The sequence below is a fragment of the Schistocerca serialis genome, chromosome 3, assembly GCF_023864345.2.
Source record: "Schistocerca serialis cubense isolate TAMUIC-IGC-003099 chromosome 3, iqSchSeri2.2, whole genome shotgun sequence".
NCBI lineage: Eukaryota > Metazoa > Arthropoda > Insecta > Orthoptera > Acrididae > Schistocerca > Schistocerca serialis.
The window spans coordinates 446,304,799-447,458,231 of NC_064640.1; the positions used below are offsets into that span (position 1 = coordinate 446,304,799).

Sequence of the window (1,153,433 nt, forward strand, 5' to 3'; positions counted from 1 at the left end):
TTTCCTTCCCACACACTTGTAAGGACATCTAGTGTAACAGAGTGAATTGTGTCTGTGGTTCTCTGTTTTAAATTATAGATGTCATTGATATATTCTCTGTACACAAATTGCTTCACATAACCCCAAAAGTAAAAGTCTGATGGTGTTAGGTCCAGGGATCTTGGTGGCCATGACTTAAAACCACCCCTTCCTGTCCACCACAGGGGAAATTGTGTATCCAGAAACTTGCGAACCGTGTTCGTGTAGTGTGGAGAGGAGTGTTGTCTTGTTTAAGAGGACTCTTTGTGGAAATTGTGGAATTACAGGGTATTTGTTTGATGTCATAGGCTGCTCTGCAAAGAAAAACAGGCCCTTAACTACTTCATATGTCAGGACGCACCACACATCCACCTTAGAGGTGTTACGTTTATACACAATGTGGGCATGAGGAATTTCAGAAGCCCATATTTTGATGTTACAGTGATGAACATGACCACAGCCGTGGAATGTGGCCTCATCGCTAAACACAATCTTCCTCATAAATTGTTCTTAAACTTAACTGTAACAAACTCGAATCATTTTGGTCTATCAGTCCGTTTGATAGTATGCAATAATTGCAATCTGCAACCCGAAAAACAAATATGTTAATTCAAAACCTTATGAACAGCAGTCTTTTTTAGGCTTAAGCCTCAAGCGCGCACGCACCAATTTTTGGTGCTCCTTAGGTAGCTGTGGCATATAGCTTCTTCAGACTTGTCTCTTACCGAAGGCCCTTTAAGTGCATATCCTACCAATTAATGTTACTTCTATGTGGTGGCTCTTCACTGTACATGTGATGATATTCAGATTGAACACTGCACACATATTCAAATTTAGCAAGCTGCAAAAGACAGTGAACTTTCCTTTGCACCATCCACACCTCAACTGATGTGGCCTGATGTGCTCCTGCTACATGGTTTGTCGTGTTGTCATCACCTTGCCTGCGCACACCATTTAACTTCATTACATAAACTCTTTGCAATGCTGTCCAGTGTAGCGAAAGCTTCAACCTTTCATTTCATTTATGTTAGCCACAACCAGCACTCCTAACTGCACTATGACTTTACAGACACACTGTATAATCAAATCATCTTCATTATCAACACAGCCCTCCTCTTCCACAGTTAAGTTATAGTTGGTACCAATGATTGTGATGAGGAAATTGTCAATCCTCCTGCCACATAAAAGCTCACTGATATTTTCTCTGTTCTCTCGCATAAATCCAGTTCTGCCTCAAAGAGAACCAGATACAGTTTGTCTGTACTGTATTTGTAGATACCTCAGTTTCTTTTCCATGTCATTTCTGCTGTTAAGCACAGCAGCGATTTACTGCATCGAGTCCTGTTTTAACTTGGATTTTTTATAATTTGCACTTCACACACTCCACAGGTACTCTTCTCACAGTGTGTTTGATTTTGACAACATATGTTTGAAGTTACCAAGCTGTACGAGACAACACAATTACTATAGTCTGTTGCATGAAGTAAGTCGTAAAATAAACAAACACTAGTGCCACACAGTGGTATTTAGTGGCTGCAGGCCAGAAACAGTGTTATGCTTGAAACTCTGTATAAATGTGGCTTAACTGAAGAGTGAATGAAATTAACATTTCTGGTGCAAGTTATTCAGGTTACAGTTTCTGAAACAAAGTAAGTGTTCTGGTTGTTGATCAACTATTCTACAGAAGTGTCTGTATAACATTACTGGATGATCACATATTGCATGCCTGACAACTTTTCATGATGGTGTGTGTATTCAGATCACCCAGTTTTCTGCATTTGTGATAAAATTAGTGAGATATACCATTTTTCCTTTAATAGGTAAAATTGTATACATCTAATGCAGTGTGTAAGTGATCAGGTATGGAATTGGACTTTCTACTGCTAAATGATGGTAAAAAATTTTGTAGACACCTGATACATGTGTGGACAGAGGCAGATGTAATCTGGACTTCTCAATCATTTTTCCAAGTTATTTATTTGTACTAATCACTTGAATATATAGCCACGGAGGCCAAAATCAACTGATTTTTTGTAAACACAGACATTTCTCTATAATTAAACCCTAATAAAGGAAAGATAAAGTCACTTCATAATTTTATGCAGGCTGTGGATCCCAGTTCCAAGAAATTATTTGTAGTAAAGTTGCTGTCTCTGAGTTTCCATTACAAACATTCTCTTTCCAATTTTGTTGTCAGTTAAACAATCAGACTCATACCCAAAATTGTTAGTTGTGTTTTCAGGGAAACTGTAGTAGGTATTTGTAAGTAAACCTGGAAAAATGATGAGAACTGGTTTTACAGATCTACCATTTTACACGTCCAGAATTGCTCCATACCTTTAATGTGTGTTGGTGAAAGCTCATAAAGAACATTCACTTGCAGGACTGACCATCTGAGATTTTGACTGGAGCATGTAAATTGTGTATTGTGCTTTTATATAAAACATATATGAAAGAGAGGCTGTATCTTTATATGATTAATGTAAGCTGTATAACTCTGATATTGCCCCTGTTAATCTTTAGGCACAAAGTACAAAATAACTGAGGTTATAAATTTTTCAAAATTTGTGAATGTTGCTACTTTGTGTGCATTTAGATTTGCCAGTTTACTGTGTCATACTCTGTAAATTTTACTGTACAATATGTATAATATATTGTTATTTTTCTGTGTGTTAGAAGTTTTTGTATTTTCATGTCATTCTATGTGTGTGTGTGTATATATATATAAGTATTAAACTGTTGTAAAAGATCTGAGATAATTTTCTTATTAGTGTTAAAGGGCATCATAAGTGAAGAAAAAATTCTTTTCTGTTTCCATCAACATTTTGTTTAATAGAAAACAAATGTTGGAGAAACAAATCAAGCAGTTGAAATGGGAACATTACATGTTTTCCAACAAAACCTTAATCTTTTGATTAATTTGTGTTCTATTATTACATCTGTGAAAACATAGTCTGACAATTCCCTCATATGTAGCAGTCTTTTCCTCAGCTCCCATTATGTGAAATATTTTACTGTATTTACAGAAGAAAAAATTGATATGTGTTGATCAGTTCTTATTCAGGAAATGATAAATGTACAAATGAGTCACATTATAGTTCTTTAGAGACAAATTCAGCTAACACGGTGCTTTGTCAACTTCATCCATGCACATGAAATTTTAAGATGCATGATATTAATGGATGCAACAGAAAATCTGAAATTAGCATTTTGGCAGCTGTGTAACAGAAATGTATTTCATGTCCCACTGAGCTGTTGTACTGGTCAGATACAGTAAAACTATGACACTACAAGAGAAAAAATTAAAATGAATCAACTAGCTCATGTGTATATTGTAGAACCTGGACATACTTATATGATTGGCACAAGTAACAATCAGACAGCGGCATTCTTTTTTCATCAGAGAGAGATAATGAACTTACAACCACCAATCTGTGTGTACAGTGTAGTCTCCATATTTGTGGCTCTTCACCCTGTACGCAGGCTGAACATGTTTATGATGTATGTTTTACAATATGTAGTTTAATAGTGAGTGTTCCTTTTTTTCACTTATAACAATACTCAGTCTCTTAAGTATTTTAGTATGGGCACAAAGACAAGTGCCTGTGACTGTATCATCAACATGTTCACTTGTCCTTGCTCATATCCTTTTGTATCATCTAAGTAGGTGTTGTTTGTAGTTAGGAATCTTATGTACTGTTACCTCCAGCTAACCATCATTTAACATAGTTTGTACATTTTATTCCCACATTGCTGTATGTGTAATCCTTGGGGTTTGAGAAAAGGGTGCATACTCTTCACATTACTCCCAGGTTCTCACAGTTCCATGCAACGAATCGGCAGGGGTCCTGCTCCTAACTGAAATTTGAATATAGTGCTGTTTTGTATAAACATCCACTTACACACATTTGAGGGGAAGGTACCTGTTTTCATATCTTTTACTGCAATGTAACTGTACCTAAAGGCTAATTCACTCGAGAAAACTATGAAGTTACAGAACAGAATTGCTGGTGAGCACTTACCTTCAGGAGGCGAAATTTCAGTACTGTCAATAGGCACACATGAAAATATCTGGCACTATCCTCTTTTCCAGAATGAATAGTTCCTTCTTCACCAGAGTAGGGAGGAGGGGAGGGGAGTGCTGGGGAGGGGGGGGGGGGGAATTAAAAAAGCAGCCAACGCCAGCCTATCGCTGTCTCCCATATTGGAAGGAACTACTAGTTCCGAAAGCTAGGATGTTGTTGTGTATTTTTATATGGGCCTAATGGCAGTACTGAAATTTCATCTCCTGAATGTACATACTGCCAGCAACTATGTCTCATTATTTTATAATGTAATTATTTGGTGCACCATTGAATACAAGTGATCTTGACTTCAACATATTGAGTGCAATATAAATAGAAATCGCATCATCAAGCAGATTTGAGAGCTTACCTTACTAGACCACATTCAGGAAACTCGTGGACCATATGTATACAGGACAAACCTTTAAAAAAAAAAAATTAGAGGGGGGCGGGGGGGGGGGGGGCACTGCTTACCCTGCCTGCATGTTTGTGTGGCATGTCACCCATCAAACATATCTGGGACATGGTTGGCAGCTTGGTCATTACAATCCTCCAGCAACCATTGTTGACACTTTCTAGACATGCATACAAACTACATGATGGGAGAATCCTCAGGAACATATCAAGTTTCTTTAGTTTCGTGCCATAACATTTAATGTATTGTTAGTTTGTTCCATATGTAATAGGAGGTTCATTTCAGTTATATTACGCTTTTTTGTGATGCAATTTTACAGAGGTTATTATATTTATTTTTGTTTCATTGGACCTGTGTGTCAGTGACACATGATCATAGACACACCAATAGACAACCAAAACTTTTTAATCTTTGACTGGGGAAGCCACATACTTTTCATAGGAATCATCCCAGAATTTGCCATAAGAAAACCTAAACCTGGATGAACAGCCAGAGATCTGAATTGTCATTCTCCAGAATTCCAATCAAGTGTGTTAACTATTGCACTGTGTTGTTTGTTGTGCTATTCAGTTCGAAACTGGTTCGATGCAGTTTCCCATGCTACTCTATTCTGTGCAAGCCTCTTCTTCTCCAAATAACTACTGCAATCTGCATCTTTGTGAACCTGATAACTATATGCATCTCTTGTTTTACCTCCACACTTCTGTCCGGCACTAAACTGGTGACACCACTGATGATGTCTCAAAAGGTGTCCTATCAACTGATCCCTTATTTTAGTCAAGTTGTGCACACAAATTTCTTTTCTCCTCAGTTCCAATCAGTATCTCTTCATTAGTTACATGATCTACCCATCTGATTTTCAGGATTCTTCTGTAGTACCACATTTCAAAAGCTTCTGTTTTCTTCTTGTCTGAACTGTTTGTCTTCCACATTTCACTTCCGAACAACTGGTGCACTCTTGACAAATACTGTCAGAAAAGACTTCCTAATGCTTAAATCTATATTGTGTGTTAACAAATTCTCTTTTTCGGAAAAGCTTTTGTTGCCATTGCCAGTCTGTATTTTATATCCTTTCTACTTTGCCCGTCATAAGTCATTTTGCAGCCAAAATGGAACTCATTTACTACTTTAAGTGTCTAGTTTCCTAACCTAATTCTCTCAGCATCACCTGATTTAATTTGACTGCATTCCAGTACCATTGTTTTGTTTTTGTTGATCATCATCTTATATCCTCTTTCCAATACATTGTTCATTCCATTCAGCTTCTCTTCCAGTTCCTTTCTGCCTTTGAGAGAATTGCATTGTCACCGGCAAACTTTAAAGTTTTTATTGCTTTTACCTGAACTTTCTTTCTCAAAATTTTTTCCTGCACTTTCTTTACTTGCTGTTCAGTGTTCAGATCGAATGACATTGGGGATAGGCTGCAACCCTGCCTTACTCCCTTCTTAACCCTCCATCCCTTTCATGCTCCTTGACTCTCAGAACTGCTGTTACCCCCTGTATTTTACCCCTCCTACCCTCAGAATTTCAAACAATTTATTCCAGCCAACATTGTCAAAAACTTCCTCTAAATGTGGGTTTGCCCTTATTTAACCTATCGTCAAAGAGAAGTCACAGGGTCAGTACTGCCTCACGTGTTCCTGCATTTCTTCATAATCTCAACTGCTATTTGTGTGTAAAATCTTTGTAGAAGATCCTTTAAAGTTGTGGAACAATCACCACAAACTTTTGTGTGGGGAGTTCATATATTCTGTTATAAGTGATCCTAGGCAGGTAGCATATTACCTCCCATAATACAAGGGAGGCACTTTCATAGGATTTTTTGATTTTTAAAAGGCACTTAACAATGGAAATTGGTGCAAGCTGTTCAAAATCTTCACAGAAACAAGTATATGCTTTATAGAAAGATGAGCAATGCACAGTGTGCACAAAAATTAAGAGGGAACAATCATAGTTGAAGACCAAGGTAGGAGCACTTGCATTAAAGTAGAGGAGTAAGGCAAGCATACAGTATTTGTCCTCTCCTAGTTACCCTTACATCAAAGAAGCAATGAAAGAAATAAAAGAAAGGTTCATAAGTAGGCTTAAAATTCATGGTACAACAACATTGATGATAAGATATGCTGATGACAGTTCTGTCCTTAGTGAAGTGAGTCAGAATTACAGAACCTGTTGAACAGGATGAACTCACTGCAAGGCTCAGGATATGAATTTATAGTAAGCCAAAAGTACTGAGGAGCAGCAGAAATGAGATTAGTGACAAACTTAACATCAAACTGGAGATGATTTAGTAGACAAAGTGATGCAATTCTGCTACCTTGGAAGCAAAATAATACATGTAAGACAAAGCAAGCATGATAAAAGAAAGAGACTAGCTCGGGCAGAGACAGTATTGCATGTAAAAAGAAATCAATCAGGTCAGACATAAGCTTTAATTTTGCAAATTTCTGAGAATAAACTTTTGGAGCACGGTATTCCATGAAGTGAATCAGGGGCTGTGGAAAAGCCAGAAAAGAAGAGAATATAAGTGTTTGAGATTTTGTGTTACAGAAAGGGGCTGAAACATTAAGTGGACTGAAAAGAAATGAGTTGGTTCTCTGCAGAACAGGTAGAGAAAGAACCACTTGGAATGCTCATTAAGGGTGGGATGTGAGGATAGGATTGATGCTAAGACATCAGGAAATAATTCCCATAGAGGGCAAAAATTACAGACAAAGACTGAGATAGGAATAATTACAATACATGAGAGCACTGAGTGTAAATGCTACTAAGATATAAGGTACAAGAACAAGATTATCTAATAGATGTTTGTCCCACTTTGTGTGGCTTGGTGTCACTGAACATATACTCGTCCCATGAGAACATTTGTTGATGGCTACACAGCAAGGGTAATACTCAATTGACTTTGTATGGTCTGACTTTGCCCTGGCTTCAAAGAACTGAAAAAAAACAAGTCTCAAAATAAGATAAATGTTTCATCCAAAGTGTTTTAGTGTAAACCTGTTTTGATTGTTGCTGCTGTTGACTGTTGCTAAATGTGCTTGTGGATTCATCACTTGCATACCTAAATGTGTATAACTTCCTATGAGCAAGTTCTACAGTTACCCTATGTCCAGGATCATAAATGCCACTACTTTTGCTTTATCATAATATGTAGTGTCTGGAAATATTTCAGAGCCAGTCTCATTTGAACAATCTACACTTCTTTTAATACAGTGGGAGACAAGTTTAAATCACAAATTAATGATTCTGTTCGTCTGTCTCTCAGTCTGCAGGTGCCATTATTTGAACGACAATAATAATTTTACCTCCTGCAATTATTTTGCTACTATTGTTATAAAACTTTAATTAGAGCTAAAAGGAAAGACCACACACACACACACACACACACACACACACACACACACACACACACACACGCTATTCACTTTGACTTTTTATGGCTAGATTAAGGGCTTCCTGCCAGATATAACTTATAACAAGTCCTTGATAAGATTAAATCACGTGATGTAGAGGCAATTTTGAGAGTACTCCAGAGCAGTGTTGTAGGGACATTGCTGGTTGTACTTTGGTGGATAATGTTCAAAGCTCTGTGAGGTTAATGCATAATGCTGTTGTATATAGGAAGCTCACAACACAAGAAAACTAGCAAAATGCAGGAAGGCTCGCAGTGATCAACAGTTGCTGCAGGGACTAGCAGTTGACCTCTTTATGTAAATAAATATAGCATGTTATACATAAATAGGTGTAAAGACCTGTTGTTATTCGACTACATGGTTGAGGACTAAACATGGTAAACAGTAACAAACACAAAAAATGTGGAAGTGACGTGGAGGAACTCGGATTCAAAACTATTTCTAGGAGAACCAGATGCATGGCTGATTAATTTTAAGGAAATTTGATTAACCCTTGAAAGAAAGAGATAGGTGACAAAACCCCTGAATCCAGAGAGTTATTGCTCACCAGTCTGGGACTGTTGCCTGATATGATTAGTTAGAGAGATAGGATTAATTCCAAAAGCATGCTTTCCAAGATGTGTCACGAAACAAATTACTTCCTCACACATGCAAACTGGCCATCACGAGAAAAACTGAAGAATTTTGAGCTTATATGGGTGCCTAGCAGCAGTCATTTTTCCTGCCCACTACTTGCCATAGGAACTGGAAAGGTGATAAATCATATTGGTACCAGTAGTGCCCTCCTTCATAAACCGAAAGGTGATTTGAAAATTATAAATGTAGATTGTATCAGATAGTATTAATACAACTAGTAGCCTCTTCCAGAAATAGTGACATACAGGATTATGAGTTAATAAATGTTTTATTGTTTTGCTTCTTTATACATTTATGAAATTGTATTTTTAGGTACTAATGATGGATCATTCCATGGTGTGTATGGACAGCAGTTTGTTATTAACAGAGTCATGACTGACTTTTCATGAACATGATGTGACCTGAAAATGCTTTCATTCTGAAACAGAGGAAAAAACAGAACAATATCCTAATAATAGGGGTATTTAGTGTAAGTACTTTAAACTATAATAAGCTGCCTATTAAGAGAAAGGGGTGTTTTAGTAATTAGGTTAATAATAATAACAAGAATGCGGAAGTGTTCCTAGAATGCGACCATGTCCGTTTACAAGAAACTGGCATAGTTCATTAAAACATGCATCTCTCATTACCCTCATCTTTGGGACTATTTCATTTCCATATAAAAAATGTCCTAATTTATACATTTTTTCCATGATTTTTTTTACATAATCTCCAAAGAATTCAACAAAATGTCTTTAATTTAGACACATTGTGCATTGGTGACACTCATATTGTGCATCAGTACTGGAACATAATGTATATCACACGTCCAAAAGACACTTTTGTACAGAATGATGTCGTTTCCAGCTGTACCTCTGTATTGTGTTTGCACACTTCATAGTCTTTCAGCTTTCTTTAACTGGTTGGAAGTGCATTGACTATCTCACCTGCTCTTCTCTTTCCACTGTGTCATCAAGTAGTTGCTATTGTCTTAGAATAATTGTTATCACTTAATTCTTCTTTGCAAGAAAGTATATTCCATGATGATGTCTCACCAACTCCTGCAAAGAAACTACATGCTGCTGAGCTTTCTCTTCTTATTTCTCCACAAACCTCTGACACAGTAATTACGCTGAACCACAGTGATGACTGAAAGTAGTGAAAACTTATTTTTCTTTGTTAACATAATTGTCTGTGTCAGTTATCATCTTATTTCCCCTTCAATCTTTTACTTGTTTTAATCTGTCTCTTATCATAGAGACTTCAATTTCCATTGCATACTAAAGCTCAAGCTGTGCAGTGTGGTTGCAGCATTCTCCTTGAATCACAACATTAAACTTACAAGTACTGTTAATGTAACTGAAACCTGTTCTTGATCATTAACTGCCTCACTTAGGAAACACACATCCCATTGACTTGCTTTCCAAGTTCTTTGTTTTATTACTTTTATTAATCATTCATGATATTGAAAAATTTGCTTTTTCATTCTTTGCCCATTATATTTCTATTATATGTGTACTTTTGCTAATATCTGTAGCTTACCAAGACTTCTCATTTCGTCTACTCTTGGTCAGTTTGTGAATATTTAAAATGCCATATGCTGTTCCTGGCAGCTCTCTAAAAATAAAATGCTTCAATTACCAGGCTTCCTTTTATTTTAAAACCAATTTCTTTTTGGATTTGTTGCTGTAGCACTTAATGCTGCACTAACCTGTTTTGGAAATTCCTTGCCAAGTTTGCATGTGAGCTGCTTGTAGCTGCCATGAAAGTTTCAATTGCAAGTTCCTCACACTACCATGTACTTCCAAAGCCACTTCTTTCTTAAATACACAAACATTATCTCATAACATGCACAAGTACTTTAACTTAACGATCATAATAATAGCTGAATTGTAAAATAAATATTGAATATTTTTATTAGTTCTTGCTGAATTGTCGAGATGGAACGATCGCACACTAGCGTGAGGATGAATAAACACAGGTATCGGCAACTGTACTGAGGTCATCAAAATAAGTGATAGTGCCATTGGTGTTTCTTCCTTCAATCAGTAGGTAAGAGATATCCCTAAATACATACATTTTTGTGAATTTTAAGGAGGAATGACAGAAATTTGCAGGCAGCGAGAGTGATTTCACCTTTTCAGAGTTTGAATTTTACATACTTTAATCAAGGAATCTGGTCTTTATATTGTAAAGGCTATTACAAACCTGTTTCTATAATAAAATATCGTGCCACTTACATCTGTTGCACTACATCTTATCAAATCTGATAAGTAAAGTACAAGGGTTGGGGATAGAGTCCAGTATCAAATACGTACAAGAGAATAATACACACACAATTGTTCTCCCAGAGTAGTTCATGACTTATTTTGTTAACACAGAACAAAAGGTTCGCATTTAACATAAGCCGAATTTCACATCCAGTCAATAAGAATATCAACTTTTGAAACCACCTGAACAAATTGTGCTGTACCGCGCAATTCTCAAACATGAAAGGAAACACTTTTTCGATTTCGTTTGCTAGTAAAACGCTAGGGCATGCGTCAAACAAAGTGTTAATGCATATAGAGCCATATTTCGTGTCATTCAAACAACATACGTTTGTTGTAGTATCAATGTACCACTATCTTTACTCATCTTTTCAAAAATTACCACATTTTTTGCGGTCTTGCAATTTGTTATTATTATTTCGTTTTATGGCAGTGTTCGCCTCCACTAATTGATGCATTTCAGTGAAGTAGATGTGTTGTTAACAGTTTCTCTAAAATTGTATTAATGGTAGGCAAAAAACACGACAAAAAAATCGTAGGACGTGCGGCACATGTGTATCATCACTGTTCCAACTAAATAAACTGAATTTCAAGTTTAGTTACTGTTCTGCGTCAAACGCTACTAACTAATGAACCTGCTGAAATATACCGGACGTATTATCACGATGAGCGCTTTTGAAAAGCTATATCTAAATAGTTCGTTCACATTAATAAATTATCTTCGCACACGTACGACTTCCTGAGTGACTTGTCGTTGCAATGTTATATCGGAATAGACGGTACGACCACGGAACAGACGGCCGTGCAGATTGACTACCTTCGACACAGTGTGGCCAATACGCGAAGACTAAATGTTATGCCTGTAATGTTAACAAGTACGAATTGAATTTTTTTAGGAGTTCTGAATAACAGACTACTTTTCGATGATTAATGAATTCAAATAGGAACAACTGTACGGATATATTGTTCTCTAATGGTATATGTCATATTGTGATTTTGAATGTAAGCAAGTTATGTTGGCAACACTATCAAATAATAGAAGCAGCAGCAGTCAGGAGTTTGGTAATTGCAGTTTACGTGAAAGGATGGCTTAAGAGCGTTTGTACGCGGAGTGCCAAGCTTTTGGTCGCCTGTTGTTAAAGCCGATGGGCAGTTGCTGGTGACACACTCCTTACATTTGTGTGGGTAAGTATTTCCTGTTACTGTTGTGTTTAAAATTGAAGAAAAGGCATTCTAGGGTTCTGCTGAAGCCGAGATTCTTGAAGTGTTGTTAGCCGGCTTGAAAGTTTTCTTCATTTATGCCATACATGGACTGACACACTATTTCGAAACAATAACCTTTCATTGTCTGATATTTTCTTTACGTTGAAATTTCGTGTAACCGACTATAAAATAAAAAAAAAAGTTATACATGTTAATTGCTGGTTTCAGTTGGTCCAGTTAAAATTTTTGTTAGTTTCACGTTAGATGCATTTTCGATTAATCGTAATGATCTGGATCGAGTCATTTTTCCATTCACATTAATCATTCATATGCAAATAGGGCTACATGCTGACAATTTAAATTTTTATTTTTCACATTTAACTTACCCTAGGGTAAGTGATCAAAAATTTTAGTGGTAGTATTTCTGTGCTAAAGACAACCTTAATGAGAAATAATTAATGTCATGTTTTTTTTCTGGTACTGCAATTATGCACAACATTGTCCCTTCTGAATGGTAGTGGGTTATCTACAACATATTTCATAAGAAAATAAATATACCCGGAAACAGTAGTCAAAATGTTTTAATCCTTAAACAGATGGCTACAAGATGGACGTGGCTGAGCACCACATATTATCCATAAATCACCTTTTTGAGTACCTGAATTTCTGCTTTGAGTTACCCAACTTAACGCCACATTAATTCGTGTCGGCGTCGTTCCTTCTAGTCTTTATCCTTATCCAGTATTCTTTGATTCTTAAATTTTGCAATCTAATTCGTCCTTCTGCCCATGATGATTTTGTCTTGGGTCTGATTCTGTCGTGGAAACTTGTGACAACTTGAATTTTTTATTTGAAAATCTTCCTGTTGTAAATCTCTGTTTCCTGTATTCCCATTTGTTCCAGATCCCTTTTTACCTCGTGGATCCATTGTACTTTGCTTCTTGTGTTCGTAAGAAACCGTTATTTGAGGTGTCAACCCCAACCCCCGCCCCATTCTAAGATTGTGCCCGAAAAACGTGATTCCTCTTGTTTTCCTGATGGCATCCGAGATTATCTCTATCTGGATGCACAGTTCTTGGTTCGCTCGCCTTCTGTATTGACCGTCTCCTGCCCTCGAGACCCCAATATCCTCCTGAAAATCCTTCGCTCCATAAGTTACAGTCTCATAAGTACCCCAGTCCTTACAAGTTTCAGAATTCGTGCTGAATATAAAGGTCAGGGCGGACCACTGTCGGGCAATGTCTCAGTTTTGCGTTGATCGAAATATTCTTCTTACTGTAGACGATCATAGTTAGTTTGCATATTGAATTTTTTTTTGGTTATTCGTGTTCCCAATGCTTCTTTTTCTGTCAGACCAGGTTCTGTCCATTCCGACAGGTATATCTCTCCTAGGGCCAGCCTTAGGCGTGTGCAAACGGTGCAACCGCACAGGGTACCGCGCAAAAAATTAGAAGGTAATTTGAAAACTGTCTTCTGTAAGTTTTTATTACTGATAAATTGAAAAAATAATGTTTCTGAAACCACTTTTAATGTAATGTAATTCAATTATATACCCACTGTGACACGACTTTGGCCACTGGAGTAAGTCTCAGAAAATTACGAGTCCATCGGAGTGGAGGAACCAGAGGCTATGTTACAGATGCTCTATAGTAATATCTGTTGTGAACATATGACTAATGCTCATGTCTAAATTAAGAGGTACGCGATTCATTGTTTCTCGGCGCCTCTCCGCCCCCTTCTACTCACTGTTGTGGCTAACAATCGGGCATTACATTCTTCCGTCAGCAGGTGTTTCACACAGAATGATTTGTTCATTGTAGTCAGTTTAAACGTACGGTACTTCCCCAGTTCACACTGTTTCACGTCTGGTGTGTGCACACTGTGTGAAGATACAGTGTATTTGCCTGTCCGTTGAAGTTCAAAGTGCCATGTCGTGACAGGGACATATTTAGAAAATACGATTCAGGTGCTCAAAAGTTCAAGAAAAAGATACAAAATGAAAAATTTTTGAACTCACGAGAAGGCGCTTTCGAAAAATTTCTTCGAGCAGAAACGCCAGACAGTGAGGCTAAAGTGTGCTTATAGAACGATGGCACCAACAGCAGCCACTCATCATGTGGTGCTTTAGACACAAGTGAACATGAAGCACTGGAATGCGGACTGCCTGCTATCCCACATTCAGGTAGGTCTAGTAGCAGCAGTTGTGAAGTATATACAAATTCAGACCCATGCATCTGGCCTAATATGTTAACATCATCCATGATAAACGAAATTGTACAGAAAGGCCCTACTAAAATTTTAAATTTTTAGTATCCCTAAGTGAAAACAGAAGAAAATTTTCAACTCATTTTTACGTAAGAACTTTACCAAATGGAGAAAAAGACATCGTAAATGTCTTTTATATTCGAAATCTACCGACAAAGTTTGTTTTGTTGTAAATTTATGGATCTCCTTCAACAAGCTGTCAACTGGAAAAAGAGAAGGAACATTGACGTCAGGTTCAAAAAAGAATTATACTCACCGTCAGCTACCTAGCTCAACGTAATGTGGCCGTATGGGGAACCAGCGACAATCTCTGTCAAGAAAATAATAGTAATTTTCTTGGTTTGATCGAAATAACAGCAGAATTTGACCCTGCTTTGCAGGAACATTTAAGTCAGGTAAAAGCTCAAAAAATTCATGGCCATTATCTTGGGAAAAACATTCAAAATGAACACACAAATTTGTTTGTCAACAAAGTAAAAAACGCCATTGTTTATTTTGTAAAAGAAAGTAAATATTTTTCTGTCATGCTTGATTGTACTCCTGATAACAGTGAACAAATTATATTGGTTGTTTGGTTGGTAAATGTATCAGAAAACGCAGTGACTGTAGAAGAGCATTTCCTCGACTTTCAAAACGTCACTTCCACAGTAGAAAGTTTGACAAATCCTTTTGTCGAGACTACATCAACTAGGACTCTATATTCATGATTGCAGATGCCAAAATTACGATAATGAAGCAAATACGAAAGGTTATCGAAGTCATGTTCAAGACAGAACCCTAAAGTGCAATCCAATAGCATTTTATATGCCATGTGCCAGCCACAGTCTTAACCTTGGTTATCAGACGCGACAAAATTTACAGCAAAAGTACAAATTTTTTTTTGTGTAATTCAAAGAATATACATTGTTTTCAGAGCATCGACTCAGAGATAGGAAATCTTATTGAACAGGGTACCTACCAACTTTAACAATGAAGAAGCTTTCAGATACTCGATGGGGAGTGTCAAAGCTATAAGGTGCCAGACAAGACAAGTCAGAGACGCCCTTTTTGAGGTGAGCAACAGCACTATTGAATCGAAAACAAAGAGCGAAGTACACACACTTGCTGTGAACGAAGAAAGCTTCGAATTAATTGTAGACTTTGTGATATGGTATGATCTCTTTGCCGTTAACGCATCAAGAAAAAGGAAAACATGGACGTGAAAGTAGCAACTAAATCCCTCGAAAGTCTCGTGAAATTTGTTGAGAAATTCCGCGAAAAAGGTTTTGTTAATGCAGATCAGCGAAAGAGATAGCTGGAAGTTTACAGACTGAACCAAAATTTGGAGAAAAGAGGATTGACAAAAAGGCAAAGCAATTTGATTATGAAGGTGACGACATGGTTTGCAGAACTCAACTTTCTTAGGAGCAATACAAAATCGATTTTTTCTACCCTCTCGTTGACACAGTGTTAAAAAGTCTGAAAACAACTCTTATGTTAATACTGAAATACTTGAATGATATTGGAACCCATTGCCCAACATTTATATTGCCTACAGATTTTGTTAACTGTGCCAGCGACTGTCGCCTCCGCTAAAACTAGCTGTTCACGTTTAAAGCTTATGAAGAATTATTTCAGAAGCAGCATCTCACAAGAATGTCTGTCTTCTCTTGCCATGCTGTCAGTGGAACACGACGTGGTTTCAAAATTGAATTCTGAAGATATTATTGATGGACTTGCTTGTCAGAAAGCAAGGAAAAGATGGTTCGTGTAAAATGCGTAAAGCAGAAAACCCTTAGTGTTTATAACATAAAACCCATTTAATTTGGAGTAAATGTAGAACACAGTCAAGTGATGAAAACATTTAAGTGTATATCCTGAACAAAACTTGAGAACCTTAAAGAATTTTGAATTTCATTAAATTGGAAGAAATCCCATAGCTAATTACTTCTAATTATTAACATTTTAGTAATTACCAAGCCTGTTCAGAGTCCTTCTCTGATTAATTATTTTCCTATCACAACAGTAGGTCTGCTGTTACAACAGTCTCCTGAGATATTGGTAGTATGTCAGTGACGAAACTTTGAATTGTTTTGAAAATGACGAATATCACCTGTGTTAAAAGAGGGATGCGGGGGATGCTCGCGCGCAAGTTTTGCACATGGATCCGCGCCAGCCGAGGCCGGCCCTCGTCTGCCTTCGGAATTTCCCCTCCTATTGTCATCCATCTAAGAGTTTACTTAAGGTTTGTCATGTATCGTGTCTTCTCGATAGAGATATGTAGGCCTGCCTTAGCGGCTTGACTTTGTAGTTGTGTGATTTGATTAACTGTCTCTTCTAATAATTCAGACAATATGTCGACATCGTCTGCGAATGTCAGACCGTCTACCCGAATTCCTTTTTTCTTGTTCTCCAGTCGTATTTCTTCCACTCATTTCCTTTCTCATCGCCATTTCTGATCATTATCAAGTACCGGTACACAGTTACAGAGCAAAGGGGAGAGCCCGCACTCCCTGTGTGACTCCGGTTTCGCATTTTCACGAAATTTTCTTAAACCTCAAACCCCGAATTATTGACGCTCTTGGTGACAGGGTTTTATTTCCTTTACTGCCAAGCCAATTCATTTTACTGCATCCAGGACAGAAACTGACCGTGCAAGAGCAAACGCTTTCGGCTTCCTCAACACTAAGAATAAGAGATTGCATCAGTAATCGCCTAACCCCGTGGTCCATGAGTTGTGTGAGGCTGGTTGAACCTGTAGGGAACCAAGCCAATTTCACGTTTAATAACTTTACTTTCGGGTGGCAGGTTGCATTGTCTAGGAAAAGGAGAACTTGGCGATTTCCTTTTTCCATTTTTGCATTGAAAGAGCCGAGGCATTCTTTCATAAGACCACTCACCATCCACGCCTTTTTATTGCTTCGCCATGTGACTAGAAGCTTACTGACGTCTATGTTTTTGAAACAGTGTGGTTTTGCCGCTGTTCCAATCACCAGTGGCTTCTCCATTTCACCTAATGTTTCCACGCAGCAGTACAGGGAGTCCTTCCATGGACGTTTCTCCGCCGGTGCACTTTTCACTTCTAATTGCTAGCGATTTTTAAGGCAGCGCGCAATGAAACAGTCCCGTTTCATCGGCATTGAGCACGTCTTTCGGACCATAATTCACCATTGAGTTGGACAGTATTGTCTTCCATTCTGTTGCTACACTTTCCTGCACATCCTTAGCTTCCCCGCACACTTCATTCCACACGATGTTGTGCCTAGCTTTGAAACTGTCCAGCCATCCTGTGGATGCCTTAAACTCCGTAATTCCAAGCTCTTTAGCGTCTTTTAGAAGTAGTTTCATGCCCGCGCACATAGAATCATCCCACACTTTTTCGTTAATTTATTCATTTCCAGTCTTCTTCGGCTTTCTTTTAATCTGCCCGTTCCCTTTCGTCCATTCGCCCCGAATCTTATCCTTGTTTCTTAAAGTCTCATAAATTTCTGTTTTACCGCACTTGAAACGCAACATTATTTTGCGCACAGAGAGTTTGTCTTTCTCACTCGCCTCGATTACATTAATCTTTTCGTTAAGTGTTAACGGCACATACCGTTTGCTCGACGTCATGTTACTGTATCTCATAAAGTGCTACTAGTCAACTGAAACTAGTAGAAAATAATGACCCTGCCGGGTAAAACCATTGTTTAACGCAACAATACCCACCTCTTTCACTGCGCACATTAGAGCAGAATGTTGGCAGATGCGCAGCAGTGTTACTGTATGCGTCGGCGTACGTCAATAATGAGGAAAACGAGAAAGCCGACAAACAGAGCGCTGACGAACGAACCGTTTCCTTTGATGTACTGTACCGACACTGAGCATAACTTATCGTTGTTGCACAGAGCGGCGCGGTTTTTGGGTCCACACCAGCAGCGCCGCGCTGCGCTGGACCTTTTTCTTGGTTTTTGCGCAGAACAGAGGTGTTAAAAGTAACGTCCTTGTAGAGTCGTGAATAACTAATGAACTGAGGCTCTTTTCCGCATTATGCAATGAATTACTAAGTATGTTCTAAGATGTGCTTTCCGTTTCCGCGTTAGGCACGTTCCGTCTTATACACAAAAAAAAATTAATAAATAAATCAGCATATAAAAGTGCACTGAATGCGTCGAGACTGAAATACTTGTACGGTTTGGGCAGATTTCCGAATCATACACGTGCCGATTTGAGCAAGTTTTACTGTCTTAATATATAACATATATAACCCCCAGCGGCTTGCTCTTATACCGTGTGTAGTTTCTATGACTGTTGCTGGCAACGATGTATAACAACCATTATTCACTTATGCTGAGTAACTCTGTGTGTGTGTGTGTGTGTGTGTGTGTGTGTGTGTGTGTGTGTGTGTGTGTGTGAGATATATATATATATCTCGTTGTTTTGTGATGTCAAAAGCGAAACGTGAGTGTTCTTCCTATGACGGATACATAGAAATATGGCCTTTCAAATATATTTACGAGGTGCGGCTAGAAAAAAACCGGACTGATGCTGGAAAAAACATTTATTTACAATTATTTACAATTTCATGTTATCTCCTTCAATGTACTCTCCTCCTCGGTCTCTACACCGCTCCATACGAATTTTCCACTGTTCATAGCAATGCTGCAGATCATTTTCGGTAAGTCCATACATTACTTCCGTCGCTTTTTCTTTTACTGCTTCAACAGTCTCAAATCTAGTTCCTTTCAAAGCTGACTTGACTTTAGGGAAAAGAAAAGTCACAGGGGGCCAAATCAGGTGAGTAGGGTGGATGATCTAAGATGGAAATGTTGTGTTTTGCCAAAAACGTCTTCACTGACAACGCACTGTGAGCTGGGGCATTGTCTTGGTGAAGGATCCATGACTTTTTTCTCCACAAATCGTTCCATTTTCTCCGTACTCGCTCACGTAGGGTAGCCAGGACGCTAATGTAGTAATTCTGATTCACTGTTTGTCCCTCTGGTACCCAATCAATGTGCACAATCCCTTTGATGTCAAAAAAAACAATCATCATTGCCTTGAATTTCGATTTTGACATTCGTGCTTTTTTTTTATCGTGGAGAACCAGGAGTTTTCCAATGCATCGATTTTGTAAGAAGGTGGGATCACTTTCAATGTTTTCCAGGCTGTCAGAACAAATCATTCTTCGGCGTTCCTTCTGTTCAATTGTGAGACACTTTGGAACCATTTTTGAACACACTTTGTTCATGTTGAAACTTTCATGAAGAATCTGCCTAACACTTTCCTTGTCAACTCCTGTTAACTCAGACACTGCTCTGATTGTTAAACGGCGATCTTGTCGAACAAGTTTACCGATTTTTTCAATGTTTGCATCAGTTTTTGCTGACAATGGTCTGCCAGTGCGAGTGTCATCACTGGTGTCTTCGCGGCCATCTTTAAATCGTTTAAACCACTCAAACACTTGTGTTCGCGATAAACAATCATCGCCGTACACTTGTTGTAACATTACAAACGTTTCACTTGCAGATTTTCCTAGTTTGAAACAAAATTTGATGTTAACACGCTGTTCTTTCTGTACACTCAACATTTTCCGACGCACAGACAAAACGTCAACTACTTAAAACAGACGCCACGGGCAGACTGAGTGCAGGAGGCAGATGAAACTCGAGCAGTAGGCGGAGCGAGAGTCACGTGACAGGCCACGCGACTTTCAGCCTTATTGCATTCGTTTTATTGTTTCACCAGTACTCGTCCGGTTTTTTTCTAGCCACACCTCGTATAATGATAGGTAGTGACGCATAGATCAATTTTTCCAGGCGTTTGAAGACCGTCCTTATCCTCTTCTTATGATTGGATTACTGTGGATTTTCTCCCGATTTTGGTACCAACATTTATGGCAACCCTAGATCTATCTTATGTCGATTTGCTGACCTTATGTCCAGTCAGTAAGCAGTAATTACTTCCTCTACTTGACAAATGCTCGATTGTAATATAAACTAATACCGCACAACTGTAAAACTCCAGCGCCGTTCATTCTGCGATAACACTCGGAAGTAATGTGAGAAAAGACACTTGTGTGCAAAACAAAACTTGAGGACGAAAGTGACTTGCGTATGACGTGTCACTGACAGGTAACATAACTCGATGGAACTTGGACAGTACATAGAAGAAACTGCTGCAGTTTAGTACACAAGGTAACTGAAAGAAATCTGCAATGAGACGAGCAGAAATAACACCTCCATCAAAGACAATAATTACACTGAAGTCACCGCAATTCACGTTGGTCCGCTGGACATTACGTAAGGCGGGACATAGTTGTTAATAGGTTGTGTGATAAGAACGGCTGGCACTGAAAGCTGTGCAACGTGCTCCCATGCTAGCCACAAAAGGGATAGAGAGTTGTTTGTTGTGGTAGGGCGTTCCATTGCTCCACCCCTGTGTTTGACCGCTCCTGGATGGTCGTAGATGCATCTGCACGTGCTGCAATACGTCTCCCCAACAAATCCCACTTGTGCTTGACAGGATTTAAGCTGGGGGAACGTTCAGATTAGTAAATTCGCCGAACATCGTATTGTTCCAAGAGCTGCTTCACCTGCACTGTTCGATGCGGTCGCGCACTTTCATCCATAAGAATGAGGTAAGGGCCGAATGCGCCTCTGAAAAGACGCGCTTGGGAAAGGAGTACAGTGTCACAACAAAGTTTACCGGTAAGCGCGCCGTCTTCAAAAAGTTCCCACCTCTCTCTATATGGGGGTACGTTAATAGGCGCGGGAACATTGTCCAACATGATCGTTTTGATGGTCCGGGTGTTATGGTGTGCGGAGGCATAATGTTGCATGGGCGTACTGACCTCCAAATCTTTGTCATGTCCAAGGTACCATCATGAATCGTGGTCACTACAATGTAGTTATTGTCTTGGAATAAAAGTGTCATTTCTGTTCGTCTCGCTGCGTATTTCTTTCAGTTACCTTCTTTACTTCACTGCAGCAGTTCTTTCTATGTATGGTCCAAGTTTCATAGAGCTATGTATGTTACTTGACGGTGAAATTTCATACAAAAGTTACTTTTGTCCTTAGGCTGCACACACTAGTGTGTGTTAATCTTGGTTTTCATTGCTGTACGTGTCTGATACTATCATAGCTTCTTATTTGGGTTGATTACATGTTATGTAGGTATATGTCACGTGTTTAATAATTGTCGTTCACCACTCGCAGTGAATGAAAGAATTATTACCTTTATTTTATGGAAGCTTGGGCAAACATTTTTGCTGGAAATAATGCCTTGTACAGGCGACCACTTGTGCGTCGTTGATAACCATCATGACTGCATGGGGCGACAAAAATATGGAAACCCCACGAGAAATAGTTGCTTGAACATAAATGCAGGGCCGGCCGAGGTGGCCACGCGCTTAAAGGCGCTACAGTCTGGAACCGCGAGGCCGCTAAGGTCGAATCCTGCCTCGGGCATGGATGTGTGTGATGTCCTTAGGTTAGTTAGGTTTAAGTAGTTCTGAGTTCTAGGGGACTGATGACCTTAGAAGTTAAGTCCCATAGTGCTCGGAGCCATTTGAACCATAAATGCAGGTGCTAGACAGACCTGCGGTTTGCACTGTCGTATTTGACCACAGCCGGCACTTGCGCTATGTTCTCAGTACTTTGCAAGTGTCAGTCGGGGTCAGAACTGTGATCTGTGTAGTTGTGAGTGCATGCATTATGTCGGAGCTACGTGGACACGAATGTGGGCAAATACGAGCGTTGGAACTTAATAGTGGCAACCATTTATTTACAGCTCGTTCAAAGTAGATACGTGTTCAAAGTTTTACTGACCTTCAAAGTAGTAACCAGCATTGTGTATAACCCGTTGCCAGCGATGTGGAAGTCGTAGGATTCTCTTAGCAGTTCCAGTTGTACGAAACAGACCTGCGCATTATAGCGCCGTAGGGAGACAACGAAACCAATTAAAGACCATCAGCTAAGTACAAACTACACACATCAAAAAAAGTTTTGCATCGCCCCAGTTCCCAGAACTCCTGAAGATAAATGTTGACTGTGAATATTGTATCACAGACATAGTCCCTTTGACTGTTCAGAGACGTTACTAAACCCACCCAAAGATGTAAACAACCATGCATGAGCAGCGCGTATTAGACGGAGGAGGTCCGACTGCCGATCAGTTCCAGTTATTTCACCAGGAAGGAGGCACACGTCTTATGTTGTCTATAGTTCAACCATGCCTAGACGGTCAGTACCGCGGGTCGATCGCTTCCGCTTTGTTACTTTGTGCTTGGAAGAGCTCTCAACAAGGGAAGTGTCCAGGCGTCTCGAAGTGAACGAAAGCGATGTTGTTCGGACGTGGAGGAGATACAGAGAGACAGGAACTGTCGATGACATGCCTCGCTTAGGCCGCCCAAGGGCTACTACTGCATTGGATGTTCGCTACCTAGGGATTATGGCTCGGAGGAACCCTAACAGCAATGCCACCATGTTGAATAATGCTTTTCGTGCAGCCACACGACGTCGTGTTATGACAAAAACTGTGCGCAATAGGCTGCATGATGCGCTACTTCACTCCCGACGTCCAAGGCGAGGTACATCTTTGCAAGCACGACACCATGCAGCGCGGTACAGATGGGACCAACAACATGCCGAATGGACCGCTTAGGATTGGCAGCACGTTCTCTTCATCGATGAGTGTCGCATGTGCCTTCAACCAGACAATCGTCGGAGAAGTGTTTTAAGGCAACCCGATCAGGCTGAACGCCTTAGACACACTGCCCAATGAGTGCAGCGAGGTGGAGGTTGCCTGCTGTTTTGGGGGTGACATTATGTGGGGCTGACGTACGCCGCTGGTGGTCATGGAAGGCGCCGTAACGGCTGTGTGAAATGTGAATGCCATCCTCCGGCCGATAGTGCAACCATATCGGCAGCATATTGGCGAGGCATTCGTCTTCATGGACGACAGTTCGCGCCCCCTTCGTGCACATCTTCTGAGTGACTTGTTTCAGGATAACGACATTGCTCGACTAGAGTGGCCAGCATGTTCTCCAGATGTGAATCCTATCGAACATGCGTGGGACAGATTGAAAAGGGCTGTTTATGGACCACATGACCCACTAACCACTCTGAGGGATCTACGCCGAATCGCCGTTGAGGAGTGCGGCAATCTGGATCAACAGTGCCTTGATGAACACGTGGATAGTATGGCACGACGAATACAGGCATGCATCAATGTAAGAGGACGTGCTACTGGGTATTAGAGGTACCGGTGTGTACAGCAGTCTCGACCACTACATGTGCAGGTCTCGCGGTATGGTGGTACAACATGCGATGTGTGGTTTTCATGAGCAATGAAAAGGGCGCAAATTATGTTTATGTTGATCTCTATTCCAGTTTTCTGTACAGATTCCGGAGCTCTCGGAACCGAGGTGATGCAAAATTTTTCTTCATTTTTGTTGACGATTGAGGTGGTGTCATCGACCTATAAAGCCTAAAGGGCGTACTGCAATGACACTGACAAATTTCAAGAATATTAGGCAATTTTGCAGTAAAAATTGATGAGCTAGTCTCTAATCTGTCATTTTTTCCCTTCCTTTACGCTAAGACCACCCTTCTAAATGGACGTTCCTGCCTCCACACTTGTTAGATGAATGCGCTGACCAAACGCCAGAAGTTACTTAACAGAGACCGGCAGTAGGTGCAGTTAGGTTATGAGCTTGCTGCTGGCGCGTTTTACTTCGACTGAACTGTGTCGTGGTATTTTCATGTTTGCATGCAGAGAATGTTCAAGAACACACTAAATTGTTGTTAGTTTCTCTAGTAAATTCGCTATTGAGGTGAAGCCAAAATCTGAACAAGGATATGTCTTTTAGTCTTACAATAGGGAAAAAATTCCTTTTGTATGTGTTGTTAACGCTGAACGACTGGTACCAACTTAGGCTGCAGTCAAAGTGGCACCGATATCGGTGGATTCCGCTGACGACCGGTGTAGGCCAAAGTCGGCCGATCTTTTCAGATCAGTAAGTGCGTGGTCACACTGTAGCCGATCTCGTGGCCCGAACGTACAGACTTCGGAACATAATCGGTGAAATTGAAATCAGTTTTTGTCCTGTCACATCCACGGACGTTCCCATAGAGGAAATACGGAATGTGAAAATCTGATAAGTTTAGTCCAAGAAAGAGTGAGTTTGCAGCGTCCTAAGGATGAAAACTCCATTATCAGGATATAGCTTGGACTCTATAGATTGAAATAGCAGGTTTATTGGAAACAACAAGTAAGCAAAATATTTATTAGAAATTTAAGCGTAAATTATAAAAATAATTTCAAGTGAGAAGGGTGGCGTGTCCAGTGCTTATAGTTACTATAGTGGAACTTTTTTGGACTGTGGTAGACTGACATTAATTGTTTGCAAATTATTATTACTGCTTACTAGCGTTTTATCCCAACGGTGTGGTGACTGTTATATGAAGTGGTTAGAAAATGTTGTGTACGGTATGTATGTCCACTTTTCATTTATTGTGTGTTCAGAGTAGCTCATGCTAAACTTTATGCTTGTCTTTCACATGCATGTTGAACGACGATCATTTAAGGTTAATTGACGTATGTCTGCACAACTTCAAATAAATAGAGCGAGACAATGTGTTTATCTTACTTTTCAAGGTCACCTGAAATCGTCTCGAGTATGTAACAGAACGTTTCTCCCATCAGTTCATATATTCGTAAAACTTATGTGATTATTCCCTTATAACTGAGGACAGTTTGAGCAGCACTCGCCACGTTCCTTTCGAGGCAGGTATAGCTTATTCACATCCATTCGACGTCTTTTTAATAGCAAAAGCCTTAATGCAGCACTCGCCTCCAAGCAGAGCGCCGCGGTATCCATCCCACCCTGGGAGGTTAAATCTGACCTACTTCATGTACAGGATAAATTCAAACCTAACCTCCTTGACCCCAGCAAAAACTGGAGGAGATCGGATGCACTGTGACCACACTGTTGCCCGATGTCATCAGGCGACTGACGACCGTTGCTGGTGCCACTGTAAGCGCAGCCTTAGGTAGAGCGGTGGTTAGACACTGGACTTGCATTCGGGAGGACAAGTATTCAGTTCTCTCGTCCGGCCAACCAGGTTTGTTTTCCGTGGCTGCCCTAAATCACCATATGATGCAAACGTGGTTCCTTTGAAAAGGGCCGGCCGCGGTGACCGAGCGGTTCTAGGCGCTTCTGTCCGGAACCGCGCGATTGCCACAGTCGCATGTTCGAGTCCTGCCTCGGGCATGGATGTGTATGATGTCCTTAGGTTAGTTAGGTTTAAGTAGTTCTAAGTTCTAGGGGACTGATGACCTCAGGTGTTAAGTCCCATAGTGCTCAGAGCCATTTGAACCTTTGAAAAGGACTTTGCCGATTTACTTCTCCAGTCTGAGCGTGTTCTCCCTTTCTAATGACGTCCTCGCGGACAGAACTCTAAGCCCTCCGTTTTGTACGTATAGTGGCATCTCTGAGATTTAATGGGAAAGTGTTACAACTGAAGATCCATATGGGAAAAACACCCACTTAAGATAATCGTCGAAGAAAATCGAATCAAACAGGCGTTATTTGATAAATAATATCGAATATATAGAAAAGAGCTCAGTTAATTGAATTAAATACCTTACTTCTTGAATGTAAAGCTTTCCTCAAGTCGAACTATGCTATGGTTAAAGCGAAGCTATATACATAAACAGAACCGTATAGCTCAAGACCCCAGTGACTAGCGACACAGGCCGGCCGGAGTGGCCGAGCGGTTAAAGGCGCTACAGTCTGGAACCGCACGACCGCTACGGTCGCAGGTTCGAATCCTGCCTCGGGCATGGATGTGTGTGATGTCCTTAGGTTAGTTAGGTTTAAGTAGTTCTAAGTTCTAGGGGACTTATGACCACAGCAGTTGAGTCCCATAGTGCTCAGAGCCATTTGAACCATTTGTACTAGCGACACAATTGGTAATTGTAGTATAGCACGGGACTGCATGTGAACAGAAATGTCCACAACTGAATCGCTACCGTCTCCAAAATTCGTTATACACTCCTGGAAATTGAAATAAGAACACCGTGAATTCATTGTCCCAGGAAGGGGAAACTTTATTGACACATTCCTGGGGTCAGATACATCACATGATCACACTGACAGAACCACTGGCACATAGACACAGGCAACAGAGCATGCACAATGTCGGCACTAGTACAGTGTATATCCACCTTTCGCAGCAATGCAGGCTGCTATTCTCCCATGGAGACGATCGTAGAGATGCTGGATGTAGTCCTGTGGAACGGCTTGCCATGCCATTTCCACCTGGCGCCTCAGTTGGACCAGCGTTCGTGCTGGACGTGCAGACCGCGTGAGACGACGCTTCATCCAGTCCCAAACATGCTCAATGGGGGACAGATCCGGAGATCTTGCTGGCCAGGGTAGTTGACTTACACCTTCTAGAGCACGTTGGGTGGCACGGGTTACATGCGGACGTGCATTGTCCTGTTGGAACAGCAAGTTCCCTTGCCGGTCTAGGAATGGTAGAACGATGGGTTCGATGACGGTTTGGATGTACCGTGCACTATTCAGTGTCCCCTCGACGATCACCAGTGGTGTACGGCCAGTGTAGGAGATCGCTCCCCACACCATGATGCCGGGTGTTGGCCCTGTGTGCCTCGGTCGTATGCAGTCCTGATTGTGGCGCTCACCTGCTCGGCGCCAAACACGCATACGACCATCATTGGCACCAAGGCAGAAGCGACTCTCATCGCTGAAGACGACACGTCTCCATTCGTCCCTCCATTCACGCCTGTCGCGACACCACTAGAGGCGGGCTGCACGATGTTGGGGCGTGAGCGGAAGACGGCCTAACGGTGTGCGGGACCGTAGCCCAGCTTCATGGAGACGGTTGCGAATGGTCCTCACCGATACCCCAGGAGCAACAGTGTCCCTAATTTGCTGGGAAGTGGCGGTGCGGTCCCCTACGGCACTGCGTAGGATCCTACGGTCTTGGCGTGCATCCGTGCGTCGCTGCGGTCCGGTCCCAGGTCGACGGGCACGTGCACCTTCCGCCGACCACTGGCGACAACATCGATGTACTGTGGAGACCTCACGCCCCACGTGTTGAGCAATTCGGCGGTACGTCCACCCGGCCTCCCGCATGCCCACTATACGCCCTCGCTCAAAGTCCGTCAACTGCACATACGGTTCACGTCCACGCTGTCGCGGCATGCTGCCAGTGTTAAAGACTGCGATGGAGCTCCGTATGCCACGGCAAACTGGCTGACACTGACGGCGGCGGTGCACAAATGCTGCGCAGCTAGCGCCATTCGACGGCCAACACCGCGGTTCCTGGTGTGTCCGCTGTGCCGTGCGTGTGATCATTGCTTGTACAGCCCTCTCGCAGTGTCCGGAGCAAGTATGGTGGGTCTGACACACCGGTGTCAATGTGTTCTTTTTTCCATTTCCAGGAGTGTAGTTTGGCTCTTTCTGTGAAATCAGTTGCGCTGCCACTGATGACAGCTGTGTAACGTGTCAGGAGATAGCTATTGGCGGAAATTTCGGAGTGGTTACTAGAGAATAAGATCTTCTTTCATCTCCGTGGCTGCGGGTGACTTCTACTTTGAAACGTGAACTGGCTACGTTCATTGAGGAAATAAATGTCCAAGATCCAAGCCTTGAGAAGTGAATAGCTTTTTGGTAGAGACAAAAATATTAATAGCAGTGGTTCAAATGGTTCAAATGGCTCTGAGCACTATGGGACTTAACATATGTGGTCATCAGTCCCCTAGAACTTAGAACTACTTAAACCTAACTAACCTAAGGACATCACACACATCCATGCCCGAGGCAGGATTCGAACCTGCGACCGTAGCAGTCGCGCGGTTCCGGACTGAGCGCCTAGAACCGCGAGACCACCGCGGCCGGCAATAGCAGTGGTCATGGAGTCATGTTCAGGTGTATTTATAGTAAAAAGTGGGATATCCCATGTTTCATGTTTAATATTCATATTCCTTAGCCTGTACATTTAAAAAGTAATTGACTGTACTCTACGGGACAGTAATCTGGTGCTCCCAAAAATAAAATCTATAATGCTGTACTAAATTTCTTCTCAAGAAGGAAAACAGTCTCTTGAAGGAGACGCAATAACGGTTTCCAGTACACACTTTCTTTCTTTCTTTAAAACGGTGTTACCTTAAAATTGGTCATGTACTCTCAACACAATTCACATTTTTTCACAAACGATATCTTGTATACTAAGAGAATAGGTAGATTTCTGAAAGACGTTCTTCGCTGTAGAATATAGTCGACTGATGACGTAGATACGACGGTGTGGAGTATCTTCTCAGAAATGTAACAGGCTCAAATAAATTTCTAGCTTTCTTTAAATGTGGGTAAGTGCTGCTGGATAATGTCCTTAACAAAGAGAACGACACTGATACTATCGTGTTAAAGATTAGTGGTAAACTTACGGGAGCTGTCACGTCGTTTTAATACGGGGGAGAGGGGTGTTATTACTACAAATCGATCTGAAATTGAAAAAGCGCTTGAAACACGTAGAAGTGAAAGTAAGTATAACAGTAGCATCACATTATCAGTATTAAAATGGCTGTATGGGCACGTTCCGAAACCCAATAAATTAAAAACAAAAAAGTAAATGGTGGCTAACCTTTTACAAGACGCTAGTGCTCTCAGTTGTGTAGCAGTGCCCCAGCATTTTCAGATCCTACCTAATAGACCTAACAGCAGATGTGGAGAGAATTACTCAGATCCTGTCTGTGTACAATCGACCTCGTCGCTCAGGATTGAACATACCAGATGCAAGCCCAAAAGTCAGATTCCAGTGTATGACGCTGGATAACTTTCGTATTTCTTTCTGAAATGCTATGGTCTCTTCTGTTCGATGTCAGAAAATGTCTTATTGTTTCTTCCGTACCAATCCGTCTCTAATAGCCTTGTTGACGAACCGTTAAATCTTTGTGTTTGCGTGTTTTAGAAGCAAGACACCGAATCTTACGACTCCCCTTAAATCGATAACGACCATTGGGGTTATTTTCTCTTCTTAATCAATACGCCAGTGTCTTCTATATCCATTAGTAACCGTCAAATACGCCCGTGCTCCTCAATGTTAACTTCCGACTTACGCAATGATGTTTAAAAATGTGATGTATGTACTTCGACAAGTTTCACGTCCTAGTCCTTCAGGTGAACTTCCAAGTGATTCTTCTACCTTAGTTTCGGTGCAAACCAAGAATTTCTTCTTACCTTCAGTTCCTTAGGATATGACTTTCCGAGAATTAGGAGTTTGAAGAGATTCGCTGTGGCCTTGTACACTGTCCGATCAAAAGTATACGGACGCTTGTTAGTGGACATTAACATGGGGTGTGTGTACTCTTGAATGCTTCTAGGGGCACTTCCAGTGCGGTGTAGGAATGTCTGTGGAAGAATTACAGCTTATTTTTCCTCGCGAGCCGAAACCAGAAGAGGTGGTGATGGACGCTGGCGCCTGGCGCGAAGTGGACGTTCTAACTCATCCCAAACGTGAGGTGTTGTACTGGGTTCAGATCTGGACTTTGGGTAGGCCAGTCTATTTCAGGAATGTTACTGCCCACAAACTGTTGCCTCACAGATACTGATTTATGACAGGTTGCATTGTCATGCTGATACAATCACTAATCGTCTCTCAACTGTTCTTCTACTGTGTGCAGTACACAGTACTGTAAAATATGCTGAAATCCTTCTGCAATTAACGTTTTCTTCAGCGCTAGAAGGGGACCACACCCTAACCACGAGAAAGACCGCCATACCATAATGTCACTTCCTCCATACTTCACACCTAGCGCAGCACATGGCAGTTAAGGTTCTCCAGGCAGTCGCAAAACCCAAACCCTTCCATTGGATTGCCGTGGGGTACAGTGTCATTCGTCGCTCCAAAACACTCGTTTGTCATCCACTGTTCAGTAGCTTTCATTTTTACCCCACCTCAACCGTTGCCTAACATAGTTGAAATGTGCGGCTCATGAGGACAGCTCGACCATTGTACCCCATTCTTTCTGACTCCCTACGCACAGCCATTGTGCTAGCTGGACTGCTGGTAGCACTTTGGAACCTACGAGTGATTCCTTCCACTGAATTCATGAACTTTTATACAATCACCCTCTCCAATGCTCGGCGGTCCCTGTCCGTCAGTACATGAGGTCTGCCTGGTCTTGGTTTAGTTGTGACTGTTCCGTCGTGTTTTTGCTTCAAAGTTGCATCACCAACACTCGACCTGGTTAGCATTAAAAGGGCTGAAATGTCTCTGATGGAGTTTCTCTGCTGACAACACAATACAGGGCTATTACAAATGATTGAAGCGATTTCATAAATTCACTGTAGCTCCATTCATTGACATATGGTCACGACCCACTACAGACACGTAGAAAAACTCATAAAGTTTTGTTCGGCTGAAGCCGCACTTCAGGTTTCTACCGCCAGAGCGCTCGAGAGCGCAGTGAGACAAAATGGCGACAGGAGCCGAGAAAGCGTATGTCGTGCTTGAAATGCACTCACATCAGTCAGTCATAACAGTGCAACGACATTTCAGGACGAAGTTCAACAAAGATCCACCAACTGCTAACTCCATTCGGCGATGGTATGCGCAGTTTAAAGCTTCTGGATGCCTCTGTAAGGGGAAATCAACGGGTCGGCCTGCAGTGAGCGAAGAAACGGTTGAACGCGTGCAGGCAAGTTTCTCGCGTAGCCCGCGGAAGTCGACGAATAAAGCAAGCAGGGAGCTAAACGTACCGCAGCCGACGGTTTGGAAAATCTTACGGAAAAGGCTGAAGCAGAAGCCTTACCGTTTACAATTGCTAAAAGCCCTGACACCCGGTGACAAAGTGAAACGCTTTGAATTTTCGGCGCGGTTGCAACAGCTCATGGAAGAGGATGCGTTCAGTGCGAAACTTGTTTTCAGTGATGAAGCAGCATTTTTTCTTAATGGTGAAGTGAACAGACACAATGTGAGAATCTGGGCGGTAGAGAATCCTCACGCATTTGTGCAGCAAATTCTCAATTCACCAAAAGTTAACGTGTTTTGTGCAATCTCACGGTTTAAAGTTTTCGGCCCCTTTTTCTTCTGCGAAAAAAACGTTACAGGACACGTGTATCTGGACATGCTGGAAAATTGGCTCATGCCACAACTGGAGACCGACAGCGCCGACTTCATCTTTCAACAGGATGGTGCTCCACCGCACTTCCATCATGATGTTCGGCATTTCTTAAACAGGAGATTGGAAAACCGATGGATCGGTCGTGGTGGAGATCATGATCAGCAATTCATGTCATGGCCTCCACGCTCTCCCGACTTAACCCCATGCGATTTCTTTCTGTGGGGTTATGTGAAAGATTCAGTGTTTAAACTTCCTCTACCAAGAAACGTGCCAGAACTGCGAGCTCGCATCAACGATGCTTTCGAACTCATTGATGGAGACATGCTGCGCCGAGTGTGGGAGGAACTTGATTATCGGCTTGATGTCTGCCGAATCACTAAAGGGGCACATATCGAACATTTGTGAATGCCTAAAAAAACTTTTTGAGTTTTTGTATGTGTGTGCAAAGCATTGTGAAAATATCTCAAATAATAAAGTTATTGTAGAGCTGTGAAATCGCTTCAATCATTTGTAATAACCCTGTACTTTCAGCTTTCTTTACAATTGCGGGTCCGCCCCTCCTGAAATCTAGTCGTCATTTCCAGATTGCATACGGATGTCCGGATGTTGTTGAACAGATAGTGTAAATCTCTTTTAACCCCAAGAATGTTAGACACCTCACACGCTAACGTGAAGGAGAACGTTTAAGTAAACTTACAGAACCAAGTTAGATTGGAGATATCTACCAACTACCCGAAGTCGGTTCTGTATCCTCGTTCTAGTTTCATGTTACAATACAAGCGTGTTTTTATAATTATAGACACGAATGCAGACCTGCAATAAGAAGTTAGCTGTGAGATGAATTGTGTACCAATTCATTGCGAACATTAAACCTATAGCTACGTCAGACAATAAGCTACATAGTCACACGCATATGGACATCGTGAATAATGTACAGATGCAAAAACTTACCAACCATTGCGCCATAGCTATAAACAGCTTAGAAATCCAGTTGTAGAAAATAAAGAGAAGACAAACAGTAGATAGAAAAATACGCGAACCAGTTGCAGATCCAGAGACACTTACGACGAATGATCGTCTAGACATTATCAGGAGCTTACCTGCGTTATGGCTGATTGCAGATGGGCGTCAGATGAGAGACAAAAGTACCACACAAACAATAGGTTCAATAGAAAACCACCGCTTGAACTCTACACTTATGAAGAGTACAGGACTGGGGGCCGAACCGCACAATAACCCTGGGTTTGGTGTGGGGCGGCGGTGGGATGAGTGGACTGCTGTAGCCTGTTGTGGGATTGTGTACCACTGCGGGCTACGGCGGACACGAAGCCTCTCCGTCATTTCTAGGTCTCCAGTTCCCTACAATACAATACAATACAATGGTAAGTTTCATTCCACTGATTGCGAGAACGCTCACGAATAGACACTTAGGGTTGCGCAATAACATACTTCAGGTGTATTTTTGTGCCATGTATCACGATGAGAATAACTGTCAATGTATTATAATATATGCTTATTTCATTATTAATCACACCTCCTGATGTTTCACTTCAAAATAAGGCAAAGAAAGGCATTCCAGTTATCAGAATGTTATCAGACACGCCGAAAAATTATCGACTGAAAAAAAAGCCACGACCAAGGATCTAATATGTACTAGCGGTTTGGTAGGCTAATACCTTGACTGTTCGACCAGCGACTTCGCTCTGCTGGGCACATTGAATGACTGGCTCTCAAGCTCTCTCTCTTTCCAAGTATTAATCTCGACTTCTGGGGTCTGCTGGTTAATCGGATGTGGCATTTTAATTTTAAGGGGTGGCTGGATGCCCTTCCTGTTCAAAAAACAAATGTGTGTGTAATCTTATGGGACTTAACTGCCAAGGTTATCAGTACATAAGCTTACACACTACTTAACCTAAATTATCTTAAGGACAAACACACACAACCATACCCGAGGGAGGACTCGAACCTCCGCCGGGACCAGCTGCACAGTCCCTGACTGCAGCGCCTTAGAACGCTCGGCTAATCCGCCCTCCCTGTCACCAGGCTGTACCCCCTGGGAAGGAATTAGTGTACCCCAACTGTCTGCATCTAGTGTAATCCATGGAATAGTGCGAATTTGTTCAGATGCCTGCGAGCCGTGTAACTGAGGCGGAACGCGAGGACCAGCCTGGCATTCACGTATCAGGATGTGGAAAACCGCCCAAAAACCACATCCAGGCTGGCCGGCACACCGGCCTTCGTCGTTAATCCGCTGGGAGGATTCGATCTGGGGCCGCCGCGGCTACCCGAGTCCAGGAAGCAGCGCGTTAGAGCTCTCGGCTACCCTGGCGGGTGATGACAGGCACTGAAGCTACAGCTTTGAAACACAAAAACGTTCGTAACTACTACATTATTAATGTCTGACCCCATATAAAATTAATCAAAACCATTTTTTTAGGCGATCTTTTCATGTATAGCACTGAAAATGTGATTTTACGTCATCAACTTTGATTTTGATTTTTTAAAAAACTAGAGAGTGTGTAGCAAAATGCCGAAATACGTGTGTCTTCATTTTCAGTATAGAACGTCCTTGCAAAACTTGATCAAAATCAGTGATCTACATGTCAGACCCACCCCTTGTCAGTGCAAACACTTATTTAGATCTGTATGTAAGAAAGGTAGGCCGTATCTTCCTACTATTTCGTGTAGATTAGCTGCCCAAGTGGCTTTTTATTGCATTATTTTAACACAGTGTTGAACACCGAGTAAATTTTCAACTGCCAAGATCGCTAAAATCATTTATTCATATAGATGACCGGTTCTGGCAATTCTCTGTTGCTATCTTCGGCCCTCTAAAAGAGGGGACCGAAAATGCTACGTTACAGCGACTGACATAACAGCACATAAGTATACCCAGTTCAGTCCCATCTTTTGCAGATCCGAAGATGGCAACAGAGAATTGCCGAAACAGCTAATCTATATGAATAAATGATTTTAGCCATGCTGGCAGTTGAAAAGTTATTCAGTGTTCATAATACTACATATCGCCCCAAGCTGACGATGTCAGAAGTCTTAACAAACTGAGCACCAGGATATTGATACAGCTTTCACAAAGACCACGCCAAGTGCACAAGACGAGAAGCTCTACTATTATGCAAGGCATTTGACACTGCTGACCTGGACATCTTACTTTTATATATAAATCTTACTTTTAGATATAAATTAGATCATTAAATTTTTTAGACAGCCACCTGAAGGTCACATATGGAATAGATGGTTCAACTTCGTGTTAGTGGAAACGTGTATTGTGGAGTCGCACTGGACCCATTGTTTTCTTTGTGTTGTGTTAGAGATATTTCATATGCTTTGCCATAAAGAGGGTGACCTAAATCTGTATGGTCAAAATTATACAGATAGCAGCGGATAGACAGAACAGGGATTTTGGCGTAGACCTGAGAAGAAGAAGGAACTAGTGGTCATAAGTTGATATTTAGATTTTTATTACCATAGATAATCTTACAGTAACAGCTTAAGCTCATAGGAACAGTTCGAAGTGACGCTGGCGGACGTAATGTATACATCACAGCGGTACATAACACTTGATCTTACTCTCTCAAATGTCCATGTTGTCCATTGTACAATGTTGCAGGCAAATAAGGTCTTATCGACCAGTTGATCTTCAGTTTCTACTGCGGTTTCGTTACTGGTGATGTGCGGCTAGCGTGGCGTATGAATTTCCATCTCTCCAGACATAATTTTGAAGCGTAAGTTCGGAAGCACTAACGTTTGGGCTATCCGTTCTGCTTCCCCCCCCCCCTTCCCTCCTCCCCCTCCCCCCGGGAGGGGGGGGGGGCGTGGGACGATGGGCACTGAATCTGTGTAACGTGTGACTTTACCTTAATGTAACTGTAATGCTTTCAGCCCTGTGGTTTCTGTTGTTAGTGCAACATGAAACTAACTGTTCGCTCTGTGATATTATTTTGCTTTGTCCACCGCTACACATAGTATGGGACAGGTCCATTATTAATTACTGTTGTCGCCTTATTACTGTTGTTTGGCGACGTAAATGTTACTTTATGGAGACTGATACAGAACTTGTTACTTCAAAACTTGAGGTTTTATGTCAGTTGCAATATGATTTATTGACTTATTTTTTTGCAGCTTGGTTATGCTTGAAAGAGGATCAAAGGGGTTAATCTTGCAAAGGAAGCTAATGATGCACAAATCATTGTTGTTTTTGCCTGTCGTGAGCATGCATGGAAAATGGCTGAAGGACGGTGAAACCACGAGTAGGCAACAAGGTGTGAAACGCTCACGCCTCATCACAGAGCATGGAGATCGGAGACTAGCCCACTCCTTAAAGCAAGGTAGTCGACGATCTGTGGCAGATCCTAGAACAGAGTACAATGCTATTGCAGACACAAGTGTTTCTGGAGCACACCTTTCAGCGAACATTGTTGAACATGGAGCTCCGCAGCAGACGACCTCTAACGTATCAATAACATCGCCAACTAAGCTTCCGTGGGCACCAGATCATCGAGATTGGACTGTGTAACGATAGACATGTGTCATCTGGTCGGATGAATAACATTTCTTGTTACACCACGGCGATGGTCGTATCCTGATACGCTGTCATCCAGACGAACGGCTACTCGAAACATGACACCCCCCTCCCGCCACGGGCGCAGGCCGGTGGGAGCAGTATTATGCTATAGGGGACATTCATTTGCTCTTCCATGGTACCTGTGTTAGTAAACAAAGGCATCATGGCAGCTGTGGACTACGTGAATATTATTGCAGAACATCTTGCAACCCTTCGTGCTTGATGTTTTCCCCGTCATTGTTGTCAACTTCCAGCAGGATAACTTCTGTCCGTGTCACAAGTCAAGCCAGGATCGTGCAGCAGTTGTTTGAGGACCATGATAGTGAATTCATGCTGATGTCTTGGCCACCTAATTCGCCTGCTCGTAGCCCGATGGGACACATCTGGGACGCTATCAGGTGCCAACTCTGCGCCAACAAACCACGCGTCCGTAATTTAAGCGAGTTGTGTTAGTTGTATGTAGACATATGGCGCCATAAACCTCCAGGAACCTACAAAGGGCTTCTGAAATCCATGTCACGTAGAGTCGCTACAGTATTACGTTCCATCGGTGGACCAAAACGCTACTAAGCAGGTGGTCCTAATGTGACGCTCTCGCTCTGCTAAACAAACTCACGATGATTTTTATAAAAGACATATTTACGCCAGTGACTGTAACACTTTCTTTATTTCACGATTGCAATTTCGGCCTTAGGCCATTATCAAGTGCAGCTGAAAAATACAGAATGTTTGTAAATTATTTAACAAAATCGTTGTGTATCTTGATATTCGGCCGATTACACAAAATGAACAATGCAATTGCGTAAGCATGTTACTTCCTTTTTTGTGGGTTTAAGCCATGTCAGTTTAAACAAGTATAAAACGTTAATTAAACTCACGATGAGTCTCGCGTATCTTCTCTGCCTCTTTAGTCCAAGGTGGTAAATATTTGTAGCGACCGAGCAGTGGTGAGAAAAATAAACCAGTCGAACTTTTCTTATCCTTCAGTTCTCTGCATAATTAAACGATGGAAGCAACAGATTCACGCTACAGTTTTTCAGAGACCGGTTTCTAAAATTAATCTGCGTGCCGTTTTCGAAAATTTTATCTTTCTTCCGATTTTAAGTTATTCGAGACACACTGACAGTGTCGTATTGACTGTTCTGGCCTGTTAGAACCCTATTTTATGTAACAAATTAACAATGCCTCGTCTCTATTGACGTTATAGCCCATATCTTGTTAAAAAGTTCTGGTCGGACAGTGCATGCTATTTTGAGTTCTTCCTCAAATATTAGGCTGCACCATTTCGAAACATAGCAGCATTATCGACAGGTAAAAAGTAAAAGAAATCATAGTTCTTCACTAGACACCTTTCCTACGGCGAAAGGTACGCCATTGTCTTTTTTTTTCGCTATGCTCCAATACACAGTGCTAATGAAATTAGTCTTCTGCTGTTGGCAATACAGTCACTAAGGGAGGGGGGCGAGGTTTAGGGGGGGGGGGTTACACAACGAAACAATTTCACAATATAGTTTTTGCAATAGGTAATGTGACAGTCACCGGATGTAACTTGTGAATCTAATGAACGCCGTTCGAAGTATCAAGACCACTAGAAAATCTGTCAGAGTACAACGCCAAATTTCTTCTTGCGCCGGGAGGTACATATTCTCTGGACGCATTATCGAAATATGAGTCAGCGAGCGACTCATGGTGCATTACTGGCAAATGCTATTCAGCGTAATGGCTCTAGAGTTGCAGGAAATTTGTAACAACTAGGAAACTGTTGAAATGAAATGTCGTGTGGCTAGGGCCTCCCGTCGGGTAGACCGTTCGCCTGGTGCAGGTCTTTCGAATTGACGCCACTTCGGCGACCTGCGCGTCGATGGAGATGAAATGATGATGATTAGGACAACACAACACCCAGTCCCTGAGCGGAGAAAATCTCCGACCCAGCCGGGAATCGAACCCGGGCCCTTAGGATTGACAGTCTGTCACGCTGACCACTCAGCTACCGGGGGCGGACGGAAACTGTTTATAGTTGTGATTCCAGTGCAACGGACCAAACTGTTCACATAACTCACCTGGGCAGCTGTGATAGTCTTGCTTCTAAAAGAATTAGTCGTGAAAGGAAAGAGAGAGAAAATGTTTTATATCGTCAGCTGGTATCGCCACCATTTGCGGTCGGAATGATTGAAAACTGTGTCAGATGGTAACCAAGTAATACTTTATCTCACAGTTTGTAAAAACAGTACTTGGTGAAGACCTGATGCTGCTTTCAATCATTCTGGTGACGGCCGATAGTAGCCCGTTATAAAAGAAATTGTATGAGTGTGTCAAAGAATATGTTAATTGAACAATTTCTATGGCCACAACAAAATGTCATATATATGGAGACAGAAAAGAGGGGGAGGAAATACTGGCAAGGTATCACAAGTTCGTAATGAAAGATTAAAAATATATCTTCCCATGGCTTTAGTACGAATACTGCTGTACAACTACGCCTTAACAGACATAAATTGTGTATGATTTTACAAACGACTTTGAAAATATGTGTGTTGAATTTCTTGTAGTGATAAGTGCGTCAGTTGTAGCTAGATTGAAGCTCGTCTATCCACTATTAACCATTTGTAAATGTTATTTCATCTCTAGCATGTGTATTTTACTTGTACAGTACATTTTTACGTAGCGAACTTCGAGAAACTGTTGGTATGGAGTGTCTTTCCAGCGTGTAACAGTACCATGTTCGAACAGATAATATCCTACCATGATGATTCGGTTGGTAGTGACCGAACGACTTTTGATGACACGTAGCCTACTAAGGAATTCCAATTGGTTATGCCTTCTCTGCGGGTTTAGATGAAACCAACAATACTACGCGGAAGGCGTAAGACTGAGTGATATTTTTGTGTTATGTGTCAGCAGTGCTTTCGCAATTGGATGTCTTCTAGCCGGCTGTAATGCTCTTGACTTCCTCATAGTGACAAATACGGGGAATTCCCAACGTAGACAAGGCTACTAGCTTGTATCAAAATGTTAATCACGATGCTAACTCTGCAGCATTTCCTTGGTGAATGTCTTCTCTGATATTTGCAAGAATTCATTCTTTAAGATAAAGGCGACTTATCTAGATTAAGCTTATCCATGGCCAGTTGGTTTCATATCACTCATTTTTACAGAATATGTATACATACACACGTTATCCACACATTCGTTATGCATGCATATTCTGTAAAAATGAGTGATGTGGTACCAACTGATCATTACAGTCGAAGCAGGCAGATGGATACTATCAACATACGGCCCATACTATCGCAATCCAGCATTATTCTTGAAATAGCTATGTAACTTCTTAAACACCATCTGAAGATTAGCCTAAAACGGTTCGAAGACCGGTTCATGGAATGAATAAATAGCTGTTTCAAAACGTTGACTGGTTGCAGTTTTACGTACTTACATTTACATTTTGTAGTTTCCTGATACAAAAAATTTTTCATAAAATATTCCTTTCCTTCTTCAGATGCCCATGTTTAGTAATTTTTTTATTTATAATTGCTGTTTTCGCTCATTATTTCTACAAGAAGACTGCAATTAGTGATAAAGATGAGTCTTATTGTTTATATTATCCTCTCGCGAAAACGTTTATTTATGAAATATTGTCTTTGTCTGTTGATACAGTGCATGATTATTATACTTGTTTTGTGGGGCGCTGAACTGCGCACTTCATCTTCATCGATAATATTCTGCAAATCACATTCATTGAACCACATTCACAATAATTCTCTATTATGCCAATCTCGAACAGCGCGCGGAAAAAACGAACACCTATTTCTTTCCGCGCGAGCTCTGATTTCCCCCGTTTTATTGCGACGATCATTTCTCCCTATGTTGATAGGCGTCGACAAAATATTTTCGCATGCGGAGTAGAAAGTTGGTGATTGAAATATCGTGAAAAGATTCCGCCGCAACGAAAAACACCTTTGGTTTAATGATGCCCAACGCAAAGCCAGTATCATATCAGTTACACTCTCTCCCATATTTCGCGATAATACAAAATGTGCCCCCGTACAAATTCCCAATCGTTTCACTGTCCAGTCTCGCCACTTTTCTCGATGATGATGAAATAATGAGAACATCCATTTCTCGAGGACAGAAAATCCCTGAGCCTGTCGGGAATCGAACCTGTGATTCAGAGGCAGCAACGCTAGGCATTAGACCACGAGCTGTAGATTGTTGCCACAATGGAACTAGACATTTCAATTACAGTATTGGTACACCACTGTTTCTAATACTTCCAGCGGAATGAAGACTGTTACATAACACTCAAAACACTGTAGTATTGGGGCAACGTTTGTATGAGCACATTCTGCATTGTTGCCAGATGTATCCAAGATGGCAGCGATGACGTCATCCAAGATGGCGTCGTGTAGACTTGGCAACAGTGCATGACATCGTCCAAGGTGGCAGACATGACGTCATTCAAGATGGCGGCTTTTGGCAGGAAAGTGCCCCTCCCCTGTTACAGAAAAAGTTCATATTCCAGCAGGATAATGTATCGCACCACACTTATCTCTATCAACCTAAGAAAATAGCGGGAAGATAGGTCACTTGGGCTACCTCCACTAACCTAAGTCACCCGACCGCCACCTCCTCCTATGAACTGGCACCAAGTTTGAATTTTGGCAGTAAAGAAAGGTCACCTGCAGTTTCGCTACTAACCTAAGAAAATTGTGGGAAACAAAGCTCACCTCCACTAACCTAAGTCACCCTACTGCCACCTCTTCCTAGGGGTCTGTGGGAAAAGGACTCAGTCTGCACTAGGCCGATGGAGATATGAGTGAGTGTACTATATTTATTTTGGAGCAATTTATTTTGGGATGGAGTGTGGTGTCACCGCCAGACACCACACTTGCTAGGTGGTAGTTTTAAATCGGCCGCGGTCCATTAGTACATGTCGGACCCGCGTGTCGCCACTGTGTGATCGCAGACCGAGCTCCACCACAAGGCAGGTCTTGAGATACGGAATAGCACTCGCCCCAGTTGTACGGACGACGTAGCTAGCGATGCAAACTGACGAAGCCTCGCTCCTTTGCCGAGCAGATAGTTAGAAAAGCCTTCAGCTAAGTCCATGGCTACGACCTAGCAAGGCGCCATTAGCCTTACATAGCAATTGATACTTATCGTATAAAGCATGTCTCATCAAGAACGATGTATACAACACGGATGGATTAAAGTTAAGTATTCCAAAAGCTATGTACTTTTCTTTATAGCATTCATTACGTATCCTGTTTCAGACCTCACGCCATCCTTAGTGTGTTTTAGCGTGCATTGTGGTTCCCTCAAATCACACTGTGTCGGCACTTCTGTCGACACATCATGGAGTATATTTATACAGTGACACAGAACACACGCTCCGACATGCCCCACAGCATACACACCTTCAAACTACTACTACATAACTCATGTATGCTCTACACATGCACTTGCTAATTGTAAACTGTCAAAAATAACTCATGGCACAGCCTACAGACATGCAAATCACTCGTAAATAATGCAATACATTAACAACCAGGGAGCCAAACAACTCTGAAATTGTCAAAATAATAATCCATCTAAAAGACTCTGCAAACATGCTTGCTAATTGTGAACTATCAAAATCATGCACCAGTCTTTATTTAAACAATTACAGACAGCACCACCATCCAGTGTGTTCGCCAGGATGTCTGGACTCCAACTGAATTAGTACACACTACCACCAGCAGAGGGCGCTGTCGTCTGTGATGTCATCTGATGAGGCAACTACCATTATTCAAGATGGCAGCATACATTGTGTTCACCACAAGGCCTAGTACATATTGACACGATGACTTTTCGCCAATGCCACGTCCACCTGGACTGGAAGGAAATAGTTAAAATCTCCACAACGATCCTCAACTGACCGCCACGTCCCTTACCAACCAATGTTGTCAAGCTAACATTTACTAAAGTGTATTGAGGTGCACAGCGTATGACGTAACCCATGATGGTGGTGGTAAATGGCGGGAAAACGACTCTGCCTGTGCTGAACATGAACAGATCGTTCAATAGTAATCCACCCACAATTCAAACGGAACTTGTGGGCGCCGCTGCCCCCCCCCCCCCACCCCCCACAGACGTCCGTTTGGGTCCCGCATGCATGAGGCGGTGGCGTCCCCATCATACTTGATACATCTGAGAAATACTTTACCAAATACGTGATCACCTAGGCGCCTTTGATGACGCGATCGTACAGGTTTGAAGACCTATTTTCAAAGCGCAGACACTCCAAGGTGGTCCGCGCACACATGCACGCTCGCGAAAACACCCTTAACCATAAGAGCATTCTCCTTGTTTGGATATAGATCACTGTCTAAGCACAGAGGGGGGTGATCGTCGCAAGCGCATGCAACAATGTTCTCAACCTTATACTGACATCACATGACTATGTAAAAATAAGAACCGAGTCGACCTCGCCGAAATTCTATATTGTTCCGAAATGCTTAACGCTCACTTTCTTGATGTCTCAGCTTGTATGGATGGAAATTCTTGCCCTAACAGAATCTGTTTACGAAAATAGCGTATAATAACATCAAATGCAGTCTTCCTCTTGGACCTAATGAGGTACCCCCTCAATCACGTGTTACCATTCCTGCTTTCAACACACACAAACGTACCCTTCGCTATGTAGAGGCTCCTATATCCCAGCACAAAGGATGTCAATGAATTATGATTGGCTCTTATCGAATTTACCCGCCGAATAACTGATGCCATCGGTATCGAAGCACCATCCATCTTTTCTTTCTTTTTGCAGACAGGACTTTCAGTGGTAAAATTATTTTTCACAGGTCGCTAAACTGCACATGCAAAGTTGTCTACACATCGTCAAATACACATAAGGCTCACAAGAATATTGGAAGTCAGGAACATATTTACCAGTCTAACTACAATTAAATATTATTACCATTGCCGCAACAGTCTGACACCGTTCGATGTACACGTAATTTATACTCTTGACAGTTGTCCTTCTTGATACCAATCAATGTAAATGTAATCTCTCCTCTTGACGGTTGTGCTTCTGGAACGAATCTCAGTATCTATAGGACACATTATTACCCACATAAAAAATCTCTCATGGTTATCCATGTGCTGTATCTATACATCCTTCACGATAGGACACGCAGTCATCCTCTCTAGTCATGCCACAACATAAAGCCTAGTAACTTTACAATGCAATATATACACATTTTACACAACATAAGCCACAGTAACTTTACAATACAATATATACAAATTTTACACAAACAGTGCAGTTATCTTTTAAATCTGTACAGCTCACGAAAAAAATTATGCTATACTTACACTCATACTGGTTATGTCACAATGCTCCTCAGTCCTAGGGAAGCACTGTCAGTCTTCCCTTTCTTTCCACAGACATTCAGTGGCAGTAAACTAGTTTCCACTGATTACCATATTACACCGATAACTAAAACTCGCAAAGTGCCACACATCTCGTCAAATACGGAAACACTCGTAGCAATTACACTGTTCTTCCACTGAGGACAGGAGCTTTAATATTAGAGGGTGAAACCCTGCAAATCACATTCATTGAACCACATTCACAATAATTCTCTATTATGCCAATCTCGAACAGCGCGCGGAAAAAACGAACACCTATTTCTTTCCGCGCGAGCTCTGATTTCCCCCGTTTTATTGCGACGATCATTTCTCCCTATGTTGATAGGCGTCGACAAAATATTTTCGCATGCGGAGTAGAAAGTTGGTGATTGAAATATCGTGAAAAGATTCCGCCGCAACGAAAAACACCTTTGGTTTAATGATGCCCAACGCAAAGCCAGTATCATATCAGTTACACTCTCTCCCATATTTCGCGATAATACAAAATGTGCCCCCGTACAAATTCCCAATCGTTTCACTGTCCAGTCTCGCCACTTTTCTCGATGATGATGAAATAATGAGAACATCCATTTCTCGAGGACAGAAAATCCCTGAGCCTGTCGGGAATCGAACCTGTGATTCAGAGGCAGCAACGCTAGGCATTAGACCACGAGCTGTAGATTGTTGCCACAATGGAACTAGACATTTCAATTACAGTATTGGTACACCACTGTTTCTAATACTTCCAGCGGAATGAAGACTGTTACATAACACTCAAAACACTGTAGTATTGGGGCAACGTTTGTATGAGCACATTCTGCATTGTTGCCAGATGTATCCAAGATGGCAGCGATGACGTCATCCAAGATGGCGTCGTGTAGACTTGGCAACAGTGCATGACATCGTCCAAGGTGGCAGACATGACGTCATTCAAGATGGCGGCTTTTGGCAGGAAAGTGCCCCTCCCCTGTTACAGAAAAAGTTCATATTCCAGCAGGATAATGTATCGCACCACACTTATCTCTATCAACCTAAGAAAATAGCGGGAAGATAGGTCACTTGGGCTACCTCCACTAACCTAAGTCACCCGACCGCCACCTCCTCCTATGAACTGGCACCAAGTTTGAATTTTGGCAGTAAAGAAAGGTCACCTGCAGTTTCGCTACTAACCTAAGAAAATTGTGGGAAACAAAGCTCACCTCCACTAACCTAAGTCACCCTACTGCCACCTCTTCCTAGGGGTCTGTGGGAAAAGGACTCAGTCTGCACTAGGCCGATGGAGATATGAGTGAGTGTACTATATTTATTTTGGAGCAATTTATTTTGGGATGGAGTGTGGTGTCACCGCCAGACACCACACTTGCTAGGTGGTAGTTTTAAATCGGCCGCGGTCCATTAGTACATGTCGGACCCGCGTGTCGCCACTGTGTGATCGCAGACCGAGCTCCACCACAAGGCAGGTCTTGAGATACGGAATAGCACTCGCCCCAGTTGTACGGACGACGTAGCTAGCGATGCAAACTGACGAAGCCTCGCTCCTTTGCCGAGCAGATAGTTAGAAAAGCCTTCAGCTAAGTCCATGGCTACGACCTAGCAAGGCGCCATTAGCCTTACATAGCAATTGATACTTATCGTATAAAGCATGTCTCATCAAGAACGATGTATACAACACGGATGGATTAAAGTTAAGTATTCCAAAAGCTATGTACTTTTCTTTATAGCATTCATTACGTATCCTGTTTCAGACCTCACGCCATCCTTAGTGTGTTTTAGCGTGCATTGTGGTTCCCTCAAATCACACTGTGTCGGCACTTCTGTCGACACATCATGGAGTATATTTATACAGTGACACAGAACACACGCTCCGACATGCCCCACAGCATACACACCTTCAAACTACTACTACATAACTCATGTATGCTCTACACATGCACTTGCTAATTGTAAACTGTCAAAAATAACTCATGGCACAGCCTACAGACATGCAAATCACTCGTAAATAATGCAATACATTAACAACCAGGGAGCCAAACAACTCTGAAATTGTCAAAATAATAATCCATCTAAAAGACTCTGCAAACATGCTTGCTAATTGTGAACTATCAAAATCATGCACCAGTCTTTATTTAAACAATTACAGACAGCACCACCATCCAGTGTGTTCGCCAGGATGTCTGGACTCCAACTGAATTAGTACACACTACCACCAGCAGAGGGCGCTGTCGTCTGTGATGTCATCTGATGAGGCAACTACCATTATTCAAGATGGCAGCATACATTGTGTTCACCACAAGGCCTAGTACATATTGACACGATGACTTTTCGCCAATGCCACGTCCACCTGGACTGGAAGGAAATAGTTAAAATCTCCACAACGATCCTCAACTGACCGCCACGTCCCTTACCAACCAATGTTGTCAAGCTAACATTTACTAAAGTGTATTGAGGTGCACAGCGTATGACGTAACCCATGATGGTGGTGGTAAATGGCGGGAAAACGACTCTGCCTGTGCTGAACATGAACAGATCGTTCAATAGTAATCCACCCACAATTCAAACGGAACTTGTGGGCGCCGCTGCCCCCCCCCCCCCCACCCCCCACAGACGTCCGTTTGGGTCCCGCATGCATGAGGCGGTGGCGTCCCCATCATACTTGATACATCTGAGAAATACTTTACCAAATACGTGATCACCTAGGCGCCTTTGATGACGCGATCGTACAGGTTTGAAGACCTATTTTCAAAGCGCAGACACTCCAAGGTGGTCCGCGCACACATGCACGCTCGCGAAAACACCCTTAACCATAAGAGCATTCTCCTTGTTTGGATATAGATCACTGTCTAAGCACAGAGGGGGGTGATCGTCGCAAGCGCATGCAACAATGTTCTCAACCTTATACTGACATCACATGACTATGTAAAAATAAGAACCGAGTCGACCTCGCCGAAATTCTATATTGTTCCGAAATGCTTAACGCTCACTTTCTTGATGTCTCAGCTTGTATGGATGGAAATTCTTGCCCTAACAGAATCTGTTTACGAAAATAGCGTATAATAACATCAAATGCAGTCTTCCTCTTGGACCTAATGAGGTACCCCCTCAATCACGTGTTACCATTCCTGCTTTCAACACACACAAACGTACCCTTCGCTATGTAGAGGCTCCTATATCCCAGCACAAAGGATGTCAATGAATTATGATTGGCTCTTATCGAATTTACCCGCCGAATAACTGATGCCATCGGTATCGAAGCACCATCCATCTTTTCTTTCTTTTTGCAGACAGGACTTTCAGTGGTAAAATTATTTTTCACAGGTCGCTAAACTGCACATGCAAAGTTGTCTACACATCGTCAAATACACATAAGGCTCACAAGAATATTGGAAGTCAGGAACATATTTACCAGTCTAACTACAATTAAATATTATTACCATTGCCGCAACAGTCTGACACCGTTCGATGTACACGTAATTTATACTCTTGACAGTTGTCCTTCTTGATACCAATCAATGTAAATGTAATCTCTCCTCTTGACGGTTGTGCTTCTGGAACGAATCTCAGTATCTATAGGACACATTATTACCCACATAAAAAATCTCTCATGGTTATCCATGTGCTGTATCTATACATCCTTCACGATAGGACACGCAGTCATCCTCTCTAGTCATGCCACAACATAAAGCCTAGTAACTTTACAATGCAATATATACACATTTTACACAACATAAGCCACAGTAACTTTACAATACAATATATACAAATTTTACACAAACAGTGCAGTTATCTTTTAAATCTGTACAGCTCACGAAAAAAATTATGCTATACTTACACTCATACTGGTTATGTCACAATGCTCCTCAGTCCTAGGGAAGCACTGTCAGTCTTCCCTTTCTTTCCACAGACATTCAGTGGCAGTAAACTAGTTTCCACTGATTACCATATTACACCGATAACTAAAACTCGCAAAGTGCCACACATCTCGTCAAATACGGAAACACTCGTAGCAATTACACTGTTCTTCCACTGAGGACAGGAGCTTTAATATTAGAGGGTGAAACCAATCCCCTTCCCAGCAATATATCACCGCATACTGTGTCGATGTAGTAGACATACAACATACTTTATCACTGTACTTACAACTAAATGTTACGATAACAGCCTCAGTTGAAAGATGTTCAACAATGAGCGAAGTATTGGAAATACACCCTGCTGTCGGTAGTGGCTCTGGAAATAGAGATATGACTACCTTTCTTATGACTTGACATACTCTTCCCTTTGCTATCACAGTACTCCAAGTCAAATACATACCCTCCATACGACTGGCATAGTCATTTCGTTTCCACAAACACATACTTTATAAAGCCTGATGCTCAAATGCGAACATATCACACATTCCCTACTACTACTAAGCATAATACTTCGTCAGTAACCGATTGCCTGCGATATAAAATAATACTGACCGAAAATCAACAATGGATGTACATGTTTCTTAGGTTTTTCATGCGAGTCCCACCACCATGTCGTAGAAAGAGAGACGTAATCAGTGAGATGTTAAAGAAAAAACCGATCGCAGCAACTACTGCATGTTAATGTCACAGGCGGTCTTGGTTCTACAGGTGCCCACAACCATCCACGTTAAAAGCTATACCCGTTTTACGAATTGAGGTACGACATTACCTCTGAATGAGGTGGTTTTTTTCTGGATAGATACCGTGATGGTGGTTGTAGGAATGCATATTACCAGCCCATGATGCAACCTCATGATAAAATTAACCCATTTGGAAAGTGATTCAGCTAAGGAATTTGGTATGTAAGCTGTATTTGCGACTCCTCCACACCAACCCAATTAGATAATTCTTCTTCTTCTTCGCAGATGGATCACTTAGGACCAGGCGTAATCAACATTTGTTGACCTTCCTTTCCGTCCAGTATTCCTTCATAAGCAACAAATGGGCTAGCTTTCGTTGAGTAGACCACATATGTCAGTTAGTTTTTCTCTCTTCTTCCTCAAAACCCGTGTGTTTGTGATTTTTCTGATTTCATTTCTGTCATGTAGTTTTGGAGACCGTAATTCTCTCAGGTCTTTTTCCATCTGTTTGTGCCAGTTTGGTGTTGTAATTTTGTTCTTTAAAACAATATATACTATACAAATACTATAGATCATTCTATAGTATTTGTAACTCATTCTGTCTCGATACCATATCAGAGGTTCTGCAATATATCCACAGAGTTACAGGCGATGACTGAGAAGGAACACAAACAGTAGTAGTAGATGATGTGCTGATTGAGGATGTAAGAAGAAAAATGTACATTAGCTTATCATACCTCTAGTGTTACGCTATTCGCTAGAAATGATGTCAGTCATTTGGAATCAGGTCTCTCCATTCAAGCACATACCTGCATCAGATCACACTCACAAGTGAATCACATTTCTGGTACTCCAATATCTCGAAACGAGTCAGCTTTCCCGAACCTAGCTGCTACAGTAAAATTCCAACATGGTTTTGGTCACCCCCTACGCATCTTGCAACTGCTCCCATTTCTACAGCTTCGCCAATGTGATCGTTCTAATTTAAGTTGGAAGTGAGCAGAAGTAGATGAAAGACATATCCTCCACCTTCTGCAACCCGTGTAGAAACAGAATGACCTAAGTTAATGCAACAGGAGCATGTTTTGACCATTCGATGAAAATGCGCGCAATGTGGTACGTCCCCAAACTCGATACAAGTACTACTGATCCGCGTCCATTCAAATCATTCAGCCCAACATGCTATCATCGTTATTCTCTACCCCCCAACATAGAAAAATTACGAACTATAAAAGCTCATCCCATTTAGAAATCACCTAGGCACCGATGCCAACGCAATGACGCCAAGCTGCTGTGGGCCTCCAGTGCGGAGATGGAGATTCCGCATTGCTTCCCAGAATAGTGTAGCGTGCAGCCATTCAAGCATTCCTAACGGTATACGTCGTCCCTTACCGAATTTACACCTCAAACTGCTGCTTCTACTGCCACCTATTTAATGTACATGCACCGCAGAGGCCACTTTAAACTTTGATCAACTATACTCAAGGCGAATGATCGTATCCCACAGACTCGCAAGAGACGCTCGCTCTGGTCCTAGTTCAAACACTGTTTTCTAACTTCACTTTTGTACAATGCCAAACATTTCGTTTTTCTGCCATGACTTCGAGGCCAGTGTCAAGTTTTAAACTGATATTATCAAGTTCTGATCCACGGCAAAGTGGAGAAGGGGTGGTTTAGCTATGATACTGAAATTGGGAAAACATGCTGTCACATCACTGGCCGGTGTTGAAGTTACTGTAAAATTGTTCGCACTATCAACTGTGATGCTTATTATTAGATTACATCAATGTACTTTCCATCCTATCCGTGCACTGGTTACCACATAATGGGGTAAAAAAGTTTTGGTGGATGGACAGCAACTTCCGGGGTGGATAGCACTGAAACACTGATCGCGTACATGAGTGCAATATGAGGAATCAGTCTAAAGGCAACACAGAGTCATCAGCTATTCCGTCAGTGTGAGAGACGAGTCTAAATGTAGAGCTCATGATTCACCTTTGGACTGTAGTTTGGAGACCTACGCCAACACGGCAAAACTAGAAACTAGACGTTGCATCGTGTAAATCATATTCCTATGGTGGATAGCATAACACACCACATATCGGTTGATTTTAAATAAAAGACAATTACAACATAAGAAAACTGGAAGAGTTTTGCCGTGTTGGCGCAGGTCTCCAAACTACATTCCAAAGGTGAATCATGAGCTCTACATTTAGACTCGTCTCTCACACTGACGGAATAGCTGATGACTCTGTGTTGCCTTTAGACTGATTCCTCATATTGCACTCATGTACGCGATCAGTGTTTCAGTGCTATCCACGCCGGAAGTTGCTGTCCATCCACCAAAACTTTTTACCACATTATGTGGTAACCAGTGCACGGATGGGATGGAAAATACATTGATGTACTCTAATAATAAGCATCACAGTTGATAGTGCGAACAATTTTCCAGTAACTTCAACACCGGCCAGTGATGTGACAGCATGTTTTCCCAATTTCAGTATCATAGCTAAACCACCCCTTCTCCACTTTGCGAGTATCAGTGCGAACATGGATAGGTGACTGTGCAGTACATCCATTCAGTGTTAATTCTCAAACACATAAATCATCAAAGTATACCAGACAGCGCTCCACATATTTCCATCACCTCGAGCATAGTGTTTAATTTACGGTCTCTCTCTCTCTCTCTCTGTGTATGGGAGTCACAGAGCATTCTCGCTGTCTTAGGGTGAAATTACAGAGTTAAAGACTCTTCTCACATTGTCACTGACCAACCCGCCATGCAACACCGTTAGCAAATTAATGTACAACCAACAAGAAGAAGACTGCTACACTCCACCTGTCGTGAATGAATGGGGTTTTCTGTGTCCTCACCCATCTCGAGATGCGTCCATGTCGAGGAGCTTAGCACTCCTTATCGATGTATAGTAACAGATTTCAAAGTACCGTGATGTAATAGCAGACAGTTAAGAAGGTCAAGGAACGACTGATTTTTATAAGTGATTGAACTCCAGACGGATGGAGTTCGACGCATTTTTAAGTAAATCAACTAAGCTATCAACTCTTAAAGTATTGTTCTGGAGTCTAGGATCGGTACCTGGAAGGTACTGGTAAGAGAGAACGCACTCCTAAGGCTATAACGTTTTGCACTTAAAACGGGCCTATAATGTTAGATCACCTGCGTTTATGACCTACCAGGCGTATGGAATGTAGCGTTGTTAATATTCCTTTGTGAGAAATATATTTCAAGCGCATGACATACATCCTCCTTCCACCTTTCTCTACGAGAAACTATGTTATCGAACCACAAAACACTTGCTCTGCGTGATATAGCACAATATAGCATTCCGGAGACGTATAGTGTCCACTGTTCACATCTGAACACTGTTCAGAAATTATACGATGCCTGCATCAGACCTGTATAAAATGATCATTAATAGCGGGCGATCCATCCTACAAGGAAACAAATAAACGCATAGCAGCAGCGTCCGACATGTGAAAATTACGCCTTCTATCACTAACTCTGTAAACAGCACATCTGTCAGGCAAATGTGTACACAGGGATTGCAACGCCTCACAAGCTCCTACTGCTAACTTAGTTATGACACTGAAGTCTCCATTTTACACCCAACATGCGATAGGGGGGATGGAATACATCACATAAATAAAAGTTTGTTTAGAGGAATATGTCAAGTTTCATCACACATGAGATAGAAGTCCTCTGATTACCAACAGGTTTACCGTTAATGATCGCAAGTAGACAGTGCTTTAAACTGCATACAGAACACGTCGCTGTATACGAGTAGAACGCAGGCTATGTCACGCGACTGATGCATCCGGACAGAACACTGGAAAGAAATTGACCTCCAGCAACTTCTTCTGTAGAATGAATCAGTCAACCATTAAATTGTACCTCATTACAGCTCTATCTCAATCGATCACTGACTGTCAGACTGTTGCGGCAATGGTAATAATATTTAATTGTAGTTAGACTGGTAAATATGTTCCTGACTTACAATATTCTTGTGAGCCTAATATGTATTTGACGATGTGTAGACAACTTTGCATGTGCAGTTTAGCGACCTGTGAAAAATAATTTTACCCCTGAAAGTCCCGTCTGCAAAAAGAAAGAAAAGATGGATGGTGCTTCGATACCGGCGGCATCAGTAATTCGGCGGGTAAATTCGATAAGAGACAATCATAATGCTCGATTCATTGACATCTTTCGTGTTGGGATATAGGAGCCTCTACATAGCGGAGGGAACGTTTGTGTGTGTTGAAAACAGCAACGGTAACACGTGATCGAGGGGGGTACCTTGTTAGGTCCACAAGGAAGACTGCATTTGATGTTATTATGCGCTGTTTTCGTAAACAGATTCTGTTAGGGCAAGAATTTCCGTCCATACAAGCTGAGACATCAAGAAAGCGAGCGTAAAACATTTCTGGGACACTATAGAATTTCGCGAGGTCGACTCGGTTCTTATTTTTGCATAGTCTTGTGACGTCAGTATAAGGTTGAGAACATTGTTACATGCGCTTGCGACGATCACCCCCGTCTGTGCTTAGACAGTGATCTATTTCCAAACAAAGATAATGCTCTTACGATGAAATGATGGTGTTTTTGCATGCGTGCACGCGCGTGCGGGCCACCTTGGAGCGTCTGCGCTGTGAAAATAGGTCTTCGATACCATACAGTCGCGTCAGCAAAGGTCCCTAGGTGATCACGTATTTGGAGAGGAATTTCTCAGATGTGTCAAGTACGATGGGGATGCTGCCGCCTCATGCGTGCGGGACCCAAACGGACGTCTATGAGGCAGCTGATGGCTGCGTCAATTCGTGAGGAGTGCCCAGCCGCGGCCGGAGCGTGGTCGTGGCTGGGGGTACTGCGTTGCCCTCGTGTTCCGTTTGAATCGTGGGCAGATTAGCATTGCACGATCTGTAACGTCAGTGTGAGTGCATGGGCTTGATGCTGTGATGTCAATAGCGTTTTGGACGTGTCCCGTTAGAATAGCGATAGAGTGAAAGTGGTTGAACAGATGTTGTCAGGGGCGACAGCGCCCTCTGGTGCCGGTACTGTGTACTAGGTCAGTTGGAGCCTAAATCTCATGATGCAGACACTGCCTGCAAAATAAAAACTCACGTTCAGCACAGGCAGAGTCGTTTTCCCGCCATTTACCACCACCATCTTGGGTTACGTCATACGCTGTGCACCTCAATACACTTTAGTACATGTTAGTACACGTTAGCTTGTCAACATGGGTTGGTAAGGGACGTGGCGGTCAGTTGAGGATCGTAGTGGAGATTTTAACTATTTCCTTCCAAGTCCAGGTGGACATGGCATTGGCGGAAGGTACTAGGCCTTGTGGTGAACACAAAGTATGCCGCCATCTTGAATAATGGTAGTTGCCTCATACGGACGACAGCGCCCTCTGCTGGTGGTAGTGTTTACTAATTCAGTTGGAGTCCACAGACCTCCTGGCGAACACACTGGATGGTGGTGCTGTCTATAATTGTTTAAATAAAGACTGGTGCATGATTTTGATAGTTCACAATTAGCAAGCATGTTTGCAGAATCTTTCAGATGGATTGTTATTTTGACAATTTCGGAGTTGTTTGGCTCCCTGGATGTAAATGTATTGCATTATTTACGAGTGGTTTGCATGTCTGTAGGCTGTTCAATGAGTTATTTTTGACAGTTTACAATTAGCAAGTGCATGTGTACAGCATACATGAGTTATGTAGTAATAATTTGCAGGTGTGTATGCTGTGGGGCATGTCAGTGTGTGTGTTCTGTATCACTGTATAAATATACTCCATCCCTAAATAAATTGCTCCAAAATAAATATAGTACACTCATTCATGTCTCCATCAGCCTAGTGCAGACTGAGTCCTTTTCCCACAGACCCCTAGGAAGATGTGGCAGTAGGGTGACTTAGGTTAGTGGAGGTGAGCTTTGTTCCGCAATTTTCTTAGGTTGGTAGCGAAACCCCAAGTGACCTTTCTTTACTGCCAAAATTCAAACTTGGCACCAGTTCCTAGGAGGAGGTGGCGGTCGGGTGACTTAGGTTAGTGGAGGTAGCTCAAGTGACCTATCTTTCCGCGATTTTCTTAGGTTAATATAGATAACTGTGGTGTGATGCATTATCCTGTTGGAATTTGAACTTTGCGCCATTTTTCTGGGGGAGGGAGGGGAGGGAAGGTGGGTGTGGCACTTTCCCATCAAAAGCCGCCATTTTGGGTAACGGTACTTGCGTCATCAGTGACGTCATGGGCGCCATCTTGGATGACATCATGCGCTTTTGGCAAGTCTATATGCCGCCATTTTAGATGCCGTCATCGTCGCCATCTTGGGCACATCTGGAAAAAATGCAGAGTGTGGTCATATGAACGTTGCACCAGTGCTCACAGTATGGCATGTAAATGAGTAGAAGCAACAGAAACTTTAAATACCTCTTTGTTTATACCGGGGGAACTACACTAATCGTACCAGTCTTTAAAACGAAGTTATGTCTCGTAAAATTTGGTTTAGTAAAATATGTACGAACGAACTTACTGGCAAATCTCAAAATGTGGAAAATGTTTTGGAAACAGGATGAAACGAGATGTGTTTTGGAATGTCAAATAGGAAGATTGTATCGTTGAATTGAGTTCTAAAAATTGCACCTCATTTATCTGGAAAAAATTTTGGTATGTTGTACCTATTCGATGACGTTTTCGAAAAATATTCGTTATACTGATGAGCTAAGCAAAATTTAAGGAAAGGACAATCAGTAGCATTATCCAAGTGCTTAAAAACTGCTGAAGTTGGACGAACATCTAGCTGATTTTCCCTTGGTGGATGGCATATTTGTAGTTTTTGTCGGCTGTGGAGTGGGACCAGACAAAACTTTCTCTTTATAGTTTTTGACGCCTCAAAGACACAGTATGTCGATAGAGTACTTAGACAAAGAAAGATGCCAGTCGCTGGGCACTGCAGACTTAATTCGGTAGTACACAAGGTGAACGAAAAATTAAAATTCTTTACTTAATCGTTGCTCTGTTTGTCAACACAAGCGAGATTTTTTGACGTCATTATGGAACTGGTAGAATACGACAAAAACTTCAGGACAAAGAGTTTTATGGTATTATTCGACGACAATAATTTTGTCATCTTCCCATTTGAAATTCTGTCGTTGATTTCTTTTCCTCTACTTTCGAGTACCAAGCGAGTTACCGATCACTTCGTCCTTAAACGTTTAAAACACATTTACCGGGAAAGACAGGTTGACTCAGTTTTCTAGTAATAGGGTTGGTACTGTACGTCTGTGACACTAAATGTGTTATTGAATAAGAGTGTTGAATTTCATGTATCAGTCGGTAAAGTTGTATGAGACATCACTTTTAGTCGACACCAGAGGGTGTCTTATAAGGAAGTTAAGCATATCTGAGATGTATTCCAGCAAGGAGAAGTTCGTCCACATGTTACTCTGTACTGAACAGACCTGAAGTATTGTTAATCGCCGACTTCGTCACCACACTTTTCCAGTAACTATTACAGCTGCACTTTGGATTCGGAAAAATTGTCTAGAATACCATTCTTTAGGTATACGCTCAGATAATATACCAGTTGATGCCAGTGCGTGTAGACGCTCATACTGCTTCGCCAAATAATGTTTTTGGCCATATAATGTTGTTCATATGGTCTATAAATTTAATCGTCTCTCAGTTTCCGTAACGAGTCTTCCATTGTATGGAAGAGGCGAAGTGTTTAGGACGCTGGACTGATATTCAAGAGGAGCAGGGTTCAAATGCCCATCCGGCCAAGCTGATTCAAGCTTTCTCACCTTTTCCCTGTATTATTTCGAGTGGATGTGGGGATGGCTCTTTCAGAATAATCCTGCTACCGACTTCCTCCGCATTCCTTTATCTGAACTGCGCTCCGTCTGACCTCAAATTTGACTCAGCGTTCAACTATAACAATCTACCCCTTGCCCTAATTGGGCAGTACAGATCTTATTGTGATAGATAATAAGTTCCCTTTGAAGCATGGCATTTGATTGTGAGGGAAGAAATTGTAACTCATCATTTACGAGCCGGTAGGGGCGGATTTTCACAGTATATGTACATTATCAATTGTACTATAGTGCTGACTAGCGAAAAGACTAAATCTTGTTTGAAGGCTGTTTTCCCATTGTCAAATACTATATGGGCTGTATCAGCATTTTACTTCCTTCGATGAAACCAAACATTACCCACCTAGTTAGAGTATGTAGTATCTACTTCAAGTATTGAATTTTACCCGCAACGTTCTCTCACAGCTACATGCTCTCGGCTTGCGTGCCCCCATTCGCTGAAACCTTTTTTGTACGTAATATAGCAGTAACCTTGCTGTCGGTATCTGTCAGATATAATCTTGAGCGGTCACGAAAAAACACTGTGTGGTTCCACGTCATCCATGCTCTCAAAATCGAAATATAGTAGGTTTTTAAAACGTATTTTATTTAATCTCTACAGAACAGAAGATATGTGGGTAATAAAAACGTTTTGTCACCGCCCTATAAATACGCATGACGAAATTCTGTATAGAGACAATGCCATAAACTCATCAGTTGCTCTAGGTATCGTAACGCATTCGAGTGAAGCATTAACTACGTCAATGAAAACTATATGCAAAGTTCTTTTATTTTTTCTTTAGCGATGTTTTTTTCTAGCAGTGTTTCAGACAGTTATTCCGGAATAACGACCATAGGATCCCATTTAAGAACTGTAGAGAATGAGTCGTAGAGCAATAGGACTGCACTGTGACAGTTATGTTCGCCGTACAAAATGGTTCGAATGGCTCTGAGCACTATGGGACTCAACTTCTGAGGTCATTAGTCCCCTAGAACTTAGAACTAGTTAAACCTAACTAATCTAAGGACACCACACACATCCATGCCCGAGCCAGGATTCGAACCTGCGACCGTAGCGGTCTCGCGGTTCCAGACTCCGGGCCTAGAACCGCACGGCCACTTCGGCCGGCGTTCGCTGGACATTTAGAGAAGCTGGGGAATAGGTAATGCACACACTTACGGCTGAGAAAATTTTGACTGAAAACCGTCCATATCTTGGGCAATATGGCATTCTCCATGCAGGTTAGAAAGGTAGAAAGTTTCCATTAATGAAATTATCAAACGTCAACTGGGTTGGACAAAAATATGGAAACACCGTGAGAACTGCATGCCTCGTATATAAATGCAGATGTAAGCCAAGTCTGCAGACTACGCTGTTGCATTTGACCGCTAACAGCACCTGAGCCATGTCCCCTATGCGTGGCAAGTCTCAGTCGTGCTCAGAACAGTATTCTGTGTAGTTGTGAGTGCATTACTTCTGAGCGAAGTGAATTCGAACATGGGCAAATTGTTGGTGCTCGCGTGGTGGGTTCTTCCGTAACCAAGGCAGCCGAAATGTCTGCTGTTTCAAGAGGCACAGTATCGAAGATTAATATTGCATAGAGGAAAAGCGGAAAACATTGTCCGCTAAGTGAAAATGCGGTCGAAAATGTGTACTGGGAGACTGTAACGGACGGTCGTTGATTTGGATTGTGACGAAATATAACAGCGTCACAGCTACAAAAGTCACTGCAGAACTTGAATGCCGCACACGCGAACCGTGTCAGGACCAAAACAAGACGAAGGGAGCTCCAAAAGCAGGTCGAGCTACTCATCAATGATGCAAATGCCCGTAACAGGAAAACGTGGTGCCGAAGCCATAAAACCCGGACTATGGAGCAATGGAGGATAGGAATTTGATCGGATGAGTCTTGTTTCATCTGTTTTCAACTTTTGGCCGTGTTCGTCCCAAGATTGAAACATGGCGGGAGTTCGATGGTGACATGGGCAGCCATATCGTGGTATTCCATGGGCCCCATGGGTGTTCCGCAAGGTCGCATTACTGTCAGGGATTATGTGATGATTTTGGCTGTTCAGGACCATCCCATGCTGCAACATTTGTTCCCCTATTTTCCAGGACTGGTTTTGTGAGCGTGATCCTGAATTGGCACATCTCCCCTGGTCACCGCAGTCACCATATTTCGATATTATTGAGCATTTGTAGCCTACTTTGGAGAGAATGGTGCGTGGTCGTTATCCATCGCTATCCACCTTCTTCAACGTTATCTGAACTTGTCACAATTTTGCAGGAAGAATAGAATAATATGCCATCGAAAACGATACAAAACCTGTATTTATGCATCCTGAGTGAGACGACTGGAAGTTGTTTTTTAATGCGAATGGGTTTCGTGCATCGTATTAGGCAAGGTAATGCGTTGTGTTTTTGCTATTTCCATATTTCTGTCCAATCCTATACATTGTTGAGTGGTACTTAGGTAAATAAATTAGTGAAATCAAAGTGAACTAGAAATTAGAATATAAACGAAAAACTTGGTTTAGTTTAGAGAGTTACATACTGGCATTCAGCGGGCAGAACAGAAGAGACAATGACCGTGAAGTCAGCAAGTTCAGCATAAGCGGGCGCTGTCGATTCAGCCATCAGGGCATCGCCCGACCGGCTCACGTGTTTCTCAGTTGTCGCATGTGAGCAAAGGCCCTCGCCTACATTCCAAGAGCCAATGACCGACGTTAAGAAGATTCTTCGAGAAGCTTTTCAACGTGACAGAAGAGGCAATGGCCGTGGAGTCGTTCACCTCCAGTGAACTGAAGTGAATAAATACGCGAGACGCGGTGGGCCCGACAGATGAAGACAGATGAAGACGGATGAAGACGGGGACGGGGACGGAGATGAAGACGAGAGACGAAGGAAGAAAAGAAGAGCAGCAGTAGTTTTCAGTCAGTTTCGGTGCTGAAGACCGTCATGCAAGAAGAGACTGCTTCATGCACAGACGCACCAAGTCCGCCGCTGTAATGGAATAGCAAGCAGCAGCCGCGGCGCCAGAAGACAGAAGTTAAAAGGTATTTGAAGTCTGGTTTTTACATACCCGGGTGACTCGTGAGGACGGGAAGGAGATGGCCTCACATCAGTAGTCACCTGTGAGCTGGGATGAAGAGCTGACAGCCGAAGACTGGCAAGCGGGAGTCCGTGGTTCGAGTCCGCCACACTGGCCTTCTCCCGCCGCACCGCTCCGCTGGCCGACGCAGAACACACGCGGCCGCTTAGAGAAGAGAAACACTGGGACGCCGCACCCAGGGTATCATCCGATGCACGATTTCGCTCGCAATAATTAAACGGGCCACCTCGCGCTGCGCGTCTCCAGTCAACTGGGCGAGACGGCGACACGAGATACACACCGCTACGCGTAATCAGACGCCGCCGCCGCCGCCGCTGCCCAGCAGAAGACTTCACAAACGACACAGCTGCCGCTCTCCGAACCAGAACATCCCGTAAGATACAGTTGTACAAATCTTCAATAAAAGTTATCTTATGTAAAAATGATGTTTCATTCGACCTCATACCCGAGCCAAGGGAGAACCCACCCCGCCCACATGTTGTTAAGAAAGAAAAGTTAATTTATTTAATATTTTCACCCTGACAGAATGCTTTAGAATGCTCATCCTAACAATTGACAGCATCAAAAGAGAAAACCCAGTTACAGTGAGTGACAGAAGTGTCACATGTAGTAACACAACTGTTACATTTGGGTGTCGGAAGCTGTTTTAGTTGTTACAGTTGGTGTCAGAGAAAAAACCCTCGGCTCAATATGAGGTGTGAATGACAGTCACTAAAGGTCCACAGTTAGTATTTTTTAATGTGTGAAGGGATAGAGGTTTGCATAGCAGTCGTAATATTTTCTTTATTTAGAAGTGTATTTTCTCTCATGATTTTAAGAGTTTGTCGGAAATATTTAAACATCTTTTAAATTCAGTATAGGAAGATTGTGTAACTAATAGTTTGTAAAATGATGACACGAAATCGTACGAAGTCAGAGTCAGCACCACAAGCGGTTTCTACTGAGGAAGCTATTCAGAGCTTAGTTAATCAAATAGCACAGCTTAAAAATGATAATAATGCATTATTTAAGCAGTTGTGTGAGGTTAGGCAAACCAGTTCAATCCCTCCCACCCTAGATTCCTCAGCAGCAGCCTTAGTAACTCGTTTTTCGGGTAAACCTGGCGAGGACATAACAGCCTTTTTTGATGATTTAGTAGCAGCTTCAAAGTTAGGATCATGGTCAGATGAACAGCTCTTACAAATGACAAAGTTAAGATTGACAGGAGAGGCTAAAGCACACGTCTTATACCATGAAGAATTACGGAATGCTCCGACATTTGAGGAATTGAAGAAAGGATTGCTTAAACGGTTTCAAAAACAGAACAGCTGTAGATTTTATAGGGAAAAATTACACACTATGACTCAGAGGCAAAACGAGTCGTTAGATAGCTTTGTAGATAGGATTAGAAAAGTTAATATTAACACCTATCAGTTGACAACTAGTGATGAAGCAAATAAAGTTATTTTACAAGAGGCAGAAGATAGAGCTCTGGATACATTTTTACGTGGGTTACCTCCTGAAACGTCCCGTCGTGTCAGGGCAGAGTTTCCTAAAAATTTAGCAGAAGCTGTATCTGTGGCGACGGCTTTCGAAGAAATAGACGTTGCCACCAGATACAAGGAGAAGCGAAATATAGTTTCAGCAGGAGTACGATGTTTTAGGTGCGATCGACACGGACATATAGCAAAAAACTGCAGACAACCTCAATGCACTAATTGTCAAAGAGTAGGTCACACATTCAAGGAATGCAGGTCTAAGAAAGTTTTTGGAAATAGAAATCAGTTAAACTCAAACGGGAATGTCGGAGCCGCCGCCAGGCGTTCCCAATAAAATTTCATGCCATTAAGGCGAATGTGAAGGCGGAATGCTGGTTATCTGCTACCATACAGGATAAAAAGGCAAGGATACTGGTGGCTACAGGCGCAAACGTATCAATAGTAAGCAATGAATGTATTGGAGAAAAGAAATATGACCCTCCAAGGTATAGATTGAATGGAGTAGGAGGAGGTACAGTTAAGTCATTAGGATGTACATCATTGATTTTCTATATTCACGGTGTACAATTTCAAGAAGATGTAGAAGTGGTAACAAAGGTAACTGACGGGTACGACGCGATCCTAGGGTTGGATTTCCTGAATAAACATCACGCTAAATTCGACCTCAGACAGCAAACTGTAGAACTTAGCGGAATAGTGTTTCGGCTAGGTGACACCGCTGCAAAGGGCCCTCTGCCGCAAGATTTCCCTAACCGGAAGGCGAAATCAACTATACTGCGTGCAACGTCCTTGAAGGTTGATTCGCTGGATCAGATACCATCTGGCTCAGGAAAACTTCTCTGGATGACCGTTGACCACGAAGTACCTACAGATACAGTGTGTCTAATAGAGCCTTTAGAGGAAAATGAGGAATTAGATGCATCACATTGTTTTGTACGTAGGAGTGTTGTACGGGTTCAAGACGTTGAGGGAGAAAGAAAAGTACCGGTACATATTGACAATTTCGGAGTGGAGGACAAAGAGTTGCATAAGGGAATATTAGTGGCTACAGTCAGTACTTTTGAAGAAGAAGATTTCATTTGGTCAGATATTACTGATGGTCAGAAACCAGACGCCTATAAAACCGCATTGCGCCAGAAGATTGAGCATTTGAAAGGAAAGGATAGAGACACGATAGAAGCAGTTTTAGTTGAGTTCCAAGATTTATTTAATGCAGAAGGTCCATTGCCAGCAACAGACATCACACAGCATAGGATCCCAACAGGAAATAGCCCCCCAGTTTATAGGAAGCCTTATAGAGTTCCGCATCACTTACAGCCAGTACTGGATGAATTTATAGAACAGCATCTAAAAGATGGAATTATAGAATATTCTGATTCGCCTTATAATTCAAATATTGTAATTATTCCAAAGAAGTCTCCCGACGGTACGAAACGATATAGATTTTGTTGTGACTACAGACACCTTAACAAACAAACTATCTCAGATGTTTATCCTCTTCCAAACATTACAGATATCATTGACAGTTTGGGTAACAGTAAATACTTTTCAACAATCGATCTACGTAGTGGATATCATCAATTGGAAGTTGCTCCTGAAGATAGGCATAAAACAGCATTTTCTATCCCTGGAGGCCACTGGCAATTTAAAAGAATGCCTTTCAGTTTGAAAAATGCACCAGCAACTTTTGAAAGACTACTCGATGGAGTATTGCGAGGACTCAAAACTCAGCAATGTTGTGTATATCTAGACGATATTATTGTATTCTCCAGAGACATTAATGAACATGCTGTGCGTCTGCGTAATGTTTTTCAGAGACTTAGAAAAGCTAAATTAACATTAAATATGGAAAAATGTACTTTTGCATTGACAGAGGTTACATACCTAGGGCTTGTCATTAGTGAAAAAGGAATTAAAACAGATCCTCGATTAATTTCGGCAGTTAAGGACTTCCCAACACCACAACGCGTTAAGGAGGTACAAAGTTTCATTGGTCTCGCATCGTATTACCGAAAATATGTTCAAAATTTTGCTGAAATTGCCCGACCCTTAACCCAATTATTGAAAAAGGGTGCAAAATTTCATTGGTCTGAAGATTGTGAATCAGCATTTCAAACCCTTAAAGATAAGTTAACACACAGTCCTGTATTAGCCTACCCAGATTATAATAAAGAATTTATTTTATCCTGTGACGCAAGTGGTCATTCAGTAGGAGTTGTTTTGAGTCAGAATATTAATGGCGCGGAACACCCCATAGCCTATGCTTCGAGACAACTAACAACGGCAGAAAGAAATTATTCCACAACGGAGAAAGAATTGTTAAGTGTTATTTATGGTATCAAATACTTTAAATGCTACTTGTATGGTAGGAAATTCAAGGTCATTACAGACCACGCAGCTTTAAAATGGTTGCTTGGATTAAAGGATCCATCTAGTCGTCTTACCCGTTGGGCCCTATGTCTTTCCGAAATGGATTTCGAAGTTATCCATAAACCAGGCAAAAAACACACGAATGCAGATTGCCTAAGTCGGAAAATAGCACTTTTGGAAGCAACAGGCCGAGATACTGAGGACTGGAGAAAGGCACAAGATGAGGATACAGAATGCAAAAAATACGCAACTCAAAAACAATTTTGCTTTGAAGGTGGGTATTATGCCGTAAAACAAAACTTGGACCGCGAATTGTTGTTCCCCAACACCTTAGACAAGAAATAATGGCAGAGGCCCACGATCATATCCTTGCAGGACACGGTGGACAGCGGACAACCGAAAGACGAGTAGCAGAGCGATTTTGGTGGCAAACCAGAAAGCAGGATGTTGCGCAGTACGTTCGTAATTGCATTGCGTGCGCACAACGAGCTGATCTTTCTCGTTCAAAAATACTCTTACAGAGGCTCCCCGAGGCTTCATGTCCATTTCATATCTGCGGATTGGATCTCTACGGGCCATTTCATAAAACACCTGCTGGTAATAAGTATGTCCTTACAATTATAGATCACTTTTCACGCTGTCTAGCTATGGTGAGTCTCCCAGATCAGCAAGCAAATACAGTTGCCCAAGCTTTGGTTAACAACTGGATACTTAAATTTGGCGTACCTGAAGCTATTATCACAGATCAGGGATCTAATTTTATGTCTGAATTAATGAAACAGCTATGCCACTTATTAAAAATACGCAAATTACGCACAACTCCGTTACACCCTCAGTGCAACGGGCGCACAGAAAGAGTTCATCGGACAATTGGCAAGATGCTTAGTTATTATATTAACGAACAACATTCTAATTGGGATACGTATTTACCAATAATCGTGTCGGTATACAACGCCAAAACGCATGAAGCAACTGGCATGTCACCTTATGAAGTGGCCTATGGGAGAAAAATGCCGTCCCCTTTTGATGTAATCAGGCAGAAAAACGGAAAAGTCGGAGAGACAGTAAGAGATTTCAGTCGAATGATGAAGGATGTATGGAAAAAGGTTCAAAAATCTAATACAAAGGCTTTGGAACGACAGGAAAGATTCGGTAATACCCAAGCTAAATATCCAAATTACAAAATCGGTCAGTGGGTTATGCTTTCAACTCCTTACATAGCGAAAGGAAAAACGAAGAAATTTGTAACAAACTACAGAGGTCCTTATCAAATTATTGAGATCACGTCACCAGTCAACGTTAAATTGCAACTGCCCACCCGAACTACCATTGTCCATGCAAGTCGTTTAAAACCTTTTAAGGGCGCTCCAGATGTAATTCCTTCAACAATAGTGTCTGCTTTTCCGAAGGGTGGAGGAAGTTCCCGAAAAGGAAAAAGAGTGGCCACGCCAGCACAACATACTGACACGGCACCATACAATCTTCGACCAAGAGTGCGAATGTCCTAGTTGAATCTTAGTAGACTTTAATATACAAATGTAAATAATTAATAAATGATAATGGTTTATTTTTTAAGAAAAAAAAAGTTGAACGTAGAAATATGTAGATCTTGTAGTTAACAATGTATTTCCTATTTTCTTTATTGTTGTTTTTACTAGGTTCGTAGGTCCATAACCATGTTGTTTGCTTTTTTCAGAAAGCGCCATGCAAGCATTTCCTACACAAAACCTATCTTACCTCAATGACTCCCTTGACAGTTCCCTTCTGAAGTCATAAACTCACAGCAAGGCAAAATTGATGCCAATGTTATGATGCGACATGTCTTACAATTAAAAGGTGAACAAAACTAAAATTATAATGCTAGGAACGGGTATATCTGTAACCTTTGTGTTGGTGTTTCTGCTTTGTACAGTTTTCTTTTATTTAAGACGAAAAAATAAGCCAAATAATAATATACCACTTCATCAAATCCCTGTTAACTGGATACCACACTCTTAACTGGTGTACTTCAGCAGTTACCTTTGAGCATTAGTGTATTAATTTTGTTTATTGTACTTCATTCTTTATTAAACAGTCTCTTGTTAACATAAACAGTACTGTAGAATAGATATTCTTGCATTAGTATAGGGTAGATTAAACAGTTGTTGCTCTGTAATTTTCTAAGTGCAAAATCTATTTTTTGTTTATTCATTGTCATCAAGATTTGTTACACTTATTACAACCATTTATGTAAGAACTATGTGATTCCTGACCGTACAGTGCTTTTGTAAAGTGATAAAGTATTTTCCACATACTTAATGTGAAGCGTGTGTGATCTTCTAAGTCGAGAGTTTTCAGTGCTTGTGCTTTTTCCGTGTGAAGAGTGGAGGAATGTTGAGTGGTAAATTCGAGGGCGAATTTCTCCGAAGGGTGGAGGAATGTTGAGTGGTACTTAGGTAAATAAATTAGTGAAATCAAAGTGAACTAGAAATTAGAATATAAATGAAAAACTTGGTTTAGTTTAGAGAGTTACATACTGGCATTCAGCGGGCAGAACAGAAGAGACAATGACCGTGAAGTCAGCAAGTTCCACATAAGCGGGTGCTGTCGATTCAGCCGTCAGGGCATCGCCCGACCGGCTCACGTGTTTCTCAGTTGTCGCATGTGAGCAAAGGCCCTCGCCTACATTCCAAGAGCCAATGACCGACGTTAAGAAGATTCTTCGAGAAGCTTTTCAACGTGACAGAAGAGGCAATGGCCGTGGAGTCGTTCACCTCCAGTGAACTGAAGTGAATAAATACGCGAGACGCGGTGGGCCCGACAGATGAAGACAGATGAAGACGGATGAAGACGGGGACGGAGATGAAGACGAGAGACGAAGGAAGAAAAGAAGAGCAGCAGTAGTTTTCAGTCAGTTTCGGTGCTGAAGACCGTCATGCAAGAAGAGACTGCTTCATGCACAGACGCACCAAGTCCGCCGCTGTAATGGAATAGCAAGCAGCAGCCGCGGCGCCAGAAGACAGAAGTTAAAAGGTATTTGAAATCTGGTTTTTACATACCCGGGTGACTCGTGAGGACGGGAAGGAGACGGCCTCACATCAGTAGTCACCTGTGAGCTGGGATGAAGAGCTGACAGCCGAAGACTGGCAAGCGGGAGTCCGTGGTTCGAGTCCGCCACACTGGCCTTCTCCCGCCGCACCGCTCCGTTGGCCGACGCAGAACACACGCGGCCGCTTAGAGAAGAGAAACACTGGGACGCCGCACCCAGGGTATCATCCGATGCACGATTTCGCTCGCAATAATTAAACGGGCCACCTCGCGCTGCGCGTCTCCAGTCAACTGGGCGAGACGGCGACACGAGATACACACCGCTACGCGTAATCAGACGCCGCCGCCGCCGCCGCTGCCGCAGCAGAAGACTTCACAAACGACACAGCTGCCGCTCTCCGAACCAGAACATCCCGTAAGATACAGTTGTACAAATCTTCAATAAAAGTTATCTTATGTAAAAATGATGTTTCATTCGACCTCATACCCGAGCCAAGGGAGAACCCACCCCGCCCACATGTTGTTAAGAAAGAAAAGTTAATTTATTTAGTATTTTCACCCTGACAGAATGCTTTAGAATGCTCATCCTGACAATTGACAGCATCAAAAGAGAAAACCCAGTTACATTGAGTGACAGAAGTGTCACATGTAGTAACACAACTGTTACATTTGGGTGTCAGAAGCTGTTTTAATTGTTACAACATATGGCGCAGGAGACTTCTAGCTTTCTTCAGAGGAAAAACAAAACAAAAGAAAGTTTCCTTTTTCCTCTTCGTTAAATTAAGCTGCACTAGTAATTTCATTCGAGGATGTATGAGAAAACTCGGCAGTTACACCAAAGTCTAAACTTCGATTTTTTTTATGTGCCAGTTTGCTGTTCGTATAAAATGTGTATTGTGTATTCTCAAGTGTCTCTATCTGTGCTATTATTATTTGTTGTTCCATCAATCAGTTGTCCACGATAAACTACGAAGCTTCCTCACGAACATGTTAAAACTATTATAGCATATGAAGGTAAGCATTTTTTTTTTTCTTTTGTGGTTTGATCGTCTTGCTAAGAACCGATGTAAAATGAAATTAATATTCAATTACAAGTAGATACGCATAATTACAGACTCGAACACGTATCAAGGCACTCATTCAGATGTTGTCACGGAGTAGAAGATACTTTTTGGAACTTTCGTATGTCTGTGATAGTGTTGGAGAGCAACATTCTGTGTGACAAATTTGCGATTGCGCGGCTGCAGAATATTCTGGAACGGATTGCTTGCGGCGACCGCTGGGAACGGAGAGTCGGTAGCGTTTACTTTAGATATTGCCTCCGATTAACTGCCGGTCACTATCACCCCACTCTTGTCACGTCGCCAAGGTCACGCAGCTGTTTAAGCTTCAGGCTAACATGCGTAAAGATCGCCAGAAGATGGAAGCAACAAGGAAAACTCGTTTGAAGTTAGCGATCTGCAGCTTTTGGGAAACCGTGGAATTCCCGATTTCAGAAATCCACTGATGAGCCACATCTCACCATGAAACAGAATGCCGCCTGGTGGCGTTGCGAGCACGTGCCGTGGTAGGAAAAGTATATAAGTGGTGCAGAGACGAATGGGGAATCACTTTAGCGATGATACGGGCTGTAAATGGGGCGATCCACTGACATAAGCCACGTTGATAAAGGCAGATGCCTAGAAAGGAGCTTCTCTGGGTGCTTGTCGGCGGTCGCTTGTTGCTGTCGTGAGTATCTATGGAATGTTGTTGAAGGACGGTGAAACCACAAGTAGGCGACAAGGACGCTACTGGGCGCCACCTCCGCGCCCACAAACCATCGGCCAGTAATTCATGGGAATTATAGGACCTGTGCGTAGACATTTGATGCCACATACCTTCGGAAACCTGCCAAAGACTTGTTGAATCCATGTCACGCAGATCAGCTGCTGTGCTGCGTTCCGTAAGTGGACCAATAAGCTATTAATGTATTGACTTATCAGCGTAAGTTGGGAGAGGGTTCAGAGTGGAATGCTGAATGCTTGGAAGTGCACCATTCAGTAATTATGGAGACGAAGAACTGCAAGCACATTTTAATTTCTAAGGAATTTGTACATTGGGTAATTTCAAGTACAGTAAACTAAAGTGATTTTCAGAAAGGAGATGTAAGTTTAAAATTTTAGTAAATAGGCTACCAAATACATCACTTCCAAACTTGGGTTCAGATAGTTTGAGTTTTGAAAGCAGTTGCAGTCAACAGTACACATCGGCCGTGTGTTTATCCTTTATGCAGACAATTAAGACCATGACTGACTTTTCGAATTAGCGTCAGAGTTCAGCAGAATATCGAATAGACAGTCAGTACTAACTTCTTTTAAATGGATCAACGTTTTTTTTTCTCGTGGTTCAAGTGAATCGTCACAATGCTAGCATTTGAATAGGAGATAATCTTTCCTTAGTCGATTGACAGTGATTGGACTTGAATTTTAACGTTATGCACAGCTTTTGTAACCAGAATTATTGATATTTGTTTTAAAAGGAGTAACAGACTTGATTTGATATTTGGTCGTGATACAAAACTATTTGTTTCCCAACGACAGTTGGAATTGGGTTACTTTTATTTTGGCACAAAGAAGTTACCTGCATCACTGCTGTTTCTAACTAGACGCACTAAAAGATAATGTTCGTCTTCAGTTTCCTCGCAGATCACATAAACCGATCTGCCCTATATTCATGCATCTGCTTTTTAGAAAGAATCTTTGTTTCATGTACGCCTATTACTACTCATCTTCTAAATCTGAAGCTTTGCAGTTTTAATGCTGCGAATTAAGTAAGGTGATAAGTTGCTTCGCATGTCTCGAGGAACTGACCACCGTTTTCCTCCCGTCGCTCATTCTGAACGCATCTAACTTTGAACCCTTACGTCCCAACTGATGCAATTTAGAATATAAATTTGAAATCTGTTTCTGGTTAGAAAAGTCTGCATTGTACTTCGCCCAGATTTGGTCGTATAAGTTTACATGGCTCCTGCAATAAGAAGCGTCATTTTGTGTACTACAGTTTTGTAGCCACGCGGTGTGAGGCGTCTTGTCACGGTCTGCGCGGCAACCCCCGTCGGAGGTTCTAGTCCTCCCTCGGGCATGTGTGTGTGTGTGTGTGTGTGTTTGTGTGTGTGTGTGTGTGGGGGGGGGGTCCTTAGCGTAAGTTAGTTAAGTTAGATTAAATAGTGTGTAAGCTTAGGGAGCGATGACCTCAGCAGCTTGGCCCCATAAGACCTTACCACGAATTTCCAATTTTCCAGTTTACAGGCTTGCGGCGAGGTAGCTCAGCAACCAGTCGTCAGGTGCACAACAAAACATAAATTGGTTCCAGCTGCTGCGACCGACTGATTTTTCTCGTGCGAAGTTTTATTCTAGATTTTGAAGTAGCAACTGATAGGATATAACATTACACAGGCAGTGTAGTAATACCGACTGTGGTCGTGTATTGAGTATCGCGTATTGGCATCGCGTGAGCTATAATCTGGCGGTTCTGCAAATGAGTTCAAGAAATATGTATGTGGTTTCTGGCCACTGTTGCATTAAATTATGTGGTGAAGCAGAAAACATGTTGCCACAGTTCGTCATTCAAGGGTAAAAGTAGAAACACTTAACATACAACGGAGCAAGACTGACTCTCTCTCTCTCTCTCTCTCTCTCTCTCTCTCTCTCTCTAATCTTCTACAGAACATAGGCAAGCACGTGAAATAATATTCTCTTACACCGTTTTCAGTTTTCGTCCTTATTTTCCAGTGCCGATCGAATAGAGTATAATGTAATGATGAGCTTGAATAGATGTATTTGCGGGCTGTTAATATGGATTAAAATCTGAACCATAGACCTATCCCTGCTGTTTTCTTTCTGTCCAAGAGGGAATCCGCTTCTCTGTCACGTTGTAAACAATCTCTTCTCCTTCATTTCTATTTCTGTTTCCCTTCCATCTCATCTGATAATGTTACATCATTATTTCTTGCTCTTCCTATCATCAGGCAACTTCTTCTCCACATTACTTCCTTCTGTATTGTTGTCACAAGTTCGTGATACAAGTCATTACGCAAATTCGATATGAACGTAATGCGGAAATTGCTTAATGAGACTTATACTATTAAATTCCACATACGCATTACAATATATGTTCATTTTCTTCTTCTTCCTATTATTATTATTATTATTATTATTATTATTATTATTATTATTTTATATTGTTCGTGTACTATGCAAACTGCCGTGGTAACTCTATAGGGATGTGTGGCTAGAAGTAACATAATGCCCGAAGACCCCAGTCTTGCCAGGTGAAATAAATGCACAAATAAATAAATAAAGAGTGGCAGAAATTCAAGTTATGGCTTACAAACTGATCCTGAGGAAGGATGCGATGTCAGTAACCGACCTTGAATGGTCATTGTGGGCGTGACCAGAGTTATATTCAGAATAAGATATATTGCCTCAGAAGCGCTCCAGTATCTTATCTGCTGCAGATAATACACTTCTTGTCGATAGATAGCACAGTACACACACAGTGCCATAGTGTCTACAGAGGTGTAGGTCAGTCGTGGCAGAGTCCCGTCTCTCGTTTGTGTACGAAGACAACCATCAGGTCTCACTGATGTATTTGAGCTATTGTTATTAGAGGACTCGATGATGGGCTGTAATCCAATAAACATATTTCATGACGAGAACCCTAAGTTTAACGCTTTGCTACACGAAGTATGTCTTTGACGGGTGAATTCCAGGTAAGTGGGTTACATTTGAATAATACCTACAAATGTGAAGCTTTTGGAGCCGATGAAAATATTATTATTTTGAAAGTTGCAAAAGTATAACACCTAACGTTTATCACACTAAATAAAAGTGTGGCTGCCATGCCGAAACATTAACTTCGAATTTTGCATTGGTTTTTTTAAAATGAACCAGATGAATGTCGAGATGATCCTGACGCAGTGGTCAGTTTCTTCTGCAGTCCTTACCAGTTTTTGAGATGTGCTTCATTTCTGGCGGTACCGTACACAATAATTCATTTATGCACCAATGAGCTTATTGAATTGATTGTACCCGTAAATGGCTTTGAAAGTATTAGTGCCCGCATCTCGTGGTCGTGCGGTGGCGTTCTCGCTTCCCACGCCCGGGTTCCCGGGTTCGATTCCCGGCGGGGTCAGGGATTTTCTCTGCCTCGTGATGGCTGGGTGTTGTGAGCTGTCCTTAGGTTAGTTAGGTTTAATTAGTTCTAAGTTCTAGGCGACTGATGACCTCAGCAGTTGAGTCGCATAGTGCTCAGAGCCATTTGAACCATTTTTTTGAAAGTATTAGTGAGATGTAGTATGTAAGCATGGGTGGATGTGTTTCATTTCTTCAGAAGATTATTTCCTTCTGCTGGTTTTTATTTCTATTCATTAATATATTTAGTACCTGCCTTTGAAGATTAAACAACGCTACACTGTGATTCATCGATAATTGTAAGGGAAAGTTAAGGTTGATAGAAACAACTCGATTTTGTTAAAAACACTTACTTATTATCGGTGCAAAATACCTGCATACAATGCAGCAGGAGTTCCGCAACCCCTGCCTCAGGACTATACTATGCAAATAGTAGTACAAATAACGTACAATGTGAATAAAATTTATAATATTCGCCATTCCAGCGGTATGGAGGCGGACACGGAGAGTGGCAGCGATATTTTGTGTACGGCTCAATAATTCCATCTTCGACAGCTGCAGGCCTAGTGATCGCGGAAAACACGTCACGTGGGGATGGCCGTTGGCTGTCTACTGTAAATAAATACCGGGCATGGGAGCAAGCAGTTCGTGTTTCGTTACTGAACCCATAATTACGCTGACTCTCGAATACCGCTATTACCTCGCTTTCTGGACCTGGCCTTTGACTTCTGTTGGATTGTGTAGTGTTGTGTAAGACAAATCTGTGTGTCGTTCATCTGTTCTGAATCGGGCTCACGTTACTAGTAATCGTAACATTCGCTGTGTGTTGCGTTTCCGGTTGTCGACGTAGCGTCGACTTGTTTTCCATACGCTGTGTGGTTTACGGCAGTGGCCTGTATAGTTTAGTGACAGGCTAATGCATGGAGTTCAGTTTCTAGCCGACAGATGGCTCTTAATGTATTCTAAACTTCAACTTAGTAAACCATCAATATGTGGTTCGTGGTGTTGATGACGCTGGTTTACAGAAGCTTGTTGATAGTGTTTTCAATTGCGATAACGAAGTGAGTGATTCAGATTCTGAGTAACTGCAAGCATTAGTTCAGAGTGAATCTAGTTACGAAAGCAGCGATGGAAGCGACGATAGTGATGACCGTACACTGACTCCTTCAGCACGTATTCGTATTACGACGCACTCTAAGCAGAGTGAAAGAGAAATCAAGAAATGATAATAACTGTTATCTTTCCATTCAGTGTTTACGCTGGAGTTCGTGAAGATTTATTGAATAAATATAAATCACAGCCAGCATTTAAACTTTTTTTGTTTAAGATTATATAGGGCCATTGTTCGAACTTATTCCTGATGAGAACAACGCTTTGCGCGAAAAAAAAAAAACAGTTGAACAATAAAGTCCGAAAGAATAAAAGAGAACGATAAGTGGATTGAAACTACACCCGATGAGCCTAGGACATATTTTCCATTAGTTATTGTGATATCACAAGTGCGAAAATCTAGAATTTAATTATAATGGAGGAAAAACGGGTATTTGGAGACACCTGTTTTTAGTTAAAGAGGAGAAAGATTCACCCTTACTTAACGTTTTTTTTTTTTTTGGCATTTCATGAATGATGAAAAATAAGATCAACATGATAAACTGAAAAATTTGATCAGTCATTGAGCATTTTTTCAAATTTGTCATTTCTGCTCTCCGTACTAGGACGTTACTCTAGACTTAAGTGTAGTGGAATTCGGAGACTGTCTTGCATGTGTTGAATGCAATGTATCTAAATGTACAAGATTTGGTATAAAATACTAAAAAATTCGTGAGTCTAGGACTGGCTGCTGTCTTATGTATCGCTTGAGCCTTGTCCCGCAGTTACGCAGGGCCAGCCATCGTTAATCGGATTTGGCATGTTAATGTTTAAGGGGTGGCTGGATGCGCGCGTTTATGGAATATCGTCTCAGTTATGTGACTGGATTTGTGATTGCCTGTAAGAGAGATCACAGTTCGTAGTAATTGACGGAAAGTCATCGAGTAAAACAGAAGTGATTTCTGGCGTTCCCCAAGGTAGTGTTATAGGCCCTTTGCTGTTCCTTATGTATATGAACGATTAGGGAGGCAATCTGAGCAGCCGTCTTAGGTTGTTTGCAGATGACGCTGTCGTTCATCGACTAATAAGCTCATCAGAAGATCAAAACAAATTGCAAAGCGATTAAGAAAAAATATCTGAATGGTGCGAAAATTGGCAGTTGAAAAATGGTTAAAATGGCTCTGAGCACTATGGGACTTAACATCTGAGGTCATCAGACCCCTAGAACTTAGAACTAATAAAACCTAACTAACCTAAGGACATCACACGCATCCATGCCCGAGGTAGGATTCGAACCTGCGATCGTAGCGGTCGCGCGTCTCCAGACTGTAGCGCCTGGAACCGCTCAGCCACTCCGGCCGGCTGGCAGTTGACCCCAAATGACGAAAAGTGTGAGGTCATCCTCACGAGTGCTAAAAGGAATTCGCTAAACTTCCTTTATACGATAAATCAGTCTAATCTAAAAGCCGTAAATTCAACTAAATACTAGGTATAACAATTACGAACAACTTAAATTGGAAGGAACACACAGAAAACGTTGTGGGGAAGGCTAACCAAAGACTGCGTTTTATTGGCAGGACACTAAGAAAATGTAATAGATGTACTCAGGAGACTGCCTACATTACGCTTGTCCGTCCGCTTTTAGAATACTGCTGCACAGTGTGGGATCCTTACCAGATAGGACTGACGGAGTACATCGAAAAAGTTCAAATAAGGGCAGTACTTTTAGTATTATCGGGAAATATGGGAGAGAGTGCCACAGAAATGATACAGGATTTGGGCTGGACATCATTAAAAGAAAGGTGTTTTTCCCTGCGACGGAATCTTCTCACGAAATTCCAATCAACAATTTTCTCCTCCGAATGCGAAAATATTTTGTTGACCCCGACTTACATAGGGAGAAACGGTCACCACGATAAAATAAGGGAAATCAGAGCTCGTACGGAAAGATATAGGTGTTCGTTCTTTCCGCGCTATACGAGACTGGAATAATAGAGAATTGTGAAGGTGGTTCGATGAACCCACTGCCAGGCACTTAAATGTGATTTGCAGAGTATCGATGTAGATGTAGAAGTAGAACAAAATTGAAACATGTAGACCATCAGAGATGGTCCTGTTAACATTAGCCGGCCGGAGTGGCCGCGCGGTTCTAGGCGCTACAGTCTGGCACCGCGCGACCGCTACGGTCGCAGGTTCGAATCCTGCCACGGGCATGGATGTGTGTGATGTCCTTAGGTTAGTTAGGTTTAAGTAGTTCTAAGTTCTAGGGGACTGATGACCACAGATGTTAAGTCCCATAGTGCTCAGAGCCATTTGAACCATTTTCTTAACATTATGCGATAACAAAGACACTTGTTTTCTGTGTACTAAACATGTCTCTGTTGACATGATGGGAATAGACAAACTAAGAAAAAAGGAAAGTCAATCATCCGGAGAAGAGGCAATAATACCTGAATGTGCCGTTGAGTATCAGAAGGGAATGGCTACCGTAAACCTTCCGTTCTAGATGACTGCTCTCCTTCCAATCGTTCGACGCAGAGTGAAGGAGTGTAGAAAGATTTTTCATCTTCCTTATACGTGTTTTCAACTCCTTCATTGTGTATCACAGTGGAAAGATAAAACCCGGTACGCTGACTACAGGACCAACGCTGCACAGCAGCTGCTAGAGTGTGCACAGCTATCTAAGTACTCTGTTCACGAGCGACCATCAACGAGTACCAGCCCTATGAGACTTCAGGGAAAAAAAAAAAACAAAAAAAAAAAAAAACATGGGCTCATTTGCGAACTGAAAAAAAATTGCATAAATGTGGGTTGTGTGTTACTCAAGAGGAGAAATAAGTAAATGTGCTTGGCAATGTAAACAGAATGGTGTTGCTCTATATTTAGAAGACTGTTTTGAGGCCTACCGTACCCAACAATCATACTAGCTGATACGTATTAAATCTGATTTCATAGCAACCAGCAGTGTTTTTAAATACGAGTTTACTGGCTTAACTTTTCACAGGCAGGTGACATGGCCTCTTCTCGTTTAATATGGACATTGTACTGGTTGTGGTGTGTAGTTTATATTATATTAGACGTGCTTTCTGAATGTTATACATTCAGATCTCAAAATTATGGAGTTGTATGGATCAAATATTCAGCTGTAATCACGGCAATAATATTTTAACGAAGAGGAATATGGTAATATTGTGACATGTGAAAGTAAGGACGCAACGTACACCGGGAAAAATGCAATGAGCTTTGACTGGCCCTTATCGTGTGTGGAGTCCGTCCACCGATTTCATACAGAAGATCAATTTGGAGTGTGATGCCCTCGCGTAACACATGATGCACAACGGCTCCCCATGCAGTGCACCTGTTCTAGCAGCGTTGATTGCAGTTACGCCTACCACTGATGAATATTATAAATTGTCCATGGCGGCAGTGTTACAGCTCCAATGCTTCGGCCTAGAGCCCCTACCCATTTCCAATCTGTTCACGTCCGGGGGTTCTCTATACAGGCGATGTCATCACGTTGCAGGTACTCGACAACTCAATCTGGACCCACGTCAAGACGCACCACGAAACAGGCGCAAATAGTTTTGTAGGACGAATCCCTGTATGCCACAGGAGACACATGCAGTGGCGTATGTGCACGTAACATGCCGTCCCAAACGAGGAAACTGCCGACGCAATACCTGTTTCTTTCCATAATACTGAAAGGGTTGTAACGTGTTCTACGTGCGTGCCAGCAGACTAGACAGGAAGAATGCCTTACAAGGGGAGGCCGCCAATTGTGAAATTCAGATTCGATTCATACTGCGCATAATAAAAGCTCATGGCCAGAGGTGTAATGTGGCAAAGCACCAAGATGCACTTCTCAGCCGTTGTCGAGAAAATCGACAGTTAAAAGAAACCGTTGCGGTGAAATACTATCTACAGCAAACAAATTTCTCCAGCGTTGTGGCGCAGCGCTAAGCGCTCGGGTTCGTAATCCAAAGGTCGCCGGATCGAATCTCGCGCCATGCATTTTTTTTTTTGTAATTAGTTTTTTGTAATTCAAGCTCTCCCGTCCGCACTGATTTTCGACGATGTTATAAGTTGCGCTAGGGACCGCATCTACTTTCTTTCGAAGTTAGCAGGCAACTACGCTAGTTATGCGGCGGCTCGTTTCGGCCCATTCAACGTCTGTTCTTCAAGTGTAACGAGCGAGTAACGGAGTTTATATTTCATACCTGCCACAGCAAATTTGTGTTCGTGGGGGTCTCTATTCTAATTCGAACGTTTGACTTACGCTATACGTATTCCTTTCGGAATATCGTTTCTACGTCTGCCGTTAACTATACGTGGTTAACATTACGATGACAATTAATAACATTTGTGAAATACAACTTTGTTTACGGAAAACATAATGATGTTCGAAGTCGCCAGTTTTTCCACGACAAACGACTTTCAACAACTTATTATGTGCATAATTGTTGCAACTGATTGCCGGGAATTATATATATATATATATATATATATATATATATATATATATATATATATATATTTGAATTATAAAAAACAAATACTAAAAAAAAAAGTTGCATCGCGCGAGATTCGATCCGGCGACCTTCGGATTACGAACCCGAGCGCTTACCGCTGCACCACGACGCTGTAGAAAGTTGTTAATCGTAAGAGTACTTCACCGCAACGGTTTCTTTTAACTGTCGATTTTCTCGACAACGATTGAGAAGTGCTTCTTGGTGCTTTGCCACATTACACATCTGGCCATGAGCTTTTATGACGCGCAGTATGAATCGAATCTGAATTTCACAATTGGCGGCCTCCCCTTGTTAGTAGGCTAAACTGCGCCTCACCTGTGAATATGGCACCACCCCACTGTTTGTGGGCCCGTACAGTGGGGAGACACCATGTCTGCCGTGCAACGCGGTGCTTTTCATGTGAGGATTTGCATCATTCGGGTTGTCGAAGGTGACCTCACGCATTCTGGCAAGGGTTACAGTATGTGATCCAGCAGCAGCCGAGAGATCTCTAGTAGTTTCTTGTACTAGCAGGCACTTAATAATGATATTGGCATTGGGTAGTGACACGTGGCCGACCTTGCTCATATTGCCGTTGAATGTTTGCCCCCTCCTCTCCCTCGTTGGAAATGTATCCACTGCCCAGAAATGTCTCAACGAGCGATATTCAACTCTCTCCCTCCTCCTCCCTCCCCCGCCCGTCCTTGGGCTTACTGTGGCCGGTTACTAATCTGCCAGTGATCCGTCACGCGTGACGTCGAATTGTGTTCTCTGTGTCAGGTTACTTATCCAACACATGCACACTCTGAGCGAAGATCCACACATGACAAAGTCAGAATCATGTATCTTAGATCTCTGTCGACGCGGAGAATCGCAGCCGTAATAAGCTTTCTCGTACTGGCGTGCCATGTCCGTCCTGCCCCACCCAGTTTAGGCCGAACACTGTCACAATGTGTTTTCGTGGATCTAGACGAGACTTAACTTGCGGACATGCGTGTGGAATGGAGAGGAACAGGGATCCGACAGTGAGTTTATCTTTTCATTCCCACAATGAACGTGGACTAATAAAACTACTTAAAGCGGAGGGAGAATATTGTTTCGTAACATTCATAGTTCGTGCTCAGAATATATGTCACCAAATAACTGGTTCACTAGTCGTTCTCAAAATCACAGCGCCAGACAAAACTTCACTGCATTTGCATCATTTATATGCGATATTTCTTGTGCATGTGAGAGTTTTTGCTTTTTTACTATTGGTCTTTAAGATCTTTAGTGTTCTGTTAGACCATTGATGCCGAAACGTTGTCATTAACCCGATAACACTGTAATGTTTACGAATTAAGTTAAGAGTACGGTTACTCACATTTCCTGGCTCTTGTACTGAAGTGACTGTGGTTTATTGCTGCAACGTGCATACAAATAACAGGACGATTCCTAGCTCATAAAATAAATGCGGGGTGAACCCGAACTTCTCCCGCAAAATTTCGGAGGTTCGGGATATTTTCCAAGTATTTTGGTAACAGCCTAAAAATGCTCGTTTCGAAGCACAAAATATGCGAATATGCTACGGTTTATTTAAAAGATTGGCTGAAAAGTGGGATACCAGCTGCCTCATTCTACCTTCCTCAGCACCGTTAAAAATTTTCCCAAATATTTTGGCATTTGAACATATTCCTCCCTTTTTTAAACACGCAACTTGCCTCAGACTCCCACAAGCTCCTCTAACTGTAACTCACTGACACTCACAAGTCCATCCCTGTAAGTCGCTTATATACATCCACTCCCTGTTCACCTTTCTCACCCACTCATTCAGCCGAACTCATTGCCATTATCTCTTAGTGTCTCTGTCATTGTCTCCTGTGTCACAGCCACAGTCCTCTTCGTTCTGTCCTACTACTACAGTCTCCTCTTACTTTCGCTGTATCCCTCTTGCTCTCTCTTACTTCCAATATCTCATTCCTTCCTTCCTTCCTACTGCTGCTGTCGCTTCTCACTGTTACTATCTCGCTCTTCCTCGTTGTCATTGTCATATACTCTTCCCCCTGTGGGCCGGGTGTAAGAATAGACCCGAGGTATTCCTGCCTGTCGTAAGAGGCGACTAAAAGGAGTCTCACACGTTTCGGCATTTGTGTGTTGGTCCCCTGTAAGGTTTGACCTCCATTTTTCAAAATTTTCCAGAAGAGCGAGCCAATTGGGGAAGGGCGCCTTACATGGTGCATTGTGTCCATCGTGCATTGAGATCTTTAGCCCACTTTTTCATCATCGCATTGCAGCCCCACCCATTCTCCATCTCTTGGGCGAGTACACCTTCCTGGGTGCGTTTTTCACCATGCACTATGCAGTGTCACTTTCTGTGCCGACGATGACCATGGACTTCTTTGTACCTCATATCCAGCACGGTAGCCAGTCCGTTGCGGTGAGGCCGCCATGTACCCTCTTGGTTGTAGCCCCTTGACAACACAGGGATCGCTCTGCTGATGCCTGCGCCGTTAACTCCCCACGTATGTCAAGGACTAGATGCCCGTCACCCTGGGGCATCGAGACTCCCGGCAATGGCCATCTTGCCAGGTGGCCTTTGCTGTGGCTGGGGGGCGCCCGTGAGGAGGGCCCCTGGTCGGAGTGGGTGGCATCAGGGAGGATGACACGCCATGAAGCGTAATACTTCATCTCTTGCTGGTGGTCCGCCGCCAGCAGACTCTAAGCGGGCAAAATCTAACTTTAATGCTAAGAAATATGACCCCAAGTCGTTCCCCTCCCTGGCCACACCATGGGAGGAATGCCAGGCTAAGGATGGCACTGAAGCTTATTCGCCGTGGTACCTCATATGTACGAGAGTTGATGGGGAATCTTTCATGTCCACGAAGTCTCAGTTTTTTGTGGAGATGTGGTAGACAAGTTTGGGGAGGTGAAGGGCTTGCGCAAAATGCGCTCTGGGTCAGTTTTGATAAAAACAGAATCCTCTGCCCAGTCACAGGCATTACTCGCTTGTGACAAGCTGGGGCATGTTTCTGTTACCATCACGTCTCATAAGAGCTTGAATATGGTCCAGGGTATTATATTCCACAGCGACCTTCCTTTGCAGTCTGACGACGAACTGCGCGCCAATTTAGAGCGGCAAGGTGTTCATTTCGTACGGCGCGTCCATCGGGGTCCAAGGGATAACCAGGTTGCCACTGGTGCCTTCATCTTGGCCTTTGAGGGTGACACATTGCCCAGGAAGATCAAGGTGATGGTCTACTGCTGTGACGTCAAGCCATATGTCCCTCCCCTGATGCGGTACTTTAAGTGATGGAAGTTTGGCCATATGTCTTCCCGCTGTACTTCCAGCCCCACCTGTCGATGTTGTGGACGTCCATCACATTCCAATACTCCATGTGCCCCGTCTCCCATCTGTGTCAGCTGTGGAGAGCATAATTCACCTTGCTCGCCAGACTGCAGAATTTTACACAAAGACAGAAAAATTATGGAATATGAGACTCTGGACCGACTGACCTACACTGAGGCTAAGAGGAAATTTGAGCCTCTACATCCTGTGGCTATGACCTCATACACGGCCCCTAAGAGAACAGTTGTCGCCCCATCAGTTCCTCGAATTCCTGACCCCTTGATGGTGGGGGACACTTCCCTTCCTGTTGCTCCCGCACCACCTACTTTGGGAGCAACACCACCTCCTCCCCCCCAACCATCGGGGATTTCAGTCCCCACTTCTGGGCCAGAGAAGCGTAAGGCTTCTTCGGCTCCTCTCGCTAGAAAGGGTCCCTTGGGTCACTCCCTTCCCAGGATTCTGCTAGTGGGAAAGATGACACCCGCTAGCAGCTGAAGAATGCAAAAGCAGCTGGTTGTAGGGCTTCAGCCTCATCCTCATTCCCAGAGACTTATTCATTGAAGTCCTCCCAGCCAGGGAAATCCAAGGAACAGCGCGAGAAATCGAAAAAAAGACCCCTAAGAACAAGGAAATTGCGGTGGCACCCACACCACTGCTACCTACAAGCTCTGCATCTGAGGATGGGGTGGAGATTCTGGCGTCCGCTGAGGACATGGATCTCGCCGGACCCTCAGACACAATGGATATAGACTGCTCAGGCAAAAAGTCGGTGGTAGCAGGTGACCCTGAGGCATAAACTGCCTCATTGAATGTTCCATGCCTTCCCAGTCTCAAGAAGATGTCATCCTCCAGTGGAAATGCGGCGGTTTTTTCCACCACCTGGCTGAGCTACGGCAACTGTTAAACTTTACACCTGCTTTCTGCATTGCCCTCCAGGAAACCTGTTTCCCAGCAATGCGGACCCCTGTCCTCCGCAGCTATAAGAGATGTTACAGGAACTGTAGCGACTATAATAGTGTGTCAGGTAGAGTTTGCGTTTATGCTCTACACTCAGTCTGTAGTGAACCTGTGCTCCTTCAAACCCCTTTTGAAGCTGTGGCTGTCAGAATGTGAACGACACAGGAAATAACTGCCTGCAGTGTATATCTGCCTCCAGATGGTGTAGCACCCCTGAATGTATTGGCTGCACTGATTGATCAATTCCCTAAACCTTTCCTACTTTTGGGAGGTTTTAACGCCCATAACGCTTTGTAGGGTGACACCGTGCTTACTGGCCGAGACAGAGATGTCAAAACTTTACTGTCTCAGTTCAGCCTCTGCCTCTTAAATACAGGGGCCGCCACACATTTCAGTGTGGCTCAAGGTAGTTACTAGGCCATTGATTTATCAATTTGCAGCCCAGGACTTCTCCCATCTATCCACTGGAGAGCACATGACGACCTGTATGATAGTGACCACTTCCCCGTCTTCCTGTCACTGCCCCGGCGTCAGGCCCACAGACGCCTGCCCAGATGGGCTTTAAACAAGGCGGACTGGGAAACTTTCACCTCTGATGTCACTGCTGACTCTGTCCCACATGGTAACATCGATGTGATGGTTGAACAGGTGACTACCACAATCGTTTCTGCGGCAGAAAACGCAATCCCTCGCTCTTTAGGCTGCCCCCGGCGAAAGACAGTCCCTTGGTGGTCGCCGGAAGTCGCTGAGGCAATTATAGTGCGTCGGCGAGCTCTACAGTGACATAAGCGACACCCTTCCTTATAGCATCTGATAGCCTTAAAGCGGCTCCGTGCCCGGGTATGCCAGCTTATAAAACGACGGAAACAGGAGTGGACGAAGATCAGACGTCTTTTTGGGTACCAGACCCCAACAGGTGTCCCTGGCGTTACCATGAATGGCGTGCTATGTACCGACGCAAATGCGATTGCCGAGCACTTTGCTGAGCACTATGCTCGAGCCCCTGCGTCGGAGAACTACCTCTCAGCCTTTCGCACCCACGAACGGCGGGTGGAAGAGAAAGTCCTCTCGTTCACTACACGCCACAGTGAACCCTATAACGCCCCATTTACGGAGTGGGAGCTCCTCAGTGCACTTGCACATTGTCCCAACACAGCTCCTAGGTCCGATCGGATCCACAGTCAGAGGATTAAACGTCTCTCGTCTCACTACAAGCACCATCTCGTCGTCATCTTCAACCAGATCTGATGCGATGGCGTCTTTCCATCGCAATGGCGAGAGAGCACCATTGTTCCGGTGCTCAAACCCGGCAAAAACCCACTTTATGTGAATAGTTATCGGCCCATCAGCCTCATCAACGTTGTTTGTAAGCTGCTGGAACGTGTGGTGTGTTGGCGGTTGGGTTGGGTCCTGGAGTCACGCGGCCTACTGGCTGCATGTCAGGGCGGCTTCCGCCAGGGGCGCTCTACCACTGATAATCTTGTGCCCCTCTAGTTTGCCATCCGAACAGCCTTTTCTAGACGCCAACACCTTGTTGCCGTCTTCTTTGATCTACGCAAAGCGTGTGACACCACCTGGCGATATCATATCCTTGCCACATTATACGGGTGAGGTCTCCAAGGCCCGCTCCCGATTTTTATCCAGAATTTCCTTTCGCTCCCATAGTTCCCCCCATATCCAGGAGAATGGGGTCCTGCAGGGCTCTGTATTGAGTGTATCACTATTTTTAACGGCCATTAACGGTCTAGCAGCAGCTGTAGGGCTGTCCGTCTCACCCTCTCTGTATGCAGACGGCTTCTGCATTTCATACTGCTGCACCAGCTCTGGTGTTGCTGAGAGGCGCCTACAGGGAGCCATCCACAAGGCACAGTCATGGGCTCTCGCCCACGGCTTCCAGATTTCGGCCGCTAAGTCGTGTGTCTTGCACTTCTGTCGGCGTTGTACCATTCATCCAGAACCAGCACTTTACCTTAATGACGATCCACTCACTGCAGTGGAGACATATCGATTCTTAGGACTGGTTTTCAATGCCCGATTGACTTGGTTACCTCACCTTCGTCAGCTTAAGGGGAAGTGCTGGCAACACCTCAATGCCGTCCGCTGCCTGAGCAACACCAACTGGGGTATCTTTCGCTCTATGCTGCTGCAGCTCTACAGAGCCCTTGTTCAATCCCGCCTTGACTATGGGAGTGTGGTTTATGGTTCGGCAGCGCCCTCAGCGTTGTTTTTTCTCGACCCAGTGCACCACTGTGGCGTTCGTCTAGCGACGGGAGATTTTAGAACGAGTCTGGTGACCAGTGTCCTGGAGTAGGCCAGATTCCCTCCATTGCAGATCCGACGTGCACAACTACTGGCCAGTTACGTTGCACACATTCGTAGTTCTCCTGAGCATCCGAATTACCGTCTCCTTTTTCCACCAGCGGCAGCTCATCGGCGGCCCAGGTCAGGGCTAACGATTGCGGTTCACGTGCGATCCCTTCTGTCTGAACTGGAGTCGTTCCCTTTACCACCTCCCATCCAGCTCCATCCGTATACACCACCATGGTGTACACCTAGGCCGCAGATTCGTCTGGATCTTTCGCATGACCCTAAGGACTCAGTTACTCCTGCCACTCTCTGCTGTCACTTCCTCTCGGTTCTTGACGTGTTACGGGGCTCTGAAGTGGTTTACACCGACGGCTCGATGGCTAATGGTCATGTTGGCTTCGCCTTCGTCCACAGAGGCCATTTTGGACAGCATTTCTTGCCCAATGGCTGCAGTGTATTCACTTCAGAGCTGGTAGCCATCGCTCGTGCAGTTCATTATATCGTTTCTTCTTTGTACTGACTCCTTGAGCAGGCTACAAGCTATCGACCAGTGCTACCCTCGCTATCCTTTGGTAGCATCCATGCAGGAGTCCATCTATGCCCTTGACCGGTCCCGTCGTTCAGTGGTGTTTGTGTGGACCCCAGGACACGTCAGCATTCCAGGCAACGAACTTGCCGACAGGCTGGCCAAACAGGCTACGCGGAAACCGCTTCTGGAGGTGGGCATTTCTGAACCTGACCTGCGTTCTGACTTACGCCATAGGGTTTTTCGGCTTTGTGAGACGGAATGGTATAACAGTACACACAACAAACTGTGTGTCATTAAGGAAACTACGAATGTGTGGAAGACATTCATGCGGGCCTCTCTCAGGGAATCAATTGTCCTCTGCCGGCTCCGCATTGGCCACGCTTGGGCGCCCCACAGTTACCTCCTGCGCCGCGGAGACCTGCCTGAGTGTCGGTGCGGCGCCCGGTTGACAGTGGACCATATTCTGGTGCAATGTCCCACTTTGACTGCCCAGCGATGGAATCTTGGGTTACCGGACTCGTTGCCGCTAATTTTATCTGTCAACGCCTCATCGGCTGATTTAGTTTTACGTTTTATTCGTGAGGGTGGGTTTTATCATTTGATCTAAGTTTTAGCGCGTGTCCATTGTCCCTCTGTGTCCTCCACCCTAATGCTTCTAGGGTGGAGATTTTAATGCGTTGCAGAGTGGCTGGCTTCTCCTTTTTCATTCTCATGGTCAGCCAGCCATGGTAATCAGCTTTGTTGTTTTAATCTCTTCATGCAGTTTCTTGCGTTTCTGTGGTTTTCTTGTCCACTTCTGTCCATTTACATGTTAGTTGCCCTTCATCATTCTTGTGATTTTTTCCTTTCATTCCGTTTTGAGTTGTCAGTCTCGTTTGTTTTATTCTCACACTTGTGGCATTGTTTTATTCGGAACAAGGGACTGATGACCTCGTAGTTTGGTCACTTTCCCCCCTCTTATAATCCAACCAACCAATCATATATTCTGTCTCTCATTATCACTGGCTCTCACCCATTTCTAATTTCTCTTTCTCTTTATTCCTTCCCTCTGGTATTGTCTCCTTCACTCTTTTCCTAGCACTGTTCTATCACTGTCAACCATGTTCCCCTGCCACTGTGTCCCTCTCTTTCTCTCAGATTTCTATTGCCTCATTTGTAACAAAACTACTGTTCTCTGTGTTTCTGTATTTCCGTTTCTGCGGTAGCTGCCACCATCTTCTTCTCTCTCAGCATAAAAAAGGCGAAGATGTTCGCTTACCAACATTTTTGGGAAAATTTTTAAAGGTGCCGAGGAAGGTGGAATGAGGCATCTGGTACCCCTCTTCGGTGCGAGTCTTTTAAACAAACAGCAACATATTCTCATTTCTTGTGCTCCCTTCTTTTCCCGTTGCCACAGGGCGTATGACTCAAATGAAAAGAAATGTGGAAGTCAGTAAAATTTAGATAGTTGACATATGTGAAATTGAAATGACGCAAACTTTATTTTACACCTCAGACCGGATTTTACGTGGAAAAAAAAAGAGGGAGAGAGAGAGAGAGAGAGAGAGAGAGAGAGAGAGAGAGAGAGAGAGAGAGAGGGGGGGGGGGGGGGGAGAAAAAATGGCTGTAAGCACTATGGAACTTAACAGCTGAGGTTATCAGTCCCCTAGACTTAGAACTACTTAAACCTAACTAACCTAAGGAGATCACACACATCCATGCCCGAGGCAGGATTCGAACCTGCGACCGTAACAGCCGCGTGGTTCCAGACTGAAGCGCGCAGAACTGCTCGGCCACTGCGGCCGGCGGGGAGGGGGGGTAGAGGAGAGGAGATACCTTACAATGTTTTTTCTCCGTCTCTCGTATTCGCCTCACACTGGATTTTACGTGCATATTGTACGTGTACTAGTAGGGTAATTTTGAACCTCTATACCTCCGAAACGGATAAAGATATGAAGAAAAGTTTCAAGGTTGTTAGAGATCGGCGTCTTAGGAATACATAGTAACAATTACAGCCAATTAATGTGCATAGCCGTCTCGGAATCCGCTGGTGGCTTGTGGTACCTATAAACACAAGTTGCTAGGATATTTCTAGATAAAGGATAAAGATTTTTGTAAACGGGGATGTGGTTCTTCTAGATAAATGCCTAGAGTATATACCTTCAAAATTTGAGCAATTTGCTGTTGTTACGTATTTAGTATTTAGATTTCGCCTTATACCGGATTTTACGTGTAGAAGTAGGATAACTTGGGACCTCGGTAACTTGTAAACGGATTAAGATATCAAGAAAATTTTCAAGATTGTTCGAGATCGGTATCTTCGGAACAAATCTTAAAAATTTCAGATGTGTTGTGCATAGTGGCCTTGGAATTCTCGGCTGGGTTTTTGTTCACTGGTAACGGTGAAAATACAGTAAAAAATCCAGTTTTGTGGGGCTTTCCGAGGAACCGGCCATGAACTAATGGTGCCTCCATTAAGTCCCATCAAGCCAACCGTAGACCACACCAAATACGAAAAGAACCAACGGATTTGTTCCGTTTGACTAAGCCGGAGGAATTGTGTAATATTCATACTTTGACCCTGTACTGTAGGATAGTGACACTAAGGCACAAATGGCTATCCAGAACACCTGACTCTACCTTTTTATTACCAATAGAACTCGAGGTAGGTCAGGAAAGCACGGGACACATACCATCTTGCGTTATCTTATTGGGAAAATAACGTCAAGTGTATCTCGAAGATGAGATACAATCGCCGGCCTTAACACGTCGGAAACATTACTGCCGCCGTCCAAATTACTGGCTATGCGAACCAGAAGAGGTAGTGTTGCGTACCCAATAGCGAGCAGCACCATAATGCCAGGTGTTGGGTCCGTACAAAGAAGAAGAATCCCACCTGAAAACGTTCGCACTACTCAGGGCCTCCACATACGGATACGTCCGTCCTGATGCTGTTCATAAAATCAGGAATGTCTAGTGTCAGTGTGAATAATTGTGTTGCTGGAAACAAGCCCATTTCATGACTCGAGGTCCATAACGTCGTTGTACGAAGCTGTGCGGCTAAGCGAACAGTATGTCTGTCCTCTCAGGTGTTAGTCGTATGGGGCCGCTGAAACTCTTCGTGGTGTCAGGTATGGCCCTCTTGAATCCGTGGATACCACATTCACGTGATAGTCGCAATATCCCGACCATGCTAGTAGCAATATCACGGAACGATAAACCTCAGTCTCGATGGACTACGATCCTGCCGCTGTCTAATTGCGACACGTGTCTTCTGACAAGACTCATAACACAATCTTCTCACGAGCAAACAACAGTTAAGAAAGATTTCTGATTGAGAAACTGGCTGCGTAATCTCTCCATGTATACGGAATGTGGATGGCACTATTCGTACCTAGTTTATGCGGTTGCGCTGAAATGTTAATCGTTTGCATACTCGAGCATGTTGTACACTCGAGCATGTTGTACAGCTCGTTCTAATTTTACTTTAGTTGTACGCCGCTTTGATCACGCTGCAGTTTTAATGGCCAGCGGTGTATCTGGTACAGTGGAAAGTATCCTCTGCCGCGCACCTAACAGGAGTTTGCAGAGTTTGGATCTTGCCGTAGACGAAATAGGCCCAGTGAACACGGCGTCTAGAAGATAGCGTCAGAGCGGAGTGGCGTCCGGTAGGAAGATGAGTTGCGGCGGCTGTGATGAATCGCGTACCGGCGAGTGAGAGCTGGTGCGGTGGGGCAGGTTTTGCGTGCGCGGCTGCGCGCGCCACGGACACACGGAGGCCGGTCGTGACTGCCGTCGCCGCTGATATTCCGGCAGCTCACATTCTGGCTCCGGTGAAAGGCGCTCGGCGCCGGCCCTACCCTACCCTGTCTCCTCTCCCCTCCTCCTAACTCTTGCATGCGGGAAATGCGCTACTTCCGCCGCAACGCTGTTCACTCGATCTGGAAAAAGAATGCTCGTGTTAAGTAGCACCATCCGCAGTTTTCTCTGTCTCCTCGTATTCGCATTATTACAGATGCACTTAACGTAAATTGCCCTCGTTTTTAACGTAAATTGCCCTCGTCCGGTGATGATAGTCTTACGATTATAATTATTTTTTCCAACTAAGTTTCTGGGAGTTTCAAGTCATTACCGTCGCTTTCCAGATTGTAATCGTCGCCGTCAGGCCACTAATGTTCCGATTCCGTAGTCGTTCACAGCCTCGCAGCTTGCCAGCAGCTACATTTCGCATTTCCCGCTTATTAGCAAGCGCCGGACCGCTGTTCGGGAGGAGGGGGTCGGTATTAGCAGATACAAATTGAGGACATCAGATTGCTTGAAAACTTCTAAGAAACTACAGTGACAAATGAGGAGATCGTAAATCGTGAGTTCCGCGGAATGTGATGCGTATCAGAAGGAAATTTTAACTGAGATGCCAAACACAGGGAGAGATAAGTGACTTGGGTGTGCATCTCTAGCGACGGCGCGTACCACATCGAGCCAGGTGGCGCTATGATTAATCCCATTGGGTAGAAGCGGGATTCGGATCACCGTCTGACCATACTGATCGAGATTTTCGGTGGTTCCCCTAAACCGATTAAGGGAAATGCTGCGACGTTCCTATGACAAGTACTCGGCCGATGCCCTCATCAATTCTAGTTTGCCCTGACCGTGTGCTCCGTCTCCAGTGACTCTTCATCGACGGGCGTTGAACACTAATCTTCCGTCTTCCCATTCGCGTTCCACGTCATGTTAAAAACTGGGTAGATAAGGATCAATGTTCGAGATAGCCTCCACAGTAGTGTTTCTTTTTATTGGCTACAGAGAGAGGTTTTAATTTCGTGAGTTGATACTCTAGTACCTATGAGTTTATTTATCGATTCTCATTTTTGTTTTGAAGTTAAGCTTCTCAAGTTGTCTTTGAGTTAACTCAATTGTATTTTTCAACTGAGATTATAATTTGTTGGTCAGTTCTACTATATCGTTTCAGCATACCGCACGTATTACTAATTCTGAGTATGCTGACACGGCAAAAGGTGCCCATAATTGAAGTTCCAGTTTCAAAACGCTGTAGAAAGAGAACCTCTGCTCACAATGACGTTAAATTTGAACGGCGTATTATTGACACAGGGGAAGTGTCATGGAACAGAAATTTAAAAAAATTAAACGAATTTACCAATAGATGGCGCTGTAAGCGCATGGTCGGCGAGAAATGACAGATGAATCCCATTACGCCGGCCATAGTTTGAGTTGCACATTACACCATCCGTATTATTCAATGTGCATGATTGCACAAGTTTGGCAGTCAACAGTTGTAGCACTGTTAGGTAAAACCGTCCATCACTGCAAGGTCGTACCACATTGGATAGGAAAAATGGGGTTTTACCTGTCCTGAGGCCAGAAACCGCATAAAAAACAAAATGACATAGGTTTTTAATTGTCCTGGTGCGACAATCACATAAAAATCGAAAGGACATTGGTTTCTAACAGTCGTGAGTCAGGCGGTGCAAGACATGATCGATATGCTGTCCAGTTTTCTGCCACAAGGGGGAATCGAGAAACATCATTTTCCACGACACATCGAAGTGTGTCGGGGGTCACTTTCAGAATTTATTGCGCAATGCAGGTCTTCAGTTAAGCTACGTCCGTTACTGGAGCGCTGATCACAGCGTCTTTCAGATAACTCCAAAGTCAGAGGTCATGCGGACTAAGATCAGGTGAACTGGACGGCCAGACTGTAGGGAAATTATCACACATAATTCTAGTATTTCCGAAATGGCTCTCCAGCAGGCGCTTCACTAACTGTGCAATGTACTTAGGAGCGCCACCTTGCATCCTACCCATACACTATACGCCGTTCAAGGGTTAGAATGACGTTGGTGCGCAAAAGACTCTCATAGCGTTTGCCAGTGACGGTACAGGTAACATGACACACGGGACTCCTCGAAAAAATACGGCCCTATGATAAACGATGCTGTCGACCCGCACCATACAGTCAGTTTTACAGTCTGAAGTGCTACCGGTTGATGTGTGTGCGGGTTTTCTATTGCCCATATTTCTGCAACTCTGAGTATTGATATGTCAATGGAAACGGAAATGGGCTTCGTCTGTCCCCAGGAAGTTCCATGGCCATTCATTGTCCACGCGAGCAAGAAGAACGTTCGTCTTGCTGACAGGTCAGCAGGAAGCAACTCCTGAACGTGGGTAATATTGTAAGGATACCAACGCTGGATGTTTCTTAGGATTTTATTTGCACCGTGCTCGCAGGCGTGTCCAGCGTTCGGGCAGTTCCAAGTGCGCTGCATGTTTGCACACCAGCACCCGACCCCACCTGCAATGCTGTGGCCAGATCTTCGACAGATGTCAGATCAATTGCTTTCCTCTCTCTGCCACATAGCACTTCAGAGGAACCTGTCTTTTTGAATTTTATTATCATTTTCTCCATACCTTTAGCAGACATCAGACTAATGACTTTTTCATACCCTTGAGTGTTCGAAATGTCAGTAGGGGTACTGGCTCACAGGCACCGTTCTTGTAAAAGAGATTTACCACTACCGCGCGATGCTTCATGGAGACAGTGATGCCGAGCATCTCGGACACAAACTGAGGAACAGCCCTGTGCCGCGCGTCGGTTGATGTGCATATTCTGATGCTTGTAGCGCCATCTATTAGTCAGATTTTCGTTGGTTTTTTTTTTTCAATGCGTTTCCTCCTGCGTCAACACATGCTGTTCAAAATTTAAGTCATTCTAAGCAGTGGTTCTCTTTCTACAGCGTTTTGAAACTGGAACTTCAGTTATGGACACAATGTGTTTGTGTATCGGTTTTGTAATGGAAACGCTACTGCTGCCTGTGAATAACACGGCAGATGATTTCCTAACGGCAGGGTACCATGCATATAAGTATTTTCTCCTGCTTTCACTAAATTGGGCGAGTATGGCAGTGCCTAACAGTCATATCTCACCTGAACGTGTAAATGAAGTGTGTGGGTGAAGTAGGAAACATTATTCAGCTCTTAGAACGAAGTCGTTCTACAAGCACACTCAGAATTTCTACATGTGTCGGTGTTCCACCTACAAGAATGTGGCGGACATTACTTATGAGAGGCTTCTAGCCGTATCATATACCGCAAATCAAACATCTTAGTGAAGGAGATGAAGCTACACGATTGGAATTTGGTCGTTGGCTAATTTCAGATGGCCGAGTAATCCTGTTAATACTGTTTACTGTTGAAACCGCTTTCCGTCGTGACGGTGTCAATAAAATTCGTAACTCACACTGATAGTCTGGGGAAAACCCACGTGCTTTTTGTGGAGACACATTATCAAGACTAATTTCCTGTAAATGTGTGGTGCGGTATGATGGCCGCTCATGATTGGGCCTGTTGTGTTGCTACATCGTCTTACAGGGGCCCCTTTATATAGACTTCCTTATAAACGAGATTCCAGTGTTACTGAAAGAGGTGACTTTGGCTACAAGGATGGATATGATGTTCTGGCATGTCAGGCCCCTGCTCATTCTAGCCATGTAAACCTAACAGTCCCCGGAAGATGGATCGGCAGACATGGTCAAGTTTCGTGGCGTCCAGGGGCCCTCGGACCTTACTTCTTTAGCGTTGTGCCTGTGGGTATAGTTGAAAAGCGAAGTTTACAAAGAAAAAGTATATACAAGAGACGACTTGATCGTTCTTATTATGAGTGGTGCTGCCCTCATAAAAGAACCTATGACGACCTCAGAAGAGTTACACGTGGTGTTGTCAAGAAAATTCGGAAGTACAGTACATTGAAGACGGAGGTGCAGATGAACACGAAATATATTTTTACTGATTACATTTGACTTATTTATTTTATTTATTTATTTATTTATTTATTGTTCCGTGGGACCAAATTAAGGATAAATCTCCATGGTCATGGAACGAGTCAATACATGAAATTATAACACGATAGTAGAAACAGATAAAATGAAAGATAAAAAACATATTCAGGCGACAAGTCGTAAGTTTAAATAAAGAAAATCAACAATGTAACACTGGAATTTGCTTAATTTTTTAGCTCTTCCAGGAGCTCCTCGACAGAATAGAAGGAGTGAGCCATGAGGAAACTCTTCAGTTTAGACTTAAAAGACTTTGGGCTACTGCTAAGATTTTTGAGGTCTTGTGGTAGCTTATTGAAAATGGATGCAGCAGAATACTGCACTCCTTTCTGCACAAGAGTCGAGGAAGTGCACTCCACATACAGATTTGATTTCTGCCTAGTATTAGCTGAGTGAAAGCTGCTAACTCTTGGGAATAGGCTAATATTGCTAACAACAAACGACATTAAAGAAAATATATACTGTGAGGGCAATGTCAGAATTCCATGAGTATTGAATAGGGGTCGACAAGAGGTTCTCGAACTAACACCACATATAGCTCGAACAGCCCGTTTTTGAGTCAAAAATACCCTTTTTGAATCAGAAGAATTACCCCAAAAAATAATACCATACGACATAAGCGTATGAAAATATGCGAAGTAGACTAATTTTCGTGTTGAACTGTCACTTATTTCAGATACTGTTCTAATGGTAAATAAAGCAGCATTTAGTTTCTGAACAAGATCCTGGACATGGGCTTTCCACAACAGCGTATTATCTATCCGAACGCCTAGGAAATTGAACTGTTCCGTCTCGCTTATAATATGCCCATTCTGTCTGATCAAAATATCGGTTCTCGTTGAATTGTGAGTTAGAAACTGCAAAAACTGAGTCTTACTGTGATTTAGCATCAAATTGTTTTCCACAAGCCACGAACGTATTTCATGAACTACATTATTTGATACTGTTTCAGTGTTACACACAAGATCCTTCACTACCAAGCTGGTGTCATCAGCAAACAGAAATATTTTTGAATCACCTGTAATACTAGAAGGCATATCATTTATACAGGGTGTTACAGAAAGGTAAGGCCAAACTTTCAGGAAACATTCCTCGCACACAAGGAAAGAAAATATGTTATGTGGACATGTGTCCGGAAACGCTTACTTTCCATGTTAGAGCTCATTTTATTACTTCTCTTCAGATCACATTAATCATGGAATGGAAACACACAGCAACAGAAAGTACCAGCGTGACTTCAAACACTTTGTTACAGGAAATGTTCAAAATGTCCTCCGTTAGCGAGGATACATGTATCCACCCTCCGTCGCATGGAATCCCTGATGCGCTGATGTAGCCCTGGAGAATGGCGTATTGTATCACAGCCGTCCACAATACGAGCACGAAGAGTCTCTACATTTGGTACCGGGGTTGCGTAGACAAGAGCTTTCAAATGCCCCCCTAAATGAAAGTCAAGAGGGTTGAGGTCAGGAGAGCGTGGAGGCCATGGAATTGGCCCGCCTCTACCAATCCATCGGTCACCGAATCTGTTGTTGAGAAGCGTACGAACACTTCGACTGAAATGTGCAGGAGCTCCATTGTGCATGAACCACATGTTGTGTCGTACTTGTAAAGGCACATGTTCTAGCAGCACAGGTCGAGTATCCCACATGAAATCATGATAACGTGCTCCATTGAGCGTAGGTGGAAGAACATGGGGCCCAATCAAGACATCACCAACAATCCCTTCCCAAACGTTCACAGAAAATCTGTGTTGATGACGTGATTGCACAATTGCGTGCGGATTCTCGTCAGCCCACACATGTTGATTGTGAAAATTTACAATTTGATCACGTTGGAATGAAGCCTCATCCGTAAAGAGAACATTTGCACTGAAATGAGGATTGACACATTGTTGGATGAACCATTCGCAGAAGTGTACCCGTGGAGGCCAATCAGCTGCTGATAGTGCCTGCAGGTGTCCTCGTCCTTCTAGGTCTTCCCCAGTCGCGAGTCATAGGCTGGAATGTTCCGTGCTCCCTAAGACACCGATCAATTGCTTCGAACGTCTTCTTGTCGGGACACCTTCGTTCTGGGAATCTGTCTCGATACAAACGTACCGCGCCACGTCTATTTCCCCGTGCTAATCTATACATCAAATGGGCATCTGCCAACTCCGCATTTGTAAACATTACGCTGACTGCAAAACCACGTTCGTGATGAACACTAACCTGTTGATGCTACGTACTAATGTGCTTGATGCTAGTACTATAGAGCAATGAGTCGCATGTCAACACATGCACCGAAGTCAACATTACCTTCCTTCAATAGGGGCAACTGACGGTGAATCGAGGAAGTACAGTACATACTGACGAAACTAAAATGAGCTCTAACATGGAAATTAAGCGTTTCCGGACACATGTCCACATAACATCTTTTCTTTATTTATGTGTGAGGAGTGTTTCCCGAAAGTTTGGCCGTACCTTTTTGTAACATCCTGTATAAATAAGAAACAGCAGTGGCCCCAGCACCGACCCTTAGGGAACGCCACACTTAACAGTGCCCCATTGCGACTGAACATCACTACCACTCTCAATATTGCGGAGAATTACCTTTTGCTTTCTGTTCTTAAAGTAAGAGTTAATTTAAAACCGTGTGTGTTTTAGCAGTATAATGTAATTCCCAGAAATAATATACGTACTTGTTTGAAATAATATTACAGAAAGGTTTAGGAATCAGCAAGTGAAACTAATAGAGGCCGACATAGCTATTATCACCACCTATCATCTAGACAAGATAGCTTTAGCAGGACTCATAGTTCATGTAAACCTCCTGTGATTAAAGTGGCCCATGTATTCCGTGCATGTCGTATAACACAGTGCGAAGGCATACCTACTCGTGCTACGTTCGCACCTCTCACGCTAACAGCGGGTAGCCCCTACGCACGGTTTCAGCTGCTCGCAGGTGGTGCGCAGGCAGCTATTGAATAATTCATCTGTTTGTGAAACAAGTTTCCGTTCTGCAGTTTGAAAGGAGTTTAGCATTATTTAATCACAATCGTGTAGCTCTCCTCCAGCAGGCTGTAACGCTGTAGTGAAATTTATGAACGTTGGAATCTGTAGCATCTCTCTATTCGCTGATGAATAGTGATTGCAAGATCTTGTCGGATGTATCTGGATCGCTGCAGTTGGCGGCTCAAAGCAACGTATCATAGTAATTTGATTCACTATCCTGAATACTTAGCCAGTAACCAGAAAAGGAGAGTGGCCAATATCGCTCGCTTGGTTTGACGCATATCTAGAACCTGCAGTGCGCACTAATGGTCCGTTTCTCGCTCCTTGGTAATCTGCCAGCACTTTACTGAGCTGACAGATTATCAGAGTTCTAGTATCTTTTACGAACGCATATTTCACACTTCCATACATTATGAAGAGTATGTACTGTGCGGAATATGGTGGGCCTTCCTAAAGCACGTCTCTCTACATTCGTGAATGTAACTGGACTGACTGACAAATGTCAGACGTCCAGTAAGTGGAATCAAATGGACGTTCATTAAGGGGTGGATGACCGGGCTTCGCTGATAATTTTTCGAATCCTTGTGCCCTTACGACAGCAAGAACTCAAAGAAAGAAGAATTAAAATAGAGAGAATTTCCAACTACAAACTACAGTTGAGCGCTTGCGCGCACCCGCCTCCCTCCCCTCCCCCCCCCCCCCCACCGCCCCCCCTCCGTCACACACACACACACACACACACACACACACACACACACACACACACACACAGAGATATGAGAGCGCGCAATATCAGCTGCCCCCCCCCCCCCCCGGACTCTCACTCAACACTCAATCGTGCAATAAAGCAGAGAATTTCAAAATAGTAAGTTGAGTTAAGATGAGTTCAGATGTAGTGAGAATTAGTGAAGATCGGTGGCAGGAAAAACAGGACGTCTGGCCTGGTCGGTGCAGGCTTATCAACACAATATCAGACAAAGATACTTCATAATTGGCCCTAACAGTAAATAAGAAAAAATGAAACGTCTTTAAGTTACTATGAATACATAGTGAACCCATATAGTAACCAAGACAGACGTAAAAGCACCACCCAGTACGGAAGTATAGGTTTATACGCTAAACAGCTAATGACGAAGAAACTGAAAGAATGCATGATGAGGTATAGGAAATTTTTCAGATAGTTAAGGGAGGTAAAAGTTAATTGTAATGGGTGAATGGAATTCTATTGTAGAAAAAGGAAGACAAGAAAAAATAGTAGGAGAATTTGGACCGGAGGAAGGAATGAAAGATGGAGCCGCCTGCTAGAATTTTGCACAGAGCATGATTTAATGATTGGTAACACTTGGCTTAAGAATCATGTAAGAGGGCTGTGTACGTACAAGGTTTCACATTGTTATATAATGTTAAAACAGAGATTTCGTCAGCAGATTTTAACTGTAAGACATTTCCAGAGGCAGATGGGGATTCTGATCATAATTTATTCGTTATGAACTGCAGATTAAAACTGAAGAAATAACAGAACGGTGGGAATTAAAGGAGAAGGGACCTTCATAAACTGAAAGAAACATGGTTTATTGAGATTTTCAAAGTGAGCTTTACGTTCTGATTGACAAACGGAGGGAAGGAATACAGTAGAATGAAGCTCTCTGACGGGAATACAGACTTCTAAAAATGAAATTGGCAGGAAATGAAAAAAGGCTGAGCACGAACGGCTGGATGACAAATACAAGGCTGTAGAAAGATGCAAGATCATAGGAAACATAAATGTCACCTATAAAAAAAATTAGACACATTTAGAGAAAAGAGAAGCAGCTGTATGAATATCAAGAGCTCAGATGGCAAAACTGCACTAACCAAAGATGGGAAAGCTGAAAGATAGAAGAAATATTTATAGAGGATCTATAAAGGGGAAACAAAACTTGAGGAGAGTATTGTGGAAAGAAACGGGGAAGTAGGTGAATATGAGATACGAGATATCATACCGCGAGAAGACTTTGACAAAGCTCAGAGAGACCTCAGTGGAAAGAAAGTCCCTGGAGTAGACGACATTGCCTTACAAGTATTGAGATCCTTCCGAGAGACAACGATGACTAAACTATTCCATCTGGTGGGCTAGATAATGAGACAGGCGGAATAACCCCAGAATTCCAGAGAAATGCAATAATTCCAATTCCAAAAAGACAGGAGTTGACATGTGAATAGTATCGAATCATCAGTTTAATAAGCCATAGTTGCAAAATCTTAACAGAAATTATTTACATACCGGTAGAATCTGACCTCGGAAAATCATTGTGGGTTCAGGAGAAATGTAGGAACACTTGAGGCAGTACTTTGCCTTACGTCGTATCTTAGAAAAGAGCTTGAAGAAAGGCAAACGTACGTTTGTAGCATTTGTAGATTTAGAAAAAACTGTCGACACTGTTGACTAGACTGTGGTCTTCGGGGTTGTGAAGGTAGCAGATGTGAAATACGGGGGCGAAAGACTATTTACAACTTGTGCAGAAACCAGATGGCAGTTATAAGAGTCGAGGAGCATGAAAGGGAAGCAGTGTTTGAGAAGGGAATGAGACAGAGTTGTACTCTGTCCTCCATATTGTTCAATCTGTACATTGATCAAGCAGTTAAGGAAATCAAGAAGAAATTTGGAAAGGGAATTGAAGTTCAGAGAGAAGAAATAAATTCTTTGCGTTTGCCGATGACATTGTAATTCTGTCGGAGGCGGTAAAGGACTTGGGGGAGGAGGAGGAGGAGGAGGAGGAGGAGGAGGAGAAGCAGAAGAAGAAGAAGAAGAAGAAGAATATTAGTAATGTTTAACGTCCTGTCGACAACGAGGTCATTAGAGACGGAGCACAAGCTCGGTTTGGGGAAGGATAGAGAAGGGAATCGGCAGTGCTCCTTCGAAGGAAGCGTCCCGGCATTTGCCTTGACCGATTTACGAAAATCACTGGAAACCTAAATCAGGATGGCCGGACACCGGTTTGAAAGGACTACGAAGAGCAGTGGAACGGAATGGGTAGTATCTTGAAAAGAGGTTGTGTGGTGAACAACAGAAGAGTAAAGTCGGCCGCTGTGGCCGAGCGGTTCTAGGCGCTTCAGTCCGGAACCGCGCAGGTGCTACGGTCGCAGGTTCGAATCCTGCCTCGGGCATGGATGTGTGTGATGTCCTTAGGTTAGTTAGGTTTAAGTAGTTCTAAGCTAGGGGACTTATGACCACAGCAGTTGAGTCCCATAGTGCTCAGAGCCAAGAATGCTAAAGATAACGTGGATTGATCGAGTGACTAATGAGGTACTGCATCGAATTGGAGAAAAAAAAAATTGTAGCACAGTTTGAATATTAGAAAGGATCAGTTGGTAGGACACATCCTGTGGTATAATGAAATAGTCGATTTGGTCATGGAGGCAAGTGTGGGAGGTAAACATTGTAGAAGGAGACTTAGGCATGAATAAAATAAGTTGATTCAAGTGGATGTAGATTACAGTAGCTACTTAGAGGTAGAGAGCCTTGCACATGATAGATTAACGTGGAGAGCTGCATCGAACCAGTCTTCGGACTGGCTCTGAGTACTATGGGACTTAACTTCTGAGGTCATCAGTCCCCTAGAACTTAAACCTAACTAACCTAAAGACATCACACACATCCATGCCCGAGCCAGGATTCGAACCTGCGACCGCAGCGGTCGCGCAGTTCCAGACTGAAGCGCCTAGAACCGCTCGGCCACCCTGGCCGGCACTCGGTTTCTTATGACCTCTCGATCGGGTGTGACGTTCAGTCACATTCTTCCCTGTTTTTACCTCGCGTCAGAAAGTGAAAAGAATCAGCACTGTCAATAGATCGAGAATCTTCAGAAATACTTTTTAGTTATGTTTAAGGGACGTGCTTGAACAACTTCTCTCTGTAAGATGTAGACTGAAAGTCACTTTCATTGTTGTCTTCTCAAAAAATGGTGAAAGTTATTTTTTGATAGAGTAAAGGAAAGAAATGGTAATTCTTCAGTGGAATAAATTTAAATTTGTTAAGAATAATGTAATTAACAGATATAATGCTTAAATAAACAGTCATTGTTCTAAATGATACAAACATTACTCATGACTACACGAAAACAACTGAAATGAGAATGAAGTTTGTAAGGTAGGAGATGTACTGACGGAAGTGAAGATGTGAGTGCCAGTCGTGAATCGTATTTGGATAGCTCAGTCGGCAGAGTACTTGCCCTCGAAAGGCAGAGGTACCTAAGTTCGAGTCCCGATCCAGCACGCAGTTTTAATCCACCAGAAAGTGTCAAATCAGCTTAAACTGCGCTGTAGAGTGAAAATTCATTCTGGAAACTTAAATGAGAACTCAAAAGAAAAACAAACTTACACAGTGGTCCGTTCATAAACACGTCGAATATGATTTGTGCAACACCATTTCGTTACACATATAATCAAACAAATATGAACTTGTAATTTATACAGTCTTTAAAATAATTTAACACCTGATGTTTGTTAGTCGTGTGGTATGGAAGGAAGAAAACGAAGAAGTCTATGACTGTGGAATAAGGAAACAAGTTCTTTTTTATCCGTTTCATTTGAAGAACTTAGACAGGACCACAGGACTGGAAGACATCGACTAAGGCGAAGAAACAGTATTAGAGCAGTAAGAGTTCTTGCAAAAAATTGATTCTATTTTAGGTTTCGCCGTCACGATTAATTCTTTTCAGTGATTTTCAGTGATTTTTACGAAAAATACGCAGATATGCCAGGCTAATGTCAGTATGTTGTTGCACAGCAAACGGGTCATCTCTTTGTAGATAAAAATCCTCAGTGAGTTGGTGTTACTAAAGCACACTGTATGATACCACTTACACAGTGTATATAATTGCGCCGATTTCAGAAGAAAGAAAGTGGAACATTCCTCTAATCATTCCAACCAACATGATATGGTTGGTTGATAAACGTCATGTCAACCGGAGTTAACGTACTGCATCGCATAATGGCTTTGAAATAAGACAACTTTAAATTTCAGGATCTTCATATACACTCCTGGAAATGGAAAAAAGAACACATTGATACCGGTGTGTCAGACCCACCATACTTGCTCCGGACACTGCGAGAGGGCTGTACAAGCAATGATCACACGCACGGCACAGCGGACACACCAGGAACCGCGGTGTTGGCCGTCGAATGGCGCTAGCTGCGCAGCATTTGTGCACCGCCGCCGTCAGTGTCAGCCAGTTTGCCGTGGCATACGAAGCTCCATCGCAGTCTTTAACACTGGTAGCATGTCGCGACAGCGTGGACGTGAACCGTATGTGCAGTTGACGGACTTTGAGCGAGGACGTATAGTGGGCATGCGGGAGGCCGGGTGGACGTACCGCCGAATTGCTCAACACGTGGGGCGTGAGGTCTCCACAGTACATCGATGTTGTCGCCAGTGGTCGGCGGAAGGTGCACGTGCCCGTCGACCTGGGACCGGACCGCAGCGACGCACGGATGCACGCCAAGACCGTAGGATCCTACGCAGTGCCGTAGGGGACCGCACCGCCACTTCCCAGCAAATTAGGGACACTGTTGCTCCTGGGGTATCGGCGAGGACCATTCGCAACCGTCTCCATGAAGCTGGGCTACGGTCCCGCACACCGTTAGGCCGTCTTCCGCTCACGCCCCAACATCGTGCAGCCCGCCTCCAGTGGTGTCGCGACAGGCGTGAATGGAGGGACGAATGGAGACGTGTCGTCTTCAGCGATGAGAGTCGCTTCTGCCTTGGTGCCAATGATGGTCGTATGCGTGTTTGGCGCCATGCAGGTGAGCGCCACAATCAGGACTGCATACGACCGAGGCACACAGGGCCAACACCCGGCATCATGGTGTGGGGAGCGATCTCCTACACCGGCCGTACACCACTGGTGATCGTCGAGGGGACACTGAATAGTGCACGGTACATCCAAATCGTCATCGAACCCATCGTTCTACCATTCCTAGACCGGCAAGGGAACTTGCTGTTCCAACAGGACAATGCACGTCCGCATGTATCCCGTGCCACCCAACGTGCTCTAGAAAGTGTAAGTCAACTGCCCTGGCCAGCAAGATCTCCGGATCTGTCCCCCATTGAGCATGTTTGGGACTGGATGAAGCGTCGTCTCACGCGGTCTGCACGTCCAGCACGAACGCTGGTCCAACTGAGGCGCCAGGTGGAAATGGCATGGCAAGCCGTTCCACAGGACTACATCCAGCATCTCTACGATCGTCTCCATGGGAGAATAGCAGCCTGCATTGCTGCGAAAGGTGGATATACACTGTACTAGTGCCGACATTGTGCATGCTCTGTTGCCTGTGTCTATGTGCCTGTGGTTCTGTCAATGTGATCATGTGATGTATCTGACCCCAGGAATGTGTCAATAAAGTTTCCCCTTCCTGGGACAATGAATTCACGGTGTTCTTATTTCAATTTCCAGGAGTGTATAATATGCAGCTAAGTTATTAAGGACCGTCTGAGACCCGGCGTTGCCCGGGTATATATTTATTTCGGTTCCATTAGCCCGTCTACTGGGCCCTGCTCTCTCTGTCCATCTGCTCCTTCTCCGTCTTTCCATCTCCTATGCCCACTACTCCTCTTAGTCCGACTCCTCCTGCCCCTCTCTCTTTTCCTCGCTCCCTTTATTTCCTTGTCTTAGTATGTAACAAGCACAGCTGTGGGGATGTTCGTCACTTAACAGAAAGAAGCACGTGGCTGTCACGTGCCCAACAATAGCCTCTGTGTGTCAAAGGCAAAGTAGCGGGCAATGAGCCCACATCGCGACATATGTATGGCGTATATGTAGTACGTACACAGGCGTAACGCCGATGTATACGCCATATTTATATGATTGTGTGTTTTGATAGAGTTGAAAATAAAGTATTGATGAAATACTTCCTCATAGATATTTCCTGCAAATCTTACTGCTGCTTCTTGCTTGGTGGGAGACTAAATATACATTTCAAAAAGGGTGTGCAGTTCCAGCAAATGCAACACGTGATGGACCCAATCAGGTAATGCATCTTCTTACCATACTGTTTCATAGTCATTGTTTGTTGGACAGTATTCCTCCTGTCTAAAGTCATATGCTTCTCTGTTGCCATACCTGTCCATTCTAGATGCAGAAAGCTGTGAGCACATATCTCTGATACATGTTCACAACAAACAGAGTAGTTAGTCGTCTTTGTTCAAAGCAAGCGTCTCATCAATTGAACAATGAGACCTGGACTTACGGACAGACAGTGAAGAAATGACGGCGCTTGCGCAAGCGAATTATAAAAATTAAAATTTCTCGAAGGGTGAGGGGACGAATTTGGACGCTTTTGTTCCCCTGGGGACCCCTTCGCACTTTCGCAAAAACGCGTAATGCCATTGGTGACAAGGGGGAAGTGTGAGGGAGAGGGAACTCTGGGGATAATGTAATTGCCCGAGTGTTGGATGCTGGCGTCAGCGATCTTTGGGATCGTACCTGCAGTACCCTCTGCTGATCACTATTAAGATTTATCGAGACTGATAAAAGTTGTAGACACTGGGTAAAGGTTGTTTCTACTAGACTGAAGAGAATCGCAGTAATCTACATCTGACCAATAGAGCTGGTTTTCGAACGTCTTCTGAATACTTCCATCTTTCCGAAATAATATCAAAACTCACAGATTACACGTTCAGGACTGAGGTACAATAAAAGATACTAACGATTTATATGTAAACTGCCTGACAAAAAATGTAAACCCAGGAGCGGTGTTGGATGTCAGTGTGACTTAGTACAAACGGTTCAAATGGCTCTAAGCACTATGGGACTTACCATCTGAGGTGATCAGTCCCCTAGACTTAGAACTACTTAAACCTAACCATCCTAAGGACATCAAACACATCCTTGCCCGTGGCAGGATTCGAACCTGCGACCGTAGCAGTCGCATGGTTCCGGACTGAAGCGCCTAGAACCGCTCGACCACAGTGGCCGGCCGACTTCGTACACATAAATACCATCGTCGGATATGCCAATGATTAGAGCCGCAATTCTCTGTAACGGGTAGAACGGTCATAGCAGTGGATTAGTGTTGTTACCAGGCCTGGTAGGGAATATAAGGAGCGTGAGCAGCGTCAGATGCTGAGTGATCTCTGTCGTGGACTCGCGTGAGACAGCGGTATCAACACCTAACGGTAACAGAACGGAGCCTCAATGTGGTTCTCCATTTGGTCAGTTATTGGAATTTTGCAATGCCTGGATTTTCACGCATTCGGATGTGTCAGTGGCCCGACGTAAGAATTGCATGACAACGAGGAGGCAGGCACACTCGTTGTCAAGATTCCGGTCGACAGTATCTAGATCGCCGTATTATGCACGAAGCTCAGCTAACCCCTACACATCTGCGCCTGCCATCCGAAAACAAATGATGGTCTCCCTGCAACATTGTTTGGCTTCCTGCACCACTGATCGGAGAATGTCAGCAGCTAAATTAGGGTATTACCGTCCCATCCGAAGGCTGTCATTAACATCACAACAGACATGGCTGTGTTTGAAGTGCTGCATTGACCGAGCAGCATGGACTGCTGATGAATGGCGTCGCATTGTGTTCAGCGATAAATCGCGGTTCTGCACTACTCCGGGTGGCCACCGTCGGAGAGTATGGCGGCTACCTGGGGGAGGTCCCATCCTTCCAAGGTTTTGAAAAGGCACAGCGGTGCTAATCCTGGCGTCATAGTGTGGGAAGCCATCAGTATGACTTCAGGTCACAGTTGTATGTTAACTGGGGACCGAGAAACGATGGAGAGGCTCCGTCCCCGCAGCAGCCACAGTGGTCCACAACCCCACGACGTCTATCGCATTCACTTCACCCCTCCGCCGCCCCACACCGAACCACTCTTTCAGGGTTATTTTGCGGTTTGGCCCTCGGTGGACCCCTCTAGGGAACGTGTCACACCAGACGAGTGTAACCTCTATGTTTGCATGGGAGAGTAATGGTGCTGTACGCGTACGTGGAGAACTTGTTGGCGCAGCAATCGCCGACATAGTGTAGCTGAGGCGGAATAAGGGGGACCAGTCCGCATTCACCGAGGCAGATGGAAAACCGCCTAAAAACCATCCGCAGACTGACCAGCTAACCGGACCTCGACACAAATCCGCCGGGCGGATTCGTGCCGGGGACCAGGCACTCCTTCCCGCTCCGGAAAGCCGTGCGTTAGACCGCTCGGCTAACTGGGCGGGCCTGCAGGTCACAGTTGGTAGTGATTGAAAGAACTATAACTGCTCAAAGGTGCGTCAAGGACATCCTGCGCCCTAATGAGTTATCTCTCATGCGACAGTGCCACTTTTCAGCTGGACAATGCTCTTACACACATGGTACGTGTCTCTGTGACCTATCTGAGTGATTTTGAAGTACTCCCGAGGCCAGCAAGACCTCCTAGGCCGGTCTCCGATAGAACATGTGTGGGAACGGCTCGGATGTCAACTCCGTCCCAATGTCACTATGCAGGATATCAAGGACGTGTTTCAACAGTAGTGGGCCAGCTTGCCTCAGGGTAGAAGACAAACGACTTTTTGACACCCTTCCCATCCGAATCACTGCATAAATCCAGGTTCGGGGGAGAGAGAGGGGGGGGGGGGAATTACAACGTCGTATGAGTAAGTGTTGGGCTTATACTACCAAGTTCTTCGTAAATTTGACTCGCTTTTGTAATCACTGAAATTACATTTCATTTCCTGCTCTCCTTCAGGGTGCTCCATTTCTACACTCCTGGAAATTGAAATAAGAACACCGTGAATTCATTGTCCCAGGAAGGGGAAACTTTATTGACACATTCCTGGGGTCAGATACATCACATGATCACACTGACAGAACCACAGGCACATAGACACAGGCAACAGAGCATGCACAATGTCGGCACTAGTACAGTGTATATCCACCTTTCGCAGCAATGCAGGCTGCTATTCTCCCATGGAGACGATCGTAGAGATGCTGGATGTAGTCCTGTGGAACGGCTTGCCATGCCATTTCCACCTGGCGCCTCAGTTGGACCAGCGTTCGTGCTGGACGTGCAGACCGCGTGAGACGACGCTTCATCCAGTCCCAAACATGCTCAATGGGGGACAGATCCGGAGATCTTGCTGGCCAGGGTAGTTGACTTACACTTTCTAGAGCACGTTGGGTGGCACGGGATACATGCGGACGTGCATTGTCCTGTTGGAACAGCAAGTTCCCTTGCCGGTCTAGGAATGGTAGAACGATGGGTTCGATGACGGTTTGGATGTACCGTGCACTATTCAGTGTCCCCTCGACGATCACCAGTGGTGTACGGCCAGTGTAGGAGATCGCTCCCCACACCATGATGCCGGGTGTTGGCCCTGTGTGCCTCGGTCGTATGCAGTCCTGATTGTGGCGCTCAGCTGCACGGCGCCAAACACGCATGCGACCATCATTGGCACCAAGGCAGAAGCGACTCTCATCGCTGAAGACGACACGTCTCCATTCGTCCCTCCATTCACGCCTGTCGCGACACCACTGGAGGCGGGCTGCACGATGTTGGGGCGTGAGCGGAAGACGGCCTAACGGTGTGCGGGACCGTAGCCCAGCTTCATGGAGACGGTTGCGAATGGTCCTCGCCGATACCCCAGGAGCAACAGTGTCCCTAATTTGCTGGGAAGTGGCGGTGCGGTCCCCTACGGCACTGCGTAGGATCCTACGGTCTTGGCGTGCATCCGTGCGTCGCTGCGGTCCGGCCCCAGGTCGACGGGCACGTGCACCTTCCGCCGACCACTGGCGACAACATTGATGTACTGTGGAGACCTCACGCCCCACGTGTTGAGCAATTCGGCGGTACGTCCACCCGGCCTCCCGCATGCCCACTATACGCCCTCGCTCAAAGTCCGTCAACTGCACATACGGTTCACGTCCACGCTGTCGCGGCATGCTACCAGTGTTAAAGACTGCGATGGAGCTCCGTATGCCACGGCAAACTGGCTGACACTGACGGCGGCGGTGCACAAATACTGCGCAGCTAGCGCCATTCGACGGCCAACACCGCGGTTCCTGGTGTGTCCGCTGTGCCGTGCGTGTGATCATTGCTTGTACAGCCCTCTCGCAGTGTCCGGAGCAAGTATGGTGGGTCTGACACACCGGTATCAATGTGTTCTTTTTTCTATTTCCAGGAGTGTATTTCAGACAGTGGCTACTGTTAGCGACGGACCACTACACAACAAAAAGGTGCAGAGATTTGAGGATAATAGCTACTCATTCTGAAAAGAAAATCGCAAAAGGTAATAAATTTTCATTTAATAAGCATAAACACATGGATCCCACCGTTATAATCAATACGCTGATCCCCTGGCGAGTGAAGTGTATGTAAAATTGTCTGCGTTCGATATTTTTCGAACATAGTTAACTTGCGCATGCTCAGAAGTTGCGCGTTAGGTTGGACAGAAGTAAAAGGTAATAAATTCAAGATCGTTAAGACTGTTGTAATCTATTTAGTTAAAAAATTTCTTACATTTGATTAATAAAATAAAGTTACTTAGAGCAAAACTGAGAGTACGATGAAGTTAAGAGGAATACCAGTTCGCCATCCGCTGAGAGAGAGATGCCCATAGTCATTTTTTGGGGAGATGTGGAGAGAAGAGGGGATAGCATTCCTGAAACGTCCAAGTTTATAAACTGTAGGCGTATCTCCGTGGTTCAAGTGTGTCGTGAGTGGTTTAATGGAGTCATTGTGGAAATCGTCACGGTAGAACCGAAAGCTGCCCAACTAAAACCAGAACCGCTGGGCCACCTCGGCCGGCTTTACTCCATAACCTGAACTGAAGTGACGAGAGGACGAGATATCCTTTGCAGTCTCCTAAAAATTCCAAGATATTTTCTGTGACCATTTTTTTTCAATTCTAAACGTCTCGCAGCTTCCATTGGACGAGGATTTCAAGGAAGAGCACTTCAGAATCATTTCTGGTGCATCCGTAGGAAATGATATGTTCTTCGTTGGAAATCTTGAGCGTTCTACTATGAGGTTGAAGGTGAACATTGCCGGCCGCTGTGGCCGAGTGGTTCTAGGCGCTTCAGTCCGGAACTGCACTGCTGCTAAGATCGCAGGTTCGAATCCTGCCTCGGGCATGGATGTGTCTGATGTCTTTAGGTTAGTTAGGTTTAAGTAGTTCTAAGTCGAGGGTACTGATGACCTCAGACGTTAAGTCCCATAGTGCTTAGAACCATTTGAACTATTTGAAGGTGAACATTGCCGGTACTATCCTATGTCAAATCTGTACCATACACACACAGCTTTACAGTACTCCTGATTTTAGTAGTGATGTAATATATTTTACACTGAGGTGACGAAAGTCATCGGATAGCAATATGCATATATACAGATGGCGATAATATCGCGTACATACGGTATAAAAGGGCAGTACATTGGCGGAGCTGTCTGTAATTTGTATTCAGGTGATTGATGTGAATAGCTTTCGACAAGAATATGGTCGCATGACGGGAATTAACAGACTTTGAACGCTGAATGGTAGTTGGAACTAGACGCATGAGACAATCCATTTCGGAATTAGGTAATTCAATATACCGAGATCCACAGCGTCAAGAGTGTGCCGAAAATACCGAATTTCAGGCATTATCTCTCACCACGGCCAACGCAGGGGCCGACAGCCTTCACTTAACGATCGAAACCAGCGCCGTTTGTGCAGAGTTGTCAGTGCTAACAGACAAGCAACGCTGCGTGAAAAACCGCTGAAATGAATGTGGGACATACGACGAACGTATCCATTAGGATAGTGCGGCGAAAGTTTGCGTTAAGTTTCTATGGCAGCAGACGACATACGCGAGTGCCTTTGCTAACAGCACGACATCGTGCGCAGCCCATCTCCTGGGCTCGTGACCATATATGTTGGATTGTAGGCGACTGGAAAATCGTGACCTGGTCAGAAAAGTCCCAATTTCAGTCGTAAGAGCTGATGGTAGGGTTCGAGTTTGGCGCAAACGACAAAAAGCCATGGACCCATGTTATCCGCAAGGCACTGTGCATCCTGGTTATGGCTCCATAATGGCGTGTGCTGTGTTTACATGGATTGGACTGGGTCTTCTGGCCCAAATGAACCGATCATTGACTGGAAATTGATACGTTCGGCTACTCGGAGACCGTTTGCAGCCATTTATTTACTTCATGTTCCCAAACAACGGTGGAATTGTCACTGGGCTACAACTGTTCACGATTGGTTTAGAGAACATTCTGGAGAATTCGAGCGAATGATTTGGCCACCGTGATCGCCTGACATGAGAGTAGTAATTATGGACTGCTATAGAGGCACATGGCTGAATGTTTCTGCAGGGGACTTCCAACGACTTGATGAGTTCATGTCACGTGTGTGTTGCTGCACTACGCCAAGATAAAGGAGGTCCGACACGGTATTAGTAGGTATCCTTTAAATTTGGTCACCTCATTGTATTTTTGTTTGCTCATGTAGGCTCTCTCAGATCCACACCTGTTAAAACGTGGTAAAACGTTTTCGCCGGCTGAAGTGGCCGTGCGGTTAAAGGCGCTGCAGTCTGGAACCGCAAGACCGCTATGGTCGCAGATTCGAATCCTGCCTCGGGCATGGATGTTTGTGATGTTCTTAGGTTAGTTAGGTTTAACTAGTTCTAAGTTCTAGGGGACTAATGACCTCAGCAGTTGAGTCCCATAGTGCTCAGAGCCATTTGAACCAAAACGTTTTCCTGCAAAACAGACTTTGTTACCCAGATCATTTGCGTTACTTAATTCATATTGGTGGGTGTCATTAAGTTCTCCATCTTTTATTCAGTTCCAGTTTTGCGTCGTTGTCTCCCGTATCAATCAACAATTACGTCTTCTCCGAAGTTTGTGCTTCTGTGATGTCGATTTCCACTTCCTCTGAACTTCTGGTGCGAGGGTGCGCATGGAGACTTCTATGAAAAACTATTAATTTGAGTATAATATACGTATGTCTCTCGCAGTTCTTACTTAACAAGGCAGCATCAATATGTGTGGTTGCATCTTCATAGTTTTGGCGGTCGATGTGACTTTATGGAGGTGCTTTACCATGATGTCTTCTCAGTCGTGCTTTACTGTTGCCCAGATGCCCAAGTATTTCAGAATTCTGCCTGTCGTGATTATTATATTGTACGTTAATGCTCCTATTTCTCTATTCTTTCTGTTCGGATTGTTGCCCTCTCCAGATTGCCTGAGGCAGAGCAATGTGTAGTCAATATAAGAGTCTGACCATTCCGATTACCACATAGTTTTATCGACGGTAAGAACTTCAGGGTGATGTGTGCCATTAAGAAGCGCTACGGAAGATGATTTTGAATGCAGCTCGATGTATAGAGGTTAAACTGTGTATCGATTCCCGTGGTACTTGTCGTGGTACTGGTTTTCCTTTCCGTATAAGTTTTTATATAGAGGGAGACGATGATGCAGCTTTAGCTAGTCGTGTTTCCGCATCCGGCACATATGCGACGTTGTGTCAACTACCTGTATACCAGGCACGATTAGCCGATACGGCTTTCGCATACAGAAGACCGCTGGCGGTATCTTGTTTCACATGGCTTCCCTCGGCAGTGGCATACGGCTTCGTGATGGATACGGCCACACTCGCGTTTTGCTAGCGTAGCGGCGACGTTTTTCAGCCGCGAGAAGAGCCTACTGACTAAGTGGCGCACTCGCGCCCTGTAGGAATTGGTGAGACAGGTGACGGCTTCGATTGCCCAAATGTCACCAAGCAATCATGTTCTTACTCTTGTCACTGTAATGTGAAAACATTACATAGTATTTCTTGGTAGCTGCAGTCAGATTACAGATTATCAGTTAATTTCGTCTTTCTTGGGAAATTTTATCGATTGCCAACACAATTTAACAGCCTCAATGTCAGCGATTATAAGTGCAGTGATTCATTGCTTTTCAAATCGTAGTCCAGTTCTCAATTGCAACTACCCTTAACGTTGAAAAATAGCAAGCGGACTAATCGTTTTGTGATCGTTATGTTCGTATTTTGTGACACTAAGCGAGAAAAGTTCATCTTTGTAAGCTTGAGTGCTTCTTTTCTACTAGTGTATGTACGTGGAAAAACAGGTACCTTTTATTGTCCATTCATATATCGAATCTCTAGGTTGTCATCGTGTATTCGGTTGCCACCTTAGTACTGTTGCAAAAATGTAGGATTAGCGTTAGGCGTCCCATGAACATGGAGCTATGGAGCTTACAGCGTCAAAACCCTAGTTAGGTCGAATAAATATGAGGGAACGAAATAGGGTGAACTTTATGGGGATACCTTACGGGCATTGACCTGAAGTGGCTTATGGAAGGCAAAGGAAACGTACTTAGGGTGAACACTGCTTCTGCTGAAGAAGAGTGCTATGTTTTAAGGACTACGGCGCCGACTGGGGAAGCGGAAGAGCGTTCTCCTGCGTTAGTGAGTAGGTAAGGAGGCGGCGTGGGAAGTGGTAGTGCATGCGGTCAAGCAGGCGGCTCAACTTCCGTGGCCGGATGTTGGGATTAAGTATTGCCTCTCGTGGACACGCTTCTCGCGCCGCGCGCTGTGCGCAGCTGTTGCTCAGTCGCCGACAAGGAAGCAGCGCAGAGAAATTTGTTTTACGAAACTCTAGGGTCAGCCTAGTGGAACGTGTACGCCGCGTCGTTTCAGTTCTGGATTCTCAAGACTACGTTGCAAGTGGCTGTGTTGAAAAAATCGACCATTGCAAGTGGCAGACAATTTACGTTCCAGTAATTTACATTTTGTGGTGCTTATTGTTTCTAATTCGATTGCATCTTACCACCAGCGCCTACAAATGGTTCGTCCACGCATTGCGTTCCTGGCATTATCTTGGCTTTCAAGTCTGCATAGAATATTGATGATGGTTGCAGATAATACTCTAACTGCAACTTTGCTTGATGGTAAGTCATCGAGCAGTTAACAGGTACGCAGCGTGGAGACTCGACGCGCAGAAAGGATGCCGCTAAAATTGTCGTGGGTGTAAGATAAAGGCCAAAATTAGCGAAAAAAATTTCAACTTGCCAAACGTTTTCTATTGTTATGACAATTACTGATTTTAATAAACGCGTACAGATGGCATCATTGAGCAGGAAAGTAAAGGCAGTAGGCAGCCATACGAGATGTGGCTATAAAATAAAGGGACTATTGCTGTTAAACATTTTATTTCAAAAACATTAGCATTTAGCTATTGTCGTCCTCAATATGCCCTTCTCTTCTATTCCTACAATGCTCCATGCGAATTTTTCATTGATGGAAACACTGCTGGAAATTTTCCTATGTGAGCTCCTTGATGACGCGTGCCGCTTTTCCTTTCACTGCTTCAGTGGACTGAAATCTTGTTCCATTTAGTGCAGATTTGACCTTGCAGAATGGATAAGTCAGATGGTGCTAGGTCAGACGAATAAGGTGTGTGGTCCAGCAGTGGGATTCTGTACATCGTTAGAAACCTCTTCACAGACAATGCGATATGAGCCGGTGTGTTGTCTTGATGCAGAACCCATGCCTTGTTCTTCCACAATTCGGATCTTTTTTAAAAATTTTTCTCGGAGTTGAGCAAGAACCTCAATGTAATAGTGTTGATTAATAGTTTGACCTTTAGGAACCCAATGAAGATACACAATTCCATGAATATCGAAAAACACAGTCATCATCGCTTTGAATCTTAATTTGCTCATTCGACCTTTTTTCGCTGCCAGTGAAGCTGGGCCCTTACAGTCCATGAATTGGCGCTTAGTTTCTGGATCATAAGTGAAAAACCATGATTCGTCATATGTTATCACTCTTTCCACGAAATTAGGATTGGTATTCAAGGTGTCTGTACAAACATTATCAAGAGGTTCTTTTTGTTCGATCACGAGACTTTTCGCCACCAGTTTCGCACTCGCTTTACTCGTGTTAAATTGCTTATACCAAGTTTACCTAAGGTATTCTTTGTCAGTTCCTACAGTTTCAGCAAGCTGTCGAATACTTAGTCGACGGTCAGATCGAATCAGATTCCCTACATTTTTCATATATTCATCCTTTTTTGATGTTGAAAAACGTCCCGGGCGTCGGTCATCTTCGTCTTCTCGGCGATGTTGGAAATGCTTGAACCACTCAAAAACTCGCGTTCGTGTTAAATAGTCTTCGCTATACACTCCTTTGAGTAAAAGACAGATTCCACTAGCAGTTTTTCCAAATTTCACGTGAAACTTCATGACAATTCGTTGCTCCAATATTACACTTGGCAAAACAAAATAACAACTCTTACTAACAGCTCTTACACAAACGAAGGCCTCGGCCACACTTATTTTTCTAAGACACCAGAGATGCCGCATTCGACTGAGAAGACTTCACGCTTCACAGCTATTGGTCGTTAATCTTTGGCGAATGCTTGCTTACTCTGTGAAAGCATCAGTCCCATTATTTTATAGCCACATCTCGTATTTTTTCGCTGCGCCTTAACTACACTTCAGCTTTCCAAAAATCACATGGTTCTACGTCTAGACAGCATACTCGTATTTAGCGCAGAAAACGAGCTAGGCGGCGTGGTTAAGACTCTGGTGTCACATAAGGGGGCAGCAGGATTGAAATTCAGATTTAGATTTTCTGTGACTTCCCTAAATTTATTAAAGAGAATCCTGGGTGAATCTTTTGAAAAAGACACAGCCGATCTCTGTTCTCGCTCAATCCTAGAATTGCACCAATCCTAAATGATGATGTCATCGGTGTGTTAAAACTGGTCATATTTCCTTCTTAACTTATAATCTGGCCTCAGGATAAAGAAGTCAAGGAGTGAAGTGATACAAAGGAAAATGGTGCCACACTAACCACTCTGTTAAGGACGACACAGCAGACGAAGTGAAAACTCATTGCTGTCTAGGAAGCAACATTAAGCAAGACAACCGACGTTTGACAGCGGAAGCAGATTGATGTGGGGAAGAAAACTGTTTGGCAGGGAAGGGCTCCATAGGAATCGGATATGGATGTTGAAGATGGTACTGAAAATGTGCGTGTGGAACACAGCATCGGAGTGAAATGCGGACCGTGGGGAAAACATGAGGAGGAAGGAGATAAAATGAGAAAGGGTGAGAAGTGAACAAATTGTAAGATAAAGTGGATAGTATAAAAAAGGTTGGAAATAAACCTATCAGAGATACTTACGAGAATAGTGGACAGGTTAGTGGAGCATCGACGTATTAATTCAGACCTACTTTTGGCGGAAAACTGGACGGTCAGACAAACATAACAATCTGCAAGACATGTAACTGGAGATGCTCAGTTATGCAGAGGTTAAAAGATAAACACAAAATAAACAACATAGAAGACGGAATCCAAAACAAGTCAAAAGAAAGACTGAAAAAGTGTTGAGTTGGTGGATTATGTGGCGTCGGCGTCTCATTAGAGATGACACGACTCAGTGGTGATGGTTGTCCGAGTCGGTATGACGTGGAACGGCGTCCGTCGCTCACGACAACGCCACCCCGCCACCCTGTAACTAGTAAGAAAACACAAACTCCTCGCGTGGTTTGGTCATATTTCAGATACCGTCTTTCGTGATTAATGTCAATATTCGATAGAACAGCGCATCAGAATGTGTAAGCCGCTCTTGCTTCTTCTTTTTATTATGCACTAGATAATGGATGTTGGATATTAATAATATAAAGTCTTGAATCTTCAGTTCATCACCCAAGTCGTTTGGCGTGTCGTCGTCGAGCCCCGCGATGTAGGCGCCAAATAATGTGGCGTCTGCGTCTCCTTAGAGTTGACACGACTCGGCGGTGATGGTTGTTCCAGTCGGTATGACGTGGAACGGCGTCCGTCGCTCACGACAACGCCACCCTGTAACTAGTAGAAAAACACAAACTCGTCGCGTAGCTTGCTCATATTTCAGATACCGTCTTTCGTGATTAATGTCAATATTTCGATAGAGCAGCGCGTGAGAATGTGTAAGCCGCTCTTGATTCTTCATTTTATTATGCTCCATTAGATAATGGATGTTGAATATTAATAATATGAAGTCTCGAATCTCAATCCATCACCCAAGTCGTGACCACATAATGGAATTGCGAGGATGTTAAGTTGATAAATTGTTATTCCATCGTCAAAACGTCGCTATGTCGCGTGTTCAGTAACTGCGTAATTCCAGAGATAACATATACTTAAGCAATGTTCAGAATGCATCGTAATCTTGGGACAAATCTATGACTGTTCACTGTTAAATAGTCATGAATACACTTTTCACTTCATAATATTCCAATAATCAATTAATTTTCACTAATACATCTGATAATGTGTATTCAATTATGTAGGCGACACGAAGAATTAAAGTTTGAATCCAATTTTATTGTTCCTTGTAACTAATTGTCCCTACGCTGAGCACACACACCGATTTCTCACTCAGTGAACTGTTTCCGTTTGCATCAGTAATCCTGTCGTTGACGACAACTGACAACTCGGCGCAATTGTACGTTCTTCGTATTGGCGTTTGTATGTTACCTACTCGAGACTAATAATTGTTTTTCTGTCGGCGATCTTTGTTTTTCAGTGTCCTTCAATGTTCGTGCTTATTCAGTATCACGAAGGCTAAGTCCCATCACACGATTTAACTTTGTCGCGAATCACCGTATCCCGTTATCTTGCTAACAGTAAAGATGACTTTACTTTAGTATGACTTCTCAATAATGCTTCAGTCTATATCGCAAAACTTTCGATTACGTTAAAACAATCTGTTAGCGCTTACATGCATGCTACGATCGCAACAGTACTAGAGAGCGACTAGATAGCAACTGAAGCTAACATTTCCATTTCCGAGTTACATTGTAGTCACACCGAACTTCCTTTTCGATGCGGCTACAACTCTCTTCTATGGTAAATGTTATCTTTTGCCAGTTTACCATCTGGGCTTTAACGTTCGTTATTAATTATTTTGCAATTCTTTCTTTGATGTTTTTGTTGCGCATCCTATCATATTCTTTCATTCAGTCTCTAATTCATGATAAATATTATTATTCACATGACATCGTGCATTCCTGTTGATCAAATTATCACAAGTGTAAAATTTGTCGTCACTAGCTGACGCCACTGTCAGGGTGACTAATTTTCTTACTTCTTTTACAACAAAGGGTTGTTTATTAGGGTTTCTATAATTGGGGTGTTACAGTTGGCATGAATTTCATGTTGAGGTGTTATCCACGAAAAATCATATTGACCTCTTTCAGTGAAACACACCTCCAGCCATAAGAAAGAAACAGTGTTCTGTCACTTGTGTGCTTCTGAGAAGCCAATTTTTCTTGCTGTGGCGTATTTGACGGCACGGAAAGGCGAAGCCGGTAAGTTACACTGAAGGACCAAATGAACTGGTACACCTGCCTTATATCGTGTAGGGCCCCCACAAGCACGCAGAAGTGCGGCAGCACGACGTGTCGTGGACTCGACTAATGTCTGAAGTAGTTCTGGAGGGATTGACACCATGAATCCTGCAGGGCTGTCCATATATCCGTAAGAGTACGATCGGGTGGAGACCTCTTCTGAATAGCACGTTGCAGGGCATCCCAGATATGCTCAATAATGTTCATGTATGGGGAGGTTTGTGGCCAGCAGAAGTGTTTAAACTCAGAAGAGTGTTCCCTGAGACACTCTGCAGCAATTATGGACTTGTTGGGTGTCGCATTGTCCTGCTAGAATTGCCCAAGTCCGTTGGAATGCAGGTGATCAGACAGTTTGCTGACGTACGTGTCACCTGTCAGAGTCGTATCTAGATGTATCAGGGGTCCAACATCAATCCAACTGCACACGTCCCACACCATTACAGAACCTCCACCTGCTTTAACCGTCACCTGCTGACTAGCAGGTTCCATGGATTCGTGAGGTTGTCTTCATTCCCGTACCTGTCCATCTGCTCGCTATAATTTGAAATGAGACTCACCCGACCAGGCAACTTGTTTCCAGTCATCAACAGACCATTGTCGGTGTTGACGGGCCTAGGTGAGTCGTAGAGCTATGTGTTGTGCAGTCATCAAGGGTACATGAGTGCGGTGCGTCGTCGGCTCCAAAAGCCCATATCGATGATGTTTCGTTGAACGGTTTGCACGCTGACACTTGTTGATGGCCCGGCGTTGAAATGTGCAACAATTTGCGGAAGGCTTGCGCTTCTGTCACATTGAACGATCCTCTTCAGTCGTCGTTTGTCCCGTTCTTGCAGGATCTTTTTCCGGCCGCAGCGATGTCGAAGATTTGATGTTTTACCGGATTCCTGATATTCACGGAACACTTGCGAAATGGTCGTACGGGAAAATCCGCACTTCATCGCTACCTCGGAGATGCTGTGTCCCACCCCTCGTGCGGCGACTATATCACCACGTTCAAACTCACTTTAATCTTGATAACGTGATATTGTAGCAGCAGTAACCGATCTAACAGGTGCGCCAGATACTTGTCTTATATCGGCGTTGCCGGGCGCAGCGCCGTATTCTGCCTGTTTACATATTTGAATACGCGTGCCTATACCGGTTTGTTTGCTGCTTCAGTGTATATTCAGTTCACACAAAAAATATAATCACAGACATTAGGGGAACTGTGCAAAGTAAGTGTGATTTGTGAGAGTGCTGTATCTCAGAAGATCGAGAGAACAAAAAAATGGCTCTGAGCACTATGGGACTAGAGCCGGCCGCGGTGGCCGAGCGGTTCTAGGCGCTTCAGTCTGGAACCACGCGGCTGCTACGGTCGCAGGTTCGAATCCTGCCTCGGGCATGGATCTGTGTGATGTCCTTAGGTTAGTTAGGTTTAAGTAGTTCTAAGTCTAGGGGACTGATGCCCTCAGATGTTAAGTCCCATAGTGCTTAGAGCCATTTGAACCATTTGTAGCGCCTAGAACCGCTCGGCCACCCTGGCAGGCTCGAGAGAACATTCCATCTGCATGCTTCAGAGGACAGTTGCTCGATAATGACTACCACGTACTTCAGGATACTCGAATAGCTAATGAATTGTGAGGAGGAGGGCGGGGCAGGGAGGAGGTTAAGTACAGATGGCAGTTCAAAAAAATGGCTCTGAGCACTATGGGACTTAATATCAGTCCCCTAGAACTTAGAACTTCTTAAACCTAACTAACCTAAGGACATCACACACATCCATGCCCGAGGCAGGATTCGAACCTGCGACCGTTGCAGTCGCGCGGTTCCGGACTGCGTGCCTAGAACCGCTAGACCACCGCGGCGGCCAGGTGAAACAATCAATCGTTGGAAGCCTTAGGAATTTTCTTTTTATATGTTCATAGAATGCTAGTGATTGTTCTTGGTTGCAACATCGTTTTCCGTACTAGCTATGTGTTGGTAATCGCCCATAAATCGAAAAATCATTATCATCTTCAAAGAAAGACAAGTGCTATAGTGCTATTCTTCTAGAGAGGAGCTTTAGAAAGCAACAGAGTACTCCTTTCTTCTGTATGGAGATGGATTTTCAAGAGTAGGATACTAGAGCTATCGTATAGATTGATCTATATGAGTGACATCTTACCTAGATGTTGAAGAATGCCGGCCGAGGGGTTCTAGGCGCTACAGTCTGGAACCGCGCGACCGCTACGGTCGCCGGTTCGAATCCTGCCTCGGGCATGGATGTGTGTAATGTCCTTAGGTTAGTTAGGTTTAAGAAGTTCTAAGTTCTTGGGGACTGATGACCTCAGAAGTTAAGTCGCATAGTGCTCAGAGCCATTTGTTGAAGAATAAGGTAACGAATGCCCTAATTTATTCTAGAATTTGACGTCATAAATTTCAACGATTTCGCGTAACTAGTCCCTTTCGAGCGTCACCTGTGTCAATTTCTTGGTGTTGTTTTCTTTGCTACCAGTGTATCTGTAAGTGAAGGTAATTCAGGCCTGGGGATTCTACTATGTGGAATACGATAAGTTTGTAAATGGGTAGATTATTCAAGTCGACTATACTCCAATGAGATGTTTGTAGCAATAATGAGAAATGTATACGTACTCGGGAAAACTGGCCGTCTACGATATTGGTAAGATTATTCGCCGAAGTTGGGTAAAATGATAATTGCTGCAAACATCTTTTCTTTGCTTTTGCCACATCGAAAGTTTCAAAATATGCAGTGTGTATATTCACATTATATTAATTTGATTAAAAGTGTGTAACTGTTTTCACATTTGATTTACCTCTCTAGCGTCTTTAGTATTAATGGAACAGCTACACAAACAGTAACTAATCATTCTACATGCAACGTAACAGGGAGTAACTTCTGTGTTCTCTGTAAAGCTTTAAATGCCGTAATTTTTGCTTTTTAATGGTACAATCCCTTGATGATGCTCGAACTAAAGTAAAGTAATACGACAAGAAGCTTCAGTACGGAATAAAACAGTTGTAAGATAAAACAGTTGCCGAAAGCCAGCCGGAGGTAACGCTACCCTCACAGAATAAATGAGATAAGCGAAGAGGAGATTAGTGTTTAAGGTCCCGTTGATAACGAGGGCATTAGAGACGGAGTTCAAGCTCGGATTATGGAAGGATGAGGAAGGAAGTAGGCCATTCTCTGTCAAAGGAACAATCCCGGCATTTGTCGGAAGCGATTTAGGGAAATCACGGAAAACCTAGGTCAGGACGGCCGGACGCCGGTTTGAACCGTCGTCCTCCCGAATGCGAGTCGAGTTTGCTAATCACTGCGCCACCTCGCTCGGTAATGAGATAAAAAAAAAGCCTTCTAACATGTAGGGGGAACGTGACGAATGAGATGTAAGAACTTTTCTACTAAATATCCCATTTCATGTAACAGCAGAGATGATGTTAACTCAAGCACACCCGTTATTTGGCTAGCTCACATTGCATCTCCATGCATTTGATCTGGGCAGGGGTGAACCTCCTTTGTTTGTACGTCGTCTCCTTTCGATAAGATTATGGCTGATGCACATGAAGGAAGTGCATATATTTGCACCCCTTATTCGCTGTCTGTAGTATGCTGTGCACCATCGCCGACATATGGGAAGTGAAAAATAGACTGAGGGGACCACTTCTCCGAGGGTGGGTGTTAGCAGGGGGTTCAAGTCCCTCTCATGTTGCCACTCAGCATTGTCAATGTCCAGAACTAGTTATTCACTGTCCTGATTGCTTGGCCTGCAAACACCATGTGGGACACAATTTTCCATTTTGTGTATGCTGAATGATAGGAGCAGAATGTATGTATTCGAACAATTCCCCGATCCTATGATACTTACTCTAATGTGAGTAGATACTCACCTCCCTGCTGTCAATCTCGCTGTCTTCTCTGTGTAGCTTTCTATGCAGCTCCTCATGAGAGCTTGTACTCGAAAGACACTTAGCTCTGAATACATGAAAAGCGAATGTAAATGTTCCCAGTGCCATTAGGGATGTTTCCTTCAGCATTTTCTAGTATTTTAACCAACGCATTCTCCATGGTCTTTATTGCTTGTTTGACCTTTGTACTTCTCATGTCCACTACAAAGAAATACTACTCAAAATGCGTTATAATAACGCAAAATATTTTTAGATCTACTCTTATCAGATCCGTTCTAGAGTTTATTCTTCCATCAAAGACGATCTTTTGAAACAATATCAGCAAGTTTGATATCAGAAAGTCTTTCAGTGTACCTTACCAAGTCAGGCCTTATACTATACTAGATAAAAGATCGTTCTCGCGAACGGCCGCCAACTATTTCGACTTGTAACTCTTGATTCAGAGTCATTGTTTTAATCTGATGTTTTTGAGTTTCTCCATAATAGAAAGTTTGTATCGTCATCGAAACAAATGTGTATATAAAAGCTGTCTTTTTCCGATCCGCTACTGATATCTTAAAGCAGTGCCTTTCAGCATCCCAGAGGTGGTGTATCTGCACACAGCTCGGCACATTTCTCAGTCTTTCTTCCAATACTGTTATGATAATGTCGTCTGAAAGGCATGTAATTTGAAGCAGTGTTTAAAACAAGAAATTTTGATGGTATCGACGTCAGAAGTACAGGAATTGGACAAAAATGTGCACACAACGCATTACCCTGCCTAATACGGTGTAGGGAAATCATTGGCATTCAAAACAGCTTCCAGTCGTCTCGTTATGGGTAAATAGAGGTTCTGTATGGCTTTTTAGGGCATCTTGCACCATTATTCAGGTGACGATGATAGAGGTGGACAGCGATCACGTATCCTTTTACCAAAGTAGACCACAAAAGCTTAATAATATTGAGATCTGGTGATTATGGTCGCCAGGGGACATGTGACAATTCATCTTTGTGCCCACAAAACCTGTCGTGGACGATGCGAGCTATGTGAACAGGAGCCTGTCGGCTTGGAATACAGCATCACCATTGTGGAACAAACATTGTGCCAGGGGATGGACTTGATCAGCCTAAAGGGTCACATGATCCTTGGCAGTAATGCGATCTTGTAGAGTAACCATGGTGCCAAAGGAATACTTCGATGTAGTTGTCCAAATCACCCTCGAACCCCCGTCATGTTTCTAAACTCGGTCAGAAGTTAGATGCAGTGGGAAACAAGACTCATCTGACCAAATGGCATTCTTCCATTGCTTCATAGTCCAGGTTCTATGGCTTCGCCACCACGTTTTCCTGACAACGCGCATTTGCATCAGTGATGAGGGGTTCAAATGGCTCTGGGCACTATGGGACTTAACATCTGAAGTCATCAGTCCCGTAGAACTTAGAACTACTTAAACCTAACAAACCTAAGGACATCACACACATCCATGCCCGAGGCAGGATTCGAACCTGCGACCGTAGCGGTCGCGCGGTTCCAGACTGTAGCACCTAGAACCGCTCGACCACTCCGGCCGGCTGATGAGTGGTATTGGAATTACAGCTAGCCCTGCAATTCCCAGCTTATGGAGCTCCCTTGGTGTTGTTTTCATGCTGATGGGATGCGCAAGTGCGACATTCAGTTCTGCAGTGACTTTTGCACCTGTCTTCTCTTTCGGCGCAATCCTCCTCAGTGTTTGTCCGCCACGATAACTCGACACACACTTTCGTCCGCGATGTGACTTAGCGGATGATGTTTTTCCGCTTTCCCTGTATGCCGTATAAATCGTCGATACGGTTCCTCTTGAAACACCAAATATTTAGGCTGCCTTCGTTACGGAGACACCCACCATACGAACACCAACTATTTGACCACGTTCAAATTCACTAGCTCCGATATAATGGATTCATAACTACACAGAACACTGTTCTGAACACGACTGAGAACATAGTATAGGTGTCGAAAAAATGGTTTAAATGGCTTTAAGCACTATGGGACTTAACATCTGAGGTTATCAGTCCCCCCTGCTTAAACTTAACTAACCTAAGGACATCACACACATCCATGCCCGAGGCGGGATTCGAAACTGCGACCGCAGCAGCAGCGCGGTTCCGGACTGAAGCGCCTAGAACCGCTCGGCCACAGCAGCCGGCGTATAGGTGTCGTTCGTGGTCAAATACAACAGCGCCACGTGCAGTCTTGACTATCGTGAGCATTAAGTTCAAGCAAGCGTTTCTCGCGGTATTTACATATTTTTGTCCAGCCCTAGTAAACACGTTTTTTTTCTGCTGAGTTCAACCATTAACTCCTATTACTAACAGTGACACTCCATAAAATGGATACGCTGGATGTAGGTATTAAATTCAATGCTTTCGCAGGTGTATGTGCTTCAGTAGTTCTGTGTGAAAGTCCAGACGCAGGCACTGCGGAACCGTTTCAGGCGCAAAACTGAAACTTACTTTGAAGTTCCTGTACAGCCAGCTCGTAACTTATCTGGTAAACAGAGGGAATGGTAACTGGTCACCTCAGTAAACTGTAGCTGTAGTGGGGCACCCACGTACAGACCCATGCACACTAGCATATCCTTAAAAAGCCTGAATGGTTCCGTAAGTGAAAGCCAGTAGAGGTATGATGTAGATGTTTTGATTTCCGTGAGCCGGTAAACGTCATCAGCTGTTTACCTACCCTCTCATTGTATCACATACAGCTTTGTTTTTCCTACAGTTGGTTCTGTTAGCTCGTGTCAAGGCAGTGCCGACCATTAACGGTCAAATCTTTTATCGGCCGTTAGCCATCTTTAATACCGTTTTCCGTCACAGTTCGCCGTCAAGGGCAGCGTGCACCTTACCTGATACATTCAGCTGAGAATCCGCTAGCGGCTTATGTTGTATCCTGCAAGAGTACATTGACACAGTGCCGATACTTAATTCAGAGGATTTCGACTGTTTCGCTGTCAACCTATGTTGATACCGTTTGTTAATATTGGGAAGGCTGTTCTGTTCCATGTGATTTACTACCCATACGTAACAGATCAGAAAGGATTTTTGTCTGGAGGAGACGGAGTTAGTTTTTCACACACAGAACATTTATATGGAACTGTGTGTGTGTGTGTGTGTGTGTGTGTGTGTGTGTGTGTGTGTGTGTGTGATCTGCTCGACAGTGTATAACGAAGAAAACAAAAAGAGAAATAAATATGTTTACACTAGAAAAACGGTAGAATGTAGGAGAAACGAGACCTATTGATAAAGCATTGCTTTAAGAGTTAGATACATTTCTTACAAGTTCTTTTTGTATTTTTAAAGTTTCTGTAGCGACCTTGTAACTGCTATTATAGGAATCTGCCCGTTTCGCAGAACATTCGTTATTGACTTTCTCTTTTCATCTTAGCATATGTAGAAGTGCTTCCAACCACTGACGTAAAACTAATGTTGGTTTTGACAAGGATCAGACCTTCAAGTGAATAGTGAAACTAAATCTTTCGAGCGAGAAATGCGTTAATACACTCCTGGAAATGGAAAAAAGAACACATTGACACCGGTGTGTCAGACCCACCATACTTGCTCCGGACACTGCGGGAGGGCTGTACAAGCAATGATCACACGCACGGCACAGCGGACACACCAGGAACCGCGGTGTTGGCCGTCGAATGGCGCTAGCTGCGCAGCATTTGTGCACCGCCGCCGTCAGTGTCAGCCAGTTTGCCGTGGCATACGGAGCTCCATCGCAGTCTTTAACACTGGTAGCATGCCGCGACAGCGTGGACGTGAACCGTATGTGCAGTTGACGGCCTTTGAGCGAGGGTGTATGGTGGGCATGCGGGAGGCCGGGTGGACGTACCGTCGAATTGCTCAACACGTGGGGCGTGAGGTCTCCACAGTACATCGATGTTGTCGCCAGTGGTCGGCGGAAGGTGCACGTGCTCGTCGACCTGGGACCGGACCGCAGCGACGCACGGATGCACGCCAAGACCGTAGGATCCTACGCAGTGCCGTAGGGGACCGCACCGCCACTTCCCAGCAAATTAGGGACACTGTTGCTCCTGGGCTATCGGCGAGGACCATTCGCAACCGTCTCCATGAAGCTGGGCTACGGTCCCGCACACCGTTAGGCCGTCTTCCGCTCACGCCCCAACATCGTGCAGCCCGCCTCCAGTGGTGTCGCGACAGGCGTGAATGGAGGGACGAATGGAGACGTGTCGTCTTCAGCGATGAGAGTCGCTTCTGCCTTGGTGCCAATGATGGTCGTATGCGTGTTTGGCGCCGTGCAGGTGAGCGCCACAATCAGGACTGCATACGACCGAGGCACACAGGGCCAACACCCGGCATCATGGTGTGGGGAGCGATCTCCTACACTGGCCGTACACCACTGGTGATCGTCGAGGGGACACTGAATAGTGCACGGTACATCCAAACCGTCATCGAACCCATCGTTCTACCATTCCTAGACCGGCAAGGGAACTTGCTGTTCCAACAGGACAATGCACGTCCGCATGTATCCCGTGCCACCCAACGTGCTCTAGAAGGTGTAAGTCAACTGCCCTGGCCAGCAAGATCTCCGGATCTGTCCCCCATTGAGCATGTTTGGGACTGGATGAAGCGTCGTCTCACGCGGTCTGCACGTCCAGCACGAACGCTGGTCCAACTGAGGCGCCAGGTGGAAATGGCATGGCAAGCCGTTCCACAGGACTACATCCAGCATCTCTACGATCGTCTCCATGGGAGAATAGCAGCCTGCATTGCTGCGAAAGGTGGATATACACTGTACTAGTGCCGACATTGTGCATGCTCTGTTGCCTGTGTCTATGTGCCTGTGGTTCTGTCAGTGTGATCATGTGATGTATCTGACCCCAGGAATGTGTCAATAAAGTTTCCCCTTCCTGGGACAATGAATTCACGGTGTTCTTATTTCAATTTCCAGGAGTGTAGATGACACTACTTCGTGATAATATCCATTTATTACACCACACGTAGAAAGTGAAAATTTAAGTCTCTTCAGCGTTTCTGCACCTTTTTCTTGCCATAACTATCTTTTTTCCTCCAAGTAATAAATTAAGTTCGTAACTGATAGACAATTTGAAGTTGAATGTGTGCTTTATAATCTCCTCAGGCCCTTAATATTTCCTCACATTGTGTTCCATGAACCGTATTGTAGGAGACAATGTCATAATTGTCAACACAGTAGCTCTGTCGCAAGATGCATTTAAAAGTGTTGCACAGTACTTATCGAGCTTACGTGCATCCGTGCATTCTACATTTTTGCATTATGAAATCTAAGTCAAATTTTGGTATGCAAATGTTGTACATACCGTTGAAGGATGTCATCCTTGTACACTGCAGCTGTCACAATACCACTATGAAACACCTGCAGTGGCTTGCGTCTTCCTAACATTATGCAGTCTCCCACAACGTCGTGATTATAACGTGCTCTAGAGGCACTCTAGGTGAGCGCACGGCGAAAATCATTGTCAACGTTAAACCAGAACTCAGCCGGAAAGAGTGCTGGTGACGTGTGCCTCGATCCACTCTCGATGGACAAGGCCACAACAGACGCCAAGCTACGCTGTGGCTTAGTGGGAGGGGAGAATGAATCTGATGAGCTACCATGTGTACAGAGCCACTTCTGAACGCTGGCAATAAAAATTCTGACGGGAGCCATATGACTCAGCGACAGCCGCAAGGTCTCTAGCCGGGATTGGTTCTGTTCTAGCAGCGCATAATCAGGCACTTGCACTTAGATAACGATCTTGGCATTGGGTTTTAATACATGATCGAGCTTAACCGTACTGCCTTGGAATGTTTCCGTATTCCCGGGATCTTCACGAAAAATGCGAAAGGACGCTACAAGAGACATTTAACTGCCGGCCAACTCCGCATCGACTGTGGCTGGCCGCTAATCTTTCAACAATGCGGCCAACTGTAATGCCATCCATACGTATTCCATGTGTAATTCTATTTCCTTACTATGCGAATAGTGTTCCAAATGCACACAACACGCAGTCAGAATCATTGTACACAAGATCTCGACCCACACGGATTGTAACACACGCATTACAGGGTCTGATGCTGCTCTGACATGTAGTCACGTCTTTCCGTATTGTATTGCAACAGTTTAGTCCGCATAATGCCGCCATGATGCAAGTGTTTTTCGTAGATTGAGAAAATCATTTATTTTTTGGACGTGACTGTACTAAGATACTAGGTGGTGATGCGTTTGTCGGATGGGAACGTTAAACTGTCTTCCCCCCTTCGATGTTCTAAAGTTGACTACATGTCGCTGGGTTTCACCCTCTCCCAGTCGTTCTGTGTCCATATCCGTTTATAGCAGCTTGCAGTTCCCAAGTCATCCCCTAACGAATCTGGACCAGTGATTCGATTGCACTTCACGTCACATCATACATTCACCTTTGAGCTACCCTAGAGAAATTAAAGTTTTAATTGTGTGTTCTCAGAGCCTCAGATTCTTTCATTATGGGTACGTAGCTTCCTTGAAACACGGAAAATTACCTTACCACTAAAACTAGGTTGGCGAGCGTGTCATTCTCCGATATTCGTTTCAGCATCTCCACCGCTAACCTTTTTTTTTTCCAATTTGCGCTTTTCATCTGGCTGTAGTGCATATGAACTGCAACAGTTACAGGCGTACAATCATACGGTGTTCTGTAGGACCTTATGGACTGTGGGTCGTAGTATCTGTAACAGTCTGTAAGCAGCACGAGTGGGTTTTATAGGACAGCGGACTGTTACCGTTGTACGGTCATTTCGTGCATTAGCCAATACTGAAAAAGTCATCATGAATTTCTTGTGCTTTCCACGTACTGACGGCCGTGATTTTGGTTTACTTCCGTACTTAGTCCTATTGTTCCCCTGAATGTGTGAGTCAGTAAGATTTCATTAGGATATCTCATGTTTCATTGAAACTGTTTAGTAATCTTGGGGATTTTCTGTTTGTCTTCCATAATTTTTCCTAAAGCAACGAGGTGAATGCAGGAGTTGCTCCACTGAAAAGGTTTCGACCAATTACTATCCGTTCTCACCATTCATTTGTAACATTGCTCCCCCTAGCCTTTTCATTTTAACAGTGTGGCATTCTCAAAATAGTGATTGTATCTATCTACAAATGACTGATTCGCTCATTGTTTTATTCCCGTTAATAGTGCTTATCTAACGGTGAATATGTGACGCTAAAATGTTTCGCCCTTCAGAAATTTGTAGCCGGTGGCTGATTCTGTCTCGTTCATCTTTATAAACAGTTTATCATTCGCACACAGATCGCAACTAAAGACAAACGGCGTGTATTCCTTGAAACAACGTTTTCGTGGTGGCAGTGCGAAATGATATTTGCATCGCAGTGTTAGGATTCATCAGCGGAGCTTACGTTTCGTGTGAACTATCGTACATTCAAGAACACATTCAAGAACACTAGCCGGATGGATTCTAATGAAAGGCAACGAGCAGAGGGCGTGACTAAAAAATCACGTGCAAGATTCATGTATAATCCCGGCGACTTCGTTAGACTACTGTGCGAAATTGATAACAACGTCTGATGTTAATTATCTGCATTACACGAGACCTTGCCGTATTGAACTCCACCGGGTGGCTCAGTTCCAGATCGCGTGTCGAGCTGCTAAGCGTGCGAGGTAGCAATGAATTGTGCGTTGCACGGAAAAAGAAAGTAACCTTGAACGCATTCCACATCGACCGTCTTGCTCGATGCAGTTCAACTGCGGAACTTCGTAGTGCCACGTCATTACGGAAAAGGGCCACTGAATTATTCGTTTTGTTCACTGTTGTTGCAAAGGTTCACATACGTCAAGGTAAACAGAGCAGTTAAGCCTACTGAAGAGATCGCAAGGCAGATTACTGAGACCATTCTGCGGCAGGCTGTAGAAACTAGTGAATGTGGTGGTCCATTCTTTCAGTGCAGGGTACTGTGCCAATTTTGCATCTACATGGAATCCCATCTCCATTTATTACTATGATTTTCTGTTCGTTTGGTCGTGTCTGGAAGTATCAACTATGGAATCTTTCGCATGTCAGTTATAAAGTTTGTGTGTTTGCTGTCTGTATAAGGCTTTTTATCTGGCCCTGCAGAATTTAATAACAGTCTTGCTTTACAGAAATTACTGTGTACAGAACTATTTTTTCGGACTATGTAGTAAAATACTTGTATGTATCTTTCCCATCCACTTGAATTATGGACAGATTGCTGCTTCTCACTATAAAGTTAAGAAAATTGGAAATTTGTGGTAAGTTCCTATGGGACCAAACTGCTGAGGTCATCGGTCCCTATGCTTACACACTACTTAATCTAACTTAAACTTACTTAAGCTGACAAGTGCCCATAATTGTTAGCACATAAAGGTATATGTGTCTTTCCTTTGTTACTATCAATATTGTTTGCACAATGTTGGCGTAATGCTGCTGTTTGGCATGCTGTATGTTTATGTCTTTCTAAACGATCCCTAATTTGTAGAATATGTAAGTTGTTCTTGAGGGCATGGATATTTTTTTCGCATTTTTGTAGTAGTTTTCCAGTCCAATCCAGAAGTGGGACACGCAGCTGGTAGGTGATTAACTTTTGACTGCACGAAATCATGCCTGTGGTTTAACATTAACAGTACTGTGTGGTTCAGGTAGTCAAATACTTAGCGCATGCTATGACTGCCGCGGTAATGGGCACGGATGTTGGCGATCTGCCGCTCATCTTGCAAGTGAGGAAGTACGTTTGAGAACGAACTCTGACCATGGTCATATGCACTGCACCGTTGTCGTGGCAGTCGGTTGTCTTTTCTTCTTAGACGAACTATTGTGTAGTCTCCGCGCGAAATCACTTTCCAGTCAGACGAAACGAACGACCCACCCCACTGCATTAATTGAATACCGTAATTATGAATGAGCTCGTACTTGATGTCATTAATTTGTTCGTACGGCCGGGTTCAGCACAAATTTCTCGACGTTTCTCGTAGTTAGTTAGTGTCATGTTCCATGGATCATTTGTACGATTAATCATAATGAAATGGAACGAGTCATTTTAAATTCACATTACACATTCATATGTAAATATGACTATATTGCTGACCACTTATAAGGTTTTTTTTTTTTAAGATAGATGTGAATTAGGAGTAGTCTGAGAGAAATTTTTTCAGTTTATTTTCAAATTTAACTTTATCTATCAAACAATTTATATTATTTGGAAAGTGATCAGTAATCTTGGTGACAGCGTTGACCAATCTTCTAGTACTGTAGTTACGGGCGTCATAGTTTCTTTTGAAATGTACTGAGTTGTTTACAAAACATTTCATGAGGGAATAAATACTCTGTGAAGCAGTAGTCAAAGTGCCTAACTTCTTAAACAGATGTCTACAAGATGGTGGTTGGTGAGCACCACATATTATTCTTACATCAAGTTTTTGAGCAATGAAGACTTTATTAAAGATGAGTTTCCCAAAAACATTATTAAATATGATGTTACTGAGGTAAAATAGGTAAAATATTTTAATTTACTGACTGTGTCTCCCCAAGATTTTCAATCATTCTAAGTACATACGTGTCTGAACTAAGTTGTTCTAAGCTTTCCAAAATGTGTTTCCTCAGTTAAATCCTCATCAATATGGACCTCTAAAAATTTGAAAGTTTCCTCGCAAGTTATAATTTTCTTACCATCAGTCACGCTTATCATTGGTGTGGTACTTGTTGTTGCGTAGAACTGAAAGTATTGTGTCTTTTTGAAATAGAGAGTGAAACCAGTTGCTATTTTCCTATTTAATGCTTGTAAAATTTGGCGAGTAAAGGTGTACATGGCTTTCTCAGTTGAGCAAGTCTTCTAAGACCCAAACTGTGATTTCCTGAGAATATTATTGTTTGGTTGGGATATTGTTCTAGAACACACCTCCCCCCCTCCCCCCCCCCAAAAAAAAAAAATATGGAAAATAATTCCAATAGTGAAACGGATCGATAGTTACTGACATCTCTCCTGTCACCTTTCTTATGTAGGATCTTAACAATGAATGGCATGTTTCAATCTGTCTTTGAAGATGCTCAGAATTAGTGATGGATTACATATTTCAGTATTTCCCATCATCCGCCATCTTGATGGTGTTATGCAGTCAGTCACTGATGATGTCATGTGTGCACGTGATAGACAGATGTGTAACCGTCAGGATCGCATGACAACCGTAAAGGTCAAAGTAAACCAGGTAGTAGGTCGACATACTGCTGACTCCTAGCAAATTTTCTGCACTGTTTCTGTTTTTGCTGTGCCTGTGCAACATAACTCGTTTTGTTTTCTTCATTCTGTTATTGTTTTTATTTATCTTACTGAATTTTCTTATTTCTTTACATCCTGTCTTTGAAATTTCCGAATATTTTTATTTAGTTAAGTTCCTATTGTCCTGTTTGCTTGAAACTCTTGTTTTCTCTTTAATATTTGCCTTTTTTCATTTGAGATTTTCTTTACCTTTGTTCCTGAATAATTTTTTGGCGGGAAACTTCCAAATTTTTAGGGGTCCACATTGATGAGAATTTAAACCGAAAAAACACATTTTACTGTTTGCACAAGTGCATTTATTAAATAATTGACACTTTCTTTTGTGTCTGTATAATATTAATTTCCTGAGATGTTGAACTTGTTGCTTAATTTAATCTGGATTTTCACGCAGGCCTTCTATAAATCTCATAATGTAAACTGTTGATTTCTTGCGTGATCTGTTGTTTTCTTTGTAGCAATGTATCTTTTTTTGTTCTGCATCTTGCGAGTTTGTAATCCTTTGCAGTTCCAAAGGGGTTTATGACCGTCACATCTTGATATAATCCCACGTATCTGGTATGTTACATTTTTAATCCAACAGTATGAATTCTCACACGAACTCGCAACATGATACACATGTAAGTAGAAAGTAGTACTGATAATGGTATCTAGAGAGCTCTTGAGTGTCACATGTCGAATTCGAGTCCGTTGGTATCAGCATCTCAAAGCCCGCGGCGCGACTCGTTGCTTAATCTAAAATCGCGATGACAAACTGTAGCCTCGAATGTGCGTGGTATTTTTTTCTGTTGTAGATATGTTTGTCAATAGTTACTCAGCAAATACTTCCCATAAACGAGCATTTCACAGACATAGTGTGGTGTACTGCCTGCGTTATCAACCTCATGGCTGAATTTACGGTCGTGTCAGGTCGCTTGTCATGTGCATTTTACCGACACATTTCAAACAGAAACTAGAATCATTAGATTCAGGCAGCGAATTCGCAGGGGAACTGTGGCTCATGTTAAAGCTGTAGTCGCCCAATCTGTGGAAAAATATATATCCGGGATAATAACTTAAGATGATAGGAATTTCCCTCGCTGTATAAACAGTATCAGGAAGCTTCTTAAGAAACAGTGCCTTCTGCAGAATAGCGAGATGCTAATTGAAACTCGCCAGGCTATCCGAAGGACAACGCGAGAAGCCTTCTGTAATTATCATAACAGAACATCACCAAGAGACCTGTCTATCAATAATAAAATGTGTTGACTCTATATTAAGGCTCGTCACACAAAAATCTATTTCCAGACGCGTATGGACGAGAACGGAACCGAAATAGAAAATAGCAGAAGAAAAGCGAAAATACTGAATTCTGTTTTAAAATGTTCCTTCAAAAAGGCAAATCATTGAATGATAGTATCATGCAATAGCCGTGCCGCTGTGCTGCTAGCAGTCTTGGAAAGCAGCTTAAATTGACAAAACAAAATAACGACCCAGGGTCCAAAACAGTCCCTGTCGAGTTCTACAGAGAAGTTCGGAGTGAATTATCTCCGCTGTTGACCATAATTTACCGTAGCTCCCTTGTGCAGGCATATATTCTCTAATTGGAAAAAGAGGACTGGCCATACACACCTAGAATGAAGTAGAACTGATTCACACAGCTGTAGTCCTGTATCATTCAGTCTATTTGTAGCCGAATACTGAAATATCTTGTGATTTCAAAATTTACGACGTATCTAGGAAAACAAACTTTTCCGTGGAAATCAGCATGGGTTTCGAAAATATCAATCATACGAAACTTGACCTTATTTTACGCACATGATGTTCCCATTGCGATGGATACGGGAAACAATGTTAATTCGGCGTTTGTAGACTACTGAAAAACGTATGATTCAGTGTCACATTGAGGCTTCCGAAAATAAAATATATACCTATCCAATATCTAACCAGGTTTGCGACTAGATAGAAAATTTCCCGGCAGGCGGAACGCAGAGTCATCTGCAGAGCCTGAAGTAATATCTTGTATATTCCAGCACAGTGTAAGAGAACCGTTGCTGTTCAAATTACACATGAACGACTTAGCGAATATTAATGGTTCAAATGGCTCTGAGCACTATGGGACTTAACATCTGAGGTCATCAGTCTCCTAGAACTTAGAACTACTTAAACCTAACTAACCTAAGGACATCACACACATTCATAACCGAGGTAGGATTCGATCCTCCGACCATAGCGGTCGCGCGGTTCCAGACTGAAGCGCCTAGAACCGCTCGGCCACAACGGCCGGCCGAATATTAATAAGTTCAGTTTCAGACTTTTCGCAGATGATACAGTTACCTACGAGAAAATTTAGTTTCTTAAAAATTGCAGTTATATCCAGCTAGATCTCGACAAAGTAACAGCCTTCTGGATAGCACAACACCGAATAGTGCGCTTCACGAAACGCAAAAGTGTAGTATCCTAGGACTATAGCGTAAATGAATCAGAACTAGAGTTAGTCATATCCCAAAAATGTTCCGGAGTAACAACGTGTGTAGATATCACGTGAAACTACCACAGAGGCTTAATTGTAATGAAAGCTAATGACTGACTACAATTCACTCGTTCGATGCTGGCCTCACAACAGTGTGTCTATTAAACACAGAGCACTTGTGCGGGCCATCCTTAAGTAATGTTGATGTGTATGGGAACCAAATTAAGTCAGGTTAATAGAGGACATCGAGCATATGCAAAGAAGGGAGATGTGAGTGGTCACAAGCTTGTTTGAATGCCGAGAAACTGTAACGGAAGTATAGAAAAATGTTAACTAGCACACACTCGAAGAAAGACATCGTACGTCTCGCAAGAAACTGCGTATAAACTTTGAAGAACCGTTTATCAGGACACAAACCATGAATATTTTTCAGCCCCCTACGTAACGATCCCGTAAAGACTGCGAAGATAAATTAAGGCAAACGGCAACACGCACAGGGGCGTACAGACAGTCCCCGTACCCGTACTCCATCCATGAATGGAACAGGAAGAAGACTCAGTATTGGGTAAGTAAAAAAGTACCCTCTGTTATGCACTCCAGTGATAGATGATAGATAAATACGTAGGCAAGTGTATGTGCGTGTGCGTGTCCGTGTGCGCGTGCTGTTGACACGTACTAACCGTATTATTATAATAATAATTATTTATTTATTTTCTGTGGCTTGATGAGGATGATGCAGTACCCCCCGGGCGGACAACCAAAAACCCTAGCAATCAATGTCAAGCGTAAGAGCCAGAGCTGGAGCAACATGTCATTGACTTGCTCAATCTGTGAAGCTCTTTCTCTTGAATAAATCACCCAGTTTTTCTGAAATTGTAATCATTTGTTTGTCTGCACATGTACATCACATCTACCGACCTCCATCCGCGTCTTTTTTTTTGTCTTAGAGTGTGTTTGAAAAGTGAGTACTGTACCAACGGTATATTTGTTCATTCTCATTAATTTTAGATATCTTTTCGTGCGTGTATTTGATGGTAATTAAAATTTTATTTTCAATTTTAAATGTGCTTATCTTGGGGAAGCGACAAATAAACGTTCCCAAACGCGTAACGAAACTTCGGCACTAAAGGAACTCGTGAAGAAAGGGTAAGATAGTTTGCTATTGTGCTTTTTTCTGTTGGAAGAGCAGCTAGGGACCGTCACCTCGGCTGTGGAGGGCGTGTGCACAAATAACCCTTCTCATGAATTCGTTTGTCTGTAGCTTCCTTACATTGAGATAGTTGGGGGAGGGGCCGTAACGGAATTCGTGGAACGCACTCACGTGGATAACCGAACCTTGTGACACACCTGTCGGTATCCGTGATTACCATTCATCAGTACTTTGGAAGGTAGGAGATGAGGTACTGGCGGAAGTGAAGTTGTGAGGACGGGGCGTTGAGTCGTGCTTGGGAGCTCAGATGGTAGAGCACTTGCCCGCGAAAGGCAAAGGACCCGAGTACAAGTTTCGGTCCTGCACACAGTTTAAATCTGCCACGAAGTTTCATTCATCAGTAGTTTAAGCATATGATATGGGGAGTATGAGGTGTTGCAGACACAACGAAACAAACGTGCCAAATTTAAACAGACGCAAAATCCCCAAATTTGGCGATATTTTACAGAAGTTGGAAATTTAGCGCGGACTGCAGTGCGATTCAATGCGAGATGGGTATAACAGTTTCCACAACGAAACTTTGTCTCGAAACCTGTCAGAAAATCCAAAGAGATTCTTGTCTTACGTGAAGTATGTTAGTGGCAAGAAACAATCCATGCCTTCTCTGCGCGATAGCAATGGAGATACTATCGAAGACAGTGCTGCCAAAGCAGAGTTACTAGATACAGCCTTCCCAATTGCCTTCACAAAAGAAGACGAAGTAAATATTCCAGTATTCGAATCTAGAACTGCTGCCCATATCATTAACATCCATATGCAGCACGATTCTGGAACATATATTGTGATCGAACATTATGAATTACCTCGAAGAAAACGGTCTATTGACACACAGTCAACGTGGGTTTAGAAAACATCGTTCTTCTGAAACACAACTAGCTCTTTATTCGCATGAAGTGTTGAGTGCTACTGACAAGGTATTTCAGATCGATTCCGTATTTCTGGGTTTCCGGATGGCTTCTGACACTATACGACATAAGCGGCTTGTAGTGAAATTGCTTGCTTATGGCTTCGTGACTTCCTGTCAGAAAAGTCACAGTTCATAGTAACTGACGGAAAGTCATCGAGTAAAACAAGTGATTTCTGGCGTTCCCCAAGGTAGTATTATAGGCTCTTTGCTGTTCCTCATCTATATAAACGGTTTGGGAGACAATCCGAGCAGCCGTCTTAGGTTGTTTGCAGATTACGCTGTCGTTTATCGACTAATAAAGTCATCAGAAGATCAAAACAAAGTGTAAAACGATTCAGAAAAGATATCTGAATGTTGGGAAAATTGGCAGTTAACCCTAAATAACGAAAAGTGTGAAGTCATCCTCATGAGTGCTAAATGGAATTCTCTAAACTTCGGTTACACCATAAATCAGTCGAATCTGAAGGCCGTAAATTCAACTGAATACCTAGGAATTACAATTACGAACAACTTAAATTGGAGGGAACACATAGAAACTGTTGTGGGGAAGGCTAACCAAAGACTGCGTTTTATTGGCAGAACACTTAGAAAATGTAACAGATGTACTAAGGAGACTGCCTACCCTACGCTTGTCCGTCCTCTTCACGGTGTGGGATCCTTCCCAGATAAGACAGTCGGAGTACGTCTAAAAACTTCAAAGAAGGGCAGCACGTTTTGTACTATGGCGAAATATGAGAGAGAGAGTGTCATTGAAATGATACAGGATTTGGGCTGGACATCATTAAAAGAAAGGCGTTTTTCGTTGCGACGGAATCTTCTCACGAAATTCCAGTCACCTACTTTCTCCTCCGAATGCGAAAATACACTCCTGGAAATTGAAATAAGAACACCGTGAATTCATTGTCCCAGGAAGGGGAAACTTTATTGACACATTCCTGGGGTCAGATACATCACATGATCACACTGACAGAATCACAGGCACATAGACACAGGCAACAGAGCATGCACAATGTCGGCACTAGTACAGTGTATATCCACCTTTCGCAGCAATGCAGGCTGCTATTCTCCCATGGAGACGATCGTAGAGATGCTGGATGTAGTCCTGTGGAACGGCTTGCCATGCCATTTCCACCTGGCGCCTCAGTTGGACCAGCGTTCGTGCTGGACGTGCAGACCGCGTGAGACGACGCTTCATCCAGTCCCAAACATGCTCAATGGGGGACAGATCCGGAGATCTTGCTGGCCAGGGTAGTTGACTTACACCTTCTAGAGCACGTTGGGTGGCACGGGATACATGCGGACGTGCATTGTCCTGTTGGAACAGCAAGTTCCCTTGCCGGTCTAGGAATGGTAGAACGATGGGTTCGATGACGGTTTGGATGTACCGTGCACTATTCAGTGTCCCCTCGACGATCACCAGTGGTGTACGGCCAGTGTAGGAGATCGCTCCCCACACCATGATGCCGGGTGTTGGCCCTGTGTGCCTCGGTCGTATGCAGTCCTGATTGTGGCGCTCACCTGCACGGCGCCAAACACGCATACGACCATCATTGGCACCAAGGCAGAAGCGACTCTCATCGCTGAAGACGACACGTCTCCATTCGTCCCTCCATTCACGCCTGTCGCGACACCACTGGAGGCGGGCTGCACGATGTTGGGACGTGAGCGGAAGACGGCCTAACGGTGTGCGGGACCGTAGCCCAGCTTCATGGAGACGGTTGCGAATGGTCCTCGCCGATACCCCAGGAGCAACAGTGTCCCTAATTTGCTGGGAAATGGCGGTGCGGTCCCCTACGGCACTGCGTAGGATCCTACGGTCTTGGCGTGCATCCGTGCGTCGCTGCGGTCCGGTCCCAGGTCGACGAGCACGTGCACCTTCCGCCGACCACTGGCGACAACATCGATGTACTGTGGAGACCTCACGCCCCACGTGTTGAGCAATTCGGCGGTACGTCCACCCGGCCTCCCGCATGCCCACTATACGCCCTCGCTCAAAGTCCGTAAACTGCACATACGGTTCACGTCCACGCTGTCGCGGCATGCTACCAGTGTTAAAGACTGCGATGGAGCTCCGTATGCCACGGCAAACTGGCTGACACTGACGGCGGCGGTGCACAAATGCTGCGCAGCTAGCGCCATTCGACGGCCAACACCGCGGTTCCTGGTGTGTCCGCTGTGCCGTGCGTGTGATCACTGCTTGTACAGCCCTCTCGCAGTGTCCGGAGCAAGTATGGTGGGTCTGACACACCGGTGTCAATGTGTTCTTTTTTCCATTTCCAGGAGTGTATTTTGTTGACACCGACCTACATACGGAGAAACGATCACCATGTAAGTGTTCGTTCTTCCCGCGAGCTATACGAGATTGGAATAATACAGAATTGTGACGGTGGTTCGATGAACCCTCTGCCAGGCACTTAAATGTGATTTGCAGAGTATCCATGTAGATGTAGAAGTACCTGCAGTGTAATTTTAATTAATTTTTCGTTTTAATGATTTTAGCTGCTTTATTTGATCTAAAAGCACATTACCGACAAATGGTGCTGTAACTTAAGCGATAAATGTGTGGGTAAAAAGAAGGAAAGAAAATGGTGGTTGCTCGAGGTGGAACCTGTCCAAAAACAAATTTTATTTGTGAGCAAACACGGACACAAGAGTGAGCTTCAGCCTCTCGATCGGTTTAATTCGATACAAGTTAGAACCTTGATCTCCCTTGATGCATACATCCAGTGCAGCCACAATCTGCAATTAACCAAATTGAAGATGGTAATCCAGTAAATTCGGAACATGAGCATTACATGACATAGAAATAACAATTCGTTCAATACACATCTCAGGATTTCAAAAAAATGGTTCAAATGGCTCTGAGCACTATGGGACTTAACTTCTGAGGTCATCAGTCCCGTAGAACTTAGAACTACTTAAACCTAACTAACCTAAGGACGTCACACACGTCCATGCCCTTGGCAGGATTCTAACCTGCGACCGTAGTGGTCACGCGGTTCCAGACTGTAGCGCCTAGAACCGCTCGGCCACCACGGCCGGCTCTCAGGATTTATAACAAACTAAGGTAATTTATTGACTATACGTCATGTAACTCAGTTGCTCAAGTCACTCTGGTCAATTTCTCATTAATACAATAATCATCTTGTATGAAATATAACTGACGTTTCTAACAAGTATCGGAAAGAGTAAGGAAAGAACTGCAAATGAAACTGCTGGAACGTGGGTATGGTGAAGCACGTTTTAATTATAACGATCTGAAACTCATGTCATTTGGCTCCCCATAATTGTCGTTAATTTGGCACCCATCCCGATTTGAAAAGGAAGGAGAATCATCTGTGGCTATGTACAAATTCACATGAAAGTGAAGTTTTGATTGTGCAGTAGTGTGTGCACCGTGTAGAAACTTCCTGCCAAATGAAAACTGTTTGCCGGATCGGGACTCGATCCCCGAACCTTGGCTTTCGTGGGCAATGCTCTTACCGAATAGGCAATCCAGAGGCGACTCACCACAGAGCCTTACTTCCGCCAGTGTGAGCACTGACTCCGAAAGGCAAGATTTCCAGGTGTGAGTTCTGGTCCGGGGCAGTATTTTAATCTGCATCAACTTTTACGTACACTGACGTGACAAAAGTCGTGCGATAGCGATATGTACGTATACAGATGGCGGTAGTGTCGCGTACACGAGGTATAAAAGGGCAGTGCATTGGCGGAACAATCTCTCATTTGTACTCAGGCGATTCATAAGGAAAGGTTTCCGACGTGATTCTGGCCACATAATGGGAATTAAGACTGTGGACGCGGAACGGTAGTTGGAGCTAGACGCATGGAACATTCCATTTCGGAAATCGTTAGGTAATTCAATATTACGAGATCCACAGCATCAAGAATGTGCCGAGAATAACGAATTTCAGGAACTACCTCTCACCACGGACAACGCAGCGTCCGACAGCTTTCACTTAACGACTGAGACCAGCACCGTCTGCGTAGAGTTGTCAGTACTAACAGTCAAGCAACACTGCTTGAAATAACCGCGGAAATAAATGTGGGCCGTACGACGAACGTATCTGTTAGGACAGTGAGGCGAAATTTTGCGTTAATGGGTTGTGGCAGCAGACGACAGGCGCGAGTGCGTTTGCTAACAGCACGACATCTTGCGCAGCGCATCTCTTGGGTTCGCGACCATATACTTTGGACCCTGGACGACTGGAAAATCGTGGCCTGGTCAGAAAAGTCCCGATTTCAGTTGTAAGAGCTGATGGTAGGGCTCGGGTGTGGCGCAGACCAGACAAAGTCGTGGACCCAAGTTCTCAACGAGGCACTATACAAGCTAGTGGTGGCTCCATAATGGTATGGGTCCAACTGAACCGATCATTGATTGGAAATGGTTACGTTCGGGTACTTGGAGACTATTTGCGGTCATTCATGGATTTCGTGTTCCCGAACAACGATAGAATTTGTATGGATGACAGTACGCCATGTCACTGTGCCACGACTGGTTTGAAGAACATTCTGAACAATTCGAGCGAATGGTTTGTCTACCCAGATCACCTGATGTGAATTCCATCTAACATTTATGGGACATAATCGAGAAGGTCAGTTCGTGCACAAAATCTTGCAACCGCAACACTTTCGCAGTTATGGACGGCTATAGAGGTAGCATGGCTGAATACTTCTGCAGAGGACTTCCAACAACTTGTTGAGTCCATGCCACGTCGAGTTGCTGCACTACGCCGTGCAAACGGTGGTCCGACACGATATTGGGCGGTATGCTGTGACTTTAGCCACCTCAGTGTATTAACACCGTATGTTGTAACAATTCCTGCCATTACTAAACCAAATATACTGTTGCTACTTAATTTGGGAGAAGTAGAGTTCAAATATCCATGTAACAATCCTGATATACGTAATCCGTGGTTTTGCTTCGTCACTGCAGGTGAATGTCAGGGTGTTCGCTTCGACAAGGCCACGGATGATTTCTTTCCGTTTCTTTATCTATTCTGATCTTGTCCATCGTCCCCAAATTCCTTAATACGTGTGCCATTTAATTCAGATCTCGCTTCTTTTTTTATGTTGATGTTTCCGTGTTTAAGCTAAATGTCTTAGAACTTAAATATTCCGTTCATTATATAAGAACGAATTTTTTGAGCTAAGTATTATTTTGAGCTTTGTGGTCATCAGTTTTGTTGCAAGGAGAGGTCGACGTTAAGCTGCCATTTTAGTATGAATAAGTGAATTTATCGTGGAAAGCGTGTGCAAGCTTCCTCGTGTGGTGGAAGTGCAACACGTTGTAGAAACTTTCCCCGCTAGATGCCAAACATCAGTAATTTTTTCCTTTCACCCTCAGTGGCTTCTTGCTTTGACGTAGATTTATGAGAAGAAAGTATCCTCCAGAAATAGGTAAGGAATCGTCCTTTGCGACCGTGAACATCATCTTCGTAACGTGATGAGCGTATTTTTAACAATGCACACTTGAAGTTTTACAGTTTTCGTGCCCTGAAATGTGACTTTTGTGTGAACGCTCGTTGATAACATTGTAATTTGTTTGTCAAATTTTGCTGGTCGGAAGCAAAGCCAAGATAAAATATGCAGTTAGCTGAAGCCTGCTTTAAATGATAGTGAAGTTGATTACACTGATCACGAAAGGCATGCGTTCAGGTTTCTGTCCTGATGGTGCACACATTTATAATATACCACGAGCGACCATCAACACGAATATTCCTCTGTGACTGATAAACAGGAAGTTTTGAAGTTCCTCTTAAAAACTCATAGGGTTGATAGAGGGCGCTGGTAGAAATATTTTGAATAAGAACCCATTTCTTGAAACGTTTCATGTTCGTTGCATAGGAAATTACGTATGACACAATGTATTCTCCTCTCTTTCGTCTGTTGTATGAATGACTAATAGCAGGTGACCGTGAATGTGATAAGACTCACTTATAAACAAGTACCTAATACGAACAATACCAAACGCTAGCACATTATGACGTAGATATGAAAGGTAGGAGACGAGATACTGGCAGAAGTAAAGCTGTGAGTACCGAGCGTGAATCGTGCTTCGGTAGCTCTGTTGGTAGAGCACTTGCCCGCGAAAGGCAAAGGTCCCGAGTTCGAGTCTCGGTCGGGCACACAGTTTTAATCTGCCAGGAAGTTTCATATCAGCGCACACTCCGCCGCAGAGTGAAAATCTCATTCTAGAAGTGATTTCTGGCGTTCCTCAAGGTAGTGTTATAGGCTCTTTGCTGTTCCTTATCTGTGTAAACGATTTGGGAGACAATCTTAGCAGCCCTCTTAGGCTGTTTGCAGATGATGCTGTCGTTTATCGACTAATAAAGTCATCAGAAGGTCAAAACAAATTGCAAAACGATTTAGAAAAGATATCTGATTGGTGCGAAAATTGGCAGTTGACCCTAAATAACGAAAATTGTGAGGTAATCCACATGAGTGCTAAAAGTAATCCGTTAAACTTTGGTTACATGATAAATCAGTCAACTCTAAAGGCCGTAAATTCAACTGAATACCTAGAAATTACAATTACGAACAACTTAAATTTGGGGGGGGGGGGAGGGGGGGACACATAGAAAATGTTGTTGGCGAGGCTAACCAAAGACTGCGTTTTATTGGCAGGACACTTATAAAATGTAACAGATCTAGTAAGGAGACTGCCTACTCTACGTTTCTCCGTCCTCTTTTAGAATACTGCTGCGCGGTGTGGGATTCTTACCAGATAGGATTGACGGAGTACATCGGAAAGAAGGGCAGCACGTTCTGTATTTTCGCAAAATAGGGGAGGGGGTGTCACTGAAATGATACAGGATTTAGGGTGGACATCATTAAAACAAAGGCGTTTTTCGTTGCGGCGGAATCTTCTCATGAAACTCCAATCACCAACTTTCTCCTCCGAATGCGAAAATATTTTGTTGACACCGACCAACATAGGGAGCAGCGATAACCATGATAAAATAAGGGAAATCAGAGCTCTTATGGGAAGATATAGGTGCTCGTTCTTTCTGCACGTTATAAGAGATTGGAATAATAGAGAATTGTGAAGGCGGTTCGATGAACCTTCTGCCAGGCACTTAAATGTGATTTGCAGAGTATCCATGTAGATGTAGATGAAGTAGGCCATCAGTGGAAGAAGAGACAGTGTGTGGCGCGTGAGAACTCTAATTTTCGTGAAACTTCCTGGCAGATTAAAACTGTGTGCCGGACCGAGACTCGAACTTGGGACCTTTGCCTTTCGCGGGCAAGTACTCTACCAACTGAGCTACCCAAGCACGACTCACACGCCGTCCTCACAGCTTTACTTCTGCCAGTACCTCGTCTCCTACCTTCCAAACGTTACAGAAGCTCTCCTTTCGTGTTTATCTTAGTGATAGGAGTTGCCACCAGATTACTTAGTTTGTTACATCAGTAGCAATTACTAGATGCACTGTTAGAATCGCTCTTTCACCCTGATACGCGGGAAAATGAAATACATTGTCTTACGCGTTTGTTCCTGTAGTAAGGAAACGGTACATTCCCCGACATGAGTTAAGTAATAATCTACCCGACGCCTACATACCAATTGAGTTTGTAAAGGATATTTCGAAATACTCTGTATTTATAACTAATACTAAAATAAATGTTAGTTGCCAGTATTAGGTTTCGGTGTGTGAAGCTATTAATGATACGCAACTAGCGTAAATATTTGCATTCCATCTAAAAGAGCTACAAAACTACTCACTAGAAGAATGAGTCTATGTAGATGAAACAACTGCTTTTGTCATTACTATTATTCTGTAAGATAACAGAGTTTATTGTTGTCCTGTTTCTATTGTTCTGTATATTAATTACGAAATAATTTATTGTTGTCCTATTTCTATTGTACTTTGTATTAATCACGAAAGAAAATAAATATTTAAGAATTCATGGCTGTCGCATATAATATGAATTTGAAGCAGTTACTCTTCAGTTCCAGCCACATCCCAGTTTTCAGATGAAGTGAACATCTGAGAAACAAGAACCCTAGTTTCAAGCTAGATCAGTTTCCGAAACTGGCTGTCTACAGCTTTACACGTAGAAAAACACTTATCTTTTCGCGAACTTTCTGTTAATTTTTTTAAATTAGCGACTCTTTTCGCATAATTTTGTGGTCACGACAATGGATTATGTGGGGCAATGTATGCCGCAACTACTCCGACCGTTGGGTAACTGAGATATATGTGTTTACATTAGTTCCATGAAATATCTTTAAAACGCTTGAGAGCGTTTTATGTTCATGGCGACTTGTTTTTATTGCTTACTAAATCATCTCATAATATATGGCACTGCACTGTCGAATTAAACGTAACCGGTTGCTAAAAGACAGATGTTTCCAATGGCAAGACCAATGGCAAGACCAACATCGAAATGCCCGCATCTCGTGGTCGTGTGATAGCGTTCTCGCTTCCCACGCCCGGGTTCCCGGGTTCGATTCCCGGCGGGGTCAGGGATTTTCTCTGCCTCGTGATGGCTGGGTGTTGTGTGCTGTCCTTAGGTTAGTTAGGTTTAAGTCGTTCTAATTTCTAGGGGACTTATGACCACAGCAGTTGAGTCCCTTAGTACTCAGAGCCATTTGAACCATTTGAACATCGAAATGTTTCATTTGCTCCTTTGTACATGTCTTCACTATGAACAATAATGTACGAGTAATGGCGTTAGAAAATTGCGTGGCATTTCGCATAAGGAATGTCGTATAATGTTCGTAAACTGTTGCATCGGTACGCTTATGATGCCACTGGTAGTTCTTGGCAAAATTAGCTACCGGAGCACATGCAAAGGAGGTATTTGTTGCGACTGTATATTTAGGTGTGACTTGCTTACATGAGCAAGGAGTAACATGGAAAAATAATTACTTGACTTCAATATTGTAATGGCTGTTGTGACCACAGAATTAGTATTAATAATAGTAAACGTCCGGGATTCCATTACGTTATTGTTTGTTATGCGGCGAACAACACTCGATAATGACACAAAGTTCATATTTTGCTATTAATGTGGCTAGCATAGTGTCATAACCGTATATCATATGTAATTCTGTTCATGGCTTGGAATAAGACTCTGTTTTCAAATGAAACATAACTTCCTTCTTCGCTTTACAACATAAACAGACTTCAGAGAACTGCAGATGAAAAAATGTCCCTTCACTACCAGTTAATTACTTAGTCGTTCAATAATTGATATAAATGCAGTACTGCTAAATCCCTCGTCATGATGTAACTCCAATCTTTTGTGATGAAGGTACTAGTGGTCTCGGCAAATAAAAATCTAAAAATTGCTCAGTAGCATTCGGAAGTCCTTTAAACAATACCTTAGTAATATGGAAATTTGGAGCAGATTTAAGAGGAAAAGGTCCAATCAGAAATCAGTTGTGTCAGTGTTACTATTGTTGCAGTCGTTTAAAAAAGAGAAAATGCTATGGGAAGTAGCAATCAGGAATATAAATTAATAAGTGGACCAGCAAGATATTCAGACACATGTCCTCGGACCGATGTTATCATGTATGCCTTGTAGCTCGACATACAAATTTCGTGTATATGAGAAGAGGCTTGTCATTGAAATGACTTGCCGGCCTGCTTCTACAGAACGTTGCCCTTAAATGGCTTGGCAGCTGTTTTCTCAGAGAGCTTGTTAACGTGGCAAGCTGGTCTCTTGAGCTGCAGTAATGCCGCCATGCTTTCTGCTGGGCACCACACCCACAGCTTTCTCTCGCTTAAAGGTTGCGAGCCCTAATCGAATGCAATGGAAATGATCGGCGGCTTTCGATCACATGCCGTGTCGACGTGGTATGAGCTACTTGTAACATCTGATTTTAGTTAGAACCTTTCGCTCAGATATTCAATCCTTAGTTCTAATGTTGAATTGAAATTTTGTTATTTAATTTTTTTCAGTTTCCATCGTTGCACAAATATTGTTAGAAATTTGTCTCAGCAAGATATAAACTGTGTCAGATTTTGTGCTGAAATAACCCTCAAAGCAAATCATTTATCCTTTATTAAAGTCTTCATTCTGACTTTCCCTTTTGGGAGACTACTCACTGTCACAAGCAGTTGGAGACGCCAATTTCACCTTCCGGAAGCAATACGTGTATCGTTTGCGGGAGAGAACATCGATTGTGGTCAGCGCTTTCCCTTTGATCTATTATTGCCCATCGGAAACAACTTCCGGGAAAGATCATTTTGCATGGATTTCCTATTGTTGAATACAAGATTGTCTTGATTACTTCCCGAGTTAGTCGAAAAGGACACTGTCTCCTGTAGGAGTGTGAACATGGCCTTACATGTTCTGACATGCTTGGAAGTCAGATCATTACTACAGTCCTGTGCCTCTTAGTTGTTTCTTCTCTATTAGTGACCAAGATCAGTACTAAAATAGCCGATAAAGGTATAAATTTAGTATCTCTATGAAGAGATTAAATACTACAATAATATTTTACGATATAGCTAGCAATGACTGAAATAAACTGTATACAGTTGTCACGAACCATTTGCGTTACTTTTTGTCCTGTTTCCTGTTGATGATAGAGGAGACGACTCAGGAAGCCTTGGTCTCATCAAGCGTACTTGGATTTGTTTTCCGCGAATGTAGTGAAATTTTCATTATAATGGATGACTTTCAGGCAATGTGCTGAGCTGAAACACTCAAGGTGAAAAAAAAAATCTTCGTTTCTTCTGACGTAGTTAATTCACTTGGCAACAGTATGTGTGTCCTAAAATTCTAAATCTGCCGACTGAAACGATTTATCAAACCGTACAGCAGTGTTTCAATAAAGATTTATTGATTTTCATGACCGAAGGTTCCTCCAGCGAAGAGGGCTTCGTGCAAGCATTCAGTCACTAAGATTTTCCCTGATACTAAAGCAGACTTCACCATCACAGCTTTGACACTGTACGTATATATTTAGTAACGCGAAGTGAAATCAATAAAAAAAAATTAAAAATTATCGAGTTGCATAGACCTTCGGAAAGTACTTTCCGCAATACATCTATGATTATCTACTCATTGAGACTATTAGACAATGCTGTATGTTCGTTTCCGTAAAAAATAAAGTTCAATAAAAAAATGTTCAAATGTGTGTGAAATCTTATGAGACGTAACTGCTAAGGTCATCAGTCCCTAAGCTTACACACTACTTAAGCTAAATTATCTTAAGGACAAACACACACACCCATGCCCGAGGGAGGACTCGAACCTTCGCCGGGACCAGACGCACAGTCCATGACTGCAGCGCACAGACCGCTCGGCTAATCCCGCGCGGCAAAGTTTAATAGCTCCAGCCAAATGAAACCTTTTTGTAATAAAAATTTCGTGTGACTGTCTACGTTGTTCCTTTTTAAAACGTCCCTTGGAAGGCCTGTTTTTTTTCCAAAATACACTGTGTAGAAGAAGTTCATGTGATACGTACCTTAAGTTGCAACGACCCAGCAAGTGGATTTCCGAGAAATTTTGGCATTCTGGTTGCAACATCTAATCCATCTCCATAGCACTTTCGTAGAGTTGCAGGATCGTACAGGATCGTATGCATACTCTTCAGCCACCTCGTAAATTCTCGATTAAATTCATAGGGGGCGAAGGGGACGAATAGGTTATTGTCTGAAATTCCTCGGAATATTCATACGATTGGAAATTCCTTGTAGTATAAAGATTATAATCGTAAGACCATCTCTTATATCTCATCATGAAGAAATTTTATTTAACCACTTCATTAATCGTGACACATAGAGTGGTTGGAAAAAAAATATGGAAACTCCCCGAGAAATGCGTACTTGAACATAAATACAGATGCTAGCCAAGCCTGCAGGTTGCGTTGTTGTATTTGACAACGAACAGCATCTGTGCAGTGTCCGCAATACGTTAAAAGTGTCAGTCATGGTCAGAACAGTGTTCTGTGTAGTTGTGAGTCCATCATGTCGGAGCAAAGTAACTTCGAACGTGGGCAAATTGTTGGTGCTCGTATGGTGGGTGCTTCCGTAACCTTGGTAGCCGAAATGTTTGGTGTTTCAAGAGGCATCGTATCGACGGCTTATAGCGCATGCGGGGAAAGCGGAAAAAACGTCATCCGCTAAGTTACAACGCGGGTGAAAGTGTGTGTCGAGTGATCGTGACTGACGGTCATCGAAGACTGTGGAGAAAAATAAGAGGACGGTAGCTGCAAAAGTCGCCGCAGAGCTAAATGTCGCACTCGCGAACCCGATCAACACTAGAACAACGCGAAGGGAGAAGCATAAGCAGGGAATTGCAAGGCGAGGTGTAGTACCGAAACCATTCATCAGTGATGCCGTAATAGGAAATCGTGGTGCGTGGTTTCGAAACCATAAAACCTGTACTATGGAGGAATGGAAGAAAGTAATTTGGTCGGATGTGTCTTGTTTCACACTGTTTGCAACTTCGGGCCAAGTATGGAAACATAGCAGGTGTTCGGTGATGATTTGGGCTGTCATATCGTGGTACTGCATGGGCCCATGGTTACTCTGCAAGGTCGCATTACTGCCTAGGATTATGTGACCATTTTGGCTGCTACTATGCTTGCTCGCCAGTGGTGATGCTGAGTTCCAAGAGGACAGGGCCCCTATTCACACGGTCGCATCGTTCAGAACTGGTTTTGTAATCGAACGGATGAATTGTCGCATGTCTCCTGTCAACCATTGTCACAAAATATCGATATTATTGAGCGTTTGTGGTCTGCTTTGGAGAGAAGGGTGTGTGATCGTTATTCACCTCCGACATAGTTACCTGAACCTGCCACTAATTTGCAGTAAGAATGGTGTAAGACTCCCGTCAATACCGTACAGAACCTCTATTTATTCGTTCCGAAACGATTGGAAGCAGTTTGGAATACCAACAAGTTTCCTACACCATGTTAGGTATCGTAATGTGTTGTGTTTATGGTGTTTCCATATTTTTTTCTACCCCCTGTACGTTGCAATACACCGAAGAGCTGCATTAAGCGTCCGTAACGTAGTCGAATAGTTTCTCATAATTTTTTGGAATCATGAGATAGATACAAAAAGAGGAATGAACTTAATTTATGCAATGGCACAACACCCCACACAGGTAAGGAACTCGGAACATCCGAATCGGCTGTCAGCTCGAAACAACTATTGCCATTATTCGTACAGTCAAGCAAGATCTGTACGATGTGACCAAGTGGTCACTTAATGAGACGTTGGCTCATACTCGATGGGCTTACCAGGAATAGTCCCAACAGATTTCTGTGTATCATGGAAACTAAAATCATCATTTCACTGTCCTGACAAATGTACGTCTCGTAGTTCCAACATTAAGAAGTGATGAAACGTTAACTAGAACGGCGTGTTGAAGTTTTCCGAGAATTCATACTAGTCTGTCCATTCGCGTTTTATTAAATGATGTACCCATTTGCTGGCTACTCCTCACCCTCACTTTGAATTAGGACCCATTGGAGTTTTCCTCTGTCCTGAACGGATACATATCCCCAAATGGCGAAGAAATTATATTTTCCCTACTTCTGTGCACCCCACAAATACCGTGAACTAGTATTTCTTACTTCATGATAATAGAAGCTAACTCGTATATATTGTTGGCGATTTTTTTTAAAAAATATTTGTGTTGGGGGAAGGTGGGGGGGATGTATTTTTGACATAACTTAAAACAAGATTAGTGACGTAATCTATTTCAACCATTAAAATAAATTTTGCTTTTCTGGTCCATATAGGTCTCTTGTATCAAATGTATTTCCGTCAGTGCTTGGAAATGTTTCCGGGAAATTTATCTTGATTCTTCAGAGAGTCGGAAGTCAGAAATATTGTAGTCAGCGAAGTAAGCAAGGACGCTTTGAAAATATGAGACTTTCTTTATTAATATGAGTTGTAGCTAGGGAAACAACATCGCTGCTACAAAGTTTCACGAGCAGTTTGATTTCTGTTATGGCACGTTGATTTGCTTTCTTAGAACCTGTTTAGCCATTTAGCAGCACCACCGACTTCTGACACAAGTGTTGGCTATTAAGTCTGCCATGCTGCAGTAGCTCGTCCGTCAACTGCGCGCCATATGTGCTACGGGGACTGTGCTTCAGTTATTCCACTAGGGACATAAAGCTGCTGCGTAGTAACCATTCACGGTGCACCTAGAGTTTACAGTAATAAGTTAACATTAGTCGGTTCTTAGCCTTCTACAGTATCCCCTTTTCCGTCCATCTATTAAAGTGCCACTTTTTTCAGCTCTCCATTTACTCATCGATCGTTTCAAACAAATTCCTTTTCAGTGAGTATTCTTTGCTATATAAAAATACATCTTCACTAGCACACCACCGTAGGATTTTATATAATAGATCACTTTTATGTTTATTTAATATCACTATGAAACCAGTTAGTGGGCATCCAATGAATTGTTTCCGTGCCAGTCCGTTTTCTTGGTAACGAGTATTTCTTGTCTTGCAGAATTCATGTGCACGTCACTGTCTGTCTATTTACGCTGAGAGAGATCATGAAACATTTTCGAATATCGGTTTCTTCTGACAACTTCCTAAATTGTGATTCTTTCGTTCATGGAAACAGGCGAATTTTTGTACGAACATGACCATCACACTTCAGAAAGTTGTCAAAACAAACGGATATTCGAAAATATGTTTCATGATCCCTCTTTGCGTAAAGCCGGTCTCAGTGGCCGAGCGGTTCTAGGCGCTTCAGTCTGGAACCGCGCGACCGCTACGGTCGCAGGTTCGAATCCTGCCTCGGGCATGGTTGTGTGTGATGTCCTTAGATTAGTTATGTTTAAGTAGTTCTAAGTTCTAGGGGACTGATGACCTCAGATGTTAAGTCCCATAATGCTCAGAGCCATTTGAACCGTTTTTCTTTGCGTAAATAGACAAATACAGTGACGTGCACACCAATTCAGCAAAAACCACAAATACTCGTTACCAAGAAAATGGTCTGGTGCAGGAACAGTTCATTGGGTGTCCACTAACGGATTTCATAGTGATAGTTCATAAACATGAAAATTATCTGTAATGTAAAATCTGACGGTGGTATGCTGATGAAGATGTTTCGTAGAAATTAAACGAAAAGTGCTTCAAGCATACTAACAAAAACATGCAATTGTTTCATTTTGATTAGTTTTCTTAGTTAATACCAATCTAAAAAAGTAATTAGTAAATGAGGGCGAATCGACTTACATAGACTGCTGAACCAAACCATTATGACCACTGCCCACCGCGAGGTTGGTTGTCGCCTGGTAGCGTTGCGAGAATGTGATATGGTGAGGAAAGTCATTCTAGCGACAACACGGCCCGCGAATGGGGATATCTGCTGACATAAGCGACATTGACAAAGGTGATACTATTATTACATAGAGCCTGTGAACGAGTGTCGGAAACGGCATAGCTGGTCGGATGTTCACTTGCTACTGTAGTGAACGTCTATGGAAAGTGGTAGAACGCTAGTGAAACTACCACTGGGCGGTAAGTGGTTGGACATCCACGACTCTTGACAGAACGTGGGATTTGGAGGCTTCATGCTCTGTAAAGCAGGATAGGTGGCGATCAGTGGTATCACTGCCGCAAGAGCACAATGTTGGTGTACGCGTGTTTCGGAGCACGCTGTTCATCGTACATTGTTGAACATGGGACTCCGCAGCAGACTACCCCGACGTGTTCACGTGTTGGTCCAGCGACATCGTGAATTACGATTGCAGTGGTCAGGGAATCGTAGAGATTGGACCGTGGATCAATGGATACGTGTCGCCTCGTCGAATGAATCACGGTTTTGCTACAACAAGTCGATGGTCGTCTCCACAAATGCCGTCATCTACGCGAACGGCGGTTTGAAATGTGCGCCGCGCCAAGGAGCAGGCTGGTGGGACCGGTGTTATACGAGGTGCATTCAAGTTCTAAGGCCTCCGATTTTTTTTCTCCGTACTGGAAACAGATAGAAACATGCACATTGTTTTAAAATGAGGCCGCGTTCATTGTCAATACGTCCCAGAGATGGCAGCACCGTACGGCAGATGGAATTTTACCGCCAGCGGCGAGAATGATAACTGTTTTAAATACTTAAAATGGCGACGTTTTCCTTACTTGAACAGCGTGCAATCATTCGTTTTCTGAATTTGCATGGTGTGAAACCAATTGAAATTCATCGACAGTTGAAGGAGACATGTGGTTATGGATGTGTCGAAAGTGCATTCGTGGGTGCGACAGTTTAATGAAGGCAGAACATCGTGTGACAACAAACCGAAACAACCTCGGGCTCGCACAAGCCGGTCTGACGACATGATCGAGAAAGTGGAGAGAATTGTTTTGGGGGATCGCCGAATGACTGTTGAACAGATCGCCTCCAGAGTTGGCATTTCTGTGGGTTCTGTGCACAAAATCCTGCATGACGACCTGAAAATGCGAAAAGTGTCATCCAGGTGGGTGCCACGAATGCTGACGGACCACCACATGGCTGCCCGTGCGGCATGTTGCCAAGCACTGTTGACGCGCAACGACAGCATTAATGGGACTTTCTTTTAGTCGGTTGTGACAATGGATGAGACGTGGATGCCATTTTTCAATCCAGAAACAAAGCGCCAGTCAGCTCAGTGGAAGCACACAGATTCACCGCCACCAAAAAAATTTCGGGTAACCGCCAGTGCTGAAAAAATGACGGTGTCCATGTTCTGGGACAGCGAGGGCGTAATCCTTACCCATTGCGTTCCAAAGGGCACTAGGTAACAGGTGCATCCTACGAAAATGTTTTGAAGAACAAATTCCTTCCTGCACTGCAACAAAAACGTCCGGGAAGGGCTGCGCGTGTGATGTTTCACCAAGACAACGCACCCGCACATCGAGCTAACGTTACGCAACAGTTTCTTCGTGATAACAACTTTGAAGTGATTCCTCATGCTCCCTACTCACCTGACCTGGCTCCTAGTGACTTTTGGCTTTTTCCAACAATGAAAGACACTCTCCGTGGCCGCACATTCACCAGCCGTGCTGCTATTGCCTCAGCGATTTTCCAGTGGTCAAAACAGACTCCTAAAGAAGCCTTCGCCGCTGCCATGGAATCATGGCGTCAGCGTTGTGAAAAATGTGTACGTCTGCAGGGCGATTACGTCCAGAAGTAATGCCAGTTTCATCGATTTCGGGTGAGTAGTTAATTAGAAAAAAAAAATCGGAGGCCTTAGAACTTGAATGCACCTCGTACTGTGGGATACATTCTGCTGCGATCGCGTGGAACCTGTGGTAGTAATCGAGGACACACTGACAGCTGTGGACCACCTGCACCGCTTCATGCTTGATGTCTTCCCCGCCGGCGATGTCATCTTGCAGCAGGATGATTGTCCGTATCTCACAGCCAGAACCTTGCCAGAGTGGTTTGAGGATCATGATAGTGTACCCACGTTGATGTCTTGGTCATGAAATTCGCTTGATGTGGATCCAATGGAACACATTTGGGTCACTATCAAGCGTCAGCACCGGATACACAAATCAGAGGCCCGCTGTCGAATGAAATCACACGACTTGTGCGTGGACACCTGGTACAACATATATTCTCAAACACACCAACAAACAGTTGAATCCATGAAAAGCATAGTCGGTGACTATTGCGTTTCAAAGATGGACCAACAATTTATTACGCAGGTTGTCATAATGTTTTGGCTCGTCAGTGTAAATTTGGAAGGAAGATAACGTATATCCTGTGTACGTTTATTTATGAAGATGGGAACAGCTGTTTATAGTTTTGTGTAGTTAATAAATGAAGTTGACAACGGCAGTCACCACCACTACCAACAACACCGACAACAACAACAACAACAACAACAACAACGCCGGCAGGTGTGGTCGAGCGGTTCTTGGCGCTTCAGTCTGGAACCGCGCTACCGCTACGGTCGCAGGCTCGAATCCTGCCTCGGGCATGGATGTGTGTGATGTCCTTAGGTTAGTTAGGTTTAAGTAGTTCTAAGTTCTAGGGGACTGGTGACCTCAGATGTGAAGTCCCATAGTGCTCAGAGCCATTTGAACAACAACAACAATATTATTTCAACACAGTATAACCGCCTTAGCGCTTGCACCTTACGTCGAAATAGCATTATACAGAAAAGGGTGGAGGGTAATGGTGAAAGTAGTTGATCTTGTCAGAGCAGACATTTTGTTGTAAGGTCACGTCCAAGGAGATGAATGAGAGCCTAATGGTACGGGAGCGCTGCTTTCTGGTCACGTTCCAGGACAGCTACGCCGTTGTCTAAACGTCTGATGCGATAATATCAGTGTGAGCGGTTCGCTCCCCGCCAGCTGCGGTCTTTTGTGCTGAGTGAAGTTACCTTCATTCACTTTTACAGGTCGTGCCCACTGCACAGCGGGGGCGTGAGACTTGTTTTAGATGCGAGAATGCCGTAACCTTTCTCCTTGCAGGTTAGCTGCAGTGAACTGTGATGATGTGTGCAGGTGGAGGGACGGAGATGGAATTGACTGGAGTCGAGAACCTGTGACGATTGCACGCTGTAAGAACTGCGAGGCCTCGCTGTGGCGCAAGCAGACACGTTAAGCAGCGGGTAGAACTTAAATCATTTAACAATCACACACGTGTGGCTATCAACATTTGAAATCCACTGTCAAGGTTTTGAACAATACACCGATGGTACGGCACGACTTCTTGTATCCCCGCAATAACCCCAAACGGAACTTATTACAAGTCGTGAACAGCTGTCTTATTAGAGTTTTCCATGACTTTTTAGCTATTTTGTTTCACTTGTGTCACTGCTTTCCACCACATTGTGTACTGATGAAGCCTCAGTTTTTCTTTTGCATAACGAAAAACTCGTGTAGAAAATTTCTCTTCTTGTGGAATTGTGCCTCTGCATTCCGCTCCCAAATCTCATGAAGATCCTTCACCTCTTTAGTCACTGTCCTTCTTTCGTTAGAAGTAATGTGATAAGACATCATAAACTATTAAGAGCTGATAGTAACTGATGCGAAACTTCGTGGCAAATTAAAACTGTGTAGCTTACCGAGAGTCGAACCCGAGACCTTCGACGTTAGCTGGCAAGTGCTCTACCGACTGAGCTATCGAAGCACGACTCAGGACTCCCCTTCAAAGCTCCACTTTTTGCTAGCATCTCATCTGCTACCTTGAGAACTTCACATTTCTCCTGCATATCTTGTGGGACTAGCACCCCTGCAAGAGAAGAAGTTTCGAAGATAGTGCATGCATACATGGTCGGCCGTGTCATATTAACGAAAAGCTTGCATCAAGTATGATAGTTATGGCACTCTTTCGTGACCCATGTGTATATAAATTGTAACTGCCGTATCAGGATAAAAGTAAACCCTGGTATAATCACGAAATGAAAGCAAAGTTTTGTGATTGATAGTAATTAAAATGAATAATATCAAACTATAGTTGTTAATCAAAATACAGGGTGATTGAAAAAGAATACCACAACTTTAGGAATTTAAAACTCTGCAACGACGAAAGGCAGAGCTAAGCACTATCTGTCGGCGAATTAAGGGAGCTATAAAGTTTCATTTAGTTGTACATTTGTTCGCTTGAGGCGCTGTTGACTAGGCGTCAGCGTCAGTTGATGCTAAGATGGCGACCGCTCAACAGAAAGCTTTTTGTGTTATTGAGTACGGCAGAAGTGAATCGACGACAGTTGTTCAGCGTGCATTTCGAACGAAGTATGGTGTTAAACCTCCTGATAGGTGGTGTATTAAACGTTGGTATAAACAGTTTACAGAGAATGGGTGTTTGTGCAAAGGGAAAAGTTCTGGACGGCCGAGAACGAGTGATGAAAATGTAGCACGCATCCAGCAAGCATTTGTTCGCAGCCCAGGAAAATCGACTCGCAGAGCTAGCAGAGAGCTGCAAATTCCACAATCAACTGTATGGAGAGTCCTACGAAAAAGGTTAGTTATGAAACCTTATCGTCTGAAATTGGTTCAAGCACTGTCTGCAGCTGATAAGATTAAACGAATCGATTTCTGTGATTTTATCCTTGCTCAAATGGAAACAGATGAATCTTTCGTTTCAAAGATTGTGTTTAGTGATGAAGCAACTTTCCACACTAACGGGAAAGTCAACCGTCACAATGTCTGTATATGGGGCACTGAGAATCCGCGGGAAACAACTCAGCATGAACGTGACTCGCCTAAGGTGAACGTTTTCTGTGCCATTTCAGCCAATAAAGTTTTTGGTCCCTTTTTCTTCGAAGGTGCTACCGTAACTGGACTACAGTATCTGGAGATGTTAGAGAATTGGCTGTTCCCTCAGCTCGAACAAGAAGCACAATAATTCATATTTCAGCAGGATGGAGCGCCACCACATTGGCACTTATCTGTCCGAAACTACCTGAACGTCAACTACCCGAGGCGATGGATCGGCCGCCAGGCAGCCCGTGACAGAGCACTTCATCACTGGCCACCAAGAAGCCCTGATCTTACCCCCTGCGATTTTTTCTTATGGGGTATGTTAAGGATATGGTGTTTCGGCCACCTCTCCCAGCCACCATTGATGATTTGAAACGAGAAATAACAGCAGCTATCCAAACTGTTACGCCTGATATGCTACAGAGAGTGTGGAACGAGTTGGAGTATCGGGTTGATATTGCTTGAGTGTCTGGTGGGGGCCATATTGAACATCTCTGAACTTGTTTTTGAGTGAAAAAAACCTTTTTAAATACTCTTTGTAATGATGTATAACAGAAGGTTATATTATGTTTCTTTCATTAAATACACATTTTTAAAGTTGTGGTATTCTTTTTGAATCGCCCTGTATAATCCGACAAAATGCTACAGAGTACTGGTTCATACTAGTAATATTTTGACACTAGAACAGCAGTTTTATAATAAGAATTCTTTTAATATTTTAACACCTTAAAACTTTCTTTGATCTGTGTTCTACATTGACGTACGACTTCCTCTATGCTGGAACTGCCGAATATGACCCTTACGATCTATTCAAAACATGCTTTTGGCAATGACCCAAGTCATTAACTCACATTAGTGATTATAGCAGAGGAGTAAATATGGTTACACAGTTTGGAAGCATGACTGAGTACAGGTAAAACTCGCTTTGCAGGTTTCCACTTTCGTTCATTCTAAGAACTCGGTGAACTATCCAGATATGTGCAGGGCAGACTGTACAATGACACTAACCAGCAAATACAAGTTTCTCCGGAAGGTCACACTAATAACTTGGTAAGTGAAGTTACAGTGCGGCCTCCAGCATGTGACCAGATGTGAGGAAATGCAGATGCCAACCAAAAACGCGAAGAACTACAAGTAATCACTTATTTACGTCAAAAACAAACGTGAACTCTTTTATAATCTACAAATATCACATAGCTTGATCTGCCAGAACATTATGACAATCGACCTGTTATCGAAGTAAACCCGTCCAAGCGACAGGAGCGTCATATTGCGAGAAGTGACTGTTAGTCAAGACACACACGCATGCAGTATCAATGAGTTTGCTGTCCGTTTGTAGAATGGGGTAGGCGCGTATCTATCTGAGTTTGACCGAGGGCAGACTGTGATGGCCTGGAGGCTCGGCACGAGCATTTCGGAAACTGCACGACTTGTCGGGTGTTCGAGGAGTGCTGTGGTGAGTGTCTTCAGCACGTGGCGAAACCAAGCGAACCACGTCCAGACGTCATGTGGTTGGGCAGCCACTCCTCATCACACATATTGAGCCGGCCGCGGTGGTCTCGTGGTTCTAGGCGCGCAGTCCGGAACCGTGCGACTGCTACGGTCGCAGGTTCGAATCCTGCCTCGGGCATGGATGTGTGTGATGTCCTTAGGTTAGTTAGGTTTAAGTAGTTCTAAGTTCTAGGGGACTGATGACCACAGCAGTTGAGTCCCATAGTGCTCAGAGCCATTTGAACACATATTGAACGTCGTAGGCTGGGCAAAGTGGTAAAACAGGACAGGCGGCGACTCCTCATTGCAGATACCGGACGTCGTAGGCTGGGCAGAATGGTAAAACAGGACAGGCGGCGAACTGTGGCGGAACTAACATCAGACTTTAATGCTGGGAAGAGTACAAGAGTGTCTGAACACACAGTGCACTGAAAACTCTTAAGGATGGGCCTCCGCAGCCGACGACCCATGTATATGCCAATGTTAACACCACGACATCAGCAACTACGACTGAAATGGGCACGTGACCATCAGCACTACTTGACGTTGGCGCAGTAACAGAGCGTTCCATGGTCTGATGAATCCTGATACCTTCATCATGCCGATGAGAGGGCGCAAATCCGTCGTCTTCCAGGGGAAGAGCTCTATGACACCTGTACTGCGGGATGGATGCAAGCTCGAGGCGGATCTGTTATGCTCTGGGGAGCATTCACTTGGGCATCCATTTCTCCAGTTGAGCTCGTGCAAGGCGCCATGACGGCCAAGGAGTATTGTACGCTGGTTGCAGACCACGTACACCCCTTCATTACGATAATGTTTCCCGGCGTGAGTGGCATTTTTAACAAGATAATGCGCCATGTCACAAGGCCAGGAGTGTGAGTGAGTGATTCGAGGAACACAATGGCGAGTTCCAGTTGATGTGCTGGCCTTCCAACTGCCAGATCTGAACCCGGTCCAACACATCTGGGATGGGACTGAAAGTGGCGTCAGAGCTCATCGCCACGCTCCCTGGAATTTACGGGAATGAAGTGACTTGGGTGTGCAGATGTGGTGCCAACTCCCTCCAGCGACCTACCAAGACCTCATTACTTCCATTCCACTGTTATCCGTGCCAAAGATGAAAATACCGGCTATTAGGTAGGTGGTCATAATGTTCTGACTGATCAGTGTATCAAAACAAAACTGTATCATTCTGGATTCCACTGAAGATGACTTAAAGTACAAGGCGAAACGCGTCTGTAAGAATTAAAATACATTTCAGCAAGAAAAGGCTGTTTCTACTTACAAAACGAATATTTCTGTGCTCGCTGTGTATATTTTCTTCTCGTCCATTCGTAGTAGAATATACATAAAGAGCCACTTCAGAATACACTGAGATCGATGTACGTCAAGTGTATTGACATTAAAACTTCACTGTGTGCATTTCAGTCTGCTTTCCATTGTAATCGGTACGTTGCACCTTGCTTAGTTTTTTACTGGTGGTGTCACTGTCGTACATCTTGTTTAGTCGTCGCAAATTTTCGTCAAGTGAAGAAATCTCTAGCATTACGGTATTTTCAGAGTGCAATTGACATGTAGACAGTGCAGCTTGAGGTCATATTCCTGCCATCTACCTAAGGGACTCCCCAAAAACAAGCAACCACGTTACGTCGTTCTTTGCCAAACAAATATTTTAACATCTCTGAGACGCCACCAATATAATTCACAGAAATAAACTGAAAATGTATTCCTTTTGAATGTCCCGCTCTATTATTCAGTATCCAATATTTAAATATACTATCAATAGTCCGAAATGGTTTTCACCGTTGTATTTTTCTCGCTGAGTTCGTCTCTAAATTATCAGGTTGGAAACACAGGTTGTCGCAGGAAGAATGATCAGTATTTGGGGGGAACGCTCATATGAAACCAAATACCTCATATGTACGTAAGCCCTATCCCCAATGATTTCCGAGATAAAACTCAGTTAACGTACATTTGTTCTTGGGCTAGTGAAGCGTACGTGTGTGTCTTACCCTAATCGATGGATTGGTGGTGGTGGTAGTACAAACTGGCAACCAAGATCACCATACCTTACGCCTTAGAAATTTGCTTATTGGGTTGTATGAAGTCTGAGGTGTACAAACGAAAGGTGAATACGAGAGATGAACGGTTTGGCCGCATCAAGGACGCTGCTGTCCTCGTTAGGGAACGTGCAAAGGCACTACCCGACAAGCAGCGTAATATGTTCTCCCAAGAGAGCAAAAATGCATTGAAGTTGACGATGGGATATTCTAATACTTCTGTGAACTGTCAAACTGATGTAATATGACGTGTACGCTAATGCATGGGGGTGAATGAGTTAAAAATACGCGTTTTTGAGTCGATGCTTCGCAAAATGCATGCTGTAATGTTTACTAAGCGTTTTACATGTTTAAACCTGACGGTGTGTTTAATAACACAGAGAATAAATAATAATTTACATTAAATGTGTCCTACATCGGAAACCATTCGGAATAAGGAATATGGTCATGTGTAGTTTTTTGCTTCAAATGATCGTTCCTGTCATATCCCTAAATGTTGATTATTCCTCCTTGGACTCCCTGTATATTTTATTACAATATGCCCTTTCGGAAGCCATTTATCAAGTGTGGTATATAACATGTTGGAAACGAATTTGTGTGTGTTCACCATTGTGTGATACCGCGATTAAATTTGCTGAAAACCTAATTAACAAAGTATCGCAAATGCACCTCATGATTGGGAATTTGCTGTGTAACGGGTTGCTTGCCGATACAGTTTCTTGTGGTCACAAAAATGCGTCGGTGCACACGCGCGCTGTGGCTCTCATTGTTCTGCTAATACGATACGCTGCCGGCCTGCCTCTCTAACATGGCGTCCAAGTCAGACGGCCTTTTTACTGGCCGGTGCCCATTTATAGGGCCGCCACCGTATTTTCGTCTCATTCATTCTCGTCGGCTCCCTCGTTTTTTGTTAGACGCCCCGTGGGGCGACCGCGTTTGTACAGCTCGCGTCTTTTACGAAGGTCTGGTGCAGTACATGTCTTCAGATACCGACGTTGAGGCAGTAGAGGTTTTTGTTACGGTCATGTGCATCGATGTTCTTCAGCTATTCCGTATCCCCCTTCCCCATAGCATTAAGCTATGTGGTGTTACCAGCTGAATACTTCTTCCATTATAAAAGGAAAACAATATTCCTTGGCGGTGCTCGGTGGAAATTAGCTGCTTTGGGTAATTTGTGAATAAACTGCGAGGGCCGGCCGCTATGTCCGAGCGGTTCTAGGCGCTTCAGTTCGGAGCCGCGCTGCTGCTGCGGTCGCAGGTTCGAATCCTGCCTCGGGCATGGATGTGTGTGATGTCTTTAGGTTAGTTAGGTTTAAGTAGTTCTTAGGGGACTGATGATCTCAGATGTTAAGTCCAATACTGCTCAGAGCCATTTGAACGATTTGAAACTGCGAGGAAGAGAGTAAAGAATCGAAATCGTTGATTGTCACATCATCTTTTATTCCTAAAAGCCGATATATTACGAGCTATTTTCCAATTCAAAAATGCAAGTCGTATTTTGCAAGCAGTAGCAGCATTGTTCTGCTGATGACGACCCAGGGCAAATACGTTACCTACATATACGTTGCTTGTATTTATCTTTCTCCTACCTACACTGTCTTATCAGAAGGTATCCAACCACCACGCACCCCCCCCCCCCCCCCCTTGTGTGATGCGGAATTGACCACTAGATTTCACGAGAGTCCAGTGTAAAAGGAGGCACGGAGTGTTGTCAGTAGAGAAGCATTAAGAGCACAATGGATTGGTCGGGACAGCTCAGTGTCTTCGGAAGTCACCTGAGCAACAAACCCATCAGGGACATTTCAACGCTTCTAAATCTGCTCAAGTCTACCGTTAGCGATGTGATTGTAAAGTGGAAACACAAGGAACAATCACAGCTAAACTAAGACCAGACAGGCCTCTTGTGCTGACAGATAGGAACCGTCGAGCATTGCGGAGAGTGGCTGTAAAAAATTGCATGAAATCCTCGGAATGAATCACTCGAGAGTTCCAAAATGCACAATGACTGTGCGCAGGGAGTTAAAAAGAATGGGGTACAATAGTCGAGTAGCTCCTCCCAAGCCACACATTTATGTAGTCAGTGCTAAGCGACGGTTGAGGTGGTTTAAAGAGAAACGTCACTGATCAGTAGATAAATGGAAACCAGTGATTTGGAGTGACGAATAATCCTATACTGCGAGGGGATCCGATGGAAGGGTTTGGGTTTGGCGAATGCGTGGAGAACGTTACCTACCATGCCAACAGTAAAGTAATTTGGAGGCGGTGTTACGGTATGTGGGTTTTGTTCTGGGTTAGGATGTGATCCTCATCTTGAACTGAAGAAAATGCTAAATGCGGAAAGATACGAACACATTTTACAGCACTGTATATTATGTAAAGTAGAAGAATAGTTCGGAGTATCACCATGACAATGCACCCTGTCGTAAAACACCATCTGTGAGGCAATGGTTTGTGGACAGTAACGTATCTGAAATGGAAAGGTCTATCCAGAGTCCTGACGTGAACACAGTGGAACACGTTTGGGATGAGTTAGAACGTCGACTACACTCCAGACCCCAGCGTCCAGCATAACACTACCTTTTCTAATTTCAGCACTTGAGGAAGAATGGGCTACTATTCCTCCAAAGACATTAAAACGCCTGGTTGAAAGTTTTCCCAGCAGAGTTCAAGTCGTCGTCATGGCGAAGCGTGGACGCACCCGATACTACTGTCCGCTAGTGTGTGTGGTGATACTTTTGATCAGATAGTGTATATATGTCTCCCATATTTGTAACGGTACAGTGTGAAGTATAGCCTTGTACCAATTTCAGGCGTAATGTTTATGTTGTGAATCGCTACGGCACTGAAAGAAAGAAAACAAAAGAGAAAAGCTTCATGTCAGCTGCCATATACTTTTGGAAATCACAACTGCCACACTGTTACTGTCTGTTCGATGGACAATACTCCTATGTTATATTCTCTCAGCACAAGATGGTGCTTACAACTACTGCAATGTGTTAAGAGCTTCCTACTGCCAATTCGTTCTACCCGGCAGATCAGTCTTAATAATGAGAAGAATGCTCTGTCATGAGTGTATGTAACGGTTTCTGTCTTGGTGAATTATCTGTAAATCCGCATTGATGTGGCAACTGTGGCAACCTTCAAAGTTAATCCCACTTGCGTAAATAGGGAAAAATTTATTTCAAGCAAGTGAGCTGCTGCCCCGGTGATATCAGGTGCCTTTACTGGAAGCTCATTTCTGCCCATAGTAGCCAGGTACATTACAACAAGTAACCAAGAAAGAATGAGGCAAAGGCTGCATTACTTCATAAGTAGCATAACAAATTTCGACTCACATTCTTCTGAATATTTTTAAAACTTTTTTAAAAAAAAAAAAAAAGATTCAGTCTTTCTCTAGTGTATTTGACTCACTCATGATTTGCCATGTTTTTCGCACGGAATATACAATGCCATTTCGTGTATATGATAACAGTATGTTTAAATTTCTGGACGCACGGTATTTACGTGTTTCCGAACACTACTGCATGCGAGGCATTTCGATCGCTGTCGTTCGCTGTGGATGTGGGGCGGTGGTTGGGGAGGAGGAGGCGATGTAATACCGTAATTACAAACTCACATATTATTCACTGGTAAATGAAACCCGGTAGTGAAGGGATTATATTGTTGAACACTCATAAACGTTCAAAAGAAACTTTACACCATGCTTATGTCCTGCATAATTGGAATTTTTTTGATTTGGGTAACCTATTTCTCGAGACACTTTTGACCACAGGAAATCATACGTACAGCCACCGGTATAATGGCGGTAAAAGTAATTTTAAAGACCCACAAAATTTTAGCTGCAGGGACGGGTCGTGAATCGTGTCTGGATTGCTCAGTTGGTAAGAGCATTTCCCTCGACAGACAAAGTTCCGATTTCGAGAGCCGCTCTGGCACATTTGCCGGTAGGTCTCAAAACATGGCACATTCCGCTGCAGAGTGAAAGATTTATTCTAGAATCGAGTATTCCTTATCATTAGTTGTGTATTTTTCGTTTCTGCCTACTCGGGTCACTATTATCCCCAGTGTTATAATATGCTGCTCTTTTACAGGTTTCCAACCATTTCATGGATAATGTATGACATTCTGGTCACTTGATTTTTTTGCTCGTTTGTTTTCTTCACACACTACAGATCGTCTTTACTATTTACTGCTTTATAAATTGAAACTTTTTCACGTGACGTCCGTTTTACATAACCAACGTCCCTCGTAAAAAGAATCGAAAGACGAGAGAATGTTGTGTCTTATTGATGTCGGTTTGATCGCGGGCGAGGACGATTTTTGTCATGACACCTGTACCTTGTTTTAGCACCTGCTTGTTTCAAAAACATTTCTTAAACAAAACGCCATTGTAGAAAGTGAATAATAGCACCTACTTCGCTTTAGTTCTTTTTTCTATCTGTTACAGTATGTGTGCTTTCTAACTGTTGTAAGACAGGAATCGTAAATAAACTCGTTTGTAATTTCCGTCCTACAATTGACCAGATATGTTTGAGACAATGTTTCTCAGTTTGGAAATGTCATAATGTTTATTAGATTGGAGAACCATTGGTTGTAGGTGGTTGGTTTCTGTCTGTCTGAGTTTTTTCCTGACTTATACTTGACCGAAACCGTTCCGGCGTAGCTGTCATGCCTCGACAACGCAGGCTCGCTGCGAAGCGTGATCTTCGTGCTGGTCAGCCATCTGTGTGCGCAACGTCGCGGAACATCTGCAGTGCTGGCTGGTGTCCTTTACTTCGTCGGTAAAACGAGATGACTGGGCAAGCCCAGTGGTATCTCTAGTTTTCGCTTGTTTCATAGCAATCCGGATAAGCCACAGGTGTGTCGTTGTTTGTGTCGATGTAGAGAATGAAAGAAATAAATAACGTCATTAGACGAAGATGATACTCTTATTCAGCGACTTAGTATTCGATGTCCCTAAACACTGTTACCTATATCAGTTTCATTGGCCGAAGTATTGTTAGTGGAAAATTTAATGTCAAAAAAAGAAGGACTTGGGGGGGGGGGGGGGGTGCAGAATTATACATTGATACCTGTCGGTATACAGTAACCTTAGCTCTTTAACCTGCGAAATACGGAAGTGAACCAGACCCGTACGGAAATCGGACACCGGATTGACGGCCATTGGTGTTTAGCACTGAGCAGATTGTGTGTGTGATTTTTTAGGCGATTCCCCACACTTGTTGAATAGAATTCCAGGATGGTTCCTTTACACCACCTCCTCTCTCAACACACAAATGGACGAAAAACGAAGATATTCAAATCAGAGTATTAAAGTATCATGAGCCAGTGATGTAATCAGTATTTACTCACATGTATTAAAGCAATATTCTGCACTCAGAAAGAGTATTCAGTCATCAAAAGAAGTGCCACGTCTACTATTTGGCGATCAAAGGTATTTCAGGTGCAAACCGTACGAAGTGAAGCGACGCCTGAAATAAAGTATCAACGATGCAAAATTACTTCTTTAGATAAGTTATTTGATGTTTCTTCAACCTGAAGTAGTTGCACTGTTGGTGATCAATCAGTCGCGTCAGTTACAGTTGTATGTAGCGAATTAATATTCTCAGTGTTACTTGTTGAGATAACATGGATTTTGATTTAAAATGTTGATTTTGAATCTTTTTAATCGACGTAGAGTGTTTAGAACGTCTTACGGAGGTTGCGTCTTCGGAGCCTATCAGTCCTCTAGTAAATGTGCGTTCAATAGAATAAACAGGATGTTACAAATACGAGCGTAGGACCAAACTGTAAAGATGGTAGAAGATCCTAATTTTATTACTTTGAGTTAAGGAAGTAGCGGTCAGAAATTGTTTATTTTATGCTGACATCAACACCTTGCATCTTAGAGCAACAACTTACGCTAATAGCAACTGTTCGTAAGTGCTAACCGTAAGTTTCAATGCATGCATTACAACGCCGCATAATTTTACTCCACACACTCTCTCAATATCTCTGTTGTATTAGGAGAAGCTCTTTCTGATTTTATCAGCAGTATTAATCCGGAAAGTCTACATTCGCACATGGCATTTGTCTGTTGTGCAAAGAGGCAGACAGAAAAGTCCTAACAGACGAATCCCCTTCACCTTATTTTGGAGTTCCATACATCGACGACTTCATGTAGCCCCACAAGAAAAAATAAATAGGGTTGAAGTCCGCTCCACAAGAAAAATACGTAGGCGTGAAGCTCGCGGTCATCGAATCCAGCGGTGAGAATATCTGTTGTTCAATTGTTCATGAACATTTTGTCGAAATGTGGCAGTGCACCACCTTATTGAAGTCATGTCCTCACGCGGAGGAGGTGTGCATACTCCAACAACCGTGCCAGCACATACCAAATTAACACTAGGTAGCGTTAACCATTTAAGTGAGGTTACAGCAAATAAGTTCCAATTAGTTGATCTTCAATAATTCCAGCCCGACGTTGTAGAAGACATACCAGTAAATAATTAATTTTCCAGAAACAGGTTGTAAACTACAGGAAGCTGTCCATAGTTGAGAAGAGAGGTTCCAGAGTTGTAACATCTAGTGAAAAATGAATGTATATGATAGACGTTTTATTAACATACTTAGAAGTGGTACACGATGCGTGCACATGATCTGGAGACGATCATAGAGTTGCCGGAGCTCATCTTGGAGAGGAGTGTCCCACGCTACTTAATCAACATCTATGTATACTTCTCAAGCCACATTGTGTGTAGTCGCATAGGGTACTTTATGTACCGCTGTCCCTTACCTCCTTTCGTGTTCCAGTGGCGAATTGTGTGCGTGAAGAACGGTTGTGGTAGTAAGCTCTCGTGGGAATTCGAATTTCTGTAATTTTACCTTCAGAGTACTTTCGAGAAATAGACGTAGGAGGAAGCAATAATATACTGGCTGACTTGTGTGGAGGAACATACGCTCTCAGAATTGTAACATTAAACCACACCGTGGTGCACAACGCCTCCCTGGTAACATCTGAAACCGCAGTTGGATGAACATATCCGTGACGCTTTCGCACGTAGTAAACGAACCTGTGGCGAAACACGGTGCTCCTCTTTAGATCTTTTCCATTTCCTATCTGGTACTGGTCCCAGACTGATGAATACATTTAAATACCGGACGAACGACGGCTTTGTATGCTACCCCCATCGTGTGTGTACTACACTTCCTGAAGATTCTTAATACGAATCTGAGTCTGGCATCTGCCACTCATGAGATTTGCTTAATGTGACTGTTCCACTTTAAATCACTCTGTACGCATACTCCCAGATATTTAGTGCATGTGATTGCTTCCAGTGATTGTTCAGAAATCGTATAACCATACAGTAACAGGTCTTGCTGCCTATTTATTCACAGTACATTACATATGTTTATGAGGAGGATCGACTGGCAATCCCTGTGGTAAGAGTCGATCTTCTGCCGGTATTCCAGTCCTGCGCTACAATTTTCTAGCGTTGCGGTTTTTTTGTATACAACATCATGGAGCTTCCGACGTTATCCACTTGGTCATTTATATACAATGATGAACCAAAACATTTCAGTAGATTTCCAAAGTTATGTGGCACCTGATGTCAACACATAGGTCACGCAATTCCCGCAAGTTACGAACCAGCGGTTTGTGGGCGCATTTTTGGCACCCGGTAACCTCCCAATGTGTTCTATGGAATTTTGTAGCCAAGACCTCAGTAGGAGCTCTATGCCATGCTCCTGAAACCTCTGTAGCATGATCCTTGCCTTGTGACACGGACAGTATGTTATCCTGCTGGAAGATTTTTGTCATGGTGCCTTCGATTAGTACCTCAGGTCCCATGGTAGAAGTCCAAGTAAATGTTCGCCGTAGCATAACACTGCCCATACCGACCTGCGTTCGTGACGCGGTGCGTTTCCAGCAACCGTGCGTCTGCATGGCGGCTTATCCGGACACGATCATCGACCGAGGTAACAAGAAATGTGATTCATCGAGGTAACAAGAAAGATAATTCATCAGACCTGATGACACAGTTCTCTTGATATCCAGTGCAATCTCGATGCGCAGAGGCCCACAAAAGCTTAATTGACGATGTCGTTGGGCCAACATGGGAGTACGTTAGCAGTTGTCTGTTGCGGAGCCCCCCTGTTCAACACTGTGCGCTAAACGGTGTGCTGCAAGGCACCTGTGCTTGCACCAGAATTTTGCTCTGTCGTCAGGTCTGCTACAGATCTCTGCCTGTCCTGCTTTAGAGCGGGCAAGCCGCTGATTTCGACGTTCGTAGTGAGGCGTATATGTCCAACAACTTGTCGCCTAGTTGTTGGTTCGCCGTCCTTCAACTACTTTCCATAGATGCCCGTGACAGTAACACACGAACAGCGTATCAGCTTCGTAGTCTCCGGGGCGTCAGGCCACAGCAGTCTTCCCTGTGTCAGATTCGGTATTTGCGGCCCATATTCTAGCTAGAATGTTTCCTGATTCTTTTCTGCTCCTCTTTGTATTCTTTTCTTGTCGCATCACATGCCCACAACAACACTAGGTGGTATTCAGTCACATGATGGGCAGTAGTCATAATGTTTTGGCTCGTCGGTGTATATCGTCAACAGTAATGGTCCCGTAACACTTCGTTGGGGTACGCCCGAAGTTCAAGAAAGATTCCTGTCGATTAAGTGTGACAAGCTATGTTCTGTTTTGCTAGGAAGTGTTTTATATAAGCGGCAGTCAAAAAGTTTCCGTGCATATATGCAATTTAGTGCTACTCCGATGCGGGTATGTAAGCACCGACATGTAGGCAAGGGATTAGTGTGGCATTCGTGTCTTTCCAACTTGCCTACGGTAAATGCGGAAGTGTGAACTATAGCGACGTTATTACCAAATGCTTCCAAACAGGACCACTGACCTTCCGTTCTTTTTTTGGCTGCCAAAGGACAGGTAGCGTTAGCATCCATCGGAGGCTGAAGAATGAGTATGGGGCAGAATGTCTGTCGGAAACCATCGTTGTGCAAAACTGGGACAAGGGGTCCTGCTGCTTCATGGTAACGCACGTCCCCGTATCTGAAATGTCGCAACGCAGAAGTTAAGCCAATTCAAATGGGAGACATTCGAGCACCCGCCCTATCGTCCTGATCTCTCCCCACGCGATGATCACTCTTTTGGTCCTTTTAAAAAGGTCTTGAAGGGTCGACGATTTCTGTCAAAAGATTATGTGCAGTGCGCAGTTACGGACTTTTCCACGCATCAGGACACGGTGTTTTATCAAAGTAGCGTCTTCAACCTGGTGCGTTGGTTGGATGATTGCTCACGGCGATTTTGCCTGATTGGCATATCGATTATGGACTGTACAACCTTCGAACCGATACTTTTATGATCGCTCCCTTATATTTTGTTCATATGGAAGAGTGCAAATCTGTATCGAACACCTTCTACCTGTTATATAATATGTTCAGGAGAAGTTGCTGCTAATATATACCAGACCAGACTACATTCCACTGAGTTTCACACTTGCTCAGAGTCATGTATGCTAGCCTTCGAAGTTGCTGAACATCAAGGAAAGCACTTTGGGTGCGCTAGAATGTGTGCACGGGCACTGTCCTGGGGGAATAGCACATATCTCTGACGTCGTAGGACGTCAAGAGAATGTACTACAGGATTCTCTTGACGCACCCTCCAGTGTTCCGTTTTCCCTCAACTCGGTCGTTCTAGATTATGGTACCCCACACGACCGGAGTGCGTCCTTTATGTCCCAGCCTCATACACATCGGTAGTTGCTACTCCCTTGGAGACACCACGCTTGAAAACGTCAAGATACAATCTGCTCTCATTATTAAATACAACGTCGCGCCGTTTATCCCAGTTAGGTCTTCGCTTGACCATCGAAGGTGGACTCCACAATTGCGAGGCGCCGGAGGAAACCTGGAGAGTGACATCCTTCGTAGCTTGCAACAAATTGCACCTGACTGGTATAGTTGAGACTGTGTTTGCGACAATGGTTCTAGAGCCTTTTTTACACGATGAACGAAAGTGTTCAAGAAAGATTATAGTCTACTGAAGCGCTCCAAGCGTACTATTCCCGTACAAGATCTTGTCGCAGCGTGTTTAAATAATAAACGCAAACACAGCGTACCGCTAATAGCATAACAGTGCCGAAGTCGTGATATCACATTAGCGTATCATTAATTATCTATGAAATTTACAAAGATTTAAAAACTTCCGTGAAAGTCTTTACGAAAAGTGCACTATACTCACTTGCTCATAAAATTCCTTGTGATAAAGAAACGACCATAAGCAGAAACACAACTCAATACGGTAAGTGCACCAGAAAGCAATATTGTAGACTCAGCACTCATCTGACGTGACCGCAGCAGATAGCTAGTAGCTCGCGCATGTGCAGTGAGATCACTAGTACCGAATTTAGAATTGGCCCTATTTATTTCTCCTTAGAATTACGGCGCGTCGCTACTAACGCGATCATAATAGTGAGCCTGTTCACACCATTGACGGCCGCCATTCACGAAACTGGCTGCCAATCGATTACAAAATCGTTCCTCTTGCAAAACTGATATAAGATGCGCTGTTGTCAACCATGCGAGGAGCAATGCTTGCTCGTCTGATGCTCCAGTCTTAGCTTGAATCTATATGCAGTTGCCGTCCGGAATCGGAACAACCTTCGTTAGGGCGTTGCACAAACACTGATACCTGACACTTATCGTCAAAGCGTTCGGAAGTTCTTTCGGCAAATCCGTGGTAGGACCATTCATACTCCCACAATATAACTTCAATGAAATTCAATTGACGCTTGTCCAATTTATCCACTCATGTTTACTAACACAGTACGATGCTCAAATGAAGTTATAATTTTAACATTTTCATACTCCTACTCCGTCAACTGCAAAGCGCTGTGAGTCATTGCGGTTACTACCTTGTATTAGTTCCCCATCCAGATGTGACTTCTCTACGACACCTGTTGGATATTGTAAGGTGTCAAGCAAATCCAACACCTTCCATGAAAACCTTGACATGATAAGCAAATCCAGTAGTATGCCACATAGCTCCGAATAAATCGTGACATTAAAATGGCTCTGAGCACCATGGGACTTAACATCTATGGTCATCAGTCCCCTAGAACCTAGAACTAATTAAACCTAATTAACCTAAGGACATCACACAACACCCAGTGATCACGAGGCAGAGAAAATCCCAGACCCTGCCGGGAATCGAACCCGGGAACCCGGGTGCGGGAAGCGAGAACGCTACCTCACGACCACGAGCTGCGGACACGTGACATTAAATTAACCAAAGTAATACGAGTAACGAGTGAGCAAACGGAGTACCACAGACTAACACAAGAATGCCTAAATGCATGTCATACCTTCCCACCGTGAGACAGACGCAGTTCCGAGGGGAGAAACGAGAACAGAAGCCGAGAGCAGAACCGTGTGAAGCTGAAGGCCCTACGATAAGGGACGGACACCCACGTCGCCAGCTAACCGCTAGGACCACCCCCCAGCCCATGTTAAAAGCTAGAGCCCTCCAGAAGAACAGTATAGATCTTACGATAACAAAAAAAGGTCCACCCCAGCCTGCAAGTTTTAGCGTGAGACTTTTTCGCGTCTCTGTTACGTAAGGACCACCCCCAGCCCATGTTAAAAGATAGAGCCCTCCAGAAGAACAGTATAGATCTTACGATAACACTAAAAGGACCACACCAGCTGCAAGTTTTAGCGTGAGACGTTTTCGCGTCTCTGTTACGTTGCAAACTTTGAAAACATTGCCCCACCACGAAAAGTATAACGTTTCTCATTGGATAGACAGAATTTTTGTAGGCGGAGCTTAAGGTTAACATTGAGACCCTGATTGGTCAGATGAAAACACAGCCAGATAGTTTTTTTTAAAACCAACTTCGGTAAATTGTAGTAAGGAGAAGTTAGGAGAGAGTTGCTTCCGAGACGGCGAGGTGAGCGGAGCTGTGCTGTCCGCCGCCCCCTGACGAACACCGACAAGGTAATGAACGCACGCGATGCCGCATAACAGCGCATAAAGCTTCACTCAGAACTGCAGAAGTCTCATCTGTTACACCCCCTTTTTGCGTAATACTAGTGTCGATCGTCAATTAAAGCTCATGGTGTTCACATTTGCCACTTGAAGTAAAAATCTGAAACGCGATGATTTTTCTGTTATATAGTTATTGAGAAGCCACATCAGCCACTGTAATTTACGACAAGTTAGATGAGTAATTAAAGATAATTGAGGGTCACTGTAGACCATTTTGATAGTTTTCTCTTTTGTGAAACTTAATTTAAACCTAGATTATAGATGTGATATGGCATAGGTCATCCTTCGATCCATTGTAGAACTTGGAAACCCGTTCAGGGAATATTCGTTCACATTTTTGTTGAACGCAGTTGGTTTTTACCATCCTGTATTAAAACATTTCCTTTTATCAATAGTGCAATTTATAAACAATGTTTTGTGAGTAGAATAAAATTTCCAATGGTAAACTTAACTGCTTTTTCGAGGTTATTTTACCAGCTAACTAAAAATAGGAAAGCCTTGAACCCCTTCCACTAAATTTAGTTGGTATTAAGATTCTTTTACAGGGAGTGCAGTGGAGCTGACGTTGAAATCATTAAGTATTTGGTTATATCATCGCTAGTCTCACTGAACTCTTCTGAATTCTACATGTCATGTGTGGTCTGACGTCTCCTTACCAGCCACAGGTCCCAGGTTCAAACTAGTCAATTCCCTAAAAAACACGCTCAGAGCGTCGTTGCGCGAAAGTGATAGGAAGACACGATATAGAACAACAGACACCACGCAGAATGTTAGAATATATGTCCCATTGTTCACAGATATCTTAAGAATTGTTTTCCGAAATCAGTCATTATGAACATATCAACGGTATGTTATACAATACCGCTTTCAATTGCTTCATAGATCCGTGCAGAAAGAAAGTGGCTGCACTGTGTTAGCGATTGCATTTTAGGATTACTGGAAGAACTGATGTCAAAGTGCTCGTGTTTTTGAAGACGCGAACATTGTTTTTACCTTAGGGAACATAGCTAGGTTTAACTGCGTTCATGTGTGGCAAATTTGTGGTTGCTGTGCTGGAACCTGGTCAGCACCGTTGGTCCTCTATAACCGCAATCTGCATGCACACTTCAGCTACCACTGGTGCACATGAGGGTTGCGAGGAAGACACGAACTTTTTTTTTTTTTTAATCAATGAAAATTCGGATAAATGGATGCTGAAGCGGAACGCTCGTTACCGTGCAGCATCTGGAACATGAGTCGAACTCAGTGGTATATTTTACTTCAACAAGCCTAGTTAGACGTTTCTTCTATGTTCTTACCTCTAACAGAATGACTGAGAAACTCCCAGCGCGGAAGGCGCCCGAAAACCAAATCATCTGCCAAGTATATATTCTTGAGATGAATTACAGTGTTAGTGTTTTTCGTTTTAGTTTTAATAACGATCTCTGTTCTCGAAAGCAACCGGTTTTTGACAGTGAGCCGGCAGCGTCATGTGGGCACATGGGGAGATACACATTGATTAGCAGCAAAAGTGCAGGGTTGCGCAGAAAATTAAATGGCGATGAAAGCAGTTTAAAAAATGCTGTAGATGGATGTACATAATGGCAGAAGCAACCTCAGTAAAGTATTATTCTACATCTCAGTGTACGAAGTATGTTTATATTTATTGCGGGCTGGTTGAATAGATATTACACACTCTGCTCCTGGTACTCATTTGCACCTTCATGAATCGCTTGTAGCGCTTGTATTAATTATTATTATTATCATTATCGAATAATGCACAGATCTAGTTTTTTATTGGTACTGTAGGAAAAAATCTATAATATCTATCTGGCGTAACACATGAACAAGTGAGAGAGAAACAACGAATCCTGTACTGACTGATTGTAAAATCATCTTTTTGCAATGTCTGTAATACTGACTACATTTATTTGGCCGTAGCGAGTTGTAAATTTACTTCCCAAATGAGCTACTGTATATACATCATAATCTTCGCTACTACATAACCTTTAAACGATTTCATGTAGCTAAGCAATATCTCAGAAAATACGATAATATGTAATTTAAACACTTCTAAATGCCGCTTTAGCATAAATAACAGCTATCTGAGCACTTGGCAACTCTGCTAGAAGAAAAATTCACAAATCAGTCATTTTTGGTATTTAGCCTTTTCTAGACGATCGTTTGCAGAAACTTCTCTGGCCTCGTTGTGAAGGAGACGCGTTTTCATGAATCATGCAGTTACACCGCTATTCTCCAGTGATAGGTTTTACATTTATCCTCTTCCAGACACATTCTGTTAAAGACCTCACAGAATGTACACGATATACAGGGTGAGTCACCTAACATTACCGCTGGATATATTTCGTAAACCACATCAAATATTGACGAATCGATTCCACCGACCGAACGTGAGGAGAGGGGCTAGTGTAATTGGTTAATACAAACCATAAAAAATGCACGGAAGTATGTTTTTTAACACAAACCTACGTTTTTTTAAATGGAACCCCGTTAGTTTTGTTAGCACATCTGAACATATAAACAAATACGTAATCAGTGCCGTTTGTTGCGTTGTAAAATGTTAATTACATCCGAAGATATTGTAACCTAAAGTTGTCGCGTGAGTAACACTCCTCCGCTGTTCGATCGTGTGTATCGGAGAGCACCGAATTACGTAGGGATCCAAAGGGAACGGTGATGGACCTTAGGTACAGAAGAGACTGGAACAGCACATTACGTCCACATGCTAATACCTTTTTATTGGTCTTTTTCACTGACGCACATGTACATTACCATGAGGGGTGAGGTACATGTACACACGTGGTTTCCGTTTTCAATTACGGAGTGGAATAGAGTGTGTCCCGACATGTCAGGCCAATAGATGTTCAATGTGGTGGCCATCATTTGCTGCACACAATTGCAATCTCTGGCGTAATGAATATCGTACACGCCGCAGTACATCTGGTGTTATGTCGCCGCAGGCTGCCACAATACGCTGTTTCATATCCTCTGGGGTTGTAGGCACATCACGGTACACATTCTCCTTTAACGTACCCCACAGAAAGAAGTCCAGAGGTGTAAGATCAGGAGAACGGGCTGGCCAATTTATGCGTCCTCCACGTCCTATGAATCGCCCGTCGAACATCCTGTCAAGAGTCAGCCTAGTGTTAATTGCGGAATGTGCAGGTGCACCATCATGCTGATGCCACATACGTCGACGCGTTTCCAGTGGGACATTTTCGAACAACGTTGGCAGATCATTCTGTAGAAACGCGATGTATGTTGCAGCTGTTTGGGCCCCTGGAGTGAAGTGAGGACCAGTGAGGTGGTCGCCAATGATTCCACACCATACATTTACTGTCCACGGTCGCTGTCGCTCTACCTGTCTGAGCCAGCGAGGATTGTCCACGGACCAGTAATGCATGTTCCGTAGATTCACTGCCCCGTGGTTTGTGAAACCCGCTTCATCGGTAAACAGGTAGAACTGCAACGCATTCTCTGTTAATGCCTTGACAGAATTGCACTGGATGATTAAAGTCATCACCATGTAATTGCTGATGTAGCGACACATGAAACGGGTGAAAGTAGTGACGATGCAGTATGCGCATGACACTACTTTGACTCAGTCCACCGGCTCTCGCAATGTCCCGTGTACTCATATGTGCGTCAACTTTAGGTTACAATATCTCCGGATGTAATTAACATTTTTAAATGCAACAAACGGCACTGATTACGTATTTGTTTATATGTTCAGATGTGCTAACAAAACTAACGTGGTTCCATTTTAAAAAACATAGGTTTGTGTTAAAAAACATACTTCCGTACATTTTTGTATGATTCGTATTAAACAATTACATTAGCCCCTCTCCTCACGTTCGGTCTGTGGAATCGGTTCGTCAGTATTTGATGTGGTTTACGAAATATATCCAGCGGTAACGTTAGGTGACTCACCCTGTATACTGATATACGCGGAACATACACTCCTGGAAACTGAAATAAGAACACCGTGAATTCATTGTCCCAGGAAGGGGAAACTTTATTGACACATTCCTGGGGTCAGATACATCACATGATCACACTGACAGACCCACAGGCACATAGACACAGGCAACAGAGCATGCACAATGTCGGCACTAGTACAGTGTATATCCACCTTTCGCAGCAATGCAGGCTGCTATTCTCCCATGGAGACGATCGTAGAGATGCTGGATGTAGTCCTGTGGAACAGCTTGCCATGCCATTTCCACCTGGCGCCTCAGTTGGACCAGCGTTCGTGCTGGACGTGCAGACCGCGTGAGACGACGCTTCATCCAGTCCCAAACATGCTCAATGGGGGACAGATCCGGAGATCTTGCTGGCCAGGGTAGTTGACTTACACCTTCTAGAGCACGTTGGGTGGCACGGGATACATGCGGACGTGCAGTTCCTGTTGGAACAGCAAGTTCCCTTGCCGGTCTAGGAATGGTAGAACGATGGGTTCGATGACGGTTTGGATGTACCGTGCACTATTCAGTGTCCCCTCGACGATCACCAGTGGTGTACGGCCAGTGTAGGAGATCGCTCCCCACACCATGATGCCGGGTGTTGGCCCTGTGTGCCTCGGTCGTATGCAGTCCTGATTGTGGCGCTCACCTGCACGGCGCCAAACACGCATACGACCATCATTGGCACCAAGGCAGAAGCGACTCTCATCGCTGAAGACGACACGTCTCCATTCGTCCCTCCATTCACGCCTGTCGCGACACCACTGGAGGCGGGCTGCACGATGTTGGAGCGTGAGCGGAAGACGGCCTAACGGTGTGCGGGACCGTAGCCCAGCTTCATGGAGACGGTTGCGAATGGTCCTCGCCGATAGCCCAGGAGCAACAGTGTCCCTAATTTGCTGGGAAGTGGCGGTGCGGTCCCCTACGGAACTGCGTAGGATCCTACGGTCTTGGCGTGCATCCGTGCGTCGCTGTGGTCCGGTCCCAGGTCGACGGGCACGTGCACCTTCCGCCGACCACTGGCGACAACATCGATGTACTGTGGAGACCTCACGCCCCACGTGTTGAGCAATTCGGCGGTACGTCCACCCGGCCTCCCGCATGCCCACTATACGCCCTCGCTCAAAGTCCGTCAACTGCACATACGGTTCACGTCCACGCTGTCGCGGCATGCTACCAGTGTTAAAGACTGCGATGGAGCTCCGTATGCCACGGCAAACTGGCTGACACTGACGGCGGCGGTGCACAAATGCTGCGCAGCTAGCGCCATTCGACGGCCAACACCGCGGTTCCTGGTGTGTCCGCTGTGCCGTGCGTGTGATCATTGCTTGTACAGCCCTCCCGCAGTGTCCGGAGCAAGTATGGTGGGTCTGACACACCGGTGTCAATGTGTTCTTTTTTCCATTTCCAGGAGTGTATGTACATGTTGCAGACAACTGAAGTACAGATCAAGCGTCTAAAATCTGAATAACAACTGACTGACTAAACCTGCAAATGACACGCTTTCAATCGTTATATAGTTTTAGTGTTTGGTGCCCGAAATTTCTGGAAATTTATATTTTTCTAATTACAGTACTCACCTACCTGAAAAATTAATTTTTACAGAATTATGTTCTTTTAGAATCTACAATTTTGTTGCTGTAAAACAGTGATAGGCCTATCAATTTTTAATTTGATTTCAGTTTTAGTTCTGAAATTAGTGGATTATGAAACTTACACTTTTTTTCGAGGCTAAAGCTCTTCTGTCCGTGTTTGCTCACAAATAGTTTTATTTTTGAGGAGGGATCTGCCTTGAGCAAAACACAAATTTTATCTTTTCTTTTATTTCCAAGACATGTTTCGCTGAAGTTATAGCATCATCAGTGCGCTCTCATTATGTTTTTTGTTACCACATACTGTGGTTTTCCTAGATTTTTATTTTTTTTCTTGCAGTTGTTTTCTTTCACAGGTCGTCATTTTTTCTGGCTTTCTCATTATCTTCAATGTGAATACCTGCACTAAATAACTGTCACTGTCACCGTTTACGATCTGCAGAAAGCTGTCCGCATTTTGTTTCCGTAATTTTTAAACAGTGACAGTGAAATTTGGTTAGAGTAGATCTTCACCACAACATGTGCTAACAAGAAAGGTAATAAAAGCCCTTGATTATGCTGAAATTTTAAGCGATACAAGTTTGGGAATAAAACAAAAGACAAAAATTGGATTTTTCTCCAAGAACAAATCTTATACTCCTTTGGTTAATTATTGTTTTTTTGTAATTATTCCTCAAATAATTTTTTTGACAAAACCAACCATCGGAAATAGATGTCTTAACTAATTAAGTATAAACTGAGATGAAAAACATTTTGTGAAGTATGACATACGAACAAAATGTGCTGCGAGTTTCAAATGAAGTTTTTATTTCGTCTGACAATTATGTATCAAATTGTGAATTTAATGACTGGTATCGTACACTTCATAAACTGAATGTAGCTTATCCCTTGATGCTTTATAGAGTGATGATTGCGGCGTTGTAATATTCGGGGGCCAGTTTTCATATAGATACGAACTGTTTTGCGGAACATAAATGCAACAATGTGTATTGACAAACTGTACATCAAGAGAATCTCAGAAATATACATAGTGCACAAGTAATGCTGTGAAACAGATGATTAGTGATAACGAACTTACACTCAAATAATCTCTACAGTCATACACGGAGTGCTAATGATGGTTACGAACATGAGCCGTTATAACTGCTAGCTGAATAACTTTTGTCATCGGTGTAATTGTTTCAGAACGTTTCCTCAAACGTCATTACTTCAGCTGTTCTTTGCTGTCGGTAAACTCGCTGGAGAACATTTTTCATCGTTATGGTAGACTCAAGCACAATTTGCTTGAGTGCAGCGATCGGAGAAGCCTGTTTGGGGGACCAGGAACCAGCCAGTATATCAGATATCGTTTGCTTGCTACTGCAAACAGACTGGTAATTTGACTTTGTGGCCACCGCGTATCTATTACGTTGTTAACACTACTATGTTCTGCCAGAAGCACAGAGCCGTGAGTAGCATTTTATCTAGAGGAATACTGTAACTTTCAACTTGTGATTTTTACATTAACTTCCAGCTGCTATGTTCGATACTGACGATACGTTGGTTCTTTGAATGTACCTGAACATAGGGCTCTTGCCCGTCAACAAACAGTGACATGTATAAGGGCGGTAGACGTTGTTTATTGCCTTTAATTTTGAGTCGTACCAACTTTGGAACTTTATGGATAAATTGTGGGACATTAAACGTGAAAGCTTGTGTGCCTGTTGTTGTTATTATTACTGTTATTCCTCCAATAGTGAGCTTGGTTTAAATAAACTCTGGAAACCGTGTATTTCCTTTTCTCCTCGGTCAGAGCAGCAGTATTTTCATGGCCAGTACTTGCCATGGATATCAAATTCCCGTATTACCGCCGCAGACAAGGTGGTCTGCCTTTGACCTCCTTCGGCCTTGTATTCGTACCGAGCGAGGTGGTGCAGAGATTAGCACACTGGAATTGCAATCAGGAGGACGACGGTTCAAATCCACGTCCGGCCATCCAGATTTAGGTTTCCGTGATTTCCCTAAATCGCTCCAGGAAAATGCCTGGATAGTTAATCTGAAAAAGGCACGGCCGATATGATTCCCCATCATTGAAAAACAATCAGAGGTAGTGCTCCATCTCTAATGATTTCGATGTTGACGGGACGTTAAGCCCTAATCTTCCTTCCTAGATTCCCAGTGTTCCTAAACATCATTCACCCGTCCTTGTATGCGTAAACAACATTCGCCAGCCCTGTCTCCAAATCTGTGCATCTAGAATAGATTCCACATGCCTCCATGCATCTAGAGAAGGTAAATTGTGGGTAAATTTAGGATGGAAATTCAGATTAGAACCTGGGATCTGTCGCTGCTGCCAGACACCATACCGTCACCCAACAGGATGTGCTAGATGATGTCATTGGGGTGATACTGAACACTTCATAAAAGGTCGGAAGAAGGAAATAGCAGTCACCTTCTGTGGCTAGTTATAGAGGATACCCTCATTGTCGCCAACGCTCATTGTCTAAGTGTCGGACTGATTTAGACGTTTATTCAGAGGTTGCTCGGTTTAAATGTTCTGACAAGATGACATTGGTCAGTTTTCAGTGTTGGCTTACTTCTCGTCTTGCAACAGGTATGGTGCATACGACCTTGTGACCGATAACGTTATCGAACGCAAGACAGTGTCACTTCAAGTACCCTTGTTATCCGTGGCGGTAACTGAGTTGCCCTAGGCTGAAAGTAAATGTCTGTATTGTCTGGAACGACTGAAGCACAGTCACTGGGAACCAGCAGCAGTGGAAGTAGAGTGGCTAAATGCAGCGCACACATTTTTTCAGTGTTCACAGTTCTTCAAGCCTTCCAGTCTACCGTACCAAATTTTATTTTTACAGCACTGCTTTTACTTATTTGACAATCTCAGAAACCGTGTTAATTTTTATTAAATTGATGTTCATACTGTTCAGTCATAACATGACGTTGATTATACGCAACGTATGAGACAGTGCCTGTGGAGTTGACCCAACCGACCAATGTCGTGCCTTCGAAAGAACGTGCTGTGATAAGATCACTAGCAGTAAACTTTCTGTCTGTATAACGCTGGTGCACATTTTGTGAATTATGTGCAAAACTTTGATTATTGGAGATTGTGATAAGCCGGAGGAGCATCAGAAGAAGTGCTGGCAGATAGTTACGGAGTAATGTGTTGCACTTTCTTACGACCTGATCATTGAGGTGACGCCACAGGAAGCGTTGAGAAGCCACTATGACCCATGGCCGCTCAACCGCCTCCCAAAGCTATCGGAGATGGGGCGTAACTGGATCCTGAATTAGGGTCGGCGATATAACATCCTGAGAATTGCTGTGGGACTGGTGCGTGTCCTTCGCGCATCTACCTTAACCAATCGCATGATGCTATTTTGTATACGTCTGTATGGCAACGGCACAAAGTTGCCACAGCTGTATATACAACTATTGTTTTCGCTGCAGCTTTTTGAACTTTGCGGTTGAAAGCTAGCAACAAGCCAGATGCCAGGAGTCATCAAGAGCTCAAATGGAAAACCAGTTCTAAGCAAAGAAGGGAAAGCAGAAAGGTGGAAGGAGTATATACAGGGGGTTGGGTTGTTTTGGGGAAGGAGACCAGACAGCGAGGTCACGGGTCTCATCGGATTAGGGAAGGACGGGGAAGGAAGTCGGCCGTGCCCTTTGAAAGGAACCATCCCGGTATTTGCCTGGAGCGATTTACGGAAATCACGGAAAACCTAAATCAGGATGGCCGGACGCGGGATTGAACCGTCGTCCTCCTGAATGCGAGTCCAGTGTTTAACCACTGCACCACCTCGCTCGGTACAGTATACAGGGTTTATACAAGGGCGATGTACTTGAGGGCAATATTATGAAATGGAAGAGGACGTAGATGAAGATGAAATGGGAGATATGATATTGCGTGAAGAGTCTGACAGAGCACTGAAAGACCTAAGTGGAAACAAGGCCCCGGGAGTAGACAACATCCCTTTAGAGCTACTAACAGCCTTGGGAGAGCCAGCCGTGACAAAACTCTTCCATCTGGTGTGCAAGATGTATGAGAAAGGCGAAATACCTTCAGACTTCAAGAAGAATATAATAATTCCAATCCCAAAGAAAGCAGGTGTTGATAGGTGTGAAAATCAGTTTAATAAGTCACAGCTGCAAAATACTAACACGAATTCTTTACAGTCGAATGGAAAAACTGGTAGAAGCCGACCTCGTGGAAGATCAGTTTGGATTCCGTAGAAATGTTGGAACACGTGAGGCAATACTGACCCTACGACTTTCTTAAAAGATGGGTTAACTAAAGGCAAATATACGATACTAGAATTTGTAGACTTAGAGAGAGCTTTCGACAAGTTGACTGGAATACTCTCTTTCAAATTATGAAGGTGGCAGGGGTGAAATACAAGGAGCGAAAGACTATCTACAATTTGTACAGAAACCAGACGGCAGTTAGAGGAGTCGAGGGGCATGAAAGAGAAGCATTGGTTGGGGAGGGAGTGAGACAGAGTTGTAGCATATATATCCGATGTTATTCAATCTGCATACTGAGCAAGCAGTAAAGGAAACAAAAGAAAAATGTGGAGTAGGAATTAAAGTCCATGGAGAAGAAATAAAAACTTTGAGGTTTGTGGACGACATTGTAATTCTCTCAGAGACAGCAAAGAACCTGGAAGAGCAGCTGAACGGAATGGACAGTGTCTTGAAAGGAGGATATAAGATGAACATCAACAAAAGCAAAGCGAGGGTAATTGAACGTAGTCGAATTAAATCAGGTGATGCCGTGGGAATTAAATTAGCAAATGAGAAAGTCAAAGCAGTAGATGAGTTTTTGTATTGGGGTAGCAAAATAACCGATGATGCTCAAAGTAGAGAGGATATAAAATGTAGACTGGCAATGGCAACGAAAGCGTTTCTGAAGAAGAGAGATCTATTAACATATACACTCCTGGAAATTGAAATAAGAACACCGTGAATTCATTGTCCCAGGAAGGGGAAACTTTATTGACACATTCCTGGGGTCAGATACATCACATGATCACACTGACAGAACCACAGGCACATAGACACAGGCAACAGAGCATGCACAATGTCGGCACTAGTACAGTGTATATCCACCTTTCGCAGCAATGCAGGCTGCTATTCTCCCATGGAGACGATCGTAGAGATGCTGGATGTAGTCCTGTGGAACGGCTTGCCATGCCATTTCCACCTGGCGCCTCAGTTGGACCAGCGTTCGTGCTGGACGTGCAGACCGCGTGAGACGACGCTTCATCCACTCCCAAACATGCTCAATGGGGGACAGATCCGGAGATCTTGCTGGCCAGGGTAGTTGACTTACACCTTCTAGAGCACGTTGGGTGGCACGGGATACATGCGGACGTGCATTGCCCTGTTGGAACAGCAAGTTCCCTTGCCGGTCTAGGAATGGTAGAACGATGGGTTCGATGACGGTTTGGATGTACCGTGCACTATTCAGTGTCCCCTCGACGATCACCAGTGGTGTACGGCCAGTGTAGGAGATCGCTCCCCACACCATGATGCCGGGTGTTGGCCCTGTGTGCCTCGGTCGTATGCAGTCCTGATTGTGGCGCTCACCTGCACGGCGCCAAACACGCATACGACCATCATTGGCACCAAGGCAGAAGCGACTCTCATCGCTGAAGACGACACGTCTCCATTCGTCCCTCCATTCACGCCTGTCGCGACACCACTGGAGGCGGGCTGCACGATGTTGGGGCGTGAGCGGAAGACGGCCTAACGGTGTGCGGGACCGTAGCCCAGCTTCATGGAGACGGTTGCGAATGGTCCTCGCCGATAGCCCAGGAGCAACAGTGTCCCTAATTTGCTGGGAACTGGCGGTGCGGTCCCCTACGGCACTGCGTAGGATCCTACGGTCTTGGCGTGCATCCGTGCGTCGCTGCGGTCCGGTCCCAGGTCGACGGGCACGTGCACCTTCCGCCGACCACTGGCGACAACATCGATGTACTGTGGAGACCTCACGCCCCACGTGTTGAGCAATTCGGCGGTACTCCACCCGGCCTCCCGCATGCCCACTATACGCCCTCGCTCAAAGTCCGTCAACTGCACATACGGTTCACGTCCACGCTGTCGCGGCATGCTACCAGTGTTAAAGACTGCGATGGAGCTCCGTATGCCACGGCAAACTGGCTGACACTGACGGCGGCAGTGCACAAATGCTGCGCAGCTAGCGCCATTCGACGGCCAACACCGCGGTTCCTGGTGTGTCCGCTGTGCCGTGCGTGTGATCATTGCTTGTACAGCCCTCTCGCAGTGTCCGGAGCAAGTATGGTGGGTCTGACACACCGGTGTCAATGTGTTCTTTTTTCCATTTCCAGGAGTGTAGTATAGATTTAAGTGTCGGGAAGTCGTTTCTGAAAGAATTTGTATGGAGTGTAGCCATGTATGGAAGTGAAACATGGACGATAAATAGTTTGGACAGGAAGAGAATAGAATGTGGTGCTACAGAAGAATGATGAAGATTAGATGGGTAGATCATATAACTAATGAGGAGGTACTGAATAGAATTGGAGAGGAGTTTGTGGCACAACTTGACTAGAAGAAGGGATCTGTTGGTAGGGCATATTCTGAGACATCAAGGGATCACCAATTTAGTATTGGAGGGCAGCGTGGAGAGTAAAAATCGTAGGGGGAGACCAATAGATGAATACACTAAGCAGATTCAGAAGGATGTAGGTTGCAGTAGGTACTGGGAGATGAAGAAGCTTGCACAGGATAGAGTAGCATGGAGAGCTGCATCAGACCAGTCTCTGGACTGAAGACGACAACAAGGACAACAATTGATAGTTACTACTTGAATGAGTGAAAACACTTGAGTTTATATTGCTCGTTAATTTTTGACTAAGTTGTCAGTAAACTGCAGTGTGTCAGATCGAAACTGGCTGTGACTGAATTTTCATCCTCTTCGGCATAATCTCAGGCAAAAGCTTTCCAGCACGTTTAATGAACAGTACCCGACATTTGTACAGCGTATGACGTGTATAACGTAGCAGGATGCTGCATATTGCACTCATCTACAAATTAGGCTGTGGGGTGTAAGAGTGCGTGACGAGCGGGAGATTGAGTAGAGTGCAGGGGCCACGAGATAGGCCGCTCCCACCCACCAGATCAATACTACGAGCCGAGTCTGCACCCACACTTTCTCCATCGCCGCACCAGTCTGCCCTACAGGTTGGCAAGCGCCAACCGCATGCTACGGCTGCTATAGCATTTTACCTTGACGAATAGCGCTCCACACTTTCCAAACCATCTTAGAGTAGACCAGATGTGGTTTAAATTCAGAGTGTAGTATCGAGGCAGTTGAGTGATTTATACCAAATAAATTAAAAAGAGACGGAACTGACCTCTCCCCCCAGCCCCTCCCCCTCGCCCCCATAGTGCACAAAACACGTCAGAATACTGTTGCAGAAATGAGCAAAAAAAGCATACCAAATTTAGAAGAACCAAAATCTCCAAGATTGGTGACGTTTTACAAATGCTCGAAATGTAGCGCGGAGTGTTACTAAGCACGGTTTCCCGAAATACCTCCACCAAAGAAGTAATGGTAAATATTCCATGATTCGAGTTAAGAATTGCTGCCAACCTGAGTAACTTTGAAGTAGATATCCTCGGAGTAGCTGAGCAACTCGACAACTCGAATCAATTAATAAAAGCAAGTCACCTGGTCCGGATTGTATACCAGTTAGTTTCCTTTCAGAGTGTTGTTGTTGTTGTTGTTGTTGTTGTTGTTGTTGTGGTTTTCAGTCCGAAGAGGGGTATGATGCAGCTCCTCATGAACTAACTTACGCTAAGGACAAAACACACACACACACACACACACACACACACACACACACACACACATGCCCGAAGGACGACTCGAACCTCCGGCGGGAGGGGTCGCGCAGTCCGTGACAGGACGTCTCAAACCGCGCGGCCATCCTTCTGAATCTGCTTGCTGCATTCATCTCTTGGTCTCCCTCTACGATTTTTACCCCACACGCTTCCCTCTAGTACTAAGTTGGTGATCCCTTGATGCATCAGAACGTGTCCTACGAGCCGGTCCCTTCTATTAGTCGGATTGTGCCACAATTTCCTCTTCTCCCCAATTCTATTCAGTACCTTCTCATTAGTTACGCGATCTATCCATTTAATCTTCAGCATTATTCCGTAGCATCACATCTCGGAAGCTTCTATTCTCTTCTTGTCTAAACTATTTATCGTCCATTTCATTTCCATACATGGCTACACTCCATACAAATACTTTCAGAAATGGCTTCCTGACACTTGAACCTATACTCGACGTTAACAAATTTCTCTTCTTGAGAAACGCTTTTTTGGCCATTGTCAGTCTATGTTTTACATCCTCCCTAGTTCAACCATCATCAGTTATTTTTATTCCCAAATAGCAAAACACTTTTTTTTTTTTACTTCAAGTGTCTCAGTTCCTAATCTAATTCCCTCAGCATCACCTGATTTAATTCTAGTACATTCCATTATGCTCGTTTTGCTTTTGTTGTTGTTCATCTTATATCCTCCATTCACGATACTAACCATTCCATTCAGCTACGCTTCCAAGTTATTTGCTGTCTGTCAAAATTGCAATGTCGTCAGCAAACCTCAAAGTATTTATTTCTTCTCCCTGGACTTTAATTCCGACTCCAAATTTTTCTTTTGTTTCCTTTACCGTTTGCTCAATATACAGATTGAATAACATCGGGGACAGGCTACAACCCTGTCTCACTCCCTTCTCAACCACTGTTTCCCTTTGATGCCCCTCCACTCTTATGAGTACCATCTGGTTTCGGTACAAATTGTTAATACCCTTTTGCTCCCTGCATTCTACCCTTGCCATCTTTAGAATTTGAAAGAGATTATTCCAGTCAACATTGTCAAAAGCAACAGTATCAGAAATTGAATCCGCCTTGATGCAAAACAATTTGTTATTTTTTTTTAAATCTAAAACATACAAAAAATAGCAGAGTTATACAAACACAGTAACACATTATTACTTTTTTACTGTTGGTGTTTTGAAATATAGTTTCGTATGGATACTTTCATACTAACTTCTTTGTTATATATTATGGCATGTTTTTAAGAATTATTCTCGCTGTTTGCGGCATATTTTCTGTGCTTTTTCCTGTTGCCCCTTTCTCTCAGCGTACATCATGTCATCTGCAACTGTGTGAGCGGCTGTTAGTAAGCAAATACTAAAAGGTGGACTTAGTATGGGGCAATATACACTTGGGGCTGCGGTAGTGTTGTGGAATCCAGTTTTGGTGGACTGGGCTGCTAATTAGTTATTATTGTACTCACGTTCGTTAGACGGCATGTAGGTGATTCTGTACACAGAAAAACAAAGCTTTCGCACTTTGTTTATGATCAAGAACATTACACCATCTTGCTGTTCTCTTGTGTCGCGAGAGGTGTATCGCATGTTGCGAGAAGGCAATGATAACTGTAGCGGGAATTACGACAACTACTGTTCCATATCTATTTATCTGTGTGTGATGGGGAAGTGGTTCTTTTGCGTGTGTGTGCTTTCTGTTATGTGCCCTTGGTCAGTTCTCTCAGAGCGATAAAGAGTGTTTTGTTGCAAAGTGTTGTGTTTCCGTTTATTACATTTTTCCCTTCCACTATGCCGTCCAACGAACGTGAGTACACAAATAACTAATTAACAGCTCAATTCACACCAAAACTGGATTCCACAACACTACCGTAACCCCAAGTGCCTATTGCTGACATACTAAGTTCACCTTGCAGTATTTGTTTACTAACAGCCGCTCACACAGTTGCAGATGACATGATGTACGCTGAGAATAAACAGCAACAACGAAAAGCACAGAAAATATGCCGCATACAGCGAGAATACTTCCAAAAAAACATGCCATAACATACAATAAAGAAGGTAGTATGAAAGTATCCATAGAAAACTGTATTTCAAAAAACGAACAGCAAAAATGTAGTAATATGTTATTGTGTTTGAATAACTATGCCATTTTCTGCATGTTTTAGATTTAAAGAAGCCCACTGCTGATGGTGATATTTGTCGCCGAACCTAATGTGGAAAAATAAATAAGTAAACAAATAACAAGGTGTTTTGCATCAAGGCGGACTCAGTTTCTGATATTGTTGTTTTCTATGCAAACACGGACCAAATGGAAGAGTTCCAAGATAAGGTTATTGTCAAAAGCTTTCTCTAAGTCTACAAACGCTATAAATGTAGGTTTGCGTTTCCTTAACCTGTCTTCCTTGAGAAGTCGTAGGGGCAGTATTGCCTCACGTGTTCCTACATTTCCCCGGAATCCAAACTGCTCTCAAAAAATGTTTCAAATGGCTCTGAGCACTATGGGACTTAACTTCTTTGGTCATCAGTCCCCTAGAACTTAGAACTAGTTAAACCTAACCAACCTAAGGACATCACACACATCCATGCCCGAGGCAGGATTCGAACCTGCGATGTAGCGGTCGCGCGGTTCCAGACTGTAGCGCCTAGAACCGCATGGCCACTACGGCCGGCAACTGCTCTCCTCCGAGGTTGGCTTCTACGAGTTTTTCCATTCTATTTTAAATGATTCGTGTTAGTATTTTCCAGCCGTTACTTATTAAACTGATTGTTCGATAATTTTCACACTTGTCAGCGCCTGCTTTATTTGGAACTGGGATTTTATATTCTTCTTGAAGTCTGAGGGTATTCCGCCTGTCTCATACATCTTGCTCACCAGATGGTAGAGTTTTGTCATGGCTGGCTCTCACAAGACTATCAGTAGCTATAATGGAATGTTGTCTACTCCTGGTACCTTTTTTTTTTTTACTTAGGTCTTTCAGCGCTATGTTAAATTCTTCACGCAGTATCATATCTCCCACCTCATCTTCATCTACGTCCTCTTCCATCTCCATAATAGTGCCCACAAGTACATCGCCCTTGTATAGATCCTCTATATAGTGCTTCCATCTTCCTGATTTCTCTTCTTTGCTTAGGACTGGTTTTCCATCTGAGCTCTTGCTATTCATACTGGTGGCTCTCTTTTCTCCAAAGGTCTCCCTAATTTTCCCGTAGGCGACATCTACACAATGTGATCGAAAGTATCCGGACACCCCCAAAAACATACGTTTTTTATATTAGGTGCATTGTGCTGCCACCTACTGCCAGGTACTCAACATCAGCGACCACAGCACTCATTAGACATGAGAGAGCAGAATGGGGCGTTCCGCGGAACTCGGGGATTTCGAACGTGGTCAGGTGATTGGGTGTCACTTGTGTCATACGTCTGCACGCGAGATTTCCACACTCCTAAGCATCCCTAGGTCCACTGTTTCCGATGTGATAGTGAAGCGGAAACGTGAAATGACAAGTACAGCACAAAAACGTACAGGACGACCACGTCTGTTGGCTGACAGAGACCGCCGACAGTTGCAGAGGGTCGTAATGTGTGATAGGCACATGTCTATCCAGACCATCGCACAGGAATTCTAAACTTCATAAGGATCCACTGCAAGTACTATGACATTTAGGCGGGAGGTGAGAAAACTTGGCTTTCATGGTCGAGCGGCTGCTCATAAGCCACACATCACGCCAATAAATGCCGAACGACTCCTCCCTTGGCGTAAGGAGCGTAAGTAAACATTGGACGTGGAAAAACTTTGTGTGGAGTGACGAAGCACGGTACACGATCCAATGGCAGAGTGGGTATGGCGAATGTCCGGTGAACGTCATCTGCCAGCGTTTGTAGTGCCAACAGTGAAATTCGGAGGTGGTGGTGTTATGGTGTGGTCGTGTTTTTCATGGAGGAGGCTTGCACCCTTTGTTGTTTTGCACGGAACTATCACAGCCCAGGCCTACATTGATATTTTAAGCCCCTTCTTACTTCCCAATGTTGAAGAGTAATTCGGCGATAGCGATTGCGTCTTTCAACACGGTCGAGTACGTGTTCATAATGCACGGCCTGTGGCGGAGTGGTTACATGACAATAACTTCCCTGTAATGGACTGGCCTGCACAGAGTCTTGACCTGAATCCTATAGAATACCTTTGGGATGTTTCGGAACGCCGACTTCGTGCCAGACGTCACCGACCGACATCGATACCTCTCTTCAGTGCAGCACTCCGTGAAGAATGCGCTGTCATTCCCCAAGAAACCTTCCAACCCCTGACTGAACGTATGCCTGCGGGAGTAGAAGCTGTCATCAAGACTAAGGGTGGGCCAACACCATACTGAATTCCTGCATTACTGATGGTGGGCGCCACGAACTTGTAAGTTATTTTCAGGCAGGTGTCCGGATACTTTTGATCACATAGTGTGCCTTATCCCTAGTGACATATGCTTCTACATCCTTACATTTGTCCTTTAGCCATTCGTGCATAGCTATTTTGCACTTCTTCCTGTCAGTATCATTTTGTAGACGTTTGTATTCCCTTTCGCCTACTTCATTTATTACATTTTTATATTTTCTCCTTTCATCGATTAATTTCAGTATCTCCTGTGTTACCCAAGGAATTCTACTAGCCCTCGTCTTTTTACCTACTTGATCCTCTGCTGTCTTAAAAAAATGGTTCAAATTGCTCTGAGCACTATGGGACTTAACATCTGAGGTCATCAGTCCCCTAGAACTTAGAGCTACTTAAACCTAACTAACCTAAGGACATCACACACATCCATACCCGAGGCAGGATTCGAACCTGCGACCGTAGCTGTCGCGCGGTTCCAGACTGAAGCGCCTAGAATCGCTCGGCAACTCCGGCCGGCCCTGCTGCCTTCACTATTTCATCTCTCAAAGCCACCCATTCTTCTGCTACTGTAGTCCTTTCCCCTGTTCTTGTCAATGGTTCCCTAATGCTCCTCCTGAAATCCTCTACAACATCTGGTTCTTTCAGTTTTCCCAGGTCCCATCTCCTTAAAGTCCTCCCTTTTTACATTTCCTTCTGTTTTAATCTGCTGTCCATAACCAATAAATTGTGGTCAGAGTCCACGTCTGCCGTTGGAAATGTCTTACAATTTAAAATGTGGATTCTAAATCTGTCGAACTATTATACAATCCGTCTGAAACCTTCCGGTGTCTACATTTCTCTTCCACGTATACAACCTTCTCTCATCATTCTTAAACCAAGTATGATTAAATTATGCTCTGTGCAAAATTCTACCAGGCGGCTCCCTCTTTCATCCCTTCCCCCCAGTCCATATTCACCTACCACTTTTCCTTCTCTTCCTTTTCCTACCATCGAATTCCAGTTCCTCATGATTTTTAAATTTTCGGCTCCCTTAACTATCTGAATAATTTCTTTTATCTCGTTGTACATTTCCTCAATCTCCTCCTCATCTCCGGAGCTTGTCCGCATATAAACTTGTTTGTGGTGGGTGTGGGCTTCGTGTCAATCTCGTCTACAATAATGCGTCCACTATGCCGTTCATAGTAGCTTATCCGCGTTCCTATTTTTTTACCCATTATTAAACCTACTCCTATTTGATTTTGTATTTATAACCCTGTATCCACCTGACCAGAAGTCCTGTTCCTCCTACCACCGAACGTCACTAATTCCCACTATATCTAACTATAACCTAGCCAATTCCATTTTTAAGTTTTCTAACCTACCTGACATACCACGCTGCGATTAAGGGATCTTGACATTCCACGGTCACATCCGTAGAACGCCAGTTTCGTTTCTACTGATAACGACGCCCTCCTGAGTAGTCCCCGTCCGGAGATCCGAATGGGGGACTATTTTACCTCCGGAATATTTTACCCATCATCATTTAACAATGTAGTAGAGCTGCAGGACCTCGGGAGAAATTACGATTGTATTTCCTCCTTGCTTTCTGCCATTTACAGTACCAGCACAACAAGGCCGTTTTGGTTGATATTACAAGGCCAGATCAGTCAGTCATACAGACTGTTCCCCGTGTAACTACTGGAAAGGATGCTGCCCCTCTTCAGGATGATTATGATGGTGATGGTGGTGATGATGATGATGATGATGATGATTGGCTTGTGGCGCACTCAGCTGCGCGGTCATCAGCGCCCGTACCAAGTCCCAGTTTTTACACAGTCCATTTTTTCACAATTCCATCTACTCACTGTCACACATGATCATGATGATGATGATGCTGATGATGAAGACAACACAAACACCCAGTCCCTGGGCAGAGAAATTCCCAACCCGGCTGGGAATCGAACCCGGGACCCCGTAATCCAGAGGCAGCAACGCTAGCCACTAGACCACGAGCTGCGGACCCCTCTTCAGGAACCACACGTTTGTCTGGCCTCTCAACAGATACCCCTCCGTTGTGGTTGCACCGACGCTACGGCTGTCTGTATCGCTGAGGCTCGCAAGCCTCCCCACCATCGTCAAGATTCATGGTTCATTGGGGGAGGGGGGGGGGGGCTTTCAGAGTATGCTTATACTATAGCTCCATACCTAAGAATCACATACCACCTCTCGATCGAAGAAAGGTCAGTACTTAGAAACTGGAAAGTTGCACAGATCATACCGATACTTAAGAAAGGAAATAGGAGTTATCCTCTAAATTACAGTACCAAATCACTGACATTGGTTTCCAGTAGTGTTTTGCACCATATACTGTGTTCTAACATTATGAACTACCTCGAAGAAAACCTAGTTAGCACGGAATCAGAAAACATCGTTCTTGTGAGAACGAGTAGCTCTTCATTCACACGGAGTAATGGATGCTATCGACACGAGATCTCAACTTGATTCCATATTTCTAGATTTCCAGTGTGCATTTGACACTGTTCTGCACAAACGAATTCTAATCATATTATGTGCCATGGAGAAACGTCTCAGTTGTGCGACTGGATTGGTAATTTGCTGTCATAAAGATAACAGATCGTAGTAATCGACAGAAAGTCATCGAGTAAAACAGAAATGATATCTGGCTTTCCCTAGGGATGTGTTACAGCTCCTCTGCAGTGTCTAATATACACTACTGGCCATTAAAATTGCTACACCACAAAGATGACGTGCTACAGACGCGAAATTTAACCGACAGGAAGAAGATGCTGTGATGTGCAAATTATTAGCTTCTCAAAGCATTCACACACGGTTGACGCCGGTAGTGACACCTACAACGTGCTGACATGAGGAAAGTTTCCAACCGATTTCTCATACACAAACAGCAGTTGACCGGCGTTGCATGGTGAAACATTGTTGTGATGCCTCGTGTAAGGAGGAGAAATGCGTACCATCACGCTTCCGACTTTGATAAAGGTCGGATTGTAGCCTATCGCGATTGCGGTTTATCGTATCGCGACATTGCTGCTCGCGTTGGGCGAGATCCAATGACTGTTAGCAGAATATGGAATCGGTGGGTTCAGGAGGGTAATACGGAACGCCGTGCTAGATCCCAACGGCCTCGTATCACTAGCAGTCGAGATGACAGGCATCTTATCCGCGTGGCTGTAACGGATCGTGCAGCCACGTCTCGATCCCTGAGTCAACAGATGGGGACGTTTGCAAGACAACAACCATCTGTACGAACACTTCGACGACGTTTGCAGCAGCATGGACCAGCTCGGAGACCATGGCTGTTACCCTTGACGCTGCATCACAGACAGGAGTGCCTGTGATGGTGTACTCAACGACGAATCTGGGTGCACGAATGCAAAACGTCATTTTTTCGGATGAATCCAGGTTCTGTTTACAGCATCATGATGGTCGCATCCGTGTTTGGCGTCATCTCGGTGAACGCACATTGGAAGCGTGTATTCGTCATCGCCATACTGGCGTATCACCCGGTGTGATGGTATGGGGTGCCATTGGTTACACGTCTCGGTCACCTCTTGTTCACATTGACGGCACTTTGAAGAGTGGACGTTACATTTCAGATGTGTTACAACCCGTGGCTCTACCCTTCATTCGATCCCTGCGAAACCCTACATTTCAGCAGGATAACGCACGACCGCATGTTGCAGGTCCTGTACGGGCCCATCTGGATACAGAAAATGTTCGACTGCTGCCCTGGCCAGCACATTCTCCAGATCTCTCACCAATTGAAAACGTCTGGTCAATGGCGGCCGAGCAACTGGCTCGTCACAATACGCCGGTGACTACTCTTGATGAACTGTGGTATCGTGTTGAAGCTGCATGGGCAGCTGTACCTGTACACGCCATCCAAGCTCTGTTTGATTCAATGCCCAGGTGTATCAAGGCCGTTATTACGGCCAGAGGTGGCTGTTCTGGGTCCTGATTTCTCAGGATCTATGCACCCAAATTGCGTGAAAATGTAATCACATGTCAGTTCTAGGATAATATATTTGTCCAATGAATACTCGTTTATCATCTGCATTTCTTCTTGGTGTAGCGATTTTAATGGCCAGTAGTATATATATAAAAGATTTAGGAGGCACTCTGAGCAGTCCTCTTAGATTGTTCGCACATTATGCTGTCATTTACTGTTTAGTAAAGTCACTAGAAGAAAAAAAAATTGCAAAATGATTTAGACAAGATAAGAGTATACTGCGAAATATGGCAACTGTCTCCACATAATGAATAGTGTGAGGTTGGGTCACATGGGTACTAAAAGTAAGCCATTAAGCTTCGGTTACACGATAAATGAAACAAATCTAAAGACCGTCAATTCAACTAAATACCTAAGGGTTGCAATCACGAACAACATTAATTGGAACGATCACATAGGTAATGTGTTGGCAGAACACTTAGAACATGTGACGGGTCCACTAAAGAGTCAGCCTACAGTACGCTTGCCCGTCCTCTTTCGGAGTGTTGCTGCGCTGTATGAGATCCTTACCAGATAGGATTGACGGGGACATCGAAAAAGTTCAAAGTAGACCAGCTCGTTTTGTATTACCTCGAAATAGGGGAGAGAGTGTCACGAGTATGATATGCAAGTTGGAGAGGCAGTTATTAAAACAAAGGCGCTTTTCATTACGGTGAGATCTTGTCACGAAATTTCAGTCACCAAGTTCCTCATTCGAATGCGAAAATATTTTGTTGGCGCCAGCCTATATAGGGAGAAATGATCTCACAACAAAACAAGATAAATCAGAGCTCCCACTTAAGATTTAAGTGTTCGTTTTTCCCGCGTGCTATTCCAGAGTGGAACGGTAGAGAAATGGTGTGAAGGTAGTTCGATGAACCCTCTGCCAAGCACGTAAGTGTGAATTGCAGAGTAGTCATGTAGATGTAGGTGTCTTGAATATAGTATCCGGTGCAGAACCATGGCTACATCTATTTCTGCATTGCCCATAAGAATGATGATCATAATTTTGATATACTTTGCATTAACAAAGAGAGTCAATGGCTGTTAGCTGCGACTTCGAAAATTTTTGTTCAATATTTTATTTGAGCCTTTAGTTATTCGTCGTTTTCTGCGGTGATCGCTTGAAAATTCATGTCAGGAGCACTTGTATGTTATTATGTTATTTAGAAGTAAAGGCCCAAACAATTTCCCATCTCACAACAACCACTTGTTTTTATTTCTTTATCAGTAGTGACAAGATGTCACTATTTAAAAGACATTTGCTTTGACTTAATATAACGTATGTCTGCCTTGATTAGTCTCTCAGTTTACTTCTAATTGCTAACGCTGTCACCGTCGAGATGAAACTCTTACTTGCAATAGCTGCAAGATGTGTACAAATACGATATTGATTCTGCACTGTACCGCAATTTGTGTTAAGTTGTATTCGTCACATATATTTTAAATCAGTACTAGTAAAAACAACTGTGTAACTTGCTTACCTGCGATGATTGTATGATGATGATTGTGGGGACGACCGAGGGGACAGTACATATAGTCAACTTAAACAAAACTGTTCAAATTGTGTAAGTAATTAGTTAAATAAAATTTTTATTGCGACTGGAAGCTTTTACATATTCTTAAATGTGTATATACTACTGCAGTATAACCTGACTCGCAACCGATTATTAACAAAATGTTTGACTTCGTTTGATTATTTTTCACCATTACTGTTTAACGCTGAGCAAAAGTAACGTTTTCATAGCGCCGCACATTTGAATTATGCAGATGACAGTGGATAAGTGTCAGACTGCAAATCCAAAGATCCGAAATTCGTTATTCAGTTGTTTCTATAATTTATTCTGTCGGTAATCGGTTTTTTTTTACCTCTGGCAACTATCTGTATCTGTGATTGAGGACCGCTTTATCTTACTGAAATTTTTGTGATATTCGTGTGAAAAATGTTGAATAATGACGTTGGCGAGTAACTGTTTATTATTTTTGCTTTCCTTTTCGAAGAGTGTGAGTAGGTAATACAGAAGCTTTGCCGCTTCCATGTAGCCGATTCAAAAGGATTTATTACCTTCACTGCTTATTTAGTAAAAGTCATCTAGCTTTTTCACTGCGTGTATTTCTGTTCACTGTAGAACAAGTATCTGAGTTCCTGAATCGCAATACATGTCGATGTTGTTACACAATAAAGGAAACATTACTAAATGTATCATAATTTAAAAATACGCGTAGTTCATTCGCATGGGTAATCAGTTTGAAGCCTCACACCACGCTCTGCTATTAACTGATCTCGCGTTTTAGTACGCAAGCAAATAAAACGCGTTCGCAACACAGGGAAGTTTTTTGTTCAATATAACGCGTTCCTAAATGGCCAAGTATTCATAGAAATTCACTCGAAAGGAACTGGTACGGTGCTGTTCCAGCGTCGGTTGTGCTGAAAGCCCTCTTTGTTATGCGTCTGGGAACGTTATCTTAAACTGATAGTATTGGTGCTCAGTCTGAACTAGGACTATGCAGAAATCTTTCTTCGTCCAGCCATTAAATGAGAATACTGTTTTAACACAGCGCTGGGGCTGTATTCTTATTGGTTGCAGATAATCTTATCACAGTCAGTGGCAGTGTAGCCCTTATCTGCATCCAACCAAACACCTGAGATCGCTGGGCGCGTACACTTAGGCTTACGGTATTGTGGAAGGGTAACGCGCTCTGGCCTCAGTATGTATGTAGCGTTCGCGTGTAGCATGCGTCCATTGCGAATATCTGCTTTAGGAATTCCCAGTAGTAACTGGAAGTTTGTATTGGAGAAACAGATGGACTTTCTTAATCGATGATAGTATAAACGTTAGTGTCTCATGGTGAAAAGTCGTCTAACAAGCGTGACACCCTTAATTCTTTTACTGGTTTTTATCAGATGTCTTTGCTTCGGTGGCCACAAGTGCACATAATGGACATTCGGACCGAGGTATTTATATTACTAGCCATACTTGGAATGAACTTCTTATATATTACAGTATATCGTTTAGATCTGTTAGAAACATTGTACATGTACTATCCCTGATAAGCTGCACAGATTGTTCGACGGTGCGTGGTCGTGAACGCGCGCGCTTGAATGCCTGTGTCAGCTACGTTGCTGCACGGAACTAAAAGTATCTTGGAGAGTTAACAAGTTTTTGGAGAGTTACCAAGTTCTGTGCATAAAATCTTCTAGATTGTTCGGCCGCATCATGAATCTGTTAAATTCTACTGTCATATTGGAGAAATTGAATGGGGACATGACGCTGCCTAACAACTTAGAAGGTTTTACCTTCAAGGACATCGGCTACGAAAACCCAGTGAGTTACACAATTTGCATGTTTGTTTGTGTATACATTTTTCGCGTCTGTTATATAATTACATTAACGAAAAAAATCGCAATGACAAAAAGTAATTAATGTACAGTATTGAAATTTTGGGTCTACATTTGTCTAGGTAACGTATGTAAGTGTTTAACATTTCACGATCACATGTTAATGTAAGGGCGAGATAAGCCATTGCAAATGTGAAATGCTGGTTCATTATAACCGGTGTAAATGCCAGAATGTTGAATTCAAGTATGCAAACGTGTTCCATTGTCTTGTACAGGTTCCGGACATAAGTTTGTGGGATGGAGCTCCAAGCCTGTTGCTCTTAGTCGGTCAATACAGGGACGTTTGATGCTGTTTGTAGATGACGTTGGAAATGTCCGATGATGTCCCATATGTGCTCGATTGGAGACAGATCTGGTGATCGAGCAGCCCAAGGCAACATGTCTATACTCTGTAGAGCAAGTTGGGTTACAACAGCGATGTGTGGGCGATTGTTATTTTGTTGGAGAACACTCCCTGGAATGCTGTTCATGAATGGCAGCATAACAGGTCGAATCATCAGACTGACGTACAGATTTGTAGTCAGGACGCATGAGATAACACGAGAATGCTCCTCCTGTCATACGAAATCGCATCCCAGACCATAACTCCAGATCTGGCACGCAGAGAGGCTGCTTGCAGGCCCTCAAATTGGCCGCCTCTAACTAACACACGGCCATCACTGGCACTTAGGCAGAACCAGCTTTCGTCAGGAAACACAACAGATCTCCACCCTGCCCTCAATTGAGCTTACGCTTGACACCACTGAAGTTGCAAATGGTGGGGTTTTGGGGTCAGTGGAATGCACGCTACAGGACGTCTGGCTCGGAGCTGTCCGTGAAGTAACAGATTCGCAACAGTTCGTTGTATCACTGTGGTGCCAACTACTGCTCAAATTGCTGCTGCAGATGCAGTACGATGCGCCAGAGCCATACGCCGATCACGATGGTCTTCTCTCTTGGTAGTGCCATGTGGCTTTCTGGAGCCCGGTCTTCTTGTAACCGTTCATTCTCGTGACCACCGCTGCCAGCAGTCACGTACAGTCTCTTCATTCCTGCTAAGTCTTTCTGCAGTATCGCAGAAGGAACATCCAGCTCCTCTTAACTCTATTACGTGATCTCCTTTAAACTTAGTGAAGTGTTGGTAATGACGTCTTTGTCACCTTGAAGACTTTCTTGACTATCATCAACTCACCACTTCCAATCTCAAAGGTAACTAATGCTCACGACCGTTACAGCTTGTATTTAAAGCAAACCTGACTTTCATTCTCATCGTGGCGCTACTAGCGCCACTTTGAGCGACTGGCGCGAAATTTTAAGACATAATCTTTCAGACACAGAAACATGCCTACCAACTTTCGTTTATGTGCCCAACTCCTTCGTGGTGTTGCGATTCTTTTTCCATCAGTGTGTATATTCGTTATTAACACGCATATGTGTTTTTGATAACTGCAGAAAAGCCGTTTTTTTTTAATTATAATCCAAGGGACAGTTTGGAGATTTGTGTGAATGGTTCAAATGGCTCTGAGCACTATGGGACTTAACTGTTGAGGTCATCAGTCCCCTAGAACTGAGAACTAATTAAACCTAACTAACCTAAGGACATCACACACAGCCATGCCCGAGGCAGGATTCGAACCTGCGACCGCAGCGGGCGCGGTTCCAGACTGTAGCGCCTAGAACCGCTCGGCCACTCCTGCCGGCTTGTGTGAATGTTCTGCGTCTAACGAAGTAAGTAATTTTGACGCACCGGATTGAGTGAAGTGACCACATCTGTGCTGAGTGAAAGCAGTTACACTGAAGAACCAAAGAAACTTGTGCACCTGCCTAATATCGTGCAGGGCCCCCTGGAGCACGCAGAAGTGCCGCAACACGACGTGGCATGGGCACGACGAATGTCAGAAATAGTGCTGGAGGGAACTGACACCAAGAATCCTACAGGGCTGACCATAAATTCGTAAGAGTGCGAAGGGGTGGAGGTCTCTTCTGAACAGCACCTTGCAAGGCACATAGTAGGCCTTCAGCTACGAAAGCCGATATTGATGTTGTTTCGTTGAATTGTTCGTACGCTGGCGCTTGTTGATGGCCCAGCATTGAAAACTGTAGCAATTTGCAGAAGGGTTGCACTTCTGTCACGTAGAACGATTCTCTTCAGTCGTCGATGGTCCCGTTCTTGCGCGATCTTTTTTCGGCCGCAGCAATGTCGGAGATTTGATGTTTTACCGAATTCCTGATATTCATGGTACACTCGTGAAATTGTCGCACGGGAAAATCCCCACTTCATCTCTACCTCGGAGATGCGCCATACGCTTGTTATCTTGTATAGGTGTTGCCGACCGCAGCGCCATATTCTGTCTTTTTACATATCTTTGTTTTTGAATATGCATGCCTGTACCAGTTTCTTTGGCACTTCAGTGTATTACGATTGTGGTGGAAGACGTACTGTTCCTGCCCTCTCATTCCCCACGTTATGCAGACATAACAGCACAGCAGGGATTAGTTTATGTAAATTGCATCTTTCTCACATCCTGTTTCTATTGGGTAAGGAAACCGCGCTAAGAAAGGCGTCGATCACAAATGAAAACGGTCTTAACTACAAACGGTGCTAAATTACTCTGAAGATACACTTTTGTATTAGTATTTGACGCAGAAAATTATTAGCGGGGAGACCTTTGCAATATTTACGAGGGTTTAAAACAATAAGTTGCACTTTATAGTCGCAGGGCAAGCATCTGTTCTTGACTACTGCACTACAGTTCAGAGTGCCACACATATATGACAAAATTTCTAAACCTAGTCACCAATACTCCGTAACAATAGTAAGAAGTTCTACGTTGGTCGTGGAGCCATTCGAGAACTGGTTTGCGAACGTACCCCCCCCCCCCCCCCCTTTCCCCAGATGTTCTTGAACTTGTCCAAAAGATGGAAATCACATCATGCAAGATCTGGACTTCCCGATTATCATCACCCAAGTCTGTGCGGCCTAGGTCAAATTGTTGACACCATTTCACGAAGGTTCGGCGCAAAATTGCAGTTGGTCCATAAACCGCCAGATTTTCAGGGTGTATCTGTGTGCAACTCAAATGTTGTACTCACAAGGATCGAGCTGTCCAAAGTTGGAGTATGTTTCTAGTCGCCACGCCACTTTACTCGGACACTGTGAAGCATCTGTAACGCTGTCTGCAGGGAACCCGAAACATGCACTCTCTTCTGACAGTGCACCACTAGTGTTACGCAATGGTCTTAGCTTGGGACGACAGTTATGTACATAGAGAACAAGAGCAGTCTTATCACACTTGCCTGGGGACTGTTGATGATACTCTTTTCTTTGGTGAACAGTCGCCATCTAGAACAATGTACAGGGTTCTGTTACTTAAAATGTCTTCGAGGTATTCACGTATCGGAGAGTCTATTCTGTATGCTCGGACCTTTGTTAACATTCTGCAGGGGAGCACTGCTTTACCCTCAAGAATCATACTGTGCCACGTACTTCCACTATGGGGTACGTTTCCGTTTGCCGCGCCATTTCAGCCGCGCATTGTGATGCACCTATTACCCGTACCGCAACAGAACTGTGCCTGCAGGACAACCCGAACATGTACTCTATTCCGACAATACGCCACTCTTGTTGCTTAGCGGTCTTAGTATAGGACATGTGTAACTTACTTTCTGGTGGTACATTGGTCGTTATTTCGTGGTGAGGATTCTCGAGTACGTTTCTATTACTCGTGTTACATAAATTATTGTGAAATGTACACAAGCAGGCTAAATGGAGGCTGCGACGAAAGTTAACAATTCATTCTTTGGCTCTCTATCACATTATTCTTTTCTCGTACCCTGTACAAATTGATACGTCACACACCCTGGAAACAATCGATTTTTCCTTTAATATTCTGTGACGTCTTAAGATGATAATGTTCATCGCAGTTCCATTCTGTTGTATCCAATGGAGACACACCTCTGCATCACGAAGAGCTGCGTGCCCTATCAACACTTTTTGTGTGGTCGTTTGAACTTGTATTTGCGCTTTTGTTCCGAGCTTAATCTTGGATTTGCACGAATCACGTGTTCAAGAAACAGCATCAGTGCTGGGAATCCTTTGAATTTACGCCCTATTAGAAGTGAAGAGTGGAGGGAGATAGTAAGGAATCGGAAATTAAAAAGAACCATATAAAGTATAGTAGCCGGAAAGCGCACTCATTGTGATAAAAAGTATTCTGTAGGATGTGCTTTCCCACGCTACATTCAAGGATGTCATATTATCTCACCTTTCCCCCCACTGTGAAATTTGTGTGCTACAAGGGAATACTAAAATCATACTTATCCTATGTCTTCTGAAAATTGATTGCTTTTTATAAACCGTCGGAAATTACACTCGTGATTAAGTACTTAAGCATCATGACACGCCGTATGAAACTACAAGGAATCTCTGTAAAAGATCACATTCTAATTTCATTTTACATAAGATGACCTTGTGCCCGAACTATGAAGCAGAGAGGAAAAATTCCGTTACTACCATAGAGCTTGCTAAACGGATATGAAACGGAGAGTTTAATTTCACTACCTTTAAACCAGACACTTCTTTTAAAATAGTACTGATTAATCTCTAAATCTGACCACCATAATTTAAAATGTTTATTATTTTCCGACATGATCACAATTATCCTTACAGATGATATGTTTCCCCCGTCTCTAACGGCCATTTTCAAGTCCAGTTGCTGCACACTAGCATCTGTAGATGGCCATTTGAGATGTTGGAAACCGGTCATGTGTAAGGACAATTGTGATTGTGTTGGAAAATCAGAAAAAAACGTTTTAACTTATTCGATGAGGTTTCCGAATTGCAGCCGGATCATGTTGACTACTTGCCCCAATATTTAGACTGGCCATCGTCCAGCTATGTTCGGGTGAGTGTGGCGGATACTCGCAACATGTCAACATGATCCGGCAGCAATCCCGAAACCTCATCGAATATTCTGTACGCCAAGAAAACACCAAGAATAACATTTCAACTATTTTAGTAATCGCGGTCGTCTTCAGACGATACAAAGACGTCGTAATTGTCATTAAAGTGTCACATGCAATTCCGCAGCTTTCACTAATGTGGCCTCTCAGACTTAGTCCATGCAGATGTATTACAAATGTAACGAACAGAAAGGCAAACCATGTGACGAATATGATCTATATATCTCGAATGTTCACTGTCTTTATCCTGTCAGTAATCTGTCATGAGAAGATGCAAGGGTAGTTCATGTGCACACTGTTGCTGGTGCGTTTCCAGCGCGGAACTGGTAAGCTTTTGTTAAGGATTAGAAATGTAACTCTTTCCACTGTTTGAGTAAGAGATCGCCTTACGCTAAGTATAATGGTGCGAAGGATACGTGTCGAGTGAATGAGTTTTAACTATAGTGGCGTGTGCGCAGTGTTGAACTGAGATGCTGTTTTGGATATGCAAGGTCGGTGTGTTTTAGGCGCCGGGCGTTGGGCAGGGATCCACGACACCGGAAATCAGACAACTACGCAGCGGAAACCCCAGTACCGAACAGAATCGGTCCTGCCGATGGTGGGTGGTTAGGGGAGGGAGCTTGTGTTAGGGGGAGCAGGAAGACTGACAGAGCGTCCCCAGGCAATATAGTGCTGCTCAGGGCGGCAGCGCCACAACAGTAGCAGGTTACTTCACATCATTTGTTGAGTTTCATAAGGCTAAAACAAACCAATTGTTTCTTTGTAAAACTGTTACTACGATAACTGTTTAGCATAGGTTTTGTATTTCGAACATGTTTTCATGTAATCAGTTGTAATGCTGGAAAAACCTGTGCTATTAACATTTTAAAACAGCCGTAAGGAAACGATATTTTAATTGCATTATATTTTAAACGCCGAGGTGAACTGATTTCTATGTTTGAACAAACTTTCGGGGAGAATCTGTTTTTTTATCATCAGAATCATTTCCTGCCAGTGAAGATTTAGGCCGGTTGGAAATTCCCACGCTTTAGCTTACCCTTTTCTGCTCTGTTCTCATATACGGTGATTATGAAGCTTACTATCGAACTTAACCTACAAGGCACAGGGTATGCTGCTTCTTATGCATGAAGAAAGAGAGGGTGCGTCTGTCTGAAGGCGAAATTCGAATACCAGTAAAGTGAAGCAGACTCTCGGCCGCAGAATAATACTTCAGAAAAGTAGCTACAGTATATATATTCATAATCCTATCTTGTAGATTGAACAGCCCGTATGTTCCTGGTGGTTGCACGATTATTTGTAATTATGAATGATGTCGACGTCAGTCGTTCTTCAGCTAGACCGGGCGGCGGAGCGACATAGTGTCGGTCTAATCTGTTGTTTGATGCTAAGGCAGCGAAGTGGCAATTGATGGCGAACCTCGAGTATCACGACTTCATTGAACTGCCTTTTTATTTTGTAACTGTAAGAAATATAGTGCTGCCACTTATTGACGTTTTCCATATTATGCAAAAATCATGATATTCGAGAGGCATTCCATACTGATTTACAAATTTTCCCATCGTTTGTGGTGTTCCATTTGACTCATCTTTACAACCTCAAGTATGTAGTACTTTGGTGTAGCTGTAGGTGGCAGGACTATCGCTAGAAGTGTAAACCCTGCAGTGTGCTGCCCATTTACCCGGTTGCTGTCATTATGTGAGCGGACAACATGAAGTGTGACTATAGAGGACGGCGTGGCTTCTGTGGAAGGAAGATGTGGGGTATAAACACTGCGGATATTCACTCGCGATTGGTGGGAGAGTGTAGAGAGCGTGCACCGTCACAAAAAGTACTCTAGCAATGCCTTTCTCCATACGAGTCGGAAAATCACGGCTTCGATGGCTAAATTGGAGTCCGAGGCAATGACACACCCACTATTTTCTCCCAACTTGGCCCTTCTAATTTCTGTAGGCCCTCCTCGAACTATGTTTTTATAGTCTGTCGCATCCACCGCAGGACAGCAACTCGCAGTTCTTGGAAGTCTACGGAAAGATGTCCGCGCAGAGGTGTTTCATCATAGCCTCGAATAGGTGGTAATCAGGAGAATACAGTGGGTTTGGCAGCGCCTGGAAACCCACTTCATTTATGGCAATCATGATTTTCCCACCTTGCTACAATGACGTACGTTAGCGGTGAAGGTTCACATGACCACCGGCTACCAGTTTTATACCGTCTACATCGCATCAAAGCTACCAGTGTTTTCTTTCAGGGGAGTTTGGTGCAGCCAGCTTACGTCCTCACTGGTACGTATTGCGTATCGCTCGTAATTACTTTGCCATGATTAAGCGATGCGTACAGAAACACACTGGTCGTCTAGGAGTAGGACAGTGAGGGGGGAAATAGCTTTTACGAAGTATGCCTTCACTAAACACCATATGGTGACTTGCGGTTTATGTACATGGAGAAGCGTGTTGATGTTGGAGCCGAAGACTGTATAGTGAGGTCGCTGAAGTCGCTTCACTGAGAAGTTTTGAAGTCGTTGCCCAGCGTGGAGCGCCCGAGTGGAGCGCGCGACTCACATGCAGAGTGCGTGGGCTTCTGTTCCGATAGCGGCGCTAGGCTACGCGGTGCGCTTTGCTGGTCGGCATCTCCGGTTGCGGAGGCTGGCTCGCAATGTGAGCTGTGGTAACTCGAGAGCACGCACCCGCACGCGACACTTCCCTCTCGCAGTGCGCTGCCCTTCCTCTTCGCCGGAGGCTGCACCTTCCTGTTTGCCGACAGTGCAAGAGTTCCGAAGGTGCCGCTGCACGACTTCTTGGCTTCCTTAGGAGTTCTTGGCGGGCAGTTGTCATACCATTGCAAACCATCACGGTTTCAGGACAGAACTGTGTACAGTTTCTTAACTAATCACAGACACACTCACCCATTAGGGTATTTGATGGTAAGTAACTTAATATGTGACCTTACTTCTCGATGAAAATATCATGAAAAGTGTATTTTCGTTTGACACAATACAAATACCAATAACTTTTTGAATCTAAATATCGACGTTGTAGATGATTAGCGAACAAAAGATATCAGTTTAAACTGACTTTGTCTCATATTTTATTCGCTAAGCCCATTTTCGTACGCTATATAGCAGCAACTGTTACCCCGTTGACACTTCATACAACATTACTAATGTGGCTTCAAAGCTAAACTGGTTCACTGCCACACGAGTTGTCCAAAGTTTTAGGATTAGAATGTGCTGAGTTCTCTTGTCACTTTCGCCATTCGTAATGGCATCTAGCGTAGTCGTCATTACTGATCAAACCAACTTATCTAGGAAATCTGTGTAGGTTAGAAGTGCTGCTTTGGTGTCACTTATCAGATCCATGTCTTGTTATAGTTGGTAAGTGACTGCATTTCACATTTTGACGCTACCCAATTGTACACCATGCTCACAGTCTGAAAAAAAAAAAAAAAAAAAGGCTGCGCCTGATGATTGCATTGCCCACCCCAACTCTCTCTCTCTCTCTCTCTCTCTCTCTCTCTCTCTCTCTCTCTCTCTCTCTCTCTCTCGACTTCTTCACTGTATTTGTGTGCACCCACCTGTTCCATTCCATTCAGTCCCTTTGTTCAGAGCAGGCACGAAGTTAATAGACGCCGCGGTGAGCGTACGTGTCTCAGTGGAGGAAGTGAATCCTCGTCGCACTGTACGCCCCAAAACTAAATGTGCGACAGCAGGCGCCACAGTCCTGCAGGTGAACAGTTGCGTATAGAAACTCCTACTGGCTCGTCGCTTTTCTGTGTCACTTAAGATGACTTTCACATACATGAAGTTTTTTCTCAATGTGAAAGGTGCCAAGTCTCGCCTTTGGTAGGTTTCCATGCCGAATTACAAGTTCCTTCGTAACTGACTGGGTAAGCTGCTTCTCTGTATGGAGAAAGGCAAAGATACATCACCGCCAGCAGTGCCATGAGCGCGAAACCACTCAGGCCGCCAAACAACCCTGAATATTTATTAACGATACTGCGTTAGTTACAGTGTGGTTGATCAATTTTTTATTGCTATAGAGGTGCCATACTGTCGTTTCCGTACCCATTTTCAAGATGTGTTTCTAGACTAATTTTCTGTGCGCTGTCTGAATGTGTCACTTCACGTCTAATAATGTAATAGCGGCAGAGAGCTAAAACGCTGGATTCGCAATGAAGAGGAGCGCAGTTCTTGGTTTATGTCGACGCTGACTTATTTCCCGTCGTTGGCATAATCGCATTAAGGCAAGTAGCGGAATGGTGCTTCACCTAAAGCGACGGCAATATCCTTCCCAGGTTGTTGTCTGATCCGAGCTAATCCATGTCTGATAACTTCGTTGCTGACAGAAGACAACGTAAAGAAAAGAAAAAAAGTAACGCCGTTGTGGCTCAGAGCGAGAGAAACACAGTGAGGAGTGAATTCATAAGTGAACGGATCTACCCAAACACCTCGTCCATCGGGCTGTTATTGGAAGGCTGCGACTTATTAGGTAATGCACAAATAAAAACAATTTTCTGACTGTTAATGTTGAAAAAAAATTAGCACTTTTCGTTTAAATTAACAATTGCAGTGGAGAAAATAGCTATGATGATATATTGCAGTTGTATTCTACTTCGCCAGTGCTTACTTTAGAAAAACGTCCACAGATGAATCGCCATTGTCGTAATTCGTTAGTGCCTGGAGGTTGATAAATATCTGGCAGCCCTCTTCGTTTTTTTTAAGTTTTTTCATGCCGAAAATAGTCTCTACACCTCCTACCTACCCCTCCCCCTCCCTCTGCGGGTCTGGGGGTTAGAATAGACCCGAGGTATCCCTACCTGTCGTAAGAGGCGACTGAAAGGAGTCTCCAACTTTTCGGCCCTGTAAGTTCAGGACCCATTTTATGGTTTGGCCTGCCACTTTCCAAATTCTACAGAAGTGCGGGCCATATGGGGAAGGACGCCTTACGAGATGCATGAGTTATCCTTATTTTCGATCTCCTGAACCTCTTGTCATGGCGTTGCATCTCCACCTGCAATTCAACCATTTGCGTGAGGACACTTCCTAGGGTATGCCATCTTCTTCCATTGTCTCCTGTCCTCTTTCGCCCCCATGATAGTACTGGATTTCTCTGCGCCCAATATCCAGCACGTTAGCCAGTCTGTTGTGGTGGGGCCGTCGTGAAACCAATTGGCGGTAGCCCCCTGACAACACAGGGATCGCACTGCTGATGCCTGAGCTGTAAACTCCCCACGTATGCCAAGGCGTAGATGCAAGTCTCCCTGGGGCATCAGGACTCCCGGCTACGGCCATCATGCCAGGTGGCCTTTGCTGTGGCTGGGTGGTGCCCGTGGGGAGAGCCCCTGATCGGAGTGGGTGTCATCAGTGCGGATGACCTGCAATGAAGCGAACTAAGTCATCTCTTGATGGTGACTGTACAGTGCCAGCAGTCTTTAAGAAGAACAAGATAGAGTACAATGCTGACAGATATGACCCTAAATCGTTTCCCTCCCTTGCTACACCATGGGAGGAACGTACGGCTGGGAAAAGAAGAATGCCATATTCGCCTCGGTATTTAGTCTGTAGCAGAATGGACGAGGACTCCTTTCTACCTACGAAGCCTCAGTTTTGTGTTGAACGTCTTGAGGATACGTTTGAGGAAGTGACAGCGCTGTCCAAAATGAGAAGCGGTGCAGTCTTGATTCAAACAGCATCCCCAGCCCAACCCCGGGCGTTACTCGCTTGTGACCGGCTGGGTGATATTCCTGTTTCTGTCACTTCCCATAGAAGCCTCAACATGGTGCAGGGGATTATTTTCCATCGCGACCTCTTTGTGCAGTCTGACGACGAGCTTCGCGCCAATCTGGAAAGGGGGGCGGGGTTCCATTTCATCCGGTGTGTTTACAAGGGACCCAAAGACAACAGGGTTGCTACTGGTGCCTTCATCTTGGCCTTTGAGGGTGATTAATTGCCTGAAAAGGTCAAGGTTATGGTACACCGCTATGTCGTTAAACCATACGTCCCTTTCCCTATGCGGTGATTTAAGTGCTGGAAATTCTGGCACATGCCCGCTGCACTTCCAGCACCACATTTCCAGACTGTGGACGCCCCCTGCATCCAGATACTCCATGTGCGCCTCCTCCCACTTGTATCAACTGTCGAGAGCAGCACTCCCCCTGCTCGCCAGACTGCACAGTACTCCAACAGGATAGGAAAATCATGGAGTACAAGACCATGGACCAGTTGACTTACCAAGGGGCTAAACGTAAATTTAAATTACACCCCGTTTAGTTGACGTACACATATGCTGCAATTACATTACCATCGCCATCACAAGTACCAGTCGTATCACACTCTGTGCCACGAACAGTGGGCCCTCTGGCCCTCCAGAATACATCTGTCCCCTTGGTAGTAGGGAGAAAATCTCCTTCCGTTGGTCCCGAAGTAGGTACTTCGGGAGCAAGCCCTCCTCCCACAAACGCAGGGAACATCAGTCCCCTCTCCCCAACCGGAGAAGCAACAGCCTCCTCCGGCTCCTCTCGTGCAGAAGGGATCCCTTTGGACCCTCTGTCCCAAGGTCTCCACTAATGCCACAACGGAGACTCACCAGTGGCTAAACGAACCAAAAGCTGCAGGACGAAGTGCTTCACGGTCTTCCTCCGTGCCTGAAGCTACTTTGGAGAAGTCCTCCCAGCAAGCCCTTAACGAGAAGCGAGAGGGCAAGCAAACAAAGAAGTCTGCTAAGAAAAAGGACCCTCCAGTGCTCCCAGTACCACCACTCCCTACCAGTTCTGCACCTGAGGATGAGGTGGAGATCTTAGCGTCCCCTGAGGACCCAGATCTCACTGATGCCTCGTCCACAATAGGAATGGACGCAAATACTCAATCGGTGGCAGCAGGTGACCCTGAGGTGTAACCTGCCTCCTTGTTTGCTTCATGCCTTCCCAGCCTCACGATAACGTCACCCTCCAGTGGAATTGCTGCGGTTTTTTCCACCATCTGGCTGAGCTACAGCAATTGATAAGCTTTACACCTCCTTTCTGCATTGCCCTCCAGGAAACCTGGTTCCCAGCAATGCAGACCCCTGCCCTCCACAGCTATAGGGGACATTACAAGAACTATAGCGACTACAATAGTGTGTCAGGTGCAGTGTGTCTATGTCCTGAACTTAGTATTCGGTGAACTGTGCCCCTTCAAACCCCTCTTGAAGCTGTGGCTGTCAGGATAAGGACGACACAGGAAATAACTGTCTGCAACGTATGTCTTCCTCCAGATGGTGGAGTATCCCTGAACGCATCGGCTGTACTGATTCATCAACTCCCTAAACCTTTCCTCCTTTTGGGAGATTTTAACTCTCATAACCCCTTGTGGGGTGGCACCGTGCTTATTGGCTGAGGTAGAGATGTCGAAACTTTCCTGTCTCAACTCGACCTCTGCCTCTTAAATACCGGGGCCCCCACACATTGAAATGTGGCTCATGGCACGTACTCGGCCATTTATTTATCCCTCTGCATCCCAGAACTTCTCCCATCTGCCCACTGGAGAGCCCACGATGACTTGCGTGGTAGTGACCACTTTCCCATCTTCCTGTAACTCCCCTAACGCCATTCCTCCGGACGTCCACCAAGATGGGCTTTAAACAAGGCAGACTGGGAAGCTTTCACCTCTGCTGTCACTATTGAATCTCCCCCACACGGTACTATCGATATGGTAGTTGAGCGGGTCATTAGAACGATCGTTTCTGCGGCGGAAAACACGATCCCCTTGTTCTTTAGGCTGCCGCCAGTCTGGACGAAGATCAGACGTGTTTGTGGGTACCAGACCCCAACAGGTGTCACTGGAATTAACATCAACAGCGTGGTATCTACCGACGCAAACGCAATTGCCGAGCACTTTGCTGAGCACTATGCTCGAGCCTCCGCGTCGGAGAATTATCCCCCAGCATTTCGCACCCTCAGACGGCAGGTGGAAAGGAAAGCCCTCTCGTTCACTGAACGTCACAGTGAACCCTGTAATGCTCCATTTACGGAGTGGGAGCTCCTCAGCGTCCTTGCACATTGCCCCCACACAGCTCCTGGGCCAGATGGGATCCACAGTCAGATGATCAAACATCTCTGGTCCGACTACATCTCCTCGACATCTTCAACCGGATCTGGTGCGATGGCGTCTTTCCTTCGCAATGGTGAGAGAGCACCATCATTCCAGTGCTCAAAACCGGCAAATACCTGCTTGATGTGGATAGTTATCGCCCCACCAGCCTCACCAACGTTCTTTGTAAGCCGTTAGAACGGAGGTTGGGTTGGGTCCTGGAGTCACGTGACCTACTGGTTCCATGCTAGCGCTGTTTCCGCCAGGTTCGCTCTACCATTGATAATCTAGTTTCCCTCGAGTCTGCCATCCGAACAGCCTTTTCCTGACGCCAACACCTGGTTGCCGTCGTTTTTTATTTGCGAAAAGCTTACGACACGACCTGGCGACATCATATCCTTGCCACATTATATGAGTGGGGTCTCCGGGGCCCGTTCCCTATTTTTATCCAGAATTTCCTATCGCTCCGTACTTTCCGTCTCCAAGTTGGTGCCTCCCATAGTTCCCCCCCCATATCCAGGGGTCTGTATTGAGTGGATCTCTATTTTTAGTGGCCATTAACGGTTTAGTGGCCATTAACGGTCTAGCAGCAGCTGTCAGACCGTCCGTCTCACCTTCTCTGTATGTAGACGACTTCTGCATTTCGTACTGCTGCTCCAGTACAGGTGTTGCTGAGCGGCGCCTGCAGGGTGCCATCCCCAAGGCGCAGTCATTGGTTGTAGCCCACGGATTCCAGTTTTCAGCCCCAAAGATGTGTGTCATGCCCTTCTGTCGGCGTCGTACCGTTCATCCGGAACCAGAACTTTAACTTAATGACGATCCACTTGCTGTAGGGGAGACATATCGATTCTCAGGACTGGTTTTCGACGCTCGATTGACTTGGCTTCCTCACCTTCGTCAGCTTCAGCGGAAGTGCTGGCAGCAACTCAATGCCCTCCGCTGCATGAGCAACACCTACTGGGGTGCAGATCGCTCTACGCTGCTGCAGCTCTACAGAGCCCTTGTTCAATCCTGCGTTGACTGTGCAAGTCTGGTTTATGCTTCGGCGGCGCCCTCAGCTTTGTGTTTATTCGACCCAGTACACAACTGTGGCGTTAGACTGGCAACAGGAGCCTTTAGGACGAGACCGGTGACCAGTGTCCTGGTTGAGGCCCCCTCCATTAAAGGTTAGGCGTACACAACTGCTCCCCAGTTACGTTGCACACATTCGTAGTTCTCCTGAGCATCCGAATTACATTATCCTTTTCCCAACCACACGGTTCATCTCCCGCATCGGAGGCCCAGGTCAGGGCTTACGATTGCGGTTCACGTCCGATTTCTTCTGTGTGAAGTGGACACCTTGCCTTTACCACCTATACTGTAGGTCCATTCACGTACACCTCCATTGTGTACACCTAGACCGAAGGTTCGCCTGGACGTTTCACATGGTCCTAGGGACTCCGTTAATCCCGCGGCTCTCTGCTGTCACTTCCTTTCGATTCTTGCCATGTATTGGGACCATGAAGTGGTTTACACTGACGGCTCGATGGCTAATGGTCACTTTGGCTTCGCGTATGTTCATGGAGGACATATTAAACAGCACTCCTTGCCAAATGGTTGCAGTGTTTTCACTGCAGAGCTGGCGGCCATTTCTCGTGCTCTTGAGCGCGTCCGCTCATGCTGTTGCAAGTCGTTTCTTCTCTGTACTGACTCCTTGAGCAGCATACAACCTACAAGTTGCCGACCAGTGCTACCCCAGCCATTCTTTGGTAGCGATCATCCAGGAGTCATCTATGCCCTGGAACGGTCCAGTTGTTCTGTGGTGTTTGTGTATACCCCAGGCCACGTCGGAATCCCAGGAAATGAACTTGCCGACAGGCTGGCCAAACAGGCTACACGGAAATTGCTTCTGGAGATCGGCATCCCCGTAACTGACCTGCAATCATTATTACGCTGCAAGGTTTTTTAGCTTTTGGAGACGGAATGGCGTAATCTCAGTACGCACAACAAACTGCATGCCATTAAGGAGACTACGAATGTGTGGAAGTCCTCCATGCGGGCCTCTCGCAGGGACTTTGTGGTTCTCTGCTGGCTCCGCATTGGCCATACGTGGTTAACACATGGCTATCTCTTCCGTTGCGAGGACCCACCTCGATGTCACTGTGGCTCACATATGACTGTCGTGCACATCTTCCTAGACTGCCCACTTTTAGCCCCTCTGCGGCGGACTTTTAACCTTCCCAGCACCCTACCTATGGTGTTGGGTGAAATGCCTCAACAGCAGATTTAGCTTTATGTTTATTCGTGAGGTTTTTTTTATTGTACCACCTAAGGGTGAGCATTTAGCCTCCTCTCCGAAACCGCCACCCTCCCTCCGTTTTAACTCTGTCGTACTTTCTTTGCGCATGTTTGTCTTGGTGGTCGTCTTTTCACTGCATATGTTCATCTCGCCATGTCTTTTTGGGGAGGATATTTTAATGTGTTGCAGAGTGGCTGGCTCATCCTGTTTTATTGTTGTGGCCAGCCACCCCTGACCATCCGCTCTATGGTTTTAATACCTTCTACTTTCCCTTGTGGTGTGTTTTCCCCGCTGTTTGTTCGTTCCATTCGTTTTCTTTTTAGGTGTTGTTCCCCATTCCTTTTCCCCCTTTTACTTTCTCAGACGTACTTTAGGTGTTTCTGTACCTTGAGCCTTGCTTCCCTCAGGAAAAAGGGATTGATTACCCTATAGTTTGGTCTCTTATACCCCAAACCAATGAAACTCTCTTTCTCTCTCTTTGTGTGTGTGTGTGTGTGTGTGTGTGTGTGTGTGTGTGTGTGTGTGTGTGTCTTCACAATAATAAATACAAAGTAAGATTTCACATTTTCAAACATGAACTGCAGTAATATGTTCAACTGCAACCACTAATTTGTTACAGGCAAGCAGACGTTGTCCTTTATTTGTAAGGGAATTACTACGTTGTTTGGCCGGCCGGTGTGGCCGTGCGGTTCTAGGCGCTTCAGTCTGGAACCGCGTGACCGCTACGGTCGCAGGTTCGAATCCTGCCTCGGGCATGGATGTGTGTGGTGTTCTTAGGTTAGTTAGGCTTAAGTAGTTCTACGTTCTAGGGGACTAATGACCACAGATGTTAAGTCCCATAATGCTCAGAGCCATTTGAACCATTTGAACTACGTTGTTTTCAGTTTAGTTTGTCAAACAGTACGGTTTTGAAAGGAGATTAGAAGAGGTGTCAGATGTTTCCATGACATGGCGTAAACTTTAATGGAAGCAGATGCACATCATCGCGTGTGATATACAGATATTGCGTATGGATCAGTAAGAGAGTTGAGAACTTTCAACAGTTTCTTCATTTCCTTACCGCCAATTGACAATGAATTACTTAGTTTTCAGGTCACAATTTCACCTCATGCTCACGAAACTTCTGCGCTCATTCTTGTACGACCGTTTGTTCTTTCACTTGGATCGTCGGATGGCAATGAAGGGTGGAAGTAATTGGAAAGTTCGGGACGGAGATATTTACTGTCAAGGACGGAGGCTGCGAGTTGGTCTTACATTACTGGCCAGCCGAAGTAAATATGTAGACCGTCTGGAGCTGGCGGGCAGGCCCGTAATCGGTTAGAATGTAGGTCCGCTCGCGCTCACGTACCTGTTCCGAGGCGAGAGTCAGCTGCTGGCGCGGTATCGGTGCCGGCGCAGCCGTTTGAACTTTGCAGCGAAAATGCCAGACGCAGCACATGGATACACAGGAAGCAGGAACTTCCTGCGCCGAGCAGTGTGTGTTCCTTCAGGTCGAACTTCAACAGATTCCTCGGGTGCTTTAAAAACCCTATGTTTTTTTTTATAATGTGATGCGGCAAGATAATGATAAGAGTATTCTAGAAGGTTTAATGTTACCCGAGATGGTAGTAACTGACAGCTCGCTATGAAGTAACTTAGCGTCTGAGAACAGATGGTCGCTTGATGTCTAAGTTGATTATTTGGATGAACTTTTTTGGCACTAAAGCTCAGGTACTGTCTGAAAAATCATGAATAATATTCTTTAAACGAGGCAACACTGACTTCAGGAATACGGATTTCTTCGAGCTTGTTGCAGCTGAAGGTGTTGGTTCCTTGCTAGGAGCTCATTTATTGCATGATTGAATAGGAGCTGTACAATGTGATGTCGCATGTCTGAAAAGATACGCAGCACTAGTGAACATAGTTTCACTGGAGAACGCTAACCCCTAAATTAGTTAATGAAACATAAAAGTAACTTTTTTTTAAAAAAGTTCTTTGGCTATTACGAGAATTCGTTTTCTTTGAAAATTCTAAGTGTAACCCTTTGTTCTAGTAGTGGCCTTGTAGATACATTAGTTGAATTACAACACATATAGAGGTCTATAAGTTGCTATTCTTCCTAGGAACTATTCTCGAATGGAACGAGAGAAGTGTGTAAAAGCACAGAGCAATGAAAAGTTTCCTTGGAAGGAGGGGAGGGGGCCGGCCGTAGTGGCCGAGCGCTTCTAGGCGCTACAGTCTGGAACCGCGCGACCGGTACGGTCGCAGGTTAGAGTCCTACCTCGGACATGGATGTGTGTGATGTCCTTAGGTTAGTTAGGTTTACGTTTTAGGGGACTAATGACCTCAGAAGTTAAGTCCTATAGTGCTCAGAGCCATTTGAACCATTTTTTGAGGGGAGGGGGTATAAGTCATAGTAACTGACAGAGATATAAGAATAGATAATTTATTGTCCGGATAGGTGAAAGAAACGAACTCAAAGAACATAGAAAACGTTTCACATGTAACAAAAAGCGCAGCATAATTAGACTGTATACTGTCGAAATGCTGTGTAGGTTCCTATACCCATAAGTACCATGCTACCCGAGTGCTATTCAAGAAACACATACTGTCAGCCTCCTGCAGCCTATTATGAGACTTGATGAATGATTGATTGTAACTCAAGTACGTTCATTTGATGGATTATACAATACAATAGCTTGAAAAATGTAACAAAAATGAAAACAACATTTGAATCCGTTCAACGGCAGCCATTGTGTCAGAATGTAATCGTTCAGATAATTTTATTTGTAACAACAACAGAAGTAAGCTATAGACGGATGTGGACAGTACGCTATTACATTAGATAATTTTTATTTTGAAGACGAAATATTCATCGGGAATAGTAACCGTGGTCGACAAGGCATACCGCAAAACTGATGTATCGTCGATGATTTCGGTGGGCATCTCTCTTTTTGCCATATCGACACATGGTCGACATATTAGTTTTCAGATTTGGCATTGTTAATGTTACTGGGTGGCCAGATGCCCTTCCTGTCGCCACCACTTTACCCCGGGACCGAATTTGCCCTTCGCCCCCTCCAGATGTTTGCCTCTAGTGTTACCCATCTGAAACTGTGCGAACGCTTTCGAAACATTTGCAAATCGTGTAACTGAGGCGGGCCGTGGGAAGGTGGGTCGTGGGTATCAGCCTGGTATTTACTTCGTTGGATGTGGGAAACTGCCTAAAAACTACATCCAGGCTGACCGGCTCGTCTTCCCGTCCTAGAAGCGGTGTACTGACACGCGCGGCTATTCGGGCGGGTTAGTAATTTGTCGGCTTGGCGCTAACAAAGAAGAGCAATAGAGTCGTGAGTAATGAACAATTTACGCGTGTGATTAGCAGAATTCGGAAGCTGGTGGAAAAATCTGAAGGTGTCCCTCAGTGTCGCGATCGAAGAGTGTAAAAATCCTTATATTTCTTTGACCACGCTAATAAAACCCAAAAAGTTTCGTCAGCGTTGAATACGAGATTTATAAACATCGTCATATAACAGTCAGTAAGACTTCTTTCTCGCAGAAAAGAAACTCCTGAGTGGTCTGCCGGCTTCTGATAGAATACTTATCCACAAGCGACCCAGAATGGATGTGATTTAGAATGGTGAATGTAGACAGCCACTATCGGTTGTCCTATTTGTGTTCGCTGTACCTGCGTCCAGCTTTCAAGGTGATAGGATCAGTGAACGTCCGATGTTTGTCAGCGCCTTTTCCTCCCGCTTCCGATAGTAGAGCAATGTAATGGGAGAAAGTAAGACCATAGGTCGTCTGCGAGAGTTGTTGTTTCATCTCAACGCAATTTAGTCTCGGTTTCTGTTCTAACACCTAGTAGTAGTAGCGACATTTAAAAAGTAGGTCCGGGTGCGACTTTAGCAACATTTCACGCATATCTGACCTGTAACACCTCCATACTATTTAGACAGTGCATACCAAAATCGAGGTATGCATTGGGGAGCATTCTTAGATTTGCGTCGTTTTTTCTCGTTTTCACATTAAATTAAAGACTCTAATGCTGTTATTTCGCATAGTAATTGTTGTGCACTTTAGCCCGAAGACTAGTTTGATGCAGCTCTCCACACTGGTCTATTCTGTGCGAACCTCTCCATCTCTGCATAACTTCCGCAGCCTACATCCGTTTCAACCTGCTTTCTGTAGTCAATCCTTGTCCTTCCCCCCCCCCCCCCCCAAACTTCCGCCTACATCTACATCGATACTTTGCACATGAAATGTAAGTGCCTGGCAGAGGGTTCATCGAACCACCTTCACAATTCTCTATTATTCCAATCTCGTATAGCGCGCGGAAATAACGATCATTTATATCTTCCCGTACGAGCTCTGATTTCACTTATTTTATCGTGGTGATCGTTTCTCCCTATGTAGGTCGGTGTCAACAAAATATATTCGCATTCGGAGGAGAAAGTTGGTGATTAGAATTTCGTGAGAAGATTCCGTCGCAACGAAAAACGCCTTTCTTTTAATGGTGCCCAGCCCAAATCCTGCATCATATCTGTGGCACTCTCTCCCATATTTCGCGATAATACAAAACGTGCTGCCCTTCTTTGAACTTTTTCGATGTACTCCGTCAGTCCTATCTAGGAAGGATCCCACACCGCGCAGCAGTATTCTAAAAGAGGACGGACAAGCGTAGTGTAGGCAGTCTCCTTAGTAGATCTGTTACATTTTCTGAATGTCCTGCCAATAAAACGCAGTCTTCGGTTAGCCTTCCCCACAACATTTTCTATATGTTCCTTCCAATTTAAGTTGTCCGTAATTGTTGTACCGAGGTATTTAGTTGAATTTACGGCTTTTAGATTAGATTGATTTATCGTGTAACCGAAGTTTAACGAATTCCTTTTAGCACTCATGTGGGTGACTTCACACTTTTTGTTATTTAGGGTCAACTGCCAATTTTCGCACCATTCAGATATCTTTCCTAAATCGTTTTGCAATTTGTTTTGATCTTCTGACGACTTACTTAGTCGGTAAACGACAGCGTCATCTGCAAACAACCTAAGACGGCTGCTCAGATTGTCTCCCAAACCGTTTATATAGATAAGGAAGAGCAAAGGGCCTATAACACTACCTTGGGGAATGCCAGAAATCACTTCTGTTTTACTCGATGACTTTTTGTCAGTTACTACGAACTGTGACCTCTCTTATATGAAATCACAAATAGTCACGTAACTGAGACGATATTCCATAAGCACGCAATTTCAGTACAAGCCGCTTGTGTGGTACAGTGTGATAAGCCTTCCGGAAATCCAGGAATAGGGAATCGATCTGAAATCCCTTGTCAATAGCACTCAACACTTCATGTGAATAAACAGCTAGTTTTGTTTCACAGGAACAATGTTTTCTAAACCCATGTTGACTGTGTGTCAATAGACAGTTTTTTTTCGAGGTAATGCATAACGTTTGAACACAATATACACTCCTGGAAATGGAAAAAAGAACACATTGACACCGGTGTGTCAGACCCACCATACTTGCTCCGGACACTGCGAGAGGGCTGTACAAGCAATGATCACACGCACGGCACAGCGGACACACGAGGAACCGCGGTGTTGGCCGTCGAATGGCGCTAGCTGCGCAGCATTTGTGCACCGCCGCCGTCAGTGTCAGCCAGTTTGCCGTGGCATACGGAGCTCCATCGCAGTCTTTAACACTGGTAGCATGCCGCGACAGCGTGGACGTGAACCGTATGTGCAGTTGACGGACTTTGATCGAGGGCGTATAGTGGGCATGCGGGAGGCCGGGTGGACGTACCGCCGAATTGCTCAACACGTGGGGCGTGAGGTCTCCACAGTACATTGATGTTGTCGCCAGTGGTCGGCGGAAGGTGCACGTGCCCGTCGACCTGGGACCGGACCACAGCGACGCACGGATGCACGCCAAGACCGTAGGATCCTACGCAGTGCCGTAGGGGACCGCACCGCCACTTCCCAGCAAATTAGGGACACTGTTGTTCCTGGGGTATCGGCGAGGACCATTCGCAACCGTCTCCATGAAGCTGGGCTACGGTCCCGCACACCATTAGGCCGTCTTCCGCTCACGCTTCCGCAGCCCGCCTCCAGTGGTGTCGCGACAGGCGTGAATGGAGGGACGAATGGAGACGTGTCGTCTTCAGCGATGAGAGTCGCTTCTGCCTTGGTGCCAATGATGGTCGTATGCGTGTTTGGCGCCGTGCAGGTGAGCGCCACAATCAGGACTGCATACGACCGAGGCACACAGGGCCAACACCCGGCATCATGGTGTGGGGAGCGATCTCCTACACTGGCCGTACACCACTGGTGATCGTCGAGGGGACACTGAATAGTGCACGGTACATCCAAACCGTCATCGAACCCATCGTTCTACCATTCCTAGACCGGCAAGGGAACTTGCTGTTCCAACAGGACAATGCACGTCCGCATGTATCCCGTGCCACCCAACGTGCTCTAGAAGGTGTAAATCAACTACCCTGGCCAGCAAGATCCCCGGATCTGTCCCCCATTGAGCATGTTTGGGACTGGATGTAGCGTCGTCTCACGCGGTCTGCACGTCCAGCACGAACGCTGGTCCAACTGAGGCGCCAGGTGGAAATGGCATGGCAAGCCGTTCCACAGGACTACATCCAGCATCTCTACGATCGTCTCCATGGGAGAATAGCAGCCTGCATTGCTGCGAAAGGTGGATATACACTGTACTAGTGCCGACATTGTGCATGCTCTGTTGCCTGTGTCTATGTGCCTGTGGTTCTGTCAGTGTGATCATGTGATGTATCTGACCCCAGGAATGTGTCAATAAAGTTTCCCCTTCCTGGGACAATTAATTCACGGTGTTCTTATTTCAATTTCCAGGAGTGTATGTTCCAAAATCCTGCAGCATATCGACGTTAACGATACTTTAGTGGATTACTCCTACTACCTTTCTTGTATATTGGTGTGACCTGTGCAACTTTCCAGTCTTTGTTTACGGATCTTTAGTCGAGCGAATGGTTGTATATGATTGTTAAGTATGGAGGTAATGCATCAGCGTACTCCGAAAGAAACCTAATTGCTATACAGTCTGGATCAGAAGACTTGCTTTTATTAAGTGATTTAAGTTGTTTCACTACTCCGAGGATATTTACTTCTACGTTACTCGTGCTAGCAGCCGTTCTCGATTTGGGTTCTGGAATATTTACTTCGTCGTCTTTTGTGAAGGCATTTCGGAAAGCTGTGTTTAGTAACCCTGCTTTGGCAGCACTGTCTTCGATAGTATCTCCATTGCTATCGCGTAGAGAAGGCATTGATTGTTTTTTGCCGCTAACATACTTCACATACGACCAGAATTTCTTAGGATTTTCTGCCAGGTTTCGAGACAAAGTTTTGTTGTGGGAACTGTGACAAGTATCTTGCATTGAAGTCCATTACAAAACTGACGATTCTCTGGTGCCATAGGATTTCTCCTATCAACCGACCACCGCTTTAGTTAATTTGTGCCATAAATTTCGTTCCTCCCCATTTCCGTTCAACACCTCCTCAGTAGTTATTCGATCTACACATCTAATCTTCAACATTAGCCTACAGCACCACCTTTCAAAATCTTCTGTTCTATTCTTGTCTGCACTGTTTATCGTCGCTGTTTGGCATTCAAAGACCCCTGATAAGGCTTCTTAGCACTTACATTTACTCTGGCGGAAAAAATCGCAACACCGAAAAATAATGAACGTCGAGTAACGAGATTTCGGGAATACGTATGTCTAGGTAACATATTTAAATGATTAACATTGCAAAATCACAGGTTAATATAAGCGTGAGGTAAGTCATTGCAAATGTGAAATGCTGATACATTAATAACCGGTGTAACCGCCAGAATGTTGAATGCAAGCATGCAGACGTGCATGCATTGCGTTGTACAAGCGCCGGATGTCAGTTTGTGGGATGGAGTTCCATACGTGTTGCGCTTGGTCGGTCAGTACCGGGACGGTTAATGCTGCATGTGGATGACGCTGGAGTTGTCACCCGATGGTATGCCATATGTGTTCGACTGAATACAGATCTGGTGAGAGAGCAAGCCAAGGCAACAGGTCGACACTCTGTACAGCATGTTGGGTTATAACAGTGGTGTCCTGTTGGATAACACCCCCTGCAATGTTGTTCATGAATGGCAGCCCAACAGGTCGAACTACCCAATTGACGTACAGATTTGCAGTCAGGGTGCGTGAGATAACCACGAGAGTGCTCCCGCTGTCATACGAAATAGTACCCCAGACCATAACTCCAGGTGTAGGTCCAGCGTGTCTAACATGGAAACAGGTTGGTTGCAGGCTCACAGTTGGCCTCGTTGTAATCCACACGAACCGAGGCAGGACCAGCTTTCATCAGAAAACACAACAGACCTCCACGCTTCCGTTCTATGAACTCTTGTTTGACACCACTGAAGTCGCAAATGGCGGTGGTTTGGGGTCAATGAAATTTACGGTACGGAGCGTCTGACTGGGAGCTGTCCATGAAGTAACCGATTTGTAACAGTTCGTTGCGTGACTGTGGTGCCAACTACTGCTCAGATTGCTGCTGAAGATACAGTACGATGCACCAGAGCTATAGGCCGAACACGTTCCAGTAATCATGTATATTCCTGCCAAGTCCTTCTGCGATAGGTTCTCATAGCCTTATAACACGACCTCGTTCAAACATGGTGAAGTGTTGATCATGGCGTCTGTGTCGTCTTAAAAACATCAGCTCATCCCATCCAATCTGAAAGCTAACTAACGCTGACGACCGTTATAGTGCGTATTTAAACCAAACATGATTTGCATCCTATAGTGGCGCTACTGACGCCACTCTTATACATCTTGGGCGAATTTTGAACGGACGTGATCTTCCAGATGTAGAAACACGCCTGTCAACTTTCGTTTATATCGTCCAACTCCTTGCTGTTGCGATTTTTTTCCGTCAGTGTAAATTCGATGTTAACAAACTTCTGTTCTTCAGAAATGCTTCTCTCACTATTGACAGTCTTCAAATTTGCTTCCCAAGTAGCAGAACTCATCTATTACTTTTAATGCCTCAGTTCGTAATCCAGTTCCCTAAGCATCTCCTCCTTTAATTCGAATACACGCATTATTCTTGTTTTACTTTTTTGGCTTCTGTCATGTAACCTCTTTTCAACACAGTATCCATTCCGTGCATCTGATCTTCCATATCTTTTGCGTATCTGACGGAATTACATAGTTATCGGCAAACCTATAAGATTTCATTCATCTCCCTGAACTTCAGTTCCCTTAAAAATTTCTCCTTTTTCCGTCACTGTTCTCTCAGTGTATAGATTAAATAACGCTGAATATAGACCACAACCCAGTCTCATTGCCTTCTTAAATTCTGCCTACCTTACATGTCTCAAATCCGCATCCGCCGTCCAGTTTTCCCTAAATCGCTCCAGGTAAATGTCGGGATGGTTCCTGGCGCGACCGTTTTTTTCCCCATCCTTACAACAGTCCGAGCTTGTGCTCCGTCCCTAATGACGTCAATGTCGACAGGACGTTAACCTGTAATCTTCCTTCCTTTACGTCTCATGTCCTTCAATTCATATAACTGCTGTCTGGTTTCCTTACAAGTTGTAGGCAACCTTTCGCTCCCTGTAATTTATCGCTGTTACTGTCAGAGTTTCAAAGAATGTACTACAGTCACCACGGTAAAAGTTTTGTCTAAACCTATAGTTGCTCTAAACGAAGGTTTGCCTTTCGTCAGATTATCTTCTAAGACAACTCGTGGGGTAAATATTGCCTCGCGTGTTCATATATACGTCCGCAGCTCGTGGTCGTGCGGTAGCGTTCTCGCTTCCCGCGCCCGGGTTCCCGGGTTCGATACCCGGAGGGGTCAGGGATTTTCTCTGCCTCGTGTTGTGTGATGTCCTTAGGTTTAAGTAGTTCTAAGTTCTAGGGGACTGATGACCATAGATGTTAAGTCCCATAGTGCTCAGAGCCATTTGTTCATATATTTTTCCGGAACCCAAAATGATCATCAACCAAAAATGATCTTCTCCGAGGTCGGCTTTACCAGGTTTTCCATTCGTCTGCAAATAATTCGTGTCAGTATTTTACAAGTATGACTTATGCAACTAATAAGTGCTGGTATTAACACTTGACAGCACCTCCTTTCTTTTTAATTGGAATTATTAAATGCTTCGTAAAGTCCGTCGTTATTTCGCCTGTTTCGTATACATTACTTACGAGGTGGAAAAGTTCTGTCGCGGTATGTTCTCCAGTGGATCTTCACAATTCTGAGGCAATGCCGCCTACTTCAGATGCTTGTTTAGCTTCCAGTGTTGTGCCAAATTATTCTTGCAATATCATCTCTCGCATCTCATCTTCATCTACTTGCTCATCCCTTTCCAAGAATTGCCTCGAAGTTCGTTTCCTTTGTTTCTGCCTTCTTTACATTCCACCTTTAAAGAAACTGCGGAAAGGTAGGAAATTAAGAAGATGGTATCTAACAAGTTGCAGTGTGAGTTGGTATAACAGCACAGCGGCTTTCTGTGTTAACTTATTTATCTTTCATTACTTGAAAGGAATATTGCTTCGCGCATCTGTTTGGCCGCACCTTTGTGTACGTACTAAGCGACTTTTCGAATTGGTTAAGATACTGGATTCATATTTGTGGGGAGCACCTTTCAGATCTCCCTCTGGCATTACAGATATAAGTTTCCTTAACTCACTTCTGGTGAATGCCGTATCGTTGTTTCAAGACCCTGACGGTAAACCCTAATCAAAGCGGTTATCGCGAATGGGTATCTTCCTTTGTATATATAACTTACAAGAACTTCGCAACTGTTATAACGAAAGATCATTTGATGAATAGTACCGATTCTGGGGACCTGTCAGATGATGAGAGAACAAAACAGAACAGGTTCAAGCGTTTATTCCTATAAGAATAAGGTAAACCTTCCACGACGTCATACAACATCAGTGTTGTACGCAATGAGGAGGGGTGTTACCTTGCACATCACCTCAGAATCAAAGTTTTAATTCTTCATATTGCGATCATCATCTTTCAAAACTGCCAGTAATCTACTCCTCTGTTACCGCTACGGCAATCAGCAGGCCAACTCTAGAAGGCAATCGTGAAACTGGGAATTCCCCTACCCACAAGTGTCACGAATCTTGCTCGACAGCCAAAAATGTGTATCCACATCGCAAGAGACGGACATTGTTCTCTAAATTCCAAGATGTGAGGAAACCGAGCCACAGCAACCACATTACTAGGTAGACTCCACAAGAGCACATGAGCCACATGATTCCACAAGATGAAACTGCCTGCATTCATTTATATAATTAGTTAGTTGTGCACCGTCTTAATGTCTTGCCGTATTAGCAATTTGCTTCCATTGCTGAGCCACATAAAACTTGTTGTTGTTGTTGTGCTCTTCAGTCCTGAGGCTGGTTTGATGCAGCTCTCCATGCTACTCTATCCTGTGCAAGCTTCTTCATCTCCCAGTACCTACTGCAACCTACATCCTTCTGAATCTGCTTGGTGTATTCATCTCTTGGTCTCCCTCTACGATTTTTACCCTCCACGCTGCCCTTCAATACTAAATTGGTGATCGCTTGATGCCTCAGAACACGTCCCACCAACCGATCCCTTCTTCTAGTCAAGTTGTGCCACAAACTTCTCTTCTACCCAATCCTATTCAACACCACCTCATTAGTTATGTGATCTACCCATCTAATCTTCAGCATTCTTCTGTAGCACCACATTTCGAAAGCTTCTATTCTCTTCTTGTCTAAACTATTTATCGTCCATGTTTCACTTCCATACATGGCTACACTCCATACAAATACTTTGAGAAACGACTTCCTGACACTTAAATCTATACTCGATGTTAACAAATTTCTCTTCTTCAGAAACGCGTTCCTTGCCATTGCCAGTCTACATTTTATATCCTCTCTACTTCGACCATCAGCAGTTATTTTGCTCCCCAAATAGCAAAACTCCTTTGCTATTTTAAGTGTCTCGTTTCCTAATATAATACCCTCAGCATCACCCGGCTTAATTCGACTACATTTCATTATCCTCGTTTTGCTTTTGTTGATATTCATTTTATATCCTCCTTTCAAGACACTATCCATTCCGCTCAACTGCTCTTCCAAGTCCTTTGCTGTCTCTGACAGAATTACAATGTCATCGGCGAACCTCAAAGTTTTTATTTCTCCTCCATGGATTTTAATACCTACTCCGAATTTTTCTTTTGTTTCCTTTACTGCTTGGTCAATATACAGATTGAATAACATCGGGGATAGGCTACAACCCTGTCTCACTCCCTTCCCAACCACTGCTTCCCTTTCATGCCCCTCAACTCTTACAGCTGCCATCTGGTTTCTGTACAAATTGTAAATAGCCTTTCGCTCCCTGTATTTTACCCGTGCCACCTTCAGAATTTGAATGAAAGTATTCCAGTCAACATTGTCAAAAGCTTTCTCTAAGTCTACAAATGCCAGAAACGTAGGTTTGCCTTTCCTTAATCTAGCTTCTAAGATAAGTCGTAGGGTCAGTATTGCCTCACGTGTTCCAATATTTCTACGGAATCCAAACTGATCTTCCCCTAGGTCAGCTTCTACTAGTTCTTCCATTCGTCTGTAAAGAATTCGCGTTAGTATTTTGCAGCCGTGACTTATTAAACTGATAGTTCGGTAATTTTCACATCTGTCAACACCTGCTTTCTTTGGGATTGGAATTATTATATTCTTCTTGAAGTCTGAGGGTATTTCGCCTGTTTCATACATCTTGCTCACCAGATGGTAGAGTTTTGTCAGGACTGGCTCTCCCAAGGCCATCAGTAGTTCTAATGGAATGTTGTCTACTCCCGGTGCCTTGTTTCGACTCAGGTCTTTCAGTGCTCTGTCAAACTCTTCACGCAGTATCATATCCCCCATTTCATCTTCATCTACATCCGCTTTCATTTCCATAATATTGTCCTCAAGTACATCGCCCTTGTATAGACCCTCTATATACTCCTTCTACCTTTCTGCTTTCCCCTCTTTGCTTAGAACTGGGTTTCCATCTGAGCTCTTAATATTCATACAAGTGGTTCTCTTTTCTCCAAAGCTCCCTTTAATTTTCCTGTAGGCAGTATCTATCTTACCCCTCAAGAGATAAGCCTCTACAGCCTTACATTTATCCTCCAGCCATCCCTGCTTAGCCATTTTGCACTTCCTGTCGATCTCATTTTTGAGACGTTTGTATTCCTTTTTGCCTGCTTCATTTACTGCATTTTTATATTTTCTCCTTTCATCAATTAAATTCGATATTTCTTGTGTTACCCAAGGATTTCTACCAGCCCTCGTCTTTTTACCTACTTGATCCTCTGCTGCCATCACTATTTCATCCCTGAAAGCTACCCATTCTTCTACTGTATTTCTTTCCCCCATTCCTGCCATTTGTTCCCTTACGCTCTCCCTGAAACTCTGTACAACCTCTGGTTTAGTCAGTTTATCCAGATCCCATCTCCTTAATTCCCACCTTTTTGCAGTTTCTTCAGTTTTAATCTACAGTTCATAACCAATAGACTGTGGTCAGAGTCCACATCTGCCCCTGGAAATGTCTTACAATTTAAAACCTGGTTCCTAAATCTCTGCCTTACCATTATATAATCTATCTGAAATCTGTCAGTATCTCCAGGTTTCTTCCATGTATACAACCTTCTTTTATGATTCTTGAACCAAGTGTTAGCTATGATTAAGTTGTGCTCTGTGTAAAATTCTACCAGGCGGCTTCCTCTTTCATTTCTTAGCCCCAATCCATATTCACCTACTACGTTTCCTTCTCTCCCTTTTCCTACTACCGAATTCCAGTCACCCATGACTATTAAATTTTCGTCTCCCTTCACTATCTGAATAATTTCTTTTATTTCGTCATACATTTCTTCAACTTCTTCGTCATCTGCAGAGCTATTTGGCATATAAACTTGTACTACTGTAGTAGGCGTGGGCTTCGTGTCTATCTTGGCCACAATAATGCGTTCACTATGCTGTTTGTAGTAGCTTACCCGCATTCCTATTTTTTTATTCATTATTAAACCTACTCCTGCATTACCACTATTAGACTTTGTATTTATAACCCTGTATTCGCCTGACCAAAAGTCTTGTTCCTCTTGCCACCGAACTTCACTAATTCCCACTATATCTGACTTTAACCTATCCATTTCCCTTTTTAAATTTTCTAACCTACCTGCCCGATTAAGGGATCTGACATTCCACACTCCGATCCGTAGAACGCCAGTTTTCTTTCTCCTGATAACGACGTCCTCTTGAATAGTCCCCGCCCGGAGATCCGAATGGGGGACTATTTTACCTCCGGAATATTTTACCCAAGAGGACGCCATCATCATTAATCATACAGTAAAGCTGCATGCCCTCGGGAAAAATTACGGCTGTAGTTTTCCCTTGCTTTCAACCGTTCGCAGTACCAGCACAGCAAGGCTGTTTTGGTTAGTGTTACAAGGCCAGATCAGTCAATCATCCAGACTGTTGCCACTGCAACTACTGAAAAGGCTGCTGCCCCTCTTCAGGAACCACGCGTTTGTCTGGCCTCTCAACAGATACCCCTCCGTTGTGGTTGCACCTACGGTATGGCTATCTGTATCGCTGAGGCACGCAAGCCTCTCCACCAACGGCAATGTCCATGGTTCATTGGGGGAGGGGGGGACATAAAACTTATCACAAGTGAAATACGAATATCGGTTTATGTTATTTGTAGAGATAATACGTATCACCCCGTAAAGCGAACTGGTCACCTGGCGAGGGAGGCAGCACCGTCGTGTTTACGCCCGAGAAGCAGTGTGGGGAGGCAATAACAGTGTACACTCCTGTACTCTTACAAGTGGAGCTCCGTTACGCGCTACTTCTCTGTACGCACCACTAAACCAAGTGAACATTTAGCACAAGAACAGAAACAGGTCGTACAGTACTCTTATATTTCACAGGGGTTGCTCACGACGTTTAGCTGGCAGTATCTGTAAAACTACGTTTCCCAAAGGTATTGCTATCTTCCACAACTGTCTCTATTCCATCGCCTGTTGCTTCAGTCACGGAACTCTTTGTTCGAATCTATGCCGTCTGATTTTAATATATTTTCGGTTTCTTTGGTCGTCAGAGTATCTTTCCTCCAGTAGTCATCACGCGCTTTTCTGGGCGTGATACACCGCCTTTCAAGTCTTCGAATGCCACAACAGTGAAACTAAAAGTAGGAGTAGACTGACCGCTTAGTGTAGCGGCTAGCGTTTTTGGTTAGTAATGCCAAAGTCCCGAGTTCGATTGCTGATGACCACCTCAAAGTTTTTCTCTGGTAGAAGAGTCTAGAAGGAGGTCCAGTCAGCCTTGTTAGTCCAACTTCAAGCTGCTGGATTATAAAGACAGCGAAATTGACGCATAAGTCGCCGAGGTAGCGTTACGTCAGTTTTGTGGTTTAAAAAGCGAGATGCTTTACATATTGCGATTACGGGTTTTATTCTAAGCAACATTCCAGACCAGTTATGTAGGATTTAGGTCTAGATAGTATGGGAGGAGGAGGAAGGGAAGAATTTTCTTGTAAATTTTTGTAAAGAGGAGAATGTTCGTGTTCCTCAATTAACATCAAAAGTTCGGCATTCCTTGTCTCAATGTACTTTTATTAGTTTTTTCTGTCCACTTTTATATGATAATCCCAAGTATTCATGTTGTAGTCATAGAGCAGGAATAAAAACGAAGCTTCACATTCACAGTAATCAAACGTTGCTTGGCATTTTTGTTTGACAGTACTCTTCGCATATTGTGACTTTGGATCTTTCATTCGACTGATGACCTAAGATGTTAAGTCCCATAGTGCTCAGAGCCATTTGATCTTTCATTCACAGTGTAGTGTGTATGAATCCACCTTTCGTCTCAATAAACCAGTGGCCGCTTTAATTGTGATGCTTCATATTTCGCAAAAAAAGAGTCTCTTCTTGCAAATGTGTTCTCTCTTCCGCACATGACGACTCGTTCATTCCGGCACCTTTGAAGATTAAATCCCGTACATGGAACAGTTTACCTCAGTATCTTCGCTAGCCTGTAAGTCCAGTTCTCTGCGACAAAAGCTGTAAGGTTTTTCCAAAGATGATACTTCCTGTATTATTCGTAATATAACAAACTGCTGTCTAATAACACATTTATCTATATCATTAATGAAATATTTGTTATGTGCATTTTACTTATTCCGTCCATGGGCAAATACTTGAATCTTGCTCCATTCGGCATCGTGTCCCTCATTCCGTAATGTGAATACCATTGTCGTGATTTTGCTTGTAATCAGGTCATCATAGCTTCCGTTGCCTTCTCTGTTGGCACTGTCACGCGATTCTCGCTGTCATTGTTAGTAAAATTAATGGCGTTAACAGAAAGTTGTCGCGGCTTCCTGCGAAGGTATTTTCCATGATCGCTTTTCCAGACACTTTACCCGCTGACACTGCGAGGTAAAACCGCGCGCTGCTTTGACTTGGAATGTGACTGTACCTAGTCACGTGACCAAGTTACTTTCCGCTCAACCGGGTAACCAGTTCACCTTGTCGAGTAATAATTAGGAAAGAGTGAAGTATATCGAGACTTCACTGTATACGTAGCAAATAGATATGTAATTTCTAAACATATTAGATAACAGTGTCTTGGGTAAATAGCTGGGCAGCTAGATGCCAGATAAATATATTAGGTTGGTGCATAAGTTCGTAGCGTTTTTGCTTTGCATCTTGGTATTCCGGTTGCTTTGGGTTTGTTTATCGATTATTATTTTTTATTTATAGTTCACATTCGCTATTTGAATTTATACATGGTCATTTTGTCATTTGAAGATAGATAGTGGAGCTGTGGACGCTAGAAAATGAAGCACCAAGTTGATAAATCGGAACATTTCCTACATTTTCTTCTGTTTGAGTTCAATTGAGGGGTGGCAGCAGCGTAGGCAGCCAGAAACATTTGCGCCGTGTATTAGGATTGACATTGGTGACTCTCCACGTTCAGGAGGACCTTCAGGGTTTGATAAAGATCGTTTAAACGTATTAGTCCGCAATGATCCGCGTCAGTGTACTCGATAACTGGCAAAAATGATGAATTGTGATCATTCCACCATTGTGCAACATTTTCATGCGACAGAGAAGGTTCAAAACTCGGGCGTTTGGGGTCCACATGCTCTAAGACAAAATCACAAATCAAAATTGCTCTGAGCACTATGGGACTTAACTTCGGAGGTCATCAGTCCCCCGGAACTTAGAACTACGTAAACCCAACTAACCTAAGGACATCACACACATCCATACCCAAGGCAGGATTCGAACCTGCGACCGTAGCGGTCGCGCGGTTCCATACTGTAGCGCCTAGAACCGCTCTGTCACTCCGGCCGGCGACAAAATCACAAAAATTAGCGGTTGGTCATATGTGCATCTCTGCTTGCTCGTCATTTGGCTCGTGAACAACACCGACTAATCATTACTGGTGACGAGGAATGGTAACACAAGGAAAACAAAGGAATGGTTAAATCCAAACAAAGCAGCTGCTCCCCGTATAAAGACCTGCTCGCATCCACAAAAGATAATCTTATACATCTGGTAGAACAGCGACGATGTGGTGTACTACGAATTGCTTCCCCTATTTGTAACCCTTAATCCTGATATTTGTCAACAAATGAAACGTCTTGCAGACGCAGTCAAAGAACAATGACCTGGAAGACTGACGCCCACCTTCTGTTACACTCACAAGAGACACTGTGTCCACCTGATATTGCGCCCTCAGATTTTCACCTTTTCCGCTCTCTATTGAACGCACTTCAAGGACTTCCTTTCTGGATGAAAATGTGCTCTGAACATGGCCCGACGAGTTCTTTGCATCAAAACCACGTGATTTCTACAGTCGCCGAATCTAAAAGTTACCCCAGCGTTCGCAGACTATTATAAATAGTGAAGGAAAATATGTTATTGGCGACTAAAGGCTCTATTATGTGTATCTGTTGTGTTTATTAAACTTATGGAAAAACTCTACGAACTTATGCACCAACCCAGTAATAAAAAAAATGTTTTATCCAGGGGAGGAAAACGTGAACATTCTTACACATTTTTGTGATGGGGTGCATTTGTACATTAATATTGTCTTCTCGCTAGGAAAAAAATCTGCTTCAATGGAGAAAGCGATTGAATTCTCTTACTCGGAGCCAACGGTATTTTGCTTAATCCAATATCCAGAATGCGCTATAGGAGCTTCCGTGTCTGCCACTTCCGTGCTGAAGTTACTTCGTATAAGGTGGCAGGGGACGACGTTTCGTTCTTGCAGGGTATAATTGATTCCTTTCTAGCCAGGGATGGCGGAACAGGCGCGATAGTGGCTGAAATTAAAATGCGAAATCAGCTCGCCTGATATATCAGGTCGTTGGCAGTGCACTTTCACCGTAGAGGGGGCGGCGCGGCTGCGGCGGCTGGCGCGCGGCTGCGGCGGCTGCAGCTTCCGGGCGCGCTCCAAGGACACCTGTTCATTCACGAGGCGCTCCATTGAACGTGCCTACGCTCGTCTGCCGCCACCGCCACCTCCGTCGCTGTTGTTCCCCTGCTGCCTCCGGTCACAGAGTTCGCGGAAACGCCGCTCCCGGCGCAGCCTGGCGCGTTTCCCAGGACCGCCAAGCCGTCCCAGTTCTGAAGAATAGATTTCGTGAAGCAGCACAGGAGCAAGCGGTTCTTCGCCACTTGTCCTTAGTAACTTTTTTTAAGGACATGAAAAGATGGGGTGTGAGTGTCGCTTCGTCCCAGACAGGCGCGGATCCCAGTTCCAGTTTATTTGGTAGTGGGACTGAAAGTCCTAAGTAGAAACAAGGTGCCTGGAGTGGTCAAAAATCACAAAACTATTCTACTTAGTATGTGAGATACATGAGAGCTCTCTCCCTCTCCCTCTCCCTCTCCCTCTCCCTCTCCTCCCTCCCTCCCTCCCTCCCTCCCTCCCTCCCTCCCTCTCACCCCTCTTCGCCCCTCTTCTTAAAATAGGTTGCTATCACTCACACTTTTAATGTGGTACAGATGCTTGCAGTTATAATAACAATAATATATATATATATATATATATATATATATATATATATATAGAGCGGAAGGCTATTTACAATTTGTACAGAAAGCAGATGGCAGTTATAAGAGTCAAGGGGTATGAAAGGGAAGCAGTGGTTGGGAAGGGAGAGACAGTGTTGTAGCCTATCCCCGATGTTATTCAATCTGTATATTGAGCAAGCAATAAAGGAATCAAAAGAAAAGTTCGGAGTAGGTATTAAAATCCGTGGAGAAGAAATAAAAACTTTGAGGTTCGCCGATGACATTGTAATTCTGTCAGAAACAGCAAAGGACTTGGAAGAGCAGTTGAGCGGAATGGACAGTGTCTTGAAAGGAGGGTATAAGATGAACATCAACAAAAGCAAAACGAGGATAATGGAATGTAGTCGAATTAAGTCGGGTGATACTGAGGGAATTAGATTAGGAAATGACACGCTTAAAGTAGTAAAGGAGTTTTGCTATTTGGGGAGCAGAATAACTGATGATGGTCGAAGTAGAGAGGATATAAAATCTAGACTGGCAATGACAAGGAAAGCGTTTCTTAAGAAGAGAAATTTGTTAACATCGAGTATTGATTTAAGTGTCAGGAAGTCGTTTCTCAAAGTATTGGTATGGAGTGTAGCCATGTATGGAAGTGAAACGTGGACGATAAATAGCTTAGACAAGAAGAGAATAGAAGCTTTCGAAATGTGGTGCTACAGAAGAATGCTGAAGATTAGATGGGTTGATCACATAACTAATGAGGAGGTATTGAATAGAATTGGGGAGAAGAGGAGCTTGTGGCACAACTTGACTAGAAGAAGGGAATGGTGGTAGGACATGTTCTGAGACATCGAGGGATCACCAATTTAGTGTTGGAGGGCAGCGTGGAGGGTAAAAATCGTAGAGGGAGACCAAGAGATGAATACACTAAACAGATTCAGAAGGATGTAGGTTGCAGTAGGTACTGGGAGATGAAGAAGTTGCACAGGACAGAGTAGCATGGAGAGCTGCATCAAACCAGTCTCAGGACTGAAGACCACAACAGCAACAACATATATATAAATTTTTTAATGTAGTAATTTGTTTACTGCGTGCTTATTTCATCCCTCTAGCACAACTTCGAATAAAGTTCAGTTCAGATTTTAAAAGCATTCGTCTGAAATATGAATACATGTCATACAATTAATAAAAGAATTTCGATAGCAACAAACTATCACAACTTTGACATCATCACAGCATTGAAGTATGCATTCACCTTTATCGATTGTGATCACGGGTATGCGGGCTATAGCTGTGCGAGCTTGAATTTGATGTTTTTTTTTTTTTTTTACAGGCAAGTATAGTCAGCGAGGGAATGGGGCCTTTACCTGGTTGGAATGTCCTCCAAAGGCTACTGGACACAAGCTTACCCACGTGGGCAAGAAACTGAAAAGTATCCTGTGTTATACATAGTAATTTCTTACAATTCCTTGCAATTTTTGAGACTCAGCAGTGCCCCCTCACCCCGCACCCGACCCCTACCCTCTGTGACAAAAACTTAACAATATTGGATGATGATGGGAGCATTGTGACGCGATCTTAGAGTGTGTGAATCCGTTCATAAATTTCAGGTAGCTTGATTCTTACCAGACACTGAGCTCACCAGACAAAATTTAGTCATCTCTTTAAAGGACCACAATGGCCGCTTTAGAGCGGTATAGATAGCGTAGAACTGATACCAAGTGGTCACATGTATCTCCAACGCTATCATATATCATGGAAGCAAAGTGGTGTGTATGTGCCTATCGGTTGTATGGAATCAGCGCAGGAAGATGAATCGGCGTGGAGAAGTGACAAAATGCCAGAAAGGAGCTGTCGTGATTGGACTTGTCCATGACCACCCTGTGAATGAAGTTGTTCGACTCTATGGTATATCAATCTGTCCAACGTGTCTAGAAGGAATGGTGTACCACTCGCAGCCATATAACACGGTGAAGGAAGATCCTTATGGATAGGGTCCGAGACGAGTGTTGCAAGTTGCAAACGGCAGTCGGTTTAAAGCCGACAGGAATAGCTGCTGTTAATGAATACAGGTCAGTCTCAACCAGTTTCCGAGCGAAAATTACGAAGGGATTTGCGTGCGGCGGACATTTGGAATCTGGTACCTCGCAAAAGGCATTTGCTGACAGCAGCACATAATGCGTGGTCTTGAATTGCCCATAAAACTAGGCAGCAGCTGACTGGAAGCGTGTCGTCTGCTCCAATGAGTCGCGATTTTCTCTCTTCCCAAATTATGCTAGGTGTCGAATGCGCCAATGGTGTTGGGGAATTTAACCCACAGTGTTTAGAGGGTGCAGTTCAGGCCCCAGGTGGTCCAAAGAACTTTATGGGGTGTTTTTCGCACCATAATCTGGGATCACATATTCCATAGAAAGGTCTCAGACTATTTGGAATAGTTAGCGAAAGCCGGCCGCCGTGGCCGAGCGGTTCTAGGCGCTTCAGTCCGGAACCACGCTGCTGCTACGGTCGCGGGTTCGACTCATGCGTCGGGTATGGATGTGTGTGATGTCCTTAGGTTAGTTAGGTTTAAGTAGTTCTAAGTCTAGGGGACTGATGACCTCAGATGTTAAGTCCCATAGTGCTTAAGAGCCATTTGAAGTTAGCGAATCGTAGCAGTCAACATTGCTGCAATTAGTTATCTCTACAGAATCTGATCATCAATGAACAGCTTCAGCTGGATATGGTGTACCCTAAGAAGGTTTGCTCGTACGTAATATCAGTAAGCGGATAGAAATCATCTATTCACTCAGTGGCCATACTGGCACCGAAACAAAAGATGACAGAGAGAAGCTTAAAATAATGAATTCGGTCTTCCGAAACTTTCATCGTGGAAGACCGCAGTACGGCCTCTCCTTCAAATCGTCACACGAATGCCAAAATGGAACATAATGAGATAAGTGATCGCAAAATAGCATAACAACCCACAATCGCTTAACAGTGCAATGGCGTCTGGACCAGGCGAGATACCTGTAAGATTCTACAGAGATTATGCAGTTCATCGTTTGTCGCTGGAGCAACGAAGGCTACGTGGCGTGTGGAAAAAATCCCAGATCATTCTTGTTTTCGAATAGGGTGGTAAGACAGGTACACATAATTATTATTGCAGAATTATGGAACATGTTTTTGTAGTGTTGGCAGAAGTGCCAACACTGTGTTGCTAGAGGAGGCCGAAATGCACGCGTTTAATTACACGCTGACTGGCGTGAGGTCTGGAACAGTTAAGGGAATTAATAGTAGCAAATAAAGTACGTAGTTGATATAATACTTAACTTTAATCCACAGTTGTAGAACATCGCTCTTGATGATACATGCTTCACATAATAAATATCAATTGAATACGGCGCCTTGCTAGGTCGTAGCAAATGTAGCTGAAGGCTATGCTAACTATCGTCTCGGCAAATGAGAGCGTATTTGTCAGTGAACCATTGCTATGAACGTCGGCTGTACAACTGGGATGAGTGCTAGTACGTCTCTCTAGACCTGCCGTGTGGTGGCGCTCGGTCTGCGATCACTGACAGTGGCGACACGCGGGTCCGACGTATACTAATGGACCGCGGCCGATTTAAAGGCTACCACCTAGCAAGTGTGGTGTCTGGCGGTGACACCACAGTTTTGTGCTCAGATATTATGACATTTTTGAAGAAAGAAAATCTCCTCTTTAAAAATCAACTTGGATTCTGCAAACAGAGAGCTTGCGAAACTCGGCTTGCTCTGCTCTTCCATGAAATCGACATCGCTGTAGACATCGGTGCTCAAGTTGACTCCATGTTTCTCGATTCCAGGAAACATTTTAAACTGTCCCGCACTGCCGTTTAGTGCAAAGGTTACGAGTTTATCAAGTATTGGACCAGATTTATGCCTGGATTCGAGACTTCCTCGCAGATAGAACTCAACAGAACAAAATCGACAGATATGAAGGTAATTCCGGGAGTACCGCAAGTAAGTATGATAGGACCGTTATTGTTCACAATATGCGTAAATGATATAGTGGGTAATATAGGAAGCTCCATGAGACTGTTGGCAGATGATACAGTTGTCTGTAAGAAGGCAGCAACATCAGAAGACTGTAGTGAACTGCACAAGGACCTCCTGAGAATTAATAAATGGTGCGGGAACTGGCAGGTGACACCAGGCGTAAGTACTGTAACATATTGCGCATACATAGAAGAAATCCCTTATTGTAGAGTTACTGAGGTTCATAGGAATAATCTTAAGGAAATGTACGAGGGCTTGCAGAAAAGTAATACCTCCGTATATTGTATGTGAATACTCTTAAAGCTTTTTAAATAAAACTAACGTTATTAACATTCTGCATCTTTATTCTTCATGTGTACATATTTACGGTCCTCTGCCGCTAGAGGACTGCGAATTGTAGAATGTAGCATGGCGGTGTGTGATGTGACTATGTCGGCGCGTGAGAAGCCCTCAGAGAAATGAAAGGACGAATTCGAAGAGTTAACTCACACATAGGGAATATTCTCCTTCAGCTTGACCATGCCAAACGACACACGAGAGCTGCGACATCTGCAACAATCCGACACCTTGGAGTCATTGTTATAGATCATTCTCCATACTGTTCCGACTTGTCCCCATCCGATTTTCATCTGTTTCCAAAACTTAAAGAACATCTTCGAGGACACCACTTTGACAGTGATGAGGCGGTGGATACAGACGTGATGATGCGGCTCCATCAACAAAGTCAAGCATTCTACAGTGAGGCATCAACAAACTGGTCTCTCGTTGGGAGAAATGTGGTCGTCACCGGAGATGCTGTGTTGAGAAGTAAATATGTAGACATGAAGACTAAAGATGTGAAACATTAGTAAAGTTTGTTACCGATTCTTGAGTGCTGCCTGTCAGTGCGGCACCCTTGCAAGGTTGGACTAATAGAAGAGATAGACAAGGTCCAACGAAGAGTGGCGCGTTTCATAACGGGATGGTTCAGTTGGCGAGAGAGCGTTATGGAGAGGCTCAACAAACTCCAGTGGAAGATGTTATAAGAGAGGTTTACTATTGAAATTTCGAGAGTAAATTCCGGAATGGGTCGGCCAACATAAATGCGAGAAATTAGAGCTAATACGGAGATTTAGCGACAGTTAATTCTTCCCACGCGCTATTCGCGCATGGAACATGGACGAGGGGATCAGATAGTGGTAGAAGAAGTAGCCTCCGCTACACGCTGTCAGGTCGCTTGCGTAGCATAGATGTAGATCAAGAAACTTGTGAAACCCCTTCCTGACCGTACTGAGGCAGTTATCAAGATTAGTGTCTATATTACACGGTATCAGGCTGTTGTCTGCTGGGAGTATCTAATTTTAGGACCAGTGTGCTTATTTTGGTATATTTTCTAGGCCATCAGTTGATATTCAACCGAGCTAGATGCACCCATTAATCATCTGTTGGACTAAGTAGCTGAAAGAGGCCGACCATTGAAAATGAAGATAATTTTTAACGTTTTTTGGAGCTTTAAATAGAGGTAATTGCTGTCAGTCGTGCACCTGACATATCCAAGTGCAGACCCTACCGTCACGTGGCTTAACTGGATTACTTGACAAGCAGCTACTATCGCGTTCATGTGCGTACTCTTATAAGCATTGCAAGCCATGATACGAAATACGTTGACAGACATATGCGATGTCTGACCCTAACGGGCTATTCAGTACCAAGCGGGCGCCACGTCATCCTATGCTGAGGGCGTCATTCTGAGGGACTTGGTGTCAGCACACAGCTCTCCGAGCAATTGAGTCATGCTGTTAATGCAATTAAAGTAATTGCCATTCAGAAGAAAAGAGGCGGTGCCAATAATAAGGGCTACTGCATCTGATTCAACGTAGTGAATTCATAACATTCGGAATAAAGGATGCCAGATTGATGCTTTATATGTCTATCGTTACATCGACTGCAATTCTCCGTTATTATTCTTACAAACAACTAGTTTAAACGGTAAGCTCTTTTTCACAAGTATTTCCTGAAATGAGACAAGTGACATTCTGATATATGAACGTTCAATATGGCATTTCCATAAGTAACTGTTACTACGGAAGGTATTGTCACACAATATACATCTCTTTTATTGTATTAACACGATTTTATTTCTTTGTTGTTTTCATTGTTAATGTTCATGTTGGTAGTCTTCTGCCCGATCCCTGCATAAGCTGCAACCTGCATTCGCTTGAACTTGCTTATTTAAGTCAATCTTTAAGGTTCGTGTACGTAGGGCATATCTTAAACGACAATTATTTGGCCGCTATAGCGTTCCCGACAACATTGCTGCAATGTGACTGCAATTGACGGCAGTTTTACGGTATGGCCGTGCAGTGTTGCTGATGTTGCAAGTAGTTGACGACGTTGCAAGTAGTTGACGACGTATTGCTGAGGGATTTTGGCCTTGCCCACCAAGGGTGGAGAATATTCCGTACTGAAGGGCAAACTTTATCTCTGACCTTGTCTGTAAATGCTTCCCTCTCGCTCTCACATTTGTTTCCTACTTCTCTCACCGACAACGCTGCAGTTATGTGTCTGGAGGGAAACAATATCGTTTCGCTTCTGTTCGAAAGTTGGGGTGCAGCAATGGAGAAGAGGGCACATGAGAGAATTATGAATTTCATGTATGCAATTCTGGATCGCATTCTGAATAGGGACAGTTCGCAAGATAATGCCGAGAAAATCGGAATCGCGCATCATTTTGTTGTGACCTTTATCTCTAAGTTGGTGAACAAAAAGAAAATAAAAATAAAAATTGTATTCTTATTTCAAACTAACGTTAATGAAATCCTTTAGTACTTCTACCAAATCATTGCATATTTGTGCCAAAAGGCTTATTGATGAGTAGTGCACTTCAAAGAGGTACAGTCAACTTCTGTATCAACCGCTAGCAGTTAAAACCGTGGGTGATCGCTAAACGGATTGTAACTGGTATTGATTTCACATATTTCTATTGGTTTTTAGCTATTCTTCGTCCGACTGCTTGTACGAGATATTCGAAATCTTGTTTCGGCGTTCTGGTAAAACTCTGGAAAAGATATGTATCCAGCATCAGTTAACGAGTTAAATTTTCTAAAGCATTCCTTTTGGTTAAAAAAGAGCGCATCCACAAAGCCCGATTTCTCTTTTTCTTTCTATCTTTATTCCTCGTGGAATGTAACAGCAGTAGAGCCGCACTCACTTTCACTAGCCTGCGTTCGTCCATTTCGTGACAATAATGTATCCCCTTGTAAATACTTCTGGCCCGGAAATGTACAGCTGCAAACATTGCTGGCCGGTAGCGTAGTAGTACATGTGGCTGAAGTGTTGCTGGACAGCATTGTCTGGGTATATTATCGGCATTATGCAATTTTTACGACCCTTTAGTCTTGCTTTACAATTATTACCTTTCTCACTTACTTCCATGCCTTAGAAGCGTCCTGCCTTCGGATGTGTCAGATAAACCGATTCCTTCTTTTAGTCAAGTTGTGTCATTATTTTTTTCTCCCAAATTGAATTTATTATCTCTTCATTAGCTACCGAATCTTCCTCTCTAATCTTAATCATTCTTCTGTGGCACCAATTTTTAAAAGCTTCTATCCTTTTCTTTTATGCATTGTTTATTGTCCACGCTTCGCGTCCGTCCAATGTTACTCTCTAGACAGACACGTTTAGAAAATACGTCCTAACACTTAAATTTGGATTAGATGTTCAAATTTTGTCCTTTTCTTTAGAAACGCCAGTTAGCATTTTATACCTTCTGTGCTTCGACAATTGGCAGTTTGTTGCCCAAATAACGAAACGCATGTATTACTTTTAGTGTCTGATTTGCTAACCTAATTCCTTCAGCGTCACGTGATTTAATAAAACTACGTCACATTTCCGTTGTTTTACTGTCGTTCGTATTCGTCTTATAACTTATTTTGAAGATACTATCCATTCGATTCAACTGATCTTCCAATTCCATTTCTGCCTCTGACCACGTTACAATGTCATCGGCAAACCATTAAGCTTTTATTTTGGCTCCCCGAGCTGTTAATTCTCTTCCCAAACTTCTCTAAGGTTTCGTTTAGCCCTTGTTCAATTTACAGATTGAATAACATCAGAGATAGGCGACAACGCTGTTTCACTTCCGTCTTCAGTAACCTAATATTGAAAATAGCATCGAGCTTTTCTGCTGTAATAATTTCAGTAGCAACATGTAGATCAGTTTAGAGAGATGTGTGGCTGTTGTTGGCCGATACTTGCTTCATTTGACGGTGAAACATAAAATTTCTTATTATCGGCTAGAACGCAAATATACAAAGAGCGAAGAGTTATTATTGTTAAAATCTGTAGCATTCTCGGCAGAAAACAATTCTATTGTCACAACTGACTAAGATGGCGATATCACTATAGAAAATGATTGTGGGCGTACTTACAGCGAAATTTCGTGAACTATAAAGAAAAAATGGGCATATTAGTCTTTTTGTAACAAATTGGGAGGGATTTTAGTGATGCTTTATTCGAATAGTGTTTAAAAGCAGTCTATTTGTAACAGTGCAAGGTAAATTCTCTACGCTTCAACAGTACTTCAGTATACCTATTTTGTAACCCCGTCTCGAGTACGTCCGTAGCTCGTGGTCGTGCGGTAGCGTTCTCGCTTCCCGCGCCCGGTTTCCCGCGGTCGATTCCCGGCGGGGTCAGGGATTTTCTCTGCCTCGTGATGACTGGGTGTTGAGTGCTGTCCTTAGGCTAGTTAGGTTTAAGTAGTTCTAAGTTCTAGGGGACTGATGACCATAGATGTTAAGTCCCACAGTGCTCATAGCCATTTGAACCTTCTCGAGTATAAACAAGACGATGCCGACACACTGTCGGCAACACATTAGAGTTTGTCTATTCCGAAAATAAGTTCAAATGGCTCTGAGCACTGTGGGACTTAACTTTTGAGGTCATCAGTCCCCTAGAACTTAGAACTACTTAAACCTAACTAACCTAAGGACATCACACACATCCATGCCCGAGGCAGGATTTGAACCTGCGACCGTAGCGGTCGCGCGGTTCCAGACTGTAGCGCCCGAAAATAAGTGCCTCATGTGAATGCAACATACAGAGCGGTGCAACACTCTGTTTTACTCGTTGGCTATGCTAAGTTTTTTGGTTTGGCAAAGAGTATTCCCCATTCTCATTTACCTTATTGAATCCCTTTCTGAATGCACGAATTACGAAAATGCTATAGACTTACGCCTTCACACATGAGAGATTTTGGGAGCAGTCCTCAATAAACCACCTGGCATACTTAAATGGGTTCGTCTGACATTAATGCCCAGTCACAACAATCACAAAATTTTGCTGGAAGCACGTACCTAATGCTTGATCTGTCTGGCAATGAAAGTCATATCTCACGTCATCTCAGATGATTCCATGCGGAACGTGTTTTTCATCGATTCGAAAGAGACTGCAACCTGCTAAATGTGATCTGGTTCCGTGCGCGTGCGTGTACCGAATGATCCTATAATCCTCTTTAAGGCATGTTATGCTTGGAGTTTCGATGGCAAGAGTCTAATAGCCGCTGTGCACGCGCTGTACTGTGGTTTCCTTCGGCGACGGCTATTCATCGTCCTGACCGCAACCTCTCGTAAAGCGGAAGTCGCGGCTTCGAGTACCGCCTTTGGCGTGGGCGAGGACATGGCTTTTAAATGTGCCGTTACAGCTACGGAATTCAACGTATGTTGGTTGTAGGATGAAATAATGTTTGATATTTTAAGATGTTTACCATAGATGCCAAGGTGCGATCTAGAATCCACACTGGAAAAAGAAAAACATTACGACTTCAGAGAAGATATTAACGTTTCTCATCGATATTATTCAAGGTCAATAACGTTAACATGATCCAGTAGGGAGAGAGCGGAGTGGGGGGGGGGGGGGGGCATTTGACCGCGACCTTCACTTGATGAAATACAGGATGTATGCATATCTATGGGATAAGTTAGGACTAGCTCCACAATATTATGCTATAGGCAAGAGAGAGAATAATATACTAACCGAGAAATACCGAACACACAGGTGAATCATTTGAAATAAACTGAAAAGGACACACATCCCTTTTTATATAATTAAACTATACGAGATAAAGTGCACGCACCTACAGGGGCGGACAAAAATATGGAAGCACCACAAGCCCAACGTATTACCATGTTTTATAATGTGTTGAAAACCGTTGGCATTCAAAGCAGCTTCTGGTCGCCTCAGAATGGATAAATACTGGTCCTATATGGTTTTCAAATAACTCTTATACCATTCTTCCTGCAAAACAGTGGCAAGTTCAGACATCGATGCTGGAGGTGGGTAACGATCACTCATCCTTCTCTCCAAATAAAACCACATACGCTTAGTAACACTGAAATCTGGTGAGTGTAGTGGCAACGGAAGATGCGACAATTCACCCTCGTGCTCATAAAAGCATACCTGGTGAAGATGAACTGTGTGAAGAGGGGCCCTGGCGTCTTTGAACACAGCATCACCACTCGGGAACAAACATTGCATCATGGGATGGAGCTGATCAACCAAAACGGTCACATAATTCTTGGCACTAATGCGACCTTGCAGAGTGACCATGGGCCCATGAAATACCACGATATGACTGTCCAAATCATCACCGAACCGCCGCCATGTTTCACTCATGGGATACAAACTCACCCAGATGTTGGAAGCAGTGTGAAGCACGGCTCAACCGACCAAATGATTTTCTTCCACTGCTCCAAAGTCCATTTTTTATGACTTCGGCACCACGTTTTCCTGTTACTGGCATTTGCATCAGTGATGTATGGTTATGGAGTCCAAACTCGCTCTGCAATTCCCTGCGTATGGAGCTCCTTTCGTGTTGATTTGATGCATAATGGGTTCGCGAATGCGACATTCAGCACTGCAGTGATTTTTGCAGCTGTCGTCCTCTTTATTTTTCGTCACAACACTCTTCAGTGACCCTCTGTCACGATCCGTTACCACACACTTTCGTCCGCGATGTGGCTTAGCGGATGGTGTTTTTCCACTTTTTTTGTATGGGATATAAATCTTCGATATGATGCCTCTTAAAACACCAAGCACTTCGGCTGCCGTGGTTACGGAAGCACTCACCTTACGAGCATCAACAATTTGCCGTCGTTCGAATGCACTTACCTCAGAAATACACTTTCGTGAGTACGACTGACACTTGCGACATGTAGAGGACATTGCACAGGCGTCATTCGTGGTCAAATACAACAGCGCAACCTGCAGGCTTGGCTAGCATCTGCATTTATGTTCAAGCATGCATTTCTCGTGGTGTTCCCATATTTTTGTCCGACCAATGTAATTTTACACACTCAGCATGCCTTCAGAAGGAAATCATTAAAATCCTTCGGTAAACTAAAAAAAAAAAAAAAATCAGAAACCATCCACCACAAATCTTACATATTTCCTTATTGTCTATGCGATCATCGGCATATTACTCATGTCTCGAGACAGCTGAAAATTTGTTTTTGGGCGGATTTCGCACCCAGATTTTCTGTTTATCGTAACCATTCTCCTTGGCCATCCGATCACGCCCCAGGACCGACCCAGACATCATGCCAATCGTTTGAAATGTCAACGCGCGATATGCAGGATATGTGCGTTCGATTAAAGGAAATTAGATCATGAAATATGCATCATAGCTAATTCATGTACAATATTTGTCAAATTAAAGCTTTTATTGTGAAAATGCTTCTCTTTTCCTATCATTGAAGGATATGTTCCTGCTATTGAATCTGTGTATATCATTTAAATATTATTATTTTCCGGATCTCAGCATATAAACGATGTGGTGTCAGTAGATTACTCCACAACGCACGTTAAAGAAATCTATCATTTCCTCATTTTTTATGTAAATTACTTGTACGTTGTCCGTGTAGTGTTGCAGATTGATAACTTGTGTGTCGGCTGAGAAATTAGTAAGCTCAAATAAGTTAAATGTCTTTATCCATTACAGGCATTGGTTAATTTGATCAAAGGGCACAGTGTGCTCCAGGCTTTACCGTGAGCTCCATTTTTACGCATACGCACAATTTTGGACCTACCTGATCCTGTGTGATGCCATAAGAAACAAACCAGACACATTAAAACAGCACGGCTGCAGTGCTTGTGACTACAGGATATTGCGAAGAGCTTTATGTTGATTCGGAAAAAGTTCCTAACACGTAGTGTGAATAAAGTGTGAGCATCACATTTAGGCAGAAGAAGGAAATACAGAAACAGTGAGATGAGCTTAATATTCGTCTTAGTACGCACCCTGAAATTAGAGGTTTTAACACCAGGGCTAGAAAGGTACTTTAGTATTGAACAGATGGAAGGTTCATATAGGTTACTTCCAGCATTGTAATAAAATAACACTAGTGTCACATTTCGCCATTATATGATTGTGAACGACGAGTTTTATCATAAATGTGAAAGAGAGCAACTCCAGGAAATTACGTATGAGACTCTATTTTACTGCGTCGATGATATAAGAATAATTCATTGAGAGAGGACATGGATTTTTTTAATGTTCACTGCCGCCAGTAAGTATACTGAAAGCAGCTGTTAGTTTATTTTATTGAAAGGCTTCTCTTTGATTTTTTTGGAAATTATGGACGTATCTGACGCAGAAGTTACTTTAAAATACGTCAGTGCTTCTATTGCAATGTAATTAAAGTATACTGGGATTGTAAACTTTCTTTTGAAGGCTAGGATAAAAAGCTGCTAGACATGAATGTATTTCATGTTCCCCGTCTAAGGTGTTAGAGTATTCAGTGGATCTGACATACTTGGTGACTTTTCCGCGACATTATTTTTTATTTTACTTGTGAATTCACACACGTGTTCAGTTTACTTGGCCATAATGTTACCTCCACGCTCGCAACTTTCGATCAGCTGTGTTAGGTTATACTTAATGCCTCATCTTTAATGACGTTACTGTCGCCATGAGGTAGAACCCCCTCCCTGAAAATAAATAGCAGATTTTTTTTTTAAGGAATGATGCTTGTGACATACATTTAATATGTTTGTAACTCGAATGCTTGCATAAATAAGTTTATAACTGCAAGGGAAACTAATGTTTTGATGTTTATGATCAAAAGTTTAAGGTCGTGCTTGTCAGGAGAAAGTTCGCGCCTGTCGAGCACAGTTAATTCCTGCTTAAGGCCCACGCCGTCAGACACCTTCTTGTCTGACAGGTAACCATTAGGCATTTCTAAACGGACTGTGTTCATCGTGCACGTTACGTGAAGGAAGTGAATTCAGTTGCTCTGTATCGCATCTTACTCCACTGGCTTTGCTGCATGCCCTGTAGCTTTTCACTTAACATGTGCAGTAATGTCATTAAAAACGGGACCAGTTGCTGCATTTTCTGAATGCTCTGGAAGAAACCGGCCACAGGTCCGTGGAACCACGCCAGCATTAGCATGGAAATTGCAGTGGGAGCTGTGCAATTCCGTGGCGAAGCGCACAGGATTTCTAGCTTTATTTTTGCTTTTCATGAGTCATTAACTGTGACATCGAAATGGAAGAATTGAAGATAGAGAACAGCTAGACGACATTTTTTAAAGTTATTTGATGAATAAAACAAGGCAAGAGTTGAAGTTTTTCCGGAATTGTGTGTATAATATGGGAATTATATTATCCATGTCGACTTGAAAACTCCGCGGCGCTATAGAAAAATAACTGTGAAATAGAAATAAACACTGCATCAGCCACAATATCGCCGAATGAAGGATTTATTTCTCCGTAACGAATTTGAGACCTAAGACCGTCTTGAAATGATGACTTGCAAGTTTAAATCTTTCTTATGATTAGGCCTGTTTTGTCTAATACTACAAATTGCTTTGTATTCGCTGTTTTGACCTGTGAGTAAAACGTGATCTCTTTCTCCTAATGAGAAATGTGTAATATCGCATAGAAAAGTATTCTGAAGAAATAGGTATGTTTTAAACTTACCTACGCATATTACAGATTACAGTTTTTGGTCGCGTTTTTGTATCTGTACGTTAAGTCTAATCTCGGGACTACTGTAAAAATTTTGGTACAGTTTGCATTAATAGATAGACCGATTCACGAGGGAGATTTGTGTATATTATTTTTTAGTGCTATGCCGGACAATTCTTCCGGCGATAGATACTCAGTGCTACCCGTGCGTAGTCGGGGTGGGTCGCAAGTTATAGATAAATAAATTGTTTTTTTGAATTGTGACTGTTTACAATGTTCTTTTTTCTCTTCTCACCCCCCCCCCCCCCCGCCCCCCAATCCATGAGGTGAAAAAAGACTGTAGAGCCAAAACCAGTATATGGGATAAAGAGTGTCGTATCTTGCTGTTAAAACACGCTATTGTTTGACTACAAAAGGGATCATTGTTAAGAAGTATAAAATACGACGTAGTATTCTCAGAATCATATGTTGCTCGTTTTAACTTAGACAATGATGTGTAGTAAAAAACCTGGCATTGTAACATTAGAGAAAGAGACATAGTTTCTTAGCGTTGGATGATTAATGTAACAAACACCTGCGTTTTAATTTGCTATTAGAACCTAAGAAGAGGTGGTTGCACTTCGGTACGTCGACCTATCGACGTCACATCATTGAGACGCGTCAGGCGACAGGGTGTAGTCGCGTCTGCCGACCTGATATGCAGCTACGAGAGCTGGTCACGCACAGGAAGCTCGCGTGCTGCATCCAGCGGATACTGCTTCCATAACCGGTCCTCATTATTGCTTTTGCTTCCTCTGTCTCGTTTCGCCACGGCCAACAACTCTCGCTAGTATTTAAAACAAAGAACTTGACGCCTGTCTGCAGTCGATATAAACTTCTTCTATTATGGGTGCTTTTGTTAAAGCGTCTACTGACGTACTTATGAAAATGAATATTTCTCAACGAGCAGTGGACAGACGTATATTGAGAGCTGGTAGAAATTAAAAAAAGACACACAAATACGTTGATAGCAGGCTGAACTGGAAGCCTTAATTGGGACCTCAATGAAAATGTAATGGAGTTTGGTAGGACTAGTAGCCAGCGGAATGGTTAACAAAAGGACCAAGGCAGATCATTACCGTGTTCTAAGAGTTAAAGAAAAGCATTCCAGAGATAAAAAAAGATCGAGATCACGACGTAATGCAAGACGGTAAATGGTATTAGAAAACATCCAGGAGCAGCGAGGATGCAGCTGAAATGAAGTGAATTGGTATTATTGTTATTACATGTTGACGGTCTCTTTCAGGACGTTAAACTCTGTATGTTACATAGGTAGGGTCTTAACGAGGTATTTAAATGTCTATGAAAAACTCGTGAGCCAGTAACGCTGTTACATAAAACTATAATTATGGACATCGCAATTGGCCGGCCGAAGTGGCCGTGCGGTTAAAGGCGCTGCAGTCTAGAACCGCAAGACCGCTACGGTCGCAGGTTCGAATCCTGCCTCGGGCATGGATGTTTGTGATGTCCTTAGGTTAGTTAGGTTTAACTAGTTCTAAGTTCTAGGGGAATAATGACCTCAGCAGTTGAGTCCCATAGTGCTCAGAGCCATTTGAACCATTTTTTTGACATCGCAACATCAGAATCTGTTTAGAGAGAAAAAAATGCTTTCTCCTTTGATTGTGTGTTGCACTGGAATTGTATTGTTGCCTAACCAAATCGACCTTCAGGGTCTAAAATATAATTTTTCACTCCATAACGATATTATTATGTCTGTGGAAGGTGATTCACCGAAAACTGTGAAGACGGAAGTATATCATCTATCTCATTTAAAGTTTTTATGATGTAATATGCGCTTAGTTTCACATCTCTACAAAACGTATTACAGGCACGAAATACTTTGTCAAGCTCTCACGATTTCCGAGTACTGAATTAGATAAGCATTAGTTGTACTCCTGAGGGGTATTGTTTACCAGACTCCATCGGTCCAGGTGAACATTTCATTAGTACCAAGCCCTGAATAACACGGCTGAGCTATTTTTCGAATAAGTGGGCCCTATGTGTAACCGATCAGCAACATCTTTGGCCAAAGATCATGCAGAAGCGGTTTCTGACTCGATATGAATTGGGCCAGATCATTCAAGGTGCCATGTAATGCGGTCGGGATTCCTATCTTTGTAGTTCAGCGCCAACCTTGTTTAAGGAGACCAAAATTGCCGGTGGTAAACAAAGGTAATGACCTAATCATTTTGGCCGTTCCCTTTTTCTAAGGACATCAATATCTGTGGTACATTAAACTGTATGTCTCCCCTCTCCCCTACCACCCTCTCCTCCTCCCCCTACCCTCCCCCCCTCCCCTATCCTCCTCTCCCCCCCCCCCCCCCCCCCTTGTCGTTCACCCTGTATGGCGCTCACGCACATTGGAACAGATGTGCCATCTTCGTGAGCTTCAGCTAGCCAGAACGAACTTCAGTTCAGGGTCAAGTCAATGCTGTACAACACTTATACACACCCCCACACAAGTGACGTCGTTGAATGGTGAAAGTAGATAAAGTCATTTCTATAAGGAACTTTATATATTGCGCCAGCACTCAATAAGCACTCCGAAATTTCACTGTGAAATTTCTAAGCTATCTTGTCGTTCCCTAGTGTTTAGAAATTTCGTGACCTAACGAATTTTATATTAATTCGACCTTCTTTAGCCCTTCACTATTTGCATCAAAGACGTTGCCGTACGCCCCATACGAGCAGCAGAGTCGCTGTAGAGATGTCCCCGGCGCGTAAATCTTCGCGTCTTGTGTCGACAAGGCCAAATGATGCCCTATAAAAATTCGTCCCACTGCGAGTTACATCAACTGTTGTCTTCCGTCTCAAGCTGCCGTCTGTTCCCACAGTGTTGTTCGCGGGGTAACAGGAACCCAGTCATTAGCTTTTATAAACGTTGGACAAAAATAAGGAAACACCGCGAAAAATCCATGCTTGAACATAAATGCAGATGCAAGCCAAACCTGCAGGTTGGGCTGTTGTATTAGCCACGAGCGGCACCTGTGCAATGTCTTCAATACGTTGCAAGCGTCAGTCGTGCTCAGAAAAGTGTTTGTGTAGTTGTGAGTGCATTATGTCGAAGCTAAGCGACTTAGTACGTGAGCAATGTGTTGGTGCTCATGGTAAGTATTTCCGTAACCAAGGCAGCCGAAGTGTTTGGTTTTTCAAGAGGCGCTTATTGAAGATTTATACTGCAGACAAGGAAGGCAGGAAAACCTCACCTGCTAAGTCAGAAAGCGGAAGAAAGTGTGTGTTGAGCGCTCGTGACGAACGGTCGTTAACGAGGATTGTGACGTAGAATAAGAGGACGACAGCTGAAAAAAATCACTGCAGAGCTGAATATTGTCAGCAACAAAACAACACGAAAAGAGCTACATAAGTAGGGAATTGCAGGGCAAGCAGGAATTCCGAAACCACACCGTAATACAAATTCCCTAACAAGAAAATGTGGTGCCAAAGCCATAAAATCTGGACTAAAAAGCAAAGGAAGAATGTCATTTGGTCGGATCAGTGTTGTGTCACACTGTTTCCAATTTCTGGTTTTGCGTCCCTTGAGTGAAACATTGCGGGTGTTCGGTGGTGGTATTCCATGACTCACATGGTTACTCTGCGGGGACACATTACTGCCGAAGATTAATACGATCTCATGGAGTAGTGTTTGTATCCCAATGGTGATGCTGTGTTCCAAAACGACAGGGCCCCTGTTCACACAGCACGCATTGTCTGGGACTGATTTTGTGAGCACGAGGATGAGTTTTCCCATCTCCCCTGGCTGCCAAAGTCACCAGGTCTCGATATTGTTGACATCATTGTTACCTGAACTTGCCACTAATTTGCAGGAAAAATGGTATAAGATTCCCTTGAAAACCAAAGAGGAATTGTATTTATCCATTCCGAGATGAGTGGAAACTGTTTTGAATGTCAACCGTTTTGCTACACCGTATTAGTCATGGTAATAAGTTGTGTTTGCAGTGTTTCCATACTTTCGTTCATTCTGTGCACTTCTCATTTCTGATAGCAGTCCATTTCTCTTCGGATTCACGTAAATTTCATAATATGACGATTCTTTCGTGATACTGAAATTTTCACAAACATATATATATATATATATATATATATATATATATATATATATATATATATATATATATATACACATTCCATTCGCCCACCTTCTTATGTAAAGATTCAGTCCGCAAGTACAGTTCGTTCAGCTTCTATGACATGAAAAAGGCGTGTAGAAAAAGTGCTTAAAGGAAGCAGCACAATGTGACACCACACACGTCCAGAATGGCTAAAGAGTGGCTCCAGGAAAACTCTTCTGAGTTTAAACACTTCCGCTGGCAACCAGACTCCCCAGACATGAACATTGTTGAGCATATCTGGGATGCCTTACAACGTGCTGTTCCGAAGAGATTTCCATCCCTCGTACTCCTACGGATTTGTGGACAGCCATGCAGGAGTCATGGTGTCAGTTCCCTCCAGCACTACTTCAGACATTAGTTAAGTCCATGCCACGTAGTGTTGCGGCACTTCTGTGTGCTCGCGGGGGCCTTACACGATATTAGGCAGGTGTACCAGTTTCTTTGGCTCTTCAGTGTATATTACACTGAATACGCTGCGGAATTTGCCCCTTTCCTTGTTCACATATGTATCAAGAATCTCTTCAGCTGTTCCATGTGACTGGAGGAAAGCACAGAGAACTTCTTCTTGCAAAATGAGAAATAGAAAGAATGCACATAATTAACGAGCAATTTCGCTGACATCAGTTTGTGGCATGATCCTAGAGCACATACACAGCTCAGAAATTACGAATTTGCTGGAGAAAAAAGATTCTCTCAGAGAATCAACACAGATTCAGGATAAAACATTGGTGTGAGAAATACTGCTTGCTTTAGTCACACGCAAGTGAAGTAGTTTGCTTATATCTTCCCAGATCTCCGAAAGGCGTTCGTCATCGTACCACATCCTCGAATAAGAACACATACTATCATACGGACTATCTTCGCAGATGGGCTATTGGCTGGACGAATATTTGGGAACCCAATACGCTGTGCTGACCGGCGAATGTTCAACAGAACCGAAAGTAACATGTGGTGTGCGCCAAAGAAGCGTAACAGTATCTCTAATGTTATTGATATACGTAAACAAAAATGGTTCAAATGGCTCTGAGCACTATGGGACTCAACTGCTGTGGTCATAAGTCCCCTAGAACTTAGAACTACTTAAACCTAACTAACCTAAGGACATCACACACATCCATGCCCGAGGCAGGATTCGAACCTGCGACCGTAGCGGTCGTGCGGTTCCAGACTGTAGCGCCTTTAACCGCTCGGCGATATACGTAAACGATTGATCAGATAGGCGGTATTAAATAGCTCTACCTACAGAAAAGTAACATCGTTGGGCGAGCGTAAGGAAATGCAGAAAGACTTGGTAGAAATTTGTTCAAATAGTTCAAATGGCTCTGAGCACTATGGGACTTAACTTCTGATGTCATCAGTCCCCTAGAACTTAGAACTACTTAAACCTAACCAACCTGAGGACATCACACACATCCATGCCCGAGACAGGATTCGAACCTGCGACCGTAGCGATCGCGCGGTTCCAGACAGTAGCGCCTAGAACTGCTCGGCCACCTCGGCCGACTAGAAATTTGTCCGTGGTGTATTAAAATACAGCTCTCTTGAAATGTGGACCTTGCCGTCGTGCGCCCATACAAACATGTCCGCGTCTATGGCCATGAAATGTGGATAAATGCAAGTGAATATCTTTAACAACGTGAAAGAACACGATAAGATGCGATAATAAGATTGACAGCGGACGTCTGGAGCACTTCACAGCTTTGGATGTGCAGGATCAGTATTAAGAAGTGATATGAAATTGGGTGATCACCTAAAATGTGTAATAGGGAAGTGTTCTGTTAGACTTAGATGTATTGGAAGGTTTCTGAAAAAGTGTAGTGCATTTGTAATGGGAATCGTGTGCAAGACGCTAGTGTGACAAATTCTTGAGTATTGTCCCAGCGTTTGGAGTCCGTATCAAGTAGGCATGGCTACATGACGACCTGCTAGGATCGTAACAGTTCGGTATAGCTCATATGATAGTGTAATACTGACGCTTGGTGAACTTGAAAGGAGTCTACAGAAGAAAAGTAATATAGCTCTCGCGAAACCATGTTGGTTAAACCTAGAGAACCGTTGTTAGAGGGTGGCCGTGTGAACGTTCTGCGCCCATCGCATGTCTCGTGTGTAGATCATGAGAATAAGATAAGAGAGATACGGCGCATACGGAGGAACATAGAGTGTCAAGTTTCCCTCGCCCATAAAATACGATAGAAAATTCCTAATATTCACACGAAGTGCCCTCAGAAACGCACTGTATAGTGGCTTGCTGTTTATATGTAGGTAGTACAGAATTTTCTCAGCAAACACCGCGTCATATTTTTTTTTATTATGCGTGTAATTCTAAATTAAAGAAATATATATAGCATTTGACGAAGGTCTTGATTTCCTAGACGCTTCGTATGGTGGTTCACTATTATTTGTAACGGACGGTTACGCCGAACCAGGTGGTGAAATGCTAAAAAAACTGGATTCTTATTCGGGAGCAGCGGAATTTGAATCCCCGTTGAGCCGTCCTAATTTTGGAATTGAGAGTGACCCATTACTTCAACTCATAATCGTGTTGGTGACTGTTGTATACATCTGTCTTCGGTGAGAAAATTCAGTACTATTTCCAACCCAAAAGACCACGCTCGGTGCTATTATTCTAAAAACCCTTTCACCATGTAAAAGAGTAGCATGATAATTTCTGTGGAATATTGGTGACTTACAAAACGGTTTACATTAGTAGCAGCAAGTATAAGTATTCGTACCCACTGACTAGGCGTTGTTGAGTTTTTGGTTCGTGCGTCGGCCGTCATTTCCCGTTATCTGTGATGCTGTTCCACAAGTTCCTAGACTGCGTATCTGAAGCCGCCTGAAGAAAGAAAGAAGCGACGTGCCAGACGCGTGCCGGCTGGCGCGGAAAATGGCAACACTGAAACTCAGGGACCGACGGAGCGCGCAGGGAAGCGCTGCTCCCGCTGGGAGCACACTCCTCGCCACCCCGCCCTGCGTCCCATGGCTCGGTGCATTCCAGGCAGTTCATCACACATTCCTACTCTCTGCCAACGCAAGCGCTCCTATTCTTCCGTCTCGTAGCCCTTTCTGCCAGCCGTCACAAGAAACGCAACGTATCCAGGTCGCGGTCCGGGCAGAGCCTAAAAGATGCGGTGACAGCTTTTCGACCGAACACTGTTCTCCTATTTACTTACGTGGTCAGTAAAACTATACCGTTTGTGAAATCCTTTATCTCACCCTCAGTGGCGATATGTACATACAATGCGAAAACACAGACTTCCAAATTGTAAGTGAAAACGGTTACTGCGTACGCAAATGTGTAAACGGGGAACAGATTAAATATGGCAACGTCACTGCAATAAAGGTATCTATAGCCACAAAGCATCAGCTACAAGAGCGCGGTCAATTTTAAAGAAATGACAATTTTCGAATTCTTTTGCCTTTTTGTATCCTACAGTTATCCTACAGTCACAGTGTTTCCCACATCCATATGGTCAGTATGTTCTGAGAACTTTTCATTTCTGCTCAACTCCGTAATGAGCAAAGTGTGAACTCTCCTGCAACTACGAGTAACTGTTCAAAGCTATGAAGCATGTAATTCGTTTACAAATTTACATCAAGCCGCATTTCTGGCAGTATATTATGAAATATTATTAAGTTTATTTTCTCTTACCGACAGTTATATATACCAGATGAAATATATATTGCCAGGCCTTCAGTCATGCAGATGAGTATTCGTTATAACCAGACAGCTGTTAGAGAACCTTATTTTTATTTTATTTTTTCTTCCCCTCCAAGTTGCACCTGTTCAATGACTGGTACTCTCTTTTCTGATAGTTCCTATGCTCACAGATATAAATATTTCGGTTCTCATTTGTTTACTCAACTGACACTTCATTTTTGTAACTATTTGTAATTGTTTACCTCTTGTCTCCTGGACATGATATTACTATGCACATTTTGCGTTTTCTTTCGGTTAGCACTGAAAGAGCTTTTCTTGCTTTCGCCGACAATTCCTTTCTTTGTTGCTTAGTGTAAGAAGATGAATTGTAGTAAATAAGAAATGTTGGCGGAACACGTCTTTCAGACATAGTCCTTGTCGTACTTGGATGATGTACTGACCTTGTATGGGGTGTTACGTACCAGTTTGTGTATACAAGACTTCATCAGTACAGGAAAGCTTCCGTCTCTAGTGAACTTACTGTTCATTCGAACGTCACATTGTTGAGCTGGGCACACCACACTCGTGTCGTTCAGTCACAGAAATAGCATAATTATAAAAAAAAAAAAAAACCTGTCTGCTCGCGGCGTCCATTTGATTTAAAGCAGAGTCGAGAGATCCCAGGCATCTTAATTTTGGTGTTCTGTTTTTCCATTTTGAACAATTTCAACTTCTGCTAATTAGTGAGTTGGGGAGTACAAATGTAGATGGATATTTAATAGGTTATTTTAGCAAGGGCGCAGGTGATTTTTCAAACGTTGTCGGAACCTGATACTTCTGTAATGACCACTGTCAGTACTGGAGCACTTATTTCCTCCGTCAGACTCCTTTTCCTTCACGGTGCTGAGTTAGGACATTCTTTGGTTGTTGTTTCGACTATGAGCCTCGACTTCATAGAGAGCTTGAGAGTTTCACTGGGGAAATACTGATTTATGTAAGATTAATTTTTTGTCTGTTAAAGGTGATCGCGTTTTTTTGTGGTTTTGTTCTCACTAAAGGCGAAGTGAGTGAACAGTACTCCAGCGGGAGTGAGAATGTTGGCGTGACCCAAGCTCGAAAGTCTAAATCAATGATAGACATATTCTTATTGAGAAACCTTTGATTTTTAAACCAATCAGCAGCAGAAATGTCCTCCATTTCACAAAAAGGAACATTGGGCGTTTGGGTTGCAGCTCTAGCGGGGTGCTTACATCAGTTGTTGTTCTCGAAATAGATATCACGGGAAAACAACAGGTGTACATGCGTTTCTGTGCTTATATAATTTAAAAGTTGTACCTTAATATTTATACACGCTTGCAAAGGAACTAGATCATACATCTGATGACATAGGTTGACAAACAGGTGTTGCGAGTGGCATGTGGACGTGGGTGTGCTGTTATCGCAAGCGATGCGGAGCGGCAGATTCAAAGAGCGCGCCCATGCCATGGGAATAGTTACGCGGTCAAGCACAGAGGGCAGGTCGAGCAGCGGCCGGTGGTGGATTGGCAGAAACCTGCAGTCGTCGCCGTCGCATTGCCGCGACTGCGTGTGCTGTGTAGGCGTGGCTTTGTCGCCGCAGCGACACCTGCTTTGCACTTACTTTTGCTGTTTGTGTCGCTTTTCCTAATAAGTGTTCCGCATCTTCACTTCAGTCTTCCATGTGCTTTCGGAAATCCTTCCGCTTCAAAAGATGTTTTCCGAACTTTCTAACCGGTGTGTGTTGTGACTAAGGTGCTACCCTGCATATTGTATGTGAGGTCAAGGAATTATCCTAAACAGGAGAAAAGCAGCAATGAAGACAAGAGCTGTGTTTGCAGTCTCTCACTATTGGAAGCAGGATATGTTAGCTGTAACAAGCCACATGCAGAAAGGTAAGTTCTTCAACTTAAGCCGTGTCTGTTTGCCAGATGTGTTCATCTAAACAATGATGCAATGTAATCCAGTCTCTAGGTTCTATTGTGAAAGACGCAGCCTTAGTTAATTTACATAATTTGCACTGGTGTTTCAGTGAGACTTCTTATGAGCACCTTTCAAAACCATGATGTCTGACGAACTAAAGTGAAAATTGGTAGGTTTGTGATTGTGTTTTTTGTGGGGGTGCGTATTGAGCTAAGTCCTTAGCTTGGCTCGACAGATAAAATATTACATGAAACCATAAACGTTGTGAAACAACAAAAAACTAGGAAGCTTTCTGAAGAGAGAATGCTAAAGAAAAATGTTGGATGAGAAATATAAAACTCCCCTTGGTGAAATACGCCAAAGAAAAATGAAAGGAAGGACGACCGTTGGTGTAGATGCTGGAATAGAAACACCGTGAACTGTTTTCGTGGTGATTTTGTGTATGCCGTGATAAATGAAAGGACCATTTTTATTTCCGAAAGAACATTGTTGTTCGGGATTATTTTTCTTGGTCAGATATTTGCTTGTAAAGACTCAGCAGTTATTGCTTACGAAAGATACAACATCTTTGTCGTTACTCACCATTAATTGGAGGCCGTAGTCGAGTTTACAACCATAATTTTATATTAACCATCACAAATTAGATTAAAAAAAAGAATATATATTTAATTGATGCTTTTCATGAATTTATTGTATTGGAAATACATGCTGCTAAATTAACAAGTTCTTAAAATATTCTACAACATATAGTATACACTGTAGTGGTTTTGTGTAAGATCTATACCCAATGTTGTCGCAAAGGCGGTCACCAACCTCCCAGACGCAGGGCAGGATGTCCTCCAAATAGCATGCATAAAGTTTGCCGTTTAGGCAAGAGCTGCAGTGTCGCTGTCACCGCAAACCCATCTTAGACATGCATCTAATGTTTCATAATTCTCAATTTAGTTTACAAAATTTTGTGGTTCTTGAAAGCATTACTACAGTTTCTGTGTGTAAATGTGAAAGGTATTAGGCATCATCATCATCACCCAACCACGCGCGCACACACACACACACACACACACACACACATACACACACACACACACAGAGAGAGAGAGAGAGAGAGAGAGAGAGAGAGAGAGAGAGAGAGATCAGTTCTGATTGAAATTAATACCAATTAGTTTCCTAATATTATTTTTTTTTTTTTTCAGGTGAGTACAAAACCACCGGAATCCTTCCGCTGAAGTAGTTTGGTGAGTGCAGTGTTAATAGCTATTCATACAACTGAGATAGTGGGTGATTGTTAATACCACGTTCGACATTCGTATCAGAATAGTATTCTAATGTGGTTGTAATGTTAAATGTTCATTTATGCAGTGTGAACTAATTTTGTGCTGTAGGCCCTACCTCATGTTAACGAATAACATAAAAAGCTTCGGTGGGCTATTTCATAACTAAATATCGAAGGTACGTGTTCATCTGAAGACGCGAAATGAACTTCTATAACTTGTTTTCTTACGTTTTGACAATTGCGTTTTGTATCATTTATTGTTATGAGTTTATTCACGCAGCAATTATATTTTGAGGTCGCTAATGACTCCTGTGGGCGCGCGGAAATATTTTAAACCTGAGTTCTGGATCAATGCCCGAATGCTCCCTGATATTTATTTATAACAAAAGCAATAGTTCCCGCACCTTCACATATTCATGTTACTGTATGGAAGTTAGTTGATAGATATGTAATGGCACACGCACTCTATGAATCTGTCTAGTAACCCACGCGTAGCACTAAAAAGAGGTTCCTCTTGTCAGGGACCAAAACAAAAAATTAATCACTGGAATGGTTTTATTCTTAGCAGATAGTACACAAATACTTCCCATCATTTGCTTTAATTATTATGGCGATTTTTAAACGGTTTTTAAAGTACTCTGTTGGTAAAAGAAGGCAGAGAAATGGCGTGTCTTTTGGAGTGTAAAACGTACGCAAAATTTGGACCAATTTTACAAATGTCAAAGTAAACGGTGAAGGAGTGTTGCGAATAGGCCGACCGGAGTGGCCGTGCGGTTCTAGGCGCTACAGTCTGGAACCGCGTGGCCGCTACGGTCGCAGGTTCGAATCCTGCCTCGGGCATGGGTGTGTGTGATGTCCTTAGGTTAGTTAGGTTTAAGTAGTTCTAAGTTCTAGGGGACTGATGACCACAGATGTTAAGTCCCATATTGCTCAGAGCCATTCGAGTCATTTGTTGCGAATACAGAGCACCCGATAAAATTAAAGGCTGTAAGAAATCGTATCAGTACCTTAATTTACTATGAATATAAAATTCAGAATTGAAATTTTAAACCATGCAAGACGAAGGCATATTCAAAATGGCTCTGAGCACTATGCGACTTAACTTCTGAGGTCATCAGTCGCCTAGAACTTAGAACTAATTAAACCTAACTAACTTAAGGACATCACAGACATCCATGCCCGAGGCAGGATTCGAACCTGCGACCGTAGCGGTCGCTCGGTTCCAGACTACAGCGCCTAGAACCGCACGGCCACTCCGGCCGGCGAAGGCATATTCCTTTCTATCATTATATTCAAGCAAAAGTAATCCCAAACTTCATTTCGCGTTATAGGCAGTTCTTTGGGTGGTCAACAAGAGAGATAGGTTGGTTGGCTGAAGACTTGGATATTGACATCCCGATGCAGTGCTGAATATACATAAGTGTTCTTCATTGGCTCATTGTGTAGTCACGTTACAGATGCAGTCAAGCACATGAAGCGACAAAAGCGCCAAAGATCCATCTCAGTTTTATTTTTATCTATTCCTCCTCCTTGTTGCCGAATAGACGCCTAAGGACGTGGGAAACCATTCCAAGAGATGTGATAGCCAGAACTCCAAAGATTTTTTTTGCGTTTATAAAAGGTCAGTAGAGCAAATGTTAATGTAGCCTTAATACAAAAAACAAAAGTAATGACCCTGGGAAGAAATAGAAAGATAAACATAATGCTGAATGGAGAAGTATTAGAACATTTGAAAGCTGTAAGTACCTCGGAAGCAAGATACAAATCGACTGGAAGAGCAGCACAGAAATTAAAACCATATTAGCACTGGCAAAAAAGGCATTTTATAAGAAACGGAGAATTTTTTTCCGCCGATTTATGGACATAGGTTTAAGGAAAAGGCTAATAAAATGTTTTGTATGGAGCTTCCTCTATGGTGCTGAAATGTGGACACTGCGGCTGGAGAGAGAGAGAAAAAAAAAAAAGCTTGGAAGCTTTGGGAATGATGACATGGCGGAGGATGAAAGGAACTAACTTGGATGCGAGTGAAACATAAGGAGGTTCTGACAGGAGTGGGAGAGCAAAGACAATTACTGTATATAATAAAAAGAAAGAAACTAAACTGGATTGGACATATATTAAGAAAGAAGGTGGCGCGTTTAAAAACTGCCTTAGAAGGGTATGTAGAAGGAAGGAGGCGGCAAGGAAGGAACAGATTTCATGTCCTGGATGATGTGATGGAGGTCAGCACGTACACGAGCACTAAGAACCACCTGCTAATATAGCACAAAATATGATGATGGTGAAGGTAGTGGTAGTGGTCATGTATTTGCATATAAAACAGTGATGTTATGTGATTAATTTGGTTTAAGATACAATTTTACCTGTGCGTCTTACAGTACACATTCTGTAAATCAGAATTACCACGAAGATATAAAGTTTTTAGCAATCATATACGAATAATCCAGAATTTGCAGTTGCAACGTTTTGACAGACAGTGTCTCTCGTATTCGTAAAACTATAACAATGTCTGAACCCCTTTTTGCATTGTCAAAATACATATCTCACTGGTTCTAAAGTGTCTAAAGCGACTTTCTGCGGACTCATTGTTTAAGAAGTGGGTGTATCCCAAAAAACTGAGACGGACTTAATTTGGTTCCCCAACAAGCAATGTAATTGTGTAATAACACAATAGGAGAAGTTGACCTTCATGAACAGAAATTGAGCTGCTCGGTCTTGGACAGGAAGACAAGAACAATGAGATAGGTATTCAAGCTTCTGAAGAGATTAGTACTGTAAGTGTAGATTGTTAAAATAAGGGAATCATAGAAAGATTTCTTTGCTTGTTTGCGCATAGCACTTACAGTAAAGAATAATAACTGCAGATAAAAACACTGGAGTTAGAAGAAATCAGTTGATAAAGCGTTGCTGAAAGTGAGAGACGCTCATCGTCTCTAGGTACGAGAAGAAAGGGTGCAGCGCATGAAAATAAGGAAGAAACTAGAGATAGAGCTTCATGCATTGTCTGCCACTTGGTTCCGTGTGAAGAATCATGGCCGCATTTTATAGTCGACGATGCTATTTTGTCTTCTTTGATTTTGAAGTAATTGTGTGAAATTAAAATATAATGACTGTTACATTCGTTAATGTTGAGATTGCTTGTAATTTTCAAAGTATGTCAAGAGTTCATCTACAGTTCGACATACGTTCGCATTCATAAAAATGGAAACTGTAAAAATTAGTACAAGAAGGAGGGAGCAACAGGACAACCACCACAAGTAAAACGGTCGTCATACCAAATGCTGACTTCAGTACCGTAGTGCTTAATTAGCACGTATTGTTGATATATCCTTGCCTTCTTTCGACCTAACCGCCTCACGCTGCCAGTTACTGGGGCATTGAGAAACAAAGATTTTAACGTGGAATTCAAACTACAGATCAGCTTAATATTCGTCACACACGCCAAAGATTTTCATACGTGACAAAAGCGGTCAGTGACAGAAATTGTCCTGGTACCGACTGTAAATGGTATTAATAGGCTGACAGCCACCGAACCACAATGTGTACTGGTGATGACGGCTAGAACGAGGAAGCCTGCTGATCAACTGAGAACCTTGAGCTCGCGTGGGACAGGAGACAGCAACGAGGAGATTCATACTACTGCTTAATTGTACGTGATAATGGTGCTCAGTAATGTTTAATTTCTAATGACTGTATTATTCACTGACTGAACAAAAATTACGGTATTAATTTTGGAATAGCTTTATTTACAAAGAGGGTTGGTGGAATATCCTTAACAAAAATGTTATCCTTGATATAAAACGAACAAGGACAAAGATCTTTTTATAATTCTATCATCCGCCGGAATTAAAGGTACCGACCGATGCCTGCATATAATGTCCTGTGTGCGTCGGAGAGTACTTCGTACCAATATTAGAAATTTCTTGTCGTATTCCTTGAGCCAGGGGAAAATAAATGCTGTTTATATGCCTCTGTACGCGTCTTATTCCCTCTCACATTATTGTCATGACAGTGTGGAACTTTTCGTTGGGGCACAGCGTTGCGCGTACAAATCAACGCTATATATATATATATATATATATATATATATATATATATATATATATATATATATATATATATATATATATATAACTTTCCAATGGACCCGAACTGCGCGTGCTTTTAACCATTATGCTTTGTTGCAGTTGAGGAAAACCCCACAGGTTCCCAGGTCAAGAACCGGCTGGCCGTTGTGCCAACTCTCGATTGCCACTTCACTCAATTTGCTGTCACTTTTTGTACCTCTGGCGATTTAGTGCGTGACTGGTCACCTCTAGACTGCCTTACATCTACGTTGTAGGAAATAAATCTGCAGCGCGTTCGCGTTCTATTTGTGTCTGTCTACTAGTGCTCTTACTGCTATGACGAAGGAAAAACTGAACCAGGCTTGTGACGCATTTGTATGCATTCGTCGTTATAAATGACATTTCGATGACCCTGAACCCATTTTTATTTTGCTTATAACGAATTTTTAAAATTAGGTCTATTATTATGATACTGTCCCAAATAGGGGAAGCTAGATTTCGGACCTCTCAAAGCACTTGGTACTTGAGCTCCTTAGTTCGTCTCTTGATGTAGACTATCAGTTTTGTGGTTGACTAAAACTTCCAGAGGGCACTCGTCCGATTGTTCTCCATCTTTGTTAGCACACTACTCTCTCTACTGCATACTTTCGTTTTATTAGCGCTGGTGTCCTATATACCGAATATGTACAACAAGGTCATGGTCCGAAAATTGCTTACTCACCACTTTCAACTTCAGTAGAATGCGTCCTTCATTTTTCACAATCCATCGATAAGCACGGCAAGATAGTAATAAACATATATGCCTGACAAAGCTTTCAAACAATTGTCAGTGCAAAAAAAAGAAAAAAAAACGCTTTTCCGATAGAGGAGAAGCCGTGCGATTGGGATGTACTGAGGGCGGTGGACGGAGCGTGTAGCATTTCAGCGACCACCTGTTGCCGCATCTCGCTAGCCACATGTGGTCTGCCAAGATGGGTCACTGTGTGCGGTCCTCGGCACAAAGCCGCTCTCTCGTTCAGTGTTCGCACCTTCACGAGGATTCTCAGGGAACAAGGCACATGTTTCATATGCCTAGCGTTTTCATTGACATATTCTTTACTGTTTTATCGGCCATCCGTTTTATGTTGAAATGGAGAGTAATGGTCGTCAGGTATGGTGGGTAGTAAATTGTTCTGTGTCAAAGGTGCCCATAACATTGAAAGTGGGGAATACAGTGCTCTCATGCACTCACCTCATTTCCGATTAGAACCAGGTTATCGCCAAAGGGCAATATTAGATTATGGTAACTGACCGAATGCTGCGTTACATTCGGTGTGCATTGGGTGTAATCCTCATTAGCCCAGGGTCGGAATTACAGAGGCAGTAGAGGAGTATGCGTGCTGTTGAACGCCCTAAATCCAACATAATCTTCCTCGTCAGAGGATTCTGAACTGAGTGATGCCACTATTCGACGATATAGGCAGAACTGGGTGATACATGGCCGAAAACAGCGTCAGGAAGGAAGCGGTCGACCTGAAGAGACGATAGAACGTGAGGACCGAGCAATCGTCAGAGGGGCACTCAGAGCCCCGAGTTCATCATTATCATCGATTCGACGTGCAGATGGTGCTTCAATAACCACAAGAACCATTGAGACGTGTCTGGAGACGCCCTAGACAGCGGTGGCATTCCAGCCTGACTGTCCCCCACCACATTGCCCCGAAAACCAGGAGTGATGATCTGGGGCGCCATTCCATTTAATAGCAGGGCCCCTTTGACTGTTACCCGCGGCACCGTTACAGCACAGCGGTACGTCGACGATATTGTATGCCCCGTTTTGTTGCTCTTCACAAAGCCATCCTGGGCTTACATTTCAGCAAGATAATGCCCATTCGCATGCTGCATGAGTTGCTACTGTTTCTGTTCGTACCTGCCAAATCCTACCTTGGCCAACAAGGTCGCCGGATCTCTCCTCAAGTGAGAACGTGTGGAGCATTATGGGCAGGGCCCACCGATCAACTTGGGATTTTGGCGATCTAACGCCCCAGTTGAACAGAATTTGGCACGATAGCCCTCAGGTGGACAGCCAACAACTCTGTCAATTCCACGCCGAATAACTGCTTGCATAAGGGCCAGAGTTGGACCAACGCGTTATTGACTTGCTCAGTTTGTGTAGCTCTTTCTCTTGAATAAATCATAGATTTTTTTTCTGTTCCTTTATCTGTACAAGTACACCACATCTACCAATTTCCGTTCCATTCGGATAATTTCTTCGTGGTACGCCTTTCAGGCTGTACTAAGTTTTCACTTGGCAGTGCTTGTAGGACTCGTGTTTCTTAACTGCTTAAATTTTATAACAACCAAACTGCCTGCTGCTTTGACATTTGGTGGCTCTAACCTGAATGATAGTGTGCAGTCGTATGTGAGGCATCTCCGTAGCAGATGCCGTCAACGCCCTTTTACACGATGGCGTTCGATTCGGAGGTACCTGGTCAGAATCGTGGTGCCCTGCAAATGGAAAAGAGATGCTAGCACCAAGTTCATGATTACCAGACTTCGCGCCGGTGTGTCGTAGAGTAGTGTTACGTGACACTCTTGGTATGTGCGTGACAGATGAGAACGCTTAAGCTCGGCGGTTCCTTTGGTGGTATCAGAGAGGACAAGGTTGTGCCGGCGCTGGATTTCATCTTCCTCCTCCTTTATACACAACAACACAGATACAACTCTACAGTATACAAACAAACGTCATAATCATCCACGTGGCACAAATTCACTCTGAACACTTCTTAATTGATCGGAGAAAAACATTGGCAAACGACCTTCACTAAGACCTTGCCCAAGACGGCAAAACGGAAGGCCCGCATCTGTCCCCAACACTAATACCTTGACTTCTGGATTACCTTTGACCTCTCTATAATTCTGTCCCTAACGTTTTACTACATCATGTATACGTGCTGTGCAGTGATAGTTAACGATGAGAATTCTACGTATTGGGCTACAGATTGGCTGCAGGTAATCACCAACACGTCCTGGTACTAAGGTGAGGGATTTACAGAACGCTACCGGAAATGGATTGCAGCCTAGCATTTGAGGAATTGTGCTACACAGTAACAGCTATTCTCACGTAAAAGTCACATGTTTATTATGTATATTAAACCGTTAAAGAAGCTAGTCGTAGAAATGTCACTAATGGAGAACAGGGTGGCCTAAAAATGTGTACACTATTTAATTGCTCATAACTTCGAAATTACGTGACGGAAACATCTCATTTTCCATTAAAGTGTAGGTTAAAATTACTGAAATCAGTGTAGGTGTTCAAAGTGGTCACCATAAACATCCATTCACAGCCTTCCCGCTGAACTGCTGCTCGAACTACAGATTGCAACGTGTCCAGTTGGATATTTGTACAGGGATGTTCGATGCCCTCTCGAAGTTCATCCAATGTGCATGGTTTTTGTCGATAAACGACATCCTTTAGTATTCTCCATAGATAAGTCAAGCTTCTCTAGGTGCATCTCACCTGTAGTTGTGACATCAAAGGAGGACGGCCCAATCAAACCCCTATAAGATATCCGACACGTCACGTTCACGCCCGGTAAATGTAATAAGATTTCTTTGTTTCCATTAACTGTTTTCGAGGTTTTTCAGGCCCATCTTCAGATAAGGCACGAAAACTAGTTAGTGGTGACTTGTGGTAGCTATCTATATCTCTATTTCACTTGATATTTAATATTATTTACAGAGCTGTACAGTAACCGTGATGGATAAGCGTAATTAAGTTAGTGGAGTTATTCCTGCCGGCCGCTGTGGCCGTGCGGTTCTAGGCACTTCAGTCCGGAACCGCGTGACTGCTACGGTCGCAGGTTCGAATCCTGCCTCGGGCATGGATGTGTGTGATGTCCTTAGGTTAGTTACGTTTAAGTAGTTCTAAGTTCTAGGGGACTGATGACCTCAGATGTTGATTCCCATAGTGCTCAGAGCCATTTGAACCATTTGAAGTTATTCCTGACTACAATAAGAGCAGAAAAAGACGGCCTGTTGCCGCTGCGGTAGCTTGCCATTGACAGGAATTAGCTAACTGTGTGCTTATAAGAGCCCGGAATAAGGAAAGCTTGAATAAATTAATCATGTTGATAGAGGTTGCTCAAAAAGCGTATTGTGCTGTTGTAGCAGTAGGAATGGAAATGGCTGGGGGTTTGATTACGAAGTAAAGGCCCGAGATAGATTCGTCTAGAAATGCAGCTGATGTTTTGCCAGAACATAGTCCGTGTGATATATATTTGGTATAAAGTAATTAACTCCGCAACCAGTCGAAGAGGACTACACGATGCCGACCTGCTGTCGTATCATTCTCTGCAATATGGCTTCATTTGGATGCGGTATGGAGGGCTGTAGAATAAGCACACTACTCTCCCGACCGCTGCCAGCTTTCCTTAGTGCTGCTACTCAGTTGGTCCCACAATACATACTTGATGGAAATAATTATACATTGAAGTGCGTAATGCACACCAAACACTTCAGTCTGGAACTGCGATGTGTGTCGTGGTAGTTGCTGCATATGTAAGGAAACCAAATAATATATCAAATTAAATAATGTAAGATGTTGTAGAAGACTACACATACGTAATCGGACGGTCTGTGGTGTGGATTACTAATCTGTTAATACAAAGTGCTTCAACATCCAGATTCTTTTGTTAATTGAGATGGACTTCAGTTTAAACGATGTGAAACCTGTAAGAGGAATCTAGTTACCAATTTTAAAATTAGTCAGTGTTAAAAATGGGTTTTGAAATCTGTTAAAAGTAAGTAGTGTTGTTACTTAATTTCATGAAAGTTTAAATATTAAATGTCATATGAACGGTTTACTAGCAAAAGCCATAAGGGGCACGTAAACAAGGTTAAAAAAATAGACTGAAAGCTGCTTGAGAGGAAGGTTTTTTGAATACCGATAAGATATGAGACGTTACGGCTATTGACCAAAAGGTTGTAACTTTTTGTGGAGAGCTGGTGCACCAGTAGTACAGAGCAGTAACGTACATAAATGCTGTTAAAATTGTAAAAATAAACTCGTTAATGTAACGTCGTTTCCATTAGAGGGAGACAAAATCCGTACAGGGCAGACGAAGCTGAAGATGTTCACATGTTCTGGGACTAGTGTGCCGAGCTACCTGTCAAAGCGCCATTGTTTCTTTCAGTTGCAGGAACGCACTCTGTAGGAATACATTTCGGTATGATGCGGGGCGACATTTTATGTTAACGCTTAATGGACCACTGATTACGACTTTGCAGTGCCATGAAGAGTTAACGTGTGTGATAACACCATCCACAAAAATTTAAATTTCGTGGGGTTTCCAGCACGTTACAGGCCACTTCGGCTTGCGCGAAAATGTAGCTACTTATGTTTTATCCAACATATTCTTATTTAGCGCCACGAGGCATAGTGCACCTCGGTCCACACGTTTCGATCACAGAAAAATATCCATTCACAGGACTCGACACATCCGCCACAGTAGCCAGCAATGTAAACTACTAGACCACGAAGCCGACGATCGTAAACTAGAAAACAGTCTACTTAGTGTCACACTTAATACAAAGCTTTAACTTCCCAGCTCATTAGGTTCTCGCGGAAGATAGACATGAGTGCCTTTTTGTTGCCTTGTTATAATTTGGACAACATGCCGATATGGAAAACCTTAGGATAAAACTGACACATGATGTGCCGAGTAACACAGCTCGATGAAACTTGGGCAGTATAGTGCAGAAAGTAGCTGAAAGAAATACTTCGTGATAAGAACAGAAGTGACGCTTTCATCCGAAAACAATAATTAGCTTTAGTTATCGCGAATCATGATGGTCCCCTGGACGTCACAAACCACAGAACATGGTTCCCTAACGGTGTATGATAACAATGGACAGCAATGCATGTCCACAATGTTCTCCCGTGCTGGCCACATGGTTAGGAAGGAGGTCTTGTTGTAGGGTGTTCCATTCCTTCAGCAGCGCGCTTGACAACTGCTGAATGTATTGAAGCATGTCCACATACACCAAGGACCGCCCCCCCCCCCCCCCCCCCCCAACGCGTTCTACTCGTGCACGATGGACGCACAGAATACCCTCTCGTTCTAAGAAGTCCACTCCACTTGCGCATTTTGATGTGGTCGCGCACTGTCATTCATAAAAATGAAGTCAGGGTCCATTGCACTCCTGTAAAGACCCACATGGGAAGGAGTACCGTGTAACAATAACTTTGATTGGTGAGTGTACCATGTTCAAAGACTTGGAGGTCAGTACGCCCATGCAACATTATGCTTTCCCATATCATAACACCTAGCTCACCAAAACGATCATGTTCGACGATGTTCCTGGGTGCATTAGGTGTTCCTACCTGTCGGACCGAGCGAGGTGGCGCAGTGGTTAGACACTGGACTCGCATTCGGGAGGACGACGGTTCAATCCTGCGTCCGGCCATCCTGATTTAGGTTTTCCGTGATTTCCCTAAATCGCTCCAGGCAAATGCCGGGATGGTTCCTTTCAAAGGGCACGGCCGACTTCCTTCCCCGTCCTCCCCTAATCCGATGAGACCGATGACCTCGCTGTCTGGTCTCCTTCCCCAAACCAACCAACCAACCTACCTGTCGTCATGTTATAATGTCAACGAAACACAACGTACTGGTCGTCGGGCAAAGAGACCACCCCCTCATGCAGTCGCCGTGCCATTATGGAGCGTGAGATTCCGTGCGTTGCGTTCCTCTTCAATGTGGATGCAGTTGCACCGGCTGTTTGACGAGGGCCCCTTCTTGCCTGTTGCACAACGCAGCGGTGATCTGCTGCTGTAGTAGACCGTGGTCTACTCTCCTTCGAGCAGCAGTGCCTGCGGTTCAGTGTGTTCCCCATACATAAAAAAAAAATCCTGTGAGCAGTACCAAACTCATGGGCTCCACTCCCCACACTTCGTCTTCTTCCAGTTTCCCAATGATTCTTCCTCGTATGACATTATCCATATGTTATCTCCGGGTCATGTTGTAATGAAGAATGCCACCGCACTGCACCGTAACTGCTCACTGATTGATACACACTGCCCTTTCCCGTTCCTTCAACTGCCTCGCGTTACGAGAGCTGCTCAACGTGGCACTATAGTCACGCTGAGCTCACGCCATGTATTGTTCAACTTTCTTGCACGGCTGGGAGACCTCTGGCAAAATGTCCCTCACTTTATTTCCACTGAGTAGTTAACGTTACGTTACTTTAGCTATCTCGTCCGTAAGTTTTGCAGAGCATTGAATATACATTAAAGAAAGACCAATGCTGGAGGAGTTGACATGAAAATGAATGTGTACCAGAGTTGCGTGTTGTCTTCCTTCCTTTTTTTCTCTTTTTTGTTTTTTTTTTTAGTCACTGGACATAGTTATTGGGGAGTTGCCTAAATTGTAACTCTTTTACTCTTTTCAGATTTTATTCATTATAGCCTAAGGAATAAATTACGTACAAAATTATTTAAACAATGCCATCCTCAACTGCAGACTGTTGTTCTTGGCGTCTGATTTGAAAATTGAAAATTCTGAGAAAAATAAATACACTGAATGTAATTTTCTAAACGTCTGCAAGTGGTACGAATTAGGAATCTGGTTTCCCAAGTTGTATCAGTTGGTGCATAAATTGTTCCACCTTTATGAACTATGTCCCTAGGATTAAAGAAATGTACTAGTCTAAGTTTAATGAAATGTTCCACATTTTAGTTCTTACACGATTATTTCCAAGCATAGCAGTATAATTTGTTCCCTCCGTTCCCTACCTCTGCAAACGTTGTATGAACCCACATTTTGCGTTTCATGTATTTGATCATTTCTTCCATTCGATCTTCCTTACAGAACTCCCTATACCAGTCCTCAGTTTTACGAGTGAGTTTCTGTGGTGGCCCCCCCCGCAGAGTCACCAAAACACTTCATTTTGACAGTTGGAGCTGTAGTTTTAGATTTCTTCTCCTTTGCTTCGATTTGCCTTAAAAAGCAGCAGCGTGGACAGCTCCTCAGCTCACAGATCCCTTGGTTACGCCTTACAAGTTTTTTTTTAGCTGTCGCCATTTCCCTCAGATTCGGCGATAATTCTTGCGTGGACACCTTCAGCCCACATTTTGCCTGCCATGGCTTCCTCTGTGTCGAAATTATGGGGCAATCCGTTTCTTTCTGCAATGTCCATGCAAGTTTCTGTAACGTTTGACTCGCTTAAACCGAACATCTCGTCAGATGTAAAAACATGCCCTTCATATTAGTTTTCGACTTCGTTGGAAAATTCTCTACTGCGGCCAAAAATTTTTAATGTCCCAGTTTGAATTTTCGTTTTTATTTTCAGCATGCCCCTTAGTTGCTGGTTTACGCACATTTTATATGCATGCACATTCATTTAATGCATGATTTCCATTTAGATATACTGTTGCATCGAAAAGCAACTGATCTGTGTTCCACTTTCCATAGCGCCTTTCTGTTGCCGTACTGTAATACAAAATAATTATTTAATTGATAAGTTAGGATAAAGAACACAGTAGAAAATTCACCATATCATTTCTAAACATTATGTTGCACTAATAATGCTGAACGCCTTTTTTAAACTTGATATAAGGGCAAGTTTGTCAAATTTTTACCGGTACATTATCGGAAACGTCGCCAGTTTCTTTTTATCAATTTCCTGCAAACGAGCCACAACGAATACGCTACTAAGATTATTCCATGTGTATTCGCGCATGACTGAAATTTTATGTTGCCACTTGTCTTATAACAGTAATTCTTTTCGCCACGTACACAAAGAGTTAGACGAAAACCACAACACAGCCGGCCGGAGTGGTCGAGCGGTTCTAGGCGCTACAGTCCGGAACCGCATGACCGCTACGGTCGCAGGTTCGAATCCTGCCTCGGGCATGGATGTGTGTGTTGTCCTTAGGTTAGTTAGGTTTAAGTAGTTCTGAGTTCTGGGGGACTGATGACCTCAGAAGTTAAGTCCCATAGTACTCAGAGCCATTTGAACCATTTTTGAAAACCACAACAAAATCAACACTGTCTTCTGAAGATCTGTCCCTCAGAACACACACACACACACACACACACACACACACACACACACACACACACACCATAACTGACAGTATGGCTTCAAGAAGCACGTAGTCCATTCTGACCTCACTAAATGTCGGTTAGTACAAGAGGTGTCAATTTGATAGCAGCGGTACAAATTAGGAGCCGGTACAATGTGGACAACTATCTCTTACAAACTGAAACACACAGCGAACCTCTGACAGCAGCACTACAAATCCGACTCTTGTGAAGTAGGAGACTTTATTTTATCTGTTTTTAAGCCTGGTGTTATTCTTACGTTCAGTTAATTTTATATTTCTCATGGCGTATGCAAAATCACATTTTGGTCGCTCAGGATTAACTTTATGTTACAATGTTCCACAGTCCCAATGACAGAGGTGGTGCACTTAAAAACAAAAATGGCTCTGAGCACTATGGGACTCAACTGCTGAGGTCATAAGTCCCCTAGAACTTAGAACTACTTAAACCTAACTAACCTAAGGACAACACACACATCCATGCCCGAGGCAGGATTCGAACCTGCGACCGTAGCGGTCGCGCGGTTCCAGACTGTAGCGCCAGAACCGCTCGGCCACCAGCGGCCGGCGCACTTAACAACAGATACACATCTCACATCCTACACAATATCTTGCGCGCGTATCTATGATTAATATTAGTGGTATCCAATAATTAGTGGTCAGTTTCAACTAATCGCCGCTTGATCACCAGTTATTGTGGCCCGGTCTTCGGGGTATTTGTGGAATATCTTGTTGGAAGCGGTTATCGTCAGCGATACAAATCAGAGCAACCGATGGTATCACCGTATATATACGTACTGCCCACGGTGTCCGTTTCAATCTTAATATTATTTCGAGTGCAACATATACCTGTGCAGCAAGAAATTCTGCCATGAAACAGAGTACCCCTTAGAAGGAAACATTTTAAGCAGTGTATACAGAATTCGCTGTCTAAAGATGCGCTTCGGCCTACTATTTATCGCGACCACGCGGGTAAGAACACTATTACGTCTTTTCACCGTCTATGATCCTCTCATCAGTTGCGACCGGATACACATAGGTCATTGCTGAGAGTATGCTTTTTCCCCACTGCAGGTGCTTCACATTCCGAAACATACTTTGCAGACCTAGGACCGCGAGTATGATTGATTTGCTTTATCCATACGATAAACTAGAAAGTAGACAGTTAAGTCCCGACTGGTACTTACAAATTTCTTTTTCTAAACTAGCATACCAGTGGCGGCATATTAACCTCAGGAGAAAAAAAAAATCAATCGGGCACACAGTTTTAATCTGCCAGGAAGTTTCAAAAATCAATTAGTGCGTAGAAATATCACACGAAACTGCCAATTGTGGCTAACAGAGTCGCAAAATTTAGTTGTCTGGCTCAGTTACTTATTTGTACCTTCAAAAAACCTATTCCAGAACAACTTACGCCGGATGTCACCGTTTCTTGCTTGCCATTTTCCATTGATTCTTGTCCATCTAGTCTCCATATTACAGATATACACTCCGAGTAGCTTCAACTAAATCCCGTTTCAATGTTCTTGCTCTGCCTCTTTTTCCTCTTCCTGGAAGCATCAAATGCCACACTCATTTCAGCCATCTTGGACCAGCCACCCTTTCAAAATACCCACACCAATGTAGCCTTTTTGTTTCAGTTGTGTGTATAACAGTTCTTTCAACCTCCATTTTCCTCTTTATTTCCTCAGTTCTTATGTGATCCACTCTTGATGTTCCGCTACTCCTCCAGTAGTTCATTTCCAGTCTAAGAAGTCTCTATCTCCTTTACTAATTTACCAGGTTTCTGACCCATACGTTGCAACGCTTCCCACAGGTGTATGGTATATTACTTTAGTGGTTTTGTTTGTTATTTTTAGTAGTTATTAAAATGCAAATAAAAATACACTGAACTGACTGTAGAGGAAGGTATTCGAATTCCAGTTTGGCGATCGAGATTTGGGTTTTCCTCAATTTCGAAAGCTGACTGCTGAAACGGTATCATAGGAAGCAACATAGAGTTCCTTCCTCATCATTTTCCAAGCTGAGCGTGTGCTCAGTCTCGAATCACGTCAACATCGCAATGTATTAAACTCTTAATCTTCCTCCTACCATCTCTTCCTCTCCTAAATTTGTGTCTTTCGAAAAATTACTTTGCCAGAGAGAGAGAGAGAGAGAGAGAGAGAGAGAGAGAGAGAGAGAGAGCGCTATTCTTTCTTCAATTTTTCTGTGGTCATTAAAATTTTCTGCGTGATGAGTGGTTGACGATATTCTTTGTCATTCTTCGTGTAATCCGTAAAATCCTCTACCTCTGTGACGGTTTGTATATGGTCAGTGATAAACTATCATGTTCACGTATCGTAGTTCCGTTAGAGCACATTCCTTACATAAAGTGAATCTTTCGTACGTTTCGATAAACATCACTACTCTTCTGAACCAGTTTCACTCTTTCATTACTGAAGAAAGAATGGTTAATATTTCATTGCTCATGCGAGCATTTGGGAAGCTTCTAATGACCTTGATATCGACATGTCATTAACATCGGAAGTACCAGTAATGTGAAGGTAAAGGAAGAGATGCCGGGTTACAGCACTGAAATAATGCACTGACCTCCACGCTCTTCGTGAGATAATGATAGGTTACGAGCCGGCACTCCTCAGTGGGTGGGAAGTAAATGAGAGAGACTGTACTTGGGTCTCAGAGTGCATTCGGACAGCGTGTACCCTCATATTAACTACAGGACGCTATTGAATAACGAGTAATATGAATAACATTGTACAGTTGCCGTACTCAAAGAAGATTGTTACACGTACCCGACAACCGAAAGTTTTTATCTGATTTGATTGTCACGATCAGCAGTTTAATTGGGTGTAGAGCAGAGCACTATCGTACGTAACGATTGTTGAAAGAGTTATGGATATAGCATCGTGAATGTTACACGAGACAGGGTACTAGTAACGTGAAAAGTGATCTGATCTTAAACAGAATGTCACTTTACATTGGTCAGCCTCGGAGGTTCATGGCGACCGTAATATACTACTGGCCATTAAAATTGCTACACCAAGAAGAAATGCAGATGATAAACGGGTATTCATTGGACAAATATATTATACTAGAACTGACATGTGATTACATTTTCACGCAATTTGGGTGCATAGATCCTGAGAAATCATTACCCAGAACCACCACCTCTGGCCGTAATAACGGCCTTGATACGCCTGGGCACTGAGACAAACAGAGCTTGGATGGCGTGTACAGGTACAGCTGCCCATGCAGCTTCAACACGATACCACAGTTTATCAAGAGTAGTGACTGGCGCATTGTGACGAGCCAGTTGCTCGGCCACCATTGACCAGACGTTTTCAATTGGTGAGAGATCTGGAGAATGTGCTGGCCAGGGCAGCAGTCGAACATTTTCTGTATCCAGAAGGGCCCATACAGGACCTGCAACATGCGGTCGTGCATTATCCTGCTGAAATGTAGGGTTTCGCAGGGATCGAATGAAGGGTAGAGCCACGGGTCGTAACACATCTGAAATGTAGCGTCCACTCTTCAAAGTGCCGTCAATGCGAACAAGAGGTGACAGAGATGTGTAACCAATGGCACCCCATACCATCACGCCGGTCGCTAGTATGGCGATGACGAATACACGCTTCCAATGTGCGTTCACCGCAATGTCGCCAAACACGGATGCGACCATCATGATGCTGTAAACAGAACCTGGATTCATCCGAAAAGTGACGTTTTGCCATTCGTGCACCCAGGTTCGTCGTTGAGTACACCATCGCAGGCGCTCCTGTCTGTGATGCAGCGTTAAGGGTAACAGCCATGGACTCCGACCTGATAGCCCATGCTGCTGAAAACGTACGCGAACTGTTCGTGCAGATGGTTGTTGTCTTGCAAACGTCCCCATCTGTTGACTCAGGGATCGAGACGTGGCTGCACGATCCGTTACAGCCACGCGGATAAGATGCCTGTCATCTCGACTGCTAGTGATACGAGGCCTTTGGGATCTAGCACGGCGTTCCGTATTACCCTCCTGAACCCACCGATTCCATATTCTGCTAACAGTCATTGGATCTCGACCAACGCGAGCAGCAATGTCGCGATACGATAAACCGCAATCGCGATAGGCTACAATCTGACATTTATCAAAGTCGGAAACTTGATGGTACGCATTTCTCCTCCTTACACGAGGCATCACAACAACGTTTCACCAGGCAACGCCGGTCAACTGCTGTTTATGTATGAGAAATCGGTTGGAAACTTTCCTCATGTCAGCACGTTGAAGGTGTCGCCACCGGCGCCAGTGTGAATGCTCTGAAAAACTAATCATTTGTATATCACAGCATCTTCTTCCTGTCGGTTAAATTCCGCGTCTGTAGCACGTCATCTTCGTGGTGTAGCAATTTCAATGGCCAGTAGTGTATGTAAACTTATTAAAGCAGTTTGCATTATGTAAACAGAGGCTCCCAGTTCCGTCCTATAAATAAGAGGACATACTTGAAGATACAGTTAAATACATTGGAATACAACGATGTAGGTCTTGTTCTTACCCGTGTTTTAGGAGTTGAGAGGACAGTTTTTGCAAGACTGGGAAGTTCGATAACGGTAATAAACCGCCACCCATTATGAAGTGTGGTGAACACGAAGGTCAGCACTGCTTCTCACCTTTGACGCAAAGGTGGGAAGAGTAATCTTCACAAATGGAACCGAGGACCCAGCTGTGATAAGTTTCCCGAGGAATCTTGCCAAACGTGGCATGGATTCCAAATCCAGGGAACGCCCTCCCAACAGCATTTGCGTTATACTATTTCCTTTTAGCATGCGCTCCACCATCTGGCTGCACTTGCTCTTGGGCGACCTTGGTATGGTGTGAGACCACCTCCTGTGTTGCTCCTAAGCGAATTTATAGTTTTGCGACACTGTGTGACATTTGCTACGTTGTGCTTTTAATGAGCAGCTTCCTCTAGTGTTCTACATTAGACTGCCGGCCTTTGTGGCCGAGCGGTTCTAGGTGCTTCAGTCTGGAACCGCGCGACGGGTACGGTCGCAGGTTCGAATCCTGCCTCGGGCATGGATGTGTGTGATGTCCTTAGGTTAGTTAGGTTTAAGTAGTTCTGAGTTCTAGGGGAATGATGACCTCAGATGTTAAGTCCTATAGTGCTCAGAGCCATTTGAATCTACGTTAGACTACTCGTGCTAGATTCCGCGATTGACAGTGGCACTTCGGCACCACACTGTCGTTACTGGTATTGCAGGGAACTGTAGGGCTGAAAGAGGATTACTGAAGATCTGCAATACGTGAGCAGTGTCGTCGTGTTTAGTCAAATGATTTGTCTCTTGGTGACCTTACAGGCCTCTGTTCTCCCTACGGTAATACTAAGCTGCTGACCACGAAGGTGTCGCACTCGATTGTCTCGTCTCCTCCCGCCGGGTGCATCATAACGTCTGTAGACATTCACTAATCGTTTCGACACGTGTAGATAGTACCTCTTAACAGTCGTAATATTGTTCCGCACTTCAGCCATTCTACATGGGATAGAGTGCTGTGTTTCATTTCAAAGAAAATTATCATTCATGAAAGTCCAAAAGGTAATGTTCAAATGTGTGTGTGAATTCCTAAGGGACCAAAGTGCTGAGGTCATCGGTTCATGGACTTACACACTACTTACACTAACTTACGCTAAGGACAACGCACACACCCATGCCCGAGGGAGGACTCGAACTTCCGGCGGGAAGGGCCGCGTTATTCGTGACGTGGCGTCTCTAACCGCGCGGCTGTCCAAAAGAAATTTAGGCCTTAGCTAAAATGAAATTCTCATTTCTGTGAACAATTCCAGCTCACATTATGTATAACATCTCAAAATACTTCCTCACTGTTTATCATTTGTTTTGCCTGGTATCCTGGAACGAGTTATGACTACTTTGTTCGAGCATATAATGAGAATATTTGCCTTGCCTCGAGAAATTGGCAGTTGTCAATTTAATGCCGTGCATCAGACCGAATATTTGTTGGTTGAATAAGCTACCGCAATCTTTCCCAGTTTCGTCGCTATGGATAAGGCATGTGACTTCTGTTACATCATTTAATTAGATTTTCGAATTAGCGCTGTCAAGGAAGACACAGCAGTTTCTTTCTCCGTAGACGTCGATGTTTTTTATTTTTATTTTACACGTCTAGTTCCGTAGGACCAAATTGAGGAGCTAATCTCCAAAGTCAAGGAACGTGTCAGTGCATGTAATTACAATGTAAAAGTAATAACAGATAAAATAAAATGTTTATGAATCCAAAAATAGCCATAAGGTTAAGTAAACGCAAACAATATAACATAGGAATCAGCTTAATTTTTCAAGGAACTCCTCGACAGAATTGGAGGAGTGACCCATGAGGAAACTCTTCAGTTTCGATTTGAAAGCGCGTGGATTACTGCTAAGATTTTTGAATTCTTGTGGTAGCTTATTGAAAATGGATGCAGTAGTGTACTGCACATCTTTCTGCACAAAAGTCAAGGAAGTGCGATACAAATACAGATTGAATTTCTGCCTAGTATTAACTGAGTGAAAGCTGCTAATTCTTGGGAGTAAGCTGATATTGTTAACAAGAAACGACAGTAAAGAATATATATATATATATATATATATATATATATATATATATATATATTGAGAGCTCATTGTTAGAATACCCAGACTAGTGAACAGAGGTCGACAAGAGTTTCACGAACACCACGGCCGCGTGGAGTGACCGCGCGGTTTGGGGCGCCATGTCACGGACTGCGCGGCCCCTCCCGCCGGAGGTTCGAGTCCTCCCTCGGGTGTGTGTGTGTGTGTGTGTGTGTGTGTGTGTGTGTGTGTGTGTGTGTGTGTTGTCCATAGCATAGCTTAGTTTAAGTAGTGTGTAAGTCTAGGGACCGATGACCTAAGCAGTTTGGTCCCTTAGGATTTCTACACGAACATTTGAACTTACATCGCTTATTGCTCTAACTGTCCAATGAAAATAAGCAGACTAATTTTCGTGTCGAACGATCACTTACCCGTTGGAATAGTAAAAATGGCAGCATTAAATCTTTGAGCAAGATCCTGAACATGGAATTTCCATGACAGTTTACTGTCTATCTGAACACGTAGACAATTGAACTGTTCAGTTTCACTAATCATATGCCCATTCTGTGAAATTAAAACTTCGAGTTTTGTTGAATCGTGTATTAGAAACTGTAAAAACTGAGTCGGTAACGAAACAGACTGGAAACAAAACTGAGGGGCATTGTACCAATTGGGACGACAGTTGGGGAGGCTGTTGGCTTAGTGTCAGTGTGAATAATCTGGACCGCCCAGTATCTCTTCCTTGACATCACTATTGCTTCCTTTTCTTTTTTTTTCCAGCACGTGCAATAGGTTAATTTTTTTTCTTTTTTTTTTACGTCAAAATGGTTGTGTGCTATAGTTTTGCCACTCCTGCATTTACTCAAAGTCCTCTCTCCGTGTGCTGGCAGCAGTTCTGTCATGATCACTTGACAATTTCCTTCGTTCCACATGCATTTATGTTGCTTCCTGTTTAAATGTTACGAGCACCTTACTCAGATAAATACAGTTTTTTTATTTACTTTGTTTTCGTTTGGAACTGCATTAATTTCAGAGATCTGTCATGTACTACGTGTATTCATATGAATTATAAGCACTAATTGACTTATCGTTAAACGTTATTCTGACGTTCACTTTGTTTATTAATTTGACTTAGTCCAATTGTTTCCTGTTGGCAGAGTGATAACATAAACTACCTTCGTTCCGCTAATCACAAGAAGTCGACTTTATGTATATCCTACGGTAATTATTGAGCACAAACACGCACTGTTACTGTTTGTCTTGTAAGTATCTTTATTTTGTTTCTTTATAGCTAACCACTATCAAACTCAGCTATTCTCGAAGCTTGGTACGAATCGGTCCGTGCCTACCACAATATTTTCTTCTTTTCATCGAATTGTAATTGTCTCATTATAGTGATCGTCTTGGCTTTTGCGACCAGTGGGAAAGTAGCACATTGTGAAGCTGATAACCGCGGGCAGAGTGGCTACCGCGGAGTCTGCGCGGTGCGGCGCTTCCTGCGGCAGTAATTGCCCGTGGCACTGCAGCTGATGGTCGCGGGTGAGCGAGCGGTCGGAAGGAGACCGGATGTCGGCAGCTGCGCCAGCTAGCCCGTCCGCCTACCCGCTTCGCCTTGGAATTACAGCGCGGCCAGAGGTTACCTAACTGTAAGAAAGGGAGAGTGAGATAATTGCAGATTCACCCCTACGCCTACCACAGAATAGCTGGTTCTTGATAGCGAGGTTACTGCTCTCAGTGTGGCGGCCTGACCTCATAATTCTTCATGAGGGAGACACAGAAGAAAGATGGAAACCGGTTTCGGATTTAACAGTTCAGTGTCATGATTCAGTGACTCGTGACATTAGAGACCTGCATATTTTCAACGTCATTTCTGGGGAGATTCAGGTTTCTACTTTTTAGGGTCTTTCAAAATCAAGACCAAGAAATAAAATACAAGTTTCTAACCAAATGACTCCAAAGTTTTAGCGGTATGTTAGTTTATTGAAGTAAACCCGAACGAGAACAATTTTATTCTACTCACGGTATGATCTCTGAAAGGTGAGCATATTTGTGTAACACATTTTTGTTATCTATGCTAGGTTGTGGTGCTAGGAAGATAAAACTAAAGAGATTCGAACCCTCACGGAGGCATAGCGGCAATCACACATCTCGTGAATTGTTCGCGACTGGAAGATGAAAGGGGAGGGGAGTGACTATGGTAACAAAGTACACCCCGCCACACACACCAAGGTGGCTTGCGGAGCTTGGGTGTGGAGGAATTACCTATGACGAAAAGTTTACCGTTAATCGGCTTGTTGAGTATAGGTGTAGATACGAACTGCGTTGTCTGAATCGAATGGAGAACACCCTAACCCAATTGGGCCTTCCAGAATACCGGGAGGAGGAGGATTTAGGTCGAAGCAGGTGGAGACAACTTGGATATGTAGCATGTGTTATTCAGGAACTGCAGGCTATGGGCGACGACCTTGTTCTGGAATGTGGCTGCTTCAGTGGCACCAAAACGTAGCTCGATTGGCAGTCGTGGTACCTGCGCGCTCATACGTCTTCCGCTTGTTGCCAGGAAAAGCCTATGTGAATAGTCATCTTTCCAACGTGCTAGCCAGGATAAATTCGATTTTAGGCAATACGATGGAGAACTTCGTATTGTAACTGAGATTCTAGCTAGCAAGTTAATAAAAATCGTCTTGTGGTAATATTCGCTCTCCTGTTATATACTATGCGAATGCAGACTGATATGACAAAAGTCATGGGATACCTCTTAATATCGTGTCGAACTTCCTTGGGTCCGGCGTGGTGGAGCAGTTCGATGTGGCATGAATTTAACAAGTCACTGGATGCCCTCCGCAGAAATACTGGGTCATGCTGCCTCTATAACTATCCATACTTGCGAAGGTGGTGTCGGTGCAGGATTTTTTGCTCGAACTGACCTTTTGATTATGTCCTATGGGATCATACGTCAGACCAAATCAGGGGGCCAAATCACTCGCTCGAATTGTCCAGAATATTCTTCAAACCAATCAGGAACATGAAGTAAAATAATGGCCGCAAAGGTCTCCAAGTAGCCGAACATATGCATTTCCAGTTAATGATCGGTTCAGTTGGACCAGAGGAACCAGTCCATGTAAACACAGCCCATTCCATTATGGAGTCATCACCAACTTGGCAATGCCTTGTTGATAACTTGAGTCCATGGCTTCTTGGGGTCTGTGCCACACTCGAACCCTACAATCAGCTCTTATCATCTGAAATAGGGAGACATCTGACCAGCCCACGGTTTTTCAGTCGTCTAGGCCTAGGGTCCAACCGATATGGTCACGAGCCCAGGACAGGCGCTGCACACGATGTCGTGCTGTTAGCAAATGTATTCGCGTATGTCGTCTCCTGCAATAGCCCTTTAACACCATATTTCGCCACACTATCCTAACGGATACGTTCGTCGCACGTCCTAAATTGATTTCTGCGGTTGTTTCTCTTAGTGTTGCTTGTCTGTTAGGACTGACAGCTGTACGCAAACGACGCTACTCTGTCGTCAACTGAAGGCTGTCGGCCACTGCTCTTTCCGTGGTGAAAGGTAATTTGGTATTCGCGGCACACTCTCGACACTGTGGATCACAGAAACTTGAATTCCCTAACGATTTCCGAAGTGGAATATCCCATGCGTCTAGCTCCAACTACCATTCCGCGTTCAAAGTCGGTCAGTTCCCGTCTTGTGGCCATAATCACGTCGCAAACGGTTCCACGCGAATCACGTGAACACAAATGACAGGTGAGCCAATACACTGCCCATCTTGTTCTTGAGTACGCGATACTACCGCCATCTGTATATGTGCATATCGCTATCGCATGGATTCTGTCACCTCAACGTATAAGCATTGAGAATAATCCACATTGTACAAAACTAATTGGAAATGTCTTGGATGGGATGGGAGAAAATACAGTGAATATTTGATAAAGTAGCAATTGAAAAGGATAACAGTATGAATAACATTAAACAGAAACGTATGTTGGGTTGGCATTACATTTCATGAGTCAAAATGGGAGATTACACTATGACTAACAGAGAGAAAATTGTCCAAGCATTCTAGGATTTCTGTAAATATTTGTGTAGTGCAAGAGGTGGATAAAAAAGACAATCAGTGGGTGTTGAACATAATGATCAGAAAGGCAGTATTGAGTCGCCGGGAGATACGTGAGCTTGTTTGTTTATTTCACAAACAGGACACGCTATAAATCACGTATCTAGCTGTATAGAAGGCTCATCTGTTCATAAAAAGAAAATAAATGACTTTCCGGAAGCAGTGGCACTTACGGTGTATAGTCATTCGAGCTACGAAAAAACTAAAGGCGCCTGGTGGTGGTGATTCAGTAGAAATGGTTAAATATAGAGACGAAGTAATACAAACCAAACTTTAAATTTCTGCAGAGCGGTTAACTAAAACTGAAGCAGTGCTGTAACTACTGTACTTCTTAAGAAATGGGACAGGCAAAATATAATAAAAATGAACTATTGACCTGTCAGCCTGGTACAAGGTATTCGCCTAAATTCTCAATGCCGCATAGAAGCAGAGATTTTAATGAACCAAAGAGACGAACTCACATATAAAAAAGGATATAGCGCAATGAACTATTTGCAAGTCATGACTGAAATCAGGGAAGAGACAATTGAGTATGAATTATCACTTGTTTGGGGATCGTAGATGGGGGAGGTTCAACAAAATGTCTGTTAATAATCCTTGAGAAACAGGACATTCCTGCTTCGAAATATGTTACATACTGGAGAATCCGTAAGTCATTTCTGCAACAACTTCCGTTAAATCTCATCAGGATAATGGGAAATTTAGAATTAAAAGGAAAGGATATTTCGTTTCTCAAAAGTTCAAAAGTATTGTCAGTATACCTAGCGAAAGCTTTTGAACCCGCAGTATCTGCATTTTCCTGGCGATACTGTATTTTTGCTTTTAATGATGATAAACTTCAAGAAAAAATGGAAGACTTTGAGCAATTAAGAAATTATTAAACCATAACAGTGAAGTTATAAAACCTGTTGGTGAGATTCCCATTTAGAGCAGTTTAAGACAATCAATGTCTGGTCCGCATAAAAGTAAGAGAAAAATGTCATGCAGTGTGTGTGGTAAGCTAAATCCGGTTCTCACAACGAAGCTTCCAGCACGTGTGAAAGTTGACAGTCCGTATGTATTACGGTATCAAATTTAACTTACGGTAGTGAGTCATGGTATTAGAATGGGTGAAGCATTCAAAAACTGATGGCTGTTTGACGAGCAATTGAGGGATGCATGTTGAGAATTCTTTACGTGACAGGAAAAATAAAGAACGGAAAGGAACAGGACTGGATTGAATGGTGTAATTATGAACGTGTAATTACTGAAACTGAAGTTGTGAATGTGTGAATGGATGGTCCATGGATTAACGAACTTCTTTACAGGATTTCAAGAGGTAAGAAGTGACCGAGACGACGGCATAATGGCATCAAAGCCTTAGGACCTAAAGTGATCAAAATGAAAACTGCAGTGCATGGGAAAGTCTAGGTACGGTCTTTATCCAGTGGAACATGTCAAATAACTGCTGCCGTTGCTGCTAGACGACGACAACGACGATGATGATATGATAGTCGAACTACCATATGTAAAACTGTCAACCCTTAGATGGTTATGAACACACGTATGCTTTGTTGCCACGGCCCTGTTGGAGGTGGCATGACCTTGCTTTCGTCCGATATGAAAACAAGCTCGCTCAACTTTTAATACAGGACTCTGCAGTTTAACGTGAAGTTAAAGCCACAATTCAAATTGTCATGGACCGTGCTCAGAGGCGATCTCACGTTAATCTCAGAAAAAAGAAAAAAAAAAAGGAATTCGTAAACCGGCCAGAGACTGATCCCGAACCTTTGGATTCGTAGCTTGAGACACGCAGACCTTAAACCTGCACTATTTGTTCGTGAGAACATTTAAACGTAAGTTTCAGTCGCAATCAAGCATCGAGATTCCTAACTACATTCACATCAGCTCATCGATTATACTACCACTACACCCATATTCGCATTGCTGTTGACAGTCTTGAGTATGTTTTCGTAGGCTGTTGCTACTCACACATACAGATAACAACTTGTAACTTGAAAAATGCTGGGAACGACTGCTCCACGAGTTGAAATCTGTAATGGCCCTGTATTTACTTGCATATGAACACTAATTTTATAAATTTCCATGTTTCTTACCAGGGTGGCGCATTCTGTCCATACAGATCAGTTTTACGTGTACCAGTTATCGGTAACATAACTGATTTAAGCTGATTTTACCCATTTGCATGTTTCCATGTTTGTTCTTCACATTTCGTTTTTAATTGTTGGTTGTTGAGTCCCCATTTGTCGTTGCAGTTCATCCGTATACCAGAAAGCTCTGTCATAAAAAATCTTTCAGTGGGAAATATTAGCATCCTATGATCATAAAAACTACCAAAAACAGTTATCGGCACTATAAATATCATTGTACACTGTTGGCTGGTGAAAAGAATTGGAACTTTACTCGTTATAAGTTCATTACTAAAAGTAATACGGGATTAATCATAACAGACGAGGAAGGTGATAAAGATTGCCTCAGCATCACCTTATCTTGAGGATTCTTAGTCGACACTGAGAACCTGTGAGGAACACTATCTGGTAAATGTTGCACTCTAGGCTGATTTTATTCGAGTGAGGCAATCAGGAGAGCGAACATTAGTTTGGTTACTACAGTCTTTATTGGTTCGGTCCAGTAGGAAGTGATTCAGCTTGTAGCTTCTAATCTGTGTATCGCCATTTCCAGGGAGACTTGAGGCGTCTCTAGAGTTTAACGGAAAGTTTTAATCACGCTGTAGCATCGCATTATTCACACGAAGCGTTGCCAAGAGTGAAACACTTAAGTGCCTGGTTCCTAAACATAGTTCCGTGTTGACTGTTTTTCTACCATTTCAAGTTGTATTGCTTTCGTCTTTTCCAAGTTATTTTCTCATTGATTCCATTTATTCCTTTTTAGATAAAGGAACTCAGCCTGCAACGTTTCGGGAGAGTTAAGACTTCCTTCGTTTTCGAACTGCAATAATTAGCGTTCCCGTTCTATCAACATATGATTATACTGTAATCTGCAGGATACGGATTGGTTGAAGCTGCTAGACCTCTCGAATGGTTTCGTAGATTTAAACTTACTACACTGTTGTTTAGAGAGTGTGGACATTTTACTTGTCACCGATTCGTCAGTTATCGAGCTGTGTGCTGCATCTCGCTTCTGCACGAACGCTAAATGTGGTGCATTTTTGTCATTGGCATCACCGAATCTTTAGAATGATGCAGTCCACTAAAAGCGTTGGTCGCGCTTTTGTTTTTCCTTGCTCTCACACTTACGGGCGTGCGTTCCTGTTCACTGGCTGTAAGAAGGCTGCCATCAAAAGCGGTGTCAGAGTCGGCGTCGGGAGTGTTACGTCACGACGCGTGTCGCTGTCTGGCGGACCGCCGACCGTTAGGCGAGCCCGCGCGGGAAAAGTGCGCGCCAACCGGTCTGAACGCCTTGCGTTTGCTTCTGCAGATTTAAGGCCACCTGTAGTAAGAGTTTAAACTGCGCTCCACGCTGCATTCAACCTGCTTTCTTCGCGGATGTCGATTGGAGACTACCTACTTCTCGGTCAAACGAGTTTCCTGCATGGTGTCGTTACTTATGTGGCTCAGCTTCTGAATGTGACAGCACGCGTATGTATAGTCCGGCCTGTGCCAATGTTGAATTTTCACTCAGATTTATTTCCCGGTGGAAGGGACAGGGGTTCAGGTAAACCGTACCTTTTAACACTTGAATAACTGGAAAGAGGAGGTTGACGCCAGTGAATGACGATACCGCTAATGGCATCTGACATCATTGTTCATTTAGGTGGAGGATATGATTTACGCTCAAGCAGCTGAGGGGGCACAAGTAATCATTTGCAGCATGGGGCGCGGTCGTATGGAAACAAACTGGTCGTATTTGATAATCGATTCACTGTCATCCGTCAGGAGCCACTTGGGATCTGCTTTTATTGATGGGCGTCTGATGACATAACAAGAGTAGATGGGTGAATAAATCCGTTCAAGTATGACTGTCAGGCTGTATCTGTCTGACAGGAAGAGAGAATGGATTGAGACGTTGCGCCTCAGTGGTGACGGTGATGGGCTGCACAGGGAACACACGACATACATGCGCTCAAGTCGGCCAGGAAGCACTGATAAACGCATTGACTAAAAGATCATCATGACCACCGAGTGAACGAACGGCGACCGCCAATTTAGTCACTAAAAAAAAAAAAAAAAAAAACAAACAATCTTCAGGAGGTCAGATAGAGCTCAGTAAAAAAAAAATGGTTCAAATGGCTCTAAGCACTATGGGACTTAACATCGATGGTCATCAGTTCCCTAGAACTTAGAACTACTTAAACCTAACTAACCTAAGGACATCACACACATCCATGCCCGAGGCAGGATTCGAACCTGCGACCGAGAGCTCAGTAAAGAGTACGACTCGGCGGAAGAATAAATGAAAAAACGTAAAACAGTTAGTATCCTTCACACATCGGGGGAAACAGAATCTCCAGTATGTTTAAAAGCGACAGAGAATGCAATATCAGCAGTCTTTCGCGCGTTCATCAAGCACGCCGGCTAATGAATGCTGTCCGTCGCAAAGATTGTATCTAGTGGTTTCCGGAGGAAGTTAAATGGAGAAGTTAATTTAAGGCTACGCTTAGCTGCAGTTAGAAGTTTTAGGGGAAGGTGACGTACTGTTAATATCAGTAGATACGCAGTTTAAGTATATACTCAATTTCGTGTTCGTCCAAGCTACTCAGCAAACACAGCTAGTATATTATGGTACTGAAGACAACTATTAGCTGCATATTTGGATGTTGTTAGGGTTAAATTAGGGCACTCTTTTTATCAGTGATGTCGCCAATAGCGTGCTTAATCATGGTTTGATTACCTCGAAGCATTGATGTTTTGGGCGGATGACGCGCATTCACAAGCGACGAAGTTAAAACAGCACCGTGTGCACGGTTATACCCTCTGCACAAACTTCCTCGATCTGTGGACCACAGCGCGTGTGAGACATACCGGGAAGGCCTGACCTCCAGCACGACCCCGACCCCGATAACAACCACCGTGCAGCTACGCCAAGGTACCCAGCGCACAGTACCGTACCTTAAATAGACGCCTCCTTTACGACACATTACATGCCACATGCGTTTATGTGTGAGCATGCCAACTGGTGATGGTCGTTGTGTGGTTATGTGCTCTGTGCGTGTTTTATCTTTCCTGAAGTACTGTGTCTCATTTCATGTTGTGGTCAATATCACATACAGTAATTTGTTTTCAACCAATTTACACCAACGTATGTGGTACGTCGTGTATGTTACGTAACGTTTTAACAGTCTATATATTATGAGTCAGAAATATTTGACTCTGTGAGGGCAAAGCACTTGCCCCAACACATCTATTAGTCGAAATAGTTACTGAAAAGGAAAATGTGCAAGCAGTACGGGTGCCCTCGCATATATTCTGTACTCCTGGAAATTTTATCAAGTGGGCCGTAACGGTCACGGAATCGTTGTGAGCGGGTGAGGTCGCTAGGTTATCACGAACTGTCAGGAGATATGAGCGTGGCATCGACCTCCTGAACTAGAAAGGCTTTTACGTATTCACGGGTCGCTAAAAAGAACGGTTCCGTGGAGGTACTCGTCGAGATTGTGCTGTTTTGCTGACGAAGACAGAAAAGGATATACTGACGATCTTAAACATTGTTTTCTTTTATACCATCGTATTCATTTCCTATTTTACTGATTTTTCTCAAGACGTCGTGTCTTAAAAAGATGCAAAAAAGTTCCTTTAAATTCTTCAAAGCATGCTGTTCGTATCGCTCTGGTCAACGTTTCAATAAAAGATTCTACAAATTGCAAGGGAACATCAGTCTGTTTTTATGGGTGATTCTTATTGCGATCAGGTGTATAGAGAGGTAGAAAATGTGACAATGAAAGTACTACGTGCTATTTTGTATGCATTTCCACTGTCCAGTTGGCAACTTCCTATTATGTATTTATGCTGGAAGCCATTAGTGTGGTGCGAACCGAACAACTTGACGTATGCGTAACTTATTACACTGTGCCGAATACACTATGTGATCAAAAGTATCCGGACACCCTCAAAAACATACGTTTTTCATGTAAGGTGCATTGTACTGCCACCTACTGCCAGCTCTCCGGTGATCCAGCCCCGCAGTGCCCTTGTGGTCAGGCATTAACCGTGCGCCATGTTTTATTGTCGTGTCCCCGTTTTAGTCAATTTCGTGTTATCCTGTCCCTGCCATCTACTTTACCGGATGTTTTAGCTGCTCGTATTCTGCGTTTTATAACTTTAACTGGCTTGTCCAAAGACATTTAACCTTTTTACTTATTTTATCTGCATCTTTGTCAGGTACTTCTGGTGTCCCCCCATCCCCTTGAGTTTTAGCAGATTCCATGTGTTCTAACACCAGTGACTGGGCGCTAATGACCTCAGCAGTTGAGCGCCCTTAAACCCTACCAAAAAAAAAAAAAAACCTACTGCCAGGTACTCCATATCAGTGACCTCAGTAGGCATTACACATCGTGAGAGAGCAGAATAGGGCGCTCCGCAGGACTGACGGATTTCGAACGTGGTCGGGTGATTGGGTGTCACGTGTGTCATATGTCTATACGTGAGATTTCCACACTCCCAAACATCCGTAGGTCCACTGTTTCCGATGTGATAGTGAAGTGGAAAGGTGGAGGGACATTTACAGCACAAAAGCGTACAGGCCGACCCCGTCTGTTGACTGACAGAGACCGCCGATAGTTGAAGAGGGTCGTAATGTGTAATAGGCACACATTTGTCGAGACCATCATAAATTCCAAACTGCATCAGGATCCACTGCAAGTACCATGACAGTTAGGCAGGAGGTGAGAAAACTTGGATTTCATTGTCGAGCGGCTGCTCATAAGCGACACATCACCCCCAATAAATGCTGAACGACGCCTCGCTTGGCGTAAGGAGCGTAAGTAAACATTGGACGATGTAACAGTGGAAAAACTTTGTGTGGAGTGACGAAGCACGGTATACGATCCGATGGCAGAGTGGGTATGGCGAATGTCCGGTGAACGACATCTGCCAGCGTGTGTAGTGCCAACAGTAAAATTTGGAGGCGGTGGTGTTATAGTGTGGTCGTGTTTTTCAAAAAAATGGCTCTGAGAACTATGGGACTCAACTGCTGTGGTCATAAGTCCCCTAGAACTTAGAACTACTTAAACCTAACTAACCTAAGGACATCACACACAGCCATGCCCGAGGCAGGATTCGAACCTGCGACCGTAGCGGTCGTGCGGTTCCAGACTGTAGCGCCTTTAACCGCTTGGCCACTCCGGCCGGCTCGTGTTTTTCATGGAGGGGCTTGCACCCGTTGTTGTTTTGTTTGGCACTATCACAGCACAGGCCTACATTGATGTTATAAGCACCTTCTTGCTTCCCACTGTTGAAGAGAGTTTCGGGGATAGCGATTGCATTTTTCAACACGGTCGAGTACGTGTTCATAATGCACGGCCTGTGGCGGAGTGGTTACATGACAATAACTTCCCTGTAATGGACTGGCCTGCACAGAGTCTTGACCTGAATCCTATAGAATACCTTTGGGATGTTTTGGAACGCCGACTTCGTGCCAGGCTTCACCGACCGACGTTGATACCTCCCTTCAGTGTAGCACTCCGTGAAGAATGGGCTGCCAGTCCCCAGGAAACCTTTTAGCGCCTGATTGAACGTATGCCTGCGATAGTGGAAGCTTTCATCAAGGCTAAGAGTGGGCCAACACCATATTGAATTTCAGCATTACCGATGGAGGTCGCCACGAACTAGTAAGTAATTTTCAGTCAGGTGTCCGGATTCTTTTGATCACATAGTGCGTATCGGAATGTATTCTACATCTCTGTCGCCTATTTGAGTGACTCAGAGTGGAAGTATGAATAAATTCTGAATATTTTGAAATGCATAGTATATCTGAGGAACTGCTGAGCGTTACTTTGGCGTTCTACGTAGTGGAATTGGCGTTTCCACACGAGGAAAACTTCAACTCTACCGAATAAGGTTTGCGGTCTGTTCTTTGTAATAACAGCATCAATTGTAGAGTTGTCTGTGGAATTCAGAATTCACGTGGCGTGAAGACATGTCCGCAGCTGGAGAGTCAGAGGTGCAACTAAATTTCCATAGTAAACGACGAGTTGTTTGCTGTGTTCACACCTACGTTTGCGTGAGACGTACGCAGGGAAGGGGCCAGTCAAGGCCGCAGTGGGAACGGAAGTGGCTGGCTGCCCGGGGCCACCTCACCGTTTTCCAGGGTTTCTTTCTGTGGTTGCTGTGAAACGGGCCAGAAGGCGTGTATTTAACAGCTTGTTCGGAGTAATGGATTTTACGTTGCAAGTTGTAGCGAGGTCATTAAACGACCCGTTAAGCCCAGTTTATAAGACGATTGTGCTTAAGAAAACTAAAATCTGTCAAATTTATACGCTATGGAAATGTCGAGAAATTCCCCTACTTTGCGGGGAGCGATTTACGTATCAGTCGAAAATAAGTTCGAAATGTCGAAAAATTTATGTATTTTACAATATCCTGTAATATAAATACACAATATTATGAGTTCGTGAACTTCATACTGTTTTATTGTGATATATCTTGTCCGCAGCTCGTGGTCGTGCGGTAGCGTTCTCGCTTCCCACGCCCGGGTTTCCGGGATCGATTCCCGGCGGGGTCAGAGATTTTCTCTGCCTCGTGATGACTGGGTGTTGTGTGCTGTCCTTAGGTTAGTTAGGTTTAAGTAGTTCTAAGTTCTAGGGGACTGATGACCATAGATGTTAAGTCCCATAGTGCTCAGAGCCATTTGTGATATATCTTCTAATTTGTAATTTATGGTTATATAATACCTGAAAATTTTTTGTTGGCTGGGTGGGGGAGTCTTACGAAAAACTGTGTGAAAGTCAAATTTATCATGTAATCTTTCCCGAGAATTATGCAAATATGTGAGATAGCCGACTATTTTTTTACATAGAAAATAATTTATTTTCATTAACCTAAACAGTGACCTATATAACTAGGAACTGTCGTTGCACGATATGATGAATTGTACTACATTTCAGTGAAGCTCCCTATGGTGGCGGAGAAACGCAGATCTAATTGAACCTTTAGTTGAATTAATGAGAGTACAAAAATAGAAAAAGCTGTAAATATTCCCTCGCGGGATGCAATTTCTTGCCCATTTCTCAGCCAGGCCGCGTGAGTTTGGACGCAGTGTTGAATTGGCCTTGTGTTCATGAATCTGCTGTCGCTGGATATTCCAACCAGCGACTGTGAATGAAATGTGCGTTCGCCGCCCCCCCCTCCCCCCCCCCCTCCAATACACACACACGGATGAGGAGAGAAAAGCTACCTAGTTTCTCGCTTTATATTTGTCGCTGTTATTCTAAATGGATCCTTCGATGGCGTTAAGTTGGCGGGCTCCGAGATTAATGGGGGTGTCAAGTTGTTCTAGTGGCGTGTTTCTGTAGCCGGTGAAAGACTGAACTATTCTTCACTCTCACCAAATGTATACGATGCTGACTTCAGGCTCATTGGCCAGATGGCCGTTAACAGCACAGATGTTTGAACTAATTATGACAGAATCAGCAACGGTCCTCATTCTGCTTTTTTTTCTGGGATACTCATGGAGCTACAAGGCACGTATTGTATTGAGTATCCTGCTCGCTTGGGTTTTCCTGGTTTCTTTGCCTCTGTTGCTCTAGAGGTAAAGGCAAGCATCTTGCTCAGCGTACAGCAGACTATCAGTTTTCGCAGCCGTTGATGAACTGTAGACTGATACCCAAACTCAGAATTAAATAACAGTCCTTTTCAAATTGCCGTAATTAGGTCAAAACTCGTCTTGGTTAGATAATGGAATTTGAGCGAGGATCTTTCGCTGGAATCAATATAATCATAAATATTGGTGTAAAGTATCGACATAGCACCTATTGGTGCTCTTGAAAATCGCATAGTCGCAAACATAGTTTTGTCATGTATAACATGTCGAAGGAAATTTACGACTGCATGAGTTCAGTATCCTTAAACCTGATTTTTTTCTGTCAAACTGATATCTACATTGAGAATAACATCTTGAGATGAGAAGAATTATTATATTGTGTGACAAATATCTTCAGACTGCTTCCTGTAACGATGTTAATGGACACTAAAACCCCTCACCCCCTCCTCTCTTCCAGGCAAATGCCGGGATGGTTCCTTTGAAAGGGCACGGCCGACTTCCTTCCCTAATCCGACGAGACCGATGACCTCGCAGTTTGGTCTCTTCCTCCAAACAACCCAACCCCCCTTCCCTCTCTCTCTCTCTCTCTCTCTCTCTCTCTCTCTCTCTCTCTCTCTGTGTGTGTGTGTGTGTCTGTGTGTGTGTGTGTGTGTGTGTGTGTGTGTGTGTAGATGGAGACACTTGTTTTAAGAAATGCATAACAGAGTGTAATGTAAGTAAATGTTGCATGGAATGCAGAGTGGGAGTTCTCAGAGGACAGAGAAGTATAAGTAGAGCTGCATGCTTCACACGAGCCCGTAGCTATTCCGCAAGCAGTACAGTTTCTCACGTCCCATGAAGGCTCAGTTCCTGTTAACTGTAGGATTACGCAGCAATTAGGGAACTGTGAGCCCGGAGCGACACGGAGATTACAGGTGCACTCGTTCGCACAGAGGCTGGCCGTAACCGTTACCACTCACTGAAGCAGCAAAGTCCAGGTTCCCACAGAGCGCCACTGCAGCTGTCAGCAGCGCTGCCGCTGTGGCCAGGCCTTTTATTATTGTTTGCCGTGTGGCACGTATCTCCGGGGACAGAGGTGGACAAAGGCCTAATTTCTCTGCATACAGCACGCTGGAATATTCCTGTCTGCCTGAACGACTGAATGACCTGTAAGCAATCCTATGAGAAAACAACGGATGACGTACCGAGCGTAGAGCGATGCTGTTAACTTGTTGCATAATGCCGACATTCTTTAAAGGCACTGTTTTGTCAAACTGCTAATTTTCAGTAAATGGTACCATCTTCCACAATGCGAAAATTGTTTCTAATGACGGTTATATTTTTATTTAAGGCAACGTATGAAAATGAAACATAAACATATACCATCTGCCAGGAAGTTTCATATCAGCAAAAATGGTTCAAATGGCTCTGAGCACTATGGGACTCAACTTCTGAGGTCATTAGTCCCCTAGAACTTAGAACTAATTAAACCTAACTAACCTAAGGACATCACACACGTCCATGCCCGAGGCAGGATTCGAACCTGCGACCGTAGCGGTCTCGCGGTTCCAGACTGCAGCGCCTAGAACCGCACGGCCACTTCGGCCGGCTTCATATCAGCGCACACTCCGTTGCAGAGTGAAAATCTCATTCTGGAAACATCCCCCAGGCTGTGGCTAAGCCATGTCTCCGCAATATCCTTTCTTTCAGGAGTGCTAGTTCTGCAAGGTTCGCAGGAGAGCTTCTGTTAAGTTTGGAAGGTAGGAGACGAAGTACTGGCAGAAGTAAAGTTGTGAGGACGGGGCGTGAGTCGTGCTTGGGTAGCTCAGTTGGTAGAGCATTTGCCCGCGAAAGGCAAAGGTCCCGAGTTCGAGTCTCGGTCCGGCACACAGTTTTAATCTGCCAGGAAGTTTCATATACCTATAATATTGTTTCTATTTTCGTATAGATTATTAGACAGCGCTGAAAATATATCTATAATTTCGTTTCTTTCGTATACGTTTCGTAGAAAGTGAAACTGTCCTCAACCGGAAGATTGGGTTGAACACAGCAGTGCCCTTGCCTTCACCCTACCTTAGAATTATTTACTAGTCAATTATGAGCGTCCCTACAGTTTAACGTCGAATACGAACCACGATGCAACTCCGCATTTACACACAAAAATCGTTGCCAGAGGTGAAAGAAGTGAAAAGTGAGAGGATAAAAATATCCCCGAAGCGACTGGTGGTCGAATCCCGGACCACTGGATGTGCACTCGAGCCGTTACCCATTGACGGCTCCTAGAATGAATATTAAATGTGATCTACCTCGGTGAACGGCATACACGCCAATCACTGGTTGTGTCCGGTACAATTTTAAAAATCAAACAGGCCTACTGTTCAGTTGGTGCTCTAAGAAACTGTGTTAAGAGCATCGTATAGTGCAACTTAATCACTTCAATACCTTTGTGTGTCCTGTGTTACATTTTCGTCTTGTTTATTTGTTTCAGTATACTGCGGATGTAAAATTTGTTTTGTGTCCGAATCTGTCATTTGTTAAGCGTGTGCAACTTCTTGCCAGGGTACGACTTTAGTTTAAAGTATACTCTGAATTGTCAAAACAAACTGTAATTTGTGCTCAGAAGACTGTTCGATACATAGGGTTGGATACATGTCACGCACTTCTTATGCAGGTTTAAGGAAACTATTCAGGAAGCCAAAAATGAATGATAAATGGATGTGAGTAGTGTGCTCTAGATCGTAGCAGTGTGTTTTAGGAAGGACAAAGATTCTGTGGCAGCGATAGTGAGGATCACATCAGACGGCGTGCTGTTGACTGATTTTAAATTACAACCACAGGCTAGACGTAGAGTACATTGCAAACCATTAAGAGCCAGGTGACTTTGAGGCATTAAATGTTTTGTAATGCATGCGTATTCGTGTTGACAACAGGATGTTGTTTCTGCGAACTCTTGCTTCAGTTGCTACTACAATAATAGTCACAACCGCTTTAGAAGATGTGATGGCGTCATTTTCCAGGGTGCACCTTCAGACATATTTGCATTACTTCATTTACTTTCGCTACGTCTCTGCTAACTCTCGCGATCTGTGCCCGCTGGGCAACGTAGAGCGTTAACTGAATGCTTTCCAGGCGGATAAGTAGCCACGCACGTTTAAGTACGCACAATAGATTAACGTCGTTTAGTGTGGCGCGCCCGCCATTGTGGTTGTTAGACTACTGCACGCTGGTTTGGGCGATTGATGGAATGGGATCTAATTTGAAGATAGGATTCACAATGTACTGTTTTTAGAATTATACACGAAGATTTCCCAAGTGAGTTTACCGATCATAGATTCTGACGAGTTTGGTTTCAGAATGTGCAGCAGATGTACGAACCGTCAAAACCTACGATGAGTGAAACTGAAACGAAGATGGGTAGTAGGCGTAATCCACCGAACTACATACCTATATCATTGACGTCGGTTTGCAGTAGGGTTTTGGAGCATATATTGTATTCAAACATTATGAATCACCTCGAAAGGAACGATCTATTGATACGTAATCAGCATGGTTTCAGAAAATATCGTTCTTGTGCAACGCAGCTAGCTCTTTATTCGCACGAAGTAATGGCCGCTATCGACAGGGGATCTCAAGTTGATTCCGTATTTCTAGATTTCCGGAAAGCTTTTGACACCGTTCCTCACAAGCGACTTCTAATCAAGCTGCCGGCCTGTGAGGTATCGTCTCAGTTTTGCGACTGGATTCGTGATTGCCTGTCAGGAAGGTCGCAGTTAGTAGTAATAAGACGGCAAATCATCGAGTAAAATTCAAGGGAAATTACAATGAAATGAACACCCTTAGCTGCTTACAGGCGTTGACATAAGTCAACGGGGACAGATGAAAATGTGTGCCCCGACCGGGACTCGAACCCGGGATTTCCTGCTTACATGGCAGACGCTCTAACCATCTGAGCCGCTGAGGACACAGAGGATAGGGCGACTGCAGAGATTTATCTCTGGCACGCCTCTCGCGAAACCCACATTCTCAACGTATTGTCCCGCACTACATTCGTAGTGCCCCCGCCCATTATACTCATTACTCGCGGCGCGTTGCCGTGTAAGTAGGAGATCCCGGGTTCGAGTCCCGGTCGGGGCACACATTTTCATATGTCCCCGTTGACGTATGTCAACGCCTGTAAGCAGCTAAGGGTGTTCATTTCATTGTAATTTCATTCTAATGAGCTGCTTGGTCACCGATGGTATCTGTTCTTTCGGACATACCATCTTAGTAAATAAAATTGAAGTGGTATCAGGTGTTCCCTAGGGAAGTGTCATGGGACCTCTGCTGTTCCTGATGTATATAAATGACCTGGGTGACAATCTGAGCAGTTCTCTTAGGTTGTTCGCAGATGATGCTGTAATTTACCGTCTAGTAAGGTCATCCGAAGACCAGTATCAGTTGCAAAGCGATTTAGAAAAGATTGCTGTCTGGTGTGGCAGGTGGCAGTTGACGCTAAATAACAAAAAGTGTGATGTGATCCACATGAGTTCCAAAATAAATCCGTTGGAATTAGATCACTCGATAAATAGTACAGTTCTCAAGGCTGCCAATTCAACTAAGTACCTGGGTGTTAAAATTACGAACAACTTCAGTTGGAAAGAACACATAGATAATATTGTGGGGAAGGCGAGCCAAAGGTTGCGTTTCATTGGCAGGACACTTAGAAGATGCAACAAGTCCACTAAAGAGACAGCTTACACTACACTCGTTCGTCCTCTGTTAGAATATTGCTTCGCGGTGTCGGATTCTACCAGGTGGGATTGACGGAGGACATCGAAAGGGTGCAAAAAAGGGCAGTTCGTTTTGTATTATCACGTAATAGGGGAGAGAGTGTGGCAGACGCGAATTGGGATGGAAGTCATTAAAGCAAAGACGTTTTTCGTCGCGGCGAGATCTATTTACGAAACTGCAGTCACCAACTTTCTCTTCCGAATGCGAGAATATTTTGTTGAGCCCAACCTACATAGGTAGGAATGATCATCAAAATAAAATAGGAGAAATGAGAGCTCGAACAGAAAGGTTTAGGTGTTCGTTTTTCCCACTCGCTGTTCGGGACTGGAATGGTAGAGAGATAGTATGATTGTGGTTCGATGAACCCTCTGACAAGCACCTCAATGTGAATGGAAATAGCAGAAAATGATTTAGCAACATTTAGTGTTCCAAAAGATGTTCTTGAGTGGACTTCCGATAGAAACTGACAAGTGGTTTTGGTATGCATAGTAAGACAGACATTGCGAAATCGACATAGACACCCCAGGACTGCGTTACACGGCTTCCATTGTCGTGTCTATTATATTGATTTTTGAAATCATTGCAAGTTTGTATTTTGTTTCAATTATTACAGGAAGCGCAAGGTAGAATTTCATCGATATCAACGTAAGTATCAAAGTGCTCTTGTACACTAGGACTACGACTATGGTGGTCTTCGAGGATTATCTTTACGCGTTACTGTGAAGTTGATATTTGGCTCGAAATGGCTTTATGGCCGCATCTTCTCTCTCGTAGACGACGAAAATCGAAGTGTACTCAGTTAACAATAGCTTCGCATCGAGATGACTGCTCAAGAAAACCACGGCCTATTTCTTCTCCCACCCGTGTTCAATCTGTGCAAATGCTCGGATTGCGGAATAGCTAAGCGGAGTTGAAATTTCTTGCTGTCGGATACAAAAAGGTAAACTGAATATTGTATCCATAAGTGATGGATAAAAAAAACCAAGACTTCCGAATTAAAATTAAGCAAAATAAATCGCAGTCAGACTCAATAATGTCAGATTTACGATTGTCTGTGACTGTAATTATCTATGACATGCTAACAGTGGTTCATTTTTCTAGGTTAGGTGTTTGAATACCGTAAGTCTGTTTGAAATTAGTGAGCGTCTCATCCACCTTCCCTTTTCATTTGCAGCTAGCATCAAAAGACGCGCTTCCTTGACCTCTTCTTCGCGTCTTACGTGAAAGGAAAGCTTTCTCCGGACCGTAACCCACAATACCTTTTTCGGAGACTAGTTTTTCTTTCCTGCTGCGTTCATCGGTTGTCAGTGCGTAACGGAAAAAGGACGTGACCAGCTTTGTCAAGAGGTGTGTTTACGTGGTATCCTCTTGGGCGAAGTGCTTAAGTGCACACGCAACCGTGTACTACACGGCTTGTGTAAATCTCTTTTATTGAAGTTTTATGGGTTCTATTTATAGTAGCAATTACCTTTAACTACTAAGCTAACGACCAGATACGAGTACATGTAATAAATCGTTATACGAAGGATAGTCGAAGCACAAATTTGTTCGTTTTTGAGAAACAGGTAAATAGAACATGAAAACCACAAAGGAATGGTTTTTCTCGATCATTTTGCACGGAATGCTGCGATTTCAGTTGAATAGGTTCACTTGAACCTATTGCTAAAAACCATTATTACAACTTACATTACCGATTTCGGTTCAAGGCCGTCTTTGTATGTCTTGACGCCTGCATTATTTTGCGAAGTACAAGGAATTTACTTTTCGCCCACACCAAATGACGCTTTCAGTGGTGTTTGCTCTGTACCAATGCCGTTAGCTTTCTATCGCTTGAAGTATTTGTGCACACACGTCACCACTGTAACCATCACAGGTTTTTGTATTTAAATAGAAAGCTAAGTTGTGGGCAGTTAATGACAGTGGTTCCAGTTGTTTTAGTTTTAGTTCAATAGGGTCAGTGCGTTCATATTGTCAGTCCTTGTCATACCGACGTGCCAGCTAAAGGAGGTTTTGTTGTTATTTGCTATGTACTTGGATCTCACAACCCTCCACCGACACTCTGTAAATTAGTAATCCATTTATCAGAATACGAGGATTTCATATTATGTACGTGAGTGTCTGTCGATAATTGTAATACATTTACTATTCGAGGTTTCTTCAACGTATGATCTATTTTGCGTTCTGCTCCATATTCCTACATAAGCTCTTCCACAAAAAAATGAATATCATAGAAAGATTCGGCACACACAGAAAGAGACTGACTGGGAAAAGAGTTCATTTGTGGCCAAGGGCGCCCGTACAGTAGTTTGCAAGGAGTGGGGGCTGCATACCAAGGGGTATGGGGCATTTTTAATATTTCGGAAGACGAAGCAATTTGTAAGTAGCCATAAAAAGGTCCATCTCCGACCCTGCTGAAAACCTACATAATACCGACTTTTAAATAAATTTCTTGAAAGAAATTAACTTAAAACACTATTAGAGTTTGGGGGCGGAGGCGTCGGCGGAGGCGGCGGCCGCCGCCGCCCTTGCCCCGGGCATGGACGCCCTTCCTTGCAGCTCAAAATTAGCATAATTTCCTGCCTTGTAATGCTACAGATATATTATTGATGAGTCCGTTGTGGCTGAGATTAGGGGACTAAGTCGATGACGTTAAATTTGTTTGCACACGGCCAGCGCTAGTAACTCTGACCAGAAAAGTAGGTTGACGCAAGACGTGGTATGAGTCTTTCGGGAAACAATAAAAAACGCTTTACTCGTAGCTAGTCATTTTTATTACGTGCTTAGAATGGAATCAGCCAACTCAAAAACCTACTAGAGTTCAAAACTGGGTCGAATCAAGACGCGAGCCTAGACCCTTGCCTTTCTCAGGTAGTTCTCTTAAGCATCATTCGTACTGGAGAGAAACTGTAGACTCTTTTTGCTTCACTTCCTCGTATTACCCTTTCTTCGAGTAATGCTAGTCCAGCAAGGGTTGCAGGAGAACTTCTGTGAAGTTATTTCAGTTGTGTAATACTGGTTGAATGTGTTGAGGCGGATCGTTATTCGTTCCTGGATAGCTCAGTCGGTAAAGGCATTACATGGGAAAGCCGGGATTGTAAGTTTGTGTCACAGTTCGGTACACAGTTTAAGTTTGCCAGGAAGTTTCACAATAGCGTACTCTCCGATGCAACAGACAGCTTCCTTTGTATAACGAAGTTGGTAGAGGTTCGTAAATTTCCTTCTGTAAGTCTGGATTTACGTCTAATCTAATCCATTACGCAATGTCCAGTCACATTACTTTGACAACATGTCAGAAACCTGAATAACTACCTTTTCATCTTGGACAGCTGCGAGGCGTGCAGGAAGTGTGTCATTGTGCTTCTGGAAGGTACTGACAGGAGTTACGCTTACTCCAGTGCCGTGGCCAGCTGCGCTAGGTTTCTCGGTTTAAGGATTCATGGCGCGAACAGTCCGATAACAGATTCTTGGTAGGGGTTAAATCCGGCGAGTCTGAGGGTCAGTGGAGTACGATAAACTCATCCTGGTTCCCTTCGAACCACGCACGCGCACTGCGAGCTGCGACACGTTGCATTGTCCTGCTGGTAGATACCATCGTGCCGAGGATAAACAAACTGCATGTAAGGATGGAAATGGTCCTCAAGGATAGATAGATACTTGTGTTGATACATTGTGCTTCCAGAATGACGAGGTCACCCAGGAAATGCCACGAGAATATTCCCCAGACCATAACGGTTCCTCCTCCGGCCTGAACCCCTCGCTTTCTCGTCGTACACATCAACGGGCAGCTATCTGATGGAACATAAAACGTGATTCATCTGAAGTGGCCGTCTGTCGTCACTCATTGGACGTTCAGCTCAGATAGTGGAGACCAAAGTCCAGCATTCATTGTCGAACAGCAGTCAGTATGGGTGCATGAACAAGGCGCCTGCTGCAGAGGCCCATACGCAGCCACGTTCGCTGAACGGTGGCTGAGAAGACACTGTTGGTAGCCCCTTGGTTCATCTGGATGATCAGTTGCTCAACAGTTGCACGTCTATTCACTCGTACACATCTCCGCAACCGTCGTTTACCCCTGTCATATACGGCTCGTGGTGCCCACAATTGTCTCAGTGCCGGTTTTGGATAGCGCCATTTCGCTATGCACGGTATGCTTCAACCACGGCGGAACGCGAACAGTTTTGGAAATGCTTCCACTCTTGGCGCGAAAGCCAGTGATCAAGCCCTTTTGGACGTCAGATAAGTCGCATCGTTTCCGCGTTACAATGACTGCACTGTTTTCCACGTCCCAATGACTCGTTTTATATGCCCTCCACTGCCAGCGCTGCTACCAGCCGTCTGTGAGAAGTTATTGTCCGTTAACATCGAAAATAGCCGGTGGTTACATTAATGTTATTGAGCCGTTTAGATAAAATTTTGTCATTGTACATCTGGACTATGGCAATAACCAAATAGGGCAATAAACTATTACATCTGTTTCTAATAATGATTAGCAAATTATTTTGTTGTATTAGATAATTTGTTAACATTATGAAGGTTCACATTTACGAAAAAGTTTGCTGTTTTGTTTAGTGTACCGGTTTACGCTCTCGCCGGAAACCCCAAAAGTAACTTTCAACTGTGTTTCATTTGTAACATATGCGCATTGTACTCCACGTTATAGCTTTTAGCTACGTGGTTTCACCGTCTCAAAGAATAAATAGTCACGCTTTCACCTTCATAAGACAGTCACTGACTCGAGTGACAATGACTGAAATGTTCTCAGCTAAAACATCTGAAAAAGATGTGTTGTGTTGTCGGATGCACGCTCGAAAAATGAATAATTCGAACTTCAGTACTTCATGACGCATACTACATACAGTTTCCACCATATGTTTCTTAAATGACAATGTCATAGCAGTATACATAGTAATCGCATACGACTGTCCCTTTCTCAACGTGAAAGAGAAGTATCAGGTTTTGCCTCTGGCTACATGAGAGATTTACGAGAGCACTGCCTATTCCCACCGCCGCTCTCCTTCATTTCCCAACTTTTGGACCTTCCCCCACACGACAAATGCGATTACTATAGCAAAACTCGGCAGTGGACTATGGGCAAACCGTCGCGGTACAAGTATAGTGTCTCTGGCTTTATCGGCATACGAGTATATTGGCACCGACTAGGGAGACTTTCCACCCTGAAATCAGGAAATCGCTCGCGTATCTGTTACGCCCAGTGTGCAGCATCGCAGAAAACGTAGTTCTCACACCAAGCGAGGTGAGGCAATGATTGATCCTGTAGGGGAGGAGCGGGGTTCAAATTACCGTCCAACCATCCAGATTAAGATTTTCTGTGACTTCTATCAATCAGTCGAGGCGAATACTGTGTTGACTCCTCCAACAAGATCGCTGTCACTTTACTTCTCCATCCTTGACCAACCGAACATGTGCTACTTTTCTTCTTTCTTGCTATCGTTCATCTTCGACTTCGTTATTATTGCTACTCTTCGACGGATGAAACAGATTGGCGACCGAGCCCGTGTGGAATCTCGGTACCATGTTGCTCAGTATTACGCATATTGAAATTGATTTAGCCCTGTCGCAGGTAAGAGCTTTATGTCCGCACTCCTGACTCAGCAATTACAATGATCATGAGCTGTATACTGCATTTGATTTCCATGCAGTCGCCGGCAAACATGAGTGTTTTCTTCCAACAGAATAGTTGTGGAATGTTGTGCAGAGCAGCGGCCAATAGAATGGAGAAAGCTGGCTTTTACGAAACGCAGGACGCTCCTCCCTCGCAGGTGGATGGAGCGGCTGAGACCCAGATCTGGCAGTCACTCGGCCGCGGTCTCCCAATGCAAATGAGGCGCTCCGGCCCGATCACATGACCCACCTTACCGAATGACAGGAACCGGTTGCGGTCTCATTGCTACCCGATACCAGCGCTGCTCATTGGGCGCAGCACACGCGCTTTTCGTCCACTTACCTTTGTAATGCTCACGACTCTGCCGTCCTGCACGCAGTAATACAGTCTCGGCTGAAAGTGACTAGAGACTTTTCGCACTGCCAAAATGAAATACTTCATTTGTGTGGCTTTAACGTCCTTAGTTCCTTCACAATTGTTAAAGGCTTTCCAAAACCGTCTTTGCAGTTACAAAAAAAATAAATAAATAAATAAATAAATAAATAAAAATAAAAAAAATAAAAAATGCACTTTTATTTTACTACACGTATTTTGATTTATTCATTTCAAACGTCGCTGGTAGCATGTGTGTCTAATTTTCGTTTACATCTGGAAGTGTCCTTTGCATGTAAATTTTCCAGGTATTCCTACTTTTGGCACTGATCTTCGTCGTCTGTATGCACACATTTGTCTGTAGACATCCTTTTAGCCAGGGGAACGTAACGAAACATTAGTTGTTCAATATTTTGTCGTGTTTCACACCAAAGAAAGCGTAGTGCTGCAAGCCAAAGTGAAATCAGGTCAAAACGTCTGTGCCAAACGCAGGAATGCCTGAAAAAATACACGCAGAGGACACTTCAATGTGTAAGGGTAGATCAAAAATGCTTACACTGACGACGTTTTAAATTAATAAAACGTAACGCGCGTAGTAATATAAATACCCTTTTTAGTAGCTACAAAGACGGATTTGAAATATCTTCAATAACCAAAATGAACTCTTACATCTACGCACCTATGATGACCGAAGTAATTTTAAACAATTATTTACTTGTTTCAAATGACCATTTGCTGTAGTTTTTAAATGAAAATAGTAAAACATTTTCTACTGCTTTTTATTCCAGACAACCTTAAGGATGTTACTTTTATACATGAGGTCAAATACATTCAGGGTTCTCTATCCCGCATTAAATATGAAATTACTAATGAAATGTTATTGTCATCAGGAAACAGGGTATACGTGACACTACTTGTAACTTCAGAAACTTATTTAAGTAACCACGCTTTTGGAAGTTGATTTCAAATTCTTGTCTGCTATCCTCATCTATACTTGTCGTGGTTCTTTTGGGAAGGCTAATCATTTGAAACTTGCACGCAGATTAAAACTGTGTACCGGACTGGGACTTGAATCGGGAGACTCGCGTTTCGAGTGTAATGCTCTTACCGTCTAAGCTCTTCAGGCACGACTCACGACGTGCCATCACATCTTCACTTCTGCCACTACCTCTCTGCTGCGTTCCAAACTTCACAGAAGCTCCCGTGCGTACGATGTAGCGTAGCATTCCTGGCAAAAAAAAAGAGACCATTGCTCGCTAAGGTCAAAGTTCCTGGTTCGAGTCCTGGCCTAGTACGCAGTTTTAATCTGCCATAAAGTTTCAAAACAGCGTACGCTCAGCTGCAAAATGAAATATTCATTCTGGGAGTAACTGATTTATTACTGCATTTGACAGTAACTTGGGAAGTCATCTCGCAATTTCCTGGTGCGATGAGTACGCTTCACGTCCCTGGAAATCCATTTTACACTGTTTAAGTTATTTTGAGGCCTGATTAACCAGAACTAACTACACCTCCTTAGACTGAAGTTTACTCTTGCAAATTATCTCCAAAGCATAAAACTAAACGAATTATTAACAATAACAGATTTCTTGTTGCATAAACTCTTTATCTGGGAATTTCAAGATTGTCAGTTGATCCAGTTTTACAAAGTGAGAAGTTATGTTTTGAACACACACACTATAAAATAATACATTGCACAGTATACGAGTAATTACATTAAGAGCATTCCAATACGCCACTTGTTGATGATTTCCTTTATAACTGATTTGGAACAGTACTTCCATTCACCTTAGTTATTTCGAAAACACGTTCTGTACTTCATATTGTTAGTATATATCGAAAGTTTTGATGAAGACGAGATACACACACAGATTCGAATATCTGTTTTGACATGACCATCTTAGAACCCCTCTGAATCCTATAACAGAGCATGGGAGGATAAAAATGACCCCCCCCCCCCCCCAAATTGCTTTAGTGAAATTTTTGTTCTACCGTAAGAATTTTTTAGACGGTATATAGTTGGGACTGGAATGGCCTGAAAGTAAAGCTTTACATTGCATATAATTAGGTTCTACAGTTTTGCGAATGCTGATGGGTAAATATTTGTTTTGCTTTCCATTGTGTTTACGAATCTTTCCTGCGTATGTATAAGAACAGCTTCCCATGATAAGGGTTTTTCTTCGCTTCGTATTTATCGTGTTTGTATCAGTGTTCCATCTGCAACTTGAAAACCAGGTATTAAATAAGCGATAAAAGGCGCCTATTTTATGACAGTTGTGTTGAATCTCTCTGAGGAATGTGAAATAATACTTCGAAACTCACGATCAAGGCTGTTGTCACGCGACTACTTTAAGTGCTACCACTAGTCATGATGTACATGTTCTTCCTTCAGCACTTAGATAACTTTAAATTACTCTGATGGTTTCATTAAACATACTTCAAACTACGTCTACATGGCTAAGACGCAAATTCCACTTAACGCCTAATAGTGCATTCATCGCACACCCCTACACAATAATTCTGGTATTCCAGTCGCGAACAGCGCTCCGAAAAAACGAACACCTATGTCTTTCCGTGCGAGCTCTGATTTCCCTTCCTTTGTTATGATGATCGTCTCTCCTATGTAGGTCAGCGTCAACAAAATATTTTCGCATTCGGAGGAGACAGTTTGTGATTGAAATTTCGTGACAAGAACCCGCCAGAAACGGCTGTGTTTTAATGATGTCCATCCCAATCATTTATCACATCCATGACACTCTCTCCCAAATTTCGTGATAATACGAAACGAACTGCCCTTCTTTGAACTTTCTCGATGTACTCCGTTAATCCTATCTGATAGTAGTACAGGCGCCCTCTCTAGCAGATCTGTTGCATCCTCTGAGCGTTCCGGCAATTAAATGGAATCTTTGGTTCGCCTTCCCCACAACATTTTCTGTGTGTCCTTTCTGTTTAATTTGTTCGTAATTGTAATTCCTAGGTATTCAGGTGAATTTACGGCCTTTAGATTTGACTGATTTATCGTGTAACCGAAGTTTAACGGTTTCCTTTTAGCACTCATGTGGATGACCTAACACTTTCCGTTATGTAGACTCAATTGCCAATTTTCGTACCAAACAAATATGGTTCATGGTGTGGGTTCCTGTAGTCATGTCCTAGTTCCTGAACCACGGGCAACGTATGAGTGGCCAAGTAAGTGGTCCCGACAGTCGGGATACCAGTTACTTTGGAATAAGGCTGGGCATCTCGGACATATTCTGAGTCGTGGCCACCTTTGTGCTCATACGGCAAAGACTACCAAATCCACCGGTTAGTCCCTCAGCCGTTAGGGGTAAAACCCAATGGGACTCGGGGCAAGTAAGGCTAGCAACCTGCTTCCCTGGTACTTTAAATATGATGCTGGCAACAATCAGAGCAAAATGCCTCGGACCTTTGGAGGTGACGGAGTCCCACCTCTAAGTGACAAACCAGGGACTCCTAAGATACGACTTGGCAAACAAATGGTAATGAGATGGGGAGCTATTAATATCAATGGGGGCTACTCTGGGAAGAAGGTAGAGCTGGCAGAGGCTGCAAGTAAGATGGGGCTGGACGTTTTAGCTGTTAGTGACATTCGGGTAAGGGGGTGAGAAAGAAGAGGTAGTGGGAGAATACAAGGTCTACCTGTCAGGAGTCAAAGCAGGAATAGCACAATGGGGGGTAGGGCTTTACATCAGGAAAGAAATGGAACCCAGCGTAGTTGCAATAAGGTACGTAAACGAACGACTGATGTGGATAGATTTGACAGTGTCTAGCAAGAAAATTAGGATTGTGTCAGTATATTCGCATTGTGAAGGGACAGATCAAGATAAGATGGATAGTTTTTATGAGGCACTCAGTGATGTAATTGTTAGAGTAAAGGACAAGGACAGTGTTCTGGTCATGGGTGATTTTAACGCCAGGATTGGAAATCGAACAGAAGGGTATGAAAAGGTTATGGGTAAATTTGGAGAGGATATGGAGGCCAACAGGAACGGGAAACAACTCTTGGATTTCTGTGCCAGTATGGGCTTAGTAATCACAAACTCCTTTTTTAAACATAAGAACATTCACCGGTATACTTGGGAAGGCAGGGGAACCAGATCTGTCATTGACTATATAGTAACAGATCAGGAATTCAGGAAGGCTGTGAGGGACACACGTGTATTCAGGGGATTCTTTGATGACACTGATCATTATTTAATCTGCAGTGAAATTGGGATTGTGAGGCCGAAAGTGCAGGAGGTCAGGTCCATATGTAGGAGGATAAGAGTGGAGAAACTTCAGGATAAGGAAATCAGGCACAAGTACATAACAGCGATCTCAGAAAGGTACCAGTTAGTTGAATGTAGTCAATTACAGTCATTGGAAAAGGAATGGACAAGGTACAGGGACACAGTACTAGAAGTGGCTAAAGAATGTCTTGGAACAGTAGTGTGTAAAAGTAGGATGAGGCAAACAGCTTGGTGGAATTACACAGTCAAGACAGCCTGTAAAAGGAAAAAGAAGGCGTATCAAAAATGGCTACATACCAGAACCCAGGTAGACAGAGAAAGTTATGTTGAAGAAAGAAACAAAGCCAAACAGATAATTGCAGCATCCAAGAAGAAATCGTGGGAAGACTTTGGGAACAGGTTGGAGACTATGGGTCAAGCTGCTGGAAAACCATTCTGGAGTGTAATTAGCAGTCTTCGAAAGGGAGGTAAGAAGGAAATGACAAGTATTTTGGACAGGTCAGGAAAACTGCTGGTGAATGCTGTGGATGCCTTGGGCAGATGGAAGGAATATTTTGATGAGTTGCTCAATGTAGGTGAAAATGCGATCAGTAATATTTCAGATTTCGAGGTAGAATGGGATAGGAATGATGATGGAAATAGGATCACATTTGAGGAAGTGGAAAAAATGGTCAATAGATTGCAGTGCAATAAAGCGGCTGGGGTGGATGAAATTAAGTCGGAACTCATCAAATACAGTGGAATGTCAGGTCTTAAATGGCTACACAGGATAATTGAAATGGCCTGGGAGTCGGGACGGGTTCCATCAGACTGGACAAAAGCAGTAATCACACCAATCTTTAAACATGGAAACAGAAAAGATTGTAACAACTACAGAGGTATCTCTTTAATCAGCGTTGTGGGTAAAATCTTCTCAGGTATTGTTGAAAGGAAAGTGCGAGTATTAGTTGAGGACCAATTGGATGAAAATCAGTGTGGGTTTAGGCCTCTTAGAGGTTGTCAGGACCAGATCTTTAGCTTACGGCAAATAATGGAGAAGTGTTATGAGTGGAACAGGGAATTGTATCTATGCTTTATAGATCTAGAAAAGGCATATGACCGGGTTCCTAGGAGGAAGTTATTCTCTGTTCTACAAGATTATGGAATAGGAGGCAAACTTTTGCAAGCAATTAAAGGTCTTTACATGGATAGTCAGGCAGCAGTTAGAGTTGACGGTAAATTGAGTTCATGGTTCAGAGTAGTTTCAGGGGTAAGACAAGGCTGCAACCTGTCTCCACTGTTGTTCATATTATTTATGGATCATATGTTGAAAACAATAGACTGGCTGGGTGAGATTAAGATATGTGAACACAAAAAAGCAGTCTTGCATATGCGGATGACTTAGTTGTGATGGCAGATTCGATTGAAAGTTTGCAAAGTAATATTTCAGAGCTAGATCAGAAATGTAAGGACTATGGTATGAAGATTAGCATCTCCAAAACGAAAGTAATGTCAGTGGGAAAGAAATATAAACGGATTGAGTGCCAAATAGGAGGAACAAAGTTAGAACAGGTGGACGGTTTCACGTACTTAGGATGCATATTCTCACAGGATGGCAACATAGTGAAAGAACTGGAAGCGAGGTGTAGCAAAGCTAATGAAGTGAGCGCTCAGCTACGATCTACTCTCTTCTGCAAGAAGGAAGTCAGTACCAAGACTAAGCTATCTGTGCACCGTTCAATCTTTCGACCAACTTTGTTGTATGGGAGCGAAACCTGGGTGGATTCAGGTTACCTTATCAACAAGGTTGAGGTTACGGATATGAAAGTAGCTAGGATGATTGCAGGTACTAGTAGATGGGAACAATGGCAGGAGGGTGTTCACAATGAGGAAATCAAAGAAAAACTGTAAATGAACTCAGTCAGGGCGAACAGGCTTAGATGGTGGGGTCATGTTACACGCATGGGAGAAGCAAGGTTACCCAAGAGACTCATGGATTCAGCAGTAGAGGGTAGGAGGAGTCGGGGCAGACCGAGGAGAAGATACCTGGATTCGGTTAAGAATGATTTTGAAGTAATAGGTTTAACATCAGTAGAGGCACCAATGTTAGCACTGAATAGGGGATCATGGAGGAACTGTATAAGGGGGGCTATGCTCCAGACTGAACGCTGAAAGGCATAATCAGTCTTAAATGATGATGATGATGATGATGATGATGATGATGATGAACAAATATCTTACCTGAACCGTTTTGCAATTGGTTTTGATCTTCTGATGACTTTACTAGACAATAAACAACAGGATCATTTGCAAACAACGTACGACGGCTGCTCAGATTGTCTCCTGAATCTTTTATATAAATACGGAACAGCAGAGCGCCTGTAACACTACCTTGGGGAACGCCAGAAATCACTTCTGTTTTACTCGATGACTTTCCGTCAATTACTACGAACTGTAGCCTCACTGACAGGGAATCACTAATCCGGTCGCATAACTGACACGATATTCCAAGAGCAACTGATTTCAAGCTGCTTGTGAGGTACGGTGTCAAAAGCCTTCTGGAAATCTAGAAATACGGAGTCAATTTGAAATCCCATGTCGATAGCACTCAACACTTCATGTGAGTAAAGAGCTAGTTGTGTTTCACAAGAACGATGTTTTCTACGTCCGTGTTGACTGTGTGTCAGTAGACCTTTTCTTTCCGGTAATTCATAACGTTCGAACTCAGTCAATGTTCCAAAATTCTGCTGCATATCGACGTTAATGATATGGGCCTGTAATTTAGTGGATTACCCCTACTACCTTTCTTGAATATCTGTGTGATCTGTGTAACTTTCCAGTCTTTGCGTACGGTTCTTTCGTCTAGCGAGCGTTTGTATATGATGGTTAAGTATGGTGCTATTGCATTAACATACCCTGAAGGGAACTCAATTCGTATACTGTCTGGACCTGAAGACTTGCATTTATTAAGTGATTTAAGATGCTTCACTACTCCGAGGATACCTGCATCAAAGTTACTCATGTTGGCAGCTAGTCTTGATTCGAATTCTGGAATATTTACTTCGTCTTCTACAACAACCCTATGTTCACTAAGCCCTGTGCGTTTACTATTGAAGTGAGCTCATGAACGAACTGCTAGTTATAATTTTCAGAGAATGCGTTTAGCACAATTTCGGATTGTGTTTTATGCTTAACTCCGGACTTTATATATATTTTCGCCAACATATTGAAGGTAAATTGAAGTCACTTCCGACTATAATTGTGCGAGTCGATACGTGTTTTGAAATTAAAGTTTTCTTCGAACCTTTCAGCAATTGCATCATTTGAGTTGGGAGATCAGTAAAAGGATCCAATTATTATTTTATTGTGGTTGCGAAGAATGAACTCTACCCTCACGAACTATCTACTTCAATTTCGCTACAAAATAAACTACTTCTAACAGCAACAAATACACCACTGCGAACTATATTTAGCCTATCCTTTTAAGAATTTGAGCATCAGTGCTTTCTAATAGCACTTGGAGCTCTGGTACTTCCGCATCACAGATAGGAAAATTTACAACTCACTTCACAGTGTATTCCTGCGTTTCCTTGATTTATTTTTAACTGATTAATGCCGAGTGTTGCGAAGTCGCATCATACGAATGCTGTGCTAATAATTGGAAGGTTAACTGTTTTTGAATACCAGTGCCGGTAGGGTCCTGATTTTATATGAAGCTACCAACGGTTCTACACGTGCTGCATTCTCCTGAGTGTTTGGGGTACCTCTAAAGCGCATTTTTTTATCTTTCATCTAGAAATTTATTCAGATTTTAAGGGGTTAAAGAAAAGCAGCATTTGTGCTTCAGATCCTCCGCGAATTTTTTTCTAGCATGATTAGCACGATACGTTTTCGCATAATAACGAAGAGTTTAGTCACAGTGACGTCTGTTTTATATTCGTGATATAACTGTACATTATTGTTCGCACTGAAAAGGCCCATCGTATTCATTTGTTAAATATTTTTTCAGTTGTGAAAATACTTCCACAAGGACGCTACTTTCTGAAAAACTGTAGATTTGTTTAGGACTCAATGTAGCACCATAATTTGTTGTAATTTTGTAAAATGCTGTTTTGCTGCGCACAGCGTAGATAGGAGTGTTCTGTAGCCCCAAAGCAGTTGTTGCCAAGCTGTGTCACGAAATCTTTGGGTTCTTCTAAAAGATGGCAATGATTCCTTGGAAAAATATTATAAATTAATTTCAAGAAGTGTTGCATTTATAATTGATTTTTCGCTTTGGTCATTTGGTCATCAATAACCGTATGGAGGGAAACTAATTATTCGTGATAGCACTGTATCCCTCGAGTCGGTGTATCATTGTTTCCTGTGCAAACAAAAGGTTACAACAGAGAATTTTTACAGCAGCGAGGTTTTAGAATTAGTTCGCAGCTAATTGCAATAGCTGTAATAACTGTAAGTTCCAACCACGGGTAGACCGAGCGAGGTGGCGCAGTGGTTACACACTGGACTCGCATTCGGAAGGACGACGGTTCAATCCCGCGTCCGGCCATCCTGATTTAGGTTTTCCGTGATTTCCCTAAATCACTCCAGGCAAATGCCGGGATGGTTCCTCTGAAAGGGCACGGCCGACTTTCTTCCCCATCCTTCCCTAATCCGATGAGACCGATGACCACGCTGTCTGGTCTCCTTCCCCAAACAAACCAACCATCCAACCAATCCAACCACGGGTAGTTATCCACAGTGTCGGGTGACACCGTAATGGAACATACTGGCAGCGGAATGCTAACAGTAAGCGACACGGTCCCTATTTGGAGAAGCAGAGAATGTGAAACTGTTAGCTGAAGCGTGTCCACAAATCTCAGTCGGAAGAGTACTGTCCATGAAAGCTAGCTGTCCGGTTCGAGTCTCGATCAGGTACGCGATTTCATCTTAACCACAAAAAATTCTGAATACGCTGAATACTTAGTTGAATAGAGAGGCATTTTATCCTACATGAAATACTGCCAGTCCCTCTGTTATTCTTCCTCTGCATCTGCTGCACCTACTACCTAGATGAATTAGATGGTAAACTCCCTCTGCAGTTAATTGTGGGGTCCTTACTGAGAAGTTATGACCTGTCCTGTTCTTACGTTTTGGTGCATCACAAAACTTTGCTGTTGTATTTCAGCTTTTAGACCTTTAACGATCAATTTTATTAATGGCTAATAAGTAATTCCGCGTGAAATCAAATATAACCGAAGCTTCTTGTTTTAAATAGTCATTAGATAATAATAAGTTCTTGTAATTACATTTGCAGACTTTATAACCTCATAACTGAAATTCGTCGGCACTGTTCATAGCTCTTCTTAAAATATGAATGTGGATAGTTGTTTTCATCTAATTTGTTTACTCTTTATTTTCTCTCTATGACTCCAGTGTACTGGACAAGTTTCCGCATTTTGCACTGTTTTAACGTTGATTGTGTGTGGAGGACAACACGCGTCAGTTGCGTTTCACATGTTTCGTGCAAACACCTTTTGATCTTTTACAGCGTGAAATTTTTACTCTACGTAGCTCCGCCTATTAAGTATTCTGCGTTTACTTGTCACACTGCTGCTTTGTTTAGAATATCTGGTGAACGTTTGTAGGTACTGCACTGTTTACTGTCTGGATAGTTTACCCTGCCGACATAAAGGCTAGAAAATTGTAAATTATTATTTTTGCTTCAGTCATACAAGACATCTCTCTCCTGTTTGTTTTATTTTTCACGTTCCTCCAATATTATTTCAACATCATTTCATGACGTTCTGTTTTTCTTTCATCCAGCAGTTTCAGTCCTTTTGTTACTCCTTTTAGTTTGCAATCGCAGTTCTCACACTTCCGTCGAGTTCTCGTTCCTGCTGTTTCGTTGTTTGTACTATATGGCTCCAGGTCTTTTTTTGATACTCTCAATACCAACTTGTCAGTTTCTTTACGCAGAACTACTTACAGATGTCTTTCCGTATCCAACTGTCGTCTGCTTTTGGATTACAATTTTATATAATTTATTGGCTTCAGGCTAGTCAAGCCTGGCAGGCATCAGCTCAATGTTGCCATCCATGGGGAGACACTACTCACGCCTACTGTAGTGTCTTCGTCTTTTCAGTGTTTACTCTAGTACTGCTTCTGTCCATCTCACGTCATATTTTCACACAATATGTTCTGTCCATTTCCATTTTAGAGCCTTTACCCTTTCCCAAATATCCTGAACTCCTTTGTCTTCACTTCTTTCCCGATCTTCCTTAGTGAAACTTGGGAGCTACCTTTCCACAGTACTGTGTGCTTTTTCAAGTTCTCTTCTGAAAATCTTGTTTAAAATCCAAGATTCACAGCTATATGATAGTCCGGGAAGAACACACAAATCGAAAATAACCATTTTTATGTTGGTTTGCGAATGTTTCGATGGAAAATTTCAAGCTTTTGGTCGCCTTCGATGTTCCTTCCTGTCCCAGGTAAACATAAAATTAACATTTTTAGACAGTTGTTCAGTATTATTTATCTTACAGTTTCCCACTTGTTGAGCATCATATTTGTTTTGGAGAGATTTTTCTTGAGGCTTGCTTTTTCGCTTCTATGTGATAAATCGTTCATAGAGGATTGAAACTCTTACCACACTTTTGACAAGGACTACCCACGTCTTTAAAGTTAGTGAGTTTTCCAGTTTATTCAAATTTCCCATTATTTCTGAATAATTTTGGACATAACTGTCTCAAGTACTGCTATAAATAGTTCGATTGGTACAGGGTCACACAGCTGTACTCTTCCATCGTGTGGTTTCTTCTGCTTACAGTATCCATCGAGATGTGATAGATGTTACATAATATGTTTATGCATCTGCTTTCCACACCTTATCCGGTCAGTGCTTGTATGTTTATGTACACTATGTGATAATAAATATCTGGACACCCTAAAAACATACGTTTTTCATATTAGGTGCATTGTACTGCCACATACTGCCAGGTACTCCATATCAGCGACCTCAGTAGTCATTAGACATCGTGAGAGAGCAGAATGGGGCGCTCTGCGGAATTCACGGATTTCGAACGTGGTCAGGTGATTGGGTGTCACTTGTGTCATACGTCTGTACGCGAGATTTCCACGCACCTGAACATCTCCAGGTGCACTGTTTCCGATGTGATAGTAAAGTGGAAACGTGAAGGGACACATACAGCTCAAAAGCGTACAGGCCGATGTTGTCTGTTGACTGACAGAGACCGCAGACAGTTGAGGAGGGTCGTAATGTGTAATAGGCACACATTTGTCCAGACCATCATAAATTCCAAACTGCATCAGGATCCACTGCAAGTACCATGACAGTTAGGCGGGAGGTGAGAAAACTTGGATTTCATTGTCGAGCGGCTGCTCATAAGCGACACATCACCCCCAATAAATGCCGAACGACGCCTCGCTTGGCTTAAGGAGCGTAAGTAAACATGGGACGATGTAACAGTGGAAAAACTTTGTGTGGAGTGACGAAGCACGGTACACGATCCGATGGCAGAGTGGGTATGGCGAATGTCCGGTGAACGACATCTGCCAGCGTGTGTAGTGCCAACAGTAAAATTCGGAGGCAGTGGTGTTATAGTGTGGTCGTATTTTTCATGGAGGGGGCTTGCACCCGTTGTTGTTTTGCGTGACACTATCACAGCACAGACCTGCACTGATGTTGTAAGCACCTTCTTGCTTCCCACTGTTGAAGAGCATTTCGTGGATGGTGATTGCATTTTTCAGCACGATCGAGCACCTGTTCACAATACATGGCCTGTGGTGGAGTGGTCTCACGACAATAACTTCCCTGTGATGGACTGGCCTGCACAGAGTCCTGATCTAAATCCTGTAGAATACCTTTGGGATGTTTTGGAACGCCGACTTCGTGCCAGGCTTCACCGACCGACGTCGATACCTCCCTTCAGTGTAGCACTCCGTGAAGAATGGGCTGCCAGTCCCCAAGAAACCTTCCAGCACCTGATTGAACGTATGCCTGCGAGAGTGGAAGCTGTCATCAAGGCTAGGAGTGGGCCAACATCATACTGAGTTCCAGCATTGCCGATGGAGGGCGCCACGAACTTGTAAGTCACTTTCAGTCAGGTGTCCGGATACCTTTGATCACATAGTGTATTTTCCCTCCATTTCTTTAATTTATGTTACAATAATTAGGCGAGACATATGTTGGAGGAAGTAATGTGTTTTTGATTCATTTTGGAACGTGGGCTCTCTCAGTTTTGTGAGTAAGGATCGGTGCGATGCACATCATTTCTTTTTCTTCTTCACTGCTCTCTCTCTCTCTCTCTCTCTCTCTCTCGGTCTCTGTCTCTTTCTCTTTATCCGCTGTTAATCCAACTTGATAAGGATCTGCAACCTGCAAACAATTCCCAGGAGTTGTTCAAACGAGGATTTTGTAAGAGTGAGTGCATTACAGTTCCGTAGGATTCTTACCAAAGCTATGCCTTCCTTTAAAGTAGATATTTGTGGTCGTTGTCATTTAAACTGCTTGTGGCAGATACTCTCAGGAACCGGACAGTTGTAAATGATTTCAGTGAATGATCGCCGATCTCGTAGTCAAACGATATTTTGATCTTTTCATCATTTTAATCGAATTGAGTTACATTTATTTACGTTGAGGGTGGGCTGCCAAGACATGGATAATTTGGAAGTCTCTAAGTGTTTCGTAATGATTTACTAACAATATCATCTCCCTGTAGGCAGCTGGTCTGCAAACAGTTTCATTTATTGGTGCAAAATTAATACTATTTGTTGTGTCTAGGAAACCTGCCCACTCGGTTCGCTAGACAAACAATCAAACAACTCGTATTAATGAGTTTTATTACAATAATAAAATTACAATAATTAACTTTGGGAATTACACAGATTTGTCGCTAGCAATGGGCGACACACGATATAATCAGTCTTTGCAGTGACTGCTGATCTCTAACTGACGAAAGTCTGTCCTGAACTGCTATCGAAGAGCCTAACGTTGACGATGCTACCGAAGTCGCTAATCTTGAAGCTGCTAGTGAAGTGGGCCGCACCAGTCGGGCGCCGCACTTGTTTCCTCTTCACATACTGGCCGCTGCTGTGTCGTTGTCGTCCTGGAAGTGAGGTCGGTCAGTCTCCGATTGGCTGACTTCTTCTCACAACCTTCTCTTCCCTGTCGTTCCCGACTGGCGTACTGCCGCTTGACTTTGCGGCGTGACACTATTTATTCCTATTTTCTTTCTATGTCCAGTCAGCTGTAGTATGTTGTTGTGGTCTTCAGTTTTGAGACTGGTTCGATGCAGCTCTCCATGGTACTCCATCCTGTGCAAGCTGCTTCATCTCCCAGTACGTACTGCAGCCTACATCCTTCTGAATCTGCTTAGTGTATTCATCTCTTGGTCTCCCTCTACGATTTTTACCCTCCACGCTGCCCTCCAATACTAAATTGGTGATCCCTTGATGCCTCCAGCTATAGTATATAAGGCACTATGTGTTTTAGTTTTTGTGAAGTGCACAGTTTTACATTTCTGAACATTTAAAGCAAGTTGCCAATCTTTGCACAACTTTGATATTGTATGCTACGAAAATTGTGAATTGACCCTAAGTAATGGAAAAATGAGAGGTCATCCAAACGAGTGCTAAAAGGAAACCGTTAAACTTCGGTTTCACTATAAATCAGTCAAATCCAAACGCCGTAAATTCACCTAAATACCTAGGAATTACAATTAAGAACAAATTAAATTGGAAAGAACACACAGAAAATGTTGTGGGGAAGGCGAACCAAAGACTCCATTTTATTGCCAGAACACTCAGAAGATCTACTAGAGAGTATGCCTACACTAAACTTGTGCGTCCCTCTGCAAGTTGTTGGATCGTTACCAGGTAGGATTCACGGCGTACATCGAGATAGTTCAAAGAAGGGCAGCACATTTTGTACTATCGAGAAATATGTGGGAGAGTGTCATGGACGTGATAAATTATTTGGGGTGGACATCATTAAAGCAAAGGCCTTTCTGGCGGGATCTTGTCACGAAATTTCAATCACAGCCTTTCTCCTCCGAATGCGAAAATATTTTGTTGATGCTGACCTACATAGGGAGAGACGATCATCATAATAAAATAAGAGAAATCCGAGCTCGCACGGAAAGATATGTGTTCGTTTTCTCCACGCTGTTCGAGAATGGAATAACAGAATTATTGTGTAGATGGTTCGATGAACCCTCTGCCAGGCACTTGACTGTGATTTTCAGAGTAGCGATGAAGATATTGAAGTGTCATAGTCAGACTGGATATTTGTACATGTAGATAACTGCATCATTGCTTTACAGTTTAATTGCATTCGATTTCCAAGCTTTAAGGCTGCATCGTCAGTAACACAGTGTGGGAATCGAAATGCAGTACATCTGAAAGTGTATCATCTGAACATATGACCACTCATCCATCCATCAAAAAGCATGAAAACGTCTCCATCTCTTCCATCACAATGGAAGTAGTAAGAAAAGTTAGATTTCATTTTCCTAGAAACTGAACAACGTGTAGTCGAGAAGAGTCTTTGATCAGTCTATCGTATATGAAGTCCGGGGATATCTGCCATCAGACAAGTCCACATCATCCGCGCACCGGTATCATTTGCTGTAATACCGCTGACGAGCCATTAGGCTTAGTATTGAGGTACCGAGATCACAACGGACGTCGAATCCAAAAACAATGTGACAACATTAAGGATTTGTGGTATTTGTTAATAATGTAAACTTTCAGCATTCAGAATGAATTTATTCTGGACCAATAGCAGAAAACTGTGATTCTGGTTGTCCACAGTCAGGTATAGTCCAGATCGTCTCAAATTTGCATTAAAGGACTCAGCACATAACTTCATCAAAAAATACTAACAGTAGGTAGAACTGTCCAGCTGCTTATGGAACGAAAACTTGATTGCTTGTGTTTGTATTCTCTCGAAATCTTTGTAGGAGTTTGATGCAGTATGCCGAAAAATTGTTTAAAAATTCCATCAGTATACTTCTGTCTTTTCGAAAATAAAGACTACAAATTGCGTCTCGTATGGTATTTTAATATCTAGTATCCTAATTGCGGTATATTTCCACGAACTCTTTCTCATCACGAAGAAAATATCCGCACTTCGTTTTGTATGTTATCCATTGTGTTGCACTAATGGACAGAGAAAGGCATTGCGTCGAAATGATCGGTATCTTCTCGGATTAAGAAATTAAAAACAGAAAAGCAACTGTAACATAAGAAAAAATACATAAATTATTAAAATATGTCGGGTTGACTGTACAAACGTGTTTCTTACAGTAATTGCTGGCGAATAAGTAAATTAGTTGATACCTCGACAACAGCAGAAGTAATTGTTATAAAATGTTAACCGCAGAGAATGTAACAAATAATTCATCTCAGTGTGCTGGACGTTTATCAAATAAGGACAAGTATTTTGTGCGTAGTTTCACATTGAACTACAGACAAAGAATTATTTTTCCCATGTTTGTATGTCATTAAATGGCGATGCAACTGATTTCATAAAATCGAGAAATATGAAGGGAATTTCACAGTGTTCCTGTGTTCCTGCATAAGCGAGGAGCAAAGAGCGACAAGACTCCACAACTTGCGCATTGCAGTAGTCTATTTCGGCCGCGCATTCCGCTTACAGCTCAAACTTCATGTTACACGAGACTACCCACTGTTGCTGTCGGCGTGTGTTTCACAAGTTCTCATACGATTTCTCATTCTCCACAAATAAATTAGAGTCTCAATATCTTCCCACCGCTGATCGATACAAATCAGAACCTTGGTGTATCAGGTGATGATCTACGCGAGAAAAACATGTCTAGATCTTGGTCTTCAACGTCTAGTTAAATGATTAAGTAGTTTTCATTTTGTAGCTAATAAGTCCAATAGAGAAGAAAACCGATGGGTCTTGACTTCTAGTTCATGGAAATGTGCGGTTCTCGAAATATTTTTTTCTTATGTATGATTCACTCCGTATAAGTTGTATACAAAAAAGTCAAATAGCAGGCTTCTAACAATAAACTTCACTGATTAACAAACTGGATTTAGAAAAGGAAGATCAGCAACATACAATACACTTACCCTACAGTAAGTAAGAGAGGAAGCTAATGATTCACCACAAAAAGACATACACTTTACTAAAGCTTTTGATATTTTAAACATAAATACAGTTTGGAGAAAAATGGAAAATAATGACTTAACGTCTACGAAGAAAACAAAAGCTGATGACATACAGGTACAGTTACAGTATGCACAATTCTTTTTAATATTTAGTAAACGAAATTATCCAGAATTGGAAGCAACGTATACACAAATTTGTCAAATATATCAGGGCAGTATTCAACATGTTTTAATTTATGTAGATGATGGCTTAGTAGTAAGAGAAAAAAACGACTGTTAACACATATTGCCCCACTTTAAACATGTACAGGGTGTTTCAAAAATGACCGGTATATTTGAAACGGCAATAAAAACTAAACGAGCAGCGATAGAAATACACAGTTTGTTGCAATATGCTTGGGACAACAGTACATTTTCAGGCAGACAAACTTTCGAAATTACAGTAGTTACAATTTTCAACAACAGATGGCGCTGCGGTCTGGGAAACTCTATAGTACGATATTTTCCACATATCCACCATGCGTAGCAATAATATGGCGTAGTCTCTGAATGAAATTACCCGAAACCTTTGACAACGTGTCTGGCGGAATGGCTTCACAAGCAGATGAGATTTACTGCTTCAGCTGTTCAATTGTTACTGGATTCTGGCGGTACACTTGGTCTTTCAAGTGTCCCCACAGAAAGAAGTCACAGGGGTTCATGTCAGGCGAATAGGGAGGCCAATCCACGCCGCCTCCTGTATGTTTCGGATAGCCCAAAGCAATCACACGATCATCGAAATATTCATTCAGGAAATTAAAGACGTCGGCCGTGCGATGTGGCCGGGCACCATCTTGCATAAACCACGAGGTGTTCGCAGTGTCGTCTAAGGCAGTTTGTACCGCCACAAATTCACGAAGAATGTCCAGATAGCGTGATGCAGTAATCGTTTCGGATCTGAAAAATGGGCCAATGATTCCTTTGGAAGAAATGACGGCCCAGACCAGTACTTTTTGAGGATGCAGGGACGATGGGACTGCAACATGGGGCTTTTCGGTTCCCCATATGCGCCAGTTCTGTTTATTGACGAAGCCGTCCAGGTAAAAATAAGCTTCGTCAGTAAACCAAATGCTGCCCACATGCATATCGCCGTCATCAATCCTGTGCACTATATTGTTAGCGAATGTCTCTCGTGCAGCAATGGTAGCGGCGCTGAGGGGCTGCCGCGTTTGAATTTTGTATGGATAGAGGTGTAAACTCTGGCGCATGAGACGATACGTGGACGTTGGCGTCATTTGGACCGCAGCTGCAACACGGCGAACGGAAACCCGAGGCCGCTGTTGGATCACCTGCTGCATTAGCTGCGCGTTGCCCTCTGTGGTTGCCGTACGCGGTCGCCCTACCTTTCCAGCATGTTCATCCGTCACGTTCCCAGTCCGTTGAAATTTTTCAAACAGATCCTTTATTTTATCGCTTTTCGGTCCTTTGGTTACATTAAACCTCCGTTGAAAACTTCGTCTTGTTGCAACAACACTGTGTTCTAGGCGGTGGAATTCCAACACCAGAAAAATCCTCTGTTCTAAGGAATAAACCATGTTGTCTACAGCACACTTGCACGTTGTGAACAGCACACGCTTACAGCAGAAAGACGACGTACAGAATGGCGCACCCACAGACTGCATTGTCTTCTATATCTTTCACATAACTTGCAGCGCCATCTGTTGTTGAAAATTGTAACTACTGTAATTCCGAAAGTTTGTCCGCCTGAAAATGTACTGTTGTCCCAAGCATATTGCAACAAACGGTGTATTTGTATCGCTGCTCGTTTAGTTTTTATTGCCGTTTCAATTATACCAGTCATTTTTGAAACACCCTGTATGTAGAAAATACAACGTTGTGATTTGTAGCAGCTGCCTTCAAGTAACGGTTTTCCGGCTCAGTGCTCCGAGTCTGACAAACATTACTGTGGACAACATGATTTGGCGAAAGTATCATCCTTAAAGTGTTTCGGTTGCCAAACTGGCCAAGAGAATAATAAAGAATGACAAATTGATCTGGCCAGATCTGAAAGCGTGTAACACGAAAAAATCAGCCGAGATATAAAAGTAAAATATCGTAAAACTTTGGTTCTTGTATCACTTCTTCTTGGAAGCAATTGCTGGGTGCCGACAAAAAGAACTTACGGAAAATACCGACGTGCATAAATTAAATTTCTGATAAAAACGGGAGATGACTAAAGGACTAGGTAAGATACGAAACATTGGTACAATCACCGTAAGTAGAATCAAACTAATGTAGAATCATTTGAAACCACGATACAAACACATAATATGAATTTGGAGCCAGAAGAAGATAGTTAAGTCTTTTCCTTCATTGCTGCTGAATACCATTTCTACCATGTCGTCGCTTGGACGTAACTGTGTGTGAACCAAAGCATTTCTTTTTCTAGGCGAACGCGTCAGAGTTGAGACGCCACAGCGTTTTTTTCTTTTCTTTTTTTCTTTTAAATTTGGTATAAGCATATTCGTTTGCGGTAAAGGTATTCGGACATTGTGCCCTCTGGTGATATCGAACAATTTGAAAATCGCTTATATAACATCACTGTAGGCTTGTTTTTCGGTTTGGAGCTAGAGGGAGCATTACTGTTAGAACGGAGACATTTATTTGTTTATTTACCATACGACAGTATAACGCAACCGCAATCATATATAAGTTAATGATTCAATTAATACACACATCAAAAAAAGTTTAGCATCACCTCGGTTCCGAGAGTTCCGGAAAACAGGAATGCAGATCAACATAAACATCATTTCCGCCCTTTTTATTGCTCATGAAAACCACACATCGTATTTGTACCACTTTACAGCGAGACCTTCAGAGATGATGGTCCAGATTGCTGTACGCACCGGTACTTCTAATACGCAGCAGCACGTCATCTTGCATTGCTGCATACCTGTATTCGTCGTGGCATACTATCCACAAGTTCATCGAAGCACTGTTGGTCCAGATTGCCCCACTCCTCAACGGCGATTCGGCGTAGAAGCCTCAGAGTGGTTGGTGGGTCACGTCGTCCATAAACAGCCCTTTTCAATCTATACCGGGCATGCTCGATAGGGTTCATGTCTGGAGAACATGCTGGTCACTCTAGTCGAGCGATTTCGTTATCCTGAAGGAAGTCATTCACAAGATGTGCACACGATGGGGGACGAATTGTCGTCCATGGAGACGAATGCCTTGCCAATATGCTGCCAATGTGGTTGCACTATCGGTCGGAGGATGGTATTTACGTATTGTACAGGCGTTACGGCGCCCTCCATGACCACCAGCGGCGTACGTCGGCCCCACATAATGCGACCCCAAAACAGCAGAGAACTTCCACCTTGCTGCACTCGCAGGACAGTGTGTCTAACACGTCTCCGATGATTGTCTGGTTAAAGGCTTATGCGACACTCATCGGTGAAGAGAACGTGATGCGAATCCCGAGCGGTCGAGTCTGCATGTTGTTGGGCCCATCTGTACCTCGCTGCATGGTGTCGTGGTTGCAAAGATGGATCTCGCTGTGGACGTCGGGAGTTAAGTTGCGCATCATGCAGCCTATTGCGCACAGTTTGAGTCGTAACAGGACGTCCTGTGGCTGCACGAAAGACATTATTCAACATGGTGGCGTTGTTGTCAGGGTTCCTCCGATCCATAATCCGTAGGTAGCGGTTATCCACTGCAGTAGTAGCCCTTTGGTGGCCTGAGCGAGGCATGTAATTGACAGTTCCTGTCTCTCTGTATCTCCACCATATCCGAACAACATTGCTTTGGTTCACTCCGAGACGCCAGGACACTTCCCTTGTTGAGAGCACTTCCTGGCACAAAGTAACAATGCGGACGCAATCGAACCGCGGTATTGACCGTTTAGGCATGGTTGAACTACAGACAACACGAGCCGTGTACCTCGTTCCTGGTGGATTGACTAGAACTGATCGGGTGTCAGACCCCCTATGTCTAATAGGCGCTGCTCATGCATGGATGTTTACATCTTTGGGCGGGTTTAGTGACATCTCTGAACATTTAAAGGGACTGTATCTGTGATATAATATCCACAGTTAACTTCTATCTTCAGGAGTTCTGGTAACCGAGGGTGATGCAAAACTTTTTTGATGTGTGTATTTTATAAAATAAAATACTGTAAAATGCAACACAATATAAATAAGGCCATTATTTGCTGTGGCATGTTTGAGGCTCCATCAGAGCTGCGCGTCCAAGGAGTGCAGTCAGCCCAGTGTAGGACAGGGTCGCATTGACGATAAATTTTAAAAGGACCTGTTTGCTTACTTAAACGACACTCCTGGGCAATGTGCTCGATTGTTGGATCAACGATTCTACAATCAGTGGGCTGTCGTTCATTCCCCGCTTATATAAGTGTCAGTGAAATGAAAACGACATAGATAAAAAAAGTAAATAAACTGTTTATTATTTCAAAAATAATCGCCATAACGCTTACTACATTTAGGCTGCAGTGAGACAAGACGGTGATTGCATTCACGGAAAAATGTTTGTAGCTGTCTATGGAACCATGATTGTACCCCGGAATGCACCTTTTCGTCCGAATCAAATCGACGACCACAAATGTCTCCCTTCAGAGCTCCAAACATATGGAAATAGCATGGAGAGAGATTAGGACTGTATGGAGGATGTGTAATGGCTTCCCATCGTAACTTCCGCAGCGTAGTCGAAACAACCTTGGCAACATGTGGGCGATTATTATCCTGCAACAGAATGATGCCATCCGTCAACAGTTCTGGGCTTTTGGACTTAATGGCGCGCTTCAACATTTGCAAAGTGTCCACGTACCGCTGTGCGATAATTGTGGCGCTGTGTTAAAGGAAGTCAGTGAGCAGCGGGCTCTTGCAGTCAAAGAAAGGTCATCGTGACTACCCCGGAGCTGGTGTGCCTCTTGTTTGGAATACACCGTTTCTCACAAGACAAGAGAACTTTAAACAAATTCTATTCCTATGGAGTATCGCTTCAGCTGTGCGATTCGATATTTACATTCAGAAGGTAACAGCGCGTAGTAATCGCCGGAAAACAGAGTAAAACTGAAATGATATCCGGCGTTCCTCAAGGAAGTATTTAGACCCTCTGCTGTTTCTTATCTACATAAACGATGTCGGAGATAATGTGAGCAGCTCTGTTAGATTGTTTGCAGATTATGCTGTGCTGAAAGTGGCAGATTATGATGTGCGAAAAGTGGCAGTTGTCTCTCAATAAGGACAAATGTGATGTCATTCATATGAGCACAAAAAGAAATCCGTTAAATTTCGGTTGCTCGATAAGTCACTCAAGTCTAAAGGCTGTAAGTTCAACTAAATATAAGGGGATGACAATTACGAAGAACTTAAATTGGAACGATCACATAGATAATGTTTTGGGGAAAGTAAACGAAAGCCTATGTTTTATTGGCGGAGCACTTAGAAGATGTAACATGTCTACTAAAATTACTGCATACAGTACGCTTGTTCGTCCTCTACTCAAATATTGTTGTGCTGTATGGGACCCTTACCACATAGGATTGACGGAGGACATAGAAAAGTTCAAAGGAGGACAGCTCATTCTGTACTATCGCAAAATAGGGGAGAGGGCATCAGATATGATAAGCGAGTTCGGATGGGTGTCATTAAAACAAACACTTTTTCATTACGGCGAGGTCTTTACACGAAACTTCAATCACCAACTTTCTCCGCGAAATGTGAAAATATTTTACTGTCTCGAACGTACATAGGGAGAAATGATCATCATAATAAAATAAGAGAAAGCAGAGCTTACACAGAAAGATTTAGCTGTTCATTTTTCCCACGCGCTGTGAGAGTGTGCAAGGGTAAGGAAACAGACTGAAGGTGCTTCTAAGAAACCTCTCCTAGGCACTTTTGTGTGAATTGCATAGTATTCACGTAGATGTACGAGTAGATGTACGCTGCAGAAGTTTCGCTGGGAAGCCGTTGCACATCCTCCGTACAGTTCCTATCTCTCACCATGTGATGTCCATATTTTTGGAGCCCTGAAGAAAGACATTCGTGGCCGTTGATTTGCTTCGGACGAAGAGGTGCGCGCCTGGATAGACTCATGGTTCCATAGGCAACCGCAAACATTTTTCCATGATGGCATTTATCATCTTGCCTCACGATTGGAATAAATATATTAACAGTTATGGCGATTGTTTTTGAAATAATAAACAGTTTATTGAATTTTTCCGTCTGTCTTGGTTTTCATTGTGCAATACATCGTTCCTTTTGCATGGCCTGTCCTAGATCAGTTTAGGATGGTCCAGGTATCCTTCTTCAGATCAAATTCTGGTAGAGCAACCGTTGGGTTTACTATACTATGTTTGCATATTGATGCTACGTTACATTTTTAACACCAGTCAACTATATTCTGGAAGCTGTGTTCGGTGACTGCAGCCCATAAGTTGTTCGGAGATTTAACACTGTTTCACCGAGAGTTATTTAGCATCTCGTGGATTGAGAGGTCCTCTAGGTGGTATTGATGTTGTAGCCCTTAGTCGTATCCGTCTGTCTTTATTCTGAAATATTCTGGGGGATGTAATATTACTGATCGTATGCAGTGAAAAAAATGATGCGGGTTTCGTAGTACCCGTGATTATGCAGTCGTCCTGGTAAACATCAATCTTCCTGGTGTGGGCATTCCGCTGCCATACAGGGGCATAGTACTCAGCCACTGGATATACCATAATGAAAGCCACATTGTGCGGGGTGGATGCATCAGGTTCCAATGAAGTCCCAACAAGTTGTGTTGTGATGTTATTATGAAGCTTGACTTTCTGACTCATATTTTTCAGGTGATACTTACAGGTAGGCAAACTATCTAGTGTAATGCCGTGGCATTTAGGGTAGAATTTCCCTCACACTATTGGAAAAAGCTAATGCTCAGCTGTTGGTTGGCTATTCGGTTGTTGAAGTGGAACGCGCAAACTTCTATGTTAGATGGATTTGGGCAGAGTCTCCTCTATTTATAATATCGATTCAGTGTTTCTAAGTCTCTGGAAAGAATAACTTCTCTTTGTAGTGTTTTAGTTTGGGTAGCTATTGTGAAGTCGTCCGCAGTTGTTTCTGGTACGTCACTGGTGTACCAGTCGGTACAGATTGTTCTGGAAGTCCATTTTTTATGGTGAATGGTGTGCTTGTTTTATGTTCGGAGACTAGTAGTAAAGGGACGTTACAGGTGAATGCTTTCCGGACAGTGGAAGACCCTATAGCAGCAGCCTGCTAGCGCAACTGCCGCTGTTATTTGGCCTTCGTCAACAACAGGTGCTCATCACGCCAAATGCAGGTGAAGACATCGCGGGTATACTTGAGCAACAACTTATCTCAACGGAAACACAATATAATCTTAAAACTGTGCGAAATATTCTGCGTGCGAGACTAATTCCTGCCACTGTAGACTTCTAAATAAGTGCACTGTAGGTCTATTGTGAGTAGCTCAAATTCAGACCAGTTCCTTATAGTTAAACCAGCCACGTTGGGTGAAAGGAAAAAGAAAAATGTTCGCAGGTTAAATGGTTCCATGTGTCGTTTAGCCCTGATGCAGACGTGGTAGATAATTCCATTGTGACTGCATTAAATGTTGTAGCCGCTCGCTTGTGTGCGCGTGGGCAGTTTTCCCACGCTCACCTGGCCGATACCGGAGCGTGCCTGAGAAACGCCCTAAATGGTCTGATTGGAAAGTGTAGCGGTGTGACCTTTCTTACAATACCTATCAGTGCAGCGTAGTGAAAGCTTCGCTAGTTCACCTAGCTTTATGGCATCCGCCAGAAACTTCACCATTGTTTACCAAATCCTTAAGTCGAGTCTTATCATAAAAATATAGTGTAACCATAATGCGAAGCTACGGAGTGAAGTAAACGAGATTGAAGACAAGTGTGCTGCCGAGGTGAAAGGTGCATAGAACCAAGTGTTGGATGCCGTGTTTTCTTTATTCTTTTTTAATCTGCTTGACATACGGTATGACTAATTTGATTTGTTAGTTGAATGAAACGGCTTACAATTACTGCTGGAAAAATTGAGCAGCATGTTGCATAGTATTACAAAATTTCATCGCAGATATGGAGAGAGAACCAATTCGACCGCTATTCGGGTGGTACTGGGTTCAAATTGAAATATGATTTAGGCTTAAGGTGGTTTTTCGTAAATCACATAAGCGGGTGACAGAGTGGATCTTTCAGAAAAGAGTATTCTTTACACATACTAGTTGCTGGTGAACTGGGTTTCAGTCTGTAGTGAAAATGCGGATTACTGGAGTAAAAAGATCCCTCATAGACACAAGGTCGCCTGATGAAACGATCACAGGGCTGTTTTTGGCTGCGATTGTTTTTATTTCTGTTATACATATGGTAGGCTGGTTCCGAAATGATGGTCCTTGCCAATTTCTGTTTTAAATCACCGCGATATAACAATGAACATTCATAAATAAGTCTTTGTCTCCTGCGCCGAAGAGCACTTTGGCATTCAAATTTAATTTGCGTGTTCCCTTTGATCGATACACTGTATCAATGTCTGAGCACCTCCATAATATGCTGAGTACCGGTTCTGTCTTAGGTGAATTGCTAAACAGAGTTATGTATTAACCATAGAATAGAAGCCCCACCGGCAGCTCTTCTTCCCCACCTCCTGAGCGTAATATGTACCTTTCTCTTACAGAATAGCGGCTTTCATGTAATTTCGTTGATCACTGTCGGTCACGGACTTCTGAAGCGCTTACCTGGTACTTGTGTGCTTTAAATATTAGCGTAATACTACAGAAGCGGGTAATGAATATGTGTCGACTCAATGTTTCATTTCATTCAGTTAAGTAAGCAAATTAACTGGGTTTGGACTCTAGCAGTCCGTTATTTCCTGAACTGTACCCACCATACTACTGATTGTTAGTCTGTCGCTATGATCATGGTAAAAGTGGGGTTCGTTGCTGTTAGAGCAACGACAGTATAGCTTATACATGGGATTCTAATTTCAATAAATTTCAGCGAAGCACAACTCATCGCGTACATATACGTTCTGTAGTGAATAATCATAGAGCAGAATTAGTCTCTGAATTTTATTCAGATGTGTCGCTTTCGCAACTAGAAATCATAACTAGTACTAACAGCCGAGATTAGAAACTGTACTTACAGGTGGGTGTTAACTAGTTGTAGTAGAGAAGCATCACTATCAAGAAAAGTGGTGTTATTTGTAATTCGTGGGAGGCAAGAATTAGAAACCAGCGCGGCCTCGGTACAGTGCGGCTGCATGGGGTGTTCCATAAATTGCTTGATCTATTGAGTTCTGAGAAGCTTTTCGTATATGTAATGGTAAATGGGGATTATTCCATCAGCAACGATTTCTTGGATAAAACGTTTTTCCAATTTTTCCGTGTACTGTTTTGCAAATAAGATGCGTTAAACTTTGACACATCGCTATCCAAAAGAAGTAAACTTTTGAAATCGAAAGTCCTCGTCCAGTGTGCACTAATGTTCGGTGGCTAATAAGATCGCGACGTCTACGGGAAGTTAAATTCGTTAATTCCATAGTTGCCATACTTGCGTATGTGTCGGGCCCATTTATTGACTCTTGTTGCTTGCAAAAGCGCTTAACATCGCCTGTGTGAGGCGCTTAGAGATATAGTTGCATTAGTTGCTGCAGTTCGGTTTTCGTTTAGCACTGTCTGTACATGTTAGATATTTCACTTATTAGCCGTTCTAAAATTTAATTTGTACCTTGTTTCATGCTGCCAACGCCAAATTGCAATGCTGTGCAACACTAAACTGTCAGTGTGCAGCTTGCCTTTGCAGTTGAGCTGTTGTACTGCTGAGAGGTCGGTATTTTTCTTTGTAGCTGTTGACTTTTAAGTTATCAGGATACAGTGACAGCTTTACACTAGCCTACCGGACTACCAGTCCTGTTGGCGTCGATTTTTTCGAAAATAACATATGTTACTCGCTGGTGCCCCTTAATAAAATTAGCCAACGCTTCAAACTAAAACAACGTTAAGTCGTTGAATAATATGCCATGTATGGTTTCTTGTTGTACTATCTTATCGTATTATGGATGAATATTTCTAATTCCTCTATGATCGTGATATACATACTACTACGTTTTATGATTTTATGGAGGGCTACGTTATCGTGTATTGTAAATAGGACTGCTTCTTTAACATGTTCCACTACTGGAGATAAGCTGTGTATCTTGACCCTGTAACAGTCCGGTATGAAGTCCTGAAATTTCTGTCCATTTGGCCTGTATAAAACGTTATGCACTGGCTGCATGTGATTTTATGGAAGCCCGCAGCTATATGGTGTTGCCTTAACTTTTACACTTGCATTTCTCAACACCTTTACAAAATTTCGGGCATTACATCAAGGTATGTCATTGTAACTGCTCGATTGGTTCTGGATGCGAGTGTAGTTTGCACATGTTCATTTAGTTTACTTTTTTTTTTATCTAATGGCAGTGTCGTAATCAGTGAAGGGTTATATCCACTGTTTATTTAAGTATTTTTTATCTCTGTTTCTTACCGAGCGAGGTGGCGCAGTGGTTAGACACTGGACTCGCATTCGGGAGTACGACGGTTCAATCCCGCGTCCGGCCATCCTGATTTAGGTTTTCCGTGATTTCCCTAAATCACTCCAGGCAAATGCCGGGATGGTTCCTCTGAAAGGGCACGGCCGACTTCCTTCCCCATCCTTCCCTAATCCGATGAGACCGATGACCACGCTGTCTGATCTCCTTCCCCAAAACAACCAACCAACCATCTCTGTTTCTTGGCGGAGATTTATTTTTGGGAGGAAATCTGTGGTTTCTGATTAACAGTGACCGGTATACTGCTTTCTTACGAGTGCTGGGTGTGTAGATCGGTTCGGGACAGTGGCATCTGTGCTAGTAGGTTTCCTGTAAATGTTACGAGATCTGGTGTTTCTGTATGGATACCGTCCTGTCAAGGAGAAGTTCGGTGTTATTCTGTTTATTCTCATTTGATTTGAATATTTTATGCAGACTACTGAATCCATTAAAAAATATTACTCCATGAACTGTTTTGCCATCAAGTGCTGTGGACGTATCTGAGAGCAGTGAGGTTCAGGATATCAGTCCCTACACAACTGCAGTGTCCGGCAAAAAGTCCTCCCGTATTTCAAAAAGTAGTTACCAACCAACAAAGATACAGAGAAAATACTTTTATATATGAACAACAAATACTGTGCCATTTTACATTAACTGGTTTATACAGTTTGTACACTTGAGCCCTTAAGTGTTACCAAAGAAAAAAATTACAAGGTGATAAATCGGGCGACAGTGGCCACCAGGCGATGTCTCCTCGTGAAAAGAGAAGGCGTTCAGAAAACATATCTCAAAATTTCTAGAGGATGTCGAGAGGTGTGAATTGTGGTTCCGTCTTGTTGGAACAAGACCTCTCTCTTCGTGGTCCCCAACAACCTATCAACCTATTTTAACTTACGTAGGGGGAAGGTCTCAGTCATGTGATACTAGTGATTTGAACTAACCTTTAACGTTACCCCGTATTCTTCGAAAAAATACGGACCCTCACACCAAATTCAGCACGGCACACCATACTTTCTCATGATGGCTGTGAAGTGGTCGTTGGCGAAGTTACTGACGGTTTTCTGCTGCCCAGTAGCGGAAATTTTGTTCATTTACAGTACCTGAAAAGCGGATGGGCCTCTTCAGAAGTAGTAAACACTGCGCCCAGGGGAATGTTCTGAAGAATTTCCTCACACACATCTCTGCGAGTTTCAAAATCTCGCTCATTTACGACTATGGCAGTCATAATTTTTTATGGGTGCTTGTGAAGATCTCTGTGCAGGATTCTTCTTAAGCCGTCGGCACACGGGCCTTGCTTTTGCACGTCAGCATTGAGCGTGTCGAGTTCAACGTGGTGCAGAACGCTCGGGAACGATGAGACTAGTGCATACGGCACGTAGACCCAGCGTGGTATACGCGACTGCAACGCGCTCCAACGGCAGTTGCCGGTTGTATTTGGCTCGTAAATTACACTGTTTACAAGTGGACGGGTGTAAAATCCCTGTATTAACTCTGTTAAAACGTCCGTTTCCTCCCTTGTCCAACTGCTAGTCAGGTTGTTATGTCTGTAATATAGGGTGAACCCGGAATAGACGGCCATGCGAGAGAGTAGTAGTTCTTCCACGATTCGCCATACGGTGCTGGCAGCCCATTTGGTAGTTAGTAGAGTGAGCGATTGTTGATGCTCCGGATGACTCTTTATTTCAATTAAAAGTAAGTAATTTCCGTACTTTTAGTTTTCAGTATACCATTTAATTATGTATCATAAGTATCTCATAACATTTCGATTTAAACCTAACTTTGGCTGTGAGTAGCGACGGAAATTTGAGTTCAAATGGCTCTGAGCACTATGGGACTTAACACCTGCGGTCATCAGTCCCCTAGAACTTAGAACTACTTAAACCTAACTAACCTAAGGACATCATGCCCGAGGCAGGATTCGAACCTGCGACCGTAGCAGTCGCGCGGTTCCGGACTGAGCGCCTTAGAACCGCGAGACCACCGCGGCCGGCAATTTCGGAGTTGTTCAGGTGTAGAGGTGTTCAGGTTTTGTTTGAGTTTGCGTCGACCATATTTGATATTTCCTACATGCACATTGGATCAAAACGGACTGTTTGACTAAAACTATATTCATAGTGATACGATTACTTTTTTGTGCAGTACGAACGTGCAAAGAAAAGGCATTACAGTATGAGACAGTCTAAAGGGCTATACCTCTTTTCCCAAAAATAAATAAAAATATGACGTATCAGACTTCATTGTTATAGAAAGAGGCGACATTTTAAAAATTCCTTAATTTTCTTTTCGTTATTCATAGTACCCACAAATCAACATCATCTTTAGTTTTCATAAGCATTGCATTCGGCAAAATTATTGTACGCACAATTTGGCAAATAGTGGTAAAAAAGAGGTGTTGCAAGAGGTGCTTTAATGCACAAAGTTTGATGAAAACTAGTCACAAAACAGCTGTTACTTGTATTAACATTCTCATATTATACTTCGTCCGCTGCTCGTGGTCTCGCGGTAGCGTTCTCGCTTCCCGAGCACGGGGTCCCGGGTTCGATTCCCGGCGAGGTCAGGGATTTTTCCTGCGTCGAGATGGCTGGGTGTTGTTGTGTCGTCTTCATCATCATCATCATCATTATTCATCCTCATTCGTAGTCGGAGGAAGGCAATGGCAAACCACCTCCACTAGGACCTTGCCTAGTACGGCGGTGCGGGTCTCCCGCATCGTTCCCCTACGCTCCGTCACTGAGTATGGGACTTCATCATCATCATATTATACTTCATAGATAAAAATATTTTGCTAGCGCAGAGTATATCTTTCAGAATTGTGTTTATTCTACAAAGTGATTTTGTTCTTATTTAAACTGAAGATTTAGCCAGAGCAACGTTCTAGACTGCAACTTTCTTCCAAGTGCGCTCGTTGATAATTCTGCGTTTTCCAAGCCAAACTGTATATGATGCTAAAAGCAGTATATCAGCAGGTAGTAACTTCAATATGATATAGTTCTACCTCCCTTTATTTAGATTTCATCTGAGGCAAGTCGTCATAAACATCCCAACACTGTTAATTACTTGTTCACGTTAAAATCTGTGGCATGGCCTGCCAAGATTTTGTACAGGTGGAAAGAATCTACTTAACGTTGTCAGTTGCTAAACCTGTGAAAGTTTCAGGTGGTGATACCGACACAACAGATTTTTAGACGATTTCGCATTCTTTCGGTTCGGAGTGGCGGTAAGAGCAGTTACAATACGAATGGTGTGCCCCGTCCTTCCATACAGCCAGGCAGGGAACAAAGACGTTAATATCTCGCGTGTTTCGCAGGTTCATATGGGAAAACGCGTTGCTGCCGGTGTGGCAGGTGAATCAACGAGCGTGGAGTTGAGTCATCCGTAAGCCGCTTACGTCACTCGCAGCCCTCAGAAACGCTGCTGCCCATGCGTCGATGTCGCGCCGGTAACTCAGGCATTTCCGTTACACGGTAGTTGCTACAGACATTTTCCGCGAAATTCTATGTAGTGTCTTTATAAGATGAGTGAAATTGCTGTTGTATGGACCTAAAAGAGAAAAATTAACTTCAGAATATAAGGCAGACTACATTTTACAAGGCATGGGCGGAAGGGAAGGAGGGATTGGACATAAACTCACGCTTTATGGGTAGGTTTTACAACCACGGGCGGGGCAAATGCATCTCATATTCTTCAGGGTTGCACGCAAGCTAGCCACAGGAGACCGAAGTGTAATAGCAGCTATTGCACAGGCCTCTGGTAACGGTGTAGCTTTGCTGCTTCGCGAAGAGTGGTTTGAGTCCCGTACTGGATATGGATGCGAATATTCCGTTTTTATGTTTAAATTGACAGACATGCTTTCACATGTGTACTGGACGGCGTACTCCTGAACTGGGTTCTGAAAATGCGTTAGTCTAACTTGTAAACTGCGCTGGAACCTCGTGTGTTGGAATCGTGCAAAATGGAGAACGCTCAGAGGCCAATTAATAATAAAAATCAGTTGGTGCCGAAGGATACCCAACGGGTTGAGTCAGTTAGTTTTTCAAAAAGACAGTGAGAGGTGGGACCTGTAGATTCGCGCGCATTTGTTCGTGTGAGTCTATAATTAGAAAAAAAAGAAAGTTATGTAACTAATTTTTTCTTCGATTTACCTCTGGGCCAAAGATGATAACTTCACACAATCTGGAACCAGTGCTGCTAAAGTGGAGACATATTGCAGTAGTTACAGTGAGTTGGCTGAGTTGTAACTTTAGTGCTGGTGTTCATCTCCTAAGAGAACAGGGTAGTATCGAAATAGTTGTCGCAAGTTAACTGGTGACTTAACACCGCTTCCAATACTGATGTCAGTTAATCAGTCATAGAGTGACAGTATATTAAGCCTGAAATATATTATCAGCCAACAAAATCATGCGTTTCTGTTTAACCCTTCATAAGATTTGTGCATAACAACAGCAAATAGTGAAAATACACTGACGGAAAAGAAATTGCAGCACCTAGAAGAAGTTGTGCGACATAACCGAAAGTTGGTACCCATGTTTCTACGTCTGAAAGAAGATGTCTTCTAAATTTTGCGCCAGTCGCTTAAGAGTGGCGCTAGTAGTGCCGCTATGAGAATGCAAACCAGTTGTGCTTCAAATACACCCTGTAACGGTCGTGAGTGTTAGTTGCCTTTGACACTGGACGTGGTGAGTTGATGTTGGTCAGGAATGCCTTTAAGGCGACAAAGATGCCATTATCAACACCTCACTGAGTTTGAACGAGGTCGTGTAAGAGGGCTCTCAGAACCTGGATGCTCTTTCTGCGATACTGCAGAAAGATTTAGCAGGTACATGATCGCTGGTAGCGGTGGTTACGAGAATGTAGGTTCGCAAGAAGACCGCTATGTGGACGGCCATGTGGCACTGCCGCGACCACCGTGTTCGGCGTATGGCTCTGGCACATCGTACTGCATCTGCAACAGCCATTTGAGCAGCTATTGACACCACAACGATGCAACAAACTGTTACAAAACAGTTACTTCAAGGACAGTTCCAAGCCAGACACCCTGTAGCGTGCATTCCACTGACCGCAAACGACCGTAATTGGCGATTTCAGTGGTGTCAAGCAAGAGCTCATTCGAGGGCAAGGTGGAGGTCTGTTGGATTTTCTGATTAAATCTGGTACTGCCTCGGTGCCAGTGGTGGCTGTGTGGTGTTTAGGAAAAGGCCAATTGAGGGCCTGCAACCAACTTGTCTCCGTCTTAGACACACTGGACCTTCACCTGGAGCTATGCTCTGGGGTGCGATTGTGTATGACAGCAGGAGCACTGTCGTGGTTATCTCACGCTCCCTGACTGCAAGTTTGTACATCAATCTGCTGATTCGAACTGTTGTGCTGCCATCTATGAGTAGGATTCCAGAGGCCCACATAGCACTGTTGTTACCCAACATGCTTTACAAAGTGTCGACATGTTACCTTGGCCTGCTCTATCAACAGATATTCTTCCAATCGAGCACATATGGAACATCATCGGACAACTCTAGCGTCATCCATAAACAGCATTAGACGTCCCTGCACTGACGGACCAAGTGCAACAGGCATGGAATTCCAGCCCACAAACTGACATCCATCACCTGTACAACACAATGCATGCACGTCTGCATGCTTGCGTTCAAAATTCTGTCGGTTACACCGGTTATTAATGTAACAGAAATTCACATCTCGCACTTACATTAAACATCTGATCGTACGATGTTAATCACTTCCATAGGTTAACTAGACAAATGCATTCCCGAAATTTCATTACTCTGCATTAATTCTTTTCTGATGTTGCGGTTTTTTTCCGTCAGTGTATATCAAAATACGCCATATTATAGACAAAGGAAAACGTACCAAAATATAACCCACCAACACAAATTGTCACTTATTGCTACATTTTGGTACGTTTTTCCACGTGGTGTTTCTGGGCTGTAACATTGCATTTATTGGTAAATTTTCTTTCGATGCTGTTCTTATGCCACACATAGGATGAAGCAGTTGCACCTAAACGCATAATGTCAGGTGATTGATTAGCAAAGAATTTTGGCTGTCAAGACAAAGATAACTTACCATTAGCGCTGTATAATGGTCGTGAATCTCTTAAGACTGTCAAAAGTAACTACAGGGTTATTGCAAATGATTGAAGCGATTTCACAGCTCTACAATAACTTTATTATTTGAGATATTTTCACAATGCTTTGCACACACATACAAAAACTCAAAAAGTTTTTTTAGGCATTCACAAATGTTCGATATATGCCCCTTTAGTGATTCGGCAGACATCAAGCCGATAATCAAGTTCCTCCCACACTCGGCGCAGCATGTCCCCATCAATGATTTCGAAACGGTAAGGCTTCTGCTTTAGCCTTTTCCGTATGATTTTCCAAATCGTCGGCTGTGGTATTTTTAGCTCCCTGCTTGCTTTATTCGTCGACTTCCGCGGGCTACGCGTGAAACTTGCCCGCACGCGTTCAACCGTTTCTTCGCTCACTGCAGGCCGACCCGGTGATTTCCCCTTACAGAGGCATCCAGAAGCTTTAAACTGCGCATACCATCGCCGAATGGAGTTAGCAGTTGGTGGATCTTTGTTGAACTTCGTCCTGAAGTGTCGTTGCACTGTTATGACTGATGTGAGTGCATTTCAAGCACGACATACGCTTTCTCGTCTCCTGTAGCCATTTTGTCTCACAGCGCTCTGGCGGCAGAAACCTGAAGTGCGGCTTCAGCCGGACAAAACTTTGAGTTTTTCTACGTATCTGTAGTGTGTCGTGACCATATGTCAATGAATGGAGCTACAGTGAATTTATGAAATCGCTGCAATCATTTGTAATAGCCCTGTATACAGGCTTGAAACAATGGTGTTTTGCTTACTTACTGCTTAATGTTAATAATTTTGGGCATTTGTCAAGTGGAGTTACTTTGTTTTCAAACACTGGACGAATACAAATTCGGGAGCAGCTGGTTCAAATGCCGGCGGAGCTATAGTGACTAGTGTTTCCTTCAATCACCGAAAATTTCAGAGACTGGTGCCGATATCATCTATTAATGAGTCCACCATAGGTTCCTTCCCCCCATCGTTGTTGAATTGAGCTAACCCTCCACATCCAGTAGCCTTAGTCGAAGCAACATTGAACACAACAAAGGTGGAGGTATCTCACATGGAGAATGCGTTCAAGCTTAAAGATGGACATAATCTAACGTACGAAGGAGGTTATTGGGAAAAATACACAAATACAGTTCGGAGTAAATAGCTGCGAAGTGCTCAATGTGCTGGGAAAGGTGCTAATTGTGATACGCGGTGTGTGGGGTTTGATGCGACTGTGCAGCGTGGGGCCCTGGGCCCGGGGCGTGCCGCACGCAGCAGTTACCTCCGCGACCCTCGGACAGGTAACGCCCCGCCCGCGCCCCGATCGATTACGCTACACAGGCCCCGCCATTTCCTGCCTCAGCCTTACCAGAGGCTGTGTTACCAGCACAAGGTTGACTCACCAATTTTGTCACAATCTGGCCTAATTAGACCGCATTCTTATCGTATTCTACATCCATATCTATATTCCACCCAATGGTGTATTGCGGCGGGTACTTTGTATACCGTCCCGGCCGGGTTGGGGATTTTCTCCGCCCGGGGACTGGGTGTTTGTGTTGTTCTCATTATTTCACCCTCATTCATGAAAGTGGCGAGATTGGACTGAGTAAAGATTGGGAATTTGTACGGGCGCTGATAACCGCGCAGTTGAGCGCCCAACAAACCAATCATCATCATCATCATCATCATCATTATCATTAACGGGAAGAAATATTGTTGGGCATGCTTCCGTGTGAGCTTAAAATTCTTGTGATTTTACCGCTACGGTTTTTTCGAAAAATAAAGGGAGGAGGAAGCAACATAGTGTTTTTACACTCCTAGGAACGTACACTCTCGGAATTTTAACCATAATGCATTTTTGCTTCACTTGCAGCGTCCGCCACTGGAGTTCGCTCAGTATGTACGAGACGGATACGCGTTCAGTAAATGAACCTGTAATGAAGTGCAGTGCTATTCTTTGAATCTTCTCTATTTCCTCTATCAATCGTATCGGTTTCAGATCCCAGACTAGCGATCAGTAGTCAAGTATTGGTCAAAAGAGGGCTCTGTAAGCTATCTTCTTTGTGAGTGGACTGAATTTCCTGAAGATTTTTCCAGTGACTCTGTCTGGCATCTGCCTTATTTGCGATTAGTTTATTGGTCGTTCCACTTCACATCACTCCTTGCGCATGCTCTTCGATATTTTATGGATGTGATTGCTTCCAGTGATTGTTCTGCAATTCTGTAATCCTAACAGTTCCTTCTTCCTGTTTGTGCGCAATGTGTTACACTTGTTTATGTTCAAGGTGAATTTGCCAGTCACTGCACTTAACGTCGATCTGCTGAAAGTCTTTCGTCATTTCGCAACAATTTTTTAGCAGTGCGACATGTTAGTATATAATAGCATCATCCGCGAAAAGTCTCATGGAACTTCCGTTATCCACTAGGTGATTTAAATACACTGAGGTGACAATACGGTGTTGGGTCTCCTTTTGCCTGCTGTAGTGCAGCAACTCGACGTGGCATGGACTCAGTACGTCGTTGGAAGTTCCCTGCAAAAATAGTGAGCTATGATGTCACTATAGCCGTCCATAACTGCGAAAGTGTTGTCGGTGCAGGACATCATGCACGAAATAACCCTTTGATTATGTTCCATAAATGTTCGATGGGGTTATGTTGGGCGATCTGGATGGCCAAGTTATTCCCTAAAACTGTCCAGAATGTTCTCCAAACCAATCGCGAACAACTGTGACCCAGTGACATGGCGCATTTTGTCATCCATAAAAAGTACATTGTCAATTGGAAATAAGAAGTAAATGAATGGCTGCAAACGGTCTCCAAGTAGCCGAACATAACCATTTCCTGTCAATTATCGGTTTAGTTGGACCAGAGGACCCAGTCCATTCTATGTAAACACAGCCCACATCATTATGGAACCACCACCTGATTTTACAGTGCCTTGTTCACAGCTTGGGTCCCTGGCTTCGTGGGATCTGCGCCACACTCGAACTCTACCATCAGCTCTTACCAACTTAAATCGGCACTCATCTGACCAGGCCAGGGTTTTCCAGTCGTCTAGGGTCCAGCCGATATGGTCACGAGCCCTGGAGAGGCGCTGCAGGCGATGTAGTGCTGTTAGCAAAGACACTCGCGTCTGTGTTCTGCTGCCATAGCCCATTAACGAAAACTTTTGCCGCACTATCTCAGCGGATACATTCGTCGTATGTCGTACATTGATTTCTGCGGTAATTTCACTTAGTGTTTCTTGCCTGTTAGCACTGAAAACTCTAAGGAAACGCCGCTGCTCTCGGTCGTTATGTGAAGCCGTCGGTCACTGTGTTGTCGGTGTTGAGAGGTAATGCCTGAAATGTGGTATTTTCGGTACACTCTTGACACCATCGACCGCGAAATATTGAACTCCTAGCGATTTCCGGAACGAAATGTCCCATGCGTCTGCGCTCCAACTTCCATTCAGCGTTCTCAAAGTCTGCTAATTCCTGTCGTGCTGCCATAATCACTTCGGAAACCTTTTCACATGAATCACCTGAGTACAAATGACAGCTCCATCAATGAACTGCCCTTTAATACATCGTGTACGCGAGAAACCACCATCTGTATTATGTGCATATCTCTGGCCCATGAGTCTTGTCATCTCCGTGTATCTTGTGAAAAGTAATTGACCTATATCATTCCCTTGAGATACGCCCGAAGTTACTTTTACATCTGAAGATATCCCTACGTTCAAAATGACGCGCTGTGTTCTGTTGCAAGAAACTCTTCAGTCCACTCATGCAGCTGGTATTCCGCACACTCGTATTTTGTTCATTAGGCGACAGAGCGGAATTCTATCGAACGCCTTCCGCAAGTCAAGGAACACAGCATCAATCTGGCAGCCGGCATCTACTACGTTCAGGGTCTCGCGGACGAGCAGAGCGAACTGGATTTATATGATCGATTTTTTTCCGAACCCATGTTGATTCCTATAGAGGGTATTTTCGATCTCCACAAATGTCGTAATACTTCAGCATAAAAAATGGTCCAGAATTCAACAACAGGCCGACAGATATCAGATATATAGGCCTATAGTACTGTGCATTTGTTCTACGATCCTTCTTCGAAACGGGAATCATCTGCGCTTTTACAATCGTTAGAAGCTTTTCGCCCCCTCCAGCTACCTGCGGAATACTGCTGCTTGGAGACTAGCAAGTTCTTTCTCATACTCTGTGTAGAATCATATTGGTATCTCGTTATGTCCAGTGACCTTATCCTCTGTTGAGCGGTTAGAGTTGCTTTTCTATCCCATGAGCACTTACTTCGATGTTTGTCATTTTGACGTTTGTGCAACGAAGGAACTGCACTGCGATCTTCCTCATTTAAAGAGTTTTGGAAAAATATGTTGAGTTTTTCGGCCTTCTCTGTGTCATCCTTCGTTTCGATGCTATTATGACCGTGATATCTGGAGAGCTGGCATCGATCTGTGTACTGATTTAACATAAGACCAAAACTACTTAGTCCGTAGATAGAATTTTACTTCAAAATTCGTTGGACGCTTCACGCATGGCTCTCCTTTCCCTAATTTTGGCTTATTGCAGTTTTTGTTTGTTAGTGAGGTTTTCGCTAAGTTTAAATTTTCAGTGAAGTTCTGCTTTCGAAAGTATCTTTCTAACACGGCTGTCTAGCCACGGCAGTTCTGTCCCATTCCTCACAACTTACATGTCTAATGCGTGTTGTACAATACTCTTGAACTTCGTCTGTTGATACTCACCATTGTCAGTTTTGGAGATCAACTTTCCATATACCTCTCAGGTACTCCGAAATCTGTTTCTTGTCGCTCTTTCTAAGCAAAAATATCTTCCTGCCTTTGTTTTTATTCATATTTACAACCGAAAAGAGAGAGAAGTTGAGGTGTCTGATAATAAAAACATGTTGTCTGGGCGATGTCAAACATTAAAAGCTTTATCAAGTAGATTCGAGGCCGGCCGGGGTGGCCGAGCGGTTCTAGGCGCTAAAGTCTGGAACCGCGCGACCGCTACGGTTGCAGGCTCGAATCCTGCCTCGGGCATGGATGTGTGTGATATTCTTAGATTAGTTAGATTTAAGTAGTTCTAAGTTCTAGGGGACTGATGACTTCAGAAGTTAAGTCCCATAATGGTCAGAGCCATTTGAACCAAGTAAATTCAAGGCAGGAAAACATAAGTTGTTGTAGACCGCAGTTTGTATAATTTATTCCTGTTTCAGTACATTGTTTAATTATGTTTATGTCATTGCAACACTGAAGTCATAAATCTCATGAAGGAGTCAGATACTGACTTTAAGTGCACAGTTATCTGCATATGACTATGGAGACAGGTTAAGAACTGAAAATGACAATGGAGAGTTCCCATTCCAGCCAGCGACACATTCACCTGACCGAGCAAAGCAATTGGGAAAATAATATAAAATTATGAAGAAAATAGATTAAATTGTACTTGTTTTGAGAGTTAATATATAGGCAAAGTATTGCCTGGTGTAACTATGATTTTTTAGAAAGACTGAAAACGAAAACATACTTTTGCATTTCACTTCTCATAAGATAACGAATAATTGTCTTCGGGTCTCCAGAAACATGTAAACTGCGTGGAGAGAGACCGGAACTGTATGCAAGATTTGCGAAACGTCTGCAGCGTACTCGAAACAACCTTGGCAATTTTTGTGCTTAAGTTTTGCTCCAACATTTATACAACTTCGTAATTAATTTAGTTCAGCACAATGAATGTATTTCAGCACAATGAAACATGTAAGTAAAAAATGTGGCAGAGTGGTAAAGTGCCAGATTACGCAGTCCAAGGTCTCGAGTTCGGTCGCTAGTCGTCCTAGGACTTTTGTCTGTGATGTCATTTCTTTCGCCTATGTCACTGTTAATGTGGAAACTACCGAGTTGCACCGTGGTTGGGGTCCATGTTGGACTTTAGGTTCCTTTGTAACTGGCTGGCTGAGTGCGTTCGAAGGTCAAAGGAAGGAATGGTCACACCACCTCCAATAGGAACATGCCTTGTATAGGTATGTAGTGTTCAAACCAACCTTCGGGTTGATAACAGTTGTGTCTTTATATTGCCTTATTTATGTTTTATTACATGTTATGTGGATAATCTATAGATAAACCGCATGGGAACGCTGCATGATCAATGACTCCATAACAACCAATGGGAGCCAAACAGGAAAATTTGACTTGTTTGGTACTGAATCTAGTCGCTGTAAATTGACTAAGTGTCCATCCCCGTAAATGTATTGTGTAGTAATTGTTCTTACGTTTCATTATTGTGCGTAATGATTGATAGTTCATGTGAGTCTGTATATATATGTACTTCACACAATTGTTTTTCACGCATTCCAAAACAAATATAAAATGGAATAAATCTTTATGTGAAAATGTGTCACATCAAGTGAACCACTTGTACTAAACACTGGTGTGTGTGTGTGTGTGTGTGTGTGTGTGTGTGTGTGTGTGTGTGTGTGTAGGGAGGTGAGAGAGAGGCGGGGGGAGGGACGGAGATATATTACTTGACAATTAGTTCTACCATTTCGGTTATGGTTGTTTCAATATACGTAGTAACCCATACGCACAGACATCGTAGCAAATCGTTCATAAGCAAGAGGGAGAAAAACCACCTGTGGATAACGGCAGTAGTCTCCTGAACGCGTCATTAAATCAAATTGTAACAATTTTCTTCTCTTTGGTAGTTGCACGCAATCGTGAAAGCACGTTCGCACCGCTGTCCACGCGATCGATTCCTATGCGACACACGGAATCCCGCTACGTCAAAGGAACTCTTAATTACCGGACCTGGATGAACTTTCTACACTGCCGTATTAATGATAAATTTTTTGCTAAGGGTCGCCAGCTCGGTTTTACTTGCGAGACTAGGTACAGTAGTCACATCTCTGACAAAACTATCACTGCCGTGCAGCCTTACGGACAAAACTCAAGTATTGGTACAACGAACGTTTTTGTATATGTGTGTGTGTGTGTGTGTGTGTGTGTGTGTTTGTGTGTGTGTGTGTGTGAGAGAGAGAGAGAGAGAGAGAGAGAGAGAGAGAGAGAGAGAGAGAGACTGTAGTCAGAACGAGGGCACTTCATCGCGATCAGATCGCGTATGCCGTACAGGGTTGCCAACTATCATTCAATGAAAATAGGGTAACAGTCTCGCAAGAAGGCTAGAAATAGCGAAATTATAATTTATGTGTTTAATACATAAAAATGTTGTTGTTGTAGTTGTTATGGTCTTCAGTCCAGAGACTGGTTGGATGTAGCTCTCCATGCTAGTCTATCCTGTGCAAGCTTCTTCATCTCCCAGTACCTACTGCAACCAACATCCTTCTGAATCTGTTTAGTGTATTCATCTCTTGGTCTGCCTTTACGATTTTTACCCTCCACGCTGCCCTCCAATACTAAATTGGTGATCCCTTGATGTCTCAGAATATGCTCTACCAACCGATCCCTTCTTCTAGTCAAGTTGTGCCACAAACTTCTCTTCTACCCAGTCCTATTCAACACCACCTCATTAGTTATGTGATCTACCCATCTAATCTTCAGCATTCTTTGTAGCACTACATTTCGAAAGCTTCTATTCTCTTCTTGTGTAAACTATTTATCGTCCACGTTTCACTTCCATACATGGCTACACTCAGTACAAATACTTTCAGGAACGACTACCTGACACTTAAATCTATACTCGCAGCGTCACCCGATTTAATTCGACTACAGTCCATTATCCTCGTTTTGCTTTTGTTGATGTTCATCTTATATCCTTCTTTCAAGACACTTTTCATTCCGTTCAGTTGCTCTTCCAGGTTCTTTGCTGTCTGTGACAGAATTACAATGTCATTGGCGAACCTCAAAGTTTTTATTTCTTCTCCGTGGATTTTAATTCCTACTCCGAATTATTCTTTTGATTCCTTTACTGCTGGCTCAATATACAGATTGAATAACATCGGGGATAGGCTACAACTCTGTCTCACTCCCTTCCCAACCACTGCTTCCCTTTCATACCCCTCTACTCTTATAACTGCGCCGGCCGATGTGGTTCTAGGCGCTTTAGTCTGGAACCGCGCGACCGCATTTTGCTCAAACCCATAGTTAACAGCAAACCAGTAATAGGTTGTTGTTTCACTGTTTTTCATGTTTCTTTGACTCATATCAGCATTAGTTGGTGGAGTGCTTCAGAATTATGTGGAACCCTGTTTTGAGGCTCCTGATCCAGGTTCTTTGGGAAATTAACGCATCTGTCCCTTACGTTTCGTTTTCGTCATTGGACACAATGGAGACTTGTAGTTCATTTTTTACAATGAGCCAAGATATGGGGAGCGATCAATATAATTATCAGTGCTGCTGCTGAGGGGATTAATTTTAGCAGTGAGATTAATTATTCTGCCACCTATGGTCGGAACTAAATTGGCCAAACTGTGTAACAACTTGGTGGGATCCATGGTCTTGGATTCAAATTTTTTTTCAGTCACAGTAGTCTGCATATAGTATTGGTGCACCTTATTAGCTGGATCGTTTCACATATTATACAGAATTTCTGTAGTAAAGCACTGTGCCTTGTCGTGGGCTGATTCAGAATGCAATGTTAGTTCTGCATACTGTTCTAAAATTCTACTAACAACAGGTTTTTGGAATGTTTCGTGGATCACGTTCATCTTTTTCACAATTAATTGTGTTGTATATGTGCCTATATTCTAAGCTGTACTTAGAAGAAAACGAGAACTATTCATGTATTTCAAGAAAATTGGTGAATGACAGACGCGACGCATGGAAACAATAAAATTGTTTTCAAATTATTTTTTCATCTGAATATATACCCCATTGTTAACAGTGCACATCGCGCCGGCATTGTTTGTTCCGAGCCCCTGCACTTTTTAGGAGTGTTTGAATTCAGCAAAAGTTGTTTCATTGTTAAAAATATGGATGCAGCGTCATATTTTTCTAGCTCAACAGTAGCAAAAAACATGGACACTATTTCGTTCATTTGTGTGCTGTAATATCGCACCGCAACTGCTAATAATTTGGAAACTGGAATGTCGGTTGACTGACCTTCTGTTTGCCTACATCTCTCATTAATAAAACATTGAAGTGTGGGGCGAGTGTATGCACAATTATTTCCGTACATTTTGTTCCATACAGATAAAGATCGACTGTTTTGCTGCCACTCAAAGAAAATGCGTTATTCCATAACTGTTGACATATGATCAGTGCTCATTATTGCGGAATGTATTGCAAGGCACAGTGCAGTGCTAATCCAGCTTGAATCATTTTCCTACCCGTGGTTTCATCCTTTCTTTTAAGCGTGACTTCAGTTTGACGTTTGCTACTGAATGGAACAGATACTGAAATGTGTCTTTAAATGAGGTTTTAAATCGTATAATTTTGCCCTTATTTGTACTTCGAAAAAAAGCAAAATGCGTTAGTTGTGTCTGTTGTAACTGGTTGTATGTACACCAACGTATTCTCCGACTCCATTCTGTAAGTTTGTGTACAGTGATCAGCCATAACATTATAACCACCGATTTGTCATCCATATAAACCCATCCAGGCGATAGCAGCGTCATCTGTCGAGGAATGACTGTTAGTCACACACACACACACACACACACACACACACACACACACACACACACACACACAGACAGACAGACAGACAGAGACGGGGCCGGGGGCGGGGGCGGGGACGGGGGCGGGGGGGACGGGGGGGGGGACGGGGGGGACGGGGGGGACAGAGAGGGTGCATTTAGTATCAGTGATAGTGCTGTCCGTATGTAGAAGACGGAAGGTGCGCGATCTATCTAAGTTTGACCGAGGTCAGATTGTGATGATTCGGAAGCTAGACAAGAGCATTTCGGAAACTGCACGACTTGTCAGGTGTCCGAGGAAGGCTGTGGTGAGTGTCTTCAACACATGGCGAAACCAAGATGAAACCACGTCCAAATGTCGTGGAGTTGAGCGGCCACCCCTCATTAAAGATGTTGACCGTCGTAGGTAGGGCAGACTGGTAAAACAGGCAGAGTAAAAGTGTTTCTGAACACACTGTGCATCGAGCACTCCTAATGATGTGCTTCCGCAGCCGACGACCCATGCATGTGCCAATGCTAACACCACGACATCAGCAACTACGACTAAAATGGACACGTGACCATCGACACTGGACGTTGGCGCAGTGGCAGAGCGTTGCATGGTCTGACGATGCCCGATACCTTCATCATCATGCCGATGGGAGGGCGCGAATCAATCGTCTTCAAGGGGAACAGCTCCTTGACACCTGTACCGCGGGACGGAGACAAGCTGGCGGCGGCTCCATTATGCTCTGGGGAACATTGACGTGTTTCCATGGGTCCAGTGGAGCTCATGCAAGGCACCATGACGGCCAAGAAGTATCGCACACTGGCTGCAGCCCACGTAAAGCCATTCATGACGATCGTATTTCCCGATGGCAGTGGCCTTTTTCAACAAGATAATGCGCCATGTAACAAGGCCAGGAGTGTGATGGAGTGGTTCGGGGAACACAGTGGCGAGTTCCAATAAATGCTCTTGCTCTTCAAGCTCCCCAGATCTCAACCCAATGGAACACATGTGGAATGTCATTGAACGTGATATCAGAGCTCATTGCTCACCTCCCTGGAATTTACGGGAGTTAGGCGTCTCGTGTGTGCAGATGTGGTGTCAACTCCTTCGAACGACCTACTAAGGCTTCATTACTTCCATCCCACGACGCGTCGCCGCTGTTATCCGTGCCAAAGGTGGACATACCGACTGTTAGTTAAGTGGTCATAATGTTCTGGCTGATCAGTGTATATTGTGGTTTAGGCATGATGGGATAATTAACTGTCAAAATTAGAAAGTACACTATAGTTTTCCATCACTCACTGCTCACACACGCTATAAACGAGAAATTTCAACAACACCGTTGTAACTTTTATTGCAATTCCAAGCTGATAGTTGTGGCTTCTGGCTTTCTACTGGCAGGGGAATCTCCAGGTTAGATGTCATATTATACAGGGGATAAGACGGTGTGTATTATGATGTCATTGCATGGGTATGCACGTGCAGGGATGTTCAGTGTTAACACACGACCAATGTTTTGTTTGTGTACTATCATTTAGGAAAAGGGACATAAAAACAAATACATACATAATAAAATGCGAAGTTGTATTACTTTTGCGTTTTTATTGTGAAAATTATTCAATAATAAAAATGGCTAGATTATATCAGTAATGACGAGGAATGCTAGGAGTGGCTTTTTTGAAAGACAATAACTAATTGCTACTTCAAAAAGGCTACATCTAGTCACAAAATGGCTAAGTTGGCAACACTGCTGCCAGATGCATGGGGCATTCTATTCCCGAGATCGTGAAGGTACAAGGCTTTTTACGTGTCACCGTGCTAATGGGAGAGTCAGCTGTCGGTGACAGAAGCATGTTGATGATAGGTGTCGCTGTCAGCTATCTTGAATTGTAAATGAGGATACACGGGCTACTACAGCAAGTAACTCGTCTAAGTAGCACTTGATTACCAACCACTCCTGAGTAGCCGAACCATCCAGGGTCACCACTTCGCTATGGGGCGTAGAATCACAGCTTTACAGTTTTACCTTTTCTCCACAAGCGATATTAATACATATCAGTGGCCACAGGCTGCTTTTCTGAATCGCATTTGCATTATACAATTCACGACACTAAATGTCTTGATCTGTGAACTTAGTCCCTCTGAAATCCATAGTTCAAAGATTAATAATAGCGACTAACATAGTTATCTATGTACTACGGCGCATCCCTACCCAAACGAAGACCTTCGCAAACAGAATATATTTTTAAAGTCAAATGAAATCGGTTTTTCCTTGACAACGCCTACAATACTGTAGAGACGAATTGTCGACTACAAATGCATGTGTTCGATGCAGTTATTGTTCCGCGTATCAAAGCGCCCAAACATCTTTATTTTGGAGGCATATGCTACAGAAGCTATTTTTTCAGCGAGACAGAGCCCCCAGGTTACCTAGAAATTCGTATGTACAAATAGTTTGTGGTTTGGTAACTGAAATTAATTCACCTGAGGGGGAGCTACATTCCTCCGCAGCGTGTAGTGGAGAGATTGGCAAAGATAATTCGTTACATTTGTGTGTTTCAACGGATACTAAAATATATTTACTGTTGCTAGAAACCTTATATTGTTGAATGCGGGATTGCATTTCATTGTTCGTTTCTGACGCAAACTTTTGCTTCTAACATTTCCATTTGCTGTTGCTATCCTTTTTTTTATTTCAAAAGAGGTTAAATTTGTGAGTGTAATAATTTTAATGTGGTAGTTATTATCACAAAAGAATCTAGTTTCTGCTCTTTCGTCATTTTAGGATTTTATTATTGATTGAAAATGTAAATAATTGTATCTCTGTTATGCTGTAAGACAACAGTTACAACTAGGTAGGTATTTCATTTTCAAAATTCTAACAGGCAGATCAAGTAGTGGATGTACAATTAAAAAACACTTATTACTGAAGAAGACGTTAGACATAACCTCTCTTAGTAAAATATGTTGGAGTTGGTTATCCTGTTTTTTTGGGCAAGGAATCAGCGGAGCGGTCGGTCATTTGATTGCCATTTGTTGTCGGTACTCAAAAGAGCGTCACTGCGTTGAGGTATACTGGGTGAGTGTTCTAGTGAGGATTTGTCGGTGTGTTGGGCGCTCCAAGAGTGCTGGCGGAGCACCGCGGCACTGGCGCCAAATTCCCGGCACTTTCTTCGTCTGTGGGCACGTACCGTGGCCGAGACCAGCATAACGTACAGCCGCGGGCGGTTGCGAACAGGTCGTGCGCAGCGGCCAGCAGCTGCTCTGCATACGGATTCACTTTAGCTGCCTCTGCTGGCGCGCCATCTGCGAGCCACCAGAGGAAGACAAGCGGATGCTGGCGGGTCACACTGCTCAGTTATGGATGACTTGTATTATCATTTTGCTCTTGTGTATTGTTCTCGATCCTGCGTTACCACTACTTTCAGTAACAACGGCTGCCTCAAACAATTCACGTGAACACACAATTTGGAAAGAATGTAATATTGAATATTTCTCTCACTTACGGTATATTTCATTTACATCCTTACTTCATGCAAACCACTAACAGTGGGTGGCAGAGGGCACATGTTATTGTGCCATTTTCTCTACTCCATTCACAGTTATAGCGCCCGAAAAATGAATTAATATATTGCATACAGGCAGATAAGCAGGCAATTTTATGTCCCATTAAGATCATCACACATCACTCCGAGAGTGATATATATGTAATGCTCTTAAAAATTTTCGTAGATTGTGCCGAAAAACAGGTCCATAGACGCATTTAATCCCACGAAAATGTGTTTAATTTTTTATCCTAATAATGTGTGACAATTCATAATTTTGCGGCGTTTTTCTCATTCTCCCCCGCCATATCTACGAGGCTGTGAGCATTCACTCTGTCTATTGTATATGCCTGATGTTCTCAGTTAATTCAGTCTGATCTGAATCTCCCACAGTAGATAATTACTAGCGTCAATCGCACCACTTTATTTTATGTAATCTCATATACCACCCGCAGTTTCCTGGTATACCATCGATGGTTCAACACCTTTCCTTTAGCTGCAACTAGAACCTAAGTGACCGTTAAGCTAGATAGGATGACTGATTCCAATCGTAATTTATTCCCATAGCTAATTCTTCCTTAAGTATCCATGTCATCAGTAATCATCACAGCTTCGTTTTAAATGCGAAATTTTTAGCCGCTGCAGTAGCTTCGAAGGTAAACGTTCCTTTTAATAAATGAAACTGATCACTGTTCACAAAATTTGTGATAATTCAGAGAATTGAGACTGATATGCCGTATTCATTTCTCATATTCATCCGACACTGTTAGTGGTAAATGTATTTTATGGAACATAATGCCTCAACATGTTTCATAATTTTCCGTATTCTTATATCTACAGCTACAGTGTAAGGTAGCTAGTTGGTCAGTAGACTTTTCGCCGTACGCACATTACCGCGTGTTCTTGAGCAACCAGCAGTTTCCGCGCCGATGTTGTTGCACCTTCTGTACGCAAATGATTTCGCCGATAAACTATGAATAACTATGCGTACCTTAAGAAATAAGATTCACCAGCATGTGCACGCACATGCAAAAGGTCAGGCAGTAGTGAAAACAGCGACTTTCGGCAGATCCTATACTAATGATTCACATATCTCGTAGTCTATGCAGTGACTTGACGGATATGACTCCTGTTGCGCGAATAAGCTCGCACTCAGGTTACACGTCAGCATACGGCGTCGAACGCCGATGCGTGCGTTCTCCTTGTGCGCCAGTGGGAGCCGCCCTACCGGTAGCGAGAACAATGCTTGGGCTCTTCTTGCAACGTCTGCGCTAAAGCTGTTGTCAGGTCCTGCGGTACGTGAGCTGTATGCTGTATACTCCCGTCACGCGACTCAATAACTGTACAGCAGCGTCTGGCGACGCCTTTCCACTCGGACGGTCACATGGCTGCCTTCCCACCGTACATCCATTACGGTGGGTGGGATTCCGATCTAAGGGAATTGTATGGCATATACTCTGAAAAAAATCATTAAGATACCATTTCATCCTGTGACCTGCAGAACGAATTTAGAGTACTTGCCGACTGTGCAAAGCTCAAAATTCTCAGTATCTTTGCCCAGACATGTTTTACGACATCCGTGTTATCATCAGAGATTACCTACTGTAGTAATTAAAATACATAACAAAAGTATTTGATGCGTTCTTGTGTGTTGTGTGTTATCCTATTTGTCAGTGTTATTCCCTTCATGCACATATTCCACACGTGTAAACAGCGTGCACAAAAACACTCCATGTGACATTTGTTAATGGCACTCAAAATTACTAAGCAGCTGCTTTCATAAAACATAAAATATTGTGTTTAATGAATGTTAGTGCTTAACAGAAGTAAGTGCTATTGACGAAGTATATGTGCAGATTTTCTGCCAGTTTTTATTAGAGCAACATAAGCAGGAAGGGAGTAACGTGGACGTAAACCACGACAGTGCAACTAAACGGAAACTGATGTCGTACAAATCAAATAATCTAATCAAAATATGTAATGGAAGCAACGACCACTGACAACAATGGAAATGTCCGAAAACATATTTGAACAAGGAAATTAAGAAGAGTTTCGTATTTTGCAAAACACAAACTGACTTCATACGTAAAGCTGTTTTTTAAACTTATTTCAGTGTTCCAGCATCTCCGTGACGGCCTCCCATGGATCAGACAAACCTGTTATCATCCGTACTGCTGTTCTTTGTACACTTTTAATGTCCACTGTTGTTCTGTTTGGTACGGGTGCCACACATGTAACATTCTAGGATGGGCCGCACGAATGTGGACTGATGGCATTTTCCTAGTATTCTGCCAGTGAACCGAAGTCTGCCATGTGCTTCACCTACGACTAAGCTTGTGTGGTCCTTCCACTTCATATCCCTAAAAATTGCCACACGTACTTATTTGTATGAGTTGACCGGTTCCAGTTGTGGCTCATTGACACTTCGACACTTTAGGCTAAGGATACTACGTTTTATCGTTTTTTGAAGTGCACAATTTTACATTTCTGGACATTATAATTAAGTTGACAATCTTTATACTAACTTGAAATCTTACAAAGATGTGGCTGAACATCTGTGCGTCTTTCAGACAGTACTTCACTATAGATACTTGCATCATCGGCGAGAAGTCTAAGTACACTCCTGGAAATTGAAATAAGAACACCGTGAATTCATTGTCCCAGGAAGGGGAAATTTTATTGATACATTCCTGGGGTCAGATACATCACATGATCAAACTGACAGAACCACAGGCACATAGACACAGGCAACAGAGCATGCACAATGTCGGCACTAGTACAGTGTATATCCACTTTTCGCAGCAATGCAGGCTGCTATTCTCCCATGGAGACGATCGTAGAGATGCTGGATGTAGTCCTGTGGAACGGCTTGCCATGCCATTTCCACCTGGCACCTCAGTTGGACCAGCGTTCGTGCTGGACGTGCAGACCGCGTGAGACGACGCTTCATCCAGTCCCAAACATGCTCAATGGGGGACAGATCCGGAGATCTTGCTGGCCAGGGTAGTTGACTTACACCTTCTAGAGCACGTTGGGTGGCACGGGATACATGCGGACGTGCATTGTCCTGTTGGAACAGCAAGTTCCCTTGCCGGTCTAGGAATGGTAGAACGATGGGTTCGATGACGGTTTGGATGTACCGTGCACTATTCTGTGTCCCCTCGACGATCACCAGTGGTGTACGGCCAGTGTAGGAGATCGCTCCCCACACCATGATGCCGAGTGTTGGCGCTGTGTGCATCGGTCGTATGAAGTCCTGATTGTGGCGCTCACCTGCACGGCGCCAAACACGCATACGACCATCATTGGCACCAAGGCAGAAGCGACTCTCATCGCTGAAGACGACACGTCTCCATTCGTCCCTCCATTCACGCCTGTCGCGACACCACTGGAGGCGGGCTGCACGATGTTGGGGCGTGAGCGGAAGACGGCCTAACGGTGTGCGGGACCGTAGCCCAGCTTCATGGAGACGGTTGCGAATGGTCCTCGCCGATACCCCAGGAGCAACAGTGTCCCTAATTTGCTGGGAAGTGGCGGTGCGGTCCCCTACGGCACTGCGTAGGATCCTACGGTCTTGGCGTGCATCCGTGCGTCGCTGCGGTCCGGTCCCAGGTCGACGGGCACGTGCACCTTCCGCCGACCGCTGGCGACAACATCGATGTACTGTGAAGACCTCACGCCCCACGTGTTGAGCAATTCGGCGGTACGTCCACTCGGCCTCCCGCATGCCCACTATACGCCCTCGCTCAAAGTCCGTCAACTACATATACGGTTCACGTCCACGCTGTCACGGCATGCTACCAGTGTTAAAGACTGCGATGGAGCTCCGTATGCCACGGCAAACTGGCTGACACTGACGGCGGCGGTGCACAAATGCTGCGCAGCTAGCGCCATTCGACGGCCAACACCGCGGTTCCTGGTGTGTCCGCTGTGCCGTGCGTGTGATCATTGCTTGTACAGCCCTCTCGCAGTGTCCGGAGCAAGTATGGTGGGTCTGACACACCGGTGTCAATGTGTTCTTTTTTCCATTTCCAGGAGTGTATTTATATTGTCAGCAAGAGCGTCTACGTCTGCAGCTACACCAATACTCCGCAAGCCACCTAACGGTGTGTGACGGAGGGTACATCTGGTATCACTAACTGGTCCTATCTACCCTTTTCTATTCACGAATGGCGCTTGGGAAGAGTGATTATTGGTAAGCCTCTGTATTGGCTTTAATTTCTCGGATTTTCTCGTCGTGGTCACTGCGCGAGATGTACGTGGTAGGCGGTAATAGGTTGTCCGACTCTTCGCGGTAAGTACTCTGGAAATTTCTACAGTAAACCTCTCTGAGATACATAACTCCTCTCTTGTAGCGTCTGCCACTGGAGGTTGTTGAGCGTCTCTGTAACGCTCTCGCGCCGACTAAACGATCCCGTGATGAAACGTTCCCCTCTTCGTTAGATCTTCCCTCTATCTTCTAAAACAGTCCTGCCAAGTAAGGATCCCATATTGATGAACGATACTCAAGAATCGCTCGAACAACCGCCTTGTGCCCTTGTCAGCCACTTTATTTGTGGATGAGTTACATTTCCTTAATATTCTTTCTATTAAGAGCGTCTACTTTTCCTCCTATTTGTTTTATGTGGTCATTTCACCTAAGATCGCTCTGGATAGTTAGTCTTAGATATTTTCGGTATTTGTTTCCAGCAATATATCATCAGTAGTGTAGTTGTACAGTAACGGATCTCTTTTCCTGTGTATGCGCAGTGTGTTACATTTATTTATGTTCAGGGTTAAGTGCCAGAGACTGCACGATACATCAATCTTCTGTAGGTAATTTTGCAAATCGACGTTGTCTTCTGGGTTTGCTACATTCGTACAGGCAACCGCATCATCTGCGAACAGCCAGAAAGAGCTTCCGACCTTTTCAACTGGATCATTTAAATACATTGTACACAGTAACGGCCCTACACATCTCTTTGAGTGTCCCGGAAAATACCTTTAGCTCTTTCTATTTTTTTCTGTTAAGAGCCGACGTGTTGAGTTCTGCTTTGCAGAATCCATATTGATTTTTATAGAGGAGCTCTCCATTCTTCAAAAACGTCATAATTCTTGAGCATAAAACATGTTCCATAATTCTGCAACAGATTGATGTTAACGATGTAGTCCTATAATTATGTGCATCTGTCTTACGACGCTTCTTGAAAACGGGAATGACCTGCGCTTATACAGTATACAATCTGATATGGATAGGGTATAGCTCATAGAGAAATGTAACAGAGATGCTCGGGAAAGTTGGAGTATAGACAACGTAGTTTCGCGAAGTCCTCTTAAATTTAGAGAACCATGTTCGTGGAAGTCTGTGCGAAAATTCCGCTAAATTAATAGAACACATGGTGTAGGGATCCCAAGAATAATAAATTAGAAATAAGGCAAGAGGTTAGAGAATTTGTACGGAGTATCTTCCGCCATGGTCCGTGTAGTGGCTTGCAGAATATGTATCTAGATGCTGCTGTCTATCTTGTTTTTTTTAATATTTCCTTACGACACTTAATGTGCATTTCTTTTTCGGCGGTGCTTCGTGCTTGTGAAATATAGGTTGCCCCATGGTTCCATGTTAATTATTTACCTAGTAACTAGCTGCGTGAGCGTTTACTTAGAATGAAGCCGGTAAGGGTAAGGCACCTCTAATACAACGATTCGTATCAAGCCATTGGTCTAAGCAGTTTTCGGCGAGTGAAACGAGAATCTGCAGTCTCACCTGCATATGTGCTGTGAACAAGTAATTCGTAGGGTATTCACAGTTATCAGAAATAATTTCCTGACGTATACCTTTATTATATTTACAACATTATCAGTCTATTAGAAACAGTGTTCATTAACGCTTTATTTTCCACTTAGTGTTTAGACATTGCTTTGGCGGTTTCTTCGCTGGGCACCCGACTAAGCTAGGAGAGTGTAGCTGCACATGTTAAATGTTTTTTAAGGGCACTAAACGATAAATTACAAAAGGACCCAGCCATTCAGGTTTTGTGGATTGCTCTCACGCGCGTTTGTGTGGATGGGTGGATGGGTGGAGAGGAGCGTCTGGGAGAAAGAGTATATACTGTATGGTCCTCAGATGGTAACAATGAGTTTGAGCACTGCAAAGGACCAAAACACCAATATACAAGTGAAGCTTCTTGTGGCAGATAGTGATCCTTTTGGTCTGCCACAGGAACTTACTATCACAAAAGTGTAAAAAAAAGAGATTTTTATCACTTTATATGTAGGTATCTGCATCCACAAGGCGGAAGTACACACCAGTAACTGCCGTCCTCTTCTATGTTCCATTCGCGGATGTTACCTGGTAAGAAAGGCTTTGGGTAGCTTTCTGTATGAGCTCAAATTTCTCGTGGCTAATGCGAGAGATGAGTGTGGGTGGAAGCAGTGAATTTCTTGACTTGTTTTGAAACGTGAGCTCTTGGAATTTTGTAAGGATCCCGGCGATGGACGACGGTTTACTTGTGATGTCTCCCACTGCAGTTTGTTGAGCCTTTCTGTGACACCTTCAGACCGACTAAACAAAACCGCGACAAATCGTGCAGTCCTTTTTTGAATGTTCTCTTGCACTCCTGTTATTCAACTTCGTAAGAATCACAGCCCGAAGAACAGTACTCAAGAATTGGTGGAACGATGGTTTTGTAGGCGACCTCTTTAGTGCAGGAATCGTACATCGTAAGGATTCTTCCGAAAAATCTCTAAGGCCTCTTTACCTTTTCCTCGGCAGCATTTATGTGGTCGTGCTCCTGAAATCGCTCCGAACTGAAACTCCTGGATATCTCATGGCTGTGATAGATTCCAGTGACTAATCACGTGGTTCATAGTCAAAACCCATCGGATAATTTCGTCTGTACAAGTCCAATAAATTCTATTTATTTATGTTTTTGAGTCAGCTGCCAGTCTTTGCACCACCCGTTGATTTGTAGATGTTTGTTTCAGTATAAGTTTCTAACGAGGTAACCTCCCTGGACACAGTGCGTCGTCTGTGAAGAGACTCATAGGGCTATAGACGGTATTCGTCAAATCGTTTATATAATGAGGTTATGAATGTTCGAAACAAGAATAAAAAGTTACCAGAGAGATACAGGAATTGTACCTGCCAAAAAATAATGGCATTGACTCTGTAATCTCAATGTTTCAAGAGATTATTATTGTTTTTGTCCAGTATTTGATACAGTCCAAAACGTAGAGTAACACGGAGGAAGTACGTCGTTTGCTTAAAACTAGCAATGATCAGTTGGTAATCCACAAAACTACAGTAATATACTTTGCATTGACTTTGTAGCGCTTTGGGGAGAAAAATACTTGTCACTCAAACCCAGCATGTGATTTTGGACGGCTAATGTTCAACAAAAGCGAAACTAGCAGTGACTGCACACCAAGGAAGAGTAATAGGTGCACTAATTTTTACTCTGGAAAACAAACGATTTGTCAGTTGGTCTCCGTGGCACCTTCAGATTATACGCTTTTGATGCTGTTGTCTACGGGAAATTATCTTCGCTGGATGATTGTAAGAAAATGCGCAACGATATAAATATTATTTCCTTTAGAGAGAGAGAGAGAGAGAGAGAGAGAGAGAGAGAGAGAGAGAGAGAGAAACCTGAGTATTATTCGACTACAACATACGTGCTAAAATTGCGAATTCTGCCACATCGTTCTAATATTTAGAAGTAATACTATGAAGCGAAATGTAATGAGTCAAATACGTGAATCAGTTGTTGCAAATTTCACTTTGGAATATAATTTTTCACAAATTAACCTTTATCATAGAAAGCAACGAATACAAGAAGAAATTGCCAAAAAGTAAACAATCAATTGTTTTAAGGAGATGATTTCAAAAAAATTTTCAAATGGCTCTGAGCACTATGGGACTCAACATCTTAGGTCATAAGTCCCCTAGAACTTAGAACTACTTAAACCTAACTAACCTAAGGACATCACACACACCCATGCCCGAGGCAGGATTCGAACCTGCGACCGTAGCAGCCCCGCGGTTCCGGACTGCAGCGCCAGACCCGCACGGCCATCGCGGCCGGCAGATGATTTCATTTTGGAACCATTAACACGTACAGTTTTCAATCATCCATTATTTTATGTGATTTATTTGAAAGCAAATTCGCCTCTTCCGTAGATAGAATCCCACATCTTGAAACTTCCATGAATACACAATGCCTAAAAGAAATTGTAGTCCTAAACAACAACAAAATGAATCGAAAATCTGATAAATTTTTCATTAAAACTACATACTATGCCAGTGGTATCATTTCGAAACTATCATAAAAGAAGTAGTAAAAACACAGATTTACGTTACAATAACTTTAGATGTACTTACATTTACTGCCAATGATCTCCCTCAATATGACCATTATAAAACGACCGCGCATCATAATCTCCTACAATCACGTAGAACAATCGCTGCGCCATTTATTACTTTCAACGCTGTAAGTGACTGCTCCAATGCACTACTTTCGTAGAAGTACCTCGGTGTATCACGTGTACCACAAGATGTGTGTGTCTTTGAACAGCATTGATGGTTTCATGCTAACGTCACCGGTATTTGAAAAGGAATGGTGGCTTCAGGCAGAAACCACTGGTAATCAAAGGGTTAATCACTGCTTCACAATACATTTATTCACTATGAAACTGGTTGCCAATAAGCTATTTGAGGTGTAGAGTTAGAGATGTTCATAAATATAACATTAGTAGGAAAATGGGCTGTGTTGCATTCCAGTGTATCTAACTTCAGCACGGAAAGGGCTGCGCGCATACATACTTGTCTATCTATCTACGGAAATAAAATGTCGAACCGTATTTTAGAATGCAGATACCTAGAGGCGTAGAGGAAATCTCGAGTAGAAAAACTCAGTTACAAACTGCAAATAGGCAAATGTACCCGTATGGCCAAATGCTGGCTAAGAAGTACGTTTCGTTCAGTTGACTCGTTTCACATGATAATGTATATTGTGAATGAGATTTATGAGTTACCTCACAAGCACGCAGCTACAACACAATGTATTCATGCCCATACGATTCCAGTAACATTCTGCGCCCACATCCTACAAAGGAACGTTGTTGTCTCATTCCCCTGTTGTTGGATAATCTGTAATTTCAGCGAAGTGATGCTTTCCATAACACGGCAAACAGCAAATAAAAACACCGAAAAAGATTCAAACGTTCTTTCAGAATTGTAAGTTGCTGTACTATGGCATTTTTTTAAATTGCAGCAAACAGAAGTGTAACTACCGCAGCACTATGGAAAACAAGCACATTTCATCGGTTTGTTGGTAAAACCGTTATCATCTCATGCATCAACGTCGAATGTAAATTCAAAGTAGCAAGAATCTGAAATAATTAAAAAATGTAAACACAGTGTCTCTTTTGTCTGTGGGTGCAGGAGTTCAATGGGATAATAATAAATTCCATCCGGTACGTTGTCCCAAAATGTCCGTCATTTCTCCCTGCGACCTTTACCACCATCAGAAATACACTACCGGAAGAAAATTAATACATCTGGAAAGATGACGTCGACTTTGATCCGATGACGGCATGTATCACCTGGGGGATAGTAGATACGGTTTCAACGTCGTCCACCTACAATAGCGTAGTGGCGTAGCTACCAGAGCGCCGTCTGTGTCTACCCTTTAACAGGGAATGCTCACAGCCAGAAGGCTCACTATGGTGCAAACGTGTGAACTAAGCAGGCAAACCATGCTACGGAGACGCACTCGTGCTTTCCACAGCCAGCTGAGCGAGTTTGAAAGGGGTCACATTGTAGCCTTCCGAGTGGCAGAATGGTCCTTTTGGAGAATTGCCACACAAGTTGACCTTGCTGCGTCAGTTGTGGTCACGTGAATATTCTTCCACCTGCAGACGATGTTCTGGACGTCCACGCAGCATAGACGAGCGCCAGGATCTTCGTATTGTAAGGGCAGCAGTAGTAGGTAATAGTACAGCTGCCACAGCTCAGATAACAGGGCTTGTGAGCCTAGACGTTTCACCACTGTTGCAAATCGGTTGTTAGCAGTGTGACTACGGATACGCACAACTCTAACCTGTCTTCCACTCGCGCTACAGCATCGACGCGTACGGCTCAGTCGTCAGCGGATCGCTTAGAAGATGGAATGGTGCGTCGTGGTTTTCAGTGATGAAAGCAGATTCTGCTTTCAAGCAGGTGATGGTCGTTTGCGCGTACGATGTAGACTCGGCGAGTGTTTTCTCGTAGAGTGCATTCGTCCAAATCATACTGGCCCCACCCCCGGGCCTTTTGGTGTGGGGTGCGGTAAGTTTCGACTCTCGTTGACCTTTGGTGTTTCTGGTGAGGAAGCTAAGCAGCGCTCGGTGCGTGCAGAATGTTGTTAGACCGTTCCTTTGCTGTTCTTGCAACAGGAAGGTGATGTGTTGTTCCAATAGGGTAATGCTCACCCACACATTGCCCATGAATCTCAACGTGCTGTGCAAGAAGTGCAGCAACTTCCCTAGCCAGCACGATCCCCTGACTTGTCTCTAGTCGAGCACGTGTGGGTTATGATGGGAGGAGAAGTGACTTGTGCGACTTGTCAACCAACAACTCTTACAGAAGTACGTGAACAGGTTGAAAACATGTGGAATAACATATCCCAGCACATTATGCCAATGTGTACGATCGACTGGATGCTAGAGTCGTCAGCGCCTGCAATGCCGTCTATGGAGGCTACACCACATACTAATATGGGTGTATGAGCATGGATCGATACCCGTTTGAGCATGGATCGATACCTGGCACCTCAGAACCGCTTTGAGCTATTGACCTGTAAATGTAATCATTTCATGTATCTAATATGGACTGCTCCAATAATAAATCTTGAGCGAATTGGAAACCTCTAAAAAGCTGTATAATTTTTTTTCGACGAGTGAAGTTTCGATAAACTAAATGTCACTAAGATTAGATGTTATTTAGAAAACTAACCTCTAACGCATTTGGACTGTCAGTGGCAAAATGTAGTGGGTGTTACTGCTACCATAAATAAGATGACGAAACGTGGTATACAATGAATCGTAGCCATGTTACAAGAGCGTAAATATTTTTGGATACTCTGTCGGCCAGACCTTGCGTAGCGATAATGCTAGCTTTTCGGAAGCTCCTAAAGAAGACGCGGTGAAGCCTTAGAAATGAATGTGGCAAACAGGGGTATCGGCGGTAGGCTATTAGCGACTCACACTCTAATGGAACTACTAACTTCAGCTTTTAGCCGTGAAGCCAGCCAGGCGTGTTTCCGCGCATGCGCACACGGATTCCTTGGTTACTGGAGCCTACACACGCACGTGGAAGGTTGTGAAATCAGTGGTGGGACTGATTTGTCAGCTATTCCGTTGCTGCGGTTTGGATGAGGGGGCTGGTAGAACGTAGTTGACGCAGAATCAATTAACTACGGTAAAAGAACAGGTACTGTCGATATATGGATGGTTGTTGTTAAGATCTATGAAGTCGTTGCCGACTCAAGCTGGCGTGATTAATGGTGTCTTCCCTGACATTTCTGAACGATGTGTCGTTCCCCAGTTCTTCAAAATATGTCATCTATCCACGTCCTTGTTTTACCTCTTCGCCTTTGATACTGAATTCTTAAAAAAGATATGAAATGCTAATGTATGGTACTGTACAGTGGTCATGCTATGAGAGCTGAAGTACTCGGAAGAACAACTTGTCGAAGAATGCTATTACAGTCCAGTGTCTCTCGGACGAGCTGGTGGGACGTTCAGTCTGATTGACTGTGATCCTTCCCGTACACTGACAGCCGCTGCGTGCAAAGCGCTTGAGTAGTAGTAAGATCCGCCTGACAGATGCCCGCTAACCACAAAGGACATAGAATTTTTTTATCTCGTAATGAATATTTTTCGATGGTGAAAATGGCACACATAAGTAATTGATCCTTTAACATAACCAGAGCTGACATCACATATTCAGACGTGTTCAATAACGCGAAACATTCTCCTGAGTTTACTTCAGCTTCATTATTTGATTGCAAAGGTTGACTGCGACCGGACAAAAACGGTACTGGTCCGCAGTCTAAAGATATCTTTCGGTTTATTAATAGGTACCCAATTGCTCAAGAAAAAGGCACACAATAGTTCATTCATGCTAAACCCTTGTGAACTACGTAATATTTAGTGATAATCATTGTAGTGAAAACAGAATAGAAACTTTCCTTACTCACTGATGTAGCTGCTTAACGTAAAAGAAATATAAAAAGCATTTAGAGCGAAAAAATAGAAAATATATTAACTTGGCATTCCAAATAAAGGACCAGTCCAAGCTAACTAATGTTGATGATCTTCCATTCATTGTATCAGATACAGGAATCCCCAGTAAGATACTTCGAGAAACTCACTCTATAATAGGTCTCAAACAAAGCCTCTCGTGTTCCTCCAGAACTCAGAAAATCCCAGCCGGATTGTGCGCATCTTTATACAATGCAGTTGTACCACAGTAAACTAACGTTACTTCATGTAGTGTTTATCGGGAATGCATTTGTTACTTCTAATACTAGAACATCTGTTTTATCAGTACTTATCTACACTAATCATAATGCTTTTGAATGACTTAATCGTTACTATATTTCTTTCATTGTATTGCTATTACAAACGACGAAATTTTGTGCGTTTAATTTCTTGGCTGTATTGGCCCCGAAATGGACATCATGAAAATATGATACACTGACTAATAATAATAATAATAATAATAATAATCCCCGTGGAGGCCCGGGAAAAGAATAGGCCTCCGGTATGTTCTGCCAGTCGTAAAAGGCGACGAAAAGAACAAACCACTAATAGGGCTAACCCCCCTTTTAGTGTGATTAGTTGGTTCAGGACAGAACTAAAGAAGCCTCGGACAAGCGCCGTCATGGTCGGGGACGACGCTTGAACCCTATGCCCGCCCACAATGGTAACGACACTGCTAGCCAACTTGAAAATGATTTAAATCCAAATAGAGGTGTTTTGCAGGATATGCTTCCTGCAACCACCCTAGAAGGAAAACAAAGACAGAGGGTGAGATGGTCAGATGAAGTTAATCGACACCTCATGTTCTGTTATTACCAAGCAACAAACCTAGGAACCAACACAACTGGATACAGATCACAAGTATACACAACATTTATTACCAGATCTACATCTACATTTACATTTATACTCCGCAAGCCACCCAACGGTGTGTGGCGGAGGGCACTTTACATGCCACTGTCATTACCTCCCTTTCCTGTTCCAGTCGCGTATGGTTCGCGGGAAGAACGACTGTCTGAAAGCCTCCGTGCGCGCTCTAATCTCTCTAATTTTACATTCGTGATCTCCTCGGGAGGTATAAGTAGGGGGAAGCAATATATTCGATACCTCATCCAGAAACGCACCCTCTCGAAACCTGGCGAGCAAGCTACACCGCGATGCAGAGCGCCTCTCTTGCAGAGTCTGCCACTTGAGTTTATTAAACATCTCCGTAACGCTATCACGGTTACCAAATAACCCGGTGACGAAACGCGCCGCTCTTCTTTGGATCTCCTCCGTCAACCCGACCTGGTACGGATCCCACACTGATGAGCAATACTCAAGTGTAGGTCGAACGAGTGTTTTGTAAGCCACCTCCTTTGTTGATGGACTACATTTTCTAAGCACTCTCCCAATGAATCTCAACCTGGTACCCGCCTTACCAACAATTAATTTTATATGATCATTCCACTTCAAATCGTTCCGCACGCATACTCCCAGATATTTTACAGAAGTAACTGCTACCAGTGTTTGTTCCGCTATCACATAATCATACAATAAAGGATCCTTCTTTCTATGTATTCGCAATACATTACATTTGTCTATGTTAAGGGTCAGTTGCCACTCCCTGCACCAAGTGCCTATCCGCTGCAGATCTTCCTGCATTTCGCTACAATTTTCTAATCCTGCAACTTCTCTGTATACTACAGCATCATCCGCGAAAAGCCGCATGGAACTTCCGACACTATCTACTAGGTCATTTATATATATTGTGAAAAGCAATGGTCCCATAACACTCCCCTGTGGCACGCCAGAGGTTACTTTAACGTCTGTAGACGTCTCTCCATTGATAACAACATGCTGTGTTCTGTTTGCTAAAAACTCTTCAATCCAGCCACACAGCTGGTCTGATATTCCGTAGGCTCTTACTTTATCAGGCGACAGTGCGGAACTGTATCGAACGCCTTCCGGAAGTCAAGAAAAATAGCATCTACCTGGGAGCCTGTATCTAATATTTTCTGGGTCTCATGAACAAATAAAGCGAGTTGGGTCTCACACGATCGCTGTTTCCGGAATCCATGTTGATTCCTACATAGTAGATTCTGGGTTTCCAAAAACGACACGATACTCGAGCAAAAAACATGTTCTAAAATTCTACAACAGATCGACGTCAGAGATATAGGTCTATAGTTTTGCGCATCTGCTCGACGACCCTTCTTGAAGACTGGGACTATCTGTGCTCTTTTCCAATCATTTGGAACCCTCCATTCCTCTAGAGACTTGCGGTACACGGCTGTTAGAAGTGGGGCAAGTTCTTTCGCGTACTCTGTGTAGAATCGAATTGGTATCCCGTCAGGTCCAGTGGACTTTCCTCTATTGAGTGATTCCAGTTGCTTTTCTATTCCTTGGACACTTATTTCGATGTCAGCCATTTTTTCGTTTGTGCGAGGATTTAGAGAAGGAACTGCAGTGCGGTCTTCCTCTGTGAAACAGCTTTGGAAAAAGGTGTTTAGTATTTCAGCTTTACGCGTGTCATCCTCTGTTTCAATGCCATCATCATCCCGTAGTGTCTGGATATGCTGTTTCGAGCCACTTACTGATTTAACGTAAGACCAGAACTTCCTAGGATTTTCTGTCAAGTCGGTACATAGAATTTTACTTTCGAATTCACTGAACGCTTCACGCATAGCTCTCCTTACGCTAACTTTGACATCGTTTGGCTTCTGTTTGTCTGAGAGGTTTTGGCTGCGTTTAAACTTGGAGTGGAGCTCTCTTTGCTTTCGCAGTAGTTTCCTAACTTTGTTGTTGTACCACGGTGGGTTTTTCCCGTCCCTCACAGTTTTACTCGGCACGTACCTGTCTAAAACGCATTTTACGAATGCCTTGAACTTTTTCCATAAACACTCAACATTGTCAGTGTTGTCAGTGTCGGAACAGAAATTTTCGTTTTGATCTGTTAGGTAGTCTGAAATCTGCCTTCTATTACTCTTGCTAAACAGATAAACCTTCCTCCCTTTTTTTATATTCCTATTAACTTCCATATTCAGGGATGCTGCAACGGCTTTATGATCACTGATTCCCTGTTCTGTACATACAGAGTCGAAAAGTTCGGGTCTGTTTGTTATCAGTAGGTCCAAGATGTTATCTCCACGAGTCGGTTCTCTCTTTAATTGCTCGAGGTAATTTTCGGATAGTGCACTCAGTATAATGTCACTCGATGCTCTGTCCCTACCACCCGTCCTAAACATCTGAGTGTCCCAGTCTATATCTGGTAAATTGAAATCTCCACCTAAGACTATAACATGCTGAGAAAATTTATGTGAAATGTATTCCAAATTTTCTCTCAGTTGTTCTGCCACTAATGCTGCTGAGTCGGGAGGTCGGTAAAACGAGCCAATTATTAACCTAGTTCGGTTGTTGAGTGTAACCTCCACCCATAATAATTCACAGGAACTATCCACTTCTACTTCACTACAGGATAAACTACTACTAACAGCGACGAACACTCCACCACCGGTTGCATGCAATCTATCCTTTCTAAACACCGTCTGTACCTTTGTAAAAATTTCGGCAGAATTTATCTCTGGCTTAAGCCAGCTTTCTGTACCTATGACGATTTCAGCTTCGGTGCTTTCTATCAGCGCTTGAAGTTCTGGTACTTTACCAACGCAGCTTCGACAGTTGACAATTACAATACCGATTGCTGCTTGGTCCCCGCATGTCCTGACTTTGCCCCGCACCCGTTGAGGCTGTTGCCCTTTCTGCACTTGCCCAAGGCCATCTAACCTAAAAAACCGCCCAGCCCACGCCACACAACCCCTGCTACCCGTGTAGCCGCTTGTTGCGTGTAGTGGACTCCTGACCTATCCAGCGGAACCCGAAACCCCACCACCCAGAATTAAAATTTTTAACAGAACAACGACTAGCTGATCAGATGCGTGTAATAATAAAAAATAACAGGGTACCCCAGTCAGAATTAGAAAACATCAAACATTAAGTACAACAAATACTGGAACAAAATAATGTGCAATCAGAAGAAGAAGAAAATACAGTAATGGACTCAAACATCCCAGAGCAAACAAACAAAGAACAACACGCACCAATTAAACAATCAGAGGAAAACGAAATCTTAAGACAGCCACCAGAACAAGCACAAAATAACTCGAAGTAACACACATGTTAGATATAGAAGAAAAATTTCAGCTGACATATATAGAATACAAAGACACAAATACAGACATTAGACCATTCTTGTATAGACCGCCAAATAACCCACAAGTCGAAATAACAATAAAAACTGTCAACACAATCATACACAACAAAATAAATGAAAACACAACTATGGAAGAGTTACAACTACTTTTTTATATAGGAGCACTCACTACACTAAATATACACACTAGGCAGAGATCAGAACCAACCAACACACAGAACAAAACCCACAAAACCAGCATGGCAACACAGGCTACAGATCAGAATAGAAAAACTGAGAAAAGACACCGGACAGCTAACACAATTTATAAGAAATGAAATGTCAGAAAAAAAACGAAAAAGGTTAGGTAAAATCTCACAACAAGAAGTGATACAGCAATTAGATGAAAAGAAGCAGAAATTACAAGCATTGGCCAAACGACTTAGAAGATACAAAAAAGTGAAAATAGAAGGAAACAAAACCAAGCATTCAACACAAACCAAAAGAAATTTTACCAGACAATAGATAACACACACATTAAAATAGACAATCCACCAAACATAACAGTCATGGAACACTTCTGGAGCAACATATGGTCAAACCCGGTACAACATAACAGGCATGCACGGTGGATACAAGCAGAAACAAACACATACAAGATGATACCACAAATGCCTGAAGTAATAATTTTGCAACATGAAGTCACCCAAGCAATTAATTCTACTCACCATTGGAAAGCCCCTGGAAAAGACAAAATAGCAAATTTCTGGCTAAAGAAGTTCACCTCAACACATTCACATCTAACTAACTTATTTAACAGTTACATTGCAGACCCATACACATTCCCTGATACACTTACACGTGGAATAACTTATCTGAAACCTAAAGATCGAGCAGACGCAGCAAACCCAGCTAAATATCGCCCCATAACATGCCTACCAACAATATACAAAATATTAACTTCGGTCATTACACAGAAATTAATGACACATACAACACAGAACAAAATTATAAATGAAGAACAAAAAGCCTGTTGCAAAGGAGCACGAGGGTGTAAAGAGCAACTGGTAATAGATGCAGAGGTGACATATCAAGCTAAAACTAAACAAAGGTCGCTACACTACGCATACATCGATTACCAAAAAGCTTTTGATAGTGTACCCCACTCATGGTTACTACAAATATTGGAAATAAACAAAGTAGATCCTAAATTGATACAGTTCCTAAACATAGTAATGAAAAATTGGAAAACCACACTTAATATCCAAACAAATTCAAATAATATCACATCACAGCCAATACAGATTAAGCGTGGAATATACCAAGGAGACTCATTAAGTCCTTTCTGGTTCTGTCTTGCTCTGAACCCACTATCCAACATGCTAAATAATACAAATTATGGATACAATATTACTGGAACATACCCACACAAAATCACACATTTGCTATACATGGATGATCTAAAACTACTGGCAGCAACAAATCAACAACTCAACCAATTACTAAAGATAACAGAAGTATTCAGCAATGATATAAATATGGCTTTTGGAACAGACAAATGTAAGGAAAATAGCATAGTCAAGGGAAAACACACTAAACAGGAAGATTATGTATTGCATAACCACAGCGACTGCATAGAAGCGATGGAAAAAACAGATGCCCATAAATATCTAGGATACAGACAAAAAATAGGAATAGATAATACAAATATTAAAGAAGAACTAAAAGAAAAATATAAACAAAGACTAACAAAAATACTGAAAACAGAACTGACAGCAAGAAACAAGACAAAAGCTATAAATACTTATGCTATACCAATATTGACCTACTCATTTGGAGTAGTGAAATGGAGTAACACAGACCTAGAAGCACTCAATACACTTACACGATCACAATGCCGGAAATATGGAATACATCACATACATTCAGCAACAGAAAGATTCACATTAAGCAGAAAGGAAGGAGGAAGGGGATTTATCGACATAAAAAACCTACATTATGGACAGGTAGACAATTTAAGAAAGTTCTTTCTAGAACGAGCAGAAACTAGCAAAATACACAAATCAATCACTCATATAAATGCATCGGCTAGACCACTGCAATTTCATAACCACTTCTACAACCCTTTAGATCACATAACATCAACAGATACGAAGAAAGTAAATTGGAAAAAGAAAACACTACATGGCAAGCAGCAGTATCATCTTACACAGCCACACATCGATCAAGACGCATCCAACACATGGCTAAGAAAAGGCAATATATACAGTGAGACGGAAGGATTCACGATTGCAATACAGGATCAAACAATAAACACCAAATACTACAGCAAGCATATTATTAAAGATCCCAATACCACAACAGATAAATGCAGACTTTGCAACCAACAAATAGAAACAGTAGATCACATCACAAGCGGGTGTACAATACTAGCAAATACAGAATACCACAGAAGACATGACAATGTAGCAAAAATAATACATCAACTGCTTGCCTAACAACATAAACTTATAAAACAAGACGTTCCCACATACAAGTATGCACCACAAAATGTACTGGAGAATGATGAATACAAATTATACTGGAACAGAACCATTATAACAGATAAAACACCACCACATAACAACCCTGACATCATACTCACCAATAAAAAGAAGAAATTAACAACACTAATCGAAATATCCATACCCAATACAACAAATATACAAAAGAAAACAGGAGAAAAAATTGAAAAATACGTCCAACTGGCTGAGGAAGTCAAGGACATGTGGCATCAGGATAAAGTTGACATTATACCAATTATACTATCAACTACAGGAGTCATACCACACAATATCCACCAGTACATCAGTGCAATACAGCTACATCCAAACTTATATATACAACTACAGAAATCCGTAATTATTGATACATGTTCAATTACCCGAAAGTTCCTAAATGCAATGTAACATATACCGTACAGTTAAAAGGAAGTCACGCTTGATCAAGGTCCGCGTCACCTTCCATTTTTAACCAGACACAACGTCTGAGGCAGGAAAAAGAAATAATAATAGTAGTAGTAGTAGTAGTAGTAGTAGTAGTTAGTGTAAATTCTATTTTCAGTATTTTTACTAGAAAGAAATAATAATAGCGATGCTGTGGGCTGTAAAAGCAACTGTTTTGAACAGGCGTTATAGTGAATGTCAGTAGACTAGACAAAAGTGGGAGGAAATAAAACGTATTGAGCTCGGCCGTGATAAGTGCAAAATCCTCCATTTATCACAGAGGAGAATTACAATTGAGTGTCACTGTGTGTTTATGGCGATGAATATTTTACAAAGTTCTTACCTTGGTAAGATTTAAATAGAAAGTACAGGTAGGGTAGCTAAAGCCCCTGGTACCATCCCATTCGAGAGAAATGGGTTATGTGCCAACAACGGAATTCCGGCTCTCTTTTTCTGTCTTACCTATGAAAACAACGCAAACACGACAATTGTAAGTCCGTACGCACTCATCAGTCACATCTAACCTTAAGACACAACTCTCACTCTTCATGAAGAAAAGGTGCCATTGTGCACGATAAAATAAAATATTTTCAGTCGGGCTGCTGAACCTATGCCTCGGGGACTCCCAGCCAACAGTTTCCAGTACTTTAAATTTTTCGGTTTTTCAGCGTTAAAGAAAAAAGTGCTGAATGTCAGACACATGTTAAAGGTATTGATAGCTGTTAATTTCTTTATTTTGTTGAGGACAATACGTTTACACTTACACAGCAGATATCCACACACTTTCGATTACCCGATGTTATTCCTGCTAATGACAGGACTAACAACGAGAATGTTTTTAAAAACACGCCACTTCACTGCCAGTCGCAGTATTCAGATAATGTTATACACTGGTGTCCAAAATTAAAACAACAAACGGAAATTTTGCAAGGTTGCGTTTATTTTGCCAAAAAACAATATAAACGGGTGATAGTAAAGTAGAAACAATGTAAGGAATACAGAACATAAAAAATTCAACATGCATAATGGTAGACAAAAAGTTCATTTTTTCCAACGTAACGGATTCGCACACACATTCCGACAACTGGTTAATTGTGCTCAGTATGGGATGTGACCACCTCTGGCGTCAGTACAGGCCTGACAGCGACGGGGCATGCTGTGAATGATGTCATAAATCTCATGTTGAGGCAATAACGCCCGTTCTTTACGCAGAGCTGCTGGTCAGATACCAATTGACGTGCAGTACTAAGGCGGTACCGTCGCGCCCTTAAACCAAATAAGGGTCCTCTCTTTCTGACGTCACACGTGGTCGGCCCTGCTTTGGTCTTCGAGATACAGTTTCGGTCTCTATAAACTGTCGCCACATCCGAGAAACAACAAAACAACAGAACGATGCATATTACGCCATCGCGCCACGTCAGTTTGCAGCTGTCATACTTTCATTCTTCCTATGGTCCTCCACCTCAGAGAGTCCGGTAGGCGTCTTCTCTGTGCCATGCTGCACCGTCTGTGACTCTTTGCACGACGATTGTGGATGTGGGACTACCAAGCACACACTATCCCGTTCGATAAGTGCCCTGACGTCCTCGTTGGCGTGGTGGTCCGTTGACGGGAATGCCATCTTCTGTGCACAACACGATCGTACGGACGTATGTTGTCAGTTTGTACGATTTTATTGTGAATTAGACAGAGGACGGGGAAATAGCGGTTTGTTGCTTTAATTTTGGACACCAGTGTATTTTGCCACTATATTTAGTCAGAGGAGGTCATTTGATAACCTTCTGTGGTAGAAGTATAAAGATTATTTTCCTCCAACTGAATGAATTGTTGAAAGCAACTGTGTCTCATGTAAAGTATCTTGAGACCAGCATTTAAAAACTTGTTTGCTTGAGATTCTTTAAGTACATTGTAACCGAGCCCATAAAAATTAAAGATGATAGGAGTGAATTTGATACAACAATGATAACACTGGCATCGTCGTCACAAGGTTAGCAGTTTTTCAGTAAATTTCCAAAACCGATCAAGATGAATCTTTAAAAATACTTAAAGCATATTTGTACTTATTCTAAAGGCATATGAAGAAACTGTCCTAGATAGTTTCATTTTAAAATAAGAAAATTACATATTGTTTCTCAACGTGTCTGAGAAAATAGTGTGAAAATGTGTTACACTGTTGGAAAGTGTAACTGAAGACTGAAGGATCGTCATATGGGCATATTCCGCTATGTTGTACAGAGAGGAGTTCAGTGCTACGGTGACGTCTCGACTTCAGTTTTTAGACTGCTCATCACCACGTACGCTCGTATGAATCCCAAATATTGCGTCCCATTTAAGCGACGATTTTTCAGTGTAGTGCAATTGCGAGTCAGCGATTATGCAGTCTTTTTTCAAGTTAGATGATAGGATGAATGAAGCTGAAATACTTTTTAATTATGTTGGTGGCTGGACCGTGTATATAACGCGATATGTTGTGGTATAATGTGCGAGCGAATCGGTTTTTTGTGTTAAAGCCATGCATAAAGTAATATTTTGATGTTACTTGTCACACCAACAGCAGTATAACGTTCACAGCTTTGTTTTATACTCCTTAAATTAACAGCGCAAACCTGTAATATGATTGATATGGGCTTTCGGAACCGAAGTCCCACGCGTGTACCCTTGAAAACTGCACGACACAAAGCTGGGCCCGTCAACACCGACATTGGACTGTTGATGTCTGGAAACATGTTGCCTGGTCGGACGAGTGTCGTTTCAAATTGTATCGAGCGGATGGACGTGTAGGGGTATGGAGATAGCCTCATGAATCCATAGACCCTGCATGTCAGCTGGTGGAAGCTCTGTAATGGTGTGGGGCGTCTGCAGTTGGAGTGATATGGGACCCCGGATACGTCTAGGTACGACACAGACAAGTGACACGTACGTAAACGTCCTGTCTGATCACCTGCATCCATTCATGTTCATTGTGCATTCCGGCGGACTTGGGCAATTCGAACAGGACAATGCGACACCCGACACGTCCAGAACTGCTTCAGAGTGGCTCCAGGAATACTCTTCTGAGTTTAAACACTTAAGCTGGCCACCAAATTTCCCAGACATGAACATTATTGAGTGAATCTGGGACGCCTTGCAACGTGCTGTTCCGAAGAGATCTCCACCACCTCGTACTCTTACGGATTTATGGACAGCACTGCAGGATTCATGGTGCCAATTCCCTCCAGCACTATTTCAGACATTAGTCGAGTCCATGTCACGTCGTGTTGTGGCAATTCTGCGTGCTCGCGGAGGACTTACGCGATGTTAGGCGGGTGTACCAGTTTCTTTGGCTCGCCAGTGGAAGACTGACTACATAGTTTCATTTTTATAATGTTAGGTAGATGGAAATCATCAAAATAAACATTGCTGCTTGCCATGATCGCACTTACTGGCAGAAGAATTTTTTTTTTTTGTTTCACTCAGAAAATGCATCTGAGTATGTTAACTGAAAATAAATTTGCCCTCTTCTCTCACTCGGGGTTTCATTCACCAAAACTAAAATTTAATACGTACAGTGACTGAACATAAATAGCTGAACTACACCTGACGTCTTTGTGAAGCTTGGCCAACGTATTGTCTGTGCTTCAAATACAATTTTAACTTCACTGTGCAGCAAACGAAAATGTTCAAAAATAGTTTATTCCTTTCATTAATAAACTGCGATATTATCTCACCATGTGATAAGGTTTACGTGTGTGCAACCTAAAATGCATCTTCCGCGTGGGCCTCGCAGGATAGACAGAGGCGTGTGCTCAAATGTCGTGCGACATTCCAGTTGCAAAAAAACGAAAAAAAATATAGCGATGGGAGGCTTAGAACCGGGGAAATTTTTTCTGATTTTAAAAAAGTTTTACTTGTGGACGAAAGTTTCGTTGGGTGTGTTACCAACGTTTACCAAACTCCCTTAATGATATTAAATTGCGTTTTAGTGAAAGTCGACCTTTTTGCTAGGTTTACGTGTTGTTAAGAACGTTTTTTTTTTTTTTGTGTGTTGACTGGGCGTCATTCACTAATATGAGAGATAGTGTGTTAATGTGCTTGCCACTGTTTACGTTTTGGTAATGTGTGAATTAGAGGATTTGAAGCCTTTACCCTCTTGTTGAAGTGTAGGGGTTTTGGAAAAAATGCTGATGCAATACAAGTATGTCGGCTATCGGCGTTTTATTTGTTGGTGGTTAACCTCGAATGCTGCCCTTGACGCTTGGACGCTATGTGAGATAAGGGTGAGCGCAGTTTGCCTTTGTTGTGGGAGACCAGGCGCCTGTGGCTGTCTTTTGTGTTGCCCATGCACTGCTCATAAAACGTATTCGCGTTCTCGCCGTCGTTACGCGCTATCTCGGTTTTACGGTCGCACGCAGTTCCTGCTGACAGCACTGTACGCAGCCGGTTACCTCAGTGTGCTGTTGCAACATTTCACCAAAGGCGTTTCCTTGTGCGGGAATATCCATTGACGATAGATTGTGAAACGAACAGAACTGATAATTGGCTTTATAAAATTGAACATGCCGTGACCGACTGTGTTCCATTGGATTATATAAAGGTTGTAATGTGTGCTTTTCACATTAAACGCAGTTGATTCGAACCATATAATTCTGCAAGGCACAATGCAGATTATGACAGGCAACAGGTGAATTAATCGTGGTCGTGGTTGTTCTGCTGGAACCAGTGTCTCGTTACGGGTGACTCTATAGCGAATTTAGCAAGGAACTGTGACATATTGTGGGATAAGACTAACTTGGGTTCCTCAAGCAATCTTTTTTTTTTCTTCGTCGTAGTTGTGTTAGCCATGAAATCCAGTGACTTATAGGGAGAGCTTAGAAACTAATTCCAACTGTCTAGGTGTATTGTTAAACGCCATGAAGGTCGACGGTCTCTGTTGTGTAATTTTTTTAGTTTGACGTTTCTGCCAATTTAAATACGAAAGTTCTTCTCGCAGGTGCCCATTTAGTCCCACGGACGTTTCATTCCGCGTAATTGTGACAGCGAGAAAACTGCAGATAATATGCATAATCTTTGCTGAGACTTAAATTCACATAATCAGGGCTGATAAGGGCTGTGAAACGGCAACTTTGACTGTTAATGTGGGAACTGTAATTACCACAGATTTCTATGTTAGCCTCAATATTAGAACAGTGAGCGTTAGCAGTGAAAAGTCAGTCTGCATCACGGCCGAAACTTGAGTTTCCTGGCCACGGTTGAAAATGCTCTGAAGTGGCTGATAACACATTTTTTTGTATATAAAAGTAAGAGAGATACTGCAGAACCGAATGGTCATACCATTTCAGAATTTTGTCAACGGCTGTAACTGTGTCCTTTCCAGCTACAATCTGAGAAGTGCTTTATGTATGGTCTGAGAGGTTGACGCGCACTAAGCACCAGAAATTAATGAAACATCAGTTGCAGGACAGCTCTGTCCTGATCACCTGCGCTGTATTCCAAAAACACACAATTAAAGTACAACTGTTAACATACTGCAACAGAAACATGACAATTACATATTACTATATTACGTAAAAATTCGGAGTACTCCTGTACCGTATGCATCACTTTCGTCTCTCTCAAAAGAAAAAAAAAAAGCTTGTAAGTAATATGTCACACGAAGTGAAAGAATGAAGTTATTTAGCGGCCAATAAAATCAACAAACCAACAACCGTTCTGTTCATTAGGGAGTAAATGATACAGCTCTCAAATAATCGCTGGAAACGCTACTTTGAATTGCAGTTTTGTAATATTAGGAACCCACTTTGTTGCAGAGTTCAGACACGTGTTTTATTAGCTGTTCTCATTGAAACTTTGACGACTTAAGAAACAATGATGACGTAGCTTTCATGTTGTGCAAAACTGAGCAGAAACAAGATTTTAGAACGGCTGCGTATTACCTCAAATGAAAATGTTTTTTTCTTCCTTGCTGATAGGACTAGAAGTTTAGAATTAATTATTCCGAAATATCGTAGCAATTTCGGTACTATTTTGCAAAAAAAGTAACTGGAGGTTTGATTGTAGCTTGAACAACTAGCTACTTTCTTCACGTCGACATTTTTTGTGTTAACGTTTCTGCTTAAAAGAAATTACTATTTCAATTACTGCTGTTATCAACAAGTCACAAAGCTTACGGACAAGAGCCGCCATTATAAGATATGTGGGCTGATGAAGAGTTGGCGAAAATGTTCAAATCTCACGAAGCTTGCACGTACGTTCAGTCAGGGTAACTTTTTACGTCAGGATATCTTTATACCACTTATCGCGTTTGCTTCATATGACTGCAGCTCCACCTACTTACATTATTTTGTAGTAAGAGTAACAGTTTTATTAGCTCTGTGATTTCTAGTTAGTATTTCAGTTGTCTTTCCTACTTTCTGCAAGCTGTTAGGCTTGTGATTATCCTTTAATTGCGTTGGCTGTGAAGAGAGCTACTGGCTGCAGTGATTTATGTTGAACAAGGTCAGGTCGACACAAATATCGTGATATTTCAAAGTAAACCTTCAGTTCTAACCGATTTTGTTTGTTTTCACTTTTTATTAATATCTGATTTCCTTTAGGCCTGATCAAAATTTACCCGACGCATTAGATACAGGAAACACTTTGTTTTCTAAGACTAGTTTAAAATTATCTGAATGACAATGTAACTTTGTACTAGTATTAAAGCTGAAATTTTATTCTAATAGGGCATAGTTAGTGTACGTTTTTACTTTTCCAAACACTAAGTAACTAAAGACGTAAAACATTTCAACGTCTGTTATGATGTGTAATTTTTGAGTGTCCAGTATTTTAAAAAAATTGTATGAAATGGTATAAAGTGGTACAAAGTTACCCAGATTGACTGTACTGGAAGGAACTACAGATTGCCGTATCCATTAAGGAGGAAGTCGTGCCGCGCTTTCTTCCTTCTCTCTAAGAGACGGGCACAGTTTCGTGTCGAATTGATTCAGGAAGATCTCCTTTCCCTCACAGAGCAGGTTATCTTACGCGATTTGGTCCCTCTGGCGGCTGTCCGCCCTGTTATTATGTCTCAAGTCGTCGTAGTTCCTGCTTCGAAGAAGCATAGACCGTAAATTTATTCTCCGTTGAGAAAAATGTTAGAGAAATCAAAGCGTACGTCTTGCATTACAACCGATGACATGGCTTCCAAAAGTTCTTAGAATGCAAGGATTGAGTTAGTCAGCATTTAGCATAGCCACTGACATTCGTTCGACTTTCAAATGTCGAGAAATTAACTCAAGAAGAAACGGCACTCATTAAACGAGCATTACATTTCGTTCTGGTAGAGGATTCAAGTAAATACCGTTTTTTTTTTTTTTTTGGTAGATAGCTTTTCACATGAAGAATAATACACACAAAATGAAGATTCAGTTATGCTAGTATATCTATGTTTTCAGTTACAAGACTGGTTTATCTTGTATAAGTCTTCTCTATCTCTCTCTCTCTCTCTCTCTCTCTCTCTCTCTCTCTCTCTCTCTCTCTCTCACACACACACACACACACACACACACACACCTCTCTATCATCAAATTAACTATCCCTCTTTTCGCTCAGATTTCATTCAGTACCTCTCCATTAGCTATCTGACGTTCCCATCTAATCTTCAGGATTCTTCTGTAGCACGAAATTTCAAAAGGTTCTGTTCTCGTTAGTGATGTATACAGGATGTTTATTTTAACTTGGAACTACTAAATAGCTTGAAAAATACGCATCGTATGAAGCAAATGTCCCAGATGAAAAGTTGGTATTTTCAAAGGTGACATCTGTCTGTGCTAAAACTGGCCACCACCTAACTCCATCACAATCTATCGGGGGCCAACTGTTTGTCAAATCGGAACCCCTTTTTTTTATTGCAAATTCGGATTCTACGCCAAGAAACACTCCTAGGATTTATCTGAAACCATTTTCTTTCCATTCGTGGTAGAAGGAGCTGTAATCGGCACGAGAGTTACGGTCGTTTGACGGAAGAACGCACCGAAATCAGTCACCCCGATGGTGTGGGGACTCTCCGAAATCAGCCATGAAGGGAACAGGAAACTACGTTACGTTAAATGTAGCTTATTTGTCAGACTTTTAACTGCCTGAACGTATAAATTTTACTGTACAATCTGATTTACAATACTAAATTAAAATTTTAACGATGATACAACAGTTTAGAATAACAGGTTAACATTTTTATCGAAAATGTTAAGTAGAATCAGATGACTAAGTTCTTAATTGCAAAAAATGTAGAAACTGAGTTTTGTTGATTACAGCGTCATTTATCACGAATGGAAAGAAAATTCGTGGTAACCCCTCTTTAGTTTTTCGTGTACCATGCGTATTTTTTAGGTATTTAGTTGTTCCATGTCAAATCAAACGCCCTGTATATTATAGATGTGGCAGCAGTCAGACGCAGTTGTTATGATTAACTGGAAGCACTTCCATAACGTACCTAGTTTAGGGTCTCCTTGTTCTCTGAGTATTTCGTGACATACACATTCGTAAAACGCCATTTTGGGCTGGGTTGTAGTACCTGCATAGTAACGTGTTCCCATCTGTTTCAGGAGTCTGAAGAGAACTCTGAAGACTCGGACCAAAACGCCAGACCCAGCAAAACAAAGTGAGTATATAGAATATGCAGCTAATGTCTCAAAAATATTAGCTCCATAATTAGAACACAGTATAATTGGGCACATTTTATTGCTTTCGCTTCCGCTGGACAGCTTTGGCGATAAACGTAGTGCTTGAGGCGAGCACGCGCAGATTTGATGATGAGCTTAGCGTTGTGAAGCGACAACACATCATGCCACAGTTAATGTCTCTTGGAGTAAAGCGTTTTATAATTAATCCAGAAACCCTCGCTTTTGTATTGCATACGCTAATGTTCAGATCCTTATACTTTTTGTTTCTGAGTATAGCTCGTTCGGGTACACTTCATGCTTTCTATTATGTTGAGTATAATTTGATAGTCGCATTCACTGCACTGTTGTCATGAAGAGACTAACTAAGGATGCAGCCATCGTTTGAATATTCGGCGGTACATTGTTAATGCTTTTTTGCGTTGGACAGACAGTGCAATTTCGGCCCTGTCTAGTTACCTGCCTGTTATTGCACGATATGTTTTGGAACGGTGACGCTTGTGTTACGGCCGGTGGTAGCTGTTGAATCTGTAACCGCCTAACAATAAACGCATTTGCTATGAGAACCCCGTTATACCGCCCTTGCTCTACTGACTGTAGCATACGGCGTGGAACGTAATTTGTCCCTTCCCACCGGATGGTAGCGTTAATTAGAGCTCCCTTGAAATAGCTGCAACTTTTTTCCCATACTTAAGTGCTTGCAGTTTTAAGACCGAACATTAGCGCTCGTTCTTCTTTGTCAAGAACCGTTATGGTTTATTGGTGCAGTCCTCAGCTATTATATGAAAATAAGTCGTGATTATCTGAAGTACAAACTACTATGGTCGGATATTTAGCAATGGCTGTTCTTCTTGAATAACAGGTAGGAAAAAAATCTGTTAATTATACTGCAAGAAATCCAGATGCCACTGTATGTTTGGAAAGAAACTTGAGAAATGGAACATTAAAGCGCAAGACCAATTAACCCTGTTAAGCCTATTTTGGGATAACTCTAAACAGTGTACATTGATGAGCCAAAATATGACGATAGCTAATACCGCGTTGGTCCACATTCCGAACGCAATACAGCAGCGATCCTACCTGGCATGAATCTAACAGGTTCGCGGTTGATTTCCGGAGGTATGTGGCACCAAATGTTTATGTAAAGATCGCACAATTGTCATAAATTGTGGGCCGGTGGTTAATGGGTGGGGAGCTGGTGCCAGATAGCATCCCACATACGTTCAATCGGGTTGAGACCAGGCGTATTTGGTGGTCAAGACATCACTGTCAGCTCACTATCATTCTCCTCAAACTTCTCTAGCACGATGTCAAATTAAACACCTTTCAGCCGTCTAGTTCCAAACCTTATTTTACTTGGAAACCTGTTTCAGCGTTTTACTACGCCATTTTCAGGCCCTTGACCGTTGTGTACGAAGATTCTACCTCGGCTGTGATGAGAACAGGGGCCAGCAATACTGGTATTAGTAGGACGGCAGATGATGGTTGAAGTTATCGCTATAGCAAAAACCTACTAATACCAGTATTGCTGGCCCCTGTTTTTATCACAACCGAGGTAGAATCTTCCTACACGTCAGTCAGGGGCGTGAAGATTGCGTAGTAAAACGCTGAAACTGATTGCCAAATAAAATAAGGTTGGAAACTTGGAAGGAAGGCTTAAAGGTGTTTAATTTGACATCCTTTATCGAACAGACGAGTCCCGCAACTATCTCTAAACAGATGGATATGCATGAGACTCTAGCACGATTCTGGCCCTATAAAATGGGCTGGGATGATGCATTCGCCGCCGGGGAAGACATCAAGATGAAGGGACGCAGGTGACCCATGATAATACATCGTCTGCAGCTGCCTTGGTGCCGTAGATTACTGCCACAGGTCCCATGGAAGCCCGGGTGGATGTCCCCCATAGCATAATACTGCCCCAGCAGCCTGCCTCCATGGCATGGTGCGTGTTTCGAGCATCCCTTCGCCTCGATGACGGTATATCTGTAAAAGAACATTGACCTGGTGTAACAAGAAACGTGAATCATCGACTACGCGACACGTTTCCATCGATCCATAGTCGAATCTCGATTTTCCCTTGCACATTGCAGGCGTGATTAACGATGTCGTTGGATCTACAGGGTAACAAGTAGGGATCATGTTGAGCAAGGTGTATTGAGTGGTGTGCTCCAGTGTACTTGTGTTTGCACCAGCGTTGTACTCTGCTGTCGTATCTGCCACTGGTTGCCGCTTACCATGTTTTTCAGAGCGGAAAATCCTCCGACGTGCAAGACCCCTGATGAGGCGTGAACGTCCAACACCTTGTCATCTCTTCGTGATTTTTCCGTTCTTCAATCACATTCCATAGATGTTCACGACTGTAGCACATCAACAGCCGACCACCTTCGCCGTTTCCGAGATCTTCGTTCCCAGGCGCAGGGGCTTAACAATCTGCTCTTTGTCAGTGTCGCTTTGCCATTGTATTTCGGTAGTTTCCCTCGTATCGTCGCTAAAAATTGTTCCCTTTTCGTTTCTGCTTCAGTTGTACTCTTTCCTTAATGTGAAATGTATCCGCAACGCCTCCAGGCGTCATTCAATCTCCCGGTTGGCAGTGGTCATAATGTTTCGGCTCAGCAGTGTAAGTCTAACCTGGTGCAGCATTTAGATGCCTCGTCTGGGCCAGTTGTCGAATGTGAAGCACGCTCCCGTGGTTTGGGAATTAGTAATTACAGACGTAAAACCTTTAGTTACATGTTGTCTCTGAAACAGCCGCTAAAAACAATAAAAACGGAGGGGGTATAGACGACGAAAATTCTATGTGGTGGTGGTAAATTCCTCCCTCAGCGATTTCTAAAGGCTACTATCAATGTAGATTGAAACATCTGTTGTATTGCTAATCCGCCCTTGTCTTCAATTTTCTTCTTTTATTATTATTATTATTATTATTAGGTTGTAACTCACACTTAAACTGTGTTGAAATAAGACCCCTTTCGCACACAGACTTTGCCTGTAAATAACCGTGTACTTTACTGTCCTTTATTTGTGGGTGAAATTTAGTGAAAACTTGATTATTACTTAAAAAAGTAATATCAAAAGTAAAGTAACTACGACCATTTAGTCTTCGAGTATAAGAAGGTAAATAGCCTTCGCGCTGGAGTGTTAGCATAGCACACGGATCTACAGTAGTTCGCGTCTGTAAACTTCCACGTCCAAGGCACATGCCCACAAATACATTTTATCACGTAACTAAAAATTTCAAATGCCAAAGCTGCAGCCTTGACAGCGCCTGGTAAAATAATTCCCAGCCAAATCACTGAAGCACATGCCGTTTTTTCAAAATTTGAATACAAACTTCACTGTGGGGAGGCACTTTATCTTTATAGCACACCTCGGTTTGTTCGATTTATTTATAGCTATGCCCCTTAATAGTGGCCTCATGTAAAAAAATTAAGCCTTTGCTTGCCAGTGGTGTTTGTGCGTAACCTAGTTTACCAGTGGTTTGATGGCGGAACCAAGAAGTTTGCTGGTAATTACTGACATCTAACGGCCAACTGTAGCTCATGCTTTTGTCCTCCGCTGCCTAAAAGCTGTTCCTTGTTTGTGATTATACAGTCCAGTGAAATTCAATTTTTACTGATTCGTTGATGTGTTGAAAGTCACTTCTTATGCCGCAAGTATTTGTCAGTAAAATAAACGTGTGTAGTGTCAGTCTGTAAACACTGGCAAGTAATTAGTCATCTCCTCGTCCCAGCGTGTTGAAGACCTGACAGGTGTCATGTTACATTAACTACTAGATGAATTAACAAGTAATCAGAAGTACGTAACCTCAGGCAGTGACAATGAAAGTGACAGGGTGGTACTGTATAATGTAGCATTTTCTTGATGAAGCTCAAGTCAATGACAAAATAATCGTCAGCGAAGTTAATGCAGAAGATAGAATGAGTCTGTAAGATAGTTGCTGCCATTGCAGGGCATCAACGTGTTCGCCAACGACGGACGACAGCATAAACAGTGCACATAAGCTGCTACAAACGATACATGCCTAAAGCCAAACTTGTAAATGAATCAATGTAAATGCCTGCAAATGGAACATTAAGGTGTGCATTATGTAGCATAGTGTGACACCCATATCATTCGAAATGGAAATGTCAAACATGTTGTGTTAGACTATACAAGAATAATAACTGTTTTGCGCCGCGCATAGTGGCGGCGCAATTTTTGAGGCTCCCGCCGGAGGTTCGAGCCCTCCCTCGGGCGGGCGTGTGTGTGTTGTTCTAATCACAAGTTAGTTTAAGTATTGTGTAAGTCTAGGGACCGATGACCTCAGTAGTTTGGTCCCTTAGGAATTCACACACATTTAGTGTTCTGCAGTGTACAAAAAATGTGAACAATACCTGATCCACCAGTAGTTTTGTTGTGAAACCACAAACAACAAAAATCTTTTAAGAATTTTTTCGCGAGATACTCTTATTAAGATAATCAGACATGTATTTGAATATACCTATGCTAAGAAAATAGTAATTCTAGTAATGCTTCAAGCAGTGGGCACTTAAAATAGGTAAGATAATTCACCCTGACTTCGCTATTCTTGTGTGCACAGCTTCAAACTTTTTCGGCGATGAAAAATAGCCGCGTTTCCCAACTTGTATTTGCTATTTGGACTTGGGCTCATAATGTCACTGGTGTCCTTACCACTGACAATACGGTAAAGTAATACATGTCTTCCCTCTCGATTCTGCTGCTTTTGTTAAATGTTATATATGAAGTAGTGCCATACTTTAAAGTTTAAACCCTTCAAAACATATTTCTTCCGTTTTAGTTACTTGGTTCCCATTTTTCCTGTGAAAATTCACCAATTGTAAAAAAAATTAGAAACCTGTTTTGGACTTGGACCACCTTGCAGTGTGTGTGTGTGTGTGTGTGTGTGTGTGTGTGTGTGTGTGTGTGTGTGCGCGCGCGCGCATACACACACGTGTCCATTTCAGCACAGTTTATTGAGATCAAACAGCATCGACCGGAAGTAATCGTCAGGCTCTGATGTGTTCCTTGTCACGCAGTACTCCTTTTTTGTCGAAAAGCGATCTAACCTATCCTTTCTGTTTTATTCGCCTATTCTTCTGGCATAACTGTCGTACATACAGTCTTGAATTCAGTGCAGCAAACTCTATGTTCGTGGACGAGTAATTACTGTGCTTTTTCTTACAAGTCAGCATCTGTAGCAAACAGCATTTTTAAGAGTTACGGGTTTACGCGTCTAACTCATTTTAGTTTGAAAGCACTTAGTGATAATATTGCGTAACGTTTGGTGGTCGATCTGATCCATCATCCAGGTATTTTCCACTGAGGTGTTACATCACCTATACGGTTGGAAATGCGGTATCGGTTAACTGTCACCACACACTGGTAGCAGATTTCACAGGAACCAGAGAAACTGTGATACGATTACGTAAAGTATCTTGACGTTGCACGCCAGCCGTAAAATGACACTTAAAGTCCACGGCAACTTGAAGATTTCCATCTATTCTTAAGTAAAGGTTACACATTTTGATTCCGTCTCGATGAACATCGGTTCATCAGTGAACACAGTGTGTGCAATAAACCGACCATTATCAGCTTTTGTCTTACGCAGGGTGTTCCCTCAATGGTGATTGGAAGTATCAGGGTTGAAGGAAAAGCGAAAACATATTGAGACGCAGAACGCTAATATGAATCGAGTGAACATGGGAAAATTTCATTTTTACCTTTTATCTATGGAAGCATAACATGCCCGCAAGTTCTGTCGCGTTCATTCGAACAACGCCGTACGAACAGTGTCACGGAGTGCGTGAATCCTTATCAGGGCATCCTCTTACATTGCTACGTGACTCGTGCACGGATTTTTCACACGTCATCAGAAGAAACCAAGTAGTGTCAGATCTGATCAAGTAGCTGGGCAGCTTCCAGGGTACGCTGGACACGGCTGTTCACATACAACAGTCGTTCCCAAGCTTTCTTAGACCATTACCCTTGAGTGCAGACAGACATTAGCTAGTACCCCCGCCCTTCCCTCCCCCCGTTACCTGTTGTCCCCTCCCCCACATTATCACCAACTTTAGCACCTAACTAAACTGTAGAATGAAAGATTTTTCTCGGAATGCTTTTATTTTTAAAATGATGGGAGAGGATTGATACTTACTGTGTGTGTGTGTGTGTGTGTGTGTGTGTGTGTGTGTGTGTGTGTGTGTGTGTGTGTGTGTGTGTTTGCAAAATAAATGACGAAGGATTTCGTGGTGTATCGCAAGTGCCACCCACAACTTCTCCCCAGAAAAGAAAGCTAAGTATCCACAGTGAGGGTACGCAATTGTTACGAAACATGCTTCCCCTGCAGTACTCCTCTCCATTGAGACACTTGTTTGACCTGAACGCTGCAACACCATTTAAAATCAAACAAGTTCAGATATGTGCACTACACTTAGTGTTCGTAAATCATTTCATTGCTGCACTCCTTACTTGTGAACTGGCAGAAACTGGACGACTTCAGGCTGTTAATGCTTTGTGTCTAACCACTATAACAACGAGAAAACAACAACAATAATACTAATAATAATAATAATAATAATGCTGTGTACAGCACTATAGTAGCCCTTATGTAGTCACTGCTGTGTCGTGTTGTCAATTAATTCACTTATCTGTTTCGAAGCGAGTAATGAAGCAGTTCCTGGACTACTGCAGGTACTACCTCCAACTTGGAGAAGACATTTTCTAGAGATATTTAGCGTTTGTTACGTATATGTCTCACTTTTATCATCAGCGATGCACGGGACAAAGCGCAACATACGTGTGCGGTCGGTGTACTGTGTGAGAAACATGTAACCTCTATCGCATTAATGCTACTAATTGAGAAAAAGTAATTATTGATAACTTATGTAATCAGTATTAGAGTCTTATAAAACTGTAATGATCTTGTGAAAATAATTTAGTTTCGTGACTGAAACACAATCGAATTGTTTAGTCTTTGCCCATTAGAAAATTTCATTTTACGCCTCAGGGGGCTATCACCCCCAGGTTGGGAACCGCTGACGTACAAGATGCACGAAGTAAGCTGTGGCTCCATTATGTTGGAACCACATTCGCGCACGAAGATAAAATGGGCTACCTTCTAGCAATATGGATAGTACCTCTTCCAACTACAGTGTACACAGATCCAAATAAGCGGCGAGTAAGCAGATGCGGGCGCATTAACCAGTCATTAGCAGTGGCCGCTCACGAGTTCACTGCAAATTTCCGTTGATAACTAGTCACAACTATAGCGTAGGAATTCTCAGCAGTACGTACGTGATTATTGCGACTACTGAAAATTCCGTCTCTGCCGAAACAGGCCTTATCCCAGAGAGATAAGTACGGACGAAAGTGAGGATGAGCCATATAGCGCTGTAGCACTCATTGTCTCAACACGACGCGAGGTCCGAAGACAACACGAATTGAAGCTTGTACTTGTAAATAATAAGGTTGGGCTTCTGTTCGTACATTTTATTACCTACAATACCGTAGCCTAGTCAAAGAAGACCAAAAATGTTGAATAGGGGGGGAAATCTTTTAGTTGCAAATTTCTGTACAGTGGTAGGAAGGAGTGTCATAAACAACCTACTGAAAATACCCACCGGTGGGAGGTAACCATGGGGTTGGGGGCACTTAGAGGTCACATTTTTATGCTTACCTTGAATAACTGCAAAGACGGCGGCTTGTAGCGAAAATGTTTGCCAGCACAAAATTAAACTACATTAAATTTTTTACAGAAAAGTTCCTGTTCATTTTTTCTCTAGGACTCATAGTTTCAACAGTTGAAGGGATGGAAAAATCGCAACATTAAAATTAGTGTTTTAATGGTGTAAAGAGACTGTTTACTGTTACATGAAGAGGGTTAAGAACAAATATTAAATCGTGTTATGTGCGTGTAACAGGGTGAAGAGGCGGCTGTGGGTGGAGAGTAGAAGCGCAGAGAAACGTAGGTCGCCGGATTGGATTGCAGTCATGCAATTCCCTCCTTTGTAGTTCTACAAACGGAGGCAGATGATTCCCCGCTCTGTCAACCCTAGTACGTCACAAGAAGCAACTACTGGGTGTTTTACAAAGTTACATAGACTTTCCGCAGTGCGCCGACATGCCAGTGGGGTGTTTATCTTCTGCAAAGTGCGTTAACACTAAATGGAATACAGATACGGGTTACAATAATACTAAGGCAAGAAACGCATACGTACAGGATCTACGTAAACCTCTGCGCGCTGTTTTACATTGCTAGAAGGGAAATTGATTTTACTCATGCTTTACGGCAGCTGTAGTGTTCTTTCGGGAAAGGAAGATTCCCCACCACCATTAGCGGTGCTTGGTTTTCAGTTTATACATAGACGCATCTCTCTCCAGCATCTGTTGTCCAGTTCTCTTATGTGAGTAGACAAAATAACTTCATGCAGCTCAGGTATGTTATTTTCAGGTTACTGAACACATACTTGCAGTTGTTAAGTGAGTTATTATGTAGAAAAGTTCAGCAACTGCAACTGTCTGTCACACTAAAGAGCCTGTCGGAAATGTTACAGGCTGTCAGTGTGTGACAATGTCGATCCCATTGCTACTACTATCACTGGCTGGAACAGTTTTCACCGCATGAGGTATATCGTATTCATCACCGCAGCCTCAGCTCTGTCAACTTCTGAAGATGCTCAGAGGCCTAAATTGTGTACCTCTCCAACAGAAATAGGTCACCTACGTGTTGTGGAACAAGATATTTCAACATAAGTCAATCAATTCATTATAGCAGGTTACTGTTCTAGACTTAGACATGATCAGTCCCATTCCATCACACATATTCACACCCACTTTTCAAAATAAACTGTGGATGTTTGGTAAGTGGCTCCACTCGGTGCAGCCCCGTCTGCAAGTGCCAGCAATTCATGAACGGAAGAGATTTATGCATTCTGTCAGTGACATAAACAATGGTGAGAGAAATGCATTAACATTCTGCTCATTCATTAATCTACCACCAAGTGACTACAACACAGTTACATGGCTTTACAATACGCTGTTAACGGCATACAACAGGAAGGTGCCACAATTTCCAATCCAGTGCCTTTCCCACCAGCACTACGAAGGGCCATAACAACTTCACATCTAAAAATAATACATTTCTCAGTCACTTTTTTTCAGTTTTTAGTGCGAAGATGTCATTGACCTTCGTAGTGTAGGTCTGCAATTTTGCAGACAATCACGTCCAGACCGATGGCATCAGTGCACATGTCACGCCGTCTGCAGTGCAATAATGGACTTTCCTGTTGGTCGGATTTGCCTACTTTACGTTGTTAGCAAGTATCAACATTAATAATTGAGGTAGACGTCTTACAAACAACGATTCATAAGTTTTTGTACATATTTGCCATTCCCCATCTCCCTGAAAGTTTATCACGATACCAAAAACCTTGGCCACCACTCTGGTGCTTAAAAGACCCAGTTTCTTCTAAGATTCTACACGCTGCAATAAATTTATTCCAGTTAGGAGACACCTGTTGCGAAATTTCTGTAGGTACAGTCATTTAGCTTCCGAGCACTACATATTGCTGCATTGTACATGCAGATTATTTGATCAGTGGTGCTCAATCTTTGACAACCAGTCCTGATCGAAATCAGTCGATAAACTTCAACCACGGATACACAGCAATTCAGTCTATACTGTTTTCAAGGTAGCACCGTCAGTCACGATGTGGCAGGCAGTTATTTACTCTGGAACGTAAGCACTTAGAAATACGTGTCTCACAAGTATTGCTCAAGCAAGACCTCATGCCACCTGAAATTTTCTTTGGTTCCATGTCTCAAAATAATTAGTTTCGGTTCTCTACAGTCTATATAATTTTATCCCTAGAGGTTTCGGACACGCTCTAGAGATCCCAACAACTGACATTAAAGCCTCTGTGATGAAATGAATGCCATCTGGCGTCACGTTGCTTCCGCTGTGCAGCGTTCTTCGACGAAGTTCCGAGGCTGATTTTATTCCTGTCCTATAAGCGACGTCAGCTTGAACTAACAACTGTACATAACAGAAGTGCACTCCAGTAGTCAGATGTGAGCAGATAGTAGTGGACGTTCGCCCGTGGTGTGTGAATGTTGTTGTGGCACAAATCGCAATGGAGCAACACCTCTAAATCAGGTGATCAAGAAATTCTCCAGAAAGTATGTGCAAAGTTCGTCTCGTACACCTTGACTGCCGAACAAGAAACAACGATGCGCAGACGCCTGCCGCGATTTAATTGAATGGGGAAACGCGGACAGTTATTCTTTTCCGAAAAAAGTCGTCATGGATGACGAGACTCGGTGTTAGCAGTACGAACCTACAACAAAACAACTTACAGAAATTCACATGAAGGGTCAGCGTTTCGATGACATAACCAACATTCAAGCCAGTGTGACATTAGAGCTGAACAACATCGCAAAGAAGGCATTTTCTGACAGCTGACATTGTTATATGAAAGTTCTGTGCAATTTACTCAAGTGGGGGGAGGCTACGTTTAACAACTGAAGCATTAAAATCACCATGTTGAGGTTTTTTTATCAAGTCTCGAAACGTTTTGGACTGGCGGCGTATTGTAATATTTACACACGTCACAGGTACTTATCGATAACATCCCTGCTTTATGATCGCAGTACCTGTTAAAGTTGACATTGCTGATGTACTCTGCAGTAACTAATTGTTACAGTACACACACAGTACACTAAAATCTCACACTGACACACCGTGAAATATGCGACATACTTGTGTGACTGATGGGGGAGAGAAAAAGACCCCGAATTATTGTCTCCTTTCCTCCAAGAGAAATTGGCGCAAGGAAACACGTTACCTTTATAGGATACAATTAAAAATGGAGTATTTATATCAAGTGTCCTTTCGGAAGCATCTGCAGCATTACTTAACAGAATGTGGCGCCTTCCGATTCTGTGGTTTTCTACCTGCAAAGGAGTGAAGTGGGCAAACAGATTTCGAAAGCCGTACATATAATTGCAAAATCTCAAAGACTGCAAACGAAGAGTATGATCTGTGGGTGATTTTTGGTAAGTATAAATTGAATTACACAGGATGAAATTAGCTTCAGGCGCTATTACGTCAACGATAAACGTAACTCACATCCATAACGCTACGGAAATCCACATACAGTCGTTTTGGCATATTTTCAACGTAACACACTGCTAAACGGATGTTTTGGGGTAATCGACAGTATGTTAATTTGCACTGTTGTCTTATCGAATAGTCTTTCACAGTGACAGAGTAGATCAACATGAGTTGTCTTTTCTTATTAGAAAGGTATCTTCTTGCACATTCTGTTTGGCAAGTAACGTATCTATATATACAGGTATATGATTACTCTGCAGTTCACACTTAATTGTCTTGGAGAGGTTCATCGAACCACCTTCAGACTATTTCTCTATCGTTCCACTCTCGGAACAGCGCACAGGAAAACCGAATACTTAAATCTTTACGTGCGAGCTCTGATTTCTCTTTGTTTTGTTACGATGATCGTTTATTCTTCTGTGGATGGACATCAACAAAATATTTTAGCATCCAGAGGAGAAAGTTGTCTAGAAATTTCGTGAAAAGACCTTGCCGCAACGAAAAACGCATTTGTTTTAATGATTGCCATACCAACTTCCGTATCATACCTGTGACACTTTCTAACTTGTATCGCGATAATATAAAACTAACTGGCCTGCTTTGAAATTCTTCGGTGTCCTCCGCCAATCCTATATGGTAAACATCTCATATACCGCGCAGCGATAATAGAGCTGAGGGAGGGACAAGCGTGATATAGGAATCTCTTTAACAGATTCGTCGTATCTTCTAAGTGTTCTGCCAACACGTCATCCAGATTTAAAATTTCATGTGCAATAAAATCGAAGTTAGTGATCTAATTTCAGAACATGTAATTCAGTCTGTTTTCCATTATTCGTTAATTTCGCACAAATGAATTGAATTGTTTATATAACATTCAAACAGCTGTAGTCTTTGTAATTCAGAATCACACTCCTATGAAATATATAGCTCTAAATCATTTATGTCATTACTTTCTGGTATACACGGTGTGTCTAAAAGGTTCTTTGGATGGGGCAATAAAACAAAAGTCAGAAGCATCAAATAAAATATTTTGTTTTGAGTAGTCTTCATTGTCATAGTATACATAATGCAGCGTTTCTAGTGCTGTTGTAAACTGTCAGCGGAGGTTTCTTCTGGAAAGTTTCAAGCATTGACAGCATGCGTCCTCGAATGTCCGTTTTGCAAAATGTCTACCATCCAGAATTCTCTTGAGTCGGAGAAACACACACACACACACACACACACACACACACACACACACACACACACACAAAAGTCTGCACGTTCCCGATGTAGAGAATAACCCGTCAGTTAAAAAAGTTTCCAGACTGGATTAATAAAATTATAGAAAAGTGTGCCCAGGAGTCAACATGTGTGCACAAACTTTGCACACACTTTTCTCTTCTTCAAAGCATTCCGGAGAATGTCTTGAAACGCTTGATGTAGAGATGTTCAGTTCATTGCTTCCCGTCCAATACTTAATACTGCCTGCTAGCAACACACTGGTCGAATGTACGACTGTTGTTGACAGGTTTTATTTCAAGCTGACAGTTACTGCAATGTCGTCGCTTGTGCGTCATAAATGAAATCCGTCTCGGAACTTTTTCGACAGGCTGTTTACAATGGATATCATGGATCGTGGTGTGCGGAAGGGCACGGTCGTGCAGCAGACACCATTTCCCAGTCCCATACAACTCTGGCAGTACATACCGGATATGTAGGATCAACCGTCTCAAAACAGCGTCGTCAGATTAAGTATTCACAGTGTGCTGTTGATGTTAGGAAATCTGTTTAACGTAGTCTCGATCCTCGACTTGTATAGGCGTCTCTTTTTGGGAACGTTAACGCGCTGATGAACACCATACCATTGACTGTCACTTGGACTCCGAATCAAATTGGAAGCACCGTGTCTCATCCCTGTTGTTGTTGGTCACTCTTGTCACTGAAATATGACGAGCATATGGCAATGCGAATGGAAACTACCAATCAATTTTTTCGCCTTAAATCGGGTTCAGACCTACCACTTCTTTATATAGTTATGAATCCTCTTTTTTGTCTTTTTCTTGTCCTTGTCCCGTGTCTACACGGGATGTCATGTTAATATGGATCTGGTGATGTTGGTGGCAGTGTGTGGCCGGATTCGACGGGAAGGGCCACTCCGCCATTCTGGGAAGGAATTTGTGTACCTCATCTGTCTGCGGCTAGTCTTACCTCATGGGAAACCTTGAGAACGTTTTTCGAAATGTTTGCGAATCGTTTGAAGTGGGGCGTGGTTACGAGCTCGGTAATCACTTAGTCGGATGTGGGCAACTGCCTAAAAAGCGCACCCGGGCTGGCCAGCGCACCAGTCCTCGTCGTTAGTGCGAAGAATGAATACGATCCGGGGCCAGTACGCATCCCTGAAACCCGGAAATGGCGTGCTAACGCTCACGGCTGTCCGGGGGAAGGGTGGAGGGGGGGGGGGGGGAGGATGTCGGATATCTTTCTGAGCGATCGTGTTAAAACTGCTAATAATAACTTTCATCTCCTGTAACGATCTCACAATCTCAGAGTCGCCAGATTGGTACCACATGTTCGATGTTATGCTTGACGATGGTCGACCGCATTATGGCATAGTATTTACAGTCCTTTGCGCTAACATTTGAAGCAGTCGTTGCACATTTTATGCTCATAGCTTGCGTTATGTTCATTTGCAGCAATACAAAAGCGTCTCTCTCGCCGATACGCTTATGCGTTGCATTGTACCAAGACATGACTGTTTACATGCACTACTTTTTGATGACTGCTGTAAACAAATATGCTTCAGCTTAAGTGTGTGCGCACACTAGCTGGCGCTAAGCGGCATCTCACCCAATGCGCATGTAAGTGTTGTTGATAAATTTCGCCATGTGTGTATCCCTCCATCCTCCAAAGCTTTTGCATAACATCTCGTTTTTACCAATCGTTGTGAAACACCGTCTTTTGAATCGATGAGCGTCTCATACGTCGAGACGGTGGAATCGTAAGATAGATACCGGACTCTTGTTACGGAGAACGGCGGTTCAGATCTTCTTCCATTCATCCAGATGCGAATTTTGTTTATTTTTGCTAACATCTCTTAAACAAAATGCCGGATTGGTTCCTTTGAAAACGATACTATTGCGTTCTGCCCCGTCTTTTCATAATCCTAGCTTGTGATCCATCGCTAATGACTTCGTCATCAACGGGACGTTAAACCTTAATCTCCCAGCCTTCCTTTCAAACGTTGAGAAATGAAGACTTTGAATCTACAAAGGATCTTCTACTTAAACGACATGAAACTCTAATCTATACAACTTCACTAACTTCACCTGGATGAGAACGTATTTTCTGGAGTGTACAAACGGTTGTCGGTAGTATGCTAGGAGCTGTCACTAATTTTAAATTACTTGGGTAAATTACAGGTGAAACTGAGAGACTAACCGCCATTATATGGTACTCTGTCCATAGAAATAAATATTACGTTCTTGGATTCTCGTCACGGCGCCCTTATTTTATTCTAGGCTTCCACTACTATTGGTTGTACGCGATCTAGTATGACTATACGAAACTGTTTGAGCTAATCATGTTTCATAATGCGAGAACAGAATGACTGGACTTAGAAACCTGTCCTATAAGAGGCAGAAGACTGTTAATGGAGGTCAAAACATACGGAGTAAGTTCTCACATATAAGAGTAGCTCGAAGACTTCTTAGTAATAGACACCAATACGTTGTCCTCGACGGCGAGGTTCATTGCAGACAAGGTTATCGTGAGCAGTGCCTCGGGACAGTGTGACCCGACTACTCACGTTCTCCAGATGAATTTAATACCGAGCGAGGTGGCGCAGTGGTTAGCACTCTGGACTCGCACTCAAAAATGGCTCTGAGCACTTTGGGACTTAACTTCTGAGGTCATCAGTCCCCTAGAACTTAGAACTACTTAAACCTAACGAATATATCGACATCACACACATCCATGCCCGAGGCAGGATTCGAACCTGCGACCGTAGTGGTCGCGCGGTTCCAGACTGTAGCGCCCAGAACCGCTCGGCCACCCCGGCCGGCGACTCGCACTCTGGAGGACGACCATCCTGATTTAGGTTTCAGGCAAAAGCCAGGATGGTTCCTTTGAGAGGGCACGGCCGACTTTCTTCCCTAATCCGATGGGACCGATGACCTCGCTGTTTAGCCCCCTCCCCCAAATCGACCAATTGATTGATCTCTATATATCTATATGAACCATTTAACGGATAATGTGAGCAGCAATCTGCGATTGTTTGCTAATGACGCTGTTGTGTGCGGGAAATCATCGCCGTTAAATGCAAGATTGCTTGGACAGAATTCCTATCAGGTTTGATGACTAGCAGCTTCCTCTCAATATAGAAAAATATAAGTTAATGCAGATTAGTAGGCGAAACAATTCTGCAGTATTCGAATAGAATATTAGTGGTGTGCTACATGACAGTCACGTCGGTTAAATATGTAGCGTTAACGGTGCGAAGTGATAAGAAATGGAAAAAGAACGTAAGGTCGTTAATAGGAAAAGCCAATAGTCGAATTCCGTTTTTTGGGATAGTTAGAGGAAACTGTATGTCATCTATGAATGAGGTCGCGTGCAGAACACTAGTGCGCGCCCATTCTTGAGGACAGTTAGAGTGTTCGGCATCCTCACTAGGTCGGATGAAAGTAAAACTAGAAGCAGTTCAGTGGCGTGCTGCTAGATTTGTTACCGGTATGTTCGATCAGCACGCGAATGTTGCAGAAATGCTCCGTGAACTCAACTGGTGGGGGGGGGGGGGCGGAAAGACGATGTTCATTTCGCGAAACACTATTGAGAAATATAGGTCTGCAAGTTGCAGCCGGCCGGAGTGGCCGAGCGGTTCTAGGCGCTACAGTGTGGAACTGCGCGACCGCTACGTCGCAGGTTCGAATCCTGCCTCGGGCATGGATGTGTGTGATGTACTTAGGTTGGTTAGGTTTAAGTAGTTCTAAGTTCTAGGGGACTGATGACCACAGCAGTTAAGTCCCATAGTGCTCAGAGCCATTTGAACCATTTGGAAGTTGCAATTAATTTTTAAAATGATTTTGTGGTGCCCTCAGCTGACTTTTTCTTTATTTGATGTAAGATTTTTCAAGTATTTAAAACAGAAGCATTATATATTGGATGCATTAGTATCACTTATGAATTTAACATAAGAACTAGTCTTTTCTCGAGATGTACTAGGAGGATTATAACTTAATTTATAGATGATACTTTCATGGTACAATAGGCCATGTACGTCTTCGCTCCTAAGACTGCGTGTAAATGTCATAAAATAAGTTGGACGCTAAGAGCTTTGCGACAACTCCTCTGAAGTAACATGCTCTTAAAATTACGAAAAACTATTCCCCATTTATTTTAAAATTATATGCGGTAATAGGAGCAAAGTAGTACACGGCATAGTATACATTAACGTGTCCTCTATAACGTAAGTTATAATCCTCCTATTATATCTCGAGATATGACTTGTTCTTATGTTAAATTAATAAGTGATACTAATGCATCCATTGTATAAAGCTTCCGGTTTAGTTACCTGAAAATGGCCCAAGGTCGAAATTGTACAATCGTACACCAAATAAAGAAAATGCCGGCTGAAGGCATTGCAACATTATTTAGAAAACTGCTGAGGAAATTTTGGAGAATTGGCATTTGCAGCTGACTGCAGAACGATTCTGCTGCTGACACTGTAAATTTCGCGTAATGACAGCCAAGACAAGGCGAGAGAAATTAAAGACTCGTGTGGAAGCAGATAGATACTCGTTTTTCTCTCACTCCATTTGCAAGTGGAACAGGAAAAAGATTGCCTAGTGATGGTATGAGGTTCCCCCCGCCATGCACTGTGTGGTGGGTTACAGTGTGTATGTAGATAAAGGTGTAAATGTAGCAGCTTCTGCACAAAAACTCCCCAGTTTGATGCCGAAATAGAATAAATCTTGATATGAAACTTAACTTTCCGCTTCGAAACACGTGATGTAGATGAAACACGTGTCAACTAACGACATGGTTGGAGACGGTGGCTGTTCTTTGAATTAAGTTGTTGGTGGTGTACAGCAACCAGCCACAAATAGGTTTTGTGTTGCTTTATTGCCGGCCGGAGTGGCCGAGCGGTTCTAGGCGCTACAGTCTGGAACCGCGCGACCGCTACGGTCGCAGGTTCGAATCCTGCCTCGGGCATGGATGTGTGTGTTGTCCTTAGGTTAGTTAGGTTTAAGTAGTTCTAAGTTCTAGGGGACTGATGACCTCCGAAGTTAAGTCCCATAGTGCTCAGAGCCATTTTTTGGTGTTGCTTTATTCGAAAAGTACCGTTACCGGTTTCGAACTTACGTAGTTCAACATCAGTCAAAGTTGTTGGTGGTGTACAGCAACCAGCCACAAATAGGTTTTGTGTTGCTTTATTGCCGGCCGGAGTGGCCGAGCGGTTCTAGGCGCTACAGTCTGGAACCGCGCGACCGCTACGGTCGCAGGTTCGAATCCTGCCTCGGGCATGGATGTGTGTGTTGTCCTTAGGTTAGTTAGGTTTAAGTAGTTCTAAGTTCTAGGGGACTGATGACCTCCGAAGTTAAGTCCCATAGTGCTCAGAGCCATTTTTTGGTGTTGCTTTATTCGAAAAGTACCGTTACCGGTTTCGAACTTACGTAGTTCAACATCAGTCAGCTTTCATGCTTTCGTCAAAACAAGTGATACATTGGTTTAAAGGTGGATTTCCCTAGGACAAACAATAATTCAGTTACAAACGTGCAACAAAGATGGTTGCGCAACAGATTTGTGTCAGAACGCAACTTATGTGATATGATATGTCCATGTTGCGCATTGGTTTTGGCAGTTTTCTTCGAACGAAATATATTCGCAAAGATGTTCGTATTTTCGCCGTCATATACGTTAGTTTGCATTAAAAAACAGTTTCGTTTGATCAAAAAACGAATTTCCAGCGTGCACCGCATATCTTGTTTCACGACATACGCAAACAAATAGTGTGTTTACGAATTACGTGAGTGTCAAAGATGCTGCGATACAGTGATAGAAAGATATCACTTCTCTGGGAAAGAAAGCATAAATTACTGTTTTCTTAAATTGAGAAAGTATTTTACATTAAATGTAGAACATTTAATACAGAGAAGTAACGACAAATAAACGGAATTTTTTTGATTTACAGCTTTATTAATTAATTTTATACAACGACTGATAAATAAATGACGACAAGAAACTATATGAAATCCTTATTTGCTATTTGAACAGTGATGGTGATAATACATCAAAATCTATTAACGTTTATTGGCATGTGTAATACTGAGGAATTGCAGGCACATAAAATATTAAAAGATTAATTACCTGATCTGCAGACAGATGCGCAAACATTATTATATTTTAGTGTGGGAAGTATGGTCTGAAAGTTTTTCAGGAAAGGAGTGTTAGTCAACTCAGTGTGCCCATATTATCCATATTATTAGGGAATCTGTGTGTGTGTGTGTGTGTGTGTGTGTGTGTGTGTGTGTGTGTGTGTGTGTGTGTGTCTGTATCTTTCATCTAACAGATTCATAGCGGCTTCATTTTCTGCTGAATGTATTTTCCTGTTGCTTTCAGTTTTTCTCACTGAAAGGTTTTCTTCTGCTATGTGGGCAGCAAATGTAGTTTTTTTTTTTTTTCAAATTTCCAAGTCTTATGGCATCAAGGTGTATTTCGTGCAGCTCGAAACGTCTGCATGCCCGTCCAATGTAGAATTATGGTCACGAATCACGTTGGATTCTGTATATTCCTGACTTACTGCCTGGGCCCTTGGAAAGATTTACATCATAGATCACTTCTTACTGTAATTTACTATTAGTAGAGAAGTTGATTTTAATATTCCTCTTTTTAAATAAGTATGCAATTTGGGGTGATAGTGGGCCTATGTGTGTGATAACCGTATAACCAAATCTAGGTTCCGCGGGAGGCTGATGTGTTTTGGATTGAATGTTGTGTGAATTGCTGTTCTTCGGAGCACTGATATTTGTTTTTTATTTTGTTGTGGAGTTTGTCAAAGAGAGTCATAACCATTATTATGAGTAACTGTTTGAATTACATTGATTTCATTTTGTTTATCTGGGTGACTCGAAGGTACTTTTTGAATTCGGTATACCATGGATCTGAAATGTGACATTTTGTGTTGACTAGGATGACATCAGGAACTGTCAGTGCTGACATTTGGTGCTGGTGGATTTTTTTGTAGATGAATAAATGATGTTAACAATTTTAAGATTGAGAAAATTAGTGCTCTTACTTGTTTCATGCTCAACTATGAATTTGATTTTTATGCATTTTGCTGAGATTTGCTGTCAGTGCATCACTTTTGCTGTTTGTATCATAAAAAAGCATCGTTGTAACATCAACATAACTTTTGCAGTATATTATTTTGTTTGTGATGATTAGTTGAAGTGTTTTTTGTTCTATATGGTTGTTGTAAATGTCAGCCAAGCTACTTCCCATTGCCAAGCCATCATGTTGTTCGTAAAACTTGTTGAAGGTAAAATAATTGTACTCCACGATAGGTGTGTGTATTTCTGTGCGTTCACAGATCTCTGCATTACTAATTTTCTTACACCTAAGCAGATATTTTCTTATAATGTTAATAGTATCTTTCACAGGGATGTTCGCATATAGATCGACTATGTCCAGTGATGCCGTCGATTGGCAGCCACACAAACACTCTAATGCATGGTGTAAGGATGTAGAAGATGTAGAAAAGCATTTCCCTGTTGAATATAAAGCGCCGACCACTGACTGAATTCTTGTCAGATTTTACACTCTAATACGTTGTAGAAGTAATTCCTTCCAGTTTTTTGCTAATATGACACAACTTTCTCCCTGCGGATAGGCATAAATTACAGTAAAAGACAATTTCTCCGGTATGTAAAAAGAGTAATAAGTTAAATATAATAAGCACACTCTTGCTGGACGCTTCCAGAACATACACCGATCGTGGATGTAATGAACTACTTAGTACAATAGCTAATAACAAAATACACTGAAGAGCCAAAGAAACTGGTACTAATATCGTGTAGGGCCCCCGCGAGCACGCAGAAGTACCACAACAGGACGTGCGTGGACTCGACTAATGTCTGAAATAGTGCTGGAGAGAATTGACGCCAAGAATCCTGAAAGGCTGTCCAATAAATCCGTAAGAGTACGAGGTGGTGGAGATCTCTACGGAACAGCACGTTGCAAGGTATCCCAGATATGCTCAATAATGTTCATGTCTTGGAAGCTTGATAGTCAGCGGAAGTGTTTAAACTCGGAAGACAATTCCTGGAGCCACTCTGTAGCAATTCTGGACGTGTGGTGTGTCGCATTGTCCTGTTCGAATTGGCCGGCCGGAGTGGCCGAGCGGTTAAAGGCGCTACAGTCTGGAACCGCACGACCGCTACAGTCGCAGATTCGAATCCTGCCTCGGGCATGGATGTGTGTGATGTCCTTAGGTTAGTTAGGTTTAAGTAGTTCTAAGTTCTAGGGGACTTACGACCACAGCAGTTGAGTCCCATAGTGCTCAGAGCCATTTTTTTTCCTGTTCGAATTGCCCAAGTCCGCCGGAATGCACAATGAACATGAATGGATGCAGGTCATCAGACACGAAGCTTACGTATGTGCCACTTCCCAGAGTCGTACCTAGATGTATCAGGGAGCCCATATCACTCAAACTACATACGCCCCACGCCATTACAGAGCTTCCACCAGCTTGAACAGTGTCCTGCTGACATGCAGGGTCCATGGATTCGTGAGGTTGTCTCAATACTCGTACACGTCCATCCGCTAAGATATAATTTGAAACGACACTCGTCCGACCATGCAACATGTTTCCAGACATCAACAGTCCAATGTCGGTGTTGACGGGCCCCGCTTGTGTCGTGCAGTCATCAGGGGTACACGAGTGGGCCCATGTCGATGATGTTTCGTTCAATGATTCGCACGCTGACATTTGTTGATGGCCTAGCGTTGAAATCTGCTGCGAAAGGGTTGCACTTCTATCACGTTGAACGATTCTATTCAGTCGTCGTTGGTCCCGTTGTTGCAGGATATTTTTCCGGCTGCAGCGATAACTGAAATTTGATGTTTTATCGGATTCCTGATATTCACGGTACACTCGTGAAATGGTCGTACGGGAAAATCCCCTCTTCATCGTTACCTCGGAGATGCTTTGTTCCATGGCTCGTGCGCCGACAACAACACTTCGAAACTCACTTAAATCTTGATAACCTGCCATTGTTGCAGCAGTAACCGATCTGACAACTGCGCCAGACACTTTTTGTCTACATATCTCTGTATCTGAATACGCATGACTATATCAGTTTCTTTGGTGCTTCAGTGTGTAACAAAGTTTGATGTATCACTCATGTTAAACGTAGCTCACTCTTTGCATACAAATTATTTCCCAGTTTATGGCCTACGACAAAGAGGGAGAAGTCTTACTTCTGTATTTCTGAAAGGCATCATTCACCGTACCACACAATCGACTGTTAAAGTACAAGCATACAAAGTACTTCCATTAGAATGCAATAGGCTCAGATGTTTTTATTAATATAATTTATGGTGGTCAACAAGTGTTAATCATAAAAAAGGTAACGTCGAGGCGAGGGATGAAAATAAACTATCCGTCAGTATGCCGTCAGAATCGATTCGGCCTCAGATAATGATCTTATCACCTCTGGTATGAGGTTACATGCTTGGGATTCTTGGTGACTTTCCCTTCCCCAAGGAATCACCGGAAATTGATTAAGGGTTCCAGAGTAAATTATATGGTAGTTCGAGCGTAGACGCATGGGACCTTCCATTTCGGATATAGCTAGGTAATTCAATATTCCGCGAACCCCAGAAGAGTGTACCGAGAATACCATATTTCAGGCGTTACCTCTCCCCACGGACGACACAGTGGTCTGCGGCCTTCACTTAACGATCTAGAGTTGCCATAGAGTTGTCACTGCTAGAAGACAAGTAACACTGCGTGAAATAACCGCAGAAATCAATGTGGGAAGTACGACGGACGTAACCGTTAGGACAGTGCGGCAAAATCTTGCGTTAATGTGTCATAGCAGCAGATGACCGTCGCGAGTGCCTTTGCTAACAGCACATCGCCAGCTGCGCCTTTCCTGGGCTCGTGACCATATCGGTTGGACCATGGTCAGACGAGTCCAGATTTCAGTTGGTAAGAGCTGATGGGTGGGGTACAGTGTGGCGCAGACCCCACGAAGCTATGGACTCAAGTTGTCAGCAAAGCACTGCTCAAGCTGGTGGTGACTCCATAATGATGTGGGCTGTACCTACGTGGAATGGACTGGGTCCTGTGGTCCAACTGAACCGATCATTGACTGGAAATGGATATGTTCGGATGTTTGGAGACCATGTGTAGCCGTTGATGGACTTTGTTCCCAAACGATGATGGAATTTTTATGGATGACAGTGCGCTATCTCACCGAGCAACAATTGCCTGCGATTGGCTTGAAGAACATTCCGAACAATGTGAGTGAATACTTTGGCAACCCAGATCGTCTGAATAAATCCCATCCAACATTTATGGTACATAATCAAGAGGTCAGTTCGAGTACAAAATCCTGCACTGGCAAGTCCTAGCAATTATGGGTGGTTATAGAGGCAGCATGGCTTAATATTTCTGCAGGGGATTTCCAACGACTTGTTGAGCGCATGCCACGTCGAATTGCTGCAACAACGCAGGGCAAAAGGAGACCCAACACGATATTAACAGGTATCCCATGACTTTCGTTACCTAAGTACCGCCTCCTCCCCCGATCTCTCTCCACGTCCTCGTCCCTCCTCTCTCTTTGTCCATCCCCTCCTCCCCACTGTGTCCAAACCCCCTCCCCCGTACATTTGCTCTTCCACCTTCTCGCTGACCTTGTTTATTATTGTAGCCAACAAAATCTTCATTGGGTACTGAAGTAGCTTAAAATAAATGGGTAAATCGTGTGGGATCATTTCTGTACGGGTTACGAGAGACCTCGAGACATCTCCTGCTGTTAGACCCGTCAGGATAGTAGCTTCAGCGGCAGTATTTCGCATTAAACTGCAAACGGTGGGATTACAACGTTTCAGATGATTCAGATTTCGTAGTAGTCTTCTGTTCATAAGCCATAAATGCAACTTCCCTGTTTTCTTTTAAAACAGAGTGTGAGGCAGAAACCAAAACAGCACGTAGTTGGGTATACAATCTTTTTCAAAATTTAATGCAAGGAGAAAGAATGTTTATGGGAGAAACGATTTGTCTTATGGTTTAAATGCCCTGATATCATAATTAAACGAAGCCGCTCAGTATTGCACAGCTGCGCTGTATGGGTCATCTCCAGACACTTCTTCGGCCTGGTACCTCATTGCCTGGAGTAGAATTGTCTTCAGTGATTAGACCCACTTCGAATTGAACTCCGATGACAAGCGAAGACGTGTCTGGAGACGCCCTGGATAGCGGTTGGATACTAACCTGACTGTCCACCGCCATACGACCCGAAAACAGGGAGTGACGGTCTGGGATGCCATTTCATTCCATAGCAGGACCCTTTTGGTTGTCATCCACGGCACTCTTACAGCACAGCGGTACTTCGACAATACTGCGTGTCCCGGTTTTTGCACTTCATGGCAAGCCATTCTGGACTGATATTTCAGCAAGACAATGCCTGCCCGCGGACGGTGAGAGATTCTACTCAAACTCTTCATGCTTGCCGAACCCTGCCTTGGGCAGCAAGATTGCTGGGTCTCTCCCCAATGAGAACATCTGCAGCATTATAGGCAGGGCCCTCCCAAGTAGCTCGGGATTCTGATGATCTAACGCGTCTATTGGACAGAATTTGGGACGATTTCCCGTACGAGGACATCGAGCAACTCTTGTAAATCGATGCCGTGCTGAATAACTGCTTGCGTATGGGCCAGAGGGGACCAAAGCATTAGTGATATGCTCAGTTTGTGAAGCTGTTTCTCTTGAATAAATCATCCTCTTTTACTGTAACTGTAATCATTTGATTGTCTGTACATGTACGTCTTTACAGATTTCCATCCCATTTTTAAAACTCCATCGTAGAGTATCGTTTTTTGTTTTAGAGTATATCCACTATGTGATAAAAAGTATCCGGACACCCTCCAAAAACATACGTTTTCCATATTAGGTGAATTGTGCTGCCACCTTCTGCCAGGTACTCCATATCAGCGACCTCAGTAGTCATTAGACATCGTGAGAGAGCAGAATGGGGCGCTCCGCGGAACTACGGACTGCGAACGTGGTTAGGTGATTGGGTATCACTTGTCATACATCTGTATGCGAGATTTCCACACTCCTAAACATCCCTAGGTCCACCGTTTCCGATGTGATAGTGAAGTTGAAACGTGAAGGAACACGTACAGCACAAAAGCATACTGGCCGATTTCGTCTGTTGACTGACTGAGACCGCCGACAGTTGAAGATGGTCGTAATGTGTAGTAGGCAGACATCTATCCAGACCATCACACAGGAATTCCAAACTGCATCAGGATCCACTGCAAGCACTATGACAGTTTGGCAGGAGGGGAGAAAACTTGGATTTCGTGGTCGAGCTGCGTCTCATAAGCCACACATCACGCTGGTAAATACCAAACGACGCCTCGCTTAGTGTAAGGAGTGTAAACATTTGACAACTGAACAGTGGGAAAACGTTGCGTGGAGGGACGAATCACGGTACACAATGTGGCGATCCGATGGCAGGGTGTGGGTATGGCGAATGCCAACAGTAAAATTCGGAGGCGGCGGTCTTATGGTGTGGTCGTGTTTTTCATGGAGAGAGCTTTCCCCGTTGTTGTTTTGCGTGCACTATCACAGCACAGGCCTACATTGATGTTTTAAGCCCCTTCTTGGTTCCCACTGTTGAAGAGCAGTTCGGGGATGGCGATTGCATTTTTCTACACGATCGAGCACCTGTTCATAATGCACGGCCTGTGTCGGAGTGGTTGCACGACAATAACAACCCTGCAATGGACTGGCCTGCACAGAGTCCTGACCTGAATCCTATAGAATACCTTGGGAAATTTTGGAACGCCGACTTCGTGCCAGGCCTCACCGACCGACATCGATACCCCTCCTCATTGCAGCACTCCGTGAAGATTGGGCTGCTGTTCCTCAAGAAAGCTTCCAGCACCTGATTGAACGTATAGCTGCGAGAGTGGAAGCTGTCAAGGCCTAAGGGTCGGCCAACACCGTATTGTCATTAATTTTCGGCCAGGTGTCCGGGTACTTTTGTTCACATAGTGTACACGTAAGACGTAACACCCTTTTTATTTCATGAACGATTTCAGGTATGGAAATGAGGTTTTCGGCTGTACGCGAAAAGGTTCATGTTTTTCGATGTGTGATAGCTAGTCTTAACTCTTGAGTTTTTTTTTTAATAGAATGATATACTTTTCTTAACGTTTTCCGAAAACGATTGAAGAGAGGGGTGCAGTGATATAACGTCTGGGAATGTTGAGGTCGAAACTCTTCGCAAAAGAATCCGAGAAATATGCTAAAATTGGAAAGCATTGTTGCAGAGTTAGCTATAGCGGTTTAAACGCCGCCATGCAGAGCTCTTATGCGAGCCTGCGTCGTTGTTCGCAGCAAGACAGGCCTACGCTTCTAAGATGAAGTGTAGTTTCCTGTAGAACATCGAAACTGGGCCAGCTTTGATTTTGTGTTCAAATGGTTCAAATGACTCTGAGCACTATGGGACCTAACTTCTGAGGTCATCAGTCCCCTAGAACTTAGAACTACTTAAACCTAAGGACATCACACACATCCATGCCCGAGGCAGGATTAGAACCTGCGACCGTAGCGGTCACGCGGTTCCAGACTGAAGCGCCTAGAAACGCACGGCCACATCGGCCGGCCTGATTTTGTGTAACTACGGCAAATGCTAGCTTCTGGCGCGTCAGATGGGACTTAGGAAAACCATTTGAAGTGTGTGTACGTTTCCAGGTTTTTGTGGGAATAACTACCATTCAGTCAGGCGGTTGTCCATTCAAACCATTCCCTTTGCTGCTTACTTGTCAATGCCGAAACAAAGAAACTGGTCATTCATGCTTGATAAAGATGAACAGCCCTATTCAAGGGAAAAAGGAAACTACCGTATTAACTTTCTTAGATACGAAAAAAGAGGTACTTGACCTGTCTTTGCTTGGAGACGCCTGAATGCTTGTTAAAGTAAACCATCTGCTGTCTGACAAATGTGTTTATAAATACTACTCTGAACTGTAGGTAGACAGAATAAACTTCAAATAAGCTAAACACTTTATTCAGAATAACTGTCGACATGTCACCCACAAGATAAATACTATTCTTAGCGATATCTAGTTTTGTCCTCGACATAAGTATGTACACAAATTGCTTACCATCGACTGCAAATAACATTTGCCGTCGCCGTTCGAGACATAGATGAACATATGAATGTACACTGGATGATGTGCTTTGGAGATTCGACAGCATATCGTGTCTGGCGTAGTTGAGGAGGAGGAGGAGTGGGTGGGTGGGTGGGTGGGTGAGGAGGAGGCGGTTTCATGATAGACTGCGTCTTTCAGGGCTCCCCTTGGAAATAGATCAACAGGGGTCAAGTCAAGAGACATGGCGAGCCATTGTACTGCCGCATTCCGTCTAATCAAACGGTCAGACTTTTCAGTGGTATTTGCATTGCAACACGGGAAGAGTGATGTGAGCAGCCTTCATGTTAGAACCACATACACTGTCGCTTATCCAGTGGTACCTTTTCTAGAACAGATAGTGTGTTCGTGAGAAAGTGTGCATGCGTATTTCCATTTAACATTCCTGGGATGAAGTAAAGTCCCACGGTGGAATTTTCTGAGATGTCGCACCATAGGTTTACGCTTCACGGTCGTCGTCGTTATTGTACCTAACAAAGCCAGCGTGGATTTTCACCTGCCCAGTGGTTCATGTCACATAAATTTACATTACTTGGGTTCAGATACGTTTCTTCGTCGGTAAAGAGCACACGTTGGAAAAAATGTAGTGTCCTCTCCCAAGCAATGCAGAGCAAACCAACAAAATTCTCGACGGTTTTCGAAATCACGTTCTCAGAGTGCCTGACGTAGTGTTAGATGACAAGGGTGGAGTTTTAAGGCGATGCAAAGGTGCGAATAACACTCCCCTGGCTGATTCCACATGGCTTTGCAATACATCGTCTGCCACCATTCGACGTCTAAAGGTAGCCTGTCTGTCTTCTCCTTATTGGTGTACATGTTTGCATGCAAGGAATTTTGAGGCAGAAATGCTAGTTCTGCAGTGTAGACCAACAAACAGTCGAAAGGCTTGATACGACGAAGTAGTCCGGTATGTGCGAGTTTGCAATGCAGTAGCCGTTTCTGGCCAACTTGCCTTCCAGTTGTACAATATTTCTCAGATTCTTTTCTAAAGAAACAACATTAACAAGCGATATACAAGATGGATACAAGAGTTAAGACTATTCATCACATACGGAAATACATGCCGCTTAGCGTACTATAATTTGTCGGAAACCTCGTTTCGATATCTGGATCCGTTCGCGAAATAAGGGTGTGTTACGTCTTTGCTAGCAACTTTTGCCTATTTTGTACATTATTATTATTATTATTATTATTATTATTATTATTATTATTATTTCTTTCTTGTCTCAGACGTTATGTCTGGTTAAAAATGGAAGGTGACGCGGACCTTGATCAAGCGTGACTTCCTTTTAACTGTACGGTATATGTTACATTGCATTTAGGAACTTTCGGGATTGAACAAGTGTCAATAATTACAGATTTCTGTAGTTGTATATATAAGTTTGGATGTAGCTGTATTGCATTGATGTATTGGTGGATATTGTGTGGTATGACTCCTGTAGTTGATAGTATAATTGGTATAATGTCAACTTTATCCTGATGCCACATGTCCTTGACTTCCTCAGCCGGTTGGATGTATTTTTCAATTTTTTCTCCTGTTTTCTTTTGTATATTTGTTGTATTGGGTATGGATATTTCGATTAGTTGTGTGAATTTCTTCTTTTTATTGATGAGTATGATGTCAGGTTTGTTATGTGGTGTTGTTTTATCTGTTATAATGGTTCTGTTCCAGTATAATTTGTATTCATCGTTCTCCAGTACATTTTGTGGTGCATACTTGTATGTGGGAACATGTTGTTTTATAAGTTTATGTTGTTAGGCAAGCTGTTGATGTATTATTTTTGCTACATTGTCATGTCTTCTGGGGTATTCTGTATTTGCTAGTATTGTACATCCGCTTGTGATGTGATCTACTGTTTCTATTTGTTGTTTGCAAAGTTTTTTATTATTATATATAAGTTTATTATTATTATTATTATTATTATTATTATTACTACTACTGCTGCTGCTGGGGCGCACCCAGCCTCGTGATGCCAATTGAGGAGCTACTCGACCTAATAGTAGCGGCTACGGTCAAGAATACCATCATAACGACCGGGAGAGCGGTGTGCTGACCCCACGCCCCTCCTATCCGCATCCTCCACGGAGGATGACACGGCGGTCGGATGGTCCTGGTAGGCCACTCGTGGCTTGAAGACAGATAGGAGTACTACTATTATTATTATTATTCTCGATTATTCCCCCTCAGGAGAGTGTGTAAACTGAAGCTAATCACAGATTCACTTCTTTTCTTTTTCTCCCAAAACCTCTTAAGTCACTAACTTTTTCCTTCCTTTCGTGTCTCCATTTTTCCTGTTGTTTGTACCCTTGATATTTGTTCAACTTTCTTGTTTTTGGTTTTACTTCTGACCTGACTCTGTCCTAAATTTCGTCTTCTTAAATTATCAGTTGTTGCAGATCACCATGTGTTCTTTTGTCCATGTGTTCTTTTGTCCATGTGTTCTTTTGTCCATGTGTTCTTTTGTCCATGTGTTCTTTTGTCCATGTGTTCTTTTGTCCATGTGTTCTTTTGTCCATGTGTTCTTTTGTCCATGTGTTCTTTTGTCCATGTGTTCTTTTGTCCATGTGTTCTTTTGTCCATGTGTTCTTTTGTCCATGTGTTCTTTTGTCCATGTGTTCTTTTGCCCATGTGTTCTTTTGCCCATGTGTTCTTTTGCCCATGTGTTCTTTTGCCCATGTGTTCTTTTGCCCATGTGTTCTTTTGCCCATGTGTTCTTTTGCCCATGTGTTCTTTTGCCCATGTGTTCTTTTGCCCATGTGTTCTTTTGCCCATGTGTTCTTTTGCCCATGTGTTCTTTTGCCCATGTGTTCTTTTGCCCATGTGTTCTTTTGCCCATGTGTTCTTTTGCCCATGTGTTCTTTTGCCCATGTGTTCTTTTGCCCATGTGTTCTTTTGCCCATGTGTTCTTTTGCCCATGTGTTCTTTTGCCCATGTGTTCTTTTGCCCATGTGTTCTTTTGCCCATTTGGCCTTTTGCCCATTTGGCCTTTAATTTGCTTGTTTTAACGATGTTAAAAAAATTTCTTAAGAGTCTCTTTTCATCTGTCCTGCATAGGTGTCCATAAAACTGTACATATTTTTTCCTAAGTTTATTTGTGATATCTGTGTATTTGCAGAGTTCCTTTGTAGGTCGTGTGACCCAAGTTCCGTCTCGGAGAACAGCGCCATAGATTTTTGTAAGAATTTTTTGTTCTTGTTTTTCTATGTTATGAATTTTTGTCATCGCTCCAATAACTGTGGTTTCTGCCACATGCAAGGCTTCCGGTGAAACAACTGTGTTGTAGTGCCGTAGTTTTGCTTTACGAGATATTGCTGTTTTGTTGTGATGATTCAGTGTCAGTTTGTAAGCCTTTTGCAGTTTGAATATTCTTTCTGTGTTGGAAATTGTATTCAGTCTTGAGGGTTGGATGGTTTCTCCTAAGTACTGAAAGTGAGTGACCTGTGAAATTTTTCCATAATGTGTTTTTAGTGAAAGTGCCCAGTTGATTTTGTGTCCACATACTGATTTTTTTCGTAGGAAATTTGGAGTCCGGTTTTACAGGAGATTTCGTGTAGCACTATTTGGCTTCATCTGTGTTGCTTGTTAAGATAGCCGGGTCATCAGCAAAGACCAGGCATTTCACAGTGACTGTCTTTCCTTTCTGTTTTCCAGCCTGGATACCTTCGACATGGTTTTCCCATTTTTTGGTTATTTTTTCCAATACAATTTTGAACAAGAGTGGCAGTAAGCCGCCTCGTGCGTGAGTTTCGAATGAGTTTGAGATTTCTCCCATGAATTTCACTTTTGAGATGGTTTCTGATAAAGTTAACTGGATGATGGCAGTGGTCTTTCTATCGACTCCTAATTCTTCTACGCTGTTAGAAAGCTTTTGCGTGTCAACAGAATCGTAAGCTTTTTTTTGAAATCCACAAATGTGACTGTAGTGTTGCGGCATATCTGACATGTAGTATGATTCTGAGGTTCCAGATCTGTTCAGTAGAGGATCTCCCTTACCTGAATACCGCCTGATAATCGCCAATCTGTGGGTCCGCTTACGGTCAAGTCGGTTCAGCAAAGCTTTGGAGAGGATTTTATAAGTTACTGTAAGAAGTGAGATGCCTCTGTAATTGTTCGGACCCGTTTTGTCTCCTTTCTTGTGGAGTGGGTGTATCGAGGCGCTCTTTCATTCTTTTGGGATATTATCTGTTTTCCAGACACATTATTCTGTGAACTTTTGGTGTCACGTTTTTGTGGTTCAATTTTCATAATTTTGCGATAATTACAGCTTCACCAGGTGCTATACTGTTTTTTTATGATTTGATTATTTTCAGTATTTCTCCGTGTGAAGGTGGAAGCAACTCAGAGTTTGGTGCTGGTTTTACAAATCGGAATTATTCATGTATATTACGAATCGGAGTTCATACCGGGTGTCTTTCCTATGGTTCGTCAGGCGCATTTTCTCTGGTGTTTCGGCAGATACTCGCAATTCAGTTTTCGCAATGTGTAGCTGGCGTCAGGCGAAACAAGTTCCGCTCATTACGTCTTTCATGCGTCGCCCAGCGTCGGTTTGTTCACCGTTACAAACCAAATTATTTTCGAAATGAAATTTTACGTGCTCATTAGACAGATCGGTCCCAGATTACTCTAATGCGATATTCATTTTACCGACATGTATTAACAAAGCCAGTAAAAATGAGGAATAACGAGTACTCCATCAGCGACAGCACGGCTGTCTCGCACTGACTGTTACCGCCATGCAGAAGCGTGCTGCTCAGTCGCTGCTGGAGTGTGTAACGGAACATATTAAAGGCTTTACTTTACCGAAGTATGCGATACCCTCCAAATTCAACCAGTTTAACGAGTATTTATGATTATAGAAAAGTTATTGTGTATGTTAACAATGATTGCATAACATGTCTCCATAAACAGTCAACCCATTAAATTATACTGAATAACTGACACACACAAAAGTTAATATCACTTGATCACTGATACAGCAAATGTCATCATGTAAAAACACTAAGTTCATCTTAAATAATTAATATGAAGTACGAAAAATAGTGGCCAACTTAGGTATTTTGGATCTCCTTAAATAAAAATCACCCAGTGAAACCTATTTGTTCACTAGGAGCGTTTTCACTCAATATTCACGTAATCAATCCTATTTTAGACGAAAACCAATGTAATTCTTAATAATTCATGTTATTTACTTATTTATGCAAATTAGAGAAGTCAATTGACAAACTTCTAAAAAACGGCCTTTTTGTAACAAAGAATTATTCTGTCAAGTCAACAAATCTGTCTGTCATTTTAATAACATGTTAAATTATGTCACTCGATGCAAATTAATAACTTTTCTGCACAAATTATGATAACGGATGTACATGTGACTTATAAACTATATCTCTTTTTAGTAGTTCTTTGACAATGTTATAAATACCAGCAGCAAGAAGGGTCGGGGGCGCAGTCGGAATGTCACTTTGGTAAAGTGTGTTTGTGTGTTATTGTTTGAGGTGGATAAACAATGCAAAGAACATGTAAAGGAAGTACTACTTTGTGTTGTCATGGTCTTTGGTGGACAGTGGAATTAAGATGGCCACCAGAGTAATAAATATTTGAAGTTTACATATTTGTTGGTTTCGCTCGTTCTTTATCATCAAAAGCACATAAACACGGGACCTTATGTTTTTAACCCTAGACAACCAGATTTAGACCCAGCATCAGCATCGAGACACAGCAGCGATCCAACAAGTAGCAGCGTTTACCACAACACAATGCATTTTAATGGTGCCAACCTAACATCAAGTGCTAACAAGCTCCGTAAATGGGAGTGAAATAGTGCGATTATAGCAATTAGCAATATATACGACTAGGCGACCATTAAAAGTGCCAGCTACCCCTCGTGTTTTACTGTTCCCGTTAACACTTATCGGTAAAATGAATATCGTTACTAGACTACTCTGGTAGCGCTCTATCTAATGGACACGTAAAATTGTGATTTAATAACAACATTGTTTGTTACGGGAAACAAACCGACGCTGTCCATCGACGCTGGTCGTCGCATGAAAGACGTGTTGAACAGTATTTGTTTGGGCTTAGTCCAGTTATACGTTGAAAAAACAAAATTGCAAATACTTGCTGAAACACAAGAGAAAATGTGCCTGACAACTCTTACGAGGGACACCCTGTGTGATACATATACAGGCAGGATGTTCGGAAATTCCCATAACACATTTCTAGTACTTTTAGAGGGGAGTGAGTACATAGAATTTTGAATAGGGACCCATTTCTGGAAACGTAATGTTTCCGTTCTACCATGGTTTCGGTTCAGGTGTTTAACTCGTCCACCTCTGGTTGAGGAATTGAATTGGGCGTGAGGCAGTGCAATTATTAGGTAAAACACATTTGTTTTTATTAACACTTAAACATTTCGTGTGTACATTATTCCAAAACAAAACGGAACCAAGCATACTGTATTGGTGACGCATAGGCACTGGATAGGTCTTGCAGCAAGGCGGACGTTAAGGGATATCAAGTGACCATTTGACGTAGTAAAAGTTATCCTGTCTATTGTACTGTGTACCAGGACAAGCAACTCTGAGACTTTTTTTCTTTCCCTAGCGATGATTATATTAGAATTTTTTCTGTAATTCGTATACAAACCTTACAGCAATCTTGCATATACTAATAATATTGAAGGACATATTTGTTTTTATATTGTATTTACGCCTCTTCACGCCATTTGGAAGTGCTGTCTGGCTGAAAAGGCCGGCCGGAGTGGTCGTGTGCCGCCTCACTAGCATAAATCAGTACGCGATTGGTTAAACGTTATACAACCACTGGATTGGTCACAAGGGGCCGGATGATAGAGCTTGTTTTGCATGACCAGTTCACAAACGATATGACGCCATGCGATTTTCACACACATTGATCAAGGTTTGGGAAGAACTCACCTGTCGACTCGATGTGTGACGAATGGCGCTCAAACGAGTAAGAAAAACGGAGTTGCTCTTACATTTGATGTATTATGTAAGTTGAATGTAATAAATACTACAAAGCCTTAAAACCGGTGTATTTATTTTGAAACACCCCGTATTTGACAAAGTGTCACAAACCTTATACGAAGCAACAGACAAGAACAACCATATGGGACCATCAGAAAGGACACACAAGGAGCACGACAATATAACACAGGGAATGACACAGTGGCCTAAGCAGACACAAACAGTGATATACAGATCCAGACTTAAGATAATATTAAGAGCAGCACAGTGGCTGCTTTGTCCTACATAAAGTTCTCAAAACTTGTTACAAGTAGTAACAGTTAACAGATAGGAAAGCACGTATTATTTTACGATAGTAAAGAGTTGCCGATCTAGAGCTAGGATCACGTCATCTGAAGACAAGAGGGACAATGTCGCTGAGGTCCTCGCCCTCGGATGGTGAGTAGTAAAAGATCGGGCGGTGACTGCCCAAGAGCGAGAGGCTCAAAGTCTTTCTGGGGTTCTCCCTCTTTGACCGCATCGGTGGTGCCATTCAGTGAATGTAAATTCTTTCCTGTCTTGCTGTTTTCATACCTTCTTCATACATAAGTCGTTAATTTTAGTAATTTCGCTTTCCTAATTAGATTTAACTTTACATATGTTTAAAACTGCAGCATTGTTCAAACTTTGCTAGAAGAATATCATATTATGCACGTGCACAATTTAATATTGCAAAAACACATGTCTTAGTCACTAGGTGGTACGTTTTTTGTTAGTAGTAGCAAATGAAATTTAAAAAAAAAATGAACTCCCATTTCAGTACTATGCTCTACTTAATTTCATTTCGCTACCATGGTATTCAGAGGCGTTTACGGATGGCGTACAATTATCCCCAATGAAGATTTTTCTAATTCTCATGAATGGAATTGTTGGAAAAAATTTGGAAATTTGTGGTAAGTTCCTGCGGGACCAAAGTGCTGAGGTCATCGGTCCCTAGGCTTACACACTACTTAATCTAACTTAAACTATCTTACTCTAAGCACAACACACACCCATGCCCGAGGGAGGACTCGAGCCTCCGACGGGGGGAGCCGCGCGAACCGTGGCAAGGCGCCTAAGAGTCCGCGGCTTCCCCCACGCGGCAAGGAATTGTTGGAACAGGTCATATGCAGAAAACATTTACTATATTGTTATCATTTGTTTCGCTCTCGTCATAAAGGTGACACTGAAATCTCCTCTTACGTAGTCTGATTACTAGTGGTGGTAACAGAATAACTGTTTTCGTGGAGTCGTATACTTTCTTTCGCTTGCTGTTTCATTGATAGTTAAGACAATTTCCTCTATAATATGCAGTTGTAGGCAACTTGAGAATTCACTTTGCCAAGTCATAGACTTGAATGCAGATTTTCTGGGACAAATTTTTTTTAAGCCAGCCGCTGTTACGGGGAAACTGATTCCCGTACTGAATTCAATGTAGGAAGCAGTTACTTGTTGTTAATAGCGTCAGATTATGTTTGTGGAATAAGTAACCATCCCGGGCAAACTTATCGTTTAGACTGTGATGACCTATTTGCTAAAATTTATTTCTCTTCCTGGAACCTGGAACTTACCTTACACGGGCAGAACACCCCATTAGGGAGCACAGAAAATGTGATTCTGGCGCACATTTTCACAATTCCCCAGAAAAATTACAAAATTATAGTCTTCCGCTAAGGTGAACCAATCAGATAGTTTTGATGGAGAACTGTGACGGAATTCCTTATTGGACGGTAAATTGGTAGTACGTTGCTAAATGACACGTAGCGAATTCAGGACACACAGTGATACATTTATCTCAGGGAATTTGGTAGTGCCGCGGCTAATTTGTTCTGAATCATTGTTACTGGACAGATATCTCCCACAGATCAGCTTAAACGAATTATCTCAGTTACTTATTGCACTGCAAAGTGTAAGGTCTTTGTTAGCCATTTTTAGGATTGCGAGTCAAGAATCTCCACTGTAATTGGTGCGTTTTAAAACTAGTCTCGCATTACGATGCTTTGAGAGTTGGTTAGGATGTGGCTAAAGACCGTCTACATTAGGTAAAACAAACTGAAACGGATACGTCCATGTCATCTAAAATAGAAATATTCCTTAGTACGAGGTTTGCTGCCTACATCTCGTAAACCGATGCTCATGCTAACGGATAGTAAAGCCGAAACATCACTTCGCAGGCCCACTCTGTCTGATGAAATGCGTAACTTAGGGCTTTCTGCATATTCATACACAAGAACCTCTTCACTGATGAAAAGGCGGCTGACTCCAGCGAGTCACTAACAAATTAAATGAAAATCTTCTCATTTTTCCTTGGCGCTGGGTTAGTCCTGCCCAGTTGTGCCTGTTTATTTAAAATAAAAGGCGTGTCGCATAGATAGAAAAGCAAGATGATCCTATCAAACGTGAACCTTTTGCATCTGCATTAAAATGATAAAAGACAACACAATATAAATCTTAGATCATAAAGTTCCCTCCAGTTTCAGACAACTGAAAAAGCCTTGACTGTCCATAGATCTTTGTGCCTGCACATCGTACAAAAAATTTTACAATTTAGTAATTTAGTAAATTTAGTAACATCTAGCTAGGATAGTTTCATATTTACTTTTATTCTGTACTCTTCACAGGAAAACGCTTTCTGGATAAGATCATGTTTAAATTGTGCGGTGCTTATCGACATCAGTTTGGTGCGTTTTAAAGGATTAGTTGCCAACTGTCGGAGAGGGACGTACTCAGATTGCTTGGCTCTTGCGAAATCTTAACGGCTGCGGTGGTAGAGCGAGAGCAGCACCTCGCTGGCCTTCCATTTTCTCCCATGCGCTAACAGCAGGTCCCCGAACTCAACTAGGTGACGCAGCGCTGAGACGCTCGTTTTATGTTCTGCAGAAGCTGGTCTCACTCCCTTCACCTACAGTAATTCTCAAACTCCAAGTTCCCATTAGATCAGAACGCGCGGAAATCATCCTTTGACAAGACGTCAACATTTCGAGAAGCAAACAATAAAACGGTACAAGAGCGTGTTAAATGAACATACCACTAATAGTAGTTGCGTTTCAAGTATAGGAAAAATTGACTTCCCCAAACATGGATCTCGCCGTAGGGAGGTGGTGGCTTGCGTGTCACAACTGTACAACATCGCAGGACCATCTGTGACGTATGAGTCCTGAAGACAGGCAGCAGCTTTCCAGAAGTTGGAGGAGTGGACTTTAACTTTAGTCTACATGGCCTTCCTGTGCTGGTACTTCAAACGGCTGAAAGCAAAGGGAAACTAAAACTATTATTTTCACAAGTCCATGCAGCTCTATTGTGTGGTTACATGATAATGGCATCCTATCGGGTAAAATATTCCAGAGGTAAAATAGTCCCAGTTCAGATCTCGTGGCGAGAACTACTCAGAGGTATGTCGCCATCAAGGAAAACAAAACTGGCATTCTAAGGGTCGAAGTATGGAATTTTAGATCACTTCATCGGGTAGGTGGGCTAGAGAATCTAAAAAGGGAAATTGATAGGTTGAAATTAGATGCAGTTGAAAGTAGTGAAGTTCATTGGCAGGATGAACAGGACTTTGAGTCAGGTGAGTACAGGGTTATAAATACAAAATTATATAGGGACAATGCAAGACTAGGTCTAATAATGAATAAGAAAATATAAATTTGGATAGGTGCAGTGAACGCATTATCGTAAAGAGAAGGGGGAGAACGCCAGATGCACCACAGTAGGAGAAGTAAGTATGCCTACAAGTTCCTCAGAGGGAGGAGATTGAAGTCATGTACGACGATATAAAATAAATTGCTCAGTTCGTTATGGAAAGTGAAAATTTGTGGTGAGGGATTAAAATCTGATAGCAGGAAAAGAAAGCTAAGGAAAAAAAAAATTATTAGTAGTTGGACTGGGGAAAAGGGTGATAGGAGAACCCATCTGGTAGACTTTTACACATAGCACTATTTAATCAGTGCTAATACTTCGTTAAAGATTCATGAAGGAAGGCTGTATACGTGGGTGATGGATGTTAACCAGACTTCAAATTGCAAACAAATTCCAAGGGCAGATGATAGCTCCAGCCATAATTAGTCGGTTATAAACAGCAGATTAAAACTGAAGAATCTGTCGAAAAGCCGGCCGAAGTGGCCGTGTGGTTAAAGGCGCTGCAGTCTGGAACCGCAAGACCGCTACGGTCGCAGGTTCGAATCCTGCCTCGGGCATGGATGTTTGTGATGTCCTTAGGTTAGTTAGGTTTAACTAGTTCTAAGTTCTAGGGGACTAATGACCTCAGCAGTTGAGTCCCATAGTGCTCAGAGCCATTTGAGCCAATCTGTCGAAAGATAAGAAATTAAGTAGATAGACGTAGAGAAACTGAAAGAACTAGAGGTTACCGATAGTGTCAAAAGGAGCTTTAGGCTAAGATTGACTTAAACAGTTTGAAGGAATGCAGTAGAAAACGAATGGGTAGCTTTGATAGATGGTGTAATAAAAACAGAGGAAGAAATAGACGAAAGACGAGGCTCAGTAGACATCGGTGGATAACATAGGAGATAAGTAATTGACGAAAGTAGAAAAATATAATAGTGTAGCAATCCAAGCAGGCAGACGGGGGATACAGACGTCTAAAAGTGAGATTAATGGGAAGTAAAAAATTGTAGTGTTGTAGAAGCACACATGGATATTTAAATGGTATATAATCAAATGGTATGTATAATCAACATAGAGAGGATATCTATGCGTTACCAAATGTTCCGGGTGGCAGCGACAAGCAGCGCTGGCCGCCATATTCTGTAACGTCGGCACAGTAGTTTACCTAGATGGATGCAACATAACGACTTATATAAACATTATAAACCTCTTTGATGCAACAGAAGCTTTGTTTTGTGATGGAAATCTCACGTAAAACGTTTTTTCTGAATCATAAATCGTGCCCTATGGTGTTTCAAAGCGACAGGAAGGGTCTGAAGGAATTATCGAACGTCAATAGGGGAGAGGAATTTCTTATTAAGTTTCTATTTTGATGTATTCAGAATTCGAGACAGAGGCGGAGTTTATTTACTGGGTTTCATCACCTAATGGTTTCCTCTGAAAATTGGAAATTTGTGGTAAGGACTATGGGACCAAACTGCTGAGGTCATCGGTCCCTGGGCTTACACACTACTTAATCTAACTTAACCTAACTTACGCTAAGGACAACACACACACACTTGCCCAAGGGAGGACTCGAACCTCCGACGGGGGGAGCCGCGCGAATCATGACAAGCGCCTTAAACCGCGCGGCTACGGTTTCCTCTGCATTTCGAGAAGAATCTTATTAGTCTACTCTGAAAAGCTGACATTATCGGTACTTCACTTGCAGGTTGTCCACCTCCTGGTAGCTGAGTGGTCAGAGCGACGGAATGTCATACCTAACGGCCCGGGTTCGATTTCCGTCTAGGTCTGAGATTTTCTCCGCTCAGGGACTGGGTGTCGTGTTGTGTTCTTATCATCCTTCCATCCCCATCGACACGCAAGTCGCCGAAATGGCGTCAATTCGAAAGACTTGCACCAGGCGAACGGTCTATCCGACGGGAGGCCCTAGCCACACGGCATTTCCATTTTAATTGCAGGTTACATCACTTATGCAAAACTAAATCAGTTGAGGACAGAGGAAAAAAGATAAGACATACGTACACGAAGTTAACATTGTTTAAAGGGCAGTGATGGGCATTTATTGTTAACTGGTCTACTTAATGTCGAAATATATCCTCAGCTACATTTTATTCTCAGATAACTGTAGGCCTAGATGAAAGAGCACTATTTATTATTAAACTTGTTAGTTACTGTATTTCAAAACGTGTTTTATTTCCTTTCTCTTTATTCCTGTTAGCTTAGATTGTCGCTAGAGATTTGTTTGGTAGCTGCCGGCCGGTGTGGCCGAGCGGTTGTAGGCGCTTCAGTCTGGAACCTCGCGACCGCTACGGTCGCAGGTTCGAATCCTGCCTCGGGCATGGATGTGTTATGTCCTTAGGTTGGTTAGCTTGAAGTAGTTCTAAGATTTAGGGGACTGATGACCTCAGATGTTAAGTCCCATAATGCTCAGAGCCATTGGAACAATTTGTTTGGTAGCTCAATGCACAGCGTACAACGATATGTTTCACTCTTATTTCATCCATTATCAAATTATCCTTGAAAGCCGGCCACTGTAAAATCAATGGTTTTGCTCGTTGAACAGTAATAATGGCATTTCTACAATGACATCACATACGTGGGCAGATGGAATGGACGAAACCTTAGACGACGAAGAAATGTGCGAAGTTCAGGTAAACACACCCAAGAGGCACAACAAAGTTTCCAGAAAAGGTCAGACAAGTGGAGTCAAAACAACGGTGTCAGACCGGTCGACAGCAAGGGAACAGTTTTCAGACATGTGTTAACTTGGAGAAATTTAGTGTAACTGAAAGAAACATGAAAGCTAATAAGAGCGGCGCATTATGAACCGCTTTTAGTCGTATAGAATAGCGACTCTGAACATCAACAACATAAGTAGTTTTTAAAATTGCGTAGGTTGAATCGCTAAAGAAGGGCTCGTCGACAATCAAGTGGAAATCTTGTCAAACTGCGGAGGTATGGCTGTCACAATCCACAACACCAAGGTTATCAACATTTACGCACCATTTGGCAGAAATAAAAGACGCAACAGAACCTAGTTATAAAAAAAGAGGAGGGGGGGGGGAGAAAGAGAGATCATTCTCCTCTTCGGAGTGCACCAAGACAATTTTAGCTAAAGATTGTACCTGTGTCTTAAATGCTAAAGATAAAAAACCCCATTTTCACACATCACCAGAATTAGGTTACTTAATCAGGGAGATGGGCTTAACTGACACATGGGAGTTTAAGAACGAGAATGCGCCTAGTTTTAAATTTATCATGAATATTTCTGCACGTCGGCAAGACAGAATTCAGGTATCTAACAACTTGAAGAACCGACCTGAACAAAGTGAAGAATCGGCCATCAGGTTTAAGAAACACGTAGCGTGTATACATACATTCGGTAAGGATAAAAAAAAAAAAACGATCGAGAAAGAGGAACGTGGAAACTGAGTGTTTACAAGATGAGAAATGCCACTTGCAATGTAGACGAATATGGGAAGAATGTGAACGGAAATTAACATGAATAATTCTGAAGTAACCTGGTGGCTCAAATGTCCCTGGCCCAGAATACGACAAATTTTGATGAACTGCTCTCGGAAATAAAAGGTTCTGGTAGAGTATGTGAAGATCCAGAAAATAAAATCTAAAATTTTGGCGCTGAAGCGTAAACCGTCAGATGGATATAAAATGTAATGTGAACCGGACGCGGTGTAATATGAAGGGCCAGGTTGGGTATAATGAATCGTCCGTTACCACATTCTACTAGCTAAATAGATCCCAGATTTTGCACACTTCCGAAACGTAGATTACATAATTTCTTTCTCTAAGTAATGAGCACTATAAAATCGTCAATAATTGTAAAAGTCTGTAGTATGTTTAGCTGACAGTCAGGTTCGAAATTAAGTTGTAATCGAACACTTGTATTCACTTTCTATTTCACGTTTTACTATCAGTAACTAACTACAGAATTTAGTTATACTTCAGAAGAGTAAGATGTATAAAACTTTGTAACAAGAGGATTGCTGGAATTAGCCAGATAATTATCTATTTTATGTATTGTTAAACGATTTGTAAAAACCAGTTTTCACGCAAGAAGCTTACATTTCACTATAGAGAGCATAATGTAACAATTGGTAGATGCTTTTGTAATCAGTTGATGAATGTTAAGAAACATAGTCAGTAATCGTAACATTTCCGATTGTTGAAATGTATAAAAAGCGGCAGCCATTGTTGTTTTACAGACATCAAAATTTGGTTAGGGCGCATGTCATTGAAACTCGTATTTTTATCGTATCTTGCCAAAGCTTTGTGATTACATATTTTGATCTTTGTAAAGAAGTGATACTAATAAACGGCAGAAGAAGTTAATCGCAAGCCTGATGCCATCTACATTATTTAGAGAAACTATTCCAACTATTGATTAATCAGCCCAACGGTCTGCAGATAAATACCCCAGATCTTTGTGGAGAACAACACTAAAAATCAGATGAGTATTTGCAATTTCATCTTAAATGTTAATTCTGCTTCGTTAAGATTAACTACTTCGTGACACACACACACACACACACACACACACACACACACACACTCTCGTCAGAAAGGGGGGCGGGGAATTGTTACGTGGCTTGCTAATTTTAAAATTTGGAATCAGTTACTAGCCATACCACAGCGGAATACTGTACACCACCAAGAAAACTTTCTATCTCGTCATATCTGAAAGGAAAAGCGCACTAAGAGAAATATCGGCGGAAGTTAAAAAAGAAAGTCAGAACACTACTCAGCACAAAGCATGAAATAAAGGAAGGCATCTGCAATCACTTCACTGACTTGATGTCCAGTGGATCTGTTGACAACAGCGCACGGGAAGACCCCTTACGGCAGGTTCGGTCACGGCGTGCCAGACGAATGCCACCTAAGCGATTTATAGGTGGTGTTGGCCAGGCGCGGGCACAGTGTGCGGGCCGGCCAAGACTCGGCCTGTCTCAGCTTTGCTCGTTCCTCCCCGGAAATACTCCGTACAGTGCGACATTTCATCCAGCATAACTGTGCAGCATTTTTCAGTCGGCAAGATTCCCTTTAGCGCGGCAGTATCGTGGTGTCGGCGCAGTTTACCCTTCACTATTTGTTCGTCGTATGACGGACGTTCACACGTTCAGTGACTGACTCCACAAAATGAGACAATCTGGCAATCTTTCGTCATAAACCTTTAAAAATGAATGTGAATAACAGAAGAGAGGGTTGAGAATCCTCAATATCCATTATGCAGTTACATAATTGACGTGTACTGCAAATCTGCTATGAAACGTCATTATAAGAACATGTAGAAATAATTAAGACTTACCTGACAATGAAAGAGCAAAAAATTACCACGAGCGACACACGGGGTTGTTCTGTACATCAAGCTAAATTTGCAGGTATGGAACACGTGAACAAATTGAATTGAATATCAGATATCGCACGCATTATTCAACCGGTGAACTGAAAGAGTATGTAGAATTAATATGTTACTGCTCAGTACGTTTGTGAAGTCAAGGGGCATGTCTGAAACGATTTTTCGATTTAAAGCCCGCTGTTGTTGAATTTACGAAGGAAAAAGTGTGTAAGAATGAAAATCAGAACATCCGGAATGGATTGCAGTCCCCACATTTTGAGTGGACTTGACTGCACACTGCCCATCGTGAGACAGTGCAAGGTGAGAAACAACTAATTTCTGATTTGATGCGGATGAATTTAAACAGAAAATCGCTTTGTAGAAAGAACAAATTCTGACAAAAAACACAGTCCAGTTCCCTAAGCTAACAGGCGTTACGGAAAACGTGAAGTTTGAAGAATCTATTGTGGCTTGAAATAATTATAGCAATTGTTGTTTTTGAGGACACTATCAGTCTTACATGTCTTCCAACTGGTTTCGAGACGGTTTGCCGCTTCAGTTGAAAGCGCCGCTTTGCATGTGCGGATGTAACTAAATGATTTTTAAAGTAATTTCCCGTTTTAAAGACAAATCGCTTATGATAATACTGTCCAGGACGTCTATATTGTTCTCCTCAGGGAGAGTTTGTGTGTCTGTAATGGGTTTGGAAACTACTTCCATCGGAATATGTTACTGAAGGCCTTTTTTTCGATTATGAGACATAACAGGCACTGTTACGTAGGAAACTTAATGCGATAATCTGTGAACTGTCTCCGTTTTTCTGTCTGTATGGCGACACTTTGTACCAGATAAAAATTGTATTATGTCTTCAGCGTGCCAAAAGTAATTAAGTAATACTGAAAACTTATTGCGTTTGTTTATGTTATTGAGAAATACGAACCCAAGACGTATGCTGTACGACTGCATTGCCATTTAAAACCGAGCTGGATAGCGCAGTGGTGAATACACTGGACTCGCTCGCATTCGGGAGGATGACTGTTCAAACCCACGTCCGGCCATCCAGATTTCCCTAAGTCGCTCCACGCAAATGCCAGGATGGTTCCTTTGAAAGAGCACGGCCGATTTCCGTCCCCATCTTTGACACAATCCGAACTTGTGCTCCGTCTCTAATGACATCAATGTCGACGGGTTGTTAAACCCAATCTTCCTTCCTTTCATCCCACTTAAATACGGCGCGTTCGCCGTTTACTGCTCTTCCCCCTCTGCCCGCTCAGACAACATGGCGTGGCGGCAGGGGAAATTTTCAGTCTCACTTGACGCTGTGGCACACCGGCTGGGGAATGGAGCGTGCGCCGAATTCTTTGTCACCCCTGCTTTAAACAATCTTCAAAGAAAAGTAAGCAATACCGACTCAGAAAATCCCACGCTGGAGGTCGACAAAGACGACTTGGAAACTGCAGCAGCACACAGTCATAAAAATAAATTGTCGGATCCTGATGGTATACCGGCAGAGTTTTATCAAATTTTCCAAGAGCAAATGAAGACTAAATTGTTGTGCACATTCAGTGAACTAGTGATCCTTGTCGCAGAAATACCAGATATCTTCGCGGAAGGAATTGTTGTTTCAGTATACAAAAACCCAAACAGTGATTCATCCAAAACCTAAGACCCATAGCATTGCTTAATAGCGATTATAAGATAGTGGCTCGCTTACTAATTCAAAGGCTCAAGACAGTAATGCAACTAGTAACCAGCACTTAGCAAACGAGCGTGGGCAAGAACAGATCGATTGCACAGATCGTGTGTGATTGTAGAGAGATAATAGCCAAAGTTTTTTCAATTTAATACCCAGAATATTTAGAAAAAATTAATCCAGAATAGTAATAACGGTCAGCAAAATAACAATTGATTGCGACAGTTCAGTAAGAAAAGGCTGCTCAATGCATATCGCGTTGTTCGCCATCGCATTATAACCTGTATTAGCCACTCTGGACCAACAGCTAAGAGGACTAAAAATAAATGCTCAAAATGTGTGTAGGGCATACGTCGATGACATGGGTCTCGTAGTTACGAATAGCAATGACGTAGTAGTCATTGGCTAGTACAAACTGGCGTCAGGAACAAAGCTAAATAAATCTAAATCAGATATTATGAATATCGGATGTGGAATAGCTATGCAAAATCCAGGGTGTCTAAAGCTGGTCTCCCACATGAAAATATTAGGTATCGACTACGAATCCAGCGCAACGCACACCACCGCCTCCAGTTGCAAAAAGTCCTCGCAAGCATATGAGTAACTCTTGAAGAGCACGGTATTGGCAACTCGATGAACTTCAGAGGACCTCACTGCCAGATACCGTATGTCGTTTCAGACATCACCTATTTCTCAAGACACTTCTAGTAGAATTGCGTCGGCCTTAGGCCACTTCGTGACTCGTGGCACCATCTTCTAAGTTAAATTTGATACTCCAATTCTCCTTGAACAAAACAGTCAGTATCAAGTTCAAATCTTTATACGTATATACAATGTATAAACTATGGAAGGTATCAACCAGCATCTCAGTTACTAAGTGAAATTACTCCTATGTGAAACCACCTATAAACTTGCGACACGACCGGATTTCACCATTTCAAGCATTTTCTTAACCGAATTCAGTTAAATACAAACATTCCGTCGAAGACTATGACCAAGGCAAAATAAATATATCTTTAACGACAGAAAATAAAAGTACTCGTACAAACGCGATCGAACAAAAATTTCCAGCCTACGACTGCGAGCCTATTAGGAAAAATATCAGTTTTCGGGATCTGCCATTAAACGTGAAGGCGACACGGTACAAAGTAGTTAACGGGAAAGTTCGGACCAACTCCAGACCCTATAATAACCTCGTAGCAGGTAACCCATATGTGTATTTTGTAAATTATTCGACAACGAAGAACACAGATAAGTAGCCATCCAAGATGCTCACAAGTTTATCCTTATCAACTGATGAGTAGCCGCGCGGGATTAGCCGAGCGGTCTGGGGCGCTGCAGTCATGGACTATGCGGCTGGTCCTGGCGGAGGTTCGAGTCCTCCCTCGGGCGTGTGTGTGTGTGTGTGTGTGTGTGTGTGTGTGTGTGTGTGTGTGTGTGTGTGTGTGTGTGTGACTGATTGCAACATATTATTTACAAACCGACTGTACTGTGCTGCATGCAGCGAGAATGTTGTTGTATGAGTTCCGTGGAAGATTTGAAAACGGAGTGAAAAGGTTCAAAACTAAACGTAACTGAAATTTCACAAAGTGTCCGGGAGAAGCTAGCGAGTATCTAACCGCAAGACGCAATGCTGCGAACTGGATTAAAGGACCGGCAACGTACTGTATACTGGCAGAAGAAAGTAAAAGCGGGGAGGGCTTTTGGCTGTATATCACTACACAGCATCACAGCTTAACTAGCACTAAAGTATTTATGGAAAAGTTTGCAACTCCTTAAAACTTAGGATTACGTAACAAAAAATTGACTAAATGGAAAAGACTTTGAAGAAAGGAAGTAATGGAACAAAAATCCGATGTCTCTATGGATAGCGAACATTCAATACAATATACGAGTGAAAGAAAATAACAGTTTTCGGATAACATTTTTTATAGGGAAGAAAAGACAAAAAGGAGAAACAAAAGAAAATAACCGAAAAAGCAAATTAAGGGTAGAAACTCTCATGAAGTGAGGGCACTTGACACAGTAGATCGTGATCAGCCCGTCGGATGGGGACGTTAAACTCGGCAGCTGCTTTGGTGCTATTCGAGAGGAGTAGGCTGTGCGCCGACACCAGGTTTCACCCTCTCCCTTTCCTTCATCAGTAACAACATTACACCGTGCACGCACCCGTCAGTCATCCCTACGACACAGTTACGCATTTGGCACTCCATAACAGGTCGGTGGAAGGCAACGACAAACCACCTTTATCAGGACGTAGCCAAGAGCGGCATTGAACTATTCCTGCGTCTGTTCAAATGGTTCAAATGGCTCTGAGCACTATGCGACTTAACATGTGAGGTCATCAGTCCCCTAGAACTTAGAACTACTTAAACCTAACTAACCCAAGGACATCACACACATCCATGCCCTAGGCAGGATTCGCACCTGCGACCGTAGCGGTCGCGCGGTTCCAGACTGAAGCGCCTAGAACCGCTCGGCCACACCGGCCGGCTGCGTCTGTTCCCCTACGCTCATTTTATACGTTGGGACGAGTTTGACTGTTAGACGCACTATTCGTTCATAAACCATAAAAATAGACAAAACCTCGTGTGCTTCAAAATATAATAATCTCCAGAGAATGAAATTTTATATGAACTGCCCATGTATTCTATATGCTTATCATACGCTTTCTTCCTTAAGTCCACATCCTCTCTGGTAAGCAGAAGTGTGAAGGAAAACATATTAATATTTTCGGTAACTGCTATTTTAGAATACATTTCACGAAAGTTCACTCTTTTCTCTGACCATTGACGTACCCGTAAGACCTTACAGACTTACATTCGCTATAAGAAGCACTTTCGTGTCGTTCCTGGTACTAATTTAATGGGTGTTGGTTGTAGTTGTAGGTTATTTCTAGTGACTTGACCGGAGACAATGATGATAAAAGAAAACATGTTAAGCGTAACAAATAACTGTTCCCAGAATTAATCTTTGTCTGTATTGATTATGCGTTGTGTTGAAACTTGCTGAGGAAGTGTCAGAGAGGTGCTGGCTGCTGGCAGAAGTGCAACTGTGAGGACGGATCGTGAGTCGCGCCTAGATAGCTCAGCCAGTAAGGGCATTGGCCCGAAAGGTAAGGTTGCAGATTCCGAATCACGGCCCGGCACACGGTTCCTATCTGTCAGGAAATTTAAAATAACTAACTTAATGTTAAGCGTAACAAATAACTGTTCCCAGAATAAATGCGCGGATTCTGAACTTATCGAAGGTAGTACGAAAAACTGCTGCGGTTCGTATTATACGCTAATAAGAGTAAATAATAATAATAATAAGAATAATAATATATTCAGATGTGTGTGAAATCTTACGGGACTTAACTGCCAAGGTCATCAGTCCCTAAGCTTACACACTACTTAACCTAAATTATCCTAAGGACAAACACACACACCCATGCCCGAGGGAGAATAATAATAATAATAATAAGACGAAGTGAAATTTTCTGTAACGAATTCCTTAGTGCTGTTTGAGGTTAATGCTCCCATAAAGTCTTTTATAAAGAACGTTTCTTTTTTGTGTTGCTTCGAGAGCTGTTTATTGTATTGTGATGATTGTGTTGTAACGAAGGAAGGGAAATTATTGATTACAAACTGCGCCTTTCATCGAGTTCAAAAATATACTCTTTGCTTTTCATACTATTTATTCTTCATCGTGGAGTAATATATAGTCAACTGTAATTCTGTTGAAACACTTGGACGATGCGTCGGTTAAACGTGCCGTTTGACGCAAATGGCTCGGCGCAGAACGTTTCACTAGATAACTTGCTCATAGGAGGAAGGCTCCAAGGGGGCAACTTTTTTCTTGTAGAGTAGTGCGTCGCGACAGGGGTACGAGGAAGTAGCTACACTGCATTCATTCCTGTAAAAGTGAAAGTGATACCCTTTAATGTTTCTCTAGATCGCTCGCTTACTTCAGTCTTGACATACGTGAAGCCATGTTGCGGAATCTTTGTTGTATACGTCGAACAGATTACCGGTAGAACCTGATTATGTGGCTAAGGTGTTAATCGAAGTGGAGCGTGATTTACGAATAACATATTCAGTGACTTAACGTGGTTGCTGCTATTGTTGTTTCAGGAAAGCTTTCCTTGGTAATGCAATTTGGCATTTTATATTCTCAGTCAGTTATTCTGTGGTGCAAAAAACAAAACTCATCTGACGGTTAACATCTCATTTTGTTATCCAAGCCCCTCCCCCCCCCCCCCCCCCAACCTTCCATCACCACTTGGTTTAATTCATACAACACACTACTCTGCTACCCTTGTTTTACTTGTATCTACATTATAACTCCTGTTCGAGGTGCTAGCCATTCCAGTCAAATGATATCTGCCTGACTCAACAACAATGTCGTGGACAAACCACAGTTTTTCATATTTCATCTTCCTGCTTTTCAGTTTCTTTTCCAACTTGTTCTTAAGTTTTCCAGTTCAATGAATATATCGACTAACATTTTCTACTCCTTTGAATGCTAGGATTTGAAACATATCTGTTAAAGATATGCATTATGCTAGATGGAACGTTACTGTCGAATAAAATTCTCTCTCTCTCATTGCCGTTAATTAATAATAGTTTGTTTAGGATTAGAAAAGCTGAACAGTCTATTTCTTATTATTTTGTGCGCAATCACTCCGTCACATTACGAATGCATAGTTTGTTCTGTGTTTTGCCTTTCTTTAGTACTTTTCCAAATTTGTTTAGAGTTATACGATTATAAACACTTTAAAAGATTTATGCCTGATGGTAATATTGCACCCGTTTTTAGTGTATATTAGTGTGAGTAATGCAGTGAGAGACAGTTCTTACGTTGCGCTTGATAATGAAAGCAAAACTGAAGGAAAAAAAGCAAGATACACTCATATGATTTGTCGATTTAGAAAAAGCGCTCGACAGTGTGAAGTGGTAGGAGGTGTTCCAAATTCTAACCAAAATAGGAGTAAGCTGTAGGAAAAGAATTGTGATATACAATGTGTACAAGAACCAAGAGGGAACAATAAGATTGGGAGTCCAAGAACTAAGTTTTCGGATTAATAAGGGTGTAAGACTGGGTTGCAGTCTTTCGCCCCTACTATTCAATCTTTACGTAGAAGAAGGAATAACTGAAATACAAGAAAGGTTAAAGAGTGGGATAGAAAGTCAGGGTGAAAGGATATTGTAACACTTTTCGCATGGTATCGATTCCTGCACTTCATAATCAAATTGGTCACTGAGCAACAAATCCGGTCAGACTTGGAATTGGTAACTTCAGTTGACATTTTTTCGCTATGTTGTAAAGATTAACCACTCTTAACTGCAATAATAACGTTCTCAATAATGACATTTACTTACTAACGTAAAACACAAATTAATCTTTCCAAGTTAGTGACATTTGATGATGAGCCCCTCCCGCCGGAGGTTCGACTTCTGCCGCGCGCGCGTGTGTGTGTTGTTCTTAGCATAAGTTAGTTTAAGTAATGTGTAAATCTAGGGACCGATGATCTCAGCAGTTTGGTCCCTTAGGAAATCACACACATTTGAACATTTTGATGACGAGCCAAAATTTCTTCGATGATTGAAACTACGTAATCATGCAATACTAGTCAACAGGAAAGCATAATGGACCCAATCTAGTCTATTATAAACCATGACTCGTTATTAACCTTCAAAGCATGAAAGCAACATCGAAGTTCAAGAAGCACATAAATCACGAAATTTCACATTACGTAAATTATATACCTTTTCTGAAATTTGTATCTCACTAGGAAGCTCAGACGATGGAGAATGTGGAAAAACACTCACTCCTCATCAAATTTCCTAGATTGAGGATTATTCAACGCAAGTAAGAATTATACTGCGTCGTAAACAACATACCCAAAACACAACTGATACACTTCCATGTCATTTGTAAAACTCACTTTTCTACAGTCAAATAAATTAAATAACACGAGAAACACCACATGTTTTAGACAGGTATAATAAAATTGTAATGATGACCAGGTCGCTCAGAATGTTACACGCTAGTGAAATTATACATTTTTTTTTTTCAAAAAAGAGCTCGTAAAATTGTATCTCCATATTTAAGGGGACCCGGAGGTGCCTATGCTGCCCATGTTAAAATCACTAAGTTTGAGGAACATTTATGAATAAACTACCAAATAGAAAAATTTGAATTTTTTTTACATATAGAGTGGTTTAGTATTGCAGTTATGACAGAGGTATTTTGGAGTATCTTTTCTAGTTTCCTTCCAATTATTTTTTTATTAATGACCCAAATTTTTTTACAAATAATTGCTTTATAATTAAACTGAAATGAAACTACTGAACATATTGCCAAATGGCTGTGTTACAATGTAAGTTTGACCACTAGGAGTGCTGTATAAAAATTTCATCTCTCTAGCTTGAGTGGTTTTGAGAAAATGTTCATTATATTCGAAAAATTCTAATTTACGGGAAATGGCTGTCAAAGTTTCTCAATACATTCCTGCACTATAGGATGGATTATCAGGTTCTTCTTCTTCATCCTCCAAAAGCTTCCTCTTCTGTCTTCTTTTCTGGCCTGTTGTTCCATCATACTTCATATGCCTTTCTCTTTCTGCTCCTCTTATCCTTTCTCTGTCAATATTTCTTAGTGCTCGTACAGTGTTCACCCCAGCTGTAAATCCTAATGCCTTCAGAACTTCACACTTCACACTGTTCCCTTGGTTGTAGGTTGCTATTGCATCATAAATGCCAAAGTGCAGTGTTTTTATGCTTACAAACACACTTTTAGGAATCACTTTCCAAATCAAATTGTTTACGCCATCATTAGGATTCTGCGTCTTTCCCTGTAGACATTTGAGTAACAATTCTGGCTGTGCTAAGTCATGAAAAATCGGTTTTATTGCATTTATCACAGCTGCTGGCAAACCATGTTTGTGATGATAGTCCTTTTTTGCATTATATTTGCACCAGGAATCTTTTGGGCACAGGCTGTGTTTGAGGGTATTCATTGGAAGAGGCAGTATGAAGGAACAATGCCCACACTGCTTTTCGCATGTCACTAACATTACTAGTATTTTGCCTTATAGCATACCCATAGTATCTCTGTAGACGTTCAATCACCTCATCAGTAAGCCTGCCTCTCCCTCCTATTGTCTTTCCATCACTGAGCTTACTTGAACCCAAAGTTTGTTTGAGCCTTCGAAGCCGTGCTCCCATACGCTTTTGCACATGCCCAATGCATTCCAACTTTTCAACTACAAATTCATTTCCAAATGGTTTCAGTTCCTCTATAGTCTTGAAACATTTGGAGTCACCATCCCCAAGGTAGTATTTGTACCTAACGTTGTATCTGGGAACTGAACGTTCAAAAATTTGTTTCACTCCATCCACTTCCATTGCTCCACTTGATCCACTAAAATTTGCCTCACAGGTTCCACTGTGCTCTCCTTTGATTTTATTTTTGCACCTACAATATTTTGATAATATTGCAACATCTATCACTTTTGCACTATCACCACAAGTAGCAGTTACAACCCCTTTCAGGTATTTATGACCCCTCTTTTGCCAGGAACCATCTAATGCCACTACCAAATCCCTAGAACCACCGTTCATTTCTACAGATTTCTCCACTGCTTCCTTCATGGTTTTCAAAGCCACATCTTCAACAGAGGATCCTACCAGTTCACAGTAGTACCCAAATTTGCTTGGAGGCGATGGCAAGTTCATAATACCACAAAACAGTTTACCAGCAGCAGACCCTTTTCCAATGGATGGAAGACCATACACAAGTCGACCATTCACATCAAACACTCTAGATCGTCCATTTTCATCAAAGTGAATTGTAGAAAGTCACTTGATACTTGCAACATGCACAGATTATCTTCATCTCACAAGCTAAACCAAAGTGCTTTGTTATCTCTAGTCCCACTCCTACACTTGAACACATTTTGCACAGAACACTTTCTTTCAGTACAGAAGATAATAATCCAATATTCAGTACTTCGTTAATATCATCACTGTCACTAACATATTCACAAAATCTGTCACTTCCACCAGTCAGCTTCTTGCTAGAAGATGTCACAGGGCTATGGCCGGCCATGTGTTGCTTAGCAGAAGAACGCACTGTTTCAGTAATTGTAGTATCGCAACTTGGTATTAATGTTAATTTTCTTTTCCCTACGTTCTTCCTCTTCTTATATACACGGTTACTAAAACGTGGCATCGTAACCAGAACAACGCTTAATACAAGAAGTATAATACTATCAACAACAGGCGCAACACTGAACTACAGGGCTATTACAAATGATTGAAGCGATTTCATAAGTTCACAGTAGCTCCATTCATTGACATATGGTCACGACACACTACAGATACGTAGAAAAACTCATAAAGTTTTGTTCGGCTGAAGCCGCACTTCAGGTTTCAGCCGCCAGAGCGCTCGAGAGCGCAGTGAGACAAAATGGCGACAGGAGCCGAGAAAGCGTATGGTTATGCTTGAAATGCACTCACATCTTTCAGACATAACAGTGCAACGACACTTCAGGACGAAGTTCAACAAAGATCCACCAACTGCTAACTCCATTCGGCGATGGTATGCGCAGTTTAAAGCCTCTGAATGCCTCTGTAAGGGGAAATCAACGGGTCGGCCTGCAGTGAGCGAAGAAACGGTTGAACGCGTGCGGGCAAGTTTCACGCGTAGCCCGCGGAAGTCGACGAATAAAGCAAGCAGGGAGCTAAACGTACCACAGCCCACGGTTTGGAAAATCTTACGGAAAAGGCTAAAGCAGAAGCCTTACCGTTTACAATTGCTACAAGCCCTGACACCCGATGACAAAGTCAAACGCTTTGAATTTTCGGCGCGGTTGCAACAGCTCATGGAAGAGGATGCGTTCAGTGCGAAACTTGTTTTCAGTGATGAAGCAACATTTTTTCTTAATGGTGAAGTGAACAGACACAATGTGCGAATCTGGGCGGTAGAGAATCCTAACGCATTCGTGCAGCAAATTCGCAATTCAACAAAAGTTAATGTGTTTTGTGCAATCTCACGGTTTAAAGTTTACGGCCCCTTTTTCTTCTGCGAAAAAAAAAAAAACGTTACAGGACACGTGTATCTGGGCATGCTGGAAAATTGGCTCATGCCACAACTGGAGACCGACAGCGCCGACTTCATCTTTCAACAGGATGGTGCTCCACCGCACTACCATCATGATGTTCGGCATTTCTTAAACAGGAGATTGGAAAACCGATGGATCGGTCGTGGTGGAGATCATGATCAGCAATTCATGTCATGGCCTCCACGCTCTCCCGACTTAACCCCATGTGATTTCTTTCTGTGGGGTTATGTGAAAGATTCAGTGTTTAAACCTCCTCTACCAAGAAACGTGCCAGAACTGCGAGCTCGCATCAACGATACTTTCGAACTCATTGATGGGGACATGCTGCGCCGAGTGGGGGAGGAACTTGATTGTCGGCTTGATGTCTGCCGAATCACTAAAGGGGCACATATCGAACATTTGTGAATGCCTAAAAAACTTTTTGAGTTTTTGTATGTGTGTGCAAAGCATTGTGAAAATATCTCAAATAATAAAGTTATTGTAGAGCTGTGAAATCGCTTCAATCATTTCTAATAACCCTGTAATTCGAAACGGTAAACAGCATAGAGACGATGTTCCGCGCTCTTAGCGCTTAATTTGTCACAGAAAACAATGTAGCCAACCCTTGCACACTCGCTGTATTCGTAACATAAGGCGCTGTATGCGTAACAGGCCGAGAAAATCCCAAGCTGTTCCCCAGGAAGTCACGAGAGGGCGTTTGATGCATTCAGCGGCCGCCCATTTCCTCTGCAGGCGTGGGGGAAAATGGTAATAACTCCACTTCTAGGGCGAGTAGAACAATAATTCAAAGTTTACATTAAAGAGGAATGTTCCAGTTAATTTTCGGTAGCAAAAAAAAATCGTAATTTTTTGGATTTGACCACCTCCGGCTCCCCTGAAGCACCGAGATTGTAACGTCTGATTTATTTAAAAGATACACCAATATCTGTACTAATTTTTACGCCTGTATGGAATTGTGGTAAACACATATATCTGAAATCAGTATTGTAATTGATAATTTGAAATTGGACGTGCTTCAAAGCCCTCAAGCATTTCTAGGCAAACGTGACTTGAACTGTGTACATGATAGATAGCAGGCGTATGTGTAACTGGTTCAGTAAACCTGCTATTGCGCAACACTGATGGAAGTGATCCAGCATATAAGCTTTGTAGTTATCAAGCTACAAGCTACTAAATATCGATGTCTTCCACCATAAAAACGTATTTACTTAATTAAAAGGCAACAGAGACAATTACGTAAGGAAGCTGCGCGAAACTGTAGAATCTGGGAACAAAGTGCAAATGGAAGAAAACAAAGCAACAGAAGATAAGTACTAGCCGCTTGAAGAAGCAGCGGATTTCGTTGTGCACATCTCATGACCTATGATCGCACCTACGACTTCTAACGAAGAGCGCTGAATACAGCTTACAATATCAATGATAAGGTTCGCTAATGACATTGCTATCGTGAAAATGAAGACTAACAGTATCTGTTGAATGGAGTGAACAGTACAATGAGTATAGAATATGGATCGAGAGTAAACCAGAAAAGACAAAAGTAATTAGAATTTGAGAGATGAGAATAACGAGAATCTTAACATCAGAATTGATCAGGAAGTAGACGAAGTTAAGGAATTCTGCTACCTAAGAAGCAAAATAAACCTTGATGGACGAAGCAAGGATAACATAAAAAGGTGACTAGCACAGACAAAGAGGGTATTTCTGCCCAAGAGAAGTCTACTGGGGTCGAACATAAGCCTTAAGTTGAGGAAGAGATTTATGAGAATGTAGATTTGGAGCACAGCGTTGTATGGTATTGAAGAGTTTGAGATGTGACGATACATAAAAATACTGAAAATCAGGTGGACTGAAATAGGATACAGAATGAGTAGGTTCTCCACAGGATCGGCAAAGACAGAAACACCTGGAAAACACTGACAAGAAGAATGGTCAAGATGATCGGACATCTGTTAAGGCATCAAAGATTAACCTCTATGGTACCAGAGGGAACTGCGGACCGCAACAAACCAGTCAGAAGAATGATGATGACAAAATGCATTGGATATTTCAGTTAAGTTTCAAACTTCAACTAACAACGCTGATAACAGTCCTGAAAATGGAAGTTTTAAGAGACAGTCTGCATGGAATTAAAGACTAATATTACTAAAGACCACAGAGTACCTTGTAAGTTCAGACAATCAGCACAAATTCAGAACAAACCCCACGTGTGGAACAGAGCTCGGTTTTTCGTGCGCAAAATCTTTCAGCAGTAAAAGTCATGTGAACAGGTACATTTTCTCTTCCTATAGTTGCGAAAGGTGTCGATCCATAACCATGACACAATCATAAGAAGTATCTTCGTAGATATGCGACTGGCTATACAAAGTTTTGACCAATAAAAACCCGTAGGTTATGCCGGACGACGAATGTTCAACAGAATCGCCAAGGAAACATAATTGGACACCTTTTGTTCTCGATATACATAAACAGTTCATCAGATAGGATCTCCAGCACTGTCAAGTGGGTTCGCTGACGATGCTGTTACCTACAGGAAAGTCTCGTCGTTGGACGATAGTAAGTAAATGCAGAAAGGTTTGAACAAAATTCGTATTTGTTGTAATGAGTATAGGCTCTCTTTAAATGTGGGTAGGTGCAAGATAATGTCCGTAAGAAAGAGAACGAACTCGATAGTAGCAGATTACAAGATTAGTGGCGAACATATGGAGGATCACATCGTTTAAATATCTGGGGCAGTTGTAACAAACTGGGTGAAATAGGATCAACACCTTAAGACAGTATGAGGGAAGGCGAATAGAAGACTTAAGACTAGTCGAAAGAATTCTTGAAAAGTGAAATGCATCCTTAAAATAAATCCCATACTGAACACTAGTCCGACAATCTATTATCGGAAAGTAATGCTTCGGAGCTTGTAGTCCTCATCGAGTAGGCTCGTCTGCAGCCATAGACAGAATTCAGAGACGCGCTGGCGTAACAGTTCGCTATAGCACGTATACAAGTGTAACTGAGATTCTGGGGGAACTTAAATAGGAAGCTTTAGAAGTAAGGCGATGTTTTTCTGCGAAAACCCTTTGGGTAAAGGTAGAGAACCTACATTCGAGGAAGACTTTGTGATCATACTGCTGCACCCTCTCTCTCGTAGGATTCATGAAAATAAGTTAAGACAGCCGAGGGCGAGTAAAGAGGCGTATACACTGAGGTGACGCAAGTGATGGGGTAGCGATATGTACATATACAAATGGCGGTAGTATCGCGTGCACAAGGTATAAAAAGGCAGTGCATTGGCGGAGCTGTCATTTGTACTCCGGTAATTCATGTGAAAAGGTGTCCGACGTAATTATGGTCGTAGGATGGAAATTAACAGACTTTGAATGCGGAATAGTAGTTGAATCTAGACGCATGGGATATTCCATTTCGAAAATTGTTAGGGAGTTCAGTATTTCGAGATCCACAGCATCAATACTTTGCCGAGAATACCGAATTTCAGGCAATACCTGTCAACGAACAATGCAGCGGCCGACAGCCTTCACTTAACTTCCTACGGCAGCGCCATTAGCGTAGAGTTGTCACTGCTAACAGACAAGCAACACTGCGTGAAATAATCGCAGAAATCAATGTGGGACGTACGACGATCATATCCGTTAGGACACTCTGGCGAAATATCGCGTTAATGGGCTGTGGTACCATACGATCGACGCGAGTGCCTTTGTTAACAGCACGTCATCGCCTGCAGTGCCTCTCCTGGGCTCGTGACCATATCGGTTGGAGCCTAGACGACTGGAGAACCGTAGTCTGTTCAGATGAGTCCCGATTTCTGTTGGTAAGAGCTGATGCAAGGGTTCGAATGTGGCGCAACACCACGAAAAGGCTCTGTGCACGCTGGTGGTGGCTCCATAATGGTGCGGGCTGTGTTTGCATGGAATGGACCGGGACCTCTAATCCACTTGAACCGATCATTGACAGAAAATGGTTATGTTCAGCTACTTGGAGACCATTTTTAGGCATTGGTTTACTTCTTGTTCCAAACAACGATGGAATTTTTATGGATGAAAATGCGGCATGTGTCCGGGCCACAACTGTTCGCGGTTGGCCGTCATGGTTAATTCCGAAGACCCTAATGTTGGCAAACATTGGCGGTTGTTCGGTAGTAGATATCATTACAACGGTAAAAATGCAGTCTTTCAGCTGAGGAGCCAAAGTAAAAATCCATGTACGTACATTGTGATTATCTTTGCCGCTATTTACCCAAATCACTCCGAACGAATACAGTGGAAATGCCTTCAGTAAAGACAACTACTTGGTTCCGCTGTTCTTTTCGATGGAGTAGTTCGCTTTCTATGCTGATGTAATAGGTTTTTTTCTGAAGCTAGTATAGTCGGCCAGAGTGGCCAAGCGGTTAAAGGCGCTACAGTCTGGAACCGCGCGACTGCTACGGTCGCAGGTTCGAATCCTGCCTCGGGCATGGATGTGTGTGATGTCCTTAGGTTAGTTAGGTTTAAGTAGTTCTAAGTTCTAGGGGACTGATGACCATAGAAGTTAAGTCCCATAGTGCTCAGAGCCATTTGAACCATTTGAATCTGAAGCAAGTATAAAGAAAAGCAGTTTCCGTTATTACAAGACTAAGACTAGCATGTATCTTGTGAAGTACTTTCCATTGTTTTGAGGAAGGAGGAGTCTTTCTCTTTTAGAGAAGTGAGAGTGCTATACTACGAAGGGAGGAACTGTAGACTTACGACGAAGAAAGAATTTGTGAAACACTAGTGTCGATCTGTGATGTAGTTAGCTTAAGATGTTCGATGATCCTCAAAACTTATAACAATAGTAGCACATTTTCCCTAATGATGACGCACCTTACTGGAAGATTATTTCGTTTTGGATATGTATGTTGGCGGGACGTAAACACTTGCCGAAACAGACTAGACGAGTGTCGAGATATCAGATTGAAGGCAAATATGTTAAATTACCGACTATCGCTGTGCTAAATGTATGTTCAGCAACAATTCAATTTAAGGAAAATGTTCCATCCAAGACGTAAAGGGTATCTAACCCAAGATTTACTTGTTATCTTACAGAGTGCTCAATTTGCAAACGTGTGACTGAGAATGAAATGACAAAAATGTACTTCGCACTTTTATATCCTAACATATAGACTGCCACCTGCTACTAACAGTCTTTAGTGCCGATTTACTGGTAATACTGTTCTCATAAATTACTTCTGGCAAGCGACATGACAGCTGAAAGCGTAATTAAAGCTTTCGCAATACGACAAACGACTCCACAAGGCAACGGTGTAATTTCTTTTCGTGCTTCTTAATGCAGACGGTGTGTTAGTGAAAAGACTGACAGTATTAGGTGGCACAGATAACGAAAAAGATTTTACGTCTGGGCTAATATAGTAATCTAGCATTTGTGTATAGATCTTTTAGTGTGTTGTGCATTCACAAGCGCAGCACCCACTTTGTCGACTATATACGCCATTTGCAGCATTCCAGGCTTACGTTATCATTAGAAGCGACTATTCTGGGCTGCAAGGCGAGTCAGTGCCAGCCTTGAAACGTTCTGTTCCCTTCCGCAGCGACAGCAGTTGGCGCTCCCATGCCGCTACTCACGTGGCGCAGAAACTCGCCGTGTAGTCGCTTCTTCCAGCCGTAGCACTGCCGCTTGCTTCATGTTCGCACAGTTTTTATATATCTAGTATACTGCACACTGTATTAGCTCGTGTCGGCTAAATTCTGCAGAAGCTAATGAATCCAGGTTCCGGTTGGTTTAAGCTGAAGGACGGGCACAAGCGGCTTAGATGGAGAAAGCTGCTGTATCATGTCAGGTTTTAATGTACACAGCAGAATGCAACTGCTGCAGAACAGCGCCTTAAAGTGTGCAACTAATTTGTTTCAGTGGTCGCCGCAGCCGTCATCGGAACCACCGCCATGTTGAACGAGTAGCGGCGCGGCGCTGTCGTTCCGACACTGCCATAACAACTAGCAAGATGCCCACAGGTACGCATGCATGCCTTTCTGCTCGGTGTATCTATTCGTGTGGTCGCTTGCTTCTGTCTTTTCCGTATCCCACACTTCAGCAGATATTTTAATGAAAACATGTACTCATTTGCTAAAGCAGTTTGATGCTCATTCTTTGCAAATGTAGATAGTTGTTTAATGGTAAATAATGTGCATCAAATGAACTTAACTCGTTTAATGGCTTATTTTAATACTGGTTACTGCGTTTCCGTCGCGAGCTCGCCATTATGATATTTTTTTGCTAGTTTCATATTGTATCCTATGCCGTATATGGAGCCAAAACGAGTAAACTGTCGCTCTTCTAGGGAAAGAATTCGTGCTTATCACTTTCGAAATTATTTCCTCGTCTGATAGATAATTTTAATGAATATTTAAGTTTGTGTATGTTAAATGCTCGATTTAGAAAAGTACAGAAAAGTCATCATTTTGAGTAATCTATCCAGATAACACTCGTTTCTGCCTTCAATTTTCAGTTGGCAGCTTTGAAGGGCACCGAATGCTGAATCATGAAATGATGTTGTGTTATATGTAATTTAGGCTGCGTATCATTTCCAAGGACTCGTACATTGGCACTTTTTTACCATTAAATTAGTTCCTGCAAATTCGGTCATATTTCAAGTACTAACTTAAAAGCTCAAGCCTCATACGCCTGATAGTACTTGTTAGGAAAACAGAGGTGTTATCCGTTATTTATTTATTTACTTTTTGTTTGGTTGGTTCGATGGAATCGTAGGAGCCAAAGCTGCGTGGTAATGGAACGAATAAATACATAGTTCACAGAATGCTGATAAGCAAAATTAAAAAATATGAAATTAGTAAAACTCGAAAATGTGATGGTGTACACGAATAAATAACACAGTACAGACAAGTTGTCAATTACTCTGAAGAACTACTCTAAATCATAGGAGAAGCGTGCCACAAGGTAACCTTTCAACTTTTATTTGAAAACTTTGGGTTCATTACTCAAGTTTTCTCAGCTCTGCTATAAGTCAGTTGAAAATGAAACCTACTGAGCAGTGTACACCTTTCTGCATAGTGCTTAAGGGGAAGTGTTATCCAAGTACGGATCGTTTTTCTGTGTAGTGTTCAGTGAATGAACGTCACAGTTTCTTCAAAATGAGTCAACGTTGTCAACAACAAAACCCCATGTAACTTCCTAGCGGATTAGAACTGTGTGCTGGATCGGGTCTCGAACCTGGGATCTTTTGCGGGCAAGTGGTCTGCTGACCGAGCTATTAAAGAACTACTGACGACCTACCCTCCCAAATTGTCTCGGACTTTCCAAACTTCGCAGAAGTTCACCAGCACATCTTGCTGGACTGGCAAACCAGGAAGAAAGGATACTGCGGAGCCACGGCATAGCCTGCATTCACAGTGGCACCAGAGGTCGCCCGATAATATCGGCCGTGAGCTTGGTCACGGTGCGTCCGATCTCCGTCAGTCTGTGGAGGGGTCAACGAGGTTAGATTAGAATCTGTCCTATTTATGAAGTGCTTTAGTGCGAAGTATCCTGTTAAAAAGAGGCCGAATGCGAGTAAATAAGCTATATCTGTATCGAAAAGACGTGGCCGAGTGCTGTACCCTCCGTCATCTGTGCCTGGAATTACAAGTTCCACGAATATGTGACATTAAGGAAAAAACGCCACTCCACAAAAGTTAAAAACGCTTTAACTTTGTGATACCACTTTCTTTCTCCTGTCTCCGATTTGCGTTAGGAGGAGCCGCTACCTGTCAATCTAACATGCCATACTTCATGTTTTTCATATTAAACGTGTATATTACGAAAATATGTGATTTTAGTGATACATAATGTTAAGGATCTCTCCCAAACATGTTCTTTCGAATAAGGTTTATTATGCTACATTGATAGGATGTGCCACTTCGATGTGTGAAGGTTTTGTCAATGAGGTTGTAAGCACACCATGGTTAAGTTACGTAGTAAAAGTAGATGCTGTTTCTATTATATGGTGCACGGATAAAATTTGCATGTGAGTAAGCAAGTATTATTTAATTAATGAAAGGTAGATTTGTGGTTTCACAGCAGCTCGCTTTATTGTAAATATGATGAAAATTAATGCAGTACTGGCAGTATATTCAGACTCTAATATTAGAAACTTCAATGTTCTTTAAACATTTGCTCAGTGGATTTGAGAAAGGAAGTAACAACGTTTCTTATGGCAGTATTATTTCAGATTGAGTGTAGCTTTTAATAAAGAAAATCATTGTATTTTTAGTGCACGTACCCAAATCTTAGCTCCAAAATTCGGTATAGAATAAATTTAACGTATCGTAGTATCTGAGGTGCAAGAGTGAAGGCATTAGCTTTTAAATTAGTCTTTAGGACGTCGTAAATAGCATCCAACATATTATAGAAAAACTGTGAAGTTGTACTTTTCAGATAGTGGTATGGACTTTAATATTGGAAAGATGCAATCGCTAGATGTCAAATACCGAAATGTCATGTCTAGTGTTACTGGGATCAGAACTGCTTCTTTAAGGTGAATATCGTATAATTTCATAGTGCTCGAATAACACCGCTAAAAGTATACGAAATTAGCTTTCGTTATCGGGAAGTGTTTCACGTATGAGTCTTCGGCTTTACGTACTCAAGATGATTAATAGTGACTTGAAAAGGAAGATCACAAAAACAATGTTTTGCTGAATGTATTTGAAGTCTTTGATTGCCATTTAGCATACGTATGAAAGATAAACAAAGTTTAGAATAAGACACTCAGAAGACGTGATGCACTAAAAAGTGGAAACACACTGCACCACATTTGCAAACCCATTCTTGTACAGAATCGCCAGCCTTCTGACATAAAACGCCAGTAAGAAGTAATAATAAATTGTAGACAACTAATGTCCACCTACCATAACCCAGAAAAGATCCACTGCAGTAACTTTAGGCATATGGTACGTCATCCTTCTCACTTGAACAAATTATTTTTTGAGGTTTAATTTACGCATAGAATTTCCGATAAAGGGTTTGCCTCCTACTTGTGATCTCCAATAAAACCTGCGATTTCAGTCCATAGATTCTGAGCTATATTCCGGTTATGATAGTTTTATCATCAGGATGCCACAAACTCACTCTTTCTTGGAATTAGCAGTTTCTCACAGCCCATATGTGAGAACGTTGGTCGATTTGATCGACGAAAACAAACTGATTTGAATTGTACCGAATCTCGTCCGAAGTCAATACGTCTGGGCGATGGGGTCGGCTACAGTGTGACCGCGTTCATAGTGGCGTTCTGATTTGATGTCGGTCGTCGGCGGATCCACGGATGTCGGTGCCACTGTGGCCGCAGTCTTAGCCACAGCCAGGGGGATTGTTTTCAGAATCTATTTACACCCAGCAGCGGAGTGTGTGCTGATTTCCGGTTCTGGACACTGTTCCGACTTGCCAGGGAATAAATCCCATGATCGAGTATATGTACGGGGATATCTGAACTAGAATTCTGAGGCACCTGAGCAAAGCCCTATCCGAAGCCTGCGAACTGACACCGCAGATCTGCCGCCGAAGTATAATACAGTCTTGAGGAAGAGCCAACAGAATCGACATCAGTGGGATATTTGGGAAACGTAGAGGCGAATAATATATGAGAGATGGGGCTGCAGTGCGGTAGTCAGTTGACGCTGTGGCGCCTCCCCACTCCACGCCCCCCCCCCCCCCCTCCTTCCCCCCACACACGTGTGTGCATGGCTTCCGAGATATGCGCCTTCTGGCCCGGACTGGCAGGTGCGTGCTGCTTTCCTACGTGCTTTCCTGCGCAGCGCCTCAGCGCGGGATTCGGAATGCTGTCGCCTGAGCGACGGGTTTCCCGCCACGCAACACTGGCACGCAACGATGGCACATGACGCTACACAGAGTCGCTGCCTGCAACCAATCTTCCTAAAGGTGCGTCCACGCGATGTCTCTCTTTTTTTTTTTTATCAACTTTGGGCATGCGCTTAAATTTCCAACAGCGCAAGCACGCATGCGTATTTGTGCATATAGAATTTCTTTTATTTGAGGGCGAGCGTAAAATTGAATTGCTCACCTATTCGGTGGGAATCTCTAGGGCTGCTTAGCGGACGACAGCCAGCTGGAGTTCATGTGTGTTCTGTTGTTTAGTGTGTTGAGTTTACGCATCAAAGCGATTTGTGTGTAATAATGTCTGTTGACTTCGAAGGACGCACGCTGAAATTTACATATGATTACAGACTAATACGAGTAATATGGAATGCCGCTTCAAAAATAATACAGATACAAATTTGATACCCTAGAGTCAGGTATTAAATGAAGACTCCGATCATATTACTGTAAAGAATGTCAGTCTCGAAGTAGGAAAACACAGAAGCAGCCTACAAATTTATGAACAGTGCGTATGAAACCTGTGGAGGAACATTCATTAATAGCACAACAGTTGCGGAACCTGATATCTGAACAAAAGAAAAGAAGGGTTTGGTGAAGCCCCTCAACAAACCACTAGAAATGGAAATAAAGAACATTGATGAAGCAAAAGATTGGAAAACACGACCTCCATTGAAATTGATTCTGGGGTCTAAGACATTTCCGAATCTTTCGAGTCCGAGGAAGTTTTATATATATGTGTGTGTCTATTTTGACTGAAGTTTTGTAAACAGCTTTTTATAAAATAAAATTAAATTAAATGACGTACTGAACGTCAAATTAACCTTTGCATAACGACTAAGAACCTCCCTTAATATTTTCTCCGTTTCATGAATAATCACTGAAATTTTCTGATTTGAAATGTGAAATAAATAGCTCAAAGTAGTATGTAAGTCGGTGGTTGCCAGCCTTATCACATGCAGTTTCCCAAGAAGAAGATCGAAAATCTCTCTGTGACCTCCTCCTGAAATTTGCAAACAGAATATTGCCGCCAATTTGTGTTTCTATGCCTGTGTTATTTATGTACTGTCTTACCCATAATTGCTTTAGTGTTTTCTTCTTCTGTCGCCTTTCATCTCAATAAATGCAGCACAAATTTCCGAGCGCCTGGAAATTCAATTCATAGTTCGCTTTTTTTAAATTACTCTTCCTGCTCTGAGATTAACAGGTCAAGGGGTTGCCCTTTCATCTGCACGTTCAGCGATTTCAGTTTTATAACGATCGTCCAATCTGACCATAACTCGATAATTCGTTCAAGTGTTTCATAAGAAGTCTCCTTCGCGAACGATCTGCTGTTCAACAATTTCTAATAAACTTACGGCTAACCAGTGTAGCAAACATGGGCTCTAAATTCATACCTTAAGAGCTGTGAGCATTTTTCAGTCTTCGATATTGTGAAACGAATCTCATTTACTGCAAACTCTTTGCTTTCCATATTTTGAGAGGTGGTAGTATGGACAAAAAAAAAAAAAAAAAAAAAAAAGATAGAAAGAGAAAAAAGGTCCAGTAGCATAGGCTATGAAGTGCAAACGTTGAGAGCTATGAGCACATTTTTCAGTAGAAGAGAGATGTTTCACACTAGCGAAGATGAAAAAGTGCTCATAGCTCTTAAGTTATGCATTTTAGAGCCCATGTTTACTAGAATTTATTTGCTTCGAATGATCGTTCCTGTCATGACCATGAACACTGATCGTTCATTCAGGGACAACCTGTATATTTTTAGTACCATCAGAATTTCCGCTGTTCGTGACACGACTTAAAGGTCGATCCCTCCGATCGTCAAATTTATTTGCTTTTAGAGAAATGAACACATTAACATTTTCCCCAGAACTGCTGGAGATAATTGGTAATCGCTTCGCCATTTCAATTATAGTCGAGATCTGGCAAATCCGACTCCATAATATTTTCTTCGATCGTCACCATTTAGCGGATTGTAGATAATTGCATAATGAACTTCCTGGAATAAAATTTGTATGCTGCCCTGGAAGTTTTCTGTTCTGATAAATTTTTCACTTCTTTCGCTGATACTAGCAGTATGTTGGCTGTACCAATCCTCGTGCAGTGATTTAGGACTTCCCTCCCCCACCTGTCGCTTTCAAGGTCATACCTTTCCTCTCCTATCGCCCCTTTCCCTGTGTAGGCCACCTGTGCTGTGTTCATTTAGGATCTAGTTATTTTTACTATAATTTATGACCCAATATGTTTGCCACAATCAAACATAGTTGCCTAAGATAAGTCTGGCACTATGATATCAAACCCATTGTAAAACCAGCAGGAAATTAAAACACTCTAGGTGAGATAGATTGCATATTGCATGGTCTGTTTATTTAGGAACGTTTTTGGATCCCTGTTGACCTGTGTAGTAACTTAAACGAAGCAGTTGACACGAGACACCGCCAGCGCTGTGGCCTGAAATTAAAAAAGTAAGATATTTGTTTGTTAAAAACGGTTTCTGACTTTTATAGCATTATAATTTTTAATCATTTTTTATCATGAAGAGCACCTTTTTTACATACATAAAACAAATGTAGTTGTTGTAAGGAGCTTGCACTAGCATCAGACAACATTACCAGGAATGTTTTCAGAGATCGTCATTCAAACACACATGAAGACTATCGTAGATGCAAAACTTCCAGTTTTTTAAACAGTTACCGTTGCATGTGCATGGGACAGGAACGTTTGTTTACCTAAACAAATACCACTCTGGACCCCCTACTGCTCCACCGGCCAAGTAACAGGATGCACGCGCTACTTCCTCAAAGCATTTGCGTAGCGTGTAGGGTCGAACCAGCATCCCCGTTGAACGTTGTCAGAGTAGGCTAAACCCAACAACACTTATAATGTACTACGCTGTTTACCGTTGCCTGCGTGACCGCTTGCGCCTCTCGTGCAAAGGCCGATAGCAGCTGCAAGGCAAGTGCTGACAGATGCTGCGGCTGCTGCCGTCAGTCAAATCACCGCGCTGTGGTATGCTGTGACCCTCATCCAACACCACGGAAACCACCACAGCCGACGTGATTAGATCTGACACAGCTATCCCACGTGCAGTACGAGCGTGGAATGGTCGATGTTGCTGATATTGATTGCTGCCCTTGGGCAGTGCACGTGCAAGAACTTGCTCCCCTTTCAGTTGCTTGCAGTGCACTGTGTGATCTACATTTTGCATACATAATCTGATCAAACGTAACAGGACACCTACCAGTGGGCATAAATACGAGGTGTGTCTGCCGGTCGAAACGCATACCATATTTAAAAAGGAAATAGTGACTAGAAGTAAAAAAGTTTATATATAAGTGGGATTTGCGTACATTTGTCTGGTACATAGCTCCGCCTGAGAGTTTTGTCGTGGGTAGTTCCTGACATCCACACGTTATTCCAGGGCTGGTTTCTCATCTCTGCATTTCGAATGAAGTTGTGTACATTCCAATTGTTTTGTTTCCAAAGAAGTGTAGTGTAATATTCTCAATGATTATTTTGGAATCATAAGACGATACGACAGTACCATTCCATGAGATAGAAAGCCGTCTCAACACCAGCGCGACAGTGACTGTGTAAGTCGCTAAAACTACGTACAAAATTCACAGCCACGCGAGATTTCCTGTTGCAACTCTATAAACATGATGCACACACCGACAGGCAGCGATAAAAGAGAGGGAAAAGAAAGGCTGTAGCGAACACACACACACACACACACACACACACACACACACACACACACACACACACACACACACACATATAGAGAACGATGCAGAATGCTGAACAAAACTTATTCATTGTCCAGTTGCGGTACGTAACATGGGTAACAAAAGCACGGTGTGTACGACCGGGGTATTTTGTACCGCTATAATGATAATCACAGCCACACAAACATGCGAGAATTCCTTTAACATACACTTTGCAACAATTAGGAAGTAAACAAATTCATTGAGGGAGTAGCGCGTGCATCGTGTTAGTGTTACGAAATACCCCCCACCCCCAATACAGGAACTATTGACTGACTGGCAAACTATCTCCCAGACAGTGCATTTATTCCAAAAATACATACATTATGGAGTTTTGGGCCATTGATCTATGTGCTGTACTGTGTAACACATTTAAAAATGCCTGCTGCAGAACGCATGTTCCGTAGAAGTGTGAAAGTAGAAACCACTCGTACTTAATTGTTTGTTTATGGAGTATTGTCACCCTATTACTGATTCCTCTGCACAAAAAGGGGGGGGGGACGCTGAATTGCTGAAGGTTTTTTTAAGTAATAAATCTGCCACTACTATGTAGTGTGTATTTAAAAAAAAGTAAACTGTGGCTTACAGCATAAAAAACTTATTTTATGAACAAGTCCATTACTAACATTTCATTCCTAAGATGAAACTTCTGCTACCTCTGTTATTTAACTCCCATCCCCATTCCATTTGCAAATGGTGCTTGGAATGAATGAATGACTGACTGACTGACTGACTGACTGACTGTCTGTAAACCCCCACATTTGCTCTAATTCTTGGATTTGTCAATGTGATCATTTCATGAGATGTGTGTAAGAGGAAATGTAATGTTGCACAACTCTTCCAGGAATGTACTACTGTTGCATGTAGTAATTCCACTTTAGGTCATTCCGAATGGTTATTTCCAGGTATTTTAAAACTGTGACTGTTTCTAGTGATTCGTCATCAATAGTGTTATCATACAGTACTGGATTTCTGTGCTTATTTAAGGGCACTGCGTTACATTAACTTACATTCAGTGTCAACTACCAATCTGTGTACCAATCATCAAATCTCCAAATGTCTTCTGGCAGTTTTCTACAGTCTTCTGGCAGAGGTATGCTCTTATAGACAACTGCATTATTTGTGACCAGCCTCTTAGAGCTTCCAGGATAATCCATTAGATCATTTATAATGGTGGAGGTGCTTTGCAAGTATGCCACAACCAATCACATGACATGTTGTTATCAGTAGTGACAATGTGCAATCCATGTTTTCTTCTTCTGCTATAGAGTAAATAAGTCACAACAGTAGTACCACATGTGTTTTGTCCTTGAAATAATATGTATTTTAAAACATAATATTACAGAAAATTTTGTCTGACCCAAGTTTAATTTTTTTTATTTGTGATCATAAATCCGTAATTATACTTGTGTATTACAATAATAACCTGCAATAGTTTTGTAGACATACTGTTATTCTCTGCTTCAGAACATGTACTTATGGAAGAAATTTAGCACTTACTACACCAGGAGTTCTGTGAGTTTATACCCATTTAAGACACTTATTCCTCTTTGTATTTATTCCAGGATTTGAAAACTCTGCACTGAAGATGAGCTTCTCCCTTTCTTCACTGCAGCCCTCTAGTGGTAATCTAGAAGGCACAGAGCATGTGAAGATGAGGGCAGAAAGACCCTATAACAGCCTAACAAAGAAATCTAGGTAATACCCTTGTCTTATACTGAAATAATTCCAAATTCTAATTCTTCATCAGGTCATAAAATGTGTGTAAAGGATAATGTGTATCTGTACCAGAATGTCTGTCTGGAGGAAACAGTAATTGCAGCCAACATGAATTGGCTTTTTTTCCTTTTTCCCCCTTTAAAAAAATGCAGTTTGTTGTATGAAATAAATACTCAGAAGTTTTTCACTTATATCAGTCTTTTGTGTAATTGTAACTGTGATTAATTCAGAAAATGATCAGATATGTAACTAAACGCATGTAGTGCATGTAGTAGTTTAGTAATGGAGAGAGAGAGAGAGAGAGAGAGAGAGAGAGAGAGTGTGTGTAATTAAATGTAATTTGTATCAATATTTTCTCATTTTAACAGCTCATATTGTTCACATTTGGTTCCAGAGCTTTGTGAGGATAATAAAACTGTGATCCGATCATTTCTGCACTGCTCTGTAATATTTTCCCCATGTCTGAGTTTGGACTTAGGACATTCTCAAGTGATTTATTTAAATTATCACATGTTAAATAGAAATAAAAACTTATCTCCATAAAATTAACGTACAGTATAGTAAAGTACCGCTCTTGGAGTGCAAGACACAGTAACACACCATAAATAAAATGTGGAATCATAGTTAAATTGAGAATTTCTTCTAGAATTTTGAATGTGATTGTAATCTGTGGTATACTAGTATAGAAAATGGATGTTGGCTTGTTATAGGCCGTTTGAGAAATACACAACAGATAACAACCTGTAGTGTTCTTAGTCATAGTATTTAGGGGCTCCACTGGAAGTTGACTGAATTCTATGTGCAAAACTGTGAAGTGCAACATCCCTTCTGCTGAGAGAACCTAAAACTTATTGTGGGGTTCAAGTTGGTAGAATGAACTGACTATTCTGTACACTGAACTGTTTGCTATTGAAGATATTCACCCACAAAATGTGTGATCAGTCATTGTGATCTTGTGTGGCAGAATGGTCACATACTGGTTTAGCATAAGGATATAGTGTGCCGAGGAAGTTGTCTCTACAGGTCTGTGCAGTGACAGTTTCATGTGGAGAGATAGAGTTCAGCACATCACCTTATAAATACACTACACCAAACATGGAGACTATTTTGTCAATAAGCACTCTTTGTATGGATTATGAGAAACTCTTCTCTCCAAACAAATATATATCTTGTATCACTCTGCATTCTGGAATTCATTTGGGAAGAGAGAAACATCTAAGCAGTCTGCTGTTGAATCTTTGTACAATAGTGATGCATCAGTCAACAACTGCATACTTTTGCATCAAATAAATTTACATTTTGTGAGGAAAATGAAGAAGAAATGGTTCTTCATTGTCAAACTTTAAGAAAAGTTGCAATGTTGATCAACTGTACATTATTTTGCTGTTAAATATGACTGGTTTCAATTATTTACATTTCAGATTGCAGATATCTCCGAGACTGCATCAGACAAAATATTTTGTGGGACAGTACGTTGGCTGCTTCATTAGTGTCTGCTTTTGCATGGTTTATCTGCACATACACTGGTTTCCATAAATTTGGTGTGAATTCGAAACAAGGATTACTTTAGGAAACAACTGACATGAAATTTGAATATACTGTAATAACCAAATGCAAATTAGCAACATTGCAATCACATTTTGCCATCTGTACATAGCAGAAAACTTCATGTCATACTAACATTTTGCATACATTACCCAGGTATCTCCTTTTTCATGACTGTGACAAGATCAGATAATAGTTCAGGTAGTGATGTAGGGCAGTTGCTTGAGTTGATAAACTAATAAGAAAATAATGATTATTTTCTTCAAATGAAGACAACGAAATCATTTATTTGACACAAATTATTTAAGTGTGCTTCTACTAGTTTAGTTCCAGAAAAATATTTGAAGAATGAGATTTTCACTCTGCAGCAGAGTGGGCACTGATATGAAACTTCCTGGTGGATTAAAATTATGTGCCGGACCGAAACTGGAACTCTCTACATTTGCAAAGGTTTCGAGTTCAAGTCTCGGTCCGACACACAGTTTTAATCTGCCAGGAAGTTTCAAAATATTTTAATATAATATACTCTTGTTCCAGGAATTCACTTCACTTTTGAAAAATCCCAACTGCTAGATGACCGACTTGTGAGTTGTATAGATCATTTGATTGGAAATATCATTTATGTGGTTAATTATTTAATTTTATGACAGTGGTGTAAAAAAATTCAGTTTTGAAGGTTATGCATATGACTATTTATTGGTCATATAATTTTATTGAGTACAAACTGCTCTAATCAGTTCCGTAGACCTGTGAATGTGTTTTGGCTTAGATTCAGTGGGTACAGGGAATAACAGAATAAGCCTTATGAAACTAAAAAGAAATGGGCACTGTGAAATAAAAACAAGACATTGACAAAAATAAAGGTAGTCTGTTTGAAAATCTTTGAACATCTGTGAAATCAAACTTTATTGCTGGGTAACATTCAGTATAGTTTTCCTCTACCCTGTACATCTCCTTAGCATGCTATCCTCAAGGAAGTCAAGATTTTGATGCTCAGGACTACCCTATTTTTTGACGGCACCTGTACTGAGACCATTTATTATGTGAGAAGGGTTCCTGTGAAGATAAAAAGCAAGTTTCAGCTGTCCACAGGAATGCTCAATAGAGTTCATGTTTGCAGGTTTGTAAACATTTCCATTAGGTTGATTCCTGCCTTCTGGAGTAAGATATTCATGAGATGGGCTCTGTGCACTCATGCATTTTTGTTGTGAAAGATGAACTCTTCACTGAATTGGTGACTGAAGGACTGGACCCTGCTTATATTGCACAGAACTTGAGTTGCTGTCAATAGAGACGAACAGCGTCTAACTTACTTATGTAACAGTGACCCAAAACGTGACTAATCCACGTTCCTGCTGAACATGTGGGGCTGGATGGCTAAACTCTGCATTGGTATCTGGCCTCCTTCATTACCTTGAAGATACCAAGGTGTCAGACCAATCCTGCACTTATTGAGAGAACTCGACACCTTTGGTCCAGGTACCATTTCACAGTTTCATGTATTTCATTGACAAGCTCATTTTCGCAACATGATGGTGGTGGGATGTCTTGGTCTCCCTCTGCAATTCTTAACCCCACACTTGTCTCCATTACCAGATTAACAATTCGAATGTGTCCTATCAATCAGTCCCTTCTTTTAGTCAAATTTGTTACAAATATCTTTTTTGGCACAGTTCTAGTCAATATTTCATCATCAGTCAAGATCAATCCATCAAATCTTCAGCATTCTTCTGTAGTACGACATTTAAAAATCATCAACTCTCTTCTTGTCTGAACTGCGTGTCACCCGTGTACCACTTCCATTCGAGGCTACTCTTCAGACAAATAACCTCAGAGTAGACTCCCTAACACTTTAATTTAAATTTGATGTTAACAAATCTCTCTTTTTCAGGAATGCTCTTCTTACTGTAGACAATCCACAGTTTATATCCTCTTTACTTTTGCCATCAGTTATTTTGCTACCAAAATAGAAAAACTCATGTACTACTTTTAATGTCTTGTTCCCTAATTAAGGCCGACCCACGCATTTTTGTGCGTAGCCGGTGACGGGGTAACGCGTAATTCCCCGCCCCGGGTAGACAGGTAGGACACGTACGTACCCCCTGGTAACGGCCAGGCCCAGGGAGCGGTGATTACCCGAGCTGATACCTTCCGAAAGTGCCGATTGGTCCCTCCGTCCGTTTGTCGGGAGGTGTGACCTGAGGTGTGAACAATCACCTAAGGCGGGAATGCCCTCAGAGAGGGCCCCCACAAGGAAGGAGCGCGCCATCGGAGACGCCGGTAATCATGGGGGATTCTTCCGCAATGGTTTCCTCACCTGTTGTTTCTCGGTCTGACGAAGGTCACGACTTCTCCACGGTCAACCCTTTCATTATTCAGAAAGGTGTCGACGCAATTGCAGGTCCTGTAAAATCTTGTTCCAGATTACGGAATGGCACCTTGTTGTTAGAAACAGTCAGTGCCCTCCAGGCACAAAAATTGCTGCGTACTTCACTGCTCCACACCTTTCCTGTCCGGGTTGAAGCGCACCGCACTTTAAATTCCTCGCGTCGAGTCGTTTATACACGCTCCCTCGATGGATTGTCCGACGAAGAAATTCAGCACTACCTGTCTGACCAGGGCGTAACGGCTGTTCATAGAGTTATGAAAAGGGTTGACACGAACATCATTCCAACCCGCACTGTCTTCTTGACATTTGACGAAGTTCAACTCCCATCGAAAATCAAAGCAGGCTATGAGATAATTTTCGTTCGCCCTTATGTCCCAAACCCTACGCGTTGCTATCGGTGTCAGCGGTTCAATCACACCAGCCAGTCCTGTTCCAATCCTGTCAAATGTGTTACGTGTGGCAAGGATGCCCATGAGGGTGCTTGTCCACCTTCATCCCCTCGCTGCATCAACTATATGGGTGACCACGCTGCTTCCTCTCGAGATTGCCCCGTTTTTAAAGACGGAAAGCTCGTCCAGGAAATCAGAGTGAAGGAAAAGGTGTCGACCTTTGCTGCTCGAAAATTATTCGCCAGTCGAAAGCACACCGTGCCTCAAACAGGAAAATACAGCACTGTCCTTGCTTCTCCTCGGCCAACAAAGGAGGCGGCCACGCAGACTTGCGACCTCACCTTTAGTGCCCCGGTCGTCAGATCGGCCAGCGCAAAGATCGCCCGTTCAACCTCACCACTTTCGCCTGCCCACTCTATGGCTCACCCTTCATCGGGTTCTGCTAAATCTCGAGCCCAAAAGTCAGACACCAAGACTTCGAAAAAAAGAGCATACTCGTGAAGATTTTTTACGTACCCCAACTTCACAACCATCGGTTCCTCCTTCATCTAAACATCATATTTCCAAGAAGGCTACAAAGAAACCCAGTTCCTCTCCTTCTCCGCCAAGGCGTGTCTCATCTACAGCACCACCTGGCGGAAATCGCCCTCGGCCGTCTTCTGTGTCGCCGAGGCGCACTGCTGGCGGCCGATCAACCGGCCGATCGCTGGTGTCAGGAGCTGCTCATGAACAACCTATGGATCAAGATCTTCTGCCTTCGGCTGAATGCCATTCCATGCTGTCGGTCGCAAGCTCTGAGCAGTCGTTGAGTTGACGGCAACCTTGGTCACATTTCTCCATTTTCTGTTCACCCTATGTCCATTATACACTGGAATATCCGCGGCATCCGAGCCAATTGGGATGAATTGTCGATCCTCTTACGATCCTACTCGCCGGTCATCTTCTGTCTTCAGGAAACAAAGCTGCGTCCCCATTTTCAGTCCGTCCGATTTGATCTCCCCTCTGTTGAAGGCACTCCAGCCCATGGAGGACTCAATTCTTCTCCATGATACTCTCCATTATCACCCAATCCACTTAAACACTTTCTTCCAAGCTGTCACTGTCCGTCTTTCACTTTCTGGATATACCTTTTCTCTTTGTACTGTATACATTCCATCGTCGACACCAATGGCACGAGCTGATCTCCTTCATCTTCTTGGTCAGCTTCCACTCCCCTATTTGCTGGTTGGGGACTTCAATGCCCACCACCCGCTTTGGGGATCTCCACATCCTTGTCCACGTGGCTCACTATTGCTAGACGTCTTCCACCAAGCGGATCTAGTTTGCCTCAACACTGGGGTCCCTACATTTTTGTCTGCCTCCACGACAAATTTCTCTCATTTGGACCTTTCGGTCGGTACTGTTCCGCTAGCTCGGCGCTTCGAATGGTTCGCCCTTGATGATACACACTCGAGTGACCACTTTCCATGTGTCCTTAGACTGCAGCCTCAACTGCCGTATATGCGCCCGCGACGCTGGAAGTTTCCCCAAGCCGATTGGACACTTTTTTCGTCTCTAGCGACATTCGATGACCGTCACTTTCCCAGCGTCGACGATGAGGTCACACATATTACCGACGTTATTCTTACAGCTGCGGAACGTTCAATACCACGCACCTCCGAATTGCCCCGGCGCCCCCCAGTTCCTTGGTGGAACGAGGCGTGCCGTGACGCAATGCGTGAGCGGCGACGTGCTCTTCGCGTTTTCCACCACCATCCTACTTTGGCCAACTGTATCCGCTATAAGCAGTTCCGTGCGCGATGCCGTCGCGTCATCCGCGATAGCAAGAAGGCAAGCTGGAAATTCTTTATTAGCTCATTTAACACCTTCACTCCCTCCTCGGAAGTTTGGAGTCGGCTTCGACGGTTATCAGGCGCGCCTAGTTTCTCCCCGGTCTCTGGGCTCACTGTCGCCCATGATACATTAGTGTCCGACGTTTCCTATCTTTCGGCTCGCTGTCTGCGATCCCTCAACACCCTCCGTGTCCTGTCAACCTTCCGTTTTCGCAGGTCGCTAAATTCTTGGGTCTTATGTTTGACAGGAAACTGTGCTGGTCCTCCCACGTTTCCTATCTTTCGGCTCGCTGTCTGCGATCCCTCAACACCGTCCGTGTCCTGAATGGTACCTCCTGGGGAGCGGACCGAGTGGTCCTTCTCCGCCTCTATCGCGCCTTAGTGCGCTCGAAATTGGACTATGGAGGCATAGTCTACTCTGCTCGGCCGTCTATTCTTCGGCGTCTCGACTCTATCCACCACCGTGGATTACGTTTAGTGTCTGGAGCTTTTTACACCAGCCCTGTGGAAAGCCTTTATGCTGAGACTGCTGAACTTCCGCTGTCCAATCGGCGAGCAGTCCTTCTGAGTCGTTATTCTAGCCATCTGTCTTCCATGCCTGCTAATCCAGCCCATGACATTTTTCTCGACGCCTCCTTTGATGTAGGGTATGCAGGCCGCCCCTCCTCCCTACTACCACCGGGAGTCCGCTTCCGTCAACTGCTCCATTCTCTTTCCTTCCGCTTTCCTAAAACCTTCTTGACAACTTGGGGTACAGCACCGCCTTGGCTCCGTCCCCGGATCTGCCTGCTCCGTGACCTTTGTCAGTTTCCCAAGGATGGTACCCCTTCACTTGTTTATCGTCGGGCATTTTCTGCTCTATGTGCACAAGTGAAGGAAGCCACACTTATTTACACTGATGGCTCAAAAACATCGTTTGGTGTAGGGAGTGGCTATATTGTTGGCGACACCCCAAATCAATTTCGGCTTCCCGACCCGTGTTCGGTTTATACTGCGGAGCTTTACGCTGTTCTCCAGGCTGTCCAATACATCCGCCGCCATCAGCGGATACAGTATGTTATCTGTTCAGATTCTCTCAGCTCTCTCCTCTTTACCCTGTCCACCATCTCTCTGGTCCACCGGATTGAGGACTGTCTGCACTTGCTCCACCTGGGGGGCGTCTCGGTGGCGTTCCTCTGGCTCCCGGGACACGTTGGTATCTGTGGAAATGAGGCGGCCGATATAGCGGCCAAGGCTGCAGTCTCTCTCTTCTTCGGCCAGCTATTCAATCGATTCCCTTCGCCGATTTACGGAGCGTTTTATGTCGTCGTGTTGTTCCTTTATGGCACGCACATTGGTCGACACTTCCCCACAATAACTTGCGGGACGTGAAAGCTCTTCCATGGCTTGGACCTCGTCCTCCCGAACGCGTCGTCGGGAGGAGGTAATTTTAACTAGACTCCGGATAGGGCACTGTCTTTTTAGCCATCGACATGTTTTAAGCGGCGCTTCTCCACCACTCTGTCCCCACTGCTCTCAGCTGTGGACGGTAAGGCACCTTTTAATTGAGTGCCCCTATTTTACTCCGTTACGCGCCTGTCTACAGCTGTCGTCTGATATATCGTCAATTTCAGCAGATGACACGCGCTCGGCCGATCGCGTTCTCGAGTTTATTAGTGCCAGTGAAATGACGTCAGTCATTTGAAGCTTTTTTGGGGACAACCAACCCCTTTCTGTAGTGGATGTTTAAGCCTTCCTTCTGCTTTTAGTTTCTCCAATTTTTTGAGTTTCGTTCCCATTGCTGCTGGTTTCCATTTTCGGTTTTTTACTGTTTCATAAGTCACGGACCGGGCGCTAATGACCATAGCAGTTTTGCGCCCTAAAAAACCAAAACAAAAAATGTTCCCTAATTCCCTCAGTGTCGCCTGGCTTAATTTAACTACATTCCATCATCCTTGTTTTACTTATGTTGATTTTCATTATATAACATCTTTTCAATGCATTCTGTTCAACTGCTCTTAAAAAACTGCAAGCCTCAAAGTTTTTATTTCTTTTCCCTGAGCTTAACTCCTTAAGAACATTTATCTTTGGTTTCCTTCAATGCTTTGTCAATGTAAAGATTGAATAACATTGAGGATAGGCTACAACGCTGTCTCACTCCCTTTTCAGCCACTCTGTACCTTCAATGTCCTTTGACACTTACAACTGCAGCCTGGCTTGTGTATGTAAATAGCCTTTTGCTCTCTGTATATTATCCCTGTTACCTTAATTTCAGAGAGTATATTCCAGTGAACATTGTCAAAGGTTTTCTCTAAACCTACAAATGCTGTTTATGTAGGTGTACTTTTTCCAGTGTTGGCTCACATGTTCCTACATGTTTCTTGCATAAAAACTGATCTTCCCTGAGGTCGGTATCTACCAGTTCTTCCCTTCTTCTGTAAATAAGTTATGTTAGTATTATGTAACTATGACTTATTAAACTGTGAGTCACCTGTCATCTGTCTTCTTAAGAATTGGAATGATTACATTGTTCTTGAAGTCAGAAGGTATTTCGTTGGTCTCATACGTCGTGCACGCCAAATGAAATAGTTTTGTCATGTTATGTTTTCCCAAGGATCTCATAATTCTGAGAGAATGTTGTCCACTCCAGGTGCCTTATTTCAACGTAGAACTTGCAGTGCCAGCCAAATGCTTTTTGTTGTATCATATCTCCCATCTCATCACCATCTACTTCCTCGGTAAGTTAATTTCCTTTTTTTTTTAGCCCTTCTATATATTCCTACCACCTTTCAGGTTTTCCTTCTTTACATAGTCCCAGCTTCTCATATTGAGCTCTTGAGTCTTCCCGGTGCTTCTCTTTTTTCAAAAGGTATTTTTAATTTTCCTGTGGGTAACATCTATCTTTCCCCTTTGTTATGCATGCTTCTATGGCCTTACATTTGTCATTTAGACATTCTTGTGTAGTCAATTTGCATATGCTGTCAGCTTCATTTTTAGATACCTAGATTCCCATATGCCAGCTTCATTTGATGTATTTTTATATTTTCTTCACCCAGCAGTCAAAATCGGTGTCCTGTCCTGGGTTTATCCATTGGTTTCAGGTAGGCCTTGTCTTATTACCTATTTGATGCTCTGCTGCTTTCACTTTCATCCCTTAAAACTAGTGAGTCATAATGTATTCTATTCCTTTCCCAGATTTGAATCAATTGTTGCCTAATGCTTCTAATGGTTTAAAAACCTCTGCCTTACCAATATATTATCTATCTGAAACCTTAAAGTGTCTGCAGGTCACTTCTAGATTTAAAACCATCTTACATGATTCTTTAGTAAGCATTAGTAATGCTAGTGTCGTCGTAACTGCCGCCTGCTTCACATCTGCTGTGCAGCAAGCTACGTAAATTTAAGTATTAACTGTGTTTTTCTTACTTGTCACTTCTTTTTCTGTGTGTTGTTGCTTTTAGGAAGCTTTAATTTTTGAGTACTAGTAGTAGTGTTCCATAGATTTCGTGTTTGTTTTGAATACAGTCCAGAGACAGTTAGTGCTTATTTTCGTTGTTTCCAACAAGAATTGTCTAGTAACCACAGTTTAGTCAGCTATCAGCCGCCTTTAGTGAATTAGCAATCTAGTTAAAAGTTGATTACTTAATTCTCTACAGTAAATTGTTGATTTATTAGGATGGATAGGATGTGCGACTGCTGTGTATGGACGCAGGAGGAGCTGGCCACTGTTCGCGAACAGCTGAACGTGCTGATGACCGCGATCAGCCATCTTTAGGCTGCTGCCTTGGAGTGTAGCAGCAGAGGGGAGTCTGGTGTGTCGCATGGTACACCCCAAGTGTTACATGCTTCACTGATGGTCCCTGCTGTCGAGACATCTTCGTGGGTACCGGGCGCGGTTGGGCCACCCTCTTCCCAAGGGGAGTGGCAGGTTCAACGACGTTCATGCCTCATGAGGTGGAGGGTCAATGTGGAGGCTGGTCGTTTGGCATTGCCCGCTCTGCCTGTGGGTGGACATGTGGCTGCTCCTTCAGCAAGGTCCGAGCAGGCACACAGGGGGAGGGGTTTATTAGTGATTGGGAGCTCCAATGTTAGGCGGGTGATGGAGACCCTTGGGAAAGTAGCGGAAAGGTCGGGGAAGAAGGCCGGTGTTCACTCTGTCTGCTTGCCAAGGGGTCTCATCCGAGATGTGGAGGAGGCCCTGCCAGCGACAATAGAGAGCACTGGGTGCACTTGACTGCAAATTGTTGCTCATGTCGGCACCATTGACTCCTGCCGTCTGGGTTCAGAGGTCATCCTCAGTTCATACAGGTGGTTAGCAGAGTTGGTGAAGGCAGAAAGCCTCGCTCGCGGGGTGGAATCAGAGCTAACTAATTGTAGTGTTGTTCCCAGAACCAATTGCGGTCCTCTGGTTTGGAGCCGAGTGGAAGGCTTAAACCAGGGGCTCAGACGATTCTGCGGTGGTCTGGGGTGCAAATTTCTGGATCTCCGTTATCGGGTGGAGAAATATAGGGTCTCCCTGTATAGGTCAGGCATGAACTACACGCAGGAAGTGGCTACAAGGGTAGCGGATTTCGTGTGGAGTGCACATGTTGGTTTTTTAGGTTAGAGAATTCCCTCCCTAGGTGCGACAAGACGCCTCCTGAGATGCGACAAGGTAAGCAGTAGGCAAAACGCAACAGGGAATGACAATATTAATGTGGTAATAGTAAACTGCAGGAGGATCTATAGAAAGGTCCCAGAAACTGCTCTCATTAATAAGCGCTCACAATGCCCACATAGTACTAGGCACGGGAAATTGGCTGAAACCAGATGTAAACCGTAATGAAATTCTAAACTCAGCTTGCAATGTATGCCATAGAGACAGGGGGAGGCGGTTTTACAGCAATAAAAAGTGCAATAGTATCAAAGGAAATTGACAGAGATCCGCAATGTGAAATAATTCGGGTGAAGGTCTTGGTTAAAGCAGACTGAAACATGGTAATTGGATGTCTCTATAGGCCCCCTGGCTCAGGAGCTGTTGTGGCAGAATGCCTGAAGGAAAATTTGGAAAATATTTTGAGTAGATTTCCCAACCATGTTTTAGTTTTGGGTGGAGATATTAATTTACCAGATATAGACTGGGAGACTCAAATGTTTATAACGGGTGACAGGGACAAAGAATCCAGTGAAATTTTTTTAAGTGCATTATCTGAAAACTACCTTGAGCAGTTAAACAGAGAACTGACTCGAGGTGATAACATATTAGACCTTCTGGTGACAAACAGACCCAAACTATTTGAAACAGTTAACACAGAACAGGGAATCAGTGATCATAGAGCAGTTACAGCATCGATGATTTCAGCTGTAAATAGAAATATTAAAAAAGGTAGGAAGATTTTTCTGTTTAGCAAAAGTGACAAAAAGCAGATTTCAGAGTACTTGATGGTTCAACACAAAAGTTTTATTTCAAGTACAGATAGTGTTGAGGATCAGTGGACAAAGTTCAAAACCATCACACAATATGCATTAGATGAGTATGTGCCAAGCAAGATCGTAAGAGTTGGAAAAGAGCCACCATGTTACAACAACAGAGTTAGAAAACTGCTACGGAAGCAAAGGGAACTTCACAGCAAACATAAACATAGCCAAAGCCTTGCAGACAAACAAAAATTACATGAAGCAAAATGTAGTGTGAGGAGGAGGGCTATGCGAGAGGCGTTCAATGAATTCGAAAGTAAAGTTCTGTGTACAGACTTGGCAGAAAATCCTAAGAAATTTTGGTCTTATGTCAAAGCTGTAGGTGGATCAAAACAAAATGTCCAGACACTCTGTGACCAAAATGGTACTGAAACATAGGATGACAGACTACAGGCCGAAATACTAAATGTATTTTTGTAAAGCTGCAGTTCCTTCTCTAGATTGTCGCATAGATGACAAAATGGTAGATATCAAAATAGATGACAGAGGGATAGAAAAACAATTAAACTTGCTCGAAAGAGGAAAGGTCACTGGACCTGATGGGATACCAGTTCGATTTTACATAGAGTACGTGAAGGAACTTGCCCCCCATCTTGCAGCGGTGTACCGTAGGTCTCTAGAAGAGTGTAGCGTTCCAAGATATTGGAAAAGGGCACAGGTCATCCCTGTTTTCAAGAAGGGACGTCGAACAGATGTGCAGAACTATAGACCTATATCTCTAACATCGATCAGTTGTAGAATTTTGGAACACATATTATGTTCGAGTGTAATGACTCTTCTGGAGACTAGGAATCAGCATGGGTTTCCCAGCTCGTGCTATTTGTCCACGAGACTCAGAGGGGCACAGACACGGGTTCTCAGGTAGATGCCATGTTTCTTGACTTCCGCGAGACGTTTGATACAGTTCCCCACAGTCGTTTAATGAACAAAGTAAGAGCATATGGACTATCAAACCAATTGTGTGATTGGATTGAAGAGTTCCTAGATAACAGAATGCAGCATGTCATTCTCAATGGAGAGAAGTCTTCCAAAGTAAGAGTGATTTCAGGTGTGCAGCAGGGGAGTGTCGTAGGACCGTTGCTATTCACAATATACATAAATGACCTTGTGGATAACATCAGAAGTTCACTGAGGCTTCTTGCGGATGATGCTGTAGTGTATCGAGAGATTGTAACAATCGAAAATTGTACTGAAATGCAGGAGGATCTGCAACAAATTGACGCATGGTGCAGGGAATGGCAATTGAATCTCAATGTAGACAAGTGTAATGTGCTGTGAATACGTAGTAAGAAAGATCCTTTATCATTTTGCTACAATATAGCAAGTCAGCAACTGGAAGCAGTTAATTCCATAAATTGTCTGGGAGTAGGCATTAGGAGTGATCTAAAATGGAATGACCATATAAAATTAATCGTCGGTAAAGCAGATGCCAGACTGAGATTCATTGGAAGAATCCTAAAGAAATGCAGTTCGAAAACAAAGGAAGTAGGTTACAGTACACTTGTTTGCCCACTGCTTGAATACTGCTCACTGGTGTGGGATCCATACCAGATAGGGTTGTTAGAAGAGATAGAGAAGATCCAACGGAGAGCAGCGTGCTTCATTACAGGATCGTTTAGTAATCGCGAAAGTGTTGCGGATATGATAGATAGACTCAAGTGGAAGACTCTGCAAGAGAGACGGTCAGAAGCTTGGTACGGGCTTTTGTTGAAGTTTCGAGAACATACTTTCACCGAGGAGTCAAGCAGTATATTGCTCCCTCCTACATATATGTCGCGAAGGGACCATGAGGATAAAATCAGAGAGATTAGAGCCCACACAGAGGCATACCGACAGTCTTTCTTTCCACGAACAATACGAGACTGGAATAGAAGGGAGAACCAATAGAGGTACTCAAGGTACCCTCCGCCACACACCATCAGGTGGCTTGCAGAGTATGGATGTAGATTAGCAATGATTAAATTATGCTCTGTGCAAATTTCTACCAGACGGCGTCCACTTTAATTTGTTTCACCCTGACCACATTCTCCTATTAGGTTCCCTTCTCTTCATTTTTGTGCTGTAGAATTCCGCTATCTCACACAAATTTTTGCCTTCGGTAACTACCTCAATAATTTCTTTTATGTCATAATACACTCTTTCAATCTCCTTATAATTTGTAGAACTGTTTGGCATATAAACTTGTAAAACTGTGATGGATGTTGCCTTCATGTCTATCTTGAAAACAATAAGTCATTCACTGTGTTGTTCTTAATAGTCCTCACACACTAAGATTTTCTTATTTATTACTGGACCTACTCCTACTTTATCCCTACTTGATTTTGTATTTGTAACTCTGTACTTGCCTGACCAGATTTCCTGTCCCTCCTACCACCGTGTTTTGCCAGTTCTCACCATATTTAATTTTGAAGTGTTCATTTCCCTTTTTAAATATCCTAGCATACATACTCAATTAAGGGATCTGACTTCCATGCTTTGACCCATAGAATGCCAGTTTTGTTTACATCACACTGAGTAGTCCTCGCCTGGTGATGTGAATGAGGGGCTGGCTGGCTATCTTACCTCAAAAATATTTTACTCAACGGGATGCCATCATCATCGTATAATCATATGGCAGAGCTGCAAATCCTTGGGAAAATTAACAGCTGCAGTTTCCCCTTGCTTTCAAGCATTTGCAGCACCAGCACAAGAAGTTGATGTTACAAGTCCAGGACAGTCAATCATCTGGGCTGTTGCCCTGCAACTATTGAAAAAGGGTGCTTCCCTCTTCAGCAACCATAGATTAGTCAAGTCTCTCCATAGATACCCCTCCACTGTTGTTTTTTTACCTTAAGTATCCCTGTCTGTATTGATGAGGCACCAAGCCACCCCACCTTGGCAAAGTCCATGGTTCGTGTAATAACATTAAACTTTTATGCTCAATTTTGTAGTTACAAGCACAGGTGGTGATTATGTTTATAATATTTAAAATTAATGTTAGTGATAACAGTATATATCTGCTGTCAGTTCAATGCAAGGAGATTGTCTTTGCCAATAAATATACATTATGAAACTACTGCTAATTTCTGAGAATAAAATATAACTTTGTGTCATTTATTTATTAATTTTTTTAAATTACTTTCAGAAGAGATCCTGAGCAAGAATCGTGGAGGCACTCCTGGGGAAGTCGTGAAGTAAACAAAGATGAATTCTGGGCAGCTTTACAACACAACTATGACTACATTATGGACAACAACCTCATTGACAGTTGTAAAGTATGCAAGAGTGATAATGTGGAACACTTATGGAAATAGAGACTATAAAATATTTTATCATTTATTATTCATAAGCTACATTTATTATGACTGACCTTCAAGAAAATGTGTCTGATTTATAAAAATAAAAACTTTGATAGTTCAAAGATTTTATACATAGTGAGTTTGTAGAAACTTTTAATAATGTATACATAATTAATTGGCATTGAGGAAATACTATATTCCATTAGTGTGAAATACTTATTTAAAGAGGGTTGAAGTTATATGTTGTAGAAGCCCAGGGTACTTCTTGAAGCAAAATATTGGCATCTATAATTGATATACATGTCATTGCTGCAGGCGTTTTGCATTTAAATAAACCTTGAAGATACCTCTTATAAGTAAGAAACAAGGTCATTTTCTTGTGTACAATATAGTCACAAGCAGAAGATGACAAGATAGAAATAGTATATTGAAGGTATTGAACATTTAACTGACAAAGGAATATCACAAACAACTGCAAGTCATCAGCCCTAGCACTCGATTCTGTGTGAATGGGCCATAATTCTGATAATATACCCTTATGTCCATCGGAATGTACAGCTTTCAAACATTTGCAAACACATGTTGTCAGTTGCTGTGTCCCATTGCAGCCACCTAATACCCAAGGGTGAAGTACTGTACAGTGGAGTAAGAGGTCCATTTTCATAATGTTGGTCAACCAGCTACCAATAGTGCTTCATTTACTGTGCCAAATTGCGCAGCTTTCTACCCTCTACTTCGAAGACTTTTGTGCTGTGATACAAAAATGCAGGGTAAATTAATGAAATGAATGAGTGTGTCATGAAAGAAGTAGCAGAACACTGTTTAATTGTTATCTTTGCTGTTGTACATTATTTTCTTTGGACTGGAAAGTTGACATTGCTGAAGTGATGTAAATTGGCAGGAGCTGTGCTATTCTTCAATGTGAGTGGCACAATTAAGTTGTAAATAAAAAATCATTAAATGCAATTCATAACAATTCTTCAGTTGCTTAAGTTTCTTCATTTTGATTTTGAGGCATGTATTGTTAAAATGACAATGAATTTACACGAGGTTGACATAATATGTACTCTTTCCATGTGCTCTAGAACAAGATTCCAAAACATGTTTGGCAGATATGACCCTCTTTCTTCTACTCTTCCTTCGCCTTCATCATCCCGTGTATAGGAGTGTGCTGGTTGTCGCTCTGATACACAGTATTTTGTGCTCGGGCTGTAGTTAGGTGGAGTAGTGAGAGTTAACCAGTGTGCACAAACTGTTGAATGCTGCACATTCAGAAGGTCATAACCACATACTATCAGAATTATGGCCGAAATTTTTGTGCGGGATTGATTTCTGGGGCTAATAGCCTGCTAGAGTACTTTTTGCTCCTTAGAATATGAGGTCAATTTGGTGGTTTCCTCATCAGTGTGGAAACTGAGATAAAAATCTAATATTCATGGAGACTGGAACACTTTAATAAAAGAAAGAATAGGAGAAAGAATTATGGGAGGATATGGATTCAGAAGTAGGCATGAGGAAGGTGGAGGACACTTTGAGATCTTCAGTTAAATTCTGCTAGTACATAACAGATATGCTGTTCGACAACAAGGGAATGGGGTATACATGAAAACACCTGGAAATGTGGGAAGGTACTGCTTGGATACACTGTCGCGAGAAAGATTCTGAAATCTGATGTTTGATTCTAAGGCATACCCTGGAACAGATATAGACTCAAATCCCAAGTTAATGGTGATGAATAGTAGGCTGACTTATAAGAGAATCATCAAGAAGAATTGATGTGTAAATGAGTATTACACTGGAGTATTGAGGAATGATGATGTGTGTTTGAAGTTCTCTTGAGGTTGTAGGTATTGTGATGTTGTACACCACATTAGGCAGCTCAGTTGAAAAGGAATGGCCATTCATCAATAAAGGCAATCAAAGAGGCTGGAAAAATATAAACTGATGAGTCAGAACATTTTTGACCACTGTCCACCATGACATTGGATGCCACCAGGTGGCCTTGTGGCAACGTGACGTTGTAACAAAAGTATGTAAGGTAAGCAGACTTGGACAAGGGATCATCCTAGCGAAGATATGGGTTGTAAATGAGGAAATTCATTGGGATAAATGACTTCGACAAAGGGCAGATTATTATTACACAGAGCATCTGAAAAAGTATCTCAAAAATGGCAAAGCTGGTCGAATGTTCTTGTGCTACTGTCATGAGTATCTACAGAAAAAGGCAGAAGGACAGTGAAACTACCACTAAGTGCCAAATGGCTGGATGTCCACAACTCTCCACAGAACATAGGGTTTGGAGGCTTGTTCTATTCTGTAAAGTAGGAGAGAAGGTGATCCATGGTACCTCTGCTGAAAGAGCACAGTGCTGGGTGCACGCACACTATTCGTCATAAATTGTTGAACTTGGAGCTCTGCTGCAGACCACCCTTACATGTTCAAGTGTTGACACAACTACATTGTCAATTACAATAGCAGTGGGCATGGGGCCATCAGAATTCGACCGTTGATCAATGGAAATGTGTTGGTTCTTTGGATGAATCACATTTTTTGCCACACTATGTCGATGGTCGTTTCCATAACCGGTGGTAGTAATTGAAGATACGCTGACAGCTGCAAACCACCTGCGTCCCTTCATGCTTGATGTTCCTGATGGTGCTGTCATCTTTGAGCAGTATAATTGTCCTTATATTGGAGCCTGAACCATGCTACAGTGACTTAAGGAACATTATAGTAAACTCAGATTGATGTCTCAGAGACCAAATTCAGCTGATGTAAATCATCTGAAACCCACCTGGGTCACTATCGGGTGCCATCACTGTGTATGCAGATCAGCAGTTCATTACTTACATGAATTATGTGACCTGTGTGTAGACATCTAGTGCCATGTACCTCCACAAACCTACCAACAAACTGTCAGATCCCTGATACGCTGAGTCAGTGATGTATTTCATTCCAAATATGGACAAACAAGCTATTGAGAAGGTGGTTACAATGTTTTGGCTCCTCATTGTAGGTACAAGGAAGATGATTGCAAAGAACAATTGGGTAACAATAAATAATTCAGTTAATCAATGAAAGAAGAAAATGCTAGATTCTTAAGTAGGAGAGAGGTACACACAAATTTGGGTTACTGAAAAATGAAATAAACAGGAAGTGCAGGGAGGCTAAAGTGACATGACTTCTGGAAAAAATGTCAAGAAATCAAAAAGGAACTGTCGCTGGAAGAACAGACTCAGCATATAGAAAAGTCAAAACAACTTTTGATGAAATTAAAATAAAGGATGCCAACTTTGTGAGTGCAGAAACAGTTCTACTGTTAACGGTAGAGGATATTGCTGATATGTGGCAAGAGTAAACTGAGGTCATCTATGAGAGGATGGAGCTGTTTGCTGACATGGTGGAAGAAGAAATGAGGGGAAACCATTGTTAAGGTTGAAAGAGCTTTCGTTGATTTGCAAGCAAATAAGGTAGAAAGTATAGATAACACTCTTGTGAAATTTCTAAAATTGTTGGGGCAGAGGCAAACAAATCATCATGTTGGTATGTAGATTCTATGAGAAAGGATATTTACCATTAGACTTTCAGAAGAATATAGCCCATCAACTACACAATCCTGAAGATCTGAAAAGCAGAAAAATGTGAAAACTGCTGAACAATTTGTATGACGGTTCATGCATGCAAGTTATTGATAATAATAATATACGTAGGAAAGGGAAAGAAAACTGAGGATCTCTGAGATAATTGTCAGTTGCGCTTTAGGAAAGATGAAGGCATGACATAGACAATTCTGATTTTGTATGTCATAATGGAAGCAAGAGTCAAGAAAAATTAAGACACACTCATAGGATTTGTCAACCCAGAGAAAGTATTTGACAGTGTGAAATGGTGCAAGACATTTGAGGTTCTCAGGAAATACGTATTAGCCATAGAGAAAGAAGGGTATTATGAAATACTTACAGATACGAGACAGGTTAGTAAGAATGGGAGACAAAGAAAGATACACTTGGTTTGAGAAGGGCATAGATCAAGGATGTGTCCTTTCTCATCCACTGATCAACCTGTACATCAAAGAAGCAACAATGGAAATATGAGACTGATTCAGGAGTGGGATTAAAATTCTGGGTGAAAGAACATAGATGATTCTGTTGTCTGCCTTTGGTATCTGCATCCATGCTCACAGAGTTCGTGTTGATATAGCATCTTGCACCTCCCATTTTTGTGACATTTTATAGTAGTATCACCTTCAGTGCCATCTGAAAGACATCACATATATTTTGTATTTTCCTTGTTCAGCAATTGGAAATTGGTAGCGATTGTGTTTGTTGTATGTGGATGCGATGTGAGTTGGCCACTGTCTGGCAACAGAGTATGTTTAGTGTTCTTCCCCTCCCTCTTGAACCTTTCTGTAAAGACAGTGTTGAATTACCTATGTAAGAGAGAAATGTCATCCACATTACAGTGGAAGCTGAAAGCTGTGCTGGATGTGGTTGGCGGTCTTCTGGCTGCTGCTCTAAACTGCAGCTGTGTGTGTGCATCAATGGTAAAAGCCGTGACACCTTTGGTACCATTATAGTCCCCTCAAAATGTTGATGTCATTGTTTCTTCACTTGTGGAACAGCTTATGGATTTTTCATCTCTTAAGGCTGAGTTCCAGGCAGTGATAGATTCATACAACTCTGATTTGTGCAAGATGGATGTGGAAACCGGTCACACAAGCTGTCCCTTTCTGCCTGAGCAATAGTTACAAGGTGCTGACCAGTGCTGATAACACATTTGAACCAGTACAGGACACCTCTTCTGTTAGTGACCAATTTTCCAATCGAACCCAGACAAGTGCAGAGCTTAGATGTGTTGGTCGTAGGAGCTCTGACATTAGGTGGGTAATGGAGCACCTTAGGATAATATAACAAAGTCCGGGAAAGAAGGCCAGTTTGCACTTGGTTTGCTCTATGGGAGGTCTTGTCAGAGATACAGCTGTTGAATGCACTGGGTTCTGACAACATTCTCATTTCCCTTGAACAGATGTCTGAATTGGTGAAGACAGTTAGCCTAGCACATCAGATGGGAATATGGCTAGCTATTTGCAACGTTATACCCAGAGTCAATTGCCCATCATGGTCCTTTAATTTGGAGCCAAGTGGAGGGTCTAAACCAGAGGCTCAGATGATTCTGCATTAATCCCACATGTGAATTTCATGACATCTGCTATTGGGTGGAGAAATGTAGGACCACCCTCAGTAAGGAAGGCCTGCCCTACACAAAGAAAGTGGATACTCTGCCAACATAGTAGTTTTAGTGTTCTTCCTCTCTCTCTTGAACCCTTCTGTAAGAACAGTGTTGAATTACCTATGTAAGAGAGAAATGGTTCAAATGGCTCTGAGCACTATGGGACTTAATTTCTAAGGTCATCAGTCCCCTAGAACTTAGAACTACTTAAACCTAACTAACCTAAGGACATCACACACATCCATGCCCGAGACAGGATTCGAACCTGCGACCGTAGCGGCCGCACGGTTCCAGACTGTAGCGCCTTTAACCGCTTGGCCACCACGGCCGGCAGAAAGAAATGTCATCCATGTTACTCTCAGAGGAGAACTTATGCCTTTGCACACCAGGCACAGAATATTAATGTTGTATAAGTAAACTGCAGGAAGATTCGTTGTAAGAACCCAGAATTAGTCTCACTTATTATACTTATTCATGGCCACATAGTATTAGGAACAGTTGACAAAAACCAGAAGTGAATATTAATGAAACACTAAATTCATATTGAAATACATATTGCGAGGGTTAGGGCAGATGCCAGTGGTGTGGCATGTTTATTTCCACAAAGAATTTGATAATATCTAGTGAGTTGAAATAATCTGTTTGAAGGTAAGCATTACAAAGATGGGTCAGATGTAGTAATTCCATGCTTTTATAGATGGCATGCTTCAGCAGCCACATGGACATACGGCTTTAGAGGAAACTTGGAGAACATTGTAACTAAGTATTCTGATCTTACCATTGTAATAGAGGAGACTTCAGTTTGCCAGCTGTGGAATGGGAGAGTCGTGCAATTAAAACTGGTGCCAAGGACAGGGATTTGTTTGAGATTGTTCTGTCCATCTTGTCTGAAAATTACTTCAAGCAGATAGATAGAGAACTGACACATGAGGGCAACCTCTGTAACCAACAGATTTGAACTTTTGGAATAGGTTATGGCAGGGAAATATTCTTGGTTATGAAAAGTGACACAACACAAATTTCCCCCAGGGAGGGCTCATATCTCTCTTGTGAGTGTGCACGTGGATAACATAGAGCCCATGGCCCGTGCAGCACTACTTCCTTTCCACGTTGCAAGTCTGTCCTTCTACCATTCTTTTCTCTCCCCTCTGCCTTTCCACTGGATAGTCTTTATGGTGTCAACCATGCTAGAATTTGGTTTGCTTTTGGATACTAGTTAAAAAAATACTTACTTTTTCCCTCTCTCTTCTGGCAGTTTATACAATGTTTGACCTTCACTACATAGTCCACATCATTAGGTTTGACCTACCATTCCTCTTCCAAATTTTACGGAAGTATGGATCATGCAGGGAAGGTCTCCAATGTGGTGTACATTTCATCTTTTGGGCCTTTCTATATTTGCACCCTTCCTTTTTGGCCATCCGATTGTGGGGCGGTCATCAGGTACCTGCATGGTAGTAGCCCCATGACCCTGCAGGGATCACATTATTGCTGCTTGCACTGCTCTGAACTCTGTCTGTAGTTAACACAATCCACTCAATATGAATTTGAGGCTGAGGCAGTTCATGTGAGGATCTTTCTGGATTTTACCCTCCGCCACACACCGTTGGGTGGCTTGCGGAGTATAAATGTAGATATAGATGTAATGTGCATCTCCCTCCTAATGGTGAGGTGTGTGAGAATTTATTGTCTGCACTGATCTCTCAAATCCCTCCATTCTTCCTCTTCTTAGTTATTTCAGTGCCCACAACCCTTTGTGGGGTAGAACTGTGACCATTGGCCATAGTAAAGCTATTGAAACTTTATTCACAGAACTCAATCTTTGTCTCTTCAGTGTTGATGTCCCAACAAATTACAGTGTTGCAAATGGGTCTTATTCGGTCACTGATTTCATTTGCAGTCCTCCCCTCCATCATTTGAGAGTTCATGCTAATCTGTGTGACAGTGATCATTTTCCAATCATTCTGTCCCTAAGCATCACTCCTCTGGACAAACACCCATATGCACTCTCAGCAGTGCTATCTGGGATGCTGTCGCCTCTACTGTCATCCTTAGCACCCCACCACATGGAGGCATAGATGCAGTCGTCAAGAGCACAACTATAGCCATTCTATTGGCAGCAGATTTAGTGATTGCCTATTCCTTGGGATCCCCCAATCGGCAGACAGTACCATGGTGGTTTTCAGGAATTGCTGTGGCAAATATAGATTGCAGACAGGCTCTCCAACACCATAAGTGATGTCCATCGATGGAACACCTCATTGCATTAAAGTGGCGCCATTCCTGGATCCAACACCTAATACAAGACAAGAAACAAGAATGCTGGGAATCATATGTTACTACCGTGCGACAGTGTAGACCTCCATCACAGGTTTGGGCTGAATGCCATGTGGCCCGAGCTGCTGGAGTTGGCGGTCATGTGTGCAAGAGTTGTGCTTGCTTGTGAATGAATGGTGGTGTTTCTCTTTTTCTGATGAAGGCTGTGACCAAAAGCTTGCATATAAGTGTATTTTAATTGTGCCTGTCTGCAACTTAGCATGTTATCATTATGGTAAGTAGCAATGTATATTTTCCTACAGTGTTGTTATTCCTACCTGGAGTTTCCATTGTGTAAGAGATCTATTACTGTTAATTTGTACTGTTGGCAAAAAACTCTGGAAGCAGTAACAACCATAGAGTACCTAGCAGTAATTTCCTGGAGTGGTCTAAAGTGGAATGACCACAGAAAACTAACTGTACAAGAATTAGATGCCAGACTGACATGGATTGGAAGAATCTGAAGGAAATTTAAGGAAGAGCCTTAGTAAACATTGGTTAGACCGGTTCTGTAGTACTGTTCATCATTCTGGAACCCTTACTAGATTGGATTAATGAAAGAGATAGTGAAGATCAAATGAAAAGTGGCACATTATGTCATGGGATCATTTAACAAGTGCGAGAGTACTATGGAGATAATAAACAGACTCGGCTGCTAGAGGCTACAAGAGAGAAGCTATGTATCATGGAGAGATTTACTGCCGAAATTCCAAGGGTGTATATTTGGAGGATAGTCTGATTGATTGATTGATTGATTGATTGATTGATTGATTGATTGATTGATTGATTGATTGATAGATTGATTTGGTGGAAGAGACCAAACAGTGAGGTCATCGGTGTTGTTGGATTAGGGAAGGATGGGGAAGGAAGTCGGCTGTGCCCTATGAAAGGAACCATGCCAGCATTTGCCTGAAGTTATTTAGGGAAATCATGGAAAACCTAAATCAGGATGGCCGGACACGGGATTGAACTGTTATGCTCCTGAATACGAGCCCTGTGTGCTAACCACTGCACCACCTCGCTTGGTGACTGGTCAGATGATATATTACTTACTCTCAAGTATGTCTTGTAAAATGACCATGGTGAGAAAGTCATTAAAATTAGAGCTCATATATAGGGTTATTGTGTTTCTTCTTCTTCTTCTTCTTCTTCTTCTTCTTCTTCCCGTGCATCTTTCACAAATGGAACAGGGAAGCAGGTAAATGATGATTGTATTAGATGTACCCTCAGCCACACTCCATAAGATGGCTCATGCAGTGTAGATGCAGATGCAGATATTCTGATGGCATTTCATCCCCAATTAAAGTGAGTGTGAGTTACAGGACATGTTGAATGGAATGAACAAGCTAATGAGCACAAAATATGGACTGAGAGTAAATGAGAGAAAGATGAAAAGTAATAAGAAACAGCAGGAAGGAGGTAAGCGATAAACTTAACATTGATGTTGGAGACTGTGTAATAGATAAAGGGGAGGAATTCTGCTACCTTGGAAGCAAAATAATGCATGACGGACAAAGCAAGGAGGATATAAGAAGCAGATCAACAATGGTGAAGAGGCCGGCACTTTTCACTAAAAGAAACCTACTAATGTCAAATGCAGGCCTCAAGTTGAAGAAGAAATTACTGAAGATGTACATGTGGAGCACAACGTTCTATGTTACTGAGTCATGAACTGTTGGAAAGTCAGGAAGGAAGTTACTTTTCCTGATAAGGGAAGTATCTTCATTAAGATATCAGATACAAACCAACAGAAAAGTAAACTATTGAGTGCTTTGTTAATGTAAATGGATTATCACTTTACTTCAGGTACAATGCAGCACATACAATTGTGTGTGAGACAGCATGTAAATAGGACTTTCCTTTGTTACCAATATCAAACATGTACAGGAAAGCTGGAACATCACATTATAGTGTAATGTTTGCAGTACTCTACCCTTGAGTTCCTTTGTTGCTGTGTGATAGTGAATCAGTGCTGTGTGATAGTGAAAGTTATCTCTGCACATTCGAGCAGACATAAAAAAAATTAAAAGTCTGACTGTTAGTAACTTAAGTATTATGCCTTACACATCTAAGCAGACACAAAGTAAGGCGAGTGTAAAACAAACTTGAGATGCTAATGAGTTACATGTGTTAATTGCCTGTCAATGTGTTATTAGTTTTGAATCTATGGCACGAAAAAATTAAGTATGTGCTGGATATACATTTTTTCCTTCATTATTGATTTTTCCAAAGCTCTTATTTTACTCAAACATAATGTGATGTATTATGGTACATAATAACTCTATTTTGCTTCTTAATCTGCTAATTCGTTGTTTTAGGAGGCAAGTGGAGAGCTTTCATGGGACGACCAGGATGTGGCACCTGCTTTGACATGGAGTTTCAATGAGTTTATAAATCAGTTCTCTGAAATCTATTCTTGGCTTAATAGTATTCAAGAGGCTGTTTATGGCAAGGAAGACAGTGTTATGGATCAGAATCTCAGAACTGTGAGTGTCCGCTGAAAATTGTTGATTTTCGTAATGTAGAGTCACTTTCTTGAAGTAGCTCAGAAGATTGACAGGGACAGTTCAAGAGAGAAAGCTATAGAATAAATGCACAAAACAGTGCCACCTGTAGACAGACAGATCAGTTACTCCATACTTAACCAAAGAAAACGATAATTTAGTATATGCTCTCAAAAGCATAAATTTTGATTGTCTATGCAGAGGTGTAAATAATTTATTGTACGAGAAATTTAACTTCAAACACAAGGTGAAATCATACCTACTTCACAACTACTCCTCTTCAGTAGAAGACTTCCCAATGACCATGACAGTAAAAAAAAAAAAAAAAATGACGTTTAGGCTTACACAGGAGTCAGTGATGGACAATATTTCTTCTCATATACCATCGATAAATGTCGATAATGATAAAAAAAAATAAATAAATAAATAAATAAAAGTGAAAAAATTAATCTGGAACATTGTGTCTGGGGGGCCTATGGAGTAAAGTTTTAGATTTGTTGTCTGGCTGAGTTCAGTGCAGTTACTTACAAATTAGTGTAGGAGAATAGCAAAGTCCATCAAGTTAACATAATTTTCCATAATATTCACACTCTTGCACATTACGATATCGGTATTTTTGTTTGAAAGAGAGATTGAAATTTGAAACTTCATACCAAAATATGTCGGTGCACAGCCAACCCATTGTGTTAATTTTTTTTCACAGTTGTACATCATAAATATTTTATTAGTAAGCATCTTGTTCTGTTGTTATCAGTTTTGAACGATAGTAATTTTGATTGTAAATAACAATTCTGCCATCATCAACATTATACAATATAATTTGAGATTATCTGTGGAATGTCATTCACAGAGTCATTTGGAAGAGATGCGACGCAATTGTTACCGCCGTAAAGTGTTCAATGACCAAGCACGGAAACTACTTTCAAGGTATCCTGATGTGAGAGATGAAGTATCGTGGAGAGTTGCTCATTTGAATACTAAATGGGACATGTTGGAACAGGCTATTTCTCCATGCAAAAACAAATCTGATAAAATGGATCAATATGCAAGTAAGTCAAATCTCTAGTACCATTCTGAAAAATAATTCATAACATTCTGGTGATACTTTCTGTTATACTGTATTGTGTTTCACATTGGTGCTACAGATGGATTTATCAGATGATCATGCCCTGTTATTAACTGAAATTAATATTTACTTCTGATTTAGTGATGCTAAGGCTTATAGCAGCTCGTTCAAAGCAGATGACTACAAATTCTGCCAACGTTAATGTTTTATTTGACATGACTTTATAATGTTTGATTGTACAGACAATGCACAATTACATTCTGTATAATATTGATAGCACATTTTAATATGAACTAGTGATCTGTGCCAGCTTCTTGCGGGTAGCACTAAGAATCTACAGGTGGACCACTTGTCTGGTGTAGTGGGAATAAATTATTTACATAAGCCTTCTTCATGAATCTGCCTATTGGTGAAAGCCATGTCAAAATCGCTACAGTAGTTCCTGATATTAGTCTTCACATACAGACAGAAAAATGTGATGGGAGCCTTTAATTTAGCAATTTGTACTGATGGAGTATATTTGTATGGTCTCCAAACTGCTTTTCAGAATCCTCTGCTAACAGTCCACTGAACTTCCAGTTCGTCTGCAAACTTAATTACTCGTAGATTATTCAAATTGTATATATTATTAGTAATATCAGTAGTAATATTAGTAGTAATATATTAGTAACATACTTAATATAAACTGCACAATAAACACTGAAAATTTGGAGAGGCTCATACTGTAAAAGGAGAAAACCTATTTCCAGAAACAGGTAATTGAAAATTACTCCCATTATACAGAATCGGTCTCAAAAATTGTGGATAATAACACCCGACTTACACTCTCTCATGAGTGATATAAAGCTATTTGTTCACTTAAGATGGCAAAGAAGACTTCACTTGTTCGAAGAATACTTTTTGTGTGTCACATAAGCAAAAACTGATCCTGAGAGATTAGTTTGTTGTTGCGAGAGTGTGGCAGAAAAATGTTACAATGTTGGATACCAATAAAACAGCACAATCAGTCTACAAAGGATATTGCGTACAAAACACTATTGTGATCCACCATGAAATATTGGTCAATTGTGTAGGATGTGTGCCGAATAGGACTAGTGGGGGCTATTGAATGTATACAAACCAGGGCAGCACAAAGGGTCACATGTTTGTTTGACCCATATGAGAATGTCAAAGGTGATAAAGAAACTGAACTGGCAGATACTTGAAGATAGATATGAAGTATTCAGAGAAAGCTTGCTTACAAAGTTCCAAGAACCAGATTTAAATGAGGAATAGAAGAATATACTAAAACCATGTGAATGGAACGGGAAGAAACCATACTAAGTGACAATATTCATTTCATTGTGGTTTGCAGAGTATTGATGCAGATGTAGGCAAATGAAGTGCAGGTAGAAGGGAAGAAGCAAAACTGAAGAACATAAGATAAATGAAAACAGACTTCATTGTTGTGAACAGGAATGGTAGGAAAAAAATGATTGAAAGAAATACTTTATCACATGGCAATGAGGTGAGAAAAAATATGTGTGTGTGTGTGTGTGTGTGTGTGTGTGTGTGTGTTTTAGAACCTTATCTTGTGTATCAAGATGCTATGAAATGCAAACTGTTCCTGTGTTCCATGATAAATTCATACACAGATTCTGTGGCTGCAGCTAAAATAAAAGATAGGTAAGGGGGAATCCCTGGTGAGAAAGAGGATACATAATACATGACAGGAACTGAACTTCGGGTCTTTTAGAATCACTCAGCGGGATCATGACACAGTACACATAGTACTAACTGACTGGATGAAACAACTATCAAAGATTCCTCAGACTGCAAAGTATGATCAGCTCAAAGGATAAATACCATAAGAAGATACACCATGACAAAAGACCATGTTGAATCTCAGGGAAAAGAGTAAGGATGATGTACCATGTTTGGTGTTAGAGAAGGGCTGCTCCTGTAACAGGTGTCATTAGTGAAGTAGATCAGGTGATACCAAAGTTTTTCAGCAATGGTGCAAAATAAATTAAGCTAGTCACCTGCTGCATTCTTTCTCAGGCTCCATCCATGAAGTTCAATAAAGCCTCAGGAGAAAGAAATGCTCTCCAAAACTTGTGGCAAGACAATATCTTCACTTTATTTGACAACAAGGAGAACACCAGTGCCATTCAATCAATTACAGTGGCCAAACATATAAACTGATTAATGATTATGCATTGCAGCCATTAGGTAATGGCACAAATGACACGTTAACAGTTTTATCACATGTGATGCCGACACACACATTTGTACTCAGACTGCAAAAGCCTGTGCTCTTATAGTAAAGATGTCTGTTTACTAAGCTGATAAAGGTTGGTTACTTTATGAACTTACCAAGCAAGGTAGCATCATGGTTAGCACACTGGTCTCGCATTTGGAAGGATGATGATTTAAAACTGCAGCCGGTCCTCCTGATTTATGTTTTCTGTGATTTCCCTAAATTGCTCTCTCTCTCTCTCTCTCTCTCTCTCTCTCTCTCTCTCTCTCTCTCTCTCTCTCACACACACACACACATCACACACACACACACACACATCACACACACACACACACACACACACACACAGGATAAAAGTAGAGAGAGTGAAGGGCTGTTAATGCAATAATACAATAGGGCAAGATAGTTGCAGGAGAACACACAGGAAGGTGGAAGGGGAGTAGACACAAGTAATGTACAGGGAATGGTGGGTATTAATAGCTGGGATGATGGCATGTGCTGGAGGAACATTTTATGCTTGAATAATTAAATGGAGCTTCTGTTGGAGGGGTGGGGACTGTCAAAGTAGCATGAATAGTGCCACAGTTGTTGAAATCACTATGTTGTGCTGTGCAAATGTGATGTAACTGTGTTATAGTTTGCCTCTGGATGTGGTTTAGTGGTTGGTAGGCATAGATATTTCTTTATAGTAGTTCATTGAACAGGTGTTTTGACTACACTGACAAACTGCAATAGTTGTTTTAGGGTAAGAGGTGCCTGTCACAGGTCTGAAGCAGGTAGTGGTGGGTGGTTGTCAGGATTAAATATTCCTCATTTTCCTCCTGGTACACCTCTGTAACTCAGTGGTCAGACTGCTGCTAGGCAGAGGATTTGGGTTTGATTCCCAATACTGCAAGAGCTTTTCCTTGGTGGAAAGACTGGAACAGGTTGCACTCAACCTTGTGATGCCAATTAAGGAGCTACATGAGTGAGAGGTAGCAACTCCAAGGTCAAGAAAGCTGACAACTGTTGTGAGAGTGGTCTGTTGAACCCATGTCCCTCCATAGCACATCCAGATGAAACCATTAGCAGTGGATAACATGGCAGCCAGTTGATCTTTCTCTCTGAATTTTATTCAACCCTTTTCCCTCCTCATTTGAAACTCTCGAGTTCCCTTTAGAGAAGTGTCTGGGTAAGTGTCCCTTGTCGCTAATCCCATCATGCTGCTTGTGCTCTTTTTCTTCTCAAAATATTGTTGTTTTGTTATTAGGTTCAACAGTTATTTTTCAACCAGATCATCATATACATATCTTTTATCTTTTTGTGCAGCAAATGAAATGATTATTTCAAATCGCATAACATTTTCCACAGTATGTTTATTGAGGTAACTAGAGGAAACAACACACATGGAATGAAATGTGTCATGATCAGAAGCATTTTGACATCTGTGGTTGACTGAGCGAGGTGGTGCAGTGGTTAGCACACTGGACTCGCATTCGGGAGGACGACGGTTCAATCCCGTCTCCGGCCATCCTGATTTAGGTTTTCCATGATTTCCCTAAATCGTTTCAGGCAAATGCCAGGATGGTTCCTTTGAAAGGGCATGGCCGATTTCCTTCCCGATCCTTCCCTAACCCGAGCTTGCACTCCGTCTCTAATGACCTCGTTGTCGACGGGACGTTAAACACTAACCACCACCACCACCACCGCATCTGTGGTTGGAGTAACTTTACCAGATTGTTATTGTAGTTACTGTAGTGGTTATGAATATCGGTTGTAAAATGTTTTCGTTATCCATTTTCAGTTAGCAATGTGGGAAGGATATGGTGCAGATTTCCTTAGCACCAGGCAGCTGATTTTACTCTTCTGTCTTGCAGGCAGTAAATATGACACAGCTAATGGTACTAAGTCCGTCATAAAGAGAGAACTAATTGTGTTGTGTGGCACTCTTTGGTAGAAATAGGAAATGTGCCTGCATTGAATTTCACCTTGCCTTCTACAGTCCTCATCACTGATACGGCATACATAATCTTGCCTTTCACAGGTCTTCATCAAGGTTGTCTGCATTAAGGAGCTGCACATTATGCTTGCCAGCATCCACAGTTCTTGAAAGTGTTTGCAAGTACACAAGTGTAAGGAAAATAATCGAAAATTCAGGCCCCTCTACAGTTAATTCAAATGTAACTATACTGTTAGTACAAGCAGGAAGACCCTGCCATAATTTCTTCAATTCAAAAAGAGTTGGTTAAATTTAATGGAATGGAATTGTTTGTTACGAGCTACATGGGATGAGCAAACAAATGAAATCTTCAAATATCCTAAAGACCTAATGAAGAAAAAGCAAATCTCCATTTTTTGGAAACAGCAGCAGTTGTGCTCCTTAGAAAGGCAAATAGAGCAGTAATGTAAGCTACAAATAAGTTTGTTGATCAATATAAAATCTAAAAATTGATTAAGAGAAAATCAGTAGCATTCATTGGCTGGAAGATTGGATTGGCTGGGTATTGTCTCTTTTTAATTATAAATGTTGTCCTTAACTCTGTCTGAAATTTTACACATTTATGTGACCCAATAAAAACTGCAAGCTACAGTCATGCCACAGATACCACTACCTGACAATATGCTTGTTGGAGCATATATGATTTTACTAACAGTTAAGAAACTTTTTCATTTTGATGTAACTTTACTATTTGATTCTCATTGATTTGTGTAACATTTCCATAGTTCAGAAAAGCTGGTGATGGAAAGAATGATCCAAATGACATAGATCGTGAAGCAGCCGAAAGCAATGATTGCAGCAGAGGTAGTATACCACATGGCTGCTTTCACAGGTGGCCCTGCCTCTGATGGGGTAGGCTGAACCTGTGACTGCAGTTGAGTAGGAAGTGCTGGGATGGTGGATTGGGCAGGTATTGCACTTTTGTCTTCCATGGGGTATGCTCCATGTGGCAAGGGATTTGGATTAGGAGTGGCATAGGGATGGAATAAGTTGTTTAGGTCAAGTGAGTGAGTGAGGGAGTACCACGTTAGGAGGGGTGGCAGTGATCATGGATATATGATGTCACTTATATCAGGATGTGATGGTAGATAATCAAAGCCCTGGTGAAGGGTATAGCTCAGTTGTTCCAGTCCAGGATGATAATGGGTGATGGGGTGGGCACTGTTTGGCAACTGGTTGTTGGGGTGGTGGGAGGGTTAGGGCTTTGTGAGAATATGTCACAAAAAACGTCTTATCTGACTAGGTTTGGGTGGTAGTGCCTGTCTGTGAAGACCCTCACGAGACTTAAAGAATACTGGGCAAGAGAGTTCTTGTCACTGCAGGTATGCCATCTATTGGTGGCAAGGCTGAGTGAGAGAGATTTTCTGGTTTTGTAAAGGATGAAAACTATCAAAATGCAGGTACTGTTGGGTTTAGTGGGTTTAATGTGGACAGAGGTGCAGATGAAGCCATTGGAGAGATGTAGGTGAACATCTAGGAGGGTGGCACATTGTCTTGAGGAGAACCCTGATTGTATGTTTCATAAGGTGGGAACAGTGGAGAAGCTGCCAATGAGACCGTTGAGGAGACATCTACATCACAATTATTTTGCTTTACCTTATTGCCATTTTCAAGAAATAGGGTCATGTTTAGCATGTCGGAAGTCGAAAATGTGATGTCAGAAAATGGGATTTCAAGGATGTGGTAACAGAGATGTTTCTTAATTCACATTCAGCAGCCACGCGGGATTAGCTGAGCGGTCTAAGGCACTGCAGTCATGGACTGTGTGGCTGGTCCCGGCGGAGGTTCGAGTCCTCCCTCGGGCATGGGTGTGTTTGTTTGTCCTTAGGATAATTTAGGTTAAGTAGTGTGTAAGCTTAGGAACTGATGACCTTAGCAGTTAAGTCTCATAAGATTTCACACACATTTGAACATTTTGAACAAATTCAGCAAATGTGTGTGCTGTGAATACAGGGCCTGTAATGATTTGGAGGGTATTGTAGGGAGTGAAACTTGCTCACATGCCTTTTTCTGCTGGTACAGCCACTCGGATCAGTCGGTTTTACATTTTGTATGGAATTTGTGGCACAGTTTCTTCATCAAAATGTTGATGATGGTGCCTTCTGCACTTTAACATGGTATTTTTTACATGCATACCATTTATTTTAATTTTGAATATAACTACAAAAGCCCATTTGCAATTGCTGTTTGACCTCACTAACAAAAGTTTTCCAGGGACTCGTGGCCTCAAATGGCATGCAATCATCACCTGCAATACACAGTTCCGCCTACACACACAATTGTAGCTTATGTAACTGCTTGAATTATTACTCTTTGCTAAGCACAGCAACATCTAGTTCCAACATAATGGAGTACTAGCATATTTCAGTGTTGGTACACAACACACTCAAGAGCTAAATTTCGGGGAACATGTCCATTTACCTATTTGTGTGCATAGCAGTTGTGTGGTTTATGTTACTTCAGATGCTGGATGGATTGCCTGAAACAATGATGCATGTCACAACATGAAATAGAATACTGTCATGCTGAACACACTTGTTGTTGTGAAAGTATCAAGTACGTAATGAGGCTTAGGGTGGTCTGGTCAAGGCCAGTTGTAAATTTATTTGAATATACCTTCAATTAAATGTGATTTTTGTACAGCTGATGTTAGTCATTCAGAGAAGCTTCCAGGAACTTCATACATGTCATTAATAAACAACAGCCTAGAAGAAAATATATTGCTTGATAATCAGTTATGTGTGTTACTTCACAAAATCATTCCACATCTGTCAAGGTGGTATTCCATTATCCCAACCAACCTACAAAATATTTTAGTCAATCATTATTCCACTCCTGCCACCAACCCCTTGCCGCATTAGTACTATATGTGTAAAAGATAGAAATGCAAGAAATGTCCCACACATCCACCCAGAAAATGTTATCTTATTCAGTCCTGTTATTAGGATGTACTACACCTCAGAGACATGGCTGTGTCTGAAAGCTAGCTGTGACATATGTTAATTCATCTGTTACTACTGCTTCACAAATAACTCGTGCTTCTTGGACAACCCTTCCCCCCCCCCTCCCCCCCCCCCCCCCCCCACACACACACACAGTTTTCATGAGCTGCACAGGTGGGCCCACTGTCTCCACCTTATCTTTCAATCCTTTGTGCCCCATGGCCTCACTCTCTTATAGTCCCTGTGTCACAACCACATTGTCCCATCCTATTTCCTTCATCTTCAGTCCAATTCTTACTCCTCACTGTTCCACTCTGCTTCCCATACTTTGGTTCGGTCTATAAGTCTGTGATCTTCATTCTTCTCTGAGTGGTTGCCCTCTACTAGCCTTGTTGGCACCAAGGTGAGTTACAGTTACCTTCCACTGCCCTTTACAGCTCCTTTCCCTCACCACTTCCCTGTTGGCATCATCAGTTTCTCACAAAATATCTCCCCTTTCAGGTTGGAGTGATTGAGCTATGTAGTAATGTGTATATAGTCTGTGTGGTCAACAGGCTGGTAAAACTTAATGTTTCTTCTTCAAAAATAATGTTTACAGTGGTTCTTCTTCAAAGATAAATAAAGGTTGAAGATATGCTTGGACCTGACCCTCACTTTTATTCTCACACCCACTTGGTGAGAAGAAACAGGAAACCTCCAAAAAAATAAGGAAGACTGGATAAGATCGTAAAAGAAGACTGGATAAGATCATAAAACTTCTAACATACAAAAAGTAAAATGTCCACTGACTTTCTTGTTGCTGATGGTATAACACATCATAATAACCTGATGCAGGAAAGCCATAGTTTACAGAGATGACCTGTAACTAAAAAATTTTTGCATACTTTATTTTATTATTATTTACATATTTTACACCCACATTGGAACACTTTATTCAGTCCATATATATTTAAGTATTAATACTCTTCTGCTCCCAAAACTTCTTCATCCTTTCCGACCTGGCTGCCCTTTCTTAATCAGTTATGGTGTATTTTTTTTGCATGTAAGTGTCTTTAGTTTAAGTCTCGTGTCACCGTGTTTCAATATCTTCTTCTCTTCTCTGCCATCAATTTGTTGCATTGTCAAGCCTAACTTGTCTAAATCCTCTTGAACTTCTTTAAACCAGTTGTTCTCGGTCTTACGTAAGGAGAAGTAGGTGAAGAGTTGTTTCAGTAGCCTGGTTTCTGGTAGTCTGGAAATGTGGTAGAAAAAAGCAACCCTCCTTTTTCGCATTGAGTCAGTTATTGACTCAGTTTCTTGGTATACAACTTCGTTAGGTAATAGTTGCCACTGTCACTCTACTTGGTATTTTTTGTTTATAATTGTACTAAGGATTCTTCTATCTGCCTTCTGTAGTTTGTCTGTGGTTGAGAACTGCTTCAATGGTTATATAGAGAACAGTCACCGACAATGCGACAATCTTCCAAAGAGGAAGACCCATGAGCCTTAACCCATAAGTGAATATTACAATCAGAATTAATCTTAACACGTCTACGACAAGTCAAAGATAAACTCCCATGTGGCATTAGATAAGAACCCTCACCAGAGATAATAATCTCAGAAACAGGGATAGTACGGTAAGCCAAAATTTCACGGGTTTCAAAGGATTCCAAACCAGCTCTCCCTGCACTGTTACATGCAACAAAAGCAACAGTAATCCAACCATTACCAAGGCTGGAAGAAGTGGAACTTTTCATTAGAGAAAAATTAAATCTCGCGCCACAAAACAAGGTAGGCCCATTTAAAAGTACAAATTGAGCAGTTTTAGATACTCCCCTAACAACATTCTTCCCCTTACCTGTAGATGCAGCAGCACCAAGTGTGCCGTCCACATTTACAAGTGATTTGTATACGAGCAATCGTCGGCGATGCGTGTGTGTATATATTACTTAGCTCCGAGCGGGCTATAATCAAGTTTTTGCAGAGTCACTTCCGGTTTTCGAGATGAACAGTGTTTCACTAGCATAGGTTGCTTCAGGTTTAATAGTAAAGTGGTAGTGTCTGAGTTTTGCATTTATTGAGACACATTTCTTCTTGTATGTTGGCCAGGTGATTTGTTGCGCTTGTTTCAGTTTAGTTTCTAGTTTGAATCCCAACTTATAACCTCCCCAAGATATTTGAATTTATTACTTTATTATAATTATGATTGTTTTTTATAAACCTGTTGTATGTCTTTTCTTGCCTTTGATTATATTTGTCTCTTCTCAGACTTCATTCCTGATGTCCCTTCTGTCATACTTTCTTACCTCCGCTGTCATTCCGTCTTTGTTTTTATTACTGATATTGTTGTCACTCTCTTCCATTATTTCTCCACAGGTTTCTACTACCCCCTTCTTAACAGTAGCTCCTTATCACATTATAGTTCTGATCTGTATTTTGGCTGTGCCCTTTTACACAAACTCTGCTCTCTCTACGCCAATTTTGGCTTTTCGTTTTGTGTTGTGGTACAGATGATTTTTATTGTTATCCTACTCTTTCATTTGTATCTTAATTTGGATGCTTTATGTTCTTGTTGGAAGTGACAGACCTCTGTGCATGTTTATTAAGTTCTGATGTGTGGGGCCCAGCACTTACGTAGTAGCTACAGTTTTCTGTTGTAATGTTGCTAGGTGTAAAAATTTGACTTATGGAGTGTGTTTCATATTGACTGCCAGTTGACTTTGGTCATGATTAATATTTGTAGTTAATCTCTGACATGGACACATTTTTTTACTTATGCTACTGAGTTATGTATTCAGAACCAGAATACAATCTGATAACGGTGACCACCTAGTAAGGTAATACAAGATAATACATATTCAGTGAGCATGAAGATTTCCAATGCCAGACTCGAAGTTTGCTGAATTTAGCAATTTACTGTTTGAGGTCTTTGGGGTACGGGGAATGTTCACATACAATATGGCAGTGAACCAAATAGGTAGTTCCTCTTAGTAGGCAAAACTGTGCTGTTGGGATCCACTCTCTTATTTCTAATTTATAAAGCACTGAAGCATTTCTTATGTATAGTTTCTCCTCTTAACTTGTATTCTCTTGGTTTTTACAAATGAACTCAATTAGAATAGTTTTAATGTGACAACTGCCTCTAGATTTTTTTTATAATGTTGGAACTAGGCCTATAAGATAAAAATAATTTGTGGAGTACATATTTTTCTTTCTCACAGTTTTATGCTGTGACATATATTTTAATTTTTTAATCCTCTCCCTTTGTAAGTACAGTTCTCAATAGGTTTATTGCATGCCTCTTTTTTTTTATCTTCATTGTTGAACACTTACAAGTACAGAGGGAGCATTCAGTGACTCGCTTGTTATATTCTCTAAAGAAAGTCTAGCACCTAACATACATAGAAGTAGAAAATGAACCTCAACCATAGAATATTTGTTGCTGTACAAAGTAGCCAGCTTGCATTTTTTGCAGTGTGTGTGGTCACACTGTGTAATCTCTAACTGCATACATGCTCCAACTAACCTAACACATTGAAAGTTAAGTATCTAACTTACATAGTTCTGCTGGACTGCTATCTAAGACATATATTAAATGCAATCTCGAATCTGAATTTGACAGACTCCAATGATCATTCGTAAATAGTGTCTTGCTATTAGGGTGACAATGGCTGATCAATGTTTGCTGGAACTTTAGCATGGAAGAACTAATGAAGCACAAGCGGATACATAAATATGGAACTGTAGGAACTGACTGAGTGCGATGGTGCGCTCACATTTATCCTCGACCAGTGGAGTAATCTTGCATGTGTGATATTGTTGGTGAAAACAAAATAGTAGTTCCAGGTTTCAGTGTTCCCTTTGGGGGCTGATGGAACTATTGGTAGGTGGGTGGATCTGACACCTTGAAGATTTCCTGATGGAAGCAAAAACAGGTTTCAGATTATGATTGTCATCTAGACAGTGACTGCTTGATACTTCGCGGCACGAGGTATGAAGAGAGCATGCTTAGTGGCACTGCCTGGTGCTGTTTTTGTGTACTGTATGGCTGCATGCACAGCATTATTCCCCTTGGGAGAGGAAACTGGTGAAACTGGCTTTATTAGTTTCACGCTTCCTCACTTGGTGATGTGTAAATATAGAGGGTACACATGTGGCACCTTCCAGCATTTGCCTGTGGCACCTGGGGAAACCACATCTGAGGTATCATGTCCCCATCCATCTGGTTGTCCCTGGTAGTCTGCAGCATGTCCCTGCTGCTGGAGATGAATTCAGGAGCAGCTGCTGGCTGCATCTGTAGGTCTCCCATATGACTGGCTATGTAGAAGTTTCCTGATTCTAAAAACTGAAAAAGAACAGCCTAAGAGTTCCACTTATATGTGCATGAGCATGTTATGGCATTTTCTGGCTATTATGGCATGTTTTGACATGATGTCGACATTACATTGGAAACATGGCATTACTGAGTTGACTGAGTTGCTGTACAACATTGCCTGTTACCTAATTTTTGTTGCTGTGCTCATACATGGTAGTGGGTATGAATCATTTACTTTAAAAAGTACTGTCTTGATTGGTATTGGAGATTAGGCTGTGGATGCATGAGTGACTTTAAAGTTGACATTAAAGTGCAATTTGGACTCTCGTATAGTTTCTCAACTGGAGATATTGCATCATGTGGAGTGGCTCTGTACTGAGAGAGAAAAATCAATAAGGCATTGTCACTACTGCATTGCTAAACAACCAGTCATGTGAGACTCAAAAGTTCATACAAATCTTTCTGAAAGTCCGTTGGCTTCAGGAATAAATGGTGTAGTTTTGAAGTGTGAAATACCATTTCTTTTGCAAAAAAAGTTTTAACTCCTGATGTGAAAACTGAGTGCCATTGTCTGTGACAATTGCTTTTGGTAATCCTTTAGTGGAGAAGGTACTTGACAAAGCCTCAGACCTTTTGATGTACATAATCTGTTACAGTTGAACCACGTATGGAAATTTGGAAAATGCATTGGTGACGATTATCCAATAGTTTCCTAAAAATGGTCGTGCAAAATCAGTGTTTAGACATGACCAGGGCTCAGATGTTTGTGGTCACAATAAATATTGTAGAGGGAGAACTGACTGGTATATTTGACATAAGTGGCATTTAGCCAGCATCATGTCTATGTCTTTATCTATATTTTTCCAGTAGCAGTACGCACTGGTAATGGGTTGGGCACATGCTGTGCCCCCAATGGCAGTGATGTAGCATTTGAAGTACTTTGAATTTTAGCACCTGTGCAATACCCACTTTCGTTGTTCCCTATTGTGAATGATATTACGTAAATTGAAGCTAGAGGGGGGGGGGGGGGGGTGATAGAAAGGAAAGTGAAGCGAAGCGAAGGGAAGGAACTGATGATATCAGCTGCATTGCGATTTTATGTGAATCAGTGGCAATGAGTGAAATTTTGTGCTGGCTGGGATTCAGACCTTGGATCTCATACTTACTCGGCAGTTGCATTAACTACTGGACCACCCAGATACAATTTTAATCACAAATGCATAGACTATCTCGGCATGCCCCTCTTAGTCCCACCACTACTCTGCAGTCCCCATCCATGTTCTCCATGCTTGCTAATTTTAGATTGCTGCTGGAGATTGAAGATAAATGTGCATCTGCACTGGTGGTTATGGATTCATAGCCCATTGAGGCACATCAGTTATATGAATGCCAAAAGAACAGACATCATGCATTCACATATGATTGTGAATGAACCAGAATGACACTTCTGTAAACTGCAGTTCTGATAGGTCAGTGTGAGTGAATTTCAAGTTGATAAATTAACTTCCTATTGAAATGCCACTACATCTGAAAGTACTGTTTTACTTTTGATAAAACTAGGTCCTTTTCCAGAAGCTGTGCAATTAAATTAGAATTCAATGGGAAGTTTTCAACAGTGTCTTGACTGATTAAATCTATAGAAAAACATACATCTGCAGAAGAATCAAATATTTTGTCATATCCTATTGTCTGTCCTGAAAGCAAAGCTGCTTTTGTTTCTTCAGCTACTGACCTGAAAATTATTTTGTGGTTGTAATTTCACAGAAGTAGCACTCAGCGGTGCAATCATTCAGAGTTTTGTGAATAGGTACTATTATTCGATCCAATGTAGCCACCAAGGCTTGTGATCCATAAGGAAAGTGAATTTACCACTACAGAATATCCACTGCACCTTCGACATGTTTACTGTGTAAAAGCTTAACTGTAGGCCTGATCCTGTTTGGTTTTGCATTTGCACTACATGGCATAATAAAGGCATTGCATTGTGCTGTTAAAGCCTTGACAAGGGGCATTTTCCTGATGGAATATTTTATGTCTGGCACCCTATGTACTCATCACTACCAAATATCGGCCAGTCCAAAGATACTTAAATAAAGGTGAAGCACATCATTGGGAAATAATAAAAAATTTTAACACTGCAACCAAGACTGGTTGTTTCTTCATATGTGTCGACATTACATTGGAAACATGGCATTACTGAGTTGACTGAGTTGCTGTACAACATTGCCTGTTACCTAATTTTTGTTGCTGTGCTCATACATGGTAATGGGTATGAATCATTTACTTTAAAAAGTACTGTTTTGATTGGTATTGGAGATTAGGCTGTGGATGCATGAGTGACTTTAAAGTTGACATTAAAGTGCAATTTGGACTCTCGTATAGTTTCTCAACTGGAGATATTGCATCATGTGGAGTGGCTCTGTACTGAGAGAGAAAAATCAATAAGGCATTGTCACTACTGCATTGCTAAACAACCAGTCATGTGAGACTCAAAAGTTCTGAGCCACTGTCAGTGTTTTTGATGGGAAAGCCATGCTCTCGATGCAAGAAAATGGCACCGATAATGTATTCTGATGCATCTGCTGTGATTGTCAACATTTTGTTTGGGTCATACCTTCTAAGACATTTGGCATGTAACAAACTTCGTTTTAATTTTTTTAAACTTCCCTGATAGTTTGTGTGTCTTAATGTGGCACATACTTGTTTGATGTCTTTAGGAGGAAGAAAATTGTTAGTTGATTATATATGTTTTGACATTGGCCTGATGCTGGGTTTTGGCAAGATGTGCCCTAAGTATTGTGCTTCACACTGGAAGAAGATGCACTTGATTCTGAATTATGTGACACTGCATCTAGAGTTTTTCCTGAGACAGTGATGTTGTCCAGGTAGTTTGCTAAAGTTGGAGCTGGAGAGAATTGGTTCTCCTAAATATCGCTGGAATGAACTACTGCTTTGTGCCCTTTGTTGTTACAATAATTACAGTTTGCATGTCAAAAGAAACAACTGTCTTGTTTAATTAATTCCACAGAATGCACAAGATTTTAATTTTGCATTAGTGACCTCTTCTATGGAATGGTGATTCTGTCACAGGCTTTGCATGCCCTGTGATTTCTTCATATGGATTCATTGCTTACTTGGCTGGGCAGGGTGATGGTGCATCATAAACATGTCAGCATTGTCACACTGTATCATGTCTGCTAATGCTTGCATCTGTTCACAGGCCGAAATTAATGGCTGACAGTGTTTAACTAAGCAGGTCTTTCTTTAATTTACTGTCTGGTGATTGCGTGATTAGCATATCTCAAATTGGAGAATATGCCTAAGACTTTTTACAGTTGTAATTTTTGCACGAAATTTACAGTGTCTAGTTAAGCCCTGTGTTTATGCAATCTGCTCTTTATTGCCTTGATTTAGTTTCTTGAAACAGTGAAAAAATTTTCTGGTTGTGGCAGCTTTTACTTCTTTCAAAATTTGCTGCTAATTTATACTTAATTTCTGAATAGGAAAGAGTAATAGGGTCAATTTTGTGAAACAACTTTTGTGTTACTTTAAAAATTGCTGGTCCTATGTTAGCAATTGGAAAAGCTTTGTGCTCAATATCGCCCGATATCTTGGGTGGGAGGAAATGTTTTTGCAGTCAGTATGTAGTTGGGCCAGACTACCAAAGCCAGCAAGAGTGGTGGCCTATTTAATCTACAGAGTTCTGTTTGGGCTGCTATCTATGGCATGTATTAAGTTCAGTCTTGAATCTGAACTTCACTAGACCCTTGGCATTGAACTGTCCAACAACTGCTTGTAAATAGACTGGAACTGTAGCAACTGATAAACTGCAACTGGATCTTCAATTCTGGATCTGTAGGAACTGGAAGAATGTCTGATGCAGCCACATTTATCCATGATACGTGGAATAATCTAGCATCCGAGGTTTCACTGGTGAAAACAGAAGAGTAATTCCAGGTTTTGGCACCCTCTGCAGCAGCTGACAGAACTAGCTGTGGATGGATCTGATGTTTTGTAGGTTTCATGGTGAAAGCAGAAATGGGTTCTAGATTGTGAGTGCTGTCTAGGTGGTGATTACTCAGAACTTTGAGGTGCCAGGCATGAAGAGTATCTGCTTGGTGGTGCCAGTGCTGTTACTGTGCAGCATGTGGTTAAGTACACAGGATTCACCAAAATATCTCTCTATCTCCTCCATATTGTTGTATTCTTGTGCACAGGATTCTAAGTCACAATATGTTCACTTTGTAGTGTTCACTGCAATTGATTTAATGAAAGTAATTTTAATGTATCTACATCTACTCCATAGTCTGCAAGCCACCATACAGTGGTTTGTGGAGGATACCCTTTACCACTGCGAGTAATTTTCTTTCTGTTCCACTCAAAGGTACAGCGAGGGGGAAAATGACTATTTACATGCCCTCATTTGAGCCGTAATTTCTCCTATCGTCTCTTTGTGATCCTTGTGGGAAATGTATGATGGCAGCAGTAGAATTGTTCTGCAGTCAGCTTCAAATGCTGGCTGTCTAAGGTTTCTCAATATTGTTTTTCAAAAAGAACATCACCTTCCCTGTTGGGATGCCCATTTGAATTCCTGAAGCTTCTCCGTAACGCTTGCATGTTGTTTGAACCTGCTGGTAACAAATCTAGCAGCCCGCCTCTGCTTCAATATCTCCTTTAATCTGACCTGTTGCAGATCCCAAACACTCAACCAGTACTCAAGAATAGGTCACACTTGTTATGTATGAGGTGGAACTATCGGCCGCATGGAAAAAGGGTGACCTGGCTGAGTCACAAAATTTGACTCTTAGTCCGATCACGATGTGTGGCCATTAATTGCATGTGTTGAACACGTAGGCTGATGTGAGGATCAATGAACTATACTTTATGGGATGTATCTGTAACATCTTAGGTGATTAGAAAGTTAGTAGACAGGAATTCAATTGAATACTTAGCTTTAATTCAGCATCAGCAGTGAACGTCGATCTTGACTTTGTACAATAATATTTACAAGTGCAGTTATAGACTCAAATACGAATACTTCTTTACAATTCTGATTGCTTCACACATATAGAGCAGTTGTCAATGCTGAAGCTGTATGTGGCGCCTGGCTAGGCCGTAGCTACTGACTTAGCTGAAGCCTGTGCTAACTAGCATCTTTGCAAATGAGATCTGTGAAGCTATAACAGGTGAACCATTCCTATTAAAGTTGGCTGTAGAACTGGCCAGTGCGCTACCTTGTCTCGTAAGACCAGCCGAGTGGCGGTGCTTGGTCTGCTAACACCGACAGTGACAACTCGCGGGTCCGATGTGTACTGACGGACCGCGGCCAATTTGAAACCTATTACCTAGCAAGTGTGGTGCCTTGCGGTGACACCACAGCGCTAGCATCCTATACATGGTCTCTTTTATAAATGAACCATACTTCCCCAAAATTCTCCCAATAGAATGAAGTTGACCATTCATCTTCCCTACCACAGTTCTCACATGCTCATTCCATTTCATACCACTTTGTGACGTTGCAGCTTGATATTTAAGCTGTGTGACTATGTCAGGCAGGACACTACTAATGCTGTATCCAGACATAATGGGTTTGTTTTACCTACTCATCCATATTAACTTAAATTTTTCTACATTTTATTGCTAGGTGCCATTCATCGCGTCAACTACAAATTGTGTCCAAGTCAACCTGTATTCTCCTATGGCCACTCAACAGTGACACCTTCTCATACACTACAGCATCATCAGCAAACAATCGCAGATGGCTGCCTGTCCTGTCCACCAGATCATTTATGTATACAGAAAATAATAGCAATCCTGTCACACTTCCCTGGAGCTTTGCTGATGATACCCAACTCTCTGAGGAACATTCGCCATTGAGGACGTCATATTGAGTACTGTTACTTACAAAGCCTTCAAACCACTCACATATGTGGAAACCTATTCCATATGCCCATACCTTCATTAAGTCTGCAGTGGTAACCGGGTCGGATTGTTTCTGGAAATCTAGAAATATGGAATCTGCCTATGGACATTCATCCATAATTCACAGTACATTATTGAGAAAGGGGAAAACTGAGTTTTTCAGAATCAGTGCTTCCTCTTGTTCAGTGTTGACAGCTGTCACCAGTACTTCGTATTTCTGCTGGTTATTCATATCAAAAGGGGTAGACCTACAGTAAAGTCACACCTATACACTCAAATTTAAACCATTACATATGCTTCATGGGTAAAGTGTTTGTGATTGCATTATGTTCTTTGAAATACTTCATAATCCTGAGCAGAAACATCTAAGTATCACAGAAGTGACAATTCAAAACCAGGATGCATGAAACAATTTAAGAGGTGTTTTTTTTCTTGTACTTTGATACTATTAACTGGTGCAATACAGGAGGGCAAGATGAAAATTTCTCAGCCTGATACATAGATGATGGTAATATTATTAATGAAAGTTTGTTTTTGGTTAATGATTACCTTCAGAAGCAGCAACTCCCAGCAGAACTGATTGAAGTTAATAAGAATATATAGCAGGAACCATAGCTTCCATAACCAGAGGTTCATCCTCCTGGAAACACAAAAGAATTATTTTGGGGGAGGTTGAATAAGATGATTTGGAAGGGAAGGGTGGTAACTTCTCGAGACCCTACATTGTGTTAACTGCAGTTTGGGTGATGGGCAGAGGTTCTAGTTATTCCAGTGAAATTGTGATTTATAGTGGAAAGCGTAGCTTTGTAGAACTTTTTTGACAAGCTTTCTGTATGTGTTTGAGGGTACTGAATCTGAATTTTTCAAGTCCCACCAAAATTTCAGCCTGAAAATGGGTAAAAAATAGAAGAAACCCTAAATATGGGACTTTTTTGGTGGTTTTTAGATTATAACTTGGAAACGACACAATTTTTGGCAAAGTTAACTATTTATGGAAATAAAGAGGATAAAATTTCCCACAAAAAGATCGCAATGACTTTTCTGATCAGACCAACTGTATGACATTGAAGTTGGTGTAATTTTGGGTGTCTCCTCCAAAACCCAACTCATCCCTCAGTACACTATGATGATCTTTCAAACAGCAAACTGAAAGCTTTCATCACTCCTACAATTAAAAGCTATTCAAGCAACTTATGTAACTTACATAATAATTATGCCATATTTGGTAATTAAATAATAATAATAATAATAATAATAATAATATATCTGTGATATCATAATTTTAAGGAAATTTCAAAGAAGTTTCATCTGCTTTGCATGTTGTGCACCCCTACACTCATCTCTACTCGATTGGTCAGCAAAGAGAGAATATGTTTGGGTGTGGTACGCGTAAGTAAGATAATAATGACTACTTTCATTTCATACCAGATAGTTGGTAAATAATTAGAATTGAAACCAGTGTGCAGTGTTTGTTACAATAATGAGGTCATTAGATTACACATGCTTCCTCCTGTACTTTCAACACAGCTTATTCTAAGTCTTACAAATTGACTTGGCTGACGTTCTCGCGAACTGTATTGCAGTTGGTGCACAGCTTCAAGCAGTGAAGGCCTGTTTTTGAGCAGCTACAAGGGCAGCCATGACACTCTGTTTTGTATTTGCATGCAATACAGGTCAGAATGTCAGATGCTGGTGACTGGAGCATAGTGATTGGAACCAGGGGAGCTTGTTCAACCCTTTTCCTTGGAATTTTTATTTTTGTCCAGCCATTGTTGCACTTGGTGGTACACTCGTAGCATCCTCAGTTGGTAGCAGAGAAGCGATGTTGGCAGTTGTTTTGAACGTTGGTTTGACATAGGTTCTCTATCTGAGGTGGTTCATAGACCCTCTGCTCACACCACTGTAGGACTTGACGAATCGTTTACCACATGCCACTACGGCCTCTTTGTCTGCATTTGGATCTGTAAACATTTGTATGTCCTGTTGAAATTCAGTGTTTTTCTTCAATTTAATGTTGCATCTCACTTTGTTTTGATTCTAAAGAGCAGAACTAGTGTCACAGCCACTGACTGCATGGAAAAACAGGATATTCTCTCGAAAGGGGTGGCCAATTCCCTAAGGAGTGTAAAACTGTGTAGGTTTTCCTTCTCCCCCATTTTTCCTGTAGTACATTATTTTGTTAATTGAGGCCTGTTAGAATGCAAGAAGTCCCATGTCTTCCTCAATTACTACGATAGTTGAATGTGTGGGAGCCAAAGATAGCACTGTGTTGATAATCAAGGTATCAGCATCTTCCACGGCTTGCTTCGAAGCTGTACCTTCTTTTGCCAATGTGACCATTAACATTGATATTAAGTGGCCCTTGTTCTTTGAATTGGAGAGGAGTTTCTCCTGAGTGACAGTTATTACCATCGTTTTGTTGAAGATTATTTCTATGGAGTTGTTGCAGAGGGAGCTTCTTGCTCACGTGTTGTCCTTGGTGCTGATGCTCAGCTTGTCAGTGTTATCATCAAACACTACAACAGATGTCAAATTGTACTTCAGTTGAATGAAGGAAACATAGCTTTCACAGATATCTGAAAATGACTGCCCACTGTACCAAACAACTTGATGCAGCGGGTGTCCCCCAACAGAAGGGAAAGGTTATTGCCATCTTACAAACATCTTACCCCTCCAGTACAGCAAGTATCAACTACCACCCACTGCAATAACATTGTGACATTGCTGCAAGATGGAATTTGGCAATGGATGTGCAAAAAATTATACAAATGTGTGGTGGTGAGGGTCCTGAGATTGCCTGTCACCTCAGCTTTGAAATCGCACCGACATCAGTACATGCTACACATCGTATGGTGGGTCTGACAAAAAACATCACTGAGACCTATGCTGTGGGAAATATTACCCTCTTTATTTTCGTAAATAGTCAATGTCGCCAAAAATTGCATTGTTTTTGAGTTCCGAGCTAAATATACAAAGTAAGTCCCATTTTTATCATGGTTTTGACCCATTTCAGGGTTGAAATTTTTGTGAAACTAAAAATTCGGATTTAGCACCTTGAAAAACAGACAGAAAGCTTGTAAAATAAACTTCTACTGAACTTTCACTTGACCTTTCTGAATACCATTTGACTGGACTAAGAAGGGAGTGGGAGAAAGTAAGCCCAGCTTCCACAAATACTGCCACAGGTTGGTGAACTGTGTAGGGGGGTGGGGGGAGTACAAGTCACACCTGCCTCTCTCAGTGCAGACATCTTAAACTGGCTTCATGGTTCAGCAAAAGCAGAAATCATGCATGGAGATAAAAATTGCTTAAAAGTTGTTCATTATCAAAACAGAAATCATCTTACATATTATTATGCTCAATAAAGATCATAACTACAACAATTATATATACTTACCACAACGAAAGGAAGCAATATAAAACAGAATGAAGTACAAAACAGTAACTCAGCAGATGACAGTAGCTACCTCACAAAGTACTGTCAAGTTGGTAACGTTGTCTACAACCAAAAAGAAATTACTGCCGGCTGAGCCTCCTGACTTCTGTAAGTTCAGGACTGGGGAGCCGAGTGGCCAGCTTACAGTTGACAAATGTCTGGTTCTGAAATATAGAAGTACTGTTAACTATTTTTAAGTGTTTCTGTTGGCATTAAAAGTTGCACCTGTTGGAGTTTGGTATCAGTCAGCTCATATATCTCCTTAAGTGTAATAATTTTCTGAATAGGTTTACCTCATCAAAAAAATATTTTTGGTGTGTTAGATCATATTGAAATATTCTATACATGAATCATCAGCTTATGTCAAACATTCTGTGTCAAATCTCACATTTCTCAGGAGAATTAAAAAACAATGTATTTCTTTTTGTACATAACTTATTTGTATCCAGAAAATGAGAAAATATTCTGTTACCAGGGAATTCTGCTGCTCACCTCACCACTGCAAAAAATGAGACAAAATAAATAATTTATTAAGAACATTCTAGGTGCCATACCAGGGAATTGGCTGGTTCTGAGTGACAATAAGGGAGTGTTCATTTAAAGTGCCACTAATACTTGAGCACTACATTTTATTTCTGATAGTCTGAGTAGAGAAATACAGCAGTGATGTTTTAACTAGTAGAACTGTAGTCAACAAAGACCATTTCTCATATCTTTCCATTTTTTTACAAGAGAATAACAAAATTAATTTCAAAGAAAAATGCTTCAGTGTGGATTTCTGTTTCTTGGATAACTCTGTTCTTGGTATCAGATGTTACAAAGATTACTGTAAAACTCCCTGTGCTGTTGAGGAAAAATGGCAACATTTTCAACATTTTTTTTTTTTTTTTTTTTTTTTTTTCAACTGATAAACATGATGGATCTTTCAGATGATGTATAGCATCGCAGACATCAGCCATCGTCTTTCCTCTTTTGATACATTGACGTTTTTCCATTATTCTGTTTTAGAGCAAGAGTTTTAATACACAAAGAGTTTTGCATCGCCCCAGTTTCCAGAACTCCTGAAGATAGACATTGACAGTGGATATTGTATCAGAGACACAGTCCCTATGATTGCTCAGAGATGTCACGAAACCTGCCCAAAGATGTAAACAACCATGCATGAGCAGTGCCTACTATACTGAGGAGGGTCCGACGGCTGATCAGTTCCAGTCATTCCACCAGGAAGGAGGTACATGGCTTGTGTTGCCTGTAGTTCAACCATGCCTAGACAGTCAATACTGCGATTTGATCGCGTCCACATTGTTACTTTCTGCCAGGAAGGGCTCTCAACAAGGAAAGTGTCCACGTGTCTCAGAGTGAACTAAAGCGATGTTGTTTGAACATGGAGGAAATACAGACAGACAGAAACTGTCAATGACATGCCTCACTCGGCTGCCCAAGGGCTACTACTGCAGTGGATGACGGCTACCTATGGATTATGGCTCGGAGGAAACCTGGCAGCGATGCCACCATGTTGAATAATGCTTTTTGTGCAGCCACAGAACGTCGTGTTACGACTCAGACTGTGTGCAATAGGCTGGATTATGCGCAACTTCACTCCCGACGTCCGTGGTGAGGTCCATCTTTGCAACCATGACACTATACAGATTGGTCCAACAACATTCCAAATGGACTACTCAGGATTGGCATCACGTTCCCTTCACCAATGAGTGTTGCATATGCCTTCAACCAGACAATTGTTGGGGACGTGTTTGAAGGCAGCCCAGTCAGGCTGAACACCTTATACACACTGTCCAGCGAGTGCAGCAAGGTGGAAGTTTCCTGCTGTTTCGGGGTGGCATTTTGTGGGCTCGACGTACGCTGCTGGTGGTCATGGAAGGTGCTGTTGACGGCTGTACAGTGCCTGAATGCTATCCTCCGACCGATAGTGCAACCATATTGGCAGCATATTGGTGAGGCATTCATCTTCATGGATGACAATTTGCACCCCCTTCGTGCACATCTTTTGAATGGCTTCCTTCAGGATAATGACATTGCTTGACTAGAGTGCCCAGCATGTTTTCCAGACATGAACCCTATCAAACATACATGGGATGGATTGTAAAAGGGCTGTTTATGGATGGCGTGACCCACCAACCACTCTGAGGGATCTACACCAAATCTCTGTTGAGGAGTGTGACAGTCTGGACCAACAGTGCCTTGATGAACTTGTTGATAGTATGCCACGACAAATACAGGCATACATCAACGCAAGAGGAAGTGCTACTGGGTATTAGAGGTACTGGTGTGTACAGCGATCTGGACAGCTACCTCTGAAGGTACAACATGCAATGTGTGGTTTTCATGAGCAATAAAAAGGACGGAAATGATGTTTATATTGACCTCTGTGCCAGTTTTCTATACAGGTTCCAGAACTCCCTGAAACGAGGTGATGCAAAACTTTACTTGCTGTGTGTAGCTGTTTGAGATGGATGAGTATGAGATACTTAGTTTGTACTGCATTTTGAGATCTTGCATGCCTCCAGTGACAACAATGTTTCAGCAGCATCTTTAAAATTAAAGATGTCTGTTGTATGTATTGGGATTACATACAACGGCTTCATAGCTTTAACTGACTCAACAATCAAGTGTAAATCTTGTCTGCCAAAGACCTTGCTTATGTTTCTCTGTAATTGCTAATCTTCCCTTTATTACAAAGATGTTTTATTGATACAGCAGAAGTTTACATGTACTCTGCTGACCACGCAAACTGTACTTCACCTAAATGGATGATACTGTGATGCATGGCACTTGCAGCTGTAGAGGGAAGCACTGTTTGATACAAAGACCATGCACCCTCTAGTAATTAATGTTTGAAACATTTTCTCCATGATTTGGCAATTGGAATGAGTCTAGGAACATGCAACAGAGTACCATGAACACAATAGCATTGAAATCAAGTATATTGAAGAAATGACACACAGAAAATTTGACATTGTCACTCATAATTTGTTATTTTAGTGTATGAAAGGGATCAAAATATCTATTTGCAACCCATCTGGTTAATTATTGTAGTTCCTAATAACCAAATAGTCTGCCTCTGTAGCTCAGTGATCTGGCTGCTTTGTGGAGGATCCGGGTTTGATTCCCAGTACTGCCAGGGATTTTTTATTTTTTTTATTTTGTGGATGACTGAAATGGGATGTACTCAGCATTCTGATGCTGATTGAAGAGCTACTTGAGTGAAAAGTAGCAGCTGCAATATCAAGAAAGCAGACAGTGGCTAGGAGAGAAAAGAGAAGCGTGCTGTCCTCACACCCCTCCATACTACATCCTGTGATGCCATCAGCAGAGGATGACATGGTGGTCAATCAGTCCTGGTTGGCCTATTAGGGCTGGAATGCTGAGCTTTGCTTTCACTAATGTCCAAATTATTGTTGTGCTGTGTACGTGATCTTCTAATACTTTCAAAGCACAAAATATTAGACTCACTTAGACAATGAATTGCAATCATAGAAGAATTACGGGCAAAGTTGAAGCAGATTCTAAATCTTGCTCTGGAGTGCCTAGTAAGAGGATTAAGGATGGAAAATACTGACTGTAGTTTAACAGCAAAATTTGGAAAATGGTGAGGAAGAAAAGGCTGTTGTACTCTCAGTTCAAAAGAACACACAAATGATGACAGGCAAAGGTTAGTAGAGATTTGTGCATCTGTGAAAACATGTACCATCTGAGAAAATCCTTGGCCTACATAAAATTGCTAATTGGGTCTAAGGTTTCCATCCAGTCACTCATTTACCAGTCTGCTGTGGCAGCTGAAAATAGCAAAATGAAAACAGAAGTCTGCATTTAAGAAATTGTTCATGCAGGAGAATTGTACAAACATACTGTTCTTTGACCATTGCAAAGAGTCCTGTATGGATGATAAAGTGATAAGCATCCCTGGCACAGAGAAGCAACTAAAAGAGTTGAAAACAAGTAAGTCACCAGGTCCATATGCAATCCCAATTACAAAGAGCACTCTGTGGCATTGGCCCCTTGCTTAGCTTGCATTTATCATGGATCTCTTGCCCAGTGCAAAGTTCCAAGTGACTGGAAAAAAGCATAGGTGACTCCTATGTATGAGAAGGGTAAAAGAACGGGCCTGCAAAATTACAGACATTGGTTTGCTACAGAATTCCAAAACATATTTGAAGTTTGAATGTAATGAATTTCCTAGAGACCGAAAAGCTTATGTCCATGAATCAGCATGGTTTTAGATAACATCACTCATGTGAACCTCAGCTTGCCCTTTTCTTACGTGATAAGCTATAAAATAGGGATGAAGGTCAACGGGCAGATTCCATATTCATAGATTTCCGCAGAGCATTAGACACTGTACCCCTCTGCAGACTGTTACTGAAGGTATAAACATATGGAATAGGTCTGATATATGTGGATGGCTTGAAGACTTCTTAAGTCTCAATGGCGAGTGTTCATCAGAGACTAAGGTATTGTCAAGAGTGCCCCAGGGAAGTGTGATAGAACAGCTATTGTTTTCTGTATACATAAATGAGCTGGTGGACAGGATGAGCAGCAGTCTGCAATTGCTTGCTGATGATGCCTTGGTATACATGAAGTTGTCCAAGGTGAGTGACTGTAAGATGATAAAAGATAACATAGAGAAAATTTCTAATTGGTGTGATGAATTGCAGCTGGCTCAAAATGTAGAAAAATGTAAGTTAATGAGCGTGAGTACGAAAAACAACCTGTAATGCTCAGATACAACATTTGTAGTCTCCTGCTTGACACAATCATATCGTTTAAATACATGGGTGGAACACTGCTATGGCTACAAAGTGCTTGGTGCACTATACTGCAAAGCATTATGTAAAGGAAAGAGCGTGTGAGAATTGTGGTGGGGAAGGCGAATGGTCGACTTCAGTGTTGTGGGAGAATTTTACGAAAGTGTGGTTCATCTGTAAAGAATACCACATATAGGACACTAGTGCAACCTGTTCTTGAGCGATGCTCAAGTGTTTGGGATCCACACCAGGGCAGATTAAAGGAGACATCAAAACAGAGACAGGCTGCTGAAGTTATTACCAACAGGTTTGAACAACACACAAGTGTTACAGAAATGCTTCGAGAACTGAAATGAGTATCCCTGGATGAAAGGAAATGTTCTTTTTGAAGAATACTTAAGAGAAAATTTAGAGCACTGGCATTTGAAGCAGACTGCAAAAAAAATCTCCTGCCACCAACGTACATTTTGTGTAAGAACCATGAAGATCAGATACGAGAAAATAAGATTAATATGGAGGCATATAGGCAGTCATTTTTCCCTCACTTGATCTCTGAGTGGAACAGGAAAGGAAAAAATTATTATTATTATTATTATTATTATTAGTAGTAGTAGTAGTAGTAGTAGTAGTAGTAGTAGTAGTAGTAGTACTATAGGATACCATCTGTCACACACCATATGGTGGCTTTCAGAGTCTGCATGTAGCTGTAGATGTATGTAAGTCTTATGTATACAGTACCAGCTAAACTGTTCAGTAGGATTGTTGTTTCCAAAAATTATTCATTCTGCCTGTATAGAGTTGGATATCTTGTTTCATTCGTTCTGCAATATAAAGTTGTAGTGCCACACGAGTGAAAAAACTAAAAGGGGAGGGGGGGATAGTAATGTTCTCACTAAAGGACACAGACACTAAAATGTTCAAATTTTTAATAGGCGAAATTAGCCTCACCAGAATCCTATAAAATTCAGCTGGAGTTTGTATTGAGCGTGTTGCAGCTGAATTTAATGCTGTTTTCTTCTGTCTTCCAGGAAATTGTCAAATTTTAAACAGAGTGAAAGCTTGCTGCTGCGGCTAGTTTGTAGTTTCTTTCATATCACTTGCATCTGTCCCATGTGACTAACCTATCACATCACTATCCAAGGAGAACTTAACATTGTATTGAGCTATGCTATGAATTTCAAAATCTCAAGCACATTTGACCATGAGTATTGTGTGTATCGTCTCACTCGTGTCCATTCTTATTGGAATAAAATTCAATTTACAGTTTGTGACACTGTTTGGAAGTCGAAAGCACGCACGAAATAAGGACCATTACTAACAGTTCAGTGAATCTGTATTGGCTTCATTTGACAAAGATGTCAGTGAAAAAATCTGTAAAATCAATTTTTATTGAGCATGTATTTATGCCATAGTGAAAGTTCCACCCTTGTGGTTCTAGATTATAATTGAAATCATCAAGGCTAGTGAAACATCATAAGTGTAGTTTCCAAAAGTCTTCTATGCTGTCCATTCCTAATGGGTTTCCTTTTCATTCTATCGTTTGTAATGCACACAGATAAAATCACAAAAAAGTGATACATGTAAACCAAACACAAACAATTGGTGTGGTGGTGTTAAAATATATGTTATTAATGGTTTTTAGTTATACAGTGCATGCCAAATAAAGCCAGGTGCAAAAAGACAAGCAATTTTGAAATGAATAGGTGGAAAACACTTGCAACTGCAGTACAAGTATGATTCTGAGTCTGTATGCCTATGAAGAATAAACAGTAAAGTCACCAGGATACATGAAAAGATAATTAAGTAATAGTTGCTGAATATCCTGTAAAATAAAAGGCAAAAAAATACTGGGAGCAGTTTTTTTTTAGAGTAAGTGACTATACAAGGTGTTCCAGGAGGAATGGTCAATGTTTAGGGATATGACAGGAATGATCATTTGAAGCAAAAATTTGTAGTAAGCACTGACTTTAAAATGCATATATTAAGATCTATGAACACTTGTTCAATTAAAGATATATTTCACAGTACTGAAAAGGACATAGCACTCATGGCTTGTAAAGTACGCATTTTGGAGCCCATGTATACTGGACTTTTTTGCTTCATATGGTTCTTCCTGTCACATCCCCGAATACTGACCATCCTCCCGTTCACTACACTACCTGACAGAAAAGGTCAAACACCCAGGAGAGGAGCAAACAAAATTAAACTTTACGGGTTGGGAGGATATGTGATTGTATTGCAGTGATTACAGTATTTAGTCAAATTTACAAAGAACTTCAGTATGAACCTCCTTGCAGGATGATGTTGCACTCCCTCTGCCCTGGATGCATGCAGTGATTCAGTTGAAGCTATTGTATCCTCTCCTCCTACAAGTTGACCCACAACTGTTGTAACTGGCCCTTGGTATCCTAAATACTATTACTGGGACAGAGTTGACATCTGAGCTTGTCCCACACACAATCTATCAGGAAAGTTTTGTGGATCCTGCTGGTAATGGGAGTACGTCAACACCATACAGATAGTTCATAGGGACACACTTCATATGTGAATGAGCATTGTCCTACTGAAAAATGGCACCATGATGCTGTTGCATGAGAGGTATCACAGGATGTTCGTGATGTACTGTTGTGACTTAAGAATTCGATTACTCACTATGAGCCATGACCTGATGTCATACCTGATGGCTCCTCACATCATGCTGTGCCTCTCCAAAACATTGGAAGAATGGGACCTCTCCTCATTTCTCTACCATACTCACCAACAGTGGCCATTGGGATAGTGCACAACCACAACTCAACACACTGTGACACCATTCATCAACAGTCCATGCTTCCCAATCATGGACCACTCCAGGTACAGCCGTATGTGTGATGGTGTTAATGGCAGCCTACACATGGCCCAGTAATTTCGTAGTCCGGTTGCTGCTAGTCTCCAACTTACTATATGGTATGAGATGGACTGTGAAAGGGAGTCCATTACTTGTTCTTCTATAACAGTTGCAAATATTATGGGGCTACAAAGTGCTTGGTGCACTATACTGCAATCCTCCCATATAGTGGTCATACATAGTTAACTGGGACCATGATTGAGAGTATAGCACCCTCATGTTCTCATGCAATCCAACATCTGGCCAATATCACCTCCAAATGCTCAACAATTCCCAATGCGGCATTATTTGACCAGATGGCAAAATGGAGACCCACAATGAGGCCCCATTCAAACTGTTGCCAGGTACTCATAACACTGTCTCATGAACCCAAGACATCTCTGTCATTTACAGTGATCAGACAGCATCCATGCCCTCATATACCATACCAGGCCTGGTGACAACACTGAACATGGACAACATTACAGCACTTTGGTGGCTGTTCTACATGCACACACACACACTCTCTCTCTCTCTCTCTCTCTCTCTCTCTCTCTCTCTCTCTCTCTCTCTCTCTCTGTGTGTGTGTGTGTGTGTGTGTGTGTGTGTGTGTGTGTGTGTGTGTGTGTGTGTGTGTGCGCGCGCGCACCTCTTTTAATGCAGCACTCTTATAAACACAATTTATCGTTAAAAGAATTTATATAAGATATCATATAAGCTATATCTTTGTCATTTCCTTGAAATTTAAAATTTAGCTGATGGAGTTTTTTTGCTAGGTTAGTTAAGACAGCAAAATTCATAAGCCAGTGAGGATCTTCAATATAAGCTAACAGACTATGCTCTTCTTGTCTGTGCAAAAACAGTTTGGTAGCTGATAAGAGATTGTGAAGATGCTGAAGAGCTTTTCCCTTATTGAGCCAACACTCTTCAGTATGGAGAAGTAAATCTCCATATTACAGTTCCAGTTCACCTGTCCAATCTTTGAAAAATCTTATTTCAAGAGAGTGAGACCTAGTTTTGTTGAATATCTTGACAACAGTGTTGATAGTTTCATTCAAATTTTAAAACTTTCCACACAGAGATTGCTAGTGTAAAATTCAATGATAAATTAAAAACTGTGGAAAACTTGCACCTTTCTGGCACTGAGGAAGGAAAATGTTTTTTTAGAACCTCATAAGCTGGAATTCCATCTGTGGTAATGCTTACAAGCTTGTGGATAGGTATTTTATCAGGCAGGCTGAGTTGCATCGTAGCAAAATATAACATATGCTCATCTTATATGATCTTCTTCCTTGACAGTAAAGTTATTAAAAATTGCCTTTACAAAAACTGGCAACTCAACAGTGCCTGTTGCTTCATTGGACTCAGCTAACTGCTTTGATAAATAACAACACTAATCCAAGTCTGTTTTCAATTGAGAAATAGCAATATTAGACGTTGTTTCATCTCTTCTTGTGACAGTTCTTGATGAAAGTTGGAGGGATATGATGGCAGCCGCTATTTCAGACTTGGTTTTAAAATGCTGAAAAAACTCGACAGCAGCTTCTCGAAATGCTTTTTTTACAAATTCGCCATTCACTATTGTTTTCGCCAACACATTTGAAACACTATAAGCAGCAAGAGTGACAGCAAAACTTTCATCTAGTGGCTTTTTGAACAGATTTTGCTAAAACTTAAAAATCAGTTAAGTTTCTTGATTTTCTTTTCTCAGGAAAAGGAAAGTCAGCATTCACACGCAGGTGCACAGTTTTGAAATGTGTGTCTATGTATGTCTTTTTCACAAGTGCAATATTAGCTTGACACAATAAACAAATGCATGTGCCATTTCTCCCTGTATAAGGCAAATATAAAACACAAAATCCACTTTTGACAGCTTTAATACACTGTAGTATAGTAATATTGTATCGTTGCAAAGCAACGATCAGGCAAGGGCACTGTATACCATTTCCACTCAATGTACCTTGCTAGAGTGAAGGACTTTAATCATGACACATATGTAGTTTTAAACTGCAGCTTAAGTGATAACACTGCACAATTGAGTGTGTCTGTTATTTGAGACTGATTTAATTGTGGACCAGTACAAACAGAATACAAAGAAGTTACTATCAGTTGACCACAGTATAGCAGATTACAGGAGTCATCTTAGTGCAATGTTTTTCATATATAAGAGAGAATAATAGCCCATAAAAAATAAAGCAACTGACAGAAAAGTTAAATATGTTGCTACCACAGTAGTGCAACAATTGTTGCAGTGAAATATGTGAAGTCCAAATGCCCAGCTCGTCAGGATGATACAAAGTGCAGTTGTGACAAAACAGCAGAATATCTAACTACAATGTACATCCAAGAGTTGTGCTAACAAGCTAAGTACCATTATTTCCATTTGAATAAAGCACCTGAAATTCCAAATGACTAATAAGCATAGATTTCAGGGACTGGTTATGGAGTGCTGTTGTTGCATTGACTGTTGGACATACTGTCATTGTCACAGCATTAACAAGTGTGATGAGATGTCAAGTTGTAACACTGTTTTTTGTGTCTGATAGTTTCACTACACCATTAGTGTCAGAGCAGACCACAGGACAATATTAATACACTCCTACTTCATCCAATATATGTTTTGGAATTGTCAGTGATCTGTTGACAAGGTTTTAGAGATGACATTTTTGCTTGTTTCTTTTAAGTCACACTTTGCTAATTTCTGATAATGTCCTTGAATAAGAGTATACACAGAAAAAATAATGAAAATCAGCCATAAAACTGAGCACACTTAAGGTATTGATATAACATAATTAAAGTGTTTGCACATGAAGATACAATTGAGATAAATGACTATTTTAGTCAGTTTTCAAAATATTTGATGTGACTTTGACACCATACTGGCCTGAAGAGGACACACACTACAGCTGGTAGCAAAATTGTTGCTCATGTCAGCACGAATGACGCCTGCTGTTCAGGCTCGGAGGGTACCTGTTGTTTTTAGATGGCTGCCTGAATTAGTGTTAACCATGTGGGGAGTAACCATACAGAACCAATTGGGGTATCTGGTTAGGAGCTAAGAGGTGGTCTTTAACCTTCAGCTCAGAAGATTTTGCAGGAATCTGAGATGCATATTTCTTAACCTCCACTGTTGAGTGGGGAATTTTAGGGCTCCCCTCAATAGGTTAGCCATGCAATATGAAAAGGAAGTGACTACTAGGATAGCAGAGGACGTATGAGGTGAGTATGGGGAATTATTAGTTCAGGAGAACCCTCTGTAGGATTGTTAACAAATTTTATACCATATTTGGAGAAAGTAGAAGATCAGTTCATTAACAAATGTCGATATGATATCAGTTAACTCGAAGAGTGTATATGACTGAATATTAGTCTTTATGTAGTAATAGGTTGTAATTTCCACATAATATGTGAACAAAAGGATACTTGGAACCAGAGATAAGTAGCAGAGAGATTTTAAATTCTGAGTGGAATGCATGCATAATTATAGGCTGGATTACAGTGGTGATGGTATACTCGAGCCAGACAAGGGTTACATACGCTGCTTTAGAAAGAAACAAAGACAAAGCAGACATATGAAGGACTGTGGCTTGTGCACCCCGTCTAGTGAGGCTATTGTAGATTCTGAATGCAAAATAATCAGGTTGAAGGTAAGCTTCAAAGGTGGATGGAACTTAGTAATCAGATAGTCTTATAGACCACTTGACCCAGGTGCTGTAAGTAAAACAGGCCCCAGGCTCTAAAAATATTTTTTAGAAAATTAGAGAACTGACTTTTGAATACAACATTGTAGATCTCTCCCCTTGTAACTAACAGATCAAAACTTTTTAATTCATTTAATGTAGAGGAAAGTATCACTGACCATAAAACTTTTAAAGAATCAATTTAATTATTTGTTCTTTTCCATGACATCATAGAATGAGAACAATAAAATTATTGTGTAACATTATAACTCACAGTATTAAAACAAACTTCATTAACATAACTGAGCAAACTCATTAAAAATATTAATTAATAATTTAATATGTCAGGTGATAATGAAAATGCTGTTCACAGAGATTTTCATGTGTTCAGATTCCAGAATTGGTCCAGAAAGCAGCTGCCTCATTAGCTTGTTATTTGCTGTAACCAAGTTGTCTTAAGGTGCACAGTTCATCCAACTTTCTGCAGATTAGCAATTGGGGTGGATCTTGCAGTTTGTCACATTCAAAGAGTTCATCACTACACATTTAGCCTCATTACTCCAAATTTGGTTTAGTTCAGAATATGCCCACTATTATACGATTCAGGACATTCCATGTCGTATAAGGGAGTTCGAAACACCATCCCCCCCTAGAAAATTCCTCGTGCTCTGTGGTTGTTCAATTATTTATCAGTCTTCTGACTGGTTTGATGTGGCCCGCCACAAATTCCTTTCCTGTATCAACCTTTTCATCTCAGAGTAGCAGCTGCAACCTATGTTGTCAACTATTTGCTGGATATACAGGGTGTTACAAAAAGTTACGGCCAAACTTTCAGGAAACATGCCTCACACACAAGAAAAGAAAATATGTTATGTGGACATGTGTCCGGAAACGCTTACTTTCCATGTTAGAGCTCATTTTATTACTTCTCTTCAAATCACATTAATCGTGGAATGGAAACACACAGCAACAGAACGTACCAGCATGACTTCAAACACTTTGTTACAGGAAATGTTCAAAATGTCCTCCGTTAGTGAGGATACATGCATCCACCCTCCGTCGCATGGAATCCCTGATGCGCTGATGCAGCCCTGGAGAATGGCGTATTGTATCACAGCCGTCCACAATATGAGCACGAAGAGTCTCTACATTTGGTACCGGGGTTGCGTAGACAAGAGCCTTCAAATGCCCCCATAAATGAAAGTCAAGAGGGTTGAGGTCAGGAGAGAGTGGAGGCCATGGAATTGGTCCGCCTCTACCAATCCATCAGTCACCGAATCTGTTGTTGAGAAGCGTGCGAACACTTCGACTGAAATGTGCAGGAGCTCCATCATGCATGAACCACATGTTGTGTCGTACTTGTAAAGGCACATGTTCTAGCAGCACAGGTAGAGTATCCCGTATGAAATCATGATAATGTGCTCCATTTAGCATAGGTGGAAGAACATGGGGCCCAATCAAGACATCACCAACAATGCCTGCCCAAATGTTTGCAGAAAATCTGTGTTGATGACGTGATTGCACAATTGCGTGCAGATTCTCGTCAGCCCACACGTGTTGATTGTGAAAATTTACAATTTGGTCGCATTGGAATGAAGCCTCATCCGTAAAGAGAACATTTGCACTGAAATGAGGATTGACACATTGTTGGATGAACCATTCGCAGAAGTGTACCCGTGGAGGCCAATCAACTGCTGATAGTGCCTGCACATGCTGTACATGGTACGGAAACACTGGTTCTCCCGTAGCACTCTCCATACAGTGAAGTGGTCAACGTTACCTTGTACAGCAGCAATTTCTCTGACGCTGACATTAGGGTTATCGTCAACTGCACGAAGAATTGCCTCATCCATTGCAGGTGTCCTCATCGTTCTAGGTCTTCCCCAGTCACGAGTCATAGGCTGGAATGTTCCGTGCTCCCTAAGACTCCGATCAATTGCTTTGAACGACTTCCTGTCGGGACACCTTCATTCTGGGAATCTGTCTCGATACAAATGTACCACGCCACGGCTATTTCCCCGTGCTAATCCATACATCAAATGGGCATCTGCCAACTCCGCATTTGTAAACATTGCACTGACTGCAAAACCACATTCGTGATGAACACTAACCTGTTGATGCTACGTACTGATGTGCTTGATGCTAGTACTGTAGAGCATTCAGTCGCATGTCAACACAAGCACCGAAGTCAACATTACCTTCCTTCAATTGGGCCAACTGGCGGTGAATCGAGGAAGTACAGTACATAGTGACGAAACTAAAATGAGCACTAACATGGAAATTAAGCGTTTCCGGACCCATGTCCACATAACATCTTTTCTTTATTTGTGTGTGAGGAATGTTTCCTGAAAGTCTGGCCGTACCTTTTTGTAACACCCTGTATTCCAGTCTCTGTCTTCCTCTACAGTTTTTACCCTCTACAGTTCCCTCTAGTACCATGCAAGTTATTCCCTGATGTCTTAACAGATTTCCTGTCATCCTGCCCCTTCTTCTTGTCAGTCTTTTCCACATATTCCTTCCCCTCACCAATTCTGCAGAGAACCACCTCATTCCTTACCTTATTGGTCTACCTAATTTTCAACATTCTTCTGTAGCACCGCATCTCAAAGGCTTTGATTTTCTCCTGTACCAATTTTCCCACAGTCTATGTCTCACTACCATACAGTGCTGTGCTCCAAAGGTACATTGTTCCCTCAAATTAAGACCTATGTTTGATACTAGCAGACCTCTTATGGCCAGGAATGCCATATTTGCCAATGCTGGTCTGCTTTTTTTGTGTCCTCCATGCTCGGTCTGTTGTGGGTAATTTTTCTACCTAGGTAGCAGATTTTCTTAACTTCAGCTACTTTGTGATCCCCAGTTCTGATGTTAAGTCTCTCACTGTTCTCATTTCTGCTCCTTCTCATTATTTTCATCTTTTTTTGATTTACTCTCAATCCGTATTTTGTATTCATTAGACTGTTCATTCTGTTAAACACGTCCTGTACTACTTCTTCACTTTCACTAAGGATAGCAGTGTCATCGGTGAATCTTATCATTGATTTCCTTTCACCCTGAATTTTAATCCCACTCTTGAAAGTTTGTTTATTTTCCTCATTGCTTCTTCTACATGTAGGTTGAACAGTAGAGGTGAAAGACTACATCCCTGCCTTACACCCATTTTAATCTGAGAACTTAATTCTTGGTCTCCCACTCTTATTGTTCTCTCTTAGTTCTTGTACGCATTGTATAGTACATGTCTTTCCCTACAGCTTACCACAATTTCTCTCAGAATTACAAACATCTTGCACCATTTTAAATTGTCAAATGCCTTTTGCAGGTCAACAAGTCCAATGACCATGTTTCAAATTGTATTCAGTCTTGCTTCCTTTATCAGCTAAGTGTCAGACCTGCCTCTCTGGTGCATTTACCTTTCTGAAAGCCAAACTGATTGTCATTTAATGGATTCTCAGTTTTCCTTTTCATTCTTCTGTTTAGAATTGTTTAGTAGCTGATAACAAAATTACTTTTGTTAATTATAAAAAGCTTTTTCTTGATTTCAGTCTCACTGGCTTTGTTATTATGGCCAAATGTAGGGTGTGTGGCATCTGTGTTTTGCTTTTGTTTTTCAGCATCTGCAGCTGTTCTTGTCCTTACTTTCGGGGAAGCTGTATCTATAACCTGATAGATCTAATTTACAGGGATAGGGCAAAGACATCCTGTAATGATATGTCCTGTCTCATTCAGGACAACATCTACTTATTCTGCATAAGCAGAGCTTTGCCTGATGGAGACTGCATATTTTATAGCAGAAAAGCACAAAGACAAAGCGGACATTTATGAGGGACTGTCTATTGTGCTCATCGTCTGCAAGTGACTAATTTGACTCCCAGATATTTCAAATTAGTGCAGTGTGAGAGGCAATATCCATTCTATGTTAAATTAAGTTCTCTCTTTGACTTTATGATGTGCAAATGGAAAGCCAAAACTTGTGTTCAATTTTTTATGTTTCTAGTGTTGGCCTTTAGATGATTATAATTGAAATAAATAGCTAAGTTCCTGTGTGCTGCCATTAGTTTCTTTTCTGCCCCCTTCAAAAGTTGTGTCCTGAATGGTGATGGCTGTATCATCTGCATAGATAAGGGAATGAGTGTCCAGTTCAATTGGCTGGTCATTGGCATATATGTTAAACAGCAATGGGTTGAGAACATTTCCTTACAGAAGGCCATTTTTCTGCATCCACTATCAACTCCTTTTTGTTGGCAGGGATAACAAAGAATTGCCTATTTTATAATAAGCACTGGATTAATTGTGCCATTCTGTAAGCCTTCATTGTGTTTTTTACTTTTGTTGTCAATTATGACTGACTGTATACTTTTGTTATCAGTTTCTTATGATTGATTATATTATATGCTGCTTTGAGATCTGTGTTAAGCCTCGCCTGTGATCCACTTTCATTCATAGAAATCTTCTGTATGGTGCATGAGGTTCAGGATTTGACCTTAGCAGGACTTGCTGGAATGGAAGCGTGCTTGTTCTGTAATAATCACTTGATCCGCATATATCAACGTGCATTAAGAAACAGTCTAATACTTTATAAAGTTGACATAAAAAAGAGGTGGGCCTGAAGCTTTTTTGATCTGTTGTGTCCTATCCAGGCCTTGGCATTGCAGTAATTTCACTCTCCTCCAAATCATAGGGATTTGCATTTTAAGAATGCATTTGTTCATCATAGGTAGTAACCTTTCTCAATTTAAGAATCCAGACATTTTCATTTGCTCAGGATGCAGGTCATCAAGTCCTGCAGCTTTACTTTCAACACTGACTCAATAATATCATCCAGTTCCTTAATTGTAAAAGGGATCCTGAAATGGTTTTCCTCATTGGTGTATCAAAGGATCAATTACAACACATGTTAAAATGACTAAGAAAGGAAAGAAAATATTTCTGCTTAGCGTATGTGATAGAAAGCAGATTGCATATTGTTAGTGTGGTCAGCACCAATCATTTATATCTGTGGATGGCAGTGTGGTGTATAAATCAATAAAATTCTCTTAATATTGTACAATATGCTGTTGACGAGATTGTTCACAAAAAGGAGTTAGTGGATGGGAAAGACCTGCTGTAATTCAGTAGCCATCTTGGAAAATAAAAGAGCTTCATCACATGTGTAAGGGATGTCTTGTTAACTAAACAAAAGCTGGGTGGAACTGAAATGAGTGTTAACTTGCACCCTTAATGATAACACTGTTCAACCTTCTTTAAGGTTTCTCTTTGAATCTGCACACAAATGTGAAATGGCAGATATGGTGGTAAATAATCATGGAATAGAAAATAAATTAACATAACTCAATTGAAAGAAGGCAATTGTACCAAGTGGGGCTCACATTCAGTTCAGTATAGTTTATGTGAAGGAACTTACTCCATTTGTGAACCACGAAGCTTTCCAGTTGATTGGAAAAAGGCACAGGTCATTCACATTATCAAGAAGGGGCATTGGCAGATGCATATAATTTTCAGTCTATATTGTTGGCATCAAACTATTGTAGAATTATGGAACATTTTATGCTCTCATATTATGACCTCTTTGGATAACAAAAACTTCCTTTGTAGGAATCAATGTGAATTCTACAGACTGTGATATTTTGGTATACAACTCACGCTGAGGTGACAGGGCTCAGACTGTTGCTGTATTTCTGACTTCTGGAATATTGTCAAATCACGAGGCTTACCAACAGCAATATCCTGCATGCACCACATGAATGTAGGAAGTACAAAGGGGGAAATGTAGTGATATCTAAAATACTCCCCATAACTCATCCGAAGGTGGCTTGCAGAATTGAAATAGGAATGCAGAGTCCATTATGTCGGGGTCTCTACACTTAAATCAATTATGATTATGTCCTACTACTCATACAGATGATACTGAATGTACTGAACAAATAGTTTAATCAATAAACACAATAATGGCAGGGCTGATGTCCAACCTGGTGGTTATTTTTGACAATTTAGACAAGTAATGATTTAATTATCAGTTTGTACAGACATGGAAAGTACGATAAACACACACAATTAAAGTTGTGTGAACTAAAATGGTTTGCAATTTTATCAGGTATTTGTGTAAAATATTTGTGATTATGGAGAGATAATTGTCATCTAATGATGGAATGCTGGACATTATGGGTTGATAGTGTGTAAAGTAAGGAGTCAATGCTGGCAGATGCATTTTGAGTGGATGCTGCATGTAGGGGGGGGGGGGGGGACACCTGGCTATATATATATGTATATATATATATATATATATATATATATATATATATATATATGTATATATATATGTATATATATATATATATATATATATATATATATATATATATATATATATATATATATATATAAAATTTTCTTTGCTGAATATCTTGTACACTAACACTACCTGTTTGCCCCCAAAATTATCTGCACTTTAGTGTTGATTGTATTTACTTTTTCCTTGGCATGTTTTAATGTTTACGCTGTAAAAACAGGAAATAGGATTTTCTTCATTCTATTAATTCTGAGGGAGCTTGTGTTGTGATGAAAAATGTTTACATGCTTTTCAGTCTTAGTTTATATATCTTCTTGCCCATATTGAAAATGCTAAAATTGCCTTAGTCACAATGACTTCATGGTGTCACTTTGTTGTAGCAACTGAACTGGCCTGTGAACTTTATATAGTTATGGGTCTCTGTATGTGATTGTTATGCTCATTCAACTTTTTTGTTTATGACTGCCAAGCTATAATTTGGATTGAGAAAGCAAATTATAAATCTTAATACTTAGGCTAATGTTTCAGAAATATTGGAAACTTGTTTCCTGAGTTTTGAATTACTGTTAGAGAGGATTTGAAATTCATCTGTTTGTTACTGGTACACTGGTCTGTTTTATATCCAGTTTCAGCCATTGGACAATGTTCCAATGTTTATTTCTTAATGATTTCACACTTCTATCATGACTGAAGAGATTATGAATGTGGGCAACTCGGAACACTAGACTAATGAAAGCTATTGTTTTATACTGAAAGAAATTGACATAGGAAAGAATATTACAAAATGCTGAAAAACGTGTATTATAAAATAGGATTTTGGTAATAAAAGATTATGTGATACCAAGCTGATTAATTTCTGACCAAAATCGGACAGGAAAATACAGGATGGAATACTACAGTATGAAACAGAATAAACTGCTGCTCACCACATAGAGCAGGCATTGAGTGGCAGAGAGGCCCCTTGAAGGAAGACTGTTTGATGCTATCAATCTAGTGTGTTTAGCCTATATCTGATGAAGGTAGCTGATGATGTCAAGCAGTCTTCTTTCAATGTGCTTGTCTAACACTCAACACCAACTCTATGTGTTGAGCAGCAATCTATTCTGATTTGTAATGTTAAATAATTACTGAGTAGTATTTTATATTTTCTCTCTCTCTCTTCCCCATCTCCTTACTTGTTTTAAATGCTAAGCAGGCAAATAAAATTATGTGACAATCGTATTAACGATTGAATACTTAGTTGTTGAACAGAAAAATAAATACTTTCACTTTCTTCATTCAGGTGTGGAACATGAGGTAAAGTGCTTGCGTAAGTGGGTTCGAGAAATGGAAGGTCATTTGGAACCGCTTGACTTCAGAGTTGTACAAAGGTGGTCCCACCTAGAAATTGAAGAGAAGGCACGCCAGCTGTCGGTAAGTGCTGTGTTTTGCATGTATGTCTCTGAAATAATTTTTTATTTCGCATAAGCCTGATACAATGTTCAGATAAATGTGGATTCAGAACTGTGTGGATGCTGAACTGTTTTTAAAGTAAAATAATTGAAACAATATTACTTCAGTGCCTCCTTTTAATGTGAGGATAATGTCAAACAAACTGACATATTGCCTAGTAGTTAAACTACCAGAGATTCCTGTATTCTCCATAAACGTAAAGGTAATTTGCAGTGGAATAGTGTGCATTAAAGGGGCACAAATATGTCATTGTTGCTTTGCATGCATAGGTATTACTTTAAAATACCCTACATGTGAGCCCTGGGTGGTGTTAAGCAAGCAACATCATTGACTGCTAGACAATCTTTTTGATCTCCTAGCACAAAACATCACTATGGCTCATAATGTCAACAACAGTTCTTTTAAGGACCAAGGACCTATATGTTTTGGAACCAGTACTAGAATTTTACAGATTAACATAGAGCGTATAAGCAGATCTAAATGCCTATATTTATCAAAAGTGCCTGCAAAATAATGTTGACGTGATCGCTATCCAAGAAACACCTGTAAATGATAAAGACCGACTTTAGACAAGAAGTAAAATACCAGGATACGATCTCCTTGGCGCAATATACCATCCACCCTAGGAGATTGCCACATGCGTATGCACCACAATAGAGAATGATTTCTTAATCTCAAAAGGAACTTCTAACGATATCCACAGAGTTGTTATAAAAAATGGAGATTTACATATTACAAACTTCTACAAATCTCCAGCAGTCCAGTGGCCACTTCAGGTCCTTCAGACACAACCCCACCCAGCTATTTACATGGGTGATTTCAACAGCCATCATGAGCAATGGAAGTACAACTCCAATAATCTCATGGAAGAGCTATAATTTCATGGGCTGAAACACAATCTCACCCTTATTTTTGATGCCAAGGACTGATCTACATTTAGGCCAGTTGCGTGGAGGAAAGAGCACAATTGTGACCTATATGTTTTGTATCTTCAGACGATAACCTCCAACCCCTAGCATCCAAATGCAGAGTTCTGTCTAACTTCCCACACAGTCAGCACCGGCCAGTAATAATGGAAGCTGTCCTGCATATCCCACTAGTAAATTCTATTCCTCTCCCACACTGGAACTTTCAGAAAACAAACTGGTCAGACTTCTTTAAAAACCTTGGTAAGATCTTGGGATGGATTCCTCCCCCTGAACAGTAACTACAGATAATTTGTGGGTGCAGTATTAAGCATAGCAAGAAAGTTTATTCCCAGAGAATACCAGGAGTAGTACATTTGTGGATGGTCTGAGGTCAGTGAGAAATTTTCTTGAGGACTTTAGCAAACAAACTGTTGCATGGTCTTGATGCCATGTGCTACCAGAAATGGCTGCACACTGATGAAAAACTTGATGTCAATCAATTGAGCAGTAAAACCTGGCCTCTGTTATGTAATTTGGTAGGTGGAAATCAAACAAAATGCAACAATCACCTCATAAGACTGAATACAGTTGATGCATGCGTCATCTCAACATCTAAATCATCAGTTTCCTGACCTTGTGTCATACAAGTGAAATGAGAACCATGATGGCAGAATCTTGACATCATACCCATATTCAATGGCTTTTCAAGGCATTAAATCACATAAATCTCCAGGTTTTTTTTGTACACACCTGGAATTTTTTCTGCGTGATGGCAAACATGCTAAAACATGAGGAATCCAGTTTTTCTCCAACATTTGCAAACAGGATCCATTCCATGACTTTCGAAACAGACGAAGATCATTGATTTCTTAAAACTAGGTAAATGCAACAGCATCCTATTGCCCTTCAGAGTATAATGTACAAATTACTTCAGAGGCTACTGTATAAGAGAATACTTATCGAGATACTTCAAAAGATCCCTGTTAAACATGCTGGATTCTGATTAAACTGTAGTTGTATGGATAAAGTACATTGACTGACAACCTACATAGAAGCTGGATTCGAGGAACAACTAAAGACTTCTGCTGTATTTATTGATCTGTCTGCAGCTTGTGATGCTGTGTGGAGGCATGGTGTTGTCCATCAGTTGTTCTATGTAGAATGAGATTTTCACTCTGCAGCGGAGTGTGCGCTGATATGAAACTTCCTGGCAGATTAAAACTGTGTGCCCGACCGAGACTCGAACTCGGGACCTTTGCCTTTCGCGGGCAAGTGCTCTACCAACTGAGCTACCGAAGCACGACTCACGCCCAGTACTCACAGCTTCGTAGAGCACTTCCCCGCGAAAGGCAAAGGTCCCGAGTTCGAGTCTCGGTCGGGCACACAGTTTTAATCTGCCAGGAAGTTTCATATCAGCCCACACTCCGCTGCAGAGTGAAAATCTCATTCTGGAAACATCCCCCAGGCTGTGGCTAAGCCATGTCTCCGCAATATCCTTTCTTTCAGGAGTGCTAGTTCTGCTAGGTTCGCAGGAGAGCTTCTGTAAAGTTTGGAAGGTAGGAGACGAGGTACTGGCAGAAGTAAAGCTGTGAGTACCGGGCGTGAGTCGTGCTTCGGTAGCTCGTTGGTAGAGCACTTGCCCGCGAAAGGCAAAGGTCCCGAGTTCGAGTCTCGGTCGGGCACACAGTTTTAATCTGCCAGGAAGTTTCAGTTGTTCTATGTAATACCCTGCAGAAGAATAGCACAACTTCTCAACAATGTGTTGATTGACAGAGTGTTTAAAGTAATTACAGGCAATACCGTAGTTAGCAGAAGACCCTAAAAAATGGCATACCTATAGGCTCAAATATAGTGCTGCTACTATTTAGCTTTTACACTGAAGCACCAAAGAAACTTGCGTAGGCACGCATATTCAAATACATTGATATATAAACAGGCAGAATGTGGTGCTGTGGTCAGCAACACCTTAATAAGACAACAAGTGTCTGGCGTAGTTGTTAGATCAGTTACTGCTGCTACAATGGCAGGTTATCAAGATCTAAGTGAGTTTGAATGGGGTGTTATAGTCGGCGCACGAGTGGTGGGACACAGCATCTCAGGGTTAACAATGAAGTGGGGATTATCCTGTATGACCATTCCACAAGTGTACCATGAAAATCAGGAATCCGATAAAACATCAAATCTCTGACATAGCTGCAGCTGAAAAAAGATCCTGCAAGAACGGGACCAATGACAACTGAAGAGAGTTGTTCATTGTGACAGAAGTGCAACCCTATCACAAATTGCTGCATATCTCAATGGTGGGCCATCAACAAGTGTCATTGCGTGAATCATCCAATGAAACACCATGAATATGGGCTTTTGGAGCCTAAGGGACATTCGTGTACCTTGATGACTGCATGACACACAGCTTTATGCCTCACCTGTGACCATCATCACTGACAAGCTGTTACTGACTGGAAATATGTTGCCTGTTTGGATGAGTCTAGTTTCGAATTGTATTGAGTGGATGGACATGTACGGGTATGGAGACAACTTCATGAATCCATGGACCCTGCGTGCCACCAGGGGACTGTTCAAGATGATGGATGTTCTGTAATGGTATGGAGTGTGCGCAGTTGGAGTGATATGGGACCCCCGATATGTCTAGATATGACTGTGACAGGTGGCACATACGTAAGCATCCTGTCTAATCATCTGCATCCATTCATGTCCATTGTGCATTCCAATGGACTTAGGCAATTCCAGAAAGACAGTGCAATATCCCACATGTCCAGAATTGCTACAGAGTGGCCCCAGGAGCACTCTTCTGAGTTTAAACACTTCCACTGGCTATCAAGCTCCTCAGACATGGACATTATTGAGCATATCTGGGATGCCTTGCAAAGTGCTGTTCAGAAGAGATCTCCACCCCTTCATACTCTTGCAGATTTATGGACAGCCCTGCAGGATTCATGGTGTCAATTCCCTCCAGCACTACTTCAGACATTGGTTGGGTCCATGCCATGTCATGTTGCAGCATTTCTGCGTGCTCGCGGGTGCCCTACACGATATTAAGGCAGGTGTACTAGTTTCTTTGGCTCCTCAGTGTATATTGAAGATACGCTGGCCACTCAGTCCAGGAAATTTGGTTGTGCCTCACTGAAGACATATTAACAAAAGACTGAAGTGTAATGGGACAATATTTTTGTAAACGGGGAACCTCAGCTAAACCCTAATAAAACTGAATCCACTTGGCTTCCATCTGAGCAACACCCTAGCCAACCTTGAACTAGATATACTTTTCGAAGGTAATTGCCTGGTCCATAATTAATATCTGTAGTACCTTGGAGTTTTACTTGGCAGAAAGCTGTCATGTAAACAACATCTAGCAAAGACAGAGCTAAATTGATGTCGAGAAATGCCAAAAATTATTTGATACAACATGGGGTCCTGCAGCTTTGACTTTATGATCATGTGCTCCTGGCCCTGTCTACTCAGCAGCAGACTATTACAGCCTGGTCTGGATAAACAGCAGCCACATGAGACTGATAGATATGCAACTAAATCAAACAATGCAGATTGTTACTGACACAATCGTGTCCACTCCAGTATTCTGGCTACCTGCTGTGAGCCACATTCAATCACCTAACCTGGAAAGAAATAATATCCTTCTGAAGGAACTTAAGAAAATGTGCGAGAACCAGCAGCTGCCAATTAAGGAGGACTTTCTGCACCAGGTGCCCCCTCTCAGAACTGTAAGGAACCTGGTAGGCTATAACTTCAATCTCCATGAAACTCGGATGGAAGAATGCCATAAAATACTCTGCCAGTCTTCCATAGCTTTCTTGAAGCCAACAACAAACCATGGGAACTTCATCAGCCCTGGAGGACATGAAGTACGCTCAGAATATCCTAACTAACCATTTCGGATGCGGTGACCTTCTGTACAGATATGGAAAGACTATCAGTGCAGAGTGCACCTGTGGCTTCCCAAAAAAGACTGTCAGACATTTTGTCGATGAGTGTCTTCAAAATTTGGACCCTGGATACCATCTGTAGTTCTTGGACACTTCGTCTAATGTAATAAATAATATGTCTAAGTTTGTGAATTGTGTACGTATTTTATTTGTATTTCAGAAGTGATGTGTAATTGCCATATGATGATTAATAATAATATAATAATCCCCCGTGGAGGCCCGGGAAAAGAATAAGCCTCCGGTATGTTCTGCCAGTCGTAAAAGCCGACGAAAAGAACAAACCACTAATAGGGCTAACCCCCCTTTTAATTAGTTGGTTCAGGACAGAACTAAAGAAGCCTCAGACAAGCGCCGTCATGGTCGGGGACGACGCTTGAACCCTATGCCCGCCCACAATGGTAACGACACTGCTAGCCAATTGGAAAATCATTCAAATCCAAATAGAGGTGTTTTGCAGGATATGCTTCCTGCAACCACCCTAGAAGGAAAACAAAGACAGAGGATGAGATGGTCAGATGAAGTTAATCGACACCTCATGTTCTGTTATTACCAAGCAACAAACCTAGGAACCAACACAACTGGATACCGATCACAAGTATACACAACATTTATTACCAGATACCCAGAATTAAAATTTTTAACAGAACAACGACTAGCTGATCAGATCTGTGTAATAATCAAAAATAACAGGATACCCCAGTCAGAATTAGAAAACATCAAACAAGTACAACAGATACTGGAACAAAATAATGTGCAATCAGAAGAAGAAGAAAATACAGTAATGGACTCAAACATCCCAGAGCAAACAAACAAAGAACAACACCCATCAATTAAACAATCAGAAGAAAATGAAATCTTAAGACAGCCACCAGAACAAGCACAAGTAGAACACGAAGTAACACACATGTTAGATATAGAAGAAAAATTTCAGCTGGTATTTATAGAATACAAAGACACAAATACAGACATTAGACCATTCTTGCATAGACCGCCAAATAACCCACAAGTCGAAACAACAATAAAAACTATCAACACAATCATACACAACAAAATAAATGAAAACACAACTATGGAAGAGTTACAACTACTTGTTTATATAGGAGCACTCACTACACTAAATATACACGCTAGGCAGAGATCAGAACCAACCAACACACAGAAAAAACCCACAAAACCAGCATGGCAACACAGGCTACAGATCAGAATAGAAAAACTGAGAAAAGACACCGGACAGCTAACACAATTTATAAGAAATGAAATGTCAGAAGAAAAACGAAAAAGGTTAGGTAAAATCTCACAACAAGAAGTGATACAGCAATTAGATGAAAAGAAGCAGAAATTACAAGCATTGGCCAAACGACTTAGAAGATACAAAAAAAGTGAAAATAGAAGGAAACAAAACCAAACATTCAACACAAACCAAAAGAAATTTTACCAGACAATAGATAACACGCACATTAAAATAGACAATCCACCAAACATAACAGACATGGAACACTTCTGGAGCAACATATGGTCAAACCCGGTACAACATAACAGGCATGCACGGTGGATACAAGCAGAAACAGACACATACAAGATGATACCACAAATGCCTGAAGTGATAATTTTGCAACATGAGGTCACCCAAGCAATTAATTCTACTCACCATTGGAAAGCCCCTGGAAAAGATAAAATAGCAAATTTCTTGCTAAAGAAGTTCACCTCAACACATTCACATCTAACTAAATTACTTAACAGTTACACTGCAGACCCATACACATTCCCTGATACACTTACACATGGAATAACTTATCTGAAACCTAAAGATCGAGCAGACGCAGCAAACCCAGCTAAATATCGCCCCATAACATGCCTACCAACAATATACAAAATATTAACTTTGGTCATTACACAGAAATTAATGACACATACAACACAGAACAAAATTATAAATGAAGAACAAAAAGGCTGTTGCAAAGGAGCACGAGGCTGTAAAGAGCAACTGATAATAGATGCAGAGGTGACATATCGCTACACTACGAATACATTGATTACCAAAAAGCTTTTGATAGTGTACCCCACTCATGGTTACTACAAATATTGGAAATATACAAAGTAGATCCTAAATTGATACAGTTCCTAAACATAGTAATGAAAAATTGGAAAACCACACTTAATATCCAAACAAATTCAAATAATATCACATCACAGCCAATACAGATTAAGCGTGGAATATACCAAGGAGACTCATTAAGTCCTTTCTGGTTCAGTCTTGCTCTGAACCCACTATCCAACATGCTAGATACTACAAATTATGGATACAATATTACTGGAACATACCCACAAAAAATCACACATTTCCTATACATGGATGATCTAAAACTACTGGCAGCAACAAATGAACAACTCAACCAATTACTAAAGATAACAGAAGTAGTCAGCAATGATATAAATATGGCTTTTGGAACAGACAAATGTAAGAAAAATAGCATAGTCAAGGGAAAAGACACTAAACAAGAAGATTACATATTGGATAACCACTTCGACTGCATAGAAGCGATGGAAAAAACAGATGCCTATAAACATCTAGGATACAGACAAAAAATAGGAATAGATAATACAAATATTAAAGAAGAACTAAAAGAAAAATATAGACAAAGACTAACAAAAATACTGAAAACAGAATTGACAGCAAGAAACAAGACAAAAGCTATAAATACTTATGCTATACCAATATTGACCTACTCATTTGGAGTAGTGAAATGGAGTAACACAGACCTAGAAGCACTCAATACAATTACACAATCACAATGCCACAAATATAGACTACTTCACATACATTCAGCAACAGAAAGATTCACATTAAGCAGAAAGGAGGGAGGAACGGGATTTATCGACATAAAAAACCTACATTATGGACAGGTAGACAATTTAAGAAAGTTCTTTCTAGAACGAGCAGAAACTAGCAAAATGCACAAATCAATCACTCATATAAATACATCGGCTACACCACTGCAATTTCATAACCACTTCTACAACCCTTTAGATCATATAACATCAACAGATACGAAGAAAGTAAATTGGAAAAAGAAAACACTACATGGCAAGCACCAGTATCATCTTACACAGCCACACATCGATCAAGACGCATCCAACACATGGCTAAGAAAAGGCAATATATACAGTGAGACGGAAGGATTCACGATTGCAATACATGATCAAACAATAAACACCAGATATTACAGTAAGCATATTATTAAAGATCCCAATACCACAACAGATAAATGCAGACTTTGCAAACAACAAATAGAAACAGTAGATCACATCACAAGCGGATGTACAATACTAGCAAATACAGAATACCACAGAAGACATGACAATGTAGCAAAAATAATACATCAACAGCTTGCCTAACAACATAAACTTATAAAACAAGACGTTCCCACATACAAGTATGCACCACAAAATGTACTGGAGAATGATGAATACAAATTATACTGGAACAGAACCATTATAACAGATAAAACACCACCACATAACAACCCTGACATCATACTCACCAATAAAAAGAAGAAATTAACACAACTAATCAATATATCCATACCCAATACAACAAATATACAATAGAAAACAGGAGAAAAAGTTGAAAAATACATCCAACTGGCTGAGGAAGTCAAGGACATGTGGCATCAGGATAAAGTTGACATTATAGCAATTATACTTTCAACTACAGGAGTCATACCACACAATATCCACCTGTACATCAATGCAATGCAATACAGCTACATCCAAACTTATGTATACAACTACAGAAATCCGTAATTATTGATACATGTTCAATTACCCGAAAGTTCCTAAATGCAATATAACATATACCGTACAGTTAAAAGGAAGTGACGCTTGATCAAGGTCCGCGTCACTTTCCACTTTTAACCAGACTTAACGTCTGAGAAAGTAAAGAAATGAGAATAATAATAATAAGAAGACGATGATGATGATGATGTGCACAAATGATACTTACACTTTTAGTTATGTATTATTGTCAACTGTATTCAGTTTCTACACTTGTTGCTGGATAATGACAAAACTTTTGTGATGTTAAATGTTCTTCTGTACTGTACATGGAAGGATCTAGTGATCAATAGTCCACTATCAGTGAACTAGGTCAAAGAGAGAGATGGAATGAAAATTATACACAATTGTTTTAAATTTTGGCACAAGTACACCTACCATTATATATTTTTGCTAGAATACTGCTTTCATGCTCTGTACACACAGAGTACGAGGGTAATCCAAGAAGTAAGGTCTACAATTTTGTAAAAGTACAGAACTCTGTTTGTGTGGCAGTTGGTCACACTGTTATGAAGAGTGCTTCACGCGCTGTGTGTAAACACGCGAACGCTGCGCTGAGGCCGTTGAGAATAGAGCTCCCATTGGATGTTACCGCCAAGTGCGAATTGTGTGCAGTTATTTGGTTTTTGAATGCAAAGGTCACTGCGCCGATTGAAATCCATCGCCAATTGACGGAAGTGCATGCATGCATGGATATCAAAAATGTTCGTAAGTGGTGTAGAGTGTTAGCAGCTGGTTGGACCGAAATTCATGACGAACAAAGGAGCGGGAGACTGTCAATTGTTGGTCGACTTAATGCCCACTGGGACCTTAATTAACGCTGACAGGTACTGTGAGACTCTGAAAAAAGTCGAACGGGCAATTCAGAACTGGAGAAGAGGAATGTTGAGCAAGGGCGTTCACATTCTCCATGACAACGCTCTTTGACACATCGCTTGGCAAACCGTTGCTCTCCTGCAACAGTTTCAGTGTGACTTAATCACCCACCCACCCACCCTATAGTCCTGACTTGGTGCCCACTGACTACCACCTGTTCCCTAAGTTAAAAGAACATTTGGCTGGAACACGATTCAGCTCCGACAACGAGGTGAAAGAAGATGTTTGTAACTTCCTGAACAGCATGGTGGCGAGCTGGAATGCAATGGCATACAAAAACTGCCCAGCGTCTCCAAAAATGCATCAACAGAAACGGTGATTACGTCGAAAAATAGCTAAATGTTTAGCTGTAAACTGATGTAAACCATTGTAGAAATAAACAGGTCTACGTATTTATAAAAAAAATAGGAGACCTTACTTTTGGGATTACCTGCATACATTTAGTTTTCAAGATGTGTATGTCCACAGTCAAACTTAAACTACCATACTTTTTGAACAATATAAAAATGCATTTTGAATAAAAAGTCTCTCCATAACAATATCATGGGAAACACACAAGGTCTTGAGGTTACATCTGTTTTTCATGAATTTATATCATCTTCCATTTGAGCACTACACCAATCATAGGTTAAAGAAAATTTCTTGACCAGTGTGTAACTAGATTTGAGACTCACATAATGCAGGATGTCATTCTGGACAACTTGTCATTCATATACATTGTTTTAATGGTTGTAAGTGCACATATTTTTATATGTGGTACCCTAATATGTTCAAAAATCAGTGTGTCGGTTGTTTTTTCTCTACTCAAACAGTATTCCCACAAACGCATCACATAATTTACTACCTGATGTTTTCTGCACAGTCATAACTGTATACCTGTCAATATAAACTAACCATTTTGCAGCCATTCCTCAACACCTGGTCTGTTGCTCAGAGGAAGATAAGCCTTAATGGTTTGCTCTTGCCACATGTACTCTGAGATAATAACCAACCTGAAAACATATTTCTCCCAGTAGCTATAATTATTATGCTGCAAAAGAAGTAAATATTGATTTAATGTTGCTCAGTACGCAATCCTCAGTAGAAATATTTGCACTTACAGTCATTACACCCTGTATGTGAAAGACTTGGAGTATTTCTCATGGAAACAACATATTGCCAGTAGCACTGAAAATACATTTAGCAATTTTGGAGATCATATTAGTCGTTACCTCATAACTTTCAAAGATAGGGTTATCTATTATGAAGTGTAAGTGGAAAAAAACAAGAAACTTCGCAATTATCCAGTCATATCTTGAAAACTTTTGAGCTTCCTGCAGAGGTTGAGAGCTGGATGTAATCATAGGCAAAAATTTAATATTGAGCTTGTTACTTAGTGTGAAGAGAGAGAGAGAGAGAGAGAGAGAGAGAGAGTGAGTAATATTTGATATTAGAATGATAAGACAGAGTTGAAGTTACTACTCTACAATGACTTGAAATTTACAGATGTACACGGGGCATTCTAAACTGAATTCCAGGCGTACTTAGCCATTCAAAAATGGTACAAATTCTTTGTGTGTGTGTGTGTGTGTGTGTGTGTGTGTGTGTGTGTGTGTGTGTGTGTGTAGTACTGCTACTATAGAATGCCGAAAGACGTAAGTGCTCATAATAAGCAGCAGCGCAGCACAATGTGACAAGCAGTTGCCCTGAGTCACATGTTGAGTACAATGAATAATGATTATCTCTGCATTAAACTGTGTGGCCATTTTAGGAAGTGGCATTAATGTGGTATTATACAATTCATTGTCACAAAGATTCTCAAACAGTGTTGACATATGGGAAACAACTAGTCAGGTTTCTGAGATGTATGAAAGTTGCACTTAACCTTGGAGGTAAAAATCACTGCCCACGGCATTATTATGACATGGGATCCAGTCAGGGAAGAAGGACAAGTGAAGAAAGACAAAACTGTTGGATATACATGACACTATAACATAGTGTACGTGTGAAGTTGAGGGTATGCGGTTCATGGACAGCCTCACTGTATACGAGGTTGTATTCTGATAACTCTTTCTTTGCAAAATTAAAGAGGATTTAAGTGAAAATAGACTGCACAAGATGATAAGGTGTCAAGCTGCGATCGACCCTCCATGACAGTGGCATTAGTAAGAAGGATGCCAGGGAGACTACATCAGTCACACTTACAAGCTCATTACAGTATTCAACTTTTATTAGGATGGTTCCATTGAAATCTGTATGATCAAAATTGTTGTAATTGAGATTTCAATTGAAGCTCTTTATCAGAACTATGTTTTCAGAAAATATGGCAGTTCTGAAGTGTGTGTAGCAGTTAATATTCTAGATTACCACATTTCGAGGCATTTTTAATTTTTGTAAATTTTTTGGGGCTTGGCTTACCTTCCTTTATCATTTTGAGCATTACAACACAAATGCAGCAAGTTTAGGAACATGGACAGCATTTCAGTGGTTCATTCGCATTACATGCACTAAATTCTTATGTTTTAACATTTTTGAGACTGAGGAGTTCAGCATATAACTTCCATGTTCTTGACTAGTCTTCTTTGTATATGTGTTATATTTATTACACATACTTTCTATTTTGAGGAAGATGAAAAATAATTTCAGAAGTCTGCAACAATGTAAGGTAAGTTTCAATTAAAACATTTCCAAGTCCTTACTCAGTCTTCTCAAAACCACAACAAAGAATTAATAAGTAACATTTATCTATTTATAGCTGGATTGCTATGGAAATCAATTCACAAATAATTCTGATGATAAGCAGTTGGTGTGTGCACTGTGTAAACGTAGTGAGAATATTTGATATGATTGGAGAGGAACAAAACAGTACAGTGCCCAGTCATTTAAAGATTTTTGGGATATTAATTTTCTTCCACATACCTGAAAAAGAATTTCATACTGAAAAATCCATAGGTCAGCTTTGCTACACTGTGGCTAGTTCGTCAGACCAAAATGTATTTTTAAAGTGAATGTTCATAAAAACAAAATATTTCCCTGCCATGATCTCCTGTGGTGCAACACATGTTGCTCTCACAGATCTTCATGTTCATATTCATGCCATCACACGAACTGCAACATTTGTGGCACTCTGCTTTAGAAAATGGTAGAGATGGATCACTTTTGTTGCTGCTGTTAAGCAGCTGGAGTTGTGTTGACAGCTCGACAGGAAGCCCAGCTGGACGCAACACCTGGATGCAGTGGACCAGAGCAACCTTGCTACGATATGCCCATAGCTAGGTGAAAGGGATTTGTGGCAGTGAAACGCACATTTTTGTTATAATCGTGATTGTACGTTCATGAGCCTCATTCATTTTAATGAGATTTAAGGCCAGTACAAAAAAGAGACGACTCGCGGCAATTATTAAAATAACGACGTAAATAAAGAAAGTGAAAGCTGGCGCATGTATCATCTCGCGCTCTTCTTTTTCGTGTCTGCTGTGGACTGCCCGAGAAAGTGAACGCTGGCCACGTGCTCTGAGCCGACGGGAGGAGCAGTTCCTTTTACGTCCTGTCTCCTGCACCGGCCTATTAATACAGCTGCGTGTTACAACACCGGGTTGCTGCGTGAGTTCCCGCAGAAGTTTTATTACTTGCGAAATGTCAGTGGCATTGGCAACGAGATTGTGGGCCGCGATAAAGCAGCGCCGGCGGCGGCTGGCTAGCATGGACGGCTCGCGCTGTTTGTTTATTTGAGTGATGGCTGAGCCCCACGGCGCGACGGGAGGCGCTGGTGACGAGCGATGGGCGGGCAGATGCGGTGCACAGGAAGCTGTAGGAATGCGCGCGCAAACAAGCCCGCTAAGCAGATTATGAGCGCCCTGCTAATTGTTCGTCCTTCTGGTTGCTAGCCGCCGGTGGCACCACCTGTGTCGGTCGCCGAGCTCGGTGCAGTGCAGTTCAGTGAAAGCGTACCAATGGCGTTCTGAGTTAAGGAGATTTCAGTATTAGTATTTGACTCGGTGGGTAAATGCCGCACTACAAATCTAAAGGTGCGCTCTGCGTTCCCCAGCTGCTCCTAGGAAATTGTTTTTTGGACTCGTAAACCTCCGACAATGCTTCGTTAATGGGGAAAAACGCTAAGTTGCATCGTCGTTCAGATTACACGTTAAACTATCGGTCCCGCTGTAACTAGCCGGGTGAGTCAGATCGGAGGTCGTAGGAAAACAGTAGCATACTACGTCCAAGCCAGCCTTTTCGTTGACAACAGCTTCATTTGCTCATCTGTATTAGAAAGGAAAGGGGTACAGTTATCGATTACTGCGCCTATCTCTAATAGTGCCATGACCGGATCCTGTGGGCTGAATAGGGACACAGTTGACTAATAAGGAGAGGAAGGCTCATTTTCTCAATAGTCGCGTAATGGAGCCCAAGTTGATGCTGTGTTTCTTCACTCCCAGAAAGCTTGCGATACAGTTCTGTATTGTCGCCACTGGATTGAAGACGCCCTGGAAAACAGAGCTTACTTCATCATCAATAGGATGACTTCATCAGAAGCAAAAATAGTGTCGGGCGTACCGCAAGGAATTATAACAACTTGGTACACAATGGTGTACTGTAATTCTTTGAGACTGTTGAAGGACGGCGCAGTTGTACACAGGAATGTTGCAAAATGCAGGAAGGCCTGTCTACAGATGGTAACTGAGTTAAAAGATTGGCACCGGCATTTGACAGTCATACAACGAAACGAGAAGTAATTCATGTAAACTACAAAGAGACTTCATATCTACTGACTACACCTGTGTGTATCTACTACTGGTATCGGTCACAGCGGAAAAGTCTAAGCGTATTCTTCCAGAAAGATTATGGAGAATGACCTTACAAAACTCATTGCCAGGAACGCAGATGCCGGACGGACAGTCATTCGAAGAATTATGACAGAGGATAGTTAATGCACGAAAGAGCTACCAAGTGAGGTGGTGCAGTGGTTGACATTAGACTCGCACTCTGGAAGATGGCGGTTCAAATCCTCGTCTGGCTATCTTGATGTCGAGTTACTGTAGTTTCCTTAAACTGTTCTGACAGATGTCGGGATAATTCCTTCGAGGAGGTTGCGATGGATTTCCTTCCCCAATCTGAGCTTGTGCTCCATCTGCAGTAGCCTCGTCTTCAACTCGGTGTTACGAAACCATCGTCCAGCCTATTCTTGAGAACTTCCACCAGTCCAGATCCGTAATAAAGTTATGTTACCGGGAAAGATAGAAAAGATACAGAGGAGAGCCGCAGGATACGCCGTGGTTTAATTTAGTTAACGCCAATTACTGACCTTACAAGCAAGACATTGTACATCATAAAAAGATCGTTATGAGAATGCCGCAAGCACACTTTAAAGTCAGAAATATTAGTTACTGCCACGTACATGTTTCATGACGACGATGAAGTTTGCAATCAGAGATGCAAGCTAATCTTCTGCTCAAAATCCGAGAATGGATTAGGAAGGTCGTAAACTTTAGATACTGGCATACAGTACCTTTCTCCACGTACTGAACAGTGGCTTGCACGGTACAGATGAAAAAGTAAAGTTAACGCACTGTAATTCGAAATAGACTTATAGGATGCCGTATTGCCTTCGTGGTTCTTGAAACGGCCACCAGTAATTAAGTCAGCTCTAGAATTTGTGCGATATTCGACATGCTGCTATGGAACATTGATAGATCTGTTGAAAAGCCGTACTCTACTTTAGCTTCAAGCCATATTCTCATTGAAATAACATATTTGAAATCGAGGTACAGGTGTTTGGCATTGCACGACGGATTAAACGAAAACATTGAAACAATTCAGAGGCGTGATGCTAGACTTGTTACCGGTGGGTTCGATTAACAAGCGAGTATGACGGGGGTGTGCCGTGAACTCAAATTGGAATCTTTGGAGGAAAGACGACGATCTTTTCGTGAAACATTATTGAGAAAATTTAAAGAACTGTCATTTGAAGTAGACTGCAGAACGATTTTAGTGCCGCCAAAGTACACTGATCATCATAAAGAGAGCTGCACCTAGTACCCGACCGATCCACTGCAAACTGGGTGGGCATGTTGCACACTGTCAGCTATGCTAATGATTGCTTTTGCACGGTCGGCCACGCAAGCGAGGAGCGTGAGTGGAGTCGTGATGATGTGCACATAGGTTGATAAAGAGGGCCCCCCAAAAGGCGGTGCCGGCCAGTAAGACAGCAGGTAGCGTCACTAGAACATCACCTGCACTTTCACTGTGCTCAGGTGACAAGTACAGCAGCGGGTTGCCCAGCTAGACGAGTCTGAGAGGGGCCGCATCATGGGGCTGCAGGAGATTGAGTGGTCCTATCGACATATTGTGGGCGTCACTGGTCGTACGGACACCACCCTTGCCCATTGTTAGCGGCAATGGATACAAGAAGGCACACATGGACGACATGCAGGATCTGGAAGTGCGATACGACCACAATTAGGGATGGCCGACGGATTGTCCACCATCTACATCTACATCTACATCTATACTCCGCGAGCCACCTTACGGTGTGTGGCGGAGGGTACTTATTGTACCACTATCTGATCCCCCCTTCCCTGTTCCATTCACGAATTGTGCGTGGGAAGAACGACTGCTTGTAAGTCTCCGTATTTGCTCTAATTTCTCGGATCTTTTCGTTGTGATCATTACGCGAGATATATGTGGGCGGTAGTAATATGTTGCCCATCTCTTCCCGGAATGTGCTCTCTCGTAATTTCGATAATAAACCTCTCCGTATTGCGTAACGCCTTTCTTGAAGTGTCCGCCACTGGAGCTTGTTCAGCATCTCCGTAACGCTCTCGCGCTGACTAAATGTCCCCATGACGAATCGCGCTGCTTTTCGCTGGATCATGTCTATCTCTTCTATTAATCCAACCTGGTAAGGGTCCCATACTGATGAGCAATACTCAAGAATCGGACGAACAAGCGTTTTGTAAGCTACTTCTTTCGTTGATGAGTCACATTTTCTTAGAATTCTTCCTATGAATCTCAACCTGGCGCCTGCTTTTCCCACTATTTGTTGTATGTGATCATTCCACTTCAGATCGCTCCGGATAGTAACTCCTAAGTATTTTACGGTCGTTACCGCTTCCAATGATTTACCACCTATGGCATAATCGTACTGGAATGGATTTCTGCCCCTATGTATGCGCATTATATTACATTTATCTACGTTTAGGGAAAGCTGCCAGCTGTCGCACCATGCATTAATCCTCTGCAGGTCCTCCTGGAGTACGTACGAGTCTTCTGATGTTGCTACTTTCTTGTAGACAACCGTGTCATCTGCAAATAGCCTCACGGAGCTACCGATGTTGTCAACTAAGTCATTTATGTATATTGTAAACAATAAAGGTCCTATCACGCTTCCCTGCGGTACTCCCGAAATTACCTCTACATCTGCAGATTTTGAACCGTTAAGAATGACATGTTGTGTTCTTTCTTCTAGGAAATCCTGAATCCAATCACAAACCTGGTCCGATATTCCGTAAGCTCGTATTTTTTTCATTAAACGTAAGTGCGGAACCGTATCAAATGCCTTCCTGAAGTCCAGGAATACGGCATCAATCTGCTCGCCAGTGTCTACGGCACTGTGAATTTCTTGGGAAAATAGGGCGAGCTGAGTTTCACATGATCTCTGTTTGCGGAATCCATGTTGGTTATGATGAAGGAGATTTGTATTATCTAAGAACGTCATAATACGAGAACACAAAACATGTTCCATTATTATACAACAGATTGACGTAAGCGAAATAGGCCTATAATTATTCGCATCTGATTTATGACCCTTCTTGAAAATGGGAACGACCTGCGCTTTCTTCCAGTCGCTAGGTACTTTACGTTCTTCCAGCGATCTACGATAAATTGCTGATAGAAAGGGGGCAAGTTCTTTAGCATAATCACTGTAGAATCTTAAGGGTATCTCGTCTGGTCCGGATGCTTTTCCGCTACTAAGTGATAGCAGTTGTTTTTCAATTCCGATATCGTTTATTTCAATATTTTCCATTTTGGCGTCCGTACGACGGCTGAAGTCAGGGACCGTGTTACGATTTTCCGCAGTGAAACAGTTTCGGAACACTGAATTCAGTATTTCTGCCTTTCTTCGGTCGTCCTCTGTTTCGGTGCCATCGTGGTCAACGAGTGACTGAATAGTGAACAGAACTGAATAGTGAACAGAACTGAATAGTGAACAGAACTGAATAGTGAACAGAACTGAATAGTGAACAGAACTGAATAGTGAACAGAACTGAATAGTGAACAGAACTGAATAGTGAACAGAACTGAATAGTGAACAGATCCATCGGCAACTATAGGGCCCATGCATCGGGCTGACCTGCCTTTTCTGCGACATCCCTTAAGTGCTAGTACCATCGGCAGGCGGTTGCATGACACAGGGCTTGCAGCACGTTGGCCTTTACAATGCCTTCCACACGCATCCTCGCAGCGTCATGCCCTGTTCGCCTGGTGTCAGCAATGGCGGGCATGGGGTCCTGCAGACTGGCGGCGGGTCATCTTTAGTGACGAGTCCCGCTTCTGCCTTGTAGGTGATGATTACAGGGTCCATGTCTAGAGGCGCCGTGGAGAGCGCCACGAAGAGCGGTTTGTCGTCGCCCGTCAAAAGCCCCGCCAACCTGGTGTGTTAGTGTGGGAGCGATATTATGTGGTGCTTGTTCACCGTTAGTGTTCCTAAAGAGCTCCGTGACAGCCGCACGGTACGTGGAGGTGGTCTTGCAACCGTTGGCGATGCCATTCACGAACGCCCATCCATGCCTTGTTTGAGAAGAACAATGCTCGTCTTCATACCGCTGCCACATCCCGAGCATGCCTTGCAGCTATGGAGACTCTGCCATGGCCAGCCGCATCACCTGATCTCTCCACGATTGAGAATGTGTAGGGTGCCATGGAACATGCAATCAGGACTTCGTCTCCACCTACCGATATGTGAGAACTGCGCAGCATGGGACGGAGTATCACAGGACTACATGCGACACCTGTACAACACTATGCCGAGACATCTGGGCGCTTGTATTCACAACCACGAGGGCCCAACGCCATACTAACACGTACATTTTATGAGTGCGTGGTGCAATAAATGTTGCCTCTTCAAAGTTGAAAGTTTAATCATTTCATATGTATGGTACCATCTTTCTGCCTGCCAACAATGAAATCCGCATTGTCCTTCTAAATACGGCACTTTTTACGACGATCAGTGTATATTTTACCTAAGGACCACGAAGAGGGGTTAGCTGTCTTACTGAGACATGTAGACAGTCGTTTTTCCCTCGCTGTATTTGCGTGTGGAACAGGAAAAAAATTGGTGCAAGGTACTCTCAGTGCGGTGGCTTGCGGAGTATGTATGTAAATGTAGATCCCGAACGGCGTTATTGGATACAACAGGTAACCACCATGTGGGAATAAATCTGACAGTGCCATTAATGGTCATTATAGTCTAATAGAGACGTACATACATATTAGTGGTATGCGCGTTGCTTTCCCGTGCTTGGTCACAATATTAAACAGCTGAGTACACAAGTGAAATTGCAGCATTGCCTAGCGTATCTGCATTGGCTCCTCAGCTGCTTCTGGCTATTTTTTCGGGTAGATTTACTCTTGACTCAAGCTCCTTTAACAAATACGTGCAGCGCTGCTTAAATGACAGTGTCCGATCGATGGGGACACCCAGATACTTCTGGATCTATGTATGATAAACTTCGACCCCCGTCAAATAACATGTGTAATTTCCTGCTTGCCTCTTTATTAAGAACATCAAACGCTGTTACTTCTGTTTTACTTAAGTTTGGTGGGAGTCTCTGTTTGCAAAAGTACTCATTGAGTTTCGTGAGGTTGCTTGAGAGCGTACTTTCACAGTACTTGATGTCTATTCTGACATTGATGACAGATCATCTGCATACTCGATTTCATTAGCTGGAATGCCGTGGACGTACAATTTTAAATAGTACGTGAGCCAGGACTCATCCTTGAGGTAGACCATTGTTTGGGGTTCTGCATCTGCAAATTTTTCAATTAAAAAAAAAAAAACAACTGAAAACCTTCAGTCATACAGCATGTTATTGAGTAAACTTGCTAGCTACCGATATGGAATTAGTCAAAAACCAGGAGTATCAACCCTTCTCTCCATACTGTATCGTAAGCTGCCGTCAGATCGACGAAAGATGTAGCCGCTTTGAGGTCTCTTAGAAATCGGGAGTTAACCAGCCAATGTTATGAGCTTGATGGGAGCAACCCTGATTTTTTTAAAGCCACCGTGATCGGCTGGGATTAGTCTATCGATTGCCTTTTGGATGCGATTGAGAATTAGCTTCTCCAGTAATTTGTGTGTTATGCTGAGAGTAGGAATATAGGCTGATAGTCGCTGTACTAGTTTGTTCTTTGCTTGGCTTCAAAACTGCGAATTTCGTAAACATCTTTGGTAGTATTCAGGTTTGTGATATTTGCTTCAATTCTAGGAGCCGTTGTTTCATCTTGGGCCTGCAGGTTTAAGTAACTCCGGACACACTCCACCAAGTTCAGCATTGTATTTGTCTTTCGAAAGCCCAGGACTACAGTGGTTTCATGTACATCAGAGTCACGTGCATACTGAGGGTGAGGCTCAAACAAGATGTCTTTGCGTGTAACTGTTTTTTCATGGTTTGTGTTATCCACGGTTGGCATGCGTAAAATTCAATCCAGCTGTGGTCTTCTGCAATTTCTCTCTTCTGTTCTAATTGAGAAACTCCAATAGATTTTCAGATGTTATGCCACTGTCTGATTGCTGATATTGTGTGTACAATTCGTCACATTCTTGCGTCCATCCAGGTACATACAAATGTTGAAATCCACATGTGTCAACTTATTGGACAGTAGATTTTACAGCATACATGAATCTCTCACAATTGTGAGGGAGTGGAGAGATCCACTGGATGATGTTATCAGCTCCCTTCTCAGACTGATCCCAATCTGCACGTTAAAAGTTCACCGAGGTTGCGGGACGGAGGCAAGTGGAATGTTTATACTACACTGGATGATGAGTGGTCTATGTTGGCTGCGTGGGAATGACTTGCCAATTTTCCTTTATGTCATACTTTCGTTGCTGGACGTTGGTGACGACAGTATGCAGAGATCAGGAGCGTAATACTTTCGCCATCTGCCACAATTGAACATTCCTGGTGTTTAGCGTTGTAGATTAAGTGCAGATTGTTCACTTCCATCCAGTGCCTGAGAGCGGATCGATTTTCGTCTTCTACCGCATCTTGCCACTCACGGATAGGGCTGTTTAAATCCCCAACAAGCATTACGGGTTGAGTGAAAGCTCTTATTTGGAAGGGGCGGGGGTAGCACGCTCACTGAGCTTTGTAGGTGTTAACTACCGTGACTTTGGCAAACTCAGCTGCTAAGACAAATATATCTGCTTATCTGTTCTCATGAATTACTTTAAAATCCGTATGTTGTGACTAGACATATGTAGCTACTGCATAACGCTCATATTAAGTTCCCAGCAAATTCTTCCAAATAAGTGCTGCTGCACAGTAACAGAGAATATGCAATGAAACACAGTTGCTTGTAGTCCTCCTCAGGTCCAATTAGACACCGGGTACAACTCGATTAACACCGGTTACGGCCTACGAATGTGCCGTATAAACATTGAGACGATAGGAGCGCCGAACAGCCAATATCTCTCGCACCGTATTCTGGAAAATAGCGTACATGTAATAGCAAAACAGGAGACCCATTTTAAGGACAGTGCTGATCCATATACGAGAGGAAAGAAAATACCTTGATAAGACACAACGGTTATAATGTTTGGCGTTCTTGGCTACAGAAATGCGTTTCCGCGTGTATAGGATTATTTTCTGTTGAGTATTGCACCACTACGTCGTCCAAGAAAATTTGCCAGCTGTTTCCAAGTAATCGTTAAACGCATTACTGGACTCGTTTCCTCGCAGACACTGTTGAAACTGCTATTTAGTATCAGCCAATATGCTCTTGTAATGTTGCTTATAGCGTGCTATAAACTGTTGTTCTCAACAAAGTCGTCATGCACTAAACTACTCTCACAGTTCGACACTTTGGACCATGGTCCGACGGAAAACAAGAAGTCCCGTCTGCGCGTAGTTTTGTCACAGTGCCGGCCGACATCCTTTAATCCAAGAGTGTGCTGCTCTTACGTAGGGGAGTGACTCCCTGGTATCTCCTGTCTGATGGTTATTCGAAGACCTGTGCCTCGTATTTGGCTACACTCCAGTGCTACAAGATTACCATCTTACAGTTAATGGTTGCCGGTACGTTATTCGTGGCGTTCAAGTAGTGGGACATGGCAACACAGTCTCTCGCATTCCGCCATTCATGCTACCTTACAAGGACATTGTCCATTCTTTGTATTGTCTGTTCTAATTGGGCATTATGGCATTATATGAGACTAAAAGTATTTCATCTGCTGTTTGTGGCAGTTTCCCAGGTGTCAGGTCTCCCGTATCCTACACGTGGGAAGTTCATAAGTGGTGGTGTAAATTAATAGTTTTAATATATCGCCTGAATCCATCTGTTAAAAGTATAATGTATCCTAAAGGCCCACCGCCTTCTGCGTTTTAAGTTACTCACAAAATTAGTTTTTTGAAAGCACGAAAGTTACGTACATGTAAAACCTCTCGTGGGACGTGTATGTTAGAATCGCAGCTGCGAGGTGTCATGTTCGTCGTAATTGTATTAAATCTATGAAAAGGTCAAAGAAATTCCTTAGGAGAATGAAAAGGCAGAATGCAGGTGTTTCTTTCCCAGGTGATAAAGACGTTAAGTGATTTGACACTTCACTTAACAACTCAGCTAACAGAAATACGACGACCATAGCATATGTAGACTTGTGTAGTCAGCAATTGACAATGGATTACAATTATTGTGATATTATTATATGACTATATGGTCACAGATTATTTTCAGTACAACTAGTCCTTCGACGTTTTTCCTTTTCAGATTCTCGTTTGATTAGAAAGCAATGACAACGCCCCATTCCTGGAGCACCACTGCGAAACCCCATGCTTTTGTTGTAAGAGATTAGGCATCTTATTAAATAAGATATGGTTGTGAGATTTAGCATGTTAGCCATCTGAGAATCTTCAGTGATTGTTGGATTGTCTGCTGGTATTCTTACTGACATGGATATTTGGACCATCTTCCGATTCAAAACGTTTCATTTTCAGAAAGGGAAGATACTTTGATTAATCAGAAGATGTGTGTAAAACTTGTCTCAGAGCATAGCAAATCACATGAAAGAATGATTTTGTCACAGACTTTCCAACTGATGATTTTTGCACTTTTTTTCTGTTTCTCGGTTTCTGTCTGTCTGTTTTTCTTTATTTCGCTCGACCCACGTAACCTGAGGCGTTTTCCTAACAATATGTCAGTGCGTACTCTTTCTCCAGGCTCCTTCAACCGTAACGTGCTGCGATACCGTGTCAGCCGTCAAGAATAAAGGGGCGGCGCTGCACATCGTTGCTTTCGCCCCCTATCCGGTAGTTTCGTTACGGCACTTAAATGGCCAACATCAGTTGTAGCAAAATGAAGTGTGGGCAGGCAGATAGTCGGGTTCTTTGTGCCAACGTAAGTTAGCTAGCGCTCTCTCTCTCTCTCTCTCTCTCTCTCTCTCTCTCTCTCTCTCTCTCTCTCTCTCTCTCGCACACCGACGCAAGAAAAAGTACCACTGGCCATTCATAATGCTCTTCATGGTCGTGTAACAGTAAAAGAGCGCACATCATTTGTTGCAAATTTCAGGTTTCTAGAAATCTTCATTGCCCTTTATTCCCATTTTTGGATTCTAAAAGCAATATTTTCGAGTAAAGGCATATATTTTCACATCTCTATAAAATGTTTGTGTGCAGTCTTCTTCGTACTGATAGTGCCCCATTACATTACACTACACTTCAGTCATAATCTGTACAGTATTCCCTAAGAAAATATGTAGCGAGTGTTTACTTATTTCCAATGCTTATAAGTGAATTAACTGATGGTTTGTTACACGAAAAAAGCGTTGTTCTAATAAACTGTCTCTTCTTAATGTGCTTGCTTTCAGTGCAACAAAGGAAATAACTGCCGGATTCGTTGCAGTTGCAGAAAATCAGAACATATTGTTTCGTTCCAGAATGAGTTTAATTATTGTTACGAATGATGAAGCAGTCTTAATTCTGGCTTAGAAAATATAAGGGCAGTCAAATTGAAATTAGACAGGAAAAAAGTAAGTAAACTGTTTATTACTTCAAAGGTAATCGCCATAACTGTTAATACATGTATCCCCCTGTGAGACAAGGCCAATGCCTTCATGTTTGCTGTTCCCTACGGAACGATAATTGTACGCGGTCGTGCACTGCTTAATTCGAAACAAATCGGCGGCAACAAATGTCTTTCTTCAGGCCTCCAAAAAGAAGATAGTCGAAAGAGGGGAGGGGGGGGGGAGGGGCTGCATGGAGGATGCGTAAGGACTTCCCAGCGAAACTTTTGCAGCCTGATCGAAACACCCTTGGCAACAAGTGGGCGGGCATTATCCTACAACAGAATATTGCCATCTATCAACATTCTTGGGCGTTAGGAGTCGGGGCGTTTCAACTAACGCACAGTGCTACGAAGGAACTTCGCAAAAATTACTCCCTAGTTCGATCACTAGTAGTCAGAAGTATGGACGCTCACAGAAGATAACAAAAACGCTCAAAGAATCCCTGAGGAAAAAGTTATACCTAAAATTTATGGTTCAATAAGGGTGGAAGAAGACTGGAGGGTACGCTATAGCTCCGAACTACAAGCATTATTACAAGGAAGATATGATGTAAAATATGTCAAATGACAACGGATACGATGACTAGGATATTTGGAGAGATTGGCGGAGAATAGAACAGAAACAGAGAATGATGATAGGTATGATCCATGATGCTAGACGGAAAGGGAGACCTAGAGGAAGATGGATTGATGATGTAATAGATCTCAACAGCATGTCAGTCCGACGGCGAAAAAGAGCTGCAAAAAACCGAGAAGTTTGGAGGAAATAATTCAGGAAGCAAAGGCTCGCCAATGGCTGTAGCGCTGAAGAAGAAGAAGAAGAAGATGATGATTTGTGCTGTCGATTTCCTTCGGACGAAGAGGTAGAGATGAAAAAAAACCGACAGGCTAAAACCGATACCGGTATTTTATTTCTGAATAACCGATATTTTTCAGTATTTGTGTGGTCTGTTAGAACAGTTGCTTTTTGTTACTGACAGCCGGGTAAAAAACCGAAATATCAGTTAGCCACATTGTCAGTGCTAAAAGTTTTGGTTTTTAAATAAACCTTTTTAAAAAAACTCGTAATTTTTATTCGTAAAATTTCCATTGCTTTAAATATCAGATTATCACAGAAAATGGGAAAAGCGTTGAGTGCTATTTTCAGTGGCGTGGCGTATTGGATGGTAGGCGTGTACATGCAGTGTGCGAGACTTGCCGTATCTGGTCTCTATGGTAGTTTCTCTCTGTTGCCGTTGGGCATTATTTGTATTACTGAATCGCACCATCCCTACGCAGGAAGTATTTAACGAAGTGCAGTATCAATGAAGTACAATGTTCCATTTGTTTTAAAAGATTAAGAACCTGAGGAGCCACAACAAACTTACGACATTATGTGAAGAGAAAACTTAAAAAATCATTCATAGTTTACAGTATAAATAGAAAGTAGGTAATCTGTTGCCTGTGTCTACATAGTATGCCTTTATCTGCTCGCAGCCTATGAAGACGGACAGACTAACATGAAAAACAGTGTTTTCATCCTTCAGCACTGACTATTAGTAATGCGCGAATAGTGGTATGATCCTCGATAACACGAGTTCACTGTTGGTCTTTTGTATTAGTATTCAGCCACTTACCACTTTCAGAGAAAAGAAGTGAATGGTGGACGGCCAATTTTTTTTTTATTTCCCTATTTAATTTAATATTTTGATCCGATGTATTTTGTCACTGAGGGAGTAAAAATTTTTCAGTCTTTGTTCGATTTCAACTTCAATTACAGGCAATAATAGAAATAAAAAAACGTAAAATCAGTATTTCAGAAACTGTGTTTTTTGAGCCGTTTTGACATTCAGGTTAAACTGTCGCTGAAAGAAAGAAATATAACTGAAAACTGGTTGTTTCAGCGATAACCGCCATCCATACGAAGAGGTGCACGCCTGGGTACAATCATGGTTTGTAGGCAGCTGCAAACATTTCTCACAGTGGAATAAATGTACTAACAGTTCCGGCAATTGCTTTTGAAATAATGAACAGTTTACTTACTTCATTTTGCATCTGTCTCGTTTTCACTTGATTGCCACTTATATGTCGCGCGAGCATACAACATGCCGTCGTGATGCTTCATAATAATTCAGCTGTATGACGGAACACCTAAAGGAGATACGGATGTATTAAGATCTCTTTGATCGGTAATTTTGCTCTGCAAAAGCTAATGGTCGTAAGAATGAAAGTGACACAAGTAACGCTCGCGAGTTATTAGCTCGTAGGTTTCAATGTAATGAGAGGAAGCAGTTAAGTAACGATAGTTTTCTCCAATTCACGTTTGACATTAGACGATGTTCGGTAGAGATCGGTGCGTGTGTAGTGTCTTGTGAACGGTTCTTTCCTGCTGATAGCGTTCATCAGTACATTATTTTACAGAAGTGTTAGTTTTCTAAAAATGTATTGCAAATTAAGACTACTGTTTATACATTTATTGATGCTGCAATTTAAGGCATGACAAACAGTTTCTGACTTCGATAACATGTGAATTGATCAAGTAAAGTTTATATATAAATGCGGCACCTCAGTATCCAGTAGACAATATTGTATGATGAAAAGCTGTTGGACTTTCGTGGTCATGCCGTCAGCGACAACGTTAGAGGCCACCGAACGAAACTATCACACAGAATCGGAAAGAGTAATTTTGAGTCGGACGAAGGGGAATTTGAGCAAAGAATACCAGAGTATGTTATAATGGAACAATTATGATGTTAGAGTGATTAATATTATTTTCTTCCTACATATCACCAACCCAAACGTTAGGATGTATAAAATGCGTCGTAGTAATATCTGACTTAGCCTCAGATTGTTTGTGTTTTGGCGAATGTTAATAACATTCTTGTTATGAAATGTCAGACGATACAAGGATGTAGCGACGTGGACGCGGGGCGAACTAAAGCGAAAGAAAATGGCTTATGGTGCGTTGCTTTTGAAATAATGAATAGTTTACTTACTTCATTTTGCATCTGTCTCGTTTTCACTTGTTACCCCCTTATATGTCGCGCGGGCATACAACATGCCGTCGTGATGCTTCATAATAATTCAGCTGTAATGAGTTCTAAGAGGAATCACTACTGACGGAACACCTAAAGGAGATACGGATGTATTAAGATCTCTTTGATCGGTAATTTTGCTCTGCAAAAGCTACCATGTTACCATGTAGAAGACGTAAGAGATCTTGTGAAAAGTACTCTTGGTGTGGAGAAATTTTCTTCATGCTCACGTCACGCCAAGCCACTCCGTGGCTTCGATCGCTGTAAATCGCGACAAGTGAATAAGAATTTGAAGGGCGGAACACTTTTTTGTAAAGTTTGGTGTAGGTATCTGCCAACAGTAAAACGTCTGTTCGACATCTATGGGAAAGAGCCATGGTGAATAGTGTATTATCAAAGTCGCTTTGTTTCTTCTCTTAACAAGTCGTGGGTTGGGGCATCGTTAATGGAGTGGCATACGGAATGGATAAGTGTGTTGTTCTCCGATGAATCGCGATGCGACGGCAATTACACTCTCTTTATTCACAGCATTAACTGCCTAATTTCAGTTAACTTCATCGGCAAGTGCACATAATTGAGTGTAGCGTCCGGTTCAGTGTTACTTCATTCTTGAAAAAATATTTGTTCCAGCTGTGCGTTGCTTCTTCAGGCTCAATCTAAATAATCCTACAGATACTCGATTGTCTAGCGGCTGTGGAGATAATTGTAAAACATATCATCTGTAGTACAGCAGCCAAACATCAAAAATTTTTCTCATGTGCTACGGATCGTTCTCGTGCCGGAAACAGAGTTCGAAGCGCGAGACGCGTTTTGGCAAGTACGTTATATATACTGAGGTGATTAAAGTCAATGGGACAGCGATATGCACATCCAGATGGCGGTAGTATCGCGTACGCAAGGTAAAAGCATAAAAGGGCAGTGCATTGGCGGAGCTGTCATTAGGTGATTCATGTGAAAAGATGTCTGATGTGATTGTAGCCGCACGACGGGAATTAAGAATTTAAATCCGAAATGGCAGTCGGAACCAGACGTATTGGGCATTCCATTTCGGAAATCGTTAGCGAGCTCAGTATTCAGAGATCCACTGTGTGAAAAGTATGCCGAGAATACCAAAGCGTTACCTCTCACCTCGAAGTGGCTGACGACCTTCACTTAACGACTGGGACCAGCAGCATTTACGTAGAGTTGTCAGTGCTAACAGACAAGCAACACTGCGTGAAATAACCGCAAAAGTCACAGTGGGAGGTACGACGAACGTGAAGGTTAGGACAGTGCGGCGAAATTTAGCGTTAGTAGGCTATGGCAGCAGGCGACCGACACGAGTATTTTTGCTAACATCACGACATCACCTGCAGCGCGTCTCCTGGGCTCGTGACCAAATCGGTTGGACCCCAGAAGACTGGAAAACCGTGGTTTGGTCAGATGAGCCCCGATTTCAGTTTGTAAGAGCTGGTGGTAGGGCTCGCGTGTGGCGCAGACCCTACGAAGCCATGGACCCTGGTTGTCAGCAAGACACTTTACAGGCTGGTGGTGTTCCATAATGGTGTGGGCTGTGTTTATATGTAATGGACTGGGTCCTCTCGTCCAACTGAAGCTATTATTGACTGGAAATGGTTATGTTCTGGTACTTGGACACCATTGGCAGTCATTCATGGAGTTCGTGTTCTCAAACAGTGATGCATTTTTTATGGACGACAGTGTGCCATGTCACCGGGTCAAAATTGTTCGCTATTGGTTTGAAGAACATTCTGGACAATTCGACCTAATGATTTGACCTCCCAGATCGCTCGACACGGGACATAATCGAGAGGGCATTTAGTGCACAACATCCTGCTCGGAAAAAACACTTCCAGAATTATGGACGGCTGTAGAGACAGCATTTGTGCAGATTACCTCCAACGACTTGTTGAGTCCACGCCACGTCGAGTTGCTGCACTATGCCGGGCAAAAGGAGGTCCGAGGCCGTATTAGGAGATGTCCCACGACGTTTGTCACCTCAGTGTATATACATTTCGGAACAGGAAGTATTCGTGGTACCTTTCATTTACTTTTATTCACACCTCTCAGTGCTCTGAACCCTGACTTCGCGGTAGGTTCGGTGTTCTTCCACATAATCGGAGAAGTTCAGCTCGCTGTCTGTTGATGACCATCTTTACTGTTGTTCAGAATCAGTCATACAGACAGTCGAAAGCTTTTTCCTTGCCCGTTAAGACGCAATATAATCTTCATATGAATCTCTTCCTCCTTCGTTTTTTAATTTTTTTTCACTGCACTTCTCTTCTTCTATAAGAAGTAGTCAATTGAAAACGAGACTGATGGAAGAAAGTAAGTAAACTGTGTACTATTTAAAACATAATCATCCTAACCGTTAATAAATTTATATCATTGAGAGACAAGACTGTCAGTGCTTCGTGGAAAAATGTTTGCGTTTGCCTATGGGACCAGGATTGTACCCAGGCATGCACATCTTCGTCCGAAGCAAATCGACCGTCACGAATGTCGTTCTTCAGGGTTCCAAAAGTATGCAAGTTGCATGGGGAGCGTTCGAAACTGTATGAAGGATGTTTAAGGGCTTCCTAGCGAAACTTACGCAGCGTAGTCGAAACAACAATGGCAAAATGTAGGCGGGCATTTTGTTGGCTGTTTGTTTCTACTGCGCTGCAGAAGTTTCGTACACTCCCGATCTCTCCCCATGCGACTTCCATATTTTTGGAGACCTGAAGAAAGAAATTCGTGGTCGTAGATTGGCTTCGGACAAAGATCTGCAAGCCTGGGTGCAATCATGGTTCCGTAGGCAACGGCAAACATTTTTCCATGACGGCGATGCCCATCTTGTCTCACAGTGGGATAAGTACACTGGTATCCAAAATTAAAGCAACAAATGGAAATTTTTACGAGATTACGTTTGCCACAAAATAGTACAGACAGCGGATATTAAAGCAGAAACAATGCAAAGAATACGTAACGTAAACAGCTGCTATATGTGTAAAGTTAAGACAAATATGTTCTTCGTTTTTTCCAGCTTAACGAATTTGCGCAAACAGTTCGACAACTGGTTAATGTGCTCAGCATTGGGTGTGACCACCTCTGGCAGCAATACATGCCTGACAACGACGGGAAATGCTGTGAATGATGTCATGAGTCTCATCTTGAGGCAATAAAACCCATTTTTCCTGCAAAGCTGCTTGTAAGTCTTGGAGAATGGTTGATGGATGCATATGTAATACAACCCGTCTCCCTAGTGCATCCCCGACACGCCCTATGGGATTGAAATCGGGAGAGCGAGCAGCCACCCCATGCGTGCAATATCTTCCGTTTCCAAGAAACATCACCTGTGGTCTATGAGGTCCAGCATTGTCGTCCATCAGTACGATGTATGGACCTACAGGACACCGCAACAACCGCACATGAGGTCCCAAGATATCGTCACGATACCTGACAGCAGTTAAACCTTGCTGATTCACCCATACAGTTTCATGAATGGGTGTTAAGAATGATCAACATAATCACTGCCCACGCCATTAGGAGTCCGCCCCCGGTATCTGAGTGGTCAGCGTGACAGAATGTCAATCCTAAGGGCCCGGGTTCGATTCCCGGCTGGGTCGGAGATTTTCTCCGCTCAGGGTCTGGGTGTTGTGTTGTCCTAACCATCATTATTTCATCCCCATCGACTCACAAGTCGCCGAAGTGTCGTCAAATTGAAAGACTTGCACCCGGCGAACGGTCTAGCCGACGGGAGGCCCTAGTCACACGACATTTACATTTACGCCATTAGGAATGATCCTCGATATCGGTCTCTGTCCACAGTTTTTGGATCCTGACATTGCGTTCCCCGTTGCCTCCAGATGCGAATCCGTCGAGAATCACTGTCCAGACCAAAGCGGGACTCATCTGTGAAAAGAACACTTGGCCACTGTTCGACCGTCCAGGTGGCATGTTGACAACTGGACTACAAGTTCTCTACTGTGAAGAAGCGTCAGAGGTTCACACAGAGCAGGTCTGAGTCTATAAACGCCACTCTGCCGAAGCTTTCCGTACACCTTTTGTCTCGGTACGACACCCCCAGTGGATGCTGCGAGGTCAGATGCCAGTTGTAGTGCAGTACTAAGGCGATACGATCATGTCCTTACAGCCAAATAACGGTCCTCCCTTTCTGATGTTACACGTGGTCGGTCCTGCTCTGGTCTTCGGGATACAGTTTCGCTCTCTACAAACTGTCGCCAAATCTGAGAAACTACAGAGCAATTCACATTGAGCCATCGGGCCACATCAGTTTGCGACTGTCCTGCTTCCATTCTTCCTATGGCCCTCCACCGCAGTGCGTCTGGTAGGCGTCTTCTCTGTGCCATACTGTACCGTCTGTAACTGTCCACAGCGATTGTGGATGTTGGTCTATACGTCAACCACTACCCCGTATGATGGGTACCCTGTCGTCGTAGTTGGCGTGGTTGTCCGTTGACTGGAATGCCATCCTCCGTACAGAACACGATCGTGCGGACATCTGTTAACAGTTTGTATGATTATATCGTGAATTAGAGTTAGGGCGGGGAAATCGCGGTTTGTTCTCTTAATTTTGGACATCAGTGTATATTAACAGTTATGGTGATTACTTTTGAAATAATGAAGAGTCTACCTTCTTTTTCCCGTCTGTTTCGTTTCCGTATGACTGTCCTTGTACATACGATCTCGCGCGCGCGCGCGTGTGTGTGTGTGTGTGTGTGTGTGTGTGTGTGTGTGTGTGTGTGTGTGTGTGTGTGTGTGTGTGTGTGTGTGCGCGTGCGGGGGGGGGGGGGGTGTCAAGATAGGCATACTTTTCAGTTAGTTACGTTCCATGAATACATAAAGCACATAGCTCCAATCGTTGTGTTGTGAGTTTAAGCAAATAATCACATCATTTACTAAAGCACGGTACGTTCCATGCATAAGGCTCCTCTGTACGAACAACATTCAGGTTTCTGTAAGTTTACATTATTTTGAAAGCTGTTTATCCATCTAATGCTTTGTTTTATGCTTGTTTACTTGTTGTTGTTGTTGTTGTCTTCAGTCCTGAGACTGGTTTGATGCAGCTCTCCATGCTACTCTATCCTGTGCAAGCTGCTTCATCTCCCAGTACTTACTGCGACTTACATCCTTCTGAATCTGCTTAGTGTATTCATCTCTTGGTCTCCCTCTACGATTTTTACCCTCCACGCTGCCCTCCAATGCTAACTTTGTGATCCCTTGATGTCTCAAAACATGTCCTACCAACCGGTCCCTTCTTCTTGTCAAGTTGTGCCACAAACTCCTCTTCTCCCCAATTCTATTCAATACCTCCTCATTAGCTATGTGATCTACCCATCTAATCTTCAGCATTCTTCTGTAGCACCACATTTCAAAAGCTTCTATTCTCTTCTTGTCCAAACTATTTATCGTCCATGTTTCACTTCCATACATGGCTACACTCCATACAAATACTTTCAGAAACGACTTCCTGACACTTAAATCTATACTCGATGTTAACAAATTTCTCTTCTTCACAAACGCTTTCCTTGCCATTGCCAGTCTACATTTTGTATCCTCTCTACTTCGACCATCATCAGTTATTTTGCTTCCCAAATAGCAAAACTCCTTTACTACTTTAAGCGTCTCATTTCCTAATCTAATTCCCTCAGCATCACCCGACTTAATTAGACTACATTCCATTATCCTCGTTTTGCTTTTGTTGATGTTCATCTTATACCCTCCTTTCAAGACACTGTCCATTCCGTTCAACTGCTCTTCCAAGTCCTTTGCTGTCTCTGACAGAATTACAATGTCATCGGCGAACCTCAAAGTTTTTATTTCTTCTCCCTGGACTTTAATACCCATTCCGAATATTTCTTTTGTTTCCTTTACTGCTTGCTCAATATACAGATTGAATAACATCGGGGACATGCTACAACCCTGTCTCACTCCCTTCCCAACCGCTGCTTCCCTTTCATGCCCCTCGACTCATATAACTGCCATCTGGTTTCTGTACAAATTGTAAATAGCCTTTCGCTCCCTGTATTTTACCCCTGACACCTTCAGAATTTGAAAGAGAGTATTCCAGTCAACACTGTCAAAAGCTTTCTCTAAGTCTACAAATGCTAGAAATGTAGGTTTGCCTTTACTTAATCTATTTTCTAAGATAAGTCGTAGGGTCAGTATTGCCTCACGTGTTCCAACATTTCTGCGGAATCCAAACTGACCTTCGTCGAGGTCGGCTTCTACCAGTTTTTCCATTCGTCTGTAAAGAATACGCGTTAGTATTTTGCAGCTGTGACTTATTAAACTGATAGTTCGGTAATTTTCACATCTGTCAACACCTGCTTTCTTTGGGATTGGAATTATTATATTCTTCTTGAAGTCTGACGGTATTTCGCCTGTCTCATACATCTTGCTCACCAGACGGTAGAGTTTTGTCGGGACTGGCTCTCCCAAGGCCGTCAGTAGTTCCAATGGCATGTTGTCTACTCCCGGGGCCTTGTTTCAACTCAGGTCTTTCAGTGCTCTGTCAAACTCTTCACGAAGTATCGTATCTCCCATTTCATCTTCTTCTACATCCTCTTCCATTTCCATAATATTGCCCTCAAGTGGCCGGCCGAAGTGGCCGTGCGGTTAAAGGCGCTGCAGTCTGGAACCGCAAGACTGCTACGGTCGCAGGTTCGAATCCTGCCTCGGGCATGGATGTTTGTGATGTCCTTAGGTTAGTTAGGTTTAACTAGTTCTAAGTTCTAGGGGACTAATGACCTCAGCAGTTGAGTCCCATAGTGCTCAGAGCCATTTGAACCATTTTGCCCTCAAGTACATCGCCCTTGTATAGACCCTCTATATACTCCTTCCATCTTTCTGCTTTCCATTCTTTGCTTAGAACTGGGTTTCCATCTGAGCTCTTGATATTTATACAAGTGGCTCTCTTTTGTCCAAAGGTCTCTTTAATTTTCCTGTAGGCAGTAACTGTCTTACTCCTAGTGATATATGCCTCTACCTCCTTACATTTGTCCTCTAGCCATCCTTGCTTAACCACTTTGCACTTCCTGTCGATCTTATTTTTGAGACGTTTGTATTCCTTTTCGCCTGCTTCATTAACTGAATTTTTATATTTTCTCCTTTCATCAATTAAATTCAATATCTCTTCTGTTACCCAAGGATTTCTACTAGCCCTCGTCTTTTTACCTACTTGATCCTCTGCTGCCTTCACTACTTCATCCCTCAGAGCTACCCATTCTTCTTCTACTGTATTTCTTTCCCCCATTTCTGTCAATTGTTCCCTTATGCTCTCTCTGAAACTCTGTACAACCTCTGGTTTAGTCAGTTTATCCAGTTCCCATGTCCTTAAATTCCCACCTTTTTGCAGTTTCTTCAGTTTTAATCTACAGTTCATAACCAATAGATTGTGGTCAGAGTCCACATCTGCCCCTGGAAATGTCTTACAATTTAAAACCTGGTTCCTAAATCTCTGTCTTACCATTATATAATCTATCTGATACCTTCTAGTATCTCCAGGATTCTCCCACGTATACAACCTTCTTTTATGATTCTTGAACCAAGTGTTAGCTATAATTAAGTTATGCTCTGTGCAAAATTCTACCAGACGGCTTCCTCTTTCATTTCTCTCCCCCAATCCATATTCACTCACTATGTTTCCTTCTCTCCCTTTTCCTACTCTCGAATTCCAGTCACCCATGACTATTAAATTTTCGTCTCCCTTCACTACCTGAATAATTTCTTTTATCTCATCATACATTTCATCAATTTCTTCATCATCTGCAGAGCTAGTTGGCATATAAACTTATCTAATTATTGTGTCGTCAACTTCCGACCAATCAGTTTTATTTTCTCAACCGCCAACTTGAGGATCTTACCATCCGTTCTGGGGCGCCCAATATACAGAATTGTCTCTGGAACATTTCATCTACTGTCGAACGCTACCTATTCGCAAGGATAAATTACAGTAATTATGTTATCATTTCAAGACAACCTCTGCTAGCGAGGTAAGGACATCAGTTTCAGTACGCAAGTCAGTGTAAGCCTTTGTCACACACTCAATATGTCCAGGGTCAAATAGAAGCTATCCATAAATGTTCCGTTGAATGATAAACACGTGCAGTCAACGTTGTTGCACCTAGACAATAAGCTGGTTTTATCCCCCCCCCCCGCCACACACACACACACACACACACACACACACACACACACACACACACACACACACACACACACATACACATACACATACACACACACACACACACACACACACACATTGCGTTTGGACAACTACGCATTGCAAAGACAGCGTCATTTGCTTGGATCACAAGCGAGTTGCTGTTTAAATAAGCTTTTAAGCGCTTTAGCAGACCTTTCTGAATGTACTGAAGACTCTACTAGATTACTAGCGCGTAATGTGACTCGCATTCGGGAAGAATAGATTTCAAATGTCATTCCCAGTCAGAATTAATGTTCCCGTAGTTTCCCCAAATAGGAAAAAGAATCGCGGTGGTTTCTCCGAAAAGGCCGTAATTTATTTCCTTGCCGAATGTTGCGAGCCTGTGTTTCCTTTCTGACAAGGTCATCAGCAGGATGTTTAAGCCTGATCTTTCCTGCTTTGTCAAATTAGTGTGGCTGAACATATCCTAAATGGTTAAGATACATGAAATATCCTCCGTACAATGTGTATGGTGGGTTGTAGAGTACATACATATCTATACATACAGAAGAAATTAGTAATGTACAGTACAGGAAAACCCTCGGCAGTGATCGCAGTGCGTGTTACAGGTTCTTAAAATGTACTTCAGTTTGTACAAACAGCCCAGCTACCGAATATTGGTAGAGTGGCAAGAACGTGACCCAGATCCCGTTTCCTGTTTGGTTTAATGCAGGGGCAGACAACGGAAACCAACAGTCGGCCTTTAGAGAAAGCGTACGCATTAACTGAGAAGTTACACGTTTAGCAGTGCTCTTTACGACTTGCTGCTCACCCGTTTCCTTGCCTCCGGCGTTAGAACGCACTGTACGGGGGTGGGGCAATTTCAGGTCAGAAACTTTATAACACAAAGAGCCTGACTTTCATTCACTAATGGTTAGCTGTATGTTGGTTAAAACTACGTAGTCTTTATTGCTGAAAAATGATAATTTTAATCGTTTTACCGAGCCACTCTTCACGTTGAGACATAGGAGACAATTTTGCTAATGAAATGAGGAGTGATGTTATGTGAAGAAGATATCTCCAAAAGTTGAGGAGTAATGGAGTGTAATAGTAAGAGAATGTGTTGATATTCTGGAGTACCTGGCTTCGTTTCACGTTCCAGTGAAGTGCCAGTATATTTTAAGTATAAATTTCTGAGCAATTATCGGTATCATTTATTAATAGCTGGGATTAGTGATCTTATGTTGGCGTATTATTGGATTTAACACTTGTCGCATGCACAGAAGGACAGGAAGATAAGTTCTATAGAATTACTGCGAGGCATTTAGGACACAGGAAGAATAGCTATTTGGAGTATTTTTTATAGTGGAAACTGTATATGAGTCACGTAGTAGTTTTATGGCAGCTGTCACTGGAGACGGGTTGTCCTGTGCGAATGCTGCACTATGTGATCAAAAGTATCCGGACACCCCCAAAAATATACGTTTTTCTGCTGCCACCTACTACCAGGTATTCCATATCAGCGACCTCAGTAGTCATTGGACATCGTGAGAGAACAGACTGGAGCGCTCCGCGGAACTCATGGACTTCGAACGTGGTTAGGTGATTGGGTATCACTTGTCATACATCTGTATGCGAGATTTCCACACTCCTAAACATCCCTAGGTCCACTGTTTCCGATGTGATAGAGAAGTGGAAACGTGAAGGGACACGTACAGCCCGACCTCGTCTGTTGACTGACAGAGACCGTGGGCAGTTGAAGAGGATCGTAATGTGTAACAGGCAGACACCTATACAGACAATCATACAGGAATTCCAAACTGCTTCAGGATCCACTGCAAGTACTATGACAGTTAGGCGGGGGGTGAGAAAACTTGGATTGCATGGTCGAGCTGCTGCTCATAAGCCACACATCACACCGGTAAATGCCAAACGACGCCTCGCTTGGTGTAAGGAGCGTAAACATTGGGCGATTGAACAGTGGAAAAACGTTGTGTTGAGTGACGAAGCACGGTACACGATCCGATGGCAGGGTGTGGATATGGCGAATGCTCGGTGTACGTCATCTGCCAGCGTGTGTAGTGCCAACAGTACGATTCGGAGGCGGTGGTGTTGTGTTTTTCATGGAGGGGGCTTGCACCCCTTGTTGTTTTGCATGGCACTATCACAGCACAGGCTTACATTGATGTTTGAAGCACCTTCTTGGTTCCCATTGTTGAAGAGCAGTTCGGGGATAACGACTGCATCTTTCAACACGATCGAGCACCTGTTCATAATGCACGGCCTGTGGCGGAGTGGTTATACAACAGTAACATCCCTGCAATGGACTGGTCTGCACAGAGTCCTGACCTGAATCCTATAGAACACATTTGAGATGTTTTGGAGCGCCGACTTCGTGCCAGACCTCACCGACTGACATCGATACTTCTCCTCAGTGCAGCACTCCGTGAAGAATGGACTGCCATTCCCCAAGGAAGCTTCCAGCACCTGATTTAACGTATGCCTACGAGAGTGGAAGCTGTCATCAAGGCTAAGGGTGGGCCAACACCATATTGAATTCCAGCAGTACCGATGGAGAGCGCCACTAACTAGTAAGTCATTTTCAGCCGGGTGTCCGGATACTTTTGATCGCAAAGTGTAGATTCCGTACGCCAAATGGCGTAAATATTTGGCATTTTCTTGCACAATACATAATGGCGGTGGAGGTGGGGGGGGGGGGGGAGATCCAAGATCGAGGAAAGCTGATTTTAGTGTTAAGTGTCGCAAAATACACTCCTGGAAATGGAAAAAAGAACACATTGACACCGGTGTGTCAGACACACCATACTTGCTCCGGACACTGCGAGAGGGCTGTACAAGCAATGATCACACGCACGGCACAGCGGACACACCAGGAACCGCGGTGTTGGCCGTCGAACGGCGCTAGCTGCGCAGCATTTGTGCACCGCCGCCGTCAGTGTCAGCCAGTTTGCCATGGCATACGGAGCTCCATCGCAGTCTTTAACACTGGTAGCATGCCGCGACAGCGTGGACGTGAACCGTATGTGCAGTTGACGGACTTTGAGCGAGGGCGTAAAGTGGGCATGCGGGAGGCCGGGTGGACGTACCGCCGAATTGCTCAACACGTGGGGCGTGAGGTCTCCAGAGTACATCGATGTTGTCGCTAGTGGTCGGTGGAAGGTGCACGTGCCCGTCGACCTGAGACCGGACCGCAGCGACGCACGGATGCACGCCAAGACCGTAGGATCCTACGCAGTGCCGTAGGGGACCGCACCGCCACTTCCCAGCAAATTAGGGACACTGTTGCTCCTGGGGTATCGGCGAGGACCATTCGGAACCGTCTCCATGAAGCTGGGCTACGGTCCCGCATACCGTTAGGCCGTCTTCCGCTCACGCCCCAACATCGTGCAGCCCGCCTCCAGTGGTGTCGCGACAGGCGTGAATGGAGGGACGAATGGAGGCGTGTCGTCTTCAGCGATGAGAGTCGCTTCTGCCTTGGTGCCAATGATGGTCGTATGCGTGTTTGGCGCCTTGCAGGTGAGCGCCACAATCAGGACTGCATACGACCGAGGCACACAGGGCCAACACCCGGCATCATGGTGTGGGAGCGATCTCCTACACTGGCCGTACACCACTGGTGATCGTCGAGGGGACACTGAATAGTGCACGGTACATCCAAACCGTCATCGAACCCATCGTTCTACCATTCCTAGAACGGCAAGGGAACTTGCTGTTCCAACAGGACAATGCACGTCCGCCTGTATCCCGTGCCACCCAACGTGCTCTAGAAGGTGTAAGTCAACTACCCTGGCCAGCAAGATCTCCGGATCTGTCCCCCATTGAGCATGTTTGGAACTGGGTGAAGCGTCGTCTCACGCGGTCTGCACGTCCAGCACGAACGCTGGTCCAACTGAGGCGCCAGGTGGAAATGGCATGGCAAGCCGTTCCACAGGACTACATCCAGCATCTCTACGGTCGTCTCCATGGGAGAATAGCAGCCTGCATTGCTGCGAAAGGTGGATATACACTGTACTAGTGAGGACATTGTGCATGCTCTGTTGCCTGTGTCTATGTGCCTGTGGTTCTGTCAATGTGATCATGTGATGTATCTGACCCCAGGAATGTGTCAATAAAGTTTCCCCTTCCTGGGACAATGAATTCATGGTGTTCTTATTTCAATTTCCAGGAGTGTATTTCTCATATCGTCATATTTTTGAAAACATCTTACCATTTGATAAATTTGACGACATAAATCACCCTCTGTCGCATGTAGCTCTGTAATTTCTGGCCGAGAGAGTTTGGGGAGGGAGGGGCTGTTATTTTATCTGTACTCACTCTATAACTGTAAATACGTGAAGTTTGTAACATTTTCCGGAACAGTAAACACATTTCGCAAGATATGAGATTTTGTAGTGAGGAAATCCACAGTGTGAGGAATTACACCGCATATTCGTTGAGCCCTGAATGGTTTAGATTGACTGGGCAATGAACATATTGACGATGTCATAAATACAGGACATTACACTAACTATTGGGAAACATCAAATGAAATAATTGACATCTTCGTTCCTCTTCGAGTGGTTATAACTTTCTTATCGCTTTTCATGTGATATTGATTACACGCAGTACCTCCACGTTATCTTTATATTACTTTCACCATAAATATTTTCTCCGATATTTGGTGTCTCTTTTCGGAAGATCCTCCGTAATTTGTTGTTCACTTCAGAGCGTATTCTGAAATCTGAGAAAACTGTGTCGCGCATTACGGAATGTTAAGGTGTTTGTTTCGTCTTATCATTCAGAGGGATAAAATAATTTTGTTAGTGAAGCTGGTTGCTACAGTTGGCATGACAGTAGCCAAACTCTTTTGGAGATTCACCTGCCTGAAAATGTGGAAGGTTCCGCCCAGAAACTCGTACAGCTTTAGTTAGGAGATTCGCATTTCCGTCGTTCGTTAACCCCCACGCGTCATAAGCCTTAACTTCACAGAAGAGACCCCATTCGCTGTGACCGAATGGAAAGCCAGCTGTTAAGGAGACGTGCAGGTATTAACGCGGCTGGCACTGCGAATCCTGCTGCGGAGAATAAAGCTCTGCCTTTGATGCAATCTTGCCTATTGTAGCCGAAGTACTGTGCGAACCTTTGACTCCCGATTAGCGTATCACTCTCACGGGAAAGCCGCCTTGAGGTTAACTTGCTGAAAGCTTTCCCGGTTTTTACGACCCCCAGCCCCCTCAACGACGCACGTAGAAAGTGTTGGCTCATGTTTATGACGACCAGTGTCACTCGACTAGGAAGCTCGATAAAAACGTCAGAAGTATGTCGTAGATTGTTGAACGTGTCACAAAGAAAGAAACGGTTTCGTATCGTCGGTAGCGTCAGAGGTATCCTTTAATGAATTTCGCATTTAACTGACAAGCATGGGATCTGTATATGGAAGTGTTGCAGATTCTGAATTTGTTGAAATACCGGGAAATCTTCTGAATTTAGAAGAGAGCTGCGACCAAAACTACCGTACATCAACATCCATTGTCAACGGCGACCCAGCTGTTTGCAGTAGGCACTACATTTACATTGACGTTCCAAGTGCACTGCTTGTCTGTTTTATATCGTGCTCAGTATTTACTCGCGACCTACCCCGGCTTTGCATGCTCAGCACAAAGTATCCACGGCCAGACGGCTTGGCTGGCGTAGAGGTATTGTAGTATATACACAAACCTTCCTCGTAATTCAGTCTATCTTCACATACAGACAGATAAACGTTGCAGATTAATTTCGTAATGAGTATTGGTGGGCCAATCAATTTGGATACTGTTTTCAATCAGTTTGTAATTATTATGGTGATCGCGACCTAATATACTATGAATATTGCTCATGGACTTGAAACCCGAAAGGAAGAAGCTTGACTACAGAGGTAATGCGCAAAGAATTGATTTATTAGACATGTCTATTTGTAGCCGATAATCTACTCAAGAAACATGACAGAGTCCCAGCCCTCCCCCCCCCCCCCCCCCCTACACACACACACACACACACACACACACACACACACACACACACACACACACACACACACACACACACAGATTGCTGAGCATAACGAAATTTTACTTATTGCGCGCATGCAGTATAGTATTATAGTATGAAGAATACGTGATTGAATTTGTAGATAATATAGACGTATACAGGGTGGAAAATATGGTACACACAGCTGTCACCTCTGGCAACAACAATGGCTCCAACCCGACTGGGCATCCTGTTGAAATGAGGTAGAATGACTCATAGGTTGCATCATTTTATGCTATTATTATTATTATTATTATTATTATTATTATTATTATTATGGTACAGAGTTAATCAATCGTACTGATTGACAAGTGGTGACGTGCCAGACTCTCGGCAACGCACAATAAAATGCTTTCAATGGGTGTGAGATTTGGGGAAGGCGCTGACCAAGATAACAGCAGCAAACACTCTGTGTTACGGTTCAGTCAGGGGAGCAAGACGACATGTGGTCTTCCGTTATATTGCTGAAAGATAACGTTACACAGAACTGGAAGTTAAAGTATAGTCACCGGTTCCAATAAGTCAGAAATGTAATGGCTGCTGCCAAAATTACGGGTTACGTGAACCATAGGTGATCCAGTTGAGTATGCAAGGCAACCTAGTAACACAACGCGAGGTGGTGGGTCCGCATGACGACGAAGAATGCAATGGGACAACGGTCGTTCTTCTTGGAATTTCCACTCACGAATATATCCATCGTAATACTGAACGCATAACCGGGACTCGTCTAAAAAGACTACGTGGTGCCACTCCTTTGTCCTGTGTTGGCGTTGGGCGCTCCACTATCAGAGCGCCTACCTCTGATGCTGCATCAAGCGAAGCCGAAACACGGGTTGCATGCTGACTACTTGTGCTGTCTCAAGAATCTTCGCACTGTCTGTGCACACATTGGTCTTGCTGCAAACAAGCCCATTTCTTCTCTAAAAATACATGACGTGCCTGTTTGATCCTGCAAAGGCGAGTGAACAGTAGGCCTTCTGTCATGCCGGCACTGGTCATATGGAATCGTTGAGATCCTACATAGCATTGGGTATGGGCCCCCAGAAGCCATCTATCCTATATTATCATTACAGTCGTGGGATCCCGACTAATGCGAGCAGAAATATCGTTGAACGGTAAACTGCTGTCTCAATAGGACACTGTTAACTTTATACATGTGCAGGTACACGTTTCTCCTTCGTACAGAAGGCATAACACAGTCTTTTCGCAAACAACCAACATACATACGCGATTCCTGAGTGAGAAACACAATGCTTAATTTTTCCCTGTAGACAGAATGTGTATGGCGTTATTTGTAGCTACTTTGCTAATCATCTGCATATCCAAACATGTAGAACATTTCATAAAGATTTGACGATTGTGTCAAGTTTGCACGGTGGTGCCGTTTTAATGGGCAGTAGTAATACATACAGAGTTCGAAGAAATTAAAACTCAATGAGAAGACCCATTTCGTATTCTAGTGCTTCAGATTTTTAATTCGCTTTTAGAAAATCTGATTTAGGTTTCCTGTATCTTAGGTGAAAATGGTAGCTGCCCAAAACTCATGGTTTCAGCAGCGCATTCTGTGAGAAACCTTGAAGTCTAAATTTCTGGTTAGTATAAAAACTTCGTTACTGTGAAATATTCTTCTCCAGAAATGCTGACCGAGCACCTAAAAACTTTGATGAGGAAACTAAATTTTTGAAGACAGTCATCAGAATAATATTTTTCGAACGGTCGACTGCTTCCAGACTCTGACAGTCTCCATGCAGATCACAATTTGATGCTTTTCCTAGGAACGACGTCACTTTTGTTTACCTTAAAAACAGAATGGATGAAGGTGACGTTCGTGGTACAAACTTATTATTTATGAAAATTTTCCACGCTCCTGTTTCTATCGTCCACATGTGCTGTCAAACTTTTACTCTGTCTTTGTCGTTTATTACTATACTGGCATACTAAACATAATTGTTTTGCTTCTGGGAGGCATTAGAATACAGAAATTATTATTATCGCAGTACTGTTTATTACCTATTGGCAAGCATTGCAGAATTATCATGTAGCTCCTTTTCTAAGTGGCTTTCTATTTCATTTCAAGGAGACATACTTAATTCGCTTAAGGCAAATGCTGGTACGATTCCTTCAAAAAGGACATGGTCCACCACATCTATCAGCCCCTCGTGTATCTCATGCACTCACCTCAGAACTGTACCCATGTTCCTTCTCCTTACCCTCACCGTTTACGAGCCACCTCCTCGCCCTCGCCGTTGGGCTGCTCCCCATCCCTCCACGACCTCTGCCTTTGGATTCTCTACCATCCGTCGCTGTTTGAATTCTCGTATCCAATACCCCCCCCCCCCCCCCCCGCCTCTCCTCTCTCCCACTTGCCGTCAGGCCCTTGCGTTACCTCCCACAAACTTGCCATCAGGACCTTTGCGTCAGTCCTTGTAAGCTTGCCATCAGGTCCCCATGTCACCCCACCTAACTTGGTGTGAAGTCCCCGTTTCACTAACCTCCTCTGAATTGCCTTCAGGCTCCCGTTTAACACACTCCCTCTCTAAATTGCCGTCAGCCCCCCCCCCCCCTTTCTTCCCATCGTCAGCCCTGTGCCATTCGACGCCAGGCTCCCGCGTTTCCCATATCCCACGTGACATCATGCCCCATTGCTTCCCACATCCCACTAGTCATCATTCCCTTTTACCTCCCCCTCGTCTCATCTCTTCTAATTGCCTTCATGCCCCCTTTCGCGTCCCCCTTGTTTAGTCTCATCTCTTCTGCTCGCCATCATGCTGCTTTCGCCTCCCACTAGTGGCATCTCTCCAACCCAGCATCACCCCCTTTCGACTTCAACATCGCATCCCCCCATCCCAGTCTTCCAGTTCTCTCTTTCACTTACGTTATTATGTAACTCTGATATCCTTCCTCGTGCACTTTATCATCTGTAGTCTGTCGTGAAAGAGAAGTTAGCTTGTTAGATAACTCCGAGGAATTTTTAAACTGTTTAAAAAAGTCGTATGATTACAGATGTAACTCTGCTGACGTGTTGGAAGTGAAGCATTCATTTATAGCAATTTTACTGCCCCATTTCCTTGTTACCTTAATAACTACATTCTTCACAGGGTCAGTGCAACATGTCTTTCTTTTTTGCGCGTACTTACACAATTTTTGTGCATTACTTAATTATACAGTGTACAGCAATGCTTACTGGCCTTTAAATTGAGCTGAAGCAATATTATTCCCAGTTGATATTTTGTGTTCCAGTTTGAATGATACTCATAGATAAGAAAAACACACACATGCGTCGTGAAATAGATCGAATTGGTATCAGTTGCTCACTTGAATGTTTCGCATGAATTTTGGTGTGTAACAAAGTTATATAAAAGATGTTTTATGGGTTCGGTTGAAAAGCAGGACGTAGTTGTTAAGTTAACTATAACCGTTGCTAATAGATTGACATACAAATTGATCCAAATATGGTATATCCGATTAAGTATATCATGATTGTGGTTCCCTAATTTGCTGGGAAACAGTGCACGCCCTCAAACTGTAGGGAACCTCCCCACCGTGGACGCGGCGACTTTAAGAAGTTGCGCATTGTACTGGAGAGTCTGACAAGTAGGAAAAAAAACTACATACCGGTTTTGTTAGCTTGCCTGTGCCTCTCCTTCCCCTGCTCCCAAAAAGTGGGCGAGTCGCAGTTAGCGGAGGGGCGGTAGTGCTGCCACGAATTGGTTTCGCTGTTAGTGCTAGAGAATCTGGCCGCCCGCTTCGGGGCATTGCCCTGCCGGCCGCGGCTCGCGTCCCCGCACTGCTGCACGCCTCCGATACACCCGCGCCCTCTCTAATTATTGTGTCGCAGATATGCATGCAATACTATGCGTCCACTGCGTGACGTACGTTATGATGATTCGTTCTCTCGGTTGAAGCTCCTGAACAATAAAAACAGTAGTTAACTTTGCGAGTTGTTTAAAGCATTACACTGTTAATCGGTTCCTTCTAAACACTCGAGATACTTTCACGTGTTTGGCTGTGCGATTTTGTGCTGAACAACATTTGCTGGTCGTCCACGGCAACAGAAGGCACCACTTAGCATGAAGTTCTCAATGATCCTACAGTGATGATCGGATGTCAGTTACAGTCCGTAACCTTAAAGCTCCTCCTATGAGGATTACAGGTAACTCTTGGTGCCACATCAACATCGTGCACGCGGTGACGAAGTTCCAGATCAGTTAGATGGGAATTTCGGAAGCAACCAATTATAGCTGCCGTCAGTGATCTCGCCAACATTCACTTGACGTGTTTGTAGGAAAAGCGGAAAATGTAAATCAAGATCTCTGAACCGGGACTTAAATGCGGCTTTTGCAGAACAAGAATGCATAAAAATAAAACAATGTACACGAAAGGCATCACTCATAGTGGATCAGTGCAAACTGTATTTGTGACCTGCTATTCCGCACTTAGATGGCTACCATAGTCATCACTACTTAGATTTTCTCAAAATTTACGTGCAGAAATTTATCATTATACCACCAAATCAGCCGCAGTTTCATCATTGTTACCACTACTCAAAGTGCCTCTTAATGTTTTTAGGTATCTGTAACAGAATGTCGTTCGAAAAAATATTTTAAGTGGAAGCAAGGCAACTTGCAAGTGAGACACTGGCAGATTTGATGTTCAGCAACTGCTCAGTACCCAAGCATTTTCAGTTTTGACACAGACAGTAAGTTTTTTACCTACCTGGAATACACACACAGAAATGTTTATCAGTTAAATCACCTCAAGATAGACAAAATTGCCAGACGATAAATCAAGAGTTAAGAAATAGAATCAAATCAGACAGGAACAAGATTCGGGAACAGAAATGCATTCAGATAGAGAATTCAATAGGGTGGACGACAAATTAGAGAAGTGTGGAGGACAATTACATGTATGAAAAAACACAGTGAACAAAGCAGTAGAAAACTTCATTTCTTTAACAAAATGGAAAAGTGTTATACAGATCAAATTGACGACACACGCTAGTACATACGAGGAAGAAGGTAAGATTGTAGAAACTGTTCGAAATATGACCACTACGATAAAAGTCGATAGTGAAGTAGCTACAATGAAGAATGGCCGACCACCTGCTCGTGGGAACGTTGCTGTAGAATTATTGAAAGCTAGAGGACGTCATTTGACGAAAAGAATAATGCACCGTATAAAGAACTGCTGTCAGCGGACTGAAATTCCATCGTAGTGGAGAGGCTCATACATTCTTTCTATTTTCAAGGAGAGAAATACTCGTAGAAAAGGCACAGAGACATTAGTGTGAAATGTAAGATGAGTTGCTTTTTTGGCAGAATCATGGATGAGCAAAATTAGGCAAAATATTGTCCGCCATATTGCGGAAGACCAGAGTGAATTTGGAGAGACTGGATCCTGTACAGATAATCTCTTTATTTTTCAGCTGCTAATGGAGAAATTTATAGCAGTAGGAAAACAGTTGGGCCAATGGCCTCGCCGCAGTGGTAACACCGGTTCCCGAAGTTAAGCGCTGTCTGGCTTGGCGATCACTTGGATGGCTGACTGCACTGCCTCTGTGAAGCCAATTCAGGAGATGATTGATTAAGAAACAGCGGCGACGGTCATGAAAACTGTCAGCAGTCGGGAGAGCGGTGTGCTGACGGCATGCTCCTCCATATCAGCACCCAGTAACTCCTATGGGCTGAGCATGTCACAGCGATCGCTCGGTACCTTTGGGCCTTCAAGACGTGTCCCGACAGAATTACTTAGGAAAGGAGTTACTCATTGCCTTCGTAGATAAGCAGAATCGTATGACACGATTCATGGAACAAAACTGTGGGAGACTCTGAAAGATATAGATATGAATGATGATCTTTTACGGATCATTGTTTACATCTACGGAGACAATAGGTATAGATTAAAACAGGGTCAGAGTTACCAGAAACTGTTAATCTCAGAAAATGGCTGAGACAACGAAGCAGTATGTCACCCATTTTTAGTTTATGCGTAGAAGTGGCTCTCTGAAGATAGAATATTAGCTGTGGAAGAATTGAAATCATTTTAATGATGTACGGAGGTTTTCATTAAGTTTCGCTGATGATGAAGGAATTAGAGCTCGAGATGAATACGATCTTGAGTTTATGATACGACGTTTATATCAGGATCATGACAAATGGAGATTGCAGATGAGTCTAACAAAAACCAAATATGCAATAGTGAATGGTAACACTAAATTTGAAGTACACATCAGTGACAGAGTAGTAATGAGACAGACAGGAAAATTTAAATATCTGGGTGTACATATTGACAAGACGACTGGGTGCTACAGACATAAAATATAAAAAAGCAGAAAGCTAACAAAGAAAAGAGTGGGTTGATAGCTGAATCTGCCCAATGCTACGGATGAGAACTATGGATTTAAATGCTCACCTTGAAAGAAGGCTAATAGCTGTGAAAATGAACTATTTCAGTGGAGCGCCAGAATTTAAACTATCGAGGAGATAAATAACGATGAAGTAAGACCTAGAATGAGGTCAACCGAAACAGTGATAGGATTGAAAGAAAATCATAAAAGTGCTATGCAAATTTATTGAGAATTCTAGATGATCGGTAGCCAGAGAGAATTTTTGAGTGAAACCACCTGGCAGGCAGAAACGCATCAGACCAAGATGTTCCTGAAAAGACAATACACTGAGGTGACAAAACTCATGGGATATCAATACGCACATACACAGATGGCGGTAGCATGGTGCACACTAGGTATAAGAGGGCAGTTCAAAATGGTTCAAATGGGTCTGAGCACTATGGGACTTAACTGCTGTGGTCATCAGTCCCCTAGAACTTAGAACTACTTAAACCTAACTAACCTAAGGACAATACACACATGCATGCCCGAGGCAGGATTCGAACCTGCGACCGTAGCGGTCGCGCTGCTCCAGACTGTAGCGCCTAGAACCGCTCGGCCACCCCGGCCGGCAAGTGGGCAGTGCATTGGAAGAACTGTCATTTGCACTCAGGTGATTCACGTGAAAAAGTTTTGCGACGGGATTATGTCCACACGACGGGCATTAACAGACTTTGAGCACAGAGTGGTAATTGGAGCTGGACGCATGGGACATTCCATTTCGGAAACCGTTAGGGAATTCAATAGTCTGAGATCCACAGTGTCAAAAGTGTGTCGGTAATACCAAATTTCAGACATTACCCCTCACCACGGACAACGCAGTAGCCGACGGGCTTCACTTAACGACCGATAGCAGTGGCGTTTGCATAGAGTTGTCAGTGCTAACAGACAAGCAACACTGTTTGAAATAACCGCAAAAATCACTGTGGGACGTACGACGAACGTAAACGTTAGGACAGTGCGGCGAAATTTGGAGTTAATGGGCTATGTCAGAAGACGACCGACGCGAAATTTTTGCTAACAGCACATCACATCACATCACGACATCACATCTCCTGGGCTCGTGACCATATCGGTTGGATCCCAGACGACTGGAAAAGCGTGGCCTGGTCAGATGAGCCCCAATTTCAGTTGGTAAGAGCTGATGGTAGGGCTCGAGTGTGGTGCAGACCCTACGAAGCCATGGCCCCTGGTTGTCCGAGTGTGATGCAGACCCAGTTTGTCATCAAGACACTTTACAAGGTGGTGGTGCTCTATAATGGTGTGGGCTCTGTTTACATGTAATGGCCTGGGTCCTCTGGTCCAACTGAAGCCATTATTGATTGGGAATGGTTATGTTCTGGTACTTGGACGCCATTGGCAGTCATTCATGGAGTTCGTGTTCTCAAACAATGATGCATTTTTTATGGACGACAGTGTGCCATGTCACTGGGTCACAATTGTTCGCGACTGGTTTGAAGAATATTCTGGACAATTCGACCTAATGATTTGACCACTAAGATAGTCCAAAATAAATTCCATCGAACATTTATGGGTCATAACTGAGAGGTCAATTGGTGCACACAATCCTGCACGGACATCATTTTCGGAATTATGGACGGCTGTAGAGGCAGCACGGCTCAATATTTGTGCAGAGGACTTCCAACGACTTCGTGTGTCCATGCCACATCGAGTTGCCACACTACACCGATCAGGTGCTGGTCCGACACAATGTTAGGAGGAATCCCATGACTTGTCGTCTCCGTGTATATAGAAATAATAGAGCACCACAGGGAGGATGCCTCGAATAGAAAGGCTTGGCAGAAGATAGCAAAAACAGCACAATGTTATCAATTAATCTGTGTATTAATTAATCTTGTGTTAATAAGATAAAAGTGTTGGAAAAGGTAACAATGGCGTTAAGTACGCTGTCTAATCAATAATGTGCTTATAAAGATGTCATCTGTTGTGCTCACCTACGATATTTCACTAAAACTTAAACAAAGAAGTGGCAGAGTGGGATAAAGTGAGAATTCAGATGGGCTGGTACTCTTGTATGGGCAGAATCAGAAATAGTAGCACCAGAATCGTGATTGTATTTTGGTGCATTTGGCACAGAGGTGAGAAATATGTAGTGAATTATTATTGCGACTAATGATATAATTATACACTGTTTGTTTACGCCCAGTGTCACTAATGATTGTGATTAAACAGGGACATAGTGTTCGGTCCTTAAGAAGAAACTTCGCTACCCTCTTACCTGGAGTTTTTTCTGGGCTACAGTCTAGTAGCACGCCCCCAGTCTGAAATATACTTGTGGGAAATAGGGTTAGACACAAGTGTAAGTTACCGTATAGTTCCGCCTTTCATCCTGAATACGGCGACGACACATCATGACCATTACTCCACGAGACAGCTGTAGCATTGGGAGCCATCTTGATGCAGGCCAGCTCAACCAATGCCATAACTCAGGGGCGTTAATCAGAGTTGGGCTTAGGGCGCTAATGTGCGTCCCTTGAAGTCCATCGACTGCACAGCAAACCATTCCAATACAGAGGCCGGTAGGTCTGTGCGCCGTCTCGGTTCAAGCACCAGTAACCCGTGTATTGTCGTAGGCGAACGAATGGATGGCCATGATTAAATAGTAGGTTCATAAATCGTTCGTCGTGGAGAGATAATGAATGGAACATGTATTAGGGGCTCCATTTCTTCACATGTAAACGTCCTTGACACGAACAAACGTCTCCACTAAAACTTACGGCAAAGGCGATGTTTTCTGTACTTCGAGCGTCCAATGCTGAAACCCGTGCTAACTTTTGTCTTGTGACGTGTTGCAGGTGGATTATGCGTATTGAGTGGTAGCTGTATCTATCCCATTGTGAGGTGGTGGTTCCTTATGTTGTGGTTGGTGATGGGACATCTTTGTTAAGCATTGAATCGGCGAATAACTGTACTACATTCTGCAATAAAACAACCTCCTTCATCAATACATTGTTGCTCACGGCAGTTAATGCTGGTGTAAGAGGTTTCATTCAAATCTACATACTAGCGTTACACCCTTGGCACGGCGGCTTGATGAAAGCCCAGTGATAGTTTACGGCATACGCGTCGGCCTCCGTACAGTGCCTCCAAGACCACAAAGATGATGTGCCCAATTTTTTGGACACCCATGATATCGCTGCGATGAAACGCGACGATATCATTCGTCTTGTCAATTTTGCTGCTGGCTAAAGCTCCGTGGGCCAGTAACACCTGTTACGTTACACGCAGAAGTTTTCCATTTCCTCGTGGCTGCAGGAGAGTCACCACTCCTACACAGTACTATAACTAACTTGTTCGTGATTGCACCTCTCTCTCTCTCTCTCTCTCTCTCTCTCTCTCTCTCTCTCTCTCTCTCTCTCTCTCTCTCTCTAACCTGGATGGTTTGACGATAAATCCGTGTGTTGATATATTCTCAAGCTATTAACAATACAATGACATTGCCATTCATACCTGAAGAGAATCAAAACGTAATATGAGCTATTAGAACTGTTGGTGGTGGAAGTCCTACTACTTTCATCGTTCCCTCGGTGCATGTTTGACTGGCGACCATTGCAAAATATCGGTTACTTAGGCATTTGTGATTCTGTTTCTGCATCGGTAGAACAACCTGTAACACCTAAATGCGTAACAGTGAGCGCTTAGAGATTTATCTGAAAACTCTTGCTTTTCTTTCAACGTTTAATTGTAAATTTATGGTGGATGAATATTGACCTCTTCACTGCCGCATGTTGATCAGTTTACAATAAAGCAAATGAAACATAGGTGGTATCGCCATGTGTGTCTGTGCGTGGAACTTCCGTAGACTCAAGACTAATTTTTGAGGAAAATTGGAGCCAACAACTGTGTTGCAGGCATCCCTTACACAAGAAATATCTGCTTCACTAGCATTGGAATGTTGACAGTTATGCATATAGGTATCACAGGTTGTTCTTCAGATGAAGAGATAAAATCACTAATGCCGAAGTAAGTGCTATTTATCATGATCGATAATCAAAAAGTACTGTTGATAGTAGCATTGCTAATTCGCAACACAAAGTGGCTGTGATAGCGTAATTAGTTAAGAAGTTAACACGTTAAGTTTTTCACATATTTAACCTTTATCTTATTTAGCAACGAATACAAGAAGGAACTGGCAAACAGTGAAGTTAGTTGTTTTAAGGAGATGGTTTCACTCTGGAACCACTGGGACAGTTTTCAACCACCTATCATTTCATGTGATATATTTGAAAGCAAATTCGCATTTTTCCTAGGCAAAATCCCACATCTCGAAACATCCATGAATTCATAACGTCTAAAACAAATTACAATCCTAAATAATAAACAAAATAGTCTAAAATTTATTAAATTTTGTGTCACATATACCTACTGTCTCAGTGGTTTCATTTCGATTATGCTCATAAAAGCAGTAGTGCAAACCCATATTGACGTTACAATAACTTAGAAATAAATACTTTCACTTTCACTGATCTCAGTATAGCCACTAAAAAAACCGCATGTCACAATCTCCTACAATCACGAAGCTATGAGTGACTGCTAAAATTAGCTGTATTCGTACAAGTACCTCATTGTACCATTAGAAATCTGTCTTGCAATAGCATCGGTGGTTTCATGGGAAAGGTTTCAGTACTTCAAAGAAATATAAAAGATGTTGGTTTCAGGAAGAAACCACTGAGCCTCAAAGGGTTAAATTCACGGATTCATCATGGGATCAGTAAACAAGGTCTTCATGCCTATTCTTCGAAGCCAAATGCCGGAAAAATTTAAATCGTTATCAGTAGTCATAATTTTGTCAATTTCTTCAGATAAAGATCCTCCAAAATGAGCAACGCGTCCGTAATACATTTCTTTCCAAATACACGTGGCGCTAAACATTTAATTTTTCGCGTGTCTTATTTGATGATTTTGCGTGCGCTCCGATGTAGCAGTAACGGCAGATATTAAAAGATCTCTTCGTCATAGTGGTAGGATATCCCTGAATAATATTTTGAGAACAGTAGCTAATTTGTTCGACATATTGCAACAGCATTCGTATTTGTTAAGTTCGCGTATTGAGATTCATACTTGCACTTGATAGTTGAGATCAAAATGCATTCGGAGGGAAAAAGTGTAACGTTGACCAACAGAAAATTATTTAGGGCTCTTCTCCCAACACACAGTTCACAACTTACATGCAGGGTGCAAGATACCATATAAATCAGTCGTTACGTATCCGCGCGATGGCAAATCTAAGTATAACACGAATTGGATGTCCACGCCAACTGCCAAGTTACTGTCTGTTACGTTGTGTGGTCGATGTGATACGCCCAGAACGAAGACAGTTGTAGAATTCCTCCGCAGTATAAAACTTGAAAAGAAATCCTTCGTTTCTGTTAACATCAGTACCGATAGCATTTTAAACGTCGTAGTCAACATTACCGTGTATTGTTCGCATATTCTGCTATTTTTCTCGAATCCGTTTCGTAAATGTAACAAATTTTACTCTCCAAGATTCTTGGAGAGTCGAAAAAGGTGTAAATAATATTTTCAATTGCAATACGTAGCACTGTGGGAAGATCAAATATGGTCAATAAAAAATCCTAAGAAATGTGAGGTTTTTGATCTCTTGAAACTGTTAGAAATGCAGTGTACCGAAATTCGCACTCCCCAGCCTTTTGGGCTAGGTACGCCCTAGTGAAGGTTGCAGCAACACGGTCGAAATGCCTGTCATTTTAGCTTTTTAAGTGTCTCCTAGCATGACGCGGCAGTGCATCTAGAGGATCTACGCCGGCTTCGAAAGCCTACATGTAAAATAAAAGTTGACTTTTGTAATAGTTGCACAGTAATGCACGTCTGTGACGAAAAATGATGTAGACGTATTCTTATATATTGCCTCCTTTACGAGAGAGAGAGAGAGAGAGAGAGAGAGAGAGAGAGAGAGAGAGAGAGAGGGGGGGGGGAGATGCAATTAGTTCAAGTGAAGCATGGAAATCATTCGACTTAACCATGATTTTATTTGTTGTATGTCTGTCTCGTTTTCAGGGTGGTTAATCAGCTCATCCAACTAAAAAATTAAAGTAAACTCTGCATTTTGATTGTATACCTCATACTTGAACTTAAACTATGTATTACTAGAGGTGCAAGTAACGCTAAATGAGTAAAAGTCCTATTTTATGGCAAACATAAGATGGATAGCAAAAATATTCAGCTAAGTGAAATTGTTATATTGAAAGTATATTCCTGATGGTGTATATTCTTTCATGACACACTTAGTCTTCAGAATACCTTTGTATTACAATAACGTTGCTCGTTTTCGAAGACCTTGGTCCCCAGAACTTACTTGTTATGCTGAGCCATTGTCAAAGACAATTTCAATTCCTGAGACACTGGATGTATACTAAAACACCATGTTAGAAAACAATACACTTTCATGTCCTTCCGTTTTATTTGTAAATGTGAGGGTGTAATAAGGTCACATCGGCTCATTTGGGCAACGGCATTTGCGGAACTCAGCCTTTCATTTGTTTGACGAGCGACGTGTTTCAGAAGCGCTGAAATAAACATTTCTCTTAGTAATTGACGTCCTGCACTCGTTGCTTTCATAGATGAAAAGCACTGATTATTTTTCCTGCTGCCGTCTTGTACGTTACGCATCACTTATTTACCAAGTGTCAGAATGAATTTGAGTGTACATGATTCTCGGGATATCTTGTCTGGCGTAGTGAAACTTAACTTTTCCTCCCATGTTCCTTTCTAACTGAAGTATTTACATGTTAGAGCAACATTCACTAGGAAACGAAGTGTAAGCACAGTTGCAACGAGTGCCGCGACCTGCTGTCTCAGAGAGGAGAGGCTTACTATACGAGGAAACACAGACAACAGTCTGGACCCAGAGTGAACTTTTCTGACAGATGAAAGTGGTAGTTAACTTTAATGCTATGCCGTTTGGTGAAACAGCGAAACAAGTCTCAGTGCGAACTCACACTTGGTGCCTTTCCCTCGCTGCCCTTTACGTGCTTGTCTCTTTCTTCCCTTTCATAGTTCCTGATCTTTTGTAATGGAGTTGTGTGATTTAGAGCCGCACCAGCTGTTCTTCGTATTTTAACGAACCGTTACTGTAGGGCCAACAGAACAAATACTTACTATGTGTGCTCGCTTTTACTTACAATGACAACTTAAGAGCATCGTTAATTTCAAGAGATACGTACATTTTTATTTTGAAAATTACTCTTTTCTGTAAATGTAATGTTACAGATAATGTTCCTTGACGGTTTCCCCAACTGAAAATGCGTAGTATGTAGATGGGCATGAAACATAAACATCCTACAGACTGAATTACGTATCTCAGTTGTTCATCCGCAGTATGTAACTGACCATCATCCAGCTGGCATCTCCATGGGCCTACTGTCAAGTACATTACTTATCATGAAAGAGTTGGATGCATATTCCTAACAGCAGCACATTAAATTCCTCCCCAGCCCGCTCGATTGTGTACATCGTACGTTACATAGATTATACCAAACAAGGTGAAGTACGACTTAGAGGAGGGCAGTATTCCTTAAGCTTAACATCTTCTGAAAATAATGAGTGCAAGGCCGAATCAAACTAACAATCTAGCATAACAAATATGGACTTAACGAAATTTAGACCCGTCCCTAAATTTCCTTCAAACTCTTTATGTTCGGTGAGTGCTGTTTCTCCACCTGATTGAAAAAAGTCCCTCTTATTTGAGTTGATCCACAAATGTATTTAACAGAAAACATTTTACGGAACAGTTTTATTTTAGTTATTCGGCATTTACGTCGTGAGGTACTAAGTTTTGTGATTGTGACTGGAAGAGTTGAGAAAAGTCTGTCGGAGGGATGGAGAGGGAGAGGGAGAGAGAGAGAGAGAGAGAGAGAGAGAGAGAGAGAGAGAGAGTGTGTAATTGAAAATGTAAATAGCCGTACGGAGACACGACCTTATGCTGCAGTCCATTGAGCTGCGTTTGAACCCAGCGGCTAAAATAATTCCAAAGCTCCAGGACGAATGTATGAAGATACTTTTCGTTAGACGTCAACAGTATTAAGTAGGGACACACATACTAGTATAACAGCTGACGACTCTATAGGTGAAATTGCCGGTTTGCAGCCATTACCTCGTCATCACAGAGGACGGCCTGACGAGAGGTGGTCGGTGATGTGTAGAGAAGAGGGCGGTAAATACGAGTATTATTGTCACCGGGCTATAACTCCGCTGTGCAGCGTACCTCTTGTGGAATAGTGAAAGGGGCTGAAGTTATTCAGTCAAATATTGGACATAACATACATTTTACCGAGCGAGATGGCGCAGTGATTTGCACACTGGACTCGCATTCGGGAGGGCGACGGTTCAATCCCGCGCCCGGCCAACCTGATTTAGGTTTTCCGTGATTTCCCTAAATCGCTCCAGGCAAATACTGGGATGGTTCCTTTGAAAGGGCACGGCCGATTTCTTTCCCCGTCCATCCCTAATCCGATGAGACCGATGACCACGCTGTGTGGTCTCTTCCCCCAAACAACCCAACCCAACATACATTTTTTTTCTATTGCGGACAGTACAGGTAATGTAACGGATGATGATAAACAGAAGGCCGAAATTCTAAACCTAGCTTTCAAGAACTCGTTTACGGTAGAGGACTGCAGCACCATTCCACCGTTCAATCATCGAACAAACGCAAGGATGGCTGACATAGTGTTTAGTGTATCTAGGATTGTAAAACAGTTAAGATCCTTAGACGCCAGGAAGGCATCTGGCCCAGACGGTATCCCCGTAAGATTTTATGTTGACTATGCTACAAATATAGCACAATTCTTATCCATCATCTATCAGAGGTCATTGGAACAGCGCAAAGTTCCACGAGACTGGAAGAAGGCCCAGGCCATAGCAATGTATAAAAAGGGTAGAAAATCGGATGCACATAATTACCGACCAATTTCGCTGGAATCGATTTATTGTAGAATCATGAAACATATTTTGTGTTCAGACATTATGACCTTTCTAGACTCTGAGAAGGTCATCTGCAGAAACCAGCACGGTTCTAGGAAACAGCGGTCATGCGAGACACAGCTGGCCCTCTTTGTGCATGATATACAACAGGCTCTAGATACCGGCTCCCAGGTTGATGCCATATTCCTCGACTTTCGAAAGGCGTTCGACTCAGTTCCGTACTGTCGCTTGCTCCAAAAAGCGCGACCTTACGGTCTATCCGATGACATATGCGGTTGGATAGAAAGTTTTCTGACAGAGAGCAGTATGTCGTCCTGGATGGGGTAACTTCAACAGAAACAAGCGTAACATTAGGTGTGCCCCAGGGGAGCGTAGTAGGTCCGTTGCTTTTTACGATTTACGTAATCGATCTGGTTGATGGTATTGACAGCGGCCTTAGACTGTTTGCCGATGATGCTGCAGTCGACAGGAAAGTAGTATCACACGAAAGTTGTGAACAAATCAATGACGATTTGCAGAAAATAAATGCGTGGTGTAATGATTGGCAGTTATCTCTAAATATTAATAATTGTAACCTACTGCGTATAACAAGGCGAAAATCCCCATTAATGTATGTGTACAAAATAAATGATCAGTCTTTGGAAGCAGTAACATCCGTCAAGTACCTGGGTGTGACTATTGAAAATGATCTCAAATAGAACTATCAGATTGCACAAGTAACTGGTAAGGCGAACTCTCGATTGCGGTTTTTGGTAGAATCCTGAAGCGATGCCGTCCTTCAACAAAGGAAACTGCTTACAATACTTCAGTTCGTCCAGTCTTAGAGTATTGTTCGTCTGTACAGGACCCTTACCAGTTGGGTCTGATTCAGTAGATTGAGAAGGTCCAAAGAAGAGCGGCATGATTCGTGACTGGTACATTTAGCCATCGCGAGAGCGCTACAAATCTCATAGAAAGTTTGAAGTGGGACACACTTGCAGATAGGCGACGCGCTAAACAGAAGGGCCTGCTCACTAAATTCCAAAATCCGATCTTCCCCGAGGATGTAGAGCATGTATTATTACTACCAGCTTTCATATCGCGCAATGATCACCATTCAGAGATAAAGGAAATTAGAGCTGCTCGTACTGAGGCGCTCAGACAGTCGTCTTAAAATTCCTTTTGCATGCCTTGTCCAAAAAAGTTGTGTATGATCAGCGATGTGCGAATATTGGATAGAAATGGGAGTGGATAGATTAAAGTCAACAGTAAAACAATTTCATGCTGCAAATGTAATAACTGAATATTAGCAGCGTATACTTAAAAACGCAACGAATCAAAGAATCCAATTCAGTTACCTCAGTACTAGTTGAGTTACAAGTGATACTACCTGTATAATGTTTGGGCTGTTTTTTTGTGAGACGACGTCAGCGTCATACCAAGTGTGCTAAACTAAAATGTATTCGGTGACGCACTGACCAACGCAACTTGGGTGTGAGTGAGGTGAATTTCACTCTCTGCTGTTAGCTGACATGTCGCCCGTGTGAGAAGCCGGTTGCCGTGAGAAGCCTTCCCACGCCGCAACTTGCTCGTCCTGGAGGTCGCCGTGAGCGGCTGGCTCTGTTCAGCACGCCGCAGCTCACTCCACCGCAGAACGTAAACTCCTCACCTAATGGAAGACGCCCCACAGAAGACGCTGAGTGCTACGAGGGTCGGGTTCTGGTCCACATTAAAGGGGAGCACTTTTGAGACAGGAAATAGTGCGTGAAGCACAGTTTCGTATCGGTTGGCAAAGCTTTTACCAGTATCGGCAAATCGGCATATTTTGGTTGCGGTCTCTTTATTTGCGAAATTATGCCATTATCAGAATTGTAATTTTGTGCTCCTGTTCTCAATATTGTTTAGATTTAGTGATAGTATCTTGGGAATGGCTAGAGTAATTTATAATGTTACTACTGCTTAAGAGCAATTGACAAATACACTCATTATTAGAGGAGTGGGGAGTAAAAGTGAAACAATACTAATCTTTCACTAGATTTTTTTCCAAGTTTGATCGTTCGCGAGTTGTATTTTGTAAAGGATAACCGTAAACACCCGCGGGATATTAAAGTAATTGAATACAGATATTATTACGCTTTGATCATAGTTACTGCAAAGTTACAACTGATACTGCGCAACAAAACTTCAGCTGATTTTATTTCCTTTTGTGACGACCGTGTGCTGAGGCCAGATTAACCGTAGAGTATTACACACTTATCATATCAGTGTCTTCATACCCGCACAAAATTAAATTTAACAATTTATTATCTTTATTTCTACCGAATAACTAGTATCGTGAAAGTAAGTCTCGACTAGTGTTAATCGTTCTGCTTAAAAGTTTTATCACGTGTAACATGGATCCCTGTTTGCAATAATTTGTTCGCCAAGGGCCACCTCCTTCTGCCTTCCCCAAAAAAGTCTTAATTGGTCTGCGAAAACCCCTGATGTTAATTGAACTGGAATTAGCATTCATATTTCACAGGAGCATTCAAATTATGAAATCCTGTAGGATGTCGATACACTCTTGCGGTACCTAATTTTAGGTGGCGGTCGAAGGTAAGTTCAGCATGTTTCATACATGTTACCGCCTGTTTATTTACTTTGTTCTAATACCGCCTAGCTGACTATCTTCGGTTCACTTTAGTTAGCAATTCAGCCGTCAGTTTGCCCACCGAATGAAGTGACCCCGGAATTAAGGCACCGGACTCACAGTAGGAAGGAACGGGCTCAGACCTCTGTGTGGCCATTTAATTTCATGTTTTCAGTGTCGCTCAATACGACTTTTGTGTATAGTTGCTTTGAAAAAGCATAAAACTAATTTCCTTTCATATCTTTGTCCAAGACAAGCTTGTTGTCCGTCTGAAGTAACCACCTCGTCGACGAAAGCTGAAGCCCTTACCTTTCCTTCTTCCTTCCTTCAATTTGCATTATTCAAACAATACTAAAGAATCAGTGAAGACCATTGAGAGTCTGATGATTGTGTCTCATTTCTCCAACACGTGAAGTAGTAGGTTTCAAGTGTGGTTTTCTGTCTGCTCTAATTTTCTATCATTTGGTTGTAGCTCGATGAGTTTGTCTGGTTTTACGGATTAACGATATATGACACTTGATACACTTCCGTCAGGATTCTTATTTGCGTTTAAAAAGCGGTAATCGTTATTAGTGGTGGCAGGGCATCGAAATAATTACTAGCGGTATCAGTCGAACTCAGAATGGTGAATTATACTCTGTCAGAATTACTTTTGAAGTGTCGGCTATGAAGAAGAAAGTAAGTGTAACGCGGGATGCACGGCACGTATAACCTATTATCACGGTGTCTCTAAGCCATTGAAACACTCCGTCGTTGCCAGATGTTCACTCCCACAATTACAGTACATCCCCAGTGCAATAATCATCAGTTTCAGGTAACATTCTGTACTGTGTAATGGTTCGTGGAGCTCAGTGATTTTGCCAGTCAACATTCAGCAACATCACTCTTTGTAGTACGAACACTCTTCCTAATGAAAACCTGAAATGTCGGTTACATTGCTTGCAATGTTATTGCGTAGTTATTGAAACAGTATTTATTGTTATTTCTATTTTTCTCTCACTCCTCAGGTATGTTTGAAATAAATATTTCTCAGCTTGATTAATTATCAAGAAATTAACGTCACACTCAAGCTTATAGAAATTAGCAGGCTCACTAGAAAAAGTAACTAGCAACGCGTTTCTCGTAATGAAATCGAACACACACCTCCGCATTTCCTGCACGCGCGGACGGAGCATTATGCGTCGTATGTTATCCAAATTACTTCGCATTGGGGATCTCTGATAGAATTCTGGTTTGAAGCAGACGTAAATATGGTTTAGCCTTTAGGATTTGTGAGGAAACTGTATGCCTCTAAATTCAGTAACGGTAAATTTTCCGTCAAAGGCCTATTGATTATTCGGTAACGTCGTCAAAAATGGATTTTTCGTAGACTCTGGTATACCGCCTTAAAAGTTTATTACGTGTTGTAACATTAAAATGGAAAAAAAGAATCTTCTAGCTCACAGTAACAGCAATTCATATTTTTACATAGAAGAGAGTAAGAGTTCGAACGAGTTGTATAAAATATGTTCCATGCCGGACGTGGCGATTCTGCTCCGTACTTTCAAGGGCCCCCGGTGAAATGTCAGTCTGAAAAAAAAGTAAAGATTACTATTTTTAACGTACAAGTACGACCTTTCTTCGTGCAGCAAGTTTGTTGCTGAATATGGTCGTTCAACGAGTAGAATGTTGGAAGCTAGAGCCGCTTTACGCTTGCTTAATGCGTTAACGAACATTCTAGAGAAGTCGGTCGTTAGGTAACTGCAGGACTGCTTCTGGACCAACGGCGCAGACACGTGACAAAAAAGCAAAAATAAGTGGAGCAAAGATTAAATTATTCACACACCTGTAGCGTGCACATAACCATCGTCTCCTCTTTTCGAGTGTACATCTGACTATTTCATCATATACGGATTTCGCAGACACATGGATAATGCCACTCACTTGGAGTATTTGTACTCGATCATAGAAAATAAGACGCTAGCAAACATACTACATACTTAATCCTGTCTATTTTCAGGGAAATAGGTGTGGACGGGTTCGTCACAAGAGCTTAAAACTTTCTCAAGCGATACCGTAAAGACCGATTCACGCTGGACGTCAACGGAAAGGGAAGTTACAGTCAAACGGTGGTGTGTTCAAACTAGACGGAACACCAACACAATTTCACTTCGCTGAGCCCTCTGCCGAACGGTGAAAGTGAGATTATGAGACACGAAAAAGTTGGAATATGGTATAAGAATTAAGAACTAGCTATGATTGTTTGTTAATGGGCAAAGCCAGATTCGTAACTGTTATACTTGACAAAGTTTGTCTGGTAAGCTGCTGAGAAATGAAACAATAGGAAAAAGAGTCGTATATACGTGTCAAGACATCGACAGTCGTTTCATAGAGAAAATGTATACGTAAAAAACACATCAAATAATATGTAGAGGTCAATACATAGTTTCAAGGGCCCCCGGTGAAATGTCAGTCTGAAAAAAATAGTAAAGATTACTATTTTTTAACGTACAAGTACGACGTTTTACCTTATCCATTGCATTTTTGCTTCCAAGAACCAAATAACGTCAAAGACATTGTTGTTTTACGTTAAATGAGCTGACTTTCCACTGTTAAAAAAGTTATTTAAAGAACTTTGTTTCGTCAGTTTACTTTCTTACTTACCTACAGTGCAACAGAGGTTTGTAAAACGTAAACTGTTTTTCGCTTCTTTTGTGGAAGCAAGCTAGTTCTAATGACACTTTTGAACTACGGTCACTTTGTAGTGGAAAGACATCAGGACCAGATGAGATACTTGTAAGATTCTACAGATATTATGCGAAAGAACTTGTTCCCTTTCTAGCAGCAATTCATCGTAGCTCGTTGGAGCAACGAAGGGTACCTAGCGACTGGAAAAAAGCGCAGGTCGTTCCCGTTTTCAAGAGGGATTGTAGGATACATACACATAATTATAGGCGTATATCTTTGACGTCAATCTGTTGCAGAATTAGGAAACATGTTTTATATTCATATATTATGACGTTTTTTGAGAACGTAAATCTCCATTATTAAAAATTAACATGGATTCCGCAAACAGAGATATTGCGATACTCAGCCCGCACTATTCCTCCCTGAGATCCACAGTGCTGTAGACATCGGCGGTCAGGCTGATGGAGTGTTCATCGAATTCAGGAAGTATCGGAGCGGGTTTGCTACTGTATTCAAGACTTCATTGCAGATAGAACTTAGCATGTCGTTCTTAACGGAACGAAATCGACAGAAATAAAGGTAATGTCGGCTGTACCCCGAGGGAGTATGATAGGACCATTACTGTTTACAGAGATCAACCAGAACATTACGACCACCTACCTAATAACCGGTATGTCCACTTCGGCACGGATAACGGCGGCGACGCATCGTGGCATGTAAAAAGTGGCCGTGGTAGGTTACTGGGGCGAATTGGCACCGCATCTGCACACCTAAGTCACCTAATTCCCGTAAATTCCGGGGAGAGGGGCGATAAGCTCTGATGCCATGTTCAATTACATCCCAGATGTGTTCGATTGGGTTCAAATCTGGCGAGATGGGCGCCAGCACATCAGTTGGGACTCGCCGCTGTGTTCCTCGAACCACTCCATCACACTCCTGCCCTTGTGGCATGGCGCATTATCTTTTTGAAAAGCCACTGCTGTTGGGAAACATGATCGTCGTGAAGGGATGAACGTGGTCTGCAACAAGTGTACGATACCCCTTCGGTGTCATGGTGCCTAGCATGAGCCGCACTGGATCCGTGGATGCCCATGTGAATGTTCCCCGGAGCATAATGGAGCCACCGCCAGCTTGTTTGAGTCCCGCAGTGCAGGCGGCAAGGAGCTGTCCACCCCTGGAGGACGACGGATTCGCGCCCTTCCATCGGCATGATGAAGAAGGTATCGGGATTCATCAGACCATGGAACACTCTGCCACTGCGCCAACGTCCAGTGCTAATGGCCACGTGTCCATTTCAGTCGCAGTTGCCCATGTAGTGGGGTTAACGTGGCACATGCATGGGTCGTCTGCTACGGAGGCCCACCGTTAGGAGCATTCGGTGCACTGTGTGTTCAGACACACTTGTACTCTGCCCAGCATTAAAGTCTGATGTTTTTTACCAGTCTGCACAGCTTACGACGTCCGACATCTGTAACGAGGGGTGGCCGCCCGTGCCCACGACGTCTGGATGTAGTACTTCCTCGGTTTCGCCACTTGTTGAACTCACTGCAGCACGCCTCGAACACCCGAAAAGTCGTGCAGTTTCCGAAATGCTCGTACCGACCCTCGGGGCCATCATCATCTGCCCTCGGTCAAACTCAGATAGATCGTGAGCCTTTCCTATTCTACACAGGGACAACACGTTGACTGATACTACAAACACCGTCCATGTACATGACTAGCAGTCATTCCTCGCCAGGTGACACTGCTATCACCCTGACTGGCTTATACCGAAAGTGGGCCGGTGGTTATAATGTTCTGGCTGATCAGTGAATATAAATGCTCTAGTAGAATGCGTTGGAAGCCCCTTAGGGCTGTCCGCAGATGATGCGGTTGGATAAATGAGGTAGCAATGCCAGAAGAAAGTATCGATTTGCAGAAGGACCTACAGAGGATTGATAAATGGTACAGGTTCTGGCAGTTACCCCTGAACATAAATAAATGCAACTCTCTTTACCATAGGCTCAACATGACCAGCATGTGTTGTTCGAGAAATGTCGAAACTTAGTCCATTTCATTCCTCACACGAATCAACAGGTCCCTATTTATTGAATCGACAGCTTCAACAATTCGACTTCTCAGATCTTGAAGAGTAGGTGTCATAGATGGGGCAAAGACTTTGTCTTTAATGTACCCCCACACGAAAAAAATCGCAAGGTGTGAGGCCTGGTGACCTGTGAGGCCAAAAATAATGAACAGTATCTAATGTTCACGTCTTCTTCAGTCCAGCAATGTGGGATGGTGTTATTAAGACAGCGCCGCTGCTCAAAGTGAAAGTAAAGTTGGGCGCCGTCATGCATAAAAATTAAATCATTGGAATCTTCGTGAAGTTCAGGGAACAAGTAATTTTGCAGCATGTCCAGGTATGCCATACCTGTCACATTTTCCTCCGCAAAAAAGGTCTATAAACTTTGTGAACAGGAACGGCATAAAACACGCCCAGTTTCGGTGAGTCTGTTTCATGTTCGACGACGACGCCAGGATTTTGTGACCTCGAAATTCTTAAATTATGGAAGTTTACTTTACCCGTTAGATGAAGCGTCTATTCGTCAGAAGGCGAGACGTTAGGAAAAAGTGTCCTGTGTGATATCGTGAAGAACTGAAAAGCGAAATTCGTACCTTCTCGTGTTGTCGCCGGGACAGAGTTGCTGTAGTAACTGCAATTTGTAAGACTTCATATGCAGGCGTCGTTTCAGAACAATCTACACCTTTTTTAGAGGAAGTTTTAAGTTAATGACCTGTTCGTCTTCTGGACTTCCGAGGGCTCCATGTGAACGCATCTCGGATACGCTCGACATTTTCATCAGATGTGCGTGGGCGACCAGTGTCTTCCCTTTGGCATAAAAAATTCTTGGAAGTTGGTTGCTTATGCAGTCATAAAACTGCATGTGCAGAAGCGGCTACTTGCCGAATGTACGACGGAATGCACGTTGCATTTGAACAATGGACTTACTTCGCAAATTCCAACACACAAAGTGATTCCTCTTGTGGTGTAGCCGCCATGTTACTATTAACAAACAGCCGCACAGATATGTCAAAACTCTGAATCTTCCTCTATCCAGTGACACACGCAGTGTGTTTCTGTCTTTTATAGTTCCTCTATAATAACTGTTGTTTCATTTTGAATCACCTTGTACAGTCACACTATTGATTAAAATTTCTGGAAACTGTTAACTTTGCAAAATATCTAGGGTATCTATCTGGAGCGACCTTGAGTGTTATGACCACAAAAACAAACAGCGGGAAAAGCAGATGCGATACCGAGATTCATTGGAAGAATCTTAATGAAATGTAATTCATCCACTATAGAAGTGGCTTACAAGGTGCTCGTTATACCTATTCTCGCATACTATTCATCAATCTAGGACACTTACCAGGTACGACTGATGAAAGAGCGGCGAGTTTGGTCACGAGATCGGTTAGTCGGCGCGACAGCGTTACAGAGACGACGAACAAACTCCAGTAGCGGCCGCTATTCGAGAGGCGTTGTGCACCACGGAGATGTTTACTATTGAAAATTAGAGGAGTAGCCTACTTTCCAGGAAGAGTCATACAACATATTGCTTCTTCCCACATACGTTTCGCGAAGAAAAAAAAAAGTTCAAATGTGTGCGAAATCTTATGGGACTTAACTGCTGTCCGCAGCTCGTGGTCGTGTGGTAGCGTTCTCGCTTCCCGCGCCCGGGTTCCCGGGTTCGATTCCCGGCGGGGTCAGGGATTTTCTCTGTCTCGTGATGACTGGGTGTTGTGTGATGTCCTTAGGTTAGTTAGGTTTAAGTAGTTCTAAGTTCTAGGGGACTGATGACCATAGATGTTAAGTCCCATAGTGCTCAGAGCCATTTGAACCATTTGAACTTAACTGCTAAGGTCATCGGTCCGTAAGCTCACACACTACTTAACCTAAATTATCCTAAGGACAAACACACACACACCCATGCCCGAGGGAGGATTCGAACCTTCGCCGGGACCAGCCGCACAGTCCATGACTGCAGCGCCCATACCGCTCGGCTAGTCCCGCGCGGCCCCTTTTCGCGAAGAGCTTATGTGAAGTTTGAAAGGTAGGAGACGAGGTAGTGGCAGAATTGAAACTGTGAGGACGGGTCGTGAGTCGTGCTTGGGTAGCTCAGTCGGTGGAGCACTTGCCCGCGAAATGCAAAAGTCCCGATTTCGAGTCTCGGTCTGGCACACTGTTTAAATCTGTCAGGAAGTTTCAGGTAAGGGGAATCAGTTGGTGATACCAGAAGAACTCTCTTCCACACACCGTCAGGTAGCTCTTGGAGCACTGCTGTAGATGCTGCAGTGTGTCGCGAAAATGAAGTAAACAATAAAATAAAGAGTAAGAAGTCACAAAAGCGCGAAATCCGCTACTATAACATGACTGAGCGCTGAGAGAATACGTTAACTTCCGGTGTTGGGAGCGACTCAGCAAAGCTCGTGTGCATGCCACATGTGAGATACTTTGTGGTATGCTTCGACGTTACGTTCCGTTACGTCCCGTCAAGTGTGGCTCGACCTTAATGGGATGAAGATGTAGGGATGGGATGGGCCTTGTCAAATACCGCGTAATACATTGTGTATTCGAGCGTTCTTTTAACTTTGGGTAAAGAGCGGCTCTTTCATATGCTTCCTGAGTGCACTTTTCCAGAACGAAAGACTCGTTTGTGTTGGGTGTGTTGAAGCAGTAAGATTATTGCTTTAACGATGACTTTGTGGTGCGGTGAGGTGTAAGGCGGTGTGACATAGGCTGTGCATCTTAGTCAGGTGTCAGATGAGCAGCACTTTCTCGCTGGGCCGACACGTAGTCCGCCGTAAAGAGTGCAGCTGGAAAGTACGTGTGAAACCTCGCCGCTTATTCTTGCTCACGCCCGCTGTGGCTCGTGAATTTCCCGTCGCAATGAGCTTTTGTTGCAGCATGTCTCTCCGTAGAATGTGGAAGTGTGCAGGTGGGTGTTGCTTTCACATCCAAGCGAGGCCCAGCTCCTTCCCCTACTTCTAAATGGATAGTCTGCAAACCGCACCTAAGTGCCTGGCAGAGGGTCCTCCTCAAAACACACTGGAAAGAAATGGTGTAATTTTAGTTACGGTCACGTGATCGAGACACATTACCATATTGTAAAGAAAAGATTTCACCCACCCAGCCGAACTTATAGGAACAGTAGAATAACAGAAAAGGGAAAAGAACGATTTTCTTATCCTTATTTAGACTTTAGTATAGCGTGTATTTAAGGGGGAGGGGACTACATTTAATTAACTATGATGTAGAGACACGCAGTCCACTTGGTAAACCTGTGTCTCGAATAACCGTCATTGCCGTATGTATTCATATTTTCCTGTGAAACTTAATACAGTCCATTTTATTCGTGAATCTGAATGAAATTTTTCCTGACGCAGGGTACAATGCTCATCTGTCATTTCATTATCACTTGTCACTCAGAAGACCCCCCCCCCCCCTGCGGGTCCGGGGATTAGAATAGGCCCGAGGTATTCCTGCCTGTCGTAAGAGGCGACTAAAAGGAGTCCCTCCCCCTCAAGGGGGTAGTTACCGCCTGCGTCCGGAGACGGACGGTTCCACGACCTCTATTTGCGGTCATTTTGCTGTTTCATTTCTCGTTTCTTCCTTCCTTCCTTTGGTTTGCTCTTCTCCATCTCACTGTCTTCCTTACTCTTTCCCTTGTCTTCTTCTCCTTGCCTTCTCATTGCCTTCTTCTCCTTGCCTTCTCTGGTCTCCGCCTCGTCGTTTGAGACAGTCTGTCCTCTCTCTCCCCCTCTCTCTCTTCTTTTTCCTCTTCTTCCTTCCTCCCTGTGCGCGCCTGAAGGCCGACCCACGCGTTCGCACGCGTAGCCGGTGACGGGGTAACGCGTAATTCCCCGCCCTGGGTAGACCAGTAAGGCACGCACGTACCCCCTGGTAAAGGCCAGGCCCAGGGAGGGGTGATTGCCTGAGCTGATACCTTCTGAACATGCCGATTGGTTCCTCCGTCTGTTTCTCGGGAGGTGTGACCTGAGGTGTAAACGTTCACCTAAGGCGGGAGTGCCCTCTGAGAGGGTCCCCACAAGGAAGGAGCGCGCCATCGGAGACGCTGGCAATCATGGGGGATTCCTCCGCAATGGATTTCTCTCCATCTCTCTCGACTTCTGCCCAAAAACGGAAACTTGACCAGCCACCAGTGACAAAAGTACTACCGCCTGCCCCACAGTTCCTCGTCGTTTCTCGATCTGAGGACGGAAAGGATTTTTCCTCTGTCAACCCTTTCGTTATCCAGAAGGGCGTAGATGCCATAGCCGGATCTGTCAAGTCGTGTACCAGGTTGCGTAATGGTACCTTGTTACTAAAAACTGAGAGCGCCTTTCAGGCACAAAAACTGCTTCGGGCCACACTCCTGTATACGTTCCCTGTCCGGGTGGAGGCTCACCGCACTTTGAATTCGTCTCGTGGTGTGGTCTATACTCGATCACTTGACGGATTGACTGACGAGGAGATTCAGTCTTTCCTCGCTGAGCAGGGCGTGACGGCTGTCCATAGGGTCATGAAAAAGGTCAACAATGACCTTGTACCGAGCTGGACACTTTTCTTGACCTCTGACAGTGTTCAGCTGCCGTCGCGTATCAAAGCGGGCTACGAGGTTATTTCTGTTCGCCCCAATGTCCCGACACCTACGCGTTGCTACCAGTGTCAGCGTTTTAATCACACTCGCCAGTCTTGTTCCAATGCGGCTAAATGTGTCACTTGTGGCAGGGGTGCCCATGAGGGTGACTGTCCACCTCCATCTCCTCGTTGTGTGAACTGTCGGGGTGCCCATGCAGCGTCCTCCCGCGACTGTCCCATCTACAAGGAAGAACGCTGTATCCAAGAAATTCGGGTCAAAGAGAAAGTGTCCACCTCGGCTGCTCGCAAGCTATTTGCTAGTAGGAAGCCCGCACTGCTCCCAGCGGGAAAGTACAGTACTGTCCTCGCCTCTCCTCGGACTACCAGGGAGGTGGCGACGCAGACATGCGATCTGACCTTCGGCACCACGGTCGTCCGTTCGGCCAGTGCTAAGATCGCGCGGTCGACGTCTCCTCTTCCTCCCGTCACCCCTCCAACACAAGCACCTTCATCAGCTTCTGCCAAGACGAAGACACAGAAATCAGATGCACGGGCCTTCAAGAAGGAACCGTCCCGTGCAGACTTCCTACGTACCTAGCACTCCCAGCCGTCGACCAGTACTTCCACTAAAAGACCTTCCAAGAAGGCTCATAGGAAGCACAGTTCTCCTTCTCCTCCACGGCGCATTTCTTCTCCTGCGCCACCCAGCGGTTGCCGCCCCAGGCCGTCATCCGTTTCGCCTGGCCGCACCGCTGGTAGCCGAACATCTGGCCGTCCACCGGCGGAGGAAGCTCCTCCTCCCGGCCATCTTAACGAGATGGCCGATGAACCTATAGAACCAATGGACGATGACTGTCCGCCTACTGATAGCGGCGGCAGTACTCGCTCGAAGCCAGGCCCTCAGCGGCCTTCGAGGTGACCACTTTTTTCATCTTCCTTTTCTTCTCACGATGGCACTTATTCACTGGAATATTCGCAGCATTCGCTCCAACAGAGAGGACTTGAAGTTGCTGCTCCGCTTGCACCGTCCGCTCGTTGTAGCCCTCCAGGAAACGAAGCTCCGCCCATGCGATCACATTGCCTTGGCACACTACACCTCTGTGCGTTTTGACCTACCCCTTGTGGTAGGTATTCCGGCTCATTGAGGGGTTATGTTGCTGGTCCGGGATGATATTTACTACGATCCCATCACATTGCACACCGGCCTGCAGGCAGTTGCCGTCAGAATTACTTTCCCCACTTTTACATTTTCTATTTGTACCGTTTACACTCCATCGTCGTCTGCCGTTACCAGGGCAGACATGATTCAACTTATTGCTCAGCTACCTGCACCATTTTTGTTACCTGGAGACTTCAATGCCCACCATCCCCTTTGGGGCTCTCCAGCATCCTGCCCGAGGGGCTCCCTGTTAGCAGACCTTTTCAACCAGCTCAATCTTGTCTGCCTCAATACTGGCGCCCCTACTTTTCTTTCGGACACATCTCACACCTATTCCCGTTTAGACCTCTCTATATGTACTACCCAACTTGCACGCCGGTTTGAGTGGTATGCCCTTTCTGATACATATTCGAGCGACCACTTCCCGTGTGTCATCCATCTCCTGCATCATACCCCCTCTCCGTGCTCAGCTAGTTGGAACATCTCCAAAGCCGACTGGGGGCTGTTCTCTTCCGGGGCGACCTTTCAGGATCAAACCTTCACAAGCTGCGATAGTCAGGTCGCACAGCCGGCCGAAGTGGCCGTGCGGTTAAAGGCGCTGCAGTCTGGAACCGCAAGACCGCTACGGTCGCAGGTTCGAATCCTGCCTCGGGCATGGATGTTTGTGATGTCCTTAGGTTAGTTAGGTTTAACTAGTTCTAAGTTCTAGGGGACTGATGACCTCAGCAGTTGAGTCCCATAGTGCTCAGAGCCATTTTCAGGTCGCACACCTCACGGAAGTCATTCTCACTGCTGCTGAATATTCCATCCCTCACACCGCTTCTTCTCCACGTCGCGTACCGGTCCCCTGGTGGACCGCAGCATGTAGAGACGCTTTACGTGCTCGTCGACGTGCTTTACGCACCTTTAAACGCCACCCTACAGTGGCGCATTGTATCACTTATAAACGATTACGTGCGCAGTGCCGTCGTATTATTAAAGAAAGCAAGAAAGCCAGCTGGGCTGCTTTCACAAGCACCTTCAACAGTTTTACTGCTTCTTCTGTTATCTGTGGTAGCCTGCTCCGTCTATCTGGCACTAATGTCCACTCACCAGTTTCTGGCTTGACGATCGCGAATGACGTCCTTGTGGCCCCTGAGGATATCTCCATTGCCTTCGGCCGCTTTTTCGCAGAGGTTTCGAGCTCCGCTCATTACTACCCTGCCTTCTTCCCCCGAAAACAGGCAGAGGAGGCTAGGCCACCTAACTTCCGCTCCTCGAATCGTGAAAGTTATAATGCCCCTTTCACCATGCGGGAAATCGAAAATGCACTTGCTCGGTCACGGTCCTCCGCTCCAGGGCCTGATTCTATTCATATTCAGATGCTGAAGAACCTTTCTCCTGCGGGTAAAGGTTTCCTTCTTCGTACTTATAATCGCATCTGGATTGAGGGACATGTTCCCGCATGCTGGCGCGAGTCTATTGTTGTACCGATTCCTAAGCCGGGGAAGGACAAGCACTTGCCTTCCAGTTGTCGACCCATCTCGCTTACCAGCGGTGTCTGTAAGGTGATGGAGCGAATGGTTAACTCTCGTTTGGTTTGGCTGCTCGAATCTCGGCGCCTACTTACCAATGTACAATGTGGATTTCGTAGGCGCCGCTCTGCTGTTGACCATCTGGTTACCTTGTCAACCTTCGTTATGAATAACTTCTTGCGGAAGCGACCGACCGCGGCTGTGTTCTTTGATTTGGAGAAGGCTTACGACACCTGTTGGAGGGCGGGCATTCTCCGCACCATGCATACATGGGGCCTTCGCGGTCGCCTCCCTCTTTTTATTCGTTCCTTTTTAATGGATCGACAGTTCAGGGTACGTGTGGGTTCTGTCCTGTCGGACACCTTTCGCCAGGAGAATGGGGTGCCACAGGGCTCAGTTTTGAGCGTCGCTCTCTTCGCCATAGCGATCAATCCAATAATGGATTGCCTCCCAGCTGATGTATCAGGCTCCCTTTTCGTGGACGATTTTACCATCTATTGCAGCGCGCAGCGTACATGTTTCCTGGAGCGCTGTCTTCAGCGTTCTCTTGACCATCTTTACTCCTGGAGTGTCGCCAATGGCTTCCGTTTTTCTGCCGAGAAGACGGTCTGTATTAACTTCTGGCGCTACAAAGAGTTTCTCCCACCGTCCTTACGACTCGGTCCCGTTGCTCTCCCATTCGTGGAGACAACAAAATTTTTAGGTCTTACATTTGACAGGAAACTTAGCTGGTCTCCACATGTGTCTTATTTGGCTGCCCGTTGTACCCGTTCACTAAATGTCCTCCGTGTTCTCAGTGGTATGTCGTGGGGAGCGGATCGAACCGTCCTACTTCGCCTATATCGGTCGATCGTCCGCTCAAAGCTGGATTATGGGAGCTTCGTATACTCCTCTGCACGGCCGTCCATCTTACGCCGCCTCAACTCCATACAACATCGGTGTTTACGTCTTGCGATCGGAGCATTTTATACTAGTCCCGTCGAGAGTCTTCATGCTGAAGCCGGTGAATTGCCACTGCCCTACCAGCGCGATATACTGCTTTGTCGGTACGCCTGTCGGCTACTGTCAATGCCCGACCACCCGTCTTATCGTTCCTTTTTTGACGACTCCCTCGATCGTCAATACGGGTTGTATGTCTCTGCCCTGCTTCCCCCTGGAGTTCGCTTTCGTCGCCTCCTTCAACACCTTGATTTTTCACTCCCTGCAACCCTTAGAGTGGGCGAGAGCCACACGCCACCTTGGCTCCAGGCTCAGGTTCGCGTTCACCTTGACCTCAGCTCGCTCCCAAAGGAGGTTACCCCCGGTTCGGTATACCGCTCCCGTTTTGTCGAACTTCGTTCGAAGTTCATTAATATGACCTTCATTTATACAGATGGCTCTAAGACCAATGACGGGGTCGGTTGTTCTTTTATTGTCGGGGCACAAAGTTTCAAATGCCGGCTCCATGGCCATTGTTCAGTCTTCACAGCTGAGCTCTTTGCCCTCTACCAGGCTGTTCTTTACATCTGCCGCCACCGACATTCTCCTTATGTCATCTGCTCTGATTCCCTGAGCGCCATCCAGAGCCTCAGTGATCCGTATCCGGTTCACCCTTTCGTGCACTGGATCCAACGCTTTCTTCAGCAGCTGGTGGACGACGGTTCTCCGGTTAGCTTTATGTGGGTTCCTGGCCATGTCGGTATCCCTGGGAATGAAGCTGCAGATGCCGCGGCCAAGGCTGCGGTCCTCCAGCCTCGGACAGCTTTTTGTTGTGTCCCTTCATCAGATTGTAGCAGGGTCATTTGTCGGCGCATTTTATCGCTGTGGCATGCCGATTGGGCTGCACTTACGAACAACAAGCTTCGGGCCTTGAAACCTCTTCCCGCGGCTTGGACGTCCTCCTCACGCCCCTCTCGGCGGGAGGAGTTAGTTTTGGCCCGGTTACGAATTGGACACTGCCGGTTCAGCCATCGCCATCTGCTGACGGCTGCGCCGGCGCCGTTCTACCCATGTGGGCACTTGCTGACGGTCCGCCACATTTTAACATCCTGTCCGGATTTTACTACACTGCGTCTTGATCTTGGCCTGCCATGTACTCTCGATGCCATTTTAGCGGATGACCCAAGAGCAGCTGCTCGCGTTCTTCGTTTTATCAAATTGACCAACCTGTCTAAGGACATTTAATTATGCTGTTTTTTTTTTAATCGTATGCCTGTCGATCTTTTATCGTGTTTTCCCTTTTAGTTGCTGTTTTAAACTTGTGCCTCGCGGTGCATTCCTAACGTAGTCTGGGCGCTAATGACCGTTGAAGTTGTGCGCCCTAAAACCACAAAAAAAAAACCTCAGAAGACCATGAGCACGAGTGTAAAATAAGTAAAATTTGAGCATAAAATTTTCTTTCCCGTGAAATACGCCTTGAGGACTTACTTCTCTTCGTCTTTAAGATCAACAGGGACAGCATTTTAATCAATACAGGCAGGTCTTTGTAGCGAATTACGGTTTCTGCCTTTATATCCATCCAAACAGTGCTGTAGTAAACTTTCAAAATCCACCGTGCATTTAAGTTTTATTGCCCGACTAGATGAACTGAGTCAACGAATCTTCTAAGGGGTTAATTTTCAGTTCTTGACAATGCCCTCTGTTAGTATTTTTGTGCACAAACTACATTTGTTAGTTCGTTATACAACTTAGTTCATTTGATGCAGAATTTTATTCGAATGATGTTCTTTTTCACATATCACGACCTTATTATTCAGAAAATCTTATGGTGGTGTATTTCTTTGCGTTAGATGCCATTCCGTAGTTGACTTTCCAAACTGATAGAAAAAAACTAGACGTACACGCCCTTTCCGCTAGTTCTTTTTAAGAAATTGTTTCTTTGTCATCATTGGGTGTGTGTAATACATTTGCATTGTCTTGTCTACAGTGTGTTTAGCATGGTAATTTAAGGTTATATTGTGTTGTTTTTCCGTCCTTAAATAAAGCGAATAATCTTTTGTGTATTCACTTTTTATTACTGTAATTACGCTCTTGCTTCCTTATCCCAATTAGATTTTCGCCGTGTAAATAAACACCGCCTTTTCTTACTGCAATGTATTTTATTTCTTACAAAAGGAATATTTCCGAGCTTGCTGCGGATGAAGGCCGCGCAAACGAAATTGTTACATTAGGTTTTTTTTTTGTGAATGTCACTAATTCGAACACTTACTCTTCTCTGGTCGTATGTGTCATAAATAAGTAACTGTATCTCTGGTTGTTAACCGTATTATAATGTGATTTGCACTTATTCATGAAGGAACGGTGGTTTTCTGGCCACACCTTCGTTAACTGTTTGTTGGTCTTACTATAGGCCCTCCAAAGTCTATAAAAATAGTCATTTTATTCCTTTTGTATTTTATCTTACGGCTTACCGACTTCGCTATAGCTACGTAAGGAAACTGTCGTGTTATGGTTGTTTCTTTATAGCATTAAATGACTACGAAAACAATGATGACAAACGGAGTTCGCGGCTTAATTTTTCCTCTAAGACATTGAGCTCATACCTTAGAAATGTGGTTTAGACTCCGGTTAGTCACGTAGTTTCGTTGAGTTCCGAAGTACTTAATGATTGTTGCTGCTTTTTCCTACCACTGTTATTCATTCTTCAAAGTGAGTCACGAGCTTCCTGTATAGTTTTTGTTTTTCTTCATTCACTACTGATGAAATCGCAGGTAGTAGGAAAATAATCTTTGCCTCCTATTCAAATGGTTGACGGATATGAAACTAAATGACGGAAGTATCAGATCGATATGTGCCTGTGAGTATTGGGTCAACATTCGCACAATGCGCTCCCTCCCTCCCTCCCTCCCTCCCCACACATACCACGCACAGTTATCGTTTTAGTGATCAATTAAAAAATTTTCTTGAGTGCTATCAGTATGTGACTAACGTATTGGTATTAGCATAACTGTGTGCAGCTCAGTATGTCACAGCGCTGTGGCAGTACGAAACTGTTAGTAAATATTTTTTGTAAAGAAAATTTAATTATTACATCTATATTCAGAAATTAAGAAGCTTTTCCTTTTTGGATAATAGTACAAAAAATTTGTTATTTTTAACTAATTCATACTTTTGTAATTGTTAATGGCTGAAATGTGTAATTTTTTAAGGCTTAACAGTGAAGTTGTTGATGGCTAAAGTGTGGATCCTCATTGAAGGCAAAAAATGCATACATACATACAACATTGCTGACTCGATGGCAATAAAGCAGACCTGTGATATAGTGCACTGTGCTGCTGCTTGTACGACTGTGAATGTACGTAAGGCGCGCGCCTAGCGAGGCGCGCTAATTCTCGCTGGCGTTGTCGTGCCTTCTGCTTGGTTGGTCGCAAGTGGCTGTCTGGCCTTCAACACTAGTTTCCTTAATACGTGGTCCTGCACGCTGCCTTCACGCCAACACTGCGCGCAACCGCCACACTGCCGACTGACCTTCGTTTTACTGGTAATACGTAAGAGATTGGCGGAAAGCTGGACAGAGTTTATTCTGGAAGATATGGAAAATCGGTGAAATAAGCAGCAGACATTTTTCCAAATATTTGTACGTTGAATAGGTGTGATCGGTATATGAATAAAACATTTAATCGCTGACAAAAATTCAAAGTGTGAAGAGTTTAAGAAACGTTATTTTATAATAACTGCAGTTGAGCACTGTGCATACAAATTATTTCAGTTAGTGAAATTTAATATCCATCTGCAATTTTAACTAGCAATTTCCAAGGCTAGTTTCTGGTTTTGGCCACTCTTCAGTTGGCTTTCTGAAAAGTTGCAAGTCTAAGACACTGTCAGGCTGCCTCGTACATCGTAGCTTGAATCTCAGACTGGCAAACCTGATTTAGTTGATGTATAGCTGCCCAAGCCTGGGTTTTGAACAGATTAAGGGACAAATTTTTACGACGTTGTTGCCATTCGAAGAGGTATATGTTGTTCTACACCACCGTTCGTCAAACTGCGGCCCGAATCAGGTATTCGTTAGGCCCGCGGTCCTCACAATCAGACGTATTTCATAATATTATGCACCTAGCAACTGACAGCCGAATACAAAAAAGTCACCTAACGGTTAAGAGCTTCTTAAGAATGAAGTTTTAATGCTCAGTAGCAAGGAAAAAAGTACAGATATATTTTAAAATGTGCGTAATCTTTATTCACGTCCGTCAATTCGGCCGTGATCTACGCAAAGTTGACCGCTTACTTCAGTGCGGTGGGGTTAAGTAGCACGGCGACTGCGGGGTCAGACACTGGTGGGACATCCGACTGGTTTCAACAACTGCGTGACCAGTTGACTTTTTTTCATTCAGAGAGTTTTTTTTCAGTCGATTGTAACAAGCGAATGAAACTAAGCTCTGCGGCCATGTCAGCTACGCAAATGTTTTTCATTCATTCTCCGGGCATCACTGATTTCCATTTCAGACTTTTTAGCCTTTTAGGTTGTAAGTGAACTGTGGCTAGGGTTGACAAGTTTTTAAGAGACCAATATCATACTTTATTTACTTTATTTGAAGGAGAGGAGCATAAAAAGTGTGTTTCTGAAAACGAAGTAATTTCAAAATTTATGAAACTTCATGGCAGATTAAAACTGTGTGCCCGACCGAGACTCGAACTCGGGACCTTTACCTTTCGCGGGCAAGTGCTCTACCATCTGAGCTACCGAAGCACGTCTCACGTCCGGTACTCACAGCTTTACGTCTGCCAGTATCTCGTCTCCTACCTTCCAAAGTGAGTACCGGGCGTGAGTCGTGCTTCGGTAGCTCAGATGGTAGAGCACTTGCCCGCGAAAGGCAAAGGTCCCGAGTTCGAGTCTCGGTCGGGCACACAGTTTTAATCTGCCAGGAAGTTTCATATCAGCGCACACTCCGCTGCAGAGTGAAAATCTCATTCTGGCTTCAAAATTTATGTTTTTATTTAGTTACACACAAATTTTTTGTACTTCTGGCATTAAATATGGCTTTGTTGTCTTTTAAAGGTTAATAACTAGCACTACATTACAAATTTATGTTTAAATTAATGATAAATTACTTTTTTATTTAAATTTGTTGAGGTTCTCTCTCTCTCTCTCTCTCTCTCTCTCTCTCTCTCTCTATCTATCTATCTATCTATCTATCTATCCATCTATGGTGGTTTGCACACGTCACTGATAATTCTCTTTCGGTAAATGCTGAGATGACATCAACAGAAAGCATGTGAAAATTAGTTTTTTAAAATTATTTAGTGACCTAATCACTTTCTTAAGCATTGCTGTCACTTACCGGATATATTTTTTCGCCAATTTTAGTATTTACTTCGAATTTATTTAAATAACGTAGATTCAGAATATGAATCATCCTTGCAGATACTATATATTTATTTGAATTTATCTTGAGGATCGCTTTTTATACAGTCATATCATTTCTCCATTCCCATGTCAATGTCGAAGCGACATCCGAGTGAATCGATTGTTTTCATTCGGTTGCTGTCATAGACTGGTTTCACTCGGAAGAAAGAGTCAGTAACTCAACCAATACGTAAAACTACAAAGAAATCGATTGTTTTCCTTCAATTGTTCCCGCGAGTACAAGACTGTAGTTTTCCTAACCAGTGACAAACGAAAATACTTACACAGTAATATTTTAAGACATAGTTAATTTTTCTTGTGGTTGGTCAATTCCGCCATGAGAAGTAAAGTTGACCTCGTGCATCAGTGGCATAGGAGCATATCTACACCTACATAGATACTCTGCAAATCAGTGCCACATTTAAGTGCCTGGCAGAGGGTTCATTGAACCACCTTCAGATTTCTCTATTATGCCAATCTCGTATAGCGCGCGGAAAGAACCAACACCTATGTCTTTCCGTACGAGCTTTGATTTCCCTTATTTTATCGTGTTGATCGTTTATCCCTATGTAGTTTCTCCCCTCTAAATTTCAAGCTTCTGTAAAAGATCGCTATTCTTGGGGATTTTCCGTCTGTTTAAATTTGGCATAATTGTTTAGATGTTTCTGCAACACTATTCTGACCCTTTTGTGTACCAAGGAGGATCAGCTCAGTCGTTTTTTAATTTATTTGGTATAAATCTCTCAATTGCTGCCGATACTATTTCTTTGAATTCAAGCCACATCTGGCCTACACTTATATTATTAATTTGGAAGGAGTGGAGATTGTCTCTCAGGAAGGCGTCAAGGGAATTTTTATCTGCTTTTTTTGAATAGGTATATTTTTCGTTTATTTTTGGAAGATTTGGGGGTTACAATATTCAGTCTCGCTACGACAACTCTGTGTTCACTAATCCTTGTATCCGTTTTGATGCTCATTATTAACTCAGGATTATTTTTTGCTGAGAAGTCAATTGTAGAGACGGTCATAAAGTATTTTACGTTTTTGCAGTAAGGGATATGAAATTAAATAAAGGCTGTTGAACTACAACGCAATGAGTAGAAGAAAAATTACTGTCAGAACGTTTAGTAAACATATGTGATCGTGTCTCATGTTGCTTTTTGCATTGAAATATAAGTACAGTTAATCAGCTGATCTTGCACCCGCACAGACAACAAATGACTTCGTCAGGAATTTACAGTGTCACGCCTTTATAGCTGCTGAGGGTGGCAGCAGTCTGAAACTAAGAACAGTCGATACGAAGTGTTCCGAACTGTGCCGACTTTCAACAGTCAGTACTGGGGACCCGGTGGCTAGCTTATCACGTCCTTAATATAGCTAGTCTATTGGGGGCTCATAACATACTAATTTATGTAGATTACCAATTAATAATATGATTGTTACATATGCGGACCTAGGTGCCGCTCCACAATGTTAGTGTTGTTTCTTGAGCAAAAAAGTTTAACGACCACTGTCCTACACAGTCACGTTTCTTTCAGGCTTCAAAAATGTCAACTGCGCTCAGAACAGTTCTTCAGCCTTTGAAACCACTATCGAGGGTTGTGGCGCAGTGGTTAGCACATTAGACTCGCATTCGGGGTGTAGGGTTCAACCCTCGTCCGGTCACCCTGCTTTAGAATTTCAGTGGTTTCGTAAATCTATCAGGTCGAATGTTGGCATGTGTTATTGGAAGGAACATTGCGATTTTCTGCTCCATCCTTGCGTTACTTGAACTTAGTCTCCGTGTTTAATGACCACGCCGTCGATTGGACGTTAAACCCAAACCTCATGCCTTGTTTTCCCCAGTCGAAAACACGCGTTGAACATTACCTTGTAACTGTCGCTCGCAGTTGAGGATATCCATCCTCCCAAACTTTTATCACTTCCTCCTCCTTAAGAAATAGATTTTTTAGCTGATTACGCATTTCCTGAAACGTGGGACATGTTTATAGCGACAACGGGTGTGTTATGTCCTTCACTTTGCCACTCGTAGAGCCACCTAGCTCTGCATCGTGCAAAACTGGTAGGGGTCAACATGTAGGCTGCTTCTTGTCGGGAACTGTCGTAAGTACTGAGTGTACCTAACTGCTATATCTGGTCCCTTTGTTAAGGGCGAGCAGGTAGCATGGAGACTACAGCGAGCGGACGTATATCTCAGCCAGGCAAGCACCGCAGTGAGCGGAATGCCTAGGATTTACGAGAATGAATGTATTTGAGTCAAATAATATTGTGTTGTTGTAATTCATGTGAGCGGAAATAAGGAGAGGGCAGTGAGGAGTCCTCTCACAGTATACTCTCATAAGGTAAATGTACTACTGCAGAACCAGAGACCAGCAAGTGGTTCAAAATGGTTCAAATGGCTCTGAGCGCTATGGGACTTAACTTCTAAGGTCATCAGTCCCCTAGAACTTAGAACTACTTAAACCTAACTAACCTAAGGACATCACACACATCCATGCCCGAGGCAGGATTCGAACCTGCGACCGTAACGGTCGCGCGGCTTCAGACTGTAGTGCCTAGAACCGCTCGGCCATCTTGGAACAGACGGATTCGAGATTCGTCTGTCTTTCAGTGTACCACATGACAATACGTCACCATTAGTTTTTCTGCTCCAGCATAATATAGGGAATTAATTGTAAAGTAATTGTACCTGTTGGTGGATTTTTACGCAGCATAAATGGGTTTAATGAAATTATCTGAACCACTGTTTCACCAAGATTCATTGTAAATCAATTGATGCTTACTCTTCTTTCTAGCCCCGAGACATCTATTGACACTGAACTACCAAAAGTTAAGGCAGAACTGGTTAGAGGTGCTAGAGCTCTTATTCACAGTGCTTGTGTGGAGAGATCTAAACATGTACAAAAGTAGATTTGTGATTTGCGGCCTCACATATAAAAATTTCGATGTAGATCTTGGTTCTAAGCCTATTCGCCAACTGTAATGGTTCGTTGAATGTGAGGGAACAGAGGAGTGGAAAGAAATAAGAATAAAAGAGGTCATACGTTGTGTGCCAGGCCAGTAGCTGCGCGTCCGCACCATCTTTGTCCTCCATTCGTGATATGCTCAAACGAATTCCGCAATATTTACCTGTTCAGTACACGAAATTAGCAACTTGACGAAAATTGCCCTTCATTTTCTCTTGGCCAGTGTAGATCAGTAATTTGCTGTAATGCGTTGCTTGACATAGATTGAAATACACTCAAAAAAAGACGCACCGCAAAGGAATTATCCGAATGGGAAGGAGATCGGTAGATAGGATGCACGTGTACAAAGAAGTCATTTACAATTTCAGAAAAATATGTCTTCTCTCAAAGGCTGACATCTGTGTATGTTGCTCACGGGACTGTCTGTCAGGCATAGTTACCGACCAACTGAATGCAAGGAATGAACTTGGCAAAGACTTTATGCCCTGCTATCGAGATGTTACTTGTTTACTATCCTTTCCAGCTGTGTGGTGAAATTGCACTGCAGCGGCTCACAGTATTTACAATTTTGTATTTTTCGTCGATGGCTGTATCAATATCGGTTTGTGACCAATTTACATAACTCGTTCGTCGTGGGTTTTATTTTTTTAGTTATTTCCTTTTGTATATGTATGTGCTCGTCTACCTAAAGAGCATACTACATAATTCGAGTAGGGGAATTACTCGACTCTTCCTCGAACTTCTCTGAAGTAAGGATTTCGTGCCCGCCCTTCACGAGTGTACAGTTTGGATATACTGCAGTCGTACACGCTGCTCATGTGATGGATTCTGAATAAAGTGTGCAGTTAATTCGTTTTTTAAGTTGTAACCAATAATACACTCATCGGCCAGAACATTATGACCACCTGCTTAATAGCCGGTATGTCCATCTCTGGTACGGATAAGAGCGGCGATGCGTCATGGCATGGAAGCAATGAGGCCTTAGAAGGTCGCTGGAGGGAGTTGGTTCAACATCTGCACCCAAGTTACCTAATTCGCGTACATTAAGGGGAGGGGAGCGATGAGCTCTGACGCCACGTTCAATCACATCCCAGATGGGTTCGATCGGGTTCAGAATTGTCGAGTTGGGGGGGGGGGGGGGTACATCAATTGGAACTCGGGATTGTGTTTCTCGAACCATTCCATCACACTCCTGGCCTTGTGACATGGCACATTATCTTGTTGGAAAAGGCCAGTGCCGTCGGGAAACATGATCGTCATGAAAGAGTGGGCGTGATCTGCAACCAGTGTACGATACACCTTCGGCGTCATGGTGCCTTGCACGAGGTCCACTGGATCCATGAATGCCCATGTGAATGTTCCCCAGAGCATACTGAGCCACAGCCAGCTTGTTTCCGTCCAGAAATACAGGTGCAAGGAGCTATTCTTCTGAAAGACCACAGATTCGCGCCCTTCCATCGGCATGATGAAGAAGGTATCGGGATTCATCAGACCATGGAACACTCTGCCACTGTGCCAACGTCCAGTGATGATGGCTACGTGTCCATTTCAGTCGCAGTTGCCGATGTAGTGGTGTTAACATTGGCATATGCATGGGTCGTCGGCTGCGGAGGCTCATCGTTAGGAGCGTTCGGTGCACTTCGTTGAGACACTCTTCTATTTTGCCCAGCATTAAAGTCTGATGTTAGTTACGCCACAGTTCGCCCCCTGTCCTGTATTACCAGTCTGCACAGCCTACGACGTCCGTCATCTGTAAGGAGGGGTGTCCGCCCAACCCCACGACGCCTGGACGTGGTATTACCTTGGTTTGGCCACGTGTTGAAGACACTCACCGCAGCAATCTTAGAACACCCAAAAATTCGTACAGTTTCCGAAATGCTCGTGCTGACCCTCTGGGCCATCATCATCTGCCCTCGGTCAAATTCAGATAGATCGTGAGCCTTTCACATTCTACACACGGACAACACGTACTACAAGCGCCGTGCATGAATCTGACTAGTAATCATTCCTCGCAAGGTGAAGCTGCTGTCGTCCGGACGAATTTATGTCGATAGTAGATCGGTGGTCGTAATGTTCTTGGTGATCAGTGTATTTGCATGACTTCGTAATGTGGTTAATAGATTTTACGAGTAATAGAGCTTTGGCAGATTCTATTCACTATTTAGTGAGTATTCAGACAATACGATTCTTTAACATTTAACCTAAACTGAATTAAATGTGTACTCAATGAGACGGTTGATGTGAACACTACAGTGGCTTACTAGGCATGGGAGGTGGTTTGCCTTTGTCTTCTTCTGACTTTTTGAACGTTGCTCTCTCCAGTTGTAGGGCGACCTATAGTTCAACATGGATTCCAATCCACAGCGCTACTTGGCGGTTTTAACACGCGCACGCGCGCGCACACACAAACATTATCAGCGTTTGTATGAAGGTCCTAGTGACTGTCATATCCTAGGCGCGACTGAAGGTCGAACTCCCGGCCTTTTGTCTTGTAGTCTTGACTCTTACCCATTTAGTCACACAACTATAAGTTCATACTCAATAAACTTCTCATCGAATGAATATTAAACAGTAAGCGTAGTATATTTTTTCTGATTCGATATGAATTATTGCCGTACAAGGAAACTATCAATTTTATACGTGTAGGGGAGCAATGTTCATAGCATTTGTGCTAGTAGGCAGTATGACCTGCTTCAAACACATTTCGTGAGTGCAAAAACGGTAGGTTGAGAATAGAACGAAAATTATACAGAATTTGAGAATATTTCTTGTGAAGTTGCTGCCGTCCGCAGCTGCTTAGAATGCTTTTAAAAATAGGAAACAAAAATCATTTTCTGCGTTATCTCTCGTGGGATGATGATAACCCTAATGCGTCTGTCATACTAGCATCGTTATAACGGATTAGTGTTTGCTTTCGCGTAGGCAGGCATCTTTTCGTAACTTTCACACAAAGCTGTCGAAGGACGTATTGATAAATGGAAAGGGCATGAAGCTTGTGGTTCAGTGAGCATAGGCGTTGCTGTCGTTATTGCGTGAAAGTTAAGACGTAACGAATCGACTTGAGATAAAGATGTAGTGAAACTCCCGGCTCACGGCTTTGCGAGAGTACGTTGATATACTGTAAATAAGACAACCCTCTCTAACTGAAAGGGAATAGTCAAAAGGTAGAAACCGTACTTGGGTTTAGTGTCTTGCTATCCTGATTCATGTTTTCCTTGGTTTCATTAAGTTGAGTTGATGGGTGCCGTGAGATATCTCCATTGTTATCTAGAATGTAAGACTAGCGGAGACTCGTTTTTACGAAGAGTGGAGGATGCTGAAGCATTTCTCTCAGCCACTCTCCTGGATGTTCGACGAACTTCAGTGGTGCAGCATAATTAAAAGGAAAAGTGGCCAAATTCGTCAGAGCATCCAATGAAGGCGAGTAATGGTTAAGATCCGCAGGCAGGCGCGTACTTCTGTGTCTGGCAGGTTGAATGTCATGTCGTCTTTTCCATTCCGCTCTGTTTGTAGGCTCTGAATATTATATAGTGAATATATGAGGTTCTGTCCGTAAATTTCAAACGACAAATCCGAAGGTTCAGAGCTCGATCTCAAGGAGTCCTACGATTTTTCTGACACGCTTTTGTCACCCCTGGCTCTGATTTGTTAATGTGCAAAATGCCAATTTTCACTGAGGTCTGCAGTGCGCAGTGAACTGTAGGTACACCCAATAACTGACTTGGTCAGCAAGTTCAAAGAGCGGAGGGAGGCAAAGCATTTCACCTACTGTGACAAATAAAGCATGAAACGTTTTCGTTGTGTGCGGTCCTTACCGTGTCAGACTTTTCCGTCCGTTTCTCTGCGAACTTTGAATCTAAAATTCTCACTAGTGGAAGTGCACCGGAAAATGAAGCTGTAAGGGAGTTAATTAAAAATTCACAAGTACATGCTATTTATGGGCAGTTTGTCTCCACAACATTTATAATTTTGATGATGGCAGATTCTGTTCACTATTTTGCTCGCCCACCACAGTCATTACATTAACACAGTTTTCGAAAAATCTGATAATATCCTTACGCGGTACAGTTCACATTAGGCTTTCATCACCTAGACTACTAACACAGTATCCCGGAACCCGGTACCAGTTGCAGGTTGCCCATCTAATAGCTTCCAGGTACAAAATGGTTCAAACGGCTCTGAGCACTATGCGACTTAACTTCTGACGTAATCAGTCGCCTAGAACTTAGAACTAATTAAACCTAACTAACCTAAGGACATCACACACATCCATGCCCGAGGCAGGATTCGAACCTGCGACCGTAGCGGTCGCTCGGTTCCAGACTGTAGCGCCTAGAACCGCACGGCCCTTCCAGGTGCAACAAAAGTTTGATTTTCAGTATTTCACGTAATTATTGACCGTAATTAAAAACATAAAATGCTGTCATAATCTACTTACAAAGAGTTATACTCTTATTTTAAAAGTTTCGCACAATAAGACAAGTATTACAGTTAGAAACTTTGCTTATCTTGAGGTAGCGTTGCTGACGGCGCGCCAGTACCCGGACATCATTCATCCAGTATTTGAGAACGAGAGCACTTAGCGACTTACAACAAGCCTTAAGCATAATTCCAAACCTTTTCTAAACTTTTTCTCGCTTATGTGCTTAACGTCAAATATTTAATACATCAACTCATTTGTAATCAGATGTTTGAAGCTTTTCTATAGATGAGAGTTCGTTTCTTTTAAGAATCGGGGTTTACTGGTTACCACTAACATAGTCCTTCCTCTCACCAGTTCAGTCCTACTCCCCGCTCTCAGGTCACGTCCAGCTGTTTACAGTTTCGCCTTTTGGCGGTAAAGAGTCACTTCATGATTTTTAGTAATTTTCAGGAGAATGGTACATTAATTAATTATACGAAAGAGAGATTTCAGATACATTATATAGTGATAAAACGGAGATTTAGGAATCAGGTTGTAAATTGTAAGACATTTCCAGGTGCAGATGTTGACTCTGACCACAATTTATTGGTTATGAACTATAGATTAAAACGGAAGAAACTGCAAAAAGGTAGGAATTTAAGGAGATGGGGCCTGAATAAACTGAAAGAACCAGAGGTTGTAGAGTGTTTCAGAGAGAGCCTTAGGGAACGATTGACAGACACAGGGGAAAGGACTGCAGTAGCAGAAGAATGGGTAGCTTTGAGAGATGAAATAGTGAAGGCAGCAGAGGATCAAGTAGGTAAAAAGACGAGGGCTAGTAGAAATCCTTGGGTAACAGAAGAGATATTGAATTTAATTGATGAAAGGAGAAAATATAAAAATTCAGCTAATGAAGCAGGCGAAAAGGAATACAAACGTCTCAAAAATAAGATCAACAGGAAGTGCAAAGTGGTTAAGCAAGGATGGCTAGAGGACAAATGTAAGGAGGTAGAGGCATATATCACTAGGAGTAAGACAGTTACTGCCTACAGGAAAATTCAAGAGACCTTTGGAGAAAAGAGAACCACCAGTATGAATATCAAGAGCTCAGATGGAAAACCAGTCCTAAGCAAAGAAAGGAAAGCGGAGAGTGGAAGGAGTATATAGAGGGTCTATACAAGGGCGATGTATTTGAGGGCAATATCATGGAAATGGAAGACGACGTAGAAGAAGATGAAATGGAGGATACGATACTGCGTGAAGAGTTTGACAGAGCACTGAAAGACCTGAGTCGAAACAAGGCCCCGGGAGTAGACAACATGCCATTGGAACTACTGACGGCCTTGGGAGAGCCAGTCCTGACAAAACTCTACCATCTGGTGAGCAAGATGTATGAGACAGGCGAAATACCGTCAGACTTCAAGAAGAATATAATAATTCCAATCCCAAAGAAAGCAGGTGTTGACAGATGTGAAAATTACCGAACTGTCAGTTTAATACGTCATAGGTGCAAAATACTAACGCGTATTCTTTACAGACGAATGGAAAAACTGGTAGAAGCCGACCTCGACGAAGGTCAGTTTGGATTCCGCAGAAATGTTGGAACACGTGAGGCAATACTGACCCTACGACTTATCTTAGAAAATAGATTAAGGAAAGGCAAACCTACATTTCTAGCATTTGTAGACTTAGAGAAAGCTTTTGACAGTGTTGACTGGAATACTCTCTTTCAAATTCTGAAGGTGGCAGGGGTAAAATACAGGGAGCGAAAGGCTATTTACAATTTGTACAGAAACCAGATGGCAGTTATAAGAGTCGAGGGGCATGAAAGGGAAGCAGCGGTTGGGAAGGGAGTGAGACAGGGTTGTAGCATGTCCCCGATGTTATTCAATCTGTATATTGAGCAAGCAGTAAAGGAAACAAAAGAAAAATTCGGAGTGGGTATTAAAGTCCAGGGAGAAGAAATAAAAACTTTGAGGTTCGCCGATGACATTGTAATTCTGTCAGAGACAGCAAAGGACTTGGAAGAGCAGTTGAACGGAATGGACAGTGTCTTGAAAGGAGGATATAAGATGAACATCAACAAAAGCAAAACGAGGATAATGGAATGTAGTCTAATTAAGTCGGGTGACGCTGAGGGAATTATATTAGGAAATGAGACGCTTAAAGTAGTAAAGGAGTTTTGCTATTTGGGAAGCAAAATAACTGATGATGGTCGAAGTGGAGAGGCTATAAACTATAGACTGGCAATGGCAAGGAAAGCGTTTGTGAAGAAGAGAAATTTGTTAACATCGAGTATAGATTTAAGTGTCAGGAAGTCTTTCCTGAAAGTACTCGTGTTTGTATGGCGTGTAGCCGTGTATGGAAGTAAAACATGGACGATAAATAGTTTAGACAAGAAGAGAATAGAAGCTTTCGAGATGTGGTGCTACGGAAGAATGCTGAAGATTAGATGGATAGATCGCGTAACTAATGAGGAGATACTGATAGAATTGGGGAGCAGAGGAAACTGTGGCACAACCTAAGAGAAGAGACCGGTTGGTAGGACCCGTTCTGATGCTTCAAGGGATCACCAATTTAGTACTGGAGGAAATCGTGGAGGGTAAAAATCGTAGAGGAAGACCAAGAGATGAATACACTAAGCAGATTGAGAAGGATGTAGGTTGCAGTAGTTACTCGGAGATGAAGTAGTTCGCACAGGATAGAGTAGCATGGAGAGCTACATCAAACCAGTCTATGGATTAACAACAACAACAACAACACGAAAGAGAGAAATTATGAAGGTGATCAGCCCGGATATCCAGGACCATTTGCTTAATGTACCCAAAGTTTTGTTTGCTGGGGTTTTACAGAAAAACAAGGCACTACTTTTTGGTATTGTAATATACAATAACTTCATGTTCAACAAAAATGCTTAGGCTTTTAAGTGACAAAAACTTTTAAATTACGGAAATTTTTGCTACATCAAGCATTCTGTCGGAATCACGCACTTGGTCTACAATACTAACTATGTTGTAAGTTCTTAGGTTTCAGTTTGGACACACATATTCCTGCATGGTAATGAAATTATATCGTCTTCAAATCTCGATATCACCCGTATTATTAACTTAAAGTGAAAACAGTTACCCAAAGTGTCACTTGATGGAGACAATGTATCTGTAATAATAAGAATATAAAATCCTTGACCAAATGTAAAAGCAGATAACTTCGTGTACTTTTATGGTGCAATCACGATTTGATATTTGTAATAATGAGATAATCAGGGTTGTGACTGTAGCATGTTAAATGGTTGGATCGAACATGGTTCGTTTGAAGTACTGTTGTGATCAAAGCAATCTCGAGGATGAGGACAGCTATAACTTTTAATAAACTGAAATATAGACAAATTACGTTATGTTTTAGTTACTTTGAAGAGATCGCAATATCCACAGTATGATAAAAAGCAACGTCAGAAGGCGTTCCTCGGTGGAACGCTGAAAGCTGTATAGTACAGAGACCATACTGGAAATCTGTTACGTATTTTTAGTGTCAGTGCAGGCGAGTTTTGTTTTGTTTCGTGTTACAACCAGCTATAATCGCACTGTGTGTTTCACGTGGTACCTGTTTTTTAAAATGAGTTAACGTGACTTGCACTATGTAGAAGGGAGACCTAATATTAAATTACGTTTCTGTTGGTGTTGTAATACAGATTAGAGACGCAATAAAATAAAAGTTACAACCGAAATTGTGTAAACATGGGGCTGGTGAAGTGGTGTTTGGAAGTTACCAGCTTAAAAGACTTGTTAGTTAGTAATTCGTATACCAGGATGACTCTTGGAATAATCCGTGGTGATGTTTCTTCTCACGTCTTTCGGAGTTTAACCGCATCCCGCGTATAATGACCCACCTATCGACTCCTGTAAACACGCTGTGGAGGTGATATGGTGTGTCGTTGCTGTGATATGCAGAGTGTCGTCTAGGCGCTGCACAAAAGATGTTGCGACGTCGCGAAAACCACAGCAAGCTCTCCCGCGTTGTGATGCCGTAGGTGAACTAAAAGCGTCGACCAGGAGTAAACCAACACGGCCCGCAGTGTCAGCACCGGGCACGTGTGTACGCTTCTGGTGCGCTTCCAGCACGTCTGCGACTTATTGGTAACCACGATAGACTTACTTTTTCCCTTCCTTACGCAAACATTGGTTAACATAAAACTTCCCTAAAGCTCCTTGTAAGTTGATGGGCCATACAATTCTTTTTTCATCACATATTATGAATCTTTAATTGAAAATATTGTTGGTTAAACGTTTAGTATCTGGCTATTCTGCAGCGTATTACGAAAAAAGGAAGGAAGATCGTTTTAACTTTTTATCGGCAACGAGATCATTAGAGGAGAAGGAAATCGGCCGCGTACTTTCAAAAGAATCATCCTGGCATTTGCCTTAAGTGATTTTGGGACATCACAGAAAACCTAAATCAGGATCGGCAAATGCGGATTTGAACCCTTGTCTTCCCGAATGCGACGCGCGGCTTCCCCCGTCGGAGGTTCGAATCCTCCTTCGGGAATGCGAGTGTGTGTTGTCCTTAGCGTAAATTAGTTAAAAGTTAGATTAAATAGTGTGTAAGCCTAGGAACCGATGACCTCAGCAGTTTGGTCCCATAAGAACTTCCCACAAATTTCGAATTTTCCCGGATGCGAGCTCAGTGCACAAACCAGCGTGCTACCTAGCTCGGTCAGCGTAAGCTGTACAGCATGCTGGTAACGATTACTTTTGGAACGTCCGCTGTAGGCTGGAACTATATGATTGGCTGGAACTGTATGATTTAATTACGTTGTTCTCGTCTAATACTCAGGACATTTAAAGTATATGGTGTGTGTGTGTGTGTGTGTGTGTGTGTGTGTGTGTGTGTGTGTGTGTGTGTGTGTGTGTGTGTGTCAGTCAGTCAGTCAGTCTCTTTATTTATTATAGATGCATAACACTGTTGTTGACACGAGACAGACTGTACAGTTTCCATACATCGTCATCGAGTTTGTAAATGGCGATAGCGAAAGAATTATCAGTGTTATGTATATATTACAGTCAAAGCGTGCGGTTTCACTCGAGCTCCATTACTGTGGGCACAGATTTTGTCATCTTTTATCCCGGAGGTTTTTGTGAGTAACTGAGCAATTCATTTTTCGAATGTTGCTTCCTGAGAATGATATGGAGTCGAGTCAGAACTTAAGATCTTTCGCACCTGCGCCTTTGTGAAATCGCCTACGTACACCCATAATTGTCTATACTTCATGTACTTAATCTGTGCTGTTTCAAATCTTCATACTCTCAACACACATTGTAAACTGAATGTCGACCATCCTTACCAGCACTGAAAGAGAGGGACTTAATGGCTGTGTAAGTCTGTCGGTTACACTGGTATAAAGAATTAGGCTTTGTATTTAATTCTGTGCAACTCTGTAAAGTTGAAATGGCGAAAGCTTAGAATTTCCGTTCGGTACGTGTAGGAAACAAACTAATGTAATGTATTGGTTTATTGAAGAAATGGCAAAAAAAAGGCACATCTTCTGAGGACATTGTTACATACGAGTGACTTCGATTCCAATGGGGGCGACCATTGAGTTTTGGTGAAGGAGGCCTTTGGTCAGGGTGCAGATACTGAATGTGTGGATTCAAGAGACAACTGCGGAGCCGTTTGAAAAACGCGCTAGTGGGGGCGGCTGGAGGCGCGACGCGCGCGCCATCTGTGGAGGCGCTGTGAAGCTTCCGTGTGAGCGTGGCGGCTGGCGGTGGTCTCAGTCGGCATTCTAACACTGGTCGGAGAGGCTCGCCGTGCCTTCTGCTTCTGCCTTAGCTGCTCTGCTGCTTCTAGTGACTTAGCTGTTCTCTGTGTAGGCTGCAGTTTAGTGCATTTCCCGTAGCGCTTTCTCTGCGTCCTGTTTTCTGTGCCTCCGGGGACGTCGGTACAACCGTTGCATTTGGCGCGGGAAATTTACCGGCCGGTGAAGCCAGTTTTTCAGTCTTTCCTTTTTCGCTCGAGATTTTTTTCTGAACGACCTGCGCGGGATTCTAGTGTAACCTTGCTTTGAGGTAAGTAGCGGCGCTTTCTTATCACTTTGTACCCTGTTGTTTAAGGACAGATTTAAATCTGCATTGATTATCAACTTTTATAACGTATATTGAGCGTGCATTGACTACTTTTGGCGATGCGAAAGGTGGAAAGAGACAGTACCTGTCGTTAGTTGCCGTCAATTTCAGTGATGTTGATGCGGTACCAGCCAACTACAGTCACGGAATTGGCCTGTTGTTGCAACCGTTTTACAACAGATACTTGTGAAAAGACTCGGTTGCGCTGTGGAAAAAGGTGTATTTGCTGGTCCGCAGCAGCTGATCGCCGGCGTGTCAGCGCGCCAGGCCGACCTCAGAATTCCCCGTAACGCGCCGCTTGTTCAACAGGTTGAGCGGCGCGCATTGTCCCCCGGTATGTCGCTTTTTGTTCGCAGTTCGGACATTTGAGAACAAATTGTTCAAGACTTTGATTTGTGCACAAACTGCAATAATTGCAACAATAAAGACTGTCAACTGGTCGGGGACAACTAGAATTTCCAGTAATCGATGTCAATTTCAAACTTGTTACTTTGCATCGAATGTATCGTTTGTGATCTTTTTCTAGTTACATTCCAAGATTTCGTAGAACTTTAAGTGAATCGAAGATAGAACTTCCGTATCTTACACAGGCAATCCACGTTTTCTGAGGTAAGCCGTATACCGTTTAAAAATAAAAGAATTAAATATGACAATAAGGAGAAACAGAATATCAACCACAGTCAGACAGACAGCATGTGAAATTAACAGGCTTTTACCAGCGACACAGTCTAAATGTTTGTGTACGTGCACAAGGACTTGGCGGATGTAACAGAAAGGCAGTCATTGGAAAAAATACACCATTGACCCGTATCGCCACGCCCACCACTTGTCAGCCGGCAACTGACGTTTCAGCGCGTTCCGGACGCTTACGTAAGCAACGAACAAGATTGATATTAACGCGACCGGACCTGGTACAAATAAAAAGGCTGCTACAGCAGCTACCTAGAGCGATGACGTGCACTGACAGTAGCATGGAACGTTATGTGGCAGCATTAATCGAAACGTCACTTTCTCTAGTTATCAGTCGGAATTGCGTTATTGTTCAAATGGATTTGGCATCAAGAACGTGTTGGTGGTGGTGTAGCGACAGTCGCAGAGTTTACTTTATGCTGGTCACTTGTCAAGAACTCAACGTTGTTTATTACTTTCGCAGTTCCACGTATCAGCTTGCCGTCGTAGAGCAATCGTCTGCTCGTGCGACGTAATCGCAATAGGTTTTAACGTTTGTGTGTCCGTTAAATCGTATAGAACATATATTTTTGTGTTAAAAGCGAGGTTTGTTGTGTAGCCAGATTGTGGCCCGGCACCGCTCGAAGTCCGACAAAGGGACACGCGAGAGGGTATGCGGTCACGTGGTGGCGCGCCTCCATCCCAACCCATCCCCTGCCCTGCAGTCTTGACGGCAAGAGCCGCTTCAAGCAGCCATTTTGCAGGTGTTCGCGAACCAAGCAGCAGGTGTTCCTCAGTGTCTTCGGCCTGACCCGGTACTGGATTTGGGAGGAACGACTGTTCCATTCTTGTCTGCTTGTCAGCGGTCTGGCTGCACTGTATCGCTGCAAACGTCCATTTTGAAAAAAAAAAAAAAAACTGTTTAGTCGCTTACATTCTGCTCGAGTTGGTAAAATTTTGTTACAGTGCAGTGTAAACTCACGGAGTGTACTCATCGGTACCTGATGTTGTAGCTACATCGTTATAATAGTGATTGCCGCGGCGTCGATGTCTGTAAATGGTATATATATCACATGTAAGACGATGTATATTAGTGTATGATTTGCTCATGTTCATATTCAGTGTATGCTCCTGACAGTATGACTGCCTTTCATCAGCGCTACGTGGCGTACTGGTGCAGCTGTCCTTAACGTTTCCCCGTTAAGGCTGTGTAATTTCTTTTTTTCCTCCCTGTTTGTGTCTTTCTACATTTTATTGACTCTCGCTTTTCGCGGAGTACAACTGTCGCTAATTTTATGACACAAAATTTATAATCTGAGACTGACCTACTCAGTTTCTCCAGGAATAAAAGCCTGAGCTATAGTTTTCCTTGCAGCTTACATGAAGAGTTGTTAATTTTAGGTGACCACTTGCAATATTTTAAACAGCGGAACCTTGGGCCGCATTGTCATACCAGCTTTCGTAACTATAAGTCACTACAGGTGGATTACACACATATTGCAGACATTGTTAGACAATATTCCATACAGACATCGCTGTCGACCGGACAGAGGATTTTTCATGAACCTGGAACGGTATTTTTTACGCTGCACTGCCCCTGCTAAAAGTTCTCTACCTAGACGTGATATGCAATGGTGTGACAGCTACATGCATATGTTTTGCCTCCTTTCTTTCATCTAACTGTTTTCATTGTATATCAGTGCAGTTGCTCGAGGAGACGCTTCGGGGATTGTGCATGCCTCGTTAGGGATCATTGTGCCACGAAGTTCCTTCCTGCCCTGCACTAAAAGCTTTGTGTAGAAGTTAACTGTTTATTTGATGATTAAGAAAACTAGCGGTTTGGATGATACATTCATTCGTAGCACCACTAATATTTATGACAATATGACTACAGGTTGTGGGTATAGTTTTTACCCGTGATACTGATCCAGCCATTCACTCTAAGACTTGCACGGAAACGTTCTCCTACATATGCTTTATGACGCCGACAAGCTGTTACGTCGGCTGACGGGAATTCACGCGATAATGGAGCAAGAAACCAGCAAAATGGAATACTGAGTGTGATGAAAAACATCCATGCACCCAAAGTCAGCCCATGGTGTGTGACTGAGAACATCGTCCACCACTACTGTGTACCTTTTCTCTTCCATATACAAACAGTCTACGGGAAGCCCGACTGGCGGTTGATCTTTACATATACAGGCTTATCTGTGTTTGCCGATATTTCGTACAATATATGTCTGAGGACGAAATAAATTCTGTGACTCTGGAACGTTCACTTTCGGAATCCTCCTGCGAGCGTCGCCGTGATGCACAACGCCCTTTTTTTTTTTTTTTTTTTTCTTGCTTCTGCCACTGGGGTTGGTGAACTATCTCTTTGACGCTGTTTCGCAGACTATACCTTTCACGCTCTGCAGCTGACAGAATGAGTGCTTAAGATAACGCGCAGCTCCCCTTAAAATTTTCGCCCATGTAATGCCATCTGATCAGTGTTCCCGCCTAACGTTTGGTACTCAACAATTAGCCAAATGGGTGTTCTGCAAAATTCCTGCTTCATGTATGAATGATATTTTCCAAAAGATTCTCTTAATAACTACTGCTATGAACGATAGCTCAATAGTAAATCTTGTCGCGTTGCTAGATTGTTCCTGATTATGCTTTTCAAGCAGGGAGCTGAAAACTTCAGTAGTTGTTCTGAATTATGCCTTGGGACGGTGTAGATGGCCAGTGGTGTTGGTTTAAATGACGAAGGCATGCTAAAAATAAACAGCTATTTGCCTTGGAAACCACGAGACACTTCCCTGCCAGCCAGCGCTGGAAGCATTAATGATCTAAATTGGCCACAATGAGTCAGTGTTGTTGAACTCTGCTCGCTCAAGGACTTCAGGATCGCCTTCTGTGCGTCTCACGAATACTATTCTTCGGCGTTAAAACTTTATCTTTGAGTTAAAACTTGTTTATGTAAGTTGCTTTGCGCACAATATCTGTGAACTGGAAATGCGAAACAAACTGCCAAAAAACAATAGGTTTTAACTCAGTATGAGTTTTACTGAACTAAATGGACGAAGCCATTGGTACCAGGTAGTTCGGCTATCACAGTTAAGGCATCCTGTTTCCTCTCCATATATTTTGCGACGGTGTAGTATGATTCGTGTGTAACGAAAGTCGTCTAGAAACGCGGAGTTCCTCTTTACCTGCAGAGAAAGCCACAGCGTATGTCATTGAACTTGTAGTCCAGTAATTAGGTCTCTTGGACATTTAACTTACCACATTATTTGACGTCAGACTGCATGAACCAGGTCTTTTTCTCTACAAAACTGAGAGTTCTTGTATAATGGCAAAGATATTCTGCGTTTTCGAACTGACCGTATCCAAATAGGTCCTTGAAAATGCAAATGCTATTATTCACACATTCATGTGACAAATGAATAACGGCATTGTGCAGGCCTTTCTGGCTGATGTCGTTTCGATGGCATGAATGTAGGTTGTCTTAAAAGTAGTTTCTTAGTGCAGGGGACAGTCATATCTCTGTATAAAGTGGAGTGTCTTGGTAATGTAGGATAAGAATAGGCGAGAGGAAGGAAGAAGATAAAGCTGTGCCGGCCCATACCTTATCCCAATCTATCATCTCCCAAGTGCATAAGGTCCAAATCTTCCATCTGAAGGAAGAAGCCAACGGTAGAGTCACATGTCCTCGCCCGATGAGAGACTGCAGATAGTTTTGAATGAGAACCCAGTGGATTGGCACACAGTTTGGTGACCGGAATTTCGCCAGCAAACTACTGGCGACGTAAATATCTTCCACCTGCTAAGTTACGACCCGAATGCCTCCGAATCGAATGACACCACACTGCGGTGCTTTAGCGAAGTCGGTTTCTGAGGCAAGTGAGGCTAGTGATGATTGATAGCATATGACGAAAAATGCATGCGTATCAATATAGATGATGTAGTATGAGAGTTCACAGTTAGCAACATTTGCTCATAAGAAGTGAAAAGTGCGCCGCGCGGGGTAGCCGTGCGGTTTGGGGCGCCTTGCCGTGGTTCGCGCGGCTTCCCCCGTCGGAGGTTCGACTCCTTGCTCGGGCATGAGGGTGTGTGTTGTCCTTAGCGTAAGTTAGTTTAGGTTCGATTAAGTAGTGTGTAAGACTAGTGGCGGAAGACCTCAGCAGTTTGGTCCCATAGAACTTACCACAAAAATTAAGTGATAAGTGTTAAAAATCCTTCTCTTGACGTTTTATCTTATACACTGTGTTGTGGAGCAGACAGTCATATGTCATGTAACTCCAGCAAGAAATAATGATGAGAGTTTGTGTTACAAAATAATGCACATTCCGCTATACGTGATAGTATGCGTATAACTGTGTGTGTGTGTGTGTGTGTGTGTGTGTGTGTGTGTGTGTGTGTGTGTGTGGCGCACAGAGGAAGTGAAGGTATCTTAAAAGAAGCGCGCGCGCGCCCACACACACACACACACACACACACACACACACACACACACACACACACAAAAGTGCAATTAGAGAGCATACATCTTGAAATACACTACTAGCCATTAAAACTGCTACACCACGAAGATGTCGTGCTACAGACGAGAAATTTAACCGACAGGAAGAGGATGCTGTGATATGCAAATGATTAGCTTTTCAGAGCATTCACACAAGGTTGGCGCCGGTGGCGACACCTACAACGTGCTGACACGAGGGAAGTTTCCAACCGATTTCTCATACACAAACAGCAGCTGACCGGCGTTGCCTGGTGAAACGTTGTTGTGATGCCTCGTGTAAGGAGGAGAAATGTGTAACATCACGTTTCCGACTTTGATAAAGGTCGGATTGTAGCCTATCGCGATTGCGCTTTATCGGATCGCGACATTGCTGATTGCGTTGGTCGCGATCCAATGACTGTTAACAGAATATGGAATCGGTGGGTGCAGGAGGGTAATACAGAACGCGGTGCTGGATTCCAACGGCCTCGTACCACTAGCAGTCGAGATGACAGGCATCCAATCCGCATGGCTGTAACGGATCGTGCAGCCACGTCTCGATCCCTGAGTCAACAGATGGGGACGTTTGCAAGACGACAACCATCTGCACGAACAGTTTGAAGACGTTTGTAGCAGCATGGACTATCAGCTCGGACACCATGGCTGCGGTTACCCTTGACGCTGCATCACAGACAGGAGCGCCTGCGATGGTGTACTCAACGACGAACCTGGGTGCACGAATGGCAAAACGTCATTTTTTCGGATGAATACAGGTTCTGTTTACAGCATCATGATGGTCGCATCCGTGTTTGGCGACATCGCGGTGAGCGCACATTGGACGCGTGTATTCGTCATCGCCATACTGGCGTATCACCTGGCGTGATGGTATGGGGTGCCATTGGTTACACGCCTCGGTCACCTCTTGTTCGCATTGACGGCACTTTGAACAGTGAACGTTACATTTCAGATGTGTTACGACCCGTGGCTCTACCCTTCATTCGATCCCTGCGAAACCCTACATTTCAGCAGGATAACGCACGACCGCATGTTGCAGGTCCTGTACGGGCCTTTCTGGATACAGAAAATGTTCGACTGCTGCCCTGGCCAGCACATTCTCCAAATCTCTCACCAATTGAAAACGTCTGCTCAATGGTGGCCGAGCAACTGGCTCGTCACAATACGCCAGTCACTACTCTTGATGAACTGTGGTATCGTGTTGAAGCTGCATGGGCAGCTGTACCTGTACACGCCATCCAAGCTCTGTTTGACTCAATGCCCAGGCGTATCAAGGCCGTTATTACGGCCAGAGGTGGTTGTTCTGGGTACTGATTTCTCAGGATCTATGCACCCAAATTGCGTGAAAAGGTAATCACATGTCAGTTCTAGTATAATATATTTGTCCAATGAATACCCGTTTATCATCTGCATTTCTTCTTGTTGTAGCAATTTTAATGGCCAGTAGTGTAGAAACACACTTGGCGTTGTCAGTTAATTAAAAGCACACAACATGAACGCCTAGGAGCTCAGAAACTTAACTGTATTGTCAAAGGTATGAAGAGCCACTATACAAGAAGTAGATGCAAATGTCACACTGGCATTAGTACACAAACATAGCCAATGGATGCAATGTATAGAAGACATCTTGAAGGAAAAGACATGTGATCACCTCAAAGAGAACTTAATTGTTCATGTGAGGCGCAAACATACGAAAAATAACAACACAGACAATAACCAAAGTAAAGTACTAGAAAATGGTTAAAGAGCAAAGCTGTCAAAAATATGGATAGGGAGCGAAGGTTTGATACCATGTAGCTCGTCTTTTTATTCTCAACTTCTGGTCACAAGTGCCTCAACTTTCGAAGAGCGTGTGGATAGTCACACGGCCAGCGAGACAACGTTATATGAACGCTACATCGCCATAGTCCAAATTAACAGTCGTTGCGTCTGCAGTGCACCCGACAGGGGTTGAACTTGGAAAACTGAAATACTGAGAGAAAATAATATATTAGAATTAAAAATGGTCTTCATAGGCCTGTAAGTACTCTAAAAGACGGAGGAGGATTGATCACTCTCCAAGCACAAGAGAAATACACGGATCAGAATTAAAATAGTTTCATGGTTATACCAAATTCACCTAACAACTATTTATTCTTTATCTGAGACACTGTTACGTATATACAGCCCACAACTCGTGGTCTAGTGGCTAGCGTTGCTGCCTCTGGATCAAGGGGTCCCGGGTTCGATTCCTGGCCGGGTTGGGGTTTTTTCTGCCTGGGGACTGGATGTTTGTGTTGTCTTCATCATCATCATCATCATCATCATTTGCGACAGTGGCTGGATTGGACTGTGAAATAATAGGGACTTTGTACGGGCGCTGATGACCGCGCAGTTGAGTGCCTCCACAAACCAAACATAACTGCTACGTATTCATGTGTTCCGCACATTCAAAAGTAACTAGATGATGGGATTTCTCTTTGTTAAATTCAATACTCATGACTTTTGCGGTAAACGGACCAAGACACTGACCCGCTTTCTAAAGGTCAGATTTCTTTTGTAGAACTTCGTGCTGTGTCGGTCCGTGTTAATTGTGGGCCGGGCGGAAAGCTGTGATCAACGGAATGTTGCGAAATTTTTAATTGCACACTTTCGGTCTCAGGAAGCGTACGTTTTGCTGGACCTTGATGTGTCACAATTGCGAAATGACTTGTAACGTACTGTATATCCTATTACTTGGTGTATGTGTACTCTTGAAAGATGGAATTCAGCTTAGTGATTTTCGTAGGTAAACGTTATTGCTGCCATACTGTGATAAGACACTCAATCACGGCAATCCTGCGTATCTAGAACATTGTAGACACGAGAGAGGGCGATGGCTTTTGAATTAGCGAAAGTAGCTGTTGCTGGGATTTATTTTTGGACATGCGGCGCCCAAGTGGTTTTAATGAAATTATAGTTGCGGATAATTACACGTAGGTAGTAACGCATTTGGTCTGGTCGTCCCACTGACATGTTCGTGGTAAGATGATGTCAGCCACAATTCGAAGGTGATTAGTAGCATACGAGTTTCGCAAGTCTGTCATCGTATTTAGCATCTTACATAGTAATTGCATCACGCGCTCTCTAAGCCACCTCCTACATCATTAACGAAAGAAATAATGTAGAAAGCTCTATCAGATTGCTTTATAATAACATGTAATATCGTAGACGGGAACTTGACCTAAAATTGTACGGTTAGTATCTTCACTTACGGCCTAAACATAACGAATCACTAAGTATCGAATCTCGCTTGTACGCATAGTTGTCGGCGAATTTGAAAACTACTTATTTCAGTTATTTTGGAGGAACAGCGTCATAAATAGCTCAACGTTGCGTTGGCGTCGAAACCATCCAGTAAGAGTAGGTCTTTTATAAAATATACCCCTTTTCATATGTATACATTTATGCACAAAAAAAATCCAGGCAGCGTGTACACATAAATTGCCCGTAAGTAAAGCTACCGTGAACTTTAAAAAGTGAAACTGAATTTCCGTTGTTTTAATCCTAAAACAGAAAATCCCAGGTCAGTTATATTCACAGAATTAGTCACTTGCATGAAAACTACGATAAAACAAAAAAATTCGCGAAACCACTAATTTTATCCAAACATTTCATAGCAACGTACTGTACTATTATTTACTTCGTTACTTACCTTCTGCTGCAGTTTCCCATTGCTGTCTGTATGTTCCGTATGTTCTAAGTTAAGGTATTATACTATATAAAAAAGCCCCACCGGAAGTTAGAGATGCATATAAAAAAATACTTACTTGCTGTAGCGCAGAATTAAATTCTAAAAAGTATCACAAGAATACGGTTTCGACTTAACATTGTTCGATTCCGTGTATGAAAATTTATAGCGAACTGTAAACGGAACTTACAGCATTTATTTGGAAGGGTGCAAAGGTAATAAAAGAAAATGTACAGTAAAATAAAATAAATAAGTCGAATTCGCAGTACACTCGGTAATATACGTTCTGTTAAAAACCATGTTTACCACGGCCACTGAAAAATTGAACCACAATCAAAAACAAATCGAAATAGGGATATAATGCCAAAAAGCGGCATTAATTAAAGGTATTTTTTCACAGAACAAGGAAGTATCCACTTATATACATTGTAAAATAGCATCAAAATGTAAAAAAAAAAAAAAAGCCAGAGCGACCATGTAAGTAATCGAGCATGTGCATTGCTTGAACGAAATTCATACGTATTATGCTGAAAATTCGGTCTCTCGTTGTCAAATACAGAGCGTGAGCTCCTGTGGACAAGATGGGGAGTAAAATAGTCAGTGTCCTCCTTGAAGGATCCCCAGTGATATTCTTCTTCAGAGATCTTTAGGAAAACAATGCAAAAAAAAAAACATGTATCTGGATGGTCAGCCCGGAATTTCGACACAGCACCACTGAAAAAATTTCACCGCCTCACTCGATGTTGTTATACTGACTCACTATTTCTCGGTCAGTAAATGTTCCGTAATTTTCCTCCTCTTGGACTCGCACTTCGTTTCCACAGTTCCTTCTACGATCGGCTAGTTAATCTGTTACTCTCACTTCCTTTGTCCTTCAGTGAGATTGAGATTGGTGGTAAATGGCCATTGTTTGCTGCTGCTGCTATGACGCTGAGTGCCCCACGGTATTGATTAGACACAGTTGTACGTACGCACGTAACGGTTCTAACACATTTTGTGTAATTCAGAAAATGGAGTTTGAGCGTGAGAATCAGCTCTAAGCCGCAGTGAGTTAATAAAAGCTACCAGATTTTCATTCAGCGATCAGTCGACTGCAGCTCTGGTTGTTGGAGAGGGAAGAGAGAAGGGTGCTGAATATCCAACAGTTACCACTGTCCCGCGTCTCACGAGATTTCTGTTCATTAAATCTATCTTCTGACGTGAATATACCGAGAAATCGGAGCTCTTAGGAGTGCGGGTAAGCTTTTTGATGGGATTTTTTGCTAAGGGCCTGTTCCACGAAGAGGTGTATTTTTGCAGGGAAGGCTGACAAGGCGAGGGTATGTCCTGTTTGGTATTGGGGTCACCGCCGTAAAACATAAAGCGGCAGCCGCGTCTGCCGGCTGCTTGCCGCCTCCGCCTCCGTTTTCTTGTATGCCACTGTTCCAGCGCCGTGCTTCCAGCCAGCGCTAAACCCTACTCACGTACTCGTGCACTGCTGCGGTTCACCTGCAAATCCTGCTGCTCTTAATGTAATCAACACTGAGTAAGAAAGATCTGTGTTCAACAGACGACGTTGACGGCAGATCAACACGTCACTACAATGATCTCAAACATAATCACGGGTCAGAACGTTTCTAGAAATTTAGTGGGGATGTGGGAAAGAAAGTGTGCCCAACTTAAACGCCTGAAAGGTACCTCAGGAACTTAGCGCGAGTCTGCGGATTCGTATGTCATAACACCCCCCCCCCCCCTTAAACAAAAGGAAAATGCAAAAGCATTCATGTTTTCATGTTCATCATCTCCCAGATTTCACAGCAAACTTTCGGAGATAGAATAGTATGAAAACTAAGTGACTTGGAAATGAGAGGCTGATCTTTTATGTTGTGAAAAGTATGACATAACTTGTAGGACCCTTATGAGAAAAGGGAGACCGGGTTATCAGTGTCTAGTGCTTGAAATTAGGTAAAAATACTCGGCAACGCTGACTGATGAATTTTCAGCAGCTATATTGCTAATGACCTCCGACCCTTCCCCCACGTTGGAAGCATTTCAGCACTAGCCATTTGAGAATGTAGAAGGTGTTTGCGCGAAGTGCTGGATTTGTTTGCATGCAGGCGCGTGAGCACATCGACACGTTTGCACAGCTGGAGCTATTGGCGGAATGAGTGGAGGGGTAGCACGGCAGTCGGGGGAGGGTCGTGGGCTCGTGCCTGGCAGCTGCAGGAAGCTTCCGGGGCTTCCAGCGGTAAACGCCGTACCGGAGGAGGGGGCGGTTTCCTGCTGCCGGTCCTCGGCAGATGGTCCGGTAATCGCTGTTAGCCCCAGCCCAGCTGTAGCGGCCGTGTTTTACAGTGTCACACTGTCGTCACGTCGTGGGAGCGCGGGGGACCACATGCTGTTGCCATGGCTACTAGGCGTTCCCTGATGTAAAAGCGTTGTTAATCATCCTGTGATTCTTGAGTTTCTCCCGGCGTATTTTATAATCAAAATATCCACGGGTGTACTGCCGGTCTACAGTGTCCAACGGGCACAATATTTCGGCGATCATACATGTCGCCATCATCAGGTGAACTGACGGACTGAGCTCCTGTGGACGTGCCGGCACGGAGATCGGTACGCTATGGCTGCTCAGAGGGAACTGGGTTCGGTCGCGGCTGCGGCACGTTCACAGGAGCTCAGTCCGTCCGTCAGCTTCGAATTGTAGTCTAATATTCATCCACTTAACAGTCAACCCGCACTGATTTTAAAATAAAGGAACTGTCAAATATATGTCAGCATTACTAATTCTTAGTTTTTCTAAGCACTTGCAACTTATTCAACTGTTCATCTTCCATTAATAATGCATCGTGAGAAACGTCGTCGTACTTGTTAGATTTCAAATTGCAAGTTAAAGGCGTTAGGTTAGTCTCTATGTGTATCCATGATAAATGCTATTACTTGTGAATTAGTCAACCCTTAGGCATTCGGACGTTATCGCTTTTTTTCATATACACCCTAAGAAGAAAATCATTTTGAACGGATAACGGATGTCACTATCACTTGAAGATGTGGACAATCTCTAGGTTGTGACGGTGAATGAACGTAAGCCGTCTCAAATAAACGCTTTATGCAAACACTTTACAATAATGCTACTAATGCTCCTTCACAAGTACAGGATAGTACTTCTGTTGTTGGAAGAATTATTCTGAATTTGAGTTTAAGACTCGGTCTTTGTTCGAGCAATATGGTTACATCCAACATAATACGCCTAATACTTGACGCGGACTGTGCTATGAACATCAGTTTCAAAATGGGTTGCTGAAAAAGTTAAACGACTGTTGTTGTCTTAGGATAACTTCAAAAGCTGAGATAGCCCTTCAAGCATGTTTTACGAATTACTTTTTGACAGCAAAAGGGATGAAGTTCGAGCAATCGATTACCACAAAGCTGCTACTTCTTACATACAGAGTATTTAATCGTCCCCCTTACCCCTGCATCCCTCCCCCACCTTGACCCCCACCTCACCCACAATACCAGAGGCTCATATCCTACTTGTAGTAATTACAAAAAAAGAGAAGTTATAAAAAATTGCGTGCTCAGGATTTGTGATCAGTGACGCGAATTCATTTGCACGTGAACTATAATAAAAGTCTGTTGACGGTGTCCCTTAGAATCTAAGTGGAAGTTAACGCGTGTGAAAGAGCTCATCATAAAATGATTGCGTTCTGGTGGTGTCACGCTATTCTGTAATCAGTCACGGAACATTGTCGCATAACTAATAACACTTCACCTTCTGTGGGCAGAACATTTTTTCGTTCTGTATACAACCTCTTGCTTATTATTTCTGTGTTGGTCTGCAGTAGTATTAATGACACATAGAATATACTACATTGGAGTGCCGAAGAAACTGGTAGAGGCATGCGTATTCAAATACAGACATAAGTTAACAGGCAGAATACGGCGCTGCGGTCGGCAACGGGTATATAAGACGACAGTTGTCTGGCGCAGTTGTTCGATCGGTTACAGCTGCTGCAGAGGCAGATTATCAAGATTTAATCGAGTTTGAACGTGGTGTTATAGTCGGCGCACTAGCGGATGGGACACATCTCAGAGGTAGCGATAAAGTGGGGATTTTCCCGTACGACCATTTCAAAAATGGATCAAATGGCTCTGAGCACTATGGGACTATGGTCAACAGTCCCCTAGAACTTAGTACTACTTAAACCTAACTAACCTAAGGACATCACACACATCCATGCCCGAGGCAGGATTCGAACCTGCGACCGTAGCAGCCGCGCGGTTCCGGACTGCGCGCCTAGAACCGCTAGACCACCGCGGCCGGCACGACCATTTCACGAGTGTACTGTGAATATCAGGAATACGGCAAAACATCAAATCTCCGACATCGCTGCTGCCGGAAAAAGACCCTGCAAGAACGGGACCAGCGAAGACTGAAGAGAAACGTTCGACGTGACAGAAGTGCAACCCTTCCACAAATTGCAGCAGATTTCAATGCTGGGCCATCAAAGAGTTTCAGCGTGTGAACCATTGAACGAAACATCATCGATATGGGCTTTCGCGGCCGAAGGCCCACTCGTATCCTTGATGACTGCACGACACAAAGCTTTACTCCTCGCCTGGGCCGTCAACACCGTCATTGGATTGTGAATGACTGGAAACATGTTGCCTGATGTCGTTTCAAATTGTATCGAGCGGATGGAGGTGTTCGGGTATGGAGAGAACCTCTTGAATCCATGGACCCTGCATGTCAGCAAGGGACTGTTCAAGCTTGTGGAGGCTCTGTAATGGTGTGGGGCGTGTGCAGTTGAAGCAATATGGGACCCCTGATACATAGGCAAAATAATGTGAACAGTGGTAGTAATGAGATGGTTGTGTTTGACGGTCAACAACGCAGGTAAGGCATTTGTCGCGCCGGACTGTGCCTGTTCAGTACGAACTAGGCGTCAGTGCAGCTCGTTTACGAATAGTGCACACTTCATATCTGCATTCAGTGGCCGGCCGGGGTGGCCGAGCGGTTCTAGGCGCTACAGTCTGGAACCGCGCGACCGCTACGGTCGCAGGTTCGAGTCCTGCCTTGGGCATGGGTGTGTGTGATGTCCTTAGGTTAGTTAGGTTTAAGTAGTTCTAAATTCTAGGGGACTGATGACCTCAGAAGTTAAGTCCCATAGTGCTCAGAGCCATTTGAACCATTTTTTTGCATTCAGTGGCTGATGTCGACGTGCAGTAAAAGACCTAACAGAGTTTCAAAGAGGGCAGATTGTGGGGGGGCCTATTAGCTGGAGCATCAGTAACCAAGACACCTAACTTATTGAATGTTCCAAGAGCAACTGTTTCAAAAGTTATGACAGCTTACACAAAACATGGAAAGACGTCATCGTGTAAACGTAATAGTGGACGCAAGTCAAAACTAAATGACAGACATCGTCGTACGCTAACACCAGTTGTGCCGAAACAACACACAACTATGGCGGCTAGCCATCTTCGAGACCCATATATATCGACACTGTCCGCCGAGAACTCCATAAAGCGAATATTCACGTACGAGCTGCTATACCGAAACCATTAGTGATGACAACCAACGCCAAAGAAGCGTAAAACATGGTGTCGGGAGCATAAATCCTGGGCGGCTGATCAGTGGAAACAGGTCATGTGGTCCGACGAGTTAATGTTTTCGTTACTTCGAACATCGGGCCACGTTTACCCCTGGAGAACGCAAAAAGAAGTCAAAAACCCTGATTTCTTAATTCCAACGGTTAAGCATGGAGCCGGAAGTGTGATGGTGTGGGCAGCCATAGCATGGTATTCTGCCGGTCCCATCATTACTCTCACAGGCCGTGTTACAACCAAAGACTATGTGAGCATTTTAGGTGATCATGATTCAGATGTTGTTCCCCAACATGATGCCAAATTTCAGGGTGATAATGCCCCCATTCACACAGCCATGACATTACAACCGAGGTATGAGGAACATGCAACTAGACTGCAGCATCTTCTCTGGCCAGCGCAGTCCTCGGACTTGAACATTATCGAACTCTTGTGAGCGGTGTTGGAGCGCAGGCTCCGGAGCATATTTTCGCCTCCCTCGTCACTACAGGAGTTAGAAGAGATCCTGATCGAAGAGTAGCATAATATTCCACTGGAGACTATACAATCATTATTTGCCAGTATTCCAAGAAGAATCGCATCTGTATTACAGGCAAATGATGGTCCAACCCCTTATTAATAAACCATTCCCAAGTAAGTACAGGTGTTCACATTATTTTGCCTATCCCCTGTATGTCTAGATACAACTCTGACAGGTGAAACGCACGTAAGCAGCCTGTCTGATCACCTCCATCCACTCATGTCCGTTGTGCATTCCGACGGGCAATTCCAGAAAGACAATGCGACACTCCACACGTCCAGAATTGGTACTGAGTGGCTCCAGGAATACTCTGAGTTTAAACGATTCCTGTGGCCGCAAACTCCCCAGATATGAACATTATTGAGCATACCTGGGATGCCTTGCAACGTGCTGTTCAGAAGAGATCACCTCCTTGTTACTCTTAAGGATTTATGGACAGCCCTGCAGGATTCACGGTGTCAATTTCGTCCAGCACTACTACAGACATTATTCGAGTCCTACACGATATTAAGGAGGTGTCCCAGTTTCTCTGGCTCTTCAGTGTACATTGAAGCTATTAATCTTGCATACATTGAGGTACTGTGAATTCTAATTAAACATAACCGGTTACAATATTAGAAGCGTTAGAGCTAAACCGCCATGCTACCGTCAGCAGAAGTGTCCCACTATTTGGGGAATGGCCAATTGTACGGACATTACCCTATTAGCAACCACTTTTGAAGCCCATTTGCATTCAGAGTCATATTCATATCTGAGTTGTAGTTAACCACAGTATCCTCGAATCTGTACAAACTGTTGGATTTTCCAGGCACGAACACCGCACACGCATCACTATTACTGGCAGCCATGTTTTTGGCGCTTACCACTCTTCACATGCCCACATCTTGACAAAGCTGCCATTAGTGACAATCTGAAATTAGAAATGGAACTTCATTTCTCGGTTTATCGTGGAACTATGACCTGACCACGTCATGTACCATGTTTTACATGCAATAACTCTGTTTCTCATCGACTGTTCGTTATCATGTTTACAGCCGAGGTCTTCAGTTCTAATATACTAAGAACTACAACGAGCGCTCGCTGAAAAGTAATGCCTTGTGGCAACTCTTAGCTTTTGAAATAGAACAAATGTTATTAGCATTCTACATCTTTGTTCTTCATGTCTCCAGACTTGTTTCTCAGCATAGACTCTCTGGCGACCAACACATTTCTCGCAACGAGAGACCAGTTTGTTGATAACGTCACTGTAGAATGTTTCACTTCGTTGAGGGAGCCAAATCTTACCTCTGCTTCGTCACTGTTAAAGTGAAGTCCTAGAAGGTGTTCTTTAAGTTTTGGAACCAGATGAAAATCGAATGGGGCCAGGTCGGTACTTCATGGAGGATGATGGATGACAGAGAACCCAAGGCGCTGAACTGCTACAGATGCCGCAGCGCTCGTGTGTGGTCTTGGATTTTCATGGTGAACAAGAGGGTGCTCCATGTGTGGCCGAACTCTTCTAATTCGAACTGGACTACAGCGCGCTGTTCCTAATGCACCGTCATATTTACCTTAAACACTTTGGTGACTTTACTTTTCAGCACGCTATCTTACATTTGAGTTAGCGTAGAGGCTTGGGTAATACAGCCGACCTATCGGTATACGTGTTGCACATGTCAAGATAAGAATTCACAGAAGTAATAAGAATAATTTATGGGACTCTTTGAGCTACACCTATTTTCTGGCTTCCAGTGCCAGTGCATATAGGTTTATCCTATCACTGATGCTTAAAAACATCACGAATAATAGTACAGTGCATTCCTGACTTGCCATTCCGTCAGTATCTACACCAAAGTACAGTGCTTGAATTCTGGAAGCCATTTTTCATAGATTAGTAGCATGTTAAGCCCGACGACTGGAGGAGATATTGACAAATGGAGTTGGGTAACTGCATATTGATGGAGAATCCACTCAAGCTTGTGCACGGCTTTGGATTACCCTGAAAACTGCTGATCACATGAAACAAGATTAGAGTTGGCATGAGAAGAAACATATAGCTTATGGCGAAGAGGGCACTACCCGAAGATGCAACGTGGGAGCTGCAGACAACAGACCATTTTCTCACGTGTGGAGATAATGGTTTTATGACATAATGGACGTGTCCAAGTCAACAGACAATGGCAAATAATTAATGAATAAAGTTTATTTGTACTATTAATTCCCTATAATAAATCTTCAAATATCAAGGTTGTACTTTAAATGTGAACTATTTTATATATACAGTCATGTTCATAAATTAAGGATAACTGCAGAATGTGGTTCCACACAACGTGGCACTACACAAAACTGGCGCTAATAGCATAGGCACATAGGCAACACACACGACACAGATCTGTAAGTCCATGGTATTGGTGATAAGTTCTGAAAATCGTCCCGAAACACATGTACTACAAAACGCCACTGTTTCCTGCGCATGTACCCCAACATCAGTATGGGATATGATCACCATGCAAACGTACACAGGCCGCACAACAGGTTGGCATACTCTGGATCAGGTGGTCGAGCAGCTGCTGGGGTATAGCCTCCCATTCTTGCCCCAGTGCCTGACGAGCTCCTGAAGTGTCGTAGGGGTTTGAAGACGTGCAGCGATACGTCGACCGAGAGCATCCCAGTCGTGCTCGATGGGGTTTAGGTCTGGAGGACAGGCAGGCCACTCCATTCACCTGATATCTTCTGTTTCAAGGTACTCTTCCACGATGGCAGCTCCGTGGGGCCTTGGGTTATCATCCATCAGGAGGAAGGCGGTACCCATTGCACCCCTGAAAAGGCGGACATACTGGTGCAAAATGACGTCCCGATACACCTGACCTGTTACAGTTCATCTGATAAAGACATGCAGGGGTGTACGTGCACCAATCATAATCCCACTCCACACCATCAAACCACGACCTCCTTACAGATCTCTTTCAAGGACATTAAGGGGTTGGTATCTGGTTCCTGGTTCACGCCAGAGGAAAACACGGCGAGAATCGCTGTTCAGACTATGCCTGGGCTCGTACGTGAACATAACCTGGGACCACTATTCCAATGGCCAGGTACTGTGTTCTTGACACCAAGCTTTACGGGCTCTCCTGTGACCAGGGGTCAGTGGAATGCATCTTGCAGGTCTCCGGGCGAATAAACCATGTCTGTTCAGTCGTCTGTAGACTGTGTGTCTGGGGACAACTGTCCCAGTGACTGCGGTAAGGTCCCGAGCAAGGCTACGTGCAGTACTCAGTGGCCTTCTGCGGACACTGATGGTAAGATATCGGTCTTCTTGTGGTGTTGTACTCTGTGGACGTCCCGTACTGTAGCGCCTGGACACATTACCTGTTTGCTGGAATCGTTGCCATAATCTTAAGATCACACTTCGTGGCACACAGAGGGCCCGTGCTACGACCTGCTGTGTTTGACATGCCTACAGTCGCTCTAGTTTTCTACCCCTCATAACGTAATTAAAGTGTGTTCTTTGATCCATTTTCAGCGCACAGTCACCATTAACACGCCTGCAACCGTCTGCACACTTACTCGCTGCACTGTACTCTGACATGCACAAGCACTCCTCTGCGTATGTGGACTGCTGCCAGCGCCACCGTGCGACGACCGCAGGTCAAATGCACCGCATGGTCATACCCCGAGGTGATTTAAACCCGCAAACCGCCCATCAGAGCGTTGTTTCACCATGTGTCAGCATTATCATGAATTTATCAGCATGAGTGTAGTTCTGGTATGTGTTATGTAAAGATACTATTCTGTGATATCTGTCGAATGCAAGATGTAGTTAACGGCTACTCTTGTGTATATTCCTCGGTGTACGAAACACGGCGGGAGAAGCGGGGCCCAAATCCCCATTGAAGTTCAAGTTTTCCTTGGCTTCCCTTAATCGATTATAGCGAATTCTGGGCTGGACTCTACGAAAAGAACCCTGCTATTTATTTCTCCATCATCGTTCCATCACAGTTTTTGCTGCGTCAGTAATGATCCCGTCTTCGAAAGGACACCGAAATCCAAAGCTTCCTTCCATCCAGGCACGATGAAACATAATGCAATGTAAGAAAAATCAGAGTATATTTTTCGCTTTCGGTCCGTATTAAATATTAATTTTATTTTGCGGAAACTTTTTTTTATGGCTGTAATTACAAATTGACATCTAGGTCAGAGAAGCAGATTCCAAGTTGGGTTTTACGTACATGTGCAGTAGAAAGCTATCGTAAAATTCAACTGCACTGAAGATATCAACATAACGTTCCTCTGTGTCTTCTGTCCAGAGCTTAGTTTTATGAGCGTTATTGTGGCAGTAACAGCGAAGCCTGAATGTTCCGGTTAGCGCGCTCAGACGCCAGACTTTCCCTGCGGCTTGCGGAACGGCCGAATGAGATAATCAGCGTAATTTAGCACCACTGGATGAGAGACGAGCGTTGTTGTGAGAAAAATTTGTAGTTTTATTTGTAGTATTCATGCTGCTGTTCTGCGTTTGATATACTTGTTTCCTGAAGAAGAAGAAGAAGAAGAAGAAGAAAAGGCTGGCGTTTGCCGCTGGTACTAAATGATTCAGCTATAGTCGGACAGATGTGGAAATTGCCGTAGAATACCACTTGAGAAAAGCATATATCGAGCGTGGAGTAAATTGGACGTCGTATTCCTTCCAGTCGTCTGACGAAAACTTTATCGTTCCTTGAACATATGTAAATTTGCTAACGAAGACAGAGCGACAGCTGCACGTATTCGCCATGATTTAGTCTGTCGGAGTCGACTAAATGATGAGTGAACAGAGTTAAAAGACCAACAACAAAGTTCTTATCACACTTGCTTACAGGCCTTTCGTTCTGTGCCAGGCTTCATTAGCGGAGTGTCGTGGGAAGTTGGTCTATGGATCAGACAGATTCATGTGATAGAACGATCACCACAGCTGAAACATAGTAGACACGGTCGAAGTCACAGTATCGACAACTGTGTGCCTGTATACTGTAATAAATAAACGAAGAAGAAATAGAAAAAATAACGAAAATTACGTGAGACTAGGAAGGAGTGGAAGAGAGATTTTTCATCTTCATTCATGGATAGTCACCATCTCACGTTTCATACTTCTCTAAAATGTGCAGTCGAAGTTTAAACGTGAACAGATCTGATCAGTTGTGATACATATGTCACTAGGGTAAATCCGTGTCACTGGAGAGTTGGGGCTGACCCTGTGGTTGGCACTGGAGTAATTTTAAGCGCCTCACGGAAATTTTTCAGGATAATCGCCATTTTTCGTTTTTAGTGTATGCGTACTGCGAGCAGTAGCTGATGACTCTCGTGTTAAAATGACGGGGTTCATTCCTCAGTAGTCACTAATACGTTAGATGTACAGTGCATTCCGATTCAATCTGCTTGCATATCGCCGGTCGCGGTGGTCTCGCGGTTCTAGGCGCGCAGTCCGGAACCGCGCGACTGCTACGGTCGCAGGTTCGAATCCTGCCTCGGGCATGGATGTGTGTGATGTCCTTAGGTTAGTTAGGTTTAAGTAGTTCTAAGTTCTAGGGGACTGATGACCACAGCTGTTAAGTCCCATAGTGCTCAGAGCCATTTGAACCATTTTTTTGCTTGCATATCAACAACATAAGCTTACTTCTGGTTTAGGGTTATATGTGCTACATAATGTAGAGACAGGGAGGAAAACCGTGTCGCGTTGCAGGAGTATAGCAGCGTAAGTGGCCGCAACATAATGCTCATTTCGATTTTATGAAGTGATAAAAATATCTGCTGAAATGCTCCAGGCACGCGAGAGTGGACAATGTCAAGGTAGCTAGAGTCCATTGAAACGCAAGCAGTTGTAGAGGACGGAGGCAGTCAGTAGCGATACCCTCTTTGAGCACAGCTTTCGCTCTCTGCGCACGTGTGCGTGGTAACAAACAAAGTGCAGCCATCAGCCACTCAAAACAACGGACACTCAACGTGATTACAGAATGAAGATCACAAACCACTCTGTACCCGTTCTCTAAATGTCCTCCGTGTTCTCAGTGGTATGTCGTGGGGAGCGGATCGAACCGTCCTACTTCGCCTATATCGGTCGATCGTCCGCTCCAAGCTGGATTATGGGAGCTTCGTATACTCCTCTGCACGGCCATCCATCTTACGCCGCATCAACTCCATACAACATCGGGGTTTACGACTTGCGATCGGAGCGTTTTATACTAGTCCCGTCGAGAGTCTCCATGCTGACGCTGGTGAATTGCCACTCACCTACCGGCGCGATGTACTGCTTTGTCGGTATGCCTGTCGGCTACTGGCAATGCCCGACCACCCGTCTTATCGTTCCTTTTTTGACGACTCTCTCGACCGTCAATACGGGTTGTATGTCTCTGCCCTGCTACCCCCTGGAGTTCGCTTTCGTCGCCTCCTTCAACACCTTAATTTTTCACTCCCTGCAACCTTTCGAGTGGGCGAGAGCCACACGCCACCTTGGCTCCAGGCTCAGGTTCGCGTTCACCTTGACCTCAGCTCGCTCCCAAAGGAGGTTACCCCCGGTTCGGTATACCGCTCCCGTTTTGTCGAACTTCGTTCGAAGTTCATTAATATGACCTTCATTTATACAGATGGCTCCAAGACCAATGACGGGGTCGGTTGTTCTTTTATTGTCGGGGCACAAAGTTTCAAATACCGGCTCCATGGCCATTGTTCAGTCTTCACAGCTGAGCTCTTTGCCCTCTACCAGGCTGTTCTTTACATCTGCCGCCACCGACATTCTGCATATGTCATCTGCTCCGATTCCCTGAGCGCCATCCAGAGCCTCAGTGATCCGTACCCGGATCACCCTTTCGTGCACCGGATCCAACGCTCTCTTCAGCAGCTGGTGGACGTCGGTTCTCCGGTTAGTTTTATGTGGGTTCCTGGCCATGTCGGTATCCCTGGGAACGAAGCTGCAGATGCCGCGGCCAAGGCTGCGGTCCTCCAGCCTCGGACAGCTTCTTGTTGTGTCCCTTCGTCAGATTGTAGTAGGGTCATTTGTCGGCGCATTTTATCGCTGTGGCATGCCGATTGGGCTGCACTTACAGACAACAAGCTTCAGGCCTTGAAACCTCTTCCCGCGGCTTGGACGTCCTCCTCACGCCCTTCTCGGCGGGAGGAGGTAGTTTTGGCCCGGTTACGAATTGGACACTGCCGGTTCAGCCATCGCCATCTGCTGACGGCTGCGCCGGCGCCGTTCTGCCCATGTGGGCAATTGCTGACGGTCCGCCACATTTTAACGTCCTGTCCGGATTTTAACACACTGCGTATTGATCTTGGCCTGCCATGTACTCTAGATGCCATTTTAGCGGATGACCCAGGAGCAGCTGGTCGCGTTCTTCATTTTATCAACTTGACAACCCTCTCTAAGGACATTTGATTATGCTGTTTTTTTTTTAATCCTATGCCTGTCAGTCTGTCTTTTATCGTGTTTTCCGTTTCGTTGCTGTTTTAAACTTGTGCCTCGCGGTGCATTCCTAACGTAGTCTGGGCGCTAATGACCGTTGAAGTTGTGCGCCGTAAAACCACAAAAAAAAAACACTCTGTGGCTGTATCGTACGAGTGGTCTGATGCTCGCTGCAGTAATTCAGTTTTGATTTGCCTCGCAGTAAGTCCATTTGCATACGACGCCGTTCAGTATTGGAAACATGTTGTATTAAGCTACGAATTAAAAGTTCAGGTGCGGCATAATGAAATTAATAAGGTCTGCAACTGCTAATGGTGTTGTGAATTTTGAGTGTTTGTCGATGTTTGCTAACTTGTAGATAAAACTCTGTTAATGCACTCGGCTAATTTGAATCCACCCTTGAAACACATGAGATTCTGTAAACCTTACGAATATGGTGAAAGAGCCAGTGTGAATGGTACTACATAAATGGAGAGGCGGTGCCATGTAGGCTGTTACCTTGCCACTATCACTTCAGTAACTGTTAAGCTGTAGAAATATTTGGCAAAATACTATGAAACGAATCGCGTACTACTTCTTTACGGTGGTGAAAACTAGAGGACACTTTTGCACTCGATTGCATGAGTAAGCCATATTCACAAATTTGCAAAAATATGACACGATTATCAAGCTTTCTGAGATTGGGTAAAGAGAATGAGATGCGCATAATAATGTATGACTTTGTATTAATTGAAGTGGTGGTTGTTGAAGTGATAGTAACAAATGAATATATTCTCAAGATTAACGTGGCACGTGTCTGTTAGCCTTCAGTACATTTTTTACAGGGTCTTGGGTCCAAATATCTGAGGTTCGATCCCTGGTCGGTTCTAGTATTTCTATGTCACCTTATACTTCGCCTGTGGCAACGTTTGCTAGTTTTAAAATGCCACGTTGCCCCATGGTTTGGAGTCCACGTTAACATGTAGGTATTGCTGTAACTGGCAGTGTCATTTCAAACGTTTGGGGAAGGAATGGGCATACTACCTCCAATAAAACCGTACTTAATATAGCTCTGTGCTGTTCAAATCAACCTTCGAATTGGTGACGGCTTTACCTTTTGCTTATTAGTCAGCAATATGCACTGACATTACGAGAGTGTTTTTTGTTAATGAGTAGTGCAGGGATTACATCAACGAATGGACGTGTTTCTTGTATCCATACGAACGTCTCCAAACGCTTTTTTTAGTGGAGCCAAAAATGACATCTATCCATATTGACAGGTAGAAAATGAGCCTTAGTCGAATACGGACGACTGAAGAGTGTGCTGGCAGATGCGAGCTAGTGTGGTGTGGTGTGAAGCGTGGCTATCGCAGCCGGTATCGCCTTGAGAGGGGAGACGCCAGCTCCCCCGCGTTGGCGTGCCAAACCGGTCGACGGAATGCTGCCCGCACGTGCGCCTCCGCCGCTGCGCTCTTTGAAACCCCCCCAGCGTATCTGTGAGGCACCTGTCCCTTGCCCCTCCCGGCTTTCAGGACCCTCTGTTATGACACAACTACTTCCGCAAATACTAAGCGACGTTTCGTTTCTTGTGTCGTTCGGTTCCCGTTCTTCGCTTCCAGACAAACAGTAAACGTAATATTTGTCGGGTCTTCACATCTGTTCGGATATAGTTGTGTTTAGCTCATGACAGAAGCATCTCGATCGTTTAGACGGCTATGTTGTTAAATAAATTATTTTTGGGCAGAAATACGGAAACACCAAAAACACATCGCATTGCCATGTCTAATACGATTTAGGGAACCGTTGACATTCAAAACAGCTTTCAGTGGTCTCGGAGTGGATTAAATACGGATCCTGTGTGGTTTTCAAGGGAATCTTGTACCATTCTTCCTGCAGGACTGTGGCAAGTTCAGATAAGAATGATGGAAGTGGGTAGCTGTCACGCACCCTTCACTCCAAAGTAGACCACAAAGGCTCAATAATATTGAGATGTGGTGATCGTAGTGGTCAGGGGAGATGTGATACTTCATCCTCGTGCTTCCAAAACCAGTCTTGGGCGTTGCGAGTTGTGTGAACAGGGGCCCTGTCGTCTTGGAAAACAGCATCACTATTGGGGAACAAACATCGTACCATGAGATGGACCTGATTAGCCAAAATGGTCAAACAATCCTTAGCAGTAAAGCGACCTTGCACAGTAATCATGGGACTAGCGGAATACCACGATATGAGCACGAAATCCACGCCGTGAGTCACACTCTGGACGTAAACTCGGCCAGAAGTTAGAAACAATGTGACATAAGACTCATCGGACCAAATTACTTTCGTGTGTTGCCCTATAGTCTATTTTATGGCTTCATCACCGCGTTTAGGAATGCAAGCTCGCCCTGCAATTCCCTGCTTGTGGAACTCCTTTCGTGTTGTTTTGGTGCCGATAGTGCGATATTCAATTTTACAGTGACTTTAGCAGTTGTCGTCCGCATATTTTTCATCACAATCATCTTCAGTGACCGGTCATCACGAACACTCAACACACACTTTCGTCTGCGTTGTGACTTAGCAGGAAATGTTTTTCCGTATCATCATACGGTGCCTCTTGAAACAACACACATTTCGGCTGCCTTGGTTACCATACGAGCACCAACAATTTGCCTACGTTCAAATTCACTTGGCTGCGGCACAGTGCACTCACAACTACACAGAACTCTGTTCTGACCACGATTGACGCTTGCAACGTGAAGACATTGCACAGTTGCCGTTCGTAGTAAAATACAACGGTGCAACCTGTAGGCTTGGCTAGCATCTGTGTTCTTGTTCAAGCATGCGTGTCTCGCGGCGTTTCCGTATTCTTATCCAACCCCTGTAGTTCTGAGAGATAGTTATTCATTCTTCACTGAACGAAGCGGAGTACAGTAAAGATTACTTTTGGAGACGAGAGTTTCGTTCTTGATATTCTCACAGCGTAACTGGTTTGTATTTTTTTTGTTCACGTCGATACTTCAGCGCCCGCAAGCTATTGGAAAATGACACAGGAAGAGCACGTTTAATTATAAATGCTAATAATAAATCCTAAAATATTCCTACACTTCAGTGTGTGGGTACATTGGAAACTAAATTCTATTTTATAGAGGTCGTAGCTGGAAGCTTACAGATCACTTACTCTAAAACCTGTTGTTCGTATGCAGGTCGGCTTTCATAAATTCGTTGTAACTTGCTATTTTCTCTTGTTGTTACCAGCCTGTGTTTTATAATATCTGTGCTTCAGCGTTGCCAATTATTTTGCAGCCCAAACAGCAAAACTCATCTAATTCTTTCAATACCTGTCGAGTCTGGTGGTCTAGCGGTAAAGTGCGTGCCTGGAAACCGAGAAGTCGCGGGATTGATTCCTGGTCGGACCACAGCTTTTTCAGCCTGCGTTGTAATTTAGCCTTCACCTCCCAACGATATGGGAAGTATCCAGAAACGACGCGTGGTTCGGATTCCTCGTTAAACTGTGGATCCCCTTTTTCCTGTTGGATAACATCTCCTAATCTAATTTCCCCAGCATAGTCTGATTAGTTCGGGTAGATTCCATTGCCCTTGTTTTACTTTTGTTGATGTTCGTCTTATCTATTTTTCAGGACACTATGCATTCCGTTAAGCAATTCTTCCAAGTCTTGTGCCGTCTCTGAGGGAATTAAAGTAACATCGTCAAATATCAAAGTTACTATTTATTGTCCCTGGACTGTTACCAAATTACTAACTGGTTTTCTTAAGTGCTTGCTCGATGCACAGATCGAATAACATCGGGGATAGGCTTCAAACTTGTCTCACTCCCTACTCAACTACTGCTTTCCTTTCATAGTCTTAGACTCTTACAACTGTATCAGATTTTTGGCGTTACAGGTGTTCAGTGCCTGCAGGACGTTTGAAGTCCCATGTTTCTGCAGAGCTTCATACATCGGCAACACAGGACCCATCAGTATGCGCTTTGGTAATAGAAGATAAGTATCTGGTCACCCCCAGATCTGCCCATTATTTTTTTAGATTTAATACGACGTTCAAACAGCTGAAATTTGCAGGAAGTAAGGGGTACCATTTTCTGAGGAGACGAGCAGACACATCCAGTTATTTGAAGACGTCAGCCTGTCATATTATTCAGAGTGCTCCTTTTTTAACTTCTGTTTTCATTAAAAAAATTGAGAGTTGTGACGGCGATTGAGACAGCACAATGGTTAGCTCACTGACCTCGTATTCCGGACGAGATGATCGGTGCCCAAATCCTCTTCCGGCCTTGAAGATGTAGGTTTTGGTTGGTTGTTTAGTTTAAATGAGGAGGGGGGAGGGGGGGGGGGAAGGAACCAAACTGCTTGGTCATCGATCCCGATGTGGGTTTTCCATGGTTCTCGAAGGTAGATTAAGGCAAATGCTGAGATGGATCCTTTCAAAAGGATACGACCGTTTTCCTTCTCACATCCTTGACTGTAACGATCCAGATGTCCATGTCTAATCATCTCGTCGTCGACGGGAATTTAAAACTGACCCTTAGTCCTTTGGATGTTACAACTCTATGTACTAAGAATCCAGTAGATGTTTCCTTCAACATTTTGTAAAATGTTTCTTATTTAGTATGGAGTTCCTTTTCATATTCCCATGTTGCAACTGAAGTTGGTTGTCGACTAAAGCAACATTAAGAATTCGAGGATGCCGTCTCATGCTCATATTTAAAATAAATGGTATGCAGTAAGAGAGATAAAGGACTGCTGTCTGAGAAAACAGTGTGTAAAATGGAAAAAGATATTAGGTGCTTGTGCGTTAATATGCATTGCTAATATCCGGAATAACGAAAGAGGCGTTAAAATGCAACTTTTCCTATTTTCATATTTCCCTTTACCAAAGTGGTCTTTTATTACTTTTATGTCACAATCCAAACTGGAAAACAATTAAGATAGATAGAGATACATGTTAATCGATTAAACATTGGCGCGACCGAGCACATTGAGAACCCTCCAGCTGCCCCATTTTCTCATTGTTTTCTCGTGTACTGCCTCCTCTTCCGTAATCCCGGAGATATTAACCAGGTGTGCAGCTGTTCAGTGTATTCTACCCAGTCCTTAATCACACGTTGCGGCAGTGCGAGCAAATAAGAGTCGCATGTTGTAGCACGTACCGGCCGCTGCCGTTACGTGCCTCCTTATGTAGACAGACGCAACCGGCGAAGTCCAGTCTGCAGCGTGCATTTCGCCTGACCCGGCCACTGTGGTCCGGTGCTACTTCACTGGAAGTCACTCACATGACTCTCATAACAATGCAGGCGCCTCGCGTCTAAGAAATGTTCTTTGCTACTAGATGGAACATGATCGATGTTTTGATACGATAAATCGTTGACCACTTTTCATTTAGTTCGTTGAGTCTTCATTATCAATAGATTTTTTTTAATAGAACAGGGCGAATATAAGAGGCATTTAATTGAAACCTGGTCACTAGTGTAAAGTAACGGTAACGATTTTATTGACTCAAAAATGTAGTTATACACAGTACACACTCAAAAATAGCCGCCAAAGCTGTTGGCACTTTTGTCCCATTGCGACACTAGCCGGTCGATTCCGTCCTTGAAGAAGCTAGGAGGCTGCTGTCGGATCCATGCCTGGACCCAGTCACACACTTCGTCGTCCGTTGCGAATCGATGTCCGCGAATAGCTTGTTTTAGAGGTCCAAACACATGAAGGCCACGCGGTGAAAGAGCGGGACTGTACGGTGGATGTTCCAGCGTTTCCCACCGAAACAGCTGCAATGTCGTCTTCACCGCAATGGCCGTATGTGGGCGGGCATTGTCATGCAGGATAACGCCGTTGGACAACATGCCTCGGCGTGTTGACTTCATTGCTCGTCTAAGGTTCTGTGAAGTGGCTTGATAACGCTGGGCACTGATGTTGGTTCCCTGTTCCAGGACCGTGACAAGCAGTGGGCCCTTGTGGTCGAAAAAGGAGGACATCATGGCGTTACCAGAACTGGTGTGCACGGCCTTTGATCTCTTTGGAGGTGGGGAAGTCGCATGTTTCCACTGCTTGCTCTGCCGCTTGCTTTCCGGTTCAAAATGGTGACACCATGTTTCGTCACCTGTGACGATACGCGACAGAAAGCCGTATTCCTCCTCATGATAACGTTGCAGATGACTCAAAGACGGCGACATTCGAGTATTGCGCTGTTCGGCGGTCAGTTGGTGGGGAACTAACTGCGCACAGACTTTTCAAAAGTTCAAGTGTTGACGCATTATGGTGTGGGCGGTGCCCACGCTAATACCCAGTAACCGATGGATCTCGTCCACGGTGATTGTGCGGTTGTCCAAGACTAAAAGCATTCACTTCTGCAACCATTTCCGGTGTGATGACACGATGAGCCTGTCCAGGTTTCATTTGAATGACCTTCATATCTACATCCACATCGTTACTCTGCAATTCACACTTAAGTGCCTGGCAGAGGGTTCATCGAACCATTTTCGTACTACTTGCCTGCCATTCCACTCTCGAATGGCGCGTGGGGAAAAAGGAACACCTAAATCTTTCCGTTCGAGCTCTGATTTCTTTTATTTTATAATGATCATTTCTCTCTACGTAGGTGGGTGTCAACAAAAGAAAGGCGGTGATTGAAATTTCGTAAATAGATCTCGCCGCAAAGAAAACCGCCTTTGTTTCAGTGACTGCCACCCCAGCTCACGTATCATATCAGTGACACTCTTCCAACTATTGCGCGATAACAGGAAACGAGCTGCCCTTCTTTGCACTTTTTCGATGTCCTCCGTCAATCCTACCTGGTAAGGACCCCATACCTCGCAGCAATGTTCCAGCAGAGGACGGACAAGTGTAATGTAGGCTGTCTCTTCAGTGGGTTTGTCGCATCTTCTAAGTGTTCTGCCAACAAAGCGCAGTCTTCGTTTCGCCTTTACCACAATATTATGTATGTGGTATTTCGAATTTAAGTTGCTCGTAATTGTAATTCCTAGGGATTTAGTCGAATTGACAGCCCTTAGATTTGTGCGATTTATCGTATACCCAAAATTTATCGGATTTCTTTTAGTACCCATGTCGATGACCTCGTACTTTTCTTTGTTTAGTGGTTCAAAATGGTTCAAATGGCTCTGAGCACTATGGGACTTAACATCCGAAGTCATCAGTCCCCTAGAACATAGAACTACTTAAACCTAACCAACCTAAGGACATCACACACATCCATGCCCGAGGCAGGATTCGAACCTGCGACCGTAGCGTTCGCGCGGTTCCAGACTGAAGCGCCGGCTGCTTAGTGCTAATTGCCACTTTTCGCACCATACATAAATTCTCTCTAGATCATTTTATAATTGGAATTGATCGTCTGATGATATTACTAGACGGTAAATTATAGCGTCATCTGCAAACTATCTAAGGGGGCTGCTCAGAAGATCATCTAGATCATTTATACAAATTAGGAACAGCAGAGGGCCTATGACACTATCTTGCGGAACGCTAGACATCACTTCTGTTCCACTGGATGATTTGAACTTACGGAAAACTGTATTTAGTAACACCGCTTTAGTGGCACCATCATCGGTAACATTTCCATCGCTATCGCGCAGTGACGGAATTGACTTTTTTTTTGCCACTGGTGTACTTTACATACGACCAGAATCTCTTAGGGTTTTCTACCATATTTTGGGACAATGTTTCATTGTGGAAACTATTAAAAGCATCTAGCATTGACGTCCGCACTAAATTTCGAGCTTCCGTGAAACTTAGCCAGTCTTGGGGATTTTGCGTTCTTCTGGATTTGGCATGCTTTTTTCGTTGCTTCTGCAACAGTGCTCTGACATGTTTTGTTTACTTTGATGGATCAGTCCCGTCTCTTATTAACTTATGCGGTAGGAATCTTTCTATTGCTGTCGATACTGTATCTTTGAATTGGAGCCATGTCTGGTCTACACTTACATAATTAGCTTGGAAGGAATGGAGACTCTCTCTTGGGAATTCATCAAGTGAATTTTTATCTGCTGTTTTAAATAGACATATTTTGCGTTTATTTTTAGTGGTTTTGGTTGATATGGTTTTGAGCCTCGCTACAATGACCTTATGTTCACTAATCCCTGTATCCGTCATGACGCTCTCTACTAGATCAGGATTATTTGTCGCTAAGAGGCCAAGTGTGTTTCCGCAACCATTTCCAATTCGTGCGGGCTCATGAACTAATTGTTCAAAGTAATTCTCAGAGAAAGCATTTAGTACAATTTCGGAAGATGTTTTCTGTCCACCACCGGCTTTGAACATGTATTTTTCGCCAACAAATCGAGAGTAGATTGAAGTCTCCACCAATTATAACTGTATGAGTGGGGTACTTATTTGTAATGAGATTCAAGTTTTCTTTGAACCGCTCAGCTATTATATCATCTAAGTCGGGGATCGGTAGAAGGAGCCAATTATTATTGTGGTACGGCTGTTGAGTATAACCTCTACCCATAGTAATTCGCAGGAACTATCTATTTCAACTTCACTACAAGATAAACTACTACCAACAGACACAAACACACCACCACCTACTTTATTTAATCTATCCTTTCTGAATACAGTTTGCGCCCCTGTAAAAATTCAGGCAGAATTTATCTCCGTCTTTAGCCAGCTTTCTGTTTCTATAACGATTTCAACTTCAGTGCTTCCTATCGGCGCTTGAAGCTCTGGTACTTTTCTTACACATCTACGAAAATTTACAACTACAATACCGACTGTTGCTTGGTCGATTCTCGTCGTTTCTTTGCCCTGTACCCTTTGAGACTGGAGCCCTTTTTGAGCTTTCCCGAGACTGTCTAACCTAAAATCCACCCAATCCACGACACACAGCCCCTGCTACCCGTGTAGCCGCCTCCTGTGTGTAGTGGACACCTGAACTATTTAGCGGGACCCGAAACCCCACCACCCTATGGCGCAAGTCGAGGAATCCGCAGCCTACATGGTCGCGGAACCGTCTGAGCCTCTGATTCAGACTCTCCACTCGGCTCCGCAATCGGTCCTGTCGACAGTGCTGCAGATGGTGAGCTCTGCCTTCAACTCGCTAGCAAGACTGGCAGTCTTCACCAACTCAGATAGCCGCCAGAAACCAGAGAGAATGTCTTCCGATCCATAGCGACACTCGTTATTAGTGCCGACATGGCATCCGGAAGGACCGTTTCCACATCTTGGATGACTCCTCCTGGTATGCACACGAAGTGCACATTGTCTTTCTTCCCGTCCTTAGCTGCCATATCCCTAAGGGGCTCCATCACCCGCCTAACATTGGAGCTCCCAATGACAAGCAATCCCACCCTCTGCGCTTGTCCGGACCTCTCAGGAAGACCGGCCACTGCCGCAACAGCGAGGCCGCCCTTGCTGGCTCAGAAGTACTTTCAGCAGTAGGCAGTACCTCAAACCTGTTGCGGAGGCGTAAGGGTACAGTCTTGGCGGCTAGCACCAACTTTCGCCTTCCGCCCAGGGATTCGCCACCCCGTCACCGTTCGCCAGTCACCGTCAGGCAAGTGTCAACCGGCAGGGACGTCCGAATCCGAGGGCGCAGTATCATCAGAGATCCCAGGCGATGCTACAGGTTCCAGAGGCGCCAAAGCGCTCGCCTCAGGTGTTCCAATGTCACCGCGGCCCAGGGCAACAGCCTGGAGCCTGTCGACCACAGCCAACACAGCATCCAGCTGTTTACGGACGGTGGCCAATTCCCCCTGTCCATTGCTAACAATTTTTTTCCTCTCTTTTATCTCACAAGCCGTTCAAAACAAACAGATAACTGACGACTAAGCGAATTTACACTATAAGGGTACTAAAACGCAATGCTACAACTCTCAGATACTATAACATGCCCGAAATTTGTGAATGATTTACGATTTAGACAATGTTCGAAAGTGCTGTGATGGAACTGCTGTTTCATCCCCTATATATAATGGATAAGTAGCGCCGGCTTCATGTTTTTACCCTCTCTGTTTAGAAATAATTAGTTATTCTTCTGTAAATACTTCCATCAAATAAAGCCACAAGCGCATGTACTTCGAAAAAGCACGATGGCAATATGGTATTGTTGCGGATGTTTACGACAGTATTTTAACACATGTCATCTGGCACTAGGAGTAAACGTTAACTGTTGACGATGTACCACAGTGGTGTAGGGAAAGTCGAGGCGAGTAATTCTATACAGGGCACTAGTAGTCTATAAAGTCGGAAACAGCATCAAAGTGGCCTACAAAAGCCACCTACGCTACAGCACATTTGAGCCGCGCGAGATTTTGAATATCCTCTCGCTCACTAACTCCGCCTGTTTAGTCAGACAGGTTTTTTAATTTTTTTTATTTTGTTAGCAGTAGTAATGTAAACTTTCACGTGAGGGTAATGAAAGAAAAAATACTTTCGTAGACGTTACAAAAAAAATCAATTACGTAGAATTCGATCTAAACCTAACCCTTACAAGCACAGTGGTCTTGTGGTAGGAAGGGCAGAGAAACAAAATAGTTCAATTATTAATTTGACCTGTGTTACAATACACAAAGTTTAAGGGTAAAATTTACATGAAATTCAGGTTCACAGTTTGTAAGTGCAAGAACAAGCTGTGTATAATATTCAAGGACGATTTTATAGAAAAAAAAGGAAATGGTCGTCAAACGGTTAGCCAGTTGCGTAAGAGGTGAGAGGATATTCAAAATCTGGCGCGACGCGCATTCGCTGTAGTTCAGGTAGCGTTTGTATGCCAATTTGAGGTAGTTTTCGCGGCTGATGGAGCACAAGTGGTCTATATCAAATTGTTTGCCTCGGCTCCCCCCACCCACTTTGTTGTAATCACTTAGCATTTGCATCCTATATTTATACGTTCGATAAATGCAGTTCGTCAAATTAGTACAATGTTAAGGAAAATTGGCTGTTATTAGTCGACCGCCGTATTATTGCACCTGGGAGTGAGGGAGCTTCAGTTGGCTTCTCATGAGTTTTTATCATGTTGTTATATGAGGAAACGCTGAACCACATGATAGTATTTGCACAAATTTCTTAGGCCAAATGCAATAATATTGTGGTCGGACAATATGTGATACAGAATGTTGATGGTACAGAGCAGCAAGCAGCTGTAATTTGGTGTACTTTCTTAAAAAGCCGGCGTTACTGGTATCAAATTGATACATTCATCTACAGGCAAATTACATGCCTTTTTTTCCCAAAACACGTGGACTTTGATTTAAATATGACTTGGACTGGGATAAACAAAAGTTTCAGAAGTGTGATAATCATGGTTGCGGTAGATGTTCGTGTTAGAATGCAAATTACGTGTAATGACGACCAGGAAATTTGTTTTTGTTTTTTTTGAACGAATAACTCGTAGATCGTTCTTCAGGTTTGCAATCTTCATTATTGTTCGTTGGACTTTAGCACAGAATATCCCGGCTCACTATGGGTTTTGACAGAGTTTCATCAGATGAAACAGTATGTACTTTAAAAGAAAATCCGAGAAACGCCGTATGCAGCAAAACAAAATAAGATCAGCATCATTAGCTTGTTTATTTGCTTTCGAACAGGTTTGTCAAACGACCGCAGTAGATTTCCATAGTCGTCGTACGCAAGGTGCATTTGTGCGTGATTCTGACGAAGTAATAGCCTAACCAAAAGCGACAGTGTACGTCTATTCTTGACGAAAAGTTTAACACTGAGGTACCACATGAAAATTTTCATATTGTGTGTTCACCTTATAGCACTGTGTTCGTCCGACGTTTAGAGTCGAAATTATCGGAAACTGTGATTTGAAATTGGGATGACTCGGACACTGTTATCGAAACGTTGAAAATAATCGACCCAGTTGTTGTACCTCGTGAAAGTTCAATTTGCTTCCTAATTTCTTACGTATAAAATTTTCAGTGCTGTTAGCTCTGAACGTTCAGTTCATACTTGTTCGAGGTAATAACTGTAAGATGTGAATCACGAGTGTCTGCCCCGCTGCTTTGTCGTGACGACTGCAACTCGAATCACGTCTGCTTTTTAACGAGCCATTCGGAGGAGTGAGTGTATTTTATTAGCTGAAGGATAAGCAAAGATGCCGTCAGCGTTTATTTACATCGTTATAGTCGTCTGTAGGCGATCATTGCAGCAGCCGTGTGCGGGGTATGAGCAACGCAGGCGCTCCTAACTGTGAAGTTGTGGCATTCAAGGTTTCGATAGTTGGAAGGACGTCGCCGCTCACTGGCAAATCGGATTCAACGCCTTCCATTATCCGCACAGTGCGCGTCTCCCTCTAGCCTTTTCAGTGCCCTTTTACATCGGAATTGGATGCTTCAGATTCCATTACCCCGCACACGAGCAGGAAACGATTGAACACCTTGTACTGGAGCAGGATTTGATTCAGCCGCATTATTGTCAAGTGTTTGACATAACTTTCAGAACGTGTCATTCCTGTTTCATCTCGGAGATCTCGACACTCCCCCCCTCTCCCCTCCCCTCTTCCCCCCTCCCCTCACTCTCCGTAGCTGTTTGACATCTGCTGCATATAGCTCTACTCCAGATATATCAGTGCAATTCCGTCTTCAACCATATGCGTCTTTCTGTATACCATCATTCCCCTTGTTTGCATATCCTGTTCACCTCACCACCTCATTTCCACTTCCATGACAATCATCATCTTGACTTTCAATCCATTGTGTTCCCTGATCCTTTTTGTTTACCTTAATTCTGTTTTCAGCAAGCCTCTCTGCAGCTGTAATGGTTTTTCATGTTGAAATTCCTTATGTTACAGCCATAAGTCAAAACTAGTGATATACTGTGGTTGTGGTCACTCTTATCTTATGTTTTACTTCTCTATTCATTCACGCATTATGTTAAACTGCCTTAAATGCAAAGAATAACCAACTGTTTCTTTAACTTCATTGCTATATGTAAAGTTTTCTTTTCGATGTGCTGATTGAACAGTATTTCAGTAATATCACATTTGATTTTTAAATCTGTTTCAAAACTTCCCATATTTAGATCTTTCATTCATTGTCAAAATTAATCTGCACAAGAAGCGAACAGGCAAAACGTAGGTGAATCAGATATGACCATTAACACCTGTTCGTACTTGTTTTATCCCAGAATGAGATTTTCACTCTGCAGCGGAGTGTGCGCTGATATGAAACTTCCTGGTAGATTAAAACTGTGTGCCGGACCGAGACTCGAACTCGGGACCTTTGCCTTTCGCGGGCAAGTGCTCTACCAACTAAGCTACCCAAGCACGACTCACGCCCCGACCTCACAGCTTTACTTCTGCCAGTACCTCGTCTCCTACCTTCCAAACTTTACAGAAGCTCTCCTGCGAGCTTCTGTAAAGTTTGGAAGGTAGGAGACGAGGTACTGGCAGAAGTAAAGCTGTGAGAACGGGGCGTGCGTCGTGCTTGGTTGGGTAGCTCCGTTGTTTTATCCCGTTTGTGATCTGAAGTCCTCTCTGTTCTGAGGGACCCTTAGTAATAGTTTGGCTGAATCTAACCGAGACATCACCAACCCGATCTGATATGTTCAGGAAAAAAAAGTTCCCTTGCAAGATTTCAGTCCCAGAAATCGCTCCAGTTAGGAAATCTGTGCCGTGTTTCTGACAGTACGCAGTTACGACCTTTTGAATGTAAAGCTTTTGTATTTCGCGCACCGGTTGTTTCTCACACTCTCCCCAATCCCCTGCAGACGCTGAATGCCCGAGCGCTACAGCCCTCGTATCCGTGGGATGTTGATGGCGAAGGGAGATGAAGGGGAAGACGGACACATCTGACAAACGTGTTACGACACCTTGTTCGAGAGCAAATGTTATTCTACCCAAAAAAAAATGGTAGGTAATCGTAGTACGGTGCATAATGTCATCGCCACGAATATATCCTTGAAAGGATTATGTAACTGTATTCTCTTATTGGTATTCTGGAGCTACACATAAGCTTAAAAAGCAAAATGAATAACCTAATCAACCGAAGAATTATTATGAAATGAAGTTAATTATTTTCGATTTACGATTTAATCATGCGAATCACGTAAAAGAACAGTGCATCTCGTGCATATGCACTTCATATAAACATTGTTAGCTTTAAAATTCAAAGAAAGAAACGGACAGAAGTGGTGTCAATAATGAAATAGCGCTCCAGTACTACTATATCGACACACTCATTCGTTATATTCTTTCATACTGCATTTGTGAGTGCCACCACAAAAATGTTCAAAGCAAAGAGATCTCAGGCAGGTTAGAAATGAACAAAGTGTGTTACAAATGTCACAGCAGTATTTCACAAAACCCTATACCGTACATAGCGCTCAGAGCTGCAGCAATGGGGTTGAACGAATGACAAACAAGGCGCGCGAAATTCGAAAGCTTTACATTCAGAAGGTCATAACTGCGTGTTGTCGGAATTATTGCCCAAGTTTCCGTGCAGGATCGATTGATATGACTGATAGCTTGCAAGTGTGCTTTTCTCCCCTTAAGATATGCGGTCGAGTTGGTGATGTTTTCATGTAAGTCCAACGCTTTCGAAAGATGATTTTTGTTCTATGGTTTTACGAAATATGCGATTAGTTGATAGTACATGACACTACTGCGCACAGCCGTATATAAATACTGCATTGCTGATTTTTTAAAAATATAAAAATATGTTGCAACTTTATTTGTTCAAAACTAACCTTAGCCCTTATTCAGTTGTGCTTTTTCAGAAGCGACCACGTACATAGAAGTGAGAGCGCTTCAGGGTGATTTTGAAAAAAAGCATAGACTACATTAAAGTAAATTGTATAAAAACGTAATTATAGTAATGCAGAAATGGTTTCGAAATAAAAAAAATAAACTCACAGGTGTTGTGTGGCAATGTCCATTATGTTCCCTCATAAACTGACTTTTCTACTGAACGTTAAGGATGAAGAATGAATTAACAGTACGAAAGGAAATTCTTTGAAAGATCAAAGGCAATGAATCTTAAGAGATGTGGAATTAGACATCACTGCTTATTTGATCAAAGTGATTCGTGTTTCTGTGCATACAGAGATGCTATGCAACAATACTTTTTAACTCAAAACATTGTCTCAGCCTGAAGCTGCTGGAGAGGTAGATTGGGAAAAATTGTCTTCTGTACTTGGGGATTGGGGAAAAGTAGCGACTGTTTGTTGTCTGCAATATTCAGTTGGGTAATAATTATAGGTCTTGTCACTAAATGGTTCAAATGGTTCTGAGCACTATGGGACTTAACTGCTGAGGTCATCAGTCCCCTAAAACTTAGAACTACTTAAACCTAACTAACCTAAGGACATCACACACATCCATGCCCAATGCAGTATTCGAACATGCGACCGTAGCGGTAGCGCGGTTCCAGACTGTAGCGCCTAGAACCGCTTGGCCACTCTGGTCGTCTGTCACTAAATGGCCTTGTCACTGAATGGCCTTGTCACTAAATGGCCTAGTCACTACTTTGAGTTACTGTGTATACGCAGTTGTCTAGCTACAGGATTAATCCTGAACTAACGCCATTCTTCGATACAAAGTAGTACATTTTCTTTTCCAACTTGCAAAACGCTTCTCACGGCTGGATTTAAACAAGAGTTCGTCGCATTAGCATTAGGCAGTGTATTCGTTGTCATAATGTTGGATAATTGTGGTTGATGTTACTGCAGTAAGCCAATGCTGGCGTGGAAGTAATGAACCGGGCGGACACGTGTTAGACGAGGGCAGCCTGCGGGACAAAGCCAGCTGAGATGGGATCGTGACGAGGCCCCGCAGTGCGAGTGCTTCCTTTCATGGTTGCCACTCTGCGTTAGCTAGGTGAACGGCCTGCAAGGCTAGGGTTTCCCAACATTTTCGCGTGCAACCAAGCGGACCTGGCTTTGCACGCGGCGGTAGTCACTTTCGCTATCTGCCATGTGCTGCGCCCTTGCACAATAGGCGTCTTCGCTACCGTGTTATTTGCGAGAAACGACGTGTCTGCTAATGACTGAGTCCACGACTTGTAGTTGGCTGCGGCGTGGCATTTTATGGGAGACTTTGTTTACAGCTGTTGATTCCCAGTCGACTAGGTAGACTTACTCGAAACTGGCTCCTCTACGGCTACCTATACTGTTTTCGTCATCAGATCAACAGTAATGAAATCGTTATGTTGAATACGGTATGGCGTACCATATATGATGATGATGATGATGATGATGATGATGATGATACCCACTGCTTTCGTAACTCCGAAGCAAGGTAACCAGAGAATCGATGAATGGAGATAGCAGTCTGAGATCAGGCTGTTAATGTTGGCTACCATATATGTACTCAGGCGCAAATCACGCTTGGTGATCTTCAGTCGTCGTAATTGCAGAAGCATCAGGAATGACAGCATCAGTTACTGTCTAAGGTTCTTCGGTATTTTTTTTTTGTCTCTGTCGGTAGATTCTACTTTCAGCTCGTTGATCGTTTTCTTGAGAGATGTGGCGACGTCGGTAGGCTGGGCGCTCGAGAAACGACTTCCCGTTTTTCTTGCTCCGTCAGTGAGAAAGGGGTCAGGTTTGTGTGCGTCGTTTAAGAGATCAGCACAGCAATAACATTCTTTCCTGAGTTATGAAGCTTAAGCGAAAAACGAGTGACACGAAAACGCCAAATGAAATTATTTTTTTCGTTTTTTCCCGGTATTGATGTATTCCATAACGTTACCTAAAGATTAGTAGTGTTGATGGGTTATTTTTGAACTTAAAAAGCGGCTATATGGAGGTAGGGTTTTGCTAATGACAAAGATTTTATTTTCTTTAAAATATTCTGTAGGAATGAATATCTTAAGAACAACTGTGGTGTGCATTTTTCCCTGTTTGCTTTTTACCGGATTAGGCGTGAGAGACTCGTTGTTCAATTATTTTAGTTTTGGTGGTGCCTGAGTTGACAAAAAACGTACCTTAATCATGCAGTGACGATTGTGTAAGAGGCACATTTTCACATTTAAACGGAGAATGAGAATTCAGCAGACTATTCATCAACGTCACTCATTTAATGTCTACGTTGTTTAGCCGTTGTTTACTAGTCTTTCACAGTGTTTGTGCGGACAGTGACTGCTGTTCCTGTTATAAAATTGACAGAAACCCGGAGATCAACATTCAGATGTCATTTTAGTATTCGAGACTTCGTTAAGCCGATACAAAACAGGTCACCATGTCATCAGTTTTACACAGGAAATAAATCTTGAACTCGTATGCTACTCAGATTATCAAGTATTCATTCTCATACGTAGTACACCTTTGCTCGATGAGATGTGGTAGTGTTTCAATAACCATCGAACATCGCCAAGGGAACGACCAAGCCAACCTTCCCATTACAAGCAGTTATTCTTCGCCGTGTTACGCGCAGATGCCTACATGTGACAGTTTTGCCGCTTACGGGCGCGCGCAGAAAAAGCCAGGACAATGAACGGCGCTCTCTGGCGGTCGAATGCCCCTGGGCGCGCTGTGGCGGAACGACGGCAAACCGAAGGCCGCCACCACCAGCATGGGCGCACTGACAAAACTTTGTCCTAACGTATGTTGCGTGGTGCCACGGTTTCTTTGGACAGTTCGTTTCTCTCACACTGAAGGGGGAGGTTAAAAAATGTGTGCATATTTGCGCCCACGTTTGCTGACGAATGTAAGCATTACAACACGACTGTTGAATATACATACACATTACTGGAGGAGAGTGCTCATAGGTTTTTCTCCTAGATAATAATTTTTGATAGCAGGCTTTCAAACAATACAGGAGGTGGACAAAAATATGGAAACATTACGAGAAAAGCATGCTTGAACATAAATTCAGATTGAAGCGCTGTTGGATTTGACTATGAACGGCACCCGTGCAATGTCCTCAATACGTTCCAAATATCAGTCGTTTTGTGTATTTGGGAGTGCATTATGTCGGAGCTAAATGAATTCTAACGTGGGCAAATCGTTGGTGCTCGTATGGTGGGTGCATCCGTAAGCAAGGTAAACGAAGTGTTCGGTGTTTCAGGAGGCACCGTGTCGAAGATTTATACGGCATACAGGGAAAGAGGAAAAACTTCATCCATTTATTCACAACGCGGACGGAAGTGTGTGTAGAGTGATCATGACAGGCGGTCGTAGAAGAGGTTTGTGGTGAAAAATAACTGGACGACAGTTGCAAAAGTCACCGCGGAAATGGATGTCGCACTAAAGAACCCTGTCTGTACCAAAACAGCACGAAAGGAGCTCCGTAAGCTGGAAACTGCAGGGAAATGCCCGTAACAGGAAAACGTGTTGGCGGAGCCATAAGAATTTGACTATGGAGCAATTGAAGAAAGTCATTTGGTCGGATGAGTCTTGACTCACACAGTTTTGAACTTCTGGCCTAGTTTACGTTCTGAGAGTGACCCACTGCGGGGGTCGGTGATGATTTGGGCAGGCATATCGTGGTAATATTCCATGACCCCCCCCCCCCCCCCCCCCGCCAGTTACTCTGCAAGATCGCATTACTGCCAAGGACTATGCGATCATTTTTTCTGATCATCTCCTTTGCATGGTACAGTGTTCGTTCCCCAATGGTGATGCTGTGTTCCAAGGCGTCAGGGGCCCCAGCTCGCATCATCCAGGACTGTTTTTGTGAGCCTGAGGATGAATTGTTGCGTTTCTCCTGGTCACCAGTCTCAATATTACAGAGCATTTATAGTCCACTTTGGAGAGAGGGTTGTGTGATTGCAATCCACATCGTTACGCTTATTTTACTGGAAGAATGGTATAAGATTCCCTTGAAAACCATGCAGGACCTTCCGAGACGATTGGAAGCAATTTTAAATGCTAACGGGTTTCCTACACCGTATTAGATATGGTGATGTGTTACGTTTTTGGTGTTTCCATGTTTTTGTCAACCCCCTGTAGTTTTAGTGTGAGGAACGTATTTCAGTTCGAAACCGGAATAGTGCAAACTAAACTGCCTACACTCTAGTATATGAGTAATACAGATTGGTAGCATGCGTGTTTGGATATTATGTAATCTAGTGTCACATTTTTATGCTGACTATTTTCACGTCAGTGCATTTCTGATACTTCATTCCCGCCTTTTTTATGTACAGCATGTTTCAACAAGATTCACCTTAATTCACTGGACCGTATCTTCTGCGTGAATGAAGACAAAACTTGATGATGGATTTAAACTCTCATATATCTTTACAAATGTGTATTTTTCTACGTGCATGCACCTGTATCCTTGCTGTACATTGTACTTGTAGCATCAGATTAATTGCATCCACTATTGTTGTTATGCAGAGGCGCAGTTCACCCGAACTTGTAGTAAGGGGAAGCTTACACACAGAGTCTTTCACCCCCTCCCGGAAAGAAAAATCACTCAGTGCGATGAGGTGCCGTTGCAGCCCTATATTGCAATTCTAAATCCGCACGCCTCTTACGGCGGGTTCATCATTGAGAATCTCATTCATTGTAAATGCTCTTACATGCATGTGCCTGTGCGCTGGTGCTCCGGCCTGCTAAAAACTGAAGTTTTCGGCATATTGTCGCAATTGCGGAAAATATACTGGTACAAAATTCCTGCAACTGTCTTTGTCGCAGAAAAGAAAGAGCATTAAATCTTTTCTCGGGATGCGGCGGAAAATGCATGAAGCCTCTCATGCTCAACACTGATATGTAGCTGCTGTGTTCCCCATATGTTTAAATTATTGCGGTTCACTTTTCCACCTAAATAGAATGTAGTCTTATACTGAACAGCAAATGTGAAAGGTAAATTATCATCCTCCTCCACGCTTATAATGAATTCACAAAACTCTATTCGAAGTCGTCACCATAGTGAAGGACTTGGAGCAGTTCAATCTTTCATAGTATGCAACACATACAGGGTGACAGTTATTGAACTATAAAAAAAACGTAAATTAGTTACAAACTACGGCGTGCACACACTTTATTCAACATGTAATCGTCACTACAGATGTTCGGATTTAGGTTATGACATGGTCGATGTGCTTGTCATCACTGGCGGTGATGTGCAGACGAATAGCGAAATTCGCATGACCCGCTAAAGTGTCTTCACATCGATGCTGTCGATGACCTTCTGAATGGCTGTTTTCAGCTCAGCAATGTTTTTAGGGCTATTACTGTACACTTTGTCTTTAATATAGGCCCACAGAAAGGAGTCGCATTGTCCAGATCTGGAGAATATGGCGGCCAATCGAGGCTCATGCCAGTGGCCTCAGGGTACACCCCCACCCCCCAGAGCCATAATGCGGTTCCCAGAGTGCTTCTCCAGGACATCAAACACACTCCTGCTTCGATGGGGTCGAGCTCCGTCTTGCATGAACGACATCTTGTCGAAATCAGGGTCACTTTGAGCAGTGGCGATGAAATCATCTTCCAAAACCTTCACTTAACATTCGGTAGTCACCTTCCCATCAAAGAATATCACACTGATTATTCCGTGATTGGACATTGCACACCATCTTCTCAGTCCCCCAAATGCGCTGTACCGTGACATTCTCGCGACAACAACAAGGCGCGTGCGCATGCGTATACGAATTCCCATCACGCCCCGCGGCCAACCACGCAGTTTGAACGTCGTAACGCAAACCGTTCAGAAGCTCTGACGATTTTATTTCATATAGGTCAAAAATTATCACCCTGTACGTCGCCTCTAAACACACCAAACAGACAAATGAATAACTATCGGCTGACACGACGAGTAGACCTTTGCGGACTACTTACTAAACTCTTCTGAACGCTGTGTACGTTTTGAAAGATCACACAGGGGATTTACCAGTACACAAACAACCAGCGTCGTAAAATGCTATAGCCTTCGTCGAAGGCTTTGAGCTGCAGGAGGTGCAGTCCCATACTCTCGCCGAGAAGCACGTTATACAATTGTAACTGAATTACACCTTTTAAAACGGAGGACGCAAAACGCCTTTTGTTGCTGTATTATGGTCATGTCTGCGAGACGCACATCCGGTCATGAAAAAGGGGAGACGCACATTCGGTAATGAACAAGCGCAATAAGCTAGCTGTATCAGGGAGAGCCATACCAGCTGTCATGTGAACCAGCAAATTCCAACTTACGATTCATAAGTTCAAATTCATCCGTAGTTTCTATTTTCGGTCATGTACACGACACACTCTTCTGAAATCGGGTCAAAACACATTGTATGTCTGTAACCCGATGGACAGTGAAATACCGTAGTGCAATTTGTAAATATCGTTTAACATTGGTTGAAAAGTACCAGTCGTGTTCTCTCTTTCGTTGTATTACAAGCTTTAAGATTTAAATGTTTTCAGTTACCACAAACCGCAAAGTATTTGAGCGTAAATTACCCTACTTACGCATAAATGTTTGTCTTCAGCAAACTACGTCTCAAAGCAAAATTTTTTTAAAAAGGGTAAAGAATTCGCTTATTTATATGACACGTGTAGGCTACCCAAGGTAAATCTTTTTACCAGGTGGGTGCGAAAATGTGACTTGACAAATATTTGTGTTATAACTTAAGCAGCGGTTTGAAGAGCAATGCACGATGTAAGTGTGTTAGCAAGTAACTCACTTCATTTGTGCAACACCGACGTAGACAAGTCTCACATTTTGGTGAAACATCATTCAGATGCCCATATGGCCGCCAAAATTTAAACTGTCCGTAGCTTCCCTACATCTCTTAAGGCAGACATCGAGGTAGTTTCTTTCAAAAGGATACTGTCGAGTCCCTGTGCCATCTTTGTTCGATCAGAGCTCGTGCAAGTGGCCGACAACAACAAGGCTTGAAGGTGGCTCATTGAACCCTCGGCCAGGCACTTTATTGTGAGTAGCGGAGTAATCACGTAGATGTAGATGATAAACTGTAGTCTTCCTTCTCCTTCCTTAAATCTTGTGAACTGAGCCAGTTACTTATTAATCGCAATGGTACTGTTGATGAGCTCTCATACTTAGCCAACGGGCACTGTCTGTGTATCTTGCCCGTTCCTAACGCACCACGCTTCAGGACACAAATGAGCTGGAAACACTATTAGTGAAAGCTGACTTCCTTAATTTTATTAATTACCGGACTGTCGTCTTTAGAAATGATTAACAAAATGTAGCGTAGTGGGGAATGTTTCTATGGAGATTTTAATGTTGGCTGTTACTCCGTATCTGTTTCCAGCACGCTCGGGAGTTTGATCATCAGCGTATATCTTCCAAAACCAGGAAAAAGACACACACACACACACACACACACACACACACACACACACACACACACACACAGAGAGAGAGAGAGAGAGAGAGAGAGAGAGAGAGAGAGAGAGAGAGAGAAAAGATGGTTGACGTATTATACACGTCTTTTCATTTTTACACAAAAACATAATAAGAAAAAAATGATAATCGGTTACCAGATTATGAGAGTCTGTATAAAATAAAAGTGACTATTTTCATAGGGGTATGTACTCTGAAACTTGCCCAGATAACAGAAACTGCACTTAGTGGGCCATAAACTTGTGCAGCTAAACCTTCACTCTCCTTGCCCTTCCGCCATCGTCTGCCTATTGGCTTACTGGCGTAGCCGTTCTTCCCGCGCGCTCCAGTGGCTCAAGCTTCATGTGAAACTTAATCCCTACGCAGCCCCTTCTATGTAGTGGACAGCGTCGACCAACAGCGACCCCATCGAGACTTTCACGTGCTTCATTTTCGCGCGGGAAATTAACGTCCAGTAAGCGTTTACCTGCATCATATAGTGTGCCTTGTTGACGGAACTTTCGATATCAGAAAGGTTATGTACTCTAGGGGTAATTACGTTGTACGGTAAGAGAGTGCAGCTCAATGGAACGTCGCCCCATATGCTAAGAGTCTTAAATTTTGTGTTTTACGTTCGCATTCCGTATTCCAGTTCTGAATCTACGGGATTTTACTGTTGCTCGAGAATTCAGATAATGTGTTAGTCTTTTAGGTATCACTTTGCCGGTTCTAGTCCCACCAACCTTATTTATGTACTATTCATTCCATTTCTTATAGTCACCGTTAGTCTTTCATCATATTGAAAACTATCAGTAGTCTCAGGTCTGTTCATGGCATGTTAGACAAATACAGGATAGACAAGTGTTAATACACTTGCAAATAGCAACTACATGCCACAATCTTGAAAGAATGCGGTAGTCTTTCGTAATATTTAGGATTTACATTACAATTGATTTACCTCTTAATTTATTATCATAATCACTACACATTCACGATCAAGAAAGCAAACAATGTGTTCAAATATTGTATGAAATTGGAAACTTTGTCTATTGTTGTCGCTCTTCTATAAAGCAAAATTTGTAGTGATAAAGGAGACACACATGAAAAGTATGAAACCCTACAGCAAAAACCATGTATTGCCACTATTCGTAGCATACACAAACCACCACCACCACCACCACCTCCTTCTGTTTTTCAATCCCCGTGCTCCCTCCACTTACCATTCTCCTCCTCCGCCTCGTTTTGTCGTTCTTTTCAAGTCAAACCATTTCCACTGATAAAGCCTATCTGGACTCTAGAAGAGACATTGTGTTAGCACGTGGCCTATTGACCGTCAGCCATCTCTGATTAATTGGCATTAAAAACTTATTTCATCGGTTGAGCACAGTGCTACATTGTTCAATTTAATAGTTAATTTAGAGGTTTCACATCATCCTGAGGACGACGGTTCAAACCTTTGTCCGGCCATCCTGATTTTAAGTTTTTGATTTCCCAAAATCTCATCAAATACCGGGATGGTTCTTTTGAAAGAGCAAGGCAACTTCCTTCCCTAATCCGATGGGACCGATGACCTCGCTGTTTGGTCCCCTCCCCCATATCAACCAACCAACCACCAAATGGTTCAAATGGCTCTGAGCACTGTGGGACTTACCTTCTGAGGTCATCAGTCCCCTAGAACTTAGAACTACTTAAACCTAACTGACCTAAGGACATCACACACATCCATGCCCGAGGCAGGGTTCGAACCTGCGACCGTAGCTGTCGCGCGGTTCCAGACTGTAGCGCCTAGAACCGCTCGGCCACTCCGGCCGGCACCAACCACCAACCTGAGCCTTATTGGCAGATACTCTTTATGATGTTCAGACGAATGCCTTAATCAGCACAACTTGGAAAGCATCTTCACAGCTTTGGATAGACTGCATGTACAGTTTCATCCGATGCACAGCCTCGTAAGAATGTTAAAATTCGATATGATCCGTAAAATTTACGTGAGATGTCTCAACATACATCTCTTATTACTTACAAAAACGGCCCTGCACAAAAAGGCTTTTTTACTCAAGATTTTCTGTTTCTGGTATCATTTGTCCTGTTATAGATGTTTCTCTTAGTGAAGATTTCTGCGGGGAAAATTATCTTGTCAGGGCATAGTTTTACGTGCCGTATCCTATTTTATTCGAAAATTTACCAGTAGTCGTATCTGATGGTTTCATTTGTTTAACTGCGCATCCAGATTCTATATTTCGAGATAACTGAATCTCTTGAATTGCAGCTCCTACGGCAACTGCAAGTGAGTTGTGTCCACCAGTGCTCTATAAGTACAGAATGTAACGTCTGTTAGTTTCCGATATTTAATTTTACTGCACTTGCGTTCTTGTTGGAGACAAAATTAGCACACATTAAGTGATAGCTTACTTTCCGCGTGTATGACATTGTTCATTGTTACTCGTTATTAAGTTCAGCAACATGCTTCTGCTGATATTGGCCCGTAATTCCGAATGTGCTGTAGAGCTCGCAGTTCTGTCAGAGACGTAACTTTGCTATCTCATTCAGGCAGCAGAGTGCTGACGAAAGCAAATTGGGACATAATTCTGTGCTGGATCATATTTTACGATACCAGCCGTACTTAAGTCACTGGAAATTTGGCTACTTTTCCATTACGTAATAACGTTTCGCCATATGCAGCTCGAATTTCCCACTCTGTCACTGGAGGCGACGATGAAAAGCAAGTTCGATATTTAAAAAAAAAAGAAGTTGTTAGTGATGGCCTGCACGAAGAAGGAGTTGGCTTTTTAATGGAAACGAGTAACTTTAAATCTGAACATTTTAGGCTACGCTTGACCAACACCATTATGAATATCAATTAAAAATACAAATTGCTGTCACGTTTATTATATTATACTTTTCACTGCGCTTTTTTAGGGGTTATATCAACAGGTAGCTGTATGCAAATTAATAAGACATGCCTCACATGTTCGACGTTTTTGGGAGCCTGTGGCACTGTCTTTCTGTGATTACAGGCTCCTTTTTCAGTCGTATTTTCATGACACACTATAGATCGTGTTTAGTATGTAATGTACACACGTATTTTATGTTTTCAGTTAATTTCAGTGGGAAACAAATAAGTTGACCATATGTAGAAAAGGTAATGCTGTGCCAGAAATCGAGGAAGAGTTCCAGCTTAGGCGGTCCCCAGCCCGGAAGCGCTCTCACGGGTTTGTGAAAGCGGAGCAATTGGCGGTTTCGTCCGGGACTCTCCTCCGAACTGTCGCAGCTCAGTGCTCACTGCAATTATGAGGAGCACATTTGTGTGTTCGAGGAGTCTGGCGGCGAGGTGGCCGGACTACAGTAATAGGCCTATACGTGACCACAGAAACCCGTTACAAAAATGTGACTAGCTTTTGTCCATAGCGTCCAGGCGCGTTGGAATCTCAAACAGGCACTGATGCTTCAAAGTTTCTTTCTTTCCCCTGGAGGCTGCACATTTTTTTTATTAGGGTGAGGAAGGAGGGGGTAAAGGAATAAAAGTGCGATTATGGTTTTCCATTTACTACTAAATATTCCAAACATAAAAAGAAAGCACCTGGTTAAATATATTCACTACTGTTTAAACTTCTTTCAAAATAGTGATTGAGTTACAGGACTCAGGAAACTGGCTAGGAATTATTGATTAGATGTCACCGTTGTGCTTATTTTTGTCAGCATTGGCATCCTAGCTTCTATTCAAGATTATGGTTAGCTGATTGTTTAACAGTTTTTTATTTTTATTTTACATATTTAATTTCTTGGGGGTGGGGGCAGAGACGAGCAATCGCCTCAGTACTGATCTGGTTATCTATGAAGGTTGCTACAACTTACACCTATTACAATAAAAACTCTAGCTCGTTTGGCTTAATAATTACTATTGTTTCCCTAAGAAACGTGTGTGTGGTGGTATAAGCGCCTAGTAGGTTTTTGTTCGTTCCTCTTTTTATCACATGTAATTCTGAGTATTACTCTGAGGGACACGTTTATAAACTAATGGGAAGATATTAGTCGTCTGCTTTCAGTTGTTACATATAAGAGTGGTAAAAAGAATAGTGGGTTCTAGGGAATGGGGTCTGACTTATGTATGTGGTGTTATCTGTGTTGCTGTAGTGTTACCGCCAGCTCGCAAGTACTAGGGTCACAGAGTTATTATTTTGAGGCTGAAACGATAAACGACGGTGAATGTGTTCACGTATATAGGAAGGTACAAGAAAAAACATCTCGGTAGACAACAAAATGGTAATTCCAGCCGTGATTACTGCGCAGAAAACGTAAAGTGTTACACAAGGCTCTAAGCAAGGTCACAAAATTTCCAAGACTGTTTGTAGATCCACGTGTAGTTTTTATGAGTTTTACAATACTCAGAATGTAGTATACAAGGAAGAGGAAGTCGTGACTACACCGCGTCGTTGTAATTACGAAGAGAAGTTATGTGCCAACAACTTCTACCTTTCTTTGTGATGGCGGTATCAGATTTGGCATTGATATTCGCTTAATAGCTACAAGTAGGATCGGGCACAAATTAGCAAGTTTAAAGGCATGGCTGCACATAAAAACTGGTAAAAATTGCTGATTGCATGTGGAAATTATTTTATTTATTTCAGTTTAATTCGTACAGGCCAGATACACTGATGAAATTGTGATTGTTGGAAGCAAATTGAATGCATTACTACCAGAAAGTGTCTTACGTTAAGTTGCCTGCATCCTGTAATATTGAAGATATTTAAATAAACTTTACTGTTGGTTTCATAATATTTGAAGAATATTTTAGAAAAAAAATGTTGTGTGAAGCATCGAGAATTATCCATTTACATGACGCAGTGACGCATCGGCTGTGGAAAAGAATGGTACCGCAATATGATGTGTTTCCTTATTTCTATAGATGCTCGATACTACAGAGTTAAGTTTTATTTCCAGATAGTCCTATGTGAATGGTATCTAATGTTTTCAGTCAAATGGAGTGCAGTGTCACTTCCAGAATTTTAGTTGGTTATTTCTATACGATCTCGTTCTAGACACATAAGGATTTGAATTGTTACATGTTTATAATTAACTTCGTTCTGTGCAAAAGCCGTTACGTTTGTCTGCATAGATAATGTGACGGCGTTGTGGTGAATTCAGTAAAATCCCTGGAAAGCTGTAAAATTTTTAACAATTTGTAACTTTGCCTTGCCTTTATTTTTCGCTTCAAATCGCAGTTGGGTAACTTGTAGAAGGAATACCGTATTAGAAACGCCGGGACCTGTAATTGAATTACTGCAAAGTGAGTATCTGTTCTAAGTTTGACTGCGACCGTCTTGACTGATGTAAACTGGATTCAAAAATTAGGAAAGGATTTTTTAGATATTTAATTTTAAAAAAGTCTGTTGAACGTGAGGATGACGTGTTAGGAATACTGCGGTAATTGATTATTTTTACCTTAATTTGAAACGCGGTGACTTGATGCACGTGCACCATGAAGCACAAAGAAGTCGATCTATGCGAATTCACCCCCATCATAAGGTACTCAGTTTAGCGAGAATTTGGCTACATGTTTATCATTACAATCTTGTAAATAAAATTAAGCTTCCTCGTGCTTTTAGTATGTTTTACATGTGCTGAGTAGTTCTATTTTCCCTCGTCTACAGACGAAGCTCAAATATTTTTTTAAAAGTGTAGGTTGATACCAGTCTCATTTTGCTACGAGTGTTTCGAATAACACAGTCCGCCCCGTGTGTTCTTTCCGATCGATGTGCGCGACGTCTCGCGCCTGGTACCAATAATAACAGGGCGCGCCCCGAGGCGCCAGCTAATGTCGTTTGTGGTCGTCTCTCTATACGGCAGTATTTGTTCAATAAAAAGGTGGACGCGTAACAGGTTGTGGTAGATCTAATCACGCTCTTTTTCTGGTTTTCCGAATACAATATTTGTGAAATATTCCCCGAAACGAAAATCCGTTCCTCGATTACAGGCAACTTAAGATGCCTTACGATAGATAGATAAAAAAGAAAATTGCTCCCAGAGTTCCTATCGAAGTAAAATGATAGAAATTGTGACCGCTGTGACAAAGCTGCAGGGTGTATTCTGCAGTTCCTTTTGCGTTCTTTTACTGCGCGTTATCGTACTTGCAGTATTTTCGAGGCTATTATTCCTTTCCAGTCTGCGATAAACTGTTACTCTGAAAGAAATAAGCTGTTTCTGTCCAGACTTAGGTTAAGCACAACAGGCTCGTTTTCATTGCCCTCACTACTGACTACTTGTAAAGATCTGAAGGGAAATATACCAGTTTAGCACGCCAGCTTAGTATTAGCACATGTCACTTCTTTCGTAATGATTCTTCCGGGTATTGCAGGATGACGACGCGTCTCTCCTCACGTCCACCAAAATGTCTTTGTAGCGTTGGTCTATTTCTGAAGCAGGGTGCTCCAGCATTAAAAACATTCTCCGTGCGGATTGGTCACTTTAATTCAGAACCTTAATTCTGTATACTTTATGCCTGTGTTTTCGTACAATTGCTGTACCTAATTTCGACGTTACATTATCAACACTATTAAGTGACGTCACGGTTAATGTAGATTTTTAGTATTAGCACATCAATAATTTTTCTGTAGTGGTTATATACTAGCGGTATACCCAAATACATAGTAGTACACATGACTAAACAAATGAAGAAATGTAGGTTAAAATTTAACTCTTCATCAACCGAGAGGTCAGAGTTCGAACACATGCTCGGATGGAACAAAGATAGGCGAAGAAATTGGCCGGGATCTTTAAGGTACAATCCTCCCGTTCTACTCAAGGAATTTTGAAAAACAAGAAAACGAGTACTTCAGAATAGTTTGGTCACAGTATTAATGGTGAGCTATTCGAATCTGTGATGTTCATTAAGTAGCGATGAAGCTTTGAAGAATAGTTAAAAAACGGTAAACAAAGTAAAGCAGCTCTCTACGCGAAGATTCGTTTTAACGCCGTAGTGATTGACAAACTGCCTATTTGCTTCTGTCCCTGGTTCTTCGGCCGACTTTCGTCTGATGATTTTACTGACGTTTCGCCACCACGAGTGGCTGGCATTGTCAAAACTTCACCCTCCATTGCCGGTGATGGACTGTAGTGATTTATAGGCATGGTCGTATCTGAGGTGGTACGCCCCTGTCTTCCTCTGACCTGTGAACAGGTCTGCGTACCAAGTTACAGTGGGACCTTTAGCATAAAGCAGTTTTCAAACCATGATGCAACTTAGCAATTTTCACGTAGAAAAATCATTGTCAGAGATGAAAGAAGCGATAAGTGAGAGAGAGGGACCCAAGGACGAACCGAGGATTCAACGCTGTATGTCTACATATGGAGTCAATTATGCACGTAGCAACCGACTAACCTAAAGCGAGTATTGGAACTAGAAAATGGCATTCTCTTTTTCGTGAGAGAGTTTTGAATGTAAACATTTTCCTTGTGTAATGAGACATTGCAAGGTCTGTTAACCTGGTTTCCTTGGAAGAGTCCAAACAGGTAATTCGTCTCTAGCATACATATAACCCGAAGGTTCGGAGTGCTCAAACTAGGAAATGTACAGAAAACCATTTTGCCTCCGATACTAAGCGGAAAGTCATGGGTAGTGCGTCGTGCTGTGATTTTTCATGATATAATTGCAATAATTATACCAACGGGCATTGATTTCGTTATCTACGAAACTTTCAAATGAGAGCAATCTGTTTCTCGTCCCCTTTGTAACTCTTTTCTTCCCTACCGGTAACAGACAATGTGCAAAGATGCAGGAAGACAATAATTCACCAGTGAGTAATTTAGTGCGATCTGGGCAACACATGAATACCTCAAAATTCAGATATAGCCACAGGCTATATCTTATGTCTTACCAGAGATGGCAGGGTGATTTCGTTGTTTAGGTGGTCGAATTTCGAAGTTTAGTTCCTTCTTGTAGAAAATTATATATGGTGATAATTTTACATTCCTTCAGAAGGGGTGAAAGGATTTTGTGAAATGAGCGTCACATTTTTTTTATATTACATTATTTGCTTCATTTTACAGTGCATAGATGCATCCCTGCCGATGCCAGATCCATTGTTACGTTGAAAACCTATACAATAAAGACGGATGTATGATATTTTTGGCTATGTGGGCACTTAAGTTTCCGAGAAAAGAACAGACAGATTTACGGACGCCATGAATTGGACCAAATGATGAATAATTGGTCTCCTTAATGTACTGCAGCCATCTGAAGATGAAGATTTGTTCAAAACCGGCACATGCAGTTAACAATAAAGGATTTCAGATGTCATGAAATTTAGTTGTTGGTAGCTGTTTCGTAACTTACCACTTAATTTTGAAGGTTTAATACCTTGTAGCTTTCTTTAGTTTGGGCTGAACTTAATGCGAAGCTTTACATTAAAAACAGTAAATATGCTGCGACAAAAAAGATTTGTTTACAGTGTGAATGATTTACCTTCATCTTGGAGTGACCACGGTGACTTACGATATGCAGTTCTAAAATCAACAATAAATGAAGAAATGAAACAAAAGCCTACGAAGTTGCTATGTGATCTTCTTAAGGGCTGCGCTGCACGTCTTGGCAGAATCAGCTATCTTAAATAGTTACTGATCAAAAACGCAATCAGGTGCAAATATTACGAAAACATTTGTAATTTTTATCAGAGAGCGTCACTATTTATCTTCAAGAAGTAGATTTCAATACAAATAAGACTACTATTCACTGGTACAGTAGATACTGGAGTCACTATAACTGTCAAAGTACTGGGAATAACGTCATCTAAAATGAGAGCACTTAGTCAACACTGAAGTTGGTGACTTCAGTTTTATGTGAGTCGATGCTCAAAAACTTTTTCCGTAAGGAATCAATAGATGTTAAAAAATAAAAAACTGAAAATCTGAATTAGTGAATTCGTAAATTCTCAAAATACTTGTGTTTTTCGTACTATAAATCATATTCATGTTTTCAGTCTTGATTTTGTCGATGTTCACAAATCCATTTACCAACTTTGAATACAGTGCCTATAGTAATGTACTGTCTTCAAGACCGTAAAACGCACGCTCTCATCGATATTCTAGATTTGGCAGTCACAGCCGAAAAAAGTTGATTGGATGTAAAGAATATCCTGTTACATTAATGAGCGAGAGTTATTCGGACAACAGATAGTATGCACAAGCAGCCAGTAACAGATTTGCATAACAATTAACTTCAGTATGCACTAGAAGAATTTGTTTTGTGTCGTTTTCGCACCCTTATTGATAGACAGTATATTTTGGGTGTCACATTGGGTTGAAGATTGTTTATCTACACTATTTTCGCGAAGTAACCATTCTCCTTCATGAGGTTCGGCGTCTTAGATGTGTTCTCTGTGTGGACTCCAACCAAACTGGGGGTATGGTAGCGAATCCACCATTTCCATACTCGAGTTAGAACCCCGGAGCCTGTAACTGGCGAGAGTTTGTGTTTCACCAGTAAGATTGAAATATGCCATTTTTACGTCCGATGTAAAAATAATTACGTTCATGAAATACTCAAAAAGCATTTTGGACGGTAGAAGAGTTACAATCCCTTGTTCACTTCACTCGGATATAGTACATAGGATTATATACTTATTGATGGTACATGTACTATCTAGTGTAGTCGGTGTGACTAAGGATATCGAAGGGCAGATGTTAAACAATTGAAATACATTAAAAATAAGTGAGAGGAACCATAACTGTTGTTGACCAGCAGAGAAATGCGGCATTGTCCAAATATTTATTTATAGCTGTGCCCGAGACTCCGCATGTGTAAAATTTATTTTTGGCGTATAAGGCTTCTTTATATACAACGTTTGAAGTAGTATTATTGGAGACAGGAACAAGGTAGTTTGCTTCACAAACATGGGAGGGAGCCACGTGGGGCTGGAAGTGCGGAAGGCGACTGACTCTAGGCCGACACCCACAGCGCGCTGTGTCTGTCATTGTGCTTTGCTTTTGTTCATGGCGTAACATTAGCTCACCGGGGATTGTACTCGTTTAAAGCGAATTGGTAAACTATTAGGAACACCAGGATCCGGGGTATAAAAACTCACTCGCCTGCCCCACTTCGTCACAATTTCCTCTTATGTGGTGATTTGTGGGAGAAAAGTAACTTAAGGCCTCTTAGAGTGAGGGGTTCTCAGGAGTGAGATAATGCATGACACCATCGAACAGAGTTGTGTTGTGCCTCGCTTTCGGAAGGAGTTTCTAAACAGCGAGTTAAAACCTGATTTTCTCAAGCCACAGCAATTCTTGCCTCATGAACTTCATTGGATTCTTGAGACCACATATTCCTCAGTCTTTTAACTATATTGGTGTATTCAGAAAAATCCTTGTGTTTTCTACACAGTTTTATTCGTAAACAAAACGAAATCAAAATCTAATGATTAGGCACCCAAATCACAAGGCATACTTAATAAATTCTGCTTGCCCAGCAAAGTACACGAATAAATCCATCGAAAGAAGCAGAGCAATGTCTTTTAAGTTTTTTATGCACAGAGAAAAATAAGTAAATCCGTATGTGCTAACCAAGTAAACTCGATGTTAATTTGTATTCTTATGCTGTGCTTACTTATATCACTGACGTTAACTTCCGAAAATACATGTCACTGAGTTAAAAAGAAACTAAAAGCATCATGTATTGGTTTTTTGCAATAATACGAAACTGTCAGTGTCATCTATTGATTCTTTGGTGTACTAAGCCGTGATGGTTAAACATTCGAACTACTGAGCTGAGCAGACCAGACCAGACGATTTTAGATAAAACTTTAAATTACAATATCTTTCTTCTCGTTTTCCTATTTTGATGAAATAAAGTATGAATGTTTCCCCAACCTATGTTCAAATTACATTGAAAACCCATGAAAATTCATCCAGTAGTTTTGGAGATTAGCGTGTTCACACACACACACACACACACACACACACACACACACACACACAGTTGCGATAGGTGTTGGCGTAGTTGCAATACATACTCCGAGGGAGTCCCAGACGTGTGTGATACTAATGAGTAGCAAAATATCTACTTCTGTTGCGGGAAAGAGCTAAAACATTAATACGTTCATTCGAGGTTTTCGCACTCTATGCGCCCCATACCATTGGATGTATGTGTCTGTGGTATGCGGAGGCCATAGAAATACGGTTTTCGTGTTTTCCATGTTAAGATACAGAAATACACTTCTGCTTGTGGAAACGATGAACATGCAGTTCGCCGCCCCGTTTTGTCATCAACTAACTGGTATACTCCTGGTAATGATCTTGTGAACATTCAGCATGGTTCGTGAAAGCAGTGTTTAAATACCAAACCAGTAGTATAAAAGCAAACATTTCCACAAAGTATGTAGTTGTATCTCATCTGACTGAGCGAGACTGTGGCAGTTCAGTATTTAAAATATATTACAATAAATAAATTAGTAATTCCGATCAACATGAAAATTCGTCAGACTGTAACCTGTGTGATCTACACTCCTGGAAATTGGGGTCAGATACATCAGATACATCACATGATCACACTGACAGAACCACAGGCACATAGACACAGGCAACAGAGCATGCACAATGTCGGCACTAGTACAGTGTATATCCACCTTTCGCAGCAATGCAGGCTGCTATTCTCCCATGGAGACGATCGTAGAGATGCTGGATGTAGTCCTGTGGAACGGCTTGCCATGCTATTTCCACCTGGCGCCTCAGTTGGACCAGCGTTCGTGCTGGACGTGCAGACCGCGTGAGACGACGCTTCATCCAGTCCCAAACATGCTCAATGGGGGACAGATCCGGAGATCTTGCTGGCCAGGGTACTTGACTTACACCTTCTAGAGCGCGTTGGGTGGCACGGGATACATGCGGACGTGCATTGTCCTGTTGGAACAGCAAGTTCCCTTGCCGGTCTAGGAATGGTAGAACGATGGGTTCGATGACGGTTTGGATGTACCGTGCACTATTCAGTGTCCCCTCGACGATCACCAGTGGTGTACGGCCAGTGTAGGAGATCGCTCCCCACACCATGATGCCGGGTGTTGGCCCTGTGTGCCTCGGTCGTATGCAGTCCTGATTGTGGCGCTCACCTGCACGGCGCCAAACACGCATACGACCATCATTGGCACCAAGGCAGAAGCGACTCTCATCGCTGAAGACGACACGTCTCCATTCGTTCCTCCATTCACGCCTGTCGCGACACCACTGGAGGCGGGCTGCACGATGTTGGGGCGTGAGCGGTAGACGGCCTAACGGTGTGCGGGACCGTAGCCCAGCTTCATGGAGACGGTTGCGAATGGTCCTCGCCGATACCCCAGGAGCAACAGTGTCCCTAATTTGCTGGGAAGTGGCGGTGCGGTCCCCTACGGCACTGCGTAGGATCCTACGGTCTTGGCGTGCATCCGTGCGTCGCTGCGGTCCGGTCCCAGGTCGACGGGCACGTGCACCTTCCGCCGACCACTGGCGACAACATCGATGTACTGTGGAGACCTCACGCCCCACGTGTTGAGCAATTCGGCGGTACGTCCACGCGGCCTCCCGCATGCCCACTATACGCCCTCGCTCAAAGTCCGTCAACTGCACATACGGTTCACGTCCACGCTGTCGCGGCATGCTACCAGTGTTAAAGACTGCGATGGAGCTCCGTATGCCACGGCAAACTGGCTGACACTGACGGCGGCGGTGCACAAATGCTGCGCAGCTAGCGCCATTCGACGGCCAACACCGCGGTTCCTGGTGTGTCCGCTGTGCCGTGCGTGTGATCATTGCTTGTACAGCCCTCTCGCAGTGTCCGGAGCAAGTATGGTGGGTCTGACACACCGGTGTCAATGTGTTCTTTTTTCCATTTCCAGGAGTGTAGTTCTCTCCTTCGCTCATTCAGTTTGCAAGTGTTCTTGTTGGTAAATTTGAGATACTGTAAACGCGTCAGTAATAACTGTTTTGAATTTAACAAGAGTATATTTTGTTATAATTTTTCATTTTACTCCAGTCGAATTTCATTGTTGGCCTGACAGCCGCCAACCTTTTGAGTGATCAGAGCAAATTCCCCAGATTTCATCGAAGTTTGGTTCAAAATGGCTCTGAGCACTATGGGACTCAACTGCTGAGGTCACTAGTCCCCTAGAACTTAGAACTAGTTAAACCTAACTAACCTAAGGACATCACAAACATCCATGCCCGAGGCAGGATTCGAACCTGCGACCGTAGCGGTCGTGCGGTTCCAGACTGCAGCGCCTTTAACCGCACGGCCACTTCGGCCGGCTCATCGAAGTTTTTTCTGGAGGAAAGCTGTAATGTTTACTCAGTGCAAATATGAAACAGATCGAGTTACAAGTAACATTGTGACAGCTTTAACTCGAAATTTGTGCCTGATGATATCGCTCTTCACTGTGTTACATGCAAAACGGACATCCATTGCAATGTAATGCAGTGTATAAACCGTTTACGGCAATCGCCACAATTCCCCAGAAAATATGGAACTATCTCACTAGTTGTTGAATAATTCGGTGTTCAGTGTTCTAAATTCCGTAAGAGATTTCTTCATGGATATGGTCCCTGTATTTTGCATATTAACGAATCGGTAGAATGGAAAATAAAAGAAGATAGCGATTGACGCATGAGTGTACACGGTAAAATTTGTGAATGCATCTGTTGGGTGTGCGGCGGTTGCAATGTCAGAGCAACGTCAGCGCTGGCCGAGAAAGCTGACGAGGTCGAAGCCGGCGCTTGTCCTTGTCGCCGCCATCTGGGTCGCCTCTGCCTGTACCTCTGGAAGACACCCTTTACTTCGCTCCAGTTCGACATGTTCAGCTCTCGTTTATCAAGTAGCTGCAGGATGCTAGTTGTCTTTCCCATTTCGTTACAACGGGCTCGGGGCGAAAGCGGTGAGCAAATTGGCCAACCTGGTAGACGGTGAACAAAAGCAGGAGATACGGCAGCCTTCCATCAGTTTGAGAGCTAGACATTTTCACGTCTGTAAAGCGCTTGCGTGAGGCACTCGGCTAACGGTTTCGTTACTCATTGCAGGTCAGCGTGACGTAATGCGCAAGTTATAGCGCAGCCGCCGGCTGCGCACTCCCGGTTTTCATAGCCGCCGCAAGCTGTATGCCGCGTGAGATTTCTGCCTCTCTTGTACCCCTGAAGTCATTTAGCAGCAACGACAATACTCTATAATACGAAGCCCTTTCTTAATTAACTCTCAACGAGATGAAACACCATAGATTAAGATTTAAAAAAATAATCGATTTGGGAAATCTGTTTTTTATAGTACGGATGACCCGAAGAATGAAAGAACTGTCGAAATGAGGATGTAGGATCTTATTGCTTCATTGTTCTTCGCAGGTTCTCAGTCATTACACAGCAATTTCTGGATTAACGGCGTGCAGTTCATCCGTGCACCGTTCGGCTATATTTAAAAAAAATAGTAATTATTTTGTATTTTTCTGCTACCAGTCACATATTTATTTTATGTTTAATTTAACTCAATTTAATGCAGTGCGTATCGAGCATGTTTTGCTCATCATCGGGCGTTTATGCCTACAGATGTTACTGGAAGATAAAATGTCTTAGCCCAAATTAACCTAGAAATGTCTTACTCACTTGTTCTGTTGCCGGAGTAGCTATTGACGTAATAGGGGGGAGGGGGAAGGCATGTTGTCTTGAGCTGTGCCTCTTTGTTGCGGTTGATACCACAGCCTGTGGAGGATGTTGATAGTTTAGCATCAGTTGTTATGACACGATAATCGTGTCATACTTTTATATGCCGATTTTTCACTTACGAAGTTGACGTCCCAGAGAATCGTCTACATCGTTGGTGCACTGGCGGAGCTGTTGTTCAACACTGCACTATTACACTGCTTATTTTAACACTGTTTGCTGTCGTACTTTCACTACACAAACGTTTCTCCATACACGTAAAAACTATATCTTAAAAAAAATACGTCGGCGTTACAGCGTGTGGATTATCATTTCTTCCATCGATATTCACGATACTGGCAATCTGGTAATCGTGGCACATTTTCAGTCTGTTGCAGTTCTGGTACTGTTTTACTGGTTTAAGATATAGAAGAAATTTGAATTTCTGAATTCAGTTATCCCATCAAGAACATTATCATCACGTTTTTTATTGTGAATGAAAATTTGTATTTCTTTCATCACATACATTCTTTTACTGTTACCGATTTTTTGCAAAATTTCCAAGTTCTCTTCGATTTTCAGAGGGTGGCCTGTGTCATTAATGTGTGTTGCTACTGCTGATTTGTAACATTTCTCTGGTCTGTAGCAATCTGTATGTTCTTTAAGTCGCATTCAGAAATTTTTGCCTGTCGGACTTATATATTCTCGTTGTACCGGTTGCTGGTAATTTTGCAGATGCCAGATACGTCAAGATCTGTATCTGGCGGTTTTGTATTGTGAATAAGCCTCCTACTTACGTTGTTGTTGGTACTGAAACTGACTTTCACATCTGTGTTTTTGAATAATATAGCTGACGTATCAGTCATTATAGCACGGTACATATTCCAGTTTTTACATATTTCACTGCTGAGGTGCTTTCAGTTGTGACTGTAGTTTGTTGAGTTTGTTTATATTTGTTGTATTAATGAGTGAAGGATCGTATCCATTGTTTGTTCCAATGCATTTTAAGGTTTCTATTCCTTGTTGGAGTTCTGTATGTTGAATTGAAAATTTGTGGGTTCTATATAGCCTTGATGTATATGCAGATTTTTTGTGGGATGTGTAGAAGAGTTCGGTGTAGTGGTGTTTGTGCCAGTAGGTTTTCTGTGATCATTGAAAGCTATCTGATGGTTCTGTTTCGATATTCTTGTATCAAGAAAAGGTTTGATGATGATTTCCTCATCTTCAAAGGTGTACTGGATATTTGTATGCTGACTATTGAATTTATTAAAAAGGATTGTTGCTTCATCATTTGTTCCAACAAATAGAATGAGTGCGTCATACACATACCTCTTGTGGAATTTAACTTTGCTTGTGATACTGTCTTTTAGTTTCAATATTTTATTTGCTCTTTATATTTCGTTATAAATGGAAACAGTATTTATGATCAGAATATACTATGAAGCATGTGTCTCATGTTTTACCGTTGGGAAACGATACAGATCCCAGTCGCGCCGCCGGACATCCCTGTAATATTTTGTTGTTATTTCCCATTCTATCTTGAAGTAAAAGTCGGGACTCTACTCCAAACTTGTGGCTGATTTCCTCTGTTTCCTAGCCCCTTTCTTTAGGAGCTAAAAGTCGATACAAGTCAACCCACTGTTTCCGGCGGGTAACTCGTAAGTAATTCAATAGGTTTTAAGATGCGACATGTAGTATGTTTTGAAAGGAAAGTAAGTTGCAGTTTCCACTAAAAAAAAAAAAAAAGACTGTATTTTGGATTATCCGTGTGTTCGGTTATCGGTGCAGTCTCTGGTCTGCATTAATCCTGAATGTCGGGAGCTTGCTGTGTTTAAAATGAAGTCATACTCGCCGAAATCATAAAAAGAAATAGTGACATGAAGAGACACTCCTGTTGTTCAGAATATGTTACCACAGCAGAAAAATTTACTTTTGAAAGTTTGGAGTTAAAATGTGCTTGCATTTATAAATTCGCATTGAACGAGCGAAGCAACACGGTTGTTAGTATTCGGGAGGAACGGCGTTAAAATCCACGTTCGCTCATTCCGTGTTTTCCCCAAAGTCAACAGCAGCGATTGCGGGATAATTAATTTTGAATAGGAAACGACCGATTCCCGCCCTCATCCTTGCCCTGCCGGAACTCGTTTTTAATCGTAATGAGCACATTATCGACAGGATATTGCACCAAAACCTTCCTTTCTTCTTTTTTTTTTTTTTTTTTTTTTTTTTTACTCACGCGTTGGAATCTCGCGGAACTTACCGTAAATCTTCTGTCACTGAAAGATGTGACGCACGAGAAGCAAATCGTGCTGGAGTAGTTGGCACGCGCTGTGTGCATATGTTCTCGCCAGACCTGCGCTAACCGTGCAGGTATTGAGCGTGTTGCCTGTGACGTAACAGACATTCGGACAAGCGTTCCTTCTTTTCGTTTTTTCCCGCTTGCTTCGTCATCCTGCCACGTTGCCGACACATGTGAAGATAGGTTTTTCCTCGGATGTCGTGAGAAGCGTGACCTTGACAGTAGGCCGGAACGTGTGCCTCGTATTGTTTGACAGTCCAGTCGCGTCTGCCGTTGATGCGGACAAGATCGTGGCGAGACGGCGGATGACCATTTGGGAAGGCGAGTTATGTTCCCGTGCACCGGACGTGTTTGGCGCACGCCTCCTCTCTCACCGCAGGCGTGTGCATCCTTTCCCTTTGTCTGGGAGTCGGCCGCGTGGGCGAAGGCTACGGACATTTGTGGCTCCACAGTTCCCACTTCAGGTTAGCTTGCGAGGAGCAAGCGCGAGGAATAATACCACGAGTGTCTGCGAAAGACTCATAGCATTCTGTTTGATAGTAAGTCGTCAACACGCGACTGCAGTGTTTCATATTACAGCATTCGACTGATGCGTTGTGTGGAGTGGATGCGAGAAATCAGAAAATTATTTGAGTAATCGTTCGGTAAAGCTAGTCTCTACAGCAGTCCGGGTCGTTTTCCCCTGTTTTATTACTTTCATCGGACAGCACACTTTTATAACACAAATTAAACCAATCAGTTGGCTAAAAAAGTTATTTGAATGTTAATTGTGAGCATTAAAACTGCACATTGTCGATCTATTGATCACAGTGAGAATAAATTTGTTATGTTCCGCATAATTTCGACAAAATGTTCATGTTTCAGTGAAACGGGGGTGGGGGAGGAGAGAGAGAGAGAGAGAGAGAGAGAGAGAGAGAGAGAGAGAGAGAGAGAGAGAGAGAGAGAGAGAATGGGGGTGTTTTCTTATCTTGCAGCGTCTCAGTTATTTAAAAGCATGACCCTAGTAGTTGCAGACAGATCTTCCGTTTTGGGTCTGGCAAATGTCACATCCAATATAGGTGGTGCTGCACGACACCAACTCGAAGTATCAGATTCGAAACTTCCTGACGTAGATAATTATTACAGTGGTTTCTGCCTGTTATCATGCACGCTGTATTCCAAGTCATTATTAACGATGTCTACGACGACAATGGTAATGTTCTATAAATCTAGTACATACACTAAGGTAACAAAAGTTATGGGGGACCTCCTCATATCGTGTTGGACATCCTTATGCCCGGCGTAGTGCAGAAACTCGACGTGGCATGGACTCAACAAGTCATTGGAAGTCATTTGCAGAAATACTGAGCCATGCTGCCTCTACAGCCATCTATAATTGCGAAAATGTTGGCGGTGCAGGGTTTTGTGCACGAACTGACCTCTTCACTATGCCCCATAAATGTTCGATGGGATTAATTTCGGGCGATCTGGGTAGTCAAACCATTCGCTCGAATTGTCCAGAATGTTCTTCAAACCAATCGCGAACAATCTCATTCATAAAAATTCCATCGTTGTCTGGGAGCATGTAGTTCATGAATGGCTGAAAATGGTCTACAAGTAGCCAAACATAACTATTTCTAGACAGGGTCGGATAACTCTTTGGACCAGAGGACCAAGTCCATTCCATGTAAAAACAGCCCATACCATTACGGAGCCACCAGAAGCTTGCACAGTGCCTTGTTGACAACCTGGGTCCATGGTTTCGTGGAATCTGCGCCACACCCGAACGCTATCATCATCTCTTACCAACTGAAATCTGGGGTTATCTGACCAGGCCAGGGGTTTCCAGTCGTCTAAGGTCCAACCGATATGGTCACGAGTCCAGGAGAGGCGCTGCAACCGATGTCGTGCTTTAACAAAGACACTGGCGTTGGTCATCTGCTGCATTACCTCATTAACGCCAAATTTTGCCGCACCGTTTTAACTGATACGTTCGTCGTACGACCCACATTTGTTTCTACGGCTATTTCACGCAGTGTTGTTTGTCTGTTAGCACTGACAGCTCTAAGCAAACGCCGCTGATCTCGGTCATTTTAAGTGTAGACCGTCGGCCACTGTGTTCCGTGGTGAGAGGTAATTCCTGAAATTTGGTATTCTCGGCACACACTCGACACTGTGGATCCAGAAACCGTTTCACATGAATCACCTGAGTACAAATGACAGCTCCGCCAATGCACTGCCCTTTTACAACGGGTGTACGCGATACTACCGCCATCTGTGTATGTGCATATAGCTGTCCGATGACTTTTGTCGCTTCAGCGTTTATTAAACTAGATCTTTCTGTAGCTTGTACTTCCCTGACAAACCACAAGTTTCGTCTCAAGTGTTAACATAATTTATGGCTTTCCATTTCAATGTTTTCATATATCTACGGTTGTTGAGCAGACAATAAATTCGGAATTATGGCGGATGAGTTTAAAGTTATGATGAACATCATATTAGATGAAGAGATCTTTGAAATATGGTTCAGATCTTTGTGAGAGCGAACTGAGAAAATACCCAAGATCGTGAAGTTTGTCACTTTTAGATGCAGAGGTATTGTCTTTCTGTTTTCGCTGTATGTCCCTTGTATTAAAATATAGTTCTGGGCTCAAATGCATTCGCTAATGGTTTGGTGTTGTTCTTCCCGTTCATTGCATGCTATAAATACGGGTTGTGCTGATACCGCCATATTGTTGTGCCATAGCGCTCGCCATGTTAAAGGTTAAAGAATATCGATGCGGTATAAAATAATTGGACGTCCTACTATTGAAGGTGGTATCTGAGAAACGGCTGTCCAAGTTTTGAAGGCGGGTGAATGTAGTCACCGTGGGTGCAGCTAGTAGGTCGTGAGCGGTGGGTAAGCCCCAGGAATTCGCCGTGTACGTGACGGAGAAGCTGTGGGCTGGTTGCCCCATTATAGCTGTACAAGGCACAGATCGTGTCGTCGGTGGACGCCTCGCAATTACGCGGTTGAGCCGCTCTCATCGTCTCGCCTCTATGGTATACGTTGGCATCTGTCCACTCCCCAACTTCCCGGAGCCAGCGCGCCGCGCTCTCTGCATTCACGCCAAGTGTTAAAAAAGTCGAGCGTACCTGACTTACCTTAGCAGGATCGTATGAGGAACACATGAATTCTCCTGCACGATACACACGTTACTGGTTTGTGGGTAGCTTCTGTAAAAAGTCTGCTTCTTTTTACCATCATTTCAAAACGTCTTGCCGCTTTTCAGACATCTTACACGGGCTGCCATGAATTTTTTTCCTTCTATTTGACATGTTACCTCTAATGTGTGAATGAGTAGTGGGTCATTTTCTTTTTCTTGTGAAAATTTGGGGTTATTTTATCAACAATTCGTGAAAACAGACAAGTAACGTTGATATTTGCCGACAATTAGCTGCATAAATTGTCTGGATACGATAAAAAGATGTTGATCGATGTAAGTGATCGTAGCGAAAGCGTCATTTAACTAAAGCGAGTACATTTGTAGAACATTTTTGCACACATTCATCTCAGACGTGCCCGTTACCCTCTTCATCCACTATCACAGGAATAACAACACTATTCACTTCTCAAATAAACTCTGTTCTTACCTGCTTAAAACGAATATAAGGAAACGATTTCACTCACCTTCGATTATTTCTGTATGAATAGCATCTTAGTTTTTAGGTAATAGAGAAGAGGCGAAAAATTCTGTTAACAATACACTATTTGCACTGAAATGATCATATCTCATTTCCATCTTGTTTCTTTTACAGAAGTGTAGTTGCCTGTAATTTAGTGGCGGAGAAATTGTTTTTAACGCTGTATTCTTACTACTTCATTTATCCAGCAAATGAAGATTGGAAACGGATAGCCGGCCGGAGTGGCCGAGCGGTTCTAGGCGCTACAGTCTGGAGCCGCGCGACCGCTACGGTCGCAGGTTCGAATCCTGCCTCGGGCATGGATGTGTGTGATGTCCTTAGGTTAGTTAGGTTTAAGTAGTTCTAAGTTCTAGGGGCTGATGACCTCAGCAGTCAAGTCCCATAGTGCTCAGAGCCATTTGAACCATTTTTTTTTAAACGGATAACGTTTTAAATGCCATTTTTTTCACAAAAATCATTTTCGGTGCTATTGTCCCCCCTGTTGCGTGCCCCTGGAATTGACTCAGGTGCTAAACCATAGCGAAAGTCTTTCAGACATGTGTTGGTGGATAGCGCATGGTGTTAGAGCCATTCTGTGCTTCCCTCTGGAGTTCCAAAATTTGAAAGCTATGAGAAATTTTTGTTGATTACAGTTGTACTAGTTAAAACCTAATGCTGTATTTCAGTATTTGTATTATCACAAATAAAACCTAGTGCCTCAGTATTAATAATATTTGTAGCAAAAAAACTGATATTTTTGAAACTGTGGCTGATTGCAAAATACCAGACGACTATTAATAATGCTATTTGTTTATGCAAATGGCGCCGTTCCCGGCTTCAAACTGACAGGCTCATCTTCAGACGGCTGTTCACGTGTATATTACATTTGTTGTTGTTTAGTTTGGCTTTTGGCTGTGTATTTTCTAATTTTCCCATTTTTTTGCGGTGAGCAGCATAACACCGTGTAATTTTTTTTGGATGCATATCATTTATGTATGAGCGGAGATAGTCCATTGTTTTTTCATTCTCCTGAGAAATGTCATATTTAGCCGTTGGAACGTTTTCAATTTTCACTTTTCAAAGAACACTTCCCCCGAGAGAGAGAGAGAGAGAGAGAGAGAGAGAGAGAGAGAGAGAGATGCAGTTTAACACCACCTACGTTTGTGACCGTGTCCTTTGTAAGGTAAGTAGCGAAACGCGAAACCTGTAATTGCTAAATATATATGGGTATTGGATATACGTCCTTAATCTCGTACACCCCCCCTTTTCTCTCAGACCATCTCTTACTCCCCTCTCTCTTTGTCTATCTCCTCCTTGCTGCTCATTTCTCTCCAACTCCTCCCCCCCCCCCCTCCTCCTCCTCCTCCTCAGCCCATCTGTTCTCTCCCCATTTTCTAACGTTGAGCCTTGTTTATTTTTATCGCCAATGGAACTTCGACGGCAATTAACGTAGCTTAAAATGAATCTCTAAATCGGTTGGGGTTATTGGTGTACGGCGTATGAGATACCTCTCCTGCTGCTCCATCTGTTAGGATAGTAGCTTCGATGACAGTATTTCCCATAGTTTTCTGTTGCCAACAGGTAGCATTACAAACTTTGGACGATTTTAGATTCCCTAGTAGCATTCTAATCATGCGCTGATAAGCCATGAATACAACTTTCCTGTTTTGCGTTAAAACCGACCGCGAGGAAACAAACATCACATAGGCGTTTATACAACTTATCCTTAAAATTATATCTAAGAATATATTTGCGAGAAACAATTGATCTAATGGTTTAAATGCCCCACTTTTGTAGTTCAAACCGTCTCCAAGAAAGAAAACGTAATCGCACATGTTCACATCACAGCGCAGCATTTGCCTTCTCGCACCCCGTGTCAATAGAAAACCTCTAAGTTGTTGTTAAATATTTAGCCTGTGTCCACCTGAAATTTATTAGAGTATCCTGTAATATATAAACCAACGCATTCAACGCAGTGTACTAACAACAGATATCTGACAACCAAGCAGTTAATTGTGTCCCGAAAAGTAGTAAGGAATGTGAAAGAGTAACAATACTCTGCACCTTTGTCTGCACTGCAAGTTGTATTTTACAACGTGTCAGCGCTTCTTGCAAATATTAACAAAATACGTAGCTTATGTCCCTCTGAAAGTGTATTAAAAGCATCGTGCAAATACTTAGAGTAAGTCGGTCATTGACTTTTTCGATATTTTTGGTAACAAAGTTAAACAACGACTTGTCTTTATACAATAGTATAAATATTCAACGAAAGCCAGTTGTAAGAGGTGCTGAAACGTTGTAAAATACAACTTGAAGTGTGTGCAAACGTGGAGACTAACATTAGCCTTGCACAATTGTTGTTACTTTCGGGATACAATTAACTGCTTAATTGTCAGATATCTGTTGTTACTACACTGTGTTCAATGCGTTAGTTTTACTTTGTTAGGGTGGCAGCCTTTCACTGGAATCACGTGGCATACATCTAAACTTCGTTTCGCAGACGCTAGCTTTATCCTTCGGGAAGGTGACGTCAACATTACCTTTCATCGACACGATGTTAAGGCCAGGTGGCCGACCACGTCGCGAACTCCCAGAGTACTGGAACCAGAATGGCCGAAGGTAACAATGTGGTATGTACAGTAATGGATCATACCACTGCATAAAGTATTGAAAACTGTCATTATATTTCCGTGAAATTGTTGCTTTTCGCAACTTGAATTGTGCATGACAGTATAGAGTTCTTCTTTCTGAACAATTAACTGGAAGTTGTAAAATGACGGCTCAGTGTTCTTCTAGTTAATACTGCAGATGAGTTAAACTGCGATTGCAGATAACTTCACTCTGTCATACATAGCAGGACGCTAGTGGGGGTGATCTCGCATTCCCATTCCGTTAATTTGTAAGGGGGCAGTCAAATGAAAACGAAACAGATGGGAAAAAGTAAGTAAACTGCTGATTCTATTAAAAGTAATCGCCACAAATGTTAATGCATTTGTCCCACTATGAAGCAAGACGCTCAATGCCTGCAAGGAAAAATGTTTACGGTTGCATGCTGAACCATGATTGTACCCAGGCGTTCACCTCCTCGTCCGAAGCTAATCGACGGTCATGAATGACTTTCTTCAGGGGACCAAAAATATGGAAATCGCGTGAGGATAGATCGGGACTGTATGGAGGGTGTGTAAGTGCTTTCCAGCGAAACGGCTGCAGCGTAATCTAAACAAGCTGGTCAACATGCGGGCAGACATTTCCGCAACAGAATGATGTCGTCCTTCAACATTCCTGATCGTTTGGATTTGATAATGCTCTTCAGTTTTTGGAAAGTGTCCACGTACCGCCGTGCATTGATTTTGGCGCCGTATTCCAGAATGTCAATGAGCAGAGGGCCCTTGCAGTCAAAGAAACAGGTCATCATGACTTGCCCTGGTTAGCACACTGGACTCGCATTCGGGAGGCCGACGGTTCAAACCCGTGTCCGGTCATCCTGATGTAGGTTTTACGTGATTTCTCTAAATCGCTTCAGGCAAATGCGGGGATAGTTCCTTTGAAAAGACACAGCCAACATTTTTCCCCCGCCTTCCCTAATCCGATGGGACCGATGACCTCTCCGTTTGATCCCCTCCCCAAATCATCCAACCAACCAATCAACCAACCAACCATGACTTGTCCGCAGCTGACGTGCATGGCTTTAGATTTTTCTGTGCGGGTGAATCCATGTGCTTTATTATTTACTCTGACGCTTGCTCCCCGTTTCAAAATGATATCATGATTCATCTCCCACGACAATAAGGGACAGCTAACGATAATAATCTTCATGATACCGGTCCAGGTGCTGCAGTGATGTCGACAGTCTGTTCAGTTTCTGCTCCTTCGTCAGGCTGTGGAGAACCTACTACGAACAGATTTTCCCTAACTTCCGATGCTCCGTCATGATGCAGTGAGCGGTACCCTGACTGATGGCTAACATGACCCGCATATCTTCCACCGTATGTCGCCGGTCATTTCTCTCGGCAGCATCCACAGCAGCAGTGGCATACGGGATAATAAGACTAAAAGCCTGTCCTGGCCCACTGCTGTCTTTCAATGACACCCGACCTTGACACTCCTTCTATAGCCAAAAACCTCACTACACTACGCTGTTCCTCATTCCCGGCCTCCATCGTAATGGAGGCACACAATACTCGCTGACGTCACGTCGAGCAAGTCTAATAGGGAAATGCAACAGCGGTGAACGTTCGCGCTGTTCCCAGTAGAGGGCAGTTCTGTACACACAGGTATCTGCGTTAGTAACGGCCGCGCCATGCTCGTTATATAGTCTGTTTCGTTTTCATTTGACTGCTCCTTATAAATTTGTTTTTCCTCCAGATATCGACCTCTGTGACCAGTAGTCCTCTTCTGAATTTGTACTATAGTCATTTTCCTGCGCGGGCATTTTTTTTTATTTTGAAAGAAACAATTTCTTTTACATTTGTGACATATTTTGTCGATACTTGGAAGTACGTAGACATATTTAAAATTGCAATAATATATATTGTGTGGCAAAGTGTATGTAGGTCTGCATGATGTAGACCTATAACTACTACATGCAAGAAGTTTGAGAGTCGAAAAGAAAGATTCTACCGTTGTTGAAGATGGTCTCAATGAATACCATTGTTATGATATTAAATGTGATGTTCTTCACAGCGCAAATAAAGGCAGAAAACTAACATTACTTGAAATACTAACTATAAAGAAATGCAACTCACAGAATCATGATTTGGCCCTTAATGATCAAAAACTGTCCCAGTATTCACCCTTGATATAGCAGCAGTAGCTAGTTAATATTTTTCTCACCGTTAGATAATATGCGTGCTGTGTTGTTAGTAGTATAACTGTTCCCCATTCACATTCCATCAATTCCTACGTCTTTTTTTTCTCATCACATTAACAAATTATTCTGTCCATATAACATACTAGTTCGTGCCATACCCACTTGTGTACTGTTTTGGCTTGTACGTTCTTATACTTTCAATAAGTATAGTGTAATATAAGGTTACTTTGTTCATAGTTCTTTAGTTCGTTTAATTATGCTTGTGGTTTCTATATAGATATGTAGTCATAAAAGGTAACATATCTTTGGAAAAACAATATTTTTACAGCTATAAACTGTCACTGATGGTGTGTGGGCAATCTGCTTAGTCTTAAATTGTCTGAGGATGGCCTAAAGAGGCGAACGTTGGTTCACGTCTATCTAGAAAATAAATATTGTTATGGAACAGCAGTAATGTGTGTTTCAGTCTCTTATCTTTATTTTATTATTTAACAATTGGTTAATTCGACCCTGTTGGGCATTATTAAGCTACATCGTCATAAAACATTTTTAGCATGTAATATTTGCAATCTTTACGCAGATGTGGATTCATACAAGAAAAAGGCTATTGAACTAATAATGTTTTGAATATTATTGTAATATCGCATGCTGGACACTAAATTTAGAAGTAACCAATTGTACGTGGAAATAATAATTCCACGTAAAATACTGAGATCGTTGGCAGCCTCCAGCGATCAGTTGTTATTTATCCGAGAGATCCGCTGTTAAATGACAAGTGGATTATTTAGGAATTGACGCAAAAAAAATGTACATACCTTTCGATCCGTACGCTTTTAAATAACATCTGATGAATGACCGTTTGTTATCATATACTGGGAACACCAGCCGGCATAAAATATTAGTCAGTGCATAATGTAATGTATTTCAAGTAGAGTACTAGTGGAGACGACTGAGATCGTTGGTGGCCAACACAAGAAAACTTTTGCAGCGAAGCTGCTGAGGGAACAATAGGCTGTTACATTCTCACATCGAAACAAAACGTAGAACGTTGGTAAAGACAAAAGCCAATCTAAGAAGCGTGTTAATAAGAGCAGAGATGCGTGAGGGATCCAGGAAGTTGAGTAGCTGAATGTTGGAACAGGGGCTTTCCGAAGAATTGAGTAGTACTAAAACGAAGAAAAGAGAAACCTTTATTGTACCATTCCTCAGTCTATCCGACGACAATACGTGTCTCATTTTCAATCACTTCTGTGGAGACACTTTCGCACTGGGGAGAAATTCACTTCTTTACTGAGGCAGCAATGATGAGAAATCTGGTGTCATTTAAAGTGGACAGTAGCTTGTCTGAAACCTACAGGAGGGGGGACAAGCACCACTGCAAAATGCGAAGCACTTCAGGAAAGGAAGAAATCCTTGGCCATAGAAACCATCCCTGTCGACTTGAGATCAGCTTCATGATTGAACAACTCATCTGCGACGACAATTCCTCATCACAGGTACAGTGATGCTTTTAAAAACACTGTTTCGAAGTAGCAGTTCAAAATATCGTATTGCAAGATTCACTTAAGACTTTCGAATGATGACACAGGCAGCGGATCTTAAGTGAATGGCCAAAGGCGCCTCTGTGCCACAGACACCGTCATGGATTATTGAATTACATGATATACGACTCTCCAGACCACCTTGTTGAACGATCACATTCCGTTCTCTTGAGAAGGAGAGGAAAAAAAAAAAAAACTTTCCTCGGAAACTTATCAACGTCGTCATAACTCATACCGTATTTTACAGACTATAAGACGCTACGAGCTATAAGATGGACCTTGATTTTTAAGCAGTTTAAAAGAAAAAAAACGTAACATTTTTATCATTTTTATTAGATTGCAAAGCCAAACTAAAAATATTCTTAGTCTATAAAATCGAACTGAGCTTTAAAATCCACGAAATTTGTCATCTGAACTTTCTTCGTCGCCGTCGTCAACGTTAACGTTGCCCTCTTCATATATAAGATGGTCTTCACTGTCATCGAAAACGTTACTTATGCCGCAGTTCTTGAAAGATCTAACAATACGAATAATGTCTTCTCTTACAATAGACCACGACTGTTTTATCCACTGACACGCTTGTTTGATTGTAGATCGTCATAAAGCTCTCTTCGGCGTGAATTCATGTTGGGTTTCATTGATCACCCATTTTTTCTATTCCTCTCTCGTACACGCTATAGCCGGCCGTTGTGGCCGTGCGGTTCTAGGCGCTACAGTCTGGAACCGAGCGACCGTTACGGTTGCAGGTTCGAATCCTGCCTCGGGCATGGATGTGTGTGATGTCCTTAGGTTAGTTAGGTTTAATTAGTTCTAAGTTCTAGGCGACTGATGACCTCAGAAGTTAAGTCGCATAGTGCTCAGAGCCATTTGAACCATTCGTACACGCTATAAATTATTTACCTATCGAGACATCAAGAGGTTGCAATTGTGAAGTCCTCCTGGGAAACAGCGATCTCTGTAATTTCCCTGTCTCAATTTCGCTTTCAGAGAATTTTTCCAGTGACTACTAAACTGATCTAGCACAGGAAGAGAACTCTTCTTCAGCAAAGCGCCTTAGCTTCTCTCCCACCGGCTGTTAATCCATAATTTCATACCAGTCTCGTCTATCCAACCCCTTGTCGTGTACGTGAACACCACCATCTGGCGGTATTTCAGGTTTTGGCATTGTTTTGCTCTTGAAAATGTTCATTGGATTATGTTTGTTACCGTCAGCACAACACGAAAGCACAACAACGTAGTGCCGTTTTTTCATGTCCACTTTCTATAGTTAGTTTTAGCACCTTTCACGGCAACGGTTCTGTTACTCCGCACATCAAATGTCCGAGGCGCTTCATCCATATACACTATTTGGCTTAATTCCGCACTGGTTTTCTTTCGATGTTGAATAATAAAACGATGGAAAGATAATATTTTCTCTTCATACCTTTTGGCATTTTCTGAGATATTTTGATTTTGATTCACATGCTAAGTCCATGACGCTTCATAAACCAATAGCTCCAACCAACTCCACTCTTTAAGAGTACGTTAAGCTCCAATGTAGCTTTAGTTTACGAGCGTGTAGTTGAATCACTTTCGTATTAATTTCAGTGCCATTTTGATGGTGTCCTTGAATCCATCTTCTAGTTTTGCCCATTTTGCATTCAGTCTCTCTCTCTCTCTCTCTCTCTCTCTCTCTCTATCTATCTCTATCTCTCTCCTTTCATTTTTTTATTTCCAGTTCTTTACTAGCCCGCCAATCGCGAATGTTTTTTTCTTTCTTTTTTTTTGCTCGGTTTCCATGCTGTTCTGCATAAGCTGTTAACTTCAATTTATAGCCCACATCATAGAAATAACTTTCATTTTTTCCATTACGAAAATACCGGCTAACAAAAATATTGTACTATCACCGATATCACAGATCACGTGCAGTTGAAGTTCAGTGGCACCGTAGACTGCAATAACGCAACATAGGGTAGACAGTATTCTGGTTGTGATGGCGGGGCGGGAGACTGTGTCAGCAAGCTTGTGAATCCCCGCAACTGATGTTCGTCATATCCGTGCACTGCTGGTGCCAGTTGAATCCAGTGTTGGCGGATGGAGATAGGTTTCCCGCGGCATCGAATATATGGCCACTTTTAAGACTGGCGAGAATTTTAAATAAAGCACTGGACATTTTTATATTAATTTCGCGTATAAGACGCACCTGAATTTTGGAGGCAATTTTTCGAAAAAAAGTGCGTCTTACAGTCCGTAAAATACGGTATACGTTACAGGAATAATCACTGTGAAACTATCCCTGCGTAAGTGAACAAAAAATAATTTCACATTGCTAAAAACAGAATTTACCTCTTTTCCGTGTTTCATAGAAGAAAAAAAATATTATTACGTATTACTACACGAAGTTATTTTACTTCTAGATAAAATCTGTCTGTGAACGTTGTTTCTTCGAGCAACAAACGTTTGCATGTAGCTTTAAGCGCCGTTTCGATACTTCAACGCATGAGGTACAGTTTAGTGATGGAGAAAGGCACGAAATCTCTGCATTCCATAGTTACAGTATTCACTTTCGATTGTGCCCAACACCCACTCTGCAAGCAAAAGTTCAGAAAGCAAGAAATAGGCGAACGTCAGCGTTGTAACCGCAGAGGACATTTCAACAAGAAGGGGAGAAAGTACGCTTAATAGGTGTAACTTCCTGTCACGATCTCCTGTGTAAAGGAGATACTTCTGCTATTGCTGCTGTGTTTTCTTTTTTATTTGTATACTAGAAGTGAGTAGCAATATTGACGGTACTTCTGCGGCTATGAACGCTCATTTCAACATTGAAATGAAATGAGCGTATTGCATTGTTAGCCGGGAGGTCCCATCCTGGGAAGTTCGGCCGCCAGGTGCAAGTCTTATTGCAGTCGACGCCACATTGGGCGACTTGCGTGCAGGTGATGAGGATGAAATGATGATGACAACACAACACCCAGTCCATGAGCAGAGAAAATTTCCAATCCGGCCTTGAATCGGCTTAACAGCAAGACCGGACCTGTTAGTTATTTTTCGTATGATAGAATCCCGTTCCACTTGGTAGATAAGAGGTTCCACATGCATTAACAGAATTGTGAGTATACTTTAAGTTTAATGTCAAAGATGCCAAGTTTCGAAATTATTTGCGTACCTCTGAACTAGTACTAGCTTTTATAAAATTCATTAATCAACGTGATTCATAATTTTGTATGACTATATAGCGTTAAGAAATTGGACATTAACTGCTTGCGGGAGGTACCTAGTTGAAAAGAAGAAATAGCTTTTTGTTGTGTGGTGGTTAAAGTGAAAGTACAACTTTTTGTGCACGTGATATTGAAGTTCCATAGTGAGATTATTACAGCTAATTTGATCAATTAATTGAAAAGATGCAAGTCTTACGAAATAAGAAATTGAGCAACATATTCTCCAGTGTTACTGAATATAACGCAATCACCGTATATAAATAAACAATTTGCGTTACAGATAAGAGTGGAATGTTCCAATGTATTCAAGAACTTTGAAAGAGTTACTTCTTGTTAACATCTTCAAATCAGATTTTCTCTGGTGTCTAATGGTGCTAATGTGATTAATGAGTAAAGAATGTATTAGCGCTTGTATTGTATTTTAAAGCACAGTGTGTCAAGAAGTAGAAAATAATGGTACAATTACAATACAGTTAGTCAGTCCGTATTCTGCAGTGATTATACTTCTGTCGCAAAAGACTCAGTATGACATGGGAAATCTGCTTCTTAATTAGTAATGCTTTGAGTAAGTAAAAGATTCCATAAAATTCGCTGTACAATAAATTCTTGTGCCGTACAAGCTGACGTTGCAGTACATTTGGGTGAAGTTTGACTCTTACTATACATTTTGAAGGAGTTTTCTTAAGTTGTTTCACGCAAAATACACCGTATCTAAATAGAATGATGCCTTTCATTTTGAAACTGCGCGGTATAACATAAGTTTATGTGAGTGTGCTCCACCGATGACGGAAAGATTTGCTTGTGACTCCAGCCACTGGCTGCAGGCACGTGGAGTTCAGGGGTCGGTGACTTGACCAGGAACTGCGCACTAATGCAAGGTATGATCACAGCGCACTGTCCACGTGCTGTTTTGTGCCTCCTGTTCACAGCTCTCGTATTTTCATTGTTTAACGATCCGACACTGTTCACATAATTCTGCGGAAACCCGGTCGACTGCTCTGTTTCCTTCCCGGAACAGAGCTGCTTTGTGCCTCCCACCACTGCTGATGTTTGTCGGTGTACTGCGCAACAGTAAATAACTTTTGGAATTCGCGTATACTTAAGGAGTGGAAAATGACGGCAACATAGTTTTATTACAAATACTGCTGTATGACCAAAATGTCGCAGGTTCTTTTCTCGCACACGTTTACAAGTGTTGTTTCGGAGGCAGCAACGTGACTGCCGTAGTGTATAAAAGCAGACAGCTATGTTGAGGAATGGACTTTTCGAAGGTAAACAACTGTGTCCTGTAGTTTTCAAGCAACTTTCGAACTGAATGAATGTGTGTGTTTCCTTGGGGGAACATAATTACTTATCAAGTCTCCAGTGCTCGACTTTCTAATACGTTTTTCGCACTGCGTTTTTTTTTTAATGACTGTGGGTTGTTATACATTAAGCAGAATGATACTAGTGTGCGATATATGTTACAATGCTTTCAAATGGTTCAAATGGCTCTGAGCACTATGGGACTCAACTGCTGTGGTCATAAGTCCCCTAGAACTTAGAACTACTTAAACCTAACTAACCTAAGGACAGCACACAACACCCAGCCATCACGAGGCAGAGAAAATCCCTGACCCCGCCGGGAATCGAACCCGGGAACCCGGGCGTGGTAAGCGAGAACGCTACCGCACGACCACGAGATGCGGGCTCAATGCTTTCCTGGGCTCAGTTATCTGTATATGAGAAATCCTGCGTTACATGTTTAATCGCTAAGAAATGCCAACCGATAAAATGCGTAACCTCATAGCTATAGCCAACAACATACGGGTAAAGATCATGAGAGTACTTCATACAACTTTTTGACTAGTTTAATTAGCACCCACTTCGCACTTCAATGTAGGGCAACAAATAAATTTCATCTGCTTTACCCCCCAACCATGTATTCCTGCTGTATTAAACCCACCAAAGAAACATTTTCATTTTGAAATACAATTGCCGATTTATTTTGTGTCGATACTTTTTTTCCTTCTATATTACGCATATGTGGCTTGTAATGTGTTTATTCAGGTCTTTCTTCTGTTGAGGTTTCCTCCGTAATCCGTTGCCATGAATTCATGTTTCCATGGTAGGCTATGGAATCAGAACCGAAACATTTACATTTTTTTATTGAAATCTTATTTTCTTTTTAGTGTACTCGAATCTAGCTCATCCATTCTTGTTTGTGTGCTTTTCATCCTTACGAATCCTTAAGTCTTAAACGCCCTTTGAACTGCTTTTGATTCAGGCAGACAACACAATTTGTAGGATGAAGAATATCTAGGGCAGGTGTTCAAAAAATGGTTCAAGTGGCTCTGAGCACTATGGGACTTAACGTCTGAGGTCATCAGTCCCCTAAAACTTAGAACTACTTCAACTAACCTAAGGACGTCACACACATCCATGCCCGAGGCAGGATTCGAACCTGCGACCGTAGCGGTCGCGCGGTTCCAGACGCAGGTGTTCAAAACGGAAGTGTTCTGTGCTGTTGATCTCTGAATCTGTAGTTGACTGTTCTGTGTATTGTTGCTGTGTTGGGTGAATCAGAACATTTACCGCAAACCGGAGAAAATGTAATTGTCATAAAGAGGAGGATTTCTGGCAAGCATCTCTTATCTCCTGGCTTACTACATTGTTTTGCAGTTCCTCTTTCATATTTATCGTGCAAGTTAAAAATACTCTGACTGTATACCTCGACTGACTATTCCTAATTTGCTGACTTTTGCCATATCTGTCACTGCTTACAAACCTAAACCACCGACGTATAATACCGGGAGCATTGGTTTGAGCAATAGAAGGTGACAAGTACGCGGGCAACACTCCAAGTATGTGATTTGAAACTCACTGACAGACTGAAACTGTGTGCCGGACTGGGGCTCGATCTGGGACCTTCTCTTTTCACGGGCAAGTGCTCCACGGACTGAGCTATCCAAGCACGACTCACGACCCACTCTCACAGCACTTCGATCAGCACGTCATCTCCAAACTACCAAACTTTACATATGTTTTCCTGCATACCTAGCGGGGCTAGCACATAGGATACTTCGGAGATATGGCTTAGCCGCTGCCTGGGAGATTGTTTCCTTCTGGCACACAGTTTGAATCTGACAGAAAGTTTATGAATTTGCTATATTTCTTTGCATGGTTTGACTACTGAATGGATTTGGTAGGGGGAATATTCATTGCTTTTTAGCTAACTCAGACCTTAGATATTCTAAAGGTGAATTGCTATTACAAAGAAGAAATGAATTTAAAGTTGTTCAGGGCTGAAAGTGCGGAAACCTTATGTAAATTGTTCGCTTGCTTACTAACGGAAAGAAACCGGCATTTTATTTTGTTGTCACCTAAGCTATGTTGTACTCTGTGCTTTTTTGTGTTGTTACTAAATAATGCAGTACTGAACACGTTGCCGACATAAGTGATTACTAGTTCAGTATTGTAAGATAACCAAAGATTTTAAAGTCCGCTGGCTGCGCCAACTCATATCTACAGCAATCTAACCCATCGTATAAGTTAAGATTTTGACAGGGTTGTATAAATACCAAATGACAAGCAATAATACACAAATTTATTTATAAACTAGTGAAACGCTTCGTGTAGCCATTTGCCACAGAGTTGCTAAATATCTTACATATGAAAGTAACCTAAGTTTATTTGGCGATCCGTTTCGAAACGTGTTTACCCCATTTTTAAAATTACGGCGGAATCGTATGTTAAAAGTGACAAAATAAACTTATCGTAAAGATGTTCTTTTTCAATGGAGGCGTGTAAGAATGATAGATGAACAAGGAGATGGAAATAGTTACATGCCGGAAAAGAGAAACTCCTGTTGCATTCAGAAGATTTTTGGATCGGGAAGTAACGAACGTCTCGTTTCTGAAACGCAGATTCTCTTGACACTTCGCACATCAAACTTGTATTGGACGTGTTCGCCTGATGTCTAGCGGAGTAGCTGTTAAACGACTACACAGGCGTGCCGGTGGTGTGTAAGTGTCTTGACGAGAGGATGTAGGTTATTGTGGGCCTAATGGAGGCGAAGTGCGTGCCCGAAGTCACCTGACCACGTGGGCCGCCCCCGCTACTGCCACAGACGGGACAGCTCCCGCGGGGAACCAAGCTGCAGCTGCTGCATTATTCTCCCAAGTTTCCTCTCCCCGTTTTCTGTCGGCAGATATCTAACCAGAAAATGATTGACGACTGTTAGAGAGACGAAATTTCTAACTCGAATAGTTCCTTATTTATTTATTTTTTAAAAATCGGTAAGGTTACAGAAAGCACTGCCCTTCCCGAAGGTTCCGCGCCGCATGCAAGGAGCGCAGAAATAGCCAGCGGCTGGCGTTGTTTCCAGTGCAGCTCGACGCTCGCATGTCAGCGGAAGTGCCGGCAAATGCCGCGCCACGACGGGCTATTTTCGTTGTAAGTGGAATTGCGGTGCTCATTCCTGCCTTCGCACAGGTTCTTTTGTTATCCTGTGTTAAATCCGTAGATTACGATAGCCTAGCGAAATGACGCACAGGGCAAGCAACTGAACTCGCAGTCGCGAGGGGCGTGCTGAAAATTGCGATCTGGCCTTCCTGATCCAAATTTTACGCAGTTTCTGAAGTCATCCTAGTAGGCCGTCACCGATTCGTGCATCTTCCTCCGTGTAAACTGAACTAATGCTCTGACAGTAAATGTGAAACAGTCGCGAAAACGTGAAACTACGATAAAACTTGTAGGATTATCCGAAATTAGCATTGTAATTCCACCCTTTCGTGTTTATCATATCACATAGTGAAATCGTATGTACAGACTATTCTAAAAATGTTGTATGATAATGTAAATCTAAGTGGAAGTGGTGTTTTAATGTATTGCATTTGTCATCTACTCACAACGTCTTCGTGTGTCGACGTAAATCGTTAGTTTGTATCCTGTTACAAACAAAATGATTTTTAGAGCGGAATATTACGCGCCCATTCGATAGAGCGGTCGAAAATTATCTCAATTTATCGATACGTGTTAACTGGCCCAGTAAAATATGAAAAATAACCAGTAATCCAGAAGCGACAGCACTGCCATCACCCGCGCTTACTTTACCGCCATGCAGCAGTACTGCTCAATCGCTGCTGGAGTTTATTCTTCCTTTTTTTACTTTCCCTGTCAATACACATCGATAAAAAATATTGCACTAGGCTAATTTGTGACTGTTCTATCGAATGGGCACGTATAATTCCGCTTTAAAAATAATTACGTGTAACGCGAAACACATCGACAATTTCCATCCACACTGGGTGTCGCATGAAAGACGTGATCGGCATTATTTGTTTGGGATGAGTCCTACTGCACATATCAGAAACGAAATTGCAAATTATGTGCCGAAACATTTGAGAAAATGCACCTAATGACTCTGAGGAAGGACGCCCAGTATATAAAATTCCATGCTAGTGAAGTCACTCATTATGGTAACTAAAAAAATCCGTTTTGATTAGATAAAAATGTTTGAAGTTTCGCAGGCAATGGTTCCTTTCACAGTCCATCGTATATGTAGCTAAATTCTTAGCAACCTGGTGAACCTAAGACGATTCATCGTAGATAAATTGCAAGGTGTGCGTAATCGCTTGTACAGCCACTGGCAATTTGGCGTCTGTTTGGCCCAGCGCGAAAATAGTTTGAGGTAGTTGGCCAGCGTCTCTTGTTAAGACTAAGTGGTGTATGGTAAAATGAGCATACTGAGATGTTCGAATTCAAGTTTTGAAGAATATCTTCAATGTTGACTAAGCAACTGTTGATACCACATTCGTGTGCACTCGCTATGTTACTGTTAGCTGCGTGCTCTTAATGTTTCACTGCGTCTTCTTTTTTATTATTTTCTACTGTGCCCGACAGCTCGAGACATAGTTTTATTACACTGGAAGAACCGGTACATTAGCTTGCGGTTCCAGGTGTTAGGATGCAGGCTGCGATGTTACAGGGGTCAATTTTGTTCAGCAGCAGCTGTCCTCTGTTTGGTGACCTACTGAGGCGAGGGGTGGACTGCAGCAGTTCGGTGAACAGTCTATCATTTTGTAGGTCATATTCTCCAGCGGAACAGTGAAGAAGAAAGCCGGGGCTGGAGTAATAGTTATTTGCGAGACGTTTTTTTGAGAATAGTTTTGTTAAGCAGTTGTGTTCATCACTCGTGGCGCGTATTGTTTGCAAATGCAAATAAAAACCGAAAATGCAGTGTTTCACCTACCGGAAACAAAGTCAATTTGATGCCTCCAGGATATGAGACGTCACGGGGAAACAGTAGTGAAGAGTGAAGATTAATCTATCAACAGTTTGCCTGTTTGTCAAATGTCATACAAGGATAAATGCGCTGTCGTTGCTGTAGCGTACGTTACATAGTTATTCACCTTTATCGTGTCTTCGTTTCAAAGAAGAAAACAGTTACGAAGGCCTTTAGTGGAAACATATAGGGTCCGATCCAACATTCAAGTGAAAAAGTATGAAAAACCGCCGGAATACACCTTCAGCCTATGTAATTGGCGCGTCCACGTCGAGCGGTTTCATTTACTGTCACTTTGACAGCGTCACATGGGGGTCATCGTTCGCTATCATGCCGATAAGGAAGGGAATTTGAATTTCACGACTCCGTAACGTCGAAGGGCTTAATACGGAGTATTAACACAGATGAAAGACGGAGGAAGGAAGCGGTTGCATCCTTTTTGTGTAGACACCCAGGAATGCATCCGAAGTGGCTATAGGTAGCCACGGAAAATCGGGATGACTAGACAGGGATTTAAATCTTGCTTCTATAGCTTGTGAGTCTAGAGGTTTATAAACTGGGCTGCACCGGGCTGCACCGTATGGTAACCAGCAAAGTATTTTGGCACTGTTGCGTTCTGGTGGTACTTCGTAACTACATTCGAATCTTTGCTGTATTTACTTACGATAGCGGAAGGAACTGTCGCTTGTACTTACTTGCTGTCTGCTTAACGTCAGATTAAATTTCTTATGTTGAAATGTAAACGTCTATCACATATGGTAAAACCACAGACTTTCATCTGTTTTCCACATTCATTATAGTTCTCGTATTTTAGTCAAAATACGTATCGAGAGACAAATGGGCCCGCCGATTAACAAACTTGCACTGAGAATAGTTTTCTGCCCTAGATAACGAAAATACTAATCAGTCTCAGTTAGGGGTTTTACGTTCACTGCCACTAGGCTTTAGTGGATTCGGCTACGATGGCTTGTAGTTTCATCTCTACGCACATGATTCGTAGAAAGGTGCTATGATTAGCTGTGTTCGTTGAGCGAATGTAAGATGCGTTACTTAAATTGTTACTATTCCGTAAGCTGAAAATGAATTCTTCTAAAGGGTAGTACAAAAGACTTTTTCCGGATGCCGCAATTCATGTTAAGATATTGATGAGATGTTCACTCGAGTTACAAATTTTAGATTTCGAGACCTGAAATGCTCGAACGCACTTGCCTTTCTGCACAAAGGTTGGTGAGCTCCAGCTGACATTCCAGACTGGTACTGAAGAAAACATGACTAGTTTCATTAAATCGGTCAAAGCTGCGAATGCTTGTGATATTTATTTCGTTTAGGTCACGTCACATCTACAGCCAAGGAACCTTCGTACCGCACCAGTCATGCACACTGTTCCATAAACTGGTCTCATTTCTCTGATCTGCATTTCCCTTCATATTGCCGTAGTTACCTGTCTGTCGAGACTTGTTCTTTCTGATAATCCTGTCCCCTAAAGTGATGCAGCTGACATTGGTTTGTTTGTGTTCTAGAAAAAAAAAAAAAACACACACACACACACACACACACACACACACAGAGGGGGAGGGAGAGAGAGAGGGGGGGGGGAGGGGGACGTAGAGGGGAGCGTATTCTTTTCGACCAGTGATCCTTAAAACTGCTGGTTCTAAATGAAAAGTGCGATATAACGTACACAACAATGCGTTCCTTCCACAAAAAATGTGGCCCTCGAATTACATTGAGAAGAAGGATGAAGAAACAGAAATGAGTTATTAGGTTAAGTGGAGAGCAGGTGAGGTGCGAAGCCTTGGGAATTGGCCCATGACGAGAGACGCGTGCGTTTTTCCGGAGCGGGAGGCGAGCGCGGCGGTGCCCCGGCGGCCAGCAGGCGCGCGCACGTGACCGCCGCTGAATGCGCTTCTGTTTATTTTTTGTTGGGCCGGCCGTTTAGAGACGTCTGTGCGCGCAGCCAGCCGGCTCTTCGTTGCGTGCTCGCGCTTGCCGCTTCTTTTGTGGCCCAGTTCCTTCTTCTGAGATTTCCTGAAACTCTTTCCTTCTTTTTTAGAACGTAGCGTGTAACTTGAATGGCACGTGACCGTACTTGCATATGTATCGTAGACGAAGCTTTTTGCGAATCCATTTCGCTAGTATTTAAGACACAGTGCTCCCAGTCCTTACCCGTAAAATCTTTCCAGAAACAGGGAGAACAGTTGGCGAGTTAGCGGTATTTAGTTGTCTAAGACTATCCACTGTACAAGTGGAACAAAGGGCATACAAAACAGCCGAGCAACCGAGTCAGAGTCGGGTTTATCTGCACAGCCATTAATTGAATGTCAGGAACACGATGGATCACACCGTAGTTTATTTGATTCCGAGAATAGTTCCTTCCAAGCGTTCTTAGCTTTATTGATAGACTGTCGGGTAACTAAAAACATAAACGACACTCCGTCGGCACATTTGGTACTGGTATTCGTATGGAAAAACTTGGTAGTCTTGCTTGAATGACACGAGCTGTCAAAAAATACGACTACTGTAAACTATTTTCAGTAAGTGACGCGCTATCTCTCGAGATTATGTCATTCTACAGTAAAGAAAGGAGGAGATTACAGTGACAGGAATTAGGAAATTCACCGCCAGTCAACGCATCTTAAGTGTACTAGAATATGTTCCAGATACAGGCGGTACTTGTCATCTCGAATACAGTGTCTCGCAACTTTCCTGTGTAGATAATACCAGACTGTGTCACAAAGAGGCATCTCTGTTTATATGATTAGCATCACAAACAATCGCTGTCCGGAAACAAAATTGAACAATACCTGACTCGAAACCGCAACAGTTTGAAAACTAGCTACTCGTCTTAGTATGCGTGGCTAACTAGTTCGGTCTATTGACAATCTTCGTATTTTATTTTCCTTCTGTAATCGTTCTGTATTTGAACAGGGGGTGTCATAGAGATCTCCAGCCACTGCTCTTGCTGGTTGCAGTAAAGAAAAAAGTCACTCATGATCATTTAGTTCTCTCAGTCCCATTTCGGTGAACTCCTTGCGTTCTTCACACAGTGATGACTGAAATAAAAGGATAAGCGTGTCCCGCGATCTGTTAATAAGAGATGCTCACCAATATCGCTTTGGTTTTGCATTGTGTGAATTACAGCGTTTTAAACGAGACCAAAGTGTTGACGCGTGATCAACTGTAGGAGTTTCTTTTCGTCAATTTTCCGTCTGGCGTGTCTATTGCGCGTTGATAACCTAGAAAAGCGAACTCCGCTATCAGGCTCAGGAGACTACTGTTTCAGATAGGCCAACTACTGTTTCATCCTCTTAAGTTGTCATTGTGTGGCACCTGGTTAACACAGCCGCTGTCCTAGGCGCTACTACAGATTTTGAAACCTTAGTCTCCAATTCCTCTTCATGTAGCGCCTCAGTTGTGATGCCGAGGAACCTCGTTGTAGTCATCGCAGCAAAGAAAAATCCCAAGCAATGACGAAGATGGAATTCTATCACGAAAGTTTCCATCACGAAAGCAGCGTTGAGGGTTCACACATGGAAGAAGAATAGATATGTATTGTTACGGGAATCTTAAGATTATCTGTAACCTTATTGTGGTCTTTCATCCTCTGGTTCCTTACGGTGTGAACGTTCAGTGAAAACTGAAGGTGATAATGTGAGCTAGATTTTCAAGTTGATAAGGGCAAAGACAAGAGGCAATAGGAATTACTTTTCTGCTCAGTTTCGTTCAGGACACCGTATGCTACATGAAAATAGCGTCGATAGTGCTGATGGAACTGTCTGAATTATTTCTATCAATCTTATGAACGGTCTATCAGCACACTTTATTGTGGTCTTCTTTTTTGTTTTTCCGCATAACTTTGACTTTCACCCTCTTTCCCATTCAATCATTTCCATTAGAGAATAATCGCTGAAACTGCTTTACGGTTTTTGAACTTCGCAAAATTTTTATGTTGATGTGTAAATAACATCAAGTGAACGCTTTTTCATGCAACAGGCGTTGCAACTACCTGATTTTAGAACCGGAACTAGCAAAAGACGCTTGCCATTGCCTTCGTTATTTTACAATGCAGAGTCGATATCATTCCCGTAGCCCCAATATCTGTATTGATAAGCCAAAATACTACGACCAGCCACTTAATAGCTTGTGAGTCCACATTTGGAACGCAGTATAGCAGCGGTTTTGCGTGGCATGGATTCGAGATGTCTTTGGTAGATTTCAAGATATGTGGCGCCAGATGTTAACACATAGATCATTGAATTCCCGTAATTTACGGGCCGGTGGTTTTGCGGATACGGAGCTGGCACCCGATAGCGTCCCAGATGTGTTCTATCTAATTAGATCACGGCGTCCCAGGCATCAATATGAGTTCACTGTCATGCTCCTCAAACCACAGTAGTATGATGGGTCTTGCGTCACGGATAGTTATGCTGTCGTAAGGTGCCATCGCTATCCGGAAAGACATGAAGAATGAAGGGATGTAGATGGTCCACAGTAATGTGAACAGCCGCTCGCCTCTATGACTGCGTATCCAGACGCGACGATCGGCTTGGTGCACAAGAAACGAGATTCATCCGACTGACAGGTTTACATAGATGATCCCCTGTCCAATGTCGATGATCTCGTGTCCGCTGCAGTCGTAATTGTCGATGTCGTTGGATCAACATGGAAACATGTAGGGAACACCTGCTGCGGAGCCCCATGTGCAACATTGTGCGATGAACGGTGTTCTTCGTAACACCAGCGTTGTACTCAGGCATCAGGTCTGCCACTACTCGCCTCCTACGATGCTTCACACAGAGTGAGCAAATTACTCACCTACACGTTCTGTGATGTGATGAGGCGTCGATGTCCAGCAACGTATCGCCAACTCTTGGTTTCACTGTCCTTTAACTACTTTCCATACGTTCTCACGACAGTAGCACGCGTTCAGCCAACCAGCTTCGCCTTTATCGAGATTCTCGTTCCCAGACATGTTAGTGGATTTCCTCATTTCCGGCTCGTATCGTCGTAAGAAAGATTCTCCATTCGCCTCTGTTCCACGTATATACTTTCGTTACAGCGTCCGTGTCATCAACGTCAACCATTCAGCATTCAGTTTCGCGGTGGAAAGTGGTCATAATATTTTGGGCCATCAGTGTGTGTTGCTTACTCTTCTACGATATGTAAAGCAAGAACCCCGTTACACGAATATTCAGTAAAAATTGCTAGATTGTAGTAAGTGATAGAGTTGATTAGCTTCCTTCCGGTTGTGTGTTGCTTACTCTTCTACGATATGTAACGCAAGAGCCCCGTTACACGAATATTCAGTAAAAATTGCTAGATTGTAGGAAGTGATAGAGTTGATTAGCTTCCTTCCGGTTTTTCAACTTTCTGTAATGAAACCATTGTCCGAGGTTAATTGGTTTTGATAAGTTTAATGCGATGATACCATTATCTAACTTCTCTATTGCTACAACTGGCTGACAGTTTTCTGCAACTCATTGTAGGTGTAGAATTCGCTTGATTAATCACCGCAGGAAACCTGTCGGTAAGTTGTATAAACGTTACAGAGGAGTTTTTATCGAACTTAGACATGCTGTTGTTACGCTATTCTACTGTAGCGAACGTCGTCGGTAATTTAACACTCACAATAGTTGACTTTCGTGGCAGAAACAAAAGCATATTTCAGCCTCAAAATAGATATGGCATTACAGGTTCTCTTGTGTGTCACATAAACAAGAATTATAACTCTTGGACAATATTTGAGGCTACTTGCAGCGTAGGGTAGTGTAATGTTATTGTCACTGACTGGACAAGCAAACTACGTGATTTGGTACACAATTTAGAATGGAGTGCGTGTACGAGGCCACTTCTGCATCAAGCAGAGCAGAATCTCTGTTTTGATTCCTTCAAAATGGAAGCGAACTTTTGTAAGTACGAAATTTGTCAGTAGCGAACGTTAAGCAAAATTAGATTCTTCATTTCGAACATGGAAGGCATGAATCACGCAGCGAAATAGACTGGAATTCACCCGTCTCGATCATGGTGCTGATACATCAATAAGCTCCAAAGACTTCTTGAAATATTCACTGTTTTAGTGAAATGATACTAAAACTTTCCATGAAATGTTATTTTGCCGTAGTGTTTTAGAGTATGACACTTCGAACAGGTGACGATGTCTAGCATGATGTGGTAGAATGATGATGATGACCAGGCAGAATGGTTTAATTTGTATTTGCCAGTACAAGCAGACCGTTCTTCATAATAGCTGGTGACATTTAACGAGGCCCTCGGTATCTGACAAATTGCTCTTCGTGAATAGCTCTGCAGATGACGGAATCGCGTGACTCTTGATGTAAGTGGAGCCACTAAACGTGCCCCGCACGTTCACACGTACCAGCGGGTTCCATAGGCAAAATTATTGCACTGATGAATCCTTCAGCGGAATTTCACATCATGATACTTGAGATTTAATTTCCAGTTGATAATGCTCTACGATACAAATGTTTGACGTTTCTGTTATTTACATGAATGCTAAAGTGCTTTATTCTTACTCTATATTATTACAGTAGTCTGTGAAGTGAAAACAGCATATACACTGACAGGATACTTCTGTTGCTGAAATTCTCTAGCGAATTGCAGCATAAAGAACTGATGCCGCGTAAGATCCAGTTCGGTGGCAATGCCACGAAAAATGACTTGACAATCGCACTGCCTACAAATATATGCAAATGACTGCACAGTAAAGTGAAACAAAGTGGTTCATATGATTGTTGGCTGTTAGTAAGAGTGCTAAAGGGAACTCGATTCTACAGATTCGTATGAAACATCTGTCAGGCCAGCAAATCGCCGTTATTTATACTAGCAAATAGTTTGTAACCACCCCTTAAATTTGTGCGTCATTGTACTTCATGGCTTTATTTAGATATCAGCATGTGGTGATCCAAGTTCGGTTACCTTGGCTGAGTTACACTTGTGGCAGTTATGTTACTGCCGTCAACTAAATAGTACTCTCTCCATAGTTGGGAACAACGAAAATTTTTATTACTTCCACTAGTTAAAAAGAAAGGCAACGGTCTTGTTTACCCTTATAAACGGTGTCACGTGGTTCCTTTTGTCTTCCGTTTGCGCGCAACGGACGCTACAATCAGTAGAAATAGTTCACTTTCGGCTGCGGCTTACGTAAAGTTTTTTTTCGTTGAGACATAACGCCCACAATTACCATTATTTTACCTGTTGGTACAATGCATGTAATGGACGGTAGTTATTCACTTGTATTTTAGCAGTGTAACTCATTCAAATGAAGTTAAGTGCCAAGTTTAACGTCAAAGGCGTTGGAAATAAGCGTAAAAATTTCCATTAGAAGCTCGTAGCTTATAGGTGGCGCACGACATTCTCACTGACCTAGTTTTCCTGAGAAACAGCATTCAGAGCTACACCTTGCTAATCCGATTAAGGTTTTGCTAGTTTCCCTTAAACACTTCAGGCTGATTCTAGAGTGCTTCCTTCGATAAAGACGCGGCTGATGTTCTTCCCCACCCTTCTCCAGCTGATCCGAACGTAGTGATACTGTTATCGACGAAACGGCAAGCCCAAACCTTCATTTCAGTACGAAGTTCCTGAAATTCTTGCAGGGTGCGGTACATCGTGCATATATAATCTATGATCCTCCCTTCCTTGAATCCCTGCTACTGTCCTCGGACGACTCATAAGCGTCGCGGGAGAGGGCGAATGTGTTCATCCGCTTTTTTGTCGTAGGTATAAACTATTATTTGACGTTGGTCGACGCAAATATCATTGAAAGTTGCAAATATTGCGCTCTTCTTGTGGAGCCCCATTTGATCTTCATTTCTATGCTGTGTCGCTTACCATCATCAACAAAATCAACTCGTATGAGCTGCCGTAAAATTAAAGTCATTGTGGTTCCATTCGTAAATGCGTTGTTTCATTTTTCATCAATAACAGTGTCTCGTATCCTACGGTGACTCCGTCGATTTAAAATAGAATAGTAGTTGCTTGTGTATCAGTTGTCTACAGTTTCGCTAAAAGAAGCCCTGTAAACTTACGCACCGCTGATTGGTGCTGTGTAATGACCTGAAATTGCCTTTTTTTGCCACATTTTATGGTACTCGGCAAAGTAAAAATGACAGTAGCACCAGGTTCATCGAGGCGTTTATGATTTTAAGTTAAATCCCTTTGATATCACACAGAGATATTCTGCAGTAACAGGATTCATTTACTGGTTGTGCCATCTAGTTTTAAGGTGTATGTGGTTATCACAAACTACTCGAGGCGAATTTCGAAACTGTTGCTTCACTATATCGATGACAGATTCCTTCCTTAGCTGTATGGAATCGAATTTAGTATAACGCTTCTAGTTTCCTGTTGCCAGCACAGCACTACGGAAAGAAAAAAAGCCCCAATCGACAAAAATAAATACTGACTGTAAACTCAAGACAACACTTGTAAAAAATGCATATTTTAATTCTAGCAAAACACGTATATTAAAATACTTACAACAGTCCCCCAGGGCGATAGTTCCTCCGACGAGGCGGCCACAACTGCGTGCTTGCCACGTTACTGTTAATGGAAAATAAATGAATTATATTCTGCGAAGTTCATTTTCATATCAGCAAACATCACTGATCCAAGTACAACAACTGATCCATATAAATGATATCAAATGACGGGTAAATGCAGTAAATATGCGTTGAGCAGCTGCAACTCTGCATCTATACGAATTGGTGAAATGAAATGTTAATTATTGTTGTTGTTTGTTTGATATTTAATAATTTGAAGAATGCAATTTATTTGAAATTAATATTATTTACTCTGTTGCTGCGTAAATATTTCTTTAAATGTAACCACAAGAGAAACTTTTCTCTGTGTTTTCGACTATTCTCCTTCAGTAACTGATTCAAAGTTTGGGCGCTCTCGAAATTTGCTCAGGATAGGGTGGCCAGTGTTGTTTCAAACGTCATACCGTGATTAGTTGGATACTGAATTGAAAGAGGCAAAGACTATCAGCAAATATCCGAGTAATCGGCAACGTACGGAACTTCTAAACTGTTTTAATACTTCTTGACCTCTGTGAAGGCATCACCTTGATATAAATACGGTGACGCAAATTTTTAATTCAGTACGTTCTGGCTGATTAGAAGCAAAAAGTCCACCGGGAACTTATTTAATTCTTCTTTAGTGGAAATCTGTCTTAAACTTGTTGCTCCGTCTATGGCTCTGAGCACTATGGGACTTAACATCTATGGTCATCAGTCCCCTAGAACTTAGAACTACTTAAACCTAACTAACCTAAGGACATCACACACATCCATGCCCGAGGCAGGATTCGAACCTGCGACCGCAGCGGTCGTGCGGGTCCAGACTGTAGCGCCTAGAACCGCTCGGCCACCCCGGCCGGCGTGGCTTAAACCTGTAAGAGGTCGTTCATATGCGGCAACTGAACAACAAAATCATTGTAGTGTCCTCTTTGTCGTTGCTGTTATTTCCACAAAATCGCAATATAGTTGGAAGCAGCCTCAAAACTCTGTGGATATCTCATACCTAAAAACAGCGACTGATCACGCTAATGCAGGTGCATGTCTTGAGAACTCTATTGCGTCTAATGTATTCCTTCTTCGTGTCAAGTAGAAATGGTTACTGTTATCATGAGATGTCATCGTACTTCAGCTGTAAGATGCATCAATGTCTCCTGCCATAGTTTAAGAATTAGTAGCCCCGAGGTCCAGGCATAAATGCCCTAAGTATGATGTACTGCAGGAAGTTTCCCATCTGAGATAATTGCCTCCACTTTATACGTGTGTTGTTGCACTGCTTAGTCAACAAATCACTATTCGATGGTGGGCGTATCAGCTGCCTATCTAAATCGACAGTGGCAAATTAATTTCTGTGTTTTTGCTCATGTACAACAGCTCGGTCCTTGCGCTCGGCGAAATTAAAAAAGGAGACTTTATTTGTTTGCAGGTGCTGCTTCGAGGCATAAAGTCGCACGGAAAGATAGTGACATCTGTAGTGCGGTTGTGTGAGAAAGCGGCTGCGGCTGCAGCGGCGACGTCTGCGGCTAGCGACGACGAGGGTGGAGCCTCGAGCGGGACAGCGGCGTGTGGGAGGACAGGAAGGTCGCGGTCGGCGGGCAGCGCGTGGCGCGTCGCGCGCACCCTCGAGCGCCGCTGGCACCACCTCTACCTGCGCGCGCTCGAGTGGCAGTGCCACGTCGAGGAGCTGCTCAACAGCCGCAACCCGGTACGTCACGCCATCTCCACATTTCAGCTGATCGAACCATTCTTCCTTTCCCGTCAAGATCATACCAGTTGTAATATGTCCGGGACGAAAAACAGATTAGTCTTCAGTATCAGTAACATTTGAATAACACCACCTTCGTTCCATTCACGGTGTTCACGAGGGAACTGCAAATACGCAACTGGCCATTAAAATTGCAGTTCCACAAAGGATACCAAATAACTAAATTTTACTTATTGGTCATCGACAGTATAGTAGGAGAGGAAACAATTAAATTTTTTGGAGCTTAAGGATATTACAGGACGCGAAATTTAGTACACAGAGCCACCTGTAGCAGCAAAAACGTCTCTCGCAACGGTTGGGTATAGATTCGAAATCACCTTCGATGACAGATAGTGTTTCAACTTTATGCCATATTTCATCAGTAGTAATGGCTGGCGAGTGGTGTCGTGCCAGCGCACGGCCAGATGTTTCCAGTGGATGAGAGATCTGGAGAAAGTGCTAGCCAGGGCAACAGTCAAACACTTTCTGCAACGAAGTTGTTCATGACAGTATGAGCGTTATCTTGTTGGAAGATAACGTTACGGAGGCCTCGAAAAGAAGACCAGCCATTGACTCTTAACACGTCAGAAATGTAACGTCTGATATCCATATTACTGCGCGTGCGAACCATGTACCTTATGGCATGCACGTACCATCACGCCTGGTGCAGGGCCCGTATAAAGACGAAGAACGTAATGTGACAGCTTTCGTTCTTGTCAGACGTTCTGCACCCAAATCCGTCCGGCGTGATGCTGTACACATGACCGAGACTCGTCTGAAAAGGCTACGTGGTCACACAGCTGTCGTTGCATTTCTTGTTGCTGCCGCGTCATAGGGAGCCGGAACAAGGTTCAAAAATGGCTCTGAGCACTGTGGGACTTAACTTCTTAGGTCATCAGTTCCCTAGAACTTAGAACTACTTAAACCTAACTAACCTAAGGACATCACACACATCCATGCCCAAGGCAGGATCCGAACCTGCGACCGTAGCGGTTGCGCGGTTCCAGACTGTAGCGCCTAGAACCGCTCGGCCACCCCGGCTGGCCCGGAACAAGGGTTGCCGTGCTGTCAGTTGGTGGTGCACCAGACGTCGTCCGGCTTTCCTTGTGGGTACTTACCTTACTGCAAAGAAGTCCAGTTCTCGCCTCGAGGTACATGATGTGGCTGTACGGACGAGCGACCAATACATCTTTCGTCTCCGGCGCTTGTCGCGTTGGTCAGTTGAGATCCTGCATGGCACTGGGTGTGGCTATAGCGAATTAATCGATTTCGCATTTGCATGATAGTCGCGAGCAGCAATATCGTGGAACGGTAAACAGCAGTCTCGATAGTCGACGACCCTGGCGTTGTCGAATTCCCAAAAGTGGTGGAAGACTATCTCCTTCTTACGTGAGGTGTAACATGATTACAACCAACCAGAAGCACATTTTCTAAGTAAGGATCTAGCTGAACAGTGTTTCCTTATACATAATGTAGATGGCGGTACTCCTAACTAATTTCTGGAGTCGATGGTGTGATTGGTTGTGATCTGAGGAGAATGTAAAGTTGCAAATAGCTATAAAATACAAGTTGATTCACGCAAAGAACAAAACAACAGCCAGCCACTATTGAAATGCTATTTACGTACGCAAATAGCGCCGTTGCCGATTTCAAACAGACAGGTTCATCTTCCGAGGCTATTGTTTACGTTAGTTGTCGACGGCCCCGGCCCCGTCACCCTTGCGATTGTAGTTTCTTGATGAGATGATGGATCCCTACAGTAAAAAACTATGTGAGAAATGGCATATTTAATTCTAACTGTACCAAATAACCAATGAAAACAATGTATACAAATCTTTAAGGTGGAACTGAATTAACAGTGGTTGGTTCTTGATTCGTTAACTAACAAGTAGAATGTATAGGAGTGTGTCATGTTTTAAGAATATACTTAGTCTTGTCCTTATAGCTACATTTTCAGATAGCAAAAACTCATTTTGCAGGTTAGCTCGATTAGGGAACTGATGATTCGATAGATAAAGTGGAACTGAATTAACAGTGGTTGGTTCTTGATTCGTTAACTAACAAGTAGAATGTATAGGAGTGTATCATGTTTTAAGAATATACTTAGTCTTGTCCTTATAGCTACATTTTCAGATAACAAAAACTCATTTTACAGGTTAGCTCGATTAGGGAACTGAAGATTCGATAGATAAAAGGGTCAGTTAACAGACTGTTGACCAGGGGCTGAGCCATACTTTTACATACAAGTCTTTTGGATATTTTACCTCTTCTTAATTTCCGTACTTGATAAGTAAATTTCCGTCTTATAGAAGACATAAATAATTTATTACTTTTCTACCCATTCACGATGCAGCACTGTATGTGGTATCTTCAGTGTTTCTTGTATCAGTATTCTTTCGCATATAACGCCAGCAGTATTTTGTGCAGGTGGTGTCATATGAAACATACTTTATCGTGCCTTGCATATTTGTAGTGCTGTCTATATCGTCCGGTTATGTGTCGATGGGTCGCCAGTCTCCCATCCTTACAATCAATTTAACTTCGTTGATATTACGAGCTTGACAGTTTCTCTTCAAATCTGCTTCATAAAGGCCATGTCATCTTTGATTTGCGCACATACTTCCGCAAATGTTCCTGCAGACTGACTGTTACCAAACACGACGTCAGACTGACTTCTGTTACATTAGCGTATGTTCTCTGATCATGAAATCATGTCTACTTTTCTTCTCCCAGAAGTTTCTGTTATTGATGTCCTTGCTTGAAGAATTAAAGCAGTGACGTGGTAACTCTTGTTGGAACCCCTGATGTCTCGGTTCTTCGACATGTTTACATGTAGCTGGAAGAGGACAGGTCGTTTGTGGGCAATCCATTGTTGTGTGACAGTTGCGTATTCTTTAATCAAGTACTGTGTACAGGGTTGTTCAAAAGGTTGCACACAAATTGAAGGAGCTGAAAGAGGAGTCTAAATGCAACAGTTCACCAAAGATAATGTACTGTTTCTGTGAACGTGCAGGCGCATTGCGTTTGTTGTTAAGTCTTTACCTCTTGTATCAGTTGGTGTGGACGTGTCGCAGGCGTTGGATCGGAAGGGGTAGTCCAAGCGCATGGTCACCTCGCTCCTCTGATCTAATGCCCTCTTGGATTTCTTTTTTTCGTAGGAGCGTACCAGAAGCCTCGTTTACGTGAGGCTAGTTCACAACTAAGAAACGCTTCTTGCCGGGATACTTGCAACGTCTGATGAGGTTCGTACCATGTCTGGTATCCGTAAGAGACGAGTGATTACACTACCTTCGGACGGTCAGACTAACGCAGCTCTTTAAAACTTTATCAGTGAGCAGGCCAGAACTCGAAATACTGTCAAGATGGCCTGCGTAGAGTGAGCCAGAATTTTCTGCAAAGATGCTATGACTGTATTTAATGTAGTGACCGTCATTTTGGACGCCTTCTGCAATGAACAACGTTGTTGAGTAAAGAGTACATTATTTTTTCTGAAGCGTGTACATTGATTGTCCTTCCTGTTCTTGCCATTCCAAAACTTTCACTGGCTCCCAAGACAGTAATTTCCTAGTCCATAGTTATTGTATTTCGACTCCTATCACAGTTCCTTCAATCTTTTGCACAACCTTTTGAATCATCCTATCTACTGAGTTCGAAAGCCGTTCTTTGCGCTTCCTCCTCTATAGACGCGCGTCCTTCTGTTCTTTTTTAATTTATCACCATATCATCTGTGTGAAAGAGAATTATCATCCTTCCTCCTTCCGTTTTAAGGATATAGGCAGATTTAATTTTGAACTTCTAATCATGTATGGTTTTAGGGATGAGAGAAAATATGAAGTGATTACGTAAAAGTGAGGTATATTGTCTCGTGTTACATCGTGATCAGATATATTTAAATCTGTATGTTTGACACTCCGAATGGCGTAATTTCAGATAAAAGCGCTTCCCCTGTTGTATACTTTAGCTCACAGACTTTTACTTTTGCTAACAATTTATTGATCAGCACGAGTGTCGTGCTAAGATGTTCATACCTATGTTGTGAGTAAATTCATTGATACCTGTTGAAGTGGTGTTATATACTTGACGGGTATCTATTATTTTTCGCTGCCTAGAAGTCAATTATTCGTTCATCCACTACTACGTGTTTCTAAAGAGATGTTCGTGGATGAAAACTGATAATTGCGTGACGGGTATGGAAACAGAGATCAGCTGCCTCACTCTGATGGTTGCCAAGGAAGATGTATGCTCTTTGTATCGTTTTATTCCGTTTAGTGCTTTCACGGAAATCTTGACGGGCGCTTATCTCGTGCATAGATGGCGTCCGTGTTTTAGTGACTGAACTGATAAGTTCCAAAAAGACGCATCTGTGCGCTGTGGCACGTTCAATAAGGTGGTATCGGCTCTTGTCCAGATAAGGTGCCAGTTGGGAGCAGAGAGCTGTGTAGGGCAGTGCAGTATGCTCCTCGGTTAATGGTCGTCGGCTCTCTGCCTATGATATCGGTATTCCAAAGTTCGCTTCAAAGATCTGTACGCCCTACGTGTTTCGTTTCACGCAAAAAGTGTTTCTTACTTTGTCGTTCGTGATAATGGACTAGTCCAGAGCGGGAGAAACTTTAGTGAAGTGGCCTCAATGGCGCTACGAAATTAGCGAAGTTTACATTATAGACAAAAAAATTTTTTTGAGGGTTTAGAAGCTACATTCTGAGAGGATGCCTGGGATCAACTCGAAGCCTGCTGAAGAATGTAAGGTTCGTAGTTAAAATGCAATTTTATTTCATACTAATGTCAGAATTTGTGTGATATTTGCTGCCGTGTGTGTGTGTGTGTGTGTGTGTGTGTGTGTGTGTGTGTGTGTGTGAGAGAGAGAGAGAGAGAGAGAGAGAGAGAGAGAGAGAGAGAGAGAGAGAGAGAGTGTGTAAATGATGCAGAATTTAAATAGGACGCGAAATATTTAACTAGCAGGAGCGTATTATTTATGTGCATTCAAAAAAAATCACTTACGTTCTACTTAAATATTTTTAGTTGACGTAGAATATAGTGCAGATACGTAGATACCCTAGAACAAAACATGAGCAACGGTCACATATCTGGTTGAATGTTTAGCGTCAGAAGATAAAATATCGGGCAGATATCATATCAGCAATGTGCCTCATGTAAATATCGCTACCTCCAGATCGATACGCGAAACTTCTGTTAGAGGCAGCCATGTTTCTCACAAACCTGCGTGTATGTGAATCAGCATTAATGCGCATTTTGCGTGTCCGGTTGCGCTTTCATTCGCCGATGCTGACGGATGAAGCTTACGTGGGAGTCCGTTTGCCCACAGTACTCTCACATGTTGAGAACTCTGAATATTATACCTTAAGCAAACAACTTTTTGATCTTTGTACTGTTACTTCATTGCGGTTTAGTTTCGGTCTGTGAGATTCCAAATAAGCGCTATAGTTTCCTTGTTTGTGGTTCTGTTGTGTCCATTTGTGCTTTTTTAAGTTATCGTTCAAACTAATAATTGTTTTCTAAACTCAGTAACATAAAGGACATTACAAAGCTGTTTCAGTGATAGTACTTTCAGGTATTGCCAGTGTCTTGGTTTGTTTTCCTTATGGCATCTGCTTGTTATATAATTGTAAGATGGGTTAAGGAAAAATTATAAAAGTTAAAGAAGAAATGAAGATCTATGCGGCCGAAGACCACCACCACCACCACCACCACCACCACCACCACCACCACTAAAGAACTGAATTAATATAGTCTAATGAGTCACCTCAAAGTTGCTGGAAACACTAGTAGTTTGTAGTAGTAGTAGTAGTAGTAGTAAACTATATTGTCTTCCTTGGAGCGCAGCTACAAAAACCGGTGGGCAAAGGTAGGCTTAAACTCACATTCGTAAAGCTGACGCAAATGAAATTAGTATGGAGAAAATGTTGAAAAACCTATTTATTTAGATTCCTGTTACACTTGCCTATGTATTCCTTAGTGGTGACTAGTTTCGAACAAGCCCATTCGTTTTCGAACAGGTGCATACGCCAAAATGTATCACCAGTGAAAAGTATAAATACGAAACGTTAAAACATATAAAAGTTCTCAAGCGCCCTGCATTTACAGATCACAGTTCACTACAATAGCTATGACATAACCACGGCAGTCAGTGTAGACATAAAAAATGGAGGTGGTTTGAATACACTTCAAGAAAACCATATTATACTACTCAGATGGCGGTGAGATGGCGTGAAAAGGGTAGGAGATGGCGGGAAAGACCAAGAAACAACTGAATCGTACCACCGAAGGGGAATGAGTATAGGAAGGGAAAACTAAATAAAGGATTTAGGTAAACACAAAACAACTTGGAAATATTTCGTTGATGCATGATGCTCCACAGGACGGATAGAAAATGATTATTATTTTCATGATCGATTAGCGAACGTATTTGAGACCGAGGATACGAGAAATTTAGTTAATCAACAGGAAGGATTTTCTATTGCCTGTGCAGATTTGAATTTGCTGCGACTGCGTTAAGAAGTGAAAAATTTGTATTTCTTCCCCATAGCAGTATGTCGTCAGTCATTAGAGGTTACTGAACTCGCTTCGTGATGATCTTTCACTGATTTCCAGTTAGGTGATCATGAGAAAGGTGCACAATTTTTTATGCTCGTCTGATCCAATACCCCTCTCCTCTCGCGGTCATTATTTTTCTTGGAGAGCCAATCTTGAAATACTGCCGATAGGTCTGTGTTTAACATCACAAAGGAGAAAAGAGATACAGTAATATCAAAGACTCGCGTATTATGACTTCCGTGCTTCACACTTATTTCAACAGCGTCCTTGCCGTGGCGAATACATGACCGTCTCACAACGAGAAACGAAATGCATTGCGTTACCAGGTCAGTGTTCCCGCTTATTAAATATTTGATCCGCTCCGGAGCCAATAATGGCAAGCTAGCTTTCACATTGACTTTACTCGGAAATTGGGCTCAATTGGTTTGTAATTAGGTCTCCTTTGACAGACAAAAATGAACTTGTAATTTGACTACCATGCAGAGAAAATACAAACTCCATCTGTGGGAGCCGCTATGTTTTACTTGATTGGAAAGCTGCATCAGAGGGAGTTAAAAGAAATATTTTATGTTGTTGTAATTCATTATCCCATTAACATCATCCAGGTGAAATATTTATTTTTTCAATCGATATTACATCGCACTAATTATGGTGCATTCCCTCCCTCCCTCCCCGTGCCTTTTTTCGCAAAAGATGTTTTAGTTCTGGTTTCTTTCTGTTTATGCATTGTACCATACGCATACATGTTATATGGGCGTCTTAGCACGTTTCCTGCACTCATGTCTGAAGAGTGTCAGTACGGAGCAAAGTTAATTGACTTAAAGTTTTGTGATCAGTGATCGGAGTAAAAATACATATGACGTATTTCTGGATCCCTGTGCCTACTCCACGATTAGGTCGCAACTTGAGGAAAGTATGTAACAGTAGTTTTTTTTCTTTTTTACAAAAAGTTGTATTCAGTTCCATGGGCTTTGTCAACATCTTACTTTTTGGTATTTGTCATTACTGCACATGACATTTTGAATTCTGGTTTGGCTTAACTTTGATATTTCTCTAGAAATGTATACTTAACTTTTCTTTTAGTAAGGCATCATTTGAGTGCTAGCATGACGTGTGGCCTTTCTGAAGACAAAATATGGACGTGTATTTACCAGTTTAAAACTGAACGAACCAGAAACTTCGGCCGCTCTTTTGGATTTCGCAAAGGGAATGAAAACCATGAAGTGGTGGGTAAAAAAATAAAATTCGGTGGTGTGATGTTGGACGCGAATTGTGTGGCTTGCATTAACAGCTATCAGTGATAAGACCTGGAGGGGGTTAACGGTTAACAGACTGCACTGGGACGCAGCAGTGACATTACTGTCATCGGATGTAAGTTACTCCACAGTTTCCCGGCATTTGAAAGAACTTGGAGAAATCAAAAAGGCGAATAACTTGTATCGCCAAATGAAGTGTTTCCTTTCTCTGTTATTCAGTGAAAGGGAAAAATAATGATGTAGGACGGAAAGTAGCTGTACGATTATAACCGTCGCTCAGCGCCTGCCAGAAAATGATGGTACAACAGAACGCATCGTTATTCACTATCAGTTACTGAAACCAACTGTAACTGCTGAAAGATAAAGCACCCTGTCCGGTAAAATAAGCAAATATTATGAGGTAAGTGACATACATTGATCACCCCCACAACCTCGAGTGGCAAGAACTACGCACTTACACACACACACACACACACACACACACACACACACACACACACACACACACACAGTGCTCACTAAACCTCGTACCATCCCTCTTACTAGGAAATGGTTAGCAGGCGTAGGATACTCATATACGATTTCAGGAACTGCTTCGGTTCATAATCCTTACTTCCTTTGAAAACTGGGTTGGTGCATTAGTATTTCCTTGAGGGATGTACTTCTTTCACTTAGACAGATTTTATCCAAATTTGGTCCCACGAGACTAGAAACGCCTTTGGTAGAAAGTCGACGTATTTGGTAAATGAGATATCCATACATGTAATATTCATTGAGTAACATACTCACTGTGAACAATGTAGCATTCGTGGCTAATCAAGAAGAACGTTTTATCTTGCTTCTTTGTCATTATCTGGGACGCTGAGATGGGAACGAGGCTGAAAAAGGTTTAAGTCACACAACAGTTTTTATCGCCATTTAAGCAGGATAAAGGGCATTTAATTGCATTTTCCGCGATTTACGTTGTAATGTGATTGACTACCAAGCAGCCGCTTAATTTTGATATCTCACTCAAAATTGTTTTGTATGTATACTATTCTTGGAAAACTGTTTAGGAGGTTGTGCCAGTGAAGACGAATATAAAGTTTGGAGTGTCTAGAACATATACTACCAAGATGTACACTTATTTTTCTATATATAGCTGGTATCTGTACAGGTATCATTTGTGATCTTGCAGCTCTTGAACAATGAACCTATAATGAAATCTAGACCTTTAGCTGCTTACAGGCGTTGATAAATATCAACGGGGACAGTTGAATAATGTGTGCCCCGACCGGGACTCGAACCCGGGACCTCTAGCTTACAAGTCGGACACACTATCCGCCTGTAAGCAGCTAAAGGTCTAGATTTCATTATAATTCAACTTATTTTTCTTTTCTACGCCTTGTTTTTTATTTTTGTCTCAACATTTCCGCTAGTAGCTGTACAACATATTGCCTAGAGTGCTTGGTATCATTAAATATCAATCCTTTTCCATTGGACTATGAAGTGAGATAAAATATCTCCCTATATGACTCCTTCTCATTTTGATTTGTATCATGTTCTACTCCTGATGTCAATTACTCGATCGATCTGAAATTTAGGTTGGGTTGATATGCTGGAAGAGACCAAACATCGAGGTCATCGGTTTCATCGGATTATGGAAGGATGGGGAAGGAAGTCGACCGTGCCCTCTCAAAGTAACCACTCCGCCATTTGCCTGAAGCGATTTAGGAAAATCACGGAAAACCTAAATTAGGATGGCCGGACGCAGGATTGAACCGTCGTCCTCCCGAACGAGAGTCCAGTGTGCTAACCACTGCGCCACCTCGCTCGGTGAAATTTAGGGAAACAAAATCTACGTTTTTCCATGCGTCTTCAGTATGCAGGTTATGCTTGAAGGCGATTTCTGAAGAATCAGTTTTCTTTTCCAGTGAAAGCCTTTTTAGTGAAACTTAGGATTCTGTAAATTACAGACAAAAGACATTTTGTTCTGTATTACTGCGCACCAGTTCTGTACTGCTGTTATATAAAAAGTCTGAAAATGTGTTTTACGTGCTGCTTTTCGTCAGCAAATCGTCACAACGAGGAAGAGAATACATCCATAAATTAAATTGCTATCCGTAATGAATAGTATGTCATTTTCGGTCGTAAGTCTGCATTATTATTTAGTTTAGTCGCATAACACTGGCGTATTTCAAAGCATTATGCCGGTGTTCATGAAACATCCTCAAACGTCTATACTTCTCAGTATAATTTTCCTGTTCATTCTTAACTATGTACAACATTGTCATTAGCAGGCACTTAGTTCCACATAAAGCTAGCATCTGACTGACACACACCATTTTCCTGTCATTAACAGGGTCATTTCTTCTAGTAATTACCCCTAAAATTTGGTTATCAGTTTACCCCTGTACAATTTCCCCACTGATGAATTCTGTGCTCTGATAAAAACGAAATGTTTTATATTCAGCCTCCTAGTGATTGTAAAATATCGTAAAAGAAAACGTTAAGGATTTTGAGAGATACAGGATGTCATGGAGAACGTAAAATCTATAGATTTAAGAGCAGTGTTGACGAAGTTCACTCCCAGTGCAACATTCGTGACCAAGAACAATCTTGTTGTCTAGAACCGCTTAGATACAAATAGCTCCTCAGCCGGTGCAGATATGCTGGTCGTCACGCGCAACCTATATCAGAGCACCATTACCTGGAGACTTCACCTAAAGTACGTTGTAATTAACACTTCTATAAAATTTAAAAAACTGGCTCTTTAATAAGTAGTGAAGACATTGTCTACTATATCGTATGATAATACGTAGTCATTAACGAGTAGATCATGTCCGTTGGTTGTATGAGTTGGCTTTGTACACATTAAGAATACATACTTCATTAAGGGATAATTTCGTGAGTCTTCAGAGTGGAGAGTTGTAACTGTATACGAAGAAAGATTCTTCTGTGAATACCAAGTAGCAGAGCGGCAAATGAACGCTAAGATGTACCCGCTTCCTTTCATTTCTTGCTTCTGTCGATCAACAGACGTCCAGTCTTAAAGACTGAAGTAAATTCTTGTGACCGTCTCTTTTTCACATCACAAGAAGCATTAGAATCTGTTTGGCTATAATCGGCGCTGGTGAGTTTGTTTTCAGTAGGACAATTGTAAATCTGCCTCTACGACGTCATCGACATCGAGTAAACATTAAATGAATAGGCAGTGTGCTAGGCAACCCTTAGGAACTGTGATACGTGTGTTTCGCATTTCGTTTTCTTGTTACACCGGCCGACATACACGGCAGGTTATGTTCCGCTTCTGGTTGAATGAGTTCTGGACTGTCTTGCGGTTTCAGCGGAACGTGATAACGTTCCCTATTAATGTTGGTTACAGTTTTTTGGTTCTTTCATGTCGTTCCACTTACAAGACCACATAAATAGTTGCTTCAGTCACAGAGCGAAGACAGGCGTTGATTAAGGCACTGGACTTCCCTTACAGGGGAATAGGATTCCAACCCCTGTGCCGGGCCACTTCAGGTTTTCCGTGATTTCCCTGGATAGGTTAAAACGAATGACCGGGTGGCTTCTTTGAAAAGAAGCATGCCAATTTCCTTCCCCATTCTAGCCTAACCGGAGCTTTATTTTACATCCATGATCATCTTGTCATCGACGGGACGTTAAACATCAGTATTCCTTCCTTCTTCCCTTCCCTGCAAAACCGATGCATCGTTACAGACGGATAACGACGGCTGTCGTGTAGTGCATTGCTGATACCAGACACCACAATGCCATGAGAATGAATAAAAGCAAATTCTTGGCGGTACTGCTGTATGGCCGGCCGGTGTGGCCTTGCGGTTCTAGCGCTTCAGTTTGGAACCGCGTGACCGCTACGGTCGCAGGTTCGAATCCTGCCTCGGGCATGGATGTGTGTGATATCCTTAGGTTAGTTAGGTTTAATTAGTTCTAAGTTCTAGGTGACTGATGACCTCAGCAGTTAAGTCGCATAGTGCTCAGAGCCATTTGAACCATTTTTGAACTGCTGTATGCTGTGTGAAATAGGGACAAATAAGTTATTTCGCCTTTGTTGATCGACAGAAACACGACGCGTTAATGTTTGGCAAAAAATACACTAGAGACACGAAAGATACTCGAAACTTTGCTTCTGCAACATGAGAGTCTCATTGCTATACGCTGTACTTTGTCCTTGTCCTGGACTACTTTTAGTGGCATTTCGGTATTTTTCCTCGTTTGTAACTAGTGAAAGGTGCGGTGGTGAGAATCCGCAGAGGGAGTTTGAAGATGGGAACGCTGTTTCTCGAGATAATCTTACGTATTTTTATGAAATTCTATCTCACTAACAGCGAAGATAATTAGCTGCTGACAATAACTACAGAGAAGTTCTCATTTAAACCTGACGTGACAAGAAAACCGAGGTAATTTTACCCAACTTGTTTGATGGATTTCTAATAATGAGAAGGTTGACCTAGAAACGTGACTTGAATTTACTAGCATCTTGTTGGAATAAATGTGTAGGTAGCATCGTGTGATGCCCGTGGCTCATAAAAGTTAATTTCCGTTGTGTTATTTTTACTGGAAGATTCGCTAAAATTGCCAGTCTTCTGTGTGAAACAACATGATACTGAATTAGTTTTTACTTCTGTATTATCTTTCTCTAACATTCATGCAATTTTGTAGACAGAAATAGATTTGATGCAACAAATTATGCGGATATTGCAGTAGTATTAAAGAGATGCAAAACGGCAAGTACGGAGAAGGAAACTATTCATGCTTTAAAACTCCTAAGGAAGAATATTTCTCGATCGCTGTTGATAGTAATATTCCCTTTATTTTAACTAATGTTCAGGATTTGGGTCGGTAGCATGAGAGTACGTATAAGAACCAAGAGGAAACAAGAAGTATGGAACATAAAGAACGAAGTGCTCGGATTGAAAAAGGTGTAAGACAGGGAGACAGTCTGTCTTTTTTAATTATCAGTATGTGTATAGAAGAAACAATCACGGAAATAAAAGAAAGGTTCAGAAGTTGGATTAACATTCAGAATGGAAGGATATCTGTGGTAAATGAGATTCGCTGCTGACATTGATATCATCTGTGAAATTAGGAATAAGTACAGGATCTAATGAATGGAATGAACAATGTAATGAGCGCAGTATATGCGTTGAGAGTAAACCAAAGGTAGCCAAAGTGATCGGGAGTACCTGAAATGAGATTAGCGATAAACTTAACATGGAAATTGGGGACTAAGAAGTAGACGAAGTGAAGGAATTCTCGTAAATACGCATGAAGGACGAAGCAAGGAGGGTATAAGGTGCAGACTAGCACAGACAAAGAAGGGATTAAGAAGAGAGAACCGGAAAAGAAGAGAATCGAACCCTGTGAGATGTGGTGCTGTAGAAGGATGTTGAAAATTAGGTGAACTAATACGATAAGAATGAAGAGGCTCTCCGCAGAATCAGCGAGGAAAGGAATAATTGGAAAGCATTGGGAAGGGGCAGCATGATAAGGCACATGTCAACACATCAGGGAATAACCTCCATGGTGGTAGAGTGGGCTGCAGAGGGTAACAACAGAAGGGGAAAACAGAGATTAGAATACGTTCAAAAACAATGAGGACGTTGGGTATGAGTGCTATTCTGAGGTGAAGAGACTGACACAGGAGAGGAAGTCATGGCGGGGCGCATCGAGCCGACTGAAGAGTGATGACCTAAAAATAATTTGGCAAGTTGCTTGCCAGTTTTATCATCCAAAAAATCACTGTCTGTTCCTCATTTGTTTAAGGATTATTTTGCATTTAATGTGAATTTCACCTTGGGCAGTAATTCGTCCGTGCGAAAAATACCCAGCTGTGCTTTGGTTCCGATTGCAACTTTCTCTATGGGTCCTTCCTATAACCAGCGAGGAGAGAAGTTTGTCTTGGCGTAAGTCAAGGGCCACTTTCAATAATACGTGGGAATGATAAGTCGAAAATCCAATTTGATTCATTAGGTTTCCTTCATACAGCACCAGTGTATTCATGCGGGTAATATGAATTTGAGTTGTAAGTAACGCTTTTGATCCGTATATATATATATATATATATATGTATATGTATATATATATATATATATGTATATGTATATATATATATATGTATATATATATATGTATATATATGTGTGTGTGTGTGTGTGTATACGATGGCCGGCATTATGAAAGTGGATTCCATCTCTCTGGAGACATTGCCTCGGCGGCCTGCTTTGAGAGGCTTTGGAAGCGCTGATACGGCTAATAGATTTGTGACCTTGGTTGACAAGCGGTTACCGTAGCGGACTGTCAGACAGCCGGAGTACAATCGGCGGCTGTTGCTGGAGATGTGAAAAAATGCCGGCGCCTTGGCCAGCAGCAGCAACGTTGCCGCGCCTGCCCGGCTGCAGCCGCCGCCATAGCCCGGACACGGCGGGCTGCGGAGCTGGCTTGCAGATGGTACACTGACCTTCATCTGGTCGCAGACGTGCTCAGCTCGCTGGAACCACATTCGTGTGGCCAGTTCCGGCCTCCACGGCACGCGTCCGCAGCCAGCGTAGCTAGTCACTCGATGCACACGTAGCGGGGCGCTGCTCTAAAATGCTCAAGCTGTTCGGTCATCATTTAGACGGGTTCCGGCAGAACTCTGTTGCCGAGGGAAGGTCACTTAAGTAAAAAAATTAGGTCACACGTTATTACCTGAAAATAATGAGTTTATTAAAAATGCCGCAGTAGTCACGTTTGTTTTGAAACAGCCTTTCTCGTGCCCTCGAACTTTTGGTTTACAGATTGTGCAAAGTGAAATAACGTCTTAAAGATGTCATGTTCGTAAAAATATGCGCTCGATTTGTGCTGCATGCGGCGTGCTTAATCTTTATCCGTGTAGAACGAATTCACAGAAGATAACGCGAATACTTTCTTCCTCGTGTGCCAAGATACTAACGTACTACTGTAGCGTTTCTAAGATTGTAAGTCCATTGTACTCAGAATAAATTTCCACATTGCAGTGGAATATACGCCTATTTGTAACTTGCTGACAGATTAAAAATGAGTGCCGGAGAAGGAACAAAACACGTAGAGTTCTGGTACAGCACACAGTGTTAATCTGCCAGCAAGTTTAAATAATGTCCACTGTTTCTTTCACGCCCTTCATATTTAAGGGAAACCATTGCCTAGCACTGTACAATAGCGGAGTGTAGCATTGCGCCTAATTTTCTCGATGTCTCGTTGAAAGCGGCTTGAATACTTTTGCCATGCCATTTAATTTCCTTTTATGTACGCATTTAGTTTCATCGTTGCCTGGATACTATTGATAATTCTGCCTTCGTACACTTGTCAGATTTCTGAACTTCTTAGAAGAGCTGCTGAATGTCGCAATTCTTCTCTCCGAAGCGTGGTTAGCTCTCCGCTTGCACCTGGGCTGCAGCGGGCTCAAGCCATGTGTCGGTGCCGTGGCCGAATCGTCCGGAAGAAAGGAAGCCCCTGAGCTCCGGACGACGCCATAAGCCGCGCGCCGTGCTCTCGCAAGCCGCCACCAGCTTCCCGCCAGGCTGCCATCTACTCGTACCTCCTCTCTTGAGCAACGCCGGATAATTGCCAGGGAAACTACGTATAATTGCTCACGTTCTGGAAGTTTCGTCCTTTCAAATGACTTGACGCAGTAACCCACTAACGAAAGATTAAATGTAGGAAGGTAGATTTGCCAGTGTCTTTGGGCATTAAAATATTCTGTTTCGGTGCATCTCCCCTGCAGACTAAGTTCATGAGCATTTTTTGTTTCAAACTGCATGCTAGGTGCTTTAGCAAACATTACAATGCGGGCTTCGCATTCTTGCGAATTTCAGTTACAAGGGCATTACACTGCGGTTTAAGGCATGCTTCTGTGACTAACGTTTCGTCTTCCAATATTGGAGACATCCTCAGAGGCTGTGAAATCTGCAGTCTCCGGCATTAAGAGACAAAACGTCCCAGAAACACGCCTTAGAATATGGTCTAATGCCCACCTAGGATTGGTTTTTCTGTGATGAGTTATCACGACTAAACATTAACCTGTGACTTTCCTAATGACAACATGGTTCCACAACTAGCTGATGTAATCTTTGTGTTACTACAGTTTCGGTTGTTGTTCCATTTTCGAAAGACGGGAATGGAATCACAGATCGGTATGGCACTGCTGTTCAAATAGTTACAACGTTAGGTAACAACGCTCTGAATACATACATACTTGAACTGAAGCCTAACAGCCGAAACTGCAGTAACACTAATAAAGGTTGGAAAAACCGGGCAGTTGTGAAACCAAGTTGTCATTTAAAATGTTCACAGTGGCCGAGGAGCCACAGGCAAAAAGATTAATAAATCTTAGACGTGAGTGATGAAACTGTCTAGTGGTAAATACCCGAAGTGCGCGTTACACCCGAGGTTCACCCAGAACTGCTGGCGTTGTTCACGAGGTCGCTGGAAGGGAAATGCATAGCACCATAATATCGGACGTCATGAAATACTTCAGTGTCAATACGAGTTCTCGTGCTAATGACCTTTTTGATCGTGCGTGAAGTTTAATCATTCACAGATATATTAGACAATGGATCGACTATTTGACAAGTGATGCGATGCAGTTTTTCGTGTTTATGTGAATACTGCAAAAATATTGTGCCGTATTTGCCACATATGAATGTACTACACCATCAGTCCAAAAAGTTTCAAGACTGGATTAATAAAATATGGGGAAAAGTTAAGATGGCTTAAGCCATAATGGGTCTTACATGGTCTCCCCCCCCCCTCCCCTCTCCCCACCCTCTATCTGCAGTACAACGCACAAAAAGTTCATATTACCCTTGTGAAACTGTCAGATAAGTCTTTCTTTGGGATCTTCTTCAATTAGCACGTCAGATTCGTAAGGTCTTGGCGAACCATCGGAGACCCATTCTGCACTTCGTAGTTTTGTAGTAGCATATATAACACCAGGTGCCGTCACCCATGATGATTTTTTGCAATTGTGTGCGTTTATTTCACTCAAATTGGGGCAGGCCTCCACGCGTCGTTTTTTATTGTTCGCGAGTCAGGGTATGCGGAACAAGCTTTGCACTCACTTTTGTCTTCTTTAAATGGTTCAAATGGCTCTGAGCACTATGCGACTTAACTTCTGAGGTCATCAGTCGCCTAGAACTTAGAACTAATTAAACCTAACTAACCTAAGGACATCACACACATCCATGCCCGAGGCAGGATTCGAACCTGCGACCGTAGCGGTCGCTCGGCTCCAGACTGTAGCGCCTAGAACCGCACGGCCACTACGGCCAGCCTGTCTTCTTTAAAGCATTCTGGAGAATGTCTTGAACGCATCATGTAGAGATGGTCAGTTCGTTGTTCCATTGTGATCTATATCACAACAGTTTTGACACACTACGGCCGTACGTCCAGGTCCGCAACTCGTGATGTCGCGGTTGCGTTCTCGCTTCCCGAGCACGGGGTCCTGGGTTCGATTCCGGCGGGGTCAGGGATTTTCACCTGCCTCGAGATGACTGGGTGTTCGTGTAGTCCTCATCATTTCATCATCATTCATGTAACTGGAGATATTGGGTTGAGAAAAGGTTGGGAATTTGTAAGGGGGCTGATAACCACGCAGTTGAGCGCCCCACAAACCAAACCATCATCATCATCATCATCATCATCGCACGTCCAGTGGTTAACACTGCCTGCTAACAACTGACTAGTCGACTGCACATCGTCGTTTACAGTTTTTAGCCCAAGCTGCCATTGTAGTTACTGCGCTGACGTCGCTTGTACTCCAGGAATAAATTCAGTCACTGAACTTTTTGGACGGGCGGTGTTTGTATGAAATAGCTAATACTGGCGACAACCTGAAGTGAGAAAAATTGTTGATTATTGAATTATTTTTAAGGGTAATAATGCTTGGATATACTATTGATTCACTTCTAATCAAGATTCTTCTGAATTTGGCGAAGGAAAGCTGAATGCATTGTGAAGAAAAGTAATTCTGTAAGCACAGTGTAGCCAAAATAACGCCCAGAGTGCCTTCGATACAGTTCCGCGCCGTCGCCTATTAAACTACATGCGTGCATGTGGAACACCCGAAGAGATACGGTATTCGATTGAAGACTTACTTACAAACTGGACACAGTTCCTAATGGGGAGGCATCGTCGGATGCAAAAAGGTAGATTCTACAGTACCTCTTTGCCATGTAAAAGGGCCACCGCCGTTTACGATAAACGTAAATAAAATGACCTGGCAGATAGCATATGTAGTTCCATGAGGCTGTTCAGTTGTGTACAGGAAAGTGACATCGTTAGAAACTGATCACGAAATCCAGAGCGACTGGCAGATGATCAGCGATTGGCATGGCAGCCGACTCCAAGAGTAGATAAACGTCAAGTAATGTGCATAAATAAACGAAAAAATCTGAGGTTGTTAGATTATGCGATCGGCGATCAAAAACTTCAGTAAGCGACAACCATTAAATATCTGGGAGCGTCCGTCCAGAGCAAATTAAGGTGAATCCACTCCATAAATGTAGTATCGGAGTGTGTGTGTGTGTGGGGGGGGGGGGGGAGGTCGGATGTCAGATTTATTGCGTGGATTTGTTTATTCAGTATGAAGGTTTCACGATTACTAGGGGAAAAAAAAATCTTACAAGTACCCTTACAAGTACTCTCTCAACGTTCATATCGGAGCGTTATAGGTGAGATAGCCGTTTGAAGTTTTTGTTCTCAACAGATTGTATGGAAGTTCATATATGCCCTGAGTTCGGTGGTTGGGCACTTGTAGTTACTGAAGTTAGCGGATGCAGCACTTCCACGAACAGACCAACTAGAATCCGGGAAATTTTGCCACTGTGTAGTTGGTAATGTCCAATCGAATCTTTTAAACTGTCCCCAATGATGAAAATCCTTTCACTATTCGCAACTCAATTCGGTACCGGTAGTGTAGTTAAACGATGATTGTTGAGGTACATTTGGAACGTATTTGATCTGTTAATGTGTGTTTATTGTGCTATAGACAGTTGACTGGAGTGGTTGTTTCACTCAGCAGTCTTATTGAGCTCCTAATGCTATTGGGAGAGGCGTCTTGGTAATTAGAAAGGACTCTCTGTTAGAGAATGGTGGAGATCATGAGAGTTCCAGCAGCAATATGTACATCACTTACTTTTACTGATGAATCATTCGCGGCAGCCATGTACTGGCTTGTGGTTGGTTAAATTTCTCTGTTATTGTAAATGAAAAAAGGAAATGTACACAGTAAAATTTCACACGGGCTTCAATTATGAACTTGAATTACGAGCATGAATTATGAACTTGCTACCCATATACAAGAACGCGAAAGTTTCACGCAATTTAATGCCGAGAAATGTTAAGTGCACTGGACTTTTTGAAAATATGATTTAAATCAAACTTGTAGTCGTTATGTCTTTTGCAGCTGCAATAAGTAAGTTTCGACAAAATGCATTTCTCTTCGCCCCGATTTATCGTCAGTGGTCAAGTTGTCGGCTCCTTTTATCGCTGAAGTAGGTTACCAGATGCTAGCATAGGTGTGTCGTCACATACAGCAACACTGCGCTGTACTCTATGGTTGAGTCATTCAGCAGTATAAGTTTCCGCGAGTTCAGCTTTATAATCCGAAGATAGGTTAGACGTGATTCGCGGAACTGTTACGCGAAAGGCCCCAGAGACAACAATTTACATTCAAAGGCCGTTATGGTGCACTTAAACTTTTCTGGTCATATCCGTTTCTAGGTGGTTACATAAAAGTGAGAGATGGAGGCTTTCGTGCAAAACAGTTGGTTAGGATCACTAATATGGCGGGTTTACTCTGTCTGGGAAGGAATTACGTGTTTTTATTTCCGAGTAACTTTTCCACTTGAACTTTACCAGTATGAAACTTGTTACCTCATTCAAATGATAACGACTCAAGCTGCCGCAAACTTACCTTTTTATTGCAGGGAGGCCCATATTGGACAATAAACGATCTTAGACACAACTTTTTATGACAGTAGGAGCACGCTCTAACTTCTACAAGAAATGTAAGAGCATATCTCAGTTCATAGTGAGATATTTTATAAAACTTGTTCTTATAAAGAAATTTTGACTGAGACCTTAAGCAGTGTAATGCGGCCTTAATTGCGAGGAAAGAGTGCCTTAGAAATGAAGCGGAAAACACAGTTAACTACAGTCAGACTTCAGTGAAATTAGGCGCCAGGTGTCATTGATAAAGCACACACTAATTACGCTGCTGTTCGCGACACGCATTCTCTGAGAGATAGCGTTGTTTAATAACTCAACGTGAGTCTTATGCTGTTAGATACGTTTACTTTGTATACAACTGATATCCAAGAAAATTAGTTAGCTGATACAGACGAGCTCAATCCTGACTCAGTGTAAGGTTCCCATATTGACCACCTTCACTCAGATTGTTAAATTTTCCAACATTCCTGGTATTTACCATTCCTCGTAACGATATATATCTCTTGAATAATTTTCAGCCACTTCTGAGTAACATGATTTATGACTTCAGTTATATTTTTCCATTTATCGATGAATTTTCTTATTGCATCGGAACTTGACATTTGTCTCAAATAATTTTTCTTACTAAAAAATATTCATTATCCCTTTTATGCCATAGATAGCCACAGTTATACATGACAGGTAAGGGTATTGTACGTTGGAATACTAAACTTCTGTTGTATTTTGATCGTGGTCAGAAACCGTAAAGTATTATGCAAATCCCTCCTGCGTCTCTTTCGTAAACCAGACAGTTGAAGAGGAAATTTCTGCTTAGGGCAGTGTGTGAGACGAGGAGGAACAACATGATCATCTGCTATGCAGTGCAGGGGCAGGTTATTCGTGGCGTTGCCGCGGACAGACATTGATCCGCTGCTACCGACACAGAAGCCATAAAGTGCACCATGCCGCCCACAAGCAGCACTTCAGTATACCAGTGCTCTGGCTGAGTCGCTAATCTGAAGACGACCGCACGGCCACCTACCACCTTTGGACCCGAACGTCGCATGCAGTTCCAGTGTTAACGGTTCCTCCGCTGCTTGACATCTCTGATTCGTATCTTATCGCATAGATCCCTAAACAATGGAATTAGATTACGATGCTTAAAAGACAGAAATGCGTCGTTACTGTGTCAGTGTACATTCGTAGATCGAAGCAGTTACTTATTCAGTATAGAGCGCTAGGAAAATATCCGAATAGCACAGTGCCTAGTGCTGCAAAGTGTAGCGCAAACCAACTTTCATGTTGATGATAACCGTCAAGTTTTGGAGGTACTAAATAACTCTGTATCATATTTGCTAAGTGACGCTATAATTAACCTCTGCGACTGAAATGTGGTATCAACTGAATATTTTAACTCGGGATTCGAAGAAAAAAATGTGTTACGACAGGTAGTAAAGATCGATCGTCTCTTGCTAAGTGAACTATACTTCACTGATTACGAGACCTAGCTGTCTGCATAATTACCTGTATTGCTCTCAGCGATATTGTGATTGTGGTGTATGTATATTAGTGCTGGCAGGAGGATTAGAACATATTGAGAAAGGAACATTTATGCACATGTCTTACGGAGTAGCGCACGTGGTCGCTCTTCTGATAGCCGATAGGTAGAGGTAATGTAAGATTCTGTTATAATGACTCTGTAAAATTATTGTCGTGTTGCACTGAAAAATTAGGTAAGATGGTAGAGAATGTAATGGCGAATAGCTGTTCTTGTAGTTGACAGACTTGATTGTGCAGACCGGTTAGTGTCTAGACGGGTGCAGTGTCCTTGAAGGCAGCCAGAGCGAATTTCTCCATGGTCGCCAACCTGCACCTGTGGCGCTTACTGGCACGAACCGCATACTTCACCTGGTCCAGGCTTGTGAACTACTGCACAGCTGTAGATGTGGTGTAGGCATATTGTAGATTAGGGTGAACAGCGTTCTTTATTTACATATATTCGCCACGGCAATATAACTTGTATTTGCGTAAATATTAGTAAGGTAACCATCGCAAACCGTGCAGTACAACTGGTGTGTATCTCTGCATGACTGTAAAAAATGTGACTTTCGGTGTTGACGTCAGTAAAAAGGCGGCTATAATCTTACTGTTATTTTAGCGCTAATAATGACGCAAGACATTATTATAAACAAGGAAATGTAGCACCACTCATTAGTACAAATACATAAAATGGAGGAGGCGGTATGGAATTTTGGCGACGCCCCTCCTATGCAATAAAAAGGATGTTTAAGACTGCACCAGTTCGTCTACCTTTGATAACGCTCGAGGAAATTGGAGAAGTCGTGAGACTCATTTGAGCAAGTGTAAACTGAGTCCCCTGACGTTCGTCTGTAATTGATCTGGTCAGATGTTTAGAATCATTTCCCTATGTGGATTGTTACTGGTTTCGCCGATAAGTACTATACTACTCGTTTCGCCAGCTTCATCTTATTTGGAATGCTAATCTACATACGCACTGACTTGTAAGGGATTGAATTTGAATAAGGATTAGTCCTTTAATATTTCATTAAAAGCAAGTCACTGGTCTTATTTTAGTTATTCTTTTTGAATGCTGATATTACAATAAGCTGCAGTTCACATTTCTTCTGAAATGAGACTTCGGAGGAAACTACGATAAAGAATTAGGAATATTTTGGACGCAAACTCAACGGGGAAGAAAGTAATTGCTCCATTTCGCTTAATTCCAATTTCAAGCAGTCACAACCTTACCAATGACTCGAAGCACGGCGGAGGAATCGTATTTTCGCTATTCATGGAAATTTTAAGCAGAACGCGTAGAAGGAGTGCGGAAGTAATTCAATACTTGCGAAGTAGCGCTGGCAGAAAAAGTTGAAACAGTCACATTTGATTTACATAAGATATTAAGTGCTGTAGTTGTAGTTCTTCAGTGGTTTTCATATGTAACGCTAGTTGTATGGCAGAATGATTGGCAGTAACTGTTATCACGTGTCCTTTGCTGTGTATCTTAATTCCGAACAGTTGTTGTTTACAACGGGCTGTCATTATGACACAAGATTGTGGCTGTAGGATATCAACGTTTTTTATTAGGCTTGATGGTGTGCAAATGATTCTGCCATATGTCTGATCACCCTACCCATCGCTGCCTGGGATTTGGTAACAGCGACAGTCGATCAGTCCGGTCGTATATGTTTTCTTTCATGATAACCTCTGCGTCATTTAAAAACAAGGCCATTGCCAGTGGATTTCAGATAGTTCTTTCTTCACTGTGAAGATACCTTATTTGTTGACTTTCTTTAAAACCTACGTAGATTGTAATTGCAGGTTTCAGGTTTTGATGACTCCAAATACAGTGAACGAATATCCGGACTGAAATTGAAAAAAGTTCTAAAAATTGTGTTTGCGTGTGCAGGACGAAAAATTTTGTCCTGAACCTGAGCTGAGACAGAGAGCAAGACTAAACTCACTGGATCGTTGTTAGATCTTAACCTACATGTACCTACAAAGGAGAGAAATGTATATGAAAAAAGAAAAACCTGTGGCGGAAGCAGGTGTGGCTGCGAAGCCGGAAGTGAGAACCGATGATGGCTTCCATACCCGCGCGATGACGCGAGAGGCCATCTGGGATCTGGGCAGCTTCTGCGGCTGGCCAGGGCGGGCGGGGCGCCCCACATCGCCATTACGTCACCCCGAGAAAGCGTCGCAAATCTGTAGCTACGCTCAAATACTTGTAATGCAACATCGCTCCCTAGTTGCTCATTACTAATACATTATTCGTAATGGTACACGCGTTAACTCTTTCCTGAAGACACATTTCTTCCCGTCAAATTAAGGTCAATTTTGTTGTTGTTTATTTTGATTTAATTTGCTGCTGCATTTCATTTTGAAATCTGTTATCTAATGGCTAGAGCAGATTGCGAGCTGCGTATTGATACAGTAACTAATCTTAGAACTTATTGATCGCTCTAGTTATTTTGTAGCAGCTGTTACAATTGTAGGAAAAAAAAAAGACTTTGGTATTCCTGTGGCAGATAGAATTTTACTGATTACAGATAGAGATCGATATAGACGTTAGGTCAGATGACAGTAGAAATAATTTGACTGTCCTCAAGGTAATTGGCTATAGGTATCAGCCTCGGAATAGACAAGCAGTTTTACACTCGTGGTACAACCTGGAGTGTACTGCTCATGATCACATGATTTAACCATGCAAGAATGGGCCGGTGGACCGTGGACCGTTTTTAATCGCAATGTAATGTTGGGGAATAATGGGGATACCCTTCAGCCATTATCGTTTTTGCCTCATTTCCTTTAAAAAAATTTCACTCGCCATTTTATTTTTCTAAGCTTGCACTCGTTATCGATGTATGATTCGCCGTTTCTCTGGACTTCCTTTAGTTTACCCACCTTCAGTCAATATGCCGCGCTATCTGATATTCAGGTCTGTCAGATTTATTCCAGGTATAACGCATAGTGATTCCACTGGCGTGCTGCGGAATACCCAAGCTTGTCTCAGCAGCTCACCCATTTGTCCCCGTCTTAGACTAGTCCCATTCCGCACAAGACAGAGGCGGTGTCCCCGTATGCTGGCTATAAAGCATGTGTCTCAGCTCTTAGTTAAAAACCAATTGCACTGGCGACCTCAAGTGTACCGGATTTTTCGTTTTTTTAAACCTAGTCACTTATCCTTACACGATGTTTTTTTAAAAAAACACTGGACGAATTTGTCTTGCCTTATCTCAGTTATTGAACGAATTTGAGGAATGTTGGCATTGCCACTTTATCGTCCGAAAAATTAAGCTGTGGCAAGCGTCGAGTTTAACGCATTACGTAGATTTTATCGAAAACTAAAAACTTTTGCTGGCCCATCAACAATGTGACGTGTTTGGACTTCGATGTTCAGTTCTAACAACAGTGTTGTTATTGTTATGCATTGCGTCATGTGCTATAGTTTAATACGTAGCTCAAATACTTGCAGCTATAATTTTAACAAATTGTATTTTAATATTTCGTATGTTTTTTACGCGCAAATGTAAATGCAAAATAAACCGTAAAATATTGCAAGACTTTCCGTTAATACAAAGCAGGACGAGTATGTCGACTTTATAATACGTGACCCAAGAACGAAAAGATCATTCAACTGAAATGATTTTCAAATGAGGTCCTTATGTTCTCAAAACTAAGAAGAAACCAATGATCACTGATGTAAGAGTCCCATGTGCTACGAAATACTGAAGAAATGATCTTAGAGAAGCGCAGTTTATTTTAGTAACTATCGATTCTTCCAGCCACGTGGATTAAAGTTTGTTGCTTTACTTGTTGTTTATACAGACAGAATTATCTCAGCTCTCGTCACGAACCACCTCAGCCAACTTCCGTTTAAAATTAGTTATCTTTATGCTAACTAAGTTTTATGCTCAATAAAGTCATTACTCTTCTGTTTTGTCCATATAAATCAGCAGTCTATCTGTATAAATTAGAAGTCTATCTAGAAGTCTATCTGTATGACCCAAAATCCAATCTCTCCTGATTTTTATTCACTTACCCAGAATGTTAGTGTGATATTTTGGAAAGTCCTGATTTTGGTTAAAGGTAATATGGTAACATTCAGCGTTTAACTAATTGTGTGCGTTTTGTGTAGCTTCGCTTGTCGTCGTAATTAAGGTCGACTGTTTCTGTTCTCGATTCATTGGGACAGATGTACGAATGGATAATATGTTGAGGAATTTTTATGAATGCCAAGAAATTCCCAAAATTAGTAATGGAGTCTCAGAAAATGGATGCAATTGTTTTGTTTCACGAACGCTCTGTTTTGGTTTAGAGAATATCGCAAAATCATTCCATCCCTGTTACGTTTAATTTGGATCAGACTGAGAATGTCTGTCTACTACTGAGAGCTCTGCTTTTGCATTTGAGGTTCAGCAACACAGAAGTGACCTTCCTGTTTGGTTTGATTGCCTGTTCATTATGGCGCTTGATGGGGCACAACTGTCGACGGGAGGTAGGGAATTAGTTCCCATACAGCTAGCTACACCATGTAATCAAAAGTATCCGGACACCTGGCTGAAAATGACTTACAAGATTGTGGCGCCCTAAATCGGTAATGATCGAATTCACTATGTTGGCCCACCCTTACCGTAGACGACAGCTTCCATTCTCGTAGGCATACTTTCAATCAGGTGCTGGAAGCTTTCTTGGGGAATGGCAGCCCATTCTTCACGGAGTTCTGCACTGAGGAGAGGTATCGATGTCGATCGGTGAGGCCTGGCACGAAGTTGGCATTCCAAAACATCTCAAATGTGTTCTGTAGGATTCAGGTCAGGACTCTGTGCAGGCCAGTCCATTGCAGGGATGTTACTGTTGTGTAACAACTCCGCCACAGGCTGTGCATTATGAACATGTGCTCGATCGTGTTGAAAGATGCAGTCGTTATCCCCGAATTGCTCTTCAGCAATGGGAACCAAGAAGGTACTTTAAACATCAATGTACACGCTGCCAGATGACGTTCACCGAGCATTCACCATATCCACACCTTGTCATCGGATCGTGTACTGTGCTTCGTCACTCCACACAACGTTTTTCCACTGTTCAATCGTCTAATGTTTACGCTCGTTACTACAAGCGAGGCGTCGTTTGGCATTTACCCGCGTGATATGTGACTTATGAGCAGCAGCTCGACCTTAAAATCCAAGTTTTCTCACCTCCCGCCTAACTGTCATAGTACTTGCAGTGGATCCTGATGCAGTTTGGAATTCCTGTGTGATGGTCTGGATAGATGTCTGCCTATTACACATTACGGCCCTCTTCAACTGTCGGCGGTCTCTGTCAGTCAACAAACGAGGTCGGCCTGTACGCTTTTATGCTGTACGTGTCCCTTCACGTTTCAACTTCACTATCACATCGGAAACAGTGGACCTAAGGATGTGTAGGAGAGTGGAAATCTCGTGTGGAGACGTATGACACAAGTGACACCCAATCACCTGACCACGTTCGAAGTCCGCGAGTTGCGCGGAGCGCCCCATTCTGCTCTCTTGAGATGCCTAATGACTACTGAAGTCGCTGATACTGAGTAACTGGCAGTAGGTGGCAGCACAGTGCACCTAATATGAAAAACGTTTGTTTTTTGGGATGGGTGGATACTTTTGATAACGTAGTGTATGTCCTTAGTTTCCATAAACCACTTTAGGCGGATGTCGCCAAGGTTCCTTTGATAAAGCTAAGGGCAGTTCCGTCGCCAACTCTTTTTCCACGCGAACTAGTGCTCGGTACCTGACAAAAAGGACAGTAGCCACAATTACCCTCAGAAACTCTAGTTAACTCCTAATTCAGATCAACTTTTCGGTCGGTACTTCGTATAGCTGCGCCGATTCCTGGAATCTCTTTTTATTTTTTCCTCTTTTTTCCATTATTAGTGCATTGTTCACGCATTCGGTGTCTCCCTACTGTTCTATCTCACATTTCTGTTCTAAAACATTCATTATTGAAGGTACGTGGCTCCAGAACCGAACATACAATAAACACATAGCAGTAATTTCATGTGTAGGGTATTGTTTCATCAAACTGTTTTCGTACTATATTCTTCAGTGCGAAGTCAGACAACTATTTTTTTCCTTCATTTTCAGTCATCTACTTAGTTCATGTGTCCACGATATAAAACTGACCATCATCCATTATTATTAGCGTATCAGATAAGGTGATTCTACAGTGAGTATGAATTAAGATATACTTGTTTGGAATTAACTGTAATCGGGGCTACCGAACTTAAAAAGTCAAATTATGAAAGCCTCTGCACGTTCTTTAAGCAAGGGTATCACTATAACAATTAATCATGGATAAATTACCCAAAGAGAGGCTTCTGTAGATACATCGCTGTATGGGAATAAAAGCACTTCTAAGTGATTAGATGAGCGACTTCCTCTCCCCGTCCACTAGCTTCGGTCGGGAACGATGCTACCGGTGTGAATATCGTGTGCGAATGTGGAGGATGACGATAAAGGTATTCATCTTAGACGAGAGGTCATAAATAACAGGAATTTCCCTATGCCATTGAGCTTTTACGAAGGATCATAACAACATCCAGTCACCGTCGATACTTACTACGTTCATGATGGGGATATTTAGGCGCAGCAGCTTTCTAGTGTGATGTCCCAGATTTGGTATAGACATGATGGCTTGCTCCGTCCACCTTAAACTCTCTTCTTGGCTTGTCTGTTATTGTATCTCATCGTATATGAACGTGCGTTACCTAACTAATGAATAAGCAGCGGTCCCGCTGGAGTGTGCCACCTGTAAGTACGTGTCGTATCCAGACTGTCACCGCCAGATTTCACTTTCGGCGTAGGTGGCGGTAGTGTGCTGGCCTTGCATTATCACCTGACGTTATGAATCTTAAGTGCTACATCTGCATCATAACTACACTAGCCACCGTATCGTATATTTCGGAGAATACTCTGTACCAGCAGTATATGGATGTCATACTCCAGAATCTCTTGCCGAGTAGGTTTAAATGGTCACTCAAGCTTTAGACGACTTTCTTCTTCGTCATTGTCAGGAACAGACGAGAGTCCTCTCTTTCGGTTTAAATTCGTGGACAACTACGCTGCCAGTAGCCGCCACTACTAGTTTGACTGTAGTAGACCGGTGTGGAATTAACTATTTGCTCACAAAGTCTCTGTGGCTCGCTCCTTAAGCGAGTTTACAGTTATAAAAATTTACTCGTAGGTGCATAACCTAAAGACAAAACTTCCCCGACAGGGGGCACAGAGTGAGTATGCGGATATTACTAGTACACTATCGTTCAAAAAAAAAAAAAAAAAAAAAAAAAAAAAAAAAAAAAAAAAAAAAAAAAAAGGTTCAAATGGCTCTGAGCACTATGGGACTTAACATCTATGGTCATCAGTCCCCTAGAACTTAGAACTACTTAAACCTAACTAACCTAAGGACAGCACACAACACCCAGCCATCACGAGGCAGAGAAAATCCCTGACCCCGCCGGGAATCGAACCCGGGAGTGGGAAGCGAGAACGCTACCGCACGACCACGAGATGCGGGCACTATCGTTCAAGAGTAGGTAAGTTTTGTGACAATTCTTATAGTTTGCGCCATAATAAATTCTTCACTAAATCTGCGTCAGAGTGAGCTTTCCTGATGTACTGTAATTTAAAGTAATACAAAAGGTCAATATGTACGGACAAAATAAAAAGAAATTATTTACAAATGAAATTATGATACGCCTGCATACGTCATCGGACACTGAGCAACGTCTACATTCAAGAGAACCTTGATTCAAATGCCTATCCGTCAGTCATGATTGTTTTCCTTAGCCACCCTATGTGAATAACCGAACACTTTTTCCAACACGATCATATCGGATCTCTTTCTTCTGAACATTATTCAAATGCTTAACCTTAGAGCACATTTTGTAGCCAGACATTTAAATACCGCGAAAAGGAAGGGAGGTACGAGTAAGTGGTAAAGGAGAACGAATACTTATTGGGAATTTTCCTTGGAATATCTTTTTTCAAATATCTATAATTGCATTGTACCAATGGTCACACCACTGCGTGATGATGTAAGAAGTATTTTCTCTCTTCGAGTGATTGTTACATTTCGTAGTAATGTATCGTCTGAAGTCTTTGTCCACAGCCTATATAACATTGCTTTTCATGTCAGATCATTATGAGCTATGTTAGAAATGAAACGGTACTGTTTTCATATGCTTATAGCGGATTTGTTGGTAGTAAAAGAAATATAACAAAGTTTTGTAGGTACACACTTCTTTAAACTGAGTTGCTGTTTTCAAGATGGCAATGTGGTAAGATTTTAAAGAGTGCAGAACTTGAGTTTTCTTCGCAGAGGAAACATCCGGCAATAAAGTAATTTTCCTTTCTATTTTTTCCTTGCAGAACGGCAAACTGAAAGATTTGCAGTTGGGCATAGACGTTTTGTAATGTTGGCTTAGTCATACCGACTTGAGTTTTCCTCAAGGGGGGGGGGGGGGGGGGGAGAGAACTACAGGCCGATGCCGGGAAGATTACGCCACTATACCAGCTGCTGACTACTTCCCTCGTGCCTGTCTAAAATGGGATAGTGTGTTCCCTTGAGGCTGACGATGTCGATGATATGTGAACGTTAAAATTTGACAGTATTGCTTTTTATTGGTTGGTACGTTGAGCGAGATTTAAACGGAAACTGTAAGAAAATGAGATGCCAGCCATAAATTCAGATTAGCAGGAGTGTATTGTGACGTAAATGCAAACTAGACACCGAGAAACTTTTTATTGACTTTGAAATTTTGTTCTTTGTCTTTGACGCGGGAAGCAAGAAAGATGTGCACGCGTAAGGTGCGTTGAAAGTGGATTGTGCGTATTTTCCAGTAACACAGATAAATTATTTCGTCCTTTCAAACAGGTTAGGGTGTAGTTATCCAGACTTAGCTTTTTTTAAAATAAAATTTCAGCCTAGCCTTTCGAATCATTTATTTGCAAGTAAAAAATTATGAGTACCGTCACCTAAAACTTACCTTTTGTAAGGATGATATTTGCACAGTATACAGTGGTTACAAAGTAGCAAGCCTTTTCATTAAATGATACTACTAGAGTCCCAATTTATGTACTTTTTATAAATAAAATTTGGGTCATTTTAAGAATTTAGTAAGTGACCAACGAGTAAATACTGAATGCTGGGCTTTTGCGAGGATAAAGAAGTTATTAAATCGTTGAAGATGTTCCTATACATAGTTTGTTGCCGCAGTTGTATGTTTTATACATTCTTAGTGAAGTAGTTATAAGTCTTACACTTCCGAATTAATTGTGAATTGTTGTTCTCGCTTTTGAAGAAGTTAAATGTCCATGATGATTTACCAGGTATGAGTTTCCAGTGGAAAAAACTTCATTTGGCTTGTCATGAGAGACTAGTGGAACAGACATCAGCAAGGCATGAATATGAAAAAAGCAGTTAAAAGGACTGTAGGCTATGAGGTATATAGCTGCATTCCCTTGTTTTGTATTACAGTGGCGTAAGGAAAGGTGCCTGTCGGAAAAGCGATATAGCATTCTGTTCCAAATAAACCCTGGAGACCATGTTCGTCTTTCTCTCGGAAGTTATAATTTCTTTTGTTTCTCTATTTATCATCAGCCACAAGTCGAGATGCGATCACCCTTTTAACACGTTATCAGCTGGCTGTGAACAAATATTGGAGATAGCACTGATGGGATGTAGTTTGCTAGAGGAATATTTCTTCCTTCTGTCCTTCTATCCACCCTCACCGTTACCTCTTACTTCATACACCACCTCGGGCTTGGTTAATTGCCAGCCTTTTCTTGCCTTTTTTCCCTTGTTATAGTAGTAAGTTGGGAGGCCATCCTGCCCTAAAACATTAGAATGTCAGATATTCAGAGTACAATTCTGTTTGTAAAATTTCAATATAATGTTTAACGTAAGATTTTAAAGACAGATGCACGACTGGAGGCAGCTGTTGATTCACTTAAAAAAATGTTACAGTCCACAGTATTAATAAAATGATGAGTCCGTTGCCTAGCGAATTGCATATATATTAAAGGAAAGGCTAGGTCAAATAGCAAGTAAGCTGTGGGTCTCTCAATTATCAACTTTTGCTTCAGAGGTACTAAATTTCCAGTCGTTTTTCCCCTCGTTGTTGTTCAATATGATTTGATAACGAGAGTTGTTAGGGAAATATGGGTTAAGTCAGCGTCCTCACATTGGTATATATTACAGTAAACATTGAAAGCGTATTTAAATCTAGCTTCACCCTTATAAAAGGCCAATTTTTAATAAAATGAATAACGTTAGACTATTTAGGATCTACTGCAACAGCCCACTCGCTAGGTACAAGCTGTTAGGACAGTTCAATGTCTTCGGAACAGTTCACGCGCTCGCAGCGAAATCTTTTGGAATTGTTTCAGCGGTTTTTGCTGTTAAGGTGGGATATTCCTTGCGAGAAAGAATGCTCCTTGCAAGCAGGTAGTATCACGCTATGGTAATATGCACAGAGAAGGGAGGGAGAGAGAGAGAGAGAGAGAGAGAGAGAGAGAGAGAGAGAGAGAGAGAGAGTGTACTCGCTTCTATGTCAAGTACTGGGTGATGATGCAGGTGTGCAGTGTTAGCAACTGGCAAGGAATGCTGAGCAGGGGGTGGGCAGGTGTGAGCGCCGAGGGCCACGGACTAACCGGCTCCTCTCAACGGGCAGCGCGCGGCTGGGAGAAAGCGCCGCCCACCTCTCGATGGCTCGCAGTTTTTCTTGGCTTCGTTTCGCGCGCGCGCGCTGACCGACCACGTTTGCGAGCTGTCATCAGAATTAATAACTTCCTCCAGTACTTCCTTAGAGGCAACGTAGAAAAACTTCGTTTTTTTTAATATTATTTATGGAAAACGGTTACGAATCGCACTGCTCCTTCAGATTTTATCTTGAAAATCAAATTCTTATCGTCATGCTCACAGCTTGTAGTCCAAAAGCAGAAACTATTTTTGTCCGATGTACGGCTTCCTGTTAACACAGCACTGTGTTAACCAAGAATGCTGCGAAGAGGTGGCGATGTTGGTTTCTTTATCGCGGATTTCCTGCATCACTCTAGGCGATCAGTGTGCTGACCCCATGGCAGAGATGGAATGTGGTTTCCTACCACGAAAATCTGACTCCTCAAAATGTAATCCATGGCATCCCCTCATTAAATCAGGTGGCTGTTCGGCGATACGCTATGAACTAGTGTAAGCTAGAACCCTCTCCGATTTCCGATGTCCCTTTGTGTGAATGCCGGGATAGTTTGTCTACCTCGACTATCATCAGTTTCCCTCTTATTTGGCCAAAACTAGTCGCCCTCCTCTCAGAGCTTTATTAGTTTCTTGCCGTTAATGAAGGTCAATGAAGAACATGAGCAGATATTGGCAGATTTCTGCCGGGCCAACAAGCATGCTGCTGCAATTAGATATTAAGTATGTCGTTTGGAGAAGCAGAGTCAGATTGCATTCGGCCGCCCTGATTTTAGGTTCTCTGTTTATCTACATCACTTCACATGAATGCCGGGATGATCCTTCAACAGCACCACAGCTGATTTCTTCTCGGTTTGTTGTCCACTCGGAGCTAGCGATCCGTTTTTGATGACCGGGACGTTGATAGGACATGAATCTGTACATTTTCATCTTTCCTTCGCTGGCACGAGAGCTTTGTTATTATGAAAAAAATACCTCTTTAGTGTCAAATATCGCTGTGACGACGACGACGACGACGACGACGAAGAGATGGAAGAAGAGTTACGTATTTGAATATGAAAGTTTTTATTTTAAATTACGTCCAAAAAATTTGCTTACTGAGCAAATAGACAGGTACTGAGCTCTCTCTGTTTTATTTCTATTTTGTGGATGCCGTGGATTTTGCTCATTTATGATAGTTTGCTCCATTATATCTTTTGTTTTGATGCGACAGCAGATTCACACAATAATGTCTAACAACTCCTTATATCGTTGAGAGATGAAGGTTAGATTAAAGGCAGACTGAAAAAAAGGACCGCGCTTTGCCAACACGAGTAGACCACTAGACCCAACATATCAGGGCTGAAACAGCGAAATGGCCAGAAATACTCGCGCATTTGTGTTATTTTTCGTTGCTGTCGTCAGTTCCCTGAAATGAAATGTGAGGTACTGATTACGGCCGTCCGAAAGATAGGGCTGGGATTAGATCCCGCGCGAGTCTGGTAGCGCAACGAAGTAGATGCAATAGACTTAATTTAACAACTGTCGTCAATAATAATCATGATTTCGGCGGATCAACAGTTTTCAAGGACAGGGAACGATAGAATTCGTATCAAATACACATGTATTGGTAGAATGTATGTAAAATAGCAATTCCAGTAGTAGTAGTAGTAGTAGTAAAAGTCCTACATGGACGAAATAAAGGCAGCAATCAAACTAACTTCCTGATGAGCTCCAAGGAATAAAACAGCCCTAAAGAGCGCTTTTTCAGCTTCTGACGTATATTGTCGTTGAACGGCAGTTTTGGAGGAGATGTACTAAGCACATACCTCTCCCAACCAGGATGTTGGCTTTCGAAATCGGAAACTCTCCTTCCAGTAGCTTCTCAATTGTGTCCACGAGGCTGAATGAGCCTCACTTCAGTCTTCCACCACTGATAACTCCTAGACGATACTGGGGATCAAAACTGACGACGGCACACAGTAGGAATATATCATATTTTCACCTTTCATAAGATTTACCGTTAAATACTGCAAATAACTGATTTTTAAAAATGACATAATTTCCATCGGAAAACCCATCCTTCCCTTGCAAAACCTGGACTAGTATAGAGGGTGGCCAAAATTAGCTATAATTGGTGTTATACACTCATTTTTAGCTCGGTTGGATGAATGTCGCGTAAATTAAGCTCCGCGCACCATTTCTGTTATTTCTTTTACTCTATCTCGCTTAACTGTGAAGCTAAATTTGTTGGAGAGAGAATAATCTGCTTAAGTGGATGTTTCTGCTATTAACTGCCCGAGTGCACATTCTAATGCTTTTAAACTACGTTTTAATGTAATTCTTCGTCATCGTCTGCCAACATTACCTCAGAGGATACATAGTGGTTATATGAAAGTATTAAAATTTGCTACTGTCCAGATGACCCCGTGCAGTCCTTCTAAGCACCATTCTATGTCAAAAATTGTTGAAATATGTCCAAAATTTCCATCAGTTCCTTTTTGCTGAATTTCATGTTTCTGTGGTAATAACAGAAGATAGGACGTTACATCTTGCCCTAGAATATTTTGTTCGGTTGGAGTAGAATCAGTCAGTATTACACGGACGGAACAAATGATGTGGGTGGAGGTAGATAACAAATGTAGTGTGCTAGCTTTCCTTTTCAGTAATGAAGATGAACTTGGAGTAATCATAAGATGTTATTACAACTATACTATTATCTCATAGCAGATTTTCTTTACTCTGAAACTGCCTGAAAAGATTTATGAATGTCACTGCGACAGCGTTGAAACTGTCGCTTCTGTTGGATGCCGCGTTTAGAAGTTGTACGAGGGTCGGTCAAAAAGTAATGCCTCCCATTTTTTTTCTACTTAAAGAAATTAAGTTAAGTGAAAAATTTGAATTTGGCGCCATTCCTCAAACCTTCTTCTGCAATCCACTGCAGTAGTAACTTTCTGTGTCAACAGGTGGCAGCACAGCAGAAGTTTGTAAGATGGCCGACATCGATGTTCGTTTGAGACAGCGTTGTGTGATTGAATTCTTGAATGCAGAAGGTGAAACGCCCATACGCATTCATGAAAGACTGAAGAAGGTGTATGGTGTTGTGACAGTGGATGTCAGCACTGTTAGACGATGGGTTCGTCGTTGTAAGGAAGCTGAAGGGCAAACACCGTTGACTGACGAAAAGCGGAGCGGCAGGCCGGTGAGTGCAGTGACTCCACACAACATTCAGCAAGTTGATGACATCATTCGTGGTGACCGTCGGGTGACTGCAGATGAAGTGTGTCGCATTATTTCTCTTAGTAAAGGCAGTGTGATCACGATTATTAAACAATTGGGGTACTCAAAAGTTTGTGCACGGTGGGTTCCAAGAATGTTAACCGATCAGAATAAAGAGGCAAGGAAAACAATAGCCTCCCAACACTTGCAGCGCTTCCGTTTGGAGGGAGATGAGTTTCTGAAAAAAATTGTGACCGGGGACGAAACATGGGTGCATTTTTTTGAACCCGAATCAAAGAGGCAGTCAATGGAGTGCCGTCACACAAGCTCGCCGAGGAAGAAAAAATTCAAAACTGTGCGATCGGCAGGGAAAGTTATGGCAACAGTTTTCTGGGATACAGAGGGTGTGATTCTGGTTGATTTTTTGGAGCAGGGATGCACAATAAATTCTGTTCAATACGTCACAACCCTCAACAAACTTAAAGCACGTCTTCAGCGAGTTCGCCCAACAAAATCAATGGCAGATGTTCTTCTTTTGCATGACAATGCAAGACCACACACCAGTCGTCACACCTCTGACGAGATTGTCAAAATTGGATGGGAAGTTTTGCCTCATCCCCCATACAGCCCTGACCTGGCACCATCAGACTTCCATCTGTTCGGGCCACTAAAAGAAGCTCATCGTGGGATTCATTTTGAAGATGAGGAGGCCGTCAAAACATCCGTGCGTCAATGGCTTAGGAAGCAGAGCTGTGATTTTTACCGTGCTGGGATACATGCCCTTGTTCAAAGATGGACCAAAACTGTAGAGATGGGCGGAGATTACATTGAAAAATGACAAACTGATCCTCAATGTTGTGGTTTTCAACCTATGTAATTGCATTTAAATTTCCTGACAATTAAACGTAGAAAAAAAAATAGGAGGCATTACTTTTTGACTGACCCTCGTAGTTGTACTCTCCGTATCCGTAAGTTGTTTAGAAATCTGAGTTTCCACACATGCGCCATGTCACAGCGTGGAACATCTACCAATCTTACTGCTACCCCGTAGATGGTACAAATGTTACAGAATACGCTGCTCTTCAAAGCAGAAGAACTATCATTCTTTGGTACGTTAGTTTCAAATTCTTCCCTACATTGAGCAGGTGGTTCACCTAATTTCTCCTTAAACGCAATAACTGTCATGCACACACTTTCATAGTGTTTCCTGAAATGTTAGATACTGATTATGTACGTCTTAATGATAAGGCTAGGATTACAACTCGCGAGATTTCGGTTACTGTCTGTTTCAATAAGCAAGGAAGCAGATGCAATAGACGTAATTTAACATCTGTCGTCACTAATAACCGTGATTTCGACGGATCACCACTTTTCAAGACAGGGAATGATGAAATGCGAATCAGTTACGCATCTATACGCGGTGTCTGTTCTTTCGGCCATCACGATCACTTCGGTGCAGATGCACACCACGCTCGAACTCTTACGGAATAGTTGAAATGCCGCGAGTAATGAGGATAATGGGCAGGGGGCACTACATCAGTAGTATGTGGATGCGTTGAAAGTTTGGAACTGACAAGACGCGTGGTACGGTAGCCCGTGTTGTTGCGATGACTACTTCGTCGGGATGGCGCAGTGGTCATCGCATCTGCCTAGTAAGCGGGAGACCCGTGTTAGATTCCTGGTCCAGCACAAATTTTCAGCTTTCCCCTTCGATTTAAATTAATACTCACTGGCAGCTAATGTCATTAATTCCTTTGTGTCTTAATTATACATGTATTGGTGGAATGTATGAGAAATAACAATTCCATTCTCAGACTCGTAACTTGTTGCATAATTACAGAAGCAATCTAAAAATAAATGGGATAAATAACGGACTGAAATCGCGGAATTTGTTTGGCTTTGCTTAGGATTATCTATTGATGGAGTGAAAGACATCAGAGTCACGTCACTCACTGGCCTTCCCTAGTTTCACCGGTACCTGGTACGTTAGTGTCGGCAGTAAACCAGAATGGGACGCGGAACTTGAAATGACATCCCAGGTAGTAGACACAATAGAGGACTTAACTGCCAGGGCAACGACCGAGAATATCGATCTTTCTTAGGCGTTTTTAAAGGGAGGCCATTGACCCCGAACCCTTTCTGCTGTGACACGCATTGTCCGCTTCCAGCGATCGATGCGGAACTAGCACGTTTCTCTAAGTGTTAATAAAACTCGCACAAGCCCCTCCCTTCCCCCCCCCCCTCTCTCCCTCTCCCCCGTATCTCTCTCTCTCTCTCTCTCTCTCTGTGTGTGTGTGTGTGTGTGTGTGTGTGTGTGTGTGTGTGTGTGTGTGCGCGCGCGCGAGCCTGTTTTTGGAACAGGCAAAACACTATTTATCCAGTACTGGTATTTGATGATTCACCCTGTCACAGATACAAATCACTACATACGTTCCGTATTGTCTGGCGAAGGAGAGGATACAGTTAATAATATACTGCGCTTTCCTTATTTCATTTCACATATTTACATTCCAAGTGAGTTATAAATATGAAGAAGCGTGTTGGGCTTGACAGTTTTTCTTTTTTTTTCGTAATTAGCAATTGGTTGTTAAGTGGATAGCTTAAACACACGTTAATTCTTACGTTAATTTCTGCGCTATTTTCAGAAGAGCCGACACGTACGTTGTGCGCCAAGAGATCTGTCGCCGTCTGCAGTTCGCGATTGCTGCCTGGCGAGGCATCAAGTTTCAGGTATCTGATACTGAGGGGCGATATTCCGACCAGTCAGAAGGAAAGAAAGATTATGGTTTAACTTCCGGTCGACAACGAGGTTCTTGAAGACTGCACAAGTACAAGATCAAGGATGTGGAAGGAAATCAATTATGTCATTTTCAGAGTTACCTTCCTGATTTCAGCCTTATTTGATTCAGGTGAAACCACACCAAACTTAAATTTGGTTGGCCGGACGAGGATCTGAATCCCGTTCACGAATGCAGGTCCGGTGTCTTAAATGTTGTGCTATCACACTTGGTCAACCAGAAGCAACTCTGAGGGAGTGGCAGTGAAAGTGTGCTAATGTAAGAAAATAAGGAACGATTTCGGGATTGAAACTAACTATACTGCAGAACAACCACCTTCAGGCGATCCGCGCTTTATTTAGCCCGTTTCGCTGCGTAGAGCAGTCTGTAAAGACACCTTCTTAAATATCAGGCAGGTTTCATGTTTCGATGAATCCCTTTGCAATATTGACATATTTTATTGATGATTCCGTTTTTGAAAAATGATGATAGTATTATTAAGTTAGCCCGTTATGACCTGTAGGTCTGTGATCAAATACTAGGTATGAGAATATAAGACGCTACCGCGTGCGTTATGAGAGGATAGATTTCTACCGTTCTTGCTCTGTTGAGTATATGGTACACGATATTTGTGTACTTCAAAACGTTCTCCATTTTTAATTGCGAGCCTCGATGGACGTACTAAAACGCATGCCTTAAAAATTATGAGCACTTGTTCAGTATAAGAGAGATTTCACAGTAGCGGAGATGAACAAGCGCTCATAGCTTTTAAGGTATGCCGTTTAGAGTCAATGGTTACGGGACAATTTTTTGTTGTTTTGATCCGTAGTACCACCTCTCAGAATTTGGGAAGCAAAGACCTTGAAGTAGAAGAGATTTGTTTCACAGTATCAAGAAAGTGCCCGTGGTTCTTAAGGTATGCATTTTAGAGCCCATTTACACTAAACTTTTTCGCTTCGGATCGTTCCTGTCATTCCTGAATATCGACCATTACTGCTGGGGCACCTTATATTTGAAGCCACTTCGACGACTTGCGCATTGCAGTGTCAGCGCGTATTTAGTCATGCGGGTTCTCATTAGGTTTCACGAGACAGAGCAGGTCTAGTTCCATCTTCTCTAAGTACCAGAAAAAATCCTAACTGATCACCTGAACTGGAACACAGGATCTGCGCGTCAGCAGCCAACAGCGCTAACAACTAGACTTTGGAGTAGTTTACTTCTGTTTGCAATTGTAGTGTAATCGATACAATCATCTCCGTGGGAAAACTGCAGTTCTGCAAATTTTGTTCTCCGGAATTTTCACGTCTAACTGCACGTATTTAGTGTCAACCAGTGTCGCCAAGCTTCTAGCTACCGTACCGATTTTAAATACTACTTTGATTCATCAGAAGAAACTAAAAACAGAAATAAGAATTTTAAAAAATCTTACATTTGTTTACGGCCTATGAATTTTTATTTCTAGTAAATATGAAATCAATTTTAACTAAACTGTTTAAAAGAAAAAGAAACTGAGTTGCACACGAGAAAGCAATTGAAGTGCAGTTTGTAATGAATTACATATGTAAGAACAGATTTTCGTATCAGGCTCCGTAACTTCAGTGAAAATGGTGGCAATCTTTTTTGTCATCAACAAATTTTTTTAACGTTGGAGGAGTTGGTAGTGGTTGCCGTTCGAACACAGTTGTCCAAGTGTTCATCAGTCAGTTTGAACCTGTGCTGGAACAAGAAGCCTCACACAGTTATGTAGAGCTGAACATTGCCTTCACTTTGAGGCTTACCCTGGACGAAAATTGGGTATTTTTATTTAGGAACAAGAGGCCAAATATTTTAAGAGCTTGAAGAAAACGAAAACGGTTATAAAGATAAATCATTTTGTAAATCAGCCAGTTCCAACTCCAATGTAGCACTGTCTTCTTGAAAATCAAATTGCTCTATGACATAAATGGAGAACATCTTACCATCATGCTCTATAAAAGGGGATTTGACAAACTGTGCAACAATTTAAATGCTTTAGAAATTTTGAAAGCGTTTGTTGAATTGACTTCTCAAATCTGAAAGAATTTCAACGTATTGTTTACTGTTGTAAGGAGGCATTGAAGAGTCTTGCTTGTCAAAAGTTAGTTTCAAACTAGAAACATGTTTGTGTTAACCTTGTATTAGGTATTTTACCCACAGTTCCAGCTTTTTTGAATGAAGCTACATCTGCAATTATTCCACCAATATCTTAATTGTTACCTAGATGCTGCAGGTTTAGGATATTTAACTTTTCTGTGTCGTCTGCGAGAAAGGCAGAATGCTGCAGCCAAACAGGATCTTCAAACTCGCAGAAGTATTTGCTTCGTTCTTTCAAAAATTCTGCTAAGGCAGGAAGTTAATGTATAAAAAGATGTAAAGCTCTGCCTCTACTAAGCCAGTTAATTTCCGCATGAAGCATTAGATCACTACACTGGATTTTAGCTGCCTTACCTTTTGTTTCCTTAAAGCAATATCCAGTGGGAAACCCGTTTCAATCGCTGAGTGAGCGGTTTTGAATTGACATTCGACGTTCCCTTTCTTCCCAAATGATGTACTTGCGTAGCACAGTACACACGCATATTTGCCCTATGCCTGGGTAAAGAAGTAAACGGTTTCCCATTCCGAAAGTGATAAGTTTTTTGCTCCTTGCTCGGACACGCCATCATTAGAACAAACCTGAATTATCATCAATGGCTAAGTCAAATTATCTATGTTATCAAATGTCTAATATTCCCACGAAAATCGACGTGCACAACCTCACACGGCACAATTAGCTGTGATGCTGACAGTGTAGTTGTCTTGACTGACAGAGGCAGTTGTACCGGAGAAACAAGCAGTTACTGTCGCCGGTGCGTTCTGAGCTCGGAGGAGCAATACCGGTTAGCCAACCTGAGCGTTACCGCGATGTACCGAAAACCGCGAGTTACTAATAGTTCGCGATCAGCGGTTTGGTGGTCACTAGAGTAAACATTGTGAGCAATTAGTGGAGATTTAACGCTCAGTGCATGTTTCGGTAGGACAAACAACTCCGGGTCTAGTTTCAGTTGCGTCTTCCAGCTTCACTTTGTGATCAGAGTCGAAATATGCCACCCACGATATTTGGAGTTGCCATGACACGCGAATTATTTAAGTGAGAATCTAGAATGAAATAATTATATCGAAACCACGTTGTGTTATACTGTTTTGAAGTTGAGGTTGTGATGTTCTCAGACTGCGCACGTTAGTGGAGACATGGTGCCAAACCTTCCTGCCAACAGAGACAAGAAACCAGCAGGCCACACATGGAGCGTATACTTGTGTGCAGGCCGTTACTCGTGTTATCTTGTTGCGTAAGTCTCGTGAAACTATAGGTGCTTTGGCTGTTATCGACCTACCACTTTTTCATTATCTTCTGGCAGTTAGTTGTGGAGGATACGACCAGAGACTAGCGATAATGCAACTGATATTATCTGCCGCCGTCAGACCATATAACACAAACTACGCCATTACCTGTTTTAGTGCTACCCACCTCTGTACAGTGGAATGCCTTCGTTTCAGACTTCGATTTTGTCATGCAGCGCAACTTTTTAGTATTCGTCAAAACATCTTAAAATACACGTCAACGGACCTTCCTGCGTAATGGACTCAGCAGGTGGTCCTCGCATACGGGAGGAACGATACACAAATAGCTGCCCGGGCCCATCTACATTTAGGTTTTCCGTGGTTTCCCTAAACAAATTAAAGATAATGCAGGGATGATTCCTTCTGACAGGACTCTCCCTTTTTTTCTGTAACCTTGTTCTATTCAAACTTGTACTACATTCCGCCTCTGAATGTCCTCGCCGTTAACTGGACGTTAAGCTCGTCTTTTCCTTTTCATTATTTCGGTATGATGGTGTGTACTGAGTGGGATCCGCGTTATTAGACAATGCTGAATATACGAAACATGATGAACTTTGCAACAAATGTTGCGCCTTAACAACTTCAGGCGAATGCCGAGATGGTTCCTTAAGCAAGGTCGTGGCAGTCTTCTCCTCCGGTCTCCGCTTTGAATGACCGAAGTCTCGACAAGACTGTAAATTGTAACCTTCGTCCTTGGTAATTTGAGTGTCATTTCACCTTCCGGCGATAAATGGTGTCCGTTTTCGTTGATTTATTTCAATCATCTTAATCTATTTAGCTTGCCTTTAAAATGGATTTCTTCTACAGACTGGAAGCGTGTTAAGGTGGGCAGTAGGTGCGACCGGAGACCTCACCTTCTCTAAAGACATCGCTGCAAATTAAACGGAAAATCTTGGGCCTGTCAAGAAATCTACGTACGCGCAGCTTCCTGAAGGCCGCGAACTCTCTTCCTGTATGATTTACGCGTTTTCCCCATGCATTACGGAACCCATAAAGACATGAAAATGTAGATACCCTCGTGAGGGAGTGTCAGTCTGTTGCTCAAGCGGAAGATTGTGATACGTAAATCGTGAAAGTAAAAAGCTACATGAATTTTTTCCTCATTTCTTGAACTCCTATAGGTTTTATTTCACTCATTTGTTATTTAATAAAGCAATGGCAATGATATCAAACTTTCTGCAAAGTTGGGAAGAAATTTACAATGTCAAATGTGTCAGCCATACTGATTTAGGTTGGTTAAGATTTGTGAACAATCGATAGTGTGAAAAAATCACAAAATACGAAAAAAATACGCACTTAGCAAATTGAGTTAAAGAGATTGTATTAAGTATTTTGACAATTATAATTTTTGGCTTTGAAGCTTCCACTTCGCTTTCCCTCCCACCGCCCCCACACATTCCCACACATAAAAAAGGCATTATGCCAACAACCACACGGGTGAGAGATCTGAAATTTCGAGACCACCTACAGTGATTCATTTCTGCAAAAAGTTTCGAAGTATTCGTGGATAATTTTCATCCTCGTTAGATATCGGGCACAACAGTGCAATACATATATACGCAGTTAGGAAGTAATATTTAAGATTAATAACATACCTCATGATTTAGATTTTTTCCATATTTTTTAGTAGGAAAAATCTTTGTCAGAATCTTCTCCGCGAACTACACATATCAAAAAAAGGTTTTGCATCACTTCGATTCCGAGAGTTCCGGAACTGTTACAGAAAATAGGAATAGAGATCAACATAAACATCAATTCCGCCCTTTTTATTGCTCATGAAAACCACACATTGCATGTTGTACCGCCATACAGCGAGACCTCCAGAGGTGGTGATCCAGAGTGTTGTACGCACCGGTACCTCTAATACCCAATAGCACGTCGTCTTGCTTTGATGCATGCCTGTATTCGTCGTGGCATTCTGTCCACAATTTCATCAAGGCATTGTTGGTCCAGATTGTCCCACTCCTCAACGGCGATTCGGCGTAGATCCCTCAGAGTGGTTGGTGGGGTCACGTTGTCCATAGACAGCCCTTTCCAATCTATCACAGGCATGTTCGATAGGTTTCATCTCTGGAGAACATGCTGGGCACTCTAGTCGAGCGATGTCGTTATCCTAAAGGAAGTCACATTCACAAGATGTGCGTGATGGGGGCGCGAATTGTCGTCCATGAAGACGAATGCCTCGCCAATATGCTGTCGATATGGTTGCACTATCGGTCGGAGGATGACATTCACGTATCGTACAGCCGTTACGGCGCCTTCCATGACCACCAACGGCGTACGTCGGCACCACATAATGCCACCCCAAAACAGCAGAGAACTTCCACTTTGCTGCACTCGCTGGACAGTGTGTCTAAGGCGTTCATCGTGACCCGGTTGCCTCCAAACACTCCGACGATTGTCTGGTTGAAAGCACTCATCAGTGAAGAGAATGTGATGCGAATCCTGAGCCGTCCATTCGGCATGTTGTTGGGCCCATCTGTACCTCGCTGCCTGGTGTCGTGGTTGCAAAGATGGACCTCGCCATGGGCGTCGGGAGTGAAGTTGCGCATTATGCAGCCTATTGCGCACAGTTTGAGTGTAACACGACGTCCTGTGGCTGCATCAAAAGCATTATTCAACCTGGTGGCGTTGCTGTCAGCGTTCCTGCGAGCCATAATCCGTAGGTAGCGGTCATCCACTGTAGTAGTAGTCCTTGGGCGGCCTGAGCGAGCCTCTCTGTATCTCCTCCATGTCCGAACAGCATCACTTTGGTTCACTCCGAGACGTTAGGACACTTCCCTTGCTGAGAGCCCTTCCTGGCACAAACTAACAATGCGGACGCGATCGAACCGCGACATTGACCGTCTAGGCATGGTTGAGCTACAGTCAACACGAGCCGTGTACTTCCTTTCTAGTGGAGTAATTGGAACTGATCGACTGTCGCCGCCCGGGGTGGCCGAGCGGTTCTGGGCGCTACAGTCTGGAACCGCGTGACCGCTACGGTCGCAGGTTCGAAACCAGCCTCGGGCATGGATGTGTGTGATGTCCTTAGGTTAGTTAGGTTTAAGTAGTTCTAAGTTCTAGGGGACTGATGACGTCAGCAGTTAAGTCCCATAGTGCTCAGAGCCATTTGAACCATTTTGATCGGCTGTCGGACCCTCTCCGTATAGTAGGCGCTGCTCATGCATGGTTGTTTACATCTATGGGCAGGCTTAGTGACATCTCTGAGCAATCATAGGGACTGTGTCTGTGATACAATATCCACAGTCAACGTCTATCTTCAAGAGTTCCGGGAACCGGGGTGATGCAAAAATTTTTTTATGTATGTAATACGGATGTTCTTATCCGTAGCGTTCGTTGTTAGGTCAGTCCCATGATGTACTGTAATAAGATGCATGTAGTAACGATTCGTATATTTACGTTAAGCCGGCCGAAGTGGCCGTGCGGTTAAAGGCGCTGCAGTCTGGAACCGCAAGACCGCTACGGTCGCAGGTTCGAGTCCTGCCTCGGGCATGGATGTTTGTGATGTCCTTAGGTTAGTTAGGTTTAACTAGTTCTAAGTTCTAGGGGACTAATGACCTCAGCAGTTGAGTCCCATAGTGCTCAGGGCCATTTGAACCATTTATTTACGTTATTGTATTTTATAGTTATTTTTATTGGAACGTGTAATATGACGCAGAATCATGAGACATGTTATTAATTATACAGAACGTTTAAAAGGAAATAGCGAATATCATGACTTTGAACTATAAAAAGCCGAAATGAGGGGGAAACGACAGCAGTGATCATATAGCCTTAAAAATTAAAATTTGAAAAGCTTGTTATTGCACATGGTGTGGAGACGGTTTTCTCACAATTACTGTCAATGGACGTAATATTTACTTGTTATTGAACCCTATCTGGCGCTGTAAAACAAACGCTAAGCCTGGCTGTTAGGGTATACACTTTCCATTTAACAGCAGCCGTGAGCAGACTTGTTAGTACAATTGGTAGCGAAAGGAGGTTGAGCCTACACAACTGACTCTTCGTGAAGTCCTCACTGCCGTGGAAGGCGCTTTACCCGAATCGCCAGGGAACGTTTCCGTTACTGATCGTTTGCCGTGTTTGTCGTTTTTCATCTACGAAAGCTGAATCATTTGATAAACAGCAATGCTGTCATCAAAGGAGTTTTTCCAGTATCTCGTATGCTGTATGTCACAGAGGAAAGTGCGGCCTGCTACGACAAGAACTTGCTAGTCAGCCGACCTGATTCAGGTACGCATAAAACATTTTGGGCGAATGGAAGAGTAGCTACTTTATTAAGTGATGGAAAGTTCCTTGGCTCATCCCGGATCTAATGGATAGTGCACAGTTTTAATGACGTCACAGAATAAGTGGTGTTAAACCCTACCCACCGTAGCCAAATAACTGAAACAATGTGACTCAAAATTACCACCCCTGTTGTCTCTTCACATTCCCAAAGCAATGCAGTCAAATGCCTGCGTGATTTATGAATGAAAACTGCAAACTACTGGTTCCTCAAAATGTATCGAGCTGAAGCAGCAGTGCTGTGCCTCGTTGGTTTACTGCCCACGACGCTTTTAATAATAAACACTCGAACGCGTCGACGGAAGTCTTATTTTTCTTGTGTAAATGGTTTCTTTCGACCTACAGCTTTCAGTTATGTTTCATGTCAACTGCTGCATCACTTACGACGTATCCAAGAATGGCCCACAAATAACGGCAAGATTAGCTCTTAAGAGGAAGAAGGTGCTCCGTTTCTAACGGCATGGGCGTTAGCGAATCATAAAACACTCAAATTGTCGACGGCAGACGCAAACTGGGTCGCGGCTGTAAAGCTAACAGCATGAGTAAGCTGTACGTTTTACGAGCTACCAATCTGGTTTTGTTCCCGTTTCAACTTACTGTCTGTATTTTTTTGCTGAACTTTTCATTAGAATCCGATGGTTACCTATTTTTCAAGGTACTTACAATTTATTGATGTCAGACTTCCAACACTTTAGGCAGATGTAAATATATCTTACCAGTTTTAAGGAATTTATACCGCAGAAGAGACAGGAGAAATAAGTGACAACAGCTAAAACAAGCGAGGAAGTCCCTGTTCTTCTCCCAGCTGACATATTAACACAGTGACACATCGGTTTTTATTACATGAGAGAAGAAGGCTAACTATTTTATCTGGATTCAGTTTCACTCCACTTGAAAAGTACCTCAGGTCAATATTCCGTTGAAAACTACTTGAACTTGAGTTAATATGGCAGATTATGTATCATATTTTGTGTAATCTTGTTCGCATACTTCGCTTTGTAACTTTCACTTTGCAGGCGACACGCTGACGAAAACTGGCCGTCGCGCCTCGAGTCCGCTTCGTGGCCTGCTCAGACCAGTTGGTTGCGAAGTGAAGTAACGATGAAGTGGTTATAAGGTTACTAGTCAGAACTTACTCAGGATAATAAGCCCGCGGTTTATTTGGAATATCAATGACATTGCAAGGACCCAAAGATATTTGTAGTGATTTTTAGTTTGTTTCTCCATCCAACGCGCACTGCATTTGGCACCGTGCCAATTATGTCTGTCCGCTGATCGTATTTCTGCGAGAGAAGGAACTCTAGCTTCGTATTGCAAATGCGGTGAGAAGCTCATAATACCTATTTCCGTTGACCTCCTCCAATTCTTTCTTCCGGGTCATTGTGTCAACCACAGTGAATTCTACTTTCGTAACAATCGATAAAATAATGATCCCGCACGTGACACGCCTCTTCCGCTCAGTTCGGTTTTTCGGACTGTAGGCTTTGCACCTAACACATGTATTAACTAGGTTTTACATAACTTTGTTTTACTGTAATCGATACAGATTCGCAACATCTTTTACAATTACGACTAGAACCGACTGTAGCAGAGGGTATTCTGGGACTACTTAGCTTTGCGTTTAATTTTGAAAACAGATTGCAGATTTTCTTTACATGAATAGCAAAGAAAAATATTTCTGTGGAAAACATTGAGTCCTCATCATGCTGCACACGTCTTCGCGGTTGTACTATATGGTGGACTAGTCTGGTTACAAAGCAAGCATGCCTTCAGTGGCGGTCTGGTGATTCAAGCTTCCATCACCATACGTTGTCGTTTAATAATTTTCTCATGCCATCTCGGATGCATCCCATGAAAGGCAACTTGGGCGGGTCATGCGCGCGGTCATCGAGTTGGCCCGGGAGTCACGGCCGCGGCGGAAGTGAGTCACTCGCCTCTGTTGCTTCCAGATGCTTGCAGCCTTGCAGCCACTATTCTGGCTTGCGAAAATAACCCACCACACACATTTTAGCAGGCGCTCTTTATCTCTTATTTTGCGGATGATTTTCAGTTATTTTATTGACTACAAACATTTAATATAGCTCTAATTTGATAAGTTTGAGGCGGAACGTGTGCTGATTATTTACGTGTTAATTTAACTGTTAGACGCAGTGCTTGTAACCTTTGAGAGTGCACAGTAACAAAGTACGTTATCAACAGACGCTATATTTATCTTGGTGTCTTCAACAAGGGTAGGCAACCAAATGTCAGGGTCACTGTGTCTGTGCTCCCTGTTTCAGATACAGATCTCTCTGTTAGAATGACTTCCTTATTCGGTGAGCATTTATAGAGGGAGGGGGGGGGGGGGTATTAATTTTTTCACCATAAGATCTGAAGAAGTTGTTAATAATTGTACTGTCTGTAAATGCCTATAATGATCTGTGGTTGATGAAGAAAGTTACATTAAACCCTAGTAGGAATGTTGAAATAAAAAGTCTGTGGAATACTTTAATTACAGTTTTTCATGTGGTGATTTATGATATCACACTACTTGTGTCACTAAGATTGTGGCCAAACCAACAGGGACACTTTATGGTAGTAGTTACTTATGGTGTAGACATTTGTGTAAGGTTTTTCAGCCGGTTGTTTGCCCTCTCCCCCCCCCCCCCCCCCTTCCCTCCCCCCCCCCCCCCACGCGCTCGCGCGCGCGCACACACACACACACACACACACACACACACACACACACACACACACACACACACACACGCGCGCGCGTTTTTGTAGTTTCATTGTTATGATCACAATCAGTATAATCTGTCACTGTGATTACTAATCTGTAACAATATAGTAGCCATAGACTCTAAAGGAAATTTGCTTGTTTCAGAGCCCAAGTGGGGTGTCTTCAGAGAGTGACGAAGAACCTGTTAGTAAACATCCACGTCTTACAGGAGCTGGTGATACTTCAGATGAGGGTTCATATTTTGAGGTTAGTGGATCTCAGTGATGATATTGTATGTAACTGTGTATGAGAACCTAAATACTTGTCTGTCAAGTATTTTGTGTAGGCAGTTCTTTTGAAGGGCCGAGTTGTAAACATGTATCCAATTACTTCAATTTTGTTATAGCTTGGTGGCTACTTTGACACTCCAACCAAGGGAGACCTGGTAGTACTAAAAGTATGTAGTAATGTGGAAGCAAGTTCGATACACAGGAAGCAAATAGGTGTTGCGGTGATGGGCTGCAGCTAATAATATAGTTTGTCCTTCATTTGTTGGGTCTTAAAAGTGTATGCCATCAGCCCTAACAAAGTATGGTAATGTGATAGGGCAAATGAACATTCTTCAGGGCACTTGTGATGACAGTGTTCTCTTATTTAATTGAGAACTGCACCTTTAATGATATAGTAACTATGAGAGGCAGTCAAGTGAAAATGAGACAGATGGAAAAGTAAGTAAACTGTTTATTACTCTGAAAGTAATCGCCATAACTGTTACCACATTTATGCCACTGTGAGGTGTGGAAAAATGTTTTTGGTTGCCTGGGAAACCATCATTGTACCCAGATATGCACTTCTTCATCTGAAACAAATTGATGGCCACAAATGTCTCTCTTCAGGGCACCAAAAATACGGTAATTGTGTGGGCAGAGATGGAGCTGTATGGAGGATGTGTAAGGGCTTCCCAATGAAACTTTTGCAGTGTAGTCAAAACAACCATGGCAACATGTGGGCAGGCATTATCCTATAACAGAATGATGCCGCCCATAAACATTCGTGGGTGTTTGGATGCGATGGCACATTCAGTTTTTGCAAAGTGCCCATGTTGCCAAGTTTGTTTCAACTACACTGCAGAAGTTTTGCTGGAACTCCATACAGTACTGATATCTCCCTATGTAGTTGCCACATTTTCAAAGCCCTGATGAAAGACATTCATGGGTGTCAGTTTCCTTTGGACAAAGAGGTGCATGCCTGGGTACAAGCATTGTTTCATAGGCAACAACAAACATTTTTCCATAAAGGTTTTGACCATCTTGTCTAACCATGGGATAAATGTATTAACAGTTATGGTGATCATTTTTAAATAATAAACAGTTTACTTACCTTTCTTCCATCTGTATCATTTTCATTGAATTACCACTTGTATATCAGGTAAATCTCCATAATTATTGGACAAAACTTCTCTAAAATCATTTACCGCAATAAGGGTCAGCACTCTTATAAATTTTAATGTCCCACTGTTATTCAAAATCAGTATTTGGTAGTACAATAGTCGTAGAATTATCTTTCAGAATCATTAAAAAAAGGGGGCAATTTGAATAAATACTTCATGGAGTTATTGCTCCATCAAATTTGTATTGAGTCACAAGCTTTAGATGTCTTTCTCTTTTGTCATCATAAGCAGACTTGATGCAAATGTGATGTGGTCATGAAAAACTTATTCAAAAATGCTGCTATGAAAACCTATATTGTCATGAAAGGCAGTTTGCTTCTGACTGCTACAGTATGCATTTAACCATCAATGTATGTGTCTATGGCAGTGTCACTGATGGTGTATGTGCATTTTCTCAGTGCCAACCAACACAATGTAAATTACTACATTACCACAAATTTCAGTCCTTTGAGGGACAATAGAAATGTATCTTTGATAACTAAGTAATTACATTGCTGTTGTATTGTAATTCTATACTTTAGGTTGTTCTTGATAATTCCATAATTCTCAATTGTTTTTTCTTGAGAAGGTTTCTCCTTGTTCTCTCTTTTTCCCATCTCCAGCTGCATAGGTATTATTTCTGCAAACTAAATAAATGTTTCTCAGCAGCAGTGGTGATAATAGAATAATTTTTCTTGGAAGAGTCAATGCTACTTGGGTAGCAATTCTGAAACAAGTATATGACTTCTACTCTAGTGAATTTCATGAAGGTCAAAGTACTGGAAGTTAATGGAGTTAGGGTATGTGTCTTTAGTTGGCAAATCTACTCCGAATCAAAAACTTGATTGGCTAATGGCTTGAATCCTTTATGGTGTCAGGAAAATTAACTTCAATGCATACACTAGTGTGCAGTAGGGAATTCACTCTGGAGTGGTACAAAATCTTCAGTAAATTGTATTGATATTGTCAAAAATGCAGTATTCATTGGTACAAGTCGTGCCGATAGTTTGCTGTATTGAATGACATAAATACTTCATTTAAAATGGCAGCAAAGTAGTGTGACAGGAGGAACAGTGGCTGCCTTTGTCTAATACATATATGTAATGTAATATAGAAATAATTCCTGTAATTATGAGTGTGTATAGATAAGCACTATTCATAATTTGCTGTTGGTATAATGTATAGAAATTGCCTGCAGTGGCCACTTCTGTCTATTAATATAAAATGTCACTCATTCTACATCCCTGAAGGCTTTTCTTCATGATGGGATTTATGAAAACAGTGAATGACTTGACAGTCCACTCCTTGACTGTTGATCTGAATCTGAATGCTACCAGAAAATTATTGTGATGTTACGCGGGTTAGTATGGTGCCCTGTCTCCACCCACCCTCCATAATGAGTGACACTGACTAAGACACTGGACTCATATTCATGGATGTAAGGATTTAAATATATTTCTGGTTCTCCTGTTTTAGGTTTACAATGACAATAATTTCTCTGAATCATGTAATGAGAACACTGCCAGTATGGTTTTGTCAAAAAGGACCTCTCTCTCTCTCTCTCTCTCTCTCTCTCTCTCTCTCTCTCTCTCTCTCTCTCTCTCTCTCTCTCTGTTTCTGTCTCTGTCTCTGTCTCTGTCTCTCCTCCTCCCTCATCTCCTCTCATGTTAGGTTATATCCCTTGAATGTGTTAGCTCTGAAGATTAACTAGATTTTCAAGTAAATAAAACAATATGATATTACATACTTTTTGATTTGGGACTCTGTATTAGAACTTCAGAACTGTTAATTAGACTGTGAGGATTTATATTATTCACAATGTTTTAGTGAGGCAAGCTTCTTTCCTTGTTCAATAAGGTATTTATCAGCCAAATATGTCACAGCTACATGTCACAAAAGGTAGTGTTAGTTATTTCTCATATTTTTCACAAAAATGTAGTCATGGAGTTCCATCTCATCAGTTTATGTTAAAATATAATTTATCTTTTTCTTGTGCATGTTTTAAATGTTTTGTTATAATAATTCTTTCTCTGTAAACAGGATGACTTGGAGGAGCTGTGTGTGATGGAATCAAATGCAGATAAATGTGAAAACCTTCAGCCAAATCCTGCCCATCCTCGAAACACTGAATCTGATTTTAACATGGTGGGTGCAAGCGGCAGTGTATGCAGGCCAACTAGTCTTCCCAGAGATGGCTTTGCAACTAGTGAAGATTGCAGTAATTTCAACAGGTCAGGAAGCAAAAGCAAAGTCTCTCTCTCTCTCTCTCTCTCTCTCTCTCTCTCTCTCTCTCTCTCTCTCTCTCTCTCTCTATGTCTATCTATCTCTCTCTCTCTCTCTCTCTCTCTCTCTCTCTCTCTCTCTCTCTCTCTCTCTCTATATATATATATATATATATATATATATATATATATATATATATATATATATATCTCTGTGTGTGTGTGTGTGTGTGTGTTTTTGTGTGTGAGATCATAAAATTATGTTCTCACCTAAAATCGTCCAGTATATGAACAGAAGCACTTTCTCCACACAGTTAAATTTTTTAAGAGCCTGTATGGTAAAGTCTTCTGTATGTTGGCACTGGAAGTATGCAAGATTAGATTGTAAAAAAAAAAAAAAAAATTATTTCCAAGATGCACCACCTGTATAATTAATTTTGATATAAATTTGAATTCTGAAATTCATTTTATTGATCATAAGTTATACTACTCCATTAAATTATCTTTTATGAAAATCTTTTTCACAGGAAGCCTATTTTCTTTAAATATTTTTGATGTATATTATTATTTAATGCTGCCTATTTTAAGTTTGGCACTGAACTATAAAGAAATGGTTGTTGATCAATTACACTGAACTTGAAGTTGGTCTTTTACCTCTGATAATTTGTTGAAAAAATTGTGTTGAACGAAGACTTATTCATGTTTTGTGAAATGCTAAAGTATGTGTTTCTGATGCAAGTACTGGTAGGAATGCCAAATGTTACAATTATAAGCTTCTTTTTGCTTTTTGTGTTACTTAAATGTAACTTGCATTTTCAAAATTCATTTCATAAAATAGAAGAGTTCTTTTATTCTTTTGCTTGCCTCATTCCCAGGTCAAATTGGTTGGCTAACAACATTGGAACTTTTTACTTCAAACATATGGACACTGACTCTGATCAGGACAAGGAAAAGATTAAGAGTGATGTGAGTCCTGGAATATCAAGGATCTCAATTAATGATGCCAAGTCTCAGGAAGAGTCTTCAGAAGATGATGAGTGGACATACACACCAGGCAGCATTCCATCAAGGCAGCGTAATCGTAAGAGTGACTGCTCAAGTAATATGTCAGAAGTGACTGTCCGTAAGAGCTCTGCAGCAGTGAAGTTAGATTTTGGTAGCAGCTCATCTGAAGGAACTTCAAGTAGTGGGAAAAAAAATTTAGAACCTTCAGCAGAAGAGACAAAGAACACTGAACTGTCAACCTCCCCTCTGAGGAGGAAAAGCAAAGAGCAGCTTGTAAAGAGAGCACTAGGCAGAATTGAACCTGAAAAGCTTCAGAGTGATAAGAAAACATCTGGTAAACCCATGCATACACCAAGAGTTTTTGAACCACTTCTTTTGGACCCATTCTCTGATCCACTTGTAAGAGCACAAGCAAAGAGTGCACGTACCAAAGAATGGCTGAGACTACATGCCCAGGGCCTGGTCACAGATAAAATGCAGGTAAGTAACCTCAGGAAAACTTATAACAGAAAGTACAGTAATTCAGAGTGATCATAAGGCTACTTAGGAATCAGTAATAACAGAATGGAGAGAGATTCAAAGGCACAATTTATATTAAAATACTGGAAATCTTCTAATATCTGCAAACTCAACCACTATTTACGTTAATAGCAGAGCATCAGACTGGTTAAAATCTTGCAAATGTGTGACTAAATTTAAGGACTCATGCCTTTTGTACCTGGTTATGAAACTTATAAAAGGTGATAATTTGAATTATTTTTTGTGCTGATTCGCTGAGAACTTTGCTCTGTCTTGTTTATGTGCATTTTGATGACCCAGCACCCCTGATATTCAATTGTCTGTTACCTTTAGTTCTTAAACTTCACCAGAACTTCCCATTACCATAACCATTGTTTCTGAAGAGTTTACTGCAAATCTGGTGTTTGGCAAAGAGCTCAGAATTTCTACAGAGCTTACTACATTATTGCTATTTGTGTACAAAAAGATACTGATGTCGGTCTTTATACATTGCATTATATGTGTAAAAAGAATTTTACTTCCAGTAGCACCTGCTGTTTTGTGCTAAGAATATCACAGAAACAGTTGTTATTGTATAGGTGGTGAATGGTCTTAAGTTATGAGTATTTTAACAGAGCTCTGTGCAATGCCCTGTTAACTGGCTACTGCATCAAAAATTTATAACTGTGTAGTGTAGAAAATGTAAAATTCATGATGATGATCTGGAATTGTACATTAGAAAACATGAATGTGATGATGTTCTAGGGTACCTCCTTTTGGGATTACTTCATAGGAACAATATTTCTGATCATATTCTTCTTGTATTCTTAGTACTTCAGTGGTAACACCAATAAAATTCCATTTCATAAAAATCAGAACTTTGTGGTGACTTTCTTTAACAATTCTTAAATTTGTTTCTTTTAACAGCTCATGGACAGTTGTGATGCTAGTGGAGAATACACAACAGGTGATTCTGAAGCTGAAAAGGAGTCTGTATCATCCGAAGATCAGAATGGAAGTGTGTCAACATGTCGAAAAGGTAGTTCACTTCCAGGTTGTGAATCAAGATCAGTGTCAACAGATGTACTGTTGGATCCAGAAACAACACCTGTAGCAGAAAAAGCTCCTGCCCTCCCTTCTTTGTCTCCAGAGCAAAGTGGTACAAAGGTAATAAATAACCACATCACAGTAGTAGATCTTCATTTATGTTGTTCCAGTCATAATACATCAAAAGAAGAAAGCTGTCATTTTGGACAGAAATAATGTGAGAAAAAAAAGGAGAGGACTGTATAAAATTTAATTATATCCCTTAAAATTCCTCTCCCATGTGTGAAATGCTTTTCTGTAAGTTGTATCTGAGTTCCTCTGTAAGCTCAATAAACTGAAATAAAACCCTTCTTGTCTCCTCTGTTAATCACTTTGACCACTAAGGCATCTTCCAGGATTTGAGCTGTTTTTCAATATTTTGTATTAGTAGGCTTTTGTTCCATGGATGCAGCAAACTACTCATAGATTCATGTAATAATGTGGCTGTGAGATAAAGTAATTGCAAGTGTGACAGTTACATAGTTTAGATATTGGTTTCTATTCAGTTTTACAGTCCGCCCTGATAGCCGAGTGGTGAGGATGATGGATTGCCGTCCTATGGGCCCATGTTTGATTCCCAGCTGGGTCGGGGATTTTCTCCGCTCAGGGACTGGGTGTTTAGCTGTCATCATTATCATTTCATCCCCATTCAGTGCACAGGTCGCCCAATGTGGCGTCGGATGTAATAAGACCTGCACCATGGCGGCCGGACCTGCCCCGCAAGGGGCCTCGCAGCCAATGACGCCGAACACTCATTTCCATATTCCATCAAGTTTTACACAGGAATGATGATATTTGTGAACATAGTTTTTCTCAGACACATTACACTTCACCTCCCAGTGAGATTTCTTAACAATGTGTTTTATTTTATAGAAACCTTTAAATTTTTCAGGTTGTCATGCGTACAAAACGACGTCAGAATCATGGAGAACGCCCGTGGAGTGTATCGGGCATAACACAGTTGGCAAAAACTGCAGCACAGTCTGGGAAAAATGAACCTCTTGCACAGTTCTCAATATCGGAAAGTGCTATAAACAAAATGGCTACAACTCCACCTGCTGCAAAAGTCGGCTCAAATGGTGCGGTGCATGGAAATCTCTCATCATCTACAATAGATGAAGTGTCTGTAAAGGCTGCAGAAGGATCTGGTTCGAGAACAAGTTCTCTTCGCAGACGGAGAATGAGGCTCCGCAGGAGGACAGGGGTAATTCTGTTTTGCTAATACAGAAGGTTATCAGATTAAATAGTAGAGAGTTTTGTACTCCTTTTGTGAGGCCAGGAAGAAATTGTAACTCAGTTTTGACTCTGTTTTGACCAGTCTCTCCATAATTATTTATTTATAGCATCACAAGTTGTGCTGCTACTGATAATTAACACTCTGTCATTTAAGGCTTTCAGTAGTCCTGTAATGTGAGTCACTGTGTTCAGCACCCAAAGTATTATTATAAAGTCTTGATCTCACAGTCAGCTTGTTTAGCAACAGGTTTAGCATTTCTGTGTTTTGACGATCACCAGAATCTGTGCTAGACTGGAGAGAAAGAGGTGGGGGGGGGGGGGGGGAGAGAAGTACAAAATAGTTCAAGGAGAATTGGAAATCATACTGTGACAAGAATGTGACCTAAGTAGCAATACAATTGTACTCTCCATTTTTTATTAAAAGGAAATAAACATAACACAATTTCAGACAACCTCAAACTTTACTGTATCACAGTGTGTAAGCTAAGTCATGATAATTTTTGTAGGCTCATGATGTAATGTATGTGGTGCTGTATCAAAGCTTTAGATTGTTGGGGATTGTGCTTTCCTTGTAATAAAACATTGGCAAGTACAAATATGTTGCCAGTTGGGTCATGCATAGTTTGATTTTCAGTGAACTACATTTTACTGATTCTCTGTTATTTCAGTGTACCACGGATGCTGATTATAGACCAAACACTAAAACTCATCAAATGAAGTCAAGTAAATTTTACTGTTACCTTCAATGTGTTGTGGAGTGGCTACAAAGCATGGTTACAAACGTTTAGGTACCATTATGAACTTTAAAGGAAGTTAACAATAACCGGGTAGCATATGTCCAAGAAATGGGTATTTTTAAGTGTGCATTGCTTGTTGAGCGTCTTTTCCTGTGATTTTTTCGGGTGGGTATAAGTTTCTATTTCTTCAGGTATGCACATAAGTATCCTATCTTGTTGTATGAAGAATTACAAAGTTGTTTTCGATACTGTATGCCATATGTCTCTCTTGTGTGTAGTGAGCTGCAAAAGTGCATGTGTTTCCTAAGTATTTTTTCCTTTTTAATTCTGTCTGTTCCTTATGTTGTATCTTAAAACTCCTTCTGGTTTGTCTGATGTAGTCAGCCATATAATCAGAGCAATAAATTTTGTGTATGCCATGGTTTTGTTGTAAGTCTCACATTGTGTTAACATCATGTATTAAAAGATGTAACAGTGAAGGTTGAGATTTATAAGCGATATTTACATTGTGGTTTTTTAAAAAGATTACTGAGACTATATGAGACATGACCATAGAAAGGAAGCAATACAAATTGTGCTTTATGTTGCACGTTGAACAGTGTCAACCGATTCCTTTAGTCATCGTCAAATTATAAATTTTATAAACGATCATTATAGTTGTTATTCCAGACTATATTTCACAACCAGCAAAGTTCCTTTTCTAGTTGATAAGCTTGTGTGGCCTGTTCCTATTGAGCCAGATGACATGATGCAGTAAAAATAGTGACATCAGTAGATGTTGATTTATGATCAGTTCCAAAAACAATATCTTGAATCATAACTATGGAAAGCTCTAAAAAAAATTATATTGTTAGCACACTGGTGCTTGATTGTAAAGCTAATATTGTTATGTATCTTACTAAAGATGTTTGCAAACTAGTTAATTTCTTCAGAAGAGCCATCGAATAAGATGAGGACATTGTCAACATAACATTTTTAGTAAATTGTGTGGCAATTAATTTCGGTGTGTTCTATGAAGAATTTATTTTCCAAATGATTGATAGAAATGTGGATAGATCTTGTTTTGAAAAGTAAAATAGTTATACTTCAGGGGAAGTTCCATCAATTCAATAATTTCCCAAGGGAAAAGTGTCTTTTGCATTAGCAAATGATTTTTTATTGCTGTAATCATTTTGTTGGCAGGAATATTATTAGACATGTTTGCTACATCACACAAATTGAACCTTGCATTAACAGGAATACAGATATTTTTAACTGCTTGTGCAAGTTTGTAGCTATTTGTTGCATAGTAATTGTTTTGAAACATATAATGATCTGTTAATAATTTATGATTTTTCTTCCTCCAGTAAACAACTAGGTTTATTTATGTTAACCATTGGTCCAGGAACCTTGTTCTTTTTCATTTTAATGTGTAGATGTAGAGAAGGTGTTCTGGGATTCATTATTTTCAGGTTCTCCCTTTCTTATTTTTATCTTTGAACTGAAAGCAGATACTATCTATAGCTTTCCTGATATCTTTAGTTTCGTAAATAAAGCTCCTTTTTATGCTACACTGTGATTTATTCCTCCCAGATGCATTTGCCCCCCCCCCCCCCCCACACACCTTTCCATTGTTTTTTTTTTTTTTTTTTTTACTCTAAGCCGTCTTCAGTGGGCTGGAGGATGATACAGTTTTGTTTTGATGTGTGTTATTTTTAGATTATAAAACAGTTCACAATATGTTTTTATAAAAATAAGTAATTACTTACAGTTCTTCATGTTTTTGGTTGGCATCTGCATTTCCTCTCATCTGCAACTGGTCTGGGGGTCACACTACCACTTCATAAATGAAACATAAGCACATTTTTATATTCCAAACTTTTTCTTCACATTGCCCACCTTGTTTACCCTTATTGTTTTGGTGCGCAATTACTCTTCTGCCAGTAGTTACAGATATTTGTTTGAAAACTGTGCTTTTAAAAACTTAAATATTGTGGGTTTAGTATGTGTTTCACCCTGTTTGGTTTGCTTACTTACAAAGTATATGCTGTAAACTAACATCTATTCCTAATCTTTTAATCATGAATAGACATTAGTTTACAGGATATACTTTGTCAGGTTGGCAACATGTAGGTAAACAAACCAAACGGGATGAAGCACATAGTGAACCCAGAATATTTATGTATTTAAAAGCACAGTTTTTGAACAAATATGTATAACTAGTGGAAGACGGGTAATAGTGCACCACAAAAATGAGGGGTATCAAGATGAACAGTGTGAAGAAAAAGTCCGGAATGGTTATGCTTCGTAAATGAAGTGGTAGTGTGACCTGCAGACCAGATAGAAATGAGAGGAAATGCAGGTGTTAACCGAAAATGTGAAGAACTGCAAGTAATTACTTATTTACGTAAAAAAAAAAAAACGTGATGTGGGCTGTTTTCTAATCTAAAAACACCACATATAAAAAAAACTGTATCATTATAGATCCCACTAATGATCCCTTAGAGTAAAAAGGGCAGGGGGTGCAGGGGGCAAAACACATCTGGGAGAAATAAATTACAGTGCAGCAAGAAAAGGCGGTTTTATTTACAAAACAAATATTTCTGTTTTTGCTGTGGAGGATGGCCACACAAACAAACTTATTGTTCCTGATATCTGATTGAAGTTTATTTGTTGGGTTAATACTTATTTCTGTAATATTACTTTCCAAAAGGAACTTTTCACTGTTTTCAATATAATTGTGTATGTACACAATAATCAGGGTGTTCACCTTGTCTGCCTTAATGATCAAGACATTATGCTGTTTTAGTTTGTGATTAAGGTTGTGACATAATTGAAGCTCAAAGCCATTAGTTGTAGGTCACTATGTGGCATCTCTTAGAATTTTGTTCACTCCTATGGCCAGTCTCACTTGTTCTGTGTAATCAACTTACAAACACCAGTTTCCTGGACAACTGCCACCCTGTTATTGATGAATTCCTTTGAAATTGATATGCAAGTTCGTAACTATACCTGAATATTTGTATACATGCTTTGCAAGCAGTCCATGATGCGTCCAAGCTAACTAATGCCCTCTATAGTTCCTTTTGGCTCAACTTTTGCATGCTAGAGGATGTAACTTCACACTCAGCTTGCATGCTCCAATCACTGCAAATAGTTTATGCTTCTATTAAATCTAAAAAATTATTTTTAACCTCTTTTACTGGTAATACATGCAATTTATAATTTTTGAATTTGTCATACAGCTAAAGCATGACAGTATTTTTATTGTATGGAATTGTGCAGTTCATGTAATGTTGTCAATCCTATTTTTCTCACAGTGTCATAGTGCACATAACTTTTACTCCTCTACAGTATAATTCAAACCTTTTACTCTTATCTGTACTTTTATTTTACATATGTGACCTTGTTTTTTTCACCTTCCAACACTCTGTTGTGTGGGAGTTTTCAGAACCACTTGAAAATGGCTTGATGTAAAGCCAAAACTGGTGGTGGACTCAATGAAGTTCCCAATAGCAATTGTAATGGCTTTCATTAATTAATTTGGGATGGTTGATATAACAACATTACAGCCAATGGTTCCTATGCTTCTCCAACTGCACCAATGCTCCATCACTAGGGTTACCATTGTTGAGGGGAGACATATTTTTATTGTCACTGTAATATTATAATAACTGAAGGTGGATGTGGAAGTCATCTATCTACTGGTCAACTGTGTAGACTTCACTTTATATTTTTGTATGAGGTGGAAAAAGCAAATGAGTGTGGGATTCAACTAAATGGATCTTGCAGTTTTAATATAGCTTACATGTTTCACATGTTATGAAGAGCAATATGATGTCAGATTTCAGCAGTCTGAGATCAGCCATGGCACAATACTCTTATACTCAAAATTAGCTGTCAGGCTGGACACAAATTCAGTTTTATGTTGTTGTTAACTAATTATGAGGCACAGCACACGTCAGTTTTAACCAAAACACTGCTGGTTATTTTTTGTTGATTTCATCGATCACAGTATAAGAATTGAGGTTCCCAACTTACAGTTTGTTAATTATACGAAGCACACTGATAGGCAAAACTAAAGGAGGAAAGTAACTTTTCCATGATGTCTCACTGCCAACTACGATAGCTGAATGAAACTTGGACCATGCATAGAAAGATATGCTACAGTATAGTACAGAAAGTAACTGAAAGAAATACGCAATGAGACAAACAGGAATGACACTTTGATTCAAATACAATCATTACAATGAAGTCATCACCATCAATGATGGTCCCATAGACATTACAAAATGTAGGACATGGTTTTTAATAGGGTGTGTGATCACCACAGATGGCACTGCATGATTTGCAACTTGCTCCCATGTGGGCTGCAAGGTTTGTAAGGAAAATCTAGGACATGGTACTTAATAGGGACACAAATTGTCTATTCCTCTACCAGAGCAGTTGACAGCTGTTGTGTGGTCATTACACATTCTCACTTGTTGCCATATGAGAGTATGTACAGAACTACTACTCAGACTGAGTCTATTCTCATCTGAGAAGAATAAGTGGCCCCACTCCTTATGCTCCTGGCATCATCAAAAATGGTACCCCCAAAGTGCTGGTATCGTTGGAACAAAAGGTATATTATTTACTGGGCAAAGGGACCACTGTGGAGTATGAGATTGTGTTCCATGCAGTCCTGTTAAATGAGGTTGTAATTGCACCCACTGTTTGACATGGGTCCCCTCTTGCTTACTTCACAATGTAGTGGTCATCTGCTGATGCAGTTGACCTTGGTTGGATATCTCCTGTTTCAGGCAGCAGTGCCTGTGGTTCTGAATCCTCCCTGTGGAAGTGAAACAATCCTCCCAAAGTTGTCCCTGGGCCGTCTTGTAATGAACACCACCACCACAGTGCACCATAACTGCACACTGATTGACACACACACAGTCTTTTTCTTGTTCCTTCAACTACCTCTTGTTGTGGGCCAGTCACATTTGGTGCTATAGTCATGACTTCACATCCTGCTACATCCAGCTTTCTGTGCATGACTTGTAGACCTGTGACAACATTCCCCTGCACTTCTACTCATTTCCACTGAGTTGTTAATAATATGTTGCCTTACTTTGTCTGTCTTGCCCTTAAAGTTTTGCACAACACTGTCCATTTTCCTCTCAGGTGTAAAATTGAGTCTGATGTACAAGTTGTACTGCATTTGATTTCAGAACCATAAAATCCATCTTATGCACTTGTAAAGCACATGCTATCTGAAAATCCTCAACTGATAACACTGTCAAGAATGTAGAAAAAAGAAAAAATCGACAGATTTGTCATGTATTTGGGTTTTGTAACTAGTGGCCACCTTGATTTTGTTTCAACCACAAATACTATAGTCTGTTCACAAGGAGATGAATGAATTCTGATCGGAGTGTGGAGAGCAAAAGAAGCAAGCTGTGCCCGACTGACTCCCAGGACAGTCTGCTCAGGGGCGAGGGAATGTGCAGGGGAACAAGCTGCACTTGCGCCATGCTGTGGTGGCACTACAGTTGTGCTCATATATCAGTTTAAGCTCCAAGAAATGTTGACGGTGCCATGTACTGTCCTCCATACCAGCTGTCAGTTGCTATGTATTGCACATCTACTAAAGTAATAAGAGAGATGGGCGTAACAAAAACTTACAAGATTCATGAAACTGAAATTGAAATTGATAACTTCATGTCAAGTGATAGTGTTTGTTGCTACTAATTGCATATCTATTCTTTTACACAATTTGAAATTGAAGTGAGCCAGTCGTAAAACTTACATTCCAGCAATAAAAATAATGACTGAAATTTTGAAAATTCATAAGCATATGTAACACTGAATTGTAAGTGCTCATAATTCACTTAGAATCAGACTCATTATATTCCTCATTTCTGCATAATTACTTGCAAATGAAGGCTGCCAGGGTAAATGAATGCAGCATGATTCATAATACTGGGACGCCAACCCTGAGAACCTTTCCACATAAGAGAAATGGTACCAGGAGATCTTACAATAAATATAATTGCTTTCACAGACATACGCAAAATGACAATTTTAAAGTAATTCAGATAAAGTAGAATGCAGTTTCAAAGCACTGTTGAACTGAAAAATTTGAATTGAAATTTACCACCTTTTTGCCAGAAGTTTCTGGTGATTTTCCATGATTATCTTTACAAAAATTCTGAAGTCTTCTCACAGAGATGAACCCTCCACCTGTATATGCCACTGTTTATCTCACTGACTGAGAGTGGGGTCAACAAACTCTTTGTTTTTCATTATCTGGTCCCAACATTCAGCAACATTATTAATTATTTTTCTAGCTGCACTTTGTAAAGTGCTACACCTTGCCCTTCTCTGGAGGAGAGGAAAGAATATATAGTACTGCCCATGATGGTCCAAGAACTGCTTCATCACTCATGAAGAGATGTGTTAATTTGTGATACAACACAACACATTATTGCACAACAATCACTTCGCCATGGCTACATACGTAAGGTTCTATATTAGATCACTATAGTTCAATTCTTTTATCTTGGCGGCTCGCGCATCCCCGCCCAGATGCGGGAGATTGCTGTGTTGCCAGTTGCAGCCGCCAAGAGAAGCAGCGCCATAGTATAGTATAGTTCGCAAACTTACATTTAGGGGGGGAGCGCGCAGTTTATGAAGTAAAGCCACCACGGCCGCATTAACACTTTCACTGCTACAGAGACGTGCTCCCTGCATTCCGTGCTGTGTGCGATTTTGTCATCATTGCACTGCTCGCCTGTGCAGACACATGGTGTTCTGACTGCTTTCACACACTTATCATTCGATTTCACAAAAACTATTTGGCCCAAAAATTTGATTTTTACACATCTTGACTGATACCTTCCTCCCATAAATAACTTAATTTTGTTTCGATGTTCAATGCAGTTATTTTGTAGTATTAAATGTAGTAAACCATTGCACGAAATTATGAAGTGTTTGCGGAGGTAAAAGTCCACAGCGTATACTTTCTGTATGGTCGATTTTAGTTGCCACTAGAAATGTCAAAAACTTACATTCAAACAAATAAAATTCATGAAGTAAGACACTTCAATATTGTTTTTAAATAAAGAAAATATTAAGCACAGAACAAGGTTTGAACTCAGAACCTTCTACTTAGCAGCCAAACACTTTAAACATTACGCTAACGCAGCTTGTCATTCAACAGACTTCCTTGAGGACTTTAAAGAATCACGCAAAATACCAACAAACACTGTTGGTATGACTATGAATTACTCACGTTTCGTCGAAGTGCACCAGGAAATAACCAATTACCACTGTTCTTTATTGTGAAAAAGCGGTTAGTGACAATGAATTTCCTTGCTATCACCTGAATTAGGAGGCTTATTGCTTGTTTGGTTTAATTAATTAATAGAATATAAAGCAACTGGTATGAAGAACGCTTTTTCCAAGCATTCTTTTATAGAAAATCTGCTATCAAGACATTGCTTTTGTTCAGTTACTTTATTGGTGACTGAACGTTTCTAAAACTGAAGACACTTGCCCGTGCTCTGCACTGCAGTCGAACTCTGGCAACGTCGTTCTCTGTTCATTGGCTGACTGTGTTTTGTGACATCAGATGCGCAGAACGAACCTAAACTCGGCCGCCGTTGTAAATGACGGGCACTTTAATGTTGGCAGTGGTTGGACATAAAACATTAGTGGGCCAAAGTTGAAATTCCTGCCAGTCCAGAAATAGGGAGCCTTTGTTCATCTCTTTGTGGGCAGACTGTACTGGCTGCTGTATCAGCTGTCAGCTGCTGTGTTTTGCATGTCTACAGAAGTAAAAACTGAGAATGGAGCATAACAAAGTCTTACAGAATTCATGAAATCGAAATTGATAGTTTCTTCATGTTGCGTAACGGTGCTTCTTGCTACTAGTTCCCTATCAGTTCTCAAGTAGGCAATTTGAAATTAAAAAGAGCAGCAGTAAAACTTACATTGTAGTAAAAAAAAAGAAGAAATTTTGATCATTTATTAGTATATATATATATATATATATATATATATATATATATATATATATATATATATATATATATATATATATATATATATATATATAAAAAAAACACTGGTTCCCATCATAGCACTGAAGTTAAGCACTTTCGCGCTGGGTCACCGTCCGGGTCTGCAAAGTACTGTTCGCAAGCGATGTTCACTCAGCCCTCGTGAGGCCAGTTGAGAGGTGAGTTGATTGAGAAGTAGTGGCACTGGTTAAAAAACCTGTCAATGGCTGGGAGGGAGGTGTGCTAACCACATGCCTCTCCATATCCACTTCGGTGATATCTCAGGGCTGAGGATGACACGATGGCTGGTCAGTACCGTTGTGCCTTCAAGGCCTGTTTGGATGGCTTTTTTTCTTTTTTAACATATGTAACTCTATAAAGTGTAAGTACACACACATAGCTTAGAATCAGTCTCATTATATTCCTAATACGTGCATAATTCACTATTATTGTCGCTACTGTCTGATTCAGCATATCAATAAATATTTCGTCCACTACTAGTTCAACAACATTGTTGTGCCTTCCAGTAATCATCTTCTAGTTGTTGGGTTTTTTTTCACAATGCCCTTGTCAGTCATCAGCAGTTACTACCAGAAGGGAATCATTGGCAGTCTTAAACAGATATTTATTGGAAATGCCCCACGAAATGTTGTACTCTCCAAACAACCTTTTCACTTTTGCCCAAGCCAGTTCCATGACACTTAAATCGCAATTATAGGGTAGCAAGTGGATGCTCATGTGGCCTTTCTCTTCAGTCATTTCATATGCCACATATTACTTTTAGCAGCTCTATATTCTTGAATTGAAGAGAACAGATGTTGCTTCACCATGCTTACATTGCAGGTGACACCCTTCTCGTGCAGCCATTGCAACATCATCACTTGGCTTCATAATTGTGTTTGTCTGGTGGTTTGTTATGGCATGGAGAATTGTCCATCACAGTGACAGCCTGTGTTGGAAGATTTGGGAGAATCATATTTACAGTGCAGGCACAATTAATTGAGAAAAATAATTATGACAGTCATTTCTATAAAGAGGTAATAAAAAAAATTACAAGTGATGGGACTTGAACCCATTATCTTCAACATACTAACAAAATGACTTGAACCACTGTACTGCAATGATTTTCTTTTCTTTCTGCACCCCCCCCCCCCCTTACACACACACACACACACACACACACACACACACACACACACACACACACACACACACACACACTCACACTCACACTCACACTCACACTCACACTCTCTCTCTCTCTCTCTCTCTCTCTCTCTCTCTCGTCATTCATTTTGTTGATTATATGCAAACAGGGGTCCATCAGGGTAAATGATCTCAGGATGTGATGTAATACTGGGATCTGAACCTGCACAACCACCTCTGTGGTTTTAAAACTTGGATCCCACCCCTGGGGACCTCTCCTTCTAGGGAACGGTAAATAATTGCTAGGTGTGGGAAAATACCTGGGAAGCCAACCTAGACAATGCCACATGTGATTTTAAAAAGTTGTTTCTCCTAGAAAGCTTAACAGCACCAGGAGTCCATACAGTAAATGATACTGCTTTTATGCAAACAAATGAAATGATCACTTTAAAGAAATTCAGACAAAGGGGAGGCAGTTTCCAATCACTAGTGAACTGAAAAGTTTGAATTGAAATTTACCATTTTTTGCCATGAATGTCTGGTTATTTGCAGGATTATCTTTGCAAAAATTCTGAATTATTCTCACAGAGCTGAAGCTTGCTGCTTTCTACATCATTATTTGTTTTACCACCTAAGAGAATGTGGGGAGCAACTCTTTATTTTAGCTCTCCTGTTTGCAACATTGAGCGACATTATTATTTCCTAGCATAACTTCATAAAGTAGTAACCATCACCTTTTTATGAGGAGTGGAAAGAGTATCTGGTACTGCCCATGAATGTCAAGGAACCATTTCAATATTCATCAAGAGATGTATAAATTTGCGATGCTTCATGACATGACATGACATGACATGACATGACATGATGTGACACATCACAGCATGTTGCAACAAGCACTTTGCAGTGACTAGATACACAGGATTCTGTACTAGGTCACTGAGGTTGGCAGCAGCTATACACAAAACATGAGCAGGCCATAGTCGACCAACTTCTACAGACTTCTGCCAATTTATAAATAGAGAGATCTTGTTCATCACTTTGTATGAACAGTCTATACTTATGTTGACAAATGCACCTGTAAGACTATGTCACTGGCATAATAAAATTGCTACTGGTTTGCCTTGATTCCATATTTATTGTGATTGTATGTTCTACCTTGAATGTCATATCTGCTAAGTCCTGTGGCAGCTTCTGTGAGAGCATTTTTTTAGTCTCGGGTTTGAGATGTCATTTTGATTTGTAGTGGCAGGTGGAGCCATGTAAATGTGGTCCTTTGATTCAGTTTCCAGTTTATTGTAAGTGCCATAATATCACCTACGTTTTGCTTTACCATTACCCTATTACTTCAGCTACTTATATATTTTATTAATTTTGTTTAAGAAGCTGAGTACTAAGTAATATGTACTATGAAACTGTTTTCTGTTTCAGGGGCGTAAAAGTGAATCTGGATCAGATAGCCTGAGTACAACACAGAGACCTATCAGCCGAATGTTTGGTAGCTCACTCTTAGTGAAGTCAGGGTCTTTCTCTGGAGTTGGTTCTAGATCAGCAGTTGGTTCAACAGAACGCAATACTGCAAGTGATCCATCTACCTTAGCGCATGCAGGAAATTCCACTAGTGCTAGTGGAACAGAGGATGACTCCCGGCTACAGCTGCCAGTTTTTAGGTTGGGTCCTCTGACACTGCCAGCTGACAGTGATATTGACCGCGGTAGTGTGCAGGGTACTGAGGAGCAGCTCAGTTCCTTTTCTGAGCAAGCATGGGATAATTATCAGGTGAATTTAATTTCTGTACTTCCTAGATTTTAACTAAAAAATTATAATTATAGTTTAACTGAAGAGAGAGCAGCATTTGTTCGGGGGCAAATAGCCTTTCCTGGAAGAGTGCCAAAACTTCTGCACAGTATGTCTGAGAAACAGTTTCTCATCTAGCAGTGCAGTGCAGCTTGGGGCAGCTTAGATGGATACCATTAGTGTGCATTTCTTCCGTTTGTTTAGTAGTTACCAATCACATATTCCAAAGCATTTAGTGGAAAATAATTACTCTCATCTCTGTCCACTGTGTTACCACTAATTTAAAAATGTGTGCTGTGAAAAGGACAGTATAATTTCATGAAACAGACTGTAGGTGACCCTTCTGATGTAGTGCGGCAGAAAGAGTAAGGACTTGTCTGCTCGCTCTTCGGTTTGCACATTGATGCTGTCAATAATGTTTATCTACTTAAAAGTTTTCAACTTCACTATCCAGTTCTGTAAGAAACTGCCAACATTACACAAGATAAATAATGTTAAAAATACTTAAATTCATTAAATTTTCATTATCCCTCTATGGATATGTAGGTCTCCTATTAGGAATCATTGATGTAACAATAATTCATACACATTTATAGATAATGTGTGGAATGCATAGACTTCCACAACTTAGAAACATTATTACTGCATTAAAGTTTTTAGTATATACAAATGAATAGAGAAATAGTTAACATCTTGTGATACGTTTTTGAGTTCTGCTTTGCTGCTTGTAGAATGCTGAGAGGTAGCATCCCCACCTCCTTCTCCACTTATTATACAGCAGATTGACCTGTTGTTTAACAGTTTTGTGTGTTACAGTTCGAAATTGCAATGATATACACTATGTGATCAAAAGTATCCGGACACCCCCAAAAATATACGTTTTTAATGTTAGGTGCATTGTGCTGCCACCTACTGCCAGGTACTTCTTATTAGCGACCTCAGTAGTCATTAGACATTGTGAGAGAGCAGAATGGGGCACTCCTCAAAACTCGTGGATCTCGAATGTGGTCAGGTGATTGGCTGTCACTTGTGTCATATGACTGTACATGATTTTTCCACACTCCTAAACATCCCTGGGTCACTGTTTCTGATGTGATAGGGAAGTGCAAATGTGAAGGGACATGTACAGCACAAAAGTGTACAAGCCGACCTCTTCTGTTGTCTGACAGAGACCGCCGACAGTTGAAGAGGCTTGTAATGTGCAATAGGCAGACATTTATCCAGACCATCACACAGGAATTCCAAACTGCATCAGGATCCACTGCAAGTACTATGACAGGCAGCAGGTGAGAAAACTTGGATTTCATGGTTGAGCAGCTGCTCAAAAGCTCAAAAGCCACGCGTCATGCCAATAAATGTGAAACGACGCCTCACTTGGTGTAAGGATTGTAAACATTGAACGATCACACAGTGGAAAAATGTTGTGTGGAGCGATAAATCATGGTATACAATGTGGCGATCTGATGGCAGGGTGTGGGTATGACAAATGCCCGGTGTACATGATCTGCCAGTGTGTGTAGCGCCAACAGTAAAATTCAGAGGCAGTTGTGTTATGGCGTGGTCATGTTTTTCATGGAAGGGGCTTGCACCCCTTGATGTTTTACATGGCACTATCACAGCACAGGCCTACATTGATGTTTTAAGCACCTTCTTGGTTCCAATTGTTGAAGAGCAGTTTGGGGACAACAACTGCATCTTTCAACACAATCGAGCACCTGTTCATAATGCACGGCCTGTGGCGGAGTGGTAACACAACAATAACATCTCTGCAATGGACTGGCCTGCACAGAGCCCTGACCTGAATGCTATGGAATGCCTCTGGGTGTTTTGGAATGCCGGCTCTGTGCCAAGCCTCACCGACTGACATCGATACCTCTCCTCAGTGCAGCACTCCGTGAAGAATGGGCTGCCATTCCCCAAGAAAGCTTCCAGCAACCGATTAAACATATGCCTGCAAGAGCAGAAGCTGTCATCAAGGCTAAGGTGGGCCAACACCATATTGAATTCCAGCATTATCAATGAAGGATGCCACGAACTTGTAAGTCATTTTCAGCCAGGTGTCCAGATGCTTTTGATCACATAGTGTAGGAAGAGTGCATATATATCATGTTATTAATCTGAGTGCTTATAGTGATTTGTACTGATGACATTTATTGAGTCAAGTATATTATGTTCTGCAGATTGAGGTAGAAATGTGAAGCCTATCTAGCATTTATACAAATGGAAATAAAGTCTAAAATTCTGTACTGAATGTTAGATGTTGACTGTTGACAGAATTAATGCAGCTTATCCGCTTAATACAAAATCCTGAGTATACTCAGGCGATTTATGAATAGTCCTATGAAAAAATAAAGCCTCTCTCATATCCATTTCAGCACTGATAGTCAATTGTTCAACCACAAGAGCACATCCAGTCCTACCTTTGTAGCGAGACTCATGTTTTAGTAGAGGTGTTTGCTGATAGGTACAATCTTTACTGTTTGAAGCTATGGATACTTGACAACAAAACACAAGCCTGTGTCCTGTATTATTTTTGGACACTGCTTCCAGAAACAATAGCTATAATGATCTCGAGTTTTCTGATGAATTTAACATCTCAGAAAGTGAAAAAGAATGTGGCGATACTTCATTGGAGACTGAAATTTATGACAGTTTGTCAGTTGACTGACAGCTGCTCACCTGTGGTATGAGATAAATATATCCACTGGCCTCCACCCAGCTCCTCCAAGATGTCTGCTAACAGGAAACCATTGTTAAGTGATTGGTTCAACTTCATATCAACACAGAAACTAAAAATAATTTTGAGTTTCAGTATATTTTAGTCAAAGTCCAGAGCATTAGTGTCCTTTGATTTTATTAATGGTGTTCTCCAAACATTTGTAACTTCCTGTTTTGAGCCTTATATATCTGTTTGTAATATCATTCATTATAGGGCATCTTTCACAAATAAAATAAAAAAATAAAATTTTTGGAACATAATTTGAAAAAAAAAAAAATTAATATCTTAAGGGGTTAAGCAAGCCTGTGTCACTTCTATCCATAGATGCCAATATAGAATGAAGTGCCTCTGTGCCATTATAAAGACCTGGGATACTCTTGACATGCCTAATTACTTTTTGTTGCTTATTATGATCGATAAGCATTTGGAGGAGCTGCCATATGTTGTTTCCTTAGGTCCAATAATCAAAATATGGGGGAAAAGCACACATTGGAACAGAAAAGTGGAAAAGAATAAGCTGAAATCAAATTGAAGAGAGACATGAAAAGTACATGACAGATTTTGGTAGTAAATGTGAGGCTTTAGAGCTGAAATTAAAATTGTTGGTTAACTGGTTGACAAAGGATTTTTTGGTGTATTTTTGGGTACCGATCTTAGGTAAAGTACTTACAATGTTCAATCACATACAGTTTTGACCCAAACTAAAAATTTCTGAGAGATATGCAAAATCTTGCCATTTATCATTATAACAACAGCCATATTGTTTTTTGAAGGTTTGCTGCGAAAACTGGTAAAAACAATATTTTGTTGTGTAGTCCATAATGCAACTACCTACATACTTCAGTAATGTAGCATCGAGGCCTATATGTTCACATTATATATCATTTGTCATGCAAACTTCAGTGCTGGATAATAATTCTGCTGGTGTCTGCTTTCTCCTGACCATTTCTGCTTTGTCATATATGGCAAACTTGCAGCAAAACCAACAGTGGACAACTACAGACTTTAAATGTGTTCTGCATGCTTTGGTGTAAGGGCAACAATTAGGACAAGTCATGTTCATGTTGTGAGGAAGCTTTATGCATGTGTTCTGAGCATAGACTCAAATTAAAAGTGATGACTATTTCTCTTGTTAACATAACATATGAGAACACAACTTTAAAATCAAAAAGGAAATCTGTTTTTTAGAAATTAAATCTTCATTGCATCCCCTGCCTCAGGCTTTGAAATTCCTGTACCTCTGCCGCTTGATGGTCTTGATGATGTGCTTCCACTATTAGGAAATGGGGTATATGACACTTGTATCAAGATTATGAAGACAAGGTCTCCACAAACCTTAATTCTTTTCACAATCTGAACTGAATGATTTGACCACAAACCTGTCACTCCTACAAGATGCTGCACAGCTGTGAGCTTCTAGACTGCAAGAAAAGAACTTGTTAGCCCCCTGGATCATCTTTCTATTTTTCCAGAGATAGAGAAAAAGATGTCCTTTCATTCTTTTGTCATGTTGATGACCTTAACAATCCGTTATTCCAGGTTTGATGCAAAAGTTTTGAATTCAGCACAAAGCAAGAGATTGGTGACCTTTCATTAATTCTTCGAGAAGCAGGTTAAAGTGGGCCTCCTACACTACAAAAACAAATGTGCTTCAATGTCTTTGGGATATTTAATACATTTAAAAGAGAAATTTGATTCTTTAGTCTTTATTGTGGACAAGCTTGATTACACATCATACAAGTAGTCCATTTGTGAGGATTTAAAAGAATTCTCTCTGATCCCCAATAAATTGGCTATACCATGTATCCCTGCGTCCTATGCAAATGGGACCATCTGCGAAAAAGACAAGCACTGGTGTGAGAAAATCTGGCCAGTTAATACAGGAGTTGGAGGGAGAAACATACTGTTCAATTCTTTGGAGGACCCAAAAGAACTTCCCCTTTCAATTTGCATAAAATTTGGTATTATTAAACAATTTACTACAAAAAGATGGTAACACTTTCAAGTGCATGGCAAATAAGTTAAGGGAGCCATCAGAAGACAGGATGAAACAAGAAATTTTTTGTCAGCTCTGACAACATTTGAAGATAAAATGAATGAAATTCAATGATGATCTTAGGTGTCCTTTAAACAAAGTGTCAACAAGTTGTTTGGCAACTGTAGAGACTGCATTTATGACAATATAGTAAGAAAATGATGGATACCTTCAAAGAGTGGATGCCTCTGTGAGCCTGAACTCCATGCTGCGCTTTCTAACTCCCATATCAGCTATTTTCTGGAAAATGTAGGTGCTGTGAGTGAGAGACAAGGAAAAATGTTCAATCAAGAAATTATAGAAATGGAACAGGGGTACCAGGGTCAATGGGATGTCAGCATGATAGCTGAGTATTGATGGATGCAGCATGGGGAATGCCCTCAGGCAGTGCAAAGAAGAAAACAGTGGACATTTGAGGAGGAAAAAGAAGAGACATTAAGGTTTATGCAATTGTATTAGTGTTGAAGAACATAATACATCATTACAATGTTAGCAGTAGACGTACTTTATATTGCCATGTTTACAAAATTGTTAAGGCTTTCGTGGCCACTTGTTGACAAACTGCCTATTGGCTTCTGTCTCGGGTTCTTCGGCTGATGTTCATCTAATGATTTTTCTGACGTTTCGCCAGCACGAGTGGCTAGCATTGTCAAAGCTTCACCCTCCATTGCCAGTGGTGAACTGGAGCCGAGATCGCGGGCGCAGACTATATGTACCTGGCGCACCAACGTCCGAGGGCTTCTCCGTGGTCATTTCCGGTGCGGTTCTCCTCTTGCTACCTGCGACGGTCGTTCGCTGCAGTACGGGAAGCCAGGATCCGTTGACCTTAAGGCTTTCCTCTTTCTTGTTCAAACTGTTCGCGTGTTTTTGTATTTCTACAGCTTCTCTGAACAAGCGCGTGTGATAGTGCTTCTCTACAGCCAGAACGTCCGTGTCGGCGAATTTTATTACGTGGTCGGTCTCATTCAGTGCGTGCTCTGCCACGGCTGATTTCTCCACCTGCCCCAACCTGCAATGTCGCTTATGCTCTTTGATCCTGATGTTGATGGATCGTCCAGTCATTCTGACATAAACTTTTCCGCATGTGCATGGTATACGGTATATTCCCGACATTGCAAGTGGGTCTCTTTTCTCCTTCGCCGATCTAAGACACTCTTTGATCTTCCTTGTCGGTTTGAAAATCGCCTTTATGCCATGTTTGCGCAATATACGGCCGATTCTGTCCGTCACTCTGGGAATGTATGGCAGAAAGGCCGTACCCGATATTTCTTTTCCTGGTTCCTTACTTCGCCGAGTGTTTGGCTGTGTTGCACTTTTAATATAATTTTTGGAGTACGAATTGCTCCTCAGGACAGTTTCCAGGTGTTGTATTTCTCTTTTGAGTTGTTGCGGCTCACATATTCGTCCTGCTCTCATTACGAGCGTACTAATCATGCCTCTTTTCTGGCTCGGGTGGTGGTTTGACAGTTCGTGCAGGTATCGGTCCGTGTGTGTCGGTTTTCGATACACGCTGTGTCCCAGGTTTTCGCCGTCCCTTGTGACCAGCACATCCAGAGATGGCAGTTTCTTGTCCTTTTCTACTTCCATAGTAAATGTTATGTTGGCATGGAGGCTGTTCAAGTGTCTTAGGAAATCACCGAGCTGTTCTTCACCATGGCTCCACACCACGAAAGTATCATCGACGTACCTGTACCACACCTTAGGTTTGCAAGTCACCGAGTCCAGTGTCTGTGCTTTGAGTTGTTCCATGAAGAAGTTGGCCACCACTGGACTGAGAGGACTACCCATGGCGATGCCTTCCAGCTGTTCGTAGATATCTCCATGCCACGTGAAATAGCTTGTGGTGAGACATGCATGGAAGAGCTTTCTGATGTCCTGCGGGAAAATGGAACCGATGTGCTCCAGAGCGTCACTGAGTGGCACTTTCGTAAATAACGAAACAAGATCAAAGCTGACCAAGATGTCGTTTGGTGCAAGTTTCAGTTTCTTTAGCTTCTCAATGAAATGTCTTGAGTCCTTAATGTATGTGTCGGTCTTCCCCATGCGTGGCTGGAGCAGAGAGGCCAAGTGTTTTGCCAGTTTTTATGTCGGTGATCCAGGAGCGCTAACGATCGGTCTCAGTGGGACGTTGTTCTTATGGATCTTGGGTAATCCATACAGCCGAGGTGGTAGGGCTTCTGTGTTGCGCAGGTTTCTCTGTTTGTCCGCCGGCAGAGAAGACTCCTTGATTAATCGATTTGTATTCCGTGTGATACGCTGCGTCGGATCTGCGCTCAGTTTTCGGTACGTCGTCGGATCTAATAGGTCTCGGATCTTTTGCTCATAATCTTCGGTCTTCATTACGACGGTCGCATTCCCCTTATCGGCAGGCAGTACCAATATACTCTTGTCGGCGTTCAGATTCTTAATGGCTTGTACCTCTTCTTTCTTCAGGTTGCAAGCTGGTGGTCTTGCTCGGCGCAGTATCCTGGCTGTTTCCGTGTGTATTTCCTCTGCCCTTTCACAAGGAAGGGTCCGAATGGCTGCTTCGGTGTTGGCAATGATACCCACCATAGGTATAGTTCTCGGGATGATAGCGAAATTCCCTCCTTTTTGAAGAACAGACACTTCCTCTTCGGTCAATTGTCGTTCAGTGACGTTGACCACTGTGTGTGACATGTCGGGAATGCATCACTCACAGGAGCATGCAGAACAAACTCGAGCGCTGCACCGAGCGACAGAAGAAAAAGTTTGAAAGATGCAGGAAGCAGACCGACAAGGCGATTCCCGACATGTCACACACAGTGGTCAACCTCACTGAACGACAATTGCCGAAGAGGAAGTGTCTGTTCTTCAAAAAGGAGGGAATTTCGCTATCATCCCGAGAACTATACCTATGGAGGATATCATTGCCAACACCGAAGCAGCCATTCGGACCCTTCCTTGTGAAAGGGCAGAGGAAATACGCACGGAAACAGCCAGGATACTACGCCGAGCAAGACCACCAGCTTGCAACCTGAAGAAAGAAGAGGTACAAGCCATTAAGTATCTGAACGCCGACAAGAGTATATTGGTACTGCCTGCCGATAAGGGGAATGCGACCGTCGTAATGAAGACCGAAGATTATGAGCAAAAGATCCGAGACCTATTAGATCCGACGACGTACCGAAAACTGAGCGCAGATCCGACGCAGCGTATCACACGGAGTACGAATCGATTAATCAAGGAGTCTTCTCTGCCGGCGGACATACAGAGAAACTTGGGCAACACAGAAACTCTACCACCTCGGCTGTATGGATTACCCAAGATCCATAAGAACAACGTCCCACTGAGACCGATCGTTAGCACTCCTGGATCACCGACATATAAACTGGCAAAACGCTTGGCCTCTCTGCTCCAGCCACACGTGGGGAAGACTGACACATACATTAAGGACTCAGGACATTTCATTGAGAAGCTGAAGAAACTGAAACTTGCACCAAACGACATCTTGGTCAGCTTTGATGTTGTTTCGTTATTTACGAAAGTGCCACTCAGTGATGCTCTGGAGCACATCGGTTCCATTTTCCCGCAGGGCATCAGAAAGCTCTTCCATGCATGTCTCACCACAAGCTATTTCACGCGGGATGGAGATATCTATGAACAGCTGGAAGGCGTCGCCGTGGGTAGTCCTCTCAGTCCAGTGGTGGCCAACTTCTTCATGGAACAAATTGAAGCACAGGCGCTGGACTCGGCGACTTGCAAACCTAAGGTGTGGTACAGGTACGTTGATGATACTTTTGTGGTGTGGAGCCATGGTGAAGAACAGCTCGGTGATTTCCTAAGACACTTGAACAGCCTCCATGCTAACATAACATTTACCATGGAAGTAGAAAAGGACAAGAAACTGCCATTTCTAGATGTGTTGGTCACAAGGGACGGCGAAAACCTGGGACACAGCGTGTATCGAAAACCGACACACACGGACCAATACGTGCACAAACTGTCAAACCACCACCCGAGCCAGAAAAGAGGCATGATTAGTACGCTCGTAATGAGAGCAGGATGAATATGTGAGCCGCAACACCTCAAAAGAGAAATGCAACACCTGGAAACTGTCCTGAGGAGCAATTGGTACTCCAAAAATTATATTAGAAGTGTAAGAGAGCCAAACACTCGGCGAAGTAAGGAACCAGGAAAAGAAAAGTCGGGTACGGCCTTACTGCCATACATTCCCAGAGTGATGGACAGAATCGGCCGTATATTGCACAAACATGGCATAAAGACGATTTTCAAACCGACAAGGAAGATCAAAGAGTGTCTTAGATCGGCGAAGGAGAAAAGAGACCCACTTGCAATGTCGGGAATATACCGTATACCATGCACATGCGGAAAAGTTTATGTCAGAATGACTGGACGATCCATCAACACCAGGATCAAAGAGCATAAGCGACATTGCAGGTTGGGGCAGGTGGAGAAATCGGCCGTGGCAGAGCACGCACTGAATGAGACCGACATCATAATAAAATTCGCTAACACAGAAGTTCTGGCTGTAGAGAAGCACTATCACACGCGCTTGTTCAGAGAAGCTGTAGAAATACAAAAACACGCGAACAGTTTGAACAAGAAAGAGGAAAGCCTTAAGGTCAACAGATCCTGGCTTCCCGTACTGCAGCGAACGACCGTCGCAGGTAGCAAGAGGAGAACCGCACCGGAAATGACCGCGGAGAAGCCCTCGGACGTTGGCGCGCCAGGAACATGTAGTCTGCGCCCGGGAGCTCGGCTCCAGTTCACCACTGGCAATGGAGGGTGAAGCTTTGACAATGCCAGCCGCTAGTGCTGGTGAAACGTCAGAAAAATCATTAGATGAACGTCGGCCGAAGAACCCGAGACAGAAGCCAATAGGCAGTTTGTCATTGCCATGTTTGTTGGAAATGTATGTGTTCTGTAAGAATTTTCTGGATTTTCCTCATTACATTATTTAAACAGATTGTCTTTATAAGACAGACAGAAAACCTTAGCATTTCTGAACTTACCGTATCAAAAAACATTAGGCTGTCCTACAGTGATTACAATTTTGTCTTGAAGTATAAATTGGTAGTCCTGTGTCATTAATCGTGTTTGAGGAACTGTTTAAAATAAGAACAAAAGAACAAGAACTGTGCAGTAACCAATATAAACAACTGTAAGTATAGCTAAAGTCAAATGAAAAAAGATGTAGAAACATGAAAAGTTCACAGTTGGATAAAAATGATTATAATGTGTAAGATATGGTAATATGGCCTCCAGAAGAATGGGCTTCAGCATCATGAAAAGTGATTTTCATTTGAAGCTGGTACAAATAAATTTAATAGGAGAAATAAAGTAACAGACAGGAAAAAAGTGATAGCTCATGGAATCCAAATATGAAAGATCCATTGATTTAGAACAGACTCGAATCTAATATTTTTGGAACTCTTGAAGTTGAATGCACTTTTTGTGGAAACATGAATAATTTGTTTAGTGGTTAGAATTTTGAAGGTTAAATAATTGTTGATCCGATGGAAAATAAGCTATTGGCTATGTAACCAGATGGGTGCTGGAAGAGATGCTTAGCAGTGAATATACCATATGTGTGATCTCAATAAATATGACTGGTTGATAGTGGTGATATGGAGGTGTCTGGTGCTGCTTTCAAAAGCCAGTAAAGTAATAAGTCATGCTGGATATAAAATAGAAGTTTGAAGGCAAGTGGTTCTAGGTAATTGTTAGTGACAAAAGAAAGTTTTGCTAAAAGGACTTGAAGTACTTAAAATGGGATGCTCCCAGTAATACAATATAGGTATTAGATTTGGGAGCTGGTAGAAAGTAGGTGCAACAGATTTTACAGTAAAAGGAAAATATTAGTTTAATTAGTACATCATAATTGTTGGAAGCATTTGTGGATATGTGGGACTTGGCCTCGTATGGTGACAGCATTTTTTTTTTATAAACAATGATTATTTATAGGATATGAAACAATTTAAACATGTGCTTACCATGTTAAGAAAACAATGTGATAAGAGTTTTTGACAACTGCAGTGGGCACAGTAATGAGTGGATTGTTTTGGATTTATGTATTTAATAATTTTATTTCATGGGAATTATTTTTAAGTCTTTGGGAGAGATATTACAGAGCAAAGAAAACAAATATTGAATGGGAAGAACTTTGTGAGGTTTAAAGTATGAGTTTGTAATAGTATGGTGGATACTGTACATTTACAGCCAGTGTAGCCCTTCAGTACTGATTTCAGTATTCAGCTTAATTACCTCTGTGTTTATGACAGTGACTATTTTGTTTAAGAAATAAATTCTGTTCTGTGAATGTGCTTAGGCAACATTAATTGCTAGGAAAACATATTTTATTTAAGTTTATAGATTTTTGTCGGGTTCACAAAATAGCTTAAGACCTTAGCTTTTAGTAAGTAACAGCAACCTCACATAGCATGTCAAAGTTGTTGGATCTGAGGACTGATAAGATATGATGATGTAAATACTTTAGGATTAAAGGGGACCACTCACCAAAGAACAGAAGTATTGTTGGGTTGTTCATAGGCACAAAAAAAACCTAGGTTAACTCAATGTGTCTGCTTTTCAGTGAGTGGTCTCCTTCAGTCCTAAAGTATTTACATTCTACAAGAACTTTCTTAAAATATGTTATGATGGTCAGATGTGACACATTTTTTATTTAATGTAAAGGTACACTTCATTGTCTGATAACAGACTTTATTATTTCAAAATGCCTCTTACAGTTGACAGGGGCAAAGAATTTTACTTGCTGTTTCTTCTTTAGTTTAATTTGTTGAATAATTTTTGAAGTAGGTTGATAATTTTATTGCAGGAAAAGTATTTGAGTGAGCCGTATAGTGAAGAACCTGCTGACCCAGAAACAGCACGACGTTTGTTAGAATTTGGAGATGATTATCGCAATTTCTTAGACAGTCAGTCAGACTGCAGCTTGAGCAGAAGTGCCAGTAATGGTACTTCATCTCTGAGACATCGTAGGCCTCCTGTAAGTTCCTCAAATGTGTCCAGAGAAAAGTAATTAAGTGGGTGCTGGACAATGCAGTTACGTAGTAATCATTTGTTTGTTACAGGGACCCGCTGGTGACAGCTCTGTGTTTGACAGTGATTCAGACTTAGAGGACTTCAATCATGCTATTTACCTTTCTCAGGCTCAGTTAGAATACGTTGAAATGGTTATCAGTGAACATATGAGCAAGCATGCAGATTTGGTTCTTGCCCCTAGTTTGGTAAATATTCAATTTTTTTATTCAATTTCATTGTTCTGTAATAATTTTTTTATGTCTGTTTCCTGAAGGCAGAGTACAAGGGGATGCGCTGTGATGCTAAAAGCAGCCATAATGTCTGTGTCATGTGATTGTTATGCACATGTATGTACCAGTTATGCCTCACTGTAAGACCAGTGTAAAAATCATTTGCTGTTGACAAACAGTTGGTCAAAAGTATGCATTGCTGGTGACAACATTTCACTAAATAAACAAAAGTAAATGTAATTATACAGAGGTCAATGCAAGGAATAAATTTTTTTTATAATAAGTAGATACTGCTTATCATTCAAGTAATTAGTGTTTACCAGTTTAGCAAAGAAGATAGATAAAATCAACACAAATGTAACAGATAATGTTGTACAGGTTTACAACATACATTTAAATGTAGGTGAATAATACTAGTAAAATTCTTCTTTTATTTAAGACCTTCATTCATGCCAATACATGCTGACCAAGATCGTCGTCCAAATTTGATATGTTATTGACCAGCTATACTCATGACTTACCTGTTACATTATTTTCAATATCTTTGTATATTAACTTCACTTTTTGTAGCATATGTCTTAAGATGTAAATGATTACAGCTATGTGGGAAACAAGGAACATTTTTCTTTGAGCTGATCCAGGAATTTTTATCAGCCCTTTTTCTAAATTTCTTTCTTGTGCCAACTCCTCAAAAAGAAGGACACAAAACATATGTTTATGATAGCTTGTTGAAAATATAGAAATTTATGCACTGTAAATCTGGATTAACTATGTGATACTTTGAAAGGTGCTGACAGTGAGAATACCACCAACTTGAAAATTTTATACTAAATGTGTTTGATCATCTAGCAAGAGTTAGTTACATAAATTTCTTGTTTCAGAGACGTTAATTACCATTGCTAGTATTCCAGTCCATAAATACTGAATTTTTTTCTCCTTGACATTGCCCACTTCCTTCTCCTCAACAACCAGTTTCCTTTCCAGGTTGTTTTATTTAAAGTACTTTATGAAGATATTTAACATTCCCAAACACTATCTACCTCAAACAATACAGTTTAGAATGCAACTGACTATTACGTGGAATGCTCACTTGAATTAATTCCCAGGTTAAAATGTACTGTACCAGATGGGTCATGTGGGATGTATGTAGAATGGAAGTCATAAAATGCAAGAAACGTCTGGTTATTATAGCAATTAAGAGTTACAAAAGATCCTCCAGGAAGAACATTCCATATGCCAGTCACATGGGTGCCCAGAAGTTGAATTATGTTAAAAAAAGAACAGTGGTGCTTCAGGGTGACTGTGAAATAATAGAGAGAGACTGAGCCATGGACATACAGCATAAAGTGGTCTGCCCCGTAAGATGACTGATACTCATAAGAGGACATTTAAGAACACTTTGACATCTGCCATGTAGGAGATCTAGAACACGGAAGAACAATATTCAGAATTGTCTCCCTGTAGGTGGACACAGGAATCAGTCACATGGCCCCCTCCCATGTTTCTGCATTGGTTAGTCAAAGTGTGCTGGATTATGCAGTGTGTCGGTACAACTCTTTGCTGCCTTCAGGCTTTGATCTGTCAGTTCAGTGCAAACATTTGTAGCACGTGTAGCTGGCTGGAAAGACTGGGTACTGAATATAAAATTTTAGTGATTTAGGAAGACAATAATTTTTGTGGCGGTGTTCGTAGCGACAAGCAATTCGCTGTAGAAACGGCTTACGAAGTCACCGCCACACTTTTAATAGCGGGCCGATCGGTCCGCTGGAACAGTGAACAGAAAGATGAAAGCCCAAACACTCAGATTAAATAAAAGTCGGTACTTATCTTTATTAACGAAGATACAGAAACAAGGTCGTGAACGCCGTGTCTACAGAATCTGTCTAGTTCGAGTCGGAGCGGCTAGGTCAGCGTCGGCTGACGACAAACAACAACTCTGCTGCGATGAACACACAACAGACTAGCAAGTACACAATTCGGTGGCGAGTACACAACTGAGCGGCGAATACAGAACTGTCCTAGCGCTCGCGACTCCAGCGCTTAAGAAGCCAGAAGCCAGCAGTGGCGCGCGCAGACTTGTGGCAATTTCCCGTATCGCTGGCGCTGCTTATGCGGACGGCATCCGGACTTTGATGCTGCCAACCTTTTGGCAGCGGGCTCGGTTGGCATTACTGGCTAGGATATAACACTCCTCCCCCCCAAATCGCCGCACCGTCGTTGAATAATGACGTGGCGAGCGTCGACGGCGGGGGAGGGGTCTGGCCGCAGGCGTAGCAGAAGAGACCGGGGCGGAGACTGTTGTCGGTGGCAGTCCCCGGTCCGCACCCCAGCATTGGCCATGCGGGGCCTCGGGAAACACCGACTGAAAACCGAGGTCAGGGTGCACGCCTGTGACCACGGGCGCAGCTTCTGGTACTGGACGCGACGGGGCGTCGGGACCCACGAAGAGAGGCAGCGTCTCCTGACGCTGCGTCGACGGCTGCTGAGTGGGCGCCGGACAAGGCGCTGCGGTGTCAGACTCCTTGGGAGTGCCCAAGGAAAGCGGCTGCAGGACAGGCTGCACAGCCACCGCTTGGGAAGGCGGCCCGGCTGAGGGGTCGACGTCCATCAGCTCCGAAGGCGGTGGCGACTGAAGAGGGACCGCAGGCGCCGGAGCGACCACCTGGGGCGCTCCCGGAGGAAGCTGCGCGGGAGGCATCAACGGGACGGGCTGTCGGCGTGGTAGCGGCGACGACTGCTGCTGCTGCCCTGGGGGCGGCAGCGAAGTCGGAAGGCGCGGCTGGAACCCGCCGCGGACCAAATCTGTGGACAAAGAACGAGCGGCAGAATCCGGGCGGCCAGTGCGGCGCAACTGGTTCTGATGCCTCCTGTGCACCCCAGTAGCACCTTGAACAGTATAAAAACCGCGACCCTGGACACGTATCACGGTACCACGTTCCCAACGACGGTGACCGTGATAAACTCTGAAAAAAACGGCGTCATTGCGCTGAAAACGCGTGCGATGCTCAGAAGCGGCGGGTCGATCCGGGGGGTGCAACAACTGTAGTAGGGTGCGATGACGACGGCCGTGGAGAAGCTCCGCAGGCGAAGGGCCGTCGCGTGGCGTGGTCCGGTACGACGACAGGAACGTGATGAGGGCCTGCTGATGAGAGTGCGTAGCACGAAGGCGGTCCATATGATCCTTGAATGTACGTACAAAACGTTCCGCTGCACCATTCGATTGAGGGTGGAACGGCGGAGTAAGAACATGGCGAATGCCATTGGCAGAACAAAAACTTTCAAATTCAGCAGAGGTAAATTGTGGACCATTGTCAGACACTAAAACTTCTGGAAGACCCTCAATACAAAAAATTGAAGTCAACGCCTGTATAGTTTGTGCAGACGTTGTAGACTGCATGGGCACAACAAACGGAAAATTACTAAATGCATCTATCACGATGAGCCAACGAGAATTCCAATATGGACCAGCGAAATCAATATGTACTCGCTGCCAGGGACTGGCAGGGCGTGCCCACTCAAAATAGCGTTGAGGCGGAGCAGCTTGGTGTTCGGCACACGTCGAACAATCTGTAGACATCTGCGTAATCTGCTTATCAATGCCGATCCATGTACAATGACGGCGGGCAAGCTGCTTGGTGCGGACCACTCCCCAATGACCTTGATGCAACAAGTCGAGGACCTTGGATTGGAGCACTTGGGGAACCACTACACAAAGCTGGTCATTCTCGGTGCGTAGCAGCAAAACTCCGTGCGAAACAGACAACAGATGACGTTGCGGATAATAGTGACGAACCACAGGATCCGATATGTCCTTTGCCTTGGACGGCCAACCACGTTGAACAAAACGTAATAGTAAACTCAGATGAGGATCCGTAGCTGTCTCACGTGCCACCTGACGATAATCAATCGGAAAATCCCGGAGGGATTGATGCTCATCGGCGTCAATCTGATGGCAAGAGTCGTCAGAGGAATTGAAGACATCATCCGCAGCAACCGGCAATCTAGAAAGCGCGTCAGCGTTTGCATGCTGAGCTGTAGGGCGATACAGTATCTCATACTGGTATTGTGATAACAAAAGAGCCCAACGTTGTAGTCTCTGAGCTGTCCGCTGAGGAACTGGTTTAGACGGATGAAACAGTGACGTCAGGGGCTTGTGATCTGTTACTAAATAGAATGGTCTACCATAGAGGTAGTGATGGAATTTTGTGACACCGAACACAATAGCCAACGCTTCCTTGTCCAATTGGCTATAATTACACTGAGCTTTGTTTAGCAATTTAGATGCGAACGCAATAGGACGTTCGGTGTTACCGACTCGGTGAGACAACACAGCACCGAGGCCGAAAGAAGAGGCGTCACAAGCTAACACCAGAGGCTTGTTAGGGTCATAATGGACCAGACAACAATCATTCAATAAAGCCTCTTTAAGCTGCTGAAAGGCTGATTGGCAATCAGCTGACCACACAAACGGAACATTCTTACGGCGGAGACGATGCAACGGTGCAGCAATCCGTGACGCATTAGGTATAAACCTAATATAATACGTCAATTTGCCAAGAACTGCTTGCAATTCATGCAGATTGCGAGGGGCGGGCAAATCACGAATAGCTGCTAAATGTGACTGGGAGGGATGAATGCCTTGAGTATTAATAACATGTCCCAGATACTCCATCTCCGTAAGGAAAAATGAACATTTATTGATGTTGCAACGTAGGCCTGCCTGAGACAACACTTTAAACAAACACTCCAAATTACGGAAATGTTCAGCAGGCGTCCGACCGGACACAACAATATCGTCTAAATAGTTGCAACACGATGGCACATTAGCCAGAAGTTGTGACAAAAAACGCTGAAAAACAGCTGGAGCTGACGCACAACCAAAAGGCAAACGCAGAAAACGGTACAACCCCAACGACGTGTTTATGACAAAATACTGTTGTGATTGCTCGTCCAGGGGCAATTGCAAATATGCTTCACGGAGATCAATTTTGGAAAAGAAACGAGCTTCCCCTAACTTATCCATCAGCTCGTCCGGTCTAGGCAAAGGAAAAGAATCAATGACAGTCTGAGGATTAACTATCGACTTAAAATCAGCACACAAACGTAACTTGCCAGACGGTTTCTTTATAATAACTAAGGGAGAAGCCCACTGGCTCGCTGAAACGGGTTGAATAACACCGTTGTTTTGCCAACGACGAAGTTCATCTTCTACAGGTGCCCGGAGGGCGTGAGGCACTGGATGAGCACGAAAAAATCGAGGCTGAGCATTATCGTTTAACGTAATATGAGCGGCAAAGTTCGCAGCACAACCTAGTTCGTCTTTAAATATGTCACTGTATCGTTTACACAAATCAGTTATGCTGGCTTGAGGAACAACAACAGAATTAATTTGCAACACATTGTCTTGAATAGACAGGCCAAACAAGTCAAAACAGTCTAATCCGAAAATGTTTACACTGTCTGTAGCGCGGAGCACTGTGAATGAAACTGTTTTTGTATTGCCACGGAATGTGGCTGGCACGCTACATACACCTAACACAGGAATGTGTTCTCCACTATAAGTAGCCAAAGAATGGTTTGCCGCTGAAAGTTTAGGGCGGCCGATAGCCGCATACGTAGCACTATTTATGAGAGTCACAGATGCACCAGTGTCTAATTGAAAATTGAAGGTCTTATCCTGGATGCGTAGCTTCACAAATACACTCCCGGAAATTGAAATAAGAACACCGTGAATTCATTGTCCCAGGAAGGGGAAACTTTATTGACACATTCCTGGCGTCAGATACATCACATGATCACACTGACAGAACCACAGGCACATAGACACAGGCAACAGAGCATGCACAATGTCGGCACTAGTACAGTGTATATCCACCTTTCGCAGCAATGCAGGCTGCTATTCTCCCATGGAGACGATCGTAGAGATGCTGGATGTAGTCCTGTGGAACGGCTTGCCATGCCATTTCCACCTGGCGCCTCAGTTGGACCAGCGTTCGTGCTGGACGTGCAGACCGCGTGAGACGACGCTTCATCCAGTCCCAAACATGCTCAGTGGGGAACAGATCCGGAGATCCTGCTGGCCAGGGTAGTTGACTTACACCTTCTAGAGCACGTTGGGTGGCACGGGATACATGCGGACGTGCATTGTCCTGTTGGAACAGCAAGTTCCCTTGCCGATCTAGGAATGGTAGAACGATGGGTTCGATGACGGTTTGGATGTACCGTGCACTATTCAGTGTCCCCTCGACGATCACCAGTGGTGTACGGCCAGTGTAGGAGATCGCTCCCCACACCATGATGCCGGGTGTTGGCCCTGTGTGCCTCGGTCGTATGCAGTCATGATTGTGGCGCTCATCTGCACGGCGCCAAACACACATACGACCATCATTGGCACCAAGGCAGAAGCGACTCTCATCGCTGAAGACGACACGTCTCCATTCGTCCCTCCATTCACGCCTGTCGCGACACCACTGGAGGTGGGCTGCACGATGTTGGGGCGTGAGCGGACGACGGCCTAACGGTGTGCGGGACTGTAGCCCAGCTTCATGGAGACGGTTGCGAATGGTCCTCGCCGATACCCCAGGAGCAACAGTGTCCCTAATTTGCTGGGAAGTGGCGGTGCGGTCCCCTACGGCACTGCGTAGGATCCTATGGTCTTGGCGTGCATCCGTGCGTCGCTGCGGTCCGGTCCCAGGTCGACGGGCACATGCACCTTCCGCTGACCACTGGCGACAACATCGATGTACTGTGGAGACCTCACGCCCCACGTGTTGAGCAATTCGGCGGTACGTCCACCTGGCCTCCCGCATGCCCACTATACGCCCTCGCTCAAAGTCCATCAACTGCACATACGGTTCACGTCCACGCTGTCGCGGCATGCTACCAGTGTTAAAGACTGCGATGGAGCTCCGTATGCCATGGCAAACTGGCTGACACTGACGGCGGCGGTGCACAAATGCTGCGCAGCTAGCGCCATTCGACGGCCAACACCGCGGTTCCTGGTGTGTCCGCTGTGCCGTGCGTGTGATCATTGCTTGTACAGCCCTCTCGGAGTGTCCGGAGCAAGTATGGTGGGTCTGACACAGCGGCGTCAATGTGTTCTTTTTTCCATTTCCAGGAGTGTAGTTTATTACACTGTCTCTGGATCGGTGCAGTGGAGGCGGAAGACACAAAATCAGCGCGTTTAGCGCGTGTTCGCTGCTTACGACAACTCGTGGGTTGGGCGGGTGGAACAACAACTCCCGCTTCACTTGCAGTCTGTACATTACGTTTTACAGTGTTGGAATTACACTTGGGTCGCATAGCAGAGGGCTGGGTGGGTGGCTTATTGCGAACAAGTTTATTACCCACACGAACCGTGGAAGAGTCTTTAAACGCGACCTTCTGGGCAGGCTGGCTTTGAAGAACATGAATATCCATGGGCTGGGCAGCACTAGAATTGTTCTTGCATTTACGCAAACAAACAGTCTGGATGTGTCCTTTCCTTTGACAAAAGTGACAAACCGCGTTTCTTAACGGGCAACGTTCACGAGGATGAGCAAGAACACACTTAGGGCAAGACTTAATTCTATCATTTTGCACACGCGGCTGACGAATGTGTTTAACATGACGCGGCCGGCTAGTGTTTACAGTCTGACTCTGCCGGTGGGGCCGCGGGCGTGACATAACTTGCTTAGCACAGGCAATTTGAGAAATACATGGCTGATCTAATTCACACTCAGCATAGTCAAAAGTATCTTGGGCTTCAATGATGTTCATCACAGTCTCTAATGACGGGTCAGGCAACTTTAAGATAGCAGCACGAATACGAGAATCTGCAATATTTTGAGTAATAGCGTCTCGTAACATGACATCACTGTAGGAAGCTCCACACACACAATTAAATCGGCACTGACGGGTGAGACCCCGTAAAACTGTTAACCACTGTTTATTAGATTGATGTGGCAGTTTCTTTAATCTGAAGAACTTGAATCTGGCTGCTGCCACATGAACTCGCGACTCGAAATACTCAGCAAGCTTGTTAACAACAATGTCATAGTCTAAAGCTTCCGGCTTGGATTCCGGGAACAACTTACAAAGTAGTCGATAGACTTCCACGCCTGCAGTGGAAATTAAATAAAGCTGCCGCTCAGTACCTGTGATTTTGTAGACTGTCATGTGCGCCTGCAACTGCGCGAAATATTCTCGCCATTCTTCTCTTGATGCATCAAAAGCACGGAACGGTGGTGCTGCCTGTGCTTGTTCCTTTTGTGTTGGAGGATTAGCCGCTTGTTTGGCGATCGCTTCCACCAGACTTTGTATTTGCTGACTCTGTAACAAGATCAACTGTTGTAATTCGGCAGACATAGTGAACACAATTTAAACCAGCCCCCAAAATTTTTCGCTATAATTAGTATAACCAGAAACAAGTTGAACCAGCCCTGCACACGAGTTCGGAAGTCCTCGTCGCCAGTTTTGTGGCGGTGTTCGTAGCGACAAGCAATTCACTGTAGAAACGGCTTACGAAGTCACCGCCACACTTTTAATAGCGGGCCGACCGGTCCGCTGGAACAGTGAACAGAAAGATGAAAGCCCAAACACTCAGATTAAATAAAAGTCGGTACTTATCTTTATTAACGAAGATACAGAAACAAGGTCGTGAACTCCGTGTCTACAGAATCTGTCTAGTTCGAGTCGGAGCGGCTAGGTCAGCGTCGGCTGATGACAAACAACAACTCTGCTGCGATGAACACACAACAGACTAGCAAGTACACAATTCGGTGGCGAGTACACAACTGAGCGGCGAATACAGAACTGTCCTAGCGCTCGCGACTCCAGCGCTTAAGAAGCCAGAAGCCAGCGGTGGCGCGCGCAGACTTGCGGCGATTTCCCGTATCGCTGGCGCTGCTTATGCGGACGGCGTCCGGACTTTGATGCTGCCAACCTTTTGGCAGCGGGCTCGGTTGGCATTACTGGCTAGGATATAACAATAATAATCATCAATTTCTTGCAATTCACAGTGAGACTGACAGTTGATATTGTACATACGGTTACTGGACTGAACAGTTTTTCCCCTTCCGTATAGGCCCATGGTAGGTGGGTAAAGGAATCCTAGGAGGGACTTACAGACTGAGGGGTAACAGTCTTTACTTGATGTTTCAGTAATCACAAGTGTAAAATGATTTTATGGTCTGTATAGCAGACAAGTTTGTCAGTACAGTGTTCCAGGTCTGGCACTTGTTGATAAGGCAGGCCTGCAGGCATGAGTTGTTAAGGGAGACAATTTATGAAACACCTGGACAACTAATATGAGATGATGTCTGAAGGAAAATATTAGAATTTAATATGATATTTGGATACTGAGGACCAGTTGCAACAAGCAGTGTTTTAATTAAATGGTTTAGTTAAATTTAATCAAGAGGCTAAGTTGTGAACACAGAACAGAATCTAGATATAAATTTCAGTGCTATCAGTATGAACAAATAAAATATGGTTGAAACTGGAGTGAAATTAAAGATTAATTATGTAATACTAAATCCATAATAAAAATAGAAATTCACAGTCAGAATCAATTGTCTACCTTATTAACATTCCAGTTCCCATAATATAAACATTAACTAACTTAATCCATAAAAAAATGTAAAAAAAGATCAAAAATTTGACTATTACCTCATAGCATTTCCAGAAAACAACCAAAACCCATAGTAGTAAATTCTTAAAAAAAAAAAAAATTACAATAAATAAAATAAAAATGAGTGTGACACAAAAGAGTAAAGTTATTGTGGGAAGATATCACTATAGGTCTAAACAAATGGTGTTAGAATTAGGACATGGCAAGGAACTGCCAAATGTCATGTCAACAAAGACCACATGGAGAGAAGAGGCAGTAATCTATGGTAGGCTACAAATTCATAATGGCTGCTTGGGAAGTTTAGGAGGAGAGGGTGGTACTCATTCCGGCAGCTGTGTATCTGTGGGAGGAGTTTGGCAAGGGGTTAAGGTTGGGGGAGGGAGGGGGGGGGGGATTAAAGTAGCTCCGGAGGAGAGGAGCTCGCATCCTGGCACGAGCAATCATGTACTCACTACCTAAATTGCCTTGAAAACAAGGTACATTCAGATATGGGTGCAGGAAAGCTGATTCTGATGTGATTTATTATTTTAAGGCGTGAAGGAGTTGCCTGTTGAAAAGTTGCAATGAACATAAAAGTCAAAAATATACACACTATTTTAAATATTTATGAGTAATGCCTTGAAAGAAGAATGGAAATACATTGACAGAAAAAATCACAACACTAAAAAATAATTAATGCAGAGTAATGAAATTTTGGGAATACATTTGCCCAGTAAAATATTTAACTGATCAACATAGTGAGATCACAGGTTAATGTACATGTGAGATAAGCCATTGCAAATGTTATCTGCAGGTACAGTAATAACTGGTGTAACCGCCAGAATGTTGAGTGCATGCATGCAAACATGCATGCTTTTTGTTGTCCAGTTGCCAGATGTCCATTAGTGAGATGGAGTTTCATGCATGTTGCACTTGTTCAGTCAGTCAGTGTAGGGGTGGTTAATGCTGTTTGTGGATGATGCTGGAGTTATCATATGATGATGATGTCCCATGTGTGCTCAGTTGGAGACAGATCTTGTGATTGAGCGGGCCAAGGCAACCTGTTGACACTCGGTAGAGCATGTTGGATTACAACAGTGGTATGTGGGTGAGCGTTATCCTGTTGGAAAACCCTCTCTGGAATTCTATTCATAAACAACAGCACAACAGGCCAAATCACTAGAATGATAGACAAATTTGCAGTCAGGGTGCATGAGATAACTGCGAGAGTGCTCCTGCTGCCATATGAAATCACACCTCAGACTGTAACTCTTTAGTAGAGGTCCTGTGTGTGTGTGTGTGTGTGTGTGTGTGTGTGTGTGTGTAGCACGCACACTGGTTGGTTGCAGGTCCTCAATTGGCTTCCCCCTAAACACCACCGAGGCAGAACCAGCTTTCATCAGAAAATCCAACAGACCTCCAACCTGCCCTCCAACCTGCCCTCAAATGAGCTCTTGCTTGACACCACTGAAGTCAAAAATGGCAGTGGTTTGGGGTCAGTGCAATGCACACTACAAGGTGTCTGACTTGGAGCTGTCCTTGAAGTAACCAATTTGTAACAGTTTGTTGTCACTGTGGCGCCAATTGCTGCTCAAATTGCTTTTGCAGATGCAATACGATGTGCCAGAGCCATACCTCAAAACGCAATGGTCTTCCTTCTCAGTAGTGCCACATGACAGTATGGTGTGTCATTTTAGAGGACAAAAATAAAATTTCATGATTTTTGTGAATGAGGGAGTTTCAAAAATGCCTTTTGATGTGTAATATCATAATTTAAAGGTTTTTCTTTGTTGATAAACATTTGGTTTGGTAAATTGGCACTTGATTCTAATATATATCGAAAGGGCATGAATTAATATAAACTCCACCAAAATTTGTTCAAAAACTGGTTTAATGAACTCAAACAATTTTCTTTATATAATGTTTCTATTGTCAAACACTGAAAATGCATCATAAAAATGTAAAAAGCTACAACCAACAATATTCATCAAATCTATCTTTGATTCATTCCTAGACATCATTCTTCTGCTTACTTCCTGGCATCTAATTTATCCTTCTCATTTCTCTTGAGTATAACTCAGACAGGAGCATCTGTTACTTGTTCCACTCACCTTTCTATGGACTTCCCATGACATGGCCACTTTGGAACTTCTATAGGCTCTTGAACGAACTTCCTTATGTTTGATATTTTGAGTTTACAAGTAAGTGGAGGTTAATATACTTTTTCTGACCAGTCTGTCAGTTCCAAAAGAGAAGTTGCATTTGTATTTACTGCAAGAGTTTTCCTAGGGTGAACAGATAGGTCTCCTGGTGTATCATCATCTCCATTTCTGAGTTTAGTTATCTTCTGGAGCCTGGCTTTCCTTTCTTCTTGTTCTTCTGAGCATAAAAGTGTCTCAAGCATCATTTCACTAAATGCAAAGCATGATGAATGTTGGACTGTTGGCTAAATAATATCTGCTATGCCTTCTTTTGCAGCCGGCCGTGGTGGTCTAGCGGTTCTAGGCGCTCAGTCTGGAACCACGCGGTTGCTACGGTCGCAGGTTTGAATCCTGCCTCGGGCATGGATGTGTGTGATGTCCGTAGGTTAGTTAGGTTTAAGTAGTTCTAAGTTCTAGGGGACTGATGACCACAGATGTTAAGTCTCATAGTGCTCAGAGCCATTTGAACCATTTTTTTTAACCGTCTTTTGCCCGAGAGTAATTAGATTTGACATTAAACCAGCAGGGATAGTGAATGCCTATACTATACTCCATAAGAAATTGTAACATCTTCAAGCTGTTGTCTTTAAGGCCAAATTTCAAAAAGCATATGCGGCAAATCCTGTTTGCAGTTGTTAACCACTGAGAGTGGCCTTACAGGGCCAATTTCTAATAATGGCAGAACAGTTAGAGGTGGTCCACCTGTCCTTATAGAATGAGCTATCCTGTAACTATAGGCCAGATCTATAAAGAGATTTTTGACAGCAGAGTCACTCAGTGGAACTGAAGGGTATGGAAAAGATATTCTGACAAATGAGAGATTGATTTCAAGTTCTGTTGTACTATCAAGCATCTTGCCAATCTTATCACTCCATTTGTTGGTAGACAAAGTTTTCCCATCCAACTGTTTGATCAAGTGATGTAAAGGTAGCTTATTAATATGAAGAGCACAAAACAACCAGATAAGTTTACGATTCTGCTTTGTCTCAACCCAGTGTATGATTACTCCTTTCCGACCAGTGTTGAAATTTGTTGAGTCACTGTCAGTAGCCTGCAAATTTTTATCAATGCTGTTTTCCATTAAAATAGCCACAAGATGATTAGCAATAACTTCAGCAGGTTTTCTTTTCATTAAGTCTCAAATGGAAAAGGTATCTTCCACTTGTCTCACTGCAAAAAGAGTAATGCTATCCTTTCACAACAGTTGGAGACTGATTACTTCAGTTACCTGCTTTGTGACATATGATAGTGGAATCTTGGCATCCATCAAAGAAAATACTTTAACTTTTCCATTTCCTGCACTGATCATGAAATTCTTCATCAAGTGATGTCATGACTTTTCCTTTGGTCCTTTTAACTCATTGTGATCAACCACAAGTCTCCTGTTTCATTCAGTAACTAACGCAGCACCCAAATATGCAGTAGTTGTAACAGCAGCTGTAGCACATACCTAATACTTTGCAATGCAGTGTTATGCAACTGTAATGTCTTATACTGCCATTCAATTGAACTAGAAAGTATGTCAGAATCATCACATGGTATCTGCAAAGGATCTTCAGAATCTTCATCTTTAATATCAGTTGTCTCTTCACCTTGTTAGTAGAAAAGAATTTCATTTGGTTGTAATGTTAACTGTTTCATCATTTGCTGCATATATTCAGAAATTCTTTTTAATTTGTCTTATTACCTCTTGTGCTTTTTAATTTGACTGTGCTCAGATATATTGGGTAATTGAATGTGCTCCTGTCCAACAGATCCAACCTTCTCTCGTTGACCTTTAATAAACACTTGGAGATGTGCACTTCATGTTTACAGTCAGCACCATCTGGACATGGACCCTCAAATTCTGAACATAGCTTAATGTCACACTTGCAACTAAGGATACCGAAAAGCTTGTCTAACATTGCTGTGAAAGCCGCCTTCATTTCCAGGTTTCCTCTGCCAGGTGATAAGTTTTCGGCCTTTTCCCAGTTCTCTTCTATTTTCTTCGGGACTGTGACTCTCAAATTTAAAATTGTTGCCACAAAACAAATGTTTGCTAGCCCACACTTTTCAAGCACTTTCTGATAAATATAAATATCCTTTGCAAAAGTGGCTACTTCATAATTTCTGACATTCTCTCCCCTCTGTTGTCTTAGCAGAAGCCCATATCTTAGAACATCACACAGAGTTGGTGGTTGAGAAGGCAGCATTTCTCTACCAGTTCCAATGAAGCTACTCATGTGAGTGGTAGTGACCCATCTTTTCTTCCTGTTACTAGTCATGATCTGATTTTCAGGTTTTTTAAGTGGAAAAAATTATTTGTGCCTGGAAAAAGAAATACACGAAAATGTTACTATTTGTGTGATAATAAAATGACACTGCTTCAAATGAGTACTACTTGTTTGAAAACTTTTAAGTCACATAAAAAAGTTCACAAATTTTATAGTATATTCTTAAGCTTAGAGTAGAAGTACAGACAAAAATAATGATAAGAAGGCACTTCTTGAAAGAAAACAGTTTGCTGTGAATTGTACACGAAATGACAAAAATAGCATGATATTGAATTAGTTCACAATGTAATTCACATTTCATATAGATATCATTGGGAATTGCTAACGTAAACACAACATTATGACCCCCACTCAGTTTTTGCAAAACAAAGTCAAAATATTTGACATACCATAATGCAACAGTACATAGCACAGTCTTCTTGCGACTCTTCTCGCAACTCTATTACGCAATCTTGTTCAAACTCAGTGAGGTGTTGATAATGATATCTTGTCACCTTAAAGGCATTCTTGACTAACATGAACTCAACACCTTGAGTCTCAAGGGTAACTAACACTCAAGATTGTTAAAGTGTGTATTTAAAGCAAACCTTATTTGTATCCTCATAGTGGTGCTACTAGCTCCACTCTTACGTGACTAGTGTGAAATTTGAATAGACATAATCTTTCAGATGTAGAAAAATCATTTGTCACAGAACTCCTCCTTGGTGTTCTGTTTTTTTCCCCTCCCTCCAGACAGTGTAGATCTATCAAAACAGGAGACATAATGAATTTAACTTCAGGACAACTCAACATTAAGCATAGAGAAATCATATGAACGTCAGAATTAGGTAGCAGTTTGCAAACATAAATAGATTGTGAGGCAAACTGTACATCCCTTTCAGTGACACAGAATAAATAATACATAAAATATAAAAAACTGAAGAGGGTTATTCGTAGTCAAAAAATAGACTAACTAAAATCCTGACCAATGTAATAAAGATATTGATATCATTGAATATGTTGGACTCTCTAAAACTATATTTAAAAGAGTTGTCAAGGTGGAAAAACAATTGGCAAATAACAGGCTAATTTTAAACCACAAAAATGAGACAAAGGCTGTGTATCAGTCATTAAATCTGAGTTAGGTGTTAGAGACTGTAACCAAGAAATTTCAAAAATTAACATTAAAGGATACGAAGGTAAGTCCAACTCAAATACTAGAGTGCTTTAATGAATTCTTTATAAATCTAGTGAAGTCTGATGTAAAAGTAACAGATTATCACAAAAAAGTAAAACCCTTTGGCCTAAATGAAAACTCTGAAAACTTTACAAAATTTTTAAAAATTTCTGTGAAGGATGTATAAAATGCAGTCCTAGCATTAAAAAACTAAAAATCTGCAGGTTGGGATGGAGTAGCCACCAATGTTACTAAAGCAGTACACAATAAAATTGCAAACCCGCAACTCAAATAATAAATCAATGTTTTGTAGAGGGCTGTTTCCAGAGGTACTGAAATATGCTGAAGTCAAACCGCGTGTCTAAAAGGGATCAAGAGAGATCATCAGAAATTATCATCCTATCTCAATTCTCCCAGTCATATCTAAAACACCTCAAAAACTTGCTGTTGCCCAAATCCAAAACTTCATTGCAAAATATTCTGTTATTGTAAACCATCAATTTGGTTTTCAACAAGGTAAAAACACCATAGTTGCAGTGAACAGTTTCACCGAGAAAATAAGTACATCATTAGAAAAGAGCAGTAAGGTGGTAGGAATTATCTGTCACCTCACGAAGGTATTTTATTCTGTAAACCATACATTGCTTATTTACAAACTTGAGAAGTATGGCATTAATGGCGATGCCCTACAATCATACTTATCAAACAGAAAGCAAAGAGTTAGCATCTTTTTAAATGGGGCAAATTATTATTCTGTCTGGAAAAAAAAAAAAAAAAATGATCTCAGGATGTTCCACAAGGCTCCTTATTAGGTCCAGTCCTGTTTCTCCTCTGTGTTAATGGATTACCATTAAATATCAGCTCTGTGCCAGTTATGTTTGCATATGTTACTTCTGTGTTAATTGAAAATCAGGTTTCAGAAAAAATCCCAAATCTGTGATCAGTACCCTTTGTACCTTAGGAACTTGGTTTCAGCTAAGTAGGTTGAATCTGAACATATCTAAGATTCACATGATGCAATTAAAAACCAAATAGTCAAAATGTGATTAGATTAAGAGTATTCACAACAACCAACATTTAGAAGAAGCTGACTCAGCATATTCTTAGGTTTAAATGCATAGAAAAATTTGAGCTGGCAGGCACACATTAAGTACCTAGCAAACAAATTGATTAGCTTTGTATTTGGAATGCAAAAACACTCGTGTTCAGAATAATAACAGAACACCTTGAACGACTAGAGATAGGACGTTCATATTCACAGGACATATACATTTATATCTTCTACAGAAATGATTTGAACCATATCAGCCTGCAGGTTCAAGTTTAGCATTGATATTTCGGTACAATATGACCTACCGTAAAATGTGCCTGCAGCTCTCATTGTCACTATAAACTGAAGCTAATGGGTCAGTGTGATTTGAGCAGATGTGCAGAATGACTCACAAACATATGCATGAAATGTACCATTAAATCAGTGAGTTTGAAAGAGGGCGCATTATTGGCCTGAGGGAATGTGATGCTTCAATCCAGGAAATTGCTGCTCGTGTGGGACGAAGTGTTTCGGCAGTGCAACTGGTGTGTGCAGAATGTTTCACAGAAGGCTTTAGAACATGATGAGATGGGTCAGGCCACACTACCAGCCCCCCCCCCCCCCCCCCCCCTTTTCCTTTCGAGAAGGTCAACAACTCATCCAGATGGCATTGCAGGACACATCTGCATCCTCGTTAGCTCTAGCACAACAGTGGGATAGTGTTACACATTGTACACTATCAGGGATGACAGTCTGTCACCATTTCTTTTGGCTTGGGTTATGCACGTTGTCCACTTCTCCGCTTACTTTTGATGAATGTGCAGAAACATGCTAGACAGCAATTGTGTATGGGAAGATATCACTGGGGACAGGTATGGCATCAGATAGTGTTTTTTGATGAATTGAGGTTCTCTTTGTGTGAAAATGATGGCTGCATGTTGGTTTACCACAGACGGGGGAGTGGCATCACAGTGACTGCATTTTCACAAGACATACATTGCCAGCTCAAGGCCTTATGGTATGGGGCGCTATTGAGTGCACCCGAAAACCACAGTTGGTACATATCCAGGGCATTGACCAGTGTGACCTATGTGAATGATCTCCTGCGATACGTAGCCATACCCTTTCTGCGCAACACCCCAGATGCCATTCTTCAGCAAGACAACGCACAACCACGTCTTCATGGTGTCACGGGATGTGAGCCTTTTGCTCTGGTGTGCCATATCACCAGACCTGTCACCAGTGAAAAATGTGTGGGATATGTGAAACAATGGGTGCAGCACTGTGACCCAATGCCAGTCACCACAGATGAACTTTGGAACCAGGTGAATGCAGCATGGATGGCTACATCACAGGACAGCATTCGCGCCTTATACGTATCGATGCCATCATGCATAGAACAAGTTATCAGGCCCGTAGTGGACCCTGTGTCTACTAGGCGACAGGACACTTGCTGAACCGAGGTGACTGAAATGCTAATCATTTCTTCAGAACATACTAATGTACATCTCCTGTGAATATTAATCCATCTCAAAATTTTGCAAACTGTGTGACATAATGTTCTACTCAATACAGCACTGAACAATAACTAACAGACATACAACAAGGAAACTTCTGGCAGTTACACATTAAACATAAGTGTGTGCTGGGATGCCAGCTGCATTTCGCTCCAGTACACCATTGGCATGAAATTATGAATGTTCCAGAATTTTTTGACCAGACCTTGTATTATAAATTTTTGATATGTCTCCGGTACTTAAACCAAATGTATTGCAAGTATATATCATGAGTTGGATAAACCCAATTTCCTAGTTCCATATGGATGTATGAAAAATACTGATAACCACTACAGGAGTTGCCATAAAAGACTGCACTTGTAGCACTTCATAATGCAATGTTTGATCTGAAGGTTTTGTCGGGTTATGGCAGTAGCAAATACAAAGAGGAGGTCACCTTCGGCCTAACACATGAAATTTACTTAAAAGTAACTGATCTAACTCAGTTTAATGGAGAACAATAATGACTTCAGTATGTGGTTGGCACTAGGCATTTAGAATCAAAGATTGTCACACATCATAAAAGAGTTTATAACAGAGTAACCATACAATTAGATGAACACAATAATCATTATACCCACAAGGTCACAGACTACATGTATAAAAACTATCTTTAAAAGGAATTTATAAACAAATGGTTTGTGTATAGAGGTCCATTTACTGTAGTTGTTGTACAGAAATTTACTTTATGCATTGATATCACTGGCCTGCTGAAGGTACCTGTGGCAAGTTAGCTTCATCATTACAGGAACTTCATGCACACATTCTTCATTGTCATTAGTATGTCCGCCTGGTTCTGCTGACATGAAAGTTTGTAATATAAATTTATATAACAAATTTATTTAACTAGAAAGAATACATGTCTACTGCCATGAGTTAAGTACAATGTAAGAATTAATTACTTTAGAAAGACAATAACATCTTGAATAAGAATAAACAGTATTAACAAAACGTCTCTTCTCAAGTTTGGAAATAACAGCAAGGTATATACATGGAGGCCAAAGGTGTGAACAAAACAGTCACTTTGTGTACAAAGAGTAAACATCAAAATTGTCAGTGGCTTAGCTGAACTTAGTAATTACACAATGAACAACACTAGCAAAGTTTGAGTCCCGATGGGACAGTCCAAATACTAATGTGATTAACTGAAACTATATAGTTCCAGAGACTTTTTCTGGTCTTGGGCATCTTTGCTGTATATGTACAGACTGAAGTGACAAATGAAAATTTGTACCAAAACTGGGATTCAAATTCATGTCTCTTACTCACTAGGCAGATGTGCTAACCACTATGCTACCGTGGCACAATGGCTTTTTGCACAACTGCACGGACTATCCTAGCACGCTTCCCTCCTCAATCCAAATTCCTATTCATGCCCCAGCCCACTTGGTATTTCCACTAAACTTGAACAGCATCATAGAGACACTCCAACTTTACTCTGATAGCACCGCAGCATCTGCCTAGTGAGCAAGAGACCCGGGTTTGAATTCTGGGCTTGGTGCAAATTTTCATTCATCACTTGAATGTGTATATATACACCAGATGTTTGACACTTGAAAAGGTCTCTGGAACCATGTAGTTTCATTTGATTAAAAACACCTATGCTTGGGTTTCAGGCAGGATCCCCACCTCATTCATTGCTGAGGTGCTAATAGCAATACAGTTGGAGTACCTCTGCAATGCTGTTAGAGTTTAAGGGGAATACCAAGTGGGCTGAGATGTGAATGGAATTTTGTTTGAGGTGGGAAGCATGCTGTAGTAGTCCGTGCACTTCTGCAAAGCCATTGTACCAGGGTGACATAGTGGTTAGTGCATCTGTTTAGTGAACAGGAAACCCAGATTTGAATCCTGACCTTGGTACAACTTTTGATTCATTACTTCAGTCTATATACAATGATGTGATTGTTCTGAAGTTAGAATCAGTACAAGTTAAGGTCCCAGGAGGACAGTCCAGTATCAACATTATATTTCGAGGAAACACAGCCAAGTCCAGTTTAGCACTAATGAAACGAAGACCTGAAGTCTTACCAGGTCCCCTAGCTTATCACTGAGATGGAAATTGGCATCATCAGTGTAGCAGCTCCAAAGATATTCCTGACTGATGGAATGCTACTGCGTTTGGTGAGCACCTGGCTAAGGAAGTCTGCTCAGGGTGAACTGGCTCTCCTGGACCAATGAGTGGCCTAAATACTGCCCCAGGTGGCAGGATACAGCCGGTACTATTTTTGGTCACCCATGACCTGCACAGGGAAAAGGTCCATGGGGCCAGTGACCTCTGGATGGCAGTTACATTGCCATCTTGTGGCTGTGCAAAATACAGTAGAGTTCGTCTTCTGCAAGGAAGATGGCTGCACACATAGCCTGACTGTAATGTGGGTTGTTGGCAGAGTAGGTATAGGCCCATTATACAGCAATTACTGTAAATCCCTCTACAAACTCCTTGATGCATATTTCTCATGGTAACTGTACACATAGTAATGCTTTCTGACTTTTAGAGCTGCATTGTGGTTTAGGGACTCAGAATTAAACTCTGACATAGCTTATATTAGCATTCAACTGAACCTGGTATTTCATGTATCGTATACAGCTCCCTGGTTGTCATATGGCAACTTCAACTTTTAACACATTCATCATAAAACTCTTAAAACAGCATACAATCATAATCTGCATGTCTCATCGTAACTAATGACCTTGTATATTTGCATTGCTGGCCGAGATGTATTTCAGTACTGTGTAGCTCACCTACGCTATCAAAGATTGCCACATGACTTATGTAGGTAATATCCTGAAAGCCTATCATTATATGTGAGTGTTGGCCAACCTGGTATTCGTGGGTGCTAAGTATATAAAAACTGAATTTCATTCTGAGAAGATTCTCCAGAATACTTCTTTCTTCTGTAGCTGTCTCAGTAGTGTTACTGCTACTGCTACTACTACTATAGTCTTTGCTTTAAAATATAGTGAGATAAACAAGTGAAAGAGAATTAAATTGTATCTGTGGGTGAGGTTTGAAAGGTTTAGTATCCCATCTGACTGAGATGACTTTTTAAGGCAAAACTAATGCTCTGTAAAGGAAGTTTGGATTCAATTAGTAACTTTTTAAGAAGTTGCTCTCATACCTTTTTTGCTAAATTAATTGAATAGGTGTAGTATTTAATTTGTAAATTGTGTGTCAGGCATTCCACTGTGATAAAATGGGAGTGAAAATGCATATATTCCATCTTTCCACACTCTTCAGCGTGAATGATGACCCCAGATAATTTGCATTTTTTTCCTTTTTTAATCGCAATTGAGTATTGGAACTTCTCTATCCAGCATCTTTTATTGTACCTCATTCCATGTGAATAGTGTGTACACTAGCAAAATGATTTGCATCACCACTCCTCCAGTACAGTCTACCATTTGTATTATTTGTGATGAATGTTCATCTCCTCATTTTCTTCTATTTTTTTATATTTATTTATTTAATGCCCTCCCCTTTTTGTCACGCACGGATGTAGAATTGCTCTCATTTCATGAGCATGTTATGCTCTTCACCACAGTGTTACTGTTATCATTCATCCCATTCTAACTTTTCTGATAATTATTAAGAAAATATCAGCTTCATTCAGTATTAGCTGCATGCTCACCTTACTGAGGTTTGTTGGTTGGCTTCATTGATTTGTTTTCCTAAATTATTTCACATGGCTACTGTGATAGTGCTTCAATAAATGTGGACTAAAAAAGTACATCCATACCCCCCCTCCCCCCCTCTTTCTCTCCAACTTCATTTCCTCCCTCTGCAGCAAATGGCATTGAAATGAAAGCTGTGTCTTCAAAGATGAAAATGGTCTTAAGCTATATCATAACACAGACAAATCCAGATCCCTCTCCTCCCAGGCAAAATAGTGGTTTAACAACATGGTAGAAAGGGCACTATAACTTTATTCTGCAGAGATATTTGCTAAAATAATTTCTCACTTGAAAGGAAGGAAAGCTTCCTTATTAGGTTATTATGACCCTCTGATGTTTTTTTTGTAAGTGTTTACATTCTGCCTGCAGCCCAATAAGGCATTAGGCTCTTATAGGAGGCGCACATTACCGGGTACAAAAATCAACAGGGATTCATCACAGAAGAACCATCATGAAATAATTGGCAAAACTAAGGGATAATAAAAACAAACTTTTCACCTGCCTTGAGATGACTGGGTGTTTGTGTTGTCCTCATCATTTCATCATCATTCAGGAAAGTGGCGATATTGGACTGAGCAAAGGTTGGGAATTTGTACGGGTGCTGATAACCGCGTAGTTGAGCGCCCCACAAACCAATCGTCGTCGTCGTCATCAATAAAAACAAACAATCCATCAAACTCCAGATTATCTCAGTAGAAGAATGACAAAAGACGCAAAAGATGTGAGTGATGGCAAAGGTACCTTTGGAGGGATTGTGCAATAAAAAGCTACAGTGTTAGGAGGAAAAAGCTCAAATACTCTGTGGTCTTGTAGCCCAAATGCACAAAGTTTAATTTCTGTGGACTGTTTTGAAGACACCATTTTATTAAAGGTGGAAAAAAATGGGTAGCAAATTGGAACCTATCATTTGTTTGCTCTAATGTTATGTTCGTGTTACTGGTGGGCATTGAGTGGGAGTAAGGATTTGTAATGAACTTCCAGAATACAGTCTCTTGCTCTCAAAAAAGCACCTGCCCAACTTAACAATGTCAAGTGACAGACGGAAGATGGATGATCAGCAATATTGTCTGTCTTCACTCTGTTACAGACTTTGGATCTGATAGTTATGAATTATATGCTAAGCACCTCTTGTCCCTCTGTTGACCAAGTTTTGGTTATGATAATCTCTTCCTCCACTAGCATTTGAATTAGGTTCCTCCAAGTCAAACACATTTGTTATAGCACAATTTAGAGGGCTTATATGTGAAAGCAGGTAGACTGTGACTCAAGATATTCCGTTGCAGCAATACTGATAAAGAAAGACACTAATCAAGGTAGTTGTCTAAAAGTGCATATTTTTCTCAAGTAATTACTAAGTGGTATCAAATGTGTGAAACAGTTGTGGACCTCCTAGTGAAGTCTCCCATGCTCATGGCAGTAAATGATGGGAAGTTTATTTATATTGCTTTCTTTTTGCAATTCAGTGTGTGACAAAAAGTTCAGACTACTACTGGTTGTAGAGGGTTATTGTATCCCCAAGGTGAACTGCCCATAATGTAAGTCATGTAAAATATTTGATATTAATGAGACAGTTCTTGATGGTAGAAGCCATGGTGCTTATGGCTGAGTATATATACTGTCTATATGGGACCTGCTGTTTTGCAGCCAGAGGGAATTGGAGAGCAATACATGATTGCCTCTGAATATCACTTGGTATGAAGCATAATCAAAGCCATCAAATGAAATCAAAGGAATCAAGCAGGAAGCAGGTAGATGAATACACACACAAAACACAGATGATGTGACTTACCGAACGAAAGTGTTGGCAGGTCGATAGACACAAACAAACACAAACATACACATGAAATTCAAGCTTTCGCAACAAACTGTTGCCTCATCGGGAAAGAGAGAAGGAGAGGGAAAGACGAAAGGATGTGGGTTTTAAGGTAAGTCTTACCTCTAAGGTAAGTCTTTCCGCTCCCGGGATTGGAATGACTCCTTACCCTCTCCCTTAAAACCCACATGCTTTCATCTTTCCCTCTCCTTCCTTCTTTCCTGATGAGGCAATAGTTTGTTGCGAAAGCTTGAATTTCATGTGTATGTTTGTGTTTGTTTGTGTGTCTATCGACCTGCCAGCACTTTCGTTCGATAAGTCACATCATCTGTGTTTTTAGATATATTTTTCCCACGTGGAATGTTTCCCTCTAAAAAATATATATATGATCTCCACAAACCTAACATTAATTAGAAGGCAGCAGTTCAGTATTGCTCTTCATATGGCAAACATGATTAAAGTTTGATGTTTGACATGTTTTGTATTTCAGGCCCATATAGTGTCGACGTGCTCAGAAAATATAAGTGCTTTGAGTGTTGTTTTGGAGAAGGAACATGGAATTCTCCCAGAGAAGAGGCTAAAAGAACTGAGAGGTAAGTTGTTGTGTTGTTTTTTTTTTTTCTTTCTTTCTTTTTTGAAATGTGTGTGTCTCACTTTTTGTAAATATCATTGATGAAGGTTGTTTTTTTTGTCATGACAGCAGTGTTACAGCTCATTGCTCTTAATAGCTGCATTGCCTCTTAGTACACTAGTTTCATTCGAAGGCGGTGAACATTGCTGACTGGTATCTGCAAGTGTGGCAGTATCAGGTGATACCAAATGTGTGTGGAATATACTTGAATTTATTCAACATTATCATATTAGAAAGTAATTATTAATGTGGAATGAAACACACTGAGAATGCAAAGAGCAGGAAGACAGACAAATAACTAGAGGAACAAAGGGAATGAGTTGGATATGCTTTTTAAGTCTTGTCAATGGCTTATAGGTTGTATACTTAAACAGGGATGTTAAGGTGGCTTAGTAGAAATCTGTGTTGATATAAAACAGCATCATAGAGAGCAAAGAGAAGATATAGTAGGTGTCATTGGTAATTAGTGTTGCCAGGTTTTCTGAAATAAGGGAGTTTCTGAAAATTGGCAACGTGTCGTATCATGTAGGATGTAACACTACACTGTTGACGTTTTGTATAGTATTTTAATTTTCAGTTTTTGTGGAATTTTTGTACTCATACACTTGAATGCACAGACATGATTACGAATGTTTATAATTTGATTGGTATTCAGAAAGAAACTTATCTTCCACACAACTGAATAATTCTGAATACAATTTGCAGTTCACTTTTAATGAGTTCAACAGAACGTCTGTTTATCACATCAGTCCACGTATTATTCATAATTGAAAACACACTTTCTGTGTGGTCATTAGATCCTGAGATACTTATCACAAAACAGGATTCTTCTTTTTTAAAATTTGTTTTTCAAATTCTGTTTGTTAATTGGTTTGCATCTAGAATCACAAAACACAGATACCCATTACTCAAAAACATTATCAGCAAAGATTGACTTTATCATTTAAATTTCCCCTGACATTACAGAACCCACCATACAATTCATCTTCATTTACATCAAATTCAAAATAATATCTTGCAGCTCACTGAAATTAATTTCTTTGGTTATACAGACAGGAAGAAAATTTATCTGCATTTTCTGTGAAACATTTCAGTAACTGACATTGAATCAGTAAAAACTGAAAAAATATTGCACTTCACCCAAAAAAACAGTATATTAGAATGAGATCAGGATAAATGCTTTTAAATACATGAGACAAGAGACTGAAAAAAGGGTCAAAATACATCTAAACCTGGGAAATATCGGAGACCTGGCTACCCTATTTGTGATGAATACGTTATGAGTACCAGCAATTGCAGCCAAGGGCATATTCCAGGAAGCAAAGAGAGCTTCACTGCAAGTTTAAACACAGCCAAAACCTCTCAGACAAACAGAAGTTAAACGATGTCAAAGTCTGTGTAAGGAGGGCTATGCATGAAGTGAAGTGTTCAGTGAATTCGAAAGTAAAATTCTATGTACCGACTTGATGGAAAATCCTAGGAAGTTCTGGTCTTACATTAAATCAGTAAGTGGCTCGAAACTGCATATACAGACACTCCAGGATGATGATGGCATTGACACGCGTAAAGCTGAAATACTAAACGCTTTTTTCCAAAGCTGTTTCACAGAGAAAAACCGCACTGCAGTTCCTTCTCTAAATCCTCGCACAAACGAAAAAATGTCTGACATAGAAATAAATGTCCAAGGAATAGAAAAGCAACTGAAATCACTCAACAGAGGAAAGTCCACTGGACCTGACAGGATACCAATTCGATTCTACACAGAGTACGCGAAAGAACTTTCCCCCCTTTCCATGTACCGCAAGTCTCTAGAGGAACGGAAGGTTCCAAATGATTGGAAAAGAGCACAGGTAGTCCCAATCTTCAAGAAGGGTTGTCGAGCAGATGCGCAAAACTATAGACCTATATCTCTGACATCGACTGTTGTAGAATTTTAGAACATGTTTTTTGCTCGTGTATCATGTCATTTCTGGAAACCCAGAATCTACTCTGAAGGAATCAACATGGATTCTGGAAACAGCGATCGTGTGAGACCCAACTTGCTTTATTTGTTCATGAGACACAGGAAATATTAGGTACAGGCTCCAAGGTAGATGCCACTTTCCTTGACTTCCGAAAGCCATTCGATACAGTTCCGCACTGTCGCCTGATAAACAAAGTAAGAGCCTACGGAATATCAGACCAGCTGTGTGGCTGGATTGAAGAGTTTTTAGCAAACAGAACACAGCATGTTGTTCTCAATGGAGAGACGTCTACAGATGTTAAAGTAACCTCTGGCGTGCCACAGGGGAGTGTTATGGGACCATTGCTTTTCACAATATATGTAAATGTCCTAGTAGATATTGTCGGTAGTTCCATGCGGCTTTTCGCGGATGCTGCTGTAGTACACAGAGAAGTTGCAGCATTAGAAAATTGCAGCGAAATGCAGGAAGATCTGCAGCAGATAGGCACTTGGTGCAGGGAGTGGCACCTGACCCTTAACATAGACAAATGTAATGTATTACGAATACATAAAAAGAAGGATCCTTTATTGTATGATTACATGATAACGGAACAAACACTTGTAGCAATTACTTCTGTAAAATATCCAGGAGTATGCGTGCAGAATGATTTGAAGTGGAATGATTATATAAAATTAATTGTTGGTAAGGCGGGTGCCAGGTTGAGATTCATTGGGAGAGTCCTTAGAAAATGTAGTCCATCAACAAAGGAGGTGGCTTACAAAACACTCGTTTGACCTATAATTGAGTATTGCTCATCAGTGTGGGATCCGTACCAGGTCATGTTGACAGAGGAGATAGAGAAGATCCAAAGAAGAGCGGTACATTTTGTCACAGGGTTATTTGGTAAGCGTGCTAGCATTACGGAGATGTTTAGCAAACTCAAGTGGCAGACTCTGCGAGAGAGGCGCTCTGCATCGCGGTGTAGCTTGCTGTCCAGGTTTTGAGAGGGTGCGTTTCTGGATGAGGTATCAAATGTATTGCTTCACCCTACTTATACCTCCTGAGGAGATCATGAATGTAAAATTAGAGAGATTCGAGCGTGCACGGAGGCTTTCTGGCAGTCGTTCTTCCCGCGAACCATATGCGACTGGAACAGGAAAGGGAGGTAATGACAGTGGCATGTAAAGTGCCCTCCGCCACACACCGTTGGGTGGCTTGTGGAGTATAAACGTAGATGTAGATACTGTTGTGGCTTAAGTCATGTGATAACTTCAAAACATTCGTGCTTTTGCATTCTAAGTGATTTAGGACTGAATACTGGCTTAATGAGAAACATTACTAATTGAAGGTCAGTCAAGAATGGTTTCTTAACCTTATGCATAGATGTGTCCTACAGCAGGCTAACAGGAAGTACCTCAGGAATTATCTTTCAACAGCCTGAAAACAAATTGTGTTGCACCCTGTTCTGGTTTACAAAATTCAACTTTTTATGTCCCACAGCCAGTCAAAATGTTAGTGTGTTATTTGTCACATATTAAGTAACTAAATTGACGTAGGGGATGTTTCTCTGCATTTACTTTGAAGATATTAGTTGAAATGATAGTTAAATAATATTGTAATTATGACAAATGGTTATTGTTATTTTAATGTGGTTATATTGGTACTGGACATAAAAAATTGTGTCACTTGTAAGCAAATGCAATACACATCACTGTTATTCATTGTCTTATTATTTTCACAAGCTTCACTGTATTGTAGGTTATCCATTGTTCCATCATTCTTGCATTATATTATTCCTGATAGTCACTTCTCAGTGCTATTGAGAGTAAATAGTATCTGGTATAGTAGGATGAATTACTCCACTGCATTCTGAACATTAATGGAGTTGACTCTAACACAAGCAGTGGACATACATAACAGCTCAAACTTTATTTTAATTTTCTTAGCACTTTTACTGAATCACCAGATTTACAACAGCTCAAAGGATCTGACTGCAACCTCAGTTCACAAACCCGACATCTATGCCAAGAGATGAAAAACACTTTTATGAGGCATTTGAGAGGGCTATGCAAGTTTTGATATTGAAATTGGCCTTCTTCTACATGTACACAAATTACAGTTCCCCCGGCACACTTTCTGTGTGTAAGTTTGGGCTAATCTTGGAAAATAATTTAGGGATTTTTATATGGTACACTGATGCAGTGAATGATTCATGAGGAAGGTTCATGTATATCATCTATAAGTATTTATTGTGAATTGGCTGCATTTTGATGAATTAAAGTCCTCCTCCACGGTGAAAACGATGCCACTGCCATCTCGTGGGAAATAGTAGAACTGCTTGGAATCATCATAAGCCTAAGGCTACCAGACTAAATCACCAGGTTGTCATGCCAGTGTTGCTTGGCATATGATGTTACCATATTACATAGCAAAGAATATTGTGAACCAGTATTGCATGGCAGAGGGTGCCTCCTACCAGTGTTGTGTGGCTTCATATCATGTTGCATGGCCGATTGTGCATAGCAGATGGTGCATTGTACCATACGAAAGTTACCTAACATTGTTCTCTGAATTTTAATCATAACTCTTTACAATTGCCAGTAAACAAAATTACTGATACACCAGACAAGTCATACGCCTGTAGATACTTAGTGCTATCCATGCAAAGCTGGGTAAGATTGCTAATTTAATATCTTTCAGGAACACTGTATACACCTTCTCCTGAGTTTCAGTCAAATCACTACTCTTTTGCTGTTTCAGTTGTTGATGTTATTATTTTGGGCGCACGTGGAGAGATTGTTCATTAAAACACTATAAGAGACGTTTATGCCATTTGTTGATTTTTTCTCGAGAACTATCAAACAAGCCATTCGTCGACCCAAGGCTGGTTTGAATAGCCCTAGTGAAGTTGGTATGCCTTTGCCCTTAGTCTGACTTGGAACCAGCTCGTTTATAGGGGAACTGACTGAGTACTAGATGTTGCCTTCATATGTAGTTCTTCCAGTCTTCTATTACTCCATCTCCTCCTCTCCCCTCTCTCCCCTAGCTGTCGATCTCCTTCTCCATCCTATCTGTGCCCCCCCCCCCCCCCCCCCCCCCCTGTGGGTCCATGGGTAAAAATAGGCCCGAGGTATTCCTGCCTGTCGTAAGAGGCAACTAAAAGGAGTGTCTCATGTTTCAGCATTTATATGATGGTCCCCTGTGGGGTTTGACCTCGTATTTCAAAATTTTTCTGGAGAGCGAGCCAATTGGGGAAGAGCGCCTTACATGGTGCATTGTGTCCATCGTGCATTGAGATCTTTAGCCCACTTTCTCATCGTTGCATTGCAGTCCCGCTCATTCTCCTTCTCTTGGGTGAGGATACATAACTGGGTGGATTTTCTACCATGCACTGTGCAGTGTTGCGTTCTGCACTGATGATGTCATGGACTTCTTTGCACCTGATATCCAGCACGGTAGCCAGTCTGTTGTAGTGGGGCCGCCATGTACCCTGTTGGTTGTAGCCCCCTGACAACACAGGGATCGCTCTGCTGATGCCTGTGCCATTTACTCCCTATGTATGCCAAGGAGTAGATACCTGTCACCCTGGGGCATGGGGATTCCTGGCAATGGCCATCCTGCCAGGTGACCCTTGCTGAGGCTGGGTGGTGCCCGTGGGGAGGGCCCTTGGTTGGAGTGGGTGGCATCAGGGCGGATGACATGCAATGAAGTGTGGTACATCATCTCTTGCTGGTGGCCAGCCACCAGCAGTATCTAAATGTTCCAGGACTCAATTCAGTGCACAGAAGTATGACCCCAAATCGTCCCCCTCCCTGGCTGCACCATGGGAAGAATGCCAGGCTAAGGATGGCAGTGAAGCTTATTCACCCCGGTACCTTGTCTGTTTGAGAGCTGATGGGGAATCCTTTATGGTGATGAAGCTTCAGTTTTTTGTTGAGCATTTAGAGGACAAGTTTTGGGAGGTGAAAGACTTGTCCAAAATGCGCTCTGGGTCAGTCTTGATCAAAACAGCATCCTTTGCCCAGTCTCGGGCACTACTCGCCTGTGACAAGCTGGGGGCTGTTTCTGTTTCCATCATGCCCCATAAGAACTTGAATATGGTTCAGGGTCTCATATTCTACAGGGATCTTCTTTTGCAGTCTGACAATGAGCTGCACGGGGTCTGAGGGATAAACAGGTTGCTACCAGTGCCTTCATCTTGGATTTTGAGGGTGACACATTACCTGAAAAGGTCAAGGTGATGGTCTACCGCTGTGATGTCAAGCCATATAACCCTCCCCTAATGCGATGTTTTAAGTGCTGGAAGTTTGGCCCTATGTCTTCCTGGTGTACTTCCACGTGTTGAGATTGTGGACGTCCTTCGCATCCCAATACTCCATGTGCCCCACCTCCTATCTGTGTTAACTGCGGAGAGCATCATTCCCCTTGCTCGCCAGAGTGCAGGATCTTACAGAAAGAAAGAAAAATCATGGAGTACAAGACCCTGGGCTGACTGATCTACACTGAGGCTAAGAGGAAATTTGAATGACTCCATCCTGTGTGAATGACTTCCTCTTATGCCACCGCTACGACAACAGCGATAGCCCCATCATTTCAGCGAATTCCAGTCGGCTCTCAGAGCTGTAAGACTACACCTGCCACCTTGACCATGGAGGGATTTACCCTCCCTGTTGCTCCTGCACCACATACTTCGGGAGCAACGCCCCCCCCCCCCCCACCCCCGCCCTGCCCCCAACCATTGGTCTTTAACCAAGGCAGACTGGGAAACTTTCAGTCCTGCAGTCACCGTTGACGCTCCCCCACATGGTAACATCGATGTGTTGGCCGAGTGGGTGACCACAACAGTCATTACTGCAGTGGAAAACATGATCGCTCACTCTATTGGGTGCTCCCGGCGAAAGGCAGTCCCTTGGTGGTCACCGGAAGTCGCTGTGGCAATTGAGCATAGGCAGGTTCTCCAGTGGCCTAAGTGACACCCTTTCCTGGAGCACCTCATAGCCCTTAAATGGCTCCGTGCCTGTGTTCGCCAGCTTATCAAAAGATGGAAGCAGGAGTGTTGGAAGAGGTAAATGTCGACCATTGGGTGCCATACGTCACCTTCCCAGGTCTGGGCAGAGGTCAAACTAGTTTTTGGGTACCAGACCCCAACAGGTGTTCACATAAACGGCTGAACACTTTGCTGAGCACTTTGCACTTTGCTTGAGCCTCTGCGTCGGAGAGCTACCCCCCCCCCCCCCCCCTAGCCTTTCACACCCTCAAACACTGTGAACCCTGTAACGTCCCATTTACAGAGTGGGAGCTCCTCAGTACCCTTGCACATTGCCATGACACATCCCCTGGGCCAGATTGGATCCACACTCAGATGATTAAACATCTCTCATCTGACTACAAGCAACATGTCCTCGTCATCTTCAATTGGATCTGGTGCAATGGCATCTTTCCATCGCAATGGTGGGAGAGCACCATCATTCTGGTGCTTAAACCCGTTAAAAACCCACTTGATGTGGATAGCTATTGGCCCATGAGCCTCACCAAAATTGTTTGCAAGCTGCTGGAATGTATGGTGTGTTGGCAGTTGTGTTGGGTCCTGGAGTCACATGGCCTACTGGCTCCACATCAGGGCAGCTTTCGCCAGGGTCGCTCCACCACTGATAATCTTGTGTCCCTCGAGTCTGCCATCCGAACAGCCTTTTCCAGACACCAACACCTGGTTGCCACCTATTTTGATTTAGGAAAAGTGTATGACACCACCTGGTGACACCATATCCTTGCCACATTATATGAGTGGGGTCTCCCATAGGCGACCCAGGTCAGGGCTCACGATTGCAGTTCACTTGCGATCACTTCTATCACTTCTGTCTGAACTGGAGTCCTTGCCTTTACCACCTCTCCTCAAGGTCGATTCACGTACACCTACACAGTGTAGCCCTGGGCCAAATCTTTGCCTGGACCTTTCACGTGGCCCTAAGGACTCCATTAACCCTGTGGCTCTTCTCTGTCACTTCCACTCGATTCTCGACGTGTTCCAGGGCTCTTAAGTGGTTTACACTGATGGCTCGATGGCTGATGGTCACGTTGGTTTTGCCTATATTCACGGCGGCCGTGTTGAACAGCATTCCTTACCCAGTGGCTGCAGTGTATTCACTGCAGAGCTGGTGGCCATGTCTCATGCACTTCAGTATATCCGTTCATGCCCTGGGGAGTTCTTTATTTTATGTACTGATCCTTGAGCAGCCTACAAGCTATCGACAAGTGCTACCTTCGTCATCCTTTGGTAGCGTCCATCCAGGAGTCCATCTATGCCCTTGAACACTCCAGTCATTCAGTGGTGTTTATCTGGACCCCTGGTCATGTCAGAATCCCGGCAAATGAACTTGCTGACAGGCTGGCTAAACAGGCTACATGGAAACCGCTTCTGGAGATCAGCCTCCCCACAACTGATCTGCGTTTGTTATTATGGTGCAAGGAGGAGTGGCAAAATCTCAGTACGCACAACAAACTGCGAGCCATTAAGGACACAACGAATGTGTGGAAGTCCTCGATGAGGGCCTCTTGCAGGGATTCCGTGGTCCTCTGCCGGCGCCGCATTGGCCATGTCTGGGCAATGCTCGGCTACCTCCTGCACCGTGAAGACCCGCCTCAGTGTCGGTGCAGCACCTGGTTGACAGTGGCCCATATTCTTCTGCTCTGTTGTTATTTGGCTCCCCAGCAACATCTGTGTCCTCTACCTTAGTGTTTTTAGGGTGGAGAATCTAATGTGCTGCAAAGTGGCTGGCTTCTCCTTTTTATTTTTGTGGTTGGCCAGCCACTGTAATCTGCTTTCTTGTTTTACTCTCTTCTAACTGTTTCTTGTGTCTGTCTGTTGTTTTCTTGTCCCCTTTGGTTCCTTCTAGTGTTCGGTGCCTTTCCTTCTTTGTTGTGGTTTTTCCTTTCTTTCCATTCTGTGTTATACATATCGTATGTTTGATTTTCACACTTGAGGCTTTGTTTTATTTGGAACACGGGACCAATGACCATGCAGTTTGGTCCCTTCCTCCCCTGTTTTAAACCAATCAACCTACCAACCTCTGTGTTCATCTTTCCCTTCCCCCTTTCACCTTTTCATCTCCTCCTCACCCACCCCTTTCTTTCCTTCACCTCTATCCCAGTAGGTGGTTGGTGGTTCTTACCCCTACAGTATTTCTTTCCAGATAGTAAGTAATATGTGTACCGAGTTAGGTTGAAATTGACCCAGGAGTTTAGGAGGAGCATCTTACCCATGGCTTCACCCGTGTACACATGTCATACACATTTCACATATCTGTACACACATTTCACCTGTATCTCTAGCAAATCTGACCCTGAAATTGCATTTTCATGCAACTCAGTGTTTATGATGTCTTGTCTCCTGAACTGTGTGTTGAACAGTGTTATAATTTTGCAAGTACTTTCAGCACCATATGCTGAAACTTCTGTGAAATTTGTTACTAACAGAGTTAGTAACACAGAAAAAATAAATTATAATGGTATGCCTGATATGGCAGTTTTACTCCGTGAACAGTGAAAATGTAGTAAGCAATAAACTTCTTTCTTTTCAATGTTTTGGGCAGGGTGTCAGCAAGAAAAAGTTTTGTAAAGGTTGAAATTGTATGTAAAGTTTACTGCAAGTGACTAAGTGCTCTCATTCTCAAATGGTGGGTGAATAAAATGTGGGTATCCATGTCTCATGGGCTACATTACTTCTTCACCTGCCCCCACCCCCCTTTTCAGTTCCCCTCCCCCTTTCACTCCCATCCCCACCTCCCGATATGTAGGTGGGGGGGGGGGGGGGTTCAAATTGATCCAGTAGCTCAGGAAGAGATGTGGAAGATACACTGATAAGCCTGAACATTGACTACCACCCTGCTATCAATGTAAACCCACCTCTGCGACAGCAGCATCACGTGGCAAGGAATGACTGCTACTCAGACACACGCATGGTGCATTTAGTGTAGGTGAGTGTGCTGTCCATGTGCGCGATGGGGAAGGGTCGGCCACTGTGGCCGAGCAGTTCTAGGCGCCTCAGTCTGGAACCACACGACTGCTATGGTCACATGTTTGAATCCTGCCTAGGGCATAGATGTGTGTGATGCCCTTAGGTTGGTTAGGTGTAAGTAGTTCTAAGTTCTAGGGGACTGATGACCTCAGATGGTAAGTCCTGTAGTGCTCAAAGCCATTTTTGATGGGGAAAGTTTGTGATCTATTTTACTTTGACCGAGGGCAGATTGTGATTGCCCTAAAGCTTGGCACGAGCATTTTCGAAACTGCGCAGCTTGTTGGGTGTTTGAGGAGAACTTTGGTGAGTGTCCTCAACACTTGGTGTCCACAGTTCGTGGTCTTGCAGTCGCATTCTTGCTTCCCAGGCACGGGGTCCCGGGTTCGATTCCCGGCGGGGTCAGGGGTTTTCACCTGCCTCAAGATGACTTGGTGTTTGTGTTGTCCTCATCATTTCATCATCATTCATGAAAGTGGCAAGTTTGGACTGAGCAAAGGTTGGGAATTTGTATGGGTGCTGATAACCACACAGTCGGGTGCCCCACAAACCAATCATCATCATCATCATCATCATCATCATCATCATCAACACTTGGTGAAACCATGTCTAGACATTGTGGGGTTGGGCGGCCAGCCTCGTTACAGATGTTGGACATTGTAGACTTGGCGGACTTGTAAAACAGGACAGGCGGTGAACTGTGGCAGACATAACATCAGACTTTAATGCTGGGCAGAGTAAGAGTGCGAACATACAGTGCACCAACCACTCTTAACTATGGTTCTCTGCAGCCGATGACCCATGCATGTGCCAATGTTAACACAATTGAAATGGGCATGTGACCATTGGCACTGGATGTTAGTGCCATGGCAGAGCATTGCATGCTCTGATGAATCCTGACATTTTCTTCATCATGTCGATGGGAGGGTACGAATCTGTTATCTTACAGGGGAATAGCTCCTTGACGCCTGCACTGCGGGACTGAGACAAGCTGGCAGCAGTTTCAGTATGTTCTGAGGAACATTCATGTGGACGTCCATGGGTCCAGTGGAGCTCGTGCAAAGCACCATGATGGTCAAGGAATACGGTACACTGGTTGTAGACCATGTACACCCTTCCGTGACTATCATGTTTCTGGAGACCAGTGGCATTTTTCAGCAAGATAATGCACTATGTCACAGGAAAGGAGTGTGATGGAGTAATTCAAGGTACACTGTGGTGAGTTCCAGTTGATGTATTGGCCCCCAAACTCGCCAGATCTGAACCTGATCGAACGCATCTGGGATGTAATTGAACATGGTGTCAGAGCTCATTGCTGCCCTCCCAGAATTAGTGGATTAACGGGAATTAGGTGACTTGTGTGTGCAGATGTGGTGTGGATATATATATATATATATATATATATATATATATATATATATATATATATATATATATATATATATATATATATATATATATATATATATATATATATATATATATATATATATATATATATATATATATAGGGAAACATTCCCTGTAGGAAAAATGTCTTTCCCTCTCCTTCCCTCTTTCCTGATGAGGCAACAGTTTCCAACTGTTGTCAAGATGATACTCAGATATTACATATTTGAATAAGAACTCTTCTTAAGTAGTTTCGGGTTCTATTCAGTTGAGTTCACTGCTTTGAGTGTTGTTCTGTGGAATCAGTCAGTACCCATATTTTGCTACTGCCACTACCAACCTACTGAAGATACCCAATCTTCTGTATTTATGCTCATAAAATAATTACAACAGATATGAGATAAAAATATTCTGATACTGAGAACTGAGTGTTGAAGGATCAAAAGAGTGGCTGCAGTCATTCAGTGATACCTTCTGAGAGCCTTCTGTTCCAGGAAAGACTAAATTGACTTCCAACAAATATGGAAGAAAGACGGTTAATGGCTGCACAAATGTCCAGTCGACTTGATTTGTCTCAAAATGGGTAGCAGAATAGTGTACCCATTGTTTGCAAGTTGTAGAATTTCATATCTCCACTTGGTTGTTAGATGTTCTGACAGATTTGGCCATAGTCATTTGTGATATCAGTGGACAAAAAAAAAAAAAAAAAAAAAAAAAAAAAAAAAGATTCTCAAAGAAAGTCTTTATAATATCTGGAACAAAGATTTGTTTGTATCAAGTGAAAGACGATCAAATGGCAGTAACTCCCTTTTGAAACACCCTTCTTCTTGGATAAATGACCAGGTTGATACCGTAAATATGTGCAGTATTTTGGCTGCAGACAGAGTTACTATCATAAAATAGAATAATGAATTTCCATACTGTGGAAACTTATTATCTACGAGCACTTCAAGCTGCTACTTACCCTCTTACAAAGGTTACAGCAGATCAGCAGGCCTAGCATCTTCGTTTACTTTGCGAAAATTAAGAAACTGTACTTACTGGATACAAAAATCTGGTCATTTACTCATTACTTGTTAACCATCTACTGGGAAAATCTGAAGTACCACAATCTGTTGTGTTATGTGAAACTGAAGAAGACTGAAATTAGTATGTTGGTACCAGCTGTACAAATTTGTAGAACTGAATAATTTTTGTAAGTCATGGAACACCCAGTGAATCAGCTGGTGAGTGATTTCATGGAAACTAATCAAATAATTTGATACAGGAATGAGACACATTCCAGCAACTAAAAGAAATGCATAAACAGAGAGTTATAAATAAGAAAAAACCCTTGAGAATGAACAAAAACAGCTGAACAAATTAAAATGAAGTTGACATGGTGGGAAGTGAAATATGTAGTTTTCCTTTAAGAACAATGGGTAAAATGAGTGTCTTCATGTTTGAAGATAACATTTAACTTACCTGAATGATATGAGGAAGAGATACTGATTCAGGAAAAATACTAGATCATCTCTGTGGCAGAAACAGGAATGATTTTTTTCAACAATAACATGACGATTCTTCCATACATCCTTTTCTAAATTAACATCTGTGTGCTGCAAGCTACCATAAAATCAGTGGTAATGGGCACATTATGTATCAGCATCATTGTACACCCTTTGTATTTCAATTGTGGATGGTGATTCGTGAAAACGACTGTTAATACACTCTGTGTAACCCTGAATAGTGATTTTGTTACTGATGTGATCATTTCTTGAGTTAAAATATCTGTAGGGTAAAATAGCATTCCTTAATTTGTTTTGGAACATCTACTATTGGAATTTTGAGAGTAAGTTATGTAATGCAAAGCCTCTTTCCCTATAAGGGAGCAGTGAAAGTGACATCAGGAGGGGCAAGTATAGAAGGCATCTCCTCCACCTTTTCTGCCCATTTCTGCATGCTTCCCCCATTCATATTCTCACCATACACCATACACATCAGTCAGAAGCCTTCGGCATATGCATGTCAAGTTGAACGTACGAACTGTGCCGTTAGACATTGCTATCTGGTACATTTATGCTTAGTGCATTACAAGATGCTCACTTTAAAATGTTATGATACCTGAAATCTGCATATAGCACATCACAATAAAGATTTTATGATCAGAAGTGGACACTGATGTGTTTCAATGACTGCAGAATCATATACCAAGAAAATTTTAGAAAATAGTTTAGTGAAACACTAGCCTCTCCATATTAATGTATTCTCACAGGTTTTAAAAGGTATATTGCGGTCAAAAATGCATTATTACTGCTCATATATTAAATTATAATGCTATTTCAATTTTGACTATGTGAACATTTTAGCATTCCTTGGCTTTGCATGTTAGTTTTAACCATGGTACAGAACAGCAAACATGAACCTTCTGCTACCCACAAGTAATGCTGACAAACTTGCCAGCACAGGCAGTGTACTCCTGGTGGCTTATCTGCCTTGTATTGATAAGCATTTGGGGGGGGGGGGGGGAGGAGGAAAGTGAAGATCACAGGAAAGGGAATCGGAGGGAACAGCATTCCTAGCTTCAGGGGCAGGGGAATAAACTAGAAACATGACATTTAATGCAATTTATTGCTGTTTGTTGTCCTGCTCTGAAGCCTCACTATCTGAGGAGTCATTTGAAGCAATGACAATGCTTTCAATGAACTTTTTTTCACATGCCTTCCTTCAATAACTAATTTTCTTGCAATTTTCAATGTGGTATATGCACTAAATGCAGTCTTCCACTGTGACATCATCAACTGCTTCCTCAAGTAAAATTTGCACATTTTCATTCTGCATGTGCAATTTCTGGCTCTGACCTTTCTCTTAACTAGCTCCTCATTCTGACCCTGATGGGCCAATCAGAGACAAACTGAGCATTGTGTCATCCCCTGCCAGCGGTGTCGTTGGATGCGATAAGGAGGGGGTGTGGTTCAATACACTGCTCTCGCGGCTGTTGTCTGCTTTCTTCACCTTGGAGCCACTACTTCTCATTTAAGTATCTACTCAGCTGGCCTCAGGAGGCTCTGTGCATCCCATAATAGACCTCCCATCAAGGAAAAACCACTGACAGTACTACTAATCAAATCTGGGCTATCTGCCTAGCAGTCACACATGCAGACCACTGGGCTCTGGAGGCTGATGTTTCCACTCACTAGGGTCCATATGTTTTTCTATTGAGTTATACTGACTGTTGTAAGGGGACAGACTCACAACCTCGTGGGCAGTTTCTGCCGCATAGTTCAAATTGATTGTAAAAGTGCTTGTGGCACCTGATTTCCTCCAACATCTGCAATTTTGTACAGCAGCCTGAAATTTTGTCTTCTAGCCACTGTGCATTTTTTTCCTCATTTGAGTCCAAATTAGGAATTTTCTCATTTCTTCTTGAATGATAAGTGGTGTTATCCATGACAATCACACAACCCTCTTTTAAACCGCATAATAAAATCTAAAAAAAGGTAGTGTTTAAGTATGTACCTATTAGTTTCTTCATGACAATCATAGAATTTGCAGGATCTAAATATTAGCATTAAGGTTTTGATAAAGCCATATTCAGATGATCCTGCATGACAGACAGTAAGGGTATTTCCTTTGCCAGTCAGTGCTTTCAACTTGCAGCTGCCTTCTGAATCCTGCTAGATGTGCTTTATAGCATGATTTTGACTGAATCGGCTCTCCTTGAGCTAAATAGTGGGGCAAAGCTTTTCTTTCCTGATGTGGATTTTTTTTTTTTCAGAAAAGTAGCCATAGCTGCTAAAATATTGGCTCTCTCCATCAGAATGCATCTTCCACTGTTGCATTTTCTGTACTTGAATTTCAAAGATTTCGGAATTATTTAACTTGAATGGTGGCCCCTGTAAAAGCAGTCTTGCAGGTAAAAGTCTGCTACTTTTTACCTTGTAGGATGCTCACCACAATCATGAAATTCCAATACATTACAATGTACATCATCTTTCTGGAAATTGTCCAAATTTGTGATGGTTCTTCTAAGAGATTGAAACTTTACTTCTCGATCACGGGTTTCCACTACCCATCTGGCTGCCGCAGTTACTGCTGCTGCTACAGATATTCTCTGTAAGGTTCATAGTGAAACACCATATACTTTTACTATTGAAATTTGTGACAAGATTCCACCTCTTCTGGCATTGTCTCTAAAATGACAAAGGAATATGTATACTGTGTATATGACTCCCTTTCTTTGGCTCTTTGTGTCTTGATACTCGGTCATCCTAATTCACAGACAAAAAGAGCAATATTACTCAATGGAAGTCACTGCTCTCTCTACTAATGTATGCTTCCATGCAACACACACACACACACACACACACACACACACACACACACACACACACACACACACACACACACACAAGAAAATGCTGGATTGAGGGTACCATCCAAGTTGCAAAGCTGTGTCAGCAGCAGTATAAATCAAGTGGTGTATTGCCAAATAAACCCTGTTAATGACAGGTGTTTGGTAGCCGTCGCTTCTTACGAGGCTACCTGGATGACACCTGTAGCAGAAATGATACAGTGGTAAGTGTGAGCTTAGAGTCACAGATCAAGCTGGACTAGGCCAAAGGCTTCTCATTGGCACTTAGAAAAGGCAGGAAGACAAGTATTAGGAGACTCAACATACCTCTCAAAACTGCCACTTTTCTGCTCCCTAGTGTGGTAGTGTTTTCCACTGGAGTTTATCGAGTATTACTCTAAAGTATGATACAAATTGATGACAAGTCACACAGAAACTCCTTCAATCATCTCTGTTACTTATGTTAACTCACCTTGGTAATGATTTCATACTGATAAACGGTATATAAAAATTTGTTGGTCAAGAGTCTTCCATGTGGTCTGCTTCATGGATTCTTGTAATGTAGTTTAACTTGGCGTGTGCCTTACACACAGTTAGATTCAGCACGGATTCAGAAAACCTCATTCTTGCAAAACACAACTGGCTCTTTATACTCGTGAAGTAATGAGTGCTATTGACAGGGGAAGTCAAATTGATTTCATATTTTTAGATTTCCAGAAGGCTTTCGACACCGTTCCTCACAAGCGTCTTCTAAACAAACTGCGTGCCTCGGTTGTGTGACTGGATTCCTGATTTTCTGTCAGAAAGGTCACAGTTCGTAGTAATAGACGGAAAGTCATTGAGTAAAACAGAAGTAATATCCGGCGTTCCCCAAGGAAGTGTTATAGGCCCTCTATTGTTCCTTACGAATATAAACGATTTGGGAGACAATCTCAGTAGCTGTCTTAGATTGTTTGCAGATGATGCTGTCATTTACCATCTTGTAAAGTCATAAAATGACCAAAATGAATTGCAAATTGATTTAGATAAGGAATCCGTATGGCGTGAAAAGTAGCAATTGACCGTGAATAAAGAAAAGTGTGAAGCTATTCACTGAAGTACTAAAACAAATCCACTAAATTTCGATCATGCGATAAGTCACACAAATCTGAAGGCCGTAAATTCAACTAAATGCTTAGGGATTACAAATACCCTAAGTTGGAATCATCACATATACAGGGTGATCCATTGATAGTGACTAGGCCAAATATCTCACAAAATAAGCATCAAATGAAAAAACTACAAAGAACGAAACTCGTGTAGCTTGAAGGGGGAAACCAGATGGTAGTATGGTTGGCCCGCTAGATGGTGCTGCCATAGATCAAACGGATATCAACTGCATTTTTTTGAATAGGAACCCCCATTTTTATTACATATTCGTGTAGTATGTAAAGAAATAGGAATGTTTTAGTTGGGCCACTTTCTTCGCTTTGTGATAGATGGCTCTGTAATAGTCACAAACGTATAAGTACATGGTATCACATAACATTCCACCAGTGTGGACGGTATTTGCTTCGTGATACATTACCCGTGTTAAAATGGACTATTTACCAATTGCGGAAAAGGTTGATATTGTGTTGATGTATGGCTATTGTGATCAAAATGCCCAACGGGCGTGTGCTCTGTATGCTGCTCGGTATGCTGGATGACATCATCCAAGTGTCTGGGCCATTCGCCAGATAGACACATTATTTAAGGAAACAGGAAGTGTTCAGCCACATGTGAAACGTCAACCATGACCTGCAGCAAATGATGATGCCCAAGTATGTGTTTTAGCTGCTGTCGCGACTAATCCACACATCAGTAGCAGACAAATTGTGTGAGAATCGGGAATCTCAAAAACGTCGGTGTTGAGAATGCTACATCAACATCGATTGCACCCATACCATATTTCTATGCAGCAGGAATTGCATGGCAATGACTTTGAACATCGTGTACAGTTCTGCCACTGGGCACAAGAGAAATTACGAGGTGATGACAGATGTTTTGCACGCGTTCTATTTAGCGACGAAGCGTCATTCACCAACAGTGGTAATGTAGACCGGCATAATATGCACTATTGGGTAACGGAAAATCCACAATGGCTGCGACAAGTGGAACATCAGCGACCTTGGCGGGTTAATGTTTGGTCCGGCATTATGGGAGGAAGGATAATTGGCCCCCATTTTATCGATGGCCATCTAAATGGTGCTACATAATGTTCTACTGATGTTACTACAAGATGTTTCACTGCATGACAGAATGGCGATGTACATCCAACATGACGGGTGTCCGGCACATAGCTCACATGCTGGTGAAGTGGTATTGAATAGCATATTTCATGGCAGGTGGATTGGTCATTGAAGCACCATACCATGCCCCGCACGTTCACCGGATCTGACGTCCCCGGATTTCTTTCTGTGGGTAAAGTTGAAGGTATTTGCTATTGTGATCCACCGACGACGCCTGACAACATGCATCAGCGCATTGTCAATGCATGCGCGAACATTACGGAAGGCGAACTACTCGGTGTTGAAAGGAATGTCGTTACACGTATTGCCAAATGCATTGAGGTTGACGGACATAATTTTGAGCATTTATTGCATTAATGTGGTTTTTACAGGTACTCAAGCTGTAACAGCATGTTCTCAGAAATGATGAGTTCACAAAGGTACATGTATCACATTGGAACAACCGAAATAAAATGTTTAAACTTACCTACGTTCTGTATTTTAATTTTAAAAAAACCTACCTGTTACCAACTGTTCATCTAAAACTGTGAGCCATATGTTTGTGACTATTACAGCACCATCTATCACAAAGTGGAAAAAAGTGGTCCAACTAAAACATTCACATTTCTATACGTACTAATGAATATGTAATAAAAAATGGGGGGTCCTATTTTAAAAAATGCAGTTGATATCCATTTGACCTATGGCAGCACCATCTAGTGGGCCACCCATAGCGCCATCTGGTTTCCCCCTTCAAACTAGACAAGTTTTGTTCTTTGTAGTTTTTTCGTTTGACGCTTATTTCGTGAGATATTTGGCCCGGTCATGATCAATGGACCACCCTGTATAATGTTGTGGGTAGAACCAACCCAAGACTGCAATTCATTGGCAGAACACTTAAAAAGGTGCAACAAGTCTACTAAAGAGACTGCTTACACCATGCTTGTCGGCCATATTCTGGAGTATTGCTGTGCAGTGTGGGATCCGCATCAGATGGGACTGATGGATGACATCAAAAAAGGGCAGCTCGTTTTGTATTATCACGAAGTAGGAGAGATAGTACCACAGAGATGATACGTGAATTGGAGTGGTAATCATTAAAACAAAGGCGTTTTTCGTAGCGATGGGATCTTCTTATGAAATATCAATCGCCAGTTTTCTCCTCAGATTGTGAAAACATTCTGTTGGCACCCACCTACATAGGGAGAAATGATCAACACAATAAAATAAGAGAAATCGGGCCTCACACAGAATAATGGAAGTGCTTGTTTTTCCTGCACACTGTTCGAGAGTGGAACGGTAGAAAGGCAGCTTGAAGGTGTTTCATTGAACCCTCTGCCAGGCACTTTATTGTGAATAGCAGAGTAGTCATGTAGATGTAAATTTCACGCTATGCCAGCATTTCACAAATTGTGTTCTGAGGAACACTGGTGTTCCATGAGAAGTGAATAAGGGCTCCACCAAAAACTATTAGTAATATGGCAGTTTTTTTGACAGTGCTGAAAATATTTTTGAAATTGTATTAAGAGTTCTGTGTTATTACTTATAATTTAAAATTGGAGTAATCACTGCATAAATGAAACAAGTTTATCTCATTTTTAAAACTTTATTAACCTTCAAAATAAACAAGGTGTTCCATCAACATGCCAGGATTCTCAAAGTCACTGCCATGACAGAATTTTTAGTATTAGAATGGGGAAAGCAATTTTTTGTAAGATGTGAAAAGATATCTGTAAAGGCAAGTCATACCAAGTACTGTAAATGCATGGAGTTCAGTGTTACTTGAAATAAAAGAGAAGTTAAGAACAGTTACAATGAATAAATTCTAATTCCACCGCACATGAAAATCTGCAGACAGATATAATACTAGGAGGAATCACATTCTGTATAGATTGAATTTTGCAGTTTCTTCCATTGATTCTGGGTGGTTGTTAGCCAATACCACGAACATGGGAATGTGTCTGGAGATAGGGGCGGGGGTGGGGGGGAGGAGTTTCGTATATGTTAATGACGCAAGTAGTTCAAACGCGTGAAAAACAATTAACCGAGTCAATCAGTTGTAGTAAAGATTACAAGAAAACTGTTGTCATTTACGGGCGAAATAAGAACATCTTCACATGCATGGTAATCAGTTGAAATGTGACATTTTCGAATATGTTTCGTTGGCTCGTATAAGCAACTCTCGCTCTTGCACAACCTATGTTGAAATGAGGAGACAGCGGAACTACACGCCACTGGAAACTGTGCCAGCGCTCACAGCGCCCCTACCGTTAGCAGCAGGAGGCTTGACAGAGGCGCGCCAACAAGCTCGGACACTGTTTCGTTCGCAAAGCTGCGCGACGTTGATCACGTGATAATTTACGTAATGTAAACACGCTCACTGGCATGACCCACCTGTCAGTCCGGTTTGTGCTTCGGTCGAGTTAGGAGAGCGACCCGTTGCGTCGTACCGTGTCATGTGCGTTGACAGTTGCGCCGGGGGAGGCAGAAACTGCACGTAGAAGCAGCTGTTTCTTGTCATGGATGCAGCAACATGTACTTGGGAAGATGGTAAGTGTCCGCAGCGTTGCTATAAAATCTTTCAAATTCATACAGTCTCTCTGGCAAAAATCAAGAAAATGCCTTAGTTGCAGGAAAGGATGAATAACAACAAATACTCTTGAACTTTGCAGTATGTCTCAAAAAGTGGCGTATGTGTGTAGTTAAATAATAATTGTTTCATGGGTTGATGACTGTATAGCTAAAATGATTGTGTCGTTACATTTTCTTTATCTCCTTAGTCACGACGCACCAGTTAAATATTGATTGGTGCTTACGTGCGCAAGTATCACCATTACGAAACTGCATTATTTAACAAGCAGTCTGCTGGACACGAGAACGGTTTGGAGCAAATGGGCAATAGGCAATTTACCATTGTCGCAAAAATCCGTCGGAATATGGAGCCCCGTGATTTTAGTGGAATGTTCGTTCACACAAATTACCACAACTACAATTTCTCTGAGAGCCCATACCTGAGTCATTTGTTACACTCAACCGCTCCGCGGCTTGGTTTCACTGCGTCCGCGCTGTTTTCACGGTTACATGAAGCAGAGTGCCTGTAGATGTCACTAGGTGCGCGTCCAGAGATATTACGAAATTTCACATCCGCAATTCTAGGGCAATGCTTCTTAACCACTTGATGCCGAATGTCGCGAATTCGCATCATAGCAGTGCTGTGCTAATAACTGGAAGGTTAACTGCTTTGGAATGTCAGTGCCGGTAAATGCTGATTCTTCGTGAATCTGCCAACGCTTCTGACAAGAGCCACAGTCTCCTGAGTGTTTCGGATACCTCTAAACCACCACAGTTTTTGATTTTTATCCTTCATATTGAAATTTATTCAAGCATTAAGGGGTTGAGTAGGAATAAGACATCAGTTTTTTGGAACAGCCTTAGCTTTGTACAGGGAGAAGTCAGTTGTCCCAGATAGTAAATACTTTCGGACGTTCTACAGGGATTTAAATGTGTATAAAAATACTACCGAAGGTGCCGTGCTCGCTCAGTGCCTGTCATCTTGTGATCGAAAGCGAACCACTTGTGCCAGTTGCCAGACATTGTTTGCAATTAAGAGCGCGGCTGCGTCGAGGCCTGGCGTGGGCAGCAAGTAAAGGAAACGCCACGGTTACGTGCTCGCCGACCTCGGCAGGCACGATCCCACGTGTGCTCTCACGTCGACTGCCTGTTGCATCATGAAAACACGCTCTCGCACGGAGTTTCTCACGTTCTGCGCGAATCTAATCCCAGAAGTGCCCTCCTTTTTTCCAAACATGCGGTGGGAATGTCATTTACAGCGCTCTCTTCTTCTTCTGCTGCTGCTGTTCCTACAGTTTCACTTGTCAGGGGCTTAGTGCAGAAATATCTATCCTGAACGTGATTTCAGCGGAACCGTTTGATCACGACTCGGTTTGAATTCAATGACTGCAGATTTGTCGAACTGTCCCTGTATGATAGGTTATGCTGTTTTATATAAAACTTATAAAGAGTGCCGAATTGGCGTCCACTTGTCTCATTCGCAGCCTTCAAAACAACGTAAACAATTAACTTCAACAAAAGCTTAACACTACGTTTCAGCAACTTTTTGCGCCGTGGATACCGACTGTGGACCCGGGTCGTCTGACAGGCAATTCATTGGAAGCTTTCCGCTCTGCTGCCCACGTCTCCAACTTCACAATCATCTTCCCGTCCGTTGGATAGTTATGGACGCCTTATGTAGAAGGAATAGTTACGTGCAGTGTTTCTTTCCATTCAGTAGTGCTATAAAGGAGTATGCGGAAGCAGAGAGTGCATCCGTGATTCCCGATAAGGGTAGCGAGCGCCACAGTGCAGTGACGTCTTGCTTCCTTCCTGCATGAACATCGACTCTTCCGGTGAACCCTCCTCTTAGTGAACTTTAGAACTTGACACAAGGCATAGGCGTAGCTACCTTCCACTTTGCTAGCCCTCTGTCTTGCTACAATGAAGTCTGATACACATTATTTCTTTAAAAATCTGTACGTCGTTCAGTGGTGAAATGAATATCAAGACTTCTCTAATCAGCTTCCTAATCATTCTCCACCGATGACTCGTGCATCGGCACGTTCATCTTTCATGTCGTGAGCTTGAAACCAGTCGTTCGGTAAAGATTGTTTTGTCTGGTACCTGTTGGTAGTTCAATACGAAACTTTGTGTTAATAAGTTTGTGCCGCTGTTTTACTATTGCAGCGCCTTGTTAAAGTACTAAAACTGACTGAGATTTGACTGAAAGCGGGAAAAGAGGAATTCAATAAGTGAATTGTTTTTGTGCTTGGGGATACACATTAATGCGTTCCAAAACGTATTTCACAGTGATTTTATATATAATGCGCCGCCTTCCCATCTCTCTCTCTCTCTCTCTCTCTCTCTCTCTCTCTCTCTCTCTCTAACGGAGTTACGGAAAGAAATTAGCCATGGCCTTCTGGAGGAAACACTAGCGCACTCTGCTAAAGTCACTGAGTAGACCGTACGGTGTTGCAAATAGACTGTTTACTGTTGTCACACCTTAATAATGTGTTAAAATTGTCCAATACGAATACATTTCGAACCTAAATTAACGTTCTCTAGCAGTAGAGTGATCTTAGGACAGACACACAAAGTAGTTTTTACAAGCATAAGCCAGTAATATTTTTGTAAAACGCAGACTGCATGTATAACACTCTCGGAGCTTCCGTGCCGTTTGATTTGCTAGTTACATTAAGCTTCTGTGACAGTCACTGACCGTTGTTTCCGTAATGCTGTTTTGAAAACTGTGTTCAACTAAGCAGGTGGGGTGTGACCATACGGCATTTCCTGCCCGTCGTCGAGCGGAAGCGGAACGAACTGTTGCACTCTTGACTCTCTCTTTCAGGGCAGCAAATGACACAATGCTGCTGCTGACTTGTTCAACAACGGTTTTTACTTCTACTCTAGATCTTCTAGTTATTTAGGATCATTTTAATTCGTTGTTTAACCAAGTTATAAGTGTTTGGCAGTGTAATTATAATGTTCACTATTCACAGCGGCCTGACAGCTTTGAGTAGTCAAAATGTTTTTTACATAAGGAAATGGCTTCGGTATTTAACATTCGATGTGTTTTCATTTAGCAAAGAAATTAACTGATGTCTCTAATGACTCGTATGCCGACTGGCCATTGGAAGCTAATTGAAAACATAAAATCACTAATAGTTTTGATATGGCGTTCTGAAGAAATTTCTACGTTATTAGTAAGGCGGAAGTTTTACTTCCTGTTTGGAGAGTTTATATGCATTGTGATTCGTCACTGTGGGCAGTAAGGAGGAAAAAACTGGTAACAAACCAGTTCCATTTCTACCTGCATAGTAAATTACGTGTATTTATGTTGTGAACCTATTGAAGATTTTTCTCTAATTGCTGACCATCTTAACGTCTTCCTCCATTTCGTCGCAATTTTCTAATGGTGTGACATCTGTATATAAAACTGCGTCGTCTGCGAAGTGTCAAAGTGGCGTTGGAATAGTATTTATTAGAACCACGCCTACACAGTTTATGCAGGTAATAAGTGTTCGTCGTTCAGCTGAAGAAAGAAGATTTAAATATATAAATTTTTGATGTAAAATTTCTTTTCCAAAATCAGTGCTACTGACTTCAGAATTTTTAAACGAAACTTGAAACGTCCTTTGATATTTCTTCTGTTACCTATTCGCTTTGGTTTTATTTCGGGTTTGCCCCTTTCATCTTGGAAATAAGACCCTACAGGTACTTCAATACAAAGTGAGTCGATCTTCGCAATTTAGTAGTACAAATGAATAATATATATATATATATATATATATATTACAACGTTTTATTAGCAGGGGGAAGACGCAAGGACATGAAAAGGAATTGTTTGGTGTCTAACTGTATCGTTGTAATTTAGTTACAAAGCCGCAAGCAGCAAATGAAGATGAGAACAGTTACCAGGGAGCGCGTGCCAAGCTGCACTTAAGGAGCTACCTTATCATGCGCACAGTGTTTACCGTTCAGTGTTTCGTCATGCACTGCTTCGGGGACTTCAGATGGCGTAAAAAATTTCGACGCTGAACGATGACATCGTCATTTGCATATTTCTCTAATGTGCATAACTGAAGGTACAAGCATCTCTGCGATAATTATTGTTGGAGTGACGTTGGAACACTTTGCTGACCTGATTATCGACCAAACAGGCCGTTGCTAACGCAACACCGGAGGGCTCCGAGAATCTCTCCGCACGCAATATTTGAAGAGTTCAGAGCCGTTGCCTGAAAGGGTATTCCACGGAGAGATGCGTACTACAATATCCACCCCCACCCCCTCCTCCCTCCAGTTTTATGCTGATTTGTGGATTTTAAGTGTAAAAGTCTGGACGCTTTGCTACCAAACACGTGACATCGTAATTGTTGTTACAAAAATTCTGTAAAGTCTATTGACGAAAGCAAAGTTCAGCAATTTCTGCTGCCTGTAACCATCTAAAGAATGTATACGAAACGGCCCTTCGCCGTTAGTGTTACTGAGAAAGTCGCACGTATCATTACGCGTTTGTCATCTGCTGCAGTACTTGCTAGACTTTTATAGTAGGGCAAAATCATGGCGGAAGAAAAAGTTCTTTCTTGGTCTGTGCGTTTTTCTGCACAGCTACGTCAAATGCGAAGTGCAGGTTCTCCGTGAATAACAAACACAGGAAAAAATTCTCACTAGTTACGCGTAAGATTTTACACTGCTTAGTGTCTAGTCGCATTACTTTGTAAAAGAAATTTACAGTTCTGTAGAACTCTTTGCTAGTAATGTTAGAGAGATTTGTTGGTTGTGATTTAATATAGAAACGGGAGTAAATCTAACCGCAGTGAAATTTCTGATTGAGATAGGAAGACGTATGAAATTCATTCTTCACACCCAAAGGCCAAGCTGTGTTTGGCACTTTCTGCCCGCTAGAACGACTTGCTGGAGACACCTCTATTAGATGTAGTATATAGGAACTGATCGGCCCGGACAGTCGGCAGCCGCGCTCGTTAGCACACAGCTTCCGGGATTCGGGGAGGCGCACGGGCCGCCCCGGATTGAATCCGTTCGGTGGATTAACGACGAAATCTGGTGTGTTGGCCAGCCTGAATTTGGTTTTTAGGCGATTGCATACATCCGCTTAGGTGAAAACCAAGGTGATACCTACGTCCCGCCTCAGTTATGTGATTTGCACATTTCGAAAACGTTCTCACACTTCCACGTGGATAATACTAGACGCAAGCGTATGGGGTGGTGACGGGAAGGGTATCCGGCCACCCTCTACCACTAACATTGCCAAATCCAATTAACATGTCGACCTGGTGTGTGCACGGGACAAGGCCAGGAAGAAAGAATGTAATAAATTGGAATTCAAAGGCACATGTCAGCTTGGTTGTTTGATGCCACTTAGTCACAGTGGATATCATTCCTTTGTATTTGGACATGCGTAGTAGCTTGCGTAAGTGGAATGCTTTTATCGGAAGCCCATTTCACGAATGACCGCCGCATCCTTGGAACGTGCTCTCCCAATTGCTTGCTCTGAATAAGACATAAACAGAAACCCAATTACTGGTTCAGAGGGGACACAGTGTGGTATTCAGGGGGAGGGGGCGGTCTCCGGTTGTCTCATATGCCAAAGTATGCGTAGTGAGCAATAAATGGATTGTCAGTTACATCCAAGCCGTAACCACAACCCAGTTGCCGGAGAATGCTTTACTCATTGGAATACGAGAAATGTAGCAACTCATTGTGAAACTCATACATTTTGTTCACGTGTGATGGAAGCAACCATTATTTTAGAGATGAATTTGTTCGTGAAACTGCTGCTCATGGCTTTGTAATATTTAGAGGGCGATTCCGCTGCCCCTATCGCTATCGTTTTGTGCAACCCGCAGTGTTACAGCTGGCCTTCATAAACCACAAGTGAGATGCTCATATTCTCTCTCTTATTACGTGAAACTAATAGTCCAACAGAGAGAAACGAAAAAGACCTTTTTGTAGTAAATTTTATACTGGGGTACGTTTTTGCTAGAGGTCGTAGTTAGTTACTCAAGGAAAACGTACAAAAGCGACCTCCAGACACACACCACTCTCACACTCCGGCCCCACCGGTCAGGATTTCTGTCATATTGTTCATGACACTCCCTCCTACCAATGTAAAAATATTTGCGACTGCACGCATTATTTCCCACACTCGACCTTTTTTTAGTCTTCATTGACTAGCCTTAAGACGCCACCGGCTTAGTTAAGCACTTACAGTGTAAAATTGACGTTTGTGTAACTTTTACCTCATAATTTGTAATTTTAACAGCACAAAATTAACAAATACGTCGTTGTATTGGTCAAGCCTTCTCACTAAGAAGTTACCATATTTTTAGATTTCCGGAAAGCATTAGATACTCTTCGTCATTGCAGGCTATTAAAGAAGGTACGAGCATATGGAAAAGATATGAGAGTGGCTCAAAGACATTTTTTTAAGTTGTAGATCCCAGTATGTTCTGATCGACAGCGAGTGTTCATCAGAGATAAGGGCATCGTCAGGAATGACCTATGGAATTGTGATAGGACCGCTGTTATTCCCTATATACAAAAAGCGATTTGGCGGACAGGGTGGGCAGCAAGCTGCGATTGTTTGCTGATGATTCAGTGGTGTGCGGTAAGGTGTCGAAGTGGAGTGACTCTAGGAGAACACAAGATGGCAAAATTTCTAGCTGGTGTGATGGATGGCAGTTCGTCCTAAATGTAGAAAGGTAATGAGGATGAGTAGGAAAAACAAATCCGTCGTCATCGGATATTATATTAGTAGCGTCCTCTTGACGCAGTTACGTCGCATAAAGATCAGGACTAACGTTGCAAAGCGATCTGAAATGGAAAGAGCATGTGAGGATTGTTGTAGGAAAGGCGCATGGTGGACTTCGCTCTATTGGAAGAGTTCAGGGAACGTGTGGTTCATTTGTAAGGAGACCGCATGTAGGACGTTAGTGCGACTTAGTCTTGAGTACTGTGTTCGGGATCCATACCAGGTCGATTTAAAGAATATCGAAACAATTCAGAGGCGGGCCACTAGATTTGTTACTGGTAGGTTCGGACAACACGTAAGAGATTCTTCGTGAACTCAAGTGGGAATACCTGCAGGGAAGGCGACGTTCTTTTCGAGAAACACTATTGAGAAAATTTAGAGAAGCAGTATTTGAAGCTGACTGTAGAACGATTCTGTTGCCTCCAACGTACATTGCGCGTAACGACCACGAAGATAAGAGACGAGAAATCAAGGCTCATATGGAGACATTTAGACAGCCCGTTTTTCCATCGTAATATTTGCGAGTGAAACAGGAAAGGAAATGGTTGATAGTACGTGGTACACTCCGCCACGCGCCGTAAGGTGAAGTGTGGAGTATCGATGTAGATGTAGATATGCTTGTAAGTGATAAGTTTGTATCGAATTGCTAACGTAATTAGTTTCAGCGTAACGTTTACAAAAGGCCTCTTTCGTTCATTACCCTCACGGGCACATTTAAATTAATAATGTTAACGAAGTAGCCGACTATGCTGGCGGCGTAATAGCCAATCAATAGACAAAAAAGGTCGAATATGGGGAATAGTTGGTGAAGTCGGAAATTTTGTACAGTGGTAGAAGAGAGCGCGACGAACAACATACTAGAAATCCTGATTGGTGAGGGAGGAGTGTGGGGTGGAGGTGCGTTTGAAGATCAGTTTTATATGTTTTTCGTGAATAATTCGAAAACCGTGGCCTCCAGTTAAAACGTGCACCAGTACAAAATTTAACTGCATTAAATTTCCTACAAAAAGTTTGTTTATTTTTTTTCTATAGGACTAATCGTTTGCGCGTAGCAAGCGAGAGACTGTGAAAATATCGCGCTTGTTTCATGAAGTCCAGCTATAACATTGTGGGTTGCATAAAACGACAGCAGTAGGGGCAGCTTAATCACCCTTTATCTTCTAGACGCCCACTACTAAATTATGGAAGTGTTCCTTCTTCCGCTTGGTAGGCTCCTCGCGTTTTGACGCATCGGGGTATTTATGTTAAATTGCTCTTCCAGATTACGCGAGCTAAATGCGTCAAGAAACTCAGTTTATACGAATGCATGAGGAAACAAAAGTTTACAGACCCCACATTTTGAGAAGAAAGGAGACATTTCGCCTGTTGGGTGCTGTTTAGTGACAGCCTGCAGCCCGCCCCGGCTTCACACGGGTGGCACGAAGTATCTATGGGCGAACGACTTGTCTGCCGTAGCGGTAATGCATTGTATGCACCAATCTTTCTCGTGAATTAGTCTATTAGTGAACACCGTTTCAAAATTAGTACAATAGGTCCAGAGGTTAGTCTTCGCATACATACTGAAAAACTCCGCGCAGTACTTCATAATACGTTTAGACTTTGGTATAAATCAAATCTGTCTACATTTTCATAAAGTATAATGGAATCTCATTACACAGCTGAGGTAGCCCGGAACCCCACTAAAGCATTTTCACGTGACACAGAAAATAAAGGATGATTGAAAAAATGAGTTTGACGATATGATACCATAAACGCCTGAAGTGAAGCTGCTAGAGATGAGCAGCATCTAACTGCGAGCAGCAGTGGAGTCTGTCTCCAGACAGTAGGTGACATATGAGAGGCATTGGCTTCTTTTAGTCGATAGGCCCTCGACAAATTTAATAGCCAATAAACTTGATATGCAGTTTACCCTGCACTCCTGCTAAACGAGACATTGTAAATAGTTTGGAAGTATTTATTTTTCTGCTCTCCAGCAACAAAAGTTCCAGTTTCTGACGGTGTAGTGGCATTGTGACCAAATTTTGATACTGCATGGCATGCGGCTACAAACTTCGTCAAAACCGTGCCCGTATCTGAGGCTTGTAGTGGTGGTATGTTTTGATACTGCTGTTTAGTATTCACTGACGCGAGAGTCGCCCTCTGCCTGCTGATAGAGGCCCAGTCCCGCGCAGGTACAAGCCAGAGAGCGCCCAATTACTAGGTGACGTCAGTGCTGATGCTCTCAGCGCTGTCCTTTCTGCCAGCTGGGCGGTCACCTATCTCGCGGTGAGTCGGGGCTCCCCGTTTTACATGCTGACTCAGTCTACTGTAAGCACTCCGGAATAGATGAAATGTCATAGCCTAACGCTTTTCGAGTAAGACTGCAATCAACATTTTGTGACAACATATCTCAGTGGATTCACTACGGCTCATTCGGGACCGATTTTGATGTGTTTGTCACCTCATCTCGAGTACATGCTCACTCTACATATAATAGGCTCTTCGAATTCAGTTGCATTCGAAAATTTCTTATGTGTATTTGGTTAAATTAAACCCTTGGAACATTTTGTAGATTATACATTTATGTGAGCGTAATACCAAAATACTAAACCCTTACACGAGATATATTTTTGTCCCGCTTTTGTCATTTTCCTGAACAACGTCGCACAATCATGGTACATTGTCACGGAAGTATCATGTCGTTTGTACGCAAGATGTGCTCTAGATGTAGTAAGAACAATTTGTTCATACTACGGGTAGAAGTCCACCACCAACTGGATTTAAATTTTTTATATTGTTTATTTAATTTCGTATTCACAATGCTTATGGTGTCATTACCATTGTCAAGTCGCAGTCACTTACTACTGCAAGAATGTACGAGAACGTGCTGAAAAGTAATGCCTCCGAATTTATCTAAAAACTCGTGAAGCTTTTGAAACAGAACAAACTTTATTAACCTTCTATACCCTTATTCTTCATGTCTACATATTTATTTCCCAACAGTCACCTTGCCGACGAACGTATTACTCCCAACGAGAGACCAGTTTTTTGATACTGCCGCTGCAGGATGTTTGACTTAGTTGACGGAGCCACAACCCCACCTCTGCTTGTATCGCTTCATCGCTATCAAAATGAAGTCCTCAAAGGTGTTGTTTAAGTTTTGGAAACAGATGAAAATCGGATGGGACCAAGTCGAGACAGTATTGCCGATGATCGATGACAGTGAACCCAAGGCATTGGATTGTTGCAGACGTCGTAGCGCTCGTGTTTGGTCTGGCACACTGATGGAGAGGATGCTCCATGTCTGGACGAACCCGTCGAATTCGTGTTTTCAGTTTTGGCTCACACACGGACAGCTACATTACACACCGCCACGTTACACGTTGCTATTCGAAGCTCTCTAGCGGCAGAGGGTTGCAACTTGCCGCAGGAAAGCTAACTGAATATTATGCATGACATGTAATGCCTCATCCGATATTGACAACAGAACAAGAAATGCGGAGACATCGCTTTTCTGCACACCCTCGTATAAGCAACGTTAGACACTAAATCGAAGTAGAATGAAGTATAAAGAACACTTTATAAAAGCCAAGTGAAACAGGAACAATTAAACAGAACCATATGAATCAAACACTTAGATATATGAAAATGGGCTACTTTAAATATGAAGTGACAGTAGTTTATTTCATGTACGTAGTGGCCACACCTTGTAGCTCTAACGTTCTGCAATCTGAAAAAATGAAAACGTGAACCAACAAAATCCAATTATGCAGTTAAGGATTAAAAACATTGCTTCCCCAAATACCAAGGGAAGTAGACCATGAGAGCGACACGGTCATACCGCCATATTTATTGGAATGTAGAACTGGCGATCATGCGAATCACAGAACAGCATGCACTCACTGCAGTCGTAAACAGGAAGCAACTAGCAGACTGTCAACAGCGGCTGCTCTTCAAGAGGGCGGAATCTACCCCAATATTTGTACAAATATCATAAAAGTAAGCACAGAAAAATATCGCAACCAAACGTCTGGACCCAAGTGTAGATTGAGAGATATCTTGGTAAATACCGTACACAATACATAACATCAGGCGACATACAAAAAAACTCAGTATGAGATAACGAAATTGCTTTCAAGAACAGGAACACAAGCAGTATATCCACATGGAAGCAATCAATCAATAAAACTGCCAACGGAACACTTGCCCGCCAAAGGCAAAGGTCCCTAGTTTGAGTCTTGGTCCGGCACACAGTTTTAATCTGCCAGGTTCAAATGGTTCAAATGGCTCTGAGCACTATTGGACTCAACATCTTAGGTCATAAGTCCCCTAGAACTTAGAACTACTTAAACCTAACTAACCTAAGGACATCACACACACCCATGCCCGAGGCAGGATTCGAACCTGCGACCGTAGCAGTCCCGCGGTTCCGGACTGCAGCGCCAGAACCGCACGGCCACCGTGGCCGGCAATCTGCCAGGAAGTTTCATATCAGCGCACACTCCAGTGCAGAGTAAAAATTGCATTCTGCCAACAGAAATTGGAAGATTGCAACATCAACATGTTCACACTAGCGTTGCCTTTGTCCGACAAACGTTCGTAAATTCCACGAAGACAGTCTCCCGCGTACAACCTCCGATTCACTGTTTTTATTTTTTTTATTCTTCTCTCTAATGTCGAGCACGGCACTTTTTTATTTTCTTCATGGTGTGCAAAGAGAAGCTACAATTAATTTCAGTTCCCATACCCATCTCAGTGTACAGACAGTTGCGTCACTTGAAAATTTGTTTTATCATTCCTTTGTGCGATTAGAAGAAATGAGCTGTCTATTCAGTTACCAAGTAATACGGTAAACACGAAGACCAAAATTTCAACCTTTCAATTTTTTTGCAGAGTGATGTGTGTTGTGGATGGAAACTTGTTAGGGGCTTCCTCTACAGCCTACATTGCTCGTGCGTATTCGAGGCTAAGTTACATCCTCCATCTGGAACAACCTGTTTGTCTGAATGTGATAGAGCGACATGAGCTCTTTCATCCTAGAAGCAGAGCTATTTTCTGGAAGAGGTCGCTCACTGTCAGCTCTACAGAAAAATTGTATAACAAAACCGATCGCCACTCGCGTCTTCAGCTACTACACCTCTCTATGCTAACTGATGACCAACTACGGCAAACATGCTAGGGTAAGCTGTGACTCTTGGTACAGTGCATGTGTTGACAGAAGCGAGATGCAACTTTTGAGCGTGAAGCCTCACACTGAAAAAAACGTCCCAGTCGAGTTTGTACATTAGATTGTTAATCAGCCGCACTGTCAATAATAATAGCTAGCGCGTGAAATGTCCGTTTGGCATCGTCTGCTCATTTCCGGTAGAGCGCGCTTCATTTATTTAAAAATGTATAAGAAAACGGTAGAACACCGAAGTGATACTGAACAAGTAACAGGTAACACACGTCCAAGGTGATGGAAGCAAGTCATACCGTCTTCCTGTTAAGAAATTATACCTTTATTTTTATTTTTGTGATAAGAATCTTTTATCTCGTGGCAGTGTCACATAGTGCAAGCGACTTGAAGAGCGAACGAAGAAGACGCTAACCTCTGTAGTGCGTTGCACGAGGCTGGCAGATCTCCTGCCGGCTGATGTGGCTAAATATAAGCGTCCGCTGTTGTAAGAGGGGGTGAGACCAACGGAGAGCCGCTCATATGCTAGTTTGCTGCTCCTCATTCCACAAAAAGCTGTGTTGCAGTGAGCATCTGAAAGGAGCATCCGCAACAGCTCGGTTGTAGGAGTAACGTCACGCGAAGGAGCTCCTTGCACTGGACCTTAGTGTACTCACAACGAGCTGCTGCACCTATCTATAATACGGAACGTGAAGCGCCAAGCGCCCGCGCGTGTACTAATCATTCCTTCATAGTGCTCCAGTGTTCGCAAACAATAGTGTAGCTGTTACGCACTCTAACAGATTGTTTCTAAAGTTGTGATCTGACAAATGACTGAAAGACAGAATATGCAAACAACACCAAGGAAGATAGGAACTTTATATTTAACGTTGATAAACCTCAAACGTTGACCACGTTCCCTGAAAACCCTTCTCTCTCTCTCTCTCTCTCTCTCTCTCTCTCTCTCTCTCTCTCCCTCCCTCCCTCCCTCCCTCCCTCCCTCCCTCCCTCTCCCCCCCTCCCTCTCCCCCCCTCCCTCTCCCCCCTCCCTCTCCCCCCCTCCCTCTCCCCCCCTCCCTCTCCCCCCCTCCCTCTCCCCCCCCTCCCCCTCCCTCCGTGACCCACCAATTCCCCCTCTCGACATTTACATTTCACTAAAGGTGATACTTTTGTGAAGTTCTGTATTTTTTTGAACAAAGGTATTTGAGTTTATTGAAGACAAATTGGGCAGGAATAAAACCTGAATGTGGACATCAGGGCATATTTCAAATATAAAAACAATGCTACTGTACAGTCTCAATTGACAATTCAGTGGGCATGTCTGAAGGAATAGACACTGCGTGACGATCTACAGCTGTTCATTAAGAAGTATGAAATTTGATTCGCAAACTGCGAATCTGAATTGACTTCAGCTGTACTATTTATCGGTGACACGGGAAAGTTTGTGCCAGACTGGAACTCGAACCCTGATTTCCCTCTTAAAGCGAGCAGTCGCCTTAATCAGTTTATTGGGCACAAATTTTCACACGTCAACGATTAATAGTACAGCTGAAGTGAATTTAGATTCGCAGTTAGCGAATCAAATTTCGTAATATCAAATACCAATGTTTGTAATAAAGTTAATAAGTAATTGGTTTGGGGAAAAATGTGCTGTACAAAGTGGACGAAGAAACAAGCCACTGCGAAACTCATTAGTAGACGTTAACTACACAGTAGCTGGTTTGATAATTATCTTCAGAAGCTGCTTATAATAGGCTGGCTGCTAGGATTGAAATGTCACGAGAGCTGTAGGAAATAATAAACAGTTTGTGAAACATTCAGTGAGAAGAAACACTAAGGTAACGTACGAAAATAGTCAGAAGGGTGATGATACGAAGTGTTTGCTAGTAAGAGGCGGAGACGTATAGATTAATCAGTTTTTGTTCTAAGAAAGAAGACACGGCGGGCAAGCATCAACCGACTGTATTTGTGAAATTCTGACATCCATCCACTTCTCGCTTGAAGATGTTAAATGCTAGTAATACATTCTTTATTCCGTTGAATCAAAGAAGTCTTCCGTCTGAACGTTCTGCTCCTAAGTAACGTAAATGATTTTGTAGCAGTGTTACTGCGCTGTTTACTTGCACTATCTTATGATTGTGCTGTTTCTTCGACTGAAGCAATTAACATATCATTATTCGGCTAATTTTAGGCTTTTTAACAAAACAAGTGCCGGCATAGCACACGTTACCTTTGGTTTTTGTCATTATTACTTTGGTTTTGTGCGGTAATGGGAGCCAGAGTCGTACACAGATGCCCATCCGACGGCCGGCTGCCGCCCTGCTCCACACTGGCTTTCGAGTCTCGGACGAAGCAGCCCGCGACGCCCCACCGGTGACATTGACCTCCGTTGCGAGCTGTGGTATATCAGAGTTTTTTGATACGCCCTAGTGTATAGGCTAGTTTACATAATTACCAACTGTTCCACTTTTTCTTGGAATAGAAAATCATATCGCTCATCGAATCTTCGAACAACCTTGTTTGAGCCCTGAAATTCCATGAAATAGTTGCAATATCTTTAAGAACAGAACACTGGATTTTGTTTTCAGTGGCACTACAACATTCACAATAGAACTCGTATTGTCGCTGGTCTGCGAAACGATTTGTTAAAACGTCATTATTTCCTTAATCAGGTATAAAGTGTAAGGGTATAAGAGATAAGTACGAACCACGAAAGGACCATTACATCATCGAATTCCACTACCACCGAAACTAAAAAAAGTTGGTTTTGTGCACAGACGTCGCTGGTAGTCCTAATATAACGGTCGAGTTGAAGAGTTTTTTAAATCAAAGCTATAAAATCGAAGAAAATGTGGCTTCGTAAAGGAAAATATAAGGGCAAAAATTTTCCTGTCCCTGAGAAGAGCGATACAAAAATATTTTGTACACAAGCATCCAGCCGGGCTTCTGAAAGAAATTTTAGTTCGCCGGTTCCATTCTCAACGCGAAACGGTGACTATTACACCCGGACTTTGTTAATGTTCTTCCTTTTACTGCTAGCAACGCAACTGTTGGAGACAAATAAATGAAAAAGTGTGCTGAAACTAAATTTTTTCAAATTAAGTTTCGTTACCTGTAATCTGTACTTGTGAAAAAGTTTTCGTTTATTGCATGTTTGATTTACCTAAATCGTATTTCAAATTATCTTTGATTATTGGAGTGAATTAAAACTATTTCGAATTTATTGTTGAGCGGCAAGGGCGATATTGGCAGCTTTATTTCGACTATGGATCGTCCTGTTAGTCCGTATTTAGGAAAATACCTCAGTGACAGCAGGTAACGGCAGGACGCATCTGCCGCGTAACGGGGGAACAGCATGGTTCTGTGATAGTGTAGGATACCCGCTCTTCAGCTTGCTTGTTCTTTTCCTAGACGCATCCCAGAACCACGGACTGGCGGGCCGAGTCACGGCCGTGGTCTTGGCCTCGAACACAATGCACTTGAAATTTCAAAATGCGGAAAGAATCATTACCTACAGTGGCCAAATAACTACGGGGCAGACGGGATATCATACATCACGATCAGATCATGTTTCCATCCATTCTTACGTCAAATGTGAGACAACAGTGTTTTATATACTAGTAGTAGAAGGGTGAAGACCAGGAAACCCGATGACGACTGGGAGATCGCTGTGCTGACCACATGTCCCTCCCTTCATGCCGCATTCAGTGACAACATTGACAAAGGATGACGTGTCAGTCGGTCTGGCCCTACTGGCCGATTTGAGGGCGAGAACACGGAACTTCCAGTTGAGTGATTGGTATAATAGTGGAAGTGATGGACTGCATTTCAGTGGTTACCACAAAAGGTCAATAAAGCGGTAAGGCCTTGGATTCATTGACTGTTCATGATTTCCTTAGTGTTACTTTTCCCGTCTTCAAGAAGAGCAATCACTTTGTTGTATGACACTTGGCAGGTGATGGTGTAGCTGCAACATCTCATCAAAATGAGTCTTATCTTAAAAATATTTGGCACTGTGTAACTCTGGGAAATGTGATGGCGACAGAAATGCAGATCTAACTGTACCAAGGTTTCTTTGTTTTATTAAGTCCAGATTCTTTCAACACCAAAAATCTTAGTATAGCGAGTGTAACTACCGCTCTCATCCCCCAGGGGGCTCACAGTTCTTTCGTGAGGTCGTGCGTGGCGCAGCCCGTTCTTCCGTCCTGGGCTGCATTTCCTTCGCCGTGCCCCTCCTTCCTCATCTTTGCTCCTTCTCCGATCCCCCCTCCTATCGCTCTGTCAGTTTTCTAATTTGTGTCGACCTGGCTATCCACCTGGTTCCCTGTATTCCTTGCGGCTTTGTTCCTCTTGCCTTTCCTCTTTCATCCTTTGACATTTTTGGTCCCCCTTTGGGGTTTGAATTCCACATCTAAATTTTCTGTCTTTAGTGTAAGCCATTTGGGGGAGAATTCCCTCCCCAGCGTCTGCGGCGTGGGTTTCTCTTCCCCCCTCCCCCCTTTCCTTCCACGCCACAGCCCCCTCCGCTTCGCTAGATCACCAGCACTTGTAGCCAATCTGTGTGGTGGGGCTGTTACATACTCATCTTTCTGACCCCCTGACACCACAGGGATCACACCACTGATACGTGAGCTGTTGCCTTCTCATGCATGCCAAGGAGTGGTTACTTGGCATACCAGAGCATCGGAATTCTCGGCAAGGGCCACCATGCCAGATGGCCATTGCTGTGGCTGGGTGCCATCCATGGGGGGAGAGCCCCTGATCGGAGTGGGTGGTATCAAGACAGATGCTTGGCACATGAAGCATTTCAGGCTGCAAAAATATATCTGTTCTCAAACGGTCGTCTCTTTCAGTGGTACCAGATCATTCAATGAGGCTTCGTATGAGCCTGCAGCCTTCCTGTCCGTGGCTACACCCTGGGAGGAGGGCCAGGCTCGCTGTCTTGGGGTGAAACATTTTTCCTGCTACTAGGACGGACGGGGACACATTCACCACCACAAAGCCATTGTTTTTTGCGTAGTATATCGAGGAATGGTATGACGAAGTGGAGTCTTTCAAAATGGTTCAAATGGCTTTGAGCACTATGGGACTTAACTTCTGAGGTCATCAGTCCCCTAGAACTTAGAACTACTTAAAACTAACTAACCTAAGGACATCACACACATCCATGCCCGAGATAGGACTCGAACCTGCGACCATGGCGGTCGCGCGGGTTCCAGACTGTAGCGCCTAGAACCGCTCGGCCACCACGGCCGGCGGAGTCTTTCAGCGGTTGGGCTCCTTGTTAGAGCTGCTTCTGCCGCCCAAGATGCAGCTCTTCGTGCATGTGATCGTCTTGGCGTCCATTACCCGTCCCTCCTGTGGGTCCGGGGGTTAGAATAGGCCTGAGGTATCCCTGTCTGTCGTAAGAGGCTACTAAGAGGAGTCTCACACTTTTTGTCCCTGTAAGTTCAAGTCCCATTTTATGGTTTGACCTGTCACTTCCCAGATTCTACAGAAATGCCGTCCAGTTGGGGGAGGACACCTTATGTGGTGCGCGAGTTATCCATAATGCCCTTAGATTCGATCTCCTGGACCTCTTGTCATGGCTTTGCATCTCCACCTGCAGTTCAACTATTTGGGTGAGGACACTTTCCAGGCTATGTCATCTTGTTCCATTGTCTCCTGTCCTCATTCGCCCCCATGACATTATTGGATTTCTCTGCACCCCATATCCAGCACGGTAGACAGTCCATTGTGGTGGGGTGTCATGTACCCATTTGGTTGTAGCCCTCTGACAACACAGGGCTCGCACTGCTGATGCCTGAGTTGTAAACTCCTCATGTATACCAAGGAGTAGATGCCTGTCTTCCTGAGACATCAGGACTCCTGGCAACGGCCATCATGCCAGGTGGCCTCTGTTGTGGCTGGGTGGCGCCTGTGGGGAGAGCCCCTAATCGGAGTGGGTGGTATCAGGGCGGGTGACCCGCAATGAAGCGGACTAAGTCATCTCTTGCTGGTGACTGTACAGTGCCAGCAGTCTCTAAGAAGGGCAAAATCGAGTACAATGCTGAAAGATATGACCCTTAATCGTTTCCCTCCTTCGCTACACCATAGGAGGTACATAGGGCTACAGAAAGAAGAGAGCCACATTTGCCTCGGTGTTTAATCTGTAGCAGAATTGGGGGGGTGGGGGTGTCCTTTCTACCTATGAAGCTTAAATTTTTGTTGAACATCTTGATGATAAGTTTGGGGAAGTGTCAGCGCTGACCAAGATGAGAAGTGGTGCAGTCTTGATTCAGACTGCATCCCCAGCACAATCCCAGGCGTTACTTACTTTTGACCGGCTGGGTGATATTCCTGTTTCTGTCACTTCCCATAGAAGCCTCAACATGGTGCAGGGGATTATTTTCCATCGCGACCTCCTCGTGCAGTCTGACGACGAGCTTCGCGCCAATCTGGAAAGGGGGGTGTTCCATTTCATCCGGCGCGTTTACAGGGGACCCAAAGACAACAGGGTTGCTATTGGTCCCTTCATCTTGGCCTTTGAGGGTGATTAATTGCCTGAAAAGGTCAAGGTTATGGTTTACCGCTGTGATGTTAAACCATACATCCCTTCCCCTATGTGGTGATTTAAGTGCTGGGAATTCTGGCACATGCCCGCTGCACTTCCAGCACCACATTTCGAGACTGTGGACACCCCCTGCATCTAGATACTCCATGTGCGCCTCCTCCCACTTGTATCAGCTGCGGAGAGCAGCACTCCCCCTGCTCGCCAGACTGCACAGTACTCCAAAAGGAGCAGAAAATCATGGAGTAAAAGACCCTGGACCAGTTGACTTAACAAAAGGCTAAGTGTAAATTTGAACGATTACACCCCGTTTGGTTGACGTCGACCTATGATGCAGCTACATTACCATCGCCATCCCAAGTACCAGTTGTACCAAAGTCTGTGCCACGAACAGTGGACCCTCCGGGCCTGTAGAATACATCTACCCCCTTGGTTTTAGGGGGAAAATCTCCTTCCATTGCTCTCAAAGTACCTACTTCGGGAGCAAGACCCCGCCCCCCCCCCCCCCCCCCCAAACGCAGGGGACATCGGTCCCTTCCTCCGGCTCCTCTCATGTGGAAGGGGCAACTTGGGACCCTCTCTCCCAAGGTCTCTAGTAATGCTGCAGCGGACACTCGCCAGTGGCTAAAGGAGCACAAAAGCTGCTGGACAAAGAGCTTCATGGTCTTCCTCTGTGCCTGAAGCTACTCCGGATAAGTCCTCCCAGCAAGCCCCTAAAGAGAAGCGAGAGGGCAAGCAAACAAAGGAGTCTGCTAAGAAAAAGGACCTTCTGGTGGCCCCATCACCACTACTCCCTACAAATTCTGCACCTGAGGACCTGGATCTCACTAATGCCTCATTCACATACTCAATCCATGGCAGCAGGTGACCCTGAGGCTTAACCTGCCTCCTTGCATGCTTCATGCCTTCTCAGCCTCACGATAACGTCATTCTCCAGTGGAATTGCAGTTTTTTCCACCACTAGGCTCAGCTACGGAAACTGTTAAGCTTGACACCTGCTTTCTGCATTGCCCTCCAGGAAACCTGGTTCCCGGCAATGCGGACCCCTGCCCTCCGCAGCTATAGGGGATTATACAAGAACCGTAGCGACTATAGTAGTGTGTCAGGTGGAGTTTGTGTCCGCCCTGAACTAAGTATGCAGTGAATCTGTGCCCCTTCCAACCCCTCTTGAAGCTATGGCTGTCTGGACGACGACGACCGGGAACTAACTGTCTGCAACGTATATCTTCCTCCAGATGGTGCAGTACCCCTGAACGCATGGGCTGTACTGATACATCAACTCCCTAAACCTTTCCTACTTTTGGGAGATTTTAACGCTCATAACCCCTTGTGGGGTGGCACTGCGCTTACTCGCCGAGGTAGAAACGTCGAAACTTTGTCTCAACTCGACCTCGACCTCGACCTCTGTCTCTTAAATACTGGAGCCCCCACACATTTCAGTGTGGCTCATGGCACTTACTCGGCCATTGGTGGTTTATCCCTCTGCAGCCCAGGACTTATCCCATCTAGCCACTGGAGAGCACACAATGACTTGTATGGTAGTGACCACTTTCCCATCTTCCTGTCACTCCCCCAGCGCCATTCCCCGTGACGTCTACCAGACTGGGATGCATTCACCTCTGCTGTCACCGTTGAATTTCCCCCACAAGGTACCATCGATGTCGTAGTTGAGCAGGTCACCAGAATGATCGTTTCTGCGGCGGAAAACACGATCCCCTTGTTCTTTAGGCTGCCCCCAGCGAAAGCCAATACCTTGGTGGTCACAGGAAATCGCTGAGGCCATTAAAGAACGTCGGCGAGCTCTACAGCGACGTAAGTGGCATCCTTCCCTAGAGCACCTAATAGCTTTTAAGCGGTCCCATGCCCACGTTCTCTAGCTTATAAAAAGATGGAAACAGGAATGTTGGGAGAGGTATGTCTCGACCATTGGGTGCCATACGTCACCTTCCCAAGTCTGGACCAAGATGGGACCTGTTTGTGGGTACCAGACCCCAACAGTTGTTACTGGCATTAACATCAGTGGCGTGTTATCTATCGACGCAAACGCAATTGCCGAGCACTGTGCTCGAGCCTTTGTGTCGGAGAATTACCTCCCAGTATTTCACACCCTCAAATGGCAGATGGAAAGCAAAGCCCTCTCGTTCACTGAACGTCACAGTGAACTCTATAATGCTGTATTAACAGAATGGGAACTCCTCAGCGTTCTTGCACATTGCCTTGTTACAGCTCTTGGGCCAGATCGGATCCACAGTCAGATGGTCAAACATCTCTCCTCCGACTACAAGGGACATCTTCTCGTGATCTTCAACCGGATGTGGTGCGATGGCGTCTTTCCATTGCAATGGCGGGACAGCACCATCATTCCAGTGCTCAAAACGCGTAAAAACCCGCTTTGATGTGGATAGCTATCGCCCATCAACATCACCAACGTTCTTTGTAAGCTGTTAGCACGAATGGGAAGCCGGCGGGTGTGTTGGATCCTGGAGGCACGTGGCCTACTGGCTCCATGCCAGGGCGGTTTCCGCCGGGGTCGCTCTACCAGTGATAATCCAGTTTCTCTCAAGTCTGCCATCCGAACAGCCTTTTCCAGACGCCAACGCCTGGTTGCCATCTTTTTTGATTTTCGAAAAGTGTATGACACCACCTGGTGACATCATATCCTTGCCACATTGAGTGGGGTCTCCAGGCCCTCTCCCGATTTTTATCCAAAATTTCTTGTCGCTCCATACTTTCCGTGTCCAAGTTGGTGTCTCCCATTGTTCCCCCTCCCTCCCCCCCCCCCCATATCCAGGAGAATGGGGCCCCGCAGGGCTCTTTATTGAGTATGTGTCTATTTTTACTGGCCATTAACGGTGTAGCAGCAGCTGCCGGGCCGTCCGTCTCACCTTCTCTGAATGAAGACAACTTTTGCATTTCGTACTGCTCCTCCAGTACTGGTGTTACTAAGCGGCGCCTCCAGGGAGCCATCCACAATGCACAGTCATAGACTCTAGCCCACGGCTTCCAGTTTTCAGCCGCAAAGTCGTGTGACATGCACTTCTATCGGCGTCGTACCGTTCATCTGGAGCCAGAGCTTTACCTTAATGACGATCGACTCTGTAGTGGAGACATACCGATTCTTAGCACTGATTTTCGACGCCCAATTGACGTGGCTTCCTCACCTTCGTCAGCTTAAGCAGAAGTGCTGGCAGCACGTCAATGCCCTCCGCTGCCTGAGCAACACCGACTGGGATGCAGATAGCTCTACGCTGCTGCAGCTCTACAAGGTCCTTGTTCAATCCCACCTTGACTATGGGAGTGTGGTTTATGGTTCAGCAGCGCCCTCGGTGTTGCGTTTACTCGACCCAGTGCACCACTGTGGCGTTCGACTGGCAACGGGAGCTTTTAGAACGAGTCCGGTGACGAGCGCCCTGGTGGAGGCCGGAGTCCTTCCATTGATGTTCAGGCATGCAGAACTGCTCGCCAGCTACGTTGCACACATTCTTAGTTCTCCTAAACATCCAAATAATCATCTCCTCTTCCCATCCCTGGTGGTTCATCTCCCGCATCGGGGGCCCTGGTCAGGGCATAAGATTGCAGTTCGCGTTCGAACTCTTCTGTTTGAAGTGGGAGTCCTTGCCTTTACCACCTATACTCAAGGTCCAGTCACGGACACCTCCATGGTGTACACCTAGGCCGAAGCTTCGCCTGGACCTTTCACATGGTCGTAAGGACTCAGTTAACCCCGCGGCTCTCTGCTGTCACTTCCTCTCGATTCTTGACATGTACTGGCTCCATGAAGTTGTTTAAAGTGATAGCTCGATGACTGATGGGCACGTTGGCTTTGCGCATGTTTATGGAGGACATATTGAACAGCACTTCTTGCCAGATGGCTGCAGTTTTTTCACTGCAGAGCTGGCGGCCATTTCTCGTGCTCTTGGGCGCATCCGCTCATGCCCTGGCGAGTCGTTTATTCTCTGTACTGACTTCTTGACCAGTTCTACCTCCGCCATCCTTTGGTAGCGACCATCCAGGAGTCCATCTATGAGCTGGAACAGTCCAGTCGTTCCGTGGTGTTTGTGTAGACCCCAGGCCACGTTTGAAACCCAGGAAATGAACTCGCCGACAGGCTGGCCAAAAAGGCTACACGGAAACCGCTTCTGGAGATCGGCATTCCTGTAACTGACCTGCGGTCATTATAATGCTCAAGGTTTTTCAGCTTTGGGAGACGGAATGGCATAATCTCAGTACGCACAACAAGCTGCATGCCATTAAGGAGACTATAAATGTGTAGAAGACCTCCATGCGGGCCTGTCGGAGGGACGCTATGGTTCTCTGCTGGCTCTGCATTGGCCATACGTGGCTAACACATGGCTACCTGCTTCGTCGTGAGGACCCACCGCGGTGTCACCGTTGCTCACATATGACTGTCGTCCGCATCTTGCTGGATTGCCCACTTTTAGCCGCTCTGCGACGGACTTTTAACCTTCCCAGCACCCTACCGTCGGCGTCTGCCTCAACAGCAGATTTAGTTTTGTTTTATTCGTGAGTGGCCTTTTTATTGTACCATCTAAGGGTGGGCATTTACCCTTCTCTCAGAGGTCGCCACCCTCCCTCAATTTTAACTCTGTCTCACTTTCTTTGCATTTGTTTGTCTTGTTGGTCGTCTTTTGCGTACATGTGTTCATCTCGCCTTGTCTTTTTCGGGTGGACATTTTAATGGGTTGCAGAGTGGCTGGCTCATCCTCTTCTATTATTGTGATCAGCCAGCCCAGACCATCTGCTTCATGTTTTTAATATCTTCTTATTTTCTTCTTCTTCTTCTTCTTCTTCTTCTACTTTTCCTTGTGGTGTATGTTTTCTCCGTTTTTTGTTCTTTCCATTCGTTATCTTTTTAGTTGTTGTGTTGGGTGTTTTTGTACCTTGAGCTTGCTTGCGTCAGGAAAAAATGACTGATGACTCTGTAGTTTGGTCTCTTTATACCCCAAACAAACAAACAAACAATTACCTTTGACCAGCACCTGAATATGGTCCTGGGAGTGATTTTTCATAGGGACCTCATTCTTCAAACTGGTGAGGAACTCGACGCTAATCTGGAGTGACGTGGCGTTCAGTTTGTTTGACGTGTGCTGAAAGGTTGTAAAGACAAGCGCACCGATAATGGCGCCTTAATTATGGCTTTCAAGGGAGATAACCTCACAGGGAAGATCGAGGTTGTGTGTTACCGATGTGACGTGAAGCTGTACATCCTACCACCCATGAGATGCTTTTGGTGCTTGCATTTTGGGCATAGGTCTTCCCGCTGTATGGCGGACCCTCTGTGTTGGCTGTGGAATCTCTCTCCAAGAGGGAAGCCTCTATGTTCCGCTACATATGTGTGTAAATCGTCATTAGCGCCACTCTCCACGCTCGCCAGATTTTCCAGCTTACAACAAAGAAAAGAAAATGCGTGTGTATGAGTCCCTGGTTCGTCTGTCTTACACTGAGGCTTGTCAAAAAGATGACTGACTCCATCCAGTGCCGATGTCTTCTACTTTTGCCTCAGTTACTACATCCATCCCCCTCCCACCTTTTTCTTACCACGCTGGCAGCTCTTGTCCTTTCTCTGGCTCCTGGTAGGGACGGGGCTTCCTCTCAGAACACCCCTCCCCAGTGTTCTTAGATAGGAAGCCTGCAACCTTGGATCAGACAAGGGATACACGCTCCAAGGGTCCGAAAGCTGCTCGCTCTCTGTCTGATCCAGACATTGCTGCCATCTGTTCCCTTACTGACAACACCTCCTACCTCCCTCCGAGGGAGGGGGAGGGGAGGAGGAGCAGCAGCAGCAGCAGCAGCAGCAGCAGTGAAAGTCCAAGGACGAGACTTCCCCGGCATCCTGGGGTCTTAGTCCACTCCTCCTCACTCCGAATCAGACCCAGTTTTTATGTATGTCACCTCCATCATCGTTGGTGATGACTGCTGACCTGATGCATGTACTCCTCTGAGCTGCTTCATGTCTAACCTGGATTCTCGCTACACGATAGTCCAGTGGAATTGCAACGGATGTTACCGACACCTACCTCTTATTCTGTGTTCTTTCTTTTCAAAATACGCACTTCTGTTATCTTTTCCAACGTTTCATGGTTATTGGGCGCTCTGTCGGAACTATGCCTGGTCTGGTACTGCATCTGGAGGGGTCTGCACTTCGTTTTGCACTGATGCCATTAGTGACTGGGTCCCCCCCTCATACCAAACTGGAAGCAATAGTGGTACGAGTGCGAACGACCCCAGAAATTACCATTTGCGGTGTCTACCTCCCTCCAGGTAGGCAACTTCTCTGTGTTGAACTGCCTACCTTAATACAGCAACTCTCGCTCTCGTACCACCACCTCGGGGCTTCAGGGCACACCATCTCCTGGGGAGGAGTGCCATTTCAATGAGTAAGGATCATCTTATTGACCAACTTACTACAGACTTCGATTTTTTTCTCCTCAATGACGGTTTCTCACACACTTCAGTAACCTCATTCCACCTTTTCTGCTATCGATCTCACGATCTTCTCCCTTGCTATCATAGCTTCACTACACTGGTCACCACATGATGATCTTTGTGACAGTGACTACTTTCAGGTGTTTCTACCATTCCCCTGCCGCCGCCAGGCAGACAGGCCCAGACGTTGGGCATTCGACAGAGCCAATTGGCCAATATATACCTCTGCTGTGCACTTGGACACCTCTCTCGGATTACATTGATGCAGTCGTGCAGGATGTATTCTGACACTATTCTTCATTACGCTGGTACTGCTACCGCCTATCCATGGGTCCCCGTCGTCGTCGTCGTCGTCGTCGTCGTCGTCGTCGTCTGGTACCGTGGTGGACCAAGGACGTAGCTCTCGCTATCTAGGACCGCGGGCGGGCGCTGCAGTGACACTGTTGTCAGAATACCATTATCGCTTTTAAGCGTGTCTGTGCTAAGGCTCGCTACCTTATCATGCAGAGTAAAAAGGAATGCTGGGGACGTATGCCTTGGCCAGAGCTCCGCAGCCTTCTGGGCCACCAGTGACAATCAACTGTCCAGAGTCGTATCGTACATGGTGCTCTGTGCACTGATTCATCAGTCTTTGTAGAACACCTTGCACTTTGTGACAGCATTTGCGCCCTCTTCCTTATCCTGCTACCTTTCTCTTGCAGAAGCAATGAGCTGAAGAAACCCACCTCTGTTTAAACCCCCGCCAAGCAGAAGCTTCACTGACTAGGGATTCTTGCAGGCTCCTACCTCTCCACATGACTCAGCCCCAGGCCCAGATTCCATCCACAGCCAGATGATCCATCACTTGGAAATTACCCAGAGGTAACATCTACTCAGGGTCTTCAACCACATTTGGCTCACAGTTGTTTTCCCCTCGCAATGGCAAGACAGCATAGTTATCTCTGTACTTAAGCCTGGAAGAATCCAATGTGTCTCGACAGCTACCGACCGATTAGCCTGACGAACGTACTTCGTGAACTGATCGAGAGGATGGTTAGCTTCTGATTATGTTGGGTATTCGAATCTCGTGGCCGCAGTGTGGTTTGCGGAAGAACTGTCTCCAACTGACGACTTACTCAGATTGGAAACTGCAATCTGTCGGGCTTTTGCTAAACGCCAACACCTTGTCGCAGTCTTCTTTGACCTACATAAGGCATATGACGCGGATTGCCGCCATCCCATTGCAGTTACCCTCCATCACTGGGACTCTCGCAGCCCCCTTCAGATTTTTATCCGTGAATTTTTAACCCAACGGAACTTCGAGGTTAGAATTGACACTTCACTCAGCATCCCTTGGATCTAGGAGAACTGTATCCCACAGGATTCGGAGTTAAGTATCACACTCTTCCTCGTCGCCATCAATGGGATTGTAAACTCTGTTGGCTCTCTGGTTACACCGGAGTTGTATGTCGACGATTTTTGCATATTGTGCACCTCCCACTCAGAAGCATCTGCTGTGAACGCCAGCTCCAAGGCGCCATCCAACAGGCCTTTGCGTGGACACTTCCCCATGGCTTCCAGTTTCTTCCCTCTAAAACGAGGGTTACGGATTTTTGCTGTCAACCACAGTTCACCCCGATCCAGAACTTTATTTAGGCAACCAGCTCCTAGATGTTGTTGCATAGTCCCATTTCTTGGGTCTTATTTTTGATAACAAGCTGACATGGCTACCCCATATTCGCCACCTGAAGACTACCTGCATGCAGAAACTTAATTGTCTCCGCCTCCTGGCCCAAAAAGTTTGGGGTGCGGACCATGCTACTCTTCTTCATGTTTACTGCACTCTGGTTTTGTCCAGACTAGGTTATGGCTGTCAGGCTCCTGGCTCCTGACTCACCGGCTCCTTCCACTCTGAAACTGCTTGAACCTGTTCATCATTATGGGGTGCGTCTGGCTATTGGTGCCTTCCTCACGAGTCCCATCGACAATCTCCTTACAGAAACGGGGATTCCCTCTACAAATGCGATGAAGCCAACTCCTGGTTTCTTACGCAGTCGCCATTCAACGATTCCCTGACCATCACATGTAAACTTTTCTCTTTGCAAATGAGGGATATCTCCCCCTGATACCCATTCTCAGGTAGCATTGCTGGTTGGAATGCGCCTCACTTCCCTCTTTTGGGATCTCCATCTCCACTCACTGGAATGATGTGCCCCGTGTATTTCCGTATGGTGCATAGACCATGGATTAAGACCGACCAATTGTAGTGCCTAAGATTTGTCGCCCCTATGATACTGCGGCATCTTGTACATTCCATCCTCGAAGAGTTCAAGGATGCTGATCGTTCTAAAACGATAGGTACTACGGGATACGCTTTTACGTCTTCTGCGGGCATGGAACACCATTTACTGCAAGGATCATGCCGTGTTGTTCATAGGAGAACTGCTAGCCATTGATAGTGCCCCCCCCCCCCTCCACAGTGTTTTAATATGTACCAACTCAATGAGCAGCCTTTAGGCTATAGACCGATGCTAGTCTCGTCATCCTTTGGCCTCTCTGTCTATGACCTTATCTCTGCCGTTGGCCGTGCCACCTGCTTAGTTGTCTGTCTTAGGGTCCCAAGTCATGTTGGCATCCCAGGGAATGAATTGGCTGACCGTTTGGCTAGAAGCAGTACTTGTCCCCCATTTCCTTTCATGAATTCAGGTGCAGATATGCGGCTACACATTAAATCTCTCTTTGCCCAAAAATGGAATGGCATCTGGTGCCCTACTGCTGTCAGTAATAAACTTCGCACAATCATGGAGACTACTACAGTTTGGCGCTCTTCCTTCCACTCCTCTCGGAAAGAGTCCACTTTCTTATTCCGTCTATGCATCGGTCATACTAGGCTCACGCATTGTTTTCTCTTGTGTAAGGAGCCACCCCCACACTGTGGCTGTGGAGCCAGACTGACGGTATCCCATATACTGGTGGAATGTCCGTTTCTTTTGGGCCTTCATACTAAGTATAGCCTTCCGGATTCCTTGTCTTTAATATTAGCAGATGATTCACAGATGATTGAACTGGTTCTCAGTATCGTTCGCGAAAGTGCTTTTTATTTTCAATTACATAGTTTTCATTTACTAGTGGAGCAGGGGCAGGGTGGTTATGCTTTGGGGCCTCTCTTCGTATTTTCTGGGTCTAGGACCGATGACTACTACCCCCTTTAGAAAGACCACTCTTTTATCCCTCTGTTTTTCCAGATTCTGGCTTTGGCCTACCCTTTTACGCTTTCTACTGTGTGGGCTTCTAGCTTTCTCATTTTATAGTTTGACCCCTCTGACTGGATCCGCCCACTTTTAGTGGACACGTCTATCTTACTCACGTTATTTTTGAATTGCAGGCCTGATGACCTCGCCGTATTGTCTCATAACCGCCCTCAATCAATCAACCGCTCTCTCAAACCTTCGGTAAATGTAATTAGTCACCTCCCTCCTTGCTGTTCAGTATCCCCCCCTCCCCCCTTCACATTCTATTAAGTATTCCCACCTGTGTCACTCACACCTGCTTGTGACGAGGTCATTAGCAACGGACTAACTACTTGGGGAACTGTGCCTGTTGAATGGATCCGGTTGAAACACGTATCGTTTAGAGTGCTGAGCTTTGTATGATAGACACGGCGAGGAGGCTCACACTGCAGAATGATAGCATATGTCAAACTCTTTGACGCTGGTATGTATTCGGTACCTTTCGCCTCTGATGAAAACTTTCGGTCAGAATCGAAATTACCGGAAATCCATGCGCATGACTTAAAATAGGATGTTTTTCTAGTTCTCGAGTAAATATCAGGTGGATTTGGTGTAAAGAATTCATTAATCAGTAATACGCTAAATGCGTTTTTTCTTGTCGTGGGATATTCATCGATGTTTATGTGCCCATTAAGCCCAAAAGTCTTAGAATCGATATCAAACCCGTATGATTTTTCATTTAACTAATAAAATATGAACTTACCAATTAATTTCGGCCCTCTTACTTCATTGTTGAAACATCTTTAATCGACTTTTTCTATAATAGATTTTTGCCCTTATTTTTTGTAGAGTATCGGTATTTGGTTTTTAAAATTAGGACTGTGTCGATAGGTATGGACTAGTGTGTGATAGGTTTCCCCTTGAACTCATGGTTGTGGTGACACTGATACATAGCGTAGTTAGAGGCTTAGGTTATACTAGAAGATGACAATTTGGTTGAGAGTCCGCGAAAAGTGATGTCAGCAGATTGATCTGTAGCGTAGCCCGATGTCTACGTTCGGCCTGTACTTAACTCATTGTCGTTTTATAAAAACTGCAGTTTCAGAGGACATTGTAAGTAAGGTTCCAGTATGACTGCGTAAAACATTTACTGAGTATTACGACAGCTGTTTCGGAAGACTTCCATTTTCAAGTACATGCATATGCAAAGTTACAGTGTGCTATATAGTGCTACAGGAATTTTAGACTTAATTTTTATAAGTGAAGAATTTCGTGAGTAATTGAGGTATAACAGAAATAAGTCGTAATTCTCATTATCGCGAATTACACAAATAACTATGTTGTAATTAATGTTTATATTTCTAAATTGTGTGTGTAAGAGGAACACTTTCTTTTGCTTCGTCCTGACGTATATAACATCGGGTGTGACTGTATCTGTTTACTTTTCAGTCAAATTTCACGTGAAATTCTAAAATATCGATTTAACGTCGATTTTGTACTTTTTAATACAGAATGGCGTAATATTTTGTTATATTTACTGTAATTTTTGACAGTTCACATAATATATGTCTTGTATTTAAATAGTAACAGACTATGGTCAGAGGTGATTCTATCTTTAGGTGTCGTAAGTATGTATGTCCTATCTTTGGTTCTCAACTTAACGTAACGTTTTTCTGACGTATAAATAACATCTGGCGTTACTGTTCGTGGTACATTTCACGTTGACTTTGTTCTGTTAGTTTTCATACAGCAGGGTGTGACGTTTTAGTGGAAATTGTAAATATTTAGTATGGGATAGTTGACACCACAGATGCTTTACATTTGTGTGAGAACAGACTTTGATCAGAGATGACGATGTCTGTAGATGTCTTTGGCATATGTATCCACTCTGGGCATTTCTCGTGCTTCGGAAGAGTCACTCGATTTTAATTTATCGTGTTTTTTAAAAGTGCGTTCATTTGGTTGGAAATGTTACCTGAAGATACCGTGGGTATGTATTTTAATTTAGTGTGTGTGTCTTGTTTTCTCTAATTAGGTTGATGTCTTTGCGTAGTGTGTCTCGTTTTGGTTTTATTACTTTTTTATATAATTGGGTGACAATTTTAGGATCAAAGTTGTTCGCGTAAGCTATATAATGTAGTATTTCAAATTATTTATCGAATGCTTCTTTATATAGTGTAAAATTTATTAATCTATCGATCGTGGAGTTGAAATATGCAAATGTATGTGAAGTGGGATGACATGATTCGGCATTTGTGATTAAATCGGTGGTGGTAGGCTTTCTGTATATTTCGAAGTTGTGTTCAGCAAAAATAACACTGAACTCTAGTACATTGTAATTATCAAACTTTGTATACGTAGGTTCTTGATAATGGAAATCTTCAGAAACAGTGATACTGGAACCTTACTTACAATGTTCTTTCAAGACATATTTCACTGCAGGCACAGTCCTCAAGAAACTAAAATTTCAAAGTAAATTCAGAAGAAGCTGTGTTAATAGGCAAATGTTCCACAAGCATTTTCATGCGTGTTGGGCACATCAACTATGAAAAATGTGCTGATGCAATATACACTTATCTAGGAATGACTAGGCCATATTTTTGGTATTGCAAGGAAGTATCCAGAAACAACAAAACGTTCAGCAAATGCTAAAGCTGCTGTCATCAAAAACTTGTATTGTTTGATCACGATACTCCCTCGACATCAACGACTGGGTGATGTGTATTTTGTCCCGGTAAAACTGTGATGTAGTCAGTTTACACTGTACTTTTCAAACTGATCAGTATTGAAACTTAGTGTGTAGACTTCCTACATTTAATTGCGGATTTCGCATTTGTAACTACATTTTATTTACTTTGTTATGCTGCTTACGTGCTGTCAAGTCCGAACTTTTAGTGTTTGTATTAGAAACTCAGAAGCATTGCTAGTTACCATTGATGGTGATGGGGGACGCGTTTCCTGATGGGAATCATTGGCTGCTTATAAATCGAGGACGTACTCCTCCACTATCGAAAAGCCACACATAATTGCTTTCTCCCCATGTGAGTGACTTTTTATGGTAATCCTTATTCTGTAGGAGATATTCTAGAATTTTCCTTAATTCCAGTTTTGCTTAATAATGCGAGCAATGTGATTTTCTCGTGATAGTGGAATTGTATCGTAATGAAATCACAGGTAGGGGGGTTACAAATTCTTTCGATGGGGAAGCTGGACGAAGCAATACTCTGACAGGACCTAATGAAACTGCTAACATGTTCTATAGACGTTACGTGAAACTGACTTAATTGTCTGGCAAATTGCAGTTGTCTAGTTTCATATTTTTACACCGTAGAAATCTTAGTCAGTCGCTTGATTGTGAATCATTTTCATTTAAGACAGTGTGCTGCAACATAATAGATGTATTTAGTTTTACGCACTGAGTTGTTTGCTAATGGTTATCTTTCGAGGGAAACGGTCAAAGTCACGTCACTCTCTCTCTCTCTCTCTCTCTCTCTCTCTCTCTCTCTCTCTCTCTCTCTCTCTCTCTCTGTCTCTTCCCATTAACATTTGACGCCCCTTCTACGACAAGGCGTTTTGAGACGATGTACATACTCATGTTGGACAAGAATGGCAAAGCAACTTGGCCTTATTTATGCCTATGGAACCTTCCCGACATTTGACTTCAGCGTTTTAGGGAGGCCAAGGACAACCCAAATTTAGATTGTCGGACGGAGACTTGTACTCCGGTTCTTCCGAATGTTAATCCATCGTCTTACCCGCTGTGCCACCACGCCCGGTAATTTCACAGTGAATATTTTTAAGATAAAATGTGACATAGGATTTGCAAGTGCAGACACAATGATATCTTCAGTTGATTCTCCGAAGTATAACGGAAACAGTTTTGTCACATAAGAGTTTCGTTTTAAGGGCGGACCATCTACAAATAACAATATCAACAACAAGCGTTTAAAACAGTGTGTTTCGATCTCCCAAGTCTGCTGATGAATGACCTACTGTACTTTATTGTGACTCGGTAACGTGCTGTATATTAACCAATTTACCCAGTGTGTTAATAATGCCCAGTGCTAAGGTACACACGAAAAGTACAACTTTCGTCTATATGTTCAGTGCGTGTCCTTCCTCTGGTGACCCATGCGTTCTGTTTAATAGTACAACAGTAATTTGCGTTGGATGTTTTTACCACAGTACTTAGTTGGTTACAAACCAGTGTAATAGCATATCTCTCTCTCTCTCTCTCTCTCTCTCTCTCTCTCTCTCTCTCTCCCTGTGTGTGTGTGTGTGTGTGTGTGTGTGTGTGTGTGTGTGTGTGTGTGTGTGTGTGTGTGAACATGGTTTCTCGTTCAAACCACTGTGTTTCCTGCGCCTGTGCACACTGAGTTCTTAAGGGGTTTTTAAGAGCACGTCATTTTCACATCAGTGACACCTTGATTTAGGGCGCACTTCCCGCCGTATGAAGTGAAGTGCTCGTGCAAAAGACATTATCAAGCGGACCCAACGACCTTCGTGACGGTTGCTTTATCAGCCAGCGAAGTCGACACGATTTTTTCGTTTTACCGGCGCGCATGCAGAGGTGGAGAGAAGACCTACGCAGCTTCCTCACATATACTGCATATCATTCTTTCGTCGTATATTGGAAAACGCATGAAAGTATGGTTTCACACGCTGATAAGAAACAGGAACATTGGATGCTAAACGAAGTTACTGAAAGTTCATTTCCGTGTGTTAGGTTTCTGGTGGGCGATACACAAGGGCCTTCCGTTGAGACATTGGCTGCTTACTCGTAGGTGCCAAGAACGGTTTTCCTTTTGTCTTGCCGCGGTCGACCTTCATCGAGCTTGTTTTATAGGCCAAGCTGAGTTTGCAGTACGACCGACCAAGCGACTGCATTACACCACACACATTTGCTGTAGCTTGCTGCAGGAGTACAGTTTCGCGGCATTATTACGTGCTGTCTGCAGTTTATTTTTAAATAGTAGACATTGCCCAGATTTTGACAGTAAAACGAATTGCAAATTGCGAAACGGCAGTCGTAAATATCTTGTAAAAGGAAAAGCAAGACGTTGATAATTTCGTTTCAGCACTATCATTTTGTTACGGGACGAGCTAAATGGGGATATAGAGACATTTGGTATAATTGCGTTTAGAATTTAGATTTATTATCTGTGCATCGTGGGCAACCATACCACACAGCATGCCGTTAATTACACCTAAGTATATTAAACATCCATACGTTACCCGAGCACGTATTCGTATCATTTGGCGTGGCCGTGGACAAGGTTTCAAAAACCACTAAAGTAAGATTTGGTGATTACAGTCGTAAAACCTAGTCAGACCGTCTGCAATCGTCACCAACACTTCTGTAGGGGGAGGATCGTCTTATCACTCCATTCGTTTCGATCTGGTCACGAAAGGAGTGCGATTTTCTAAAAATGTATTGTAGGCTCGTCCTTGATTTCCCCTATCACGATGTTCTGGTAGGCGCAGTTACAGTAACTCCGAATTCTCCGAAACGTAATGATGTAATTTCGTTATCATTGTGACTTCATACTTATTGCTTTATTGCTGTACGAGCCAAGTAGTTTTCTTTCATTTTTTTTTTATATGTCGAACAGTGCTATCTCCTAATTATGTTACGTAAATGGAATTTTCTGGATAAACTTACATGCCACATATCGAAAGTCAATTAACGGACTCATTAAAATTTGTGGTGGACATGTATACTGTTCAGTATGTCAACCAAAGATACCTTCTATTAATTTATTTAGTTTTCTTAATCTGGGTTTGAGTAGTTCAGCACATCTGAAACTACTAATTGCGTTTTAGTAGGATGATATTGCTGAACAATACCGATACGGTGATATGTGCAAAAATAGTTAAGTAATGCTTAAACCAGCTGCGCTGTCGTTATGTGAAAGCTCTCTCTCTGTCGTGTGCCCAGGCTAGAAATTACTGCTACGGAACTTACACGAATATACAGGGTGTACATAAAGTCCAGGAACACTCAATTATTTATTGAAAGCCTTTTTTACAAACATTTGATATGCAAACTATGAGTGACGCGGCAGACGTCAATACGGCAATCGCTTCCCGTATTCTCTCCCGGAGCTCTGCTACATCACTTGGTAGAGGCGGTACGTACACCAGATCTTTGTGTCCCCACAGAAAAAGGTCGCATGGAGTGAGATCTGGTTATCGGGGAGGCCATTTCATGAAACAGCTGTCCCCTTTCTGTAGCACGGCCAATACATCGATGCGGCAGCTCCGCGTTCAGGTAACCACGAACTTCATGAAGAAAATAGGGTGGAGCCCCCATCCTGCTTAAAGATAAACGGAGCGTCTGATTGCATTTGAGGCATCAGCTGTAGCATACTTGATTTTGTCGAACTCCAACACACAGAAAGCTCTCTCCGCACCTGAACTCACCATTTTTGCAATTTGCGCTGACTATCGGCAAATTACCAAAGTACGCTGTGGCGGTATACATGAAGGGGGGGGGGGGGGGGGGGAAACACTTTCAGGGTTTCCCTTCAAAATGACAGATGTGTGATATCTGTACAATATTAGACTCTTGTGCAATAAATAATTGAAAGTATTCCCGGACTTCATGTACATCCTGTATAGTTAATGCGGCATCATTAGCTTAGAAGTGCGGTATCAGAAGCGCTGCCGTGATCTGCGCTCAACAGCAGCGGTCAGCCTTTCGTGGCAGCGGCGTATTTGTGTAATTAGTCTTGCACGTTATGACTAGTTAGAGCTCTGTCACTGTAATGGACGCTTTGTCCTTCGTGGCTTCCGCTGGCACAATGAAAAGTGTATCAGAACAACTGTTTCCTTTAACGTATACTGGACACGTGAAACCCTTCTTCAGAAACAACTTCTGTTAGCTTAGCCTGCATCTTAAGTTCGATACAACGGTCTGAGCAAATAATAGGTAAGTAATGCGTAAACTAGCTGCACTGTCGTTATGTGAAAGCTTTCTGTCGTGTGCCGAGGCTAGAAATTAAAGCGTTATTGCGGCGCTGCGGCAATCTTGCGTTATGCTAGATCTGTGATTCGTGTATTCCGTATCATCTGTTATTTGGAAAAAGTGTTTCGTTACTTAAAAGTTGGGACTGTCATTTATTTCAAAACCTCTTATAACAGTATTACGCAGAATTACTAAAACCTCTTTTAGAGACGGCTACCCCGCATGTTGTGACAATGAACTGTTCAGTAACCTGGTTGGATCTGACATATCTTCGTTGTTCGCGACATATCTTATTTGTGGGTTGAATCCTGAGAAGCGGGGCAAAGTCATTCTTGGAGTCTGTGTCAACAGTAATCGCGTCGTGCTTGGGTAGCTCAGTCGGTAGAGCACTTGCCCGCGAGAGGCAAAGGTCCCGAGTTAGTCTCGATCCGGCACACAGTTTTAATTTGCCAGGAAGCGTCACATCAGCGCATACTCCGCTGCAGAGTGGAAATCTCTTTCTACTTTTAAGCTTTCATTTGGAATCTGGAAGCCACTGTGACATAGATTTTTCTTTTTACTATGGCAAGACGAGCGTCATGGTGAGGAATAATGTATTGAGAATAAGAATTACGTATGCGTAACGTGGCAACCTTCACCATTGCACTTAATATTCGGAGTTGACCAACCAGCTGCCTCGCCCAACCAGCAAAAGTCCCTTAACCCGTTTTACAGGATGGGTGCAGGTAAAGAGTAAAGTGCGAAGCCCCTAACGCAATAATATTGACTAGTGAAGGACGTTTTGGTTGTGTGCGAGATAGTAGTGAGACACATAAATGACCCACGAAAGGTAGAGTCTGTGTTGTGTTGCAAAAATTCTCAGAGATTAAACTTCAAATTAAGATATGTTTTATATGGGTGTTTCAGGAATCTGCACATTGAAGTTTTTTTTAATGAGTTATGCACTCCTCTGTCTCGTACCTTTCATGTTAAAAACTGACATACATCTTATCCTCTCATTGATTTTGAACACTGAAATTGTTACTTTTCGAGATCCGCAAACATTGGACAGTAACCCATCTCGGATTCGATGGTTATTTTATTTGTGTGTGCCTTTTCGAGTTCCAACGATTTGTGCATTGTTTTGGAGGTGGATGTGAGAAACACACTCGACATTTGCCTAGATTGTGGGAAATCGCATAAAATCACTTACAGGTTGGACTGTGTCGTGTACGTTAAACAGCGTCTTGCTTTGATCTGAGTCTGGCTCGTAAGGTAGTGTATCGCGCGGTTAGTTGTAAAAGAAATTGGAAAGTGGAACAGATTTGGAATTTGGAGTATTGTTTTGTTTCGAAATAATTTTCTCGCCATCTTCGAGTGAGAGGGATTAAAGGATGAACCTGTTCATTAGCTAGCATTTTTAATAGTGTGTTCCTCTACCAGAATCATCGTTTTTGTTTCACTTGTTGAACAAAACGGCCACAAAATGGAATCAGCGGGTTCCCTCGTGACAGTCTCCACACATACGTTTTTAATAGTGTTTGCTGTGAATGAACTATGTTCTATAAACATAGACAAATGGAATGGATATCATCAGTCCATCAGTTTTAGGCGCTACATAATTTTTTTTTACTCAAAAGGTGACACTCAGATACATAAATTTCATGCTTAAAAATTAATGATGTTTGGCGTTTTTGCCATTTCCGTGACACTGAAATAGCGACTCGGTGTCTTCGGTGTCAAATTCTCTTTCGATGGACTTAACTGTGCACTGAGTATTGCCCTGAATTGGCTACTGATGTACTCGTTGGCGAGCGCAATCCAAACTAACGTAAGATGTCAAAAGCAGAACAGCTTAATTATTCGTGTAGATCCGTTACGTTTGCACAGACTTGCGTGAATGTCTTTGGCTGCATTGGTTCTGCTTTTACATGGCGGAATGAAGTGGGGATATCCAAATAACTTTTGACATTTGCTTGCCCTAAAGATTACTACGAAGGCAGAAATAACGAATTTCCCGTACAAAACGCACAATTTTTCTTATTCGGAGGCACGTTGCCCTTATGTTACGATATGGTGTTAGTTTTTGTTGTTGGTACCGAATTCTTCGCACATTTGATAATTATGGTGTCAAGCATGAATATTTCACTCTGCAGCAGTGTGTGCGCTGTTCTGACAATTCCTGACAGGTTGAAATTGCCCCAGAGCGGGACTCGAACTCGATTCCCTATCAACTGTTTGGCGTCTCGTCGACGAAAACATTGATGGGAACAGGACAGTCCATAAAATATTCGAGGCTCATATAAAGACAGCACAGCTATAGGAAAAATGAAATAAAAGTAGGGTACGTTATCAAGCTTTACTCGTCCAGTACACGACAGTAACTATAAGTCTGGGAGAATGTGTAAGACACTATAGTAACAATCTCATTTAGCTCGTTTTTCGTAAAAACTAACTTATTCATATCCTTTGGCGGTGCCTCAGTAATATTTACGTCACTGCATCTTTGTTAACTTCTTACTTGAACTTGCGCTACATGTTGTTTGTGGATTCTGCATTCATTCCTTATAATTATTTTTCACCTTCGAAACTGGTACGTTTTTCAAGAGAAACGTATTGTTTAAACTTCCCAAGGTGATATTGATTTGTTTTTTCCAGTGTCATTCTTATAATATAACGGTTCGCGTCGGTGATAGTCGTTCTGCTAGACGAATGTGCATTAGATACTATAAAGAGTTTAACACAATATTTCCTTTTTTTATGCGTAGTTCTACCCGGAGAACTTATGTCAGGGAATTTACATCGAAACTGTGCTGTAATTAGAAGATGCTTTTCTAAAGTAAGCTTTTAATTGAGGATTCTGGTATAGATGTGTTCGCAGATACTTCCTGTTTGCCAGAATGTTTTTATTCTCTGTAGACCGATTCGTATACTAGAAGTGACCGTTAAGAGAATGTGGGTAACTGAGTGATGAATTTCAAATTCTTTGGATTACAAGCCGTATGCCAACGCATTATTTTACTCCTATGTTCGCACATTTCCTTTCAGGCTGGCTGGATCGCTGGCAGCAACTGTACAGCACTGCAGAAGAGCTGCAGAGAGTGCGCTGCTTGCAGCGCGAGATGGTCACCATGCGCGAGGAGATGATGGATCTCGCCAACAGGGTGACCAATATTTCCAGCGAGCTCAAGGACAGAAGTCAGCTCGATGGTGTCATCCAAAAGGTCAAGGTGAGTACTCTTTCTGATCCACCTTTCTATTTTTGCGCATGCACGCATACCTCGACTGAAAAATGCGGTGTGGACTATCCGAGACTCAGGAATTCTGTCTCATTGTCTCGTATGTTTATTGACCCGCCAGGTTAGATGAGAGCGCTAATGCGCTGCTTCCTGGACTCGGGTGGGCGCGCCAGCTCCGGATCGAATACGCCTGGCGGATTAACGACAAGGGCCGGTGTGCCGGCCAACCTGGATGTGGGTTTTAGGCGGTTTTCCACATCCCCACGTCCAGCTTCAGTTACACGCCTCGCAGACATTTGAAAAACGTTCGCACTATATCATAGTTTACACTTGATGCAGGCAGCTGGGGTACACTAATTCCATCCCGGGGTATGGGGTGGCGGCAGGAAGGGCATCCGGCCAAACCTTAAAATTAACCATGACAAATCCGTAGTTAAGCTTGCCGACCTTGCGCACGATGCGGGACAAAGGCAGTAACAAAAAAAGGAGAATCTCGTATGTTTATCGGTATCACGTAGTGATTTACAATTTTTATGCTCTCGCTTTTTTGGTGAAGGTTGTTTCTAGTCCGATAATATCGTGAACAAATTCCTAAGGGACCAAACTGCGGAGGTCATCGCTCCTTAGACACTTACACACTACTTAAACTAAATTGTGCTAAAAAGCGCACACACACACACACACACACACACACACACACACACACACACACACACACACGGGAGGACTCGAACCGGAGGGGCCGCGCAATCCATGACATGGCGCCTCAAACCGCACAGCCACTCCTCGCGGCTCTGGTCGCATGACTTCCAGATAGTATTCCTTATTGACCATTCGACCATAAGGCACTACGCCATAGTGATCGAAGAAAACAGTGAGGAGAACCTTCACATGTGATCGAAATTATCGATCTTTTTTTTTTTTCGGTCTTGGTTCTACAGGCAGTTTTTATTTGGATGAATGGGCCTTGGTTTTGACGTCATACCTGTTATGACCTCCTTTACAAGTTTTGGATCGTTGTCGACTTCATTCAGCAATTCCTGAGCGATGTCTACGCGATGTCTTTGGTCGAAATTCAAGAATTTCGGGACCAACTTTGCTGCTACACTTTTCATGCCCAAAACATCGGAAGAAATTGCTTGGTATGAGCCAAAGGATATACCGACATAATCAGCAACTTCTCTGATGCTTATACGGCGATTTCCCAGAACCATTTTCTTTACTTGTTCCACATTGTCGTCAGTAATTTCCAGGGCGGGCGTTATCTTAAACTTCATTTCGACCGTCTTCGACAGGTTTGCACTAATCGTACACTCTTGTCTTACTCATAGCAGATTCGCCAGAAACCACAGTCAACATCTCGAATGTGATGCTGCACTTCATTCCATTTTTAAAGCAAAATTTAATGCAAATTCTGTTAGCCATCGTTTTTGAAAGTAAAAATTTGCAGAGCACTCGAAAACGCGTATAACCTTTTCGACTGTTAACAGTAAACTAAATATTCAAAACAGTTGAAAAAAGCAAACATACATCAGGAACATGTTTTCCAACAAGATAAAAAAATTGAGTCATATGTATAAAGTCTGCGAAATTTAAAAATTGCCTTTACTTTTTGATCACATATGACTTCAATTTCCCTTGTATTACGTCGGTGAATCTGGTATCGTTGTGAAATGGTGCTTGGACAGATAAATTACTATTTTGATCCCTCCAACCTTACACCAAGAAGGACCATGACTTCTATTTTCTCTTCCACGCCATTAGCAACTAGTCTTCGGACGTAGCATTTGGCTATGGCTGAGGGGCGAGATAGTTGCTTTCATACACGCACGACACTTAATGAAACTTCAAGATTCAGTCAATTTATTCCGGCCGTAGAGACCTAAAGCGACTTACAACCTACCTACTTTTGCTTTCTGAAAACGTAACCAGGTGGATCACCCTGTTTAAAGCCTTGACTCTCCTAGTGTGCGCACGTGCTAAGTTAGCTACAAGTGTGTCATTGAGCATAACGATAATAGTATCCGCGCATTTACTGTTGGCGGCTGTCGACTTGTTTTAGCAAGGAATCTCCAGCCCCCACAAAAGCCTCCTGGAATAGAATGTGTAACTTTCGCATTTAGTGTCACCATCAAGAGATATGCGACCTGCCTTCTGAGTTTCCTACCGAGCAACTACAGAGTCAGAACTAACATGCGTAGGAAACGAACTTCTGAATGTACCGTGAAATCGAGTCCGAAGCTGTTGCTCAGTGGAGGAAGAGTGGGTAGCGCTTTTGATTAACCAAGATCTGCGTTATCGTTACTTTTCGCACAAAATACTCAAAAATACCGCAACAAACAAAACGTGGCTTCTATTACGCTGTGACATTGAGCGCAGAGCTTAGCAAAAGCGCACTTTGACCGAATACTGATCTTTAACGTTTGGAGAGGAGGAGAAATACCAGTAAAGCCATTTGTATACTAGCTAACATCAAAATGGAGATGTGGGTGTCCTTACTGTCGATGCATTGTTGAATTGACAGAGATTAGTTCGTGAAACGTTTACCTGCCGCACTTGGTAGATTACGTCAGTCTGTGACGAAATGTAAATCATATCTTCTCTCTCTCTCTCTCTCTCTCTCTCTCTCTCTCTCTCTCTCTCTCTCTCTCTCGCGCGCGCGCCCCCTCCCTCCTCTTTCAACGTTATAAAACTTAAGAAATATTAACTCCTGTTTTGTGATACTTTGAATTAAATTTTTAGTGTTTCTTCTAAGACATTTTGTGCTACAACCACTGATAACTAACTTTTAGGTAATGAGTATGTAGTATAGTTTATGCAGCGATCTTACCTTTACTAAAAAACTGACCGTGTGTATCAGACTTTTTGTATCCTAGTTTTCAGTCCAGGACACGGACCATCTTTGGATCAGTTACTAGAAAAAGGGTGTCAGAGTGTAGGTATCAGTACTTGTAGAAACAGTCTTTTCCCAGTAACTGATATGAAAGTGATCAGTTGCCAGTAGTGAAACTCGTTATCAATAATAGTTCCTATAATTCATGCAGTCAGTTGTTTAATAAACATATCACGATACGACCACGACATTCTGTCGTTACTCTAGTATGTCATGCCTTCCAATAGCAGGATTTCAGCTTAGAATGTCAATGTCATTTAATATTTCTTGTTGTCTTCTAGTGTTCAGGGTGATGGTGCTAAACGGGGGCAAACTGCAGGAGACGATCCCTGAGAGAATTAGTAGAGAAGGGTCATAAGGACATGTGGTTGGGATTGCGTCCACTTGAATGTGTAGGCAAAACATCTCTGACAATGTAGGTTTCAGTGACTGAAAGCACACATGAGAACACGCCGGGCATGTTTTGTCTGTAGTAATGTTCTAGTGGCAGCGAACCATCAGCACTGGTTGAGCCTCAATGTGTGGGCGCGGATTACCGGCAACAACAACGCCTCATAGCCGAGACATATCTGCACTTCCTGCGGATGACCTTGCCTCTCCGGCTGGAAGACTTGTATTTGGTGGTACGAAGGGCATTGTGACTACTACATAACGGTGCTCCAGCTCACCTCCCCCATCTCCATGCGAGGGGAGACACAGTAAGGTTTCCATTCGGTATCTCCTTGTTGAGGTTATAACGAGAAGCAAAACAAACGGAACGTGTCGGAAAGGGAGCATATCAATTTAAACCATCAACTCTGAAGTTAACCGTTCAATTTTTGTTTATATTGGAGAATTATCGAGAAAAGATCTCACAGAGCAGTGCACGGATTTTTGTGCTAATGTTAAATAATAACTACTAAATAGGGACCATGACGAGAAACAAACTCTACTGGTAACTAGACAGTTGAACATTTTCTACTAGCAAGTACTACGATGCAACACTACCGTAGGTGCTCCCAGGTGCCATACAGGGTGTTAAAGAAAATAATCAGATATTCGTACAGGAGACAGTATTGGCCAATATTATATTATAAAAGACGCACTGAATGTATGTTCGGTAACATAAACGTCTTGAGCTGTAGGCAGTTTTACTTGTGCGGAAAATATTAATTTTTCGGTAATTTAGGACGTTTTTTCTATTTGAGTTGACTCGTTTTTTATTTGTTTACTTCTTCCATCGACTGATTCTGATAACATCTCGCATAGTAGTTACAACTGTCTTCTAGGTCATCCATTCCTCAAGTACGGTGTTGAGAGCTAGAGATAATGCAATTCACAGGTTGCATTCATTTGCGAATGTGGCAGGATTCAGGAGTGCAGTAATAAATTACCACGATACCAACGTACAAGTAGATATAAATATAGAAGCGATCATGAAAGTAAGTTCGCTTTAATCTCTGTTTGTGGGAAGACTAACAAGGCGAGACATATTAACAGATGCTTTTCCTCAGCAATTTCTGCGCAGCAAACTATGGTCACAGTTGGAGAACGTTACTCTAGTAGAGGACTGTCGTTCATGCATTACGGACGCCATCCAGTTGTCTGCACTTGGTACGACAGTGCCTAACCCCTACATTTAATGCCAACGAATTGGTCGAGGAGATCCATTAATATGGCCTTCCCGTTCACATGACCTTAATGCTTAGAATTTCTGGGCGTGGATTCATTACAAAGCTTTGGTTTTTATCACATCAAAGGGAAATTTTTACGTGTTACGGACTCCCGTGATCGATACACGTACCGAGCTAGATTGTGCGATGTTAAGGCACTGGATTCTTATGTGGGAGGACGACGGTTCACATCGCCGTCGGGCCATCTACATTTACATGCCGGCTGGTTATAATTAAAGAGGTCCAATGTGGGCTGTAATTATCTTACGGCAGCGAAACTTCGTAGAGATTCTAATGCGTTAATGCGGAATCGATTTATGCTGGAAAAGAAAACAGTTCCGATTTCGGCCGCTAGGTGCACATATGACGCTGTAAATGTGAGAAAGAACTTCAGGAATGTTTTCCTATGTAATGGATTAGGAACAGGATGTGGGCAGAAAAAGACAAACAAGTGATAAAGGCATAATGTTAATTTTATTATTAACCGCCGCTTACACAATTGGTTCAGTATGGGAACCGGAGACGTCGACCAGATGTTGCATCGCCGGCCGGGTGGCCGAGCGGTTCTAGGAGCTTCCGTCCGGAACCGCGCGACCGCTACGGTCGCAGGTTCGAATCCTGCCTCGGGCATGGATGTGTGTGATGTCCTTAGGTTAGTTAGGTTAAGTAGTTCTAAGTTCTAGGGGACTGATGACCACAGAAGTTAAGTCCCATAGTGCTCATCCGGAAACGCTCTCAGCAGTTCCGTTGGAATCTGAGCAACGTGTTTGTGTATACTGGCCTTCAGATAAGGTACGAGTAGAGACCGAACGTGTCCCTGGTAAACGCGTTGTTTTAGTTACCCCAGAGCCACAAGGCACATGGATGAGGATAAAGTGATCTTGAATGCATGCATCTAGAAAACCTCTGGAAGTCACACGTTCGTGGAAGGTTACGTTAAGCAGATATCTCATTGGGCGAGCGAAATGGTGTGTTGACGACATCTTGCATGAAAACAGTGGTTTCCACATAGTTGCGCTCTTCCAGAGCAGGAGTCACATGCTGTAGGAAGTGGTCTAGATAACGTAGACGTCACGGTATATCTGACAGGCCCTCTGGGTGTATTCTCTTCAAAGAAGAACGGACCGAGAACATAGGTGGTTGCGAATCCACATCATGCAGTCCCATACGGCCAGTGCAATGGCTCTCCGTGCACGACACGCAACAGTACCCCAAATTCGGCAATTCTGCGTAGTCATATCTCTGTAGTTTTAAATATGCGTCGTCGCTTCATAGAATATTGCCCAGCCACATGTCGTCAGCTTTGATCTGTGCCAGAAACGGAAGAGCATATCCAGAACGTTGCTGCGGATCATGACGTTTGAGTTGCTGCACCGTCTGGATCTTGTACCGGTACCAATGTCAAATAGATCGCAAAACTTTCCGTACCGTTGACCATGGGATTGACAGGCCTCGTGACACTGCACGAGCACGAGCACTAGCACTCCCCGGGGCACATGCTGCATGGTCAGTTACAGCAACAGCAACCTCGTCGATAACTTCGGCTGTGAAAGGACGCCCACCTCTTCCAGGTGCCACACGAAGCTTACCTGTGTTTTCGAATTTCATTGTAATTTTGTTCAAACCATTCAATGACATCGAGCGTCTCCGTCGGCGATATTCTCTTACAGCAGCACTGTAATTTCTGCCGTTCACATAAAGCAGTTTCACTAACAACGCACGGTCTCTCTGTTCACTGACGTTATGGCTAGTCAAATGACAGCATGGATATCGTACAGTCATACAAACTGTGTTCAGTGCCAGATTTGCGCTTAGTGGCCACAATTGAAACTAATTTTTTCCAGTGTAAATCGGTTCCGCGTTAACGCATTAGCTTGTGTACGAAGTTTCGCTGCCATACGACAATTACAGTCCACCCTGGACCTCCGAAAGTAGCTACACTTCAGTTATAACCACCCGGTACATACTCCGCAAGTCACCATACAGTGCGCGGCCGAGGGTGTCTTATACCACTACCAGTTATCCCCTTTCCTGCTACAGTCGCAAATGGAGCGATGGAAAAAAGAGTATCTAACGCCTCCGTACGACCCCTAATTTTTCTTACATTGTCTTCGCATGAATTAATGTACGTTGACAACAGTAGAATCGTGCTGTAGTCAGCCGCAAATGCTGCTTCTCTAAATTTTCTCGATAGTATTTCGCGACAAAAACGCCAGCTTTCTTCCATGGAGTCTCATTTGGGCTCACGGAGCATCTCCGTAGTACATCTTGCTTACGTTACTTCTAGCTTTCCGTAATCGTGTACTGTTAATGCCAAGATGGTTCCTCTGAAAAGAACACGGTCGGTGTTCTTCCCCCAATTCGAACTTTTGCTCCGTCCCCAAAGGTATGTTTGCATGCGCCATAAAAATTGAACTTTGCTGACAATATATCTCAGTGTTGTACGGCAATATTGCGACCATACGAATGGCAGCCACATGTACAGCATTACGGGCCACTATTGGCCGGCAGTGTTTGACGCCATACATTTCTGGGCCAGACGTGTTTACAATGGGCCACACTATTGCCACAGTATGGGCGAACACGAGCTAGTGGAAATGTGTGCGGCTGTGTTACTTGTACATAAGCCAAAGAATAAAGTTAAAAAGAACGAGCAAAATCGTGCTTTGTGGATGCGTTCTTAAAGTACAATAAGGGCAGCAAATCGGAGCGTAGACTATCGTCGACGTACCTATAGGTGCTGTCAGGATGCGGCGGGATGGCACCCCAGGCCATCACTCGTGTGTTGTCGGGCCGTATGGCGGGCGACAGTCAGGTTCGTACCCCACCGCTGTCCGGTTCGTATTCAGACACGCCTTCATCCTGGAATCTCATTGACTGGAATAGAATTGTCTTCAGTGATGAGCCCCGCTTCGAATTGAGCCCTGATGACCAGCAAAGACGTGCCTGGAGACGGACTGGACAGCGGTGGGATACCAGCCTGAATGTCACCCACCACATGGATCGACAGCAAGGAGTAATGATCGGGTACGCCATTTCATTTCACAGCAGAACCCCTTTGGCCGTTATCCGTGGCATCCTTACAGCACAGCGATATTCTACGGTCCGTTCTGTTGCCCTTCAGGGCAAGCCATTCTGAGCTTACATTTCAGCTAGGTAATGGCCTTCCGCAACCTACCTTGGCCAGCAAGATCGCCGGATTTCTCCCCAATTGAGAATTTTTGGACCATTATGGGCAGGGTCCTCCAACCATCTCGATATTTTGTTGATCTAACGCGCCAGTTCGACAAAACTTGGCAAGATATCCCTCAGGATGACATCCAACAACTCTGTCCTATCAGTGCCAAGCCAAATAACTGCTTCCATAGGGAGCAGAGCAGAGGTGGACCAACGCGTTATTGACGTGCTCAATTTGTGAAGCTCTTTAACTGAATATATCATCCAGTTACTGAAATTGTAATGATATGTTTGTGTGTACATACACATCACATCTACCGATTCCATCCCATTCGGATAATTCTTTCGTTGGGCATCGTTTTAATTCTTTTTTTAGTGTGCATTACGGTATATGCTGTTTCCAGCAATTCGTCATCAGTAATGCAGCTGTACAGTAGTGGATTTCTTTTCCTTCTTTTCCTACGTGTGCGCAATATGTTAAATTTGTTGATGTTCAGAGACAACTGCCAAGAGCCTGCACCATTCGTTAATCCTCCGTGTAGGTCATTCTGCATATCGATACTGTCTACTGGCGTTTCTACTTTGTTATAGACAACACGAACATCTGGGAACAGTCTTAAAGAGCTTCCGTCGCATTCTACCAAATCCTTTATATGCACTGTAAACAGTAACGGTCTTACCACACATCCTTAAGGTACTCCGGAAATGCCTTCACATTTATCGTTTATGTTCTGTTAATAGCGGCGTTTTGAGTTCAGTCTGTATGGAAGTGTTGTATCCAGTCTCATCTGGTCTGTTACTTGGTAAGCTGGTATTTTTTTTGCTAAACAGCAGTGCGGGCTGGTGTCAAATACCGGTGTCAAGGAACACAGATTCAACCTGAGCGCCTATATTTACGGCTCTCTGCATCTCAAGGACGCACAGAGCGAGCTCAATTTCAAAAGATCTCTCTCTGCGGAATCTATATTGAATTTTACATAGAATAGTTTCGTTCTCCAGAAACGTTATAATACGTCAGCACAAAACATGTTCCATAATTCACAATAAAGGATGACAGCCAAAAACAGTTGCAGGATAGAATTTTTTTATTAAAATTCTTGACCAAGGTTTCGGTACATATAAATATACTTTCATCAGAAGTAAAACTTCCTGAACAGAAAGACACATTCATTAGAAAAGCCATATCAACGAAAGTGAGAAACAAAAGCTTAAATAACGGTGAAATTGCTAAAGTAATACAGGCACAAAATCTTTAGTACTTACTAAAATTACATCATGCACTGGAGAATAATAAAACAATTATGCCAAAAGGCGTCGTCAGTAATTAAAATATCATCTCCATTTGTACAACATGTGTAATGGGCACAGGATCAAAGCGAACAGTTTAACACCGTTACTTCGCCTATGAACTATTGAGACAGGAGTGTGAAGGCACTAAGGCAGATTGTTTCGCCGAGAGAGGGCACTTGCATGTGCCAGACTCGCGCATATTACAATCCATAAATACATACATAAGCGCATCAAAAATTATTAAAGGTTGTGTTAATTCAAACTTTGTCTTAATAAATAAAACGTATCACGCCAATTAAAGACATTTATGTAAAATAGAAATATAGAACCAAATTTACTTGTGTCCTAGTGTCAAACGGATAAAGCTTGCGCTTGGAACATCTAACGAGAGAGGGCACTAGTGTAATGCGCGAGAGTCTCGCGTAACGTAGGCAGTGAAATACATACTAGCGAAACAACCAAAATGTTATAATAAAACGAAACCATCTGTCATTATGAATAAAACATAGTAGTCATTTAACCACACATACACATTGAAATTCATAACTAACAACCATCACATGAATTTCAATGTGTATGTGTGGTTAAATGACTATGTTTTATTCATAATGACAGATGGTTTCGTTTTATTATAACATTTTGGTTGTTTCGCTAGTATGTATTTCACTGCCTACGTTACGCGAGACTCTCGCGCATTACACTAGTGCCCTCTCTCGTTAGATGTTCCAAGCGCAAGCTTTATCCGTTTGACACTAGGACACAGGTAAATTTGGTTCTATATTTCTATTTTACATAAATGTCTTTAATTGGCGTGATACGTTTTATTTATTAAGACAAAGTTTGAATTAACACAACCTTTAATAATTTTTGATGCGCTTATGTATGTATTTATGGATTGTAATATGCGCGAGTCTGGCACATGCAAGTGCCCTCTCTCGGCGAAACAATCTGCCTTAGTGCCTTCACACTCCTGTCTCAATAGTTCATAGGCGAAGTAACGGTGTTAAACTGTTCGCTTTGATCCTGTGCCCATTACACATGTTGTACAAATGGAGATGATATTTTAATTACTGACGACGCCTTTTGGCATAATTGTTTTATTATTCTCCAGTGCATGATGTAATTTTAGTAAGTACTAAAGATTTTGTGCCTGTATTACTTTAGCAATTTCACCGTTATTTAAGCTTTTGTTTCTCACTTTCGTTGATATGGCTTTTCTAATGAATGTGTCTTTCTGTTCAGGAAGTTTTACTTCTGATGAAGGTATATTTATATGTACCGAAACCTTGGTCAAGAATTTTAATAAAATTATTCTATCCTGCAACTGTTTTTGGCTGTCATCCTTCATTGTGAAGAATTTTAACAGTTGCTGCTGCAGCCATGTTTAAAATCTTGAAATGTTCCATAATTCTGCAACATATCGACGTCAACTATACAGACCTGTAACAGGGTGCATCTGTCCTACGACACTGCTTGATAAACAGGAATGACCTGCGCTTTTTTCCAATCGCTAGGTACCCTGTTAGAAGATTTTTTTCGGATGATCTTTGTAGATCTTAGAGGTATCTCATCTGGTCCTGATGCCTTTCCACAACTAAGAGATTGTAGTTGCATTTGACTTTCGTGTTTGGTTATCTTAATATATGCCATTTCGACGTTCGTACGATGACCGAAAGGAAAGACCGTGTTATGATCTTCTGCGGTGGAACACTTTCGGGAGACCGAATTCAGTATTTCGACCCGCTCTCTGTTATCTTCCGTTTTGAAGACAGTATGGACACTGAGTGAATGAGTAGAGGTTTTCGAACGGCTTACTGATTTCACGTAAGACCGAAACCTCTTAAGGTTTTTAATCAGATCGGTTGACACAATTTTACTTTTTAAAGTCATTGAACACTACTCTCATTGCTCTCCTTACCATATCTCAACAAGTATTTGTGTTCGACAAATGGTAACAGGACTTTTTTCTAGTTTTAGCCACTAATGTGTCGTATGAAAATATGAGACTTCTTTGCCGTAATGCCATTCTTTCGTATTGTATTGCTAAGAAAGTGAAGTGTGTACTAAAAACTCTACAGCATGCCGATGCTTGGCTTAAGTCAATTCATTGTTTGAAACTAGTTTTCCACAGAAACGTGACATGACTGTCTTATCTTTACGATCCTGAAAAAAGTGAGAAAACTATTTAAAACATAGACGTGGCTGTAGGGTAACAGACGTACAGTGGCAGTTTATTTATGGCCTGTTACTCTACATTCCATAACCAGTCTGAAGTAATTTTTCTGAGTTTTTTTAATTTGTTGGTGAGATGCGTTTTTTGTTATCTCAATTTACTCCTGATTCTGATGATCTCGGCTGACCTTTCAGTATGACCTAATGGAAGTTTAGGTCTATTGTTAATACAGCCGTGGTTTCAGATAAGTTGCGTTTTGTGCATACTGCACGTATGCCATTAATTTAGCGAGGTCTGTACACTCACTGAAAGATGAGCCTGTGGGCCATGCTCCTGTAATGGACGAATGGCTCAGAACTCTGTTCAATATTGTAGGAAAGACGCCTTTGAACTTCAACAGAAGAATCAACGCGCAAGAGTAGAAAGACGCGGGAAGAGGACGGCCGGCGTACCGCCACGGTATATCGTCTTTCTGGAAATTCAACACTACTGTGGAAACCTGTGGCTGCTACTAACGACCGAGCAGCCACATACCAAACAGGTCTTTGTGCATGCATAGCACGTTGTAAGTCATATTGATAGTTACTAATTTGACTGCTACGTCGATTTGTGTTAAAAAAAAAAGATTTTTCTCGCTTTATTTAGCAAATATACCCCGAATAATAGTAGTGTTACTTTAAATTCGAGAATCACTGCATGCGAGATCCTGGCCACAAAGGTTCTGTAATCCGCTATCGGGATCTTAAATTTACTTATTGGCTTTTCCGAGTTTACATTTTTACGTAGTTTTTGTAATTCTTCAGGCAGTTTAAAAAGGTTTTTCGTCAAAGCCCTGACCAGTTCCTCTCTCTCCTCTCCTCTCATCACTCACTTCTTGACAGAAATAATTTCACAGTTGACAGGACTCGTAGACGGATACTGGAGTCATCCGTTTTGTGTTCGGAATTTTTCTCATAGAGCGTGACTTTAGTGAGAACGTTGGTGGAAACGTAATCCAAACGAGGTACTGTATAAGGAACACTAAACTAGCGTCACAGTTTCAATACAGGATATTACCAGCCGTAATTCTGTATCATGAAAAAGAATTATGAGTGTAACAAATTCAATGAAAAGTTACAACACGTATTTGAGTCATTGATCAAAGACGTTAAATCGACTTTTTACAGCGCGAAAGCTGTTACAGTTAGTCGATTTGTCGGCTGAAGGCCGCCAGAGACCGGAAGCGCCCACATCCTGTGTCGTTTTTGTCTAGCGCTCTTTAGAAATGTCAGTTGCCTAAATCAAAGGTCCTACAGAAGGTAGTGCGTTAGGGACGTATCAATACGTCACACTCAGCTGGATCGAGATTGGTAGATAAGTGGTATTCTAAGGGCTTTGCATACCACGTCCTTGTCAACTCACAGTATAACGTTTTGCTCTATTTCGAAGATCTTTGCTAGAGCCCTTAGTTTCATGTTTTCAAACTGTTGTTAGTCGCACTTCTGACAATCACAAATTACGTTTTACAGAATACTTTTCAGTCATCTTCCCATTTCCATCATATATGTGCCACCCTAGTCATTCTTAATGGTACCTTGTATGTCCTATGCCGCCAATGTTAAATTATGGAGTTTTGTGGCCCATTATCTTGGAAACTTTTTAAGACACCAACTTAAAATTTTCCATTATTATTGAATGCACCTTTCTAGATACACTGAACTAGAATTATTACTAAAATTGTATTGTGGGACATGTTATCTTTTTTTCAGACACTAATTTTTTTTGCATTTCGTAAATGAATGAACATAAACAACTCAGGGTATTTTAATTACTCTAGTCCCATGTGTTTTGAATCTCACACTTGGCATGCACTGAAAATTTCATGTGTCGACCATCAGTACTTTTGTATAAAATGGGTCATTAATTGCAAAGCATGTAGTTCAGAGATATTGAGATTTAAAACTTTTTCATTGCAAAATCTTATACGGGCTTATATTTATGAGTCTTTTATGCACTATAATTGCCCTGGCCTATAGTGTGTGATTTCTTTAGTGTCACAACAGCCCAGTCCTTGCCGCCTCCTTTTCTTTCTTGCTTTTTTTGTCATTTGCTGAGCAGCTAACTCTGCTTCACGTACACGAAGCTCATCCAGTTCCTGCAGTCCTTTAGCTGTGTTCTGTCCAAATCTTACCCCTAAATTCTCCAGAACCTTAAGTCGTTCATAGTTCCCACCATTAAAAGTTATTACAGCATCAGGCACTGCTATCTTTTAGAGTCATAAGGCCAACAAATACATTTTTAGGCACACGGCACCACACAACATTACCGAAGGACTCATTCATATTCTGGGTCTTCCCATGTAAATACTTCTTTAGTAGCTCAGGATTTGCCAGATCTGTGTAAATAGGTTTGATAGTCTCCATTACTGCCAAAGGAAGAGAATGTTTGTGTAAATTCATGCAGGGTGCCAGAAAATTCAGTTTGCCTACATTTACACCAAGTGTTTGGTGGAGGTGGACACAAAGCATGACACGGCTTTTCATCAGTTGACATTCGATGAAAGAAAGTGCTTCACACAGCTCTTTTCATCTTCTCTAGATTGTCACAGTTATTTCTAATGGCCTTCCTATAATATTCCTGTAATTTATCAATTACTTTGTCTTTTAATCTTCTAGCACATTTTATTGTCTTGCCATCAGACAGTTTTGTGTTCCCATCCTTTTCTTGACATATCCTACACACTCAAATTTTTGTACAGGAACATCATATGGGTTACTGTTCTGTACTGCAATGAAAGCCTTGCTGTCTCCATCACCTAAGTAATTCAAACACGACACATATCTCCTCCTGTGACTGCTGGGAAATGTTAACTGCTCCTTTTACCTCCATTTCTCCACTTGTGCCATCATAATTTTTTATACACTGCTGCTTATGAAGTAATCTGTTTTTCTGGCTCACTGTACAACCTTGGCAGTACTTACTGGGAACTTCAAAATCCAAAACTTCCTCAGAATCCAAAACTTCTTCAGAATCCAAAACTTCTTCAGAATCCAAAACTTCTTCAGAATCCAAAACTTCTTCAGAATCCAAAACTTCTTCAGAATCCAGAAGTTCTTCAGAATCCAGAAGTTCTTCAGAATCCAGAAGTTCTTCAGAATCCAGAAGTTCTTCAGAATCCAGAAGTTCTTCAGAATCCAGAAGTTCTTCAGAATCCAGAAGTTCTTCAGAATCCAGAAGTTCTTCAGAATCCAGAAGTTCTTCAGAATCCAGAAGTTCTTCAGAATCCAGAAGTTCTTCAGAATCCAGAAGTTCTTCAGAATCCAGAAGTTCTTCAGAATCCAGAAGTTCTTCAGAATCCAGAAGTTCTTCAGAATCCAGAAGTTCTTCAGAATCCAGAAGTTCTTCAGAATCCAGAAGTTCTTCAGAATCCAGAAGTTCTTCAGAATCCAGAAGTTCTTCAGAATCCAGAAGTTCTTCAGAATCCAGAAGTTCTTCAGAATCCAGAAGTTCTTCAGAATCCAGAAGTTCTTCAGAATCCAGAAGTTCTTCAGAATCCAGAAGTTCTTCAGAATCCAGAAGTCCTTCAGAATCCAGAAGTTCTTCAGAATCCAGAAGTTCTTCAGAATCCAGAAGTTCTTCAGAATCCAGAAGTTCTTCAGAATCCAGAAGTTCTTCAGAATCCAGAAGTTCTTCAGAATCCAGAAGTTCTTCAGAATCCAGAAGTTCTTCAGAATCCAGAAGTTCTTCAGAATCCAGAAGTTCTTCAGAATCCAGAAGTTCTTCAGAATCCAGAAGTTCTTCAGAATCCAGAAGTTCTTCAGAATCCAGAAGTTCTTCAGAATCCAGAAGTTCTTCAGAATCCAGAAGTTCTTCAGAATCCAGAAGTTCTTCAGAATCCAGAAGTTCTTCAGAATCCAGAAGTTCTTCAGAATCCAGAAGTTCTTCAGAATCCAGAAGTTCTTCAGAATCCAGAAGTTCTTCAGAATCCAGAAGTTCTTCAGAATCCAGAAGTTCTTCAGAATCCAGAAGTTCTTCAGAATCCAGAAGTTCTTCAGAATCCAGAAGTTCTTCAGAATCCAGAAGTTCTTCAGAATCCAGAAGTTCTTCAGAATCCAGAAGTTCTTCAGAATCCAGAAGTTCTTCAGAATCCAGAAGTTCTTCAGAATCCAGAAGTTCTTCAGAATCCAGAAGTTCTTCAGAATCCAGAAGTTCTTCAGAATCCAGAAGTTCTTCAGAATCCAGAAGTTCTTCAGAATCCAGAAGTTCTTCAGAATCCAGAAGTTCTTCAGAATCCAGAAGTTCTTCAGAATCCAGAAGTTCTTCAGAATCCAGAAGTTCTTCAGAATCCAGAAGTTCTTCAGAATCCAGAAGTTCTTCAGAATCCAGAAGTTCTTCAGAATCCAGAAGTTCTTCAGAATCCAGAAGTTCTTCAGAATCCAGAAGTTCTTCAGAATCCAGAAGTTCTTCAGAATCCAGAAGTTCTTCAGAATCCAGAAGTTCTTCAGAATCCAGAAGTTCTTCAGAATCCAGAAGTTCTTCAGAATCCAGAAGTTCTTCAGAATCCAGAAGTTCTTCAGAATCCAGAAGTTCTTCAGAATCCAGAAGTTCTTCAGAATCCAGAAGTTCTTCAGAATCCAGAAGTTCTTCAGAATCCAGAAGTTCTTCAGAATCCAGAAGTTCTTCAGAATCCAGAAGTTCTTCAGAATCCAGAAGTTCTTCAGAATCCAGAAGTTCTTCAGAATCCAGAAGTTCTTCAGAATCCAGAAGTTCTTCAGAATCCAGAAGTTCTTCAGAATCCAGAAGTTCTTCAGAATCCAGAAGTTCTTCAGAATCCAGAAGTTCTTCAGAATCCAGAAGTTCTTCAGAATCCAGAAGTTCTTCAGAATCCAGAAGTTCTTCAGAATCCAGAAGTTCTTCAGAATCCAGAAGTTCTTCAGAATCCAGAAGTTCTTCAGAATCCAGAAGTTCTTCAGAATCCAGAAGTTCTTCAGAATCCAGAAGTTCTTCAGAATCCAGAAGTTCTTCAGAATCCAGAAGTTCTTCAGAATCCAGAAGTTCTTCAGAATCCAGAAGTTCTTCAGAATCCAGAAGTTCTTCAGAATCCAGAAGTTCTTCAGAATCCAGAAGTTCTTCAGAATCCAGAAGTTCTTCAGAATCCAGAAGTTCTTCAGAATCCAGAAGTTCTTCAGAATCCAGAAGTTCTTCAGAATCCAGAAGTTCTTCAGAATCCAGAAGTTCTTCAGAATCCAGAAGTTCTTCAGAATCCAGAAGTTCTTCAGAATCCAGAAGTTCTTCAGAATCCAGAAGTTCTTCAGAATCCAGAAGTTCTTCAGAATCCAGAAGTTCTTCAGAATCCAGAAGTTCTTCAGAATCCAGAAGTTCTTCAGAATCCAGAAGTTCTTCAGAATCCAGAAGTTCTTCAGAATCCAGAAGTTCTTCAGAATCCAGAAGTTCTTCAGAATCCAGAAGTTCTTCAGAATCCAGAAGTTCTTCAGAATCCAGAAGTTCTTCAGAATCCAGAAGTTCTTCAGAATCCAGAAGTTCTTCAGAATCCAGAAGTTCTTCAGAATCCAGAAGTTCTTCAGAATCCAGAAGTTCTTCAGAATCCAGAAGTTCTTCAGAATCCAGAAGTTCTTCAGAATCCAGAAGTTCTTCAGAATCCAGAAGTTCTTCAGAATCCAGAAGTTCTTCAGAATCCAGAAGTTCTTCAGAATCCAGAAGTTCTTCAGAATCCAGAAGTTCTTCAGAATCCAGAAGTTCTTCAGAATCCAGAAGTTCTTCAGAATCCAGAAGTTCTTCAGAATCCAGAAGTTCTTCAGAATCCAGAAGTTCTTCAGAATCCAGAAGTTCTTCAGAATCCAGAAGTTCTTCAGAATCCAGAAGTTCTTCAGAATCCAAAAGTTCTTCAGAATCCAAAAGTTCTTCAGAATCCAAAAGTTCTTCAGAATCCAAAAGTTCTTCAGAATCCAAAAGTTCTTCAGAATCCAAAAGTTCTTCAGAATCCAAAAGTTCTTCAGAATCCAAAAGTTCTTCAGAATCCAAAAGTTCTTCAGAATCCAAAAGTTCTTCAGAATCCAAAAGTTCTTCAGAATCCAAAAGTTCTTCAGAATCCAAAAGTTCTTCAGAATCCAAAAGTTCTTCAGAATCCAAAAGTTCTTCAGAATCCAAAAGTTCTTCAGAATCCAAAAGTTCTTCAGAATCCAAAAGTTCTTCAGAATCCAAAAGTTCTTCAGAATCCAAAAGTTCTTCAGAATCCAAAAGTTCTTCAGAATCCAAAAGTTCTTCAGAATCCAAAAGTTCTTCAGAATCCAAAAGTTCTTCAGAATCCAAAAGTTCTTCAGAATCCAAAAGTTCTTCAGAATCCAAAAGTTCTTCAGAATCCAAAAGTTCTTCAGAATCCAAAAGTTCTTCAGAATCCAAAAGTTCTTCAGAATCCAAAAGTTCTTCAGAATCCAAAAGTTCTTCAGAATCCAAAAGTTCTTCAGAATCCAAAAGTTCTTCAGAATCCAAAAGTTCTTCAGAATCCAAAAGTTCTTCAGAATCCAAAAGTTCTTCAGAATCCAAAAGTTCTTCAGAATCCAAAAGTTCTTCAGAATCCAAAAGTTCTTCAGAATCCAAAAGTTCTTCAGAATCCAAAAGTTCTTCAGAATCCAAAAGTTCTTCAGAATCCAAAAGTTCTTCAGAATCCAAAAGTTCTTCAGAATCCAAAAGTTCTTCAGAATCCAAAAGTTCTTCAGAATCCAAAAGTTCTTCAGAATCCAAAAGTTCTTCAGAATCCAAAAGTTCTTCAGAATCCAAAAGTTCTTCAGAATCCAAAAGTTCTTCAGAATCCAAAAGTTCTTCAGAATCCAAAAGTTCTTCAGAATCCAAAAGTTCTTCAGAATCCAAAAGTTCTTCAGAATCCAAAAGTTCTTCAGAATCCAAAAGTTCTTCAGAATCCAAAAGTTCTTCAGAATCCAAAAGTTCTTCAGAATCCAAAAGTTCTTCAGAATCCAAAAGTTCTTCAGAATCCAAAAGTTCTTCAGTGTCTATACTTGTTGGAGATGTAAAACTATTTTTGGAACTAATCCCACGCTTTTGACAGGATCCATCCCGAGCCGTGCTGATGTCTGTGTCACCCACATTTTGTTCAACAGCTTCTGATGTTACAGAAACCATTGAATCTTTAGTCACAGCATTTACAAAGTTCCATTGCTGTTACATTTTTCGTATACGTAGAAGGTGGTTTTGGCAAATTCAACACAGTGCAAAGAACATTACCAGCCCTTGCACCTTTACCAATGCATCTAAGGTCATACATAAGTCTCAAATTAGTTTCATACAATTCATTACCTGAACACTTTGATGAAGTATGAAATGCCTTTTTCGTTTTTGCACGTCTGACATTTAATAATTAATTTAGACACAACACCTATTATAGCTCCAATATCCTCGTAAAGTTTAACTTCACCGCCACAAAGACGGCAAGAGACAGTTTCAGAAAGAACTTGTGGAAGGATTTGCAGATCAATAATGACGTTATCCGTAATATCATTACTTTTACCACTGTCACCCGTTTCTAAACTTACTTTCCTTTTCGCTACACTAGGGGGCGTGGTCACTTAAGAAACATTATCCTGGTTTCCTTCGCTGCTAGCACATGTTACCCACATATTTGCGTTTCTTGAAGTTAATTTTACGTTTACAAGGGAACCTCCCCATCGCACCCCCCTCAGATTTAGTTTTAAGTTGGCACAGTGGATAGGCCTTTAAAAACTGAACATAGATCAATCGAGAAAACAGGAAGTAGTTGTGTGGAACTATGAAAAAAATTAGCAAAATATACAAACTGAGTAGTCCATGTGCAAAATAGGCAACATCAATGACAGTGTAAACTCAGGAGCGCCGTGGTCCCGTGGTTAGCGTGAGCAGCTGCGGAACAAGAAGTCTTTGGTTCAAGTCTTGCCTCGAGTTAAAAGTTTACTTTATTTTCGCAAAGTTATGATCTGTCCGTTCGTTCATTGACTTCTCTGTTCACTGTAATTAGTGTCTGTGTTTTGTGACCGCACCGCAAAACCGTGCGATTAGTGGACGAAAGGACGTGCCTCTCCAATGGGAACCGAAAACATTTGATCGCCAGGTCATAGGTAAACTGATATATTGTATACGACACTGGTGACGGCATGTGCATCACGTGACAGGAATATGTTGTCGACCCACGTAGCTTGTACACTTGGCGAATGGGTAAAAAGATTCCTCTCCCTTACCCGATTTAGGTTTTCTTGTGGATGTGATAACCACTCCCAAAAAAGAGATGAAAAACACACATAAACGGCAAAAACTGAATGCAACAGTTATACAGTCGCACAGTTTTCCCTGTGCTCTATCAAAACATGTTTTTAACGTTTTCAAATTTTTACATGTTTAGACCGTAAAATCCTGCATATGTCGAAGCAAATCTGAACATGCCCTGGAATTTTGGAGAGCGAAGTTGATTATTTGTGAGTGCCTGAACTTTGATAATTGTCTGAAAATAAAAGAAATTAAACTTCTCACTCGAGGGGAGACTTGAACTAAGGACCTCTCGTTTAACAGCTACTCACACTAACCACGAGACCACGGCGCTCCTAAGCTTGCACTATCCAAGATGTTGCCTATCTTGCCCATGGACTACTCAGTTTGTATATTTTGGTTATTTTTCATAGTTCCACAGAACTTCTTCCTGTTTTCTCGATTGGTCTGTGTTCAGTTTTTCAAGGCCTATCCACTGTGCCAACTTATAACTAAATCTGAGGGGGGTGCGATGGGGAGGTTCCCTTGTTAGTAGTTTTATTTACGCATAAAAAGCAATAGAAGTTAGCGTACTACAAAAAAATAGCCGATAATCACACTACTTTCAACGAAAACTAATATCAGAAACAAAGGACTGATCTGTTTATTCGTTATGCCAACTTCTGAGACGTAGCAGTAGGCACAAAACAAATCAATTCACAGCCTCCTAGACTGTGTAGTTTGCAAGATATGACTGCACAACTGTGGCAGTATATGCGTAGCCGCGAAATTTGACAGTCGTACGTCAGCATTCAAAACTCATTCTTAGACATCCTTGCTATAAAAACATAGCGATGACAAATTGCGCATATCGAATAACTTTGTATGAAAGCAGATTATCGTCGCCGTTGTAGTTGAGAGTCCTTTCGTAAATGTCGCACCGTGTTACTATTAGCAAATCGGTTTTCCTTTCCTTGTTCTCCTAATACTCCATGGAAATCACTCAATCGTAGATAAATCAGAAGTGCGTTGACCCTACCAGGTTGCTGCGGAAACGCCCTCTAGTGAGGTGGCACATTGGTAATTTAACTATTGCCTTTCGAGGAAAATAGATTCGAATCCATGTGGTTTTTACGCTTGGCGTGCCTAAATGGCAGTGAGTACGGAAATAACAACGTACATAACGCCAGGTATGGCCCCTTATCCTCTTTCTGATACATAAACAGTAAATGGACTACGCTATCGATGGGATTCAAAAAAGAAAGAAAGCGTAACGTCCAGTAACGCTCTAGTCTTTAGAACTTGCGGAGTTTCGAAGTTCTGCCGCCAGAGGGCTACTAGAAAGTTGCGTCGTTGCCGTACAGATGGCGCGGAGGTGCTAATAGAGGCACCGTGCCTTTGCAATTTAGGTCACCGTTCTGTAAAATGAATTTCTGATATTCTTCGTATCTTCCATCTCCTGCTGCTACTGGGAAGAAATTTTTAAAACTCTACAAATTATGTTATACTCGCCGTGGTGCCAGTTTTAACCGTACAGTACGTCGAATCGCTCCAAATATGCTGCTGTCCTCCCCGTCGTGTACACTCGCTTGGTCGAGCTGCAACGTTATCGTTTTTCAAACGTGCGTGGTGTGGAATGTAAACCCTCGCTGCACTAAACTAAAAATCTCAGCATGAAAGTGCAGTGCATGCTATTCTGCGTGTAACTATGCTGTATTCACAAACATTCCGTGGCCAACCACGAAAGACAAGGTGACACGGAGTCCCACACTGTTCGGTAACAGTTTAGAACTAACACGTCTTGCTTTCAGTTCCTTCTGGTAGCTACTGTGTTGGAAAGAGCCATGGCAAGTCGTGAATCTCCTCCTGTCTGAAGCAAGAATCAGTGGTTTCAAGTGGATGTTGCCACTTTGTTGCCACTTGTAAAAAAGGTGTTTTTTTCGGTCGCTGTTAACTGCTAAAGTAATGTTGTTTAGAACACCAATACAGTTGTTAGCGCTTTGTCCGGTGTTGCAGTGGTGATAAACAGGGGCTGGCCTCTTTTAATGCGCCTGGTTTCTATTAAGCGCTACACAAGCGCTCCCATTGTGCTCTGAAATGAGACTCTGTGTTCAGCCTTGTGAACAACGGACTTGGTGTTTGATTGCCTCTATAGAAACTCATATGTAATGTCCGTGATATCAAGAAGCACTAGAGTTATTTGGCAGTCCCTTCGCAGTAGCACTCAACCGGATATACTAGAGATAAAGAACTCACAACTAGGAAAAAAGTGTACCAGTCGTGCTTACGTTGTGGCTTCACGTCAAGAGTTGCATATATTAGCAGATAAATGGGCGTTATCGTTTAGGTAGTAAATACTGTTTGAATAAGTATTGTAATGGGTTTATTTTATAAGTTCTTTAGTACTCTCCTTCCTGGCATATATGGTGAAGAAATTACGTATCTTATAGTCACACCATCCGTTCCATACTCAACCATCTTCAACGTTGTCAACTTGCCATTTACCCGTATTAACTATTATGCTGTGAAAAAAGTTTTTTTTTTTCTCCACAACTGTGTGTGGTGCGTTTCACTTCGACTACTACAGTCCCGGGAAAGGAAGGTAGATGAACGTCGCACGTCCCGTCGACTCCAAACACAGGCATATAACGTAGTTCAACTTGATGCAGTAGTTTGATTGCTCAAGAATTTCAGGAAAGTGGGCCAAGTATTCCAGACTTGTGATTCGTGTAATTATAAGTGTAGATACTGTATTGAAGAACTTCACATGACATTTTTGGAAGTTTTTTTTAGATATAATAAAATAGTTTAGTGAGTCTGATAATAATAAAACCAATCAAAATTAATTGTTTCTCTTATTTCCAATGCGTTTGATCTTAACTCCGCTGTCAAGTACGGAAGTAGTTTCGTTTTTCCTTTCTCCTCTGTCACAACAGACCGGCCGTTGTGGGCGAGCGGTCCTACGCGCTTCAGTCTGGAACCGCGCGACCGCTATGGTCGCAGGTTCGAATCCTGCCTTGGGCATGGATGTGTGTGATGTCCTTAGGTTAGTTAGGTTTAAGTAGTTCTAAGTTGTAGGGGACTGATGACCCCAGATGTTAAGTCCGTTAGTGTTCAGAGCCATTTGAACCATTTATATTTGCTCCAATTTGCCACCTATCATTAAAAAAAACTGAAAAACTGTGAATTCTGCAACAAAGGATTAAAAGACCATGAAAACTGAGAGTAAAGAAATGAAAACACCATTTTATGAATTCATGGTATTAACCTTGCTTTTGCCTTTGCATATTTTTCAACTGGACTGTTGAAATGGCCCCGCATTTGCATTCACACATCATGAAATGTCACATTTTCATGACGTACTGTATGACTCAAAGGTTCACTGTTACTAATCCCTCCCTTTTTTTCCGAACATGTATGGGCCTTCAGGAAAAAAAAAAAAAAAAAAAATCATTGTTATACATGATGTCGATAGAAGAATGTCCCAGTTATAAATTTCATTGTAGTCAACTGTAAATGTTGTAGGGTGTTGGTCAAGGTCACAATTAGAGTAATTCAAACAGTTTAAGATAAGCGCAAGCACGATACTACTGTTTTTTTCCCCCTCTTGCAACTACTTTTACGCCACATACGCAAAAATGGCGACTCCTGAGCATAAAGCGTTTTGTTTTCCGCAGTTTTTTAAGAGTGAATCTGTAATTTAAATTCCATGTCCGTTTCGTCATGTCTGTGATATTTACCATGCGATAATAACATCCGCTGATGGCAGTCAGTTCTTAACGACGGGATGTGTGTGTGTAAAGGGCAAAGCACGGAACGACCAAATGTGTTCGAAGAGAATGTTGAGTCAGAGCACCTTACCTTCGTAGTGTCCGCCCCTGGGGTAGCTGAGTGGTCAGCGCGACGGAATGCCATGCTTAACGGCCCGGGTTCGTTTCCCGGCTGGGTCGGAGATTTTATCCGCTCAGGGAATGGGTGTAGTGTTGTCCTTAGCATCATTTTATCCCCCATCGACACGCAAGTCGCCGAAGTGGCGAGAGACTTGCACCAGGCGAACGGTCTACCCGACGGGAGGCCCTAGCAACACGGCATTACAATTACCTACGTAGTTCTAAGAAGTCTGTTCGGAAAGCTAGTCGTGAACTGTAGTTGCCAGAGACGACAGTGTGGAAGGTTTTAAGAAAACCTTTACACATGCGTCCGTAACAGTTGCTATTCGTATAGGCTTTAAAGCCAGATGACAATGTTGTAACTTATAATTTTGCAAGTGAAGTGTTGCGGTGGGGAGACGACTCTTTTGATCGCCCTCATGAACCTGTACAATATCAAAGAGATTCCCAATTTTTTTTTCTTCTGACGAACCTATCGTAGCAGTGGTGGCTGATTTGGATATATTGCAAGAATGCACCTCTTTTCCCCCATTAAAAGATGAACCTGAAAACTTTATTTGGCAACAAGATAGGGCCCCTCTTCATCGGCATCTCGTTGTACGAGAGTGGTTGAACGTCGACGGACGTTCCTGACCGGTGAATTGGTTGTAATGGTCAATACGACAGAGCTCTTTTACGCTGGCCTCCACGTTCACATGACCTCACATCATGCGGTTTTCTTCCTGTGGGACATTGTAAAAGGTCAGGCCTAGTTCCGCCACTACCTAATGATTTGTCAGGGCTGTTAACCAATGCGTGGAAAGAATTGGATTTTAGGTTGGATGTGTGCCGTATAACTAAAGATGCAAATAGTGAACATTAATAACTAGTTTAGTTTATTACGGTATATTGTTATTTATTACTTGTTGACCGTGGAACTACAACTGAATGAAACACAATTTTCGTGCCATATGCTTCATTCTCTGCAAGGCATTTTAAGTGGCTTGGAATATGTACACATTTTGGGAGAATGTATATATAGGTTATAAGCAGTTCTGATAGTTGGATTTTCTGTGACGTATTGACATGTTATGTCATATCTCTCCCCCTCTCCCCCTCTCCCCCTCTCCCCCTCTCCCCCTCTCCCCCTCTCCCCCTCTCCCCCTCTCCCCCTCTCCCCCTCTCCCCCTCTCCCCCTCTCCCCCTCTCCCCCTCTCCCCCTCTCCCCCTCTCCCCCTCTCCCCCTCTCCCCCTCTCCCCCTCTCCCCCTCTCCCCCTCTCCCCCTCTCCCCCTCTCCCCCTCTCCCCCTCTCCCCCTCTCCCCCTCTCCCCCTCTCCCCCTCTCCCCCTCTCCCCCTCTCCCCCTCTCCCCCTCTCCCCCTCTCCCCCTCTCCCCCTCTCCCCCTCTCCCCCTCTCCCCCTCTCCCCCTCTCCCCCTCTCCCCCTCTCCCCCTCTCCCCCTCTCCCCCTCTCCCCCTCTCCCCCTCTCCCCCTCTCCCCCTCTCCCCCTCTCCCCCTCTCCCCCTCTCCCCCTCTCCCCCTCTCCCCCTCTCCCCCTCCTTTTTAACGTACCGCTGGCAACGAGGTCATTAGAGACGGATCACAAACTCGGATTAGTGAAGGGCTGGGAAGGAAGTCGGCCGTAACCTTTCAAAGGAACCATCCCTGCATTTGCCTGAAACGATTTAGGGAAATCACGGAAAACCTAAATGAAGATGGCTGGAGATTGGTTTGAACCGTCCTCCTCCTGAATGAGAATCCAATGTACTAACCACTGCGCTACCTCATTCGGTGAGGAAGAAAGGACTACAAAAGTCGAAGGCAATTTAATTTACCCTTAATTTGATGTGTAATTTGTTGCAAATAGTCGAAATTAAAGTGATATAATATTCAATTGAAACTGGAACACACTCTTTTGGGCCCCTGTAAAATTCATGCCTATACTGTACATCGTATTAGAGATGATAAATACTACAGATGAACGGTGGATGCTGTTGGATACAGCTTCCTGTGGTAAAGAAGAATGGAGGAGGGGGAACTCGATGGCATGGTGGTGGGGTTAGTTTCATTACCAGTTGTTTCATGTGACTAGATGACTGTTCCTGTACATCTGAGTTCGTAGTATTTTGTAGCTGCAAAAGGAGGCATTCCTCTTCAGTCTTCCTATTTTTGCCTTCCGTCTGATCATTCAGTGTTCTAGGTGTGAGGGGGAGGGTGGTGTATAGATTGATTTTTGATGTCACCAACACCTACGTGTTTTTGTACCATATCCTGAGTGTTTTTTATGTTGGTGGTGCTCTGTTTGATTTTAACCGCCGAGTTGGTTTTAGTTCTTGATAAAGGATGTCTAATGATGCGTCTCTTCTGTAAAGTAACAGTACAGTTTTAGTATATTACCTTAGAAACACCCATCTGGTTGTACTGGTCTATTTTGTAGCAGTTGTTGGTAGGTGCTGGTTTTCTTCTGGAAATACGGAATAAAAGTAAGTTTCTACACCACAAACCAACGTAATGGTTTAGCAGCCTGTCCACTGTTGCTGGTTGTCTGCATTTAAGGGGACAGAAATTTAAGCTTTAACACCCATCGACGATAATGCCATATTACAGGAGGAGCAACAGTTAGTATTGGTTAAGGTTGCGGAAAGGAAATCGGCCATTTCCTTACCAAAAGAAACATCGTGGCATTTGCTTAACCGAGCTAGCGACACCACAGAAAATTTAAATTTTGATTGTCGGACGAGGATTTGAACCACCGTCCTGTTGGGTCCGGTGTCTTACTACTGTGCTACCTCGCTCGTTGTGCCAAACTTCAATAAAATTCCTCGGAAATGGTTTACAGTTGTTTCGAAGGCTTGCGCCTCTTCACTGAAATACTTGCGAAGGAATTCACTCTACTTTGAATATTAGATCTATATGTTAAATGGTCAAGACATGGATTCGTCGGCAGAAACGAATTGGATTTAGGGTGGCGGACGCTGTAATTTTGTCATGATCCCTACAAGACGTTGCAGGTTCCTGATCCGGGATGGTTCCCGAAGCTGTATGCCAAGCCTGGAACAGCAAATGCTCTAATAGTAGTTACGATATTTTACCCATGTTACATTTGTAATATTATTATTGGTTATTTTTTATTGTTCACTGTTTTGGCCATCACACCCGCGGCGAATCCTGTGATTATAGCCTACTAGATTATTGAGTTAAAACTGAAGGGAGTTGACCAACCACAAAATCGCAGCGGCAACTGTACACTCGTTCATAGAGGCTTCGAATGAAATGAAGTGAAGGAATTGTGTACGGACGTCACGTTTCCGGTGCTACGGCTGCCGGACGTGTCAAAGTTTGGGCGTAAACAGCGTTTTTGTGCGCGTCCCGGGGCGGGCAGTGCGATGGCCTCATGAGCTATGCCAGTCGTGTGCCGTGCTGTGTGCATGCCGAATGCCAATCAATTGATTGCTTGTTGATTGCAAATTGAATTAGAAAGGAATGCTGGCCGGACGTGTCGTCGGCGCTGCATACCAATGTCGGCGCTAGCTCTGCCGCGGCTTTCTCTGGGATCCGTTTGTTCATCTCCAGCCAAGTACATTCGCCGAACTCTCCTTTTGTCACTTGCACGCAGTTTCCTCTGTGCTGGCATGCACCCTCGTGTGATTTTCGCAGGCGGCTCATGGATTTATTTGACCACCAATCCCTTCCATTTGGATATCGCCTAAACATAATAAAGCGGCTGATTAAGAGAGAGAATTTCGTAATTTTTGGCAATGCAATTTCAACGTGCAAGAGCTTTGGGGAGTCAAGGATGGCAAAACCAAGGATCGAATTTCATGGAAAGGGAACGTTTGACTCAGCAAACGTTTTTACTTTTAAATTAGTTTTATGTAAGTCTTTTCATAACGTAAGCTGTTAGTCCGGCACCTCAGTTTACAGTCGTGTTTACTTTCATTAAGGATGGTAATTACAGAAAACTTAATCAGTTTGTGACACCGCCGCTCATTTTTACTTCTCGCCGGCACATATGCATACCAGAAACCATTACAGAAATATTACAACCAGATACTTCTGGCAATGCCATCCACGAGACAGGGATTAACGGCTATAATGCAGTTACAACGATGACGTACGTCAAAAGCAAACAGTTTTATTAATGAAGCTAGGAGATTATTTGTATTTCGTAGAATTTATAGTCACCACACGATACTTTTAGATCAAGTTAAGAATATTTTATTCAAATTTGAGAACAGTGAAGCCGGCACGATTAATAAAATATTGTAAACGCTCAAAGTGGTTGAATATTAACATTTGGAGCCTTTTCTGAAAATGGTGCGTTAACTCTCGCTTCAAAAGAGAATACAGGGAAACTGACGGAAAAATGGGTGGCAAGGCATGCGTCCGTAAGAATGGATGTACAGGAAGCCTCCAACAAATTCCACAGTCAGATGTTAACGAAAGATGTTTCGGAACGTTTTAGGAAATTCTGTTCCTCTATAAAGTGAACGCTCTGACCCAAAAGCAACAAACAAATCGTAAAATTTTTAGAGCCTTTAGAGGAGATAAAAATAAGCACGTTTTTGTGTGATAAAAAAAGTCATAGGTACACCGTTTCCTCTCTAGGATGCGTGAAGGTTTTGACGCAAGTGATGTTCAGAGGCGGTGTTTATGACATATGGTCACGAATATTGCTTCTGAGATGTTGGTGAAAATGCCGCGATTTACATAAACGCACAGCTGGCATATGCATGCATATGACTGTCTGACACGCTCAAAACCACCAGATATTCGAGTAATGGCTGCAGCTTTAGCCAAGTAAGCGAGCATCTCTTGTGGAGTGTCTGTAGATGTCTTGTACACCAAACGCTGTGTGTTAATATAAACGGACGACATTTTCAGTAATATGTCTAAAACATCAGTTCTCACGACTGTCCGAACACTGTCTTTGAAAATCAGTAGCGATAAAACCTTCATGGACTTCTACAGGGGAAACTGTTCACCTGTGACAGTTTTGTAACACGAAGTGTTTGTTTTTATCTCACCTAAACACACTTAAGTGTTGTATATTGTTTTTTTACACCATGTATAAACGATTTATCGGATAGGGTGAGCTGCACGATCAGATTCTCCGTCGACTATTGTTACCTTCGGGAAACACTCATTTCTGAAATTTGCAACGTAGGACATCGATGGCTTGCAATCAGCAGAGTGGTTGCATCGGTGAAAAATTGGAAGGAAATTCTGAATGGCTAGACGATATTTCCAGTAGATTTTCTGAATTGCGCAGCGAATAAATTAGATATAATGCGCGTAACAAAGTGAAAAATTACTATATCTAATTACAACTTCGGCACCAACCTCGTAGAGCCTTCCTCATTGCTTCAACACGCAACGAAGTGGTATGAAATTAGACGAACACGTGAAATCAGTTGCAGGGAAGCGAATGGAAGATAAATATTGTTTGGAAGGTCCTAGGAAAGTGCAAGGATCCACAAGATACCGCAGACAAGACGCTAGTGCGACCTGTTCGAGAACGTTGTTCCAGCGTTTAGAGTCCTTATCACGTAGGCCAGTCATCAAGCATCGAACAAATTCAAAAACGCGCTGCTAGGGGTGTAACGAATTGGTATCTCTCTCACAGAAGTACAGCAGTGATGATCAGAGAATCTCTGGAGTAAGCGTGACGTTGTAATCGCGAACCGGTATTCGACGTAGACTACGCAACGGTTATATTACTTGCATTGTATATCGCGCGTAGGTATCAGGAGAATCAGGTGAAACGTTCGGACGCGTACATATGCATGCAGACGGGCATTTTTCCGTCGGTCTGTTCGTGAATGGCAATAGTAGGGAGTGATAAATGGTGTAAGGTGGCTTGAGGGATGAAGTGTATATATGCAGGTAAGTCTCAATAAAAAGTATTACATTTCGTCCTCGTTTAAAAAACCCTTGTCAAGTGGTAGTACCAGTATCTTCTTTCTTTTTATTGTACAGTCGTGAGTTTCCATTACAGTGGTAGCAGACGTGGCTAATCCTTGTATAAGTCGCCTTAATGTTTTGGCTCCGTCGATGGCCCCAAAGAGCACTTCGTTTCGTCAACTTCTTGTAGTCGATTTCAACCGAGATACAGGAATCAGCAAATAGTAAAATTAGCTTGATCTGGAAAGAGATCCGTGACGGCTTGAGAACCATTTGACCTATTATGTCTCTCCGGCCTCTGAATCATCTTCAGAAAATTTGAGAGTTCGTTTACTTATTAGACCTGGTTCTGGAATCCAACTGCTTATTCGTGTGGCTCACGGCCTGATGAAAGTTTTCGTTGTTAACGCCACTTCGACGAACTGCGTGTCATACGTCTTAACAAAACCATAACTGGTCAGTGCAAGTGACCGTGATGATTCTGTGTGGTGTAGTGTCGTGTCTGGTGGCTATGCTACATCAACGAAAATATGAAACTCGATGCTGGCAAATATGAAACTCGATGCTGGCCTAAGTTGCCCTTTCGAGGGACAGATTAATTTAAAGTGTCTCATGCCCCCACAGCAAACCGAGCGAGGTGCTACTGGACTCGGAATCTGGAGGAGTGAGACTCAAAACCCATATCCACCAAATGCCATAATGGCTTGAAATAGCCTACTCCATCTTTCTTCAGTCAAAGCTTTTCATCGTTCCTAATGAACTCGCCGTCGCTGGTACGCTAATTCCGGATCTTGTTTCCTTCTATTTCACTTCATGAAACACCACGGATAATTTTGGCACAAAGTCTAATGATAAGGACCTATACGCCAACTCATGATCTCCCGCTGACGGCTAAATGCTAGCGATTAAGTTGTATTCATTTTCTAACTGACGTGAGAACTTGATGTTGAAGTTTTTCGAACTTCGTGAGTTTCGTTTCCTTTTAAAATGGCTCTGAGCACTATGGGACTTAACATCTGAGGTCATCAGTCCCCTAGAACTTAACTACTTGAACCTAACTAACCTAAGGACATCACACACATCCATGCCCGAGGCAGGATTCGAACCTGCGACCGTAGCGGTCGCGCGGCTCCAGACTGAAGCGCCTAGAACCGCTCGGCCACACCGGCCGGCCCGTTTCCCTTCTGTCTCCAGCAAAGAGAGCAACCATATATCCATTGTAATTTTTGTCTCAAGACGCTGAGACTATACCTTACAGCTTTGGATAAAACGTTATCTAGAATTTCTATAACGGTTTTCACGAAAATATGTTTGAATTGTGTTGTATCATTGTCATCCTACGCGTTATTTTATGAGCACGTTGACGATTAATAATTATGGCGGGTGTGGATGTTTGCTTTCTATACAGATGTGAGTTCATCAGTGTCATGTTCTCTAATCTGTTCCTAAAGTTGAGTTTCATATCAGTCATTCATGTCAGAGATTTTATGTTACATTGCTGTAATTTCATTTCTCCTCTGACAAGTTACACTTTAATTTTGGCCCCTAACTATTGGAGGCATGTATGTGAACTGAATTGTGTACATAAAACGGAAAATAGAATACTGACGGAGCGCTGGAATGTTTTCTCCTTATTTGTCCAAGTTGCTGTGCATGTACCATTCACGTTGCTGTCTGCTGCACTGTCCTGTAGCTGGTACGGGCACAGCAAAATGACGGAGAGTTGCGAGGCCGCGAATGAGCTCAGTATCGACATTGTACTACTTTCAGCGCTGCCGTGAACCAAACATAAGCGAAGCACTAATACGATCGCGCAAGGCCGGAGGGAGGCGTGGTGCGGCGCTGCGCTGCTGTATAAGTAAGGCGGCCTCGTAAATAGTGAATGGCTCGAGCGGCATGTGTGTGCGGCTAGCGGCCATTCCCAGGCCGATGTGTCCCTTGCCGCCCCGCCTGCTACATAATACACGGCACGCCCACAACCCCTACCCCCATCCCTCCCCTTCTCGTTTTGCTCAACGAGACACAAGTCTCCTAACACAAATTTAATTTCCCATTTCCGGGATCTCGCTCGTAATGTTTTTCCACAGTGGCCGAAAATCATCTGTCAATCGGTTTACAAGCAGAGGCCCTTAGTAGTTACTGGGTTATGCTCTTAGCGGTTAGCAGCAATGCAATACAGTTCTGCGATGCGGAACGTGTAATGTTAATAATAATGGAGAGTTATTTCTTGCCGAATAATATATACAGACACTTCATGCAGCCTTGTGCAGCATTCTGTAAGAGATCTTAAGAGACAGGAATCCGGATCCGAGCATCTGCAAGCCAGATTATAACGATCCTTGGCCCGGCACACTGGGTAGTAGGCCACGAAGTTACACACGTGTTGCTTCCCCGATCGAGGTCATACGTACACTCCCGGAATTACTTCTGGCAAATTCTAATATGTTCCCTGCAACAAGACTGCCACTGGTATCTTATCGGTATTACACTGAGATAGTGCACCATCTAAAGTGACGTTGGCATTGAGGTCATTAAACTCTAGTGTACCTAGTAAATTAAGATGATGTGGCGTTTCGAAGCGCACTCGCCCACAGAATGGAGAAAGTATGTTGAACATGTATCCAGGGTGATACTGTAAGTGAAGGCGAAGGTCGCAATGTGGCTTAAAAGACGTCATCGTGTGACTTCTGGACAGTTTTCCTGAATAAAAAAAAGTAAAGATTTCATTGAAGACAGAATGGAGGAAAACTAGTGTAGCAGATTTAAGGATTCAGCTTTCCGTCGAGATTATTTGAGACGAAACAGTTGTTCGCTTAGAAAAATTTGTTGAGGGAACAATCGGAAAAGGGCTCCGAAAGAGGCCGCCCTGGCATTCGTACGAAGTTATTTAGGGAAACTATGGAAAACTAAAACCATGGTAGCTGGACAGGGAACTGATCTAAATTTCCACGATTACTAGTACAGTGCCGAAACGAAATGTTTCATGGACAGAAAAGTTCGTAGAGGGCGAAGTGAAACTGCTACCTTACAGATCCATGTTTTCCCTTTTGTAGCTCGGGTATTTTTTCCATCTGGTCTAATTTTACATACCTACTACACTGATTCGAAAGAAATGACTGTTCGTATTACAAAGGAGCTATTTGTTGTAGCGTATTGGTGCGCGTTTTTTCCCCGCTCTTGAACTGTGTCGTTACGCTGCGGAAAGTTTCATCAAAATCGAGTTACTCAGTGGCAGTAGAGGAGCAGTTTACTGACGATCTGTTCTTGAACGCAGACGGAAGGAAATTAAAAAAAATGGAACTCCTGCTCAGCTTTGCGTAAAAAAAAGCAGTAAGTTTTTGCGCAGTGAAACGAACTTATACAAAATGTTTTGGTCTGAAGTGTGTGTGGGCACCAGTAATTAAACATATTTGGGAAGTACATGACATAATCTCGGTTTTTGCCTGTCAGGCTTACCACAGGACATCCGTTTTTCATTATCTCGATGCTGATTATGCGTCATACGCAAAAGAGAGACCAAATTTATACAAGCTTTCGCACCAACGTGTTCAGGGTGATTTTTTTTCCACCGTGTACAAACTCTAGTGATCGATCGTTGAGAGGATACGGGACAAAAAAGGTCTAATGAACTTATGTCTGGAAATGCATGGTTTCCATGCTAGAGACCATTTATTCAGTCGTACTTTGAAATTGCGGTCTAATACGCGCTGTATCATGCAGCCACGGTTAATATATGCGTTGAAAATGGTTTCCATGTGCCTCAACACATGCGTGTGCGCGCCATAGCATGTTCTGTCTCTTATGTTCACTTCGGCCAAGCTGCATCCGAACAGCGTCAGTGGCAGCATGAATACGCTGCTCCAGTGTCTCGACATATGGAATGGGCTCTGCATACACGATACTTTCGATATGTCCCTATAACCAGAAAGTGTACGGGTTGAGATCCAGTGAACGAGCAGACCATGCAACTATACCTCCTCGTCCGATCCATCGACCAGGGAAGACATGATTGAGATTCGTCCGGGCGTTAACGGCGAAGTGGGCTGGGGCACCATCATGTTGCAAGCAGCCCATAACCCTTAGAATCATCAACGGCACGTCTTAGAGCAGGGAACGCAGAGTTACACTTGAGAACCGCCGATAGTTCCAGCCTGTTATGCGACGTCGATCACGGGACCCCGAGCTAGTGCAGCTTTCTTCCCTAACTGGGCTGCATACCTTCCCTTTCCACATCCCTCCCTGTCCCCGATCCTTCCCCCCCCCCCTCCCCTCGCTCGTTCCCTCCCCTCCTCCCTCTCTTTGGGAGTATGTTCTGTGCCTACGTCCGGAGACGGACGCTTCTGACTGTAAGACATGATTTCTCTTCTTTTCTCTCTATATTGGAAAGTCTGTCCTCACTTTGTCCTTCTCTTTCCTTTGATTCTTCTCTTTACCTTCTCCGCTGCGGTGTTTGAGACCTCTTCATTCCTTTTCTTTGTTCCTCCCTTTATCTTTCTTTCTTCCCTGTGCGTGTCTGGGCCGATCCACGCGTAACAGGTGACGGGGTAACGCGTAATTCCCCGCTCCGGGTAGACAAGTAGGACACGAACGTACCTCCTGGTAAAGGCCAGGCCCAGGGAGGGGTGAGTACCCGAGATGGTACCTTCTGAACGTGCCGATTAGTCCCTCCGTCCGTTTCTCGAGAGGTGTGACCTGAGGTGTGGACAATCACCTAAGGCGGGAGTGCCCTCAGAGAAGGCCCCCACTAGGAAGGAGCGCGCCATCGGAGACGCCGGTAATCATGGGGGATACTTTCGCAATGGTTTTCTCTACTTCTACAACTTCTGCACACAAGAGAAAGTTAGATCGGTCTCAGCCACGGACAATTCTTCCATTAGTGCCAAAGTTCCTAGTTGTTTCTCGGTCTGACGAAGATAGACTTCTCCAGTCAACCCTTTCATTATTCAGAAAGGTGTCGACGCAATTGCAGGTCCTGTTAAGTCTTGTTCCCGGTTACGAAATGGCACCTTGTTGTTAGAAACAGACTGTACCATCCAGGCACATAAATTGCTTCGAACTGCACTGCTACACATCTTCCTTTCCGGGTGGAAGTGCATCGTAAGTTAAACTCGTCGCGCAGGGTGGTTTACAGAAGATCACTCGACGGATTATCCAATGAGAACATTCAAAATTACTTGTCTGATCAGGGCATAACGGCCGTACATCGTCATGAAACGGGTTGAAAATGAATTGGTACCGACCCATACTGTATTCTTGATGTTTGGCAGAGTTCAAATTCCATCAGACATTAAAGCAGGATATGAAATCATTTCAGTTCGCCCTTACATCACCAATCCTACGCGTTGCTATCGGTGTCGGCGGTTTAATCATACCAGCCAGCTGTGTTCCAATACGGCCAAATGTATTACATGCGACAGGGATGCCCATGAGGGTGATTGTACACCTCCATCGCCTCGTTGCATCAACTGTAAGGGCGACCATGCTGCTTCCTCTAGAGATTGTCCTATTTTTAAAGATGAACGAATTATTCAGGAAATCTGAGTGAAGGAAAAGGTGTCTACCTTGGTGCTCGTAAGTTATTCGCCAGTAGAAAGGCCACTAGTAGAAAGGCCACTGTACTCCCAGCGGGTAAAGATAGCACTGTCCTCGCCTCTCCTCGACATACTAAGGAGGTAGCCACGCAGACTTGCGATCTCACCTTCAGCGCCACGGTCGTCCGATCGGCCAGCCCAAAGATCGCCCATTCAACTTCCCCACTATCACCCGCTCACTTAAGGCTCGGCCTTCATCGGCTCCTGCTAAGTCACGGGCCCCAAAATCGGACGCCTGGACTTCCAAAAAAGAGCCTACTCGCGAAGATTTTCTACGTACCCAGACCTCACAACCATCGACTCTTCCCTCATCTCAACGTCCTGCTTCCAAGAAGGCTCATAAGAAACGAAGTTCCTCTCCTCCTCCACCACAGCGTGTCTTCTACAGCGCCACCCAGCGGTATCCGCCCTCGGTCGTCTTCCGTGTCGCCGAGACTCGCCGCTGGAGGCCGATCAACCAGCCGATCACTGGCGGCAGGATCTACCCACGAACAACCTACGGATCAGGATCTTCAGCTTCTGGCTGAATGCTGTTCCACGCTGTCGGCCGCCGGCTCTCAGCGGTCGTTGAGTTGACTGCAACTGTGGTGAGATTTTTCCCTTTTCTGTCCACCCTATGTCAATTATCCATTGAAATGTCCGTGGAATTGGCTCCAGTCGGGATGAATTGTCGATCCTCTTACGATCCTACACCCCCCCCCCCCCGTCGTTTTCTGTCTTCAGGAAACAAAGCTACGTCTCCATGATCGCTTAGTCTTCCTTCATTTACAATCAGTCCGGTTTGATTTCCCCTCTGTTGGCGCCCCGGCACACGTGGGACTTACGATTCTTCTCCCGGATACTGTCCATTATCACCCAATCCCCTTGAACAGTTCCTTCCAAGCTGTCGCTTTATGTCTTTCCCTTTCTGGATACATCTTCTCTGTATGTACCATATACATTCCATTGTCCACACCAATGGCAAGAACCGATCTCCTTCATTTCCTTGGTCAGCTCTCCCCCCCCCCCCCCCCCATTTGTGGATCTTGTTTGCCCCAACACTGGGAACCTACATTCTTGTCTGCCTCCACGTCAACCTTCGCTCATTTGGACCTTTCGGTCTGTACTGTTCAGCTAGCTCGGCGCTTTGAATGGTTCGCTCTTGCTGATACACGTTCGAGTGACTATTTTCCCCAGGACCAGATGGCATCCACGACCAAATGTTGCTGCATTTATCATACTATATTCCGCAGTACCTCCTTCACCTTTAGAATGGAATTTGGACCGGCAGTACAGTTCCCAGAAGACGGCGGGAAGCTGTCGTCATTCCTGTCCCGAAACCAGGAAAGCGTAAACACCTCCCCTCTAGCTATCGCCCCATCTCTCACGAGTAGTGTATGTAAGGTTTTGGAGCGTATGGAAATTGCCGTTTAGGCTGGTGGCTGGAGTCCCGAAACCTTTTAACACCTGCCCAATGCGGTTTCCGAAGGCATCGTTCTGCGGTTGAAGATCTTGTTGCTATCTCCACTTACATCATGAACAGTTTTCTCGGGAAACGCAAAACGGTAGCTATCTTTTTTGATCGGGTGGGGGGGGGGGGGGGGGGGTGATCGGGTCGCCATAAAGCGTCCCCCCCCTCCTTTGTTGGAATACAGGCATCCTCCGCTCACTGTTTTCTTGGGGCTTTCGAGGTCGGCTACCCCTTTTCATTCGTGAATTTATGGACAGAGCCCAAATTTAAGGTGCGGATGAACACTACTCTCTCCTGTACTTTCTCCCAAGAAAACAGTCTGCCCCAGGGGTCTGTTCGAAGTGTTGTGCTGTTTGCCATTGCCATAAATCCAGTTATGGATTGTCTCCGTCCCGATGTCTTGGGCTCCCTCTTTGTCGACGATTTTACAATCTACTACAGCTCTCAACGGACCAGCCTTCTTGAACGACGTCTTCATGGATGTCTCGATAGCCATGGAGCATCGAAACCAGCTTCCGATTTTCTCCCAGTAAAACTGTCTGTGTAAATTTTTGGCGTCGTAGGGAGTTTTATCGACCTTGCCTACATTTAGGCCCTGTCGAACTTCCGTTCGCGGACGTCGCCAAATTCTTGGGACTTAATTTTAGAAAACTGTGCTGGCCTCCCTACGTTTCATACCTTTTGGCTCGCCGTCTGAGACCACAACACCCTCCGTGTTCTGCGTGGTACCTCCTGGGGAGCGGACAGAATGATCCTCCTCCGCTTATATCGCGCCTTAGTGCGCTCTGAATTGGAATACGTCTAGATTCTGTCCACCACCGTGGATTGCGTTTAGCTTCTGGAGCTTTTTACGCCAGCTCTGTGGAGAGCCTTTATGCTGAGACTACTGAACCTCCACTGTCCAGTCGGCGAGCTGTCCTTCTGAGTTGTTACGCTAGTCATCTGTCTTCCATATGACTGTTCATCCGATCCTTGCCCCCTCCCTTTTTTTTCCCCTCTCCTTGAATTTAGGGTATGTAGGCCGCCCTTCCCCTCTACCACCACTAGGAGTCCGCTTCCGTCAACTTCTACATTCCCTTTCCTTCCAATTTCCTAAATCTTTCTTGACCAATGGGGCTGCGGCGCCACATTGGTTTCGCCCCCGGATGTGCCTTCTCTGTGACCTTTGTCAGCTTTCCAAGGATACCCCCCCTCCCCTCCTATAATTTATCGTCAGGCATTCGCTCCTCTGTGTTTACCAATGGAGGCTGACACATTTATTTACACCGACGGCGCAAAGACCACGTTTGGTGTTGGGAGTGCCTATATTATTGGCGACAACCCTGTTAGATTTCGGCTCCCCGACAAGTGTTCTGTTTTTCCGCGGAGCTTTACGATGTTCTCCAGGCTATCTAATACATCCGTCGCCATAAGCGGATACAGTATATTATATGCTCGGATTCGCTCAGCTCTCTTCTCAACCTCCAAGCTCTTTATCCCGTCCACCTTCTTGTCCACCAGATTCAGGACTGCCTATACATGCTCCACTTGGGGGGCGTCTCTGTGGCATTCCTCTGGATCCCAGGGCACGTCGGTATCCGCGGAAACGAGTCAGCCGATATAGCGGCAGAGGCTGCAGTCTCTCTTACTCGGCCCGCCGTTCGCATGGTTGCCTTTGCCGATCTACAGAACGATTTATGTTGTCGTGTTGCTCTTTTATGGCACACACATTGGTCTGCACTTCCCGATAATAAATTATGGGACGTAAAACCTGTTCCCTGTGCTTGGACCTCTTCCTCCCGGTCTCGTCGTCGGGAGGAAGTAATTTTAACCAGACTCCAGATAGGGCACTGTCTTTTTAGCCATTTGCATATTCGTGGCAATCGTCCCCCGGCTTTGTTCCCACTGCTCTCAACGGTGGAAGGCGAGACACCTTTTACTCCAGTGCCCCTATTTTATTCTACTGCGCGACCTTTTACAGCTGTCGCCTGATCTATCTTCCCTTTTAGCAGACGACACACGCTCAGCCGATCGCGTCCTTGAGTTTGAGTTTATTAGTGTCAGTACGATGACAACGGCCATTTGAAGCTCTTTTTAGGGGAAAACAATCCCCCTTCAATAGCAGTTATCTCGGATTTACTTTCGTTTTTAGTTTCCCTCCTTCAAGAAATTCGATCCCATTTCTGGCGATTTAATTTTTTTTTTTACTAAGCCACAGAATGGGCGCTTACGACCGTTGCAGTTTTGCGCCTTAAAACCGTAATTTAAAAAAAGGTTAGGCGACATGGAAGGAAGACCGGTCCCAAAATACGGTCGCCAGTTATCTGGGCCCACACATTCCGGCTGCACCGTTGCTGATGATTCACGGTCGCCATACCACGGGGATTCTGCATACTATCCCACAGATGACTGTGTTGTTGAAGATACCACTCCGCGTAAATGTGGCCTCATTTGTGAACAGGATGGGTGACACAAGACCCGGAATAGTGGTTGGCTGATGAATAAACAAGTGACATAACTGTTCCCGGTGTGGAAAGTCTGTCGCTAGTAAGCCATGTGCACGCTGTAAGTGATAAGGGCAGTAACAATTGTCATGGAGAATGTTCCGCACGGTCGTCTGGCTTACCCTGTACTGGTGGGCCAACTGCCTGGTACTGACACGGTGCTCGCCTACCACAGTGTTAACCACATTTTTCTCCAAGTCTGGTGTCCCAACGTTTCGGGTACGTCCTTCATGATTTCCTGCTTTCTGAAATGACCCTGTCTCACAAAAATGGCGACACACAGCCGCAAACATTGAATGCTGTGATTGTCGTCGGCTGGAACCGGTCTCCTGATACAACTCTGCTGCCCGCCGCCCGTTGCAATTTTTCGGTAATCTCTGGAGTCAAATACTGAACCATTGTGTACAACGCTGTATCACATCCATTGGAAGGTGAGTCAGCAAGAGAAGTGAATCGGACACAGCATTACCAGTTACTATGGCAGTAGATGGCGCTAGGGCACGACGTATGAGGAACAGTACCACCCTGCAGGTGGAAAGGATGCCTACTGTAATTGTGGCTGCATGGTACAGCTTTTATTATAGCGCTGTCTCTGTAACAAAATGTGATGGAATAAATGGTCTCTAGTATGAAAACCATGCATTTCCGGACACAAATTCATTAGAACTATTTTGTTCCGTATTCTCTCATCGATCAATCCCTAGAGTTCGTACACGGTGGAAGAAATCACCCTGTAGAATAGTTCTTCGGATTCCTAGGTCGAAGTGTGATGGTTAGATTCACTAAGTTTCATTGCCACGGAGTGGCCAGCAGCGTTACGAATAGATACTGATTTTTCAGATACGGTGCCAGATTCCAGTTGCCACCGATAGTGATAATTAGCCAGTGTTGTTCACTCTTGGTTCAGATTTCAGGTAGCTATCACTTTGAGTCTGAATAACTTAAATAGACCAAAACAATAAAAATATGTCATTAAGATCAACAATTGTGGTCTATACGATGATTATATATATATATATATATATATATATATATATATATATATATATATATATAGGGGAGGGGGAGGTGAGGAGAAGAGATAGATAGGTACGTTGGATGGCTGGTTGGCGTTTGTGAAATTCTCTGTAAGCCTCACTTGCCATAGTTCGGTAAACAGAGACAATGCTGACAAGTTGAGAAGTCTTTGATAGGTGCGGCCCCAAACATATCAAATTTTTTCCTATCGCATACCGCAAAATAATGTCAGAAAGCGAAAAGGCAAGAAACATACGAATTGTATACAGTTTCTCGCTACGTTTCTCATTAAGCAGTTATTCATTACGGAATGTCGTATACAAGGCAGTGTAGTTGAATTATGCTAGCTCGAAGCAACCAAAAAAAGCTAAAAGCTGTTTACGTTGTCATTCTGTTGCTCCAGTCGTCAGACTTCGAAAATAGGGCGTTTCCTTTAGCAGCAATTATCGTTTTACCATCTGAAAACTTGTTTTTTGTTGAAATAATTTGGTTATAACGTGAGGTGAAGAGCTGAATTGGAACAAGTTTTTGCACTTGAATGTTAATTTTCCTGGTGATCTTATCTAGGGCTCCACTTCGTTACCATTTGTGCAGGTTTCTTTTGCAACTGAATACTTGGATCTAGAGAAGGGCCATTGATTGTATTTCTTTCTTCTGTCCGCCTAAATGCCGGTTGGAAGGACACAGCGACTCAACCGGACGTCTGCAAGACTGTCCTGCAATAACAGCAAGCGTTGTATGTCAATGGATGGATGAAGTCTGAAAATATTACAAATGGAAAAATTAGTGCTGCAGAAGGCAATGATGTTCATCTTGTTGCAGGTGGAACTGACGTCCTTGCTGGATCGCAAGGCGGATCTGCTGCGCTTCAATGTGGCGGTGCACCGCTACCACACAGACACCGGACACCCGGCTAGGCTGCTCAAGGACGACGTGGCCGAACTCTACCGCGTCTGGGACGACATCGTGCAGAGGTAAGTACACTAGCTAGCTCCCAGCCTGCAGAGGCTAGCCGCTCCTATTTATTGGTTGGCTCGAATCGAATTGTGCCTCCGACGAACGAAGGTAACATTACGGTGGACCGACGTAACATTTCCTGACACTTTAAAGAACAAACCGTCTTAAAGGACGCGTTTTTGAGTGCTGTTCGGTTTAGTGCTGCAATTAAACTACGTATTTTCACAACACGCAAGATTAAGTAAGGAAATTATCAAATACGGCACTGGAGCGTCACGAACATGTAGCCAGCATAGCCTTGCTCATATCAGCCAATCACTGCACGGGGTACGAGACTTCATACAGACCTCTCTCGGGGCTGACGAAATATCCAGGCCCTGTGGCCTGTCATAGCACGTGACACTAGAGGTCTTAAACGTTGCAGCGACCGTCTCCAGCGGGGGGGGGGGGGGGGGGGGGGGGGGGGGGGGGGGCGGGGCGAGTTGCTGTTTGAGACCGCTGTAATACTTCATAGCTGCACGCTTAAATAGACTCACGCTCTCGATAACAGATGACAGAGTTAAGGACTTTATTGGCTAACTTTCCGTTGACATACTGATTTCCCGCACGTAGCCGCGCGTTCGCGATTTATGGCGGACAAGACGAGTGTGACGTCAAAAGTTCGTTGCGGTACCCTTATTTCCCGTGGGCCCCGGATGTCGCTGTCGACAAACGTGGGTGGAAGAATTTAGTGCATCTTCACCAGCAGTATGATAGCTTTGTATGGAATCACCTCTTATTATGACTTTCGCTGGCAAATCATCGCTTGTCCTGAGCTCTGAGTGGCTTATAGAAGCAAATCGAGGAGGCTTCATTTTGGATTGTGTGTTCGTGAAGCTGAAATGCCGTGTAATATTTTCGTATTTAAACCTGTGTGTTACGATAATATGGTGTGCGAATGAAACATTGCTGTATCCTGAAGCTTAAGAAAGAGCAGGGTTTAACGCTCGCTCATTGACCAGGTGAATTATGATTTGTTTATAAGAATTCAGTATCATTACCATAAGGCCGATGTTTTGGAAGGAAGGAAGGAAGAAAGAAAGAAAGAGTAGGGTTGACGAGGTCATTACAAGAGACATAATGCAACCTCGGTTTGATGAAATATGTCGGTCATGCTCTTTAAAACAAACCATGCCGGCATTTAACGTAGGGAAAGTAACCTTTGTTATCTGTGAAGGTTATACTAAGCGTGATTTGAAATTGACAGGGCCTTGCATAAGCCAGCCGCTTGTCTTACTGCAGAGGCTGTATGTGCTTATAACAACGAAATTGTTACTGTTTCCAGCGTTAGAGATGTATGGGGAACAAAATGTTCGGCTTAAGCCAGTCTGTATCTCTTGTCTGTCTGTCGGGCTAAGTATGGACCGGGAGGCGTGAATCAGTGTAGAACGTGCAACCCACAACCCGAATAGCATAAAGACATGGTACGCGGCTTTGGGAGAGAAAACGGTGGTGGTCTGTATGGCGACCCACACAAGGATTACAGTCTGTTCTTACCTTCTTTAAACCAAACGAAAAGTTCTGCTCAGTTTGTGCAGTGTCAAGATGGCAGCTCAAGTAGCAGGCGATAAATGCAGAGGGGTGAGCCGTGCATTAGCATGCAGACGAATGGCGTGTAATCCGGAGTGACCGGCCGCAGAGGTCGGCTTATTGCAGCTCGCCTGCGCAAATATTGACCCTCCCGGCGGCGTGATGATCTCTCAAGGCGCCCCGGCGCCACAAAAATTGGCTCCCACGGCTCTCCCCCTGGCCAAATCAAAACAAACACGAGGCTGTGTAGGAGCTTTCTTTTTGCACCTTGCACGAGACGTGATAGGGGAACGTCAGTTGTTGTTGGAGGTTTTTACTGCGCCTTGCCTGCTAAAGTGTTACTAAAATTGCGTCCTCTCGTCCTTGCCAAGTCTCGCAATTGAGTTAAACACGCCAAATTCTCCACTTAATATCGATTTGCGTTGGAATTCACCACTAAAAGCCACACACTTCAGAGGTAGAGTTACTGCATCTTGCTTTCACATTTAGTTGATTGCAAATGGTGACTGAGAAACAAACTAAACCTGTAAACATGTACCTCTGTTGGCCTGAAGTGAGCGCAAAGGAACTTTCGATTGATGTAATTTTTGAAAACTGGTCAGTGATAGGAAGAATTGAATCCCTCCCTCCCTCTCTCTCTCTCTCTCTCTCTCTCTCTCTCTCTCTCCTTACTGTATGAAGTTCCACAGACAGGAATTTATATAATCTGTTCTCCATAGTGTGGACATTTTATTTATACTTTCATTAGTGCTTTCTTCAACAATTCAGATCAGCTGGTCAGATGTTTGCTTACAGATTGCTGCAACCAAAGCTCTTTTCACTTCAGCCACATGTTGTTCCATTCATTTTGTAATATGAGGATGCTATGTTGTGACTGTCAGTCCAAACACAGGATTGATGCAGTTCTCCACCCTAGTCTATTCTCTTGCAAGCTGTTACATTTCTGCATAAAATTACATTCACTTCAGCTTGCTTTTATAGTCCAGGTTTGGTCTCCCTCTACTACTTTTGCCTCTATACATCTCTCTCTCCAATACTAAATTAACTACTTCTTGATACCTTAGTGTGTGTTTTAATCATCCTGCCTTTAGTCAAGTTTTTCACTAAATTCCACCCCCCCCCCCCCCTACCCTCATTCAGTTTCAGTTCATCATCATTAGTCATCTGATATACCCATCTAATTTTGAGCAGCCTTCTGTAGCACCATATTCAATAAATGTTGTATTCTCTCCTCAGAACTGCTTATTGTTCACTTTTTACTTCCATAAAATGCAACAATCCAGGAAAATATTTTCAGAAGAGACTTCCAAACTCTTAAATTTACATTAGATGTTAATAGATTATTTTCTTCTTCAGAAAAAACTTTCTTACTGTTACTTGTCCGCATCGCATAATCTTTCTGCTGTATCCATGTCGGTTATTTTTCTGTCAAAATAACAAAATTACCTTCTACTTCCAGAGACTCCTTTCCCAGTCCAATTCTCTCACCTCACCTAACTTAACACCCTCAAGGCTTATTATCTGTGCAGTTACGAATATATTTGCAAATATGTGTCCCATAGATGGGGACAAAATGTCACAGAATAGTTGTACAAATCTACCACAACCTCTCAGCCCAGAAGTTTTCACTGAAGTGCAATAGCCACAGCAATATTCATAACTGCACACCTAGCATGCTAATTCACAGTTATTCTTCTGAACCATTAATGCTTTTTGTATTTCATAAAATTCTAGACTTAAAAAAGTTAATATTGTTCAAAGTCCTCTGACTCTTCCGATGTAATTTATTACAGTGTGAACAGGCCACTACTTTTATAGTAACATCAAAGACAATAGTGATGTTATATGTGAATGTAACAATGGCTTGTGGCAAAATTTTGCATTTTGTTTATGAGAAGCAATATTTGACTTCCTAAGTAGTTATAACCTGCCACCTTGATTTGGTAGGAACCCTCAAACGAAAGATCCCAAGTCAATAAAAATTCTTCCAATCCATATGTGGCATACAGCAAACCATTGCTTAACAGTATTGGTTAGAAACAGTCTTGGTTGCAAATCAATAATTACTTCTGAAGCCATTGTGGCTTACCAATGCAGTTCACAGAAATGCATTTACAGCAGTGTAATTCAAATGTAAGTTGCCATATTTATATACACAATGATGTGTGGATTCCTGCCGAGGAATATCACTCGATGGATGCCAGAATGAGTTCTCAGTAAAAGGAAAAAATGGCAAAGATGGTTGCTTGCTTCCAAGGATAGTCCCCAGTTTTATGGGTGTTGTTTTTAATATCTTTGTCACCTCTGTGTGCAGAAGATAGTGTCATATGGATTTCATTCTTTAGTTTTATTTTTAATGGTCTAGTTGTTGTTGTGGACATTACATTGTTTGAGATTAATTTCACGTTTTCTACGTTTTATGTAAATTATTGATTTGAGATTTCTCTGTAACACTTTCTCCAGCAGCTAAATATCAGACGTGACTAATGGAATTTGTATAGATGCTGGAGACGGAGGGTGGCAGTGTGTGGCTCCCTCAGCAGCATTGTTGTTTTGGAAGTATACAACAAAGCTAGTTGATTTGCAATTGCTCCTGTTACAGTAGTTTTATTAGTTGTGGACAGCTGGAATATTTCCTTGACTCTGTAATTAGTAATTTGTTTCTGGCCATGAAGACTTGGATTTAACTGATTTAAGGATTCTTTGGTCTCTTCCTCATGTTGTACATTCTTTGAACAGCCACTTTGCAAACTGTACAGTGAATAGTTAATAAGTTCACACTCATCACTCTTGCAAGAAAGATTTGAGGATAATGTTTTGAGATAATTTGTTATGCCTATTGTCCATAGTCATTAGGTAAAGAATGATAATTTTTGGTCTCTCTCTTTCCAGTGCTGCTTGTGCCAAATATATTCATTTTTGTAGAGTTCGTAAATGAGGACGACATGACATTGGTAGTTTCAGTAACTTCCCAATGGTGTTTGTAAATATGCAGCAACTTTTGAAGATACAGCATTCAACATTATCCAGAAAACCATCAAAACTGAAACAGTTATGTTATTCCGTACTGTTGAGTGCTCTCATCTTTGTATTACATGCTATTTGCAGAGAAAACTTTTTGCAGTTTACTTTGAAAGTACAGAATACCCATATAGTTCAAAGCTCTTGTGGCTATCTTGACAGCGGATGTTTTTAAGTGATGAATGTTACCTTTATAACACAGAATATTGTCACCAAGAAATGTGGTGCAAAGAAGTGAGAAAATTCATCTTCCTGTGACGTGTCTTGTATTACGTTATTATAATGCTCTTAAATTTGTACAAATGATCATTATGTTGAGAGAGAAATGTCATCTTTTTGATTGGAAATAAATTCATATGACTGTTTCTAGGAGACCTAGTTGACGTGATTGGGTAGCAGGGTCTGAGAGTTTAACATCTAAGTATTAAAGACCATTTTTTCAATTATAGTTGGATAGGAATACACTGTTGTTGTTGTTTTAATTTTATGTTGTGTTTGGCATGTAACTTCAGGTAGGGGTTGTGTCATATTGGAATTTCTTAAATCAAAACTGGGCCAAACAGGAACTGTGTAATCCCTGTAAGTCACACACAGTGTTTTATAGTACAGAATCAATTTTATATATGCTGTGGGGATGGAGTTCCAAATCAACAAGAGGTAGATTTGTATTGGAACACTCTTGTTGATTTTGAAGTGAATATTGTCAATATTAATTTGAATACAACACACAGGAAAGTAAGTGCAAGACATCGTTACCTGATTCCACACTCACGCTCTCCTCATTTGGCTTTCCATGTTGAAATCGTTAGTCAGAAGTATGTGAATAAATGTTTGCACAAACTGCTCTTGTCTTACATTAAAAGTACCTTCAACACAGTTGAACATTTTGAAGTGGACATCAGAAAGCTCTTTATTCAAAATGTAAACTGTCTGTTGATCAGAGCTATTCCAGAAAAAAAAAGCAAGATTAGGTTTTAACATTCCATCAAACAATAGATCTTCTAGAAACTGCACATCAATTCAGATTCAGGAGGGATGGCAAAGGAAATTTGCCATGCCTTTTTCAAAGGAACCCTACTGGGACCTTAAGCAATTTTGAGAAACTATGTGAAACCCAAATCAGGATGGCTGGACTGGGATTTAAACTGTCATCCTTCCAAATGTGAGAATACTGGGTGCTATGTCAGTTAGTAGTGCTGGCTGGAAAATTCAGTGTAATTACACTTCTTGTGAGTTTTCTTGTATGCTTTGAGATGCTAATGTGGAGTGAGAACAATATTTAGTAGAAGGCTTCATTGCCATATCGGCCATTTCAGTCTCTTATATTTTGTAGAGACTTCTCTTCTTCAGCCACCTGTAATTACAGTCATACTTCAACAGCTGGTACCATGTGAGTTACAGTTGTGCCTCAGTTTCATATAAACACCAGTTGTCTTTTGGTAGGCCAATGACAAGGACATCATTTACCTAGTATCTCTCAAATCAGAAAGTACTTCGCTGTATTACTAACTTACAATCCATGTTCAAGAAACTTGTGCATTAAAATCTGCATCACAACTAAGTGTTTCTGCAGTAATCATTTCAGTATTTGGAAGTATGCTGGGAATATGTCAATTTTCTTGCAGTAGACTTGTGTGACTGACACGTCAACTATTCTCAACTATTGTAGTAATTTATGTTTTAGTATTGAATGAGTGACGGCAGATTTGTGGTGGTTCTTGCAGTTAATGTTTTATGTGAATAATTTTTCACTTTACAGGGTTACTCAACAACTGGCAGTATTGCAACGAGCTGCACAGACGTGGCAACAGTTTGACACAAACATGACAGAACTGCAAGGTCTACTGTGCAATGATCGAATGACATTACATATGCTGGATGCAGCTCTTCGTGGAGGCCAGCTGCAGCCTGAGGTGGCTCGTGTGCTGTCTGAGAAGCAAGAAGCACTATGTCAGGTCAGGCCTTGTCGCCCATTATGTCTGGCCATTATTGCTACTGCCTCTGCCTCTCTTCTCATAATTATTACAGTCTTATGGATGTGGTTCAGTAGTTTCACCATCTGGTCATTATTCATATCTTAAATTGTAGTGGCTCTGAATGTTACCAATTACTGTGGAGTGGCGAGCAATGAATTTTGAGAACGCACCTGCATGTACCTGAGATTGCACATCTTGTACATTCAGTAGTTTTCAGTTGGTTTTTTTTAATTATTATTGCAATCGTTGTGGAGGATATAATTTCATCTTATATTAGGAGTGAAAGTGTAGAAATATTAAGTTTGATATTTATCTTTGCTGAGTTTAATTGAGAATATTACTCAGTATTGTATCATAATGCTCAAGAGGACTCTCGGGAATTTGCATTGGTAGAATTGGCTCCAGTTTTTAGTCTGTTTCACCAACTTTTGTAGCAATTTGAAAGAGGAAGAACTTTTGCTGTCCCATATTTTCAAAGTAATTGCACAAATGGTATGAATGGGACAGTGATGCAATTACCTCTTTCATTTTTCAGGTATGGTTTAGATAGTGTTTACACAGCACAAACGTGTTGACATGGAGGAATTATGCCACTCTTGCCATCTAAAGACATCTAAAGTACAAAATTAAGGGATTTCACTATTACAAATAACAAATTTTTCTACATCCATGTAGGCACTAACTGATATGAAATACAAATGGTAATGAACATCCTGATAAGGTTTTGAGTGGAAATCTGGGTTTTAGTCTTGTCTTTTTTCGAACTGAAGTGTTTTTGCCATACCTCTTTCATTATTTTCTTGTCTTTTGTGTTGGTGCTTCATGAAATTTTTGTTTGGTTACAAGAAAATATGAGATTGCAGATTCTGTTACTCTCATGTAAAAAACTCTATGTTCATTCTTGTGATCCAAGACTACTCTCATAACATCTTACCAACTGACTTAATGTCACAGATCTTATGTCAGAATGCTTCCCAAAACTTGACAGCGAACACATAGCTAAGAAAGTTGAGCAGTTGGAGGGTCTGTTTCTCAGAGAAACCTACTCTTCTTTGGCAAAAATGCAGTATAAACTTGGTGTGAGAATGGAGTTAGCTGTTGTTTTAAGAAACTCTTTATAATGCCAAGGCTTCGATTCTGTGTCATACTTGTACAGTGATGGGTGGCGGGACTTAATGGAATCGGTTCTCTGTGACTGTTCCAGCTTACAACGTCCTGACTGTATTGCTACAACTAAAATTTTGGGATGAAACATTTTATTTGAAATATAAATAATGCCACAGAAATGTTCTTAGAGAGAAGTCAAGGATCTGGGAAATTCTTAGATGTAATGCATTGAGCAGAGAATTTTAATATGTTCTGAAGCTGGAACAGACAATGCACCTGCTGTCAGTGTAGAAGAAATATATATCCTGACCAAAATTTTTATGCCACTGGAAGAAAGTGGTATCAGTTTGATGCAGATATGACTGAAGTGTTCTCCATTAACCAACTTCTGCCCCTGTGAAACAACCTTGATTACATTTCACCATTTGAAAAATGTGCTTAAGTAGTATATTGCTCTCAATATAAAGTTTAGTGGTCTGTGTGTCACAGTAATTCACTACCAACCTAAGATTGTATTGTTGAATGAAGAGAGAATTTTCTTTCAGCATGAGTGGACAAGGTTGAGCTTATTGCCATAATAGTGTGGCAAGCAAGTTTTTGTTCACCTACTGTGGTCATAATTGTAACATGCAGGTTCTTGTTGTTAGTTTTGTTATTGCCGTTGTTATTACTATTGTTTCTTAAAAGTTTGTTGAATATATGAAACATGTACATCTGAGAATTTAGTTCTTAGTAGCCTGATAAATGTTTTGATTGTGTAATTTTGTACAGTACCTGATGTTGCTACCTTGCACAAGTGATAGAAGAAATATCATCCTCTTTTAGTTCACCTTATCCAGATTTACAGTGTAGAATAGTCGTTATCTGTCGATCTAAAAGGTGATAAAAGAGGGAAATTATAGATAAATAAACTTAAATAATCAATGGAATGTTGAGGGGAAAATACTGTAACCTTGAATTTAATATGTCTGTACAGTAAAAGGGAGAAAACAAATTTCTCATTAAAACTTAGTATTGTGAGCTGCTCGTATTAGACAAATACTGGAGTATCCTGCTTGCAGTATATCATTTCTATTTTCACTCTTTATGTAAACAGGCATAGTACACTCCATTATTAGGCAGAATTAATAATTCTTTGTAATTTCATACAACTAATGAGTATAAATCTATTCACAAGAAAATTTAATGTGCTGGCAACTGATTGAAGCAGTGCTGATGTTTTCAATAAGTAACAAGGTAGGTGGAAAAATGAGGCATTTGATTTCCTCTATCTGCATGTATAAAAGAAGCTATACTTTGCCACTGTTAGTGAAATGAATCTCTAGAACTTGCATAGTGACACAAGAATTCATGAGTCAGTAACTGGAGGAACTGGAAGTTAGGCAGCATCATCTTGATTTTTTGTTTTGTTTTAGTGAGAGTTCTTGCATGCTGAAACAGTTGGCAGCACTGTGTTAAACTATTGTGCATTGATTCATTGAAACTCAAGATATTTGTTAATGCTTCATTGCATGGTGTTTTATGTTTGCATGTTGTTTGCAGTTTAGATGTGTTTTAAAAGTGAACGCTCTCATCACTATGCAGTTCATGTTAAATTATTTAAACTTGTACTTACTAAAGAATGTACTGTATTAATAAAGGTGTTTATTTAAAAATGTTTCTGTTCAAATATGCTTATCACAACCCTTTAATTCTTACATTACCTAACAATAATAAAAGTATTAGCAAAGAAGATAAACTTTAAAAAAAAAATCTTTCATTCCCTTGATAAAATAGAATTACTCAGGACCACAGTCTCGATAATCCATATGAGTAAATTTGCAATACAAGAACAAATAGCTTATTTTTGATTTTATACACATTAGTCGTATTGTGTAGTTATGAAAAACAAAATTCTGAATGCTTCACAGTGTAATAAATGTAGCTTCTGTGAAGCTGTTCTATTGCAAAAAAGTGTTTGTTTTAGGTTGACGTGCAAGTTTATATTGCTGAATATAGATGAAATTTGTATCTAAATTAGAGAAAATGTAGTAATCTTTAAATTCTATCATTAGTAAATTCTGATCTGGAGCAATTTTGTGATTTATAATGTAACTTACTTCATATGGCACAAAGGATTGTGATAGTGTTGTTAACTGGTTACACATTCCTTGATTTTGCACAGAAGCAAGCATGGCAAATATTCTTCCATTGTCATTGAGTTATAATTCATAAAAAAACAGACGAAGACCGAAAATGCTTTACTTCCCATTTTACTATTAATTCTACGAAAAGAGGTGATGGGGAAGTTGTTAAATAGGGCATACTTACACATAAGCCTGGTGCATTCAGTTTTCTAAAAGACAGCAATGTGCACTATTACAGAATTTCATGTTCTACTTGATCATTTTCTAAAGAGCCATAGTGCGGCAGCTGATGATTATCGTTTGGATGTATGCTGAAAGGCCTCAGTTGTTACTGATACCAGTTTTGTCGCAGCAGTCCGAACCAACTATAGTTAGCAGATGATAGTGTGTTTAGTGTGCCTTCGAACCAGTAAACAAAAGCAGATGTAACCCACTGAGTTAAAGATCACAGAAATTTTGTATGTATTTGAGTTTTAAGTGGTTTTAATTTGATGATACGTTCAATGAAGCTCCTCTGTTACAAAACACACAGCAGCTATTGCATATGTCATTATTATTACAAGTACCTAAAAGCCTCTTTTCTACCACTAAAAATGAATATTTTCTTAGCTGAAAAGTTTTGTTTTTTCATTTAACACATCACCAGTAGTTGCATTTATGTCTGATTTCTGCCAGCTCATTTTTCATTAGCTGCAAATATGGATTTCAAATACCTTTAATAATTATAAAGCACCTATGAACACTGTGACAACACAAATGAAGTATTAAAATCAGATCTACTTCATAAAGTTTAGGCAACAATGAATAAATTGCCAACAATGTCTTCTTCTTCATTTTTTTACTTTTCACGGAAATATCTAATTTAAATCTTAAAAATGGAACTACCAAAACATTACGTGCTGGAACAGATTGACACAAGGCTGTCAGTTTCACCTGAACTGCCTCCAACACATTTGTCCATCCTTGATTGTTCATATTCATCACCACTTGAGTGAGTAAGCTGTGGCCACATTAATAATTATATAAATTGATGGCAACTTCCATGATGCCATCATTTGTCCAATACAGTTTCTAAGCATTTCACCTTATTATGACACTCTGTCCAGGACTGTGCAGTGATGGATTGAAAGGGAGCATCTACCCAGTTATATTGTGTTCTCAGAAATGTCTCTTAATTTTTGAGAAGGTTTGGCAAAATTCATTCCTGAAACCATTTTTTGAAATTAATAGAACTCATTTGGCCATAGTAGTTGCTCTGTGTAGATCTAGCCCAGAACTGTAGCTGAGCATATCTTAGAAACACGTTTTTGGAACCATACTTGCAACTGTAAGTCCTTCTAAAGCACTTCTCCATGCTGTAACACTATCTATTTATTTGTGTTGCCAGCATGTTACATACAACATTGTTATTCAACCCTCTCTTTCATCTCCACTAGGAATTGGGAATACAAGTCTACAATGTCTTTATGTTAGTTTGTTTTGCACTTTTCTCCACAAGAAATCCATTGACTTTAGTACTGCATCTCCATCTAATCTTTTCTTGTAACACAGGCAACAGTTTCCTGATGCACAGTACAACTTTCTGTATGGCATAAAATTCATCTATGAAATCTTGTATGACATGCTTGTTAAAGTCATTTAACTCATATTTTTCCATCAACTCTCCTAGGGAAAGAAAATGGAAGAGACCCTGTAGATACTACACTAAACCAATTAAAAGTACTATGTATCTCACAATCTATGTAATATATTGTTGTACTTCTCTTTAAAGTTATTTGGCAATACTCTAAAATGTATTCCAGACTGTCTTGACCACAAAAGCATTTATTTCGTTGGTAACCAGTTTTGGTCACTATTTTACCATCCTCAGACCTTCATACCAAGGTCAGGCAGTTGATGTTCATGGAGTTGAAACACCCTCTCCATTCATCGCCACTGCCTACCATCATGTTATGAGAGTCTGACGATGGTCAAACACTGACCCAAACTAGTTATTCTCAAAATAAGTGTTTTTGTTGTCAAGACTGTGTGGTATCCATTTTAGAGCACTTTTAGCCAGACTTCTGTTTCTCCACGAGAAATGTTCTAAAAAATTACTGGTTTGGCTGTAATCAAATACACACATTAAAATAATTCTCGTGGATAGAAAAGTTTATTGAAGACTGTGAAATAGAAGAATTACCTAAACTAACCTCTTCTTCTTTCCATGCATTACTGGTGATTCACCAGGAAGTGTATTACTTAGCTTCAGGAGCCTCTTCATGCTGGCCATATTTTTTATTTTGTAGACAACAGCTCCCTTTCTAGACATAGCAAGTGGCTGTAGTAGCTTGTTCTGCTCCTTCACAGTGTCACAGCATGTTACCACATTTACCATTATTCTGTGACCTTGGCTCTGAATCACAGCTGCCTTTCCATGAATGGGAGTGGAAGGATTTGAAGCTGTTACCCTTCATGAAGCAGCATCAGACTCATCAGCAGATTACTTATATGTTACAGCTTGTCACAGTGGAGTTAACCTGGAAATGATATTTCTACAATAACATTGGCATACTAGTAAATGTTGTTTGAAGCTAAGGAGTAAGTGAGTGAATGTTGTTCCAAAGCCATACACAATCTTTCAACTTGTAATAAAACAGCAACTTCTATCAGTCATCATGCTATGGCTCTTTGGAAAGTGAACAAGTAGTCATGTAAGCTTTGTGAATCATAGCTACATCAGCGATTATCATCTCCTAATTGCAAATGAAGAAATAAACCATATTGAAGTATGTCAACAGAAATGAGAGTTTTATGTAATATTCTATGATCTATTTGAGCAGCTATGGATAAGTTGTGAAATATAGTTTGTTATAAAGAGTTTTTGCCTATTGGAAGTCATTACTCTCTAGAGTTTAATAAAAAACATCCTTGCAAAAACAAAACTTAAAACAACACTTTAAAGAGTAACATGTTTCAGAAACAGAGAAATATAGAAGTTAAATCTATATTCCCATTAATTGAAAACTGTGATTTGGTCAACATCATTATGTAATGTGATTTTATTTATTTTTACCTTGTAAAGAAGGAATCAATTCTGGATATGTCACAAAGACTGGTTTAACATGTCCCTGTGTTTTAGTCATAGTTCTACTTTTACAGTCTCTGGTCTTTACTACATGCTTTTTGTATTTATGAACATTAATATAAACTTACAGATTTAGACCTCTTGTTATGTTCCTAAATAGTCTTGCTGCATGCTCTAACATTCTTCATCAAATGGTGAACTGTAAAAAAGGTTGCTAAACCCTTATCCAGGTCTCTAATAGTGTTCACATATTCACTGATAATGAGAGAGTCGAGGTTTGTGACGTATACATTCATGCTGCCACACATTAATAGAGAAGACGGGCATATTACTGTAGTGATGCTTGTGTTTAAGAACTTAAACCAAGAATATTATTTTCTTTTTCTGTGCCTTTTAATGTTGCCAAGATGTTTCTACAGCAGCTTTATTGCATGGTGTCAATGTTTTAACACACTTCACATAAAATGTGGGATACGGGCATCAGCTTAAACTTTTGCTTCTAGCCTTACACCTAGAATGTTTGCTTTTGTTGTTTGCACTATGGGAAGCAAGATACTTGCATGTTAAATGCAGAAGGTTTTCTTTGCCACTTAAACCCTTCGTTATATATAATTAAATTGCATTGAGGTTTGGAGATTTGAGATTATGTGTAAAAGGTGAAAAAGAAAACCTGTTACTTGTATGGATAAGGTCCACATTGTTAATTCGCTGACACCAAGAGCAACAAATTCATAACATACCTTACTTGCTACCAAGCAGGGTGGCGCAGTGGTTAGCACTCTGGACTTGCATTAGGGAGGCCAATGGTTCAAACCCAAGTCCCGCCATCCTGATGTAGGTTTTCCATGATTTCCATAAATTGCTTCAGGCAAATGCCAAGATGGCTCCTTTAAAAGGATATAGCCAACTGCCTTCCCCATCCTTCCCTAAACCGATGGGACCGATGACCTTGCTGTTCGGTCCCCTCCCCCAAATAAACCAACCGACCTTATTTGTTAACATTGGGATGAAGACTATTTCTAAATGTAGAAAAATGGAAAACCGAAATAAGAACATGTTGGACATTTTTGTATCAGGCAGTGGTTACTGAAGTTTATAAATTCCCTCTGAATTTATATTAGTCAGTTAAGGTAACGTCTCTTGTGCATGCTCTTCAGAAGTTTAGCTTGTATTTTCTTTTATCTTCTATCATTAATGTAAGTTGGAGACTTGTGGCTTCATTTTTTTTCCAGTGAAGGTACTAGTATCATTTCAACACATTGTAGTTTTATGCTTTCCACCTACTACTGATACATCATCACTGCCCTTTTTCTTTCCTTTGACAATTTGGCAGCACAATTACTTTCCACCATTGTACACATTTAATTTCCTGCAAAATAGGCTTGTGTTCAGTTACTGTATACGCTGTGCATGGCACAGCTAATTGAGGTTTAACTTATATAGTAGATTTGGTAGGAAGATAAAATACCTTGTCACTTAATACTTTGTACTTCCTTTGTGAGAACCAGCCGGTTTTAAGATACAACACAACTATACATTATAATTTGAATAGATTTGCAAGTAATCCTCCCATTATGAGTGAAAAATTGGCAGTTGTCACCTGAGTATTGCCTGTAAGCACTGTTACATAGCCTTAATATAATTCTTTCTTTCATCTGTGATGCTGGGTCAATTGAGTTCTGAATCCTGTAGGTGTAACAGGAACCACACATGGAATCATGACTGTAGATGATATTGGTTTCCTTACCCAATGAATGAATTGTCAGGATCTCTCACTATTTTGTCACTTCAGCATATAATTTCATTTTTTTTTTATTTTTGTGACATAATCTGATGACAGTCTGCTGAAACACATTATAACAATTGATCTAGAAAAATAAAATGCAGCTGTATTGAGTGCATTATGATAGCTGACTTTTATGAAGCCTTTGTTATATATAATTATTGGGTCTTTGTTGATCAGTCCAACTGATGTGTTTGCAAGGCCACTTCTTCCTTTGCTACATATCTTCAAGCAATGTATGATACACTGTCGTAGCTGCACCACAAAGTGGATTACACCTGTCAGTACAGACTATCTGTTTTGTGTCTACACATCCACACTACAATAGCATACCTACTGCCCAGGAGAAAATAAACATTGGCGACTTTTTTGTGCAATGTGTACATAGTTACTAACCAAGATAAAAACATGCCATTTGTAATAATTATCATAGGTGTAAGAGAGTATACTACTGAAATAATATATGCAACAGAATTCTCTTTGAGCCTCACCCCTCTCTCATTTCTCTTTCCTGATACCCATTCCTTTAGACATTCATTCTCTCATTTATTGACAGCTGCCTCCTTTACTCTGTTTCCTCTTCTATGATGCACAGTACTGCGTAATGTGTGTCTAATCATTGGATTGTACACAGTAGTATTAATGTGTGTTACCTCAGTCAGTAAGAACTGACTTTATGGAAGAAACTAAATTGGCCTTAAGTCCAGATAATCTTTCATTTCATTGCTCTTGTCTTCATTAGTGAGACCACTGTAATAACGATTAGACAATGCTCATTCGTACCCAGTAATGTTAGCTGAAAAAATTATTTGCCTGTTACTGTTAGTCCTAGATACTGGTAGAGAAGATTATAGTATATTCTGTTGCTTGAGTTGAGAAGAAAAAAATTACGATAACCTTGCATTACTTACGCGAAGTATTCATTTCCTGTGCAACTACACCCCCAGCTGAAGACACCAAAAGGCATCATCAGCTGGATGCAAATATAGCATCCCAGTAATACAAATATACAGTACAATGCTGAGATTACGACTGGTAGTTTTTGAAATATTTTTAAATTTTACTTATTAAGTATTTGTCAATATGAACCAATTGTATGAAGATCATAAAACCCATGTCAAACACTTTTAATATTATACACATACTATTAAATGTGTATGCTGGATAGAATTTTCATTGATTGACTTTCGGTGTTGGTTAGAAATCTCCTGGTGGTTGTAACTATTTTTTAACATAATAATGTTGTTAAATGCCTGAGGAAATGGCAGTTGCTAACCTGTTAGGAAAATGTCTGCCATGATAGTCTAACGGTTCATTGGAGTACTTGATCTTCACTATATACAACAACAAAAAACTGAACAGTCACAAATTTGTGTAAGTTTTCAGTAATGGTAAAATCAAATTTAGTCACATTTGGTTTGAATGTCTTTGTAGAAGTAATTAAAAGATACCACTTAGATTTGTTACAAGTATAGCATATTCATATCATGTGAGTACCATTGGAAATTAGGCCTGTAAGAATGCGATACATGTACTAAAACAATATCTGATGGGAGTTGATTTTGTGATTATGGGCACATGTTGCACTAAATGTTGTACCTGTGGCAGTATTATGCATTATTTATTTATACTGGAAACTTTCCTGAGATGGTATTCAATCTGACAACAAAATGCCAAAGGATGAAATGTGTAATACGTTTATGATCATAATTCTGGTATCACTGATATGCATAAACCTTTCATTTATTTTGTATGTCTTATCATGCAACCAGAGGTGCAGCATGATGATCAGTTGGTTATATTTTCTTAGTATGAGGAAAGGATAAATGTCATTTTCATTTTCTTTGGATTTCCAGAAAGGTGAGTGTTCATAATAGGATGGAGAATTTGCCACACTTGATAGACTGATTTGCTTTTGTAAGTGATAACACTCCCACATTTTCATACCTTGCATACAAAAGTGATTTCAGTAAAAGTCAGTGGGATTTGTCTAAAACCCTTGTTGGAGAAATATAATAGACCTGCTACAGAAAGAGCTCCACAGCAAAGCACAACATATTGGTCAATTTCTGATTCATTTCATTTGCTTACTGATTTCAGGTAAGTAAACATTAATTTGCTGTAAAATTACGGAGGGGGGGGGGGGTGCGGCAACACAGAAACTTTAACATATCATGGGTGTCAAATTTTATGTAAAACAATAGTATGTTGAGCTGACTTCTGAGGAGTTGGGTTTAATTTTTGTTACCGAGTTTGCACCTTCTGGACAAAAATTTCTACCCCTGATTTAGCTTCCAGTTCTTCAATCACAGTGCTATTATGTACGATTTCTGACAATTTTGGCAGTTTTCATTTTCGGTTTACTCTGAATATAGGAATTTAACTAAAACCACATTTCAAAACATAACTCTTTCCAAAATTACATTTTCATCAGCCTTTTTCCCCTGAGATTACTTTTGATTTCTTGGAGCTGTTTGCACCGACATGCTCAAAAATTCTTATACCTGCATTATTTTCATTCCTCTGTACTAGAGGGCTATGAAGTGTCATTCTTTGTTTCCTCTTTTTTACATTTAGTTGTTTAGTTTTTTTTGTATCTTTATTACTCTTGGCCGTGTATATATTGTTTTATTATTTGAAAATTTCTTAGTTTTGTTTCAGGAATGAATTCATATACATTGTAAATATTTTATTATGTGAGGATAAGTCAATGATTATCTGCAAAGTAGTTATAAAATTTTATTGTAATCAAATAGTAAACTTACAAGAACATCATTTTTCGACATAGTCTCCTTGCATTTCAATGCACTTGGTCCATCGTTGTACAAGCTTCCTGATGCCATCATAAAAGAATGTTCTCAGTTAAGCTGCGAGCCAGGAATGCACCACTTCTTTCACTGCTTCGTCCAAGGCAAATCGACGGCCGCTTAATGCCTGTTTGCAAGGACCAAACAAGTGTTGGTCAGAAGGAGCAAGATTGGGACTATATGGAGGATGATCCAGTACTTCAGATTTGAGTTTCTGAAGCGTTTCAGCATTGTGGGCAGCAGTATGCGGACCGGCATTGTCGTGCAACTACACAACACCTTTTGACAGAAATCCTCGGCATTTGCTTCGAATTGCAGGCTTTAGCCTGGCAGTAAGCATATAACTATAACATACACTGTTTATTGTTGTGCCCCTTTCCCAATAACATTCCAGCACTGGACCTTGTGCGTTGCAAAAAACCGTAAGCATCAGTTTTCCTGCAGACGGGTGGGTCTTGAACTTTTTCTTGCACAGCAATTTGGATGTTTCCAGTCCATACTATGCTGTTTAATCTCGGCTCGTAATGATGGATCCATGTTTCATCACCAGTAATGATCCTGTCTAAGAAGTTGTCCCCTTCGTTACCATAGCGATCCAAATGTTTTTTGCAGATGTCCAAGTGTGATTATGTATGCAACTGTGTGAGTTGTTTTGGGACTCATCTTGCACAGACTTTATGAAACCCAAGTCTGTTGTGGATGATTTTGTAATCAGAACAGTGACTAATTTGCAGACGGTGTGCCACTTCGTCAATAGTTAATCGTCTGTCTAAGAGAATGATTTCACGTGAACACTCAATGGTTTTTTCATTTGTGGCAGTAAATGGTCGTCCGGTTCCTTCATCACGCATAACACTTGTGTGACCATTTCGGAATTTTTCAATCTGTTCATAGACACTCCGTTGTGGCAGAACACTGTTCTTGTACTGTATTGAAAGTCTTCAGTGAATTTCAGCCCCTGATACGCTTGCCGATGACAAAAACAGATCACTGAATGTTGCTCTTCATTAGTGCAAATAGACAGCAGAGCAGTCATGATTAAGAGCACGGCAGTGATAACAAAACTGACCTAGCAGCTTGAAAATTGCAAAGATATAACAACAAATAAACAATGCATGAGTCATCAATGTAAAACACCAGTGGTATCAAAATAAACAAAAATATAACTAAATTGTGGATAGTGATTGAATTATCCTTGTATAAAGTTGTGCCTCCAGTGATAAGTGCTGCGACTTCTTTCTGTGGCTATCTGTGAATCACTATCTGATATTACTAACCAATCTGTCTGCACTAGAACTGCACAAAATATTTGTTAGATTGTGAAATCAGTAGAAAAATTCTGCCACCAGATATCCATTCCCATTGGTCAGTAAATTTTCTGCATCACTGCTAGCTGGCTCCTGTGTTGTTCATCATAATTATTGATTCATATAATTTTAAATGAATGGTTCATATTTTCTTCCCCTCTGTAGATCACATATTTTAAATTAAACTTAAGAACAATGGGAGGGGGGGGGGGGGGTGGCGGCGGCAACTCTTGTGCCAGAAAAGAAAATGTTTATCTAGATTCTAAAGATTACACATGCAGGAAAGCAGTAACTACATTGCCTCACAAAAAAGTGAAGCACCCAGAAGGAAAGTGTGAAGAAAATGAAACTTCATCAGTTCAGAGGGCATGTAATGACATAACAGTGATAATATAGTCAATTTTACAAAGAACTTAACAGTATGACCCTGATAATCAGTATGACCCTGATAATCAGTATGACCCTGATAATCAGTATGACATTGTACACTCTACTCTGGATGCACACATGACTTGGTTTGGAAGTGTCATGAAGCAGTTGTATCCTCTCCTGAGGTAAGCTGGCCCACAACTGTTGTGTATGGTCAGTGATACCCTGGATACTGGCACTGGGCTGGAGTTGGCCTACATGTTTTCTATCTGGGACAGAAATGGATATTTTGCTGACCATGTGAGTAGCTCACCATCACACAAACAGTTCATAGAGATGAGTGCCATGTGTGGACAAGCATTGTCCTGATGAAAAACTGCACCACACTACTGTCACGTGAGAGGTAATACTCGAGGATGCAGCATGTCTGTGACATCTCGTTCTGCCATCAGAGGTACTTCAATCACTAACAGGCCTGACCAGAAGTCATACCCAATGGCTACTCACACCATGATGCCAGAAGAAACACTGCTGTGCATTTCTAACACATTGGAAGAATGGGACCTCTCCCAGGTCACTGACATACTCTAACAATGGTCGTATGGGATTGTTGGGCTTGTACAGAACCATGATCCATAGCTGAATAGTATCTGGTGACCTTCATCAGCAGTCCGTGCTTCATGGTCTCGGCATCACTCCAGACGTAGCAGTTTGTGTTGCAGTGTTACTTGTCGTGTATACGTGGGATAGTAATTTCATAGTGTGGGTGTTGGTAGTCTCAGACCAATGGTTTAGGATGACACAGAACATTGCACGGGGTCCACTACTTGTTTTCAAATGGCAGGTACAGATGTGATGGGGTTATGATGTGCTTGGTGCGCAGTATGACGATCCTCCCATGTGATAGTGAAGTGTGGTTGACTGGAACCTTGTCAATGAGTATGCCTGCCGCCAAGTTTTCATGCAGTCCAGCATTTGGCATCTGTAATATCCAAATGCCCTGCAAAACTGTATATTTCACGGTTCATTCAGTCAGCTGAGTGGAGACACTCTGTGAGGTGCTGATACTGCCACCTCACAAATGTACATGGCATTTCTGCATGTTTCAGTGATCACTCGACATCTATCACTGTTCACATTCTTTATATACCACACCAGGGCTGTTAACAACACTAAAACACTGTTGTGGCTGTTATACCTGTCAGAGATTTGAACTTGGAACTATTTACGTAACCTGCTGATGGAAGAGTGAGTGTGTGTGTGTGTGTGTGTGTGTGTGTGTGTGTGTGTGTGTACAGTTACATTGGCATCTGGTCATGTCGTCTGTCTTAATGTGTGAATTATGTCATGTTAGGTGGCTGTGGGTGGGCCCTAATGGCATGCCAGCTGCCAAAAATTTTTCAGTATTTTCAGTAGCAACCATATTTAGGAATGTTTTGATTGATACTGTTTTGTGGTGGGCCCAGTTCATTTACATGGAAATTACGTCTTAGTAATGGTGACTTGCATGGGTGAACCATTTTCATCTATTTTACCATGTGATAGCATGAAAGTTAGGTTTGGGAAAGACCTGTGATGTACCCTTATCTTTCAGGACAACTCTGTTCCTACAAACAAGGGACTAAAGTTAAAAGATTCTGAGCCAAATATGGTTAACATTTTTGCTCCTCATAATTCTGAAAGATGGTGACAGGTGGAATATAGACGCATCAAGTTGTTTGTTTTTAGGCAAAAAGATGTCATGAAGTTATAGACAAAAATGAGGAGAATTGAATATTTGAAACGTATAAATTTTCAGAGTTGTATCAACAAAAACATTAGTGGCGCATTATATTTTGTAGCAGCTGCAGCCTGCCAGTTACGTACTATTCATAGTGTGGAGCTATGACATGAAGAGTGCATTGCTACACTTTTGTGCAAAAGGAGGTGAAAATGCATGAAACATGGACCAAAGAATGTTGGCTTGGCATTATTTAAGCAGATTTTCCGCGAAATGGTAAAACTACACGAAACCTACCCCATACTGGCTGTATTGACCTTAATAATCGCCGTATTTTTCGCCTGTTTTTGCAGAATGTTTTCCTATAAATTAAAAAAAACTACATACATTCTTTGAAAGAAGCCATTGTTGCTTCAGTATATCGTTAGATAAAAACACTTTCAAACGCGTATCATACAGGAACAAACTTCCCGATTTCGTACGATCACATTTCTAGAACTTCATATGATATCTGCAACGGTTCTGAGAATTATATTGTAACAAATAAGTCCTCGGTCACAAATATTAAGTCAAAAATTGATCTGGTTTCGACGCTACTATGAGCGTCGGAATTCTGAAGACGACGCTCATAGTAGCGTCGAAACCAGGTCAATTTTTGACTTAATATTTGTGACCGAGGGCTTATTTGTTACAATAAAATTCTGACACGGTCACTGGACCTTAGCAGCTATGTTCAAAGTTTTACGGTTCTGAGAATATTAAAGTTAACATGTGAGGCAGCTGACCAACTGTTTCTTTCGTATTTACGTATGACAGGGTTGTGGCAGTGAAACACGTGAGTCATTATTTACGACGTATTTGTGCTAATTTCAATCCCTGGTTGTACCAGCTTTTAAGGTAACGACTGGCAAAAGATTATAGCGTGATTCAAAGGCATTCCTCACAACGTGTTGCACCCTTCATCAGTGGTTTTTCTTCAGTTTTTATGGAAAAAATGGTCTGTTTCGTGCCTTCGGCTTGGAAAATTATTGGAAACGTTAGTAATCATCTATCTCACACTCATCAGGTCTGTGACCCAATATGCAGTTTTCTTTAACAGTATCTGCAGGAATACAGTCGACTTTATATTAAGACTGTACCATGTAGTCAGTCAGTTTTCTCGGCGTGAGTGAGAAATAATGTGCTCCGAGGTGTTCACCCGAGATGTTACTTCTATTTTTCCGCACTATTTTGATGACCGACGCAGTCGCCGTCTTTCGGTACTCTCACCTGTGTTGTGCGTATGCATCTAATGGAGACAACTGGGTCTGAATATTATTGAGAACAAATGGATCATGAACCTCGCCGAAGACTAGGAAGTAAACTATTAAGGTGATGGCAGTTTACGATTTAGTCTCTTTGCCTTCAGAGGATTGAAACTAGTGATTATTTGCAATTAAAAAGTAAATATTAGTTTGCCGGCACTTACTGTGGAGACCTAAACAAATTGGAGCAAGTATAACTGATGAATTTTCTGAAGCTTTTCATTTTAATCATCATGGAATGAAACTGGAATTTAAAATGGCCCTGTATAATTATTTCCAACAAATCAGTATAATTTCAACGTTCTTGGGTGTGAAGCCATTACTGTCACAAACTTCGCTCAAACAATATACTAATTAGATATCTGGAACTGACTAGAAATAGCCCTAGGCTTTGCACAAAAGTCGTGGAGCGTTATCCTAGACCGACATTCGCTCACTTAAGTGACAGTACCTTCGGGCCATAGCTTATAATGTAGAATTCCAGCAATGACTTACGCTCACATGCGCGAATCCCTTATTTATGTGAACTGAAATTTTGTTTGAGAGGGTGTAGCTTTGGTGACGGACCTTGACTAAACTCGATTACTTTCTCCAGTATGATCCGAGGAGTGTTAATTCTTGACGATAATTGCTTTCAAACCTCTTTTTGGCGCTCTCTGAGCGGAGCACTTGGGCGTCCATTTTCCAGTTGTTGTGAAGTGGTTCTCCGTGTGGAGCATATACGACAGGGAGCTGAGTGCCGCGGTATGCGCGCCGCTGCTACTGGGGAACCAATGCAAACAACGTATGTTTGACAGGCCTTTGGAAAACACTTCTTGGGCACACAAGCATGTGTAATGGCCGTCTGCTCGCGGCTTCGGGCACGCTGTTTCCTTGTCCTAATCGCTGCAGCGTAGCTTCTGGCTTTAAATGTCAGTCTCCGCTGCTATACGATCACCCCGGAAAATGTAGCAATCCTTTACTAGTTCCTTGGAGTGTAGTGTCGCTTGAAGTCAAGACAGTAATCCAAAGATCTGAAGTCCAAATGTTGGTAGGGCACTTTCCTAACATTTAAAGCGACTTTAATCGTAAGAAAATTCGACGTCGCTCTGTTGATTGTATCTTGAGCTGCAGATGTATGTTGTGAAAGTCTGTATAAGGTTTGTTGTATATCACAGGCAACCAAAGGCATACTTCTTTCAATGGAACTGTTTCGTGATGTACTGGGGTTTTCGAATCAATCGTCAGGGCATTGATTTACATCACTCTACCGAGGAAATACACAGTTATATTTCATGGACCATCCGCAAATGGAAAATGAGAATTTGCTGCCGTTTTCAACATTGTGCCCGTTCATTATCTGATTCGTGTCCTAATAACATATAGGTGTTTTCCCTTCTTTGTTTTTGATTATTGTGAGCGCAAAAGACAACAGTATGCCTACAGTTTTAGTGATTGTGCACTTTCTGCCGGCTTGTTACCTGAAATGACAATTTCACTGGTCTTCTTAAATGCGGTGTGTAACGTGTTCATTGTGCTTATCCTAAACGATGCTTACTTTTTTCCGTCTTCTCGTCCCACAATTACGGGATAATATTACAGTCTAAAAATGTGCAGTCAGAAACGCGTATTTTTTCATCCTCGCGGTCATAACAGTATCTGGCGTATCCAGTCCCGTGAATGGAGGCAGTATAGTATCATCTTGAAAGAGGCAAAACGCTGCTGTGAACAATGCTTACGTTATTGAATGAATAATCACATAACATTTTCAAAGTCCTTACCAGTCACCTTTACTTTCAGTGCGAGACAGGGCACTGGAATATATACTGACGGAAAAAAATCGCAAGACCAAAAAATAATTAAGGTATACTAACGAAATTTCGATAACGCATCTGTCTAGATAAAATATTTAAGTTATTAACGTTACAAGATCACAGGTTAATGCAAGCGCGAGATAAGCCATTGAAAATGGGAAATGCTGGATCATTAATAACCGGTGTAACCGCGAGAATGTTGTATGTAAGCATGCAAACGTGCATGCATTGTTTTGCACAGATGCCGGATGTCAGCTTGTGCGACGCACTTCCATGGCCGTTGCACTTGGTCACTACAGGGGCGTTTAAAGCTGTGTGTGGATGACGCTGGAGTTTTCGTCCGATGATGTTTCATATGTGCTCCATTGGAGACGGATCAGGTGATCGAGCAGGCCAAGACAACATGTCAACACTGCCGATCATCTGAGGTTACAACAGGGTATGTGGGCGAGCATTATCCTGTTGGAAAACAACTCCTGGAATCACAACAGGTCGAATCACCAGATTGACGTACAAATTTGCTGTCACGTTGTGTGGGATAACCAGGAGAGTGCTTCTGCAGTCATACGAAATCTCACCCAAGACCATAACTCTAGGTATAGGTCAAGTGCGTCTAGCACACAGATACGTTGGTTGCAGGCCCACAACTGGCCTCCTAACCAGCACACTGCCATCAATGCCACCAAATTTGATTAGCAAACACAACATCCCTCCAGTAAGCTCTCGCTTGACACAAGTGTAGTCACAGGTGACGGTGGTATGGCGTCCGTGGACTGCACGCTACAGAGCGTCTGGCTCAGAGCTGCTTTTGAAGTACCCGATCTGTAACAGTTCGTTGTCACTGTGGAGCCAAGTGCTGCTCAAATTGCTGCTGCAGATGCTGTACGAAGTGCCAGAGGCGTACGCCGAACACGCTGGTCTTACCTTTCAGTAGTCCCACGTAGTCTTCCGGAGCCCGGTCGTCTTTTGACCGTACATGCTCGTGACCACCGCTGCCAGCAATCATGTACATTGGCTACATTCCTGCCAAGTCTTTCTGCAGTGTCACAGAAGGAACATTGAGCTTCTCGTAGCCTTATTACACGACCTCATTCAACTCAGTGAGGTGTCGAAATGGCGTCTTTGTCGCCTTAAAGACATTCTTGACTGACATAACTCACCACGTTCAGCCTGAAAGACAACTAACGCTCACGACCGTCAGAGGGTTTACTTAAAGCGAACCTGATTTGCATCCTCAAAGTGGCGCTACTACCGCCACTCTTACGCGACTGGCGCGAAATTTGAATAGACGTCTCTCAGAGGTAGAAAAACGCCTACCAACTTTCTTTAATGTCGCACCATTCCTTCTTGGTGGGCAGTGTATCCATGATATCACAGCTCATTGTGACGTTCTCTACATATCCGTCGCTACGCGACAAGGTACAAGTACACTCCCAAGAATACAATACACACATTTATCTGTGTCGGTAGTGCAGAATTCGCTCTCCTTGCACTATTGAACCCTTCAGATGCACATAATTCAGCAGTAACTTTCGCGGCCTCTTATTTGTGCGGGTAATTCCTTTTAGTGGGTCCTGCTGCATCCATCACTAAGTTTTACTTCCACAGTAACTTTACAGACGAAGATATTCTTTGAGCTCCAAATGTTTCGATGATGATGTATCCGGTAGCTCTAGATAAACTTGGCAGATTTTCAACTGTTGTCAGGGATTCTAGCAGAATGGATGAACATCACGGTAAATCAACATTTTACCGCTACGACTGCAGACGTGTTGAGGCCTCAGAGCATTTCGAGGCAAGGTAAAGTTAAAGATGAAAACAGAAGATAACACCACTGCGTTACAACGGAGTCAGAAACAAGATCTGGAAATTAGATGTTTATTTTAGGGTGTTCATATTATTTTGACCAGTCCCGGTATATCTTTTGCCAATCATTGTGAGTGCAGCATATTTACTAAATTTTGCTTATTGTATCTTTCAGTAAATTTGGGAAACGAGTGGTTTCTTTTGTAAGATTCACCAATAAATGAGATAAATATTTGAAATTAGAGGGAGGAGGGTGATGTTAAGGTGATGATGAAATATGGACTAATTTTCATGTGGTTGGCTCATGTTAGAGATCTTGCACGTAAATACTGTTTTGTAGTGACACACATGTTTATAATCAGATTATTTACCGTCTGATGTCGTGTATATTATTATAATTATTATAATTAAATGTTTCACGTTTTCTCAGCAACTGCTCGGTACAAGTCACCATAGCTTCACACCCGGACTCTTTGCGTGACGAACGCAGCAGAGAACCTGTACTGTAAGGTTTTGAAATTTGGCGGTAGGATTGTTACAGTAACGAAAGTGAGATGAAGTTAGGGATTATAGCTGTGATGGAACTGCGTTGTTAACATTAAATGTTATCGTTTACTCTTGGTATTACTGTAACTCAAAACTTACATTTATGGTTCCTTAAAAATGAAGTACTTCACGGTAACTTTCTTTGAAGAAACATTTTTCATTGGCTATTTCTTTGGCCGAAATTTAATGGTAGTGATTCTTATCACCAGTGGGTTCTTTTTATGACTAAAGGTAAAGTACAGGGTGTATCAAAAAGAATCATTCGATTTGGCACGTCTATATTGCTGAAACTAATAAACACATACAATGAATTTTGTTTTTTGATGAAGGGGAAACTCGAAGTTTTATCTTTTCATAGGTGCTCAATATGCCCCCCTTGAAATGCACGGCATATGTCAATGCGGTATTCAAATTATTTATATGTGAATATGGTATCTGTTGTTTCCAACTTGTCCGAGAGAATATATACATGAGAGAGTGAGTGAGTGAGTGAGTGAGTGAGTGAGTGAGTGAGTGAGTGAAGGCTCACCGGCCATTTGACTATCTTCTGTACGGATGCACAAACAGTGCCCGAACTCTTACGGGAATCCGCAAAAAGCCACGAGTAATGAGTGTAATGGGCAGGGGCACTATCAATATAACGCGGGACAATAAGTTGGGATTGTGGGCCTCACGGGAGGCGTGCCGGAGATAAGACCGTGCAGTCGCACTATCCTCTGTGTCCTCAGTGGTTCAGGTGGATAGAGCTTCTGCCATGTAAGCAGGAGATCCCGGGTTCGAGTCTCGGTCGGAGCACACATTTTCGACTGTCCCCGTTGACGTATATCAACGCATGTATGCAGCTAAGCGTAGTGATTCCATTGTAATTCAAATTATTCCCACACTGCAGTGAGCATGTGTTGAGTTACAGCTTTCACAGCTGCTGTTATGGGGTATCTCAGTTCTTTCTTTCTTTCATTCATTGTTGTTGGTAATGGAGGCACATAAGCAGTGTCTTATAAACCCTCATAAGAAATAATCACATGTAGTCAGGTTCGGTGACCATGGAGGCCAGTAATGTGAGGCTGAATGATTTAATCCAGTGCGACCGGTCTGTGGCGCCTTGCCACGGTTTGCGGGGCTTCCCCCGTCGGAGGTTCGAGTTCTCCCTTGGGCATGGGTGTGTGTGTTGTCCTTAGTGATTAAGTAGTGTGTAAGCCTAGGGACCGATGACCTCAGCGGTTTGGTCCCATAGAACTTACCACAAATTTCCAGTGCGACCGATCCATCATTCAGTAATCCTTTGATTTAAAAATTCCTGCTTTGTCAGATACCAGTGTGGCGATGCCCCATCCTGATGGTAAATTAAGTAGTTCGAATCAGTCTTCATCTGTGGAAAAAGAAAGTTCTCAGGCATAACGAGATGCTGTGCTTCCTGTAACAATGTTCTCGGCAAAGAAAAATGGACTATACCCCTTTTCCTGTGAAAATGCACAAAACGCATTAAATTTTGGAGAATCCTTCTCACGTTGTACAACTTCATGTTGTTCCATACCGGCCGGCCGCGGTGGTCTAGCGGTTCTAGGCGCTCAGTCCGCAACCGCGCGACTGCTACGGTCGCAGGTTCGAATCCTGCCTCGGGCATGGATGTGTGTGATGCCCTTAGGTTAGTTAGGTTTAAGTAGTTCTAAGTTATAGGGGACTGATGACCACAGATGTTAAGTCCCATAGTGCTCAGAGCCATTTCTTTTTTTGTTCCGTACCCCATATTCTCCCATTATGACAGTTCTTCACCTTTCCATTTAAATGGAATGTTTCCTAGTCACTAAACACTAAGCCTGGAAGAAAACTGTCATCCTCCATCTTGCCAAGAACGAAATTAGAGAACGCCACACGTAGTTGTTTGACGCCTTCACGAAGATCTTGCAATAGCTGAATTTTTTATGGCTTCATGTGTAAATGTCGACGCAACACAAGCCGGACGGACATCGGGGGCGTGTTAAGCTGTCGAGCTGAACGGCGAACGGATTTCTACGGACTCCTTGTGGAACTATGGCGGAGCGCGTTGATTTGCCTTTACACAGCCAACCTGTTTCTCGGAATTGTTCATGCCATCGTCTAATGTTCTGCGCTGTAGGAAGATTCACACCATACCTAGTACGAAAGTCACGCACTGCGTAAAACATAGAACACCACTATTTTTTACTAGAACTGAAGTGGGAGCACACTGCTGCTACCTAGCGGGAACCATGTAAAAATTTGAGTTTTCTCTTTCCAACAGTACGTTGTTCACGCTTGTATCTCAAATAACATAATAGTTATGATTTTTAAAAAATGGGGTTATTCTTTTTTATACACGCTGTATATAAAAACAAAGTATATATGCGAAGCCATCATTTTCATTGAAAAAATAGCATAGCAACCAGTCACAGTGTTTCAAGATTATAATCTAATGGCAATTTACTAGCAACACCTTTCGAGCTATTAGTGCTCATTATCAGGCATCGAGGTATATAACAAATATTATTTACAGTGCTAATACTACTAACTAGATTATCGCAAATTTGTTGATCTGTTAGGGTCTTCATCAGGTCTAGGACGTATGTCCAACGCAGTAGCCAGTGGACGTATGTGCAAGTGTCATATGTCGTGGCAAATCAACAAATCAGTAGTAATGTAGTTAGTAGTATTAGTACCGAAAACCATACTAAAGTTATATTACGCCTCGATGCCTGATGAGCATTAGTGGTTCGAAACGCGTCGCTAATAAATTCATGTCTCAAGATTAATAGTCATAAATATTGTGACTGCTTGCGGTACAGACATACTACCAGGAGTCGAACAAATATATGGAAATCCCGTGAGAAATTCGCACGTGAACATAGATCGGATTCTAGACGACCCTGCAGGATGCAATGTTGTATTTCACAATGAACGGCACGACAATGTCCAATGCGGTTGTGAGTGCACTGTGTCGGAGCTAAGTGAATTAGAACGTGCGAAAATATTGTTGGTGCTTCCATAACTAAGGTAACCGAAGTGTTTGATGTTCCAAGAGACACCGTTTCGAAGATACATACCGCGTACAGATAAACCGGAAAAACACAATTCACAATGCGAACGGACGTGTGTGTTGAGCGATTGTGGCAGATGGTCATAGAAGACAATTGTCACTAAAAATAAGAAGACAGCAGCTAGAAAAGTCACTGCGGAGCTGAATGTCGCATTCGCGAACGCTGTCACCTCTAAAACAACACGAAGGGTGCTCCATAAGCAGAGAACTACAAGGCGAACTGGAATGCCAAAACCAATCGTTACTGTTGCAAATGACCGTAACGGGAAAACGTGGTGCCGAAGTTATAAAACATGGACTATTGAGCAATGGAAGAAAGTCATTTGGTCGGATGATTCTTGCTTCACAATGTTTATGACGTCTGGCCGAGTCTACGGGCGATTTGGGCAGCCTGTACCATTTTGGCCGATCGGATCCATCCCATTTTACAATGTTTGTTCCCCAACGGTGGTGATGTGTTCAAAGATGACAGGGCTCCTGTTCACACAGCTGGAATCGCCAAGGACTGGTTTTGTGAACACGAAGATGAATTGTTGCATCTCCCGCGGTCACTACAGTCACCTGCTCTCAATGTTATTGATTCATTGTAGCCTGCTGTGGTGAGCAGGGTGCGTCATAGCTATCCACGTGCATCATCGTTACCTGAAATCGCCACTATTTTGCAGGAATAATGGTATAATATTCCCTTGAAAGTAATTCAAAATCTGTATTTTTCCTTTTTTAGACGACCGGAAGCTGTTTCGAATACCATCTGGTTTTCTTCACCGTATTAAGCTTCGTAATGGTTGTGTGTTATTCGTGTTTCCATGTTTTTGTCCACCTCATGTATATCCTTCATTAAAATACAGGCAGGTAAACTAATTTACCAAAATGGATGATTGTGTAACACACATCTTCGTACGTTATTTGGTTATGTATTTGTGTGTCGGTTGGTATTTGCATACTTTTAGAGCTACATCATCGGCAGTTCAAATGAATACAAGTTGAAATATTATGGATACTTAGATTTTGGAGATAATGTAAAAACATTATTGGTCCCAAATTGCACTACACGAAGAAAGTTAAATCAAAAACATGCTTAGTTTCTAGCGACACAGCTGTACCAATAGAAGCAGCTGCGTACACAAGCAAATATTGAGCAAGGGTACATCTAGCAACTGGTTTTCCATCTAAATTACATTTCACAGTAATAAAAGGATCCACTGACAATGGTGCAACAGCAGTGGGTCTTGCCTGATAAAATAATCTGTATTTGGTCCGAATCAGTAGTTTATCATTTACAGTGATACAAATATAGCCAGTGGTGCTGTCAGAATGTAACTTCAGAGAGGTGAGAACGTAGTTTTTCGCGGCGGCAATCTTGGATAAATGTTTCTCGGTTTTCTTACCGTGTCAGTGTTCCAGGAATTTATAAAATTCCTTGGGAATGTGGTTGCAGTTACGTTGGTCAGTACGTACTATGCTTTCAGAACGCTGCACAGAGCACCGATGCCACATTAAATATCGCGATTCTGATAAATCGCAGAACACATCCATATGAAGATTAGAAGGTGTCTGAAAAGTTCATTGAATGGTGTCAGAAAATAAAGGAAACGAGAGTTAGACACAAATTACCTTTACTGGACTTCAAAGTAATCGCCAACACCCTCCTGAAATCGGTTCTGAAGCTGTTGTGAAGCAAACGCTTCTTGTGGAATCACATTATTACAGGAGATACTTGGTGCTACCATTACGTACACCAGTCAGTGGCATGCTGTTGATCGTTGTCCCCGTCTACCTCGGATACAAATCCTTGATGGCTAAGCCCCTGCTGTCGGAAAAAGGCGATCAACACCATCTTAGTCTTGGGATTTTGTCAGTCGACTTTTTTTGAGAGGCGAGGAAGACGATTAACACCATGCCATTGACTGTGGCTTGGTCTCCGGATCGTGTTGGTAGTACCAGGTTCCATCTCTTGGAATGATGCGGATATCCAACAACACGCGATCACGGTTCTTCGAACGACTGTACAAGAAGCGTCTGTTGACAGTTTACAACAGCTTTATAACTGATGTCAGAAGTGTGTTGTAGCTAATGGTGACCACTTTGAGGGTCAGTAAAGGTATTTTGTTTCAAATTCTTTTTTCCTTCATTTTCTGAGATTATTCAGCGAACTTTTCGGATGCACTTTGTATTTCCTATCGCTCAGGTACCATAGTCGTACAAAATTTCTAAAATGAACTATGATACATTTTCGGATATTATGCCTTTTTCAGTGATAAGTGACGTTTATAATATGGCGGCAAAACACAAAACTTACGACAGGTAGTCCTTCGTACACTAGGTATAAAAATAGTTTAAAACTTGCGGTACAATCGAGAACATTGCCCAGCACGAGTGGACTGTAATTTAAGTAAATAAATAAATAAATAAATAAATAGTCATAGCACCTGCAATCCTCAAACGGGTAAGACCATCAGCAACAGAGTACTCATTCCGGTGTTGGTGTAACGAGACCACCACCTCAACGTGCAGTCAGTTGCTAATCTGATTACGTGCCAGTGATATGAGTTTTACTACAGTTCACTCGCACTGAACAGTGTTTCCGTTTCTACTAATTTTAAACTGTTGTTATAGCGAACGTACCCAAGTCTACTTGTAGTAAGTTTTGGCTTTTGAGCGCCATATGCTAGTGGCTGGACGTAAACTAAAATCCGAAAATGGCATAATAGCCCAAACTGGACGATAATGAAAAATCAACAATTATCACAGCCGATAGCGGAAATGTTGTCATTTCATCATACGACTGTTTGATGGAACGAAAATCTTGTTCCGTGCAGCTACCCTTTCAGATAAAAATATGGACCAACTTTAACCAGGACATACACCCTTAGTGGTGCATGTAAACGGGCACTCTATGCTGAAAGGTCACAGAGAAATACCTCAGTTACGTACCATCTAACACAAACAGCACCTCTACTTATGTCCCTCCATCACAGATGTCCGTGCAATCTCCGTTAGAATCTGGAACGTCAATAACTTAGTGACGTCTCCATGACACAGTTCGTCCAACTGCGTACGAAAGTACCAAACGGCTTATTAGTACGACACCTGAATAGTTACGACGACGATGGATGAAGTCGTTGAAAGGTATAGCATACAAGCAAATCTGACGCGGCAAGAACACCGAGAAACATTTATCAGAGTTTTTACTCGGGGTTTATGGTGCGGGACGGTTTAGCCAGCACTGGCAAAGTATCGCCGAGGTCTGTCTAGGGACGGCTACGTGAAAGCGGCCTGGCGCCTCACTGTGTGCAGAGTTCGATGCTGATGGAGAGCAACAAGGGCAGCGCGACGGAGGGCGTCGCGGTGGCGGCAGCGGCGACGCCGACGCCGACGCCGACAGCGGTAGCGCCAGCAGCGTCGACGGTGGCAGTGGCGGGGGCGGGGGCGGGGACGGCGCCGGCCTGCCTGCTGTCCACCCTGGCCGAGCACGGCTCGCTGTCCGACTCCGGCATCTCGGACTCGGGCTCCGAGCACGAGCTGTGCGAGCGCGAGCGCCGCCTGGCGACGCTGCGCAGTCTGGCGCGACACCTCATGGCCGTGCTGCCCGCCGGCAGCCACGCGCTCCTCACCGTCTCCAAGGTAACTCCGCCTTCACCTATTGTTACTGCACGTGCATTTTCCCCTCTTTAACGTGAAATAAGGCGGCGTTTCCTTACTCTGCAGTCCGTAGGTCTGAGCAGTAAAGCATCGATTATCCGAAAGCGTTCCAGTTGGCAAATTCAAATTTGTACGCGTGCCGTATAAAAATAGGCGGACACCTATTAGTGGACATTAGTACAGGGTGTGTCCATTCTTCGCCTTTGAGGATTTGGACTCTGCCGGAGATACTTCTAGTGAGGTGTCTGAATGTCCGTAGAGGAATGGCAGCACATTCTTCCTCAGGAGCCGAATGCAGAGAAGGTAGTGATGTCGAACGCTGGCGTCTGGAGCAGAGTCGACGCTCTAATTTGTCCCAAAGGTGATCCACTGCGTTCAGATCGCGACTCGGGGAAATGTTTTTGTCCACAAATCATTTCATCACAGGTGATGCTTCATGACAGGGTGCATTCTCATGCAGATACAAATAACTGTCTCAAAACTGTCCCTCTATTGTAAGCAGTACACGATATTGTAAAATGAGTTCAAATCCATCCGCATTTAGAATTTCCTTAAGTGCAGTGAAGAACCACACTCTAATAACGAAAAACACCCCCATACCGAACACCACATGCTTCACACTTCACTGTTGGTACTGCACATGATGGGAGGTGACCTTCTCCATCAGACTGTCACATGGTGTAGTGTCAGTCATTACTCCAAATCACTCTTTTCTAGTTAGCTACTGTAATGTGGCGTAGCTCTTTAAGCCACCACAAATGTCGCTTAGCACAGACTACAGAATTGTGTGGCATATGAGGACCTGCTCGACCATTGTACCCCGTTCCTGCCGCTGATTTCGTGCATGCCGAAGGAAATTTGCCTCCTCCTCCTTAACACAGGCATTGCAATATCGTAACCTTTCATACTGGCTGGTCTGCCTCTCGTGACATCTAGTGGTCAGTTCCGCATTGCACGGCGGTGGCCGGATACTTTTGATCAGATAGTGTAGAAGTTCCTTTGGCACGGGCTGGCCAGTTCGACTGTTTCCCGCTCCCTGTGCACCAACCGACATTGCACCTGATGTGTGTTCAGGTCTCAACCTTCACTTGTCTCATGTCATGCTATTGTGCCATTTGCAATGTCGCTAAATGTAAACGCTTTATCCTTAGTATTTCCGATGAATTTTATGTTATTGACGAGTTGAAGAACGCTGTGTACATAGCGGCAGAAGCTTGGAGCTACTGTGAAGGACGATGTAGTAGGAAATGTTTGGAACCAGCCTCTTGTTTCAGATACACTTAAAGAGCCGCGAGACAGCCAATTTGATCGTCCTGATTACAAGATCTTGAGATAGGTAAAATTCAATCAGAAAAAATATTCGGGACTGGCTGATAGGCGATATTGATGACAATGGATATCAAAAACTGGCACTCGATGAAATAACTTCCAGTGTCATAGATCATCATCAGGACCCTTGCGACGACTAGAAAATGCGAAGCGCCAATTACTACACTGAAAAAAACATCGTCCGGTGAGGAAGGCTTTCACTGCCTTGGAACGAGCGAGAGGCGGTTAGAACAAGAGGAGGAAGGAGTTGTCCGATTGTTGTTTTTAAAGTCTTCGCAAAGAATATCAAAAAAACAAACAAACCAGTCTCTGCTCTGAATCAAAAACAATATTTTAGACTACTCTTTCTAAATTGTAGACCTACTTTAGTGACAGTTTTGAAGTTTTCAAACTTTATGTCTACACAGTTGTCTTATTAGGAAGACATATGATACAAATTATATATGTAAACTTTCGTTTTAGTTAAAATGTTTTTTGTTTCTTATTCTTATGAATATTGGTACATATTCGTAAATGATCGATTATCCGATAAGAGTGATTCGAAACATCTCGCCCCCTTCCCTCCCTCCCTCAGTTGTTTCGGCTAATCGATGCTTTACTGTAAAAATTCTTGGCAGCAGCATTCCAGTAACGAGCCTTAATGTTCACATTACAAAATTCCGCTCTGCGAAAAGGCTCTTAGTTCTATTTTCAGCCACGTGCAATTTTTATCAGATTTATTACTATGCGCCGTTAACGCTTTCAGCTCAGTAAGAAGCCCGCATCTCGTGGTCGTGCGGTAGCGTTCTCGCTTCCCACGCCCGGGTTCCCGGGTTCGATTCCCGGCGGGGTCAGGGATTTTCTCTGCCTCGTGATGGCTGGGTGTTGTGTGCTGTCCTTAGGTTAATTAGGTTTAAGTAGTTCTAAGTTCTTGGGGACTGATGACCATAGATGTTAAGTCCCATAGTGCTCAGAGCCATTTGAACCATTTTTTGAAGGGTCGAGGGGTTAATATAATTGCATAAGAAACAGCACAGGTTTCATAGTAAAAGGAAAAGTGATAGATGATGATAGATAAATGGGCTGAAATATGGAGGGTATCATTTGCAGTAAATGTAGCTGAACATATTAACATAACCAGAACTGAACTAAGCCACACAAGAAAATGGGTGGTTTCATCAAGTCAGTATTAGCGTTAGATTATCATAGATATATTAATGACACATCTGTAGAATATTTGGTGAGAGCGTCGTACGTACCACGTATTTAGGAGAAAACTAAGAGGAAACGGTCGACAGTAAAATAAGACATTGTAAAGGAAAAAACTTGTGTGATCAACGGTGAGGTTATTACAGGCTGTCAATAGTAGAAGATATTAAGTGAAGGAGTGAAGTGTCTCACTAAATGAGATGCGCATCTTTAGCATATTCAAAATGGACCTATGTTTTCCGCGGTTTTCAGTCGGTCTAGAGGAGATATCAAACCATAAGAATTTTTTCACGAGTACTGTACTTTATTACAGTGGACCCAGGGTCAACAGACATGTATTTCTCAGTTAAGTCTTAATTTATGTTAATCTCTCTCCGAAATTCTAACTTAAAATGCGTTTGCTGCTGGAAAAAAGTGTGTCCCGAGTTCTGTTAGTGTGGTATGTACCAGGTGCAAAAAGTCAAGAAACCTTAATGGTAATGGTACGTTGACTTCTGAAGCTGCATGTTTCCGCTGTTCAACGTCTCTGCATAGAATTGTGCCGACGTAGTGCATAGAAATACCACTGAATACTTGAAGAAGGTTTATATACCAGCAACACTTGTCAGTCCCAGGAGAGACACTTCTTTTCTCCAAAACATAATACGCTTTTGGTGGCAACTCGGGTGAGTCATACAGTACTTACAGAAATTTGCTGACACGCAGTATGCAGCTTAGTATTTCAGCAGGGTTACTTCTATGATGCTTGTTTCGTGACTCTTGTTAATACTGCTTACATCCTATGAGATTATTACAGGAGCACTTTGCATAAGGGGTTATTCGATAAAAATTCATACACTGCTCAGTAACGTAGAATACAACAAAGGCGGTAATAATGAAAATTAAGTATTGTGATGTATGGTGAACAAACTATATGTATAATCTCTCAGTGTAGCATCAGCTCAACACAAATGTAGAACGGATGTCAACTGAGTCAGTGAGCCGACCGGTGTGGCCGAGCGGTTCTAGGCGCTTCAGTCTGGAACCGCGCGACCGCTACGATCGCAGGTTCGAATCATGCCTCGGGTGTGGATGTGTGTGATGTCCTTAGGTTAGTTAGGTTTAAGTAGTTCTAAGTTCTAGGCGACTGATGACCTCTGAAGTTAAGCCCCATAGTGCTCAGAGCCATTTGAACCGTTTTGAACTGAGTCAGTGAGCCATTAATACTGCGAACCATCAGATCGACAATTGCTTAAGACGACGTGAAATCTGAACTGCTCTGTTTAGCAGCTGGAAGGTGATTATGTTTAGGCATTTTATGTTTTGTTGTGATTATGATGTTTCAAGTGAGAATTTTTGTTGCTGTGAACTCACGTAAGTACAAGTACTGAAGTGTGGTGTAATTTGTTTCCAACTAGTCGACGGGCTTCATGTGTGTAACAGCGTGTCCTGAGGTGTCAACCATCTACAGGAAGGATCTTCAGTGTCTTCAGCAAACCAGTTGCTTGTTGACGCAACTGCGGTGGCAGGTGATCCCCTCTCACACGTACAACTGATTGCAGCCTGGGGCGGCTCCAGTGGCTTAAGCTTCGCCGTTAAAGGCGGAATGAGATTTTTATAGTGGTATTTTGATAAGTAAATTAGAAGAATTATAAGGCAGCGGTTTTATCTCTTTTCTAACCTTTTAGCGACTGGAGCCGCTCCTGCATTGATAAACGTATTGATCGTTTGTCAGAAAAAATACTCTTGTAATACCTGGCTGTAGAATCAGTTCTGTCAGTGTTGCATGCAGTACAGTTGTTGCGCATCTGTCTGTCGCTGTAAATAACATTTCCTCTAACGGAAGGACTAATTCGTTTATGATTTGGATGTGGCAGGTACTTGCAAAAGAGACTGCGATCATTTAAAGTTATCGAAAGCTTGCACGGTGCTTGAAAAACAAGCGACCAACTTTTTCTTTCGAACACTGTGGATGATACTGCCATTTCTAAAACTGATAGTAAGCTGTGTGTCAAAAATATCTCGTTGGGATCTGCTTCTGCAAGAACGTTTCTGAATAATCTAGAAGTACTGCTGTAAATGTTGCTGACAGGAACAAAATATGGAATATCCCTTGTTCAGACTTGAGTTGCCGAACTGGAAACACTACATTGAAATGAAGTGGCTGAACGTTAACCTTAAATCTGATACGGCAAAATTGTACTCATTAGCGATGTACCCATTGTAATGAATGTTCGTGACCAGCTGAAAATATCAACCGGAGGTTGAACGTGGATCCCTGCGGACAGCTCGCTGCCAGTGACGCCATCCTAGCGAACCTCACATTCCTCTTGAAGGTTTCAAGAAAGAATCGCGGCATCGTTGGAACCTCTGTTGAGTTGGAAACTGCCCAGTGACAAGTTGCAACTCAGTGTTCGGATAGCGGAATTCGTAGCACATTGCCTGCAGGAGGCAGAGTGCGAGCTAGACTACCGGCCTATTACACATTTCTAAGTTGTAAAAAAAAAATTATAATTAAAGCACATTTTTGCTTTTCATGCAATGATGTTACTTCCCGCCGTTTTTTGTTCGCTTTCTCTCTTAAGAAGCAAGATTTGAAATGAATCTGCGTTGCAGGAATGATAGGTAACGTAATCTAAAAAGCTGTAGTATGTTTCCTGAACTGCGTCACACAGATGCCATACAGCGGTTTCCTACAACTAATTGTAAATTCTGCTTGTGCAGACGGTGACGGCCGTTTCCGTCAGAGCACCGTGCATCTGGCTAACGTCTACATTCATAGATTCTGGTCGCTCTGTGGTTCTTATGCTTGCGTAGTAAAAGCTTCAAAATATAGTTATCTGAAAACGACAGTGTTGTTAAGAATGAGATCCAGTACTAGTTCTTCGACTTAAGAAAGAAGTGACACAAAGACTCGTTACCAGTATGTGCCCATCTTTAAAGCCAGATAATTTTGCACTTGTATCAGTCTTACTGCATAACTGTTTGATGCTGTGGCAGCTATATCCGTATGTGCAGTGTATAACAGAAACGAGGCAGTAGGACGGAGAAACGTTGCAGCAATTTTGACTCGTGTATTTTGTGTCGATGCGCCGACATCTCTAGGGTTGTATCACTTTAAAGTTTGTACATAAGCCGCCCTCACACGGTATATGAAAGCTAACGTAAAAATGGTGCGGGATGAATTGAGTTGCGTCATATCGTAGGAATATCACTTTGCGTCAAATTCGCAAGAAGCCCTGTCAGATTTCGGCAAATCACTACAGAACATGAACCAGATTGACGATTGTTTTCTACGTCACACGCTGAACCGCCATATTGGAATACAGCTCACTAATCTAAATTGTCATTTGGTGGATTTTGTATTAGAACTTGCAAAGAATCAAACATGCTGCTTCAGTGCTTCACAATATTGAAAATACATACAAGATGCGTTTTTCGTACAATTTTTTACAATAAAATGTCAGATAATGGTATGTCAGTGGTTAAAAGGCCTAATATATATGTAAATGCAAAGGTGTGGGATGCGGATTATAAACGTGTCCAGATGTTTTAATCAACCAATGTAAACAATCTGACCCAAAATACCTGGACACCTATTAGTGTACATTAATGTGGGATGTGTGCACATTTCGTCATTATGACGGATTGAATTCTGCTGAAGACGTTTTCAGTGAGGTGTCTGAGCGTCTGCAGAGAAATGGCGGCCCATTCTTCCTTAAGAGCCGACGTTCTAACGCGTCCCAAAGATGTTCCTCTATGCTCAGTTAGATACTCTGGGGAGGCCAGCCAATTTCAGGAATGTTATTGCCCATAAATCGTTGCCTATAGGGTGCACTGTTACGCTGATGCAATCAGTGACAGTCTCTGAACGGTTCACCTCCTCCGTACTTCACTGCTGGCACTACTACTTATGGCAGGCATTTGTCAAACCCTTCCATCGGATTCACGCAGGGTATAACGTGATTCATCACTCAAAATTATTCGTTTCCAGTCATCCAGTGTCCAGGGGCGTCGCTCTTCACACTACCTCAACCTTCATTTAGCACCGACTACAGAAATACGGGGATCTGCTCTACCATTGTACCCCATTCTTTTGAACTCGCTGCGCACAGTTATTCTGCTGGCTGGAGTGTTGGTAGCACTTTAGGAGCTTAAGTGTCACTCCTCTAGCTGATTTCATGCAATTTTATCTCAGCAATGCTCGACGATCGGTGCATGAGGTCTGCTAGGTCTTGGCTTAGCTGTGGTTGTTCATTCACGTTTACATTTCATGAAATGTCCCTGATGGGTGGGTTACACAGGTGACATTCAATGACGGGTCCACGTTCGAAGTCACAGAGACCTGACCTATCCACTCAGCTCTTATCGGTTTTCTACCGATAACACAATATTCCCCGCCTCCATTTATACTGGCAACCCGCCTCTAGTAACGTCTAGCGGTCAATTCCGCATTACATGGGTGTATGCTGATAGTTCCGATTAGGTAGAAACGAAACTTGCCTCCCTATCTGCCAAGTTCATCTCAAACAAGCAACTTAAAACTACATACCGTGATCACGTTTGTATTATTTGTGCCACAACATATTTATTAGCACACTGCGCTATAAAGTAGGGGATCCATGTTCGATTCTTGCTTAAACATCAAATTTTGACGCTTTTCGGGATTTTTCTCCGCGCAACTTTGACAGTTGTGAGAGATGTTAATATAGCTATTTCGCGCAGGTACGTTTTCAGAAGCAAAATCTGTATGGTTGGCGCGTCAGATGCAGCCGACAACCGCGTTTAGGTAGCGTTACAGTCGCAGCTTCGTGACGAGCATGTCCTGTGTGATAGTTTCCAAGCGCTGACCGACCTCGCTGCAAACGTCATCCGTGTGCTGGTCCGCATTAGTTTTCTTGTCGCCGTCTTTTCTAAACCTTCAGAGAAAATTAATTATGAGAGACCCATAGCACACTGGCCTACTGACGGATTGCTGCTATATTAGTTGCCCAAGGCGTCAGTTAGACGGCCGTATTTACAGACTCCCAGACTGGACAGGTTTACTCCCAGACTGGACAGGTTTTCTGGAGGCAAGTGTTTCTTGTTTCGTGAGTTCAGTACTGGCTTGTAGGACGACAATATTTAATCATCATCATATGCCGACAAGAGTGTGATTATGAAATGATACGAAGTATTATGACTGGCAGTCATCGGCACATACTGAAACGTGGTGGTTACGTTCACCGTAATAGTAATCTTGTTGTTATCTTCATTATGGGAGCTGTTCATTATTCTAGTGGTCCCGTGACATGGAAAACAAGCTTTCCAGTTCTAAATTCACAAACTAAAACTATTACCGACATTAATATCAAACGAATTGTAGTATTTGCTGTGCAGCTCAAATGCCACTCTGATAAGGTGTTCTGTTATTAACTTTCTTCTGCCTCTGTACTAAGCTGATGGCTTTCATCCATGTATATTTGGTAGATATTCACTGTAACTTCCATGTTTGGCGACGGAACTATTGTGTTCAGTTACAAATGATAGTTGTATATAAAGTTTAATAAGAGAAATTTCTTTCGGCCTTAGAAGGAAAAAAAACTAATTGCCAGTTGGTTCTAATTTCTCCTGTAAGTAACTAATACGTTAGTATTATAGATACAAATAGAGGTGGCAGTGCTTCGCACAGGGACAAAATCCGTGATAATGGAAAGTTTCGGCTACTATGCGGTGACGTTCGTACTGCATCCCTTTCACTAAATTACTTGTTATTCTCAGAACAGTCCATCAGCCCCAAAGAAAACGTACTCTATGCTCGTACACTTAAGGATTAGAAGAATAGCGACTAATTTCGTCGCAGAAAGGTTCTTCGTTTATGTTATACATCAGAATGATAGTTTTAATGGACTCTAATACGCTTTTCATGCCGACAATTTTTCAGTCGGAGTTGATCAATCGTTGCACATTGATGCGTGAGGAATGGCTTCGGTAAAACGAGGTAGGAAAATTTGTCATAGACAAGGACTTCCGTGCATGCGCTTATGTGTACTTGTGTTTGTGCTCACGTCATGTAGTGTTCTTGCTTTGATTAACGCTTCATGTGATGTCTTCCTTTCTTTTTGTTCTTCATAAATTATAGATCTTATATATAAATTACAGATATTAAATGTGTGGCGGGGGCGGAGGGGGGGGGATTCAGGTTTGGTCACATCGATATTTTTTTGCTATGTAAATATACAGGGTGAGCCATCTAAGATGGTAACATGAAATAATTATGCAGAAGTAGGATTTACACTGTTTGCGACAAGTAATCGTATGCGGTGCGACTAGTATTTTGAAGTAAGGTCAGTAGTAACACTGCTTTCATTGCATTAGAAACCGCCCAAAAAGAAATATTAACTGTTTGTATGTTTGATATGTTGTGCGATAAAAATTTCTCTCAGGGAGGTGGAAATACACTAACGGAAAAAACTCGCAGCACCAAGGAGTAGTTGTGCGACATTAACAAAAGTTGGTAGGGGTGTTCCTACATCTGAAAGATGTCTGTTCACATTTCGCGCCAGTCGTATAAGGGTGGCGCTAGTAGCGCCACTATGAGGATGCAAATCAGGTTTGGTTCAAGTAAACACTGTACCGGTCGTGAGCGTCAATTATCTTTGAGATTGGACATGGTGAGTTGATGTTAGTAAAGAATGCCGTAAAGGTGACAAAGACGCCATTATCAACACATCACTGAGTTTGAACGAGGTCGTGTAATAGGGCTACGAGAAGCTGGATGTTCCTTCTGCTGTACTGCAGAAAGACTTGGCAGGAATGTAACCAATGTACGTGATCGTTGGCAGTGGTGGTCACGAGCGTGTACGGTCACAAGAAGCCCGGGCTCCGGTCGACCACGAGGCCTCTGGTGCGTCGTACTACATCTGCAACAGCAATTTGAGCGCTACTTGGCATCACAGTGACAAAACGAACTGTTAAAAATCGGGTACTTGAAGGAGAGCTCCGAGCCAGACGCTCTGCAACGTGCATTCCACTGACCCTAAACCACCCCCATTTGCGACTACATTATTGTCAAGCGAGAGCTCATTGGACGGCAAGGTGAAGGTCTGATGTGTTTTCTGATGAAAACTTGTGGCTGTGATTGGCCGTGTGTTGGTTAGAAGCAAACCAGTTGTGGGGTGCAATTAACCTATCTGCGCGCTGGACACACTGGACCTATACCCAGAGTTACCGTCTTGGATGCGATTTCGTATGAGAGCAGAAGTACTGTCGTGGTTATCCCGCTCCATTCTGGTGATTCGACCTGTTGTGCAGCCATTCATGAACAGCATTCCAGGAGGGATTTCCAACAGGATAATGCTCGCCCACATACCGCCGTTGTAACTTAGCATGGTCGACAGATTGTTGGCATGTTGTCTTGGCCTACGCGATCATCAGCTCTGTCTCCAGTCGAGCATATATGGAACATCATTGGACGATAGCTCCAGCGTCATCCACAAACACCATTAACTGTCCCTGTATTGACCGCCCAAGTGCAACAGGCGTGGAACTCCTTTCAACGAATTGACATCAGGCACCTGCACAACACAGTGCTTGCATTCTGGCGGTTGCACTGGTTATTAATGTACATTTGCAGTAGTTTATCGCGCGCTTACATTAACCTGCGATCTTTCTGTGTTAATCTCGTCAATATGTTATCTAGACAAATGCATTCCCGAAATTTGATGCCTCTGCATTAGTAATTTTTTGGTGTTGCGATTCCTTCTCCGTTAGTGTGTGATAAATGTGAAGGTCAAATCTGCTGACCAGTGTAGGTCTTCCTTCGTTATCCGATGTTTACGTGGAAAACAGGCGGAATCGTGCAGTGCTGGCACACTCGGCCCTTACTTTTTGTGCCTTGTCCGGCTTGTTTTTTGATAAGTTTCTGCGCAAGAGGCTATACAATACAGGGTGGAGTAAAGCAACGTGATCATAAGGTCAGAGGAGGGTAGAGGATAAGAAATGATGATGACGACGACGACGACGACGTTAGTAGTAATAGAACAGTGTGTCTCGAGAAGCGGTGTTGATATTGACGTCGGCGTAAGATGGCAAGCCGGCCGGGGTGGCCGAGCGGTTCTAGGCGCTACAGTCTATAACTGCGCGACCGCTACGGTCGCGGGTTCGAATCCTGCCTCGAGCATGGATGTGTGTAATGTCCTTAGGTTAGTTAGGTTTATGTAGTTCTAAGATCTAGGGGACTGATGACCTCAGATGTTAAGTCCCATAGTGCTCAGAGCCATTTGAACCATTTTTAAGATGGCGAGACTGTGTTTCCTACTTATACATTTGCACTGCGCTCCCTCTTCACGTAGAGTTGTGTGTTGTCTTTTGTATGTGGTGTCTTGTGTGTCGTGTTGTGTGTTGTGTGTCGTGTGGAGTGGCGGCAACGAACGCGTGACGAACGACGCGGTGGCCTGTTGCAGCAAATCGAGCAAGCAGAGGCGATGCTGCGCGGCCTGCAGCGGTCGTGCCGCGCGCTGTTGGTGCAGACGGGCGCCGCGCCCCCGGACGCCAAGCCGCTGGCCGACAGCCCCGACGCCGGCCTGGGGCCGGACGTCGACGCCGAGGACTCTGCGGCGCCTGCGGTGCTGCCGCTGCCTCTGGTCGACGCGCAGCCCGCGGACCAGCTGCCCGCCAAGCGCAGGACCGCCGCCGCGGCCAGGTCAGTCACAACTTCACTTTATCCCGTCCAGGCCTCGTAATTTCTGCAGCACTACTGCTGCCAACATACCTCCTTCCTGTAGTCGAGCCTACCTCTACAATTTTGTACCCCTAGCACTTCCCTCCATTACCAAATTGATGATTCATTCGTGCCATGGGAACCTAGTCATTTCTCTTCTTTCCAATTAGTTTCACTACCACCCAATTAGTTATCCTATCTATCTAATCTGCAACATTGTCCTGTAGGGCAACATTTCAAAAACCTTCTACCCTGTCACTCCAAAACGTTTCGAGATTGGATTAACAAAAAAATATAGAAATGTTAAGACGGTGTTCTTGGTGCTTTGGGTATTCTACATAGTCTCCGTACGCATGAATACATCGCACAGAACCTTCATAAAGCATTGTGAAACGGTCACAAAAGTCCTTCTTTCGGATATTGTTAGACTCGCGCGTCACAGTCGCTTGGAAGTCGATTATGTCGTCAAAGCGTTGACCCGTTATGTGAATTTCTGCGATTTTTCTTTTTGTTGTAGGTTTGTATTGGTATCAGTCTCGTTACTCGTGATGATTTTTTTCTAGAAAGGAACTGTCCACGTTTTTTATTTCAATTGAGCCGCGGCAGATGGCCACGTGTTTGTTTTTGTACGGGAGTCTACATGCACGGTGCGAACTTTGCACACACTTTTCTCCTTTTCACAACATTCTAAAGAGGGTCTCGAACACTTGATTTAGAGATAATGTTCCGGTGCGATTTCTCACACACTGTTGACACACTACGACGGCACGTCCCTACTTAACACTACATGCTCACAACTGACTGATGGAATGCACATTGTTGTTTACAGTTGGTAGTTCAAGCTGCCACCGTTGTTATTGCGCTGACGCAGCTTACACACCTAGAGTGAAATGAGTCTCCAAACTTCTTGGACGGATGGTTTATTGATCCTTGTCCGATACATTCAGAATAAACTTCCTAGCTTTTAAATATATGTTCGATGTTAACAGCCGGCCGCTGTGACCGAGAGGTTCTAGGCGCTTCAGTCCGGGACCACGCTGCTGCTACGGTCGCAGGTTCGAATCCTGCCTCGGGCATGGATGTGTATGATGTCCTTAGGTTTCCAGAATGAGATTTTCACTCTGCAGCGGAGTGTGCGCTGATATGAAACTTCCTGGCAGATTAAAACTCAGGATGCCAGGAAGCTTCGTCCTTAGGTTTGTTAGGTTTATGTAGTTCTAAGTCTAGAGGACTCATGACCTCAGATGTTAAGTCCCATAGTGCTTAGAGCCATGTGATGTTAACAAATTTGTTTTTCAGAAACGCCTTTCCTACTGTCGCCATTCTACGTGTTGTTTGCTCTGTACTTCAGCCATTGTTACATAATCTGCTACTGAAATGGAAAATCCGTGGTCTACTTCACTCGATGTTCGTATTACAACTTCTTTCCAAGGCACTATCCATTTCGTTCAGCTGCTCTGCCAATTCCTTTCACGTCTCTGAGAGGACTACACTGTAATCGGAAAACCTCAGTTTTAATTTCTTTGTCGTGGTTCACACTAGACCTATAATTAAGCCAAGTAGCTTTTCTAAATGAGTAATCGGCAAGTGGGCGAGTGTGTCTTCGCATACGGTTTGGTGTGTTGTTGTAATTTAAGTATACCAGCAGCAAGATAAATACCTGAACTTCGCGATAACGATGGTAATGTTACCGATGACGTTGCCACTTAAGCGGACTTACTAAACACGATTTCCCGAAATTCCTTGATCAAAGCAGACAAGGTAAATATTCCAGAATTCGAATCAAGAACAGCTGCGAACATGAGTAATTCAGAAGTAGATACCCTCGATGTATCTAAACGACGTAAGTACCCAGACAGATGCAAATCTTCTAGTCCAGATCGTAACCCAATTGAGTTTCTTTCGGAATATGCTGATGAAATAACTCCATTTACAGCAGTCACATACAACCGCTCACTTGACGAAAGATCACTACTTAAAAACTACAAAGTTGCATGGATCACAGAAATACACAAGAAAGTAATTTGATGAATTATAGGCCTGTATCTTTGACATGTATTTGCAGTAGGATTTTGGAATGTAAACTATGTTCGAACATTACGAAATACGTTGAAGAACGCAATCTATGACAGACAACCGTATTCAGAAAAATATCGCTCTTCTGGAACGCAACTGACTCCCTGTTCACGCGAATTATTGAGTGTTATCGACAGGCGATTTCGAATCGAATCTCTATTCATAGATTCATAGATTCCTAGAATGCTTCCAACACTGTTCTTCACAAGCGGCTTCTAATCAAATTGCATGCCTGTGGAGTATCGCCTCAGTTGTGCAACTGGATTTGTGATTTCCTGTCAGAAAGGTCGCAGTCATCGAGAAAACATAAGTGATTTCTGGCGTTCCCCAAGATAGTGTTAAAGGCCCTCTACTGTTCCTTATCTATACAAAAGATTTAGCAGACAATCTGAGCAGCCGTCATCGGTTGTTTGCAGATCATGCTGTCGTTTATCGTTTAGTAAAGACATCAGAAGATCAAAACAAATTGCAAAACTATTTAGAAAAAATATCTCTATGGTGCGAAAGTTGACAATCGACCCTAAATAATGGAAAGTGTGAGGTCATCCACATGAGTACTAAAAGGAGTCCGTTAAACTTTGGTTACACGATAAAGCTGTCAAATCTAAAGGCCGTAAATTCAAGTGAATAACCAAAGACTGCGATTTATTTCAGAATACTTGGAAGATGCGACAGATCTACTTGTCCGTCCTCTTTTGTAGTACTGCTTCATGATGAGGGGTCCTCACCAGATAGGATTAACAGAGTACATCGAGAAAGTTCAAAGCAGAGCAGTACGTTTTGCATTATCGAGAAATAGGGGAGTGTGCGTCACTGACATGATAGTGGGTTAGGGGTGGACAAAATTAAAATAAAGGCGTTTTTCGTTGCGGTGGAATCTTCTCGCGAAATTTCAATCATCAAATGTCTGCTCCGAATTCGAAAATACTTTGTTGACACTGACTCACACAGGGAGAAACGATTATTAATGAAATGAGGGAACTCAGACCTCGCACGGAGAGATATAGGTGTTAATTTTTTCCGCGCGCCATTATAGAGAATAATTGTGCAGGTGGTTCAATGAACCCTATGCCATGCAGTTAAGTGTGATTTGCTGAGTACGCATGCAGAGGCAGATGTAGAGAAACCCGCTGCCAAGCACTTACGGTTGAACTGCAGAGAAGTCATGTAGATGCAATACTGACTGCTGTGGAGTGGGCGGTTCATGATTATTCCGAGAGCAGGCAATGCATCTTGCAGCAAAGCTAATCTTAGGAGTGGAAGAAGATTTTAAAATGCCAAAGAAGGGAGAATGTGTACGAATGTAGATACGTCGAAGAGATTTGCGTCGAGCTGCGACTGTGGTTGCTTTGTTTCTGTACGGGTCACCTTTAAGGGGAGCCGGAGGTGGTCAAATCCAAAAAATTACGAATTTTTTTTTGCTACCGAAAATTAATTGGAACATTCATCTTTAATGTAAACTTTGAATTATTGTTCTACTCGCCCTGGAAGTAGAGTTATTACCATTTTCCCCCACGCCTGCAGAGGAAATGGGCGGGCGCTGAATGCATCTAACACCCTCTCGTGACTTCCTGGCGAACTGCTTGGGATTTTCTCGGCCTGTTACGCATACAGCGAGTGTGCAAGGGTTGGCTACATTGTTTTCTGTGACAAATGAAGCGCTAAGAGCGCGGAACATCGTCTCTTTGCTGTTTACCGTTTCGAATTAGTTCAGTGTTGCGCCTGTTGTTGGTAGTATTATACTTCTTGTGTAAAGCGTTGTTCTGGTTACGATGCCACGTTTTAGTAACGTGTATATAAGAAGAGGAAGAACGTAGGGAAAAGAAAATTAACACTAATACCAAGTTGCGATACTACAATTACTGAAACAGTACGTTCTTCTGCTAAGCAACACATGGCCGGCCATAGCCCTGTGACATCTTCTAGCAAGAAGCTGACTGGTGGAAGTGACAGATTTCGTGAATATGTTAGTGACAATCATGATATTTGTCATGACTTAGCACAGCCAGAATTGTTACACACATGTCTACACGGAAAGACGCAGGATCCTAATGATAGCGTAAACTATTTGATTTGGAAAGTGGTTCCTAAAAGGGTGTTTGTAAGCATAAAAACACTGCACTTTGGCATTTATGATGCAATAGCAACCTACAACCAAGAGAACAGTGTGAAGTGTGAAGTTCTGAAGGCATTAGGATTTACAGCTGGGGTGAACACTGAACGAGCACTAAGAAATATTGACAGAGAAAGGATAAGAGGAGCAGAAAGAAGAGAAAGGCATGTGAAGTATGATGGAACAACAGGCCAGAAAAGAAGACAGAAAAGGAAGCTTTTGGAGGATGAAGAAGAAGACCCTGATAATCCATCCTATAGTGCAGGAATGTATTGAGAAACTTTGATAACCATTTCCTGTAAATTAGAATTTTTCGAATATAAGGAACATTTTCTGAAAATCCACTCAAGCTAGAGAGATGAAATTTTTATACACCACTCCTAGTGGTCAAACTTACATTGTAACGCAGCCATTTGACAATTTGTTCAGTAGTTTCATTTCAGTTTAATTATAAAGCAATTATTTGTAAAAAAAAGTTTGGGTCATTAATAAAAAAAATAATTGGAAGGAAACTAGATAAGATACTCCAAAATCCCTCTGTCATAACTGCAATACCAAACCACTCTATATGTAAAAAAAAAATTCAAATTTTTCTATTTTGTAGTTTATTCATAAATGTTCCTCAAACTTAGTGATTTTAACATGGGCAGCATAGGCACCTCCGGCTCCCCTTCACATACATAAGCAGTTACAAACTTGGTTATCGCATAATTAATTTGTCGGTCCATGTTACCATTGCACAGTGAACAGATTACTGAAAAGAGAGCGGAACGAAGATGGAGGACTAGTAATTCGCTGTACTGAGCAGCTGATAGTGCCACCTTCGCTGCGTCATGCCAGTGAAGTAGCAGAGGGGGAAGCTATTGGACTATCTAGTATCCAACTCACTGGATCGGACTCACTGAATCGTTTTCTGAACTTTTGTCCAAATTATGTTGTCCACACACGTTTAATAACTGGAAAAACTGTGCTCTTGACTAAATTACTGGCTTAGTGTGAACCAGTAGTAGGGGTTCGAAATAGCCTCTGTCGTCTCTGGTATTGATACGGGTAGTCCTGACTGGTAATCAATGGCATTCTGCGCAATTCCTCGCAAATAATGTTACAGTTCCAAAACAGGACACACAGGCTTGATAATATTCAAATCTGGGAGCTTATAATTTCAAGGACGATGTGCTATTCCGTCGTCATGCTCTTCAAACAACTTTATTTTCAGCCACGTTTGTCGGAGCATTATCGTTCTAGAAAAGCTACCTTCTACGATAGTCGAGCGACTTGGCACAGTGAATGGGACTGTACTCGTTTTCGAAAAGGCCTGGTTTCGCTTCCCTCCCGGCCATCCAGATTTAGATTTTCGTTTCTCTACACTCCTTAAAGCAAATTCTGGAATGATTCCTTTGAAAAGAACACTGCCGATTTCCGTTTCCATTCGTACTCAATCATACTTCCATATCAAATGACCTTTGCGTTCCCGTTACTTTCGACCTCAAGTCTTCCTTTTCTCATTCTGTGAACAGTTACTGCGCTTTTAATGAACTCAATCGCCTGAGATGATTTTATCGTCACTAGCAGTCACTTTTCTTCTAGTGTGACCATAAGATCACTGAAATCCAAGATATGGTATGACTGTTCAAAGCATGACAGATCCTTCACCTTGCTTCACAGCAGGTACAAATGTTTCTGGACTCCATCCTTCCCTTAGTGTTCTGCACGAGTAACCGTTTGTTACTAAATGTTTCAGTTAGTAGTCTAGATTTTACCTTCAGTGGTTTATATCAGATATGGTAAAAACTGCACTTTCACCAATGTTTTGCTTTGTAAATCCCGTTGCAATATTTTCATTGGCAATTCCCGAACCACATCTGAAGTTCAACGTAATTTTCATAGCAATGATCATCGCACTAGAGCTAACAGTGCTCTTCTGTGACCTCCCTCTATCAGGAAGCTCAGTTTCTATTTGCGTATTGTGTTCAGAAGACGAAATATTCTCATTATCTTTCTACGCTCTCTTGCCTCTAGGTGCAATAACTGTTGATACTCGTAGCAGATTTGTGACATATCGAAGTTGCAACAACTAAACGGGTACGGTACCAAAAGTTTTTATGGTTTGACACGATCACAGATCAATAACAGCGCCATAGCGATCGTAGCTCAGAACTCATCTGAATGTTACAGTATGGGGGAGAAAACACCAGAAACAACGTTACATTATAAAGGTTTCTGCAGATAGGTTCAGAAATGATGTTTTTACATAAGTTCATCTTACAGGATTTTGTAGTAGTAAATTGAAGCGAAATTTCACGCGCTTATTTCACTATTGTTATATTAGTTAGAGGGATAGGGAATACTAGCGATTGTACTCCACCAATCACGTTTATCGTTCCCAAATGAAGTCTGTATGTGGTCGTTTTTCTTTGGACCAGAAGAGCGTATTTTAGAAAAATAGAATTTTTGTTCCGTGTCTGTTCGGTAAGAAAACTGGAACGCTTGAGTTATGGGAGAGCGCAGAAAAGAAAGATGTAGCCAACACGTTATTTATTTTCCATGAGATTACGAGGAACCTGCAAATCCGGCGTGTCAACTTTCGCTATTTATTGGGAGTCTGTAAACAATAGAGGTTTGAGCACCGCATCGTCCGGGTTCACGGTTGTTAAATGCAGCTCACTTAAACCGACCCTCTTCATCTCTTAGGCTCATGTCCTCGGAACTGAATGAGTCTTCCACGCCCGTTTGAGCGTGTACGGCTTTTGGAACGAGCCGTTGCTAGTGTCTGCACATGCGAAAGGAGTGTGTCCGGTTTCGAGTCACAGTTTTAATCTGCCAATAAGTTTCGCCACTGTACGGTCAATCTTTTTGTTGTACCGTATAGATGTTTTCGGCTGCCTCTACCGCGTGCTGGTAACTTTTGATTAAAAAAAAAGTTTATTCGGGTTAGGTTATATAATATCAGGTACGTTATGTAGCATCTTACAGATTTCATGCTCACGTAAAGGATTTTTACCTTCCAGTACCTGACACACTGTTACAGTTCACGTAGTGGGTCAAGAAAAGTAATTCATAATTTTTTTATTCAAGTGGTCACTATTTTTTATAGGTTTGTGCAATGGATGGCGGGCGATTTGGAAACTTCACGTTTGCTTCATGGTAAGATAGTATAGGCAGGCAGCAAAAGGAAAAGATAGAAGTGATTGCTACGATTTTGTTCACCCTGTGTAAGGAGATTATGATTGTGTACAAACTAAAACACGAAACGTGAAATTCCATCTATTAGGGAAGGTGTATGCTGAAAATCGAGAAGCAGAAGGTTGTATTTTGCTACGTAAGTTTCGAATCTAATTTCAGTATGCCATGGTTAGCCACAACGCCAGCACTAAAACTGACGCTTGTTCCATATAAGTATTGATGTTAGCCACCTACAAAATACAAAACTGCCATCGTCAACTAGTTAGTGGAGTTTCTTCGACCTGAAGTTATCGTCCATTAGCAGTGAATTTCATATAACCATTATGAGTAGGTACAATAGCAGATGTAGCTGTCACTTCTAAGGTGTCGTAAAAGATTTTGATAAAAGTTTTGGGAGAATTTTTTTAAATGTCCGTTCGAGATCCTGAGAATTTGACTTTAATTCTTGTTAGACTGAGTGAGCAGTGACGGTTATTGTGTCGTCGAACTATTCTTTCACAATCTTGCCCCCAACTATCCCACTGATGCCTTATCGTGAAGTATGTATAATAAAAATAATAATAATAATAATAATAATAGGTTTGTTGAATATATTACACACACATTCCAGATGTCCACTAGACTTCGTCGTGGAGGGTACTTTTTAACATTATATTGTTTCCCTTTTTTTTTATACTGATCACGAAAGAAATTAATTTTGGGATTGGAGAGGATAGAATGACTATCAATGTCCTTACTTGACATAATCTTCCTAATGGTCTTGACGCGACATTTTATTTTGTAGAAATATTTCATTCGGATTCTCTGAGCATTTGCGTAACTTTCTAGTACTGACAATCTGGTGATCGACAGTCCTAGCGATACTGCGAATGTCTTGGTTTGTAAAGCGTTGACAGCAGGTGATGTACACTACTAAAACTTATCACTGAAAGTGATGGTGTGTACGATCTGTCTTTCAGCACTGTTGAGTTCTGTACAGTTACTAGACATTTGTGATATTTTCTGTTTGGTTCTTATCTTTGGCTTTATTCACCTCTGAGTAACGTAAAGTTTCAATGATACTTTTAAGATCTCTGAAACGCTTTCCTCAAGTGAGAACGTTCTCAACTTTTCTTTTAGAGTAGTCGTATAACACGTTTATTGACGAATATCCTACAAATGGGGCCAGAGCTAAATGTTTCTCTGTTAAATCACACTAAAACTGACAACAGTCCCCTCTTGCATGAACCGTGACAAGGCGCTTAAGACATTGCGGCAACCCCACGCGCCGTTAGTAATGTTCATAAACAACACGTACAGCGAGTAGGGCTGAAATATGCTGCTATCGTCTTTTGAATAATTACCATGAACAGATAGTAAGTGTGTGTTCACAAGGCGACAAGCGTTTCAAACCATTATGAACGAGACTCCCAACTATGACGACATCGATGTCTTCGAGATTTTACACTAACAAATTGTAATAGAAAACTGCAACATCGTTTAGAAACAAGGGATTACGGCCCGCTGAAGACAAACCCAGAAAGTAGGGAAAAAGAGAACACCAATTAACTTACTGTCCCCTGCTTTTCTGTTATAGCCCATAGTCTTGAACTGGATGGTAACGTCAATGACAAGTACTTTATTTCTACTCTTATTGGGAGGGTTAACATTGCGACAAGTGTTGAAAACTTATAATTAAGTTCATGGATTTGGTGTGGAGTTGTGATTTTGTCTTTACACAATATTTCGACAACTTATCTAGTGCCTTCATCAGGCGTAGAGTGTCAGTTTCGTTGCTCTTTCTCTTTGGACTACAACCAAACTGTGAACGGGACATGCTGCCGTTGCGATTATCTCCCGGCGCAGTTGAACAATAAAACAATAAACAGAAATTCAAAACCAACAGAACGATAGTACGAAAACTGAGAAAAGTTAAAAGTAAAGATAATGACGGGAGGCAATAGTCTTTACCAAAGAGGAGAGAGCGTTGGAATATTTTGCGTAAGAAAGCTAAAGCATCCGACCCTGTTAAGTTTCTTTATTGACTCCTTTATTACACTGTCCCAGTTATTCGTCGCCTGCACCGCGATGCTGGTATCTACCTACCTCCTGCCATTGTCATAGAAACAGCAGATGATTTAGTTGGCTGTTTCAGTCGGGTGTAACGCTTGTGTTATTTGTCTTTCCTCAACAGTTGCTGTAGTCTTTCCAACTTAGGGTATGATACGTTCGCACATTATGTAGTACACACCTATTTTCAGAGCCCTAGATCATCTTTTACGCAGCATAGTAGACTTTGCAGATTACAATTTCGTCGCAGCGCTCATACACGTTGGAAACCACGTCTTCTAAGTCTTCTCCCAATGTCCTATGAAACTGTGCCAGCACATGGAGGGTACGGGATTCTGTCTACATCTTTGGTGTCGGTTTCCTGTGCAAACGGATTCGTTTTGGGTTTAGGGCACGCACGTTCTGTTGTTCCGAGCCCCGTTCTTTTCTAAAACTGCGCTCAGTTGTTTGTTATCCAGCGAGGCTTCATTCTTCACAGATCACGGAACATCCATGTGTTAGTTGACGACGGCTCATGACGTGCAGATAGAGCTCGATATGAGGGGGTTTCGTGTAAGCACTGTGTCCCACGGATCCATCCGCTCTCCTCTTCACCAAAAAGTGTAGAAAAAGTAACTGTCTTTCTCGTTTCCGTCATGATTTTTTTAAAAATAACCCGGCGTTTTACATCTTGCATAATTGCTCAATTGAGATATTCTTGTGTGTAACGTACCATATGGCGTGTGAAATTACAAAGTGCAATCCAAAGCCAAGAATCGTGTGTGTGTGAATAGGTATGCTTATGTTCTACAGCGTCGCAAAAAGACAGTAATGTGGCAGTCATCGTTGCCTTTCGTACTTCAGGTTAAATTTTGTACCGAGCGAAATGGCGCAGTGGTTAAGACTCTGGACACAAATTGGACTGACCTTTCATTACGGCCATAATGACATAGATTTTCTGAAGTATCCTGGTTTTCTACATAAGACCCGTCGAACGGTGATGAGTTCCACAACATGACTTAAGGCGATTGCCTCTCCAGTCATTCAAGATGGGTTTACACTTGTGAAACTTTCGATGCACATTACGTGCACATCAGCACGTGGTCATTGATCGAAGAGGCGCCAAATGGCACAAAATACTGATGTAGTGACACAAGCTTCCGCTTTATGGGCACGGGCCAACGTGCGTCGGCTGTCACCCCATCCCAGACGGGGAGACAAGAGCAACAACAGTCATGCACCTGTCCGCTGTTCATTCGTTTGGTGCCACTTTTTACTACGTCTCACTGTTAAGCTGCACTTTTTCCACACATGCAAATATTCCTTTGTGTTAGCACTTTGGCCGAGACGTCTAAAGAGGAACACGTGGAATTTGAGTATTACCATACATTTTCTCCCCCCCTCTTTTTTCTGGTTGATTCCGCGAATTATAAAGGCATAGTGAAACGAAATAAGTGTCTATATTTCCTCATAAGTAAGGGCAATCTGGAAACAAAGGTAAAAACTGAAAAAATCTTCGTTCGTAATTCCGACGAATACGTGTTGGAGAGTGAGTCTGGGGCGCTTGATGTGCCGAAGCAGGTTGTGGTTCCAAGTAAAAGAACCCCGAATTCGTGCTTGTAATTGAAATAGCTACTTTCACTGTTAATGCCGATGAAATATAACATTCTTACATGTGAACAGAAATGTTACCCTTTTAGCGCTTCCTTTCAGTGTACGTGTACAATGTTGCATGTTCATAAATACACACAAATCCCCTTATTGACTGTAAACGTTAAGCATGAAATAAGTGTTTCGCTTTCCAAAGAAAGAAACGTTATGTAGTCGTGAATCAAGTAGCTTAAGATGGTTTTCCAAAGATTTTACCAGAACCGGGGAACATCTGGAATAATATTAGGCTTTGCTGTAATAGGTACTTTGAAATGGAACTTCAGACTGGGGTAACTACCCTCGGTAGCAGGAATTCGAAGTGTCAGACGTAAAACTGCCGCCACCGGTATAGCGTCTCTGTATTTTTCTTTTGTTAGTGGCCCAACAGAATGAAGCATTACTTCGAAATCACAAGTTCGGTAATTAAACACAATACTCCTTGCCATCTTTATCGTTCCCACCACGCTTACACATGCGACGCGCAAAAGGTATTAATTATCCCAGTACTTCGACATCTTTGAACTATTTTGCCTTCACCACAAAATACAGGACGATCGGAAATTCCCGTTACAAACTTCTAGGACTTTAGAAAGGGGTGAGTACATTACATTTAGAATAGTAACGCGTGTCCGGAAACGTCATCCAACGATGGTACAGAGCGTTGAAGATACGCGTGCCGCCGCCTGCAAATGTATGTATATACAGGGTGATTCCGTGATGATGATACAAATTTTCTAGGGTGATGGGGACGCATAACCACATCAATTTGAGGTAAGGGCCCCAGGTTCAGAAACGAACGAGTCAAAAGTTATAAGCGAAAACCGTTGTGATACCTCTGACAGTGGGATACTGTTTCTACTAAGATTGTGGGCTATGCAACTTTCAGTATGGACCAAAGCCAGAACCAATGTCTAGTAAACTTGAGCTCTAAAACGCATACCTTGAGAGCTATGATCATTTGTTCAGTAGAGATGATGTGTTTCACAGTAACGAAGATGAAGTGTTCATAGCTCATCCGGTACCCATTTTAGAGTCCATGTTTATTAGACATTTTCTTGTTATGGTCCATACTACCCCTTCTGAAAGCTGTCTACCCTGCGATCTTAGCAACAAATCGTATTCAACTGTCAGAGGTATCAGAACGAATTTCGCTTATAACCTTGCGACTGATTCGTTTCCGGATCAAGGTGCCTTAACTCAAGTAGATATATTTGTCCGTCTCCATCATCCTAGAAAGTTTGTAACATCGTCACAGAATCATCCTGTATATACATTCATATACAGACGTCGGCGCCCATAACTTCGACGCATCGTTGGATGACATTTCTGGACACGGGTTCCTGTTCAAAATATGTCCTAGAAGTGTGTAGCGGGAATTTCCTAACACCCTTTATATCGTCTGCGGCGACAGTTGCTGCAAAGCGGATGTCTCGAACGATGGAACAAAGTGCGTGCTCCTATTTAGATGTGAATGGAATCACGGGTGTGCACGTGTCGAGCATGAGGCGTGTATACCTACACACGTGCGTCTGGTTTGAAGTAGTTTGGTCGTCGGCTGGCTTTTCTAAGAATGGTTCTTTATTTTATCGAAGCCAGTTGCACGAATAATTGGTAGAGGATTCAGTTTCTAGTATCTCGTGGTTTGAACAGATCTTGACGTATAGAGCCAAGTGTCGGTGACAAAACTTGCCGAGCGGCTGGCTGTGGCTGGGGAAACTATTACAGACGGCAGCGGTGGACTGGTCCGGAAGTTTAATATTCCCCCGAAGCTGAAGGCGTCGGAATGCAATAGCGCGGCGGGGGCGTACCGGTGGCTAAATCAGGCGATTCCTATGCGTCGGGGCGCGTGTCATTACCGTCACTTAGAAAGTGGAGAACGTGAAAAAGCTGCGCCGCGTTAGCAGGCGCGCTCTGCGACGCCGCGGGTCCCCCCTAATTTGCCCAAATTTGTTTCGTCTCTTAACACTCGCAACGCTGCATATTGCATTTTTGCACGCATTTAACGTCCGAGAATTCCTATTTGCGAAATGCGTTTTTTCATAACTTCTAGAATAGAAAGGAGTGCCTGGTAGAACTTTAACGTTGACGGAGCGACGATTTTAGAATACTGCCACCCTTCTTCTTTCCGAGTGGTACTATTCATACCTATTAAGCCAGTGTGAGTCCTCAGTGTTTCGTAGTGCGTAGAGTGTGACAGAACATATTGTTTATTATGTGCATAACTGCGAGAGGAAGTTTCCTTGACAAACAGCTGTTAATGGCTATAGGTGGATGACATTGACACTGTTTGTGTAGTGTTTAGCAATAACGCAAAAATTCATTAAGCGAAATGACAGTATTGGTCTGCAGTAGAACTGTGTGAACTGCTCAGGAACTGCTGTTGTTGGAAAACTGTGATAGAGAATCCATTGGTGATAATACAAAATTCTTTAATTCTTTTTCTGAGCAAGAAATAAGGTTCTAAAATCTTTTTTAAAAGTCATACAATTCTTGAAAATTTGTAACAGCTACAATGCACCTAATAACAGGTACAAAATTATCATATTTTTCCAGCAGGTTTGGAAAGAAACAGTGGGGCACAACCTTTATAGGAATTAACCTATTGCCAGCCGGAGTGGCCGTGCGGTTCTGGGCGCTACAGTCTGGAACAGAGTGACCGTTATGGTCGCAGGTTCAAATCCTGCCTCGGGCATGGATGTGTGTGATGTCCTTAGGTTAGTTAGGTTTAATTAGTTCTAAGTTCTAGGTGACTGATGACCTCAGAAGTTAAGTCGCATAGTGCTCAGAGCCATTTGAACCAATTAACCTATTTTCAATGGATTTAGTATGCGTCATCTGTTTGCTACTGGGAAGATAGTTGACTCTTTCAGATAAAATGTGTTCTCGTATAAAAATTAGCTAAATGAAGACCATTCCCTTGCACACTTCAGTTTTTTGACTGATTAACTTCGTTTTGTGTTTTTTCATGCTTTTGATGACTGTCTCTCTTCGTATATCCTACCTCCAATATTCTTTGTTGATTGCTTTGTCATCCTTTCTTTATTGACCCATACTCACTCTAACATCACTGTTGATCTGCAGTCATATTTCGATTGCACATTCAGTTCCTGACAGTTATTAATCATTTTATGTGATTTCTGACATTTTGATTATCACCTGGCCACAGTCAAGACTGTGACTTCAAGATACTTGATACATGAAAAAACTGAATATTCATTTGCTACCAGTATCAGTGTTTTATGTTTACTGATCCTGGATTCTTTAAAAACCTTTTCCAAATCATTAATTACAACAGTATTTGGTATATTTATAAGGAGTCACCTGGCATGGTGTATGAGTGTCTTATAACATGCCATATTTGGTATGCTTGTTGAATAGACATCCTACTCTCATCAAAAAGTTATAGGTGGTTTGTTCAATAAACTTCTACTGGTAATTACAAAAATTGTATTTCCAACCCTGAGAGAGGTAATAGTTTGTCGGAAAAGAAGTGGCCATGGTGTTCTTATACACAAAATGAGATACATAAAAAATGTAATTCCGAGTTAATTGGAAAGAATTCTTCCTCATGTTTTATTGAATCAAAAGTTTTCTGGTTAGCACATTGACAGCATAATTAATCCTCAACTTCTCCTTACTGTCAGAGTGCTCTTTCCTGATACAATGTGCATGCCAAGTTACATGGCACATGTATGAGTCAAGAATTTAACAATTGCTGTCATGAAGTCACAATTACATGGTGCAAATGATTTAAGGTGTTGATACGAATGTTGCAGGCGGAAGAAACATCGTGGAGGAGCATGCAGAGGTGATGGAGGTGATCCTGAGGCTGCACCAAGTGGAGTGCGACCGTGGTTATGGCGTGTGTTACGTGCTTCTTTGCCCTTCCATGTCACCATCGTGCTACTCTTCTGTGTTGCATACCTCCTGGAGCCACGCTGCTGTGACAGTATGAACACCATGCAGATGTCTTTCACACCACAGCTGCGTTACGTTCGTGGTCCTCCACCAATCTAAGCTGCCACTAGTGAAAGTGAACTGTTGCATGTAGGCCAGTTCAGCTCACTTAACTGACGCACACAGTGTGCCTACTGATTACCTATCTGTGTGGTGTGACAGTGAGGTTTTTCTTATTGACTTTGTTTTATTGCCTGCCTTGTTGCAGAGACACAGTTTTTATCTTGTCAGTTTTTTGTTCTTAGTGAAAAGAAAATGACTATTAGAGGTTGTGTGTGTTGTACTGTGGCCTTTTTAAATTCCTTAAACTTGTGAAACTGTGAAAGCACTTTAAGAAGAACATCTGGATCTACAGTCATGACATGAGATGCCGATTACTGAGCAATGATTAGGATTTGATGTTCATTTATAAATGGAATTACACATGTAATTCTCAAGACTTTCTTCTTGGTGTAATGTCCATTGACCATCAGTTAAGGATACTGGTGATCTTCTAACTGAATCTATGTTTAAACCATGTGATGGAACATATCAAGGACATTGCTTCATAAATGCTGCAGAAATTCTGATGTTCATCATATTAATGAGTAACTGAAAACTGAAGAAAAGCTTCCACATTCAGAAACTCAGTGTGTGATAACTGAACGATTGTAGTCAGTGCACCTTAAATGTTTTAGGGAGTTCCTGCCGCATACGTCTAGCGCATCTAGTCTGCTGAAATATTATTTCAATTATATGCAGCTGTTTCAGTGTATGCCAACCCCTACCCCCCACTCTCTCACACTCTCATGTTTGTCTGTGAGAGAGAATGAGAGATTGGGAGTGGAGGACAAGTTGTTTGAAGTCTACAGTTCCACTCAGTACCTGAAGTTTTCACTTTTATTGCACCTTCATGAGCACCACTGAAAATGTAGCAATGAGTAGATCCAGGGAGCAAATGAAGCACTATTGACAGTGAGTACTGAAGTGCCTACTGTAATGAGTCAGTATGTTGCTTTGACTGTGAATTCTTGCATTCACCATTACTGTTCAAGTAATCAAAAGAGTGGAAATGTAATGATACATAGTTAATGTGCTGAATATAATAAAAATAGTTTTTTATTATGATAATAGAATAAATATTATTTTTAATAGTTAATTATTTTGAAAAGATAATTTATGTGGTTTTTATAAAATTTTAAATTTAAGATCTCAAGAGCATGAGGCGATCTTTGGATTTGGATTAGCAGAAAATTTGTCATGTAAAGCAACTACTGGAGTCAGTAAGAGTTACATGTCTTATGTTGTGACACACAATCAGTCATATGAATAGATTAGCTGCTGAAGCACAGGAATTGTGTTCTTTTTTTCCAGAGAATTTCCATCTCTCAATGCCTAGCAAAGGATATAATACATATTATAGTATTTATTTATCCTTGGCTGTTATAACAGAGTGCTTGTGACTTGAGTTCTTTTTATTCTTTGTTGTTCAAATGAAATTCTCCTAAAATGGTGCTGCATACAATCAGATTTATGTTAATCTGTCTATGGTATATGTGATATCCTTAAAGTAAACTAGTGTGTGTGTGTGTGTGTGTGTGTGTGTGTGTGTGTGTGTGTGTGTGTGTGTGTGTGTGTTTTGCCACAACACTGTCAAATTGCTTTCTGTAAACTAACTAATAATGTACTTTCCAAACCTCATATCATTTATGGATTACATGAAATGAAATGCTTCATACGTATTCATGATCGTCATTCCTTTTGGGCACTTCTACGCTCATGGAAATGCATGTCAACACAGCCAAGTTTTACATTTGTGATGTTTTCAGGTCTCCATGCTTGTTACTGTTAACTTTCAGATATATTTTTAGTAAGTCCATACTTCATCCATTGCTGAATTGGTTGTTTGAAGAGAGGTTGATTAGTATTTGTGTTTGGTAGTCAAATGTTTGCTGTCGTACATTTAAACCCAAATTTTTGTTTAGCCGTATCGTTTATTGATGGTGCACGTAATTTACTTCAATGCCATTTATAACAGTTTAGATTTTTGCCTCATACAGTTGTAAATTGAACAATAATTTAAGATGATGATGATGATGCAAACCAAGATTTCTAGCATTCATAAAATACTTATCAAGTAATATGGACGCACCTGATTACTCTTAGTTGCAGAATATCTACACATTCCTTGTTTGGCTAAATTTTCCATTGCTGCTCTTCCTGTGGATAATATTATCCACTTACTCATCCATGCGTGACACATTTGGGGCAGATTATGAAGTATATACCCATTTTCAGTGAAACTGTTGTAAGTTAAGAAACAGTTTGAAATTTTTTTGTGCTGTAGAATAAAGGAGTCACCTCGTATATTGACAGTGCACAGTCACTTATCTTATTTCACTCATTCAAAATGTCAGTTCCTATTAAACTGTGTCTTACGTCTTATTTAATACACAGCTTGTGCGTTCCTAATGGCAACAAACTGTTGCCTTCTTAGATATCATATGATGTAGACAATAGCTGGATAAACCTCACATTCTAAAAGTACTACCCACTCTTAAATTTGCTTCAAATATCAAGCAAGATAAAATCAGTTCCATTTCTTCATGTGACCGTCTTTTGAGCATCATGTTTCTGAGTTTCCATGTAGATATCTTTTTGCTCGTTCGAAGAACTGAATGAGTGAGTGTTGTAAGCTGTCATAAAATATGTAAGCAATCAATTTTTCAAGTTCCTAAAATTTAATGGCTAATATTCAGTCACTGGCTAACTCTGTCGCACTGAATAATAATTTTATATAAATAACTCCTCCATCCCTGTTGCAGCAGAAGTTGCACAGTACACCCCAAGAATACTATATAGTTCTCCTAGATGCAAGTGTTGTCTGCTGCAGCACTGTGTGTATTCTGTATGTACAAATCTCTTCATAACATGGCATAAGAATTGAGTGTAATACTTGGCTGTTAATATTGAGAAGCCGGGACATGTTAGATATTGGTCAGCATGTGCAAATAGGTTTGTATCATATTTTAGTCATTTGGTATGCAGTTTGGAGGACAACATTTCACATAACCGTCTGGCCATACAGATTTAGGCCTTCCACAGTTTCTGTAGCTCACTCCACTCGTTGTTCATGCCTTCCCTATCCTTTTGTAATATGAGTTTGTGCTCCATCTCTAATGACTGCACTGTTGGCAATATGTTAAACTCTTAATCATCATCCTTCCTTCCTTCCTTCCATCTACAGCCATTTTGTGACTGCCACTAAGATTAGCAACTCTTCAACTGTGGCACATGGATAGGCCCATCACTGGACTGGAGATCTGAAGACATATTAAGCATTGATTATGTACATTCATGTCCTATAATTCAGTTTTATATATTTAACAAATGTGAAAACAGAAAACCAAGTGTCAGCAGATCTTTAAAGAAGAGATTTTGAGACACATTTCTGTACATTTAATCCTAAATTAGTTTTTGTAAAAAATTTGCAAATGTTCATGCTCTAGTAGCATTTGTTGCTTTTTAAGTATTTTGTCTTATATGTGTAGTTAGCAAAATTATTTTTCAGTTTAGTAATTGCATGCAATGTAGTTTCAATTAACATAATATATGCCTTGTAATATGCCTTCTCTCAATCAGAAAACATGCCGCCAAAGAATGATGCACCTGTCAAATAGTTATTATTGAACAGAGTGTAAGAGCATTTTTTTTTTTTTTTTTTTTTTTTTTTTTTTTGCAACAGACATAATGTGATGTTAAGTACCACTTTCATGAGAGTGGTTATAAATGGCTGAGATTCATTGGGGAATAGTTCTGGCAATAGATTTAGAACATACTTAATTTCTGAAAGCTGTATAACAGAGCTAATAATTAAAATTTAACAGAGACTATGCAGTGAAACCTGCACTGATCTCTGATAATGTTTATGGTGCTAGGTCTGGCAGCTGAATAAAAGTCAGTAAAGGTTAAAGTGTGAGATATTATTTTAAACAGTTCTCTCCATGTGTAAGAGTGTAGTTCACATTCCATTGCTAAATAAATTTTTTTTCAAAACTTGATATTTTTTCCTCTTAGCATTTGAGATAAAATTGTTCTTTGCATTCCATGATATTGCAATTTCAGTATGCATCCTTCTGTTTCACCACCACTCCCATATTTTTGGGTAAAAGAAAAATAGATAATTTCATTCTTTTTACATCCAGTGTATTAGTTCACAGTGTGTAAATATCACATTTCTGTAGTCTTCGGCTAGTATTTTTTCAGTTTTGGAGACCAGGCACATATGAAAATTCGGATTCTGTCCATGTTAAAAACATGAGTGGGAGGGCATTTGAATTTTTATATCTTTCCTACTGTTGTCATTGTGTTGTTCCATAAGCCCCCCCCCCTCCCCCAGCAGCTAATCAGTTTTCATTCTAAATTTGTAAGAAGTAAAAACTTTCTTCTGAAGTTTGATGGAGTTCTACCCAAACAATTACAGAACACATACATTCAACCATCCCCCATATAGTTAGAAGGGGGGAGGGGAGGGTGTAGGAGTTACTGAATGACAAAACATTAAGCTAAACCAGACATACCTCACTGTGTAAAAACTAATTTCTACCATTGGGCTTTGCATTACTTGATTTATATTATAGCCATAATGCATGAAACAAGGCTTAGATTGTTAGAAATGCAATGCAACATTGTAGTCTTTGATCAGAAAGTAGAGAATACAATGTAGAATGTTTCCTCTGAATTATGATTACACACACCAGGTAATGTACTCTTTCATTGAGAGAAAGGGTTGGGGAATACATTTTACTGTAGTAAACATGGTTAAAATCAGCTCACACAAACAGTTATTATTAAATTGTGTGGTGTTCAGAACTTCTGAATACTGTTACAAAATTTGTTTGAAGGCAAAGTATGGCTGGTATTTGCACATTATAACTGAACCTATAAAAGAATATTTTCATAAAAGAATCACAAAAAGTTGAAGATAGACTAAAAAATAATTTATTTCTTGAGCACATTTTCCGTGAGAAAATTTGCTCAAGACAAATGCTATATTTTCTGATACTCTGTTTTAGTGTGAATGTCAGTAATTCAAAGAGGTGCATTTTAATACATTGGAGGCAGGTAATTGATAGTGTAATTACATTTAATTTGAACATGTAAATTTAAGAGGAAAGCATGTTAACAATAAGTGTTTGTCTATCCTAACAACAGTGAACATGTCAGGTAATTTAAAAGGTAAAGGCAACTATTTCTTTTTCCTTTTGTGGCACTGTCAGCAGAAATTATTAAAACATAACTAACCTTATTTTGAAATTTACTACTAATCTTTTTATGCATAGATATGATTATAATTTACTGCCAGTTTCATTTGTGTTACTTTCAAAAAAAGTGTAAGTGAAAGAATGGAACTGCTAATTAAAACATAAATACATTGTATAGTACTGTTTTAAGTAATATTTACTTTGGAAAAAAGGTGGCCCACACTCACATTCAGTTTTGTTTTCAAGTCGCAGATCTCTTCCATAGATTGAGAAAAATCAAAAATAAAAATATTGTGCCTACAATGAACTGTGTGTGTAAATGTGTATGTGTGTGTGACTGACATGTCCACTTACTGTTAGTAATGTTCGTAAATGTTTTTATATAAATATGCATGCATTATGAACTTTGACTTGCCTAATGTATAACAATTTTCACTTTCTAGAATGGGAATGTCTTCAAGAACCCATCATACTATTTTCTTGTTTATGCAGTTGAATTTGTACCTGTCATAGTGAAAAAATTTAAAAGCACAAGACATTTTGCTGGTTCAGAAAAAGACTGTATCTTTTATTTTAGAAAATAAGTGCAGGTGTGTCAGTTGTCTGGGTTAACGCTAGTAAATGACTGAGATAGTATAGTCTGTGGGTAATTTCACAGTATAATTTTTAAAGATTACTCATATTTTCTGTATATGTTTCTACCACAAAACTTTATCCTTGTCAGTGACATTCCAAATTTTACATGAATGGAATGAAATACTATTGTATCACTGACTAGAGGTGAGGTTTTTAAAAGTGGATTTACCACAAATTATTGCAAAAGTATTGGTTGGGTAGTACGTACAAACAATTTTCAACATGAGTTTGTGTACCACATAGCCAATAGAGTGAAATTAACTTCATTGCTAAAAGACTGAGACATACTTTATAAGATTTTCAGTTTGGGGAACATTTTTATATGGTGGTTGTTAATTTTAAGAAATTATCAGTTTCCATCAAAGGGAAGTTTTATACTTTTTAAGTATGTAAGCCTCTTCAGTCAGGTAATGTTTCAACACACAGTACTTTTTAAAGCAACTGCTTTTGAACAGTGTTGATTGTTACTATCTGTTCATTCTGAGTTGTGTGTTGAATTTGAGACCAATCCTTATTTATAAAATGGAGTGTCGGGGTAATCAATTGTTGCTAAAGAGAGGTAACTGACTATTGTACACTGGAGTCTTAAAATAATACAGTGCTACAAAATAATTAATATTGTATCACTGTTCTAGTATGATGTAATTTTTATATACATTCATTAATTTATGACTCCGTGTGCATAATTATTGTTTGGTGTGAAATGAGATGTTAAGTACAAATCAGTTTTTATTTTTGTAGTGTAGTTAATGCTTTGTAAATTATTAAGCATATTTAGGAATTTTTACTGTCTCATTGATTCAAATGTATTCAGAAGAGAGTTTCTCTAGTCTTCATATTCCAGTTATTCCATTTTTAACAAAGCGAAATAAGAACCCAGACAGCTGATGGCATGTGTGGAAAAAAAGGGAAACAATTTTTTTTAAAAAAATTCTGTGGTTAACAATGTTTCATTTTTATGTCAAAAATTGTTCAATGTTCACATGTATTGATGGAAAATGAGTTTGAAATATAAGTAACATTGAAATGAATGTTGTATTTAGTGTTATGCTTTATAAGGAAGTTATAAACTTCCACTTGTACAGGGTGCAACCACTAATTTTCTTGTTGCTCTGGAAATGAAATAAGATTTTTCAAGCCAAGTGAAAATTTTTACTTTGGCCTTGCACATGATGTTAGAAAGATTTCTCTCTCAGAATCTACATGATTTCTGCTCTTTAAATCCACTACAAAATGTTTGTTGCTTCATAAAAGAACATAACCTCGGTCTCCCAAGATCATCTTGATATAATTTTATTAGTGCCATGGGCATTTTTACTTTTTTCAGATGATACCAAAGTGATATTTTTAATTTGACATGGCTTGTTTTCACTGCCTGTTCACTTAACATCTTGTCTCTTTGGTACTTAACAGTATGTGAGACAGTTTCATTTTCTGTCACAAAATACCATACTCCAAGTAAATAAGTTGTTATGATAGTAGAGACTAATGATAGAAATATGTGAAATACAGTGAAACAGTGCAGATGTATGTTGGCAGCCTGAGGTGACAAGAAATTTAGTACTCCGATAAGAATCCACCTCTTCCCAAGCAATTTAAATTTTATGTCATGCAGTGCACATTTTAGAATAAATGTTCTATCATAAACATTTACTGTGGGTACACGAAATTTGATTGTGGGTTTAGATTTGCAACGCCAGATCAGTTATGATGAAACTCTTCTAAGCATTGTAAACCTGAATGAAGGCAAGTCAATGTGAGTCACAAATGTACGAATGTTATGAATGAGATGAGTAATAATAAATTACAAAAAAAAGGACAGAGGGTGTGAGATATTTAGTGGGTATACTTCTTGTGTCTGTGCATAATAATGCTTCACATATACATATTTGTTTGTCTACATAACTTAAGTCTAGACAAAACAGTGACATAGTATATCCATATGAAGCAACAGTTATTTCCAACATATTGTAAAAATAATGTGACAGCTGCATCATTTATGTATGTTTATCAGATTTTGAGCTGTTCTTGCAAGCATTTGGCTCAATTTGAAGAACCATGTTGGATGCATTGCACATTTTGGGCATGGTAATTCACAGGTATTCCTCCATTGCCTTGCATCTTAAGTGTTTCATCAAACTAGTCAAGAATGAGTTTAGGGTTTTTTTTATGTAGAACCTCACTGCAGTCTACATAAATGTAGAGGAGGGCATAAATTTATCATAAACAATTATTCAAGTTTTATTAGTAATTGTTGTATTCATAATGCAGTTTATTGGTGAACAAGAACTTCTTTTGGTATAAAACTATGTTGTGTACAAACTGTATCAGAGTGCTGCTGATATCTCCAGTCCAACTGCATCCAGTGATGAGCACATTTTTGGTATACAAGGCTACAAAATGGGCTTCACTGTCTATAGTCTTGTGGACCATCTCAGTGAAGATAGTGAGCATGGTATCAAACAATTGAGGCTTGCAAAATCAGTATTCATAGTTAAAGAGGAGTTGTTCTGTCTCTAGGCAAATCTGTGTACATGATCACAAAACAGGCTCCATAATGCGGCAACAAACTGTCCCGTCAAATGGAACTTGCTGACACTTGAAATACTAACAATAATTATATGCTTGAAGAGCAGTTCTTGCGCATAATCAATATAAAAACTGTCAGTCCTTAAGAGCCAGTGGCTTTACGTCTATGAAGTTACTTGTCTTGCTTTTCAGTATCATGGTCACTTCTCTCTATACCGTCAATGGGAGCAGAAATTGGGGTGAAAAATTTTGCTGTAGAGCAGCTTTGAAAGACAGAATTTTAATTTTTATTTTTATTTTTACCATTTTTTTGGTGCCTGTTTGATTGCATGAATAGCAGAAAATTTATGCCAGGCTAGTTTCTAAATCTACTTCTTGCATAAGTCTGATGCCCTTAGTCACTTACTGAAGTATCACTGAAAGAAGTTGCACTTATTATCTAACATGTTGCAAGTATTGACAGTTTTGTCTGTTCTAGGAAGTTAGTTTACCATACTCTGTGAGCTCTGTACACAACTGTATTATGTACAAAGCTGTATAATAGGCTATCCCCAGCTGTGGAAACCACATGCTAGTTATTAGGCAGTGTAGACTGTGGGTTCATGAGGAGCAGAAATAGGTTGACAGTGAGGAAATAATTTTCACCAATTTATTTAAATGTTCAAATGTGTGTGAAATTTTATGGGACTTAACTGCGGAGGTCATCAGTCCCTAAGCTTACACACTACTTAAGCTAAATTATCCTAAGGACACACACACACACACACACACACACACACACACACACACACACACACACACACACACACACACACACACACACACACACACCCGAGGGATGACTCGAACCTCGACCAGGACCAGCCGCACAGTCCATGACTGCAGCAGCGCCTTAGACCGCTCTGCTAATCCTGCGTGGCACCAATTTATTCCCAAATACACTAACATATGCACTATGCCCACCTACCATCACTACATCTGTCACTCTGAGCAAATAGTTACAAACTTATCAAGACTCACCAGTGTGATTTGAGGAGGACAGATACTTTGTATGATCCTTGGTTAGTTAAATAGATTTTCAGTTGACAGTTTACCATGTACAGGTGGACAGCAACCCAGCTATCAAGGCATTCTGTGGCAGACATCCATCTGTACTGATGCAAGTAGCTTGTCACTATTTCTGAGATCATGGCAGCTAATGGCATCTGCATGAGTTGGTGTTTACATGGCTTTAGTCTTACAGCTATTTATTTTTGATAAACGTAATGATATCTTCGTATGCAGATTCATAAAAAAATGTTTACATAGAAACTTTAAGCACACTGATGTCTTTAAATCTGAAAAATCATAAACACAGCAATTACTCAAGGAAACATCAGTAACTGTCTCAGAAATTGAGTATATTCTTACCATAATGGAACTGAAGTATGCAGACCAGTAGTGCTGCAATTTACTTGTCATTTGGTATTGTAGGGGTGTGGGGTGCATGGCTTCTACAGTGTCAAGGTTGAGTTGAGGTGGTGGGTTGTCATCAGGATATCACCTGGTGGCGTTCAGAGAAAACTCATTAAGAGTCTCACATTTTATTAGAAAACAAGCTACAGCACTTTCATTGTAGTCCTTCAGGAGCAATGCTCCCTCAGTGCATACTGACACAGCAAAATCAGTGGTGCTGATGCAACAGGAGGCCAGAATGCTGACTTGACGATGTGGCAGTATGTGTACCATCTTGGCATGACTCTATGGCAGGTGACCCTGCATCTGATGCAGCGGTGTTTTTGTCCACTCTGTGCCTGCTGGCACCTGTGACCCATTTGTGGCAGCAGTGGCAGTGTTATTTCATAAGGGTGATCAAAAAGTTTCCATTTGAGGGCACTTGCTGTAGTATATAAGCAACATAATGTGACCCCAATGTGGATATGTAAACACTGACTTGTAGGCAACGTGAACTGTGGAGACGTTATTACCAAATGCATCCAGACAGGACCAACATACTGTTATCCATTCCTTGGCTGTTGAAGGACAAACACCAGCAGACATCCATTGGAGAATGAAGTATGTGTGTGGAGGCAACATGTCTGCTGAAAACCACAACTGTGTAATGTTGCACCGAGGAGTGCTGCTGCTTCATAACAACACACACCCCACATTGTAAGTGTCGTAATGCAGAAGATACACCAACTCAAGTGGAGGACAGTCGGCATCTGCTCTATAGTCTTGTTCTCTCCCATGCAATTCTCATGCCTTTGGTCCCTTAAAAAAGGGCTTTGAAGGTTTGACAATTCCTGTTGGACAAAGTGTACTGCAGACAGTTGCAGACAGCTTCATGCAGCAAGACATGGTGTTTTACCAAATGGGTATATTAATCTTGGTGTCTCAGTGGAATGATTTCCTTGGTGCTCCTGGTGATTTTGCCTGTTTGGGATACAGATTTTGGATTGGACAGGCGTAGAACAGAAACATTATCACCCGTTACACGGGGCGGAGCAAGTAAGTGGCCTGGACAAGTGGATACAATTGCATGTGAATGTATGCAATAGCCACACTCTGTGATGCACACACCATGTGTACACCTGCCACATAATCCGTACCAGTTCAGAGCCTAGTTCAGGCTGTGTTAGTGTGAGTGGAGCAGTGCGAAGGGGACAGCGGTAATAACAATGGAGCAGCAGGTGTTCGTTGTGGGAAGTTATGTGACAACAGAGTCGTAGAAACGGTGTGGTCAGTTTTTTGTTCAGAAGGTCAATGTTGTCAATGTGCCAGCAAAGAATTCCGTGCAACACTTAGTCTGAAAATGACATAGGACAGGATTTGTTTTAAACAAATCAAAAAACATTCTGAAGTGTGCCTGCACATCAGAAAATGTGGCTGCAGTTCACAAGAAAATGCTTCAGAGTAGTATTACCAAATCAACCCAACACCTATCACAAGAGACCGGCACATCACATCAATCATGTGGACAAACACTCCACCTGGAGCTGCACATGGATCCCTACCGAATATTTGTTGTTCATGCATTAAAACCGGCAGATGCTTCTCAGCGCCTGCAGTTTTATGAGTGGCTGTTCACTGAGATAACAATGAATGCTTGGACGGTATCTGTTCTTTATATCTGATAAAGCATTGTTTCACCTTTGTAGTTATGTCAACTCACAGATTCTGGGCAGTGGAGTATCTGCATAACTTCCACGAAACACCATTGCATGATCAGAAGGTTGGGGTTTGGTGCACAGTGTCTGCAGGCCACATTATTGGTTCCACCTTCTTTTATCAGGTGCTGACTTAAGCGCGTTACTTTGCCAACATTTTGAAATGGTTTGTGGCGACATTAACAGAGGAGGAAAAGAACTACAGTTACTCCCAACAGGATGGAGCAACTGCTTATACAACTGACTGAAACTTGCAGCACATTTACACAATCTTTACACCTGACAAAAGCTGTTGGCCGAGGTCAGTCTGGTCGTGGCCCTAGCTGGCCACACAGGTCACCTGATCTGTCAGTGTGTAATCACTTTTTTATGGGGAGCCCTCATGTCTAAGGTGTATCAAAAAACTCCTCAGAGTCTTCAAGAACTGCAGCAGAACATTTCAGATGAGACTGCCACAATTCCACCTGTCCAGCTGTGATCCACCTTCAGTAACTCGCAGACCAGGGCCCGAAAGTGCCATGAGATGAATGGTGATTATTTTTAACATCTGCTATAGTCAGGTTAGTACTGTATTTTCCTTCGTCTGCTGTATTTCTTTGTACCCTGGAACTCTGTTCTCCAGGCCACTTTCATTTGCCTCTCCCTGTACTTAGTGATGTTGTAAATTAGTTGTGACACTACATACCTGGACCTTACCTCAGGGTAAAGGTAAAGGTAATTACCTTTGCACAGTGGTAATGGTAGCTACATTAAGTTACTATTTATCAACTAACACGGAAAAGTTACCTAACTCTTCTCTCTAGTCGGATAGCCTGTAACAGTAAAAATGGCTCTGAGCACTATGGGACTTAACATCTATGGTCATCAGTCCCCTAGAACTTACAACTACTTAAACCTAACTAACCTAAGGACATCACACAACACCCAGACATCACGAGGGAGAGAAAATCCCTGACCCCGCTGGGAATCGAACCCGGGAACTCGGGCGTGGGAAGCTAGAACGCTGCCGCACGACCACAAGCTGTGGACGTGTAACAGTAAATTGGCTTATTAGGTCCCCTGCAAAATTACAAAAAACAAAGAGCAAGTGGTACACTGATTCCTTCTAATCCACATACCATTGGCAACTCGTCAATGTGCCGTAAACTGTTTATACCACAAAAAATCATTTAGAGTACTTTCTCAGTAATCCCATCACTCAGAATATCAAAACAGTCTGCAGTGTCACCGTTAATTGTATATACACACACATTCGTACCATTAGTGACAATATGAGGGTGGTTAAAAAATAGTATCAGACTTCTATTTATAAAATCAATCTTTATTCAGATGCAACTGTTTGACACTAATCATATTCAAAGTAGTCCCCTTCAGTTTTTACACATGTCTCCCAATGCTGCTGCCACTACCTGAAACATCACTGGAAAGGCTCTTTGGGTATGGTGCATGGCTGCTATGTCAAATTCTGCATAATGTCTTCCATATTCTGAAATTTGGTCCCTTTCAAAGTCTTTCTGAGTTTAGGGAAAACCCAGAAGTCACTTGGGCTTAGTCAGCGGGATAGGGAGGCTGACAGACCACTTCTGTGTAGTGTTTGGCCAAAAAACTCCAAATTAATTGAGAACTATGAGTGGGTTCCATTATCATGGTGAAGGTACCGACTGCCGGCTGTCCCCCAAATACAGCTGTTTGCGTGTCACTGCTTCACAAAGGTGATGCAGAACCTCTTTGTAGTACTCTTTATTGACATTAGCACCTTCTGGGGCATACTCATGATAGATCACACCACTGGACTCAGAGAACATGGTCAGCATGACTGTCACATTGTTGCAGACCTGCCTTGCCTTTTTAGGTCTCTGGGATGATATATCCTTCCAATGTAGTGACCAGAACTTAGTTTCTGGGTCATACCCATAAACCCAGCTCTCATCACAAGTGATCACTTTGTTAAGAAAGTTTGGATTGCTGTAAACAGTATCCAGCATGTCCTGCATGATCTCTGAAGTTGATTCTGCTCAGTTGTTAGCAACTTTGGAACAAATTTTGCCGAAACCCTCCTGAGGTCCAGATGCACTGTTAAAATGGAATGACTGGACCGAGTACTAACATTTTAACGTCATCTATAAGTTATCTGATCATGATTTCTCTATCCTATATCACCAGGGTTCTAACGTTATCAACAACAGCCTCACTGAATGTGGTTCACTCGTGAGCAGCCATCTTCGGAGCGGTTGTACCATTCCTTTACCTCTGTGGTACTGATTGCTTCATCGCCAAATGCTTTTCAAATCTTATGGATTGTTTCAACTTGAGTCACCAACCTTAAAATAAAATTTCATGTCTATAACATTGTTCCACTGTTTCTGTCATTTTCCCACAACACAAAAGCCAACTACTACCAGTTTCACAACAAACAACTGGTTGTTTCTGCAGTCATGAAAACAATTGGGCATGCATACTACGTATACCTACAAAACTTAGAGTGTGTGCGTGCCCCAATACCATTGTTTGTTTCAACAACAGAAAATAGGGTCAAATACTTTTTGAGCAGCCCTTATAAATATGGAACAAACTACTGTAGAATTTGAAAAGTCTTCCCCAAGCTACTTCCCAGCGCCTTGTGGCATTGTATCAAGCAAATTAGGTCCTGGTGAGTATGCACACAGTTTAACTGGTTTGCTCCTTAAGATAGATGGACATTGTGACAGTGTTTCAATGAAGACAACTTCCCTTGGCTGGAACATTCTTCCCTCAGGCACTACCATGCGTCTTCAAAGGTACTTGAACTGAAAGTCTAACCCTATGCTGGTGCAGTATCCTTCACCTATGTAACATCCCTTGTGCATAATGAACTGTAGCTGATTTGTAAACAGCTCACCATCTGCATCAGCAGGTACACTGTCTGCAACTACGAAAGGCTGTGCTCCAGTGCCCATACTATTACAACGTTCCAATTCTCAGGCACAGATTTCTCAAAGGCTCCTGCCATGTTAGCCTGAACATTTTACTACAAACTCATTTACTCTTTTTTTCTCGTACACTGTCCCTGCTTCTGTAGAGGTGGCGCCACCACAACTCACGACAAATGAGCAACCTCTGAAAATAAATGTGTGTCTACCACTTAATTTCTTATAACACCTGCAGTACATTTAACCTGACAGATAACTTCTTGTACACCCTGTGCAGTATCTACAACAATAATACTGTCTGCAGCTCCACACTGCCAGCCACAAAAATCAGCAGCACATGTACTTCACCATACATCTAGCCCATGGCCTCTAAACAACACCCATTACCTGCCACTAGGGTGGATACTACTGCACTTCAACCACCCATGTTGCTATCCAAACATTTACTTACTTACTTTAGTACAGCTTACAATTTATCTGGTGTTACAGCTACTTCAGACTCCACATTTTCACAAGATCTTGGAGCTGAAACTTTTATATTACTCTTACCTTCTACAACGTTACTACTCTGTGCATCAACTGAACTTACTACTTTCTCCTTGCTCTCTGTTTCCTTCTGCTTTTTTTAATTCCTCCAAAATCCTCAATTCCCCACTCTTAGCAAAATATACTTTTCTTCAGCCATCTACTTGTAAAATTTTCTCTTCAATTTTTTTCACCCAATTAACTGGGCACTGTTTTGTACTGTTGCTTGGTCTGTATTTCCAGAAACCTAAACGAGTTGTCTGCTTGCAGGTTAAGGTCCTTGGGCTGCTAACATCTGTAACATTTCATCCTGGTTAGCCTCCTGCATTATTGCAGACAACATAAATAACCCTTTACCAACCAACCGAACAACAACAAATGACAAGACCAAAACAGAACCACAAGGACTAAATGTACTACTACCCTAACACTGTAACTTAACTTCTCTACTTGAGTGGCTGCTCGTAATCACTACCTTACGTGCCTACCTATCTAGCCATGTTAATCGCTCAACATGAAATACATTTCCATTCCGAACAGCTCAAACCAGCACACATTTCCTACAGTTTTCAGACTCTTGAGCTGTGGTAACTCTCTTCAAAAATACAACAAAACAAAATCAAAGTACAAGAAAGGCAATTAATTGTAACACTATAGTAATACTGCTCCACAAAATGCAGCTTTGTATGGTTAACACATAAAGGACTTTGAGATAAGGAGCTGCAATCATTGCTTATGATACAGCATATTGGCCATATTAATCAGGCAAAAACTAACACCAATATTCACATATCCACATAACACAGCCTGAGTTAAACTGCCACACACTGAACTTGAGAATACAAGTTAACCTCTAGCAAAAGACCCAGCTACCCACCATGATACTTGGAGTCAAACGAAACACAAAAAAAAAGAAAACCTGGTCTCACCACTCTGCATGTTGATGCTGCAAGATGTAGCTGTAGATGAGGTTCCTGGTCCATGTGGAGACATTGATCCATAGCTGCCATCAACTACAGTGGCCTCTACAGTGGCAGGGTTGAGTTGGTCAGTTGTTGACAGGACATCATCTGGTGTAGGCTCAAGAAAACATGATTAACAGGCAAACATTTTATTAGAAAACAAGCTACAGCACTCGTAGCATCCACCCTAGTAGCAATGCCTCATCAGTGCCTGCTGGCAGCAGCCAGGCCAGTGGTGCTAATGCAGCAGATGGCCAGTTGGCAGCTGGTGGCTGGACGAGACTGCTGCTGTGTGACATCTGCAGTGGCATGTGCACTGTCTTAGGGTAGCTCTGCAATTCAGGGCACTGCGTACCTGCAGATGCGGAGGCCTGCCACGATTCTTGCAGAGGAAGACAACACCCAGTGGCGATGTCTGCTCCTACAGGCAGAGGTGTACAGTGTCAGTTTGCCTGCACAAGTATGGCTAGCTGGGCAGCTGCACCACCTCAGTCAGGAACAACTGTCCTTAAAGGCATACGTCAAGCTGCAGCTGATGTAAGCTGGCAGGTGGTCCACTAGTTGGAAGGGGCCAAGTTAATGGGAGTGAACTTAGAACCAGCAGCCAGCTCATGAGTAGTGAAGCCCAAGTCTCGTGGTGGCAGCTTGCAAAACCATGTTGCCCCATCACCTGGCTTGGACCTCACCTCATAGTAGGTGCTGCCAAACTGAGATGCTCTTCACTAAATCTACATACACCAAAACAAGGAGTCAACCAGAAGGTGTGGCAACAGATCAGCCATTCAAGTGGTTGTCCCACCTTCCTGCTGTGTCATTGGTACTGCAGGCACTGGTTCCTGGCCAACAGTATGGAAACTGGCTGGTGGTATTGCTGCATCTGATGCAATTATGTTTTTGTCTGCTTTGTGCATACTGGCGTCTGTGGCCCATTTGCGATGGGTTGTGGCAATGTTGCTATTTTCTTCAGTGACGCCGAGAAATAGTGGCGGCACAACAGTTAGTAACAGATGGTGGCATGCTTCAGAGTAGTATGACTGCTGTAGATATGAGGATGGGAGAAGACTGCTTATATAGCCATTTTTTTAATACCATTTGAGTCATTCCATGTAACAACTGCGAGGACGACAATTGGCACATGGGAGGGAGGAAGGGAGGGAGGCAGGCAGGCTAAACATGGAATTAGCCATTTGGCTGTGTTTATCTGTTGTTCTTGGAATGTAGTGACAATTTATTAACACAGGGTCAGTAACTAGAATGCCCTGCAATGTGTGTGCAAATCGTAAAGACTCATGTGATTGCATGTCCAGGCTGGCCAGGATAATATTTAATGTGATTTGAGGGCCATGTTCTCCATCCAAAAAAGTTCTTCGTTTTCCTTAGGTTGGCTGCATATTAATCCTGAATGGTGGTTAGTGGGATTTTTCACCATTCTACATACAGAAACTGTCTTACCCGAAAACCACTAAGAACAAATATTTAGGAAACCCGTGCATGATTGAAATACATTAAATAGAATCGCAACGTTTATGAGGATATCCACATTGAAATCGGTGTCAGTGACCGTGAGATAGTTGCAGCATCAGTGACTGATTTCATAGGTACAAAGAACAACTTCAACAAGCAGAAATTTTTGCATGTTTAATAAATTAGGTAAAGATGTGGTAGCGTCGTGCCAATCTCCAGAAGGAACTTGAAATTTCTAACTCTGGGCGGGAAGACGTAGAGAAACTGCGACTAACGCTAAGAACAGGTGACTGACCATTAGAAAGATAGCTTCCCGATATAATAATTCATGGTGGGAAGGATTCTCCATAGTGTACGTCAAACACAGGCTCTATAAAGAAATAATGACTATTGCACAGCAGGTGTAAAGCAAAATGTGAGACTATAGATAGACGCTAAATGAAACACATTCGTCTGTCAAAAGGGAAATGTGTCAAGTCTCCAACAACTATCCTAGCCCAATCTTATCGACAAACCTCTCACAAAACTAAAAGAAATTCTGGCTGTATGTAAAAGCTATCAGTGGCGTCAAAGTTAGCGCCCAGGTACTTCTGGATGAGAAAGGAACTGAAATTTTGAGTTTCCAAGCAAAAACAGAAGCGCTGAACTACATTTTTAAACCGAGCGAGATGGTGCAGTGGGACTTGCGCTCGGGAGGATGACAGCTCAAGTCGCCATTAGGCCATCTAGATTCAGGTTTTCCGTGATGTCGCTAAATTTCTCCAGGAAAATGTCAGGATGCTTCCTGTGAAAAGGACACGGCCGATTTTCTCCCCCAGCCTTTCATAATCCGAGCTTGTGCTCTGTCGCTAATGATCGCAGTGACGATGGGACTTAAAATACTAATCTTCATTTTCTTTTTCCCTTGCTTGCTTGCTTGCTTGCTTCCATTTTCAAATGTTTATGTAGAAAGGAAAATTCAGGAGTGCTGCTGCCCTGTTAATCCTTGCACGATTGCAAAGATGAGTGATATAGATGTTACTACAACTGGTGATGAGAAACAGCTGAAATCCCTAAAATTGAAATAAATTCCAGGGCCCGATGGAATCCCTGTCAGATACTATATACGGTTAACGCTATTTTGTCGAAAGTCGACATGTTAAGAAACGTGACTGTTGTACTTAAGATTTATAATTTATATAAAAAAACAGCTACCAGCCACATGTATGGTTTAAAAAGGTTTATTATCTTCAGACCATGACCGGTTTCGGATTTTTCTTTACAAATCCATCTTCAGATGGCAGATTACAAGCATTCTTAGTTGGGCCTAGTTTTGTCTGTGTTATTCGTTGGCTGCACTGGGAAAGAAAAGAAATATTTTTGTTGTCATATCGGTAGTAAGTACACTAACCTGCAAGTTTACTAATGTTTATAAAAACCATCTCATGAGCAATTAGATTTAGGAAAAGAAGTAAATCTTTTGGAAAAATACCACTACCGATATGACAAAAAAATATTTCTTTTCTTTCCCAGTGCAGCAAACGAATAACACAAACAAAACTAGGTCCAACTAAGAATGCTTGTAATCTGCCATCTGAAGATGGATTTGTAAAGAAAAATCCGAAACCGGTCATGGTCTGAAGATAATAAACCTTTTTAAACCATACATATGGCTGCTAGCTGTTTTTTATATAAATTATAAACCTATATACGGTTTGTTACTGAGTTAGCTTCTCTTTTAACCTTAATGTGGCGAGGATTCTTCAAACAAGAAACTGTGTCCAGAAGCTGGAAAAAAATCAGGGGTCACGCTCTCTTCAAGAAGGGGAATAGAAGCGATCCAGAAAACTATCATCCATTATCATTGACATTTATCTGCTGTAGAATCCCAGAACACAGCTCAAATGGGATGAATTATCTCGAACATTATTGCATCAATCATGCCTACCAACACGGATCTTAAAAACATTGGTCATGTGAAACTTAAGTCACGTTTTTCTCATATGATGATCTGAAAGTCGTGGATCAACAGTTGAGTGCATGGTCGGTACCACACCAACACTTGTTAACGAAAGTACTATTAAAATTTGTGACTGGATTGACGACTTCTTGAATCGATAGGTACAGCATGTTATCTCAAATGGAGCGACATCGAGAGATGTAGAAGTCGCTTGAGAGGTGCCGCATACACGTGTTTTGGGACCATTGTTATTCAAATTTTTATATAAAAGACCTTGCATGAACTGTTAATAATAACCTCAGTCTTCTTGCAGATGATAGTTGTCTGTAAATAAGCACTGTCTGGAAAAACTGCACAAATATTCAATCAGATCTTGATACACGGCGACAGTTATTGAACTATATGAAAAAAAACGTAAATTAGTTACAAACTACGGTGTGCACACACTTTATTCAATATGTAAACGTCACTACAGATATTCGGATTTAGGTTGTGACATGTTCGAATGCCTGCTCTCATTGGCGATGATGTGGCGCTGACGAATAGCGAAATTCTTCATGACCCGCTGAACTGTCGCATCAAGGCTGTCGATGACCTCCTGAATGTCTGTTTTCAGCTCAGCAATGGTTTTGGGCTTATTACTGTACACCTTACCTTTAATGTAGCCCCACAAAAAGGAATCGTATGTGTTCAGATCTGGAGAATATGGCGGCCCAGTGGCCTCTGGGTACCCCAGAGCCAGAATGCGGTCCCCAAAGTGCTCCTCCAGGACATCAAACACTCTCGTGCTTCGATGGGGTCGAGTTTCGTCTTGCATGAAACACATCTTGTCGAAATGAGGATCACTTTGGATAATGAGGATGAAATCATCTAAAACCTTCACGTACCAGTCAGTCAAGGAATATCGTACCAATTATTCCATGACTGGACATTGCACACCATACAGTCATTCATAGAGGGTGAAGAGACTTCTCTATCGCGAAATGCGGATTCTAAGTCCCCCAAATGCGCCAGTTTTGTTTATTGCGAACCCATCCAGATGAAAGTGGGCTTCATCGCTAAACCAAATCATAATGCACATGCTAATTCCCAGTGTGCCCCTTGTCCAACCATGCAGTTCGAACGTCCTAATGCAAACCGTTCAGAGGTTATGACGATTTTATTGCATATAATTCAATAATTGTCACCATGTAAAATTTCAAAGTGGTGCAAAGATTGTCAGCTTTTATTATACTGAAATGGAAATTAGTGTGTTTCAAAAAAATTTAAAACTGTATTTTCCTATAACTACAATATTAATATACATGTGGGAGTAACAACGTTTTAGGTATATAAAATGGAATGATCACTTAGACTCTGTCTTACGTAACGCAGGAGGCAGACTTCGTTTCATTGGTAAGATTCTGGGGAAAATACATTCAGTTCACAAAAGAGATTTCTTACAAAAGACTGGCACGATACATTCTACAATACTACTGAAGTGTATGGTAACCATAGCAGATACGACTAATAGGGGATATTTACCATATAGAAATAAGGGCTGCACAAATGCTAATATTATGGTCGGACCAAAAGAAGAGCGTTATGGAGATGCTAAAAAAACCTGAATTTGCAGATGCCTGTACAGTAGACCGTTACTTTTTAGTATAAAGCAATCCACCGGCTGTACACAAAATCAGGACACGTGTGCTGTAACCTGGTTCAGTTTGCAGTGCTCCGCTGATCAATAGTTACATGTACATTCAGGAGAAATTGAACCAGTGATAGGTACTTTGCTGGAGAGCAAATACTCGCGTCACTACAACGAAATGGAATAGTTTACTGTGTGACAGAGATGTTGTCAATTCCAGTAAGAGATACTCAATTAAAGGCAACAGATGGCTCTACACACATCTGCCATGAGTACTAACGGGTCGGTGGCTATTGACTACCGGGCATTTTAGCAGCTGCGTATGGGACAGGGCAGCAAATCTGTCAGTAACTGCTGGTCTACTACTATTACTGCCACTGTCACTGCCGCCGCCGCCGCCACCACCACCACCACCACCACCCAGGAGCTATGTCCCACATGTGCGTCTCTGGTCGCCACATGTCACAGGGAAAATAGGCCAGCAGATGTTCATATGCAACGGCATGGGGTTCCTGATATGTCTACCACCTTCTCTTACAGGCGAAAGTTACAGGAACCTACTGTCTTGTTGTGGTGGTGGTGGTAGTGGTGGTGATGGTGTCTTCAGTTCAAAGTCTGGTTAGATGCAGCTCTCTAAGCTATGCAAACATCTTCATCTCCAAATAACCTCTGAAAAACCACATCCATTTGAACCTGCCATATGCACCTTCCTACCGCACTCGTCTCTTGGTATTACTCTGTAACTTTTGTCCCCCCCCCCCCCCCCCCCCACACACACACACACTCTTCCCTTTAATGCTAAGTTGACGATTCCCTGATATCTCATAATGTGTCTTATTAACAAATCCCTTCCTTTAGTCAACTTAAGCCACAAATTTCTTCGCTCTCCCATTCTATTCACTACCTCTTTATTAGTTACGCAATCTAACCATCTAATCTTTCTCATTTTTCTATAGCACCACACTTCAAAAGCTTCTGTTCGCTTCTTGTCTGAACTGCTTATCATCCACGTTTCACGTCCCGTACAAGGTTACACTCCAGATAAAAGCCTTCAGAAAATACTTCCTAACACTTAAATGTATATTTGCTGTTAAAAAATTTCTCTTCTTCGGAAAAACTTTTCTTATCATCGCCAGTCTACATTTTATATCCCCTCCGCTTCGGACATAGTCAGTTATTTTACTGCCCAAGTAGCAAAACTCATCCCCTACTTTTAGTGTCTCATTTCCTTCTGGAACACTTGATTTAATTCGACTGCATTTCATTGCCCTTGTTTTGCTTTTGTTAGTGTTCATCTTATATCCTTCTTTCAAGATGCTGTCCATTCCATTCAACTTTCGTGTGCTGTCTCTGTCAGTATTACAATGACATCAGCAAACCTCACAATTGCCGGCCGGAGTGGCCGAGCGGCTCCAGGCGCTACAGTCTGGAACCGCGCGACCACTACGGTCGCAGGTTCGAATCCTACCTCGGGCATGGATGTTTGTGATGTCCTTAGATTAGTTAGTTTTAAGTAGTTCTAAGTTCTAGGGGACTGATGACCTCAGAAGTTAAGTCCCATAGTGCTCAGAGCCATTTTTTTGAAACTTCACAATTTGTGTTTCTCCTCTCTGAACTTTAATTATTTGTCGAAATTTCTCCTTACTTCCCCTCACAGCTTGCTTAATGTATAGATTGAATAACTTTGGGGATAGGCCACAGTCCTATCTCACTCCCTTCTCAAACATTGCTTCCCTTTCATGCCCTTCGACTTTTATAACTTTTCGCTTCCTGTATTTTATCCCTTCTCCCTTCAGAATTTCAAAGAATGTATTCCAGTCAACATCGTCAATAGCTTTCACTGAGTCTACAAAAGCTATAAACGTAGTTTGTCCTTCCATTTCCTACCTTTTAAGATAGGGCTTAGGGGCAGAATTGCCTTGTATGTTCGAACATTTCCCTGGAACCCAAACTGATCTCACCTGTGGTCAGATTCTACAGTTCTCCCATTCTTCTGTAAATAATTTTTGTCAATATTTTGCAACTATGACTTATTATACTGCAGTGCAGTAATATTCACTTCTGTCAGTACCTGCTTTCTTCGATATTGGAGTGGTCACATTCTTCTTGGAGTCTGAGAGTATTTTCCCAGTCTTACACATTTTTCGCAGCAAGTAGAGTAGTTGCAGTCATGGCTGGCTCTCCCAAGGATAACAATAGTTCTGAGTGGGATATCGTCTGCTCCAGAGGCCTTGTTTCTGAGTAGATCTTTCGTTGCTCTGTCGAATTCTGCTCGCAGTGTCACATCTACATCTGCATCTACATGGATACTCTGCAAATTACACTTAAGTGTCTGGCAGAGGGTTCATCGAACCACCTTCACAATAATTATCTATTATTCCCCTTTCGAACAGGGCGCAGGAAAAGCGAACACTTATATCTTTCCTTGAGAGCTCCGATTTCCCTTATGTTATTGTGATTCTCGTTTCTTCCTATGCAGGCCGATGTCAACAAAATATTTTCGCGTTCGGAGGAGAAAGCTGGTGATTGAAATTTCGTAAGAAGATTCCGCCACAACGAGAAACGCCTCTGTTTTAATGCTGTCTATCCCAAATCATGTCTATGAGACTCTCTCTTCTATTTCGTGATAATACAAAACGTGTTGCTATTCTTTAATGGAGAAAGTTCAATCCTGTCTGGTAAGGATCCCAGACCGCACAGCAGTACTCCAAAAGAGAATGGACAAGCCTAGTGAAGGTAGTCTGTCTAGTAGATCTGTTACATTTTCTAAGTGTTATGCCAATAAAACACAGACTTTGGTTTACCTTCCCCACATCATTTTCCATGTGTTCTTTGCAACTTAAATTGTTCGTAATTGTAATTCCTAGGTATTTAGTTGAATTTACGGCCTTTAGGTTAGACTGATTTATCGTGTAACCAAAGTTCAACTGAGTCCTTTTAGTGCTCATGTGGATGACCTCACGCTTTTCATTAGTTAGGGTCAATTGCCAATTTGCTCCCATTTAATTTCATCTACTTCCTCTTTCCTTTCTGTAATGTTGCCTTAAGGTTCATTTCCCCTTATATAGCCTTCTGTATATTCCTTACACCTTTCAACTTTCCATTCTTTGCTTAGTGATGGTTTTCCATCTGACCTTTTGATTTACCTTTCCTCCAAAGGCCCCTTAAATTTTGCTGGAGGCGTTGTCTGTCTTTCCCTTGGTTACACATGTTTTGTGGTGCAGCATTTGCCCTTTAACCGTTCCTACTTAACTATTTTGCGCTTGCTGTCAATCTCAAGTTTTAGACGCTTGTATTCCCATTCATGTGCTTCATTTGTTGCAATTGTATATTTTTTCATCATCAAATTCAATATCTCCTATATTATTCAAGGATTTCTACTATGCCTTGACCCTTTACCCATTTGCTCCTCTGCTGCTTTTACCATTTCATCTCTCAAAGCTACCCACTCATCATCTGCTGTATACGTTTCCCCTGTTTCAGTGAATGGCTGCCCCATGTTCCCTTTCGTGCTCCCAAGATCTTGTGATTCTTTCATCCTATTCACGCCCCTTTTTGTAAGTTTTTCAGTTTTAATCTGCAGTACATAACTAATAAAGAGTTCATATATGTCTTGCACTTTAAAATATCGTTCTGAAATATTTGTGTAGCTGTCATGTAATCTATCATATAATCAATCTGAAACATTCCAGTACCTCTAGGGCTCCTTCACATATACACCCTGAGACGGGCAGTGGTACCTCATTTCACTGCTCATGCTTATTTCAAAGTTACTAAACTTGTAGATTACACTAGTGATTAAGATAAGAAAGCAGATGGAAATTTACAAAGGTGGATGTGAATTTTTATTAACGTGAGTTTGGTGAAAACTGCATTGAGATCCAAGTTCGAGATCTCGAGATATTTGATTGAGTGTAATAATCGGAATTGTTGGGAGCTGGTAGTGGTCATGAGAAGCCATTGTTAGTAGTGGAAATATTGGAGGGCTGGCGTAAGAATACGGTGCAGTTTGCAGGTGGCAGACACCACCTCATATACGACCAGGTGGAACAGTCCAAGGCAGTGCAGACAGAAGGGGAAAAACAGTCCTCATAAAATTACGTTTTGCCGGTTAGGAGGTAAGGGAAATTATTCCACGAAGCATTCTGAGCCTCCACTGGAGTAATCGAGTTATAGTCTGGGAGACGAGTCTTTGGTATTGTCAGCTCGGTAGCATCTTTCCGTTGCCTAGCGACCGCAGGCAGGCAGGCAGCCAATGACGGCCTGACTTTGAGCGGGTAGCAAGGGCCACGTTACCGCTCTGAAACCCTGTCGCGCGCGCTTATGAAACTTACCAGTGTCTCGCGTGCAGGCGGTGCGGTCGTTCGTCGTTTGTCTGAAGTTGAATTCGCAGTTTATTTCGTTTTTGTTGTTTTTAGTGTTTCTTTGTTTATGTTTCGTTGTAAACAATGTCTAGTGCGGCGGGTAGTACCAGCCCAACACAAGAAGTGAAACGGAGGAAGAAAAGTGTGCTACACACCCAGGCCCGTGGATTCGTGTGCTCTGTGAGGGATTACTTTGAGAAAGAAAAGGACAAAGGTGGGCCCTTAATTCCTGTTGTTCAGGTTGTGAAGAGAACTGCAGCAGCATTGAAAATAAGTAAGAACACTGTTGTAAAGATAGGGAAAGAACAGTATAGTGTAGATTGTGACGAGAGTGGCACAACAAAGCTGCACACACCAGGAAAGAAGCGACCGAGAAATAAACAGGTGACAGCTTTGGACGATTTTCAGAAAGACGCTATTCGTCGTCATATATACAGCTATTATAAGAGAAGGGAACATCCCACTCTATCTAAATTACTGGTGTCGCTTCAGAAAGACGATCTTTTTAAAGGGAGCGAATTTTCATTGCGTACAGTGTTGAAAGACATAGGCTTCAGCTATTCACTGTTTAACGGACGCAAAATATTAATGGAAAGGACAGATGTAGTTGCATGGCGGTGCAGATTTCTGCGCAGGATCATGGGTGTGGAATTCGAAAGTATAGTGTGGTTAGATGAAACTTGGGTCAATGCCAGTCATTCTTTACGTAGAGGCTGGAATGATGGAACGCCCGAGGGGACAATGGCAGTGCCTGTTGGCAAAGGAGGGCGTATTATTGTCTTACATGCAGGAACATCGAAAGGTTTTGTGCCAAACTGCTTGAAAATGTTTCGGTCAAAAAAGACGGGAGATTACCATGAAGAAATGAACAGTGTAGTATTTCAAGAATGGTTCGAGACATCGCTTATGACGAATCTGACAAGTCCATCAGTGATTGTTATGGACAATGCGCCTTATCATTCCGTTGTTCACGATAAGGCACCAACCTTGGCAACAAAAAAAGGCGATATCATTCAGTGGTTGAAACGGCGAAAAGTAGATTTCAGAGAAGATTTAAGGAAGGCGGAACTGCTCGAAATTGTAGCACAAAAGAAACCCCAATTTCCAACATATGTAATTGACGAGATTGCTAAAAGGCACGGGCATGAAATCGTTCGGCTTCCTCCATACCACTGTCACTTCAATGCAATTGGAGTAGTGTGGGCGCAGATAAAAAATTACATTGCTGCAAACAATAAAGAATTCACGATCTCTGAAGTGGAAACTCTCCTTCCAGCAGCTATCAATAAAGTGACAAGCGAGACGTGGGCTAAAATTGTAAACAGCACTGCAAGTGCCATCAGAGAGGCGGCCAAAACCGAAGGGGTTGTGGAAGAATGCATCGAAAATTTAACTATACATCTGGGAGAGAGCAGTGATAGTTCGAGTAGTGCTGAGGAAGACAATGTCAAATCAGATTCTGACAGTGATGTGAGTGGTGTTTTTCCATTACAGTAACTACAACGTATTCAGGAATGTAAGGAGGGAGTTTGCTATCGATCTACAAACAGATCATCATATTGCGAATACTTTCTTCAGATTATAACTCTTAATACACTGACCAATTATTCTGTAGCTTGTAGTAGAACAAATTAATAATGCTAATACTTAACAATGGAAACCAAAACTGCTAATGTTCAACAACTTGCGAAAATAGTTTTCATTTCAGTTGTGAAGTTTAACAAATAACTTTATTATGTTTCAGCATCTTAGATACTTGTACTAAATAGCTCTTATCAGTTTTCGAGTTAATATATTTCAAGCATCAACTTCAAATAAATTCACGCGTACCAATACGACTTGTATTTTGTCTCGCTTTTATTTCTGCTGCTAGAGAATGCGTGTAGCAGACAGGGCGCCGCGTGCTGTGAGCCACGTTCGGCAACAGCGCCGTCTGCCCGCTGGAACTGTCAGTACCAATCACTCGTCTCAGGGACTATAGGTCATTGTATTATGAGGAGGACTAATATTCCTAAAGTAGACAGTATGACGTCACTGCAGCCAACGAAAGTTCGCTGTGGTGATGACGAGCCTTCGTTCAGGGAGAACGCGCAGGATAAAAGATCGGACTTGCGTCGGATGACAGTTGCAACTCCATGGCGTAATAAGTTTTGTTTTTTATTTGCTCATGTTCCATTAACAACGTGTATTTCAGTACAATCGCATAAGCAGTGATTTTTTATTTTAGTTGGCGTTGATAAAGTATAAGTATGCCGTGCAACAGGCCATCACTCATATGCATGACAGTAAGTGGGATGAGATACGCTGTCTAGTTGCATACAGCCTCAGTGTTGTGGCTATATCGTCGCTGATGGCCTCTTGGTCGCGATAGTGGATTTAAATCATTTTATGTCTTGGAGAATACTGCATTACTTGTTGCCAGCAAATCCAAAACTATCCTGGCATCGTAGTTATAATTGTCACACGGCAGAGAACGTAAATCATAAGCCACTCAGTACAACAACGTTGTGGCAGATTAGAACTGTAAATTCATAGGTGGAAACTGTTTCGTACGTGTTAGCAGTGCCATGATGATCAGAAGTAATTAAGGTAGCGTGAGCTCCGTGAATTCTGATAAATAAACTCATATGAGGGTTGTTCAAGAAGGAATACAGCACTTTTTTTTGGGAAAACAGGTTGGTTTAATTCAGGGTACACCATATTATTCCGCACTCATGTGGCTACAAAACGCTATTTTTCAACATAATCTCCGTTGAATGGGACAGCCTTACGCCACCTTACTCAGAAAGCCTGTATGTCCGCATGTTATCACTCAACTGGTCGACATCAGAGTCAAGATCTTGCTGCGTCAATAACCTCCCCAAGATCCGCGTACTGCTTCCCACAGAGTGCATCCTTCATTTGGCCAAACAGATGAAAGTCGGAAGGTGCGAGATCCGAGCCGTAGGGTGGCCGAGATAGAACAGCCCAATAAAATTTTGTGAACTCCTCTAGGGTGTGCAATCTTGTGTGAGGCGTGGCATTGTCATGGAGAAGGAGAAGTTCATTTGCATTTGTGTTACAAAGAACCCGTTGAAGTCGTTTCTTCAGTTTCCTGAGGGAAGCGCAAGTTGATCGTTGCATCATGAGGGAGGACATCAAACAGATAACCCCTTCAGAGTCCCATAAGACCGCCGCCATGAGTTTACAGGCTCAGAGCATCTCTTTGAACTTTTTCGTTGGAGGAGACACAGTGTGGCTCCACTCCATGGACTGCCATTTTGTTTCTGGTTCGAAGTGATGAATCGATGTTTCATCGTCTGTGCTGATGTTCAACAAAAAATTATTACGAAAAGCCTCGTAACACGCAAGCAATTCTACACAGATGGTCCTCTGTTGCTCTTTATGAGCTTCTGTTAGGCGGCGAGGAAACCAGTGGACACACACAGACACACACACCCCTTTGAGTTTCCCAACTGGTGAACGAAGGTGTCATTACTACCAACAGAGCCGCCCAGTTGAGCAGCACGATGTTTGGTTGTAATCCGTCGATCGCCTTGAACGTGTGTGTCCACACGTTCCAACATTGCAGGAGTCACAACTGTGTGCGATCAGCTGGTATGTGGGAGATCGGACACATTTGAGATACATTTTGCCATGATGACAGACGCCTTGCCCAACGACTCACCGTGCTTTTGTTCACTGCCAGGTCTCCACAGGTCCTGAAAGCGTTTATGAACATCTTCGATGCCCTAGTTTTTCACCAAAAGAAACTCAATGACAGATCTCTGCTTGGAACACACCTCCGTTACAAACACCATTTTGATGGTTATGTACGGCGCCGCCACCTGTCAGATCTTCATCGAACTATAGAGGCTGAAGTGGGACTATTCCTCAATGCTCCACAACAAATTCCGCTTTTCTGGCCGAGAAAGAAATGTGTTGTATTACTTATTGAACCACCTCATAACTTTGCATAATTATTGTAACGAATCTAAACCTAACAACTTGGAGAACACTGGACCTTAAAAATATATTAAGATTTTAGCACAATGGTTGCTCTTCATTTGCTGGTGTACAAACCTTACCTAGAGTGGTGTTGTGTTGGAATAATTCGCCATCGGATTTAATATGTTGGAACCCAATGTACAAACAATTGCACTACAGGTAAGGACAAAAATGGTTCAAATGGCTCTGAGCACTATGAGACTTAACATCTATGGTCACCAGTCCCCTAGAACTTAGAACTACTTAAACGTAACTAACCTAAGGACATCACACAACACCCAGTCATCACGAGGCAGAAGGTAAGGACAGGTCAGGTTAACAGTTCGAGTGTGTGTGTGTGTGTGTGTGTGTGTGTGTGTGTGTGTGTGTGTGTGTGTGTGTGTGTGTGTGGGGTTGCAACTGTCATGCACCCCAATTATGTTCCTGCTTCCTGGAACAGGCAGTTGATTGCATAGTACAGTGTTGGTTAGGGTTTGGCATATATCTTCTTTATGTATACCGATGTATTTTGTTCTGATTAGCACCTAAAGGGGATAAATAAATTAATTTCTAGCACGAGAGGGTTAAAATGTTCCAAACCTTCTTGCATGATTCTTAAATCCAGTGTCGGCCATGATGAAATTATGCTCTGTGCAAAATTCTACCAGGGGGCTTCATCTTTCATTCCGTTCCCCCAAGTCCATATTCTCTTACTACTTTTGCTTCTCCATCTCTTCTTACTATTGAATTCCAGGCACCCATCACAATTAATTTTTCCTCTCCCTTAACTATCTATACTTCTTTTATCTCATCATACATTCTTTCAATCTCTTCATCTGCAGAGCTAGTTGGCATATGAACTTGTACTACTGAGGTGGGTGTAGGTTTTGTGTCTGCCTTGGCTACGATATGTTGCTCTTAGTAGCTTACCCGTATTCCGCTTTTCTTATTCATTATAAGACCTACGCCTGCAGTACCTCTGTTTGATTTTGTATTTGTAACCCTGTACTCACCTGACCAGAAGTCCTGTTTATCCTGCCACCAAACTTCACTAATCCCCACTATATCTAACTTCAACCTATCCATTTCCTTTTAAAATTTTCTAACTTACCTACACAATTAAGGGATCTAACACTTCACGCTCTAATTCGTAGACTACCAGCTTCGTTTTTCCTGACGACTAGTGCTCTTGAGTAGTCCCCGCCTGGAGATCGGAATGAGGAAATATTTTGCCTCCGGCATATTTTACCCAAGAGGATGCCATCATCGTTTAACCACACAGTTAGAGCTGCATGCCGTCCGGAAAAAATTACAGCTGTAGTTTCCCCTCGCTTTCATCCGTTCGAAGTACGATAACAGCAAGGTCGTTTTGATTCATGTTACAAGGCCAGATTAGTCAATTATCCAGACTGTTACCCCTGCAACTACTGAAAAGGCTGCTGCCTGTCTTCCTCAACCACATGTTTTTCTGATTATGCGTATTCATTAGTTTACCCGCAGCAGCCCAATAGTGACCTGTACATTCCGAGAGACAGTGGTAATCCAAATGCTTTGTAACACCTCATGGAGATGAAGGTGCCAGAGCATTTGTGCTGCCCCACTCTACTTCCCAGTTCCCTTCAAGTTGTGTGAGCTTAGCTCTGTTTGTCAAGTCTGGGTTACCATTGGGCGGGATGTGCGCTTTTCGGACGCAACTCCGGCCAATCCTTGGTAGGTGTGGGTGACGGTTGAGATAACTTGCATCTGCATCTACATCTATAGTTGGAAAGCCACCTTACGATGTATGGTGGAGGCTACTTCTGGTAGCATTATCATTGCCTCTCCCCTTTCCCCTATTCCATTCGTGAAAGGTGCATGGGAAGAACGACTGTATGTAAGCCACCGTATGAGCTGAGCTCTAATCTCTCTGATTTTCCTGCTTTGGCCATTTCACGAGATGTTTGCGAAAGATAGAATGTGTTGCCCGATTCTTCTTGGAATGTTAGTTCTCGGTATTTCCAAAGTAAACCTCTTCGTGATGCCGAACGCTTCTCTGGTCGTCTGCTGCTGCAGTTTGTTTAGCATTTTGATAACGCTCCTGCGATTACCACGGAAACTCGTAACTAAACAGACCACTCTTCTTCAGATCTTCCCTGTCCATTCTGTTTATTCTTCCAGGTAAGGGTTTCATATTGATAGATAAAACTCGCTCAAACAAGTGTTTTGTAAGCCTCTTCTTTCGTGGACGAATTACATTTCCTTATGATTCTTCCAGTGAATATCAGTCTGGCATGTACTTCACCAACGATTTGTTTTGTGTTGTAATTACAATTTAGGTCGCTCCAGACGCTTACTTCCAAGTATTTTTACATTTGTTACCGTTTCAGATGATTTATTACCAATAACATAATCGAACAGTGAAGGATCTAATAGCCTATATATGCGCAATACACTACATTGACTCACGGTCAGATATCTGCGGATATTCCTGCATTTCGCTATAGTCTTCTTGCTTTGTAACCTTGCAATAGACCAGAACCGTTTGTGGAAAGCCTCTCGGAGCTTTCGATGTTTGCCGCAGCAGACACCAACCCGCAAGTCCGAGTCCACTCTGCCACATTTCGGCTGTCTGCTACGGTGATCAGTCTGATGGACTTTCAAACATAATTCACTTCACTTTCTAATCCACCAGTAATAGCAAAAACTTTCAGAAACAATTCCGCAAAATAGCTCGTGGCTGTGTCAAGATGAGAACGGTTTACACTCTTGAGTTTGTTTGATAGCTGTGCAGTGACTACCGTCTACCGGCTTTGACCACATGTCCGGCTGTGCTATGAGTGTATTTATCAACTATCATTTTCTTATTCGAATTTATAGTACTTATCTCGCAGTTCCGTATTGGATTTTACATTCTTCAAACTTAAGAACGTTGTTTAAGCGTTGTAAAACAGAGTCGCAAGTGGAAAAAATACAACTTTCGTGACATATCGTTCTCTTTCGGTTTAATAGAGAGGCGAAAGTAGCGGTGGCAGATCGAAGGCTGTGCATTTAAGTGTGGAGCGAGTGCTTTACGACAAAACGCTTCAGGAAAGGATTTTTTTGTTTGTAGAAAGATCGTCCTGGCATGAATGATTTTCAACATGAGGAAACCTCGATAACTAACTTTAAGTGGTGAACTACGACAGTTTAATCGAAATGCAACATTTGCATTCAATAGGTAAGTTTCAGAACTCAGGTATAGGAGTACTGCATGTTCTAATTAAAAGCAATAAAAACTAATGGGATGAATATTTGCTTGAACGTCATCAGGTCGCTTATTGAGCGCTCTTATACAATATTGTTCTTAAGAAGATATTAACGTCTGAGCCCTACGAAAAGATATACGCGAACAAAGGGTGGAGTGAACGTATTATTTTGCATCCGGTGGCTCAAAGAGGCTGTTGAGCCCTACGAACTCCCGTCGAGTGGCGTGTCCATCGTTGCTGGTATTTGTTTCCAGCAACTGAGACATCTTTTGGTCTCTGTGTACGAAGAATGTGGACGACAACTGTAACTCAGAACCGGTAGGTTTCTGCTGGTATGGAAATAAAATATGCACTGTACTAATTATAATATGCACTGTACTAATACAAATAAAATAAAACTTACCAAGATAATGTTAACATGAAGTCTATTTGAATAATACAAAGTGTCTGTAACACGAGCATGCATATATCGGCATACGTTAGTAAGTTATTACTCACTTCGGACTAAGAAACAGTCTGTTTACTTGCTGTCTTGCGCTGTACTCATGGAAATGTGGTATTTCATAAATAAAATACTGTATTCATAGTGACCAAAAATTATGTTGGCAGAAGCAGAAAGAGACTTTGTCAGTTGGGCAATATGGTAAGTTTTTCGCCTTTACACTATGGACCATTGGAAACAGCGAGACGACTTTTGATAGAGAAGTATTTTAAGATTATCTTACTGTCTTTCGATTTAGTTGCTTGTACTTTGTCCTAGACTGGAACGACGACTCTATACAGATTCCACTTTACACGCCCTAAGAATATTCTTCTCCCCCTCACTGTCCCAATGTTTTGTAGGACAGACAAACGGCAACATGAATGAAGAGATTAGTTGCAATTTCCATGTGGAACGACTTTCCTGGTCTCAAAACCATACATTGATACCCTTGCGTCACACCTTAAGTGAAAATCACTCCGATTACTGAATGGAAATGGCAAGAAAAATCAGATGAATTTGGCAAGATAATTCTGTGCCCACCAGGAAATAACTCATTGGTCACAAAGTTGCCAAACATTCTGCGTGGTTGCCAAGATTTCGTTCTTCTACCAGGAGGAAGAACACCAACCGATGTGTTCCATTAGCTGGCTTGGAAGTGGCTACAGCTTGTCTCTCAAAGACACGTCTGCTGATGGTTGGAATATCAAAAGTATATGTCACTGAGTTTATTCCCATTTCTGTAATTAGGTCTAAGTACTAGAGTGTAGTCACTAATAATGCTCAAATGCACTGACTGCTAAATAAACATAATAAATCAATAACGGTTTGTGTTTTTCTGTCTTAAGCGCACTGAAAACTAAAACACTCATTAACCAAGCGGGATTCACATTTCTGGAGCGTTCCAAAACATCGAGTAGGCCACATGGCCATTGATAATTACAGACTTTGAAAATATTTTTATTAAGAACGCTGCCATTGACACTATCCCCAAAACAACAACAAATCATCCTCAAACAAAACTGTCATTATTCTATAAAAACCGAAAGAAGGGAAAAAAATCATCTCCTCGTAATAATTACAATATTACCACTTCTGACGCTTTGTCAATAAAAGCGAAAAGCGTCTATGTTGAAGAGCTTTTCAATTTGTAGTAGACTTAAGACAGAGAGAACCAAGCAGTGCTTTAAAATCGACGCAGAGTGTTCTTGATTTAGTCCGTAATGGTTTCATACGATCGACGCCTCTAGGTTACCACAATATGCGTACGAGAATCATCGAGCTGTAATGCAACGGCTGTGGTAGTAGGTGATGCCCTCTCACGATCCTGGTGGGAGCAGGGTGATCTCAGGGGTGGGGGAGACCTTACTCTATACGAGCACTTGTTCTTGCTCACCTTCTCATCCGCAAGGGAACACGCCTTAAAATCCTTATCCATAAAAAATCTATTAATTCCTATACAACCATCCACTTTTTCTCCACCCAAATTGGAGCAGCATGAGAAGATATGGTTGAAACATTACCTGAAGGAAACTGTCGAATTTTAAAACGTGCACAATCCAGGCAAACAGAGCTGGAGGCTCGGCGTCTTGTACTGAAATGTCAGTCTGGCCGATGGAATCTGGGGAAGCGGAGGGGGGGGGGGGGGATCGACTAATCATATTAAACAACCAAATAAATACAAAGGAAATAGGAACAAATTGAACGAAATTGTCTATGCTGCAGCAGATAATTTACACACCATTAAACCTGACGAACATCAAATGTGACATACTCGAAATCAGTGAGACGAGGCTCAAAGGCAGAGCGGCTACTGTCCTCAGGTTGCACACCTGGGCTAGTTATATTCAAGGTCACGCTCACTCTTTTACCCCCAGGGAAACACCAGCAATCATTCAATGCTTCGCAGCAAACCCTCACCCCACCCACACACCTGTGGCAATTGGACTAGCTATATTCCAGGTCATAACATATCTCAATAGCAGTTACAAAGTCCTGTGTGATCTACACAGTCCTGTCACGTTAATGTGACCAACATATATGTTAAACGCCAACATGCAACAACCACTAACAATGGAGGATGTGTAAATCGTGTCGAGGGCGTTAAAAACTGTGGAGTCCTATTTGTAATGCGGAAATGGAGCGATTTATCTGACTTGCAAAAGAGCATGATCATTGGATTTCAGACCAAGGGAGGAAGTATTTTCGAAATAGCTAAGTTTATAACCTGTTCACTTTCTACTGTGGTTCAAGTACACTGTGCATCCCAGAATGGCGCTATCCAAAACTGGCTCTGAGGCAACTGTGGCGCACCACAGGCCGTAGAAGACAGGGGTAAATGACAGCTACGGAGATGTGTATGGGGAAACAGACGTGCAATTGTTGAGCAACTGACCACCGAGAAGAACCAACGGGCTACCAACAGTGTTTCCTCAATGACTGTTCGGCGAACATGATGTGTATGGGCTGCAGCAGCAGCAGGCACCTGATTCAAGCACCCATGCTGAATGCTGTTCATCGAAGACAAAACTGCAACTGGACATCCACTGACTGGAGAAAGGTGGCCTTTTCGTATGAATCTCATTTTATGTTCCATTGAACAGAAGGCCGTTGGTGTGTAGGACGTGAAACGTCTGTAAGCAACAATCGTCAGAAGGTTTCACAACCAGAGGACAGAGCGTCATGGTCTGGAGCATTTCCTGGGTGATCTTCCCGTTGTGGAAGGCGCAATATACCACCCCAAGTATGCTTCTATCCTGGGGGACCATGTCCACCACTACATGCAGTTCGTTTTTTCTTGGCGTGATGGCATCTACCAGCAGGGCAATGAACATGGCACACAACTTGTTGTGAATGCGCATTGTTTGAAGAGCCACAGGATGAGTTTACTGTACTCCACTGCCCACCAAACTCTCATCATGTAAACGCGATTGAAAATCTATGGTACCACCTCAGTCAGGCTGTTTGTGCCATGGATTCTCAACAGAGAAACATAATTCAGCTGGCCATGGCACCTGAGTCAGCATCACAGTTGGTACCGTTCTGTACCTCATTGACTCTGCAAATGCTGCAAAAAGTTGTTATTAAGCCTGTTGACTGGGGCTCACCTAAATGTGACTAGACAATGTAAAACTACTGTGTAATTCCTATATCTCTCTGTCTCTGGGACGAAATTAAAATGGTAGGGAATCTAACCCTCCTCATGGACCAATGATAGTCAAGATCCTCGTCCCCTCTTCATCCTCTGTAACTAGTTCAGTTGCATAGGCGTCTTCATTTTAGGTCTATGCATCATGGAGAGAGGTTCAGGTTTGTCATAAACAAATTATTATTGACAAGAATTCTGTAGAGAAAGGCTTTGGAAACAATAACAATGATGTGACTAATTAACTAATGGTATATTATTAACGTTTTTTTGCTATACAGTCAGGTAACAGTAGTGTTTCTTTCCTAGGGTTAATTTTGTCTTTTGTTGGGTTATTCACACCCTCAGCCGACCTGTGGGTGGCACCTGCATGTGGTATGTGTAAATATTCGACCTGAGCTCTACAATCTCTTCTATCTGTTAAATACTCCCCTCATCTTTCACCAGGCCAATAATATTTTCGTTTTGTGGTGTTACGCCACAAGGAGTATCGGCCAAATGTACAGGCATGTGGAATTCTTTTGGATTGTACCTAACTGCAGTACTTCATATGGATTGCAATCTTTCGTCAACTAGATGAAATTCTCTGTATCCGTATAAAGTACTTTGGTCTCATTGAAGTTTAGCTTTTTCAGACTCGTATTGGAATTGGTACATGTGTAGTTTGGAGAGATCCAGAATACACATATTGATACATACACGCTTCATGAACTGCACTGACCTTGGCCATATCCACGACGACTAGTCCTTCATTGAAGATGGTGATAGGCTTTAAATGTGGCCTGCAGATATAGGAGAGACATAGCGCCGCATGCAAATACATAGAAATAAAAGAGACGTTATACATACGGAGTAATTGGGCTATATAGTAAGAGAGAGGCTGTAGGTCCTTCCTTAATGTAATGACTAGATGTAGTAGACGGAAACACACCACATACGTTTTAATACTGGGAAGACGGTGCATTGCAGAGGGACATGGCGATAAGACGAAACTGTCATATTGCCACTAGTTCCACGTGTGTGTGTGGCTCAAAATGGCTCTGAGCACTATGCGACTTAACTTCTGAGGTCATCAGTCGCCTAGAACTTAGAACTAATTAAACCTAACTAACCTAAGGACATCACACACATCCATGCCCAAGGCAGGATTCGAACCTGCGACCGTAACGGTCACGCGGTTCCAGACTGAAGCGCCTTTAACCGCACGGCCAGACCGGCCAGCAGTGTGTGTGTGTGTGTGTGTGTGTGTGTGTGTGTGTGTGAACAGCAGTAATGCGTTCCCAGGTATAAGATTCTATCGTGGCTTGAAGTGGTGTGTATCCACTTGGTAGTTAAGCTGCTAGTTCTATATATAGGAATATAGGGTGAAAAAAGAAGTTGCTGACATGTGCTATGTCACAGAATGAAATTTGCGCTGTGCAATTTTAATCTGCCAGGAAGTTCCATGTGCTATGTCCTCTTAACTCGTTTTATTACTGTGGATTTTTAAGATACCCTTTATTTCCATTCTGAATGCTGAGGTATTCTCTCCCAATGTATGCGAGCTACAGGTCATATGTATTTGGAATTATAAAATATTTGGATGCCATTTAAATGATATGATTCCATAAACGAAAACCGATACTCATGGGTCACATATTGGTGCTACCACAGGTGAAATCATGAGAAGTTTACTGTTAGAGGATAAAAGGGCTCTGTGCACAACATGGATAGCATTTACTTTATCTATGTGACTTAGATTATCACCCAATATTGCTGCACACCAATCGTCTAATTTTCTAAACCATTTACCTGACAGGTAACCAACATTCTTCTATTGTTCTCTCCTGAAGTATCAATTCATATAAAGTTGACTACTTAGAAGGAGAGAGAGAGAGAGAGAGAGAGAGAGAGAGAGAGAGAGAGAGAGAGAGAGAGAGAGAGAAAGTAAGTCCAAAGATGCTGTCATCTCGAGTGCTGTCCGTATCTTATCTCTGTTGTATGGAAGGTTAGGTCTGCCTTTTGATAACTCTACCTGCCAGCCTGTGAGGTCATGTTATAATTCTTTGGTATTTAATGTTTAGCATTTTACCGTCATGCATTGTTATTTTTTAAAATAAGCAATTACATTCTTGCTATAAAGTAGACTGTGTGATGTTAAAACGATTTTCCTCATTTTCCGCCATTAGAATGCACTTTTGGTGCGTTGAGTAACACTATGCATACCGCTGACCCTGGGGTATCCACGTCACAGTACACACAAAATAGTGCAATTTGATTGCAAGTACATCCACACTTAGAGGGTATGGCCGAAACTGCTGCCATCTTGGGTGTTTACTCAGAGGTTTTTGCTACAGGTATGAACAGTCGACTAAACTGTGCTTGACAGTTGAGTTTCTAATGAATAATATTATCTGTCTGTCTATAATTTTAATTATTCAATATGGAAATCAATTACAAAAGCTCATACTTCTGGTGTACATGTATAAAATATCGCAGAGCGATTTATAAAAACCACTTGCAGCGACCTGTTGTTTTATCATGTTTTAATACACACCAGAGGCTAGTAACGCTTTGATACAGATATGCAGCTGTCTCTCCATTTAGCGAGCAGTGCACAAAGGGCTGTGGAGAAGCTGTAATGTGATTACGACTGTCTGCTGCTACTGGACGTTGTGCAATGCTATCGTGTGCTCTTGCTGGCGGAGAAGAAATTACTCTCACTACCGTCCATTAATATTATTGTGGAAGCAGTGCGTATCATGATAGCTAACAGACTTTGAATGACGCCTGATGCTTACATAAGACACTGATGGATTCTGCGCTAGTGGACACCTGCGAAGGTGTGTTACTAAAATATGCATGGCATTCTTTGAACATGGAAAACAGCAGCATCTGAGGCATGGGTAGTACTCTGTAGATAATGGCCGTGACATGCTGTAAGTTTCAAAGTGTCAAAAACATATTCTTATTGTTCATCACTGCATATGTTGCATCCTGCCACTGTCCACATGACAGGTCAACATCTACACCTGCACTGAAATATAATCCTATATTTAAGAACACTGATGGAAGATAGCATCACCTGCACACAGCCATGAGATGATGTTATCCTGCCTAAAGCTGTGTGTTTAAGATATGTATACTCAATTTCTATTGGCTGGAGTAAACAAGGAACTCCGTTTTCAGCTACAAATATAAGGCGTTTCGGGGCAAAAGTCATTTCAGTCTGAGACCTGCTAGAAGCATCAACAGTGCTGGTAGCATCAGCAGAGATGAAGTGGTATAATGGAAATGGTATGAGGGTGGTTCATCAGGGATTAATACGAAACCCTGATTTGACTCTAGTAATCCTACACACATTTATTTAAGACGATTTTTCCATGTTTTTGTGCGTGTGTTGTAGCTACAGTCTGATGATTAATTTTTTCTGGGCCGGCCGGGGTGGCCGACCGGTTCTAGGCGCTACAGTCCGGAACCGCGCGATCGCTATGGTCGCCGGTTCGAATCCTGCCTCGGGCATGGATGTGTGTGGATGTCCTTAAGTTAGTTAGGTTTAAGTAGTTCTAAGTTATAGGGGACTGATGACCGCAGAAGTTAAGTCCCATAGTGCTCAGAGCCATTTGAACCATTTTTTAAAAAATTTTTTCGTCTTCTGTTGCAGATGTAATGGGTGTGTGCTGACTTGGGCTTGCACCTGCAACAACAACGCCATGATCTGACACGATGATGGCATTCTTAGACAGTGTATTCACATAACCCACAAACACCACCAAAGCTCGATATACAATCATCAGCATAGTATGGTCTGATTGGACCAGATGTACTGTCGGTGCAGCTATGCTCCTCACACCCTGGACCATCTCATAGTTGCCACCACTGGCAGTCGCCACGAAATCACAACGGGTGCAGGAGCAGCAGCCCACGCTGTTACGGATCATCACATAAATCTTGTGGGCACATTGAACCACTGTGGCTGCTGACACCTTTTCGGACAGGATCTCAAAAGTTCACATTGTCAACACTAACGCAGGGTATAGAGATCCTGAAACATTCCTTAATCCTTGTCAAGCCGTTTTGGAAAGGGAGTTCCCCAGATGCGTCAACAGCCCACAGTATCGTACCATTAAGTTCAAAAATGGCTCTGAGCACTATGGGATTTAACTGCTGAGGTCATCAGTCCCCTAGAACTTAGAACTACTTAAACCTAACTAACCTAAGGACAACACACACATCCATGTCCGAAGGAGGATTCGAACCTGCGACCTTAGCGGTCGCGCGGTTCCAGACTGTAGCGCTTAGAACCGCTCGGCCACCCCGGCCGGCGTACCATTAAGTACTAAGTAGTTATGTACTGTGAACCTCTTTCTGTAAAATGGCAGTGATGCTATTGACAAAAACAGCATTTTCCAAATGTGTGGGGCTAATGGTGTGTTACTTGCGAAGTGAGTCAGTCACAGAGTGGTTCAGAACTTTTACCAAGGGCGTCACATTGGGCCATTTTTCCGAAAATGCAGGGAAGGGGGTTTGATAATGCACTCAGCCCAGTAGTCTAACTTGATACATCGTCGCACATTTTTGATTCACTTAATGGGAGTGGAGGTCCAGTTTCATCCATCTTCCGAAAGATAGTGCGTTAGAAAAAGGATGTATTAATGTCCAGAATACTGCTAAGGAAGATCAGTTTTGCTTTGCATGGTCGCTTCTGGCTCGCGGTAGAAATTACCTGCCAAACACAGTGCATACAAATACATACTGAACTTCGCATTTTCCATGAAACTCGAGGACCTGTCAAAATTCGAGTGGCAGAATCCCGATTATTCTATTCACATTTATGGCCTGGATGTAGATGATGATAGTAAACCAGAAGATGACAATGAGCATAATGTACAGAAAGAAATCAAGCATAAAGTATATTAACTCTTATAACTCTCAAACTCAGCTGATCATTGCTCAAAACATGTAGAATATTCATGCTGTTCTCCTAGAACGAGAAGAAACACAACATGTGGACTATTAACATATCCCACCTATTCTCCTCCCAGTTGTCAGGAAATGAAGGTGTGAATTATTATAGTAATAGAAGCCTCAACACCAGCTTGATTCGGCAGGTTGTACCTCACTATGCTAAGTCCTGGCTCATGCCAGGATTGACCCAAGTTACCCAGAACCTACACTTTCTATCTACTCAAGTCCAATTTTTCAGGTCTATCTCACATAATTTATTTAAAAACGTATATTTTATAATAAATTACTTAGAAAATTAATGAAAATGAATATTTTATACCACATTCACTTATTATAAATTAATAATTGTTTTATACAAAAGGTGAATGTAGGAAAATAGATTTAATATTTCTTTATAAAATGTGTATTTAAGAAAAAAATTTAATTCATTCTTGCAAAGATTAATTCATACTAAAATTTTACTGGCCCTCCAGTTCAGTGTATTTTATTATAAAATGTGAATGTACATAAATAAATAAAAACTGTTCTATTCTTTACTCAAAATTTTTCTAATTATCTCTTCTTCAGCAGCCACAAGATCTTTATGAAATGTTGATTTTTTTATGTTTCTTTAATGATTGCTTGAGTACAGCTCTACTGCATACACAAGTAACTTTAATTTTTGGGTAATATTTCTCACATTCTTTACAAATTCAAAAATATCCATCTTTTCGATATTTATCTTCATAAAATTCATTAATATTCTTTTTCTTTAGACAGTCACCACTGCTTTAGCTGTTTGGTATTGTCCATTTAAAGATCATAAAATTTAATAGGCAAAAACAAAATTCTTAAAATATTTTAAGAGAGTGAATTCTACATCATGAAATTCATTTTTCTATTTGTAAGTTTCTTCATTCCTTTGTATTTCAGTGTCATCTGGTCGTTTTCAACTAATTGAAAATCCCAGTCAGTAATTAATTTAGAATATCTATCTGGTAAAATAATCTTAAACTCATTATTAAGCTCCATTCAAATTGTTTCTCCATATCTAGTATTTAAATATTCACATCCAGTAATATTATATAAAACACTTTTCTCTAACTCACTTAATTTTTTTTCTCTCTTTCGAGACACTTGCGCAGTTGAGCGTCTCGATTAGAGTCTCCATTTATAAAATTTTTATTAGATTTTTATAATATATAATGCCTGTATGTTAATGTATCTGTTTTATATTCCAAAACATATCTTTTGTCGCCATGAGAACTCAATGCTTTCTTCTTTATTTCAACTGTGTATATTTCATATTTTCACTTCGAGTAATATAAATTTTTCGGTACTGTTTTCTATTGTTAAACAAACAATCTTTATAATCTTCTAAGTTTATTCTGTTTTTAACAATACATTTCTTAACTCCTTTCGATTTTTCTGTATTTTATCACCAACTTTATAAGCACACATTTCTGCTGCTCTGAGTCCTTCGACGAGAGCCACTGCCTTCGTAGCTTCCATGTTACGAGTCTCAAGTTTCTCAATTAGGTCTGGAAGGTCACCCAAGTGCGCTCGGATGCAAGATAGGCTGTGTAACACGCTGGAATTTTTCAGGGAGTCCTTGGCTTTTGGTATGGCTAAATTTTTGCTATCTTCAAAGCCCTTTAGGACCTGGAACAAGACAGTAGTAATCTAATGAATGTCGGTTTCAGCCTGAAAAGTGCTGTACAGAGAAATAAACTTAATATAGGAATTCTATGTTGTGTTCTTTTTCTTTGCTTATTCAATTTATCCAGAACTACATACGCATCCATACCTCTTTCACTTTTCTGTGGTTGTCTGCATAATGGTTTGCAGCTGAAATCCACATTTCCCACCTCGACGAGACTGGTTCAGGTGGGAGAGGACAGTCAGGGTGAGCAGTCTTGGAAACTCTCACTCGACTACGTGCCTTAATGGATACCTTTTTTACCGAAGATATAAGGCTGTTGACCTCTGGCAATGTGGCTATGACCTCTTCAGGGACTCGATGGATCCCATGAGCCAGACAGGTGAGGTGAATAATTTTAGGGTAAAACACCTGGAGACACTGCGGCCTTCAGCATATAACGGCACTATCTGTCACAATGGGCAAAACCTTGTTCCTCACACGTGTCTGATCTTCACTTCTCCATAGTACGCCTGAAAGAAAATCAAAGGATTTTACAAATTTTACAATTTTTTTATTATTGGCTCGGGAAATATGAAAAAGTAATTATTGTCTCGAGATATGATGTGAACAACTGCACTCTTAAATTATCTATAATTTATTATAAACTATTCAGTATTGGCGAAACTTACACAATGCTCTAGCTTGAGCAGAAATGCTCTGAAGTCAGAGATAGGGGACCTGTGAACAACAACAATTAAAACTTTAGTTTCACTAAATTCAACTGCCCTTGCACAACATTCACACACTGTTCAGTGCAGTGCCGAGATACGTCTATGGACTCAAATGGAGTACCGTTTTTTACATGCATGGCCACTCCCCCAATCCACAAAGAACTCCTTGAAAAACAGTCAGCTAATCTGCATCCTGGTAAAGGAAGCCTCTGAATTGTCAAATTATTTAAATGGTGCTCCGATATACCAATAATGTCAGAGTCAAAATCTACAAGGAGTTCACTAGCTTTATCTCTAATACCTCTTATATTTTGATGAAATATGCTAATTCCTTCATCTCTTGGATACCTGGCGTCCCTTGAAAGTGATTCCTTTGTTAGAGGGATTTCCTTTAAGCGGGGATACCTATCAGCTGATTTCAGTCTAAAAAAGGTGCAGCTCTAACACCATCTACTAAAGGAATTTTCCCGTGAATGATCCCACCACCGCCCACTACACTGTCAACTTAAATCTTTGGCAGCCTCCCCTTCCCATACCTATTGAGGTGCAGGCCATGCCTAGTGAAACCCGATCTATTGATAGACTCAACTGGTACGAGAACAGTGTGAGTTGTGCCATCAGTGCCTTCTCCAGCCCCACGTTTAACACGCCTAACAGCAGCATTAAGATGAGGCCGATGAGGATGCTGAAACAGTTGCACGAAGTGCATATTAGCGCCACCACTTTGAGTAGCAATCTTTAACTGGTCACCACCTACATCATACTCCCCATCCCTATCAAGACTATCCCCTGATCTACTCACAATCACTACCTGATCCTCTTTCGTAAAATTCCTATATAACTCCCTTATGTTAATAGTCAGCTGAGCCAAACCTGCACTAGGTTTCACAATGCTGCTGACCTGGTACTCACTCCCCAACACTTCCTGCAACTACTGACCCACATTTCTGTCACGCGAACTACCTAGCAGCAGAATCTTCTTCTTTCTATTGGAATTTGCAACTGACTTAGGCTGCCTGACTATTGAGGACTGTTGCATGTTTCCTATACCTACAGGTACAAAAGCTCCTCTCCAATCAACTCTGACAGTGGGTCAAATCTATTGGTTATATGCAAATTACAATGGTCTGAGTATCTCTTCCTCCTAGCAGCCTCCTTACCAACAGCCAGTTCCCACTCCCCAGGGCCCTTCACCGTCCTCAACCTATCTAGTTCCTCCTTTGCGTATTGTAACTGCACCTACAGGGCTCAAGTCTCACACTCCTGCTCCTCTATCAAGTCATTTCAGCTACAAATTCTACATTTCCAGCAGAGGATCTCGCTAGAATGCCCACTGGATTCCCCACTGCACTCCCTCAAATGAAAATACTTTGAACAAATCGCACACCGTAACCCACTACTCACAAACCTCTGACAAAACTCGCACTTCTCACTCATGGTAAAATGTTAACAGTTACTGAAAAAAAACCGAATGTCTACGTTACCTAAGTTCTATTACAACAGTAAACTATTAAACAACTGTCAACAGTGATCTCGAATTTCGCTCTCTACTAAGAAAGCAACTACTTTTATTAATACTGCTAAACCACAACTAATATCGCAAAAACTTTACATAATTTCTTATGAAAAACCAAAAATACAAGCGACCACTGGAACACTCAACGAAATTAAACACAGTGAACGAAAGTTTTTCTGAAATATTTCACTATAAACAATAAGAAACGTCAGTTGAAAACTACTGTACTAAATTTAATAAATGACTTCAACGCCCAAACAACTCTATAAAACATAGTTGGCGAAGGTTTCCAAAAGTTTCAAAAAAATGGCTCTGAGCACTATGGGACTCAACTTCTGAGGTCATTAGTCCCCTAGAACTTAGAACTAGTTAAACCTAACTAACCAAAGGACATTACACACACTATTTAAAATATTGGTGAGCGATTTGAACAGACAGGATTCGAACCTGCGACCGTAGCGGTCTCGCGGTTCTAGAGCGCAGAGCCTAGAAACGCGAGGCCACTTCGGCCGGCTCCAAAAGTTTATTAAACCGTTATTTCGCCAGAAACAGCACGAGACACCGTTGAAAACTACTAAATTTAATAAGCGAATAACAGTGCACAAACAACTTTGTCACAACTTAAGAACCTCTACAGCTGCAACTGCACTCTGTAAAATATAAACACAGTGATAATATTTAGATGAACGATTGAAAACTACTAAATTTAACATTCGAGTACAGCACATAAACAGCTTTGTCAGTACTTCGCTTTAAAACAGCTACAGCTGCAACTGCACACCACAAAATGTACATACACTGCTGCGACTTCAATCAATGACATAAGAACACTCACGGCACTCGAATCAGTGACACAAAAAGAAAGACTGAGACGAATGAGAATCCTCTAATTAGTTACTTTTACATCAAATGTTAACACAAATAGTCTAAAACTTTGTAAAATATTGGTGAGCGATTTGAACAGCAGTCCAGCATATGTGACATCATACCAAAGATATCAACTGTGGTGCTTATTACATTTTTGTCAATAAGAAATACCACCTCTGTCTTTTATTTCAAGCATCCCATGTGTTGCGGGAGCAGCATAGTTTAACCATGCGATGTCCAGCATTCTTTGAGAGCCAATGGGCCAAAATGTGTTAATGTCAGTTTAGCACCTGCCACAAACCTTGAAGACGTAGTGGAAAAGCAAGATGGTGGTGTACAAAGCTGTAGTCATACACTGCTTGGACGTGTTACAGCAAAAAAACTATGTATCAAACTGCTTATGAAAGAACACGTGGGCCCTCTCTTGCTATTAATAGTCTGTGGGAATTGTCCTCCTGCAGTACAGCTGAAAAACTTTAGACTGGTCTGTGCAAGCGACTTCGATCACTGGCCACCTGCTCCAATGGGCCAAAAGATGTATATTTAGTAGGATCGCGACATATGCTCGACGTCTTAGCGAGTTCTCTACTGGGTGACATTAGCGAGGTTTTTATAGTTCATAGTTTTTGTCTGTTGGTTGGTACATAGTAATGAAGATAGAGAGAACGTTTGCGTAGCAGACGTGAATGACCCTGAGGGATGCAGATCTTCTGCGGACTGCAGATCCTGTATGTAGTTGCAATGTAGTAGACAACCACAAATGCCCATACTGTCTTTGCTACTACACTGTGTTGCAGGAGAAAGCTTCGTTTGACACTAGCCTTACACACTGTACACAGTTGACAGAGCTATGGCAACATGTTCTCATTTCCACCAATTGGTCAATACACGGTCCTGTCGCATTAACTGCGCTGCCACTGTTTCTCCACTGGACGCAAAGGGTCTTAGATATAGTGCTCTATGACTTCCGCTCAGTCCTGACTTGAATTGGGCTGATCATATGGACAAAGCAACAGGGAGGACTGGGGAGAGACGGAGGAACAATTACAAGCTGTGGAGGGACTGGCTAAAACCGTGCTGTAGTTTTGCTGTATGGGGTCCTTAGCAGATAGGCTCGGAAAAGCTGACACGTTTCGAGATATGAGAGTGCCACAAATATGATTCATTAGTGGCTGTAAGCATTAAAAACATCTCCATAGGATCCAAAGCAAGTATTTGGTTGAATGGAGGGACTTGATTCCAAATCGCAGACAGCATTTCTACTAGGAGGCGTAACACTATAGATCTGAAAAGCCAGTGTACTGGTCATAGGATTTTGTACATTTCTTATGATTTCAATCTAGCATTGCAGTTTTAAGTGATTCCTCACATAGCACACCATCTGCTGTATGTAATAATTCTCAATCAACCATCATTATCCTCCCTCGCTTATATCCCCATCAATACATCGCAGAACCTCTGTTACACTGTCTACATGGTACTGAGATAGAATGCGCCACAAATGCTGTTTGTTAGCATGGGAAATCTCTAGCAGTGGCATGAGGAAGTTACAAACATCGGATTAATACCACATTCATTAGCCGAATCATTTTCTAAATTCAGTAACAAAGGATGGTACTCTTATGGGCTTACACCGCTGGCAAGACTGCTTTTTGTGCAGGATCACAGTAACATGAGCGTTGCGATCATGTTTTTAACAGCTGGTCGCTTATAAAACGATTATGTGTCTTTTCCTAGGACACACTGGTTCCAGTCGCAAGAGAAACAAATGAGGCATCTCCATCCATATCGGACTTTCGCTCAATATTGTTTGGTACCACCAACATTTAGTTACTGGCGAAGTATTATATTTAGTAGGGGATGTGTGATAGATTCGCTGTGATTGGCAGGTTTATAAAGTTTCTGTTGTGGTGTAAAGTTATTGTGGTCATTGTTACGACATGTGCAAAGAAAATGACTGTGTGTGGTCGTTAGGGGGCTATGGATTTGACGTGGGAGATTGCAGTTTCGACACACCGATAGCCTTAAGGTTGGTTGGTTGGTTGGTTTGGGGAAGACCAGACAGCTTGGTCATCGGTCTCATCGGATTATGGAAGGATGGGGAAGGAAGTCGGCCGTGCCCTTTCAGAGGAACCATCCCGGCATTTGCCTGGAGTGATTTAGGGAAATCACGGAAAACCTAAATCAGGATGGCCGGACGCGGGATTGAACCGTCGTCCTTCCGAATGCGAGTCCAGTGTCTAACCACTGCGCCACCTCGCTCGGTAGCCTTAAGGGGGATGAAGGATTTTACGTGGAAAATTATGTCCAGCCATAAGAAGGATACAGATATTGATATTTCCAGAGCTGTCACTGTCGAATGTGTAGGGCTGGGGCTGCAATCGTAATCTTTAATTGTAATTACGGTAACAAATATATAGCTGGTTTCATAGAACGACACCATTTGTTGTGTGGGGAATGTGGTGGAGATGGCCTGTGGCCAGAATGAATTTCTGGCTTGAGGCTTTCCCTAGTGGTGGGTGCAAAGAAATGTTCCATTTGGCCAGCTTTTCGGTTCTTGTGCGCAGCTGCAAGGGCAAGTCCCGGCGACAGCGCCCTCTGGATAGTTGAATAGCGAACCAATACTCATTGTGCATTGGGCTGACTCTGCAATTGTGTGTGTTGCATGTATTATCTGTGGAAAATTGAGCAATTCGATATTTATCACCGACAAGTGTTGCCACTGAACATATTGATAACATCTGAATTCCTACCACTTCAATCATCCTTGGATGTCCTCCATGGCCTGGGGTGGTGCACTCTGGCATGCACGCGATAGCAACTACCACTGCGCGACACTTTGACCTAGAGCGCTGTGTGTGGACGTAGGGACATGAGCGTGTGGGATGTAAGAATGTTTCAGTGGTTTCCGACATCTGGCCATAACAACTACAACAACTATGGATTGGATTGTGGTTTAAGTGTGTCGTGTTTAGTGCTTCTCAGTACATCGCAGTCACTCTGTCTTGCACAGGTATTTGTTGTTGTTGTCGTGTCAATCCTTTCACGCAGTAAGCCCTGCCTCCTCCTTCCGAAAGTAGCAGTGCTTTAAAATACCCAATCGCAATACCTAATTATTGACTGATCAATTTATTGTTTCCGATTGTGCTACTGCGACAACGCACACCAGTCCGACCTCTTCGCAAATTGTTTAAGGACATAGCATACAGATGAGCTGAAATTTGAAATTTTCAGCTACCTGCAACATACTGGACTTCCTACCAAATGACCTAACTGTGCCAGTATCCACCAATAGAAGGCGAGGGAAAAAAATCCTTTAGGGTTGGGAACCGAGTGGTTGCAGGATCAAAACCTGCCAAATATTCCAATCCTAGTATCCACCAAAAGGAAGCAAGGAAAAAGTGTCCCCCACAATGAGTATAGATTTAATTAATTATTAATTAATTAGTCAATAAGTATGACAGAGTGAGGGAATGCTTCAAAGACATCAACAGCAGGGGAGTTTACCAGGTAAATGCTGCTTTGTTTGTGGTTTGGTCTGACCGTGACCAATGGTGTGTGCAGGCCTGCCAGTGACATGGGAGAGGATGCCACCACTGAGAGAGAGAGAGAGAGAGAGAGAGAGAGAGAGAGAGAGCATGTGTTTTAACAGGAACTTCTCAGGTATGAATATCAAAGGGTTTGGGGATTAGCGTAACATCCTGTCTGCTATTCGCGGGGCCTGATGCATGCAGGAATATACAAAGCCCTGCGGTCGGTGCAAAAGATTTTTAATAGTGGAATTACGTGCAGTGAGTTATGTTGTCAATATTCCATACTGCCTCGCCACCATCAAAATGTTTAAATAAACAGTATCCCATGCACTACAGACAGTTTCCTGACAATTTCTTTAAATAAATAAATAAACTATATTCCAAACACTGCCTTGACTCTCATAAATTGTTTAAATAAACCAAATTCCACCCATTGCCTTGTCTACCAGAAACTGTTTAAACAATATTCCATAAACTGCAAACGATTTCCTGCTAAATTCTTTAAATAAATAAATGAACTATATTTGATGCACTGCCTTGTATGAAATAAATTGTTTAAGTAATCAATATTCCCCACACTACTTTGCTACCAGAAACTCTTTAAACAATATTCCTTACACTGCAATCGATTCCCCACCAAATAGCCAATCAACTGAGTCCTTTTACATCCAATTTCCAGATGATGGGGGGGGGGGGGGGGGGGAAGGGGAGGAGAGGGGGAGGGCGAGGTGTTTCCCAGAGGGGGAGGGATTAATTAATTGATCTATTTAGTTATTTAGTCAATTAATTTGGTGTCAAGAGTGTGATTGTATCAGGGAGGGGAGTTCATAGAGGGGTGGGGGAGGAGGAGGGCCAGGTGGAGGAGTAGGCAAAGGGTGAGGGGGAGGGGGTTTCTGAGGAGACGGATTATCCCCAGGGGTTCATAACCCATTTAGCAGAACAGTAGGTTATGTTGAACAGCCTGAAAAGCTTGTACGGGTGCTGCAGCGGAGGTTGTGCTGAAAAATAACTGTTATGAAAAACATCCGATACGTTGCGCCGTTTCAGAGTTATTTTGAACTGAAGTTAGTCAATTAGGTCGTTGTGCTCGCAAATTCAAGCACTTGCATGCCCCAAAATGTGCTAATGCACAGACATCTGTGGGCCCGTGAACTATAACTTGCTGAAATGCTCATTAACAGTTTACATGTGCCTTTTTCGGAAGTGATAAATTTAAGATAGGTGAGCAAAAGCCACGTTGGTTCGCTTTTAGGAAACCAAACGAAGAACACGTTTCGTGAAACCAACCCTTGCAGGCTACATGAATTGCGCGCGCAATGACCTCATTGGCTAACTTAGATACTAAATAACTCGGGAACGGCGCAACGTATCGATTTCTTTAACAATTATTTCTCAGCGCAACGTCCCCTGCAACAACCTTACAAGCTTTTCACACTGTTTACTGACTACCCCGTGGACTGGCTTGGAGAGCTGCATCAAACCGGAACAACACTTAGATGTCATATTAAGTGGCCTGATGGAAAACGGCACTTGGATTAAGGTTTAACATCTCATCGCCATGAGGTCATTATTGCCGGACGTCAAGCTCAACTGGAGAAGGAGATCGGCTGTACCCTGTGGAAGGAACAATCCCAGCATTCGCCTTAAGCGATTTAGGGAAACCACAGGGAATCTAAATCTGGATATTAATCTTAAATCAATCCAAGTAGCTGTTTGTTCATAGTTGCTAACGATTTTTATCGAAACCGGCCACCAAGTATATTCATCGTTCACATGGGCTGCTTTAAGATCGTATTTCGAGAAGCAGTCGCTTTGGTTCCATACACACTACACCTAATTTTCAATCCGCGTGACAAGAAGGGGCTTCAATCTCTCTCGTCCGAATGCGAATCCACTGTCTTAACCACTGGCACAATCTTACTCGGTACTATAACAAGCCAATGCCAAAAACTGCTGCTTCTAGGGACTTATTCAGCGTAGCACGTTCCCAGCACTCGTCGTGTAAATTACACAGAGAAAAAAATTCTTCGTTAAATTTTTACGAGGTAGATACGTCCTTTGTTCCCTTTAGTAGGCAATGACAAGTCTTAGAGCAGTCAACAAGACGATAACCGCCGTAGAACATCGTAAGGCGGCACGTATATGATGGACAACTCTTCCTTGGCTCGAAACCCGTTCAAGAAATATGCAAGCGACGGTCTATCACCCATCGTGGATTTTGTAGTAGTAATAGCAGCAGTAGTAGTAGTTGTAATAGTAGAAGCAGTTGTTGTTGTTAGCGTTATTGTTGTTGTGGTCTTAAGTTTCTCACTGTAGTCTATTCTGTGCAAGCCTCTTTATATCTGCATAAATACTGCAAACTACATCCATTTGAATCCGCTTACTATGCTCAAACCTTGGTCTTCCTTTACAATTCTTACCTCACTCACTTCTTTGCATTACTAAACTTGATGCCTTGATGCCACACAATGTGTCCTATTAGTCGATCCCTTCTTTTAGTCAGATTGTAACATAAATTTCTTTTTACCGCAGTTGGATTCATTGCCTCGTCATTAGGATCTCGATCTATCCATTTAAACTTTAATATTATTCTGTAGCATCATATGTCAAAAGCTTCTGTTCCCTTTTTATCTGAACCTTTTGTCATCCACGTTTCAGTTCCACACAAGACCACAATCCAGACGAATACCTTCAGAAACAACTTTCTGCTTACACTTATATGTTAACAGATTTCCCTTTTTGCGAAATGTAATTCTTGCTATTGCCAGTCTACATTTTGGGGCTCTCTCAATTTCGGCCATCGTCAGTTATCTTGATGACCAAATAGCAAAACACATGTTCAAATCTAAATCCTTCAGTCTCACCAGATTAAATTCGACACATTCAATTATCACTTTTTATTTTTTTTTTCAGTTACTGGCTGTCGGGCAGTGCCCATTCAGCCATCTCAATAGTAATGTCAATTATGACAGAACGAAGGCAAGGACAACACAACACCCAGCGATCGCTCCGAGAAAATATCCGATCCCGCTGGGAATCGATCCCGGGCCCCTTCGCCTAGCTATCCATCACTCTGACTGCGCCGCTTCGAGGCGGATTACCCTTGTTTTGCTTTTGTTGAAGTTCATCTTATATCCCCCTTGCAAGGCACTGTCGTTTTCATTCAGATTTTATTTCAAGTCCTTTGCTGCCTCTGACAGAATTACAATTTCATCAGCAAACCTCGAGGATTTTATTTTTTTCCCCTGAAATTTGATTCCTTCTCTAAATATTTCTTTGGTTTTCTTTACTGCTCGCTCCGTGTTCATATTGAGTACATTGAGAACAGGCTACAACCGTGTCTCAATCTATTCTCAACTATTGCTTCGCTTTCATGCCCCCCAACTCTTGTAACGACCGTGTGGTTTCTGTACAAGTTGTAGATAACTTTTCGCTCTCTATATTTTATTCGTCCTATCTTCGAAGTTTCAAAGAGTGTATTAAAGCCAACATTGTCAAATTCTTTCTCTAAAGCTACAAATGTCCGCAGCTCGTGGTCTCTCAGTAGCGTTCTCGCTTCCCGAGCACGGGGTCCCGCGTTCGATTCCCGGCGCGGTCAGGTATTTTCACCTGCCCCGAAATGACAGAGTGTTGTTGTGTCGACTTCATCATCATCATTCATCCCCATCACGGTCCGAGGAAGGCAACGGCATTAGGACCTTGCCTAGTACGGCGGTGCGGGTTTTCCGCATCGTTGCCGGCCGCAGTGACCGTGCGGTTCTAGGCGCTTCAGTCTGGAACCGCGTGACCGCTACGGTCGCAGGTTCGAATCCTGCCTCGGGCATGGATGTGTGTGATGTCCTTAGGTTAGTTAGTTTTAAGTAGTTCTACGTTCCAGGGGACTGATGACCTCAGATGTTAAGTCCCATAGTGCTCAGAGCCATTTGAACCATTTGAACCCCCATCGTTCCCCTACGCTCTGTCAAGAAGCATGGGACTTCATTTCCATTTCCAAAGCTACAAATGCTATAAATGTAGGTTCGCCTTTCTGCTATCTATCTTCTAAAATACGCTGCTTGATAAAAAGTGAAGCATCCAGAAGAGGAGAAGGAAATGGACTAAAACTTCAGGGGTTCAGAGGATATGTGCTCACGTATCAATTATTAAAAGATCAAGACAAATTTACGAAGAACTTGGCAGTGGGAACACCAGAGAGGTTGGTTGTGTGAACTGACTAGATTGAGATGGGTGTCGCCTTCTGAGGCATGCTGGTCCACAACAGTGGTAACTGGTCTTTCATCTGTTCGTCTGGGTTGGACCTACACGTCTTATATCGGGGGCAGATGGGGGGGATCGTGCTTGACGCAGCAGTGTGTCAACGTGAACCAAACGGTTCGTAGAGTTAAGGGCCACTTTTTTTTTCATTTTCTGAGGGATCAATGGCCTTTGTAGTCTGGTCCCTTCAACCCCCACAAACCAACCAACCAACCTTATCTCCTGAAACATGGTAGCACGATACTGTCACCTGATACGTAAGACATATCCGTCACGTACCGTCGTGTCGTCAGAGTTCTCTCAATCACAGCCAGCCGCGACCTGAAGTCGTACCCATGGGCTCTCGACACCATGACGCCTGGGTTAAGCCCGCTGCGCATCTCCTAATCATTAGAAGAATGGAACCTCACCCCGTGTTACCGCTATCGTCATCTGGGGCAGTGAAGAAACGCGATTCACAGCTGAACACGTGGCGGCGCCATTCTTCATCAGTCCGTACTCCCGGTCGTGGCATCAGTCCTATCGCAGGCATTTGTCTACATCTACATTTACATTTACATCTACATGGATACTCTGAAAATCACATTTAAGTGCCTGGTAGAGGGTTCATCTAACCACATTTACAATTCTCTATTATTATAATCTCGTATAGCGTGCGGAAAGAATGAACACCTGCATGTTTCCGTACGAGCTCTGATTTCCCTTATTTTCTTGTGATGATCGTTTCTCCCTATGTAGGTCGGTATCAACAAAATACTTTCGCATTCGGAGGAGAAAGTTGGTGTTTGGAATTTCGTGAGAAGATGCCGTCGCAACGAAAAACACCTTTCTTCTAATGATATCCAGCGCAAATCTTGTATCATTTCAGTGACACTCTCTCCCGTATTTTGCGATAATACAAACCTTGCTGCCCTTTTTTGCACTTTTCCGATGTACTCCGTCAGTCCTATCTGGTAAGGATCTCACACCGCGCAGCAGTATTCTAAAAGAGGACGGACAAGCGTAGTGTAGGCAGTCTCCTTAGTAGATCTGTTATATTTTCTAAGTGTCCTGCAGTCTTTGGTTAGCCTTCCCCACAACATTTTCTGTGTGTTCCTTCCAATTTAAGTTGTTCGTAACTGTAATTCCTAGGTATTTGGTTGCATTTACGGCCTTTAGATTTGACTGATTTATCGTGTAACCGAAGTTTAACAAATTCCTTTTAGCACTCATGTGGATGACCTCACACTTTTCGTTATTTAGGGTCAACTGCCAATTTTCGCACCATTCAGATATATTTTCTAAATCGTTTTGCAATTTGTTTTGAACTTTTAATGACTTCATTAGTCGATAAACGACAGCGTCATCTCCTAACAACTAGGACGGCTGCTCAGATCGTCTCCCAAATCGTTTATACAGGTAAGGAACAGCAAAGGGCCTATAACACTACCTTGGGGAACGCCGGAAATCAGTTCTGTTTTACTCGATGACTTTCCGTCAATTACTACGAACTGTGATTGTGTTGCAGTGTTAAAGGCGCGTATGATTGAGGCGGTAATTGCCTAGCCCGGGCGTTGCTAGTCTCCGCCCAGTGGTACGGGTGGCACATGATGTTGCAGAGAATCCGTTACTTGGTCTTGGACGGCAGGCGCAGATGTGAAGGAGTTACGATGTGCTTAATGCACAATACGACCATCCTCCCTCGAGGTGGCCAGACGCTCTCGACCGGAACCTTTATGGTGAGTATGCGTGACAACAAGTTCCCACCCAGTCTAACGTCGGGCCACTGCCACATCCTAATGCCCTACAAATCTCCGTGTCCTCCGCAGTGATCACTCAACATCCGACTCTGAATTCCCTGCTAGGCCCGGTAACAACGCTAATGCACTCTGGTAGGCGATCTACCTGTCATGGAGAACTGCAGCTCTAATCACAATCTCGCCGATGGTGTGCACGTTTACGAGGTCACATTGACATGCGACCATCTCTTCTGGGTACTTCCCTTTGTTTGTTAGGTAGTGTAAGTCATAGGCGCAGTATTGCCTCGCGTGTTCGCATATTCCCCTGAAGAAAAATCTGATCTTCCCCGAAACCGGTTTCCACCTGTTTTACCATTATTCTGCTTGAAACTCATGGCAGTATATTGTACCCATATCTTTTTAAACTGGTAGTTCTCTATTAATCATACCTGTCAGCACTTGCCTTTTTTGGAATAGAAGTTTGCTTCCCTTGTATAAATAAACCTTCCCAGTATTCCTTCCATCTTTCAACCTTCTGTTCTTTCCTTAGTACGGAATTGCAATTTGGGCTCATGGTGGTTACGATATTTCTGTGGTCGGATGGCACTTCTGTCCAAACGTTGTATTATAGGTGCCAGTGAAAGTCGTGTGCGTCATATCTTTGTGAATCGTGCAAATTCTGTGCACTTGCGTTTTTTGTGTGTGTTTAAGTGTCCGTTCTCCTCAACCAGCCAATAAACCAAGCGAATTTAACGATTTTTTTTTGGAAAAACTACTGAAGCACTAAAGATAAATCTTTTTTCACACCATTTATTGATTCTTTGACAACATTTTCTTATTTTTTAAGAAATTCAGTCATCATTAATTCTCTCATTGAGGAGTCAAATTGTCTCTGTCCAAAATGAGGTGTGTCCATGACGGAAGTCCTGCAATGCGCAAATCTCAATTTCAGAAAGGTATTCTTACTAGCTTGCCCACAATCAATTTTGTCGTCTTGAAATACACCATATCTCAAGCTGACAGAATAGACTGAGGGAACACTAACAAAGACATTTGAAATTTGGATGAATTACTCCTCCGGCATTTCCATAAGGAGTAACACGCTAATATTTTATTTTAATTTTTTCATTAGTTATGGCGAAAGCTCGTCAACAAATACCCACGACAAAACTACATCTTTGTTACAAACGTCCTCCATTTTATTATTTTGTCAAATTTCAAAAAACTGTGCTATTGCTCCGAGCGCAATATCCAATAAATTAAGGAAATAATTTTTTTTATTTAAGATAAGATTTGCAGACTACAGGAGCTCCATCCTGGACACACTCATTTCGGATTGTTGCCTTAATGATAAACGAATGTCTTTAAAAAAACAGAAAATATTGTCCAAGAATAAATAAATAAATAATGTGCAAAATATTTACGTTGATTGCTTCACAAATTTTTCAAAAAAATCGTAAAAATCGATATATACACTGAAGAGCCACAGAAACTGGTACTCCTGCCTAATATCGTGTACGGCCCCCGCAAGCACGCAGAAGTGCCGCAGTACGACGTTGCATGGACTCGACTAATGTCTCACGTAGTGCTGGAGGGAACTGACGCCATGAATTCTGCAGGTCTGTCCATATATCTGTAAAAGTATGAGCGTTTGGAGATCACTTCTGAACAGCACGTTGCGAGGCATCCCAGATATGCTCAATAATGTTCTTGTCGGGGAGTCTGGTGGCCAGCAGGAGTGTTTAACTCAGAAGAGTGTTCCTGGAGCTGCTGTGTAGCAATTCTAGGCGTGTGGGATTTCGCATTGTTCTGCTGGAATTGCCCAAATCCATCGGGATGCACAATGGACGTGAATGGATGCAGGTGATCAGACAGGATGCTTACGTACGTGTCACCTGTTAGATTCGTATCTAGATGTATCAGGCGTCCCATATCGCTCCAACTGCACACGCCCCACACCATTACAGAACCTTCACCAGCTTGAACAGTCCCCTGCTGCCATGCAGGGTCCATGGATTCATGAGGTTATCTCCATACCCGTACACGTCCATCCTCGCGATACAATGTGAAACGAGACTCGTCCGACCAGGCAACATGTTGCCAGTCATCAACAGTCCAGTGTCGGTGTTGATGAACCCAGGCAAGGCGTAAAGTTTTTCGTCCTGCGGTCATCAAGGCTACACGAGTGGGCCTTCGGCTCCGAAAGTCCATATCGATAATGTTTCGTTGAATGTTTCGCAAGCTGGCACTTGTTGATGGACCAGCTTTGAAACATGCAGCAGTTTGTGCAATGGTTGCACTTCTATCACTTTGAACGATTTCCTTCAGTCACCGTTGGTCATTGCTACCTAGGAGGTGCTGTGTCCCATTGCTCGAGCACACCACGTTTGAATTCACTTAAATGTTGATAACCTGCCATTGTAGCAGCAGTAACCGATCTAACAACTGCGCCAGACACTTGTTGTCTTATGTAGACGTTGCCGACCGCAGCGCCGTATTCTGCCTGTTTACATATTTCTGTATTTGGATACGCATGCCTATATCAGTATCTTTGGCGCCTCATGGTATATTATTGGTTGATTGAGGAGAATGGACCCATAAATGACCGAGATGTGGAACCACTGCGGTGTTCACTTACTTGGGTAGGGGAAACCACCGAACAACTCCAGTCAGCCTGGCCAGTGTACTAGACCGACGGTCGTCGATCCAGACTGAATTCTGATCTGGATCACTTCCCTGTCTTATAAGCTAGGACGTTATGCTCTAAGCTATACGACCGGCTCCATTAGTCAACGGAAGTGTAAGGTAATCTGTCTATTTTTCTGTCGTGCTGATGGCGGTACGTTAACATGGGAGTTCCTTTTGTCATCTCTTATCCAACGAAGACGCAGCTAAGCTGCCGGACCGAAGTGAGAGAAAAATATTTCAGTTCTTTCTTTCTAAACATAAAAATTAGTGGCAGATGAAAGAGTCGCCGGTTAGCTTATAATGATACTTATATAGCATTTGGTGCACTACCTGATTATTCCGAGGTTGCAGGGTGAGTTCTCGTAAAGGAGCCCAGCGAGTGGACGGTAGCTCCGAGCGCTCTTGGTGCTCGCTGCCCGCTCCATTGTGCGTCTGCTGGGAAGACGGCTATTTCTTCATACCGTTCCTCCGAGAAAAACGCGCTTGATATATTGGTACTGATTGTTGGTCCGTTCATTATGTCTTACCGGTGATTGTTCGCTTACCTTATACGGAAGCCTGCCGTCCCAAGTACCGGAGCCGCGTTTCATTAACGACTGCATGCGCATTCGGCACGATGACCGAGTGTAATAAAACGGTATCGCTGTCCAGATCACGAGTGCACATACTGTTCACGCTTTTGATACTGCCGCCGCTGTTCCGTGCTGGCGCAATCGATTGATTGCGATGTTTTACTCGACAGAACTGTTATTCTAACCTGACAGATATTCGATCGCCTTGATTTCAGCGAGTAGTCCAAAAGTCTCAAATATCTTTAAGTGCACTGTAAGGCATAAAAGTCATACATGTATCAAATTTTGGATGCAGATATGATTCTGTTGATAGCAGCATATATTTTAGCACATGGTTATGGCTGCCCAGAGTCAGTCTGACAAGGAGTTACTTTTATGTAGATAGTAGCAACATTATAGTAACGCGTGATCAACATAGTCATGGTCAGCTCAATGAGTAACGGAAAGAAAAATAAGAACAAGTTTAAAGTTTGATATGTCAGAGACGTTCAGGTCATTAGAGATGGAACATTATCACAGAAGCAGAATGTTGAGTGGTCAGCGAAATAAACTGCCGCAAGTCTTCCTTAAGTGACGTACAGAAATCACCAGAAAAACTTTATCAGGATGGTCAGACGCGCTGTCAACCCCTGCTCCTCCCGAATACGAGCGTAACATTAATATTAATATAGGAATCGCGTGTTTCTGTTTCGAGCAAGACAATAGTAAGGAGGTTTGCTGTTTTTTTCACCCGACCTTTTATGATGCGTTTGTGTGTCGAATGTCTACTGTACATGTTGTTCTGTAGCCTCAATAAACCGTATGAAATGCATACTGTTGTAATAATAATTCACCAGAATGGGCTACAATTAATCTTGAAGCATCAAATAACGGCTGCAATCATAATATAGTCGATAAAATATAAGGAGAAAGCTAGGACCAAATTTGTAAAAAAATGAAATAACATTAGCGCAAGTTTATGCTTCTTTATAGAAGGAAGAAAGAAAAATTCGTTACGCCACCACATATAGAAAAAATTTTCAAATAATATGTAACACATTTCTTGATACTAATGTTAAAATTAGCTTTTGCACAGAGAATAAACTAGGAGTGAACATAATATACTCAACAGAAAAAATTCGTAAGCATGACCCATAACGAAGGCATAAAATTAAAGACAGGAACTGTGATGCGTGCTGCATAGGACAAACAGGACGAAAGTTTATTATAGGACACAAAGAACATTTAAAGAAAAGTGAAAACAACCTCTCCACATGTAATATGCACTTCGAGAAAATCTACATTCTACAGTAGACAGAAGTACTAACCGGTCCATTATTTAGAGAGGCGAAAAAGGAAGCTATATGAACATCTTATAGGAAACAGAATTCTACATAATATCTGGCAAAAAATCCAGCTACCATTTTAAACGAACATACAGAATTAGAAAATTCTTTTCGGTGGTAATTAAGAACAAATGACAGTCCTAAATTTTGTCTGTGATATACACAGCCGGAAGAAATGCGACACCCTCAAGGACTGAGTTGAGTGGCACAGAACACTGAGAGGTTGCAGTGTTACTGCTCCATTTTTCACGGTCATCGGCGCTCACGAGTTCTGTCTGTGGACCCTCTGTTTTGACTCTGCAGGCAGTAACTGTGCTGCGTCCACAAGTGAACAATGTTTGCAACATTCATTCTAGGGCACAATCGCGCCCCACTGACGAATACCTACTCTTGATGAACAGCTTCAGCCATTTGAACGGCGCCTGTGGAAAACTGGGTGGATGTATCGCTGCACATGTTGGGCGCAGTGTATCTACGGGACGTCCCTGCTTTCACAATAGTGTTACAACTTTGCCACTCCTATAGAGCAGTTTCTGTACTTCCGTATAGTACTGATGCATGTCAAGATCGACGCATTGTGCGAGCAGCGTTGGCCAACCGAACCCCATCCAGCGACAAAATTCGGGCACGTGCTGCACCTGCTGTATCATCAGGGGCCATTGGGAACCGTCTGCTTATGGCAGGAACGAGATCAAGTGTGCCTCTTGCCAGACTACCGCTGGCACCACTACTCCGCTGGTGTCGTCAAAGAATTAGCAGGAGAGTGGAATGACGCTTTATGGTCTTCAGTGATGAGATAAAGTTCTGTTCGTTTGAGAATAATGGCCATACACGTGTCTGGCGTAGACCCAGTTGGCTACCTATTCCAGAGTGTATAAGCCCACGGCACACATGTCCCACGCCTCGCTTCATGGCGTGGGGGAGCATCAGTTACAGCTTGCAGTCACATTTGGTGTCTCTGCAGGGTAAAGTAACCAGTGTTCGCTGCATTGCACAGGTTGTTATCTCCGTGCTACTGCCATTTCTTCGACCTGAAGGTGGCGTGCTTTTTCAGCAGGACAATATACGTCCACATACGGCTGCTGCAATGCTATGTGCTCTTCGTGGTGCGCCGGCCGTTGTGGACGAACGGTTCTAGGCGCTTTAGTCCGGAACCGCGCTGCTGCTACGGTCACAGTTTCGAATCCTGCCTCGGGCATGGATGTGTGTGATGTCCTTAGGTTAGTTAGGTTTAAGTAGTTCTAAGTCTAAGGGACTGATGACCTCAAATGTTAAGTCCCATAGTGCTCAGAGACCTTTATCTTGGTGGTGCACAAGAACTGCCCCGGCCAGAAAGATCACCAAATCCGTCACCAATTGATCATGTATGGGACATGATACTGAGGGAACTTACTTGCTCTCTAGAGCCTGCAACAGCCGTTGCCGCATTGCAAGAAAAGGTGCAACGTGCTTTGCATAATCTGCCGTAGATGCGTGTGAGAATGCAGGCCTGAGTTGCCTCCAGAGACGGCGTAAACTGTGTGCTGACACGACTGTTTGGTCACGCTTTACTGTGGCGTATGAGTTTCATTTCATCTGATTTTCGTATCGTATACTGCTACTATGATAAAGTGTCTGTCACTTGACTATCCAATAAAATTACCCTGTCCTTGAGGGTGTTGCATTTTTTCTGGACATCTAAATCGACTTTCATCAAAGATAGAATCTTAATAACAAACCATATCACTGACACATAGATCGATATTGTAACAGTACTTCGTAAATATGACAAAACAGAAGTGCAAAATTGTTAAGGCTTTCGTGGCCACTTGTTGACAAACTGCCTATTGGCTTCTGTCTCGGGTTCTTCGTCCGGCATTCATCCAATGATTTTACTGACGTTTCACCAGCACGAGTGGCTGGCATTGTCAAAGCTTCGCCCTCCATTGCCGGTGGTGAACTGGAGCTGAGCTCGCGGCCGCAGACTATATGTACCTGGCGCGCCAACGTCCGAGGGCTTCACTGCGATCATTTCCGGTGCGTTTCTCCTCTTGCTACCTGCGATGGTAGTTCACTGCAGTACGGGAAGCCAGAATCCGTTTACCTTAAGGCTTTCCTCTTTCTTGTTGAAACCGTTCGTGTGTTTTTGTATTTCTACAGCTTCTCTGAACAGACGCGTGTGATAGTGCTTCTCTAAAGCCAGAACTTCCATGTCGGTGAATTTTAGTACGTGGTCGGTCTCACTCAGTGCGTGCTCTGCCTCGGCCGATTTATCCACCTGACCCAACCTGCAATGTCGCTTATGTTCTTTGATCCTGGTATTGATTGATCGTCCAGTCACTCCGACATAAACTTTTGCGCATTTGCATGGTATACGGTATAGTCCCGACATTGCAAGTGGGTCCCTTTTCCCCTTTGCCGATCTAAGGCACTCTTTGATCTTCCTTGTCGGTTTGAAAATCGTCTTTACGCCATGTTTGCGCAATATACGGCCGATTCTGTCCGTCACTCTGGGAATGTATGACAGAAAGGCCGTACCAGACATTTCTTTTTCTGATTCCTTACTTCGCCGAGTGTTTGGCTCTGTTACACTTCTAATATAATTTGTAGAGTAGCCATTGCTCCTCAGAACACTTTCCAGGTGTTGCATTTCGCGTCTGAGGTGCTGCGGCTCATATATTCGTCCTGCTCGCGTTACGAGCGTATTAATCATGCCTCTTTTCTGATTCGGGTGGTGGTTTGGTAGTTTGTGCAGGTATCGGTCCGTGTGTGTCGGTTTTCAATACACGCTGTGTCCCAGGTTTTCGCCATCCCTTGTGACCAGCACATCTAGAAATGGCAGTTTTTTGTACTTTTCTACTTCCATGGTAAATTTTATGTTGGTATGGAGGCTGTTCAAGTGTCTTAGGAAGTCACCGAGCTGTTCTTCACCATGGCTCCACACAACGAAAGTATCATCAACGTATCTGTACCACACCTTAGGTTTGCAAGTCGCCAAGTCCAGAGCCTGTGCTTCGAATTGTTCCATGAAGAAGTTGGCCACCACTGGACTGAGAGGACTACCCATGGCGATGCCTTCCAGCTGTTAGTAGAAATCGCCATTCCACGTGAAATACCTCGTGGTAAGACATGCATGGAAGAGCTTTGTGATGTCTTGAGGGAAAATGGTACCGATGTGCTCCAGAGCGTCACTGAGTGTCACTTTCGTAAACAAAGAAACAACATCAAAGCTGACCAGGATGTCGTATGGTGCAAGTTTCAGTTTCTTCAGCTTCTCAATGAAATGACCTGAGTCCTTTATGTACGCGTCGGTGTTCCCCACGTGTGGCTGGAGCAGAGAGGCCAAGTGTTTTGCCAGTTTATACGTCGGTGAGCCAGGAGCCCTAACAGTCGGTCTTAGTGGAACGTTGTTCTTATGGGTCTTGGGTAATCCATACAGCCGTGGTGGTAGGGCTTCTGTGTTTCGCAGGTTTCTCTGTATGTCTGCCGCCAGAGAAGACACCTTGATTAAGTGGATTATAACTGAAAAAGTACTGTTAAGATCTTATAATGTGAGTAAAGATTATATATACAATCAAAAATTTATATACCTGGTGTAATGCGTATGAGTGTAGAAATTTCTGTTGGTGACTGAGGAAGGGGTATTGAACAATATTACATCAGTATTTATGTCATTTGCTGATTAATAATTATAGCTATTACAAGTTGTACGTCTTTAGGTTGGTTACTAACTCCAAGTACGAGTAGCAAGAGCAAGTCGTTAATGCTTGTTTTCCCCTGGAGAGCAGGTCAGATGCTTAAGTGTGGACGCAGAACGGTTAGTATACACTGACAGGCGCAGTCCTCTTGGTGGTGGAGTTGTGACCACGCAGAAAACATCAGATCGTAAAGCCTGTCTTTCTGGGAAGACTGCTTGATACAGAGAAAAAACAACCAAAACACTGATGTGTGTACATATTAAGATAATGCATCACAAAATATCTGCACTTATCATGTTACACCCTGTATATATATACCAGGTGACTGAAAAAGAACAGCCGCGCGGGGTAGCCGTGCGGTCTGTTGCACCTTGTCACGGTTCGCGCGCTCTCTCTGTCGGAGGTTCAAGTCCTCCCTCGGGCATGGCTGTGTGTGTTGTCCTTAGCGTAATTTAGTCTAAGTTAGTTTAACTAGTGTGTAAGACTAGGGACCGATGACCTCAGCAGTTTGGTCCCATAGAACCTTACCACAAATTTCCAATTTTAAAAAAGAACAGATTTCAATTATTTATTACAGAAAAACTATAAAAGATAGTAACACATTGCGCATGTCATTGGACAGAGGAAGTTTAAAAGTTTTCTTGTAACAACATGGCGACTACAACGTAAGATAAATAATTTTATGTGTTGGAATTTGGGTAAAGTCTATCCACTGTTCAACTGTAATGTGCTTTCCGCATTCGATTCAGCTAGAAGCTGCCTCTGCACAACCCAGATTTATGACTGGCGTAGACAATTCTTGGAAGTTGGTCGCAAATGCAAAGGAAGAGTACTGGTCGGTTACGCAACTCTGATGAAATGTCGAGTGTATCCGAGATGCGTTCACACGGAGCCCTCGGGAGTCCACACCATTGTACAGAGAGAGGTGGCGCAGTGGTTAGCACACTGGACTCGCATTCGGGAGGAAGACAGTTTAAACCCGCTTTCGGCCACCCTGATTTGGGTTTTCCGTGATTTCCCTGACTCGCTTCACGCGATTGCAAGGATGTTTCCTTTGAAATGGCACGGCCGACATCCTTCCTCCTTCCCTCATCCGACGGGACCGAAGACCTCGCTGTTTCGTCCCCTCCCTCAAGTCAATCAACCAAGCAACCAAAACACGGGCAAGCCAGGGACTTCAACTTCCTTAAACAATTGCGTGTCGTGTTCTGAAACGATACCTGCATATGGAGCCTTACAAGCTGCAGTTACTGCAGCAACTGCGTCCTGGAGACCATAGCAGAACGTACGAATTTTGCACTTCATTTCTCCAGGATACGGCAGAGGACACTTTTTCCAAACGACTCATCTTTTTGGACGAGCCGACGTTTCGTCTATCGGGTAAAGTAAACCGCCAGAATGTAAGAATTTGTGGGTTATAAAATCCTGTCGTCGTCGTCGAACACGAAAGAGACTTATGGAAACTGGATGCGTTTTTGCCGTTTCTGTTCACAAAGTTTCTGGTCTTTTCCTTTTTGCTGAGGAAACAGACAGGAATGTCATATCTGGACATGTTGCAAAATCGGTTATTTCCACAACTTACGAAAATTCCATTGATATCATTTTTTTGCATGACAGCATCCCGCCTCATTTCCACATTGAGGCGCGTCGGTTTCTTACCAACACCATCCTACACTGTTGGACTGGAGGATGTAGACTGCAAGATCTTGTTTACTGTTTTCGGCCTCCCGGGTCACCAGATCTCACACCTTGCGATTTTTTTCTGTGGGTGTGCGTAAAAGACAAAGTCATTGTCCCAGCAATGGCAGCTACTCTTCAAGAGCTAAAAAATCGAATCGTTGAAGCCGTCGATTCAATAAACAGGGACCTGTAGATTCGTGTGTGGAATGAAATGGACTACCGTTTCTATCTTTCTCAAGCAATGCATGGTGCTCATGTTGGGTGTACGGTATAGTGTCTGTGCGAACACGATACTTTGAAGCTTCCTTTATGCAATGATATGCGCAATGTATTTTTGTCTTTCACAATTTGTCTGCAATAAACAACTGAAATCTGCTCTTTCTTTCTGAATCATCCTATATACAGAGCGACTAAAAGAAAACATTTACGAACTGACGTGGCACATCGGGCATACAACAAGGATCAGTAGTAACATAGGAATCGGGGTTCGCAAACGGCACGAGGGGGCGCTACGTTCACGAGAGGTTGTTGCTATACAAATACAGGCGGAGCGCTCGTAGACTATCGCCATTCACACCATGGGAGTGTTGGAAGTAACATGGCTGGCTACACATAGCGCGAAATGGCTGAGATGCATTTGATTCATGGTGCAGACAGCTGCAAAGAACGAGAAGCCGTGCGATTGTATCGTGTAAACTATCCCCATAGAAGGGTGCCGTGCCACACATTATTCGCAATGGTTTATCGCCAATTGTGCTAAATCGGCTAGTTCCGTGTGCACAAATCGGATGCTGGTCGTCGCCAACGAACAACATGGACACTTGCGGCACAAGAAAGCGTGCAATGTATGTAGTCAAGACACACACAAGGAATACCCCACGCCACTGATATCCCCCAACCCTCCGTCTGGCGCATTATACACGACGAAGGACTGCATCCGTTTCATTTCCAACGGGTGCAGCCGTTGCAACCTGGGGACTACAAGAAGCACATGGGATTTGCGCGATGGTTTTTGCAGGAATCCGCTACAAACCGAAGCTTCACAGCTAATGTCCTCTTCTTTGATGAGGCTGTTTTCTCACTAAAGGGTGTGATCAACGTTCACAAGTTGCATGCTTGGCCGAATGTGAGCCCAAGTGGTACACGTGCTCTTGTCTCACAACGTAAATTCACCCTTAACGTGTGGGCTGGCATCGTTGCAGACCGTTTAATTGGGCCCTACATTCTCCCGGAGCGACTTGATGGTCACACATATCTCGTATCTCTGCGAGAGGTACTGCCGGACATGCTGAATGCTGTTTCCATGCTTGTTCGTCGCCGCATTCGATTTCAGCACGACGGAGCCCCTGCACATTTCAGCAGACAAGTGAGAGCACATCTGCAGGCAGCCTTTCACGTCAGTTGGATTGGTCGCTATGGGCCAGTCGTATGGCTACCGCGATCACCCGTTCTGTCCACAGTTGATTTTTCCTGTAGAGGCTTCAGAAGGGCCTTGTGTATGAAACACTTGTCACATCTCCGGAGGACGTAGTGGGAAGGATTTTTGCGACAGCAGGATGTGTTCGAGATACACCAGGTATCTTTGAGAGGGCGCGCTATTCAATGCAGCGTCGATGTCAGGAGTGTCTCGATGGATGTGGACAAAACTTTGAGCATCTCCTGAAGTGGGTGTCCATTTGCAGTATGTGACTAAATAACTGCAACGACATTTAGTAGCCCGGATGGCGTTTGCGACATCTGATTCCTATGTGATTACTGATCCATGTTGTATGCCCGATTGCCATGTCAGTTTGTAAAGGTTTTTTTGGATTACCTGCATATATACTACAAATACCTTGATTGTATCTAGGTGCCACTTGAGAACGAGCCACTGCTTGCATGTGGTGGTGGTAAATAAAATATAAACAAACAGCTCTTGTGGATTTATATTTCAGCACTATGTTACGTGTGTATCTAACTCACATGTGTGAATTTGATGACTGGTCCTATAGCACATTATAATGCGCTACTGGCCATTAAAATTGCTGCACTAAGAAGAAATGCATATGATAAACGGGTATTCATTGGACAAATATATAATACTAGAACTGACATGTGATTACATTTTCACGCAATTTGGGTGCATAGATCTTGAGAAATCAGTACCCAGAACAACCACCTCTGGCCGTAATAACGACCTTGATACGCCTGGGCATTGAGTCAAACAGGGCTTGGATGGCGTGTACAGGTACAGCTGCCCATGCAGCTTCAACACGATACCACAATTCATCAAGAATGGTGACTGGCGTATTGTGACGAGCCTGTTGCTCGCCCACCATTGATCAGACGTTTTCAATTGGTCAAGATTTGGAGAATGTGCTGGCCAGGGCAGCAGCCGAACGTTTTCTGTATCCAGATAGGCCCGTACAGGACCTGCAACATGCGGTCGTGCATTATCCTGCTGAAACGTAGGGTTTCGCAGGGATCGAATGAAGGGTAGAGTCACGAGTCATAACACATCTGAAATGAAACGTCCACTGTTCAAAGTGCCGTCAATGCGAACAAGAGGTGACCGAGACGTGTAACCAATGGCACACCATACCATCACGCCGGGTGATACGCCAGTATGGCGATGACGAATACACGCTTCCAATGTGCGTTCACTGCAATGTCACCAAACACGGATGCGACCGTCATGATGCTGTAAACAGAACCTGGATTCATCCGAAAAAATGATGTTTTGCCATTCGTGTACCCAGGTTCGTCGTTGAGTACACCATCGCAGGCGGTCCTGTCTGTGATGCAGCGTCAAGGATAACAGTAGCCATGGTCTCCGAGCTGATAGTCCATGCTGCTGCAAACGTCGTCGAACTGTTCGTGCAGATGGTTGTTGTTTTGCAAATGTCTCCATCTGTTGACTCAGGGATCGAGACGTGGCTGCACTATCCGTTACAACCATGCGGATAAGATGCCAGTCATCTCGACTGCTAGTGATACAAGGCCGTTGGGATCCAGCACGGCGTTCCGTATTACCCTCCCGAACCCACCGATTCCATTATTCTGCTAATAGTCATTGGATCCCGACCAACGCGAGCAGGAATGTCGCGATACGATAAACCGCAATCGCGATAGGCTGTGTAATCCGACCTTTATCAAAGTCGGAAACGTGATGGTACCCATTTCTCCTCCTTACACGAGGCATCACAACGATGTTTCACCAAGCAACGCCGGTCAACTGCTGTTTGTGTATGAGAAATCGGTTGGAAACTTTCCTCATGTCAGCAAGTTGTAGATGTCGCCACCGGCGCCAACCTTGTGTGAATGCTCTGAAAAGCTAATCATTTGCATATCACAGCATCTTCTTCCTGTCGGTTAAATTTCGCGTCTGCAGCACGTCATCTTCGTGGTGCAGCAATTTTAATGGCCAGTAGTGTAATTGTAAGGACCGAGAGGAAGTCAACTCCTGCTAAATGGCATCCCGAGAGCAGCCGATTTTAACGTCCCACTCCAATGGACGGAACCCTATCAACAGCTCCACATGTCCTTGACCCGTGCTGACTATTATCGATAGTGGTTGTCCAATAGTGTCTGTAATAGTTGCCCAACAACAGGCTCAGCAATGTCTGGTGGGAGGGCGTGCCCTGTCTGCTTGCGGGCCTTGTACAAGGCTCGCCGCACAGGCTGCTTTCATTCTGTTATGGCGTTTGGACTGGTGCAGATGGGCAAGGCAGTGCCTACTGAGGGTCATGTACTGGGTCTGTGCAGATAGTAAGAGGAAGCAGACATGCTGTCAGGACTCCATTCGGCGAAAATATGAGGGCGTCTCCAGACACGTCTTCGAACTGGAATCCTATTGAATGGAGTAGAAATGTCGTCAGTGTAGAGTCCATCTTTGAATAAGCCCCGATGACTGGCGAAGACGTGTTTGGAGACGCCTCAGACTGTGGTGAGATGCCATACGGCCCGACAATCAGGCGTGATGGTCTGGGGTGGAATTTCATTTCATAGCTGGACCCCTTTGGCGGTTTTCCGCAGGACCCCTACAGCACATCGGCACGTCGACGATATTCTACACCTCGTTTTGTTGCCCTTCATGACAAGCTTTCCTGGGTTAACATTTTAGCAAGATAGCGCTCTTCCGCGCACGGCGAGAGTTGGTACTGCTTGTCTTCGTGCTTGCCAAACCCTACGTTAGCCAGCAAGTTCACTGGATCTCTCCCCAACTGAGAACGTTTGGCACAATATGAGCAGGTCCCTCCAACTAATTCTGGATTTTGATGATCCAGTCAGCCAGTTGGACAGAATTTGGCACGGTATCCCTCAGGAGGACATCCAACAATCTATGAATGCAAATCCGAAGAACTGCTTGCATAAGGGCTACAGGTGGACCAGCGCGCTATTGACTTGACAATTTGTGAAGCTCTTTCTCTTGAATAAATTATCCAATTTTTCTCAAATTGTAATCATTTGTTCGTATTTACATCTACCGATTTTCGCCGTATTGGAATTATTCCTTCGTGGTGCGTCCATTTTTTTTTCTTAGAATGTACTTAAAACACAGTTACATCAAGCGGTTCATTCATGGATTCGTAAGCAGGAGAAAATATACAGGGTGATTATAATTAACGTTAAACTTTCAAAACGCTGTAGAAATAACAGCACTGGTCAGAATGACGTCAAATTGCAACGGAATATTATCGGAGAAGGGGTAAAACGCATTGCAGAAGAAAAAAAATAGTGTGAAAATTGATTAATAGATGGCACTGTATGTGTCAGACTACGTAAATGAAAACACCTGTCATGCGCACGACCCAGTGAAGTTGGTATAGCACGCCGGGTACGCGGCTTTTCCTTCTTTCGCGTCTATGACGTTCGCCATGACTGTCTCAATGCAGGACCGCACTCTCTGCTTCCAAAGCTGTACTGCAAGAATGATGACTGTGCACACGTCGCTCTGCAGAAGTTCCGGACACTGACGGGTTTGAAAAAAGGCGTTGGTCCTATGACTACCGTGGGTGTGGAGAAAATGATTTGGAAACTCGAAAAGACGGTTTGTTTGTGAACAACCTGGTAGAGGGAGGAAACGAATTGATTCGACGTCAGTGGTGGCAGTGACCACAGCAATGCAGGAGGAGACGAGTGGAAGTGTGCAAACGTGTAGTTCACGGAGAATTTCCCGAACATTGGACATACTCCTGAGCAAGGTGCGTAAAATCCTACGAAACATCCTTCTTTGCTAACCATTCAAAATTACCCATGCGCACGAGTTGCTTCCAGTTGTCTTCCAGCAAGAGAGACGTTTGCTTTAGAATTTCTTGCTCATGTGGAAGTGGGCAATGATTGGCCGTGGAAGATTTTGTGGAGAGACGAAGCCCATTTCCATGTGACAGGATATGTCAATACACAGAATTGTCGAATATGGGCAACGGAAAATCCACACGCAAATCAACCAATACCACTTCATCCTGAAAAGGTCACTGTGTGGTGCGGATTTACGACATTATTTATCATAGGGCCATAGTTTTTCGAAGAGACAGGTGCTTCCGGCCCTGTTACCTTTACCGTCACTGGTAAGCGCTACGAGTGTCTTTTGCGCAACCGTTACAGCTATCCAACAGTGTGAATATGTGGATGGGATCATTTTTATGCAGGATGGCGCACCTCCGCACATTGCAAATCCAATTAAGCAGCTGCTGAAAGCCGCGCGGGATTAGCAGAGCGGTCTGGGACGCTGCAGTCATGGACTGTGCCGCTGGTCCCAGTGGAGGTTCAAGTCCTCCCTCGGGCATGGGTGTGTGTGTTTGTCCTTAGGATAATTTAGGTTAAGTAGTGTGCAAGCTTAGGGACTGATGACGTTAGCAGTTAAGTGCCATAAGATTTCACACACATTTGAACATTTTTGAGCTGCTGAAGCGCCATTTCGGAAATGCTAAAATTATAAGCAGCCATTTCCCTACAGGCTGGCCGTCCTGACCACCAGATCTTAATCCGTGTGACTTCTAGCTGTGGGGCTATCCGAAAGATGTTGTGTTCAGTGTTCCGATTGAAAACTTAGCTGGATTGAAGGCACACATTGCGCAACACACTCTGAACATGACCACGGAAACACTTAGATCAGTTGTGGGACATACTGTTTCTAGATTTCAACTTGTTGTAGAAAACGGTGGACAGCATACTGAACATGTTTTACGCCAGTCACACGGAAATTAATAATCCGATTTGATTTTGATTGTTACTTTTTATGCGGTTTTTGGCCTCAGGACAGTTAAAAACCGATGTGATGGATGCTTTTTATGCGGTTTTTGGCCTCACGACAATCAAAAACCGTTGTGAACGATGTTTTTTATGCGGTTTTTGGCCTCAGGATAACTAACAACCGATTTTTCCTATCCAATGAGATATGACCTTGCCGTAGTGGATGGACTTACGTAACTAACAGTATCACACCTGTACACCCATGCACATTGAGTAGTACAGTTTGTTTAACGTGAAACGTAGGCTACACCTTAGGCATTGTTGTATGTTTCATTTGTCATTTGTAGTCGACCGTTATTAAATTATGATGTGTACAGTGCCATCTATTGATACATTTTGTAACTATTTTTGTTTTTCTTCTGCGATACTAGCTTACGCTATGGACAACACACACACACCCATGTCTGAGGGAGGACTCGAACCTCCGACGGGGGGAGCCGCGCGAACCGTGACAAGGCGCATAGACCGCACGGCTACCCGGCGCGGCTATTCCGTTGTAATTTGAGGTCATTTTGACCAATCGTGTTATTTCTACAGCGGTTTGAAAGTTTAATTTTTATTATAATCACCCTGTACATGAGTCCAAGGAACACCATGTGACGAAACAAGCTTCTGTTTTACATGAAACAAGAACAAATATGAAATAAAAATTAATACACTTGCAGCCGTTTCTTTTGCAGTTAATTTAGTTGCCACTGGAGGAATTAAATTAAATGCAAAAGAGATGTCTGCAGGTGTTTTAATCTTCGTTTCATACTGCACAGACAGTGTAGTTCTAACCGACACAAAGAAAGGAAATCAACTCCACCCAACTATATAAATATGAGCAAAAATCAAGCAGAATGCGAACAACATACTTACAATGCAGTTGAAAGAGTGCATTACGTACAAGAACATAAGATAATGAAACCAGTTTATATGTCATTTCGTCTCGGACGATTTTTATGTTTTGAGACGTACTAAAGCGCGATTATTTCTGCTTGATAATGACCACACTCCGAAACTGCACCGTTGGGTTTTCCGAATAAAAATTTTACAGCCAAGGGGTGACTACGATATCATTTAAAATATTTGACACGAGTGTGAATCCTAGCTACGACAAGTTAATTTTAGTTCTTGACTGAGATTTCTCAAACGTGCTAGTTTGCAAGGTGCGAAATGTTTCCATTCACGCTCTGTAGCACTAGACTGCAAGGCCCACCTATAAAGTATAAATGAAAAATAATATCATCCGATACTCTTATTTCGAAAGCAAGAATACGCATTTTCGCGCAATATTTACTCGTATTCTGAGTTCACTGCCAGGCCACTAAGAGTGCTGCAGTCGTTCTCTGTTTCTGTATTGTAACAAGGGTCTTGCACCATTTATAGTTAAGTGTTCTGCGGGCTCGCTGGTTGCGTCGTAAACGAGTCACACTAGGGAGACCCCTCCTGGCAACAACATAAAGCGGCAGCCTACAACTACCATCAGAGGAAAATTTTAGTTTCGATGAATTAACTTGAAATCCATCCCAAATTTTTACATTTAGTTGTAGAAGATGTAAACATGTGACGCCGGATGAATCTTTTTGAAACAACCCCTATTATAGACTCGATTCACGAATTTTTTAAAAACTTAGAGATTTTCACACAGTAATATCAACTTTTAGAACGCTTCGTGTTGCGATCTACTTTCCTAGTCAATATTACCTATGTATGCATAATCATCTATATCTTGCCTTTAATCGTACGTTATTTGAAGGAGGCTATATGGCCTACCAGTATCATATTTACTCCTCCCAATTACGGCCGCGGAATTCTGTGGGAATAATGGGTATGGGCAGATTAATATGTAGTTAAATTTCTCTAAAATTCGATGTGACTAATCCGGCTAGATATATGTGTGGGGAAGTATCGTATTTACAGACTGCTTTCGGGAAGTGAGATTTCAATTTGAAGTGTAAAGCTATACGTAATACACAGTGACATTCCTGTACCTGCTGAGTATGTCTGTGTCGTGCCAGACTGAGCAAACCCATGCTGAAATGGATGGCTTCTCGGAATTTTCCCCTATATTAACTATTAATTCTGTTGTTATCGTGAACAATGTTTAGGAATGTATCGGACGAGCGTCATTTTTCTTTTTTTCGAAAAAAGCAAAGAATATTAGGGTTCAATGGCTCCTCCAAGACGAGATGGTTAGAGACAGAGCACGAATTTGGATTGCTGAAGGATGAGGGAGGAAACTGTTCATACGCATCACAGATACCATTCCTCCATTCACCTTACGCGATCTGAGAAACGACGGTAAACCATTAATTTGGGTGGCCGAGCGGAGATTTCAACCGCCGTTTTTCAGAATACGAGTCCATTGTCTTAAACACCTTTCCCCCCCCCCCCCCCTCCCCCCCGCTCCTTAGGGCTTCTAACCTCTTCGTGGGTGAATTACAGCAGTGACGACCCTGAAATGCAATAGTGTTGAGTCTTATCTCCTATTTACTCACAATGTAGCATTAGAACACTGATGATAATGTTGCTGTAGTACGAATACCAGCAGAGGGGGAGATGCCTGACACACACCACACCACACACACACACACACACACACACACACACACACACACACATACAGAGCGAGAGGGAGAGAGAGAGAGAGAGAAGAAATTTGAGAAGACGAGACCGCTTTAGCTTTAAGTCACAGGCATGACCGGTTTCGCAGCAGTTTAGCTCCATCACCAGGTGCAATCTGTACATATTGGTAGACAAACATTTATGTAAGATGGCTAGAAATCATAGCTAAAATGAAAAACTATATGCGGAATGGACATACTAAGACAATCAAGTCACGTTTAGATCGGGAAAAAAGAATTTAATGGCCCAGTGTGCATTATCAGCAACTTTTCTCTAAGTATCGGAAGTCAAAAGTAAAATCACTTAAAACGCTCTCGTAGTACCGAGAAAGGAGGAAGCGAATAAAAACCCCTATTAACGGACTACCAGGTAGGAAAAATACTAATAAATTCACATTACTATGTGTAACAGTATCTGGTGAACTAGGAGGGTCCCCATATGCCAAAATGGTGCTCAAAGTATAGACCGTATATGCCTGGTACCTCGTTGACTGGAGTAGAATTGTCTGCAGTGATGAGTCCCACTTCGAACTGAGCCGCGATGACCAGCGAAGACGTGTCTGGAGACGCCCCAGACAGCGGTGGGACACCTGATTGTTGTCTGCCTTATGGCCCGACAGCCAGGACTGATGTTCTGGGGCGCCATTTATGTTCATAGTAAGACTCCTTTTGTTGTCATCCACGGCAACCTTACAGCACAGCAGTATGTCGACGATGTTTTACGCTCCGCTTTGTTGCCCTTCATGGCAAGCCATCCTGGGGTTACATTTCAGCAAGATAATGCCCACATGCACACTGCAAGAGTTTCTACTGCTTATCTCCATGCTGGCCTACCTTGGCCAGCAAGGTCGTTGGATGTATCCCCATTTGAAAACGTTTGAATTATTGTGGACAGGGCCGACCGACCAGCTCGGGAATTTGACTATCCAACGCGCCAGTTGGACAGAATTTTTCATGATATCCCTCAGGAGGACATCCAACAGCTCTACCAATCAGTACCAAGCCCAATAACTTCTTGCATGAGGGCCAGACGTGCGTTATTGATGTGATCAACTTGCGAAGATATTTCTCTTGAATAAGTCATCCACTTTTTTTGAAATTTGCAAGCTTCCGTCTTTTAATTGCAATCAAGACTATAATAAAAATGGCAAAGGTAATGTAGATCAGAACACTGGGAGGAGATGTGGTCTAAATAGCAATTGATGCATTCATTCTTATCATCACATGACAAAAGATGAATCAATTGATTTATTCATTCTTAACATCACATAAGATGAATTAAGAAACGCCACACAAATATTTTTATTTGACAAACGCAATCAATAATATAGGGTCTATGGTGAACAAAGTGATCAGCTGGGGACACGACATTAACAAGAACTTATCGCTTTACCTAACTTCATACATGTGAATCCGTGGTATGGCCCAAAAACTGCTCTACTATACTCTACTATTCCATAAAGAAAAATATGGTTCCGGAGAACAGGGTGCTGAGAAGCATATATTGAAGCTCTACGCCGTAGCTGCGAATACTTTACCCTTCTGCTGGTAAGGGCGGAGTATGCAAATACGCGGTCTCGCGTTCGGCTACTTCGGAATGCAAGTACTTCCCTATGAGTCTCTGAAACCCCGGTGGGTTCCAGTGTGCAGGTGGACGCATTTGATGGTGTGCCAAACCAATTTGACTCCGTGCCACGACAATGCGTGATGAAATATGTCAAATGTTTTGATGGCCGACTAAGAACAAATAACTACACCCATTCATCACTTGTTGTGTGCGTGATGCAAGAAGCAGTACCTCTGACGGTTCAGATAGTGGCTGGCACAGGCTCTAAGTGGCACACTAGCAAAGGACACAAGTATCACCAATTAGGTAAAGACTTGCCGTTCTTTAGTAGCGAAGCGCCAGTAAAAGAATGTGATCTTCTCTTTCTCTCAGCTTTCCTAGCGAGCTCGGTAGGATAGCACATTTACATACTTGGACTACTCCCACTTTAGCACAAGCCAATCACGAGCTGGAGCGCGCCACTCGAAGCTGGGAGGCCACCCTTTGCTCTGAATATACAGATTTGACCAACCAGCAAATTTAAAAATTAATTGGAAATTTGTTTATTTAGCGTATGGCAAGTACAAATCACGTTTATAGAGAAATAAGCTGCTATAATAACTTTATAACTTTGGCACTAAAAAACAAGACATTAAGAATTAAATACGGTTATGTCATGAACAACATATATATAATTACAAATTAACATTTAGGTTTTTAATATATTGAACTGCACTTCGAGTCGCATCCAGGAAGTCCGTTGTTTGACCTGAGTAGGCTCTCAGAGGGCACTCTGCAATGATGTGCCGTATCGTCTGCTTCTCAGCGCCGCAGTCGCACTTTGGGGATGGTGCTCTTCCCCATTTGTGTAGAGAGTCCGCACATCGACCGTGGCCCGTCCGTAAAGCTAGTTCGCGTCCGTAGTTGAAAACTACACGTGCACCCTGGGTGACGCTAAATGAACTAGCTGGCGACCAGACAGTCGGTAAACGATCTCCTGGTCATAATCAAATCACGATTAATTCGGAAAAAAGGAAGAAAGATTCAGCTTCGCGGCCTCTTTCCTACACATTTACACCACGTCTTTGCTAAAAGCATGACCTGTATGGAACCACAACCCTTCATAAAAAGATCGTTATCCCCCTGTTGATCTATTTCGAACTTTCCAAAGAACGGCCATAAACTCGCTAAAAGCCTGGTGCCTTCACAGATATATTTTGTAGCAGAGTCTGGACGCCTGGGTGCCACTGACCTGTCCCACGGAAATACGCTGAAACTCACAGCCGTCTCATCAGGTTCCTAACGAAACAAGGGTTCATTCTCTGCTTTGTTGCCAGTCATCAATGCTTTGCTCATAGCACCAGCGACTCATCGGCGCTAGTCAGCCTACCTCGACGCGGCTGACGAACGTCCAGCGCCATCCAATGTGTCTGCACAATGAGACAGAGGGACTGGGCAGTCTGCAAGCGTTTTTACCCAGGTTCTGCAGAAGTAATGCTCTCCTCGTCCCTCAGCGGCCGTATGCTTTTACTGCAGTCAATTAACTCGGCACCCTCTTCCTTTGAACGCAGGTAGAGCTTACCGCTATTCCTTCACTAGAGCGCACAAGCAAGAGCGTTAACTACTGTCAACCATTTCATCATATGAATGAAGTCAGACCGTGTCCAGAATAGCAACCAAGTAATAAAGATCATCTTCCCTAAGAACATTAAGCAGCATACCACCATATCAGAAGTGAGAGAGCCTGGTCCTCTAATCGCTCCTTGGTACAGTCGTTTGACTATCGAAAATGGTTCCAAGTCACCACTAGAAAACACTGCTCTGTATCGCAATAACTCAAGATGTAAAGTAATACTACGATACTGCAAATATCAGGGAACACCTTATCACAGGCAAGACTGTCCTTAAGGCTTGTAAGCTCACATTTATTACAATAAATGACATACCTGAAATGTTACCACTCTCATTATTACGTCAGATAGGTAATGCACGTAGTAAGTTCGTCGTATTCATGATTTCCTCTTCAAAGTAACATACCGTACTTTTTATTTAACACAAAATGACATTAAAAATTTAAGTTATTCACGAGCAGCTAGTTGAGAATATGTATGAACTTCAAATGACACGACGAACCGTCACGTTCTGCATATGGATTCAAACTCAGGTCATGGAGACTAAGCAAAGATTTCGTGACTGACGGAAACTAACAGTCATTCCTGATTAGGCATACAGAGAGTGATACACCTCGATTTTAGACAGTATCAGTTAGCAAATATCAACTTTAAATTACATAACGTAAACATTGTTAACGGACGCGAATTCCTACCCAGCATCTATTGTCCTTGTTAACGAACTACAAGAGATGTTAAATATTGCTTCTTCACAAGTAACTTACTTGAAATGCCGAGAGGTAAAGCTGTGTGTTGGACAGGGATTCGAATCCAGAACCTAATAACATAGATATCGAAGCACAATCAACTTCGACGTATTGGATTTTCTCGGCAGTAGCTAGATGTTTTAACTAAAATGAAGAGACGAAACATTAATTGTTTCCTTCCCAGGACTCCAACCCGGCACCTATAGCTGTTATATTCTTGAGAAACGAACGTTAAATATGGGTTTGTTGCACCAGCAGAGACATGTGAGCATGTTTGAACTAGAAATAATATGACGAAGAGTTCAGTGCTGATTGGGAATAGAGCTGCAGGCGTATCGTTGTTGACTACACACAAAGAGACGTCAGCTACCGAATTTTTCTCCACAAGCAGCTCGGAATAACATCTTGAACTTACAGTGATCTCGCAAATAGTTCTGTGTCTCACTGGGAGTCAAAAACGTCAAATATCGTTAGTGTTGACAACGAATGAAAATACATTAAAAATTGAAATTATTATCCACCAGCAGATAGGTGTTCTCAGGCTAGAGCTTGATAATACATAATGAAACCTTTAGTGCCGGGTCAGGATTCGAACCAATTCACGCGCAATATGTGGAGATGTTGAGGAATCTGGAGTTTTGAACAAACAACAAACTGTAGCCGAGCTGTATTGTCACGAAGGGATCAAATTCCGCGTTAAGGGCGGTCTGAGTTGCATTCCCAGTTCAGAACCAATTTTATCGACATACAGAAGCTCAGATAAAAGATGGAATAAGTGTCCTGTGAGCCTACATAGCGTTTGTTTCGTCACTAGAAATAAATAACTAGTATAAGAAAGGTTACTGGTGACAGAGTTTCTGCATAGACTTGATTGTGGCTCAACCTAACGTCTACTTGGTAGAGAAGGAATATCATTTTTAATGTGAATTTCAGACCACAATGCCATTATATCTTCTTCTGTCTCTCCCTATCTAAAATCATTGACCGAAGTTGGAACCGAATCCAGTCCATAGATATATGAACCTATCATAAGCCCAACAGACCACAAAATCCTCTTCTCAGGGGGCTCATTTTTCTATCATAACGCCGTTGTACCACACTGGCTGAGAATTCTGACACACAGGCTCCCAGTATCAATTTGCAGCATGTTCAGTAAATTCATTTACATGGTTGACCGAATCAACATGAACTAGCTGCCTCGGCTACCCAGTGCATGCATTCATCTTTATTTTGTAATCACCAAAATAAAATCACGTAACTGCCACCAACACAGAACTGCCAACAGTGTATGATGCAGAAATTAAAATAGGAGTTGTTCCTTTCCACTTGAGCTACTCTATTGTGCTATCGGGTTGTTGAAAACGCCGTGCAGTGCAAAAGAAAAGGTATAACTGTTTGTCTCTCATAAGTATTGACCTGGCGATATGCATTATCCCACAGCGCTGTGTAGTGCAGAAGTTCTGGAGGAATTGTTCTTGACTTCTGGATCTGTTACAGCTATGTGTCAGCTAGTGGCGTAATGGTAAGTATTGCGCACAGTAGATAAGATGTCGCGAGATCGAGTACATTCACTGCTATTTCTTTTAAAACGCATTTCTGATGTCTGCTAAAATTATCAATCTAATGTAACTTGTAACATAATTTCCTTCACTTGTCAACCCAAAATAGTCGTATGTGGAAAAAGCGCTAAATTCTGCGACATTGTGTTCATTTCAAGTTTAACAGACAGCCAGACAGTATATGCATCTCGAAACTTTTGTATTATGTATGTGTAGAGCGCATCGTGCCAAAATACATCGGAAAAGTATTTTCTACATTACTTGTCGTCTGGTAGTGGCATTTTATTCTTCTTCAAACCCTGTTTGACAGCTTTAACTCAGAACAAGTTTTCTACATGCATCTAATCAATAAACTGCATGTGCATTTTCAGACTGTTATTGTGGTGTCACCGCCAGACACCACACTTGCTAGGTGGTAGCCTTTAAATCGGCCGCGGTCCATTAGTATACGTCGGACCCGCGTGTCGCCACTGTCAGTGATTGCAGACCGAGCGCCGCCACACGGCAGGTCTAGAGAGACTTACTAGCACTCGCCCCAGTTGTACAGCCGACTTTGCTAGGAAAGGTTCACTGACAAATACGCTCTCATTTGCCGAGACGATAGTTAGCCTAGCCTTCAGCTACGTCATTTGCTACGACCTAGCAAGGCCCCACTATCAATAGATATTTAACTTGTGATGCCTGTACCGTCAGACCGATGTACACCATTTATGGATTAAAGTTAAGTATTCTACCAGTACCTCCTGTTTTGCTAGTCTTATTTCTCTGACCTGTTCCAGACCTCACGCCAGACTGCGTAAGCTTAAACGCGTGTCTTTCGGCTACCCGTCATAGTGCATTGGCTGTCGGGCCAGTGCACTACAGTTATAGATGACATAAGAGAATTCGCATATATCGTTGATGATTAATTTCTCTCTCACGTTTACTATTGTTTTAACAACATTAAACGAAGCCTTACGAAAATTGTGAACTGTATTATAAAAAATGAAATAAAACTACCCACGATAACCTTACGACGAAAGTTTGTTTTAATAAAACTGAGTGTCTGTACACAAGCGTGCCTGTATCGTCACGAATTGGTAAAATACTATTCACTTAGATTTTGATTGGTTCTGTGTTTAATTGGTATGCTGTGTCATACTCAAGAGGTATGCAAATGTGGCATTTCATAAACAAAGTTATGTATTCCTAGAAACCCAAAATTTGCTTGTTAGCATCGGAAAGAGGCGCTACCTGTTGTGCAGCATTGTAAGTTTATCACCATTGCACTATGAGCCGAAAGTATTTTCTTGCGATTTCCTTATCGATGTTTGATCTGACTGCTTGTAGCTCTTTCACAGTAGGGATAAAACGCTACACTCAGTGAGACTGGAACTGTGAACCATATCAGACGCCTTTTAACAGGTCAGCACGTTACCACAGAGCTGGTGAAGTAGTATGTGTCTTGGTTTCCTATTACGGGACCAGTAAGGGCTAGAACTCGTAAATCGCTATTTGAAGAACGAGATTAGTTGCGATTTCCACGTGCAACGACTTTCCTGGGCTGAAAACCGTAAATTTACAATCTTTTGTTACACCTCAAGCGGTAATAACTCAGATTATTCAATGGAAATGACAGGTAAAATCAAGTGAACTTTGAGGCTTAATTCCGTGCACACCAGGAAGTAACTCGTCGATCACAGAGTTGCCAAACATACATTGCCTTGTTGCCAAATCTCAGTTACAATACCAGCAGGAAGAAGACGAACCGATGTGATCTTACAGCGGGCTGGGAAGTGACCATAGCTGGTGTCTCCAAGTCGCGGCTGCTACGGCCTGGAATACGTAATGCGTCTGATTCGCATTTCTGTAACTAGGTTTAGGGACTGGAGCGTAGTTACTACTAACACTCAGAACTGACTACAAACTAAGCATCATAAATCATAACTCTCATACTTGTTTTTATATTTCTTTCGTAAGTGTACTCAAAACTAAGAAATTCATTCACAGACGTTTTCACGTTCCACATCATTACGAAACATCGTATTCATGAACTATGAAACAAGAATTAATCTAATGTAATCTAATCTAATCATATCATATTGATGACTAGCCATGAAGAGTCATGAATTACCGAATTTTTTCCAATACCAGTAACCAAATCTAAACTTGAAAATAAAAGACGACAGTTTTTGTTATAAACCGGGACTTCTATCAAGACCCTTTCGTCCCCGTTAACTAACCACGAAAGATGTCTGATATACCTCTATTCTGAAGTAACAAAGTGTGCATGTTTTTAAAGATGCAGTGCATGATGTGAAGTTCTGTGACGGAGATACGAACCCAACACGTCATCGGATTGTTAACTAAATAAAATCAAATGTTACGTATCGGTTTTTCTGACCAGCTGCTAGGTGCTTAACTCTAAAATGAGGATACAAACTTTTGTGCCCAAGCGACAATCGAACTGCTCACCTACTGTGCATCCACGAATATAGCTTAAGTATCAGTCGCTTACTCACCAATAATAAGATGTGTGCGTGTCTGACCAGAAATAACGACACCTATTGCGATTGTTGGCAACACATGAACAGACATTAAAAATGCACGTTAATTTTCACTAACAGGCCGGTGTGCAGGTGATAGGGCTTGAAATGAAATTATGAATAATTTTGTACTGGATCAGGATTCGGACCCATACACTTACCTTTGGAGGAGACCTAGAGAAGACTGCAGTCTTGAGAAAAGGAACAAAATGATTGAACTATACTGTTCCGAGAGATTCAGCTCCTCGAAAGAGGAGATACGAATTCGAATCACAGTCGAGCACCAAATTTTTCAACGTCTCTAGTTCAATCAAGTACAAGTAAAGTAAGAGTCCTGTTCCTTTAAATGGCTATCGGTTCATCAAATAAAATAAAATTTTCTAATGTAAGTAAGTTTACTGGCGACTGTATTTCTGTTTACCATGACTTCCGCTATGTCATTTCCCAACGTAAACCGGCTCTGCCCAGTTGGTAATGAAGGAACGTGATGTTTAATGCGGATTCTGGATTATAACGTCTTTCTCTTGATGTTACCAGGGGTAAAGTAAATCGGTTTGTGCCTCTTAAAAGTAAATACCTGAACCCATGCATTGCACCTGTGATAGTTCCTTCCGCCAGACCATTGTGGCCACATTTCCCAGCCCCAGGAGTGTGCTGTAACAGGTGATGTGCTTAGCTTACAAAATTAGTGACGGTGAAAAAACGCGAGACTATTAAATGGTTAAGTAGAAGCAAGCTTCTGAAGCGGAGATTATGCTATTCTCATGTCAGCAGGATGTAAATACTATTCTAGGCATCATAGGCTCGATGTGAAGCCATTTTGAAATTTTGAAAAATTCAGCAAATTTCTTATTTCGAGAAAATCCACTGTGAAGTGTGAAGTTACCGGATAATTCGATTATTAGCGTCATTATTACTATCATTTTCTTCATTCCGCTGCTGTAACACTGTACTTGAAGATCATTTGATGCCTTTTGGTTATTATAGAAGTAGTTTCCCAAGAACAGGTTCTTTCCCTGTCTACGGAATCCTTTTCATGTTAATATCAAACATCAAAATGGCTCTGAGCACTATGGGACTCAACTGCTGAGGTCATTAGTCCCCTAGAACTTAGAACTAGTTAAACCTAACTAACCTAAGGACATCACAAACATCCATGCCCGAGGCAGGATTCGAAACTGCGACGTAGCGGTCTTGCGGTTCCAGACTGCAGCGCCTCTAACCGCACGGCCACTTCGGCCGGCATCAAACAGCAGTAATAACTCGTAGATTACATTAAAATTAAAGTAATTGATGAAGACGTTACTTGATAACAAAAACTCGCTACCTTTCTTCATTTACTTGCGCCTAGAAATGGCTATCGAGTACTGCCAAACCAAAAAACAAGAGATCTTACTGCCTTCCGATATACGTCGCTGTCAGTTCTTCCATATGATTTGGTCGACGTGACCTGTTTCACGTTGTGTATGACAGACAATGGTTTAGAAAATCAATTGTTTTCCTTTGCAATAAAAAGAAAGATTTTCATTCTAAGCTATCCAAGTACAAAATTTTCGCAATATTAGTTCAAATTTAATATTCGCTTCCATAATGTAGGAAAGTATTTCACAGTTGCAAAACTCGCAGCCGACTCATTGACCTTACACTTAGTCGCTGACCATAAATTCTAGCTCAGAGTGACACCAGATTAAGTAAACTAATGTAGCGAAGACTGTTTGCTGGTGCTCTTTCTCACCGGAAAATACGCAATTCACTCATTGGGCTCCATAAATACACTTTAACAGTAATTTCTGTGTGTATGCAATGCATACGGATTAGAATTTAGTGGTGCTCTCTCTTCCACTTCTGCATACAATATGCCTGACCTAAACGGGCCTTTTATCATTACAGGCCCTGGGCATTGCAACATCATACTGACAACAGTAATGTGCTTATACTGGCAACCTGATTGTTCGGTTTACCTGATTTTGCAATAATTTAAATAAAACAACATGACCTTCCAGTGGGAGACATTTCGTCCCCCTTTTCCTTCTGTGAAATTTGTCAGTAAGCTTTTTGCCTTCCAACCAGTGAAATGCGGTAGAGTACTGCCGGTAAATGATTCACAAACCACGATTTAGTGCGTTAAGACGATTTATTTAAACGTCACAAGACTGCAGATAGATGCAATCGATTTCGAGGCGCAAAGTGTTTGTTATCTTACTTTTGTGACAGGTGGGAATGAGTGATTTCCAAAGACTTTTTATTGTACAGAAATAATCTTTTGTCACAAAGTAACAAGATAAGTGTTTTATTCGTATCTATTTTGTAGCAAACTGTAATCGTGATGGAAGATTATACACCTGAATGTTTGACACAACTGGTAGGAGAAAACGCTGCATATTAACCAAACCCCGCGCCTCCTCTCCGTATCCTCCTATGACACGAGCACGGGATTCTCCTCGCATACCGCTACAGAGCTGTTCCTAGCACATCTGAGAATTGGCAACATAGTCACAAACATTAGGCAACACTGTGACAGGGCAATCACTTCCGCGTATGGTACTGAATTGACTCTCTAAATCCACTTGATATTCCCTTTCCATTGGAATGACTCGTGCTATATAATCGTCATGTAAACTAAGACACTGAGACAGAAAATTCAGTTTTTTGCCTAAAGAAATGCTATTCTTCACATAAGTGACAACTTTTATTATCTTTCACGATGCGTTATTAGGCTGAGCGACCAATACCATGATGAGAGCGGCTTACAGGTAGCAGTGTGTCCGTAGCCCGGTGGTACCGCCCGTGTCTCGGGTCAGAAAGGCTCATTCGGTCGTCAGTTCTAACCGTGGAAGGGGCCAGCGTGTGCGAGCTTTTTTTTCTGATATATTTTATGCAGCTGCGAATTTCCAGAAAAAATTCTGTATCGAAATCGAAGAAAACCTTTACACATCAAATCCTCTTGGTTGTTCGACTCAGTAAGTTGTGTTAATGGTCATAGATCTTGGCTTTGTGACTGCCAAGCTGCTTTGCAATACCAGCCTCTCTGAAGAAATTCGAATCGACCATCAGCGATACGAATTTCAACATCGTTCTTCACTTAAGACTCACATGCCAGGGTGATAAGTATGAAGGAAATGAACCTCTTGATTACTGTAGGGACTGTATGCTAAATTTCCACAGTAGCAATTAGGAACTCCCTGCAGACATTTGCTAACAGCGGCTGTAGCAACTTACTTTTTCTCTGGGTAGCTTCAAATATGGGCAATTTTGTCGCCTTAAATCCAACTGAATATTTCAAATATCACTTGTGAACAGCGTTCACTTCTCCATTAATGAAGGTATAGACCTCAAGCAATTTGCCTGAGTAGCTATAGAGCAGGTTCTGATAGGTATTGACACAATCATTTGCATCCATTTACCATAGAGAATCAAAGAAACAAACCAAACACATTACATTGCATTTACTCTCTGTGCCTTGACTAACACATATGAATCTATGACAATAATAAATTATTTGAGGAACCTCCCGTGAAAGGAAAAAGAACAGAATGTGACGCTTTAATTGTAGTGCACTGGATCAGAAACAATGAAATTAATTCTGTGCCACATTGATGTATTGCATTCTAGTATAATAAAGTAACCATCAAATAAAAACGGTTTTGTGTCTCCTTTGCTATCAAGAGTGAAACACAAATCGAAGACAAATTTTATGGGTCAACACTCAACAACATTAAAGCATTTTACATGGTCAAGAGTGCGGAGTGGAGCAGACGTTGTCGGCAAAAGGCGAGACAAAGCAGTGCCTCAGCCCCCGCTGGTAGGCAGTAAACGGGTCCCAGAGAATTCAGACGCATGCGGTGTTCAGAGGCAGATGGTCGGCAAAGAAATCTTTCGCTCAAACATTGTTGGACCAAACTATTATTACCAGTGTGATAGAAAGCGAAATCTATTGTAGATTCTCTTGAATTACACTCATAGCTTCAGCACCGAGAGGAAAGGAGCGATAAAAACTTTATCGACGTGTGCTTTTAGTTACCAGACGTCGTATTAGCTAGTCTCGCGTTTTACCTCAAGACTACGGTCGTAGTCAAGAATAAAGTACTAAGACTGAAGTCAAGACTTCCTCTGCGATGTGCCGCAGTCTACAATGTTGCCAGATCGAGCATATTGCCGGACATAGGATTCTGAGAGGAGCACAACTGCATTGCCCACCTTACGTGAACGACTCGGCGGTCAATTTATTGCTCTAAGACTGTATCTACAACACATATTGCACGCTGAAGACCCAGAAGAATTAAGAAACAAAACTAGTTTATGAGAGCAACGTTAACTATAGCGTTCAAAGTATTCATAGCATTGTGTACGTGTGTGTAAATAACTTCCAATTCCCACTCAAGGAAGACAAGGATACACAGTCTAGCTTCAATATTATAAATTCGCCTCAGTTTGCGGATGAACTCAGAATTAGGTTGATAATCATTTTGAATATTTAGCAGTACTGTACCCATTGGTGTTAAACTCGTTTTCAACAATGATTCCCACAGCTACAGGAACACTACTTGTGATACCTCATAGACGAAATACGTACGCAGTGCTATCAGACGAAAAGATCAACCTGACACAAACTGTGAGAAGTTTGGTTTACAACCTTCCTACTTGGATAATGAGCTTTTTCCTATTTGAGATATCTGTGAACGTTGCTGCTTGAGATGATTTAGGACGAAACTAAATTCCTTCAGCTACGACAATGTTTGAAGAAATCGTCTTAACGGCACTAAATCGTGGTTTGCGAATCGTTTACCGGCCGTACTCTGCAGCATTTCGCTGGCTGAAAGGCAAAAAGCTTACTGACAAATTTCACAGAGGGAAAAGACGGACGACATGACTCCCACTGAAAGGTCATGTTGTTTTATTTGAATGATTACAAATTCAGGTAAACCGAACAGTCAGGTTGTCAGCATAAGCACATTACAGTTGTCAGTATGATATTGCACTGCCCAGGGCCTGTAATGACAAAGGGCCGGTTTAGGTCAGGCATATTGTATACAGAAGTGGAAGAGAGAGCACCACTAAATTCTAATCCATATGCATTGCACACACACAGAAATTACTGTTACAGTGTACTTAAGGAGCCCAATGAGTGAATTGCGTATTTCCCGGTGAGCAAGAGCACTGGCAAACAGTCTTCGCTACATTACGTTACTTAAACTGGTGTCAGCGACTAAGTGTAAGGGCAATGAGTCGGATGCGAGTTTTGCAACTGTGAAATACTTTCCTACATTATAGAAGCGAATATTAAATTTGAACTAATATCGCGAAAATTTTGTACTTGAATAGCTTAGAATAAAAATCTTTCTGTTTATTGCAAAGGAAAACGATTTTCTAAAACATTGTCTATCATATACAACTTGAAACCGGTCATGTCGACCAAATCATATGGAAGAACTGACAGCGACGTATATCGGAAGGCGGTAAGATCTCTTTGCCTTTTGGCAACACACACAAACACACACACACACACACACACACACACACACACACACACACACACACACACACACACACACACACACATTCTTTTTAAATTTTTATTTGTTTGTTGTGCTCGACTATCGGCGAGGCACGAAAACGTCTGTGAATGGATTTCTTAGTTTTGAGTACACTTACGAAAGAAATATAAAAACAACTATGAGAGTTACTGATTTATGATGCTTAGTTTGTAGTCAGTTCTGAGTATTATTAGTAAATACGCTCCAGTCCCTAAACTAAGTTACAGAAATGCGAATCAGACGCATTACGTATTCCAGGCCGTAGCAGCCGCGACTTGGAGACACCAGCTATGGTCACTTCCCAGCCCGCTGTAAGATCACATCGGTTCGTCTTCTTCCTGCTGGTATTGTAACTGAGATTTGGCAACAAGGCAATGTATGTTTGGCAACTCTGTGATCGACGAGTTACTTCCTGGTGTGCACAGAATTAAGCCTCAAAGTTCACTTGATTTTACCTGTCATTTCCATTGAATAATCTGAGTTATTATCGCTTGAGGTGTAACAAAAGATTGTAAATTTACGGTTTTCAGCCCAGGAAAGTCGTTGCACGTGGAAATCGCAACTAATCTCGTTCTTCAAATAGCGATTTACGAGTTCTAGCCCTTACTGGTCCCGTAACAGGAAACCAAGACACATACTCCTTCGCCAGCTCTGTGGTAACGTGCTGACCTGTTAAAAGGCGTCTGATATGGTTCACAGTTCCAGTCTCCCTGAGTGTAGCGTTTATCCCTTCTGTGAAAGAGCTACAAGCAGTCAGATCAAACATCGATAAGGAAATCGCAAGAAAATACTTTCGGCTCATAGTGCAATGGTGATAAACTTACAATGCTGCACAACAGGTAGCGCCTCTTTCCGATGCTGACAAGTAAATTTTGGGTTTCTAGGAATACATAACTTTATTTATGAAATGCCACATTTGCATACCTCTTGAGTATGACACAGCATACCAATTAAACACAGAACCAATCAAAATCTAAGTGAATAGTATTTTACCAATTCGTGACGATACAGGCACGCTTGTGTACAGACACTCAGTTTTATTAAAACAGACTTTCGTCGTAAGGTTATCGTGGGTAGTTTTATTTCATTTTTTGTAATACAGTTCACAATTTTCGTAAGGTTTCGTTTAATGTTGTTAAAACAATAGGAAACATGAGAGAGAAATTAATCATCAGCGATATATGCGAATTCTCTGATGTCATCTATAACAGTCTGAAAATGCACATGCAGTTTATTGATTAGATGCATGTGTAAAACTTGTTCTGAGTTAAAGCTGTCAAACAAGGTTTGAAGAAGAATAAAATGCCACTACCAGACGACAAGTAATGTAGAAAATACTTTTCCGACGTATTTTGGCACGATGCGCTCTACACATACATAATACAAAAGTTCGACATGCATATACTGTCTGGCTGTCTGTTAAACCTGAAATGAACACAATGTCGCAGAAGTTAGCTCTTTTTCCACATACGACTATTTTGGGTTGAGAAGTGAAGGAAATTATGTTACAAGTTACATTAGATTGATAATTTTAGCAGACATCAGAAATGCGTTTTAAAAGAAATAGCAGTGAATGTACTCGATCTCGCGACATCTTATCTACTGTGCGCAATACTTACCATTACGCCACTAGCTAACATGTAGCTGTAACAGATCCAGAAGTCAAGAACAGTTCCTCCAGAACTTCTGCACTACACAGCGCTGTGGGATAATGCATATCGCCAGGTCAATACTTATGAGAGACAAACAGTTATACCTTTTCTTTTGCACTGCACGACGTTTTCAACAAACCGATAGCACAATAGAGTAGCTCAAGTGGAAAGGAACAATTCCTATTTTAATTTCTGCATCCTACACTGTTGGCAGTTCTGTGTTGGTGGCAGTTACGTGATTTTATTTTGGTGATTACAAAATAAGGATGAATGCATGCACTGGGTAGCCGAGGCAGCTAGCTCATGGCGATTCGGTCAACCAAGTAAATGAATTTACTGAACATGCTGCAAATTGATACAGGGAGCCTGTGTGTCAGAATTCTCAGCCAGTTTGGTTCAACGGCGTTCTGATAGAAAAATGAGCCCCCTGAGAAGAGGATTTTGTGGTCTGTTGGGCTGATGATAGGTTCATATATCTATGGACTGGATTCGGTTCCAACTTCGGTCAATGATCTTAGATAGGGAGAGACAGATTCCATTCCCTTCTGGCTACACCAAGTGAAGAAGATATAATGGCATTGTGGTCTGAAATTCACATTAAAAGTGATATTCCTTCTCTACGAAGAAGACGTTAGGTTGAGCCACAATCAAGTCTGGAGTGGCGACATGTAGAAACTCTATCACCAGTAACCTTTCTTATACTAGTTATTTATTTCTAGTGACGAAACAAACGCTTTGTAGTCTCACAGGACACTTATTCCATCTTTTATCTGAGCTTCTGTATGTCGATAAAATTGGTTCTGAACTGGGAATGCAACTCAGACCGCCCTTAACGCGGAATTTGATCCCTTCGTGACAATACAGCACGGCTACAGTTTGTTGTTTGTTCAAAACTCCAGATTCCTCAACATCTCCACATATTGCGCGTGAATGGGTTCGAATCCTGACCCGGCACTAAAGATTTCATTATGTATTATCAAGCTCTAGCCTGAGAACACCTATCTGCTGGTGGATAATAATTTCGATTTTTAATGTATTTTCATTCGTTGTCAACACTAACGATATTTGACGTTTTTGACTCCCAGTGAGACACAGAACTATTTGCGAGATCACTGTAAGTTCAAGATGTTATTCCGAGCTGCTTGTGGAGAAAAATTCGGTAGCTGACGTCTATTTGTGTGTAGTCAACAAAGATATGCCTGCAGCTCTATTCCCAGTCAGTACTGAACTCTTCGTCATATTATTTCTAGTTCAAACATGCTCACATGTCTCTGCTGGTGCAACAAACCCATATTTAACGTTCGTTTCTCAAGAATATAACAGCTATAGGTGCCGGGTTGGAGTCCTGGGAAGGAAACAATTAATGTTTCGTCTCTTCATTTTAGTTAAAACATCTAGCTACTGCCGAGAAAATCCAATATGTCGAAGTTGATTGTGCTTCGATATCTATCTTATTAGGTTCTGGGTTCGAATCCCTGTCCAACACAAAGCTTTACCTCACGGCATTTCAAATAAGTTACTTGTTAAGAAGCAATATTTAACATATCTCGTAGTTCGTTAACAGGGACAATAGGTGCTGGGTAGGAATTCGCGCCCGTTAAAAATGTTTGCTTTATCTAATTTAAAGTTGGTATTTGCTAACTGATACTGTCTAAAATCGAGGTGTATCACTCTCTGTATGCCTAATCAGGAATGACTGTTAGTTTCCGTCAGTCACGAAATCTTTGCTTAGTCTCCATGACCTGAGTTTGAATCCATATGCAGAACGTGACGGTTCGTCGTGTCATTTGAAGTTCATACATATTCTCAACTAGCTGCTCGTGAATAACTTAAATTTTTAATGTCATTTTGTGTTAAATAAAAAGTACGGTATGTTACTTTGAAGAGGAAATCATGAATACGACGAACTTACTACGTGCATTACCTATCTGACGTAATAATGAGAGTGGTAACATTTCAGGTGTGTCATTTATTGTAATAAATGTGAGCTTACAAGCCTTAAGGACAGTCTTACCTGTGATAAGGTGTTCCCTGATATTTGTAGTATCGTAGTATTACTTTACATCTTGAGTTATTACGATACAGAGCAGTGTTTTCCAGTGGTGACTTGTTGGAACCATTTTCGATAGTCAAACTACTGTACCAAGGAGAGATTAGAGGACCTGCTAGACAGCTGCGTTATGTGGGTTGCATGCGAATCAGGCGAAATGCAATTCAGGTCGTTCGGATACTTTTGAGCACGACTGTACATCACATCTACCGATATCTGTCCAATTTGTATATTTCCTTTGTGATGCGTCGTTTTTTTATGTTACTGTGTATATCTCCTACTCTAAATGTACAATATTTACGATTATATACTTCATTACCATATCGTAATGAACTAAAAAAAAATTGTTCAAATGGCTCTGAGCACTACGGGACTTAACTGCTGAGGTCATCAGTCCCCTAGAACTTAGAACTACTTAAACCTAACTAACCTAAGGACATCACACACATCCATGCCCGAGGCAGGATTCGAACCTGCGACCGTAGCGGTCGCGCGGTTCCAGACTGTAGCGCCTACAACCGATCGTCCACTTCGGCCGGCCGTAATGAACTCAACATTTTACGCTACATACGGTTGATTGGACAAGAACAGAATAGAAGCTTTCGAAATGTGGTGCTACAGAAGAATGCTGAAGATTAGATGGGTAGATCACATAACTAATGAGGAGGTATTGACTAAAACTGGGGAGAAGTCAAATTTGTGGCACAACTTGACTAGAAGAAGGGATCGTTTGGTAGGACATGTTCTGAGTCATCAAGGGATCACCAACTTAGTATTGGAGGGTAGCGTGGAGGGTAAGAATCGTAGAGGGAGACCAAGAGATGAATACACTAATCAGATTCAACAGGATGTAGGTTGCAGTAGGTACTGGGAGATGAAGAAGCTGGCACAGGATAGAGTAGCATGGAGAGCTGCATCAAACCAGTCTCTGTACTGAAGACGACAACAACAACAACATGGTCCTCTTGACAGTGCTTTATGATCGAAACTGATTCTGAACGAGCATGGTTCTGACTTTTGTGGCGTAAAGGCTTCAGCATCTTTCGCATCAGATCAACAGTAGGATGAGAGAGAAGAATTTGTGGTAGTAGAACCAGGCTTGTTTAGACAGTGTCACAACAACGAAGACAGGTGAGCGCACTGTGTTCAAAGGTTTGGTTGTCAGTACGTTCATGCGATACTATGTCTTTCCACACCATAAAACCTGGTCCATCAAAACGGTGATATTCGAGAATACTTCTGGTTGCTTTTGGTATTCCCACCTCTCGCCACATGAGCGTACGTCCAGAGTCACTATCCAGGCCGAATCTGTTCTCATGAGAGAAGAGCACACAACCCCACTCCTCGTTGGTCCAGTCCTTATACTCTTGGCACTATAGCAAATCTTTGAACATGGTACACTCACCGATCAACGGTACTGTGACACTGTATTCCTTCTCCAGGTGTGTCTTTTTACGGGTGCATTCGGTCAAGGCGTCATTTTTATGGGTGGCAGTTCACAATCGCATCGAACAGCGCATGTGGTGGAGTTCTTGGAACAAGAGGATATTCGGCTAATGGACTGGCCTGCCCGTACTCCCGAATTAAATTCCATCGGGTATGTGTGGGATGTGTTGAGGAGATGTATTGCATCAACGACCATCCAGCAGTTGTCAACCGCGCTGATGGGGAAATGGAACGCCCTAAAACAAGAACCACTTACCAACCTGCCGGCCGGAGTGGCCGAGCGGTTCTAGGCACTTCAGTCTGGAACCGCGAGACCGCTACGGTCGCAGGTTGAATCCTGCCTCGGGCATGGATGTGTGTGATGTCCTTAGGTTAGTTAGGTTTAAGTAGTTCTAAGTTCTAGGGAACTGATGACCTCAGATGTTAAGTCCTATAGTGCTCAGAGCCATTTGAACCATTTTTGAACCTTACCAACCTTGTGGTCGGCAAGGGTGGCTTCAGCGTAATTATTGTCTATGAATGAAAGTTTCGTTTTTGTTCGTCTCATTGCGCATTTCTTTCAGTTACCTTGTGTAATATATGTACCAGTTCTTTCTATGTATCATCCAAGTTTCATTGGGGCTTTTTCACGTGACAGTGACACATCATGCGAACGTTAGTTTCTTCCTTAAGTTTTGTACACCAGTGAGTACATTCACTGTACCGATAAAGAAACTGGTATAGGCATGTGTGTTCAAATACAGAGATATGTAAACAGGCTGAGTAAACGGCGCTGTAGCCGCAACCGCTATATAAGACTAGTGTCGCGCGCAGTTTTTAGATCAGTTACTGCAGCTACAATGGCAGGTTATCTAGATTCAAGTGAGTTTGAACGTGGTGTTATAGTCGGCGCACGAGCGATTGGACACAGCATTTACGAGGTAGCGATGAAATGGGAATTTACCCGTACGACCATTTCGCGAGTGTACCGTGGACATCAGGCATCCGGTAAAACATCAAATACGCGACATCTCTGCGGCTGGGAAAAGATCCTGCAAGAACGGGACTAACGACGACTGAAGAGAATCGTTCAGCGTGACAGAAATGCAACTGCTTCGCAAATTGCTGCAGATTTCAATGTTGGGCCATCAACAAATGTCAGCGTGCGAACAATTCAACGAAACATCATCGACATGGGCTTTCGGAGCCTAATGCCCACTCGTGTACCCGTGATGACCGGACGACGCAAAGCTTTACGCCTCGCCTGGGCCCGTAAACACCGACAGTGGACTGTTGATGAGTGGAAACATGTTGCCTGGTCGGACGAGTCTCCTTTTAAATTGTGTCGAGCGGATGGACGTGTGTGGGTATGGAGACAACCCAATGAATCCATGGACCCTGCATGTCAGCAGGGTACTGTTCAAGCTGGTGGAGGCTCTGTAATGGTGTGGCGCATGTGCAGTTGGAGTGCTATGGGACCCCCGATACATATAGATACGACTCTGACAGGTGACATGTACGTAAGCATCTTCTCTCATCACCTCCATCTATTAATGTACATTGTCCATCCGACGGACTTGGGTAATTCCAGCAGGAAGTCCAGAATTGCTACAGAGTGGCTCCAGGAACACTTTTTTGAGTTTAAACACTTCCGCTGGCCACCAAACTCCCGATACATTAACATTATTGAGCATATCTGGGACGCTTTGCAACGTGCTGTTCAGAAGAGATCTCCAGCCCCTCGTACTCGTACGGATTTATGGACAGCCCTGCAGGATTCATGGTGTCAGTTCCTCCCAGAACTACTTCAGACGTTAGTCGAGTCCACGCCACGTCGTGTTGCGGCCCTTCTGCGTGCTTCGGGGGAATCTACACGATATTAGGCACGTGAAACAGTTTCTTTGGCTCTTCGGTGTATAACCGCCGAAAAATGTTCCTATCGGAGCACATAAAAAGGTGACTATTCTCCTGTTCAAAAGACTTTTACTGAAAAGTTTGGTACCAACCGCCTCATTCTACCTTCCTCACGACCTTTAAAATTTTTCCTAAAAATTTTGGCATGCGAATATCAGCGCGCTCTTTTTAAAATTCGACTCATCTCACACTCCCACAAGCTCCCATAACTGTAGCTCGGTCACATCCACTATGCTGTCGCTGTTAATCGCCCTTACCCAGTCCCATTTGCCCATGATCACTCACTCATTCTGTCCGACTCATTGTCATAATCTCTCTGTCACTCTCTCTGAGCTACAGTCTCCTTCGGTCTGTGCTACTACTACTGCCTCCTGTTATTGTCACAACTTCCTCCTGGTCTCTCTTACTGGTACTGTCTAATTCAAATGGTTCAAATGGCTCTGAGCACTATGGGACTCAACATCTTAGGTCATAAGTCCCCTAGAACTTAGAACTACTTAAGCCTAAATAACCTAAGGACATCACACACACCCATGCCCGAGGCAGGATTCGAACCTGCGACCGTAGCAGTCCCGCGGTTCCGGACTGCAGCGCCAGAACCGCTAGACCACCGCGGCCGGCTACTGTCTAATTCATTCGTTCCCACTGCTACTGCCTCTTCTCCCTACCACTATCTTTATCCCTCTCCCACTTACACAGTCTTTTTCAGTCTTTTCCTAGCACTGTACTGTCACTGTCTACTATGTTCCACTTCCACTGCTTCCCTCCCTTTCTCTCACACTGTCACTGCCTCCTTCGCGTTTTCTATACCACAACCCCTGTCTACTATCTTCCAGTATTTCTTACTTTTCCGTCTTCTTCCCATTGGCACTGTCTACTCCTCTGTCACCATAAAAAAGCGCGAATATGTTCACATGACAAAACTTTTGGGAAATTGTTTAAAGGTGTTGAGGTAGATAGAATGAGGCAACTGGTAACCCACTGTTAGGTCAGTGTCTTTTAAATACGAGCATATTCGCCTTTTTTGTGTTCCAATAGGAGCATTTTTCCGCTGTTTTCTTCTTTTCCCTGCCAGAGCATGGCATAATACTCATATGAAAAGAACTTTGTGGATCGGTGATATTTTGATAATTTACTTACGTGAACTTGAGATAAGACAAAAATAATTTTACACTGCAAACCAGATTTTACGCGCACGAAAATTTTGCATGTACTTCAGTACTACAGTATTGGGTTTCCAGCACTCTTCCGATGATAACGGACAGACTTTAGAGCATATTTCTCTGTGTTACGTCACTTTACAATCTTCGTTTTCTCCTGACACCGGATTTTACTTGCATATTTTACGTACACGGGTAGGATAACTTTGAACCTCAGTATCTCGGAGACGGATGAAGATACAAGAAAATATTCAAGGGTATTCAAGGTCAGAATTTTAGGAATATATCGAAAAAGTTTCAACCATTTGCTGTTGATAGCCGTCTTGGAATCCGGGGCTCTGTTTTGGTACAAAAATGGTGAAAAACCATTTTTTTTTGAGGTTGCGTAAGGATCCGCCCATGAACTAATGGCGCCTCCGTAGATCCCTTGAGGTCCACCGCAAAAACATCAAATGCAGAAAGAACCAGCCGATTTGCTCCAGTTGCCTAAGCAGGAGGAAGTGTGCAATATTCATACTTGACCCTCTACTTACTTTCTGTCGTGTATACAAATGGTCTCCAGCCCAAAGGCTATCTAAGACACTCCATCCTACCTTTCTGTCACCAGTAGAGCCATAGGTATGAGCCCTGAAAAAATCCCGTTTTTATGCTCGGAGGTTTGGAACATATTATGTAGCGCACGCTGTCGCTCGCGTTCGTGTGCCATTCATCATATTAACGAGAGAGGTTCTGCTTATTAGTTGACTAATAGGCGATGTCTCGATGTCAGCAGATATGGCATTTACCTGTCAGTTTCCAGGCTATTGGTATGTTAGATTTTAGTGGAATATTTTTAGCAGAAACATTAATGATGTGCTTTTGTATGGTTGCTTAATCGGTGAGTTATAAACTTCCTCGATTACCGTGATGACACCTAAGCAGCCGGCCGACGTTGGAGAGCTGATATATCACTTGTAATTTGAGTCTCAGTGGAGCGTCGTCACGTCTACTTAGTATCCGTTGTTTTGCAACCGCCCATTTGTAAACGAAGTGATTACACACCAAGGAGAGGCGTTTCCCTTGAGACGCTTCATTTGCAAACGAACTTGTTTTAAAATTTCTTCACGGAACTTGTTTTAAATAGATTGCACCATTTGTTAAACGTTCTCGAGGTCACGATGACTAATTGAGTATAAATAAGTGCCGCAGTGAGGGGTCAGGAGTGCGCAAATCCACCTCGTATGTCAACGCTCGCAGCCTGTGAGTCCGGCGCATTAATCCCAACACTCGGGCCATCTGGTTGGAAGCTCGTGCACGCTATGTAGCCATGCAGCGGGAGCGTCTGCCCGTCACGTCCAGCAGTTAATCATTTCAGACCATCAGGCGTCGTTTCCCGTCTCGCAGGTGGCTGTGCATATACGAAGGCGTCCGAATCAGCACTGACATTACTGGCTCTTACACGGGAAGTGTTATTCGCTGTTGCAGTGTCTACAGTGAGTTGCCGAAGAAGGGCAAATAGTCTCTGCAGTGCCAGTTCCTTACCTTCTTTGAAAAAGATAAAAAGAGGCTATACACAGTTGCAGACTGTCTAATCAAATGTATCCGGACACCCCCATGTAATACGGAAATGACAGCTAGATGTCACGAGAGAAGGACCTACCAGTATAAAAGGAGGTGGGGAGTATTTTTTTGCCAGTATGAAGCAGTAGCAGCATTCAATGTCACCTGAATAACAAAATCATCAGGAACATTTCAGCCGTTCTAAAGCTGCCCCAGTAGACAGCTAATGATGTGATTGTGTAGTGGAAACGCGAAGGAACAACCACAGATAAACCAAGATCAGGCAGACCTCACGTACTATCGGGCAGCAACCGTCGAGCATTGTGGAGGGTGGCTGTAAAAAATTGAATGAAATCAGAGAAAGGAATCACTCGATAGTCCAAACTGCGACCAGCAGTCCAGCTAACACAATGACTGCGCGTAGGGAGCTAAAAAAATGTGGTACAATGGTCGAGAAGCTTCTCATAAGCCACACATGTCACACATGCACTGAGTAACCGGAAGTCACCCGTTGGGATATTTTGTGATCTCTCAAATGCTTTTGATTGTGTAAATCACGGAATACTTCTAGATAAGCTTAAGTACTGTGGTATGAATGGGACAGCGCTCAAATGGTTTAAATCATATCTAACTGGAAGAGTGCAGAAAGTTGAAATAAGCAGTTCACATAATGTGCAAAAAAAACCTGGTGATTTCTCAAACTGAGGAACAATCAAGAATGGGGTGCCGCAAGGTTCGATCTTGGGTCCTCTGCTGTTCTTAATATATATTAATGACTTGCCATTCTATATTCACGAAGATGCAAAGCTGGTACTTTCTGCCGATGATAAAAGTATAGCTATCACACCCAAGAGACAAAATTTAACTGGTGAAATTGTAAACGATGTTTTCAGAAAATCATTAAGTGGTTCTCTGCAAATCGGCACTCATTAAACTTTGACAAAACACAGTACATACAGTTCCACACAGTAAATGGAATGACACCATTAATAAATATAGACTTCTATCAGAAATCGGTAGGTAAGGTAGAATAGCCAAAATTTATAGGTGTATGCACTGATGAGGGGTTGAACTGGAAAAAACACACTGAAAATCGGTTGAAATGTTTGAGTTCAGCTACTTATGCTATTAGGGTCATTGCAAATTTTGGCGATATACATCTCAGTAAATTATCTTACCACGCCTATTTTCATTCTCTGCTTTCGTATGGCATCATATTCTGGGGTAACTCATCATTGAGTAAAAGAATGTTCATTGCAAAAAAAAGTGTAACCATAATAATTGCTCGAGCTCATCCAATGTCAATCTGCAGACACTTATTTAAAGAGCTAGAGATCTTCACTGTAGCCTCACAATATATATATTCACTTATGAAATTTGTTATTAACAATCCGAACGAATTCAAAAGTAATAGCAGTGTACATGGCTACAACACTAGGAGAAAGGATGATCTTCACTGCTCAAGGTTAAATCTAACTTTGGCTCAGAAGGGGGTAAATTATGCTGCCACAAAAGTCTTTGGTCACTTACCTAACAGCATCAAAAGTCTGACAGATAGACATATAGCATTTAAAAGGAAATCAAAACAATTTCTTAATGGGAACTCCTTCTACTCATTAGATGAATTTTTGGATATAGTAAGTGGGTAATTTCCCCAACCCCACAAAAAATGTTAAAAATATTAAGTGTCAAGTAATATTTTGTGTAATGTAATATCTTGTATAGACACCTTTTATTAACCTGACACGTTCCACATCATTACGAAGTGTCGTATTCATGATCTATGGAACAAGTACTAATCTAATCTCATCTAGTGACAGCCAACCGATGGTTCAGGTGGTGTAAAGAGCGACGCCACCAGATAGTAGATGACAGGATACGAGTGATTTTGAGCGATGAGCTATGATATACACTGTGGCAATCCGAATTAAGGATTTGGGTTTTGTGAAAGGCTGGAGGACATTACCTGCCATCGTGCGTTGTGGGAACAGTAAAACACAGAGAAGGTGGTGTTATGCCTGTGGGAGGTCTTTTACTTGGTAACGGCGTGACCCCAATATAGCTACTAAGAAAACGATAAATACTGAAGGACATGAACACATTCTGCAGCACTGTGTACTTTGTGCATTAGATAGACTGTTCAGAGACGATAGCTGTTTATGTCAGCATGCATCCTGAAATGATCTGATCTGCCCAGAGTCCAGACCTGAACCCAGTGCAACACACCTGCACAGTTCAAGCCGTCAATAATGCGAAGGGTGGACACATTCCATAATAGGTGTCTGGACACTTTTGGTAAGATAGTGTAGTTACCTTTCTAATCCAGTGTTTAAATTACAGGAACGGCATTCCGGAGGATTGGGGTTCGAATTCCCGGCCCGTAATTCACAGTCAGGTATTCTGTGGCTACACTAAATAACTTAAGGCCTATTTCGTGATAGTTTCTTTGAAAGGGGGAAGCTAATTTACTTTCCTATCCTTCCCTAGTATGGCCTTGTGTTCTTCCTCTAATTTACTCCTCGCCGACGAGACCTAATGATTAATCTCCCGCTTCTCCTTAATAATTTCAAGGAATGTTCAAAGTCATGTACTTACAGGCAATTACTTTCATGTGGAGACATTACAGAGCACTGGTCTCTTGAAGTGACTCATCTACACTGATTAGCCAAAGAAACTGGTACACCTGACTAATATCGTGTAGGGCTCCCGCGAGCACAAAGAAGTGCCACAACACGGTGTGGCATGAATTTGACCAATGTCTGAAGTAGTGCTGGAGGAAATTTACCATAAAACCTGTAGGGCTGTCCATACATCCATAAGAGTACGAGGGTGTGGCGAACTCTTCTGCACAGCACGTTGTAAGGCACTCCAGATATGCTCAATAATGTTCATGTCTGGTGACCAGCGAAAGTGTTTAAACTCAGAAGAGTGTTCCTTGAGCCACTCTGTAGCAATTCTGGATGTGTGGGGTGTCGCATCGTCCTGCCGGAATTTCCCAAATCTGTCGGAATTCACAATGGACATTCATGGATGCAGGTGAACAAAAAATGGTTCAAATGGCTCTAAGCACTTTTTTTCATTTAAACACTTCACAGTAGCCCACCACCTGGGTTATTAAGGTGGGCTGTGTGCTACTTAAAGTAACAAGCCACGCAGCATGTAGGTCTCTTAGTCGTAATGGCTGCTCACAAGTTAGGTTAGCTTGGCAAGCACCCATTCCGTTGCCTGTCCCTGCCACGAGGAGGCGGACCTATTTCTAATATTTCTGCCCGGCTGCTGCTCTGCGTGTTAGTCCACTATATAATACAGAAAGTGATGTTTGAATTCAGCATAATTAATAAAAGCAATATAATTGTACAGAATATAAAAGAAAATAAAGATAGACAAAGAAATTTCTAGACTTTATGGTATCAACCAAAACCAAGTTCTCACTCATGCGATTCCAGAGTGCCCTGAAGTTGAACAGAACTACATTTCTCTATATAAGATTATAAGTGAAGTTAAAATTTCACATGAAACATAAAAGCATAATGAATATTAACATATAATGATGTAAGTTTAAGATAAAGTTTCAATGCTATTAGTAATAACTGAAGCTAAAATTCTTACATAGACAATTTTAGATACAGGAAGTATGCAAATAGCTAAGGTTGAACATAAAAAAATTCCTCCATTCAAAATTTAAAAATTTAATTTAGAGATAAGATAGCATTACAAATCAACAATTGTTAGAGACAAGTGCTTTGAAAAGTTTGGATAATTAATAAAAACAATGTAATTATACTAAGTACAAAAGAAAATAAAAATAGACAGTGAATTTTTGAAATGTATAGTGTCACCCGAAACCAAGTACTCGCTTATGCTATTCATGAGTACAGAGGATGTGTACATGCCTTGAGGTTGAACATAACTAGATTTCTCTATGTGAGATTATAAATGAGGTTTCAAATTTCACACGAATAATAAAAACAATATGAATATTAACATATAACAATAGAAGTTTAACATTTGAAAGCTATTAGTCATAACTGATGCCAAAATTCTCGCATAGACAAGTATAGATACAAAAATATTCAGGTAGCTAGAAGTTGAACATAATCAATTCATATATATATATAAAAAGCACTATGTCACGCATCAGGGTCCCATATCAGTCCAACTGCACACGACCCACTCCATTACAGAGCCTCCACCAGCTTGAACAGTCCACTGCTGACATGCAGGGTCCATGGATTCATGAGGTTGTCTCTATACCCATACACGTCCATCCGCTAGATACAAGTTGAAACGGGACTCGTCCGACAAGCAACACGTTTCCAGTCATCAACAGTCCAGTGTCGGTGTTTATGGGCCCAGACGAGGCGTAAAGTTTTTCGTCCTGCGGTCATCAAGGCTCCGAAAGCCCATATCGATGACGTTTCGTTGAATGTTTCGCAAGCTGACACTTGTTGATGGACCAGCATTGAAATATGCAGCAATTTGCGGAAGGGTTGCATTTCTATCACTTTGAACGATTCTCTTCAGTCGTCGTTGGTTCCGTTCTTGCAGGATCTTTTTCCGGCCGCAAACATGTCCGACATTTGATGTTTTACCGAATTCCTGATATTTACGGTACACTCGCGAAGTGGTCGTACGGGAAACTTCCCACTTCATCGCTACTTCGCAGGTGCTTTGACCCATCACTCGAGCGCCGACTGTAACACCAAGTTCAAATCACTTAAATCTTGTTAACATGGCATTGTAGCAGCAGTAACAGGTCTAAGAACTGCGCCAGACACTTTTTATAGTCGGCGCACGAGCGATGAGACACAGCATCTCCGAGGTAGCGATGAAGTGGGAATTTACCCGTATGACCATTTCCCGAGTGTACCGTGAACATCAGGAATCCGGTAAAACATCAAATCTGCGACATCGCTGCGGCCGGGAAAAGATCCTGCAAGAACGGGACTAACGACGACTGAAGAGAATCGTTCAACGTGACAGAAATGCAACCGTTCCGCAAATTGCTGCAGATTTCAATGTTGGGCCATCAACAAGTATCAGCGTGCGAACCATTAAACGAAACATCATCGACATGAGCTTTCGGAGCCGAAGGCCCACTCGTGTACCCTTGATGACCGGACGATGCAAAGCTTTACGCCTCGCCTGGGCCCGTAAACACTGGAAACATGTTGCCTGGTCGGACGAATCTCGTTTCAAATTGTGTCGAGCGGATTTACGTGTGTGGGTATGGAGACAACCTAATGAATCCATGGACCCTGCATGTCAGCACAGGACTGTTCGAGCTGGTGGAGGCTCTGTAACGGTGTGGCGCATGTGCAGTTGGAGTGCTATGGGACCCCCGATACATATAGATACGACTCTGACAGGTGACATGTACGTAAGCATCTTCTCTCATCACCTCCATCTATTAATGTACATTGTCCATCCGACGGACTTGGGCAACAGGAGCAGGACAATGTGGTACGCCACACGTGCAGAATTGCTACAGAGTGGCTCCAGGAACACTTTTGTGAGTTGAAATACTTCCGCTGGCCACCAAACTCCCGAGACATGAACATTATTGAGCATATCTGGGATGCCTTACAGCGTGCTGTTCAGTAGGGATCTCCACCCCCTCGTACTCTTACGGATTTAAGGACAGCCCTGTACTATTCGTGGTGTCAGTTCCCTCCAGCACTACTTCAAACATTAGTCGAGTCCATGCTACATCGTGTTGCAGCACTTCTGCATGCTCACGGGGGCCCTACCCGATATTAGATGGGTGTACCAGAGTTTTCGGCTCTTCCGTGTGCATTATGCACTCGCATAAGCGACAAAAAAAATGGCTCTGAGCACTATGGGACTTAACATTTTAGGTCATCAGTCCCCTAGAACTTAGAACTACTTAAACCTAACTAACCTAAGGACATCACACACATCCATGCCCGAGGCAGGATTCGAACCTGCGACCGTAGCAGTCCCGCGGTTCCGGACTGCAGCGCCTAGAACCGCACGGCCATAAGCGACAGGTACTGCAAATTTTCTTGAAAGCTGATATCATGAGATAACTCGCTGTTATGTAGTAATGCTTAGTGGCGTCGTGCTACACCGATTTCTTTTCTCACTGCAGTCTTCCTCCGTACTAAGGCTGATACAGGTTGCAGATACACAACATTCGGGGATGAAGCTCTGAGTATAGCTACTTGAAAAGACGCGCCGATCAATGAGTGAAGGGCAGTGAGCTCATGTGAATTCAACACCCTCTGGTACCATATACGTGTGGCCCTACCCATCGGAGACAGCGATCGATGGAATAATGAGGTGCTGTATCCCGTGTAGCAGTGTGATACGATCGGCGCTCCGGGTGTGGTCGACGAAGGCGTTTTCGATACCACACACATAATCGTACTTTCGTAAATAATCACGGATGGGGCAGTGAGTCAAATTGTTTCGTATGTCAGGAAATACTCCATCTTCTCCATTCTTTGGACCACGGCTTTCAGGACTTTATGAAAAAAGAGCTAACGTCGGGTTTCGGATGATCGATGTTCTCGGAATCCGTGCTGTTTGGCATGGGTAAGGACATCCTGTTCGAGGTACCACGTGAAGTTTGAGCCCAGAATACGACGTAAGTTTCTGCAGCAGATGGATGTTTATGATGATGGACGGTAGTTACTGGCGATGTGTAGATTCAAACGTGTTTGTTTTGTCGCTATAGCACGTGAGACAGGGACTGGCTATAGAACTTACAACTAGAGTGTTACTGACATTTTTATGCACTATTTCTGCAAGAATTTAGTTATCGAAAGTGTCTGAGCGGCGCCCACTGTGGGACGTGAGACAGAAAAATTATCACAACAGATTCATGTGTGACCAAGAGTGGACGAACGTGTGAAGGCTGTGGACTCAGCAAGTGCGTATTGCTTTATTAATTTCTAATTTATGTTTAGGTGAGACGATTACGAGTGATGTTACTCTTGCGTTTGACGAAACTCGGGTTTTATTCTCAAAATACGGTCGTCTGCCAATTAGCTGCACTTATCTTCAACTCATTCGAGGTTGTAATGCTGCTGTTTGCTTTGCAAAAAAAAAAAAGAAAAAAAAAAAAGTAGGCCGAATGATGAATAATTATCTACCAGTATCAGTGGGAGCTGCTCTCGCAGACACGAATACTGATGAGCCAAAATACTAGGAACACTAACCGCCGGGAGTTTAATGCTGCCTGGCGTTGCTGCGCATACGTGACGTGGTAAAGATATTATATACGAGGAGTATAGACGAATAGTGAATCATTGTAGAAACTCTACGGAGCGCAGATGGGGATATCCTTCGATCTAACGAACTTTGACGAAGGGCAGATTGTTATGGCCAGGCAGTTGGGACCGGGCATCTCGGAAACGGTGAAAATGGACTGTTGTTCTATGAAAAGTGGATTAAGGGTGGTGAACCGCGAATATATGCAACAAGATGTTGGACGTCCACGCCTCATTACAGAACGTGGGATGTCCGCATAGCATACCCATGATCTGTAGAAATAAATTTGCACCATTTCCTTTCCCAGTTGCCTCTAGGTATTTTCCTTTGAATTCTGCGGATGCTTTCTCCCTTTCAGTGTGTATTCTTTTCGAGCAGGAGATACATCTTGTCCTCAACACCCATCTTCTTCCTCTTACGTAAATTTGTGCCGCTGGGATCAAAACATTCATTTATCTGCACAGAAGCTGTACGTTCATCTGAAACATTTGATAGAGTTTGTATTTCTCACCTCAGGCTCCACCAGTTTAGTTGATATGCATTCAACTTCTGTATTATCACTGGAATCAGTCTCAGTGTTTAAAACAATGCTGTATGTCTTTTCTTCCAAATATTGGAGACAGAACTGTAACAAAATATTTCTTATTGTAGCTCGTTAGATGTATAAATAATAGGCCATATTTATTATTCACAATGACAAAGAAGCGAAAACTATTGACAGATTAAAGTAATATGCTTAAAATCTGTTTACTGTGTTTTGGGTTGGACTGTCTCCAGGAAAGCGAAGTGAGCATGCAGAACTTTCGTTTCGCTGAGACATATGATCCTCTTCGAAGCATTCTTTCTGTTCTATTTTTCCGATATGAGCCGCTAATGTTTCTCCATGTGTTCTTGAATATTTTGTTTAAAATGACATGAAATATAGGTTTATTAAAATAACATTACTCTAGCTTATTTAATTTTTGTTCATGTTCTCGACAACAGGAGTATCTTTTCCATTTCTAGGATCTTCCTTGCGAATCTCTTTGATGACCCTCGGATCTGTGTCACGTATTTACTTAAGCTCGCGTGCCGTCTTGTCACATGACGCGAAAGCTAGCGCTCTTGCGTACAAAGTAAAAACTATACCGCCCGTGACGGTTAATATTTATGGAGTAACGCATCGATATGAATGACGCACCTTTCCTGACGCACCTCGCAAACAAATTATATCTCAGAACTCGCACTTTCGAGAGTACATTGATTTTATGTTCACTCCATCATCAGATATTTACATTTATTTAGTTATCGTGAACATTGTTTCTTTACTTACGACGTATTACAGTAACTGTCTTAAAAACTATCATTGCAAAATTCTGCAACGCCGTTAGTAAAGAAAGAATGTTCAAGGCACGTAAATAAATGTAAACGCCTGAAGATGGAGTGCCAAGCACCATGAAAAGTCATATGGAATATAAACGCCAATGAAAGGAACTGGTTACAGCTAATTGATCATAATTCACCTTAAGCTTCAACAGCTGCAATATTCTAATATGTCTGCAATGGACAAGAGCTATTTACTAATGCGAACTCGAGAATGAAAAGAAAAACAAAATACGGCAATGAAACAAGCAATCCCCGTCGACAAGACATTAACAGTAACTTAGCGATAATTGGCCACAGGCAGGTCATTAGAGTATTTGAAATTTAGTGAGTTAATATTCGCAAACACTATTAGCAAGCACTTTTTAAATATTTGTACAAGAATACTTGTCATGACTGATGGCATAGAAGTGGGTTATTTCGCTAACACTAAATAAATTAAGCTATGTTTTCTTTGTTCATTTTAAAAAAGTTTAAAAGTCTAAATCACTGTATCATACAGAAACCAAACTTGAAAAATGCGAACAGTAGAATGGCGAATACCCGAAAATGCGTCACGGGCGGAGTGCAACGCGATCACCCCTCTCTCTCGTCCATACCTATTTCTTCCGCCGGCCGGACTGAAACCAATCGCGGGTCGGATCCAGCCCGCAAGGCCCCGTTTGCCCAGATATGCTCTAGAGGATATATCAGCAGCAATGTACGAGGAGTACTGGCCACATTTCTCTACCAAAATTCTCCTATTTACATGAAATACATTCGAAGTTAGCAATATGAACATCCGTTAACTGTACAAGGGAATGACGACAATGAAAATCTGTAGCAGGGGGGCTAGGCCGGTGTGACGCCACTCTCCATTGTTGTCAACCGTATCCAAGATGGCGGCGATGACGTCATCCAATATGGCGGTCGTGACGTCATTCTAGCTGGCTGATTTTGGTCGCAAGATCAGTCAATTGAGCTACCTCCACTAACCTACCCCCTCCCCTCCCCCAGAAAATGGCAGGAAGTTCAAATTCCACTAGGACAATGCAACACACACCTCTATTAACCTAAGAAAATGGCAGGAACATAGGTCACTTGGGCTACCTCCACTAACCTAAGTCATCCGACCGCCACCTATTCCTATGGGTTGGTTGGAAAATGACTCAGCCTGCGCTTGGCTGCTGGGGAGAGGAAGGACTGTACTTTATTTATCTTGGAACAATTTATTTAGGGATGGATTTTGAGAGATAGTATATTTATCACAGTGATACAGAACGCACACTCTGAAATGCTTGGGGGCCACACCACACAGCCAACAGACCTGCAGACCACTCGTAGATAATGCAATACATTTATGTCCAGAGAGCCAAACAACTCGTAAATCATCAAAATAATAATCCATCTAAAAGACTCTGCACACACGCTCGCTAGTCATCAACTGTTGAAATCATGTACCAGTCTTTATTTAAACAATTTGAGGCATTACTGCCATCCAGTGTGTTCGCCACGAGATCCAAAGTCCAACTGACCTAGTACACAGTATCACCATCAGAGGGCGCTGTCGTCCGTTCTGTGGTGTAATCCAAGATGGCGGCCATAGCGTCAGATGATGACACAAGTACCATTATCCAAGATGGCGGATTTTGATGGAAACAGTGTGTTCACCACGAGGTCTGCACCTAGTACACAGTACTGCCACCAGAGAGCACCGTCGTCCATTCCGTGACATAACCCACGATGACTGACTGTATGGAAAAATGACTCACCCTGTGCTAGGTTGCTGGAGAGAGGAAGGAGTGTACTTTATTTATTCCGGAACAATTTATTTAGGGATGGATTTTGAAAGATAGTATATTTACCACGCTGTACAAAACACATACTCTGACATGCTTGGGGTCATGCCACACAGCCTACAGACCTGTAAACTACTCCTAAATAACGTTCTGCAGACATGCAAACAACTCCTAAATTGCCAAAATAATTTCAGTACAAACATGCAAACTCCTCCAAAATAATGCAGTACACTGACGTGCAGACACGACATCAACTCGTAAACTGTCCAAATAATGCATAGCACAGCCTACAGACCTGCTCGCAAAATAATGCAACAGACACGCAAACAATTTGCACAACACAGGCACTGCCCACCGCCCCCTGTCAACTGTGTCGCACAGAAGGCAACCGCACATGCTCCCAGAAGTTAGGATGCACCAGCACCCCTCACGAAGTGAAGCACAGGTGCCCATTACAATCTCACAAGTGTGAGGTTGCGACATCCCTTTCATACTTGGTACCTGAGAAACGCTCCCAGAAGTAGGGATGCAACGGTACTCCCCCACGAACTGACGCGCAGGTGCCCATTCTGGTCTTGCAAGTGTGAGGCAGCAATATCCCTTTCATACTTGGTATCTGAGAAATTCCTCTCGAATATATATGTTCACCTAGGCACCGTAGCTGATGTGACCAGACAGGAGCGAATACCTATTTGCAGAGTCCGTTAACACCATGAGCTGCCGCCGGACGCAATCCAGTGCGAACCATCACTCTCACTATGCTGCTAATTGCGTGTGAAAGTTCTTCGATTGTTATACGGACATCACACGTCTATGTAAATAAGCGCCAAGTCATCCTCTAGACCACACGCACGTGTGTTTACCGTTGCTGGCGCGATTATATATAGCTGCATTGTGTGTCGAGTGGGATCACCGTTCGCCATTGCTTCCTGCAGATGGGACTTTCAGCGACAATATTATTTTGCACAGATTTCTAAATTGCACTGACAGTTAAACCCAAAAAAGTTGTCCACAGATCATCAAATACATACAAGACTCACAAGAATATTGGAAGCCAGGAACATATTTACCAGTGTAACTACAACTAAATATTACGATTGCTGCTACAGTCTGACATCAATGGATGTGCAGGTAATGTCTCCTCTTCATGACTGTGATTCTGGAACGAATCTCGGTATCTATAGTACACATAATTTTCCACATAAAAAATCTCTCTCATTCCATTGTGGTTATCGATGTGCTGAATCTATACATCCCACACGATAGGACACACACTCATCTTCTCTGGCCATGCCACAATATAAGCCACAGTAAGTTTACACTGCAATAGATACACATTTTATACCAATAGTGCAGTTATCTTTTATATCTGGACAGTGCCAAAAAAAAATTATGTTATACCTACACTCACACTGGCTATATGTCTCAATTCTCCTCAGTCCTAGGAAATTATCTGACAAAGTCTTACAATCAGTGCTTCTGGAAGGTGCTGGATTCTGCCAAGATTCTCTGAAACAAATGTTATGAAGGACAGGTGTCCGGCAGTATGTATGATAATGAATACCACACCTGCGAACGTAATGCTTGGAAAGACATCACCGACTCGGGTTGGTGTACTGTAATCTTAATCAGTATCGATAAAACAACAAGGAAAATGCGAATTCGTTCTTACAACCAGTCTTAACGTGGCATCCCCTCCATCACGTGTTACCCTTCCTGCTTTCAACATACACAAACGTTCTCACCACTATGTAGAGACTCCTATATCCCAGCACAAAGGGTGTCTTGTGAATGAAAGGGGGATTATGATTGGCTCTTATCGAATTTACTCACCGAATTACTGATGTCGCCAGTGTGGAAGCACCATCTGCCTTTTTTCTTCTTTCTGCTACGAGACTTTCAGTGGCAAAAAGCTATTTTACACTGATCGCCATATTGCACTGACAACTAAACCTTGCAAAGTGCCCAACATATCATCAAATATGGATAGAGTCTTACTCAGTTACACTGTTCTCCCACTGAGGGCAGGAGCTCGAATATTAGAAAGTGAAACTGATGTCCTGCATCATATTTCCACTTGCAAATAGCGATGTCAAAGAAGTCACAGATTCCAAATCATCCCCATAATTTACAAAGTCAACTAAGGTGTTTCTCATGCCTAGAGAACTGGCAAACTTGTCTTAGACCTGATAAATGCACATACCACAATCGATCTTCTCTCAGCTAAATAAAGAAGTCAAATGGGAAGAAGCAATCAACCGAACAATATACATGGGAGAGAATAATGACCCAGGGCCAACACATGCCCATATTGAATCTTGTCAAATTCCCACTTGATCACGAAAGCCGCCCAACACATACTAAGTATTAGTTCGCTATTCAACTGTCTAGAGGACAATATGGTTAAGTCAGCTACACTCCTACACTATAACAGGCCTCTCCATTTGAACAGTTTTTACCGTTAATGGGAAACGTGAATCATTCCTGTCACCAGCGCTGCTTGCTAAGCACGCACAGGTAGAATCGTCCTAGGAAACCGGTCGCATATATGTTTTATCATTCTACTTACAACTAAATTTTATGGTTGCAGTCTATGTTGAATGTCATTCAACAATGAGCGAAGTATTGGAAATACACCCTGCTGATGGCTGTGACTCTGGAAATAGAAATATCTGTACCATTCTTATGACTTGATATAGTCTCCCCTTTACTGTCACAGTACTCCAAGTGAAATCCATACCTTCCTTACGACTGGACATAGTCATTTCCTTTGTACATGTTGGAACACAAACACATACTTTATAAGCCTGATGCTCAAGGTGAACTTATCATGCACCGCCTACTACTAAGTATAACACATCACCAATAAATGATTACAGACGATACAGAATAATACTGACTGAAAATCAACAATGGGTGGACGTGTCTCATCAATTGTTCTTGTGGGCGCTACCACCATGCCTTAGAAAGAGAGGTGTAATCGTCTTACAAACCGCTATATGTTAAAAAAGAAAACACAACCATATTTCCATCACAAGCGGTCTTTGGTCTACATGTGCACACAAGTATCCATGTTGAAAACTATATCAGCTTTATAAATCCACTTACGGCATTACCTACGAATCACGTGGTTTTTCCAGACAAATATCGAGATAGTGATTGCTGGAGTGTATATTATCACACCAGAAGTGCGGTTACACATCACTGACAGTGCACCCTCATAATAAAATTATCGAATTTTGAAAGTGATTCGGCTAAGGGGCATGGTGTGAAACAGGTATTTGCAGCCCCTTCACACCGCTGCCACTAGATATTTCTCCAGAATTTGTAACGCATTCTGTCTCGACGCCATTTCATATTTCTGGCACTCTCATATCTCTAAATGAGCCACCTTTGTCGAACCTATCTGCTGCAGTAAAATTCCAACATGGTTTTAGATAGCCCCTATGTATCTGGCAACTACCTCTCAGACTCTGCGCTACCACCCCTACAGCTTTGTGCATGTGGTTGTCCCATTGTAAGTCGGAACTGAAGTCAGAGAAAGCTTATTCTATCACCTTTGGCAACCCATGTAGAAACAGGCGAAGCTGAGTTGCTGTGACAGAACTGTGTTTGTACCATTTGACGGAAATGAAGCCTGCTCCTGCAACATGAGGTGGTATAAAAGACAGTATGGGAACTGGGGGAAGGGAGTGGATTTTGCTACTGGATTGTGGTGCTTCTCCAGACTTCGAGCAGGTACTACAGATCCACGTTCCTCAGGGTCCATTCACGTTTAGCACCCAAACATTCTATTATCGTTATTCTATTCCATCCACCAGAGAAAAATTACGAACTATAAAAGCTCCACTAACTTTATCCCATAGAAAACTCGATAATATTTTTACTCTGTCTCTCTCCTCCCATATGTCGAAAAGAAAATACCACATGCGTGCAGGCATTGATCACATGTAACGGTCGGATTAAATATACAGGCACTGATCCACTCCACAGACCAGTTTAAAGTTTCATCACCTGAACTGTTGTAGGATGACCGTATCCCACAGACTGTACTGTAATCGCAGGAGATGCTCTCTGTGACCCCGTGTCATTGTTTGAAACACTGGTTTCTTTTTTTCTGCTGTAACACGCTCTGTACACTGGCATACATTATGTTTCTCCGCCACAACTTTGAGGTATGTGTCAGGTTCTAAACTGACATTATGACGTTCTGATCCATGGCCTCTCGCAGAAAACTAGACGTCCCACAGTGTAAATCATCTTGTTACTGCGGCTACCATAACACGCCACCCACACTGGTTGATTTTAAATAAAAGACAGTTACAACATAAGGAAACTGGAAGAGTTTGGCGGCATTGTGGAAATTTTCCAAACTGCTGTCCAAAAGTGATTGATGGCCTCTACATTTAAACTCATTTGTCACAGTGATGGAATTGCTGATGTCTATGCATTCTGTTTCGACTGATTCCTCACATTGCAGTGATGTACACGATCGCTGTTTTGGTGCTATCCATCCCCAGACGGTATAATCCCTACAGCGAAACGTTTTCTCCAACTCAGACAAGCGATGTCAATCGTTATGTGGTAACCAACAGCGTACCTGTGGACGGATGGGGTGGAAAAGACACCATCAATGTACTCTAATAATAAGCATCACAGTTGATAGTGTGAACAATTTTAGCAATTTTACAGTGACTTCAACACCAAGCAATGGTGCGACAGCATGTTTCCCAATTTAAGTATCACAGCTAAACTGCCCCCCTCTCTACTTTGCGAGTATCATTGCGAATATAGATAGATGACTGTGGAGTACATCAATTCATTGTTAATTGTCGAACACATACATCATCAAAGTACACCAGACAGCACTCCACACCTCGAGCATAGTGCTTAATTTACGATCTATCTCTATGCCGATTTGGGGGGGGGGGGGGGGGTCACAGAGCATTCACACAATCTTAGGATAAAATTAGAGACTGAAAGACCCCTCACACTGTCATTGACCAACCCGCCCTGCAGCACCGTTACCGATTTAATCTGCAACCGACCAGAAGTAGGCCACTACATTCCACGTCTCATAAACGAATGGAGCTTGCCAAGTCCTCGCCCATCAGAGTACACAAGATTTCTCCAGATGCACCCATGTCGAGGAGGTTACCACCCCTTATCGGTGTATACTAACAGACCTGAAAGTGTTGTGATGTAATAGCAGACGAGTAAGAAGAACAAGAAATGGGTGATCTTTATGCAGGATGGAGCTCCAGACAGATGGAGTTCGAAGTATTTTATGTAAATCAAATACGCTATCAACTCTAAAGTATTGTTCTAGAGTCTAGGATCAGTAGCCGGAAGGTATTGGTAAGAGAGAACATAAACACACCCACTCCTAAGGCTACAACATACCGCAGTTAAAACAGGCTATAATGTCAGATCGCTTGAGTTTCCGAACTATCAGTCATGTGGAATGTAGCGCTGTTAATATTCCAATGTAAGAAATATACTTACAGCGCGTGACATACATCCTTCTTGCAGGTTGCTCTAGGATAAACTATGGTATCAAACCGTAAAGCGAGAAAACTATTTCCTTAAAACAGTGTCTCTGTATGATACATACACAATATAGCTTTCCAGAGATGTACAGCGTCCACTGGCCTCATCCGATCATGGTTCGGAAATTATACTATGCCCACATCAGTCCTATATAAAATGATGCTTGGTAATGGAGAATACTTCTTACAAGGAAACAGATAAACGCATAGCAGCGGCGTCTGACGTGTGAAATTACAAGCAATGCCGCCACTAACTTTGTAAGAAGCACATCTGTCAAGCAGATGTATAACAGGGGACTGCAGTGTCACACAAACACCTATCGCTAACTTAGTTATGAAACTGAAGTATCGATTTTACACTTAAGATGTGACAGGGGAATGGACTACATCGCAGAAATCTTCGTTCGTTTAGAGGAATGTGTCACGTTTCCTCACATGGGAAATGGAACTGCTCTGATGACCGAAAGGTTTACTGCTAACGATATCAAGTAGACACTGCTCTAAGAACCGCACAGAAAAAGCGGTTGTATATGAGTTGCGGTGTTGCCAAGTCTACACGCCGCCATCTTGGATGACAGCATCACCGCCATCTTGAATACATCTCGCAACAATGGAGCATGGCGCCGCAGCCGCTCACCCCCCTTCTTATATCAGCAGCAATGCGCAAGGAGTACGGTCCTCATTTGTCTACCAAAATTCTCCTGTTTACATGAAATATATTCGAAGTTAGCAATCCAAACAACCTTCAGCTGTATCGGAGAATGATGACCATAAAAATCTGTGCCAGACCGGGAGTCGAACCCGGATTTCCCACTTTGTGTGAGAAGTCATCTTAACTGTTTTGGTATTTGTGCACGACCTATGATCAGACACAGACTTTCTTATGTCATCGCTCCTGCATCACAACCTGTACTCGTACACACATTATGGAAGTTCTGTACGAGGGAGGACATTTTAACTGGAAGTCGCTGTCCAGTATAGGCGGATAAGTAAGATATTGCTGTGGCTGTGTTGTTAAGAAGTACGATGCAATGTTCCTTCAGACATGTATACATGTGGAATTTATCTGCCGATACCTGACAGTGATTTTCAATTAAAAGGTCTTCCCCATACGTGGATTACATAATGTAGTGTAGGTTGTGACGCAGGAATGACGACATATGGAAGCTTGGGTCTGACCGTGGTTCGTGCACGGATAGCCAAAATAGTTAAGGCGACCTCATGTGTGTAGCGGGAAATACGGGTTCGAGTCCCCGACCGGCACAAATTTTCACTGTCGTCAATCTCTTCCCCGCATTCGCAATTGCGAATAAATTTAATGTATTTCATAACGGGTGACTTGTCGCAGTGCCTGTTCCTTCGGACATGCATGCATGTCCGAAGAAACATTACATCGTTCTCCTTTATAAAACAGGAACTACAATATCGTATTCTCCTAACTGTTTGCCAGTCCCTCCAACAGGAACATTTTGGAAAAAGGAAAAGAATTTTCGCCCAAATGGAAGTTTACCAACCGCGACAGTGCTGGAACAAGATGCGCTTCTACATGCGATGCTTTAAATCATAGACACGCTGATGTTGAGAGACGGAGTATTACTTCCTGTGAGAGACTCATCGACGGTCCTTCCACTTTTCTTTGACTAGACATCTTGCAGCAACACTACGTAGAAGGTCTCAGTCGTACCGTTTTTGTCGCAGCTCTAGTCCCTGGTGCAGTACTGCGGTTGCAGCTGCACTGGCTGGACGCCGCAGCCAAAGCTCAAACTGCGGTTGCCTTTGTCCCAACAGCAGCAAGCGGTCCTAGCTTCGACAACGCACCATTAGTGAAGGTTTGACAGCCTGTCGCCTGTCAAATGCGGCCAAGGCAGCTACCAGTAATTTCCATACAGTGAACAATTAACCTTGTGCCCGCATGAAACAAGTACAGTTCTTATCCATTTCTTATTTCGTAAAACTATGAATAATAAAAAAATGTACAAACCAAAACAGTCAGAAAGTAACAAAGAAACTACGGACAGTACTGAACAAGAGATCAAACAATCGATTGTGGGGTTAAGGCGGCGTAAATCTACGTTACTAAACCTAGAATGCACACACAACAGAAAGTAGGAAAATAAAAACTAGCACAGAAGTATACGCTACATGTAGGCTAGCATTATAGTAACGATCCCAAAATACGCCAATTTCAATAACACTGCTAAAATAGATAGATAAACAGTTACTATTAACCACTTCTGAGAAGCAAGTTTAGAAAACTACTAATCTAAACAATATACACGAACCAAGTGGTTGGGGTACAGCAAGATGGTATCAGCTCCATCAACAGTCACTGACCTAATTCGGGACGATTAAGGTAAATGATATCACAATTCGGATCGTGCACAGGGACCCACTGCAGTTCAGATTCTTGGATATTCGTGGGACATGATGAAATATTCAGGTTGGTGGCCTATTCTTTCTTAAGGTGTGTACCTGTGTCGTGTCATGAGTGCTTCTTGAATGTAATGTGCTGTTATGTTTGTGCTGTTAAAGGTGAAAATGAAAGGACGTGGGAAGGTAGTATCTGCACATAGCTCATTCCTCTCGAATAGCACCAATGGAGCCATGGGCACTGACTTGTCCAATCGACGAACAGGCTACAATCGGCAGTGCCACAACTTTGTGGAGAAATCTGGGATTTGACTCATTAAACTGGGGCAACGTCTGGTCATTAGGCACAGCCAATCTTCTCATTAACGGCAAAACAGTGGCAACAAAATTTCCTTCCACCACCAGGACACGATGATGATGATGATTATTGGTTTGTGGGGCGCTGAAATGCACGGTTATCAGCGTCCGTACAAATTCCCAACCTTTGCTCAGTCCAGTCTCCAGGATACGAATTGCCTATCTATGTGTTTTAGCGTTACGACTAAAGCATAAGTTTCATACCTTTATGAAGAATTTGCGTTGTTTATACACTCCTGGAAATTGAAATAAGAACACCGTGAATTCATTGTCCCAGGAAGGGGAAACTTTATTGACACATTCCTGGGGTTAGATACATCACATGATTACACTGACAGAACCACAGGCACATAGACACAGGCAACAGAGCATGCACAATGTCGGCACTAGTACAGTGTATATCCACCTTTCGCAGCAATGCAGGCTGCTATTCTCCCATGGAGACGATCGTAGAGATGCTGGATGTAGTCCTGTGGAACGGTTTGCCATGCCATTTCCACCTGGCGCCTCAGTTGGACCAGCGTTCGTGCTGGACGTGCAGACCGCGTGAGACGACGCTTCATCCAGTCCCAAACATGCTCAATGGGGGACAGATCCGGAGATCTTGCTGGCCAGGGTAGTTGACTTACACCTTCTAGAGCACGTTGGGTGGCACGGGATACATGCGGACGTGGATTGTCCTGTTGGAACAGCAAGTTCCCTTGCCGGTCTAGGAATGGTAGAACGATGGGTTCGATGACGGTTTGGATGTACCGTGCACTATTCAGTGTCCCCTCGACGATCACCAGTGGTGTACGGCCGGTGTAGGAGATCGCTCCCCACACCATGATGCCGGGTGTTGGCCCTGTGTGCCTCGGTCGTATGCAGTCCTGATTGTGGCGCTCACCTGCACGGCGCCAAACACGCATACGACCATCACTGGCACCAAGGCAGAAGCGACTCTCATCGCTGAAGACGACACGTCTCCATTCGTCCATCCATTCACGCCTGTCGCGACACCACTGGAGGCGGGCTGCACGATGTTGGGGCGTGAGCGGAAGACGGCCTAACGGTGTGCGGGACCGTAGCCCAGCTTCATGGAGACGGTTGCGAATGGTCCTCGCCGATACCCCAGGAGCAACAGTGTCCCTAATTTGCTGGGCAGTGGCGGTGCGGTCCCCTACGGCACTGCGTAGGATCCTACGGTCTTGGCGTGCATCCGTGCGTCGCTGCGGTCCGGTCCCAGGTCGACGGGCACGTGCACCTTCCGCCGACCACTGGCGTCAACATCGATGTACTGTGGAGATCTCACGCCCCACGTGTTGTGCAATTCGGCAGTACGTCCACCCGGCCTCCCGCATGCCCACTATACGCCCTCGCTCAAAGTCCGTCAACTGCACATACGGTTCACGTCCACGCTGTCGCGGCATGCTACTAGTGTTAAAGACTGCGATGGAGCTCCGTATGCCACGGCAAACTGGCTGACACTGACGGCGGCGGTGCACAAATGCTGCGCAGCTAGCGCCATTCGACGGCCAACACCGCGGTTCCTGGTGTGTCCGCTGTGCCGTACGTGTGATCATTGCTTGTACAGCCCTCTCGCAGTGTCCGGAGCAAGTATGGTGGGTCTGACACACCGGTGTCAATGTGTTCTTTTTTCCATTTCCAGGAGTGTATGTGCTTTAAAGAACTACTTTAAATAATATTTTTCAATATTTAAAAGTATTTAGGCAACCGCCACAACTTCGTTGAAATACCGCACACACACATACTGAATTTTCCAATTCACATCTTCCACTGCCCACCACGACTTTGGATGCCTCCTGGTGGCGTTGTGGGCACGTGACGCGGTAACAAAACTATGTAAGCCGAAGCTCTATAGAATATATGAGCTGCAGATGGGGAAATCCATTGACATAAGTGACTTTCAAAAAGGGCAGATTATTATTACGCAGAGACTGTGAACGAGTATCTCGAGAACGGCGAAGCTGGTCGAATGTTCACGTGCTACTGTCGTGAGCATTACGGAAAGAGTTAGATGGATAGTGAAACTGCCACTAGGTGCTAAATGGTTGGACGTCGACGACTCTTTACAGAGCGTGCGGGGTTCGGAGGCTTATCTGCTCTGTAAAGTAGGATGGGTGCTGGCCTGTGGCATCTCTGCAAAAAGAACGATGTCATCTTTCACCAATAGAACTGTCCCTGCCTCGGAGCCAGAACCGTGCTACGGTGGTTTGAGGAGCATTATAGTGAACTCCGCGACCAAATTCGCCTGATGTCAATCCTATGGAACTCATCTCGGTCGCTACCGAGCGTTATCACCGCGTACGCGAATCAGCGGACCATTATTTACGCGAATTACATGACATGTGGGTAGAAATCTCTTGCCACATACACGCACAAAAGCCGGCCGGGGTGGCCGAGCGGTTATAGGCGCTACAGTATGGGACCGCGTGACCGCTACGGTCGCGGGTTCGAATCCTGCCTCGGGCATGGATGTGTGTGATGTCCTTAGGTTAGTTAGGTTTAAGTAGTTCAAAGTTATAGGGGACTGATGACCTCAGAAGTTAAGCCCCATAGTGCTCAGAGCCAGCCATGCAAAAAACTACTAACAAATAATCGGATCCCTGATACGCAGTATCAGTGATGTATTTCGTTCTAGACAGTCCCAGACAAGCTATTAAGTAGATGATCATAATTTTTCTGCTCATCAGTGTATTGTTTTGTAATAACAGTGCTTTCAAAACATAAAAATACCAGATTTTATTTTAATTCAAAAGTAGTGAAAATGAAAATTCATATAGGGCTGGAAAAGTGTAAAAATACGATAAACAAGTAAGCCCTATTCCATGTGTTTACTGGGATTAAGTAAAAGCGTAGCTGCTGTAGTGTTTCAGTTCGTTGCTGGGAGGTAACCAAGAACGTATGTCACAGACTGTTTGGAGGAATCAGCGGTGAGATGCCGAATAGAGCTATGTGCTGCAGTTCAGTCTCTGTTGTCTGTAGATCGGCTCATAAGCGGGTTTAGCCATCATAAAAGTAGAGTATGCATCATTAAAACGCACAGTGGCTGTTCTTTGAATTACTTTTACACTCAACACCGTGATAATGAGGCCCTAAAAACCGCCGGCCGAAGTGGCCGTGCGGTTAAAGGCGCTGCAGTCTGGAACCGCAAGACCACTACGGTCGCAGGTTCGAATCCTGCCTCGGGCATGGATGTTAGTGATGTCCTTAGGTTACTTAGGTTTAACTAGTTCTAAGTTCTAGGGGACTAATGACCTCAGCAGTTGAGTCTCATAGTGCTCAGAGCCATTTGAACCATTTAGAGCCCTAAAAACCGAACTCTGGATGAAGTAAAAACAGGCTAATCTATACTGAAGACCCAAAAAAACTGGTACACCTGCCTAACCTCGGGTAGGGAACACGCGAGCACGCAGAAATACCACAACACGACGTAGCATGGTCTCGACTAATGTCTGAAGTAGTGCTGGAGGGAATTGATACCATGAATCCTGCAGAGCTGCCCATAAATCCGTTAGAGTACGAGGGGGTGGAGATCTCTTCTGAATAACACGTTGCAAGGCATCCCAGATATGCTCAATAATGTTCATGTCTGGGGAGTTCAGTGGACAGCGCAAGTGTTTAAACACAGAAGGGTGTCATTGGAGCCACTCTGTAGCAATTCTGGACATGTGGGGTGTCGGATTGTCCTGCTGGAATTGCCCAAGTCCGTCGGAATGTGCAATGGACATGAATGGCTGCAGGTGATCGGGCGGGATTCTTACGTACGTGTCACCTATCAGAGTCATATCTAGACGTATCAGGGGTCACATATCACTCCGACTGCACACGCCCCACACCATTACAGAGCCTCCACCAGATTCAACAGTCCCCTGCTGACATGCTGGTCCACGGATTCATGAGCTTGTCTCCATACCCGAACACGTCCATCCACTCAATACAATTTGAAACCAGACTCGTCCGACCAGGCAACATGTTTCCAGTCACCAACAGCTCAATGTCGGTGTTGACGGGCCCAGGCGAGGCGTAAAGCTTTGTGTCGTGCAGTCAGCAAGGCTACATGAGTGGGCCTTCTGCTCCGAAAGCCCATATCGGTGATGTTTCGTTGTATGGTTCGTACCCTGACATTTGTTGATGGCCCAACATCAAAATCTGCAGCAATTTGCGGAACGGTTGCATTTCTGTCACTTTGAACGGTTGTCTCCAGTCGTCGTTGGTCCCGTTCTTGGAAGATATTTTTCCGGCTGCAGCGATGTCGGAGATTTGGTGTTTTACCGGATTCATGATATTCACGGTACACTCGTGAAACGGTCGTACTGGAAAATCCCTACTTCATCGCTACCTCGGAGGTGCTGTATCTCATCGCTCGTGCGCCGAATATATCACCACGTTTAAACTCATTTGAATCTTGATACCCTGCTATTGTAGCAGCAGTAACCGATATATCAACTGCGACAGACACTTTTCGTCTTTTGTAGGCGTATTCTGCCTGTTTACGTATCTCTGTATTTGAATACGCATGCCTATACCAGTTTCTTTGGCGCTTCATTGTTTATCTCAATTACTAAACGGATAAACCGGTGGTCGTTGCATTATCGCAGACGCAGTATGCCTATCTAATGGCTTCCAGGGAAACAAATACTTGATTTCTAATATTTGATGTTGTACTGAGCGAATTTAAAAATTTAAAATGCTGTCGTAATAGAGTTATTAAGAAGTATAGTCGTATGTTAAAGGTTTAACACTGTAAGGTAAGTAAGTTGGAAACTGTCTTGTGACAGCGAAACTTAATGGCGCGCCAATTACCCAGAATTTTTTTGTATTTGAGAATAAGAGTATTTAGCGACTTCCAACAATCTTTACATATAATTTCATACATTTACGAAAGTTTTTCTCTTTGACAACCGCCTCCCCATATTGATGATAGGAAAAAAAGTATCGTTTACTACTTTCCGCTGATCAGCATCAGGTATGACGTTTCAATTTATTACTTCTTTACTACTAGCTCTGTTCGCAACATATTTCCCAGACAGCATCACACATTTACCACCTAATTCACCTGTGACATTGTGTCATTATACGACACATAATTCTAGAGATTATACGTCATAAATAATAGGATGCGTGAAAAAGTAGCTTTTGCTAAAGATGGAACCCAAATTACCCCGACAATATTGATCAAGTGTTTGATACTGAGAGCACTTAGTGACCTCCGACAAAATAAACTCTAAACGGTTTGTAAACTTGTCCTCTCTTCCACGTTTAACGTCAAATATTTAAGACATTAACTCATTTGTGAAAAGTAATCATGCGTTTGAAGCAGTTTTATACATGGGAGGTCGATTCTTTAAAGAATCTGAGGAGTAGGGTTTACTGGTTAATTTCTAAATTAGATATTTGAACTACAAGTATTCGAGGATCTACACGCTAGGTGGCTGCATTCCCAAGTCAGGTTACTTCACGCTTTCCTCATTCTCTTATTGTACCGCATGTGAGACGGTCGTATCGCTTAGCGCACCGCCGTTCCCCCTGGTTGCGTGATTTAACGCTGCGGGGACACGCAAAGCCCGTGTTAGTTACCCGCTGGAATGAGTTATCGGCGCACATTGCGGAGGGGAGGCTTCTGTAATTAATTGTACTGACGTCACGAGGTGTGTCAACAGGTGAGCTTTGCCCTGTTGGCGGCTTTGAACACACTCCAGTACACAGCTCTGTCGGCTCGAGAGAGACCAACTTACACCGCTGGCTGTTGTTTCGGTACTCCCAAGTCAAAATCATTCCAGCATTGTTGTTTTCGGAATGGTAACAAGGAGGGTCGAATTTGGGGGGGGGGGGGGGGCAACTTGCTGTTGCTTAATCCAGCCTTGCAAAAGGTGTCAAATGTGTATCTGAGTCATGCGTCTGACTATAATAAGCACCTGTGTAGAATAAGATTGTGATGATGTTATTATGGATGAGTATAGAACGGAAGGAAAAAAAAAGAGGGTAAAATCTAGTGCCGGCACACAGCCTACGCTGAACATGACGTTATCATCCGACGGGCGGTTCATCAGTGGTATGTACAGAGGATGGACAAAAATGTGGAAACAAGAAAATCACAACACATGACAATGTCTATTACGCCGTACGAAACGCGTTGGCATTCAGAACAGCTACCAGTCGTCTTCGAGGTGCTGTATCGTTTTCAAGCAAATATTATACTATTCTTCCTATAAAATAGTGGCAAGTTCAGGTAACGAAGATGGAGGTGGATAGCAACCACGCACGCTTCTTTCAAAAGTAGTGCACAAAGACTCAGAACGTTCAGATTTGATGACTGTGGTGACCAGAGGAGATGCCACAATTCATCCTCGAGCTCCCAAAGTCAGCCGTGGACGATGCGAGCTGTGTAAACAGGAGTCCTGTAGTCTTGGAACACAGCATCACTACTGGAGATGGACCCGATAAGCCAAAATGGTGACATAATTCTTGGCAGTAATGTGACCTTGCAAAGCAATGGTGTGGGTCGTGATATGGCTACCCAAATCGTCACCGAACATCCGCCATCTTTCACTGTTGGGACGTAAAATCGGCCACAAGCTGGAAACTGCGTGAAACGAGACTCATCCGACCAAGTTACTTTTTTCTATTGCTCCACAGTACAGGCTTTATGGCTTTCGCACCACGTTTCCCTGTTACGGGCATTTACATCATTTGTGAATGATTTTGGAATTCCAGCTTGTCCTACAATTCTCAGCTGATGGAGCTTCCTTCGTGTTATTTATTTGTAATTTCTGCGACCAGTCACTTTTTTATTTTTTTTTTGTGTTTTGCATCAGTTGTGTGTTACGAAAATAGCGTGAAAGGCTTTTATATGACAGTTGATCACTTAAGAAATGGCTCTAAACACTATGGGACTTAACATATCAGGTCATCAGTCCCCGAGACTTAAAACTACTTAAAACTAACTAACCTAGGGACATCACACACATCCATGCCTAAGGCAGGATTCGAACCTGCAACAGTAGGAGCAGCGCGGTTCCGGACTGAAGCGCCTAGAACCGCTCGGCAACAACGGCCGGCGATCACTTAAGATTTCATCACCTTGCAGCTTCACTTGCATCACTGGTGTAATGGCGGAGCTGTTGATTAACATTACACTATTGCACATTGTATTTTGTCATTGATTTCCAACGCATCACCGCGCGGGATTAGCCGAGCGGTCTATGGGCGCTGCAGTCATGGACTGTGTGGCTGGTCCCGGCGGACGTTCGAGTCTTCCCTCGGGCATGGGTGTGTGTGTTTGTCCTTAGGATAATTTAGGTTCAGTAGTGTGTAAGCTTAGGGACTGATGACCTTACCAGTTAAGTCCCATAAGATTTCACACACATTTGAACATTTTTTTTCCAACGCATCCTCGTGTTGTTTTGATGGTTCAAATGGTTCAAATGGCTCTGAGCACTATGGGACTTAACTTCTGAGGTCATCAGTCCCCTAGAACTTAGAACTACTTAAACCTAACTAACCTAAGGACATCACACACATCCATGCCCGAGGCAGGATTCGAACCTGCGACCGTAGCGGTCGCACGGTTTCAGAATGTAGCGCCTAGAAGCGCTCGGCCACTGCGGCCGGCGTTGTTTTGATGCTGACAGGGTTCGCGAGTGCGACATTCAGTTCTACAGTGACCTTTGCAACTGTCGTCTTATTATTTTTAGCCATGATCCTCGTTAATGACCGGCTATCACGATCACTGAGCACAAATTTTCGTTCCTGTTGTGACTTTGCGGATGATGTTTTCCCGCTTTCGGTGTGTATGGCATAAATCTTCGCTACGGTGCCTCTTAAAACACCAAATACTTCGGCTCCCTTGGTTACGGAAGCACCCATCATTGGAACACCAACAATTTGCCGACTTTGGAATTCAGTTAGCTCCGACATAATGCAGTCACAACTAAACAGAGAAGTGTTCTGACCACGACTGACATTTGCAACGTAACCAGGTGATTGGACGGGTACCTTTCGTAGTCAAATACAGCAGTGCAACTTGTAGGCTTGGCTAGGACCAGCATTTATGTTCAAGAATGCATTTGTCGCGGGGTTTCCGTATTTTTCTCCAACCCCCGTTAGCTCAGTGGACAAAATAGATTACCTCTTTAAACGAGTACACTGGTGAAGAGCTGGTAACAGACGGTAATGTGATCTTCCACCACTAACGTAACCCATGTACGTGAAGTTAAGTATGTGCTAGTCGGCTGAACGGAAGCAGCGAGATAAGATGGGACGCGGGGAGACGTGACTGAATGCGAGAAAGTGGTACGTGTTAGGACGTGCCAATGGTCACTCCGTGAATGAAGTTGCTCTGTTCTGTGGTGTATCAACACAGATCGTCCAACTTGTCTACAAGGTATGGTGTAGCACACGCAGCCATGTAACTCGGCGTAAGAAAAGTCGACGTACCATAAAAATTACTTAACCACCATAGACCGGAGACGAACGTCACGCCTTGTCAATGACTATTGGTATCAATCTCGATGGGAATAGCTACTTTCAGTCAATACAAATCCACCTTAACCAGTTTCCGACCAACCATTGCGAGGGGGTCGGGTACTTCGCCGTTGCTCACAGCGGCACATACAGCTGCACGCCTTCAACGGTCCAAATAACACAGAAACAGATCAGTAGGTGGCTAGACACATGCAGTGTGGTCCGAAGTGTTGGGATTTTGCCTCGTTTCAAATGACGGAAGGCGTCGAATGAGTCAGCCTAATCACATGTTTAACCACAAGTGTTTTGGGCGCTTGAACGTCGCACAGACTCCCGTATAGAGGACGTAGTAATAGGCATCCTTGGCCTAGAGAAGCAGCTGAAAGAGTTGACAAGAGAGAAGGAACAAAATCCAGATGGACTCCCAATTCCATTTTACAGAGACTACTCTACGACATTGGCCACTTACTTAGCTAGCGTTTATCGCGAAGCCCTCGTCCAGCACAAAGTCCCGAGCGACTAAGAAAAAACGCAGGTGACTCCTGTATATAAGAAAGTTTTAGAACGGGCCCACAAAATTAAAGACTAATGTCCTTAACATCGGATTTCTGTAGAATTCTTGAACATAATCTGAGTTCGAATATAATACATTTCCTGGAGATGGAAAAGCTTCAGTACACAAATCAGCGCTGATTTAAAAAGCGTCGCTTGTGTGAAACGCAGCTTGCTCTTTTCTCACACGATATCCTGCAAACCATCGGTGTATGGCAACAGGCAGATTCCATGTTGTTAGATTTCTGGAAAGATTTTTCCACGGTGCCCCACTGCAGAGTGTTAACGCAGGTCTGAGTACAAGGGTGAGGGTCTCAGATATGAGAGTGTCTTGAAGACGTCTTACATGACAGAACCCAGTAAGTTGTCCTGAACGGCGAGTATCGTTAGAAGTGCCACAGGGAAGTGTGATAGGACCGCTCTTATTCCCTATGTACATCAGTAATATGACGAACAGGTTGAGGATCAATGTGCGGCTGTTTGCTGATGACGCTGTGGTCTACGAGTTGATGTCGTTGTCGAGTGACTGCAGGAGGATACGAGATGACTTAGACAAGTTGGTTGGTGCGATGAGCGGCAGCTTGCTTTAAATGTAGAAAAATGTAAGTTACTGCACATGAGTAGGAGAAGGAATCCAGCAGTGTGCTGCTTGACACAGTCGCGTCAATGATACAGTATGTACCCGTCACGTTGTAATGCGGTATGAAATGGGACCGTAGTAGGGAAGGTGAATGGTCGACTTCGGTTTACTCGTAGAATTTTAGGAAAGTGTAGCACAGCTATAAAGGAGACCGCATATAGAACACTAATGCGACCCGGTCAAGAGTACTGATCGGATGTTTGGGATCCCCACCAGGTCGGATTAAAGGACGACGAAACAACTCAGAGGCGAGCCGCTAGATTTGTTACTTGTAGGTTCGATCAACACGCGAACATGACGGAGATGCTTCGTGAACTCAAATGGGGATCCCTGGAGGGAAGACGACGTTCTTCTCACGAAACGCTATTGAGAAAATGTATGGAACCATTGCTTGAAGCGGACTGCAGAATGATTCTAGAACGATTCTACTGCCACCAACGTACATTTCGCGTAAGGTCTACGAAGATGAGATAAGAGAAATTAAGGCTCTTACGGAGGCATATAAACGGTCGTTTTTCCCTGGCCCTATTTTCGAATGGAGCAGGAGAAGATATGGTTTTTAGTGGTACTAGATCCCCCCCCTCGCCATGCTCCATACCGTGGCTTGCGGCGTATATATGCAGATGTAGCGTGTAACTCAGACTGGAGGTGATACTGTAATGCTTTGGTGGTGTTTTTTTGTGCTATGACTTTGGCCCATTCATTCAGGTTACCGTGAAAATGTTTATTCCAGAATGTTTATTCCAACATTCTCGGTGACCAAGACTCTCTCTGTCTGCTGCAGATCCATGATGAGTATGCTGCCCAAACTCCCGTCTTCCAATATGATAACACCCGTGTCCAGGGGACTGCACGCATACTTTTCTTGTTCGACAACACTCAGGCACCCCTATCGTACCTAGGCTGGCGCAGATATCATTATACCTTTAAAATGTCTGAAACTCTCTGAAAGAGCAGGTGAAACTAGCAATCAGCATCTCGAAATTGGTTAGCTTTACGGGATCTAATGCTCAATGAATGGCTTCGGCTACATTTCTCTTACCTTAAGGAACTTAACGGCTCTCTTCCTAGCCAAACTGCTGCCGTTATCAAGTCTAAAAACGCTGTTACATGGTATTAGAGTGGTGTCTCCTGGTGGTGGCTAACTTTTTGTCCTGTGCACTTACCACCACTCCACGATACACTTCGGACAGATTTCTGAGTTATCTCATAGTACTAGAATTCAGTTTAATATTTAAAAAGTACGCCCCACCTCTGCTCTCCTGTTGACCAAATACTGGCGATGATAAATACGTCCACCAGAGGGAGTCGAATATGCCACCTCCGGGTCGTGACCGCTGCAGCTAATGAGCGTTCGTGACCCAGTTTGCGGAAGTGGGTTTCGATTCTGTGCACCGCAGATGACAGGACGGGCTATGGACAGAGGCACCGTGAGTTCCATCCTCTGCAATAGACTGGGATACTTCCGGCGTTTTATTCGCCTCAACTACTCTGAGACTGCGCTCCGAGATACAGGGGAGGGAAAAACTATAATAACATCGCGAGGAATGCTTGCTTGAACATAAATGAAGACGCTAGCTAAGCCTGCCGTAAGTTGAGCCGTTGTGTGTGACGACGAGCAGCACCTTTGCAATGTTCTGTGTTAGTTGTGCTCAGAACAGTGTCCTGCGTAATTGTGAGTGCATTATGTCGGAGTTGAATTAATTGGACTGTGGACAAATTGTTCGTTCTCGTACAGTGGGTGCATCCGAAGGTAGCAGAAGTGTTCGGTATTTAGGAGGTACCGTGTCGAAGATTTACGCGGAGTGGGGAAACATTATCCGTAAAGTCAAACGCGGACGAAAATGCGTGTTGAGGCTTCGTGACAGACGGTCACTGAAGAGGACTGAAACGAAAAATAAGAAGACGAAAATTGCAAAAGTCACTGCAAAACTGAATGTCACATTCGCGAACCCTGTAAGCACCTAAAAAACACGAAGGGAGCTCCATAAGCTCGGAATTGCAGGGCAGCTGGGATTCCAAAACCATTTGTAAGTGATGTAAATGTCCGTAACAGGAAACGTGGTGCCAAAGCCATAGAACCTAGACTATAGAGCAATGGAAGAAAGTCATTTGGTCGGATGAGTCTTGTTTCATACAGATTCCAATTTCTGGGCAAATTTTCATCCCAACATGACGGAGGTTCTGCGATGATTTTGGTAGTCATATAGTGGTATTTCATGAGTCCTACGGTTACTCTACAAGGTCGCACTACTCCCATCGACTGTGCTGTACATTGTTTGTCTCCCAATGGTGATGCTGTGTTCCAAGACAAAAGGGTCCCTGTTGACACAGCTTGCGTCGTTCGGGACTGGTTTTATGATAGCGAGGAGGAGTTGTCGTGTCTCACAAGACTGCCACAGTCACTACATCTCAATATCTTTGAGATTTTGTGGACTGCCTTGGAGAGAATTGTGCGTGATCGCTATCCAACTACATCATCGTTACCTGAAGTCGTCAATATTCTGCAGGAAGAGTGGTGTATGTTTCCCTTGAAAGCCATACAGGACCTTTATCTACCCATCCCGAGACGATTGGAAGCTGCCAATAGTTTCACTATGCCATATTAGACATGGTAAAGTGTTGTGTTTTTAGTGTTTTCATGTTTTTGTCCACCCGGGTGTCACTAAATCAGTTCGGAGGGGTAGAGTTGAAGGCGGACCACGAGTAGTTTTAATGCTACGATATATTCCCAAAAAGGCTTACACAAAACGCCTGAGCAGTAATGATGAAATACAGACTACAATAACATTTTTATGTTCAAACTTCACGGTAGATTAAAACGGTCTTTAAACACCCCTCCCCCCCCCCCCCCCCCCCCAACCCCAGGTTGTGCCTTTGTCATGTCGCTGCAATATCCTATGCTAGTCCCGCAAGGTATGCAGGAGAACTTTGTAAGTAGCCTGTTTATATGTTTGTATGTTGGCAGCGCTATAGACTGTAATTACTATCGCTGACAGCACTCTGCGTCCTCGGTAAGAGACTGTGATAGGGCGGACTAGCAGTTAGCAAGCGGACGGCTTGGACATGTGTCCTTCATGGAGACTCAGAGTTGGCAGGACATGCATTGTAAAATGAAGATGGATGTAGTTGGTAATGTTTGGGGAGTGGAATTATTCACGACTATATAATTTTTGGAACTGAATGTCACATGAATAGGGTAAAATCTGCTAAATACATTGTTTGATCTTCAACAAAATCTTTCTATTGCTAACCATATGGTTCCTAGTAGTTAGAGCCTATAGTAGTTAGGATCTTTTTATTTAGCTGGCTGTAGTTGCTGCTTGCTGTAATTGCTGTAGTTCGGTTATGATGATTTTCTGTGAGGTAAGTGACTTACGAAAAAGTGAGGCTTATTGTTAGGATTTCTTCCAATTCAGGGCCATTCTTTTGTGTTAACTATTTGAAGTCATGTTGTCATTTTAGAGCAGTCAGGTTGCGTTGCGCTTGTATATTGTGGGTAAGAAATGAATAGGTTAAGTTTTTGTTGTCCTTGTCACGGAAAATTCCGTAGTTCAGTGTTGAAATGATAAAAATAAGTAACGAGACTGTAAGTTCAGTGGCATTCAGTAGTTTAAGACTCACACAAAGTAGTTTCAACTTCTGTAAAGTCTGGAAGGCAGGAAATGAAGTACTGGAGGAAATGAAGCTGTGAAGACAAGTCGTGAGTTGTACTTGGATAGCTCAATTGGTCTGCCGGCACGGTAGCTCAGCGTGGTCGGTCAGAGGGTTAGCTACTCTCTGCAATAAAAAGAACTGAGAGAACGGAGCAACGAAGATCCTGAACGGGTGTCATCGGACGTCCACCCTGAACAAATTCACGAACAATATAGAACAAAACGGGATTAAAAAGAAATCGGTAGAGCACTTGCCCGCGAAAGGCAATGGTCACACCTTCGAATCCTGGTCCAGCATACAATTTTAATCTTCCAGGAAGTTTCATATCAGCATACACTATGCTGTAGCGAGAAAATTCATTCTTTTTTTGTTGATTATCAGCTAATGGTCTTACATAAAGTGTCTTTCTTTAAATACCCCAAAACATTTTAAAAATGATGATTACCTGACATTATCAGCTGTATTGGAAGCGATCTCAGAATCTAAACACTGTTGTTCTTCACATTACAGAAATTTATTCGCCCAGATCGCATAAAAACACACAGTGCTTACTAGTTTCAGAGAAATTAAATCGCCTTCTTCATATTACTTGTATGGACAAAATGTTTACAAGGCCAATCCATTTTGTCGACTGTTTAAATTAATTGGACACAACTGTAATGTATATAAAGGAACAATCACGGAAAATTCTAACTTGAAACCAACGCAAAATGCATACAAATTCAAAGGAAAGATACCTTATAGAGACGATATACCATAGTAGCGTCTCTCGTCATACAATAAGAGAATCTGTGCGAACATATCGTAACCTAAATTATGACTCAGGTAACAGACTTAATACATTAAGCCATAACCTAGACCTCGAGCTACTCAGCACACATCAGCCGATCGTTGTAGACACATTATTGTACGACACTCTACACTCGCATGTAGTAATGACACACAACAGTTTTAAATATCTTCTTTTGTTAGTGCGAGCTTAAGAACGGGGGATGGTCCATGTTAACATACTGATAAGACATGTTTTACACGCTTTAGTCACACTCGTTCAACAAGAATTTTGTCTGGGTGCCAATAACTTTGATGTTGGGCTCCCTAAAGCTGAAAGGTATCAATCTCAGAGTGCAATAGTGTTGTTCGTGTTCAGTGTTGTTACCAGGCCTGGTAATGGCATATAAGGGGCATGAACGCAGTAAGAAGTTGAATGACCACTGTGAACGACATGTGTTAGTTTGTGTCAGTGGCTTTTAAATCATTCAGTTTTTTGTACGTTCTCAATGAGCAATGATTATGGAGTGGCCCAATGAAGTGATTATGGAGTTCAAGAACCTTCTATCTGAAAGACGCAAAATGCTGACCACAAAAATACAAGGGCTGTTCGGAAAGTAAGTTCCGATCGGTAGCGAAACGGAAACCACAGTGAAAATCTAAAATGTTTCATTTACAACAGTTAGCTACACCTTCCAGCTACTTTTCTATATTACCGCCGCTCAAACTAAGACATACGTCGTAGCGTTGTGCCAACTTTCCAATACTCTCGTCATAGAAGGCAGCCGCCTATGCTTTCCACCAATACCCTACGCTGTTCTACAACTCGTCGACTGTGCCAAAACGTTGTCTTCAAAGCCAGCGGTTCATGTGAGCAGAGATGAAACTCAGGGGCATCCAGTTACAGTCTGCATTGTGGGTGATCGTACACTTCCCATCGAAAACGCTGCGGAAGCATCTTCATTGCCCCTGTAGAGTGTGGCCGAGAATTGTCATGAAGAAAGAACCACATGGCATTTGTGTTATATGGACTGGATGACATAAGGCGAAATCTCTCACCAGGCCCTCATACTTGGCAGGAGATGCTATTTCCTAGGCATCTTTACGTGCTCACTGTGCATGCAGAATTGAAAAGAGCGACGTGACGCGATCGACGGGAATACTAGAGACACTGCCCAACACATCTGTGCAAGGCTTCATCGATCTTTCACAGTGGTTTCCAATTTCGCGACCGATCGGAACATACTTTACGAATAGCCCTCGCAAATAAAAGATGCATGGAGCTTGCAAGCGAATCCAAGGTATCATCAGCGTTGGGTGTTCTTTAAATGAGCTGAGAAAGAAGAATGAAAATTGGATGGCGTCTTACGGGAAGTTGGCGTTAAACGTAAAGTACAGTACGAAAACTGGGGCTGGTACTAACGAAGCGTACAAGGCGGAATGCTTTGTATACGACAAAATAACATCGTTTTTGTGCGGGATCTACACACCGAGGAAAATGGAAACGTCTGATATGGTAAGGACTTTTATGGACAAGTTTAAAGCTTTTCTTTTCTCTTACTACATACTTTTGCTCAATTCTAGCTCTTAGTGCTTTCCTTCAATGAAAAAACTTATATGAATGAACGGAAGTGCGGTGTGCAAGTAACCAAATTCGCGTAGATAATCCATTTATTGGAACTTCCTGTACAATAATTACTTATTTATTAACAATATTGCCATGGTAACTTGCCACTTGTCGTGAAGTATTCAGCGAAGGAGTCGCGAAAACCCCTTGCTCTGTATTATGATGTGTTTGCTGTCAATCTCCCCCAAACAGTTCGGAAAGTTCTAAACACTTTCGTAATGTTGTGCTATGTCCAGCCACTTATCTTCATTGATAGGCAACTGAAAAAGGTAAGGTTGTTATTCTATGCACATGTGATAAAGCAAATTTAAATGTAATGATTTTTTAAAGTGTGCATCTAAAATTGACAACATGGTTACAGAAAGGCAGGCTATAGATTGTGCATTGTTTTCAGGGCTCAGACAATAAACGGAATAATCCACAACTACTGAACATGCAACACCTGCTCCAACAGAATATTCTGAAATAAACACTGTGTACTACCATAAAGAAAGTCATGACATTGCAGTTACTGAATCTGCTGTAATTGATCAAGGTGGACCTCCAGGAAAGGAAAAGCCCAACAGACAGCAAACGTTGAGCAGCATATGGACGAGGCTTAAGATTTTTGAAAATAAGTTGATAACAAAATGAAAATAGCAAAATATGAAAGATCTTTACTCTGTGATCTACTGTGTTTGAAATTGAGAGCGCTAAATGATGACACTCGTGAAATAGTGATGCACTAAATCACCAACCTTAAGTTTAATGTTAAAAAAAGAACAATATTCAACAGCTATACTGACAGTATATTCACAACTATCAACAGATTAGATTTTTGCAAATACCTTTCCACACAGCCAGGTGTGAATCCAGTCGGATCATCACTTGACGGATCTGAAAGTTCTTTTTCTTCGGATGTCTCGCCTGGATATAATCCTCCAGCTACAACTACACTGCAGTATGGTTCCAATGACAACCAAACTGAAATACTGTGTCGCAATGCAGCTGATTATTTTCATAATTTCAGTGTTAATTTAAAATTACTGCTGTTATTTTTTAAATTATGTTTATTTAGTGTAAATGTATAAAAGAATACAATGACGGCAGATTTAAAATAACATTAACGTTTACTTCTTCTTGGAGCTCTTGTATAATGGCCTGACACACTTCGTTTACTCATCTGGAGCCGTGCTCCTTTGCGAACTTAAATTGCTACACCAAGAAGAAATGCAGATGATAAACGGGTATTCATTGGAAAAATATATTATACTAGAACTGACATGTAATTATATTTTCACGCAATTTGGGTGCATAGATCCTGAGAAATCAGTGCCCAAAACAACCACCTCTGGCCGTAATAACGGCTTTGATACGCCTGGGCATTGAGTCAAACAGAGCTTGGATGGCGTGTACAGGTACAGCTGCCCATGGAGCTTCAACACGATACCACAGTTCATCAAGAGTAGTGACTGGCGTATTGTGACGAGCCAGTTGCTCGGCCACCAGACGTTTTCAATTGGTGAGAGATCTGGAGAATGTGCTAGCCAGGGCAGCAGTCGAACGTTTTCTGTATCCAGAAAGGCCCGTACAGGACCTGCAACATGCGGTCGTGCGTTATCCTGCTGAAATGTAGTAGGGTTTCGCAGGGATCGAATGAAGGGTAGAGCCACGTGTCGTAACACATCTGAAATGTAACGTCACTGTTCAAAAAATGGCTCTGAGCACTATGGGACTTAACATCTGAGGTCATCAGTCCCCTAGAACCTAGAACTACTTAAACCTAACTAACCTAAGGACATCACACACATCCATGCCCGAGGCAGGATTCGAACCTGCGACCGTAGCAGTCGCGCGGTTTCGGACTGAAGCGCCTAGAACCGCTTGACCACAGCGGCCGGCTTGTAAGTAATGGAATAATGGAATATTGTCTTCAGTATCGCTATGAGATTGATTTTTAGTGGACTGCAGGATATTCTTAGAGTCACGTTTGAAAACTTTCCGAATTTTGTAAGTAAAATGGCGAGATACGAAGCGTGTTTTTTACGTAAGGTCCGTTTGAACATAAGTACACAATGAAAGGTTATTTCAAAAAAGTAAATTTATTTTCAGAAAGTACATACTTCACTCTATTTTGCGATATAGTTGCCAAGTTTGTTCAAAAACGTATCCTACCTCTCAACCAATTTTAAAATACCCTCTTCATAAAAACTTGCCGCCTGCTCCGATAACCAAGAGTTCACTGCCGTTTTCACGTCGTCGTCATCATTGTAACGGTTGCCACTGAGGTGTTGTTTGAGGTGGAGGAAAAGATGGCAATTGCTAGGCGCAAGATCAGGACTGTAGGGTGGGTGGTCTAAAACTTCTCAGCCAAAACTGTCCAATAAATTGCGTGTCTGACCTGCAGTGTGAGGTCTTGCACTGTCATGGAGAAGGACAATTCCCTCTGTCAGCATGCCATATCTTTTGTTTTGAATCGCTCTGCGTAGCTTTCTCAGGGTTTGGCAGTATGCTTCTGCATTGATAGTGGTTCCTCGTTGCATGAAGTTGACCAACAAAACACCATGCCTATCCAAAAACACCGACTCCATGATTTTGCGCTGGGACAGAGTCTGTTTGGCCTTCACCTTTACAGACGAGTGTGCGTGTCTCCATTCCATGCTCTGTTGCTTCGATTCGGGCGTGATATGCGAAACCCATGTTTCGTCTCCAGTTACGATCTGACTCAAGAAGCCGTCACCTTCTTCGTGATAACGAGTTAAGAACTTCATCGCACACTCCAATCTTTGGTTTTTGTGGTCCTCTGTTAGGAGTTTTGGGACCCAATGGGAGCACAGTTTCCTAAACTTTACGTGTTCTGAAACAATGTTGTAAAGCACTGATCTCGACACGTCAGGAAATTCGTTTGAGAGACCTGTTATTGTGAAGCGCCTGTTCTCACGAATCCTCGCTTCAACTGAAGCCACCAAATCGTCTGTAATCAAAGAAGGGCGACCGGAGCGGTCCTCATAATGGACGTTGTCACGGCCATCTTTGAATTCTCGTACCCACTTACGCACTTTGCTTTCACTCATAAAAGTATCACCGTATACTTCGCAAATATGTCGATGAATTTCTGCAGCAGACAGTTTCCTTACTGAAAAAAAACCGCATTACTGAGCGAACCTCACACACTGCGGGCGAGTTGATAGTCTTAAACATTTTGAAAGCACAGAACAGAACCGTACAGGTTAGCTACAGGGCTGAAACTGAGCACAGTTGTTCCAGAGGCATGCCGGTACACGACGCACCCGTTCGTTGCGGTATGCGAGCGAACTACTAGTGTGTGCAACAAAACAGACCTTACTTAAAAAACACGCCTCGTATTTTCGGCATCTTACTTCGAGAGTCTGCCAGGATCGAGTTTTCGGTATATCTGTGACGCTCCCTTGTGTACGAAATTTGTGGATATTCGTGATGCTACCTACTTTCCCTTCGCTCGGTGTCCAGCTAAATGTAGATTACACTCCAGTAATATTGCAACATTATTGCTAAACTCTTGTCCAAAGTTTCCTCTTTTCTACTCAGACTGCAGTTCTTTTCATGCTTGCAATGAAACGAAGCTCGTGTTTGGTTTCATGCATTTATTTATTTATTCTTTTGCATCACCTGTAAGACTAATGGCCATGAGGTCATCCCTTTTGTCTAACCAGAATTATCATTGAAATATGTATAGTACGTGAGCAGTACACAATAATAATGTCACGTCGTAACCACAATCACGTCCAAATCAGAAAGCAGGATCGTTAGTGAAGTGCAGTACTTGGCACTGAAAGCACATTTATTACGAAAACCATAGATCAGTCAGAACAGAACCGAGCTCCTGGACGGAGAGCGCTGATATTTGTAACAACATAGAATATTCCAGAATTTATACACATTACAAACATAAGAAATTTTCAGAAACTTCCGCGCGTCTGTTGTATTCACCAAATAAGTTTGGCACCCAGCTTTAAGGTAGCAGGAAGCGAATCCCCCTACTATAGAAAGTAGGTGCTGTAGCGAGGCGGCGTGCTTGCACGCAGCAGCTGTCTTGTCACAGGGCAAAACTGGACTACAACAAATATAACGTTGATAACACAATGAGAAACGATTAACAGTAATTATATATATATATATATATATATATATATATATATATATGTGTGTGTGTGTGTGTGTGTGTGTGTGTGTGTGTGTGTGTGTGTGTATGAACTCACCTTTAGTGTATTGCTGATAAGAAGGCTTGGCACTGCAATTAAAGTTGTAAACACTGGTCCAAATCTAACTCAGTGGTCTGACTCTGCTGTTAGTGACAATCTGTATGTTCCGTGTTAATAACGCGACACTGTGGTCCTCAGCGAATACTTCGACACAGTGCGATGACTGTGGCAGCGTGATAACTGTCCGATGACTGGTGGTGCTATGCCTGATGACAACTGTGGCAACTGGCAACCGGCAGAGTGAGGCTGTGTGTCCGCTTTTATCCGCTGTTGGCGCATGAATGTTCGTTTTGCGAACTGTTCGTCTGACGTCCGGTGGAAGCAGCGTACGGTTCCTGTCATCATCGCCCGCTGTGGCGTCAGAGCATAGCTATGGCGGGTGGATTGGACTAGCTGTAGTCATTATGGCGGAAGCATAATATGGTCCTCGTTACGTGCGTCCTGTGTGGTGACTGACCGTAACTATGTGGCGCTACAGTAGAGACAGGCCTGGCGGGCGGCGGACACGGCAGGAAGCTACGCCGATAAAGCTGTAAGCTCCTCTTGAATCCAGAGCAGCTTTGGGTGAGACATCAGCAGATGAACAACTCCGCGAGCCGTTTGAATCGGATCTATGTCTCAAGGGCGTTGGCGATGTCGAGGGAGAACGCAGAAATCTGGCCGACCGCGTTTACAGACCATGAGGCATACATTTATACGGTTACCCTAACCAGTTTGGACAAGAAGAGAATAGAAGCTTTCGAAATGTGGTGCTACAGAAGAATGCTGAAGATAAGGTGGGTAGATTACGTAACTAATGAGGAGGTATTGAATAGGATTGGGGAGAAGAGAAGTTTGTGGCACAACTTGACTAGAAGAAGGGATCGGTTGGTAGGACATGTTTTGAGGCATCAAGGGATCACAAATTTAGCACTGGAGGGCAGCGTGGAGAGTAAAAATCGTAGAGGGAGACCAAGAGATCAATACACTAAGCAGATTCAGAAGGATGTAGGTTGCAGTAGGTACTGGGAGATGAAGAAGCTTGCACAGGATAGAGTAGCATGGAGAGCTGCATCAAACCAGTCTCAGGACTGAAGACCACAACAACAACAACAACCCTTGCTAGACAGCAGGTATGGAGACAGAGCGGTAATTGGAAGATGACCGTCTCCCACCTGTGTGATACAGGATGCCGACGCATGGTGGAGAACACGTGGCATGGCTGCCTCCACCGAAGAAATTCTTACGGTTCTGTCCTGTAGTGGTGGATCGAGTGCGCGAAGACAGCTTTACGGAGAACGTCGATAGGTTATGGGAAGGAGGTTTCTCGATGGCAGCGCCTGACCTCAGACTTACTTTACGGCCCTCCGGGAACTGTTCACTCAAACACCTACACCGGAACGCCAGACAGCCGTTCACCGAGTCAAGGCGAAGCTGATACAACTTGCGATGCTAAGGGTGGTGGTTACGATGACGCGCAGGTCGCAGGACTGCCTGCCCAACGAACTTCCCTCGATGGATTATGTGATACAGGAAGGAAGAAGGAGACGGAGGACGTTAATTCATGAGATTCAACACAAAGGGACATAGCACAGGCGTTCAAGGAAGATTTTAGCAGGTTGTATGCGAGCGACGGGGAGGGCCAGCGAGAGCTGGGGAACGTCCTGGACGAGATCCCAGACGCGACACGCGCGAACGGAGAAGGGGACGTGTTATCTGAAATTAATTGTAAGGAGCTGGAGGAAGTGATTACACGAGGTGCCTCCAAGAAGTTTCAGCCCCTGATGGATTTAAGTTGGAATTTTACCATGCCTTTGTGACTATTATGACACCGATGCGGTTATGCATGTTTAATGAGCTTGTGCGGCAAGAAGTCCCTGTTCCCTTAAATTCACGGAAGGGCTCGTGCTCCCGATACCCACGCCACGTGACGGCAAACGATCGTATGATAGTCTCCACCGATGGTATCTTCATCTGCTACCCCACCGATGGTCCCTAATCAGTGTATACAGAGCCAGCCAAATCCGCAGCACATTACGTCAGCCTACCTACAGCCAATTCATTCACAAGTGTCCGCTGTTCAGTTCCACGAGGACTCACACAACCTTGGCCTGAACTGTCGTCACAATTCTTCTACCGATAACAGCTCAGAATAAGCGTTTCACAATTTGTAAAACATCATTTAACTTCACTTTTCCTTCTGTTTCCTCTGATTTATTATTTGTAAACTTATGTTATTTTAGTTTTATATTAAAATCTAAATAAAAAAGAGATTCTTTAAAAAATTGTGTTAATTTTACTGTCTTACCTCAAAGTTGGGAGATGAAAAAGCTTGCACAGGATAGAGTGGCATGGAGAGCTGCATCAAACCAGTCTCAGGACTGAAGACCACAACAACAACAACAACAACAACAACCTCAAAGTTACGGCCAGCATCTGAATCGGTTGGATACATTCCCTCATTAATGTATCTTGGTTTTGAAGACGGTTCTTTAGTTTCACATGTAAATCATCGAATAATTTCATTGACATCCTGAAGTAATTAAAAAATTTGTCTTCGTGCTCTCGCAGCTTCGGGAAAATGGTGTAGAATACTCCAGATTCCTACCGTAGGGTAATGAGAGGGTGCTCCCAATGAAACTACCATTCCTCCTTCGTTTTTTATTCTTTTATAGAGAAACAACATAGCAACCACTCGGCTTCTCTCCATGATCACTACTGAGCCTGTGTAGGAAGAAAACACAAAACCTAATATGAACCGTGTGAGAATCGTGTATGTGTGAAAGGGTTTCATTCGTTTTCGGTTGCAACTGAAAACGAGTCGAACCGAACCGAGCCGAATCGAACCGTATACGTGTGAAACAGGCCTTAGAAAAGCCAAAAGAAAATGGCGGTTCCCTGTTCTTCATAGAGACGCTGTCTGCCACTTCGTTCTTTGTCATTCAGACTCCTTTGACCATATTAGTAGCGTCTGCACTGCCTAATCAATGTGTCACACGATGGTGAATTGTTGCCGTACATTTCGATCAATTCAGCATGGAGTGTTGGCCCCTTGTTCTCCTTCAAATGCAGGGAATGAATTAACGCATCGTACTCCTCTTCATCAATTGGCTGCACCATTTTATTTTTGCTCATTTGTTACTTTAATAAGTTACGATTGCAAAATACTGACACGAATACTTCACAGGGAAATAGGAAACCTGGTAGAAGCCGACCTCGGGGAATATCAATTTTGATTCAGGAGATATGTAGGAAAACGCGAGGCAATATTGACCCTACGAATTATATTACAAGTTAGATTAAGGAAATTCAAACCTATGTTTATAGCATTTATAGACTTACAGAAACGTTTTGAACAGTGCTGACTGGAATACTTTCTTTGAAATTCTGAAAGGGATTGGGGTAAAATACAAGGAGCGTAAGGCTGTTCACAACTTGTACAGAAACAAGGCGGCAGTTATAAGAGTCGAGGGGCATGAAAAGGAAGCAGTGGCTGAGAAGGGAATGAGACAGGGTCGTATCCTATCCCAGATGTAATTCAGTCTGTACATTGAGCAAGCAGTAAAGGAAACCGAAGAAAAATAGCCAGAATTAATATTCATGGAGTAGAAATAAAACTTTGAGGTTTGTCGACGACACTGTAATTGTGTCAGCGACAGCAAAGGACTTAGAAGAGCAGTGAACGGAATAGACAATATCTTGAAAGAAGGATATAAGATGAAGATCAACAAAAGAAAAATACTCCGTCTTCAGGCCACAAGTGGCCCATCGGGACCATCCGACCGCCGTGCAATCCTCAGATGAGGATGCAGATAGGAAGGGCGTGTGGTCAGCACACCGAACTCCCGGTCGTTATGACTGTTTTCTTTGAGCGGAGCCGCTACTATTCGGTCGAGTAGCTCCTCAGTTGGCATCACGAGGCTGAGTGCACCCCGAAAACTGGCAACAGCGCATGGCGGCCTGAATGGTCACCCATCCAAGTGCCGACCGCGCCCGACAGCGCTTAACTTCAGTGATCTGACGGGAACTGGTGTATCCACTGCGGCAAAACAGGGATAAAGAAATGTGGTCGAATTAAATCAGGTGATGCTGAAGAAATTAGATTAGGAAACGAGACACTTGAAGTAGTAGAAGAGTTTTGTTATTTGGGCACCAAAATAGCTGATGATAGCCAAAGTAGAGAGGACTAAAATGTAGACTGGCAGTGGAAAGAAAAGTGTTCCCAAAGAAGAGAAATTTCATTGGCATTTAATACATAGTCAGTTGTTGGGAAGTGTTTCCAGCAAGTATTTGTGTGGAGTGGAGCCATGTATGGAAGAGAAATGTGGTACCACAGAAGAATGTTGAAGTTCAGATGGGTTGATCATGTAACTAATGATGAGGTACTGAACAGACTTGAGGAGAAAAGAAGTTTATGACACAGCATGACTAGAAGAAGGGCTCGGTTGGCGGGACACATTCTGACCGTTTAGTACTGGAGCAAAGTGTGTGGGGTAAAAACTGTACAGCAAGACTGGACCAAACCAGTCTTCAGACTGAAGACCCAACCCACAGAGGCAAACTACGGTACTATGGTGCAGTGATTGCAGCGTGTACCGGAGCTACACACACGCCCCCCCAAACAAGCAAAAAGTTAATTACGTCACTCTGTTTCCTCGAGGCAATAATTAAAATTTTACGCCTACCCTTAGTAGATATTTTAAAGAGAACGCCCTTGCTAGGATTCTATTCCGATAGTAGATTGAATTTGCTGTCGTTGTTGTGCTAAAGCAAGGTTTAGGAAACTGTGGAGCGGTGACGTAGGTGTGACGACGCCGGCTGAGGACTCCGGACAGGCTCCGAAAGCGCAGTGCGAATCACGCGAGAGGCGTTATTTGTGCGCCGAGCGCGGCCGGCCCCTCATTAGCCTGTCCCTGTTATTAATGCCCGCGCACCTGCCAGACGCGAGTAGGATTCAATTTTTAATCTGCATGTTCGGCGGCGCGCCCGTCCGCTGCGCCAGTAAATTGATCCCCGGCCGCGAAATGGCCCTTGAAATCAAAGGTGAAGCCTCCCCCAGTGTTTGGGTAATGGAGGCCTCCGCGTGTTAAGAGCTGCCTGCAAGACCGATCCCCAAATCGAATCCCCGGAGTGGGTGGAGGGAAAATAAAATAAAACGAAGTAATGGGAAACTTTGTTGCGATGAGAATGAGGGAGCTTTCTTGTTCTTTTTCTACGCACCCTGTGTATTCTGTAGCATGAGAGGCGGCTTGTAAGGAGGCGCGGTAAAAAATAAAAAGTTAAATTGGTTGTGAGGCCCGAGCACGGAGGAAGGGACATGTCCTTGCCGGCCATATCGGCCACAAATACCTCTCCCGAGTCGGAAAAGAAAATTGCCTTGCAACTGCACTTAAGTCGGCTGCGCCGTCTAGGTTGGTGCCGCCCTTTCTTTACGACGGCTGCGTTAAACAGCTCTCCAGTGTAATCTGTCTGCTCTCGCCTCTGTTAATCGCGTGCTACCTCCTTCCATTACAGAGCTCGAACTATCCTGACAAAAACTATCTTCGTATTTTTATGATATATAATTTCATTTTAATCGTGCTATTTCAGTGCTTTAAACGCAACTGCCGATACGAGCGGCCTCTAACACATATATCTGGATTTTCTCGTCCGCTCGGAATTCCAGTATTTGATGTTATTCGGTACCGTAACTGTTAAAGAGTTACGACACGTCGTATTAATGGGACTAGTACGTGAGTAAGTGTCAAAAAATCGACTTTTTAATTTTGGTCTTAAAAGAATCTCTTTAGTTTTCCGAACAAGAAAAAGTTTACTTCGAGAACAATGTGCTGAAGAAGCTAAAAAATTAGAGAAATTTAAAAATGTATTTACATATGAAGACGCTCCCATATCACGCAGGCAGCACTGTTAAAAAGAGAGTGTTGTTCACACTTGTTGTTTTATGACTTTTTAGTCATTAATGCCTTACAAGGAACCCCGTGAGTGCGAGATGACAGAAGGCCAATGATGTTTACGGCATTCGACGCCTCACATATTGTCTACCATGGAACCACGATATTGGCTGTTAATGGCAATGGGGGGCAGGAGTGGAGGTATGCAATGGTGAGCGCAGCATGACGCTACGGAGCTACTTCAGTTGCTTACAAAACGAACTCCCCATCGCACCCACCTCAGATTTAGTGGCAATATGTCACAGTGGACAGCCCGTCAAAATCTGAACAAAGATCGCCACGCGGGATTACCGAGCGGTCTAAGGCGTTGCAGTCTTGGACTGTACGGCTGGTCTCGGCGGAGGCTCGAGTCCTCCCTCGGGCATGGGTGTGTGTGTTTGTCCTTAGGATAATTTAGGTTAAGTAGTGTGTAAGCTTAGGGACTGATGACTTTAGCAGTTAATCCCATAAGATTTCACACACATTTGAACATTTGAACAAAGATCAAGCATGAAAACAGGAAGAAGGTGCACTGAATTGTGAAAAAAGAATCAAAACAGAAACTGTGAACGGTCTAAGCTTAATATGCGCAACAACGATCGAAATGCTAGAATCACACCGTCGTGGTTGTGTGGTTACAGTACTGGACTACAAGGCGCGAGATCTGTGTTCGAACCACCCTCGCACCCCCTTTTTTTTTTTCCTCACAAAAGTAAGAGCTTTCCGTCTTGACAATTGGAACAGATGGTTATGGAGTATGAGTCATGTGGTAAGAACGTATTACCGTCGCAAGTGAATGTGATGAATAGTAACAGCAGGTGAGATGTTGCATAAACTTCTCACAGAAATGAAAACAACAAATAAACGGCTCAAAATGGTTCAAATGGCTCTGAGCACTATGGGACATAACTTCAGAGGTTATCAGTCCCCTAGAACTTAGAACTACTTAAACCGAACTAACCTAAGGACATCACACACATCCATGCCCTAGGCAGGATTCCAACAAATAAACGGGTGTGAACTATGTTACAGCGAAGGAATTCAAGAGTCAAAACTTACAATAGGGAACGCAAGAGTCATAACTTGTGGCACTTGTGTAGAACAAATAAGAGATACGTAAGTCTAGAGGTCTCTTCCTTACGCATCGCTGTTGCAAACGGACGTTACACCACGACAGAGACACAAATTTGAATGCAGTAAACAGACACGTCAGTGAACGGACGGACAGTTCATAAATGGGCTGGGACACATAACAAACCACAATCACACTGTATTCTGATGTAGTAAAAAGTGTTTTACTACGTTATTCGTGGAAAATACTTGTTATAGCTACATATGCATCACAACATCTCAGCATGATGCGGAGAATGGAAGTGCTTGCCACACAAAAATGTAAGTAAATAAGACAATAGGCGCGAAAACATCGGGAAAAACTAAATTACGTTCTAGAAGATAGGTTACCTCCCAGCAAACAACTTTCTCATCAACATCGTTTGGTTTTAGATGACAAGCTACCTGTAGTACACTACTGGCCATTAAAATTGCTACACCACGAAGATGACGTGCTACAGACGCGAAATTTAACCGACAGGAAGAAGATGCTGTGATATGCAAATGATCAGCTTTTCAGAGCATTCACATTAGGTTGGCGCCGATGGCGACACCTACAATGTGCTGACATGAGGAAAGTTTCCAACCGATTTCTCATACATAAACAGCAGTTGATCAGTGTTGCCTGGTGAAACGTTGTTGAGATGTCTCGTGTAGGGAGGAGAAATGCGTACCATCACGTTTCCGACTTTGATAAATGTCGGATTGTAGCCTATCGCGATTGCGGTTTATCGTATCGCGACATTGCTGCTCGCGTTGGTCGAGATCCAATGACTGTTAGCAGAATATTGAATCGGTGGGTTCAGCAGGGTAATACGGAACGCCGTGCTGGATGCCAACGGCCTCGTATCACTAGCAGTCGAGATGACAGGCATCTTATCCGCATGGCTGTAACGGATCGTGCAGCCACGTCTCGATCCCTGAGTCAACAGATGGGGACATTTGCAAGACAACAACCATCTGCACGAACAGTTCGACGACGTTTGCAGCAGCATGGACTATCAGCTCGGAGACCATGGCTGCGGTTACCCTTGACCCTGCATCACAGACAGGAGCGCCTCCGATGGTGTACTCAACGACGAACCTGGGTGCACGTATAGCAAAACGTCATTTTTTCGGATGAATCCAGGTTCTGTTTACAGTATCATGATGGTCGCATCCGCGTTTGGCGACATCGCGGTGAACGCAAATTGGAAGCGTGCATTCGTCATCGCCATACTGGCGCATCACCCGACTTGATGGTATGGGTTGCCATTAGTTACACGTCACGGTCACCTCTTGTTCGCATTGACGGCACTTTGAACAGTGGACGTTACATTTCAGATGTGTTATGACCCGTGGCTCTACCCTTCATTCGACCCCTGCGAAACCCTACATTGCAGCAGAATAATGCACGACCGCATGTTGCAGGTCCTGTACGGGCCTTTCTGGATACAGAAAATGTTCGACTGCTGCCCTGGCCAGCACATTTTCCAGATCTCTCACCAATTGAAAACGTCTGGTCAATGGTGGCCGAGCAACTGGCTCGTCACAATACGCCAGTCACCACTTTTGATGAACTGTGGTGTCGTGTTGAAGCTGCATGGGCAGCTGTACCTGTGCACGCCATCCAAGTTCTGTTTGACTCAATGCCCAGGCGTATTAAGGCCGTTATTACGACCAGAGGTGGTTGTTCTGGGTACTGATTTCTCAGGATCTGTGCACCCAAATTGCGTGAAAATGTAATCACATGTCAGTTCTAGTATAACATATTTGTCATCTGCATTTCTTCTTGGTGTAGCAATCTTAATGGTCAGTAGTGTAATTAACACAAACGTGATCCAGAAAATTCATGCACACCAAATGGAAAGGTATTTACACAAAGGAACGATCTGTTGTTTGAACTAAAAATGCACATAATTTTATAATCATTGAACAAAAACGTTCACATTGCAGAATAAATAAAAACGAAAACCCACTGATGATGGCACAGTGGTGCCGAAACATGTTTGGGTACTGAGAAAAACGGTGTTTTTGCATAACTGGCGTACCTCCCATCCAAAACATTTTAACTGCAAACACGGCCAATACAAGGAGCTGCAAATAAAAAAAAAGGATAAGAAAATATTTCCTTGACAGTTTAAATTCTTTAGAAAGAAAAACATGTTTTATATAAGTACAGTATGTAACGACGAACCTGATTTGTTGAATGAATAGTTATCACCAACTAAACTCTTCAAAAACTTTCTGATCAGTGTTACAACTATCAAAGGATATGGATATCGAAGAGAAGCAAAACCTGGTGTTTATCTTAATGCAAGTTACTAGGGGATTGATCAGATCTGTATGAGTACTGATGTCTAACTATAGACCGATGTCTGTAAAAATCTGCGCACTCTCTCTCAGAACATAGGAACGCGATTCCGTCCAGGATGAATTTTTCACTTTTCAGCGGAGTGTGCGCTCATACGAAACTTCCTGGCGGATTAAAAGTGTGGGTTGGACCGATATTCCAACTCGGGACCTTTGGCTTTCGCCAGTAAGTACTCTGCTAACAGAGCTACCCAAGCACGCTGCACAACCCGTCCTCAGAGACTGATTTCCGTCAGTACCTAATTTCCTACCTTTCAAACTTTACAGAAGTCCTTCTGCGAAACATGCGGGACTAGTACTCCAGGAAGACAGTACATTGCGGAAACATGGGTTAGCCACATCCTGGGGAATGTTTCCAAAATGAATTTTTCACTCTGCAGCGGGCTGTGGTCGGAATCTTCCTGTCAGATCAAAAATGTGTACCAGACCGAGACTCGAATTCGGAAACTTTTCCTTTGCTTGCGAGTGCTTTAACAACTGAGCTATCCAAGTACGACAAAACGAGCTGGTCTTCTTTGGGTCATCTCTGTTTCCTTCGTCAATCCTTTCTGGTATGGGTTTCAGACTAACAATCAATATTCAAGTATCGGTCGAACAACGGGTCTGTAAGCTACCTCCATCGTGGGTGGACTATACGCCCTATTGATTCTCCCAATGAATCTCTGTCTAGAACCTGACTTTCCGACGATTAGTTTTATGTAGTCGCTTCACTTTAAATCGCCCTGTACGCATACTCCCATACATTTAATGGATATGACTACATCCAGTGCAATAATGAGCCTTTCAACTTATTTATGTACAATACGTTGCATTTGCTTATACTGAGGGTCAACTGCCCCGCCCTACATCAAGCACCGATCCTCTGCAGTTCTCACTGAATTTCGCTACAATTTTCTAGTGTTTCGTATCGACTGTTAAAACAGCAGTATCCAGCTTTCGACTTATCTACCAGGATTCTTGTGAGTAGGACTGGTCCTACGTCCGCCTCCGTAGCTCTATGGTCGGAGCGGCTAACTGCTACGCGGAGAACCACAGTTCGATTCCCGGTACTGCCAACGCTTTTTTCCTTGGTGAGAGCACTGGCGCGGGGTGCACTGAACCTCGTGAGGCCCACTGATGAGCTACTTGACCAAGTGGTAGCGGTTCCAAGTAACGGAAACCGAAAGCGACTGGGAGAGCGGTGTTCTGGCACAACGCCCCTCATATATCTCAGCCGATGGTGCCATTTGTAGAGGGTGATTCGGCGTTCGGTCGGTGTCGTTGGGCCCTTTGGGGTGGAGTTCAGTTAGTTTACTAATGGTTCTATAACACTTCCTTGGAAAACCCTCTGAATTATTTTTATGTCTGAGTTCATCCCTTTAAGAATGACTTGCTTTGTTTTAATTGTTAGGAACTCTTCAGTTCAATCACAAAAGAGGTCTGATATTTCCTTATAGGATTCTCCGCCGTTAGGGGAGGCAACCTGCAGATGTCAACTTTTGCACCGTGCGAGGGGCGCCGGCAGCGCCTGCTGCCTGGTGCCCCCGCATCTTCACAGTAGCGACCTGTAGTCCCCCACCTCAGTGGGGCGCAGCTCCACGCATACCGTGTCGTAACACTGAATATGAACGGCGCCCTCGCGTCCGTCAAGATCCATCCCCTGAAAGAAATGATACGACCTTCGGAACTAGACATTGCATTGTTACAGGAGGTGCAGTTAGCAGCGCTACCACGGATAGCAGGGTGCGAATGCTATATTTCACGGATAGCAGGGTGCGAATGCTATATTTCCCATGGCGAACACCTTGGCCATGGAGTGGCGGTGTACGTACGCGAAGGCATCGCGATTGACGACATCACGTATCTTCCGTCTACCAGGGATACGGCGTTCAAAATTCACTCCACGGGTGTCATTAATGTCTATGCCCCTTTTGGCGTTAGCGTGAAAGGGCACGATTTTAAACGGAGGAGATTGCCACACTGTTCTTAGAAGGACACGAACATCTACTCTTCGGAGGGAACTTTTAATGCATTCTCGGTCGGAAAGATCAATACCAAGAATTTTACAACGTGTCAGGAGCTGCGTCTCACTGTTCGCAATCTAACCCTACGGGAACTAGGGAGGTACGGAGTGCAGAAGACCGGGGATTCACGTTTCATATGAGCTGTTCAGCAAGTCTGTTGGGCCGCATTTATGTATGCGGTGCTCGATGTAGAGCGCTGGCGTTGGTGTTCTCCGACCACTGCGCGTATATGTGTACACTGCACTGCTTCTTCCCCGCCTGCGGTTTGGAAGAATAGGGCACCATGGAGACTCAACACTCACCATCTACAGGATCCTGATTGTTGCCAACGTATCACTGAGACGTGGACAAGGTGCGAAGGGCGTCTCTGATCATACCCATCAGTGTTGGACTGGTGGCTGGAATGTGCTAAACCTTCTCCCCGTCGTACATTCCTCACCTACAGCAGGGACCTGACCTCCACGACCTTGATGGCCAGCCACCTTTTCCGGAAGTTTTAGACTGAACACAGCATGGTTAAGGAGAAGCTAATAGCGATTACTCGCCGGAAACTGCAGGAAGCTGTGGTGCCAGCTGGCAAACCTGATGTGGTGTGGCGGGAGAATCACTCCATACATCATACTGTGCACGATCGCAGACACCACAGACAAAACTTAGTCACTGAACTCGTCGATCACAGTGAGCAGCGGGTCACCTGTCAAGCGGACATAGCCGATAGTTTTGTCGAACATTACCGCCGAGTCTACCGTGCCGTCCTGGAGTTCGATCCTGTCGCCGTGGACTTTCAACGCGCCCTCACAGTTGAGGAGGGGGTTACGTTAATGGAACCTTTCACCTCCGAGAAGGCGACTATCACTATCTTCAGGCATGCGCTGTGCATGATGCCAGGCATCGACGAACTCCCTACTGAATTTTATTGTACGTTTTGTGGTCTCATGTCTAAACAATGGACGGATATGTGTAATGAAGTTATTATGTCTGTAGTTATTTTTCGTGGGAATTATTATTCCCGTTCATAAACCAACACCTGGAATTGCGAGGTACAGTCCACAGAGAAGACGACTCCAGGTGACACAGTTAACGTCCAGACAGCCACTGGAGACTGTCGTGACGTGATGGCACTGGCAGAAGCATGTAGGCTTCGTGTGTCGATCGGAACCGTAGATTTTGTCAGCATAGAACAGAGGGGCTTCCCTGCCAAGTTCATCAGCGTGTTTGGCGGCTCTGTAACAGCGCGCGTTCGTTGGTTCAGGTCAATGGGTGCGTGGCGGATCCGATCCAACGGTCAGTCCTGCAAGGCTGCCCACTTTCCATGTACAGTTGTGCTCAAAAGTATCCGAACAACCTGAATTGCATTTCGCCTGACATTTCACAGACATTTGAACATTTTTCGAGTTCCACAATGAATGCCGCGATGTGTGGAAGCACGAGCATGATGCTACCGACAGGTACCGGCGACGAGAGGGCTACTGGCATAAGGTCGGCACATAAATGGTGTGTAATGAAGGCTTCGACACCGCGCCATTGTTTGAACATCGTGGCCGTGTAGAGTGCCCCCGCACGATAGCGTGCGTTCGTATGACCAAGCCCTCCTACATGCGGGGTCGAGTCAGTGTGTCGCAGTGGACTTTGAAGATGAACCCAGCCGTCATAAAATATCCGAATGCCGCTTGAATACTGCTACCTATCGTAATCAGCATCGGTAGGACTCGCAGTATGAACAATTCTGGATGCCACACAGGCATTCAGGTAGGTAACACGCTGCAAAGGATCAAGGCGGCGTAAGGAGTTGTGAATGATCGTCATACGGATAATTCCCAAAACTCGACGAAAGTTGATCTCCGCTGTCCGGCGCGTAGACGACGTAAAGGTGAGCCCAAGATAGCGGAAACATTGGACACAGGGCGGGGTCGCCAGATCTTCCGGGGGTATCCCGCAAACAATGGACAGCGCCATGGATTTGCGCACGTTCATCACACTTCTAACATCCCTCCTATGAGCCGAAATGGTGTCGAGGATCTGCGCGACCTCCTCCGAGAACAAAGAAGCAGCAGGAGATCATGTACTTACGCGCGATCTTTAGAGGTGTAACTGCGTAAGGAGAGTCTAGACAGCTGAGCCGTCAGCAAGCCTATGAGCAGCTCCAGCGCCACCGCATGGAGGAACAGTCGTGCTCAAAAGTATCCGAACTATCTGAATTGCATTTCGCCTGATTCGAATGCAACCCACATAGCGCAGCTATCTAGCAGGTCCTCTAATCGCCCCTCGGTACAGTCGTTTGACTATTGAAAATGTTTCCAACAAGTCACCACTAGAAAACACTGCTCTGTATCGCAATAACTCAAGATGTAAAGTAATAACAAGGTACTACAAGTATCAGGGAACATCTTATCACAGATAAGACGGTTCTTCAGGGTTGTAAGTTCACATTTATTACAATAAATGACATACACGAAATGTTACCACTCTTTTCATTATTACGTCAGATAGGTAATTCACGTAGTAAGTTCGTCGTATTCATGATATCCTCTTCAAAATAACTTACCGTACTTATTATTTAACACAAAATGACAATAAAAATCTAGGTTATTCACGAGCAGCTAGTTGAGAATATGTATGAACTTCAAATGACACGACGAACCGTCTCGTTCTGCATGTGGATTCAAACCCAGGTCATGCAGACTAAGCAAAGACTTCGTGACTGACGAAAACTAACAGTCATTCCTGACTAGGCATACAGAGAGTGATATACTTCGATTTTAGACAGTATTAGTTGGCAAATATCAACTTTAAATTACATAACGTAAACATTGTTAACGGACGCGAATTCCTACCCAGCATCTATTGTCCTTGTTAACGAACTACGAGAGATGTTAAATATTGCTTCTTCACAAGTAACTTACTTGAAATGCCGTGAGGTAAAGCTGTGTGTTGGACAGGGATTCGAACCCAGAACCTAATTGGATTGTCATCGAAGCACGATCAACTGTGACATATCGGATTTTCTCGCCAGTAGCTAGATGTTTTAACTGAAATGACGCCGGCCGAGGTGGCCGTGCGGTTGTGGCGCTGCAGTCCGGAACCGCGGGACTGCTACGGTCGCAGGTTCGAATCCTGCCTCAGGCATGGGTGTGTGTGATGTCCTTAGGTTAGTTAGGTTTAAGTAGTTCTAAGTTCTAGGGGACTTATGACCTAAGATGTTGAGTCCCATAGTGCTCAGAGCCATTTGAGCCGTTTGAACTGAAACGACGAGACGAAACATTAATTTTTTCTTTCCCAGGACTCCAACCTGGCACCTATCGCTGTTATATTCAAGAGAAAACGAACGTTAAAAATGGGTTTGTTACACCAGCAGAGACATGTGAGCATGTTTTAACTAGAAATAATATGACGAAGATTTCAGTGCTGAGTGGGAATCGAGCCCCACACATATCATTGTTGACTGCACATAAAGAGACGTCAGTCCGCAGCTCGTGGTCGTGCGGTAGCGTTCTCGTTTCCCACGCCCGCGTTCCTGGTCTCGATTCCCGGCGGGGTCAGGAATTTTCTCTGCCTCGTGATGATTGAGTGTTGTGTGATGTCCTTAGGTTAGTTAGGTTTAAGTAATTCTAAGTTCTGGGGGACTGATGACCATAGATGTTAAGTCCCATAGTGTTCAGAGCCATTTCAACCATTTTGAACCAAAGAGACGTCAGCTATCGAATTTTTCTCCACCAGCAGCTCGGAATAACATCCTTGAATTTACAATGATTTCGCAAACAGTTCTGTGTCTCACTGGGACTCAAAAACGTCAGATACTGTTAGTGTTGACAGCGAATGAAAATACATTAAAAACCAAAATTATTACCCACCAGCAGATAGGTGTTCTCATGCTAGAGATTGATAATACATAATGAAAACCTTAGCGCCGGGCCAGGATTCGAACCCTTTCACGCGCAATATGTGGAGATGTTGAGGAATCTGCAGTTTTGAACAAACAACAAATTACAGTCGAGTTGTATTGTCACGAAGGGATCAAATTCCGCGTTAAGGGCGGTCTGAGTTGCATTCCCAGATCAGAACTAATTTTATCGACATACAGAAGCTCAAGTAAAAGATGGAATAAGTGTCCTGTGACCCTACATTGCGTTTGTTTCGTCACTATAAATAAATAACTAGTATAAGAAAGGTTACTGCTGATAGAGTTTCTACGTGACGCGACTCCTGACTTGATTGTGGTTCAAACTAACGTCTACTTGGTAGAGAAGGAATATCATGTTTAACATGAATTTCAGACCACAATGCCATTATACCTTCTTCACTTGGCGTAGCCAGAAGAGAACAGAATCTGTCTCTCCTTATCAAAAATCATCAGCAGAAGCTGGAATCGAACCCAGACCATAAGCATATAGAACTAGCATCAATTCAAGAGACCACCAAATTCTCTTCTCTATCACTCATTATTCTATCATAACAATGTCGCGCCACACTGGATGAGAATTCTGACACACAGACTCCCTGTAGTAGTTTGCAGCATGTTCAGTACGTTCATTTACTTGGTTGACCGAATCACCATGATCTAGCTGCCTCGGCTACCCAGTGCATACATTCGACTCTTTTGTAATCACCGAAATAAAATCACGTAACTGACATCTACACAGAACTGCCAACAGTGTAGGATGCAGAAATTTAAACAGGAAGTGTTCCTTTCGACTTGAGCTACTCTATTGCGCTATCTGTTTGTTAAAAACGTCGTGCAGTGCGTAAGAAAAGCTGTAACTGTCTGTCTCTCAGAAATCTAGATCCGGCCATATGTTTTATCTCACAGCACTGTCCAATGAGCAAGTTCTGGAAGAATTGTTGTTGACTTCTGGAGGTGCTGTAGCTATGTCTCAGCTAGTGGCGTAACGGTAATCGTCGCGCACTGTTGATAAGACCTCGCGAGTTTGGGTACTTCACTGCTACATTTTTTTTAAAACGCCGTAATGCTGTCTGCTGAAGTTATCGATCTAATGGAACTTCGAACATAATTCCCTTCACTTCTCAACCCAAAATAGTCGCATGCGGAAAAAGGGCTAACTTTTTGTTCTTTTCAGGTTTAATAGATGGCCAGGCTGGAGCTGCATCTCGAAACTTTTGTATTATGTATGGGGAGAGCGCATCGTGCCAAAATACGTCAGAAAAGTATTTTCTACATTAGCTGTCGTGTGGCAGTGGCATTTCATTCTTCATAAAACCTTGTTTGACAGCTTTAACTCAGAACAAGTTTTCTACATGCATGTAATCAATAAACTGCATGGGCATTGTTAGGCTGTTATAGATAACATCAGAGAATTCGCATATATCGTTGATGATTAATTTCTCTCTCATGTTAACTAATGTTTTAACAACACTAAAAGAAACCGTACGAAAATTGTGCACTGTATTATAAAAAATAAAAGCCGGCAGAAGTGTCCGTGCGGTTAAAGGCGCTGCAGTCTGGAACCGCAAGACCGCTACGGTCGTAGGTTCGAATCCTGCCTCGGGCATGGATGTTTGTGATGTCCTTAGGTTAGTTTAGGTTTAACTAGTTCTAAGTTCTAGGGGACTAATGACCTCAGCAGTTGAGTCCCATAGTGCTCAGAGCCATTTGAACCATTTGAGGAAATAAAACAAAACTACCCAAGATAACCTAACGACGAAAGTCTGTTTCAATAAAACTGAGTATCTGTTGGTGAGTAAGCAAGTGTTAGTTAAGCTATGTTCGTGGATGATAAAGAAGGACGGTCGGTGTACGGTTCGATTGTGATGAACGTGCGCAAATCCATGGCGCTGTCCATTGTTTGCGGGCTCCCCCCGGAAGATCTGGCGACCCCGCTCTGTGTCCAATGTTTCCGCTATCTTGGGCTCACCTTTACGTCGTCTACGCACCGGACAGCGGAGATCAACTTCCGTCGAGTTTTGGGAATTATCTGTATGACGATCATTCACAACTCCTTACGCCGCCTTGATCCTTTGCAGCGTGTTACCTACCTGAATGCCTGTGTGGCATCCAGAATTGTTCATACTGCGAGTCCTACCGATGCTGATTACGATAGGTAGCAGTATTCAAGCGGCATTCGGATATTTTATGACGGCTGGGTTCATCTTCAAAGTCCACTGCGACACACTGACTCGACCCCCTCATGTAGGAGGGCTTGGTCATACGAACGCACGCTATCGTGCGGGGGCACTCTACACGGCCACGATGTTCAAACAATGGCGCGGTGTCGAAGCCTTCATTACACACCATTTATGTGCCGACCTTATGCCAGTAGCCCTCTCGCCGCCGGTACCTGTCGGTAGCATCATGCTCGTGCTTCCACACATCGCGGCATTCATTGTGGAACTCGAAAAATGTTCAAATGTCTGTGAAATCTTATGGTTCTTAACTGCTGAGGTCATCAGTCCCTAAGCTTACACACTACTTAACCTAAATTATCCTAAGGACAAACACACACACCCATGCCTGAGGGAGGACTCGAACCTCCACCGGGACCAGCCGCACAGTCCATGACTGCAACGCCTCTGACCGCTCGGCTAATCCCGCGCGGCTGTGGAACTCAGTTTCACGATCCAGCACATTATGTGACTTCACTTGATTTGCTGTGCGATACTTTGCTGAAAACTACTAATGTAAAACTACAACTTTTTACGGACACAGAATAATTATAAGTTGTTGAGCATGACGTCAGAAGAGGCATAGTTCGTTTTTTGCATGGACATGCCTTTGCAAACTGTAGGTTTATGGCTGACTGTAATGAAAATAACGATGAAACTTGTAGCATATACCTCAATGATAATAGTCTCTACAAATGAAATGAAATGGGCGTATGGCTTCGTTGGCCAGGAGGCCCCTATCCGGGGAAGTTCGACCACCAGGTGCAAGGCTTATTTCAGTCTACGCCACGTTGGGCTATTTGGGCGTCGGTGATGAGGATGAAGTAATGATGACGACAACACAAGACCCAGCCTCGAACGGAGAAAATCTCCAACCCAGCCGGGAATCGAACCCGGTCCCACTTGCATGGGAGACTAGCACGTTACCAACCAGCTAAGCAGGCGGACAATAGTGTCTAGTGTTGGGCAATGACGCAATAGCTACCGCACTCAAATTTTGCATGACTGTCTGTGGACAGTTATGATGTAATGAGCAAATCAGGTAATTCAGACACTTTACATTTTAAAAGTTGATTTTGAGTATACAAAAAATATCCATAAGTTCTCTCCGATCTACCATTATTCACAGAGAAAATGGTATTATCACCAGCATCAACAACACAAGAGTTCCAAAAAATATAATTTACACATTATAAGTTAAAAATATTATATGATTAACTACAGAAATTTAAAGCAGTGTTTGAATAATAATCTTTATTCTAAGGAAAATTCACTGGATATTTCATTCCTTCAAGATCCCTGGATGCAAAACTATATCGATATTAATGCTGAGAAATGTATGAATGCATAAAACGATTTCCAAAACAATTTTTTCAAACTAATGAAGAACAATGTTTTTGGGAAAACTATGAAGAATGTGCAAAAAATGAGTGATGTGAATATAGTAACACAATGGTAAGATAGATATGGAGCTGATGCTCTCACTGCAATACTTAATTTCAAGTGAAGTGACATATTCAAGGAACTTTTGGTTACTATTGAATTAAGGTTGGACAAATCCATAGTTGTAGGAATTTCTGCTTTAGGTAACTGTAAGGCTCTTGGTCCAAATGGTTCAAATGTTTCTGAGCACTATGGGACTTAACTTCTGAGGTCATCAGTCCCCTATAACTTAGGACTACTTAAATATGACTAACCTAAGGACATCACACACATCAATGCCAGAGGCAGGATTCGAACCTGTGACCGTAGCGGTCGCGTGTAAAGCTCTTCTTATAGTTTCCCGTTATGGACAGATGTTGAGGCATTTAGGGCAAAAAATACTTAAAATGTGTTACACAGGCATAGACAGCTTAATATACAGGGTGGGGCCGTTAAAATTGTGGAAATATCTGGGACACTACGACAAGGATGAAGAAAAGGTTGTAAAAAAATTGTTCATCTCAAAAGGGAATATCCAATGACAGTAAACTCGACCCCCTACACCACTCCCAGGCGGTTGGGAGGGGGTCAACTTTGAAATCTTCAATAGGAACCCCCAATTTTTATTCCGTATACGAATTCTCCGGAAAAATTTAACATTTGTATGGAACGATTTTATCGTTGCGAGATGGATGGTGCTGGAATCGACACAAATCGAAATGGGTTACAAACCGTTGGAAAGTGGGTAGGGTAATGTTCGATACCTTAACCAATGTCCGCGACACATTTTGTACCGTTCGAATAACTGTCTGTGATGCACGGACGGCGATCATGCGTCGCAGCCCGTGGTGAGACTCTCACTGTAGGTGCAACACTTTCTAGCTGCAACGATGAAATTCCATTGCTTCGAGGGCGACTGTGACCACACCGCGAACTACGGACAAGGAAATGGCGGCACGAAGCGGCCACGGTTCACTTTATTGCAAACATTCGAGCCGCAGACATCAATTCCTTCGTGTGCAAAGATGTTGACGATTGCAGAGAGGGTAGATATCACTGCTTCGTAGTTTGCGTCAAACAGGCATGTAGGAGAAGCTCTTCGACGGTATGTAAACCTGTTCCTGAGCGTCTCTTTCTGCAAGAGAGCCGCTCAGTAGCTCGGTACGGGCATTTGTTGAATTTACGAGAACATACCTTCACCGAGGAGTCAAGCAGTATATTGCTCCCTCGTGTACATATCTCACGAAGAGACCATGAGGATAAAATCAGAGAGATTTGAGCCCACACAGAGGCATACCGACAATCTTTCTTTCCACGAACAATACGAGACTGGAATAGAAGGGAGAATCGTTAGAGGTACTCGAGGCACCCTCCACCACACACCGTCAGGTGGCTTGCGGAGTATTGATGTAGATGTAGATGTAGATGTAGAGTGTTCCTTCTGCAACGAGATTTCGCAGTATTTATATGTCCATCTTTATACAAATGGTTGCGGGACCTCGGCTGCTCAGTACAGAATGTCGAATCAAAACACATTTCCACCGTCTACATTTACAGTTGTTGATTTACTGAGCAACCAGTTTCGGCGATATATTATGCCGTGATCGATGTGTAGGAAGATCACCACCTCTGGCCCAGTCAAAATAAGGGCCAGCGTTCAATGACTGTATCCTTTTTGACATAGCAAGTGATGACCGAAGGGACCGCTGTGTCGAAAATCTACAGATGCCAGTCATTGAATGATGGTCCCTATTTTTACCAGACCAGAGGTGGGAATCTTCGTACGAACTTGTCGGTCGGGGGGCCAGAAGATGGCGTAATATACTGGCGAAACTAGTTGCTCAATAAAATAACATTTAGAAATGTAGACGGCTTAAAGGTGTTTTGATTCGGCATTTCGCAGTATTATCCAACGGTTTACAGCAACTGGAAGTGTTCAAAGCACACGAAGAATACGACTACGGCCTGCGGCGAACGGAAATGCTGCAGTGGATATTTTAGCTGTAACCGCTGCTTATTCTCACACTAGTTCGCGGCAAATCGCACGAGGTACAGGATTTTCTCGGCGAAGTGTTATGCCATGGGAGATAGTCTCCTGTGCTTGTATGGGACCTGTGGTAGTTATCGAAGACATGTTGACAGCATCGAACCACCTGCATCCCTTCAAGCTTGATGTCTTCCGCGACGGCGATGTCATCTTTCAGCAGTATGAGTGTTCGTGTCTCGGAGTCAGATCTGTGCTACAGTGATTTGAACAGCATTATAGTGAAATGACGTTGATATCCCGGCGACCAAATTCGCCTGATGTAAATGCTATGGAACCTACCTGTGTCGCTACAGGGCACCATCACCGCGTACGCAGATCAGCGGCCCGTTATTTACGTGAATTGCATGACCTGTGCATAGACCTCTAATGTCACATGCATGCTCAAAACTACTGACTAACTGTCGGGTCCCTGATACGCAGAATCAGTGATGCATTTCGTACCAAAGGCGGAGAAACAAGTTATTAAGCAGATGGTCATATTTTTTTGACTCATCACTGTATTAAAAGTATATAGCCTGTGTCCGTCCGTATAGTTATTAGATCGTCGTGAAAAAATTTGAAGTAAATCGGTCAAATACTTTTCGAGATATTTGCTAACAACGCTTAACAACGACTTGTCTTTATATTCTAGTATAAATTGATTAAACTTGTCATTAATATCATTAAAGGTTGAATGCGACAAAATATATGTGATTAAATAACAGTTCACAAATTATGCAGGGTGATTCAGCTAATACAGGTTGCCGGAGATATATCCAGATTCAGTAAATATATCAAGGTGCGGTTTTCGCCAAATTATAATGGACAATATGACGAATTGCTTGGCGTTTGCAAGTGATTTTTGTCGTTCATAGTATCCGAATTACGACACTGGTTTCTATTTTTTCTAGTGGAACGATGTACTTTTTTCTGTGGCATTTGAAAGAAGCTTCTAAGGGAATTTCAATGGCATAACATGTATGGGACTTGATCAAATAATATCAAGATAGCAGCTCCGCAAACCACTGTCCCACTGTCAGAAGAGGTTCCGTAAACGTCTGCCTTACTACACCAAGTGTGAACACTGACGTAACTCAGTACGGTTCGTGTGTTTATTATCATGGCTGTCGTACCAAGTGCTCAAAATGTTCACCAGGAGCGCTGATACAGGTTGTAAGGTGATTCTGGAGAAACAATAATGCACGTTGAATTTCTTCTGGAGTTAAAAGACAGCACAGTCCCGTGTTGAAACGGCTCTGAGCACTATGGGACTTAACATCTGAGGTCATCAGTCCCCTAGAACTTAGAACTACTTAAACCTAACTAACTTAAGGACATCACACACATCCATGCTCGAGGCAGGATTCGAACCTGCGACTGTAGCAGTTGCGCAGTTCAGAGCACATGCCCGTGTTATAAGGCATTTCATACCCCTTCAGGAGTGTTGGTATTTCCTAACAGACCTCTCGATTTAGTTATCGCCAAAGATAAAAATATAGAAGTGTTAAGTTTGGTGAGTGTGCAGCGGGGCGTTTTTTTTTTTTTCTTTATGTTGTCACCGTGCAGGCTGAAAATTAAAATTCACCTACCTCAGAACGGCGTCTGCTCGATGTCCCTTCACTCGGCAAGCTAGGTACTTACAAGACGATCTAACAGCAGCGTTGATAAAAAAACACCATCTAATATCTACCACTACTGAGGCCGCGCAACTCTAGTTATGAAAGAAATTTCTGTAGAAAAATTGCCGTTCAGTTTTATCGGACAGTAAGAAAACGGATTGGCTTCTGGAAAATAATGTTCGAAATTCCCTCACAGAAATGTTTATTTTGTCCTTGACAGCCAAGAAAAGGTACTATTTAGTCCACATTTAAACTACTGCCTATTTTCTTCCAGTTCACAACTCATACATACATTTCACATGCACAGCAGCCAGAAATCTGTCCAAACCCGACCCGAATTAAACAACGTTTTCACAGTCATTATTTTCACCACCAATTTGAGTTATTCCATTCGGTCCTTCTTGTGGATTTCTAAACAAGAAACTGCTCGCCAAAAATGCTCAGTGCCACGTGGATACTATGAAGGCCAATATTTCACACGCGAATATCTGCCCAACAGATTTAGTCAGAATCTCTGAAATTTCGCCAAGCAGTCCTAAACAGCAAGTGCTATCGACGTAGCTCACCAATATCTCAAACACTAAGAAATTCTTCATCTTAAACATTATTTTGACTGGCACTAGTAACATGACCGTCCGTGTTCAAAGCTAGCGAGCGACTCCCTTCTTCCAGCCTCACTCCCAGTGTAACAGTCAGGTACCGGCCGAAGTGGCCGTGCGGTTAAAGGCGCTGCAGTCTGGAACCGCAAGACCGCTACGGTCGCAGGTTCGAATCCTGCATCGGGCATGGATGTTTGTGATGTCCTTAGGTTAGTTAGGTTTAACTAGTTCTAAGTTCTAGGGGACTAATGACCTCAGCAGTTGAGTCCCATAGTGCTCAGAGCCATTTTTGAACAATCAGGTAACGAGCGGGAACCATCTCAGTTCTGATTGGCTGACCATACTCGCTGCCAATCAGAATGCTCGCTCATGATCATACTCACGCCAAAACTGGCCTGCACCAATCCTTATACACAGACGCATTTGCGTCAATATGACATGCAAATACTTAAGTCATGTTTAATAAACGAAAACGAAAAGACAATAATTCTGGAAATATTCTTTAGATACAGATTTTACACGAGCTGACTTTTTGGCTGCTCTGTTACAATAGCAATCACACCCAGACATACGTCACCAGCAAAGTGAGTAAATCCCCTAGGATCATTTTCCCATGACAGGCTTGTGTAACTCTTGCAGGTTACTTCAAAATGGCTCTTAGCACTATGGACCTTACTTCTGAGGTCATCAGTCCCCTAGAACTTAGAACTACTTAAACCTAACTAACCTAAGGAGATCACACACATCCATGACCGAGGCAGGATTCGAACCTGCGACCTCAGCGGTCGTGCGGTTCCAGACTGTAGCGCCTAGAACCGCTCGGCCACTTCGGTCGGTGCAGGTTACTTAAGACAGTATATAATGCAACATTGAAATTAAACGAATGTCCCACATACACACTCTCATTTACTCACATTTACTCCCACAACCATATCAGACACAAATAATAACTTTTATTTTTATATCACAAAAACGGAAAATAATTAAAGTTTTAATACGAAAATCTCAATTAATTAATTCTGCACCCTGAGAGTTCGGTTTATGTTTTTCAATTATACTAAAAGATAACCTATCATATTTCGTAACTGAATTTAGTTCCCTAAGTGTTGGTTTTTTTACTTTTTAGTATGTTTTTTATCTCCGAAACTATGATAGTTACAATGTTCAAATTTTTAAACAATCTTCTCCTGAGTAACAAAAGGTAGTGTACCGATTTTGAAAATGATTGAATAATATTTAATATCATTTATTTAGGTTCTTGGTGGTGAATGTATGCGTCCATTAAGAGACCTTGAATAGCTTTCCCACGGCAGGCAGTGACAGGTGCTCGTGTATCTCTCAGTTAGGCCGCTAGATGTCAGCCCCCGAAGTTACATGCAGCTAGCTATCCTAAAACAAACGTTCGCTCGGAACAACTTGCGACGCTACAAGTGTGGTGTCACCGCCAGACACCACACTTGCTAGGTGGTAGCTTAAATCGGCCGCGGTCCATGTAGTACATGTCGGACCCGCGTGTCGCCACTGTGATCGCAGACCTAGCGCCACCACCAAGGCAGGTCTCGTGATACGAGAGTGGACTCGCCCCAGTTGTACGCGAACCTAGCTACCGCCCAGTTGTACGAGAACCTAGCTACCGCCCAGTTGTACGAAGCCTTTCTCTCTTATTAGCCGAGAGACAGAATAGCCATCAGCTAAGTTAATGGCTACGAACTAGCAAGGCGCCATTTGTATCAGTGCCTATAGCTTACGAGTATTCAAGAGAGATGTATTCCAAGGACTAAATAAAAGATAAGTAATAAGCATCTACATACTTTTCTTCTTATTCATTTATAAGTTCTCATGTTCCAGACTTCACGCCCGTCTGCTTTTAGCCGTGCGTGCCCTATCGGCTACAGCGTTAGTCTAGAGTTCATTTTCAGCCATCTCAACTTCACGGTGTCGGCCCAGCTACCGACACAACAACAAGTGTTCAGACCATCTTGCATTTCTTGGACGACGGTTCCAGTGCTCTCCAAATGTTCTGCCATTACATGTATGGAATGTGAGGGACATCCGCCATGCCGGTACCACACTGACTGCCTTATGTAAGTCAGTGGGATGTCCTTCGATAACAACGGCAGCAGAATATCTTAGAAACTCGAGATACCCAAGCGTATTTAGAGTCCCATCAATAAAACAGGGACCATCGGTGTGGATCTTGCAAAACACGCACCGAACGCTGATAGATCAAGAGCGCTGTTTTTATCCACTTCTTTGAGTCAGCGTGGATATCAACTGATAATAAATGCATATTGCGGAAAATGAGTTGCCTATGGTTTGTAAACGCCGTATCACTTTGCACTTTCCATAGGTAACATTCGGAGAACGCTAACCGATTTTGGAAGTCATTGACATGACGTTGTAGGTGCAGCAAAATGTGCAGAGGATGAAGTACGATGGAATGTAGTGTTCGCAGAACACTCGGTTGGTTGATCCCTCTTGTACTTCCGAGACGCTTCTGAGTGACATCTGCATTGTGTGTTACTGCTGTTAAAATCTTAGTTTTATTTCTTTCATCAATCGCTCTTCCTTTTCCTTGGCGTATGTTATTCTATACATTTCCAGTTTCCAGAATTTTTTTGTAATGCTTGCAAAGACACATCGTGAGTGCATACAACCGCACCGTTGCTCCAATAGTTTGGTGACATTCGGCGTAAACGGTACTAACTTTTCCGACTGTCGTATACAGGATGGTCCATTGATCGTGACTGGGCCAAATATGTCACGAAATAAGCGTCAAATGAAAAAACTACAAAGAACGAAACTTGTCTAGCTTGAAGGGGGAAACCAGATGGCGCTATGGTTGGCCCACTAGATGGCGCTGCCATAGGTCAAACGGATATCAACTGCGTTTTTTTTTAAAACGGAACCCCCATTTTTTATTACATATTCGTCTGGTACGTAAAGAAATATGAATGTTTTAGTTGGACCATTTTTTCGCTTTGTGATAGATGGCGCTGTCATAGTCACAAACATATAGCTCAAAATTTTAGACGAACAGTTAGTAACAGGTAGGTTTTTTTAAATTAAAACACAGGACGTAGGTACCTTTGAACATTTTATTTCGGTTGTTCCAATGTGATAAATGTACCTTTGTGAACTTATCATTTCTGAGAACGCATCTGTTACAGCGTGATTACCTGTAAATACCACATTAATGCAATAAATGCTCAAAATGATGTCCGTCAGCCTCAATGCATTTGGCATCAGCAAGTAGTTCGCCTTCCGTAATGTTCTCACGTGCATTGACAATGCGCTGACGCATGTTGTCAGGCGTTGTCGGTGGATCACGAGAGCAAATATCCTTCACCTTTCCCCACAGACAGAAATCCGGGGACTTCAGATCCGGTGAACTTACGGGCCATGGTATGGTGCTTCGACGACCAATCCACCCGTCATGAAATATGCTATTCAATACCGCTTCAACCGCACGCGAGCGACCGAAGTGGCCGTGCGGTTAAAGGCGCTGCAGTCTGGAACCGCAAGACCGCTACGGTCGCAGGTTCGAATCCTGCCTCGAGCATGGATGTTTGTGATGTCATTAGGTTAGTTAGGTTTAACTAGTTCTAAGTTCTAGGGGACTAATGACCTCAGAAGTTGAGTCCCATAGTGCTCAGAGCCATTTTGAACCGCACGCGAGCTATGTGCCGGACATCCATCATGTTGGAAGTACATCGCCATTCTGTCATGCAGTGAAACATCTTGTAGCAACATCAGTAGAACATTACGTAGGAAATCATCATACACTGCACCATTTAGATTGCCATCGATAAAATGGGGGCCAATTATCCTTCCTCCCATAATGCCGCACTATACATTAACCCGCCAAGGTCGTTGATGTTACACTTGTCGCAGCCATCGTGGATTTTCCGTTGCCCAATAGTGCATATTATGCCGGTTTACGTTACCGCTGTTGGTGAATGACGCTTCGTCGCTAAATAGAACGCGTGCAAAAAATCTGTCATCGTCCCGTAATTTCTCTTGTGCCCAGTGGGAGAACTGTACACGACGTTCAAAGTCGTCGCCACGCAATTCCTGGTGCATAGAAATATGGAAGGGGTGCAATCGATGTTGATGTAGCATTCTCAACACCGACGTTTTTGAGATTCCCGATTCTCGCGCAATTTGTCTGCTACTGATGTGCGGATTAGCCGCGACAGCAGCTAAAACACCTACTTGGGCATAATCATTTGTTGCAGGTCGTGGTTGACGTTTCACATGTGGCTGAACACTTCCTGTTTCCTTAAATAACGTAACTATCTGGCGAACGGTCCGGACACTTGGATGATGTCGTCCAGGATACCGAGCAGCATACATAGCAAACGCCCGTTGGGCATTTTGATCGCAATAGCCATACATCAACACGATATCGACCTTTTCCGCAATTGGTAAACGGTCCATTTTAACCCAGGTAATGCATCACGAAGCAAGTACCGTCCGCACTGGCGGAATGTTACGTGATACCACGTACTTATACGTTTGTGACTATTACAGCGCCATCTGTCACAAAGCGAAAAAAGTGGTCTAACTAAAACATTCATATTTCTTTACATACTACACGAATATGTACTAAAAATGGGGGTTCCCATTAAAAAAAACCGCAGTTGATATCCGTTTGACCTATGGCAGCGCCATCTAGCGGGCCAACCATAGCTCCATCTGGTTTCCCCCTTCAAGCTATACGAGTTTCGTTCTTTGTAGTTTTTTCGTTTGATGCTTATTTCGTGAGATATTTGGCCCGGTCACTATCAATGGATGAACCACATCTTCCCAAAATTCTACCAATGAACCGAAGACGACTATCCGCCTTCCCCACAACTGCCATTACATGCTTGTCCCACTTCATATCGCTCTGCAATGTTACGCCAAAATATTTAATCGACGTGACTGTGTCAAGCGCTACACTACTAATGGAGTATTCAAACATTACGGGATCTTTATCCCATTCATCTGCATTAATTTACATTTCTCTATATTTAGAGTTAGCTGCCATTCTTTACACCAATCACAAATCCTGTCCAAGTCATCTTGTATCCTCCTACAGTCACTCAACGACGACATCTTCCCGTACACCACAGCTGACCAGCTGACGGAGTGTGCGCTGATCTCGAAAGTGAGGTTAGAGAGAGAGAGAGAGAGAGAGAGAGAGAGAGAGAGAGAGATGAGACCATGTCACTTCCTTACTCCCTTCCAAATGTAGTCTATCCACGCTGAATGGCTTTAGCAGCTTTCACATCGGATTAAGGCTTTCATAGAGGCAATCTGAAGTTTGGAGATCGTTAGTCGCCAAAGAAGGCATAATTTATACAATTAGTGCAGGAATAGCAAAAACAAGCTGTTGAAGATGTCGCCTGACTTTTGATGCTTATTTACAGTGCTTCGCCATAAGATGACTGCTTTCCCTCTGTTCATAGTAGTTACTGCGACTGTGTCGCTAGAAGCTACGTAAGTCGTCATCAACTTGACACTGTTGCTTTCGATGGCTTTCGATGCACCTAACACACTGACAGCCTTCCAGTTTTCGACGCACTTGCTGAATCCAAATGTTTTCGAAAATGTCTCTTCGTTTAAACTTAGTGACCGTTGTTTTACCTTTCTTACTTTTGACTTATAGCATGCATGAATACTTAATGCATCGCCTATCGTAGTGTAGACTAATTTATAAGGTTCAGTGTCTCAATCGGCAAAAACGGAGCTCTTACGGGATCACACTGTTGTCCTTCTGTTTGACTGTCCACATGTTAAGACCTTCTTTTCTCAAGAACGGATAGAAGAATCATCCCCTGCTGGTGTGAAAAAATTGAAGCTTCTAAGTAAGTGGAATCAAAAGATATGGCCATTTGTCACGAAAACTCTCTCATCAAAACCTGTAGATGAACTGGAATGAGGTTTTCACTCTACAGCGGAGTGTGCGCTTATATGAAACTTCCTGGCAGATTAAAACTGGGTGTCAGACCGAGACTCGAACTCGGGGCCTTTGCCTTTTGCGGGCAGTGCTCTACCATCCCCCAGTCTGTGGCTAAGCTGTGCCTCCGCAATATCCTTCCTTCCAGGAGTGCTAGTTCTACAAGGTTCGCAGACCGGCACCCACCTGTAGATGAACTACCTATATACGTAATTAACGGGTAACACCACTATAAAATTTTCAAAAAAATCATTTTCTACTGTCTTCAAATAAGCCTAGAATCTTCTAAAATGTGAGGCGAAAAGTCTAATCCCTGAAAAAAATTTGTTCTATGGAATTCCGAGCTCCTATTCAAGCGCCTCGGGTAACCCGAAACGGCATAACTGCGCCAACTCGATACGCCCTGGTTATAGTTAGAAACATTTCACAACTATAATACTTTCGCTTGGTGTCAGCAAGTGTCTCTACGTATACGAAAAAGACAATTCTTTAGCTTGTAATCTTGACCTTTGCATTCAGCATCGATTTTTGATAGTGTATTTGTGATCTCATAGTATACAGTTTTGTCTTTCAAGTAAGAAAGAGTAGTAAGAAAGTGTACGTGGGCAGAAAAGGTACGAAAATGTCGTACCCAGCGTGGCGTCGAAGCAGTATGTCATCAAAACATCAAAAGAATAGCTGTGAGGCTGAGAACAGTTCGGAAGGATACGCCTCTGCTAAGAAACTGAAAGACATTGAGCAGTATTTTGATGTAAATTAGGGATTGAACTATAGGATTATAAATTTTACTGCCGTTTTCTCTGTTATTTCGCAAAACGTGAAGTGTAAAACGTTGCAAGAAAGAATTCCTCGAGGCTTACGCTTCACAATAATTACTGCTTATCCTAATTGCCCAGAAGTTGTTATACCAAGTAATAAGTTTATACGGAACGTATATGAAGTCAACCGTCGAATCGTCCTAGCAGTGCACCTGGTTGGAGCAGGGCTAAGCGGAATTGTGAAGTTTTGTGCTTTCAGTCGACCGCTGTGGCCGAGCGGTTCTAGGCGCTTCAGCCGGCTGCGGTGGTCTAGCGGTTCTAGGCGCTCAGTCCGGAACCGCGCGACTGCTACGGTCGCAGGTTCGAATCCTGCCTCGGGCATGGATGTGTGTGATGTCTTTAGGTTAGGTTTAAGTAGTTCTAAGTCTAGGGGACTGCTGACCTCAGATGTTAAGTCCCATAGTGCTTAGAGCCATTTGAACCATTTTGCGCGTTCATGGAACCGCCACGACCGATATTTCAATCGGGTCTATCATAAAACAGCGCATACGATTTCTATCGCAACGGCAACAGTACGACAGGCCAGTCCTTGGATAGCAGATTAATGGTAAGAGTTTTCTGAAAGTAGATTTTTTTGATTTGTTGATGTCTACAACACATTTCCCAACTTCAGACGCGTTTTTCTCGGAATATGATTTTTCAAAATGGCACGCACCATAATTACAACCATTTTCAACCTTACTTTTTGAAAGTTCAACAAAGACTCTGAAATAACATTTCAAATGAATCACGTAGGAGATTTTCGATCAGTTGATTTGAACAATAGTTATTAACCAATGAGTGTTCTTTCCGATGAAAATTGAACGACTTTATTCAACCACTCGCCAGTTACATAAAATTAATATTTCTAAAATCATCTATTTGGTTCACTGTCTACACTCATATAGATTACATAGATTTTTTTCTTTTTTTACAGATTGAAACTGGCACCAGTTATAGTGCGTGCCGCAGATCGCCTCATATTCAACATGCCTGAGGAGAAGTGCTGCAGTGTCGACATTTTGTACTATTTCCCGGCAAAATTTTTTTGTAATATGCCTAAATATATGCTCAATAACTATCCAAAGTATTATTTGTCTATTGCCGTACCTTCCACGCAAAAAATTGTCAAGGAAGCGCTTTTTTAAGCTGCTACAGTGGTATTATTCCTCAAGTTTGTACAGAACCCCTAGAGCGCGAATCTTATTCGTACTTGTCCGTTTCTTTTTTTTTTCGTTACAGTGACAATGACAGTTATGGAGTACTAATGTTCAGTAATACCATAGAAGAGCTGTAGCGTTGTATTATGTTACAAGTTTGCTACAATAGTGTTCGTCAATTTTTAGAGTATGTAGGATTTTTATTTCATCGTAGTGTTATTAATAGTTAAGCAGTTAGCTGTCCGAGAGGTGAGCCGCTGATATTAAAATATTGCTGAAGGAAGGATGAACAAAAATAGCTTAGGTGGTCCATATAGATAGTTGCCGTACTAACAAATCCTCCGGTATGTTGGGCCCAGCCGGGAGAACGTTCAGTAAGAGTCGAGGTAGGATTTGCTTAAAATGGAACAACGTTTTTGATATCTTCAGTGTCGAATGAAAATGACAGATATTTATTGACCACAGGAATCCGTCATTAGCCATATTCTAGTAGAAGAGGACGAGGGTTCGGTATATTACAACAGAGGAATATTGTCATCCAAACTAGCAGTATGTAAAGAACTGGGTGTCACGCACTGTGTTACTTTAGGGGAGCTGGAATTTCTTAGTTTAGTTGTTTGGAGATATACAGTTTCGTCGAAAGCTTTGAAGAGCAGATATTTTCTATAGTTTCGGACAGAACATTGTAAATTCCATACTAAAATTTTTCCAGATAGTTATTTCTATTTAGCAACCGCAATAACGTTTGCTATCTCTTTGCAACGGTGTCAATAACCGACTTATTCCTCATCTCGTCCTTTGCAATAAAATATTGTCAGGTTGTTCTCGTCACCTGTTGGCACGGCTAACAATAATATCAAACATATGTGAGTTATGAGAAGAAAGAGCTGATAATTTTAAACTACATAAAGAATTGATTAATGTTTCTGACAACAATAGCTGCCAGTCCAAATAAAACATCAAACACAGTCGTGGAATAAATGGTTCAAATGGCTCTGTGCACTATGGGACTTAACATCTGTGGTCATCAGTCCCCTAGAACTTAGAACTACTTAAACCTAACTAACCTAAGGACACCGCACACATCCATGCCCGAGGCAGGATTCGAACCCGCGACCGTAGCAGTCACGCGGTTCCGGACTGAGCGCCTAGAACCGCGAGACCACCGCGGCCAGCAGTCGTGGAATAAACCAACATCGTATGAGTATCGACGCGCAGAACGCCTGGTTCTGAAATACAAGATGGTTGCCACAAATATTTTTCTTACCACGAATCTGCATCTCGTCTCAAGCGATATGTATCTCCTCACATCTATCTGTTCTCTTACGTATAGTATTTTAACAGTCGTAAAGTAACAATTTACTTACTGTCGCATCTACTGACACCGAAACACCTGACACAGACAAGATCAGATAATTTAAAACTTGATCTATTCATTTCATTGTAGATTCTTGAAAGAGTAAACAAAAAATGAAAGACGTCAAAGATTATTTATTTACTCAAGACGCTTTGGTCTTTCATCAGTAGATTCATTTCTTCATTTTAATGAAATCTCTGCTCTAATCTCTACGGCCAGAAATAATGTTTTTTGTTTTATTCTTCTGAGTGCCATTTGCAACGGAAAGTTAACAACGTAAAAGTACATTCACTTGCTTCTCTTCTCAAATTCGCTCTCAACACTCTAGCTCTTGCGATGCGCCAAGGACGTAACGAGACATTGCAAGTCTGTTGTCTCAAGCAAACTTTAGAGAGTTCTTCGTCAGAAAAAACGGTCCCTTAGGCCCAATGGGTACCAGTACAGGCTGCTCTGTTTATTCCACTGGATATCACTGACATATGTTCAAATGGTTCAAATGGCTCTGAGCACTATGGGACTTAACATCTGAGGTCATCAGTCCCCTAGAACTTAGAACTACTTAAACCTAACTAACCATAGGACATCACACACATCCATGCCCGAGGCAGGATTCGAACCTGCGACCGTAGCGGTCACGCGGTTCCAGACTGAAGCGCCTTTAACCGCGTGGCCACACTGGCCGGCGACATATGTTCGTGATCCTTCATAAATATCAGAAATTTGTAATCATCCTTAACTTCGGCATCGTGTTGCTAACGGTGCGGTGGTTGATTGGACATTCAGCACTTAACATGAAGACAAAACAGTTTCATTGTTTCTTAATAAAAAGGCATGAAGGTTAGTCTCTGGTGGCATGGCGTCAGCGAGTCGTTGTGCATCACGAAGAGGTTTACTGTTAAAATTCCGATAGCGTGCTTTCCAAGAAGAGTCAGCCACCATATTAATTCCTCCCACGTACATCTCGCGAAATGACCACGGCGAGAAAATCAGAGAAATTCGATCTGACGCAGTGGCGTACCGACAGTCGTCCTGCCCGCGAACCACACGCGAGTGGAAGAGGGAAGGCGGAAAGTGATAGCGACACACTGTAACGTGGCTTACTAAGCGTAGATGCAGAGACAGCTCATATGGATAAAGTTTGTTTTACGGGTGTGGACCTTCAAGAAATAGAAAACAAACAAAAAACTTCTGGCTACATGGATTTTTGGCAGCCGAGGTTTACCTGAACTGCTTGCTTCAAAATAAAAACAGAGGAATACATTTTTGGAGACCGCTACGACATACAAATTGCTTGTGTCACAGATCTCTATAGTTTGTCAAATTCTTCACTCAGTTTAAATCGAAATGAACGTATAACATATAAAATATCGAATCAAAATCGACAGTAGCTAAGTGATTGAATTCCCAGTTTTTTTTGTCAATTTCCTTTAAATACCATTTCTCAACTTTCGGAATAAGAATTTCTTACATTATGCATCTTAAATCATTTAGGATGCAATATGCCTTCACTGGTCAGTTAAAATCAGAGGTGACGCCAGTGTTGCGGAAGTGTTACGTTTCCGTTACCTTGCTGTAGAGTAACGCCTATCCCTCAAAAATTCTATCGAGCAAAAACATCGCAAGGCAAATCGTGACTGGTGTATCTGTGTTCTGAGTAACATTACTTCTCGTCAGACTCTGTATGATGGAAGAACTGTCTCGTCTCACGGTATTATCCATATTATGTCCGTCCCCGGTAGCTGAGTGGTCAGCGCGACAGACTGTCAATCCAAAGGGCCCGGGTTCGATTCCCGGCTGGGTCGGAGATTTTCTCCGCTCAGGGACTGGGTGTTGTGTTGTCCTAATCATCATCATTTCATCCCCATCGACGCGCAAGTCGCCGAAGTGGCGTCAAATCGAAAGACTTGCACCAGGCGAACGGTCTACCCGACGGGAGGCCCTCGTCACACGACATTTCATCCATATTATTTCAAAGATATAGCTCTAGCTTCTTTGCTAATACAATTTTAGTAGATGAAGTCAGAAAGAGCTGAGCCCCACTCTTAGCAAAGAACTCGTTTTGTGCATCAAAAGAAGATAAGGCAATGTTAAGAAAATATTAAGAGTATATTTTATTAAAATATTTTAAAAAAGGTGAAGTATTATTTTCAATACCTTGGCTGACAGAAGCATGACGGGAAAAGTGTATAAAGAAGTATGTAATTACGGGCTTCAATTACAAGTACGAAACGTTTTAGCTTTTTGCGAACCGCACATCAGTAAGTGTAAGCTATATATTTTATCATTCTGTCAATGCCCAATTTTGTTCTGAATGCATACTTGCCTTTCTTTTGTTTTCCTGTCAGTTTTTTAGTCGAGTTTGAGAGTGTTTGTACTCTTATTGACTTACTCACGGTAATGTAAATGTTAGGGTCAGCCGATTCAAACAACGATTTAAAACGCGGAAAGGAAACTGTCGCAAGCGTTTGTTGTTCTTGAAAGGGCAAAAGATTAGTCTGCTCACATATATGTACGCGCATTTCTACCTGAAGAGCATGTTGTGAAATCGTATTGGAAGTATTAACACGATTTTTTATGAATTGCTGAATTCGTGTGAGACCGCATGGTTCTGTGCAAGGTATACGGATGAGTCAAAGGTTTTCCGTGAAGTCTTGGGGGTTGTGGCATACCTGACCAACAAATACAGAAACACATGCACACACGCGCACACGGACACAAGCGCGCACGGTCACACGCACAGAAGTATTTATACGCAGCAGTCTACAGCATGCATTTACTCTACAGTTGGGGGTTGAATTTGCGAGATGCCTCACCTTCTTGTTATGCTGAAACACAAAGTTTTACTGTCTATTGCAAGCATAAAAGTGAAGGAGACACAGTGCTACCAGCACACAGAGAACTTACATTGCTGTGCCATTAATATTCTTCACAGGAAAAAGTGAGATGGAAAGTGGACCAAAGTTACGAGATAACAAACACGCATTTTCATCAAAAGCAGTTTAAAGGAAAACATATTCTCACCATATGCTGCTTTTAGTGAATAAGGAATAAAGCACTATTTACCTATAAGCGGCCTATGGTGGTGACATGAATTTTTTAAATTCATGAAAGCTGTCGAGGACATTTTACCAAAAATACACAAAATAGTTTACAAAAAGGCCAGTATTTTCTTCTGGTGGTGGAAAAAATAGTAATGTATGAGCATCACAGATGGTAATAACTTTCTTCGTAATGTATGGCGTTTTGTACCACACGATGTGGATCCCATTAATGGTTTGCGAGCTGCTACGAACTTTTATGTCTCTCATCAAGTGATAACCTCTTCACAACTGATATAGACTTTTTGTTGTTATCGTACTTTCAGTTGTTATGGTGCAGATGAAATACCACGATACAGAGGAGTTTTGGGACACAGTGATCCACTTACAATCCTGAATGTACATGGCTGATGACGTGCAAACCACCCCATACTTTATGTCCAATATGTGGCAACATTCTGATGCTCACATGTCGACATATGGTTCAAATGGCTCTGAACACTATGGGACTTAACTTCTGAGGTCATCAGTCCCCTAGAACTTAGAACTACTTAAACCTAACTAACCTAAGGATATCACACACATCCATGCCCTAGGCATGATTCGAACCTGCGACCGTAGCGGTCGCGCGGTTCCAGACTAGCGCCTAGAACCACTCGGCCACCCCGGCCGGCCATGTCGACATAGCATTGGGTCAATTGGCTGCTTAGGCTATCATCGTCAGAGCAGTCGTCATCCATAACATGGCAGTCTTGTAGCAATACAGTGAGCAGGATGGCGTCGAATGAGTGTTGCGTCAGCTTCACTACCTGACACTACCTACAGCAGCGGCCAAACGAACGACTACCGGGACATTACTTATACTCATCGTTCGAGCCACGGGGCATGTTCAGACCGGCGGCCGTGACGGCCATTGTGCTGCTGGCCCCCAGCATCCTCTGGACAGCCGTCATCATCTTCAGCCAGCCACTCGTACGTCAAGGTCCGGAGTTTGAGGGCGCCGTGCCGCCCCACGTTCACACTGCTGCTCAGTTCTGCGGGCAGCGCCAGCTGAGCCGCAGGGACCGTGACACCCACCGCTAGCTCAGCCCATAGTGCATCACCACCACCAAGTAGCCTCGCTGCCGCCCAAACAAGCGCAGACTCGCTCCGCGTGAGCCAGAGGTCGAAGCCTAATCACGCCCGCGGAACAAAAGAACCTACCCTTCTCTGGCAAAGTCCGCAGTTCGTGGTCGTGCGGTAGCGCTCTCGCTTCCCGCGCACGGGTTCCCGGGATCGATTCCCGGCGGGGTCAGGGATTTTCTCTGCCTCGTGATCACTGGGTGTTGTGTGATGTCCTTAGGTTAGTTAGGTTTAAGTAGTTCTAGGGGACTGATGACCATAGACGTTAAGTCCCATAGTGCTCAGAGCCATTTGAAGCCTTCTCTGGCAAACATATCCGTTGTTTCTTGTAAGGTATACCAAGGACACAGTCAGGTCAGTTTTCTGTATGTTGGTAGCACTGTGCCTCCTTGCCTGTTATACTGTGTCATCAGAGGTTGGTGTTGTGATGATTGGTTTGGAACCTCCCCATCCATCGTCGAACCCTCAACACTCGGGTAGAAGAGTAGTTACACCACCCTGGGAACCAGAAGAATGGCTCCCCACCCATCCGTAGCAGTCATAAAACAACTTTACCTCTACATTTGGTGGCAGAGGTGCGATTGGTGGAGGTATACAATAACACATCTTGCATCCTTGCCATACTATGCTGTTCTGAGCCAGACGTTGCATGAGGAAAAATCTTACCATAGGGCTCTGTTACAACTGTGCAGTATCTGTTGAGACACTGGTCTCTGCTGAATCATGGCTGTCGGCTACGTAACTAGAGAAAAGGATCACAGACCACAGACGAGAAGGAGTGTGGCATAGAAACGGCAAGGAAGAGCAAAGGCTACGCACACCACCCACGCACTCTGTGGACGTCAATCATATACACCGCTGAAAAAAAATATTAGTACACCTGAAAATACGACGTCGATTTTGCTTTGATGACGGCATATGCCACCTGGGGGATAGTAAATGTAATGATAATGGTTTCAACGTCGTCCGTCAACAGATAACATAGCGGCATACCTACCAGAGCGCCATCTGTGTCTATCCTGTAATAGAGAATACACAGACAGAAAGCTCAGTGTGGTGCTAACATGTGAAGTAAGTAGGCAACCATGCCACGGAGAGGCACTCGAGATCTCTACAGTCAACTGAGCGAATTTGAAAGGGGTCGAATTGTGGCCTTCCGAGTGGCAGGATGGTCCTTTCTGTGAATTGCGACACGAGTTGGATGTGCTGCCCTAGTTGTGCAACGACTCTGGTATCAGTGGTCATGTGAACATCCTCATGTCTGTAGACGAGTTTTGGGACGTCCACACAGCACAAGCGCCCGCCAGGATCGTTGTATTGTAAATGCAGCAGTGGCAGATCTAACAGCTACCAAGGCGTAGATAAAAAATGGTTCAAATGGTTCTAAGCACTATGAGACTTAACATCTAAGGTCATCAGTCCCATAGACTTAGAACTACTTAAACCTAACTAACCTAAGGACATCACACACATCCATGCCCGAGGCAGGATTCGAACCTGCGACCGTAGCAGCAGCGCGGTTCAGGACTGAAGCGCCTGGAACCGATCGGCCACAGCGTCACAGAATTCACGGAAGTCTTTGTGATGCAAGCACCGTCACATTCCGATCTGTCAGAAATGTTTGGCTAATATGTCTCAACAGCGGCATCTCAAGATTTATTACTGTGCAGTTCACTGAAACTACAGTAACAGGGGTGTAGAAAGTAACGTATCAGCCGTGAAGAGCGTAAAATGTTGCGGAAAAGCACTTCGAAAACCAGTTAACTAGGTCCGCACTGTGTCGTACAAAAAAGTATGCATCACGAAGAAAGTTATTATTACTTGCTGTGGTGCTTGTGAATAACTATTACTGTTCCACGTGTTTTGGCAGAAGATAATTGACATTTTTACTAAATTTTATATCGTTAAAATTCTGTTTTGTCAACTCATAACTTCGGTCTAATTGGCATCCAAGTTCTGGTTTACTGTAGGGTATTGAGGGAACACATATAAGATTGCTGTGTGTTGGTAACACTGTGTCTCCTTGCCTGCTATGCCGCGTAATAGCGAAGCAATGTAGTTCTGCATAATGAAAAGCGAGGGAAGGGAAGCCGCTGATTTCCGCAGGGTTAATTATCTACTCACTTCTGTGGGTTGGAAATATCGTTAGGTTTATGGAATTGGAGGTGGAAGAACAGAAATGAGATGAAAAATTAAGGAGCCGGCATCTTCACCAATAAGAGAAATGTCTTTCGGATATCGGCGGAGTGTGTGCCAAAGAGCGTCGAAGACGTGCAGAATGTTTCTTCTTCCAACAAAACTGCAATCCGAAACTCTAGAGACTATCCATCTGGGTTTTTTGAAACATACCTCACATACTTTGAAAATACCTGCACAGTCATCCTGTGCCAGTCGGTGCAAATATTAGAGATGAACTCGGCAGGTGACTGAGTAAGCTACATATTACCAGCAAAACGCTATAGAAGGAAGTAATTTGTTTAAGAATGCTGGAATAATGATCACAACGTGAAAAAAACTCCTCTGAGTTTCACAAATTGATATTTTTTGGTATGTTTCTGGGCTCGTATAAGGACTTACGTGCAGGCATGAATTATCGCATGTACACTCCTGGAAATTGAAATAAGAACACCGTGAATTCATTGTCCCAGGAAGGGGAAACTTTATTGACACATTCCTGGGGTCAGATACATCACATGATCACACTGACAGAACCACAGGCACATAGACACAGGCAACAGAGCATGCACAATGTCGGCACTAGTACAGTGTATATCCACCTTTCGCAGCAATGCAGGCTGCTATTCTCCCATGGAGACGATCGCAGAGATGCTGGATGTAGTCCTGTGGAACGGCTTGCCATGCCATTTCCACCTGGCGCCTCAGTTGGACCAGCGTTCGTGCTGGACGTGCAGACCGCGTGAGACGACGCTTCATCCAGTCCCAAACATGCTCAATGGGGGACAGATCCGGAGATCTTGCTGGCCAGGGTAGTTGACTTACACCTTCTAGAGCACGTTGGATGGCACGGGATACATGCGGACGTGCATTGTCCTGTTGGAACAGCAAGTTCCCTTGCCGGTCTAGGAATGGTAGAACGATGGGTTCGATGACGGTTTGGATGTACCGTGCACTATTCAGTGTCCCCTCGACGATCACCAGTGGTGTACGGCCAGTGTAGGAGATCGCTCCCCACACCATGATGCCGGGTGTTGGCCCTGTGTGCCTCGGTCGTATGCAGTCCTGATTGTGGCGCTCACCTGCACGGCGCCAAACACGCATACGACCATCATTGGCACCAAGGCAGAAGCGACTCTCATCGCTGAAGACGACACGTCTCCATTCGTCCCTCCATTCACGCCTGTCGCGACACCACTGGAGGCGGGCTGCACGATGTTGGGGCGTGAGCGGAAGACGGCCTAACGGTGTGCGAGACCGTATGCCACGGCAAACTGGCTGACACTGACGGCGGCGGTGCACAAATGCTGCGCAGCTAGCGCCATTCGACGGCCAACACCGCGGTTCCTGGTGTGTCCGCTGTGCCGTGCGTGTGATCATTGCTTGTACAGCCCTCTCGCAGTGTCCGGAGCAAGTATGGTGGGTCTGACACACCGGTGTCAATGTGTTCTTTTTTCCATTTCCAGGAGTGTATATTAGTTTTTGTAGTATACCAGAAAAATTTCTTTAGGAGACTTAGTCACACAGCCAGCTGATCAGAGATTTGAAAGTGTGATACCATGCTGTTCATTTTCGTTGATACACTATCCACAAATATATGGAGGCATTTCCGTTATTTGCTATTGTAGACACACAGTACACTGAAACATTAAACACCGAGGGTGTACTCGACCCCTTGATTTATGCCGTATGAAGCTACGATGCTATCACAATACAATGAACATAAGCGCATGCTCCAGCAAAAAGGAAATTCTGCTTCATCTTTCATATCATATTTACCTATGACATCTATTTCCTGGCTCATCCGTGTACAATCGTACCTTTGCGGAAATGTTTTAAGACAGTCACATGTACTTGCGTTTATTTTCTGGAAAATAATCGATCATCCATCAGTAGATACCAAAATGCAATTCTTCAACAAATATGCAGATCGTAGTTGATGTAATTACATCCAGGGTTACAGGTCCACGGCTTCATTAGATGTTCGATATGAAATTGAAGTATAGGATAACAAACTGAAGCTTTATGGAATGTTAGCTTATTGTCAGCATCCACCACCAACAGAAACAAGTAGACCTATATGCTTCCTTCGAATATAGCCTCTATAAACATTGCCACTTCAGCATTACTGAAGAACGGAAGTACTGGTACAGTACCAAGTGATACACATCTGCAGCTGTCAGCTCCACCACCATCACACTGTGCTAGTATCCTTCCTGATCCTCCGACAGTTATCACCCACCCTGCAAAATGCCTTTTGAATCAAATTGTCAATTACAGAATTTTAAATTATGCAGAAGGGCAGTTTTATGTCGTATGTAATGCATCAAAGTAAATGGTTCAAATGGCTCTGAGCACTATGGGACTAAACATCTGAGGTCATCAGTCCCCTACAACTTAGAACTACTTAAATCTAACTAACCTAAGGACATCACACACATCCATGCCCGTGGCAGGATTCGAACCTGCGACCGTAGCGGTCACGCGGTTCTAGACTGAAGCGCCTAGAACCGCTCGGCCACACCGGCCGGCCATCAAGTTAAAAATCAGAATCACTTGTAGATTGCCCGTTCCTTCCACATGCAAATCATGTATATAATATATTAATTGAACCGTGTTGACATGGAAATCGAAGGACTAGAAACATACAAAAATCACTATAAAATGCCTAAATAAATATTAAACCGAATGTTATTTCTATGTATATCAAATGAATGTATATTATTAGTAGAGTACAAATCTGAAATTGGATTTAGCCATCTATCGATGCATTTTGTAGAAACTTAAATTAATTACTATTACTTAAAACATCGATTAACTTTTCTTCAAAATTAAAACATTGTCAATTAGGTATAGGTATTTATCTCAGTGAAGGTATTTTAACGCCGCACTTCACTTGAGATAACTTAATTGCATCATAATACTTTTTAAATATAATATTAAAATATAAGCTGATGAGAATCGTTCATGTAAGCTATTTTTCACAAACCTATTATGTCAGTGCGAATAAGAGATCCTTTTGACTTTCAATAAATGTTCGCACTGTTGGGCATAATTTCTAAAAAGGAAACAAAAAGCAAATATTTGAATCATACGATGAGAGCTGAATGAGTACATATAAGACGTGAAAAGACTCATATGAAAGGAAACGGATGATTTCAAACAGTTTTATGTTTGTAGCCGAAACAGTCAGTTATATGTTCTACGAATCATTTGAACGAATTTTTATCTCAATGATGTTGAACGAGTCAGTGTACAGCACGTGTGTACACGATTAAAAAATGGTTCAAACGGCTCTGAGCACTATGGGACTTAACTACTGAGGTCATCAGTCCCCTAGAACTTAGAACCACTTAAACCTAACTAACCTAAAGACATCACACACATCCATGCCCGAGGCAGGATTCGAACCTGCGACCGTAGCGGTCGTGCTGTTCCAGACTGTAGCACCTAGAAACGCTCGGCCACCCCGGCCGGCTGTACACGATTAGTTTTAATACTAACTAACGGATTATTTTTAAGTCCTACTCATACAACTAGACTTAAATTCAGATTTCCTTACAGGCTATCATCTTTTAAACAGTAATATGTCCATAGAGTAGGAGTTGCCCAGAAGAAAAGATTTTAGGTTAAATTTAAAACTTGCTTTGCTGCCTGTCACAAATTTTTGTTATTTTGCGAAAGATTAAAAAATTTGATTGCTGCATATTGAAATCCTTTCTGAGCCGCTTAAAGCTTCAATATCGGATGATAAATGTATGTTATTGCTATTGTGTTATGGATCATCTACTCTATCTGAAAGGTGGCATACCGAACAAAATTGAAATCCTTGATTTGCTTCTAACACATCTTTATCCACACTGATACACTTATTTTTATACTTATCTTTTTGAAAATCACTCTAGAAACTTACTGCGGTAGGTAGCATGCTTCACGCTTTGTTAATGGATACCGCTAGCTCCATGCCGTGATCTGTCACTCTGAGACGTTTATCACAAAGACTTTGAAACATTCTATATATATATATATACTTAATCTGAAACAAAAAGATCACTTCTTCGTCTGTACATGTTCATATAGGGGAAAGAAGGGAAAGGGGGCCAGGTTGGTAAAAGTGGCCACTGCTTATTTGATGTTTTCACCAGTGCTGCTTCCTACCGACAAGTGGGCAAACTAGCTGTATTCGACTCCATTAGTGTTGTCAGTGTTGTTGACAAAAAGGAAGCTTTTTCGGTTATTTTTCTGTGAAACCATTTAGATTTTTCGATCGTTTGATGTAAGGTAAGTCACTCATATTACTCTAATTGCTTCACCTTTATGTAGAGCAATAGGTTTTTGCGATATCAGGTTCACCGCTATGCCTTTCGGCTTACAAATATGTCACCGTCATTTCATTCGTTTCACGTGTGAGCCACTGATGCAGACATGGCGTTCAGTCGGGGAAACTGGCCACGCTACACGTCGGGAAAAGTGGCCAAGGCGGCCACTTTCTCCGGTAGAGGCCACTATTCTCGATAATTCATTTTCAGTCTGTTTTCCCCAATGAGAATTACCTAATTCCATATTTTATGCAAAGTATAACAATTGAAATGAATAAAGTTAGAAATCGTTTTACACAAAAAACTAATATCCGTTATACTGATCTTCTGCAAGGGTTTACAAGAGCTTCAAGATATTAAGAAAATACATCCAGAATACAGAGCAACAAACGTGGGACCCTGTTGCGATGCAAAAGGTGAAAGCAGTAAAGAATGATAACGCATCTTTTTCAGCAGCAGCAAAACAAATCAATATTGCAGGTAATACGCTAAAACGAAGAGTTACAGGGAAAAACAGAGGTGCAGTTGGGATTAAAAAGGTTATGGACATGTTAAATGCAGTGTTAAGTGAAGTACAAGAGCAAGAAATTCTTAATTACATTTTTGAAATTAAGAAGTAATTTTATGGAATTACAGTGAATGATCTGCGGCAATTAGCGTTCCAGTTGGCAGAACACAACAAAATACCACATCGTTTCAACAAGAGGTCTGAAATGGCAGGGAAAGATTTGGTGGATAATATTTCGGGGCTGTAAACGCTGAGTTCATGAACTGTGCGCTGGATGTGATGGGGACGATGACAACTTCACGAGCAAATTTTATACGTGACTTAATATTGTTTCTTAGCGGATAAATTGTGAATCAATTAGACGGCAGTAGTTACTCATAATTAATCATTTATTTCTCTATTTATAACATTACGAATTGTTGACCTTTATGTGCCAACGATGTATTGCAACACGTTCTTTCTGATTTGTATTATTGTTCACCTAATGATAATCAGTGGTGAAATAAAAACTATAAACATGCCTATTTTTTAAAATTAAACAATCTATTTAGGAATGGTGGCAAAGGTCTGGTCACTTTACACCATTAAGTCGGGAAGAGTGGCCACTATGTAGATTCATTTGTTTCCAAGACTAGCAATTATATGAAGAGCAAAAATAGCTGAAACCTAGCAATTTGACATGTACAGTAACATGTCCCTTCCAGTTCAAGTTTTCATTAATATATACAACCAAAAATTTGGAGCATTCTACTGTGTTTACTGACTGTTGTTCAGGTGTTAAATCAATTTCTAGTATGACTATTTGCTGTACAGAACTCAATATAGTGTGATTTCTCAAAATTTAGGGAGTGCCCAATTTCGGAGATCCACTTCTTACTTATTTCAAAAACATTTTTAATCGTTTCTTCTTTTACTTTTTCTTAATGGAATTCATTATAACACTCGTATCGTCTGTCTAAGCGACACTTTTCCTTGATAAATGTTAAAAGTATAAGCAATAGGAGTGGACTCAAAACTGAAACCTATTGGACTCCCTTCGTGATTTCTACTCTTTCAATCAAATTTTCTCTCCTTACAACATTTTCTGAATTGATCAGCATAACTTTTTACATTCTGTTTGTTAAAAATGTTCCAAACCAGAAGTTTGCAAAGCAATCAGTTCCATAAAACTAAAGTTTTTCTGAGAGTATAATGTGATCTACGAGACGAAACGCTTTAGAAATATCACCAGCAATACCTAGTGGCGATGTTTTATTACTTCGGTCTCGTAATATTTGATGAGTGAATGGATAAATAAGATTTTCAGTCGAGCAGTCCTTCTGCAATACGACCTGTGATATACTAAATAAATTATTTTTTCTTACATATATCACCAAGAACATTAAGCATTGAGTCAGAACAACTCTGAATTGTATCTGAAATTTCGTCCTGATTTTATGGGCTTTGGTTTACTGGAACTTTTATAATTCTGCTAATTTCCGTGACGGATGTTGGTGTTACTTCCAGCTACTTAAATTTTTGTGGAATGGCGTTTTTAATACATTCTGTTGCTTCTTCAACTGAAGCATTTAATCATATTTTTGCTGTTACATTTGCAGAGTGATAGCGAAAAATACTCGCAATTTGTGTATTATCAGTCACAACATTGCCATTGTGATGATATCTTGTGCACTGGCTGTTTGTCCTGCCTCCCGTTTCACAATATCACGTATAATTTTAATTTTATTGGCTGTATTGTGTTATTAATTTCTCTCCTGTCGTGAATATTTCTAGACTTTTAATGACTTACCTTAAAATATCACAGTATTCTTTGTAGAGTGCAAGTAATGTCGGATCTGGATTTGTTATGCTACATCAGAAGCAACTTTCATTATGTCAAAATTTAGGCTATATAATCAAGCCTCTCATCAGAAGCAATCGGTTAGATGTAGATCAAGTACCGACAGTCATTCTTATATTGAGAGAAAGAGCGGAAAACCCAACAGACTTTTATCACCATAGCGCCACAGAAAATTTTTCTGACTTACTTTTCGCTTGCAGAAAGCTCGCTTTTTATATTGTGCTGTATACAGGGAGGTCCATAGGTGCGGAACCACCCTTCTAAAACAAAAACAGGAGGACAAACAATGTTAAAGCGAGTTAGTATGAGATGGAAGAGGGGGAAACCTGTCAAACAGTTACCAACAAAGCGGCCATTTTGGAAGCGGCCATCTTCGATGGAGCCCGTAATTTTGAAACGCAAACTTAGTCACATGACACATCAGACACATAGAAAATTACACGAGAAAAACAGCGATGTCTTTCATTTGAGCATAGCTTTATTCATCCTTAGTTATGTCTCATTTTGTACAGAAACACTTAAATGTTGATGATAATATGCAAAGACTACAGGATGTACGCGATGTGTTATCCAACTGGTTGTAAGGTGGTTGTTATCCGCTTCAACCGTTCCTCGTGGGCGTTAACCAACACATACGAACACAAGCATCAACAACCCACTGTATCATTGCTGATGGACCACTGACACCAGTTTCCTACGAGGTGCGATGAGCACTGCACTCTCGATTATCACTGGCGGCTTCAGAATAGCGTTTGATGTTGCCTTATTTTGTAATGAAACTGGTGAGTGGTACATTCTCGTTGTTTAGTAGGGAAAACGATGTATTTATTTAACTGACATAACGATCCAAGAAGACACCACGTATTATAGCATTCTTTGTCACCTGTAACAATAATACTATTATTACGAACACAATATTGCCGTATGTATTAATATAAAAGGCGAAGGGCTTTGCCGCAGTGGTAACACCGGTTCCCGTTTTATCACCCAAGTTAAGCGCTTTTGGGCTTGGCTAGTACTTGGATGGGTCACCGTCCCGGTCTGCCGAGCCCTGTTGGCAAGCTGGGTGCACTCAGCCTTTTTGAGGCCAGTCGAGATATCATTTGATTGAGAAGTAGCGGCTCTGGTCACGAAAACTGACAACGGCGGGGAGAGTGGTGTCCTGGCCACATGCCTCTCCATATCCGCATCCAGCGACGCCTGTCGGCAGAGGATGACACGGCGGTTGGTCGGTACGGTTGGGCCTTACAAGGTTTCATCAGATGGAGTTTACTTTTTGGTTTAGCGTACTATATAAACTATTTTCACTCAGACGATGTCATTTGAAAATGGTCGTGAATACACTCTAAGGAAAGAGAAAGGCGATGCATCACGAAGGAATGATCCGAATGGGACGGAAAATGGCAGATGTTATGTACATGTATAGACAAACAAATGATTACAGTTTAAAAAAAATTAGATTTATTTAAGAGGAAAAAGCTTCATAAAGTGAGCAAGTCAATAACGCGGTGGCCCACCTCCGGCCCTTACGCAAGCAGTTATTCGGCTTGGCATTGATCGATAGAGTTGTTGGATGTTCTCCTGAGGGATATCTTACCAAATTATGTCAAAGTGGCGCGTTAGATCGTCAGAATCCCGAGCTGATGCGAGGGCGCTATGCATAATGCTCCAAACGTTCTCAACTGGGGAGAGATCCAGCGACCTTGCTGGCGTGATAGTCTCTGGCAAGCACGAAGACAAGCAGTAGAAATTCTTGCCGTGTGCCTGCTGGCTGATGTGTCCTAGTTATCTCAGTAGAGTCTTCTACCATAGGGATCAAGGGAGAGGTGGTTGTTTAGTGGCCGGTATCCTCTTTCTACAACACAACTGCACACATGTATTATCAGGGTTCTATATTTACAAGAACAGGAAGCTACTTATCTTTAACAGAATCCATGTGTCGTGGTACAAGCTCCTACGTAATAGTCCACGTAGCCTCACTGCTAGTGTAGTAGAAGTCTCGCTTTAACCACTGCTCTGGTCGCAATGTTCTGACAGACACCATCTAGCATACTGACTGAGCTAATGACTAACCTAGTGCGCCAGTGACTGACTCTGAGTCTGAGCCCTCATTGTTACTACTTGTGTACCGACTGGTGTGGGGGCGACAGCTTATGCCAGCACACTGGTGGCATTAAGTTGCTGAAATATAAGCCCGGGAATGCTTGCTATGAAAGGCAACAAACTGGGGCGCAGAATATCTTCGACGTACCGCTGATTTGTAACAGAGCAGCGGATGACAACCAGAGGTGTTCTCCTATGAAAAAAAAATGGCACCCCAGACCACCAATTCTGGTTGTCGGGCCGTATGGCGGGCAACAGTCAGGTTGGTATCCAACCTCTGTCCGGGGCGGTCTCCCGACACGTCTTCGGCCTGGAATATCATTGACTGGAGTAGAATTATCTTCAGGGATAAGTCCCGCTTCGAAATGAGGCCCTATTACCAGCGAAGTCGTATCTGGAGACGCCCCCGCCAGCGGTGCGATACCAGGCTGACTGTCGCCCCCATACGGTCCAACAACCAGGAATTATGGTCTGAGATACCATTTCATTTCACAGTAGGTCCACTTTGGTTTTCATCTGCGTCACCCTTAGAGCACAGCGATAATACTGTTCGCCCCGTTTTGTCGACCTTCACGACAAACCATCCTGAGCTTACCTTTCAGCGAGATAATAGTCGCCCGCACACGACGACAGTTTCTACTGCTTGTCTTTGTACTTCCCAAACCCTACCTTGGACAGCACTGTCCACGAGCCTTTTCCGAACTGAGAACATTAGGAGTAGTTTGGGCAGTGTCCAACCAGCTCGAGATTCTGGAGATCTAACCCGCCATTTGGACAGAATGTGACGTAATATCCTTCAGGAGGACATTCACCAACTCTAGCAATCACTGCCAAACCGAATAACTGCTTGCACAAAGGCCGGAGGTGGACCACTGCAATGTTGACTAGCTCGATTTGTGAAGCTCTTTCTCTTGAGTAAATCGTCCAATTTTTCTGAAATTATTGTCATCTGTTTTTCTGCACATGTGCATCATATCTACCGATTTCCGTTACGTTCTGATAATTTCTCCGTGGTAAGACGATTTTCTTTGTCTTAGAGAGTATTTTGTGTACCTATGTACATTGGTTATTATTATTATTACGATTATTATTATTACTTTAAACATAGCTGCGCTACAGCAACGGTTCCACGTAAATCAGACTAAGAACAGCCGACCAGTTGCAAAGGATAAAGTAATCTTTACCTAGGTTTCAATAGATATAAATCTATCTTCTTCAGAAGACGGCAGTATTATAACATGAAGTGATATGTCCTTATCGTTTAGGCAAACATCCGCATAGTTACATTAATCATATAAAATATAGCCCTGAAAACAGGGTTTGTCAAACAAATAAAATAGGTACATAGAAGTTGCAGAGCGCCTAAGCTTAGGCGCTCTGCAACTTCTATGTACCTATTTTATTTGTTTTCAAACCCTGTTTTCAGGGCTATATTTTATATGATTAATGTAACTATGCGGATGTTTGCCTAAACGATAAGGAGATATCACTTCATGTTATAATACTGCCGTCTTCTGAAGAAGATAGATTTATATCTATTGAAACCTAGGTAAAGATTACTTTATCCTTTGCAACTGGTCGGCTGTTCTTAGTCTGATTATTATTATTAGTTTAGATGCTCATGACTGAAACAATTTGAAATACTAAACTGAAAATGAGTTGTAAGTAAAATATGTACACATGATTGTAAGTTGCTTTTGTTTGCGATGTGGCCAGTATCTACACACATCAAAAAAGTTTTGCGTCTTCCCGGTTCCCAGAACTCCTGGAGAGAGACGTTGACCTTGGATATAGTATCACAGACACAGTCCCTCTGACTATTCAGATATGTCACTAAACCCGCGCAAAGATGTGAACAACCATGCATGAGCAGCGCCTATTAGACGGAAGGGGTCCGACAGCCGACAGTTCTAGTCATCCACCAGGAAGGAGGTACACGGCTCGTGTTGTCTGTAGTTCAACCACGCCTAGACGGTCAATACCGCGGTTCGATTGCGTCCGCATTGTTACTTTGTGCCAGGAAGGGCTCTCAACAAGGGAAATGTCCAGGCGTCTCGAGGCGAACCAAAGCGATGTTGTTCGGATGTGGAGGAGATACAGAGAGACAGGAACTGTCGATGACATGCCTCGCTCAGGCCGCCCAAGGGCTACTACTGCAGTGGATGACCGCCACCTACGGATTATGGCTCGGAGGAACCTTGACAGGAACGCCAGCGTGTTGAATAACGCTTTTCGTGCAGCCACAGGACGTCGTGTTACGACTCACTGTGCGCAATAGGCTACACGATGCGCAACTTCATTCCCGACGTCCATGGCTAGGTCCATCTTTGCAACCACGACACCATGCAGCGGGGTAAAGATGGGCCCCACAACATGCCGAATGGACCGCTCAGGATTGGCATCACGTTCTATTCACCGATGAGTGTCGCATATGCCTTCAACCAGACAATTGTCGGAGACGTGTTTGAAGCAACTCGGTCAGATCTCTTAGACACACTGTCCAGCGAGTGCAGCAAGGTGAAAGTTCCCTGCTGTTTTGGGGTGGCATTATGTAAGGCCGAAGTACGCCGCTGGTGGTCATGGAAGGCGCCGTAACGGCTGTATGATACGTGAATGCCATACTCCGACCGATAGTGCAACCAAATCGGCAGCATATTGGCGAGGCATTTGTCTTCATGGACGACAATTCGAGTCCCCATCGTGCACATCTTGTAAATGACTTCCTTCAGGATAACGACATCGTCCAACTAGTGGTCAGTATGTTCTTCAGACATGAACCCTATCGAACATGCCTGGGATAGAATGAAAAGGGCTGTTTATGGATGACGTGCCCCACCAACCCCTCCGAGCTATCTACGCCGAATCACCGTTCAGTAGCGGGACAAACTGGACCAACAGTGCCTTGATAAACTTGTGGATAGTATTCCACGACGAATGCAGGCATGCATCAATGCAAGAGGACGTGCTACTGGGTATTAGAAGTAGCGGTGTGTACAGCAATCTGGACTACCACCTCTGGCTGTATCGTGGTACAACACGCAGTGTGTGGTTTTCACGATCAACAAAAAGGTCGGAAATGATGATTATGTTGATCTGTATTCCAATTTTCTGTATAGGTTCGGGAACTCTCTGAACCGAAGTGATACAAAACGTTTTTTGATGTGTGTATGAAATGTATTATCTTTACAGTTGCACTCGTGCAGGAGGAAATGAATCCCATCAGACTGATTTCTGAAGTAGTTCGTGTAGATGATGACGGTGTGTGGTGTTATGTTTTGAAACATTTGGGAAGACTGCTAATAAGATGAAGAAAATGCAGCATTTCATTTAATAACACGTTAGAAAACTGAAACCTTGAAATATATTATGGAAATAGGATCACAGCACTGGAAATACTGTGCCAAGAACAACGAACTCGAATAATGAATGAACAACAGACGGTAGATAAGTAGAACAAAAACCATTTGTTTCAACATTAACTTGAAAACATTACTCAAACGTCTAATTTTGTGTTTTGTATTTATTTTCTAAGGAGGTGACGCAGCTAGTGAGACTTTCTAAATGTATATTATTTTCATTGTTTAGAATATTTCAGCATAATATTCATAAGAGATAGGTTAGAACCTGTTGCCGTTTTCGATCGTTCAGCCTTCGGTAGATTACGACAGGAACAGTTTCTCGGTACATCGCGAGAAGTTTCGCCAACACACAGAAGATAAGGGTGGTCTGACCCAGTGGTGTTGGTTGAAATCCTCTGCTATTACGTGATTCGTCCTCTCTCCTGTTATCAGGGCGTTCTCAAAGCATAACACTTATGTAAACGCTATCAACTCTCGGTTCACCTGTGTGAAGAAAACATCAGTCATGCCTCGATAAAGAATAAAGCTATGCTGCAATGAATGGTATCATTGGTTTTCTCGTGTAATTCTCAATCGCTCTGATAACCCCCTTTTGATTTGAAAATGAGGAATTGCATCTTCCGTATATCCACCAGTCTTCGTTTCACAAAAAAAAAAAAAAAAAAAAAAGTTGAAATGTGTGTGAAATCTTACGGGACGTAACTGCTGGGGTCATCAGTCCCTAAGCTTACACACTACTTAACCTAAATTTTCCTAAGGACAAACACACACACACCCATGCCAAAGGGAGGACTCGAACCTCCGCTGGGACCAGCCGCACAGTCCACGACTGCAGCGCCTAAGACCGCTCGGCTAATCCCGTGCGGCTTCGTTTCAGAAGGGTGGATTCGCACCTACGGATCACGTTGTATAACGCAATTCATGGCGTATTAAATGATACTGAGCGAGAGAAATAATTTTATAACGACTCTGCGATCGATTTTGCTAAGATATTTCAGGCAAGCAACGAAACAAAACACCGAAAAATTATCTATAATTGAGGCATGAAGTATTTCCGTTGAAGTCATTCTTCGTTGTGTGTACTCTGTGAAAAATAACGATTACCCGCTATGTAATTCGTGATGTGTAGGACTTGGGGCTATCACCACAATAATAGAAATGGCGCTGACAATAGAATCACGAATCTCGACTAAACTTCGGAGTGACGTGTCAAATAGGGGTTGAGCTACCAGCAGCACAACCGACAATAGCGGACTTTTAAGCAGTTAGCATCGCGGATATACTTTACATGTAAGTGTTTAGCGCGTCAGTGACACAGAATCCACAAGAAAGTTGACGGGAAAGTTTAGCGCGCTGCGACACTAGAAAGAATCATTGTGTTTCTACGCTGGCGTCTCGCAGCTTGGCGGCGTAAGACAGCAAGAAAGCCGTAGAGGACACGCCGGATGCGTTCGATTGCCTTTATTGTGATGGCCAGAAGCCAGTGAGTCAGCAGCGCACGCTGCCAGCGCTTCTTGCGAACTCGGCGCTTGCCACTCAGGCCACCGCGCATTATCCGCCCACTCCGTAGTGATTTAAGAGTTGCAGGAATACTTCAGCTGTGATACTACATGTTTAACGTATTATTCGGCAAGATCAACTGTGGATCTGTCCAAAGCGGCCATTTTGCAGTGTTTATACACAAGAAAGAGACGGATAAATCCAGGTGAGGATACAAGGTTCGCTCCGAGGGGTAGGAGGCAGCCTATAAAATGGGACTTTAATTCCTTAGTCAGGCTGTTCCAGCCGTCCGCTGTGATCGAGCGGTTCTAGGCGCTTCAGTCCGGAACCACGCGGCTGTTACGGTCGCAGGTTCGAATCCTGCCTCGGGCATGGATGTGTGTGATGTCCTAAGGTTAGTTAGGTTTAAGTAGTCCTAAGTCTAGGGGACTGATGACCTCAGATGTTAAGTCCCATAGTGATCAGAGCCATTTGAACAGAAAATTGCAGCTCTAATTACTTACGTACTCGCCGATGGTGTGTAGGTGTTCGAAGTTCATTGACATCCGATCGCGTCTTCAAGTGTTTCACCTTTTTTGTCAAGCAGCGTAAATAAAACGTTTTCATCTAATCATACCCATTTGTTTACTTCCGTGATTAGTACAGTACTTTTGATTTTTGCGGTTATGACCCTTCTCCCCACTTTTGTATACGCTCGTGGATAAATCGCAAAAATCTGAATGTTGTCGATTCAGCTAAATGTCTGGGCTCTACGATTAAGAACAACTTAACACTGGATCCGTCACTTTACAAAGATGTTGTGGCGAGTGCACACCAAAGACTACGTTTTATTGGCAGAACACGTACAAGGCGCAACAAATCTACTAAAGAGACTGCCCATACCAGATTTCTTTATCCTCTTCTGAAATACTGCTGCACTGTATGAGGTACTTATCACATAGGACAGACAGAGGACATCGACAAAGTTCTAAAAGGGGCAGCTCGTTTTGCATCATCACGACATAAGGTATAAAGGAACTTAATAATTTTTTCTTATTGATAAATGTATAGACAATTATTCGACTATCACACCAAAGATCCACTTGAAAAGTATTTAATACTGACTGACAAAATAAACTTTACACTCTTCTTTTATTAGCTTTAGTATTAGTTACCTTTCGTTGTTCTCATGCCATGGATCCCAGCTCCTGTAACTCTGGAAGATTATTATTATTATTTTAATTTTTTATGGAGAATTTAGACGGGGGCGAAGATCTTCACGATGGCGCTGCTCAACAATAGACGTACGTGAATGGGTTCATATCTTTCCCTTCGTGGACGGCACTGTCAATTTCAATATTTAGGTCATATTTGCCGCGACATTCAGAACCTGCAGCCTTCCTTTTCATTTAATTACGAAGTCCGATTATTTTCTTTTCTTAGGTGAATAAATACATTTTTCCACAATTCTTTTTACCCAGGTCACGGGGAATGATAGGACTTAGAACGTACGTGGCTCTATCCCGAGCGTACATTCGCATACAACTGAGTGTGTACCGACGTAATTATACTTATAACCTATTTCCCTTACAGTATTAATTCTTATTTTGAACCACTCACTCGCAAATGTACATACCCTCTTATTTTGTGTAGTCAACCGGGTGTGTTCCTTAATAATATTAGGCCTACTATTAATATTCAGTGGCTTAGTTTTCACAATTGACCTTTACCTGTGTCGCAACAGCGCTTCACGTGAAATATTTATTATGCGACTATCATACTAACTCTCATTTCAAAATTACCACACCTGCTGACTAGGTTTCTAACAATTTTGACAGGGCGGTTACAATGGTGACCGAGTGCCATGACCTTTGTTTCAGAAAAAAATTAGTGCAAATTTTAAGTTGAAATGTTTAAGTAATTTTTTCCACCCATTATTGACTATAACCAATTGTTTTTATTATATGTTACACCAACTGCGTACCAGACAAGATAATTATTACCGAAACCAGGCCTTAAAATTGACAAATATGAGGTAGCACTCATTTTTTTAAAATTTCTTTTTCAGTTAGTTTTGTAGATTTTTTTGTAAATATATTATACGTGAATGTATCCCAAGATGGCGGATCATTTTCATTGCTTGCGCGCGTAGAAGTCACTTATCAGTCTTCTGTTTCACCAGAGGCAAATTTTACTACACTGAATTTCACGAACGAGCGCGACTTCATCTGTGATTTGTTTGCGAGCCGCAATAGTAGTGAAGTTCGGTTGCACGCTGATTTATGGATATATACAGCTATGTTGAAATTAAGATCACAAACCAAAACGATGGATAATTCATCCGATGAGCAATCAGTTGCTCAGCCTATGCCTAACACATAAGTAGAAAACATTGCAGATATTGCTAACTCAGTCGCAGCGACAGACGATAAGATGTCAACTTCGGAAACTGTTCCAGATTCCGCAAATGTACAAGTTCCAGTAGAGCCAGACATTAGCAGATGTTTAGAGTAATGCAGGCAGATTTAATGTCATAGTTTGTAACTGAGATAACAGCCCAAATTAATACACAGATATGGAATGTAACTGCCCAAATGAATACACAGATAGGAAGTAAGTGTCACATCACAGATAAGCAATGTCACTACACAGGTAGACAATGGCACTACACAGATAGGGAATGTAACCACTCAAATGAACAAGCTAGATAGTGATGTAAAAAACCTTACTGAAATGCGCAATAACCTGACAACACAACTAAAAAGAGAGGTAGTGGATCAGGTAATAGAAGTGGTACGAGAAGATTTAAATTCCATGAATCAGGATATTGGTAATTTGGAAACCACAGTTAAGGATATGCCAGATCAGATACGTAAGTTAACTGAAACTTTCAACGCTATGAGTGTACAGCAAACCGAGCTCAATACATAAATTCAGGAAGTTGTAAATCAAGTTGAGGACATGACAAAACAGCAAAAACAACAGTTTGAGGACTTTCTAGAAGAAAAAGACACACACATGCACGGTATTCAAGAAACAGAGTTACAAAAAGCAATAAGTAACACAATGGAGCAAGTATACACTACACAAAACACATCTGTAGTTAAACTGCAAACTTACATCGGCCAGATACAGAAAACTTTGACACAGGACTTACCGTGATGGCAAAATCAAATAGTCGAGCAACTTAACAGGAGACTTAGTACAATGAAAGAACGACACCAAGACGAAGGGAAGAAGAGCGTGACTACATACCCACAGGTAAGAGCGATACTGCAACTAGTGACGATCCTACCCAGAATTTACATTTGTGTTCACCAAATTATGAGGCGTACGGCAACCAACGACACCGTGATGAAAGAAAGAAACAGCAGATAGCTGAACCCACTTGTCATCAATTTTGTTAGAAGAGAGTCTTATAAAACATCAGCAATTTCAAGTGTTTAGCCCTGAAAAGATGTCCGTGCATACGGTAACTATTATAAAGTGATTCAAAAATGTATTGCCTAAAACGTGGTCGGAACAGCAAAAGATACAATATATTACGGGATACACCCAAGGCGAAGGAGCGTTGTGGGCGATGGAAATGTCAGAAACTTGTCAGACATTACAACAGTTTGAAAACGCGTTTCTTTCAAAGTACTGGTCACAGGGCGTTCAAGAGAGATTAAGAGAAGCTCTATTCAACCCTGAACAATATAATACAAATTTTGGATCACTGCGAAAGTATTTTGAGGATTATTTAAATAAGACGAAGTTCTGGGACGAGCCAGTAACACATACTAACGTCCAACGCATTGTGGAAGCTAAACTACCGTTGAATATTGGGAAAAGCTAGTACAAGTACCCGAAAGCAATTTGGTATATTTTCTATCTGTCTTGGACTCTATTGACTCAATTAATGAAGATGCAAGACAGAGCCACACCTACGAAAATAATTTCCGTAGCAGTGGTGGCAACCAGCCTCCAGTGTAGCGTGCGCGGCTGAGTCACGATCGGATTTTGTCAATCTCGCCACAACAGCGCATATGCCAGGCCCGAGTTCGGGAGGCAATTTTAGTAAATAATGTAACCAAAATTTTAACCCACCATATAAAAGGTAAAGAAAAAATGGTGACAGAAACTACTCTGGCTACTCCGGTAACCGGGAACAAAATTGGAAAAGAAATGATAACGGGAATCAGTGGGGTAACGCTTACAGTAATTTTCAGCCTCAATTTAGCAACAACAACACGGCTGACCCACGAAATGTGCAGTGGCAGTATCCGATTACTAATCAACCCTATCACTCACAAGCGCAAAGTAACATTACGCCCATAAACTCAGGGCGGAATCGTGATCGGAATGCGCAACAGAGGAACAATACGTCGGAAGTGAATATTATAGAAGTGACAATCGAAACACCTACAAACAGTAATAATGGGGCGTTAAACTAAACTGGTTTCATTATGCTCCCCAATGTTGGCCATGGATAGCCGTGGGGGCAATATGTGTTACCACGGTAGTAATTTGCTATTATAGAGTAAGCTCAACTCCTAAAGAAACACTTTGACAAAACATCTACATGGTGTTACCAGATTTGTGACTGGAGAAAAAGTATCACTTAGACCCATGTGAAATCTTCTCTGTTAGCCACGAAAAACGCTAAGTGGCAAATAAGGTATACTGGTCCTTACATCATCGTACATATCCCGCATGACGGATGTTATTTACTTGCGTATCCTCACAATGGTAAAATCAAAGAACTCTATGCACACAGAGACTTGAGGAAATTCTACCATGTTTAAGTATCACACTTCACATCTGTCTATGCATACGATTGAAATAAGTAACCACATTTTATGTAAGTGCGTATGGAGTGAACTAGTGATTAGCCATTGATCGAGACACCAACCAGACAGGACGAAAAAATGTAACTACAGAAACGCACATAACCTTTACCCGCGAAACAGTTCTTGATAAATACGCATTAATTTTCCTCAAGGCTAGTTTGCAGGTGACATGCTGTAAAAAAAAAAAGTATAATAATGCAGTTCATTTAGCGATGTAATTTTAAGGTGAGCATCTAAACAAAACAAACCAAATTTCACATATTGTACTTTACAAATAAAATTTTGATCCACAGATGATGACACAAAGGTGTCGAAACATGTCTGGGCAAATACAAAATAAACAAATTGTATTTGCATAAGGCTGATTTCAAAACAACCAATTTTAAATCGCAGACACGGAAGAACATCAAGAGGAGCTTCAGACCATAGTAAAATGAGTATCGTTATTATGTCGACGGAGATGGATTGTCGGAGGAGTAATCATTCGATCAGTATTACAAGCCAAAGGGTGATTTTACGTTCTTTATTTGCTATGAGACAATCGGTGTTGTTGTTGAGACAGGTGTGTGCCTCGGACGGGCCTTCGGAAGACGCTCCGAACTGTATGGGACCTGGAAAAACCTAAGGAGGTTGGGGGCTTTCTCCACAGCTCCGAACATAGCGTAGCACTTCGGAATGAGTTCGTTGCACATGGCGTTTGAGTGCTTTCCGTGCTTTCTAGTTAGTTTGCCGAATATGACCACCAGTGTGGTGCTGAAACAATGAGAATGCTCGTCGCTGATGGACAAGATGGGTATGATCCAGTGACAGCGCTGCTTGGTTAAGAAGCCCGACTGTTTAACAAAGTTCTGGAGTTACTTTGAATTTGTGAAACCTCAAGTCGGTCGCGGATCATAGTGTGAGAAGGAGAGAAGATCCAGCGGGAACTGGTTACGTAGTATTATCGACAGTTCGAAAAGTTATTATTTTAGATAAGGTGCGTGTGGAGTTATGGCAGCTTCTTTGGTGTGATGTCTCCTGGCTGTGTTGACTCTGAAAGTCGCGGGCCAAGCTGTTCGATGGGAATTTTTTTATTAGACCTGGGAGCTAATAGGTATGTGAGGGTCGAAGAATCAGATTTGGAGAGGTTTATTCTTGTGGGAATAAACCTTATTTTTCTCCAAAGGAACTGGAATCCTAGAGTTTTGTGTGACTTTCTTACCTGCAAGTGTCTGAAGTGCTGTCTTCCTCGCAGATTAAAACTGTGTGCCGTATCGAGACACGAACACGGAACCTTAACTTTGGGGGGAAATCCGTTTGCCGACTGAGCTATTCGTACACTACTACCTATCGGCTTTCGCAGGTTTACTTCTTGCATGTCTTGCGGTATTTGCACTCCTAGAAGAAAAGATATTGCGGAGAAACGGTTTAGCCACAGCGTAGGGGATTGTTTTGAGAATTTATCTATCACTCTGTAGCGGAGTTTGTACTGTTTTGGAACTTAATAGCAGGTTCAAACTTTCTGCCGGGAATGCCAGTCCGGCAAGATATACAGGAGAAGTCTTATGAAATTTGGATGATAGGAGAAAGATACTGGTGGAAGTAAAGATGTGAGGGAGAGCAGTGAGTAGTGCCTGTCTAGCTCAGTCGGTAAGAGCAGTGCCAAAGAAGGTCCCAGGTTCGAGTCCCGACCAACACAGGTTTAATCTGCCTGGGAGGTTCAAAAGAGGCTGAAAGATTGATTCATTTATCAAAGATCAAGCAATATAAACATTGAAGAACAGGCGTAATTGCTAGATAACGAAAACACGCATGGAATTCTGAGTGAAGAAGTGCAAAAAGTAATGAACTAGTTGAAAAATATCACAGCATGTGTAATTGACGAAATGCCAGTAGAAGTATTCAACAGCTTGGGAGACAGAGATAGAAGAGAGATAATGCACCTTTGTATTGAGATATACGAAACAGGAGAATGGTCACAGGACGTCATCACAACAACAATGATACCAACTGAGAAGAGGAATACCAACATGTGTGAAAAACACAGAATTATCAGTTTAATTTCTCATTCAGTCAAAATATTATTGAGAGTCCTAAACGAAAGTTTATTGAAAGTTTGTCCTGCATATTGCACGGGAAGAGTTTGGATTTGGTCAACAGATGTAATTTTGCAGCTAATCAGCATAGGAGAAAGATATGTTGACAGAGGTGAAGAAATCTGTAGTGTATTTGTTGACTTAGAAAACATTCAGACTGTGTACATTCGAGAAAGGTGATGAGTATTTGGAAGAACAAAAGTTTATTGGAAGGAGAGGAGATTGGTACAAAATTTATGTCTGTAAAAGCAGATGAGACTATCAACAGCTACATCTACATCGATACTATGCAAACCACCTTACGGCACGTGCCGGAGTGTGGTCCATCATTTCGTTTCCTGTTCCACTCGTAAGTAGGAGGGGCAAACGAGTTTCTATATGCCTCCGTTTGAGTCCTAATTTCCCCGTATCTTATCTTCGTGGCCTTTAAGCGCAATGTTTGTTGGAAGCAACAGAATCGTTCTGCAGTCAGCTTCAAATGACGGTTCTCTAAATTTTCTTAATAGTATTCCTCGAAAAGAACGCCACCTTCCCCCCAAAGATTCCCATTTGAATTCCCAAAGCACCTCCATAACACTTGCGTGTTGTTCGACCCTACCAGGAACAAATCTAGCAGCACGCCTCTGAGTTGCTTCGACGTCTCTCTTCAATCCGATCTGGTACGGATCCCAAACACTCGAGTAGTTCTCAAGAATAGGTCGCACTAGCGTCCTATATACGGTATCCTTTATAGATAAACCTCACTTTCCTAGAAGTTTCGCAATAAACCAAAATCGACCATTCGCCTTTCCTACCACAATCCTCGCATGCTAGTTCCATTTTATATCGCTTTGCAACGTTACGCCCAGATATTTAAACGACATGACTGTCAAGCAGAACACTACTAATGGTATATCCGGACATCACGCGTTCGTTTTTTCCACTCATCCACATTAACTCGCATTTTTCTACATTTAGGGCTAGTTGCCATTCATCACAAGAACTAGAAATTTTGCCTAAGTTGTCTTGTATCTTCCTACAGTCATTCAGCTTCGACATCTTACCGCACACCGCAGCGTCATCAGCAAACAACCGCAGATTGCTGCCCACCCTGTCCGTCAAATCATTTATGTATATAGAGAATAGCAGTGGTCCTATCACACTTCCCTGGGGCACTCCTGACGATAACCTTGTCTCTGACGAACATTCACCGCCGTGGGCAACATACTGGATTTATAACTTAAGAAGTCTTCGAGCCACTCATATCTGTGAACCTATTCCATAAGCTCGTACCGTCATTAACAGATTGCAATAGGGCACCATGTCAAACCTTTCCAGAAATTTAAAAATATGGAATCAGCCTCCATAGTTCGCAGTGTATGATGTGAGAAAAGGGCAAGCTGAGTTTCGCGATGCTTTCTAAAACCATGCTGATTCGTGGCCGCAAGCTTCTCGGTCACAAAGTTTTTTATATATTCGAACTGAGAATACGTTCAGGGATTCTGCAGGAAACAGATGTCAGGAATATTGGTCTATAATTTTGTGGCTCCGTTCTTTTGCTCTTCTTATACACAGGAGTCACCTGCCGTTTTTTCCAGTCGCTTGGGATTTTGCTCTGGGCTAGAGATTCACCGTAAATGCAAGCTAGGTAAGAAGCCATCGCTGTAGAGTACTCTTTGAAAATCCGAACTGGGATTTGATTTGGACCTGGTGACTTATTTGTTTTCAGCTCCTTCAGTTCTTTCTCTACGCAATGGATGCTTATTACTATGTCGCCAATACGGGAGTCTGTTCGACGGTCAAATGGCGGTATGTTTGTCCGATTCTCCTGCTTGAACGATTTCTTCAACGTGAAATTAAAACTTTGGTATTAGTTTTGCTGTCTTCAGCTGCCACACCAGACTGGTCAACAAGTGACTGGATGGAAGCATTACACTCACTTAGCGAATTTACTTAGGACCAGAGTTTACTTGGATTTTCTGCCAGAGCTTTTGCTAAGGTATGACGGTGGTAAGAGTTGTATGCTTCGAGCGTAGATCTTTTCACTGACGCACGAATGTCTACTAACCTTTGCTTGTCGTCATTTGCGAGTTCTCTTTTGAACCGAGTGTGCAACACCGTCTCCTTCCTCGGCATTTTCCGAATCTCGTTATTAAACCATGGCAGATCTTTTCCGTCCTTACTAGGCACATCATTCTCCAGACCAAGATTTAAAATCTGCTTAAACTTTGCCCATAAAGCCGCTACTTTCATCTTACTGGAACTAAGTGATGTCAATTCACTTTCTAATTGAGATGCTAACAACTGTAAATCTCCTCTTTCTAGCAGATACAGTTCCTAGCCTTGTTAAATGATTTACTGACTTTCGTAGCATTAGCTGCCATAATGACGTCAAGATCGCTAATCCCAGTTCCAATACTGACGTTGTTTATACGATCCGGCCTATTCGTAGCTCGAGGCCTAAGATATTTCCGTTGCGTGTGAGCTGCAGTTCTAACTGCTCAAGATAGTTTTCAGAAAATGTGCCTAAGAGTACTTCCCATGGCTGTGTGTCTGTACTTCCTGCAATGCATCCATAGACATCTCAGTATATACTCGGTAGGTTAAAGTCGCCTCCAAACAGTAATGCATGGCCTGGTTACTTGCGCTCTACTGCCCAAAGACATTCTTTGCAAGACTCTAGAACTGTCACAGCAGAATCGGGTGGCCGATAAAAATCCAACAATTAGCTTGTTTTCACTTAGACCTGCTATACGCGACCAACTTCACTGTCAACTCAACTTCGAACTCAACAGAGAATATATTTTTGTCAACTGCAATGCCCCCGCCGGAAGTTCGAGTCCTCACTCGGGCATGGGTGTGTGTGTTGTTCTTAGCATAAGTTAGGTTAAGTAATGCGTAAGTCTAATAACCGATGACCTCGGCAGTGCCCCTCCTGTGGCCTCTAATCTGTCTTTCCGATATACGTTCCATGACTCGCTAAATATTTGAGAGTTTTCCATCTCGGGTTTGTCAGCTCTCGGTACAGAGAATAATTTGAGCACGAAAACTTACCTGAAGGCAATAAATTCGGGAACTTTTTTAGGAGTATTTCGACAATTTACTAATAAAATTTTGACACTTGAGGTGTCTTTACTCTGAATGCTGTCTGACTTCCCTTGCTGCGTATCGACTGGCGAGGGTTTAGCAGAGTATCTAAAACTACCGCCTAGCCTAAAAACACTCACGTGAAATTTACAGGTACTTGCTACCCCAGTAGCTGCTTCCTTTATGTAGTGCACATCTGACCTATCAAAGGAAGTCCTACAAATCCCCATCCGATCCAGAAATCTGCAGCCAAGACCGTCACAGAGTCGATGAAGCCATTAGTTAAGACCCTCCACTCGGCTCCAAACCAAAGGAACCCAATCAACTCTGAGAACAATGCTGTAAATTGCGAGCGGCCGCGCGGAGTGGCCGCGCGGTTTGATGTGCCATGTCACGGATTGCGCTGCCCCGCCCACCAGAGTTCGAGTCCTCCCTCGGACACGGGTGTTTGTGTTGTTCTTAGCATAAGTTAGGTTAAGTAGTGTGTAAGTCTAGGAACCGATGACCTCAGAAATTTGGTCCCTTAGGAATTCACACACACATTTGTACATTTGTAAGCTCTGCTTGCATTCCAGCCTTCACCACTTCCGCCAGCTGCCTGTATGAACTGAGGATGGGCTGAGAACTCATGCGATAGTCGTTGTTGATACCAATGTGAGCCACAGCTTCCAGACGACTGCACCCTGCACGCTCGATAGGCGCTGGGAAGGCAGCTCCAAATCTCGGATGAGGCCCCCCGGCAGATATACCGAGTGCACACGGACTTTCTTTCCAGCCAAGAACGCTATTTGCCTAAGGAGCTCCATAACGCACCTATCGCTGGATCTCCCAATAAGTACCGAGCGAGGTGGCACAGTGGTTAGCACACTGCACACGCATTCGGGAGGACGACGGTTCAAACCCGCGTCTGGCCATCCTGATTTAGGTTTTCCGTGATTTCCCTAAATCGCTTCAGACAAATGCCGGATTGGTTTCTTTCAAAGAGCACAGCCAACTTCCTTCCCCATCCTTCCCTTAATCGATGGGATTGCTGACCTCGCTGTTTGGTCCCCTCTCCATAATCAACGAACCACCCCAATAACTAGTAAACCGCTTCCCCCGTGTGCCTGCTCGGACCCTGCCAAAGTAGCGGCCACATGTCTACTCACAGGGTGAATGCACGAGGCCAGACGATCAGCACATTGGACCCCCGCCACTCTCTCTGCTGTGAGGACGAATCCACAGCGTCGGTTGCACTAGGAGGTGCCTCAGTAGCAGAGCCCGCGGGTGAAAGAAGCCGCACCTGAGGTCTCCCATGCGACACGCCAGATTCTCCTCCACCGCTACACCCCGAAGGTAGCAGCCTGAAGGAGACACACCGTAGCCAAAAGCGTATTCAGCTGTTCCCTTGCTGCGGCCAGCTCACCCTGCATCCACACGCAGCATCCACACATCTTACTCATCATAGCAAGTCTAACTGAAGAAGTAAACTATAAAAGCAGACAGAGTCCTAGACATGCAACTTGCTACCCTCCTGTTGTGACACTAATGGACGGGTACGCCGCAATGAGCTATGTAGCTGACTGTTCAGAAGAAATGAAATTGTGCTACAGATTGCCCGAATTTACACTTACAAAATGTGTTCTCACACCTCTTAAATGGAATAACACACGAAATTTAATTTACGCTACTGGCCATTAAAATTGCTACACCAAGAAGAAATGCAGATGATAAACGGGTATTCATTGGACAAATATATTATACTAGAACTGACATGTGATTACATTTTCACGCAATTTGGTTGCATAGATCCTGAGAAATCAGTACCCAGAACAACACCATCTGGCCGTAATAACGGCCTTGATACGTCTGGGCATTGAGTCAAACAGAGCTTGGATGGCGTGTACAAGTACAGCTGCCCATGCAGCTTAAACACGATACGACAGTTCATCAAGAGTAGTGACTGGCGTATTGTGACGGGCCAGTTGCTCGGCCACCATTGACCAGAGGTTGTCAGTTGGTGAGAGATCTGGAGAATGTGCGGGCCAGGGCAGCAGCCGAACATTTCCTCTATCCAGAAAGGCCCGTACAGGACCTGCAACATGCGGTCGTGCATTATCCTGCTGAAATGTAGGATTTCGCAGGGATCGAATGAAGGGTAGAGCCACGGGTCGTAACACATCTGAAATGCAACGTCCACTGTTCAAAGTGCCGTCAATGCGAACAAGAGGTGACCGAGACGTGTAACCAATGGCACCCCATACCATCACGTCGGGTGATACGCCAGTATGGCGATGAGGAATACACGCTTCCAATGTGCGTTCACCGCGATGTCGCCAAACACGGATGCGACCATCATGATGCTGTAAACAGAATCTGGATTCATCCGAAATAATGACGTTTTGCCATTCGTGCACCCAGGTTCGTCGTTGAGTACACCATCGCAGGCGCTGCTGTCTGTGGTGCCGCGTCAAGGGTAACTGCAGCCATGGTCTCCGAGCTGATAGTCCATGCTGCTGCAAACGTCGTCGAACTGTTCGTGCAGATGGTTGTTGTGTTGCAAACGTCCCCATCTGTTGACTCAGGGACCGAGACGTGGCTGCACGATCCGTTACAGCCATGTGGATAAGATGCCTGTCATCTCAACTGCTAGTGATACGAGGCCGTTGGGATCCAGCATGGCGTTCCGTATTAATCTCCTGAACCCACCGATTCCATATTCTGCTAATAGTCTTTGGATCTCGACCAACGCGAGCAGCAATGTCGCGATACGATAAACCGCAATCGCGATAGGCTACAATTCGACCTTTATCAAAGTCGGAAACGTGATGGTACGCATTTCTCTGCCTTACACGAGGCATCACAACAACGTTTCACCAGGCAACGCCGGTCAACTGCTGTTTGTGTATGAGAAATCGGTTGGAAACTTTCCTCATGTCAGCACGTTGTAGGTGTCGCCACCGGTGCCAACCTTGTGTGAATGCTCTGAAAAGCTAATCATTTGCATATCACAGCATCTTCTTCCTGTCGCGTCTGTAGCACGTCATGTTCGTGGTGTAGCAATTTTAATGGCCAGTAGTGCATTACGAGGAAAAGACAGGATAAGGTAAACACTTAACTTGCCGCTCTGTAGATCTGTATCAACCGAGGGCTGAAGCGTCACTGAATACGGCTTGGAGATGAAATGTCTGAGGGAATTTAGGCAAGTCCCGTGTCTTTTCCATTGATCTTTAAAAATACCTAGAGGAAATTATTGAGATATACTCAGCTATAAGAAGTGGAGTTTGTATTGAAAGGAAGAGAATAGCATATGTACGATTTGCGGGTGATATGGTGTTACTCGCAGGAAGTGAAAGTAGAGCAAACAAATTTTAAACGTACTTAATGAGGCCCATGAAGAATACGGTATGAAAATTAATAACTGATTAAGACAGTGTATAGTTGTTGGTAAAGAAAGTAAAATAGTTAATATTGAGATAGAGGAAATCAAAAGTAGACAATTGAAGGCTGTCAGATGCCTAGGAAGCATAATAATGGAAGGTTTCAGATGGTACCGGGATTTCAATGCTTGACTTGTGGTAGCTAAGAAAGCTTTCAGTAGAAAGAGGAACTTTTTATGTGGTAATGTAGATAAAGAGCTCAGGAAGAGACTAGCCAAGTGTTTGTCTATACTGTGGAACTCTATGGAACTGAAATATGTGCACTGAGACGAAAGGACGAAACGAGATTGTAAGTATTTGAGATGTTGTTGTGGAGGAAGATGGAAAGGTTTAATTGGGTAGAGACTATTTGATGGTGAATGCATTGGAAGGAATAGTGTGTGGAGGAGGATTGAGAGGAAGGAGAAGATACAAGACGGCGGATGACATTTAATGAAGTGGAAGCTACTCCGAAATGAATAGGGCAGCAGAATACAGAGGGCCATTGAGAGCAACCGGGCACAACACGTAATAATAATAATAATAATAATGATAATAATAATTTGATGTTTCCTGTTCAGTCGTTAGAGCTTGGAATTTCTCTGAGTGCAGTCAGATTGCCTCAGTAAATGGATCTATTCTTTCATAGGTGTAACAAACCCAACCTCGTCTCTTGGTTTGAAACGAGGCTGGAAGAACTTA

The 1,153,433-nt window shown here is 42.6% G+C and overlaps 1 protein-coding gene, 1 long non-coding RNA gene and 2 other non-coding genes across 4 annotated transcripts; all 4 read left to right on the top strand.

Moving 5' to 3' along the window:
- Nucleotides 1–11,845: 11,845 nt before the first annotated feature.
- On the top strand, nt 11,846–925,264 carry LOC126470344 (uncharacterized). Its single transcript, XM_050098134.1, has 22 exons — nt 11,846–11,983; nt 372,273–372,328; nt 431,566–431,666; nt 440,870–441,002; nt 455,739–455,868; nt 465,756–465,923; nt 466,792–466,990; nt 506,699–506,829; nt 688,555–688,833; nt 737,406–737,507; nt 740,710–740,900; nt 741,767–742,376; nt 743,322–743,561; nt 744,373–744,684; nt 756,049–756,396; nt 767,986–768,156; nt 768,242–768,397; nt 792,202–792,304; nt 850,927–851,108; nt 891,668–891,819; nt 898,152–898,347; nt 924,453–925,264. The coding sequence occupies exons 3-22, from the start codon at nt 431,657–431,659 to the stop codon at nt 924,828–924,830; spliced, it is 4,191 nt and encodes a 1,396-aa protein (XP_049954091.1). The 5' UTR covers nt 11,846–11,983; nt 372,273–372,328; nt 431,566–431,656; the 3' UTR covers nt 924,831–925,264.
- Trnas-cga (transfer RNA serine (anticodon CGA)) lies at nt 289,172–289,246 on the top strand. The gene has a single exon. It is a non-coding gene; the product is annotated as a tRNA-Ser (tRNA).
- Nucleotides 470,684–470,756, top strand: Trnaa-cgc (transfer RNA alanine (anticodon CGC)). The gene has a single exon. It is a non-coding gene; the product is annotated as a tRNA-Ala (tRNA).
- Nucleotides 925,265–935,893: 10,629 nt separating the features above from the next.
- On the top strand, nt 935,894–957,911 carry LOC126470345 (uncharacterized). The gene is made up of 2 exons (XR_007586167.1): nt 935,894–935,976; nt 950,821–957,911. It is a non-coding gene; the product is annotated as an uncharacterized LOC126470345 (long non-coding RNA).
- Nucleotides 957,912–1,153,433: the final 195,522 nt, after the last annotated feature.

Bases quoted from the DNA above. Each gene is read 5' to 3' on its own strand.
- LOC126470344 (XM_050098134.1), top strand. The intron at 742,377-743,321 runs GTAAGTAACCTC...TTCTTTTAACAG, and splicing joins TGGTCACAGATAAAATGCAG to CTCATGGACAGTTGTGATGC. The intron at 792,305-850,926 runs GTAAGTTGTTGT...ATTTCCTTTCAG, and splicing joins GAGGCTAAAAGAACTGAGAG to GCTGGCTGGATCGCTGGCAG.